At 50.1% G+C, this 1,153,433-nt stretch overlaps 2 protein-coding genes and 3 long non-coding RNA genes across 12 annotated transcripts in view; 3 read left to right on the forward strand and 2 right to left on the reverse strand.

The window, feature by feature from the left end:
• The first annotated feature begins 8,957 nt into the window (after positions 1-8,957).
• LOC142824444 (neurotrimin) lies at positions 8,958-518,636 on the forward strand. Of its 4 annotated transcripts, XM_075916416.1 has the most exons (11): positions 8,958-9,338; positions 214,544-214,628; positions 366,557-366,789; positions 418,653-418,778; positions 483,987-484,121; positions 486,531-486,651; positions 491,757-491,908; positions 497,690-497,725; positions 512,907-512,939; positions 516,917-517,072; positions 517,270-518,636. In XM_075916416.1, the coding sequence occupies exons 1-10, from the start codon at positions 9,290-9,292 to the stop codon at positions 517,015-517,017; spliced, it is 1,071 nt and encodes a 356-aa protein (XP_075772531.1). In that variant the 5' UTR covers positions 8,958-9,289; the 3' UTR covers positions 517,018-517,072; positions 517,270-518,636. The 4 variants fall into 4 exon arrangements, with proteins under 4 accessions (XP_075772531.1, XP_075772530.1, XP_075772532.1 ...); XM_075916415.1 differs by lacking the exon at positions 8,958-9,338 and having other exon boundaries at positions 213,814-214,628; XM_075916417.1 differs by lacking the exons at positions 8,958-9,338; positions 497,690-497,725 and having other exon boundaries at positions 213,815-214,628.
• LOC142824445 (uncharacterized) lies at positions 421,980-451,423 on the reverse strand. Its single transcript, XR_012899318.1, has 3 exons — positions 451,096-451,423; positions 428,513-428,901; positions 421,980-422,438 (listed from the first exon to the last, which is right to left on the reverse strand). It is a non-coding gene; the product is annotated as an uncharacterized LOC142824445 (long non-coding RNA).
• Positions 518,637-523,744: 5,108 nt separating the features above from the next.
• Positions 523,745-580,615, forward strand: LOC142824449 (uncharacterized). 4 transcript variants are annotated; one of them, XR_012899324.1, is made up of 7 exons: positions 523,745-523,871; positions 556,799-556,905; positions 561,053-561,191; positions 562,145-562,245; positions 579,623-579,666; positions 579,991-580,118; positions 580,194-580,615. It is a non-coding gene; the product is annotated as an uncharacterized LOC142824449 (long non-coding RNA). The 4 variants fall into 4 exon arrangements; XR_012899325.1 differs by having other exon boundaries at positions 580,217-580,615; XR_012899327.1 differs by lacking the exon at positions 561,053-561,191.
• Positions 561,185-1,153,433, reverse strand: part of LOC142824448 (opioid-binding protein/cell adhesion molecule homolog) — a 999,900-nt gene continuing 407,651 nt past the window's right edge. The window contains exons 4-10 of one of the 2 annotated variants that reach the window (XM_075916420.1): positions 975,190-975,274; positions 770,648-770,880; positions 676,534-676,659; positions 594,823-594,957; positions 591,608-591,728; positions 589,795-589,946; positions 561,185-564,658 (exon numbers count right to left, since the gene is read on the reverse strand). In XM_075916420.1, the coding sequence (XP_075772535.1) occupies positions 564,558-564,658; positions 589,795-589,946; positions 591,608-591,728; positions 594,823-594,957; positions 676,534-676,659; positions 770,648-770,880; positions 975,190-975,274 (953 nt within the window). In that variant the 3' untranslated portion in view covers positions 561,185-564,557. Of the gene's footprint in view, positions 564,659-589,794; positions 589,947-591,607; positions 591,729-594,822; positions 594,958-676,533; positions 676,660-770,647; positions 770,881-975,189; positions 976,135-1,153,433 lie in introns of those variants that run through there. The other variant, XM_075916419.1, reaches the window with a different exon arrangement.
• Positions 680,956-699,364, forward strand: LOC142824484 (uncharacterized). Its single transcript, XR_012899350.1, has 2 exons — positions 680,956-681,921; positions 698,965-699,364. It is a non-coding gene; the product is annotated as an uncharacterized LOC142824484 (long non-coding RNA).

The following is a 1,153,433-nucleotide window of genomic DNA, read 5'->3' on the forward strand; positions in this document are numbered from 1 at the left end:
ATGCTCTTTTCCCTGGCTCTGCCCTCGGAAGACTCCAGGGAGGGAGGACAATGCCATTATCCCCATTGCACAGATGGAGAACTGAGGCACGAGGGAGGCCAACTTTTTAAAGGGATTTAGGCACTTTACTCCCAAAAATGTCAAAGTATTTAGGTGCTTCACTCAAAATTCGGGGCTTGGAGGAGGACAGGACTTGCCTAGGTCCCTTGTGAAACACGTGTCAGAGAGAGGTACTGAACATTGGACCCCTCCCTCTGACACGTAACCACTCGACTGTCCCCCCACATTGAGCAGAGGAAGGTTTGGGAAGATGGCTGCAGGGTTCAGGTCTCCAGGGGCCGCTGGGAGTGTCCTGTGCTGCCCCTGCCTCTGTGAAAAGAAAAGCAGCCGACTCCAAGGGGTGAGGTGAGGCTGCAGGGCTGGTGACACAGCCCCCCACGGCGGGGGGTGTCCAGAGCAAGGCTGACCTTACCCCTGTGCAGAATACACAGGTGTGTAGGGCACCTGGAAATTTGGGCAGCAAATGTCCAGCCATCTGCCTCTTCCTGTCTCTGTTCCATGGCTGCGTTTCCTCCTGAGAGGATCTAGTTATCTTAAGAGTGAAAAGTCCTGCCAGGCCTATCAGCAGAACATCGAACCTGTGAAAGAGCCGTTCAAGTGGGAACAAAACCATTGAACAGGCATCAGCCAACCCCAGGTACAAAGGGTCCGTTTCGGATTTGCCTGTGGGAGTTGCCAGGACCGGAGTTTAAAATTTGCTTTAAAAATATTTCATGAGCGTGTTGCTCAAGGTGATGCAATCATATCTCGGAGGTATCCTCGTTCTTATCCTGCCCCTGCTGCCATCGGGCACAGGGCACCAGTTCAGAAGTATGGGGTAGGCCCCATGCATCTTCCGGATGTGTCTGGCCCAGGGCCCTGCATTGCCTGACTCCAACCTTGATCCCTTCCCTCTGTAATGTGCAGCACCACCTGATCTAGGACAGTGATGCACAACCTTTTTGCATCGCAACCCCCGGGAAAATGTTGGTTGAGAGAAAAATAAAAAGCGCGGCCCCTTTAAATGCCTCTCTGCTCGTCTGCCACTCCCCCCACCCCTGCCGCGTGTATGTCAGGTGCCCAAATCACAGCGCTGCAACCCTCCTGGAAGACAGCTGTGACCTCCAAGGGGGTCGCGACCCACATTGCGCACTGCTGCTCTAGGGATGGGAGGCTTGCCTTGACTTCCCTTCAGCCATGGAGCTTTAGCGTTCCGCCTGTCCTGAGTTAACAGGAGCCCAATATTGTTCAGTGGAATTCCCCTTGCAGGGCAGGAGTTCCTGGAAGTCTACAGAGGTGGCTGTTGTTTGGTGGGCTAACAAGTGTTTGTGCAATCCTGGCCGAGGACGTTACTTTTGTAGGGTCCCCCTGCGGAACGGCACAGATCTCTCCCTCCCTCCCACAAGCTTCCAGAGAGAGGCTAGTATTGAGGACTGATGTTCGGGGGCAGGAGTTGTATGTGCTATTTGGAGGCAGGAAAGAAAAGATGAGGAGCTGGGGTGGAGGGTTGAATCAGTGAGATTGCAGTAGCCCGCAGATGATACTCTGATCTCCAGATTGCATCTTTGCTTTGATCAGCCCTGCCATGGAATGACCCCATGTGTGACAGTAGCAGCAAGACTGCCTTCCTGAGAAAGCAATTCCTTTGTCTTCACCGTGAATGCACGGCCCTGTCTCAGGCATACACAGGTTCATCTGCCTGAGTCCTCTGGGGCTGTGTGCTCTCCCCCTTTAAGAAAAGTTTGGGGTGACACCCGTCAGAGGGGGGCCTGTCAGCTCCCAGAGCTACTGCAGTCTCTCTTCCATTAGTGATTCACTGTTGTGATTGTTCGCATGCTGTGAAGATGTATATGTATAGATATATAAAATATATGTATAGATTATATTAGCAGACCCTTAATCTTCCATTTATCCAGTAACATCCATTATAGCTGCAGAGTAATCTGCGGGAACAGTTAATTACTGGGTACTGTAATTGCCTTGTCATTTCAGAACAGAGTGGCAGTTCTTGTGTTCCCTGTAAGATCAAGTGATTCTCCCACATGTGCATGGTACCCGGCTGCAGTTCATGAACTGCAATCAAATCTATGCTATAACCTGGTCTACAGCTAAAACTGATGCTGACCTAGTCACAGTGCTCAGGGCTATGAAAAGTATTGCACCCTATCCCGTGTGGCTAGCTTCACCTTGCCATGACTGCAAACACAGATAAGTCACTGGAAGTATTTTTTTTTTTGGTGATGTTAGGTCCTTCAGAGAGGTGGGTGTGACAACGCGTCATGGGTCCCCCGATCATGCAGCCCCGTAGCAGCAAGAACAGTCTCCACCAGCCAGTAGAACAGAGGGGGTTATTGCTTCTCCTGGATATAGCGCAGCATAGACGTGATGCGGCTACAGGAGTCTGGGCCAGGATGCCTCAGACCCCTTGAGATGGGGTACCTGGGCCCCTAGACTCCCAGCCCCCCTCCTTAGTCTGTCTCCTTCATGGTTTCCAGCCAAAGACTTCCCCCTCCCCCAACACTCACTTCCTTTGTTCCGTCCCTTCCCTTAACCGGTAGGACCGGTTCGGTCACTGTCATGGGGGCCCTCAAGGTGCCCCCCGCTGGGCCGTGCATACAGACAGAGGCCAGTAGGGGTCATCCACAGCCCAAGCACACCAACCAGCAAGGTACTGACACCACATGACAGTGGGCTACTGACCTCAATTGAAACCCCCCCCCTTCTGTCGATGGAAGCAGTGCAGAGCCAGAGTAATGCAGTCGTGGCGGAGACGTATCTTCACACAGGCGCTTGCTATTGGGCTGGGGAGCCCTGCGGATGTATATAAGCTTCTCCTGTAGCGAATCTGGCTGCAGATGGTAGAAAATAGCTGGGGAGAGAGTGAACTTTAGATTCTTAATTGTGAGTATTACCAGTGGGAATCCTGATCTGGTTGGAGAACAAACGCGAGCGACGTGTCCAATCAGAACATCTGAGATTTTGAATGCCATCTCACCGCCGCAAGCTCCTTATGCACATGGTAAGATTTGTTTGCATCAACCATTTGGTGCCTCGTTTTGAATAACTGAAGAATGAAACAGCATGGTCCTGGTCTCTGATTTCCTCCTGTGGTTGGGCCTCTGCCCCATTGCACAATGGGAAGAGCAAGGTGGACCTTCCACTTGATTTTCTGCCTTTTTAATCCCCATCCTGTTGTGTGGAGGGCTGACAGGAACCTTGTGGCTCCTGGAAATGGAGATCCCCTCCGGAGTATCGTTTGTTTCTTTGCCCAGTGTGAAAATCAATAAATATTCTTGCTACAAAAAAAAAAAATAATAATAATACACAGGAAAACTCAGTGTGAAGCAATGCGGGCAAAAGTAAAAGCTTTTCTCAAAGGAATAATGGTTTGAAATGGAAGCCTTGAAAATAATAATAAAAAAGAAAGCAATTTCTGGTGGAAATAGAATAACGTTAGGCATCAAAATCATGGCCTTGACAGAGGATCAAATCGCTGGCCCATCAGGTCTGGTGTTGGCTTGGGAAATCAGCAATAGCATCATCTGAGGAGGGAAAAGGAATAAGTCCATTCTTAGTGGATTAAACTGGGGTGAGGGCATAGGAGGGCATCAGAAGGGGGTTGCATGAATGTGTCTCATGTTACATCAGATCCTTTTGCAGCCTGAGATTCTGACGTATTGGGGATTTCAGCCCAAAATTCAGCATCTGTTCTGTGTTCGCACAGCACGTGGCGCTGACAGTCCTGGGGCTTCAAGGACTGGAGTTTCAAGGCACCATATTAATATAAATAATAAAAAAGATCTCAAGGTAATAAGAACTGCCTTCCCAGATCAGACTGGTGTTTCATTTAGCCCAGCAGCCTGTCTGCCATTGGGGCTGTATCCCCTGGATCTCAGTACTGAGCTTCAACCATTAGGCAAAGCTGTCTGGCATGAAGGGAAATAAGAACAACCCAGGAAACTACAGACCAGTCAGTTTAACTTCTGTGCCAGGAAAGATAGTGGAGCAAGTAATTAAGAAATTCATCTGCAAACAACTGGAAGATAATAAGGTGATAGGTAACAGTCAGCATGGATTTGTAAAGAACAAATCATGTCAGACCAATCTGATAGGATAACAAGTCTTGTGGATAAGGGAGAAGTGGTGGACATGGTATACCTAGACTTTAGTAAGGCATTTGATATGGTCTTGTAATGATCTTCTTATCAATAAACTAGGGAAATACAACCTAGATGGGGCTACTATAAGGTGAGTGCATAACTGGTTGGATAATTATTCTCAGAGAGTAATTATTAATGGTTCACAATCATGCTGGAAGGGCATAACAAGTGGGGTTCCATAGGGGTGTGTTTTGGGACTGTTTCTGTTCCATATCTTCATCAACAATTTAGATGATGGCATAGAGACTACACTTATTAAATTTGCAGATGATATGAAGCTAGGAGGGGTTGCAAGTGCTTTGGAGGATACGGTCACAATTCAAAAAGATCTGGACAAACTGGAGAAATGGCCTGGGGGTAAATAAGATGAAGTTTAATAAGAACAAATGCAAAGTCTTCCACTTAGGCAGGGACAATCAGTTTCACGCATACAGAATGAGAAGCAGTGGTCTAGGAAGGAGTCCTGCAGAAAGGGATCTAGGGGTCATAGTGGACGACAAGTTAAACATGAGTCAATAGTGTGACACTGTTGCAAAAAAAAACAAACATGATTCTGGGATGCATTAACAGGAGTGCTGTGAGCAAGACACAAGAAATCATTCTTCTGCTCTTCTCTGCAGTGATTAGGATTCAGTTGGAGTATTGTGTCCAGTTCTGGGCACCACATTTCAAGAAAGATGTGGAGAAACTGGAGAAGGTCCAGAGAAGAGCAACCAAAATGATGAAAGGTCTAAAGAGCACGATTTATGAGGGAAGACTGAAAGAACTGGACTTTAGTTTAGAAAAGAGAAGACCGAGAGGGGACATGATCATGGTTTTCAAGTATCTAAAAGGGTGTTACAAGGAAGAGGGAGAAAAATTGTTTTCCTTAGTTTCTGAGGACAGGACAAAAAGCAATGGGCTTAAACTGCAGCAAGGGAGGTTTAGATTGGACATTAGGAAAAACTACCTAATTGTCAGGGTTTGTTAAACACTGGAATAAGTTGCCTAGGGAGGTTGTGGAATCTCCATCACTGGAGATATTTAAGAGCAGGTTCGATAGACATCTATCAGGGATCATCTAGATGGTGTTTGGTCCTCCTGTGAGGACAGGGAACTAAACTTGATCTCTCGAGGTCCCTTCCAGTTCTAGCATTCTATGATTCTGTGAAAGTATGTGTGACGTAGTGGGGGTACTTGCTGGGTTGTGGTGACCCCTGCTGTCTGGAGCAAGACCCAGCAGGGAAAACCTCGCTAGGCAGAGGTAATGCCAAACTTGTTGAACCAGTGGCCAGACACCCCCCATGGAGAGGAACAAAGGAAGGTGGAATGCTGCCCTGGCTGGGGGGCAGGGCTGGAAGTTAGTGAGTTGGTGGCTGGCTGTCGGAGAGCATGGAGGAGAGCCTAGGGGAAGGGGCTGGAGTTTAGGGGCCCAGTCTCCCCCATCTCAAGGGGGCCTGAGGCATCCTAGCCCAGTTCCTGTAACCAGATTACATCTGTGCTGTGCTGTATCCTGGAGAGGCAATAAACTTCCTCTATTCCACCGGCTGGTGCAGTCTGTTTGTGCCATTTCGGGGTGCAGGAGACGGGGGACCCCAACGCGCCATCACAGTATGTGGTGGAGTATTTGGCGTTTTCAGTTGTAAGCTGCTCAGTGTGACACCCCAGCCCCACGTGGAGTTGGCTGACCACACAGGGGTTGTTGAGCCTGCTACCCTTTTGGCTAATGGAGCATCAAGCCCTTTAGGTCAGGCAGAGGAGACTCATGCTTTAAGATCTGGTGATTCCAGGTCTGAATCTCAGCCTGCAAAGCTCCTAGGGCCACTGCATTATCTAGAGCCCTGCAAATCCTTGGATATCCCCTTTACATCTGCGGGTATCCTCATCCGCAGAGGTGGATGTGGCTATCCACAGCTCATTTTTGCAGATACGGATGTGGATACAAATTCTGCATCTAAAACACTGCAAATCTGCAGATCTCTGCTTTCTGTCGGTGGGTATCCACATCTGCTGTAGAGGTGGATATCTGCGGATCATTTTTGCAGCTGTAGCTATGGATTCAGACACCAATTTTGTATCCACGCAGGGCTCTAGCATTACTTGGAGATTAGCTCCAGCAGCGTTCTGTATGTGTGACTGGCTGCCCAATCTTAGGCCCTTGTGGTTTTAACCAGACTGTGATGGCAGACTGAGCCATGAATACATTTGAGAGGCTGTCTCCATGTGTGGTACCTGCTCCAGTGTTGGATTCGCATGCCTTCGTTTTATTGTTTTCCCCCGTGTTGCCTGCCTGGAAGAGAGATTGGGGTGAATGCAGCAGTGACAGTATGCGGGTGAGCCCTGGCGTGCAGCTCCAGCAAGAGCTGGCAGAGCTGCGGCACTCGCCAGCAGGGAGCTATTTAAAGAGCTGGCAGGAACCTGGGTTGTGATAGGACAGTACCTGTAAGAAATGTACATTACTGTTACACCTGGGTAAATGAGAGTCAATGCTACAGTGACTCCTCCAGACAGAGGTCAGAGCTTCCCCAAGGAAAGCACAGCGACCAAGTCCACTGGGTCAGCTGGTTTCTCTCCTCTCCCTAATCTCGCTGCTGCAGTGTGATGCTGCAGCAGGCAAAGAGTTAATTGTGCATTTGCTTCCCCTGTGCCGGGAGGGGGTGAGAATCTCTTGAGTTGAAGCTGATTAGGAGCAGTTTGGGCTGTCACCACTCTTGGTTTTATGATGGCCCTATAAAGATCAGCCGGTAATTCATTGAAACAGGCTGGGTTTGCAGGCTCTGCACTGGGGCTGCATATCAAACAGGCAACCTCTCGGCGAGACGCTCCACGGGATCCTTGTGAGGCACAAGGAAGGAGGGCGCCCTGCGTGCAAAGAACGTGTGCGGACGAGGGGCAGAGGAAGCGCGAATGGGCCTCCGGCTGCATCTTTGAGGCCGCTTGTGCAGGGGCTTGGGGTAAAGAAAGAAGATGGGTGAGGACACAGCTTATCCAAGGTGTCCCTATTTCCCTATGCTGAATGTGGGGCAGCTGGTATAATTCCTCGGATCCAAGTGAGATCCACTGCCGTCCATCAGAGCTCCATCATAGAAACATGCAGATTGACATCAGGCTGACAGAGCCTCTAGTAAAAAGAAATAGTGAACAGTTCGGTTCTTTTTATTGGCCTATTTATCTTTAGGCCTTGAGAGATACATCTCTCTGTGTGAACCTGGCACACACTCGTGCACACCTGTACACCTCTCTCACAGGTGACCAACCTCTCTCCCTCCGCCCAGTGATCTCCTCCATGCCGGGAACAGGTCCACCATTCCGGGAGCCGGGCATTTCATCTTCCCAAGGCGACATATGGGGAAGGGGCATCACAGGTCTTCCCCAGACTTCTGCCAGGGTTCACAGCAGAACATGGCCAGCAGCAGCCTTTTGGGATATCCTGGGTACCCGAGACCAAAGTGGGTTCTAGTCCCACCTGGTACCCTGTTGCCTCTAGAGAATCTCGAACAACAGCGGGGAATGCACCCTGCAACTTCAGCACCCAGAGCACATAGAGCAGATAGACCATTTCAGTCTCGGCCCAGGTACTAGCAGGAGACACACTCACGTGCCTATGAAGAGAGATTAAAGAGACTGGGACTGTTCATCTTAGAAAAGAGGAGACTAAGGGGGGATATGACAGAGGTCTAAAAAATCGTGAGTAGTGCGGAGAAAGTGAATCAGGAAAAGTTATTTACTTGGTCCCATAACATAAGAACTAGTGGCCATCAAATGAAATGAATGGGCAGCAGGTTTAAAACAAATAAAAGGAAGTTCTTCTTCACACAGCGTGTAGCCAACTTGTGGAACTCCTTGCCTGAGGAGGCTGTGAAGGTTAGGACTATAACAGGGTTTAAAAGAGAACTCGATAAATTCATGGAGATTAAGTCCATCAATGGCTATGAGCCAGGATGGGTAAGGAATGGTGTTCCTTGCCTCTGTTTGTCACAGGGTGGAGATGGATGGCAGGAGAGAGATTGCTTGATCAGTATCTGTTCTATTCCCTCCCTCTGGGGCACCTGGCATTGGCCACTGTGGGCAGACAGGACACCGGGCTGGGTGGAGCTTTGCTCTGACCCAGTCTGGCCGTTCTGATGCATTCAGCCCTGCACTTGCAGTCAGATGCGCTAGGGTGGCCCTTACAGAGCAGCCAAGGGAATGCCCTCACAAGTCCAAGTGCAGGCCTGGAGCAGTGTCCCATGACCCCCCCGCATTTGGACATACGGTGAGTGAGGAGCCTTCCCCGAGGAGGGAGGGACCCCAGGAACCATCTCCGACCGGCGAGGTCCATTCGCCCCTGGAATAGTGCCCTGAAAGACGTCGTGGAAGCCCTGTCCCCTGGAAAACAACCTGTAGCGGGACTCAGTCCTGTGGTAGCCACGCCAGGGAGAGCGGCTGAGTAGAAAGGAGAACTGGTTGTGATGTAAGAGCCCTGGCTGTGGCGCAGGCTCTCTGAGGGATCTTGGGCAAACGGCTTCCCCTGTCCTGTGCTTGAGTTTCCCATTAGCACAATGAGCATAATACGCCTCTCCCTGATCCAGATGTTATAAGCATAAAGCCTGTTACTGATGACGGGGGCGTTCGGGTCCTGCAATACAAACGGCCATACAAGTACTTAGCTTAGCACAATTACTCCCCACCTCCTAACTTCCACAGTTTTGCCACACCAAAGAGCCTGTTGCGTGCATTTATGTATTTTTATTTCAAGCCCCTGATGTTTTTCCTGCTCGCGGTCTCTGATGTGCTTTCCTCTGCCTCTCTCCCTTGACCTCTCCGGGGGCTGCAGAGGGGCACAATGTGAAACAAAAGAGTGATAATGAAGAGAGAGCTGGGCCCGGGGACTCGGGTTTTGAAGAGCAGCAAGTTTCATTAAAATATAGGAAGGGGGAGGAAAGGAGGCATTTTCAAAGCTTTAAGCTGACCTGATTTCAAAGCACTCGTGTGTAATGCTTTGCCTTTCTCCTCTCTCTCTCTCTCTTTTAGGTAAGTGACATTTTATTCTGCTCATCCCTAAGATCGAGGTTGGATTTTTTTTTTAAAGTGGGGTGAAAAAAGAGAGTTGCAGTGAAAGCGTAAAGCAAATGCAGAGGACACTGGAGAGAAAAGCTGGATCAGAAGACACCTGGTCAGGTAGGTGGCTACTAAACGGAGACTTCTTGATTGCCTCGGAAGCTGTGAAGAAAGCGGGGGTATGTGTGGAGCTCCCTGCTGCGGTGATTATTGCTGATGAATTGGGCGCGGTGTGCTCTCTCGAGGAAGAACACCCCTCGGAGCTTCGGCGGCCAGCTGGTGTGTCGGTTTAGTGGAGGAACTGGGAACAGCTGGGCAGGGTGCTCCTTGGAAAGTACGCTTCTGGGCTTGGAGGGTGCCTGGTGCCGGTGATAGGGTTGAGTGTCGGCCGTCGGTTTTTCAGTGTCTGCGTTGTATTCGGACTCAGAGCATTCAGGGTGACTGAGCTGAAGGGCAGGGGCATTTGTGCATTCATAAGGGCTGTGTGTGTTGGTGTGTGGGGCTTTCTCTTGTTTACATTTGTGTAGCTCTTTTTTATTGCTGGTTTCACCAAATTGTCAGCCATAAAAATGACATTTTTTCTAAGGCCAGGTCTATACTAGATCCAGAAGGTTGGATTTCGGTGCATAACTCCAGCTATGTACATAATGTTGCTAGAGTCAACATACCTTAAACTGAGGTTGGTGCCGTCTTGGCGACTGCGAGGAGTGAGGTGACAATCGGGGGGTGCCCTCTGCATTCGATTTAGCAGGTCTTTACTAGACCCACTAAATCAAATGTCAGAAGATGGATTTCCAGCATGGCAAGTGGAGACGTGGCCTAAAGATTAGGCAAGTTGACAAGTGCAATAGGGACTAGTAAACAGAGCTTTCTCTGGAGCTCTTTGTGTGTCACGTGGCACATGTCCTGGCTGGTGGTGCAGATACGAGAAAAGCAGATTGACATTTTACCCTCCACCACCCATCCACCCAAAAGAGCACCCTGGAGCAGAGACCAGGCCCTTGGAGTCATGGGTGCTGATCTGCAATAGATTAGTGTTAAGGGGTTTTCCTTCACCAGAAAAACAAACACCTGAACCTAAATGACGCCCACAAACTCAGTGTCATTCCCCATTCAGAAAATGATCCAGGGCAGCCAGGCACATTGCTCCGAATGGCTCCTCGGTTGTTTCCTTAGAGCCATGTCTGCTTGGCATGGTTAGCATGTGCTGACAAGGGGTGCAGCTTGTGAGGGCAAGTCGGGGTTCCCCTCGATCCTGCCCCCCGTAGCAGCAAGAACGGACTCCGCCCACCAGTAGAATAGGGAGGGTTTATTGCTTCTCCAGGATACAGCCCAGCACAGACGTGATGTGGTTACAGGAGTCAAGGCCAGGATGCCTCAGACCCTTGAGGTTAGGGGATCCATCACCCGCCCCCCAGACCCTGAGTTCTCAGCTTAGGTTGTTCCCTTCATGTTTCCCAGCCAGCCACTGACTCTTCCCCCGATACCTGGTGTTCGTCTCCGTCTCTCTCCCTTTGTCTATCCCCCTGGGAAGAGCCTTGTTCTCTGCCCAGGCTGGGCCTAGGTGTCTGGGCCAATCCACATGTGGGTGAGTCAGTGGGAATCCCAGAGCACAGCGCAGGGGGACACTGGACAGCCCCCCACTACGTCACACGGCTTAACAAGGCCGGCTTCTTGCAAACCCAGTGAGGGGGGCAGCATGGAGAACAGCTGCTGCTAAGGAAGGAAGACCCACCCCCAAGGAGTTAGTACAGACGGAAGAAAATGCTAGAGCTGGTGTGGTTCTTTTCCCCTCTCCCCCCCCTTCCACTCCTCATCAGCAAAAATTGCCAACTAAATTGTGATTCCCACCTGTGCTGGTGCTAATGTGGAAATGGAAAGAAGGCTGCAACTGAGTAATCCCGGAGCCCAGCTGAGCCACAGACCGGGCAGGAAATCCTTGGCTTGCCTAGAAAAGATAACCAGGGAAGGGGCCAGTCAAGGATACATATGGGCCGTCCAGATGTGGGGCTTATAGGGAGTCACATTGCTGGCTGTAAAAGCCACGTTAGCTCTGTAGGGCTGCAGCTGGGTTTTCAAGGGGGGTGCTTGCTCTGCAGGGAGGTGGCCTCTTCCCCATCCCCGGTGCTGGATGTGTGGCGTTTGCTCTGCCACCTGCCGGATTAGCGAGGTTTGCCCTGCCCACGCCCAGCGCCAGATGAGCCCCCTTTCTGACTTGGCCTGCTCCAGCTCAGGACTGTACTGTTAGCTCCTCTCGTTTCCAGGGCAGCCTCCTTGTGCCCCGGGTGCCTGAGTTCTCTCCGTTGAAAGCGTCTCCCTGCCCAGTGCTGCAGAACTGCCCCACGGAAAGGGCCGGTTCCTGTGGGCGTAAGTCCCTGCGTTTTTGGCAGCCACGTGTGAAATGCCGCATGCTGGTGCTAGGCATGGTGCCTCCTTAAGCAATTTGCGCTTGTCCTATGGGATTGAGGGGGGGGGGAAGCTAGGCCAGCTGCCCTCCAGGGCTGGCATGGAAAAGGGAATTAAAGGGCAGAGGTCGTCAGGCTGGTGCCATCCTGGGAACGTGACTCCCATCCCCTACTAATGCTCTTGTTAAAAGGGAGTGGTACTGAGAGCCTTAAGTATGGGCCTGGCGGCGACTCAGTAACTCAGGGGTTAACTCGGCTGCCCCTCTGAATCTTCAGAACGCATAAACCCATGAGCATGTTTAGCCTCTCTCCCACCCCCCAACCCTACGCCTACCCCCACCTCCTTTGCTGAAATCCTTCCAATTCTGGATAAGGGGATTCCTCCAGAACTCAACGGGGCAGCAGGAGATATGGGCTCAGTGCCTGCCCGTGTGACCCTGAGCAAGTCATTCCCTGGTTGTGCCTCAGTTTCCCCTGAGGACAATGGTTCTTTTCTGCCTTTCTGTTCATGAGCTCTTGAAGGCAGGGGCTGTCTCTCACTATGCCTATGTCTAGTGCAGTGGGGCCTCACTCAGGGAACAGGCTGCTCGGGCCTACCCATCGTGTAAATCGCATATGCGTTGCTGTAATGCATTTAATACTATGCTGTTGAAGGCCGTGATCCCCAAGGGTCTGAGTCTGATTGCACTGAAGTCAATGGGATCTCTGGAGCTGGTTTCAGTGTGTGCTTGATTGAGGCCTCCCTGTGTGGTTTAATGGAACCAGCTTTATGAAACAGCATGAAGAGGAAGGCTCAGTAACTAAATGCAGCGCCAGGGTCTTTTACTTGAACTTGGAGACCTGGGCCAGGTTTCACAAGGGCACTGTGAAAGCAGCACTACATAGATTTTTTTCATAATTTTCCTTCTGATCTTGTTTGTCCCTGTCTCTCCGCCATCCCCGCCCCCTCTTTGATCTGCAAAGTATGAACATTGCATTATTATCATAATTGCTCGAAGGAAATCAATAACGTTCTCTAATCAGCGCGGTGCGGAAAACCATTGGATCCTGCCAAATCCACACGTCAGACTCCCTGCACGAAGCTGATTTACCACAACCCCAACGTTGGCTTGAGGGATTTCCCCATTGGGGGTTATGATGTCACAGGCTTTGCCTGCGGTAGTTGGGGTGTCACAGGCCTGTGCAAAACAACTATATTTTTAAGGTGAGCTAAACATCCTAGCCAAGGCAAGGCAATTTGTAGCTTTCACATCCATGGCTTAGCCACAGGGGGGTGTGAGTGGGTTGTTGGCCCACCTACTTATGACCCAGGCCCCGCCACCCTGCCTCGGTTTTGCTCAGCTGGTCTGGCACTCTTGCTGGGGAGCGGGGTTGGAACACAGAGCTTGCTCCACGTTGCTCTTCCAGGACAGGAGCAACGCACCCGGCGTGCTTGCTAGAGAGTGTCATTGGTGCACGGGGTTTGTAAGACCCCGACAACGCTCCACTGCAGGAACACTGGGCAGGCAGATTGGCGCATGTCTCTGCTGACCAACCCCATGAGCAGCAGGGCAAGTGCCCTGCCCCACGTTCCCCAGTAGCAGCACTGGGCTGGCACGGTGGGGCAGGCTTCCAGACCCTGTTCAAGAGACTCAGCTTCCCAACAGGAGCACCTAGCAGAGCAGAATAAGCCTCATGTCCCGTCCTACTCTTCAGGTAGGACCCTCAGTGTCCCTTGACCAGCGTGTCCATCACATCCCACCCTCTCCCAGGCTGGTTGGTGAGAGGTGGCTCAATGTCTCCTGATCCTTTTCCCCATCCCCTATCATTGCCCACCCATCTGAAGTCAGGGACCACTTAACGTCCCCTTCTGGCTAAGCCACTGTCTCACATGGTTACCAGGGTCAGGATAACACAAACAAAAGAAGTATGTCTTCATGCAACAGATGGTCAACTTGTGGAACTCCTTGCCAGAGGATGTTGTGAAGACCAGGACTTGAATAGGGTTCAAAAAAGAGCTAGATAAAATCACAGAGGATGGGTCCATCAATGGCTATTAGCCAGGTTGGGCACGGATGGTGTCCCTAACCTCTGTTTGTTGGGGCTGGGAATGGGCCCCAGGGCACTTGATTATCTGCTCTGTTCATTCCCTTTGGGGCACCTGGTATTGACCGCTGTCAGAAGACAGGACACTGGGCTGGCTGGACCTTTGGCCTGTCCCAGTGTGGCCGTTCTTAGAGTAAGTGAATTCCTCTGTAGACGTTACCTTGACCTTGAACCCACGTGAAAACTGCAGGTTGCCTTGTCTTCACAGAGGTACTGCCTTGTCTTGGCTAACTCCAGTGAGGGATGGTTACCAGGGTCAGGGTAACACAAACAAAAGAAGTATTTCTTCATGCAACAGATGGTCAACTTGTGGAACTCCTTGCCAGAGGATGTTGTGAAGACCAGGACTTGAATAGGGTTCAAAGCTAAAATCACAGAGGATGGGTCCATCAATGGCTATTAACCAGGTTGGTCACGGATGGGGTCCCTAACCTCTATTTGTCACCTTTTTCCTAGTAAAGAGGTACCCTGAGTGTGTGTTGTGAAGTTAGTACTTAGGCCAGAGAAGTCAGGAAGCTTGCGGAACCCATTCTCAGGATGGAAGGGAGGCAGTGTCGTTGCCGTGTTTCTGTTAGTAAACAACAGACATCTGCTTTCCCCTCTCTGGAATCCTGCTTGGAGTATTTAACTTGCCTTCGCACTTCACCTTTAACTCGTTCCCCTTGTGGGAGCGCACTACTACAGGATGTGCCATTAGAGCATCACTGAGTAAATCCACATGCCATTCAGCACATAATACGGTATAATAAGACCCAGTGGAATAGATCTGCATATTTTTCTTCATTCCTCTCCTCTTTTGAGCCGGTGCACATAACTTATGGATGTATAAAATGCTCCTCTTTCTAAGACTGTGAATGCAAACGTGCCATTTAGCACTGCTGTTGAGTGGTGTGATTAGAGTCTAGACTTTGTAATGCACACACACTCCAGGGGCTGTTTTCAGGTTTTGATAGGAACATCATATGTGCATTTCCTATCTTTTGTGAACTTGAAATCTCAACCTTAACAGTGGATCTCTGTGTCTCTCTTTGTCTCTCTCACAGACACATTATATGTATGTGTGTGCGCTATACACTCTGTGTAATTTATAACTACATACCGGAACTGGTCAAACTTTGACTAAAGCATTTTCTATTGGAAAATTCAGTTTCCATCAAAATCTGTGAAATTGTGTTCAAATATTGTTTAGAAGAAAAACCTTGAAGTTCAGATAAATGTCACATTTTGACATTTTTTGATCTATAACATTGCATTTTTCCTTGTGAAATTCCTTTTCACTTTGGAAAAAAGTGTATCCTAATATACATAATATAATAAAGGACATATAGAATCCTAGAACACTAGAACTGGAAGGGACTTCAAGAGGTCATGGAGTCCAGTCCCCTGCCCTCATGGCAGGACCAAGCACCATCTAGACCAGGGCTACTCAACACGCAGCCCGTGGGCCCCATGAGACCCGTGGCCTGTTTGTTTGTGGCCCACCGTGTGGTTTGGGTTTACGCAGGGCTCCACATGTGGCCCACGGGTGGGAACCAAAGAAAAAAATAGTCAATAGAATGGTCTTCTGTTGATATGCATTTTAGTAGTTACATTCCTGGACTGTCATTGCTCATTAAAAGTGCTGTCATATGGGGGGAAATTGGGCAAGTATTGCCTTTTATTAATATCAGCAGAACTGACTTAAAGGGGCCTGTGTGTTGTGTAGTCTTGCCTTAATCTTTGTATTCATGCCCGTCAATGTGAAAGAAGCTATTTGCATATATGTAATCACACTTAAGTTGCAGCCCTCAGCATGTTCTGTGAGTATCATTGTGGCCCCCGGGGCTTCCAAAGTTGAGTAGCCCTGGTCTAGACCATCCCTGACAGGTGTTTGTCCAACCTGCTCTTAAATATCTCCAGTGATGGAGATTCCACAACCTCCCTGGGCAATTTATTCCAGTGTTTAACCACCCTGACAGGCAGGAAGCTTTTCCTAATGTCCAACCTAAACCTCCCTTGCTGCAGTTTAAGCCCATTGCTTCTTGTCCAATCCTCAAAGGCCAAAGAGAACAGTTTTTCCCCTCCTCCTTGTGACACCCTTTTAGATACTTGAAAACTATCATGTCCCCACTCAGTTTTCTCTTTTCCAAACTAAACAAGCCCAATTCTTTCAGTCTTCCCTCATAGCTCAAGAAAAGAGAGCTAAAATCCGAACAGAATGGTCGTGTTGATAAGTCATTAACTTAGGCATCAGAAGAGGTGTCTAATATGATCTCAGGAAAGTCAGCTGATTAGTTCGCCATCTGTACCATGGATTTAACCATGTGCCTCTATTTCACACTAAGGCTGTGAGGCTAAATCATTTAGCAATTGGGAGGTTCTCATTCATCAGGGAGCAACAGAAGTAGAGGGAAAGGCAGGCCCAGATGCCAACATTTGGATCTGGATGTTAGCCCCACAGGCTGATGTTTTCAAAGCTCTGTATAATCTTTGAAAAATCTTTGAAAAAGCATCTTTGAAAAATCCCGTCTCTTGTGTTTAATGGTGTTGAGGTCTAGGCTTTCGGTCTGACATGGATAGAAAGACGAATACCACGCAGGCTCAGGCTAGGGTGTGCCTCCTAGGCCCAGAGTTTGGGATTCTTTGGATGTAGCATTTGAGGCTTCACCCCAGGGCTAGCCCACAACATTTTGGCACCTGAGGCGGGGACCTCAAATGACGCCCCCATGCCCTCTCGCTTGGGCCAAAACTTTGAAAGGTCTCAATTCTGCCTTCCTGTTCTACTCCTCTCATGGGACTGCAGAGAGAATACATCTGCATCAGCAGCAGACACAATTTTCTACACTCTGGGTCCTTGTGGCACCCCCCTTCCCCCCCCAGTCGGGCACCTGAGGTGGCTGCCTCATTTCGCTTCACGGTAAGGCCAGCCTTGCTTGACCCAAGATTGAGACAAGAACCAACATGAAATCTGGTTTTGTCACTCCTGCTTCGCCTCCAAAGGTTCAGTGATAACTGCTTTGGGATGGATTTGTCTCTATTATGATTTTGTTTGCACTGCGGTAACACCTAAAAGCCCCAGGCACTAAGTACAACCTGGCTGCACTAGGCACTACATGACCAAAAAAGATATTTCACCATCTTGAAGAGCTCACGATATCTTTGAAAGGGGCCCTGGCCAGGCAATGAAGAGGAAATATATGGACTCCCCAGCCGGGATGTGTTTAATACCGGCCTTCAGGCCAGTTCTCAGTCCTGCTGAAGGCCGGCAGTTTTTTCTGTAGTTAATGGACACAGCTCCACCCATGATGGGTGCTCTGGGCCCTAGGTCTGGTTCACAGGCTACCTATTGATTCTCCCATCCCTTCAGGTCCCATCAACCCCAACTTACAATCGTTAATTATTTCTCATTTGGAATCAATTTCCCCCAGTGCCTTTTTTTCCTCTGCCACATTTAATCAATGTTTTTTCCTTTTGTACCCTTCCGCTCCGGCCCAGAGACCGATTGCTCTTTGTAGAAGAGGCACGTCAAACCCATTCCCTGTGTTTGCTCGTCAGGTTGTCTCTCTGCATGAAAGGTCTAGCTGGTTATTAAGGGAGAAACAGTAAGTGATGGAGAAAATATCGAAAGGGGCGGGGATGGAAATAAAACATCCCATCAGGGTGGACAATGGACAACTAGCAGCAGAAGAATAGATCAGTAGCCATAAAATACAGAGTTGTGATTCCATCGCAGTGCTCCTGCAAGGTGATAAATCCCAGGAAGGAAAAAGTCTGAGCCATATATTACAGGCATGTGTGAAATGGGACATTGTCATGGGGTGGATGCACAGATCATAACCCACCTGCCTCTTAGCTTGGGAAAGACCAGCTCTACCTCCTGGGTCCTAGCCAGATCTCCCCTTTCCACTGCAGGGATTCCATAGAGCCCCTGACCTGTTTGGCAAGCGACTTGTATTTTTTCCCGCCTGGGTGCACTTTCATATTAAGGCCTGATCTGAAATTCTGCCGCGGTCGATGGGAATCTTTCCACTTCAATGAGCTTTCGGATCAGGCCCTGAAATTGTGCCCAGCCATGCAAAAACGCAGACCATCTGCCAAGACAGCCCCGTATGCTTTCTGGAGCCTGGGTCTTGCTCCCCGCCTCCCCTGCTCCCGATGGACTGGAGGAAAGGATTGGCAAAGACTCGGTGTGCGTCAGGATGCGTTAGCTGTTTTGTGAGAATGGAACACACAGCCCCATTCATCAAAGCAGCAATAAGGAGGGGGCCAGTGAAGTCAGAGGGGGACTTCAAGGAGCTTTGGATCAGGCTTTTGGAGTGCAAGGGAGCAGCTAGCGGAAAAGCTAAGCTGCACACAGACACATTGACGCCTGCTAGGAGTGCAGTGACGGAGCATTAGAATCCTACCTCTCCTGCTGGGGGCGTGTCGCGTTGACAGGAAGCCAGCGTTACCTAGTGGCATTCAGCTTGCAGGGCAGAGAAAGCTTACAGCTCCAGCACTGTGTTGGCTCATTGTTAATCAGTAGTGTTACCTTTAGGGAACGTCAGTGGTGATTCATTTGCTGGTGGAGTAGTCGATGGAATTTCCTTTGACTCCTCGACTAGATGCTAAGCACTTCCGCCTCTGAAGTGGACACGAGCCCCAGCAGGGCCTCTTATGCATTTCGAAGTTGGAACGCCACGTGGGGCCTGGGGCCAGCGGGGGACTCAGAGACCCGGGTAGCCCCAGGGTCCATGCTGCACTTCCTCTTTGAAAGAGTCCTGCACATTTCAAAGCTGATGCGCGCGGGGAGCCTGGGGTCAGCCTCCAGCTGTTCCCGGGCTCCCCCCAGCATTTCACAGTGGCGGCGCTGTGTGGAACCTGGGGTCACACCAGCTGACCCTGGACTCCATGCTGCCCCTTTGAAATGCTGCGAGGAGCCTGACTCCGGGCTCCCTGTGGCATTCAGTGGCAGCACCGCACGGAGCAGCTGACCCCGGGCTCCGTGTGGCGCTGCCGCTTTTAAGTATCCCCCTCTTCTCCGCCCCCCTTGCTGCCGCTATCTGATGGGGGGGGAGCAGCGGGGAGGGGTGAGTGACTAGTCAACTATCCAATAAGCATTTGCTTATTGGCTAGTCAACTGGTCCTTTACATCCCTAGTGACCACAGCGTCTAGGAGCTCTGGATGTCATCCGCTGGGCTGGGAGCTGTGCAAACACAGCGCAAAAAGAGCAATCTCTGCCCCAAAGGGCTTACAGTCTATCTGTAGGACTCTAGCTGGATGCAGACAAATGGGGGAGGAGAAGGCAGCCAGGAGACTTCCTCACCAGCACGACAGGCTACTGTCTCTGCATGCTTGCAGCCCAGTCATTGTCATGGTCCTTGCAGGCATTGTGGCAAAGGAGAGTGTTACAAAAGCTTTTGAGGGAGGACAAAGGGTCACTTCTCCTGATGCGTGTGGGGTGCACCAGGCATAGGAGGCAGCAGGGGAGAAAGCACAAAGGCTCAGAGCCTAGGATGCAACACAATGGACTCAGAAACCCAGTAGGAGCAATGAAGGGCATCTAGCGAGGGTTTCCAATCCATATCTCCTTGTGTAGCTCCTCCTCCTCTGCCCAATATCAGCCTCTGAGAATCCCACCCGATGGGGTCATGTTCAGGAAGCCTTGCATGACCCCAGATCTTACACACACACTCTAGAACTGTCCTTTATTCCCAGCCATGCGGGCACGAGGTTGAAAGCACAGCGAGAAAGGAATTGATCATCGCAACAAGTCACGTTTCCCCCACCTCTTTCCAGTCCCTGGTTTCGGACAAACATGCACCCAGAAAGGAGAGAAGGGAATTAAATTAACGTACACAATTTCTCCCTGTCACTGAACTCTGACTAATGAGTCTATTTCTGGGTAATAAGAAGGAGCAGGAAGTGACAAGGCACCGTAATGAATTAGTGGCCCAGAACCTCGTTAGTCAGAATAATCTTTCCACAAAAGATAAATGATGCAAACATTAATTATGAAGCTGGTGTGGAAATGCATTTCGCTGTTTGGCATCCCGAGGAATCGCTCCATGTTATTACTGGAGTGAGGTGCTTCTTTTAAAAGAAAAAGGTGGTCATAAACAAAACTAATAATATCTGGGACTCTGGGTGTATTCACCTCGGCAAGGTGATACATAACCACAGGAGGAGGAGGAGGATTTTTGAGGTACCTCACATATCTGTGAAGGCATTCCTGGCTGTGTCTGATAGTGCTAAACCAACATTAGAGATAAACATTGTGCTAGGAGCTGTACAAACAGGAGGCTTCTGCCATGAAGAGCTTAACATTTAATCAACAGGACGGGCGGTGGAGGAGAGAGAAGAAGGTTTATTAACATATGTTGTTTAGCATTTATGACAATTTTTTTGGTTCTTTTACTGTTTTTTTATTTGTTATACACATTTACCTCTATTATGATGTTTTTGAGTAGACTCCATGCTGTGTCTTTCCTTATTTCACAGTTAAATTTTATTGTGTCAGGTTTCTTTAGTACTTTTCTGACGTCCGGATTTCTTTGGCACTTCCCCCGTATATAATGGTCAGTATTACCAAGCAGTTCAGTTATATTGATTTCTTGGACCAGATCCTCTGCTCTTTTTAGGATTAATCAATAATTGCCTTTCCCCTTGTGGGACCCTCAAGGAACTATACGAGGTTGGTGAGGCCTGGTTTTCTTTGACAAAAGCTGTGTTGATTCCTCCCCAATATATCATGTGTATCAATGTGTTTAATTGTTTTCTTCTTTACTATAGTTTCAAGCAATTTGCCTGACACTGAAGTTTGGTTTAGTGGCCTGTAATTGCCAGGCTTACTTCTGGAGGTTTCTTTTTTAACCAACTTTCCACTCACTACTGTACAGTGAGTAGAGTACAGAGGATGATTTAACTTCTACGTTCAAAGTTAGTAGCTTTGCAAGTAGAGTTCCCTCAGGACTCTTGGGTGAATACCACCTGGTTCTAGCGACGTATTACTGTTGTAAAAGCTATTTTATGTTTAGCTAGAAGCCATCTTGTATAACAGAAACCATTTCAGCTTTTTGTCTTTGCACGTAGGCCAAAGTAAACTTTCTATCACCCCATGCGCCAGGCCAAAACAAATGTGCTATTAAAATGTGTTAATTGGGCTGGTTCAAAAAGAAAAGGTACTCCCTCGTACCTGTCCGCCATCTTGTTAATAAGGCTTTGTTTTTCCTAGTTTAATTAATTATTTCTGTAATTGAATGCCCTAACGTCAAACTGTTTGGTTAAGGGTATAAAAATACTAGAATTAATTGTATTAGGCAGCCTTACTGGGCCTGGCTTTGCTAAAACGACATTTAGCTCACTTTGCTTTTATTGGCCAATAAAACTGTCTGTTTAGCCGCGTAAACTAAGTGAGGCGTTTGCTTCAACACTGTTCAAATGATCAGTTTGTTCCAAAACCAGTTCTGTTCATGCCTCAGTCTGGGCAGGTCTTTGGCACAAGGGGCGGAGCTTTGGGTGAACCTCCCCAGGACAGCCTTTCAATACTGCCAGGCCTGGGTCACCCAGGGTTCTGGTGGTGATTTAAAGGGCCCAGAACTCTTACCACTGCTGTGGTAGTGGCTGTGGTGATCAGCAGCCCTGGACCCGTTTAAATTGCCGGGCTGTGGGGCAACTGCCCCTTCCTCCCCATCACCCCGTTGGCAACCCGGAGTCTGGGACAATTCCTCAGATTTGTCAGCAGCAAAGAATAACTCCTGTGTAGGGATCTCTCTCCTCTTCTCTGCAGTGAAGACCAATTCATTTGCCACCTCTGTGGTGGCCTTGTCTTCCATGAATGCTCCTTTAGCACCTTGATCATCCAGTGGTAGGTACAGTGGACTGGTTGGCAGGCTATCAGCTTCTGACATACTGTTTTCCCTTTTGCTGTTAGTATTTGTGTCCTTAGCTGGTTGCTCTTCAAATTCTTTCTACGCCTCCATGATTACACTTTTATACTTGACTTGCCAGAGTTTATGCTCCTTTCTATTTCCCTCAGTAGGGTTTGACTTCCAATTTTTATGTCTTTTAGCCTCTAACTGCCTCCTTTATACTGTTGTTTAACAGTGATGACAATTTTTTTGGGTTCTTTTACTGTTTTTTTATTTGTTTACCTCTATTATGATGTTTTTGAGTAGTCTCCATGCTGTGTCTTTCCCTATTTCAAAGTTAAATTCTATTGTGTTGGGTTTCTTTAGTACTTTTCTCATGTCAGGATTTCTTTGGCACTTCTCCCATATATAATGGTCAGTATTACCAAGAAGTTCAGTTGTATTCATTTCTTGGACCAGATCCTCTCCTGTTTTTAGGATTAAATCAATAATTGCCTCACTCCCTGTGGTTTCTAGGACTAGCTGCTCCAAGAAGCAGTCGTTTATGGTGTCTAGAAATTTAATCTCTGTATCCGATCCTGAGGTGATATGTACGCAGTCAGTATGAGGGTACTCACCTGATGAAGTTGGTTTTACCCACAAAAGTGTGTGTGTATGTGTGTGTCTATACATACATACACTTTATTTTTTTATTTTATTTATATATATGTGTGTGTGTATATATATATATATATATATATATATATATATATATATATATATATATATATTTGCAGACACTAAAAGTCCCACCCCAAGTGGGTTGGGCAACGTCCTTTTCTTCTCAGGTTCTTAAGTCCGGCAAAGTAAACGTCCCCTTCACGTTCCCAGCCCTTCTTTGCACCCCTCTCATGGTTGCTGTCCCTGGGCTGGGCAGATGGAGCATTCGGGGTGCATTATAGAGTTCATCTCCTGTCCAGAGTAGAGGGAGGGAAAGAGGCAGCTTATTCACTCCACCGGTCACCTCCCCGTACGCCTGCTCTCTGGCGCTGCCCTGCTGGCTGTTTGTTGCGTCTCTCTGACGCATCTCCAACACAATCAGCATAATAAAAGAGGCACCTAATGATGCCAAGTGCCCAGAGTGGTTCAAGCAATTTTGTAATCTTTACTCGTGGGTTCAAACCATTTTTATTTAGCCCTAACTTGAATATAATCTGCCAAGGAGAAGGATCAGCAGCAGCTATCCAGACTGCCCCGGCACCATGCACCCTTTGTTTATTGGTGTTCTCTGATGGACAGTGGCATCCTATCTGCTCCAAACCCCAGTCTTGACAGATCAGAGCTTCCAGGACTCCAGCCTTCATGACAGTCCAGTTAGAAGGTGTGACGGCGCGTTGGGGGTCCCCCGTCTCCTGCACCCCGAAATGGCACAAACAGACTGCACCAGCCAGTGGAATAGAGGAAGTTTATTGCCTCTCCAGGATACAGCACAGCACAGATGTAATCTGGTCACAGAGCTGGGCTAGGATGCCTCAGGCCCCCTTGAGATGGGGGAAGACCGGGCCCCTAAACTCCAGCCCCTTTCCCTAGGCTGTCTCCTCCATGCTGTCTCCTTCCCTAGGCTGTCTCCTCCAGCCAGCAACTAACTAACACTCTTCCAGCCCTGCCCCCCAGCCAGGGCAGCATTCCACCTTCCTTTGTTCCTCTCCATGGGGGGTGTCTGGCCATACTGGTTTGCATAGTGACTCATCCTGTTTTGCTGGGTCGTGGTACCCACGGCAGCCAGTGGGGGTTACCCCAGAGCCAGCAGCATAGAAACCAGCCAGGTACCCCCACTACGTCACAGAAGGCACCTAGCAGGGAAGCACTTACACCAAAAATGCAAATTTATAGAGGCGAAGGCGAGGGCAAGGAAGTTTGCAGACACCAGGAGGTGGAGAAAATTATTCGATTCCCCTTCTCAGCTAGCAGTCGCTCCCACCTCTACCCTGCCCCCAGTCTTAAAGAGCTTCTCCCTGTTTTCTCCTTTGTCATTTTTGTTACTGCCATATTCAGTTGGCTTCTTGCACATTTCAAAGAGCCGCTGCCTGGCATTTGGTCACGGCTGCTTCTGTACCTTCCAGGTACAATTACTGTACACTACAACTTGATTGGACACAGTGTCTTTCATACCAACCTGCCTCTGAAAGCTCTTTGCAGGATCTAATGCCTTTCCAGAGCAAAATGACAAATAATAGGAGAGGAATTAAAAGTGGAATGAGACCAAGTGTGGTGGTCCCATCCTAAAAGGTTCTTCTGCTCATGCCATTGCAATCTCCCCTGCCACCAGAGACTGGACCAAGCCCAAGGTGTAGCCAGTACTGGCTGGGAAGAGGGCACAGGCAGGGCAGTTGGGGAATGAGTTGAATTGGTGCCGTCTCTACTAGCTCCACTCTAGGTATGGTGAGATAAAGCTGCTGGCCCTGTTTCCATGGAGGGAGAGGCTGTGGAAAGCCATCGAACTTACCCCATGGAAGCGTCTGGTCCCAGGTCACTAATGAGTCGTATCAGAGTCACTGCATCAGAAGCGGCAGCATCCAGCAGATGGCGCACTGGGGTGGGAGCCAAGAGACTTGGGTTCTAGTCCCAGTTCAGCCTGACCTTGAGCAAAGCACTTCCACTCTCACAGCCAGTTTCCCAGCCTGTAATTCTCTTGTCTAGCGGAGTTCTTCAGGACAGAGATTGTGTCTGCCAGGCCCACCAAGAGGGCATGGGGGAGGGGATGACTGGCTCTGGGCCCCTGCATCCATCAGAGCCCTGGGTGGTGCTGTGGTCTGGGGTGGGGTGTGGTGCAGTCCAAGTGGTGCTGAGGCTGGGGGGGAAAGAGGGGCACGGTGCAGTGTGGTGCAGTCCAAGTGCTGCTGAGGCTGGGGGCGGGGAGAGGGGCACAGCGCAGTGTGGTGCAGTCCAAGCAATGCTTAGGTTTGGGTGGGGGGGGGAGAGGCAGTGTGGTGTAATCCCAGGCATTGCTGAGGACTGACTGCTCCCAGCCTTGCCCCTTCTAAGAGTGCGAAACCAGACCCTCCCCCCATTGCCCAGGGGCCCAGAAGGTCTCTTGGCCCCCCAGTGTCTGTACAGGTCCTAGTACAGCTGGGATTTGAACTCAGTCCTTTAGATGCTACCGCAACCCAAATTAATAACAACAATAGTTGTGCTGCTTCTAATAACGACTTCTCTACACACACCTGTATCACTCTAGCTATATTGGTTTGACACTGTTATAGTACAGTGCAGTTAAAGCGGTCCCTAATGTAGACACAATTATGCTGGTATAAAAGTGCTTAGATGAGGAGAGCTTATTCCTATAAGGGCAGAAGGATACATTATATACTATTATAAAGCACTTTTATTCTGGCATAACTATGTTGACACTAGCAGTGGTTCTGGTTTTACTATTTAAGCTAAAAAGTCACACCCAGGGCCAAAATAGATACAAACAAAAGTCACACAGAAGAAGTAATGTTTTTAAAAGTTCTAATGTGACTTAATAGCCTAAGTCCAATTTTCAAATGAGACTCAATCTAGAGCAGTAGTTCTCAACCAGGGGTACATATACCCTTGGGGCGGACTGGCCCGGTGGGATACTGGGAATTTCCTGGTGGGCCATCGTATCCACCTGTGATGGGCTGTTGTATCCACCTGTGATGGGCCATCGTTGTCCCGCATGCCGAGTGGCTCTGCATCCGCGCTGTATGTGGCGCACAGAGTCTGACCCACCGCTTGTGCTGCATGCTGGACGTGACGCAGGGAAAGGGGGCGGCGCTCGAGGGGCACATAGGGGTGACATCATGGGGAGGGCCATTCCCAGGCCTATTTTGATAGCTGGTCCACTCCTATATACCCTGGGAGCACACCAAGGTCTTCCACAGTGTACATCAACTCCTCTAGATATTTGCCTCATTTTATAACAGGCGATGTAAGAAGCAGTCGTGATCAGTGCAGACTAGAATTCCATACAGACAGTGACTTGTTAATACTGTTCTGGAGACTATACACTGAAATGCAAGTACAATATGTATATTTCAATTGGTTAATTTTATAAGTAGAAGATTTGTCCGGCATTGCTTGGGTCCTTCAGGGCAGGAGGCTCTGGAGTCAGGGAAGAGGCTTGGGGATGTAGGGGGTTCAGGACAGGAGGCCAAGGACATGGAGGAGTCAGGACAGGGGGTGGAGGGGCTCAGGTCAGGGGTCTGTGGGTGTGGGGGCAGGGGAAGACTGTGATGGGGTGCAGGAGCTGATGGGGGCCACACTGCCCAGGTGACAGCTCTCCGGGGCTGGCTGTGGATCCCTAGTGCTGGCTGAAGTGGTGGGTCACTCTGGCTGTGTGGTAACTCCAAGGGGCTGACTGCAGCAGGGGCCACGCTGACCTGGGGCAGGTGGGCAGGAAGCTTTTCTCCACCCTTTCTCTCTGGTGCTCCAATGGGATTATAGACATCCTGGTCCCCACGTCTGGCCCCTTGCTGCCCCCTTGTGGTCATTACACAGTATAGCTGTTCCTGTTAGCATCCCTCCCTGTGAAAAACAGTCACATTCCAGGCACATTGCATTGTCCTGGCACACCCAAACCCTGACCTGGCTTTAACATACATTAAGAGGAAGCTACATACCAAATTTGGTGGTCCTAGCTCTTACCGCTTTGGAGGAGTTCTAAAACAGACAGATGGGCAGACAGATTCGCTTGCTCACAGACAAACGCATTCACTCAAATATATAGTAAATGATATAGCAAAAAGAGAAAGTTGGTAGCATTGTTGGTAACAGCGTGCTGTGCAATACTTATCTCATTTTGTAAACAAGTGGTTTTTAAATTAAGTGAAACTCGGGCTTTGCAAGACACATTGAGCTCCCGAAAGGGGTACAGGAGTTTGGAAAAGTCGAGAGATGCTGGACTGATGGACTAGGCACTGGACTAGTGCCTGACACACACTTAAAACTGAAATGGACTTAGTGGCCCAGGGCTGTTAAAAATTGTACCTCCTGTGCAGTGTAGTTAGGTCAACTGAGCCTCCACTGTAGCCTCAGAGAAGTGAACAGAAGGAATCCTCCGTCATCTTAGCTACGGCCTCTTGGAGAGATGAATTAATTACAGCAGTGAAAACAAATCCTGGGAGCACTGCAGGGAGAGCCTACACTACAGTTGCAGTGCATAGCTGTGCTGATTTAATGGAGGTGGGGTAGGCGTTCCTACGACTACACTTCAGGACTTATGCCAGCATAGTCTTTAGTGTAAACACAACCTACAACAGGAGGAGGAGTTTTTCCGCTGTTGTAGTAACGCTGCCTGCCTGAACAACGGCAGCTATGCTGTCAGAAGCGCTCTTCTCTCAACATAGCTGTGTCTATATGGGTTTGTGTTGTCAACTTAGCTGTGTTGCTAGGCATGTGGGGTTTTTTTCCCACACTCCCGGCCAGCGTAAGCTACAAGTGAACACCGGGCCGTAGGCACTTCGGAGGCTAAGCTCCATTTCCTCTCAATGAGAGTGCAGTGCGAGGCGTGACAGCATTATGGCTAGACACCCCCCAGCTAGCTAGCTGCAATTACAATAGAAGTGAAGCCTTCCCAGCACAGAGTCGCCGCTCGCATACATATCTACAGGTCCCACATGGGTTCGTACAGCCCTGTGGCTTCGCTGCTGGTTTTCAAATGCACGAGATGTAAGCGAGCTTGGATACACTGGCGCACGCAGCGGTCCCACCACTGGTTAGGGTTGTCAGTTATTCCTGTTTGCCACATCTGGCAGGGGTGGGAGGAAGCGCTTTCTTAAAGGCGCAGCGACTTTTTTTCTTCTTTTTGCTCAACAACTTTTGTCTTCTGGTTGTTGTTGTTGTTTTCTCAACCATATTCAGGACTTTGGGTGAAAGCATCAGGCAAGACTACCTCTGGTTGCCATGTAGACAGTTCCTTTGGCTCCTAAAGGCTCGGTCTCTTTTGAGACTGGACTTCGGTTTGGAGCAAGAGGCTTAATTTCCAGGTTGAGGCAACGGCCCTGCACTAGCTGTGAGCAAGACAGCTCCTTGCAGAGCAGAGCCATGGTGGAATGAGCCATGAGAAGGGCTGAGCATGTCAGGCAGGCTCATGGGGCGGTTAGCCCCTCCTGCCCTCTATATTTAGCATGCTCATTCAGAGCGAGCATAGGTATGGCCACTCCAGCTTGAGAGGTGCATCTCCAGCTTGGTGGATAGGTTCCTCCGGCACTTATGAAAAATATACCCTGCTCTGACAGGCTTTCTGCTGTGGGGGTGTGAGTAACCCAGATGAAAAGCCGTATGTGTCTGTGGCGGGGGAGTGGAACTGTCCTTTCCTGCTTTTCCACAAAAAGTCAACCCATTGCAGCTGTCTGCTTCCCAGCTCCCCTGAGTGGTGTGGGCTGAGGGAGGTGGGTGCGCAGCCATCAAACAACCGGTCGGTGCCGCCTGTCGCGTCCCACCTCTTCTCCACACTTAATACGCTGGTCTCAGCTGCTGCTTCCCCACTATCTGGCTAGTGATTCTGCGTAACACAAGGGAGGGAAGGAGGGATGCAAACCAGCCAAGGAGTGATTTCTAATTTTCCCCGACTCCCACTCAGCACGTTACTGTGCTGTTCAATTACGACGCACTCCCAAATCATCATCATCCAAGGGAAATGAGAGACAAGGAAAAAAGACATTTTCATATGTATATTATTATTGTTTTTATTATTGTCGCTCAGCTGTTTGCCAGTTCTGCTGTGCACTCGAATTAGAGACATTAGTGGGCTGGAGCATATGACCTATGAGGAGAGGCTGATAAATTTGAGCGAGGGGGGATTTGAGAGCAGCCTTCAACTCCCTGAAGGGAGGTTCCAAAGAGGATGGAGAGAGGCTGTTCTCAGTGGGGATAGATGGCAGGACAAGGAGCAATGGTCTCAAGTTACAGTGGGGAAGGTTCAGGTTGGATATTAGGAAAAGCTATTTCCCTAGGTGGGTGGAGAAGCACTGGGATGGGTTCCCTAGGGAGAGGGTGGAATTTCCATCCCTAGAGGTTTGTAAGTCCGGGCTTGACAAAGCCCTGGCTGGGATGATTGCGTTGGGGTTAATCCTGATTTGGGCAGGGACTGGACTCGATGACTCCTGAGGTCTATTCCAACCCTGTGATTCTATGAAAGAAGGTGGGCAATAAACCAGGCTTATGTAGGAAAAACACAGCGTTAAAACCTTCTGCTGTGGCTGGATCATTAAAAGCCACAGAACAAAGGCACACCTTATGCTTTGGTCCCCTTTGCACACAAAGGAACTAATCAGATGAGATCTTTTCTTGCCTGTTTCTTTGTGCACGTCCTAGCACATACCATGAGGCCTGAAGGGAAAGACTCCGGCTCACAGGACTCTCACCATCACACTGAGTATGGCCTACAAGATATTGCAGTTCAGGTCCAAACTCTCTTAAGTCTGTTGATCCTGGTTTGACTGCCATGGGCAGCAACTGCCTGTGTAGACATACCCTGCAAGGTTCTGCTCCAAAGGCCATTGAATCCAATGGAAATATGACTTCAGTGAGCTTTGAATCAGGCCTTATATATCCATATGCCACCAAAGGAAGCTGAGTGGAGGCTATAGTCGAAAAGGGAACAAGTTCTAGAATCATAGAACACTAGAACCGGGAGGGACCTCGAGAGGTCATCGAGTCTGGTCCCTTGCCCTCACAGCAGGACTAAGCACTAGATCCTGGTTCTAAAGCCAGGTCTCCCCCCCCCCCTTTTTTTAAGCTGCTGCTTTAATGGATAATGTGGTGGGATTTGAACTCAGAGCCTTAGTCTTGAAAAGAACAGTGAGATGGAAGAGTATTTTTTCCAGTATCAGGGGCATGTTGATAAAGTACTCTCCTATTCCAGCAGAGGTCAGTAGTAGACCACAGTGGGCAAACGTGCATCACATCTTGTTTTCCTATAGAAGCTGGCCTGCTAAAGGATAACAACCTACTACTTCTGCCAGTTAATAGCATGACTCCTCTAGCATACGCGAATAGACTTATGCCATGGTGCTGAAAATCTCCTTTGCAAACCACACAAACCATTTTCTTCTGAATCCTGTAGGAAGGCTGCCTGTTACCTGTGTAAAAACAATGAGGTATCCTGTGGCATCTTAGAAACTAACAGATTTATTTGGGCATCAGCTTTCGTGGGTAAAAAGAAAACCAACCAGCCTCTGTGATTTCCACTTCATGCATCTGACGAAATGGGGTTTACCCACAAAAGCTGATGCCCAGGACTCCTCGTTTTCACAGCTACAGACCAACATGACTCCCCTTCTGAGACTTGTTACCAGCGTGTATGTCTGAGTCCTGCAGACACAGCCTGGTCTGCAGAGGGCACTGGTAATGGGAAATTTTGCTGCTCACTTTGCATTGGAGGGGTGAGGCAAGTTCAACCCTCACAGCCATTAGTGGAAGATGAGATGGAGCATGAGCATCCATGGGCCTAAGCTAAACCCTGGGGATAAGGAGCTGAGGACTCCTGGTTTCTATTCCTGACTTTCATCTGCCTCAGTTTCCCCATCTGTAGAGTAAGTCCAGTAGCTCCCTTGTGACAGTCCTAGCTGTGTGCTGCCAACTTGGTGGTTATTTCACATGACAAAAATGGCTTCCTGTGTAGCAGTGTGCTCTCACCATTACTGTCCATCGCATCTGGGTCGAGGAGTATACATACAGGTAATAGCCCTTTGGCCGCTCCTCTTCCAGTCAGTGGCCTAGTGGTTAGAGCATTGGACTGGGAGACTTGGCCTCTATCCCAGGGTTTCTCACTGGCTGTTGGGACTGCTCTTTGCCTTGGTTTCTGCATCTGTAGAACGGGGATAACAACACTGACCTTCGTTTGTGAGTGTTGAGATCTAATCATGAAACGGGTGAGAGATTGTTATTGCCCTGGGATCTTCTGTGTCTTAGTTTCCTTCTCTTGGCCACAGTGGCTCCCTGTTGCTGAAAGGGGTGGTTGGACTTCTGGGGGGGGGGTTCTTTGGCTTTCCATACTCTCCCAGTGCTACCCTCGCAGACTCCACAGCCACAGTCCGCCCACCGCCTGCACCGGACTGCTCCGAGCGGGCTTAGATGACAGTAACGTTGCCTGAGCTCTTTCTCGTCAGCAGCTGCCATAGCTGCGTGTGGCCAGCTGTGTGGTTTGCTAGCATGGATGCAGCGTTGCTGCAGGACAGGGTGTGTGCATGCTGGGGAAGGCAGGCAGATGGGAGCATGGTCTATTCAGCACAGTCCTGGCCCTTATAAACCCATGCAGGGAAGAGACAGGCTACGTCTACACTGGCCCCAAATTCTGGAAAAGGCATGCAAAGCAGGTAAGTCAGAATAGGGAAATCCGTGGGGGATTTAAATAAACATGTCTGCCGCTTTTTTTCCGGCTTGGGGAAAAGCCTGAAAAAAGCGTCTAAACTGGCGCGATCCTCCAGAATAAAGCCCTTTTCCGGAGGATCTCTTATTCCTACTTTCAGGTAGGGCATGTGTCTTGTAACTCTCAGCAGCAGGGAGTGTGTGTACTTTCAGGTAGGAATAAGAGATCCTCCGGAAAAGGGCTTTATTCTGGAGGATCGCGCCAGTCTAGACGCTTTTTTCCGGCTTTTCCCCAAGCCGGGAAAAAAGCGGCGGACATGTTTATTTAAATCCCCCACGGATTTCCCTATTCTGACTTACCTGCTTTGCATGCCTTTTCCAGAATTTGGGGCCAGTGTAGACGTAGCCACCGTGTCTTGATGGGACGTTCCCCCTGCAGGACAGGTAGGGACGTGAGGCTCCAGGCCTCAGGTCAAGCACTTTCCTTAGAGAGGGGTAAAGACTCAGGAGCTTAGGGATCAGTTCCTGGCTCTGTCACAGCCTTCCTGTGGGATCTTGGGCAAGTCACTTAGTCTCTGTGCTTCCATGTGTGCAATGGGGGTAACACTACAGGGCATGTGTCTTGTAACTCTCAGCAGCAGGGAGTGTGTGTACAGTGGCTCTGCGGATCGAGGTGGAGGCCCCTACAGAAATGATGATGAATCTAGCCCTTTCTCTGCCCGCCAGGCCTGAGCAATGCAGTGCCTGCACCCACGCCCGGCTGCAGCAGTGACCAGACCTGGACTGGAGAAGGTCGAAGGCAGATGAGGAAATTGAGTGTAGTGGCTCCCATCCCCCTCTGCACCCATCCCCCAGCTCTGTGGGGAGTAAGTGGAGAATCAAACGTCTCTACATATGAGAAATGCCAGGTCTCAAGCGTCTATTTCGTTCAACCCCTTCTGCACCATTGAGATATCTCATCTGATTCATGGAGGTTTAATCGGCGTGAGATTCGGCCAACTCCCTATCTGAGCCAGGATGTTAATCCTTCCTTAATCTGAGCCTTCCAATCAATGTGGTATTTATGTATGTACCGTACAGTGCAAGCTGTCTCATTCAATCTAAATTACACACATATTTGGGAACCTTAATTCAAAGCTTTCCACCTTGAGTTCTCGGGCACAGAGCAGTGCATCGCGCCTGTCTTTATAAACAAGTCCAGCATGTATGTTTCCTACCTCACCATTCAGTTCCAGTCGGGCAGTTGGATTTGGATTTTCCACTCCTTCTGCTGTTGTAGGGACTGTATCGTTAATTGGGTAGGAAGAGTTTAACCCTGGAGCGAGGCTGATCAGATGGAGATGCAGATGTAACAGCCTTCTAGAGGGGGGCGCTGTTAACAGTTGTTTGCACTAGAAACATAATGGGCCTAATTCTCTCTGTATGCTAATTTTATACCAGAAAAACTCCACTGACTTGAGTGGCATTCTTTGATAGAGCTCCCCTGGGCTTGAATAAAGACATTAACTGATGATTGCACTAATATGTCTACTTCCCCTGCCTTTAATATCCGCATTTTCATGTCAAAAACTACTAGTGGGACACATCTGACCCACTTAATTGGCTTCATTAACACAAGTCCTACAATAGACAAGTGCTACTTTTGCTGTTCTGTATCTCTTGGATTTCGTTGTTTCTACTCCAGCTCATCTGATGAAACGGGTTTTACTCACGAAAGCTCATAATTCTATCTATTTTGGTTAGTTGCGATGGTACCACGGGACTGCTTGCTGGTTTTAGAATAAGGAATGGCCAATATGGATTTGTCAGGAACAGGTCCTGCCAAACCAGCGTAAGTTCCTTCTCTGACAGGGTTGCTGGCCTAGTGGCTGGGGGGAAGGCAGAGCAAGGTCTAATACCTTGATTTTAGTGAGGCTGCTAACATCATCCTACATGGGATTCTCGTACGGAGATGAGGGGGATGTGATCACATTCCCCCAATTCTGAGGGTGGGAGGAGCTGGCTGGCAGGGGGTGGGGGGAGAAGAGCACGAGTACCCCCCTCCTCCGCACTCCTCGCAGGATGTGTCCCGGTCTCTCGGCGAGCCGCTCCAGGGCAAAGGCCGGACCTCCCCACTGCTCACCGGCAGGAGGTGGAACGACTTGGCTGGGGGGGGGCAGAGCAGGCTAGGGCCATGTTGCTCCGCTTCCCCAGCCACTTCCGGTGAGTGCATGGGGGGTGCAGACCCCTGCTGCCAGCACCAACCTCCTGATCGCCTAGTCCCCTGGGCCACTCCGGTTGGGGAAGAGGTGAGGTTGGAGCAATGGCAGGGAGGGGGCAGAGCAGAGGCGGGGTCTGACATGGCTCCTTCCCCACTCTGGCATGATAAATGCAGAAGTGGGGGCCAGCAAGTGTACCCCAAAGCCTTATCTACCAGGCTTTGGTATAAAACTTCCCCCAAAATCTTAAAAACCTAGATATTGGGAATAAAACTTCTGCTGCCACCACCCAAATGTTGATAAAGAAATCAGGGGGAAGGTCATTTGGGAAATCTCACCCCTAAGATAAAAATCAGGGCACACAATTAACCACTGCCAGGTTAATAAAAAGAAAAGAAAGAACTTTTATTATTACAACAATATTCCTGTTGCAAACATAATGACTAGATAGGGAGGTAACAAAATATACTCCTGGAGAAACTCCATGGGCCTAGAACTTAGTTACAAAGAAAAGCCAAAACATCTTTTAAGCAGTGCCAGATCTCAGATCCCATACCCAACCCTTAAAACAATAAAACCTAACGAAACTGCCTAAACTTTACCCTACTTACAGAAAATGAAGAATGGTGTCTTGGAGAGAGAGAGACATGCTTGTCCCTCTCTGTAGCTGCAGAGGACTCACTCAGAGAGACAAAAGGGGAGAAAGGAAAAAACCCAAATTCCTTTGTCCCAGTTTGAAAGTCCCACCTACATTCCTATTGGTCACTCCACCTGGCGAGGCGTAGTTAACCCCTTAATCCCCAGGCTGCTGGCTAACCCTCATAATCATGACAGGGTCTGGGGTGGAGGGAGGTTGTTCCAGCATTTCTCCGGGTTGGGGGGCGGTTTGTGGACCTCTACCCCCTCCCTGCCAGCTCCTGCTGATTGTTCTCCATGTCCACTCACGTTAGGACCAGAGGCTTAATCTGCAGCGGGGGAGATTAAGGCTAGGTCTGAGGGAAGCTGTCTAACTGTGAGGGTGGCGGCCCAGCGGTGCAATATGCTTCCAAGGGAGGTTGTGAAAATCGCTTTTACTGCAGGTTTATAAAAATGGGCTGAGAAAAAACCCTTTCAGAGGGTCTCAACCAGGGGTGGGCAAATGCCGGGCTATGGGCTGGGTCCAGTTGGCCAGGGTCAGCCCCTGGCAGGCCTCACTTCTCTATTTACCTGCGCCTCAGCAGCTGACTGCAACTCCCGTTGGCTGCAGATCACCGCTCCGGCCCAGGGGGGCTATGGGAAGCAGGAATGGCGATCCGCGGCCAATGGGAGCTTCAATTGCGTGTCCCTGCGGAGGTGCAGGTAAATATAGTGGTGGCCCGCCAGGGGCTAAGCCTGTTTTCTTGTCCAGCCCTGGCTTAAATTACCTCAGTCCTGTTTCAGCGCGTTGGACTGGACTTGGTGAGTTCTCTTGCACACTTCCTTTCTGTGGTTTGGTGGCTCTGCGGCCTCCGTCTCTCCCCACGGGGGGTGCTGTCGGGGACGGCGAAGCAGCACTGGCTACCGCCGCATTTCCAGCGACTGTCCTCCCACCCTCTTTCCGCAGAGGGTGCTGTGTGGCAGCACTGGTGACGGGCAAGCTCCCCCCCGCCGCATTCCCAGCCGCTGTTTATCTGACGCTCCGGGCTGTTGTGTAGATAATTGCAGCACTCACGCGGCCGATTGTCTTTTTATACCGAGTGTCATTTCAGAGATTTGATGTCCCACATCAGGGAAATGTGTTTCCTCCCCCCCCCCCCCCCCCGCCTTTTCATTCCCCAGCCTTCTGGTGTCAGGCGGGTGATGTGCTGAAAGGCAGAGCTGAGGGGGGAGGGAGGGGAGAGCACAGCCTCTGGAAGATAATTGACTTTGGAAGCGCTTCGTATGAGATCTGGGAAGACAACGAGCGAAAATATGTTATTTTACAACCTTGATACCCCTGACCTCATTGGAAATAAATATACACATAACAGCACCGAGAAATCAGGGGCCGTGTTTAATGGAGAAGTGGGCACAGGCGCATGGGCCGACAGCAGCCCCTGGTGGCTGCACGTGGTACTCTGGGAGAGAAGGCTTAGAAAGGGGTGTCAGGCGGTTTGCAAGGCAGGGAGCTACCAAAGCGGGGAGAGAATCAACCCAGGTCTGCCTGGCTCCAGTGAGCCTCTCTCACTGGAGAGAGAGAGAGAGAGTCTGTGCTCACATTTGTGACATGGGCTTCCAATCTCCTGGCATACAAGGATCTCTGCCTCTCCCGGAGAATTCTGTGCCCCTGTCACAAGCGCTGGACTCTCCGGTGTGTTCATGAGCATCCGGCGTCCTGGGACGACGGGAGTCGCTCTGTTGTCTCTGCCGCTCTCCCTTGTGAACAACATTGCAAAGAGCAGCTGGGTGTAAAGGGAGGGAAGCCGGCTGCTGGCGCAAGGACGCCGCAGTCGGGAGGAAATCCGGGCCCCATTCCGTGCATCCTGGACAGTTATTCCTTGTGCCCTTTGTCTGCTGGACTGGAGATCTGCCGGCTGCCTGCACCCGGCTCCAGATCCAGCGCACGGCTTGTGTGCAATGCTTTGGGGCAGCCCCAGAGAATGAGCTTGTTGTGCCTACGGGCCGGGCAGGGCAAACCTAGTCTGGCCCAAGTCTGGCCCCAGGACCCTGAGGCTGACTGTGGGTCTGCGGGGAGTGAAACCGCCTGATCTCTGATTGGTGGCATCCAGTCCCATCCTTCATGCTGGGGCGGGGCGGGGGGCACCTGCATTCCCCCCTCTGTTTCAGGAGTGAGGGGGGTCACCTACCTCAACTGTAGCCTCTTCCTCTAGCAGGGACAGCTGCCATCTGAGCTGCATGCCGTGGACTAACGGGACCCTAGGGCGACCAGACACAAGCGTGAAGTATCAGGACAGAGAATGGGGAGCAGAGTCCCAGCTGGGCCTGTAGCAGACTCTTATTCCCTGTGGCTTGGGCACAGAGCGGCCCCATCATGCTCACTCACAGTGGGGAACAGCAGCATGCGGGGCCCAAGCATTGTGGCAGCTGGCTGCAGGCATAACCCAGACTCAGAAAGGGGAGGCTGGTTTTCCCCCTCTAGAGGCCGAGCCCCAGAACAGGTGTGTGACTGCCACGGGATGTGTGGTCCAGTGGCCCACCAGCCCCCTGCTTTCAGAGCAGACAGCTGATGGCTCAGACCATGCTGTTGGCTTGGTATCAAGGTACAGAGCCCGTTTCTCTAACCGGACGAGCAGCTCCCTCCCAGCAGTAGTGTGGAGACACACAGAGCATCCTGCCTCTCATCTCAGCCCTGTGCTTGAGCTAAGCTTACTTAGGAATTTCCAGTCACCACCTGTAGGGCTGACAGGTCCTTTGTCCCAGCTATGTAATTGTTCTGTGGTTGGGAACCCGGACGGGCACAGATGCAGCAGGCACCCTATCGGAGTTCATGTATATTTACAAATGTCGGTTGTTAATACGTTTAGCATAGTCACAAACACTCCAGTTTCATAAGATAGATAGGGAATGTACACCTGTGTTTCCTTGCCATATGCTCACCCCATGCCTTCTAGAAAAACCCGGGGTGTTAGCCATCATCTTCCTCATCATCAGCACCTTCCCCATCATCACCAGTGGCCATCAATCTGGTACTTCCCAAGGACAACAACTCCTCCCCATACCGTCCCTGGGATGCCACTTTGTTACACCGACCTTGTTGTGTGTGATGCACATTCGGTAGGGATGTTTCCTTTTCTCCTTATTCGTATTTCCTCCCCTTACTAGTGGTGAAGTGTCTTTTTCCTATAGGTCGGTATATCATTGATCTCAACTTCTGGCTATATATGACCATCTGTTACCATGGGCCTTTTGCGGTTGTCTATCACATTTGTTATTTCTGTCCTACCCGGTTATTCGGTCTGGTCTTAACCAATTGTTTTGGGTTTTTCTAAGTCATGATGGACCTGCTAAGGTTTGAGGGTATGGTTGGGCGCTCCTGTGCCATGGAAGGTTGCTTTATCTTGGTGAAAGGTCCCGAAAATGCGTGTGTTGGCTTTGCTGTGTGGATGAAAGGTCCCAGGCTTGTGCATGCAAGCTTTGCCTGAGCTCAGCTTACAGGATGCAGCCTGTAAGCCCCTTGCGACTCTAAACCCACTGAAACGTCTTATAATAAACATGGAACCACAAGGAAAGAATAAATGAGAATGTATCTCTAGGCAAGCAAGCAGGTGAGCCCTGTAGCCCACAGCACTGTTGATTTCTCTCTCTGCAGAGCCTGCTGGTGGGGAGCAGACAGGGGGCTCTGTCCTGTCCTCACTGGGCACATAGTGGGAAGCTCCCCATGCCCACACAGTGGCCCCGTGGCAGCGCCAGGACACGGAGCCCTTTAAACACCCACCTTTCTCTGAATGCTCAATGGTACAGAGGAGCTGTGTGATTATCTGCAGAGGGCAGGGCCATCGTGGGGGTCTCTGTGGGATGCAGCCCCCAGAGGAGAAAGGCACCTTGTCTGCGGCTGTCACTCCAGCCAGGGCCCCGAGTGCCATCTGCGCCAGGGCAGGGAAAGGCGTGACCACGAGCGTCTCGTGCCGCGCTGCTTAAAGGTAATGAAGTTTACTCGGCTGGGTAAATTACCAGCTCACTGGAAACGGCCCTTCTCCAATCATTGCTATGCAGATGTATGCTAATCGGCGGGTTTCCAAATGCAACTTGGTGACCTTCGAATTTTTATTTATTTATTTCCCCAACTGAAGCCTTTTCAGCAGGAAGCGTAATTGAATTAGTGTCTGTTTCGGAGGCTTTTTGGCCAGTCAGAGGAGGGAGGGTGGGGGGCCCCATGCGGAGACGGGGGCATGCGCCCAGGGCCATCTACTCCCAGAGGGAGCGAAGAGGAGAGACGTTACAGCGGTGGAGCATTGGGGGCTTAGCAGGGCCCTCCATCTCCTGAAGGGGGGCAGCCACTCCATGGGGCGCGGCTGGGCAGGCAGGAGCTGGGGCGGGGCTGGGTGGGTGAGCAGGCAGATTAGCACAGCCAGCTGGAGCTGCGGGCTGGCAGGTGGGGGGAAGATTGGGTCCGATGCAATTGGGGGCGGAGCAGGGCCTAGGGGGCGAGGGGATCTTTCGGGCTGGGAAACAGAGGAGAGGACGGGAAGCTGGGGGATTGGGCTCAGTGGGGCCGGGAGGCAGAGTAGGGGGGATATTGGGGCTGGGAGGTGGGTGCAGGAGCCGGGGGGATGGGTCTGATGCAGCTGAGAAGCAGAGCAAGGAGCCAGGAGATTGGGGCCGTGGCCCTAGGCATGCGCAGCCTCAAGTTTTCTGCGTATCCTCGGGCAGGCCTGGGGCTCCGTCCCTCTCCCTGGCCAGACCTGCGAAGGCGCATTCGGCTTGGGGCCCCGCTTGTCCAAACGACGGTACCAAATGGGGGGAAATTCACCAGAGCGCACTGGGAAGGATCGTGGGGCTGTGTGGATTGCGTAGTGGGTGGGGATGGGGAGACCACAGTGCACGGGGTGTTTCTGGCCCAGCCGAGAGGGGACGTATTGAGGGTTGCGTGGGGGCGCGGCACTAGGAGAAGTGAGGTGTGGAAGAAAAGGACATTTAGAACAAGAGCCTGGATGATCCATTCCTGGGAGCTTTAAGACTAGCCTGAGCAGAGCCCCGGGGACCGTACAACCTCCCTCACTTAGCCTAGCACAGCTGGTGGGGGTGTGAATGACTGACTGTTATGTATTTGTATTGATGTAATGCTTAGCAGCCATGTCCCCTCTACTTCTTTCCACCCATGTGCAGAATAAATGTTCTGTGCACCAAGGCATGTGCAGATGTGCACCACCAGTAGGAACACACACTGCCAGCTGCGGGCACTTGGCTAATCAGCTGGGCAGCATTTGAATCTCTGATGGATGGCCACCCGAGTGCTCAGCTTGTAGGCAACACAGCTTATGAGCTCCCCTCATGGACCAGAACCCCATTGCGCTAGGCACTGTACAATTACAGAAAAAAATCCCTCTCCCAAAGAGTTTACAATCTGAATCTCAGAGAAGAGGCAGCAAACCAGTGAATAGGGGAGCATAAGGAAAGAACCAGACTTGGAAGCTGGCACAACTGTGATGTAGCAACAGTCGGGGTCTCTCCAGGGTGCTATCCAAGGGGATCCAACCTTAAGACTAACAACCTGAGAGCTGGGTTGTACTGAGGCTAGACGCGCCCCTGTATTCACACCCTAGGCACCACTGTGTTCTGTATTCACACTCTAGACACGATTGTAATAACCACTGTACAAAATATGCCTGGTGAGGTGTCTTTTGAAAACAAATAACTAGCTGGTCAATAATATCACAGTAAAATGTAGGTAACAATATTACCCATAAAGTTATGAATTCCTTTGTGTGATGTTGTTAGCACACAATCAAAGCCAGACAGCCCTGCCTAGGCAAAAGTGGTCAAACAAGCCCCTGCTGAACAAAGGAATGTGTTTACCTAGATTTTCATAGCAGTAGCAAACGGGGTCCTGGAGCCGGAAGAAAGGGAGGAGACGGCAGGAAACAAAACAATCTGATTTTTAGCAAACAAAAGTGGAGGAAGACAGAGCGTGGCGGCTCCTTCACCACTAGCTATATCACCTTCCTAACAGTTGTGTGAGGGGTAACCTTCGGCTGTACCCCTTCCAGAGGGTAAAAGACAAAAATGCTTGAGTATCTGGTTAGAGATCCTAACCGGGGGAGAGTCCGTTTCCATCTTGTTGGAGAACTGTGGGTGAAAACAGGCCATCGTAGACAAAGCCCTGAACCAAAACTCACTAGATGAAGTTGTAGACTTAGCTGCTTGTTTGCACTGTGAGTTGCTGGTCACCCTTTCTAACTTCCTCTCCTGTACTTGAGTTCAACTTCAGATCTGATCTTCGCTTGTTAACAAACTTGTGTTCTTTTTAACGGAACCCGGACCTGTCCTGGGTTTAAGTGGAATGGCTTGGTCACTCCAGTTAAAGTGACCCACAGCTGAATGCTGGAACCGTTCAGGAGAGCACAGAACACGTGTTTCGGGGGAAATCCAGGCCTGGGCATGTTTTGTGGTCACGGCTAGCAGCAGCCAATGCTGGCAAGAGCCAGAGCGGGGCTGTAGGCAGACTGCTGTTGTCAGAGGTGCACCCCAAGCTGCCTAGTACCCAGGCACTCGGGGTGTGCCCTGCATGCTGGTAGGCCTCTTGGGAACAGTTCTGGTTGTGAGCAACATCAGCAAAGTGTTGAGGCCTGACTCCTCACTGGTCTGGACTGCAGCCCGAAACACAACCAGCCCCTCCCAGCAGGAGGCTCGAAAGCAGAGAACATCACTGAAGAGTCCAGCAGCCCCGCTGGAGACCCTTTCAAATTGCCTGCTGTACTGGAGTAAGCAGGGCTGTATGGACACATGGCAGCACCTGCAATGCAGCCACCCCTGGGGTGGAGAGTGGTAACCAAATGGACCTGGGATGTGTGTGCAGAGTAGGGGTTAAGGGCTCAGAGATGGCACGTTGCTAGAAGATCTGACAAACACCCTGCCAGAAAAGCACCTGTCACTTCTAGGAGATGCAAAGCCGCACACGCCCTCCCACGCAGCACTGCGACAGTCCAACTACAGCCCCACCTGCATCCCGGGGCCGAGCAGTGTGTGTCACCCTGACCGTGCAGCCTGCTTCACGTGCCAGCAGGAGGGGCCGGTGCCCGGGGCACCCAAGCTCGGCAGCTCCAGCTGCTCCTGTTTAGCCGTAAGTGTTTATATTTGCTTATGGCAAAGAGACCCTGGGGGTTTCCTGCCTCACCCGCAAATGGGGCCCTGAAAGACAGAGAGAAAACCTTTGGAAGACATTGACCATGCAACTGCCTCTGAAAACCCTCTGCTTCCCCTGCAGAGATGGGGATACACCTGCAGAACAGCTGGGAGGCCGGTGCTGAGTCCACTCCTCCGTGTATGTGTTGGGGTGGGCAGCCTGAGCTTCCATCTATGCCCGTGTGGCCACCCTGTTTGTTTTAGACCCCTAGTTCTTGTGGGGTTTTTTCTCCTTCTCATAACACAAGAATTAGGGGTCACCAGAAGAAACTGATAAGCAGCAGGTGTAAAGCAAACCCAGTATTTCCTCACACAGCATACAGCCTGTGGAACTCCTTGCCAGAGGAAGTTGTGAAGGCCAAGGCTATAATAGGGTTCAAAGAAGACCTGGATAAATTCATGGTGGATAGGTCCATCAATGATTATTAGTCAGCATGAGCAGAGACGGTGTCCCTAGCCTCAGTTTGCCAGAGCTGGGAATGGGCAACAGAGAATGGATCACTTTATGTTAGCTGTTCTGTCCATTTCCTCTGGGGTACTGAGCATTGCCCAAAGTCAGAAGAGAAGATACTGGGCTAGATGGGCCTTTGGCCTGGCCCACAGTGGGCGCACGCTCCCAGCTGCTGCGGAGACATACCCAGAAATGTGAAGAGTTGGAGTTGACTGTTAGCCCAGACGCTGCGTCGCTGGTGGTTGGGATGTAGGTGCCACTTGACCCGAGCGCCCTGCATTTGGGACAGAGGTTGGCAGTTTGGTGAGTCCTGCTTTTCGAAACTGCAAGCAGGCGCCACACATCTGAGATGGTTCAAAGCACAACTGCTTTCTCCCCGTCTCTTGGGCCCCCAGGCGAGTGAGGGGATGGATCAGTTTGAAATGAGAAACTTGCAAAACTTGTTCCCAGAGTCTGGCAATAGCAGACATATTTTCTGCGGAATTTCAGACTTTTCCATCAATTAGTTCCACCTTGTTAGCTGCTAATGTGAAGCCAGGGAAGGGCGTCCCACTCTGAGGGGCACGGATGGAAGAAACTAGCTCGCCACCCAGCCTTTCCCGCACTTCGAACATCCTGTACACGTCTAGCAATAAGCAGTGACCAAAATATCAGGAGTGACGCAGTGTGTTTGTGCCGGTAAGACACAGAACAAGATCCATAGCTGAGATCAAGCACTGTAGCCCTGCCAGTTTCAACGCACCTGTGCCAGCTTACTCCAGCAGAAAATCCAGACTGACAAATGGTTAGAGATGGCAGCTGGTTAGAAAAATGGCACCTACGTCTACACTGGTGGCTTCTTGCGCAAGAACAGCTGTTCTTGCACAAAAACTTGCCAGGAGTCAATACTGCACGCGCGTTCTTGCGCAAGTAAATTTACAGTCTAGTGTCGGAAAACAGGGCTTCTTCCAGAAGAGTTATTCCTCTCCCCACAAGGAATAAGCCCTCTTGCACAAGGGCACTTGCACAAGAGCTCTTGCGCAAGAGGGCAGTGTAGACAGGCAACATGAATTTTTTGTGCAAGAAAGCCCTATGGCTAAAATGGCCATCAGAGCTTTCTTGGGCAAGAGAGCATCCACACTGCCATAGATGCTCTTGCGCAAAGCACATCTCTTGCGCAAAAGCACATGCCAGTGTAGACATGCTCTTGTGGAAGACTTTTTGCACAAGAACTCTTCCGCAAAACAGTTCTTGCGCAAGAAGCTGCCAGTGTAGACGTAGCCAATAATCGAGTTTTCCATTAGTAAATGAGACTTCAATTAAACCTTTTTCCTCCCCTCCCCATCATTTTGATTTTTATAAACATTCATTTTGGAACCAAAAATGGAAAGCGACCATTTTGAAAAGATCTGCTTTGATTTTCTGCTATGAAACTTTTCATTTTGAATGTATTTTTTCCTCATTTAAAGAAACGGTAAAAGAATCCAAATGGAAACAAATCAGCTTGATTGAACTCAAACTAATTTTCAAGTATTTTCATCTATATATGAATTTCCTTTTCTTTGATTTTGAAAAAATGCAAAGTTTTGATTTTTTTTAATCGTGATTTGGGATTTTTTTTTATCTCAAAATTTGTCATGAGATGGACCCCCCCCCTCCCATTTTCTGGCCCATTGTTTTAGTGATGAAAAGACTTACACAACCACATGGATCTCCTCTGGGGACCATGGTTACACCTACAAAAAGTTCATCAGCATCTGATCCAGTGCAAGAGGCTTCCCCCATGTTCCATGCTCTCTGCCCTGTTGTTCTGGCACAAGGGAGCACTTGTACGTGGTAACAGCGGGTTGGTTATTAGTACAGGTCGTACCTCCCTTAGCAGAACTCTCTGGTCCGGCAACGTCCGTGGTCAGGCAGTGCATCAGGGAACTCTGTCCCCTGCAGCCAGACAATAACGGGGGCACGGCACCAGCAGCTGCGGAACGCTGGCCCTCCTCCGGGAGAGCTCCTATCCCTGACCACGGCCAGGCAGGGGCAGCAGGTCAGCATGGGCCATGTTGGGAGGGACCTGCCCTGGTCTGGCGAATCCCCTTGTTCGGGACTGGTCAGGTCCCGAGGGTGCCGGATGAGGGAGGTCCAACCTGTAGTGCCTGTTTCTTATAGGCCGCTTCTCACCAGTAGATCTCAAAGCGCTTCACACTTGTGAATATGTTTACCCTCACCACACCCTGGTGAGGCAGGGCAGTGCTGTTATCCCCATTGTACAGATTGGGAACTGAGGCACAGAGGCTAAGTGACTTGTCCAGGGTCATGGAGGAAGCAAGTGGCAAAGTAGGGAATTGGACCCAGATCTGAATGCTGGCTGTACCCTAACCACTAGACCGTCCTTCCTCCTTAATGTAGTGCTCATGACGCTGAGATCTGGTTCTGAATGACTCTTCAGACCATCTGGATCTGGGATCAGGTGATGAAAAGCACCTCAGACCCAGAATTAGGGTTCATTGATAGTTTATTTGATAAACTAGGCAAATATAACTTAGATAGGGCCATGATAAGGTGGGTGCATAATTGGCTGGATAACCATAGTCAGAGAGTTGTTGTTAACAGTTCTAAATCATGCTGGAAAGGGATAACAAGTGGAGTTCCGCAAGGGTCTGTTTTGGGACCCGTACTGTTCAATATCTTCATCAATGATGTAGATATTGGGATAGAGAGTACGCTTATTAAGTTTGCAGATGATACCAAACTGGGTGAGGTTGCAACTTCTTTGGAGGATAGGGACATAATTCAAAATGACCTTAGCAAGTTAGAGAAATGGTCAGAGGTAAACAGGATGAGGTTTAATAAAGAGAAATGCAAAGTGCTCCACTTAGGAAGGAACAATCAGTTCCATACATACAAGATGGGAAGCGACTGTCTAGGAAGGAGCATGGCGGAAAGGGATCTAGGGGTCATAGTGGACCACAAGTTGAATATGAGTCAACAGTGTGATGCTGTTGCAAAAAAAGCAAATATGATTCTAGGTTGTATCAACAGGTGTGTTGTAAGCAAAACTTGTGAAGTCATTCTGCCGCTCTAGTCTTCACTAGTTAGGCCTCAGCTGGAGTACTGTGTCCAGTTCCGGGCGCCACATTTCAAGAAAGATGTGGAGAAATTGGAAAGGGTACAGAGAAGAGCGACAAGAATGATTAAAGGTTTAGAGAACATGACCTATGAAGCCAGGCTTCGTGAACTGGGCTTGTTTAGTTTGGAAAAAAGAAGATTAAGGGGGGACATGATAGCGGTTTTCAAATATCTAAAAGGGTGTCACAAGGAGGAAGGAGAAAATTTGTTCCTCTTGGTTTCTGAGGACAGGACAAGGAGTAATGGGCTTAAAGTGCAGCAGGGGAGGTTTAGATTGGACATTAGGAAAAAATTCCTAACTGTCAGGGTGATCAAATATTGGAATAAATTGCCAAGGGAGGTGGTGGAATCTCCCTCTCTGGAGATATTTAAGAACAGGTTAGATAGACATCTGTCAGGGATGGTGTAGACGGAGCTTGGTCCTGCCTTGAGGGCAGGGGGCTGGACTCGATGACCTCTCGAGGTCCCTTCCAGTCCTATGATTCTATGATTGAGTCTAACCCTGGGCCTGATGGAGCCTGGATTTAAATGGGCATGTCCAAAGCTCTTGCAAAGCAGCAGGATCTCATTGGCCCCTCTCCTGGTGGGTTGGGCTATTTCTCTGACCCTTCCCTATTTTGCTGTTGCTCAGGAAATGCCAAAGGCCACCTGCTACCTGACTGCCAGGCAGTGGGATGCCCTGGTGCAAACGGGTCCTCTCCCACACCTCACGCGGCTGCTGGTACAGAGTCCAAGCCCTCAGGCTGCGTTTGCTCCCACCGCATGAGGCAGAGAGCGGGAGGCTGCCAGCGAAAAGGGAGTTCACACTTTTATTGGCAGATTCATGTCCTCTGATTGACTGATAAACTGGCTCCTCTTTATGTTTTTGTGTTTTACGCGTCTTTTTAATTAGCCTAAGGGCCTCATTAGCAGCAGCAGCAATGGCTGTGTGATGAGCCTTGCCTGGCACAGAACCCGCACCGCGGCGCACATCCTCCACGCCGCGCGGCGACCTGACAAAGGGACAGCAAGAGGCACGAATGGACTCCGATGGGCCTGGACATCCGGGAGGCCCCGGGGAGCCAGCGACTGCCTGAAGTGTTGGCGGGGGGGGGGGGGGGAAGGGATGGTAAACGGGCTCCTCAGAGGACTGTTTTCCTCATTAGGGGAGATTCATGTCGGCCGTACAAAGCCGCGGAGATGTCCACACAGAGACATCCCCCAGGAAGTGGGAGGGGGAGGTCGTGCCATGACATTTGAAAATAATATTGTTAACAGGCTTTCCTGGCCTGTGTGTGTCTCATTCATCATTTTAATAAGGATGCTTAACCTTTCCCGCTCGGCGGCTCGCCCCGTGCCCAGCTTGTTCTAGAGAGCGCTGAGCGGAATGCAGGCCTCAGACGCCTGGGTTCTCTTTTCTGCCCTGCGTTGTGCCTCGGTTTCCTCTGCCCGGAGGGGGTGCCGAGTCTCAATCTATTTAGGGCCTGGTTTTAGGGGTGCTGAGAGTTGGGCTGAGAACCAGGGTCCATTCTCTGGGCCAACACCTTTGCCAAAGGAAAGCATCCTCAGAAAGGTCTAGAAGACATGAACTATGGGGGAAGATTGGGCGGGGGGATGGTTTTATTTAGTTTGGAAAGGAGAAGCCCGAGAGGGGACACAACAGCTTTCCACTACCCAAAAGGGTGTTGCAAAGAGGAGGGAGAGAAATTGTTCTCCTGGACCTCTGGTGACAGGACAAGAAGCAATGGGCTTAAACTGCAGCAAGGTAGATTTAGGTTGGACATTAGGAAAAACTTCCTACCTGTCAGGGTGGTGAAACACTGGGATAAATTGCCTAGGGGGGTTATGGAATCTCCATTGCTGGAGATATTTAAGAGCCGGTTGGACAGATACCGGTCAGGAATGATCTAGGTGATGCTTGGTCCTGCCGTGCGAGCAGGGGACTGGATCTCCCGAGGTCCCTTCCGGTCCTACGATTCTATAGTTCTGTGATACATAGAAACCAGGTGACAAGTCTCACTGACAGGCAGCTGGTGGCCTCTTGTTCTATCCCATTAGCAGCCAATTAGCAAGAAATTAATATTGTGATGATCAAATATTATTTTTTTAATCTCTAGCTGTAATGGGTTTATTACTTGCTTGTAATCATTGATTGTGGCCACTAGATGCCGCTGTTTGTTCTTCAATCCCGCCAGCTGGCAGATGGATTGCTGAGCCGGCACAAGGGTTTGGGAGGCTCAATCACTCCACTTCACTTCCATCCACTCCTTCTCCCGTTTACATGGGGCTGGAGGTGCCCACAATTCCCTGCTCCTTGTGGTGCACAGTGCTGGTTCACAAGGCATCGATGGATTCAGACCTCGCCTGGAGACTTGTATTCTCGTTCTTCCCCGGCCTTTCTTGTGGTACGATTCCTCCCGCGCTTCCGTGGATAGTAGTTGTTCTCGCCGTACCATGTGTCCAGCCCTGCTCAAACCTGTGCCCTCCTGTTTATCTGTCCCCGAAGGTCCCCAATTCAATCCCTCCCTATTTTTTTCCACTAGCGCAATATATTTACAAATATGTGGGAGTAGAAGCCGGCACGTCCCATCCATGCACTGAGTTACTAGGCCCAGCTGTGGGATTTGGAGCTGCGGGGGAGGGTGTCTATCTTTTTATGAAGCAAAATGCAGGACAATGTAGCACTTTAAAGACTAACAAGATGGTTTATTAGATGATGAGCTTTCGTGGGCCAGACCCACTTCCTCAGATCAAATAGTGGAAGAAAATAGTCACAACCATATATACCAAAGGATACAATTAAAAAAAATGAACACATATGAAAAGGACAAATCAAATTTGTCCTTTTCATATGTGTTCATTTTTTTTAATTGTATCCTTTGGTATACAGGTAGTCCCCGGGTTACATGGATCCGACTTACATCGGATCCCGACTTACATCGGATCCCTACTTACAAACGGGGTGAGGCAACCCCGCACTAGCTGCTTCCCCCCCAGCAGACCAGGGAGATGCGAAGCTAGCGTCCCCCCCGCAGCAGACCAGGGAGACGTGGAGCGGCTTTTCTCAGCAGACACCTCAGCTTGAGAATAAAGGACTGAGGGAAGTGAGGTGTGGGAGAATAAAACTGAGCTCTGGAGAAATGTTTGGCTAGAGTTTCCCCTACAATATGTACCAGTTCCGACTTACATACAAATTCAACTTAAGAACAAACCTACAGTCCCTATCTTGTACGTAACCCGGGGACTGCCTGTATATGGTTGTGACTATTTTCTTCCACTATTTGATCTGAGGAAGTGGCCTCAGAAAGCTGGCCCACGAAAGCTCATCATCTAATAAACCATCTTGTTAGTCTTTAAAGTGCTACATTGTCCTGCATTTTGCTTCAGCTACCCCAGACTAACACGGCTACATTTCTATCACTATCTTTTTTATGGCTTTCTGGGGAGGTGTCAATGGGAGGAGGAGTAATGGATCAGCCATGAAACGCTCAGGAGGCTGCAAAAGCGGACGAGAGATTCGGCGAGTGCCTGGCTTGCCTAATAGACAGTGCTGCCTAGCACATAGAGTACTAGAGTGCCCCGGGGATACCTGGTTTCTAGTCCCAACCGTGCTACTGGCCTTTTCCCTGATCTCAGAGCAGCCCATCCTCTGGGCAAAGTCCATCCCTTCTTGTGTTCTTGGAGATCTCCTTTTCCTGCCTCTCCTCAGGTCTTCTCCTTTCTCAAGCTACTTCTGCATATCCAGGATTGCAGATCTCTGGCACAAAGATGCTCCAGTTTAACCACAAGTGGCCGGACTCTGCGTAGGAACCCGTCAGAGAGAGAGACTCTGGTTTGTGTTATGCAGAAGGCCTGTCTAAATGGCCCCTCCTGCTTTGGGATTTGTAACTCCGGGTTCCAGGCAGAGATTGGAGGCCCCAGGAGAAATGCTCTCCTTCTGGCTCGGTTAATGACCTCGTGGGCTGATCTGTGCCTGTATGGAAGGAGTAGAGATGCCAGCTCTATGGACACCACTCTTTCCCTGGAATGCGGTAGGATGGGAGGTTTGTCTACATGGGGAGTTTCTGCACAGCAGTCCCAGTGTGAAACCAGCCTGCTCTGCTGTTTGACATGGGAGAGCATCCGAACACGACGCAGAACGTTTAGAGCATCCGAACACGCCGCAGTGCTGAGGTCCACACAGCAAGTCAGGGAGCTGGAGAGTCGCATCCTGGCTTTCCCGGTGGTTACTCACAATGTAGACACCTGTTCGCCCTCTGGTCATTTGGGGGGCAGGGCTTCTGGGAGCAATCTCTGCGGTTAGCTCCAGTTCGGCAGACTGCCTAGCTGCCTTGCTCTGTGGCCTTAGGGCCCTGTCTGCTCTGAAATCCAGGCTTCCAAGTCATCTTCTCCTTAGGGGTCCTTATAGGAAACTCCGGCATGTTTGCCCCATGGGGACCCCAAAAACCCCAGCACGCACACACTTGGGCGACATCTACACTGCAGGCTTTTTGCACGAGAACAGCCGTTCTTGCACAGAAACTTGCGGCACGTCTACAGTGCACGCATGTTCTTGCACAAGTAAATTTACAATAAGACGTTGGAACAGAGGGATTCTTGCACAAGAGTTATTCCTCTCCCCACGGGGAACAAGCCCTCTTGTGCAACAGGCTAAAATGGCCATCAGAGCTTTCTCGCACAAGAGAGCATCCACACTGCCATGGACAATCTTGCGCAAAAGCACATGGCAGTGTGGACGCACTCTTGTGCAAGGCCTTTTGTGCAAGCATTCTTGTGCAAAACAGTTCTTGCACAAGAAGCCTGTGGTGTAGACGTAGCCTTGGAGTTCCACAGAGGAGATGCTCCATGTCGGAAAGCAGTGCCCCAGCAGGCCCCCAGCCCCAGCAGGACAGCGAGGTGGGCAGCCATGCAGTGCAGCACGTGGCCGCAAGGTGGCCCAGTTGACCACAGAGGAGGAGAAAACTGCTCCCTGTCAAGTAGCGATCCAGAGCATCGGGTGCACCTGTTCTCCAGTTTGGCTGGGCTGCGGCTTTGGGGACCCATCTGCAAAGCACATCAGTAACGGAGGGTCCCCTTCGCAGATGCAGCCAGAAAATCCACAGAGCCTCTTGTAAGTGCCGACTCCCTCAGCGGCAGTGTTCAGAGGGTCTGGCCTGCAGCCTGAGGACCCCTGCCAAGGAGCTGGGCATGCGAAGCTCCTTCAAGGGCACCAGAGAAGCAGCAGATCCTGCTTGGTGGCAGGAAAAAGACGGGTGCCCCGATGGGGATGTGTGCACTAAGGACGGGCGTTTACTGCCCTGCAGCCATGGAAATACCACAGTCAGTATCCACAGCAGAGCTAATTCACCTCTGCAGAGCAGGGTGGGTGACAGTAGCACCTCTGTCTGACCCGTGGGGAGCATGATGAGACGTCTCCCCATTTCCCATGGTGGGGGATCTTGCCAAGGGCCAAACCACCAGGGTGTGCTCTGATCTCATCCCATCTGGCAGCCAGTGTTCCCTGTCAGCTGTGCATTTGTGCAGCTGCTCAGGAGACATTCACATGATGCCCAGCTGATCAGCAGAGCACTCACAGCTAGGTGTTGTGTCTACTGATGGTGCCCACCCGCACATGCCTTGGTGCCCAGAAAATGCATTGCACGCATGGATTCAGAAATTAGAAGGAACGTTGCTGAGAAGCTAAGCATGCTCAGGCTGGGTTAGTGCCTGGCTGAGGAATGTCCAAGAGCCACAAAAGTGCTGTTGTGGCAAGGGTGAGTTAGTAGATGGCTCTGTTCCTTGTGTGTCCAGGACATACCAATGTCTGAGCAGGGTGCTAGAGGCCAGCTGCTCTTCAGGGTCCTGTCTTTCTGAGCTGTGCTGAATGTTTGCAGCCACATAAAGTGCCAAGGGGATCTTATGCTAGAACTAAGAGGCTTGGATCAGATTTTGACTCACGTCACTGCCTGGTGCCTCCCTACAGTCCTCCTGCGGTTCCAGTTGGATTTAGGGTTGTTCTTTAGTGATGTAGAGTGTTACTGTGAGCTGCCACTCCGTACCCTAGAAGCAGCTGCATTCTAGTGGTGGCTTAGTTGTCCATATGTTATATATCTGCGAAAATGCTTAGGAATTGGAGTTGTGAGCCATGAATATAGAGCTGTGTGTCTCGGGTAGACGTAAAAAAGTCAGAGAGAAGAAATCCAGCAGTCCCCCCAGGAAAACCTCTTGCTCTTGCTAATCTTTAGTACTTACCTGGCATTCCACATTTTAAAATATTTTTTCATTCATTCTCCATTTAAGTTTCCAGGGACCCCTGTGAAATCTGTAGCTAAAAATATTTTTACATCCTCAATACAAATTATTTCCCCATTTTACAGATTGGGAAACTGAGGCACGTCAAAGGGCTGTGACGTGTCTAGGGTCTCACAGTGAGTCTGTGGCAGAGCTGGGGATGGATCCCAGGAGTTCTGACTCTCAGGTTTGGGTATTAACACAAGAGCTTCCTTCCCATATTGTATAATGTGACGGAAATCGGTTCAGTTTTGGGAATACTCACTTCCATCCAACATAGGCGTGAAAAGGCTGAGTTAGACAAGGCGGGGGAGGTAATATCTTTTATTAGACCCCAATCGCCTTGTTTCTTTATTACCCTGGGACCAACGTTGCATAGTTAAAATATACCCGAATCCAAACCACAATGGAAAGCGCCCAACTTTGGAGGTTCCGATCAATAGGACCTGGTTCTGGACCCCGCCTGGGTTCGGACCTCATTGGTTCTAGCTCTGCAAGATATACTCCTCACCCCGGGGGTCTTAGGGATCTGAACTCACCAGCAAGTTTCTTCTCCTGGTTTCCATGGGGAAAATGCATCTTCCCTCCGCGGGCCCTGCCTGGGAGGGGTAACAACTGCGCTGTGAAGGGCCGGGCACTAGATGGCAAAAGAGAGCCACTGCAGAGCCACGAGCAGCTCCCCAGCCTGGCTCTCTCCCCGTCACTGGGCTCTGAAGAGGTAGAACAAAAGAGATAAGTCGCGGGAACACAATTTACACAAGCGCGGTTGCAGCGTGAAGCACTAACTCTTCCTCTAACCTTCGGTGTCCTCAATCCGGGAGACAGGGCACGCGCTGGCAGCAGAGCCGTGGGTTTGCCTTGGGCTTTTCTTTCCCTGTCCAAGTCCTGTTCCTCCCTCTGATGCTTCCCCACAGTTGCTCTGGAGAAGAGGCGGCATCGCAGCCGCCTCCGAGCCCCAACTCAGGCCTAAGGAGAGAGGGTGGCAGCTGGATTTTCCGGCCTGGTATTCAAAGCGGGCTGGGGAGAGCGTGGGGGCTGGGCATTGGGTGGGATTACTGGCCAGGCTGCCTTGGGCTGGCGCGACGGGTCCGGCGCCGGTCGGAAGGGAGCCGGACACCACAGGCCTGGTTCGAAGGCCCCTCTGGCCAGAGATTGGAAGTGCTCAGCAGGATGGAAGTGTCAGTGAGGGAGCTTGTTGGAAAAGGTTGAACTGAGCTTAGCCTACTCCTGTTAACACCTATGTACGTCACCCCTCTCGCACCAATACTATTATTCACGTCCAGATGCACATACCCAAATATTAACTCCCGTTCTCTAGCCCACACCCACAAGCTCTCGTGCAAGCCCATTTGCAACGGTGCACACAGAAATACACGCTTATCTGATAGCACTGGAATAAACATTAAACTCCACCCCTCCCTCACACACACCACAAACTAGAATGCGGTGCAGAGACCGTGATTATCGGTCACACACTTGCACAAAACTGCCCAGCGTTAGGATGCAACAAAAGAAAGCGGCTGGGAACGTGGTGCCAGCACATTATTTGGACCGAGTGGAGAACTGAACGTTCCAGGATGCTAAATGCCAGCTGTAAGCCAACCTTGTTTTTGCACGGTGGCATTGCACAAAAGCTCCTCTTCTGGGAGATTGCTGGAGCTCATGGTATGCAGCATTCGGTTAGAAAACACATCGAGTGAAAGAGAAAGGAAGTGAGCAGAGGGCACATGGTGTGTGGGAGCGGCCCCAGACTTGTGCACGGCAATCCAGGGCACAGCCGTTTGTCGGGAGAGGATACAGTGTGAGAACAATGAGCTGTGGGGAAAGTGCAGTTGTAAACAACAGGGCTTTGGTGTAAGGCTTGTCTGATGAGCAGACAGACAGCCTGCAGGCAGGGGCAGGAGCTTCCAGGACCACCAGTCGGCAACAGAGGGCAAAGTGCAGGGCTACACTTCTAGCTAGAGGTGCCGGGACTTAGAAATCTAACTCTTGGATGAACAAAGCCTGCCTGTTGTCTAGGAGCTTTAATCTTCTTACTGTACAGCTTAGAAGGGTGCATCTGTCTGTCTCTGGAGTCTGGGCAAGAAATCCTCCTAATCGGTAATAATTAGAACCACCGCATTTGGCATGCATCTTCCTCCGAGTCTAACGTAAAGCAAGGTTGGGGTTTGGTTGTGCCAGGGCAATGGGATGTGCCTGGAATTTGACTGTTACTCATCAAAGGGAAAGGAAGGGGCTTAGTAGGTGGGATGGTTGTACTATAGAATGACCACAGGGGGCAGCAATGGTCCAGAGATGGGGCACAGGACAGCTATAATCCCTTTGGGCCACCAGGGGGCAGGGGTGAAGAAAGGGAGAGCTAGCTACAATATTTCAGAGGGTTTGTCTGTTTCTGTGTCTGTCTGTCTTTCCCCCAGGCAGGTGACATACACCCTTTCCCTGGCTGTGCCTGTTGGAGCTGCAGCAGCCATGCAGAGCCACTTCTCACTTGGCCCCAAGCTGCTGAGGGTGGCTGGGGGTGTCCTCTCTCCCCAGAGCAGCCTGCACCCTGAGCCCCTCCTCCCCAGCCCCACCTAGAGCAACGATTTAAATGTATTTATTTTTATTTTATTTAAATATTTTTACCCTGCCTCTCTATTAAAATATTCGGGGCGGCTTACAAAAATGTTAAACACAATACAAATGTATATAAAATTTAAAATATGAGATCCCAACGGGACATAAAACCTACTAAAAACATGAAGAAATGGAGAAAAACAACACGTACTTGAGGGCAGGACCGAGCCACGCGGGGTGACGCGTCTAGGATTGTTTATTTTAGACTCGTGCCTAGCTGCTGCAGTACAGATCAGAGTCCCGCTGTGCAAGGTGCTGTACAAACACGTCGGAAGAGGCAGCAGAGGAGAAATCCATCAATGGCTGTTACCCAAAAGGGTCAGGGATGCAACCCCATGCTCCCAGTGTCCTGGCTTCTCTTTGTCGGGAGCAGGGAACGGGTGACGGGAGGGATCGCTCGACGATTCCCTGTTCTGTTCCCTCCCGCTGGGGCACCGGGCATTGGTCACTGTGGGCAGACAGGACACTAGGCTGGACGGACCTTCAGTCTGACCCAGTCTGTCCGATCTCAGTATGATCTAGTCAGGAAAGGGGGGTCTGTCTCTGTGGCTTGTTCAAACTAAGGAGCTGCAGCTAGCGAGGCCGAGAGCCTCGCAGGACCCCTGGGCGAGGCGGGAGGGCGCTGCTCTGTGCCCCAGAAGGGGCAGGGCCTCAGGCAGAAGGGGCGGGGCTGGAGCATGTTGCCCGGAGCATGCAGCAAGGTGCTCCGGCAGCGATTTAAAGGGCCCAGGGCTCCGGCCGACATCGCTGCTGCCATAGTGGCATCCTGGACCTCCGGGTTCTTTTGCATCGCTGGGCCCCAGGGCAGTTGCCCCCTTGTCCTCCCCACCCGTCAGTGGGCATGGCTGCAGCTGAAGCAGCCTGCCAGGGGACTGGCGCTTATGGCAATAACTTGTGATGTGAACAAAGCCCGTTGAGCTCCCCTGCCCTGTCCAGATCCGGAGCCCATCCGACACGCTCCGAAGTGAGCAGCCGTGAGCTCAGCCCGTGTGAGCACCGGTCTCACTCCTCAGCAGCCCCTGGCGCGCCCACGGTGCATTGAACTCGGCCTGTACTTGCAGCCGTGCCACCCTGGGATTTGAAATCCCAGAAGCGCCGCTTGATGGACAGCTAAACTCCCCCCATCGGTGACCACCCCGGACGTGCTTTTCCAGCCAACAAACATGTTTCTCATGACCTCTGAGCTGGCGGGGCGTCTTGCTGCCGCTTACCCTTCCCATGCCCAGGCCACAAGGAGCTTGCTACACGCCAACCCATGATGATCCAGCCAAGCTGAAATTCAGGGAGCACAGACCTGGGGAATTGGGCAGAAATGTGGGGCTGGTTTATCTGTCCCTTACGGTATCCATCATTCCCCCAGCCAGCTAGCCACTCACAAAGTACCCACTGTCCCAATGCACCCCAGGGATCCCTTCTCCACTAACTATTGGAGCAATTTACCAAAGGTTGCAATGGATTCTCCATCCCTGCCAACTTTTAAATCACGATGGCATGGCTCTCTAGAAGCTCTGCTCTAGGGATTATTTGGGGGGCAGTTCTCTGGTCATATGGGAGATCAAACTAGACGCTCACAGTGGTCCCTTCTGGGCCTGGAATTGGTGAATTTGTGAATCCACCCATCCAACAGTGTGCTGACATTTCCAGCTGTAACTAGAGCTGACCCATAGAGGTCAGGCGTGGAGCTATTGCGGCAGCGCGTACAGGATGAAACCTGCTCGAGTCTAGTAAAGGGTCTGGCTCTCTTTAGAAAATTATCATGAAAGGAAAGGCATGAAAAACGGCTGATTCACACGTAGCAAACTGAGGTGTAAATCCGGACACTGGGTGCAGTCAATTCGGGGGGGGGGGGGGGAGGACTATGCTATTCTGAGCAGCTTGGCCATTCTAGGAACAAGGAATAGAGAAAGAGATGGTGGGTGAATCATTCAACTTGCCTCTTTCCTTTATCCACCAAAAGAAAAATGCAGGTTACTGGACACTAGCAGGAGAAAGGTCTCTGAGGTACAGAGTTAAATCCAGAAACCTTGGCATCCAACTCAAATCTAGTACAACTGGGATTGCTGAATGGAAGCTGCAATTTACAGGGGAGCAAATGAGGGTAGCCCTGTAGCATTGTGTTCCCAATCCATCGACGGACGGGCCCAAGGTGGGGTGTGGAAGGCGCCAGGTCAGAGGGAAGGGGGTTGTGAGACTTGCACTGAAAAGAGACCGATTGCATTAACACCGTAGCTTCCAGCTCTGGTAAACTGCCTCTTACACTGCATCCATCAAGGGGGGTATTTTTGGCAGAGGGTTCTTGCTTTGTAAACCTTCAGCTTGTGGAGGCATGTGATTTTCTGAGGGTATGTCTACACTACAGCGCTAATTTGAACTAAGCTAATTCGAACTAACGGATCCAGACTAAAAAACTAGTTTGAATTAGTGTTTTGCTAATTCGAACTAGCATGTCCACACTGAGTGGACCCTGAACTGGGGTTAAGGATGGCTGGAAGCAGTGCCGGCAGGGCATCAGATGAGGACTTAGAGCGTGGAGATGCTGTCTCAGGCTAGCCGAGGGCTGTGCTTAAAGGGACCCGACCCCCACCCCGGACAGACAGTTCTCAGGGGTGCCCCGGTGTGACGGCGCGTTGGGGGTTCCCCGTCTCCTGCACCGCGAAATGGCACAAACAGACTGCACCAGCCAGTGGAATTGAGGGTGGTTTATTGCTCCTCCAGCACAGCGCAGCACAGATGTAGTCTGGTCACAGGAACTGGGCTAGGATGCCTCAGGCCCCCTTGAGATGGGGGAGACTGGGCCCCTAAACTACAGCCCCTTCTCCTAGGCTCTCCTCCATCCCCTCCGACAGCCAGCAACCAACTCCCTCACTTCCAGCCCTGCCCCCCAGCCAAGGCAGCATTCCACCTTCCTTTGTTCCTCTCCATGGGGGGTGTCTGGCCACTGGTTTGCATAGTGACTCATCCTGTTTTGCTGGGTCGTGGTACCCACGGCAGCCAGTGGGGGTTCCCCCAGAGCCAGCAGCATAGAAACCAGCCAGGTACCCCCACTACGTCACAGTTCTCCCCCCTCCGAGAGCGAACTGAGCAGGGTCACTCCGCTCGTGACCTAGGGAAGTTCGGGTCCTCTGCGTGGGAACCCGCCCTGGGGACATGGGTGCTCCCCTTGACTCGGGCCGGCCGTGGCGAGGCCCCACATGAATTGGCTTCCCTCTGTCCACTCGCCGCCCCGCTCCAGGGCGACTGGCGTAGGCCTGTCCTCGGGGGTCACACCCACCCTTCCGCTGGCCTTGATCTCTGGCCATGGTCTCTCGGGCCGGGGCCATGAGCCCAGTGAGCCTTCCCTGGACAACCAGGGCGGCTTCCACCCCCAATGCTCCATCCAGGGAGGTCTTCCCCTCCCATAACTCTCTCAGCAAGCCCAGAGGGTCTATCTGGGGTAGAGACCCCCAAGCCGCTTTCCTCCTGTCTTGGGCCTTCCCGCCCCTCTGGCAGGAGTCACAGGACCGGCAGTACCGCTGCACGGCTGTAAAGATTCCCGGCCAATAGAAGTGCTGGAGCAGCTTCAGCCGGGTGCTCCGGATCCCCCGGTGGCCCCCAACGGGGACATCGTGGGCCAAATACAGCAGCTTGAGGCGATACTTTCGGGGGACGACCAGCTGCCGCTGGACCCCCCATGCCCTCGCCTTCCTGGGGGGGAGCCACTCACGGAACAGGAGCCCACGCTCCCGCAGGAATCTCTCCTGGCCACCTCTCCCCCGGGGCTGAGCTGCATGGAGGCCAGCCTGGTCCCTCAGCCTCTGCAAGGAGGGGTCTGCCTGCACCTCAGCGTGGAATTCAGCTGCTGAGGCAGGGATCGGGACCTGTCCCCCACCTCTGCCTAGGTCCGGAGTCCCAGCCTGGCTGGACCCCGTGTCCACTGGGATGGGACCCTGAGGACGCTGCCAGGAGTCCTTCCCTGGACCCACGTTGTCAGCCCCCCGCTGGCTCTGGCTCCGGGTAGTGACTAGAGCCCGCTGGGATTCATGGGGCCACTCCTCTAGGTCATTCCCCATCAGCACCTCGGTGGGCAAGTGCGGGTGCACCCCCACTTCCTTGAGGCCTTCCTTTGCCCCCCATTTCAGATGCACCCTGGCTACAGGCACCTTAAACGGGGACCCGTCTATGCCCTTCAGGGTCAGCTGCGCGTGGGGCAGTATCCGCTCCGGGGCCACTATGTCGGATCGGGCCAGAGTCACCTCCGCCCCCGTGTCCCAGAAGCCCGTCCCCTTCCTACCATCCACCTCCAGGGGTATGAGGCACTCGCTCCGCAGGGGCCGTCCTGCCCCCACCCGGTACACGGAGAAATCCGCCTCCTGAGAATCAGACCTCCCAGGGGAGGTGCACTGAGCCTCCTTCCCCTCTCTCTGAGCTGAGGTTTGCCTGCCAGCCCCTGCCTCTGGGGCAGCCTGCCCTTCCTCCCGCCCCAGCCAGTTAACCCTGGAAAGTCCCCGGTCCTGGGACCTGGTGCACTGAGCCCTCTTGTGGCCTTTTTGCCCACAGCGATGGCAAGTTAGGCTTTGGGCTGTCTCTGTCCAGGCCCTGGCTGGTTCTCTGGGGCGCAGACGACCTGTTCCTTGGTCTCGCCCCGTAGTTGACTCCCTCCGTCGCTCAGCCGAGATCCGGTCTCTGCGCGGTTCCCTCTCTCTCCGGGACTCCCGTTCACACCCGGACCGGCTCTCCGTGAACTCATCCGCCAGTCTCCCGGCCTCCTGGGGGTTCTCTGGTCTCCGGTCCTTGAGCCACAGCCTCAGTTTGGGTGGGCACGCTTCATAGAACTGCTCCATCATAACCAGCTTGAGCAGCTCCTCTGCGGTCTGGGCTCCGGCTCCAGACACCCACTTGCGGCAGTATTGCGCCAGGCGGGAGGCCAGGTCCACATAGGTCTCCCGTGGCCCTTTCTGTACCCCCCGGAACTTCTTCCTGTACATCTCGGGGGTCAGCCCGAACTTGTGCAGCAGGGCCTCCTTGACTCGCTTGTAATCCCCTGGCTGTAGGTCCCCCAGCTGACTGAGCACTCCGGCCGCCTCCTGGTTCAGTGCGGGGATGAGCTCCTGCAGCCAGTCAGCCGGGGGAACCCGTTGCAGTCCACAGGCCCTCTCAAAGGCACTGAGGAACCCGTCTATGTCACCCATGTCCTTCAGTTGGGCCACCACGAGCCTCTCCAAGCGTCTGGCAGTCCTGGGACCCTGGGGCCCATCCGCACTTGGCGCAGCCGGTGCCCCGCCGGTTCTCCGCTCTGCCATGGCCAGCTCATGCTGTCGCTGCCTCTCTCGATCTTGGCGCTCCTTCTCTCGATCCTGGCGCTCCCTCTCTCGATCCTGGCGCTCCTTCTCTCGGTCCTCTACTTCCAATTCCTTCATCCGCAGCTGGATCTCCAGGCGCCGCAGCTCCGCTGGGCTGGCCCCTGCCCTAGATGGGCTACGGCTTGCAGGCCTCCCGGGAGACGCTGTCTCATCTCTCCGGTGGGTTCCAGCGCTCCTCCCCCTCTCTGAGCCTGACACACTCTCCGGGGGGGTCTGGCTGCTTCCCCTGGGGACAAGATCCTGGCCCTGTGGCTGGTCATTCTCTTCCAGCTGGGTAATCAGCTGGGCCTTGGTTGCTTTCTGCACAGGCAAGCCCCTCTCTCTGCACAGCCCCACCAGCTCTGCCTTCAAGAGTCGGGCGTAGGCCATCTGCCCGCTGGGCCCCTCGGTGCAGACTCACCAGGCTAGTGCTGCAGCGCCCCACGATTCCCAGGAACCGCTTCGCTCTGTCTCCAGCACGCCTGGCTCCAGGGCTCTTGCTTCTACTGCGCCTTGTCGCTTGCCGCTGGAAGCTCCATCCACGGGGCGCAGTGCATCCCACCCCTGACACCAGTGTGACGGCGCGTTGGGGGTTCCCCGTCTCCTGCACCGCGAAATGGCACAAACAGACTGCACCAGCCAGTGGAATTGAGGGTGGTTTATTGCTCCTCCAGCACAGCGCAGCACAGATGTAGTCTGGTCACAGGAACTGGGCTAGGATGCCTCAGGCCCCCTTGAGATGGGGGAGACTGGGCCCCTAAACTACAGCCCCTTCTCCTAGGCTCTCCTCCATCCCCTCCGACAGCCAGCAACCAACTCCCTCACTTCCAGCCCTGCCCCCCAGCCAAGGCAGCATTCCACCTTCCTTTGTTCCTCTCCATGGGGGGTGTCTGGCCACTGGTTTGCATAGTGACTCATCCTGTTTTGCTGGGTCGTGGTACCCACGGCAGCCAGTGGGGGTTCCCCCAGAGCCAGCAGCATAGAAACCAGCCAGGTACCCCCACTACGTCACACTAGCCGAGGGCTGTGCTTAAAGGGACCCGACCCCCACCCCGGACAGACAGTTCTCAGGGGTGCCCCGCTTGCAAAGCAGTCCTGGCTTGGAGTGCCCTGAGTGCCCGCACTCAGCACATCACAGCACTCGTCCATCAGCCCGGCTGCACTTGCCGCAGGCTGCCATCTGGGGAGAAGGGGCAATTGGGGGGCTGCAGGAGAGCTTCCACCCCCAGAAGCCCACAGAGCCAGCCCAGTCCTCCCCATCGGGGGCTCGTACCCCACTCCTCACTCACCTCCTTCCACTTACCCTTCCCTAGCCCCCCTTCCTGATGTACAAAATAAAGAAAACGTGTGGTCAAAAATAGAATCTCTCTTTATTGAACAAAACTCGGGGAGACTGGAAAAAGGAGGTGGGAGAGGGGAAGAGAGAGGGTGGGAGAGGGGAGGGCAACTAAAATGATCAGAGGTTTGGAAGAGGTCCCATATGAAAAGAGGCTAAAGAGACTGGGACTTTTCAGTTTAGAAAAGAGGAGACTGAGGGGGGATAGGATAGAGGTCTATAAAAGCATGAGTGGGGTGGGGAGGGTGCATCAAGAAAAGTTCTTCATTAGTTCCCATAATAGAAGGACTAGAGGACACCAAAGGAAAGAAATGGGTAGCAGGCTTCAAACTAGTAACATAAAGTTGTTTTTCACAAAGCAAAGAGTCAACCTGTGGAACTCCTTGCTGCAGGAGGCTGTAAAGGCTAGAACTAGAACAGAGTTTAAAGAGAAGTGAGATAAAGTGATGGAGGATGGGTCCATGGAGTGGTATTAGCCAGGGGGTAGGAGTGGTGTCCTGGCCCAAAGTTTGTGGAAGGCTGGAGAGGGTGGCACGAGACAAATGGCTTGGTCACTGTCTTTGGTCCATCCCCTCCAGGGTCCCTAGGGTTGGCCGCTGTCGGCAGACAGGCTACTGGGCTAGATGGACCTTTGGTCTGACCCAGTACGGACATTCTAAGCTCAGGGCTCAGGGTCGGGGGTCTCAGTGGACCACCTTGATTTTCATGCAAACCTGCTCCTGGGTGGCCAGGTTGGCAGCTCTCCTGCCCTAGACGGCCACTTTCCTGTGCCTAGTGCGGAGGTCATGGATGAGGTCCACGATGTCCGCACTAGCCCAGGCGGGTGCCCGCCTCTTGCGGTCCTGGGCAAGCTCCCGGGAGCCGCCAGCCTGGTCCCGGGAAGAGGGGGAGGGCTGGGGGGCATCGGGTGGCTGGCTCGAGCCGTGCCAGGTGCAGGGTCTGCTAGCTGGGTGCTGGCAGGCTTGCACCTGGCACGGGCATCGTAGTCAGCCCGTGCCCCTTTAAGAGGTCCAGGGCCAGGAGGGGGGCAATAGAGTTTCCCTGGTGTTGGCCAGAGTGGCCACCAGGGAAAGCTGGGGAGGGCTAGCCTCCCACGAGTTCGAATTAAGGGGCTACACAGCCCTTAATTCAAACTAGTAAGTTCGAACTAGGCGTTAGTCCTCGTAGAATGAGGTTTACCTAGTTCGAACTAAGCGCTCTGCTAGTTCGAATTAAGTTTGAACTAGCAGAGCGCTAGTGTAGCGCCTATCACAGTTAATTCGAACTAACATCTGTTAGTTCGAATTAACTTTGTAGTGTAGACATACCCTGAGAGAGTTTTTTCTGGTGTTTTGTTGTTGTTGTTTTGTTTTTTAAACCCATGTTTCTAACTCTCCCAGCTGCAGACAAAAGCTTGAAAATATGGACTTGAGTTCACCTCGAACCTAGAAAGCAAATCAAAAGAGCTCAGTGTGTAAATGCATGTGCACGTATAGACGTAAACATGATTCCAGCCTTCTGATTTGGGAGGGCCTGATTCATTTGAAATACTTGCAGTTGGGCAAAGACAAAGAAGGTGGGAACCGGCACATGATACAGCATGCGGGAGACGTCTGCTGTCTAAGCAGGGTGGGGGCCACGCCTCTGTAACCACTGGCAAAGAGGGGACTACGATGGGACCGCGTTGCGGGAACTGAGTGGCTCCGTGCCACAGAGCTCTCTGAGCGGCTGCCAGATGAGAAGAACAAGTGGGCAGGAACGGGAGGGAAGACACGGCAAAGCAGGGCACCCAAGCAATGCATGTGGATTTCTTTTCCCGATAGCCAGATGAGTTAATTTACGCGAGTGGCAGCTAAAGGCAGCAGTAAGAATGATCAGTGTCAATTGCCTGTAAATTAAGTCAGGCTGGCAATTAGGGAACATGAATGTTGTCTTGTGAAAATGGTGACTTGGCTCAACAGCGTCAGACATTTGCATGGTTTTGGGGTGGTTTTTTTTCTGCTCCTCTCTTTATACTCAAATCTGCAAGACTATGTGCTGGCAGGTAACAGGAAATCTTTGAATGGGTCTGATGGCTCCATCCCATCTCAAACCTTTGAGGGCTGCAGGAAAACTGATGTTTCAGTGGACTGATGGGCCATGTGAATAGCGTGTTGACCGTGCTGAGCATGGATGCAGCCCAGAGGCTAATGCAGGGTGACAGGCCATCTTGAGACATGCTAGGCGGTGCTAAGGGAGATCTCACATGCTATGCTCAGAGATGTAACGGAATGTGGAATGTGTGTTCAGCCCCGCAGGGGGAGAAGGAAGCCCAGAGGCTGGAGACGGGCAAAAGACCTTTCCAAATTTGGGTTGAAAGAGTTTTGCCAAAGTTGCATACCGACAAAAGTCCTCTCCAAATCTATGTCCCACCAGGTCATCCAGTCCAGTCCCCTGCCCTCACGGCAGCACCAAGCACCACCTAGATCATCCCTGATAGGTGCCTGTCTAACCTGCTCTTAAATAGCTCCAGTGATGGAGATTCCACAACCGCCGTAGGCCTCTCCATTGAAAGCAGAATGTCAGCCATGTGAGCTAAAGGAGTAACTTAAAATGTATAGAGCTGTAATAAACAAGCAAGATCCGATGACTGGGACATATGGATCCACTCACATAGCTAACACGTAGATGAATATTTTATTATTATAGATTGGTATCAACTAACTCTATTATATCAAGAAGAAGGATGTGCTTGAAGGTAAAACACTGGAGAGGGATTCATGCATCCAACTTCATTTCCTGCCTTTGCCATGATCATCTTGTATGACCGTGGGCCAGTCATTTAATCTCTCTGGGACACAGTTCCCCATCTGTAAAATGGGTATACTGATGATCCCTTTTGCCTCCTCTTAGTACTGTAAAATCCTTCAGTCAGGGACTGCCTCGAGAGTATGTACAGTGCCTAGCACAATCTTGCTTGGCTCTACAGTAATGCAGAGAGCTGGTAAATTCCGTGTGTCCATGCAGTGCCTAGCACAATGGGGCCTTTATATCAGGGGGCTGCTTGTTGCTACTGGAATAATAATAATAATAATAATAATAATCTTACACCGCTTTTCCATTCCCGTTTGAAATGTTAAGAAACTCAGGCCAAGCAGTCAGATGCTGCTCATGCTGCAGGGCTAGCCGAGACACAATCTGCTCTTGTCCCATGGGGCTGCTCACGAGATTTTTAATTGTCTGATCTTTTTGTTTTCTAAGTTGCTCAGGAAGGGGGGGGGGGTTGAAAAATGTCACCTTCATGCTGACACAGGCCTGGGCATTTCCGGAGCTGCCTGGCAGGGGGGCATGCTGGCAGATGGCGGCCTCAACTGGGACCTTGCAAGCTCGCAGCCCGAAGTCTTGCAAAAAGAAAAAAAAAAGTATTGTGCATCCACGTGGGGTTTCCTAAGCTGCCACGCACGGGAAGGGAGCTGTGGCTTGCGGGATCCAGGGCTCCTGCTGGGAGCGGCGGTGGGGGGATGAGGAGCGTCCCTTGCTTTACGAGAGATGATAGGAGCAAATCCTCCAGGTGCCAGCCAGCACCACCTGTTGGATGGGTCGGCTTATTTTCCCTCCCTTGATTCTGGTTTGTTTTTCCGCCAGCTGATCCAGGCAGCTGCCACAACCCCCCATGAGTACAGGCCATGGACACAACTCAGGGGCGTCTGAAAGAGCAGGCGCCGAGCTGCTTTTTGAATGGGTCCCTGGCGGGGCTTTTGCCAGCGGTTCCCGCTGTTGGCTTTGGAGTTGGTTAGGAGCAGTGAGCACCAAAGAGGAGCTGTGCCTGCTGCTTTGCCTCGCCCCTGGTGACAGCCTGAGAGCCAAGGGAGAGGACGATCGGGAGCTGCTAGTGCCTTTCCCATCACACCAACGGATGCTGCTCCCTTCAGCTCCCCAGCCTCTGCTTTGGGAGCTTTCAGTGACTGGGCTGGGGTCATGCACCCACAGGCTTGCACATTGCTGGCTGCACACTGAGCGACCCCAGACACGAGAGGTTCACTTGGGTTGTGTATGAAGATGACTGGGGCTAGGGCCTCAGCCTTACACTTGACATCTACTTCCCTTTTTGCTGGAGTGGGTCTTCACGGACTCGACGCATGGCTCTTTGACGCTACTACCGGCTCTTGACCGGAGTTACACAACTTCAGCCGCACGGATAACATAGCTGACTGTGGCAGCGCGTCGGGGTCCCTCGCCTCCTGCACCCCCGTAGTGACATGAACAGACTCCCCCAGCCAGTAGAACAGAGGGAGTTTATTGCTGCTCCAGGATACAGCACAGCACAGATGTAATCTGGTTCCAGGGCAGCCCTAGGATGCCTCAGCCCCCCTTGAGATGGGGGAGACTGGGCCCCTAGATCTCAGACCCTTTCCTAGGCTGCTTTCTCCATGATACCAGACAGAAACTAAAAAGTCCCTTCCAGCCCTGCCCCCCAGCCAGGAGCTGGCCTCCCCTCCTTCCTTTGTTTCTCTCCCTGGGAGGTAACCAGTCGACCAGTAGTTCTGAATGTCAGGGTCTCCTTTGTCCTCTGGAGCCTTCGAGATCCCTCCTGTGAGATTGGGCTGCCCATGTCATGCAACACCTTTTGGTTAGGTGGACCTTCATTCTTGGCGTTTTCCCCCACACTCAGCAAGGATGTGGGGTGCATTTTGACTGGAAGTAAATCTAACCCACCGCTCTGATCCCTTCCACAACCGACAATGGGCATGTGTCTGGAACTGGGAGAGCCAACCCCCAGTCCCAAAGGACCATCACAACTTTCTCACCTTCTGCTTCAAGTGGGAACTCCTTGCTCTTGTCTTCTGACATATCCACATAAAAGAGAACAAGCACATGCCAGGTGTCAGTCATATTGCACCATATGCTACCGGAAGGTGCTCGGAGGCTCCACTAGCCTCCTCGTTGAAAGGGGACAGTATTAAAAACTTACGCCGGACGAAAGGCCCTCTGCTTAAATCATGTGCTCCGACCACTGGAGCTAACTCTTGACCAGGCTACGCCATGAGCCACTAAATTACACTAAAAGCTGCCATCCTCCATCTACATCAGGCAAAAGGTGCAGCCGGGATGTGCTTAGCGAGCATATGTTAGTTGAGCGTGACCTAAACTCAACCACTTTTCCTAGCAGAGAAAAGGTCTTAAATTTGCCCCAGAGGCCTTTTTTCCCGCCCACGATTCCAGCAGTCATTTGTCTATTGAATGTGAAGGCATTTATCCGGGCCAAAGTGAAATGTACGAGGCTGATCGCCATGCTTTTATTAGCGCTAATGGGAGCCCAAGCAGATAAATCCTCGTGAGTCCTGCTGGAAACTTACCTTTAAATATCTCATGTTTAATGTGAAATATGATAATGTAGGGTCCTGAGGAAGGGTGAGGCAGACATACTGCTTGCTGCAAAGCTTGGCACTTAATTAGCTCCTGGAGGGTTTTCCGGAGAATGTGCTGGCAATACACAACTGCAGAGAAGACAGATGATCAGTGGGATCCAGGCTGTGGAGTGGGACTTGGGAAATGTGGGTGCAGATACAAAGCCTATGTTTGGAAGCCTGGCATACGAAGGACGCATGTCACCGAGGCCTTGCCTACACTGATAGCGTAGCTGAAATCGACATAGTCACCGTGGCACCGTGGTCGGTGGGAGCCGCTCTCCCATGGAAGTCTGCTACTCTTCTCGTCTTGGTGGAGTAGCGGCCGAGTGCTCAGAGATCGACACAATAAATCGACGGCTGGTGGATGGACTGGTGCAGCATCAATCCCCAGCATAGTATAGACAAGGCCTTGGAAAACAGATCTAGGATCTACGGAGAATGGAGTTACACAGACCCCTTCCCAGAATGGCTCCGGTTCTCTGTGGGCCTGTCATCGCTGCAGGGTTACTGTGAGTTATCTGTGCTCCTCTGGAGTCAACCTACGTGGAATGGGAGCAGCCTTGCAAATAACTCTCCAGCTGTTTTGACCACACGGGTGCTGCCTGCCCTTGTGCATGGTCCAGAGACTTCTGGGGGGCAGACTCCTGAACCCTTGCTGTTGAGCCACTCTGTGAATTATGGGAGAACTTCCCTGTCCTTTCTGGGCACACAGGGAATTGTGGGAAGGCAGTGGATTGGCGGCACTTGCCCAAAGCGGTCAGGTCTGTTTAATCTCCCCTCCGCTGTGCATTTGTGATGGCCAGGCATTGACGTTCCAGAAGGAAGAGATTCAAACACGTCCTTATTTATTGATTTTTAAGAACGATGGCAGACGAAAAGGCTCATGCAGGCCCAGCCTGGTACAAGTCAAGCCTCTGTCCTCCCAGCAAACTGAGCTGTCCGAAAGCTCTCCTGTCTCCAGCGAGGGGCTCACCAGGAAAGAAGCTGCTGGGAAGGTGCTCAGACAGATTCGGCATTGACATCGGCATCCACATCGCAGGGAGAGGAGACCGCTCCAGGGGCTTGGTGATAGGCCCTTCAGTGTCCATGTGACTGCTCTGGACACAGCTCGGGCTGATGGGACAGCTCTTTGGTGGCTGTTGAGCGAGTGAGGCCAATGGATAAGTATGTCCTGTCATTTTGCTGTCCATCCCGACAGGGCAGCCCAAGATAGGATGTAGATGGCTGTAAATCCACTCTCTGGACTGCAGGGGGCGCTCTCTCCATGGCAGTATCAAAGCACAGGGTGTGCACCATTGCACCAGCTGCCTTGCATTTGCTCCAAGGATAAAATGCAGATGACAGTTCGCAGGGCTCTCGCTTCAGCCCCTCTCGCCAGCATTACGTTCTCTTTGGGGAAAAGCTCCAAACCCCACCAGAAAAGCCCTGAAATCCCCAGTTAGTCAGGTAGCAAGTGATTAGCACGTGCCTACGACCACGGCTTAATACTATTATTGCAGGCCCGCGTGCTTTTTAATCACGAGTAGTTATTTATGAAACGCAGAAGTGCTGTTAAATTTAAATTAAAGGCCTCATGGGGAGATTGACGAGATTTGATTTTAAAGTATTAAAGAGTTCGCTCGCTAGCACAGCGCCTGCTGGGATCTTAACATGGCTTCTCCTGGCCCGCTGTCGGCCTCCGGGGACCTGCCTCTGGGGCTGCCTGCGTCGTCTCGGACCTGCTGAGCAAGGCCCATGAGCTAGGCGCTCCCGAGGACAGAAGAAGGCTTGGCGTTCCAGCAAAAGGGTCCTTGTAAATGATAAACCAGAACACGGTTGCTGGTGCATCAATGTCTGTGGCAGGGAGCAGGGGTGGGTGAACGAGCCAGTGTCCTGCCCGCCTTGGAGTGTGGCAGCGGTGACATTGGCTAGCAACCGGAGTACACATCTAGGCACTTGGCGAATGTATGCTCAGGTTGCTATTCTGCGCTGTCTCACAGTGAGTGGTGCTAGACGGATTAAAGCTACAGCTGGTCTGTCTACCCATGCTACAAATACATCTTCCCTTGCAGGGTAGGTGTATCTCTAGTGTATGTACAGCGCCTAGCACTGTGGGAGCCTGGTCTCAGTGTGAGCTATGAGGAGTTCCTGTAATACAGTTATAATCCTGAGGATAGAGATACAGCACTATCTGAAGGGGTATATTACATGTATCCACCAATGCTAATTCTCCAAAAGGCTGAACAAATTATATATACCAAGTGCTATCATAAAGTCAACATTTGCCAACAGATATGCATTTACTTCCTAAAGAGCAGGGACAACCCCTAGGCAGAGGTTGGCAAATGTTGACTTTTTAAAGGTGACCACAGTCCGCAGAGGAACAACTTTGCTCGTCACACAAATGCAGCTGCCTCCATAGAGTCATAGAATCATAGAGCTGGAAGAGCCCACAGGAGTCATCAAGTCCAGCCCCCTGCCCAAGGCAGGACCAACCCCAACTCAATCAACCCAGCCTGGGCTTTGTCAAGCCAGGACTTAAAAACCTCCAAGGATGGAGATTCCACCCCCTCCCTAGGGAACCCATCCCAAGGCTTCACCCCCCTCCTAGGGAAATAGTTTTTCCTAATATCCAACCTAGACCTCCCCCACTGCAACTTGAGCCCATTGCTCCTTGTTCTGCCATCCCTCACTATGAGGCTGGAAAGCAGCAGTCAAATGACAGTGGAAGGTGGAACCATGGTGGAAGGGAAGGTTTTCTTCAGGAATCCAGGGCAGGTTCTTTACCATCCCCGAAAGTGTCATTTCCAGTTAGGGGCTTCAGTCTGGCCTCTCTGTTTGCACCTGCAGTTTGGGTATGCACAATAACCCCACCCCCTCACACACACACACACACACACAGTTTTGCGCAGGAATGGTAGCTGCTTATGTGATGTGGACAGACACTGAGAACAGTGCTGTGTCAATGCCCTCAGCCCATGCACTCAACTTCTGTTTGGCTGCAGGCCCGGCCTTAGAGCAGGGCGGTTGCTTTGGACCCTGCCTCTTCAGGACCCTGCACTGCAATTGACCAAAAAATCAGGATACTAGCTGCCAATCAAATGTCTTGTGCTGCGCAGATCTCTAGTTGTGCTAACAGTTGGTTTAGCGTTGTTTAGCGATTACATCTCCAATGCATAAAAAAGGCTTGATGAGATGCTTTCTTATTGTTTCGCCCTTCACAAACTCTGTCATTGAGCCCAGATATGAAAACTTAATTATTTCAGTTATATATCAGAGGGGTAGCCGTGTTAGTCTGAATCTGCAAAAGCGGCATGGAGGGGCACCTGTGGCACCTTAGGGTACGTCTAAACTACATGGCTCCGTCGACGGAGCCATGTAGATTTGTTGTTTTGGCAAAGTCAAATGAAGCTGCGATTTAAATGATCGCGGCTTCATTTAAATTTACATGGCTGCCGCGCTGAGCCGACAAACAGCTGATCAGCCATTTGTCCGCTCAGCGCGCTTGTCTGGACGCTCCCCTACCGACATCAAAGCCCTTTGTCGGCAGCCCCGGTAAACCTCATCTCACGAGGAATAACGGGGCTACCGACAAAGGGCTTTGAAGTCGGCAGGGGAGCGTCCAGACTAGCGCGCTGAGCCAACAAACAGCTGATCAGCTGTTTGTCGGCTCAGCGCGGCAGCCATGTAAATTTAAATGAAGCCGCGATCATTTAAATCGCGACTTCATTTGACTTTGCCTATGTGTCTAATCTACATGCCTCTGTTGTCAGAGGCATGTAGTCTAGACATAGCCTTATAGACTAACTGAAGTGGTGGAGCATAAGCTTTCGTGGGCAAAGACCCACTTCGTCAGATGCATGTGGGTTAATTATTTCAGTTATGTGGATGTTTTATTTAGCCACACCCTAAATTTTATGTGCCATAAAATTTCCAAAAGAAGTTGAGTCTCAAATAAATGCCAGCTCTCTAATACAAGCCAGGGATCTCGGGCTGTTTGTACTGATAGACACCAGCTCCCTAATACAAGTTGGGTCTCTGTAGAGGCCAGTATGTCAGCAACACGTCATAACCCCAGGTTCCCTGAAACACGGACTTGATGCAAGTCATCTTCAGAATGGTCTCGCCTCACAGAAAATCGTACCATAACCTCCAAAACGAAAACGTTTACCTTCGGTATGAGTCTTTTACTCTGTTAGATGCTGGGGGTGCTGATCAGATGTTTTAATAGATGATGGGCCTGTTGAATAAACCCCGGGTCTCTAATACAAGCCTGGGGTTCTCGTCCGGTTTGCACTCACGGACACGGGGGGCTCCCATTGGACGATTTTCAGTAGTGTGTAATGATGTCATAGTGAACAGTAAAAGCATGGCAGGTGACACTGAAATAGATGCTGGCTGAAATCTAGAGGTGTTGTGGAATAAATCCAGCGAGTGGCTTGTTCTGCCCAGGCTGGACTCTGTAACCCCCTCAACTGGATTTGACTTAAACCAGAGCATCTTCCGGCTGGGTCCTGCTGTTAGGGTGCTGCCTTGGGCCCCGCAAACTCTTTGACTGGGCCTGTCTGGCTGCACAAACATAGACGGGTGAGGGGCTGGCGCTGTTCACTCGCATTAAAATGCTGCATGATAACAATGGCACTTCTAGACACACTTCATGAGGCTGCATCCAAAAGAGAGAAGCCCAGTGAAACTGTGAGGAGTGACGGTACAATACCCAGCGCAGTCAACTAAGTCCGTAGCCAGGCCTGATCTTCAAAGGAGGGAACAGGAGGTGCTCAGGGCTCTGATGAAGTTGTTGAGGTACCCAACCTGGGACCCTGTGCCTGAGCATAGACGCTGGAGCCGGCAGATTTGGGCATGTGACTCCCATCAGATTAGGGATTCTGCAAGCAAAAATGTAAACCGCTGAGCCATCCTCGCTGGCATAGGGGACTTAGTTCCATGGGCTTCAGTTCCTGCTGGCCCAAGTCCCCTGTCTGTTTGCCAGCAGTGTGACGGCGCGTTGGGGTTCCCCCGTCTCCTGCACCCCGAAATGGCACAAACAGACTGCACCAGCCGGTGGAATAGAGGAAGTTTATTGCCTCTCCAGGATACAGCACAGCACAGATGTAATCTGGTCACAGAGCTGGGCTAGGATGCCTCAGCCCCCCTTGAGATGGGGGGAGACTGGGCCCCTAAACTCCAGCCCCTTTCCCTAGGCTGTCTCCTTCATGCTGCCAGACAGCAACTAACACACACTCTTCCAGCCCTGCCCCCCAGCCAGGGCAGCATTCCACCTTCCTTTGTTCCTCTCCATGGGGGGTGTCTGGCCATACTGGTTTGCATAGTGACTCATCCTGTTTGGCTGGGTCGTGGTACCCACGGCAGCCAGTGGGGGTTACCCCAGAGCCAGCAGCATAGAAACCAGCCAGGTACCCCCACTACGTCACACCCAAGTCCCCTGGCTGTTTGCCAGCCCCTTGCCAGGAGCTATCAGAAGCTCTCTGTGTGTCGATAACGTGCTGAAATTGGCTCAGCATTCCTCTAGGGGAAAAAAGCACCTTAACTGCGACTGTTTATTCCTCTTATTTTCAGTTCATTTTATGCAGCTTCAAACACTGCCGACACTCACCCGGGTCCATTAATGGAAAATAAAGGTCACGGCTGGAGGCGCCAATCATTGCCTTTCCCCATTTTTGTGCGGCGCAAGGGTAGGGGTGTGCGTGTGTGCGCGCGCGGCAATCTTTTCAATTTCCTTTTTGATCGGATGGAAAGCAATCGGAGGAGAATTGGCCCTGAGCGCTGGGGGGGAGCGTTCTCTTGATGAAAATGCCCAACAGCAGGCCGGAGAAAGCAGCCACGGAGCTGTGCTGAGAACGAACGTTGCAAGGCAGAAAAGGAGGCAGAATCCTAGGAACGGGGACTGGAAAGGACCTGCAAAACATCGCGTCCAGCCTCCCGTACCAAGGCAGATGTTCAATGACAGGGCTGTTATCTGGGCTTGTTCTGGGGTGTGCATTGGAATGAGTGTGTGGCAATTTCAGTTGATTTCCCAGCTGGGTTACTGGGTGCTTCCCCCACCTCCTCTAAATAGGGCCAAAGTTGGATTTTCTAACAGTCTGCTTTTTCACCCATTTCTTCATTGTACAATTGGAATGAGCTGTGGTCTGCTCGGGTGAACTGTCGTTGTTGTTCTGTGTTGGTACAGCTCCTCGTGCCATCCTGGTCCTTGGGTGGGTGGCTAGGAGCTACCCCAGTGCAACTCATAAAATGCCTGGTTTTTCTTCACGCTGCACACAATCAATCTGTGGAACTCCTTGACAGAGGATGTTCCGAAGACTAGGACTTCAATAGGGTTCAAAAAAGAAGTTAGGTCCATCAATGGCTATTAGCCAGGATGGGTAGGAATGGTGTCCCTAGCCTCTGTTTGTCTGGCGATGGATGACAGGAGAGGGATCATGTGACAATTTCCTGTTGTGTTCACTCCCCCTGGGGCATCTGGCATTGACCACAGTTGGCAGACAGGACACTGGGCTAGATGGACCTTTGGTCTGACCCAGTTTGGCCGTTCTGATGCTCTTATGGCTTGGTTAAAGTTCATTGAGATCCTTAGAGGAGCCGAGGGGAATTAGACACCTAGCTCCCTTAGGAATAATCCCAGTTTTGGAGCCATTCCAGCAAGCGAGGATGTGCTGTCTCCTATTGCTGTAGGTGGGGTTAGGGGAGGGAACCAACCAAGGCATCTTTAGAAAACACCCTGGGGCTGTCTGATGCATGGCCCATGTATTTAACGGGACAGCGTGAAGCCGTTTGCCAGCCCTGCTGAGAGGGACCCGTACTGGGGAAGAGAGTGGCTGTGAGGACTCCGTCCTGGGCAGGAAAGATGGGGATGGTGTTCTGTGCATATCACCCATGCTGGGTGCTCCTGCGAAAGGGGTGAGCTTCCCATAATGCACCTCCCTCTGTCATCACATGGGGCTGTGGAGAATGCCTTTCCGACCCTGCATGGGGGCTGGGCTGCATGCTTTGGATTCGCTCTTCCCCTGCTGATCACTTGGGGATTTGAATTTGCTGCCCTGATTTCGCTTCCCAACCTGAGTTATTGCGTCTCTTTCCTCCCCACAAAATCTCAGTCATCCCTGCACCATCCCGTCTTTCCAGTTCTGAGCTGCCGGCCCCAGGCTGCCTGGCTGCCGGGGGGTGCTATTGAATAGCAGTGAGCTCCTGCAAGACTTGACGTGTGCAAGATTCTGTGTAATCGGCGGCATGTCGAATGCACCATGCCTGCTAGCACCCGGCATCGCGCTCCCTCGCAGGTGCACACATTTATTTCACTGGCTTTGACATATAGATCTGGCCAAAGAGCAAACCCAAAATAAAAAAGTCAATAGCACAATCTGACATGAATTGAAATGTGCCCGGCATGATAGCAGGCAGGATAAAGCATCAGCCAAGCAAACCTGGGCGCACACTGAGCCCGGATAGTGCAGGCGACTGCTCAGGGACCCTGGGAAGTTGCATGGACCTCCCTTGTGCCTCCCCACTTTGACAGCAGAGCCCAAGAGAGAAACCGCTTCACCATGGCAAGGCCGATACCGTGGGAAGGTCGCTCGCTGCACCATGCACCCCCCAGGGCAGCTTGTGGTCTCTAGGCTGATGGAGAAGCGAGTTAGGCCCTTCTCTGACTCCCTCACCACCTTGAGTTCAGAGTCATGCCGATGGCAGACCTGCCAGTCTCTGGCCTGGCTGGCATTCAGCACCCTCTAATGGGCTCTGCTGGACTCGTGCCTGCTGACAGTCGATCGTGGTCCCTCACCTCTGATGCTCATCCCTTCAGCAGCAGGCGGTCTTGGTTGCAGTAGACAAACTCGTGGGAGATGACTGTCCACCCTTCCTGAGCATGCTTCTCCCTTCTCCATCCCCTCAGCCCGTTCCTTGCATCTTACCTACCTGCCTTCGGTGGTGCCGCTAGCAGAAAGGGTGACTTTTGCCCCCTTTCATTCACTTGCAACTTCTTCACCAGACAGGCCCTTGTGCCTTGACTCCTTCCCTCCCTGCTCCGGGGGGAAAGACCCCCTTCCGTGGTGCCCGCCAACTCAGCCACTCGCAGCTCCATGATGCAACGAAGTTCTCACTGCGCCGCAGCTCCACCCCACGGTGCTGTGCTCGAAAGGCAGAGCAGGACGCGAGCGCGCTCTGCGTGTACCTGCTGTCCCCAGGGTCGAGCCGACGTTCCTTGGTGTCTTTGCCCTGGCGTCCCCCAGGTCTGGATCTAGCCTTCCAGGCTGCTGTTGGATCACTGCTGGAAGGTAACAACAGCCACAGCCAGCCGATACTCAAGGACTGAATCACCAAACCACTTCTGGTTTCCTTCGCCCCCGCTTCATTCCTGTCGCCCCTCTGCTGCGTTGGATCATGGAGCATGCATTGGCCATTGTAGCCCTGCGGGTGACGTAAATCCCATCCAAGGGACAAAAATGCTTGTATCCTCCAGGGGGCCAGCTATGGAGTAGGCTTGATGTCCTCCAATCTCCCAGTCCCTGTCTGGATGCCTTGATTCAGGGTTATCGCCTCTCTGCACAGCAGGGGAAAGGGGGCAGATCCTTAAGCATCTCACCCTGTCCAGCTTCAGGGCATCCTGAAAAATACAAGGGGGGGAGGGTGTTGAACCCAGAAGGCAGGGCTGTGTGAGACGCATCACATACCCAGCAGACCTGGTTGTTTGTATTCAAACCAGCGATGGCACGGTGCTGGGAAGTTTGCCAGTCTTGCTAGAGGCTAAGTTTTCTCTGGCTCAGCACACAAAGAAAGATCCCCCTCTCCCCCTTATTTCTGATACCTTTTTAACAGGATCAGCTACATAAGTAGATATAATGTACTCGTTCTCAAGCCTCCGGAGGTGCAAAACCGTAGTAGATTAAATTCTTTTTTGCGATCTGCAAAGTAACTGCCGTTTACATGCTGACCCTGTTTAGCTGATCCTATTAATGGAGATCACAAAAGAGACAGCCTCGTGGCTATATGTGTTTGCCTTTTCGCTGGAGCATTTTCCTTGGCCCTGTTTCGTTTTGGTGCCGGGAGAGGTGATTCCCGCAGAGGGCTGTGCGACCCATCTGCACTGCTCCTAGTTCTATCCGAGCTGGGGGAGCGAAGATGGAGTCTACGCAATGCCTGTGCCCAAGGCCGGGTTTCTGGTTTCAGATTCTTGCTTTCTGGGGAAAAAAAATGGTTTTGCTTTTTGTTTGAATTGATTGAATTTTAAGCGTTAGCGCTACATTTGGGGGACACTCACTCCCACGTAAGCCAGCACCAAAAGAAAAAAGTGCCAGGAATCGCACGTGAACCGGGACTAGGGTTTTCACGGGGATCAAAGGGATTCAGGTGTCCAAGTCCCATTGAACTGGTCACCTAACTCCCAGAGGCACATCATATATATAGTAGCCCAGTGTCTGAGAGTCTGTAACACTGAAATGCTGGCTGTTCTCTCTGGGCGGCGCTGTTGCCTGAAATGCTGGCTGTTCTCTCTGGGTGACGCTGTTGCCTGAAATGCTGGCTATTCCCTCTGGGCAGCACTGTTGCCTGAAATGCTGGATGTTCCCTCTGGGCAGCACTGTTGCCTGAAATGCTGGCTGTTCTCTCTGGGTGACGCTGTTGCCTGAAATGCTGGCTGTTCCCTCTGGGCAGCCCTGTTGCCTGAAATGCTGGCTGTTCTCTCTGGGCGGCCCGTGCTACATGGGGAGTGCGGGGCCCAAACAGCCGCTCGCTCCCCCGCGGCGGCCCGGCCGAGCGGTGCAGAAATCAGCCAAGTGCCACGGCAGGAGGGGAAGGAGGGGCGGGGTGGTGACGTGCAGTGTGACAGTGGCTCCAGGCCCCACGCCCTGGCTGTGAACATCACTGCCCCGCCGCCCTTCGCCTTCTGCCATGATGGTCTGTGTTGCTCAGCCAGGCCACTATGTGGGAGCAAGGGATGCAAGCAACCGTTTGGGCTCCACGGTCCCCCAAGTGAAAGGCAGGAGGGGGAGGAGAAAAGAAAGAGAGATGGAGAGAGAGGCAGGAGGCAGAGGAGAGCTGAGAGAGAGAGAGAGAGAGAGAGAGAGAGAGAGGGAGGCAGTAGGAGGAGAGAGAGAGAGAGACGGAGCGAGAGACCAGAGACTCAGGAGATAAGACCAACGTGGAGGAGAGACCTGAAAATCCCGTCTTAGGATGGGCTAATTGGCTAGTCATATATATAGTAGCCCAGTGTCTGAGAGTCTGTAACGCTGAAATGCTGGCTGTTCTCTCTGGGCGGCGCTGTTGCCTGAAATGCTGGCTGTTCCCTCTAGGCGGCGCTGTTGCCTGAAATGCTGGCTGTTCTCTCTGGGCGGCGCTGTTGCTGAAATGCTGGCTGTTCCCTCTAGGCGGCGCTGTTGCTGAAATGCTGGCTGTTCTCTCTGGGCGGCGCTGTTGCCTGAAATGCTGGCTGTTCCCTCTAGGCGGCGCTGTTGCCTGAAATGCTGGCTGTTCTCTCTGGGCGGCGCTGTTGCCTGAAATGCTGGCTGTTCCCTCTAGGTGGCGCTGTTGCTGAAATGCTGGCTGTTCTCTCTGGGCGGCGCTGTTGCCTGAAATGCTGGCTGTTCCCTCTAGGCGGCGCTGTTGCTGAAATGCTGGCTGTTCTCTCTGGGCGGCGCTGTTGCTGAAATGCTGGCTGTTCTCTCTGGGCGGCGCTGTTGCCTGAAATGCTGGCTGTTCTCTCTGGGCGGCGCTGTTGCCTGAAATGCTGGCTGTTCCCTCTGGGCGGCGCTGTTGCCTGAAATGCTGGCTGTTCCCTCTGGGCGGCGCTGTTGCCTGAAATGCTGGCTGTTCTCTCTGGGCGGCGCTGTTGCCTGAAATGCTGGCTGTTCCCTCTGAGCGGCGCTGTTGCCTGAAATGCTGGCTGTTCCCTCTGAGCGGCGCTGTTGCCTGAAATGCTGGCTGTTCTCTCTGGGCGGCGCTGTTGCCTGAAATGCTGGCTGTTCTCTCTGGGCGGCGCTGTTGCTGAAATGCTGGCTGTTCTCTCTGGGCGGCGCTGTTGCTGAAATGCTGGCTGTTCTCTCTGGGCGGCGCTGTTGCTGAAATGCTGGCTGTTCTCTCTGGGCGGCGCTGTTGCCTGAAATGCTGGCTGTTCTCTCTGGGCGGCGCTGTTGCTGAAATGCTGGCTGTTCTCTCTGGGCGGCGCTGTTGCTGAAATGCTGGCTGTTCTCTCTGGGCGGCGCTGTTGCTGAAATGCTGGCTGTTCTCTCTGGGCGGCGCTGTTGCTGAAATGCTGGCTGTTCCCTCTGGGCGGCGCTGTTGCTGAAATGCTGGCTGTTCTCTCTGGGCGGCGCTGTTGCTGAAATGCTGGCTGTTCTCTCTGGGCGGCCTGTGACGCATGGGGAGTGCAGGGCCCAAACGGCTGCTTGCGCCGCTTGCTCCCCCATGACGGCCCGGCTGAGCAGCGCAGAAGTCAGCTGAGCACCACGGCGGGAGGCAAAGGGGGGCAGGGCGGTGATGTGCGGTGTGACAGCAACTCCAGGCCCCGCCCCCTGGCCACGAACGTCACCACCCCGCCCCCCTTCACCTCCCGCCGTGGCGCTTGGCTGACTTCTGTGCTGCTCAGCCAGGCTGCCGTGTGGGAGCAAGTGGCGCAAGCGACCTTTTGGGCTCCGCGCTCCCCATGCAGCACGGGGAGTGCAGAGCCCAAACGGCTGTTTGGGCTCCGCGGTCCCCCAAGTGAGAGGCAGGAGGGGGAGGAGAGCTGAGAGAGAGTGAGGGGGAGGCAGTAGGAGGAGAGGAGAGAGAGAGAGAGAGAGAGAGACATGGAGCGAGAGACCAGAGGCTCAGGAGAGAAAACCGACGTGGAGGAGAAACCTGAAAATCCCGTCTTCTGATGGGCTAATTGGCTAGTTTAAAAATCATAGCCCAGTAGTGCTGTTTCCTCCTTTCTGTTCTCTGTGCGAAAGAGTGTGTGTGTGTAGTGAAAAGAGCTATACCTGTTGGGAAACCCTAACTCTTACTAGTGAGCAGTTACTCACTTGAGTAACCTTAGGGGCACTTTGGCCCAGTGCATAGTGCACTAGACTGGGACTCAGGATATTCGTGATTCTCACACTGATCTGCTGAGTAACCTTGGGTGAGACACATCTCTCTGTGACTCGGTTTCCCCTCCCCACCAGTGTGTCTCTTTCCAATTTCATGTATAAGCTTTTGTGGCAGGGGTTGTCTCTCATTGTGTGTACGTATGGCACCCAGCACAATATGGCTCCCAATTTGGCTGAGGCATCTAGCTGCTATTGTCATCAAAACTAATAACGGGGAGACCTTTCCTTCTGGCCTGAGCCTTTCTCATAGCAGCCGTGAAATGTGCCCTTACTGGAGGGCAGCGCTACTGTTTTAGCCTATGGAAGTTAGCCTTGTGAGTCCCAGCACAGATACTATCATGGTGGAACCCTGTTGTGCAAGGCGCTGTACAAACAGGGAACAGTGAGCTGGTTCCTCCCTCCCCCAGAGAACAGACAGTCTCAGTGTAAGAGCCAACAGCTGGGTAGAAACAGAAGAGGGAGTACAAAGGAACAGTCAGGCAATGCTGGTCAACTTGAAAGACTCTAGGAATTGGCCTCTGCATACCAACAGCTCGACCTTCAAGATAAACCAGCAGAAGCTATTTATCGTAACCCCGCACTGGCTTTTACAAAGCTTTTCAGCTGCTATTTATTAGAAACAGGCTTGAACCAAAATCTACATCCTCACACCCCTTCAAATGCCAAGGGGAGAGCTGAGTTTTCCAAGCTGAATCATTCCCAGGGGTGCAAGCCCCCCCATCCCTCCAACTCCGGTCTTTTCTCCAGCCCTGAGAAGGAGAGGGAGAGCTCCCTATGGGTGTCCCCACCTCTTCTGCATCTGATCTGGTCTCCCATGTACTGGGGCTGCCTCAGTTGCACTGTCAGCTATTCCGGGATGGGACCTTGTCGCTTTTCCATTTATGTTTGTAAAGCTCCATGTGCATTGACATTTCATGGACTGCATTGCTGGCTGATGAGGACTATAAATCCACGTGAGTGGTAACTGTGGGTTCTTCAGGAAGTTCAGTAAAGGATTATCATACAGCAACTGTGTTTTTTCCAGGGAGCCTAGGAGAGTTAATACAATGGGAATAGGCACTCATCGCCCATAGAGAGACCTCTGAAAACCCCATCCTCCTGAGACGGTGCATGGCTCCACACAGCACAGAGACAGATAGACCAAAGGGTTGATTCTGCCTCCCGTACGAGAGATAAGCAGGATCCGGGCAGGTAGCTGAATAGGGATGTTTGTGTGAGCACTTCTCCTTATGAGTAAGGACTGTGGAATTGAACACATGAATCATCTGCCCATTCCCTGGCCCATCTCAGCTGTGCCCCATGACCAGAGAGTGGGATATTCAGTGCCAAAAATTCTGTTGCTTGACCTAGCGAGAGAGCCCCATTTGCTGGTCGCATTAGTAGGCTCTTACCATCCGTGTGGACTCGCCGGTAGAGTGGGGGAAATTATACATGAGGGCAGGGGACTGGATTAGTGGATTTCTTGAGGTCCCTTGCAGTCCTTTGATTCTACGATAGGGTAAATTAAAAACAAAAATGTAATTATTTTGTCACCTAGAAGACAAATGTGTGCCTAGGGAATAATAAGTGTTGTTTTATTTAATCGCTGTAGATTTGCTGTTGTTTTTTTGTTTGCTATTTTACTATTATGGGAATTTATTTCTATGTTAAATATAGAAGAGGTTTCTCACTTAGAAACCTCCTTTGAGAAGTGGATTTTGGAAGGGAAGAACAAATCTGTAGAAAGCTGGGTATCTGGGTGCCAAAGAGCCTTCCTTGTATGATTGCTGTTGGGGAAACTGGAAAGCTCTGGATAATTGAAGAATGCGAATGTAGTTAATAGCTGTCCGGGGGTTAGTTACATTACTGTAGCATTAGAGGGTCCCTCTGAGATCGGGGGCCGAGGCGCTAGACACAGAATAGATGCATAGCTGAAGATAGTCCAACTCTGAAGAGTTCATGGTCTAAGGAAGTAAAACAGAATCAATAACCCCATATTATGGGTGGGGCAATGAGGCACAGAGAGATTAACTCCATGTGTACATGGCCCCGCAGCACAGACACCAGGGGTGCAAATTGAAGTGCACCCCAAGGTGTTGCTCTGTGAGCATGGGGATGCTGCTGTTGCGATCTAAAAGTACCGCGTTCGTACCTCATCCAACAGGACAGGGTAAATGCTCACTGGGTAGTGTCTAGTTTGAGTTGAGTGTCGCACCAGGCAACGCTTGAGTGTTTGCTGCAATTCACGCTACAGGTTGAACCTCTCTAGTCCGGCACTTTCTGGTCTGGCAACATCCATGGTCTGGCATGAATTCAGTGATCTGGATATCCACATAGCACAGGTGTGACTTCCTGCGGTCCCATTAGATTTGTTTACAGCCACCGGTCCTGGCTCTCGGTGTTCTGGACTGTTGTTTAGCTCGAATGTACCCCCTGGATGTCTTCTAAGAGCCCAGCGAGCCGAGGAAGTGTATTGACCTCCTGTGGTTGGGCAAATTCTCTGGTTCAGCACCGGTCGGGTCCTGAGGGTGCCAGACTAGAGAGATTCAACCTGTCCCTTAGTTCTGTCCCAGGGCAGCTGGTACAGACAAGAACTAAGTAACTTGCTGAATGTCACACAGGAGATATGTGACCGTGCTAGAATTTAACTCTGGATCTGAGCCACAAGACCTGAATAATCCTGTTTCAGTTAATAGCAAATTGAGGTTCTACCTAAAGCCCTAGTGAGTTACTGATGGGACAATCTGCTCGTCTCCATTACTTCTGCCCTCCAGGTGCTGAAATCTCCCCAAAGCCCCCGATCTCCTGTTGTTCCGTTCCAGGGCAGGAGGAAGGAGAGCAGCCATTCTAAACGCAAGTCTGCGTTAGCGTCTCTAGAGCTAGCGAGCTTAGCAGGAGCATCCGTCACTTCCAGAAGAGCGAGCGCTCCCTCGCCCCCGAAGTGGTGTCCGGCTCAGTGAGCCAGTGCGCACTGATAACGCGGCAGATGGGTACTTCCAGCATTTATCTGGCTGATGACAGCATCTGCTGAGCTCAAAGATGCCCCCAGGACACATTGTTCTCTGGGCAAAATGAGGAAAATGAAGACTAAGTTTCCTAGGTCAAAGAGAAGCTTGTTAAATTGGTTGGACCAACACTATAAATCACGACTTTCCATAAAGGCTAGTAGCTCTGAGGGAGCGTCTCTGGATTACGCTGCAGTAGCACCTCACCGCTCAACCCGGTCACGACTCCAGTGTGCTTGGTGCTGGACAGACAAGCAGAAACAGCCGGTGCCTGTGAGACTTTATCAAATAGAGACAGTGGGCAGGAAATGCACCGAGACTGGGCATGCTCACAGTCTTGCAGCAGAGTTAGTCTAGGTCATCTTGGTCTGAGCTCTGACCGCTAGGCAAACCTGCCTCTCTCTTTGCACAATGCTCTCCAAGGAGTCACGGACTCGCCTTCCCTGTGAGGTCAAACCAGCTTAGAAACAAGTCAGAAAGGCCTGCGATTGTTTTCTCCATGACAGAGAAAAGAGGAGAGGGGTAGAGACCGATGGTCACGTTTGCCTGAGCGAGGGAACAATGTTGCCGTCTCGTGACTGGTTCAGAAGAAGAAGAAGAGACTTACTAAAAGGGAAACTAAGAAGCCCTGCTTTCGTCTAAGTGGCAGCAGAGGCCTTTGCCCTTGAAGCTGAAAAATCAGGGATACCTCCTGGTGTATGGATGAAATGGTGGTTATAAGGGATTGTCTAAGGTTTTAGGGCAGAGGTGGGGAACCTAAGCCTGGGAGGTCAGATGCAGCCCCCAGCTTGCCTGGATCCAGCCCCCGAGGTACCGGGCAACATGTGCTGGTGCTCCAATCCCTCAGCCAATTGAGTGCAGGTGATGGGGGAGTGGTTAGAATTGGGGCAGGGGGCGAAGGGACTGGAAGTAGACACAGTTGAGTTGTAGTTGTGATCCTGCCACTTAGGCTACGTCTACACTGGCCCCTTTTCCGAAAGGGGTATGCTAATTTGACAGGTCGTAATAGGGAAATCCGCAGGGGATTTAAAGTAGGAATAAGAGATCCTCCGGAAAAGGGCTTTTTTCCAGAGGATCGGGGCCAGTGTAGACGCTCTTTTCCGGCTTTTCTAAAAGCCGGAAAAAAGCGGCGGACATTTTTATTTAAATGCCGCGGGGGATATTTAAATCCCCCGCAGATTTCCCTATTACGACCTGTCAAATTAGCATACCCCTTTCGGAAAAGGGGCCAGTGTAGACGTAGCCTTACTGTTTAACTTGTGAGATCACGTCACCATTCCGTGCCTCAGTTTATCCAGCTTTAAAACAGGGCTGCTAATATTTATCTCATAGGCTGTGTCTAGACTACATGCCTCTGCCAGCAGAGGCATGTAGATTAGACAGATCAACAAAGGCAAATGAAGCCGCGAATTAAATGATCGCGGCTTCATTTACATTTACATGGCTGCCACGCTGAGCCGACAAACAGCTGATCAGCTGTTTGTCAGCTCGCCACTAGTCTGGACGTTCCCCCTGTTGACATCAAAGCCCTTTGTCGGCAGCCCCGTTATTCCTCGTGGAATGAGGTTTACCGGGGCTGCTGACAAAGGGCTTTGTTGTCGACAGGGGGAACATCCAGACTAGCGGCGAGCGGACAAACAGCTGATCAGCTGTTTGTCGGCTCAGCGCGGCAGCCATGTAAATGTAAATGAAGCCGCGATCATTTAAATCGCGGCTTCATTTACCTTTGCTGAACAAACAAATCTACATGCCTCTGCCGACAGAGGCATGTAGTGTAGACGTACCCATATAGTGCAACGGGATGCACCATATGCAGCTTAATTAATGCTTGCAGAGCACTTGGAGATCCTTGCGTAAAAGATGCGATAGGAGAGCAAAGGAGGATTAATAATTACTCTGCAACTAAAGCAAGATTCTGCCTCGGCAGAATTCCCAGGAGCCAATCAGGCAGTGCAATAATTTAATATGAACTCTTTATCCTAGAAATGTCAGAGCTCAAATAGAAAAGAAGGCTCCACTGGAAGGCAGAGAGTGTGCTCTCTTCCCTCCCTCCCTCATAATGGGAAAAAAAACAACAACAAAAAACAAAAAAACCAACAGCCCTGCTATTTATTTTGCTGTATGTCTATTTTTATGTGCTATAAACTGTATTGGTTTTTCTGGCTGTTTTTCCCCCTTATTTGTTATTTGATTTGCCCTCCAGAGATGCTCAAAGAGCATCAAACATAATTTCTGCTCTCCCCTCTAGATCAAGGGAGAAGATTAATAGATTAGAACCTTTATTATGTGTGTGCGCGCATCTCACTCGCTTTAAACATTTTTCCATTTGGAATCAAAGTTGGGCTCCCTGCCCCAGAGTTGAACAGCAAGTTCCTTCTCTTTCCCTGTGAAAATCCATCACAAATATTAATCCTCTCCCTGGCAAGAGATGTCCCGAGGGCTGCAGGATTTTTCATCCTTTCCGCATCCTCCGCCAACCCCATTTATCTTCTGTCATTAACTGGTTTCCTTTTGATCTGAAAATTAATTTCTAGACAAAAACAGAAATATATACACACGTGCCTGCACGTGACGGGGCAGTGTGGTGTCCTCTCCAAGCAAAGCTGTAATTATACCATAGATCAGGCTGACTTCTTCATTTTGTCTGGTTTCAGCTGCCTCTCTCAAATCTCTCTGAAACACAACAGGCGCCAAAAGCAACAGACATTTGTTAGGATTTAACCGCTCGGGGGAAATGCAGATTTCCCGCAGTTTAGTGGGTTTCTCCTCCTTTTAGAACGATTCGGTGTTTTCCTTGGGAGCCCCACAAACCAACACCTCCAGCGCAAAGCGAATTGGGTGACAATAGTGCCCGGTTTCTCCTAAAGCACCAGCTCCTGGAGTCATGTTCTAACCTGACAAATCTCATCTTTTTGTGTTTTTCTTCAGAAGTAAGTTTCTAAGCTTGAAAATGCTCAAAGATGAGAAGATAAGTGCAAGTAGCCAAATGTACTATTCATAATAATAGTTTATTATTAAATGCCATTTCCAAGCCAATCCTGTGGTTTTTATGGGGTCCAGCTCATGGGTTTTGAACACTTGGCATTTGTGATACTGAAGATCTTCCACAATGAAAGGCTGTGAAGTTTGTGTGCAACACTCATAGGTGGCCTTAAAAATTGGCCTCTTTTAACCTTAGGCAGGAGTGACCCCTACGCAACAGAAGCTCAGTGTCTGCTGCAGTCACAGGTGTGCAAAGTGGGTGGCACATGCTAGCTCATCAAACCCAAATGCTCGCATTGGCATCTGCTTTGTGCTGACAGAAATAATTAGACAAGGCACAGGACAAGGACAAACCAGGACTCAAGAATCCTGAGTCATGTCTCTGAATTTCAGGAGGGTCTCGGACATCCCTTTTATCCAATTCCTTCATTTTCTGGTGCCTCGCTGGCATTGCAGCTTGGACTCTGAACCCACTGCCAGTCCCCTCGAAAGAGACATCGGTGCTTTAATGACACTGGTGGCTGGCAGGAGCCCCAAGAGCCTGCTTTGCCGGCTGATCGGTGTAAAAGAACTGAAGGGATTGAGCTAAAGTAGGGTTTGGACATTCAGGCGCCAATTCCCCCTTACTCCAATCCTCCTTGGGCAGTCATTTACCCCAGTGCCAAGTGCAGCGGGTGGGATCTAGTAGCATTTTGCCTCATGTTGCCTTGCAGTAAATAGCTGCTCTAGGGGTGGGAGGATTGGAGTCCAGGGAGACCTGCACAGTTTGGAACCATTAAGGCTGTAATCCATGCCTGGCGAGGACTGGTTGAACCCACTCCCCCTTGTGGCACCTTTTAAATGTCCATACAGCAGAAAGTGGAGCCTTTCCCCGGCTTGTCAACCCAGCCTATCTGCTTTGCAAGCATTGCCCCTCCTCCCTCCCGTACTCCTCCCTCGTCCCCGCATTCTCTATTTCCTCTGTCCTCCATGAAGTAGCACAGAGCTTCAGGCAGTCAATTTCAAGTCAGTGGGCTGTGAAAAGCTGTTAGAATAATAGTTTATTGACCCTGGATGTGGCAGCTGGAGCCGAGGGCAGGCGTGAGTCTTGGCAGAACTTAATCGCCGCCAAGGAGGCTTGATAATCTTTGATCATTCCTGTGACCTTTCAGGGATGGGACTTTTGGAACCCATCTCGAGGCAGGCTCCTGTCGGTTTCTGTGCTGAGGTGATGCTGCATCACTGTCCCCTGAAATCGCTTGGAGTGGATTCAGGACCTACTCTGAAGCCACAGAAGTGCTTTCCTAGGGTATGTCTAGACTGCAATTAGCCACTCGAGCTGGCTGACAGGTTCACCGGGCTTGGGCTAAGGGGGCTGTCAGGACCATTGTGGGGGCCTAGAACCTAGATGCCAACCCAAACCCCACTACTGCAGTTAAGTAGCCTCTTAGCCTGAGCCCTGCCCTCGTGAGCCTAAATCAGCAGGCATAACTGTCTCATGGAGATGGAAGGGACCTTGAAGGGTCAAGTCCAGTCCACTGCCCGCATAGCAGGACCAAGTACCATCCCTGGTGGAATTGCCCCTGATCCCTAAATGGCCCCCTCAAGGATTGAACTCACAACCTTGGGTTTAGCAGCTCAATGCTCAAACCACTGAGGTATCCCTCCCCGAAAGCCTATTAAAATTGAAGGGTATGCGTAGATTACAATTAAAATCTCGTAGTTGGCCTTTCAATCTAGGCAACCCTTCGATTTCACTAGGATTTGGGTCAGGCTTTAAATGATGAGCAGTTAGTCATCCACCTGTCATATTCATGCTGAGTTCCTTTGTCCCTCAGTTTATTCACTTCCCCCACCACCACAAATTTGCATAGCCCTAGACCTACCTAGAGGCACTCCTGGCCCATTGGAATTCACTACAGGGAGAATTCCATTGAAGAACATTGAGTTCCTGCCTTAACGAGGGAAACAAGGATGGAAAAGGTCCACAACTGTTCACTAACTACCCTCCAGCCTCTCCAATGGGAGCTCGCCTCTAACGGCGACATTTAAAACAATTAAATCATTGACGGAAGCTGCCTACAATCCCACATTCCTTTGCAGGCACTACAGATGCATTTTCAAAACAAAAGAGGGAGACATGAAGTCCTCCTTTATGTGTCTGCCAAGATCCAAGTTCAGAGTTCTGGACTGGTGACAGTACTGGCACCAGCATCTTGGAAGGAATGAGGCTCTTTCTATAGCTGTTGCTAATGATTTCATCCAGGCCTAAATTCAGGTCCTAAAAGGTGTTTAAAAAAATCCTTTCCCTTTTGCTTTAATGTGTATTTATTTGTAATTCTGTATGTTCTGGTAAAGATTTGAACTCTCTGAGGTTTTCAGACATTATATTACCTTGAAAAAAAGGAGGGAGAATGGCAGAGTCGGGGAGCACTTGGTTCACCTTAAGGATTTATTATGGTTTTTTTTTTCCATAGCAGGTATTTACTGGGGTATTTCTCTGTGGAAATGACTGCAGATTATGGAAAAAAATAAAGTAAAATAACCCTCTGAAAGCCAGTAACCTTGCGAGGTGATATATATTGTCATGCTGCGAGTGGCATTGTATAGCAATAGAAATACAGAGAGGAGAGATGTGGAGACAGCAGATATATTCTAGGGATGAATTATTAAGTAAAGTTAATAATTGAAATTATTAACAGCAGCAAGAGGTTTTTGTCTATTCTCTTCCTAATGGGATAGGAAGGTTTAGTACTGAACAGTACTAGTAACCACTGGTAATTTGATGTAAATTAATTCATTGGCTGGGTATTTATTTCATGTATGGGTGTTTTCTTTCTTTATACATATATTAATACCTTTAAGTAATTTCAGAAAGTAATTTCTAAAATAAATAAATAAGATCCTAGTAAACAGCAAGTAATTTATTTTTGATCAGTAATTAAAATGAAATTTTTCCCCCTTGTGTGTATATCAGAGATAGGAAGATAACCAAATTCCAGAGAGGTGTTAGTTCTTATTTTTCCATCCTCTGTTGCAAACTGATACTGCATATTGTTTGAGACATGGACTACTGCATACTTCTGTACAGCATGATCTGCCTCATACGTTTCACAATATTTGGTGGTGTGTGGATTTTTCCCTCCCCAAAGTCCCTGTTTCTGGAATCCCATGATTATTTGTGATGTTCGGCTTTCTTATTTTTTTAATGTACATTTTGAACCCTTGTGAGCACAGAGAACAGAATGAAAATGGAATGCAGCCCTCGAGGCTCAGATGGCAAATAAACATAATCACAAATGAATATTTTAAGTAGCTCTCTTGATCTAAGGGGACAGATTCATGTTTGTACAGCCCCTAGCACGATGGACCATGGGACTGGTTGAGGACTCTCAGCCTTGCCACCATTTACACGAGGTAAAGGCTAATTCAAATTCCAAAGCAGAAATTATAGTGCAGCAATAGGGGCATTCAAAAAAAAATGAGCTGAGACCACATTGTCTAAAACTCCCACGTACTCTAATGCAGCCAGAGCCCTTCCTTCAAGAGCTGGCAACTGGCTTCCCCAGGCGCTCAAAAATTGCTTCCATTCAGTTCCCATTCTCCCAGGTTGGGTCTGGATTCATGCCTCCCTGCAACCCATCTAATGGGGGTCATGGAATTTTTCATTAGGTTGGTTATAGACTCATAGACTTTAAGGTCAGAAGGGACCATTATGATCATCTAGTCTGACCCCCTGCACAGTGCAGGCCACAGAATCTCACCCACACACTCCTGTAATAATCCTCTCACCTATATCTCAGATATTGAAGTCCTCAAATGACCCTAAAGCTGCAAGGTGACAAAAATCCTCAGAAGTCAATGTCTTCATTTGAAGTGGATGGCACATCCCAGCCTTCCCTCACAAAGGGATAAGGCCAGACCCATACCAGAGCCCCTTGAAATCAGTGAGAATAACTGCTAAACTTTGGCGTGGTCCCTTTCTAAGAAGGTCATGCTGGAGTAGCTACACCTGCTTGAAGGTTCTTCCAGTATCCCAGATTCCTAGCAAGTTGACTTGACTCTTAAGAGGGGTGTTGTGAGCAAGACACGAGAAGTCATTCTTTTGTTCTACTCTGTGCTGATTAAGCCTCAGCTGGAGTTCTGTGTCCAAGTCTGGGCACCACGTTTCAGGATAGAGGTGAAGAAATTGGAGAAGGTCCAGAGAAGAGCAACAAATGATTAAAGGGCTAAAAAAAAAAAAGACCTCTAAGGGAAGACTGAAAGAACTGGGTTTGTTTAGTTTGGAAAAGAGAAGACATAGGGGGGATATGATAAAAAGTTTTCAGGTACATAAAAGATTTTTACAAGGAAGAGGGAGAAAACTTGTTCTCACAAACCTGTGAGCAGAGGGCAAGAAACTAGGGGCTTAAATTGCAGCAAGGGAGGTTTAGGTTAGACATTAGGAAAAACTTACTGTCAGGGTGGTTAAACACTGGAATGAATTGCATAGGGAGATTGTGGAATCTCCATCACTGGAGATATTTAAGAGCAGGTTAAACATACACCTGTCAGGGATGATCCAGATAGTGCTTGGTCCTGCCGTGAGGGCAGGGGACTACACTTGGGCTGTGTCTACACTGGCATGAATTTCCGGAAATGCTTAAAACGGAATACTATTCCGTTTTCATTTTTTCCGGAAAAGGAGCGTCTACATTGGCAGGCTGCTTTTCCGGAAAAGCCCTTTTTCTGGAAAAGCGTCTGTGGCCATTGTAGACGCGCTTTTCCGGAAAAGACTACTGGGCTGTCTACACTGGCCCTTTTCCAGAACAATGTTCCGGAATAAGGACTTATGCCCGAGCGGGAGCAGAATAGTTTTTCCGGAATAGTGGCTGATTTTGTACAGTAGAGCATCGTTGCTTTTCCGGAAATTCAAGGGCCAGTGTAGACAGCTCGCAGCTTATTCCGGAAAAGTGGCTGATTTTCCGGAATAAGTGGCCCAGTGTAGACACAGCCTCGATGTCTTCTCGAGGTCCCTTCCAGTTCTAGTGTTCCAGGAGTCTGATTTAGTCCTGGAGATGGTGCAGAGCCCCCATTAATGTTCTTGCTCAGTGATCACCTGGAGGTAAATGATGGTCATTATGTAAATGAGAACCCTTGGATACCATTGTCCGTTAGCTTCTGTTTACCGGCTTGCAGGGTCTTGCACTGATGGATGGAACTTTCCAAAGCTCAATTCCTTCCTCTCTTTGAGGTCTCAGAGGACTATTTTCCTTCTCAACATGCATGTGAGGTTTCTAGGGATGGGGTGATTTGGGGGGCTTCGTTTTGTGGCAGTCAGAGCTGTTTCCAGGTGGCGTCCTTTCCCTGTTTCCTTAGTGTCTGGATAAGACTGGGAGACAGAATGAGAGGGAATGATGCTGGCTGGCACGGATGGGTGATTAGAAGATTGAGCGAAGGTTATGAGTGTTCTCTCCCTGGCTAGCATGGTTCACACTCTTGGGGTAATTTTGGAAGCTGGCTGCTGCTGGATTCCCACTTCAGTATCATTTTGTTGTTCATCTGCTTCAGCTAGTCGGTAGCAGCCTTTTCTGAAAGAGGGAGACTCACTCCAGCCATGTTGTGGTCCTTGACAGACTAGTCTAACTGTGCTTTGTGGGGTGACTCGAGAAGGCCATTTGGATGCTTCTGCTGGGGCAGAAAGTTGGGGTGCAGCAGCTTAGTGAAGTCATGAGGAGCATGACAACCTTGCTGCATATGAGACCCACTTGCCGTCTCCTCCTAGCTCCTGGGTGTGGTTCCTGAAGGGAGGGAACGTACTTCTTTAGCTCAAACTTTAGCAGACCTCGCTTTTTCTCTGGGGGTCCCAGCGTCAGCCTTTGCTGGCGCCTGAGCCGACAGGCATTTCACGGGTGTCTCGTCCGCTTTAGGATGCGACTCAAGGCATTGGCTTTTGCTTTATAAAAAGCAGCGGAAGGCACTAAATAAATGTAAGGCCATTTGTGGTTAACATGAACGCCCCTGCCTCTGAGCGCTGCAGTGACAGAATGATGAGGTGAGTCTCCGCTAATGCCATTGACAGACGCAGCCGGGGCGCGGACGGCAGGCAGGCTGATAGATCGCTATGTAATATCAAATCAGGGTGGGGAGGGGAGAGGGACAAAGCTGCAGATAAATGGAGCGAGCCACATTGAAACCAGGCTAAATGCACATGCGAAGGGGAGGGAGCAGGGAACCAGAGCAGCTGTATGGGAAAAGACACATGCTCAGGCAAAGCAATGTGGTTAGGAAGTGCGAGGCCAAAGCCACAGGGCTGGCCTTAGGGAAAACAACACTCTGGGTGAACTTGTGTTTTGATGCCCCTGATTCCTGTGGGCATAGCACCACCCCATTTCCCCTGGCATCCATGGGCTCCTCAACCCCTGCCCCCTTTACACTTACCCTGCATTGTGCCCCCAACTTCTGCACAGTAACCCTTTCCTTCCACCTGTGGCCCCACCCCCAGCCCTGCGTTTCCAGCATGTCCTGCCACCCTCCCTCCCCCGCCCAGTACCCTTCACCCCCTTTGTCCAGCATCACCCATGTGCCCCTCACCATACAGTGCCCTGGGCATGGGCCAGGTTACCCTGAAAAGCCCGTCCCTGGAATAAGGGCCCTGCGAGGTGTAAGACTGGGCACTCACCATCACAGGCCAGTTTGGAAAAGTTGGGCCTCCATCTCTGGGCCCTGATGACTCCGCCTCTTCTTTCCCCTGCCTCCTGGTGCCATTGGACACTCGGGGTGGGGAGGGAGAAAAGTCCATTCTTGTCTCCCACCCTGGGGAGCGGCATATATGCCTAAGCTTGCTGGCTTCTGCTTTCACGTGACAAAACACGGCACGTTCGTTGCAGCTGGCCAAAAAGCTTTCCACGGAACGGTTTTCTGTCGGAAAATGCAGGTTTGCCGATTTTAGAAATATTTCTCAGGAAGGCAGCGATTTTTGACAACATTGTCAATATAAAAAAAATGCAACTACGCATTGGGCCTCTTCTTATTTCATTTTAATAAGGTTGAATTGTATTTTTATTTTATTTGTTTTGCTTTAGACAGACAAATTAATTATTCTATGATAATGTTTTGACATGCCGGGCAGGTTTTTTGCCATATGGAAATGAAACGTGGTAATACTGCCAAATAATACCGCGTGTGGAGAGAGATTTGCATGTGTGAACGCTACCAGAGGAGGGGCTGTAGACAAGGATGACAATGAACAGCCTGCCTCCTCTTTGCGTTCCTCCCCCCTCGAGTCCCAGTCTGGGAAGTTCTGAGAACTTCCCCCTCTGCCCCAGTGACCTCAAAGGGAGCTGTAGGAATCCAGCCCTTTTGATGCGGTGTCCAGCCGAGGACTTGTCTACATGGTGCAGACCCGTGCACCAGTGGGAGGTGACTTGCAGACCACACTTAAGTTGCTCCATGTAGATGCGGGTGATGCTGTCAGGGGTACCTGCTGCATATTATTGTTCCAAACAGGACTAAGTCGTCAAACACCAGTTTCCTGTTACAGGGCATCAGCGGGGCAGCTAGAACGCAATACTTCTATAGTGCTCTGCAGTTTGTGTCCCTCTCGTGTATGTGGGCATGGGACAAGTCTGAAAGGTACCAGCTGTGACACAGATGCTTAGCCTGAAAAAACAAGCTCCTTTCACATTTGCTCCCAGAGACTGTCTTCTGTGTGTGATGTTGAGCCAGTAACCTTGTGTGCTGTATATCCACACACACACATACACACATACACACACACATATACACACACACACACACACACACACACACACACACACACACACACACGTTCTTATGTCTGGCTTCTCTTGTTGGCTTCACAAAGACGTGAAAGGGGTAATAACTCTATAGGTACCATTGGGGTGGGGGGAACGACAAATCTACTATTATATTGTAGAGAGTTTGTCTGTCTGTCTTGTTTGAGAACTCTCCTAAACATTAAGAGCTAGGACCACCAAATTCATGGGTACAGCTTCCTCTTATCATCACTTAAGGCAAGGTCAGGGATTGGTTGTGCCAGGACCATGGGATGTGCTTGGAACGGGATTGCTCCTCAGAAAACCAAGCAGAAAAGAGACAGACTCACCCAATCGAGTACAGTGAACCCTCACCATGTGCAGTGGATGTGTTCCTGGCACCACAGTGAAAGGCAAAATCCACAAATACCAGGGGCGAGCTCCTGGTGGCTCCCAGTCCCCAGCATCAAGCTCCCCACGGCTCCAGAATGGACCGTGCCTGCTAGGAGCCACGGGGAGCTCACCACGGACACTGGGAGCCACAGGGAACTCAGTGTGGCTGCTGGGAACCATGGTGAGTTCCCCATGGCTCCCAACCCCCGTGGTAGCCTCCCTGTGGCTCCTACCTGCAACAGTAAATGCAGAGGGGAGGTAAAACCAGACCGCTGCTGCCATCTGGTAACAGGCCAGTGGATGGGGTGCAACAGGGAGGGAGGACGGGGGAGACCTACGAATATGCAAAATCACTAATATAGGTTCTGGGAATTGTGAGGGTCTCCTGTACAGTCCTCAACATTTTGACGCAACTGAGCAAACGTTGAAAAAGACTGATCCAGGGTGAGCCAGAAAAATAGAATGAACCTGGAATAGGATTGCTCCTCAGTAAACCTTACAGAAAAGAGAGAACACAGAGGAGTTTGGAGAAGGGTTAGGGTTAGGGTTAAGCAAAATGCAGGACAATGTAGCACTTTAAAGACTAACAATGCTTAAGGTTTGTAAATTCCTCCTAAAAGATAAGAGGTAGGACCACCACATTCGGTACACAGCTTCCTCTTGCCATCACTTAACGCGACAGAAGAGTTTGGGTGTGCCAGGAAAAGAGGATGCCCCTAGAATGGGATTGCTTCTCATAAAACCATACAGGAAAGAGACCGAATCATCCTTTTTTAAAGAAACAATGAGGAGTCCCGTGGCACCTTAAAGATTAGAAGATTTATTAGGATGTAAGCTTTCGTGGGGAAAACTTACTTCATCTGATGAAGTGGGTTTTACCAGCGAAAGCTGATGCCTTAATAAATCGGTGAGGGTGTAGTTTGTCGACAAAATTAAAACTATACAAAACTATGACAGAACTCAGCAGTTTTGTTGGTGGCTGTAAACCTCATTCTACAAGGAATAACGCCTTTTGTCGACAGAGTTCTGTTGACAGAAGGCGTTATTGCATCTACGCTGTCCTTTGCGTCTACACTGGTCATGTTGACAAAGCGGCTTGCTTTGTCGACAGAACTGGATGTAGTCTAGATGCTCTTTGTCGACAGAAGCTTTGTCGACAGTATCTGCCGACAAAAGCCTGTAATCTAGACGTTCCCTAAGGTGCCACAGGACTTCTTGTTGTTTTTGCAGGTACAGACTATCACGGTTACCACTGCGAGCCTTTCCTTAAGAAATCTGAAATAAAAATGAACCTCATCAAAATAACACTGTATTTTTAAGAAACACAATCATTTAAATAACGCATGTGCATTTTCCTTTTATTTAAAAAAATCCTTAATTGAGTTAAGAACCCGAGAAATGCTGGGTAAATCTCCTTGTACTGGATCTTCAGTCCATCAGAGAAAACTCTAACAACTTTTCTGAGAGCTGGCAGCTGATGCTTGACAAACTCAGACTGGAAATACAGTGTAGATTTTTAACTGCGAGAGTATTTAGCCAGTGGAACAAGTTACCCAACATTGTGGAGGATTCTCTGGCTCTCGTGACTTTTAAATTCACATGGGAAGTTTTTCTAAAAACCCTGCTCTAGGAATCGGTTTGGGGGCAGTCTCTGGAGGAGAAAGGGAAGCCAGCCTAGATGATCACAATGGTCTCCTGCAGTCTCCATCTATTTAAATTCTTACTGGTTCAGGGCAGGGGCTACTATGCATTTGTACACTATTTGCCCCTTGACAGATCATTAGGGACTGATTTCATAAATGTCATTAATAATCTCAATGCCATCACCTAGCCCCAGAGTCTTAATCTACAGAAGAGAAGAGTGAGGGGGGATTTGAGAGCAGCCTTCAACTTCCTGAAGGGAGGTTCCAAAGAGGATGGAGAGAGGCTGTTCTCAGTGGTGACAGATGACAGAACGAGGAGCTCAAGTTGCAGTGGGGGAGGTCTAGGTTGGAGATAAAGAAAAACTATTTTCCTAGGCGGGAGGGGAAGCACTGGGATGGGTTCCCTAGGGAGGGGGTGGAATCTCCATCCCTGGAGGTTTTTAAGTCTCATCTTGACCAAGCCCTGGCTGGGATGACTTAGTTGGGACTGGTCCTGCTTTTAGTTGGGGTTTGGACTCAATGAGATCTCTTTCAACCTGGTGAGTCTATGAATCTCTGCTGTCTGCCAGGGAGGGGACAATAGGGAATTGAGAGCTTTGTTGTGGAAGGAGAATGTTTGGGTCATGGCGGGGGCTCCAAAGCAGGACAGCTGAAGGGAACAACGCCTTCCAGCCAAACCCTCTTTTCTCGGCCATCAATGCGGCAGGGAGACCAAAATGCACCGGAGCAAGCAAAGCCCGGGAGGAGTAGGAACTGGTCCCGTACCACGTGGGAGTTCTGTAGCCGGCTGAGCCCTGTCTGGAGTGAGCAGCTCAGGCAATGAATCTAGGCTTGTTGTTTCCCCATCCCGCCTCTCCCCTCCGGCTCGTCCTGGCTTCTCATCGGAGGGCAGGGGAGCTGGTGTCAAAGTGTTAATGAAGAAACTAAATAACTCTGGAGATGTGAAGCCATCATCTGAAAATCAGAAGCTAATTTGGCCTGGTTAAGGAGCCCTATCGCTGCTCCCCACCAAGGGGCGACGGGCGGGGAGGGGAAATGGGTGTTTGGGAAGTCCAATTATTTCTGAAATGCAGACAGTCTTATTAACTTAGGCAGAAAATTAATTAGTCTAATTAGAAAATCTCATTGGAATTCAGAGAGGAGTTGTTGGGGAGTGACTGGTGGTGGGGGAAGAGGGGAGATGCCAATGGTAAAAGAGTGGATGGGGAGCCATCCGGGGCTAGGGACATGACTGGTAGAGTGGACTATATACATCTCTTTCCACTGGGTGAGAAATCCCTCGGGCAACAGGGAGAAACGGCAATGGGATTATTTTTTAAGGCTTTGGGAGTCCACGTTTTTGACTGAATGTTGCCTGCTGTGTGAGTGTCTCTAATAGCTAGATGCGTGTGTGTGTGAAATGCGAGAGAGATTTATTAGAAGGGTTTCACGGACTGTGGTACGGATTTCTTATACGCCTGCTCATCAGCATGGGGCATTGTTAGAAAGTGCTGAGTGGGCGGGCGGTCTTATCTTCATGGATTTATGAAGACCTTAAAATATCTGTTGTATCCTGATTCCGCAGCCCTTCAGCTGGAGAGAGAGAGACAGAGTCGGAGACGTTCCTTGGCGGAGCTGTCTGACTGCCACTGGTTGTTGACAGCCACAGTTTGCTGTGTGTTAATGTGGTGGGCCCCGGGGCAAGGAGTCAAGGGCTTGTCTTGGAGAGCCAAGGACAGGGACAGGGCATGCACGCCACTAACACAATAGACAGGAGGCTACATCTGCGCTGCACACTGCTGGCTGCAGCAGGTAGCTACTGTGGCAGACCACAGCCTGTGAACTGCAAATATCTTACAGAAGGAAGCTGTACTGGGAGGTGGGTTAATGCCGCCTTGTTTCCCGGTTAGACTCACCCGGACACAGCCCGGCAATCAGGGCAGACAATGGAGGCCTAATTAGGAGTCAGCCTGCAACAGGGGTTAATTAAGCTCCTGTTGCTAGTTAAGACCTCTGGGTCCCTATAAAAGGTTTTTTGAGAGGCGCAGAGCAGGGAAGTGCGGAACCCCAAGGTAAAAGGCGGAAGATAATAGAAGGACGCGGTGGGTGAAGTGGCCCGGGGGAGGTAGCAGTGTTAGGGTGGGGCAAGAAGCCCTGTTGGGCCCCTGGGCCAGAGTCCAGTGGAGTGGACAGGCCTGGACTGCCACCCCCCGTCTCTTGGAGGATTACCCCGCTGGGGAGACGGGAACAGACCAAATAAACCCTAACCCTAACCCTAACCCTAACCCTAACCCTAAGTTTGTCCTCCCCACACTCAGGACCTGCCTCTGATGAGACTGACTTGGTAAGCAGGGACCGTTGCCTCTAGGGAAGTCCCAAGGCAAAAAGGGGGTCACCATGAGTCTGAGGCACACAAGAAACCATCAAGAAGCGCAGAACCATGGGGAGCTAACAAGGGACTGTCACACTACGCACTGCAGAGTGTAATGGTGTGTTGCTGAAAGGCTCTGGGCGGAGGAGGCAGTGGGGAGCTGCCGGAGCCTTTCTCCACAGCTGGAGCCTTTCAGTGCATCGGGAAGGCTGGGCAGCAAGATGCTACACTGGTAAAAGGAGCAGTCTCCTTTGAGAGGGGGCAGGTGCTGTGTGGCTGAGGATGGTCCATGCCCCCAGGGTGCAGGCGTTCCCTGGCTCTGCTCACCTAAGCAGTGCCCGTTGGGGTTCTCCGAGGAGCCGAGGGGAGTTAGGTACTTGGGAAAGTTTACATGCAATTGGGCGCCTAACTCTCTTCAGCTCCTTTGAGAATTGCTCCCTGAAGCAGAGTGGATCCAACCCCTTTAGTTTCCGAGGAGGACTGGTTAACGGGGCTCTGGTGCTGACTAAGGATGGTAAGAAGCACGTCGTTCGTTAATCGTGGAGCCAACACCTTGCTTGTTGGCTACACGATTCACTGTGAAGGGTTAGTGCTGCAAGCACTCAGTCCTGGCTTGCCGGGTCCTGAGAGTATCCCACGTTGCAGCTCTGCAGGGGAAGTATCTCTGGAGCCGGCAAGCAGGCAGCCTGGCTCAGTCCTGGCTCATGCAGAGGCACAGCAGGGGTAGCTCCTGGGAACTGCTGTGACGTAATGTTGGTACCTTGCTGGTTACTATGCTGGGGCTGTGGGTGACCCCCACTGGCTGCTGGCTGTAGCACGGTCCAGCAAGACAGGGGATGAGTCACTAGGCAAGGGTCTCTCAAACTGTCTGACCAGCTACCCCCCAGGGAGAGAAACAAAGGAAAGTGGAGTGCCGCCCCTGGCTGGGGGGCAGGGATGGAAGAGAGTTTTAGTTTCTGTCTGGGAGCATGGAGGAGACAGCCTAGGGAAAGGGGCTGGGATTTAGGGGCCCAGTCTCCCCCATCTCACGGGGGGGCTGAGCCATCCTAGGCCTGCCCTGGAACCAGATTCCATCTGTGCTGTGCTGTATCCTGGAGAAGCAATAAACTCCCTCTGTTCTACTGGCCGGTGGAGTCTGTCCGTGCCATTACGGGGGTGCAGGAGAGGGGAAAACCCCAACCTGCCGTCACACCAGCGTGAGCTGAGACTGAGCCAGGCTGCCGGCCAGCCCACTAAAATATTTACTGGCAGAGCCGCAGGGGGAGGTAGCCAGTGGAATTAATTGAGGAGCATTCGCTTGACGGCTAATTGTTTAACCGGCTACACTCTTACAACCTGAAAGCTGACATAGGACCTTTCACACCTGCGGTGCATGTTTTCTCTGCACTGGAAGTCAGGATGCTTTGGAGGTGCCCTCATGTCAGGCAGCTGCCGACCGTGGAGGAAACCCTGTTGGTCCACGATGGAAGGCCATTGTCAGACCCTGCCAGCTTCAGGCAACATAAACACTCCAGCCCAGGCTGCCAGAAGGCCTTCTCTTTCCCAGTTCAGGCGAGCAATTTACACCCTCCCTTCTTACACTCGCATGTCCAGTCCTGCGTCTTCCGGACACGTTGCTGTACGCCAGCCAGCTGCCTCCAGAGCAGCAGCGTGTGCTGGTTTCTTGCCCTCCTCTCAGGCCAACACTTCCCTGAGCACAAGGCTTTTCACACTTGTGTACAGGGAAACCAAACGGAAGTTTATTAACAAAGCTTGAGTTCAAGTTTCAGACAAAAGCAAGTAAAAGGAAGCAGAAGGTTACGGATAAAAGCAAAAATGTAACATGCGAATGATAGTCGATAACTATTAACCAGGTGTGTGCCCATCCACCCAAAGGCATTTCTTGTGTGCTCGAGAGAACTGGATTCACTTGGTAAGAGACACTCGCTCTGGCAGAGTCTTGTCTCCACACAGGATAACAGTTGATGCCTTTCCCCGCACAGGCCCAGACTCAGGGCTTTCATTGCCTGCGCCTCCATCATGCTGCTCCTCTGTTCAGACTCGGTCCAGGCGGCTCTTTTTGCCTTGGTCTGCGTCTGCTCCAGACTGTAAAGAAAGGGCTGGGGGTGGATTTCAAGTGTCTGGCATGTTGACTGAGTTAACCCTGAGCCTCACCCAGCCTCAGGTGATGCGTTTCACCTCCAACCATTCGGGAACATCAGCCTGAAAACGTTTCCCGTTCAACCAATCCGTGAGAACGACAACAGCCAACGAGGGCCACATTCCATCAGAGCCACTACAAGACCCTCTCAAGTGAAATATGACAAGGGGGCGGGGGTCAGACACAGGCCTAACATACCTTGCTGGGCATGTCTGCGCCAGCAGTTATCAGTGGCGGGGTGTTTAGTGATTGGCCTGGGAAACCGGTTCTTCACAGAGAGTTCTCTATTTTGCAGTCACCCCTACCGCTGGCTCGGCCTACAAGGAGTCTCAACAAAGGGACTCTGGTTATCCCTGGATCATTGCTTCTCCAGCCGAGGTCAGAGTGGTGGGGGGGCGGGGAGGGGGGCTGTATTCTCCAAGAAGCCGAGAGAAAGCTTGCATGGGAAATGCCCATCTTCCGCTGGTGTGGTGGCTCCCTGAAGGATGTGGTCTCCAGCAACGTTTCAGGCTACCATGGGAGCCGTTTCAAAGGAAGCAGGGTGGTGGGGGAGGTGTGCAACTGTGCGGAGCAGGAAAAGCAGCCAGCGGCAGGGAGAGAAGGAGCAGGTATCCTGTGACCCCCACTGGTGGGCCTGGAAGGAAGCTGAGCAGAAGGCCCCGGGCTTCTCCGTCACTCTGAAAGCTGGGAGATTCTCGGTTCTCCCTCCCTTCCAGCCGCAGGGCCCAGGAGAAACAGCTCCCGTCCCTGGCTGTCAACATGCTCGGCTCACCTGCCATCTCCCGAGGAGGGCAGCTGGCCCCATTCTGACCTGCACGGGAGACTCACCAGCCAGATGCCACTGGCCAGCCAGGCAGACCTAGGGGGGTGTGGTCTTACCCTCCTAATGCTAGGCTAGAAGCTTTGCCCCTAGAGCTGGGCACAGACCTCAGTCTGGATTTGGCTGAATCAAATCTTCAGGCCTAGATGAAAGGAGCTCTCGGACCCAGCTCGGAGGGCAGAGGTGGGCGTCTGTCACCAGCTGCATCGGCCAGCGGGCGTCCTAGCGAGCTGCGGGAATTGGCTGTGTCGCCTCTGTCGCAAACCCGGGAGCAGCTGCTCTTAGCTGCCCTTGTGGGACTTCACATAGGCTGATGGGACTCTCAAACCTGGCGGGTGGCATGGCCCCTCCGTTTTCCCTAGTGCCTTTGTTCTGACGACTTTTCTCCCTGCCACCGAAATAGCCTGTCAAGCTAAAGCTTATAATAAGCCAGAAGTCCGAGTCTCTGGGTAAGGTGCCCTGGGTGTCAATCACACGTCTTAGGGGTGACCCAATTATGGTAATTGGCCACTTTTTGCTAGGGATGGGTTTTTTTAAAATTTCCAGACAGGGGAGGAATAAAGCAATGCCCTTAAAGCAGAGAACGGCCAAATATATTGTGCTTGAAGCTCTCCTTGGGGTCCGTCTGGTGCCTTCTGCTTCCACCTCTTCAGTGCTGAGCACATAGAGGTATAAACAGGCTCCTGGACAGTCCTGGTTCTGTTTGGTTTGAAGGAACAGAACCTGGACTCGGTAGGTGAGCAAGCAGGAGAGTTTTACACACACAGCGCTGGGTGGAGTGTCACTTGCTAAGCTCAGTGAACACTGCCGAACAATAGGTTACAACTAGTTATATAGGATACTCAATAGACAGATCAAAGTGATGGGGGGGAGATCCCGGACCCCCTGGATAGAGGCTAATAGTAAGGCAATATACGAGCAATAATATAAAGTTACATAGGCTACGTCTAGACTGGCATGACTTTCCGGAAATGCTTTTAACGGAAAAGGTTTCCGTTAAAAACATTTTCGGAAAAGAGCATCTAGATTGGCACGGATGCTTTTCCGCAAAAGCACTTTTTGTGGAAAAGCGTCCATGCCAATCTAAACGCGCTTTTCCACAAAAATGCCCCGATCACCATTTTTGCGATCGGGGCTTTTTTGCAGAAAACAAAGCTGAGCTGTCTACACTGGCCCTTTTGCGCAAAAGGACTTTTGCCTGAATGGGAGCAGCATAGTATTTCTGCAAAAACACTGACAATCTTGCATGAGATCGTCAGTGCTTTTGCGGAAATTCAAGTGGCCAGTGTAGATAGCTGGCAAGTTTTTCCAGAAACACTGGCCAGTCTAGACACAGCCATAGTGTTTCCAGTAAAACAAGTATTTAAACAAAGCAATAGAGATGTAGCCGTGTTAGTCTGGACATCAATTATCAGTGAAGTAGTGATATGTCTGTCAGCTTCAAGAATAGTGATAGAAATGTTTTTTGTTTTGGCTTCAAGAAGTTATCTCTGAAGGATGTGGTCCATCTGGGGATTAAAGCAGAGACATTAGCACCATTGAACGTGTCTTGTCTTGCATCCCACCCTGTGATGGCTTTTCGTTGATGGGCTAGACTGGTGGGGAAGGGGAATAATCATGTACTGTGTTTATGTGCCATTCCCAGAGTCTGAATTTAGATTGAGTTCTTAACAGAATATCATAGCCTGCCTCAGAAATTTTCATCCTACAGGTAAAAGGCAGAAGCTCGGATCTAGCAATCAGAACGCCTAGGTCCTGATACTCCTCCAGGAGTCTAATTAGAAATCCTCAGAGGACTTCAGAGAGGAGATACAGGGGACAGGTCACTTGAGGCTCAGCCGGGTTGGACTTGCCTGCCTGTAAAGCAGACGGCACACATGGGATATGGGGAGACGCAGTGCATATGAGTTTGGGAGGTCACTGGAAAAGAAAGTGGTACGGGAGGACTCGGCGCCTTGGATTGCACTGGAGATTTGTGACCAATCTGACCACTAGTGTAGCAGCAACCATGCAGTGGCTCGTGTCGATTTTCACTGGTGCTGTGGATTCATTTCAAGCAGAGTGTTTCTCTCCGGTGCCATGAGTGGTTTTGCCTGCCCGCCCGGCAGGCTTGCACTGAAGCAGCTGCTTTGTGGTTCAGATCAATGAAACTCCCCGGTCCCAAGTTGTGCCTGCATCTTTGCTGAGTGTTGTGAATTGTCGGAGTGAAACGGGGCTGCGTTCTGCACTGCTTGGTGGCAGCACTGGCAGTTTTTATGAGCTAGCACTGTGCTCCTGTGTTTCAGCAGATGGGGTGTGGCGGCGGGAGGTGGGGGCGCAGGGAGAACCCGACAGAACGACTGTTCCCTTTGGAACTTCAAGAATGTTGCATGGAAACATTCTTTGCAACCCCCATGTTTCCCTCACTCCACGTGGGGGTCCAACACCCGTCTGTGTCCTGTTAATAAAAGAGAGGACAGGTTTTTGTTTTCAGAAGAAGCCGTGGTCGTGTAGAATCATAGAATCACAGAACACTAGAATGGGAAGGGACCTCGAGAGGTCATCGAGTCCAGTCCCCTGCCCTCACGGCAGGACCCAACACCATCTATTCTAGAGCATCCTTGATGGATTCTATCCAGCCTGCTCTTAATATTTCCAGAGACGGGGATTCCACAACCTCCCTGGGCAATTAATTCCAGTGTTTGACCACCCTGACAGGCAGAAAGTTTTTCCTAATGTCCAACCTAAACCTCTCTTCCTGAAATTTAAGCCCATTGCAGCTTAATGGGCCTCTGGCACACACATGCACGGCAAAGATACGAATTCCCATCTGGGCAGAGACTGGTGAAGGAGGAAGGTTCCCTTCCTTAACGGCATGGATTGGATGCCAGCAGAGAAGGCCGAAGGGTAGGATTTCCCCTCTACAGTTACAGCTTCAAGGGGAAGCTCTTTACTCATGCTTCGAGCCAGAGTCATTCTCCTCTTTCGTGGGTTTCTTTGCTTCAAAGTCCTGAGTCCTGGCTGCGTGATGTTAGAGAAAATCTTCACCGCCAAAGAACTCGTTATGCTCATCATGTATTTATTTTGGCTTTTGATCGGCTTTTCCCTAAGGCCTCCTGGTCCCAGCTCCTCTTAAGCAGCAGGCACACAGGTTAACCCTGCCTCGCCCTAGCACTGGGATATCTGCTGTATTGCAATGTACCCAGGAGGTGGGATGGAGTCACCTTGTTAGTGCCCTGAGTTCTGACTGGCACTAGCGGCTCGGCTCGTCTGAGAAACTGTTCCTAGAGACCTGCTCTGCATATCACACCTGTGCTAGTATGGAGAGTCTCCCAATGGGGCCTGCCCCAGAGATGGGTTCAGCTAACAACCAGGAGCAAACAGAGGTGTGGGAAGCCGTCCCCAGGTACCACTGCTCCTCATCTCTCACCTACCAGACCTGAACAATGGGCATCCTCCTTTGTAAGTGATGCTTGAATGGGATAAGGAGCCTGTTTGGATCAGCTACCTCTGGTGCAAGCTGCAAGTATTGGCGTTTAAACTCCGGGGAAGAGAGTGGAGTGATGTGAGGAGGAACTAGAAAGCTTGGACCTTCCAGCAACAGAATTTGGTCCACTTAAAGATATTCCTTCCCCTGCCTTGTCTCTTCCATATCCTCAGACCAGCGGGGCCTCGGTAACACTGCCAACGATTGTTGCCTGGATGTAGAAATAATAAGGGAATGCACAGTTAGGACTGTTCTGACCTGCTGCTGACTTTGTAGCCGTTCTTGGGTTTCTTGAGGGAGGGATCACTCCTAGCTATTCTGTCACTCACCAAACACATTCTTAGCCATTTGTATGAAGTAAAAAGCCTCTTTGCATGATGCCAACTTAAAGTGGAGGCAAACTCTGAGAGGTTACTCTTTGATTCCTCTGTATTTGTATTGTTCTTAGTCTTTCTACCAGTTGATTTGATTTAATCTGATTCTCATTCTGGCAGAATCTGGAGGCCCAGCTGAGGTCGAGGGGGCACTGTACGACGTGTCACAAGTTTATAATTGAAACAGACAAAGGTTTTATTCTTAGCCTCACTTTGCATATGAGGAGCGGAGGTGCAGGGGGATAAATGACTAGCCCAAGTTCATCCAGAGAGTCCGTGGTGGAGACAGAAATGGAACAGATCCCACCTGTGGTCTAGTTTACTGTCTTTACTACAAGACCGTCTTTCCTCCTAACTTTGCTTTTGCTTTGGAAGAAGGAAACTGTTATTGCTTTCCATACAGGTTCTGTTTGAGTGTGAGTTGAACAGGAATGAAAAATTCATATGAAATCTAACCTGGTCCACAGCGCTTGTTGTCCCAGCACTTAAACAGGCTGTGTAACATTTCTGCCATGTTTTTGAAAATCTTGCGAGTGCAGCTGTAGTAGGCCTCCGGTTCCTCCAGAAAACATTCTCTTTGAGAGAAAGAGTCACGAGGGAAATCAAACAGACTGTCTGATAGAAGGAAGGCACTTGAATTTTCATGGGTTAGCCAGCCAGTTCCGCACCACGGACACAACCTCCAGAAAAGAGAGGGGAATTCTACATAATTGCATGTGAAATCTACCCCTGTAACAAGGGGTCAGCATCTCTTCCCATGGAGTGTTCAGAGATCATGGTTCTGTTTCAGCCCCTTAGCACAGTGGTGAATCCCCCACCCCACGTGTAACTGCCGGGAAAGACTAATGCAGTGCTATAAGAACCCTCAGCAGTGATTCTCCCAGGACCCTAGCAGTAGCACAGCAAAGATTAATACGTGCTAAGAGCATAAGAACGGCCATACTGGCTTGAACCAAAGGTCCATCCAGCCAGTGTCCTGTCTGCCCACAGGGCCAATGCCAGGTGCCCCTTAGGGAATGAACAGAACAGGGACTCATCAAGTGATCCCTCTCCTGTTGCCCCATCCCAGTTTCTGGCAAACAGAGGCCAGAGGCACCATCCAGTCGCTGCTCAGTTGCTATTATGAAAGAGGTTTGGAGGGGTAGGAAGCTCACTGCAGATCTCAGTAGCTGTGTCAGCGTCATTTACTCCGGTCGCGCGGGTAACACCCTCCTCGGCCAGGAGAGAGGCACGAAAGGGGATGGAGACGAATCTGTTCCGCCGCCCTTAGAAGTGACTCCGCGTGTGGCGGGAGTGAGGCAGTTGCAGAGTTGGGCAGCAATGCTGCTGACTTCCCATGCTGCTTGGGTCTCTAGGGATACCTGCTACCTTTGAGGAGCAAGAACTACCTGGTGCCCATGGTTCCCTTCAGCCTTGTGTGCTCCTTTACCCGCATGCACCGGCTGAGTCGGGCGATGCTTTGTGCTCACTTGGCACAAGTTGCTGGGGTGATGAAATGAACCAAAGTGAAATCCTAGACTTGTTCTGAGGTACAAGTCTCTGATCCTGGGGTCAGGAAAGGCAGTGGAAGATGGGTACTGATTTAATGGCTGTTCCCACCAGGGACACTGGAACAGAGCAGGCAGAGTGCAAACAGTTTTCCATTAGTTCTGATTTTTCCAAGGGCTCGCTTGGGCAATGGTGCTTCCCCCATGCTCAGTTGTGAGCAGAGGTCACCGGTGTCGTGCCCGGACAGGTAACTTGCTCCGTCCAATGACGACAACCATTCAGCTACATGCATGTGCTCGTCCGGTATGTTGTGCTCTGCACAGGTAGCCAGGACAGCAGACTTCAAGAGAGCCCCCGAAGACCTCACAATCAGATAAGGGACGAAGGCAACAGACCTGGTTTATTGTCAATGAAACTGGGTCCCAATATCCAGCAGACTCTATCAGGCCACTAACCCAGGTATGCCTGTTGCAATGCATCAGCTCAATCTACAGCCGGACTTTCAGGGCAGACAAGGAAAACCCCTGTAGGGCACATTTTTATACGTTAGGTACACACAAGTTACACATCACTCCTGGCATACCAGGTTGCCACCCTCCGATGTTACCTAGGTAGCACCTTGTACCTGCTGGTTTGATCAACACACAGCAATCCATCATGCTGTCATTTTAGACCCTAGGTCGGCATGTCTCTGTTATCTGTGGGGCGTGTGGTGGTACCGAGATGCCTGCTGATGAGGTGTTCTGTTACCACCCCTCTGGCCTAGGTCGGCATGTCTCTGTTATCTGTGGGGCATGTGGTGGTACCGAGATGCCTCCTAATGAGGTGTTCTGTTACCACCCCTCTGGGACGTGTTTACAGCCTGTGCCTCAAACCTCTTAGTGCTGAGTGTTTCTGCAATACCAGCCCTGCTCTTGCCAAGTGGTGTGAGCTTAACTTTGCTTCACATTAGCAAAGTCTTTGCCTGGGCCTCAGCCTCACACTAGGTCTGGGATACTAGGGGGTTTGTTTTAGGTGCTCCCCGCACTACATCAGCATCCTTGAGAAGCCATGACTCAGTCATGTGGATGTTGACGGAGAGTTTCTCTTACATCCGGCATAATGGAGCACTTTCAGGAAGGGCGTTTGACTGAGCAGCACAGCTTGAATGCCATGCCGGAGCATCATTTGAGAGAAGTTTTATTTGCTTAATTATGGAGAATGAAAATAGGGGAGGACCTGTCTGCAGATGATCTGAGACGCAGTGAACTGACTGAACTGTTGTTTTTTTTATTATTCACACATCCTTAAACTCGCGAAGAGTTATTCGCCTGGTTAACTTGACGCTCGCAAGAAGCCCAATGACATTGAGTTACACGGGCACGTAATTCTTTGCAGGATCAGGACTGTGATGAGCATGGAAAATGAGAGCGATGCAAAGCCCTTTCATCGGGTGCATTGCAGTCACATACTTCCAAGGGAAATTGCGGTGCCGTTGGCCGAAGGGTTCATGTGGTTGAGGTGGGAATCAGCTAATTAATTTCAGACTCGGTAACTTATTGCCCCAGGTGGTGAAATGGAGTCAAGAAGCCTGCTGTCACCATGACGAACTAGGTTAAGTATCCCCATCGCTCCTGGAGGGAGGGGCTTGTGGTGTGGGGAGCAGGCGTTGGGGCACATAAAGATGCACGAGTGTGAGTGACACATCCATTGGTGCGGCCTGGGAAGATAGAGACGCTCTTCCTTAGGGGCGCCATGATCCCAATTACAGGGTCAAGATGTGCTGAATTGAGAGAGATTTCCGAGGAGGAGTAAAATAGGCCCTGGGGAGGAACACGTGAGCAAAGAGCATTAAACAGAACAAAACGGATAATGAATGCCGCTGTTCGAGCACCTGTCAAAACTGCGCAGGAGTTTAACACGTCAGGTTGGGGAAAGAAGAAACCGCGTCCTTCTGTTTGAAGCTGGAACATGGCGGGTGGGACACTCTAGTGCTCCGATCCCAGATTTCAGGGTCAGCTATGCTGTTGGGGAACTGAGGCATAATGTCACGTGGGTAAGATATGTCTGCTGGCATCTGCACTGAGTCCTTTGCCCCGTCAAACAGTCATATGATGGACAAGTCACTTTGCTGCTCCGTGCCTCAGTGTCCCCATCTGTAAAATGGGGTAATGGGATCCTTTCTAAAGTTCTCTGACGCATTTGGATGGAAAAGCCGGGTGTTATTACACATCTTGTGGCACGTAAATGTGTGGTGGGGGTGTCCATCTCACTCAGGCCTGGAAGGGACTAAGGCACCCAGGCCTGTTAACTCCACAGACTGCACTGGGGGAAAGAGCCATGGAGCGGAGATAGCAAGCAGGCTCAGCGGTAGCAAAGGAAGGTGGCAACAGACAGGGGCTGCTGCTGGGAAAAGGGCAGCCCCTCCCTAAGAGGAAGGGCTGGAGCTGGCCTGCCCAGAGCAAGGCAGGGAACCAGGAGCGGCAGGAAGCCGTCCAGCGAAGGAGCCGTGACGGCTGGGAGAGGAAAGCCCAGAACTGCTGGGTTGAGGGTCCCTGGACTGGAACCCAGAGAGGACGGGCCCAGGTCCCCCTTCCAGCACCAGGCAATCAATGGGGTCACTGCCTGAGACCACCAGTGAAGAGGCCAGGGAGTCCTGTGGCACCTTAAAGAGGAACAGGGCAAAGGCAGGCAGTGGCATGCAGCGAGGGAAGAGCACGGAGTGCCCGGGCCGGAGGACTGAGCCATGTAGATCAGTGTTTCTTAAACTCTGTTCCGCAGAACACCGGTGTTCCGTGAACAGCTCGCAGGCCTGCCGCCGCCTCCTCTTGGGTTTTGTCTTTTTTTGTCTGACATTGAAGAAAATGTTCACGGGTGTTCTGCATACAAACATATGATTGTTTGGTGTTCCGTGGTCTCAAAAAGTTTAAGAAACACTGATGTAGAGGACCGTGCGGTTCCGGGGCGCGAGAGGGGCTGCAGACCCGAGAGTGACAGCCTGAAACCCTGGGAAGGAAATTGAGCCTGATGAGCTAATCCCCAGTGTGGCCAGGAGGAGGCGCCAGACTAGCAGTGAGTAGAGCCCCCCCCCCCCATCACAGAGTGGCACACAGAATTAGCCTTAGCTAGACACTGAGTTGAGTCTCTTCCACCCACCCACCCACACTTTAAAGCTTCCCTGTTTTGCTTGAGGTTGCTATCAAAGCTCCCTGCTTTTCTGAGATGGGCCGCTCCAAAGATGGAGACACCGCAATGATATTCAGTGGCCGAGGGAACTGGTGCATTTTAAATGACATCGTACAGCTCGAACCTCTCTAATCCAGAACTCTCTGGTCCAGAAACATCTGTGGTCTGGCGTGATTTTAGGGAGCCAGATTTCCACTTTTCCTGGGTGTGGCCAGGTTTCCTGCAGTCCCGGAAAGTTTGTTTACAGCCACCAGTCCTGGCTGGCTCTGTTCTGGGCTGTTATTTAGTTCCAATTTACCCTTCCATGTCCTCCAACAGCCCATACAAGAGATGAAATGCAAAGGCCTGTTTCTGTTCTGAAATGCACATGCTCAGCACCCTTTGAGAATTGGGCCGCTGCACTTTCGAGCACAGATCGTAGAACTTTGCATGGATCGTCACACAGAAGTGTCCACAGACATCCAAGTGGATGCTGCTAGCCAGGCCTTGTGGTGCACAAAGCTGCCATTCCTGGGTAGGACTAGCCCACCCTCAATAGCATGGCTGGCCCTTAATTCATGGTATTTCATCCAACGCCTTTCCATCCTGTTTTAATGTTTGTTCTGGGTGTTGTGGGAGCCCCAGTTCTGGATTCTATTGTGCATAGGGTGTCAGATATGTGGGACCTTACAGTATGCTTCCCAAACCCACCACTCATGGACATCACAGTGGGTGAATCCATGAGCTGGCAACAGTAGTAGGCTATTATCCTCTCAGTCAGTCGCTTGAGGGAACTGCAGGACACATTTTGCCAGCCTTGTTCTGCTCCTAAGGGAGAGGCCCCTTCTGGTCTCCTTACATGTCAGGAGTAGGAACTTAGAAGCAGCCTCAGAAATCTGTCTGTGTCTTGCTTCACATGGGCAAGATGGAGGAAGTCCTGGCAACTTGGCTGGAGCAGCGAGCTGGATTTTGTTATGCCCTGTTTAAATAACATTTTGTTTTCACGGCAGCTAATCTCTTCGGCCCTCTAGCGCAGCGCTGCCTGGCAGCATCCTCTGCGCGCCCATTTCCTTGAGCGTGACAACTTGATGACTGCGCTGGCTAGATGATAGTAATTGGCTGGGTGCTCCATCACATCCCCTGCCCCCACTCTGTCACAAGAGGATTTCAAGTGCAATTTTCCCTTGCACATCAAACAGCAATTTCCCCTTGCCGAAATCACAACCTGTGAAAACTCTGCCCTAATCAAATCTATCAAGCCCCATTTAGGAGCTGGCTCCTGTCTGTTTATCAGGGAAATGGACTTGAAATTGGCCCCTCTAATGGAATCCCGGCTCCCACATAAGTGTTCAGAATTAATAGCAGGGCTCGCCGTGCGCTCGGGAAGTCGGGCGCTTGATTCTGGTTACAGTAAATTGCCGCAATTTCTGCCCCGTGAGACTCTCAAGTGGCGTGCAGTATTTTTAGGAGGGGGAGATGGGATCGGACGTGTAAGCGATCCCCGCCTTGAGGAGGAAGGATGGGCCGGTTTTCATGGTGACTCGCGTTGGATCAAAGGTAGAGAAAGGGAAGGTGTTACAAACGCTTAGGCGCTGAGAGCGGAATTCGGAGCAAGTCACTAGGCTCATAGTTACTTGTTTATTGCCTGCAGCTGTGAGGCCTTGTGGGAGCAGGGACTCGGACCGGCAGCCAAGCAATGTGCTAGCTCAGCTCGCTGCTTGGAAGGGAGACTCTGGAGCGCTTGGGGACTGCGGAAGTAGCTCAGCAGGGAGCTGCTGCTCTGCAGGGCTGAGCCCCGTGGGGCGAACGGATGTCTGCCAGGGGAGAGAGAGAGAACCTAAGTCCCGGGACCTGTTTCGCCTCCCCCCAGCAGATCTCTCTAGAGCTGAGATGGGAACTTCGCTGCACCCTGGCGACCTGTAAGTGGAGCAGTCGCGGGGGCGGACGGTTGTGTTCAGCAAGGGGGCCTGAGCGGTTGCAGTACAGGACGTACCTCCCAAACCCGGGACTCTCCCGGATGCTGCTGGACCAAGGAGCCTGGGAGGCCAGGAATGGGAGCATGCTGGGATAGGGAGCCCTAGTTGGACCAGCAGCAGCAGGGCCAGGAGGTGGCTGCAGAGCACCTGCCAGGCTGGGGAATCCCCGGTGTCCACGGGGCTGGGGCGGGGATCCCCGCCATGGCTGGGATATCAGTGCGGCCAGGCGGCGAACGGGGAGCCCCACTCCAGCTAGAGAACCCCCGGTGTGAGCCAGGAGCTCTCGTACCAGCTGGGGATCCCCCCGATAGCAGCGGGGCCTGGTGGCGGCAGGCTGGGTCCAGTCCAAGGAACCCCGGCAGTGGGGCCAGGCAGCCAGGGAGCCCCGGGAATTCTCAGTAGCCGTGGGGCTGGAGTGGCCGGATGCCCCAGCCAGAGAACCACTGGCGGGAGCGGGGCCAGGCAGTGGCAGGGGAACCGTGGAGAATACCCAGCAGCCGTGGGGCTGGCAGCTGCAACCCCAGGGAATTCTGGTGGCAGCGAGTGGGCAGCAGGGTGGGAGTTCCAAGGAGAGGAGCCCAGGAGTGGGGCAGCCAGCAAGGGAGCATTGACCTCCCCTGGCCTGGCAAACTCCCTGGATCAGGACCCCTCCGCTCCTGGGCTGCCGGAGTAGGGAGGTCCCGCCTGTATTTTGCTATCCAGAGACTAAAAAACAGGTATTGTGCATCAGATCCCCTCCCCTTGTGTTTGGAGGCCTGTGCTTTTCACTCCCTGCAGTGTTGTGTTGCTGTGAGATGTTCCGCAGACACTCTGGACCTTATTATCTCAGTCTCAGTTTTCTGTCTGTAAAATGGGGATGATAAGAGCCCCACATGTCTGAGGGACGTAGTGAAGATAATTCACTACCTCTGAGAAGCAGACAGACACTGCAGGGATGTGCGGCATAGAAAAACCCAAGAGAAAATAAATAATTCTATCTTCATGCCAGGCTTTGAACAGTGTGTGATAAATGAGGCCTGAGGCTACACTGAACAATGAGGATACAACAAAATATGGAATAGCTGTTTGTTAAATGAGCACCATCCATCGTATGCACAGAATCAAGCAAGGGTCCTATGGGTCGGGGGGAACTATCATTAAAGAGAGAATCAAAATACAGCTGCATGAGGGGGCTGAATTAAGGTTACATGGGCATCCTTAATTCTTGCAGTTCCTAATTTTTGAGTGTTTGGCTTTGCGATATTAATGTTATTTTAATATCATTTTGTTTTATTTATGTATTAGAAGATTTAGCCACTGTTACCTGGGTCCTTGAATCAAGTAATTATTGTTTGTCTTCATTTAAATACTGTCTCTAGGTGGAGCTGGGGTGAGGGATTTGGTATGCAGGCTGCCATGAAACTGAGAAGATAAGGAGCAAGGCAGTGGGGAGTTGGCCTGAGTTACATAACTTAGGCCTGGTCTGTATCTGAACGTGATGCCCGTGTGACTGGCACAGTTAGGGTTCTGTGTTGGTTCAGGGCTAGATTTATTTACCAGTGTCACTATGCCTGTATGTTTCCCATGTAGCCACTAAAAATCGTAGTGGTTACCTGGGTACATGCCGCAGGCTCTGCAGTATAAAGCTTAAACAAGAGCCCTCAGTGAAGCCTCCACAGGAGTGGGACTGCCAGCCCCTGCCAACCCGGCTCCCGGGGAGGTGGCTTCCCTGCTGCAGACAAGCCAGCTCCCTGAGAGCCGAGCGGCCAGCCCCTGCCAACCCGGCTCCCGGGGAGGTGGCTTCCCTGCTGCGGACAAGCTAGCTCCCTGGGAGCCGAGCGGCCAGCCCCTGCTGGCTCCGCTCCCAAGGAGGTGGCTTCACTGCCGTTTCAAATCCTCTGCCGGGGGGCGGAGTGGGCAGCTGTTGCAGCCCCAGCTCCTGGGGAGGAGGCTTTGCTGCCGTACTGAGCCGGCCGTGTGTAACTGACACCATTAACCGATAAGCATCAGATTGTCTGATAAACGGTTAGTCAATTACACTTGAATTTCCCTAATTTATACCAGTGAAAAGGTGCCTTACACCGTGATAGCTTGTTCTTACAGCCAGAGCTATTCCTGGCATAGGCACTGTTGTACCGCCCTAGCGGTGTCCATGTTGGGAACTGTCCTGAGTTCATGCTACATTCCCACCTGTACGACTTTCCACTAGACAAGGCCTTTCCCAGGCTGAAATTCAGCCACCACACCCTCCTGAGAAAACCCCCTTGGGTCTGTAGTGAGCTCTGTGGGCAGGGCGGGGCGCTCACGCCTTCAGCAGCTCCATGCAAAGAGGCAGCCTGATTCACACAGAGCTTCTCGGGAAGAAGCATGCAGCTGCTCTGCCTTGCGGTGCTGATGGCAAACATCCTCCTGTAAGCTGTGCTGACCTTCTTAAAAGGGGTCAGCAGGAGATGAAGGCAGGCTTGGGCGGGTTTTAGGGGTTAAAAAGGAAGAGTGAAATTAACAACAGAGATTAATAGACGCATTCAATATTTATCTGACCTCCTTTCTCATGATCCTTTTATACGGTGACCCAAAAAGCTGTTCCCTCCATCTCTCCTCTTTGCCTTCTCACTGAAGCCCTTGGTTTTGATTAGGATGAAAGCGCTTTCCCGACGCCCCCGGGAGGAGGTGTTGGGCCAGCGTGGGTCAAGCGGGAGTCTTGTTAACTGATGAAAGGTGATGCCGCTAACGATGATCATTCTGACAGGGGAGCCGATGTGGTTTGTGGGGGGGAGGGATGCGTGGTGCGCAGGGGATAGGGAATAATGGATCAAATGGGTGGGAAAGGAGCAAACACAGGAGGCTCTGTAGCTCAGACTAGCCTTTGGGATTGGAAGGCCCCATTCGACCCCGGGGTACCCACTGCAGCCTTCTCCGCACAGGTGCCAAGAGGGGGAGGTGCAGAAAGATGGCAGGGACATGCACACAGTCCACTTGCCCACCCTAGTATACTCATGTCCTACCGGGGAGGGCCTCCCTGACCCCAGGTGTTGGGCCACAGCATGAGGGCTGATAGATGACGACGGCAAAGGCTTCGCTAGCGGAAGACGCCACAGTGACCGCGCCGGGGGCCGAAGCGCCCTCTCTCCATGGGACATCCCAGGCAGGGGCAGCACAAGCTGGTCTCCGTCCCCCGGAAGGTGCCTTCTGTAGGGATGCATGTGGAATTCTGCCTCCAGAGCCAAACGCCTGTTGCTACACAGCGCCCATTCGTGCCAACCAGCGGTTTTGCCTCCCAGCTACCTGATGGTTGCAACCTTCATTCCTGACTGACACAGGCTGGGTTTGAACTGGTAGTGTGGAGTGGCACAGCACCAGTCCCTTGTCCCATTTGTGCCCTTTTGCAGAGTCTCTTCTTTTACATATCCATACAGAAACTTGTTATTGATCCTTTTGTTCACTAATACCATGTGGCAGTGAGTTCCACATGATAACTCGCATTCAAAAACGCCAACTTCCTCTTAAAAGACCATCCTCTATAACTGCTGAGTTGCCTCTACTCTCCCAGCCACCAATCTCTAGTTACTGTCCAACTTCATTGCTTTGCCCTTTCTGCAATAGTTGACTTAACTATTCGAATATGACTGACAGTCTGGATGGAGCAGTTCTAGCCTCAAAGGTTCTAGGGCTTTTGAGCTAGTTACTGCTTAGGGATTGCTACCAGCCAATGAACTTTGAAACAAAGGCTCTGTGCTTGAGAGGGTAGGAAGAAGTAACAGATCAATGCGCTACAGGGAAATTCAAGTTGTTCATCTAAGGATTATGATCAGAAATTCTCAACCATTTTTCCTATCTGCCTAAAGGGATATTGTAATTGAATGCAAAATATGTAATAGCCTTTATGAGCTACACCATCTGAGATCAAAAGATGGGTAAGGCTTTTGGTTGTGCATATTGCTGATTAAAGGCAGGTCTAAACTACACGGACAAGTCAATCTAAGTTATGCAATTTGAGTTATGTTCGTATCATAACTCAAATTGGTGTTGCTTAAATCTAGTTATCAGAGGGTTCATGCTGTGGGGGGTCGACAGAAAAAACTCTCCTGTCAACTCTCTTGACTCATCTCATTCTGCTCGAGTACTGGAGTTGACAGGAGAGTGATTGGCAATTTAGTGGGTCTTTATTAGACACGCTAAATCTACCGCCGATGGATTGATTGCTGCAGCACATCCACCCGGTAGTGGGGACAGTCCTTACATTCTGACTTCCAAATGGGCTAAGATGGGAATGAAAGGGAAAACCGGCAACAGTGTATTGTGATGGAAATGGGGCAAGACTTTGAATGCCTTTGGATTAGACTTCATTGCATTGTTCTTTTAGCTGTTGAGTCTTCTTCTCCCACCAACCTTGATGTTTCAGAAACATTGCCTGACTTGGCATTCCAACTTTGCCGTGTTTCTTCCATCAAGCCCTTGCCTGTCCAGTCACTGTCTCTTACCAGGGGCTGAAAGCTCAATTGACATGTCCTATGTGTTTGCTCTGATAGGCGTGATTGTAGTCACCCTTTCCTTTCCAACCAAATTGCGTAGCTTATTTTGAGTTAGTTTTGAAATAGAACGCTGTTCTGAAACGTCCCTTACTCTTCCTGGAACAAGGTTTGCAGTGATGGTGGAATAGCGAGCTCATTATATTTTGAAATAATGGGCTTGCTCAAAAGACACAGAATAGCTATTTGGGGATCCCGGAAGTATCCCGAAATAGCTCAGCTGTGTAGACGTAGCCTTGTTGTTTTGCTCAGTGCAACAGTCTGAAGGTTCACGAGTGAAGAGGCCTTTGCCACAAAGGAGAAACCAGGGAACTTCATTTTTTTTCCCCTAAAAGTTCAAATTGAAATTAGCATTTCTCAGCCTACTTTCACAAATGATGCCATTTTCTAGCAAGGTGGCATAAATTGCTGTATAAATTGCAATTTTCATTGTTCTTTTAAAGAAGCAGGACACATTTTATTCCTTGGAGCAAGCGCTTCCTACCTTCATGGTCTCATTCCGAGTCCTTACAAGAGCAATTCCCAGATGTTTTTACTGTATTGCCTTAAGACGGAGAGGCCCAAACCAAGATGGTGACTTCAGCGCATAGTCAACCTGTGGAACTCCTTGCCAGAGGAGGCTGTGAAGGCTAGAACTATAACAGAGTTTAAAGAGAAGCTGGATAAATTCATGGAGGTTAGGTCCATAAAAGGCTATTAGCCAGGGGATAAAATGGTGTCCTTGGCCTCTGTTTGTCAGAGGCTGGAGAGGGATGGCAGGAGACAAATCGCTTGATCATTGTCTTCGGTCCACCCCTTCCGAGACACTTGGCGCTGGCCACTGTCGGCAGACAGGCTACTGGGCTAGACGGACCTTTGGTCTGACTCAGTACGGCCGTTCTTATGTTATCATGTTAGGTGCTGTGTGTACACCTAGGAAGAAGTGTACAAAACAAGGGGCATTTTTCTTTCAGATTTGTTGAAATTGCAGCAGTTCATGGAGACAGTCTGAGTGCAGCACCGTCCTGATGGAACCGGGGCAGGCTTCCGACGGAGCCAGGGTTCCAACTGTGCCTGGTTTCCTGCCTACCTCGCAGCAGCTCACCTGCCAGGTTACCTAGAAGTCAGGCCCTGAAGGATGTCTGAGGCCTTGGGCCTAGGGCTGTCATCCTGGCAGCCTGGCAGAATGCCAACATTTTCCATTTTCATTCCAAATTGGGTGAAACCACATTTCAAAAGACCAAATCCTCCATCAAACAGGATTATTTTCTCCTCCCAGCTGCTGCTCTTGTCCTTACTGAACACACTGGGAATGTCGGGGATTGCAGGCAAGGAAGTGGAACCGCCCAGGTAGGAGAGTGATCTGGGGGACAGGAACTAGGGCTAGTATTGAGCAGACACGTTGCATGTGTAGCACTTCCAGGGACTCACTATGAGACCCTGTGTTTCTTAAAGTACTTCTATGATCCACAGGTTTCCCATGTGTGCTTTTGAAGAGTGTCTTGCTTCAGTGGAATTTGCTGGCTGGGACCAGGTCTAAAAATAACATTAGAATGTCCAGACTGGGTCAGAACAAAGGTCCATCTAGCCCAGTGTCCTGTCTGCCGACAGTGGCCAGTGCCAGGTGCCCCAGAGGGAGGGAACAGAACAGAGAATCAAGTGATTCATTCCCTGTCACCCATTCCCAGTGTCTGACAAACAGAGGCAAGGGACACCATCCCTGCCCATGCTGCCTAACAGCTATTGATCGACCTAACCTCTAGCTCTTTTTTGACCCTGTTAAAGTCCTGGCCTTCATAACATCCTCTGGCAAGGAGTTCCACAGGTTGACTGTGAATCCTTACCTTTGTAAGACACTCTGGGATCTATGAATGTGAAGTTCTGAAGCCCTGAGATTCTTTTTGTAGCAAAGAAGCGTTTTGTCTTTTTCTGGAACACAATCTTCTTAAACAAAATCACTCCACAGAACAGGAGATCCTCTGCTGGCCCGAGAAGATATCACGGCAGCTGGTCAGAAAGTGCTTAGTGTTATCGTTGTGAAATGGCACGTGATCCTGGCTTCTGCCAATCCAAGTAAAGGGAAAACTAAAATAAACTGGATGGTGAAAAGTAAATTGGATTTTACAAGTGCTTTCCATAATCTGAGCTGACATTGGTAACACAGCTTGAGGAATTTTAAAAACATGCATGTCCCAATTTAAAAAAGAGAGACCGATTTCAAATCTATCAGGGGTGGGGGAGAACAACACGAGACACCTTAAAGGGGGCAGATTTGCAGTAAGTGTTGAGTCATTCTCTGAAAGTGACACCTCTTCAGAGTGACTCAAGGTGGGCACCCAGCAATGCTAGTCACTTTTGAGTATGGGCAGAAGGTTATGTATAAAACTATTTTACCCTTCATGGACTGGCAGCTGCTAACAATTAAACTAGCTGGTCAATATCCTGTAGTAATCAGATTATTACAGAACAGCTGTTGTCATCATTAAAGGATAACATATGGCTATTTCCGTCTTCTACACCCAAGTGCAGGTGAGGTGGGGTTGCATTTTGCCTGTTGTGCCTATATTTACAGGACGTTCCCAACTGCCGAAGGGGTGGTGTTCCCAAATGCTGTTTGTCAGTCGGTTGTTTGGAACTGAGAACATATTTTCCCATAGAAACCATGTTCTAAATAAGGATGTTAAATCTGGCTAATCGGGTACTTGATACAATTTGTATCGACTACACCGTTTGTCGATGAGGACCGCTCTGCAGAGCCGCAGCAGGGGTCGCTCCAGAGGCCGGCTCGAGCTGGGACTGAGCAGTTCCGGTTCATGCTGAATCCTGCAGTCCCTGTTTGTGGCAGCCAGCCCTATGCTCTGTGAACAGGGGCTGCTGCCGGAGCATTGTATGCCCATGATGAACCTTTGGCCCATCACAAGCAGAGGCTGCTTTGCAGCAGCCTCCCCTATCCCCCTCGCCCCCCACTACCTCTGATAGAGGTGGGGAGGGAGCAGGCAGCACCATAGAGATGGTGCTGAGGAAACTGGCTGTTAAGCACTAGCTCCTGTTCCCCCTCCTTGTTGCCTCCATGAGAGGCATGATTTAGTTCTCTAAATAGAAGAACTAGAGGACACCAAATGAAATTAATGGGGAGCAGGTTTAAAACTAATAAAAGAAAGTTCTTCTTCACACAGCGTGTAGTCAACCTGTGGAACTCCTTGCCAGAGGAGGCGGTGAAGGCTAGGACTATAACAGAGTTTAAAGAGAAGCTAGATAGTTTCGTGGAAGTTAGGTCCATAAAAGGCTATTAGCCAGGGGACAGAAATGGTGTCCTTGGCCTCTGTTTGTCAGAGGCTGGAGAGGGATGGCAGGAGACAAATCGCTTGATCATTGTCTTCGGTCCACCCTCTCTGGGGCACCTGGTGCTGGCCACTGTGGGCAGACAGGATTCTGGGCTAGATGGACCTTTGGTCTGACCCAGTACGGCCGTTCTTATGTGCTTCTGTTCTATGATCCCATCTGCATGTTTTGTTAGTCTATCAAGTGCTACCAGACCATTTGTTGTTTTTTAAGTTTATTAAATGGGAGTTAAGTTCCCAAAGTAGTCCACAAAAGCCTATTTCAGCTACCTTATGGGTAAAATGCTGTATATTTGCTATGAAAAATAGTAGAAATAGTTGCTCTGCTTGCCACCACCTGTGCCTCTTGCCTGCTGCCTGAGGCTGCCAGTGTCTGTCTGCTTTTGTCTGTTTGCGCAGGTGTTCGTAAGTTGGGTGTTTGTAACTCGGGGAGTGCCTGCATGCTATAATCCACAGAAGTTTTTGCAAAATCTCTGCCATTAAACCCACTGCCCAACAAGGCCTATGCTGAATTCCCTCTTCCCCCTTCGTAGCCTTGCTGCTGGCAAGACGCTTAGGTGAGCAGAGCTGTGGTGTGTTTCATGTTGTGATTATATGACAAGCTCTCCCGCTAAACTGCGAGGAATTTCCTTTACCTACTGGCAGGCTGGGCCTCGTCGGTGAGGAAGGATGGGATGGGGGTTGTATGCAAAGAGCAAGGCAGGTGGAGCTGTACGTTTTGGCCTTCAGAGAGTAGGTTGCTCACTTGCTCTCTCCTTCTGTCATTGGTGGTTGCGTGTTAGATGGCTGGATTTTAAGAAATAAAACCGTGTTCTGTTGTAACTTCGAGTCTCGATGCTTTTCAATCCCAACCCCTCTGCATGTCTTCTGTGAAAGTAGCAGGGAACCAGAATAATGTGAAGCGTAATGCCAATGAGCTATTGATGCAGACGGCTGATAGTCACTTAGCGCCTGATTTGCATGCACACACTTCCTAATTTGATGTTCCTGAGTAGTCCCTGAGATTTCCAAGTGAAGTGCATGTGAGGTTCAAGTCCTGGTTGGGCCACCCAGGAGAGTAAGACGTCCTCAGGCATCTGTCTCGCGCAATGATGAGCGTTCTGGGTGCAATTGAAATTCTGGCTTCTGAGCCACTCGCAGGGTTGCCTAGCGATGTGCGCAAGGAACTGAGAGTCAGCGTGTGTCTGTGTCCAGCTCTGTCAAAGACCCGGTTCCACCCTGAACACATCCCTGGGGCTCCAGTTTTCAAGAGTGACCTTTAATTTTGAGCATCTCGACTTCTGGTTGCCTGACCACTTCGGGCTTAACGGCAGTGCTGACTGCTCGCGGTTCCCATTGACTTCGGCTGCAGCGGGCGATGCTCAGCGGAGCTCGCTGGGCTGGGTCGCCTTCAATGACAATTATTTCTCTGGTTTTCCATCAGAAAACTTGCCTGACAAAACCGTCTCCCCTTTCAGAGAGGCTGAGCTTTGGCGCTGGAGCGGAAGTCGGGCCCTAGCTCTTTGTAACATGAACAGGTGGCTTTGGACCTGGGGCCACTGGACCTCAGTGCATGAGCCTCTACAGCAGGGGTGGAGAAATTAAAGCCCAGAAGCTGGATGCAGCCCCCCCCAGTGGCCTTGATCTAGCTCCTCAGCCCTGGGGACCCCTCCCCCCCCATGGGGCTGCAGCACACACAATCTATTAGACTGGTCCCTGCCCCAGGCTTCGGTGTGTGAGGGGAATGTGGGGAGTGTCTTTCTCCGTCTCAGTTGGGGGGCACATCTATGAGGGGTATATTTTTTTCTTCTCACTTGTGGGCTGATTTTTCTGTGGGTCAGTGGCCCTTGACCCCAAAAAGTTTTCCCATCTCTGCTCTACAGCTTGAGCTAAAACCCAGCTGGCTCTCAGGTAAGGCTGCAGAGCAAACTCAAGACGTGCAAGCAAACTCCTACCCATCCCTGTAAGTGTCTAAGTGCCACTGCACGGAACAGTGAACCGCCCCCAGAAGGGTCCTGTTTTCCTTTGGACACTCACTTCAGGCATCCAGGGTCAGACGCCATTTCTTAGAGCCGGCTTTTACCTTTCGGTGGCTTGCTTTCTCTCTATGTGAATTCTAAGCAGAGAGCTTCTCCATTTCACAAGTGTTGTGGGGAATGTTGGAAAGGCAGCACAAAACTTCCCAGCCCATTTATGCTCAGGGAAAAGCATTTCAAACTGAATTTTTCACTAAAAACGTTTGTTGGGCATTTTCAGAATTTTCAATATACCATTCCAGACAAGGAATGAGCATTTAAACACACATGAAATCTGAGGGAAAATTGAGTGGCTTTTCCACTCCTTTTTTTCCCAGTGGGAGAGGGGTAGCAGGAGAAGGAAACCAGAAATTTAAAAAAAAAAAAAGGGAATTCTGAAAAAAGTTCGAGAACAAAATTTTTTGCAGCTTTTGAAAAAAAAAATCCAGATTATTTTTCCCATTGTTTTTTGACAAGATGATTGAAAACAGCCATAAAAATTAGATTCAAATCTAAATGTACTGAAGCAACATTTTTGGGTTTCATCGGCCTTGGTTATTAAAATATTGTAAAATCCTCTAGGAGTTCCATTTAGAAAGGCCATAAGGGCCAGATTCAAACTTCAAAAAAGCCATGTTTGTTTATACCTCGTGGGAATTGGGCTCTGTGAACGAAGAGTCTAAATACCATGAGCATGGGAGCAATTCAGTCATTAACAGATGTATCGTTCTAACAGCCTCACTCTGGCCTAGCCTCTAGGGTAGCACTTTTATCCCCATTGCACACATGGAGAACTGAGGCACAGAGAGTCTAACTTACTTGCCCAAGACCATGGGCTGTTTGTCATAAACCCAGTGTTGGAGAGTCCAAAGCTGGTGTAACCCTGCCATCTGGATAACCCTTTTTCCTCAATAAGAATCTTTCTGTTGACTTCAGTGGGTTGGTGTCAGGCCTACAAACAGACTAACAAGGAGAAACTAAGGGCATGTCTATGCAGCAGGGCTAAAGCCGAAATAAGCTACACAATGTGAGCTACGTCAATTGTGTAGCAAGTCGAAATAGCTTGTTTCTGGTTTTGGCACAATCCACAACAGCAGGAAGGTCAAGAAAGAGCACTCTTCCTCTGACTTCCCTTACTCCTCGTAAAATGAGGGTCAGAGGAGTTGGCGTAAGAAGTCCTCCATCTCACCCTCATTTTGACATTATGTTGAAATAACTGCTTGCTGTGCAGATGCGGACTATATTATTTCGGAATAACAGCAGTTATTCCAAAATAACGCTGCTGTGTAGATGTAGCCTCAGCGAAAGTAGGATGTTGGAACGCAATTTCTTTTGAAGTTTTCCTTGGAGCGACAGGCTGTGCTTTGAATGGAGAGGGTTCACATTATCTCTGATATTTTACTCCTCTTGTCAATCCCTATCTTGCATTTGTTCCTGTGAAATCGCCTTGGTTTTTTGCTGTTTGCTAAGCATATTCTTACTGATTTTGATCAGCGTTCTGTCTCCTAGTAATAGCCACAGGTTTTTAATAACGGCCTAAAAACATATCCTGGTTTTTCCTACTTGTCCCCTGTTAAAGAAAGAGCATAGAGCAGCTGCTGTGACAGGAATCCTCCCTACCTTGATTCCAAAACCCAGTTTCAACTGCTGGGCCGTAAACACATTCACAAATGTACGTCAAAATGCCGTCGTTTGCACTGATCGAAGGTTAATGCGGATGTGAATACACAACTTTTTGATTTATTGTCTTTCTACATTCATCACTCTTTTCTTTAAATTAAAACTCCCTCCAGATGGGTCTATGACATAGATTTATAGATCTGCAATAAAACCTCACTCATAACCAGTACAGCTGCCCGTTCATCTTGCGCCGAAGGAGGGTTCATTACTTCATGCATGTCCCAAGGATGAAAGTGAGGCTCTAACTTTTTCCCCCTCTGCCTGTCTAGTTATTTCCAGGTCGTGTGACAATTTCCATACCTCCAGCAGCTCACAAATGAACCCAATGGTCCATCCCTTTTGTGGAGACGGTGGTAGTGATTGTGTGGTGGAACAGCCTGATCTGAAGGAGAAGCAATGACAGGAGCCCTTGGTATCCTGGACAGCTTATTTCTGTATCTGTGCTCTGCCTCGCATGGAAGAGATGTGCCCATGCTCAGAGTCATTCAGGGTCCAGTGAGTTTCCTGCGTTATGTTCTCACGGGCTCCAGATGGACAACTCAGCCAAAGAGCACCCACTGGGACTAGGCACGGGAAACATGTATCAAGAGCGGCGAGGAGTCCTGTGGCACCTTACAGACTAACTGAAGTGTTGGAGCACGAGCTTTCGTGGGCAAAGACCCACTTCGTCAGACATCTGACGAAGTAGGTCTTTGCCCACATTCTCCAACACTTCAGTTAGTCTATAAGGTGCTACAGGACTCCTCGTCGCTTTTGTAGATTCAGACGAACACAGCTACCCCTCTGATACATGTATCAAGAGGTGTATGGAGGTGGGGTAGGAGGGAATTGAAAGAAAACTTCTTTTGGGTGGGGGAAATCAAGTCACGCGGGGAATGTGGGCTTTCGCCAGTTTCTGAATGTTCGCAGGAAAAAAAAGTTTTGAAAATGAAAATTACTGGGGTCTGAACTGGCCTAAAACAGGACGGTTCCCCTCCCCCTTTTCCTGATCTTTTATGGTAGGAGACATCTCTTACCTAAATATCTAGGCCAAAATTTTGAAACCCAATTGTTACCCTCCCCCTAAAGTGTTTTATGTAAGGGCCCAGGTCCTCAGCAGCCCCTGCTCAGTGTGAAGTCAATGGGATTATCAGGTATTCAGTTTTGGAAATAAAGGCATTTTTATTTAGATGTTTAAGACCTTGATCCTGTATTCATGATGCACTATGAATAGCCATTTCAAAGTCAGTGGAACTGTTCACAGTGGATGAAAGGTGCTCACCTTTTTGAGTCCTTGCAGGATCAGTGGTATGGGCGTGGAAACATCTTCAAAAATAAATTAATTTTAGTTAACTGGCCCATATGGATGGATGGATGGATGGATGGGTAGGTGAAAAAACAGCTGATGGGTAAGACCAGCAAGTTTGACAGTAGAGGGCAGCCTGCAGATGTATAAATAGGGGAGGGGGAAGGTGGGCTGGGAAGGACTGGGAAAAGGTGGTTGAACAGTGAGTCAGAAGGCCTGCATAGTCATTCATCACTGCAATCAGGAAACGAGCTTGGGAAGGTTTTAATCACCATGTGCAGAGACGGAATGCAGAGCAAGTTTATGGTTTGCGGTGCGCAGACTGACACAGCTGATGGATGTCAAATCTGTCATGATGTATATTGTGGAGTCGGGAGATTGAATGGGGTAACTCCGCGGCAGGCTTGGAAGTGAGGTGCTGCGGAGTAGGGCGTGATGGATGGCCTCATTTACATGTAAAATTGCCAATGGCATTGAAAGGGCTGGTATGCAGCGGGAAGATAAGAGGGATACAGCAAGATTCTCTCTGACCCTGGGATTGGAACGTGAAAATACATCTGTGGGAGAGCATATGGGCTCTGCAAAGTGTCTCTGGGGTGGGAGAATGAGACTGTGTGTAGCTGTAAGGGGGGAGGGGCGTGCATGCGCATGCCTGCCTAGGTACGCTTGTGTACACGTCCATATACTGTCCACTGGCGTGTCGCAGATCCTCCCCCATGCTGCTTTGTAGAGACTGTTCGCTTTTACAGCCCCCAGCTACAGCGTCTAGTCTTAGGCTTTTAGATCCCTGGTTCAATTGCTGCATGGTCAGCCGAGGTGGTGACAGTCGCACAGGAACAAATCATGCTCCTATGCACCCAGCTGGGTCTGCTCCTTGCGGTCTCTGTCCTGTAAAGCGCCTGCTGCCACTCGGGGAAGAGAAGAGCTGCATTCAACTCTCTGCGGACACAGGAGCTGCTCAGCCCTTGCAAGAACAAGTTCTTAAGCCTGGGTAGCTTGTCTTCCACTGCCATGATCTTCTCCAAGCCCTGTCAGGATGGCCCTTTCCTGGCTTTGTTAGCGGAAGTACTATACAGTATCTTAGATGCCTATATACAAATGCGAGAAGTATGGGTAATAAGCAGGAAGAACTGGAATTGCTAACCAATAAATACAACTATGATATCATTGGTATTACAGAAACCTGGTGGGATGGGACGCATGATTGGAATATTGGTATGGAAGGGTACGGCTTGCTCAGGAAGGACAGACAGGGAAAAAAGGGAGGAGGGGTTGCCTTGTATATTAAAAATGTACACACTTGGACTGAAGTGGAGATGAACGTAGGAGATAGCTGTGTAGAGAGTCTCTGGGTTAAGCTAAAAGGGGTAAAAAACGAGGGTGATATCATGCTAGGAGTCTACTACAGGCCACCTAGCCAGGTGGAAGAGGTGGATGAGGCCTTTTTTAAACAATTAACAAAACTATCCAAAGCCCAAGATTTGGTGGTGATGGGGGACTTCAACTATCCAGACATATGTTGGGAAACTAACACAGCGAGGCACAGGCTATCCAATAAGTTTCTGGACTGCATTGGAGACAACTTTCTGTTTCAGAAGGTTGAAAAAGCTACCAGAGGAGAAGCTGTTCTGGATTTGGTTTTAACAAATAGGGAGGAACTAGTTGAGAACTTGAAAGTGGAAGACAGTATAGGGGACAGTGATCACGAAATAATAGAGTTCATGATCTTAAGGAAAGGCAGAAGGGAGACCAGCACAATTGAGGTTATGGATTTCAGGAAGGCAGATTTTGATAAGCTCAGAGAACTTGTAGGTAAGGTCCCATGGGAAGCAAGACTGAAGGGAAAAACAACTGAGGAGAGTTGGAAGTATTTCAAAGGGACGTTGTTAAGGGCCCAAAAGCAAACAATTCCGCTGTGTAGGAAAGATAGAAAATATGGCAAAAGACCAGCTTGGCTTAACAAGGAGATCTTGCATGATCTCAAAATAAAAAAGGAGTCATATAAAAAATGGAAACTAGGACAACTAACAAAGGATGAATATAGGCAAGCAACACGGGAATGCAGGGGCAAGATTAGAAAGGCAAAGGCACAAAATGAGATCAAACTAGCTACAAGCATAAAGGGAAACAAGAAGACCTTTTATAAATACATTAAAAGCAAGAGGAAGACCAAGGACAGGGTAGGCCCACTGCTTAGCGAGGAGGGAGAAGCAGTAACAGGGAACTTGGAAATGGCGGAGATGCTCAATGACTTCTTTGTTTCGGTCTTCACCGAGAAGTCTGGAGGTGTGCCTAACGTAGTGAATACAAGCAGAGAGAGAGTAAGTTTAGAAGATAGGATACACAAAGAACAAGTTAAAAATCACTTAGGAAAGTTAGATGTCAGCAAGTCACCAGGTCCTGATGAAATGCATCCCAGGATACTCAAGGAGCTGATAGAGGAGGTATCTGAGCCTTTAGCTATGATCTTTGAAAAATCATGGCAGACAGGGGAGATTCCAGAAGACTGGAAAAGGGCAAATATTGTGCCCATCTATAAAAAGGGGAATAAGAACAACCCAGGAAATTATAGACCGGTCAGTTTAACGTCTGTCCCAGGGAAGATAATGGAGCAGGTAATTAAGGAAATCGTATGCAAACACTTGGAAAGTAATAAAGTGATAGGGAATAGCCAGCATGGGTTTGTGAAGAACAAGTCATGCCAAACTAATCTGATAGCTTTCTTTGATAAGATAACGAGCCTTGTGGATAAGGGAGAAGCGGTGGATGTCATATACCTAGACTTTAGTAAGGCATTTGATACGGTCTCGCATGATATTCTTATTGATAAACTAGGCAAATATAACTTAGATAGGGCCACGATAAGGTGGGTGCATAATTGGCTGGATAACCGTAATCAGAGAGTTGTTGTTAACGGTGCTAAATCCTGCTGGAAAGGGATAACAAGTGGAGTTCCGCAAGGGTCTGTTTTGGGACCCGTACTGTTCAATATCTTCATCAATGATGTAGATATTGGGATAGAGAGTACGCTTATTAAGTTTGCAGATGATACCAAACTGGGTGGGGTTGCGACTTCTGTGGAGGATAGGCACATAATTCAAAATGACCTTAGCAAGTTAGAGAAATGGTCAGAGGTAAACAGGATGAAGTTTAATAAAGAGAAATGCAAAGTGCTCCACTTAGGAAGGAACAATCAGTTCCATACATACAAGATGGGAAGCGACTGTCTAGGAAGGAGCATGGCGGAAAGGGATCTAGGGGTCATAGTGGACCACAAGTTGAATATGAGTCAACAGTGTGATGCTGTTGCAAAAAAAGCAAATATGATTCCAGGTTTTATCAACAGGTGTGTTGTAAGCAAAACTCGTGAAGTCATTCTGCCGCTCTACTCTGCACTAGTTAGGCCTCAGCTGGAGTACTGTGTCCAGTTCTGGGCGCCACATTTCAAGAAAGATGTGGAGAAATTGGAAAGGGTACAGAGAAGAGTGACAAGAATGATTAAAGGTCTAGAGAACAAGACCTATGAAGCCAGGCTTCATGAACTGGGCTTGTTTAGTTTGGAAAAAAGAAGATTAAGGGGGGACATGACAGCGGTTTTCAAATATCTAAAAGGGTGTCACAAGGAGGAAGGAGAAAATTTGTTCCTCTTGGTTTCTGAGGACAGGACAAGGAGTAATGGGCTTAAAGTGCAGCAAGGGAGGTTTAGATTGGACATTAGGAAAAAATTCCTAACTGTCAGGGTGGTCAAATATTGGAATAAATTGCCAAGGGAGGTGGTGGAATCCCCATCTCTGGAGATAATAAGAACAGGTTAGATAGACATCTGTCAGGGATGGTGCAGACGGAGCTTGGTCCTGCCTTGAGGGCGGGGGGCTGGACTCGATGACCTCTTGAGGTCCCTTCCAGTCCTATTATTCTATGATTCTATCACATGAACCTGCTGTAGCTTCTATATGAGCTTCTCATTTAGCCCATGTGGAGTGACGTACGGAAGCTCTAAGGTCCTGATCTGTTGCCCACGGTAGTCAAGGGAAAAGCTCCAGGCCTGCTGACGGGGGAGAGCGGAATAAAGGGGGCAACTTCCCTGGGGTCTGGCGATACAAAAGGCTCTGCAGTTGCTGTGTCAGTGGCTGGAGACCCAAGCCCTTTCAATTGCTGCCGGAGCCCCGCACTGCACTGAGGGCTGCCTAGCTCCAGCCCTGCCCCTTATGCCTGAGGCCCCACCTCTTCTGGGGCACAGAGCAGGAACCTCGCGAGGCTCTTGGCCCCGTTCACCTGCTCCCAGTGAGACCTGATCAGACAGAACTTAGCCACATAAGCTCCTTCCTTTCCCTCACTCCTCCCTGCTAGTCCCAGAGCGGCAGGCCTGTGCATTGGCGGGCCTGTGAGCCCGCAGCTGATGAAGGCTGGGAACTACCCACAATGCTGCCTGCTCTCCTTGCGACTCGCATGGGGCTTCGTGGGGAGGAAGAGCCCGAAACAAATCAACAAAATTGAGGTCCAAAACGTGGACGTGGCAGCTGCCACTGTGCAAGTGAGCTGAACTGCAACCCCACCCTCTGTGTGTCTTGCACTAGTCCTGCCCGGCCTCCGCTCCAAATAAACTGGGATGAAGCCGACCGGATTCTATCCAGCTCACACTGGAGTGCTCCAGCCAGGTGGGAAGGACGGTGGTGCCACTTAGCCAGTGGCTGGTCCTTTGTCACCTGGTCCTGGCAATCTCTCTCCAGCAGAGGATCAGACTAAGCCGGTCTCTACCGATTTAGATGATGGCATAGAGGGTACCCTTATTAAGTTTGCAGATGATACCATGCTGGCAGGGGTTGCAAGTGCTGCACTGGTTAGGCCTCAATTGGAGTATTGTGTCCAGTTCTGGGCACCTCATTTCAAGAAAGATGTGGAGAAATTGGAGAGGGTCCAGAAAAGAGCAATGAGAATGATGAAAGGTCTAGAGAGCATGAATGATGAGGGAAGGCTAAAGGAATTGGGCTTGTTTAGTTTGGAAAGGAGAAGACTGAAAGAGGGCATAATACCAGTTTTCGGGTATTTAAAAGGGTGTTACAGGCAGGCAGGGGAAAAATTGTTCTCCTTGGCCTCTGAGGATAAGACAAGAAGCAATGGGCTTAAACAGCAAGGGAGGTTTAGGTTGGACATTAGGAAAAAGTTCCTACCTGTCAGGGTGAAGGCTAGGACTATAATAGAGTTTAAAGAGAAGCTGGATAAATTCATGGAGGTTAGGTCCATAAAAGGCTATTAGCCAGGGGATAAAATGGTGTCCTTGGCCTCTGTTTGTCAGAGGCCGGAGAGGGATGGCAGGAGACAAATCGCTTGATCATTGTCTTCGGTCCACCCTCTCTGGGGCACCTGGTGCTGGCCACTGTTGGCAGACAGGATACTGGGCTAGATGGACCTTTGGTCTGACCCAGTACAGCCGTTCTTATGTTCTTATGTTATGTTCTTATGTAGGGTGGTGAAACACTGGAATAAATTGCCTAGGGAGGTTGTGGAATCTCCATCACTGGAGTTACGTAAGAGCAGGTTAGACAGACATTTATCAGGGATGATCTAGATAGAGCTTGGTCCTAGAGCAAGGGATGGGACTTGATGATCTCTCGAGGTCCCTTCCAGTTCTAATATTCTATGATTTTACCGCATCATTCACCCAATCCCAGTTTTACTACATCATGCACCCAATCTCCTTTCTCCCTTTACAGCATGGGTTCCGAAACGGGAGGGTGTGAAGAAATTCCAGGGGGGGGGGGGCACGAGGCTACCCTGCCACACATACCCCCGTCAATAGCACCCCAAGTTGTGCTGCTATTTTTTTGGAGGGTGGGGGCATGAGGGTTTCTCAGAAATCAAAAAGGGAACGTGATGCCAAAAAGTTTGGGAACCACTGCTTTACAGAATGGGCAGGGAAAAGAGTCTGGTACCAGAGCCAGCTCTATTGGCTGGGGGGGGGGGGAAGCGTGTTCTTCACTGAGCCTTTCTGGCTGGTTTCAATCCAGATTTTGTCACTCAAGTGGGCTGCATCTAGACTGGCAAGTTTTTCCGCAAAAAAAATTTGCCAGCTGTCTACACTGGCCGCTTGAATTTCCGCAAGAACACTGATGATATCATGTAAGATTGTCAGTGTTCTTGCGGAAATGCTATGCTGTTCCCGTTCGGGCAAAAGCCCTCTTGCGCAAATGCTTTTGCACAAGGGGGCCAGTGTAGACAACGCGGTATTGTTTTGTGCAAAAAAGCCCCGATGGCGAAAATGGCAATCGGGGCTTTCTTGCGCAAAACCGCGTCTAGATTGGCACGGATGCTTTTCTGCAAAAAGTGCTTTTGTGGAGAAGCATCCGTGCCACTCTAGATGCTCTTTTCCGCAAATGCTTTTAATGGAAAACCTTTTCCGTTAAAAGCATTTGCGGAAAATCATGCCAGCCTGGTCATAGCCATGGTGTAAAGGGGACTTAATGGAGTGGAGAATGTGATCTAAAGAATTGGGGTGGTTGAACATTTCCTTCTCTTGCCCTCCAGTAGAATCCACATCTGGAAGATAATTCCCTATAGGGATCTCTAGCTTGCTTGAAAAGTAGAGAAGAATCCAAAGACTTCTTTAGAACTTCTGGATAAGGGGTTAACTTCTCCCTTCTCCCCAGCTAGCAGCCTACCGTAGCTTGCACCGACTACCTTGGATCTATTTTTCCCTAGTGTGAGGGCACTGACGCCAATGGACTGACTCCTGATTGCAATCTGACCGGTTCTCTTTCAGGGAAACCCTGTGAGAGCAGAGAAGTGAAGGCTCCAATCCTGCTGAGAGTGGGCTGCAAAAGAATTCTGGGAAGGGGCGGGGAGGAGGAAGAGGTTAAAAAGACGCTGCTGTCTAATGAGAGGGACTTACACTCCTCATGCTGTCTGCCCTGCTCTGCCATCCACTGTCTTTGATCCTGTTCCTCGTTGCAGCCGACTTGACAGTAAGCGCAAGGGTCTAAATTGGGATATTTCTCAGAGGCAGGTTGACTAAGCACTGAATGAGCTGGCCCTGATATAAATGCTTAAGAAGCTTTGGAGGGGATTAAGTGGCTGTATTTTAATCTTGCCGCCTTCATGGGGATGTGTGAAGGGTTCCAGCGTGCTGTCTCAGCTTGTGGGTTCATTCTTTCTCTCTCCCCATCTCCTGCTCTCGAATGCGCTCAGGACAGCTGGACGGCGTGGAAGAGAACTGTGCGTCCAGGGATTTCCTTAGACCTGTCTTTCCTAAACATTCGCGCTCTCCGGCTCAGACGGCAGTTGGATTCATGAGCCTCTCTCTGTTAGCTGGGGAAGATGTATAAATTATAGAGTAGTTGCATCTCCAAGTTGGAACCCATGACCAGGTGCCTGGGGTTAGATAGGCTAGTGATAAGGGGAAATCAAGGAAGATTTGGAACTTTTGTCAAGGTCAGATGCTCATTTTGCTTTCAATTCAAAATCCATTGAAATAACTGGGAGTCTTTTCCTGCTGTTTTCAATGGGGTTTGCATCAGGCTCTAAGAACACAGGAATAGTCTGGTATCCGACCTCCAAAGCAGCCAATATCAGCAGAAGGGCACCAGAAATCCATGTTGGATTTATTAGTCCTATTTAAAATTGGATTATGGTAGTAACCAGTTTTTCCAGTCAGGATTTCACAGGTCACATGAAAAGATACTGTCCCTGCCCTGCTGTGTTTGAAAGCTGAGAAAGGGAGATGTATCAATGCTGTTGTTTCTCTTACCAGAGCACATAAAATAGGAAACAGCATTCCACTGTGCCAGGTGCTGTACAAACACAGAACAAAAAGACAGGAAAGTTGCAATCATGGTCATGTCTAGATTACATCCCTCTTTGGTGAGAGGGATGGAAATTAGACAGATCAAAATTGCAAATGAAGCCGGGATTTGAATTTCCTGTGCTTCATTTGCATAATGGCAGCTGTGCATTCTTTCGAAAAAGGGATTTTCAAGAGTGAAACCGCCATCTAGATGCAGTTCTTTCAGGAAAAAAAACAAAACCCTTTTTCAAAAGAACTTGTAAACCTCATTTTTTCAGGCATCACGGTTCTTTCAAAAAAGGTTTTTTTTTTTTCGAAAGAACCGCGTCTGGATGGAAATTTCACTTTCGAAAAGCTCTTTTTCAAAAGAACGTGCGGTCTCCATTATGCAAATGAAGCACGGGAAATTCAAATCCTGGCTGCATTTGCAATTTCAATCTGTCTAATTTCCATCCCTCTTTTGGAAGAAGGATGTAATCTAGACATGCCCCGTGTGCAAGACAACAGAAGACAATTGGAGCCCACAAAGAAAGAATTAGACCTCCAGGTCCTCAACCAGGGCTCTAAGGCCACCAGAAGGGCCATGAGCAGGTTTTCGGGGCCAGCATTAGGCTCGCTAGGGCCCAGGGCAGAAAGCCAAAGCCCGACTGTACGGAGTGGAAGCCCAAGGCCCGTCTACCTGGAGCTGCCACCAAAGCCTGAGCAACTGAGCTTTGTGGGGCGCTTGTGGCAGGGAGCCCTGGGCAATTGCCCGGCCTTTTCTATGCAGACACACAGTTGCCGTGACCCAGACGGGCCAGGGAGGTTTTAGAGCATGTCGGGATGGGCCAGCTCAGAAAGGAGAAGTTGGAGACCCACCGGATTAAATGTTACCAGGCTGTACGACGGGCAGCTCAGCACTCTGGTAGTCTCATAAGTGTCAAGATGTCTGTGGGCACCTGGCTGAGGAGGGGGCTGGAGGGAGAAGTATCCATGCAGGGGGCAGCCTCCGAGAACACACTGAGGTGTTTCAAAATTGAACCGAGGGACGCCGGGGGCTGGCATCAGCTCCCCATCGGTGGCCTCAGGATGAAAGCGAGGCGATAGACATTGGGAGGCAGAGCCGTCCCGTCTAGAGGATGGCTCGGGATGGTTGCCCCTGGCCCCATGCTTGCCTCAACCATCCTATGGATGAGATCTGTGGGGCCCAGGCAGCCCAGTGGATTACCTGGGGGTCTGGTGCAGGCAGCAGGGCTCCCCCGTGTCTCCCACACACACCTCACAGCAATGGGAGCCGGAGTGACTGAGCAGCCTGCTCTGCTGCCCTCTATGTGCCACTGCCGTGATGAGTGGCAGGAGCTTGACCCCTGAGGCTGCCCCATGCCAGGCCCCCCAGTAATCCCCTGGCTCATGTTGCTCAGGGGAGGGGGCGTGAGGCCAGGGGAGCAGTGGGGAACAGGGGTGGAGCAGGTGTGGGTTTAGGAAAAGGGGTGGAGTGGAGATGGGGCAGAGGTGGGGCCGGGGCCTGTGCCGGGGGGTTGCCCCAGTCTCGTGCCCCCTAGAGTGGCCCTGTTGGGGGATAAGCTGTGAAGGGCGTTGGCAGCGAAGACAGTCAGTTTGCGTATGGCGTGACTGAGAAAGGGAAGCCTGCGGAGAGATTCAAAGAGCGGCATGATGTGACCGAACGAGGGGCTAGGGGAAGGACTCGTGCAGCAGCGTTCTGAATGGGATAGAGCAAGGAATGCCTGCATTTGTCAGGGCCAGCGAGAAGAATGTGCTAACCGTCATGGCGTGCCGTGACGAGAGGCCCAGCACTTAGCCTGGCCGGGCCTTGGTTTCCAGTGTGCGAAGGGTGGACGGGGCTTTGTCTGACCTCACGGCAGCACTGGCTCCTCTACGGGTCTGCAAACTCGAGCCCCAGCATGGGGCGAGAGCGTTGCTTCTCCAGCATTTCAGGAAGACATTTAAGGGAATTCAGTCCCTGCCTTGCTTAGCTCAGACTGAGAATGCCAGTACTGTACACGCTGTGAAACGGCAACAGGTCTCTGCAACTTCCCTCTGGGCATTCCTGACTTCCCACAGCTACGCTCCCGATAAACGGCCTCCTTTGCCACCCATGGGGGCTCCATTAGCTTCGAGTGCCTCCCGTTAATTGGGTCAAAGTACTTTTGGACTAATGACACCACAAGGGAATGTAGTTTGAAAACGAGAGGAATAGATATTGATGGTATAGCAACAGCAGCCCACCCAGGGTGGTGCACACAGAATTGTGCATCGGGGGCTACAGAGCTGTGTACCCTCATTTTCAAACCTGCCGGCCTGAGCACAGTCACTGAAACATTCCTTCAGGGGCCTACATATTGGGGTTGAGCAACTAAAGCTGCCATTGGCTTCAGCAACAATTGCAGGCTCTCGGCAACTCTGCACGTCAAGCCGCTAGTTTGGGCACTTTCGGTGTTGGAGGCTCTACGTCTTGATTTTGCGACATCTGTTTTACATCTTAGCAGAACCTCTTCTAACAGGGATTTATTCATCGATTTTTAAGGCCAAGTGGGATCATAGGGTTATCTTTTCTGACCTCCCTTGGCCAGCAAAACATATGCTGTAGAATTTCCTCTGGGTTCTCCTTTACTTATGTGGTTGACCAGATCGCGTCTTCCAGAAAAGCATCTCTTGTTTTGAAGGCCTCAGGAGGTAGAGAATCCATCACTTTTCTTGGTAGGTTGTTCCAGTGGTTCATTGAAAATATATGCCGCACTTCTAATTCAAATGTGGCTAGGTTTAACTTCCAACGGCTTGGATATTTAACTAATACCAGCTATAGCAGCATACACAGGACAATTCAGAGCAGATAGTTAAGGCATTATCAGGCTCTCAACCATTCATGGCAATGAAACATGCCCAGACTCTGCCCAGGGTCACACTACTGAGTTAACAACTCACCCGGCTGTATCCATTTAATGAATTTGTAAGAAGACATTTTCTGCTGGTATCAGTCAACGGAGCTGCACCAGTTTACACCGACAGACAACATGGCCCTTTGGTGCATATGAGGTGTGACTACATCTGCACAGATGCCAGCATCATTCCGGAAATCTTCCTCCTCCTGTTCTTAATGGGACAGAAGAAAACCTTCTCTAGAGGATGTAGACCATTTCCCTGCGGGTGTGCATTTTGCAATTATAGTACATTCGGTATTATAAACTGTCCACATGATTTTGGTCTTGAATGGCATATCTCCATCATCAGGGATTGCAGGATGCATAGAATGCATCCAGCAGTGTTGGGAACATGTGTTCATGATGAAAGCATCCTTCATCTTTGAGCTTTGTTTTCGACATGGCCCCTTTCGCTCTACTGTGCTACCCAAAATCATTTAGTCATGTCAGCTAGAGCTGGACCAGAAACATCTTTCTTATCCCAAGAAAATCTTCACAACTTGGACATTCTTGACCCGTCAATAATTAGGACACAAAGTCAACCTCAAAATATCTTCCACACCAAAAATCTGAAGAAGAAAAAAAACAGATTGGGTCTTTCTCTTTTTTGTATTTTGACACTTTGCAAAATCTTCTTTTCATCATACATTTAGATTTAAAAATGGAGTCACTTTTTAGCATTTTGTTTTGAAAATGTTGAAGTGGAATCTTTAAGGGTATGTGTACACTACAGCACTAATTCGAACTAACTTAATTCGAATTAGTTAATTCAAACTAAGCTAATTCGAACTAGTGCATCTAGACCTAAAAACTAGTTCAAATTAGCGTTTTGCTAATTTGAACTAGCATGTCCACATTGAGTGGACCCTGAACCGGGGTAAAGGATGGCCGGAAGCAGTGCTGGCAGGGCATCAGGTTAGGACTTAAAGCATGGAGCTGCTGTCTCAGGCTAGCCGAGGGCTGTGCTTAAAGGGACCCGACCCCATCCCAGACAGACATATCTCAGGGGTTCCCTGCTCGCTTGTCTAACTCGATGAGGGACAGCAAAGCAGTCCTGACTTGGAGTGCCCCGAGTGCTCACAGCAGGCTGCCATCCGGGGGGGGGTCAATCGGGGGGATGCAGGAGAGCTTCCACCCCGAGGAGGCCGCAGAGCCACCCCAGTCCTCCCCATCGGGGGCTCATACCCCATTCCTCCCTCACCTCCTTCCACTTACCCCTCCCTAGCCCCCCTTCCTGATGTACAAAATAAAGGACACCTGTGTTCAAAAATAGAAACTCTCTTTATTGAACAAAACTCGGGGAGACTGGGAAAAGGAGGTGGGAGAGGGGAAGAGAGAGGGTGGGAGAGGGGAGGGCAACTAAAATGATCGGGGGTTTGGAACAGGTCCCATATGAAGAGAGGCTAAAGAGACTGGGATTTCTCAGCTTAGAAAAGAGGAGGCTGAGGGGGGATATGATAGAGGTCTATAAAAGCATGAGTGGTGTGAAGAGGGTGCATAAAGAAAAGTTCTTCATTAGTTCCCATAATAGAAGGACTAGAGGACACCAAATGAAATGAATGGGTAGCAGGCTTCAAACTAATAACAGAAAGTTCTTCTTCACAAAGCAAATAGTCAACCTGTGGAACTCCTTGCTGCAGGAGGCTGTGAAGGCTAGAACTAGAACAGAGTTTAAAGAGAAGTGAGATAAAGTCATGGAGGTTGGGTCCATGGAGTGCTATTAGCCAGGGGGTAGAAATGGTGTCCCTGGCCTCTGTTTGTGTAAGGCTTGAGATGGATGGCACGAGACAAATGGCTTGGTCATTGTCTTCAGTCCATCCCCTCCAGGGTACCTAGTGTTGGCCGCTGTTGGCAGACAGGCTACTGGGCTAGATGGACCTTTGGTCTGACCCAGTACGGCCATTCTAAGCTCAGGGTCGGGGGTCTCACTGGACCACCTTGATTTTCATGCAAACCTGCTCCTGGGTGGCCAGGCTGGCAGCTCTCCTGCCCTAGACGGCCACTTTCCTGTGCCTGGTGCGGAGGTCGTGGATGAGGCTGGCGCCCGCCTCTTACAGCCCCGTGCAGGCTCCTGGGAGCCGCTAGCCTGGTCCCGGGAAGAGGCGGAGGGCTGGGTGGCAGCGGGTGGCTGGCTCGAGCCATGCCAGGTGCAGGGTCTGCTGGCTGGGTGCTGGCAGGCTTGCATCTGGCACGGGCACCGTAGCCAGACCGTGCCCCTTTAAGGGCTCTGGGGCCGGGAGGGGGGCAGAAGAGTTTCCCTGGTGGTGCCCAGAGTGGCCACCAGGGAAAGCTGGGAAGGGCTAGCCTCCCACTAGTTCGAATTAAGTGGCTACACAGCGTTAGTCCTCGTAGAATGAGGTTTACCTAGTTCGAATTAACTTCGAACTAGCGGTTTGCTAGTGTAGTGCCTATCAAAGTCAATTCAAACTAATGTCTGTTAGTTCGAATTAACTTTGTAGTGTAGACATACCCTAAGTGATTTCAAAAGGTTTTATTCCTGAAAATGGTTTTGAAACGGGAAATGAATCAAAACCGACACTTTCTCATGAATGGTTTTAACTTCAACAAATCAACACTTTTCTCCAATGGCGAAAATGTTTCCTTGAACATTTCTTAATCAGCTTTACGGGTAACCATACCTTGATACAGAGCTTGTCCCATGAACACATCCTCTCCCATTTTCAATACCACTGCATCCATTTTTTTCTTATGTAGCAAGTCCTTGACTCTGTGGTGAACTGAGCAACTGCTAAGTCGGACAAGTTTGTGTACTACTACTACTACTAAATCCTTGTACTCCTAGTGGAGCATAGGTCATCTACAAGTCTCTTCCACTTCACTCTGTTTCGAGACAAACTTCTAGCTGACTCCAAGAATACCCCAGTTATCGTCCTTCAGTCTCAGTAGATCTTCTCCATGTTTTCCAAGGTCTTCCTCTTTTGTGTTTGCCTTGCGAGTTCCATGTGAGACCTTGACGGACTATGCTGGAGGATGGTTTCCTGAGAATGTGGCCTAGCCATCCTCACTTTCTTCTCTTGATTTGAACGTCAAGTGGTTCTTGTCCGGCTCTGTTCCAGAGCTCCTCATTTGTGACAAAGTCTTGCTATTTGATGTGAAGAATGTACGTCAGGCATCTGCCTACGAATGTCTGTAGCTTGTGATTTGAAGACTTTTAGTACGCCAGGTCTCACATGCATACAAGAGTACACTCTTCACATTTGTGTTGAAGATCCGCAGTTTCGTCTTCGCAGATATTATTTGTGACCTCCATATGGGACGAAGAGTCTTGAATGCAGCTGTTGCTTTCCCTAGTGTAGCATTGATATCCTTGTCTGTTCCTCCGTCTCTGCCCATAATATTTCCCGAGTAGGTGAACTGCACAATTCAGAAATAAGAAGAGTCAGTCCTTGAAACCAGCCAGTTCTTTGCAGACCACCAGCGTTCATGGCACTCAAGTTGAGAGAGCCAGTTGCAGACCTTTCTGCTAGGAAATGCCTCCTGCTCTCAGTTTTCCTTTGCACAATCTCCCCCCACAGTTTGCCATGTCCCGGTGAAAGCCCAGCAGCCTGGCTGTCCCTCAGCCGTGAAGTCAAGCCTCGTTTTTTGTTTGTTTATTTTAATTATCATTTTCCTCCCTGGCTCGTTGCACCCACAAGGGAGATAGCGCCTGTGTTAATGGGATTACGCGTGCTGTTTGCTGATGCGTACGTGCGCGCCACTTTCTCTCCCTTTGAATTTCACCCAGATAATTGATTTCTGTCTCTTCCTTGGCACTTGCCTTTTGTGGCACGGGGTGTGATTAGGCCCTCTTTGTTCCAGTGCTGAGTGACAAAGCCTTTACAAGGCAATCAAGCAAAAGCAATTGTTGCATCTCTCACTTTCCCTATTAACTAACAGGGAATTGCAGGCAGCTTGAAGCCCTCGGAGAGAAATAATAAAATAAGCGGCTGCTCGGGCGCAAAGGGAGTCCTTTCAAGCACAACAGGCTGAATTAACAAATCTCTTCTCTTCCCCTATTCATTCCCTCCCCCACCACACACACACATCCGTCTGCTGCACCTGCATGTGTCTGATTCTTTGCCTTTTCAGTCTGTGGGGCTGAGATCGCGCATGTGCAATGATTGCCCCTCGAGGACAGAATAGAGAGGTAGACCCACTGCGCTAGGCGCTGTACAAATGCACAGCGAGACCAAAGAGTTGACCGTCGAACGAAGCAAGACGGATTGGGAGAAAGGAAGGTGCCGTGTCCCCGTTCTCTTACATGGGGAGTGAAAGCACAGCCAGGGCCAGGGGAGACGCTGTGGGCGGCTGTGCTCCCTTCTGGGCTAGGCAGATCTTTGGGTCTCATCGCATGTCCGGCAGGAAGAGTGGGCCGATTGTAAAGGGGCTTTTGGGGTTATGGACATCGTCATCCTGCTCCTGGGCAGGGACTGAGCATCCAGGACTCCCAACTATCTGCCAGTAGCTGCCTGGTCTCTGCGGCTCTTAGCGTAAGCGGGGCACTGCACAGTGCGACTGGTGGGGGGGAGGCAGGTTTTGAAGAACTCTGTACTAGGGCGGGTCAAATGTGTTTTGACACAAACCTTTTGGTTTAGCTGAAACAAAAAACAGGACTATGTAGCACTTTAAAGACTAACAAGATGGTTTATTAGATGATGAGCTTTCGTGGGCCAGACCCACTTCCTCAGATCAAATGGTGGAAGAAAATAATCACAACCATATATACCAAAGGATACAATTAAAAAAAATGAACACATATGAAAAGGACAAATCACATTGCAGAACAGAAGGGGGATGCGGGGGGAGGGGGGAGGAAGGTAAATGTCTGTGAGTTAATGATATTAGAGGTGATAATTGGGGAAGCTATCTTTGTAATGGGTAAGGTAGTTGGTGTCTTTGTTGAGCCCCCCCTTGAAGAGTGTCGAATTTTAGCATGAATGACAGTTCAGAGGATTCCCTTTCAAGTGCAGATTTGAAAGTCTTCTGAAGTAGGATGCATGTGATTAGGTCATTGAGACAGTGTCCTTTCTGGTTGAAATGGCAAGAAACTGTTTTTTCTTTGTGATCCTGTCTAATATCTGTTTTGTGGGCATTGATCCTTTGGCGAAGTGTCTGAGACGTTTGTCCAATGTACATAGCAGACGGACACTTTCGGCACATGATAGCATAGATTATATTTCTGGATGCGCAGGAATATGTGTTCTTAATCTTATAACTCACTTGGTTAGGCCCAATAATGGTGTCAGCAGAGTGAATATGTGGACAAAGCTGGCAACGAGGTTTGTTGCAAGGGAAAGTACCAGGGTTGGTATTAGTGTGGTATGTCCTGTGGTTGTTGGTAAGAATCATCTTGAGGTTAGGTGGTTGTCTATAGGAGACTATGGGTCTGTCTCCCAGAGCTTCTTGGAGTTTAGTATCCTGTTCCAGTATAGGCTGTAGTTTATTGATAATGTGTTGGACAGGTTTAAGTTGGGGGCTGTAGGTGATGACAAGTGGTGTTCTATTGTTGGTTTTCTTGGGTCTGTCTTGTAGTAGATGGTTTCTAGGTATTTGTTTGGCTCTTTCAATTTGCTTTTTTATTTCTCCGGGTGGGTAGTTGAGGTTTATAAATGCTTGGTAGAGATCCTGAAGTTTCTGGTCTCTGTCAGTGGGATTAGAGCAGATGCGGTTGTATCGAAGGGCTTGGCTATAGATGATGGATTGTATGGTGTGTGCTGGATGGGAGCTGGAAGCATGTAGGTACCTGTATGAGTCAGTGGGTTTTGGTTTAGAAAAGGCCAATTTCTCTACACCAAAGCTCTTTGTGGAAAAGGGCTGGTTCCAACACATTCCTTGATTCAAAAATATAATATACTGGAAGGCTTACCCCACATTGCCTAGGTCCAGGGCCGGCGGGGAAAGTGGGGGGTTTCTCACTGGGGTGGGGGGATTACAGGTTGGCCATGGCTTCTCCCTGGGACTAGTCCAGGGCAGGGGATGGGGGGGGGGGGGACGCGCCAGCTGCCCACCCGATTCTCTCAAGGGCTGGTTTGGGTTGGTGGGGACTGCACACGGCCCAGCCAGCTGCTGTGCCTCGGGAAAGGCTGAGGTGGTGGGAGTGCCATGCTGCCAGCCAGCAGTTGCTCCCTCGTGATGGGGCACTTACTGGCTGTGCCCCGGGGTCATTTGTGAGAGTAGCTCTCCCTGTTCTCTCACCCCTCCCTTTCTGTCTGATGAGAAACAGTCACATTCCAGGCACATCCCATTGTCCAGGCACAACCAATCCCTGAGCTTGCTTTAAGTTCTGATCAGAGGAAGCTGCCTAGCGAATTTGGTACCCCTAGCTCTTACCGTGTAGGAGGAGTCCTTCGCTAAATGGACTCGCAAAAAGGCAAATGCACAAACTCTCTAAAATCTAGAGTAGATTTGGAAAATTTTCAAAACGGTTGGAACATTTTGGTTCAGCGTTTTCTAAATGATAAAATCTGTCCAAAATGCCGGTTTATTTCCAACTTTGAGCTAAATATAGCAAATACATAAAACATCTGAAATGATCGAGGTGAATAGTTGATTTTTTCCGTTAGGTGACAATTCCAAGAAAGAGAGGCGGGGTCGGAGGGAATTGTCGGGTCTGGTCAAATCTAATCTTGAAATGTTTCGAAATGATTTGTGAATCATAAAAGTCAGTTGGGGGGTTATTGCAGAGCAGGGATTCAAATCTTGCAATCCTGTCCCAGTTCCCTGAGCACCGAGGTCAAGGTCACAAATTGTGTAGTTTATTTTGAGTTAATTTTGAAATAGCTTATTTTGACATTTGGTGCTGTCTACACAGCACTTATTTCAAACTCAATCGCTATTCCGAAATGTCCCTTACTCCCCGTGGAATGAGGTTTACAGAGACATCAGAACAGCAAGCTGGTTATAGTTTAAAATAACGGGCGTGCTCAAAAGACGTGGACTAGCTGTTTTGGTACACCTCCAGTATCCCAAAATAGTGCTGCTATGTAGATGTAGCCTAAGGGTGCATAGGGAACAGGAGCAGTGGCAGCAACATCTCTCTCCTCCTCCTCCAATTGTTTTATGAATGGCCAAAACAATTTCTGTCAAATTCCTAACTAGTTTCAGATTGATTAAAAAGGCACTTTTAGTCAGAAAAATGAGCCATCTGAATAGCTTTGCCTAGCTCTCCTGTAAGTAAAAAGACCTTTTGAAGAGTTCAGATGTATTATTATGAATTACATAGCACCTAAAATGTGCTAGGCAGTTTGCAGAACAAGTCTGATAACCCGCAATTGCAATCCGGTGAACTGACTGCTACGATAGTAGCACTTGTCACCGTGGGAATGTTTCAACTCCAGCTTTTCCTCCTGGTTTAACTGACCGCCAGTCACATCAACTTGACTCAGATTTTTGCACGTGCAAATCTAGACCCTCCACAAACGTGTTCCAGGACACACGTGCTTGCCACTGAATTTTGTGGAGGAGGAAAACCTGTACAGATCATCTCTCTGCCCCCAGTGACTTCCATGGGTTTCTAGCTTACATAGCACTGCATGGCAGTCTAGAATCTAGACTCTAGATCAGCAGCAGCCAACCTAGCCTAGCAAGAGGACCACATGAGTGGCTGTCCTTCATCTCGGTGGGCCATGAGATTGTCGTGACCAAGTCGGTCTCCCGGGATAGGGCAGTTTTGCTCCTGGTGCTTGCGTACCTAGAATTTGCAGGATGTGTCAATGGAACCGTAGCAACACTGTGATTGGCTGCAGAGGGAGCATGTGGTTCTCACAGCCAGTGACACCTGCCCTTGATTTATGTGCATGTCACTCTCATAATAGTGGTAGGGGGAAAAAAACTACATGGAAGGAAACCAACCGAATCCGGCAACCCTTCTCACGAGCATAAGTAAATAAAATGTCTCGGAGGCCGCGCACAGGACCCTGATTGGCCGCCACTGCTCTATATGTAGCTCTAAATAATGGTAGAATTTGTTGTGAGGGCAGGGGTCTGGACTCGGTGACCTCTCGAGGTCCCACCCAGTCCTAATGTTCTAGGATTCTGAATAACATGAATTGGATGATGCATCTAGTCCTGGACACTGGGACGAGAGAGAGGAGCGGATGGAAGCATAAGGAGGACCACTAAATCAAACAGCTGCATGCAGCTTTAAGGAGGCAGCAACGTTCAAGGGACAGAGTGGAATGAAGGGTGTGAAAAGGGAGTGATGGGGGTGGATTTGGAAGGGGGAAGCAGAAGAGGATGAGGGTCAGGAACCAGCACAACAGTAGAGGAAGCAGTGGAGGGTGAGGAGGTGGTAGAGTGAAGAGACAGGATGCAGATGCGCATCTGAGTTGTTCAGACAATCCGTGACTATATCAGAGGCTGGTAAGATCCAAGAACGCTGAGACTGGCAAAGTTTAGAATCTGGATTTGGACTTAGTAGGAGGGTTCATCTCCATTAATTAATACACATTTGTATACAGGCCCAGCCACGAAGGCCCTGTCTAATTACACCTTTGCATTTGCCCCTTGTTTGGAAAACTCTTCTCTGACCAGGATAAAACCACACAGCCACTACCTTCACCACAGAGCCACGTGTGAGTGCAGTGTGCATGAACCGCTCACCGCATGGACGGCCTAAATACATTTTTCTGGGCAATCCAGGAAGCTCTTCCATGGTGCCTCTGCTTGAAAAATATCATGTTCTAGCTGAGGCTGCTGACAAAGATGAAACATGGTGAGCAGGCCTAGCAAAGAATACTGTGTACAGATGTGGTCTCCTCACCTCAAAAGAGATATTTTGGCCTTGGAAAGGGTTCAGAAAAGGGCAACTAAAACGATTAGGGCTTTGGAACGGGTCCCATATGAAGAGAGGCTAAAGCAACTGGGACTTTTCAGTTTAGAAAAGAGGAGACTGAGGGGGGATATGATAGCGGACTATAAAATCATGAGTGGTGTGGAAAGGGTGAATAAAGAAAAGTTATTTATTAGTTCCCATAATAGAAGAACTAGAGGACACCAAATGAAATTAATGGGTAGCAGGTTTAAAACTAATAAAATAAAGTTCTTCTTCACACAGCACGAAGTCAACCTGTGGAACTCCTTGCCAGAGGAGGCTGTGAAGGCTAGGACTAGAACAGCGTTTAAAGAGAAGCTAGATAAATTCATGGAGGTTAGGCCCATAAAAGGCTATTAGCCAGGGGATAAAATGGTGTCCCTGGCCTCTGTTTGTCAGAGGCTGGAGAGGGATGGCACGAGACAAATCGCTTGATCATTGTCTTTGGTCCACCCCCTCTGGGGCACCTGGTGTTGGCCACTGTTGCCAGACAGGCTACTGGGCTAGATGGACCTTTGGTCTGACCCAGTACGGCCGTTCTTATGTTTCATTTCCCTTTCCCGCCATCCAAAACTGGTGGGCTTGATCAAACTGGTTTTTGTATCACTTTTATTTCTGTTGTGGGTAACATGGCCATCTCTCCACAATTCTGATCTTTCATGAGAAATCCAAACCCTGAAAAATAACATTTTTTCAGGTCAGAAACTGGTCTGCTATTGACGGCAACATTTTCATAGGTAGAAAATTGAAAATGTTGGGTGGGGGCAATTTAGCTTTTCAATGAAAATTTTCCATGGGGGCAGGAATGTTTCTACAGGTTGAACCTCTTTAGTCCAGCACCCTCAGGGCCTGACCGGTTCCGAACAAGAGAATTTTCTGGACTACGGGAGGTCAGTGTTGTCTAGCAGCATTGCCAGTTTTTCCACGGCTTACTGGGCTCTTAGAAGACATTTAGGGGTAAATTAGAGCTAAACAGCCCAGCAACCTGAGAGCCGGGACTGGTGGTTGTAAACAAACTTTATGGGACCACAGGGAACTAGGCCACACCCATGAAAAGTGGACACCTGGCTAACTAAAATCATTCCAGACGATTGATGTTTCTGGATGAGAGAGTTCTGGATTAGAGAGGTTCAGCCTGTAGTTTCCGGCAGCTGTCACCTATCTGCCTTAGCTACAGAGTATTAACTATGATGTGTGCACAGACACACTTCTGCTATGGCTGCCCATAGCATTATAAACTCAATTAAAAAGTTGCAGTCTCGTGAAGGTGGAAACAGAGATTCCCAGTCCCCTGGGATAAGCCCCTGTTAAGCCAACCCTTACAGAGTAGCAAATCAATTCCTGGACAGGATTTCTCTCTTTTTTTTTTTTTTTTCAATCCTCCTAGTTTTCATTCTCTTCCATCTCCCTTCTCCTGCAGAATAAGAGATCATTAATCCAGCCAAAGGCAATGAAACTTTCATTCACACCCAGGAGCACGTCTGAAGTCCACACAAAAAGTAACACATTACCTTGATATCCTGACACTGTGGAAAAAAATGATTCTGGGGAGAGCTGCTTGCTTTTCTTTCTTTATCGGTGATTCATTCAAGACACTGAAACCAGCTGTTACGAGTGGCTGGTGTTTGCTTTACAAAAGGAACAGAAAAAATAATAAAACGACGCTTTCTCTATACACACATTCCTATTCTTTCTGCAGATTCAAGCACTAATAGTATTTGACATGTCGGTAATTTGTTTCTTTTTTACCATAATTCATTTAGTGCAGCTCTGCTTTATTATTGTATATTTTACACATTGGTGCACAGAAATATTTCTGAAACAATTCTATTCCTTCTGGTAATCATTCATTCGTGAGCTCTAGCCTAGGGAGGCAGGAGAAGAGACAAGGAAGGACGGTAAGAGGAAAGGAACAGAAATTAAGCGGGGAGGAAGGAGAGAGTGGTGAGGGGATGGAAGAGGGGAAAGAAAGAGCAGGAAGGAAAAGCTGCAGAAAGAAAATAAATGGTGGTGAAGGAAGAAAAGCAACAAGGAAAAGGAACATATGACACTGAAAAAGAGAGGGGGGAGCAGAAAGACCATGTGACACAAGGGAGCAAAACCAGACAAAGAAGAAGTAGAGGGACAGGCACATGTAATTAGAGAAAGGTTGGCCTCTTGGGACTTGTCTACACTAACTCCCAAAGTCGATCTAATCAGCATGACTTCAGCTACACACATAACCATAGGTGACATTGACGGGGCATCTTCTGTGTGGTCAGGCCATCAGGGACTGCTCTCCTCTTGACTCCAGCTACTCTTCTCATCCCGATGGAGTCCTGGAGATGGGAGAATACTCAGCGATCGATTCATCATGTCTAAGCAGACATGATAAATTGACAGCTGGTGGATCGATAATTGCTGTGTCCATCTACCACTCAGTGGAGACAAACTCAGATGAGCTTTTTGATCTCCAGCTTCAGTTCCTGTGTGCGCCTTAGGCTCATAGTGTAGATTTTGCCGAGCTCCATCATCGTGATAAGGAAAAGACCAAACTCTTTAACGGGAATGGATGTGTTGTTTATTTCACTAAGTGAAGTATTTGTCTGCCTTTGGGGGTTAATTTGTTACTAGTTGCCTAAATTATTCTGAAGCAGTAGTAAAATATATATACGAGGCATTCCAGGAAATTCTTCATTTAAGTAAATAATTACCTAAAACCAAAAAATGTATTGAAGTAGGAAGTACTTTAGCAGACACACTAGTTAGCCATCACCTCATTTTTTTATATTACTGGATGCTAATGGCTCAATGAATTTAATAAAAGTGGGTTCCAGCTGTGAATTTTGGATCCATTGCCAAACTTCCCCAAAGCCTGAAAGAATTCAGAAGTAGGATTTTGGTTTGATTCATCACATAGACATGTCGCAGCCTCAACATTTGGATCTGGATGCAGATTTTGCTAAAATGTCGGCATGTTTGGTTCCAAATTTGGTTCAAGCCCACTCATACTTTTTGTGATGAATCGGCCATTCTGGAAGGATCTCTGCTCTTTTGGAGCTCTTCTGTGCTCTCCTTACTCACGCTGAGTTTGATTTGTGCTTAGGTAGCTTAACATCGGCTCGTTAACATGTGTCCATGTATGTACTTCCTGTCCAATGTAATGTCATTTTATCCAAGAGGGGTTTGAGGTCCTGTTTGGCATTTGGTCCAACACCTTCTCAACAATGGTAATTCAGACCCCGATTCAGCAGAACACTTGAGGACACGTTGAACTTGAACAAGCAAGCTGTGCCATCGACTGTCCAAGGCACTGGTCACTTGCTTGAAGTTAGGTATGACTTCAGGTGGTTCGCTGAAGCAGGAGCATCATGAAAAAAACTGACGCCCAATGGGAAGTGCTCTGAGAAGCCCAGGACAGACATCTTGCATCCGTCTGTCCATCTTGCAGCATAGCTCGTAGCTGGTAGCTCGTGCCTGTGATTCTCACTGGAGTGCCACACACTGTGTTGTAAGTTGTTGATTTGAAGAGTGATGTAGGTGAGGACCCACTTTGGGGTCGGCAATCCCAGGTTTCACCCTGAGCCCAGATGTCTACACTGCAATTTTATAGTCTTGAAGCCAGCTGGCCCATGCTGTGTTAACATACCCCAAGAGGCCACTGTTAGCAATAGGGGTGTTTAAAAAGTGGCTAATTGGGCAACCTTGTAACCATTAAGAATCTTTGCTGTTACACAATTACATGCTGTGGGCTCTGCAGTATAAAGCTTATACTGAAGAGCCTCCAGTGCAGCTGGCTCCTTGGGAGCAGGGCTGGCAGCCAGTGTGCGCTGGGAGCCAACTCCCAGCTGCCGGCTCCACTCCTGGGGAACCAGCTGCACTTCAGGCTGTCCAGTATAAGCTTTATACTGCAGAGCCCACAGCACGGGGCGGCAGCTGGTTCCCCAGGAGTGGAGCCAGCAGCTGGGAGTTGGCTCCCAGCGCACACTGGCTGCCAGCCCTGCTCCCGGGGAGCCGGCTGCACTGTATGGAAAAGGGACCCCGTTATCTAGGAGTCAGCAGTAAGGATTGGGCTGTGCTCCTTGCTGGCATGAGCCTGGAGGATGTACAATAATAGTCATAAAACTTAGAGGAGTTGGCCATCACATCTCAATGCCACCACATGGACTTGTTCCCTAGAAGGAGCCTATTGGCAACAGACAGAAGGCAGCTAGTCCTCTCTCTTGTGCTCTGCGAGATGCAGTCTCAGAGGCAAGAGCTGCTCTTACCCTTTCCGCTCAGGTCCATCTCATGCTCAGTGGGATGCAAGTCCCATGTGACGACACCTTCTCAGCAAGTCCTAGCTTCTTAACCCTGGCTATTACCTTGCACCATGATACGGCTGCATATAATGGGCCAATCTGGCATCCAACTCCTCGAATAGAGCTAGTGGAATCCGTGGGACTATCTATGCAGTATGTTACGGAGCCATAGAAGGAGGATGATCCAGGTATGAAACGAGATCATGTGAGATGAGACTTCAGTTCCCCGCGTGACCTTGCACAAGTTACCGTATATACTTGAACAAAAGCCCGTTCATTTATAAGCCAACCCTCCTCCTCTCCCCCGCAACATACAGGAAAAAAACGTTAAAAACTCAGTGACCCGTTTACAAGCCGACTCCATATCGGCGGTGTACTAACTTCTGCTCCAGCTCATCAGCCTCCACGTGGGCTGAGGGACATGCTGGCTGCAGGCACGGAGCCTCTCTATTCCCATTGGCTGCTGTTTGCTCTTCCCAGCCAATGGGAGAGGAGAGGCTCTATGTCTGCAGCCAGCAGGTCCCTTAGACTCTGCAAGCAAACCGATCTCACGGTGAGCCAGCGGTTTGTCCTGCTGGGCTGGGAATTGCAGTTTGCTGACCCCTCCCCACAGCCGACCAAAAAAAAAAAGTGTGAAGCACAATGACCCAATGGTAAGCCGACCCCCGCTCTTTACGGCGTGATTTTTCACCATGAAAAGTGCCTTATGATTGAGCAGATACGGTATTTAGTTTCTGTTCCCCTCAATTCCCCACCTTTCATAACAGCAGGTCTCAAACCCGTTGTGCAGGTAGAGATTGGGAGGTGCCGCCGTTGTACCATTTCTCAGCTAGACAAAGGGTAGCAGAGCGGCCCCTGCAGAATCAGCATTGTCAACCCGCCGAGAGAGACGACGGCTCGCCGGAGACAGGGGCTTGTGTCTCGCCGGAGCAGGCCGTCCTGACATTGAAACACATGTTCCAGCCGGGGACGGCTTGAACGGCGCGAGCTGGAGGAAGGCTATGCGTATAATATCAGGTCTTATATTAAACACAAATAAATTCCCTCTAATGCGAGTTTTCAGACAGGTTGTCCTAATATATTAACTTCTGTCTGTGTTTTGAATAGTCAATTTCACGGTGAAATGACTTCTTAATAATATATTTACCACCTGGGAGAAATCTCCCAGCCATCTGGAAAGGAGTGGGGATTTAGTGCCTCCAAATGGAGATTGGATTTGATTTATTTATTTATTATTTACATTTCCCTCGCCAAGCAGCGTGCTTTGGCTCGAGCTCCACCTTCACAGCAGGCCTGGGGGAGGGGCGTCCCGCAACTCTTGTGGGCATGTGGATGGTAGGAAGCACCCAGGACTTCCCCCAGTGACTTCCCGAGGCTGGCGATGGTGGTGATGGAATGTGGCTACTTGGCCGCTAAATGACTCAGCCTGGTCTTTGTTCTGTTCTGTGTATAGAGAGTGTACAGCTGTGAAAGGTGCATGGTGCTGGAAGTGTCAGGAAGCCCAGGTGTGTGCAGATGTCCATGCAGATGTTAGAACATAAGAACAGCCGTACTGGGTCAGACCAAAGGTCCATCTAGCCCAGTAGCCTGTCTGCTGACAGTGGCCAGTGCCTCGGAGGTGCCCCGGAGGGAGTGGACCAAAGACAATGATCAAGCGATTTGTCTCGTGCCATCCTTCTCCAGCCTCTGACAAACAGAGGCCAGGGACACCATTCCTACCCCCTGGCTAATAGCCTTTTATGGACCTAACCTCCATGAAATTATCTAGCTTCTCTTTAAACTCTGTTATAGTCCTAGCCTTCACAGCCTCCTCTGGCAAGGAGTTCCACAGGTTGACTACACGCTGTGTGAAGAAGAACTTTCATTTGTTAGTCTTAAACCTGGTACCCATTAATTTCATTTGGTATCCTCTAGTTCTTCCATTATGGGAACTAATGAATAACTTTTCTTTATTCATCCTCTCCACACCACGCATGATTTTATAGACCTCTATCATATCCCCCCTCAGTCTCCTCTTTTCCAAACTGAAAAGTCCCAGTCACTTTAACCTCTCCTCATATGGGACCCATTCCAAACCCCTGATCATTTTAGTTGCCCTTTTCTGAACCCTTTCCAAGGCCAAGATATCTTTTTTGAGGTGAGGAGACCACATCTGTACACAGTATTCAAGATGTGGGCGTACCATAGTTTTATACAGGGGCAGTAAGATATTCTGTGTCCTATTTTCTATCCCTTTCTTAATAATTCCTAACATTCTATTTGCCTTTTTGACCGCTGCAGCACACCGTGTGGACGTTTTCAGAGAACTATCCATGATAACTCCAAGATCTCTTTCCTGATTTGTTGTAGCCAAATTAGCCCCCATCATATTTATGTATAGCTGGGGTTATTTTTTCCAACATGCATTACTTTACACTTATCCACATTAAACTTCATTTGCCATTTTGTTGCTCAATCACTCAGTTTTGTGAGATCTTTTTGAAGTTCTTCAGAGTCTGCTTCTGTCTTGACTATCTTAAACAGTTTAGTATAATCCGCAAACTTTACTACCTCACTGCATTTCTTTCCCTATGCACAACACTCATGCCTGGGTCTTTGCCCCCGAATGCATGAGTGACTTTCCCTTCCTTTCTAATTAGAGGTGCCATGCCATTTGCATTAGGAGCTCTCCTTTAATGCATGCAATGAGGGAACTGGCATTTGGAGTCAAAAGCCCACCTTTCTAATCCTGTCTTCTCTCCGGGTGCCTGTGTGTTTGATGCAATTGGCCCCCTTTGTCCACAGACCCAATGTTCTTGAGCCATCTGAGGTTACATCCTTGGATGGAGATGGTAGTGGTACCGTTCCGATTCAGGCAGTTTTACTCCATGCCTTTCCCAAACTTGGGTGGCTCAGATATCCTAGAATCCAAAGCGTTCCAGGCTCTGACGATCAAGGGAGGTGGCAAACTCATCGTTCCTTGACATCGTGAAATCGAGATTGGATATTGGGCTCAAATGTATGCTCCAGTCTAATTCAGCCACAAGCTTTGATAGTGTTCACTTGCATAGAAAAAAAATTCCTTCCCCATGCAGGAATGACTGGGCAAAATTACGAAGGAGGTCGGGAGAAATGATAAAATCGGTGACTCTGTGAAAACCTAGTATCATCAGCCCATTCTGAATGTCAACATGTGGCACTCCCATCTTTTCAACTGGTGTGGTGCTGAAATCTTAAATTCTCGCGTTGTGCAGGATCTCAGTGTTATCTAGTGGGAATCACCTGCTGGAAGAGTAAAAACTCCAGGATTAGAAGGGCTAGGGGGAAAAAAAATTCTGATCTAGGAGTGAGCTTTGCATCTCTGGCCCATCTTCACAGAAAAGCATTAATGTTCTTTGCAAAAACTGCTTCATTAGCACTTCCCTATCTGCTGCTTGATATTCCATACAGGTCCCCAATGTCGCACTTGAGTGAATCTCTTTGGTACGTTTTGTTTTGCATACCCCATGTATGGTATTTAATAAATTCCTCCAGGCATGTTTGTACATGTCATTACGGTCTGAAGAGTTTACAGTCTTGCTGTCTGAATCATCTCTTTCTTGGAGGGCTATATAATCTTCATGGTTGCAACCTGGCATGAGTTAGAACACCCTGAACACTAGGGTTGAGCTTATCTCTGGCACATGTCCTCTGGTTTTAGGGGTGCCGTGGTCAGACGCTGTGGGAACTACGGCAGTTGGAAACCCGTGTTTAAAATGACAAGCTACCACTTTAATTTGTAAGGGGTTTTCTGGTCCTGCCTGCAAGCTCTGGGTGGGGAAGTGTGCTGAACCTGTCTGCCAAAATCCAGCCTAGTGTGAGATGGGCAGTGTTGAGCCTTTCTGCCCTAGAGAGACAACACAGGCTGCTCCCCGTTTATGGATTCCTCTGGGTGAGGATTCTGCATTCTAAGATATGCAGCCATGTTGCATTGCAGCCCCTTTCACAGCTCCCCGGCACATGAAAACAAAGTCCAGCTTTCACCACAGATCAGCGCACAGGGTTCGTCCATGGAAACGAAACCAGCCAATCTCTCTAGGCTGGAACAAAGTGCGGAGACATCACTTGAACCAGGCATGTAACTGATCCAGGGTACGGCCCGGGGTTTCCTAGACCCACACGGAGGAAAGCTTTAGTAGATGCAGGGTGCAAGAGAGGCGTGATCTGTCCAGAAACATCTGGTCAGGTGGTGGGGGGGGGGGGGGTATAGTTATTTCTGGTCCATCCTTAAAATCCCTTATTCCTGCCTTTGATTTTGATTTTTAACTTGCTGCTTCACTTTGGCTTGAACCATGTGAGAACCAAACACAGAGGAAGGAAGGCCGCTTTGGCTAAGGCCCTGGCCTAGCATTCGGCAGAGCTGAGTTCATTCCTAGCCCTTAGAAAAGACTCTGCTGTACCTTGGGCAGATCGGTCAACGCTGCTGTGCCTCCTTCGCTGTTCATCAATAAGACTTAAAAAACAAGGAATGGTCCTGCAGCACCCGAGAGACGAACCAAAAATGTAGATGGTGTCATGAGCTTTCGTGGGCACAATATTTCCTGTCTTATTAATTTAGATTGTTGGGTCTTTGGGGGTAGGAATGGTTACTTACGATGTATGTGTATCGCATTTACCATCACGGGGTCCTGAACTGCATGGAGCCATTGCCGGAATATACGCTCCAGTGTGATCCCATCTTTTCAATAGGCCATGCCAATTCCCTGGATACAAGCCCCTGGAACCTTGGGCTGTTAGCAATCCAGGCACAAAAACTTGCAGCCCCAGCTCCAGCATGATATTTCTGTGGTTGCTGCAAGGAAAAGCACTGAAGCTGGAATCCAAGGCTATGTACTATGCTTGGAGTTTCAGCTTTCAAATGTATAAAGCATCAATCTTTAGCTAGCAGCTCATGAGCTATCAGCTGCTACAATCAAGTGTAAAAGACTGTGGCAAAGGCGCTTAGTTGGTGGAACTGCACAAATGCTTTCTGGACCAGCAAACATTTCCAAGTATTGGTTCTGGACCAGTGATTAAATGTGATCCCTGATTAAATATGTCAGCTGGCTACCAATACTGAATAAGCCTAAAGATAAACAGGGAGATTAAGAGTGGTGTTATTTCACCCTAGTAGACTGCTTCAGAATAGGTTTGGGGAATTTCCTTCCTTTGTATTGTTATATCCACAACTGCAAATATTTTCTTTTAGTATAAAAATGCTGATCTTGAATATGTTGACAAGAGACAGGATAGCAACATAGTTCTGGTCCTAAAGATGCCACATCAAGGCTTGGTGCTATAGTTGGCCAGCAAAATTGCTTCCCTCATCCACAGTGTCCAGTTTGCTAGTGTGACTATGCAGCAGTTCTTGGTAAACTTCTCCAAAGAACTTAAGAGATTTAGGAACCTACGTCCCATTGAAAGTAGAACCAAGGTGACAAGTTTTATCTTCTGTCCCTAAGAATAATTCCATCAGAGAAAGAGAAATTCAGACAGAGACCCAGCTGCACTCGCAGAGGCCCAACTTTGGGAGCAATTTCCCCACCGTGGATAATAAGCATTCCTCTCTAGGACTTCGTTGCTACCCAATCAACGAGCAGTAATAGCGCCATCTAGTACCCCCCCCCCCAATAACACCATTTTATTTTTTTTAGGTATTTAGTTAATCACAATCTGAAATTAATAATGGATGGGATTGTTCAAAAGTACCTGAGTGAGTTAGGAGCCAAACTCCTGTCCCTTATATACTGTAAAAATCTGTGTTTTCATAAATTCCTGGCTACTTAGGATGTTACTCTTGTCAATGTGCTGAAAACCATAGCCCCCAGAGAAAAGAAGAGGTTGCAACTCACACCCAGTGCCTGTAAATCACAAACTGCTATTGGTGGAACACAGGGAGAATCTTTCCTCGTGACTCGTATTTCAAGTTTTCTGTAGGATTGGATTCAATCCAACTACATTACAAACCCACGCTGAAGGCCCTGGTTTCTGGGGTCAGGTAATGTGGGCAGAATCTCAAACCTCGTTTTTAAAGTGTCTTTAGCCCACAGGGTTGTGAGAAAAAGATTGAAAATGTGATCTGAGCCTAAGCAATGCCTGGGCCTGAGCCTAAGCAATGCCTGCCTGAGTCTGCAGACAGCCTGAAACCATTGTGCTGACAGGTGGGAACTATCGCATGCATCTCACGGGTGCTAATGCCAGTATCGACTGCCCTGGCATGCTCCACCAACCCCACCCCAGCAAGAGACTCTATATGGCAGGAGGAAAAGAATGAAGATAGTCAAATCCCCACCCTAAGTAAGTGGAGGCACCCTGGCTACTGGACTAAGCACTGATGGTCTCTCTAGGCTGTACCCAACTTTCCAGCAGAAGAGACACCCCAACCCTGCTGCCAGTCCTGAAGTCCACCCTCCCTTCTACTGAGAGGGTGGCCTCCGACACTCCCTGTCCGTGTGGGGGCGGGGCAGCAGAGCAGGTGAAGGGGTGGAGCCACAGCAGCTTTCCAGTTCTGATTCAGTCCAGCAGGGGGAGCGTGACATGCACACATACCGTGAGGTGCACCCGCTGGCCCGCTCCTTACACCGAGGGGACCAGGTGGCAGGGCTGTGCTGATGCATTCTCACGGCCCAGCCCAAAGTAGCACCCCAGCTGCCCACGTGTCCAAGGGTGGATTTCTGTGCCTGGCATCTTGCCGTAGGAACTCGCTTTATTTCGTTATTTGTAATCCTGCCGAAAGGCTCGGAACGGGCCCCCGTCGAAAGCGCCTCCCTTCACAGCCCATTTTCCATACGTCGTTCGGCTGCCGAGGAGCCGCCGTATCAATAATCATGGGGCTTCTCTCTGCCTGCTGCGGAAAGGAGTTTGAGAGTGCACATTATTACAGAGAGTAATGGATGGGCTGGGGGAGGGGCACGGGAATAATTGTGACGAGAAGGCTTGGAAACATCATCAAGGCAGGAGTGGGGTTTGGCTGCTCTCTCGTGTCACCAGCTCTCAGAGACTAAACTAATTGTCCATAAATCAATGGAACCCATTTAAGTTTATGGCTTTTCATTGTTTCTTTAAGAAACAACGGCATGGAGACGGGAGACAGATTGCGGCTTGCTCCCGGCCCCAGCGAGATCGTTACGGATTCTGAACCCCTTAGGATCTCCAGTCATGTTCCAGACTCCCATTGTGTGGGGAACCTAAGGCATGGGGCCTGGCGTGGCCCCTGGTTTGCCTGGCTCTGTTCCCTGAGGCTCCAGGCTTTCTCACCAGCATTGGGGAGCCGATGTTGGTGCTCCAGCCATGCGCCCCACCCAGACCCCCCACCTTCACCTTGCTCCTGTACCCTACCTCTCAGGCAGACCCCTAACCTCCAGTCCGCTCCTGCACCCACCTTCTCACCCACACCCTGCCCCTGTACTCTACTCCTGCATCCTCCCTCCCACCCTGCTTCCCGGCAGTCCCCTCCCGCACACTGAGCCCCTCATTTTTGGTCCTACCCAGAGCCTAGAGGGGCCCACAAAATCGACTCGCCCGGGCCCCTCAGGCACTGGTGTGTGAGCACAAAGTGGGGGGTGTCTTTCTGCTTCTCAGCTGGGAGCCACATCAGCGAGCTGTTGGGTTTTATTTTCTTTTTTCTTTTCACCTTTGTGTGGCTCCTCACTGATTTTTCTGTTGCTGCAGCAGCCCCGATCCAAAACCAGTTCCCCGACCATGGATACGTGCACAGCAAAAACAGCTTTCAATCTTGGTGCTGTTGGGTCCATTAAGAGTAACCATCAAACTAACCCTGGAGTTCAAGTCAATATCGGAAATGTGCCCAAAAATCTAGGTCGCTGGGAGCCCAGGTTTACTGTGACGTGAATGTGTTCAGCTGTTAGAAATAACTGAAGCCACTAACGTGGTTAATTTATGAGCATGGCCTGTTTGAAATGGGCTGTAAAATTGCCCGGATGTGCTCCGATCTCATGGTGACAGGGCATAAAAACCTAGACAGACACAGGGCTGCTGTCCCCAAGGAATGTCCAGGCCTGACTGGAATTGATCCATTTGTGAAGTCCACAGTGTTTGGACAGGTTTTTTTTTCTTTCCTGGTGTTTCTCAGACCCTTGTACGCCCATTCCCCTCTCACGCTCCCCACCCTGCAAAGACCCCAGCCAGCTCCTGCACCCTCCCTCCTGGCCAGCCCCCTCACCTCCAGCCCACCTCCGCACCCAGCAGAGCCACTAGGCCCCATGGGCCCACGGACAAGGTGGTAGGTGCCGGGGTGGCTCTCCATCCCCAGAAAAGAAGGGCTGGAGCTGGTGGTGGCTGACCAGCTGATCCCAGGGCAGGTGGCTTGCTGACACTGCCCTCGGCCCCACCTCTCCCGGGGTGTGAATCATAGACTCATAGAGCTGGAAGAGACCCCAGAAGGTCATCAAGTCCAGCCCCCTGCTCTAGGCAGGACCAATCCCAACTCAATCAACTCAGCCAGGGCTTTGTCAAGCCGAGACTTAAACACCTCTAGGGATGGAGACTCCACTGCTTCCCTAGGGAACCCATCCCAGTGCTTCACTAGCCGCCTGTAGAGTGTGACGCTGGTGGTCCCTTTCACTGGTTGAATATGGCATCGGTACGGAAGAGCACACGCTGCCCTAGGCTGCCTCTGACAGCTGGGTTGGAGTGCATGGCTCTTCCCTGTCTCTGTAGTGGCCCAGATCCGCGGGGAGTTTGCTCTGAACCCAGTGGCCCAGGCACAGCTGTTTAAAAGAACGTAGACCATTCTCCCGGGGGGGCTCCATCCGGGCTAAGCAGGACCAGCAGATCTTTCCCATGACGATATTTTGCCATTTGTCTCCGGGTAGCACTCGCATCCCTCGCAATTTGCTTTGCTGGTGACATTGTTTGCGCACCGAGCTCATTTCCTGTCGAAAACTCGAGAGAGCTGAACTATTTGAATGTCGGCCTTTTGGTTTCTAAAGCTATTTTGCTCCCAGCCAGCCTGGTTTCCATCCATATCTGCTTCCTTTTCCCTGGGGAGGGAACCTTCCCCACTTTTCTGCTGTGTATCCTATAGCGGGTGCTGCATCCCTGCACTCTCCTTACTTTGGGGAATCTGGCACTCCCTGAGCTCGGGGAGTTGTCGCTGATGAGTGTGGGGCGTTGGCCTCTCCAGGAAGGGAGGAGAGGGATAGCTTTTTACACCCTGAAAACAGACGTGCTATCTCTATTTTTTATCAAAGGGGGGGGGGGAGATTCTGTCTAATAGCCAGACTCAAATTTGATTCCTTGCTGCTCAGCCATCATCCTGTGTTGTCGCCTAACACCCTTGGGGGCAGGGAGAGGGCACGTTTTCCACATTTCTCAATGGGGAAGGTGCTTTTCCAGCATCTGCTTTGCAATCAGCCATATAAAACAGGGCTGTTTGCAGCCCTTTTCGGATCAAAAGCAACTCCCTTCTTCTGAGTATTTACTCTGAATCGAGAGAGACTGGCACCTCTAGGGAGCCGAGATCTGGAGAACTTGGAAGGGGCAGGCAGTTGTGGGAGCAAAGTGTTCTAGGGGGGTTAATGCATCGTCCGAGGAATACACGCACACAAGCGGCACGGCTTTTTCTGTATCCATATTGCTAAAACAGTACAACGCCGCTAGCACGGATCAATTATAGCTGAGTCAAGGCACATTGCGCTGGTATAACTACCCTCTTGTGGAAAGGGCAATACGCTCTCCTGGTGTAACTGTGTCCACGCAAGGAGGTGTGCACACATAAGTGTGCAATAGAAAATCCTATTTCTAACAGACATGCCTACCAGCACAATTGCTGAGGCTAGATCATGCATTAGAAAGAAAGAGCACCAAGTTCCTGTCTTGTATCCTGGGCCAAAAGCCAGTAAGTAGGACTGATTTTTATCCACCTTCAGAGCACCAAGGAAATCATAATTCTTACTATGTGGTATTATCATCATCCCGCTCCCCCACAATGTTACAGATCAATAAACTGACGCATGCTGGAGGATAAGTGATTTATATTAGGCAAAACTATTCCCCTAAGTAGGTGGTGAAGCACTGGGATGGGTTCTCTAGGGAGGGGGTGGAATCTCCAGAGGTTTTTAAGTCCTGGCTTGACACGTCCTGGCTGGGATGACTGCGTTGGGGTTGGTCCTGCTGTGGGCAGGGGGCTGGACTCAGTGACTTCTGAGGTCTCTGCCCACCCTAGGATCCTATGATTCTAACAGGGCAGATGTGTCTGACTGGGGAAGAAACAAAAACCCAACAGTGCATCTTGCTTCTCTCTGAATGCAACTGGAAGCAGTCAGCAGCCCCAAAAGGGGCAAGTTTGTTCTTCCAGGATGTAAATGGTAGCACCTAGGCTGGAAATGCAAATCTAAAAATGCATACAGTCCTGTTAGAGGTGCAACATCTGCATTTGCACATCTGCTTCTTTGCGTGTCTAGTGTGTGCACCTCAGTTTGCCTCTGCTCTTTGGGGTTTGGAAGGGAGATGGACGGGAACATAGTTTCCCATCCTGTCAGGGGTGGAAATAGAGAATTTGAAATGTTTTGTCCTGTCCTGAGTGGAGTTGGAAAGACAAAATCTCAGCCTTTCACAAACTGACAACCTCTGGGGGAGGAGGAATGGTTTGAATCAATCAAAACATTCAATTTCAATCTTTTTTAATGATGATATTATAATTAGCTTAAACTGCTAAACAAAGTCATTCAAACCAGAAAAAAACAGAATGAAATTGGACAGTCTGACAAATGTGAAAATATAACAGTGAGCCCTGTGGCACCTTAAAGGCTAAATGTGAATTCTGACAAATGCGAACGTCTTTCCCAAATCTTTTTTTCAAAAGAAGAAACTTGTCAAATCCGACGCTTTCCCGCTAACTGTTTCTCTTTTGACAAGTCAGCATTTTCCAACAGAAACCCATTTAGTTGTAAATTCCCAGCCAGCCCTGGTTTTGAGCTTGTATTTTTGTGAACTCAGCTTCAGAGCCAGCATCGGACAATCATGTCCTGGCACAACAGACGCTTTTAACGCTGGCTGAGACCTAACAAGGTTTTGCGACTGGCGTGGAGAGTTTTGGAGCTGTCCGTTATTTCTCCAGCCCAGAGGTGATGCAGCAGGGAAGACGTATCTCTTCGGCGCTCCTCTGTACCACTTGCTCGGGCACAGCTAACGAGAGAGGACGTGCTAGCAAACTCGTATAGAAGGGGGAAAGGTATCGGCGGTGAAGTAATAACCTGTGCATAAGGGGCTACCCTGGGCCTTGGGAATGCTTCATTCGAATCCTTTTTTCACCCCAGAGACCTTGTGAGAGACCAGCCTCTGTAGCCCAGTTCTCAGCTATCAAATGCCATACTGACCCGACCGGCCTACCTCTCAGCGGCGTCATGAGGATAGATGCGTGGACGAGGGCGAGCTGTACCAATGCGAGACGGATGGGGACTGTCGGGAGGTAGAGCGTAAGGGCAGGTTACTGTGGAGGGAGAACCCTGCCTGGCGGGAGCTTTGTGAATCATAAGACCTGCACGTGATTTGCAAGTCTTGTATTTATTTCACTTATATGCAGCTGTGCATGTGATTTGGCTAAGATTGGAGGGACTGATGCAGGTTTGCATTAGGAGGAGCATTGCCAGTAGATCTAGAGAAGTGATTATTCCCCTTTATTTGGCTCTGGTGAGGCCACATATGAAACATTGTGTCCAGTTCTGCCCCCCGCCCCCGCCAACTACAGAAAGGATTGGAGAGGGTCCAGCGGAGGGTAACCAAAATGATTCGGGGGCTGGAGCACATGACCTATGAGAAGAGGTTGGGGGATTTGGGTCTGTTTAGTCTGCAGAAGCGAAGAGCGAGGGGGGATTTGAGAGCAGCCTTCAACTTCCTGAAGGGAGGTTCCAGAGAGGCTGGAGAGAGGCTGTTCTCAGTGGGGGCAGATGGCAGAACAAGGAGCAATGGGCTCAAGTTGCGGTGGGAGAGGTCCAGGTTAGATATTAGGAAAAACTATTTCCCTAGGCGGGTGGGGAAGCGCTAGGATGGGTTCCCTAGGGAGGGGGTGGAATCTCCATCCCTGGAGGTGTCTAAGTCTCTGCTTGACCAAGCCTTGGTTGGGATCATTGAGTCAGGGTCGGTCCTGCTTTGGGCAGGGGGTTGGATTCGGTGTCTCCTGAGATCTCTGCCCGCCCTGGGGTTTCATGGTTCTATTTGTCTCAGGCTGGTGTGTGAGTTACTTATGGTTCTGGGGGGATTGGGGGGGGTAGATGCCTTATGTGGGGCTTGTCGTGTGTGCGAGGATCACATGTGATTTGTCTGCACTCACCTGTGCTTGGCATCTCTGCCTCCCCGGGCTTTGGCAGTGAGGAGCAGGGGTGCCGAATGCAGCAAGGCGAGACCTGCTCTAGATGTGTCAGTACGGGGGTCTCGCTGCTGCCGCGGGGACCTCTGAATCCAGCCTCGGTGAACAGACTGGCCCTCGCTCAGCTGCACCATCCGCGCCGCGCTGCAATCGCTTCTCCCACCGGCAATGGCGATGCCCCTGGGAGCCCCCGCTGCTTCCTCTGTGCACAGGAGACCGCTCCTCTCCCGCTCAGCCCTTCTCTTGAAAGGCTAATGCTTAGCTCCATCCCCCAGGGTGGCAGGGCGTGTGGTTAGCATAGCGCTCCACTGGGTCACCTCTCCATCGTATTCGGAGCAGGCCGAGCACCCAGCTGGGGCTATTGCTTGCCCAGCCTGGGGGCCCTGCCCTCAAGCCACCGACGTACCCCTCCTGCCTATCCCTGTGCTGTCTGAGCGCTCGTCAGAACGTGCTAGCAGGTCTCTCTGCAGGGTGCTGCTCCTGCAGCTTCCGGCAGTAGCAACGTCCCAGCCACGATGCTCTACTAGGCTGGCAAACTACCCACCGCCCCAACCCAGCGATCGACGCGGTGCGTCAAGAGGGCCAATGGCCGGGACTCCTGGGTTCTCTTCCCAGATCTGGACGGGAGTGTGGTGGTCTTGTGGGAGGGGGGAGGACAGATGGGCGTGGTGCTTTAGGCACCTCCCAGGGATTCAGGTGCTCCAGGCTCAATTCTGTTCCCTGTCCATAGAACTGGCATAAAACTGCCTTGACGCTCAGGGCTGGCACTGTGGGCTTCATTGCTCGCTCTCCCTCTGGACTGGCGCGAGTCTCTGGCAAGTCATTTCGCTTCCCTCTGCAATTGGGGACTGCTGCGCTTAGCTAGAGCTCCCAGCAGCGCTGTGACATTCCGCTCGGCACTGGTCGGGTGGCATCGCAGGGCTCTGGGGTAAGAGGTGCAGGGTGTTGGGGTTTATTACCCCCTTCTATCGGGCCCGTCCATTGCCAGTGGGGGCGAGACGCACGGCCTGCAGCTTCTGGGTCTCCTGGGATCTAGTCTTGGGGCAACACGGCTCCCTCACGTCCTCAGACAGCGCGGCTGCCATTCTTCCTCCTCGAGCAGCCGCTAAAATGATTTTGGTTTCCTAACACAGAACCATTTCAGCTCGGAAATACCCGCCCGCCTGCGAGATCCTGGGGCATCGTGTGAAGGCAGGTTGGCGGGGGAGGAGGAATCAGAATCAGAGGGGAATGAGGCATTTCAGAAATCCACCCCCATGGTTGTGGGGCCAATCTCCCCGGCTGGCGTTCAGTGCCTGCTAGACAAAGACCAGTATTGCGTTAGCAAGGGACACGGGGCTGCTGGCTGAGTCTCCTTCCCCGGCTCTAATTGCAGCCCATGGTGCTATGGGGCACTGGAGCAAGGGGGTTGGGAAGATGGAGCATCAGGGACGGGCTGCATGTCTCTAAGCAACCAGGCCTGCCAGGGAAGGGTGGAGCTGGGCATGTCTGGGAGCCAGCATGCGCTGTTCTTGGCCAGGAGTGTCTAGGAGTCAACCCAGGCTGTGCTTTCTCGGCAGTGGTCAGGCGGGACAGGCCGGGATCCAGTTCAGTGTAGTGTTGCGGGGTGTTTTCCAGGCTCAGCGGTGTCCTGAGCTGTAGGCATTGGAGTGCATGAATAGGGGGGAGGGGTCGACTTTTGGGTTGAGGCCTCGGGCCATGCAGCAGTGAGGATCCTGGTTCCACCTCAGCTCTCCTCTCCTGCTCGGGATGAGAACACTGTGCAGACGGACCTAACGCCACAGCAGAGGGGCTGAGGGGGGACTTTGGCAGTGTCTAGAGGCTGGGCACAGGGGTGAATTCCCTCCTCTTGGCTCTCACCGGAGATCCACCCGCCACCGCGCCTACGGGTCCAGGTGTTCTTCCCTGCAGCGTGACCCCCTTATGGCCCCAGACGATGTCTTTTAAACAGGCACGGTTAGCTGGCTCTGCGTCTTCCTGGCCAGGGAACCGAAAAAGCCAGACAGAGCTGAGCGCAACATCTGTCCTCGTTTCCAGGCCCATGTTTCCCTGCGAGAGGGCAGGAACTGTATGTGTCAGCCAGCCATGCGGAGCTGGGATGACTTCCATTGCATAAGGGCAGCGCGCTCAGTGTAAATCAGAGTAGCTCCATGCAAGCTGGTAGAGGTTACATCAGCTGAGCACCCATCCCTACATGTATGGCTTGCTCCCCCAGATGTGCCAGCTTAGATCTGTTCTCTCCCCCCCCCCATCCCCCCAATTACACTCTCTTTTGCTCATTCCTCCTTTTAAGTCTCTCCCCATCTGTCTGGCTGTCTCCCCTTCTGTTCAGCTCCCTGTGTCCTCTATCCATCTTTTTTTTTCTTGGCAAAAAATTAAGGAGAAAAAACAACTCAATAGACTTTTTTTCCCAATAACCTTCGTCAAAGTCTCACCAGGTTACATTATGCTTTAATAGCATTTAAGCCAATCTGCCTGATGCCACTGGAAAGGTCAATTAAATTCACCCTAAAATTTTTGCTCCTGGCTCATTATACATTTGGAAAATGAATTAGAAGCACAAGGTGCCCCGGAGGTTTCTGATATTTTGCTAATGAATATGTGTGAGATTGCGCACACACACACAAAATGCTTCTCTGGCCAGCCCAGGGTAGCTGGGTCAGAGAAATGGCCCCAGATTGTGTCCTGATGGGAGTGGAAGGAGGGGAGAGGTAAAAGAGTGGTGTGGTGTCTCACCCCGAGGAAACCGATGCTCTGGGTCGTGCAGTGAGGACTTGGGGAGGGGAGCGCAACAGAGAGGGCGTCAGAATGGACAGTGTCACGTGGTCCATGCAGCCAGATCCCTTCTCTGCACACAATTTGTGATCTGCCCATCGTTCAGTGGCACGGTCGCAAGGGACAGCAACATGTTCAGAGGTGGCCTGTCCCAGACGATTGGGAGTGCCGCTTGGGGTGCCCACCCCCATTCCTATTTTCTCTGGATCTTTAATGAGTTTGTCTTCACAATGTACCTGTGTGGTGGGGCACAGCTCTTATCCCCATTTCACAGCAGGAGGACTGAGGCCCAGAGAGTGTGATGTGGCCCACAGCACCCAAGAGGTGAGCAGGAATTGAGCCCGGCTCTCCCCAATTGGAGGCTACCATCCTAACTCCTGGGTCCTCTCCTCCCTCCCACGCCACATGCATTGTTGTGTACAGTTTGCTCAACAGTGCACTCCAAATGCCCCAGCTCTTTGGGGAGAGATTTAAAGCATCCACTTCCCCATGTCTTGGCCCCCTTTGCCATTGCAATGTCAACTTCTGCCAGTGAAAACGTTCACCAGGCTGCATGCCCCACGCCTGCAGCTGCTAAATGTTGAATCCACCCTTGTAAATGCACCCCCCAGAAGTGCTCATGCCTGTATCTGTTCGGCATCTGTGTTGCTCAGCCATCAGGTGTCTTCCCTGGCCCATCAGAGCTAAGATATGCAGCCCCGCCTTTAAATACTGGCGACCGGTCCATTCAGGAGAGACATCTGAATAGCAATGGCGCCATAGGGAACACCAGAAGCAGAAACTCATTAACCAAGCGAACGACCAATTGCAAATTGTGAGCGAGATATTCACGAGATGCTATTCATTGTGGGCACCTTGGTTTTAAGATGCTCAAAATGAGACCTCTGACGATGCATCTGACGAAGTGGGTCTTTGCCCACGAAAGCTCATGCGCCAACACTTCGGTTAGTCTATAAGGTGCCACAGGACTCCTCGCCAGAAGGAGACCTCTGATTTTCAGAAAACGCTGAGCACCCACCCTCTGAAATTCAAATCCCAAATCACTAGACGTTTTTTAAAAACGTTGGCCTCGCCCCTTGGGGTTTCCTCGTACAAGGTGCTGTGCAGCTCTGCTCAAAACCCAGAATTTCTGTCCCAGGGGAAATTCTGACCTCTCCACATTTGCTTTCATCTCAAATTGGAACAAAAACTTACAGGGAAAAAAATCCCCTCAAATAAAACGTTCAAAAAATTGCTATGAATTTATGGAAGCATTTGGTTTGATAAAATCCCGCTGTTTCATTCTGATGTCAGCGTTTTTATATTTTATGGTACCTCACAATTCGTAATGGCATATAAAATTAAGCACATATCAAAACCAGTTGCTTTGAGCCCTCTCCCCCCATCAAAACGTTTTGCTCTGATAATAAAGAAACAAGGTTTTGTCAGAATGGTCTGTTCCATTGGCGAGTGTCTGTCTGCTTTCACGAAATGGCCTTTTTGGATGCTCCGATATTTCCCCCTGGAATATTTTCCCATCTCTAGAGCTTCTTAAACGGTGGCTTCTTAAACATGTGCTTGTCTTTGGGCATGGGGCCAACTCTGTTGACTTGGAGCTACGGGCTCAGGTTTTGAAAGTAATCTAGGTGCTACGGTGCCCAGCGTTGTAAACCCTAATTGATTTAGGAGCCTAAATGTCAATTTCAGCAGGGATTTAGGCACTTACGAGCCAAAACGCCATCAACTGTCCATGGTATTTTGGCTTCTACATCCCTAAATAGCTCTTGAAAACAGGGCTGCCAGCAGCGGGTAGTAGCCCCAGGGCATGACAGTTTAAAAGGGCCCAGGGCTCCAGGCCACCAGTGTTACAACCGTGGCAGCAGTGGCTATTGCAATCCCAGGCCTTTTAAATCCCCTCCCGAGCCCCACGTGGTGCAGTCTTGGTGGTGCTAAAGACAGGCTGCCCGTAGCCCCGCCCCTTCCGTGAGTAGTCCCCACCCCTTCCAGGTCCCAGAGCGGACCCCCTGCATTGCCCAGGGCATAGCAATCTGTTGCCTGTTCTGGTTGAAAATGACATTGAGGCTCCTAATGTTAGGTATTGGCCTGGAGAACCCACCAGTGCCTAAATACCTTTAAAATCTGAGCCTCCATATGTTGCTGTCGCGAGGCTAGAGCACTCGGTATCTCACGGGAGTACGACCTTAGCCCCACTACCAGGTCATTGCCACCACTACGAACGCGCCTGGGGCATCAAGCCAGAAGAGTCTGCAACGCACCATGCCGGCCGGGGGCGTGGCAGTCCCGGATGGGGCGAAAGGTCCACGGGAACGATCTCGCTGTCAGTTTCTCGGCAAATCTCCCCACTAGACGTGAACCCTCGCTGCCCAGAACCCGAGCCATAACCTCTGCACGAGCAGCCAGCCGCGGCGCCACGTGACATGGGAATTAACCTCCCCGCCACCAGCTTTGTCTCCACGAGGTGCCTGGGAGGTCCCTTCTAGGCCCTTTTGCAAGCAAGGGACAGAGACTGAGATGCAAAATAACCAAAAGAAGGGGGAAAACACAGAAATGAAGAGGGGAAGGGAGGGGAGGCGAGGGGAGGGGGTGAACAGAGCATTGTGCTGCTCTGCAAAATGTGTGCTAAGAAGACATGTGGCTGCTGCTAGTATCCGTTTGGACTGAGTGAAGGATGGCTGCTTTGGAGCCCAGGTGGTAGGCTCAGAAGATTTTAAAGAGAGCAGGAAAGGGGAACGGTTGTTCTCTTCCCCCTCCCCAGGATATTAGGACTGCACCGGGGAGATTGGCATGGTTCTGCGATATCAATTAATTGTGCATTAGTCAATCAAATAGCTAATTAGCTATTAACATTTCCAACATGCGTCGCCTCTCAGACTCTAACCCCGCAGCCGCTTGTTTCGGCTCTAGCAGCGGGGTTGGGAAGACGGATCTGTGCTGGCGAAGGTTCGGGACCCCTGGGGAGATGCGCTAGGTGGTCGCGACCATGGGACTTGGAGTGAGGGAGGTGCTAGCCCGTAAGACACGGACTCCAAGTTTCATCATCGCTTAAAAGTGTGGTGGAAAAGAGGTGTGTGGGGGGGGGAGGTGGTACAGCGTGATCCCTTGCAGTGTGAGCCTCTGTGTGTCTGACACCGCGTGCAATCACCCCCTTCCGCATACGTGTGTATGAGGGTACAGGGTTCCCAGTGTGTGCCCTTCCGGGTTGTGGTGTGTGCATGTGTTGTCACGTTGCAGGTCCATCCGTTGTGCTTGGGACGGCTGGATTCCTTGTGGCTGTGAGTTTTTCTCAGTGAGTTCTGTTCTGCTGCCATGGTATAGAACAGTGATTCCCAGCCGGGAGTCCAGGGCCCCCATGATAGCCCTGAGCAGGATTCGGGGGTCTGCCAAGCAGGACCAGCATCAGCCTGGCTGGGAGCCAGGGCAGAAAACCAAAGCAGGACCACATGGCTGGAAGCCTGCGACCCCACACCCTGCCACCCATGGCTGAGGCCAAAGCCTGAACACCTTAGCTTCATATGGTCCCAAGTTGCCTGAGGCCCACGGCAATTGACCTGCTTGTTACCCCCTAGCACGGGCCCTTGCTTTTATATGGAGAAAACCACTTATTGTGGAAAGAGCAGACCCTGGCCAGAGAGAGAGGCCAAGAATCCCTGGTAGGGAAAATGACAGAGCTCAGTCTTGTTTGCTCTCATCATGAGAGCACTGCAGGGTTTTCTGGTGACACTGAAAAACAACCTGTGTAAAACTGGCAAAAGCAAATCCTACTTTGCCTATCACCATTAACCTCTGGAACTCACTGCCACAAGATACGGAGGTCAGGCACTCCCTAGGGGCTACTTTCCTTGGTTCCCTGATGAATGCTTTCCCCGTTGCCCAATATGCAATGCAAGGCTCTGGCTGAACGCGATGTGGTGTCTGGACATCTGTGTGGCATACGGAAAATCAGGTACAATGGAAGGTGACCCATGAGGAGGAAAGTGCTTTGGAGGTGCCTATGGACCTGCTATGGTCACGACACTCCCCTCTTAAATCCTGCGGTGGGCACGCCAGTTCAGAGAGGGAAGCCTGTCCTTCTGTCTGTCTTGTCCGTAGGGAGCTCCCAGGCCTGTCCTTTCAGAGCTAAACTCACAGCCAAATGGCCCCTAACATTGGGTGTTTCGATCTCAGGCTGATCCCTGGTGTGCTTTGCAGTCCTCTCCCTAAACCTGAGTCAGGGGCTGGTTTTGCAAGTTGGGCCCTGACCAAGCATCATCACCCAAATCCTTCTCCTCAAACGCCTCTCTGGGTGCTCTGTGCACAGAGTCTTGGGGTGAACCAGTGACACCCCCCCCCCCCCCCCGGTGAATGCCTCATCTAGATCCCCCATTTGAGCCTCATCTCCAGAGGAGACAGGTGTGTGATGGTCCGAGTGAGGGCTCTGTAGCCCAGGCTGGAACCGGTCATGCGTTCAGCACAGGAGGTCCCTGCAGCGTCAGCCAAGACTGGCTGCTGTTCTGCCCCGCGGCCGGGCAGCAGAAAGGCTTCTCTCCTGGAAGGAGCCATGAGTGCTCCACAGGCTGGACCTGCTTCTGATTGGGACCACAGGCTTCCCGGCATGTCTCTGGCCAGAGTCACTCTGACTGTGAGACTGGGACATTTCTCTCCGAGTAGGGCAGTTGAAGCTGGCTTCCCTGGGGGCTTGAACTTAGATCCTTCTCCCTTTCCTGCCGGGAGTGCGGCCTCTCTCCCCTCCCCCTGGCTAGCTGGGACCATGTGTGCCCAGTTCCAAACCCCAGGGCATGCTTTTAGCCCCTTGATCCCCAGAACAATAACCCCAGCCCTTCCCTGCTGGTGGTCTCCGACCCCTTTGCCTCTCTGCCCCATGTGAACCACACACAAGTGGTGTGAAGCACAAGAGGGATGGAGGCCGAGCAAACATTTCACAGGGAAAGGTTTACTAAAGGGGTGGAAGTTTGGTGCTGAGGCTTCCAGCTAGGTACCCTGGAGCAAGACACTAATTCTCCCGCAAGGAGACTGACCCTTTCCGGGGCCACAGGATCTTTCGGGCTGACTCTGGAAGAGCACAGAGCATCCGTACACGGCAGTCACACGGCTGGCTGCTGCTCTCTCTTCTCCTGCCTTAGCCGTTACGGCTACATTAGCCTGGCCCTTCTTTGCTTCCCGGGGACAGCACTCAACCTCCATGCCGGCAGTTAAACATTGCAAACTTCTGTGCATCCCATTGCACCGAGGACCTGCTGCCCGTCCCTCTCTTGGCTGCCCCTGCTGTACCCATACGCTATCCTGCTCTCCCCTCCCCATGTTTTCCAGAGGGCCGGTTGTCAAACTCATGGCAGCCTGGCTCCTGCCAGCTGCCTCGGCCTCTCCCCAAACCTAGCCCTGCTTCATTTCTGCTTTCATTCTGCTGCAGTTTAGCATCACCCACCGCTAGGTCAGAAGTTCCAGCGATGGATATCGACATCCTTAGCACAGCCCTGACCTCATCAATTTTGTCACATCCATCCTTCCTGCCACTTGTCCTAGCTCCTCAGCAGGGCCAGCCTTCCACCTATTGGCCTTTTTGAATGCACGGAGCTTGGCTCATCAGCTTTTCCTTTCCAGGCAGCTAAAAGAACTCCCCACAAAACCAGGTCTGGAAGAAAATGCTGGGGGTGGTGATTCTGAACATAAGTAATTGTGGTCCCACCCTGCCATGCTTGAGGGATATGAACTGATAACCAGGAATAGAACATGTCTAGGAAGGAGTACTGCAGGAAGGCATCTAGGGGTTATAGTGGACCATGCGCTAAATATGAGTCCACAATGTTGCAAAAAAACCCCAAACCACACATCAGTCTGGGCTGCATTAAGAGGCGTGTTGTGAGCAAGACCCGAGAAGTCATTCTACTGCTCTGCTCTGTGCTGATTAGGTCTTGACTAGAGTGTTGTGTCAATTCTGGGCGCCGTGTTTCAAGAAAGATGTGAAGAAACTGGAGAAGGTCCAGAGAAGAGCAACAGAAATGATGAAAGCTACGAGGGAAGGCTGAAAGAATTGGGCTTGTGTAGTTTAGAAAAGAGAAGACTGAGAGGGGACATGATAGCAACTTTCAAGTACCTAAAAGGGTGCTAGAAGGAGGAGGAAGAAAAATTATTCTCCTTGGCCTCTGATGAGCAATGGGCTTAAATTGCAGCAAGGGAGGTTTAGGTTGGACATTAGGAAAAACTTCCTACCTGTCAGGGTGGTGAAACATTGGAATAAATTGCCTAGGGAGGTTGTGGAATCTCCATCACTGGAGATATTTAAGAGCAGGCTGGACAGACACCTGCCAGGGATGGTCTAGATGGTGCTTGGACCTGCCGTGAGGGCAGGGGACTGGACTCAATGACCTCTCGAGGTCCCTTCCAGTTCTAGGTTCTATGATGCTTTGATTCCATGGTTCTTTGTTAGTTGCTGACTCAAATTTTCATCCAGCAGCTCTGATGATGTTACATTTCCCATCATTCCTGCCATGTATCTCATAACCCCGCCAATTACCCCCCCGCCCCGAATTTTAGCACCAGCTCCGACCACGCGGCCCCCTCAGTCCTCGCCTGCATCATCTTTTATTGCTTCAGTCCTGCCCCTGCTCCTCTGTCCTGATCCGCAGCAGCCCCCTCCCAGGTGTTGTATTGGAACAGGTGGCAATCGGTGCACAGGGATGCAGTGGAAACGAGATCCGTGTCCCAACGGGGATGAGTCCTGGTGGGAGCGCCCTGAGCTAGTGTCTCTCTTGCGACCTGAGCCACGTTTCACGTCTGGCGTTGTGGATCCTTTCGGCCAGAGCCCCTCCCTAGGACACATTACCCCCTGCAGACAGCCTGCCCCTCTCAGCCAGCTGCCAGTGCAAGCCGTGCTTCAAACCAAAGCCTGTTTCGCTCAGCAGCAGCTTTGCTTTGCCCGTGTGGAATGAGTTAAGGGGCGTTTCTGCCTAGTTCCTGGTCATGAAAAAGTCATTACAGTGGGTGCTAATCAGCTCCCTTCCTGGCAATATCAGCCCAGGTCCTCGAGAGAGAAGCCCCCCTGCCTTGCAAACAGGGGATTCCCTCCCAGGTAGAATCGGAAGCTCTTGGTGTGGTGAAAGGCGCGACGATGCTACAGTACAACCGATAACAATCTCTGTAATGCAGAGGAAGCTGTGGGATTCCATTTCCTGCTCTGTGGCTACACAGAGGAGGCCGGTTTCCAGGCTGCCCAGACTGGCATTAAATTCAATTGGAAGGAAACACGTTTTCATGGGTTATTGGGAAGCAGGGTGATGCTAATTTTAGGTGCAGCCTAGCTACCCATGGAGAGGCTTCTGAGGCTCAGTTGCTCGTCCCCTTGCATCCTGTTTGCAGCTTGCCTGACTCCCTTCTGTCTGCCCGGGTGCTCCCATCCTCTTGACGCTCCGATAAGCGGGCGGGACGTTTCCAGCTGCTTGGGCAGTAAAATGTGCGGCGCACGGACTTTTGTTTGTTTGTGTTTACTACTGAGTTCATAAAACTGGCTGGGAAACTGCTGAAGCAGGGAGCCTGTTGGTTTTAGAGGCAGCTGCAAGCGAGGCCCATTCTCTGGCATGGATCCAGGAGGCTTTTGCGTGCCCGGTGGCCTGCCTTTCCCCAGGCTGGCTGACGGATTTAACTGCGGGATAAAAGTGGATCAGTGACGGTGGATGTTGGCATTTGCACCTAAACTGGAAGGGACCTCACAAGGTCATCAAGTCCAGCCCTCTGCTCTACAGCAAGACCAAGCACTGTCTAGAGCAGTGTTTCTTAAACTTTTTAAGACCAAGAAACACCAAATAGGGTTTTTTTTATGAGGAACACCAAGGATTTTTGTTGAGCCCCCAAAAAAAGATTGGGGGGAAGTTATTGAGGGGGGAAAAAAAGTCTCCTGCTCATTTAAGGGCAGCCATTTTGAACTCTGTTGTTCTCCGCGGCACACCTCCGACTGCCTAGTGGTGCACTGGTGTGCCACGAAACACAGTTTAAGAAACACTGATCTAGATCATCCCTGACAGGTGTCTGTCTAACCTGCTCTTAAATATCCCCAGTGATGGAGATTCCACAACCTCCCTAGGCAACTTATTCCAGTGTTTAACCACCCTGACAGGCAGGAAGTTTTTCCTAATGTCCAACCTAAACCTCTTTTGCTGCAATTTAAGCCTATTTAGTTGCTAGCTTTGCCCATCTGACTCTCTCCCTGAAATTTGTCACCCACCTACCTCTGACCCCATGGGCTGTGGAGTAGGCATAGTCCTAGGCAACTGGCACCTGCCAGGAGGGGTGCAGGGAGGGACAGAGAGCACCCCGTTAGCAACTGAAATTGTGGTGGGGGCATAGGGAGGCGGTGCACCCCCAGAGCGCTACCACGAACCACCACTGGGCAAAGGGGTTCTCACCCTTCATTACAGCCCTCCCCCCTTCCGACAACAAAGTACTACAGGTCAGACAGGCAGAACCTCTCTAGTCCAGCACTCTCTGACCCGGCAACTTCCGTGGTCCGGCGTGATTTCAGGTAGCCGAATGTCCACTTAGCATGGGTGTGGCCAAGTATCCTGCAGACCCATACGTTTGTTTAAAGCCACCAGCCCTGGCTTTGTGTTCTGGGCTGTTCTTTAGCTCTAACTGAACTCTTAGGGTGCGTCTAGACTGGCAAGATTTTGCGCAAAAGCGGGGGCTTTTGCACAAAATCTTGCCGCCTGTCTACACTGGCTGCGAGAATTTGCGCAAGAACACTGACGTTCTAATGTTTGAAATCAGTGGTTCTTGCGCAAATTCTCTGATGCTCCTGCTCAGGGATAAGCCCTTTTGTACAAGTATTCTTGCGCAAGAGGCCAGTGTAGACAGGCAAGTTAATTTCTTGCACAAGAAAGCCTGATGGCTAAAATGGCCATCGGAGCGTTCTTGCGCAAGATTGCATCTAGACGGGCACGGGTGTTTTTGTGCAAAAGAAGTCTGCTGCGCAAAAGCATCCGTGCCAGCGTAGACGCTCTTTTGCGCAAATACTTTTAGCGGAAAAACTTTTCCGTTAAAAGTATTTGCGCAAAATCATGCCAGTCTAGATGCAGCCTTAACGTCTTCTAAGAGCCCAGTGAGCAGTGCAAATGTTGGCCATGCTGCTAGACAATATTGACCTCCTGTGGTCCGGCAAATTCTCTGGTTCGGCACTGGTCAGATCCCGAGGGTGCCGGATTAGAGAGGTTCAACCTGCGTGACCCCAGGGGAGGGGGGTAGAGAACAAGTCCCACTGCCCCCATGGAGAGTAAAGGAGGCTGCAACCCAAGCCCTGCTACCTAGGCTTCAACCTCTCCTCCGGGTCCCAGCATGTGTAATGCTGGCCTTGGCAACCAGTAAGGTGGGGTCCTGATGCACTTTGGGGCTTTGGGCCACAGTCTGCGGAGCCCCGGCTAGGAGCCATTGGGTGCTCGCAGCAGGGGCTTGGGACTGTCTGGCCCATGTGGACTGGATGTGAAGGCGGGGCAGGGAGGGAGAGCACAGGCGCCTGCTCCTCTCACGCGGTGGGTAAGCAGAGGGCTCCAGGGCTGCCCCTCCAGCACCGCCCCAGCACCCCGCAGTGGAGCACTCTTGAGAAGGTCAATACTTTGCTATTGGAACCCTTCACATCCAGCTCTGGCAGGTTTTACCCTGCAAGGGCGAGCAGTGGGGAAAGGCGGCCCTTCTTCATGCACTGCACCCCAACCCTGTGCAATATTCCCTCTCATTTTTCCCATCAGTGTGCGGAATAATGTTACATGCACCAAGGTCTGTGCACCACCGGCACACACACAAGCCCTATCTGTGGGCAGCCTTTGATTCTCCCCTGAGTGGATGCACAAGCACCCAGCTTACAGGGCACACTGATCCAGAGAGTGGGGCTGCCTGAGACTGCTGCATAGCCCCAGGAACGGGGAGGGGAGGCCTTCGGAGGGCTCCTCGCCGGCATGATGCATGTTTCTGGTTGCTGCAGCAGCTTGCAGGGGTGTGGCTGAGCACGAGTCCCCGAATCGCTCAGGGAACTTCCACTGGGCTTCCCCATCTCCGCTCCCCTCCCTCTGGCCTAGCACCCCCCCAAGGGAATGCAGCCCACAGTGTCACTCTGCGGGTCCAAGCCACTCCTCCCCCATCTCCTCACACCAGGAGTTGCTCTCTACCACGCCACCGGAGTTAGGAGAAGTCCCATGCTGCCCAGGTTGGCACCTTTCCCCCTCCACTGGCTGCTGCCGGGAAGAGCGGCTTTGTGGGCCCCCCAGTATGAACAAGACCTTAACACCAGCCGAGATGCAGCAGCCCAGGCTGACCTCCCCCAGCCTCCGGCTGCTCAGAGCCCAGTCAAGACATGAGCTGCCGGTGGCGGGAGGCGGCCATTTTGACTTGGAAGAGGATCCTGTTGGCTCTACGAGCCCCGGAGGTCTAACGACTGGGGATGTTGGAGTTTAACCGACTGACTTTCACCGCCAAGCCAACGCTCGTCAGTGAATGGAGCAGGTTACGCTCAGCCGGTTCTCTGGGAGGCGGCTGAATTTCACTGACTCCACTAAACACCAGCTTGTTGGTTAAATGGTTAGTCGGTTAAACTTTGACCTCCCGGGTCATTTTTAAGGGCCACGTGGTTACCGTACTAAATGCTTTTTAACATCCCTCGCCATGACCGTGGAGTCCCATTGGGCCGTGGTGGGTGTGGTAGAGGTGTGGTGGCAGCCCGTGTGAACGTACCCCAGCTAGCTCCGGTCGCGTTAGCTTGGACACAGGAGCGGTGACGCTGCTAGGGACCTAGGCAGGGTGAGTGCTGTTCATGGCCAGTGGCGCTCCCATCACGTAGATCAGGTGTGCATACGCATCCCCACTGCAGTGTAGACAGACCCTTAGACGGAGCTGGGTCTCTGAGCCTACTGCAAGCCCAGGGCTAGGGGTCAGGAGCGGGACAGCCCCTTGGTACAGCTCTTCCTCGCCCTCCTGGAGACGGGGTCCAAATCCAGCCTCCACGCAAGGAAGAACAATCCCCCTGACACCAAGGCGGAGTCTGACCTGGTTTTTTTTTTACATTCTGGCAAGGGGAAACCCTGCTGGAAAATGTGCCTTGCCCACACCTAATATACAGCCCTGCTGAGAACCCACTAAATTATTCTTTCTGGGCTCTAGCGCAGGCAGTTAATAACCTGCGCTTTGCTCACGTTGTCTCCGGGAGCATGGCAGATAGCTGTAAATAATGCACGTTGTATGGTGCGTTCCCCATGAAGGCTCCGCAAGCTGTTGACAAACCAGTGGCTATGCAGTCTTGGCCCAGCACTGCAATGCAGCCACTTCTGGGGTGGGAGGAGGCCGCTGGTGAAGAGCGCAGAGCAAAGCTGCACAGCAGATCCGGACAGGCCGCAAAGGAAGCCCATTCCAGGGATATTAGGTGGGAAGAATGTAACTACACCCATTAGACTTTGGGCATCAAATCTCCAACACTTTGAGTTCTGTGCCAAAGTCTGGTGCATTCAGTAGTGATCACAAGTTGTCGGGTACCTGGCAATCCCTGCTTAATGCAGCTGCTGCTAGCCATTGCGATGGGGAAGGCTGTGGGGAGATTTTTTTCCTGCTAGTAAATTTAAAAGTGCTGTTTATTCTGAATTTTCTCGTGGAGCTAAGAAATACAGCACAGTCCCTCCCTCCTCTGGCAGAGTCAGGGGAAGAGAAGGACCTGAGGGGAAAATAGCAGCTAATAGGCAGACTACAAGATAAGAGTTACCATCCTGCTGGGAGGTAGGGAGGGCTGGGAAGTGACACTTGACAATTTGTTTGAACTCTTGAGTTATTTCCAGGAAAGCAATTTCTTTGACATTTTCTCTTGGCATTTGAAGGGGAAGAAAAGTAGCTTCCCCCCCCCCCCATCATTTTCATTCCTCCCTTCCCTGAAGTGACTGAACTCCTTGTTCTGTAAAAGTCAGCCGCTGTTTGCAAGCAGTGAACAATACGTGCGAGTGTTGGTGTGCAAGAGAGCACATGCACGTGTGTCTGAAAGGGAGCGTGTATGGGTTTGATGGTGAACAGACGAGTGTGTGTGAATAGTAATGTCAGAGAGTACGGGGAGTATGCATTGAGTGTGAATAGATAAGTGGTGGGGGAGTGTGAGCGCACGAGGATGAACACAAAAGGAGACCATGTTTGAGAGTGAGCTCGTGGGCACATTGTGATGGCACGTTGGGGTTTTCCCATCTCCTGCACCCCGAAATGGCACGAACAGATTCCACCAGCCAGTAGAACAGAGGGAATTTATTGCTTCTCCAGGATACAGCACAGCACAGATGTAATCTGGTTCCAGGGCAGGCCTAGGATGCCTCAGCCCCCCCTTGAGATGGGGGAGACTGGGCCCCTAAATCCCAGCCCCTTTCCCTAGGCTGTCTCCTCCATGCTCCCAGACAGAAACTAACTCCCTCACTTCCAGCCCTGCCCCCAGCCCCTCCCTGGGAGGCTGAGCCTGGGTGTCTGGGTTAATCCACATTTGGGAGAGTCAGTGAGACTCTCCCATCCCAGCGCAGGGGCCCCGGGTCACAGAGCAGACAGGTTCAGAAGCCCCCTTTGCATAATGACTCATCCCCTGCCCTGCTGGGCCGTGCTGCAGCCAGCAGCCAGTGGAGGTCACTCCCAACCCACTGCCCAGCACAGCAACCAGCAAGGTACCCCCACTACGTCACACACACATAGGTGAGCAGTGAATGCCTATAATCAAGAGCCCATGGGGCTCTGAGTGTTGAAGTGAACAATTCTTAGAGCATGCGAGTGAGCGTGTGTGCTTGTGAACAGATGAGCATGCACCCGTGTGGTCACCAGCCATAGGAGCTTGCACGATGGCTTGCACATGTGCTGCATCTGTGTTTGCACTTGGACGCCTCCAATCCGTGTGGTCTCTGAGCTGTGCCCCTCTGGGGGCTCCCCTGGCCAGGACATTGGAGCGGCCGTTTCGCTCCCAGGACGTGACACCCACAAAGCAACAGTAAAATCTTTACTGGGCTTAAGACTTTACTGAGCCTCCATTTTTCTTCCTTTAAACACTTACAGAAATAAATGGAATTTATCATCCGCCACCGTAAAAGCTCTGATTTATAGCTCGCCTTGATGACAGTATTTAATAACTCGCATATATTTTATTGCATCTCTTTAATGCCCTGTTGTGGAGTTGTATGTAGCCTTTCACCCTCTGTATCACGCTGCCGCAGCACAGATGGGCTGGTTTTCAACTCTGGGCTGAGCACTGAGCCAGTCAGTACTTGGGAGCCGTTCCAGGTGAGCTACCTAACCCAGGCAGGGCTGCATTCTGCATCACTTCCAGGTAGAACTGGGAAGCCAGCCTGGACTGATGTAGTCTGAATCCAGCCCAAGAGCTGCACCCAAAATCCAGTCCAACTCCATCAAGCTGTGCAGCCAGTTTTTCCTGCAGGCGGGCCTAGCAATCAAATTGGGGTTTCTCTGTGCCGGGAGCCCTTCCCACATAGGAACCCAGGTCCCTTTTGGGTTCTTCCCCTGAATCCAAGGGCATGCCAGACCTTGGGGAGCATCCGTTCCCTGCCTATGCTGAGCGTGCCGCATTAACGAGTCCAGGCAAGCAAAGGCCCACTGCTTTATCGAGATACCGATGTCATTCTCTTCTGTTTCCCAGGGTGGTAAAGTTCTGGGAGCAGATTAGACAGGCTCCAGTATCAGAAATCTGTCTTCCCATCCAGCAGGTTTCTGTGTTACTACCACCATAACCTGCATCTGCAGGGGAGAGGAGAGGAGGGAGGGTGGGTGGCAGGGCCTGGCAGTGGAGCTGGAAGAGGAAGAGGGACTAAGAGGGCACAGAGGGTGGTGGGGGATGGACAGAGAGGCTTGTGTGCATCCCTGGTGTGAGCGTTTGTGGCTGCCCAAATGGATTTGGGGCCAAGATGAGCAGATGGCGATACGGGCAGCGCATGGGGTAGAAGTAGTGGAGGTGGCCTTAGCTTGCTCTGCCACGGGACTCAGGTACTGGAAGTGGGCGCCACACGCGTACAGAGGAAACGCAAGAGGGTGGGAGGGAGCTGGAAAATCCCCGCCCCAACAGAGCCGAGAGGTGTGTGGGCTTGTTTGCCTGAATCCCTGCCTGCTGCCGCCCTCTCTTCTGCAATCAGCCTCCTCTGGCATCAGAGTAAACGGTGCTGCCGTGGGTTGTTACCCCTGTTGTATAGCAGAGCAGGGTGGGGCCCGCAGCGTGCAAGTCCCATGCGTTTTGTGCCTGCATCCCACGGGGGTGAGTGCTTACAGGTCCCCTTCTGGGCCTGAGCTGCAGATGAGTCTGTTGTGGCACCAGCTAAAAAGCCCCTCCGCTCTTTCTCTCCAGCGCCAGTGGCTCATGCCTTGAGCTCAGGGAGTCCCCAGCCCAGCCCCTGGTGTGATGGCCAAGATGACAGCTGTCAAGCGCCCGCCGCGTGTGCCGGGTGCATGTTACACCCCATTAGCGCTTCCTCCTCCCTCCTGCTGCTGCTGAACATGACTCAGGCTGGATTTTTCTCTCCTTGAAACTAAACTGCTGGCAAAAGTCCCCTTGGCCCCGACACATGGCACATCCTGCCCTGAGTGTCTGAGTGCAGCACCGATGCCTGGTGACCTCCCCGAAGAGTGGTGCCACGCGCAGACCCGGCTGTTGCGCGTGGGTCCCCGGGCTGTGTCGGCCATCTGTGCCGTGCGGGAGCCTCGGGGGAGGCAGGGTCTGCCATCAGGGGGAAGCGCCTGAGCTAGGTGAGTGCTGGCGTGAGGAGGAGAGTGCGTTGGGTGGACGGGAGGGGACTGGGGAGAGCTGGCGGGCCACGTGCAGAGCTGGTGAGCAGCTCCAGGAGATTGTTCCAAGTGTCTGTGTGGCATTCGCTTTGTTGACAGGTGCAGCCCATCCATCCCCCCCCTTCCCTTCTCTGCACTTGGCAGGCACCAGGCGAGCGAAGCAGCCAGGTGGAGAGGAGTGAACAGGCCGGGAGCCCGCTGGCGCTCAGGTCAAGAAAAACGACCTGGCGGCTGAGCTCTGGGCAGGCCGGAGAAGCCCCTGGCTGCAAGGAGGAGTGATCTGCAGGAGGATGCTGGTCGTGGGTGCTTTGCCTGGCTGGGCTATCCTGGTGGGGGGGGGGGAGAGCCCGTAACTGGGGGTGGGTCTGAAATTCAACCGCACAGTGAGAGGCAAGAAGATTTCCTAGCACGTTGGGCCTGACTCAACACCAGGTCCCTCCTGCTTTCCACTGACACCCCCAGGCAGTGGAGTTTTACCCCGTAACTGCAGTGACGTGGCAGGGACTCATGCTCTGGATGCTGGGGCCGGCGGTAGCGAGCCAGGGCGATTCCTGCAGCGTTCCTCACCCGCTTGTAGAAGCCAGTGGCCAGGGGCGCTGCAGGAGCTTGCAGCAGGCCCCTGCGACAAAGCGTGGGCCTCTCGGTGCAAGCTCCGGCCGGCGGGCTGGTGAAGACGGCGGCTGTCGCGCCCCAAAGGGGAAGCCAGGTGGGGGTTTTGAGCAAACCCGGGCACGACTGTTGGCTTTCCATGGAGCCGATGGCTGGTGGACAGACCTGACTAGTGGCACCTTGCTCAGGTTTCGCACCACGGCTTTCTCTCCTGCCGTGTCCTCACGAGAAGCTCCCGAGTGCTGCTGCTGGCCCGGAGGGCGCCCTGGACGCGCTCGTCTCCGTTGGATACCGCAGCCCTCCCCAGGAGAGGTCCCTACTCTGCAAACAGGTGGCCATCGCTCGGGGAGACGCAGTGCACAGGCCCTTCTGCACCAATGACGTGGTGATGGTGTGCGCCAGGCCCGCTGTGAGTGGCTTGCGCCCCAGGGAGGTACCAGCAAAGAGCACAGGGCTGCTTTGGGTGCCTGGCCTTTGCACGGCGTGCCCCCCAGCAGCGAAGGCTTCTTGCTGCCTTTCCCGCTCTCTGACCCTGGTGCCACCTCTGCAGGGCCAGTTGCCGTTCGGCGGGGGGCATTTCTGGGGCCTTCATGGGATGCGCCAGGGGCCGTCGGGAAATGCCTGCGTAAAGCTGTGGGCAGGGAAGTTTTGTATAACTCATTCCATGGGCAAATCTCAAATCGTTCAGTTCAGAGGAGCATCCCCAGAGATCGAGGGCTTGGTTCTCAGCTGTGTAAATCGACGGGGTTCCCTGGACTTGCGTGGAGTTAGACTGATTTATAACAACTGAAAATCTGGCCCTGACGGGGCGTTATTTTCCAAATAGCAAAACTCTCCACACAGGTCCCTTGGGGAAAACTTGTTGGGCGTTCGGTGTATGGTTTTCCATGAAACTATTCATCTCTGTCAGGTCAGGTTGGTTTCACATCCCTTTGAACATAAGAACGGCCATTCTGGGTCAGACCAAAGGTCCATGTAGCCTAGGATCCTGTCTGCCCACAGTGGCCAATGCCAGGTACCACTGTAGGAATGAACAGGACAGAGAATCATCAAGTGATGCCTCCCCTGTCACCCAATTCCAGCCTCTGACAAACAGAGACTAGAGATACCATTCCTACCCATTCTGACTAACAGGCATTGATGGACCTAACCTTCATGAATTTATCTAGTTCTTTTCTGAGCCCTCTTAAAGTCTGGGTCTTCACAACATCCTCTGGCAAGGAGTTCCACAGGTTGACTATGCGCCGAGTGAAGAAAAACTTCCTTTTGTTTGTTTTCAACCTGCTGCCTATTAATTTAATTTGGTGACCCCTAGTTCTTATGTTATGGGAACAGGTAAATAACTTCCTTATTCCCTTTGTCCACATCAGCCATGATTTTATGGGCGTCTGCCATATTCCCCGTCGTGTCCTCTTTTCTAAGCTGAAAAGTCCCAGTCTTTTAAATCTCTCTTCATATGGGACACATGCCAAACCCCTCATCATTTTTGTTGTCCTTTTCTGAACTTTTTCCAATGCAGGCGATCACATCTTTACGCAGTAGCTAAGATGGGGGCGTACCGTGGTTTTATGCAGAGGCAATACGATGTTCTCTGTCTTATTCTCTATTCCTTTTTTAATGATTCCTAATATTGTTTGCTTTTTGACTGCCACTGCCCACTGAGCGGATAGTTCAGAGAACTATCTGCAGTGATTCCAGGATTTCTCCCTTGAGTGGAAATCCCTTGAGTTTCATCTTCAAAAGGCACAGGTCTATCTGAACTCCTTCCAGGAAGGGTTAAACGCCAAACTGACTTTTGTTAAGTTTCACAGACCCTTTCTGTGTTTGTGTGACCCCGGTGGTCCTGCCCTATTATCAGATGTCCCCTTCTCTTTCGAAACCTGTAGAAAACTCTCGCCTTATCAGAAATGTTTTGACAAATGTGCCTTAGGGCCCAGAATGTTTTGTGCAGAACTTCTCTGGTTTTCTTTAAATGTGTTTGGAAAATGGACCACATTTCACATGGACTCACATTCCCTTGGGAAAGATCTTTTGGGTCTGCTAATATGAGACAGGAAATCGCTTTCGCCTAGATAACCTAGCATTTCTGTTTCCAGCCCTAGCAGAGCTATTTCTTTTGACAAAAATAAAATTAACGTCAGTAGAAATGCCCCCCAATCCAACTGGACTTTTGAGCAAAGGATCCAGTTGATTCTTGTCCAGACAGGTTCCTCATTTCTAAATCAGAGCATGCCCTTTAGTAATGGCATAGCAGAGGTCCTGAATGTAAAATGTTTGCTGCAGTTTGTTTTCAGTCTGTAGCTGAACAAAATTTGCTCCCAGCTTTCCCTTGTGTGGGAGAGATGGATGTGAATGTCTTTAATCTCCCTTTGCCTTGGTGGGGATCTCAACTCCCTGGTTGCCTTTTGGGGGGTGAACGATTCTGAACAGAACACGTTGAAACAGACGTTGCCAGGTTGGACTAATTCCTGATAGCTCTGAAATCAGCTACTGTAGAATTCATGGGCATGTTCTTTGTGAGGCAGTACTGTCTGGGTCGAATGTTAAATTATAGTCTACAGTCTTCTGAGACTGGGCTGGGGGAAGAGGGGAGAATGATCACAGCCTAGAAATACCTCCAAGGCAACAGTATAAATGAAGGAAGGGAATTAGTCACGGTCTCAAAAGGTGGTAGGACAAGAAGCAAAGGCCTGGAGCGCAGAAGAGAAAAGTTTCTGGCCAACTGCTAGCAAAAAGTTCTCAGCGGTACAAGCAAGCAAGCAGCGGAATAGATTCCCGGAGCGGGATCAGCAGCAGAGATTCTGGAATGAGTGAGACGATAAATATGGGGAAAGATGATGGGAGAAATCTTTGCAAAATGCAAGAGGGCAGCCTGCTGGCCCAAAGCATCTCTTGTCTGGCCTCGTGGCCTGTCGATTCCACGTTAAACGCCACTGATGCTGTTTTACTACATGGTGCTCTAAGATCTGATTACACTGCATTGTCTGTGGGCCCATGCTTTTAGAGGTGTTTTCAAGCCCATGCTTGAATATTCCCATGGCATTTCAAGATGACAAGTGCTGGACTCTGGTCTCGCAGCCATGATAATGCATCCATACGGTAGGGCACAGCCTGAACTCCGGGCTGTGGTTTGAGCTGCATGCACACTGCAAAATAACAACAGAACTGGGCTGAGACATGGGTTCTACCCCCGGCCGGTTTTAGGCCTCAGGCCTGGAAGTTCTTCCTGACCTAAGTTAAAAAGATTTGTGTGTGGATCATAGGAGCAGTCAGGCTCAAACCCAAAGGTAGCGTATACCCCAAATGGGAAGGAAATCTCATTTTCGGCCACCCCGCCTCACCTACAGTACGGTCCTACCAGTGTCTCAGAGGCAGAGCTCCCTTTTCAGTATGCTTTCTGTCCACATTAGGACTCCTGGGTTCTTTTCTTACCTCTGCCACCGATTTGCTTTGTGGCCTTGGTCCGGTCATCGAGGCCCAGTTTTGCAAAAGCTGCAGTTTAATATTTGGTGCTTGGTTTTCAGGGTGCTCTACTTGAGGCACATTGGGGCGGATTTGCAGAGGCGCTGCGCACGCGTGCACACCGCCATTGTAGCTGCAATCAGTAGGAACTCGAGGTGCTGAACTCTTCTGAAAATCAGGCTCCTTCAGTGTCTCATGCTGGGCACCCGAAATTAGTGGCTGCTTTTGGCCTCCATTTCCTCCTCATGCACATAATGAGATTTACCTACCCAAGCAGAGCGTCTTCAGCCTTGAGTCATTACTGTCCTTGAGATCCCAGTGTTGCCCACGCCCATGATTTCATTGCGCACCTCCTAGTCTGTGTTGCTTGTCTTAAAGTCCCAGTTCCTAGAATCACGTGATTATGTGAGAATCTCAGCTTTCGGAAAAAAACCCACGAAATTCCTAGCCTTCATGATTAAAACTTTGCAAGCCCAATCCATGTGTGACCTGGAGGCAAATAAAGCAAAAGGAAGCTAAAAAGAACCTAAACTTTTTTTTTTATTTTCATGGTTGGGGGGGTTAGCTTAGATTTTTTTGAATGCTTGGTGTTGCAGAGGCTGCTGTTGCAATGGTGCAGAAGGCAGGCAGGCACTCAGTAGAATACAGACAGTCCCAGGGTTACGTACAAGATAGGGACTGTAGGTTTGTTCTTAAGTTGAATTTGTATGTAAGTCGGAACTGGTACATATTGTAGGGGAAACTCTAGCCAAACATTTCTCCTGAGCTCAGTTTTATTCTCCCACACCTCACTTCCCTCAGTCCTTTATTCTCAAGCTGAGGTGTCTGCTGAGAAAAGCCGCTCCGCGTCTCCCTGGTCTGCTGGGGGGAAGCAGCTAGTGCGGAGTTGCCTCACTCCATTTGTAAGTAGGGATCCGATGTAAGTCGGATCCATGTAACCCGGGGACTGCCTGTAAGAGCGTTCTGTCCCCGCGTGTGGGGGCAACAGATCTGCAAAAGGAGCTGCATCTGGGGGGGATGATCTCTGACTTTTTCCATCATGTATTCAGTGTGGCCATTGGGGAGAGAGCCACACTTTGAAGAAACGTGGGGTCTGGCCAACCTTTTAGCCACTGATCGTGGAGTGTCCTGTTCTGCCTCCAGCACTTTGGTTAGACACGCACCTCAGTTACTGTGAAGCCCGCCAAGGTCTGATATGACCCTAGGATGGACCAACTCTCTGGAGAAGAGTCTTGGGAACTCCTTCCTTCCTGACTGCAGGCTAGTGGAGGCTAAGCCCGCAGCATCGTCATTGCGGAGACAAGAGTGTGTGCGGCCTTCATTGCACATGGTGGGAGAGGAGGGGCCGTGAGGCCTGTTTGGTGCAGGCAGCACAGAAGATGTGCTTGGTGGGGTCTGCCTCCTAGAATCTCCAAAAGGCCCCTTGAGCGTGAGAACGAGCCTCCTCTTGAGTATTAACCCACACGTGACTCAGGCAGGGCCCAATAGTTCAGTTAAAAAAACCGGGGGAGGGGGACAGAAAAACATATTTGAAGATGCAGTTGTGTCCCACCTGGATTGAATATTAAATGGTGTATCCCTAGCATCTGCTGGTGATGGCAAATAGTGCCTCTGTCATTAACTGAGAGCAACACGGCGGAAGGCGTGTGTGTGGGGGGGGGGGACGAGTGCCCCCTTCCTGAGCAGCTGTTTCTGGTGACCCCTGAGTGAAACTTCCTCAAGAACATCCATATTCCGTTAGAGCGAGCAGTATATAAATGCCTAGGGACTCCGTGGCACTTTCCAGAGGCTGTTGCTGTAAAGTGCTAGCAGATAACCATGCAGCAATGGCTCTGTCTGGATAAGCCACCTTTGGATAATCTCATGTGACAGGTCCCCTTGTGAATGCATCTGGGGGAGCCTCTCTCGTCTCCTCAAAATGCAAAGTGCTCCATGAAAACTCCTCATTCTTTGCTTCAGAGGGGGAGCCGAGTTAGTCTGTAACAGGAAAAACTTCAACAACAACAAATAGTCTGGTAGCACCGTAAAGACGAACAAAACATGTAGATTGTGTCATGGGCTTTCATGGGCATAGCCCAGATGACTGGAGTGTTGGAAGTCCAGATCCAAGAATAAACAAGGGGGTGGTGAGGAAAAAGAGACAGTGAGTAGACAAGCTTCAGAGGGACAGCCCAATGAGTCTGTGTAACAGGAAAGACTTAAAAAACAACAAATAGTCTAGTAGCGTTGTGACGTAGTGGGGGTACCTGGCTGGTTTCTATGCTGCTGGCTCTGGGGTAACCCCCACTGGCTTCCGTGGGTACCACGACCCAGCAAAACAGGATGAGTCACTCACTATGCAAAGGGATCTCTCAACCCATATGGCCAGACACCCCCCATGGAGAGGAACAAAGGAAGGTGGAATGCTGCCTTGGCTGGGGGGGGCAGGGCTGGAAGAGTGTTGGTTAGTTGCTGGCTGGGAGCATGGAGGAGACAGCCTAGGGAAGGGGGCTGGAGTTTAGGGGCCCAGTCTCCCCCATCCCAAGGGGGCCTGAGGCATCCTAGCCCAGCTCTGTGACCAGATTACATCTGTGCTGTGCTGTATCCTGGAGAGGCAATAAACTTCCTCTATTCCACTGGCTGGTAGAGTCTGTTTGTGCCATTTCGGGGTGCAGGAGACGGGGGACCCCAACGCGCCGTCACAAGCGCCTTAAAGATTTAGTTACAAGGGGCTAATAAGAACCATTAGTTTGCACTTGGAAAGGAAGATGACCAATACCAGATTCTACACAGACACAATTAGCACCTTCATTGTTTGGTTGGTTGATAATGTGCCAGCCATCCGATATCACATTCATGCCATTTGCATGAGAATTAAACTTGTGAATGAAGTTAAAACAAAATGCAGGACTATGTAGCACTTTAAAGACTAACAAGATGGTTTATTAGGTGATGAGCTTTCGTGGGCCAGACCCACTTCCTCAGATCAAATAGTGGAAGAAAATAGTCACAGCCATATATACCAAAGGATACAATTAAAAAAAATGAACACACATGAAAAGGAATGAAGTTAAGTTCCAACCCTTCTCTGTGTATTTGGCTTGTGGAATTGGTCTGAAACAAAACAGGGACTTGGAGATCCATTAATGAGTGTCCAGGAAGATTAAAGATGAAGCATTTTCCCTTCGATTAATTTTCTTTTTTTTGCCAAATTGACATTTTCCACAGGAAAATTATGGCATTCCCAAACATTTTAACTTGGGGGAAAAATAAAAAAGATGGGCCCCAAGCGGGTGCTTGGATGGTGGTTGTCAATTTCACTTTGCCCTCGCAGGCAGAACAGGTTTCTGTGGGTTGCCTTTTCGGATATCTGATTTGTGTCCGTTAATTCTTTCCCATAGAGACTGTCCAGTTTGGCCAATATACATTGCAGTGGGGCATTGCTGGCATTGCTCAATGGTGGCATGCTAGAGAGAGCAGCCTGTGTGATCCTCCCCTCCTTCAGGGGGAACAGAGTGCCCTCTCCTTCCCACCCACCACTGTCCAGTGAATTCATTTCCTTCCCATGTGCTCACTGGAGTCAGGAGAAGGGCTTCTTAATGAGTCAGGGCTGCAGTATCCTGTCTTAGGAGTGTCAGAAGAGGCTCGGAAAGACAGAATCATAGCCCTGCAGGGAGAGATGGAGAAAGATGAAGCATTTTCCCTTGGATTAATTTTCTTTTTTTGCCAAATTGACATTTTCCACGGGAAAATTATGGCATCCCCAAACATTTTAACTTGGGGAAAAATAAAAAAGATGGGCCCCAAGCGGGCGGTTGGATGGTGGTTGTCAATTTCACTTTGCCCTTGCAGGCAGAAAAGGAAATTGACAGGAACCTTCCAGGCAGACCACCAGCTAAAAAATTCCATTTCAGTTCTCCCCAGTGGAATCTTTCAGCAGATACTTTCCCACAAAGAATAAATGAAAATAAAGAAAAAAAAGCCCAAACCCTTTAATTTTTCATCCTAATTCTGCATGGAAACACTTGGAAAAAAATGATTTTTCCCCCCACAGGAAGATATAGTGTTTTCCAGCCAGCTCTACCCATTAGGTTCCATCTAGGTCAGCCAGGGGCATAAGTGTTCACCCTTTGGTATTCTCCAGTATGCAGTCTAACTCTTTTGGCTGATGAAGCATCTGCCTAAAACCTTTGGGAATCTATTGCGCGGTCTCTGTTAGGAAGTGTTTTCTGAGAGTTGAGAGAGACTTTTTTTATTTGTTTAGAATGTTATCCAGTCACTCCTAATGAAGGGATATAAACTGTCATGCTTCAGGGCATAAACTAACCTCTAACCAATACAGGTCAGGAGGTAATTTTCCCTGGGAGTAAATTATCTCATAACTTCTACTGCAGGTTTTCTTGCAGCTTCCTTTGAAGTATCTGATACTGGACAGAGTTAGTGGTAGAATAGACTAGGCAGACCTCATGTTTGATCCATGCTGGTACTTCCTGTGTTGCTCATTATAGCCAGATTAGTCTAAACAGTTCCTCTCCGTTTGGGTATGTTTGCTTAAGCAGAGGTCCATGGGTAACAGAACTCCAGGTCCACACTGCTCACGGGTCAATCCCACTGTTTCCAAGGTCGTGCGGGGGGGGGGGGAGGAATTTGTTTGCAGAATTGGCAGCATGGATCTAGAGATGACCTGAAAGAGAAACGTGGGCAGTACAGCAGCAGACTGCGTGGCACATTCCCCTCTAGCAGCTGGCCCATGCAATGGAATAAGAATCTGTATCCCCAGAATTATTGCCTCAGCTTGGACCATGGGTTCCCAAAGTGGGGGGCATGCAGAAATTCCAGGGGGTGTGCGAGGCGACCCAGGGGACCCAAAACTCCCAAGTTTTGCTGCTATTTTTGTTTTTGTGGCCCGGGTCAGTTCCTTTTTTTTTTTTGCTCACCAAGTTTTGCTGCTGTTTGCAAGGGGGCGGGCGGGGGCTTCTTAACAATCAACAGTGATGCTGAAAAGTTTGGGAACCACTGGCTTAGACGGTAGCATAGCACAGTAGTCCATGCTATGAGAGGGCTGTTCCTGTGTTCAACACTCTCCTTCCCTCTGCCCCTTGTGCCCATGTTGGGGGAGAGGAGTCATTACACAGACACCCTCAAACTTGGGGAAAGTTTCCATGAGATTCCTGCTTGGAACGTCCCGGTTCAGGGACGTTTGTATGTGAGGCAAGAGGCTGGGGCAGGACGTGGCTGGTGTGACTGGCCATTTACATGAAGGCTGCTGTTGTATCTAGATTGAAAAAGCCTCCGATGGGGAGAAACAGGATGTATGTGGCTGCTGCTACAGCTGGCTGACTGGTGAAGGGGCAGCAAAGGGAGGCGAGACAAACCCCTTGGACTTAAGAAATCTCCTTCAGACACGGTGGTTAGAAAGCTAATGGGCCGCCAGGTGCCTAGAAGGGGGGGGCAGGGCTAGTGGTGGCCAGTATTTTTGTGAAGGTCAGTGTGGGGCTGCATAGGAGCACAGGCCGAGTAAGGCCACAGGGACAGAGCCATAGGTCTTACAATGATGTTTTTGTTTGGGTCAGACAAAGGGGATGAGGCTACGTCTACACTGCAGGCTTCTTGCACGAGAAACCCCTGTTGCCTGTCCATGCTGCCTTCTTGCGCAAGAGCTCTTGCACAAGAGGGCTTATTCCTCGTGGGGAGAGGAATAACTCTTGCACAAGAAGCCCTCTGCTCCGATGCCTCACTATAAATTTACTTGCACAAGAACGTGCGTGCAGTGTAGACACTCCGCAAGTTTTTGCGCAAGAATGGCTGTGTGAGTGTCCGCACTGCCATGGACACTGTTGCGCAAAAGCACGTGGCAGTGTGGACGGGCTCTTGTGCAAGACCTTTTGTTCTTGTGCAAGAAGCCTGCAGTGTAGACGTAGCCGTAGCGTAACTACGCTGTTCTGCAGGGTCAGGCCTGCCAACAGGAGGAGAGGGGGAAGGGAGCAAGTGCCCTGGGGCCCGGCAATTCAAAAGGTCCTCCTGGCCACTCCTACTGTGGCAGCAGCAGGCCACTTCGATTGGCTCCAGCGTGCCACATGTCAGGTGCACCGTGGTCTGGGTGGCACTGAGGGCTAGACGTTCCCCAGCCCCGCCCCTTCTGCCTGAGGCCCCGCCCCTTCTGGGAGCATGGAGCCAGCCTCTCCACCTTTCCCAGCAGCCCAGACCTTGGAGTCACTCTGCAGTTAGCTGGCCGGGAGGAGGCAGATCAGGACGGGCTGTAAATACCCTGCAAACACAGCCTCAGGGTGAGGCTTTTGAACAACTCAGCACCCCGTCACCACGTGTCTGGGTGTGGCTCTCTGTCACAGAACTAAGGTGACCCACAGGACGGCAATGCCCCTTTGCTCACCTCACGTCCGTGGGTGTTTTTAGAATTCAAGGGCATCACTGACATCGTCGTTAATCACGGAGGCAAGGATTTAAGGCCCAGAGGGACCACCGGATGGTCTAATCGACTATCGGTATCTCAACGCCACCGGCATACCCAGCACCTGAACACTAAACCCAGCCACCACCCTTGGGTAAAACCTCACAGCCTAGAGGAGACTAGACTGATTTGCCAAACGGGGAGGGGGACAGGCAGTTGCCCTGGGCCTCGCAATTCAAAGAGGCCCAGGACTCCTGGTCACTGCCGCTATTCAGTCCCACCGGAGTGCCTCTCCGCGTGGCTCTGAGGGCACGGAGCCGGGCCCAACCCACAACTTGCCTTGGGGTCCGTGGTGGCTGCCGGCCACAGGCAGAGGCTAGGCAGGGCCAAGGAGCGCCAGTGCCTGAAGGGAATCGATGAAACGAGCTGTATGCAGATAAGCCTGGCATGGGATTCCCAGTCCACCCTACCCTGCAGAGGCAAGTGAAAAACTCCAGTGAACTCTACCCATCGGGGGCGAGGGGGGCGAGTCTTTCCCTGGCCTTCTGTGAGAAGACGCTATAAAAACGGACACAAGGAAAAATGTGTCAGCTCCCAGTCAGTTTACCACAGAACCGGCTACCGGCACGGTCTTCGGCGTGAGAGCTGGGTGGCAAATCAACCTCCCTGAGGGGCTGGTCTCCTGGAACGGGGCATCGGGGGAATCTTGGGTGACTGTTGGTGGATGCGACCATCTCTCGCGTCGCCCATCGTGCGTGGGTGGCAAGACAGACGGGAGTCTGCGAGAGGACTGCAGCTCTGTTACGCGACTATTGTAGTGCTCTGGGGTTCACGCTGGCTACCGGGCTGGTGAAATCTACTTGCAGAAGATGCTGCCAGTTTGGGGTGTCTGCCCTGCTTTTACCAGCCTGCACTGAGGCAGGCCCCTATGGTCATGAGCCACTGCAGATAGCGAGACAGTCGGTTCCCTTAACATTCTTGCCTGGACATTATCTGGACCCCCTTGATTTGGCTCCATGAAGCTGTTTGAGTTTGGCATCAGCCTCTGGTGTGTGAGTTTCTCCAGCCATATCCTTGCTCCTGCTAGGCACCTGGCAACTGCCCCCAAGCCTCCTCCTTACCCGTATTAAAAACTGAACCCTCCTCGTTAACCATATTTGTGTGGGTGTTGGGCCACACTGAGATCATCTTTACTCTCTGCCCCTTCCTCAGTGCTTAGTGGTCCCCTATGTATCTTGTTTTCCTTTTCTTTATCTAGCTAATTAACCTTTTCCTATCGGTTTTAATTCCCTTTGCCTGCTCTCTGGCCGTGCTCCCTCTAGCTCTACAGTTTCTGACCTGCAGGAAGTAGCTTTCCTTGCTGATCCATCCGATTTTCCATTCCTTGGAGACTTCCTGCATTCCCCAGATAACCTGTTGGAGATGCTTGCTCATCCTGTTTGCTCTGCAGCCTCCCCTCTCCCCCTCCCCCATTTCCTTTGTTCTGAGAGCATCTGCAACTTGGACTTAAAACAATTCCAAGCCTCCTCCACGTTCAGATCCTTTATTCCTCCTGTCCAGGCCTCTTTCCTGACTAATTCCTTTAATTTGGGTTTTTAAGTTGGCCTTTCGAGGACTCTAACCTCAACCCTACTTTTGTTGCTCCTGCCATTTGGTTTAAACTGAATTAACTCATTACACCTTCACATTTCTGTCTGAATTCTGTCATTGTCTCCAGCTGCATTTCTAATCCTTGGATCGTTTCTGCCATGAGCTCTATCAGGCAATATTTCATGCATAAGTAGCTTCCATCAGATACTCACTCAAGGATGAAATATATCCCGCAGCTTCTCCTTACAACTATTTTCTTTGTCTGCTCTCCTCCTGGGGCTACATCTCATGTTGCCTCGGTACTCACTGCTGTTTTCTCTTCCTGGCCTCTACTCTTGGGCTGTGTCCAGACTCAGGGGTTTTTTTCGGGAAAAGTAGCCTTTTCCCGAAAAAACTTCCCCTGCATCCAGACTCAAGCCACGTTCTTTCGAAATAATTTCGAAAGAACGCGGCTTTTCTTTCGATGGCGGTAAACCTCGTTTCACGAGGAAGAACGCCTTCTTTCGAAAGTTCCTCTTTCGAAAGAAGGCGTTCTTCAATGTAAATAGGGCTTCCTCGAAAGAGAGCATCCAGACTCGCTGGGTGCTCTCTTTCGAAAAAGCGGATTGCTCTTTCGAAAGATCCACCTGCAGTCTAGACGCGATCTTTCGAAAGAGGCTCTTTCGAAAGATGCTTTCGAAAGAGGCTCTTTCGAAAGAAGCCTGCAGTCTAGACATAGCCTTGAAGAAAAAGAGGACATAAGTCCCCCTCATGTCTTACCTACAAACTCCCACTGAAATGCTCCCTGTTGGCTGTCCACTGCTCCAATGTTTGCTAATAACTTGCTTTTAAAACTGTCCAGCCTGGGCCAGGACCACCCCTTCGCCACAGGGATGGTGTTAACCTTCCAGGAATGTGAATGCCGTAGAAATGGCAGGTCTCACAATCACAACGGGCATGCAGTCACGCTGTAACTGCTGTGAACTGCAGTTGTTGTATTGTAACCTATATCCCAGTGAAGGCTGGCTGGCTGAAAACCTTGCTTGGAACAATGAGAAAAGATGGAGCCGGGGAACAGATCCTCCGGTATCATCAGGTCTCTTAAACTCCTTTAGCGCTTCATCTCTTTTTCTCTCAGCTGAGGTCTGGCCTGTGACTTGGTCAAGGCAGGAGCCTTTCCTCCATGCCCCTTTGTGGGCCTACTGCTGAACTTCGTCCCCCCTCCCCCCCAGGGGTTCTTTCAATCAATTCAATTAGCAGAATTAAATGGACCCACCCCATGCCATCTCCCCCTCCTTTTTGCAGGGTTTGGTTTAGTCCCTCATTTTGCAGAGATCCACTTGCTTGTTTAGTGGCTCATGTTCACCCCCACTCTGGGTGCGTGGAAGAGTCCCGGTCAGGTTTTTCCCCCGTTGCCCAGCCCTTCTCCGGGAGCTCGGATGCACTTTGGACAACTTTCCCTTGGCTGTCCTCCTGGGGATGGAGCCTTAGCCAATGGCAGAGCTGCAAAGAGCTTCTCCCCCCGACCTGTTCCACGCTCAGTCCGTCCACGCACCGGCTGGGAGGGGTGGGCGCCGGGCCTCTCCCGACTCGCTCAGGGCCCTGCAGGCGCCTTCTCCCTCCCCGCAGCATTGCAGACATCTGTCCCACTTTGAGAGGAAGCAGCATTTATGCTGGTCCTTTCCTCCTTGCTCGTCCCCAGTTGGTTGGGTGGGGAGACCCCACCCTGGCCCCACTTCTGCAAAACTCCTGACCCCGGGCTTTTCAAGATCCAGCGCTATGGCTTTCTCCCATGCCCCATTTGTTGCTGCGATCTCTTCCGCTCTCTCTGCCCCCCGCCCCGTGTTCCTTACAGAGGCCTAAAGGACTGTGGCAGGGCAAGCCGACCACTAGGCACTACTGCATGGAGTTATTGCAGCTGGGAACCTAGCCCCTTGATTTCAAGTGTCTTCACCCAGTTATGCCAGCTGAAGACCCGGCCTATTGAGTTCCATGGATCTAATGTGAAAGTACTTGGGAGCGGTGAATAGGGCCGCAGCCCAGGTCATGTTGCCGTGGAGATAGGAAAGGCAAGGTCCTTGAGTCCCTGAATAGGCAGGTGCGGCGGCAGCATCTGGCCTGGAACTTGGGCTTAGGCGATGGTGCCGAGGGAGGGGGCGTTACTATTTCACGTGCCAATGGAAGGAAGTTCCCCCCCGGGAGCTGGGAATGGAGAAGCCCGGAGAGGCCACCGAGGGCGGGATGACCCCATGGAATTGAGTCGGAGTGCATCCCGCTGTTGGGGAGTGTCCGTCACAGGTCTCCCCCGCTTGGCCCCAATCCACAGCCACCGCCGGGGAAGGTCGGCTCTTGAGCTCAAGCTGTAGCCACCCCTGCTTTCAGCCTGGGAGCTCCCCAGAGGGTCGCCCACGACACCAGATGCCACAGAAGCGGGGCAGCCAGCCAGGCTCCGAGTCACTGTGGGCTTCACACCCTTCCTCCATGTACAAGTGTAATTCTTATGCAAATGGCATGAACAGGGGACTCCACCGACTTGCACACGACCTTCCACATCCTAAGACTTAACCAACCAACCAGTGGAGGTGCAAATTGTTCTTATCAGCCTCTTGTAACCACATGAACCATCCGCTCGCTGTTTCTCTCTCTTCTCTTTCCCCCTCCTTTTTTCTCTCTTTTTCGTCCTCCTTCCTCCTCCCCCCTGCCCTTATTTATTCTTGGATCTGGACTTCTAACACTCCAGTCATCGGAGGAAGTGGGCTGTGCCCATGAAAGCTCATGGTCACATCTCCATGCTTTGTTAGTCTTTGCGTTGCTACTAGACTATTGGTTGTTTTTTAAGTTTTAGGTAGATAGATGGACCCGGACGGAGAGGGGCTCTCAAACATCGCAGGAAGTATGAAAATGGGAGCATGGATTCAGCGGAGAATGGTTCGTAAATGCCTGTCGCTGGGGGATCAAATCAAAGACAGATAGGTGGGACCGCACTGACTGGAATCTCCCCTTGCTTCTCCCCCACGCTCTCCAGAGACCCCGAGCCACCGTTTGACAAGGCTCACGGCAGCTCAGGCTGAGGCGGAAAGCAGAACCCTGGGGCTCTGTCTACACTGGCGGCTTCTTGTGCCAGAAATATGCAAATGAGGCTAAGCATAGAATATCGCTGAGCCTCGTTTGCATACCTAATGAGCCGCCATTTTTGCAAAAGAGGTTCTTGCACCAGTAGGAGCATCTACACGGCCCTTTCTTGCGCAAGAAAATCCCTCTTGCGCAATGCCGCTACGCTGATTATTTTCAGGAATAACGGCATTACGCAAGAGGGGTTTTCTTGCGCAAGAAGGGGCAGTGGAGATGCTCCTTCTGGCACAAGAACCTCTTCTGCAAAAATGGTGGCTCATTAGGTATGCAAATGAGGCCCAGCGATATTCTACGCTTAGCCTCATTTGCAAATTTCTGGCGCAAGAAGCCGCCCGTGTAGACATAGCCTGGGTGTGACTGAAACCACTGGGCATGCCAACCACTCTGGAGGGCGGACACCCAGACTGATGCTCAGTCTCTTTAGAAATCTGTCTTCCGACCTGCGTCGTTTCCTTGGGCTCCCCCTCTCTGTTTGTGTCAGGGTCTGCCCCCACCCCTTCTCTGACTTCCACTGGGGAAGGACCAGGAAACTCCAGCCTGGCTGGGGCAGAAAGGCCCCTCCCGGCTCCTTCCTCTGAGGCTGGCTTTCCTCTCCCTGTGTGAACAGACGCCCTCTTATAGCAAGGGCTGCCCTTCCTTGCCATCTGATTGGCTGACAGGGCTGTGGGCCAGGCCCTTGTGAGGGGCTGCTGGGAGTAGGTGGCGTTTGAAGTGCAAGAGCCAGGGAGCCCTGGCCACTAGGTGCTACCGTAATACAACTAATAAACAGCCCTGATAATGGTGACCACGGGGAGTCCACATCCTCTGTTTCCAGTCGCATCCCAAAGAATTGCCTGGAGGCAGCAGCTTCTGGAGGAGATAATCCTGTCGCCACATTGAAAGCGGAGTAAAAAATGTCTGTGCTGGCAGATCTGAGGCAGAATTTAACAGCCTCATTTTTCCCCCCGCTCCCTCTGAAGTGAGACACATCCGAGACGGCTGCCTTTGCTTTTATCCCTGAATCGCAGGCGTTTACGGCCCATTCTCCACTAAATCCTTGCTCCTGTTTTCATATTTCCTGGGGTGTTTGAAAACCCGTCTCACAATCGCTCCCTCGGAGGCATGTTTTATCTCTATATCTATATAATTAAGTTTCAATGCCACAAAGTTCAGTCTGCCCTCCCCCTTTCCTCAGTCTGCTGAGAAGGGGGCCACGTGAGGAATTAAAGCAGGAAGTGGCTGGTGCAGGTAAAGAGGAATGTGTCACCAGCTCAGAGGCATGGGGGTTTCAATCTCTTCTCTCCTCCTCCCCAGGCTCCAAAATGTCACCTCCCGGTCTCCTCCTCCGCAGACTCCAGAATGTCACCTCCCGGTCTCTCTCACCCAACATCGGGTTTCTTGCTGCAATAGGGACATTAAGCACAATCGGTTTTTCAAAGACCGCTGGCATGGGAACGGTCTACTACTCTGTACGGTGACCAGCACACCAACGGGCAACCTAGGCTAGTGAGTGGGCTGCATGAGTGGGCCTCCTTCCTCTCAGGGGGCCCCAAGATTGTCGGAACTAATCCCGGGTTAGGTTAGATTTGCTAGCAGCACATGCATCCCTAGAACTTGCAGGGTGTGCCGAATGACCCCTCTCCGTGCTTGGGAGTCTGCGGGAGTGGCCAGCTCTTCCCACCCATGTTGTGTGCAACCAGCATGCACCTCGCTCCGCGGGCCCTGGCTTTCTGTGCATGTCACTTTACTAACACGGGTAGGAAAAAACCTACCGCGATGGAAACCAGCGGAATCTGACATTGCCCGCCACTGGCCTAGCATAACAGGGCCCTGGTCCTGAGATTGGTCCCCTCTGTCACCCACATAAATGGGAATGTCGAAGAACCACACAGCCCCATCAAGACCAAGTTCATGCCCCATTTTGTGGGGTTACATTTCTTTGTGTGTGTGGGGGTGGGGGTGTGTTCTCACTCACACACAATGTACAGGTATACACACATTTGCCCACACTGTGTGCTCATCGACATGTGCTTATATATGCTCATTCTCTCTCTCCTGCACCTGTGCGGCATATATCTATGGAGAAAAAACAACATTTTCCAGACAGCATGCGTATGCACCTGTTACCAGCTGCACCGGTCTTACAGACACTAAAGGTGTGAAGCAAGTGTGCATGGCCCCTCTTCCAGAAGGCAGACAAATCCAGTAAAGGCTAAATCAGACTTCTCTGAGGTTTAGTGCGTTGCCAGGTTGAAAATGAGAATCCAGAATTTTGGTCCATTTCCTTTGACTCAACCTTTTCCGTTCTGTGGATCCCTGTGACAACAGAGGGGAGAAACAAAGCGTGGTCGCTTTCCACGGGTAATTTTCAAGTCCCCTGCTACTCTCTCCAGCCATCGTTAAAGGCACAGTGGCTCTGACCTCATAAAAACAAACAGCAATTAGGGCTGATCAGGACTTTTTTTGTTTGTTTCTTTAAAAAAAAAAAAAAAAAGTTGATGCAACCTCATTAACATTTTCTTCACACGTTGTTACCATTTCGTCAAAAACACCGAACCCCACAACAGTTTTTGACCCAAAATCCAATGGCGTTCTGAACTGCTATAGGTAGATAGTGGTACACACATGGGGAGAGAGGTTGGGGGTGGGCATTGGGAAAGAAGCCCTCTCTGTGAGCATCCACAGCAAAAGGTGACCCCAGGCAGTTCTCTGTTTACCTCTTCCCCCACCCTGGATACTCGCTACATCCGCTTGTCTCTGCATCTGCTGCCTCGTCCCTTGTTCCAAAATAGGCATTGTTCTCCAGGGGGTGATCCCATGCCTGTTTGCTTCAGGGTCAGGGCTCTCAAAATCTCTCATGAGGCTCTTGAAATGTCAGTAGAGCTCCTTGGATTTTTTCCTACAGTGCAGTTTCCCTTTGGAAAATGAACTTTCATTGTTATCTGAAGGGTGCAATGATACTTTCACTGCAAAAAAATGACAAAATACTTGATGCTTCCTTGGGGATTTTTTCTGTCTAAATATTTGGATACATTAAAAACATTTTGACTTTCCTGTTTTAATTCACTGCCTAGAGATTTTTCTATTGTACATTTAATACTATTGGGCTATGTCTAGACTGGCATGATTTTCAGCAAATGCTTTTAACGGAAAAGTTTTCCGTTAAAAGCATTTGCGGAAAAGAGCGTCTAGATTGGCACGAACGCTTTTCCACAAAAGCACTTTTTGCAGAAAAGCATCCGTGTCAATCTAGACGCGCTTTTGCACAAAAAAGCCCCGATCGCCATTTTCGCAATCGGGGCTTTTTTGCGCAAAACAAATCTGAGCTGTCTACACTGGCCCTTTTGTGCAAAAGCTTTTCGGAAAAAGACTTTTGCCCGAACGGGAGCAGCATAGTATTTCTGGAAAAGCACTGACAATCTTACATGAGATCGTCAGTGCATTTCTGGAAATTTAAGCAGCCAGTGTAGACAGCTAGCAAGTTTTTCCAGAAAAGCGGCTGATTTTCCGGAAAAACTTGCCAGTCCAGACACAGCCTAAGTGGGCCCCCCATGGAAATTATTGCCCACCCCTCTTCTAGACCAGTCCTTGTGAGTTTCATCTCATTCTGCATGGCTGTGACGCACCTGTGTGTGGTCCGTGAACGTACCCCACAGACGTGGCGGGGAGGCGCGGCTGGATGCATGTTTCCCCACCAAGCTGGACGTCCGAGTCCCAGCCTCCGAGTGACTTTCCCCCTCAGGCAGCTGTGATGAAACTCAGCCTCCTGAAATGTCACTCCTGACCCAGGAAACAGCTGGGCCTGACGCGCTGCCGACAGCTTACAAACAAGCGAATGCAGCGTGATCTAGGAGGACGGCTGAGCAGGAGGCACAGCATGCAAACTAAAAGGGAGGTAAAGCGAGGGAGGAGAAAGTTGTAGCATGTCTCTGAAGCCATTTGTGATTCTCTCTGCACTCGGTCTCACACACACCCCCTCTCCCAGCCTCGCATGCACATGCTTGGTCCCACACACCATCACTCGATCACACGTAGCCCTCCCTAGACCATGGTGGCGGGGATGCGCGAAATGGGGAGCAGCTCTGGCGTCCCCTACGCAGGCTGGCCAGCTGCATGGAGAAATGTAGCAGCAGGTGCACGGCCGCCCCTGCAATCACGGGTGCCCCCCCACTGGGAAATGGCAGCTCTGCTCTGTCCCTCGATGGCTCAACTGACTTTACTCCCTCCTGTGCAGCATGAGCCGATTGGCTGAGAGCCCTGGGTTTCCACAGTGGATGTGCTGTGTACGTTCCCATTGGGGCTGGGCTCTCATTCCCACCGGAAAGCAAATCAATCCGAGGCTAATCAAAGAGAATTGGCAATTGATCACATTTGCACGGCCTCTCCTTAAGAACATCAGAACGGCCACATGGGTCAGACCAGAGGTCCATCTAGCCCAGTGTCCTGTCTGCCCACAGTGGCCAATGCCAGGTGCCCCAGAGGAAGTGAACAGAACAGGGAACCATCAAGTGATCCCTCCCAGCGTCCCTTACCGGCTTCTAACAGACACCGGGGACACCATCCTGCCCATCCTATCTCATAGCCATTGATGGACCTAACCCCTATGAATCTATCTAGCTCTTTTTTGTTAAAAGTCCTAGTCTTCACAGCATCCTCCGGCAAGGAGTTCCACAGGTTGACTGTGCACTGAGTAAAGAAAAATTTCCTTTTATTTGTTTTAAACCTACTGCCTATTAATTTCATTTGGTAACCCCTAGTTCTTATATTGTGGAAATAAGTATATAACTTTCCGTATTCGCTTTTTCCACATCAGTCATGAATCTATAGACCTCTGTCCTATCCCCGTTATAGACCTCTGTCCTATCCCCCCTCTTCTTTTCTAAGCTGAAAAGTCTAAGTCTTTTTAATCTCTCTTCATATGGGACCCGTTCCAAACCCTAATAATTTTGTTGCCCTTTTCTGAACCTTTTAGGAAGCCCACTTCAGTACAGACTTTCTCGGGTCAGGGATTGCAAATACCTCTTAGTCCTCATGGGAGCTGCAAGCTCTAACCACCTTCCCTTGGCTTCAGCCTTATTGCTCACATGTGAGGGAGAGAACGGTGACTAAAATCTGCAAAAGCAGCGAGGAGTCCTGTGGCACCTTATAGACTAACTGAAGTGTAGGAGCATAAGCTTTCGTGGGCAAAGACCCACTTCGTCAGATGCATGTAGTGGAAATTTCCAGAGGCAGGTAGAAATATGCAGGCCAGGATCAGGCTGGAGATGAGGAGGTGGATCCAATCAGGGAGGATGAGGCCCACTTCTAGCAGCTGATCTGGAGGTGTGAATTCCAAGGGAACAGAAGCTGCTTTTGTAGTTAGCGAGCCATTCACAGTCTTTGTTTAATCCAGAGTTGATTGTGTCAAACTGGAAGATGAACTGTAGCTCAGCAGTTTCTCTTTGAAGTCTGGTCCTGAAGGTTTTTTGCTACCCCTCTGATACTTGACTAAAATCTAGATTCTCTTAGTTCTAGTCTAGCACTTGATCCACGAGAGCAGGGCTTTTCAAATAGTGATAGAAATGTAGCCGTGTTAGTCTGGGGTAGTTGAAGCAAAATGCAGGACAATGTAGCACTTTAAAGACTAACAAGATGGTTTATTAGATGATGAGCTTTCGTGGGCCGGACCCACTTCCTCAGATCGAGTGGTGGAGGAGAGTGGTCACAACCATGTGTGCCAGGGGATACAGTTGAAAGGGATGAACACATATGGAGAGGACAAATCACATTTCAGAACATCCCCCTCCTGTTCTGAAATGTGATTTGTCTTTTTCATATGTGTTCATTTTTTTAAATTGTATCCTTTGGTATATATGGTTGTGACTATTTTCTTCCACTATTTGATCTGAGGAAGTGGGTCTGGCCCACGAAAGCTCATCATCTAATAAACCATCTTGTTAGTCTTTAAAGGGCTTTTCAAATGAGTGTCTCGCCCCAGTGCTGGGTACTGGAATGTCGGGCGCTGGGTCTCGGTGCTGCAGGGGGGGTCAGGTGAGCAGTGGGGGGGCTAAGGCAGCTCCCTGCCTGTCCTGCTCCACAGACTGCGCTGGGCCCCAGAAGCAGCCGGGCCCCAGAAGCAGCCAGCAACAGGCCTGGCTCCTAGGTGTGTGTGGGGGGAAGAGCACACAGGCCCTCTGCCCCAAACACTCGCTCCACACTCCCACTGGCTGGGAACCTGCTGCTGGCTGCGTCTGGGGCGCAGCCCCGTCAGCAGTGCACCCCCGCTTCATTGCTGACTGGGAGCCGCTCAAGGTGAGCCCCTCCTGCCCCAGCGTGGACACCCCCAAAGCCGGAGCCCCAAAAAGCTCCCCTCTCAGCTCCAGCCCACGCTCTAATCAAATCATGTTGAGCCGCAGCATCAACAATGTTCTTCAACTGGGTCAAGAGAAAACAAGTTGGAAAAGCGCTCCTCTACCAACATACTGGGCGCCTTGCCAATCGTAGTGCCACGTCTCGACGCGCTTTCTTGAGGACTCCTTGGCTCCAAGAGAAGTTTTGCCTTAGTGTGGTTCTCAGGGTGTGCCTCGTAGAAATCAGAGGTGCCAAAGATCTATTGGATCGTTTAGTCTTTCCCTCCCTGCCACGGCAGGGCATCGTCTAGGGCTTTATCCAGTCTGGTTTCACCTTTTTGGAGCCATGGCACAGCTTTGGTTGTGCACACAAGGATGAAGTGTCTGACCGCCTGGAGCAAACAACTGACAAACGAAGACGTATCTCTGCAGGGCCGGTTGCTTTGTGCGAGTCCCATTTCTGCGGCAGTTTGTGTTTGCATGGCAGCCTGTCTTGCCCGGCGTCACACACCTCTGTCTCCTGCTTTGGCTGGGAAGTCCCGCTCCTGCCTCGCTGGCATTGTCCACCAGTTCAGTCACCTTGCTTGGCTTCTTTGCAAGACCCTTCAGGCCACCGGCAGTGGCCTCGCACGTAGCATTGCGTGTGTCCTGCCCTCTGGCAGCCGCCAGCGTGCGCAGACACGACTGCAGAAAGGAACGTTAATGGAGGGGAAAAGTTAACCACTTTTATTGAACTGCAAAAAGGTTGTTTTTATATTGCTTTATTGGAATATAAAGACAGCTTTTATAACCCTTTAAAGAGGCATAAAAGCAGCTTGGAGATTAGAACGCTCTCTCCATTTTAAGACCAAGGAAGAGAGCCAGCGTTTGCCGCGCACTGAGGTCAGAACTAACTAGGTTCCGTGCAGGGAAGTTCCTGGAAGAAGTTTCTCAGCGTTTGTACCAGCAATGGACCTGAGTCTAAAGCAACCACTAGGCTTATGGCCCAGGCAAATGCCCTTTCCTCTAAGCCCAGCGTTTCCATGGAACCCCGGGGTTCCGCAAAGTGAAACTAAGGGTCCCGTGAGAAAATTCCGTTACAATAACATTTTGTGATTTAAAAAATAATAATGATGAATATGGGGTGATTTTTGTTTTTAAATAGGTGCAATTAAACTAAATGTTGATCTCGGGACCTTGTTTAGCATTTGTTTATTATTATCCTTACTTATTTGTGGTCTACTTTTTCCACTCCATATATTAGACTGCTAGGAGGGGTTCCGTAAAATTATTTCAAGTGTAAAAGGGTTTTGTGGCCAAATAAAATTGGGAAACTTTGCTCTAAGCCGCTCCAGAACATGCCCCATCCCCGTACCTTCAGAGGCTGATGCCCTACCTGGAGATCTCACTTCAGTGGGTCCCTTATCCTGTGTTGGCTGTCTGGTCATTCCCGGGGGAGGGCAGGTAGGACTCAGACCCGCCACCCTGCGTTCCCCAGGCAGATGGTAGGTGTGGGGGATGAGTTGGATCTGTTTCTCGGTCGCAGAGGGGACCCTTCTTTAGGTGTCAATACGTTTCCTTTCTGATCAAGGAAGGAAACGTATCGACGTTTTGCTGATCAAGTTGCTGTGTCCGTGGCTGGTCAGGGTAAGCGTGGTGGGTAATGAGCTGACCTGTTGTCTTTCGTTCTCTCTCTTTGCCCTCGTTGACTAAATGCCCCTTTGGCATTGCCCCTGTGGGAGCAAGGGTCTGTGTGCCCGAGTGTGAGGAGTGTGATTCCCAGACCACTTAGCCCAGCGGTTCCCAACCTTTTCCAGATGGGGACTTGGTGACCCAGGGCAATTCAAAAAATGTGTGAATGGCTCCTTGGGAGACACCTGGTGACCCTTTTGAAATGTAAGGGTCCTGTAGGTTGGGAAACCCTGACCTAGGCATACGAGAGCACTAAACATAGCAGTGGAGCTGCAGCTGCAAATGGAGCCCAGACGAGCCACTTGATTACATACCCATGGAGCCCAGGCAGGTTTGTGATCGGAGCCTGGGTATGGCATGTCCAGCCCATGCCACTGCTCCCTTCTGCTCGCACTACCACGACCACAGTGCTATTTTTAGCAGGCTACGGCTGGGTGAGCGTGTCTGTGCTAGCTGGAGTCACACCTGTAGCTCCCAGTGTAGACGGAAGCGCAGTTTGAGTCAAGGGTGAAAGGCTGAGTTAATTCTTATCCAGCTTGAACTGTTCGTGCGCAGTGCAGTCACTCTCACAATGACACTAAGGCCAGGCCTACACTAAAGGGGAAGGTTAAATCAAGATACACAACTCCAGCTACTTTAATTACGTAGCTGGAGTCAACATGCCTTGATTCAAGTTTCCCCACCGCCCCCACAGTGGGAGGCTGATGGGAGCGAATGCACGCATCTGCTTTCCTTATGCCTCACGGGAGCAGGAGTACCAGCTGCCAGTGTGTGTGTGTGTGTGTGTGTGTGTGGAGGGGGTGCCCTCTGAGTTCAATTGAGCAGGTCTTCACTAGACCTGCTAAATTGATCTCCAAAAGATTGATCGTGGCAGTGTCGATCTTCCCTGGAGTGAAGATGTGGCTTACAGCCATCATGCATAGGTTAGGAGCATCATCTTTTGCTTCTGATCCCACACGTGCTTATTCTTCTCGCCATACTTGTATTTTGGTTGTACAGAGGCACTCGTGCTAGGCACTGTGTTTTACAAATGGTAAGTCACCACCCCTGTGCTGAAGAGTGAACAGGCTACAGTGGTTCTCAGATTTCATTGCACTATGACCCTCCTTCTGGCAACAAACATTACTACACGTCTCCAGGAGGAGGGGTTGAAGCCTGAGTCTGCTGCCTTGGGAAGGGGGCCAAAGTCCCAGTCCCACTGCTCTAGGTTTGGGGAGGAAAAAGACAAAGCTCAAAGGTTTCCACCATGGGGGTCCTCTAACCTTATCCCCATCACCCAGCACTGAAGCCTGAGTCTCATGATACAAGACTCTGGCCCTAGGCCATGGGGCCCTGGCTTTGGGCTTGGCCCAGGGAGATGTGACTCTTGGCTTCCACCCCAGGCCCCAGCAAGTCGAATGCCAGCCCTGGTGACCCTATTGAAATGGGTTGTGACCCCCTTTAGGGTCCCAATCCCCATACTGGAAACCGCTGGTCTCAGTGGACAAGACTGGTAAAGAACGGGAGAAAGGAAGTATTGCAAGTCCTAGAGGAAATGGAGGCACTGAGAGATGAAATGACTCTCCCAAGGTCACACGGGGAGCCTGTGGCAGAGCTAGGGATTGAATCCAGATCTTCTCGCTCTCAGTCCAGTGTCTCAATCACAAGACTGCTCTGCCTCATCCGGGGGCTAGCCCAGGAGTCAAGCAGAATGTGTGTGTAAGTGTCTGCCGGCTGGGGGTCATCTCTGCAACCATCTGAGCTGCTCAGCAAAATTCTCAGGACACACTTTTTTGGGGATGTGCCCAAATTTGAAAGGTTTTGTGGCGACGGTCAGAGCCAGTCTTAGGGGCGGGCGAGCTGGGTGGTCTCCTGGGGCTGCCATTCTCAAGGGGCCGCCAACAGAGCCGGTCTTAGGGGCGGGCGAGCCGGGCGGTCTCCCGGAGCTGCCATTCTCAAGGGGCTGCCGACAGAGCCGGTCTTAGGGGTGAGCCGCGACTGCCTTTCGGCCCGACCTCCTGAATCCTCCCCCCAGGTTTCCTTGGTTACTCCCCATCCCTTTTGTGTTTGTTTTTTGTTTTGCTTGACATGTCCGGTATTTTTTTAAACCATTTGGCAACCCTACGGGCAAGCTGGGCAGTCGCCCGGGGCAGCCCATTGGTTAGAACCGGCTCTGGCGATGGTTCAGTTACAGCAGCATCCTGAACAACTGGTTTCCTGCCCGTTTGCCTGCCCAGTTTCTCAGCAGGGCTCCTGCCTCAGAGTCGGGGTCCAGAGTGGAGAGCTCGGGGGTAGCCCCCCTGCAAGACTGTTTGGAATTGGGGCGTACTTGCTTTCCAAGGTCGGCCCCCTTCCCTTTCAAGGCAGACTGAAATCGGATTCCCAAATATCGAACTCCTCCAGGAAACGGAATTCCTTGTGCCCACCCTGTTCTCCTGTGGGCGCATTTACATTGTGATCACCGGGTCGGGGGGGGGGGGGTCGGGGGTGTTGGTGCTCCAGCAGACATGGCTGAGCTACCTTTGGTTTGGCTGGCTTGGGTGCTGGGCCAGTGAAACTGGAAGAGTGTCGTTAGACTGGGAGCCGTTAGCCGCCGTTCCAGGCAGGCCGGAACAGCCCACCCTGAACTGCGTGTGGCTGCGTCTTCGCGGCTCCAGGGCCCATGATGGCTCCTGAAGCTGCAGCCAGGCCCCAGGATGTCCTCCGTGGCATTTCCCTATTGCGCCCGGCTTACCCGTGCCCATTCTGACATGTGAGTCAGTCAGCGGCAAAGCTCAGGCAGATCATTTCGGTGGTGTTCTCAAAGTCAGCGAGAGCTGTTGCGTTCAGCAGCCAGCTGCAGCCAGTTCTCGCTTGGCAGGGCCTGTCTGGGCAATGAAATGCCAGTCAGAGCCCATGTTGCTGGAGCAAGGTGGAGCTGTGGTTTCTCCATGCCCGTCTGAATGGGGCTGTTGGTGGGTTTCCCATGGATCTGGGTGTATAAGGCAAGGGTGTCATTTAAAGAAGTGGAGTCACGCAAACCAACCCTCATAATGCTCCCCAAGGGGAGCAAGAACGGCGTCTTGCAACCTTTTGAGATTTAGCATGTGACTCCAGCAATGCTCCCCACTATCCCCCCATCTTCCTTGGATTCTGGCTAATGGCCCAACCTTGTATCGAGAGGGGTTGCGCTATTGCTGGAATCGGGGAAATCTGCATAAGTTCCTAGTGGAGGTGCATTTGGGAAAGTACCACAAAGTCTGGATATGTCTCTGCACTTGGGGGTCAAACGGGGCCTCTCTCTGTGTCCCCCATCTACACGCATGGAGCTGTGGCTGTATAACTGCTAAGAGAAATAAAGGAAGCTCGGGGTGTTTGAGCAGCGAGCTTGCTTCAACCTGGTGTAGAAACAGAACTAAGACATCAAGGCCCCCATCGTACAAGCTTCTGTACATGGGCATTGTCCTACTGAAACCATCCGGGTCTACATGTGGGCACAAGGATCTGCCCTCATCTGGCAGCCGGCACGCTCCAGGCTCTGAGCATGGCTCCCAATCTGCATGGCATGAATATTCAGACCTAGGCTCCTGCTGAGAGCCAGTCTCAAATCACAAAGTTTGTAGAGCTATTCTACACAGGGCTCCAGTTTCCATCACCCCTCAGCTTCCTTTTATTTGCTTTTCCCACTAAATATTCATCAGTAACATTTAAGACAAAGGAAAGAGATAATTACAAGGGGAGAGTTTTTTCGAGATATTAAAGGTTAACAGAATTCTTGGCATTTGTGCCTTGTCAATTTCCATGTAATTATGCTCAATTCCCAGAATTCAGAGGCGACTGGGCCTTTTAACTCAAAGATGGTACCCCGGGAATTTAATTTATGAGATCATTTCTCAAAAATTTCAGCTTCAAATCAAGCATCTTGCTTAATAGCATGGATATTATTAATATTATTCTTGGATGGGGAATGCTGTGAGGGTCAAGTAGGCTGGCAAGCAAAGTGAAATTGACTCTCTGCAACTGTGGTAAGCCTGGCTTTTGTTACTCAGAGTGAATGATTTGTCTGCCCTGGTGCCTTGTGGAATGAAGCACTGTTACTTTATGAGCAGCCAACCGTGAACCTCATAAAGAGCCACAGGTTTGGTATGGAGGGAGCCCCCAGGAGCAGAGCTGGCTGAATACTGGAGATTTTGGGTTGCTGGCAATTCCAAGGGGGAAAAAGCAACTTCTTTTCTCCAACATATTGGAGTGAATGAAAAAGTCAATACAATTTCAAGTCAGTACTGTGGTAAGACTGAAACACAATGTTGTGTCTGGACCATAAACAAATTCCTTTCCATTTCCAGGCCTTTTGACAAAATCAAAGACCCCAAACCACAGCTGCAGGAGGCGGTCTGGCCTACGTTGTGACCTTTAGCCCAACAGTTTGGGGACGCCCCTGGATTGGGCAGGGAGCGTGGTTTGATTCTCCCTTCTAGCTGCTGTGCAAGAAGGGATCGAACTTGGTTCCTCTCATTGTGCATGAGTGCGCCAAGCGCTGGGCGATGCTGCGGTGGAGTTCGCTCAGTCTCGCTTGTTAAAGCCCTTCTACAGATTGTAAATACTTAGTGCCATTGGGGGCCCTGAGTTTGCCATATCTCAGCTCTGCCCCCTACCTACCGAGCTGTAGCATCAGTCTGGCCCAGGGACGACAGTATTCCTTGTCATCATGAATGATAATGAAGTGCCTGTGCGTTTGGCCAGGGTGAGCTGGCGGGGCAAGGAGCACTAGTAGGAATAACTATATAACCTGGAGGGTAGGGCAGGGAGGGAGGCAGGGAGAGAAAGGAGTTTAGGTCCCCGTTTTAACCATGCTTTAGCGATTTATAGAAAGTGGGAACAGTTTCTATGGGAGAGGTTCCCACCCACTTACCCTCTAGCTTTCCAGATCACGCTCTCAGCTGCAGTGGGGGATGGCCAACGCCAATTTTTCTCCACTGCGGGCAAACAATGGAACTTGGGTCTCCCGTCTTTCAGGCGAGTGCCCCAGCCCCGCTCTGTATCTTCCAAGGGGCCAGCCTCTGCACCGTCTCCCCTGACCATTTCTTTTTAATCCAATCTTCTGCTTTTGTCAGAATGCCTGAAAGTCTAAACCAAGTTGGGGCTTATCTCAGTCTTTAAAGGAGTCCTGGGCGGAGCCTCTCCTTTGGCGAGTTGAAGCCTCAATCTAGATGTCACATGATTGCATCCCGTGACTAAGGATATCGGGGTACCATGATCGCAGGCAGGGGGAGGGATGTGAAAGGGCAGGAGGACTGGGTAAGTTGCATGGTATAGATTGACTTGTTTTCATTCCCAGGCGGTAGGCCTGAGAAACTGACCCTGCAGGAGCTGGCTAGAGATTTGTACTCTTCTGAAGTTTACATTAATAGCCCACATTCCATGAAGGGGGAGACTTAGTGATAAAACCTTCCCTGTGTAAAGTTTGATTTGCTGGAGAAGAACGTCAGCACCTGCAGCCAGATCTGGGAAGCCTCTGTTAGTGGGCTCCATTGTGCCAGGTTCTTCTTGCCTTTGTAATGACAAACACACTCGTTACTCATAATCTGTGATTCTACCGCCAGAGAATTTACAGGTTAAACAGGTAGCAAAAGAATAATAAAACCATCCAACTAGAAATGATTTGTTTGCGGGTTTTAACCCGACGACTCCAACGCTCATGAACGTCACAGGTGAAGATTTGGGCCTAGAATCATAAAAATTCAGCCTGGAGTGAATTGTAGAGCCCTGGGATAATTCAATATGCCTATAAGATACTGATGGCTTTCGTCGGACACCAATCGATGTCTCTGGCACTTGGTTTAGCCCTGCTCAGACGAAGGCGAGAAGCAATGTGTGACCATGCATAAGAATGTGAGAATGGCCATACTGGGTCAGACCAAAGGTCCATCCATCCCAGTATCCTGTCTGCCAACAGTGGCCAATGCCAGGTGTCCCAGAGAGAGTGAATCGAACAGATAATGATCAAGCGATCTGTCTCCTGCCATCCATCTCCACCCTCTGACAAACAGAGGCAAGGGACACCATTCCATACCCATCCTGGCTAATTGCCATTGATGGACTTAACCTCCATGAATTTATGTAGTTCTCTTTTAAATCCTGTTATAGTCCTAGCCTTCACAACCTCCTCAGGCAAGGAGTTCCACAGATTGACTATGCGCTGTGTGAAGAAGAACTTCCTTTTATTTGTTTTAAACCTGCTGCCCATTAGTTTCATTTGGTGGCCCCCAGTTCTTATATTATGGGAACAAGTAAATAACTTTTTCTTATTCACTTTCTCCACACCACTCATGATTTTATAGACCTCTGTCATATCCCCCCTTAGTCTTCTCTTTTCCAAGCTGAAAAGTCCCAGTCTCTTTAATCTCTCCTCATATGGGACCCGTTCCAAACCTCTAATCGTTTTAGTTGCCTTTCTCGGAACCTTTTCTAATGCCAGTATATCTTTTTTGAGATGAGGAGACCACATCTGTATGCAGTATTCAAGATGTGGGCATACCATGAATTTATATAAGGGCAATAAGATATTCTCCATCTTATTCTCGGTCCATTTTTAAATGATTCCTAACATCCTGTTTGCTTTTTTGACTGCCGCTGCACATTGCGTTGACATCTTCAGAGAACTATCCACGATGACTCCAAGATCTCTTTCCTGATTACTTGTAGCTAAATTAGCCCCTGTAATATTATATGTATAGTTGGGATTATTTTTCCCATTGTGCATTAATTTACATTTATCCACATTAAATTTCATTTGCTATTTTGTTGCCCAGTCACTTAGTTTGGTGAGATCATGCAATGACAACTTACATGTTACTGGAAGCAACTAAGTTCCCAACAATGCCATGAGACTCAGATTGATATGAAAACAACATTGATTTGTACCAAGGAGAGCGAAGATCAATCCCGTTTAATAACCTCCACTGTGCCAGTACTGCTCTGGATTTCCAGGATATTTTCTTTGGGCTCCGGAGATAAATCTGAAAGGGACACGTACAGCTGTGGCGCCACATAAATAAAATAATTAGTTTGTGTTTGCTGGGTAAACGCAGGCAAGTGGAGCAGCGAATTGGGCTCTGATTTTTCCGTGTGGCTGAGGAATGCATGGACTCACGCTCCAAGCAATGTGCAGAGAGCATCTTTAAGACAATAGGGCACCCCATCTCCCTCTGAGCCCATATGCTAGGGCCAGCCCATAATACATCAGAGCAGCCTAAAGGTTGCTCTAATTTGCCCAAGAGCACCATTTCGGGAGAGTGGGGGGCGGGGCTTCAGCCGAGAATAGCAGGAGGCAGCTTGCTTTTCTTCTGTTCCCCTGACTGCTAGGGAGCGAGGGGAAAGTGCTTTCGTTCTGTGAATTACTCCTCTGCTCCTTCATAAGCACATAAGAACGGCCATACTGGGTCAGACCAAAGGTCCATCTAGCCCAGTATCCTGTCTACCGACAGTGGCCAGCACCAGGTGCCCCAGAGAGGGTGGACCGAAGACAATGATCAAGCGATTTGTCTCCTGCCATCCCTCTCCAGCCTCTGACAAACAGAGGCCAAGGACACCATTTTATCCCCTGGCTAATAGCCTTTTATGGACCTAACCTCCATGAAATTATCTAGCTTCTCTTTAAACTCTGTTATAGTCCTAGCCTTCACAGCCTCCTCTGGCAAGGAGTTCCACAGGTTGACTACACGCTGTGTGAAGAAGAACTTTCTTTTATTAGTTTTAAACCTGCTACCCATTAACCTGCTACCTTCCTTTTACCAGCCAGGAGTGAGAGGCATGCGCAGAACTTGTGTACTTTCCCCTCGCTCCCTGACAGTCAGGGGGCCGGGAAGAAAATCAAGCCACGACCTGCTATGACTGGCTGCTTCCCCCTGCTTTTCCAAAATGGAGCCCGTGAATTTGCCCCAGCAAAATGGAGCCATTCTAGCATCCACTGGCCACCAGCCAACAGAAGCTTACTCCTAGCAACGGTACGGCCACGCTGGGGCTGAGGGAAGATAGTTGAGGATGACTTTCAACCGCCTGAGGATTCTCACAGGAAAGGGGAATCCTCCATTGGCCACCTAAGCCGGTTGGGCACTGCATGGTAGGACCTAACCATTGCAGCCAAACATGCAACTTTTAAGCATGTGGCTGTTCCCCACACACCCAAGCAGCCCCCGTGGCGCTCAAGTGAGCCGACAAAACGCTGCAAATTCCAGCTTGTTGCTCAGCCTCCAAAGTAGCTTGTCACGGGGCTGCAAAGAGTGAAGTTCCTTTTTAAAATGAGACCCAGGCAGCAGAGACGGGAGAGACTCACTCGCTTGTCAAAGAGCAAAGGAGATGTTCTCTTTGGGTGCTCCTCGTACAATGAGGGTTACAGGAGTCAGAGTAAGAAGTCCTCCAGCATGCCAGTGTTTGGACACGAGTTCGAAATAACTGCCTGCTGTGTAGACGGGAACTAAGTTATTTCAGAATAATGTTGCTGTGCAGACGTATCCTTTCTGCCAAGCACCTGGTGTAAAGTGCAGGGAGGAGGATTGGTGCGCTGGCATCCTAGCCAAGCTTCAGGGGAAGGCTCCCAAATGCACCGTTAATTTAAATTTAATAGGACAGTTACTGTAAGTTTAAATAAATGCCAGTTAAATATTAACGGCATCTTTATTGGGGGATTAACGGTGCCTCTTGTATTATGTTTTTTAAACTCAATAAATATGTTGCTAATAATCATCACTCCTCTTCAAATGTGACAGCAGCTGCTTCTGTTACTGCTGAGACTAAATCAAACAATTATTTGGGGCAGCTCCCGGAAAGCATTAGCCAGACCAGAACTGGAGCAGTATTGGGGTTTGGGGAGCCTGGGAATTGAGAGACATGAAGGGGGAGGAGCAAGCACAAGACGCATTATCCCATTCGCCTTCACGCTACCAGGCCGTGATAGGAAATTACTGGCAGGGGATTGAAAAAAAAGGGACGGGGAGAGGGCAAATGAGTCCCTTCTCAGATGGAGACAGAGGGTAGGGGAATTAACTGTTGTTTGGGAGCCTCTGAGATCTGATGCAGTGGATCATGTGTAAGCATCATCTCTGTTCCTGGGAGGAATTCTCTGGGGAGTTCTGAAAAGTCCCCATTCATATAACACATGCTGCCGCTGGTTCCTAATTAGGGCCACTATTAGCAGTGGAACATAATTAGTCACCATGTCCTGTGTCAGTGTGAAGGGGCGTGAATCCTTTGCATCTTCAATGACTCTTGATTTTTTTTTAAAGACTTTTAAAGAGCAGTGGACTTTAATGAGAGGGTCGCTTCTGTAGTGAGCGTGAGGTTTTGCAGAGCACATTTGGAACCGCAAGGTTGCTTAAGGATAGTGTTCAGCATGATAGCGTGAAAGAGGTTGATGTAATAATTGTGTGTCTACACTGAGGGTGTTTCGTGCACAGGTGTTACTGTGGCTATTAGTGATGAATTTTGTATCAATTAAGTTTCAGAGGAGATGTGGCAATTTCCAAATTGTCTCTGTCGATCCATCGTCAGGCTTTTTATGCTGTAGTGTCTGAATTCTTTCCACATGAGTCTGTAAACTAAAGCAAAATGTTCATCGTCTGGTTCTATAAATTGAATATACCAAGAATTTCTGCAGGTGAAATTTTATCTGAAATGAAATTCTTCCATGTTGGTAGCTATATATTTTCTGAGTAGTGTAATACTTTGATTATGTGTGTACCTATACATCAACTGCCTCCTACGCACACCCACATGTAGGCTCAACATGAAAACTGAGCCAGACGTTTGCAGCAAAACTGAACGTGAAATTGACCTGGCTTCAGTGAACACTCAACCTTTGACTATACATTGACAGAGAAACCTTGGCTGCAGATTTTTGCATCTTCAAGCCAATCCAAAATGCCTCCGATTTGGAGATGTTGCTCACACTTATTTCTAGTTTTACTAACCCCCCTGGAAAGTCAGCCTGTGTACTCTGGAAGGCTTCAAAACCCTCTCCAAAACCCAGGGGCCATTTCTTTGCATCAGAACCACGTGGGGAGGTTTGCATGAAAAAGCGTTTCCTCGAAGCTGAAGGTTATAGCTGAACAGTGAAGGGACCGTGAGGGTCAAGGATAGAAAGATGTTTACGTGGGTCCTTACGAATTGCTAAATTTTGCATTGTCTGCCTCTCCGATCTCACCTGCTCTCATTTTTGCACTCGCTGTCCAATTGCTCTCTAAAACAACGAGTAAACTTCAGCTCAGAATGTTGATAGAATCATAGAACTGGAAGAGACCTCAGAAGGTCATCAAGTCCAGCCCCCTGCTCTAGGCAGGACCAATCCCAACTAAATCAACCCGGCCAGGGCTTTGTCAAGCCGAGACTTAAACACCTCTAGGGATGGAGACTCCACTACTTTCCTAGGTAACCCATTCCAGGGCTTCACCACCCTCCTAGTGAAATAGTTTTTCCTAATATCCAACCTGGACCTCTCCCACCACAAATTGAGACTATTCCTCCTTGTTCTGCCATCTGTCACCACTGAGAACAGTCTCTCTCCATCCTCTTTGGAACCTCCCTTCAGGAAGTTGAAGGCTGCTCTCAAATCCCCCCTCGCTCTTCTCTTCTGCAGACTAAACAGACCCAACTCCCTTAGCCTCTCCTCATAAGTCATATGCTCCAGTCCCCTAATCATTTTGGTTACCTGGCAAGCATTACCCTTACCAGCATACTTACCCAGTAACCAGGCTGGGCCTCAGAAGCAGCAGGTCCGGCCAGAGCAGCCCCTTGCCTCCGGCGGCCCAGCTGGAGCAACCCTCCACCCGCGGTAGCCAGGCCTGGGCAGCCTTGAAGCCTGGTTTGAGCATCTCCCAGGCTGCTGAAGAGCAGCTCCCCTCCCGCCAGCAGTGGGCCGGCGTGGAACAGCCCCACCCATGGAGAGCCAGGCTGACAGAGCCCCCTGCCCACAGCGGGTTGACCGGCAGGATCCCGGCCATGGCAGCGGCTCTGCACCAGCCCTCCAATGGTTAACCAGTTAAACGATATCGTTTGTCACTTGACCGGCTAACTCGTTTAATGGGTATTTCCATCCCTAGCTCAAAAGCATTCTGCATCACTGACACAGCCAGGAGTTCACCCGGCTTCTCCGCGCCAGACCCATCACACTCCCAGCCACCGCGCCTAGGAGACTGCGAGATTCTAGGGCTCTTTGCTCTCGTTCAGGTGCCTTCTACCTCCTTCAGAAGGCCCCTGGAGATTTCTCTGTAGACTAGACCCATGGATTATTGCCCCTTTGCCTTTCCTAGCCTCATCAGGGGACACAGCCCCCTTCCCTCCACTTTTTGAGAACCCGGGGGAAATATTATCCCAGCTTAGGCCATCTTTAAACCCATCGAATTTCTTCCCTTTACCTCCCACTGTCCTCTTCGCCAGCCCTCTCCTTGCCAGATTGTGCCTTGCTTAGTAGGGCTTCCTGTGCCTTTGTTTATGGAGGGAGACATTTAGCCTTGTTAGAAAGAAGGAGCAGTTTGGGAATATTTTTCTTGCTGTGTTTGCTCTGGGCAGGCAACTGGCATAAGGAAAACTGGTCTTTGTAGGAGTGTGAAGAAAGATCAGAAAAGATGCCACGTTGCCTGTTGAGTTGTATGCCAGTCTGTAAGTGCCCCCCTTCTGCCCCCCCCCATGTGTGTCAGACCCCAGCCTTCTGTCTTGGTCCTAATCCAGCAATGGAAAATGATTGCCGGTGTCCCCAGAGGAAGCTACAAAGCTCTCTCTCTTCTGCTGCTGCACACTCGCAGCTGGACTCGGCGGCTGGCTCCCCGGCTCCTGGAGTCACACAATTATTCAAAGGAATGTGCCTGTCTTTATCTCTTCTCTGGTTGCGTGCATGTGTTTTCTGTCTCTGGATATTTTATAAATCTGAACCAATTACGGCGAATGGCGAAGGGATGAGCTGCGACAGGCGGATTTGTTTGTACATTGTGTATGTGCAAGAGGGGGAGCCAGGGAAATGAAGTGGGGAGTCGGTAGGACTTGGTATGTGCAGGCAGGGTTTGTGAGGGGACAGGACTGAAAATCATCAGAGCATTGACAAGTTCCTGCTGCTGCCACATCTCATTCTATTCTATTCTATTCTATTCTATTCTATTCTATTCTATTCTATTCAACTGCCCCCGTTGCCATACAGTCTAAGCCCTTCATAATTACTACATTTACCCTCACAGACCCCATCTGAGATAGAGCTGTGCTGTTATCCCCATTGTACAGAAGGGGAACTGAGGCACAGAGCGACTAAGTGACTTGCCCAAGGTCAAAAGGGGAGGTCAGTAGCAAAGTCAGAAATCTGTCCCACCTTGCATGCTGCTTCATGCTTCACTCAATCACAACATCATGGATCAGCCAATGAAATCATGCCCTGATGACCTAGTGCTTGTTTCTTTTATTTCATTGGTTGAAACATTTACCACTTGGTAGGTATCCTGCTTTGGGAGGAGAGCTCTGCATGGTCCAAATTAGTTTAGGGGATGCTTCAGCTCTCCTGATTGTGTAGCTGCTCAAATCTTTCTCATATCCCCCCATATCCAGATTCCTCAAGTACCTTCCACCCTCTGCACCCCAAACATTTCCATCCCCAGTGCCACTCTCTTGTATTAATCAGGGAGGGGAATGTATTCAGAGGCTGGAAGTCTAGACTGTGGAAAGTTCACCCCGGGGAGCACGGGGTGGTGTAGTCAGTTGATTCCATGAAAGGCCGCCTGGCTTTTGACAAGGGACAAACACACTCACTGTTTCCTATCCCTGCCCTTTTCATGCGAGAGTCCTTCTGTGCTGTGTCTAAATCCACTGGAAAAAGTGAGTGGAGGCCGCATAGGCATGAAGGGTGCGATGGCATTGCCGAGGGATTGTGCAGGGCCCATGGATGAAGGCTAGAGTCCCTCTGCGGACCATCCTTTAGATGAGGGAGGTGTGAGAGATGGGAGGAAGCGCTCCCCACCCGATGCCCCCCCAGGCTTTGAAAGGAACCAAAGAGGGTTCATCCGATGATTGACAGCCCAGCGCATGAGGTGGGAGGATCTGGAGTCTCAGTGAGTGTTGTCCAACTTTCCAGGGATCAAGCCATCTCATGGGTTTTATGTACAATGGAATAACACTGTCTGGATGGCAGGCGTCTGCCTGAATGCCCCCTCCACCGGACAAGCCTTGAGAGCCTTTGATTTAAGGAGTGCTCACCGAGTGGAGAGGAGGTTGGCCGAAGGGATATTAGAGTTCCCTTTATTAATGCAATTGTCTTTTGAGGACTGCTGAAGGAGAAGGGTCTCTTACCAACAGCCAGCTTGGAGAATTGGACAGAGCCCTGTGAAATAAGCCCAGTTCTCAGGTTCCTATGGAACAACTCTCCACACTGCTCCTAGGTATCTTCCCCTCTGGTTGGTAGGCTGGGGTGGAATAGGGTCCCGATCCTTTCTGGAGCTTTGAGGCATCACAGCAACAGAGGGAACAATACACTAAGCCAGTTTAACCCTTTGTCAGCTGCAGAGACTGAACAGCCTCTTCTCCTCATGCCAGAGCATATCGCACGATGGTGCTTTCAAACCATCAAGTTTTCACTTGAACTCTTAAAGGTTTTTTCCTGATCCTGCTTGCAGGCTGGAGGCCTCTGTAGGGAAGCGTGCGCCTGGAAGGCTCAACCATCAATCTGCAGGGAGATAGAAAAGTGGTGGTAGTTGGTGGTGTGGCTCTGGCTTGGGAAGCAGCCTGCTCTTTGTATGGGGGGCTAGGGATCTTGTGTGTGACAGTGCAGAACTCTAAAGCTGTGTCTAGACTGGCAAGTTTTTCCGCAAAAGCAGCTGCTTTTGAGGAAAAACTTGCCAGCTGTCTACACTGGCCGCTTGAATTTCCACAAGAACACTGACGATCTCATGTAAGATTGTCAGTGTTCTTGCGCAAATACTATGCTGCTCCTGTTCAGGCAAAAGTCCTTTTGCACAAAAGCTTTTGCGCAAAAGGGCCAGTGTAGACAGCTCAGATTTGTTTTGCGCAAAAAAGCCCCGATCACAAAAATGGCGATCGGGACTTTTTTGCACAAAGCACGTCTAGATTGGCACGGACGCTTTTCTGCAAAAAGTGCTTTTGTGGAAAAGCGTCCGTGCCAATCTAGACGCTCTTTTCCACACATGCTTTTAACGGAAAACTTTTCCGTTAAAAGCATTTGTGGAAAATTATGTCAGTCTAGATGAGGCTTGAGACAAACTAGTTTTCCATTCCACCTGGCCCCCTGAATATTGTGCTTTCAGCTAACTTTGCTGTGTTGTATGCCCTCAGCAAAACTTTAGGGATTGCCTGGGCCATGCCCGCCCCTTCCTTGCTGCCACTGGCAACCCTGTTTTGCTCCTTCTTAAATGTAGTTGGATTGATTGTCTCACTCCTTCTAGGAGGACGCTGATGATAAATATGACTTCTGCCTCCGGGGTTGTCAGTCCAGCACCTGCTACCAGTGCTGCATTCAAAGCAATCACTCTTTAAAAAAGAAATGGCACCGGAAGGTGCAAAGAGATCAAAACAGGAAAAATCCCCTTCTCATACACCACAATGCTTAATAATACTAACAAAGCTTGATTTGAGAGCGTCCTCGCTGCCTGACACATCTCATAATGTCTGAGAAATTAAATAGCACAGTTAGTGAATTAAATAGTAGTTTACAGGGGATTGGAAGACTCGGGGGATTAGTAGCAGGTTATGGATCTTTTCACATCTAGGTCACGGGTTTGAAACCGGCTCTGGGTGGCAGCAATCACATAAGCAGCCAGCGGTGCTGGGCCAGAGCTGGCGGGGGTCCTGGGCGAGTCTCCCTCGGTTCCCGGGTGGGTTTATCTTTCAAGCAAGAGGCGCTGCGCGGGGGGGCTGCAGCTCCCATATTTCACTAGGAATTCCGTGCCCTGGCAGGCAGACCCAGCGAGGCCCAAGGAGCCACTACAGGGCCTGGCCCCTGGTTTGACACTACGGGCTTGTGCCTCAGCTGTCTGCGTTGCCCCTGTCCCTCTAAGGACCGGCCTGAGTTTTTCCGGGCTGGCGGGTGTTTTTCCCGGTGGGAAATGGTCCCTAGAAACGGGAACACGTCGGGCAGCTGCGGAGGGAGGGGGCCAGGCGCTCCGAGGCGTAAGTAACGGCGCTGTTTCCGCGGGGTGATTGAAAAATAAAGAAATAAAAAAGCGTCTCGGGCCCCGGCGGGCTGCGGGTTAAAAGTTGTCCCCGCAGCCGCGGAGGAGCGAGGCTGGCCGGCGCGTTTCCTCCCCTGACGCGCGGGTGCCGCTCCGTGCCTCAGTTTCCCCAGCTGTAAAGCGGGCGCGTAACACGCCGGGGCCTGCGAGTCGGAGGGAGGGGCGGCTCGCTCGGCGAGGGAGGGAGTCCAACCGGCCCGGCGCGGGCAGGGTTAAGGCGGGCGCGCCCCGCAGCCGCTGGGGGCCGGTGCCGCGCCGCGCAGCGGGGCTGGGCCGGGCCCCGGCGCCGGGCAGGGATGCTGCAGCTGCCATGACAACCCCGGGCAGGGCGCGCTCCGAGGCGCTGCTCCCGGCCGGCCGGCAGAGCGCAGCCGGGCTGCGGAGAGTGGGGGCAGCCGCCGGCTCCTGCGCGCCTCCCCTGCGCGCCGCTCGCCTCGCCCCGGCCGCCGCCGCGTCCTGCCCGCGCTGAGCCGCGCCGCGCTGCTGCCCTGCGCCCGGCCGGGGCTCCTGCCGCCCGCCCGCTGCGCCCCGGCCCCAGCGCAGGAGCCCCGGTTTGCACCGGCTCCCTCCGCCGCCCCGAGATGGGAGCTTAGATCGCGCGGGGCTGCGCCTGGGCAAAGCGAGCGGAGGAGCCAGCGCGTCGCACCTTCCCTCCTCTCCCCCGCCTCGCCCCAGGACCAGCGGGGACTCCCTCCGGATGCTCCGCAGGAGGCTGGATTTCCAGGGGCGCTGCTGATCTCCGAGGAGCTCCGGGGCTGCCCTGCGCCCCCACCCTGCTTGTTCCCCACCCCCCGGCTCCCGGGGGCCTGGGCGGGTGTGGTTTTGGCCTGTTGGAAAGTCCCGGCTGCCCAGGATGGGGGTCGGTGGGTGCTTAGTCCTGCCCTGGAGATGCCTGGTCGTCCTGGGTCTCAGGCTGCTCTTCCTTGTGCCCGCAGGAGTGCCCGTGCGCAGCGGAGATGCCACCTTCCCCAAAGCCATGGACAACGTGACCGTCAGGCAAGGGGAGAGCGCCACCCTCAGGTAGGAGCAGATGTTTTTCTCTGGGTATCTGGTGGGGGGGGTGTTCTGTGGGCACTCCGGCCCCTGGGGCATGCCAGGGGGCAACCAGCCGGCTGCCCGGGGAGGCTGCTGCTTAACTAGACACTGACTGGGTTTGTCCTGAGCGGGGTGGGCTTAGACCCCTGAGCAGCAGAAGAAAGGGTCATGCTGAGTTCCTGCGTGCGGGGCCAGTGGACAAGGCGGGGGCAGAGGGGCTGCTGACTAGGGAACAGACTGTCCGCAGAGAGCACCCTGGTGTCTGCAGAGGAATGAAGAGGGCAAACTCTGTTACCCCCGTCACAGGAATGCAGGTGCCACACAGAGAAATATAGAGGCTAGACAGCAAAGCTGGCAGTGAGATCTGGATGCCAGGCAGGGAGTTACCATTCACTGACTCCCCAGGTCCCTCGCTTAAACAGAACTGAACAGGGGAAGGGGAGTGTGACTAGGTCTTTGCCTGTGATCTTGGTGTCAGCTCTGGCCTGGTCATTTTGGAGACGACATAGACGTGTATGTGGCTGGATGAGGGGATCACCAGAGTGCTGGTCCTCTGAGGCTGATGTTGCTGTTAAAGATGCCTCCATGCATGCCCAATACGCATGAGCTGGGATTGTGTGTTCACAAAGTAGACGTTGTCCCTGAAGTTTCTGAATCCTCTGGTTCATGGGCATCCGCAGGCATGTGGTGAGAGCCAGAAGCAGGCTCTCCGTGTTGAGCGGGGAGCAGTCAGTGATGGGAGAGGTGGCAGTTTGATGCCATGCAGACAGCAGTGTGCCTTGCCTGCAGACCTGCTCGTTAAAATCCCATTGCGTGTACGCTCCAGCCTGGGAGTCCCATGCCTCGCAGGGAGCGGTCAGAGATGCGCACAGTGCTGGTAGGGGCCTGGCCCTCCTCCTCTGCTAGCAACGCTGGGGGCTGTTCAAAGGGAAGAGATGAGTTGTATTCAAGGGATGCAGAAGCCGAGGATGCTGCCAAAAACATAATGTCTCTGATCACAGTCAGTGTGTTGTCTGGGATGACCTTTCCCCGGACCCCCATTCCTCCACTGGCATTTGGGTCATCTAATAGGTCTCTCCTCTCTCTGATGACATGGATCTTTCTTCTTTTTTTCTTTCAATGATTGGGTTTAATTACGGGTTTCACAACGAGCGATTGAAACTCTCTCGTGCTCAGGAGCGACTTTTCAGTGGCTGTATGTTGCAGTTGCTACATTGATGTCTGCGGGGTGTGTCGGGCAAAATCTAAGCTCTCTTGCTCTGCGTCAGTGAGGGGAACGGTGCTAAGGGTGGACGCAAGGTGGGGCCGGCTCCTGTGGGGAGACTAGGAGATGCTGGTTGAGTCTCTCTTTTGAAGTGGTGCAGGGAAAAATAATTAAATTCGGGCTTGGTTCTGCCCTTGGAAACATAAGCAATGATGCCTGTGTAGGGACTAGTGTTCCCTGTCAGCTGTGCACTTGGGCAGCCACTTAGGAGAGATTCAAATGCCACCCAGCTGCTTAGCCGAGTGCTCACAGCTAGGATTTTTGTTTCTATTGGTGGTGCACATTCACGTGTGCTTTGGTGCACATAACACATTTATTCCGCACTCAGAGGGAACATTGGACTACACCTCACTGGTCTCACTGCCTTGTCCCCTCCAGCTGTGATGTTGTCAATTTTCTCTTACCATGCCCTTGCTCGCTTACTGCAGAACTGCCAGGTTTCGGGGCTCCCGGGAGCAGAAGAGAAGGGCGGTTGTCTCTCAGCTGTGATCCTCATTAGCCCGGCGGTGTGTAAGGGTAATGGAAAGCCAGGAGGTGGCCTGGGCAGACAGCGCTTCTCACACCTGGGACTTATCCCCCATCGCTGTCCCGGGACTTATCCCCCATCGCTAGGAGCCCTGCGTCATGTTGAGAGGCCATTCCTTCATCCGTGACCAGAAGGCTTTCAGCAGGCGCTGGAGTGCGGTGCCCGCAGGCAGGCACCAGGCAGCAAAGGTGACAGTGGGGTACGGATGCAGGGAGCTGGCACTGCCTGCCCCCCAGTTCCATCCCACCCCCAAAGGGAAGGAGAGTGTGAATTGGTCTTTATGCCTCTGTGTCTGGTCCCACTAGAGTGGCAGCAGGGGGTGTAGCCGGGTCACGTGCCTCTCTGTGCACAGACATGGGCAGGTAGAGACGTACCCCACCGCGAGTGATCCTGTGGCGTCAGCCTAGAACAAAGGGATGGGGGGGGGGGGAGGGTTGATTCAGCAGCTGGGCCATTTTCCTTTTTATGAATGAGGCTGGTAGGAAAGAGTGAAAAGTCCTACACGTACAGGGGCTGCATCCCTAGCGGACGTGGGCTCAGCTCTGATTGAATGCATCCAGCTAGCGCTCCGGCGTGGCCATGTGCTTGGCTTGTTTGACACTTGGCCCGTCCACTACAGGAGTTTAACAAGAGACTTTGTTTGGCGATAGGTGTCCAGAGACACAAACACTTGTGCACCAATGTCTGTGAAGAGATGCACCTTTGCACCTTGCATGCTCTCCCAAGGACATGCAAACCATGGGGCATAATACACTTCTGGTAGCCATTGCCAATCAAAGATAACAACCTACTGTTGTATGCTCTCTTGGAGTCAGTCCTTCAGCTCAAGTGACAGAGAACTGTGTTTTGGCTGGAGTTCTAACCATGCTGATGATCCACCGTGAAAATAAATTGCTATTCAAACCTTCCTACTCCGGGTTGAATAGACCATGCGGATGCTGAGAGATGTCCATGCGCACACGTGTGCTTATAGACATGCATGAGTGTGTGTACCGTGCTCGCCTGTGCGTTCCCACGTGTGCTCGCTTGGACTCGTGGTTTTTGAGCTGTACGGTGGTTGCAGAGCGGTGGGAAAGAGTGTAGGTGGATGATGATTTCCAAGAAAGGAAAGCAAAGACGCACGGGTGTCTCCTGCAGTCTCTTCCCACCCTCTTTGTCCAATGCCCGATGACAGAGGCTGGCTCCGTGGCTCCAGGTTAACTCGTTCGGCATAGCAATGCTGCTCAGAGGAGCTTGTGCCGATCTGAGTGAGGCACCGTCTGCTGCAGATGGGTTTCTCCTCTGGCCCTGGAGGTGGGCAGCACCCCCTCAGTTCCTGGCAGCATGGGAGTGGCTCCGAGAAAAGGAAAGCTGCAGCAAAGGTGTCCAAAGGAAACGGGAGGCTCTGGAGTTTTGTTCTCGTCCTTTCACAGCCTGCAAAGGGAATGCAAGTTTAAGGACTTAGCAGCCAAAGAAGCAGATTCCTTGGAGCACTAGGAAAATCCTGGCTCCCCCCCTCCTCCCCCCAGGCTGGAAGCAGCCCCCAAAGGTTTTTTTGTCTCCGGTCCGGATAGCTGGCACGTTGCCAGGGTCCCAGAATTGCCTTCAGGCAGCAGCGCTGGGAGCTCCCGCTTCTGCTGCGTTGGCCAGAGAGGCTGTTTTAAACTCGGTGCACGTGGTCCCATGGGATGGACTGAATCCAGCACTTGCGAAAGGCGCCGGATTGACAGCCCTGGGCGGGGCAAAGGCCTCTCTTTAGCCACAGTGCTCTTACAGACAGGCCAGTGATCGGGAAGACGCCTCCCTCTGCCCTTTGCCCATGGGCCTCAGTTCCGGCACAGAACGATCTCTGGCACGGAGTTAAAGGGGGGTTGCTCCCCATGGCCCCGTCAGTCCTCGAGGTCTCTGCTCAGGCACCGAGCTCATATCCGGAACAGGGTGGTTTTAGGATGTGGACACCGGTCCAGAGGCCACCAGCCTGAATATCCCTCAAATCGTCATACCACTGGCAAAGATCCGGATCCTTGTTCATGGAGGTTGGGTCCATCTGTGGCCATTAGCCACGATGGGTAGACACGGTGTCCCTAGCCCCTGTCTCCCTGGAGGTGGGTGAAGGGAGGGATCACGTGTTGTGTCCCCCCCCTCTCGGGCACCTGGTACTGGCTCCAATGGGCAGACAGGACACCGGGCAGGATGTACCTTTGGTCTGACCCCGTGTGGCCATTCTGATGTTCTTGGCTTGGTTGTCATGACCCTAACCCGGGGGGGGGGGGGGGAACCTTTCTTGGGTCGGGGCCCGCTGATCCCCAGAAAAGTCAGGTGGGGGCGCACACAAATGTGAAGAAAAACCCTTCACTGATGTGGCCCCCAACCGAGGAGAAAGTCACTTCTTGCATTCCCCTCGCACACTAGAGCCTGGGGGTGGGGGGCCAGGCTAGTAGATTTGGTGTGCTCCAACCCCAGGGAGAAGGTGGTAGGGGGGCTACAGCACTGGCATGGGCCCCCCAATGCTGGGGGGAGTCCCAAGCTTCGGGGGCCAGATCCAGGCAAGGCAGGGGCTGCATCTGGCCCCCACACATTAGGTTCCCCACCCCTGAAAAATGGTCACAACCACCCTTCCTGTCCTTCCTGTAATGCTAAATAGGAAAGACTCTTAGCTAGACAGAAGGACCTGCCAGCATGGGGTCCCTGATGGAAGGGGCTGAAGACCACTGCATTCGCTGGTTCTCAATTATGAGCATTACCTCAAAGGGCCTAGAGATGAGCTGTACAATTGCCTGAGTCCCCAGTGCCACCCGGCCTCAGCACCAGTTATGGGGAGCAGAGACTGTGTCCATGCTATAAACCGATTCCCTGGTCCAGTTTCAGCCGAGCCTGGAATTATAATCTCCTGTGTGGTGCTCTTAACGACATGCAGTATTAATGACAGGCAAGGAGGTTCACCTCCCAGAAAAACTCACCTGAAACTTGAACCAAGCCCAGTCTTCTGGGGGAATTTTGATAAAAAGTTTGCCTAATGCCACGACAGCCACAAAAGCTTTGATCTAATCTCTCTTAGTAGCTTTGTTGGAGTCCAGGGAGCTCCCCAGCTATACAGCTCATCTGAGATTTGTTTAGATTTCCAAAAATAAAGAACTCCAGTCCAAGAGTGCTGACACGTTCTTAATACATGAGCATCCCCGCAGCATTAGAACACGCTTCCTTAAGAACTCAGTCAGGCAGCCACCTATGGACACACCTTGTCGCATTTTGTATTGTTACAGGAAGATTTAGGCCTGTCGACTTCCTTTCCGCTGTCCCCTAGCACTGAGGGCGAGTCACACTAGGAAATTACTTCGAAAGAAGCGATTTTGAAATAATAACTCCCGCAATAACGATTTCGAACTAGCGTGTCCACACTACTGGGAAGCCTTGGAATTAGTCCGAGGCCGGCTCTGTTATTGTGGACGCGCTACCTTGACTGAGAGCCCCAGGAAGCATGGGGGAGTATTTCCTTTGCATGACTCTGGGGAGTCGTTATTTCGAGAAAGCAGCACTGGCGCGCCCACCCGGCCGCTATTTTGAAATGGCTATTTCAGTAGAAGTGTTATTCCTCATGGAAGGCCAGCATACAGATTTCGCAATAACCAGCCCCTCATTTTGAAATGACGGGCTTGTCGTGTGGAGCGAAGCTTGTTATTTCGAAAGAAGTCCCTAGTGTAGATCGGGGCTGATAGACCAGGAATGACGCTGCTTTTACCGTGCTTCCAGCCGGACTGGAGTCCGGCAGTGTCAGATGCTGTGGTAGGGCACATCTGCTCTGCAGCCCGGAGAACGCCTGATCCCTCAGATACATTCTTGGCCAGTGAGCCCAAGCCACCATCTGTTCTAGCCTCAGCTATGCTGCTGTGTGAGTGTGCTCGCTCCAGTAGCGCTAAGGCATGTCTACCTGAGCTGGGCCGCATGCTCCCAGCTGCTGTGTAGACGTACCTGTGGAGTATTGATCCACTTCACTCCACGCTGTGATCCTGCAATTGCTTCAACCTGTGATGACATTTGCATCCATACAGAGTCCCACTGAAGTAAGTGGTGACCCAAGCAGACCATGAGCCCACGGGGGTCTGATTTCAAGGTTGGGGTATATTTTTTGCAGGAGCTTTGTACATTGTTTTGGCCTGATATGGAATTGTACCCTGTACATTTCTGCTTTTGAACTGAATAACCTCAGAGCTGGATTCAACTGATGGTTGTCTGGGTTTGGCTCATAGCAGAGGTAAAAGCCAGCAGGTACGCAGTGGTGTGCAGCTCCGGCAAGAGCTGGCCACGCTGCGGCAAACGCCAGCAGGGAGCTAGTTAAAGAGCTGGTAAGGGACTGGATTGCAACAGGACAGCACCTGTAAGAAAAAGTAAGTTGCTTTTACTGCTGGGTCATAGCCTGAGAGTCTCAGTTAAGGCTCGGCAAAACTGCAGCATGTTTGTCCATGGACCCTTTTGCAGCATTTTGCTGGGCTCTGTTTTGTACATTCATTTCACTCCATACTGGACGCATGGAGACTGTTCGGGAACTTGCTCCTAAGTGAAAAATGAACCTGGCTCAGAAATAGGCCCATGATCTCTGAAAATGGTCAGAGTTTAATATATTCCCCAAGCGGGGGCTGATTTCCGGTTCCCAACCAACTGGGGCAGTGCTCAGATTTTGAGTTTTCACCTAGATCTTAAAAGAGCCTGAAATTCCCTCAGGGCAACTGCTTGTCCTCTGCACCTGTTGCAAATCTTCTGCCTCAAGTGTCTGGATTTATTCCGAGCATTTCCTCTGGCCTACAGCTGCAAATGTAGCTTGTGGGATTTCCCCCCTGCTCCCACTGGTAGAAACACAAAGCAAAAATCAGCCCAAGCAGCATGCGCCTTTGGTTCACACTGGAGAAGTTTCATCCACTTACACTAGGGGCTCTGCTGGTCCACTGGTCCTTGTCTCTTTTGGCTGTTTGATCCCTTCACTGAATCCTGGAACCGGATCCTCTTCTGTGCCAAGCTCAGCCCCTGGTGCTGGCCCCGTCTCAGGCTGCCAGAGTTGAGTGACGGGAAACCTCTGCTGAGGTTTTTGGTCTGCTGCCAGGGATTAGTAATCGATCAGCTGAGAGAGTCTCTGTCAGGGTGCAGGGGATAGAAAATCTCCCCCACCCCCAGTGCTACTCTGAAGGAGCATGGGCAGGGAGCTCTTAGGACAGTGTGAGTGCTGGGCCTCGTGTCCAGTGTACCCTGCACGCTGGGCATTTGGGCAGCTGTTCGGGAGAGATTTGGGTGCTGCCCAGCTGAGTAGCAGAATGCCCACAACTGGTAGCCTGCGTTTCTGCTGGTGGTGCACATCTGCACATGCCTTGGTGCACAGAACAAAATGTATTCTGTGCATGGATGGAAAAAAGAGAGAGGGCACCTTGCTTATGTCCCCCAGCAGGCTGTCCACAGCTGGCAGGGGCAGTGCTCTTTTCAAAAGAAGATGGAGCACAGCTGAGGGCAGTGGCAGGTGGCAGTACCCGGCATGCTATCGATGGGGAGTGGAGCTTCAGGAGTGGAGTGGGGAGCAGGCAGGGCTAGGCTGCCGAAGGGGGAGAGGAGCAGCCCCCATCCCGGTGCAGGCGAAGGGCAGTGTGGGGCAGTTTGAAGCGGGGCCGCAAGGAGGAACGACACAGCAGCGGCCAGGCTGCACAGCGCTGCATATAACACTCAGGCTACGTCTACACTAGCATGATTTTCCGAAAATGCTTTTAACGGAAACGTTTTCCGTTAAAAGCATTTTTGGAAAAATCGCGTCTAGATTGGCAGGATGCTTTTCTGCAAAAGCACTTTTTGCGGAAAAGCATCCGTGGCCAATCTAGACGCGGTTTTCCGCAAAAAAGCCCCGATCGTCATTTTCGCGATCAGGGCTTTTTTGCGGAAAACAGTGCTATGCTGTCTACATTGGCCCTTTTGCGCAAAAGTCTTTCGGAAAAAGACTTTTGCCCAAATGGGAGCAGCATAGTATTTCCGGAAAAGCACTGATGATTTTACAGGAGATCGTCAGTGCTCTTCCGGAAATTCAAGCGGCCAGTGTAGACAGCCGGCAAGTTATTCTACAAAATCAGATGATTTTGCGGAAAAACTTGCCAGTCTAGACACAGCCTCAGTGTGGTCCTTGACCTGAGTCCCTCTTTGATCCAGTGCTGTGGCACCCACACGAACCAATACGGGGACCTTCCTGCATCCTTCACTGCAGCCAGAATCAGCCTGGGGCTCTCCCCATTCACCCCAGGCCTCCTTCCCAGCGTGCTTGGACAGCCACCAAAGTCCCTGCTCGTGGACCAGGGCTCATCTTCCTTTCCCAGGCTCAGGCCTACCCGTCCCATCGGGAGATCCCTCACGTTCACTCCCAGGGGCATTTTACTTTCTGCAGTTCGTTTCAGAGCTTCACCCAGTAAAGAACAAACCTCCCACCACGGTTCCCTCCCGGCTGGCCCAGGAATTAGTTCGGGGGGGGTGGCTCTGGGCTCTCTGCTGACCACACCCAAAGCAGAGGGACAGACATACTGCTTCAGCTCCTCCCTGAGCCGCGAGAGAGCCCACGGTGGCAGGGGCCGCCTGGATGGAGCGAAGCCACTGACTCGTTTGTCGCCATTGTGAGCCTCGTCTTCTGTCCCCGTCAGTGCTTCTCAGCTGGTCCAGAGACCCCAGTCTCTTGCCTTCCTCCCTAGCTTTGTGCCTCGATGCACACCACACATGGAACACCCTCCCCTTCTCTGTGTCTTCCCCTGCCAGTCAGTCTTCAGCTGTTCTTCCCTCTTCTCTCCCCTCCAACAAGCAGCAGCCATAGAGGAAAGGAGTTTATGTGTGCAAAGAGGCAGATGAGCAGATTTCAGGATCCAGGTGTCAAGTTAACTTTGCAGCTGATGGAAAAAAAATATTGGTGGTGTGATGGAGACAAGGTGCTGAAGAGTTGAGATGCACCTGAAAGTGGTGACTAGTGTGTGTGGGTAAAAAGAAAAGCCACAGATTGTCGAATTAGGGAGAAGGGAGTTCAGGTCTGCATAGCAAAGAGAACAGAGTAAATCAAGAATAAAACTACCTTCCAACACAAGCAGCTGGTGAAATATCACAGGTTTTTTTTCTCCCGGAGATGGGAGATTGTGACCGACTCTGAGCCTGTAACCATAAATGGCTCTGACACCTGCGTCTGCTTTATCAGACACACGCAGGGCCCCGGAGAGGATCCAAACATTCATTAGTTTGGGTTTTAGAGCCTGTGTTTTTGTGGTGGGTTCATTATTTCTCAGCTTCGCTCTTCCCATTCAGCAGCAGCAGCAGAGTTTTTCCGGTTTATGTTTTCTGGCCACCTCTAATGAGAAGCATAGCAGGGAGCAGGCAGGAAAGCCTAATTCTCAGAGGTGAGGGGGAAGATAGAAAATTGTATAAATAACAGATGCAGGGCAGAGACATAGAACTCAGATCCAGGTTTTCATTCACCCCCAAAAATCAAGGTTGTTTGGACCCACCATTGAGAGAGGGGCTTGTCATGAAATTTTTATGCAGATCTAGACTCTGATCCTGAGCCATTCACAATGTGGGGAATTGGATCTGGGGTTTGATTCAAGCCAATCTCTAAAAATTTGCATTTGTACAGTCCTTATGAAACCCCCATTGAGCTCAAAGGAAGAGCAGCCTGAGTAAAACAACAGCTGGGATTTTCAGATGAGCCTATGGGAGTTAGGCACTCTACTTGCAATCAAATGTAACGGGACTTATGCACCTGCTTCCCATAGGCACAAAATCACAGGGTTTGGCCGTTATTTGCCATATGGTATGTGCTATGCTCCCAAATTTGTAATTCCTTCTCTCTGAAGACTGAACTTGTTCTGAAAAATCAGCTGGTTTTTTCCCCCTAGAGCCCATTAATAAAAAATTATCAGAATTACAGCTGGTCTGAGAAATTCCAATGAAACATTTTTTTCATCAGAATTCGCTAATTTCTCAAAATGGAAATATTCCAAAGCGATGGCTTGAATTGGCCAAAGTTCCAATGTAACCTTAACTTCCAGCAGATTTGCACTGGAAACCTGTCTAGCTCCATGCCAGTCTGCAGCTTCCTCCGCAGCAAGGGGGGTGGGTTGATGGGGGCCGGAGACCTTAGACCCGTGAGCTCTAGCTTTTAGGTCATGTCTCCTCCACATCCTAGATTTCTGCGTCCTTGGCTCTATCCCTTTGTGTGGAGAGTTTTAAAGGGTTTACCTTCTGTCACCCACCTCTAGGGTGTTTGGCCATTCTCCAACAAGAAGCTAGGAAGCATTTTTGGAAACTGTGAAGAACAAAAGTCTTAGCACCAGGCCACACTGAGGAAAGGGAAAAGAAGAGATTGGATGCGTGAAAACATTCAGCGTTGGAACGGGTTGTAAATATTTATGTTTTCACTCCGAAAATACTGGTTTGTTGAGAAGGAAACATTAAGTGGTAGCAGGATGATTTTGACAAGTTCAATTAGGAAGAAAAATGGAGAAAATATTCTGATCTTTTCAGACTGGAATGTGTCTGTTTTTTTTCATCAGAAAATTGCTTTTGATTTCAATTTTTGAAAAAAGGGTATATTATATAAAAGAAGCTGAAATCCAAACAAATTGTTTTGACTTTATCAAAATGTTTTGACTCCAAACAATACTTTTTTCTGGAATGTCATTTTGCAGGCAATGTTGAAATGTTTTCTTTTCATTCTGTTTAAGAGCAAAAGGAATTTAGAAATCTTAGAATTCCCCATGAGACACAAATATCACTTCCCTCCCAGCTCTAGTGTGCAATACATCTGATATGGGAATTGTTTGGGGCAAGTTCTTTGATATGTGTTATGCAGGAAGGCAGGGGAATGGAATACGATGGTTCCTTCTGGTCCTGGAAACTCCTTTCATTCATAGGACAAATGTCTTTGCTTTGAACCGAGCAAAATTCATGCTAAATGTCAATTTCTGCAAATTCTAGGCTGGCTAGGACTCATTGCTTAAGCAAAGTGGCAGGGGGCAGAAATCAGTGTTCTGTTTAGGAAGGAACATACGGCGTGTGTGGGGTATATATGTGAGAGAGATGAGACCAGGTCTCTCAGGAGCAACATGCCAGCATCAAAGGGCATCATCTGCCTGTGACTCATTTATGCTTCTTATGAGGTCCGAGAGATCGAATCTCTCAGTTTCTGTCTCCAGATGCTCAGATTCCGTGACCCCAAGTGCAGAGTTTAACCCTGGATAGATGGCTCTTATTTGGGGTTCCCTATAGCTGTGCTGTATATTGAGAAGGGCCTGTCTTGCCCCAGTTCGGGAAGGACTGTTTCCCCTGAGACAGAGCTGTGGGAATCCTCTCTTCGTGTTCATTCAGTCCTGGGTTCCTGAAGGACTTTGGTCCAATTTTCTTGGACTCCGGGAGGTTTCCCACTTGCACATCTCGCTCCTGACTGCTGACGTTTTCTGCTTTTCTTTGCCTCGTTGAGAACGCACTTTCCTAAGGGGCTTAAGCTCTGAGTTTTACAACCTTACACACCTGCTTCCAGTCTGCCACTGGTAATGCGCCACTCTTCTGTGGCCTACTTGGTGACCTCACCCTGTTTTCCACACAAGTGGCACGGTCCCAGCCTGTGGACAAGGCCTGAATGGACCACCCAGAGGGGAAATATCCTATCACTCCTAAAAGTGTTCCTCCCAGTAAAGGGCTAAGGCATGACAGCCGGCTTTAGTGCAGGAGAATCTTACCCCATGTTACCCCTTCCCTTTGGATTCAGGCCTCCTGTTGCAAATGATGAGCCAAGTCCATCCCCCTGTCACCGACTTTCCGGAGCACTTGTGAAGTCCAAGTCGCTTGAGCAGCGCTGGCAGGTTTGGGTGGACAGAGAGAGGCACGATGCCGCGCTTGAGCAGCAGGCAGCTTGTCACGATCACGGCCGTTAATCCTAGCGTGCCCCCCCCCCCCCCCCCCCCGTGAAGGAGCAGCAGAGCTCGCTGCACGCAGGAGATGAAAGTTGGTGGAAAGAGGGAACGCGGCGGTCTGATCTTCGAAGAGGAGCTGGCGCTGCGGAGTTAGCAAGACGGGGAGATGTCAGCTCTTCTTCTCAGCTTTCCCTTTGCCGCGCCAACTGTCAGTAATTTAACTAACGTTTTGTAAATAAACATGGCATTCGGACAGCTGTCTCCGCGCCTGTTACCAACACTCCTTTTGTCACTAGGCGCTCCCCCTGCAAATGCAGCCAGCGCTGCCAGTTGGCTCTCCTGGATCCAGGACTGTCAAGGAAACACACGCAGCCCAGTGGCTGCGGGACCTGGATCTCACACGGGGAGCAGACTCATTTAAACACCAGCAGATCCGCTGGGGTGTGAATGTGGCACTGGCGACCAGAGCCCCACTGCCTGGACACCAGAGCCCCACTGCCTTCAGGGGAGGCAGGTTTTCTGCAGTCCCACCATGTCACTGAGCCCCGGCCCGGAGGAGGGAGGAGATGGAGACTTCCGTCAGCCATTGGCTTCTGCTGATCCTTGCAACAAAGGGGCCGTTAGGTTGACCTGTGCGGGAAGCTCATCCTCTGGCAACTGGACTCTCTTCTCTTTGTGTAGCCATCAAGTGGCACCATCGGTTGGGTTGTGATAGACCCAAGGGCTATTCTGACTGCTCCCGAAATTGCACCTCCCCTCTGTGAGCTTTGAGCTCAGCATGCTTCCCAGAGACAAATACATCCTCCTTCCTGCCATTGGCAGCTCGGTGCTGAGGAAGGCCTTGCCAAACGAGGCCAGCAGACAGGCCAAGAAACCCTTCAAAACACTGATAATCAAAGCTAAGCACTGTCATGCTCTTGCTCCCCTCCGGACGCTGCTCTGCTGCATTGTAGAAATAGCACGATCGTTATGGGCAAAGAGACGTTTTTATTCTCAGCCCGGGTTCCTGGAGGGGTTAGAACTAGCGTTGCAGATGGCTCGGCAGTTTTGGTTGGAGAGCAGGGTCAGGCCCAAGTCACAACCTGAATTCCCCCCATGCTGTGTGTGTGTGTGTGTGTGTGTGTATTTCATGTTGTACATCAGCTTATCCTTTAGTACAGGCCTGCACAACTCGGAAAGCGGCGAGGGCCATAGTACTCCAAAGAAAACAGCTGCGGGATGTTCAAGTAGGGATGCTCTCCCAAAGAATACCAATCACGCGAGCTAAAAATTTTTGTTGAGCAAAAAAACCCATGCATGTCTCCACTTGGTCTCCTGGCTCTTGTCTCTCCTGCACCTTGCCCCATGGTGCCTTCCCCTTTCTCCTGACCTGTCCCCCTCAGCACAAGCCCCTTCCCCTCCCCTACCTGGCTTCTGCCTTCCAGGTTGTCACGCCAGCGTCCTGGCGTCTGCCGGCATCCCGCCCTCTGGCTCGCAACCCGCCTCCTCGCGCCGGAGCTGCATGCAGGCAGCCCAGCAGTGAGAATCGCTGCACTTCCCCCTCCCCGGCGGTCCTCTGCTCCTCCGCCCGGCCGGTGGATCGGATGGGGCCGTATGTTCTGCCAACTCACCCAGGTCCACTCAGAAATTAACTCCGTCTCAACTATGCTCCTCAGTTTAAGATGGCGTGCTGTCAAGACTCTCAGCCTTTCACCAGATTTGGTGTTTTAGGCCCAGCTTTTGCATCTCTGGTGTGTCTCTAGTTAGCGGGACCATCAGAGAACATCTCAAGCTCACGCCGTGCTAGATTCACCTTCCTTTGCTCAGTCCGTAGATTTGTGCCCATTAGAAAACTTCTGCGTTAACTGGGTCAAGGGCTGGATCTACAGGACCCCACAAGTCAGACTACGGGGAGTGGGAACCGCAGCACATACTGTGCAGTAGCTAACCCGTGTGGCACCTTAGGCATGAACTAAAAGGTACTTAGTTTGTGTTAACTTAGTCCTGTTTGAAAGAAGGCTCCGCTAACCGGGTCTAGTTCACCCCAGCAGCGTTTGTATGGGGGAGTTATAGAACCGCACACCAATCTATCCCGCAGTTTAGAACCTGTCGTCTCTACTGCAGGTCTGGGTAGACCAGCCCATGTTAGCATGAGACGATATTTAAAATGTTTTTATGGTACAGGTTGAACCTCCCTGGTCCAGCACCTCAGGACCATGTAGCCCAAGGCTTCACTTTTCCCTGGTCTGCTGTGGGGCTCCCCCTTTCCCCCACTGCTCCATTGCCATCAGGGGCTCCACTTTTCCCCAGCCATCGGGATCTCTGCTTTCACCTGGCATCTAGGGGAACTGCTCCCTCCTAGCTCCCTTCTCCAGCCATGCCAGAGACTGTTGACAAAGCTTTTGTCAACAAAGAGCGTCTAGACTGCATCCAGTTCTGTCGACAAAGCAAGCCACTTTGTCGACATGAGAGTGTAGACGCAAAGGACAGTGTCGATGCAATAACGCCTTCTGGCGACAGAACTCTGTCGACAAAAGACGTTGTTCCTTGTAGAATGAGGTTTGCAGCCGTCGACAAAATTCCTGAGTTCTGTCGACGTTATGTCGACAGAACTCAGCGGCAGTGAGGACGCAGGTATAGTTTTGTGGACAAAAGCCTGTAGTCTAGACACACCCTAAGTGCCCCCACGGAGCCACTGATGATGCTGGACCCGGGGTGTTGTCCAGCGAAGGAAGTCCGGGTCTCGGAGGGTCAGCCTGTGTAGCTATACCAATAACATGCTCCTAGCACAGGCTGCATCTGATGACAGGGTATGAGTGATTTTGTCAGGATAGCTTGCCGCAATCTGGCAAATAAAATAAGCTATATTAACAAAAGCTCTCTTACGACAATATAACCGCACCTATACTAGGGCTTTTGTGAGCATAGCAGGGTTTCAAAACATCACTGCCCCCATAGGATGAAACCAGCAGAAGTTTTTAGTGGCCTAATCCAGACTAAGTTCTTGGGCTTTTGATCTTCCTGATGCCAGTTTGGCACACATCTAGTTTATTTCAGAGTGTGGCAGGTGCTGGAGAGACTGGCCCTGTTCATTCATTGTCCGTTCCAAGGTGACGCCATTTGATTCTGACCTTGCGCATTGAAATACGTTCACACTTCACCTGCTTTGTTTCATTTCTTCATCCCTCTCTCTCCCATCCTCTTGACCTCTCACGGCAGACGGCAGGTGCAGCTGCAGTTTGGTCCACGGGGACCCAAGAAAGGCCATTGTTAAAATGAGCAGGTTCAGGCTGGGGGGTTGTTCTTTGCAACCAGCTGCCTCTAAGTGCAGAATCCTGCTTGCATTCCATGCACGCCAAGAATCAGAGCACCCGGAGATTGACTGACTCTATCTACCTGGTGTCTGACTAATGAACTAGGCTAGAGAGAGCAGGGAGGGAGAGTAAGTTACGCAGACACCTGCCGCGATGCAGGGCTCCTAGATAAAGGCGGATGGAGATGGCAGATCGCGCAAACAGCCACAGAGAATGGAGAGTCGCATCCCTGGGGCGTGGGGAGGCGGATCCGTTTGCAAACGTTCGATTCCCTTCTCGGGGCGATGCTGACTGGGGTGTGCTCACGGCTGCCCTGACTCTGGGATGAACTCCAGACCACAGAGTAACCTCGAGAGCAATTAGGGGACTGCCGCCGGAGAAGGAGGCTTGTTTAGCTCATGTCATTTCGACAGGCTCAGGGGAGAAGGAATTAAAGAAAGAGGAGTCGCCAATGGGATCGTTGTTCTACTGCAGGCCAAAACTGACTGCCCCCTTCTTCTCCATAAATAATCCCTCTCATTTGGATGCTGCATTGCTTCCCAATCGGAGAATAGAGCCCATTATTTTTCACAGCAGATAAAGGGCTCCTTTACCCTCCTGCCCTTCTTGCTGGCAAATCTGCGAGGTGTTTAGTCCAAAAGCTCTGGAATCTAACAGCTGTGCCCTATGGAAATGCAGTTTCTGTTCTACTGGTTTCCCGGTGCCTCCGGGCTGGTGCATGGTGCTGCTGTGATTGCTGGTAATTCTTTCTGCTCACGAACAGCAGTAGCTCTCTCGCACACCATTCACACAACGGCACGTACACACTCTTCCATCTGGTGCTGGCACTTGGTGTCATTCTCCAAACTCCCTAGCAAAGAGGGCTCCCTTCGTGGCTTGCAGGTCAGGCTGATGCTGGGGGGTTTGGGTTCCTCTCAAATGCTGGCCCCAGCAGAAGTGCCGTCCTTCAGATGCGATGGGATCTTGATTGCTGTGTCTCTCGTAAGCCTGTTTCTTGTGGGTGCACCACAGACAAGTTTTGCCCCAGTGTTCTGCCCCACATTTCCCCCCACTAAAACCGGGTTCTCGTGGCCGGGACAGTCTGCATGAGCGAACTGTTTCTGGAGGCCGGGTGACACGTTGCTTGCGAAGTGCTTCCTGATGGCGGGAGTGCAAAAGGTGCTAGATTACATCTCGTGGGTAGGCCAGCCTAGCTTTGGACAACAAGAGATTTTTAGTGCCCACTGGAACCTCCTATTCCAATGGCCTCCATCAGATGTTGGATTCATCTCCCTGTGATCTCATTTCCCTGGAAGGCAGCCACAGCCCTTTCTGAGCAGAGAAGAGCCATAGAATCATAGGACTGGAAGGGACCTCGAGAGGTCATCGAGTCCAGCCCCCCGCCCTCAAGGCAGGACCAAGCTCCGTCTACACCATCCCTGACAGATGTCTATCTAACCTGTTCTTAAATATATCCAGAAAGGGAGATTCCACCACCTCCCTTGGCAATTTATTCCAATATTTGACCACCCTGACAGTTAGGAATTTTTTCCTAATGTCCAATCTAAACCTCCCTTGCTGCACTTTAAGCCCATTACTCCTTGTCCTGTCCTCAGAAACCAAGAGGAACAAATTTTCTCCTTCCTCCTTGTGACACCCTTTTAGATATTTGAAAACTGCTATCATGTCCCCCCTTAATCTTCTTTTTTCCAAACTAAACAAGCCCAGTTCATGAAGCCTGGCTTCATAGGTCATGTTCTCTAGACCTTTAATCATTCTTGTCGCTCTTCTCTGTACCCTTTCCAATTTCTTCACATCTTTCTTGAAATGTGGCGCCCAGAACTGGACACAGTACTCCAGCTGAGGCCTCACTAGTGCAGAGTAGAGCGGCAGACAGGCAAGTTGATGATGAGACAGGCAAGTTGGCTTTTAGCTCAAAGTCTCCTGTGTTAAGGTAGACATGCAGCAGCCAATCAGAGCCCTCTCCAGTCGTCTCTTTGCAGCTCCACTTGTCTTCCCCCTCGGCTCAGTCTCTTCGTTTTTCTCCCCTCGACTTCTCCCTTTGTAGTCTGGCTCTCCCTCTAGGATTGCCCCTATTCTCTCTGCTTCATTGGCTCCGATCCATGGGTCTCGCACAGACTGTACCTGGGGAGAGCAACAGAGGTTGCCACCGGCGATTCATCCCCTCGCGTCCACAGAGACGCCTTATCTCAGAAAGGTCCTAACCTTGAATGGGGCCGACATCAAGTGGGAGCCGGCGAGGCTGAGCACTTTCCAGGACTGGGCCCGTCGATGGCAACCGCTGACGTCTGTGGCACTGCTGAGGTAGCCTAGCTTGTCCTCCTAGTCTATGAAAAACTTGCTTTCCAGACGTTCTTACCAGTGGAGCAGGCGGAGCCGTGGCGCTGAAAAGAACTAAAAAGCCCGGGAGGGGGAGTGCAGAGCAGTTATGATGCTCTCAGACTAACAGCATGCTCCTCTCATATTATTTTTCCTCAGTCTTTGAAACAGAACAATGGCCCGCAGCCTTCACAGCAGATGGACAATGTGTGCGCCTTAACCACTTAACAGCCATTAGCCTAATTTCACGTACTGGAGCCAAATTAAATAATAAGTAAGAGGCTATGAAAGGCTGGTTTGGAGACTCTGTTACTGCCTCTCACTTGATAACCTTCTCGTAAACAGATGCTCCCTCTCTATCCTATTAACCTTGCCTAAGAGTGAGGAGACCCTTTTTCAGAGAAACAGGCAGTCCTGCCCTAGCTGTGGGAGGGAAGAGGGGGAACGCCACCCTGGCCAGGTGAGACAGGTTCTCAAGTCAGGAGGCATGGATGGTGGCTCTTCCCTGTGCCCCCCAAACCTAGAGAGGCAATCCAGTGCCAGAGCCCAATCGGCAGGCACATCCAGGTCTTTTTAATGTGCCAAATTACTCATGTTGGACTGCAAGGCCCATCTGCACCTGCTGGGAGCTGCTGAATCATTTCCAGATCTGGGGTGCATGCAGAGGAAGAGGGAGTAGCCACAACTGACATGAAGTAGCGCACAGTTCTTCCCAGATGCTGCGGCGCCGTTTGCCATGGGCAATATGCCAAGCTCCTCCCCCTGCTCGATCTAAGCCCCTCCCCCTTTCTAATTGGACCAAAGCAGGGTGTGGAAAAGGGCTAATAGGATGGCCAGGGGAAGGAAGGCCTGTTTTATGAGGCGAGACTGGCAGAGCTTGGTTTGTTTTGTCTAGCAGAAAGAACACCGAAAGGGGGATATGACCCTTCTTGACAAATATGTCGGGGGCTGAATACCAGGGATGGGGAGGAGCGTGTCTAAGATCAAGACAAGAAGAAATGGGTTTAAACTGCCCATGAACAAATTCAGGGTGGAAATCAGAAGAAAAATTTTAGCGTGGGGTCACATGACAGTATTATCGGTGTGTGTCTCTCTCGTTTTCCTGTCCATGGACGCTGGTACGCCTCAGCCCCTCCCAGCCTCTGCGGTGGCATGAGACAGGGTTGTCTCCTGCGGGCTGTTATGCTCCGACTATTGGGTTCAGTGCGCGGGTGCGGGGTGGTGTTGCAGGCCTGTGATACGAAGGAGGTTGGGCTGGGCAGTCTGGCGATCCACTCCAGCCTTAAACACGGAGTCAGGGCCTGTGTTAAGCCAGTGCCCCATTGGCCCCACTGTGTGGAGGGGGCACATCTCCCCCCAAAACCTGCTCAGAGGCCAGGTTGCTCCACACCAGCCACACTCGCCCGCCCCGTCGGCAGAGACTCGCGTAGGAACGGCCGCTTCTGGAATGAAATGCTCGAATGAAATTGGGATACATTTTTAAAGGGTTAAAAATCTTTAAAAACTAAAAATATGAACAGAACCTTTAATGTATTCTATTTACAGCATCCTTATTCACCCCCTGAATTGGACCTGACCCACATCCCTCCCTAGACCGGGGTGCTGGTGAATGGGGGAATGGTTAGGGGAACTGGGACTCCCCCAGAGATGCCGGGGTGGGGAACGGCACAGAGGCAACTGGGGCTGCCCCAGGGCTGCTGCTGGGGAGGGGGGGACAGGGAGAACTAGGTCTCCAGTTGCTCCATGGGGCCCAAGCTTAGGGGGCTCACGTGGAGTAGGGGGCACTCATGGGTCAGGGTCTGTCCTTCTGGCCAGCCTGGTCCAGGATCTCTTCCCCCCACCCTCCCTCCCATACTCCCTGGCTTCTGCAGTGGAACAGTGGTGGGGGCATGAGGCAGCACCCTCCCTCCTACAGTCTTTGGGGGACACGTGGCTCCTTGCCCCCCCCTTCCCCTACACGCACACATCGTCAGTGCAGGAGAAGAAATTTCTAACCCTGATCAGGCCATGACACATTGCAGGGACTTGTCTCAACCTTTTTCCTTCTGGAGCCTCCACCTCCCCCCCGACGTATTAACTCCGCAGCCCGGCTGTGCTGCAGCAATGGGTGTTCTGCGATCAAAGCCAGGTTTGGTGGCAAGGGGTGGTCACCAAGGCAACCGCCGTGGGCACTGCAAAGCTCCATTGCTCAGGCTTCGGCCATAGGGGAGGCTCAGGGCCCCGGGTTGCAGGTCTGCACCGCAGGGTTGTGACTTTCTGCCTTGGGCCTCAGTGAGCCTAGTGGTGGCCATGCTTGGCGGGCCCCGTGAAACCTGCGTGTGGCCTCCAGGGGGCTCCGGGCCTCTGGTTGAAACCCGCTGCCGGAGAGGACAGCCAATTACGGGAAGAGGGGATGGAACCTCATTAAGTACCAGAGGCAAATCGTGATCCTGTCGTGTTGAGGGCAGCTCCAGCAAGTGCTGCTGGATTTGGTAGCTGACAGAAGAACTAGGGAAAATGGCCGTGAGGCGCCCCGTGTGGCCCAGCTCTACAGCAGAACCTGCGTCAAACAGCCAGGCCTCGGAACTGAATCCGCCCTCCCAAGAGCGGGTGGGAAAACCAGACTCAGCTGTTTGTTCTGAAGCTCGGGCCTGGCTGGAAATGGAAGGAGTGGGGGAGCAGGGTTGCTTTGCCGCGTAAGGCCGAGAATGCCAAGGGGCAGAAGGGAAAGTCAGCATCTTGGGGATGTCTCCATACTCCGGCTGTCTGAGAGCCTCGCATTGATTTTCCTCCCGTTGGAAATGGCGCAGACATACATTAGCCAGCTTCATGGCCTCTCCTGAGCCATTAATGGAGGCAGCGAGGGCTTTGTTGCTCATTTGGCCTCATCTGCTTGTGCGTTTTTTCCCCTTGTTCCTCCCCGGCTTGGCCCTCTCGACAAGGATGCAATTTGCCGGGGTCGAATGAGACTGGGAGAGGGGAGAAGAAATATGAGGTGGGAGTCAAGTTTCTATAACCAGCCTGCATCGTCTCACTATATTTGAGATCTGGGTGGCTCCCTATTTATTTAAACTGCTTAGTAAGGGCACTTAGAGAAGATATTTGAAAGAGACAAAGCTTTCTCCGGCTGTCCCTGCCTGGGTAGGAGGCAATTCCACAGTGATGACAGAACATGCAGACTGCAACGAGGGGAGATGGGTTTATCCCCAAGATTTTTTTAGCACCAGGCTTCTCAACACCCATTTGTAGGTGGCTCCATTTGACCGCTCACGCCTGACCTCGCTCTCTCTCTAATATGGTGGTAGAATTAGGGCTACTCTGTAATGGTTCAGGACTGGGGCATGGGGACCTGGTTACTGGCATGTTTTCTGTATGGCTATGCTGGGCTGTTTGCAGTAAGACTGATTGTGCTGAACCCCCGGAGTTGTTGGGAAACAAGCAGAGAGGAGAAGCAATGACTGAGATGCGGCCCCTCAGCCAACACTGGATGTTGTTCTGGGGAAATAGCAGAGCCGTTGGGTCTAGGGAAGCTGGTTCAATGTGCTGCTAAGGCCAAAAATCTGGTGTTGGACTGAAAGCCTCGGGGAGTACAAAATCAAAGGAATTCTGACTGGATAAAACATGACTTGCTTGAGAGGGCCGGAGGCAGCGTCCACGGGATGGTGTGGGGGACCAGGCTAATATACTAACACCAGTGAGGGTGTCTGAAGTAGGTAGGTTTGCACGGATGAAGATGAAATAGCCCTGCCTGTCGATTGTTTGCGGCCATAAAATCCTTCTCTCTCTCTCGGGCCTGCCGTGAGGGCGGAGGACTGGACTTGATGGCCTCTCGAGGTCCCTTCCCGTTCTGGTGTTCTAGGATTCCATGAAAAGTGTTGTCCCTATTGTTAGGATAACTGGTTTGGGTGTCTATGCGGTGTCTGGGTGTTACGTTGTCTGGGAAGTATCCCATGGAAAATTTCATCCCACCGCACGGTTCCCGCCTTGCCTCTCGCTTTTGAGCACACCGCCTTTTCCAGCAGAAAACTCTTCTGTCAAAAGCGTTCTGCCCGGCTCTAATCCTGACCCACGTTACCATCCTTTCCTTGTCCAGGTCTGAGCCCTCATGCGGCTTTGTGACTGCTACTCAGGTTGTGGCTCTCTCTGACAGGCCAGATGCTCCTCAGATGCCTGTTAACAACCTGCAAAACTGCCCTCATTATCTGCTATATACTATGTAGGCCTCCAGCTTCCCCTAGCAGTAGCAGAACAGGAAATCTAGCAAAATCCCCTGGTTCTGGCTGGCAAGGCAGCCCTTGATCTGGGAGTCCATTAAAATGAGGGGGAATTTATCACCAACATGCTCCTCACCAGCTGGGAATGTCCTGATCTGGGATAGTTTTAGAAGCTGGAAATGGAAGCAAAGGGCGCTTGGGCTTCATGCTTCATGGCTTTCCTGATTGGTACTATAAAAAAATGCATTAGAGAGCGAATGTTTGATTTAAAGAGTGCCTGGATGTCGACACCATCTCTGTTTGTTTTCCTTCCTTTAGCAGAAACCTTGTAAAATTTTTATGAAGCATTAATGGATCGGAGATTTTTTTTTTCCTCCGGCAAATTTTATGAGGTGAGTGTAACCCCTCCACATCTGACCCAGTTTAGCACTCTAAAGAGGCTGAGGACATAAAAAGCGCTAAGAAGGCCTCTTGAATTATTCCCCACTGCAAGGACACGCCAAGTGGGGAGGGTGGAGAAGTTTGATTCCCATCCACGGTATCCGTCGGTAAATTAGACTAAACCCAGCTGGCGTGAGATGGGGAGGACCCGCTCCGGCAAGGAGACACAAGATTTAGGAGATGCCGTAGAAAGGGAGGCGAACAGGTGTGGACATTAAAACTGCATTTCATAAATTAGCCTTGACCCTGAGAACTCCCTCAGCTCTTCTCTGCTCCCGCTGAAAAACCAATCAGAGGGCAGCAAATGACAGAGAGGCTTAGCCCTGCACTCATGGCATTCCCCAGCAGTAAACGTGCCATATGCTCGTAAGCAGAAAATTAATCACTGCATTATGCCACGTCTGCTGCGCTTGTCCTAGGTGGGAGGTAGAATGGTGTGGTGGTTAAAGCTCTGGCTTGACATTTAATAGGTTCTGGGTTCTATTCCCATGTTGTTCGTTGGTTCCCTCTTTGACCTTGGGCAAGTTAACTTTGTCCATTTGGTGCTCCAGAAAGGTTAATTAGCTTGCATGCCTCGTAAGGGTGTGTTATGAGGCAAGGGTCAGTCTTAGAGAGAGAGGCAGGAGGGAAAAGCAACTGGGGGTGGTTAGCAGACAACAGCGGTGAAGACAAGCATGGCCACCGGAGTACAAGTGAAGGAGGAGAATCATAGAACACTAGAACTGGAAGGGATCCCAAGAGGTCATCGAGTCCAGTCCCCTACCCTCATGGCAGGACCAAGCACTGTCTAGATCATCCCTGACAGGTGTCTGTCCAACCTGCTCTTAAATATCTCCAGTGACAGAGATTCCACAACCTCCCTACGGTGACTCATTCTGGTGTTTAACCACCGTGATGTCCAACCTAAACCTCCCTTGCTGCAATTTAAGCCCACTGCTTTCTGTCCTATCCTCAGAGGCTAAGGAGAACAATTTTTCTCCCTCCTCCTTGTGACATCCTTTTAGATATTTGAAAACCGCTCTCATGTCCCCTCTTAGTCTTCTCCTTTCTAAACTAAACAAGCCCAATTCCTTCAGCCTTCCCTCATCGCTCATGTTCTCTAGACCTTTCATCATTTTGTTGCACCATGGATGGGTGAAGAAGGCTAGAAGGATCATGAGCGGGAGAAGAGAATTCTAGCGCTTTCCCTCAGGGTGGGATGTGTGAGAACAGAAGCGGTGCCCATGAAAGCGCACAGCTCTGAGGAGCAGGCAGGAGAAGGCTGCGGTTGGTGGGTAGCAGCAAGCTTACCCTTTGGTGTAGATACATACCACACCCCTTGTGCATCTAGGGGATGCAGCCAGCCATCACCGCGATCCCAAACAAATCAGGAATAGCATCAGGCTCCAGGGTGCTTAATGAGATGTGATTAGCCTGTATATTTCCCCTTTATTGCCGGGGCCCGGCTGCCAGGCAGCCTGACTGCTCTGAATAATTGATCGTCCTCCTGAGAGAAGCCGGGTTTAGGTTTTGTGACTCAGCAGGATCCTTTCCTCTCGCCGACCTTGCCCCTCCGAGGTGCGTGGGCATTGCAGCGAGATGGAGAACGGCTCCTGTGGTTAGCGTGTGAGGAGATGTGCCTGAGAGAGGGGCAAGGGAGGAAGAAAATGGAAAGCAAGGAAGGGAGGCGGGTGCAAAAGGCAGTGACCGGGGGGAAGACAAATGCCACCTATGGGTCTGTCTACTGCGTGAGGTGAGGGGGTCCAGCCACAAAGACCAATCCAGAGCCAAACTTCTCCAAAACTTAGGCACGTTCAGATCCCGCATTTTATTCTGGCCCCTTCTTTAGGCCCAACCTAGCATCTCTGTGGCATAAGCCGAAATGAAAGGACCCACTTTAATTTGTGCGTGTTTCTCGGACCCGGGCGCATGCAGTCTGTTTGGCATTAATTCCTGGAACTGGCAAAGGCTGGGTGGGTAGTATAACTACTCCTGAAATTATTTTAATAACAGTGACGAGGAGGGGGAGGGAATATCTTTTATTCTGTGTAGCTCCAAAGCTTGTCTCTTTCACAGTGGAAGGTAGTGCAATAAAATATATTACCTTTTCTCCCTCTAATATTCTGGGACCAACATAGTTACAACAACATTTAATAAGATTTTGCTACAGTAATATTGTTACCGTATTGGGATTATCTTGTTATTAATTAGAATGATGCTAGCAATCCCAACCCCAGCAGTGTTTTAGGCCTGGCTACAGAAGACTTGAGCTTGTTAAATTCTTATTAGTGTTTAAGATTTATTTTAGCATCCCGCGTATGCTTGTCACTTGCCGAAGGAGTACGAAATGCCACGTCTGCCTGAGAGCTACCCTGCAATCCGAGGTGTGATTGCAGGTTAGGTAGATGCACCCACGAGGGGGTTCGGACAGCGTAGGTTGTCCAAGCGTGCCCAGGTCTTTAGGGACGCATCTGCATTGCTAGCCTGTGCTGCCACCCGCTCCACCACGTCTGTGTTGCTTTTTATAGGACGTCACGCTCATGTGGGTTTGTGTAGTTGGGCTGTTGCACCATGCACAGGAGTGAGCACTACCTCCGTGGGGTGCTTGAGGGCTGGCGCGCCCAGAGACCCTGCCAATCAACTCCTCGCAGCACCTCCCACACCTGGGACCAGCTCTTCCGTGGCAAGCAGGAGGTGGAGTGGAGGAGGGAGGAGGCAGGGCCAAGTGGGGCCTTGGGGGGAGAGATAGAATGGGGGCAGGACTGGAGTGGAGCGGAGCTCGAGCAAGTGACAGAGTTGGCCCCTGTGCTTTCGGCTACGTCTTCCCTGCATTTTTACACTGAGGTTGCTAATGTGTTCATTATCTCCATGTAAAATCCTCAAGGAGACAACTTATGGGGAGTTTTGACATCAACTACCTAGGCCAGGTCTTTTTTTTTTTTTTTTGCAGTGAAAATGTAGCTGAGAGAGAGAAAAAAGGTCAGAATGAAAGGAAGGGTACAAGCTCCAGCAAGGAGACACGAGCCTCATCCTTGCTCAATTCATTAAACTTCCTGACCCATAAGAGCGGCCATTCTGAGTCAAGTCAAACGTTCTTCTAGCCCAGAATCCTGACTTTTGACAGTGGCCAATGCCAGGTGCTCCAGAGGGAATGACGGAACAGGTGACCCATTCCCTGTCGCACATTCCCAGCTTTTGACAGAGACTAGGGACACCATCCCGGCCCATCCTGGCTAATAGCCATTGGTGGACCTGTCCTCCAGGATCAAATCATGACTGGTGTGGAAAAAATGAACAAGGAAAAGTTATGTACTTGTTCCCACAATATAAGAACTAGGGGTCACCAAATGAGATTAATAGACAGCAGGTTTAAAACAAACAAAAGGAAGTTTTCCTTCATTCAGTACACAGTCAACCTGTGGAACTCCTTGCCAGAGGATGTGGTAAAGGCTAGGAATTTAACAGGGTTCAAAAAAGAGCTAGATAGATTCATGGAGGTAGGTCCATCAATGGCTATTAGCCAGGATGGGTAGGAATGGTGTCCCTGGCCTCTGTTTGTCTGGAAAAGGATGACAGGAAAGGGATCACATGAGGATTACCAGTTGTGTTCCCTCCCTCTGGGGCATCTGGTATTGGCCACTGTTGGCAGATGGGATACTGGGCTGGATGGACCTTTGGTCTGATCCTGGGTGGCTGTTCATCCGTTCTAATATTAACTTATGCAGTTCTTTTCGAACCCTGTTATAGTCTTGGCCTTCACAACATCCTTTGGGAAATGAAACCCACAGAACTCATTGCCCCGAGAGGCCACGGGTGTAGTGGGCTTAGAAGTTGATCTGGAGAACAAGAATTCTGCAACTGTAATCAGAAAAAAAATCTTAAGGGCTCCCTGCTTTAGCACACAAGCTAGTCACTAACTATATAGGGTTAGGACAAAAGTTTCTTGGGAGACAGATTGCCTGTAATTGTCTCTGATGAAGAGCTGGGCTAGAGAAGGTCTGATCGGATCCAGGTATTCCCATAGTCCTACATTTCTGGCTGTGTTTTAAGATCCAAAGCCCAGCTATCCCATCTGTCTGCAGCTCGGTCAGGCTCCTTCTGGAAGTTCAATGTTAACTCTTTCACTGGTGGTCGTCCTGTGCTGCTTCTGCATTCTACTGACATGCTCGTCTGGTGTATCTAGCCGCAAAGCAGAACAGGTGCACTCTTTCTCGAGCATACCAGAAATATGCAGCAGCAATCAAAGTAATTAACTATAATTGCAGAATAACTACCATCCAGTGGCAGGACACAGAAATAGGCAGGTAATTACAAAGGATTATAGATGTGTGGTTATTTCCGTCATGCAGGATACTCAGGGATTTATTATTTGGCAATGAGGACTAGTGGTTAAAGCATGAGATTAGGAGATGGGAACGGGGATTTTTAGTCTTGGTTCCACCTTGAGTTGAGGTGCATGTTTGGACAAATCCGGTTCACCTTCCTGTTGCTCAGCATCTGTCTGTCTGTCTGAGCAAACTTCATTGCACCGCGATCCCCCTCTGATAACAAAAGTTATTACATGGCCCCAGGAAGGGGGACTGAATCCTGAGCCCCTCTGCCACAGGGGGGCCATAGCCAAACCCCAAGGATTTTGGTCCTGGGGAGGGGGCATATAACCTGAGCCCTACTCCCCAAGACTGAAGCCAAAGACCGTGTCCCATGACTCCAGGCTGTGGGACTCGGGCATTAGCATTGGGCCCTGGTGGATGGGACGCTGGATTCGACCCTGGGCCATCCCTGGAGGTTTTTAAGTCTTGACTTGACAAAGCCCTGGCTGGGATGGTTTATTTGGGTTGGTCCTGCTTTGGGCAGGGGCTGGACTTGATGACTCCTGAGGTCTCCGCCAGCCCTAGTGGTCCCATTAACAGTCCACTTTGGGGTCCCGACCCACAGTTTGAGAACCGCTGGTTACTTGGTTGATTTACCTCCCTATCTCCCAGGAGTGTAGTGGAGCTTTGCAGGTTGTAAAGTGCTTCGAGATCTTCCAAGTGCGCCACCTGAGCTCAAGGTCTTAGTTAGCCACCCGAGCGCCTGAAGGAACATGCAGCTTTAGGGCTAAAACCCATAGCTGTGGTATGGCAGCTTCCTCCCCTTGCCAGAACGATGAGGAAAACTAACCAGTGAATTGAGTGGCTAATCAAAGTCTGCTGGGCCAACCAGAATTCCATAGGGCGATCCAAGATGCTGCCTCTCACCTGTCACACCTCCCCCCTGCTTTATGAGAACTGGCTTGCGAATATGAATATGAATATGCATAACTCCAAGATGCTTTAGACAAAATTCCTGATGTCACCTCATGTCATTTTAATATTACAGTCTGATGAACGTGTATCTCCTGTTTTAGTGCATCTCCTGTTTTAGCAAGAATACTTGCTCAAGAGGACCAGTGTAGACAGAGAAGAATTGTTCTGCGCAAAAACGCCCTCATGGCTAAAATGGCGATCGGGGCTTTCTTGCGCAAAATCGCGTCTAGACTGGCCACGGATGCTTTTGCGCAAAAGCATCCTTGCTAATCTAGACACTCTTTTTGTGGAAATACTTTTAACGGAAAAACTTTTCCGTTGAAAGTATTTCCGCAAAATCATTCCAGTCTAGACGCAGCCCTGTAGTGAGAGGCTGTAACAACTCATCTTCCTTGTGTATTGCTGCCTTAACACGCTCGCCATGCACACAAATCGGCTTAGTTAGGAATATGGCCACATGCCTATTGGTGTTCTGTGCTTTCCAAAGATCATTAATAAATGACCTTTGTTTATCCGTTATGGGGATAAACATTGGAAGGTAATTTGCAGAGTTGTTCTAAAAACATTGCTAGGAACAGGGGAGAAAGCCTTTCGGAAACAAACGCCAAACTTCCAGAGACAGGAGCCACGAAGAAGGGCAAGATTAAGAGGCGGTGATGAGGCTAGGCTCCATACTGGAGACAAGATATTATGGTGGCGGGACATGTTGTGAGTTATGTAGGTTTCCTGACCCTGCCCTTAACTCTCCAGAGAGGTTTAACAGCATTAATGCCCTCTTGTTTGGCAGTATTTGCCATCTACTTAGCAGCAAAGAGGTTTCAATTATTTAAAGATACAGAAGGACATCAAAGCCATTAGGAATGGATGTAATTCCCTCCCCCCCCCTCCACTTGAGCTATCTCGGTCTTCTGCATGGTGCCCCCTTCTTGTACTGCTGGTGACAAATGACCAAAATGAGGGACTATGCGCAGCATGAACTGGAAGGGGTAGAATTGCGTAAGCATGAAGTGGGAGCTGAATTTCATGTGGAGTAACTCTGTCAGGATCCACCAAGGGGAGGCGCTAGGAACCATCTCCAACTGCAAGGGGCAGGACTCTGGATCCGCAGAGGCTTGTGAAAGAAACAATGATCCCAGAACAGGAGAGCAAGGTCCCAGGAAATGGAGGAGGGGCGGAAGGAAAGGGAACCTTTGGAAGGCCCAGAGCTCGGGTTTGCAGCTGGTAAACATTCCAGATGATGCCTGAGCTGGAGAAACACGCTCGCCTGTAGGATCGCCTGCCCAGTCACGCTGGGAGTACGAGGAGATGAGACTTTCTCTTGAGGTCTTGGCTCTTCAGCTCCTGCTGTCTGGGGCAGCCTGATGTCCGGGAGACTGAAACGGCAGAGGAAACCCAAACCCATTTTCAAGCCTCTAGAAGTGCTTTGCACTGCATTGTGGGTGAAGGGTTGTGACGACGCATTGGGGTTCCCCCGCCTCCTGCACCCCCGGAATGGCACAAACAGACTCCACCAGCCAGTAGAATAGAGGTGGTTTATTGCTTCACCAGCATACAGCACAGCACAGATGTCATCAGGTTACAGGGCAGGCCTAGGATGCCTCAGCCCCCCTTGATATGGTTGGGGGGGGGGGTCTCGGCTTCTAAACCCCCCAGCCTGTTGCTTAGGCTGCTTCCTCCATCCTCCCAGACAGAAACTAAACTAACTCTCCTCCAGCCCTGCCCCCCAGCCAGGGCAGCATCCCACCTTCCTTTGTTCCTCTCCATGGGGGGTAGCTGGTCAGAAAGGTTGAGAGGGCCTCTTTGCATAATGACTCATCACCTGTCTTGCTCGGTGGTGCTACAGACAGTGGCCAGTGAGTTAGCAAGTTACCCCCCACTACGTCACAAGGGGCGAGTGATGGGAGCTGGCACAGCCCCTTTGTTACCTGCTCTTTTGGGGATATAAAGGACTTGAGTCCTCTGGGTTGTCAGGTCAGTGCCATTCGTGAGTCTCAGAGGAGTAGCTGTGTTAGTCTGTAACTTCAAAACAACGTGTAGTCCTGTGGCACCTATAGGCTCATGAACTTTTGTGGGTAAAACCCACTTGGTGTACTAGATATTTTGGGAAGTCTCTAAGGCTGTATCCAGACTCAGGGGTTTTTTCGGGAAAAGTAGCCTTTTTCCGAAAAAACTTCACCTGCGTCTAGACTGCAGCCGCGTTCTTTCGAAATTAAATCGAAAGAACGCGGCTTTTCTTTCGACGGCGGTAAACCTAATTCCACGAGGAAGAACGCCTTCTTTCGAAAGTGCTCTTTCGAAAGAAGGCGTTCTTGACAGCAAACAGGCTTTTTAGAAAGAGAGCATCCAGACTCACTGGGTACTTTCTTTCGAAAAAGCGGCTTGCTCTTTCGAAAGTTCCGCGTGCAGTCTAGAGGCTCTCTTTCGAAAGAGGCTCTTTCGAAAGTATCTTTCAAAAGAGCCTCTTTCGAAAGAGGCTTGCAGTCTAGTCATATCCTAAGGTACCACAGGACTATTTGTTGCTTTTATCATTTATGAGCACTAACTTGAAGAGTTGTTTTCAGCATAGCTTGGAAGGATAGCTGACCCTGCCTTATATAGGCATGGGCACCAGGAGGCAAGACTCCAACGTTCTTTCTTTTCAGCTGCAGATGCTACAAGGTGGGCGCATAGCTGGCTGGCTATCCATTCTCAGAGTGGTTATTAAGGGTTCACAATCCTGCTGGAAGGGCAGAACAAGTGGGGTTTCGCAGGGGTCTGTTTTGGGACCGGTTCTGTTCAATATCTTCATCAACGATTTAGACGATGGCATAGAAAGGACGCTAATTAAGTTTGCAGATGATACCAAGCTGGGAGGGGTTGCAAGTGCTTTGAAGGATAGGGTCATAATTCAAAATGATCTGGACAAACTGGAGAAATGCTCTGAGGTAATAGGATGAATTTTAAGGACAAATTGAAAGTTCTCCACTTAGGAAGGAACAATCAGTTTCCCACATACAGAATAGGAAGCGACTGTTTAGGAGGGAGTTCTGAAGAAAGGGATCTAGGGTTCATAGTGGACCACAAGCTAAACATGACTCAGTGTGACACTGTTGCAAAAAAAGCAAACATGATTCTGGGAGGCATTAACGGGAGTGTTGTGAGCAAGACACGAGAAGTCATTCTTCTGCTCTATTCTGCCCTGATTAGACCTCAGTTAGTGTATTGTGTCCAGTTCTGGGCACCGCATTTAAAGAAAGATGTGGAGAAATAGAAGAAGGTCCAGAGAAGAGCATAAAAAATGTTTAAAGGTCTAGAGAATCTGAGCTACGAGGGAAGACTGAAAGAACTGGGCTTGTTGAGTTTGGAAGAGAGAAGACTGAGAGTTTCAGTTTTCAGGTATCTAAAAGGGTGTCACAGAGAGGAGGAGGGAAAATGTTTCTCCTTGGCTTCTGAGGATAGGACAAGAAGCAATGGGCTTAAATTGCAGCAAGCGAAGGTTAGTCTGAACAGTAGGAAAAACTTCCTGATTGTCAGGGTGGATAAGCACTGGAATAAGTTGCCTAAGGAGGCTGTAGAATCTCCATCACTGGAGATATTTAAGAGCAGGTTAGACAGACACCTGTCAGGGATGATCTAGACAGTGCTTGGACCTGCCGTGAGGGCAGGGGACTGGACTCAAAGACCTCTCAAGGTCCCTTCCAGTTCTCGTGTTCTATGATCCTTGTTGTTTCATTGATTCCATCACCCTGGTGAGAGTTTGATTTTAGTGATGACTGTTCCTCTGCAAGGAAATCTCAAACTACTCTACGAGGCACGGCCGTGGATACTGGAAGTGCAAGGTCGGTGTCAACAAATCCTGCAGCCATGATGTGCTCTGTGACATTGAGCATGCAGCCTTGGAAGCGAGGAGGTACAAGTTGAATCTCTCTAGTCCGGCAACATCCGTGGTCTGGCATGATTTCAGTGAGCTGGATGTCCACTTACCATGGGTGTGGTCAAATTTCCCACAGTCCCATAAAGTTTGTTTATAGCCACCAGTCCTGGCTCTCAAGGTTCTGTGCTGTTATTTAGCTCTAACTAGCTGGATTTACCTGGCGTTGCCTGGGAAACTGGAGGAACAAAACTTAGAAAAACAGTAGCTGGTCCTGACAGCCTCCAGCCACACCACAGCTGCCAGGGCCTGACATCTGGCCATTATGGCAGACCCCCATGCTTTTCTACTGCTGCATAAAGCAAAATCTCTGACTCAGAAAAGAGGCATTGCAGTGTTGAGAATCAGAGCTATTTGACTTGGCAAACTTAGATACAAAAGTGACAATAGAAAGTATGTCTCTGTTTTCTTCCCATTGTCTGGGCCAGGGGTTGGCCACATGTGACATCATGCCATAAGTGGCATGCAAGGTGACGTTTTGTGGCACACGCAGCATGGTGTAGGGGCCAGGCAGCCCAGCGGGTGGAGTGGGTGGCATGAACCTGTGCTGGACTCCACCTGCCTGGGGTGTGCAGCTCCCAGGGGCTAAGGGGTTAACACCGGAAGAGGGCAGGACTGGGGCTGCCCCACAGATCGGGGTGGCGCGGCTGGTCACATGCTGCTGCCGCTTCTGTGGGGCGCCAGGGCCCAGGCTAAGCTGCAGCTGCTCCCCATGGGCAGGGTGACCGTTCTCCAGAGCCCCACTTCACCCAGCCAGGGACTAGGGGCAGCCCTGGGCTCTGCCTGTTCCAGCCCCGGAGCCGCAGCCTGCAGGTGAGGGGCGAGCCCCCGGGCAAAGGGCGGAGCCAGGCGGGGAAGTGACTATGCCCCCCTGACCCTTCCTCACCCCAGCGCTGCTCCCGGGGGGCTGAGAGTCCCAGCATTGCTGCCCTGCCGGTGTGTGTGCTGGGGTCCCAGGGATGTGGGGGCGGGGGCATGAAGGAGGATGCGGGGGCAGGATGGGAAGGGGCAGGGCTTGCACTGAGGGGGATGAGGAAAGTTCAATCTCGGCACGGCACTTCTGAAAGGTAGCCGAGCCCTGGTCTAGGCAGACCCTGTACTGGTTTCAGCTTCCGTCTGAATAGCCACAAGCGATGCTCAGAAAGGACGGTGGCTTTGTGTCTCACCTGAAGTACATCAGGCCTCTCCCCTCTCTTCCTGCACGGCGGCGTAGCCTTGGCCGTGAGCCCGCGTCCTAGGGCAGGACCACACTGAAATGGCTGCCTTGGCACAGCTGCAGAGCTTCAGGGAAGACGCTCTCCTAAGGGCATAGTTCACCCACCTCCCTGCGAGGCAGCAGCATTGTGGGAGGGAGATGCTCTGTCTACAGGTCTATGCGGGATTAGCTCCCACTTATTCTGCAGAAAGTGAGCCTGGTTCCCACCTTGCTTAACCTGGGAATAACTCCTCGTGCAGACAAGCCCTTAAAAAGGAGATCTCCTGTCCCTGAGTCTTGTCTGGAGCGGGATGTAAAGGTGTGATGTTGGCACTAGCATGTGCTGACTAGCATGCTTTGAAAGGCTACTGTAGTTTGCCTTTACTATGTGCAGAACTGGCCAAGCGAAAGCGAGTGGGGAGTCCGGGTTTTAACTCTGCCAGCGTAGCACAAACATGGCCTTGTGCTGGTTGGCCGTGTAAATCCAGTTACTAATGTAACCTTGGAACTGCTGAAAATCTTAATGGTTATGTACTGGGGGCTACCTGGAAGTGGGGCCAGGAGCAGGTGTACACTGGAAGCTGGTTTATGCCAGCCCCGCTCCCTGGGACCCGGCTGCTGCCCGTGCTGCGGACTATGATACAGAGCCGCCGCATGGGGCAGCAGCTGGTTCCCCCGGGAGCGGGGACAGTAGCTGGGAGCTGATGTGCATAAGCTGGCTCCCAGCGCACACCGGCTCCCAGCTGCCAGCCCCAGTCCCGTGGAGCTGGCTGCTGCCCTGCACTATGGGCTCCGATCCAGAGCCAGCAGTGTGGGCTGACAACCTCCTCCCCAGGAGCAGGCCCAGCGCCTGTGTGCACCAGGATCTGGCTTCCACACACCAGCTCCCAGCTGCTGGCCTTGATCCCGGGGAGCCGGCTGCTGCCCCGCAGCTTTGGCTCCAGTACAGAGCTAGCAGTGTGGGGCGGCAGCCACCTCCCCGGGAGCGGAGCCAAGAGCCGGCGTGTGACTGGGGTGGAAATGGATAAGCTCATGCTCGTCGGTTAACGATTTGAACGGCAACACTCTGACATCCCTAGTGCCGACTAGAATTTTGGAAAGTGTTCACTGGATCATCTAGCAAGGCACCTTTAAGCCCTAGTCTCCAGGTAGCCTGAGTTGGTGGCGGTCTAGTGCCCCCCAGTGGCTGTAGGGCGCACTGCGGCAGGAGGCACTGCCATTCACATGTGCTGCCGGCTTGTGTTCCTGTCCACTTGTGATAGTAAAGAGCAGAGACACTTCTCATAAACATGGAAATGTTAGCGCTGGTATCCTGGCCAGCCTCCAGCCTCCCGCTTTTCTAGCTTCCTCCTCCACTTTCTCCGTCCCCTCCCCCACCAGACAGGACACTGGGCTATATGGACCTTTGTTCCGGCTGCTCTTACATTCACCCCAGCTGCCGTATGACAACAAGCTGTTAAACTTGCTCCCCCAAGGTGGTTATGTAGCACTGTCTGATAAAATCATTCATTGTATATTAGTGTGCGGTGTGCCTTGGATCCGTTATGATGCAAGGTGATGTGTAAGTGGAAGATCATTTCAATGATCGGGAATGAAAACGTCCTTTGTCATAATAATGAACCGAAGGAAATATCCCTGCATTTCCCTGGGACAGAAGAAAGAAGTAAGGTGACCAAAAGGGTCTTTGCTATGGCTGTGATTCTACTCCCTGTTCTTTGGGTTACATGGGATTGCTTACAGCTGTGCCCAAAAGGAGTGTGAGAACTCTGGGCGGGTGAAAGCATGCATGGCGTGTGTATGGTACACAACTAATCTAGCCTGACGTTTGCCGTCCATCAAAGGAAGCAGGAAGATAATAAGCGGTGCCTTTTGTGCACTCCGGCCTTCTCTCTTCAGTCATGAAGATAAATGTCAGGCATCAGGTGTCATTTATGTACAGCCTTCCACTGGCAAAGGAAAGAACTACAGCCGAGCACCATGCTCAAAGGGACATTTGCCCATCTAATGTCCCCAAACCAATATGATTCTCCACCAAAAAGTGACTGCCCCAGATTCTCTCCTGCACTGAAGTCTGCTTGGTGGTGGGTGATGAAGGGCAATTCAAGGGGCTGGTTACAATTCCCTAATTCTCCACTTAGCTGAGTTCTTGCCCCTGCTATATGTTAGAGGAGCTCTGTGACTGATCTAGGTCCCAGCAGGTGACTGTGGTCTGCAAGGACCATGCAGTAGCTGTAGTGGTCTGGCATGGCGTCTCTGTTCTCCCTGTACCATTATAACAAAGGGCCGAATGGTGTGTGTGTGTGTGTGTGTGTGTGTGTGTGTGTGTGTGTGTGTGTGTTTCTCTCTGTAGAATGGACAGTATCACCCTCTGACATAAGTGTTTTGGGACTCTGTTTCCCAAGCATTCTCAGATCCGTAGCTGGAAGGATAAGTGACAGTTATTACTAATCGTATTTACTCATAAGCCGAATTTTGTGGTTTAAAAAATGCCGCAATAAAGAGCAGGGGTTGGCTTATGAATGGGTCATTGCATTTTACCAATTTTTTTTACCTTTGGGGGGGTCAGCAAACTTCAGTTCCCAGCCCAGCAGGGCAAACCACTGGTGTGTCCATAGGCACAGAGCCCCGTGGCTCCCAGTGGCTGCTGTTCGTTGCTCCGGGTCAATGGGAGTGATGGAAAGTGGCAGCCAGAACATCCCTTGGTCCACGCTGCTTCCTGCAGCTCCTATTGGCTGGAAACAGAAAACAACAGCCAATGGGAGCTGAGAGGCTCCGTGCCTGTAGACATTCCAGGTAAGCAAAAGGTGCCAATGTGCCAACAGCTTGCGCTGACGAACGGGACGGTAAGTTTGCAAACTGCCAATATAGAGTCGGCTTATGAACGGTCATTGCAATTTTTACATTTTTTTTTAACTTTGGGGAAGGTCAGTTTATGAATGAACAGGTTTATGATCGAGTATAATTTGGGTGCAGCTATACTCCCCGACACACCACAAAATACTTTTCGGAGGGACGGCAGATCTTAAGCACATGAAGGACAGGTGGGGACAAGGGGAGATTCAAACAGAGTGAGAAGTGAGAAGGAATTTTATTTGCCAATCAAGCATCCGCCCCACGTCCACTGCACCACGACAGGCAGTCTCCTTCCCTCGGCAGGATAAAGTCAGGCAGAACTTGGGTAAGAAAAGGACATTGGTGTGGTTTTGTCGTACAAAACTCTCTCAGGGAGGCAGACAGGGGGGTGGGCTTCCTGTCAGTGTAGGGAGTTCTGCCAATGAAGCTGTTAGCTGGCATGCCATCAGATAGCCATTGGATAGCGATAATTCTTTATCAGGTAATGGATGATTGTTTGAAGATGAGCAAGAGGGATTTCCCTTGAAATCAACTCTCAGCTCCCTAAGCCGTGACTGTCCTGTCAGCAATTTCATTTTAATACCCCAAGAAATGCCCACGCTGAAACGCTAAGCCCAGCGAAGTCAATGGAAAACTTCCAACAGGGCCCTGATTTCACCCAAGCCTACAAATATCTTTTGTGTCTTAATTATTCACATCAGGGCTAAGATTTTCACAGCTTCCTGGTGATGTTTGCTTGGATGCCTGATTCCCCCTAGTCAAGATTGAAAGGAAGTCATAGAATCATAGAACCACAGAGCTGGAAGAGACCTCAGGAGTCATCAAGTCCAGCCCCCTGCCCAAGGCAGGACCAATCCCAACTAAATCATCCCAGCCAGGGCTTTGTCAAGCTAGGACTTAAACACCTCTAGGGATGGAGATTCCACCCCCTCCTTAGGGAACCCATCCCAGTGCTTCACTACCCTCCTAGCGAAATATTTTTTCCCAATATCCAAGCTAGACCTCCCCCACTGCAACTTGAGACCATTGCTCTTAGTTCTGCCATCCATCACTACTGTGAACAGCCTCTCTCCATCCTCTTTGGAACCTCCCTTCAGGAAGTTGAAGGCTGCTCTCAAATCCCCCCTCACTCTTCGCTTCTGCAGACTAAATAAAACCAAATCCCTCAGCCTCTCCTCGTAGGTCATGCACTCCAGCCCCCTAATCATATTGGTCGCCCTCCACTGGACCCTCTCCAATGCGTCCACATCCTTTCTATAGTGGGGGGCCCAGAACAGGATGCAGATCTGGCCTCACCAGAGCCAAATAAAGGGGAATAATCACTTCTCTAGGTCAGACACAAATCTGGTCCAACTCCCTCAGTACCCTCAGCTGCATTAAATCAGGCTCCATAGATTTGTGTATGTTTAGCTTTTCTAAATAGTTCTAACTTGCTCTTTCCTGGGAAGGAGGTGGACACCCCTTAGATATGGGAAAGTCAGTGGATGTGATATACCTTGACTTTAGCAAGGCTTTTGATACGGTCTCCCACAATATTCTTACCAGCAAGTTAAGGGAGAATGGATTGGATAAATGGACTGTAAGATGGATAGAAAACTGGCTAGACCGTCGGGCCCGACGGGCAGCGATCAACGGTTTGATGTCAGGTTGGCTGTTGGTTTCTAGCAGAGTGCCCCAGGGATCAGTTCTTAGACCAGTTTTGTTCAACATCTTTATTAATGACCTGGATAAAGGGATGGATTGCACCCTCAGCAAGTTTGCAGATGACACTAAGCTAGGGGGAGAGGTAGATACACTGGAGGGCAGGGATAGGGTCCAGAGTGACCCAGACAAATTGGAGAATTGTACCAAAAGAAATCTGATGAGGTTCAACAAGAACAAGTGCAGAGTCCTTCACTTAGAAGAATCCCAAGCATTGTTACAGGCTGGGGACTGAATGGCTAAGTAGCAGTTCAGCAGAAAAGGACCTGGGGATTACAGTGGATGAGAAGCTGGATGTGAGTTACCAGTGCTCTCTTGTAGCCAAGAAGGCAAATGGCATATTAGGTGCATTAGGAGGAGCATTGCCAGCAGATCCAGAGAAGTGATTATTCCCCTTTATTTGGCCCTGGCGAGGCCAGATCTGGAGTATTGCATTCATTTCTGGGCCCCCCAATTATAGAAGGAATGTGGATGCATTGGAGAGGGTCCAGCGGAGGGCAACCAAAATCATTAGGGGGCTAGGGCACATGACCTACGAGGAGAGGCTGAGGGATTTGGGCTTATTTAGTCTGCAGAAGAGAATTTGAGAGCAGCCTTCAACTTCCTGAAGGGGGTTCCAAAGAGGAAAGAAGAGAGAGGCTGTTTTCAGTGGTGATGGATGGCAGAACAAGGAGCAATGGGCTCACGCTTGCATTGCAGGAGGTCTAGGTTGGAGATTAGCAAAAACTGTTTCCCTGGGATGATGGTGAAGCACTGGGATGGGTTCCCTGAGGAGGTGGGGGTATCTCTATCCCTAGACGTTTTTAAGTCCCAGCTTGACAAAGCCCTGGCTGGGTTGATCGAGTTGGGATCGGTTCTGCCTTGGGCAGGGGGCTTGGCTCAATGACTCCTGAGGTCTCTTCCAGCCTTAGGATTTCATGAAAGAGAATTATTACTCACTGTTTCTCAGTTGATTTGCTTTTGTTGTGTGGATGCTAAAACATGCCCCAAGGGAAAAGTCTTAAAATACTTTATCGAAAGGGTTTCATTCCCCTTCTCTGACTGGTGACACCTTCCACTTATTAAGACATAAGTGGTGAATCAGCCTTCAGCTGGCACCTTGCATGTAGTTAATGTTCACCCTACTGGCCGTACAGGGCTTTGACGACCTTTGAAGAAAGGTGCAGTGTCGGAAGTATTACTGTTATCCACGGCAATTCCAGGTTTTGTTCAGTTAGACGTGTCTGTGCATGAGCTGCAATCAGATTTCAGCTGCCTTCTTGGAACTTTGCAAACTGATGGTTTCACTCGTCAAGGAAGGGAAATAAATCTTTAGGTGCTATTCTTTCAGTGCCCACGTTGGGAACTTAAATGATACGTAGGCCTCATGATAGCCCCTCTGCGTGGGGGGGAATTTTACCCAATAGCTATATCACCAACTCAAATCATTCAAAAATCATAAGTCAAGGCCCCTAAAACCATGATTTTTTTAAATACACATTGGGTCCTTTTTATTTGCCTTCTGGTGTTTGAGCCTCTTGGGGATACATTTTCAAGTCTTTCTCTCCAGCAATGAGGACTTAGAATTATTTATTTTTCTTTAGAGGAAACGGACATTATTCTGTGATCACGTGACTCCAGATGCTGGGGCCTGGCGACAAACACGAAATATTGCAAGAGTTGGCAACATGGTGATAGTGAATTGGGCTTCCTGGAAAATCTGTGAACTGAAGAATTGATTCCTAATGCTGTTGTACACATGGCTAACAGGGAAAGGGCCCGATCCTGCAGTCCTTACTCACGGGTACTCACAAGAAGGCCAAAAGAAGTCGAGGGAGGGGATGGAAAGGAAGAAAGATGGAGTGAAGGTGTGAACAGCTGGAAAAAGGACAGAAAGAGAAAGCCGAGCCTTTGTGTTGGTTCACTGGCTGACTGGGAAGAGGCTTTGGGATTGATTTAGTGAGACTGGTTCCTGTACCTGCTATTCTACTGGGTCAGGGAAGAGGGAAGCCAGCCAGCTATGGCAGTAATATGGGTACAGCTGCCTCTTCAGATTGTGCCACTTTGGCTAAAGCAGCATTAAAGCAACATAAAATGAAAGCATGTGTGTGAGAGAGAAGTAAAATGACTTTAATTCGAAGATAGAGGACATAAAAAAAAGCACCGATTTGGGTTCTTTTATTCATTACTCACCATAAAAGGCCCAGACTGCGTTGCCAATGGCTTTAAAATCCAAGACCCTATTAAAGCCTTTTCTTGCTAGTAACTCAGCACTTGGAAACTCACTTAGCGCAAAAGAAGGGGGGTTAGGGAAAAAAAAGCCAATTTAATCAAGGGGAGACTTAGAGCAAAGAGCAGTGCTGATCTTGCCTTTCTGCAGGGAAAGCTTTTAGGATCAAACAGCTTAGACTGCCTCTTTGCCTAAAGAAACGCCTGCGGAATCGGCAGCGCCACACCGCCTCCTGCCAGGGAACTGCTCCGTTTCCAGCTCCTCCGGAAAGGGCACCGTCCCCCATTCCCAGGCATTAAACTAGGATTTATTCCTGCTGCTTGCAGAAGCCCGCGGCTTGGGACGGTGTCTTGAATGAAAGATGAGATCGGAGAGGGAGAGAGATGCCGATAAATGGAATGGATAAAGCCTGCAGAGAGAGAGAGAGAAAGGTGCTTAGGATAAGTCCCCTTATGATAAATAGCAGCCTTATTTCTTGCCATTTGGCTGTGATCAAGCCAGACTAGATCCGGCCCGGTTAGTGCATAGTCCGGACTCCAAGGGCAAACCCTGCAGGTGTCTGTAAGTCCAATAGGTGTCACTTTTTTCCTCTGAGTCCATCCTAATGGCTCATTCCCTAGGCCAGCCCGCTCTGTGTACTGCTGCAGATGTCTCCCGTTTCCAGCCCTGCAGGCACTGCCCACTGTCCGGCTCAGATGAGAGTTGTAATTAAAAGAGCTTTTCCCCGAGACCCGATGACTTATTGATTTGTGTGTGCGTGTGTCTGTTTCTCACTCCCCAGGGAAATAGAAGAAACCATTCATTTTAAACGTGAGACCTGGGCAAGAGGCAGCGACTTGCTCCCGGTTCCATCCCTCGCTCTCTTGTTCTCCCGTGGCAGGCTGTGCTCTGGGAGGAGCAAGGAGCTCACTGAGAAATCTTTGCCGTGACATCTTGGGGAATCTCATGCACCTGCACATTTGCCGCCTCCCCTCTTCCACTCGCCCTTCAACACACGGTTAACACGCGGCGGCCGGGATCTGTCTCACAACATTCTGAACGAGAGCGCGGGGGCAGCCATGTTTGGATGGCAGGATGAAAGTGTATTTTGGACATTGCCGAGGGAGAAAAACGTTTCCTGCCGGTGTGACTGGGCCCTTCCTTCTTGTCTAAGGGCATGTCCAGACTACATGCCTCTGCCGACAGAGGCATGTAAATTAGACATACCGACATAATCAATGAAGCAGGGATTTAAATATCCCCTGCTTCATTAAAATAAAAATGGCCGCCGCCTTGTGCTGGCTCAGCTGATTGTCGGCACTACGCAGCAGTCAAGGCACAGATTGGTCTACAGGGAAGGCCATTGTCAACCAATCCTGTAAACCTTGTTTCACGAGGCATAAGGGATTGGTCGATAACGGCTTTCCCTGTCAACCGATCTGCGTCTTCACTGCCAACAATCAGCTGAGTTGGCACAAGGCGGCGGCCATTTTAATTTTAATGACGCGGGGGATATTTAAATCCCCGCTTCATTGACTATGTCGGTATGTCTAATTTACGTGCCTCTGTCGGCAGAGGCATGTAGTCTAGACATACCCTAAATGTCCTTCTCAAAGTTGCTCCGTGGATGCCTTTGCTCAAGCTTACAAAGGTTGTGATCAGCTCATTTTTAAAGAGTCTAAGTAGGACTCAGGCCTTGTGTTAGAAAATAAAAACATAAGTAGGGCCATACTGGGTCAGACTAAAGGTCCATCTAACCCAGTATCCTGTCGACCAATGCCAGGAACCCCAGAGGGCATGAACAAAACAGGGAATTGTCAAGCGATCTATCTCCTGTCACCCATTCTCTGCTCTGACAAACATTCCTACCCATCCTAGCTAATAGCCATTGGCAGACCTATCCTCCAAAGAGTATCTAGCTCTTTTTGTGAAACCTGGTATAGTCCTGGCCTTCACAACATTCTCTGGCAAGGAGTTCCACAGGTTGACTGTGCGCTGTGTGAAGCAATACTTTCTTTTGTTTGTTTTAAATGTGCTCCCTGTTAATTTCATTTGGAGACCCCAAGTTCATTGAACTTCTGCATAATTGTGACCTTCTCCCTGCCCCAACTATTCCAGGAGCAAGAGAAATAGATAGATGCCAACAGGCCATGAATAAATTCAAGCTGGACATTAGAAGAAGGTTTCTAGCCATCAGAGAGTTGAGGTTCTGGGAAGGATTCCCCACAGGAGTTGTGAGGGTAAACTTAAAAGCATCACTGGGTTCAAAAAAGAATTCGATCAGTTTGTGGAGAACCCGAGGCTGGCTAGATGGGCCACTGATCTGAGCCAGGGTGGCCATTCTTAAGTTCTTCTTGTGAATTAGTTTCAAGAGACAGCTGAACAGTGTTATGAGGGAGGGGCTGGTTGTGATGGTCAGGGGCGGGACTCAACAGCCCCGTGGCTTCACGTTTACGTATATTCCTGACAGCACGTGCACTTCATGGTTACAGTTCGTCAATGGCGGGAGTTCGATGCTGGGAGGCGTTGGCTTGGTTTGGTTTTTTTAATCTTCTTCCTCTGCAGCATCAGGGATGGTGGCCACTGGAGAATAGGACATGGGTGGAGAGGGGCCCGTGCTCCTAAATAACACTGAGTGATATCTGGTACAGGGGCATGGTTAGCTGGTTCTGGCTAATCGACATACGAAGAGTTGGAAAGGAATTCCCCCCCCCCCCCCAGTCAGATTGTCAGTGTCAGGGGTTTTCTGCCTTCTTCTGCATCTTGTGGTGTGGGTCCCACACTGGGATTATCAGGGTAGAGCTCACTTAACCCTTTCCCTGCTGCAGGGCCTTGCCCACTGAGCACTTTGCTTTCCCTTGCTCTCCCTGTGGCATATAATCGTCCGGTCCCTTGTGGGCCTCATTCACTTGAGTCTAATTACAGTTGTTGGATTTAGTGTGAAGGTGCTGGCTGGCGTTGGTGCTCGGTGATATATAGGAGAGCGGATTAGATGATGTAGTGGTTCCTTCTGGCCTTATATTGTATGACTCTCTTGTCTAGCTGGAGGGGAGCTAGCTATTAGTAATCAATCTCATACCTCCCTGAGGCTGGCAGTCATGGGCAGATACAAGAATTCATTCCGGGCCAATATAGGAAGCAAAAAATTTCCTTTATGTTCTAAGATTCCTAAAGCAACAGAAGCTACTGCCCAAAACACAGGCCACCATATTCAAGGCTGGACAGACACTGAGCTATGTGGCCAGAGGGTTTTGCTGAGGGCTGACTGCAGGCACCGGGGACTGCATTTCTGGAAGCCAAAAAGGAAGGAAAGAGTCTGGAGAAAACTAGAGAGAATTTAGTAATAGGTACCTGAGAGAAAGCCGACAGAATTTTAGGAGCAGAGTGCTGGCTGGAAAGAGGCTTGGAATTGAAACTTTCCTCCTATTGTTTGATTCCCACTGTGTTCAGGGAATCAGAAATGTGTGTACGTTTTTTGTAGAGCAACGAGGATTGCTTCGAATATCTGACACTACCATCAACTTCTCTTCCTAATGGAAACAGCCTTTAAGGCCCTAAATATTGTTTAACGCGGTGAAATAACTGTCTGGGGTGTTTATGCCCTACTCATCACCATGGTATGTCTATAAGACAACAGACAGCTTCACAGTTCAATCCTAACATTAATAAAAGGAATGCCCACATCTTTGCCATTTTCCCAATAAACAGGAGGGTACAATGTTGACAATGGAGTTTTGGCAGCTTTGGCCATGGAGGGAGGAGTGATTCATGCTGTAAAATCAATAAAATCACAAAAGTTAAAAATAAATGTCTAAACTTTCCTGCTTGTAATAATATGGAAGGCAATGTCTAGACTGCAGGTTTCTTTTGGAAGAAGCTTTTCCGGAAGAGATCTTCCGAAAGAGAGCGTCTACACAGAAAAAGCGCATCGAAAAAGTGATGTGATGTATTCAAGCTGTGATTGCTATGAATGGAATGTGCTTTTTCCTCTTTCCTCTTCTTTAGAAAGAGCTCCCTCATGCCCGTCCACGCATGCCTTTTTCTGAAAGTGCTCTTTTGGAAAAAAGCTTCTTCCTTGTAGAAAGAGGATTACCGTGGTCAGAAAAACCCCTTTGTTCTTTTGTTTTTTTTTCAAAAGAACGTGATTGCAGTGTGGAAGTAAGTGAAGTTTTTTTGGAAAATTGGCTGTTTTTCCAAAAAAACTCTGCAGTGAAACTTTGCGGTTCTGCTGAACTCTGCAGTTCTGCTGAAAATTCAAAAGCTCCAAAAATGGTCCTCAGAATCTCAGTACTAAGATAAATATTCCCCAAGAAATACAAAGGAGGAGAAGGATAACTCTTAGCCTCTACTTGAGCGCTGGTTTTTTGTTGAGCAATCTAGAGAATCTGTTCTGTGATGGAGACGGCTCATAGAAAGGAAGTGTGGTGGCAGATGTCTTCGTGTGAAGCCTAACCGCCTTGTGGAAGATCTTGGACAAGTTATTTGGGGATTTACCCTGTTACAGTTGGGCAAACCATGAAATCCATATATTGTTGTACTTGGCTTAGGGTCCCATTATTTCCGCTTAACAACGCTTTGTCCTTAACTAAAGCCTGAACAAGCGTTCCTAAAGAATTAACTTTAACCGGCTGTATTTTGACAGTTCTTTCTTGAGCTCTCTGATGGTTTCTGCTGAGGGCTCTGCTTTGCTCCGAGATCTCTGCAGAGCACCCATTTCCCTAGAAAGACTTGCTTCCATGTTATGTAGCTCAGCAGTAAGGAAATCCCTGCTTTGGCAGACAGGACTCAGAAACTGCCCCTAATATCATCCCTAGATAAAAGTCTGCTGCTCAGCTTCCAGTTGACTCAAGCGATAGCTGGACGAGGGATTTCAGGTCATGCAGAACTCAGAAATGGGTCACTTCTGCTGAAGAAGGGGTGGTGGTAGAGGTTATAACAGCTAGTGAAACTGCTTCGCAAATTGGAGTGAAAACCAATTTTGAGAAGTCGGAACTCCCCACAGAGTAGCAATTCTGAATATCGATGGCACTCATTTTGAACTCTCTGCAGCAGAGACTTTTGTGTTTGCATAGTGCTTAGGAGAATGAGCCTCTAATCCCTGTTTGGGATGTTTTATGGCAGCTAAAATAAAATTGCTCATAAATAATAGTTATTAATAGCTTATGTTCTTTTGCTTTTTTGCATTTGACTCCATTTCAGCAATTAAAATAGACGCTAGTGAGATACAGAGGTACATTTGTCAGTTTCCCTTCTTGTTGCTGATCAATTTCTGGCTGCCTAGTACTAGCATTGTAGTGTCTTCTTTAATATCATCCACTACCACTACCAAAAAAGTTTGTTATGGGATTAACAAATCATAGAAAAATATATATTTCCAAACCTAAATTTTGCACTGAAGCCAACCTTATAATGGTCTTTTAATTGTCCCATTCTTGCTATCCTTTTATTTGATAACTGAAGAAAGAGGCACACCCTTTAGCACACATGTACCAGGACAAAGTGGGTGAAAATCATGCCTTCAAATCATACGCTCTGTGTTAAGCTCTTAAATCCTCCAAATTAGGTTTATAAAATCCCATTTAAAATGTTAACCTGTTAAACTGTTTTGATAGGATAACCGTCTTGTGAATAAGGAAGAAGTGGTAGACATGATATACCTAGACTTTAGTAAGGCATTTGATATGGTTTTGCATGATATTCTTATCAATAAAATAGGCAAATACAACTTAGAAGCGGCTACTATAAGGTGGGTGCATAACTGGCTGGATAACTGTTCTCAGAGAGCAGTTACAGTAAAACTCCAATAGTCCGGCATCCAATTGTCCGGCACTCCCAATAGTCCAGCATCAAAATGGCAAGTGCTCCTGACAGAACCGGGACAGAACCCCGAACCGCTCAGGTCAGCCTCTCTCACGTGGATTACAGCAGGGAGGGGAGGCTCTGGGAAAGGGGAGAGGGATTGGGTTACGCACAGCATCCCAGCCAGCTCATTGAAAAGCCGGCTGCTCAGCGCATGTGCCCCAGTGCCTGGAGGAAGATGCGCGTCTGTACCGGTGGCTCCGGGACCTGAGCATAAGGTTGGGGGGCGGGGGAGGGAGATTGGGTTGGGAGTATGCAGTACCTCCTGATACGCCGGTATATCCGATAAGCCGGCACCATATAGGTCCCAAAGGTGCCGGATTATTGGAATTCTACTATATTAACGGTTCACAATCCTGCTGGAAGGGCATAACAAAGGGGTTCCACAGGGGTCTGTTTTGGGACCGGTTCTGTTCAATATCTTCATCAATTATTTAGCTATTGGCATAGATTATATGAAGCTGGGAGGGGTTGCAAGTATTTTGGAGGACAGGGTCATAATTCAAACTGGTCTGGAGAAATGGACTGAGGTAAATAGGATGAAGTTTAATAAGGACAAATGCAAAGTGCTCCACTTAGGAAGGAACAATCCAACTCACACATACAGAATGGGAAGCGACTGTCTAGGAAGGAGTCCTGCAGAAAGGGATCTAGGGGTCAGAGTGGACCACAAGGTAAATATGAGTCAACAATGTGATGCTGTTGCAAAACAAGCAAACATGATTCTGGGTGGCATTAACAGGAGTACTGTGAGCAAGACACGAGAAGTCATTCTTCTGCTCTACTCTGCACTTATTAGGTCTCAATTGGAGTATTGTGTCCAGTTCTGGGCAGCGATTTTCAGGTATCTAAAAGGGTGTCACAAGGAGGATGGAGAAAATTGTTCTCTTTGGTCTCTGAGGACAGGACAAGAAGCAATGGGCTTAAACTGCAGCAAGGGAGGTTTAGGTTGGACATTAGGAAAAACTTCCTAACTGTCAGGATGGTGAATCACTGGAATAAGTTGCCTAGGAAGGTTGTGGAATCTCCATCACTGAAGTTATTTTGGAGCAGGTGAGATAGATGACTATGAGGGATGGTCTAGACGGTGCTTGGTCGCGCTGTGAGGGCAGGGGACTGGGCTCGATGGCCTCTCAAGGTCCCTTTCAGTTCTAGTGTGCTATGATTCTATGATCTGACTGGTTAATCAGCCTCCCGCAGCTTGATGCAGTGGGCCTGGCCAGGCTGGACCAGCCCCCTGCTTGCGATGTGGTTGTGACAGCGCGTCGGGGTTTTCCCGTCTCCTGCACCCCCATAATGGTACGGACAGACTCCCCCAGCCAGTAGAACAGAGGGAGTTTATTGCTTCTCCAGGATACAGCACAGCACAGATGGAATCTGGTTCCAGGATGCCTCAGCCCCCCTTGAGATGGGGGAGCCTGGGCCCCTAAATCCCAGCCTGTTGCCTAGGCTGCTTCCTCCATGATACCAGCCAGAAACTAACTAACTCACTTCCAGCCCTGCACCCAGCCACGGGCGGCATTCCACCTTCCTTTGTTTCTCTCCCTGGGGGGTAACTGGTCGGACAGGTTGGGAGACCCTTGCCTAGTGACTCATCCCCTGTCCTGCTGGGCCGTGCTACAGACAGCAGCCAGTGGGGGTCACCCACAGCCCCAGCATAGCAACCAGCAAGGTACCCCCACTACATCACAGTGGTGCAGCATGAGCTGGAGCTGTTCTGGCTGGGCCAGGCAGGGCCTATCAAATTGTGGTGTGGGTGGTGCTGGGGGACTGCTCCGGCTTGGCCAGGCACCCATTAACCCGTTACTGGTGAGTATCAGCCAGCAAGGATGATGCTTACCAGTTACTCGGTTACCCATTTACATTCCTACTCCAAATAGCTTTAAGTGGTACTTAAATCACACCCAAGTCTTGTTCTAGCCCCTATCCCCAGGGGTGTATTTGCCCAGTCAGGTCCGGCCAGCCCACTTCATCCTGCTGGTGCCTTGACAGACTTGACTTTCTTGCTCCAGTAAAACTGCTGAGCTCAGAACTGAGAATTGATTCCAAGTATGCATGCATGAAAAGCTGAAGGGAGAGAGAGAGAGAGAGTGTGTGTGTGTGTGAGTGTGTGTGTGGGTGTGTGTGTGTGTCTGTGTGTGGAGGATGACAAAAGCAGAGCAAAACAAAAGCCAAACACAAAACCCCTGCCCCTGTGTTATTAAGATTTTAGATATACAGTTTTGATAAAAGCTTGCAAGTGGTGAATTTGCTATCAAGCCTAATGCAGCATGGCAGATTTTGTCTGAGTTGCAAAGGATCACATTTTCAGCTCCTGTGAGGCGGGGAAGTGGACTCAATAAGCTATTTTCCACATCCATGATCTGTTCCCAAAAAAAGAAAAGGAAGAAAAAGACAACCTTTTTTTTCTTTCTTTTTTAAATCTCACTCTGATGTTGAATGCATCTGCTGTGAACTTTATTGCCTGATAAGTTGTGTGTTAAGCACAAGTGATACCATAGAATCTATTGGGGCTGGGTGCATGGAGATATAGTGTTGAAGACTTCTGATTTTTATATTAATGATCTATCAATATTTGTTGGTAGAATTAATATCACTGCTGGATTTTAGCACTGTGCTAAATCTGCAAGACTTTCCTGCTAAAATGAATGGTTGCCGAGGTAAGACATATGATATTTGTCTGAATTTGCAATGAACGTTTAATGTCTTTTTTCTGGTATCTTTGGAGTTCCCATTACTGATATTAAGCAAAAATTGATTTCTTCCTTCTCAGTTTCAAGATTTATTGATACAAAGGAAATTATTGACAGGGGTGAAGTTATGGTCAGCATAGGGTTGATTTTTTACAAATGCTGATTGAAACAAGTCAATACCTGTTTAATTAAAGCCCAGTAAAATGCATGTTATTTTACCAAATTTCACTTTCGTTACTGTCTGAGAGTTGACAATAAAGAGCTCGGAGTTTTCTCAAATGTATTCAATGTTTTAAATGATGTGACCAACCGTTTTAGTGAATAATGCTCATCCTTGAAAAATTCCTTGAATTTTTGAAACATGAGCAGTTTCCAGTGAATGGCTGAGTCCAATGGTGTGTTTTTCTTCCCTAACAGAATGAGCATACATAGGATCCTACCAAATTCACGGCAGTGAACAATGTGTCATGGACTGTGACATCAGGTCTTCCCCCATAAAACGTGGTTTGGTGTGCTTTTACCCAGTACTATACAATTTCAGGGGGGAGACCAGTGTTTTTCAACTTGGGGGTCTTGGCCCAATAGGGGGTTGTGGGGGAGGGGTTGTGAGGTCATTCTGAAAGTCTCAGAGTGGTAGATGCATCAGTCTGTAACTTTAAAAACACCTTAAAGACTAACACACAGACACAAATATATAGATGTATAGTATCATGAGCACTCCTGGACAAAACCTTCTTCCTCAGCTGAGCTTGAGTGGAGAAAAAAATGGGGACCTTCAGAGTATATAACAGAAAAAGAAGGGAGACTCGAAAGGAAAAAAAACCAAACCTGTCAATTGTCGTGCCAGTGCTAATGAGGCTAATTGAGTGCGCTGGAAATGTCCCATACTTAGCTTTTGATGCCAAAGGGGTGTTGAATGTAAGGAAAGCTGGTTTTATAATGGGCCATTCAGTTCAAGTCTTTGTAGGGGAACATTTTAGCCTGCCTAGGGAACATTGTAACCTGCCCGAGCACTTATTAATGGATTTAAAAGTAGCCCTTCTTCTACAAAGGAATTTTGCAAACTAACTACAGAGAGAGAGAGAGGGAGAGTACAGAATTGAGCTTCATATGCAAATTTGCTACCTTCTCCCTTGGTCTGAACTGGAGGGTATCTGAATCCTCTCCCTGACACCCCCACAATAAACTGGTGATCCCCCACACAACTCCTTGTTGGGTCAGGACCCCTACAGTCACAGCACTATGAAACTGCAGATTTAAATAGCTGAAATCATTAAATATGTTATTTTTAAAATCGTATGATCATGTGTGGGAGGCAGCTGTCTCAGCCAGGCAAGAGCAGGGCTAAGGGCAGCGTTGGAGAGGCTGCATAATGCTCTGGCCCATTAGGAAAGAGCTTCTTGAAAGCCAATCAAGAGAAGGCTTGCTGAAGCAAACCACACACAAAGGGCTGCTCAGCGGAGCAGTGAGTCTGTCTCTCTAAAGAGGACTGTCTGCCAAATTTAGAAAAGGAGACTGAGGGGGGATATGATAGAGGTCTATAAAATCATGAGTGGTGTGGAGAGGGCCGATAAAGAAAAGTTATTTATTAGTTCCCTAAATAGAAGAACTAGAGGACACCAAACGAAATTAATGGGGAGCAGGTTTAAAACTAATAAAAGAAAGTTCTTCTTCACACAGCGTGTAGTCAACCTGTGGAACTCCTTGCCAGAGGAGGCTGTGAAGGCTAGGACTATAATAGAGTTTAAAGAGAAGCTAGATAATTTCATGGAGGTTAGGTCTATAAAAGGCTATTAGCCAGGGGATAAAATGGTGTCCTTGGCCTCTGTTTGTCAGAGGCTGGAGAGGGATGGCAGGAGACAAATCGCTTGATCATTGTCTTCGGTCCACCCTCTCTGGGGCACCTGGTGCTGGCCACTGTGGGCAGACAGGATTCTGGGCTAGAAGGACCTTTGGTCTGACCCAGTATGGCCGTTCTTATGTTCAAATTGGATGCCACAGTCTAGAAGCAACAGGGCTCTGAATGGTGGAGGCACTGCTAGTAGAAGGCCCCCTGGCGGGACTGGAGAGCTAATTCCCAACAAGACCAGCAGGGGGCTCCAGGGTGATAGGTCGCGCCCCCCGTTATATCATGAAATTGACCAAAATGGACCATGAATTTGGTAGAGCCCTCGGTATAACCGTAGGTTGTGTTACCAAAGCAAACACTCACAAGACACGTACTCGAGTACATGTGCCCACCAGATGATAGTGCCTCGGGCCTATCTGTTACTTTGTCGCTTTCCGGCTGCTAGGACCCAGGATTTTTCTCATTCATGGAACCATTTGAATTTGGGCTACAGTGGACTCAGTATTCTCAACGAACCACTCACTGCTGATGTGGGTTCATGCTTCACCTTCTGTAATTCCAGCCCGAGAACTTGAGAGACTTGAACCCCGACGCGTCCACCTCCCTGTGCCACGCAAATGCTGCCAGGGCATCCCACGCCGGCTGTCCCCCATTAATCCCACCTCCAGCACCCTTGAGTGGCTCTCTCTCTGTTTCTCCTACAGCCTTGCTAGTGCATTCCCACCATTGCCGCTAGGGATGTGAATGGTTAACGGGTCAAGCTGACGGGTTAAGATGAACTGATGGGGGCTGGAGCAGCTCCCTGCCTGCCACGGTCCTGGGAGCCCTGCACGTAGGGGCTGCTCCCATGTCCCAGTCGGTGCAGCCTGTGTCCACGGCAGACCCAGGTGCGCCACTGGCAGGGTTTGTTCTATCCCAGCCAGTGCAGGGGAGGGGTGTGCCAGCAGGTGGGACCCCACCCTGCCTTTTAAGCAGTTAACCAATTAAACGGGAGTTTACATCCCTGTGGCCACCCCCCGTAGCTCTCCGGTGACTTCAGTGCTGCCCTGCGATTCCTCAGGCCTCATAGTGCCGGCCCAGCTGGAGGAGAGGCTAGTGACCATGCTGGAGAATGAAAGACGGATACCACCAAACTCTCTGCATTTGGGAATTGCACTAAGCGCCGAGGCCCTCTCAGTTCTCGGGTGCCCCTGTAGAACTAATACTCAGGATCCATCTTGTTTGGTGCCTTGTTCCTGCCCTAAGTGCCATTCCCCTGCACTGTGCTGCTCTCCGCGGCGTCTCAGCGTAGGGCAACCCTACTTTCCATTTGGGCCAAGACAAGCCCTGTCTTGGCTTTTTCGGCAGAAATGAGCAAGTGTCCCATTCGCTGTTCATGGCTCGCACCCAGGACAAATTGCCAGTTTTGTAACATGTGCCGGGGTGGGGTGGGGAGAGAGTGGATGAGCAACGATGCCAGTTTCCCCTGGCGGGAAAGGGGCAGGCAGGGCTCAGGAGAGCGGTGACCCCAGCCCGGCATGCAGGGGACAGGCCTGGGCCAGCCCTGCACATGTCCTGTTTTCCCTTTGGTGAATATGGTCACCCTATGTCTGTGCTGGAAAGTCCCATACATTTTCCTTTGCTGAGTTCTCTTTAATAGAGTGCTATGCTGCCACTGTGGGACTCTGGCCAAGGTGTGTCTGTGTTTAGAAACTATAAAGTTTATCCAGGTGGGACATTCCTAGCGGAATTTGACCCACTAACAGGACCTTTTAAGAGACGGGCACTTCTCTGCTTATTCCAGGCCAGTAAGACATTTTTTTCGTATTTTCTAGCTCCGTACGTTTGTCTCGTCCTCCCAGATGCAGAAGGCTCTTGCCAACTCTTATCTCACAAGGGCAAGGAGCTGTAAAGCATCCAGTCGGTGATCGCTTTGGTTTTATTTAGTATATTATAAAAGGATTTATGTCTAGCTATTTCCCTCCACTCTAAAGGGCACCTACCTGGCTTTAACTTTGCATTTTGGAACATTCCTGTGTCCCGGGCGCCGTTGCCCATAAATGTGGCCCTGACTGGGCTTGGAGAGTGAACCTCCCTGAATTTCCCCCCTCCCTTCCCAAACTAAGCGTGGCAGAGTCGGAGCACATAGCAGTCCCTCCGGGGTGCCCCGCATTGTTCCAACAGGCCTTGTAAATGTACAAGACCATTTAGGCTTTTAAGATGACTGAAGCCACTTTTCATTGCAGGCTAGGCTGCAGCACAGTTTTACAGGGTCATAAAAGCCCTGACAGGAGTCATAAAAGCCTCCAATTGCACTGCACAAACCCCGTGGAGTATATTTTAAGGGCCCCTGAGTTTTCATTTTGCTGCTTTTATGGGGACTCATAAAAGCCACGATGAGCGAAGCCCCTGATTGGCTGCTCAGCACGAAGGTAGTTAAAATTACGGCCATAGACAAATTGTTCCAGTCTGGATAAATCAGGGGTTTGCATGTGATGGGAAGGAGGAGCCAGGTTCATTCCTGCACCTAACATGGTCCAGCACATATGCACACACATACGCAGCTCTGTGCATCCCAACCCCCCCCCCCCCGGGAAATAACCCTGCTGTGTTCTCATGCCATGGGAAGGAGGAATTCTGCATCCTGTATGTATGCTCGCTGGCACTTTCTCTCTCTCTCTCTCTCTCATACATACACACACACACACATACACACACACCCCTTCTTTAGCTTTCCACTAGCCCTTGTCGGTGTGCTCCAATACACACACACAAACACACACACCCTCTGTACCTTTCCACCAGCTCTTGGTGGTATGCTCCAATACACACACAAACACACATACACACACACACACACACATCCTCTACCTTTCCACCTGCCCTCAGTGGTGTGCTCCAATACACGCGCGCGCGCACACACATACATATTTACACCCCTTCTCTCCCTTTCCACCAGCTCTTGGCGGGGTGCTCCAATACACACATAAGCTGACGGGAGTTCCATGCTATCAAGATGCTTGTTCCACACACTCTCCAAAAGGCCAGCATCCATTCCTGAAAAAGTGGGAGGTGCTTCCTACGTGAGACGCTAGCCAGGAGCGGGTTGGTGGGACCCAGCAAGTCTAGCAGGGATAGGAAATTGGTATTCCAGTGCAGAGTGTACGTGTGAGAAAAAAAAATGCTTCACGCATAGAATCTCTCCTTAATAATTCTAGGCTGAGATGGTCCATCAGAGCAAAGCAGGGGCAGGAGAGTGGTGGAGACATCTGGCTCTGATGTCCCGAGTCTCGGTAACAGCCGAGGCAATGAACTATGGGCTTGTTCAACCTTTGCACTGGTTCCCAAGCTTTGAAACAGCTTGTCATGACTCGGGAAAGAGAGAGAGAGAAAAGGAACGTGATCATAAAGGTTCTCTTTGCCGCGCAAAGATAAATGTATCTTATTTCTGTCTTGCTGTAGCTTTATATAGTAATTATATCAACCACAGCTGATCAAAGCATTTGTTAAAGAGAAAACTATCTCTCCTTTGCTTTTGTTACTGTTTGCAGCCAATTTGACAGGCTTTATATCTCTGACTACATTTTCTTTTATTTTCCACGCTTGATTTCTCTTTTTTCTTGCTTCTCGCTTGTTGGCACCTGGCACGTAGCAGCCTCTCTCCTTCCCCTTTCTCCATCTGGCTTAATAAAAATGTTTTTTAAGCCATTCAGGGGACTGCGAGCTGTGAGTTATCAATCCACCTGTGTCTCTTGCACTCTGTAGTCACAGCAGGTGGGAAGCTGGGTAGCTCTAACCAATGCACGGGGGTGTCTAGTGAAGTGGAAAAGTGAATAGAATAGTTCTTTGCAATGTTCCACATGGAAGCTTTTGACTCTGTCCCCCCCACACTTTTATTTTGTATTTTCCACTCTAGTTAGTTCCTTCAAATAATTATAACCTCTCCCTTCAGGCTCTTTTCCTGAGGCCTTGTCTACATGACCAGGGGCCCATCAAGCTAAGTTATGCAACTTCAGCTACACGAATAATGTAGCTGAAGTCAACATACTTAGGTCCGCTTACCGCAGTATCTTCATTGTGGTAAATCGACCGCTATGCTCTCCCATCGACTCTACTTACTCTTCTTGTTTTGGTGTAGTACTGGTGTCGATGATAAATCGACTGCTGAGCATTCGCCCATGTCTATCCTAGACATGATAAATTGATCCCTGCTGGATTGATCATTGCCCATGGATCCTGCCTGTAGTGAAGACATGCCCTGAGACAGTCACATATCTGCTCTCCTTATGTGTTTGAGTTTTATCTGTGGATCCTAATGAACATCCTTGCTTTATTTTCCAGGGTTCCCTTTCTACTGTTTTTGTATATCAGTACGATCTCATTTTAAAACCTCTCTTTACTCCTTTGCCTATGTATCTCTCTCTGTGTTTTCAGCTTCATGGCCAAAGGCTTTAATTTATTTACCGTACAATGTGCCCTTCACTACTGCTTTGGGGCTACAAATTGATTAGAAGATGCTACAATCACATAAATGCTTTACCCATCAGTTTGAGAGTACATAATATTCTTGTACAACAGTTTAGGATAGGCTGGAAAACAGGTTTCTCTGTCCATTTGAAACCACATGGGAGGATGTTAAAAGTTAGAACGTAATTTCCTGAACTGGAAGTTCACTAAGACCCAGTGATACCACTTGACTTTCACAAAATGTGTCATGCAATCTGTAGTGCCCATACATGGCACCTAAAAGAAATTAGGAGTTTTTGGACAAATCACCCTTTCTTGAAAAATGCTGATTCGTCTACCCTAAAACTATTTCTAGACTTGATAAATTGTTGAGAAAAATGTTTGCAAATTGGCAAAGCAAAACATTTCCACATTTTTGGAATGCAAAATTCTCTTTTTTTGTGGTTGCAAATGATTTTTTGTTTTGTAACTTAGGCTAATTAGACTGAAAAAAATGGAAAATAGGAAAAGTCTAAATCAACAACAATTCGGAATGATTGAAACAGATGTTTCAGTTGTCCTAAAATAGAGAGTGGGGTGGGAAGAAATGGCTTTTAGGTTCTCAGATATTTTTGAGAGTTAGACTTTACATCTTGATTGGAGACACAAAACATTTTGAACTCTCAAAAATAAACATGGGATAGGAAAATTGTTCCCTTCACCCCCAGCCCTAGTTAGCACTGTGGTTTTAAATCTCAGGCCGAGTCTACATTGGCACTTCATAGCGCTGTAGCTTTCTGCCTCATGAGTATGAAAAAATGCTCGCCCCTCCTGAGTACTGCATGTTACAGCACTATAAAGTGAATGAACCAGGCTATGCTGCTGGAAGCCGTGCTCTCAGCATTGTTAGCTTCTCCCGTCATAGAGATGGTTTACATAGGGTACGTCTAAACTACATGGCTCTGTTGATGGAGCCATGTAGATTAGTGTACTCGAAAAAGGGAAATGAAGCAGCGATTTAAATAATAATAATGCCGCTTCATTTGCATCAAAATGGCTGCTGCGCTGTTGACAAGGGAAGCTCTTGTTGACTGCTCCAGTAAACCTCATTCCACAAGGCATAATAGGGCAGTCGACAAGGGGTACGTCTAGACTACAGGCAGTCCCCGGGTTACGTACAAGATAGGGACTGTAGGTTTGTTCTTAAGTTGAATTTGTATGTAAGTCGGAACTGGTACATATTATAGGGGAAACTCTAGCCAAACATTTCTCCAGAGCTCAGTTTTATTCTCCCACACCTCACTTCCCTCAGTCCTTTATTCTCAAGCTGAGGTGTCTGCTGAGAAAAGCCGCTCCGTGTCTCCCTGGTCTGCTGGGGGGGCGTTAGCTTCGTGTCTCCCTGGTCTGCTGGGGGGGGGGGCGCTAGCTTCGCATCTCCCTGGTCTGCTGGGGGGAAGCAGCTAGTGCGGGGTTGCCTCACCCCGTTTGTAAGTAGGGATCCGATGTAAGTTGGATCCATGTAACCCGGGAACTGCCTGTATAGGCTTTTGTCGACAGAGGCTTTGTCGACAGATGCTGTCAACAAAGCTTCTGTCGGCAAAGAGCGTCTAGACTGCATCCAGTTCTGTCGACAAAGCAAGCCGCTTTGTCGACACGAGAGCGTAGACGCAAAGGACAGCGTAGATGCAATAACGCCTTCTGGCGACAGAACTCTGTCAACAAAAGGCGTTATTCCTCGTAGAATGAGGTTTACCACCATCGACAAAATTGCCAAGTCCTGTCGCTGTTATGTCGACAGAACTCGGCGGTAGTGTAGACACAGGTATAGTTTTGTCAACAAAAGTCCACATTTGTAGACAAACCCTGTAGTCTAGACACACCCCAATAGACAATAAGATACAATTGTGGCTGGCGTTTGGCATTTTTCCTAACTTGAAATGAAGCTACAATTATCAATGGGACACACGCTGTTGGGGGCGCAGGGCAGCTGTATCAACCTAATTCTTACCAATGCAATGCCACTAGAAACTGGCTATAGCAGGAAACAACAAACACATAAGCGAGCTCCCAATGAACCTGGTTACAGCAGAGAGCCACCGTGCACAGAGCAAGTGATAGAGGCTGTGAAGGTGGCTTTTTCAAATTCCTGGTCACATCTCTCCTCTGTAATGAACGCTGGTTTTATTTGTGGTCATGTTTTTCTTCTTTCCCCTCTCACTCATGGTTTCAGCTTTCCTTTCTCCCAGAGCATCAACCTCTTTGGATAATGGGCCCTGACAGCTCCTGTAACCAGAGCTTTCACTGTCAATGTGCAAGCTTGGGTGGAAGCAGATGAAAATCTAACATGCAATCCCTTTCACGGGCTGAAAGCCAAGCACACCGTGTAGGCAGGCCTAGCACCTGCATCGCTCAGTGCCCCCACCAGTGCAAAGCTTCACGAGGCAGAAAGCATCCACCGAAATTAATGTGAGATGGCTTGGCTGGCTCTTGAGCTTTGGAAAAAAGTCAGACGGGGGAGGCATGGGTAGGATAGTTTGCAGAGATGCATTTGGGCAACCTTGCAGGGCGATGGAGAGAATTAAGCATTACGTTAGCACCGTCTTTCTCCCATTTTTCCTCTTGTTATCCAAGGCAGCACAGACCTGGGTGGGTAAAGCAGTTGGGTTATTTTGCAACCACCGGCATTTATATCTGTGCACGTAAAAATCACAGGTAATCAGCTCTCATTCTTTGCTTTGGGGCATCAGCTGAGACAGCAGGTGGCAGGGAGGAATTTTTTCCCAGGATGTACTAATTTAGGGGCCAGGTGCAGGCTCCCTCTTTCTCTGTGTCTCTAGAAATTGGTTGCTGCTCGACTCCAGGATGGAGCGACCCGGTGTGGGCATGCATCTAAAATTTCCAGAGGAGGTTGTTCCAAGACAGATTTGATGTAAACCACGGGGTAGTTGGGCAGTTGCTCAAGCGCAAAAGGACAGGGATCAAAGAATACTTCCCGCTCAGGCTGAGCTACCTGTCTTCTCAGTCATGTAATTTGTATGATTCATCTGCAGCCTGGCTGGCTGCCCCTCTCCACATGCAGCCCAAGGCCACTGGCAAAACTCACTGCAACATCTCCAGGAGCAGAGTTTGGCCCTGAAAGCTGCATTCCTTCCCTGTGGGTACACAGAGCCTCCGGGGAAGGGGAGGGAAGGTTAGGGATGCACTGAAGGTGCACTGGCACTGGTTTTCTACTTTGCTGAATTCGCATCGTTTCTGGCCAGATTAAAGTTACATTTTAAATGTCCCTCTTGTTGTTGTTGCTTTTCTCTTCCCGCTGCCTCCCCACCTCCTCTTCATCTCCTGGTGCGGCAATCATGCCTGGCTTTTCATCAGCCTCTTTGCTCTCAGCACAGAGAGGCTTTCTTTGTGTTGTCAAAGCCCCTGGAGCTTCTTCCGATTTTAATTAAGAGTGAATGAAAGTAACAATGTGTTTTATAACGAGAGAGAATCCACCAGCAGGGTGCCAGGGCAGGACTACAGGAGCCTGACGGGAGCTTGCGTTGGCCCCAAATCACCCGTGTGGGGAAGATGTCCTGCAGCCCCTCTCTCCTGCTGTGTTACTGCCCATTCCCTTACCCCGCAGCCAGCCGGCAATTCAGAACGGCGCGGTTCCTGTTACATTCTCCCATTCTGCAAGGGATTTTGTCCTTGAGGGTGTGCGTTAGGTATGTGCATGGGCCAGCCTCGCTCCTGGGGGGTAGCAGAGCTTTGTAGAAATCTTGGGATGCCTCCTCGGAAGAACTTTTATCTGTGTCCCAGGTCTAAACCCCATCCTGGACTCTCGCACCCTATGGCACCAGCTGAAAACCCAGCCTGACCCCCTTCTATCACAGCACTGGTGCAACACTTCCAGCTGGGGCGTGGCACAAGTGGGTGCCCGGTGTTCATTAACTGGAGGGCTAGGGTCGATCCTGTGATGCATGGTTTCTTGGAGGTCTCAGCCTGTGCTGTACTCCTCTCTTTGTCAGACGTGTGTTCTTATCAGCAGGGACAAACACCCATTTTTCATTTCTTTGTATGCTTTATAATTTCATTTGGTGCTTTAGGAGACAGTAAGATGGTTTGTTGTTAATGCGTTAAACACACACGCGACCATCTGTAATGCACCGCGGTCCCTGACATCAATTGCATTGCACTGCGTATTAAAAACGCTCTTCATCATCCTGAACCGTTGTAGCATGTTTTTCCGCGGCGCTTCCCCCTGAACCTGCTGCGCTACTCCCGTTTATACCAAGGTCTGTAGGCCCGTGAGCCCTTTGGGACAGAAACTGTCTGTTTTGGTCGGTGCTGGTGCAGCGCCTAGCACAGCAGGGTCCTGGCTCATGACAGGGCAGGCACGACGGCAGTACAACTCATCAACAGTAACAATCAAAGAGCTGCTCAAGAGCAGCAGTAACACCTTGCTTTTCTGTGACACTGTTCACCAGTAGATCTCAAAGCACTTTGCAAAGCAGGGCCATGTCATTTCCCCCCGTTTTACGGATGTGGAAACTGAGGCACAAAGGCCACCGGCAGAGCCAGGAAAAGAACCCATTGCTGAGGAGCCTAGGATTGTATAAAGAGACAGCACTTCATTCCCATTGAAAAGCCTGGGAAGTCAGGCCAGGGGTGCCGGTCAGGCCCGTGTTGTGATTGGGGTGTTACTGGTGCGTGCATATTGTCTATCATAGAATCATAGAGCTAGAAGAGCCCTCGGGAGGTCATCAAGTCCAGCCCCCTGCCCAAGGCAGGACCAATCCCAACTAAATCAACCCAGCCAGGGCTTTGTCAAGCCAGGACTTAAACACCTCTAGGGATAGAGATTCCACCCCCTCCCTAGGGAACCCATTCCAGTGCTTCCCCACCCTCCTAGGGAAATAGTTTTTCCTAATATCCAACCTAGACCTCCCCCGCTGTAACTTGAGACCATTGCTCCTTGTTCTGCCACCTGTCACTACTGTGAACAGCCTCTCTCCATCCTCTTTGGAACCTCCCTTCAGGGAGTTGAAGGCTGCTCTCAAATCCCCCCTCACTCTTCTCTTCTGCAGACTAAACAAACCCAAATCCCTCAGTCACTCCTCATAGGCCATGTGCTCCAGCCCCCGAATCATTTTGGTCGCCCTCCGCTGGTCCCTCTCCAATGTGTCTACATCCTTTCTGGAGTGGGGGGCCCTGAACTGGACCAGTACTCCAGATGTGGCCTCACCAGAGCTGAATAAAGAGGAATAATCTCTTCTCTAGATCTGCTGGCAATGCTCCTCCTAAGCCATCTAATATGACATTAGCCTTCTTGGCTACAAGGGTGCCATGCTGAAATGCTTCAGAGGGTAGGAACCGGCAGTTTCCTAGGGGGCCGGAGGGTGCAAGAACTCAGCATGCATCCCCCCTCCATTATGTGTTTAACTCCATACATCTGGGTGGTCCTACTTGGGGCTATTTGTGCTGTGCTCTCTGTGGCCTGCCACGCTCAGCACCCCGCACGGCTGAGAGACCCGCACCAATGCCGCTGAAGCCAAGTGCATAGGAGCTGAATGTGGATGGCTAATTTCCTACCCTCCGTGCCTTACTCCAGGGGTCACGCTACCCTGCCTCTTGCCATGTGCACCAGTGCAAAATGGGTGCAACGTGCTTCCAGGCTGCTTGGGTAGCTCGTGATTGTCTTGACGATGGGGCAAGATTTTCAAAGGCACAAACAGCAGTGAGGTGCCTAACTCCCATTGGCTTTCAGCAGTGCCCAAGGGCTGTGTGTACCTGTGAAATTCTCTCCTACATGTTGTGCAAAGCAGTGCCCATATGACTCAGTTGCTGATCAGAGACGATACAGAGCAGTGTTTCTCAACCTTTTTTATAAAGTACCCCTTTAAAAAATATTAGAAGTACCCCAGGACCTACAGTTTTCAGATACGCCATTTTTTTTCTACCATTGCGACACATTTGTGTAAGACAACTTACCATCATTGTAGCCGGGCGGGTGATGAAATTTCTGGGTGTAAAAAGAAAAAATAATAAAACACTGTAAAACTTAAAACAAAATTTCCAAATTTCAGTCATGCTGATGTACCGCCCAGACTACTCTCGAGTACCCCAAAGGGGACTCGTACCACTGGTTGAGAAACACTGCTAAAGTATCAACGTCTTTTCAAATCGTGACTGTGGATTACTATTTCTATGGATTTGGGGTTTTTTTTGGATGGTGCTAAAATATCCTAAAACCACCAACCTATGATATGGCTGGATCTGCTCTATCATGCCTTTTATCTGGGCATCCAGAAGTGCTTTGAGTAAATGAGCTACTTAACCTCATCCACCACCGCTTTGCCCTCCTGAGAACAGGCATGATCCTGGGGAAACTGAGGCACGGAGCAATTAAGCAGCTTGCTAAGGCTACTCAGCACAACATTGCATCCCTGTCTCTCATCATTAGAACCACTCCCTGGACATGGAAAGCCTTCCATGCCTTTGTGGTCATCCCTTGTTTTCCTTCCTTTTCATCTCCCGGCTCACAGCCTCCTTGTCTTAGTCTCTTGCAGCAGCCTGTTATGCTCAGCTCCCTTCTGAGCAAAACACTTCACCTGCATTTCCCATCTGCCCATCCCCCTGCCCTCCGGGGCTCTGGCCTCCTTGCTCTAATGCCCCCCGCTCTGAGCTGGCCCCGAGACCACCCTGGCAGACGCTGTTGTGGCGTTTGCGGTCCACCTCTGAGTGCAAAGTTGCAGCACTGACAAGGGGGCGAAGACCCGTCCCGCACACACACGGAGACACACACACAGACACACACCCACATCCCGCCATAGGTGATACCGCAGGCTCCGGGCAAGTGGATCTTTTCCAGCTTACCGAAGCCGCTCTTCGAGGGCCGTTAAGAACTTGGGCCGGGGATAATTGGATTTGTAAGACAGAGCGACGTGTGATAAAGGGCTCCTGTTGGACGGGATCCCGGATTTCTTCTATCATTCCTATTAATGTGATAAATGTGGCTGTCGCCTCTGATAGGCCCATGTTGGGTAATGAGATTGGAATCAGCTTTGATTTCCACAGCTCTGTTCTATCTCACAGCCCAGCAGGGCCCTCTGGGCATCGTCCCGGGAAGGGTGGATGCTTGAGCGGGCGTGGGCTGTGCACCGCCACGAGACACCGCTTTGCCATCTTTCCCCGGTCATCAGTGCCCTCTACTGGCGCCCGGAGCCCTGCTGAGGACACTGGTGCCCAGAAGAAGGCGACAGAGGAGGGGCGGGCGCCCTGCCATTGCTGACTGCGGTGCTGGGTGGGAGGGGGATGCCAGCCGGTGAGAAAGTGGGAGCGGGGGCTTCGGCGTGGCTGATGATGAAGCCCCTCTTAATTCAAGCTGAGAGCAAACACATACCAGCGAGTCCAAGTGCAGCTGGCCAGCACAAGTCCAATTTGAAATTGAGGAGCTGTGAAATTGGGCCCGTCAAGCCACAGCTGGGGCTGGAGGAGGAGACCGGGGGGCTGGGTGGAAGGGAGCAGAGAAGACGCGTTGGTGGGGTGTTATTGATGGTTAGTATTAGGGTGGGGTGTGGGACCTGGCCCATCGACTAGGACCCCGTTTGGCAAGGTACTGTACAGACACAAAACAAAACGACGGCCCCAGGATGCGTCCGTCTCCCTCCCTCTCTGGTTCCGTTGCTCCTGGAATTTGCCGCTCATCCTCTCAGAGAGCACCATCTCTGGGCTTTCCTCTCACCACCCACCCCTTGGGCGATCCCTGGGTGCCACATCCAGAGAGCACGTGCAAGGACTCGCCCACTGCACGATGCCCTTGGGGTGTTGGCAACGGAGCCCCATGGGGTCCCTGACCTTTTGTTCGCTACATAAGCACCTCTGATTGGTGTTCACTGCGTCCCCCTGCCTGGCCCTCACTGTTGTGCTGGCTTCTAGGATGGGAGTGCAGCTGTTCATTGACGGAGAAGGACACAGCCCACGCCCCAGCCTAAAAACCACTCACCCCATGTCTGTCGAACAGCGCACAATGGGTCCCAGCTCTGTGCCCTGAAAATCCTGATCAGTCACACTGGATGGAAAGACAACGAGAGGCCACTTTCCAAACCCCTTATTTGCTCGAGGCTCCTGCCTTCGTCTGGGAAAGGCACAAAATCCTTCTCGTCTGGGAATAAGGTCCTTACCTTTTATTTTTTAAGGACTGTACTCAGTAGCCCCTAGGTCGCCGTCCGATCTGCATTCTGCTGCAGCACTATCTCGGGAGGAGAGCAACAGAGCCCAGTGCTACTGGCTCTCGCCGGTGATTGCACCCTCCTCTCTAAATTACTACAGAGCCAATCTGCCCTGTTCCTTTTTGGGTGGCCTCGCTGCTGGAGGGGCCGCTTTGGAGATCATTACAGATCCCAGGCGGTTCTCAGCAAGACTTGGGGTGTCCTGGTGTAATGCATTATTAGGAGGCTCTGTCCTGGTGAAACACAACTTAGGAGGCTCTGTCCTAGAGCTTTGTTATTCCCCTTACACTTGCACTGGCTTCATGCCCAGCCTTGGATGGACGTGATAGCCACTGGGGGGGGGGGGGGGGGTCAGATGTTGTCTGGTGTCACTGCGGAGTTGGCTGCTCCTTGGGGACTGCGGTGAATCACCCCTCTACCGCACAAGGAAGCTAGAAAGGTTTGTGAGCTGTGTGAATGAAAGGCACTGTATCCATGGGGGGAGCTTATTGCTATTATCATCAGCAGCATTAGCATCATTTGGCACCTTTCATTACCGTGCAGCGCTTGGCTTCACCGGAGGGCAGAGAATCGCACGCACTGCTCGGAAAGCCAGGCCCTGCGCCCCGTCCCGCTGAGTCCCAGGTTTGTAAACGTTATTTCTATTTTTCATTGACTTCCTGGTGTGTCCTTTCCAATAGCTCTGATTGCTTGCCTGTTTCCTTTTGGGAAGCGGGGCGTTTCGTGCTCTTCGCTGATTGCTGTGATGGACATTACAGAGGGGAACCCTGTGGACACCAACCCAGCATATTTAAAGAAAAAGACCCCACACTCGCTGTGCAGTCCTCAGCTTGAAAGTTGCAGGCTCACACGCTTTAACTGGTGATAAAGGAGTTATCAAGGAATGAGCCAGAGATCTCAGATTGCACTTGGATGTTTGCTCTTCTCTGACAGTCTCTGAGGGAGGGGTGGACCCAGGTGCCAAAGGAAGGCACCTTCCTTCTTGAACCTCCATCTGACTGTGCTCTAAAAAAAGGCCCAGCTCAGCTCCCAAAGGCCATAATGAAGATATATTAGTGAGAACTTGTCATCCACCAAAATTAATGGTGGTGGCAGCATTGCCAGCTCAGCAAATCCTCACATTGCACCGTAACACAACACTTGGAAGAGGGGCTTTGCTTCTTAGTGTTTGTCTAGACGGCGGCGCTATTTTGGAATACTTCCAGTATCCGGAAATAGTGTTTTCTCCCCTCTTGACAGCACTCCCGTTATTTTGAAATCACTTTCGAAATAACGGGCGTGCTCTTCGGATGTCCCTGCAAACCTCGTTCCACGCGGATTGAGGGCCATTTCGGAATAGTGCTTTATTTCAAAATTAACTCGAAATAAGCTCAAATTGCATAGCTTCTTCCGAGCTAAGGGTGCAGTGTGGACACACCCTTCTTGTCCCTGATTAGGTCTACGGAAGCAACCTCTGTCCCTCTCTGCCAATGCTCACACACCACCTTCAGTCTTCCAGGGATGGATGTTCTGTGCTAAGGAGACTCATTTAAGTTCAGAGCATCATTTTAGGGCCAAATTCTGCTCTAGCATCTCCTCTTTTGGACCCGGACCTAGACCCTTGTGAAGAGCTTTAAGCACGTGAGTGGTGCAATTGCTGTCAACTTCCAGCACTGGACTTCCAGTTCTGGAATTCTTGAACACCCTTGGATCACCATGCCAAGTGCTGGCAGGGGGTCCTGATATCTTCAGGTCTAGGTAGCCTGTGTATGATCTGGGCTCATTCCGCATGCCATCCCTTCAGATGCACATTGCAAGGACATGCAATTCCAGGGCAGAACCACTGGCCTAAAAGCTATCTCCTCGCCATGCCCCCTGGCTTCACAACCAATGAGTCTGTCCTCGCGGCCAGACGTTGCCATGGTTTGACACATGTCTAATGGAAAGAATTCTGCCGAGTCCAGTGTCAGACAAGCAGAGTTCTGCCACTCCACTTGCCCAGGCGATAACATCAACAGACAGTCGGACACTATCACAGGGTAATGATTTCTAGCTGCTCGATAAATGCCACGCAGAGACAAGACCTTTCTTTTCCAAGCAGGCAGCATTGATCCTGAGACAAGTTTCCTCAGACCCAACGACTTTGATTCTCTTCACACCTGGGACCAGCAGAGAGAGAATTGCTCCTTCCCCATTGGTGTCGAGTTGTGGCTTCCTGATTGGTGTAGAAAACGGCATCCTTCTGATCTTAGATGAATGAGGAGCCCCTTTTGTTGCCAGCAAGGAAGTTTTGTAGTTGAAGTTTAATGTTCATCACCAAACAAGTTTCTGAAATGGATCCTTCCCTCTGGAAATTCCCTGCAGTCTCGTTGGGAGATTTCTATTAAGTGTAAGTAGCATGGAAGTCCCTTTCCTAAGATGGATGTCATCTTGTGGGATTGGAGGTAACCTCTCTAGCAGGGAGACTTGGCCAGTGTAGAACCTGGGACGTGTTATAAAAGACTCTTTTAAGCAATTTGCCGGACAACAAGGAGCTCTGATTGTCTGCCTGTTCCCAGGGACCCAGGATCAAAGGCCCAAAGAGTATAAAAGAGTGATTTGTGGCTCCATGATTGCTCTTGTCCTAAGCAGAAAGTTTCTCTTCTCCCCCTCCCTTTGCTGCCTCTATCTGATAGAGGCAGCAAGGGGAGGGGATCGACTAGTCAATTGACTATCCAATAAACATTTGCTTCTTGGATAGTCGACTAGTCCTTACCATCCTTAGTACAAGTACGCTGTGGATAGCCTCTGAGAAGGAAGCAAGTCAGGTCTGCTTATGCAATATGATTCCCGGGGGGAGCTCACCATGTGAGGCAGCCTGGAAAACTCATGGTCAGGAGGAAGCAGGCCTGCCAGTGGAGGGGTGGGGGAAGAAGGTAGATATCTCGGAACCAAAACTACTGCAATAGCAGAGCCAGGACCCGAGGGCCCCTTTAAATCATTGCTGCAGAACTGTGCCGCATGCTCCCTACGTCACACTCTGTGCAATTCTGTGGGCTGGGGGGTGCAACACTCCGGGGGGCGTTGTGGCTGACATAGTGCTCTCTGGGTAATGCTAAGGGCTGGCTGCTCCTGGCCACGCCCCTTCCACATGAGGCCACGCCCCTTCCAGGAGCATGGAGCCAAGCCACCCCCACTCACCTTTCCCAGGAGCCTGCATCCTAGGAGGAAGAGAGACATGTCTCTGCCCAAAGGAGACCATGGCCGGGGTGCCTAAAGTGGGTGCTTTTGCTGGCTCGTGGAGGGGGAAAGATGCCTATAATTGCGCTGAATTGTGATGCTGATCACCAATGAGAGAGACCGACCAATACGTTACTCATCCATTGCCCCTCCCAACAAAAGACATTTGCCCAGCTCTGGAGCTGCACACCAGCCCTGGTCTGCCAAAGCCAGAGCTTGCTGATTTCAGGGCACATTGCAGAGCTTGGCTGATGGTTCCCAGGCATCAGTTCAGGGAGCGGACGGTGGTGATTTCATTGAAGGCTTGTGTCTGGTCTTGGAGTTGCGGAGGACACTAATGTGGCCATTGGGCCAGCTGGCTTTTTATTTTGAATGGCTTGTGCCCCCGAGGCACTCCGCTCCAGATTTCCCACCCTCAGCCTCAGGGGCGACCTGAACCATCCTCCTCTTTGGTAACACACCATTGTGTGTTGTGAGTTGTGGCAAGAAGGGCTGGGTCACCTTTCTCCCTGACACTCTGTCTGGCTGAGGAAGCCTGGTCCAGCAGTGACAGCACTTAGCCTAGGACTTGGGAGGCGTGGGTGTAAGTCCCTGTTTCCTCACAGACTTCATCTTATGACCTTGGTCCAATCACTTAGTTTTGGTGCCTCAGTTTCCCAACTGAGATAGTAGCACCGCCCTACCTCACAGGGGCACTGTGGGAGGAAATCCGTTAAAGATCTCGACAGGCAGATAAATACCTTGGCTGGAAAGACGTAAGTACGATTGACTAACAAGCAGACCGTAATTGCCGTGTAACTGCCATGTGAAGCAAGGCGACACTTAATATGGCAGTGAAACACAGCCACTAAGCATTTGTGCCCTGTGATGTTACGTGTTCCCAAGCAGTCTCCCGCTGGCAAATTTTCTAAATTAAATCTAGATGAAAACCATCAGGGTCGTGCTGAATGACCCTTAGGAGTTGGCAGATAATAACCCTATTATGCCGCACTTTCCTTTGCCAAGGCGAAGCTTCTGTTCCTCTAATAACCATCAAGAGCTTGGTGGTGGGGGGGGGGCCTCCCTTTGTCTCTGCTTTTTGCTTTTCCGGGAGCTGGGGTTCTTTAGTAAAATGCCCCTTTTTATCACCTAAGGGATAGTGCCGGATTGCGTCCTCTTTTCAGTGGTTGCACGCCTGGAGCCTTCGATCCCGACTTTTGTAGTGTCTGCGGCTGATTGCTGCAATTCACCTGTGTCCCAGCCCCACTGCTAAGACCCTCCATGGGTTGCAGAACATTCACAAGGCCTGCAGGCAGATTACTCACGCACACCGCCACTCTGGCACTTAAGTCATTACTTGCATTGGCTTCTTCTTGCCCGGCACATTGACTTGACCATTGTGCTTTACAAGGCTTTAAAGGCCTCGTTCCTGTTCATAATGCCTTGATCATTTGGAGCATGTGTGCCACCTTCTCCGTGGTGCATTCATGAAACACAAGCCCTTTGACTGTTCCATGGCTTGGGTCTTCTCTGGTTTAGTGCTATTTTAATTTTGCCCCCAGGCATAAGAGCAGCCCTGCAAATAGCTCTTTGCATTCCACACTGAAGTTTATTGTGATTATTAAATGCAGAATTTTCAATCTGCAGAGAAGGGATACTCAAGGTTCCCTGCAGCTGCTTAATCAGCCCCGCCCAGTCGGTCTCAGGGCGCAGTGCACTGAGCTCCCAGACTGGGTGGGGCTGATTAAGCAGCTGCGGGACTGTGCTGCCACGCTGCTTAGAGGAAACCTTGGTGACAGAGCGCTGATTAGGCATCAGTTGGAGTATTGTGTCCAGTTGTGGGCACCACATTTCAAGAAAGATGTGCAGAAATTGGAGAAGGTCCAAGGAAGAGCAACAAGAATGATTAAAGATCTAAAAAACATGAGCTGTGAGGGAAGGCTGAAAGAACTGGGCTTGTTTAATTTGAAGACTGAAAGGGGACATGAGAGCGGTTTTCAAGTATCTAAAGTGATGTTATAAGGAGAAGGGAAGAAAATTGTTCTCCTTGGCCTCTGAGGACAGGACAAGAAGCAATGGGCTTAAATTGCAGCAAGGAAGGTTGGACATTAGAAAAAACTTCCTAACTGTCATTAAGCACTGGAATAAATTGCCTAGGGCGGTTGTGGAATTGATGACCTTCTGAGAGCTCTTCCATCGCTATGATTCTGTGATCCTATGAATCTCCATCACTGGAGATATTTAAGAGCCTGTTAGATAGACATCTATCAGGGACTATGTAAACGATGCTTGGTCCTGCCATGAGGGCAGGGGACTGGACTCGATGACCTCTCAAGGTCCCTTCGAATTCTAGTGTTCTATGATTCTATGATTTACCCCTTCCCCAAGGCCTGGTAATTGACATTTCTGTAAAGCTTTTGGAAGTGTCTTGGGCATGAAGCGTATTATATAAATAAAGACGAGTCCTGTGGGGAGTAGAAAAGCTTCCTTCGGAATCTGTGAAGTTACTAGATCATTCAGAAGTCCCCTGACATAAGGAATATGGGCTGGGGTGTCTCAGTGGATTGGAAATGGGGACTAGTGCCCACCGCAGCTAGGTCACAGGTTCAAACCTACATGAGGGATTTTAAGACTTTTCAATGCGAAGGTGACTCATTCTTGCATTTGTGGTTGAAGCCCATTCCTAGAAGGCAAGAAAAGATGGCGCGCTCACCCAGGTCTTTGGCTGCCAAGGCTCACCTGGGCAGCTGAGGCTGCAGTACGCTCCAGGCAGTGCTGATAAGCCCTAGAGGCTGTCCAGGGCCCACAGGGAGAACTCCTCACAGAATCCACTGGCAGCTGCTGGAGGCCGTGGAAACTGGCCATGTCAGCTGGGTCCAGGGACCAAGTACTAAAGGTGAACCCCTCACTGGGGATCCTGACTCATCCCGTGGCCATAAGCTTCCCAACCTGGCCAACAAACTCTGGCTGGAGGGGCTGGTGCTCTAAAATAGCCGTGTAGCCAGCCCTTGGGAATTGCTGCTTGGGTGCTGGCCAAGCCGGACCTTCAAAGAGCTGTCCACACTGCTGTTTCTGAAGCCTGGGTCTGAGGCTTCCTGCTGCAAACCATGATGATGGACTCCGTGGAATTACAGGGTGTCAGGCTGCATACGCACTGCCTCGCCTCTTGCTTCTCAGAGCTCTTGGGACGTCTCCAGAGAAAGGGGAAGTGACAGGATGGGGGTTTTCAGAAGAAGACCATGTGGGGGGTCAAGCCAGCTGGTGGTGTAATGATATCCCTGGTTAAGTCACCTGTAGGCATTGAACCCTGGGAATTCTGCTTCTGCCTTTGAGCTAAAGGATTCCACCGCTGTTAGCTCATGTGGCTCTCTGAGAGCTTTCCGCTCTTCTCCACATCCAAACCACTGTTGGTAATTTAAAATGGGCATGAGCCAGGTCCTGCATCCACACACACAACCTTCGGGGAAGTCAGAATCCAGAACTAAACTCTAGGGGTAGGCCATGACTTTTTAATGGACTGAATCTAGCTGAACTCTGACACTTGCCCACATCTAAGTATGCAGTGATCCTTAGATTCCTAGACTGGAAGGAGCCACTGTGATCATCTGTTCTTCATGCAGACGGACGTCCATGAATGAATTCTCGTTTGAGCTGGAACAGGCCTCGTAGAAAAACCTCCAACCTTCAGCCTGTCGAATCACACAAAGGAAAATTCTACTTTGTGATCTGATGACTGGAAATCTTTGGGTGAAGAGATTTTTAAAAAAATCCAACAAGCAACATGTTTAAGACAACTTTTAGTATTAGGCCAAGACAGCCAGCAAACTTGGGGTACAGAGCTGGGTAAAATTTTGTATCTAAAAATTTGGGGGGCAAAAAAGTACAGATTTGGTGACAGTGTACCATGTTGCAAATTCACATTGGTTTCACTGAATTTTTTGATTTGTTTCTGAAATAAAACATTCTCAAATAATCAGAACTTTTGTTTTGACATTTCCAGAATGAGTTATGTTGATTTGTTGAGCTGAAACCAATTTTTTGATTTTTAATGTTTACAGATGGCTGAAACTGAAACAAAACATTTTGATTTTGTCAAAATGGAATCACAGGAAAAAAAAAAGCAAATCCAAAAAAGCCTATTGAAACAGTGCAAAATAATTTTGATTTGCTGAAATTTTCTAACATTTTCATTTTTGTTCTGACCAGAGACCATTTTTATTTTTTATTTCCCAGAACTGCAAATGAACTGAAAAAATCAAATCTTTGCCCAGTCTCTCTGAGAACTTATTTCTACATTCAGTGATTCTCCAGAAGCATACATCTGTTGGTTTGGGGAAATCTTCTTATGTATCATCTATCTATTGCCTATTTAAAACATCTTCATACCTTGCTGATCAATTAAAAGTTCTTTCTTTCTTTCTTTCTTTCTTTCTTTCTTTCTTTCTTTCTTTCTTTCTTTCTTTCTTTCTTTCTTTCTTTCTTTCTTTCTTTCTTTCTTTCTTTCGCTTTAATTATAATGTAGCTCTTATGTAACTAAAATGTGCAGGTAATATTGTAATTATAGTGAGAGAGCCATATGGCCCTGTGCCGTCACTTTCAATGCTGTTAAATCACCGAAGCGGATAAACTTCATGTCCGTGCACAAAGTAATTGCACAAAACTAATTTGTGTTTGCAAACAGAACTGAAATTAGGTATGTAAATAAGCAAAGCTGCAGACTAAATATTATAGTGGGGAAGAGAGGAGGGGGCACGGGACGTGGAAAGTGGAAACAACTTCATAACTGCAAAGTACAATCAGTGTACGAGAGAGAAATGGTAAGTGTTTATAATGTGCAGATCGCTAATGCTGTGAACAACTGTTAAAATGTTCTAGGCTATAAATCTTGTGTGTCTCTCTCTCCCCCACAATGGTTTGAGCTGGAACACCAGCTCTGGCATTCAAGACGTCTGTCTACTTCTAATGCCATATTTTTGAGGGGACAGAGACAGGGTTCGACCCTGTCATTATTTTTAAGACTCTGTTCCATTTAAAATAAAGAACACTGCAGAACATTTTGTAGCTTGATATGAACCGGTGTGAATAATTAATGCCGAAATATGCTTCTGAATAATGCAGGGGGAATAACTGACCGGTTGGTTGGACGATTTGAAAAACAATAAAAAAAAAATCCCAGTTCGGATCAATCCAAACTTGGGAGTTTGGGGTAACATTTTTAGTGAACTGAAAAGTTTTTTAAAGAGTTAATTTTTTTAACCAAAATGAGCCATTCCATTTCATTTGGGGGTTTTCATGTGTGTTTGTTTTTTTTAATGAAATTAAAGCCAATTCCAAACAAAAAGTCTTTTTCAATTGAAACATCAAACCCTCCCATTTTGGAAATGATGAAACAGAACATTTCAATTTTTTTCAGCCTTGTTTGTATTATGGGGGTAGAGGGTTTCGACCAAAACAATTTGCTGAAACTGACACAAATTCCCCAAAAATGTTGGTTGACTCTAATCTGCGTCTTTTGGTTTAAGAATGAAATCCGGGGAAAAAAACTTGCCTTGTGACACCCACCCGAGGTTTTGATTCATTGTTTTTTGACGGGGACAGCAGCTCGTTCTTCATGCCTGATACGGAGAGATTTTTTGAGGCACACTGTTATATCGCTGCACTGTTGCGCACACTGTGGCTAGCTATGCAGAGTGAGAGCACCATTCATGTGGGGAATGGGTGGAGCTGAGACTGTTCATGTGGGGAATGGGTGGAGCTGTTTGCACCACCCCATCATGCTGTCAGAGGTACCATGCATCTGTGATAGGACTGGTATGTTGTTGGCATTAATTATTGATATTGAAAAGCATCCCATTGTGCTAGGTGCTGTACAAACAAAATAAAAAGACAAAGCCTACTCTAAAGAGCTTACCAGAAGTGGAGAAGGAGACAGTCAAAGAGATGCCGAATCTCATGTGTTGTAGTTTGCTCCCTCTCTGCCTTTGGGGCAGTGTAACAGTGGGCTAACGGTAACCTTTATGCAAAGCTCTTGGCCAAGCCACGAGTGAGAGTATGGTTTGTTGGTCTTAGTGTCGCCATGCTAAGGACTGAGCTCAGCAATGCACTTAAGCTCGTGTGCAATTGAAATTGGTTTCAGGGGGCTTCTGGAGGCGTGAGAGTGGCATAGAACAACAGACAATGAGCTGTGTATGTAATCTCTGGGGTGGGAACAAAATCCAGAGGAGCTGATATTCCCAGTCGGCCTCTTAGGTCAGTTGACCTTGTCTCCCATCAAAATTGGGGTGTGGGCTCCCGCTTGTGGGATGTACAGTGAATACGTAACTGACAGGCTCTGGTAATTTTATTGCCAAATAAAGTGATAGGCCATTGTAACGAGGCTAGTGCATAATCAGTGAAGGGTGTCAGAATTATAGGAGACTAGGGCGGGCAGAGACCTGAGGAGTCATTGAGTCCAGCCCCCGCCCAAAACAGGACCAACCCCAACTCAATCAACTCAGCCAGGGCTTTAATAGGTCTGGAGATTCCACCACTTCCCTACAGAACCTATTCCAGCGCTTCCCCACCCTCCCAGGGAAATAGTTTTTTCTAATATCCAGTCTAGACCTCCCCCACTGCAATTTGAGCCCATTGCTCCTTGTTCTGCCATCCGTCACCACTGAGAACAGCTTCTCTCCATCCTCTTTGGAACCCTCCTTACCTGCACATTTTAGTTACAGGACAGCTACATTATAATTAGTTGAAGGCTGCTCTCAAATCCCCCCTCACTCTTCTCTTCTGCAGACTAAACAAGCCCAAATCCCTCAGCTTTTCCGTGTAGGTCATGTGATCCAGCCCCTTCATCATTTTCATTGCCCTCCGCTGGACTCTGTCCAATTTGTCCACATCCTTTCTTCCTTTCATTCACCTGGCACTGTGTACACTGGAGGTAAGGTTGGGTTAACTATATCACTCAGAGGGGTGTGGCTTTTTCACATCCCTCAACAATGTAGCTGGATCAGCCTAAATTTTTAGTATAGTCCAGACTTCACTTTGTTCTTCTCTGACCTTCTGTGTGGTTTGTTGTCTTGCACACCTCTGATCTGTCTTCATCCCCCCACCGCATGAGTTCACACCTCGGGGCAAGTTCACACCCTCCTTTTGTTTTAGGTTGGAGGTTAGTTAACAGTTGTGTTATTTGAAGGGCAAGTTTACACCTGCCGATCTCAATGGGATTTGAACTCAACCCCTCAGGAGGTTTCACCCTGCTCCTGAGATTATTTTACCCTCTGGGGAAGTTAAACACCAGTAGCCATGCTCGGAGCCGGGTGTGATGCAGGGGTCTGTCCCACAGAGATCCTCTTGCCACACTCAGGCAAAGCCCATGGAGACTGCTGCAGTGAGCAAAAAGGGGGCGTGTCCCTCAGCAACTAGCAGCAGGCGTGGGAGGAGCTCCAGTGGCCACGCCTAGCGCCCACAGTCCCACTCCAGAAAAGCTTTCTGCCTGCATCTCCTCTCTGCAGTGCTCAGGCAGAGCTGTCCCTACGGCTTCCACTGCTGCTGCACCTCCCCATTCCCAGCTGCGAGGAGTCCTAACGCGGCTACCCCCTGATTCCCAGCTGGAGGGGTTCAAGGCATAGGTCAGCTCTGGCCTCAGTTTCTCCATCTATAGATTGGGAGTATGCCTGCCAGAGGTGGGATCAAGATCCCAAAATTGATACATGTAGAGCACATTGGAGGACACGGCTTTTGATAGTAAAACACAAAGATGCAACTTCCATACAACCAAGGCTGACTTGTACTCCATCATAGAATCAAAGAGCTGGAAGAGACCTCAGAAGGTCATCAAGTCCAGCCCCCTGCTCAAGGCAGGACCAATCCCAACTAAATAGAATCATAAAATCATGCTGTGGCCCTTTTATTCTGTTGTTATCTAAATGTTTCAAAAACTGGGAAGGAAAAAATGGAAGAGGGGAAAATTAATGATAAACACAGACTGAAGCTCTGCTCCAGGCAGACTTGAGAATCTGAAATCACCTCAAATGCAGCCTGAAATTACCTTGAGTGTCTTTAGACAAACCTGCTCTTTGTCACACGGCACGGATGTACCGATGTGTGGGATTTTTCCGCACAAACGTTTCTGTCCCACGCTGGTAGGGAGGTATAATCAGCATCAGAGCCCCACGGAGTGTGAGCGGGGGCCGGGGGAGCAGTGAGCTCGAATGGTTAGAGCCTGGTTGAGTGTCAGGACCGCTGGGTCCTGTGTCTAGCACTGTGTGGCAGCGGGAACAGGGGACAGGAAGGCTACGTCTAGACTGGCATGATTTTCTGGAAATGCTTTTAACGGAAAAGTTTTCCATTAAAAGCATTTTCAGAAAAGAGCATCTAGATTGGCGCGGAGTTCGCGTTATAACGATGCGCTTTTGCGGAAAAGCTTCCGTGCCAATCTAGACGCGCTTTTCCACAAAAAAGCCCTGATCGCCATTTTCGCGATCAGGGCTTTTTTGTGGAAAACAAATCTCAGCTGTCTACACTGGCCCTTTTGCGCAAAAGTTTTGCGCAAAAGGGACTTTTGCCCAAACGGGAGCAGCATAGTTTTTCCGCAAGAAGCACTGATTTCTTACAGTAGGAAGTCAGTGCTTTTGCGGAAATTCAAGCGGCCAGTGTAGACAGCTGGCAAGTTTTTCCAGAAAAGTGACTGAATTTCCGGAAAAACTGGCCAGTCTAGGCACAGCCGAAGTGAAGACTCCCCCGTTCGCGGTGTCATGCTAGAGTACAGCCAACGTTTTAAGTCAAAGCGCAAGAGATTGAGTGTCGGGGTCCATTATGGGCACCTCTACTGTGACAAGGCTCGTGGCTGGCATGGGTCAGCTGGCTCTGGCTGTACAAGTTCGGTGTGCACATTCGGGCTTGGCTGGAGCTCAGGTTGGGAGACCTGTCGGGAGTAGATGGGCCCAGAAACCAAGGCTCAGCCCAAGGACTAGCAGCCAGGGTCCAACCCATGCCTGAATCTCCACATTGTACCTAAGCGCCCGAGTCAACTCCCCTGCACCAGCCACGGACATTTGATTGCAGGACAGATGGGTCATGCCGTGGGTGCAGGGCTCTTATTGCTGCAGGAGGTGAGCACAACCCCTTATTCTGTTTCTCCTCCTGCTTTTGCTGGGAGGCAGGGCAGTGCCGTCATCCCCAGGAGACAAAACTCTCGTGCCCGAGCAAGGCAGGGAGCAGCCTGCCAGAGTCCAGCGGGAGCATCGTGCACCAGTTTGCGTGTGACTTGCTGCCTCTGTGCCTAACTAAAATGTGACCTAATGATTAATGACTTGTGCAGAGAAATACTGCTGCTGTGGCTAAAACCTCGTGGTGGCAGACGGCCCTCCCCACGCTCCGGCAGAGCTGCGCTCTGCCTTGCCCCAGGGGGTGTCTGTCCTTGGAAGAGGATAAATGTGGAAGTGATCGGTCTCCCACGCCTTGCCCTCAAAGCGGAGGATGTAAAATGCCGTTTCAAAGGTTAACCGGTTAAAGGTTACGTATAACCAGTTAACCGGGATCCTGTGGGCAGGGGACCCACTGTGCCACAGGCTGCTCCGGCTCAGCCAGCATGCTGGGCCGGGGGTGGAAGGCTGCTCCAGCTGGGGCCACTGTGCAGCACCACGGGGGGGTCCGGCCAAGCTGATTCTGGAGCAGTCCCCCACCTGTGTCGGTCAGGGACTGCTCCAGCCCAGCTGGGCTGCCTGTTAACCACTTACCCAGTAAGCATCACTCAGTAAGGGCAATGCTCACTGGGTACCCAGTGTATTGGTTAACCCTTTACATCCTTATCAAAGGCCGGAAGACCAGCTTGCTTGTAGGGCAAGGTTTGTTCTGCAGAGGAAGGGTGAGATTAACCCCCAAGTTGCTCGTATTAGAGAGGCCCTTTTTATGTCCCCTTTGAGAGCCGGCTAGAGATGTTTCTCCACGCCGATCTGGAAGGAGCCGTCATGACTATTCGCGCACCTGCAGCACCCCACATCGAAGGATCCCAAAGTGCCTTACAAGCATTAATGAATGAAACCACGCAGTAGGGAAGCAATACCGTCTCCAGGAAACCAAGCCACAATCCCGCTGCTTCAGATCCACTTGGAAAAGGCCAAACTCAGGATGCAAAGATTCCTACAGACTGTGACGGGGCTGCATAGTCATGAGGAGAGGGAGGATGCGAAGCAGCTGCATTGGGGGAGCTCGTCTTCGTCTCCCTGTAGTGACTAGCTCATAGAAAGTGATTTTTCAGGGGGACAACAGCTTGTTTAGTCTTGTAGCTCAAGTGGCAAAGGCACCTGCTTTTGGTGCAGGAAGTTCTGCGTTCACGTCTCCTCGTTGGGCCCTGGCGGGCTGGCCATACAGCTGTTGAATGTAGCTGCACAGATGGGGACTTGAAAGTCAATTTTACCCACAGTGCACCAGGCAGGGATTCTGGAGCAGTCGCAGAGCCGTTCTGTGACTCCGATTGCACTCCGGCACCTCCGGTGACTAAAGGAATTCCGTCATGGGCCCGCAGCCTCACGGAGCTGTCAGAAGGGCCCTTGGCTCGCAGGTGGTTGAATGTTGACATGAGTATTGGGGCATCTTAGTCATAAGAACATAAGACCGAGCCAACGGAAGATCAGCTCAGCACAACCTCTTGCCCTTCTGCTTCCCTGGCTTGTGCCCCGAATGTATTGAGTCCTCATGCGCCCGTTTGGGAGAGGGACACTTTTCAGCTCTGAGCAACTAAATAACTATCTGCCCTCTCCCGTTTTTCTTCTTCATTTGTGGAGGGAAAAGGAGGAGGGCTGGAAAGTGGGAGACAGTTGGAGATTCTTCCCCCCCATTTAAACTTTTTGAAAATTAAAAAGAGAAAAAGTAATATTGGTACTTTGTCAAATCCAGACAAATATTAATTTATTTGAATATGTTCCCCCCCCAAAAAAACCCCATATTTTGGGGGATGAGGAGAAAGATTTCAACTTCCCACATTTCAACCAGCTTTGCTATTCAGCAAGCATTAGCTGCACCACAATCACTCGTTTGTGTCAGTCCACGGAGATTGTCACTCCCTGCGTTTGTACGCAACTTCGGCGTTCGAATGTACAAACCCTGCAGCCGAACTCAGCTGTAACCATCCGGCTTCCCCTGTTCTCCCCACGTCCCTGCGAATGGGATCATGTCCCTTGCTCTTTGAAAGGGACAGGACTCGGGCAGGAGACAGGGAAAATATCCATTCATGAGGCTGCAGGATAGGGGCAAGCCACACTCGTTAGCAGTCCATCCCTAGAGGTGTTTAAGTCTCGGCTTGACAAGGCCCTGGCCGGGTTGATTTAGTTGGGATTGGTCCTGCCTAGAGCAGGGGGCTGGACTTGATGACCTTCTGAGGTCTCTTCCAGCTCTGTGGTTCTATGATTCTATGATAGGGCAAGCTACAGTTTGGGCTGTATTGGGTTATCCCATGGGCTCAGCCTGACTCATGCCCTGGATGAGGCATTATGGAATGGGGCTGCTGGCTACGTTGTAAAGCTAGCTTCTGGTTGTGGGCGTGCTCAGCCAGCTGCCCCAGTGCTTGGACACAGGACACATTCCTGACCTCTTACGGTCTCTCGGGCGGCCCAGTGCCATCACCCCACTGCAAGGCTTACCACTGCTGCATGCCCTCTCTGCTCTGCCCATTGAGTGGCAAGGGCTGCATTGCAGAGCAGTGGGAAGGCCGGCTTGGCCGTGGCTGCCGGGGATGGTGTCTGGTTTGGCAGAGGGGACAGTGTCCCTGTACTTTTCCAGCACAGATGGGAAGGGCTTTATGTTTTGTCTCAGAGCTCGGGATCTGCTGGAGCCTGGCTCTTCATCCCCAGGGAGTCTGTTCCCATTCATAGAATCCTAGAATCCCAGAGACCTGAGTCCAGCCCCCTGCAAGCAGGACCAACCCAACTCAATCATCCCAGCCAGGGCTTGGTCAATCCAGGACTTCAAAACTTCTAGGGATGGAGATTCCACCCCCTCCCTAGGGAACCCATCCCAGGGCTTCCCCACCAGCCTAGGGAAATAGTTCTTCCTAGTATCCAGTCTCCCACTGCAATTTGAGACCATTGCTCCTCGTTCTGCCACCACTGTGACCAGCCTCTCTCCATCCTCTTTGGAACCCCCCTTCAGGTAGTTGAAGGCTGCTCTCAAATCCCCCCTCGCTCTTCTCTTCTGCAGACTGAACAAACCCAAATCCCTCAGCCTCTCCTTGTAGGTCATTGCTGCCTGGGGATGGGCACCAGGGTGGCACAGGGAAGAGACACGTAGGAGCATCGGGTGGCAGTGGCAGACAGCTCAGCGTGGATCAGGGGTGCTGAACCTCTGGTTTGGCAGCAGAACGAGGGCTGTAAAGCTTTCCCCCGTGAGAGCCCATCTCCCTGGGCTCTGTCTACACAACGAAACCTACTGTAGCCTGCTAGCAAGGGAACGTCCAAGCAGCCCGGGCCTCGGCGCGGTTACCACCAGCCTGGAGCAGACGCTGGGCACGTACTCAGCTCGCTCGCCCACTCCGACGCCTGCGTGGCAGTGTCCTCGCCACCGCCATTACCGGCAGTCGCCGAATTCAGGCTTGTCCCTGCCCCTGCTGTGCAGAGTCATCCTGAGCTAGGTTCTGCTCCTCCGCCACCTCTTCCCCCAGCTGGCAATCGGGGGGTTCACCAATGCCCCATAATCCCCTCTGATCACATGACCCACTCACGCTGACTGAGCCCAGTTAACCTTTCGCACTAACACTCAGTGCATGTCCCCAGTCCACCCCCTCAACTCCCCGCTTTCCCTGGGTACGCCTCCCCTGTGCCCAGCTCCCTCGTAGGCGCGTGGCACGGCCCAGGGTGGCTCGTTCGTTGGCCCGCACTTTGGTTTCTCAGCCGTCTCCCAGGCCTCTCCAGTTCTGACCCGGGTCCCACAGCCTCTTCCACTGGAGGATTGCGCAGCAGCCGGCAAGCGCCCCGGGTGGAAGTGGCAGCCCCCGCGGCTGCTGCCGAGTGGTGGATCAACTCAAAATAAAACCAGTTTGTGGCGTCGGCCACGCCCGGGCTCTCAGGGAGGCGTGTGCCCGTCGGCCGGTGACCTTGGCAGCGTCCACTTCAGAGCTTTGTTGCTCCCACCACGCGTTCCCGGGAGGATGTTTTGCTTCTGACGGTGGCCTGGCTCGTGGGGGGCACCGCGGCAGCGGGAGACGCTCCAAAGAGCAAGGCTGGCAGGTGAGGGCGGAAGGAGACGTGTCACGGCCCGTGTGTGACCTGACACATCAGAGGGCTGCTGGCTGTCTGCGCCATGGTCCCCCTCTGCGGGTCCCCCTCTGCCCTGCAGGCACCCCTGGCTGTGTGGGCGAGCACGTCCGGGGAGCAGAGGACACCAGGAAGGGAAACCAGCAGCAATTTATTTCTGTGCTGTACCCTGGCCTCCCCCCATTTCTCTCCCCTTGCCCATCATTCACCCTCCTCCACCCCAGCCGCATCCCAGCTGGACAGCACCCCAGTTAACTTTGCCCTGGGAGCCGGGAGCCCAGCAGAGTGGCAGCCAGCATGCCAATTGCTAGTAATTACCCGCTCTCGGTACCCAGCGGGAGCCCTCTGACAATGTCACAGCCTTCCCAGCAACAAAGACGGCGGATGCAGGCGCTCAGGCCAGCGCACGTCAGCCAGCAGCGGCCCGGCACTTCACAGCACACAAGGAGAGCTGTCACCGTCCATCATCTCAGCCGGCCACCCGGGAGAGGAAAAGAGCTCTCTCGGTAGCCTAGCACAGCGCGGCCCTGGGAAAGTGCAGGCCCAAAGCAAAGGCCTGCAGGGCCGTGCTGCAGGATGATCCTTGTGAGCCAGATGCCAGGGGGCCCTTGCTCAGTCATTACTCAGGCCAAATCCCAGTCAGGCCCAACTGGTCAGTGTGAAGTAGTGTCAGTACCTTGCTGGTTGCTGCGCTTGGGCTGTGGGTGACCCCTACTGGCCTTTGTCTGTAAGCACGGCCCAGCGGGGGCGTCTTGAGGGGCCCCATGACAGTGATCGAACCGGTTCTGCCGGTTACCGGTGAGTGTTGGGGGAAGGGTCAGTTTCTGGCTGGAATCATGAAGGAAAGAGACTCCAGAGGGGGGCTGGGAGTCTAAGGGCCGATGCACCCCATCTCAAGGGGTCTGAGGCATCCTGGCCCAGACTCCGGTAGCCATATCACGTCTAGGCTGCGCTGTATCCTGGAGAAGCAATCAACCCGCTCTGTTGTACTGGCTGGTGGAGTCTGTTCTTGCTGCTATGGGGCTGCATGATCGGGGGAACCCCCTGATTTGCCGGCACAGTTAGAACCATGTTGCTGGCATGAAATGGCAGGGAAATAGGCTGTCGTGTTGGCGGTGAAATGTTTCCCAGAGACGAGTCCTTCTTCGCTATGGAAAAGACATGAACACATTGGAGAGAGTCCAGCGGAGGGCAAAGAAAATGATTAGGGGGCTGGAACAAGTGATCTACAAGGAGAGGCTGGGGGATTTGGGTTTGTTTAGTCTGCAGAAGAGAAGAGAGAGGGGGGATTTGAGAACAGCCTTCAATTTCCTGAAGGGGGGCAGGGAGGGGTTCAAGGAGTACAGAGCGAGGCTGTTCTCAGTGGTGGCCAATGACAAAACAAGGAGCAATGGTCCCAAGTTGCACTGGGGAAGGTCTAGGTTGGAGATTAGGAAAAACAGTTTCGCTAGTGAAACACCAGAAAACAGTTTCACTAGTTAACCCACTGGAGTGGGTTGAGTGTGTGTGTATAATCTCCATCCCTAGAGGTTTTTAAGTATCGGCTTCACAAAGCCCTGGCTGGGATGATTGAGTTGGGGTTGGTCCTGCTTTGGGCAGGGGGTTGGACTCGTTGACCTCCTGAGGTCTCTTCCAACCTTAACGTTCTATAATTCTATGATTCATGAAGCTTTTGTGGAATGGGTTTTATGGTGGGGTGAAAGAGTGGGATAGAGCAATTTGATAACTTGCAGGTGAAGGCAACAGATTGGGATATTGGAAAGCCATGGTCACGCTTCTACTTTGCTTTACTTGGAGTGGTGTGTGACGCAAGAGTCTCCTTGGAACCAGGCAGAGCCGGGATTTGAACTCGGGTCTAGGCTGGGTGCACACTCACTTCCATGCTTGCAAGAACATTCAGGATTTTGGGGGGGGTTAAACGAAAACCAATGTCAAAACCTCAGAAGCAGCCATGAAATGGAACGCTCGCCCACCAGCCGGCTCTCCATTCAAGGCTTGCTCGACACAGAGCCAAGCAAAAGCTGAGGCCAGGTCTACACTAGACTCAGCATCTTGGCTTAATGTATGCAACTCCAGCTGTATATTACCTTAAGCCAAGCTTGCCAGCATCTCCACAGTGGGAGGCTGATGGGACGGGAGCAAGTGCTCCTTTTGTTTTACTTTACTCGTCTTAAGAGCAGGGTATCGGATGCCAGCAGAGTCACTCTCTGAGTTCGATTTAGCAAGTCTTAACTAGACTCGCTAAATCGAATCCAGAAGATTGATCAGCAGTGTTGATCTTCCATGGTGTGAAAACGTGGCCTAAGTGAAGACATCGAGATTTGGCCTGTTCAGCATAGAAAAGGCAACAGTTTTGTTGAACCCCCGAGCTGTGCTGTGTTGGTTGCATTTCCGAGTAAGGCTCTTTGATTGCATCTCCGGGAATGTGATGGTTCTCAGAGATGCCGAGTGCCCGCCACTTCCGTTTGATGCTACAGCGTATGGGCGCCTCCGATGGAAGGCTGTGCTCATCTCTCAAGCGCTGGAGAAGTTCCAAGCTAGAGGAAAAAGAAGCATTGCGGAGCAGCGTCTAGCATGGTATAATCTATTCATCTGTATTGCTAACGAGCCCCTCACCATGATATCAGGGCCAGATCCCAGTAATTGAAACTTGTTTGGTTTTTCCCTAGTGGATCTGCTCTTCGCCGTTAAGCACTTAGTTCACCCTTCCTGGGTTCGATCTCAGCTGGTGTCAGCCGGCTAAGCGGCACTGAAGTCATTAGGTCTGTGCTGAGATTGTGTCTCTATTCAGCTCTGTGGTGCAGGAAAGGACCCCCTTTTCTCTTGTAGGAACAAGATATTGGTTGTTCCCTCTTGAAGGTAACAGTCGGGCAGCAGTGCCAAGAACACAAAAGGGAAAGTTAAAAAAATCTAACTAACTCCTGGAGGATAACAGCCATCTGGCTGAATGAAAATTCCTTGAAAAATCTCTAAGACATCAGTCCAAGGGGGGGAGGGGAGCTATGCCAAATTCTCCTCTAATCCCCTCAACAACAGAAAAGTAGGCATGGTTGCCAGCTTCCCCAGAGCCCGTTTTGCTTCCCTCCGGAGATTTTGCAAACTCTGGCATGCCGGGAATTTTAATTGGGACCTGTGCTCTTGTTCCTGGGTTTGTTTTTATTTCTGATTGGAGGGGAAGGGCCACATTTTGCCCTTTCAGAACAGAAAGCTCCCGGTTCCCGTTCCCATGCCCATGCTGCTCTCTGTCACGTTGAGCGTGGCAGCTGCCTCGTGAAATGGCACTGCATTCACTGGAAGCGTGATTGCCATCGCCCAGGCCTGGGTCTGTCATGCTTATCAGCTGAGCGAGACAGGGAGATGTACCTGGTCCTGTTAGTGCCAGGAGACTGATAGACAATAACATTTCGTGGGGAGAAGAGGCAGACGAGCTGACGGACAGGAATTAAAGCACCGGGCGGAAGAGTCAATTGTTTATGCACTCTCAGTGTCACAGTCTAGAGCAGCGGTGTTTGGTTTTGAGTTAGTCTGTCTGTCTTCAGTTTCGTTTCTTTTCTGAGTCATCCCAGTAGAATTAATTTTCTTCATCTCTCAGACTCTCGATGGGTATCACTCCTCCTGGGTACTTGTAGTAAGTTCCTGTCCCTTTACATTCATAAGCGTGGCTTTTGAAAGCCTTCAGCAAAAGGGAGATCTCGGTAGTTCTGGTGCGGGGGGGTTGTCCAGTGTGATACACGGGGTGCTGTGTGACGGGCTTTGGCAATAGGAAACGTCCGTTTCCAGCGCCGTGTGGCATGGGTTTATGTAAGTACAGGCAGTCCCCGGGTTACATGGATCCGACTTACATCAGACCCCTACTTACAAACGGGGTGAGGCAACCCTGCACTAGCTGCTTCCCCCCAGCAGACCAGGGAGACGTGAAGCTAGGGCCTCCCCCCCCTCCAGCAGACCAGGGAGATGCGGAGCGGCTTTTCTCAGCAGACACCTCAGCTTGAGAATAAAGGACTGAGGGAAGTGAGGTGTGGGAGAATAAAACTGAGCTCTGGAGAAATGTTTGGCTAGAGTTTCCCCTACAATATGTACCAGTTCCGACTTACATACAAATTCAACTTAAGAACAAACCTACAGTCCCTATCTTGTACGTAACCCGGGGACTGCCTGTACTGCTTTTCGTCATCTCTTGCCTGGAGTGATCTCAAAGCACAGTGGAAACAAAAGTCTATTTTCTCCCCTTCCTGGGTTAAAATCTGAGGGGTGGAGAAGAGAGGTTTTCATTCAGAGGAGGCTAATTCCTGGGAAATTAACATTGTTCCTTTGGTGGATGGCTATGATCCCTTTGTTAGGGACGCTGATCTTTTATTAATTCTGTGACGCAGAACTAGCAGCCCCAAGCTAGGTGCCATACACAGACACGTCATGAAGATTAGGGCCCTGCCCCCAAACCACTTGCTACGGAAGAACATGCTGTGAGCTAAGAGGTGGCTGGATCAGACGGACACAAGGTCACAGCAAGACTGTTCTGATCGGCGTACCAAGCAGTGGTCAGCAGTTGCTTAGTTACTGTCAGGTGTTTTACAGGCATCCCAGCAAAGATGGGTTTCACCTTTGAGGTAGCAGCGGTGAAGATGTCTACAGGGATCTCTCCCATGCGTGAGGGAGGGCAGAAGGGACAGTGAGAAGGCGTTGGTGGGAAAGCTTGACTCTCAGGGCAGCAGAGGCTGGCATCACGAGAGCAGCACAAGCTGATGTGAAGACCATATTGGTCACTGTCGCGTGAGGAGTGTAACATGAATGCAGACAGAGGGACGCTGAACTAGCTGGGTAGGGACCAGCAGGAGAGTCATTCCTGGGGCGCTCTCAGGAGTCTTCTGGGAACTTTCCTGACCACAAGCAGCCTGGGCCCCAGAGGGACTCGGATCGGTGCTGTTTTCCATAGGGGATGATCTTGAAATCATCCTTTTCCCATGGGGTGGCTGTGGGCAGGAGGGTTCATAGAATCATAGAATCATAGGACTGGAAGGGACCTCAAGAGGTCATCGAGTCCAGCCCCCCACCCTCAAGGCGGGGCCAAGCTCCGTCTACACCATCCCTGACAGATGTCTATCTAACCTGTTCTTAAATATCTCCAGAGAAGGAGATTCCACCACCTCCCTTGGCAATTTATTCCAATATTTGACCACCCTGACAGTTAGGAATTTTTTCCTAATGTCCAATCTAAACCTCCCCTGCTGCAACATCCCGAGTTAGACTCCTTGCTTGCAGCCTCACTAAAAGCACATGGGCTGGGCTTTCACTTGCGAGCTGGACGGAGCTTCGTCGGGCGATGAATTAGGATGCACAATGGATCAGCTACAGGGGAACATCAAGCCAGTTGCCAAATAAAAACGAATACCGGGCAGTCTACAAATAGGCAGGCATTCTGGGATGTGCCACAAGAGACAGGAGGCAGGAGAGAAAGGACCAGCCAGCTCCTCACAATCCACCCCAAATCCTTACACCGCATGGGGTTTTTTGATGGTGAGGGAAGCCACCCGGCTCTCTCTTTCTGCATGGCTACGCAGCGACAGGAAGGGAGACGTGTCCTGGAATGCATCCTGCAGTGGATATCCATTGTCCCTGGGGAAGGAAAACCATCTGAGCAGTCCTGAGGCACGTGGGTGAATGGAGATAGAGAGTCCAGGGGAGTCTGTTCTCAGCCGCAGTGGGGCCAGCATTTCACCTCGCATGGATTTCAGTGGCCATTAGATCAGGCCCCCCTGGAGGCTAAGCCCATGGGTTTGTGCTCAGTGGGTCCGAGGGCGTGGGATTGCCAACAGAGAGGCAGTGTGGCGCCGAGGCTGGAGGTGACGGCAGGAAGACGAGCATTTGGGGGGTGTATCTTTATGGAATGTTTCAAACAAAACTTCCCGAGCAAAAGGTCGTTGTTCCTGGTCGTTCGTTTTCACGCTCCATCATAACCCAGTGATTGCATCTTTACTCCACAGATTTCTCAGCTTGGCTGTGGACCTTTGGTAAAGGGGGCTGGAGAAACTCAGCCAAAAATATTGCCCATCTCGACTGTCTCATCTCTTGAGAGCAGTGCCTAAGGAGGTCCTTCGCCTCCTACCAGGGGTCTATCTCCTGTTCCCATATGGCTGGGTTGATAGCCATGGCTCCTTGCTGTGTGATCTGACTGCAGCCAGTGCCGCTTCTCTGGGATTTACAGCTGAGGGACAGCTGGTGTAAACTGGCGTGGGCCCACGGAGTCCATGTTCGGATGCCAGTTGGCACCAGCTAAGCAGCTGGCGCAGAGATCCGCATCTGACCTCGAGTAGGAACGGTCTGCTTGAAGAACACAGCCTGCCCTTTGGTGCAGTGGATAATCCTTCCAGATGGGCTGGAGTGTGTGTGTGTGTGGGGGGGGGGGTTGTAAGTACTCAGCTTTACCTGAGCCTATGTGGGTGGGAGACAGAGCCCTTTCTCTCAGATGGAGATAAAGACAGAGTTCTCCCTGAGGATAAAACCATTCTCTCTAGCCCTAAGAGAACTTTCCCAGAATTCATCGGGGCCAGGATCTCATCCTTCACATCTGACCAGACATGAAAACACCCGCATGCTGCATACGGTTACTGCATCCTGGGCGGTCCCACAGCTGAGACCCGAAGTGGGATCCAACAACTGAGTCAAAACCAGAACTTCTCCCCTTTGCCTGCGGTGTCTGGTTTGCTCAGGGAGGTCGCTCTTCACTGGCCTGGCGGCTTTCCACCAGACAGCACCCCTGCGCTGAGCCGCGTTCTCCAAAGCAAGCGTGTGCATGGTGGGTTTCCAGGAGAAGAATTAATAGGGTTGTGCAGCTTTTATGGGCCAATCTAGTGCTTTCGAGGAGGGAGTGGAACGGGAATGCTGGCAATTGTAGAAATGAGTTGGAAGAGCTAATTCCCCCGCAAGCTGTGCAAACTCTCTCAGTTGATCAAATAAACAAGAGTGTGTGTGTGTTTTCCCTCTCTCTGCAATGAAGTCCCCTCATAGTACTAGTTGTCTTTTGTTTGTGCTCTGCAGGAGTCCTGGGAAATCACAGCTAGTAGTTTAATGGTGATCTTGTGTTTACACCCCCTAACTGTATTCACACCCCTTGTGGGTGGTGGATTTCCTCCCTATAGAAATCTCGTCTTTCCCAGCTATGTTGCAAAGCAAACGCGAAGGTAATGCCATTGACTTGCAGGCAGGCAATGGCAAAACTCCCCTGCACTTCATTCGGAAAGGCCACGATATCGTCCCTCGAGTCAGAACCGTGCTCCTGAGAGTCCTCATCTCCAAAGACGGGCGGCTCCTTGCCGTGTGGTCCCTTGTCTTTCCAGGCGTTTCGAAAAGTTCTGTGTCGACAGATACCACAGGGACAGGGCTTAGCCAGCACTAGCAGCACTCAGCCCACAAGATGCTGTCTCAGCAGAGGCCAAAGATTTCAATGAGCCCTGGAGCCTGAATTCCTCTACTTAGGGAAAATCCTCCTGCGAAGCGTCTTCCGTTAGATACCTGCCCCTCGGGGCAAATCCTGCTTTGCCCTGCCAGGCCCCTTTTCCTGCAGAAATGCGGTGGCATCCCTTTGTCTCCAGCGCGCTTGGTGTCATTTTATAACAGGAACCGGAGCTATTTCTAGGTGACGTGGCACATCTCCTGGGTTTGATGCATCATCTGAGGGGACAGCAAAAGGGGGAGCCCAGTAGGGAGAACACACAAATAGATTTTTCCCCTCTTTTTATTCAATTTTGAATGCAAATTAAAAACTAGTGAATCCCTCCTTTTTGGCACCTGCTCGCCCAATCTCAGCAGGGTGGCAGCTGTGTCAAGGAACGCCAGGCAAGGAGGGAGCAAAGGAGGGAAACTGAGAGGCGGTAAAAAACAAAGCCGTATTCAATGCACAGCAAAGGAGAGCTGGTGGAAGGAAAAACAAGGCAAGCAGAGAGTGGTCTGTGTCATTTCTAACAGTGATTTAGATTCAGGGTCCATCTTGCCTTGGGAATCCCGTAGCATCCTTTCATGGTGATAAACGTGCACCGGTAAATCTCCTGGTGGAGTCAGCAGTCAATGCCTTTCCTGAGTTCTGAGTGAACACTGAAGTTCTGATTCTTAGCTGGTATAAACTGGCCTAGCCGCGTTGATGTACAGCCATAGCGCTCATGGCTACAAGCCACCATCGGCTCATCTAGTCTGTCCGCCTGTATATCCCAGCCCACCAATACCCCCTCAGACAAACAACCAGAGGGAGACCCAAGTAGTACAGGCCTTGGGAGAGGCCATCGCAGCCCTCACATCATTGACTGGTGCTATTCCGTGAAGCGACACTGATTCATCATGGTCGTGCCCAGGACCACGGTATCTGAGTGGATTTACCTCAGACTTGACCACCAACGTGAATGGATTTTCCTCACAACGTGCCCCTGGGCTAGGCCAGGGCCTCCCCAATCCCTGTTTTACAGATGGGGGACCAAGGCATGGCCAGGCTTTAAAGGGATTTAGGCTGCTAAGGACGCAGATAAACACCGTGTGGGATCTTCAGAAACCCCATGTGCCTAACTTCCATGGATATCACAACTCAAACCCAAGCGTTAAATAGAAATCGGCAGGCCTGAGGCATGGAGGTGCTTTGCAAATCCCGCTGCATCTTAGGTGCCTAAATACCTTTACAAACCTGGCCTGCCTGAGGTCCATGTGGGACAGGAAACTGAGCCCAGGGGCCGTGAATCCCACACTAGTCTCTGCACGATGAAGCCGCCGTGCCTGTGCCCGCAGGTGTGCCCGAATGCCTCCAGTTCTGCTCTGCCCGCGGAACGCCAAGGACACGGTGAGTCTTGGGTGCTGCTTCGTGGCGTTACCCCCGGCGATAGACCGAGGCGGGATGGGACCCAGAGCCTGGCCTGGTGGCTCAGGGCGAGCGAGAGACACGCGGGCGTGCACGCATCTGCTTGCTTTGTCCGAGTGCACAGCGTTTAGCCTTGTCCCCCAGCAGCCAGCCAAGCATCCCCGTGCAGGCAGGAAGCCTCGTTATGGAGCACGGCGGCCTTGGCTCTCCTTTCATACGTGCCGCATATGGACGGGGCCCCGTGCTGCGTTCCCCCCGCCGGACAGCAAGCTGCCACGGGAAAGGGCAAGCGTCTGCCGCTAACGAGCTGCCCTGCCCCCGTCTTGGGAGCAGACAACAAGCTCTCGGAGCCAAATCCTTGCTGGTGCGGAGCACCAGGCCTCAAGGGGAGTGAGTGAGTCTGTCTGATGCAGGGTCTTCAACGCTCTCGGGGCTTGGCTCACTGACGCCCGCGGGAATTGCTGTGGCTCAGCTCCGCTCAGGATTTGCCCATCTGCTTTGCCGTTCTTGGAGGGCACAGCTGCCATCCCTGCTGTGCGGCAGACAGCATGGGGCCCCTTTGGCTAGGGCCGCCTGGAGCCGGCGAATTCAGCTGTCGAGAAGCAGGCAGGTCTGTGCTGCTGTGCCCGTGGCCCGTAGTACTAAACGGAGAGACGCGGGATACAGAACGGCATGCGGCCCTTTGCCCCCTCGCTTCCAGGGCGAGGATGCTCTTTGCCGGGCTGAGTAGCTGGCAGCAGCAGGGAGCTGTGTGCTGGCCCAGGGGCGGCCGCGCGCTCTGTTTAGCCCAGGAGAGCACAGGCAGAGAGGGCGGTGCAGGCCGAGGCTGTAGGGCTGGAGAGAGGTTAGGAACAAGGCTGGGGCTTTGTTGGCAAATTCCACGGAAGCAGAAGGGAACCAGAGAGAAATCCAATCCGGGTCTCTCTGCTTTTCAGTGCACCTCTGGGCAGTGACAGATTTCCATGCTCCTTGCCTAAGCAAGGTTCCCATCAGGAGCACCGATCAGTGTCCTTACCGAGCTGGGGAAGGCACTGGCGGCCGAGCAAGGGACGATGTTGGTAAGGGCCTGACCAAGAGTGGACTGTACAAGGGGACATCAGAGACCAACCAGTTCAGGAAAACATTCAAGCACATGCGTGTGCTCAAGCTCCAAAGGGACTTCCGCATGTGCCAAGTGCTTTCCTGAGCAGAGCTGCTGTTGGGCTCAGTGGCCGAGAGCAGGTTGCAGGCTCCCGGGTCATCTCCCAGGATGAGGGTGGAGCTCCTCTCTGCCGTGCTGCTCCCGCGATGCGACCCAGAACACTGAGCTAGACAGCAACGTGGCGCGAGAACAATCTCCCTTCGGGTTGTCTCCCGTAGAGCAGCTGCTCCCATTGTTGGGCAGTCACTTTGGGAGCGAGAATTCGGCTGCGTGTCAGAATGCTGTTAGTTTGGATGTAACAGGTTTTTTTCCAGCTTGATGTGCTGAAGGCTGTGCTGTTTCTATGGTGAGTCAAAACCTGTTTAGCCAAGATTTTCCAAAGAAGCTGGTCGTTTGGGGGGAGGCCCTGACTTTCAACATGTGTTGAGCACCGCTCTCTAAAAATCAGGCCCCTTTACAACGTTGACTCAACTTGGTCACTCCCAAGACCGCTGTGGGGATGAGAGTCCAGACAGTGTTTGTTTCCAGACACGTTGGTGCCAACTCGATTCCTTCTCTGGGGGGGCAGGGAATTACTAGAACCGGTGGGAAATGTTCCAAAAATTTGACATTTCAATTAAAAATTGGAGGAAGATGGAACCCGCCCAGAAAAAAGTTTTGCTTTCTCTCGCCAGCTTTCAAACGTACGCTGCAGTGTGTTTTAAAACAAGTGAATGCAAGCCAGAATGAAGACCGAGTGGGAATCTATAGTTTGTCCTCCAGCAAACACCACGACTGTGTCTACACTGCACCCCTTTTCCGGAAAAGGGATGCAGATGAGACAAGTCAAAATTGCAAATGCAGCGGGGATTTACATTTTCCCCGCTGCATTTGCATGAACATCGCTGCCGCTTTTTTCCAGCTCGGGGCTTTGCTGGAGAAAAGCGCCAGTCTAGACGGGATCTTTTGGAAAATAAAGCCTTTTCTGAAAGGTCCCGTATTCCTGATTTTAAGAGGAATAAGGGATCTTTCGGAAAAGGCTTTATTTTCTGAAAGATCCCGTCTAGACTGGCGCTTTTCTCCGGCAAAGCCCCGAGCCGGAAAAAAGCGGCAGCCATGTTTATACAAATGAAGCGGGGGATATTTAAATCCCCCGCTTCAATTGCAATTCTGACTTGTCTCATCTGCATCCCTTTTCCGGAAAAGGGGTGCAGTGTAGACACAGCCCACTGGTTTTTGCCTTGTGAGTGCCACAAAACTCAGTGGATGGCTGGAGCCACACACAATGCTGGCTTCCCCTGTATAGCTCTGTCAATGCGCCGCCATCGTGCTCTGCAGTTCTCTGTTGTTCCAGTCTGGGGGCTTCTCGCTGTCCGCTCAGTCTTTACTTGTAGGACCCCACTGATTTTCCATCCTGAGCCCATGTGGGTTCTGTCTTTGGCTCTCCATCTCCTCCCACGGCTCTCCGCGATCCTGCCACGCTGGGACAATGCACTTGAACTCGACGAGCGAATTTCAGCAGCCCGTGCTACTCCAAAACCTTTGGGCTCAGGGGCATCATTAGGATTTATGGGGCCCTATGCAGCACTATTAAATCGGTGCTCCTGTGCCCGAGGGCAGCCAGGGTGGAGGATGAGTTCTTCGAGATGTTGTTTTATATTCTTCGGCCACACTCTAGTGAAACCTTTTAAAGCAAATTTTGAACTAAGATCCTGTCAACTAGCCCTGTAAATCAGACACTGACAGTATGTTCCTGGAGTTGGCAAATGCCAGTTAATGGCTTCCTCCCCACTGGAATGGCTCGCTCACAGGTTCAGTGTCTGCGTATAGGCCTGGCCCGGTTCTTCACTTCTAAGTTACAGCCGGTCCCCGAGTTACGAATGGTCGATTTACGACCGTTTGCATTTATGACCAAACCTCCATTAAGCGACCATAAAGGCAGTTCCCGAGTTACGAACATGACCCGCACTACGAACAGTGCGGTCGCAATGTAATTCGATGGGGTCCGACTTACGAACATTTCGAGTTACGGCCAAGTGTTTGGTCCGTAACCTGTTTGTAACTTGGGGACCGGCTGTAACTAGATTCTCTCCAGAGGGAGCAGCGCCACAGAACGGGACTAGGACCAGGAGAGTAGGTGGGCATTAAGACTCAGCGGCGCTCCACATTTTTGGATGCCCTACACAGCTGTGTGTTCTTCATAGGCGGTCCTGCTCCCGACACATCTCTGCTCTGCTAATCCATGATCACAAGCATCTGCAAATGATAAAACTAGGACCAGCCTTTAGAGCCAGAACCTCCACTGAAATCTGGAGGATAAGCTCAGGATCTGATCACAGGTGCTGACTTTCATTGGTCCGCAGCAGTGCTCAACCACGGCTCTGCCCCATCCCCCAAAGCCCCGCCCTCTTGCCATCTCTTCCTGCCCCTCCCCTACGGTGCTCACCCTAGCCCCGCCTCTTTTTGCCTAAACTCCACCCCTTCCCCGAGACCCACTCTCATTCTGCCCCTCCCGCCCAGGACCCACAGACGTAGAGAAGTCTCGCAGACAGACGGCCACACACGCGCTCTCAGATATATAATAGATACAAAGAGATGGCTGAGGGGCCACCTAGACAGTATGTGAATATGAATAACCAGAATATAATAGATGTACCCACTTAATTCTTTAGAGGCTGCCGCCTGCTCTGTAGCTATCAGCCGTCCCTGGCTAACACACGCCCGTTCCAACAGACTCCAGAGGATCTCCAGTGTCGCCCAGCTGCTAGCGCAGTAAGATGGTTTATTTGACTAAAAAATGCCATTGATTTGTTTGGGCTGCATTCAGACTGTGTGGTCTTTGGAAGTCAATACAACCCAAGCCCTGTTCTGTATACACAATAATTACCTTGTAATGTATTATGGCTAGAAAATGTAATCGCTCGACGAGCGTGGGTGAGCAAGGGAGGAGGCCTGGATGGTGGAGGCGAGGCGCACGAGTGAGGCTTCAAATGAGGGCGGTGAAGGAGGAAGAGAGGAGTGGCCGTGTCCTTGCGTTCAGCAACACGGAGCACTTTTCATGGGGGAGGCGGTGGCATTATTTCCCTCTCTTTGAAGAGGGGCAAAGTTGATACCCAGACTTGCTCCGATCGTGACGCTAATTAGCAGAGGAGCCAAGGCAGATCCCGCATCCCGTGGCTTGCTCTAACCACTGGACACATGGTCCAGATCCTTAGCTGATGTCACAGTCACTCCACTGAAGTGTCCATCAACGGGAGATCTGCCCCCCCCCCCCCCCGAGCAATGAGAGGGGTGTGTGGTGGAGCAGTAAGAAGCTCACAATTCACATCAGGCCATTGATCGAGGCTACATGGTCCTGAGGGCAAGCACTTGGCTGGGATTCTGAACCACGCGAGTTCTGTCCTCAGCTTTGCCACTGATCTGCCATAGGACTTTGGGCAAGTCCTCTGCTTTCCTTTGACTGGGGCACCTTGGGACAAGGGCTGCAGCCACAGCCCTCTGGGGCCAGTGGGTTGCGGGGGGGAACTAGCATTCGTCCAGCACAGTCTCACAAATCTGTGGTGAATCAGGTCCCAAGCGTGAAGCACAAAGGTTCACCGGACGGTTGCTCTCCTGTCTGCACAGAGCCTCAATCCCTCTAAATTAGCCCTGTCTTAATTAGCTTTCTGGTGGATGTGGAAACACGTGTGTTGGTTGAGAAAGCAAACCCCGCAGCCCAGAGCATGCTGGGTAATGCTCGGCAAACCTGCTGGGGATCTGGGCTGAGCTAAAGCACACGGAGGGGAATCTTGAAGGCAATCAGGAGGACAGATTACAAGAACTACATAAGGGGAGCTGGCGTAAGCGGGACATGAGGAGTGTCCATAAGTGATATGTTGATTGTAAATTCCATGGGTGGGGGAGGGGGGCGTGGAAATGCCATCTTCTTGGTTCTGTGTTTACGAGCATCTAACATAATTGGGGTTTGGACCAGGACTGTGGTTCCTGGGTGCGGTACAGGTCCTAAATGCTCTTACAGCTGTAGATGGGACAAGAACAAACTTTGGGCTGGGTAGAGCAGGCTTAGCTGGTTGGGAAATAATTTGGGGAGGGGAATTTGCCAAAAACAAACACTTTGGGGCTTTCACTGAAAAGGTTCTGTGACAAGACTTGGAGTTTCAATCAGAGAACTGGCACCCAGGAGGCCATGGCTGCTTTGCAGCAGGGTCGCAGCGTGGGGCGATTTACGCTAGCTCAGGTGTGGCTCTTCAAGCTGCGGTCACATGCGGTGAAAGCTGCATGGATGTAGCCAATGGCTAAAGTCCATGGAACTTTGCTGATTTATGCCTTGCGAGGGGCTGACCTCTCAAGAAAAGTTTTAGCACCCGCTTCCTGTTTCCATCTGCCCCCAAACGGCACCCCTGTACTGCACAGAAGGGGGATGGAATCCCTCCCGCCTCCCCCGAAGGATAATCATCTTCCTTCCCACACAGTTGCTCAGTGTGTTTGTCAGGGTACTATGCAATGGAGTCCGGGTGCCGATGAAAATGCATTCATTCGGCCATACAAGAGGAGATGAAGAGGGCGTAGATTACAAAGGCTCTTGAAGGCTCTTTGCTTTCACCATATAGCATAGTATAATCAGTATGTAGTTGGAATAATGCCTCTCTGTTTTGCAGGAGGGCTGCGTTCAAGGCTACTGTTCCATGTTCCCATGTGTGTTTGTTTTCTCCTCCTCTGTACCTAGAGAGGCAGGTCATAGAGTGCTCTCTGCTGGATATGTTTGTACACCAGCAGATAATGGCTCCTAGCATATGCCTCCATTAGAGAAATGTCTGAGTCTCACCTTTCCCCAGGAACAGGCATGAGCTTGGCAAGAAAAGAGGGCAGGTGGTTTAGTTAACCCTCCAGATGTATTCCAGCTTCCATGACTAATGCAGCACCCACAGAGAGAGCCACAATGCGATGTTCTCCGATGGGCTGATATCCCACAAAGGAAGCCGCTTTAAAATAAACCAGGCATGCACGCTGATTGTTGAAATGCCATCGCTCATTAGGGGACCCTTCTATGTCATTTTCACACCCGGCATTTCTGAGGAATAGAAGTGAGAAAAAAGAAAAAGTGAATCAGCAACTCCCTGGGACCCAGGGGAAAGCAAAAGCAATCCTTCTGTCTCTCTGCTGGGATGCCATCAGCTGCCTGTCTGATTTGAATACCTCGGCAGCTCCTCTTCCATCTTGGCTAGTGCTGGAGTGCAAATAAAGTAGGTAACAAGACTCTTTCAGGTCCATTAGAAACACACAGGGAAGTAGTCAGTGTTAGCCAAAGAGAGGGGGAAAGATGAAATTGACAGGGATGAAGAAAGGCCATTCTGCGGCTGCTAAGAAGGTGCTAATTGAATAAAGTTTGGAAGATATACTGCTCATTCCTGCCCACATTTACAATCCCTACATGAGGGAAGGGAGTGGAATTTGCTGAGTAAATTATTTGCTACAATTATTCACCAGACTCGTATATATCTGCAACCGGCAAGCCTCTTTAGCGCCAGCTTTCCTTTGATGCTGTTATTGATTTCCATGGGATGCGCAGGACAGACACCTGTGGAAACATGTTGTGATTATTTTTAGCTTTATCGGAGCCAGGGGACTAGGCCAAATAACAGAATTCAGTCTGCATTAACCTCTCGTGCGCCACAGAAAAGGCTGCGTGGGCCTCTCTGCCTCCATTTCTCTCTCTCTGCTGCGTCTCCTCTTGCGGCAGGAGCCTGGCTGTTCGGAAGCCGCTGGAGGTTCTCAGAGCTAGTGACTCTGCAGTGAGTTTTCAATGATCTCTGCCTGCAGCCGGCTCCGCAGACTCGGGGAAGGCTGGCAGATGGAGCAGCGTTAGTTAAGAATCCCTCTAGCTCACGTCCATTCTGCTAAGCATGCAGCTGCGACCACAGAGGGTGCAGTGTAAATATTCCATCGATTCTGCCTTGTGTGCCTGCAGCTGCCCTCCCAGTGGGCACGTCCAAACAGCATTTTGCAGGAGCGGGTGGTTCCAAAGGTACAGGGACCAGGGTCCATGTAGGCAACATGTTCCATAGGGAGACAGAGCCAGTCGCCAATCAGAACAGTAGGAGCGTATGTCCAGACTACATGCCTCTACTGGCAGAGGTATGTACTTTAGACATACCGACATAGTCAGTGAAGTGGGGATTTAAATATCCCCCGCTTCATTAGAATAAAAATGGCTGCCACGTTGTGCTGGCTCAGCTGTTTGTCGGCACAGAGCGGCAGTCAAGATGGGGATCGGTCGGCAAGGAAAGCCTTTGCTTTCACGAGGCGTAAGGGATCGGTCGGCAGAGGCTTTCCTTGCTGACCAATCCCCATCTTGACTGCCGCTTTGTGCCGACAAACAGTTGAGCCAGCACAACGTGGCGGCCATTTTTATTCTAATGAAGCGGGGGATATTTAAATCCCCACTTCACTGACTATGTCGGTATGTCTAATGTACATGCCTCTGTCGGCAGAGGCATGTATTCTAGACATACCCAGAGTGTGGCTGGACCAGGGTCCATACTCTGGGAAGGAGAGAAGTTAAGGGACGGGACTGAGAGCCAGAAGATTTGGAAAGTCACTTAACATCCTTTTGATCAGGGGGCCTGTTTCTTCATTGCCCTGCAGCTGGAGTTAGCGCCTTAGGGCAGTTCAGAACAGCAGCCTGTTGCACTGGTGTAAATGGCTACACAGGGTGCAGGGCACGTTACTTCCCTATGCCTCAGTTTGTCCACTTCTCCATTGGAGAAGCTGGAGAGGGCGGGGGGAGGGAGAGGTGTGTCGTGCTCGGTGCTGTACAAACTCAAAAGCAAGAACAAGTCCTGTCTACTTCTGTCTCTCTCCCAGTGGAGAACAGGACACGTTTAGGCCCCTGGGAATGCTTGTGGATTCTGCTTTTTTTCAGTGTGTGTATAAAGTACCCGGTCCCCCCATCCCAAACTCCTCTCCCTGTCACCCTGTCAATGCCAGGGCAAAAGGTAATGAAATGCCTCAATATTCTGGGAGCTCCCCCCCCCAAAGCCAGTGGAGTGTGGGGGGCATTTGAAAGCAAAGGTGCCAACTGCTGCCCATTTACAGCAGATGGTGAAGATCCTAAGGCAGGGCTGGGCAAAATGTGGCCCGGGGGCGGGATCCGACCTGCCTAACACTTTGATCTGGCCCACAGGCTACATCTGGCACCTTTCTATTCAGATCCTGCTGGCTATGCCACTGAATTTCCAGATGGCGGCTCAGGCAGTGGGATCCTAGTTAAATGGCTCATGGTTCCCAGTTGCGGCGCTACCCCAGCAAGGGTTGGAGCCGCAAGCCCTTTGAATAGCTGCAGCAACCCCGGGCGGCTGCCAGCCAATCTGGTAACAGTAGGGCCAGGACCTGGGAGCCTTGTACTGTGTTTTTAATTCAAAGCCTCTGGCCCAGACAACTCTGGGGGGAGGCTAGTCCCTAGCCCCGCCCCTTCTGCCCAGGCCCCGCCCCTTCCGGGAATGGAGCCAGCCCATGACCATGTACTAAAATTCATTAAAAAATAATTTCCCATCCCTGTCCTAAGAGATCTGCTTCAAACTATGGCAGAGAATACTGCTTACCTTCAGCAAGCTCTGCACTGCTTTAAATCATTCCCGTGGCTCTCTGCTCCAAGCAAATTATGCTCCAAATCCAGATGAGGGTGATTCTGTGCCCCCCAGGCAGTGGTGAGCCGGCATTGCCAGCACGTAAGAGTCGCCGTGTCTACCCTAGACGTTACGATTCTGCAGTGATTTTTTTCCCTCTACCCTCTGGATGGATTTGACTTCTTCAAGAGTTGGCCTTTGCCATACAAGGAGTGCTGGGATATGCAATGCAGTGTAAAAGTGTGTGTCCTAATTGGCAGGGAATCCATCCTGAAATGTCACAGGAAGATTAATATCTCAGTGTGACCTCTCTCTCCAGGCACTAATTGAGCTCTAGGCCACTGGGTAACGGCTCATGGAGAAAATAATCCGTGATTCCCAGCGCCCCTTTTCTTTTTTATCCCATGTGTGCTTGGCAGATTACTGAGGCAAAAAAAAAAAAAAGCACAAGGAATAAGATCTAAATGATAGCAGCTTGCCACCAGACAGCATGATGGGGAAAACGTTGTCAATGGGACAGCCTGCTGAAAGTTCCCGTTGCTAGTCAGAGCATAGGACCCTCGGGGTGAAAACCCAGGCCATTAAGACATGCTGAGTGTAACAACATGAGTCACAGAGTGAGGTAGGTGGGACTACTCTTCTGCGAGTCTACAATTCTTTCTGGATGCTAGCTGAGCATGACTTGCCCCTCCACAGCCATGCCAGCCTCATCGTGGGATAGTCTTGGCTACTTGTAAAGAAGGAACTGCACATGTACTGCAATGAGATCTGGCCAAAACTCAGGGAAGCAGTTTGCAAGGAATTTAAGTCTTTTGAACTCGGCTTTCATTCTGGTTTGGAACAAGAGGGAGATTTTACTGAAATTTCCCGTGAACTGAAGATACCCCCAACATTTTACCTTGGAAACATGGTGTCTCAGAAAGAAAACTGACAACTCCGCCTCTCCGGTCAATTTCACAGCTGCTATTGGGTGAAGAGCTTTGGCGAACATGGGAAAAAAAGTGACTTTCACTCATCTTGCTGCCCGTGCTCTGGCTCCAACAGGGTTCTGGGGGTTGCTGCCTGAGAGCAGAGAATCTGGCAGCCCCCTAAGCCTTGGATTTTGCAAGGACTCTACAGGTTGGGGGCTCAGAGCTCCGTAGTGCAGAGCAGATTTCCAGTGGAAACCAGCCTGTGTTTGCCCACAAAAGTGGCATGGAATTTGTAATAGATTAGATGAAATAGATTGAATCCTGCATGCAGCGTGGGCACCGCATCTTGGTGTCTTGGAATTGGAAAGTTCGGAAAAGAACAAAAAAAAAATGGTTGGGGGTATGGAATGGCTACCATCTGAGGAGAGATTAATAAGACTGGGACTTTTCAGCTTGAAAAAAGAAGACTAAGTGGGGATTTGACAGAGATCTATAAGTCATGACTGGTGTGGAGAAATTGAATAAGGAACATTATTACTTTATTCTCATAACACAAGAACTAGGGGTCACCAAATGAAATTAATAGGTAGAAGGTTTCAAACAAACAAAAGGAAGTTTTTCTTCACTCAATACACAGTCAACTCGTGGAACTCCGTGCCAGAGGATGTTGTGAAGACCAAGACTTTAACAGGATTCAGAGAAGAGCTAGATAAATTCATGGAGATTAGGTCCATCGATGGCTGTTAGCCAGGATGGGCAGGAATGGTGTCCATAACCTGTTTGTCAGGAGCTGGGAATGGGAAACAGGGGTAGGATCACTTGATGATTCCCTGGCCTGCTCATTGCCTCTGGGGCATCTGGCATTGGCCACTGTCAACAGACTGGACACTGGACTAGATGGACCTTTGGCCTGACCCAATGTGGCCGTTCTTATGAAGCATTTTGCTTCAGCATGTCAATATTTTCTGGTGAGCATAAGTTTCATCCGAAAATTTCTGACCATCTTTAATCGCAATAGGTGTATCATTTGGTGGTGCTTGCACCCTTCGTGGTGACAGCAAGGATAGAAAAGCACAAGCTCGTCTTACTTTAACTAAAACAAAAGGTCCAGTAGCATTTTAGAGCAGCAGTGTGTTATCTGAAATCTACCGAATCCCGATAGTTCTGATGTAGCGAGATCTATCCTGGCAGCCCCAATGTAGGTAATCCCTGGGCTAGGTTGCCCTGATGGTGGTTGATGTGTGTAATCAATGATATGTTCTTTGTCAAACAAGAATTTTTTTCCCTCCCCAACTGAACCAACAATATTGATCTTCCTTGTGAGTTACATAAAGACCATCTGCATTAATCTGATTTAATGGGGATTTGGCTGGCACTGGAACAAACCTGTTGCTGTGCTAATCTTGTTTCAGCAGCACACAGCTGGTTTTTAAACACTACTTTGCAGCCTCCTCCCCTGGAACCCGTTTGGATCAGATGATTTTCCAGCTAGCTCTTTGCTTTGTCTCGCAGCTTTTCCACGTGTCTCTCATGCTGGTCTTGTCTCCTAGAGACCTTGCTGCTAGAACAGCCCCACATATGCATAGCCCCACGTGTCTGGTTTCAAGTCTCCACATCAAGTTGGGAAACTCACACTTTGCTCACTTATAAAATGCCCATCCATAACTGCAGGGGCATGGGTAAAAATAATAAGTGTGCCATCTCGTGTGTTGATACCTGGAGGAGTAGATTGCAAGAGGTAAACTGTCAGATCACGGCAGAATCTCAGTCCTGAGCAATCAGCCCTTTCTAGCAAAATCCCTACCTCCCCCGACATGCCCAGAAGGGCCGCAAAGTGCAGCTCTGCTGGGTTAGAGGGGACGAGTGTCCTCGCTCACCTTTGGGACGTTAGATGCTTATCTCCAGTGTCTTGTAGCACCTTTCCCATGTCCAGTTCCAGGCCATGTTCAGGAGCAGGTCTTATAGGCCTCACCCAGCACCTAAATCAGAGGCCGAGACCGGAATCTCAGCATTCATGAATGGAAATTGTGTGTGTAATGCCTGACATATGCAAAGGGGGAAATGTGGACCTCACGGTGAGCAGCATTCAATCTGAGCCTGCTGCAGTCTGCAGAAATCCCAAAAGAGCTACAAGCAGGGCCCCGCTCATCTTCTTTCTGCAACGTGAGGCTCTTCCAACAAGGGGTGGATACAGGGCGCAAGGCAGGAGCCATGGCGTCGGGGAGGGGCCACCAGGGACACTGCGTGCAGCGTGCCTAGGGCAGCGGCTTGTCTTCCTATGAACGATGGTCACACAAGGGTTAGAGATGGACAGACAGGCAGGGGCTCAGATTAATTGCAACGGATGCTGAGTCCATCACAGTGTTTGGTGCATGAGTCATTGTCAGAGCTGGTGTTCATTTCATGGACTGTGGCATGCTGTACACCAGGGATGAATTGGACTCATGCTGCAGCCTTTAGTCACCCAATCACATACCAGTTCCCCCACCTTGTGCTCCATCGCCCTCAGCATCACCCCTGGGTCAGTATGGAGAAGGTGGAGAAGCTGGAGATGAGTCAAGAGGGCGCCCTTCTAGCAAAGAAGGCTAATGACGTATTAGGTTGCATTAGGAGGAGCATTGCTAGCAGATCCAAAGAAGTGATTATTCCCCTTCATTCCACATCTGGAGTATTGTGTCCAGTTCTGGGTCCCCCACTACAGGAAGGATGTGGATTCATTGGAGAGTCCAGTGGAGGGCAACAACAATTCAGGGGCTGGAGCTCATGACCTATGAGGAGAGGCTGAGGGAGTTGAGCTTGTTTAGTCTGCAGCAGAGAAGAGCAAGGGGGGATTTGAGAGCAGCCTTCAACTTCCTGAAGGGGGGTTCCAAAGAGGCTGGAGAGAGGCTGTTCTCAGTAGTGATGGATGGCAGAACAAGGAGCAATGGTCTCAAGTTGCGGTAGGGGAGGTCTAAGTTGAATATTAGAAAAAAACTATTTCCATAGGCGGGTGGGGAAGCACTGGGATGGGTTCCCTAGGGAGGGGGTGGAATCTCCTTCCCTGGAGGTTTTAAAGTCCCGGCTGGACAAAGCCCTGGCTGGGATGATTGAGTTGGGATTGGTCCTGCTTTGGGCAGGGGGCTGGACTCGGTGACTCCTGAGGTCTCTGCCCGCCCTCAGATCCTCTGATCCTACAAAAGAGCAGAAGCCAGCATAGGACACAATTTTAAAAAAAAACAACGAATAGTCGTGCAGCACGTCAGCGACTAACAAAAAAGGAAAATGGCATCATCTCATGCCTGTGTTCGGTAAGGATCCCGGTCTGAATTTTGCAAGCAGTGGCCACCAAGTCAAAAACCAGAGCTGGCAGCGGGTGGGGATTCAAAATACTCAGTTTTGATGGGAAAAGAGGAACGTTTTCACCAGAACCGAACGTTAACAGGACTTGGGTCCCATTTCTTACCCAGCTCACAGGCAAACCTCCTGACAGGCGGGCTCACAGTCGCTTTCTGTGCGGCGTTGGCGGGAGCCGGAGGAGACATGTTTCAGGAGAAGGGCTGGTGATAGCCTTTTCAGACTGTTTTCCTCCGGCTGGTATCCAGAGCTGACCAGCTGCCATGGTGCTTTCTTTTATACTCCATGGCCTAGATAGCTGTCCCACCCCCCCTTGCCGGCGTATCTGAGCGCCTCACAGCATCTAGCCCTTCTGACAGATGGGCAAGTGATGCCCAAAGAAGCCAATCGGCTAGACCCATGTGCCAGGCTACCGAGCAAACCACTGGACCATTCTTTCTTTGTCCTCCCATTGCAGCATCGCAGATCAGCCAATAGCAGTGCGCCCTGATGATGTGACGGTTCGTTCTTTCATTTCATTGGTGGAAACATTTGTTAATGGATGTCTTGCCCTGAGAGGCACGGAGGGAGCTAAAGGGACTTTTTCTCCGAGGTCTGGGGCAGAGCTGAGACTTGAACCCCTGTCTCAGGCCACTGGGACCGCTCGCCGTCACTCGCAGCCGACTCACGTCCCTGGAGCTGGCCGGCCCCATCTGCGGGCCCCTCAGCTAGCAAGTGGGGGGGCCGTAGGGCCATGCACCAGCGTGGTGGCAAGAGACAGAAGGCTTCTTGGGGAGACAGAGGGCAGGGAGTGGTTCGGGTTTTTTTGGGGGGGGTCCTTTTGTTTGTGTTAAAGACCTTTATCTTGGTTGCCGTGGAAACAAGGCAAGGGCGAGGGAATAAAAATGCCAGGGAGGTTAGAGCAATGCCCACCCCCCCCGGTCAGACGCCAGTGATGACTGTTGCTGCTTGTTTCCCCTCATGCTCCATGCCGCTGGGGCTCAGGAAATTGGGAGGGTTATTTGCAGCATTTGTTACAGGTAGGTCCCGAGCAGGAGACACGTCGCAGCTCTGAGCAATTAGGATGGCTGTGCCATGACAGCTCCCGCAGATTCATCCAGGGGCGCGGGGGAGACGCAGGGAACCTGGCCCAGGCGAGCGACAGCAAAGGGGAACTCGCTGGGAAGTGACTCTCCCTCCTGGTTCTCAATAGGCCGCCGTTGAGCTGGAGAGCAGTGACGTGTGGTCAGAGCTGGCTGGCTCTTCGCTGCCCCCCGTCTTCTCCTTACCTTGCACGGGACACCAGGAGGTTTAGTTTGGGGCCAATGGGACGTGCCCAGAGGTGGGCTATGGATTTGATGAGCCAATGATCATCCTTAGATTCTCCTGGCTTTCTCCCTTCCCAGGAAGAGGGGAAGATCCACGAGGAGCTCTCTAGGGCCGTGTCTACACTTGGAGATTATTCTGAATTGACTAAGTTCAACTACTGGGCACCTGATTTAACACATTCGAACGTCTGTGTCCTCCCTGCGGGCAGGCCTGGAAATGAGTCCGAGGCAGGCTCCGTGCACGCGAAGTAACGCTGCTCCCGGAGGCTAATTAGTTGGAATTAGTGGCACTGAGGCATCCACACTGACGTTATTACAGGTTCGGGGATAGCGTTACTCCCCATGAAACGCAGGAGTACAGAGTTCGAATTCCATGGCCCCTTATTCAGATCAACGGGCTTGGCCGTGTGGACGCATCACTTACAAATTCAACCTGGGGGCAGGGGGTTATTTTGGACTAAGAATCTAGGCCTAGGTGAGAACTTGTCCCTACTCCACAGTCACTGTGGTTCTGGTGAGTGCTGTATTTGTCGCCCCAGTCCCCATTGTACCACCCTTGATCATGTCCCAGGCTATGTCTACATTAAAGGCCTTTAGCAGAGTGCAATTTGCGAACCTTTTCCCGATAGTTTTTTCAGAAGAGACTTTTCCAAAATTTGGCCCAGTGTAGATGGGCCAAATTTTGGAAAAAAAACCCCTTTTTCGGAAGAGCCCTTCTTCCTCATGGGAGGAGGAAGACAGAGCTTCCGAAATAGCATGTCTGCTCTTCAGTAAAAAAAAAAGCAGACGCGTTCTCTGAACGCACCAGAGTTTTTCCGGGATACCAGGAGTCATGTCTGAGAAGGACTCAACAGAGACCTTCTGCTTCTATCCGATTTTCACACTGGAATTGAAGAGCCCCGATCAAACTCCTACCTGAACTCTTAAAGCACGGTCACACCGCTGGATTGGGCTAGCCGGCTCTTTGTGTCAGCGCTCAGGAAACCTGAGATTAGTCTCCGGAGCTGTGATTTTGATGCTCCGGGACTGACATTGTGATGTGAATGTGAGGGACTAGATCAAAAGCTGAATGGCACCTGGGCATGGCAAGCGAATGCCAGGGCAGGCTGTTCGGGGTGCAGGCTCAGACATGCCGGCAAGAGTGCCATGTCACATATCTGTCCCCCCTGCCTCCCAAGAAAGCTCAGCTCACCCACAGCATCCACGCTCGGGCAGGGTGCCCCCTCCTTTAGCTAACCACTTGGCCAGGTGCGTGGATACAGGCACAAGGAGGTGAAAGGGATTTGACACAAAGTCATTCATTGAATCCTAGAATCCCAGGGCTGGCAGAGACCTCAGGAGTCTCCCAGTCCAGCCTCCTGCCCAAAGCAGGACCAATCCCAACTCAATCATCCCAGCCAGGCTGTGTCTAGCTGGGACTTAAACACCTCTAGGGATAGAGATTCCACCCCCTCCCTAGGGAACCCATCCCAGCGCTTCATCACCTGAGTCACACCCCAGGTTGGAGAATCCTAGCTCCCTAGCCCATTGTCCGCCCTCAACCCTGCTCTGAACATCTGTCCCCTTTCTCCTTCTCTCCTGCCACCTGGCTTTCCTCTGTCTTCCTCCCTTCCTCTCCCCCTCGGTCACTTTCTGCCCAGCACTCCCTCTTTGCCCAGTAACCCCAAGGCCATACCCACATCCCGGCTCGTCCCTCACCCAGCTAGTGTCAGCCACACCAGTCATCTGCAGCAGGGTGCAGCAAACGTCACTTGGAACCAGTAACGGTACCAGCCTGTGATGGTTTTTTTTTATACTTTGAATGGATTTTACTTGTTCTCTGTTTGGCCTTTTCAGTGGAGAGAACAGTTTGGATACACATTACCCGCATAGCAGAGTGTGCTCTAATTGGCTGAAAATTGGTCCTGAAATGTCAAGGAAAGATTTATTTCCCAATGCAGACTCTCCAGGTACTAATTCTTCTATGGGCTGCCGGATAATGGCTCCTCTGCACAATAGCCCAGAGACCCTAGTTGGAATACAGGGCAGTAATTGGGTTGAAAGGATTTAAAATCATTAAAACCACACTCAGAGAAGGGAATGGAAAATGGAGCTCTACCCCTCCCCCCACCCTGAGTGACTTGCTTAGTATTTAATAAGATGCTGCTGGCATATGACTTGTAATATTCTGGCAATTGAGCTAGGAGCAGTGCTCCCCAAGAGGGGGTTTTCTGAATCCATTACTCGGAAAGCCTCTCATCCCACCAATCTGATGGATTTCTAACCCACCACAAGGCCCTACATGGCCAAGGACACAGCGAACGTTTCTTCCGGTCACCTGTCGGTGGCATTTCTAAGGCCTGCGGCGCTGTAGTTAGTATCTGAGCCCCGCACAATCATTAACGTCTTTATTCTCACAACACCCCTGGGAGGTACAGCTGTACTGCGATGGGGAAACTGAGGTACAGAGATTCGCTAGATTCTTTTCAAAAGCACGGCCATGCTGAGTCAGACCAACGGTCCATCCAGGCCAGTGTCCTGTCTGCCAACAGTGGCCAATTCCAGCTTCCCCAGAGGGAGTGAACAGAACAGGGAACCATCCAGTGATCCCTCCTCTGTCACTCATTTCCAGCCTCTGACACACGCAGGCGAGGGACACCCTCCCTACCTGTCCTGGCTAACAGCCGTTGATGGACCTGTCGTCCGTGAATCTATCTAGCTCTTTTTGGAACCCTGTTTCAGCCCTGGCCCTCACCACATCCACCCGTCTCACTCCCCCTCTCCTTTCACAAGAATTCAGTCCAGGAGACGGGACACTTTCCCAGCACAGCTGGTGCCACCCGTCCTTCCAATGCCTGTGCTACATAGAGAGCACCCCCAGCAGTGCCAAGAGCTGCTGCAACCCCAAGCTGCTCTGGTCCAGATGGGGTTTTGCACTGTGCTCATCGCTGTCGTTTCGGAGCAACTTCCAGCAGTACCTCTCGCACCGGAATGACACCTCCGGTGCCTGGCATTTGTTCTTCCATCGTGGCCTCAGAGGAAGCATCATGTGCCAGGGCATCTCATGTAGTGATGTTTCTCCTTATTGGATGTGTACCTGATGACACATGTTTGTCAGAGATGGGCCAAGACATGCACCTTGCACTTCAATGGGAAAGTGGGGCGTGTGGTGCTAGCCCTGGTTCCTGGGGGCATTCACTCCGCCGTCTGGGACTCCCACCTACGCTCGCGCCGTCTCCATAACAAATGAGCTTGCCTCGCACTGTAGAGTGTCCCGTGGTCCGGAGAAGCAGAGTCATCAACCACTGATTTCGTCCCAGAGCTTTAGCTAAGCCTGTGGCCTCCCGGACCCAGGCCACGGAGTGCTTTGGAGATAAAACAGCCAGATGCACACGTGCAAAATGTGTAGTAGCAGCCTAGAAAGGAGGACAGGTTGAGTCTGTGGTCCAGGACTCTCTGATCTGCCAGACCGCGGCTGTTGCTGGACCAGAAACCCTCAGCCACAGAGGTTGCTAGTGGCTGGAAGCGTGGCCAGTCTGGAAGCAGCAAGCCTGAAGGAGCAGTGGCTTGGGGCAGGGAGACCACCAGCCAGCCAGCAGCAGGAACAGAGCCGGGCGGGGAGCCCTGGCAAATAGAGATATCTTATTGCCTCTCTGTAAAACCATGGGACACCCACATCTGGAATACTGCATACAGATGTGGCCATGTCATCTCAGAAAAGATATGCTGGCACTGGAAAACGTTCAGAAAAGGGCAACAAAAATGAGGAGGGCTTTGAAATGGGTCCCGTATAAAGAGAGATTAAAGAGACTGGGACTTTTCAGCTTAGAAAAGACTAAGGGGATCAGATAGAGGTCTATAAAATTATGACTGGTATGGAAAAAGTGAATAAGGAAAAGTTATTTGCTTATTCCCACAATATAAGAATGAGGGGTCACCAAATGAAATTAATAGGCAGCAGGTTTTAAAACAAACAAAAGGAAGGGTTTTTTTTTTCACTCAGCACACAGTCAACCTGTGGAACTCCTTGACAGAGGATGTGGTGAAGGCTAGGATTTTAACGGGGTTCAAAAAAGAGCTAGATAGATTCATGGAGGTTAGGTCCATCAATGGCTATTAGCCAGGATGGGTAGGAATGGTGCCCTTAGACTCTGGTTCTCTGGAGGTGGGTGATGAGGGAGGGATCACATGAGGATTCCCTGTTGTGTTCCCTCCCTCTGGGACATCTAGTATTGGCCACTGTTGGCAGACAGGATACTGGACGACATGGACCTTTGGTCTGACCCAATATGGCCACTCTTATGTTCAATGATGGCGGGGGACAGAGATGGTGCTTGGTCTTGCCGTAAGCTAGGAGCTGAATTTGATGACCTGTCAAGGTCCTTCCAGTTCTCTAAACTCTCCAATGTGATTCTGTTCTGTTCTGTGAGGCCCGAGATCTGAAACTTGGGTTCAAATTCTCTCGGAAGCCCATGTAGAAAGCAAAGGGCAAGTCTGATGTGTGCCACAGCCTTTCCATCTGGGGAGCTGTGCTACAGCAGGCGAAACGAGCTGGAGTTTTTTAACTGCTGAAGGCTTCATGCCCTGTTACACTGCATTGCCGTAGCCCGGCCGAGAGGTGACGAAGGTGTGAATAACCGGGGCCAGGTTTCTTCCACCATAAGGTGACAGAGTTTCATGGTCCAGCAGGGATGGTAGGAACGTTAGTCACGGAAGCTGCTATGTGAGAGCTTGAGGAATGCAAGAGAACCACTGGACCTTGGACTCAATTGACCAATTGTGAGTGTGTATCTTCACGCAGGGAGGCCTCACTGTAACTGCAACCTCTTCAAAATACTTTCCTCTGCCTGCTAGCCACTAACAGCAAACTGGGTAGAAATTCGAGCCAAACTTGAGTTGCACAGTTTGATTCCAGATCTGAACGTTTCCAAACTGGGGGAGGCCAACACTTTGATTCAGCCCATTAGGGACATAGGTCACACTTTATAATGAAACCATTGTCATTAGAACAAGAAGCAACGGGCTTTAATTGAAGCCTGCGAGGGTTAGATTGGACAATAGGAAAAACTTCCTAACTGTCAGGTGGTTAAGCGCTGGGCTAAGCTATGTAAGGAGGTTGTGGAATCTCCATCGCTGGAGGTACTGAAGAGCAGGTTAGACACACACCTGTCAAGGATGGTCTAGATGGTGCTTGGCCCTGCTGTGAGGGCAGGGGACTGGACTGGATGAGGGTCCTTCTAGTTCTTGTATTGTATGATTCTATGATTCAGTGTAGTTACGGCACATTTACACTTAGGTTGTGCTGGTTGGCACCAATTAAGAGAGAGAGAGAGAGACCTTCCTTTGCAAGTGCTTTGCAATGACAAAGAACACTAGATTAGACTGAGGTATCATTATTAGTTGCCTCTAATCCCGTGGTCACCAACCAGTAGATTGCGATCTACTGGTAGATCTCGGAGGCTCTAAGAGTAGCTCTTGAGCCCTCTCTGAACTGCACGCCTGTGCAGTACATTTACTTAGATTTCCTCATTTGAGGAGCAGCTACTCACCGAGCAACAGCACAGGTGAGTAGCTGCGAGAAATGGTGGGAATTTTTTTTTTAAAGTAGCAGTATAAGGATTGGGGATAGCAAGTGATGGAGAGGAGGAGAATAGAGAGGGCGGGGCTTCAAGGAAGGGGCGGGGCGGTCGATCTTGGCTTGGTCTGTCATTTAAAAAGTGATCTTGGGTGTAGAAAGGTTGGAGACCACTGCTCTAATCCATATCACCAGAAGTCTCCAAATACGAGTGAAAATGCTCTTATTATGTATTTGTATTGTGGTAGCTCCTCTAAGCCCCAGTCACATGGGTTCTGGAACTAGCATTGCGGCGCGTGGTGCAGATGGCCATTGGCAGAGAGTCATAAACTCAAAGACCGATAGGGACCTCAACGGGGTCACAGTCTGGTCCACATTGGTTTGGTTCTTAGCCTCCCCCCTCTCCTCCTCATTCTATAAAATTGTTCCAGCGCTCTTGCCCAGTCATGGAGCAAGATCACATGGTGCTGTAGCTGGTCCCTGCCCCAGAAAGTTGGCCGTTTAGATCTAGCACAAGAGATGATAGGTGGCACAGACAAGGAAGCAAAAGGAAGCAAGGAGCAATGCTGGTCTGCATGATGGGCCACGGGCCCGGCACACCAGCTACTTAATATCGGAGTTTTTTGTAGGCCTCGTGGCAAAGGAGAGTTACTATGTGGTAAAAAAATGACATCATTAGCACGCCTGGATTCTAATGGTATAAGTACTAAGGAGAATGCTCAGTGGTAATAAAAGGTATTGTTGGGCTAGTAAAAGATATTACCTCACCCACCTTGTCTCTTTGAAAGGGTAATAAGTTATTCAGTCATGTATTTAACTCCCTGGTTACGTGAACTAGTGGTAGTACACTGAAAACCCAAAGCATGGGGTTGTCAGGCAGTAGTTGACGTTTAACTACACTGGAATTGTGGTACATTTTAATAAATTGTAACCTGGGTACAAGCGAAAGCTGCAAAGTTTGCATCTGAATACAGATCCCACAGCTTTCAAAATGTGGAACTGTTTGAATCGAGACACTGAATGAAGGAAATGTACTGCCCATTCGAACCATGGGGCAGAGCTTAAGTGCTTAGGTCCACAGGAATGTTGCTGAATTTCCATTTGATTATTCCCAGCATTTGCATTTGACCTGCTATAGAAACAGGGCCCTGCTTCTCCACTGAAGTCAATAGCTAAATTCTCATCAACAGCAGTGGAGCAGGATCGGGTGGTGCTGTACGGCTGTTCAGAATGTTATCTTGTGACTCGCAGCTAAGAGGCCAGCACGGATGGTCTTTTGTCTTTCATGCTTGGTATCTGCAGCAATCATGAATTGACACTGTTATCTGGCTTGAGGTGCCAACATTCCAGGTATTAATTTCCCATAAGCTGCACAATTCACCCCAGACACCTTTGAAAGGATGGTGGAGAAAGTGACGTCAGGAAACTCACCGATCGTGGGGAAAATATTATGTCCAGGTTTAATTGGCAATGATTGTTTTGTCTCCTATACAAAAGCAGCAAATCCCCAGAAGCTGGTCAGGAGCACAGCTGTTTACGGCAAACAGAAGCTGTTGCTTATCTCCTTGTAGCAACCTGTCTCCAGGAGATCACGGCTTAATTAACTTGCGTGTTATCGAGAGTGAAATTGTACAGGCGTTGTAAGAAAATAAAATAAAAATAAAGAGAGATAAAGGGGAAAGGAATGAGGTGGCCTGGGAACAAAGCAGGGTGTACTCTACCGAGAGTCCAGGCATGTGGCCGGCTTTAGCAGCCGTAGATGGTGATGGAATTTGCATGGTGGGCAGATGGGGTGGGGTCACATCCCAAGAGTTTTGAGCAGCTTTAGCTCTGGCTGGCAGGGAGGGCTGGCTGGAGTTCTTCTGCGAGCACAGGTTGTGTGAAGAATACCGTCAGAATAACAGACCTGACCCAAGGATGCTGAAGTCAGTGGAAAGACTTCCATTGATTTCCATGGGCTTTGGATCAGATCCGAAGTGATTTATAAGGCCTGATAGTGCATGAACTACTAACACCAAGAAAAGCAGCCGTACAGCCTCAGAAAGTTCAGCTTGCTAGGAGATATCGCAACTTAACACGGTCCCTGGTCCTGTGGCGTAGGTAAAAAACCCAGGCTGTTTACCAAAGATGCCAGGTGCATTCCAGGGCCAGTCCACTCTTGCTTTTTTACTTCAATGGCTTTTGCCAATGATCAGCACCCGTTAGGGTTTGTCTCGTTAATAATAACTCAGCACTTTTCTCTAAAAATTCAGGCACATTCAGCAATGCCTTGAGCAACTGTTTAGGCCACATCTATACTTACATGCTGGAGACTGATCTTCTGGTGTTTGATTTAGTGGGTCTGATTAAGACCCACTACATTGAATGCAGAGGGTGCCCCTGGTCGGTGCTGGTACTCTTCACAGTCACGAGGAGTAAGGGAAACCAATGGGAGTGTTTGCTCCTATCAGCCTCCCATTGTGAAGACGGCGCCAAGCTTGGCTTAAGGTTAGCCCACTCCAGCTATGTATTTTATGTGGCTAGAATTGTGTATCTTAACCCAACCTTTCAGGTATCGTGTAGACCTGGCCTTAAAGTCAGTGGGAGCAGAGGGCACTCAGTACTTCCCAGAGCAGCTCAGCACTGAGCAAGAATGAGTGTGAAAGGATTGTTGAAGTGACTGCTTGTATCACGTGGGTTACTAATACCCAAACACAGCTCTTGTGATGGTGGCATGGGTTGGCTGCCTGGAAGAGGAGAACCAGCCCTTCCAGCATGAAGGGGTGAGGGCAGAGTCCTAGGACTCTCCATTATACCTTGACGAGAGGGGTTGCTGATGGAAATTGCCAAGTAGCTTTTCGGCAGAGGATGCAGAATTGCTCAGGGAAAGGGGAGTGAAATTTGACAACCCTTTCCCATTCATCTCGCAAGGTGCTTTGCAGATCAAAGCAGGTGACGCAGTGACAGGTTGAACTAAGAATGTTCATTTCTAGCCTGAACATTTTAATAAAATTTTTTTTAAAAAAGAAAGTCAGCGCCGACCTGTCATCTTAGGCCAGTTCCATTTACCATCCAGCCTGTTGACTGACAGATTTTTTTAGCAGCATAATTAGCATAGATAGTCTTAACAAGCTTTCATCAGTTTCTCAGATGTCCTCTGGATTATGGATTCTCACCTCTTCCCCTTAATATTAGTTACTTACTGATATTTACTTAGGGTACGTCTAGACTACCGGGTTTTGTCGACAGAAGTTTTGTCGACAGTATCTGTCGACAAAACTTCTGTCGACATAGAGCGTCTAGACACATCCAGTTCTGTCGACAAAGCAAGCTGCTTTGTCGACAAAACCCTGTAGTCTAGACGCAACCCTACAGGCAATAACACCTTCTGTCGACAGAACTCTGTCGACAGAAGGCGTTATGCCTCATAAAATGAGGTTTACCAGAATCGACAAAACTGCTGAGTTCTCTCGACGTTATGTCGACAGAACTCAGCGGTAGTGTAGACGCAGGTATAGTTTTGTCGACAAAAGTGGACTTTTGTCGACAAAACTCAGTAGTCTAGACACACCGTTACTGTGACCACTTGGCCAGGCTGAAAGAGAGGAAGGTAGAAGCAACTGCTAGGGTTGCCAGGTGTCTGGTATTGAACTGGACAGTTTGGTATTTTTGCCTCCTGTCCAGTAAAAAAATTCAGAAAATACTGGACACCTAAAATGTCGGGTATTTTCTGATTTTTTCCCAGCCAAGTGGTGAAAATCCCGGGTGCTTACCGGGTTCCGTAGCGGAGCTGTCTGGCCCAGCGCAGGGAGGCAAGATGGAGGGCGCCGCCAACAGCCCGTTAGGGCCAAAAAGCCTCAAAAGCGTTTCTTAAAGGGGCCACACTTTTTTTTTTTAAAGCTTAACTCTCGAGGTCCTTTTTTTCTTTTTCTTTTTTTTGGTTTGGTATTTTTTCAGAAACCATCTAGCAACTGCTCTTACTGCTGTAGCATGCCATGGTTTAGGGGGCCTCACCTCTTGCACCTCTGGTGGCTATTTCCACATTCCTAGGAGGGCCTGTTCCTGGGGAAATCTTCTGAGCCTTGGTCCTCCAGCCTCATCATTTAAGTTCTTCATCCCCTGCCATCGTGGCTAAGGTCAAGCTATATATTGAAATAAGTATCCAGACTTGCTCTGCTTGGGCTCCTCCGTAGCCACCTGCTTTTGCTCCTGCTCCTGGGCCCTGCAGAACTGCTCCTGTTCTGCTGCTTCTCAGCAAGTTACCTGCCCTGAGCCTGACATGCTCCCTGTAGGTCTTTTCCATCCTGACTTCCCTGGGCCATGCGCAGAGAGGGACCTCGCCGTGCTCCTTTTCCTGGGGTCTCACTCCAGACTCAGCTTACAGTTCGGTTTAAATAGTCTTCTCCTTCCGACCCCCCACAACTGTCCAGCCACAGGCAGAGCAGGGTCAGACGTGTCTTAAAGAGCCAGCCGGCTTGTGACTGCAGTTCAGTCTGGGATGTATCCTTCTAGGAGGCATGTTGGGTATCAAAATCAGCATTGCTAACCTCAGGCTTTCAAAAATAAGGAGTTAGGCCCCTGAAAATCGTGAGAGTGCATTAAACACCATGTCCGGTTCGAGGCTGGGGGTGTGTGTGAGAGAGAGAAAGTGTGATTGTCATGCAATCCCGTGACTCCAGGAGCTAGACCTTGATGAAAGAACATTAAATATTGTGAGATGCTCAATTAAAATCACAAGAGTTGGTCACAACAAGGAATGCTCCTCAGAACTGTTGCATGAAAGGCTGTGGACGAGGGCACTTTCTTCTGGGGGTGGAATTCACCTCTCTCTACAGGCCCAGTCCAACGTATATGATGTGCCATATCCCACATTAGCCCTCCTTTGAGGTCATATGTGTCATGTAAAATATCTACCCCTCATGCTTGCTATGTGCACAGAGGTGGAGTTCACTCTGTGAGCAGAAGCTCTTTGGGTGTATCTAGACTACAGAGTTTTGTAGACAAAAGTGGACTTTTGTCGACAAAACTATACCTGCGTCTACACTACCGCTGAGTTCTGTCGACATAACATCAACAGAACTCAGCAGTTTTGTCGACGCTAGTAAACTTCATTTTACGAGGCATAACGCCTTTTGTCGACAGAGTTATTGCATCTAGGGTTGTGTCTAGACTACAGGGTTTTGTCGACAAAGCAGCTTGCTTTGTCGACAGAACTGAACGTAGTCTAGACGCTCTTTGTCGACAGAAGCTTTGTTGACAGTATGGGTGTGTCTAGACTACATGCCTCCGTCGACGGAGGCATGTAGATTAGCCAGATGGGCAGAGGGAAATGAAGCCGTGATTAAAATAATCGCGGCTTCATTTAAATTTAAATGGCTGCCCCGCTCTGCCGATCAGCTGTTTGTCGGCAGATTGGGGCAGTCTGGACGCGCCGCGCCGACAAAGAAGCCTTTCTTGATCGGTACAGGTAAACCCGGTTTCACGAGGCATACCTGTGCCAATCAAAAAAGGCTTCTTTGTCGGCGCGGCGCGTCCAGACTGCCCCGATCTGCCGACAAACAGCTGATCGGCAGAGCGGGGCAGCCATTTAAATTTAAAAGAAGCCGCGATTATTTTAATCACGGCTTCATTTCCCTCTGCCCATCTGGCTAATCTACATGCCTCCGTCGACGGAGGCAGGTAGTTTAGACGTACCCTATCTGTCGACAAAACTTCTGTCGACAAAAGCCTGTAGTCTAGACATACCCTAAGTGTCCAGAAAAGCAGTTTCTCTGTATCTACGGCTGTTATTATGCAGCACCCTAGATATGCATGGCCCTTTACATACAAAGAAAGCCCAGCAGAACTGGTTCTGCTCTCTCAAATCATGAGTAACTTGGCATTAAAGTCCGTGGACTTCCCACCGTGAGATATGTTTTCACCATCATTTCCTTCCATGTCAGTAATTTCTGTGTCACTGGATACTTCCTCGGGCTTGTCCTGTGGGGTGAAATGGGGGCTTGGATTGGAAACCACCCCAGGCAGGAGAGTCTCAAAGGTTGGATTCCCACTGGAGCCTGAACATCTATATGGCTATATTTAGCTCTATACTGCAGACACAATTGAGTTGACCTGGGCTCTGAGATTTGCTGCCACATGGTTAGCTTTCGTGTTTGTTTGTTTTTTTCCTGTGTTAGGGAGGAGCCCAAGCTGAGCGCCCAGGCCTGAACGCCCCAGAGTTTAGAATTTGAGTTCAGAGCTGAATCAAAATTTTGCAGGGACTTCTTAGGTTTATAATGAGATGAACACATTGGAGAAGTCCGAAGGTGAGCAAAAAAATCAGAGCTGTGGGAAACATGACGGTTATGACTTATGTGGAAAGGTAGAAATAACTGGGCATGAATAGTCTAGAGGAGAGAAGGATGAAGGGGAACTTAAGTCTTCAGATAAGGTAAGGGCTCTTGTATAGAAGACAGGGATTGTTCTCCATGACCGATGAGAGTAGGACGAGAAGTCATCAGCTGAGTTTTCAGCAACATTTAGGAGAAAACTCCCCAACTCTAAGGTTAGTGAGACACTGGAACAGACCAGCTAGGGAGTTTGTAGAAGTCCCATTACAGAAGGGTTTTAAGAACAGGTTGGACAAAGGCCTGTCAGGGATCAACTGGGCTGCTTTGGTCTTCTCTCGGCAGCGAGGAATGGACTAAATGGCCTCTTGAGAGCCCTATCTTGATTCCAGTCTGATTGAAAACTCTAATCAGAACCCTCTTCTCTTCACCAGTGACCAGTCTCTGGTGGGTAACAATCTGACCAACGGGGTTTTTTTTGGTATGGGCCCATCTCTGTTCTAGAGTGAGTTTCTCTGGAAGTTAACCCTTTGCAAGGACTATGATGTTTTAAGAACACCCGGCTCTCTCCAGCAAACATGAATTAATGAACAAACCCCCACAACACCTCCTGAGGTAGGCAAGTATTCTCCTATCTGCTTTGCAAGTGGGGAAACTGAGGCAAGGAGGTGCAGGGCTTTGGTTTGCGGTCGTCACTTTTCCCAAATAACCTAAATCAGTGTTGTAGGGTAGAACACCCGCCATTTGATCCTGCAAAACTCATTCCTGTGAGTAATAAGACCAAGTGTCACAGACACGCTTGGCCTGTACAGCCCCTTCTTGGAGGTCCACTTCCTCTTGGGGGTTAATCCCCTCCACCTCCTGGACTTCACCTCTCTGAGTCTCTAGCACGTGTGTGTCTGCTGTGAGCCCCCTCAGGGAGTCCCCTCAGGGAGACCGCCGGGGTCTGCACTCCCAGAGGGACTAGAGCGACCGTGTTCTCTAGACCAGAGCAACCTTCTACCAGCATAAAACAGGAGGGTTTCTTGAGCATTGAGCGCTGCACAGGGACTCTCAGGGCCTGTGGGCCCAGCCTTCCTCAGCACAGCACCTCTGAGTCTCCCCTGCAACCAGGTGGGCTCTGCCTGATCCCTCTCCTGCCCTTTCCAGAGCCCCCTCCTTCCAGCCGAGCCTCCACTATCCCCCTCCAGCAGCTCCCCCCTTTCCGTTGTGTTCTGTCCAGGTAAACAGGGTCGCTCTCTTCTCCGCCCCCCCCCATCTGTCCTTCCCTCTCCTACCTCCTCCCCACCTGGAACCGGCTGGTCAGGTCACCGGGGTCCTCTCTCTGCAGCCCGGTGGCCTCCCACTGGCCAGAACCAGCTGTGCCCTCCGAACTGGATCTCGCAGTCACCGGGCCGCTGGCCATGGTCCCAAGTTCCGTGCTGGTCCCTGCAACAACAAACTCCCTCCCCGGTCAAGTCATTAAACTAGCAACGCCCAGAGAGACCAAGTGCCACCCCCTCTGCTGGCTGCCCCTTCAAACCCCCCACAAATTTGTCACATTTCGACCGGAGGCCTCAATGCATCTCATAAAGGAGTTGATCGGGTCATTCTCCCAGCAGTGCAAATAGCATAACATTTCTGACAGGCGCTGTCCCGTTGCAACTTGGGTCCCTGCCAGCTCTTTAAATAGCCGGGCCACCCCCGCTTCCTTCCACCTCTGCATTCTCCCCAGTGTAGAGATGGGCTTGACGAAGCACACAGAACTGAATTGATTTGCCCCAGGTCAGAATTAGTACCCCGTTCTCCAAAGTCTGTGTCTCGTGATCTACCCACTAGACAACACTGCCACAACTCTGAACAGTGACTTTCAGATGGGAAGCTCAGACCCTTTGCCCACGGTCCTAAGCGGAGTTCCCCTCCGTCAGCCTTGTCCATCCCTTCTCAGAGCCGTCATTCCACACGGAAGGGCAGAGGCTCTTTGTAAGGGAAGGAGAAACCTGCTCATATTCCTGGGTTCCATTCCAGGTAGCTGCTTGGCAAGAGATTCCTCTCTTACAGTTGCAGGCAGCCAGGCTCTGTAGTTACAGGTGCTTGGGCTTATTATGTGCCACATGTTGATGCATTATAGTAAAGCGCAGGCTTCTCGTTTCTTCTGTGCACAATGGAGCCAATTTGGACTGCAAAGGCCCTCTGTCCCTGTCAGCTCCAGGGAGCCCGTGGCATATACAATGCAAATTGGCTGCACAGAAGAATAGAGCAAAGCGCTGGTGTCAGCATTTGTTTCGTCTCATTATTCCTTTTTGTGGCACAGCAGCAGCAGCTGCTTTGCTAGGTGACACCCCCCAGACGCACACACGTGAAACCTGCACCTTCCACCACCCCGTGGCAGAGTTGGCTCCTGCAGCTGACAGCTTTGACAAGAGTGATGCATGTTGGCACCGTCCCGCTGCCAGCTTGAAGCTGGCCCTCTGCAAGTCCATGGGGCCCACAATGGCTTTGGAATAAGGTCTGGAGCCTGCGTGTGGATTGTGCTTGGCGCAGGCCAATGTCCCTTTGACGCTCTGGCGGTATTGCTTCGCTCCAGCTCATGGCTGGCTCACGGCTGTCGCCTGCTCCCTTTGAACCTGCTGTGGGTATTTGTCATGGAGGCACCAGCATTCGCTCCGCAACGCAGGTCTGTGCATAAAGCAGGAATGAAGCTCCCTCCCCCTTCACTCCAGATTAAACACCCCTGATTGTGGCAGAGAATCGAACCTTCCATGTCGTGTGGGTAAATTAGTCAAATATTTACATTAAAATATGACCTATGAGGCAGGAGTAAAAAAAATGGATTTCTTTAGTGTAGAGAAGACTGAAGGGGGGATATAACAGATTTCAAGTACCTAGAAGGGTGTTACAGGGAAGAAAGAGAACAAATATTTTCTTTTACCCCTGATGATAGGACAAGAAGCAATGGGCTTAAACTGCAGCAAGGGAGGTTTAGGTTGGACATTAGGAATAACTTCCTACCTGTCAGGGTGGTTAAACACTGGAATAAATTGCCTGGGGAGGTTGTGGAATCTCCAGCACCGGAGATATTTAAGAGACAGTAAGACAAATGCCTGTCAGGGTTGGTCTAGATGGTGCTTGGTTCTACCACGAGTGCAGGAGACTGGACTAGAAGACTTCTCGAGATTCCTTCCAGTCCTATGATTCTATGAAATACATGGTTGGCCAGAAAACATCTCCCCCGCCGCCCCCCAAAAAAAGAAGTTTTGACTTTTGCTTTCATTCTGCATCAGAACAAAAACTAGATCTTTCCAAAAACTAGATCTTTCAAAAAACTAGTGTGTCCTTCCCCAGAATAGCCACTACCCTAGTGACTAGAGCAATCACTGGAGATGGGAGAGACCCAACTGACCCACACTCCCTTAGCAGATGTGATTCATAAGCCTTATACTAGTCCCCAATCAGGTGGTAAACTTCACCCCAGCCTGATATGCCTTTCCAAAAAGGTAGCTATTCCTGCTTGATACTAAAGACTCACCCACCTGGTTTGGCTTTCAAGATGCAGGCACATTAATTTGAAGGTAAGTCTGCGGTGATGGGGTTGGCATGAGCTGGAGTGTCAGGGCTGAGGATATGGGTGTGTCTACACAGCAGGGCTTAACTCGAAATAAGCTGCACAAATTTTGCGACGTCAATTGCGTAGCTTATTTTGAAATAGGGAGCATCTACTCACCACTTACTTCGAAATAGAGCACTCTTCCTCCCACTTCCCTTATTCCTCATACAGTAAGGGTTACAGGAGTCGGAGTAAGAAGTCCTCCAGCTTGACAGTATTTTGACACTGTTTCGAAATAACTGCCTGCTGAGTAGACTCGGAAGAAGTTATTTCGGAATAGTGTTGCAGTGTAAACGTACCCTACGGGATTAGTGTCAGGGCTTGTCTGGCACACAAAGTTAAGAAAGCAGAGGCAGCCTCTGTTTATGATACTGTTTTGTTAAGGGATTCGGATGCTGTCATGCCTATAGAAGGATATACTTACGGATTAATGGCAGGAAGTCCAGCATTAGCGGTGGAGAAATGGGGGCTAGTGAGCTTAGAGGTTGGGGGGTTATTTTGATGTTCATGGCATGAGCTCCCTCAGGGGAGATGAGGCTCCCAGACGGGCATGGAGTCTGGTGTTTTGCAGGGAAAGCAAACCATCAGCAAGTCTACGTAGTGATTAGAACACATTGATAACGAGGCAGATTTTCAGCAGAGCTGCAGTGAAAGCAGCAAATTTACATTAAAATTTGGGCTACAGTAGCCAACCTATTTTTAGCCCCCTTTTCCACTTGCAGAATATTCACAAGCAAGGAGCTGTTTGCTCATCTTTGTTCACCCTGTGAAATTAGTCAACTTTTTTTTTCTCCGCAGCATGTTTGACTAAGCCCATGGTTTAATGCCAAATAGCTCACCGCATACAGGCAATATTTTCTATGCAAGCTGCTTCATTTCCTTGCGATTGGTTGGATAAATGTACCCAGTGCAGGCTCTGCTCCCTGGCTGGATGAGTGCCTGAGCATTTCTGGCTGTGGATAGTCTCTGGTGTACCCATTTACTTTCCAGTTCCCACAAATGTTGTCTCTGTCCATGAACGTTTGTGACAATGAGCTCCAGTCAATGGAAGCCACATCTCTTTAAAATGGAAGTGTGTTTTCGATGATCATTTTGACCATTAATCAGCTCTGATGGAGGAGAGACAGAGAGCGCTGGATTGCACCACCTGGATTACCCCTGTTTTGCAGGAAAAGTTTGTAACTTGTGGTCCAGGCTTCGGCCTCCCGGGGAGATGGTTTTCTAATGTCACTGTTCATGCCTGCAAGATATTCTTTGATACCGCTCTGTTTCTCTGGAAGTGGGAGTCAGGGAAGGGATCAAGTGAGGATTATGAGGACGCTATCCCCCTAGCATCCTTGTGCTGACACAAAAAGAGAACCCAGTTTTATAATTGCTATGACAAAGAAAAACCAAACTAATCCCATTACTGTATGGGGCATTGTCCAGCCCCTCTGTTCTTTTTGCAAATTCCCATTGCTCTTGACATCTAAAGGGGTTGGAACTCTCATCAGGAGATCACTCTGTCCTCGTTCCATATCATCGGGTGACAAGGAGAGAGGGTGGAGATGCAAAATCAGAGGACCAAGGATCCTGGAGGATTTGAGTTTGATTTCTTTCTGCCAAAGACTTCCTGGGAAACCCTTAACACGTCAGATCCCTTCACAATTTGTACAGGGTGGGATGCTAGAACTTCCCTATATCACGGAGAAGAGGTGATATCGGTAATGGTGATAGTGATTAAGTAGGGAGATGGTCGTCTAGAAATGAAAATGGCCCATTGAAGAAGTTTAGACATTGATGGAGACTCACACTGAACTCATTGGATCACCGGCCTGGACTGTTCTTCCGTTCCGACAAGTGACCTGATGTTAACGGTGCTGTCGGGGCAAAGTTCTCTGGTGGAAGACTGTAATCCAAGTGTGTGATGTGCGAATGGCTGCATTGTTTAACTAAGCCAGAGCAGTAGAGCGTTTCCATCACTTGTGCACTTCCCGAAGCTGAAACAATTGCTCTTATCCCCCATCACATCGCGTGACCTACATTTGGAGTTGAAAGCCTCCAGCTAATAATCAGTTTGAATTCCGATTTATAAATAAACACATTTGTATTCCAGTAAATCAAAAACCCAACTCACAATGGACAAAATGCCCTCCCCCCCGCTCTGGACCGGTACTTTCTTTTTCTTTGGTTGTTTGTCTTTAGGGGAGGCAGAGATTTTGCTGGCGGGGGTGGTGGCGGAGGAAGTTTCGGATGTAATGAGACCACCGGGCATTTTCCTGGAAATCTGCAGGAGCCTCAGTGCTTTTGAGATTTGTGCCATCTGGATAAAGAGGGTCAAACCACATGTTGGCAGCAATTAGACATTGCGGCATGGCAGGACAGCTTGGCTGCGCAGCCGGAGCTGCAGAGCGCAACAGATTAGTAAACAAAGGTACCTAGCAGAAGGGGCACAGGTTGGTCAGCTCTCAGGGCATTGTTGGCAGTGGCGATGCCTTTTATTTCTCTAGCTGTCCATCTGTCTGGCCATCCACCCTGGCACTAGAGATGGGGCAGCATTGGGAGGTCTGGAGCTTGGGTCTGGGTTGGGTAAAGCCCAACTGCTCCTGCAGAGTTTGCATAGACAAGATGATGATTTCACCATAAGAGATTTCAAGGGCATGAGTACCTCCTCCCAGGTTCACTTGTGCAGCAGTAAGGGGGTGTCCCCTTATCCAAAGGGTGTAAGTGGAAAGTCGGTAGGCAACACACAGCCATTGCTGCACTTACCCCTTGCATGCTGTGGCAGCAGAACTGAGAATGCCTGATGGGTAAGTGGGGTAGTGATTTACAGTGGAATGGACCAGGAATAAACTACTAGTTCCTTAGGAGCACCTGGGAAGTGAAAAGGGAATGAGGGTCTCCGAGGCCATGTGTTATACTTATAGCACCAGAGATCGATCTTCTGGCATTTGATTTATTTGGTCTAGTAAGGATCTTCTAAATCAAATGCTGAGGGTGCACCTGGTTGGCACTGGTACTCCTCGAGTAACAAGAAGTAAGGGAAGCCAATGGGAGCGTTTGCTCCCATCAACCTCTTGCTGTGGAGGCGGTGCCAAGCTCGACTTTAGGTATGCTGACTCTAGCTACAATATTTATGTAGCTGGAGTTGCATACCTTAACTGATCTTGTGGGCCTATTGTAGACCTGGCCACAGTGTTTTGCCTAGGATGCTGTTGTTATGGTGCTGGTGGGCTTTGTTCCATATCATGAGCTGTGTCCTTACCGCAAAACTGAGTCCTAAGCTGTTGTAAGATTGGTCTGTGGAACTGGGCTGGAAAACTCAGCTGTTGTAGTAATGGGAGCAGTGCAAGGCATGGACTAGAAGAGGTGTTTCCTGGAGGTTTGCAGTATTTTTGACTTGCATTTATGCTGGGAATGCCGTAAGATCTGCCTTTTGTGACTGATGGATTTCCAGATTTCTGCTGCCGTCTTTGCCAGGTAGGGAAAGTGTAAAGGCTGCCATGGCAATCGTTTCTGAGTCAAATACTGATGCCCGTATTGAGTCATTAGTCATTCAGACTGGCACTGATGCAGGTATGGCCTGAATATGAGATCTGGGAAAGGAGGTCTCTGTTTTACCCTTTCTACTCAGCGCTAGTATGTGTGCTGGACTGATGCACGTAGAAAATGAAAAAGAAAAAGGCTTGGTTCAACTCCAGAGATACATTTCCGGGTACAGTAGTTCTTATTTTAGCTGAATCATTTGGCCCATTCCAACCAGATACATGTCCATACCCACCGGCTGTGTCTACATTGGCACCCTTTTCCGGAAAAGGGTGCCAAAAAAGGGTGCCGGAAAAGGGTGTCAATGTAGACACAGCCAGTGTGTATGTACATTAATAGTTGAAAGCATTGGAGTATGCTACCTTCTGGATTATCGCAATAGAATACATGGTGGCTGTGTCTACATTGGCACCCTTTTCTGGATATTTAAATCCCCCGCGGCATTTGCAATTCCGACTGGTCTCATTAGCATCCCTTTTCCGGAAAAGGGTGCCAATGTAGACACAGCCACCATGTATTCTATTGCGATAATCCAGAAGGTAGCATACTGCAATGCTTTCAACCATTAATGGAAGTATATTTTTATAAGGATCATATATGGGCAACACAGAAGTTACTTCATCAGTGAAAATCAAGGATCTGTGAACCCTACTTTCCTGCCTCTAAGGGTACGTCTAGACAGTAGGGCTATTTCGAGATACCCCGTGTCTTTTAGACGCCCCTGTTATTTCGAAATATTTTTCAAAATAGCAGGCGTGCTATTTTGGCATCCCATAACCTGATGAGGGTTAAGGGGAATGTCTCACAGTAGCACGTTATTTCGAAATACATTTGAAATAAGCTAGGCAATTTGCGTAGTGCCAATTACTTACCTTATTCCGAGATAAGGGTGCTTCCTCGATGCACCCTAACAGTGGGCAATGTAGAAATCTTAAGAATGCATGAAGGATCCATAATGCACAGCGGTCATAGAAGTAATTGTTATTCCAGCCCAAGCTGGTGATCAGTGTATGCCTTGGAGCAAGACCATTGCTAGCCTTTTTAATTTCTCTTATGAAAAAATAAATCCAAGTCAAGTGGAATATGGACTAGACCAATAGGGTTCTGCAGAAATTCATCTAAAAACCTATAAAATGGAATGGAAATTGAGATTCCTGTTGTGGAATTCTATGGACGGGGTTTAAGCATTCTGTAGAAAGGTTGTTATTTGCTATTAAGGTATTAAGGTTTCTCACCAGGTGCTAACTTAGCTAGTTTAACTCCAGATGCTATTTTTATTGAGAGAAATGTCAAATCTTTTCTTGACACTTACTATACTAGTTGCCTCAGCAGTCCCCTGCAGTAATATGGTCTGTAAAATCAAAGCATCTCTTGTTTTCTTTCTTCCCGTTACACTTTTTTTGTCTTTTTAATGTAAAAATATAGTTTAAAAGAGACTCCAAACTTAAGTAGTTCAAATAGGGGATGGGGTGGATCATTGGTCTGGGGCAACATTTCTCATGAGACGCAGAGAAATATAGTTATAGGCAAAGAAACAGCCATGCAAATGGCATTGCCTTCTGCCGTGTTCATGGGTTTGGTCTGATGCCCATTAAAGTCAACAGGAACTCTTCCACCCAGTGATTGTTGGCTCAAGCCCTGCTTTCTCATCATGGCCCCCAGCTCACTCTTGCTCTGTTGACTCGCCAGACGCAGAACTGAGAACAAACCAGAATGTCCATGACACAGACGTTCCACCACCTCCACATTCGTTTTCATTCTAAATTGAAACAAAGCCAAAGAATTTTGAAATTTCGCACTGAATGATTTAAAATAATAAAGTCCGGTCTGTGGGTAGGCGTCTTTTTGCTTTTGAATTTTGTTGTATTTTCGTTTCCAATATAAAATAAAAAGATTAAATGAAAATTAATTTCAAAATGAAAAACTAAAGTTACCTTCCAATCCCGCTGAACTTTTCCACTTGGATTAAAAGAAAAATCATCAAAATCAGCACATGCTCCTGGAGAGTTTCAGTAAAGTGTCACTTGCTGATGGAAAAATGTTCCTTTGCTCAATTGTCAACCAGCTCTAGTCAAAAGGTCATTCACTGGTAGAATCACAGGGCTAGAAGGGACCACAAGGGTCGTCTAGTCTAATCCCCTGCTAAGATGCAGTATTTGTTGTGTCTAAAGCATCCAAGATGTTTGTCTTCTAGCTGCTTACATCACATACCCCATTTGAGGGGCAAATGCAAGGGACAAATTCTTTCTTTCTTTCTTTCTTTCTTTCTTTCTTTCTTTCTTTCTTTCTTTCTTTCTTTCTTTCTTTCTTTCTTTCTTTCTTTCTTTCTTTCTTTCTTTCTTTCTTGTTGTGAGAGGTGATTCATACGTGTTACGGATGGACTTATTGATGATCCACAAAGCAGAACTGAATGTAGTGCAGGCTCTCGTCCGTGTTGACTCTGCCAGGATGAAAAATAAACTATCTTTGCCAGTAACGTGAGCAGAGCTGACTGTATGCTGCACATGCTACAGCAGGACTGCTGTTCTCCTGATCAGAAAGGCACCTTACAAGCTGTGTTTAGACCTGTTGTGAGTGGATGCAACTCTGTTGATGTCAGTGTTCTTGAAATGGGAGAGGTTGCTTCACTTCCACTGGGGTTGAATTTGGCCCAATTTCTGGCCACCTTGTCTCTTTCCTTTCATTATGTGTAACGTTTGCTCTTCCTGTTTTATTTTATGTCCCTTTTCCATTGTGTGCAACTCACAGCTTTCGATGGTCTTTGGAGGCATTTCTCGTAGAGCAGGTTATGACGAGTTGGTAATAGGCACTTGAAGCGTATGCTAGATACATGTCCCCATGACACACTGAAAGCCTATGCTGGGTCCTAATTGGCCGCTGGCTTGGCAGCTTTAGCAGAGCAATGAAGGATTTACTGAGCAATAAAGGCTGGACTTTCCTTTCTCCCAGGGCAGTGCACCCTCCAGGATAGGGCTGTGATGGGTAAGATCACAAAAGTCCCTTGGGGTTGTCCCCTGGAGTACTAGTCATGCGACCGACACTCGCCTTCCTGCTCTCTGCACCTACTACTCTGTCCTGCTGGATCAGTCCCTCTGGTCTCTCCCTGCCATGGGGCCGAGTTGGGGTTTCCGCTCCTCTGCAGAGCAACACAGACACTGAACTAGATCCGGAGTCTGGGAGGACTCAGCGCCCCCAAAATGGGACCAAAACCCCAAATAAATCCGCCTCATCCCGTGTGAAAGTTTTACACGGAAAAAGCTCATAGGGTCCACCTACTTTATCAGAGAAAAAGAGCTATGCTCAGTGGTTGCTCTCCTCCCCCCGATTAACAATTATTTACACTGGGCTTGACAATAAACAAAAGTATTTTTATTAAGTAGGGTTTAAGTGGTCGCAAGTGAAAACTGTCAGATCAACATAAATCGCCAAATTAAAACAAACAAAAACACCAGCTAATAAATTTGTTATATGCAAATTCTTACCCTAAACAGCTGTATTTATCTCAGGGAAATAGCTTCAAGTCAGAGTTGATCTTTACTCTGGGACTGGATCTACAACTTTTCAGAGTTCTTTATTGCTAGGTTTCCTCTTAGGGTGGGCCAGACAGTTTCAAAGGCCCGCTGAAGACTGATGTAAGCGGGGTCAGGGTAAACTCTACCCTGACATCTGGTGGTGAACTGTGGCAAGTGGTGCAAAGAGACTTCAGGGGCTGATTCCAGTTTGCATAGACACACCCACCCTGTCTAGTATGTGCTCACAGCAGCCCAAATGGTCACTTTGGCCACTGTGGGATCCCCACTCTCTCTGGGTATGTCTACACTACCCCACTAGTTCAAACTAGCGGGGGTAATGTAGTCATCCGCAGTTGCAAATGAAGCCTGGGATTTGAATTTCCTGGGCTTCATTTGCATGAAGCCGGACGGCGCCATTTTTAAATGCCGGCTAGTTCAAACCCCGTGGAATGAGGAGTACAGCTAGTTCAGATTAGGAAGCCTAATCTGAACTAGCTACTCCATGCCGCGTGTAGCTGCGCGGCACGGGGTTCGAACTAGCCGGCATTTAAAAATGGCGCCGGCCGGCTTCATGCAAATGAAGCCCGGGAAATTCAAATCCCGGGCTTCATTTGCAACTGCGGATGACTACATTACCCCCGCTAGTTCGAACTAGCGGGGTAGTGTAGACATACTCTCTGTTATTGAGGCGGGGGGATAAAAGTGTTGTTACCCTGATTATGCGAATCAAGGACAATGGAATGGTGGAACTGTTTATGACAGAGGGATTTGCCATAAACTAAGTAGCACTCGCTAGACAAGGGGCATGGGTTCCAAACCCAGTCAAATTGAGAGAGGCTGGGGACAGGTCTTTGTACCTGGTGGTGGGGCCCTGTCTGAGGGCCTAAACAACACTGATTGCACCCTCTCCACTGTGGAATATCAGAATTAATTTGGATTCTATTTGGAGTCTAGTTGTGAGCTGTGGAGTTAACTTCTCTGTGGGCCAGTGGAGCACTAGTGCTGAGGCTCCTCTGTTCTGAGCTGAAATCACTGTGGGGAGCCTGGCGCTATACTGCGGACAGAGCTGAAATCACTGTTGCTGAGGGGAGCCTGGTGCTAGGCTGCTGGGCTACTAGCAGAGCAGCTTGCAAGGGACAGCCAGCAAACGCAGGCGGACAGCAGAGCAGTTTGCCGGGACGACCGGTGGGTGTAGGCGGACAGCAGAGCAGCTGGCGGGGACGACCTGTGGGTGCGGGCAGACAGCAGAGAGGCGGATAAGGACGACCTGCGGCTGGTAGGAGCGGCAGCAGACAGCCAGTGGAGCAGCAGCAGGAGCAACCAGCTGGCAGCCAGGGGCGTGGACCGAGACGGCTGGTAGAGTGACTCGTGTCAACGGCGGTGGCAGAACCCCACGGAGAGGCGGAGCCATCGGCGGGCCACGTAAGGTGTATCCGTCCCCGCCCCTCCAGTTTGGGATGGTGAAACTCTGCCGGGTGAACTTTTGAACCCTGGGGCGGCACTGACCTGGGGCAGAGACTTTTGGGGTGTTGGACCTTTGGGACTTTGGAGGATTTGTGGCTGAGAGGAGGGCCTTTGCTCATGTTTGGTCTGTAAATCCGAGTTGTGGTGTTTTCCCAATTTAATGCTGATGTCGTTTACCTCATGTTATAAAAGGTTTTGCTGCTATACTGAGGTTCTGTGCTTGCGAGAGGGGAAGAATTGCCTCTTTGAGGCACCCAGAGGTGTATGTAAGATTTCCCAGGTCACTGGGTGGAGGCTCGAGCCGGTATTGTATTACTTTGTTAGGAGGAGACCCCTAGATACTGAACCCAGCCCTTGCTGCTATTTACTCGGCCTGGCAGAAGGGTTACATTTTTGGGGGCTCGTCCGGGATCATCTGGGTCAGTACCCCTGCAAGCACATTGCGAGCAAGCCATTTAATTGGGAAAACACCACAACTCGTATTTACAGGCCAAACATGAGCAAAGGCCCTCCCCCCCGCTTACACTAAGATCAGATGACTGACTTCCCATTGCTTAAATAGACTTTCCCCTAAGGTGGGAACCATTTGTTCAGCATCCGCAAACCCCATAGAAAAATACCAGGTTCAAGATGGATTCCAGTACCAGGTGGCATGGTCACATGTCTTTCAAGGACCAACCACAGTTTGGAATTATAAAACAAATATGAACATTGACAGGTCGTTGGTATGAGTACTGAGGCGTTAAGTACCTGAAGTATCACTAATGGCTCTCGTTAGCAGATTTAGAACTATAAACAGATTCCCCCTTCATATTTCTAACTTCACATACAAGAATGATATATGCACCAAAATAGGATACACAGATTCAGCTGGTTATAACATTATAACTGATAGGTTACCTGAGGTATTTTGTCTAAAGCATCTTTGAGTTTTGCATATTCATATTCCCAGGCCAATGTTTGTAAAGCAGGGGAGGTGGTGACATGGGCTAAGGAAGGCAGGCAGGTCATCGAGAGACACTTGCTTTTCATTCAATCCCACCAGCGGAAAACTCCTATCATCGACCCTGGATCCATGAGGGAAGAGCCCAAGAGATCGGCGGTTCTCCAACCCCTTCAACTGGAATGGACCATGTAGGATGTTCTCTGAGGCCAGCTAGGCCTCACTGGGCAGCCTGCCGCAGGCGAATGTGCAGAAAGGGCAATGCTGGGCCCAATCCAAAGCGGAGTGCGTGCTGCCGGTGCAGCCGTTCCGCTAGAGAGGGAAGGCGGCGAGTAATCTCTCTCCAGTCACAAGACGATCCCGAGGGAGAAGACTTGGACATGTCTGCGCTCCCCTAATAAAACATTTACTGGGGTGGGAGACCTGTTCGTTCTGACACGGCGTATACATATTAAATGATCACAGTTCCCTGCCTGCGGACGAGCAGGCTGCTTCTCTCATGCAACCCTTGGGGTTTGCTCACCCCTGACTGCACGGCAGCACACAACGGCCCTGATTCCTGTTGCGAAGGTTCCAGAGGGAATCTGGCTGGATCAGAGAGTGGGGGACAACCGGATCCGCTCTCTTGCTCTTTCTCAGGCTGAGTCTGAGGAAAGAGCTGGGAGGCACAGGCAATATTTGGGCTTTGCCTGTCCAGCCCTACGTGGCTATGTGTATGCACACTCAGAGCCCCAATCCTTCTGCACCCCGGGACACGTGGGACAAGTGAGTTGAATAGAGACTCAGATGGGGAGCTGGGAGATCTGTGTTGTGTTCTTGACGCCTTTTACTCTCACTGAGTAGCACTTGACTCCTCCATTTCGCCCACTGAGTTCAAGGGAATTAGTCTCACCGCAGAACAATTCTCAGCAGATCAGACTTCACCCCATGAGACCTTAGCTAAGTCACACCCTGCTCTGTGCCTCAGTTTCCCCACTTGTAAAATGGAGACAATAATTTTGACTCACTTTTGTGGTGCACTTTGGGATCCTGAGATGAACAGTGCTATTTCAGCACTTACTATTATTTCCTTAAGTTAGTTTCTTCTCTTTTCTTTATTCTTGTCCAGACTACTATCGACCACTTGGACAAAGCAGGTGGGTGGTTTTTGTTTGTTTTGGCTGATATCTGTACTAAAGAGCCAAAAGGATAATAAGCCACCGTGGTGGAATATCTTTTCCATTTTCTCTAAACTGCACTTCTCCTTCCCCATGGGTGAGGGCCTACTCTGTACCAAAGAGGACCCAGCTTATCAGATCCTATCTTGAGTCTGGAAGTGGATTCTAAACTAAACAAAAGCCCTCACTGGATTTGTAATCTAAGCACATGGGAGCTGGAAATTGTGAAGGTGGACAAAAAACATACGAAGTCCTCACCTTCATTTCAAAGCAACACTGGGCTACAAGTGACTGTGCATACTTATTTTGAGTGCACACAGTTAAAACATGCAAGAACTCAGGAGACGGAAAAAAAGATTCAAGGTCTGATATTTCAGAGATATTTCGACTCCCACTCACCTCAGTCAGTGCTGTCCATTCTCGGAACTTCTGCAAATCAGGTCCCCATTACATCTGACTGCCTCCTTTTTACCGTAGTAAATACCATGGTGCATGATTCTCAGTTGTTCTGACAGTTTAGGTCCGATCAGTTTGGCTTTTCACTCTGTTATGGCATCTTATATGTTTCTCGGGCATGTTCTGCCTCTTTCATGTAATTCCTTAACCAGTTTCCTATCACTAGCAGGGGCTCTTCTTTTAATGTGTTTGAACGTATTTGATCATCAACAAATTTCTCTGTCTGTTCCTGTGATAAAAAATTAAATCCAGGCACCTTTGAAGGCTGTACTTTTTTTCTCCCATGTGCTACAGTGGAGTAACTGACACCCTTTACTTATTAAAAAGAGTTCTAAATGTGACATCTTTTGTTAAAAAGAAGAGGGAGAGAAAAAGTATACCACTGTATATTCTTACAGATGGGACATCAAAATGTGAACTATAAAGGATACGTTTTCAAAGCCGTATGCAGGGGCTGAGTTGATTAAATGGGAACCAGGCAGCCAAATCCGCTCATGTCCCTTTGAAAATGTACTGAGATGGGAAAACTCGGTCGTTTTAGGTTGAAATATGTGCGATTTCCCAGCCCTATGATCTACCCCCAGGGGGAGCTAGAGGACACAGTGTTCAGCAGTAGGGTATATTTGCTTACCGTAGATGATTACCCTGTCTGCCGTGGAGTGGCAAGACTGCACTCCCTTCTCCCTGCTCCGGGAGGAGAAGACAAAAGGCAAAGTTAATGCCCAAAAGCTTGCAAATGCAAAATGGAGAAAGGACTCAGCAACACGAAGACCCACTGCGCTTGGCCATTGCTATTTGAAGGCTGAATATGCAAGGCCCGTGTGGGAAAGGTCAGCTCATGCAAAGAAGTGGAGCTCTGTGCCGAACCACAACTGCCGCTACATCACAGAATGTCTTAAACCAACAAACGTGAGCAGCCGTGAGCCAGAATCATACTGGAAATCAGGAGAGTGGTCCCAAGCAAAATGGAATGATTGCAACAGGTCAGAGACAACGGGCATCCATTCCTCGGCCACTTGACAGCAGTCAATCACCTGACATGGCAAAAAAACTTCCTGGGAGATGTGGGACCACTTAAAAAAATCCCTGGCCAATACGCTAATGGAAAAGTGGTGCTCGCAGCTCAAAAACCTCACCAGGGCCATCCAAATGCACATCAGCAGCATGGACCACCTTCCTGGAGATGCAGAATGTGCTTGGTCGTCTGGGAGAAGTCACCTCCAAACAAGAGCTGGTGCTCAAAAGTCAATATGCAGAAGTGGAGCAATTCCAGCAACCCAGGCGCACGTGGCTGCGGTGAAACATAAACCGTGGCACAGCTGTTGGTCTGCCAGCTTCCAAAGGAACCACGGACCAGGGAAGATCTTGGCAGGGCTACCGATGGGGACATGTGTGTGCCCAGCTCTGGGGGGAAAAGCGATGATTTTGGTGGAAGGCTGTGAGAGAAAACATTAGGTAACTGCATGGTGCCCCTAAGCATTGTATCTGAGCACCTCGTGCTCTGAATGCCTCGTGCATCGTATCGGAAAGCCTCATGCGAGGGGAGGCAGGTCCATGCTGTTATCCCCATTGCACAGATGGGGAACTGAGGCATGGAGAGACTAAGTGACTTACTTAAGGTGTCCATTGTGGAGTGGGGAGTTGAATCTGGATCTCCCAAGTCCTAGGCTACATGCTAACCTTGCTGGAAGTTTGGTTTATGTCATTAATTAAGGAAAGGTAGCCAGGGAACAAGGTAAATTTGGTGTCCCTTCTAAGGATGTAACACTGGAATGACTGGCATTGTTACAGGCTGGGGACCAACCAGCTAAGCAGCAGTTCTGCAGAAAAGGACCCGGGGGTTACAGTGGATGAGAAGCTGGATATGAGTCAACAGAGCGCCTTTGTAGCCAAGAAGGCGAACGGAATATTAGGGTGCATTAAGAGGAGCATTGCCAGCAGATCTAAAGAAGTGATTATTCCCCTTTATTCGACTCTGGTGAGGCCACATCTGGAGTATTGTGTCCAGTTCTGGGCCCCCCCACTACAAAAAGGATGTGGATGCATTGGAGAGGGTCCAGCAGAGGGCAACCAAAATGATTAGGGGGCTGGAGCACATGACCTGTGAGGAGAGGCTGAGGGAGTTGGGTCTGTTTAGTCTGCAGAAGAGAAGAGTGAGGGGGGATTTGAGAGCAGCCTTCAACTTCCTGAAGGGAGGTTCCAAAGAGGCTGGAGAAAGGCTGTTCACAGTAGTGACGGATGGCAGAACAAGGAGCAATGGTCTCAAGTTGCGGTGGGAGAGGTCCAGGTTGGATATTAGGAAAAACTATTTCACTAGGAGAGTGGTGAAGCGCTGGAATGGGTTCCCTAGGGAAGTAGTGGAGTCTCCATCCCTAGAGGTGTTTAAATCCCGGCTTGACAAAGCCCTGGCCGGGTTGATTTAGTTGGGATAGAGCAGGGGGCTGGACTTGATGACCTTCTGAGGTCTCTTCCAGCTCTATTTTTCTATGATTCTATGACTTTAGATCACTCACCAGTGCTGAAATTGATTGATGGCTCTTTGGCAGCTAGTCTCTGCTCTCCTTTCTCCCCATACATCCTGGTTTCAGCTCAGTCATCTTTGGTGTCAGGGCCAAGCACCAGTTTGCATTAGCAAGTTGATGCAGTGTCTGTCTGGGAGCACTGAGGCTGCAGTGGTTTCTGGGTGAATTTGGGGCATGAAGGCATCTGTTGCCAGTGATGGACCAGCCATTTGGGGAGGAAGCAGGGATACAGATAGAAGACAAAGGCTGAAGGTGGGAAGGCAGCAAGAAAGGGAAAGGCATGGTGTATGGTACTGAAATGATCACAGAAGTGTGCTCCTGCCCGTGCGGAGAGAGCAGGAAATGCTGGTAGGCAGGTTCGGGGATGACAGCCAGGATGGGCCGACGCCTGAGTGCATTTTGCGTTCCTTCGAGAACCCCAAGGAATGCACTGGCTTCTAGTCACTCTGTGAATGCGTCTATCTCCTCCGAACCTCAGGAGCTAGCGTGGTCCTGTATGTCTCTTACCACCAGTGAACCAGGTGGGTTGCCCTTGGTCTGGGGTGGAGTCCAGAGACTGGCCTTGTCTGAAGAGGAAGATCTGAGTTCTGTTCCCCTGGCATCCTAGCATTCGCGGAGGCAGTGGGGTTGCAGCAGATCAATATGTGCAAGCCATAGGGGGCCACGGATTTGTGACCGGGCTCGGTTACCCAAGGAAGGGCTTCATTCCCTGAATCCTGGTTCCCGTCAGTACCCCGTGTGGCCAAGGACCCGTGTGTGTGTCTGTCCAGAGCCTCTCACGTGCTGGATCACCTTGCTGCTCACCGCTGCGGGACATCCTTGCAATAGTACATGCCCTCTGCTAGACGCCTTGACTCCATCAGAGGCGAGGCCAGGAGTGGGGGTGTGAACATGGGGGAGGCAGGCGGAGCTGCCTTGCCACTGGGCTATCAATGCAGTTGCCACAGGGCTCCCTGCAGCCGTGTGAAAGGAGCTGCACCCAGTAACTTGCTCATGGGCAGAGCCATCTCACCAGCACCCTGGGGCGTACTTACCCGACGCTGCTGAGTAGCCCGTGGCCAGTTGTATCAGGCTCTGTGGAGGGAGCCCATCTCCTCTATGTGACCGGTCAGGCTAATCACCTGACAGTCAGGGCTGCCCACGCATCTGTCCCCAGGTGTCACCTGGACTCCAGGGCAGCAAAGCGGATGGTGATTTGTTGGGTTGTTTCCGACTGAGTCTGACTTTCTCCCCGTGACTTCAGCAGGCCTCAGTCACCGGCATTGAGTGCGCTCTTCCTGCAGTATCCCTTGGTCCCAGGAACCCCTTCGCACACTCCACGTCCCGCTGCCCAGCTTCCTTCCAGTCATGACGGGGTCTCTCTGGTGAAGCCAGTCAGTGGATCTGTTCCCGTCCCTTCCCAGTGTGCTTCCAGGCGGTTGGTGTCTCTGGTACTGAGCCTGGGGAGTGGAACTGTGTTTGTTCTGCTGCTCTGCTGCCCTCTGCGGAAAATGCCTTTTGGTTCCCTGGAGCCAGTGGTCAGAACAGGCCAGTCGTGTCCTAGTCTCAGTGAGTTCCACGAAGCCGACGCTCCAGGGGGTAGGCCAGGCTTAGCCCAACACTGAGGACTTTCTAGGGGAGCACTGGAGCCTTCTGGGGGGTTTGGCTTTGGGGAATGACTCTGCTCTGACTTCCCCCTGTTGATTCGGTCTCTTCCCCTTGCTCCGTCTGACGCCACATCCCTCCTGCCGCACGCCAGTGCAACGCGACGCCGACATCCGTAGCGGCTGCACAAGAGTCGCAGGGCCCGTTGCAACTATAAACGTCTAATCAACACGCAGCCTCCAGCCTGAGTTCCTGCCGCTGCAACGTGTGTGCTCAGAGACGGGGGTTTCAGCTCGCCGCCAGGGCCTGAGTCCATTGTCTCCGAGGAGCACTAATTACCGAAAGCTACAGGCCCCAGATCCCAGGCTTGCCTCCAGGTCTGTCAGTCAGTCCATGGCTGCTCTGCAGAGCCTGCCTGTCGGCACCGTGCCCAGGGCTGACATTTGTGATGCAAGGTCGTGGGTCCCCTCGTCTCACGTGACATAAGCCACCCGAGAGCCATTGGCTAGGGCCAACCGCTGGCCCTGCTGATGACCTGGTGAAGAGTATCTCTAGGGAGGTTTTGAATCCCCCGTCATCCCGTTTCCCCTGCTCCACGCAGGTGAGCGATTAAACGCTGACATCGTTTTCTCGCCGGAACAGGTTCCCGTGATTTTTGTTGCTACGCCCCATGCAGAGTGCCATGAGCTAATGAATTTTCTAACAGGCCATTTTTCATTAGCACTTGCTTCATCCTCCAGAGACTCGCCCCCCCCCCCCCAACAAAGGTTGAAAGCCCAATTGTGCATGGTGCTGTGCACACAGTGACAGTTCCAGTCTAAAGAGCCAAGAGGGGAGTTAGGAAATAGAGGCACGAGGGTGTGAAGTGACTTGCTGGAGGTCACAGTGGCCAAACCGAGAATAGCACCACCTCTCCTGGCATTCAGTCTCATGCTCTACCCACTAGTCCATGCTGCCTGGCTCTGTGATGGGACCTCGGATGAGGCGCTGTGCATCTGGCGCAGGACTCTTTGCGAGGCAAGTGCGTCAGCATTTCTATCCGGAGTCTCGTGAACGGTGCCAGGTTCTGGGCACGCTGGTGGGTGGCAAATCTACAGTGGGGAAGGAACAAAAATAAGCAACAGGTGGAAAAAAGTAAAATGTGAAGTGGCCCTTTAAATCCAACCCTCTGGAGCCCAGAGCGCGTCTGGAGCTCCCTCAAGTATTCAAATGAGATTGCAGCATCAGATTGGTATGCATTAGGCTGGTCTCAATGAAAATTAACATGTAATTGCTTCAAATGAAGTAAGTGAGGAGGTAATCTGTTCTTAAATTGGATTCGCAGGATTTTGTGGTACCATAATGCAGCTGTGAAATGAAATATATTTTAAGGATGATGTCCTCAAGGGGAGAGGGGGAGAAACGGGATGTCACAGAGTGAAAGTCTCCCCCCCCCCCCCCACCATCTTGCTTTATCCTTTGTTAGCATCGCTCTCTCATTGGGAAGGGTCTGGCCACAGGGTCCACGAGCCCGCAGAATGCCCCCGGCTTTTCTGGCTTCCGGCCTCCTCTTCCTTCATGGCCCATTGTCCTTTCCCTTCTAGTCTGGAGTTCTGCTCTCTCTGCCTCGCTGCGCCGCTGCCCCTTCCTCCCTCCGAGACATCCAGGAGAGCTGGGTGTGGGACCCAGCCGCTCACGCACACACCAGGGAGTCTGGCTTCTCTTCTTCACACGGCCACTCTGGGGCTGTGAGATCCAGTGTGAGGTTTGCTTAGTCCTGCTTCAGCGCCGGGGGTGGGCGGAATGCCCCCTCGAGAGGCCATCCAACCCAATGTGAGACACGGTGGGTCCTTGCGGGACTCAGTATCCCCAGGCATAGGACAGGGTTCTAATCTCCTGAGAGCACAGATGAGAGGCACTTCGGTGGCCCCTGGACGGAAGGCACAAGCGAAGGGCAAGGTAGACTCATTAGAATTCTGCCAGTGGTCAGGGGAGGGGATTCAAGTACAGAACACAGAGGATCAGTATTCTCCACTGTCTTGGGAAAGACCTCCCTGGATATCACGGGGCTCGGGAGTTAACAGGATAGACCGAGGGGAAGCCAGATCCTTGGCATCCGGCCGTGCATTCGCTGAGCTCCTGGCTGTGTCGGAGCTGCCAGAGTCTCTCTGCTCTCCTGGAGGCTCCAGGCTGGCATTGCAAGAGCTCTGATGGTTCTTTTAATTCTTCCCTTCACACGCTCCGGCCGACGTTCTCCAGCGGCGCTTGCTGGCGGGTTCCAGCGGCTCGTGCGAGGAGGTCTTGGGTCTGTGTAGTTCCAGCGCAGAGCGTGTGTGGCTCCCGAGGGGCTCTGGAAAGCGCAGGGGGCGGGATATTTTTCCACCCCTCGGGAATCTCTCTGGTTCGGCTCCATGAGCAGGAGATTCTAAAGCAGAGTCTCTGTGTGTCAGTGGCGGGGGGAGGCGGCCGTGTCTAGTGGAGCTTGCTCTGTGGGTTTTACTCTTCTCTTACAGCCTGGGCTGGTCCCACTGGAGGCTGGAATGGACGGCTCAAGTTTGCAGCCAGGGATCCAGTCTCCTCCTGTCCAACCAATGTGGCTTTGGGGCTTGATTCCTGTGTTGTGCACGGCACAGGCTGCCTCTAACACAACCCCAGAGTGTGCTGGTTTGGGGGGCAAGTGCTCTCAGAGGTGGGGTGGTGCTGCCCTCTAGAATACACCCTCCACGTGGCCCTGCAGAATCCAGTCCATTCCCCAGGCTAGAACTAGTTGTGAAGGTGAAGGGGGCTCGGTGAGACCAAGTGTGGATTATGGAGATTGGCTTTTCCCTCTCAAAGTGAGCACGTGTCTGTCGAACTAACTAATTAACTAGATAATCATGCATTGCATCCCAAGCTGCTCCATAGAGGTCCAACAAAGCTGAGGCTGACAGCTTGCCTGCATGTCTGTACAGCACCGAGCGCAATGGGTCTGTAACTCAGTTCAGCTCCTGGCACCTGGCCATGCTGGGGAGCGGCAGGTGAGAACGTGAAGCGTAAGCTTCCCGCGCCTCTCTTGCCTCTCTCCGCAACTGCAGGGCTCCTGCTGGGAGCGGCGGGTATCATAGGCAAGGGGAGGCGTTGCCAGGCCCCACCCAGACTCCGCCCCCAGATTGTCCACTGTGGGCGGAGTGTTGTTGCCCCCAAGCGCCCGCTCTCCCCATGCTCCTGGGTGACTAGGGCCATGCACTGCCTGCCCTCCCCATGGTGCTGGTGGGGTGTCTGGCTCCTGTGAGGGGCAGGGCAGAAAGGCAGGGCTGGGGCTGAGGTTTGCCCCCTCATCCCTACCTTCACGCACTGCCATAGCACCTGCATAGCTCTGGTAGGGCCTCTGGACCCCACCTGGTAGTACCCCTGCTGACCCAGGGCTAGGATCCCCACCCGGTGCTTTCTGTGCCCCTGGGCCTGGCGGATGCGGCTGGTACATGCCAGCTTGGCGCATCCCTTGCTCTTTCAGCCCTGACTTCTGCTCACAGCTGTGCCCGTGCACCTCAGCCCCGACCCGCAGCGCCCCCGGCTAGTCCAGCCCTGCTCCACCCAACTCTGCCAGTGCCCCCTGCTTTGCCTCGCAGCCCCCTGTGCTGTTCCAGCCCGGCTCCACGCTGCTCCACTGATGTTCTGCAACTCTGCCCCACGGCACCCCTGCTACTCCTGTCCTACGGCTCCACTCCAAAGGAAACTCCAGTGGCGGCGATAATTTCCCATCTGTAATGACTTAAGTGCATCACTTCCCCCCAGTATGTTAGCTTTGCCATTCAATGCCGCACTCCCCAGCCCTGGTGCCTAGTTAAATGCGTCCCTTTCACATGTGTCGGGGCGATGGCTTTTCTTTATGCGCGGGCCATTAGTGTCAATTGCACAAAGCAGAACCAGAATTTATTCAGGGAGCACTGCTCATAACTGAGAGAGTTCACCCCTCAGTGCTGCGCCCGCGGCTGCCATCGCCCCAGCCGCCGCTCCCTGTGCAACTGAACGAGGGAAAGAAGGTGGCGAATTGCCCGCGTCTTGGCTGACCATGGGCTGGTCTCCTGGGGCTCATGTGCATGACTGCCAGCATCGCTCAGGGGATCACCCACTGGACTGGGAGGCAGGGAACCTCCGTTCTGTTCCTAGCTCTTCTGCATTGCTTGGGGCAAGCCACACCGCTGCTTGGTGCCTCGGTTTCCCCATGTGTTAATGTATTGTACTAGCTACTAGGAGCCCCAGTCCAAGTGATGTGGAGTTTTGTAGCAGCTTCTCCTTTTCTTTTCCCCGTCTGGTTTTGAAAAGGAGATGTCGCCAGGCATGGCGGAGGGGAGGGGGTATTGAAGGATGGGGGAATTTTCCTGCTCCCTCTTTCAGAGGGTTCCAGGGCGTCAAATGCCCTCAGGCTGCTAGAGAATGCCCCGGTGTGGTAGGAGATTTGCATGGACTCAGGCAGAGCAGCACTGAGTCGCTCTGTGCACTCAGCATTCTGCACAGCAGCAATGCCCATATCTAGCCAGGGAAGGCCGGTACTATCCAGGAGGAAAGGGGAGGGTACTTGATTGTTTCCATCCCCAGCACCTAGTTTAGAAAGCTCCCCAGCTTGGATTAGGCACATGGTTTAAAGAAAGGAGACCGGGAGCTTCTGTTGTCCCTGAATTGTAACACAGCTTCCCTGAAGCTGGAAGGTGGCAAATTCAGAACTGATGAGAGGAAACAGTTTTTCTCATGCCACATGTAATTAAACTACGGAACTCATTGCTGCTGGAAGTCACCAAGGCCAACAATTCAGCAAGGATCAAAGGGAGATGGGTTATTTATATATTTATTGGCTACCCTCAAAGCCCTGGTCTGCGCTAGGGAGTTATTTTGAAATAATAAGCGGAACGTCCACATTACAAGCCCGGTACTTCAAAGCAACGGGCTGGCTATTTTGAAATCTGTACCCATGCTTTCCTCGGGGAATAAGCTTATTCTGAAATAGTTATTTTGAGAGTTATTATCTTGGATGTAGTTGCTTGGAAATAGTGGACCACAAGTTGAATATGAGTCAACAGTGTGATGCTGTTGCAAAAAAAGCAAATATGATTCTAGGTTGTATCAACAGGTGTGTTGTAAGCAAAACTCGTGAAGTCATTCTGCCGCTCTACTCTGCACTAGTTAGGCCTCAGCTGGAGTACTGTGTCCAGTTCTGGGCGCCACATTTCAAGAAAGATGTGGAGAAATTGGCAAGGGTACAGAGAAGAGCGACAAGAATGATTAAAGGTCTAGAGAACATGACCTATGAAGCCAGGCTTCATGAACTGGGCTTGTTTAGTTTGGAAAAAAGAAGATTAAGGGGGGACATGATAGCGGTTTTCAAATATCTAAAAGGGTGTCACAAGGAGGAAGGAGAAAATTTGTTCCTCTTGGTTTCTGAGGACAGAACAAGGAGTAATGGGCTTAAAGTGCAGCAGGGGAGGTTTAGATTGGACATTAGGAAAAAATTCCTAACTGTCAGGGTGGTCAAATATTGGAATAAATTGCCAAGGGAGGTGGTGGAATCTCCCTCTCTGGAGATATTTAAGAACAGGTTAGATAGACATCTGTCAGGGATGGTGTAGACGGAGCTTGGTCCTGCCTTGAGGGCGGGGGGCTGGACTCGATGACCTCTCGAGGTCCCTTCCAGTCCTAGTATTCTATGATTCTATGAAATCATTTCCTAGTGCAGACGTGCCCAGAGAGAGGACACTGGAGTGGATGCACTTGTGATTGGACCCAGTCTGCTGTTGCTCTGTTCCTTTGTGGATATGATCTTTGTAGCTCCATAATAAAATTTTCTGGCCAGGAAGCATCTTTTATTCTGGGAGTGATCATCACCTAGCAATGATACCGACAAAATGGACACGGTCCCTTAATCCTTATACTTCATAACCCCCCTGCTAGCGGGTACTAGCAAGATTCGCCCCCCTCGTGCAGCATGTCAGTAACACAGTGGAGGTCGCAGTGCACAGCTGCCTACAGGCATTTTAATGGCGCCTTCACTTTTCCTTCAAACATTGACAACCAGCCAGTCTTGGAGGGTACCAACGGGATGGGCCAGTAGCTTGCCGTAGGGAGCAAATCCCAGTGACGCGATCGTTGGTTGGATTTCGAGACAGGGTCCGGGAATGGAAGGTCTGTGCTGGAGTAATTACTCCTACAGACACATCTTTATCTCCCAGAGCGACCAGGGGCTGAATTCCTTAGGGTTTTGAAAAGTGCGTTGAGATCCCCAGGCAGAAGGTGGGATAGGTGTCCAAAGTAGTCGAGGGATGAGACGTAGTGGGGGGGGGTGCTGTCTGCTCTATAACCCAGTGTGGTGTGGGGGTGTCTTGCTGGTTGCTGGGCTTGGGCAGTGGGTGACCCCCACTGGCGGCTGTTTGTAGCACGGCCCAACAGGACAGCGGATGAGTCACTAGGCAAGGGTCTCACAACCTGTCCGACAGGTCGCCTCCCAGGGAGAGGGACAAAGGGAGGAAGGCAGAGACCAAGCCCTGTCTGGGGGGCAGTGCTGGAAGAGAGGCAGTTATGTCTGGGAAGCAGGGGAGAAGGAGCTAGGGAGGGGGCTGGGATTGTAGGGCCCAGCCACCCCCCATCTCAAGGGGAGGGCCCTGAGGCCTCCTTCCCCCAATTCCTGTAACCAGATTCCATCTGTGCTGTATCCTGGAGAAGCAATAAACTCCCTCTATTCTACTCGAGACTTGTGGATAAGGGAGAAGCGGTGGATGTGGTATACCTAGACTTTAGTAAGGCGTTGGATACAGTCTCGCATGATATTCTTATCAATAAATACAACTTAGATGGGGCTACTATAAGGTGGGTGCATAACTGGCTGGATAACCGTACTCGGAGAGTAGTTATTAATGGTTCACAATCCTGCTGGAAAGGCATAACAAGTGGGGTTCTGCAGGGGTCTGTATTGGGACCGGCTCTGTTCAATATCTTCATCAACGATTTAGATATTGGTATAGAAAGTACGCTTATTAAGTTTGCAGATGATACCAAGCTGGGAGGGGTTGCGACTAATCTGGAGGATAGGGTCATAATTCAAAATGACCTGGACAAATTGGAGAAATGGTCTGAGATAAATAGGATGAAGTTTAATAAAGACAAATGCAAAGTGCTCCACTTAGGAAGGAACAATCAGTTTCATACATACAGAATGGGAAGCGACGGTCTGGGAAGGAGTACGGCAGAAAGGGATCTAGGGGTTATAGTGGACCACAAGTTAAATATGAGTCAGCAGTGTGATGCTGTTGCAAAGAAAGCAAACATGATTCTGGGATGTATTAATATCTGTGTTGTGAACAAGACACGAGAAGTCATTCTTCCACTCTACTCTGCGCTGGTTAGGCCTCAGTTGGAGTATTGTGTCCAGTTCTGGGCACCACATTTCAAGAAAGATGTGGAGAAATTGGAGAGGGTCCAGAGAAGAGCAACAAGAATGATTAAAGTTCTAGAGAATATGACCTATGAGGGAAGGCTGAAGGAATTGGGTTTGTTTAGTTTAGAAAAGAGAAGATTGAGGGGGGACATGGTAGCTGTTTTCAAGTATCTAAAAGGGTGGAGCACTTTGCTCCAATTTCTCCACATCTGATTGTCATAAGGAGGAGGGAGAAAACTTGTTCATCTTGGCCTCTGAGGATAGAACAAGAAGCAATGGGCTTAAACTGCAGCAAGGGAGGTTTAGGTTGGACATTAGGAAAAAGTTCTAACTGTCAGGGTGGTCAAACACTGGAATAAATTGCCCAGGGAGGTTGTGGAATCCCCATCTCTGGAGAGATTTACGAGCAGGTTAGATAAATGTCTATCAGGGATGGTCTAGACAGTATTTGGTCCTGCCGTGAGGGCAGGGGACTGGACTCGATGGCCTCTCGAGGTCCCTTCCAGTCCTAGTATTCTATGATTCTATGATTCTACTGGCTGGTGGAATCTGTTCATGCCACTACGGGGGTGCAGGAGATGGGGAAACCCCAACGCGCTGTCACAAGGGATTAAGGTGGGTTAATAGGAGAAGGATGAGCCTGGGGCAAGACTACAGGGCTACGTCTACACTTCAGGCTTCTTGCGCAAAAACTTGCCGAGCGTCTACACTGCATGCGCGTTCTTGCACAAGTAAATGTACAGTACAGCGTCAGGAAACAGGGCTTCTTCTGGAAGAGTTATTCTTCTCCCCACAAGGAATAAGCCCTCTTGCACAAGAGCTCTACTTCCACAAGAAGGCAGTGTAGACAAGCAACATGAATTTCTTGTGCAAGAAAGCCCTATGGCTAAAATAGCCATCAGAGCTTTCTTGTGCAAGAGAGCGTCCACAGTGCCATGGACATGAACTCTTGTGCAAGATGTTCTTGTGCAAGAAGCCGCCAATATAGACACAACCTTGTTGAGCCATGGGGGAGTGCTGCCTAGTGGTTAGAGCCCGTGCCTGGGTGTCAGGGAGACACGTGGGCTCCATTTTTGGCTCTACCTCTTTGCTGACCGTGGACGAGTCATTTAACCTGCCTGGGCCTAAGACTGCCCATCTGCCTGCACGACTGCATCTGAGGGCAAATCCTAATGCTTCCCTGGGATGTGTTGCCGTGGGGACTAAGGAGCTCGTCCCACTGACGTCAGGAGGCCTCTGACTGGTGGCCTGGGATTGCCTCATTCGTTCATGTGAGTGGAGCTCTTTGAGTTGCGTGGGGAGTCGGTCCTACGTAATCTGCCGTTGCTCTGTGCTTGGGAGGGGGCTCTCGGCATGGTGAGGACCGGAAGGGAACTTGCAAGTTCTTGCGTCGTTTTCTGCCTTCCTTTTATTCTTGCCGCGCCTTTGCCTCCCTTTCCTTGGCATCTCCCAATGAGCTCGTGCCCAGCTGTGTGTCCGGGCACGTGTGGGACGCCGTGTCTCAGGGCCTCGCCCCTGGCCAAGCCAGGCAGACCGTTTGTAGCTTGGATCCAAAGATTAATACAATCAGAGTGAGCCATTTGCATTTGTGAATGGGGAGCTGAGGCTCTCGGGTTCTTCCCAAACCCTCTCAGCTCCCTGAGGGAGGCCAGTGCTAAAATCTGTAATTTTACCAAAGGGGAGAGTGAGATGTGGGAGATGGAGCCATTTGTTTAAGCTCACTAAGTGAGTCAGTAATCCCTTCTGCTATAACCACTAGACCACACTCCACAAACAGAGTTGGGGACAGAAGCCAGAAATTTTGGCTTCCACTCTCCTGACCTCTACGTCACACTCCTCCCAAAGCTGGGAGCAAGACCCAGGAGCCCTGACCCCATTTCGCCCACCTGCTGTAACCATTAGACCTCACTCCCCTCACAGCCCTGGGAATCAAACCAAGGATCCAGATCCCGACCCCAGCCTCTTTCCTCTAGCAACCAAGGAAGTTCCCCCTCCGCGATACTGCATTTTCCCTCAGCTGGCGGGAAGGGCAAAGAGAACAGTTCGGTTTGCAGAGGAGGTAGAAGGCAGCCTGCTTGAGTGGCACGTGGTGCCCGCAACGGGCCTGTTTGAGTGAAGCTGATTAAATATGTTCAGATCTTCGTGGGCAGAAGCGGGGAGTCACCAAAAGGCTTTCATTTTCCATACCCAAGCTGCACTCTTGCCCGTGTCTGCATGACTGTGAACAGAAACCTGGATGCCAGCTGGTTCGAAGGCACCTCTTCATCTCCAGCCTGTGGAAATGCTCCCTCTGCTGAGAACGGGGGAATTGGAGGTAGATGCGGAAATCAGCAGGAGCCCTTCCTTATCTGTCTGATCTCCTGCTGCGGAGTTAATAGTTAATATCCAAAGAGAGATTTTCCCCTGCAGCAAAACTTCTTTTAACCCCTCGTTCCCTTTTATTCAGCTCTGGTGAGGCCACATCTGGAGTATTGTGTCCACTTCTGGGCCCCCCACTACAGAAGGGATGTGGATGCATTGGAGAGGGTCCAGCGGAGGGCAACCAAAATGATTTGGGGGCTGGAGCACATGACTTATGAGGAGAGGCTGAGGGAGTTGGGTCTGTTTAGTCTGCAGAAAAGAAGAGTGAGGGGGGATTTGATAGCAGCCTTCAACTACCTGGAGGGAGGTTCTAAAGAGACTGGAGAGAGGCTGTTCTCAGTAGTGATGGATGGCAGAACAAGGAGCAATGGGCTCAAGTTGTGGTGGGAGAGGTCCAGGTTGGATATTAGGACAAACTATTTCACTAGGAGGGTGGTGAAGCACTGGGAAGGGTTCCCTAGGGAAGTAGTGGAGTCTCCATCCCTAGAGGTGTTTAAGTCTTGACTTGACAAAGCCCTGGCTGGGTTGATTTAGTTGGGATTGGTCCTGCCTAGAGCAGGGGGCTGGACTTGACCTTCTGAGGTCTCTTCCAGCTCTATGGTTCTATGATTCTATGATTCCTGTGCGGCGATAATTCCTGTCTGTCTGTCTGTCTGCCTCCTTCCTTCCTTCCAATGGAGGCTGTGCGTGCTTTGGGGAGCTAGTGCCGTATATCACACCAGGATCAACTTGAGGGCCATGCGGACAAACGGAGCTGTCAGCAAACTTTACAGCTTCATATAAAACGTTGTGTCCAGGGCAAGGACAAGGTGGGGGGAGCGCCGAGCTGTGTGACAGTACGTGTGAGTGGAGACGGAGCGTGCCAGGTACCCCATGGGCTTTCTAGCAAGGGGACATGCGTGGGATGGCAGGTATGCACTGTGTGCACAGCCAGGATGCACTCTGGGTGTGTGCACGCAGCGGGAGTGCACTCTGCTGGTGAGCCCGCACAGTGGGTACGGATTCTGCGTGGCTGGGTGTGTACTCCGTGAGCCTGTAGGTTACGGAAAACAAGTGAAGCGCAGAGCCAGCAGGCTCTATAAATCCCAGGGGTAGGCAGGCCTGATTGATAGAGGCTGCCAGCGGGTGAGCTGTGGGAGCAGCAGCAGGTAGCTCTTGTTTGTGTCTGACCTAGCAGAGGTGAGCTGGTTTTGATGGCGAAGCAGGAAAATACAAGCGAGACCGAGCAGCGAGGACCTGGGCTTGTTATTTATTAGCGGGAGAAAGTTGCCCCCACCCCCACCTATTCCTTAGTACCTTGATCAATGTTCTGAGGGGTAGCCAGGTCCTGGCAGAGAGATAAGTGGAGACTGGAAATTACTACACTCAGCACTGCCGGCCAGCACCCTCCCCCCCGCCACCAGCCCGGCTTTCCAGCCTGGGACCGGGGAGTCAGGAGGGGGGGGAGGATGAAAGGAGGGGGAAGGGGGCAGTGGAGGATGGGGTTTGTGCAGAGGCTTGTGAGTGAAGAGGCAGCACCGTTCAGGTGAGGGCTCGGTGCGTTATAAATATCTCACTCTCCATCGTGCGGGTCTAATTCTGCGCCTTCCCCTCCCACGTTTGTCTGGGATCGCTCCATGGGGTCTTAGTCACTCTTGCAGTCTCACCAGAGTGGTAACAAAAGACCCCGGGGCATCTTCCTCTTGCCTCACAGAGGCCCTGCTGATGCAGCACTGCCCTGCCAGACGTCTGTTACTTCACACTGCCAAGAAATGAGGGTGAGCGAGCGAACCCTCTCCCCATCCATCCTGCCCACATCAGAACGGCCGACGTCAAATCCTGTTTAATTGGTTAACCGATGAAAAGGGAATGGGAGCAGGAACCCCCTGGGCCTCATGGTTGGAGCAGCTCCTGCCTGCAGCAGTAGGGGGTGGGACACCAGGTCCACCATAGACAGGAGCTGCTCCAGCCCAGCCCCTCCCTGAGCCAGGCCCCGCTGGTTAACCATTCACATCCCTAATACTGAGTCAGACCAAAGGTCCATCTAGCCAGTATCCTGTCATTGATGGACCTATCCTCCATTAACTTAGCTAGTTCTTTTTGGAACCCTGTTAATATCTTGGCCTTCAGCACATCCTGTGGCAGGGAGTTCCACAGGCTGACTCTGCCCCCCCCCCCCCCACACACACACACTTTTCCCACACATTCCCTAAGTATCGGAGAGGCTGATTCTAGCTCAGAGCTGTAGTATCTGTTCTTCAGACAGTCCGGGAGGATTTGAACGCTCAGATAGGACAGTGCTTCCCATGCAGGTTCGAAGCCCCTTCCCCTAGGAACATTTTCTGCCCCACATGTTACCTGGTTTCCAAGCTAGTTCGTCCAAGCTGATTTTCAGATGGATCCAAAGCATCAACCAGGATTTGGGTCACCCAGATCAAATTTAAGGTGCTAGTTTCAAAATCCACACTGGTTTGGGATAGGGATGTAAATTCCCAAGTAATTAGTTAACCAGTTAAACGTTATGTTTAATGGGTTAACCAATTAAACAGGGCAGGGGTGGGAGGAGGACAAGATGAGGGGTTGCTCCAGCAGGGAGTGAGTAGCTGCTCCAGCCCCGACACGTTAACCATAACCAGCAAGCATCTCCAAGTAAGGGTAAAGCTTATTGGTTAACCGGTTAACCATTTACATCCCTGTTTTGGAACTGGGGTCTGTTAAGAAAAAGGTCTTGGGCCATCTGGAACTGAGTCAATGCGATGGCTCCGACATGTCAGAAATCCAGTGCAGAGTTACTGGTTTAGAAACTGGTTAATATTGGGGAAAGGACATTTTCCCAGTCCAGATCTCGGCCCCTCCGAAGCTACACCGGCAGTCGGTTCTATCCTGCGGCGTGGCTGGGAGAAAACCCTTGGCCATGTTTCAGCATGTGCTTTAGAGGTCTCTCTCTCATTGCAGCCCACACCCCTGATCTGGCCTGATGGCCCTCCGAAGTTACGGGGGGTAGAACAGAATCCAGCTTCCCCCCATCAATTGCAATGAAAGCAGGAATCAGGCTGCCAAGTGGGGGTGGCTCCTTTGCTGTTCTAGTTCCTATTCTTCTTTTCTTTCCTTGCCCTGCTGGGTGGAAGCAAGCCGCATTCCCCAGCCCAGCCATCTCAATGGCCAGCCCTGGCCATAAGCTGACAAAGGTCTGTGCGGCAATTCCGGCATTTCCAGAATTAACAACCCTCCCCGAGTCAGTGAACGGGAGCCTATATTCTCTTTGCACTCTGAGATCTCATGATCTTCACAGGGAGATTTGGGGCCTGAGGAGGACTGACTTTGGAGGAAAGAGAACTGTTGTTAAAGCACAGCATGGCAAAAGGTGCTGGAGTGGAGCTGGTGTCCTTGTTAAGTTTCTGGCTCCTTTGCCATCCCTCCTTGGCATTCCCTGGGCCCCCTCTCATTGCTATTATCCCTATCTGTTTGCCCAAACCCTGTACCTGGGATCCAGCTCCGGGACTTCTGCTTTCCAGTTTTCATTCAGCATATTATAAAAGTGCCAACTATGGCTTCTTCACCACTCCCAGAAGTGGGGTTTGTAATTAAGCCACAAAGTCCTAGTCTTCACAACATCCTTTGGCAAGGAGTTCCACAGGTTGACTGCGCTGTGTGGAGAAAAACTTCCTTTTGTTTGTTTTAAACCTGCAACCTATTAATTTCATTTGGTGACCCCCTAGTTCTTATTTTATGGGAACAAGTAAATAACTTTTCCTTATTCATGTTCTCCACACCAGTCATGATTTTATAGACATCTATCATATCCCCCCTCAGTCTCCTCTTTTCTAAGATGAAAAGTCCAAGTCTTTTTCATCTCTCTTCATATGAGACCCGTTCCAAACCCCTAATCATTCTTGTTGCCCTTTTCTGAACCTTTTGCAATACCAATATATCTTTTTTTTTAGATGAGGTGACCACATCTGTATGCGGTATTCCAGATGTGGGCGTACTAAGGATTTATAGAAAGGCCATAAGATTTTCTCTGTCTTATTCTCTAGCCCTTTTTAAATGAGTCTCAGCATTCTGTTTGCCTTTTTGACAGCCACTGTGCGCTGAGTGGATGTTTTCAGAGAACTACCCACAATGACTCCAAGATCTCTCTCGAGTGGTTAGAGCTAAATTAATCCCCATCATATTGTTTGTACAGTTGGGATTATTTTTTCCAATGTGCATTACTTTGCATTTATCAACATTAACATTCATTTGCCATTTTGTTGCCCAATCAAATGTGCCATATTTCAAACTCTTCCCTGGGGAAACACACTGAGTAAAGGCTAGTTTATACATGGAGTTGTGTGGGAACAGCTGCTCTTCAGTAACTCCACCTCGGAACAAGCCCTAATACGGATAGTGTAGCCCAGGGGGAGTTGAGATGGGCAGGACAGGTCTGATCAGATATGCGAGAATGACAGCAATGAAGTTGTTTTGGCTCTCAGGGCAAGTGACCATCACACCATACAGGGATGGAACAGCTCGAAAGGAATCGAGTCTTGCCTGGCTACATAATAATAATTCGTGTTGGTTAGTGAACAGTGCAAAGTTATTCATTCCTCCCCCTTACTCGGCATCCTGTGCAGCTCTGACGTCTTCACTCTGTGCTTCAGGAACCCACCTATAAAAGGCTAATGATGTTTCCTTTCTCCCATCCTTTGTCTGTGCACATTGAGGCTTTGGGAATCATAGAATCGTAGAACACTAGAACTGGAAGGGACCTCAAGGTTCATTAGGGAGGGGTGGAATCTCCATCCCCAGAGGTTTTTAAGTCCCGGCTGGACAGAGCCCTGGCTGGGTTGATTGAGTTGTAAAATATGAGGAGTAACGTTAGTTCGAACCAAGGGGTTTGGTTCGAACAAACGCATCCCGGCGCGCACTTCCTGGTTCGAATCAGCTGTGAGTCGAATGAGCACGCCGGTGAGATCTTCCTAATTAAGCGTGGGATATTTAAATCCCCGCTTCATTAGCGATTTCGAATGCCTGCATTTGCACCCCTAGTCCGAACTAGTCCGACATACCCTATGTGTGAGATGGATTGTTTCTTCCTAAGTGGAGCACTTTGCATTTGTCCTTATTAAACTTCATCCTCTTGACCGCAGGCCATTTCTCCAGTTTGTCCAGATCATTTTGAATGATGAAACAAGGACTGCCTCTCACTTGGTGTATGCACCGCACCTAGCGCAATGGGGCATTGCTCCCATAAATGCATTGATGGTCCTGTTAGCAGAGTTCTGGGGGACAGCGTCCTGGGAGCTAATCTCAAAGGCAGAGCCGTTGCTCCTCCACAGAACAGCTTTGAGCCCCAGGTCTGGCAGGGGTGGGGAACATCTGGCCTGGGGGGCCGGATGTGGCCCTCTGCCTGCCTGGATCTGGCCCCCGAGACTCAGGACCCCCCCCAACATTAGGGTGCCTGCTTTGGTGCTCCAGTCCCCCCGCTGCCTCCCTGTGGGGCTGGAGCATACAAAATTGACGAGGCCCCCCTAGGATCGGGTGTGTGAGAGGAATATGGGGAGTACGTTTCTCCTTCTCATTCAGGGCCATGCTGAAGGGTTTTTTTCCTCTTCTGACTTGTGTGTGGGCCCTGACTGATTTTCCTGTGGGTCAGCGGCCCCCGGCTCGAAGAAGATTTCCCAGAGATTGGGGCGAACCCACCGCTGCTGCGTTCTGGCGGATATTAACAAGGCACCCCCTCCTGGCACAGGCATTAGGGCCTTCCTCAGACAACCCTGCTGCCACGCAGGATGCTGTGATAGCAGCGTGTTCACAGCCGCCCGTGCTGGCCAAAGGAAGCCGGGAGACATGGGTCTTATTCAGCTCTGGTGAGGCCACATCTGGAGTATTGTGTTCAGTTCTGGGGCCTCCACTATAGAAAGGATGTGGGCGCATTGGAGAGGGTCCAGCGGAGGGCGACCAAAATGATTCGGGGGCTGGAGCACATGACCTACGAGGAGAGGCTGAGGGATTTGGGTTTGTTTAGTCTGCAGAAGAGAAGAGTGAGGGGGGATTTGAGAGCAGCCTTCAACTTCCTGAAGGGAGGTTCCAAAGAGGATGGAGAGAGGCTGTTCTCAGTGGTGACAGATGGCAGGACGAGGAGCAATGGGCTCAAGTTACAGTGGGGGAGGTCTAGGTTGGATACTAGGAAAAACTATTTCCCTAGGAGGATGGGGAAGCCCTGGGATGGGTTCCCTAGGGAGGGGGTGGAATCTCCATCCCTAGAGGTGTTTAAGTTCTGGCTCGACAAAGCCCTGGTTGGGTTGATTGAGTTGGTCCTGCCTTGGGCAGGGGGCTGGACTCGATGACTCCTGAGGTCTCTTCCAGCGCTATGATCTATGACTCGGGATCTGATGGGGAAAGAGAGGCAGAGGGAAAAGCAGCTTGTGAGCCCAAGAAGACTGCTTCCCCTTGCTGGGGTACTCCGGGCTTCTCGTCTTCGTGGAGCATAAGGCCCGGCCTTGGAGCTGGAATGTAAAAGGACGAAGGATCTTGAGAGATGAAATCGCCTCCTCTGTGCTTCGTTATGTGTACATCTTTGCTGAGGCCAGGGCTGTTTCCTGGCACCCTGGGGACCGAGCCCCCCTCCCTCCCTCCCTCCCACATCACAGGGAGCGACCGGCTTCAAAGAGCGGCACACGTGAGCAAGGCTGGGAAAGCTGCGGGAAGGACGGGAGGCAGGGAATGTGTTCAGACGCTGCCCATGTACGGTGGGCCGCCTGCCCCAGCCACAGCCAAAAGGGTAGCAGGCTCTTTGGTTTGCTCCAATGCCTTAGGGTATGTCTACACTACCCCGCTAGTTCGAACTAGCGGGGTAATGTATGCATACCGAACGTGCAAATGAAGCCCGGGATTTGAATTTCCCGGGCTTTATTTGCATAAGCCGGCCGGCGCCATTTTTAAATGCCGGCTTGTTCGAACCCTGTGCCGCGCGGCTACACGCGGCACGGGCTAGATAGTTCGAACTAGCAAGCCATTCCGAACTATCTGTACACCTGCCTGGCCCACCCCTGTCTCAGGAGGGTCGGAGGAAAGGAGGAGAGCTCGTCCCTGCAGTCCTGGCCCAGCTGTCCACAGGGAGGGCTGGGGGCTCAGCAATATTGCTGCAGTGGCTGGGGTTGTAAAACCCCGTTTAATTCGTTAACTGATTCAGTGGGGTGGGGAGGCCGCTCCAGCCCTGTCCCACAGGCGGGAGGCTGCTCCGTCCGCGGCTGCCCGTGGCACATTGACGCCGGCCCGACGCAGACAGGGGCTGCTCCGCCCGCGTTGGAGCATCCCCACCCGTGGCAGGTCCCGTGGAGCTGGAGCATCGCTACTCCAGACCCTATTGGTTAACCATTCCCATCCCGAATCCGAGCGCGGAGTGCGTGTTCCCACGTCGCTGGTAGCGCCTCGGATTGTGTCGGTTTTTGGTTTCGTTTTAGGCGTAAGGAGGTGAATCCTAAATAGCATCAAAAAGCCCAACTCCTGCCCCTCCCGGGGACAAAGGAGCGAGTCTACGCGATGAGAAGAGATTGCGACCAGGCACTGTGAAGAGCGACCGCACTGATTCCACTGTGGCCTCGCGCACTGCCTGAGCCCCGGTGCTTTTCAAAAGCGCTTTCGGGCCCAGGGCGTGGAGGGAAGGCTTGGATTACACACTGTCTGCTTCCATTGTTGTCCCGAGATCTCCAGGCCCGTGTGCTTCACAAAGGTGGAAGGGAGCGGGGGGGGATTTTTGATTGAAACCGGCTCACTGGCCTATGGTGCAAACTTGTGTAGAAGGAGACAGGCAGTTAATCATCTGCATTCCCGTCACCTGCTTCGTCTCGGAAATGCCCCTCCAACTCCGTAGATCAGGAACCTCGGAATTTTATGGAAATGGGCCTCAGAGAATTGGCTGGAACCTTCCTTTCAGGGGTCAGGTCAGGGGCTGCACACGAGCGAAAAGCAAAAAAACTCTCTCGGTCATGGCCCCTACTAAGAGGGAGAAAGACACGTCCCACGTTCCCCTCGATGCTGGAGGGGAGTCTGGAGCCTCGGGGGCCGAATCCAGGCAAACCAGGGGCCACATCCGGTCCCCAGGCCTTAGGCTCCCCGCCCCTGTTTACAGGATGTGTAAATGTGCAGAGAGAGGTAGGCCCAGGCCGGAACCCGAATTCAAGCCTGCACTATGTTTGAGCTAAACTCTGTCACTCCAGCCCGGCTCTATAACAAACCGTTATTCATTAATAAGGAGAGGGACACAGTAAATGTGCCTATGGGTGAATCCAAAGGGCATTGCTCCGTCTGTACGCAGTCAGGACGCCCACTGAGTTCAATGAGAGTTTGATGAAGCAAAACCTGAATAAAGCCATCGGGGTTTGCCCAGAGCGAAGCCGGGGGGGAGAGTTAGAAATAATAAAAACGTGTGCATGACAAGGGCGTCATTCATCTGAAAGCCTCCAGAGCAGCAAGGAAGAATTACCTAGTGGTCAGAGCACAACTCTGGATTTGGGAGGCCAGGGTTCAAATCCCTGCTTTGCCACCAACTTCTGGCTGTCCCCCTTTGCTCCTCCATTCCCCATCCATGAGACAGTGGCAGTGGCCAGTCTCACAGGAGTGGGGGGAAGGTGTTGCTATGTGAAAGATTGCGAGGTCTTGGGTACCGGGCCCAGATCCAGGGCCTAACCTCGATGAAGCACGGTGAAAATTGTCTGCTGCACCTCTGTGGAGCTAAATGAATAGTCACAGGGAGGGAATTGTTGCATGGGCGGGAAGGGGACGTGATTTTTCCAAGGTTTGCTGGAACGGCAGTGCACACTCAGCAGTGATTTTGGATCCTTCGTTCTGCCCGCTCGCGATGGAGGCTCACGCTGTTCGAATTCCCGCCAACGTGGATTCCGTGCATAGGGACCGTGTGGTGCCTCTGCGTATGGGCCCAGGAGTCCCTCCTTAAAATGTGTCAATCACCCGTAACAGAGCTCGTTTGTCCCTCTGGCAGGGGGAAGCAGGCACTGTGCTAAGCCGAGATCAGAGTCATTGAGTTGGGCGCAAAGCGGGGGCAGAGAGTGGAGGGACACAAGACAGTGGCGGCAGAGAGAGTTGCATGAATTGAAAGCGTGACATTAGTTGTCTTCTGTGTTACTTGTATTATTTATTTCTTGGACTGTGATAGCACCTCCTATCCTAACGAGACCCCCGAGGATGTCTCAAAATTGCATTGACATGCCATACACTGGGCCCGCATTCGTCCTGGCTCCATTAACGACTTATGCTTCATTTGCTGAAGTTTCCCTGGGTCCCCTCTGTGGTACCTACTGCTCCCTTGCTTGGTGACTTGGAAGTTAATTTGCATCACCATTGCTGGAAAAAGTAACGAAGTTGCCTGGAGAGACTGTAAACATGGCATCTGAGGCTGGGAGAACAGGAGATATTTTCTCTTTCCTGCTGTCAGGATCAGTAAGCATCGAGCTTCCCTTGCTGTACCTCACCCTTAGTTCTCCTGCCCACCAGGAGATCTCTCAGGACAGTGAACAATAAGGTTATGGGGGCGGGGGGAGAACAGAGATTTGAAGTTTCCAAAAAAGTTTGAATTGGAATTTGGGCAAAAGTTGTAAGTTGTCACTCAGCTGTCTTGTACGCACTTGGAAAAGGCAGCATCGGAGAGGATGAAGGGGCCCAAAGTGCCACTTGGGAATGGAGCGAGAGGCGCCCGAGCTAGGGAACGCTAAAATCATTAAGGAGCCTTTTTGGACTCCCTCGTGAATTTGACACAGGTAGAATTCTAGCCGAGACACAGCCCCGAGCAGAGAGGCAAAGTGCTGACGTCCTCCTCCTGGGAGACCCGAGCTACTGGGTCTCTGAAACTGCTGCTCTCAGCAAAGCTAAAAACAGCAGAAGGCCAGAAGGAAAGGAGGCGCCGGGGGAGCAAGGCCGCGCGAGGCGACGTGCTAATGAATCATTTTCTCCTTCCCCTCAGGTGCTCCGTGGATAACAGAGTCACCCGCGTGGCCTGGCTGAACCGCAGCAGCATCCTCTACGCCGGCAATGACAAATGGTGCTTGGACCCCCGCGTGGTGCTCCTGTCCAACACCAAAACCCAGTACAGCATCCAGATCCAGGACGTGGATGTGTACGACGAGGGCCCCTACACCTGCTCCGTGCAGACAGACAACCACCCCAAGACCTCCCGGGTGCATCTCATCGTGCAAGGTAAGGCCCAGGGGAGGCAGCCCCTCAGCTCACTGCCTTGCTTCCTAGCCTTCCCTTTTCCCATCCCGCCTGCTTCCCTGGGGCTCCCCTCTCGTCTCCCTCTTCCCGAACTGCAGCCTCTCCATCCCCATTCCTCCAGCTGCCAGCCTTACCCCAGTTCTCCTGCTCAGCCTGCCTCTGGCCTGCGCCCTGTCCAGTGGGGCCAGGCCGTCCAAGCAGGAGTGAGCCAAGACCCGGCGTCTTGTTTTGTCTGAGAAAATGAGGCCGGGTTTGCCTGACTCCCTTTGAATCGTCATCAGGCCTCCGCTTCCGCCCTGAGACTCCATTCCAAGCATGATTTTCTCCTGCCGGCGGGAAACCGCCAACCCCATTGTGTGTGTGGAGGAGTGGGGCGTGGGAGCAAGGAACGGGCGTGGTGGGAGCGGATTGGTGCACTCTGTGCCAGGAGCAGGGAGCACGTTTGAATCGCAGAGCTGTGTTTTCTAAGCGTGTACTCACTAGTGTGTGCGTGCGCGCTGCTCGGGCGGCGTGTGCTCACCTGTGCGTCCATACATCCAACTCACAGTAGGCAACGGCTTCGCAATCTCAGCAGAACTAGGCAACGTAACAAAAAGGATAAACTTAAAAACCAGTAAATAGACTGGCAGCATTTTAAAGACTAACAAAACACGCAGAAAAGCTCCTGATACCATCTGCGTGTTCTGTTAGTCTTTAAAGTGCGACCGGACTGTTTGTTGGTTTTTAAGTTTATCTTGCACAGACTAACTCAGCTACCCCCCCTGAAGCTTTATAAGAAAAAGGATTCTTCTCTTTTATCCTCCCTCCAGGCCTGGCATTGGCTGCAGGTAAAACGGGGCTAGTTGGGAAAAAGGCCTTGTTTAGACCTTGCACCACCAGGCCCTCTTCTCGCTCCCTCACAGTGGGCTAGTGTGATTCATAGAATCATAGAGCTGGAAGAGACCTCAGGAGTCATTGAGTCCAGTCCCCTGCTCTAGGCAGGACCAACCCAACTCAATCAACACGGCCAGGGCTTTGTCAAGCCGAGAATTAAAAACCTCTAGGAATGGAGATTCCACCCCCTTCCTAGGTAACCCATCCCAGTGTTTCCCCACCCTCCTACGGAAATATCCAACCTAGACCTCTCCCACTGTAGCTTGAGCCCATTGTTCCTTGTTCTGCCATTCGTCACCACTGAGAACAGCCTCTCTCCATCCTCTTTGGAACCTCCCTTCAGGGAGTTGAAGGCTGCTCTCAAATCCCCCCTCGCTCTTCTCTTCCGCAGACTAAACAAACCCAAATCCCTCAGTCTCTCCTCGTAGGTCATGCACTCCAGCCCCCTAATCATTCTGGTCACCCTCCACTGGCTCCTCTCCAATGCATCCACGTCCTTTCTATAGTGGGGGCCCCAGAACTGGACACAACACTCCAGATGTGGCCTCACCAGAGTGAAATAAGGGGGATTCGATCCTATGTCAGCCTCCTGGAAGGACCAATTCCCCTTGTCACTGAAATGACACAAATCCCAGCCTGGCCAAGCCCGTCTCATTGACTGTTGGTGCTTGACCCGAGCATTCACTCCGATGGAGTCGTTCTAGTTGCGCGTAGCGAGTGGCAGTCCTCTGCTGTTCGTCATGGCATAGCCAGACTTCCCAACACAGCTGCCCCATTCCAAGTCACCCTTGGGACCTAAGCAAGCGTTCCAGGGACCCTAGAGCATGAACATGTCCCTGTGGGGGTGTTGCTAGCTCCTTCCAACTGTCACAGAGACACTTTCAAGCTCTTCCTCACCCAAGGAGGCCAGGAAACTGGGCAAGGAGGTGGGGCGGCTCCATGCCCCCAGAAGGGGCGGGGCCTCAGGTAGAAGGGGCGGGGCTGGGTCCTGCAGCCACCACTGCTTCTGCAATAGCAGCAGCAGTGGCCAGGCCCTGGGTCATCTACTCCCTTTGCCTCCCACTGTCCACAGGTCTGTCATCTTCCCAGTCGCACGTTGGGGTGTGGCTCTGGAAAACACTCACTTTCCAAGGTCACTTGTTGAGGGTCGTCCTTTTGCTGCTTCGTCCGTGCCCATTCCCCAGAACGGGTGTGCTGAACAGGCGCGGGACGGGTGCTCACATATGCGCCTGTGCAGAAGGAACCTGCGTGGGGGTGTGCACTGGGCAGGAAGGCGTGGGCCCGGTTTCGTGTGTGCAAAACGTCACCGCCTGGGTGGGGATGAATGGAAAACGTTGAATCCTTTGCTAGCCGGCTTTTCTCTGTGACTTGGAGGGGAGCCCTTTTAGCATGGCACACCAGCCTGAGTATTGGAATCTCATCTCGGGCTAATTTTCAAATGCTGATGGGTGTATTGATTTGGAAACAAGCTGGGTTAAAAAGGCATTGGTCCTGTACACAGAGTTGCGTTGTGCTAATCCGCTGTCAATATGCTGGGGCTGAGTGTTATTGACAGTCTAATGAATAGACCACCAAAAAGAGTCCAGGCTTTTTTTCCTCCCTGCTTCTCCTTCCTTTTAAAGCAATCGGGCACACCCAGACTTTCCCCAGCTGTCTTAACTGTGGGGTGCATTGTCACCCCAAATTCTGGCCCCTACCAGGCCTCAGCTCCTGCTCGCTTGCTCCCTGTAGGGAGCTATTTCAGACTTGTGAACACAACCCTTCCAGGGGCTGCCAGGGAGCCGGGAAAGCTCTGTTTCTTCGTAGCATGCGGCCTCCTCTGCCGTAAAAGGCCTTGTAAGACAGCATTTAAGAAAAGCGACTTTATCTCAGGGCTGGAGCTGGGCCGGGAGACAGAGACTCCCCCTCATCTGGGGTTGCATTTCCCTTAGCTTCCACATTTGCATGGTAGAAATCAGGGGAAGGTTAAAGGTGCAGACAAATCAACCTGGGTGATATTAGCGCTTCTCCATCTCTTCATCAGCGTCCATGGCCCTAGCCGAGTCGTCTTCTTGTCGCTAGAGCAACTAATCGCTCCCTCCCCCGTTGTTTGGTGGAAATGAGTTTCCCCACTCCTTCCTGGGTCCTGCTAATCTGCAAATCCTGCCATTGTTTGAGAGTTAATTACCTGCTTGCGGAGTCGCAGGCTGCGGAGCTCAGGTGGAAGGGGAAACGCTGGGATTTTGCCCAGCTGTGGAAAGCCAGCGGCATGGAGCCAGGGATGCGCTGGCGCGGGGCAGAGGCAGGCGGCCCCACGAGCCTCTCTTCAAGGTGTGCATGGTGTAGATAATGGGCCCATCGGGCCCCCGGCGCATTCCCGCCGCCTTTCCTCGCCTTAGTGCGTCGCTTTCGATTCAAACACGGAACTCTGCCCAGTTCATTTTCCTTTGGCGGCAGGGGCCCCTTTTCATCACAAGGGAATAAGAATCATTTCTAAGGTATCTTCTCCTCCCCTCCCCCCCCGGCTCTGGTGTAAATCAGGGCTAACCCGTTGCAGCCCGGGGTTGTGAAAACAGTGTACGTGGGGAAAGAGGCAGGCCCTCCCCATCTGGCCGCTCGGGCCCCAGACCTCTGGCTGGTCTAAGGGGGATTGTAAAAGAACCGAAGGCGTCATTTGTGCCTGGCGTGCTGCCTGAGCAGGAGTGGAACCTGGCGCCCTAGCACCTCGCTGGGGGCCACCACGTACAGCACTATCGACCGCCCCTTCCCCCTGGCTGGTACGGCAAGGTGCCCACTGCCCGGCTCTGGGCCCGGCCGAGGCAGAGGGGTGGAGAATTGCAGCGACGCAGGCCCTTAGGCGGGGCATGCCTCCCGCTCCAGATTGCAATGGGAGTGGTTCCTCAGGCCTGGCTCACCGGATTTCACGACAGGCGGCGTTAGCTGCTGAAAGACCTGTGGGACCAGAGGCAACCGGCAGGGATCTGGTAGCATGGCATGACCCCAGGGAAGACTGTGAAGCAATCACGCCAGGGCACCCACTCAACACCGAGACAGCTGCTGGTGGGGGGCCCTGCTCTGGACAGGGCCACTACAGAACCAGATGAGAATATCCAGGTACCGCCTCCCTCGCCCCCAGGAAAGTAATTCCACTTCCTTAGACAGTAACCAGCCAATTCCCATCCAACGTGGCAGTCTGGCCAGGCACTGGGATAGGGATGAAACAATCATGGAACTGGAAGGAGCCTTGAGAGGTCAACAAGTCCCAGCTTCCAGTGTCTCGCGCTCCCTGCACACCATCCACCCATCTAACCACCCAGCCATCCTTCCCTCCACCCGCCCATCTAACCATCCATCCACCCGCCCATCCACCCATCTAACCACCCATCCATCCTTCCCTCCATCCACCCATCTACCCATCCATCCTTCCTTCCACCCACCCACCCATCCACCCATCCATCCACCCATCTAACCACCCATCCATCCTTCCCTCCATCCGCCCATCTACCCATCCATCCTTCCCTCCATCCACCCATCTACCCATCCATCCTTCCTTCCACCCACCCATCCACCCATCCATCCACCCATCTAACCACCCATCCATCCTTCCCTCCATCCGCCCATCTACCCATCCATCCTTCCTTCCACCCGCCCATCCCTCCATCCGCCCATCCACCCATACATCCTTCCTTTCATCCGCCCATCCACCCTTCCTTCCATCCGCCCATCCATCCTTCCTTCCATCCACCCATCCACCCATCTAACCATCCACCCTTCCTTCCATCCACCCATCCATCCTTCCTTCCATCCGCCCATCCATCCACCCATCTAACCATCCTTCCTTCCATCCGCCCATCCACCCTTCCTTCCATCCATCCCGGGCTGGCTTTCCTTTTTCCTGGTGAGTGCTCTACCATGGCTGCTCTCCAAAGCCCCACCCATACCCTGCTTCTTCCCAGAGGTCCCATCCTCATTCCATCTCTTCCTCCCTCCTCCACCCTCTCACTTGAGGACTCACCGGCCTCTGGCTCCTTTCTGCCCTCCCCTGAGTGCCTGCCTCCACTCAACAAACACTTGATTGTCAGCCAGGCCAGGGGCCATGCCGAACAGTTGAGGCTGGTGGGTGCTGAGCATGCCCTAGTATTTGTCCTATGGTTACTTGAGCTCTGGAGCACCCACAGAGTAGGTGCCTTCCTTCCTTCCTCCCTACCTCCCTCCAAAGCTTGTTCCCATACAGGCATATATCTGGGTAAGTCTCTCTGTGGCTGCCTTTGTCTGCACAAGGTTACCATCCCGTGCCTCTCTTCTTAGCTCTGCCACTCCAAGCTTGCGTCCCTTGCAAAGTGCCAGCCGGGGCACCGTGGCGACCTGCACTCAGATAAACAAGCTTGTCTAATGCAAGCCCCCTCCCCTCCAACCCATCTAATAAGCAATTCCCGCCACTGTGCTGTTTAATATGCAACAAAACAAGGCCCCAGAGCCGTGCTCGGGATGCTTCGCGGAGGCCGAGTGCTTCCCCTGATGTAACGAAGCCTTTTCCTGGGGCTCGAGAGGAGGGACGTGAGCGTGGCCACGTCGTTTTTATTAATGTTGTGCCAGTTTACTTTGGACGTGGCTCCCGGGGGGACGAGCGGGAAAAGCCACCCGGTGCACTCGTTACTTTGGCATAATGGATTTATAATGCGTGTCAGAGCTGGGGCTACTCTTGGAAAGGGGAGGGGTTCAAACACAGGGCTTGCGACCTACCCAAGGGGTATGGATGGGGAGTGGGTCAAAATGGCTGTCTCTTCTGCACTGCTGTCGACATCTAATTAACCTCAGCTAATTCTCCCCAAGAGAAGGGCTGGTCGTTAGCAGCTCATTAGTGTGCATGACTTATTCAAATGCCTTTGCCACTCCTCTGCCCAGCCTGGAGTTCCTTCAGGCTCCTATTGACAGCAGAGCTGTTCGCTCCCAGTCAGCCTGGCTCAGACTCTGGAGTCCCTGTGTGTGTCATCTGCAGAGGGGCCGGAAGAGGGCGCCCCAGAGAGGCTCGGCAGGCCAGGACTTTTCGATGGTGAGCCCATCGTGTTCCGGAATCAAAATATGTGTGTATATCGTTTTAATTAAGTCTCTTTAGATCATGACGTTGTAAAGATAAACGTTGGGTGTTTTTCCACATGGTGGCTTCTACCTGAGTCTGCAAAGAGCCTGGGACAATAGCACTAGAGAGAGAACACCCACTGTGAACTTCCCCGTTTACCTCAATGACGTGTTATCTCTTAACCCTAATGATGGCAGCTGAAATGTTACAGATATTGGCAGTTCCATTGGGAAAATCACAAAGATGAAGAGCAGTGACCTTGTGATTGTCTCAATTACTCTGAGGGGCAGTTCATTCTAGCATTGCCGGTGTGGAGGGGAGCAGCCTGTTTTCTGAACCTTGGGGGAAGCAAGGGAAGCAATTTAAAGGGTTGTATAAGAATCTGCAAATAACCCTGGACTTCACCTTTCACTTTCTTCAGGGTGTCCCCTTGCCCTTGTCTACGTTAAAAATGGGGTGTATTTGGCAGACCCATTAGCTTCTCATGCTAATTACCACCTGGTTAAACACCACTCATCATTCAATGTAGACAAAGATGACGATGTTTAAAAGGGTATTCGCTGGACCTTGTCAACCTCATGGGAGGTCAGAGTTGGCTGCAGACAGCTAATCGGTAAAAGAGCATCAAGCTAACCTGCTATAAACACCTTTTGGTAACAGGGCAGCCCACCAATTTGCAGGACAATGGCCTATTCTACATGAAACATTTACATTGGCAGAGCTACTCCTCACCCCTGAGCATCATGGTCCATCACAGCTACCCGGACCTGGTGCACACACAGCATTATGGGCGCAACCTAACTACCAAAACGCAGGGAGATGGAATTCCCCTTTCCATCACGTTAGGCTGCGTTTCGACCTGATTGCCTTCTAGGATGAGGTAATTGACTCTGTGAACATGGGGAAGTTGGTGGATGTGACATACCTTGACTTTAGCAAAGTTTTTGATACGGTCTCCCGCAGTATTCTTGCCAGCAAGTTAAGGGAGTATGGATTGGATAAATGGACTGTACGGCAGACAGAAAGCTGGCTAGATTGTCGGGCCCAACAGATAGTGATCAACAGCTCGATGTCAGGTTGGTGGTTGGTTTCAAGTGGGGTGCCTCAAGGATTGGTTCCAGGCCTGGTTTTGTTCAACATCTTTATTAATGACCTGGATGAGGGGATGAATTGCACCCTCAGCAAATTTGCAGATGACACTAAGATATGAAGAGAGGTAGATATATTGGAGGGCAGGGATAGGATCCAGAGTGACCTAGACAAATTAGAGGATTGGGCCAAAAGAAATCTGATGAGGTTCAACAAGGATAAGTGCAGAGTCCTGCCCTTGGGATGGAAGAATCCCAAGCATTGTTACAGGCTGGGGACTGACTGGCTAAACAGCAGTATGGCAGAAAAGGACCTGGGGATTACAGTGGATGAGAAGCTGATTATGAGTCAGCAGGGCACCCTTGCAGCCAAGAAGGCTGATGGTATATTAGGTTGCATTAGGAGGAACATTGTCAGCACATCTAGAGAAGTGATTATTCCCCTGTATTGGGTGCTGGTGAGCTATATCTGGAGTACTGCATGCAATTCAGGACCTCGCACTACATAAAGGATGTGGACTCATTGGAGAGAGTCCAGCGGAGGGCAACCAAAAGGATTAGAGGGCTTGAGTGCATGGCCTATGAGGAGAGGCAGAGGGATTTGGGCTGGTTTAGTCTGCAGAAGAGAAGAGTCAGGGGGGATTTGAGAGCAGCCTTCAACTTCCTGAAGGGGATTCCGGAGAAGATGGAGAGAGGCTGTTCTCAGTGGGAACAGATGGCAGAACAAGGAGCAATGGTCTCAAGTTGCAGTGGGAGAGATCTAGGTTGGATATTAGGAAAAACTATTTCCCTAGGAGGTTGGTGAAGCACTGGGATGGGTTCCTTAGGGAGGGGGTGGAATCTCCATCCCTAGAGGTGAAGTCCCCTCTTGACAAAGCCCTGGCTGGGTGGATTGAGTTGGGGTTGGTCCTGCCTTAGGCAGGGGGCTGGACTCAATGACTCATGAGGTCTCTTCCAGCCCTAGGATTCTATGATTCTACGAGGAGCTTGCGGTAGCATAGCTACAGCTCTGTATCGATATCATTGTGGTGCCCATCTTGTAAACATGGCCTCACCTAGAATGTTAAGTTGCCAGCAGGTGCGAGCAAATATTTTCTAAAGATGTGTCTGCAGTAAAAAATGGTTTGTTCTTATCTTGGGTTAGTGAATCCCCTGTTCCCTGAATTGAGTTAAAATAGCAGGGAAGACACAACTCTGGTTTTTACTTGAGTTAGCAACTCAAGTTCAAGCTGATAGAGCAGCCGAATTTTGAACTCACGCTACTAACCCAAGTTAACAGCAGAGTCGCTGTGTGTTTGCCAGTGTTGTAAGCTAAGACAACTAATCCATGTTAAGCAAACGCTTTTTTTTCTGCAGTGTAGACATACCACAACACTCAAGGGCAGACAAGGCAGTGTACAGTATGTGATAAATACTGAAAAATAAAACTGAAAAGAAGGTCTTCATTTGTCACCTGGAGAGCCAAGCACCATCTAGATCATCCCTGACAGGTGTCTCTAACCTGCTCTTAATTTTATCTCCAGTGATGGAGATTCCACAAACTCCCTAGGCAATTTATTCCAGTGTTTAACCACCCTGACAGTGAGGAAGTTTCTCATAATGTCCAACTGTGATGGGGTGGACTAAGCCCCCAACGCCTCCTAAAAGAGATTGGAGGCCTTGCCACACACCACCCCAGCAAGAGGAGCAGAAGAGAGGTCCTCCAGGCAGGATAGAGTGGCTGCCTCCACAGTGTCCAATCAGGGCCCAGCAGACTCACTGGGGCTTGACCCAGACAAATCCATGTACTGACTGAGAGACCAGCAGCACTCTGGACAGCTCCGAGTGCAAGCTCAACGTCAGTCCTGGGTGAGGCCCAGGTCCAGTGGCTGAAGACCAGCCATAAGCTGCTTAGAAAAGTTGATAGCATCTTGGGGAAGTGGCCCCGGCAACAAGGAAGTGGCAGAGAACAGAGACTCATAGCAGGCACCTGCTACTTACAGGGTCCCTGGGCCAGGACCCAGAAGAGTGGGCAGGTCTGGGTCCCCCCCCAGCAGCCACAACAAGGGGGACAAGAAGAAGCCTAGTCCCAGGCCATGTACCAACATTTCCTCTGCCACAGACAGCCAGGCATGGAGCTTACCAGACACCCCTCGGCCACAGAGGGGAGCTCACAAGTGGGCAGACCCCCGTACACCAACGTGAACCTCCCTGGCTGCTGTTTAAGCCCGTTGCTTCTTGTTCTATCCTCAGAGGCCCAGAAGGACAATTTTTCTCCCTCCTCCTTGTAACACCCTTCTAGGTACTTGAAAGGTGCTACCACGTCCCCTCTCCATCTTCTCCTCTCCAAACTAAACAAGCCCAGTTCTTTCAGTCTTTGTGTTTGTAGTAGAGTAGTGCGTAGACACCCCAGTCATGGACCCGGGCTCACTTGTGCTAGACACTGTACAAAGAGAACAAAAGTTGGTTCCCAGCGCAAAAAGTTTGCACCCAAAATAGGAAGAATCGTAGCGACGTAGAATTGGAAGGGACCTCAAGAGGGCGTCAAGTCCAGCTTGAGGCAGGACCAAGTAAACCAGGTCTTAAGAGTTCCACTTACTCAGAGTCTAGCGGGGGGACCCTGGCCTGCCTACATCAGTATAGTTCCATCAGGGCACGCTGATGAAGAAAACACGTCTAAACGCCGTTATGTTCACCTGGGCTTCCTTGCACCCTCTTGCTGATGTGTAACTTACACATTGCTTCTGGCTCGGTCCCATAGGGTGAGATCTGCAACATCCCCGTTATTTCCATGGCAACAATATGTAACATCATTGGCTCGGGATTATGAATGTGCTGCATTTGAACTAGGCTGGGAGAGGAAGAAGTTTTTCCTTGAAAATGTAATTCTCTCCAATATTCACTCAAAGAGAATTTGGCTTGAGCACGGGACGGGCAGCTAGGCACCCTGGAGGACTGCTCCTGACTCTGACATTGTCTCCCTTTGTGGCCTTGGTCAAGTCACTTGACCTCTCTCCAAATCAATTTAGCATCCGTGCGATGGGGATAATACTCTTCACCTCCCTCAGAGGGGAATTACAAGGATTAATTAGTTGATGTCTGCAAAGTGCTTTGAAGATGGAATGTGCTATGCGAGCACTGGGTGGTGGTGTTAATTATATAGCCAGTGGGGCGGGTGGGGAATATAGAGCTTGTATGGAGTGTAACTCCTTAGCCCAAGTGTGAACAGACCCCCAGCACCACCAGATCTGAGCTGCTGTCTGCTGCATGTGCTCCTCTGTGTTGTTAGTTCTTTGCGTGCAGTAAGTGGAGCCGTTCTGTGATTCTTTCCCGGTGAATTGAGGGAGAACTTGTCTTTCCTCCTGGGCCCACGGTGTGGACGGGGAATTGTGGGAAGGAACTGGGGAACTGTCTGCACCCCGGGATTTAAATCTTACTCAAAAGACTCCAGAGAGTACACCGTGTGGGACGGAAGGCAGGAAGATGACCCTGGTGGCACGGGGGTTTGAACCTGTGACGTTAGGCATGGCCAGCCTGACCCGGGGGACTCAGATACGTCCCTTCCAGCCCACAGTCCATGTTCCTAGGCTGCATAGGCCTAAGTCGGCATCGCTGGTCACACTGCAGTGCCTCGCATTGATTGCAGTGGGCCCGCCCCCAGGGTAAAGTGAGACTCAGCGTGCACAAAGGGGGCGAGGCTAGTCCTGTGTCTCAGACGTGCATATCCCACCTCCCCTAGCGACCTTCGCCCTGCGCCGCCTTGCTTCATGCTCCGCCGCTCTGTATGCCCAGGCAGCCTCTTGTCCTTGATGGCCACACCCCCGGAGCACTTAAAATGCCTTCTCCTGGCAGCGGTTGAGGGGGCCTCGGACTGTCACTCACTTTTAAGCAAGGTCATTAGCATCGTCGCGCCTCATTGTCAGCTGCCTGGACCGGCGGGGCAGATTCTGCCTGAAGCGTAACAGCAGATGCTCCTGGCGCTCCTTGGAACGGTATTTGCCCCACCGGCCCTGTTGTAGGAGCAGCGGCTGGGCGGCCCAAGTGTCCGGCTCCTGGCAGAGGAGTCAAGAGCCGTGGCACTGTTAATCCATGCACCACCACACACGGCGAGCGCCTGTCAGCCTCCGAGCGCACTCCGCACCTCCCTGCCTTGCGGCTGCCACCTCCACCCACCTGCGAGCCGCACGCCAGGCAGCGGTTGACGTGGGGGGTAGTGATGCATGAAACATTCATCACCTCGCCAGTTAGAGGCATGTTTTGTTTCCCAGATGGAAATGGCTGCGTTTTATTAATCAGACAGATGAGGAGCAAGAGTGAGGGAGGGGGAAGGTGTGTGGAGGGGGATGAGAAGGAGCAGCAAAAGCCGCTGGCAGCTGCGGGACCATTCACAAGGCAGCGCATCTGCTGCCACTGGGAATTTCGAGCTCCTAGGATCAGGCGTATGGAGTGCAAACAGCTCTGGACCCTGAGTGGTGCGGAGAGATCTGTGAAAGTCCCGTCTCCAACAGTGATGCAGTTAGTCACAATCCTTCACTGCCCTGTCCTCATTCCCCGTGCTCCCCTGAACGTGACTGCCATCGGCTGATTTCACCACGATGACTCCACAAATGCCATTGACCCTTTTGATCTACAGACCCCAGTACGATCCCCCCAGCATTTGAAGTTAGATGGAGCCGGTTAATTTCCGCTAGGCGGGGAACACCGTAATGGATTCCCACGGTACAGATCTCACCGTGGCCTCACACACAGAGTGGGAGACGGTTCGGGGACCCTGATCTTTAAGGTCCCCAGGAGAGCTCCTCGCCGGTGTAATGCAGGTGTAATGCACTTCGCACATGGAAGCAGTTCAGGGAAGACCTGATACCTCCCCACACAGGATGGTTAGGAAGCCTGTTCTTAATCACATCAGCAGATGCCCAAGGCAGCTTGCCACAGCCTCCAGGGGACGGGTGTTGTTGCTAATCAGAGTTGCAGTGCCCTGGCTCGGTGAACTCCAGCCATCAGCCCTGCTGTGCCCTTTGTCCTATGGCTGCTACTGCCCGTCTCCTGGGGCACAGGGTGAGTAACCCTACCTCTTGGGAGGAGTCCCTGTTGCTGGAGTCTTAGGCGCTCTATGCACATGTACGTATTCGTTTCAGTGGAGCTGCCCTGATTTCCACCAGTGCTGTATCAGGTGTCAGTTCAAATCCTGGATGAGTTCCTCGCCTGCAGATGGATGCTTTGCAGAGCCACACTTAGCTCCGGGCCCTTCTCCCAAAGGTGTCTGAGTCACAGTTATACACCTCTTGTCTCTTCTTTTCCAGTGCAGATGACACTAAGCTGGGGGAGAGGTAGACACGCTGGAGGGAAGCGACAGGGTCCAGAGTGACCCAGACTAATTGGAGGGTTGGGCCAAAAGGAATCTGATGAGGTTCAACAAGGACAAAGGCAGAATCCTGCACTTGGGACGGAAGAATCTGAAGCAGGCTGGGGACCGGCTGGCTAAGCGGCAGTTCTGTAGGACTGGGGTTTATAATAGACAAGAAGTTGGCTAAGTCAACAGTGTGCGCTTGTAGCCAAGAAGGCTAATGGCGTATTGGGTTGCATTAGGGGGATCATTGCCAGCAGATCCAGGGAAGCGCCTTTATTCGGTGCTTGTGAGGCCACGTCTGGAGTATTACGTCCCGTTCTGGGGCTCCCATTATAGAAAGGACGTGGATGTGCTGGAGAAAGTCCACCTGAGGGCCACAAAAATGAGGAGGAGGCTGGAGCACAGGAGGAGAGGCTGAGGGCTTTGGGCTTATTTAGTCTGCAAAAGAGAAAAGCGAGGGGGGATTTGAGAGCAGCCTTCAACTCCCTGAAGGGGGGGTTCCAGAGAGGATGGAGAAAGGCTGTTCACAGTATTGACAGATAGCAAAACAAGGAGCAATGGGCTCAACTTACAGTGGGGGAGGTCCAGGAAGGTGATGAAGCACTGGGATGGGTTCCCTAGGGAGGGGTGGAATCTCCATCGCTAGAGGTTTTTAAGTCCCAGCTGGACAAAGCCCTGGCTGGGATGATGGAGTTGGGGTTGGTCCTGCCTTGGGCAGGGGCTGTTTGCTCTTCAAGCCCTAGGATTCTGTGATTCAAGCCAGTTCTCCTAACCTGGAACCTTCAGTGCACCTGCTAGTCCAGGTACTTCCAACCTCCTTCCAACTCTCCCCTGCCAGAGCATCTCTGTCCTAACCTTCACTGTCCATGGACTCTTCCATTCTTGGGCCTGTCTACCAGTGTCTCTTCATCCTGCCCTCCCTGCCAGTCCAATCCGGGGCACCTCTGGAGAGGCAGCAGCTGCTCCTCAGCCCTTATCTGTGAGCTCTGGACCGTGCTGTGTGGGTATTTAGACTCATGCCTTCACTGTCATTCTCTGTTTGTTCTTGAATAAATAAAGAACATTGAGCCCCGTAGAGCCCTGCGTTGGAGCCTGCTGTATGCCAGCTCCTCACGACAGGCTGGTATCAGACCCATCCTGCCAATACCGTCTCTTCAGGGAGTATCGTGTTTGAAAACAGCGCGTGAGCCTCATCTCCCATTCAGTGGTTTTCTCCATCATTTGCTTTATTAAATATTGATTTTCTGTTGCATTATTAAACCTTAAGTCCTGGGCATAAATTCTCAGCTGATACTTTAATCTGGCTCTCTCTTTGGTTCTTCTTTGGGGCTTTTAGAGCTGGTTTTCAGGCCAGATCTCCTGGGGAACCTTTAAGGCAAGTCCAGAGCCTGATACACAGGGAAGAGGAAAGAGCCGAGACCCCTGCTCAGAGGCGGTTTGTGGTGTTGTGGAGCAGGATGCGCCGCATCGTGGGTGGCACGTTAGCACTTGCAGTTGTGCTTCTCCGGGTGGTGCATCCTAGTTTGAATGGTTTGAGATTCGTAGGATGGTCACCCTGTGGTCCACAGGCCCTGGAGGGATTGCACAGCGAGATCCCATCTGGAGTTAGGGCATGAGCCTTTTGCACATGGAATTGAGCTTGTAACTTCTCGGGAAGTAGCAGTGAGAGATCCTGACGTGAACCGCAAGGGGATCCCCCGGCTTGGTTCCATTGGATAGACATGAGTTCCAGTGACGGAGAGGACTTGTCAGGCCAGTCCTGTAGGCCGCTGCTGCCTCTGACTTCACAGGATGGGTTCCTCTGCTCCCCTTTTCTCCCATTTGTTTAGCATTCACCTCTTCTCTCTCCTGCCACTGCTGCTGATGCAAGAGCCTTCTCCTTTGTCACTCCACCTTCCATCCGCTCCAGCTCTTTCCTATTCCCAATGGAGCAGGTTCACAGATAATCGCCAGCTCTTTCTGGGGATGCCGTGACTCCGTTTCAAGCTGCGTTTGCCATTGCATTGCTTTCCTGCCGCAGTGCCATGCAGCCAGCATCATACCAGAGACCCTGTCCTGTCCCGCGGATCCTGGCACTCCACACTGACCCAACGGTTGGACTACAGGATCAGGTCTGAGCGTTGTCGTGAAGCTGAGGAATGTCGGGACTATTTTGGTCTGGTGACGGCACATGCCTCCGTGGGCTTGCGTACTGGGGTGACTTGCCAGAGCGAGTTAAAGCCAAGGAAGTAAAAGAAACAATTGCCCAGAAATCAGTGGGAAATGCCCCCTGCCTGGCTCCAGGCACACTGAGAAAAGGCTAAGGCTTGGGAGCGCTTTACCTGCCCAGGAATAACGGTACGCTGTCCTGGCAAATCACTCCCAGGCTGTGTCTAGATTACGTGGCTCCGTCAATGGAGCCATGTAGATTAGGATTATAGGCAAAAGCAAATGAAGCCGCGATTTAAATGATCATTTAAATTTACATGGCTGCCGCGCTGAGCCGACAAACAGCTGATCAGCTGTTTGTCAGCTCAGCGCGCTAGTCTGGACGCTCCCCTGCCGACTTCAAAGCCCTTTGTCGGCAGCCCCGTTATCCCTCGTGGGATGAGGTTTACCGGGGCTGCTGACAACGGGCTTTGATGTCAGCAGGGGAGCGTCCAGACTAGCGCACTGAGCGGACAAACAGCTGATCAGCTGTTTGTCGGCTCAGCGCGGCAGCCATGTAAATGTAAATGAAACCGCGATCATTTAAATCGCGGCTTCATTTGCCTTTGCCAAAATTACAAATCTACATGGCTCCGTCGACGGAGCCATGTAGTTTAGACACACCCCCAGGGTGCACCCACTTATACAGGCAAAACTGTGCTTTGTACCAGTATAGTAAAACTACCCCCACCAGTTTAGAAACTCAGCTTTGCCCATACAGCTGCCCCTGCCCTTGGGTCTTCTGTGGGTCAGGAACCCTGCCCCACCATGCCACCCTCCTGGCCCGCTGCACCCTGCTTCTCCATGGCGGCAGGAAGCAGAGCCCCCTGGGGCCAGGACTCTGCTTGCCACCGCCACAGAGAAACCGCGCTCAGTCGGCTGGGGAGGGCGGCACAGCAGGGAGGAGCAGGCGGCCAGGCAGTGGCAGCGAATTGAGCCTGCTGCTGCTGCACCAACCCCCACATAATCCTCTGGGCTGCATGTGGTGGAGCCAGGGTGGGGCTTGGGAAAGGGAGCAGTTGGGGGGGGCCTGTCGCAGGCTGTTGCCTGGGGCACTGGGGTGGGTTGCTCCAGGCTCCTGCCCCCTCAGGACAGCCCTGCCAGGCTGAGTGTAAAGAGTTTGTTAGTTCTCTGTCCACATCCAGGTTGGACGCACATCTGCATCACGGACTCCCCCTCCGAAGCAGATCTGGGTGCGCAGCACCTCTGCCTCTGCACGCACATCTCTTCGCTGGTGGGATTTATCTTTGCAGCGTTTTCCTTCCCTTCCCGGGTTGTTGGGTGCTTTTGGGCCGCGTCTGTCTGAAATATGATTTTTTTGCTCCTCCGGCAGCAGGGCTGTATAATTGATGGCCTTGCCAAGCTCTCAGAGCTGAACATTAAACCTTCCCTCGCCTTGGCTCCCACACGGAGTTCATTACGCTTCGAAAAGCTCCATGCCTGTGTGCGTGCCGATTATGGTTGTTCTGGAAAGGGGGGGGGGGTGTCAGGCAGAGAAAGGAGAGTGGAGCCAAGCACAGCTAGCGCTCTGTTCTCCTCACAGTCGGCGCTCTGTCTTTTCAATACACGCCCCATGGCAACAGGGCCTGTCCCGTGGAACTGAGATACTCGCACTCGGCTGAGCCGGGGGAGCAACAGCCGGGGCTTACGAATAGCAGCCCAGCCCGGGAAGCCCATTTCAGGCTGGAACAGGATGAGAAACTCTTAAAATGAGGGATAAGGGATCTTTCGGAAAAGGCTTTATTTTCCGAAAGATCCGCGTCTAGACTGGTGCTTTTTTCCGGAAAAGCTCCGAGCCAGAAAAAAGCGGCAGCAATTTTTATGCTAATGAAGTGTGGGGGGGGATTTAAATCCCTGCTTCATTTGCAATTGCGATATGTCTAATTTGCATCCCTTTTACGGAAAAGGGATGCAGTCTAGACACAGCCCAGGAGACCATATCAAAAGCTTTACTAAAGTCAATGTATGTCACATCCCCGACTTCCCCATGTCCAAAGAGTCAGTTACCTCATCACAGAAGGCAATCAGATTGGTCAGGCATCACTTGGCCTTGGTGAAGCCATGTTGACTGTTCCCGATCACTTTCCTCTCTTCCAAGTGCTTCTTTTGACACTTTCCATTTTTTTTTTGGTTTTGGGAGGGGGTTTGGGGATGAAACTCCTAGCTGAATTAGATCTAAATTTGCAAATGGTTTTGGTACCCTGAAAAAAAATCACATTTTGGAGCAGATATCCTATTCACTGGGGCAAAAAAGTCCTCCAAGACTCTAGTCTTAGCTGCTCATGCACTTTGATCGTGACTGTAATGGGGCTAGGCCCTAAGGCCAAAAGGGTCATAGAGAAGTCCTCCTGGTGGCTAGAAGGGCTGTGGAGGAACCAGCCAATCAGGGGCCAGGAAGGCCTACAAAAGGAGCTGCAGGACTAGCTGCAGCTCCATTGCAGTCCAGCTCTAGAAGGGAGGTGATCAGGAGGGACTGGCTAGCACAATGGACAGCTCCCAGTGGAGAGCTGTTATGAGATTAGGGTGAATTGTGATAAAACTCTGAGCTGGAGCAAGAAGTCGTCTCCAGGAAGAGAGGTCCTGGAGGTACCACTCACTGGTGAGTGAGGAAATAAACTGAGAGACTACGGGGGGCACCTGGATGGGCCCGGATAACAGGCCCGGCCACAGAGTTTGCGGGTCCAAGGCAGCATGGTGTAGTTGGCTGCATGTGGCCGGGCGGCTCCCAGCCAGGGCAGTGAGCGAGCAGCCGGGCGGGCGGGGGCAGGCAGGCGCTGGGAAGTGCAGGGCCTGGAAGGCGCGGGGCCCAAGACAATGTCCTTTCCCTTAGGCTGGCCTGCCTGGTAAAACATACACCCTGGAAAGAGCTGTGATTTCACAGGGGTTGTGTGACTTGGGCGGAGGGCTGAGTAGCCAAAAAGGCTGCAGATTGAGTGCAGTGCCGGCATGCGTCGGCCAAACGGGCGTGCTCGTGGGAGGCAAGTGCCACCCTGTTACACTGACCTTCTGCCGGCTCCGGCCTGTGCGGTGCTCATGTGGCCATTTAGTGCCCTCTGCACACACAGACAGGAGCAGAGGCTGAAGTGAACAGATTCATTCTGCTTCTGGCATGTGCAGAACTTAAGCCCAGGTCTCCAGAAGGGAACGGCTAATTCACTAACCCGCTGTACCCCTTAATCTCCCCTTCCTACATTTATATTTTGAGCCTGGGCTACTTAAACCATCGGCTTATCTGCACTTGTGTACCTACCCCGATCTCATACAATTCAGCTGTGGTGGGCACACCCATACCAGTGCGACCGTACGCATCCTAGTGGGGCATGGGTGTAGCTTAGCTTGGCTAATGAGCATCTGAGTCTTAAAAGCACAGTGCGCCCCTAAATATTCATCCTGCTTTCATTCTGACCATAAAAGCAACATGAAAAAAGCTGGGAGGGGCTGGATTTGGTCAGTAAATGTCTGGGAATATCTTTGAACCCCGGGAATCATTTTATTTTAAGCATCGTTAGGCCCCGGCTGGAGAGCTGAAACGTTCCTTTGTTTCCCCCCCCACCCAGTTCCTCCTGACAGCTTCCTCTGCTGCTTCTGTGGCTTTTCCGCATTTAAAACACAGCGAGGCGGAGGTGATTACAAGGAATTGAGATGCTGTGACACTCTCCTGCCAAAAAGTAATTGATTTATTAAAGACATTACAATACATGCAGGGCGCAACAGAAGAGGTTCCTTTGAACTCGCTTGCCATAAAATCCTTATGGATTCCGTTTGCTTTTAGCAGGATGGATGGAACAAGTCTGTGCGCTCTCCGCCTCCCTCTCCCTGCACTTCCCATCCCAGTTCCCTGTGACTAGCACAAGTAAATATCACAGCTCGAGGACTCCAATCCAATGACCACAGTGTGAGCCAATTTAATAGCATTTAACAATTCAAAGTGATTGTTCGCCGAATGGAAATGTACGATTTCACACTCCGCCTGCCTGGAGGAGGAAGAGAGGAGTGAAGAGGGATAAGCCAGGATGAGGGGAACAGAGACAAAGGGACTAGATAAAAAATAATAGAATACAACTTAATTAAAGTGACCCGAGCCAAGTTAAAGATGATAATCACGTATAATCAGAAAAAGCAGGGGTTTAAAAGAAGAAGGGGAAAGGGAAGGAAGAATAAAGAAAACTCAGTGTAAACAGTCTTCACAGTGATTAAATGGGCCAACTGGGAGAAGTTAGGGAATAAGAAAGGGGCAGGAGCAAGGAATAACTCTTCTAAGATAAACACAAGCTACTGAAGGGGAGAGATTGCAGCCAATAAGGTAGGCATAGGAAAGGCAAGGACTATGTTAGGGGAAAAGAATTGCTAGATGTTTTTCAGGGGTTCTCCAAAGCAAGAGGCTAGCAAGAAGGTTTCAAATATGAGCAATGGAAAACTGAAGGTGCAGGCCTTATGGAACAGTCCTGAAAATAACACAGCAGATGTACGTTGGAGAGCAGGGATAGGGTCCAGAGTGACCTAGACAGATTAGAAGATTGGGCCAAAAGAAATCTGGTGCGGTTCAACAAGGATAAGTGCAGAGTCCTGCACTTAGGATGGTAGAATCCCAAGCATTGTTACAGGCTGGGAACCGAATGGCTAAGCAGCAGTTTGGCAGAAAACGAGCTGGGGATTCCAATGGATGAGAAGCTGGATAGGGATCAGGAGGGAGCCCTTGTAGCCAAGAAGGCTAATGGCATATTAGGTTGCATTAGGAGGAGCATTGCCAGCAGATCCAGAGATGTGTTTATTCCCCTTTATTCTGGTCTGGTGAGGCCACATCTGGAGTATTGTGTCCAATTCTGGGCTCCCCACTACAGAAAGGATGTGGATGCATTGGAGAGGGTCCAGCGGAGGGCGACCAAAATGATTAGGGGGCTGGAGCACATGACCTATGAGGAGAGGCTGAGGGATTTGGGTTTGTTTAGTCTGCAGAAGAGAAAAGTGAGGGGGGATTTAAGAGCAGCCTGCAACTACCTGAAGGGAGGTTCCAAAGGGGATGGAGAGAGGCTGCTCACAATAGTGACAGATGGCAGAACAGGGAGCAGTGGTTTCAAATGGGGGAGGTCTAGGCTGGATATTAAGAAAAACTATTTCCCTAGGCGGGTGGGGCAGCACTGGGCTGGGTTCCCTAGGGAGGGGGTGGAATCTCCATCCCTAGAGGTGTTTAAGTCTTGTCTTGACAAAGCCCTGGCCGGGTTGATTGAGTCGGGGTTGGTTCTGCTTTGGGCAGGGGGCTGGACTTGATGACTCCTGAGGTCTCTTCCAGCTTCTGTGATTCTATGTATGTATTTGAGAGAATTTGTCTGTCCGTCTGTCTGTCTGTTCCTAACCAGTAAGAACCAGGATGACCAAATTTGGTAGGCAGCTTCCTCTTATCATCACTTAAGACAAGGTCAGAGTTTGGTTGTGCCAGGCCAATGGGATTGCTTCTCAGAAAGCCACACAGAAAAGAGACAGAACTGGCAGGCAGGTAAAAGGCCTGGCTGGGGGTGCTCCTTCCCCCCCTCCCACCCCCACTCCTCCCCGGCTGTGCCCACTGGAGCTGCAGCAGCCATAGCGAGGTGTTTCTCACCTGTCCCCAAGCTGCTGCGGTGAGAAACAAAAACAAAACTTAATTGAGTTAAGGACTCGAGCAATACCAGGTAATGTTTGCAGTATACATGTATCATGGGTAGGGTGGCAGAGCCTTCTATTGTAAGATTGACTGAGCCTTCCCACCATAAACCCTGTTTGTAGGTGTTTATAGCTTTATTGTATTGTAACCATTTGGGGTGAACTTTTCCAGGCATCCTTACTTCTGCCTCTGTGGGCTTATGCTGCGTCATGCTGCAGGTTTTGTTTTAATTGCATGATCACAGATTGTTTTTTTTTTCCATGGAACCTCATTGAGAGCACAGGTTGGAAATGCTCAGGGTTGGGTAGCGATGGACGCGGGTAGCTGAAGGCCTCACACTTCCTCCGCTGATGCAGTTGGAAGGTATGTAGTGAATGCAGTTGGGGCCGGCAGGGAGAGAAAGGACCGTCTCATATCCCCACCCCGACAAACAGCTAGGTGATGTAAGGCAAGTCTCTTACTGTATGTCTACACTACCCCGCTAGTTCGAACTAGCGGGGTAATGTATGCATACCGCACTTGCTAATGAAGCCCGGGATTTGAATTTCCCGGGCTTCATTAGCATAAGCGGGGAGCCGCCATTTTTAAATCCCCGCTGCTTCGAACCCCGTGCAGCGCGGCTACACGGGGCTCGAACTAGGTAGTTCGGACTAGGTGCCTATTCCGAACTACCGTTACTCCTCGTGAAACGAGGTGTACCGGTAGTTCGGAATAGGCACCCTAGTCCGAACTACCTAGTTCAGCCCCGTGTAGCCGCACTGCACGGGGTTCGAAGCAGCGGGGATTTAAAAATGGCGGCTCCCCGCTTATGCTAATGAAGCCCGGGAAATTCAAATCCCGGGCTTCATTAGCAAGTGCGGTATGCATACATTACCCTCCTAGTTCGAACTAGGAGGGTAGTGTAGACATACCCTTAGGGTATGTCTACACTTGCACCCTCTTTCGAGAGGGGGATGCAAATGAAGACATTTGAAATTGCAAATGAAGCCGGGATTTAAATATCCCATGCTTCATTTGCATATTTGCTTTAGGGCGCTATTTCGAAATAACAGACGCGGTATAGAAGCAGTTATTTCAAGAGAACACCCTTCTTCCAAAATAACCCTTATTCCTCATAAAATGAGGTTTACCAGTTATTTCAAGAGAAGGGTTTTCTCTCGAAATAACCGCGTCTTAACAGCGTCTGTTATTTCGAAATAGCGCTATAAGGCGATTATGCAAATGAAGCACGGGATATGTAAATCCCAGCTTCATTTGCAATTTTGAATGTCTTCATTTGCATCCCTCTCTCAAAAGAGGGTGCAAGTGTAGACATACCCTTACACCAAATTTTTCAGAGGCCTTCACTAGCGGGGCTTATTTTCTGGGAGCCCGGTTTGAGACCTTGCTGTCTGATCTGAAGAAGTGCTGAACACCGATAACTGGAACAGAAATCAAGGAAGCTGTGCTTTGAATATATTAAGCGCTGTGTCATGTTATAGACTGTGAAAAATCACGTCCCAAGTCTCTCCAATTGAGCACCCGCGTGTACCTGTTACTTGGGACCTCTGGGATATAATCAGATATACAGTAGCCCAGTGTCTGTGAGTCTGTAATGCTGAAGTACATGGCCATACCCCCTGGCCATGAACGTCAGCTCCCCGCCCCCCTTCCCCTCCCGCCAGGGCCCAGCTGAGCGGCACTCGCGCTGCGCTGCTCAGTTGGGCCCCGGCAGGAGGAAAAAGGGGGCAGGGCACTGACGTACACGGCCAGGGGGCGTGGCTGTGTACATCACCGCCCCCCCTTCACCTCTGGCTGTGGCACTCAGCTGAGTGCTGCGCCCCTTAGCTGGACCGCCGGGAGAGCCAGCAGCACAAGGGGCCGTTTGGGCTCCCCCGCGGCGGGAGGGGAAGGGGAGGTGGGGCGGTGACATACACAGCCCCACCCCTGGCCATGTACATCACTGCCCTGCCCCCCTCCCTCCCAGCAGCCCAGCTGAGCAGGCAGCACGTGGCCGATCGCCATGGTGGGAGGGGAAGGGGAAGGGAGTTGGGGAGAGAGAGGCAGGAGGAGGAGGAGAAGAGGAAGGGAGAGTGAGAGGCAGAAGGGGGAGAAGAGAAAGAAAGAGACGAAGAGAGGCAGGAGGCGGAGGAGAGCTGAGGGGGGGGAGGCAGTAGGAGGAGAGAGAAAGAGAGAGAGAGAGAGAGACGGAGTGAGAGACCTCAGGAGAGAAGACTTGAAAATCCCATTTTATGACAGGCTAATTGGCTAGTTATGTATAAAATCCAAAAATGTTCCATTGAAAGAAAGTTGCAAAGTCAAGCAGTCAGAAGTTGAGAAATGCCAGGTTGCATCTTGCCCATGCAACCTTATTCCATCCGCTTATGCATATGCATGATGGTACCGTCTTTAATTTCATGAATACATAGTGCGTTTTTCTATAGGAGCCCTGCGTCATTCAGTGCGCAGGATCTCATGGAATGAGTCACGGGCAAATGCATCCTTTCCCCCTCACCTTGTTCTCAGAAAGAGTGGAGCTGCTTTTGCTGAAACGTTTGGAAAAACAGCAACCTGAGGCAGACATCAGCATGGGAAATTTCAGCCCAAATGGCTTAAGTCTGGTAAAATTATTAGCAACCGAGAAACAAATGCTTAAGATTGAGAATGTTAGGCAACCTTAACTAGAGGCACCTCTCCGGGCACTGCTTCGAACACACACCTCGCTGACCATTCGATAGGCCTTCTATAACTTATGCCGGGGTGCTCCAAGCCAGGGATGCCCAGAAGTCACGGCGTAAAGCTGCTTTTATCCCCAGACTTTCTCCGGTTTGTGTCTTCTGTTCCCCGTCTCTCAGGGGCCACAGGGCAGAAACTGGCCCCTACCAGTGCGTGTTTGTTTTATTTTCTCTTTGTTTCTCTCAGTAGTTGGTGTGATGCCCGGGGGGGCTGATATATCGCTCTTGGGCAGTTCGCATAATCGGTAGTTGGCTAGTGTTGGTTCACGATGGCTGGCAGGTAGTCCCCAAGGACACTTTGGGGATAACATGCTGGTACATCAGCTCTGTTTGAAAGATACCTCAGTGCCCCTGATTATGCTGGGGGAAATGGGCCTTCTTTGTACAGGACAAGGAGGAAGGAAACAGCAAAAACTCAGGAATCTGTAGCAGCTCTCAGCCCGTTGGGTCCAGAGGGATTAGGGGAGCTGTGTGTGCATTGGGCAGTTTCGGGATGAAGGAGGGCTAGTCTGAAAAAGCAGCAGGCATCAGAGAAGCCGTAACCTCAGTAGGAACAAGGAAGCATTGGAGTGGACTCTCAGAGAGCGAGGTGGGAGATATCTGGGGCAGGTGTTGGGGCGACATGGCCCAGTGTGAAAAGGAGCAGAATGGGAGCCTTTTAGAAGAGGCTGGCCACAGCAGGAGTGATGGAAAGATTGTTTGTCTGGTGTGAGAAGACCCGGGCCCAGGGGACAGCGCGTCAGACATAAACCTCATCAGCTGCAGCTCAGTTTGGACCACAGGATGCTCCCCCCTCTGCTGCATAAGCCGGCAGACAGCTGCTCTGGTCCCAACTGGCAGCACATGCGGCAACCTCCGAATCAAAGAGCATTAGGGAACGTGGCTTCTTGTCCGATCTGTTTTCTTTCCACCGAGGCGCAGGGAGATGGGGGAAGAGAGGAATCAAATTTGTAAGGCCCCACCTAGATTAGGAGACGAGGCGTCGAATCAGTAAAACTCAGGTTTCCGTGAGCCCCAAGGAGCCAGCCACGTGCTGGGAAGATACACAGAGCTCAGTGGCCAAGGCTGATCCACTGCTTCCTGCCGAAGGAATACGGGAAACTTTCCTGGCAGTGCAGCTGAGGGACGATCCTCTGGAAAAGCTGGGGGGCGGAGCGCAGGGCGTTGTCATGCAGTGTGCCAGTGCGCAGAGCCTGCCTTTCAATCCCTCTCATTCAGCCGAAAGGGATGACTCCATGTGGGATCTGCTCCCTGCGAGGTGTTCTGTACCAAGTCGCTTTACAAAAAGAAAACCCACATCCAACTGCAGACTTTTAAGGCTCTGTCCCCAACACGTGGCGATGCCGCGCTGGAGACAAACTCCCGTTTTTCCCGTGGCTCCTGGTGGACTCGTAGAAGGACACTTGAAGTCTCTGGGAATGTCCTGGATCCTCACTGTTGCTGGAGCGTTCCTAGTGAAAAGTGGAGCCATGCCACGGTTTTCAGGAAAGGTGGTAAGGACTCTGTGTTGATAACCTGCTTCTTCCACCCATTCGGTGTCAGCATAGTCTGCAGGGTGGTGCCCTCGGCTGAGATAATCATTCCCAGCTGTGCCATTGACCTGCTGGGTAACCTTAGGCAAGTCACAGCCCTGCTCTCTGCCTCAGTTTCCCCAATTTCCACCAGCTGTAGGGGAAATTGGTAGATACATTGGAGGGCAGGGATAGGGTCCAGAGCGACCTAGAAAAATGGGAGGATTGGGCCAAAACAAATCTGAAGAGGTTCAACAAGGACAAGTGCAGAGTCCTGCCCTTAGGAGGGAAGAATCCCAAGAATTGTTACAGGCTGGGGACCGACTGGCTAGGTAGCAGTTCGTCAGAAAAGGACCTGGGGGTTACAGTGGATGAGAAGCTGGATATGAGTCAACAGGGCGCCCTTGTAGCCAAGAAGGCTAATGGCATATTAGGTGCATTAGGAGGAGCATTGCCAGCAGATCTAGGGAAGTGATTATTCCCCTTTATTCAGCTCTGGTGATGCACATGATCTACAAGGAGAGGCTGAGGGATTTGGGTTTGTTTAGTTTGTAGAAGAGAAGAGTGAGGGGGGATTTGAGAGCAGCCTTCAACTTCCTGAAGGGAGGTTCCAAAGAGGATGGAGAGAGGCTGTTCTCAGTGGTGACGGATGCAGAACAAGGAGCAATGGGCTCAAGTGGCAGTGGAGGAGGTCTAGGTTGGATATTAGGAAAAACAATTTCCCTAGGAGGGTAGTGAAGCCCTGGGCTGGGTTCCCTAGGGAGAGGGTAGAATCTCCATCCCCAAAAGTTTTTAAGTCTTGGCTTGACCAAGCCCTGGCTGGGATGACTGAGTTGGGGTTGGTTCTGCTTTGGGCAGGGGGCTGGACTCAATGACTCCTGGGGTCTCTTCCAGCCCTAGTGTTCTATGATTTTATGAAATATTCCACCCCTTTAAAAAGTGTGCTGTGACCTATCTACAGATGAGGCTTCCCATGCAAGGCTCTGAATGTGGTAATGAATCCTAGTATCATAGAACACTAGAACTGGAAGGGACCTCGATAGATCTTTGAGTCCAGTCCCCTGCCCTTCTGGCAGGACCAAGCACAATCTAGACTATTCCTGATAGATGTCTGTCCAATCTGCTCTTAAATGTCTCCAGAGATGGAGATTCTACAACCTCCCTAGACAATTTATTCCAGTGTTTAACCACCCTGACAGAAAGTTTTTCCTAATGTCCAACCTAAACCTCCCTTGCTGCAGTTTAAGCCCATTGCTTCTTGTCCTATCATCAGAGGCCAAAGAGAACAATTTTTCTCCCTCCTCCCTGTTACACCCTTTTAGATACTTGAAAACCTTTATCATGTCCCCTCTGAGTCTTTCCAAATTAAAGAAGCCTAATTCTTTCAGTCTTCCTTCATAGGTCATGTTCTCTAGACCTTTAATCATTCTTGTTGCTCTTCTCGGGACCTTCTCCAATTTCTCCACATCTTTCTTGAAATGTGGTGCCCAGAACTGGACACAATCTCCAACTGATGCCTAATCAGCGCAGAGTAGAGCGGAAGAATGACGTCTCATGTCTTGCTCACAACACTCTTGCTAATGCATCCCAGAATCATGTTTGCTTTTTTTGCAGCAGCATCACACTGTTGACTCTCATTTAGCTTGTAATCCACTATAACACCTAGATCTCTTTCTGCAGGACTCCTTCCTAGATATTCGCTTCCCATTCTGTATGTGTGAAACGGATTGTTCCTTCCTAAGTGGAGCACTCTGCATTTGTCTTTATTAAACTTCATTCTATTGACCTCAGACCATTTCTCCAGTTTGTCCAGATCGTTTTGAATTATAACCCCATCCTCCAAATCCCTCCCAGCTTGGTAACATCTGCAGACTTAATAGGCGTACTCTCTATGCCACTGTTTCCCAATTTTGTTTTGCCACGGAAGCCTTTTAAACTCAAAAGAATTTTGCGGAACCCGTAATAATAGTCCTGTATATGGAACTGAAAAGTAGACCACAAATAAGTAAGGATAATAATAAACGAAAGCTAAAGAAGGTCATGAGACCAACACACATGAAAATTGTTTTCAGTAAAATTGATAAATGCTTAAATAGTTATTATTATTATTTATTATTATTTTAAAAATAATAAAATGTTATTGTAATGGAATTTTCTTGCAGAACCCTTATTTTCACTTCAAGGAACCCCAGGGTTCCACAGAATACTATTTGGGAAACACTGCTCTATGCCAATATCTAAATAGTTGATGAGGGTATTGAACAGAAATGGTCCCAAAACAGACCCCTGTGGAACCCCGCTTGCTATGCCCTTTCAGCGTGATTGTGAACCGTTAATAACTACTTTCTGAGAATGGTTATCCAGCCAGTTATGCACCCCCCTTATAGTAGCCCCATCTAGGTTGTATTACCCTAGTTTATTGATAAGAAGGTAATGCGAGACCATATCAAATGCCTTACTAAAGTTTAGGTCTACCACATCCACTGTTTCTCCCTTATCCACAAGACTCGTTATCCTATCAAAGAAAGTTATCAGATTGGTTTGACATGATTTGTTCTTTACAAATCCATGCTGGCTATTATCTATCACCTCATTTTCTTCCAGATATTTGCAGATGGATTCCTTAATTACTTGCTCCATTATCTTTCCTGGCACAGAAGTTAAACTGACTGGACTGTAATTCCTGAGTTGTTCTTATTTCCCTTTTTATAGATGGGCACTAGATTTGCCCTTTGCCAGTCCTCTGGAATCTCTCCTGTCTTCCATGATTTTTCAAAGATGCTAGCTAAAGGCTCAGATACCTCCTCTATCAGCTCCTTGAGCATTCTAGGATGCATTTCATTAGGCCCTGGTGACTTGCAGAATTCTAGCTTTGCTAAGCAATTTTTAACTTGTTCTTTTTTCATTTTATTCTCCAGACCTACCCCATCACCACTAGCATTCACTACGTTAGGCATTCGTTCATCATCAGACTTCTTGGAGAAGACTGAAACAAAGTCATTAAGCACCTCTGTCATTTCCAAGTTTCCTGTTGTTTCTCCCTCTTCACTGAGCAACCCTGTCCTTGGTCTTCCTCTTGCTCCCAATATATTTATAGAATGTCGTCTTGTTACCCTTTATCTCTAGCTAGATTTAGCTTGTTTTGTGCCTTTGCCCTTCTAATCTTGCCCCTGCATGCCTGTGTTGTTTGCTTATATTCGTCCTTTGTAATTTGTCCTAGTTTCCACTTTTTATATGACTCTTTGAATGAATAACACGTCAGGTCTTTCAGCAACCTGGGTGAATTAGTCAATGCAGTTATCTGCGTTTAGAAAATGGGGAAATTGAGACACAAGTGACTTGCCTACGGTCACACCATGAGACTATGGCAGAGCTGGGAATAAAACTTGGCTCTCTGGACTCTCAGGATCTTGGTTTATCCACTAGCTAACGCTCCTTCTCTGGTGCTCAATGGTTCTTTTCCTTTCTTCATGTAAAAATCCCCACCAAATGGCCCCAGATGGAGATATGGCTGGGGTGTCTGTCCCATGTGAGGCAACACTGCTACATATTTTAGGCATGCTGATAAAAACGGCTAATAGCCTCAGATTAAAGCCTTCGTTCCCAATCAATCCAGGGGCTCGTTACACTTCTCAGACTCCAGCTCGCCTCTGCTAAACCTGCCGGGGGTAATGAGCCATCCACTGCTGCTGTGCAGTGTGGTTGTCCCGAAGATGGGGGTGGGGAGAAATGCCACTGAGGCTGAGGAAAACACATATAAGGGGAGGAAGAGGGAAAGTTGTCCTTAAGGAGCACGGAGGGATGGGGCACCCAGCTCTGGCAGAGCAAAGGCAGGATTCCCCAGTGTTTTATTGGGGTGAGATGCCGACACGCAAAGGAGGGTCTGATATCAAGGGTTTGCAGGCCTCTCTTGCAGCACACACCGTGCCGGGGGAATCTAGGCATGCAACAGTCTCCAGCCAAGAGAGACGATGGTACCAAAGCCACTGGCTGTGCACAGAGTGATCCCTGTACTGCTCTGCTTGTCTGATGGACGCCTGAATGGCAGCCTCCCAAGGGGGCATTCCTGTGTGGAGGGCACCGTCTCCATCCTGCAATGAGGGATAAGCCAGGATCTCCGATCTCAACAGGGACGTTTGGTCCTTTGTTCTCAATTATAAGCTTCATAGGTTTATTTGACCGGTCCTGTAGGCGAGATGTAAACGGTGCATGGCAACGCCCAGCATAGCATTATCAGGTGCCAGGCAAGAGCCATGCCAATACCTCTGGCAATACGCCTGAATCCAGCACCCCTGCTCCTCTAGACCTCTGTCTCTCATCTTACCTGCTTAACCTCCACTCACTCAGGCTCTGCAGACACACCCTCAGCCAGGAAACCAATGTCAATGGGCAATTTTTAATTCGCGGTGGGGTTTCTGTGTCAGCGACAGCAATGAGCTACGTCAATTGCATAGCTTATTTTGAAATAGCTTAATTTGAAAGAGGGAGTATCACACAGCACCTATTTCGAAATAGCGCACTCTTCCTCCAACTTCCCTTGCTCCTCGTACAAGGGGGCTGTGTCTACACTGGGCCACTTATTCCGGAAAATCAGCCGCTTTTCCAGAATAAGCTGCGAGCTGTCTACACTGGCCCTTGAATTTCCAGAAAAGCAACGATGCTCTACTGTACAAAATCAGCCGCTATTCCGGAAAAACTATTCTGCTCCCGCTCGGGCATAAGTCCTTATTCCAGAACACTGTTCCGGAAAAGGGCCAGTGTAGACAGCCCAGTAGTCTTTTCCGGAAAAAAGCCCCGATCGCGAAAATGGCGATCCGGGCTCTTTTCCGGAAAAGCGCGTCTACATTGGCCACAGACACTTTTCCGGAAAAGGGGCTTTTCTGGAAAAGCAGCCTGCCAATGTAGACGCTCCTTTTCTGGAAAAACTGAAAACGGAATAGTATTCCATTTTAAGCAGTTCCGGAAATTCATGCCAGTGTAGACACAGCCTAAGGGTTCCAGGAGTCGGAGTAAGAAGGCCTCTGGCTTGACAGCAAGTCGACACTATTCCGAAAGAACTGCCTGCTGTGTAGAGGTAGGTGAAGTTATTTCAAAATAACGTTTGTTATTTTGAAATAATGTTGCTATGTAGACGCACCCCAAGTGGTTTTGCTTGCCAAAGTGGTGTAGCTACACTTACCAAAGCACTTTTTGGCAGGTAAAATTATAGTGATGTGGGCAAGCATTGCTATGTAGACGAGGCCTTTCTCCCTCCTGTACTCACCCCATCACATGCAGCCTGATAACATGGCATAGTCCTGACTGACAAGGCCTTGGCTCTTCCAAAGTTACCCCTCATCTCCCAGCCCTTCAGTTCAGTGGTCCTTAGCTGAAAGGGTCATGTTAGTCCAAATTCTGACAGCCCTCCCCACATCTCCATTATCATTCCTCAATCTGATGTCAGGCCATGGGCACGGCCTACAGACCCTGCTCTGGGTGACACACACACACACACACACACACACCACCTTAGAGAAGATTCCTTACACACACACATAGCCTTAGAGAAGATTACACACACACAGCATTAGAGAAGATTGCACACACACAGCATTAGAGAAGATTGCACACACACAGAGCATTAGAGATTAATTACACACACACAGAGCATTAGAGATTAGTTACACACACACACACAGCATTAGAGATTAGTTACACAGACACACCGCATTAGAGAAGATTACTTACACACACGCACACACAGACACACACACACACTGTGTGACAGGTATAAGAGCCCAGAGGGGAATGTGACCGTGTTGGTCACGCTCCCCAAGCATAACTTGGGTATGTATAAGGATCCTTACCTAGGGGCCTTGACACTACATCTCACTTCTGAATTGGATCAGGCCATATGGGCTAATTCTGAGCACCGGCCACAAATGCACTGAACTGGGTGGCTAGAGACCCACTAGCGACCAGCTGGAGATCAAACACATTTCACTTATCTCTATGCCCCAGTGTCAACATTAACATGAAACGTCTGGCCCCAGATGGAAACTCATGACCTCTTCTGCTACAGAGGCCACAGCATTCAAAAGATCTGCATGCTTCCAGATGAAAGCTGCTTGATGTCTTGGCCAGATTCTGATTTTTATAAACTGATGTAAATCAGAGTCACAGCACATGTGGGCTTGCCAGATGCTTTCACCAAAAATCCCAAACATAGGTGAGCATGGGGGGGGGGATACCAAACTTGTTGAGCAAAAAAAAACCCCAGAAAAAAAAAGGTAGCTGCACCTTTAAGAATCCCTGAACTCCTCACTTTCCCCCACCCCTGCCAGACAGGGCAAGGGAAGAATGTCCCCACTGGCCTTCCGTCCAAGAAAAACGTGTCCAGTATGTTCTAGATTTTTTTTACCGGACAGGGGCCAGAAATAACAGACTGTTCGGGTGAAAACTGCACACCTGGCAACCCTGAGCAAATGGTGTCACCAGATTTACACTGATATAATATAGAGCAAGATTTAGTCTGCTGTTGTTTGATCCGAGGATCAGATAGCTCCCCACACCTCTGCAATCTCTGTGCACAGTGATGCATTCTAAGCTCGAGGCTGATGACTGAGGTGAGGCAGACATGACTGTAAAATGGAAAAGGACGAGAGAAGAAACTCAGAGGAACAAGAAACCCTTTTGAAATTAGTGCAGATCATAAGGGGCAGCAAATTTCAGTGCTCAGGGGCTGGTGGGAACATCTGTGCATGTCTGCCTGCCTGAGTCCATACACTTGAGTTGGAACAGACCCCCGAACTTGAAACTTTATGGTGGATAATATGTCGGACTTTGGATTGGAAGAGTTCTGCTTTCTTTTTGGACAACCCTCTTTGTCATTCTTACCCCTTAGAAGTGCTCAGATACAGTAGTGATGGGCACCAATATAAGAACCTGGATGGATGAATAAATAGAAAGAGAGAGAGAGAGTAGGTAAGTAAACCTAAGAGACAGAGGTAGATAAATATGGTAGATAGATTAATAAAAATAGTTACTAGAGAGAAAAGTAAGTAGAGAGACTGAAAGATGTGCTTGGTTGGTAAGAAGGTATCTAGATACAGTACATCGGTAAATAGGGACAGGTTGAACTTCTCTAGTCCGGCATCTTTGGGACTTGACTGATGCCGAACCAGAGAATTTGCCAGACCACAGAGGGTCAATATTTTTTAGCAGCATTGCTAACACTTCCACTGCTTGCTGGGCTCTTAGATGACATTGAGGGGTCAATGAGAGGTAAACAACAGCACAGAACACAGAGCCTGGTGGCTGTAAACAAACTTTATGGGGCTGCGGGAAACTTAGCCACACCCACGATAAGTGGACATCCGGCTCACTGAAATCCTGCTGGACCACGGATGTTGCCGGACCAGAGAGTGCTGGATTAGAGAGGTTGTTCTATATGTTGAGAGGTAAGCATGAGAGGCAGATAGTTACGGTAGGTAAGTGAGCAGGTAAAGCAGGTGAGCAGGTGATGGGGAGGTAGGTGGATTCAAGAAATAATCAATATGCAGAGCTAGTGGGTAGAGAGAGAGTTATGTAGATATTGAAATTCAGTCAAAACTTTGGAGTTTCCTTTGGTTTCACATTAAAACCATGAATCTCACGGGCTTTTGACCATCAGTAGACCAGCACCTGTTCCCCTGACCCACATCACTCAGCAGTCCTCACACTTGCGTCTTTCCCTGGCACAGTGCACCCAGCTCTAGGTGTTAGCTAGTGTCAGCATGGAAAACCTCCCAATAAACGCTTACTCTCGGCGTGAGCCGAGGGAGAATGAGAGAGCCGATAAGAACCAACATGCCAGCACCGAGCGTGCGCTTAATGGAAAGGAGATTTATTTCTCTCGGGGTCTGTTCAAGCCTCTAGATAGATCATAGAAACCACAACCAGCTCCCAAAAAATAGCCAGCCTGTAATTTAGAGGGCGTCATTTTGACCGGTACTTCACATAAGACTCCTGCCCTATATTCACTGAAGTTGCTAGCGAGGTTACAGTTTCTGATTTATCCTTGCGAGGGATGTCTTAGTTCATTTGTTCACACAGGCTCTTTTTATGAATGATGCAGACAGAGTCAGCTCAGCTCTCTCTGTGTCCCTCTGGAGATGCCCAGTGGCTTCCTAGTTCCCCCGGGGACAAGGGTAACGGTCCATAGGCGAACGTAATGCTTGTTGGTCATGTCTTGCGAGCTACCCTCCAGGGGAGTGGTCGAGTGGTGGGGAGGGCAGGTGATTGGGAGTCAGGTCACCTACCAACAGCTTGCTGGGAAACTGGGGGCAAGTCACCCATAATTCCCTGTGGTAGTTAATGGGAGTGATGTATGAGCCCTGGTCAGGCCCTGCACTAAACACCAGCCTTACTTCAGCTACCTGCACAGTGGAGCTGCTGGTAAGAACGCCTACCTCATTGACTTCTGTGTGTGGTGCTTGTCGGGTTCCCAGTGCCCCAACATCTGAGCACCTCACAGACTTTAATGTCATATTCTCGCAACATGTCAGGAGGCAGGAGGCCCATTGCACAGTTGGGGAAATGAGGCACAGAAAAGCTAAGTGACTTGCCTAAGGTCACAGCAGGAAATCTGTGGCAGAGCAAGGATCTGCACCTACGCCTTCGGCTAATGGCCTAACCGTGGGGTCATCCGGTCCCTGCCACTGACCGGTGGGGTGAAATGATTGCGAAAGGGAATTGCAAATTATGATCCCCCATTCCCCACAGCTGCCTTCTGAAATAGACAACCATGCTTGGTGCCCACCTGGAGAAGGGAAGCCACAGGCTTCAGCAGCTGGTGTCAGACAATAACCAGGATCCCAGTGGGCTTGCTCCCAGCAGGAGCCAGACGCCGGGGAAAGGAGAATGGGGGACAGGGGAAAGGGAGAGAGCTATTGTCAAATCCCCAGCTTGCCCTTTCTGAGCTAAAGTTCATTTGTAATATTTTCCTTGACTCCAATTGCTAATGCGTTTTGTTCTCCTGAGTGTGCCGGGCCCGACTTCCTGCACAGCCTTTAATTAGTTTCTGGATGATGACATCTCCACTGAGAATCATCCAGTCGTGTCCCTCCGATCTCAGGGAGAGATAAAGGAATCTAATAAAGACATCCAGCATTTCTAGGTGATGCGTTTGACAAGCTTTGTATTAACAAGGAGTAGTGTTCAAACTTTCACTCTCCCTCTCTCTCAGGACTTCTCAGCTCACTCCTGCGCGGTGACATCTCACAAGGGGATTAACAGAGACACCCTCAGCTCCGAGGCCTTGTAGGATGAGACCGATACAGCTGGGAAGTACCACGGTCTTGTGATCGAGGAGGGCCGGGGAGACGGCGAGAGAGAGTCATTGTGTGTTCAGCTGATAGTGTGGTTACTTTGGAGGCAGCTTTGGAGAGCCCCCCTTGTTTGCTGTGGAGTTGTAGCTATACTGGTCCCAGGCTTTTAGAGAGACAAGATGGGAGAGGTGGTGTCTCTTACTGCACCAACGGCTGTTGGGGAGAGAGACAAGCTAATCATCTTACACAGAGCTCTTGTTCAGAGCTCCCGTCCGTCCTCTCTGGATGCATCTCAGAAACTGGATGGAGGACATAGGAGTCCTATTTCTACCTGTACTGCACAGGATTTCTTCCTTTTCCAGGGGAACTCCCTACCATAACATGGAGTAAAACAGACAGTGGGTTCCTGAAGTATAGACAGGAGTTTAAGATTTCAGAATAACAAATACATCAGTAGCTATTTTATTCTTCTACCCATCCATCCGTCCATCCATCCATCCCTTATCCATACCCATCTGTCTAATCTATCCTCCTTTCATCCCTGAACACATCCATCTATGGCTATGTCTACACTGCACAGTTATTTCAAAATAAGCTATAGTTATTCCGAAATAGCTTATTCCGAAATAGCACGTCTACACTGCAGGGAAGCCTCAAAATGAATCTGATGCCGGCTTCCCTAATGTAGACGTGCTATCTCGATTTAGAGCCCCAGGAGGAACTCAGAATGGCCCTGGTGAGGGGCTATTTCGAAACAGCAGCAGTGGAGTGTCTACACATGCCTTATTTCGAAACAGCTATTTCAGAACAGCCGTTATTCTGAGCAGAATGAGGGTTACAGAACTCAGAATAGGCCGTCCATTATTTCAAAATTATTTTGAAATAAAGGAATTGCTGTGTAGACGCTCGCATGGTTATTTTGGAATAACTTTGCGGTTTAGACACACCCTATCTAGTCTATCCTTCATTCAGACCCAGATGCGCCCCCTGCTCTCTGTCTGTCTCTCTCTTTCTCTTCCCTCTCAGCCATATACGCCTTCTGCTTCCCTTTCCCCTACCCCAGCTCCCCCATTACCCACTGGCTCCTGGAGAAGTGCGATTGTGGATTGAATTTCATCCAGCTCAACACTTTTATTTGCAAGGCTAGAACAGTGATTAATGAGTGTTGCAAAAGGTGACTCACCCCTGGATTTGACTGGAGAAGATCCTGCTCTGTGCTGTTCTATCCTGCTTCTTTGAGTGATGTTCCTCACTTGTTTCAGAGGGGGAGCCGTGTGAGTCTGTAACTGGAAAAATGTAAAAAAGCAACAAATAGTCTTTCAGCACCTTAAAGACAAACAAAATATGTAGATGGGATAGTGAGCTTTTGTGGGCACCGCCCACTGCAGAATTGGGTTTTGCCCACGAAAGCTCATGATCTCATCTACATGTTTTGTTAATCTCTAAGGCTGTGTCTAGACTGCAGAGTTTTTTTGAAAAAACTTCACCTGCGTCTAGACTACAGCCGCGTTCTTTCGAAATTAAATCGAAAGAACGCGGCTTTTCTTTCGACGGCGGTACTCCTCATTTCTCGAGGAAGAACGCCTTTTTTCAAAAGTGCTCTTTTGAAAAAAGGCGTTCTTGAATGCAAACAGGGCTTTTTCGAAAGAGCGCATCCCGACTGTCTGGGTGCTCTCTTTCGAAAAAGCGGCTTGCTTTTTCAAAAGTACTGCTTGCAGTCTAGACACTCTTTTTCAAAAGAGGCTTTTTTGAAAGTATCTTTCGAAAAAGCCACTTTCAAAAGAGGCTTGCAGTCTAGACATAGCCTAAGGTGCTGGAAGACTACTTGTTGGTTTTTAAGTTCCTCACTTGGTTATTTTAGCCTGTAGCTTGCGGTAGAGTTTGGATTTCTAGCCAGGACTGTTCCTATTTGGAGTTTGGGGGCCACTCCATTTTAGCAGTAAGGATTAGCTGCAAAGTCCAGATTTGGACTTGGATTTCCCCAAATTTGAGGCCACGGGTTCAGAAGGAGAATATCGGTTTGGGCCCAATCTCTGCTTTTGCCTGTCTTCATTTGCAACAGAGATGAACCCAACCCAGCATCATTACTCGAAACACGTCCTTTCCTTCTTTAGGGGGTTGGCTAAAATGGATCAAATAATAACTGAACCTTTTCTTCCTGTTAGAAAGATTTGGTGTCTAGTTTAATTTTGAGGGTGGGGAAGGGCAGCAGGTGAATCCATACAGAGCCCAGGGAATGAGGTGCAGCAGAACCAAAAACTAGAGAAGGACTGAAATAAATCCCCAGATCCAAACAACTCGCAAGTTTTGTGGATATTTGCAATGTGAACCGAGATCAAGATCCACAATGCTCAATATTTCCTAGTAAGACCTGGCTCTATAGATCGCTTTTCTTCCATTGATCTCAAGACCCTTTTCAAAGGTTTCCTGTATGGTTGTCATCATTTTACAGCTCAAGGAACTGAAACACGAGGAGGTGAAGTGGTACTCCTGAGGTCAATGACTAGCAATCATTTGGAAGCCCCGGGGCCACAATGATACTCCCAGCACATGCTGAGGGCCACAACTTAAGTGTGGTTGCATACATATGCAAATATATATGCAAATATTTGCAAATAGCTCCTTTCCTACAATACCTGGGTGCTCCCGGCACCTTCTCCCTGGGGGCTAGAAACGCCGACACCTTGTACCCGTCTGTTCCAGCCAACCCATCCACTTGCATCTTTCAATGCTCATCCTACCTGGGAGACGCCTCACCATTGTGGAGCATGTTCCCAGTGGAGGCCATGTTCAAAGGATCCCACCCGCAGACTGTGTGTTGAGCCCCATGGAAACCCAAACTGACCATGGGCCGTGAACAAACAGGCCGTGGGTTGCATGCATCCTGCGGGCCGTGTGCTGAGTAGCCCTGCTTTAGGCCATATTGCTTCCCCTCTTGGACACAAATCTCCCAACAGGCCTCCCTGAATTATCTGGAACGATCAAACTCTGAATCCAGTCTTGGTAAAGAAGGCCCAGCAGTCAGGAAGAAAACGACTGGGTACTTCGTTTCCCATTTTCCTCTGACAACACTGCTACTCTGATGGTTCCGCAGTGACTTTCGTGGAGCTAGACTCGGCGTGGGCTGGTGTAAATGAAATCGGGATCGTGCACTGTTTGGGCGCTCAGTCTCAGTGTGTGTCAACAGAATCCTGCTGCTTGCTCTGTGATTTACATCAGTGTCCGCAAATACTTTACTTATGCCTGATTGGAACCGCCTTTCCTCCCCCTCCCCCGCGATGAATTACGATAATGCCTTATCATATAACATGTGGCAGAGATATGTGTAAATAATTGTATGTCCTCCAGCTCAGAAGAGCCGTGCTACCCCAACGGGCTCTGTTATCGGCTTTGGAAATCATTTAGACACGTCTCTGCAGCATATGACACATCTCATTAGGCCTTATTTTAAAGAGAGCAATTGCTATTAGGTATTTATTAATTGCTTATTAAGGCTGTTATGTATGTCCCTTTTGTTCCTGGCTTCTCATTTCATTTCTTCAGCTGCATTCAGCTTTACATAGCTAGGCTCAGCACACCGGAGGTCGGGGTGGGAAAGGGAGTGTTATTCTTGCTCTCCCCTGATCTCCCACCACTTCTCACAATCGAAAGTTAGTTTGCGGGGGGGGGGGTGCTTCATAAATCAGAGCAGCTTTAGAACTGCTGTAATTATGACAGCGCGGACGTTGCTTATTAACCATCCTGCCAGCCCAGGTTCATGGGAGCACGCCTCATGGTTTGGCTCTGCCCCCAGCTATTGGGGCGGTGGAATCCTCTCTCCTGAGGGAATCCTCAGGTGCCTCAGAAGCCCAAGAGCCAAGGAGACTTAGTGGAGAGCCACAGAGACTTGTGAGGAGAGGGTAAAATGGACAGAAAGCTGGCTAGACTGTCGGGCCCACTGGGTAGTGATCAACGGCTCGATGTCAGGTTGCTGGTCGGTTTGTAGTGGAGTGCCCCAAAGATCGGTTCTTGGACCAGTTTTGTTCAACATCTTTATTAATGACCTGGAAGAGGGAATGGATTGAACCCTCAGCAAGTTTGCAGCTGACACTAAGTTAGGGGGAGAGGTAGATACGCGGGAGGGCAGGGATAGGGTCCAGATTGACCTGGACAGATTGGAGGATTGGGCCAAAAGAAATCTGATGAGGTTCAACAAGGACAAGTGTAGAGTCCTGCTCTTGGGACGGAAGAATCCCAAGTATTGTTACAGGCTGGGGACTGAATGGCTAAGTAGCAGTTCAGCAGAAAAGGACCTGGGAGTTACAGTGGATGAGAAGCTGGATATGAGTCAACAGTGTGCTCTTGTAGCCAAGAAGGCTAATGGCATATTAGGGGCATTAGGAGGAGCATTGCCAGCAGATCTAGAGAAGTGATTATTCCCCTTTATTTGGCTCTGGTGAGGCCACATCTGGAGTACTGTGTCCAGTTCTGGGGCCCCCATTATAGAAAGGATGTGGAGGCACTGGACAGAGTCCAGTAGGGGGCTGGAGCGCATGACCTATGAGGAGTGACTGAGGGATTTGGGTTTGTTTAGTCTGCAGAAGAGAAGGGCGAGGGGGGATTTGAGAGCAGCCTGCAACTTCCTGAAGGGAGGTTCCAAAGAGGATGGAGAGAGGCTGTTCTCAGTGGTGACGGATGCAGAACAAGGAGCAATGGGCTCAAGTTGCAGTGGGGGAGGTCTAAGTTGGAGATTAGGAAAAACTATTTCCCTAGGAGGGTGGTGAAGCACTGGGATGGATTCCCTAGGGAGGGGGTGGAATCTCCATCCCTAGAGGTGTTTACGTCTCGGCTTGACAAAGCCCAGGCTGGGTTGATTTAGTTGGGGTTGATCCTGCCTTGGGCAGGGGGCTGGACTTGATGACCTCTTGAGTTTCTTCCAGCTCTATGATTCCATGATTCTAGGGTGGTGTCACCTCCAGACCCAAGGGGGTGATGTCACCTCCTACTCTGCAACTTCGGCTGCTTCACAATGCGCTGCAGTTGTAGCTCCTTCCCTGTTCCCAGACAGAGCGCACGCAGGTCACACGCTGAGTGTCCGCGTACAGCTGTTGTCCTGTTCCAGCCACTCCATTCCCAGCAGCCTGTCAGCCCTACACCAGCCCCACTCTGGCTCTTGCAGGGAGATCCCAACTTGCTCGCAATCCTGAATTTCCCCCCAAATGTGTGTTCTGCCCCCCAGGGCAGCTCAGAGGTTTCCCTAAGAGGGATCAGTATATAGAAAATTTGCTCCTCTAACTGCAGTTAGGAAACAGTTCAGCTTCAACACTGTCCTGGACTAGGTTTGATTTAACATACAAGAAGTGTATTAAACGACCAGAATTGTAAGTGAGTACAAGCACAGATATTCAAGTCAGAAATAGGTATAAGAGACATAAAGATAAAATACTCTTTGGTAGCTAAAACTTGGTACAAGGTAAAATAAGGATTTGTTTTTATCGTTGCCTCCCTACACATTCCCAGGAACATTGCAAGCCAAACGTTCATGCCAGGCTCTCTTCCAAATGCTGAATGCTGTGGTTTGTCAGGTGAAAGAGAGAGCGAGAAGGACAGGAAGGTAGCTAGCCTGGTGTGGTCCCACCAATTTTTATTGTCCACTCCCCCGTGTTCCGGAGGGCTACCCCTGGATAAAGTCCCTTTTTGCTGTGAAGACAAAGACATGGGGTCTGGTTGTGAAAAGGGCCCAGGCTGTTGCTTGTTACGGTGTAGGTCGATCTGTCCCTGTCCCCCTGCATTGACAGCGGCTGGTTGCTGGGTAGGTGATGGCCTGACTCTGTGCTGGAGGGTCAGGGGTCTCAAACTTCCAGCCTATTGGAGCAGTTGCCCAATCTGGCCCAATAGTCCCAGTAGGTGGGGGGGTGCCTGTCCATTCCCATTTCCCAAAGCCCATCCCTTACTGCCATCCCTCCCCTCCTCCACAGCACCCTGCCCCAAAGGAGGAGGCTTCAGGGATTACCGGGGGGTCCTGGCGCAGCGTGGCAGGAGCCATGGGGAAGCAGAGCACAGTGGACCAATTGTACAGGGGTGCCCAGCTGCTGCCACCACACTGCACCAGACCTCCTGGTAATGTCCAAAGCCGTGTCCTGGGGGGAGGGGGTGCCATACAGGGAGTGGGTGGGGCAATGGCAGGAAGGGGCAGGGCTCGAGGGAGAGAAACAGAAATCCCTCCCCGCCCGGCCCACCGGGACTCCCCGGTCGGATTGTGCAACTGCTCTGGCCCGTGGCGGCACGTGGCCCAAATCTGAGACCCCTGCTTTAGCTAATCTTTGAGGAACCACTTTGCCCCTGTAGCTGTCCCAAGGACCTTGTTGACTAATTGAATGTAAACTGAGGTAAACACACATTTTATTGGTCAGGGCAGCCCCATTTAACCAATTCTGCCTGGTCAGGGCCATGGGGACTCCCATCTCAACAGTGGCCTCGCACGGCCTAGAAATAAATACTAACGAACGGCTCCCTTAAAGCCGATGGAGAAACGGAGGCAGAAAGCAATGAAAAATGTGGCCTTGGGACCTTGATTTTCCTCCCTTTTATTGGCATCACACCCTTGACTTCAGTCGAGTTACTTCTCATTTGCATGGGGGTGACAGAAGAATCAAGCCCTTTGCATTTTGCTGTTCAAATAACATGGAGTTAGAATGGCACACACTGATTGCTTGGCATTTGCAAGTCCTTCTTCACAACACAGATATTATGAAAGGAGCCTCTCTCCCAATTTTCTCCCTGTTCCCTCAGAGAAACAAGCAGGAGGGACAGCCCGATGGAAAGGTCTGAGGGCAGCTAATGAGGGATTTGTATATGCCAAAAACGTGTGTGTGAATGGAGATGTAGGGAATGGGGTTTGGATAGGACCAGGAAGCCCATCATGGCTCAGGGAGCCAGTAAAGGCAGGTAGGTAGGGCACTGCCAAATTCACAGTCCAGTTTGCTCAGTTTTACGGTCATAGGATTTTATAAATGGTCAGAGTTCATGATTACAGCTACTTAAAGCAGAAATGTCACAGCCTTGCTGTTGTAGGGGTCCTGACCCAAGAAGGAGCCGTGTGAGGGTTGCAAGGTTCATAGAATCATAGGATGCTCGTACTGGAAGGGACCTCGAGAGATCATCACGTCCAGTCCACTGCCCTCACATCAGGACCAGGCATGGTCTAAACTATCCCTGGTAGATGTCCATCTACCCTGCTCTTAAATATCCCCAGTGATGGAGATTCCACAACCTCCCTAGGCAATGTATTCCAGTGTTTATCCACCCTGACAGGAAGTTTTTCCTAATGTCCAACGTAAACCTCCCTTGCTGCAATTTAAGCCCATTGCTTCTTGTCCTGTCCTGAAAGTTATTGGAGGGGAGCTTAAGGCCCTGTGACCCTTTCCTCTGCTCTGTTGTTGGTGGCAGCGCTGCCTTCAGAGCTGGGCAGCTGGAGAGCGATGCCTGTTGGTTGGGAGCCCAGCTCTGAAGGCAGAGCTACCGCCAGCAGCCGCACAGATGTAAGGACGGCTGGTGTGGCATTGCCACCCTTACTTCTGTGTGCTGTCTGTGGAGCTGGGACCTTTGTCAGCAGCTGCTGCTCTCCGGGTGCCCAGCGCTGAAAGCAGCTGTGCAGGGGTAAGGGCGACATGGGTAGGATATTCACTACCCGTACTGCTGCTGGTGGGGCACTGTCTGCAGAGCGGGGCCCACAACCAACATTACAGCCACCGCTCTCCAGTGTCCCAGCTCTGCAGGCAGCACAGACGTGCGGGTGGCAATACTGTGACCCCCCCCTAAATAACCTTGTGATCCTCCAGCAACTCCCCTTTAGGTCAGGACCCCCAGTCTGAGCAACGCTGGTCTCCCCTGGGAAATGTGGACAGGATAGGATAGCTAGAAGCACACAAACGCCAGATTCCACGGGAGGAGTCCGAAATGCACAGCTCCTGGCACATTTTGCATGGCTTTGACCTTGGTGGGGCCCTAGCTGGAGGGCCTTTCGCTTCTAGGTCAGTGTGAGGAGAGCAGGTTGAGAACGGCCAATAGCTTTCTTATGTAGACTGCAGTTTGGGGTGCCGATGGGGAGAAACTGGCCATGAGGCTAAAAATTAGAAGGTTTCTAAGTGTCCAAGGAGCGAGGTTCTGGCACAACCTCCCAGTAGGTGTGGGGGGGGGGGGGGGCTTCCTGACTGGCTTCCGCTTCCTCGCGTCCATCGCCTAGAGGGGATGTCTTTTCAGGGGCAAGGAAGATCAGCTGCAGAAGCCAGCTGCTTTCTGGCTCGGGTGGAAGCGCTGGAATTTCCCCCGTCCCTGTGAAATATCTAGTCCAGCTGTACAGACCCAGGAAGTTTGGTTTATTCAGCTCTGGCTGAGGGAAGAGACTGAAATCTGGGGTGCTCTTGTCTGAGCTGAGCACCATGGACACTGCTAGAGCGGGTGGCATTAGGAACCGATGCTCCAGAGAGAACATAAGGGGCAAGGTGGGGAAGTGTGGCCGGGGAAATGAACGAGGACATAATGTCAGGGGAGAAGAGCGGTTCCGTTGGCACGTCCCTTGTGCTTGAGGACAGGGAAGATGGATGGGAAAATAATGATACTGGGGAGGTGGCATGGGCAGAGTGAGGAGGCAGAGCCGGAGATGTTTATGCAAATAAGGGAGGGCTATAAAACCAAGCTGGAACGGGGATCACAGAGGACATCAGTCACCCTGTCAGCGGCCGGGAGTGAGTGTCGCCTGGTAAAGGGCTCAGGAAGAACGTGCTTGTATGGGGGACAGACACGTCAGTGTGCAGGGGGGGGTGCAATCCTCCCAAAGCTACTGACATGTGTTGCTGTGTACATGCACCACGTGTGTCTGATGGGGGTCCAAGTTTGTATGCGGGCATATTCTGGGGGGGGGGGGAAGTACGTGGCATTTATGTGCATGGCCCAAATTGGTGTGCTTCTGTGTGAACATATATGCATATACTAGGGTTGCCAGATAGTTTCAAAAAAAATACAGAACATGGCAGGAAAAAAAATTGGTTGAGCAAAAAAAAAAAAAGGTCACTGCACCTTTAAATCTCCCTGCTCCCCCCGCCCCCTGCCGGTCGCGGAAGGGGAAGAATGTCCCATGTGGCCTTCCGTCCGAGAAAAACAGAAAATACTGGACATTTTACATGTCCGGTGTTTTCTGGGTTTTTTTACCAGCCAGAGGCCACAAATACTGGACTGTCCGGGCCAATACCGGACATCTGGCAACCCCAGCATATACACACCAGGGTACCGGCTAAGATTTTCCAACCATGAGCGGAGTGAGTTTCGACTTGTGCACCAATATTCATAGAATCATAGAATAGGACTGGAAGGGACCTCGAGAGGTCATTGAGTCCAGCCCCCCACCCTCAAGGCAGGACCAAGCTCCACCTACACCATCCCTGACAGATGTCTATCTAACCTGTTCTTAAATATCTCCAGAGAGGGAGATTCCACCACCTCCCTTGGCAATTTATTCCAATATTTGACCACCCTGACAGTTAGGAATTTTTTCCTAATGTCCAATCTAAACCTCCCCTGCTGCACTTTAAGCCCATTACTCCTTGTCCTGTCCTCAGAAACCAAGAGGAACAAATTTTCTCCTTCCTCCTTGTGACACCCTTTTAGATATTTGAAAACCGCTATCATGTCCCCCCTTAATCTTCTTTTTTCCAAACTAAACAAGCCCAGTTCATGAAGCCTGGCTTCATAGGTCATGTTCTCTAGACCTTTAATCATTCTTGTCGCTCTTCTCTGTACCCTTTCCAATTTCTCCACATCTTTCTTGAAATGTGGTGCCCAGAACTGGACACGGTACTCCAGCTAATATTGAGGTCTTGTGTGCTAGTTTGGATGTGTGCCACTGGGGCACCCAATTTATTAATGCACACACATACCCGGCACCTCCCACGGTGTGACATGTCCCGTTCCCTGCTGCCGGAGCAGACACACACATCCAGCCACGTGGCAAGTCCCATTCCTGGCCACCGGAGCACACACCCTCCTCATTCTGCCATGTGGAAGGACCCGTTCCTGGCCCCAGCTTCCAGAACAGGCCTCAGCCCCCCCCCCCCCCCCCCGGCCACCAGAGAAGGCCTCCCCCCGCCCCATCCCGCCCTGCTGGCAGCCTCACCACGCCGTCTCAGCCAGTCCCGCCTGCTGGAATAGTCACCAATTGTACGAGTGCTTCTGTACGGCTCTCCAGGGGAGGTGAGCGTGGGAAGAAATTTTAGTGTGCGGCTGCGCAGCTGCGCACCTTAACAGGAACTGTGATACACACCTCTCCTGTACATATACAACTCCTGTGTGCACCATTTCTTTTACTTAGATAGCTAAGTACTCTGTTTTACGGCATGTGTAGTGTGTGTGTGAGGGTGAAAACTGACCATGGGACAAAGCCGGGGTATGTTCTGGGGACCCCACAAAAGGGGCTGAGCCATCCATCTCACAACACAATCAGCCCCTTTCCCAGTGCCACGGCAAAGAAAACGAGATCAGCAAACGCACAGGCCCCGCTCTAGGGAGACCTGCATGCTGACACGGGAGCAGCCCAGCCTGGCGCTGCCAAGTTGAATCACTCCTGAGCAGGAGAGATGCTAGGGGCAAAAAGGCTGGTAGCAAGCAGAGAACTCCCACCCGGAAGCCTCTATTTCTTTATTTATTCATCTCTCATCTGGGTGCAGAACTGTCTGCATCTTCCATTCGGCTGGAGATTCCCCACGCCCGCCCCCTGACTGTAGAAACCCTGACCAAATAATAAAGCATTTTAATAGAGACATAATGGGACTACTATTGAATGTTAAATAATACCAGATTTATATTTACGATCACTTATTTATTAAGGCTTTTCTCCCTCGTGGAGCAAAATCTTACAGTCTATCTTTTCCCTCTCAAGAAAGGCATTTTAAATAATTTATTCAATTAATTATTCAAACATTTCATTTGCATACAATAACTGTCGTGCTAAATCTGAACATTGCATATTTAATTGAAAGGGTAACTAAAGGCTCCTCTACCCCTGTCACTCTCGTTTACGTCCTGGGTACTCCGGCGTCACCTCTGCCTCGCTGCAGCTGACGTGGATTGTGGCAAAGTTTTTCATTCCTTGGACACACAAAGGCTCCTCCCAGTCCCGTCCTGTGATGCGGGTGTGGGTATGGGTTCGTTGCCAGTTGGTGCATAAGTGGCTAATGATTACGGCTCACATAGCAAAGGGGATTTATGTAGAAAGGTCAGAAAGTGCTTAATCAACTGATTACATACTATTATACGCTCGGTGAAAACCGTCCGAGGCCTTCAAACAAATCTAACAGCTAGCGCCAGGGTAAGAGAGAGAATGCAAACGCTCCCGAGTGAGGAATGGCAGAATTCAAAGATTAACCTTAACTCTGCCTCCTCACACTGTGCTTTAAAACATGGCAACGCTTCACAGTGGTCAGTCGATGCCATGTAGGCGGGAGTGGCTAATGCTAATGTAGGCGCAATTACAGTAAACCACAGTGAGCGCCACAAAACAAGCCAGGCGTGATGACAATGAATTCAGTAGTTTTAAAATCGTGAAGGGTTCCCCTTGAACGGCCCAGAGCTGCATGAGAAAGGAAGGACGGTCTTAGGATAACGCACTGCACTAATATTTGGGCTCAGTTGCCTCCTCTTGTCCCCTGGTCTCTCTCTGCTTCAGGTCCCCATCTGTAAAATGGGGATAATACTTCCTTTGTCTGCCTTGTCTATTGAGACTGTAAGCCAGCATTTCCCAATTTTATGTGGCCATGGAACCCTTTTAAACTTGAAAGAATTTTACGGAACCTCTTATAAGTCTTATATATGGAACTGAAAAAGTAGACCACAGATAAGGATAATAATAAACAAATGCTAAACAAGGTCATGAGATCAACACAAATGAACATTGTTTTCAATAAAATTCATGAATGCTTAAATATTAATGATTATGTTGTAAGTCATAAAATGTTATTGTAATGGAATTTTCTTGCGGAACCCTTATTTTCACTTCGTGGAACTCCGGGGTTCTGCGGAGCACCATTTGGGAAACACTGCTGTAAGCTCATCAGGCAGCGACTGTCTCTTATTGTATTTACATACAGCTCCTAGCACAGTGTGGCTCTAGCCTTGGTTGAGGTGTTGTTATGGTACACCAGGCCACTGGATCTGGCTCGTGGATGCAACAGGGAGACTCAGGCAGGCTCCCTGGCTGTGCCCCCTACCCCCGCGCCATTCAGAAAAGCCACTCCAGGGCCCTGTTTGTCTTTGAATAGCTAGAAGCCTGGAGGAAGTGGGGGAGAGCTTTGTGCACTGCCCCCGCCCCCAGCACAATCCCATTGGCCAGTTTCCAGCCAATGGGAACTGCCTGTCTGAAGAACAGGCTGCTCATGAAGCACTCCTTTTCCCCTCCCCTCAGGCTCGCAGATATTCATAGACCCACATGGCCCCTGAAACTGGTACAGGGTCATGGCAGGCCAGGAGTCTGCCTGAAAAACCTGCTGGGCTGCTGGCTGGGAGACACCCAGGTAAGTGTCCCAGCCAGAGCCTGCCTCAGGCACCCGAGCCCTGCCCTCCCCCCAATCTGTTTCCCCCTCCTGCACCCGTACCCCCTACCTGACCCTGTATCTTGCACCCCAGTTCCTTGTCCCAGGACACAACTGCCTCCTTCACCCAAATTCCTTCCCAGACCCCACACTCCCTCCAGCACCCCAATCCCTTCACCACAAACTCCTTTCTACACCCAACCTCCCTCCCAGACCCCACACCTCCTCCATTAATATCACGGACGAGTGTGGCCCTCGAGCACTTTCCAGATTCTTGGAGTGACCTCCCCCATCAGAAATTATTGCCTGCCCTGGCCTGTGTCCCATGCCTTCCCCACGGAGAGCACTGTCTTCCTTCCTCTCGCTGGCTTATCAGAGCAGCCCCCCACACATGCACTTGTCTAGAGCCCAGATGGTCTCATGGCCAGTCGACTAATGGACCAGCACCGGGAACACCTGTATGTGGCTCCCAGGTGTGGCTTACAGAGTTGTCATGGGCCAGTTAGGTCTTGATTCTCCCTGAAGGGCCACGGGCCTAAGGGCCAGCCTGTCAGGGTAACTAAAACCATACCAGCATACGTCGATCTCTGAGCAGCACGGCGCGACTTAACCCCGTGCTGGGGCATTGGCCCAAATAGGAGCATAGAGCGTACATCTGCATGGGAGCCGGAGATGGAGTTTCCAGATCAGAGAGCCCTGTTCCTGCCCTGTATCTGATTGACTGGTTAGCCACGCAAGAACATGCCTGAGGTTGCAGATAGGGTCCTTCGCAGGACAGTCAATCCATCCTGGCATGGCTACACATCTGCCGTTAGTGCAATAACCCTGTCAGAGCTAGTCTGAGTACATCTAGCCACGCTGGAAATTACCCCACCTGCTCAAAGTGTAGACGTACCCACAGTCCGGATAGATGGTCTCTTATTAAAAGCTGCTTTGGATCACCTGAACCTTTCAACCTTTCATCCTGTATCTTCTCCGTGGCCCCCATGGAGTTCTCCATCCTGCTTGGATCTTGTCTGCTGTTGGCCTCCGGTGTATGATTAGCAGACCTGCTGTTGTGTCCAAAGGAGGGAAAATGAACTCCCAGCATTCCTTCAGAACACAGGGTAATTCATTACCCACCTTGATTTCCACTTAAAATGTGCTTTAACTGCACTTCCAACCGCAAACTCTAAATCACACTGGCGTTCACAAAAAAGCCCATCTTTTTTTTTTTTAATTTTATTTTATTGCCTGGTGCTAGCATGACATAATCCCTTCCAGACTGTCTTGGAGAGCTTTACGGATCAATGAATAACTTACCTGTGTGGCAGAGGCAAGGCGGTTGCTGTCACTTTGTGCAGCCGGTCCCCTGGAAAGGTCTGCATATGTACCCCCTATTTGTGTACATCTGGGAATCCAGAGCAATAAAGGGGGTGGATAGCCCAGGGGATGCTGTACCCCAGGGCTATCTTGTCAGGGTGAGTGTCAAGAATGGAAATAGTGAACAGGGGCAGCGAACAGGGAGTTTTGTGAGGGAGTTCTCCAGGTGAAGGAGGCGCAACTACTGGACTCATGACTGATGTGAAAAAAGTGAATAAGGAAAAGTTATTTACTTGTTCCCATAACATAAGAACTAGGGGTCACCAAATGAAATTAATATGTAGCACATTTAAAACAAGCAAAAGGAAGTTTTTCTTCATGCAGCACACAGTTAACCTGTGAAACTCCTTGCCAGAGGACATTGTGAAGATCAGGACTTTAACAGGGTTCAAAGAGGAGCTAGATCAGTGGTCCCCAACATTTTGGGGCTGCCGGGCACCTGGGGGCGGGGCTACTCGTGCTGCGCGTACAGGGGCGGGGCCGCTCACAGGCCACGTGACTGGGGGCGGGGCCAAGCATGCGCCGCACGCTCAAGGTCGGCACCGGCATGTGCTGCGATCCCGGGCAGAGGCTGCCCAGGTTCCGCATGACCGGGGTGGATTTTCACTGGCATCAGGGAACATAGCTCCACTGAAGTCAATACAGCTGCGCTGATCTACAACAGCTGAGAATCCGGCCCTACATTTCCTCTTATTGAAAAGTCCCGTAGAAAACGCAGTACAGGGTGAACCTCTCTAGCCCGGCACTCTCTGATCTGGCCACAGCCGTGGTCCGGCAGGATTTCAGTGAGCCGGATGTTCACTTACCATGGGTGTTGCCAAGTTTCCCACAATCCCATAAAGTTTGTTTACAGCCACCAGGCTTCTGGGCTGTTATTTAGATCTAATTTATCCCTAAATGTTGTTGGCGAGCCTAGTGAGCCGTGGAAGTGTTGGTGATGCTCAGGGCTCACCAAGCGGCGGTGAGCCTCGTTCGCCAGCCATGTGGTTCTGTGCTCTGCGTATGTGCGGATTGTTCTGCGCACGCACAGATTGCTCTGCGCCGGCTCTTCCAGGTTGTAATCTCCTCGCCACGGGCGAGTAGATTACATTATTTGTCGATGGTGATGCTGCTAGATAATACTGACCTACTGGGGTCCAGCAAATTCTCTGGTTCGACTCCGGTCAGGTCCCACGGGTGCCAGACTAGAGAGGTTCAACGGTGCTATGGACGTTCTTCACAACGCCTATGGAATTTAAAAGAGAATTGGATCATTTCGCTTGGTTATTTTTCAACTGTAAAAGTCCATAGCTGGGACAGCAAATAGTCCCGTGTCCCTTAGAAACTGACAAAAATATATAAATAGTATCATGAGCTTTCGCAGGCACAATCCACTTCTTCAGATGAGATGATCTGGAGTGGAGAAAAAAAAGGGGGACCCTCAGAATAAAAAGAGAGTGGGAGAAAAAAATGGCCTGTCTATTGTAGTGTGGGTGCTAATGAGGCTAATTGAGTGGGCTAGAAGTGTCCCATCCTTAGCTTTTGATGTCAATGGGGTGTTGAAGGTAAGGCAAGCGGATGTTATACGCCATCGCCCTTGGCCTGAACAAAGGCCTGAACTGGTTAACATATTATTACACCCACTTGCCTTACGTTCAACATCCTCTCCCACTGGAGACCACGCAGATCACAACCCCTGCTCACAACCCCTGCGACACTGAAGGTGGCTTTTGCCAGAGTTGTTGACTCGAGTCCCACGACTTGAACACGAGTCGGACTCAAATCGCCTAGGTGACTCGACTTGAGACTCGACTCGGGTTCATTGTTTGTGACGTGAGATTCGACTTGAGAACTGCTAATTTTGTTAAATCGACTTGGTGAAAAAATTGTCCGAAAATGCCGATATTGACGGCTTGTACAAAAGTGACTTGACTTTTTTAAATTAAGACTCGAGACTCGACTTGAGACTTGACTCGAAAGTGACTTTAGGGACTTGAGACTCGACTTGAGACTTGAACTGTAGCGACTTGAGACTCGACTTGGACTTGACAATGATGACTTGAAGACAACACTGGCTTTCGCCGTGCTCTATAGCTGACTTCAGTGCATGGAGCGTGGCGCCCCGTGGAACATGTCTGGCAGTGCTGTTTCCTTTCCCTCCTTGCTTCCTTTCTGTTCTGCTCCTTCTATGCTTCTCCTGCTGCTCAGGTGTCCGTGTAGTCAGGACCTGCTTTACCCCTGTACTGCAGCCCCCGATGGAGTCTGCTCTACTGGGCAGAACTGGCCACAGAAAGGCCCAGGCGGGATCACAGCAGGGAAACTCCCTTCCACTGTGGGGACACCTGTCCCAAATGCTGCAGTGTAAACACGCACAACGGGCATGGCAAAGGGACATGTTTATTTTCAGACCGGTGGCTAGAGACAAACAACAGGGCAAGTAGGTAGGGAGAGCAGTAAAACCGGGTAACACCCAACACAAGGCCTCACGGGTCCAGTGATGCCAAAGTACAAAGCAGGGGTGACCAGACTGTAACTCATAAGCCACATGTGGCTTTTACCATTAAAATGCGGCTCACAAGCCCTCTGTGTCCCCCCATTTCCCATCTACTGGGCTGGGTGGGGGCGCTCAGGACCACTGCCCTGCAGTGGGGTGGTGAGGTGCTGAGGTAGGGGCTTCTGTCCAATGGAGAGGGGAGTCTTGGGACTTCAGCCCCACGGCGTGCACCCGCCTAGCTGTGCCCCAGCTCTAACACTCCTAAAGATGCTGCGTGTGGCTTGGAGGACCAGTACGTTTGGCCACTCCTGGTATAAAATGACAGATGCCAAGAGCAAGGGGTCAAGACTCTGAAGTCAGCAATCCTTGGCCAGGCCACCAGTGGGGGGGGGGGCAAAGGGGACAGTTGCCCCTGGACTTAGTGATTTGAGAGGGTCCGGGCTCGCAGCTGCTGCTGCTGCTTCTGAGGCAGCAGCCAGAGCCTCGGGCCCTTTATATTGCTGGCCTCCCAGCCCCGCCCCTTCTGCCTGAAGCCCCTCCCTCTGTGGGGGCGTGGCACCTGGTATAAAATGACAGGGGCCCACTAGTTCTGCCAGCCCCCTGTCCTGGGCAGTAAGCCGTGGATGGAGAGCCAGAGCCAGGCACAGGCAGGTTAAATAATTTCCTGAGAAGATGGAGTGGGCTGCTATTCGCTTTTTATTGAAATATGCCTGTGTAGGGCCCCCTGTGGGTCAGCACCACCTCTGTGTCCTGGGCATTTTCACAATGAGCCAGCTTTAGGCCGGTTTCATCTTCTGCTGCTCCCCACAAATCCTCTCCACGTGACAGCCCCCCCCCCCACACTCTTCGCTAGCTCCCCCTCCTCCCACTCCTTCCTTATTCCCCAGGCCACGCCACAAGCCCCAGGACTCAGCCCCCCATACACGTCAGGTGGCTCCAGTTCATGCGTCTCAGGTGATTCCGTCCTGACAGGTCCCCCCTGGGCTCCCCTCTTGGGGGTTTCCCGGTGAGCCACTGTCCCTCCCAGGCTTCGAGCCGGTTCTCGCCTGCCCCCTAAGTGAAGGCCTGTTTGCCGTAGTTCCCTTGTCTGGAACAACAAACCCCCCGTCCCTGTCATGCTCCCTCTCTGATTTCCCTCCTCTGCCTCAGGACAGCCCGCCCTTCCTCTGCCTCAGGACGAGGTTTTAAAGGGGCTGAGCTGGGTAAACGCAGGGGGCTACCTACCCTGGACTTGCCCCTCCGTCTGGTTCTCTTCCCCCCTGCGCCCCTGAATGGCTGCCCCAGTCCCACTAGTGGATCTCATCCCAGGGTTGGTGTAGGTGCGTTCCCTCTCCCGCGGGTTGGCAGCTACTCTCCAGGATCCCCATGATGGGAACAAGGGGCGTTAATCAGCGCCATACGACGAGAGAGCTCTGGGCACCCCACCAGCAAGAGCTCCGAGGAGGGTGTATTTCCCCAGTTAGGACATGATTCCAGTGGGTGAGGAGTAAGTTACGGCGGGATTGGGGCATCTGGCATCTCTGGGAAGGAAATGGAGGAATCGCCAACTCCTTCGCCGCCATGTCTGAGGGGACCGATGGGCAGTTGCTTAGCTTGTAGCTAGTGCGATGGGGAGACTCCACCTACCGTCGCACCTGCTCATGCACATGTGTGCACACAAACGTCCCCGCTCCCGCCGGCCCCCACACACAGCCTGGAGAACGCGAGTGGGACAGTCACACGGGACCCGGCGGTGGCCTCACTTCTCCCTGTTTGTCATTCCAGTGTCTCCCAAAATTGTTGAGATCTCTTCCGACATCTCCATCAACGAAGGCGGCAACATCAGCCTCACCTGTATAGCCACGGGCAGGCCGGATCCCACCATCACCTGGCGGCACATCTCCCCCAAAGGTAAGATGTCCACATGTGGCCTAAGACGTTCCTCACGCTCTCCCTGCAGCGGGGGGGAGGGTCCCATTCACCAGGAAGGATGTGGTGCAGGCTGCAAGGAGGGGATTTGGGAATAATGGCCACAGAGCATCTGCCGTTCTGCCTGATGGCTGGAAAGGAGTCGCCATTCTCCCCTGCCCTGGGAATTGATCTCGGGAAAACTCTGTGCTGAAGAGAGGATTCAGGGCTAACGAGGCACAAATTCCCAGCTGTGTTTGTGTAGGACCTACACTAAGTGCAAGTTAGTTTGTTTTTTCTGTCATGTTCATGGGTTGAATGCTTTAATCAGACTCGTGTGGTAACTGGAGATGTTAGTGGGTGCAAATCTGAGCCAGGGCAACATTTGTTTTTCTTGTAGGACTTATGCAAAACACCACTTTCAAATGCAATATGAAAAGCCACCATTGGGATTTACTTATAAGTTCCAACGAGAGCTAGTGCAAAAAAGAAGGAAAGCCACTCAACAAGTTGTGCTAATTGCCATCTCTCGTTAATGAATATACAACAGTGGGCCGTAACAGAGTGGGTTTGATTGCTGGAGAGTTTATTCCTACAGGCCCAGGTTCAGCGACGTTTGAGCACGTTTCAAACTACTGTCCCACGTATTGCATTTAACTTGCTAGTGCGCTGTGCGATTCCTTAGTCTTTCCCAGAAGGGGTTAGACTAGGGTAGGGACGGGGAAGTCCCTGCTTGCAGTGCCCCCCAGCCAGCTGTCGGGCGGACCACGGCAGGGTCTGACTGTGATACCATGCAGCTCTCTGGCCACACCTGCCTGGAGTGGAAGAGCCTCAGAGCCGAATGGTTCCATTAGACAAACTTAACTCGTCCAGGAAACTCACCCATTTGCCCCTTGCTCCCCAGTGTAAGGCCACACACAGCCCCCGAAGGCTGCCTAGAGCTCCCCAAATCCTGCCCCTGCAGGCAGCCGGAAGAGCTACAGACCTTGTGGTGCAAGGTTCTGCTGCCCTGCCAGCCCTGCCACGCTAATCCCAGCATCGTCTGAAAGCCACCCCAGCCGACCCCACTGCTATGTAATGCTGCTGGGCTGGTTCATCAATCGCTATGGACCAAGAGGGGCGGAGCCCGACATCTCCCTCTGTTCCTTTTCGGTCAGGTACCATTGGGCACTTTTCAGATGGGTCTGTTAGAAAACCCAGCCTCTCCGCGGGAGAGGTCTGCACCCCACACGGGACAAGCTGCTGAGAGGTCCCTCCACGGGGGTAATTGAGAAAGTCCCTGCCACGGAGAGCTCCCTGCTGTAGCGGAGCATCTAATGGCACAGGATCAAGGTTACTACCAGTACATCTATCACTATCAGCCAGCGTTAATGGGAGGGGATCTCCGCTCTGGTCCATTTGCTCCTACTCCAGAGTCATTCATCTCTTTTCTTTCTTTCTTTCTTTCTTTCTTTCTTTCTTTCTTTCTTTCTTTCTTTCTTTCTTTCTTTCTTTCTTTCTTTCCCCAAGCCCTCCCCTCTCCCCATCTCTGAGGTTCTGCCACTACTCTCTTGCAGAGGGGCTGTTATCTCTGCTGGCTGCCATCCAGCGGGTTTCTTTCCCCAGGGAGCTTTACCTGTGCTTCCACCAGATGTTTCCGTTTTATTTAGGTCTTAGCTGCTATGGAAACTGAGCATGCACAGAGGGGAGAGGAGTGAGCTCATCAGAAATTACCTGTGGAGTTGGGTAATTTACAACAGTAGCTGTTACCAGATTTCTGGCCCAGATTAGAGATTCCTCATTTGAACCCCGTAGAAGTAATCACGGCACAAATTGCACGGAGCTCGGCTCTCGCTGACCAAGAGTGCCAAGCTCAGAGCTGGCACAGGGTACCTTCCATACCCACCTGCACCTTTACTGCCATGCATGCCATCCCTCTCTCTCACTAGCTAAGTAGCTATGGCTGTGCAGTGGGTCCTCGGTCTCTCAGGCTATGTTTCCACTGCAGTTTTTTTTGCAGGAGAGGATATGCAAATAGAGCGCTCATTTGCATATCCTCTTCCGATTCTTTTTGCGGAAGAGGTTTTGCCGCTAAAAAGCCCCGTGTAGACAGGTTTACAGGATCTTGCGAAAAAGGGGGTTTTCCTGACACATGGCCCCTTCGACACGGGGCTTTTTAGCAGCAAAACCTCTTCTGCCAAAAAGAATCGGAAGAAGATATGCAAATAAGCGTGCCATTTGCATATCCTCTTCCGCAAAAAACCAGCAGTGTAGACGTAGCGCCAGTGTCTCTACCAGTGTTCCCCGTAAGCTGCATGAGTGGGTGGCAGCCACCCAGGAAAGATGATGAGCATAGTGCTCAGAGCCGGCAGCATGTGTTTCTACTGCTGGTGCATATCCGCACATGTCTCAGCGCACATAACAAAATTTATTCTCCCCATGGATGGGAAATGTCCGAAGGAATATTGGCCTCCACCCACACTCATCACACCATCTCAGCACTTGACAGTCACTGGGGGACCTCCTACCCGTGATATATTTATTTAGCTGTTCTGCATCTAGGTTTGGGTATCCTGAGACCTCAGGGTGTGCTCAGAGCTGTGAAAACTCCCCAGCTTTGCTAAGCCCAAGCAAATGCATTTGGACATGACAGGGGAGTCTTCTAAGAAGCAGTGAAGTTCGGAAGAGCTGGGAGAGGACTATGAGCCTTGTATCTCCTGGCCTTGGAGCAATCGCTTCCTGACTCTGTGCCTCAGTTTCCCTCAGCTGGATTCTCTGCTCCACTTGGGGGCAGTGGGGAGAAGGGGGCCACAGGGAGTTGGTTATAGATCCTTGGTCTCCTGGCTTCCAGCTGCTGTCTACGCTAGTGGGCATTTGTAACCTGTGCCACTCGTGTGACGCCCTTCGGTGACCACCCCTTGTGCCAGGGCTGAGGGAGGGATAGCTGGTGTGGAAGTGGGATTCTTTTCCTTTCCCTGCGGGAGCTGCCCTATGCAGGGTGAATTTTCTGCTGCTTTTAAGTCCCCTTTGCCTGACTGGTCCAAGGTGGATTGATTTAGCAGAGCCAAGAATCCAGCTCTTTGTATGCAGAACAGAGACCATACTGGGATTCACACACTTTTGCATAGTGCTTTGAGATCCTTGGTGGCACTGAGTATTATTGTTATTAAAAGCATTTTTTCCTGGAACAATCTGCAAACCGAGTGACTCATCCCCCCCCCCCCCCGACTCCCAGTCTCAGCTCCTCCCCATACACCCCCCGGCTCCTGTGACAACAGAGAAGTCCTTGGTGCCTGATTTCTAGCAGCCTCTGGTGCTATACTCTAGAGTTATATATGTGCGGCAGCTTGCCCTCATAAACCTCTCTGAATACATGTTGCTCATCTCTCCACTCTTAACCATGTTATGGGAGCTGCACTCCTGCTATTTGGTTATGGGGGGGCTCTTGTGTGTGTGGTGGGGGGGGGACATCATTATTTCCACCATTTAAGTCTTCTGCTAAGAGCTGGAGCAGGTGGATTTCCCGCTGAGGCCTCTGTCCTCCAGGCGCGAGGCTGTGAGTGATCTCTTCTGTGTCTCTGGCTGAATGCTGGCGGCCCTTGGGGAGCTCGTCTGCAGGAGCGATCGGCCGTTCCTCTGCACATGTCTCCATTCACGGACAGCTCTCTCTGCACCGTCCTCTCGCTGGGAACGACAAAAATAGGATCGCTGCGGCAAACAGCTTTTGAAGAGAGCTGCACAGAGCCTATTCCAGGCTAGCCAAGGCCTCATTGTGCAACACACGCGCTGACTCTGTCTCCACCTCCTCCTCTGGCTTGCTGATGTACTTAAAACCTAGCCCTCCTGTTGCACCAGTCCTGCACCCCCCTCAGCTCTATTGAACTGCACCACTCCTTTTGCTGTTCCAGCCGAGGGACTCTGCCAATGCAGCTCACTTCTGCCATGTAGCCCCCTCTGTTGCCCTGGTACTGAATACACCCCCCCATGCATCTCTGCTGATGCACCTCCCTCTGCAGCAGCCCCCCTCATCTTTTCGTCCTGCATCATAGCATATTATTCCAGCCAGGTACAACACGTAAATTGCACATACAGGCCTCCGAGGCAGGAGCTTCAATCTTCTGGGGGGTTGCATCAGGTTCGAGTGGAGTGGGGCAGAGAGTCGCAGGGTTGTGACTCCACCCCCTCCACTGGGGTGTATCTCTCCATCCAGCCATCAGATGGGGCCTGGCCTCAGACCCCCTAGATCCTCTGCCTTCACAAATTAATTCAACCAAAAGGTACCAGGGATGGGGAGTCCTTCTCTGGCAGCTGGTAGGCTCCCCCCAGCACCCTGGCCCTTTGCATCTATGCCATCAGCTCCTCTGTCAGAGCCCTGTGAGCCTAGGGTGGCAGGCAGGAGAAGTTTCTTTCAGCTGGAGCGAGTGCGGGAAAGACACTGAAGGTCAAGAAATGACAGGTAGCGTGGGAGGCAGCAGCTTCCCTCCAGAGAAACCACCTTCGCTGCAAAAGAACCTTCTTATGTCACTTGTCCTGGAGACTTGCCCTGCGGGGCTGCAGAGAGGCTCTACGCTGGCTGATTGGGATGGCAGATCTTGCCCTCGGCTAATTACTAGAGATGTGTGAAGTTTGCATTTCGCAGCGCAGAATGCACCTGGCTTCTCCCTGAGCTGAAACCCCCGTTCTGAAGCGGTTCAACGCCAGTCACGCAGCTGGTCCCCTGCTTCCCAAAGGGGTGGTGTCCCAACGCTCAGAGAACAGGAGAACATTTTCCTGGGAGCCAGACTTTGGGGTGCCGGCCTATCATTGCTGCTCCATCTTACATAAGAAGGGCCACACCAGGTCAGACCAATGGTCCATCTACCCCAGTGTCCTGTCTCCAATAGCAACTAGGTATTTCAAAGAGAATGAACAGAACAGAGCAATTTCAAACGATCCTTCCCCTGCCATCCTGTCCCACTGACAGTCAGAGGCTTAGGGACACCCAGAGGATGGGGTTGTCTCCCTGACCATCTTGGCTAATAGCCGTTGATGGATCTATCCTGCATGAACTTATATCGTTCTTTCTAGACCTCAGTTATACTTTTGCTCTTCATAACATCCTCTGACACTGTGTGTGGCACGAAGATGCACGTTCTTTTTTTATTTTAAACCTGCTGCTGCCTGTGAATTTTCATCAGGGAACCCGTAACTATGTCCCAGAGGGGAAGCTATGTGAGTTAGGGTTATTTGCATAGGGAGGGGAGTGGGGAAAAACCTGTCAATTAAAGTGTCCTTGCTAAATGAGGCTAATAGAGCGTTCTGTAAGTGATGACTTAGCTTTTGACGTCGTTTGGGTGTTAACTATAATGGCCCATCCAAGCCCTTGTATGTTCAAGCCATGAGAGAGAATGTCAGATTTGCATATGAAGGCCAGTTCCACAGATTTGCTCTCTAGTTGATTCCTGAAATTGCTTTGTAAGAGAATAGTCACCTTGAAATCCATTAGTGGGTGCCCAGGCAAGACAAAATGTTCAACAACTGGTTTCTGTGTTTACAAATGGGCCTTAACAAAGATGTTAATTACCTTAACCATTACAAAGATAGCTTCCCCACTTATCACCCCTGATTAGCCATTCATTGACTCATAAATAGCTATTCCCTCTCACCCCACCTTCTGTACTAAATCCGATTTGTCAGTTTAATAATGTGTTCACTTTTTTCATTATATTCCTTTGGTATATATGGTCATGCCAATTCTCTTCCAGAATATGATCTGAGGAAGTGGGTCTGGCCCACGAAAGCTCATTAAACCATCTTGTTAGTTTTTAAAGTGCTACATAGTTTTTCCTTTTGTTTTAGCAAGATCAGACTAACACGGCTACCTCTCTATTACTAGGTTTCTGTGTTACCCTTTTGAATATCTGATTTGTGTCCGTTAATCTTTTGTCACAGAGACTGGCCAGTTTGGCCAATATCAATGGCCGAGGGGCATTGCTGGCATGGGATGGGGTAGATCACATTGGTGGACATGCAGTCGTAGGAGCCCCTGATGTGGTGTCGGATGTGGTTAGGTCTTGTGATGACGTTGCTTGTGTAGATTGATGACGTTGCTTGTGAGTGGACAGAGTTGGCACCAGAGATGATTGCAGGGCTGGGTTCCTGGGTGAGATGATGGAGGTGTGCTGCGTGGTTGCTGGGAAGAATTTGTTTCAGGTTAGGGGTGTCTGTAGCAGAGAATTGGCCTGTCTCCCAAGGCCTGCGAGAGGGAGGGATTGTGTTCCAGGATAGATTGTAGATTGTTAACGATGCACTGAAGGGGTTTAAGTTGGGGGCTGTAGGTCAGGGCTCTGCAAAATATGACCTGTGGTCTGGATCCGGCCCACCAAGTCACCAGATCCGGCCCACGAGAGCCTCAGCCGGCTCCCTGCCTTCCCTGCCCCTGCTTGGCACCCAGGCAAGCTGGCTGCTGCGGGGCCATGTGCTTCTGTGAATGCTGAGAGCCCAGGGGAGGGGGCAGAGGCTTCGCACACTGCTCCCACCCACAATGGCTCCCATTGGCCAGTTTCGACCAATAGCAGCTGCCTGTTTGTTGGACAGGCAGCATGTGCAGTGCGCCTCCCCTCCCTCATCCTCTGGGTCCACATGGCCCCTGTAGCTGCTGTGAGCAGTGCAGGGGCGTGGAAGGCAGGGACCTTGGTTAAGGACCCTGCTGGGCTGCTGGCTGGGAGCCACCTAGGTAAGGTCTCCAAGCCAAAGTCTGCCTCTGGCACCCCAGCCCCTCCCTCCCCCTACCCTCTGCCCCCCTCCTGCACCTTTGCTCTGTAACCCAAACCTTCTGCACCCTTGCTCCAGCCCCTAATACACCTTCCCAGACACTTCATCCCCTCCTCCGGTCACAACCCCCTCCCAGACCTTGCACCCACTCCTGCCCTCCTGCCTCGGGTTACAAATCCCTCCCAGACCCTGTACCCCAGAGGTGGGCAAGACAGTTTCCGTGGGCTGGATCTGGCCTGCCAAGCCCTTGGATCTGGCCCACGGCTGCTCTGCTGCTCCCCTGCCCGAAGGCCAATCCAGACCTGAGGACGGGGGAGCACATGAAGTCTTCTCCCCTTTCCCCATCATGGGTGCATGGCACCAGAGGGAACTGCCAACTGTTCAGAACAGCTGCTGGTTCTCTCTAGGCACTATATGCCCCGGCAGGGTGGGGGAGGAGACTTCACGTGCTCCCACACCTCCAGGCCAATCAGGGTCTGCGGGTGAGGGAGCATGCAAATTCTCCTGGCCCCGCCCCTTCTACCTGAGGCCCAACCCCTTCAAAAGTGCCCCCCCCTTCAAAATTTATTGCCCACCCCTGCTGTAGGTGATGACTAGTGGAGTTCTGTTCTTTTGTTTGCTGGACCAATCTTGAAGAAGCTGCTGCTTGGATACTCGTTTGGCTTTCTCAGTCTTATATTGAACACCCAAATGACACCAAAAGCTAAGTATCAGGCACTTACCTCCCAGCACTTTACACACTTTAATTGACAGGGTTTTTCCCTCCCCCTTCCCCTCTTTTTCTCCTTTTTATTTGAAGCTCTGTGCCTCTTGCTCCATATTTGCCTTCTGAAGAAGTGGGCTGTGCCCATGAAAGCTCAGGATACTGTCTCTCTCTATATATTTTTGGTTAATCTCTAAGGGTACGTCTATACTAGCCTCCTAGATCGATCTAGGGAGGCTAATGAGGGCGACCGAAATTGCAAATCAAGCCCGGGATTTAAATATCCCGCGCTCGATTTGCATGTTCCCAGCCGGTCGCCATTTAAAAATTGACACGCCCGAAGTATCTTCCTGCGTCTACACATGGCAGTGAAACGGGATTCCGATTTAAAGCCCCTAAATCGAATTCGCTGGTAAACCTCATTGCAGGAGGGATACCAGCTAATTTGACTTAGGGCTTTACATCGGAATTCCGTTTCACTGCCGCGTGTAGACACGGGCAGTTATTTCGGGCTTGTCAATTTCTAAAATAGCGACCAACTGGGAACATGCAAATCGAGCGCGGGATATTTAAATCCCGGGCTTGATTTGCAATTTCGGTCGCCCTCGTTAGCCTCCCTAGATCGATCTAGGGGGCTAGTGTAGACGTACCCTAAGGTGCCACAGGATCATTGTTTTCTAAGTGTTTTCCGTAGTTCTGTGGTATGTGAGAGGGTAAATGGGACCTTCCCATGTACTTTCTCCACATCATTCAAGAGTGTATTGCCTGTTAACATATCGCCCCCTCCCAGAGTCACCTCTTTTGTAAACTAGATGGTCCCGGGCTTTTTAATACCCCCTCGTATGGAAGTGATTCCATACCTCTCATCGTTTTTCTTGCCCTTCTCTCAACTTTTTTTCTGTTCTAATGTATCTTTTTTGCGACAGGGCAACCAGAGCTGCACACAGTATTCGAGGTGTGACTGCACCAGGGATTTAATAGTGTTGTTAGAATATTTTCTGCCTTATTATCTATCCCCTTCCTAATGATTCCGAACATTGTTAGCTTTTTCTGACAGCCGCTGCACAGGGAGTGGATGTTTTCAGAGAACCGTTCTCAATAACTCGAAGATCTCTCTTTTGAGTGGAAACAGCTGATTTAGACCCTGTCATTTTGGATGTGTAGCTAGGATTATGCTTTCCCATTTGTATTCCTTTGCATTTATCAATATTGAATATCAACTGCTGTCTTGTTGCGCAGTCATCCAAGTTTGTGAGATTCCTTTGTAACAATTTACTGTCAATTTTGGACTAAACACTCTTCAGTAATCTGCTATATAGTTGAGAGAGTTTGTCTGTTTGCTTGGCTGTGTGTTCAAGAACTCCTCCTAAATAGTAAGAACCATGAGCACCAAATTTGGGAGGCAGCTTCCTCTTCTCAGAACTTAAAGCAAGGTCGGGGATTGGTTGTGCCAGGACAATGGGATGTGCCTGGAATGGGATTGCTCCTCAGAAAACAATACAGAAGAGAGACAGAAGCACCACGTGGTTGAAAGAGGCTGGACGGGGCATGCCCACTGCCTGTTTGAGACTGCCCCAGACTTGAGCCTCCTACTCCCCAGGTGCACGTGTGCACGCACACAGTCCCCTGTCTAGAGACTCTCCTCTCCCCACAATCCTGACCCTGAACCCTCTCCATTCCAAGCCCCCTGCCCTGAGCGCCTCCCTAAGGACCTGAGCAACACTGGCAAATGTGCTAGTTTAGTACATGATTTGCAAACTTTGGGTATGTCTACACTACAGAGTTTTTTCCGAAAAAACTTCAATTGCATCCACACTGCAATCACGTTCTTTTGAAAGAAAATCAAAAGAACAGAGGGGTTTTCTGACATTGGTAAACCTCCTTCTGTGAGGAAGAAGCCTTTTTGCGAAAGCGCTCTTTCAGAAAAAAGGCATGTATGGACGGGAAAGAGAGTTCTTTTGCAAGAAGAAGGAAGGGGAAAAAGCACAGGTGGCCATTCCGCCCATAGTAATCACAGCACACATGAGAGAGCGTCCATTCAGTGTGGACGCGATCTGTCGAAAAAGCAGATCACTTTTTCAATGCACTTTTGCTGTGTGGACACTCTCTTTCGGAAGAAATTTTTCTGGAAGATCTCTTCCGAAAAAGCTTATTCCGAAAGAAGCCCGAAGTCTAGATGTAGCCTCTGTCATCACACAGTTTGCCTCCCACTTTTTCATTTATGAACACGTTGAACAGCATTGGTCCCAGACCAGATTTTTGGGGACCCTTCTATTTAATTCTTTCCATTGTGCAAACCAACCATTTATCCTTATGCTTTGTTTCCTGTCTTTCACTGATCCAGGACAGCATCTTCCCTCTTCTCCCGAAACTGGGACACAGTATCCTATCCCGTCAGGTTATGGTCACTCAGGTGTTTCCGTGGTTACTGGCTTGTTGTTGTAAGTCCAGTGTTGTCATGGTAACAGTAGTGCATCTCAGCAGGCCCATGCCAGCATGTCTTGGCTAATCAAGAGAACGATGGAAGCCAATGGAGCTGATTAACCAGATACCACAGAAATCAGACTCCTTTTTAAACAGGTGGCATTAGTGGGATGCCGTGGGGTGTAGTCAGGCTCTACGTGCACAGGGATCGGGGCTCCCAGGTCCTTTCCAGGTCCAGTGCTTGCAGTCAACGTGACTCCTGCAGACCTGGGGGAGAGACACGAAGCATGAGAAGGACTGTATAGCCTGTTGGTTAGTGCGCTCCCCTGAGAGGTGGCAGATGCTTCTTAGGCAAAGGGGGGACTAGAACAGAGGAGGGGAGTCTCCAACCTCCCAGCAGGTACCGGAGCCTCTGGGCTAAATGTTACAAGGGGGCTCCTCCCCCCGTGCCAGTTGCTGCGTGGCTCAGATCAGTCGTGTGTCACCCTGCTGTCATGTTACGATGTGTCGCACGAGGCGGCTGTGCAAATCAGAGCACCCTGCCGGGACCTGGCCACGCCCCCCGGCAGACTGATTATGGATCGACTCCAGTGCAAGGACTGGAACGGTGACTGGCAGGGTAACGAGGCATCCTGGCATGGGGCAGTGGTTATTCAGAACAAGCCAGCTCATGCTGGCTTTGCTCAGGGAAAATCCCAGGAACCTTGGGGTTTGCCTCGCTGGGAAGGAGCAGAGATGGTATTTGGGCACCAGGGCGATGCTGGGGCCGGACTTCACAAGCTGCTTGCCTAGGAGAGGAAGGTGGGTGATACGGGGGGCTGAGTAGCTGGACAGTAGGGCGATGTCACCCTAGCCCTGCCTTGCCTTGCGATGTTGGGGTGCAGTCAGGCCAGAACTCCCCCCGCCGAGCAGCTAGAGCAGAGCGAGGCACCGTGCAGAGCGCTGGACCACGGGAGGGCACATGGCGGGTGGCAACAGCTTAAAAAAGCAAAACAAAAAAGCCTTGCCTTGTGAAACCTGGACTCGACCCTCCCCTGCCCACGTGTGTACCTAGCGCCCTGTGCTGTATCTTAAAGGGGGGGGTGTTTGGTTAAGGTGCCAGGCGTCAGCAGATCAAAGTTCAAATCCCGGCTCTGGTGCTGAGTCTCGGTGACCCTGGGCAAGTCACTTAGGGTATGTCTACACTACCCCACTAGTTCGAACTAGCGGGTTAATGTAGGCATACCGCACTTGCAAATGAAGCCCGGGATTTGAATTTCCCGGGCTTCATTTGCATAAGCGGGGAGCCGCCATTTTTAAATCCCCGCTGGTTCGAACCCCATGCAGCGCGGCTACACGGGGCTCGAACTAGGTAGTTCGAACTAGGATTCCTATTCCGAACTACCGGTACACCTCGTGGAACTTCAAATCCCGGGCTTCATTTGCAAGTGCGGTATGCCTACATTCCTCTCCTAGTTCGAACTAGCGGGGTAGTGTAGACATACCCCTCGGCGCGAATGCACAGAGGTGTTTGGGGCGGTGGATGCTGAGTGGCACCACACCTAGAAAGTCCCTGCAAGTCACAAAGCCCCAGTGGTGCTGACGGCCACCATGGGCCCTGGGGCAAGGTGTGGGGGGGGGGGACACTCTGAGCCGCTGGAAGGGGTGGGATTGAGAGTGGTCAGGCCTTAGCACCACCCAGACCACGGTGCACCCCCTGCAGCCCTCAGGGCTGGGCAGAAAGATGCTCTGACGCTCCAGCGGCAATTCAGAGGAGCCCGGGGCTCATGCAGCCGCTGCTGCAATAACAGTGCTGGCAGCTGAGAGATCTGGGCCCCTTTGAATATCTGGGCCCTGGGGCAGTTGCCCCCCTTGTCTTCCCCCGTCGGCGGGTCTACAGAGCCTGAGCCAGATGCCTAGGCAGCTACACCGTGAATGAGGCAGACCAGTGCTCAACACAGACGGCCACAAGCCAGCTCTCTGGGTGGAGAGCCACCTGAGCTAGCCAGCCGGAGATGCCAGCAATAGGAGACAGGGATGCTTGGGATGCTCCGCTGCAACCCCTCCCGGGGGGCTAGGGACGTACGCTGATTTAGGAAGAAGCGGCGAGGTGACCCCACATCTTTAAATGTCTCTCCCTCTCCCCCTTAAAGTGTCCAGAGGGAGAGACTAGCAGCACGAGAAGGACTGTGTAGCCTAGTGGTTAGCGCCCTCCCTTGAGAGGTGGCAGATGCTTCCCAGGCAAAGGGGGGACTTGAAGGGGAGGTGCCCTGCATCCCAGCAGGTACCCCAGAACCCCCCTCCATACCAGCGGTTTTGGGTGACCTCACTGTGGGGCCCCGTCGGGTCGTGTGTCGCCCTACTGTCGTGTGATGTGTCACACGGGGCTGCTGTGCGGAGCACCCTGCCTGGATCTGGCTACGCCTCTTGGGCAGCTCAGGTGACAGGCCTGTGTCTTTTGAGCTAGAAATGCTGGCTGACTCTCTCTGCCCCGTTCCTGGATGCGAGGCAGTGGAGAGCACCTCCTCTCCCTGTGTTCCCCCGCCCCTTCCTGCCTGCTGTGACGGCCGTGGTGCTGGGTCGGGGCTTGGTTTGCTCTGTCGGACAAAATCAAGCGGGGGGAAGCCCCCTGCTCAAATACAACCGTCAGTCAAGGCCTTGAGTGGTCCCTCCCCAAGCGAGTGACTCCATAGGCTTCAATGGGGCTGTGGCTACAGCACGGGCTTTGTCAGAATAACTCTGATCCCTTTTAAGAACTATACGGTGCTCTGGCCACCAGCTGAGCATCGCTGATCCACGCTGCTGGGTGTCCTCCCCCCTTCACGGGATCTGTCCATCCTACCTTATCCGTCCGTGCATCTCGTCGATCGGCCTGGCACGCAGGGATAGCAGTTATCACGGTCGGACCCACCTCTTGTTGCGTGGGACCATTGCCGGGGAAAAAAACAGTGATCCATCTAGCCCTGCCCAATGTCCAAGCCATTTGCCAAGCAGAACCCATCGCTTTGTGGCGAATTTGCCAGGCCGTGCCAGGGGAGGTCTCCCACAAGAGCAGTTTTGCAGCCTCGGAGACATTCACAGCCAGGGCCACCCAGTAAGCCACGTTCATTCAGTGTCTCTAGGTCTCACGGCGCTTTGTGTGGAAAGGGGCGTGCTTCATGGAGACAGATGACTCGGGAGCCGAGACAATGGTTGATAGACGAATTGAGTTTCTGATGGTCAGGACTATACAGGGTGATGGTTTTGAAAGCCATAGCGAAAGAGGCTGATGAGGCGGGAAGTAGGAAATCCGATTGCGGTCTAACTCAGAAAGAGACTGTTTGGTCTGACTTGGTATTAAGCGTCTTCTTATAATGGGTTAATAAATGGCCAATGGCTGTTTTAAGAAATGATGCATCTGTTGTTTCAGGTTGTTACGGAGTCTGACAGGTCGATCGTTGTGTGTACCCGTGAGGTTTCAGCATTTGTAGCACCTTCTAACGATGTGTTTCTGAGCATTCCCAAATCCCGCCACATGTTTCCATAACATTCCCAGGCCAGTTTGCATCTAGTAACCCTTGATCGACTAGTGCCTGGTTTGTGTTGCTCTCCTCCTTTCATCCCGCGACCCTATGTCTCGTTGTGCTGCAGCATCTTTCTGGTCAAGTTCCTTTTGAGGATTGAATGGGCACCAAATGGCAGCCAGTTGGCTTGCTTTAATAGTCGACCAGAAATGATAGGCGCTAGATGGCCTAGTTTCCTCCTGGAAGCCTAGACGAGGCTTGTTGAGGAAAGCAGCACAAAAGAAGCCCCCGATAAAAGCAGCTCCACAGACTTTAGGGAGGGATTGAAATATTGGAAGCCTCAGGCCGCTTGACTTGAACCCAGCAGGGAGGGGCTAAATCTTGGAGCACTGCAGGCTGGGAAACTGGATTGGTGACTTTGCGGCTTGTTGTCCTAGTCTGCAGTGTGTGAGTGACGCCCTGTCCCGGCTCCAGGAGGTGAAATAAAACTTTTATTTCACCCTTGAGAGTGAGAAAGCACCAGTGACTTTTCTCTAAGAAAGCCAGCCCTGTGCTCAAGAACTCCCTAGCCGTTTGGCCTCGGCAGGAGGGCCGGGTTATACGTAACGGACATGTCAGCATCTTCTCCGCACGTACTCCTGACCATCCCTCAGCAGTGCCTCTCGTGTCTGTACCATGCTAATATCGTTTATTAGCCCGTTATTGACCATTTCGAAATGGAACCTTTGGCCTGTGCCCTTCCCAAGGCTGTGACGATTCCCCTTCTGCAGAGCAGCAGTCAAGGGGCTGGCTGGCTCCTGCTCTCAGACTATGCACAAGGAAGCTTTTCTCCCCCATGGATCCCAACGTCAACTGCAGCCCTCGTTGGTAGAGAACAAAAGCTGTGACCTTCTGACCAAAGTGTGTTGGTCCATGTGGAATAAGTTTGTGGTTATCAGCCCCTCCTTACCGGCCATGGGCCCATCAATGAAACAGGCCCGGCATGAACACTGTTTTGTCCAGCATAGCCGATGGGGGGCCAGGACTGGATTCTTGTCCCGCCTTTGCTGTTGATCTTGGGCAAGATACTTCATCTGAGTTGGGGGGGGGCTGTGAATACTGGCGTTGCTGGAGTGGACTGGTCTGTGTGGCTCGGCCAATGAATGTCCATAAGGCACTTTGGAATCTGCAGGTAGGAAGGAAGATAGGGGAATATTGTTTGTCGCCCTCGTGGGACAGCGAGGGGAAGGAATGGAGGGCCGCCTGCTAGTGGGGGCCGAGAAGCAAGTCCTGTGTTGCATACGCATGAGTATCCGCAGCAGACTTGAGTCTCTCAGGCTGCCAAGCTATCATCTTCCCCACCTTCTTGGCTTGGCAGGTGCTATCTGGGTTTCTCTGCTTGGTGTCCCTTGACGGGTCTATCCCTGCACCCTCTGTATTTTAATAGCCTTCTCCCTTCCTGGTTTTTTCCTCACTTTTATCCCTCATAATCAGAGGATTCCTGCAGTCTTGTGGCTCCTTCCTGTTTTGGGGGGCCGGGTTCCACTCTCCCAACCAGGCATCAGAGAGACTGGTAGCGGCCCTCCCTTCTTGGAGCATGGGCATCCTCCCTCAAGTGGCCCTCGCGTTTTGTGGTGGCTCCTCCCCTCTCCTAATGAGAAGGAGGCTGCTTCTGGGAGGCTCCGCCTCTCCCTTAGAAGGGCTCCCCCCACCAGCACCAATGTCTCCAGATGGGTGGGGGAGATCACAGCATGGATGGCGCCGGCGAGCCATGTGGCAGGTCAGAACGCCCTCTCCATCCTAAGCGCCAGTCCCAGGTCTGGGATCCAGCTAAATGAACGGAAGCATTTCAGCAGGTTCCAGTCCTGTCGGCAGCTCAACCACCCCCTTGTTTACTGTTGAAATAATTACTGCTTTGCCATAATATTAGCTCTGAACCGTGACTCCATACCATTGTCCCCGGAATATTACCCATTTATTATCTCCCAGCAACCCTGGACGATGAACACTAGACTTTGGAGACCAATTGTTTTACAGCAGGCAGGGTCTTGGTGTGCATTGTTTAATGAGGTAAACTACATTATAGCCAGCATTAATTTGGCTGCCGTGCACTCCACTAAATCACTGTTAACCTGTAAATCTGCCACTGTTTTTGACGAGCGCTTCATCACCCGGGGCTGGCGAAATCATTTGTGAAAAAGGTCACTTCCAAGATGGCTCCCTGCCCGTCACAGAGGCAGGGGTGTAAGGGCCTCGTGAAACTCTGGAGAGGAGGGGCATTCTACGCATGTGGCGCCCACGCCATGCTGACCCACAGAGCCCCTTATCAGATGCTCCCAGCTCACTGCTCGCCCTGCGCGGCACAAGGAGATGGGAGATGAAGTGAAAAGTAACGAGCGCGGACTGCGGCAGAAGAGACAGCAGCAAGAAGATAGCAATCTCCAACGCTGTCTCCTTTGCAGCAGGCAAGGGGGCTGGGCGGTATGGGCCAGCCGGGTCTGGATAATGCACCAGGCAAAACAGGCTGTGCAGCAGTTCCCTGAAAGAGTCAGGACATGGGGAGATGGGTCATTAGCTTAACCCTTTCACTCCTATTATGTGGCATGGTTTGCCTAGCTAGCTAGCTTTCATATGCCGGTCTGTCTACAGCGTTCTGTCTATCTGTAGCATGAATAGGGAGACAAGGGGGGGTGAGGTAATACCTTTTATTGGACTAAGTTGTGCTGGTGATAGAGACAAGCTAGCTCTTCTGGTCTGTCTGTAGCCTGCCTGTGAGTGGAAGAATCCGTATAAGAACAAGCACTGGTTCTGAGCCATTGTTCGCAGCATGCCTGGCACTAAGAAGCAACCCTCTGTGAGCCCTTCCTCCTGCACAGTCGTGTAGGTCCCTGAGGCCTAATGGATCTTGGGGTTGTGGGTTTACGTTCCCATGTGTGCCCCCCACTGAGAAACATTGAAAAAAAAAGTTGGGAAAAAGTCAACAACAGGTCAGGAAAAATGTCTTTGGGGTGGGTCTCAGTGGCATAATGGATAAGACACAGGATTCTGGGTTTGAGCCCTACCCATGCCCCCCTCCTGCCCCTGGAGCTGATGGGCAGCCACCACCAGCTTCTCCAGGGCTGAGCTAAGCCGATCGGTTTGCGCAGTGCGCTATCCACATTACAATATGCATCACAAATAGAGCCCCCTCCCCCAGCCACAAATGGGACAGTGTATTTCTCTGAAACCTCCCGTTTCCAGAAGGGATGCATATCGCCTATCCAGCCTTGTCACGCCCAGCTTTTCCTCCTCTCCACGGCGGCCTGATGGGCCCCTCCGAGCAGGCAAACTGTTCTGGATTCACCAACACCACGGGCTGATACTCCCCGCAGTGTCACTTTACATACACTCCAGCCTCTTTGAACAGCCCAGCCCCTTCTTTCCTGGACACCAACAACATTCGCGGATTTGCGGCTCCCAGAGAACCAGTGCGCCCCAATTTACCGACTTCCCCTCCAATCACAGCCCTTAGCTACGTGAAAAGAAGAGCAACACTATTTAACAAAGCATGGAGGTGCAAGACGTAGCAAGTAAAAGTTTTGGAAGCAAATGGTAACATGTCAAATCAAATCACAGCCTTCATTCTAGAGCCTAGACTTCGTTGGCAAGGAACTTTGCTGCCTAATGAAACTAAGTGCAACTAACGTCCTTGCAGCGTATTGCAGGCAGGGCTGAGACTCACCTTTGCTAAGCTAGAACTCACTGAGCATTCATCTCCTTGGGAGAGGATCCAGGCTGGACGTCAGCCTTCTAAGTACGCCCCCAAAAGATTCTTTGCTTATCAACAAAACACTCCCCTTGCTGGCGTTGGTTTATTGCTACAACTTTCCTCCCTTGTCCAATGTGCAATTTCCTGCCCCGGGACACAAACAGGCCTCTGTTGTGAAGCAGACAACATTCAGCAGACACGTGACATACCAGAGAGAGAGAAGCGTCTCTTCAGGTATGTCTACACTACCCCACTAGTTCGAACTAGCGGGGTAATGTAGGCATACCGACCGCACTTGCAAATGAAGCCCGGGATTTGAATTTCCCGGGCTTCATTTGCATAAACTGGGTGCCGCCATTTTTAAATCCCTGCTCGTTCGAACCCTGTGCCGCGCGGCTACACGCGGCACGAACTAGGTAGTTCAGACTAGGCTTCCTAGTCCGAACTACCGTTACTCCTCATTCCACTAGTTCGAACTAGCGGGGTAGTGTAGACATACCCTTCCTTCCTGCCTAAGAGGAGCATGCTTGTCCTTCTGGTGACCTGCCATCATTCATGACCTTTAAGAACTTAATTTTCACTGCAGTTACGTAATTCCTTAAACCTCACCCACCCAGACATTTCAGCTATCGGGTTTTGGTGGAGACCTCCCATGCTACCCTTTCATACTTTTAATATGCATACATCTGATCAGGGGGTCTCTGTAAGACTCTGTGTGCACCTTGTGTCTTTGCCAGTTGGCACCAAGATGTTCCTGGGTCAGCCGGTAAAGGGCAAGCTATTTAGGCTAGGTCTACACTGGGGGAGAAACTCAGTTTAAGATACTTAACTCCAGCTATGAAATTAGCATAGCTGGAGCCGATGTACCTGAAATTGAGTTTCTGCGGCAACCCTGCTGTGGGAGGTGGTGGGAGAAACTCTCCCGTTGACTTCCCTCACTCCAGTACTGTGACTTCGTGGAGTACTGGGGTCAAGGGGGAGCCATCAGCATTCCATTTTGTGGGTCCTTACTAGACCTGCTAAATTGAATCCCAAAAGATCATTCTCTAAAGCGTTGATCTCCAGGTGAGTATAGGCATAAGAACGGCCACACTGGGTCAGACCAATGATCCATCTAGCCCAGTGTCCTGTCTGCTGACAGTGGCCAATACCAGATGCCCCAGAGGGAGGGAACACAACAAGTAATCCTCATATCATCCCTCTCCTGTCATCCATTTCCAGGTTGGCCTTAGATTGCAAGCTCTTCAGGGCAGAGACTTTAGGTTTTCATTCTGCTGCCCATCACCATTGTATCTGGCCATCCTTCATGGGAAATGAGGAGCCACAGCCAAGTGTAAGGTTATGCATTTAGGGATTAATAACAAGAATTTTAGTTATAAACTGGGGACACATCAGTTGGAAGTAACGGAAGAGGAGAAGGACCTCGGAGTCCTGGTTGATCACAGGATGACTATGAGCCTCCAATGTGACATGGCTGTGAAAAAGGCTAATACGGTTTTGGGATGCATTAGGTGAGGTATTTCCAGTAGACATAAGGAGGTGTTAGTGCCGCTATACAAGGCATTGGTGAGACCTCATTTGGAATACCGTGTGCAGTTCTGGTCTCCCATGTTTAAGAAAGATGAATTCAAACTGGAACAGGTACAAAGAAAGGCCAGTAGGATGATCCGAGGAATGGAAAACCTGTCTTATGAAAGGAGACTCGAGGAGCTTGGCTTGTTTACCTTAACCAAAAGAAGGCTGAGGGGAGATATGATTGCTCTCTTTAAATATATTAGGGTATGTCTACACTAGCTCGTTAGTTTGAGCTAGGTAGGCAAATGAGGGCAACCGGAGTTGCAAATGAAGCCCAGGATTTAAATATCCCGGGCTTCATTTGCATGTTCCCGGGCGCCGCCATTTTTAAATCCCCCTTAGTCCTAACGAACTGCCCGCAGCTAGATGCGGCAGTTGAATGTTAATTCGAACTAATTCCTTAGTTTGAATTAACTGTTACTCCTCGTGGAATAAGCTGGCTAGTAGGAAGTTTAGACTCGAAATTAGGCAAAGGTTTCTAACCATCAGAGGAGTGAAGTTCTGGAACAGCCTTCCAAGGGAAGTAGTGGGGGCAAAAGACCTATCTGGCTTCAAGATTAAGCTAGATGGGTTTATGAAGGGGATGGTTTGATGAGGTAACATGATCTTGGCAATTAATTGACCTTTCACTATCAGTGGTAAATAGGCCAATGGTGGGAAGATAGGAGTTACTATAGAGAACTTTTTTCTGGGTGTCTGGCTGGTGAGTCTTGCCCGCATGCTCAGGATTCAGCTGATCGCCATATTTGGGGTAGGGAAGGAATTTTCCTCCAGGGTAGATTGGCAGAAGCCCTGGAGGTTTTTTGCCTTCCTCTGTAGCATGGGGCACGGGTCACTTGCGGGAGGATTCTCTGCATCTTGGGGTCTTTAAACCAGCGTTTGAGGACGTCAATATCTGAGATATACGTGAGAGGATTATTCTAGGAGGGGTGGGTGAGATTCTGTGGCCTGCACTGTGCAGGGGGTCAGACTAGATGATCATAATGGTCCCTTCTGACTTTAAAGTCTATGAGTCTACGAGTCCCAAGTGCTCTCAGTTACATGTTTCTGTGAGGTCCATCTTTGTGGTGCTGGAGTCAGCATAATATAAATGACAACAGTAACGACTGCAGATGTCTTGCTTCTGGGCTGGTCCATTTTCAGGCCAATCTTATATCAGGGCACAGTGGAGTGCGGTTGTGGGAGTGCCTCTGGCATGGGATGGGGGCGTGGATTCTACCTCTCCTGTCTCAGTGCCCTGCACAAAAACAACTTTGGATCAGTCTTTGCCGGGATTGCCACTTCCAACCCAGGGATTCTGCAGCCACCTTCTCCTTTATGATCACCCAACCTAAATGAAGCTTTGGATGCTCTGAAGGCTATTTCCCCCTCCCCCCCGCATTATAGGAAGAGAGGGAAAAAACGGAGTTTGAGCTTCCCCGATTTCCTTCCCCGCTCCTTAGCAATCAGCGCGGCTGAAAATGGCGACCGCGTTCCCCCTGTAAATGCGGTGCGTTGTATCCGCGGCTTGCTCAGGCTTGCGTGCCATTCTTCGGGCACTGGGAAGCAGAGGAAGAGCAAGGGATGGCAGTAGCTGAGATTCAAGAGATCTCCACACAAATTAAAACCTTTTATCAGCCTCTAATAGCTGTGCAAACTAATTATATTTTGGCCAAACTTTACCAGCGACTCCCTTGGGGTATTATTATAAAATGCTGCGCTGTGGAATCGTGGCCCCATTCTGTCAACACCAGGATGCCTCAGCTACAGCAAACTCAGCCCCGACTCATCGTCACTGCTGGGATGAGTGTTGCATACGCTGTGGCCGTAGCACTCAGGGCGGGCGGGAGCACAGCTGTATTGTGACATGTGGCCCAGGCTCGTTAAGCCACGTAGCTAAGGGCAGGGCTGGGAAGGAAGGAAAGCCAACGCCGAGTTTTCTTGTACAGCTCCCATTTGTCTGTCTCATTCTCGGCCTTCCCCCAGCCATTGGTTATCGGCTGTGTTCACTCTGTAGCACGGGGGTCGGTTTACAAGTGGTGGGGGAGAATGGTAGTGTTCCCCCAAATCCCAGCCACAAACTGAGCACCACTTATTTGTGACACCACAATGAGACTGTGCTCCAAGTAGGTAGTGCAGATCGTGGTGTGTTAGGTGCATTGGTGAAACAGCAGTGCCAATCTTCAATTGGCGTCATTAGGTTTCAAAGTGAACATATCACTTAGCTGAATAGGGACCATTCCACACCTCTCTGAGCTACAATTTCAGACAGACTGCAGCTCAAGACAGGCCTATATGAAAAAGTCAGGTCACCTCAGCTACACTGCTCAGTGGTGTGAAAAATCCACACCCCTGAGTGACATAGTTAAAGCACACTAATCTCCTACACTGACGGAAAAATTCTTGTGCTGCGCTGCTGTAGCTGTTGCCGTGCAGACGTGGCATGAGGCAGACAGCCCCATGTTGGCTAGCAGGTGTGCATTGAGTGGGTTTTGTTTGCAAACACGAAGTTTAGGACCTGATTTTTACTGGTGATTTGGCCTCCTTGCCCTGTTCAGGCTGTTAACACATCAGAGCTCGGGCTGCCGGGCACTAGGATCAGGGAGCCCTATTGACTCCAGCTGGGGCTCAGTGGAGAGTCTCTCCCGGCCTTTTTCTTTTTACAAGGAGAGCTGAGTTTCTGGCACCCAAGACGATGCCCCCGGCTTGCTCCCAGACCTCCCTTGAGGTCCTTGCTCGTCTCTTCCCTGTGGTTCCATGAACGTGGGCTTCAGGGTTGGGCCCAAGATGTGACAAGTCGAAGACTATGGTGTGATGGCACATCGGGTACCCCCCCAATCCTGCACCCCGTCTGCAGCAAGATGAGACTCCACCAACCAGTAGTATAGAAAGGGTTTATTGCTCCTCCAGGATACAGCACAGCAGAGATTTCAGGTGTCAGGGCCAGGATGCCTCAGACCCCTTGGGTTAGGGGGTCCATTGTCATCACTAGACCCTCAGCTAAGGCTGCTTCCTTCATGTTTTCCAGCCAGCAACTGCCCCTTCCCCGGAAACCTCACTTCCCTTGTTCCCTGCCTGCCCTCAACCGATCCAACAGGTTGGGTCTTTTTGCCTACCTGACTTAAGTCAGCCGTCCTGCTGGGCAGTGCTCCAGGTACCGGCCAGTAGGGGTCACCCCCAGCCCACACAGCCACCAGTGGATCCCCAGAGGATATGGCCTGTCCACTACATCACATATGGGCTATGTCTAGACTGGCAGGATTTTCCGCAAATGCTTTTAATGGGAAAGTTTTTCCGTTAAAAGTATTTCCGCAAAAAGAGTGTGTAGATTGGCACGGATGCTTTTGCGCAAAAGCATCCGTGGCCAGTCTAGATGCGATTTTGCACAAGAAAGCCCCGATCGCCATTTTCGCCATCAGGGCTTTTTTGCGCAAAACAGTTTTTAGCTGTCTACGCTGGCCCTGTTGCGCAAAAGCATTTGCGCAAGAGGGCTTTTTCCCGAGCGGGAGCAGCATAGTATTTGCGCAAGAACACTGCCAATCTTACATGAGATCATCAGTGTTCTTGCGCAAATTCAAGCGGCCAGTGTAGACAGCTGGCAAGTTTTTCCGCAAAAGCAGCTGCTTTTGCGGAAAAACTTACCAGTCTAGACGCAGCCATGGGGTTTGGGTTTGTGACCATGCTGGAGAGGGCTCATCGGGCTATCAGTCCTCCCGCCTCCCGGCAGACTGTTCCGAACGTCTCCACCACCTCACCCACAGTGCTGTCCGGCTGTGTGTCTGGCTTCCTCAATTCTGCAGTCCTTGCCCTTTGCAGGGCGATATCCTCACTCTCCAGGGAAGAGAGAGGAGAGGGGGGCCCGAGCCCGTCCTCACTCACGGGCCACAGCCCAGGGCCCTAAGGACTCGGACCTGCCAGGGTCCAGTCCGGCTGACGGGGCTTCCCGCCAAAACTCGCCAGCCCATGAACCTTGTCCGGGTTCTGCCCTGGGCTACTTCCTCTCACTCTCTCCCCGCTTCTACCCCAGTGGCCGCTCGCCCTAGGGGCCTACCCAGCCTCTGGTGGTTTGGTCGCCCAACCCCCGCGTGACCGGAGTTCGGGTGCCTGTTACCTCCCGGGGTGCCCTGTTCAGCCTGCCGCCTGGGCTTACCGTCCTTCCTGTTGCTCCACGGAGGAGGGAAGGACTGCATGAGGCCGCGTCTGCTTCCCTCCTCTCTCCCTGTGACCGGCGTGGCGTTTTAAATCCCCCGCCGCTGCCGGCGCCAGCCTGGATGACGTCCTGACGCCACGGGGGAAGCTCCGCCTACCCCGTGGCGGCCGAGTAGCGTCTCCACTGCTGCGCCTGGGGCTGCCAGATGCATTGCGGCCCTTGAGCAGCTGGGGCAAAGCTGGTGCCCCGTTCCACGCCCCCCGAACAGGGCCTGCACGGCAGGGGTCCCAGTGTGGGACAGCAGCGGCCCGTCACAGGGTTAAAGAACACGGCCCCGATTCTGCAGCCCCTTCTCATATCAACACTGGTCACTCATTCATTTGGCCCCATTAACTTAATTGGGGCTCTGCCCATCAGCGTAAGTGAAGATTGCAATGACCAGGGAATAGGAAGTGCTGATATTAGACCAGGGGTTTCCAGCCTGGGGTACGCGTACCCCCAGGGGGTACGAGACGCTTGTCAAGAGGGTATGGGGACTATTTGGTAAATAACTAGATTATCCTAATTGAAATATTCCAAAAGACGTGGTATTAGTGAAAAAGTTGTAGATTCTGGAGTTTAGAATTCATTTCCTTTCATGTTGAATAGGGGTACGGAAAGGGTTACTAAAAGCCACGGCGGTACGGGGACCGAAAACAGTTGGGAACCCCTGCATTAGACCCAAGGGCTGTCGCAGTGGCTCACAGCAAGCGTTTGGGCCATGAAGTTTCTCCCCCTCCCTTGCCGTCCGCCGCTTGCCACAGCTGTGAGTCCCCTGGATTCCTAGCCAGAGGCAGAGGGAACGGCCAGTCCCTCACCAAAGAGCTGTGAGTTGCATCGTCCTCCCTGCCATCTGCTGCCCGGGCTCATGGGCTCCCACGACTGGCTTGTCAGATTCTTGACTCCTTTCCGGTTGTCACTCGTTACGCCGCGGGCGGGGAAAACCCCTCAGGCCAGGGGCTCATTGGGCGAGCGAGAGATGGCCCTGCGGTGGGCCGGGAGATAGGCAGTCCCCGAAACACCTCCTCACTGCTTCCACCCGCCCGCTGGGCCCCTGCTGCCTGTGGGCCGGGGTGCACAGCCTGTCTCACTCGGGGGGCTGGGAATAGCTGTATGTGCTGACTCTAAGCCCTGCGTGCGTGTCCTGCGTTGGGGGCCAGGGGATGTGACCCTCTCTGTAGTGCCCGGCCAGCACAGCTGGTCACACTTAGGTATTAATATCAGAGGAAGATCCTGTACTGCCAGGCTGGGGGTTTGATGAGTGGGAATCCCCCTGCTTTGGGATCCCACTCCCCCTGGCATTAGTACACTAGGTCTGTTTTCTCTTGGCCAGCCCCTCGCTTTGCTTTCCCCACAGTCCCGCGCCCGAGAGCATCTAGCAAGCATGCTAATCCGTTGCAGCCCACCTTGGGCCTGTTTGCATCCCAGCACAAGGCCTGCCGCAGAGGCTAGCCCCGGGCAAACCATGGCCTGTCCCCACGACCTGCAGCGTTGGGCCCGGTGGGAGGGCCAGACTCCTGTCCCTGCCCCATCCTCGGCCTGCCTGAGGACTCTGAGCTTTTGCTCTGCACAGATTGCTGGCTAATGGGGTGGAGCTAGCTGGAGTGCTTTCTATTAATGGAGCAGAATATAAACAGAATAAAGTCTTCATTTCCCAGGCTGTGCCTTCATTATTAATATACTTTACAGTTCACAGGTTCTTCATTCGCTTCCATGTTTTCTCAGCTGGGGTAATCGGCACCTCGGCGTGAGAACAGTCATCACATTTCTGTTTCCAGTTGAGTGTGCGTCCAATTCGCCATGAAATGGTCTCTCCGCTGTGACTCTGAGGTGCACGGGGAGGGTGCTCAGTTCCTTTCGGGTGCGCGGAAGCAGGGAGGGCTTGCCTGGGGCATCGATGCGAATCCTGCTCCTCGCCCGAGTGGTGTGGAGAGACGGGGTGACGAAGAGAGGCAGGCCTGAGGTTCCTTGGTGACTGCTGGGGAGCCCACAGCGAAGGGTGGAAAGCGCTGAGGGGTGAGAAGAAAGGGACTGCGGCAGAGGCAGAAGCTGGATGGAGGGAGAAACAAAAGCGAGAAACAAGTGGGATGGGGAAACGAAAGAGAGAAAGGTGTGTGTGGATGAGAGTAGGAACGTGAGAGGGGGGCAGGGAAAAGACGGGAAAAAGAGAGTGGAGAGGGGGAAAAGGGGCCATTGCCATGGCTGGGATGAGAACCCAGGTCTCTTGAGTTTACCAGAGCCAGTGGAATACTTAAAAAAAATGGCCTGAAATGTTTGCATCAGTTCATAAACAATGAATTGAGCCATGCATGGGCCCCTTCCACCAGTGTTCACACCAGGCCGGACGGGAGCGATGAAAGTCCTTTCCTCGGGCCATGGCGATGGGCTCCTGTACTCATTCAGAGAGGAGACACCTCCACCTGCCCCTGAGCAGGCCCGGGGCAGGGCACCAATCACGCTCCAGAGGCAAAGGGTCTCCCGGATGTATTTGAGATCGGGTCCGTTTTGAGTGTGTGCACACGCTCAGGCTAGCACACGCAATGGCAGTGCATTCTGTGCATGGGTACACATGTGAAAAGTGGTGTGGATCTGGATTAAAATCAGGATCAGCTCCTGGATACATGATGGCTGAAAAGAGGCAAGGTTAGTATGTGGAATAAATTGCTCTGAATTAGTCCCAGTCCTCAGCTGTACAACCTGTATGGTGCGCAACAGATGGAGCCTCAAACCCAGAGGCTAAGGAGTATGACAGCTGAGTGTGAGAACAGTATTGTGTCTGTGCGTGTGTGTGCTGGCATGTGTTTGTGTGTGTTTGTGTACTCATGTGTATTTCTGTAATATTATGTATGAATGGACTCTGTGTGTGCGCGCGCAGGTGCACACATCTGTGAGAGCATGAACTTGTGTGCACATCTGTGCTCATGCACTTGTGGGCACTCCCGTGCACAGAGCTGTGACTGTGTGAGGAGTGGGTGTGTACTCACATAGGTGCAGAAAGTGCAAGTGCTTTGACACCTCCCATTCCAAGGAAGTGAGGGTAAAGCCACATCTTCACTCGCCAGACTGGAAATCGATCTTCTGGCATTTGATTTAGAGGGTCTAGTTAAGACCCACTAAATCAAATGCTGAGGGTGGCTCCAGTTAGTGCCTGTATTCCTCAGTCGCGAGGAGTAAGGGAAGGGAGCGTTTGATCCTGTTGGCCTCCCTCTGTGAAGATGGCACCAAGCCAAGTATTTTATGTAGCTGGAGTTGCCTTAGCCCAACCTGCCAGGTCTAGTGTGGACCTGGCCTGAGAGGCAGCGGGTGTGTTCAGAAGACAGGACAGGAAGTCGGGGAGTGGCCAAGCATATCATTGGGAGGCCATCACCCTGGAAATGGATGTTACTCACTGCTCGGGGGCACTTCTCTCTGGGACTCGTTTCCCATGAGTGGGGCCTTACGGCTTGTAAATTGCCCGCAGCCATGCTGCCCAAGGAGTTAGCACTTTGGGACTGCGGGCACCTCGAGAAAGCCAGCTGAGAGCGGTGGCTGGCCAGGGCTCCGCCCAAGGGCAGTGCCAGGCTGGGGTCCCCTCCCTCTTTTCCCCCTCGGGCTCTGACATGCTTCCTCTGCGTGTTTCATTTGGATCACGCCGGCCTACGTTGTGTCCTGCAATGTGCTTCTCCTCCCTGGGCTTGCTGCGGGAATAGGGTGTCCGCTGCGGATGACTGGGGAGGAGTCAGGCCCTGGTCTTTGAGCAGCGTGAGCCTGTCTGGGTTTGGAAGCTAAGCGGTGTTAGGCTTCATTCAGCACTTGGATGGGAGACCGCCCAGGAAAGCGCTCGGTGCTGCAGCAAGCAGGGCAGCTGTGTTGGCCTAGGGTCTGTTCCCTTGGAGGCAGCGCTTTGCGGTGGGGGAAGCGAGGAGACCCTGGTCCTTGGGGGGCACTCAGCCTCTTGTAGTAGTGGCTGAGTCGGTTCGGTTGTACGCGCTTGTCTTCCTTGGCCTCTGATGCTGCGCCGGGGGAGGAGGGGCTGCCCTGCGCGGAGTCTGCAAAGCACCTTGTGCTTCCTCCCGGATGAAAGGCGCTGCTGCAAGATCAGATGTTGGGAGGATGAAAGGAGGAAGCTGCCTTTCAGCGCTGGTGGGCCCAGGGCAGGAGGCTGGGAAGTGGCAGCAGGGTGTGGGGCAGAGGTCTCTGCAGCAAAGGCATTTCCAGAGCGGGAAGCTGCGAGAGCAGAACTGACAAGTGTGGCCAGGGAGAGGGGAAGCAGAGAATGGGAGGGAGGGCTGGATTCACACAACGCTGACGGGCCCTTGCTGGCATTGGAGTGGGGAAACTCTTGCAGCATCTGTGGGGCAGGCTGGCTGGGCTTCTGAGATGGAAGCAAGGAGGGGGACTGGCACCTGGGCGGCCTAGCACGGTAGAACCTGTTTGATCGCCTGCTGGTGGATGTCCAAGGACTGATGCTCGCGCTGCATCCACAACAAGGCAAGCCCTGGCCTGCAGCAGGCTCTCTAGGGATGAGAGGCGTAGCCAGCCTTCCTGGCCCAGCTGCTGCGGTTCTGCTGGGATTCCCAGGGATGGTGCCCGTTGCTGATGATTGTCTAAGGACCCGATCCTCAAAACGTTTTTCGGTTCCTCGTTTCCAGCGAGGTTAAGTACCTTTGTGGATCCAGGCCTCCGTGACTTTGGTACAGTGGAGCCTTGTCCACTGGGAACGAGTCTGAGAACCAGCCTGCACTTTCAATGCCGGTTTGAGATGGCGATGGCGAGACATTCCAGTTGCTACTCTTTTGAGGCCTGGATTTGACCGCGAGGGGCGGGGAGTGCACTGTGACTTACCCCGTACAACTGCCCCTGGTCATCCGGCAGTGTCAAAGCAACGCCCAGACTGTATAATTATAAGGAATAATTTTCCCTGCCACTGAAAGGCAGCCACCTCTGGGGTGGAAGAGGCAGCTGCAGTGCAGGGCGAGGGAGTGAAGAATTCTGTACTGAATTGGAACTGCCGGGAGAATTTGAGGAGGAAGATTGTGGCAAGGAGGGATCTAGACATCTGGGGACGAGGCAAGGCCTTTCAGTTGGCCCTCACATATAAGTCGGTGCATGCAGTCATCTCCCCTGCAAGAATGGTGATGGGAACTCGGTGTGCAAAGCGGGGAGGGAGGCCTTTTGAGGCTTGAAACCAGACTGCTTGGAAATGTGGCCGTTGGTTCTTCTCCATGCTTAGTATTGTCTCTCTCTTTTCATTCTCTCCAGCACAAGCTTGTCGTTCCCTTTCTTTCATCGCTTTCACATTCTCTCTTTCAGACTTGCACTTTCTTGTGGTCGCCTTGCCCGCGCTAGGGATGTAAGCGAGTAGTCGATTCGTTGGCTGCCTGATGAGCCTAGGCTTATCGATAGTCGAGTCGACTGTTCGCATTCCCCCTCTTGCTGCCTCTGTATCAGAAGCAGCTGGGGAGGAAGCAGGTGCCGGTGCTGGGGGGAGGAGCCGGCTTAAAAGCCTGTTCCCCCCAGCACCATCTCCGTGGTGCTGCCTGTCCCCCACATTGGGGGAACGAGGGAGGCTACATTGTGAGATTGGGGACCCCCTGCAGACAGAGGCTGCTGGACCCGACGCGAGCCAGGCTTGCACAGTCTCGGCTCACGCCGGGTCCAGAACCGCTGCGGCTCTGCAGTTTAAATGTAACAGGAGCTGGGCGGGCTGCCTGCCTTACCTCACACACTCATGCCCTCTCTCATGGGTTTTTCTTTTCCTGCCCCTGTCACATTCACGTGCTTCCTCTTTCTGATTCCCACCCCTCTTTCCTCCCGCTCTGGGTCGGCACGGGCTCCCACCCTGCCAGAGACTCTGGGACCACACTTTGACACTGCTCGGTCCCTGGCAAGGGGATGCCATAGCCCAGAAACGCCATGTGCTGTGGCTGGGACAGACTCAGGCATGTGCTTCCCCCTCTTGGTCCCTTTTCAAGCCCCCTCCTCCCCCCAAAATAGCCTCCAGGACATCGGCACAAAGGAAAGGAGAAAGGACAATCAAACGAACTTCTGAGCCCGTGCCCAGCTGTGGTGATAATTGCCCTGCGCGGGAGCTTTAACGTTCCCTTTTGCTTCCCATTCTTCGCTGAGACAGATTCCGCCGCAGTGTCCTGCACTTCAGGAGGGGAAGGAAGGAGAAAATTGTCCATTTTTCTCCCATCTTCTCTCTGTCGAGTTGAGATAATAATAGTCTTTTTCTGATCCCGTGAACTTTCCCATCTGCTTGGTAAAACAATGGCAATTCTTTTTCCTCACGGTCTCTCTCCCTTCTTGTCTTTTATTTTTATCCTCCTACGCTATAATTTAAAGCCACAGCAGTGCTGGAGCCTGTGAGAGGGTTGTTTCCCCCCTCGCTTTAATACACCGCTGTTATTTAAAATGGCCTTTCCTCTTGGAGTACCATGTTCCTCCCCCTCGCACACACCTCTGCCCACCTCGGGAGCAGTGGAGCTGGCGCCTGGCGCGACGCGGCTGCCATCAGGGGAAGGCGCGAGGCCCGGCGGGGTCTCCAGTCGGCCTGTTTTTCATTTCTTGAGAGTGTTTGCTTTGGAAGACCGGCGCGGCGACATGCCTGTCTCGCCGCTTCTCTGGGGTCTGAATGCGAGATCGAGACATGGATGGGGAAGGGGGGGAGTGGGAGAAGCGAAGGTCTGTGAACGTGGTGGGCTCTCAAAGGCCAGGCCCACAAAACGGGGAGGTGGCTATCTTCAGTAAAAGCCAGCCAGACCGGGCTCCCCGGCGTAGCTCTGCCAACGGCCCCCAGTTCCCCTGGCTAGCTCCTTCCCATCCCGGCATGCAGGTCCCCCAGTACAGCCGTGCGGGCAGCTGGTCTGGTGTTGCACTCTATCCGGACCTGCAGCCCTTACCCACCCTCTCATCACCATCCTCCAGGTCTGCTCCTCAGTGCTGGCAGCCAGCCCCAACCCTCGTCCCTTCCTTCCTCATCCCCAGGCTGCTGTCAGGGTCTGTCTACACAGCAAAGTTATTTCTAAATAACTTTCCTAGCATCTACACAAGCCAACTGCTATTTTGAAATTAATTCGAAATAGTGGAGAGTTTATTTCGAAATTGACAAACCTCATTCCATGAGGAATAGCGCCAATTTCGAAATTGCTATTTCGAAATAAGCGCTGCATAGATGCTTATTTCGAAATAGGGGGGTCCAGCCCTTTCCAGGGTGCCCTGCTGGTCGCCCTGGCCATAAGGTAACGTCTGACCTGATGCCCTGCCAGAACCAGTTCCATCTGGCCTTAAATGCGATTCAGCGTCCAATCAGTGTGGACGTGCTATTTCGAAAGAGCAAAAAGCTATTTCTAAATGCATTTTGTGTGTAGACGCGTTATTTCGAAGTGAGATATTTCAAACTAACGCTGTCGTGTAGACATACCCTCAGTGAGCAGCAATACGCCAAGCGAGCCTCCGGAAACGGAGACATCAGCAGCCATCCAGCACGTGGGGCAGGGCGAGGCCGCTGGGCTGGAAAATAGCGTGTCTGAACACATCGAGACGGGCTGAACGCGATGGAGCAGGGACGATGCTCAGCCCCTGTTTGAAGTCGGATCCTAGAATCCCAGGGCGGGCGGAGACCTCAGGAGGCATCAAGTTCGGCCCCTTGCCCAAAGCAGGACCAGCCCCGACTCCGTCGTCACTTGCTTGTCCCCACCGGAATGGAGATGAGTTCTCCACGGGGCAGAGAGAGGCGCCAGCAAGCAGCCCAGACCCCCAGAGGGCTCCGCCATGGGGCTTAGGCTGGTCGAATTCGGAGGGCAGAGAGTGATGCAGATTAGAGGGGAGGTTGCATCCCAGGAAGCTCAGAGTCGCATTAAGGTTGCCACCTTCTGCCCGTCAATTCCAGGCTGCCACATGGTACTTAAGTAGCCCCCCCTCCTCCTTTACTGCCCCCCCAGGAGTGGGCATGGAGAAGGGGGAGGCGGCATGGCGCACACATCGGTCCCCGCCGCCCCCCGAGGCACGGCGAGTCACCGCGTGGGCCCTTCATCAGGGCTTTGCCACCTCGCTTTATTTTAACACTTGTTCCCCGTCTTATGAAAAATTGGAAATTTATCTCTAATCAGCCCTTGCCTTGGCTCTCTATCAGCTCCCCCTGCTCCCTCACTTCTTCTCATTTATTTCTGACAGGCATCATGTAACAAATTCCTAATTTGACGAGCTGGATATATCCCGCAGGCGAAAGCGCAGAACCGAGATGTGCTGCTACCATTTAGTTACCGCTTCTGAATTCCCCAGCCCCTGGAGGGGGGAGTGGAATAAAAATATCCATCCCTCTGAGCAGCCTCCCCTCTGAGCAGCTGACAAAATCCTCACAGGCCTGGAAAGGGGGAAATGGCAACCCGGGCGCTGGGTGTGGAGTTCCACCCTGCGAGGAGCCTCGCGGCGCACTCAGGGCACTGCTGCAGGGAAGTTCGCAGCACGGAAGGGCTGGTTGGCACAGTCGTGCTCCCGGGAGAACGTCCCGCTGCCTCTCAAGCAAGGGGTGCTCAGTACCGTCAGCTTGCCCAGCTAAGCCAGGGTGGGCCTGGGCTAGTTTTGAGGTGCCGGGTGGGATAGCGGGGGTGACTCAGTAGGAGACGCACCAAGTCCTGAGGCAGGACCGAGTCCGTACCCCAGCATGGTCTTGCGCTACCGTGCCGAGGGGCATGATGCTTCTCACTGCAGGGTATGATGCAGGCAGGGCCGCAGAGAGGCCCCCGGGGGTTAAATGATGGAAGCGCAGAAGCGTCCTGGGCAGTACGGCTACTTCGGGGGTAGCAGTGACTGGGCGTAACACTGATTCTTCAAGCTCGTCATTGTCAGAGATGCAGGACTCCCTTAGCCGCCCTGGCCAGCCACAGGTGCTGCAGGAGCCCCAAAGTGCCTTCCAGCAGGCTCGCTGCTTGTGACCAGACTTTTCAAACAAGGCGTTGCTGGGCGCTGTTGGACAGCAGCAGCGTTCCGCCCCAGAGGGAGCTGCATTCTGCTGGGAGGAAGAGATCGCTGCCTATGGCTGGCAAGGAACTTTGTGGGCTCTCTAATGTTCAGTTGCTAGTCATGTGTGTGACTTATGTCTCCCCAGCCTCCCCTTTGCCCTTTGATTGGATTATTCATGTGCAGGGAGGCAAGGTACAGAAGCAGTGGGGGACCAGGAGTGACTCAGGCCTGCGTCTGAGGCTAGGTCCTATAGTCTCAGCCTCTGCTCTCAGGCTGGTTTCGATAACCGGGTTTGGTTCTTTAAAGGATTTGAAACCACAGACAGAGGAATGCTTCTTTTTAGGGTCAAACAAAGATTTTTTATTTTTTCTATTTACTTTATAATTAATTTTTCATTTAAATCAATTCACTATCTTTGATTCTTTTCAGACCGTGTAATATACAAATAAAAAGTAGAAAAACTGTACAGTTAAAAAAACAAGAAATAATAACTTCTTCTAAAGATATACCCTCCTGATTTACCTTTAAACAATTTATGGAGTTAACAAATATATAATACTCACGTTAAGAAAGACAGAAGCATTGCGTAGATTCAGGAGATATTCTTTTCTTTGTTTTTCCTTTTTTTTTTTTTTTTTTTTTTGGATTTTTCGTTGCAACTTACAACCGGTGTTGTTCCCCTTTCGGAGCTTATGTGCGGCAGCGAGATTTAGCTCCAGGGAGGGAGCTCTGGTTGATCAGACCTAGCTTTTTGGATTTGCAACCCATCCGCTCTTGGTTTGTTCCATCCAACCTTATATACCCTATTTCAGTATTTTGGTATCCTCCACTCGCCTGACAATTGCTGACATTCGATTTTTGTTGTCTCATTTTGCCCTTACAAAAACTTTCGTCGGCTCCATTTGGGGTAATCAGCACTTTGTTGCATACTGCTGTCTGAGTTACTTACTTCCCTAAAAGCGGGGTTATTGTTGGTTATCCAATCTTATTTTGCTTTTATTTTACATCTCCTGTATCTCACAATGCTGCCTTTCCTTTACACTTACAATTAAACTGGTGCTCATTTGACATATTCTGGGTAGGCCTCAATACCTTCCTCTCACAGCCGGGTCGCCTGCTCCTCCCTTTGCCGACTCACGGAGCCTGCTCACAAAGTGCATTGTGACTAAATAAAGCCGACAGCCCAGGACTCCTAGAGCTAAGCACTTTTGAAAGACACCATGTGCTGCTCCCTCGGCTTCCAGCCACGAACTGTCTTCCTCTCCCCCATCTTTCACCATCCCCCCTCTTTTCCTCTCTCTCTCCTCTTCTCCTTTAATTCATTCTCTTTTCCTTCCTCCTCCCCTCCCTGTCTGCCCTGTCTCCATCCCTCCCTTGCAGAGTCTCTTGCTCTCCCTCCCTAAGCCCCTGAAGAGATTTCCGTTGGCTGTAATTACCAGTCACTTAAAGGTTTAAGGAAGGTCTATTAAATATTCCACGTTGCCTGTGCACTATATTCTAGGCCTGTCCAGCATCCTTGGCCCTCTGCGCTGGTCTCCAGTCTGAAACCTGGAGTCTTGTTTGCAGACACAATATCCCACAGCTGAGAAAGGTTTCACACCCACCTGGCGCTGGGAATTTGAGCTTGTGTTTGGCGGCCGGAAGGACACTCACAAGGAGTTGGAAGTTTCTCACGTCCTTGTACGGCTGGATTCAGCCAAAGCTCGGTGCTTCAGGGGGAAGGGAGCTTTCTCCAGTGCCACTTGCTTCCATCCTGGGGATATTTTTTTTTTAATTCACCTAAAATGCAGGTTTGACGGAGCTTCGCAGGGCCCAGGCATGTGGCGAGTCAGAGGGAAAGCGCTTAGGGAAAAGCTCAGAGTTCAAACATCTCATGAGTCTAACCGACCCCCACCCCAAATTGTAGCTGTTCATAAAATCAGCCCCAAGCCCCTGGAATGTTTTCTGGTCTGTCTGGCTGAGGGGGGTTGGCTTGGAGATTGCAAATGGAAGAACCGTAGAATCCTCGGGTTGGAAGAGACCTCAGGAGTCATCGAATCCAGCCCCTGCCCAAGGCAGGACCAACCCAATTCAATCATCCCAGCAGGGCTACGCCCAGCTGGGACTTAAAAACCTCCAGAGATGGAGATTCCACCCCCTCCCTAGGGAACCCATCCCAGCGCTTCCCCACCCGCCTAGGGAAATAGTTTTGCCTAATCTCCAACCTAGACCTCCCCACTGCACCTTGAGCCCATTGCTCCTCGTTCCATCATCTGCCACCCGTCCATTTGCTGAGTTTTATTCCACACATGCGCGAGGCCGGTGCGCCTCAGCCCTTGACTGCCTGATAAGAGCCCCCGTCCCCGCTGGCCCAGGCTTCCCTCTCTCTGCAGCCGCCCCCTCCGCTGCTCTATTCCAGCCCTCTCACCTCAGCCAGTGCATGTCACCCCACCCAGGCGCCAGACGGGTCAGGGCACGGGGCGCGGAGGCTGGGATACGTTCTCCCTCCTGGGCAATTACGTAGCGCTCATTGCCACGCGCCGGGAATCTCCCGCCAAGGCTAGGCCCCACGCACCCAAGCTAGTTTGATTCCCCAAAGCCCCCTTGCGCCCCTGGCTGCAGGGGATCCCGGCGGCGTGGCGTGGCATGGCGTGGCGTGGCGTGGCGTGGCGTGGCGTGGCGTGGCGTGGCGTGGCAAGCGGCTGTTCCTAAGCCGACTGGCGCAAGGAGGGGAAGTTGAGGGTTTAGTCTAGTGCTGGAGATCTCCCCTCCCAGCCCAGGATGCGTGTGTTTGCCTGAGCACTTGGCAGCAGGCACAGTGGTCCCTCTCCAGCCACGTCCTAGCACTAAACATTTGCCACCGAACCCCATCTGCAGACGCCCCCCTCTGCCGGCACGGGCCCCCGCCTGCCTGGCTTGCCCGAGACGCTCACCGGCAAAGGCTGCGAGCCAGGCAACCGGACAAATTAAATCAAAAGGCGCAGCTTCGGCACCCAGGGGGGAAATGCACCTCGGCTTTGACTTATTGCACGGCACACGCTTACAAGAGAGAAGCAGCGGCTTTTGTCACTGCGAGGGGCCATGAAAAATGGATTAGGGCCGCTGCCGGGAGAGGGCATGTGGGCGAATCTTTCATTTCGGCGACGCTGTCCTCTCTCACCTTGCAGGCAGCCGAGAACAGAAAAAAGGGCAGTGATGCCGGGGGTGGGGAGGGGAGCAAGAAAGCAAAAAAAGCGAAGGAAAGAAAAACAAACAAGGAACCTTCTGCTGGCAGAAGTCTAGCCGCGGTCTGGCTTTCTCCCCTCGCGCCAGGAGAGAGAGAAGGGAGGGTTTGGAGTCGCCCAGCGAGGCACGGGAGCGAACATCACTACGGCGCCATGCTGCTTTTCATCAGCGGTGCCTCTTGAAGAGCATGCGGCAGGGTGGGGTCGGTCAGGTCGCAGCGCTCCGCAGGAATCCCGCTCTTGGTTGCCGCAGGCGAGTTCACGTTGCCAGTGAACCGGAGCGACTCAGTGGGAAAGTTCCTCCCGGATCACGGCCTTGGGCCTGGAGCTGTAGAAGACCCACCGTGCCCCGCACGCGCCAGCAGCGGGGACGTCAGCAGAATGACGGGATGCTGCTTGCAGGAGCCAGCACCCACCTTGGGCAGCTCCTCTGCTGTGGCTGTGCCGCCCTCAGCCCTGCCCGCTGGAGCAGGCACCAGGCTGCCCCTGGTCGTGCTGGTGAGAGCAAGCGGCTTGCACGCTCCTAGCCGGGCAACACACACCACGGCCTGCGAGGGAGGAGCAAACTGGGCGCTGGCATCTGCCCGGTATGCTGCTGCTTCCACCGCTTGGTAACTGCGGCGGGGGTATAAATTGTGCGCGCTGGGCTCTGCCGAGGAACCAGTACCCCTCTTGTGAGATCAGCCCTTTCTGCTTCGGGTGCACTCTGTGCCTTGATTTCCATTTGCTAGCCCGCTTTCTGAAGCCCACCAAAGTTGTATGGTTTGGTGGTATTCCCTCCATAACGTGGCTGAGGATAGCAATGAAACTTAACCAAACAAAACCACCTCAGCTCGTTTAGTGGGGAAGGATGCCACTTTTCACCGGAGTGCTGGCACCCACCCAGCAAAGTAAAATGATTGAAACTAAAGTCATTGTGCTGTGGGGGGGTGCAGGAGGGACCACTACTTTCACATCAGCACAGGGATAGTCACAGACGGTCGCTCAGATAATTTAACTTGATTCTCTGTTGCCGTGTTCTTTGTCGTATTATGAGGGGGTACTTGATATCATTTATAACACTCTGATACAGTCATCTGCAGGGCAGAGTCAACCTGTGGAACTCCTTGCCAGAGGATGTTCTGAAGGTCAAGTCTATAACAGGGTTCAAAAAAGAGCTAGATAAATTCATGCAGGATGGGCAGGGAGGGTGTCCCTACCCTCTGTTTGCCAGAAGCTGGTAATGAGTGACAGATGGATCACTTCATGAGTCCCTGTTCTGTTCGCTCCCTCTGGGGCCCCTGATATTGGCCACTGTCGGCAGACAGGACACTGGGCTGGACGGACCGATGGACTGACCCAGTGTGGCCGTTCGGATCTGTGAGTTCTCATGTGAGACCCTCGTGTTCCTCTGGTTCCTACATGAACCGTAACGTTGCGTGGATCAGCCAAAGTGCGGTCCAGGCAGAGGCTGCTGGGGCAGATGGCCTCGCTCTTCCTGTGATGTCTTAAGCACTAGGAAAAGATCCCATCTGCTGCTTGTGCAAAACGAAGAAGCTTTCACACCACCTCCCCTGTGCTGGGTATCAGCAGACCAGATCTCATGCTGGGCACAGATGAGGAGCAGGGCCGGTAGATCCTAGAACCCCAGGGCCGGCAGAGACCTCAGGGGTCACCGAGTCCAGCCCCCTGCCCAAAGCAGGACCAGCCCTAAATGCAGCAGGTCTGCAGGCTGATAAGGAAGCTGAGTGGCTCAGTGGATGCTGTTAAGAAAAGCAGCCCCTGACGTGGGTCTGCATGGGCCTGGGCCACACCATTCGGCTCCACCCTTTCCTGGAGGTCTTTACATTTGATTTTGAACAGGGGTTGCTTTGGCCCGGTGGGGAGTCAGGCTGCCGGGGTGAGCTGCACACGCCTCCACCAAGGTGTGGGGAGCTCGGAACAGCTGCCTCCTCGTCAGAATGCGGACGGGGGGTCCGGACTGTGAGGCCTCGCTGGGGTGGATGCTAAGTCGTGTTCACATGGCTCATTGCTGGTTCAGTCCCTCCTGTCTAGCTGGCTGCAACTGACTCCAAAACAGCTGGCAGTGCTCACAGTAACAACCCCCTGGCCTGCTGCCCCTCGTCTCTGTGCTGCTGGCGTGCTCCTGGCCTGCTCCCCCCTCCAAACAGCGCTTTCCCCACCACACGCTCGCTTCCTCTCGCTCCTGTCCGCATTTCGCTATGCTGGCTACCCTGCTGCATCGGGCGTGTGGCTGCCCCAGCTGTTCCCCCAGAGGCTCAGTCTCAGTCTCATATATTCTGGACGCCGGCCTTTTCGGAGGCTTTCCTGTCTCTTCCCTGTGCTCCGAGAATACTGTCTGGATTTGCCGCCTCCTCTGCTCCATCCACCCTGGCCATAAAAGGGATCATCCTTGAGGCAGTTACTTTGCTTGGGTGTTAAGGAGGCTCATTCAAAGATGGTCACTCCGCTGGGCTTTGAATATCTGTTTACGCCGTCTCTCCTGGGAGATTCAGACGGTTCAGTCGGTAGGGTTGCTTACCTGAGACGGGATGTTTTTTAGACTAAAAACCCTGCAGTAAAAACTGGTCTCCTTAAGCCGCAAGAGTGTTCTTGTGTGAATGTTAGTAAATTTATCAACTAAGTCGGGTGAGGTTGGCATTTAGGGGGCGACATGGCCTAGAGGAATGTACACTGGAATGGGCATTCAAAGCAATTGAGTTCTGATGCAGAGCTTACCACCAACTCACCCTGTGCCTCAGTTTCCCCAAATGTGAAATGGGGATTGCATTTCTCTACTTCACGGGGGTGTTCTGGGGATTAATTAGTTAACCTTTGTACAGCACTACACACATATTAAAGGTTTTTATTTCCATATATTAACATATGAACTCTGGTGAGCTTCACCGAGGTCTGAGTTTTCTTCCTGAGCATTTTACCTAACTCATCTATCACAGACCCCTGTTCTGCATGTTTGGTGCATTACCCCTAGTGACTGGTCCACAGAAGACATGAGTCTACTACAGCTACCAGCCAGAGGAGTTGCCCCTTGTGCTCACTTAGCAGAAGCTCATCTTTGTTAGCTGGTTTTTGTGAGGTTTGATCCTCAGGGGTATTTCCACTAACGTATGTCCACAGTAGCCATGGTAAGAGGAGGAAGAGAGATGAATGGGAACTGGTTTCTCCTCCCTCAAACAATTTTCCTGTTGTGCATTGGGATTAATCCGGGGCCTTTTGATGTGGTTTGTGAAAAATGACATTGAAAGAGAGACTCCGCCCCAGACTAGCCCGGCAAGGGGGGGTGTGCACTTGGAATACATCCGCTGTAGGTTCAGGTACCCAAATCTTTTCCTGCATCCCAAGTGACTTTCCCAACTGCCTGCTGATTGGCTGTTCCAGGCTGAGGCTCTCCTAGGGTACATCTACACTGCAACGTGTCTCCACAGCAAGCCCGTTATTTCGGGCTCGCTATTCCGACGTTCCTGTAAACCTCATTCCACAAGGAGTTAGGGACATTTCAAAATAGTGCTTTATTTCAAAATTTGGCACTGTGTGGACAGCACCAAATGATGAAATAAGCTCTTTCAAAATAGCATCGAAATAAGATACGCAGTTCACGTAGCTCGAGTTACAGTGTAGATACACCCCTCGTGTAGCAGCCTTCAACTTCCTGAAGGGAGGTTCCAAAGAGGATGGAGAGAGGCTGTTCTCAGTAGTGACAGATGGCAGAACAAGGAGCAATGGGCTCAAGTTGTGGTGGGAGAGGTCCAAGTTGGATATTAGGAAAAACTATTTCACTAGGAGGGTGGTGAAGCACTGGAATGGGTTCCCTAGGGAAGCAGTGGAGTCTCCATCCCTAGAGGTGTTTAAGTCTCGGCTTGACAAGGCCCTGGCCGGGTTGATTTAGTTGGGATTGGTCCTGCCTAGAGCAGGGGGCTGGACTTGACCTTCTGAGGTCTCTTCCATCTCTATGGTTCTATGATTCCATGATTCTAGTCCCTCGGAGTAGAGCTGCGCACTGTGTGGAAATACAGTGTCCCTGGAACGGGGGTTTGACCTTCTCTCTCCCACATTCTTAGGTGGGCGCCTTAGCTGCTAGCCTGCAGGCAGTTTTTTCGTGGAGATGACCGCGTGTCTGTCTGCGGCTCAGGAGCCAACATTGCCAACCACAAAAAGGTTTTGCCAAAAAAAATGGAACGCCCTTGGGAACAGTGCAGCTGGAGTGGCCATTGCTGTACGTGCAGGAAACGGATTCTCCATCTGTGCAAGTTCTGTGGCCGGGGGTCTCTCTGGTGGGTGTCATTCTAACTATACAAGGGGTGCTAATTAAGGACAGAGCTGAGTCCACCACCCAACGACAAAAAACTCCAAGCATTGATCCATGAATTGTGGGTATCTGTGGGGCTTCCAAAGCTAATGCTAACACAGCCTAGAGGAGGACTGGAAGCTGGTAGGCAGAGTGGGAAGAAGACTGTGGACCAGCAAAAATGAAAAGCATCCCCAACTAGCCCTCAGTCACTCTGGGATCCACAGCTTTTCGCTGCCTTTTAAGCGTGAAGGTTTGAGCCCAGAAGGCCGGGGAGACACACTAGCAAATGCGAGGCTTGTACCTCATTGTCTGGAGAAGAGATGGCTGCAGGCTTGCGGGGAATAGGAGCTGCCACTCAGCCAGGTTTAATAGAACAGATGGCAGATAGATTTCAATAAGAGAAAGGCGCATAAATATTGTTAGCGGAGAAGGGAGGAAAAGCAAAAAAGATCTTGTTTGAGTAGTGGCAGCAGGAATCTTTCAAGGGCTTTTTAAGTTAAAAACTCCTCACAATGGACTTATAATGGGTGTCTTCGCTTAGCTGCATTTCAGAGAGCTGGCGAGGACAATGAGCCAAGCTGACCCACTGGGGCAGCGTTCAAGTGGCTTTGGCACACAGTGGGTCTCACCCACACAGCAGGGGAGGGCCGGCCCTTGCAGCCCCAGGATGATAAAATAAATAGAAAAGAGTGACAGGAGGCGTCAGAGCATTCCTTGGTGTCTGTCTCATGCAGTCAGTGATTGCACTGTGAGACAGCGTGGCCTAGTGTATAGGGCCCTACAGTGTGACGTCAGCCAGTTGGATGCTAATTCTAGTTGTGCTTCGGTCTTCTGGGGTGAGTGTGCCCCTCCCCTGCCGGGCCTCAGTTTCCCCATCTGTGGAAGGAGAGCACCGTGAGCTCCATTTTAATGTGGCATATGTTAAGCACTACAAACTCCACCCTCCGTTGCCAGGATGCATCTCCCGTGGCAAGCAGCACAAATCAGACTCGTGTACTTGAGAGCAGAAGTGGGCCCCAGTCAAAGTAGCAGTAAGTATCAGAAGGCAGGTAACGGACGGTTGCAAAGGAAGAAGTCTAAGAGGATTGTCCCTGCGGCGAGAGGACTGAACTTCTGAACTCCTTCATGGAACAACGTGAGGTGTGGTGCATCGCCACAATGCACGCTGCGTGAAGAACAATGGAGTGGCCGTAACAGCCCGAGTGCCACACGAGAACCACGTGATGTGTCACGATACCTAAAATGCAACTCTGTGCAGAGGAGTTAGTGTTGTGCTAGGCGCTGTACAACCGGAGCACAAAGAGTCCCTGCCCCAAAGAACTTACATAATCTAGGGAGTCTAACAACATGGGGAGCTCCTCAGTGGCGGCTCTGAGATTAGCTAGCCAGCGCACGCAAAGCGATGTGCTTTGGTGATCAATCCTATGTTCTAGGAATGGCCACTCACAACTCGCAAAGTTCTGTCCCAACATGCTCTGGGCTCGTTATATAGCCCGGAAGGAAATCATTGCAGGCTTCTGCCGATCCACAGTCCAGCTCAGGACGCTGGATGGGGCTTCTCCAGCCGGTTTCAGAAGGAGCTCGGATGACCTCACAGTACTTTTCTTGCCAACTCTTCCAAAGAAAAGACAAAGACTCAAATGCCCCTGGAGTTGCACCTGGAGCTGGCACGGGAGAGAGAGGAGCAGTTAATCTGACCAAGGATAAAGAGAAACTACTGCTCTGAGATCCCCCAGTACCTTGCAACGAGACAGGCCTCCACGCCCCCGTTACATCTGCCTTTGGCTCTCATGGGCCACTTGCCATGCAGTAGCGTTCACTGACCACCCTCATCCTGTCCTGCCCAGCTGAGAGCAAGCAACACCCGCCAGGACCAGAAGCAAGATTGGTCCTGAAAGTTCTGCCGAATCCAATTTAATTAACTGTATGAGCGGCGGCGTGGTTGAGTGGGGGGGAGGGAGAGAAAAGCAGGGAAGCATCATTGTTTCCAGGCAGCCAAGCGAGGAGCCATGATTGGCAGAAACCGCACAAAAGCATTTGGGATAAGCAGTGAATATCAAATGCCTTGTGTTTCTGAAAATTAATCTTCAAATCCTTCCCCCTATCCCTACCCTGCTCCTTAAGTATCTCTCCAGAGGATGAGAATGAGAGGGGGAATTTGGAAATATTATGGTTAAGCTAGTCACTGGACTTAAGTTATAATACTGGCAACTTTAAATCCAGCCTGCTACCATGGAGACACATTGTATTTTCGTGAGTTACTGCCGGATGCGGTGTGATATCTGGTGATAACTGACTGAGTGCTAAATCTGTCAGGCTCTGGAGGAACTGCATGTGTGAAATGTTTCTCAGTTGATATTAGAAATGGGACAAAGGCAGGACCTCAGATCTAAAGATCCATGAAATTTGTAATTCTCGGAAAGACAAAAGGCTCGCTACATTCACTGAAACTGGGGTGGATTTCAGCAGGGCCTTCGCATTCTCGAAATGCCAAAACCTGGCTTATTGCTTCTGCTCCGCAGTAAAAGCTGAGCCTATCTCCCTGCTCGGATGATATTGTTCATGACAGAGGTATATTGTGACACAGTGAAGGATTTCAGACTTTCCTTATTGTTTGCTCTGAAAGATCAAGACGTGCAGCTGGAAATACGCACATAGCAGTGGGTCAGAGCATGATCAGTTGCAAAGTTCAGGTGTCTAATCAGACATTCAGATGTACCACAGTGATGAGAATTGTACTGAAACCTGCATATGCTGGCCATATAGACAGATAACGAGAACTCTATAGGCTTTCTAGTGAAATCATATTCATGAAGACATGTAAGAACATGTTACTTGACATGAAATCATAAAAATGACATGTTTGAAGAGTAAGCTGTCAAATTTTGGTTAAAACAGGTTTTTTCTTTGCTCTGTCTTATGAGATTAAAATATTTTAAAAACAAATTACTTTCTGTGTATTTTAAAAATGTTGATGACTCTAGTTATTGTTTTTTTAAATTATTTTCCTTCATTCTTTCTCCAGCAGTTTAATTCCTTTTTCATAGTTCTGCTTCAGATTTTGGAAGCTGAAATACAAAAATGCTGGGCTAATGCTGGAGAACCAAGAAGTGAAACTGATATTAAACATGATTGAAACTGACCAGTTTAGTTTCATTGTCTAAACTTAAGTGAAAAAAAAAGTAAATAGAAAAAAATAGTGAAAAATAACTGATTTTAAATGTCGAGTATCAGAGGGGTAGCCGTGTTAGTCTGAATCTGCAAAAGCGGCGAGGAGTCTGTGGCACCTTACAGACTAACCGAAGTGTTGTAGCATGAGCTTTCGTGGGCAAAGACCTACTTCGTCAGATGCATTCTCCAACACTTCAGTTAGTCTATTAGGGTGTGTCTAGACTACCGAGTTTTGTCGACAAGAGTGGAGTTTTGTCGACAAAACTATACCAGCGTCTACACTACTGCTGAGTTCTGTCGACATAACGTTGACAGAACTCAGCAGTTTTGTTGACGCTGGTATACCTCATTTTACGAGGCATAACACCTTCTGTTGACAGAGTTCTGTCGACAGAAGGTGTTATTGCCTGTAGGGTTGCGTCCAGACTACGGGGTTCTGTCGACAAAGCAGCTTGCTTTGTCGACAGAACTCAATGTGTCTGGACGCTCTTTGTCGACGGAAGTTTTGTCGACAGATACTGTCGACAAAACTTCCGTCGACAAATCCCGGTAGTCTAGACGTACCCTAAGGTGCCTCAGGACTCCTCGCCGATTTTAAATGGTTCTTTTTAACATTATTTAAAAGATGTTAATTGTATGACCGAATTCGTAAGGATTTTTTCAAGTTGTTCAGTGAAAACTATCAATGCATCAAAAACAAAAATGTTCACAAAGCAGGGCCAGATTCAACATTTTTCCAGCTTGAAAAAATGTCGAGAAAACATGTCTGGAAATTGTCAAAATGTTTCATTTTGGTATTTTGAAACAAAAAAATTCAGTTTTTCAGTTCAAAATGGGTTTTCATTTGGAAATTTAAGCTAGTTATTGTTTTGTTTTACTAAGGTTAATAGATAGAAACAGTTGTATTACAGTTAAATAGAAACAGTTCAAAGTGATCAAAATGAAATGTTTAGATTGACCCAAAGCCAATAAAAATGTTTTGTTTTTATTTATTTTTTTAGGTTCTAAATATATTTGAGATTTTGACTTTTTTGTCCAGATTTGAGATAGGAGAACAATTTTGAACTTTGTAAATATCTGTGAGATGGGAAAACTGGTTTTGGCTCACTGCTATTAGCACAAAGGTCTAAGTAGATCTTGCTTTGCCATTTCACTACACCCTCTCTACTCCTGCATTTCAATGCAGAAAGAGTTCAGCATGCTACTGAATCAGTAGATAATAATATCCGAGCACCAACAGAGCTACAACTCTGCTGCAAACTGAATGGGGATTGCATTTTGTACTGGTGTAAATGACCTCAGGGCTGAACAGGGGTGAATCGGGCCCTGTGTGTTTAAGATTAATTATTGATATCATTGTTTATTTTATTTACTATACACATTTATAATGGAGCCATCACAATAGCGTCTAAGTGCCATTTCAAATATATGACTCTTAGGTTTAGAGTGTCACCTTAAGCCACAAATTCCTGAAACGTTAATTTTTATTGCCAGAAGTAACCATAAATTGATAGTTCTGGAACACTGTAGGGATTGTAATTAACTAGTTACTATTTCACCTCCAAAAGAAGCAATGTTTCATGTGCCTCACTTTTACTTATCTAGAATCAGTTGCCGTCAACATCTGCTGAAGTCAGTATAAAGATTTATAGACCTTAGGGGTAAATATTGACCAATGGGTAGGCTGGCTTAATGTTCACCTTGAAGGACAATAAATTGTGCTATTGATTGAAGCTAGCTGTCAATATTTCTATTGTGGCAAACATTTTAATAAAATTATCCCCATAAAATATTCTCATTTTCAAGCAGATCCACAGCTTTTCTGATTTCTGAGCTAGATAAAATAACGGAATCGCTTGGCCGAGGCGTGGCGGCAATGAAGTTGTGGGGTCAGGGCTCCGCATGGTTCTATGCTCAACTCAACCGCTGATACCATCTGACAGGCATGTCAGTTCGATGCTCTGTGCCTCAGTTTCCCCTTTTATAAAACTGGAACAATGTGATTGACTTTCTGTGGGGCAGGGGTAAAATGGAAAGAATCCGTTAATTGAGGCTCGTAGAATGCTTGAGATCTTAAGCTAAAAGGGGCTGTGCTGTTATCTGATGATATTGCAGCGGGACTATGGGTCCCCAGCGTCCACCAGGGCCCTGTCATGTGAGTGCTAGCACACAGCAGGAGTCAATCCGAGTAGACAAGGTAGATCAAGGGCGGAAAGGGAAAGAGATGCTCAGAGGGATGAAATGACTTACCCAAGGTCACACATCTGGTTAGTGGGTTTTTCTTCTCTTTTGGAAAGAGACAAGGAATCTCCATCATGCTGACTCTTGTGTCCTACGTGTGTGTCTGTAATGTCATAGGCACACGCCGTGCACTGCGTGGGGGAGTACAGTCCCATGCTCCCCACACATTGAGCAGAGGAAGCACCAACGGGAGGAATGGGAATACCGAGCTAACACAGGAAGGGTAAAACCGGGAAGCACTTAGATGAGCTATTTATGTTCACGGGTTGTGCCATGTGCACGAGAAGTTGGACTGGTGATCAGGTGCCATGTTGCGGACTCTGGCATCTGCAGTGGGGTGAGAAATGACGGCTGCCCTTAAAAGGGCTCTGGGGGCCACGAGCATGAAAGGCACTGTAAAAGTGGCATGAATTCACAGCCAGGTTAGATTCTTACAAGGCCTCTAGATGGAAGAGAAGGATCTTTGTGTAATTTAAGTGCTGCATTCCAGGTCTTGGTGCAACTGACAATTCTTCCACAGTCTCCCTGCGTAACCTTGGTCAAGTCATTTAATCTCCCAGCTGCTCAGCTCCACAGAAATTTAAAAGGAAAGTTCCTTTCTCCCGCACTCTGTCTGTGTGGTCCGGTCCATTCAGAGTGTAAGCCATCTGGGGTAGGGAACGTCTTTTCTTCTGTAACTACAACACCTCCCATAATAGAAGACTCATCTGGACTGTGACCTTTAGGATCTAGAGTAAAGCACATCAATACAAATAGAAGCCCAGAATCCCTTAGCGGTACAGTGCTCTCTCTCAGTACCAGGAGATAGGGTGGAGGGAGCAGTATGATGTGGGAGAACGTTTTTCGTGGCCTCCTGAAGACACAGAAGCACAGGGCGACTTGCACTGGGACAGGCTTCTTTTCCATTCCTTAAGGGACACATGGCCATGTGCGGTCAAGGGAAGTTGGAAGGCAAATCCCAGGGACCTGAACGGGGCAGTGAGCCAAGTGAGGCTGACACGTCATTAGACGGGGGACACGATCTTGTCAGTTACTATCATGCTACAGCCCGAATGAAAACAGTAGATGGAGGGAGACAATGAGAAGGCGGCTGGAGGGGGGGGGGGGGATAAAAGTGCTTTCTCTGTATGGGTTTCACCTCCTCCTCGGCGGCCCCTGATCAAATGGAGGCCCCCTTCCTTCCTTGGATCTTTGCGCGTCCCCTTCGTCCTAGATCCCAGCTCCTTCCTTCCCCTTCTCGCTGCCAGGCTGCCGGCACATAAGTCGTCTCCTTCCCTCTGCCCCCACCCCAGGCTCTGACAGACGAGCCAGGGTCCTTGCAATGCGAGGCACCATCCGCCGGCTTGTAGATGGCAATCTCTCTAATGTACCCGCTGCGGCTTATCTCTGCCGCGCCACGGGAGAGACAGCGCGCTGTTATTTATACCTTTCTGTTCCGGGCTCATCTCTGGCGTCCTTCTCCTCTGTCTCCAGAGAGGACATGGGGACCAGCATGACACACCGAGGCTGTTCACAAGCGCGGCTGGGCTTCCGGAGCAGTGTTAATAGCACAGGCCTTGTGTGACTCAGGAGCTCTCTCCCATCCCTTTTCCAGACCCTAGGGTCTTCCCTTCCCCCGGCTCTTTGATTGTTTCCTGCCCCCATTTCCCTTCTGCGCCCCTGGTTTGGCTCCTGGCGCTCGTGTTTGATGGAGCGACTCAGGGCCAGATCTGGGGGAAGAGGAAATGGAGCTTGCAATGGCCCCATCCTCCATGTCGCTTCCAGGTTACTTTAACTTATCGCTATCAGCCAGGATGCTCCGGCCACGCCCACTTTTTCAGGGGGCGGAGCCAGGACTAGGGTGAGGACGTGGCTGCTTCTTTCCGGGCCGCTGCTGTGGTGTTGAGGGTGAGTCTTAGAGCGGATGTAAGGGCCGGACCAACCGTCCTGTCGTTTAACAGCCGCAGCACCGATGAATCTCAGTTTGGCCCCAGGGGGCTCTTGAGCTCCTGTGCTCGGCAAAGGACTTAGCCTCCCTGCCAGACCTGCCAGCAGAGAGGGCCAGCTGGTGCCGACCGCGGTGGAGATTTGGGAGGTGGGTTCATGCCCCATTGCAGGACAGGCTGAGACCTGCCCAGCTCATTTCAGCCACCCCCCAACCAGCTGATAAGTGGCAAGCACATATGGCCCCTATTGCCTGTTATCTGTCCTGTCCCTGCCTCTCCCCTTCATCCTCCACCCTTCTCCAGCACCCTTATGACCTCTCATTCCTGGCTGTCAGCGTCAGGCAGTCTGTGTGTGATGCTACCGACTACCTGCAGAGAACGCCGCCCCTCACCCCAAGCCCGGGGGGAGCAGCGAGGGGTGACGTCTCAGACACACCTCATTCCCCGTCCTTTGCAGATGCCCTTGGGTATGTCTACACTACCCTCCTAATTCGAAATAGGAGGGTAATGTAGTCATACCGCAATTGCAAATGAAGCCCGGGATTTGAATTTCCCGGGCTTCATTTGCATAAAGCCGGCCGGCGCCATTTTTAAATGCCGGCAGTTCGAACCCCGTGCCGCGCGGCTACACGCGGCACGGAGTAGCTAGTTCGGATTAGGCTTCCTAATCCGAACTAGCTGTACTCCTCATTCCGCGCTATATGTAGCTGCAGGTAGCACGGAGGCAGCCCTGTCCTCTCTGTGCATCTCTTCATAGAGCGGTGATTCCCAGTACAGGGTCGCAGCCGGAGCTCCCTGCGGGAAGTGGGGGAGCCCCCCGGCAGCTGTGTGGGGTGCTCCCCGGGGGGGGCAGGGACTCTGAAAAGATATAATTATTGGATTTCAGGTACAGATGACTTTTCCCCAACTGAGTCACAAGAAAAAAAGTTTGAAACTCCCTGTTACAGAGCATTCCCTGTGAACACAGGCCACCCCTCTCGGTAGGGTCGTCTGGGTACACTCCAGTCATCCCCAGCATGGTTCAGCCTTGCTGTATAGACAGAAGCAAGTTGTGCTTTCCCACGGTTCAGGATCCTGCTGCTGCCTTGCTCGGGGGACAGGTCCAGCGGTGGTTTGGTTCCTTCCACTCTATAAGGTGTGTTTGATTGAAGTTGTACCCCGCTTCCCCTGAAGGCTTGTTCCCCCAGCTCAGACAGGGCCCAGTCGAGTACAGGTAGGCAGTGTGGACATTCAGCTATGCCGGAGGAAAGGGTGGCATTTTGGTTAAGAAATAAGGCAAGGACACTGGAGCACTTGGGGCTGTGCCTGGCTCTGCCACTCACTTACTCTATCACCTTTGATGGATCACTTAATCTCCACCTCAGCCCCCCCCCCCCCATTTTTAAAATAGCGACACTACTTCTCTTCCTCGTAACTGGATAAATTCATTAGGCCTCAGACCCTAAGGCAATGAGCACCATAGAGAAGCAAAAATAACAACTGTGTGCTTGTGGGTGCACATACTTTGGATTTATCTGGGTGCTTTTCATCACTAGACCTCACAGCCTTTTACAAGGGCGGTCAGTGTCATTAGCCCTATTTTACAGATGGGGAAACTGAGGCACAACAGCAAAACTTTAGCCACATGGTGGCAGAGTCCGGAAGAAAGCTGAGTTCCATGCTGGCTTCTTTCATGCCCAATGCCCAGGACCACACTTTCCCTGGAGAGAAACGCGTCCGCAGAATGATGGGTGTTGTTGGGCACAGAAGTACCTCTCCGGACATGGACAGGAAGGCAGGCAGGACTGTATATTTCTGTGTGCACAGGGCTCTGAGGGCAGGAACAAGGTTTCTGCTGATTTACCTAGGTGCCTTGCTAATTGCTCCATTGCATCCACTTGTGTTCTGCTTGGCTTCTCTGCCTGACAGCCTAAGTTATCATCCGCTCTCTCAGCGGCAGCGCAGCTCTCGCCAGCTGCTGACTGTGCACCGGCAGCTCCCAAAACCCACCCTCCTTCCAGGATGCACTGGGATCAACGCCGCTACCTGTCGAGTCCCTGCGTGCAGGCCATTAGAGCTTGCACTGGAAGGACAGAACCATGGATATGCATGCTCAGGTGACTCAAACACGGGCCCCGGGCACTGTGCAGCTACATCACAGGCTGGCTGCGATAGCAGGTTATTGCTTCTGCTGGCCCTCTCCAGCCATGAAGTTCAGCTAAGTCCTCGTGTAACACCGATAGGCGGAACCGAGCCTGGGACCTCTAGGTACTTACTTAGTGCATGAACCTCTGCTGCATGACCTGCAAGCCAGCTGCCTCTCAGCTAAGGCTGTAGAGCACTCTCATGCTCTCTGTAAGTGGTCTTGGGGGGAGCGTGCCATACCCCAAAGGTGTGTGGGTCACACTTAGTCACTTGTGCAGTGGGTTTGGTGGAGTCTCGTGCTAGTGAATAATTGTGCACACCTCACGAGAAAACACCAGGAGCCTGGCAGCATTTCAGGAAAGCAGGAATAGCCAGTGTGGTGCTGCTAGGCAGAAGGAGCAAGACACGAGAAGTCATTCTTCCGCTCTACTCTGCGCTCATTAGCCTCAGTTGGAGTCTTGTGTCCAGTTCTGGGCACCGCATTTCAAGAAAGATGTGGAGAAATTGGAGAAGGTCCAGAGAAGAGCAACGAGAATGGTGAAAGGTCTAGAGAACATGAGCTATGAGGGAAGGCTGAAGGAATTGGGCTTGTTTAGTTTGGAAAGGAGAAGACTGAGAAGGGACATGAGAGCAGTTTTCAGGTATCTAAAAGGGTGTCACAAGGAGGAGGGAGACAAATTGTTCTTCCTGGCCTCAGAGGACAGGACAAGAAGCAATGGAGTTAAACTGCAGCAAGGGAGGTTTAGGTTGGACATTAGGAAAAAGTTCCTAACTGTCAGGGTGGTTAAACACTGGAATAAGTTGCCCAGGTAGGTTGTGGAATCCCCATCTCTGGAGATATTTAAGAGTAGGTTAGAGAAATGTCTATCAGGGATGGTCTAGACAGTACTGGGTCCTGCCATGAGGGCAGGGGACTGGACTCAATGACCTCCCGAGATCCCTTCCAGCCCTAGGTTTTTATGATGGGCAGAGTGGTAGGGAGGAGCCAGGAGTGCCCTTGCAGGTTCTAGTTGCATTGTTGGCAGCGTTGTTTGCAGTGTTGTGCCCATCAGGTCTGGGATGGAGCAGAGCAAGGAGGCGCCCGGTGCTGGTGTGGCAGGTCACTTTAGGATGCTCAGAAAAAGTTAAAACATAATCCCAACTCTACGTATAAAATGCTGGGGACTAAATTAGCTGTTGCCACTCCAGAGAGAGATCTCGGAGTCAGTGTGGATAGTTCTCTGTGTGCAGCGGCCGTCAAAAAAGCAAACCGCATGTTGGGAATCATTAAGAAGGGGCTAGAGAATAAGAGAGAGAACATCTTATTGCCTCTATATAAATCCATGGTACGCCCACAGCTTGAATACTGCCGGCAGATGTGGTCGCCTCATCTCCAAACAGATACTTTGGCACTGGAAAAAGTTCAGAAAAGCACAAGAAAATTGATGAGAGACATGAGAAGAGATTAATGGGATTGGAATTTTTCAGTTTGACTAAAGGAGCATATGACAGAGGTCTATAAAATCATCACTGGTGTGGAGAAAGTGAATAAAGAAGAGTAATTTACTCCTTCCCACAACCCCAGGACTAGGGGTCACCAAATGAAATTAATAAGTAGGCAGTTTAAAACAAACAGAAAGAAGTACTTCTGTACACAATGCACAGTCAACCTGTGGAACTCCTTGCCAGAGGATGTTGTGAAGGCCAAGACTATAATAGGGTTCAAAAAAGAACTAGATAAGTTCAGGGACAATAGATCTGCTCCCTTCCCCTTCCTGGTCTAAGAATGGTCAGTGACTGTACCCCAGTAACGACTGAAAGTTACTCAGACACTGTGGGGTGGGATGAGGGTTGGACATAGAGCTCCATGGCTGGGAGAAGACGGGGAGGGATGGACGGGTAGGCGGGTAGATAGGTAAGCAGATGGATAGCTATAAAGGCCGTCCTCGCTTTAAGTGCAAGATACGTTCCGAAAAACTTGGACTTTTAGCGAAACAGCTTAAAGCAGGGAATTATTTTCCTGCGGCTGACTTCCATTTGTGCAAATTGGGAGGGGGAGGTCTGCGATTTAAGAGCGGGGCATGGGAGGACTTGTAACACATCAGTTCCTAGAAGCATCGATGACTTTAGTGCGGGCGGGACAGTATAGTGTGGACACCCTGTATAGGTAGGCAGATAGATGGGCAGACAGACAGGGGAGCTGACAGCCATGCCAGGCCTCCGGAAAGGTAGGGGGGCTGGCTCCATGCTCCCAGAAGGGGCAGGACCTCAGGTGGAAGGGGCGGGGCCAGAGGCAGCCAGCTCTCAGGAGTGCACCGCGCTGTCCCCCCGCAGACCGGAGAGCCACCCGGAGCATGCGGCGTGGTGTTCCAGCAGTGATTTAAAGGGCGTGGGGCTCTGGGAACCTCTGCTGCTACAGTAGCCGAATCCCGGGGCAGTTGCCCCCCATCAGCGGGCCTGTGGCTAGGTAAATGGTGCTTCTGAAGAGACCTGTACTCAGCTAATGAAACGTCGGCCCCTGACGCTACTGCCCCGGTGCATGAGAAATAAGGGCAGGTATCTGGCCAGGCTGCCGGGCTTGCCTTGCGATGCTCTTGCTGCCCCAGGATGGAAAGGGGCAAAGTGGGGCTCGCTACCCTGGTTAAAGCAAGAGTCTCCTGTGCACTTACCTAATGGAGGGGGGCTATGTTTTCGATATAACTTAGCTCTTAATGGCTCCATTTTCTGGCCTGTGTAATATCTTTATCTTTATTATTATTATTATTATTAATAATAATAATTAATAATCAGTGCCAGCTGTTCCTGCTTTCTGGCTCCCAAGGAGACCAGGGAGCTTAATATTAATTCTTGTAATAGCTCAGCTCCTAACTGTGCTCAAGTGGAGGCATCCTTTAAAAGTTAACAAAGTGGATTCATCAAGGAAAAAGGGAAGCAGGCAGGTAATGAGGGGAGGGAACTCTCAACGCTTCTACCGGGAATTCGCCGTTCCACATTAACAGGCTGTTCGCTGCCTCTCCTTCCCTTCCCACCCCCTTCTGGGACGTTCGAGAGAGGGGAGCGCTGGATTTGGAAGCTGTCCGGCGGGTGTGCAGAGAACCTCTCTTGCACACACTGCCCTGCCGATCAGCCTCGCCTGTAGCTTGTGTAATGGTCGGTGGGCTCCGTGGGCCAGAAAAAGCACCTGTTGTGTTGTGGGGTTTGTACTGGAGCTGTGCCGGCCACAGTCAGTGGAGGGAAGGGGAATATTTGCACAGATCTGTCCCGTGAGCTACCCCGCAAGCCCCTGCTCTAGGGACATTCGCAGAGGGGGTCTTCTGTATCTAAACCCAAGCCCCCTGATTCGCCACTGCATTACTCCGGCTTCCCACCGCTGGAATGTTACTGCCTTCCGGGGCGTCGCGCTGGCGTGGCCGTGGAAAGATGCCGCAGGCCAAAGAGCGAGATTAGCCTCTCTGCAGTAGGGCCGACAGGAGACCTATGACTGAAGCATCACTCGAGCTCCCGAAACACGGCCTGAGTGGGCTGTCAACCGTGTCCACAGCTGTGCTCCATCTCTACGCAGGGGCGATCTTCACCCGAAGACGCACCTGTGCCACCTCTCATGCTGGCCTGCACCTCTCTCCGTGTAAATAACTCTGCTTTCTCTTTCTAATGGCCCTGTGAGACATTTGCAGCCGCAATTTACATGTGCCTGCTGGTGTTTCTTACCACAGCGTGATCTGGGCTTGCAGATTGTGTTTGCTTAACCCCAGCTCTGCTCCCCGGGTCCAGTCTATTTGTTTCTCCATTCCTGGCAGTCACTAATGAATGAGATTTGTCCAGATATCAACAAGACTTCCCATTATAAATAGGCAGAAATGCAGAGGCCACAGAGCAGAGTGCGTTAGCAATTATTCTCAATCTGTGCCTTTCTCGTTAGACGGATGCATTGGCTGCTGTGATCCAGCAGGGGATGCTCTAGCGAAGGAGCCGTGAAACCCCACTTTAATGGGGGTGTCTAGGGAGGGGAAGCAGGTAGATGAATTTTCAGCTCTTCGGAAGTAGAATGTTGACTGATTTTGTACCACGCTCATTCTGAATGGTCTCCGCGGCCGTGGGGCTGCACAGACTTTGTGGTTTATGACTTTGGGCTTGTCTACACTGGCAAGTGACTGCGCTGAACCTTTCTCCCTCGGGGGGGGGGTGAGAAATCACACCCTGAGCGCAGCACGTTTCAGCGCGGTAGCTGGCCAGTGGAAGGCTGGATCCCACACGCCTCGTGGAAGTGGCTTTCCTAATGCGCTGGGGGAGCAGGGAACCACACTGCCACGTGCAAGCTGTGACAGCGCCTCCAAGCTGCGAGTGTTGGCAAAGCCTTTACGTACGGCTCCTCTGGCCATCAAAACTGGGTCTCCTTTTAAAAACCCCAGACCCAGCGGCAACCTGCTCTTTGGAAAGGCTTCCTATGCACTTTTGCTTTACGGTGTTAAAAAGGGAAAGTGATGAAGTAGTATGGTTTAAGAGGTGACTGTACTTTTTCTCTCACACACACACACACACACACACACACACACACACACACACACTTTTTTTTAGTCTATTTACTGCCGCGTGGCAGTGCCAATAGATCATCCACGGCATTGTGTGGGAAGAGGAACTCAGTCAGAGCTTAAGATCTGTATACTTAAACAAAAATAAATAAAAAGCAGGCCGGGGGGGGGGGTAATGATGCAGCTCCCCCATGCTGTTGTGTACCTTGTGTTGTCCTTTACACGCAATGACTGGGTCATGCTGCCTGTTCAGAAAGGTGCAGTTTTGAACTCACTTGGCTGCTGGCTGATGGAGGGGCAGGATGGAGAAAGTGGGCTCCTCTGTGCACAGAAATGATCCCGGGATATTTTTCTCATTAATAAAAAAACCGTCGGGGCTGCAGATTGAATTGTTTCTCTGCTGTGTGGGGGACCCAAGCACCACAGCATGGTGCTAAGCCACAAGAAACTGCTCACGAACAGTAAGAGTAACTGACCTTCTAGGTTAATTGTTTTAAGCCAAATAAAAATCAAAGAGTCAACGAAAGAACAGAGATATTGGACAGCAAATTAGATTTCTCAAATGCCTCAATAATTCCCACTGTTGTTAATATTGTGGTAACTAATGATGGATGAGCAGCACTGTGGTGTAATGCAGTTGTTCCCAGCCTTTTTTCTACTGTGGACCGGCAGACTCGTTCAAAATCTTTTGGCGGACCGGCATGGAAACGTGACTATTCGTTATGAGAATTCATTAATTTGCATATTCAAGCCGCACCATCCCAGAGCCTGCGTGAAGCAGGACTACGCCGGCCCGGGAGCTAACCCAGCTGCGGCTCTCCATTTTAAATGTAATAGGTGCCCCTGCAGGCTCTTACAACAGGTTGGACCTCCCTGGGGACCTCCCTGGGGACCTGACCCATCCTGAATGAGGGAATCTGCCGGATAAGGTGAAGAAAGATGTGGAGAAATTGGAAAGGGTACAGAGAAGAGCGACAAGAATGATTAAAGGTCTAGAGAACATGACCTATGAAGCCAGGCTTCATGAACTGGGCTTGTTTAGTTTGGAAAAAAGAAGATTAAGGGGGGACATGAGAGCGGTTTTCAAATATCTAAAAGGGTGTCACAAGGAGGAAGGAGAAAATTTGTTCCTCTTGGTTTCTGAGGACAGGACAAGGAGTAATGGGCTTAAAGTGCAGCAGGGGAGGTTTAGATTGGACATTAGGAAAAAATTCCTAACTGTCAGGGTGGTCAAATATTGGAATAAATTGCCAAGGGAGGTGGTGGAATCTCCCTCTCTGGAGATATTTAAGAACAGGTTAGATAGACATCTGTCAGGGATGGTGTAGACGGAGCTTGGTCCTGCCTTGAGGGCGGGGGGCTGGACTCGATGACCTCTCGAGGTCCCTTCCAGTCCTATGATTCTAAGTCCCTGCCACTGGCCTCCCAGAATGCTCCCTTCCCTGCGGCCAGCTCCACTCTGGCCTCACCACCCCTAGTTCCAGCCTGCAGGACTTGCACTTGGGCTCCAGCCACTGGGGCTCCCCGGGGATGGAGCTCCCAGGCCGCTGTGGCTCCATTTCTCCCCTGCCCAGCTGGAAATCCCCAGGAACGGGCCTTGCTGGCTGCCCCACTTTTGCTGCGCTCCGCCGGCGATCCCTGGGAACGAGGCTTCCCGGCTGCCCCTCTTTTGCCACTGGCTGCCTTTCCCGTCCAGGGCCCCTTGGAGATGGGGCTCACCAGCCCCGCTGCTGCCGAGGGAGCTACCCCTGCTGCGGCATTCAGTTTGCGTCGGCTCTGCAGCGTGCTGCGACCTGTTAGCCAGCAGTTCCTGGCCCAGCACCGGTGGCTGGGAACCACTGGTCCAATGGAGACACTCAGGAAACTTGGGATCAGCTCTCACCGTTTGACCTCGTCGGGGCCTCCGCTCCCCCGCCTACACTTTCCTTCTCTTGTGGGGATGGGAAGCTTTTTGGGGCATGGACTTTTTCTCACGACGTATTAGAGATGTTAGAGTCTGACCGATGAATTGGTTAATGCTATTTAAGCTTTATACTGCAGTGTCCACCGCATGGGTAAGCGTGTACCCACTAAGATTTTTAATGACTTATTAAATGAGTTTTAACGTCCCTACCACGTGTGCATACAGCATCTGGCAGAGAGACACAGGAAGCCAGACTTGCAGGCTCTGAACGGGCAAAAGCAAGGGCCGGACTACAGCGCAAGAACTGTATGTCCGCACTTAGCTTTACCTCTGGCCCACCTCTGTTGGCTCGTGACACCTGGATTGTTTGGAGAAGGATCTGGTCTTGGATTCCCATGCCCTTTGGGGGTAACCCCTCTGTCGGTTTCTCATCCTGCACTTATCTCCAGCGTCCGCGCTCTCAGCGCACAGAACTTGGGAGCTTCTGTCTGGGGAAGGCTGAGCCCCACCATTAATGCAACAAAGTCTGTCGCGTGCTGAGGAACCAGAGAGGAGCGCGCTTATAACGAGCTCAAACCACACGCTAGCACTGTGGCTCCCTGCACTCCAATGGCTAATTCGTTTGGCAGGAGAGCCAATAAGGTACATGCTCACGAAGCGACTTCCCTGCACTCAGAGAAAGGTCTTTTGTTAATTAGGAAGTGGTTCATTATCTTTGCTTTGCAGGAACTGGAGGGAAATGTGCACCCGCAGTATCTGAAGGCCACCGGCTGTGTCCTTCCTTTATCAGCAGGCAACGCCGTGCTACTGAGAAGCCAATTCTAGGTCAGCCGTAAACGGGAGGGCCTTTTTGCAGCACACACTACGGCGCAACCCGTGGCATATAAACGTGTGATTTTTATGGCTCCGAGGCCTATTGATTTTGGGGTAAGCCTTCGTTGCTTGTCCTTCGGTTGTGCTAGCTACTGGCGGGCTCAGCAGTTTTAGCAGCACACTGGTCCGATGGGGATTCCAGCCTTGGACCTAAGACGAGTGCGGATGTTAGCAATTCATCATAGTGCCGAGGCGTCGGAGATGACGTCAGCGTGCAGCGGCTCGCCTCCGCTCTATGTTCTGGGATGGGCCCTGAGCAGCAGACCGTGCACTGCGGGGCAGGTTTGTGGCTGGCGTGTGCATGCTAGTTATAGTCATCTTGGGGGCAGGGCTGGGGGAAGGGAGCAGGGACAGGAGATGCGGGGGGAAACCGAAGGAGGGGCCATGCGTCCATTGCCCTGCATGCAAACCCACCTCACAGAAATGCAAATGAGCTTTTTAACGAATAACATACAGAGAGAGGCAGCTCAGAGGGGTGTGCCCTGTCGGTGTCTGCGTGTTCACTCCGTGTGTCTGCACACGTGTGTGCACAAAGGAGGCAAACCTGCCCCCTCCCACAAGGCAGGGGAAGAGGCTGAGGCATGGATTTGGTGTTTGTGTTGTACAAAGGGGGAAACCTATGATAGGGACAAGGTTCTTGTACGGGGCAGAGCTGGGGGGGGCTCGCTGAGGGGGGTCATCAGGTAGGGCGTGGGGCTGGAGGATGCACTGCTGATCCTATGGTCCCTCTCCCACAGAGGTTGAAGCAGTGTGGAGGATTCCCCTCCACGTAGACTCACAGTTCCCAGTCCCCAGGTGAGTTGCAGCGCCTGGGAAGATGGCCGGGGCGGGGGGCCCTTTCGCCACCCAGAGAGTGTTCCACACACTGCACACGCCCACCTGAAAACATGCCAGCACATCCGCCAGCCTGTGGGAATGCGGGTCTACTCCTGGGTACGTGGCCACGTTCTCCTCTGGGCCGGGAATGCCGGCCTGTCTTCCGAGCCCATGTGTGCATTCGTGTCTACGCCGGCGTGGGGGCGGAAGGGGGGGCCTTATACTCTAATGACTGAGACATGGGGGTGGGGCGGAGAAAGAGAGGGAGAGCCAACCTCGTGGGCAATGCTCTGCCAATGTCTCTGAGCAGATCACTGTTCCGAGGCTGCCGCGATGGATGCTCTGATGGTTGCTGCAAGAAATGGCGCGAGAAGGGGCGTGTGCGAGAGCAAGCGCCGGCAATGCGCCTATTTTCCACACTCACACACGTAACCACGCGTGAGATGTGACCAGCCACCCACCTCCACCCATAACTTACTTGGATGGCAATGCCGCCCCCAGACACACACAGCAGCAGCATCGTTAACGTGGGAAGGTGCTTCTCCGAGCCGCATCGCCCCAGGCGAGAGGAGACACAGGAAAGCCGCACGCCTCGGTGTCCTCTCCTCTCCCCAGGCCCAGCAGCCGAGTACACCATCTCCCTTGGGGGCCGGCGAGCCGTCCCCCTCACCGCTGGCGCTCAATCCCAGAAACAGCTGTCCAGAGCTAATTTATTTCCTAATGCTGCGGCAATGTTAATTTATAAATTACACTGGTAATTCGAGCTATTATTAATTTCAGATGGTGTAGGGCAAGCCTAATTAAAATATGACACCAATTGCCACACATATGTACCAAGGACTACCGTTTAAAATTAATAGGAATATTAAGTGTGACACTGGTCTCAGAGATGCTTTGCACAGTAATTATAGGAGCCCGGCTGCTGGAGATCTGATAACGCCGATAGAGAGATTTCAAAGAAATAAATACAAAAATCCCACTCGTTCTGTTCAGGGTCATTAAAAAAAGCTGCTGCTTTTTTTTTCTTCTTCTTCTTCCTTCAAGGTCAAACACTTTTTCTTGTGAACCAGGGCAGAGGCACGGCACTAAGGGAAGCGCCACAGGAATAGCCTGAATATTTCTTTTTAATACGAAGTACTTATAAACACAGGGTCAGGGCACAGCCAGTGCCAAGACACAGCAGGGCCACCTGGGCGGCAGTCCCGGCTTGCTGGCTAAGATGCTTTGGAGAGGTTTGGGACATCGAATCAGAGAATCGTAGGCTTGTAAGAGACCCCAGGAGTCATCAAGTCCAGCCCCCTGCCCAAAACAGGGCCAACCCCAACTCAGTCATCCCCGCCAGGGCTTGGTCAAGCTGGGACGTAAAAACCTCTAGGGATGGAGAGTCCACCCCCTCCCTAGGGACCCATCCCAGCGCTTCCCCACCCTCCTAGGGAAATAGTTTTTCCTAATATTCAACCTAGACCTCCCCCACTGCCACTTGAGCCCATTGCTCCTCGTTCTGCCATCTGCCCCCACTGAGAACAGCCTCTCTCCAGCCTCTTTGGAACCTCCCTTCAGGAAGTTGCAGGCTGCTCTCAAATCCCCCCTCGCTCTTCTCTTCTGCAGACTAAACAAGCCCAAATCCCTCAGTCAGCCTCTCCTCACAGGCCATGCGCTCCAGCCTCCGAATCATTTTGGTCGCCCTCCGCTGGACCCTCTCCAACGCATCCACATCCTTTCTATAGTGGGGAGCCCAGAACTGGACACAATACTCCAGAGGTGGCCTCACCAGAGCCGACATGTCTGGGAGACGACCTAGGAAGTGGGGTTTGTGTTTTGGCCTGAGTCAATACGCAAGCATGATGTTTGGGGTGCCTGGGTGGAAGGGGCTGTGGGTGCCACATGGCCCGTGTCATACTGTCCATCAGGGAACAGAGCTGAATGTTCACTCCTGGCCTGTGCACGTGCGTGAGACGCTGTCTGTGACGCTGTCATTGCCCAGGTAGGAGCGGGGTTTGTTTGCATGAACAACAGGTCTTTATGGTTCTGCTCCTCCCGACAATTTAGCTTTTGTCTTTTGGCTGCCCTGCCAGTTCCCTCTCCTGACTGCCAGTAGCCCGGTGTCCTTCTCCATAGCCTCTTCATTCCCATCTGTGTCCTTGCCGCAGCTGGGAGCTAGCGCAGCATGAGAATGGGGTGGGCGCCTGATCCCCTCCCCCCACTTGCCAAGGCTGGGGATGTGTGTGTGCCCTGCGCAGGCTGTGAGCCAACACTAGCAGTCGCCTTGGGCCAGCTCCGAACTCTGCCTTGCAGTGGGGCTGACAGCTTGGCCAGGCCCCTGGGCAAGGCGGGAAGGGCAGAGCTGGGGCTAGGCAGCCTTTACCTTAGTGCTGAACGGCACTCCAGCGGCAATTTAAAGGGCCAGGGCTCCCTTTATTCCCTCCCCCCAGCCTGCTACCTGGTAGTGCTGTAGGGCATCAACGCACACTGCAATCTCTTTGGAGCACGAGGAAGGAGCTTTGCCCTGATTGCCTGCAGGGGTTTCTGATTGTGCTCTTACTGGGTGGCCGGTGGAATCCCTCTGCCCCAAATACCTCTGCTAGGAGCTCTTTTTCTGTTTGGGCACGCTCCTCTTCAGCCTCTGGAATAAGAGACCAGCTGCCCCTGCCAAAGAGTCACCCCCGTGTTTTTTCTCCTCTGGATTGCCCTGCAATCTCAATTGCTCTTCCGGCTCGTAGTGCCTCAGGAGAGGGGCATGTGTCATCCTTTGTTTGGCAGTGTCCTAAGCTTGCTGTTGGGGACCTTCCCAGTCCTGCTCACCATCCAGCCTTGAGAGCTGACCCGTGGGTTTGGCTACTGCCGCCAGGGGGGGACAGAAATTGGTCAGCAAAATTATTCCTGTGACACGCTATGCCCTTTCCATAGCCCCTGGAGCTGGTACGTCTCTGACTGTCTTCTGCTTTCGGAGATGCGCCATCAGTCCCTCAGCTGGGATCAAACATCCCCTTGCTTCCCGGTTGAGGTTTTTTAACTTTTTTCCCTGCATCACTGGTGAAAAGCTTCTTGTTTTCTGCTACCATGTCATGTAGTGACTGTGTCACTGCTCCATTCCCCTCCTTCCAGCACTTGGGCAAGTTTTCTTTGGAACGGCTCTGGGGCTGGGTTTATGCCCCTCGGCGTGCACAGCCATCCGTGGCAACCAAATGGGGTTGCATACTGGACTCTTTATCTGGACTTAGGTGCCGAAACTCACCTCACAGACCAGAAGGAATCTGGCTTTGGGACATTCTGGGAGGGTGTTAGCAATCATGGGGCATCTTTTCAATACTCACTTGAAAGCTTTGGGTCGAAGCAGATGCATAATTTGCCTGATAACTTCTTTCCCACTGCCATGGGACTTACCCGCTCTGGACTGGCCTCTGTGCTCACTTCTGCTCCGAAGATGGTCAGGCACCCTGTGCACTGGAACACCTAGGGCCTCTGTGGCTTTGCTTCATGGGAAACACACAGATTCCACTGCCAGGTCTAGTTCTAGTTGCAGCTTTCTACCAAGGCGGCCATTGTCTTTGCAAACATTCCCATGTGCGTTTGAAACGGTCTCCGTTGTTCAGGGGACGCCCCGCGTGTGCACTGAACAACGGAGACCGTTTCAAACCTGATCAGATCCCTGGCTTGCATGGCCATACTTACCAAGAGGACGACGCAGGGCTTACCCTCTATCGCCGCAAATGTGAGCTCTTGTATTTTGGACTGAACGATTCACCCGACATTGCTGGGCTCTTCAACTCAACTCAGTTTTGTTTTTCTTTATCTAAGTCATTGCTCTGGGATGGGGATGGGGATGGGGATGGGGATGGGGATGGGGAGGAGGGATCAAGGTGCAGGCTGCCCCAGGGAGAAAGGACAACCCCAGGCCTCTCTCACTGCAGCAGCGTGGGGTCAGGTGAGAAGCACTTCTCTGTGGCCACTGCAGCTCCAGCAAGCACAGCGGGGGGAGAGGTGCTTGTCCTCCTACTGTGGGACAGGCACACAGACAAATTCTCTGAAAATATGTAGTAGATAGCTGTCACTTTCTCCACCCCTGCCCCTGGCTGGCCCAGTGGGGTTATAGCTGTGCCAGTCCCCATCTGTGGCCCCTTGCTGTTCCCCAGTGGTCGTTCTGCAGTATAACTCCCTCCTGCCTGACCCCTCCCTTTCCATTTTATGAGAAACAATCAAATTGCAGGCACATCCCATTGTCCTGGCACAACCAAACCCAGACCTTGTTTTAAGTTAGGATAAGAGGAATCTGTACATCGAATTTGGTGGTCCTAGTTCTTACCATTTGGGATTTCTTGAACAGACTCACAGATGGACAGGCAGACACACATTTCTAAAATATACGGTAAGGTTGGTTGTTATGAGCTTCCATTTTCCTATGGACTGCATTGTGCTCTCCTGGTAACATTATTTGCCTGCAATTGCTCTTTGTAATGCAAGTGTCTGAGTCCAATTCACCCTCAACAAATAGCAGAATGATAGACATGTAGGACAGGACGGCATTTCAATAGGTCATCGCACTCAGTCCTTTGCAGTGAGGCAGGAATAAATGTTATCTAGACCATCCCTGACAGGTGGTTGTCTAACCTGTTCTTAACACTTCCAATGACAGAGATTCCGTAATCACCGTAGGTAATTTGTTCCGGTGCTTAACGACCCTTACAGTTAGGAAGCTTTTCCTCATGTCTAAACAATCTCCCTCACTGCAATTTAAGCCCATTACTTTTTGTCCTTTCCTCAGTGGATAAGGAGACCAATTTATCACCCTCCTCTTTAGAGCAACTTCTACATTCCTGAAGACTGTTATCATGGCCTCCCTCAGTCTTCTCTTCTCCAGACTAAACAAAACCAGTTTTTTCAGTCTTTCCTAGGAGGTCATGTTTCTAAACCTTTCATCTTTTTTTTTGTGTCACTCTCCTCTGGACTACGTCCAATTTGTCCGCATTTTTCTCAAAGTGTGGGACGCAGAACTAGACGCCGTAGTCTGGTTGAGGGGAGCAGTGCTGAGGGAAATGGGGAAAAAAAACCTGTCGTGTCTCGCTTCCCAATGCTCATGCTAATATATCCCACAATGATGTTTGCTTCTTTTTTTGGCAACAGTGATACATGCCTGGTGTGTATTTAGTTTGTGGCCTACTGTAACCCACAGAGCCTTTTTTGCAGTATTCCTTCCTAGGCAATGGTTTCCCATTTCGCGTCCGTTCAGTCGAATGGAGTACTTTCCGTTTGTTCTGCTTCAACTCCATCCTATTTATTTCAAACCATTTCTCCAGTTTGTTGAGCTCAGACTGAATTTTAGGCCTCCAAAGTTCTTACAACCCCTCCCAGCTCAGTATCATCCACAGATTTCATAAGTGTTTTCTCTAGGCCCTTGCCCAAATCGGGTAGGAAGATATTGAATAGCACTGGCCCCAAGATAGCTCCCAGCAGGTTCCCCGTCGATATGCCCTTCCAGCTTGTCTGTGAACCATCGATAATTACTTTCTGAGTATGGCTTTCCAGACAGCTTTCCAATGATTTTCCAGTCATGTTGCAGGAGGCCCTGCTAGCCAAATGAAATGGAACAGGGTGTTTCCCTGTTAACATGGTTGCTTACATGGAAGTTGATATGGTCCCTTGTTGTCTTTCTGTCCCAGTAGCCTGAACCTCAGACAACAGGAGACAGACATGATGTCATTGCTATTGCCTGATGCGCCGTGCTCCTCTCTGACAAGTCTGAGCACATCTTTCGGAGCGCCGCTTCTGCTCTTGCACACGCTACAAGAATGGGCCAGCTTGCCCCCCTGCCTTGCAATGTTATCCTAGGGCAGGGCACGTCTCCGTTACCTGCTGCTGCTGTCTCCTTCAGTGAAGGCAGCTCAGCAACCTTAGATTGCTTTCTGGAGTAGCACTCGTGCAGAGGGTGGTCCCAAATGATCAGTGTTCCCGATAAACAGCACGCGAGGGCAGCCACCCCAGAGAGATTCAAATGCCGCCCTGTTGATTAGCAGAGCACCCACTGCTGGCAGCATGGGTTTCTTTTGGTGGTGCACATCTGTGCGTGCCTCTGTGCACATAACAAAATTTATTCTGCACCTGGATGGATAAAAGTTAGTGGTAACATTGAGGCAGACTATCCTGTTTCAAATTAGGGAGACTGTGAAGTCTGCAAGATTACATGTCACATCCAGTGTGTAAAAGGCAGTAATATCGGGGTCTACCCCTCCCCTATGACTTGGTCTGTAGTGAAAACGTGCATTGCTCCACAGTTTCCTTCTGCTTTGGGGAACAGTAGTTCTTCAGGGCACCGAGAAGTTCTGTGAGGTTTGGGGCAGTGGTGAGTGGTGGATGCTACAGGCCTGTCTGCTTTGTTCCTCAATGAGGTAACATGAGCAGGTTCCTTTCCCGCTGTCATTGCCCCCGCATGGCCAGGTCAGTGTACAATTGCAGTCCCTCCATGGGATCCATTGCAGGACCAGGTTCTTGTCTGCCAGGGTTTGGAGAAGGTGGGTACCTTCCTGGTCCAGGGTGGAGATTATGGACTTTATTCAGTGGGCAGACCAGGGAGACTGTTAGTGCTCGTCAGGGTGGAAGCTCTCCCGCAGGGCCTCCTGGATACTGACAGCCCCCCTGATGGACCTCCCGGATGGCAGCCTGCAGAAAGTGAAGCCAGGCTCACAGCAACGCATCCACAAGAAGCACCAGAGTGTCAAGGGGCAGCTCTGGCTCCATGTTGCAGAGTGCTGTGGTGTCCCGAGTGAGGGCAACCACAGCACGCAGAGACAAAATGCTTTGCTGTCCCTCAGCGAGGTAGGCAAGCAAGCAGGGAAACCTGAGAACCAGCTGTCCGGGGGGGGGGGGGGGGGAAGGTCTCTTTAAGCACAGGCCTCAGATAGCCTCAGGCAGCAGCCACACAAAGTAACTCCTGACCTGATGTCCTGCTGGACCTGGTTCTGGGTGGCCTTAAATGTGATTCAGCATCCTATCAGTGTGGATGCACTATTTCAAAAGAGCAACAAGCTATTTCAAAATGCATTTTATGTGTAGACGCACTATTTTGAAATGAGCTATAGTGTAGACATACCCTGGGGGTTACATCTCTAGTGTAGACATGCCCTGGGGGGGTTTCAGACCCAGCTCTGTGGCTCAGACACTGCAGGGAACTCCCAGCTCCGATGCTGCCACTGGGATTTGATAACCAGGAGGGAAGTGGACCACAGGTTAAGCTGAAGTGGAACTTATTACATTCTGGGTGCTGCTCTGCCCCTATGTTGCTGCCAGCCTGATCCCCCCCGTTCCTTGTTTTTCTGGAGCCCTGCAGGGAACATGGGCCTTCTGGCTTCAGTCCCACCGACCATGTTACCCAGCTGGGGAGCCCCTGGCACGCTGGTAGGGACTGTACCAAATCAAAGCCCTCCAGAGAGCACCGTGCCTACTCAGGCTAAATCTCCAGGCCATTTGGTACTGTCTGAGCTCGCTGGGAAATCTGATCTTGGTTGTCTAGAAGGATACAATAGCATTTTCCTTCTAATTAAGGTAAAGTCAGGGCTGGCATCTTGGGTGACTGCAGTTTTCCTGCCTTCACTCTCCTTCACTCCCCCCCCCCCCCCCCCGTCCATCACAGCTAATTGTTTATAGTGTCCTGCGCATCCTCTCCCAAAGCCAAGAGCTGACACAGCTGCTACGTTCCACACCAGGGGGTAGTATTTCGGTGCTGGGTGAACTGGTAACGGAATGCAGCCGGGGATGCTTCGGGAAAGGAAGGTGCTTTCCAGTCGTCAGATCGTATGGGTGCCCAGCTGATGGTAAAAGGTCCTGGACCAGGGGAATTGGTTGGCTTGGGGCCCTTCTGACCTGAGCGTTTAGTTACGGAGCTGCAAGCCTGGGGTTTAGACCACATTGGAATGAGCTTCATGCTTTGCTGAGGCAACTTGGGAGCTGAGCCAAAGAGACCCAGCTCCCCTTGTACAGATCCAACAGGAAGAATCTTGTGTGCAGTGGGCGCCCGAATCCTCTTGGCAGGTGAGCTCCTCGGGATTGCAGGCCAGGGACCTCGCTAGTGCGGGAGAGAATCAGCTATGTCCATCCCGGAAGGGAATGCGGGCATGCTGAGCGGGCGTCTTCTGCACATGGGTTGCCCTGGGACGCGGTTACACCTGGCTCTGCGATTCCTTCTCACACCGTGGCCGGTCTGCAGCGCTTGATTTTCTCTCTTGCATCAGACAAGAGAAAGGGGCAAAGAGGGGTCTGGGAGAAGGAGGTCACGTTAAGTGCTGTGTCAGGAAATCCTGCTGGCCTGTCGAGCAGCTGCAGGGCCAGCTGCCTTGCCACATGCCCAGCTGTTAACCCAGCTGTGGTGCTGCTCCCTAGCCTGTGTCTCCTTCTCCTTCTGGCCCCTGCAGCGGTGGGGTTCGTGAGCGAGGACGAGTACCTGGAGATCACCGGCATCACCAGGGAGCAGTCGGGCGAGTACGAGTGCAGCGCGTCCAATGATGTGGCAGCGCCCGTCGTCCAGAGAGTGAAAGTCACCGTCAACTGTGAGTACGCTCGGGTGCCCGCGCGGTTAACAGAGAGCGGGTGGCTGGCAAAGAAGGGGGGCCCCACGTGACGCCACGGGGAAGGGGAAGAACGTTGTCCCTTCACACTCGGCCTGCATCGCCGCTGCCCCAAGAGAAGGTGCATGGGCCGGGAAGGGTGTGGCTGGGCAGCCGACTTTGGGTGTCTGCAAGTGGTCAGGAAGGGCTGTGGGGGAGCTGGTGGTGTCTGTGGGGGAGAAAGGGAGAGGGGAGGGCTGGGTGTGTCCGTGCACGAGGGTGGGAGTGTTTGCACGGAGGCTGGGAGAAGGCAGGGCTGGGCTGGGGGCATCCCTGCTAGGGATGTAAGGGTGTGTCTACACTACCATCCTAGTTCGAACTAGGAGGGTAATGTAGGCAACCGGAGTTGCAAATGAAGCCCGGGATTTGAATTTCCCGGGCTTCATTTGCATATTGCCGGGCGCCGCCATTTTTAAATGTCTGCTAGTTCGGACTCCGTGCCCGCGGCTACACGCGGCACGAACTAGATAGTTCGGACTAGGCTTCCTATTCTGAATTACCAGTACATCTCGTTCCACGAGGAGTAACGTTAGTTCGGAATAGGAAGCCTAATCCGAACTACCTAGTTCATGCCGCATGTAGCTGCGGGCACAGAGTCCGAACTAGCGGACATTTAAAAATGGCGGCACCCGGCAATATGCAAATGAAGCCCGGGAAATTCAAATCCCGGGCTTCATTTGCAACTCCGGTTGCCTACATTAACCATCCTAGTTCGAACTAGGGTGGTAGTGTAGACATACCCTAATAGTGTAGTCAATTAACTGATAAGCAAACGCTTATCGTTGGCCAGGGGAGGGCAGTTGGCACAGGGACCTTCTGCCTGTAGTGGATGAATTTGGTGCAGACCATGAGGGAGGGAGGGAGGGAGGGATTGCTGAGGCCACGGGGGAAACCCTCACACACACCCTTGAAAGGACATTTTTTAGCAGGCTGGCCTGCCCCCGTTGCGGCTCTGCATTTGAAGTGTATTAGGAGCCAGGTGGGCAGGCAGCCCGGCTCAGTTCCAGTGCGTGCTGGTCCAGGAGCTCAGCTTCCGCCCCCACACAGGGGCTGCTGCCACCCGACGCTGCTGCCTCTGGATCTGAGGCAGCAGCACAGAGCAACAGGCAGCCGGTCCACAAGGGGAGCTGGTTTTTAAACTGGCTCCCCTTGCAGACCAACTTCTGCCTGCCACCCCACTCTACTGCCTCTGATAGAGAGGCAGCAGCACAGAGTGGCAGGGGGCTCCTCGGGAGTGGGGCCGGAGCGCACTGGCTGCCAGCCCTGCCCCCAGGGGCTACAGAATAGTCAAATAACTGATAAGAATTTGTGAGGTTAACCAACTATTCAAGTAACCGATATTTCACACCCCTTGTCCCTGCAGGGTCCTGAGGGTTTCTGTGCAGGAGGTTTCGGGGGGCGGGGGGAGGCTGGGATGTGTTTTGCAAGGAGCTGGAGGCAAGTGCAGAGTGGGCTGGGAAGGGGCACGTCTGTTTTCTTAGCACATATGGTTTTGCCCGGTAGTTTGGTGTTTAAATTCCTTCCCTCTCCTGTCTCCCCTGCCCCCGCTTCCCCCCGCCCTCTCTCTGGCGTGCACAGGGCTCTCACAGCCCACGGGGAGATGCCGTGCTGACAGCCCCTGGGGACATGGGAAGTGAGCAGCAAGTGGGAATTTAAAACCAAATAATGAGCAGAAATGCTGCTGCAAAAAGAGCGGGGGCAGGAAACTCAGCCATCCTGCATCCCGCTCTCCTGTGCACGCAGCATGTGCATTCAGACCCACACAGGCACAGCCGCACAACTGCCGTGCACGTCCACGTCCACCCGCTGTGGTGAGCACCTGTGCTCCAGAAGCGTTCGTGCATGTGCGTGTGCTCCCAGTCCGGCACGAGCAAACGTGTGCGTGCGCTCACCAGCACGGGCCCCTGCGCTCGCACGGAGACACAGGCTGGCTCACACAGGCGCACACGCAGTCCCGTGCCCAAAGGAACACCCCGGCGAGCAGTGGAGACGCCAGCAGCTCCGATAAGCACGTCTGTTGAACTGGGGCGAACAGACGGAAGGAGCCGTGCTGGCCAGAGACGCAGCATGGAGGTTGGGGGCACTCCCTTGCCATCTGCCCGAACACTGGGAGCGCAGCCCCTTGCGGGCCTGTAAACAGCCCTTGAGTGGCAGGAACTGGGCACTGGCTCGGGAAACTGGCCTCCTGTTGGCCCGGGGAGGGCAGCTGGCACAGGGACCTTCTTCCTCTAGCAGCTGAATTTGGCGCCGAGCACGAGGCGGGGAGGAAAGAAGGGCTTGCCGGACGGAGGCAGAGAGGGGGGGATTGCTGAGGCCACCAGGAGAAACCCTCACGCCCTGCTGTCCCTGCAGACCCGCCGTACATTTCGGACGCCAAGAGCACCGGGGTGCCCGTGGGGCAGAAGGGCATTCTTCAGTGCGAAGCCTCCGCCGTGCCCGCGGCAGAGTTCCAGTGGTTCAAAGACGACAAAAGGTAGGTGGAGCAGCGGGGGTTGGGGCAGAGGGGGACACCCCGCAATCCCTGAGATCAGCCGGAAGGGCCTCAAAGGTAGCATCCACCCCAGCAAGAAAACAATCTTCTGCTGTTCCCAGGGGATTTAGGTGCATTGTCTCCTGGGCTGTCTCTCCTTTGCATTCCACTCACCTTTCACAAAGCAGGGTGGTAGAGTCTGCACTTGGACTGTGGAGCCCGTTAGCCCTGGAGTCGGTGGGGGACAGGAACAGGCATCAGTGACCTCACTTCACCCGGCTTTTGGGACCAGCCCTGCAGGAGAAAAGTGGGGGATGGAGGTAGGGAACAGACGGCTTGGCTGTTGCGCGAGGGGCCAGGATATCCGTTGTGATTGGCTGAAGATCCCCCAATGGCAAAAAGAACCTTAAGAACACCATCAAGGAAGGAGCAGGGAACGTGGTCAGCCCCATTTCAGGCAGGGGAAACAATAATTAAATGCTGAGCATCCCTCTGCCCCAGATGTTTTCGTTCGTGACTAGGAGAAGAGAGAGGAAACCAGATGCTGAGCCATTTACTCTCCCCAAATGATGTTTATCTCTTTAAAAAGGAGGCTGCTGCAGAAATAGAGAGGCCAACACTCCTAGGAGCAGAGAGTAAAAGACCAACAGCTAATTAGAGACAGGCCCAAGGGGGCGTGTTTAGATCTGGATCCAAACTTGCCCATAGACTGGTAGCATTCAGATCCAGCGGATTCAGCTTATTCGAAATACAGCAGCCAGCAGCTCAATTCTAATCTGGATTCTGAGCCAGATTCCCCCTAGCTTTTTGACTCCGGCTTTTTGTATTGGGCCCAAATCTGCATGAATAATCTGATCTGTGCAGGTCCTGAGCACGTGCATCTCTCGTCCATTCCAACAGGACCTGCCGTCATTGGGCGCATATTAAAATCAGACCATGGATTTGTATTTAAGCCAACTCTGCCTCCACAATATAGAATATCTGACCTCTTAGGCCAGTTTTCCTGCCTGGCAATGGATCTTCTGATCATCATTTTCAATTGGACTCAGGTTGCACCCTGAATTCAGATGTGCATGCCCTATGCTGCGTGTGTAAATGGCATTTGTGGACCTAAAGTGATCCAGGTTACAGAAGTGATCTGAGAGTCAGTTAAACTAGCTTCAGTTCCTGACTGTAAGGCTTTGTCTATACTTACCCAAAGATCGATGCTCTGGAGATCCATCTTCCGGGGTTCAATTTAGCAGGTCTACGAAAGACCCACTAAATCAAACACTGATAGCACCCGCATTGACTCCAGTAATCCATGGGGTTATGAGGAGTTAGAGAAGTTGACAGGAGAATTTCTCCTATCAACTCCCTGCAATGGAGCCACCGCAGAAATTCGATTTAAGGTACGTCAAATCCAGCTACGCTATTCACGTCGCTGACGTTGCGTATCTTGAGTTAAATTTCTCCCTCAATATAGATCTGGCCCGTGTCCTGTTGGATGACCTTGGGGTGAGTCATGTCTCCTTTTCTCCAAAAAAGTGATTCCCCTCCTTGCTGAGGGTTGTGTGGTCCCTTGCCTGAAAGTGCTGAGAGTATAATTGAAAGCACAAATCCAGGCTTTGGGAGTATGTGAAAATGCAGAGCTTTCTTAAGACCAAAGATGCTCCCTCTCCAGCTTCGTTGAAATGGCAGAGTCCTGAGCACTTGGGAATCATGCTCAATAGGAAGTGAAGAAGGATGGTCTGACCTGGGATTTGTGAGACCCGAGTTCATTTCCCACCAATGCCAAGTTTCAGTGGGACCTTGGTCATGTCATTTAGCCTCTCTGTGCTTTACTTCCCCCTCTGCAAAATAGGCCTAACAAGTGCTGCGTGGGGGTGTAGAGGAGATAAATATATTAAAACAGCTGGTGTGATGCTCACATCCTAGGGTAATATATCAGCATAAGATTAGCGCTCTCTTTTTGCAGGGCCCGCACCTGTGGTGAGGTTCGTTTCATTTGTTTTGTGTGTTGAGCATCTCCCAGGACCGGAGAAATGGGTTTGAAATACTAATTGGGGGATATTTTCCCATCCGGCTCAGCATTTTTCAGAAGTCAGCCGTATTACGCCGGCCTTTAAGCCACAAAGATGAATAATATTCATATTCATACGGAAGCCCAACGCCATTGAGAGTTGTCAGTCAAGAGCCAGTCGAGCCGGGGTGGTGGTAGTAACGGGGAGCAGGCAGCCAGGGGGAGGAATTAGCTAGTGAAAAAGACCTGAGCATCTGAAGAAACAGAGATGCTGGGGGAGAGAGGGGGAGGGGTTACGAAGGGATGAAACCAAAAAATCAGGGACTGGCCGACTGACAATATTACACCACGCTGCACTGAGCCAGGGAGAGGGTGGGCCGATGCAGCCGCGACCCCTCTCCGCAGCTCGCCTGCTTGCTCCCTGCCCTACCCTACGGTACCTGTGGACAGGGCTCTTGTCCCTAGGGTTGGGTCCCCAGAGGTAGGTTCCCCAAACTAGGGTTGGGTTCTTATGGCCAAGGCTGCCCTAGAGTTGAGGCCACTATGGGCCTGGTACCCCACCTAGAATGGCAGGGCAGGCCTAATTTCAGCACTGCTTTGGCAGTCTGGGGGGAGGGGGAAACAAGTCGGGCTCAAATCGAGGCAAGGATTGAGTTTCAGTCCTTTTCCGGGGCCAGGCCTGAATTGGGCTGGTGTCCTGGGGGAGCTGGGGACAGGCTGAAAGACTCCTTCGCCGGATCGCTCTCTAATCCCCGTCTCCCAGGCAAGCCTCCTTCCTCTTCCGCGTCCCCCTGGTCTTCTCTTCCCTCCGCTGTACCTCAGAGAGTGATGCCAGCTGCTCCCATCTCTGAGAGTCTCATAGACTTTAAGGCCAGAAGGGACCATTATGATCATCTAGTCTGACCCCCTGCACAGTGCAGGCCACAGAATCTCGCCCACCCCCTTCTAGAATAATCCTCTCACCTATATCTCAGATATTGACGTCCTCAAACGCTGGTTTAAAGACCCCAAGATGCAGAGAATCCTCCTGCAAGTGACCTGTGCCCCATGCTACAGAGGAAGGCGAAAAACCTCCAGGGCCTCTGCCAATCTACCCTGGAGGAAAATTCCTTCCTGACCCCAAATATGGCGATCAGCTAAACCCTGAGCATGTGGGCAAGACTCACCAGCCAGACACCCAGAAAGTTCCCTGTAGCAACTCCTATCATCCCTCCATTGACCTATTTCCAACTGATAGTGAATTGTCAATTAGTTACCAAGATCATGTTATCTCATCCAACCATCCCCTTATCATAGAATCATAGAACTGGAAGAGACCTCAGAAGGTCAAGTCCAGCCCCCTGCTCTAGGCAGGACCAATCCCAACTAAATCAACCCGGCCAGGGCTTTGTCAAGCCGAGACTTAAACACCTCTAGGGATGGAGACTCCACTACTTCCCTAGGGAACCCATCCCAGTGCTTCACCACCCTCCTAGTGAAATAGTTTTTCCTAATATCCAACCTGGACCTCTCCCACCACAACTTGAGACCATTGCTCCTTGTTCTGCCATCTGTCACTACTGAGAACAGCCTCTCTCCATCCTCTTTGGAACCTCCCTTCAGGAAGTTGAAGGCTGCTATCAAGTCCCCCCTCACTCTTCGCTTCTGCAGACTAAACAGACCCAAGTCCCTCAGCCTCTCCTCGTAGGTCATATTCTCCAGCCCCCGAATCATTTTGGTCGTCCTCCGCTGGACCCTCTCCAATGCGTCCACATCCTTTTTGTAGTGGGGGGCCCAGAACTGGACACAATACTCCAGATGTGGCCTCACCAAAGCCGAATAAAGGGGAATAATGACATCTCTGGATCATCTCTGGAGTCCCCGCTAGGCTGTGTCAGCCATGCAGCATGACGGCCCGGACCACTTCCTCCCGCTGCAGTTTTCTGCAGCTCCATCCACCTCTCTCCAGGCTCTTCTCTGTGAAGGTCTTTGCAGGCACCGGGCAGCTGAGCGACGTGTCCACAGCTCCACTCGCACCAGACCCAGTCAGGGGTCTGGTCTCTGATGGGCCCCGGAAAGCGGGACTGGATTTCTCAGCCATGCGGGGCCCAGTGGACACTCTTCTAGGGGTTCCCCAAAGGCCTGGGGGAGAGATAGGTAGAAGGCAGTGTGGGAGAGCTTGTTGGGAGGGTGTGACGGCGCGTTGGGGGTCCCCCGTCTCCTGCACCCCGAAATGGCACAAACAGACTGCACCAGCCGGTGGAATAGAGGAAGTTTATTGCCTCTCCAGGATACAGCACAGCACAGATGGAATCTGGTCACAGAGCTGGGCTAGGATGCCTCAGGCCCCCTTGAGATGGGGGAGACTGGGCCCCTAAACTCCAGCCCCTTTCCCTAGGCTGTCTCCTCCATGCTCCCAGCCCGCAACTAACTCTCTTCCAGCCCTGCCCCCCAGCCAGGGCAGCATTCCACCTTCCTTTGTTCCTCTCCATGGGGGGTGTCTGGCCATACTGGTTTGCATAGTGACTCATCCTGTTTTGCTGGGTCGTGGTACCCACGGCAGCCAGTGGGGGTTACCCCAGAGCCAGCAGCATAGAAACCAGCCAGGTACCCCCACTACGTCACAGTGGGGTGGGAAGGAAACGGTCCCTGGAGTAGGGGGTGAGGACCCCCATTGGGATTACCAGGGCCTTGATTCTGTCATTCTGCGGGACCCATATGGTGATCCTCACCAACTGGGAGCTTTGCAAGCCTGAAGATTTTTCTGCCATTTTAGGTGCTTTGCTTCTCTGAAATGTGTCTTGTTCTAACTCAGCCCCGTGGCCATGTGCTCTCTGGTGGAGAAGGCGTCAGATGGGACTCGGGAGACCTGCTTCTAGTCTCAGCCCTGCTTTTGACCTAGGGCCGTTCATTTCACTCACCCTTTGTTTAGATGGAAGCTCGCTGGGCCAAGACGTGTCGCCTGCTAATTGTCCGGCATGGGGGAGCTCTGATCTCAGGTGGATCCACTAGGTTTTACTGCCGTAGGGCTCTGTGCCGGAGGGGTAGTTAGCAGCTCCTTGCTCTGAACATGTCTTTCCTCCCGAAGGCGTTACCATGTGCCTTTCCCCTTCTCCCCATGCCGCAGGCTGGTACAAGGACAGAGAGGAGTGAAAGTTGAGAGCAAAGCCTTCTTCTCCAGGCTCACCTTCTTCAACGTCTCCGAGCAGGATTATGGGAACTACACATGCGTGGCCTCCAACAAGCTAGGCAATACCAACGTCAGCATCATCCTGTACGGTGAGTGGGCCCACTGAGGCAGGATGGGGAGGGGGGAGCAGGGGACTAGAGGGGGCAGGAGGGAAGGAGGCAAGCCCCAGGGGGCTGTTTTTCCTGCCTGTTGCTGGCAGACAGGACCCCTTCAGGTGTGCAGCTGCCACCGGGCAGATATGAACCTGGGACCTCGGGAGCTGAGTATAGGAGCATCTACCCTCTGAGCTAAAAACCAGCTGGCTCCCAGCCCATGCTGCAGAGATCGCTTGATCTTAACTGTTGCTGTGGTCTAGGTACCACTTGCATTGCTCAGTAACCACACTAGGGCTGTGTCTACACGGGCATGATCGTGCACCAGAAGTGTGCAAATGAGGCTAAGCGTGGAATATCACCGAGCCTCATTTGCATATCTAATGAGCCGCCATTTTCGCGGAAGAGGCTCTTGCGCCAGAAGGAGCTGTCTACACTGCCCCTTCTTGCGCAAGAAAAACCCTCTTGCGCAATGCCGCTATTCCTGAAAATAATCGGCGTAACGGCATTGCGCAAGAGGGTTTTTCTTGCACAAGAAGGGGCAGTGGAGACAGCTCCTTCTGGTGCAAGAGCCTCTTCTGCAAAAATGGCGGCTCATAAGGTATGCAAACGAGGCTCGGCGATATTCCACGCTTAGCCTCATTTGCATATTTCTCGCGCAACAAGCCGCGAGTGTAGACATAGCCTAGGTGTGTGGGTTACACAGCCTCCATCTGTCGTGAAATGGGGACGTGTGTTTCCCATCTGGTGGGCCTCTGAAGCTGCAGGACGCGGATCACACGTGCTCAGCTGTGATTCCTGGAACAAATTCCTGGAGCGACCAGCCCAGCACCTTTGCAATCCTGAGTGTGTCCACACGTCTCCTTGAGATCCCCTCCTGGGTTTCCTCCTGTCCCTTGTCTCTTGCCTTCTTCGCTTCTCAGAACAGACTCGAGACCCCCTAAATCAGAGCAGCTGCCACTGCCCCCACGACCCCGGGGGGCAGTAAGAGCTGAAGGGCTTTGTGGCAGGGAGCAAGCCTTGTCTGTGCTGAAATAAACCCTCCCACCTCATCGCCCCACACTCCTACTGCACGTTTCATAAGAGCGGGTGTCATTTTGATAGCTTCCTCCACCCCCCGGCATTATATCCCCAAGTTCATGGTACTTCAGTGCTTCAGAACAGCACCAGACTCGGCACCACCAAAAGAAGGCAAAGCAGCCAGTTTGGTTTTGTGTTTTTAGCCTGATCTGAAGGAATCGGGAAGATTGCAAGGAAGTTTGTCCTCGTGAGACTCCCGGCTTCTCCCCTGCCAGTCGGAGCGTTGGGGTGGTTCTGTTAAGGCTGGGAGAAAGCATCCGGTTAGCTAGCTGCTTATTCAAACCACGCCCAGTAAGATCCTCCACCTGGCATGTCTGTCAGGCTTATCCCCTTGTGTCGGTGCTTCTTAGCTCCAGGGGATAAAATACGGCAGTGTTTTTCCTAGAAATAGGCCCAACCCACCGAATCCACTATCCTCATACTAGCCTTGACTATGGCAAGGCCCACAGGTATCCTCGGCCAAGCTTTGCTTCACGGCATGGCAGGATTAAGACACACTGAGGCCCTAAACATGTCGGCTGTGTCTAGACTGGCAAGTTTTTCCGCAAAATCATCTGCTTTTGTGGAAAAACTTGCCAGCTGTCTACACTGGCCGCTTGAATTTCCACAAGAGCACTGACTTCCTACTGTCTGAAATCAGTGCTTCTTGCACAAATACTATGCTGCTCCCGTTTGGGCAAAAGTCAAAAGGGCCAGTGTAGACAGCTCAGATTTGTTTTGCGCAAAAAAGCCCCGATCGCAAAAATGGCGATCGGGGCTTTTTTGCGGAAAAGCGTGTCTAGATTGGCACAGACACTTTTCTGCAAACAGTGCTTTTGCGGAAAAGTGTCTGTGCCAATCTAGATGCTCTTTTCCGCAAATGCTTTTAATGGAAAACTTTTCCGTTAAAAGCATTTGTGGAAAATCATGCCTGTCTAGCCGTAGCCATCGAGTTTAAGAAGCCAAAACAAATGTGCATTATTCTAACAGAAAGGACAATGAAAATAGAAATCATTAAGTTTTATATTTGCCTACATATCAATACAGAGGTGAGGACGCAACTAAAAACTAGTTTTTTGTTTTGTTTTTATTTAGAGGGCCCTCATAATCTGAGGCCTTAAACTGCAGTTTACTTAGCTTGTGCATAAATCCAGCACTGCTTCGAGACAGCAGGGCAAAATTTGGCTCCAGATTGGTCAGGGAGTCCTGTTTCTCTCCCCCCCCCCCCCTTCCCTGGAGTTTTGTATTTACTGTGTTGGGACTTGGAGCCAAGTGCTGATTTTCATGGTAATGAATGACGCTCAGGTGTGCCCTTCAGGTGTGCTGCCATCAGCCAGGTAGGCTCACGCCTCTGCAACGTCACACAGAGCCAGGGACATCTACAGGAACCAGCCCTGAATCCAGACGGAACGTCTTGTGTTGCAAACTTGAATATCAGGATTGTTTGCTTGAGACACGTGCCAGCCACAGCCACGGCCACAAACCAAACAGACGTGGGCTGACTCCTGGCTATAGCAGGAAGTTACCCCAGACGTTTTGGTTTCTCATGTTTTGGGCTTAACTCTTGGTCAGTTTGGCTGAGTTTCCATTTTGGGTGGGTCAAATCCCAGCTCAAGAGATCCACACCCAGACCGGATTCAGATTTGAATTTGCACAAGTCCCCAAGAGTAGGGATGGAACTTCTGATCCTTATGACAAAGACACGGCCCAGTGAGGGTCTGTCCTTCAGTGTCAGCTTCCAGGTCATATTTTCTGTTACCGCAGCATTAAAAAAAAAATCGAAAGAGAACTTTGCCAAGGGGAGGTGGGGGATGGGGAGTTCGCGCCCTTATCTGGGAGCTGTTTTCTCTACATGCCAGAGCTGTGATTAGAGTGATGCATCCATATGACACCGCTCACAGTCGGGGAGGACATAATTGCTGCACACATTTGTCACGCGCCTCCATGCTGTGGGAGCCTGTACCACTGATCAGCAACCGAGTGGGGAGCCAGGCCCTTACCGCCCCCTTTCTGGAGCCCCTCCCAACCAATTCCGTCCCCCCTCCATAGCCAGCTGTCATATGCCGCATCGGTGGCGATACCCAGCCTTTCGCAGGCTCCTGTGTCCTACATGCCACCAGCTGAACCGCATCTCATGATGCCAGCCGACCTAACGCTGCACCTGCGCAGCTCACGAAGCCCCGCCCCTGCTAATGATGTCATTGCTCCCTAGGAACTGGCGACAGGCAGGAGCAGAGGGAGAGTTAAGACCAAGTAAGGGACAGAAATCCAGATGGTGTCAGAGACAAAACACGGGATGGGTCAGAAGGTGATTGGGGGGTGGCTTCATTTCAGGACAGCTGATTTGTCAGAGGTGCTGAGCACAGGCAGCTCTCACGGGCTCCCCCTTTGAAAACTAGCAGTCTGAAGCTGCTAGAGAGGACCCCTGCCAGCATACACCCTGCCGCAGCTTTCTCCAGGCCGCCTTAACACCCATCTCTGGGGTCCCCCCAGCCTTTGGAGAACCCCTCCGCAGTTGTGTCGGGTTGCTGATGAGCTGGGCTGATGGGTTAACACTGCTGCAGTCCACTCTTATTGGTAGGGCTTTGCCAAATTCACGGCCCATTTTGGTCAGTTTCAAGTCATCAGCTGTTTTAAAAATTGTACATTTCATGAGTTCAGCTAGTTAAATCTGAAATGTCTCTGTGTTGTAATGGTCGGGATCCTGGCCCAGGAAAGGGGTCGAGGGGGCCGCATGGTTATGGTAGGAGGAGGTTTGCGGCCCTTCTCCCCGTACTTCTTTGCTGCTGGTGGCAGCTGGCTTCAGAGCTGAGCAGCTGGAGGGCGGTGGCTGCGGGCTGGGAGCCCAGCTCTGAAGGCAGAGTTGCTGCCAGCAGCAGCACAGACAGAAGCCGTCGCACTCCAGCTGCACAGCTCGGAAGGGATCAGCACAGAAGTAAGAGTGGCATGGTAAGGTATGACCATCCTTCTGAGCTGCCGCTAGTGGGGTGCGGCCTTCAGAGCTGGGTGGCCGACCAAGAGCTGCTGCCTTTTGGCCATCCAGCTCGGACGACAGTGCAGACAGGTGGCAATACGATGAGCCCCTAAAAGAACCTTTCCACCCCCTGTAACTCCCGTTTGTGTCCGGACCCAGTTTGAGAAATGTTGGTCTCCCCTGTGAAATCTGTATAATGTGGTGTAAACGCATGCAACAGCCCGGATTTCACAGAGGAGAGACTAGATTTCGCCGTTCAGGACATGTTTTTCGTGGCCCTCCCTAGTTATTAGCCCCCGAGGAGCAAAACAGTGGGAATGTGCTGAGGCAGCGCTCCCAGTCAGTCATGAGACGGAGTGTGCCGACATGAACAGCGGGGCGGCTGTGAGGTTGGATTTGCTGACGTTGGAGACCTTGAACCTTAAATCCCCTTCAAGCGTAGCGTCCTGCCCTACCGGGGGTGTTCCACTGAGTAACACTGAGTTCCTGTAAAAGTCACAGGTGGGATTGTAACATTCTAGGGCACCAGTCCAGCGGGGGGGAGGGGGGAGGGGGGGTTTGTGTCAATGCAGGGATTCACCTGCCTGCATCGGCGGGGCCCTAGTACAGTATATAACATCCCTGCAGCTATCAAATCTGTGTCATGCTTCAGCCCCCATCCACAATCCTTAGTGCCTGTTGTATAACACAGCCTTGCGAAACACTGGGGCTGTGTCTAGACTGGCAAGTTTTTCCGCATAAGTGGCTGCTTTTGCGGAAAAACTTGCCAGCTGTCTACACTGGCCGCTTGATTTTGCGCAAAAGCACTGACTTTCTACTGTCTGAAATCAGTGCTTCTTGTGCAAATACTATGCTGCTCCTGTTTGGGCAAAAGCCCTTTTCCAGAAATGCTTTTGCGCAAAAGGGCCAGTGTAGACAGCTGAAAACTGTTTTGCGCAAAAAAGCCCTGATGGTGAAAATGGCGATCGGGGCTTTCTTGCGCAAAACCGCGTCTAGATTGGCACAGATGCTTTTCCGCAAAAAGTGCTTTTGTGGAAAACCGTCCGTGCCAATCTAGACGCTCTTTTCCGCAAATGCTTTTAACGGAAAAACTTTTCCGTTAAAAGCATTTGTGGAAAATCATGCCAGTCTAGACGGAGCCTGGGTGTCTAGGGGTGTGGACTTCATTCTGATGAGCATAGTGTTAGTTTTTCATTTTCACCGTGGTGGAAAGGGCGAGCATGGAGATGCTGCAATTGGGTTGGTCCATTTCCAGAAAGGCAGTTTGGCCTAGTGGGCAGTGCACTGGGGTGTGAGTCAGGAGAGCTGGAGCTCTGCCACGGCCTTGATATGTGGATTTGGGCAAGTCTCTCCCCACTTCTAGCCCTCAATTCCCCCTTCCCTTTGTCTAGCCCAATGGTCAGCGCTTCAGGACAGGAATAGCTCTCACTGTGTTTGCCCAGCGCATGGTCGCGGCTGGGGCCTGCAGGCATTTCTATAACAACAGCCGCCCCTTTGCAAGGCTGCCAGGATGTTATTTATTATTTTGAACTCAAGGGACCATCATTCCTTCAATTACCCATGATTCATTTCACTCACTTCAAAAACGGCCTGCTGCTCCCTGGACCCACCCTTCCGCCTTTTCCATGGTACCTCCACATCTCCCATTGCCCCTCTTCTTCACATGTCACAGTGCTCGTGGCGGGGGATGTGAACTATAATTTTTTTGTCATTTTTCTCTTCCATCGTTTCCTCCCCCCGTTTAGAAATAAGTGAGCCCACAAGCTCAACCTTGTTCCAAGGTCAGTATTGGTCTTGCTGTCTGTCACATGCGCTGTCCCTCCCCTGCCTGTAACCTTTTCCTGCTCTTGCACTGCCTGTGTCCCTGTCTGACAACATGCATGGAGCACAGTCCTGCTTCCCAGACGGGCAGCCGGAGAGGATGCAGGTAGACCGGCTGTGACTGACCCCCTGGAATTTGTCTCCTCCATAAATAATGTGGCTTAAACTCCATCCACTCGTCCTGTCAACCCAGAATTCCTTTTGAGGAGGCGCAAAACAAAGTTCCGCGTCGTCTCTTGCTGGAGCTTGCACCCAGAGTCCTTGTCCAATAGGATATAAATCCAGTTTGCAATCTTCTGCTTCAGAGGGTTGCAGCTAGGGCCTTTCCATGCTGCGTGTCTCGCGGGGACCTGCCCAGATCTGCATTGGGGTTGTAGACCCATTTTTCATAGAGTGTGTCTACACAGCAAAGTTATTTCGGAATAACGGCCATTACTCCGAAATAACAATGTGAGTGTCTACTCAGCAACTCAAATAATTTCGAAATAACGGACGGCTTACTCCAACTTCTGTAAACCTCATTTTACGAAGAATAGTGCCTATTCCGAAATAGCTGTTTCGAAATAAGGCGTGTCTAGATGCTGCACTTCTGCTATTTCGAAATAGCCCCTCGCTAAGTTATTCCTCCTGGGGCTCTAAATCAAGATAGCACATCTACATTAGGGAAGCCGGCCTCGGATTCATTTTGAGGCTTCCCTGCAGGGTAGACGTGCTATTTCGAAATAAGCTATTTCAGACTAACTATTCCGGAGTAGCTTATTCCGAAAGAACTGCAGCGTTGACGTAGCCATACAGTCTTCCTTGTGGCTTCTCACCACACAGAAGGACGTTTACAACGGTGCGACATGTAGTCGTGGTGCTCACGTGAGGACGAAGGGGGATTGTGTGGTGAAGAGCCCATGCATGGCACTCATTTTGTTGCCGATCGGGCCAGTGAAGGCTCGGCTGAGAGATGTACAGCAATAAGTCAACCTGCAATTGCCGTAATCTCTGACTCAGGAGCATTCTTAGGCCAGGCTGGGAATCAGATGCAAATTGGGAGCAATGCACCCGATCTCTGGACAGGGAAGGGCTAGAGCAGAGCCGGCTTGAGGATTCGGGGAGCCTCTAATGAGGTTATTTTTGGAGGGTCCCCAACTTTTTAATCTCCCCTTTTCTCTTGCCATCTCCTCCACTCAGGGTGAAGCCAGGGTCTGGAAGATTTCCTCCCTGCTATAGGATTGGCCTCTGGTGTTTGACATGCTGGCTCTGGCTAAAACAATGCAGATCTAGCAGTGCACTGGTAGGCACATGCTGCAGTAACTTTGGGACTGACTGTTCTGTGAACAGAATCCCCCTTGGCTTTATCTTTGACCACTCCCCCATGGCAGCTGTGCCTATGGGCGGCTCACCATCCCCATCCTCAGCCCTCCGAGGCAGCTACCAGGGGAATCCCCAGGGGACACCGCATGGTTTGCTGTGAGGCTATATCGGAGTGTAGTGCAGCAGGGGATCTAGCATCAGGAGATGCTTGGTGAGGCCACACCTGGAGTATTGTGCCCAATTCCGGGCCCCCGACTACAGAAAGGACGTGGACGCATTGGAGAGGGTCCAGGAAAGGACGACTAAAATGCTGAGGGGGCTGGAGCACATGACCTACGATGGGAGGCTGAGAGATTTGGGCTTGTTTAGTCTGCGGAAGCGAAGAGTGAGGGGGGATTTGAGAGCAGCCTTCAACTTCCTGAAGGGAGGTTCCAAAGAGGGTGGGGAGAGGCTGTTCTCAGTAGTGATGGATGGCAAAACAAGGAGCAATAGTCTCAAGTTGCAGTGGGAGAGGTCTAGGTTGGATATTAGGAAAAACTATTTCCCTAAGAGGGCGGGGGAGCACTGGGATGGGTTCCCTAGGGAGGGGGTGCAATTTCCATCCCTAAAGATTTAAGTCTCAGCTTGACAGGGCCCTGGCTGGGTTGATTTAATTGGGATTGTCCTGCCTTGGGTAGGGGGCTGGACTCGATGACCTCCTGAGGGCTCTTCCAGCTCTATGATTCTGTGTGAAAGGAGAAGCAGCTGTAGGAGTGAGCATCCTCTGAGCAGGGCACTGGGCCAGCAGAAACGATCCCCGCAGGATTCCAGTGACATGGTCCAAATCACCAAGGGAAGGGATTGTGGAGCAAAATGTCACCCTTACTCCATGGATTTCTTAACAACAACAAAATACTCGGTACCAATACCAGGAAATGATTGTGGTGCCTTTATCTGCATCCCTCCTGCCCTCGCAGTGGCTACAGAGACACGGTCGCCTCATGCTCACACGTGGAGGCGTTTATTAACTCAGCCCTTCATCCCCTTTTGTTTTTTTCTGTTTGTCTCCTGCATGCCTGGCCAACGCCTCTCTCCACTTCATGCCTCCTTCCATTCTGCCATGTAAGTACCCGCCAGCCCTAACAACCCGCCTTCATTCTACTAAGCCCCTTCGTGTGCTTATTGGGGGAATCGGGAGGTGTCAGGGAGATGGAAACAATGCCTCATCGCAGAAGCCAGCCAGCTCTTGCCCAGAGACATGCTAGATGCATGGGCAGGCCTGGAGGTAGAATACATACACGCTGAGCCATGGTAGATGGAGACAGGTAAAGTATCGTGATGCTGTGGGTGAACACAATAGATATGGGAGTCTCAACCTGGGGTTGTGATTAGGTGTAGGTGGGTTGTGACTAGCCATATTGCTAAATGCAGACAGTCCTAGCTAGACCCTTGCCAGATGGGAGCAGAGTCCTAGAATGAGAAGTTTCCCAGTTTCCGGTAGGAGCAGGTTGAGAACTACTGGAATAGATGGATGAATGACACAGGCGTGGTGGCAGTGAATGGTTTGTACATGGATGCAGTGGATAGACACCTTGATGTATGTGACGTGTACATACCGATGCAGGGAAGGAGGCGTATGAGGGGCAGATGGATGCAATACACAGATGGAGACTGGATGTAGCTATTGATAAGCTGTTTGCAGATAACACAGCTCTGCGGAGAGTGCAGGGTTAACATCTTGCAGTCCTGGTCCCTGGGTCTAACCATTTGAGCTGAGCAGAAGGGGAGATCGGAGAGCAGTCCCGCTGTGGACGCTTGGGGATATATTTGCCAGCCATTTGTCCTCTGCAGCGATACCATGAGCTCGGTGCCACCGTGGCTGCAGAATCACAGGTGACGTGTACCCATGTGAGCCTTCCCTTTGACCGCAGTAGGATTCCTAGACACGCCCCAGGTTGTGCTGGACACCGGGGGCCGGATCTATTCCTGGATTAACTCCGCTGCCTGCTGGGGGAGCAAACGGGGCTGACGTTCACGCACAGACATAGAAATCCGCAGAGCTGAGCCGGCAGAAGACGGTAATCCCACCAGAGTTTGACGGCGGCATTTACCTAGACCCTTCCAGACCAGCTTGTTGAATTGCTCCGCATGCAGTCCAGTTTTGTGAACTCCTGGGCCTGATTCACTGCTCCCATACCCTAGACTGGCGTGGTGGTGTATCAGTTCTGGCGTGTTTGCCATGATCTTAAATGGGAGCCAGAGACCAGCAGTATCCATGGATGCCCTGGGTTTTCTTTAGCTCCTTTTATTCTCAGATGCAGATCACACCCATCATAGTCTCATAGCTCCCAGCACCACATTCAGCCTTCAAGGCTATGCCGCAGCTTCAGCTAGATGTGGCACAAGGCTGGCTAATGGGACCCAGCTGCTCCTGCACTCTGAATACCATGAGCAAACTCATTTGTGGGTGGAAATCAAGTGGCGGGTGTGGACCCGAGTTATCTCCGGGATCTCTTCTCCCCGTGTGCACCACGAGGACTGTGTTTGTCAGGAACGGCGGCAGTGGTGAAGCTCGGGGTGTCGAAGGCGGGATCGTCTCTGTAGCAGGTACTTGTCATGGAGTTGGTTTCCCCAGAAATACTTCTCAACCTGGGCCTGGCCACGCTTAGAACACGGGGCCAGATGCGCCTCTCTGCTCAGGCCTTCCTAGACGGGTGGGCCCTAGAATCTCAGCCTGCAGCTTAGGAGTCGTTGCCTTTCAGCTGATCTGTGTTCTGGTCACAGAGACTCCCGCTGGGAAAGAGGGTGAGCTAGGAATCCACCACTGCTGTCTTACAACACAGCCCGTGTGTGCGTCGAGAGTCCCTGGCCTCTGAGAGCCAGAGTACATGAGCGGATAATGGAGGGAGTGCCACTCCCAGGACAGAGCGGTGTGCCATTGAATCTTCTGTCCTTTCTCAGGACTGGTCTATGCTGGGAACTTGCATAGCTACGTCTCTCCAGCATGTGAAAGATCCATGCTCCGGTGTGTGGCCTGAAGCAGCAGATCTGACCTAGGCAATTCCTGATATATAGAATCCTAGGTCAGAAAGAGACCTCAGGAGTCATCGAGTCCAGCCCCCTGCCCACAGCAGGACCAACCCAACTCAATCAACCCAGCCAGAGTTTTCTCAAGCCAGAATTAAAAAACCTCTAAGGGTGGAGATTCCACCCCCTCCCTAGGGAACCCATCCCAGTGCTTCCCCACCCTCCTCGGGAAATAGTTTGCTATCTTCTTCAAGGTCCCAGAAGTTACTGTTCAAGTAAAGGTACTGAATAGGAGATTTTTGCTCTGCCACGCACCATTCCAGGCACACACCGACCATCGGCAGGGAGCTAAGGGGGAATGCACAATACTGTAGCATCTTGGGCCTGAGCCCGACTCGCTCTTGGAGTGTTCTCTGCAGGAACATTCGCAGCTCCCTGAGCCAGGCGGCCGCCAGCTCACTGCCTTGCTCATTCCCCACAGAGTCTTTTATCCCCCAGGCATTAAGCTGGCTTTTGATGGTATCAGCACTCGGTAAAAGTTCTGCTGATTAACTTCGGAAAGACTCACAGCGATCATCAAGCCAATTTATTAGTGAATATGGGACTGGAGTAAAACTCCTGACACCGCCTGGGAACAACTGCAAAAAGAAGTGGCTATCAAAGACAAGCTCAGCGTCCCCCAGGGATTATGGGGAGTCACTTAGCAGCTGGACTTCCAGTTTGTAGCACCCGTAGGCAGAGCACGTGCCAGGAAATGTGCTAGGCTTTCTGCTACAAAGCTGCATCTTTTGGGCTTTTGTGGGGGGTGGGGGGCATGGATACCCCAATAGTGAATCTTTCTACATGGAATCTGCAAGACTGGCAAAAAGATATTGGCTGCAGGAGCAGCAAGAGATTGTTTTTCCTGTCTTAACTCTGCTAGAGAAGCAAGAGCACGTGCAGGCCAGGAGCCTCGGTCCTGCCGCTGGACATGGTGAGATGCCTGAATGTCACGTCTGTGTGGCCTTCTTCCAGGTGGCAGGTTTAAAACAAACAGAAGGAAGTTTTTCTACACTCAGCACACAATCAACCCGTGGAACTCCTCGCCAGAGGATGTTGTGAAGACCAGGACCTTAACAAGGTTCAAAAAAGAGCTAGATAAATTCATGGAGGTTAGGTCTGTCAATGGCTATTAGCCAGGATGGGTAGGAATGGTGTCCCAAGCCTCTGTTTGTCCGGAAATGGGTGACAAGGGAGGGATCACGTGAGGATTACGTCCCTCTGGGACATCTGGCATTTGGCCACTGTCGGCAGACAGGACATAGGGCTAGATGGACCGTTGATCTGACCCAGTGTGGCCATTCGGATGTTCTTAAGGCTCTCGCACGCAGCGTGCGACGACCTGTGGCGGCACCGTGACACAAGCATGTTTCCTGTCTACAAAGGGGAAAAAAAACGGGATTTTTTGTAGACAGGAAATTCTTTGTAGACAGGAAATTTAATCGGGGATTCCAGATTAAATGAACACACTGGGGGGAGGGGCGGATTGTTCAGTAAAACCAAAAGCTCTGAGGTGATGGCGCAGCCTGGCAAAGCACACGGCCGAGTTCCCGTCTCCATCGGGGAGGGCCTGTGCCTCGGGGGTGATTTTCGAAACGTTTTACAGATGTGGAGAACAGGGCGGGCGCATCCGTCCCCCTAGTGGGCCTGTTCCATCTCTCCCACCCCAGTGAAAGGGGAACATTCCCTCGCAGAAGGCTCACTCTACGTTCTGCCCTCGGGGAGCAGGAAAACAGGCTCCCCACAGCCCCTCCACCGCCAGGGAAGCAACGTGGGCTTCTGGGGAAATGTGACACCTCTGTCATCCTGCAGTTTTCATGTGCCACTCAGCAGAGCTGCATGCGGTCCTGTCACCCCCTCCCCCGGCAGTCGGAGCCATCAGGACTTCAAAGGCATAGAAGCAAGTGGCATAATGAGAAGAAGGAATGGTGGTTGCTATAGCACCAGTCCCTCTCCCCCCACCGGACTGAGGTTATTCTGATGATCGCTGACAGGTGTTTTCCTCCCCTGTTCTTAAACATCTCCTAGGATGGAGATCCTACAGGCTCTTTATGTAATTTGTTCCAGGGCTCAACCACCCTGGCAGCTAGGAAGTTTTTAGTCATGTCTAACTCTCCCTCCCTGCGCTTTAAGTCCATTATTTCCTGTCCTCTCCGCAGTGGATCAGGAGTGCAGCTTATCACTTTCCTCTCTATTGCAACTTTTTGCATTCATGCACTAGTGGTTTTCAGCCACGAAAGCTGATACCCAAATAAATCTGTGAGTCTTTAAGATACCACGGGAATCCTTGTTATTTTTGCAGATACAAACTAACACGGCTACTCCCCTCCTTCCCCCCGCGAGACTTTACATTCACAAATACTGTTACCACTTCCCCTCTTAGTCTTCTCTTCTCCAGACTAAACAAACCCAATCCTGGGTCCCAGACCTTTAACAACTTTTGCTGCTCTGCTCTGAGCTTTCTCCACCGTGTCCATAACCACCTCAAACTTCGTCCCCAGAACTGGACACGGTCCAGTTGAGGCATTATCTGCAGAGTGGGAAAATGACTTGCTTGCAACACTCTTGCTAGTACATCCCAGCACGATGTTCGCTTTCCCCCCAACGCTGTTGGTTCCTATTTAATTTGTGATCTGTTCTCAAACTCTTTTCGGCAGTATTCCTGTCTAAGCAGTCATTTCCCACTGGGTAGTTTGGCAGGTGATTATTCTTTCCGATTTTGCATTTGTTCTTCTTGAATTCCATCCTGTTTATTCCAGACCATTCCTCCAGTTTGTCAAGATCATTCTGAATTCCATTTGTCTTCAAACCTCATTCCTTAATTCTCTGGCATTTGTGAATTTCACGCTGTAGAAGCCTTGATTTCTGTGGCCTTTACGTCAGACCCTAGAATCAGAGAATTCCCTTTGTCCGCTAAGATGTTGGCCTTCTGTCCACTTTGTTTGAGGGCCACAATTCCTTGCTTTAGCATCAGCCAAGCAAGATGGGACCCATATTTTTGTCTTTCCACTTGCCAGTGGGCATGGACTTTTTGAGTTGTCGTTTCAGGTTGGGTAACAAAAGACCTGCACAGACGTCTTCAGAGGGCCCATTGAAGAAAAAATTGCTCAGCCTAACAGAGTGTAAGTTCCATCACCAATTAGAAACTGGGAAATGTTCTTTGTTTCAAGTTTGTCAGTTACAGCACCCTTGGGGATTCCAAGGCTCTGGACGGAGATGGCTAGCTCACTGCAAAGAGATCTGATATTTGAGAAGAGGTATTAAATCCCTAAGAAGGAATTTGTCAGCCTAATTAGAGAGGGTAGTCAGCTGTTCTTTACAGGAGCGCATGGTCCATTCTGGAACATAGACCCTACACGGTGACCCTAAATACTGCAAAGTGGGTCGAGAGAACTAGAGGGACTTCTCCACATCCAGCAGCTTCATATTCTTCACCAACTAGTTTGTTCTTTCTCTAGCACAAGGGATACTACAGATCCAAAGCTCCAGACTCATGGAAGTTTGGATCCAAATCTGGTTTATGCATCCGTGCCTATCTCTAGCACTAATCATGGATGGTTTTTTTTAACCTGCATAAAATAGTTCTTGTATTGCTGAGTGTTTAAAAAAGTTTGCTGTTTCAGTTGTACACATTCAGAGTTTTTACCACGCTGTTAAACAGTCATTAGAGCTGCCTGAAAACGGTGTCTTTCAGCCTCTCACTTACCAGGTTTCCAGGTTAATCAGTGTCACAAGCGACACAGCTTTTCAGTCAGAGGTACACCTCCAGCACAATTAACTGTTTGTGTGCCCGGGCGGGGAAGGCCGTTAAATGTGTGTTTCCCAGAGTATTCATCATGAGACGTGCTCCTTCCTGGTGCACCCTGGGGATGAAACTTACTCAGGATTTACACAGAATTTCCTTTGGAATTTCCCCTGGCAGAGGGGTCACATAGCAGAAAATCCACTGGCTGGACAAGGTTGCCTTTGCAACGAAGTAGACAACTTCTCTTGCGCTTGGGATGGGGCAGGATTGTAAGGCCAGCTCAAACCAAGCACTAGTGATCCACATGGGAGCTGGAGTTTGGCTGATTCAACCCCTCCCTCATGAAACGCCCAGAGCGGGTGTCTGGTGAACTGAACGGTGTACTGGTGCATCCCCCTACAGCTATGCAGAGACGCTCCATTTGCATCTCTCTGTGTCTGGTTTCCCGGATCTGTCCTCGGGCAGTGGGGCTGAATGAAACAGGTGCTGGTAGGCTACACGCACCGCTTATGTAAAATCCCACAGTGACATCCACACAGGGATGAATTGCAGACACAGGGCTGAAAATGCATGGTGAAATGTCTTGATCGCCCATTTGATTAAAAACCACATGGGCCAATCATGAAGCCCTTAATTAGGTCAATCTCCTATTGAATGAGGGCAGATGGAAAGAGAGGATAATTTTGTGGTTAAGGCATTAAATTGGAATGGAAGAAACCCGAGTTGTCGTGCTAACTCTGCAGGGCTCACTGTGTGACTTTGATCTGGTCACTTAAGATGATTTGTTCAAAGCCGCTGAAGGGAATAAATTCACAATTCTGATGAATTTTAACTAATTAATTTTAAAGATTTGTATGCATCTAAATCCCCTAGCGAACTTTGAAAGTTTCAGACATAATGTGTGTGCCTCAGTTTCCCCACAAAGGTTGTGTCTGCACTTGCACTTAATGACAAAACTTTTATCATTCACGGGTGCATAACCCCTCCCCATGGGAATGACAAAGTGTTGCCAGGACAAGTGCAATTGTGAATGCTGCTTTCTCGGCAGGAGTGCACTCCTGCTAGCAAAGTGAAACACGCTGGTTGGGGATGGAAGTATTTTGTCAGAGAGCCGACAAAAATCATTCACATGCACCGACTTTTAGTGACAGGGCTGTGTCAACACAGCCTTGGTGATAAAAGCTGCAAAGGGTAGACATACCCTTAGAAACATCATCTTTCCCCTCCCTTGCCCTTTGTCTGTCTTGTCTATTTAGATTGTCAATCCCACCAGTGGGAATTCTCTCTTATAGACACGGTCAGACACAGATCTCAGTCAGGGGCTTCCAAATGATACTGTAACACAAATGCAAAATAACAGTAAGGATTGGAGGGCCCTCTTCTATTTGAATGGCTAAAAAAATAAGCTCTTTCAGGGATGGTCTCTATTGCAAAGTCAGGTTGACTTAACTACATCGCTCTGGGATGTGAAAAATCTCATGACATATGTGTGATGTAATGTAGATGAAATATACTCCAGTGTAGACACCGCATCAGCTTTTGTTATTTTGCTTAAGATTGATGACGGGATAACAGAGCTGTAGATGAGAATCATCCTGCTTTTCTTTACTGAATATTGGGATGTGCACTCATTCACTCTTCTTAAACTTCTCTAGTATGCCAGAATTTATTACAACTTAACATCAGTGGGCCAGACAACCCCTCAGCCAGCTCTTTTTAGACTCTTGAATGCAAGTTTTCTGGACCTACTGACTTTATAATATTATATTCCTAGTGATGATTGTTCAATAGCCTCATTAGTTGCCAATGATCTAGAAAGTACTTCATCGTCCACATGTGATACAGTACATCATCCTGCTTCTTTCCAAATTGAGAACACAAATACGTATTGAACACTTTCGCCTCACTGACAAATGTACAGTTTCTATCTAGTATTGGAACTGTGTCATTGGTAGGAGTTATTTTATTCTTTATATCCATTAAAAAATTCCTTATTGTCCTTAGCCATGCAACCCGTGGCATTTTATTGTCTTTAGCTTCCCCTATCAGTTTTCTGCACATCATAACTTCTAACTTATATTTCTTGCTGTATACTTTTCCTATATATATATATATATATATATATATATATATATATATATATATATATATATATATATAAATTTTAATTGCTGCCTTCACTTTGCCATTGAACAACGATGGGCTTTTAGACAAACTTGTCCTCTCTCTTGATGGCAGAACCATGACTTTTTGTCCCTCTAATAAAATCTTCATAAATAGCTCTCAATTTGTATTCACATTTTATTGTTTAATTTTTTTCTTCACAGTCAGTTTTGCTCATCATTTTCCTCAGCTTTGGAAAATTAGCCCTTTTGAAGCACCAAGTTTATATATATTACTGTTAGGGACTGTCTACTTTTGCCCATATTGAATGTATTCAGGTCTGATCACTGGTCCCTAGGCAACCACTAACTTCCAGTCCAGTGATTAATTCATCTTTATCTGTCATAATGAAGTCCAAAATAGACTTACCTTGTGTTGGGTGCACTACCTTTGTGTTAGAAAATTATTATCTAGAATTTTTAGAAGCTCTAATGATACTTTATTACTAGCTGCATGAAATCTGCAGCCTATGCCTCCTAAATTGACGTCTCCCAGGACGACACGATTTTTCTTTCCACTCTTTACAGACAGGTACTTAAGAAGTAGCTCACCAGGCACTATGGTTTAATTTGGAGGTTGATTACATACCACTATCCTGTCTGGTACCTAGCACATTGATCCAAAACCCTGCGGCTCTGTGTTATCGATACAGGTTGTACCTCTCTAGTCCGGCACCCTCAGGACCTGGCCAGTGCCAAATTAGAGAATTTGCTTAACCACAAGAGGACAATATTGTCTAGCAGTATTACAACACTTCCACGGCTCACTGGGCTCTTAGAAGACTTTCAGGGGTAAATTAGAGCTAAATGACGGCACAGAACACTAAGGCTGTATCTAGACTACATGCCTCTGTCGGCAGAGGCATGTAGATTAGACAGATCAGCAAAGGCAAATGAAGCCGCGATTTAAATGATCGCGGCTTCATTTACATTTACATGGCTGCCGCGCTGAGCCGACAAACAGCTAATCAGCTGTTTGTCGGCTCGCGCGCTAGTCTGGACGTTCCCCCTGTCGACATCAAAGCCCTTTGTGGGCAGCCCCGTTATTCCTCGTGGAATGAGGTTTACCGGGACTGCCGACAAAGGGCTTTGATGTCGACAGGGGGAACGTCCAGACTAGCGCGCGAGCCGACAAACAGCTGATCAGCTGTTTGTCGGCTCAGCGCGGCAGCCATGTAAATGTAAATGAAGCCACGATCATTTAAATCGCGGCTTCATTTGCCTTTGCTGAACAAACAAATCTACATGCCTCTGCCAACAGAGGCATGTAGTTTAGACGTACCCTAAGAGCCAGGATTAGCAGTTGTAAAGTATAAACAAAGATTATGGGATTGCGAGAAAGTTGGCTACACCCATGCTAAGTGGACATTCAGCTCATGAAAATCACGCCGGACCACACATATTGCCGGTCCAGAGAGTGCTGGACAAGAGAGGTTCCGCCTGTAAATCTAAAACAAGCAATGGTGTCTATAATGTAGAATATCATTTCCCACAGTCATCCACAGCTGCACAAAGGGTGGCTATGAACATGACTATTGCAGAACGGCACTGATTTAAAACCACGTTGCACAATTGGAAATGACTATACAAAGAGAAAGGCAATAGCGAACCAATTCACTCTTTGATCCTCATTTTGGCCCTACAGTCTATTTACTGAGTCCTACAAACAGGTTAGAGACCCTGACTTATTTTGTGCCTAATCTTGAATAAATACATTCTGCAAAAAACCACAGTTTATTTTTATTATTTAACATACTGTCCAGAGCATTCCACTTAATTCAATTGCTAATTTGATTCTCTCTTTAATTTATCAAGACCTCTGGAACCAAATCTTTTTTTTTTATTAAAAAAAATCTCCTAAAACCTCAATTTCCACCTTTTATTGTGATCAATGTTGATTGCTTTAGGCAGGTATTATTAGATAATTCTAGTTAGAAAGTTGCAATTAATAAGGCTGGGGCCAACATTCTGCATGGGAGAGAGAAAGAAAGAGCCCAAGGGAAATCCTGGGAATAATAATAAGAGACAAGTGCAAATCCGAGGCACATTATTCAGACACTCTGGGCCAAATTCAACCCTGATGGAACACCATTGCTACACCAACAATCCATGTGTCTTTCAAACAGATGGCCCTCTAAGTTTTATTACAGATCATGCTGCATGCTTTGCCAGCTATGATGACCAGGTCCATAATAAAATCAACCTCTTATTAAGGTTAGATTCTGCAATTGTGCATCACACTGCAGAGACCTGGCATGTGTCATCACATAGATGCCAATAGAGCAACCGTTAATTTAAAGGTTAGGAATGGACTCGATTGAAATCAGAGGCCGGAGCTAAGACTGGCAGTTTCCACTGCTTTCGGGGCATCTCTGATTTTGGGTGCCGTGTGTGTGATTTCCCAAATTGCTGAGCACCCCGGAGCTACAGAAGAAATCAATGGGATCCGCAGGTGCTCAGGATGGCTGAAAAATCAGGCCCCCAGTACATCAAAGGCACCTAGAAACAGTGACTGGTCTTGAAATCTTTGGAGTGAGTGTCTAATTTTAGGGCCAGGTCCAGCGTTATGCAGATGTGCACCAGCTGAGGGTCTGTCCCGAGTTGTCAATTTAAAAATAAATGATGATACTTTGCTTTTGCAAAATGCCTTACAACTATTAACTAAACGAATCCCACCCATGACAAGGGATTCACCAGTCCTAATCTATATTAGGGATGTGAATGACTAGTCGACACACTAGTCAACTAGTCGCTTGCCCCTCCCCCCGCCCCATTGCTTCCTCTATCAGAAAGAGAAAGCGGAGAAGAGAAGTGCACTTGCCCCATACTCTCTGCGGCACTTTTGCCTTTCAAGTGTAGCTACGGCCCTGGGGCTGTTGCTAATCTTCAAAGGCAGAGGCGCCCTTATCGACTAATTGAATAGTCCATGCAAATTGCATCGACTATTCGATTAGCCGATTAATCGAAATTTTACATCCCTAATCTATACCTGGGGAAACTGAGGCAGAGAGCTGCTGTGCCTTGCATAAGATCCGATTCTAAGTCAGAACTCAGAACCCCCCGACTTCCCAACCCTGGGTTCATTTCCCCCATCACACCTGCCTCCCAACAGTTGACTAGTAACCCCAAGTGCTGGTAACCCCTTCGGAGAAAGGGACAGTGCATGCAGAGGTGTGCCGTTCCCTGTGCTGCAGGTTGTCCTGTGCACTCTTCCTGTCCGCCTGTCTAATTCGGAGCCTCATCACCTTCCGTTGCACATGGGGAAGAGTCTGGCATCAAACCGTGGAGGATTCAGTACAACCCCAGCTCCGCCCACCTAGGCCTCGTTTTTGTCCCAGCCAAGATAAACTCTACGCCATCTTCTCTCCATCGTTCTTCAGTCCCGTAGATTCAGTGTGGGATCACGGCAGTGCCTTACTGTTGCTCGGCGGAGACTGTTATCCGCGTCGCTGCTCTTCTCTGCATTCTCAACAGGCACCTAACGCTGCAGTACAGCCCTTGCCACCATTAGCCTGCACTTCCCTCAACTGAAAATAGTACAGCCTAGCCCTGGTGAGGATAATGCTGTGTCCTGGGCCAGCAGATGCTTTCCATTAACACGTCGGGACTCATTGTGCTAGAGAACAGGCAGGGTTCTTGGATCCAATCAGCGTGGCTGGCCGTCTGTCTGAAATCCTCCCAACAGTCGTCCTCCAGCAAGCACTGATGGGTCTGTCTCCTTCCCAGGATTTTTGGGCACCACAGGGAAGGCAGGACTTTGGGGCTAGCAATGGGAGATGGGCTTCACCAAATCCCCTGAGCTTGAGGAAATGTCAGATCCTGAGCCAGGCTTTGCAAACGACCCCGCCTCTAATAGGACAACTATGCACCCCTCCTCTCCCCCCGAGCTTGGGGAATGTTGGGGTAACAATCCGGAATTCTGGGTCAGAGCTATAGGGCTGGTTCTCCCCTGCCTGGTAGCCATCAAACCACTTTGCTGGCAAGAACATCTGATGCTATCAGAGGTGCAGGGGTCGTGCTTTGCGTTGGCTTTGCACAGGGACTGATGACAGCACCAGGGCCAAGCCCGTGGGGAATCAAGCCCAGCAAGACTCAGGCCCGTCTTTAATAATACTCGGGACAGCCTCCCCGACAGTCGCATAGGAGTCAGAGCATGCTCAGTAGGGGTACGTCTACACAGCAGCGTCATTTCGGAATAACAAAACGTGCGTCTACGCAGCTAGCCGTTATGTCGAAATAATGTTGAGCAGGAGGACTTCCTACTCCCACTCCTGTAACCCTCATTCAAGGAGGAGGAAGGGAAGCCGAAGGCAGTGTGTCCTTCCTCCCATTTCCTGGGCTATGTCTAGACTGCAGGCTTCTTTCGAAAGAGGCTCTTTCGAAAGCATCTTTCGAAAGAGCCACTTTCGAAAGATCGCGTCTAGACTGCAGGCGGATCTTTCGATAGAGGAAATCCGCTTTTTCGAAAGAGAGCACCCAGCGAGTCTGGATGCTCTCTTTCGAAGACGGCCTCTTTACATTGTAGAACGCCTTCTTTCGAAAGAGGAACTTTCGAAAGAAGGCGTTCTTCCTCGTGAAATGAGGTTTACCGCCATCGAAAGAAAAGCCGCGTTCTTTCGAAATAATTTCGAAAGAACGCGGCTTGAGTCTGGACGCAGGGGAAGTTTTTTCGGGAAAAGGCTACTTTTCCCGAAAAAACCCCTGAGTCTGGACACGGCCCTGCTGTGGAGGCAGCACCTACAGCCGCAATTGACGTAGCTGAAGTTGCGTCGCTTCATTTGACTTTGCCCTGCAGTGTAGACGTGCCCTAGGGGGAAGAAGCAACTGAATTGCCTTTAAACAGAGTTTTCCATTCGCCTTAACCGTGACTTGTTCTTTAATTTTTAGAAGAGACAACTACAGTCCTGACGCCCTGGAAAGGTCAGTACATGTGTTCCCCACACGCTAGTTTCCCTGCTGTGGCCAGCCCCTCCACTTCTGCTTTCCCGTGTCTGAGCTAACGCCAAGGGATCAGCTGAGCAGAAGTAACCACCTCTTGTCCCGCAAACCACTGCAAGCTCCAATTCAACTAACTTCCTGGTGGCGCCCCTGCCTCCAACCCTTGTGCAGAGCCCTGGAGCCCACCCGTTAATGCTTGCAGGGTTCTAAGTCGGTAGAATGAAGAATTAGGAGCAAGAAATACACCTGTGATGAGGTGTAGCCAGCCGTGTGTCCAGAACCCTGCCGCCTGTCCCGTCTTGTACTCTGTGCTCTAGAGACCATCTTTACACAGCCTTTCCCTCTGGATGCTGCGTGGCTCCCTCCCTCGCTCCCTTTCTGTCCCCTTTTGCTGTCGCAAATATCAGGAGAATTTTCTGGTCTGATTCACTGACATTCAGAGAAAAATTGTCTCATTTGAGGGCCTTATTCCTCCCAGATGTTTGCAGCGGATAATTGATGCTTGTAACATTTCTCTAGGACACTACAGGGCTTGATAATTGGCCTCTTTGGACTGTCACATGTTTCCCTAATGAGCTGGAAGTAATGAATGCATGAAACCTGGAGAGCAGTCACAGCTTGGCCTCCTTATCAGCTGCAGTGCCACTGGCGTGCAGCAGTGCTAGCTCCTGCCAGCAAAGGTTCCATTACAATCCCCCTCCGCCCCCCGAGCCCTTGGCTCCCTCCAGAGCTTGCTCCGAAATTTCCGCAGGTTCAGAGGAGTTTTCGGGCCCCTGATGCTTTCAGCGCTCCAGGGTGCTGGATCCAACCTGGTTCTGGTAGCCCAGAGCTGGTGGCAAACATGATAGCTCTGCTCTCCCAGCTATTGTCAGTTGCTGCTATAGCCTCTTGGGCCCATAAGCAACTGGTGCCAGGGAAAGCAGTCCCCAAAACCAGGAGTGCACAGATGTGATTTAAAGCCCGTTTGGGGTTCCTCCGTCTCCAGCAGTTATTCCCACAACTAAAGATCTGCCCCATTAGTTTTCTCAGGGTCAGGAGGACTTCTTGCTGCTGCTAGTATCACCCTATCAGAAAATCTTCCCCATCAGCCCTCTCATGTAGAAAACATTTGCATCTTGATGTTGGGATCTTTTCAGCGTGTTTAGCTACTTTGTCATTTCTTTATTTTTAAAGGTATGTATTAATTATTAGTTATTATTATTATGTATTTATTTTATTATATTACTACAATAGACCCTAGGACTTCTGGAAAACTGGGGAGAAAATAGCATGGAACACATGAGTTATCCGGTCAAAATATGTCCTCATTTTCCTCCCTTCTAACATCTTGGAGCACTAAATTCCGCCCCTCACATAAGTTTTCAGCTTTTAATTTGTGTCTTTCTTTTCGTGATGGTTATTATTGTCTGGCTCACCAGAACTGCAGCCTTTCCAGACACGAACTAGCCGTCACAAGACTCTGTGTGATAGAGGAGTGTTGCTACCCCATGTATCTGGATGGGGAAAACTCAGGAAGGAACCATGGGCCATGTTTTCAGAAGGGGAACATTGATTTTGGGACTCAGTGGCCTCCTTTGAGCCTTTTGGCCTGTGTGATTGCATGAGGCCATGGAGGGGAAAGCCTCAGAGCTTGGGTTAGAACACAGGAATGTTTGGGGCCAACTCCTAGATCCAAACCACTAGGCCAGTCGCATCTGTAGGGGTGCAGCTACACAGCAGAGCTTAGCTCAAAATAAGCTACGCAAACTGAGCTACGTCAACTGCGTTGCTTATTTCGAAATTGGGAGCATCCACACAGCGCTTATTTCGAAATCAAGCACTCTTCCTCCGACTTCCCTTACTCCTCGTACCATGAGGGTTACAGAAGTCAGCGTAAGAAGTCCTCCAGCTTGAGAGTATTTCGAAATAAGGTTGTCGTGTAGACGTACCCTAAGGCTCCCATTGTGTGCATGTTGACGCGTTTGGTAGAGCTCAGCTGGAAGAATGCAACTCATGGGTTTACACTCTGGAAGAATTGCCTCTGAGACAGGAATAGAATATTTTATCTTTTGCCGTCATCTTCCTCATTCCTGTGTCCTCTCATTTGAGGCTGTCTGGTTCACTGGCAAAGGCAATAGGTGGAAAACTCGGAGAGCTTGTTAGTCCAAAAGATGGTCAAAAGTTGTTGGGTTTTTTGCAGAACTATCTAACAAGCCAGGTTTTATCTCCATGATTCCATGGGGATGTCAGACAAGTAGAACAGGAACTTATAGGAGAACAGAGCCTACTGCTAAAACAGGGACCTCTTTGGTGTGGCCTTTATATCTCCCCTGCACAATCATCATGTTCCTTTGCTTGCTTTAAAAATGACATTCCCGCCATTGACAATCTGGATACAGAATGATTGCTTCTGCATTCTTATTGCATTTCATATGCCCTTGCCTCCCTGCAGTGCTAGACATACCACAGAGGCACAAAGACACTAAATAAGTGCTCCTGCAATTAACTTTGCCAGCAAAGAGGAAAGGAGGTGGTAAGAAACAGCACCGCGTTAGCACAGCGAATGGCGAGTTTTCCTCTTTGGCCACCTTGTGTCCAACCTCTGCATGTTCAGTTCCATTCTCCACTCCATTCTCAGTAGGATGTCATTTCTCTCCAGCAAAATATATAGAAACATTAGCCTCAAAGATTGGTGGCTTGAATCAGAGTTCATTCTTGACATTTTCCCTGTAACCAAATCCATGTGAAGGGCACACCTGTAAGCATATTTTCCCAGCTGAAAATATGAAAGACATACCTGCCCACAGCTTCTTCTGCAGGTTTGCAGGACACATCTAGGAATACACTTGCCTCCCCACCTCCAAATCTGGCCTAGGACTCATAGAGCTTTGGGTATCAACATCTTCAGATACCATCCAGTTCCCTTCCATAAACCAACACACAAAGCTGGCTCCCGGAATTTTGTTGAAGTCAAACACCAGCCATGGTGCCCTAGAAGTGAGAAGTGAGCCCTTACTGGATTTGTGAAACACAGAAATGCACAGATCATCATGCTTAATGATGGTCAGTTATGTGCCAGAGATGATATTCCTGTACTAGAACTTGTGGTTAGAATGGGGTATCTCCCACAAGCCTTCCCTTTGTAGGAGTGAAATACATTTAAATAAATTATGTGGATTTCAGTGAGTACTAGAAACTCTTGTTAAGTGTGGTAGAAATGAGACCCACAGACCAAAGCTAAGAAAAAGGAACTTAAGACTGTACATCAGAAGTTTCCTACCAGTACAATATATTAGACAATGAATCATTTATTCAGGGGAACAGCTAGAAACACCGTGGTTTGAGACTTCCAGGACAAGAGTGGTGGAAAACCAGTGAAGAATGTGTTGTAGGTAGAAACCCGTGTTGGCCTTCAGGAGATGGAGCGGATGGTCCAGTAGGGGGTTTTTTCCCCCACCTCAGAGGTCTTGGGCAATGATTTTTCAAAAGCCACTAGAAATTTTTGGTGCTTAACTTGAAACACATGAACCGTCCCTGAAAGTGAGTACATGGCACTTTCTTTCTGACCTCTAGGGAAATGTTTACCCATCAGTTAGACACCTGTGGCTGGCCTGCACCAGTTAACTTGGGCTTAAGGGGATGTTTGATTAGAGCATAGGAACTTGGGCTCAGGTTGCAACCTAAACTTTGCAACTCTCCTACTTGTCAGGGTCCCAAACCCTCACCAACCCAACCCCGATTGTCTGCATCACAATTCAACAGCCCCACAAGCCCGAGTCAGCTGGCATGGGCCCGCCACGGGTTTTTCATTGCATTCTTTAAGTCATTTCAAGGTGGGCATCCAAAGATCGAGGTGCCGTGCATCACTTTTGCAGACCTTGCCTTGTGTGCGTATGAATTAACCACGGCTACTTTGTTTATTTCTTGACACCTTTGGCTAACACCGTCGGCTTTTCCCCTCTCCCCCTCCCTCTTTGCAGGTCCCGGCGCAGTGCATGATGGGAACAATGGCACATCAAGAAGAGCCGGCTGCATTTGGCTCCTGCCCCTCCTGCTGTTGCATCTGCTCCTTAAGTTTTGACCCAAGTGCTGATTCCGCGGAGTAGCGACAACAACAGCAACCACACGAAGAAAAAGTACAAAATTTAAACAAGAAAAATAATTGTTATAAGAAAGAAAATATTGCCAGGAAATCTGGGGGAGGGGGTGGAGGAGAGAGGGGGAAAACATTTTGTTTTTGTTTTTTGAAAAAAAAATCCAATTTTGTCTCAATGACATTTTGACACAGCTGAATCGTTTTCTTTTTCTTTTTCTTCTTTCTGCAACCGACAAGTGTGCAGGTACTAAGGACCAACCAGTACATTTGGCTGAATGGCTCCCCCCCACCCATGCCCCCATTCCGAGGCAGCTGGCTCGGTCATTTCTTTCCGCTCAACTCTCCCATATGGATGATTACGGAGTCGGCTGCTTCAGCACATGCATAGGCCGATGTGCAGCTTGTTTTGAGATTTTCCCCTCCTTTTCATGGACTGTGCCGCCATTTGTGTTAGTTTAAAAAACAAGCAAAAATGTATGACGACGATACGAATGAAAAGGAAGAAAGCAAACCAGTGGTTAAACATTTCTTCATTCTACGACGCACGGACATCACAGAGAATAAGGGATTCTGATTCATTATTAATTTTATTAACTATATTTTCTGATATGAGCTTAGAACTGTTAGTTCATAAAAAACAACAACAAAATGAAAAAAGCAAAAAAAAAGAGAAGTGTGTTTATTAAGCATTAAAAATGAAACACGCAAATAGTGTTCTTCTTAACTAGGTGTGCAAGAGGTTGCAATCTCAGCTTGTCTTTGGGTTTTTGCAAAATTGGTGTGAACAGTCAACGAGTCCTGGGGGAAAAAAATGGTTTGACAAACAATTCCTCCACCAGCGTTATTGAAACTTCATCCATTTCTCTGGTGTTCAACACGGAAGATACTCGGCTGTCTACATACTGTTTTGGAAACAGTGATACTCACTGTATGTTGAGTTGGATGGATATGCTTATTCTTTTTATGGGATATATATATATATACATACAGTATATATAAATATACATATATATATTATTTTTTGTTAGCGTTCTAGCCACATTATTTCTCAGCAAGGTCTTTCTTCTGCCATTACTGCATGCTGTATATGGACATAGCTGTGTATTGGTCTTCTAAGAGATGATAGAGTTTATTGATGATTGTGTAATCAATTCCTGCCTATTATTTTATCCGCTCCTTCCCTTGGGTTATTTACATGTTGGAGACACTTATTAAAAAAAAACCAACCAAACCAACCAACCAATCAAAGCAAGGAGAAATAACAGCTGCAGCGTCTCTTTCCAGGTTTGGATATTCCAAGGGGAAGCCATGTATAACAACAAGTATTCTCCATTACCCCCTTTTTACACAGCTTGGGACATTAACACAACGCCACCACAAATTAAAAAAAAAAAAAGTAAACCAGAAAAGAAACAAAACCCACCACCCACCTTTGATGCAGCTGGTTTCTAGGACACTTGTGTGGCTATGGGGAAAATTAACTTGCTTTATTTTATTATTTTGTTCCCTTCCTGGTGGATGAAACTGAAGACATGTGCTTCCCATCAAGGTTCGGAGATAGCCCCATAGCCAGAGGACCGCCGGTGTCCTTGACCTGTTGGGGGGGGGGGGGGGCCAAGCAGGGGAGGTTGTATCTGACGATACATTAAAGAGATGTTCCATGTTGCTGTATAGTCTGGTTGTAATACCTCATTGTAAAGCTTGGAGAGTTGGTCTTGGGGGAGGGGGAGAGGTGATGGATCTGTGTTTGGATAACGTTTTCTTGTTTCATTCTTCAGTACAATCCTGCCCTCTCCTGCAGCAGAGAGGGGGATTGAGAACAGCAGCTCAGGTCCTGACGGGTATTTGGGCTCCTAATTCTCAGTGGGTGTTAGGTGCCTAAAAACCTTGGTGGATCCGTGACAACTCGCTGCAGAGTTAGGCTGTGAGAAGAGGCAGTCTCTGCACAGGGGAGGGGGCAGGGAGAGGTCACTGGTCATCACCCCTGCCTCCTGGCTATTACCTGAATGTATGAATGCCTCACCACTAGGCAACGCTCCCTCTCATTCACAGACTCATAGAACAGTAGAATTGGAAGGGACCTCGACAGGGCATCAAGTCCAGTCCCCTGCCCTCACAGCAGGACCAAGCACTGTCTAGATCATCCCTGACAGGTGTCTGTCCAACCTGCTCTTAACTATCTCCAGAGATGGAGATTCCACAACCCCCCTAGGCAATTTATTCCAGTGTTTGACCACCCTTATTCCTAATGTCCAACCTAAACCTCCCTTGCTGCAGTTTAAGCCCACTGCTTCTTGTTCTATCCTCAGAGGCCAAGGAGAACAATTTTTCTCCCTCCACCTTGTAACACCATTTTAGATACTTGAAAACCGCTCTCATGTCCCCTCTCCATCTTCTCTTTTCTAAACAAGCCCAATTCCTTCAGCCTACCCTCACAGTTCATGTTTTCTAGCCCTTTCATCATTTGTGTTGCTCTTCTCTGGACCTTCTCCAGTTTCTTCACATCTTCCCTGAAATGTGGTGCCCTGAACTGGACATAGTACTCCAACGGAGGCCTAATCAGTGCAGAATACATTTTGTTGTGTGCACCAAGGCCTGTGCGGGTGTGCACCACCAGTAGAAACACATGCTGTGGATGCTCTGCTAATCAGCAGCATTTGAATCTCTCCTGGGAGGCCACCCAGCTCAGAAAGAACACTGCCGCTATGGATAATGCCCAAATCCAGCTAACATTTGGGGCAGGGCGCTAGCGGGGAGAGCGAGGTGTCGCTAACGCACTGCAGCATGGAATGAAGGAGGGAGAGCAGAAATCGCCCAGTTCCTCAGTCCATCATGGCAGGGTCTGAGTCTCAAAGCCGGCTGAGATCTGCTGAAAGATTCCCATCGATTTAACTGGCTTTGGATCAACGAGTCATTGAACCAGGGGTCTCTTGGAACAGACTGTAAGGGGGGGGGGCTGATGCTGAGACCTGTGATAGACACTCCCCCGTCCTATTCCCTCAGTGTCCTGCAGAATCAGGTCTTTTGTCGAATGGGGTAGGCTGCACATGTCAGCCTCAAAAAATGAGGAGTAACATTAGTTCGGACTAAGGGCTTTAGTCCGAACTAACGCGTCCCGGCGCACACTTCCTGGTTCGAATCAGCTGTGATTCGAACTAGCGCGCCGGCGAGATCATGTTAATGGAGCGCGGGATATTTAAATCCCCGCTTCATTAACTACTTCGGTTGTCTCCATTTGCATCCCTAGTTCGAACTAGGGATGCAGTGTAGACGTACCCTGAGTCCTTTGTATTTTATTTTCATAGAATCATAGAATACTAGGACTGGAAGGGACCTCGAGAGTCATCGAGTCCAGCCCCCCGCCTCCATGGCAGGACCAAATACTGTCTAGACCATCCCTGATAGACATTTATCTAACCTGCTCTTAAATATCTCCAGAGATGGGGATTCCACAACCTCCCTGGGCAATTTATTCCAGTGTTTAACCACCCTGACAGTTAGGAACTTTTTTCTAATGTCCAACCTAAACCTCCCTTGCTGCAGTTGAAGCCCATTGCTTCTTGTTCTATCCCCAGGGGCCAAGATGAACAAGTTTTCTCCCTCGTCCTCAGGACACCCTTTGAGATACCTGAAAATTTTATTTTATTTTATTTTCATGGGCTTCCTTGCTTTCTTTCTTCTTTAACTGCAGAACTGTGTTCCAACCTTAGGGCTGGACTCTGATCTGGTTTTCAGCAATACAAACCCCACGCAAGGCAGCGGAGTTGTGTCCCCATCTACCCCCAAAGAATTTGACAACGGAGATACTCCAAGTTTGCACCAGCAGAGCTGAGAACAGGATCCGACCCTCAGCAATTAAATGGCTGCTTTTTACGGCCAATGATCAAATTATCCTGTAATAGCTTCCTGGAGGGATCGGCATTGATCAAAAGAAAGGGGGAAAGCTGCCTTCCTGTTAGCACAAATGACTGTGCTCCTGAGCTGCTGATCGAATTAGACGAAGGATCAAATTAACCAGGAGTTGAAGTAAGTGAAAGCAGCAGTTGAATCTAGGGAATAAAATAGTGGACTGCACCATTCCAGTCCCTGAGGTGAGAGATAAATACATCAGCCTCTTCATTTGGGGAAAGGCGAGTGGTAATGCCTCCGTGCTGCACAAGGAGTAGTTAGCCAGAGGGTGCTAATCTCAGAGTGTTGAGATTCTTGCTGATACCTGGCCACATAAAAATAAAGCCATGTGGGCATGGAAAATACAGGAGCAGAGAAAGAGGCAGAAAATCAGAGGGGAAAAGTGTGGGTAGGGTTCATTTTCAATTGACGGGTAGGTGCCTAAGGCAAAGAGACTCCGGTATTGATGATGTGAGGCTTTTTAAAAATTGAAAAATAACAAAGCATTGGTTTCATCGGTTAGCTCTCTTCCTGCAGGGGCCTGGATTGGCGCCGTACCGGTCTGGGTCACGGGTTCAAACCCAGCAGGCAGCTCGTGGAGCATGAAAGTGCTTGGCCAGCAGGATGTGGTACAGTGAGTCGTGTGACATAGCTCAGGCGGGTTGCTGATAGACACCACGCTCTGTCCCAGACACCACTAGCACCATTGGTGGGTGTCACGTGGTACTCGTGGCAGCCAAGTCAGAGTCTCAATGGGTCGAGAACTCTCTACCTTCTCCCTAAAGGTGGCGTCTCACCCAGGCATGCCTGACACCCATCCACGGAGCCCTGGTGGGGAAGCCGGCGTCCCTGATTTGTGCATTCGTAAGGAAAAGCAAAGGACGTTAACAAAACAATCCAGCCGAGCGTCTCTTTCAATGGTGTTTCCAACCCTGTCTGTAGGCATTCTCCTTGCCATCTCTGGGTCTTGTCTCTCGTAACTGTCCCTGAGAGCATGCTGCCGCAGGGCTGCTCCCTGCAATAAATACACAGCTGCGGCACTCCGGGGAAAAGGGTTGGCGTGGGAAGGGCAGTTGGCGTCCAAGCAGGCAGCTGCTTTGCATGACATAAGCACACAGGCCTCCTTTGCAGACGTGCCAAGGGCCCGCCAATAATACGAACCCGGCATACCTTAGAAAGCAGGCTCATCTGGGCCTCAGAACGTCACTGGTCCCTCGGAACCATCCTCAAGGGTTTCTCGCGGAGTCCACAGTGATCAGTTCTTGGCCCACTGTTCTTAACACCTTCATCGATGACCTGGAGGAAGATACACCATCACCGAGCAGTGTCGCAGTTGACACACAAAATGGGGGAGTGGGAAATAACTGCAGAGCTGAGCGAAATGAATTGTTAGGTCTGCTCAGCACAAGTGAACAGTGTGTGTATTTTACTGTGGATAAATATCAGACTACACCCAGGGGCCAAGACCATGAGCTTGCTCACGGGATGGGGAGAGGGCTGTATCTTGGGGGGGCTGACTGGGGAAAAAAGTGTGGTTCATGATGGATAATCAGCAGAACACACGCTCTCCTTGTGAGAGTAGCCTAGGGACTAGTGCCTCCTGCAAGGCACATGCAGGGAATCTTGAGGAGGCGGAGAGATGCCATTCTACCTGTGTCCGGATGCGGCACCCACAGTGCCAGAAAGATGCCGATAAATTGAAGAGGGTTCCAAGAAAAGCCACGAGAATGACGGAAGGATCAGAAAACCTGCCGGATGCAAGGAGCTCAATCTATGTCCTTTGTCCGGGAGGAGGTAAGTGGGGGAAGGGGACATGGCTACAGTCTGTAAGTCCCTGCGTGGGGAACCCCTGCCAGATCCCGAGCTCTGCGATCCAGCCGGGAAAAGCTCAGCACGGCGCAATGGCTGGAAGTTGAAGCCAGGCAAAGTTAGACTGGAAATAAGGAGTGGCTTCTTGACAGGGCGGGTAATTAACCATTGGAAGGGCCCTCGGAGGTTTGTGTCGGATGCTCCATCACCGGCCACTTTGAAATGGAGCTTGGCTGTTCTTCCCAAGGCTCTGCGCTAGGAATATTTCCCAGGAAGCCTGTGCCAGGTGATTTCAATGGCCCCTGCTGACCGTGGTGTCTCTGCCACTGAACTGCAAGCAGTCAATGAGAGCGCTTCTGACAGCGACGATTCTCTCCGGGATACAGCCAAGGGAAGCATGGGATTGGAACAGCTCCCCACGCACCAGCTCTGGTCAGATCTACCCTAGAAAACAAACCCAGCCCCTGGCTGAGCTCTACCCTGCTGGTCCGCCTCGCTGCCTCTGCCTCTTTTCGCTGCACCGGATCTGCCTTTTCCACCGGTGCCCATCCGCCCCCGGCATGATGTTCTTCCAGACCACCCGTCGCAGGCCCCAGCCAGCGCCATCCACCCCTGGCGGCACGCAGGCCCGGCGAGAAACAGAACCTCGGCCCCAAAACAAAGAGAGCCCCAGAGGATCGTGCACGCTCCGTGTTTCACGGGGGAGAGGGGGCGTTAGTCTGGTGGCAGACGAATCCGTGTCTAGGCTTCGTGGGCTGGACGGCTTATGCCCAGGTAGATGGGAGTCGTCAAGAGGCCACAGCACTTCTTGTCACCCCAGGTGTGTGAGTGCAGGATGTCAGGCGGCTCCTCCTCCCGCTCTTGCAGGTGCTGCTGCTTAGGAAGAAGGCTCCCAGTTCGGGCCCTGCTGGGCCGGGCTACCCCACCCTTCAACGCCTGGGGGGAGGCGCAGGAGCCTACAGCTGCAGGCAGGCACGGGCCCGCTCTGCAGTGCGGCGCGTCGGCCAGCAGGTGGCGCTGTGCGAGGCTATAAATGAGCCGGGCTGCCCGCGGGCCGCATTCAGCCCCGGGAGGCCTCGAGGGCGGGGCTTCCTCTGCGCCCCAGCGGCTGCTCGCCTCCCCCAGGCCTGCACGTGGCCAAGGTAAGAGGGGGCCACTTTGCTGCTGCTGTAGTGGCCCGGGGGCCAGCTGCAGCCAATGCACCTTGCAACTGCCCCCCCCCCCCCCATTGCATTTGCCTCTTCCATGGCTGTTCCCCAGGCCCCTGTGCTTAGCGCGGTTCTGTGCCCCTCCCTTTTCCAAATACCCTGGGCTCACCCCCAGAGCAGCAGCGCGGCCAGCCCTAGGCCTGCTCCCTGCATTGCACTCCCTTGCTCCGTGCAGCCCTTGCCTGGCTTTGCAAGCCCCCCCTGGATGGGCAGGAGGGGGAACGGGGAGGCAACATTGTCCAGGATTGTGCTGAGCTGGCTCAGCCCAAACGGCAGGTTCCCCCCAATTCAGCAACGGTGCGGAGCCCAGAGCAACCGGTCTGCCCTTCCCGCAGAAGGGGGAGAAGGGGTGCAGTTCCGTGGGAGGGGGGAGTAGTTAACTGAGCATCGGGGTCTGAGGGGGGCCTTTTAGAGGAGTATGACACCAGTAAGCGCCAACCCCCGGCACTGGTTAAAGCTGCCCTAGGCTGTGTCTACACTGGCGCGATCTCGCGCAAAACCGGCCGTTCTTGCGCAAAAACTTGCTGCCTGTCTACACTGGCCGCGTGTTCTTGCTCAAGTAAACTGACGTTCTAGTGTATAAAATCAGGGCTTCTTGCGCGAGAACTCTCCCGCGCAGGAAGAAGCCTCTTGCGCAAGAGCTCTTCCACAAGAGGCCAGTGTAGACAGGCAACATGAATTTCTTGCGCAAGAAAGCCCTATGGTTAAAATGGCCATCGGAGCTTTCTTGCGCAAGAGAGCGTCTACACTGGCACCGATGCTCTTGCGCAAAAGCACATGCCCGTGCAGACGCTCTCTTCTGGCAGAGTTTTTGCAGAACTCTTCCGCGAAAGAGTTTTTGTGTGAGAATGCGCCAGTGTAGACGTAGCCCCAGTGTTTATCCTAGGGATTTTAGCATATAGACGTTGAAACGATTAACCCATAAGCCTGGGTTTGTCGGTTAATCCAAATGACTATGGCACTCTCCTTGCTGTCTCTGTGTCAGATGCTCTCTTGCAGGCGGCAGCCAGGCAGTTCATGCAGGGAACCAATTTTTAAACCAGTTTCCTTTGCCAACTGGCTCCTCCTACTACTTGTGCTGCTGCCTCTGATACAGAGGCAGCAGCACAGGGTGACGGGGGGAGGGGAGGGCTGGGAGTGCACTGGCTTCTGGCCCCACCCCCAGAGAGCATTTCGTAACCACATAACTGCTAAAAACGGATGCGGCTACACGGTTCCTCAAATAACCGATCTCTAACGTCCCTGCTGGGGTTGTAAAAGCGGAACCGTTGAAGATGAATCGATAAGCTTCTGGTAACTGGTTTCCGTTACACGCTGGCTCCCGGGGAGCCGGCGTCGCTGCAGGCTGTGCACTATAAAAGTTATGCTGTAGAGCCCAGAGTGCAGCTGGCTCCCCGGGAGAGGGACTGGCTACTCTGCAGGATAGAGCTGATACTTAAGTTTTACACTGCAAAGCCTTCAGGGCTTAAATGGTTTTTTTTTTTTTTTTTGCATCTCTATTTGATGCCTGGTTTTCCAGTGGCGGCAGGGGCAGATCAGAGCAGAGGGGGAGCGTGGCCCCACTGCACCCGTGGTTTTTACAAAGGTGGGCGGGGCTCAGAGCCTGTTCCCGAGGGCGTGGGGCTGTCTGTGTGTCTGCAGGCAGCTGTGCAAGATGCTCAAAGTGTGGGGGGAGGGGTGCTGTGTGAGCAAAGCAGGGGCAGGTGGCTCCAGCGACCGGTGGGGGACACCAGGCAGGGAGGGCTCTGAATTACTACAGACAATGCTTTCTCAGGATGGGCCCTTCTGGCCTTCAATTCTGCAAGTGGAGATGTGTGGCAGGCACCTCATTAGCTCCCTTCCGAGCGGAGGAAGCTCACATCCCATTCCTGCTCTGGGACTTCATTAAACTTCCCCTCTGGTTATGCTCCGGGCCTGGTGTCCCTGCCTCTGTCATCAAATATCTTCCTCCACTTCCTCCTCCTTGCACTGCTCTCCTGCAAAAACCCGCAAGCCTTGGCAGAGCAGGTCATGCCTCAGGATCTATTGCAACAATTCAGCACCTGCCAGTCTCATAGAAATGCCCAGCTAGAAAGGATCGTGAGCCGCCCTCTCCCTGTCCTTCCCCCGCCCTGATGTGGGACCAAAGAAACCCAAACCGTCCTCATAGAATCATAGAATACTAGGACTGGAAGGGACCTCGAGGGGTCATCGAGTCCAGTCCCCTGCCCTCATGGTAGGACCAAGCACCATCTAGACCATCCCTGATAGACATTTATCAGTTGAGAATTCCACTGCCTCCCTAGATAACCTGTTCCAATGCTGAACTCCCCTTCTTAGAGTGAGAGCTTTTCCTAAGATCTAACGTCCGTCTCCTAGCTGCAGCCCCTTGCTTCTGGTCTTACATGTGGTAGGCTGTATGGGCGTGATCCCCATTGTGTAGCTAGGGAAACTGAGGCACTGGGAACTGAGGGAGCTTACCCAGAGCAGAGCTGGAAAAGGTTACACGGTTAATGGGTTGCCCAGTAAGTATTAACGTTAACAGCATGCTTACCTGGTAACCGGTTAAGTGGAGGGCTGGGCCGCGCCAGGCTGGCGCAGGCTTCCCAGCCGCGGTAGGCATGCTGAAGCAGCCCTGCCCGTATAGGGCTCAGCTGGAGGGCCCCTCTCATCCATGGTGGGATAGATGGCAGGACTCCTGGCTTGGGGGCCCTTCTGTCCTCCATGGTTATCATGAGAGAGGTAGCTCAGTGGTGTGAGCATTGGCTTGCTAAACCCAGGGTTGTGAGTTCAATCCTTGAGGAGGCCATTTAAGGATTTGGGGCAAATCTGTCAGGGATGGTAATTGGTCCTGCTTGAGGGCAGAGGATGGGACTCAATGACCTCTCGAGGTCCCTTCCAGTGCTATGAGCTAGGTATATCTCCATATAGTAAGATAGGTTAAACAATTAACATTACAGCGTTTAAGCAGTCAGCTTGTAATGGGTAGTTCCATTCCTAACCCAGTGCGGGCTTTACACAGGGTGAGTAGCCCTGGTGAAGTCAGCAGCGCTGCTCCGGGCGCATGCAGATGAGTTTGTGTGCGATCCTTTGCAGGATCAGGGCCTTAGCTTGGTTGCATTCTGTGGATGGTTGGGTCCTTAGAGCAAGGGTAGAACCGGGTTATTTCTTTCTGACCAGCGTGTGCTACGTTAGAGGCCTTTTCCTCGGGCTGCGGTTTAACTTTTTGGCAGATTTGTTTTATCGCTGACAATGCGCCAGCTCAGTTTCTGAGGTGTTCAAACAGGCCCAGCTAAGAAAGAGCGCAGGAAAGGCCTTGGGATGGCTGGTGTCTGTATGCAGAAGTTGTGGGGAGAGAGACTCATTTGAAAAATGACCCCCCATCTACCAGCATTTAGGCAGGGGAAGAATTTTAGTTGTGTGAGAAGGTGTAATAGTTTCAGACACCTGGTGGCTGGAAGGGAGCCTCACCTGATATAAACTGTTGTCCTGTATATCTGGAGACTCGAATATTAAACCCCAAGACTAGTTAGACCCAAAGTGTTTCGATCCTCGGGAGACTCAACCGAAAATCCCAGAGCCGTGCCAAAAAGTAACTCTCATACCTAGCTCTTTGCAGGGTCAGGGCTTTAATTGTCATAAGGGGTAGAGAATTGTACTTTATAGCCCAAGTTATCAAGAACGCTGCACCGTCAGCTGGAGTCTGATGTTCACTTTCACGTAAAGATCTGGCTGCTGCTTTTAGTGCCTAAATAAGCACTAGACGTCTGTGGAAGTGCAGCCCTAGAGGAGTCTAAAAGCATCATTCCTGACTAGTGGCTTTTTAAAGCCTTTTACTTTGTGGCCGTTCAGTGGCTGGTTAATTTGTAGACAGAGAATCCCAGGGCTGGAAGAGACCTCAGGAGTCATCGAGTCCAGCCCCCTGCCCAAAGCAGGACCAACCCAACTCAATCATCCCAGCCAGGGCTTGGTCAAGCTGGGACTTAAACACCTCTAGGGATGGAGATTCCAGCCCCTCCCTGGGGAACCCATCCCAGTGCCCCCCCCCCCAGGGAAATAGCACAGAGGCAGCAGTGTGCGGGGGAGGGAGGTAGTTGGCTCGGAAGGAGCTGGACGTGCAGGGAGCTGGCTCCCCGCATATACCGGCTCCCGTCTGCCCGCTCCCATCTCTCACTGCTGTCTCTCTATCAGAGGCAGGGGGTGGAGAGGCAGCTCCGTGGGAGCCAACTTTTAAGCCAGCTCCCCACAAGCACCAATCATCCCCCCCCCCACTGTGCCTCTGTGGGAGGCAGCAGGGGGGCAGGCGGCTCCCCAAGAGCTGGCGCATGCAGGGAGCTGGTTTAACAGTTGGCTCCCCACATGTGCCAGCTCCTGCGTCAGGGTAGCGGTGGAGCAGAGCTGTGTGTAACCAGAGGGTTAACCAAAGAGCCCGGTGCATCAGTTAACTGTGTACTCAGCTACACGTTCACAGCTCTACTCTCGATCGGAGACAGCGGGGAGAGATTGGGGGGGGGCGAGGGGAGGCAGCGGTTCCAGTTCACCTGGGGCTTGTGGGGAGCTGGCTTGAGAAGGGACTTATGGTAGGTGAGGTGGGGGAGGAAGTTTGGGGGAAGAGGCTCTGTTATTTAATTAGTCCCCTTCGTTTTTCAGTCCTGCAACAGGGAGCCAGGAAATCTCTTGGCTTCTGGTCTGGAACGTTCAGTCGAAAAGCCCAGGGCGTGGCTAACTGGCATGCGCCAGCCTTGCCTTGCTGCAGGCCGGGTGCGGGCTGAGGAGCGTTGGTAGTACTGGGAGTTTGGAGGGTTAGTACTAGTCTGCTGGGTGAATGACAAGCTCATTAGCAGAGGAGTGGGGGCCCCTGCGCTAATGTGGGATTCACACCTGCAGGGCCATGCACTTCCGGCGTGACCATGGGCAGGCGACTTAGTGCCCACAATATTCCCACAATATTCCCACAATATTCTTGCCAGCAAGTTAAGGGATTGTGGATTGGATAAATGGACGGTAAGATGGATAGAAAGATGGCTAGAAGGCCGGGCCCAGCGGGTAGCGATCAATGGCTCGATGTCAGGATGGCGGTCGGTTTCTAGCGGAGTGCCCCAAGGTTCGGTTCTAGGACCGGTTTTGTTCAATATCTTTATTAATGATCTGGATGAGGGGATGGATTGCACCCTCAGCAAGTTTGCAGATGACACTAAGCTAGGGGGAGAGGTAGATACGCTTAAGGGCAGAGATAGGGTCCAGAGTGACTTAGACAAATTGGAGGATTGGGCCACTAGAAATCTCATGAGATTCAACAAAGACAAGTGTAGAGTCCTGCACTTGGGACGGAAGAATCCCAAGCACAGTTACAGGCTGGGGACCAACCAGTTAAGTAGTAATTCTGCAGAAAAGGACCTGGGGGTTACAGTGGATGAGAAGCTAGATATGAGTCAACAGTGTGCCCTTGTAGCCAAGAAGGCTAATGGCATATTAGGATGCATTAAGAGGAGCATTGCCAGCAGATCCAGAGAAGTGATTATTCCCCTTTATTCGGCTTTGGTGAGGCCACATCTGGAGTACTGTGTCCAGTTCTGGGCCCCCCACTACAAAAAGGATGTGGATGCATTGGAGAGGGTCCAGTGGAGGGCAACCAAAATGATTAGGGGTCTGGAGCATATGACCTACGAGGAGAGGCTGAGGGACTTGGGTCTGTTTAGTCTGCAGAAGTGAAGAGCGAGGGGGGACTTGATAGCAGCCTTCAACTTCCTGAAGGGAGGTTCCAAAGAGGATGGAGAGAGGCTGTTCTCAGTGGTGACGAATGGCAGAACAAGGAGCAATGGTCTCAAGTTGCGGTGGGAGAAGTCCAGGTTGGATATTAGGAAAAACTATTTTACTAGGAGGGTAGTGAAGCACTGGAATGGGTTCCCTAGGGAAGTAGTGGAGTCTCCATCCCTAGAGGTGTTTAAGTCTCAGCTTGACAAAGCCCTGGCCGGGTTGATTTAGTTGGGATTGGTCCTGCCTAGAGCGGAGGGCTGGACTTGACGACCTTCTGAGGTCTCTTCCAGTTCTATGATTCTATGATAAGGGGATGGTTGGATGAAATAACATGATCTTGGTAACTAATTGACCATTCATTATAGGGAACTTTCTGGGTGTCTGGCTGGTGAGTCTTGCCCACATGCTCAGGGTTTAGCTGATCGCCATATTTGGGGTCGGGAAGGAATTTTCCTCCAGGGTAGATTGGCAGAGGCCCTGGAGGTTTTTCGCCTTCCTCTGTAGCATTGGGCACAGATCACAGCTGAAGGACTCTCTGCATGTTGGGGCCTTCAAAGTATTTGAAGGCTTCAATATCTGAGACATAGGTGAGAGGATTATTCTAAGAGGGGTGGGCGAGATTCTGTGGCCTGCACTGTGCAGGGGGTCAGACTAGATGATCATAATGGTCCCTTCTGACCTTAAAGTCTATGAGTCTATGAGTGCCTCAGTTTCCCAGCTCACCCGTGGGGATGCTGGCGGTGCCTTGCCCCCCAAGGGCTTGTGAGGCTGCAAACATTGAGGAGTTGGGGCTGCCCGATGCCACAGGAGTGGGAGCCAGAGGAGGAGCGAGCTTTAAACTGGGCTTTTCCGTAAGGCATTAGGCCCCTACATTCCAGTGCAGTTCAAGAAGACTCTAACGCCTCTGGGCTCCTCTGGCAAAGCCCAGCCATAGCCAGAGCCAGGTCGGGGGAATTGAGGTCACCAGTGCCTGAGCTCGCTTTGGGAAGGGCCCGGAGAGGAAGTGGTTCCAGTCACTCGTGTGGCCGGGCGTGCAAACCCCTTTGAAGAGTCCTTCCAGCCCTGCCCCTCTGCGACCATACAGCCAGTCGCCGTGGGGACGTTAACTGTGCAGCAGGGAGTCAACTTGCCCCCTGGGGCCAGAACAGCCTGAGGCTGTTTGAGGGCCGAGGGTGGGTGCCAGCCAGCTTGGGAGCAACCCGTGTTTGCTGCCTTCCCATGGGCGTTCTGCCCACTGGCACGGTGACCGCCACCCGGGCGTTAGGCCTCGCTGCTGAAGCCAGAGCTTAGAACAGGCGGCTTTCTGCGGTCTGTAAAGCTGCAGGAGTTGAAGCCACCCGCTCTGGCGGCAGGATGAAAGTCCGACCCTGTCCGGCCCTGGAAAAGCCCTCTCCATCCTTCCCTTCCTCCCGCGCTCATTGCATCGGAGCTGCATAGATTACAAAGCCAGAAGAGGCCCACGCGATCATGTGTTCTGACGCCTTCTTGCCTGCCCAAGGCTATGGAGTCCCACCCCATGATCTCAGGGAGGCTGCCCCCGAGGCGCGTCCAAAGAGGCTGGGATTAGGAGGACTTGCCATGTGGTTTCTCCTTCCACCGCTCCATGCCCTACCTCTGGGATCTTGGCAGGGAGAAGCTCTCTGGGCAGCTGCCCATCAGCTAAGTGGAGCATTTTAGTCCCCAGAGCTATCGGTCCTCTGCTGCCAAACTAGCTTAATTAATTTTAATGAGTGTACACACACACACACACATTAGCATACCAAAAAGGGACTGGCAAGTCGAAGTAGGGAAGTGGGGTCGCTTCTGTGCCCTGCATTGGTAAGCTCTGGTGGCCACACATCCAGAGAGAGGGGGAAATCCTGGGGAGAGAGGAGGCACAGAAAGGGATCTAGCGACTGGAGAACAAGCCGCGTGGCAGAGCTCAACCCAGGCAGCTTGTGGAAGTGGAGGCAGAGAGGCGAGTTGATCGCTGCCTGGGTTGAGCGTTCCTCAACCAGTGGTACCAGTACCCTGTGGGGTACCCGAGAGAAGTCAACACAACTGAAATTAGGAGAAAACTGAATTTTTGGTTTTAAGTTTTACAGCGTTTTATTATTTTTGTACTTTTTACACCCAAAAATGTCATTGTCCGCCCGGCTACGATTAAGTTGTTGAAACAAATGTGTTGCAATGGTAGAAAAAATTGCGTGTGTCTGAAAGCTGTAGGTACTGGGGGGACTTTATAAAAAAAGGTTGAGAAACACTGGTGTAGACAGTTGCTTGTGCCATAAGGTCTGAGGCTGGGGACAGAGTCCGTCTTGCTGACAGCGGCACAAGAGCCAGCGCCTGGAAGTGGAGAAGTAAGAGGCAGTTTCTGAGCAGGGAGGGTAATTAAACATCGGAACAGCTTCCCAGGGGACTTGTGAGCTCGCCATCGCTTGGAGTTGACCATTAGATCTTATATTTTGTAGAAAGCTATCTGGCAGAAACTCTACGGCCTGGCTATGCTGGCAGTCTGGCTGGATGGGTATGGTGATTCCTTCTGGCCTTGGGGGTCTGTGAATCCTCCTGGTTATTCCCGCTCTTCACAAACTATGGAAAGAGCAAAACGCTCTGCATCGCTGTAGTGTGCTCATAACACTTGCCGCAGTGTATTAAATCAATGCCTACAGTGCACGCCCATGCTTCAGGGCTTCCGCTGGTCAGGAAGGAATCATTTTCTTCGATGCACGAGTGACCAGCTGTATTCTGGGTGGTGGTGGTTATCCTTGAAGCATCAGGATTTGGCCGCAGAGGGAGACGAGACAGCGTGCACTCTGAACGAATGTAGCAAACCCTCTATCTGATGTTTGATGAAGTGCTGTCTCTCTGTGTTGAACTGAAGGCCACATTTGGGGCGGGGAAGGACTTTTTCGGTATCCGATCAATGGGGATCTTTATCCGGTGGTTTGCCTCCTCCTGCACTGCGGGGCACCGATGGCTTGCGAGGATCATTTGGGCGCATCTTACCCCATCATTCCTCTCACCGCACCGATCACTGCAGGGACCTCAGGCCCAGGTGTGGCCTCGGTCTCCCCTTTTCTCACCCGGTGGCACAGGTTTAACCTCCGGGAGGCTGAAATGCTGTTGTGTCACCCAAGCTACTGGCTGACACTGAATGGTTTGTGTTGTACCAAAGGTCAGGCTATGAGCCAATGCTACTTCCTCGCCTTAACTCTATTTCTACTGGGACGCCATCTTCCTACGGCCCAGCTGCACCTTGCCCCCTTCTTTATTCTCTGAACTCTTCTCATTTTGTGCTAAGCGATTTGGCCCTGTTGTGCTGCTGCCCTGGGGGGCTGATTGCATCCATTAACCCCCCTCTCGATCAAGGAACATCCCCTTCGTGCCTGGCCCCTTTCTCAGCTCGAGTTCTTGCCTCCTTGCTTTTGACACACAACCAAATAGCCTCGTGTTATCTGTCGCCTCCTCCGTTCCCTTTGGATTCCTCCGTGGAGTCCTCCCTCTAACCTCCGCTTCGCCTCTGGTCGCACGCTGAGTTTCCTCGAGCTTGCCGAAGACCTGAGCACCCCAGGCCCCTGTGTCATCCTGCTGGGTGCCCTCTTCGCCATTTCTCCGGCTCCTTGAATAGCCCTGATCTAATACGGATGCAACCGTTGTCCTTAGCTGCGGATGACTGATTGGCGGCCAGCGTTCCCAGTAAGCCGGGAGCCGCTCGGGAGAGACTGCAATGCTGCTCACAGCTGGGTTTTGTGTTTCTATTGATGGTGCCCGACTGCACCTTCCTCGGTGCCTGTGGCAGAATTTATTCCGCACATGGATGGAAAAGATTAGAGGGAGCATTTTTTACAGCCATCACGTGTCTTGATTTTCTTGGCTAGAATGCGGTTAGGTCATTTCTGTTAGCAGAAGGCTTCCTGGTGTCCACACAGCCCCGTGGATCTATCCCAGAATATTTAGGAGTCGCACTGGATCCCTGGAATGATGTTGGTGTTAGAATACTGCCACTTGAGAACTGCTCTGGGGGGTCCCGTCCGAGGAACTCAAAGAGCGGTAAGGGCGTTAAGGAGTAGAGAGCCTCATCACGTGCCATTTGACAAGATGGGGAAACTGAGGCACGGAGCGGGAAAGGTGGTGTTAAAGCAGGAGGCAGAACCTGGGGCTGCTCACTTCCTGTCGTGCCCTCCGGTTGCAGGGCCAGCCTCGGGTCCTGCTGTCACATTTGGCCCCCGGGGAGCCTTGCTTGTGTTCCTGAATGTTAACGGGCCAAACTCAACCCCAGTGTAATTCGACTCGCGTCAGTGGAGATACACCCAGATAGAGAGCCAGACTGCTTACATGGCGGTGCTTTGATAGGGGGCCCGCCTGCCCATCTCACGCCCAGCTGGGGAGCGCTCAGCTGTCTGCTGAGGGAGAGGGATAGCTCAGTGGTTGGAGCATTGGCCTGCTAAACCCAGGGTTGTGAGTTCAATCCTTGAGGATGCGATTTGGGGCAAAAATTTGTCAGGGGTGGTACTTGGTCCTGCTGTGAAGGCAGGGGACTGGACTCGATGACCTTTCAAGGTCCCTTCCAGTTCTAGGAGATAGGCATCTTCATTAATTAATATGCAGTTAAACAGCTCACGGAGGTTCTGACGCGGGCAGGTTTTGGGCTGGCTCCGGGGACGTGCCGGGCAGGCTCGCCAAGAGGCGGCGCGAAAGGACAAGGCTGGACATGATGCATCTTCTAAGAGCCAGCGCGGCTGAGAGAGGTGCAGCCGGTTGTTTTGCAGGACAGTGGAGTCTGCTGCTGCCTTGGGGCCTGCACCCAGCCCTGCTGTCTCCGCCTAGTCCGAATACGTCCACGCTGTGCTCAGGCCCAGGGGCAGCGAGTGAACGGAGCGCTGAGGGAAGCAAGCCTCCAGCCTTGCCCCTGCCACCCAGGGCCCATGGGAGCCAAGGCCCCCCCCCCCCCGCCACGGAGGGGCAGGTCGTATCTCCCCCAGCAGGCGATGCGCGGCCCCAGCCTTCCCCCTTCCAGCCAGAGGCATGGGGGGGCGGGAACGGGTGGCACTAAGCCCCAGTCTGTGCATGGGCGGGGGCTGAGGCCGGGTGGTGAGGGCAGGAGACAAGGCCGGGTGTCGTGCAGCCCCAGTCTGTGCATGGGCAGGAGGCAAGGCCGGCGGGCGAGGGCGGGAGGCGAGGCCGGCGGGCGAGGGCGGGAGGCGAGGCCGGCGGGCGAGGGCGGGGGGCGAGGGCGGGAGGCGAGGCCGGCGGGCGAGGGCGGGAGGCGAGGCCGGCGGGCGAGGGCGGGAGGCGAGGGCGGGAGGCGAGGGCGGGAGGCGAGGCCGGCGGGCGAGGCCGGCGGGCGAGGGCGGGAGGCGAGGCCGGCGGGCGAGGGCGGGAGGCGAGGCCGGCGGGCGAGGGCGGGAGGCGAGGCCGGCGGGCGAGGGCGGGAGGCGAGACCGGCGGGCGAGGGCGGGAGGCGAGGGCGGGAGGCGAGGCCGGCGGGCGAGGGCGGGAGGCGAGGGCGGGAGGCGAGGCCGGCGGGCGAGGGCGGGAGGCGAGGCCGGCGGGTGAGGGCGGGAGGCGAGGCTGGCGGGCGAGGCCGGCGGGCGAGGGCGGGAGGCGAGGCCGGCGGGCGAGGGCGGGAGGCGAGGCCGGCGGGCGAGGGCGGGAGGCCAGGCGGGCGAGGGCGGGAGGCGAGGCCGGCGGGCGAGGGCGGGAGGCCAGGCCGGCGGCCGAGGGCGGGAGGCGAGGGCGGGAGGCGAGGCCGGCGGGCGAGGCCGGGAGGCGAGGGCGGGAGGCGAGGCCGGCGGGCGAGGGCGGGAGGCGAGGCCGGCGGGCGAGGGCGGGAGGCGAGGGCGGGAGGCGAGGCCGGCGGGCGAGGGCGGGAGGCGAGGCCGGCGGGCGAGGGCGGGAGGCGAGGGCGGGAGGCGAGGCCGGCGGGCGAGGGCGGGAGGCGAGGCCGGCGGGCGGGGGCGGGAGGCGAGGCCGGCGGGCGAGGGCGGGAGGCGAGGCCGGCGGGCGAGGGCGGGAGGCGAGGCCGGCGGGCGAGGGCGGGAGGCGAGGGCGGCGGGCGAGGGCGGGAGGCGAGGCCGGCGGGCGAGGGCGGGAGGGGAGGCCGGCGGGCGAGGGCGGGGGGCGAGGCCGGCGGGCGAGGGCGGGAGGCGAGGCCGGCGGGCGAGGGCGGGAGGGGAGGCCGGCGGGCGAGGGCGGGGGGCGAGGGCGGGAGGCGAGGCCGGCGGGCGAGGGCGGGAGGGGAGGCCGGCGGGCAAGGGCGGGAGGGGAGGCCGGCGGGCGAGGGCGGCGGGCGAGGGCGGGAGGCGAGGGCGGCGGGCGAGGGCGGGAGGGGAGGCCGGCGGGCGAGGGCGGGAGGGGAGGCCGGCGGGCGAGGGCGGGAGGCGAGGTCGGCGGGCGAGGGCGGGAGGCGAGGCCGGCGGGCGAGGGCGGGAGGGGAGGCCGGCGGGCGAGGGCGGGAGGCGAGGCCGGCGGGCGAGGGCGGGAGGCGAGGCCGGCGGGCGGGGGCGGGAGGCGAGGCCGGCGGGCGGGGGCGGGAGGGGAGGCCGGCGGGCGAGGGCGGGAGGGGAGGCGAGGCCGGCGGGCGAGGGCGGGAGGGGAGGCGAGGCCGGCGGGCGAGGGCGGGAGGCGAGGCCGGCGGGCGAGGGCGGGGGCAGGAGGCGAGGCCGGCGGGCGAGGGCGGGAGGCAGACCTGCCCTGCGCACGGCTGGGGAAGGGGTGTGAACGGGCGGCGCACGGCCCCAGCCGGACGCGAGGGTGGTGGGGAGAGCAGGCAGCCTGTGGCCCTGGCCTTCCCTAGCCCCATTTGCAGCACATGAGTGTGAGTGGGGAGCACGCAGCTTCAGCCGTCCCCAGCCCAGCTAGAGCATTGGGGGGCAGGGGTAGCAGGCAGCCCTAACTTTCCTTGGCCCTGTCTGGCCCAGGGGGGGAGGGGTGGACCCAGTCTTCCCCAGCCCTGGGGAGCAGCACCCAGCTCTACCTCCCTGTCCTGCGGGGAGGCACGGGGAAGGGGGGGGCGGGCAGCGCTGGCCGTTGGGGAGGGCACTGCCTCCCCCTGCTTCTTGTACCCACTGCCTCAGTGGGAGGCGGATGCCTCGCTGGGAGCCAGTCTTGTCAAGTGGACAACACACTGACCGAGGATGTAGGAGACCTGAGTCCTGTTCCCAGCTCTGCCACTGGTTTGCTCGGTGACCTCGGGCAAGTCTGTTCGCCGCCCTGTGCCTCAGTTTCCCCAGCTGTGAAATGGGGCTATTGCTACTGGCCCCCTTTGTAAAGTGCCCGACGAGCTACTGATGAAAAGTGCCACATAAAAGCTGGGTCGTCTTTTTAACTCCCTTGCGGATCGCAGCCGTGAGCCAGAGAGAGTGGGAGGTCATCCAGTTAGCAGATCCTGGGGGCGGCATCCTCCCAGCAGGCAGAAAGGTCAAGTAGCCAAGCTTTTACTGCTTGGAGCTCGTAGGAGCATCCTCCAAAGGCCACTGAGCTCATGGCAACGGCTCCCAAGGGACATAAGAGGCTTGGAGCAGGGTCTCACATTGATACTTAGCGGCATCACAAAACCAGGGAGCTGCTGTTGGTTGCTGGCAGTAAGTTGGGGATTTGGTTTTTTTTGTTTGTTTTTTTAATGAGCACAAATCTGATTGTGTTGGGGGAAGGGGAATTCTTTGGGAAACACAAAATCCCTGCAGGAATCCGGGCCTGTGAAAGCAGCGAGAGGCATTGCAGCCCCTTGGGCTGGCCTAGCAATTAACTGGGACTTATGGGGGCTGTGCCAGGCTCTGCCACTGATTCATCGTGACCATGGGACAGTCACTTCACCCCTCCGTGCCTCAGTTTCCCCAGCTGTGAAATGGGATGAGGAAGCACTTAGCAATCCTCTGACGATATGAAAGTGAAAGAAAAATATTATTTATTATTGCTGTCATCTGGATTTGTAAAAAAAAAAAAAAAAGTCTCCTGCTTCAGAACATAAGCCTGCCCTGTAACTTGTGGGGGCTAGGACGAGACTTTTTAGCGGCTCACATTTGCTTGTGCTGGAGCTAGCTGCTGCCAGTGTCAGGATGCCAAAATAGATGGACCCCAGGGCTGATCTGGAATGGAGATTGCTTTATGCATCACACGACTGCCACGAAAGACACGTTAATTACTTTGCAGACACCACACGCAGCTGAGCCGGTGAGGAGTCGTTAATCCGAGCGCATTCCTATCCTGCCACTGGGATGCTGATCCGCACCTTGTTCCGCGGATGGCCCTTGTGGGTGTCACGGGGCTGCCTGCGGCGGGAAGGGCTAACCAGGGTGAATGAAATTAGTGGGACCCGGCTTTTGGTGGCCTGTCACCCCATCAGGATGTTGGAGTTCTTCCGTGGCAAGGTGGCACCTGTTTCTTCATTGGTCGTCCGGGTCTTTGGGTTTCATCCTGTGGTTGGGTGAGGATCGACCTGCCCTTCCCAGATGGGTGAATGAGAAGCTGTTTCCAGTAGGGATGTACGTGGTTCACTGGTAAGCCTCACCGTTGCTGGATGAAACTTACCGGTTGTGGTTAACCCAAGAGTCCCGGAAGTGGCGGGGCCTCAAACGGAAGGGGCGGGGCCAGCATGCTCCGGAGCCCCTTTGCCCCCCTCCAGGTTCCCCCTAGGCGCCCATGCCCCTGGCGGTGGGTGGAGACTCCCCGTGCTCCCCCACCCCCAGACCAATCAGGGCTTGGGGGCGGGGGATCGCGTGAAGTCTCCTCCCGCCATGCCAGGAGCGCGTGGCGCTTCAAAGCCGTGTGCTCCTGACAGGGTGGGAGGAAACTTCGTGCACTTAATGGTGCCTAATTGGCCAGGGAGCAGGGAGTGGCATGGCCTCCGCGGGCCGGATGAAGCCTCTTGGCAGGCCAGATCTGGCCCGTAAGAGACCCTTTTGCCCACCCCTGGGATAACCGGTAGGGGCTGGAGAAGCTCCCCACCCGTCCCATGGAGCCCACTGCAGGCAGAGCAGCCCCTGTCCGTGGGTGGGCCCAGGCCGGGTGGCATGCTGTAGGCAAGGCTTGCTCTGGCCACCCCCTGTCCATGGTGGGCCTACCCGGCCCCTGCAGCTGCAGGTTATACACTGGCTCCTTGGCTACAGGCTGGCAGCCTCTGCCGGCCCAACTCCTGGGAGGGCTTTGCTGGGGGCTCTGCATTATAAAGCTAATTTAAGCTCTGTGCCGTGGAGCCTGCAGTGCGTATAACCGTCTACCCGCGAGGACTTTTAGCAGTTACATGGTTGCATTGTTAAATGCTGCCTTACATCCCTACTTTCCAGTGAGGTGTGGGGTTACCTACAAGTCATGATGGGGGGAATGCTGCAAACCACTGCGTTAGGGAGACGGTGTGTACCAATGGTTAGAGCACTTGACCAGCGCTCAAGAGATGTGGATTCTATTCCTGGTACTGGGTGACTGCAGCCAGGTCATTTCCCCTGCCTCAGTTTCCCCCTTTTAGATTGTAGACTTTTTAGAGAAAGGGACTGTCTGCTTGTACAGCACCTAACCCAATGAGGCCCTAATCTCAGAGGGGGCTACTGTAATACAAATAGATATTAGGACTCCTTGAGTATCTAAAGAGCGAGCTCTTAAAGGAATACTGTTCTGGTCAAAGTTGACAGCATCTTCCCCTCCCCCTGTACATTTAAGACCACCAGGAATGCACCGATGGGTTTATATCGGTAACAAATAAGCATCGCCCTGCATCCTGGCAGCACACACTTGGCAACATTGTGCTACAGCACGAACACCGGGAAGTGCAAACAGTCTAAACCAGGTTTCTTCACTGTCCTTTGTAAAAATGAAAGGTAGTGTGGACTAGTGGGTAGAGCACTGGACAAGTCCTCCCTGGGAGACCTGGGTTTACCACGTGGCCACTGTTGTATTAATTGAGATGGACTCTCTAGATCAAAGATGTTAACGTACCCACATCACTGTCCAACAGTAAACAGGGCTCTGTCCAGAGAGTACAGCCTGATGAATAGCCTGGCAAGTCCAGCTATTCATTCCAGGACTTTTAAGCCTTTACTAACGATGCAGAGAAGGGAAATCGGTTCAAGCCTTTGAAATGTGCTGTGTAGTGAAGTTCTGTTTTAACAGCCCTCCCAGTACCCTTGTGGTTAGCTGGCGAGAGTTCTTAGAAAGCAAATCCCTTGTCTGACCGTCTCCTACCTGGTATCAAGGTTGGTACTAACTGTCTTTTTTGGGGGGGGGAGAGGGGAGGAGTTAGTGGAGCTGGTGCTGCTGCTGTCAGTCAGCAATTGTGCTCCTGCTCTGCTGATTTTCTCCCGAGTCGTCTTTTAAGGTCCCCCCAGAGGTAATGAAGGTAGAACACGCCGTCCTGACTTTATTTTGTTACCAGTTCCGCCTAATTTTCAACACACCCATTTGGGTTCATTGAGCAAGTCTGGCTTTTCTCTCTGTAACGCGCCTTGAGGTGAATCTGGAGGCCTTTTTCCTTCTGACTTGCTCAGTCTCTTCCTCTCTTGCATCTTTTCCCGTTGACATTGATTCTTTTAGGTGGTTTGAATGTTCCCACTTCTGTAGCGGCTACAGTTGTTGCTTCTGGTTAAAATGCTGAGGGGAAGATATTATAATAGTGCATCCGCGGGGTGTTTCTGCACCTACAAGAAGCTTGAAGTTTTCGACCTCTCCCAAGAGAACGGGTTCTCATTCGGGATGTTAGTGTCTAGTCGTTGAAACAATTAACCAATAAGCCTGGGCCTCTTTATCAGAGGCAGCAGGAGGGGAAGCAGGTGGGAGTCAGTGCTTCTGGGGAGCTGGCTTAAAAGCTGGTTCCCCGCGAGCGCTGTCTCTCGCCTGCCTCTCCCCCGTAAACGTATAACTGCTAAAATGTTAAACTGTTACACATGTACATACAAACACGCTAGTTCTCATGCCAGTACCGCGCCAGATTTCAGACTCTGCAGAGTATGGTAAGCACGTGAATCAAGATTTCCAAAAATTGAGGTTGGAAACCAGTGTTCCCTCTGATCTTTTCTATCGACGTGTGGGTTTTTTCCATCCATGTGCAGAATAAATTTTGCTATGTGCACCAAGGCATGTGGAAATGTGCACCACCAGATAAACACAAACCCTAGCAGCAGTCACGCTGCTAATCCAGCTTGAAGCCAGCTGTCTTCAGCACTGAGCCCGGGATTGGGCTGCCAACCTGCCTCTGTGCCGGCGTCAGCGCTGGGCCACTGGCCTTTGGCTAGGGCTAAGCTCACACCAGCTTGGAGAAGAGGGCGGAGCATGGGAGAGGCCAAGGTTTGGCTCCAGAGAGGTTTAATCTGTTAGACCTGGCCGCTGCTCATGTTGGGTGCTAATGTTCAGAAGCTCCAAATCTTTCAGGACTCCACATCGCTAGCTGGGCGCTGATTGGTAAAGCAGAGATGCACTTTGTTAGGGGATGTACGTAAATGTGATTCACGTTTACACGCAGCTTGAAATGCTGTGGGCTTTCAAATCTGGCAGGAATCACACACCCGCAGGAGTGCACTCTTCAGGCTCCAAGCCACTTCCTCTGTGTTGGCAGCAACGGAGATTCTGCGGCGGTGGCCTGCACATGAGCTGTTTTCATGAGAGGGCCTGGTCCTCCGTCCCGTGCTGAGATCCTTCAGGGAGAGCTGGAAGAGGGGGGGAAAGGAACTCCCGATGAACCTGAAATTGACGTGAGAATTTCAGGTCTTTGGAGTCCTTTTCTGGAGCTGTAACTTCCTTAACCTAATCTAAAGCACCATCATACGGACAATAGGGGGCAAAATCCTCCAGTGGTGTCAATTGGCATAACCCCACTGACTTCTGCAGGGCAGTGCCCGTTGACACCAGTTGAAGATCAGGCTTGTAGTAGACCTTCCATCAGCGCGCTGTGTGTGAGTGTGTCAACGGGAACAATGCAGCTAAGGAGTTGTAATTTGCGCTGACCCTGTGAATGTAGGTGTATTCGCTTCGCCATGGAAGAATTCTCTTCATTCAAAGCTCTTTATACTCCCCTGAACCTGCTTTTGTGAGGGTCCCCGCCTCGAGGGCAGCTGCGGTCATTCTGTCTGGCTAAGCCGTGCAAGGTGTGGAATTTGCATGCCAGGAGGTGTAGTGTCAGGACTGAGCAAGCTTCCCCCAAAAGCTACAATCAGGTTTGACGTGTTCTTAGCTGTGATCAAGAAGATGTGGGACTTGTGATCCAGTAGTGGCTAGAGGCCCTAGTTGAAATTACAGGCCCCCTCCCTGTGCTCTCTGTACAGGCAAAAGGCAAGATTAGTGTGGCGCTTAGGAGCGTGTGCACCCAGCCCCATTGTGCTACGTTCTGTGCAAACTAGGGATATAAAATCCCATGTAACCCTTCCGCCGGGTAGGCCCGGCAGCAACCAGGGCCAGGTTCAATATCTAGGGCTCCATCTCTCTCAGAACCGGCTTGAGTCCCCACCCAGTAGCCTGGGAAATTCACACACCCCTGGGCGCCTCTGAGAGGCAATGCTTCCCCACAGAGTCTGAGTGTCGAAAAGAAACTTTTAATGAAAGAGAGAGAGAAGTCACATGGCATTATCTTGGGAAAATACCAAAACCAGACTTCGTAGCCCCCTTCCCCGCGAGTAACTGTCCCAGCTCAAAAGAATTGAGCAGTGTCTTTTGGCTCTCAGGCTCACCAGTCCAACAAGATAAGGGTTCTGTCCACTTATCCAAACGTTCTCCGTACCCCACGTCAAACGCCCCACTTACAGCTCTGTCCAGTCAGTGCAGACTCTGACACATCATCCTGATGACTCTACTCCTTGAGTCTGAGGCTATGCCACCTTTGTGCTGCTCCTACCGGCCGCCTGCTGGTCGTTCCCACCAGCCGCTCTGCTGGCCGCCTGCCGCCGCTCCTACCGGCCACCTGCTGGTTGTTCCCACCAGCCGCTCTGCTGGCCGCCTGCCGCCGCTCCTACCGGCTGCCCGCCGGTCGTTCCCGTTCCCACTGGTGTCATATTTTTCAGTTCCCACATTTAGGGGTAGCATGATTTGTGACTCCCCCAACAGCCCCAAATTAGTTACAATACACCACATTCCGTTCCAGCACTGATGCTCCATCAGCCCTCGCTGAATTGGATTTACATAGGCACACCTCGGATTCCTTCCCCCTCCTGGCATGAGCTGTATTTACATATCAACAGTTAACAGTTAATTATCTTGCAGAGCTAAACAATTGGAGTGAGCACACCCACCCCCTGGGCAGCTCTCTCCTTTTAGTTGGCTGATAGCAAGCCGTAATTCAGCCCCGGCTTACATCCGTGTAATGTGTTATCCAGTTAAACTATAGGTTTGACCGGTTAACCGCTCACTGTGCTGCAGTGGGTGGGCCCGACTGGACTGGAGCACTTCCTGCCTGCAGCGTGATGGGCCCAGCCAGGCATGGGCACCAATTAACTGGTTACCCCAGTAAGCATGGTAAGACTATGGGTCTTATCGGTCAACCCCTTACACCTCCAGTGCCAACACAGAACGGAAAGCCCCAAAGAGCTGACGGTCGGAAGATAAGGGACGGGCCGAGAGATGGGGACGGACCGATAGGGAAGCACCATGAGACAGAGGCACGACTGGTCAGCGTGAGCCGCTTGGTCTCTGCCCAGCAGCAGCCGAGCCGCTGTGAGCGGAGCAGCGCAGGACAAGATTGTGGCTGCGGACACGTGCGCTGCTGAGAGCTTGGACAGGAGGGTTAGAGGAAAGGTCATGCCTTCGCCATGCCATGCGAGTAGAATCTTGTTCATGGCTGAGCAGCTGGTCTGATGCAGAGAGGGATATAGATCCCAGGAGTAAAAATCTGGCCCTGTCGAAGGCAGGGACGAAATTCCCCTGGCTTTCAGTAGAGCTGTGACGGCCCCCAGCGTTTTGGGATGTCCTTTCCTGGCTCGGCAGCCCTTCTGTGGTGTGCGGCAAAGGCAGCGACTGCGAATGTGAGGTTGTGTTTGTCTCCCCACCCTCCCGCTATCTTGTCCGGCAAGACCATTTTGAACAGTTAACATGTGGCTATTACTAAGAGGACCTTCCCTAACCGCATAATCCAATACCGGACACCTTTTGTAGAGTGTCTTCCGTACAAACGGCATCCCAGAATGCATTGCAGGCGTACGGAGCACTGCAGTTGCACGGCAGCAGAATTAAAGCATTCAGTCAGCAGGGGAGGGGAGATGGTGGAGGGCAGGCAGGGGAGCAATGGGCTGCTTTAAGCTGTCCAGGAAATGCAACGGGGCAGCGATTGGAGGATGGTGCAGGCAGGGAGGGAGTAGTTCAGAGGAAGCTGCGAAGGAGAAGGCTCTTGAGATGCTGAGCGAGATGGAGACACAAGTAGATCCTTGGTGCGGGTGTGGGGGAAGGTGCCCGGTGTCTCTACACCAGGAAAATGGAACCATTTGCTATTGAACACGGACAGTTCAGAGTGTCCACATGAGCCCCGGTGAACTAGTTTAACCCCCCTTGCAGATACACCTGTGCTAGCGGTGCTCTAAGCCATTTCAGCTACAGAGTCCTCTGGCTGCTGCTCCTAACCCTCCCATCACTGCTCCCAGAAGTAGTGGATTCTGGGAAATTCCTCATGGGCCCCATGAAATACTAGAATATTAGGGATGGAAAACTGATGTTTTAGCAAGTCTGCACCCACAAAGTCGTGAAGCCAGTTAAGACTGAACTGGCTTCTAAAACAAGCCTCTTCTACACCGACCAGGGTTCAAAACACTTATAAAGCAGCTGTAGCATTTTTATATGTGGTTGTAACAGTTGTTGTTAGGAAATTAAACTGGTTCATAGACCAGTAGGTTTCTTCAATGCAGTGCAGGGTGATCGGGGTGGCTACGAGGGGTGTAAATGAGTAATTGACCATACGATTAACCGATAACCCTAGGCTTACTGGTTAATCCAGTTGACTGCTCTCCTTCCCCCCGCCCCCCTTGCTGCCTCTGATACAGAGGCAGCAAGGGGTGGGGGACAGCAGGAGCCGGTGCTGGGGAGAGCCGGCTTAAAAGCCGGTTCCCCCCAGTCCCGGCTCCGTGGTGCTTCCTGTCCCTCCCACCCCCACCGCTGCTGCCTCCATCAGAGGCAGCAGCAAGGGTGGGGTCAGGGGAGGATGCCGTGAAGCAGGTTTTGCTTGTTCCCTGTGAATAGAGGCTGGAGGAGCCTCTGCCCCACAGGGTGCTGGGACCCCCCACGGACAGGGGCTGCTGCCGGACCAGCCTCCATCCATGGCTCCCGTCGCAGATGGGCTCTAATAAAGAGGCAGCAGTGCGGGGTGGCTGGGGGCTCCCAGGGTGTGGGGCCAGAGAGCACTGACTGTCGGCCTCACCCCCAGGGACTATAGAATAATCCGAGTGATGGAGAAGAATTCGTGCAGTTACTCGACTAGTCTGTTCCCCGATAGCTAACGTCCCTTGTGGCTAACTGTCCCTTTAAGAGACTCTAACTTTGACAAATGCAAAGAAATCCATTAGGTGCTGCCTCATAATTTCTGATTTCAGTTTCTGGCCTTGTTCAGTCTTATTGCTCCTGATACAATAATCATTTTCTCCTCAGTCGCCACTGCTTTGGAGAGGCTGCGTGGTAATTTCATGCTTTTCTTTAAACAAAGTGGTCACCGATTAAGGAGGAGAAAAGAAAGATTTTTTTAGCCCTGCTATCTGCCGCTGACATTTTTCCGTCCCTTTGCAGAGATGCGGGGGAGAATTTTTTCCTCCTGCTGAATTCAGATTCTCTCCAGACATCTGTCCCTCTGTCCCTTGCCCTGGGCTGTGGGGGAGCTTGCAGATGAGATAGTAAAGTGGTTTGACTTGACTGCAGCCCACCTGAACAGCCGAGTAGATAAACAATGATGCCGAGTTCTCGCTGTGCTTTACAATGAATGATAAGTAGAATTATCCTCCGGGAGAAATGGAAGCGATTTGTCCAAAGCTAATGGGAACAGGACGGAGGCATCCTCTATCCAAATCCAAAGCGGTAGCTACTGGATCCCGGAGATTGTCTGCGCAGCGTATGCCTGCACCCTGGTTTAATGCTAGGAAGGTTGAAAGCAAGACCGAGTGTCCCTTGACTTTCTGCTCAGCGAGTCAGGCTATGTCTACGCTACAGAGTTTTTTCGGAAAAACTGCCATTTTTCCAAAAACACTTCACTTACATCCACACTGCAATCGCGTTCTTTCAAAAAAAATGAAAAGAACGGAGCGGTTTTTCCGACATTGGTAACCCTCTTTCTACGAGGAAGAAGCCTTTTTCCAAACGAGCTCTTTCGGGAAAAGGCGTGTGTGGACGGGGAAGAGGGAGTTCTTTCGAAAGACGAGGAAAGAGGAAAAAGCACAGGTGCCTTGGTGGCCACTCCATCTATAGTAATCACAGCTCACGTGTGAGATGGTGTCCATTCAGTGTGGCTGCTCTCTTTTGAAAAAGCAGATGGCGTTTTCGATGCGGTGTGGCAGTGTGGATGCTCTTTCGGAAGACGTTTTTTCAGAAGATCTCTTCCGGAAAAGCTTCTTCCAAAAGAAGCCTGCAGTCTGGACGTAGTCCTGTAATGATGCTGTCCAAGAAGGGGTGTACCAACATGGGGAAAGGAGACGGGCCTATTTGGGGCGTCCCAGAAGAAGGTGTGACAATAGGCTGCCTGAACAAGCAGTTCTTTGGCATTCCCGAAACAAGGGGGAGGCAGAGCTAGTGGCATGCTCTGGAGCACAAAAATGACTGCAGCAGCATTACTGGATCTGCATATAAAAGACCTGAAGGCATGAGCCTTATGTCCTTTGGCTCCTGCCTTCTGCATCCGTCGGTGCAATAGGGCGTGATACCCGGCCTCTCATTCAAACAGTTGCCGACAATCCCTCCTGCCCTGTGCCACCCTTGAAGGGAACCCAGTGGGATTCGGTGGACTTGGCTCTGGAGTCGAAAAAGCACAGGTGGTTTGCTTTCCGAATCCCAATGGGAGCACATGTCTATTTTATACATAAACAAATGAGCATTCCCCTACTGAATCATCAGCCACACTGAGCACCGGAATGTGATACTGACCTAACACTGTGGGCCAGTTAGGGACAGAGCCCGAAACGATAATTCACCAATCCAGCGCGAGGAGGGAACCTGTTTTGCCTTGTGCTGTTCAAGGCAGGGTGTCCCCTCTGGCTCTCCGCCTGTGCGGTGCAAGGGTGTCTCCCCCGGGGACGTGGAGATGGTCAAAGCCGACAGCGGAGAACCAAAACCCGGCTTCCTTCCAACTGCGCCACGCCCCGAGCAGGGCCGTTCTCCAACGATCCCAGACACCTCGGATCGGACCGGTAGAATCTTTTAGCAGCGCTTTAGACCCTAAGCCTGAGGGTATGCACAGTACAGCAGCTGTTCCCAGTCTCTGCCTCTGCTCCCCTCCCCTCCTGGCTCTTTGTCCCTATCTTTCCCTTCCGAGAGCTCGTTTGCTGTGGGAACGATCGGTACCCAGTGATCAGGGAACTGTTCATGGGAGGACGGGGCTCTTCGGGGTACAGTGGTGCTGGAGAGAGACCTTGCCTCGTTGCTTCCTGCTCTGAAGGTGGAGGAGGGGGACTCCCAGGCAGGAGGGTGTCTGTGTGTGTGTGATGTCACTTGTACGTCATGGGGCCGAAAGCCGGAATGGCGGGTCGGTACGTGGGCGTTGCTGTTAAAAGAGATCCGGTCCCTGTGGGAGCCTGGATGGGCCCAGGGTATTAGCCCTTCTGTGAAACAAGATCCAGAGAAGATAGAAAGCCCTGATTTGGGAATCACAAGGTCCCCCCCGCAGCATGGGCGGTTCGTGCTGGTGAATGGGAGGAGGGAATGTGCCTCCCAAATTTGGCAGCCTCCGGTGAACGCTCAGGGATAGGGACAAGCGCGTCGCTTCCCCCGTGCTCTTTGTTGGCCTTCTATATTCCAGGGCACGCGCCCCGGCTGCTGGGAAGGTGTCATCACTTGCTCTCTGATACACTAAGCGCCAGCTGCCACTCAAGTCAACATGAGTCTTTCCACTGATGTTAATGTGAGTTAGATCAGCCCCCCAGGGCAACTAGAGAGGCTGGTAGGTTTGGCCCCGCAGGCTCTCAACCCTTCCCCAATAGATGCATCTTAAAGAGACACTACGGGGTTAAACAACATACAGAGGGAAATCCCTTTGCATAGTAGAGATGCTACTGTAATGACAACAGTGCCTAGTTCTTATACAGTTTGCATTTGTAGATTGCAAAGCATTTCACAAAGGAGATGAGTAGCAGGATCCCCATGTCACAGGTGGAGAAACTGAGGCACTGGAAGGTGAAGGCACTGGTCTAAGGTTACCTGCCAGGTGCAGGTCTCCTGAGTCCCAGTCCAATGCTGTACTCACAGACCAATTCGATCAGTGGGTTTCATTTTCATATCTTGTGAGACGAGGGACACCAGACAGCCACCTCCCCCAAGAGTGCAGTTCGGACTCTGTCACTAACTGGCCAACAGTTTTAGGTCAGTGTCACATTCCGGTGCTCAGCGTGGCCGATGCTTTCAGTAGGGGAATGCTCATTTGTTTATGTATAAAATAGATATGTGCTCCCATTGGGATTCGGAAAGCAAACCAGAGACACATTACAATTGGTTTTAGGGTTTGTGAAAAAAAAGGATGGAGTCAAATTTGACCTGAACTGTGTCACTTTAAGAAAGAAATCTTCCTGTACAAAACTGTGGCTAGTGCGCGTACAGTCTTGTTATTTATTTGTATTATAGTAGCCCCCACTAAAATTGGGGCCCCATTGTGCTAGGTGCTGTGCAAATACATAGTGGGAGGTAGTCCCTTCCCCTAAAAAGATTGCAGTATAAACAAAGGACTGGGAAACTGAGGCACAGTGCGGTGATGTGGTTTGTCCACAGTCACAAAGCAGGCCAGTGGCAGAGCTGAGAATAAAACTGTGATCGCTTAGCTCCAAGTCTTGGGTTTCTCCTTCAGGATGACTTCCATTGAATGACATTAAGTTCCTGTGACAGTCACGTCTGCTTCCTGCAGATCAGGTGGAACGCCAAGGCTTCATGCTTGTACCAGGGCAAAAGGCCTGTAGTTCATCTCGGGTGCCTTACAAGTGCCGTGGTGTGATGGAGGAGGGAATCAGCTCCTAGGTAGGTAGGGAGGTTGGGAGGGTGGGGGTGTGTGTGTGTGTGTGTGTGTGTGTGTGTGTGTGTGTGTGTGTGTGTGTGTGTGTGTGTGTGTGTGTGTGTGTGTGTGTGTGTAACGCCCTGGTCCGTCCCTTCTTCTCTAGGCTTGTGAGAAGAAAACCAAGTGAAACTTATGATCAATTGGGTTCATGCTGAGGCTGGAGAGATAAGCCTGGATGGATGGTGCAGCTGTAGGCAACTCTGGATACTTCCAAGGTTACAGACTTCCTTAAAGAAGAAATGACGGGAGGTACTGTTGGTTTGGATGGATCACAAGAACCACTACTCGGACGATGTGCCGCGTTCTTTTCCTTTGTTCTGCCCGATGGAATAGCAGGTGAGGGGAGTCTAGAAAAACAGGCATCCCTCCGAAATGCTGAGCGGAGGTTAGCCGGCATTCTCGTTAAAGGCCTGGAGCTGACAGGAACTGCGGGGAGCTTTGAAAATCAAGCCCTGAACTATCAAAGACCAGATCCTCCAGTCCTGGGGCGAGGCAGCCTCTGCTGAAAGCAGTGGAAGCTTTGCTAGCGGAAGGGCTGCCAGGTTGGGTCTCAGCTGGCTGTTACAAAAGGAGAGCGAGCCGCTCCCCCTCCAAAAAAATTGGGACTGTGTAGAAATTAACATGCACAAGGAATTGGCAGGAGTTGGAGAGTTAGAAGGAGGAAGGGAGCAGGCAGAGGGTGAGGGAGGATCACAGCTGTAGAAACACTTCTGCTGCTCTGGAGCTGTAGAAGAAACAGCTTTTACAAAGCGTATGTGTCAAGGTCTAAACTGACAGAAGAAAAACAACCCTTTAATTCTATTAACAATCCGAGCCAGCCTTTCTGTAGCAACTCTAAACCCCACACCATTTGCAAGAGGGTTAGACACCTGATAGCTTCTCTCCCACTCTTATTTCTGCCTGGCTTTCTTTCCTTTCGCGGAGTCGTTCGCAGGGTCTCTCGTTTCTCAGGAGCAGGGCTGTCCTTAGGATTTATGGCACGCCGTGCTATTAAACGGCTGCCCGACAACTGCCCGACAGACGGACAGAATGAGGATTTTGTCGAGATGTGATTTTTATAAGCTTCACAAACACACCCGTGAAATATTTTTAGAACCGATTTGAAGCGAAGGTCCTGTCGACTCACACGGTAAATTCAGACACGGACAGTTTGTACTTGGGGTTGGCCAAGTGGTTCCTTCCCACCGGAATGGCTCGTTCACGGGTTGCATGTTCCGCTCGTAGATCCGTCTGGCGTTTTCACCGTGGCGTTCAATAGCTTCTCTTGGAGGAAGCAGAGTCACAGAACAGGGATAGGGACTAGTCGACGTATCGGGTGGTGGAGTAGTGATTCGATGAGTCGCCTCTCCGCCCTTGCTGCCTCTATCAGAGAGACGCGGCGGGGGGGAGGTGGGCAGGATTTGGTGCTGGGGGAAGCTGGCTTATAAGCCTCTTCCTCCCAGCACTGTCTCCATGGGGGGCAGGTGGCAGCAGGGAAATGGCTCGAGGAGGGATTGAAACGGTTCCGCTCGCGCTGGTCCCGACTGCTGCTCCTCCCCCTTTGAAATGTACCAGAGCTGCTCGTGGCTCCTGTACATTTCAAATGGAGAGGCCCAGCGGGTTCCCGCTTCCAGGCAGCATGATAGCGAGCGCCCCCCCTTTATCGACTAATCGATTAGCTGATTAATCGAAATTTAACATCCCTAGATGAGGCAGGTGGGTGGGCATTAGGACCCAATTTTTCAGGCGCCCTCTGCAGCTCTGTATTCTGCATGTGGGTAAGGATGGTTCTCCTTGGGAGGGTTTCGGCTCATTCCCAGCCACTGCTCGCTGTGTCTGGCAGTGGCCAGTGTCCGTTGCTTCACAAGAAGGCAAATCAGAGCCTGCCACGATGTGTTGTTTAACGCCATCCTGAGCCAAAGCTGCCCCCCAGCCCAGCTCCTCAGTCATGAGGGCTGATTGCCCTTATTGTCTTGTGTTAGTCACAAGGCAGCAGGTTTGCTCAAGGCTCAATTATCTGTTAAATAGGGAAAGAGCGATCAGGTAGAAACAGCCTTATGGGGGCCCCCTCCCGCCATCGGCCCCGACACCAACCTCCGGTCACTCAGCTTGCTCATAAGCAGGCAGGAATAAGAGTCTGATGAAACGGGCTTCAGCTTTGATGTTCATGACCGTACCACTTAGCGGTAGAGATTGAATGCAGAGTTAATTAGACAATGATTGCATGTTAATGAAATGGCCATTGATTGGTGAAGGAAGGCGGGGGAGGGGAAAACAAGCCCTTGACTGAAGTTCGGTAACGAGACGAGAGATTCACTTAGTTTTAAACCGAGCCAGCGACGGGCTTGGCGCAGCAACAAGGAGCTATGTCAAGTCAACAAAGGACGAGGGTGCTTTTCTAAGGAGCCCTGTTCACTATGCACTGGCTGCTTTGGTCCCCTAGATTCGCTTTGTGAAACTGTCATCACACGGCCTCAGATCAGGCCCCATCGCCATTCAGAGCACCTACGCAAACGCTCTTATGTCTGTTTTTGAAGGTCCCTTTGTCGCTGCGGAGTGAGACTCCGGGGGGACGGAGCGTGGCACAGCCCCTCCTCTGGGAAATTCAAAGCACATCCTGTAGGCATGAAATACATCGTGGATTGCTCTGCAGTGCCGGCTTAAAGGGTTTGCTAAAAGATGGCTTTAGCAAGGCGGGAGGAACTGGGGGTGGTGGATTGACAGCCCCAGAGGACTGGCGTCCAGGGTTTATCCAGCAAAAAGGTACACAGGGAGTTAGCATGAGGGCAAGCCTCTAACACCCCCGGGTGCCATGACTGGTCTGCATGACAGGAAAGAGAATTTGGTCTGTGTCAGCGCTCCCTGTAAGCTGAGCGGCTGCTCAGAGGAGTCGCCCAGCTGATTAGTAGACCGCCCACAGCTCGGTTCTTTGTTTCAACGGGTGGTGCACATTTGGACATGCCTCGTGCACATAACAAAATGCATTCTGCACAGGGGATGGAAGAAACTCGTGCATGAATGGGAAAGATTAGAGGGACCACTGCTCTCTGCATCTCTCTATTCTTGGCCTCTTTGTTGAGACCGCCAATAAGGGTGCCTGGATGTGAGACCAAAGGAACCGGAGGCCAGTTGGCAGAAGCACAGAGGTACATAAGGGACACAGACATCCCCTGGCCTGGCACCTTCATGCCAGCCCACCAGAGAACGTCATGGGAGGTCCCTAGTGAAAGTCACGCTAGTCATCATAATGACGGTGCAGCATATGCATGGCAGGCGCATGAAGAGCTACGTATATAGACGAACAATGGGGGGTTCTCTAGGACTCTGAGTTAAGACAAGTCAGCACAAGGTGCCCCGGCAGCTGTCGTGCAGCAAGCAAGAGGCTGGGCACACGTGGGTTGGGTATTGAACGGTTCCTAATGGACGCCCATGTACCGTCTGAACAAAATGTGAATGATTCAGTGGTGGAGCCCGGAGGGGACAACAGCAGCTCCTGAGCCTGAGAGAAGATCGACCTTCTGGAATTCTCGTGGGGCGGGGGGGGACTCACCAGTTACCCCTTCAGTGCGGGAGGACAAGCTGCCAACGGGTTGCCCTCCTGAGAAGGGATCTCCGTCCAACTGGTGGGAAATGCCACGGAAAGGACTTGGGGTTGGCTGCCCCGCAGGAGACAGGAGCCTGGCTCGTGATTCTCTCTAGAGAACACGGTATGGTTTTGTTTCAAGCGTAACCATTTGTTCCCAATATTCTCACCCCCTGCGGCTTGAATCCTTGTTCAGAGTCAATATCGTCTTGTTTTCTAGGGATGCGAATGGTTGTCTGGTTGCCCGGTAAGTGTCACCCTTACCAGGTAATACTTACGGGTTCTGGTTAACTGGTGGGAGCTGGAGGAGCCCCCCTTAACCAGTTAGACATTAGGGTTAGACTGCGGGCTGGTGTGTGCATATCGCTAGCCTGGGGAGAGAGCAAAGCCTGCGGAGTGCTTGGATTGCCGAGGGCTGGTGGTTTCAGGGAGCTGCTCCACACCCGGCACACATGAGACTTCCTCCCACTAAGGCCAGGTGGTGGCGAGGTTCCTCCCAACCCTGGGAGGTCACAGGGCTTAGCGAAAAGCAGCCGCTGCTGGGTGTTGGCCTGCGATGGGTTCTGTGCTGGGAAGTCATGGAGGGTTTTGTCCCTGTTGACGTGGTTGTTGCCTCGACGGTGGCCTGGGAAGGTGCCGTGTCCTGCTGCCACGGGCGTGTAGCAGTGGTGCCGCTACAGAGCAGTGCAGACCGTTGGGTGGGGTTCTGTGGGGACCAGGCCATCCCAGACAGGTGGGACATGGTCCAGCCTCTGGCTCTTCTGTGCCGCACCAGCTTCTGTCATGAGCATGGAAGGGCAGACTGGGCCGTGCCTCTCCGCCGAGTGACACGTGTATGTGGAAAAGGAGCTCCCGGCGGGTAAATACCCATCCCCGGGAGATTGGAAAACCCCAGCCTGGGAAGCTGAGGGGTAAAACTGACAGAGCGGGCAGGAGAGGGGAAACTGCCATGAGCAAATTTGCCTCGGAGTTTGGAGGAAGAGGAGAGGGAGGTAGATCTGGGAGGCCAGTGTTGCTGAGTGGGAGCTGGAGAGAAGGAGGTTTCTGCAGGCATGAGCGTGCTATGGGAGGGTAGGATGCTGCATCGGCCGCAGCTGATCCTCTGTGTATCCCAGACTTTGGTTTCCCAGGATCTGTGGCTGCCCTTTCAAGCGAACCTTGCCGTGAATTTCTGAGCCAGGGAGATGACCCCCCCCCCCCGCCCTTGTTCCAGACAGCAGGCGGAGGGGCCTTCCACGGAGCAGACAGCCCCGGTCACCAGACAGATATATTGACCTGTTAGTATTTAACGTGGTTTAACCAGGTAGAGATAAACGAAAGCTTTCAGGGGCTGAACTATCACACAGATCACAATTAAGGTGGCACATGTGTTCGCAGGACGTAAAATCAATAGGCCCAGACAGGAGGGTTTAGTCTCTATTTAAACTTGAGGCGAGAAGTCCATTTTCCCGCAGCCGCGGCTGGGCCTGCGCCATCCAGGAGGCTGTCTGTTCACTGTGGGCAAAGCCCTTTATTACCTCCCCGAATGATTTTTCTGCTAAGCTTTTGTCTTCATCATAACAGAAGGAGCCACGCTGGTTGCCACGGCGCTGGTTGCCGAGAGGCCGGCTGGAACGCCACGCTCGCTGGGTGCCCACCGGCCCTTTGTGGCTTTCCAGCTCCCAGCTCAGACTGGCTCCGGGCAGCACTTCCCTGTTGCCTTGTGTCTCTAGGGTGACACAGAGCCCAGGGGTGGACTGTCCGTGTCCAGCTGCTCAACAGAGCAGGTCTGGGTCCTTCAGGTCCCCCGGGACAGTGTGAGCATCTGTCCTGTGGGATTTTGGCCTGGCCCATGGGGAGAGACAGAGCATAGTGGCAAAATGACATAAGGGCACGAGGCGGGGATGGGGGGGATGCTGCATTCAGGGTGCTTGGGGCCCCTAGCAAAGGCTGTGAGTTCCCTCTCCCCAGGCTTAGACCTGTTACCAGAAAGAGTCACCAGTTGCCATGCCAAGACAGACCCAGAGCCTCTATATGTGACCCTACGTTCAGCTCTGTCTTGATGGAGAATCAGCTGCCTGCCCCGACCTCTCTCCGTGCCAGCAAAGCGAGTTCTGTAGGGAGCTTAGGACAGAGCCTGGCAGAGAGCAAGAGGTGTCCAGAAAGCAGGTGAGGGAGCCGATCATTCCCCGTCGTGAAGCAGGGTCTGTGCTAGAAGGTAAATTGTAATAAATTATGCTGTGTCCCTGGTTATTCCCATCTCGCCCTATGATTAATGGGTTGACCCTCCTATCAGGCGGTGGAAATGTCACAGCCCATCTGGTGGGCTGTCACAGCTGTGCCTTTCTCTCCTCCGGATCAGCTGCTGCTGCATGCCTGTCTATCGAGGGGAAGCAACCTGCAACCTCGTAGGATGCTAGGCTCTCCAGACCACCGCAGTGCTAGCTTGGATGGGGGGAGGAAGGCCTGGGGGGGTCTGAGTGGGCAGCGGTAGAAGCTGCGGGGAGAGCGCTGTGTGAGAGCCACCCGTTTACAGGACAGACGGACGCATGAGCAGGGCATTTGGAGCAAAGGAGATGCCAAGGCCCTAAACACAGGGCATGTGGGCTGTTTGGAAAGGGTTTTAGTGACGTGCTGGGAGCAAGGGGGCTGGGAGTCTGGAGATCACAGTTGTGGGCCAGAAGCCTCCGCTGATGGGCTGGGGTGAGCCCTCGAATCTGTGTTGGACCCAATGCAGCGAAGTACCTGCTGCTGAGCTCCCTGGGAATTGTGTTCATCTCAGCAGTGGGTGGGTCTTCTGGCCTGGATCTTCACAGGTATGTAAGCACCCAACGTCCATTGATTTCAGTTGGGGTTAGGTGGCAAAACACCTCGGCCTCTCTGCCTGTTAGATTCCTTTAGGGATGGCCACTTTTGACCGTCTCCCATGACTTTCAAGTGCAACAGCACTGGATTGGCTAATGAACGAGGGAAACTAGCTGGAAAGAGAAAGGGAAATCAACAGCAAATCGCAGGGGAATCTGGCCAGCTTCCCTGCCCAAGCTGGCCGAAACAAAAAGCAGCATTGAAATGCCATGGTCTCCCACCTCTCTTTGCTTTAACAAGCAGCACACACCGACCTTGCTTTGCAGTGGCCACCGTCCAAAAGCCTGCTAGGTACGTTCCCATGCAGTAATGTCTGAGGGGGAGCTGAACGTCTCTAAGCTTAGCCAAGGGAAATACCTGCCGGATTTGAGAGGCTGCAACACGAGAGCTGTTGTTGTAGGCGAAGCAGTTTTTTCTCTCATCACTTACATATCCGTGAAGCTGGTTTGAGGGTCATTCGTTTTCCATTTTTGGTTGGCTCAGTTTGTCTTTACCTCAGCCTGATGTAGGCTAGTGGGGCTCCTGGAAAAGGAATGTAACGCTCTTCGTTAATGTGAGCTTCCCTAGGGAGACCTGGCTTGTGTGCTGGGGTAATAAGTACTGAACAGTTCCCCTCTGAAGGGGCCTGTGTTCAAGAGACTGGGGTTTTGGGGGTCCCACTTGAGACACCTTGCCTGGGACCTGTTTGAACCTCCACCCCATGAAAATGAGGCGTCTTGCCAAGGGAATCCAATATCACTAGTTGCTGCTGGAAGTGTAGGCAGAAGCCTTCTGTTAATGGTCAGCTTTTGGCTTGAGATGCCACCACTCTTAACAGTGTCAGGTCAACTGGGTACCTTTGCCTCAGAAACGCTGGTAGGCGAGGGCCTGGCATACTGTACTCAGGGTTAGGTGACTCTTGCTGGTTAGAGGTGGGAGTGGGGGTTTCTGTGTCAGGACGCGTGTGGAGAAAGGGAACATTTTTCCCAAAGGGGATGTTGGGCGAATATATTCGCAGCACAGCTCCTGGCCAGACGGAGCACTCTGCAGGAGTTGGAACGCCAACGCTGGCTGTTACTGGGATGAAAGCCCTGTCACAAAATGGACTCCTGTTGCCTTTTTCAGGTCTCTAATTTTGGCAGCTCCTCCGGTTCTTGCTTCTGCAGAACTTGCTTTGCAAGGAAAAGGACTAGGAAACTGGGCCCTAAAATGGGAACACTCTGGGCTTAACTGTTCAGGCTTTCTTCTTAGCATCGTCCTCCATTGCAGCGGGAGGGGCGCTACTGGTGGAACAGCCGGGCTACGGTTGCACCGACATTTGAACCAGACTGTTGCCGAGGCACGTGCAGAGATCGACAAGAGAGGGGTGGAAGCGCTTCTGCCATGAGTGTCCAGGCAAAGCTAGCCCTGGCGGAGCTGTGCTGCCCAGACACACACGTGCACTTCTCGTTCCCTCATCAGAGGGGTTGCCTTTTATTTTCTGCCAATGGCTGCCATGGACACTAGGCCGAGGCAGGATCTGACGCATACTACTTCCGGGGGAATTCTGCACCACTGCGCGATGCAGAACGCCATACACATTCATGTGGGATGCGCAGAAATTCCTTTTTTCCCTGACAGGAAAGGGCTGCGGAGACACAGGCTACCGTTTGGGGCTGCTGGACCTGCCAGAACCTGGAGAATTCCCAGCAGCTGCAGTTCCCAGTACGCCCGGAAATGAGGCAGTGGTGAGCAGGAAGCGCCATGCAAGCCCGGGACCCGGCAAGAGGCTGTTTCTTCCTCTGGATCCCTGGGCTCTAGGAGGGAAGTGTTGGGAGTATCAGAGAATCACAGAACACTAGAACTGGAAGGAACCTCGAGAGGTCATCAGGAACAGTCCCCTGCCCTCACGGCAGGACCAAGAATAGGAACAGTGATTGTTTGGACTGGGGGAGAAGGGAGGGTTAAGAGACATGAGTGTCTGGACTGGGGGGATGTGGCTGGTCTCTCGGGGGAAGGGAAGAGATTCTGGCCCCCAGCTGGGATCTGTGGGAAGGGGGCAAAGCAGTAGGAACTGGGCTGTCACAGGGTTTTCTTTAACTTTCTACTCCTGGGGGGATTTTTGGGTGTGACGGGTGTTTGGAAATAAATTACCGATATGCTCACACGGTGTTATCTTGACAAATAACATTTGCAGAATTTTAAAGTATTGTTTTGGTGCAGAATTCCCCTTGGAGCAACATACTCCCGGGGGCTGTGCATGGCCTCGCCTGTGCGGATAGGATTGCAGAATCAGGAGCAAATGCTCCAAGAGATGGGTTGTCTAAGGCGCTCAGACCCAGCCGCCGCCCCGTTATCAAACTCTCCGAACTGCTGAGCTGAGACGGGGATGGTGAGGTAACCAATGCAGAGCTCAGCCGGGGCTTTCTCATTACACCTCCCATATGAGGAGGCCTGGTAAATATTACCCCTCTGTGTTCACTTGGCTCATGGAACGGTGCCTTGGCCCTTTAAGAAAATCTCTCTTGTGTGTGTCAAAGGAAGGGCCTTTTTTATAGGATCTTACTGTCATTCAGTGGAATTCGCTCTGCAGAATAGGAAACGATGCTTTGAAAAGGGACAGCATTGGGTACAGTATTACCAAGGGTTAACCATCTTGTTTCTGCTCTGCGTCTTTTCTCTCTGTTTATTTCCCCTCAGTCCCGTGTTGATATCTCTTGATAGAGACAGAAACATCTTTAATACTATTACCGCTCCAATGGCATTTCTATTGTTTTCTCCTGGGGTTTTTTTTAATAGGATGTATTTTTGGACAAGATAAAGAAAATGCATCGGATCGCTTAACTGCCATGCTTAAAGAACAACTGGATAAAGCTTGCCCAGTTGAACATTAGGGAGAGATAAGGGCAAAGATTTTCATTACATTGAAGTGGCTCTGAAAATAGGTGTGTGCCTGCCAGGGGCTAGTTTTGAGATGTTAGGTGGCTGGATTGATAGATGAAGGTTGGGGGCTGGCTGGTTAAATAAATGGATGGAGGGATACGTGTGTGTAGATGGTTACATTAGACAGGTAGATTGGATGAATAGATGTTCAGGGGTAAGATAAATGAGAATGGAGAATAATGGGTGTATTAGATGGCTGGTGAGTGGCTAGATGATGTAGAAATAAATAGTTACATGAATCATTGATGAGTAGGTAAGTGAATGGATGGAGTGTGGCAGGGATAAATGCAGGGGGCTTTCTAAGTGGGTACTGATAGATGGCTGGGTGGTTAACTTGTTGGCTAGGGAAGAGGGAAATCAGGGAGTGAGGGAAGAAATGAGGAATTGGAGAATTGATAGATATGGATGAGAGCATGATGGTTAGATAGTAAGATAATTATAGAGGGGCGCTGAGAGAAAGGGCTTTCAGGCAACTGGGATCTCGAAGGACAGTCATTGAACTTGTTCCTGTGGCTGGCAAAGAGCTGTCAAATTTGGTTCTGATGAGGTGTCTGTCTCGAAGAGGCGGGCTGCCCTTTGTAGCCCCGCCCCGCGTCAGTGTGTTCAGTGCCTCTCTGGCTGTGGGCCACTTTCTTTGGAGCCCAAACATACTAGTCTCATCTCCTCTGGATCCACAAGCGGTGGTCCCCAGTGGAACTCGTGGCTGCTCCAGTTTCCAGCCGTGGCAGGATGCAGGCAGGCTAGGGAATGGAAGAAGGAGCAGAGGGGATATCGGGCTGAAGGTGGAGGGGAGGGGGAAGCACAGGACATCAGTCACAACAGCCTGAGCTATTGATGCTGGGATGAATATCAGCTGGAATAGAGCCATGTGCAACAGGACCAATACGTCTAGATGTGGCTTTGAGTAGCCCTTGTGCTGGGCTCCCGTTAAGGAAAGTGCTTAGGCTTGTGCGTAGTTCCATCCCTATTCAGCAAAGCACTTAAAGCATATGCTGAAGTCCTCTTGACTTGAACCTAAGCACATGCTTAAGTATTTTGCCAAATAGGGACACTTTACCAAATTAAGTCCAAGTTCAGTTTCACCCTTGGCTGGAACCCCTCCATTACTAGAACACCATGTGGAATCCAATACAACAGCTCTGCATGAGTGGAGTCCCAAATAACCCCTCCCCCCCCAGTACAAATTTCTTCAAACTTTATTGATACACTGCACAATCACAACCATCTCTTATTCTTTCTGAATTAGAAAAGGTTACAACTACAATGTAACATGCACAAAATTCAGGTAGTATATTCACCCTTTTTAATACAATTATTGACGGAAAAATCAAGACTTGACTTCATTGCTTTAAGAAATAATAATCAAATTAAAGTAACCCTAGAAGGCTGTCGGAAAAAAAAGTTTGCTTTTTTGTAACAATGTGATTGTTTTTTTTCTTTAAAGCGTTTGAATACAGAAATTATTTATTTTTGTTGTTTTCGGGATAATTGTGAGTAAAATGTGCACAACCATAGCCTTTACACAGCTAATAGAACTGCGCCATTGATAAGTCATAGAATTTTTTAAACCTAGCAAAGAGAAAGGACTCTGAACTGGACAGGTAACGGTTTCATACACCCAACATGTTCCTCACAACTGCACTTTACGTGTCACAAGAAACTTGAATGCTTAAAAAAAAAGTGCTCCCTGTTAGCCATGATAAAGGGAGACCATTCTATTTAGTTTCCTCTGCCGAAATGAACCAACCACGTGGATCAGAGGGGATTAGGTGAGAGGATTTCCCGTTCGTGGTGCTCACCACCCATGGTTGCTGGAAGAATTCAGTCTGGAAGCCATGGGCTTTGGAGTGCTTAAAGGATCCCTTTAAAGTAACATGAAGATCTGGGCATGCAGTTGCCATCTTCCAAAAAGGTCTGATCAACTCCATTTCACTTAGCTTTGGAGCCAGCATGTTCAATATTTGAAGGACATGATTAAATTTGGCCTTAGTACCAAAGTATTGACTATCTGAAGGGCAATGTGCATTGATTGAATATCACTTGGCCTCTTCCAGAGCATTGACTATGGAAAGGACGGTATCTGTTGGTTGGCTATTTTCTGCAACAGCTTTTAACAGTCATATTTTGTTTTGTTTCTCTCTTGTAGGAAAAGAATAGACTCTTGTTTCCTTTTGAATAGGATTTTTTTTCCATCTTATCATTATTTGGAAATTATTTTCTCTAATCTACCACCAACCTCCGATAAAGGCGTCCTGTGGCTACTTAAACATTCCTCTCTTTGGGGGAGGAGGAAAATTGCACTTGAAGGTTTTTGAAATGAGGGCTGTGCAAAAACTACAGCCCTCTTGCTGTTGGTGGGGAATGAAGAGGGGAGGAAAATCACATTTTTTTGTGCCACCTGAAGGTATTTGTTCAATTTCACCTTGTGGCTGCTGTTTATTTTTTCCCCCAGTTTCCAGAGATAAGAAACCTGTAAATCACTGGTTTTTGTTGTTGTTGTTGCTTTTCCCTTTGATGGGCAAGTTGGCTGCCCAGATCGAGTGGGGGTGGGGAGGAATCTCACTCCTCATCAAGCGCCACTAGGTATTTTCATGCAGCTCCGCTTGGGACAATCCGGAGTGTAACATCTTAGACATTTTCCAGGTGAATCGTCTGCAGCAATTGTGTGTGTGTGTGTGTGTGTTTGTTTTAGTGCATGGTTTAATAGTTTTGTTTAAAGTCAGTGTAACACGTCCTGGACCTTTGTACGACTTCGTGTGCTCTGGCTTTCTACACGCCTAACCCATAACGTCTTCCTCACGTGAAACAAGACGGGGCGTCTGGAATACAGAGCTGAGAGCCTAACGCTCCTGCTACCCTGGGAAAATGGGATTTTTTTCCAAAGCATGGGTTCAATTCGCAGGGCACTTGAGATGCTGAAGTGAAAACGTTTTGTCTGCCCTTGCCCAACAGAGCATGGACTTCCGACTTACATTTGTGGCATTTCTCCTGAATACCATGAAAAAAATAGGCTTGCAAACAACCGTGTATCAGGCACTTAACATTTAACCACCAGCACTTCAACTTCACATGACCTTGGAAGTCACGAAAGGTATGGGTGCCCCAGTGGGCTTTGAAATGTTGTTTTCTTTAGGGTCTTTTATTCCAGGCACTAGATTCCACTTGTACCTCTCTCTTTGTAATGGTTGTGTACGTGTGTGTGACTTGTCAAGTTATTGTCTCTCTGCTGGAAAAGAAGAGCTGTCTCTGTAGGATTGGCAACACATGTTGACCCCTCTGAGAGACCATCTCTTCAGGTTTTCTGCGTCAGCTCTCCTCCTTTGGCCTTAACGGAGTTGTAGCATGATTAGCCACTTAAAACTTGCTGTTGGATGCCATACTTTGACACCTGCTGCAATTTTTTTGGTATTCATACACCTATTACATTTTTCAGTACCATTTTTCAGATTTGAAGGGACTGTAATTTGACACGGGCATTGGATTTCACCTAGTGATCACAGCCTGTAGCCCTACAACGTGTGGTTGAACTAGATCACGCAACTAAAAGATTAGCTATAAATGCGAAGATCCACTGTTTTCATTTTTTACCAACATTCCACCAGTGGAGCCAGAGGTTTAAAATAATAATAATAGTAATAATAATACAGTACCCCTTCGTATGTCTTCAGCAGTGAACAAGGTTCCATGTGAACATGTTGCAGGAGACTTACACAGTCAATGTGCAGCGGCTTCGTTCGGTTTTTCATCCAGATAAAAGAGCGGGAGGGGACCGTGAGATTTCTTGAGAGCAGTAAAACAGCGGTGGTGAAATCCAGACAAGTTGCTCCTTGTTCTCAAATCTTCCCTCTTGCTTGGAAGGAAAAATCAAGGGGAAGGCAAGCATATACATTCAAGACCTCGGTGGTACTGGATATTTTTTGATACGCATTAACTCAAAAGACTACCCCCCTCCATTTTGTGAATATACTGCCTAAATGTTTAAGCCTGTTTAAGTTTTTTTTCCAGACTTTGTTTTAATCGTTCATGTTTTACATTTATTGACAGATCTGAAGAGGCACATCCTTGATCTTCAGGCACATCCTTGATCTTCAGCACATCCTTGATCATCCATGTCCCCGGCACATGGCCGTCAGCAGCTCAGTATGGTAGGTCGTGTGTTTCCTTACTTCCTTACTGCTTTTTTTTTTTTTTTGCTTACTGCATTCAAACTACCGTGCCTGACACCAATAGTAGAACTCGCAGTCAGTCAGATGGTCCCAGTGGTTAAAAAAAGAAAAAACAAAAACAAAAATAAGCAAACCGATCAAGGTCTCCTTTCACTTGCTTCCTGGGTAACAGTGCCTGTGGGATCAGAAACAGCCAAGAGGTTTCTACTAAGAGCCACTTGATTCACTGTAGTGATCCATGTCTTGCTGCACAGCCCAATCAGGTCTGGGGTGTTGATTGAAATCATTCCCACGTAGGTCACCGTTTGGTCTGGGAATGCTGCAGCCTTCTAGCCCTGTCAGGCCTTCTTGGGAACGCACAGAGTTAGCAGTTTTTGTTTTTGTTTTTAATTAAAGAAATACATTCAAAGACATTGAAGCAATATAGATTCCTCCCTTACCGCCTTTAGGCTTCCGAGAAAGTGCTCATTCAAGTAAGGCCTAAACCTAACCAAGGAACATGGGGAAGCATCAATCAAAACTCAAAATAAACCTCCACAGTTTGAAAAATAAAAGCTCTGCTCCATTTTGGAAACAGCTGTCCCTCTGTAGAAGGCTTCTGCAAAGGCAGCTGAGAAACGGGAAACCATGCAAATGAAGGTTTGTGGGAGGATTTTTTCTCTTCCCTTCCTCTTTCCCATCTGTTTTCAGTGTTGAGTTAATCAAGTGCCTGGAAATTAAGTCAGTTATTCAAGTACCCTCTGCTCATAAGAGGTTCCCAAACAAATACAAGAGTGATGTCAACACACTAGCAAAATAATTGGCCTCCGCCGGCTTCTGACTAGATGGATTCCTAACGGATCAAATGAGAATCAGCGCTGGGAAAGGAAGTGAGCAGAGAAGCGTTGATCAAATAATCGCCACATAGAGTCTGGCTCTCCGGAGGTGGGGTGCTGACCTAGTTGGAATTGCCATCATTAATGGCGAATTAGAAAAACTGGATGCATCCCCATTGGAAACAGCAGTGCAAGCACCTGTTAGCAGATATAAAACATTGGTCCTTAAAGGCAAAAGATCATAACAGCACGGTTTGGGGTGGACAGAGCGGTGTTGCTTACTTTGTATTTTGGGGACATAGGAGAAAACAGATGTCGGACTATTTGGGCTGTGGGGGGAGAGGAGTTTAGCTATGTGAAGGGTGCTTTGAATTTGCCAGTGTCAGAGACATGCTCAAACAGCCAAATCCTGCTTAGCTTTAGAGCCAGTGGTTATGTTCTGCCACACACCTAAATGTAACACTGTGAAATTTCTCAATATCCGCCACCGTAACAGGTGGGTGAACAGACAAAACAGGAAGAAAACTAAACGGATGGAGGGAGCAGGATAGAAACTTGGCTAGATAAATAGGAGGCTCAATAGAGATGATTAGGCTGATGGATGGATGGAGAGCAGAAGAAGGAGAGATTTGGATAGAAGCACAGATAATTACATTGATAGATTGATAAATACAGTCAAGAGATGGTGAGAGGGAAAGCCAGATGGATAGCTAATTAGATGGATCGGTGAATAGGATAGATGGATGGATAGAATGGCTCTGTGATTACTTTGCTGGATGGGGAGATGGATGACTCATCATTTTGTCTATTTATTTGTTTGCGTTAGCCACTCAGCCATCCGTTTTAGCGCAAGGGGAGAACAGCGCCCCCTAGCTTTTCCCTTTCTCCACGCCAAGGGATCTTGAATCCTTTGTCTGTACCCAAATGCACTATGGCCAGAGGCCATTTGCCGCCGCCCCTTACGGCAGCTGCTGCCGAAGGCCCAGATGAGGTGGGAGGACGGCGTGGGATTTATTACTCCAGCCATCCAGAGGGACGCCAGGGGAAACCCAAGTGTGACAGGACACTGAGAAACATGAACAGGTATGTACAGTGCAACGAGGAGAAAGAACAATCCGTTTGCTTAAGCGACACCGAGATAATAGGACACTTGGACTCATTTTGACTTCCACTGTGTGTCGTCTCTCAAGCCAAGACCCGTCTCCTGGGGTAGGTGGAACAGGCGCGGCCGAGAAACGCGTAACGTTGGGACAGGGTTATAAATAGGGTTGAGGGCGGGGCCGGGGCAGAAGAAATTGATTAGCTTTGGGAAACGCCCGTGACTTATCCCCCTAACCGGCAGTCGGAACCCTTTGCCCCTCCCCCCCGGCAGTCCGTTCAAGCGGTAAAACTGTTTTTTGCCCCCGCAGTGTAGAGAGTAAAGTCTGTGGTGTGGGAGAAGCCAGGCGTCGCCTCCGAGGACCCTCTGCTTTCTTATCAAAACTTGATGAGGAGGTGAGCGAAGAGGGTGCCCGATAGCCAGAGGCAGGCCATTGCTCGGGACGCTGAGTTGCTGCCGTCGTGCACTGCTCCGGGGCCTGGATGGGTTAGAGAGAGAGAGAAAGGCTTGTTATTGCCGGGGGAGGGAGAAGAGAATCAGCCTGTCCGTTGACTTCTAGGAGAGATGGCTCCCAGAGCAAAGCCCCGGACTGTGGAGAAGTCTAGAGCTGAGCTTCATGCCTCAGTCGTACCACAGCTAATGGTCTTTCCTCCCGGCCTTTGTCCAAAGCTGAAGTTTCCTTCTCTCACTCATCGCGTGTAGCCCCATTCAGCCACGGATGAGGGGAGCCTCAAACATTCCCATCAGCCCATGAACCACTGCTGAGGGGAAAAGAGTCAGCCAGCCCCTCCATCCTCCACCTGCTCAGCTCCCCAAACACCACGCTGGGCCGCCCTTCAGGTCCATGTGGCACCATTTGAGAACCTGTTTGTACAGGTGGAACCTCCCTAGTCCGGCACCCTCAGGACCTTACTGGTGCCGAGCCAAAGAATTTTCTGGACCACAGGAGGTCAGTATTGTCTAGCAGCATCGCCAACACTTCCACTGCGTGCTGGGCTCTTAGAAGACATTAAGAGGTCAGTCAGAGCTGAAGAACAGCCCAGAACCCTGAGAGTCAGGACTGGTGGCAGTAAACTAACTTTATGGGACTGTGAGAAGCTTGTCCACGCCCATGGTAAGTGGACATCCTGCCACTAACGTCATGCCGGACCACAGATGCTGCCGGACCAGAGAGTGTTCAACCTGTAACTAGGCGGAATGAGCAATCTCCATCCTTGAGCTACCTCTGCCACTGGATCCTGTGCCTGCCTAGACAGATCCCTCATCCTCCATGTGACTCTTTTGTATTCCACCTTATTCTCCATAGGTTCTTACACTGAGCTTTTCAGGGACTCCAAAACTGTAGTGGCTCTGTCTTGATTAGGAAAAAATGTAAGGAAAAGTAAAACCAGCGAGTCCATTCCACCTCCCCATGTGCCATACAGCCCTTGCGTCCTAATTAGGGGCGCCCACATCCAATGCAAAGGTACCCAAGGGGAATGGGCACCCAAAGCCCAACGAAATGCTTTCCCTTTGGGCTACTTCTGGAAATCCCAGAGGGAACCTTTACTGGGGATGTAAGTGACTAATCGACTTATCGGATAGTCGACTAGTCCAGTGTTTCTCAACCAGTGGTATGAGTACTCTTAGGGGTGAGAAGTCGGGGGTACGTCAACACAACTGAAATTTTGAGAAAACTGAATTTTAGTTTTAAGTTTTACAGTTTTATTATTTTTGTACTTTTTACACCCAAAAATTTCATCACCCACCTGACTATGATTAAGTTGTTTAAATAAATGTGTTGCAATGGTAGAAAAAAATGTTGTGTGTCTGAAAACTGTTGGTACTGGGGGGTCTTACTAATTTTTTTGGAAAAGGGGGCACTTATATATATTTTGTAAAAGGGATCCTTTTAAAAAAAAAAAGGGTTGAGAAAGACTGGACTAGTCCCTAGATGACTCCCAGGCCAGGAGCTAATCCCCTGCTTATCGACTAGTCGATGGAAAATCTATTGACTAGCTGATTAGTTGATTACATTAAATTTAACATCCCTAATCTTTACTCAGGACTTAACTGGGCTAAGTTGTCAGGGAAGTTAAAATGGGACGGTCATTCATAATGCGATCAGAAAAACGCATTGCCATTGGAGACCCTGTCAACCACAAATCAAAATAGCCCCTTTGCTTTTGCATCAGACTTTTCCTCTTGAGGAAATGACCAACAGACGTCCTTTTCCTTTCAGGGAATTTGAGTTCTCAGGAAACAGGGCCTTCCTTAGGTTGCATGGGGCCTTACACAGTACTGATAAACTGGTGTCCCTATGCCCGATGGCAGCCGGGAGTTCGGGGAGAATGATGGGTTTTAGAGATGACATTTGAGAATCTTCAGCAACATGCTAGTGAAATATTGTAAAGCAAATGTTAAACGAAGGTCGACTCACACGGTAAATTCAGAAACTGACACTATGTACCTGCGGTTGGCACGTGCCTGTTAAACGGCTTCGTTATCACTTGAATGGCTCGTTCACAGAGTCCGTGTTTTGCTAATTGTAACAAACTGTTTTGCTGTTAAGATAACTAGATCCTCTCCGGAGAGAGCAGAGCCACGGAGCCGGCTAGGAAGAGGCGGGTGGGTGGACATTAAGACCCAGTGGTGCCCCAGATTTTCAGATGCCTTAGGCAACTGTGTATTCTGCGTGTGAGTTGGCACATCTCTGTCAGGAAAGGGTCTGGCCTATTTAAGTACTGGCTAGTGGGCCAGGAGAGGTGCAGGCCTGGTTGCGCAGGAGGCAGAAGTCTCCTGTTTGTCCCCAAAGAGCATGTGACTCAAGCTTCCCCCACGAGCTCCCTCGCACCTTCATCTTGAATCAGAATGGGCAGGAGCCAGTGGTCCAGTTCCACGCGTAGCTCCCTTGCTGTGCTCACAAGGGACAGGTGCTACAGCCGTGCACACATGAACTGTGACCTGTAGCTCATTTCATGTAGTCCTCCTAGTCGTTCCTAGGGTTGTCAGGTGTCCGGTATTCACCCGGTCAGTCCATTATTTTCAGCTCCTGTCCAGTAAAAAAATTCAGAGAATACCAGACACGTAAAATATCTGGTACTTTCTGATTTTTTCCCAGCCAGGAGGCGAAAATGCCGGGCACCTGGCAACCCTACAAACACTCATCGCCCGGCCTCCCCACCTTCCCCACAGCCCCCCGACCCCAGCCCCCCATGCTTACCTGATTCCCCAAGGCTGCCGGCAAAAAGACCTAAGGGAAGCAATGCTTTCCCCTGGGTCTTACTGCTCTACCGCTCCTATCCCTGCACTCGCTTTTAAAGGGGACATGCTGTTTTAATGCTGTTTTATTTTATTTTTATTTTTTTTGGTTTAATAAGTCCTTGGAGTCTTTGACGCAAAGGACAGTGTAGACGCAAGAACGCCTTCTATTGAGAGAACTCTGGCGACCAAAGGCGTTATTCCTCGTAGAATGAGGTTTGCCGCCGTCAACAACACTGCCGAGTTCTGTCGACGTTATGTCAACAGAACTCGGCGGGAGTGTAGATGCAAGTAGAGATTTGTCGACAAAACCCTGTAGTCTAGCCACACCCCCAGAGCTGTGGAAAGAGAGCTGGTGTAGAGACTGCAGCTGGAGGTGTTGCGGTCAGTCTGTGGGGTTGAGATAGGGATGCAAAATCCCCGTGAATCAGTTAAGTGGTTAACCCGGCTTCTGCTCCCAGCCCCCCCCCCCCCCCCCCCGTACTAGTTACTCATTCACATCCCTGGTGTGAGGCGCACCACCATGGATCTGCCTCCATTTTTCGGCATGTCTGAAAAAGCCAAACCCTGCAGCCTGTGGGGCTTTGCAAGCTAGCAGAAACCCTGCTGCATCCCTGTGGGTGCTTTCTCCAGAGCATTGTACCGTCTGGCCCCGCCCCACCCCAGCAAAACTCCGTAGACCGCTCGGCCCTACGAGCAGCATTTTACAGCATTTCTAAAGGCTGTGGCTTTAGGCTAGATCCTGAGCAGAAAGAAACTTTCTCCAAACAGGCCGTTCTCCCACTACACCCCCAGCGGAATTGCAAGCCACTAACGATGCCGGGAAAGCACCGTGCTGCTGGATTAATTAATCACATTTTTATAGGAACCCTGATTGACTGGAGCCCCAGAAAAGAAAGCAGCTGTGCTTAACTCCTCCCATCTGGAGCGCTTTGTGCTGTAAGTGCTCTTAAATGCTCTGCCCTCATGTAGCTCTGTTCTCTAGTGGGTTCTCATCTCCACCCTCCCCGCACGTGAAAAGCCAGTTCTCGGCTGTTATTTAACTAGCCTAATGGCACTCGCCTAATTAAAAATTGATATCTACCAAGGCACATGGGCAGACTGCAAACCGACAACTCCCACAAGCAGCCGCCGATCGTGTGAGTGTCCTTCCTCTTCATTCCGGGGATATTGTCGGTAACGATACATCGATTGTACTTTCTCCCTTTGTATTTCAGAGTTGGGCTGTTTACTTGAGAGGTCAAAGGTCAAATCCCCTTTCAGCCAGCAGATGGGATTCAAACCAGCAGTCCCATGGGATGTTCCCAAACAACCAGTCTGCAGGGGGCTCTTGCTTGTTTCTCCCTTTCGGGCTAACGAAGATGTAATGAAAGTGGAACAGCTTTAACAGGCAAGAGAGATGGACCCCCCCCCATCGTGGTGCCAAGGTTAGGTGTAAACCTGGGCTGCAGGATATGCCTGTTCAAACCTGTGTTTAGTGGGCTGAGAGGGAACTTGTAGCCACATCTCCGGCCACCCACGTGAGTATCCGAACCTTTGGAGTAGACAGGGAGTAGACAGGCCCTTCTGTAACGGCCTTTTCCCCCTAGACTGGGTGAAATTGAAACAGAATCTCTCACATCCCAGGTGAGGGTGTTAACCCCTGGGCTAAAGGTGACATAAGAGTCCTCTAACTCCTTCCCCTCTGCCCTCAGCCGTGGTGTGAGGTGTTAGGCAGTAGGGCGGTAAAATCCTGTTTAATCCGTTAACTAGTTATACGTTATGTTTAACTGGCTAACCCCTTAAAGAGGGGCTCTGTGGTGTGGCGGGCTGCTCTGGCCAGGCCAGGCCCACCTCAGGGAGGGGTTGCTCCAGCCAGGCCCCCCACACCGCGGGCAGGCAGGGAGCTGGTCTCGCCCAGCCGGGCTGCCCGTTAACTGTAACCAGTAAGAATCACCCAGTAAGGGCGATGCTTCCCCGTTAACCATTCACATGCCTATTAGGTAGCTGCCTCACAAGAAACCCAATTCACCTCATGCCAGGAGAGGGGATTCCTGGCAGTGGATCTCAGGCAAAGAGAGACGCAGAAGTCCCTGAAGATTGGGCGGTTCCCTGCCGGCCTGTATGGATCCCGTTCTTAGGCACCCGTCTCTCCCCATTCATTGACGAGGGAGCTGAAGGGTGCAGCTTAGGCTTTGGTATCTCCTTGTTCCAGTTATTTCCCTGCATCTAGAAGGTAGAGAAGGCCCTGCTGGTATTGCCACATCTCGTCCCTTCTGCGGTCCTGAGACGGAGAGGAGCTGAGCTGGGTTATACTAGGTCCATTTCCTAGGCAGCGAGAGCTGAGAACGGGGGTCTGACTGGCATGTTGCCCTGCTTGCAGAGTTGCTGAGGCTTTGCATGCTCTGCTCGTGCCGCATCCCTGAGCGGAGAATGGGCATGCCTCGGGAATGCCGCAAAGCACGGAGATCATGGCAGTGAATGCAGAATAGGCACCGCCAGGGCAGGCCCCAGCTTGGCACCCACAACCAAGGTGGGGACTTGAGAACAAGCAGACCTGGGGTGTCCAGATGGGCGAGTGAGACTTTCTGGAGCTCCTCTTCCACCACACTCCTGTTGCTTGGGCTAGGGAGCTGTAATTTCCTTCTCCATCCGCTCCTCTGGAGGTCAGCTGCTGTCTGCCGGCTTCTCTGTATCCCCTGCCACTGAAAGCTGAAGTAGCATCATATCCGTGAATGATTGGTAGCATAAGAGACATGTAGCTTCCCAGTGCCCCATGCTTGGGAGTGGATCTCTCCTGTTGGCCAGCACCCATTGGGAAATAGCTTTCGTCTGCCCCAAGAGTGGAGTAATAGCTTGGGCCCGTCGATGCGACATCTGATCCCCGACTCCACGCTGGCGCCCTGTTCATGCCGGGTGGGTGCTTTGCATCAGCAAATCTGCTTCCTTGTGAGCCACCTCAAGTTCTGACAGAGGGAGATTGGGACATGCTTCATCAAAGCAATATCTCTGGCCGGGGCAATAGCAGTCTGCCAATCGATCGTTATTGCTTGAGTTGTCTGCTTCTCGTGCTCGATTGCTTGGTTGAGATTGCCACCTGATTTGAGATGATGCCTTTTTATGGGATCAGAAACATCTCCCCCTTTGCAGCCTCCTGGGTACGCACTGAGTCATTTCTTGTGTGCCGTTCTCTCTGCCCGTGCACTTAACTTTCTGCAATTCCCATTAGGTTACGCTGTTCCCAAGGGGCTTGTTCCTGGCACTTGGTTTGCAACCACGGGCTTTGCGGTGGCTGCTTTGTGAGGAAGTGTTGCCGAAACCTGCTGCGTTCTACAGATCGGTTTTGTCACAGCAGTTACAGCGGCTTTAAAACGTGCAGCTGGTTAATCCTTGGGCTGCTTCTCACAGTTCTTGTTGTGTGATTGCTCGATGGACATGTCAGCAAGCCCTCAAGGGCCTGCCGGTCGGGTATGCTGCTCCCCCACAAGCAACTAGGACAGGGTATGTAGCTGGTTTCTCCTCCTCCTGCAGTCTGGTTTCTGGTACTTTCACACAGCTCCACCTAGCATCATTCCCATGACCACACAGGAAGTAAATGGAATCATCTCTGCAAATCATCTCTCAAGCTCTTGGCTGCTAAGTATCCATCACATCATTTTCCTAGCTTATGGACAGTTTTTCCCCCTGGGGGTACCCTCAGCATCCATGTCCTGGTGGAGAAACTGGGTGTTCTTCCTTGAATCTGTGCTTCCACTGTTTTCCCTCTGTGCCTTCTCCACATCTTCATCTGTGCAACTGAGTTTTCCCCACGGTTAATCTCTTCTCTTCTGGGAGAACGTCCTTGCTCATGGAACAGCCAACTTCCTTCATACGTCCGTGGGTTCTAACAGCGTGGTTACATCTAGATCATGGCCGATAACAGTAGCACCACGGATGTTGGCGTCCACAAGAATGTCACGAGGCCCCTTTCCTGCATCACTGCCTAGATGGCCTGTGAAATTCAATGCACAGTGCATGCCGTCCACCTCAAGGTGGCCCCTAGCGAAATTAGCTTTTGCTTTGCAACGGATTGCTTCTTCACAAATTACATATGCTCAGTCTTGGCCCTGAGAATGGACCCTGTCTTGAAAATATTTCCTCATTCTGTATGCTGTATTAATATCAATTGCTGGTGCAGGAACCGCTGCACATAAAATATTCATAAAATCTAACATAGCAGCCAGAGAAATGTTTCTCAGATCGGCCCATTCTACAAATAATGACCCATTTTGATGTATTACATGGTACTAACAAACTCGTGCTGTCATGGCACTCCAGACTTTTGCTTTAACAGAAGGCAAAAAGCACAGGAAAATGCAAACATCACCTGGGGTGAAATGTGTCCCAAACCTTACAAAACAGTACACTATTGAGTAAATAGTTGTGTTAATTATTGTACGTAGCTTTCTACCAATTTGGGTCAAAATTAGACAATGTTTCTTTGAGTTATATCCCTTTTTGTGATTTTATTATTTTTTGTTATGTGAACTTTTTTCTAGCTGATGGGTTACACTGACTCATTAATAAGTTTGCTTTTAGATTTGGCAGGTAGATGAAAAACTATCCCCATTTTGCCAGCTCAGGTATGAATCACTTAAAATCGAACCGCAGTGTTTCAGTGAGGGTTGAATGGAATGTTGTGTTCCCATCCCAAATCAATTTTTTCTGCTGATTTGCCTAAGCCCCCAAAATTTTGAAAATTGTTTATTTTTGGGCTACTCTAAAACAATCTTCCTACCTGCAGTTGCTAGTAAACCAAAATATCTATGATTTGCTCAACTCTACCCAAGAATTGTGATTCCTCCCTGCTGGTATTACTTAAACCATTCCGCAGCCAGCACCACACAGGAGACAGAATTCACCTTGATGTCTTTTCATTTTAGGCAGCTCCGTAATTGGAACTAATGTTGCCCTGCTTAACCGTGCTCTCCCATTATGTTTTCAAATCAAGATCTCCAGCTCTAATTGGAAGAGAAACCGAATGCCGCTACCCGTAGTATGTTCCATACACAGACACAGAGCTCTGTGTAGACTCCATCTGCTCCCACGCACTCTGTGCACAGGTGTGTTTAATCTCTAAGGGAAACACAAAGAGCCGCATCAAAATATTGTTAAATGTAATTATAACGGGAGCGATTGATCTTGAAGCATTGATCAAATCAAAGGCTGAATGACTTTCAGCATGCTTCCTATGCCTGAGGCAGGGGGGAGAGGGAGAAAGGGGCCTCATTAAACTGTGTGAAGCGAGTTGAGATTGTCTGACGGAAGGCACTGTAGGAGAGCTGCCCCTATGGTCATGGGCACTCCAGAAATGTCCAAATAGCCAGTCAGTCCTAAATGGCCTATTTACATGAATGTGGATTCATTTCTGGAGGTCCTAACAAAAACAGCCTTCAGCTGCGTGATTGGGCAACAAAACGGCAAATGAAATTTAATGCGGATAAGTGTAAAGTAATGCACGTTGGAAAAAAGTAACGCCAACTATACGTACAGTATGATGGGGGCTAATTTGGCTACGACAAATCAGGAAAGAGATCTTGGAGTTATCGTGGACAATTCTCTGAAAACGTCCACACAGTGTGCAGCGGCGGTCAAAAAGGCAAATAGGATGTTAGGAATTATTAAGAAAGGGATAGAAAATAAGACCCAGAATATCTTACTGCCCTGTATAAAACTATGGTACGCCCACATCTTGAATACTGTGTACAGATGTGGTCTCCTCAAAAAAGATATTTTGGCCTTGGAAAGGGTTCAGAAAAGGGCAACTAAAATGATTAGGGGTTTGGAAGGTGGTCCCATATGAAGAGAGGCTAAAGCGACTGGGATTTTTCAGTTTAGAAAAGAGGAGACTAAAGGGTGAAATTATAAAGGTCTATAAAATCATGAGTGGTGTGGAGAGGGTGAATAAAGAAAAGTTATTTATTAGTTCTCATAATAGAACAACTAGAGGACACCAAATGAAATTAATGGGTAACAGGTTTAAAACTAATAAGCAAAAGTTCTTCTTCACACAGCACGTAGTCAACCTGTGGAACTCCTTGCCAGAGGAGGCTGTGAAGGCTAGGACTATAAGGGTATGTCTACACTTCCACCCTAGTTCGAACTAAGGGGGCTAATGTAGTCATTCGAACTTGCAAATGAAGCCCGGGATTTAAATATCACGGGCTTCATTTGAATGTTCCCGGGCGCCGCCATTTTTAAATGCCCGGTAGTTCGAACTACCTGCCCGCGGCTACACGCGGCACGGGCTAGGTAGTTCAAATTAAAGCTCCCAATTCGAACTACCGTTACTCCTCCTGCAATGAGGAGGTGTGGCTAGTTCGAACTAGGGTGGCTAGTGTAGACATACCTTAACAGAGTTTAAGAGAAGCTAGATAATTTCATGGAGGTTAGGTCCATAAAAGGCTATTAGCCAGGGGATAGAAATGGTGTCCCTGGCCTGTTTGTCAGAGGCTGGAGAGGGATGGCAGGAGACAAATCACTTGATCATTGTCTTCGGTCCACCCTCTCTGGGGCACCCGGTGCTGGCCACTGTCGGCAGACAGGCTACTGGGCTAGATGGACCTTTGGTCTGACCCAGTACGGCCGTTCTTATGTTCTAAGTTTTGCCTTGAAGGATCTTACCTGTCTCAGTGGGCAAAATTGCCAGTGACTTTCGCTAAGCAGTATCAGACCCTAAACCAGGGGTGGGGAACCTTTTTTGTTCAGGGGCCGCTGACCTACAGAAAAGTCAGTCGGGGGCTGCACACAAGTGAGAAGCAAAGTGAGAAGCCCCCGACCGAGAGGAGAACGACCCTCTCCACATTCCCCTCGCACACCAGAGCCTGGGGGGGCCCAGGCTAATAGCTTTTGTGTGCTCCAGTCCTGTGGGTGGACGGCTGAGGGGCTGGAGCGCCAGCGCAGACTCCCCAATCCTGAGCCGCGGGGGCCATATCCAGGTAAGCGGGGGGGCCACATGTGCCCCCCCCCAGGCCTGAGGTCCCCTACCTCTGCCCTAAATCATCTACTCTGGGGAATTATATCGTGTAATAGAAAGACCGGTATGTAACATGATCTAGCGGATTGGACTCTGTAATAAGAGCCAGGTTCTATTCCTGGCTCTTGCCACTGACCTTGGGCAAACCACTGCCCTGTTCTTTGCCTCAGTTTCCCTACCTGCCCTTAGTCCCGATTGTCTATTCAAAATGTAAGCTCTTAGGGGCAGGGACTCTCTCTTATTGCATGTTTATACAGCATCTAGCACCACAGGGCCCTGATTTTATTAGCGTGGACTCCTGGGCACTGCTATAGCATGGACAGTAAAGACCACTAAACCAAAAGAGCCCTGCTCACAATGGATTGTCAGGAATAATCGGAACATGTGACCTGGCTTTCTGGTGCCTCTTGCCTGTGCTAGCACTGTAATGACTTGCTTGACGTGGGGCTAATATCAGCAATACCAAGCTACCTCACGAATGCGTGCGGTGACCCAGAATGCTAGAGTTGTCCAGTATCTAGAAAAGACCATACTGGGCAGAAGTAAAACGTAGCATTCCAGCACAGCACAGAGTAACATGGTCTGCCGCTGTGATCTTCCTGTACTTTATATTCTCTAGGGTCTCATGCTAAACCAGGAATGTGGGGTGTGAAGGACAAAAAAAAAAATCCACCCTGAAAAGGCAAAGGCACACTAAAGACTACGTGTACAGAGTAAAGAGAAAGCTGAGAAGGACATAAAGAAAAATAACTACAGAGGAAAAAAAGAAGGAGCCATGCGGGGAAAGGCCCATAAAGAAGACATAAAGCTGTTTGGGAATTTGTAAGGTCAATTTGTGTGTGTGCAGGGGGTGAGAAGAGGGATTAGTCAGCCAGACAGACAATTTTCAGTGGGAGATGAGTCTCTGAACAGGTTGACAAACGTGACTCTGCTCCACGCCGATTTCTGCTGGCAGCCATGCTGGAAGACAAACCTCCTAAGGGAGACCATTACTCTAGGAGAGCCTGAGTGGAACATGACTTTATGACTAGCGAAGGGCGAGTTTAATAACCAGCCGATGCTACAAGAGCGCTCCGCTCTCCGACAGCCACTTCACCTTGGATTTTTCTTGCATGCAGGGAAATCTAGGCAAGTCCGTTTTCCTTGAGTTATTGGGGGTAACTGCTCGCACCCCCATGGAGCGGTGACTGGGCTGGGGAGGGTGGGGCAGATAAGCTTCCAGTCTTATCCTTCCTCCCTCCCTCTCTAATTTGGTGTAATTGATTGAAGTGTAATTGCACTGGGATGGGTTCCCTAGGGAAGTAGTGGAGTCTTCATCCCTAGAGGTGTTTAAGTCCCGGCTTGACAAAGCCCTGGCCGGGTTGATTTAGTTGGGATTGGTCCTGCCTAGAGCAGGGGGCTGGACTTGATGATCTTCTGAGGTCTTTTCCAGCTCTGTGATTCTAAGTCCTAGGGCAGCAGCTTGTGTGTATTTTGGGGTGCTCCTCTCAATTTTGTGGCACCCAAGGCATCACTGGAGTTCCTACTTGGCAGGATTTTTTTGATCTTTGAGTAGTTCATTGGCACCCTAGCGACTAACCCCAAACGCTGATGATTCTTTGTATTTGGGTTAGTCTCAAGGGTGCCACCGGAATGCTGGTTGTTTTTAAAGTTGCAGACTAACACAGCTCCCCGGCTGAGATTCCTTGATCTTAAAGGCACCTAAAGGACAAATTTCTCTGTATTAATTGAGTTGAGCAGGGACTGTTTGCGGGTGTTCACCAGCTACTCAAACCATAGTGGGAGATCTTTAGCCTCCTGTTAGAGAGAAAGGGGCAGCCTCTTGCATGGAGCTTGGGTGGTTTATAACCTGGCTCATGGTGGAATGAAATTGACCCCTTTGCATGACCCCTATGCTTTAAAGTAGACCTCGTATGGACTCTTCTGCACAGGGCTTCTCTGGGGCTCCGGCCAGAAATAGTGCGCACCTGTGTCTCATAGCTGTGAGTGGGCAGGATATCCCAGAGCAAGGCTCCACCCTCTCAGATGAGCCCAAAATAAAGCATCTGGTTCAAACCCCTCTGAAGTCACCAGAGGTTCAGAATTGAATCCCCAAACTGAGTGCCATCTCTGTGGATCCACGGTCACATTTTCCAAATTTGTCCCTGGAGCTCAGCCTGAGTTCACAAGATTTTTCCCATGGGGGGACAAAAATCTTTTGAGATGTCCTAGAATCAGTTTAGACTCCCATTAGAGCAGCTTTTTTCAACGAGGTGCAGTGCAGTCAGAAATGACTGCAGCAAGAGAAAAGGGGACTTTTCACCTCCTTTAAAAAAAGAATTGTTAATGTCTAATTAAACACTTACTAGAATCTCAGAGGCTGTGATCTGAACTGAAAATAAACACACCGTGCACAGCCTAACCTCGTTAATTTTAAGACAAAGGAATAACAACCATTGGAATGGCAAAAAAATAAAAAGAACCAGCTAATTAGCTGGTGTCTCTCCGCTTGTTTCGGAACACAAACCTATTTTCTGCAGTGCAAAACCAGTCTAGCCAAATTGTTTCGTTTCCAACAGAACTTTTATTTTCCTTAATTTCAACAGAATGGATATTGTCTTTCCAGGCATCTACCAGACAATCTTTGTAGAGCAATTAAAATTATTTGGGAGGCAGGGGAGTGGAAAAGAACAATGGGTGCTTGTTTTTGATTTGTATTTTCAAATCACATGCAGTTGGTGCACGGTACAGTGAGAGCCTTGTAATGCTCTATCAGAAAAAGCTAATTCCAGTCGGATCATCACAATAAAGACAGAGACACTGCCAAGCTGCAAAACTCCAAGGCTCTGCTGACATTAGCAAACGTCGATTTGACGGCATCAGAACTCGGAACGCTAGGACTAATAACCAGATGGCAATGATTCGGGAAAGGAGGGGGGGGCCACTCATCAGAAATGAAATGTGAAATGTCTGCATATTTTTCTAATATGTTGACATTTTGCAGGTTTCGGAAAATGTAACTGATTGCGCTGCTGTCAGCCAGAAAAAGGAAGAGACTGATTCACTCCACTCCTCCGTAACTAAATCGGAGATGTGAAAATGTATTTGGGAAGGAAATGGAAAGCTCTCCAGAGTTCTTGCTGCAGAGGGGAAAAGAAATCCCCTGGCAATAATTTGCTTAACCATTTCTGATTGGAACTATCCCCCTCCCCTTCGTCTCAGTTTGAGTTCAAGGCACTTTCAATATGACTTGCCGATTTAGCAGCTGAAGCCAGTGCGCTGTTTGTGAGTGTGTGTTTAGAAAGGGGTTGTTTTGCCTCCGAGCCTTTAGAGTCGGGTCGGAATTCAGAGCACTCCCGAAATCCAGGGAGTGGCTGTGCTCACTGTAAAGGGGCACGTGTAACCTGCTGGGTGGGGTTCACTGTGCCTGGCAGTGGCACTTAGACCACGCATGCGTTTCCTCGAACAGCCCTAGCTGAGAGCCAGCTGGCTTGTAGCTCAAAGCTGTAGAGGCTCTGGCTCCAGAGGGTTTCGGTTCTGCCTGTCGGTGCTACACAGAGTTGGCTTCATATCCCTTGACCTCCATTTGATGTTAGTTTGGCTCATGATAGAGCCCCAAGTCCTGGCATTTGCCTGGGGACCCCTGATTTTCTGTCGTTCGGAAATCAGGTTAATGCTGCGATTCGCACCAATCTCTACTTAGCACCAGAAAGTTAGAGGCTTAAAGAGATGAAAGAAGATCTTATTGGATAGTCCTTCCCCACCCCACACACCTCGTCGTCCTCCCTGAAATCCAAAGTGAATTGTAAGGAAGTTACTTCCTTTTGGGCCAACTGATTTAATTCCAAAACTTGCACCTAGAATCTGCCGCGTTGCTTTCCTGCAAAAAGGTGATGACAGGAACGGTGCCAGAGCCTGATACACATGTGTCGTTCCTGCCACGTCTGGGGCACGGCTCACTAGCGTTGATTTTGGCTTTTAATTTGGAAAGAAAAGGAAGTCGGCCTGTGTTCTCCCCTGGGCTCTCCAGGTTCGGAACACCACTAGTGCTGTGCTGTGCCTTTGTGAACGGTACAAACACAGCCCAAGCCACAGCAGCCAAAGAACCCCATACTGTACACCCGCTAACGTTGCTGTGTGCCAGGAGCCAACGCGAGCTCTTGGGTTTTAGTCTAGTCTTTTTCTTTCCTTCCACAAAGAGCTGGAGTTGAGTGGAGACACAATATGAATGGGCTAGAATTGACATTTCAACCTGTTTTTTTCCCCCTATGCTGGATCTCATGGAATTTCTATTTTTCTCCTCTGCTCAAGAATACTTCAGTTGATGCAGTAAGATGGGGCAGATATTGATTTATTTTATTACTTTTTTGGAGGGGGTGATTCCTTTTGGGTCAAGAGCTGGGGGTTCTGCTTTGTTTTCTCTCCCGCTGTGGCTGCTAGCTGCACTTGCTGCTTTTCAGATTACAGAGTAATGCTGCTGCTTGTTCCACTTGATCTTACTCACAGTTTGGAGCCGTCTTCATTCTGCTGCATCTTGTTTATTTTTACCCAATCTCATGTTCTCCCCAGCTCCTTTATCTTGGCTTCTGAAATCTGATTAGCTGCGGCTCAGTAACCTTCGCTATTGTTCCTGTCTGTCTCGCTCCTTTGTTCACAACTTTCTAGAGTCTAAATGTTCTGAAAATGCTGAGGAGAAGGGATTTTTTCCCCCCGTTTAAAAAGTAGCTTTGTAGCGGCCTGGCTTTATACACAGGGCTCTCTTGATCATGTGGTGTTATTTTCACCTGTGCCACATGGGTGGACAGTGCTACCCAATAAGGGTGTGTCTAGACTACTGAGTTTTGTCGACAAAAGTGGACTTTTGTCGACAAAACTATACCTGCGTCTACACTACCGCTGAGTTCTAACGTCGACAGAACTTGGCAGTTTTGTCGACGCTGGTAAACTTCATTTTACGAGGCATAACACCTTCTGTCGACAGAGTTCTGTCGACAGAAGGTGTTATTGCCTGTAGGGTTGCGTCTAGACTACGGGGTTCTGTCGACAAAGCAGCTTGCTCTGTCGATAGAACTCAATGTGTCTGGACGCTCTTTGTCGACAGAAGTTTTGTCGACAGATACTGTCGACAAAACTTCTGTCGACAAAATCCGGTAGTCTAGACGTACCCTAAGAGCCTTTGCAGTCCCTCCGCCTGGTGTGAATGGTCCTCTGTCTGCATTTCCTTCCCAGGCTGTTGGGGAGCCAGCAGGGACTAGCAGCCAGGAACCAAGCAGGTAAGCCATTGGAAAACCAGGGGCCAGAACCTTGCAAGATCTCTCAGGTGGCCAGGGATGAGGGATGGGAAGAAGAATCCCTCCCAGCAGAGTCCTCCCTTGGGCCATTTCCTTCCCTTCTTCTATTTGGGGCATAGCCACAGTCTTCTGTGGACAGTTGCAGGAATTCAGAGCCTCAACCACCTTCCCAGCTAGTCAGGGAGAAAGGGAAGGGGAGGGGGCACAGGGTGAGGCTCCAAGCCCCACTGTTCCCCCCTGCAGATTGCTCTGCTTCAGCAGCCACTGTACGTCTGCCCTCCTGCAGCCACTCGTTCCTTCCCCCAGCCGCAGCTCCCTTTGCAGCAGATCCGGCAGAGGGACCATGCCCAGCGGCTGCTGATGGACGGGGCCAACCTGTCCGGGTGCTCGGGGTGGCAGGAGGGGCGGCTTCCCCCTTTAGGCTGCTCTGAGAGGTGAGTTCTGTCTCCCCTGCCCCCCCCCCCCCCCGTAAAAGGAAAATCAACCTAACAACTTGTTCCTTTGCAAAGCGGCCTCCTTTTCCACTCCCCAGAGCCAATGCCGGAGGCGGGCTGGTCCTGCTTTGCCCCTGCCTCTGGAGAAGAGGGCAAGGAAGGACTCCAGGTTCCTCGAGGGAAGAAAAGTGACAGTGCTTCATTTCGCCACAGCCCTGCCGGAGGGGACAGGCCGCCTGCACCTCTCTCTGACAAAAGTGGCTGATTCCTAATGTGCATTAAAAGTTATCCTGCTCCAAGTCAAGAACCCAGTGCTACTTCCATTGAGCGTGGCTGAAATACCTGCATTGTTGGGCCCAAGCACCCATCCTCCAGACAGCCTCACAAGACACCCCCACCCCAGGCGCTGACCCCATGGCTGTTGCAGGGTTGGAGGGGAGGGGCAAAAGAGGGGTGGGGGAAGAGAGGGAAAAAGGATGGGCTATGCTGGGAGAAGGAGGAGAAAAAAGGCTTAAGGAAAGGGGTAGGAATGGGGTTAGAATGAGAATACACATGGCAGGGCACAGAGTTTGGGGGTAGCAGGTACACGGGGGAGGGGGTTAAGAGCAGATGCCACACCAAAAGCCTTGAGAAACATGAAACATACCACTGCCACACTGGCATGGTTGGAGGAAACCTAGCACATTCTCCGTGACACATCCCATACTGTTCCTGCCACACCCTCACCATGGCCCCTGCCATGCCCCCCGTAGTCTTGAGGAAACCTGGACGACACCCCCCCATAGTCTTGAGGAAACCTGGAAGACACACCCCTGATACGCCCCCACCATGCCCCCCCATAGTCCTGAGGAAACCTGGAAGACACACCCCCCATAGTCTAGAGGAAACCTGGAAGACACACCCCTGACACACCCCCAGTAGTCTTGAGGAAACCTGGACGACACACCCCTGACACGCCCCCCGCCACGCCCCCCATAGTCTCGAGGAAACCTAGAAGGCACACCCCTCCGCCACGCCCCCAGTAGTCTTGAGGAAACCTGGAAGACACGCCCCCGCCACGCCCCCATAGTCTCGAGGAAACCTGGAAGACACACCCCTGACACGCCCCCGCCACGCCCCCAGTAGTCTTGAGGAAACCTGGAAGACACACCCCTGACACGCCCCCGCCACGCCCCCAGTAGTCTTGAGGAAACCTGGAAGACACACCCCTGACACACCCCCGCCACGCCCCCATAGTCTCGAGGAAACCTGGAAGGCACACCCCTGGCACACCCCCACCACGCCCCCAGTAGTCTTGAGGAAACCTGGAAGGCACACCCCTGACACGCCCCCAGCAGTCTTGAGGAAGCCTGGAAGACACACCCCTGACACGCCCCCGCCACGCCCCCGGTAGTCTTGAGGAAACCTGGAAGACACACCCCTGACATGCCCCCACCACGCCCCCACAGTCGCGAGGAAACCTGGAAGGCACACCCCTGACACGCCCCCGCCACGCCCCCATAGTCTCGAGGAAACCTGGAAGGCACACCCCTGACACGCCCCCGCCACGCCCCCAGTAGTCCTGAGGAAACCTGGAAGACACACCCCTGACACGCCCCCGGTAGTCTTGAGGAAACCTAGAAGACACACCCCTGACACGCCCCCGACACGCCCCCATAGTCGCGAGGAAACCTGGAAGGCACACCCCTGACACGCCCCCGACACGCCCCCAGTAGTCTTGAGGAAACCTGGAAGACACGCCCCTGGCAGTCTTGAGGAAACCTGGAAGACACACCCCCCACCACACCCCCCGTAGTCTTGAGGAAACCTGGAAGACACACCCCTGACACGCCCCCGCCACACCCCCCGTAGTTTTGAGGAAACCTGGAAGACACACCCCTGACACGACCCCGCCACGCCCCCAGCAGTCTTGAGGAAACCTGGAAGACACACCCCTGACACGCCCCCGCCACGCCCCCATGGTCTTGAGGAAACCTGGAAGACACACCCCTGACACGCCCCCGCCACACCCCCCATAGTCTTGAGGAAACCTGGAAGACACACCCCTGACACGCCCCCAGCAGTCTTGAGGAAACCTGGAAGACACACCCCTGACACACCCCCGCCACGCCCCCATAGTCTTGAGGAAACCTGGAAGACACTCCCCTGACACGCCCCCGCCACGCCCGCATGGTCTTGAGGAAACCTGGAAGACACAGCTCTGACACGCCCCCGACACGCCCCCAGTAGTCTTGAGGAAACCTGGAAGACACGCCCCCGCCACGCCCCTGGCAGTCTTGGGGAAACCTGGAAGACACACCCCCACCACACCCCCCGTAGTCTTGAGGAAACTTGGAAGACACACCCCTGACACGCCCCCGCCACACCCCCAGTAGTGTTGAGGAAACCTGGAAGACACACCCCTGACACGCCCCCGCCACACCCCCCATAGTCTTGAGGAAACCTGGAAGACACACCTCTGACACGCCCCTGCCACGCCCCCATGGTCTTGAGGAAACCTGGAAGACACACCTCTGACACGCCCCCGCCACGCCCCCATGGTCTTGAGGAAACCTGGAAGACACACCCCTGACGCGCCCCCGCCACGCCCCCAGTAGTCTTGAGGAAACCTGGAAGACACACCCCTGACACGCCCCCGCCACACCCCCAGTAGTCTTGAGGAAACCTGGAAGACACACCCCTGACACGCCCCCGCCACGCCCCCCATAGTCTTGAGGAAACCTGGAAGACACACCCCTGACACGCCCCCGCCACGCCCCCAGCAGTCTTGAGGAAACCTGGAAGACACACCCCTGACACGCCCCCGCCACACCCCCAGTAGTCTTGAGGAAACCTGGAAGACACACCCCTGACACGCCCCCGCCACGCCCCCAGCAGTCTTGAGGAAACCTGGAAGACACACCCCTGACACACCCCCGCCACGCCCCCATAGTCTTGAGGAAACCTGCAAGACACACCCCTGACACACCCCCGCCACGCCCCCATAGTCTTGAGGAAACCTGGAAGACACACACCTGACACGCCCCCCCGCCACGCCCCCATAGCCTTGAGGAAACCTGGAAGACACACCCCTGACACGCCCCCGGCACACCCCCATGGTCTTGAGGAAACCTGGACGATACACCTCTGACACGCCCCCGCCACGCCCCCATGGTCTTGAGGAAACCTGGAAGACACACCCCTGACACGCCCCCGCCACACCCTCCCGTAGTCTTGAGGAAACCTGGAAGACACACCCCTGACACGCCCCCGCCACGCCCCCAGCAGTCTTGAGGAAACCTGGAAGACACACCCCTGACACACCCCCGCCACGCCCCCATAGTCTTGAGGAAACCTGGAAGACACTCCCCTGACACGCCCCCGCCACGCCCGCATGGTCTTGAGGAAACCTGGAAGACACAGCTCTGACACGCCCCCGACACGCCCCCAGTAGTCTTGAGGAAACCTGGAAGACACACCCCTGACACGCCCCCGCCACACCCCCCATAGTCTTGAGCAAACCTGGAAGACACGCCCCCGCCACACCCCCCGTAGTCTTGAGGAAATCTGGAAGACACACCCCTGACACGCCCCCGCCACGCCCCCAGCAGTCTTGAGGAAACCTGGAAGACACGCCCCCGCCACGCCCCCATAGTCTTGAGGAAACCTGGAAGACACACCCCTGACACGCCCCCGCCACACACCCCCGTAGTCTTGAGGAAACCTGGAAGACACACCCCTGACACGCCCCCGCCACGCCCCCATGGTCTTGAGGAAACCTGGAAGACACACCCCTGACACGCCCCCGCCACACCCTCCCGTAGTCTTGAGGAAACCTGGAAGGCACACCCCTGACACGCCCCTGCCACACACCCAGTAGTCTTGAGGAAACCTGCAAGACACACCCCTGATACTCCCCTGCCATGCCCCCATAGTCCTCAGGAAACCTGGAAGACACACCCCTGACACGCCCCCGCCACGTCCTCATGGGCTTGAGAAAACCTGGAAGACACACCCCTGCCACGCCCCCATAGTCTTGAGGAAACCTGGAAGTCACGCCCGTGACACGCCCCCTCATAATCTTGGGGAAGCCTGGAAGACACACCCCTGACACGCCCCCCCCACGCCCACCCCATAATCTTGAGGAAACTTGGAAGACACACCCCTGACACGCCCCCGCCATGCCCCCATAGGCTTGAGGAAACCTGGAAGACACGCCTCTGCCACGCCCCTATAGGCTTGAGGAAATCTGGAAGATGCCCTCCCCCGCCCACCCCGGCCATGCCTCCCCTCCATAGTCTAGATAAAAGCTTAGATATGCCCCTGCTATACCCCCCCCCCCCACATACACACACGCTTGAGGAAACAGGCCGGCCACATCCTCACCCCCCAGCCTCCACATCTCTACCGCTCCCACCCCCCATCATCTTGAGGAAAGCTGACAGACATGCCCCACCACCCACCCCCCCTGCCATGCCCCTATATTCTTGGGGAAACCTGGAAGACACCCCCCGATACCCCCCACACACCATCCCCCCCTAGTATTGAGGAAACCTGAAAGACTCACCCCGACACACTCTTGCCATGACCCTATAGTCTTGAGGAAACCTGGCAGCCACACCTCGACACGTGCCGCCCCCCACCACACCCCCCCCATAGTCTTGAGGCAGTCGGGATATGCCCCCCCACCACCACCACCCCCCATAATTGGGATGAAAGCTGAGATACTCCACTGCCACATCCCCATAGACTTGAGGAAACCTGGACAACACACCAGTCACATGCCTCCCGTCCCCCCAGTCCCACCCCCACCCCCACACTACCACAGTATAGAGGAACGCTGAGACACGCCCCCTGCCCACACCCCTAGTCTTGCGGACACCTGAAAGATGCCCCTGCCACGGCCCCAAAGGCTCGAGGAGCCCTGAGAGAAAGCCCCTGCCACACCCCTCACTCATCCCCGGCTCACCTGCCTCGTCTTGCGGAGACCCCACTGGCCCCCTATCACGCCCCTCCATAGGTTTGTGGCGCCCTGAAACCGGTCCCCACTACGTCCCGTGACAGCTTTAAAAATGCCCGCCAAGCCCCCTCAGCCCGTCTACCCGCAGGCATGTTTCGGGCAGCGTTGAATGGGGCTGCAATGCGGTAATCCAGTAACCGGTCGCTTCGGCAAGCCAGCCCCACCGCTTCCCCCCACAGGAGGGGGTGTCTCCAGTCTGGCCGAGCCCTCGTGCGGGCACAGGCCACCCAACACCCCATCTCTCTCTGTAACCCGGGCCCAATCCTGTCAGCAGCGGTTAAACGGTGGGGTGGGGTTTGTGCTAACGAAACACATCCAAGGAGGAGGAAGCTGAGACTGGACGCATCCCCTGCCCGCTGAACATTCATCTTCTGTGGCTCCCTGTAGCCGCTGGCACCAACCGGACTGGACGAGCGGCTGCTGCAAAGCACTTTCATCCACGTCCCCTTCCAGACTGGGCTGTGCTCGCCCTGTAGCGCGTCGGCTACGTGTAGGGACCTCTTTGCTGAACGGCGGCACAAAGCCGGCCCCAGGCGGGCAAGGGAAGGGCACTGAGGTGGGAATTGGTTAAAAGTAGAGAGGTTAACACCTACAACTGGGGAGAACGCCCAGCCCCCAGCAACAATGAGGTAATTGGAAATAACAAAGGCACTGAAATTGGACACTGATTAGAGATCATATGTTTTAATAACAAAGGTCATTGTCTAGAATCACTCCCTTTGATTGCATAAAACAAAGACGTTTCTTTTCACGCTACCAGCTTTGTTTGAGAATGAAACAATGAAACCACTCTCTCTCATGCCTGGAAAGGCGGCTTTGCCTTTGCTTCACTTTCTTCTCCTCAGCCAGCGCTTTAGTGCACACGCCTTGCATGTTAGAGACAACCTTAACACACACCCTGGACCCCCCTCCACCACCACTTCTCTGATGGGCGGATAGGGCTAAATCCATAAAGCTGTTTGACTGGAATTGAAAAGATGCCATAACAGAAGGATTTCTATCAGAGGGGTAGCCGTGTTCGTCTGAATCTGCAGAAACAGCGAGAAGTCCTGTGGCACCGTATAGACTAACAGATTTATTGGAGCATAAGCTTTCGTGGACAAAGCCCCACTTCGTCAGATACACAAAGAGGGTCTTTGCCCACGAAAGCTTATGCTCCACTACATCTGTTAGTCTATAAGGTGCCACAGGACTTGTCGTTGTTTATGCAGAAGGATTTCTGTTGATCATAAACAATGTTCCCGCTAAATTTTTTATCCATATGCAGATTTTTTCCATCCATGTGCAGAATAATTTTTCTACGTGCACCAAGGAATGTGTACCACCACCAGAAACACAAACCTAGCTGTGGGCACTCTGCTAATCAGCTGGGAAGCATTTGAATCGCTCCTGAGGGGCCACCCAAGCATTCAGCTTACAGGGAACTCTGATCATAAATTTTGTAAAGATTGATTCCACCTCAAATGAGAAATCTGGGTTGCTGTCAAAATTATAAGTTTCCCTTTAAAGGTGTCCTGAAGAGGAAATTATACATATATATAATGGTGTTCCTTGTTATGTCTTTATGATGTACCACTGCAGCCTTATATATTTAATTTATTCTTCATCATACACCCCTTTGTTTGTTTTAAGTAATTAGAAGTAGCAGGAAAATCAAGTCTAGTCATCTCTGCTTTTGCTGAAGGCCTTGATGACGTCTCAGAGAAAAGTTTGCCAAGCTCTGTCAGCTGTTGGTGGAATAGTGAATAATTAGCAGAGCGAATATTTTGTCTGTTTGTGGGACATTTGCATTAACTAGATTTAATAATAAAAGCAAGAACAATAATCATCAATCAGATTTTAGTATTGGTGGTGTCAAAATCCTCCAAGTTCTCCAGGCTGTGTCTAGACTGGCAAGTTTTTCCACAAAAGCAGCTGCTTTTGCAGAAAAACTTGCCAGCTGTCTACACTGGCCGCTTGAATTTCCGCAAGAACACTGACGATCTCATGTAAGAAATCAGTGCTTCTTGCGGAAATACTATGCTGCTCCCGTTCGGGCAAAAGTCCTTTTGCGCAAAAGCTTTTGCACAAAAGGGCCAGTGTAGACAGCTCAGATTTGTTTTGTGCAAAAAAGTCCCGATCGCGAAAATAGCAATCGGGGCTTTTTTGCAGAAAAGCACGTCTAGATTGGCCACGGACGCTTTTCTTGAAAAAGTGCTTTTGTGTAAAAGCATCCGTGCCAATCTAGATGCTCCTTTCCGCAAATGCTTTTAACGGAAAAGTTTTCCGTTAAAAGCATTTGCGGAAAATCGTGCCAGTCTAGACGTAGCCCCAGTGTCCAGAGAATTTTCCGAGGGTAAACGTGACCTCAGTTTCTACTGGTGAAATGAAGCAAGTGTCTACTTCTTACCTTGTCCCCATAATCCAGCTGTCTTTTAAATAGATCATAAAGAAATCAAAATTCAATCTTGGTTTTCCTTCGAAGGTCACCTTTAAGGCCTAATCTGCAGCCCTCTTGCAGCAGATAGGCCTTCAGATTGGTTCTGCTGTGTGTGTGCCCTGAGCATTTTTAGTTATTTAAATGTGGAACGCAAATAAGCATCAGACCTGAGATAAACAGTGCAACCCTACTGAGACCAGTGGATTTGCACCCTCCTAGATCTGAAATTGACTCTGCGCGGTCAAGTCCTCGAAGCATAAGCCCATCAAATAAACTCAACAGTGTTTCCCTGCTGGAGCATATGAACTCTGCAGACCGCTGGGGTCTTATTGAGAGTAATTTGTCCAAACCCCTTGATTATGCGAATGAATGTCAGGTCCCCTGTTACATTTGTATAACCGCATTTGCCCTGCTTTATACAAAACAACTAGAGGCTCGTTCTACCACAGCCAACAAATTCTCCCAACTAACAGCACTGCAAAGCAGCGCGTGCATCCGTGAAACTGGAATATGCTTTGCCAGATGGACTCCTGCAAAGACGAAAACAAAGCGGCTGTGACCACTGTGTATTTATACAAACCAGCTCCTTTCTGCATAGAAGAAAAATCTGCGCCCAGTGAGGGCTTTCCTTCCTTAGGACAGATCACTGGCCTTAAATCTATGCCCCTTTGGGCACATCTAGCATCCACTCCTGTTTTGAAGCAAGCCTACGAGGCAAAAGGTGTCTGGGTGTTGCAAGCAAACGTAGGAAGGAACAAGCTGTACCAACCTGCCAGTGCTGTGAGGTCACTTATTTCTAAAACAGAGGACAATGGAGACAGACAGAAAGAGAACAGAAATATACAGTTCATATTTTCAGACAGCTGATGAAGGGACGGTCATTAGAAAGGTGAGCACATAGTGATGACGACATGCAGGATGCTGATACGGTTACACAGAACAGGAAGTGCGGTTACTATTGGGGGTGGGGAAAGCCCGATAGTCTCTCCCTACATCCCGACTCACGTCTGCAATTCAGGTTCAGGGGGGCGGTCAATTTCTGAGTAACCCCATGTGTGGATACTAACTTCAGAATTAAGCAAGCCTTGTTCTGGTTTAGCTTAATCCAATTTGAAAATGGATTAAGTTACACAGGAACAAGGCAATCTTATTTCAGAGCAAGCACGTCCACACATGGAATTAATTGCGAATCGTTATTCTGGGAGAACTTCACGTGGACAGAAGCCCGCGGTGATGAGAGTCTACAGCGGAGCAAGCAATAGCTTATTCTGCCTGGGGTGTCTGCATGGATCTCAGCTGTGTACGTGGGATTATGAGCGGACTGAGGTTTGGGCAGAGAACATTGCTATATTTTCAGAAGCCAGACGAGACTGGCAGGGACGAGGAGATGATAAACATGGTCCTCTCTGGTCTGTGGGAAATGGTTTTTGGATAATGTGACCCGTTTCACAGGGAGGTCCCAGCAGAGCTGTGTCGCTTCGCCTTGAGAAAACGCTGAGCAGGACTACGATGGTGAAGGGGGGATTTTTATAGGCATAGGCATGAAGATGGAAGTGGGTTAATCAGGTGAGGAATGGAGAGTGATTATCACAAAGTTACAGATGCATCTGCTCCCCTTTGCAGGCTAGGAAAAAGGATTCCTTTCCTTTAGTGGAAGAAGAGAGGCACTGAGAGCCAGGCTTACCTAACCCCAGCTCAGCCCCAGACTCCAACCAGACTCACGCCGTGCCTAAGTTTACCTAGCTGTAAAATGCAGAGGATAGTGCCTGCCTGGGTGGATGCCCTCATGCGTGTACAGCGCTTTGGAGATGCAAGGTGTTAGATTTAATGCCCTTGTTGAGGGCATAACTGACGCATCCTCGCTAGTGGGGTGACCTCTAGCTCACAGAAAGAGAAAATATCCAGCGGTCTACGTCTGTGCGCGTCAGTGAATAAGCAGGGTCCAGCTGGAAGGGCCTAATGTATTGGCAGCTTGGGCATGAGGAGGGGGCATTGAATTAAACGGACAGGCTCCACTTCCCAGTCTCCCAGTCCGAGAGGGGTACGCTGCTGTAGTATCATCATCTCCCTTGTTTTGCCATACGCCGCTTTACAGGCAAGAGCCAGGTTCGCGGCCTCCACCAGGCTGACGGCCCGTATGCCCAGGAAGCAGGACAGCCCCTGCCCCCCAACTTGGCAGGGGGTCGGAGTCCACCCTTTGCAAGGCTCAGTGGGGATCCAGCTCCCGCGGCCAGTGGGGCTCCGCCCCTCACACTTACCGTACAGGATGATACTGGCGTTGGTGTTCCCCAGCTTGTTGGTGGCCACGCAGGTGTAATTGCCGTAATCCTTCTCTGAGACGTTGAAGAAGGTCAGTGTGGACATGCGGCCCTTGTTCTCGATTCTCACGCCATCCAGCCCGTTGGCTAATCTGCGGGGCGAGAGGGATTGATCAAGGCCCATCCCACGCAGCCCCCCTCGAGAGTGAGTGGGAAAAGCCCCGGGAGTCCTTGGATCAAGAGGAGCTATCACCAGATCCTCCTCCTTTTAGCAGGCCTACAGGCACTGCCCCAAAGCCTCACTCCTCCCAGAGGTTCCCTGGTCCAGGACCGTTTCTTCCAGGTCACTGAGAAGTTGCCTCCCGCTAAAGGGACTCTCAGACCAGCCTGTCACTGAAGGTTCATCTCCACAGGGGTGGGAGGGTTAATGTTCAGCCCAGGCAGACATACCCATGCTAGCTCTCTGCTCAAGCCCTAGCGAAACACAGCAGCGTCACCAGGACAACACAGATGCTGGGATGGGCTAGGGTCCCGATAGTCAGCCTGGATTTCAGAGGGGTCTGTATTTGGGGGCAGCTTGACCTAGGGATGTAAGCGACTAATCGACTAGTCAGCTAGCCGATAAGCAAACGCGTATCGCATACTCAACGCACTAGTTGACTAATCCCTTCCCCACCTCTTGCTGCCTCTATCAGAAAGCAGCAGCAAGCGGGAGGGGGGGGGGAGAGGAAGTGGTGTTGGGGGGAGTCGGCTTAACAGCCGGTTCCCCCCCAGCTCCAGCTTCATGGGAGGGGGCAAGGGCGCAGCGGCAGCGTTCTCTCTCTGAAATGTACAAGAGTCCCTGTTGGGGCTCTTGTACATTTCCAAGTGGAAGCACCTGCCTGGAGCCCAGGGCCAGCGGGGGACTCCGAGCGTCTTCTGCTGGCCCCGGCTCCACGTGGCGTTTCAAGTGTTTCAAGCCCCTGCTGGGGTTCTCGTACATTTCCAAGGTGGACCGCAGCAGGGCTCTTCCGCCTTTGACATGGAGCAACATAAGGGCAGCTCTTGCTACATTTCAAAGCGGAAGCGCCCTTCTCGACTAATCAAATAGTCCAAGGAAATCCCATCGACTAGTCGATTATTGATTAATCTAATTTTAACATCCCTCGCTTGACCATCCCATCACCCACCCAGATGCAGCAACATGGCTAATTTTCGCCTACTGGCTTCATCAGAGCTGGCAGGAGTATGTCCCCCTGAGCTTCAAATCCTACATCCTGAGCCAGAGGAGATGGACTCTGAGTCTCTATCTCTTAACCGCATGGAGCCATTCGGATCCCAGCAGAGCACTCCAGGTTAGCAAGAGCACCTTCCCCACCCTTCTGAAACAGCCGCAAGGCAGAAGTTCCTCCTGTTAAAATCCTAGAACTGGAAGGAACCTGGAGAGGTCAAGTCCAGTCCCCTGTGCTCACGGCAGGGCCAAGCACCGTCTAGACCATCCCTGACCAGTCTGTCTAACCTGCTCTTAAATATCCCCAGAGATGGAGATTCCACAACATCCCTAGGCAATTTATTCCAGTGTGTAACCACCCTGACAGGTAGGAAGTTTTTCCTAATGTCCAACCTGAACCTTCCTCGCCTCTTGCAGGATCCTTTCCTCACAGGGACGTCTGCAGCAAGATTGCCTCCCCCACAGAAATATATTGCAACGAAGTGTAATTATCTCTCCTGGCCATGCTGACAGATGGCCACCCTGACCCAAGAGCGTCAGCACTCCCCTCCTGCCAAGAACACAGCCTGGGATCTGCCAGGCCCTGGCCGCCTGTTTAGTTACCTCGTTTCTTCCTTAAACCACTGAAATTCTGCGACAGGAACGGCCGAGGCCTCGCAGCGCAGGATCCCCTTCTGGCCCACCGAGGCGCCGATGTTCTTGGTGTTGGAGATGTACGGGGGGTCTGCGGAGCAAAGCAGCGTTATCCCCGAGGGAGGGATGGAGCAGCGGGAGCCTGGGATACGCCGCTGCAATTGGGAGGGACCAAGCCAGACGTGGGGAGAACCACGGCATTACAGGGCTGCTTGGAACCCCGTTCTGGGACTGCAGGGCAGGACACGGATCCACCTCCGAAAGAGGAAGAGTTACGCACGGACCCTTCCTGAAAAGGACACCCCATTGTATGGTTCCGTATTTTCCCCCTTCCTTTCTCAATCCGCCCGAGCCATCTCCTGCCCCTCCTCATCTGCCCCTTTCGGCCTCTTTTCTCTGGGGCTGTCTCCTTTCCCGGCGGGGTGGGGACCCACTGGGGAGGAGCTGGAAACAGGGCCAGTAGCAAGAGGAGGAAAAGCAGGTGTGAGCAGGGAGCCATCCGTGAGCCCAGCTGGTGGTGGGGGAGGTGGGCCAAGAGCTGGTTAAGCCAGACAGCGTAGGTGGTGGGGCTGGCAGCAATTGGGGATGGAGACAAAGAGGAGCCTGAGCCAATCCCAATACAAGGTGATCTCCCCGCTGCAAATATAGCCAGTGTCTAGCCAACATGGGACAGCCAAGAGGGTTGATTGGCCAGCATGAAAAGAGACGTCCTGACAGGACAGAGGACCACACGGGACACCATAACCGTGGCCAACACTCATTGGGCCCCGGGTGAGCAGCCTCAGGAAAGAAACCAAAGGCAAAACCAGCCAGGGAGAGCAAAGTCTCTGCTCCCCCCCCGCCAGCTCAGTGATGGGCCACAGCATGGATGATGCTTGGAGCTGCCCGGGCCCCATCTCCTGCTAGAGAAAAGGGTTCAGGCCCAGGGCAGCCACGTCAGCACTAACTCATTTCGAAAGCCCGTTGTCAATTCGATTTCACGCCGAATCTTTGGGATTCTCATTTAGAATCCTAGAGCTGGAAGAGGCCTCAGGAGTCATCAAGTCCAGCCCCCTGCCCAAGGCAGGACCAACCCCAATGAGATCAACCCAGCCAGGGCTTTGTTAAGCCAGGACTTAAAAACCTCTAGGGATGGCGATTCTACCACCTCCCTAGGGATCCCAGCCCAGTGCTTCCCACCCACCTAGGGAAATCGTTTTTCCTAATCTCCAATCTAGCCCTCCCGTCTGGTCGCTGGACTGTGCGGGACACACATTTCACACGGGAGATGCCACAGGCACAGACAGAACTTCAGAGCTTGCAGAATGGGAAGGGAAGTTGCATTGCAGGGTGCTACCTCTGAACGCCATAATCCCACCTAATAGGACGGGTGCCCTAATATGGGCAATTGGAATGCACCAGGCTCTATCCTCCCTTCAAGGCCCCTCGGCTTCATTGCCATGTAATTCAGATCCCACACGGGGCTAACCTTCAGGCTCTAATCTGACCGGGAAAGTTCCCTGGTTTCTCCGTACCTGGGCAGCTTTTAAACCCTTCTGTTGTGCCAAGAAACAGGCCAAAAATCCGGTTGGACCTAGACAAAAAGACTAGCTTGAAGAGGTGAGCCTAAGCCGAACAATGTATGCCAAGGCGTCCACCTCCCGGTACGCAGAAGGGTCACTGTCAAGCGTAGCCCTGAGCCATTCCAATCCCAGTTTTGCACGTGCAGAGAACAGCTCGACTGTGCCCGTTTCACCCACCTCTGCTAAACCCACTTCTCCCTGTGTCAGGAGGAAAGAGGATTACAACAGCAGAATCCTGATTGAAAAGAAAAGACCAGCAGGTAGCAGAGGAGCCCTTCATTTCGAAGACACTCAGGGGTTTTAAGCTTCTCGGAGGTGCAAAAGAATTCAAGTCACCCCTGAAATGCCAACGAGCGTAGCCACTCCTCCGCTGTTCTGCCTTGGCACGTCATCTGAAGTCTTTAAATTCTCGGGGCTCTAAATTCCTAACCATGCTTCTAAAGAACAAATTGTCCTACAATGTGAATGCTTTAAGCTTAATGAAATGTATATATGTGATTTTCTTACAGCAATTTAGTGGATATAAAAACTCTACAAGCTCCCGCCTAAAAGGAAGGATATTTAATGTGCTCTGTGTGTGGTGAGCCACTAGAGATTTTTTCCCCCTGAATTGCTCCTCGGGAAAAAGGTATTACCATTTATGTCCCCGCTATAAATAGTCTGTAAGGGATGCTGACGTAGATGTTATCTGCTTTAGTTTTTTTTCAGGAGTTTATGGCTGTAGTTCAGCTGTTCTGACACACGCATGCCCCAGCCGGCACTGGTACACTACGATCTCAGCCATGCATCCCCCTTGCCTGGGGCTGTTCATGATCTTCTACACCCCTGCAAAGCAGTGAAATCCAGGCGCTCGAATCCCCATGCCAGCGGGTCGGGAAAGGAAAGCTATGGGTCCTTAGGACTGCCCATCATCCCCTCGGGTGCGGCAGCACCGGAGCCGAGGGGACAATTCCCAGTGCAAGGAGACACAACGGCAGTAGCTCTGAGCCACTGAGTGTGCAAACAACTAGCCACCCTTAGTACATGCCTAGAGTCTTGGATGCTCAGAACACTGGCCCTTTAAATCACCACCACAGCACTGCGCGGTGTGCTCCAGGCAGCTCTAAGGGTGGGGAGAGGGGGAGGCATGACATAGTGCGCTCTGGGCATGCTGTTGAGAGCTGGCTGCCCCAGCCTGGCCCCTTCTGCCTGAGACTCCGCCCCTTCCACCCGAGACTCCGCCCCTTCCACCCGAGACTCCGCCCCTTCTGGGAGCATGAAGTTAGTTCTCCCACCGCCTTATCCAGAGGCCCCTTGCGGCTATTGGCTCCCCGATGGGCTGACACTCCATCAGCTGTCCCCCCCGCCACTCGCCCAGCGTGACTATATTTTATTGCTAGCTGGGTTGGCGCTGGTATAGGTACCTCCCCCTGAGCGGGGAATGACACCTTCCGCCTGCAGTGTATACAGCCCCCCAACAGCACGGTCTACAGAGCAGAAGAGGCAGTTGGGTGAACAGACAGCATCACGCCCATCAGGGTTCAGGGAGGGCAAAAGCCAGAATGATCCCTTTGATAAGGCCCCACCACTAGAGCGAGCAAGGGGGTGAGCAAGGAGACGGGATCAGGCCTGCGCCCTGCTTACAGTTTACGGTGACTTTCACTCTCCGGATGTCTGGGGCAGCGACGTCATTGACAGCGCTGCATTCGTACTCCCCGGACTGATCCCTGGTGATCCCCGAGATCTCCAAGTACTCGTCTTCGCTCACAAAGCCCCGGCCTGCAGGAGAGAAGGCACAAAGAGATCAGCCCCCAAACCCGCTGCCTCCTTTCCCATTGGTCAGCGGCAATAAAATCAGCTGGGGATTCCGGTGGACTTGCGCCGGTTTCCCTGGGATCAGAATCAGGCTCTCTGTCACACGCACAGATCCCAGGTGCCACATCTCCCTGCAGCTGTAAGAGAAGTGAATTCCTGGCGGTCCCTCATTTTAAAACATGATTGCCTATAGCAGACCCTGGAACCGATTCTCCCCTCGCTCTGGCTCCAGCTGTAGACAGAGGTGCCAAACGAGCTGCAGAGGGCTGGAGAATAGCCTCTCCACGGTGCAGGGGCCAATGTCAGTGTGTCCGAGGCAAGGCTGGGTTGCATACGGTCAGGCGGGGGAGCAGCCACGGTGCTTTAGGCTCCAGCTATTCTGGGCCGGTGCATGGACCTGGGAAGGCTGCACCCCACAGCAGCTGCTCCCGTTTATCCTTGGGGCTGTTCTGTTCCCAAAGCAGCGCCAAGGCAAAGCCCTGGAGCTGCGCTTTTCATGGTGCCTTGGCCAGGAGCCACAGCACAGAATCTAGCCAGCAATGTTAAGTAACCTTAATCCATTGTAGGGACAAATTGTTACACCTGAAAAGCACGCGAGGCGCTCTTACTCCTGTGGCCACTTCTGCGGCCTGCTCACTGCTCTGCATTTCACTCTGCTAGGGCGCTCACATTAGACAGGCCAGCATCATTTCCCATGGTCATTCATTAGCACCTCGCTGCTGTGTTTGGGTTCTCGATGCTGAGAGGGGCGGGTGTATGTTTTGAAGCCGGGGGGCTAAAATATTATTAATAATTGATCCCGGGGCAAAGAAATGGGACAGGGAGTCAAGTCCCCTGGTTCTATGCCCAGCTGTGCCATTTATAGGCTGTAATCATTGGCTAGTCGCGCTCTGTGCCTCAGTTTCCCTGTCTGTGAAATGGGGGTAATGATCGTTCCCGGCCTCCCAGGGATGTTCAGAGGTTTAATTCAGGACATCTATAAAGTATGGTAAAGACAAGACTTTATTCTCAGCTGGCAGTGTGGGGATGTATACCGGCCACTCTCCACTCAAGGGGAGGAGGATGTATTTAATTTCAGTGGCGACGTGAGTTAGCTGCAGCATTCGTATCATGAGCCCAGGGGCATTAGCACAAAGTGCCACTGAACAGCAAAGGCCAGTCGCTGGGTGGTAATGTTCCCTCTTGCACACCAGCCCTCTCTGGAAGCTAACGGTTGCTGCTCTATCAGTGCGGTTATTCTTGTTACGCGGGCTCCGCTGTGCAAGGCGCTGTACAAACACACAGAAGCAGACTGGCCCTGCCCAGTGCAAATATATTTGAAGTTATAAGGGCTGCAGTATTGCTCCAAAGAGGGGATTCTAACCGGCGGGTCTCAGCACTGCAGAGAATCTTTGCCAGGGAACTGAGAATCGGACTGTGATGTCCTGACTGTGTAGTTCAGGGCAGTGTGTGACCGTGACCAAATGGCACCCCCTACTGGTACAGAATTAGTTTTGGGCTCTCTGCTCCCTCTCTCCTTCCCGCACACTCTGTCTACAGAGGAGGAATGCAACGGCTGCGTCTTCCTTCTCCTCCAACGTCCTTCTCCAGCTGCTCTAGAAGCAATAGCAATTCTTTGTCTATTTGCTCATTGAGGTCTAGGATACTTTGTATCATAGAATGACAGAACCCTAGGGCTGGAAGAGACCTCAGGAAGTCATCAAGTCCAGCCCCCTGCCCAAAGCAGGACCAATCCCAACTCAATCATCCCAGCCAGGGCTTTGTCAAGCCAAGACTTAAAAACAGGCACCAGTGTTCTCATTCTGCCTAGGCCGGACAGAAGAAACTCTTCTCAACTCTTCTCAACTGGAGCTAAGGAGAGCCATACATGTACTGATCTAAGAGGCATTGCTCAGACATTGGAGATATTCAAAAGCAGGTTGTATAGGGATGGTCTAGATGGTGCTTGGTCCTGCCATGAGGGCAGGGGGCTGGACTTGATGCTCTCTTGCGGTCCCTTCCAGTTCTAGTGTTCTATGATTCTATGCTTCTAGCTGTGCAAAGCTGTCTGCTGGAGATTGGGGAAAGAGTCTATTGATCTAACACTCCACCCAAATAGTGATCAAGCAAGGGTGCCATTTATGGAGGGATGGGGGGCAGGAGTGAATTTGAACCCTAGATTTCATAACTGAAGTCTGCTGCAAGCCTATGCCCTGACTCTTGAGGCAGTTCTTTGTCTCAGTAGAATCATAGGGCTGTAGGAGACCATAAGGAGGTCATCAAGTTCAATCCCCAGCAATCTCGCCACATAAGGAATTGAACCTGGGTGGCAAGAATGGGAACCTTGCATGATACCAGCAGTGTGGCATGCAACAGAGTTCGAGCTTCTCGCAGCTTTGCCTTTGGGGCAGGGAATGTGTTATAAAAAGAGGGAAGCAGGGTGATGAAGCATAACAAAAGGCTGGGCTCTCAAGTCATTGAAGGATTGTTCGATCATTATGGAAACATTGCCTGGTACTCATTTAAAAGATAGGAGAAAATAATAGGAATGAGTGTTGTGCTGCTGGGATTCGCATATGGACCACGGCTGTTAAACTTTTAGATGTTCTTGAAAAAGAGGCAAACAATGACTAATCCAAAGCTGACTGCAAAGAGTCACAGAGAGATCTCACAAAACCAGGTGACTGGGCAACATAAGGGCAGATGGAATTGAGTGTTGATAAGTGCAAAGCACAGGCGGCCCCCAACTTGCGACGCTTCCCCCGAAACCGATCGCATCACAAGTTGGGGGCATCATAACTCAAACCCGCAATGTACGATAGGCTCTGTGTGGGCTGAGGATGTAAGTCAGGCGTTTGTGGCCCCTTCTGCCCTTACAAAAATAAGTCGTAAGTGCAAGGGATCACAACTCGGACCGTCGTAATGCAGGGGTTTCCTGTAATGCACATGGAAAATACATCCCAATGATAGATTTTAAAAAAATGATGGGGTCTAAAATAGGTCTAAAAAGAGATCTTGGAATCACTGTGGATAGTTCCCTGAAAACATCTGTCCAATATGCAGTGGCAGGCTAAAAACTAACAAGCTAGCAAAATACTGGAAATCATTAGGAAAGGAATAGATAAGACGACAAAATACCACATTGCCTCTACATAACGTCATTGTATGTCCACAACTTGAATACTGCATGTAGATCTGGTCACCCCATTTGAAAAAAAGATGTATTGAATTTGGAAAAGGTACAGAAAGGACACCAGAAATGATTAAGGCTAAGGAACTGCTTCCATATGAGGAGAGATTAACAAGACTGGGACTTTTCAGATTGGAAATAACTAAAGGGTGGGGGGATACATTAGGGCTGTGTCTAGACTGGCCAGTTTTTCCAGAAAATCAGCCGCTTTTCTGGAAAAACTTGCCAGCTGTCTACACTGGCCACTTGAATTTCCACAAAAGCACTGACTTCCTACTGTAAGAAATCAGTGCTTCTTGCGGAAATACTATGCTGCTCCCGTTCGGGCAAAAGTCTTTTTACGCAAAACTTTTGCACAAAAGGGCCAGTGTAGACAGCTCAGCTTTGTTTTCTGCAAAAAAGCCCCGATCGCAAAAATGGCCATCGGGGCTTTTTTGCGGAAAAGCGCGTCTAGATTGGCACAGACGCTTTTCCACAGAAAGTACTTTTGCAGAAAGCGTCCATGCCAATCTAGACGCTCTGTTCCGAAAATGCTTTTAACGTAAAACTTTTCCATTAAAAGCATTTCTGGAAAATCATGCCAGCCTAGAAGTCTAGAAAATCATGAATGGCATGGAAAAATGAGTGTGGTTATTCTTGTGGAAAAATAGAATAGGAAATGTTATTTATTCCCTCACTAACGTAACACAAGAAGCTGACCCAATTAAATTTATAGGCAGCAGATTTAAAAGAAACAAAATAAGTGACAGGATGGATCATGATGATTGCCTCCTCTGTGTATTCCTTCTGAAGCACCTGGCATTGGCCACTATTGGAAGACAGGATACAGGGCTAGAACGACCTTTGGTCCGACCCTGTATGGCCATCCTGATGCTTGTATATAGATCTAAAATATATCTGCCCCCTTGTTGTAACCCACTAGACCCCACTCCCCTTCCAGAGCTGAGAAAGTCCAGCAGTCCTGACAGGATCTGTCTCTCTAAACAGAGTTACTAACCAAGTAAGAACATACTTTACAATGTTAAGGCTAACCAGTGTCCTTTAAGTAACTTGCCACAAGATGTCAGAATATAATATTTATTAAATTTTCTTTCTTTGATATAGGAATTGAATGCAGTGCTCCTGTCAGCTAACTGCTAAGCTGTCTGCCAAAAAAAAGTAGAGTTTTCCAGTTCCTTAGTAGCCCCTGGATAGAGGTGATGTCTGTGTGTGGGGGGACGGGGGAGCCGTGGATGGGGTTGGTCCCCCCCTGCATTTGGTGGGATTAGCCTCCGCCCCAAAAGCCTGCCCTAGTTTAACCTATAAGGATCAAACCATGAGCAAGTGCTGCACAGTCATTTTCATATGCTGGAACCAAAAAAGAAGAAGAAAAACCACAACACTGCGCACAGGAATCACTGCCGAACAACACTTCCAGCACATCTTGCTGATATTATCCAGGAATTGCAAGTGTTTCAAGCCAGGAAATAACAACGTTGACTGCAAAAGCCTCCTTGCTTGGCAGACAAAACTGTCCCTTGCGAGGGAAATTCATAGAGAGCGTGGGGTGGAGACGACAGAGTGGGACGACGAACAAGTAATGACCGGGTAGCGGGAGGGGGGGGGGGGGAAATGAAGCGGATAAGTGACGACGACACTTTGTTAGTGAGTCTTTTCTGTAATGATCCCATAATCCTGGGGTCTTTATGGACCCGGCCTATCCGCCCGGCGATCTCTATAAAAGATGATTGGGAGTAAAAGAAAATAGATTCGACGAGCCGGCGACAGACAAACATAAATAACCCAGGTGATTTCTTTCGGTGGAGAAGGGGCCTTGGGAAGAGATAAGCCCAGCTCGCTACATTAGAGAGATAAGGATCTACACGGATACAAATGGGTGCTCTCAGACGAGCCTGCGTGACAGACATGGAGCCATCAATCATGGGGGGGCGTGCTGGAGAGGGGATCTGCGGCAGCCGAGCGGCCGGCATGCACCAGGTCACTTGCCAGACCCTGCGTCCGGCGGCAGAACAGGCACGTGGGGTCTCTAAGGCAGCGATTCCCGACTTTTTTGATGCCAGGGACCGGCAAACCCATTCACAAACTTTTGGCAGACCGGCAACTTTTTATATGCATATTTGTATATTAATTATGCAAATAATTAATATGCAAATATGGCAATAGTTTTACCAGCCAGCCAAAAGCTCTGGCTTTCAGAGCTCTTCACCCCTCCACTACCCCCCCCCGTGCCAGCCACTGACTCCAGAGTTCCCTGCACCCAACCCCCCCCATGCCAGTCTCCCCTTACAGCCCTCCCACCAGATCCCCCAGTGCCAGCCCTAACCCCTAGAGCCCCCCACCCCTCCACTACCGCCCGTGCCAGCCACTGACTCCAGAGTTCCCTGCACCCAACCCCCCCCATGCCAGTCTCCCCTTACAGCCCTCCCACCAGATCCCCCAGTGCCAGCCCTAACCCCTAGAGCCCCCCACCCCTCCACTACCGCCCGTGCCAGCCACTGACTCCAGAGTTCCCTGCACCCAACCCCCCCCCGTGCCAGTGTCCTGTGCCAGCCTCCTGTTTCCAGAGCTCCGTTGCACCCAAGCCCCCCAGAGTCTCACTCCAGTCCCAGCCCCCAATATTAGCCCTGTCTCCAGAGCCCCACAGTGCCAGCTCCCCACCCTGGATGTCCCAGTGCCCCCCAGGCTCGGCAGTGTCTGCGGCAGGGACGGGAGCACATTTCTGGTGGCTCGAGAGTTCCTCCCCAGGCTGTTAACAGTCGGGGCCTAGAGGCGCAGGGTCACTCAGCCTGTGCATGTCTCGGGCTCGTAGCACCTACCCAATAGCCGGGTGCTACTAGCCCCCCGACACCTGCTGGTTTGAGTCATGGAGCCCGGCTCTCCCACTCAACTCCGACCAGTGCGGCTGGGAAAGGGCCAGACACGTGGTACAGTCCAGAGCTGGCAGGAGAGAGCCCGTGGAAATTGTGGACACCCAGCGTGGCTCCCCAGCGCCTCTAACCTGATCCTCCTCCTTGGTATCGATAAAGGCCGGGACGCTCACGGCTGTGAAGGCTCCGCCCCTCGGTCCCGAATACGCTGCCCACGATGGAAAGGATACGGGGCAGCCGCCCGCCACGCAGCCCTGCCGGGTGGCTGCCACCAGAGCTGGAACTAGGGCTGTGGTGAGGCTGCCCCAGTAGCACAGCCTCATGGCGGGCCGGCGCCAGCCTAGCACACAGAGCAGCCCGCAGCGCCGCTCACCATGGGAGGAGAATGTGTAGTGCACGCGCAGGCGCGCACCTCATGGGCAACAGCGCTCCTCAGTGGACAGGGCTCATTAGCAGCTGGGGGCATGGCCTGGCAGAGTGCCGCAGCCCGGCAGGCAGAGGTCCACGGACCGGTGGGTGGGAAGTGCTGCTCTATGGGAGACATGCTGCTTGGCTCTTCCCAGCCTCCCTGAGAATAAACAGGCCGCTCCCCGATGCCCTTCGGCAAGAGGGTCTCCAGGATGAAGCAAGCCCCTGTAGTATGATGGGAAGAGGGAAGCACAGAGCCAACGGGCTGCAGCACTTCCTTAGAGCAGGGCTTTTCATGGCGCCCCACCACTGGGGGCTGGAATGTCGGGCACTGAGTCTTGGTGCTGCAGGGGGGTCAGGTGAGCAGTGGGGGGGCTAAGGCAGCTCCCCATCTCTCCTGGCACCACAGACTGTGCTGCATCCCAGAAGCGGCCGGCAGCAGGCCCAGCACCTCATAGACTTTAAGGTCAGAAGGGACCATTATGATCATCTAGTCTGACCCCCCTGCACAGTGCAGGCCACAGAATCTCACCCACCCCCTTCTAGAATAATCCTCTCACCTAGATCTCAGATATTGACGTCCTCAAACGCTGGTTTAAAGACCCCAAGATGCAGAGAATCCTCCTGCAAGTGACCCGTGCCCCATGCTACAGAGGAAGGCGAAAAACCTCCAGGGCCTCTGCCAATCTACCCTGGAGGAAAATTCCTTCCTGACCCCAAATATGGCGATCAGCTAAACCCTGAGCATGTGGGCAAGACTCACCAGCCAGACACCCAGAAAGTTCTCTATAGCAACTCCTATCATCCCTCCATTGACCTATTTCCCATTGATAATGAATGGTCAATTAGTTACCAAGATGATGTTATCTCATCAAACCATCCCCTTCATAAACCCATCGACTGTGTCTACACTGGGCCACTTATTCTGGAAAATCAGCCGCTTTTCCGGAATAAGCTGCGAGCTGTCTATACTGGCCCTTGAATTTCCGGAAAAGCAACGACACTCTACTGTACAAAATCAGCCGCTATTCCGGAAAAACTATTCTGCTCCCACTCGGGCATAAGTCCTTATTCCAGAACACTGTTCCGAAAAAGGGCCAGTGTAGACAGCCCAGTAGTCTTTTCCGGAAAAGCGCGTCTACATTGGCCACAGATGTTTTTCCAGAAAAGGGCTTTTCTGGAAAAGCAGCCTGCCAATGTAGACGATCCTTTTCCGGAAAAGCTGAAAACGGAATAGTATTCCGTTTTAAGCAGTTCCGGAAATTCATGCCAGTGTAGACACAGCCATCTAGTTTAATCCTAGGTGGGGGGGGGGGGGGGGGAGGAGCGCACAGGGCTCCATGCGCTGCCCCTGCCCCAAGCACTAGCTCTGTACTCCCAGTGGCTGCTCCTGGGAGCAGGAGAGGCAGGAAGCTGCCTTAGCCTACCCACTGCACCATGACTGGGAGCCCCTCATGGTAAGCCCCTCCTGCCCAAGCCCTGCCACCCCAAGCTGGAGCTCCCTCCTACACCCCGAAGCTCCCCTCCCCAGCCCCATCCTAGAACCCCCCCCCCTCTAGTCAGAACACGTTGGGTCGCAGTATCAATTTTCTTCAACTGGGTCATGAGAACATACGCTGGAGAACCACTGGCTGAGACCATGTGCACGGACGGCCATGCTGGGTCGGACCAAAGGCCCGCAGTGCTCGGTACCGTGTCTCCCATCAGTGGGCGCTGCCAGGAGATCCTGGGCCAACGAGCAGAACGGGGCAATCATGAAGCCCCCCCCGACGGGGAGGCCCAGCCTCGGGCACTCCCCATCACTCAGCACTTGCTGGAGCCAAATGGGGCTTTCACGCCCCGCTCTGGAGAGCCCAGGTTGTTGTCGCCCGGAGCTCCGGCTGCTAGGATACCTGAGGTGAAGTGACATGACAAGGGAGATGCCTTGGAAGGGAGGGACACAGAGCCCTAAAAGGGACCAGGAGGTGAAGAAGGAGGCTGAGGTGAGTAGGAAAGGCAGAGGCTGTGGGGGAAGAGGGAGCTGAAAAAAGGCCGGGGGGGGGGCCCTCCAAGCTACCAGCCATCTTCCCCCAGCATCCCCCCCCCCCCCGAGAATTTAATTGCTGAGATGGAGGAGCGGATTCCTCCCACTCGTTAAGTGCGGGGACGGGCAGCGCAGTGCATTTCATCCTTGGAGCCGCCGCCACGCCGGAGTTAATGAAAAGTGTGATAAACCCCCAGTTTCATTCTGCCTTAATTAGTCCCCATGATTGGATTGTGCTGACGTCGGCCTGGTTTGGAGAAAGCGCCCCGGGGTCAGCATCTAGCTGGCTGGCGGAGCGGGAGGAGGCCGTTTGTCCAGGGTTGGGAGGGACTCTGACTGCAGCGGCTGTGACAGGGCTTTGCAGGATCGCTCTTCCCCCCCCCCCTCCCGGCTCCTGCTCACTAACTCCCCCCACAGCCTCCTGCTGCCGCGCAGGTGCTGGGCTCGGTGTCTTTCCCCAGAGCTGCAGGGCAACCCTAAGGCAACGTGCGAATGTGCCAGGAGTTCTTCCTGCGCAGACGAGGAGAGATGCGGGCACAGGACACACAAGACTCTGCTCCCCCCATTCCTTTGTCTCACCCAGCCCTCCATTCCAGACACACAGGGGCACACGTGGCCACAGCTGGTCACCCATCCCCTGGGCCATGCAAGCATCCCTGGAAGGTCAACACAGCCGAGACCTGGAGGGGACAGGGCCTTTCATTCTCATGGAGAACCCAGTGCCGGGGATCCAGGAGCTCTACCAAGGCGGGATGGAGGGAGGCCATTGCCCCAGCTGTGTGGGGCTGGGTGGGGAGCAGGCAGGTCCTGGTCAAGCGGGCAGGTACCAGTAACTTGTTTAGATTGCAGCTCTTTGAGCCAGGACCCATCTTTCTGTGCTGTTTGTACAGCGCCTAGCACAACGGGACCAATACAAACAGGAAGCGCGATTAATAAAATGCCCTGCAGGTTGAAAGCAACGTCTTCAACTCCGCCTGGTGGCACCCACCAGGCAGATCCAGTAGGTGCTTTAAACACGGGCATGCCTGGAGGAGGGGGAAGGTTTGTTTTCCATTAACCGAAGGGTGACCCTAGTTCTTTCCAGTGAGTAGAGCAGACGACTATGAACAAAGGTTCCTGCGTTCTAGCTCCAGCCCTCGGCCGCTGTGGGCTGAGGTCAGTGGCGTAACCTCTCTGGAGACAGTTCCTTCCTCGGGCGCGCTCCGAGCTCTCACTCACCCGTGTGTTGTAGCAATTCAATGAGGCCCTTTGAGACGCTCGAAGGCAACGGGCAACATAACTGCAAAGTCCTCTTGGCAAAGCAGCCCGATTAATGACATCAGCCTGACCTTTCCCGCCAGCCACATGGACACCGGCGACAGCTCCAGACATTCGAGCCCGGATGCCGCACAGCGCGAGGAAAGGCAGCTGGGGGGAGACGAACATCCTGACTGACAGGCCGAGATGGCAGCAGGGCCTTGCAAACCCAAGAGGTCTGCTGGCACGGTCTGGCTGCTAGGGTTGCTGAAAGCCTGGGGTTATTACCATAGGAGGCAGGATTGAAAGTGGCAGCTCTACTGCCTGCAACCCCATCCCCCCGTCCTTCTAACACTAACCAAAACTGATGGGGCTAAGTTGCCCTCCGTTAGACCAGGACAACGCCACTGAAGCAACCTCAGCACAAGCGAAGGGGGAGTTTGCCCACCAAAACTCAGCCAGCCTTCCCTGCGATTCAAGCAAAACCTCCAATGAGTTTTCAGGGGCCAATTCCGGTTAGTTGGTCCAAAGTCTGCACCCCGTAGATGGAAATAATCGCACCAAGCAGGTTTGGAACAGGAGGCACCTGCTCTCATCAGCGGCTACGTCTAGACTGCAGGCTTCTTTCGGAAGAAGCTTTTCCGGACGAGATCTTCCGGAAAAGCTTATTTCGAAAGAGACGTCCACACAGCAAAAGTGCAAAGAAAAAGCGATGTGCTTTTTTGAAAAATAGCGTCCACATTGATTGGATGCTATCTCGCATTTCAGCTGTGATTAGTCTGGACGGAATGGCCACCCGGGCACCTGTGTTATATCCCGGAGGCCTCTTCTGTCAAAAGAACCCCCTCTTCTGTGTCCACACGCGCCTTTTTCCGAAAAAGCTTTGACTTTCTGTCAAAGAACTCAATGGCAGTGTGGACACAAGTATTGTTTTTCTGGAAAAACGCTGCAGTGTAGATGCACCCAGCATGAGAGAGGTGGACAAGGAGAACAAAAGGCAGGGTATGTTTCTGCCTTTGCAGGAATGGAAATGGGATTTGTCATAATTAGAGAGGGCACTGGACTCCGATTCCTTATCGGAGCAAGCCAAACCTTCAGGGCACTCTGGATCTGCACCAGATTCCAACCGGCACTGCCGGCTGGCTCTCCATGGTGGAGCAACCCTGAATCCTGTTTCCGAAGAGCCCTGGAGCTTAAGGGGCCATTTGGATCCTGATCTTGAGTCGGCAGCTTGTGACCCTTCTTGGCTCAAAAGTTTTGGAAGATGCAGAACTTTGTGGGAAAGCTTGGTGGGGTCACAACTAATGGGCAGACGTTACCCCCGGCGATGCACCAGTGGGTTAGAGCCCATCTCCTTCACCTCTAGAAATACAGGCCTGTACCACTGGAGCTAAGAGAGTTCCCTTAGCACCTGTGGTCCCTCCTCTCTGTGGGGCAGCCACGAAAAAGGCAGTATCATAAACACACGCAAAGCCACGATGACAGGTAACACGGCTCATTCCAGGAGATAGCAAGGTGTGCTGCTCAGCTCAGAACATACCCTTTGCATGAGTCTGTAAGAGGGAGGCACTCGCCTCCCACAAACACACCTCCCACCTCTGGCCAAGTGTGCGCACCTGGACTCTCCTGTTCAAAGGCTTCTTCAGCAACACCGGCCGAGTCGCAGCCCTCTGTGTGCAAATCAAACAAACCCCTTCCAGGGTACACGTCTACCAAGAGCTCATCTCGGTGCCCTCGGGAATGTCCCTCTGAATCTGATCCCTCTCTAAAGAGAGCGGCGCTCCTATGGCTTCCTCTCCTGGAGGCAGCATTCTCACCCTTACCTCAGAGTGCCAACACAGTCCATCGGTCTCCCATAAGCTCTCCACACAGAGCTGGCCACGGTTCGGCTACTCTCTCAGCCAGCCAGTCACCCGGGCTGCACAGCTTGAGGTCTGCAGAGGAAGGGACTGCTGTGCTCTGTCTGAGCTCCTTTTATAGGCCCTTCCTGCGCCCTGATTGGCCGCTTCTCCTGCAACCACTCTAGCCTGCTTGGAGGACTTCTCTTTAGTCTCTCTGGGGCAGGATGTGGCAGGACCATAAGGCCTCCAGGAGGAGCCCTCAAGGTCTGCTCCACCCATTACAGAGTCCCTACGTGTATACCCTACCCAACTGTACGAGTTCCCTTTTAGAATAATTAATAGCGGCTTTATCCATCACATCTGGCTAATAGCAGGTTCTCTGCCTCCAAACCCATATGGCAAAAAGGATTTTCTTCAGGAGAGTTCCAAGCAGTGCTGAGCACATCCATCTCCTCCCAATCTCACGGATTTTTTTTTTATTGGAGACACTTTGACAGGGCAGGATTATCTGTCTGCACGTAGCCCTGGCGGTATGATGATAATGATGCTAATTAAACACATTCATTAATATCTTTAAATTACCTGTATTAGCTTCCAGGCAAAACACCCACTAACAGTGGCAGCAGCATTGGCACATTCGCATCAGCTAGTGACATTATGTTCATTAGAACACCCCAGAGTGATTGTGTCCCCAAACGAGAGCACAATCTGCAGGAGACTGGCCTTGTGGCAGAACCTGGGGTTGCTGTGCTCACAGGATGATGTTATACAAGCTTCCAAGACCCAATCTCTTCTTTTTAATAAGCTATACCTATCTCATAGGGCCAGAAGGGACCTTGAGAGGTCATCGAGTCCAGTCCCCTGCCCTCAGAGCAGGACCATGTACCACCCCTGACAGATTTGCCTCAGATCCCTAAATGACCCCCTCAAGAATTGAACTCACAACCCTGGGTTTAGCAGGCCAATGCTCAAGCCACTGAGCTATCCCTCCTGCCTCTTACTAACATCACTCCCCGCTCATTCCTGAACCAACACTGCCTCTTACCTGAGTGTGTAAGTCAGGAACTCCCACCCCTCCTAGCACATGGGGAGATTGCTCTTTCCTATTCCTTCCGGCTCATCTCACTCCTAACGCTCCAAATCTCTGGTCCTCACGCCACTCTGCTTATTGCTGCCAGTCCCCACCCTTCGCCATTCCAGCTCTCTACCTCACACAGGCTACGTCTACACTGCACGCTTAAGTTATTCCAAAATAGTTATTCCGAAATAGCATGTCTACACTGCAGGGAAGCCTCAAAATGAGTCCGAGGCAGCTTCACTAATGTAGACGTGCTATCTCGATTTAGAGCCCCAGGAGGCACAGGGGAAGAATAACTTAGAATGGCCCCGCAGAGGGGCTATTTCGAAATAGCAGCAGTGGAGTGTCTACACACGCCTCATTTCGAAATAGCTATTTCGGAATAGACATTATGCCTCATAGAATGAGGTTTACAAATTTCAGAATAAGCCACCTGTTATTTTGAAATTATTTCGAAATAACGGAATGGCTGTGTAGCTGCTCGCATTGTTATTTCGAAATAATGCTAAGTATCTCGAAATAATGGTGCAGTGTAGATTCACCCACAGTGTTATGGATGCTGTTCAACCCTGAACCCCAATTCTCCACCCATTTCGAGTCCAAGGAGTCCAAAAAGTAGCAGAGGAGACAGACGGGAGAAAGAGTCAAGGGGTGAGGAGTGGCCAGGAGGAAAAGGCTGAGCAGACTTCTGATTTTTCTGCATCTGCTTCCATTTGGGGAGTTCCCCCTGGCAGCAGGCACTCATACTTACAGCAGGGCCAGGGCTTCTGGCGGGGCATAGCCTACTCATGGTCATCCATCAGGTGCATGGAAGATTGAGCTCTGTAGCTCCCAGCACCTGCTACACTGCCTGTCTGCCTCTACAGGTGTTCTGTGGCTTTGCTCACTGTCCAGTCCCACCATGCAAACCCTTCAAGGGGGCCCCCTGTGCCTTCCCTGTCTGGGCTAAACTCCCTCTCTGGAATTGAATCAGCTGGGATTCTTCGGAACTCCTACCACTAACTACAGCCAGCAACCAGCCTTGGCCCAGCCTGGTTCCTTTGGCTGCAGCCCAGGTCACACCCCCAACACCTCCGGCTCCAGACAGGAGCTGTTTTCGCCAGCACCAGGCAGTTCCTTTTATTTTGGCCTTCTGGGCCTTGATTGGCTGTTGCTGGATCTCTGCCCTTCTAGCGGCTGGAGGACCAGATCTCAATGGTTCCCACTCCAGATGGCTGCAGCCAGGGTAGCTTTCCAAGCAAGCCTTCCGCTCTAAGATGTGATGCTCTTTTCCTGTCAGGGTAATGCTTTTTGGGGCAGCAGGGCCTTCAAGGCAACCTGGCACATTCCATCATAAGGAATCTTCCTGTAATGGTACCCAGGTTGCCTATATAGGAGAGGACCCTTGATATGAGACTGGCACAGGGATGCTACTTAGCCCCACACGCAGACTCTCCACCCCTTACTACCCCAGCAGGGCCCAATCTGGTACCTGCAAAGTATGCAGCGGCACCACTGTGGAGGCAGTTTGGACTCAGGTGACATGGCCTGGGACTCATGGCTTTATCACAGGCCTGTTCCTTGACCGTGGTCACATAATGTCGCTGTTCCGTGCCTCAGTTTCCCCATCTGTAATTTGTGGCACTGAAACATTTTAATAGTGGGGGGGGGGTCTGAAAGCCAGTCCCCTTACTCCTGACCCCCGCCCCCTCCCCAGAGCTGGGGCTGGGAGCAGAGATTTATCTCCAGGCTGGGGAAGGAAGGCTGGACAGGGGTGAAGGGACTGAGGATGGGGCCACAGCTGGGGGCAGATACAGGGCCAGGAGCAGAGCCAGCACCCCGGGCATGGAGCTGGTAGCTAGGACCTGGGGGCAGTATCACCAAGGATAACTCTCCTTGGGAAAGTGCTTGAAGAAGCCCCAAGTGTCACTATTATTGGACTCCAGGAAGACTTGCAATTTCCTACAGAGCCCATGTTTCAGCTGCACCCAGCCTACCCTAGGCCCTCCAGCCCACATCCAATTAATTACCCCGGAGTCAGCTAACGATTCTCGTCTTCCCAAATCCTTTGCAAACAAGCCTCTTGCTCTCCAGTTAGGAGGAAGACAGGCAGGCGCAGAGCAGCACGCTTTAACAAATCAGAAGGCAATTCATTTTCAGAAGAAAACAAGTGATATTTACATTATTAAATCACAATTACAAAGCAAATCAGCTGCAGAAAAAGGGAGCCCATTTTCATCAATTATTACTGAACTGAACGTAATTTTTCAATCAGAGGCGGATTGTAAATGGAGGCCTCAATGCAGCCAGAACTCTTTTATCATCATATTTACTAATCAGGTATTAACTTCTCGGAATTACCAATGACATTGTGAGAAAGGAAGCAAGGGAGGGATGGGGGGAAGGGAGGGAGGGAGGGAGGGGAAGAAAGATGCACTTGTGCTAATTACAGAAAGTGAAATTAGGCGTTGTGAGCAATTCATTGCCAGGACACTGAAACACCGTTTCATAGATTGGAATTAAATGGGCTTTGACTTCCCTCCAGCAGTTTTTCCCTTCTCGAAAATCAATTGTTTCTAGTTTGTTCACAAGTAGTGTGGTGGCGGGGAGGTGAAGACATCCTTTCCTGCTAAATACAACAGTGATGGGCCCGCGACGGAGACAGGAGAGACCAGGTGAGCGCCAGAAGACAGACCGGATCGGGAGACCGACAAGACAGACAATAATCATGCCGGAATCACATCCCTGCAGGGATAGTGGGAAGAAGGATAGTGCCGTGGGCTAAGACTTAGGAGAGGACGGTTCAATTCCCAGCTATGCCACACGCTGCGTAATTTTCGGCAAGTCACTTAATCTATGTCTGAACTTCCCAGCTGCCAGACAGGGCTATTAATACACCCTTGCTCCCACCTTCTGTCTTGTCTATTCTGATTATGAGCTCTTGGGGGCAGGGGAGTCTGGTCTTAGCAACGGCCCCGGGGCACGGATATAATCTATAATAAGATGCTGCGATAGTCACTCAGAAGCCCAGGATGTCTGATGGCTCAGTGTGAAGCGAAGGAAGCAGCCACAAGCAGGGCGGAGAGCTCTTTGTTCAGAATATCCTCAGGTTCAATCCTCACTGGGCCTTGCAGTCTGTTTCCAGCCTATTTTTAACTTCTCTGCCATTCTGTGAATGATGCCCATGCATGATACGATTACAGTCAGGCATACATCGATACCACGCCAAGAATCCTAGCCCATTGTGAGATCGGCGGTCCCTCAGCCAATCACGACCCTTAACCTACAGCTAATTTGCATGCTACAACGCCATTGGCTGTAGGAGTGAAACTGCACAGAGAGGGGATTCTTTGGGGGTATGAGATGGGGATATGAGAATGGCACAGGGATGCTACTTAGCCCCACACGCAGATGCACAAGGAGACTGCACTCCTTACGACCCAGGCCCAATCTGGTACCTGCAAAGTATGCAGCGGCACCACTGTGGAGGTAGTTTGGACTCAGGTGACATGGCCTGGGACTCATGGCTTTATCACAGGCCTGTTCCAAGGAAATATCGTTTCCAGCTTCTAGCACAGAGGACCTGGGATATTTTCGGGCAGGTCCCCAGCTGCTGCTCAGGAGCCCAAAGCAGATGGAAAGGGGTGAAGCCGAAGCAGATGGAAAGTTTTGCTTTGTGCTTCCCCACTCCTAAGGCCATTGTGTATGGAACCAGTTCCCTCCAAACTGAAGCCAAAGAGCTGCTCTTCCTTACAGAGGCAGCAAGGAATTTATGCCAGAGCCAGTCTCGACAGAGCAGTGGGGCGCGCCGTCCATTCCCTGTCCATGCTAGTAGCAGGGAGTCTCTAACTCAGCTCAGCTGGAAGATCTACCTCTCAGGTCAAATTCTGCCAGTGGCGCAACACCCACCTTACTGTACAGCCTGTTCCATTGAAACGGGTCAACCCAGCTCGGCGCTGACAGACTCTGCCCAATGCAGCTGTGGGCCTGGTCTGTGGCACAGGCTGGCATGAAGTAGGGCAGTGGAGAGGGTTGCACCATACTCCCATCTGACACTGCTCATTGCTGAAATGTTTAGACCGAGAAATAAATGGGGATACTTTGACAAGAGGGGCTGTTGGCCTGGCTGTCTGGCTTCACCAACACGGGCACTACGGTTGTCAGCCTCGTGCACTAATGTGCAATGCACGGACTGTCAGGACAACGGATCCTCCGTCCTCTGAGTTAAAGGAGCAATCTCTCACATTCAGCACCTGGGAGTGGACATATTCCATCCAGCAGGGGGCAGCAGCAGGTTGCACCGTTTTAAGCGCTGCATCTGTTTTCAGAGCAGAGATTTGATTATTATGATCCATTATTTGGGGCCAGGCACTCAGCTGCAGCTCTGCCAGTCCTTTCCGCAGATCCCGGCTGCCCCAGGCACCAGTGGGCACAGCACTTCTGCAGTTTGGAAGCTGAAGCTCCAGCATGCCACAGCAAAGCTCCCAGATTTTCCAAAAGCCCCTCCCTGCTGGATACTCTAAAATGTGGTGGATGGGGGCTGGGATGACAGGACAGCAATAAAGGGGAAGGGGAGATGGGTGCACAGAAGATTTAAGGGCTGCGTGAAAGGAGGAGGGTGTCCGAGAGAATGGAGGAAGCGGAGAGAGCAGGTTCATACCCAAAGTCCAAGGCAGTCCGGGTCCACCCACAGCTCTATCCATCCAGTCCAGAGGAAGCAACATACACTGGCACTACATAGGAGTGGTAAAGAGCTGCACTCACACCAGTGTAACTGTCCCGTTTCTAGCACTCAGCATGATCTCTTCCCTGCAAACTGATCAAAACTAGACCCCAACTCCTCCGTATCCTTCCTCACGCTGCCAGAGCCCCCGCATGATGGGCACCTGGCTGGCCTTTCTAGAGGGATGCGCATGAGGCATCTGGACGCAGGAAAGGACCCTCGCCCCTGCACAATCCAGGTGTGAAGTGGCTGGGGTTGCTCCGTCTCCAGGGCACAGGGAACATGACGTGGTCTCATCCGAGTCCAGATCGCTTCCATTTCTACGCTTCGCTTTTCACAGGACGTTAACCCCTGCCCATCAGAGCTCCGCGACTACGCTAATGATTACCTGCCCTGATGAGATGGGGATTTCAAAGCACAGAGGAAGGCACCAGCTACAAAGGAATACACTGAGCCCTGCTCTTATGGCCACCTGTAATGTCTGAAGTCAATTGACTGCAAGGGCAAGATGCTAACTGGGTAGAATTTGAGACGGATGCTCTTTGCGTGGCCACAGAGGATGAAATTCACCCCGGCGTAGATGGTCAGAATTAGTCAAGCACCCAGCGTGCATAGGATTTGTGCTGGATCTCTGTGTAGAGATGAATTTAACCCAGCATAGATGAAGCCCAGTCCTGCAGCCCTTAAAAACACCCCCAACCATCCCCAAGTCAATTTCCTCCCGGAGGAGAGGAAGAACATTGGGGGGGGGGCATATATGACAGATAAGACAGGTGCCAATCACCCTGCTTAATGCACTGTGGGAAGGTGCTCGTGTACTTGGTGACGGATGCAGAGTTTGACTAGAATGAGTTGGGCAAAGCTCCTTTGGAAGCCTGAGGCAGAACGGCAAGACTGGAATCCAGCTCGTGGGGAAACCATGAAGAGGATGCACTAGTGGCTTCCAGGTCGACATGATTCCATTTCCCCTCCCATCCATTTCAGAGGGTTTGCACCAAGAGACTGTCCACGCTAAAGGCACATCCAAATATCCCACAGTGATGCAAGCCCTAGTGTAGACAGGCCTCCGCCTTTACGCCTTGTGTTATCTGATCCTGCTCGGATAACTGATGTAGTGCTGAAAATGCTGAGGGATCACAGGGTGCGTCCACACTGCACCATAACGCAAAGTAAGATACACAATGTGAGCTGTGCAAATTGCGAGTCTTATTTCAATGCTATTCCGAAACGACCCTTACTCCTTGTGGAATGAGGTTAACAGGGGTGTCAGAATAGCGAGCCTGAAATAATGGGCTTGCTGTGAAGACACAGGACAGCTATATTTGGATACTCCGCTATCCTGAAATAGCATTGCAGTGTAGATGCACCCTCACTGTTTTAGGAACGTCCAGTGGTGGTAACACAAGTGGGGCTGAAATTGAAACATTTCACTAGTTCAGATGTAGAACTCTCTTCCTTAAGGTCCTATAACTCATATTGTCCTCGGTCTCTGAGCTATGGACTGGCCTATAATAAATAAGTTACTGAATTAATGTAAACCAAGGTAAGACTCACCTTAGGCAGGTGAGGTCTCTGCAGTTGGAGTCTGCGCTGGTGTAATTTAGAGTGGGGCAAAATAAATTGCTTCCCACTTAGTGTCAATTATGGTTTAGTGATACAGTGCACGGAGATCTGTATTGAGATGCACCAAGTTATTTAACAGAGAGGCTGTGTCTAGATTGGCCACTTTTTCCGGAAAAGCAATCGCTTTTCCGGAAAAACTTGCCAGCTGTCTACACTGGCAGCTTGAATTTCTGGAAAAGCACTGACGATCTCGTGTAAGATCGTCAGTGATTTTCCGGAAATACTATGCTGCTCCCATTCAGGCAAAAGTCTTTTTCCGAAAGACTTTTGCACAAAAGGGCCAGTGTAGACAGCACAGTACTGTTTTCCACAAAAAAGCCCCGATCGCGAAAATGGCGAACGGGGCTTTTTTGCGGAAAAGCGCATCTAGATTGGCCACGGACGCTTTTCCGGAAAAAGTGCTTTTCCGGAAAAGCGTCCTGCCAATCTAGACGCGCTTTTCCAAAAATGCTTTTAATGGAAAACTTTTCTGTTAAAAGCATTTCCGGAAAATCATGCCAGTGTAGACGTAGCCAGAGGGTCACCAGAGACACTACTGAATTTGCCTGGTGGATGAATTTGGAACAATGAGGGAGAAATTTGAAAAGCTCTGTACTCCAGTCTCCAAAGCTGTCTGTCACCTGGGGACGAAACTCTGGGGAGCCAACGCCAACCAACCTTGCTCACTCAAGGACACACAGAAAAATACACAGGTCTTTTGCAGCAGTGGTGGAAATAAAAGCGAGATCAAGCACCAAAACCTTGGGAATATTAAAGCTCTAAGGAGGGAGTGTAGACTCTCAGGGCTGGAATGGAGTCCGTGGGAGGCCAGCTTGGGAAGGAGCATCTTTTCTATGGGGAAGTAAAGCCAATGGCTGTGTCTAGACTGTCAAATTTTTCCGCAAAAAACTTGCCAGCTGTCTACACTGGCCGCTTGAATTTCCGCAAGAACACTGACGATCTCATGTAAGAAATCAGTGCTTCTTGCGGAAATACTACGCTGCTCCCATTCGGGCAAAAGTCCTTTTGTGCAAAGCTTTTGCGCAAAAGGGCCAGTGTAGACAGCTCAGATTTGTTTTGCACAAAAAAGCTCCGATCGCAAAAATGGCGATCGGGGCTTTTTTACGGAAAAGCGCATCTAGATTGGCACGGACGCTTTTCCGCAAAAAGTGCTTTTGTGGAAAAGCGTCCGTGCCAATCTAGACGCTCTTTTCCGCAAATGCTTTTAACGGAAAACTTTTCCGTTAAAAGCATTTGTGGAAAATCATGCCAGTCTAGACATAGCCAATGAGTTTAGCCTCTGGAAGTTGTATCCAGTTCTGATCACTTGGCCACAAATTCTCAGCCGCCAGAGGGTCTAACCACGCAGCCGACAGAGCTGGAAGGTGTGCCTGTGCAAGGAAAATGCTCAGTGAAAATGCATGGTAACGGGACAACCCTGATGGAAGAGAAGTGACGGCTCCGAGGACTTTGTCAATTACGAACTGAGAGGGTTTCATTACAAAGAAATCATTCCAATATAGACAAGAGAGGCATCTGGACACCCACCAACTAGTCATCAAGCCAAAATCTGCTTGGGTCCCCCAGGCACCCAAGTACAACAGAGCAGTGCAAAAACTCTTAACTCTTAGTCCGGAACCTCACAGGCAGCAGATCTCAGAAGTGGAGGGAGGCAGGGACTTAGCAGACTGGGGCCTGGTGGAAGGTGCGGAGGACTCTTGGGCTATGTCTAGACTGCAGGCTTCTTTCGAAAGAGGCTCTTTTGAAAGCATCTTTCGAAAGAGCCTCTTTCAAAAGATTGCGTCTAGACTGCAGGCGGATCTTTCAAAAGAGAAATCCGCTTTTTCGAAAGAGAGCACCCAGCGAGTCTGGATGCTCTCTTTCGAAGACGGCCTCTTTACATTGAAGAACGCCTTCTTTCAAAAGAGGAACTTTCGAAAGAAGGCGTTCTTCCTCGTGAAACGAGGTTTACCGCCATCGAAAGAAAAGCCGCGTTCTTTCGAAATAATTTCGAAAGAACGCGGCTTGAGTCTGGACGCAGGGGAAGTTTTTTCGGGAAAAGGCTACTTTTCCCGAAAAAACCCCTGAGTCTGGACACGGCCTTGGGGAGGCATTCTGTACAGCCCCGCGCCCTGTGTAGTTATTTACACCTGCGGGGAGTGAGGGACAGGGGTGTGTAAAGGCGTCATCGGAAGTGAGAGGGACAGAAGGCTTCTGATTTGGTGGCATTTGACACCTGTCTTGTAAGCGTTTCAATGATGCCGTGATGTGAAAGGCAGTGTGGAGTCAGACCCTCCGTCGAAGGCGGCGTGCGCACTGCAGACAGAGGTGCATTTCTCCCTGCAACAGTGAACATGAGACATCTTGATTTAAAATCCTAGGGGAGACAAGGCACAGCTGTTTTATTTTTCCCTTGATGTAGCTAGCTGAGGTGAAATCCCTTATGCCTTGTCTCCACAAGGATCATGCCATGAGACTGCTCTTTCCAGGCTGCTGTCGCAATGTAAGAACCCTCACGCCTCTTCCTGGAGCCAAGATGAAGCACAAGCTGCGCTGGGTTTAACCAAAGGTGTGTTTTTAAGCAGATTTTGTTAAACCGGCGAAAAGTCCTATATGGACATTCTTGATTCAATTTAAACCCAACTTCTATCAGTTCGACTTGGGTTGGTAAATTTCAGCTTTTCCCCCAGTTTAAGCCACTGCAACTTCTCTGGCCAGGCAAGGCCTCTTCGGGATGGGAGACTGACGTGCACTAGCAGTTTGCGAGAATGTGCCATGCTTCATGTCAGCCCCGCCCCTTCCGCCTGAGGCCCCGCCCCTTCTGCCTGAGGCCCCGCCCCTTCTGAGAGCATGAGCTGGTGCTCTCCCCACACACTTTGCCCAGCCGTCTGTGTAGACGCCCCAATTGTATCTACCCCATGTGGAAGGATGGAGCACAAGGAGTCAGATAGTTCAGGGAAAGAGACGAGGTTCTTCGACCAGGTTTGTCTGTCTGCTAATATCTCAGCCCTGGTCTACACTAGGACTTTATTTCAAAACAACCCCCTTGGTCGACTTTATAAGCGGAGCGTCCACACTACCAAGACGGTTATTTCAAAATGATGGGTCACGGAATTTGAAATCTCTGCTCCTGCTTTTCATCAGGAGAAACGCTAATTCCAAAATCATTATTTCAAAATAGCGTTGGTGTAGACGCGCTGGTGCTGCTATTTCGAAATAACGACTCTCCAGAGTAATTTGAACTAATTACTCCCCAGTGTTTCCCGGGGCTCTAAGTCGAGGTAGTGTGTCCACATTAACAGAGGCTTCCCTGCAGCGTGGACATGCTAGCTCGATTTTGTTACAGCGGGCATTATTAAGTCGAATTTACTCATTTCAAAATAGTTTCCTAGTGTCGACCAGGGCCGGATTAAGACATGGGCTAGCCAGGCAGCTGCCGGGGCGCCAACCTATGGGGGGCGCCTGATGGCAACTGTAAGGGGTGTGCAGCGCCCCTTATAGCTGCCATCAGGCGCCACGTGCCCGGCTCCCGGACTGCAGCAGCTCCCAGTGGCCACCCTGCAGCGGCCGTCCGGGGCGGGGGCCGCATTAACCCCTGCAGCGCTGGCCAGCAGTGCTCTTCCCCCCGCGGCCACGGGGACCTGCACAGCCAGGTTCGGCCCGCCCCAGGCTGCATGCCAACGGCAGTAGCCGGGCTGGGGTGGGTCGGGCACGTGTGTCCTGCCGCCGCCAGCTCCGCGTGCCCTCCCCCATGTGCCGGTGCAGGGGTGGGGCCATGCATGCACCCTCCTGCAACCTGGGGCGCAATTAAACTGTCTGCCCGGGGCGTCGTAATGGCTCGATCCGGCCCTGCTGTTGACGTGGCAGCAGCGAGTGGGCAAGTCCTCGGGAAAGATCTTCCCTGCCCACTGAAAGGGAAACCGAATACCCCCAACCGGCTAATCTCACCCCAGAATGCACCAAGCAAATTGGTGCTAGCAGCCAAGGGCTGGCTCTCAAGGCCAGTGACTCCTTGCTGAAACACTGCGATTGATACTCCCGCCAGAAATACCTACAGTGACTCCTTATAAAGCAGATTATTAATCAGCAAGCTGAGCACTCTCCCATGGCAGCAAATATGCAGATGAGGGGAAACAGGTTTAGACCATAGTGATATAGATGAGCGGGAGTCCTCTGTGAGGAAGACAAATTGGGATAGTTTCAAGCAAGTAAGGCACAAAACAAGAGTGAAACATTCAGCCTCTATATAAACCTCCCCTGAGAAATCACTTCTCCCTTGCTGTAACCGATTCTTTTCCTTTCTCTCTCCCGCTCCTATTATTTTTCTCTCATTTAATTTTGTGAGTAGGTTGTTTAGCCCTGGAAAAAAGCTCTCTCTTTTTTTTTTTAAGGTTGCTGAGCCCAATTCCACCAATCTATCCTGGATACATATTGGGCCCCGTCACTGCAATATCTGCCCACCTGACAAGCTTTTAGCAGCCTTATCCTCACCACACGGCTGTGAGGTAGGGGAGAGAGAGTGGTTCCATTTCAACCGAGGTGCGGAGAGACTAAGTGACGTCACCAAGTTCACATGGGCAGTCTGTGGCAGAGCATGGAACAACCCAAAAGTTGTCGGTTAGTGCCCTATTCACCGGAGCCTCCATTTTGTACTCCCCCTTCTAATCTCACTCACTCCAGCGTCGTTCCACTGAACTTGAACCCCCATCGCTTTGCGCGTGGGTGTCGCATTGCAAAGAGGCTGCGAAGGCACCCTGCATGCCGGCAGCTCTGTTTGACGCGCCCTTTGAATGGAGGCAAGCGGCTACCGAAAAGGTGCAAGCAAGGGGAGACTCCGGCACCTTAATGCTAAGGGAGCAGCTCAGCTCAGGTCCGTCCAGAATTCACACGAGTGAAGCCACATCGGTTCAACCAGGTCAGCGCCTCCGTGTCACAAGGCAATGGGCATTCTCGCCGACCGTGGCAGCCAACGCATGCGGCTCCAGGCACTTCTCCGGGGGTAACCGCCAGCGGCCTGGCTGGGTCAGAGCAGAGCAGAGCTGAGTGGCAGCCGTGCCCGTCACACTGACGCATAGACACGTGTAGCGCCGGCGGTACAATATCTTCGCTGTGGATGCCGTCAGTCACGTCTGCCATTCGGGGAGGGCGGAGGCGGGGACGATATAACTTCCACACACCAGGAACCCTCCCCCTGGAAGAAAGCTCCTGACCTTCCCACTGACAGCCTCCAGGAAGATCCCGAGCCGTCCGGAGGAGAGCTCAACAAAAGAGCAGGACTCAGCCGAGAGCTTCAGAAAATGAGGGCCCGGATTCTGCCAGGGGCTGGGCACAGAGCAGCAGTACCTGGCCAAACTGGACCCCTTCATACGCCCCATAGAATTATAGAACCATAGAGCTGGAAGAGACCTCAGAAGGTCAAGTCCAGCCCCCTGCTCTAGGCAGGACCAATCCCAACTAAATCAACCCGGCCTGGGCTTTGTCAAGCCGAGACTTAAACACCTCTAGGGATGGAGACTCCACTACTTCCCTAGGGAACCCATTCCAGTGCTTCACCACCCTTCATGCCCCAGAACAGCAGCAGGCAGCCCCGTGGGACCGTCACCCCCAAACGCAAACCGGCCTGAAGCAAACCCTATCGGTTTTCTTTTTTGGCTCTTTTCCGCCTTGGCATGGGCTTGCCTTTCCACAGAGTACTGTTACCAAGGTGGCTTGTCCCTCCAAGTCTGTGTCTAGACTGGCCAGTTTTTCTGGAAAATCAGTCGCTTTTCCGGAAAAACTTGCCAGCTGTCTACACTGGCCACTTGAATTTCCGCAAAAGCACTGACTTCCTACTGTCTGAAATCAGTGCTTCTTGCGGAAATACTATGCTGCTCCCGTTCGGGCAAAAGGCCCTTTTGCGCAAAAGCTTTTGCACAAAAGGGCCAGTGTAGACAGCTGAGATTTGTTTTCCGCAAAAAGCCCCGATCGCGAAAATGGCGATCGGGGCTTTTTTGCACAAAAGCACGTCTAGATTGGCACGGACGCTTTTCTGCTAAAAGTGCTTTTGTGGAAAAACATCCGTGCCAATCTAGACGCTCTGTTCCGAAAATGCTTTTAACGGAAAACTTTTCCGTTAAAAGCATTTCCGGAAAATCATGCCAGTCTAGCCGCAGCCCCAGGGAACTAACACCACCAACCCCGCTTTGAGGGAAGGCTCCGTTGAGAACAGCCTCCTAGTTTGCAAGGGGTCAGGACACGACCCAGTGAGCACCCAAGTTCTACCGAGGCTGAAAGCAGATCAGCTGGGGTGGAGACATGCCTGGAGGAAGGGATCCCTGGATGAAGAAGGGCAGAGCGTGTGGCAGAGCCCACTCTGGATAAGGAGCAGGAAGTACTGGAAACCAGACATGTCTGGCTCTCAAGGGATTTACCAACCCCAGATGCTTGGAGAAGCCGCAAAAATTCGAGGAACCGTTTGGGGTTTTCCCGTCCCTCACTGAACATCAGCAGGCTGGTGGAGAGAGACCAATTCAGAATGTCTCCATCGTGCATCCAGGAAGCTCTTCCCTGAGGCGTGGAAGCAGATTCTGATCTCCTTTCCAGCGGCCTGACTTGGGATTGGCATCGGCCTCGCGGAGCCCAAACGCTGTCTTACTGACAGCCAGTCTTCCTGCCGCATGGCACACGAGGACACAGCTTCAATTGCCATGCCTCATAACCTCTTGGGCAACCTTCCCTCCCTGCTGACCAACTCCGAACAATCCATCTTCATTAAGAGACCCAGCCTCACCGTCCAGAATGCAGCTAGTGACTGTGAAACAGCTACAAAAGGGATGGATGGCTCAGTCGCGTCTGGTTAACGAGGTGTTTACTGGAAGTCAAGCCACGAGCTCACGGCATCCGTTTGTCTGTGAGGTTCACGGGCCAGAGAGAACCAGGAATGCCGTACTAGAGCCAGGTGAAGGACCAGAAACCACGGCTGGGCCAACTCGAGTACAAACGACCAGATAAAGTAGGTGGCAGCAAAGAATAACCCACTGGTATGGGAATAAGTGGTCGTGATACAAAAGTCCTAGGGTATGGAAGACAGTTTCAGGGCTGATTGAATAGGCTCTTTGGGTCAGGCAAAGAGTCTTCTACCTGTCTGGGTAGGAGCCTGGCTGGCCTCAGTAAGCAGAGTGACTGAGCACCACAAACATTCACCTTACAAAAGCCTTTTGACCATAGAGAAGTGCCATTATGCCCATTTTACTGACAGGAACACTAAGGCACAGGGAGAGCTCTGGTTGCATAGGGAATCTATTGCAGAGCTGAGTCCTGAAGGAAGATCTTCGCAGCAGCAAACCACTGCCATAAACAAATCCCAATAATAGATACTAGGGGTCTTTTGTGTGCTTGTTAAGGGCCTCGCAAATACTAACTAATATAGTTCATAGCAGTAGGTCAGAGGATGTGCCAGGATTACCTCTGGTATTAAGCAAAAGGACAAGCAGCTTTATGGGATTCGTACAACATGGCTGGAGATTCTGGCTCCTGTATGAAACCCTCCCTCCCTGCCCCACAAATCCCTGCAGAGCAAGGCAGGCAGCAGCTCCGAACGAGTCCCTTTCACCGCAGCTTCCCATTGTTCAGCCTGGTGAAGCCGCTTTTGTCTTGCCCTCCTCAGATCTCTTGGCTCGCCTTTCGTTCTGGGGCCTGTGTCTGAGGGAAGCCTAGCTGGGAGCCACAAAGCACTGGCTGGTATCTTGAAATGAGCTTTTCACCCCGCACTGTGGCTTGCCCATGCAGCCTTCCTCCCACCGGAGAGCTGGCTTCTTTGTGCAGGCAGGTGGATGTTTATCTTGGTGGTTTTGCTTGAGGGGTGCTTCAGTCTTTTTTTCACCACACAGCCCCGAGGAGGGAGAAAGGAGCAGGTACAGGCCCTGAAAGGAAATCCAGACAGCTCTGGCTGCAAGAATAGAACTTTATCAAGCGTGGCCAATCCCCCGTGGAATAAGAAACATCTTTTAAAGGGGATAAATTGAAAGCGCCTTCTTAAATGCCTCTCACTGAATGAGCATGCGGAAGGGCTGAGCAATTTTTATTTCACTTTGTTAAAAAAAACAAAAAAACAAGTTCTTATGACAAAAGTTTCCAGAAGGTGAAGTCTGGGGAGATAAGGTGCAGACACACACACACACAATCCATTTCTACATACCTGTAGACATACACACATCTAGAATTTTTGTGGACACATATCTACGGACACACTAATGCCTGTTTACTCACACCTCTCCATACACACATCTCTGTATCTATCGAACTACACGTCCATAGATGTCTCTCTCTCTCTTTCCCTCAGACATAGACACATCGGCACAGTCTACAGAGAAGCCTGTGTGTGAGGAGATGGAAGCTAGATGCAGAAAATCAAGGCTGTGTATTTAGAGAGTTACAAAAGCATCTAACATACACACACATATGTATCTCTCATCTATTTATATATGGATACTTGTCTACCTCTATGCATATGTCCCCCCGTAAACACACATACACAAAGCCCTTCTTATATATACCTGATCTAAATATTGTAAAATAAGGCAGAGGAGGTTCAGTTCTGCATGGACGTATATATATATTCATATGCAGCCTAATGGACATATGTAGGTATGTGTTTATAGAGATATGTGTGTGTGTTTATAGATACACATGCAAACTTATTTCCATAAAATGGCTTTTGATTAATAAAAAAGCAAAGGAGAAGGCCACCTAATATCTTTCCTTTGTGAAAAGAACAGGAGAACAAAAGAGAAAGTTGTCAAAGGGGAAAAAAAAGCAAATGAAGAAAGAAAAGGAAAAAGAAAAGAATAGAACAGATAAGAATATTCCTAGCTGGAAAGGGTAAAACTAAAGGATAATAAAATTGAGCTGATGCTGTTTAAAGACTCCTCATTACCTGGCCTGAGATACAGCACCTATTGTTGCTACCAGCTGGAGATTATTTCTCAACCTGCCACAAGCTGATAACAGATTCATCCACCGGTCTGAAGGCTCATTGTTAGGGAGGCAGAAATTGCGCTCGGGAAGCGGGGATGCAAAGTTGGCTACTGCCGAAGCCTCTTTTATTCTTTGCCTTCGGGAGAGCGGTGGGAAAGCGTTCAGGCCACTCAAGATGGAGACTGCGCTCTCCCCGTCTTCTGCCTGAGGGGCACGGTCTAAACGATTTCCATGTACTTCATCGGGCATCGATTCAGGCCCCAGAGCCATGCTCACTGGAGAGCAATGGGTTTGGGATGGCTGGCATCTGTCCCAAGGGCAAGCCCTCTGACCACTGCCCGGCTGCCAAGAATCCAGACTATCTGATGTGGGAAGCCCAGGAGTAAGGCGGACCATGCACACGGCATTCTACGACAGCGAACGCCAAACTTTTTTTCCCATGACCCAGCTGAAGAAAATTGTTTTCGCCTGCGACCCAACATAATGGGACTGGAGTGCAGGCTCTGAGGCGGGGCTGAGGCTGGGCTTTGGAGGGCAGAAGGAGGCTTCGGCTTTGGGGGATGTCAGGGCTGGGGCAAGGGGCTTACCTTGAGTGGCTCCCAGTCAGCCGTGCAGCGGCGGGAGAGGCAGGGGGAGGCTAAAGCAGCTCTTGCCTGGCCTGGCACCACAGACCGTGCTGCGCCCCATAAGCAACCAGCAGCTGGTTCCCAACCAATGGGAGCACGGAACTAGTGCTTGGGGCAGGAGCAGTACACAGAGCCCTGGGCGCTCTCCTGCACCCCCCCCATACACCTCCTCCACCTAGGAGCCGGGCCTCCTGCCAGCTGCTTCTGGGGTGCAGCACAGTCTGCGGTGCCAGGACTGACGGGAAGCTGCCTTAGTCTCCCCATGAATCCCCCTGCAGCAAGGAGATCCCCAGCTTGACATTCCACGGCCCAGTCCTGGGGCACGACCTGCAGTTTGAAAACCAAGGGCCTAGGACACGGAGCCCCCTCCAAGCCAGGCAAGGGCAGCGAGGAACGAGACTCATTTCAACTTAATTCCCATCTCGCGCACAAGAGGAACATGCAGCTTAGGGGCTGACAGTGAATCGACAAGGAACCTGTGGAACGTTCAAGCCTGAGCACAGCATGGAGACAGAGTTCCTGTCAGACCCCGGAAAATAGCCACCTCTCCTGGTCAAAATTGGGACCCTTGCAAGCAGCATGAGGGCATGCCCATGACTCCCTTCCAGCGCCGTTCCTCCCGTCGCATGCTGAGTTACTTCAGAAGGGCAAAAGATGAGCCAGTAGAACAGACTGTCTGGAGTTGGTCCAATTAAAGGAATTACCTCACCCACGGTGTCTCTCCGATTCACCATCGTTATTTTCTAATTCCTTAGGTAAGTGGTGAGCCCTCAGACACCCAAGCGTTAAAACTAATCACGTCTCAGAAAGTTTATTCATGGTGTGTTCTATAAAAGACTTCCAAGGGCTCGTTAAGAGGGACAATGTTCTGTAATGAAGTCCTCTTGCATATCTCTGGTAATAATCATCACACGCCGAGAAAATGAGCATCTCTCAGTAATATTTATACTTCCCAGCAGTAAAGACGTCCTGTTCTGTGACTCTGCAGATCATGTGGGAAAGGGAAAAAAAGGAAGCCAAGAATACACAAGTTTTCCATGGTAACTAGGTCACAGCAATTCAGGGACTCAGCCGCTGCCTTCACGTGTTGTAACTCGATGCAGACAACAAAGCAGGACATGATGTTCCAGGGACAAAGCGTTGCTTCAGTAACCTCTTCCTCTGATTTCATACCGAGACCTGGGGAACCTTATCTAGGAGCAACAAGCTCTTCTGCACCCACTTCATTGATGTTGTGTTTGTTCTCAGAACCTGGGGGCAAGGGCTGTAGCACCCATTCCATTTCAATGCACCTTTATCCCACATAGGACGGACACTTTCCCCCTGCAGATTTATAATATCTTCACGCAGCTGTGTTCGGCAACGATAGCAAATGATCAGCTTGACCGAGGCTTTCAGACTTCCTAAGTCATTATGTCATGCCTTCCCCCACTATCCCTGCAGCATGGCTCCCATTTTCTAACTGACGTGATGAAAATTAGCTGCCTCCTTCCACAACTGGCTGCCTCCATGGCACGTCTTGAGGAACGTAGGTGCCCATGTAGGCAGTGGTATGGTAGAAACCAGGTCTCTGGTCTCTAACCACAAGTACCCAAGTTGGAATACCGGGTACCCAGGGTACGTCTAAACTACATGGCTCCATCAACGGAGCCATGTAGATTTGTTTGTTTGGCAAAGGGAAATGAAGCTGCGATTTAAATAATCGCGGCTTCATTTAAATTTACATGGCTGCCGCGCTGAGTCGACAAACAGCTGATCAGCCGTTTATCGGCTCAGCGCGCTAGTCCGGACGCTCCCCTGTCGACATGAAAGCCTTTTATTGACCTCCCCGGTAAACCTCATCCTACGAGGCATAACGGGGAGGTCGATAAAGGGCTTTCAGGTCGGCACGGGAGCGTCTGGACTAGTGCGCTGAGCTGACAAACAGCTGATCAGCTGTTTGTTGGTTCAGCACGGCAGCCATGTACATTTAAATGAAGCCACGATTATTTAAATTGCGGCTTCATTTCCCTTTGCCGATCAGCCTAATCTACATGGCTCCATCAATGGAGCCATGTAGTTTAGACACAGCCCCAGTGTCCAACCTGGAGAACGGCCCCCATGGATTCCAACATGGTGGTGCGGTGACTGAAGGACACAGATCTGTAAGGATTGGCACCACAGTGAGAACCAAGGGTAGGCAAGACCGAGAGAACTTTGGCAGGAGAACTTTTTACCCCTCTGCCACGGTTCAAATCCAGCTTTGGCTGGTAGTTATCTTTGTTTGGCTGTTTGGTAGCCTTCATGAAGTGAGGAGGGGCGTGAATGGTTAACCAGTAAGCCTTATCCTTAACTGTAACAATATGGTTTGTCTGTAGCCATAGTGGAAGGCCTAAACTAAAGCGTTCCTCTGCAGCCAGACTGAAGAGCAGCCGCCACTAGCTGGAAAGCCTGGAGTCACACCCTCACACACCATCTCAATAGCATTAAAATAGTGTCACACGAGGCTGTGAGAAGGGGAGCCTGTGCTAATGGCCCCCACTGTCACCAGATAAAGAAACAGATCTCAAGATGGGTAGAGAAAGCTTAGTTATGTTTGGCAAGAAACTGTTTACCCATAGTTGAGATTGTGGAATCCTCATTCTATGATTAATGTCCTCACTTTCCTATTGTGATCTCTGTCTGGTTTGTAACTGTTTCTGTCTTCTGTATAATTAATTTTGCTAGGTGTAAATCCACTAAGGTGGTGGGGTATGACTGGTTAGGCAATTCTGTTACAGTATGTTATGATTGGTTAGTAAAATTATACTAAAAAATTGGTTAAAGTATAGCTAAGCAGGATTCAAGTTTCACTATATAAACTAGGGTCCAAGAAGGAGACAAGGCAGCAAAAAGCAAGAAGAAGGAAAAGGGGAAAAGCAGGAAGAAAGAAAGAAAGAAAGAAAGAAAGAAAGAAAGAAAGAAAGAAAGAAAGAAAGAAAAAAAGAAAGAAAGAAAGAAAGAAAGAAAGAAAGAAAGAAAGAAAGAAACATCAAGGCTACGTCTACACTGGCAGCTTCTTGCGCAAGAACTCTTTTGCGGAAGAGTTATTGTGCAAAAACTCTTCCAGAAGAGAGCGTCTACACTGGCATGTGCGTTTGCACAAGAGATGTGCTTTTGCGCAAGAGCATCCGTGCCAGTGTAGACGCTCTCTTGCGCAAGAAAGCTCCGATGGCCATTTTAACCATAGGGCTTTCTTGAGCAAGAAATTCATGTTGCCTGTCTACACTGGCCTCTTGTGCAAGAGCAGGTGCGCAAAAGGGCTTATTCCTGAGCGGGAGCATCAGAGATCTGGCGCAAGAAGCCCTGATTTCATACATTAGAATGTCAGTTTACTTGCGCAAGAACACACGGCCAGTGTAGACAGGCAGCAAGTTTTTGCACAAGAGCGGCCGCTTTTGCGCAAGATCGCGCCAGTGTAGACACAGCCCAAGAAGAAGGAGGGAAGACCTGAAAGAACTCACTGCCAAGACATGGCCTCCTCTGCATGACCGTGACGTGCAGCAGCCAAGATCCAGAGAGAATGACCTTGCCTGGCCAACAGGGGAGGTCTGCCTGCCTGTATCAGGCTTGCTTGGGAATTGTCAATAAATAGAGAATAAGAATATTACTGTGTGAGGCTCTTTCTGTGGCAAAAGATCCTGCAAACCTGCAGGAAGTTACGCCCTGAGCCCTAGGAATTGGGTGAGGGTGGGTGTGTAAATTCACAGGGCTGCACCTTGAGCCCTAGGAGCTGGGTAAAGGTGTGTGTCCCTGAAGTGTAGAAGGGATAGAGAAATGTGTGCGAGTGACTTAACAGCTGAGGCTTATTGGTCCTGGTTAACCAGTGGAGGCTGGAGCCGCCCCCCACCCGCTGTGGACAGGAGACTGTGTCACCCCCGTGGGGTCCATTGGAGGCAGGGGCACTCAGCTAGCCAGAGCAGCCCCTGTCTGCAAGGGGTGGGGCGCCAGCCCTGCCAAACGAGTGGTCCCCCGGCCCACCTCCCCTTTACTCGGTTAACCAGTTGAACAACTGAGTGGGATTTTACAGCCCTTGAAGTGAGTTCTGTGGGCCTCAATCCATCTCCCAAAGGACCAGTTTGTCTGATTCAGGAAGCCTTGTGCTGCACCTCCCCTAAAGACTCAAACCTCATGGGCTAGCGGATCCACTCTCAAACCACACACTGTACCAAGGAGAGAAATAACCCGTATGCTGCAGACTGAAGGGAGATTCCCTGTGGCAGTCAACTAGCAATGGATAGGACTGAGTCCCTGCTGAAGTAGAGCAGGTGCTGAAATGAAGAGCATCTTCTGGAGAGACGTCCTGGGGAAGTCACAATAAAGACTAGCCAGACATCTTCACATCAACCATCAGAGAGTCCACTCACCCACAATCTCTTATCCTGTAGGACAGAGAGCTGGATAAGCTGGTGGCAACCTGCTAACAAGGCCACGAGACGTGTGACAAGAAAGAAGGCCCCAGGCTTGGAACGTACACAGTCGTTGCCACATTGCAAGCAGCTCGTAACTAGGCTCGTGAGCAGGCAGCATCAGAATCAGACACTGCAGATCCCAGAACCAGAAATGCAATTCCAAAAGAGATGGACCCCCCTCCCCCCAGGAAGAGACGGAACAGATGGGGCTAGAAATGGATGTAGTTCTCCCCTGCCACCCCCACCTTGCCTTCTCACTGCCAGAATCACGTCTGGCAGCTCTGTCCCAGTCGCACTGTTTTAAGAGACCATATATCAGACCTCAGTTGGAGTATTTTGTCCAGTTTTGGGCACCGCATTTCAGGAAAGATATGGAGAAATTGGAGAGGGACCAGAGAAGGGCAACAGAAATGATGAAAGGTCTAGAGAACATGAGCTATGAGGGAAGACTGAAATAATTGGGTTTGGTTAGTCTGGAAAAGAGAAAACTGAGAGGGGACATTATAGCAGTTTTCAAGTACCTACAAAGGTGTTACAAGGAGGAGGGAGAAAAATTGTTCTCCTTGGGTGCGTCGACACAGCACCCTTACCTCAAAATAAGCTAGCTTATTTCAAAGTTACTTCGCAAGAGCTTATTTTGAAATTTGGTGCTGTCTACACAGCACCAAATTTCAAAATAAAACACTATTCCAACAAGTCCCTTAATCCTTGTGGAACGAGGGTGACAGAGATGCCACAATAGCACACCCATTATTTTGAAATAACAGGCATGTTTAAAGACGCAGAATTGCTATTTTGGGTTACTTCCGGTATCTTGAAATAGCCCTGCTGTCTAGATGTAGCCCTTTTGATCTCTGAGCATAGAGAAAGAAGCAATGGGCTTAAATTATTGCAAGGGAGATTTAGGTTGGACATCAGGAAAAACTTCCTATCTGTTAAGGTGATTAAACACTGGAATAAATTGCCTAGGAAGGTTGTGGAATCACCGTCACTGGAGATATTTAAGAGAAAGTTAGATAGACATCTCTCAGGGATGGCCTAGACCGGTGTTTCTCAACCAGTGGTACAAGTACCCTTGGAGGCAGGGCTGACTTATCCAGTAGGCACAGTAGTCACAGTGCCTGGGGCCCACGATACTTTTAGGGGCCCATGAAAATGTTTTAATTTTTTTCTCACATCAGAAAAAAATGAAACTTTTAGGGCCCATGAAAATCTATTACATTTTGCCTAAAACAGAAAAAAAATGAAATGCTGAAGTATTTAAAGTTATATCAAAAATAATTTTTAATATTTTTTTAATGGAGGAAGGGGCCCACGAAGGCAAAAGTCCCCACAAAAGTCATAATGTGGCCCTGCTTGGGGGTACTCGAGAGAAGTGTGGGAGTTACATCAACACAACTGAAATTTGGAAAAAAACTGAATTCTTGTTTTACGTTTTACAGCGCTTTATAATTTTTGCACTTTTTACACCCAAAAATTTCATTGCCCGCCCAGCTACGATTAAGTTATTTAAACAAATGTGTTGCAATGGTAGAAAAAAAATGGTGTGTCTGGAAACTGTAGGTACCGGGGGTACTTATAATTTTTTGTAAAGGGGTACTTTATAAGAAAGGTTGAGAAACACTGGTCTAAATGGTGCTTGGTCCTGCCGTGAGGGCGGGGGGCTGGACTCGATGACCTCTCGAGGTCCCTTCCAGTCCCAGTGTTCTATGAGTCTATGATATTTCTACAATATCTCCCACCCGGTTCCCAAAGTGCTACGCAGCCAGCGCAGAAAGGCAGATGTCTCAGCACCTCTGCAGGGAGCTGGTTAGTGCAACAGTTTGAGACAGGAAGTACCACTAGGCCGGAGGGCTTCATCCAAGACAAGACACTGCCAGCAGCACAGATCCCCTTAGCACCATGCTGGGGCGCTAACTCAGAGGCAAGAAAGGCAGCAACCAAGCAGCTCACACCACCTGGGTTCCCAGTAGTCAGGGCCAACCCAATTTCGCTGACAAGATCTCAGCTCCAGGTAACACGGCTGCTGGCATAAGCTGAGCAGAGGCTCTTTCGTCTTGTGAACAGCTGCCTTCCCGAACTCGCTCACCAGGATTCACAATCACAGTGTACAGCCCACGCCTAAGTGTGCCATATGGTGCAACTCACATTGTGGGAATTGACACAGAGGACTTGGATGGATTTGCAATGGCTGGGATGAAACTCTCCAGTCAAAAACCATCTCTCCCCCTCCCCTGGTATTTGTTGCTCTGCTGCTGTTGTTTTTGTGGTTCCTTTGGCAGCCTGCCACCAATGGTCCCTCTAGTCTTTTCCATCCATGTGCAGAATAATGTTCTGTGCGCCGATACATGCGCAGATGTGCATCACCGGTAAAAACAAAACTTAGCTGTGGGTGCTCTGCTAATCATCTGGGTAGCATTTGAATCTCTCCTGAGTGGCCGCCCAATAACACAGCTTATAGGGAGTGCTACCTACCACATCACACAGCTTCTAAGAATCAAATTAGAAATAGAAACTCCTCTGGGAGAGGCACGGGTTGGATGGAGCCGGTGTGGCGTGGTGAGCTGGGACAGCATTTGTTCCGTAATTCGCAACGTTTTGCAAGGTTTACACTTTCACTTAAAAATAAAAGTTGCACGGTTGTCTAGTTTAGTCTTCAGAATGTGACTCAAAGGCAGGGACATCAGATCGAGTCTCGGGAGAGACAGAAACAGGTCTAAGATACACATGAACTCTTCTTCTCAAATGTGCATCGACCCTAAAGACTAATGACATTTATTTAAACGCCAGCATTATGAATTCCATTCACTCAGGGTTTGCTACCTGTCCACTTCTGGTCCACACAAGAGGATAAAAACCTACTATTGCTAGCAGCTTGTATAAGTCCCAGCCTCCAACCTATCATGGGATTGTTCTGAGATAAGTGGGTTACAAAGGTTCCTCGGCTGATTATTGGAGCAGATGCACCCAGTTGCTCTGGGGTTGTGAGTGGAACAGCAGAGCAAGGGCAAAGCTTTTCCTCCACTCTGCCCTGCCTCGCCCCCCAGCAGGGAGGTATGAGACACATGAAATGGAAGAATGACAGCCCTGGCCAAGCAAAGCCCTGGGAAAGAAGCAGAAGAAACGGGAGGCGACTCCACTCTTCAGAGGGAACGTCTTCTGGGTACGCAGCCTGAGACACTGGCAACGGACCAAGCACAGCTGTCATTGAAGAGAGAAACATATCCCCTAACTAGGTTAGGGAGCAGTGCCGTGAGGTGTCTGTTGCAAGTGAAATATCACACACGCAATCCAGTTTCCCTGCTTTCAGGAGATGCCACGAGTGCTGTCTGGCATCCAGCAGCCAATTAATTAGCCAGGCTCCGTTGCCGCATACGTAATGGGGCGCTGGGAAGGGCTGGGGAATCATACCTGGGGAGGGGACTGGAGATAGAGAGATCTCTGGGGTCGTGGAGAGGAGCTCGGGGGAGGATCCTGCTGGCTTCAATCCATGCGAGGGCTGACGCCGTGCCAGCCAGCAATCACACACACAGAATTGTAATCATACACAAGAGAGAGGGAAATGACCTTCCAGGTCGCATTAGCCACTCCTGGCTGACGCTGCATTGTTCCCCACAGCGCGTCCCGGCCTCCTGTGCAGTCCAGCTTTAAAACGGTTGATCATGTAAAACGAGTGTCATTAAAGTCAATTGTTTCAGAGACAAGGAACAGACTTGCCCAAGTGACCCGGGCTGGGACCTCGCCCAGCACAAGGCAGCAGGGAGGGCTAGAGAAGAGGCAAAGGACGGAGATCGGATTTCATTTCTTCTTCTTTCTCTCTGTGCTCTACACAAAGGCCCTGCCTGCGAGGTGCAGGCCCCGTGGCCTCTCTCCAGATTGCAGGTGGCCACACTGTCACAGACATCATGGCAGCTTTGTCCCTGGAGCCCAGGTGGGATCTGTACCTGGAAGGTGTCTCCAGCAGGCCCCGCACTTGTCCCTGTGCGGAGGGTATTAGAGGCAGGGGAAGGCATTGCCTTCCAAGACTGGCAAGTGTGGCCCCGTCCACACTCCACCCCCTGCTTCAGCATGGCTCCTGCCCTGCCCCTGGGCTTCAGGAAGGCTGGGAACACCCTTCCCGGGCTCCAGGGCTGAGGAGGCTCACCTGGGAGGCTGGAGACCCGCCTCTGTGGTGGGAGGTGGCTTGAAGGGAAGGGGAGGAGCTGGAGACCTCTCCCTGTGGTGGGGGACTTGGCTCCTACAGGTAAAAGAGACAGGGCTGGGGGGCTGCCTCCCCCAGCCCCAGGTTCACCCACCGCCCATGCACTTATCCCTAGAGGCACATTCACTGGTGAGACTTAGGCCCTGGAGATACACATATGTCCATATGCACACGCACACACTCACTACACAACCTGCTACGGCTGCAAAGGCAAACACTCAAACCGTAGGGGGGGACAGAATTCATGAAGCCCAGGAAACCGACATGATCACATCTTACTTTTCCCCCAGGGCCCCTGCTTCATTCAGCTGACAAAGGGTTTCTATTCTCATGGGAGTTTTGGGGTGTTTGTGGGACAGTTGCCATGAATTGGCCGTGGTTACAAACACTACCCACAGCGCCTTACAGTAACTGAAACTGACTGTCTAAAAATGTCACTGTGAGGCTGGCCAAAATGGTCAAAAGCGATGACTGATGTAGGGTGTTGCAGTTTTGAAGGGTGAAGGGGGGGTTGTCCAATCAGAGCTACCTGGAAGGGGGCTGATTTTTAAGGAATGTTGCATCCCCCCATCCTCTGAAAATCAGAACTCTTTAATGTCCCACAACTTGGGCACCCCCAAATCACTAGCTGCTGCTGAATATCTCAGTCCTTCTGGCTCACTGGTTTCCCTGTCAGACGCACTCAGTTTACAAGACTAAAGATTTGTTTTCCAAACTGCCAGCCAAGCGAACTCACCCTGGGCTTTGACAGTCTTTCCATCTTGTGCATGACCACCATGAATACGAGAGCAGCAGAACAAATTATACCCTCAGATACACCTGAGCAAAACTCACTGCCATCCCATTACAATGCTGGGCAGGTCAAAAAGTGATGTGGTGCTTAAGCATGAATGTTTTAAGTATCCCTCCCCTAACAGCATTATCCTAAATCTCTGATTGGGGGTTCACAGCATGACAATTCTTTCACTGATAAACTTTCCTATTTGTTCTTAAAGATAATCTTAATTCATACGACCCTTTATTGATTTAGGACAGTTCCTTCCCACCTTCTCGTATTGCTGATCTCTGATTTGCATTTAACTGGGCTACACTTGGAATACTGTGATTTGGAAGTTCAGAAATTGAGAGATTCAGGCACAGTCATGATCTAGTTGGCTCTGTCTAGCTAGTCACTGAATTTTTTCTGTCCCTACTGAATCGATCCCAGTGTGCTGTTATACCACTTGAATGCTCAAAAGTGAAGCCTTGTGTTCACCTACCGGAAGACTGACGCTGTGATCGATCTCCCAGGGGTCGATTTAGCACAGGGGTGGGCAATAAAATGGCAGTGGGTCACCAGGGTTAGCTGTGGTGGGCTGCCGCTGCTATACTGACCTGCACAGCCACAGGTACCGGCAATTGCAGCGGCCGTTGGCCAAAGATCACTGCTCTTGGATGTTACGTTGTGGGGAGTTTCACAGGATAGGAAGGAATCAGTGTAAATGCAGAGAGCTGGAGTAGCTGCAAGTGTCCATTTTATTGCACAGCACAGAACTAACCAGAACAAGCCCAAACTAGCTGGGCTGACCCCAGTGACCTACTCAGTTACTATAATAACAAGATCTATATCTACAACCCAATATAGAACATATTCCTCCCCCCTTAATAAAAATGTCCCTTTAAGAAAACAAAAACTAACTATGAAATGAGAGTAGACCTCTTCAAGTTCCCAGCTAATCCTGGGGATTATTTTGCCCCATCTGAGAGTTAATCTCAACTAAAGGCCCAGCCGTTGAGGAGGCCTCCTTTCTCTAGGTGGATTACGGAAGACATCTGGCGTTCTCGCGCCCGAAGATATTATGGGTGCAGGCCTGACACTGGGCTGGGAACTTGAAGTGTGAACAGGTGAGGCTGTTGGATCAGCCTGCTCAGGGAGGGGGTTATTGTTTGCCGCTGGTGGTGATGGAGGAGGAGAGTCAGGAGCAGGTGATTCTTGACACGGTAGCTCACCAGCAGAGGGAAGGACGGGCAACTCAACTGGAGATGGCCTTGGGGGCAGGAATAACCTGTCAATAACTGATCTACATGCCACCGCCAGATGAGATCCTTCGCAGTATAGGAAACAGGTCCTGTTTGAGCAATAATAGTGGCAGGGACCCATTTAGCTCCAGGAGCATAGTTCCGAGCCAAAACTGGCTGTCCAGGACTAAAGGTTTGATCTTTTGCTCTGGGTGCGCCTCATGACTTGACCTTGCTGCTGATGTTGCACAATTTGTCGCGGTTCTGAAGGTTTCAGCAAATCAAAGCACGTGAGCAGCTGACATCCCATCATTAGAAAAGCCGGGGACACTTTGGTTGTAGCATGAGGAGTGTTTCTGTAGGATCGTAAGAAGATGTCCAGACTCTTCAGCATGAGTGAATGTCCTCTAACCGATTTCAAAGCTTGTTTCATTGTCTGGACAAACCTTTCAGCAAATCCATTTGTGGCCGGGTGATACGGTGCTGAAGTGATGTGATGGATCCCGTTTGCTTGCATAAAATTTCCAAACTCCCGAAAGACAAACTGTGGACCGTTGTCACTCACAAGTTGCTCAGGAATACCCAAATGACAGAAGATTCCCCGTAATTTTTGGATAGTACTCTCAGCAGTAGTGGAAGGCATTAGACAGACTTCTGGCCATTTGGAATGAGCATCTACCACCACCAATAACATGCTACCTTCAAATGGGCCAGCAAAATTAACATGAATACGTTGCCATGGTTTTTCAGGGCAGTCCCATGGGTGTAGAGGTGCCAATTGAGGTGCATTCCTCACACCTTGGCAAGAAATACAAGCTCTTGCCTTCTCTCCAATGTCACTGTCCAAGCCAGGCCACCAAAAATAGCTTTGTGCAATTTCTTTCATGCGCACCATTCCACAGTGACCTGAATGCAGCTGCTCTAACATCTGTTGTCTCAGTATTTTTGGAATAATGACACGCATTCCCCACAACAAGCACCCTGAATGGTTTGATAACTCCGTTCTCCTGGACATGTAGGGGACACGGTCAGGTGAGATGTTCCACGCATCACTAGATCCATAACTTGGGACAGTACTGGGTCAACACGAGTTGCTCTCTTAACTTGTGCAGCAGTGATGGGCATGTTCTCTACCTGCTCAAAGTAAAAGATTTCCTTCTGGTCACTATTTTGATGTTTGACTGGCAGAGGCAGCCTAGAGAGACCATCTGCATTGCCATGCAGAGTGGCTTTCCGATATCTGAGCTCATATGTGTGTCCTGAGAGCCACAATGCCCATCGTTGCATACGACTAGCAGTCATTGATGGAATACCTGTGAGTGGACCAAAAATTGCCATCAGATGTTGATGGTCAGTGAGAAGTGTAAACTTCCGTCCAAACAGGTATTGGTGAAATTTCCGAATCCCGAAAACGATTCCCAATGCTTCACTCAATTTGTGCATAGTTAGTTTCAGCCTTGCTTAAGGTGCACAAAGCAAAAGCAATTGATTTCTCCTCTCCTGAAGGCATAACATGTGACAAGATCGCTCCCACTCCATATCGGGAGGCATCACAAGCCAACTGTAAAGGTAAGGATGGATCAAAATGTGTCCGGACCTCTGCATTTAGCAATGCACATTTAGCCGTGTTACTTGTTATGTTGTGGGGAGTTTCACAGTATAGGAAGAAATCAATGGAAATGCAGAGAGCTGGAGTAGTTGCAAGTGTCCATTTTATTGCACAGCACAGAACTAACTGGAATAAGCCCAGACTAGCTGGTCTGACCCCAGTGACCTACTCAGTTACTATAACAAAAAGATCTATATCTACAACCCAATATACAACACTGGCCAATGGGAGTGGTAGGAAGCAATGCGGACTGCGGGAACCGGTATCCCAGTCTGCATTGCTTCCCGCAGCTCCCATTGGCCAGGGATCACCGTTCCTGGCCAATGGGAGTGGTGGGAAGCAATTCGGACTGGGACACCGGTTCCTGCAGCTCCCATTGGCCAGAGATCACTGTTCCCGGCCAATGGGAGTGGTAAGAAGCAATTCGGACTGGGACACCGGTTCCCGCAGCTCCCATTGGCCAGAGATCACTGTTCCCGGCCAATGGGAGTGGTGGGAAGCAATACGGACTGGGATACCGGTTCCCGCAGCTCCCATTGGCTGGGAACAATGCCTGCAGCCAAAGGGAGCTGAGATCACCCGTAGCTGTGGAGGTGCAAGTAAATACAGTGGTGGAGGCCTGCCAGGGGCTAATCTTGGCAGACCCGATCCGCCCGCGGGTATTTGCCCACTCCTGGGTCTTGTAAGGATGCACAAAATCGACCACTGATTGTGCTCCCATCCACTGGGGCATGAGGAGTAAGGGAAGTTGGCGGGAGAGTATTTCATGACTGGCTCTTCAGTCCGGCCCACAAAGATACACCAGGACCCAATGGCCGGAAGCTACAGCTGAATAAACTCAGACTAGAAATGAGGGACACGTGTTTAACAGGGGGTATGTCTACACTACCCCGCTAGTTCGAACTAGGAGGGTAATGTAGGCATACCGCACTTGCTAATGAAGCCCGGGATTTGAATTTCCCAGGCTTCATTAGCATAAGCGGGGAGCCGCCATTTTTAAATCCCCGCTGCTTCGAACCCCATGCAGCGCGGCTACACGGGGCTCGAACTAGGTAGTTCGGACTAGGTTCCTACTCCGAACTACCGTTACTCCTCGTGAAACGAGGTGTACCGGTAGTTTGGAATAGGAACCTAGTCTGAACTACCTAGTTCGAGCCCCGTGTAGCCGCGCTGCACGGGGTTCGAAGCAGCGGGGATTTAAAAATGGCGGCTCCCCGCTTATGCTAATGAAGCCCGGGAAATTCAAATCCCAGGCTTCATTAGCAAGTGCGGTATGCATACATTACCCCGCTAGTTCGAACTAGCGGGGTAGTGTAGACATACCCAGGGAGAGTAATAACCTCCTGGAACAACTTACCAAGGGCTGGGGAGTATTCACCCTGACTGGCAATTTTTAAATCAAAATTGGATGTTTTTCTAAAAGATCTGTTCAACCCGGGATTATTTTCTGGCAGTTCTCCTGCCTGTGATCTAGAGCAGAACCAACCACATGATTCCAGAGGTCCCTTCTGTCCTGGGAATCTATGACAGAGTTTGATTTCATCGCCACTTACTATGAGCTGAGGATAACAGTTCTAAAATGATCAATAAGCAAGTGAAAAGACACAATGAGAGAAAACATCATGTATGACATAAGCTGAATCATAGAATACTGGGACTGGAAGGGACCTCGAGAGGTCATTGAGTCCAGTCCCGTGCCCTCATGGCAGGACCAAATACTGTCTAGACCAGTGGTCCCCAACCTTTTGAGGTTGTCAGGCGCCAGGGGGCGTGGCCGTTCGCTCGCCGGGCGCCAGGGGGTGGGGACACTTGCGCGCCCGGGGGGCAGCCTCCCCCCATAGCCGCTTGCCCGGGGGGGCGGGGCCCCCCCATAGCCATGCGCCTGGGGCCGGGGCTTCCCCCTCCCCCCCTGCAAGCACCGCACGCCCGGGGCCGGCGCTTCCCCCTCCCCCCCACAAGCGCCGCGCGCCCGGGGCTGGCGCTCCCCGCAAGCACCGCGCCATGTGCCCGGGGCCAAGCCAGCCCCGAGCACCTGGCGGGTGCATGCAAGTGCCCCCGCGGGCGCCATGGCGCCCGCGGGCACCGTGTTGGGGACCACGGGTCTAGACCATCCCTGATAGACATTTATCTAACCTACTCTTAAATATCTCCAGAGATGGGGATTCCACAACCTCCCTAGGCAATTTATTCCAGTGTTTGACCACCCTGACAGTTAGGAACTTTTTCCTAATGTCCAACCTAAACCTCCCTTGCTGCAGTTTAAGCCCATTGCTTCTTGTTCTATCCTCAGAGACCAAGATGAACAAGTTTTCTCCCTCCTCCTTATGACACCCTTTTAGATACCTAAAAATGTCTATCATGTCCCCCCTCAGTCTTCTCTTTCATAAACTAATCAAACACAATTCTTCCAGCCTTCCCTCATAGGTCATGTTCTCTAGACCTTTAATCATTCTTGTTGCTCTTCTCTGGACCCTCTCCAATTTCTCCACATCTTTCTTGAAATGCGGTGCCCAGAACTGGACACAATACTCCAACTGAGGCCTAACCAGCGCAGAGTAGAGCGGAAGAAGGACTTCTCGTGTCTTGTTCACAACACACCTGTTAATACATCCCAGAATCATGTTTGCTTTCTTTGCAACAGCATCACACTGCTGACTCATATTCAACTTGTGGTCCACTATAACCCCTAGATACCTTTCTGCCGTACTCCTTCCTAGACAGTCGCTTCCCATTCTGTATGTGTGAAACTGATTGTTCCTTCCTAAGTGGAGCACTTTGCATTTGTCTTTATTAATCTTCATCCTATTTACCTCAGACCATTTCTCCAATTTGTCCAGGTCATTTTGAATTATGTCCCTATCCTCCAGAGCAGTCGCAACCCCTCCCAGCTTGGTATCGTCTGCAAACTTAATAAGCGTACTTTCTATACCAATATCTAAATTGTTGATGAAGATATTGAACAGAACCGGTCCCAAAACAGACCCCTGCGGAACTCCACTTGTTATGCCTTTCCAGCAGGATTGTGAACCATTAATAACTACTCTCTGCGAATTTGAAGTAATTGAAGAACAGCTACAATTCACAGATTATACGCCATCATATGGAGGGATCTCTGCTAACATAATGTCAACGTGTCTAACAATACCTGTGTATATGTGTCCTGAGAAAGCATCAGATGTTTGCATGTTTTTGAGCTTTGATGTGCAGTGTATTTTTGTTCTGCAAATTTTCTCCCAATGACTCCCATATCTAACCCCATCACTTGAGGTTGAACTAAAGACGATTAGTAAGCCCTGACTTCAAAACTTTGTTTACTGGTAAAAATGGGCAAACGTTTTGATCTAGGATATAGCATATGATGACATCATATATATAGTAGCCCAATGTCTGTGACTCTAACGCTGAAACGCTGGCTGTTCCCTCTGGGAGGCGTTGTTGCCTCCCGCTGTGGCCCTCGGATGACTTCTGCGCCGCTCAGCCGGGCCGCCGTGCGGGAGCAAGCAGTGCAAGTGGCTGTTTGGGGTCCGCACTCCCCATGCAGCACGGGAGTGCTACATGGGGAGCATGTGGCCCAAACAGCCGCTTGTGCCGCTTGCTCCTGCGCAGCGGCCCGGCTGAGCGGCGCAGAAGTCAGCCAAGTGCCACAGTGGGAGGCAACAGCGCCGCCCAGAGGGAACAGCAGGAGGAGAGGCCTGGACGAGTGTGCGTTTCTAACGTCAGGAAAGGGTGCCGGATTCAAAAGGAGGAATGCGGAGCAGACACAGAGGAGAACGGAGGAGAACAGATGACAGCGAGAGAGAGAGTGAGAGAGATGCAGCAGCAGGAAGAGAAGAGAAACAGAGAGTGAGAGGTGGGACGGGGAGAAGAGAAAGAGAGAGAGAGGCAGGAGGCGGAGGAGAGCTGAGAGAGAGAGAGGGCGAGGCAGTAGGAGGAGAAAAGAGAGAGGGAGGCCATTTGCGCTGCTTGTTCCCATGCGGCAGCCCGGCTGAGCGGCACAGAAGTCAGCCGAGTGCCACGGCAGGAGGCGAAGGGGGGCGGGGAGGTGAAGTACACGCTCAGGGGGCAGAGCCTGGATGAGCGTGCATCCCCGAGCGGAGAGAGAGTGAGAGGCAGGAGGGGGAGAAGAGAAGCGAGAGACGGAGGGAGAGGCAGGAGGCGGAGGAGAGCTGAGGGGGGGGGGGAGAGAGAGTGAGAGACACAGAGATAGAGACCGGAGACTCAGAAGAGAAGACCGACATGGTGGAGAGACCTAAAACTCCCATCTTATGACGGGCTAATTGGTTAGTTATTTAAATAAATAGCCAACTGACTACAGGTTGGGCCTTCCTGGTCTTGGGATGTTAAATTGTGGTTGATCAGCTAATCGAGCAGTCAATGGAATTTCCATCAACTACCTGATTAGTTGACGAGGGGGGGCACTCGCTACCCTTGGTGCGGCTCTGCAATTTGAATGTAGTAGGAACCGGGCATGCAGCAGCCTAGCCCCTACTACATTTAAACTGCAGAGCTGCAGCGGGGTTAGCTCCCGGGGCCGGCATGAGCTGGGACTAAGCAGTCCCAGTTCGCATCAGCTCAGGACACTGCGGCTCTGCTCCCCTCCCCACCGAGGAGATGATGCTGGGGGGAACTGGCTTGTAAGCCTGCTCCTCCACCTTGCTGCCTCTGATACAGAGGCAGCAAGGGGGTAGGGGAGTGAGCAGTCGACTCGGCTATCTGATAAGTACATGCTTATCGGGTAGTCGACTAGTCAGCTGTTCCCTTACATCCCTATCCTGGTCTGGCATCCTCAGGACCTGAGCGGTCCCAAACAAGGGAGCTTGCTGGACCAGGGGAGGTGAAATCCAGCCCCTCTGCTGGCAGACTCTGGGCTATCCTGGGGTCTGTCAGCAGACCCGACCAGGCTCCCCTCCTGGCTGCCGGCCCTAGCTGCTGGCCACAGCTGCCAGGCCAGGCTCTGCATCCCCAGCCACCAGGCTCCCAGCTGCTCGGCTACCTGCCCGTTGCCAGGCTCTGTGCATCCAGCCACTGGGCTCCCAGCTCCTGGACTCTGCAGCCACCCCATCTGCTGCCAGGCTCCCTGCCCCTGGCCCTCAGGACTCAAGCCACTGGGTTCTCTGGTCCAGCAACACCCATCGTCCTGCCAGACCACGGATGTTGCCAGACCAGAGAGTCCCAAACCAGAGAGGTTCAACCAGTACTTCAGTGGTCCCCAACCTTTTGGGGCTGCTTACGTGCTGTGCGTCTGGGGGCGGGGCCGCACATGTGCCATGCGCAGGGCCAGATGTAGGGGGGGCTAGCCAGGCAGCTGCCCGGGGCACCAACCTATGGGGGGGTGCAGGATCGGAGCTGTAAGGGGCGCAGTGTGCCGTGGGCGGAGCCGTGCATGCGCTGTGTGTCATGGGGTGGGAATGGCTCGAGCCGGCTCTACCACGCCCAGGGCTCAGGGTGCAAGAATGGCGACATGGTGCCCGTGGACACCGCGTTGGGGACCACTGAGTTAGTCAATGGCTTGAATGAGCCCCAAGCCAGCCGACTTTAGACTTCTTTGCAAAGCTCCCCTTTCCACACCAATCTTCTGGTGCTAACAGGAGCAAAACCACCTTGGCATGGAGAAGGATTTTTTAAATTAATTTTCAGTATTAAGTATAAGCAGCTAAACCTAGGCAAATTAATAGATGAAGAAATACCCCTCATAGGACTGGAAGGGACCTTGAAATGCCATTGAGTCCAGTCCACTGCCCTCATGACAGGACCAAGAACCATCCTTGACAAATTTGCCCCAAATGTGTAAATGGCCCTCTTAAGGATTGAACTGACAACCCTGGACTTAGCAGGCCAATGCTCAAACCACTGAGCTATCCCTCCCCCCACAGGAAAGCAAATTCCAATAGACATCCATAGTATAGCTGTCTACTTTGGCTCCTCAATTCCATGCTAATTTACTCCCCATATAACCCATTTAGCACATGCAGAAGGTTACACGTAAGTTAAATGGGTTAAGTGGAGAGTAATTGATATTAGATGGACAGACAGGCGACAGACCTCCATTTTTAGGCACATTATCCTGGGACACACCCTTTTGGAGGCTGCAGAGAGAGACAGCGCACAAGTTTTGTCAGCATGAATTGGGCGTAGTGACCAGTGCAAAACAGCACCTGGGCACTGGTCAAATGTTTATTCACCACCACCATGGACTCTGTTTATGCCACAGATGTTTCAGACGGCATGTGTATGTAATGCATCGTTTGTGTGTATGCGCACGCAGACATATATAATGCATCATGCAAAATGCATGCATGCCTGTGTGTGTGTCACCATTTGCCTGACAGTCTGGAATAAGCCAGCAATTTGCGGCCTCCACCATTTAACCACATCATGATGACCTCAAACCAAGATTAGTAATCCAGTGCAGAGCACAACTGTGGGGAGGGGGGACCTAGTCCCAGTTGCCTTTCACAGTGATTAGCCGGTGTGCTGGGGAGTGTGAGATATCCTTGCGCAGCTCGCCTCATTCTAAAAGGCCGGGTTTAACACAATAAACCTGTCGAGAAGAAAAGGGCCAAGGGTCAACAGCCGTTTTCATGGCTGGAGAAGCAGAAGAGAGGGCGGATTTAGCGAGAGATGAATCCATTTGCTGCATAGGCATGCGGCGTATGCTACCCTGTCACACACACAGCTGTGGCGACGGAATTGACAGACCACGCACAACAGCGGTCACAAGGCGGGTCATTCCCCAACGAGGACTAAGGGAGCTGGAAGGGGTCATTTCCAGCTCCCGGAAACCGACCCGCACTGGCTTGATCAGAGAGAGAAATGGCAAAGCAGCCATAGCAGAGGGGTTAGCTGCCCCAAACACAAGGCCAGGCTCTGGGACGGGCGGGGGCACAGGGCACTGGGTCAGCATGCGCGTGGGCCTCGAGCCGGGAACGACCTTAGTCAACATTCAGTCTAGGAGAGGCAGCAGGACAGCAAGGAGCCACCCCCAGGAACCCCCAGAGCCCTGCCCAGGGGATCGAAACTGCAGGGAAGGAGCATCCTTCCCTCCTACCTCTACCGGAATCTGGAGGCCTCCGTGTGGCCAGGCCGGTGAGACATTACCAGGCCCTTCCTCGGTACGCACCATGGCGGGAGAGCACGCAATCGACTCTCTGGGCGCAAGCCTGTTCCCACGTTGGCTGGGTCCTGCCTCAGTTGTCAGGTTCCCTCCCGTGCGCCAGAGGTGGGCGGCACAGCATGTCCTCCGACAGTTTCCGCCTGCTGCTAATTACTGCACAGCGGCGGCCCGGCACGCCGACAGACCCCGCTACCAGCACCAGTCCCTCCACATGCCGGCCACACGTGCCACAGGCCCAGGACACGGAACTGAACTGGGGCCAGCTCCCTTGACCAAGATCCCGGTGGGTTCCCAGGCAATGTTTTCCTCAAGCAGCGTAGGTCCTGGCAAGGCTGGGCACTGCGGAGGAAGCAGATCTCTGGCTCAGAGATGCCAAGGGGATATTGCCCTTCTGCCGCAAGAAAGGCTGGGCTTGGAAGGGCTCAGATCTAAGTCTGCAGGCTGAAGTGGCAGGAGGCAGGTCAGCGAAAGGGGGCTCAAAGCCCCAGTGACAGCTCCCCACCCTCCCCCTCCTGTCTCTTTCTTCCTGCGATTCATCACTTCCTTTTTGCACTTCTCTCTCGCGTTTCCCTCTGGCTCCAGCCATTCCATCACACAGAGAGCAGGCGCAAGACAACGACTCGCCTGTTTCAAAGGGTTTCCTCCTCCCCTCCTGGTCTCCCTGTCTGTTGACGTGGTTTGCGTCTGTCCTTTACGACTCTCAGTGAAGAAAACCCCAGGAGAGTATTAATAGCCAGGGTCCGGTCTCTTTGCTCGCCTTTTCTCCATGACCCAAAAGGCTCAGGACTCAACCCCATGGAACTTGTTTATTCCCTGCCCCACATGTAACCTCCTCGCTCCTCCTCACAGCTCTCTGATTTGTGTGCTCTACAGCAGGGGGCCAAACCTTGGGGGAGGCAGGGCAGATGAGCCGGGTGAGACAGAAAAGGGGGGAGCCCCCAAACTTCTATTCCATGGCACTGCACTGCCGTGGGTTGGCTCAAATTTGAGACCCGCTACTATGGAACAATCTCCATTGGAACAAAAGCCCGAGTCCCTCCCGCCCCCCTGCGATACCTGCCCTCTGGCTGCTCCGCGGGAGAGGTCTCCCTGCAGCGCCCTGTCACTGTCAGCTAGGTCTGCGGGCGGGAGAGCCTCTCTAGCGCTGCAGCATCTCGCCACTGCCAATTAGGGCCCGCAGCCCTTCCACCGCTCCCTGGTTCTATCCCTAATCACTCAGCTGCCCTTATCAATAATTAGCCAGCGGCAAGGGAAGAAAAATGCCGCGTTACAAGCTGCTATTTTCCACACACTGTACGGTCATGAATCATGCAGCTTCCACATATGCCACCGCTTATAATAAATCTAGATGGAACAATTACCTTTTTTAAAAATAGCTGGTTTTCCCCCATGTACGGACAGGAGGGAGGCTGCTGGATATTCCCCCCCTCCTCACCCTTCAAATCCTTTTCAGGCAACTGTGTGTGGGGGAGGGGGGATCAGTCTGTGTCTGTCTCAGTCTCTCTCAACCACATGCACACATTGTCCATTCCATTTCCCGTCCTTTGACCCTTTTATTTGTAGCACAACACAACTGGAGGCCATTCAGTCAAGACCAGGTCCCCAAGAGGCGGCGCAAACACACAGGAAGAGACTGCCCCTGCCTCAGAGAGATTCCACCACCAACACAGACAAAGCAGGGGAGAAAGGTAGAGCTGCTATCCCCATTTTACAGGTGGCAAACTGAGGTGCAGAGAAAGGCCATATCCCGCATACTGAACATCGTGCCAGTTGGGAGGGGGCACACTACGTAAATCACAGGAGAATTAGCTTTGCCAGGCCTCTCTGTCTAGGCCAGAGGTTTTCAAACGACGGGTCGCGCCCCAGTGCTGGGACGTCAAGCCCTAGGGCTCATTGCTGCAGGGGGGTCAGTGGGGCAGCTAAGGCAGCAACCTGCCTGTCCTGCACCACAGACTGTGCTGCGCCCCAGAAGCGGCCGGCAGCAGGCCCGGCTCTTAGGTGATGGCAGGGGGCAGAACAGCACACAGGGCTCCATCCACTGCTCCCACCCTGAACACTAGCTCTGCACCCTCACTGACTTGGGAACCTGCCCGGTGGCTTCTGTGGTGCCAGAAAGGGCAGGAAGCTGCCTGAGCCCCCATTGCACCGAGGACCGCTCGAGGCGAGCCCCTCTTGCCCCAGCCCTGACCCGCCCCCCCAAAGCAGAAGCTCTCCTCCTCAGCCCCACTCTAGCCAAAGGGTGTCGGTCGTGGGTATCAGCAATTTTCTTCAGCTGGGTCCGGAGGAAAAAAGTTTGCCACCTCCTGAGGAATAGCGAGGGCTCATCCCGGTTTCAGGACAGCCCTGCATGTTTCAGGCATGTTTGCTGCCAAACTGTAGCCAGCATGGGCAGAATCCCCCCTAAATCTCCACCTAAAGGGGTACCTGATTGGCTCTAGTGTTTCCAGTCAGTGGAGAAACAGAATGTCTCCTGGCAGAAGATTTTAACTCTCCTTCAGGACAGGCAGAACAGCCACATGGCAAGTGATTTCATTGCACAACTGGGGATGCTGCCCAGGATCGAAGTCTTATCTGTGGATGCCAACCACTGTTGTTTCTGCAGATGCTCTTGCGTTGGCAGGGGTGTGCCACCCTGCTAGGGCTGCAATATGTGATGCCCAGGAAGAGCAGAGAGGGGCTACTCAGCAACGAGAATGAGGCTAAGTTGTTCCAAAAAGTTCTTGGTGTGGAGTCAAGTCACAGCTGTTAATTGGTGTGAGAGGAACCAAAGGCAGCCTGTGGCTTGCAGATTAAATAGCTGCTGAGTCTGTAGCAAGCTAATTCGCGCTTCGCAGAAAAAAGCTCATTGGTTTTATTTCATTGTTAACAAAATTCGCTGTAGGAACCGCCGGGCAGAACTGACAGGCACCTGTGGGCGGATCTTGCGGTTTTATTGGGAGACTCGTTTTCTTTAACCCCAGCTCCTAGAGTCATGTGATTCTGAAAAGAATCTCTGCTTTCATTTAAAAAAAAAAAAAGGAAGGTCCACTCCTAGCTCTCACCACTGCAGAGAAAGGGAAAAAATATGAACCCTGAAGCCCTTAAGGCCAGGAGTAAAAGGAAAGAGGAGTAGCAGATTTATTGTTTTTTCAAATCGCATGTTTTTTTTGGGAGGCGGGGGGGGGGGGGGGCTATGATTTTTGAATACTTGAGTTGCTGATGCTAAACTCTCCCCAGTGCTGCTAAAATTCACAACCATGCAGGGAGCCAACTCCTAATCCCATCACATTTATTTGGGGACCTGATACTGCGGAGTTCCCCACCCCACGGAGCTTACAAATAGCCAGGCCTGCTGACGGGTGTGTGTGTGGGGGGGAGGGTGGGGGGACAATTGCCTCAGGGCCCAACATCTGAAAGGGACTAGGGATCTGGCTCTTGACACTGCTACTGCAACAACTGCGGTGGCCAGACCCCAGGGCCCTTTAAATTGGCGCTGGAGCACTGTGCAGCATGCTCCAGGGGGCACTGAGGACTGACTGCCCCCAGCCTTGCCTTCTCCCCCAAAGCCCCAACACCACCCCACACACCTTACTCACAGGACGGATGAGTGTACTGGTCCTCCTGCAAAAAGCCATGAGCAGATAGGACGCTGGGCTAGATGGACCATTGGTCTGACCCAGTCTGGCCGTTCTAAAGAACTCAGCACAGCACAGAGCTTTACTGCCTCCACAGAGAATTAGGCTGCAGGCCGCAGTGCAACGTGGGTAGGAAAAGCCATCTCAGCTCTGATGGAACGAACATGCAACCACTAGGGCTATGTCTACACTCGTGGCTTCTTGCGCAAAAATCCGCAGAGCGTCCACATGGCCTGCCCGCTCTTGCGCAAGGCAATTTACAGTCCGGCGTGGTAAGAGAGGGCTTCTTGCGCAAGAGCTACGCTCTTTTTGAACAGGTGTAAGCCCTCTTGGCAGGAGCTCTTGCGCAAGAGGGCAGTGTGGACGCTGGCCGGAGTTTCTTGCGCAAGAAAGCCCTATGGCTAAAATGGCCATCAGAGCTTTCTTGCGCAAGAGAGCGTCACACTGCCATGGATGCTCTTGCGCAAAAGCACAGCTGGCACATGGCAGCGTGATGTTCTTGCTCAAGAAGCCGCTAGCGTAGACATAACCTGGGGTTTGTCTAGACTGCATCCCTCTGTCGGCAGAGGGATGCAGATTAGGCAGGTCGACATTGCAAATGAGGGAGGGATTTAAATATCCTGTGCCTAATTTGCATAAAAATGGCCGCCACGTTTTGCTGACTCAGCACTTTGTCGGCAAACAGCAGCAGTCTAGAGGGGGATCTGTTGAGAAATCCCCGTTGAGGAAGAAAGCTTTTTTCAACAGGTTTACAAGATCTGCCGAAAAAGACTTTCTTTTTTGACAGATCCCCCTCTAGACTGCTGCTTTTTGCCGACAAAGTGCGGAGTCGGCAAAACGCGGGGGCCATTTTTATGCAAATTAGGCACGGGATATTTAAATCCCTGCCTCATTTGCAATGTCGACCTGCCTAATCTGCATCCCTCTGCCGACAGAGGGATGCAGTCTAGACATACCCTAGCAGCGTAATATAGCAGCGTGCAAGTGTCAGGATGGGCTAGCTGCCTGAGCACGGGTTTTAGATGGGATTGTATTTGGGGGGTGACTACTACTCATGTTGCTATGGGTATGCTCTTTGTAGCATGCTAACACAATCAACAGTAGCATAGGTAAGTCTACTGGAGCTGGAAATTCCAGTGCCAGTGAAGACATCCCCTATGTTGTGCTAGGTTTGCTGAAAAGAGACCAGTTCTGTTCAATATCTTCATCAACGATTTAGATATTGGCAAAGAGAGTACGATTATTAAGTATGCAGATGATACCAAGCTGGGAGGGGTTGCAAGTGCTTTGGAGGATAGGGTCATCATTCAAAATGATCTGGACAAACAGGAGAAATGGTTCGGGGGTAAATACGATGAAGTTTAATAAGGACAAATGCAAAGTACTCTGCTTAGGAAGGAACAATCTGTTTCTCACATACAGAATGGGAAGCGACTGTCTAGGAAGGAGTCCGGCAGAAAGGGATCTAGGGTTCATAGTGGACCACAAGCTGAATATGAGTCGTCAGTCTGAAACTGTTACAAAAAAAGCAAACGTGATTCTGGGATGCATTAACAGGTGTGTTGTGAGAAAGACACGAGAAGTCATTCTTCCGCTCTACTCTGCACTGATTAGGCCTCAATTGGAGTATTGTGTCCAGTTCTGGGCACCGCATTTCAAGAAAGATGTGCAGAAATTGGAGAAGGTCCAGAGAAGAGCAACAAGAATGAGAAAAGGTCTAGAAAACATGAGCTATGAGGGAAGATTGGAAGAATTGGACTTGTTTAGTTTGGAAACAAGAAGACTAAGGGTATGTCTACACTACAACGTTAATTCAAACTAACTTAGTTCGAATTAGTTAATTTGAACTAAGCTAATTCGAACTAATGGATCCAGACTAAAAAACTAGTTCAAATAAGCGTTTTGCTAATTCGAACTAGCATGTCCACATTAAGTGGACCCTGAACCAGGATTAAGGATGGCTGGAAGCAGTGCCGGCAGGGCATCAGAGGAGGACTTAGAGCGTGGAGATGGTGTCTCAGGCTAGCCGAGGGCTGTGCTTAAAGGGTCCCGACCCCCACCCCGGACAGACAGTTCTCAGGGGTGCCCCGCTTGCAAAGCAGTCCTGGCTTGGAGTGCCCGGACTACCCACACTGGACACATCACAGCACTCGGCCATCAGCCCGGCTGCACTTGCCGCAGGCTGCCATCTGGGGAGAGGGGGCAATTGGGGGGCTGCAGGAGAGCTTCCACCCCTAGAAGCCCGCAGAGCCAGCCCAGTCCTCCCCATCGGGGGCTCGTGCCCCATTCCTCCCTCACCTCCTTCCACTTACCCTTCCCTAGCCCCTCTTCTTGATGTACAAAATAAAGATAATGTGTCTTCCAAAGTGGAATCTGTCTTTATTGAACAAAACTGGGGGAGACTGGGAAAAGGAGGTGGGAGAGGGGAAGAGAGAGGCTGGGAGAGGGGAGGGCAACTAAAATGATCAGGGGTTGGAAACAGGTCCCATATGAAAAGAGGCTAAAGAGACTGGGACTTTTCAGCTTAGAAAAGAGGAGACGGAGGGGGGACAGGATAGAGGTCTCTAAAAGCAGGAGTGGGGTGGAGAGGGTGCATACAGAAAAGTTCTTCATTAGTTCCCATAAAGAAGGACTAGAGGACACCAAAGGAAAGGAATGGGTAGCAGGCTTCAAAGTAGTAACAGAAAGTTCTTCTTCACAAAGCAAAGAGTCAACTTGTGGAACTCCTTGCTGCAGGAGGCTGTGAAGGCTAGAACTAGAACAGAGTTTAAAGGGAAGTGAGATCAAGTCATGGAGGTTGGGTCCATGGAGTGGTATTAGCCAGGGGGTAGGAGTGGTGTCCCTGCCAAAGGTTTGTGGAAGGCTGGAGAGGGATGGCACGAGACAAATGGCTTGGTCACTGACTTTGATCCATCCCCTCCAGGGTCCCTAGGGTTGGCCACTGTCGGCAGACAGGCTACTGGGCTAGATGGACCTTTGGTCTGACCCAGGACGCCCATTGTAAGCTCAGGGCTCAGGGTTGGGGGTCTCAGTGGACCCCCTTGATTCTCTTGCACACCTGCTCCTGGGTGGCCAGGCTGGCAGCTCTCCTGCCCTAGCCGGCCACTTTCCTGTGCCTAGTGCGGAGATCGTGGACGAGGTCCACGATGTCTGCACTAGCCCAGGCGGGTGCCCGCCTCTTGCGGTCCCGGGCAAGCTCTCGGGAGCCGCCAGCCTGGTCCCGGGAAGAGGGGGAGGGCTAGGGGGCATCGGGTGGGTGGCTCGTGCCATGCCAGGTGCAGGGTCTGCTGGCTGGGTGCTGGCAGGCTTGCACCTGGCACGGGCACCGTAGCCAGCCCGTGCCCCTTTAAGGGGTCCAGGACCGGGAGGGGGGCAGACATGTTTCCCTGGTGTTGGCCAGAGTGGCCACCAGGGAAACCTGGGGAGGGCTAGCCTCCCACTAGTTCGAATTAAGGGGCTACACACCCCTTAATTCGAACTAGCTAGTTCGAACTAGGCTTAATCCTCGTGGAATGAGGTTTTCCTTGTTCGAACTAAGCGTTCCGTTAGTTCGAATTAAATTCAAAGTAACGGAGCGCTAGTGTAGCGCCTATGAAAGTTAGTTCGAACTAACGGCTGTTAGTTCGAACTAACTTTGTAGTGTAGACATACCCTAACGGGACAGGAGATCAGTGTTCAAGTCTCTGAAAGGGTGTCACAAGGAGGAGGGAGAAAAATTGTTCACATTGGCCTTTGATGATAGGACAAGAAGCAGGAAGGGAGGTTTAGGCTGGACATTAGGAAAAACTTCTTAACTGTCAGGGTGGTTAAGCACTGGAATAAGTTGCCTAGGGAGGCTGTGGAATCTCCATCGCTGGAGATATTTAGGAACAGGTTAGACAGACACTTGTCAGGGATGATTTCGACAGTGCTTGGTCCTGCTGTGAAGGCAGGGGACTGGACTTGATGATATCTTGAGGTCCCTTCCAGTTTCTACTTCTATGATTCTATGGTTGCAAACCACCCTCCTGTCATTGGCTGCTCTGAGAGATTTGGATGTGTCAGGAGTGCCAGTCTGAATCAAACTCCTTCCATTATTAAAGCAGAATGAGTGTTTCAAAAAGCATTTCTCTCTCTGCTCCACCCTCAATTAACACAGTCTAATTTTTGCATTTCCCTCCTGATGGAAAAAGAGGAAATCATCGAGTTTTACTTTGGCTATGTCTATACTACATTCCTTTTCCAAAAGAGGAATGTAAATGAGCCCGACGGAAAATGCAAATGAAGTGCAGATTTACAAATCACGCGCTTCATTTGCATAATCGCGTGAGAGCGCTTTTTCGAAAAAGAAACCAGTCTAGATGGGGTTCTTTTGGGGGAAAAAAAACCCTTTAGAAAGAACCCGTACTCCTCATTTTTTCAGGAAGAGGAATGTAGTTTAGACGTGCCTTTTGAGCCAATTTCACTCCCTGGCACTTACTGCAAATGGATGAAATTCACCTTTATTCAGAAGGGTGCACAAGTTGAGGATACCTCGCAGGAGGGCTAACAGCGGGAATGATTTCAGAAGGGTGGCCGAGTTAGCCTGTAACAGGAAAAACCTAAACAGCAAATGATCTGGTAGCACTTTAAAGACCAACAAAACATGCAGATGGCTGTGCCCATGAAAGCTTCATGGTACCATCTACATGTTTTAGCGGGAATGATGTAATACACGAGACTTCTGGGAGCATTTCACCACGTGGAAACACACCTGTTGCAGGACATGGGGAACATAAACCTGGATAATAGTCCATTTTCACTGAACTTAACAATACAACCAAAACACACACCCTCAACACAAAAGCAAGGGAGATTTTCTTAGGTATTTCATTTCACTCTTTCAACAACACCTATCTCCTATGGTTTGACCCGATGAATGACTTCAGATGACTCATATCACCTCCCCCAGAACTTGTTTTTCTTGCCTATTTAGATTATAAACTCTTTTGGGCACTGCCTGTTAGGTCAATGTTTAGCATCTACCACAACGCAGCTCTGGTCTTAACTGAAACTTCCACTTTCTACTGCTCTAAAAATTAACAACAGTAACAAAGTAGTTAATAAAAATGTTGGAGGAGAGAGGGAGACTACAGTAGCTGCTACACTAATCACATCCTTGCTTTTTAAAAATACTCCTCATCACCTCCCCCCCACCCCAACCATGCCTTTCCGAAAACAACTTTCATTCCTGTCCAACTTAGTTTGGTTCCAAACACATTACTGTGCCCCCTTCATGCTGTGTATTATTTTCACCACTAGCAGACTCTCTTCATAAATACAGTTTTTGATATGTGGGTTTCTGTTGGTGATGGAAATAAAACGCTAGGTGGAAGGTTTTAATTAATTTCACATTCATTGTACCAGAAAAACTCTAATGAGGTGAAAAAAAAATCTTGCTATTGGCAGGATCCTGAAGTTAACAAAACCATTAAAGAAAAATCCCTTTGAAGTCAATTTCTGTGCACGCTGCAGGGCACACCTAGGTATAAATAAACTTAAGAAGATAGGGGAGTTGGGATGTCCCTGTTAAACACAGACACTTTACAGGAGCCTGGTTGACAAAAGAAGCTCGAGGTGGAGGGAGGGAAGGCAAGAAACACAACTTGGACAAAGGGGACATTTTTCCTGCGGTTCAATTTTGCATTGGGGGAATCAAAGAGAGGAACCTTCTCTTCAGTGCATTTCTAGGGCACAGATTTCTTCTCCCTCCACACAATAGGCATGTACGTGTAAAACCTCCATGTGCAGCTATCACAAGAGTGCAAATCGGTGAGCGGCGCACAAAGAAGCGGTGATCGCACCCACGTGGAAGGTGAGGGATCTGGCGATGGATACCTTCCCCCTCCTTTTGCTGCTGCATCTCTCTCGGCCGTCTCTGAAACCTCAGGCCAAACTCCATCAGCAAAATGCCCATTGACTGTAACTGAGTCCAATGTCAGGGCTGCCGAAGTGAGGACTCCAACGTTGGGTCCTGGCTCTTGTTCTCTCCTGACCCATTGGCACAACGTATCCAGGGTAGTGGCAGATTCTCCATCAATGACAATTTTTTAGGTTGTTGGGGTTTCTTTTCCTGAACCATCTGTGTTAACCGTGAGGAGGAGGAAGTTTTGTGGAGGAGGGTCCCTTCTGGCTTTGGTATCTATGAAAACCTTCTCTTCTCTGCTCTCTCTAGGCACGTTCCAAAGCCTCTGGAAGCCACTTTCATCACTCCCAATACACTTTGGATCCAGACCTTTCCTGTTACTCTTCCATCCTCACCTTTGTCTTTCCCTTCTCTCTCGTTTCTCGCTAACTCCTACCCCCAGGAGTTGTTGGCACACTCAGGACTGTGAGTCACCTTGTTACACTCCATCTCCTATGAGAGGGAATCTTTCTTGTGGGATCTAGGTGTCATTCCTGCTTTTCTCCCTCCAGTTCCCTTCCCGTTTCCCACTCTCCCGGCTCCTGTGCGCCCTCTCGCCCTCTCCGCCTTTCTCACCACACAGCTGACAGAATGGGGACACTGAATACAGTTACAATAATGTCAGCTGCTCAGGGGAGAAGAAGGGGAAAAATGAAAAGGGGGGGATTTAGAGGCTTTTAATTAGATCTCGGAGCTGAGTGACTTGCACTTAATATGCAAATTTCTTAAGTCCTTCCATTGTTAAGTGAAATGAGAGTTTTATTTAAATGTGAGGGTGGTTGGGAGATGGTGAAGGGTAATTGCAGCAGTGAAATGCAAACCGCCTTGTTTCAGGCAGCAAATACCATCTCGGCAATATAGGGGAATGTAGGCTAATGTGCGAGCCCTTCTCCTCGCTGGGAGGGAAGCTGCCGGCAGAAAGCACAGGCTGTCGCAGAGCTGTGAGGCACGTCTGTGCAGCCATGGCTTTCAGTGCTTGCCTTGTGACTACGCTTGGGAAGATCCCGATGTAGAGATGGTGGCCCAGGTGGAGGTCTGTTTCTCTCTCCATCTCCCAACCTGCCCCCCAAATAATTTACCACTCTCAAGTTTCAATAATCAAAACACGCAGGGAGGAAAAGTGACAAATTTCCCACAAGATCTCTTGTAAGGAACCGGTACCCTCTGCTGTTGTTAGCCCGATCGGGCACACAATGAGTTAGGAAGTAAGGAACAGACCCTACCTTCCACTTTGGCCTCTGGCCTCCATGAGGGCAGGTTCGCATGCAACTCTGCTTTCGTGGGCAAAACCCACTTCCTCAGATGGGCTGGGTGGAGAGAAAAGCGGGGACCCTCACAATTTAGAACAAAGGCTACATCTGTACTGCACTCTCTGGCTCAAGAAAATATGCAAATGAGATGAAGCAGTGACTATTGCTGAACCTTGTTTGCATACTTAATGAGCCACAATTTTTGCACAAGGGGCTTTTGCGCCAAAAGGAGCCGTCTACACTTTTCTTCAGGCAGAACAGCTCTTGCACAAGAGGGGGGTTTTGCACAAAAAGGAGCTGTGTAGACATATTTTCTTCAGCAAGAGAGCACAGTATAGACATAGCCAAAAAGAAGGGAGAAGGGGAGAGAAAAAGTATCTGCCAATTGTAGTGTGGGTGCTAACGAGGCTATTTGTGTGGGCTGGAAGTGCGCCATACTAAGCTTTTGATGTCAAGTGGGTGTTGACTACAAGGACAGTAGGTTTTAGAATGGGCCATCCAGTTGGAAGTCTTTGTTCAAGCCATGAGAGAGAGTGTCGAGTTTGCATATGAAGGCCAGTTCCACACTCTCCCTCTCTATACAGGTTGAACCTCTCTCATCTGGCACCGTTGGGACCAGGCCGGCTCTGAACAAGAGAGTGTTCCGGCTCATGAGAGGTCAGGTTTTTTTGCAGCATTACCTACACTTTCACTGCTTACTGTGCTATTAGAGGTCGTTTAGGGGCAAATTAGAGCTAAAGAACAGCACAGAACACTGAGAGCTAGGATTAGTGGCTGCAAACAAACTTTATGAGAAGTGGACATCCAGCTAAGTAAAATTATTCCGGACAACGGGTGTTTCTGGAGAAGAGAGTTCTGGACGAGAGAGGTTCAATCTGTAGTTAGTTTGCAAAATTCCTTTGTAGAAGAAGAGTGGCTTTTAAATCCATTGATGAGTGCGCAGACAGGTTCAAAGGGTTCCCTACCGGCTTCTGTGTATTACCGTATTACCATTGGGGTTCATTCTGGATTGGATGCTGAACAGAGAAAGGGCCTATTTTGAAGGTCTGGCTCCAATATGGAGAGTTTTGGACTGGTGACGGCAACAAAGAGTGCACAAGAATCACTGAGTCAGCAACATTCTGCAGCAGTAGAACCTGTACATGCGATTTCAATCCCCGCATCCCCCCGAGGTAGCCTCCTACGTAACGTAATCCACGTTTCCCATGTTAACCAACAATGGAGGTTGCAACACATCCAAAGACTCTGCCTCGGTGCTTTTCTAATGAGGCTCATAAGAACACATTCCAGTTTTATATCTAAATGGCAGGACTCCTCACTCCAACTGGCCTGCAATGGGGACACCGGTTCTTCCTCAGTGTTCAAGTTCCCGACTCTGTTTATATGACAACAGGTGAAAGTGAACCTGGCACCTTGACGCTTAGCATATGAGCTTCTACCGCATGAGCTAAAAGCCAGCTGGCTGGTTGCTAAGGCTGTGGAGCAGACTCATTAGTCTCTCTGTAAGTGGTGTCAGGGCTCCGCACTCAGAAAGTGTCCAACCACAACAGCATTCTTATTTCTGGCTTACAACTGTGAAGACATCCTAGAATCCTTTGTTCTCGCTATACCTACTCTGCAGTTCTTGCGAGGGATTCTGGAGCACGTAGGAATTACAGAGGTTCACTGCAGAAGATTGCCCAGGATCTAGCAAAGCATTCTGGAGGAATAAATGGCCCAGACAGGGATCAGGTAGGCATGAGGTAGCCATCAGTCCCTTGTGTAGCCTAGGCCAGAATATAGCGAATTTTGGAGCAGTGACAATAGGTAGCCCAAAACCCAAAGAGGACCACAAGGTCTCTCTCATTCCAGACACCCCAGGAAAACACCTTTTCTATTAAGGACTCCATAAGCAGAAGTATGAAAGGAAACAAAATAATGAAATGTGTATCTAGAAATGTAGTTTCAACTAATTAGAAAGTACAGACTCAAAAAGGCCTTATGGAAATTCATAGCTTCATCTCTGGAGATATTTAAGAGCTGATTAGATAGACATCTATCAGGGATGAGCTGGACAATGCTTGGTCTTTCTGTGACGGCAAAGGACTGGACTCGATGACCTCTCAAGGTCCCTTCCAGTTCTAATGTTCTATGATTACTGCAGGACATCAGTATAGGGCAGAGTTAAGGTTGTTTGGGTGCCTCTGATGTCGAGCTCTTACCTTAACAAGCTTCAATTAATTTTAAGTGTAACTTTAATTCTGAATTTCCTGGATTTATGCTATGACATAAATTATTACATCTCTTTAATGTTTTATGCCCTTAAATTACTGATGTTTGCTTTCAATTCTAACTCCATCTGAATAACCTTTTATCATCTGTGAACAGTTTTTACATCCGAGTCTGGTCTCTTCTGGACTCTAAGGAATGTTGCAGAGAGCTATTGAGCTAAGCTGGAAGGTTTTGGTGGGGATGAAGGGAACAGCGTATAACCAGACTGTGATGAGGGGTCTCCCCCCTTGAGCAATATTGCCCTCTGACCAGTCCATCCTGTCACCTACACTGGCCCTTTAAGAGTTTGGGGTGGTCTGTGTTTAAGGGCTTGGAGTCTTGCAGAGAGGGTGGAGGCAGGGTTCCCTTTCACCCAATCACAAGGAATCAGCTGGGAGAAAGAGCCAGCATAAATGCTGGTTGCTTCCTACCCAGATGGGCAGGTGCCTGCAGACACTGAAAAGAGTAAGAAGGCAGGACGCTGAGTTAGCCGGGGACAGACCCCAGCCTTTAGGCAGAAGAAGTGCCGCTCGGCTCCAGGAGGAGAGTGGGGAACAAGGGATAGTCACGATTTGAATGAGCGAGCTCCAGGAAGTGCGGTGGCAGAAGGGGGAGAATTAGGGCTCCTGCCAGGAGGCAAGACACAGAGAGACCATCCTGAGGGGATTGAGAGCCGAGCTTAAAGGGCCAAGAGGCAGGGGACTCCTAAAAGCCAGAAGCGCCGTTTGGCTATCTGAAACTTTTTGTTAAGGCCCTTTCTGTAAGAGGTTTGTTATAAAGAAGCCCTAGGAAGAGTGCCTGAAATGCAATTATTGGCTTCCTGAGAAGGGAAACTGAGGCCAGGAGTGCTTGCAGCTCCATGCACAGAGTACACTTGCCCTATGGCACAGACTACAACCAAATCTCCTTTCACTCGGGAAACCAACACCCTTGTGAACATCTGTGCTAATGCAGCATTGACAGAGGTGTCGTGAGGATGCCTATGAAGATGGCATGAGAATTTTACACCTCAAGGGAAGAAAACATTCCAAGGTAAATATATATATTTCAAAAAAGCCATTAACCTGCATCTCTGCAGGGTTTGGTCACTTCTAAATGCTGCCAGCCAGCAGTGTTGTGTCTGACTCAAACTGTTCAGGGATAAAGACACGCATTCTTTGATAGGACAACAAGTCTTGTGGATAAGGGGGAAGTGGTAGATGTAATATACCTAGACTTTAGTAAAGCATTTCATACAGAATTGGGTTTTCTTCTCATGAATAAACTAGGGAAATACAACCTTGATGGGACTACTATAAGGTGGGAGCATAATTGATTGGATAACTGTTCCTCAACATTGCACAATTATGCTGGAAAAGCGTAACAAGTGAGGTTCCACAGGGATCAGTTTTGGGACCGGTTCTGTTCAATATCTTCATCAACTATTTACATAATGGCATAGAAAGTACAAAGTTTGCAAATGATACCAAGCTGGGAGGGGTTACAAGTACTTTGGAGGATAGGGTCATCATTCAAAATGATCTGGACAAACTGGAGAAATGGGCTGAGGTAAACAGGATGAACTTGAATAAGGACAAATGCAAAGTGCTCCACTTAGGAGGGAACAATCCGTTTTACACATACAGAATGGGAAGCAACTGTCTAGGAAGGAGTCCTGCAGAAAGGGATCTAGGGTTAAAAGCTAAATCTGAATCAACAGTGTGACAAAAAAAAAAAGATTCTGAAGCATATTAACAAGCGTGTTGTGAGCAAGACATCAGCAGTAATTCTTCTACCCCATTCTGCACTGATTAGGCTTCAATTGAAGTATTGTGTCCAGTTCTGGGCACCACATTTCAGAAAAGATGTGGACAAATTGGAGAAGGTCCAGAGAAGGCCAACAAAATATTAAAGGTCTAGAAAACATGAATTATGAGGGAACACTGAAAGAACTGGGTTTGTTTAGCCTAGAAAAGAGAAGACTGAGAGGGGACATGTTAAAATCTTTCACATACATCAAGGCTGTTACAAGGAGGGAGAAAAATTATTCTCCTTAACCTCTGAGGATAGGACAAGAAGCAATGGGCTTAAATTGCAGCAAGGGAGGTTTAGGTTGGACATTAGGAAAATCTTCCTGTCAGGGTGGTTAAACACTGGAATAAATTGCCCAGGGAGGTTGTGGAATCCCCATCTCTGGAGATTTTAAAGAGGAGGTTAGACAAACACCTGTCCAGGATGGTCTAGATTGTATTTAGTCCTGCCATGAGGGCAGGGGACTGGACTGGACGCAATGACCTCTCCAGGTCCTTTCTAGTTCTATGAGTCTATGATTCTATGCAAAAACAGTGCAGGCAAAGGAGATGGTGAAGAAATATTAGCTTCATAGAGCAGGGCAATAAAAACGTAGGCAAGCTAAGAAGGGAGGGGAAGGGAAGGAGAGGTAGGAGGAGAGGTTTGGGAATTGAGAGAGAGATTAAGGAGACATGGGCTATTTCATAATCCAAATGCTTCGCTTAAGAAGCAAAATAACCCAGAGATTCATTAAAAAACCACAACCCACCACATGCAGGCCCTGCAGGAGGTCTGGAACTCACTAATAAGTCATCCTTGAGCTGGGCATGCCAGCAAAGAGCACGAGAGCCTTTAACGATCACCCTTCATTTGACTAATGACAGTCCCTTGGCTAAAGGGGAGCAGAGTGGAGAGAGGACGACCCTGGGGCTCTCAGCATTAGATACAGCAGGATAAAACACATCCACCTCATCCCCCCCCTCCCCGCTGGATGCTGCTAGCTGTGCGGCCCAGACGCAAAGCAACAAGGATCTTCTGCTTAATGAGACTGATTCCTTCCCCCCAGCCCAGCAGCCAGGAACTCAGATTGGAGAAGAGCCCCCTCCTTGGAGTCAGCGGGGTCCGACTAGCCAGGCAGAGTTTCCCACTCCAATTAAAATCCTCTCTGCTAATGGCTGTTTGCCTTGTGGGTTTTTTTTTCTTTTTCACTTCCCATCCGTTTCCCCCTCCTCTAAGCTCAGCTCAGCACAGCATGGCGAGAAGCGACCAATTGGCTTGGCGACTGCATCGTTGCCAGTGGCTGAGGGAATATTTAAGGCCACAAGATGCTCCGTGAGGGTGACCTTTCCTGGTGCAGATGTGCTGACTCATTCCCTGCCTGGTGCACAATACTTGCTCCTCCCCCCCCCCCCCCCCCGCCCAACAGTTATTTACACGAGGCTGGATAAGAAACAGAAGTGTTTTTACAAAGTATAAAAAACAGGATTTAAGTGATTGTCAGGGAAAACAGACAGATCAGGGTAAGTTACTAACCCAAAATAAACAAAATGCACCAGCTAAGCTTAATACACTACGACTACATCCACACCGCAGAGCTGTTTGGGGATACCGGAAGTAACCTGAAATAGCTATTCTGCGTCTTTTGAGTGCACCCGTTATTTCGAAATATAACAGGCTTGCTATTCCAACATCTCTGTAAACCTTGTTCCACAAGGGTTAAGGGATGTTTCGGATTAGCGCTTAGTTTAAAATAAGCTATTTCATAATTACCTCGAAATAAGTTACGCAGTTTGCGTTGCACGAATGGAATAGCACATTTCAAGGTAAGGGTGTAGTGTGGACGCACCCTAAGTAACTTGCTACATGCAAAGCATATTTCTTGCTCCTTGTCCCTGTTTCAGGTAAAATGCTTCAAAGCAGAGTTGATTTTTTTTCTTAGCCTGGGTCTACAGCTCTGTGTGTCTTTAGAGTCCTTTGTTTTCAGGTTTCTTCATGTGTATCCTCTTAAAGGAGGGAGGCAATTTCAAAACTCTGATTGCTTTCTATTCCTTAAATAGAATTTCCCCCAGGGTGGGAACCCTTTGTTTGGTCTACCTATCCACATGGAAAAATACCAGATTCAAGATGGCTTCCAATACCAGGTGGCATGGTCACTTGTCTTGGGATGAACAATCACAGTCTGGCTTTACAGAAAAAACAAAACCATTCCCAGGTATTGACTTGATCACCGAGCCATTACATTCCTAAAGGGTTACTAAATGGCATTTACTAGAATACCTGGACTAATAAAACAGGTTCCCACTTAATATTTCTAACTTCACACACAAGAAAGATACCTGGACACAAAAAGAACAGACACATTCAGCAGATTACAACTTTTAAAATGACATGTCATGCGATACATTTTGCATAAAGCATCCTTGAGTTATGCATATTCATAGTCATAAGCCAATTTTCGTAAAGCATGGGGCACAGCAAACAGATCCTAAGTTTCTTTTGGTCATGAACATTTACCAGGTACCTCCCTTCTACTGAGTATCTGTGGTTTGGTTTCTTTCCCCCCTAGTTCTTGCAGTCACTTGGTATTTTTTCCACCGACTCACAGTTTGGCCACTCGGTAAGGCCCAGATCCTGCTGTGATCTCTTCCTGGACGCCAAATGTCTGACCATGCAGAGCTCACTGCAGCATGAACGTTTGAGATTCTTTTGTTTTCTCACCCCTTTGCCAAGTAGTAGCAGAAGTCCGGGTCCTTGCAGGCAGACTTTTTAGGGGGAGAAGAAATCAGTGAAGTGGAGTGTGGGTATACAACGAGTGCGACTCGAGTTACACCAGTCCTGAACTAAAATGCCAAAGATCATGCAGGGCAAGCTCTTCCTTCAGGAATCACAGCTCACCACCAATGCCCAGTTCCCAGGGAACAACTCAGCCTCCAGAACAGACTCCTGTCAGAGACGAAGGCACAGAGCAAACTACTCTTGCCTTAATCTGCCCTGAAGACATACGCTTGCTTCATTCAAAAATAGCCTATCTCCCGAAGTGTCAAAACTTGCTTGCACCCAAAGAAAAATAACTTTGAAGACCACACAACAGCGCCACCTGCTGATACCTTCTGTGACAAACTTATATCTGTGTCCTTGGCATTCACAACTACTCTTGCTGAATGGCCAAGTTGCATTTACAAGAACAGTCCACAAGACAGGGTTGTGGACATGGAGCACATTTCTCCCCGGTGATCAGTCATAATTCCAGTAAAGTAAAGGCTGTTCCCTGCAGCATTTCCTTCCAAGACTGTGTAAATGCACTCAGTCTAGCTCCTAAACTGTGAGCAGCCTGCTCAAACCTTTGTTGGCTTCGGGGAGGGGAATAAAAAGAGCCTCCCAAGGAAGATATTCCAAAGAATTTACGACTCAATCAACCTACCCAAAAGGAGCATAAATGGAATTAGTTTTAATATTGTTAAGTTGCAAAAATACAGGCATATGTGCATGCCAAAGCTAAAACGGATGCATGCAGAGAGGGGAAACATATGGATGCCCATCTGGTAAAAAGCGCATTGCTAGACCTTCCTACACTTCTCATTTACAACAAGAAGCAAAGTTAGCGAACATAAATTTGCTTTGCAAAAAATGCGCAAGGAACAGCTTGCTTGCCCATAACTGTTTTACTGAGCACGAGATGAATAACCTTGATTTCTCATCCCAGCCACCTCATGCACGTTCTCGGGGGATTAATTAGCCTCTAAACAGGTCTTCAGATGAGGAAACAGAGAGCCTGGAAGCCCGGGAGGGAGGAAGAAAAAAGAAACAGAGGAGGCGACAAGACTAGATGACACAGCAGGTCAATACATTAGATGTCTCTCGTTAGTCATTTGTATTTGTACCTGGTTCAGGTCACAAATGAAATTACTTTGGTGGGACTCCACTTTATTTATTGCTGGCTGATTGGGTATGAAAACAGCAAGCAGGCAGCCACTGCTGCGGCACAAGATTGGATCAAGAGAATCCAACAGCAGAAGGAAGCAGGGTGGGTGTTGTAGGTACAGGCGATCACCTGAACAGAGCAGTGGGGATGGGGAGGCAGTATTATCCTGGATTGATACCACAGAGGTGTATAGGGCGCAGGTACTGACTGAGCCGAAGCACTTGTGTCCAGGATCAGCAAAGCTGGAGTCGGGTGCGCCAATAGAAAAGAGGAGGGACAAGGGCTGGCCTGGCCGAGGGGCTGTAGCTCAGCTAGGATTATTACCGCAAGGGACGCTTTCGGTCAGGACTAAAGTGCAACTGACACATGCAGGATCGCTGGCCCCGCCCAGGACCGACCTCACATTTCGTTAGTGCAATCGGCCTGTCACGTCAATGAGAACTGAAGGCTCAACCATCTGTCATTGCAGAGCGAGGGGTCAGCAGCTGTCTCCTCAAGAGCAGGCCCTTCCAGGGCGAAAGGCACTGTGCCGTGCAAAGGTCTGCTCGCTGTCGCATGGCCTGGCTCCTTTGGAAGCTCTGGCTCCCCCCGGCGCGTGCTAATTGTTCTTTTCCCCACCCTTTCGGAAGGCAACAAAAAGAAAACGGCGGCCTTTTCCCCACGAGTGATGCTGTGATACAAATAGGAGCAGGCCTGGTCCCCGACTGCAGAGAGGCAAAAGGGCCCAAGACCAGCGCTCTCTCAGCACAGCAGTGCGAGTCAGGGATCCCGGGTTCTCCGCCAGTGGCCTCCTGTGTGGCTTGGGGCGAGCCGCTCTCCATAAGCCTTGTTCCCCCTTCTATATTTCCCTCCCTCCTCTGCAGTGGTAGGAAGCCTGAGCATCTCTCTTCTTGGGGTATTAATTACCTGTCCGAGACCCGGGATTCACTAGCATCTCCAGTGAGCCTTGGATCAAAGAGAATTCAGAAAGAACAGATCAGTTCTTGCAAGCGATGGAGAGCTCACGATTCCCAGCCGAGCGGAGGGAAGTTAAGGATGCTCACTCTGTAGTGGGATTAGCTCCACATGTGCTCCACCAAATACCTATCTCCAGCCATCAGGCTAAGAGACATGCTGTGTTCCCCCTTGATGAGCAGTATGAATAATAATTAAGGTGTCTTCAAAGGAGCCTCCAGCCTAGATAACCTCTCCAGCAAAGTAACAACCCTGGTTCTGAGTCTTGATACCTCTGATCAATCTTCCCTCTATTTTTCTCCCATCCACATGTGGAATAAGTTTTGTCATGTGCACCGAGGCATCTGCGAATGTGCACCAGCCGTCTGGGTGCAAATCAGCTAATCAGCTGGGCGCCATTTGAATCTCTCCCGAGTGGCCAACCAGAGCATTTTCATCCCCAAAGTTTTTTTCTAAGGTTCTTTTATAGTACAATTGCCATCTGAACACCTCACAATCTTTAATGTAGCTCTGGAAGGTAGCACAGTGCTACTATTCCCTTTGTACAAATGGGAAACTGAGGCACAATGTGGCTAAGTGACTTGCCTAAGGTCATAGAATCGCAGAAGGGGAGGGTTTAGGAAGTCATCAAAGCCAGCCCCCTCCCAGAGGCAGTTCCAAGTAAACCCAGACCACCCTGTTAGGTGTTTAACCAACCTGTTCTCAACAACCTCCAATTGAGAGTCAGAAAGTGTCTCCAAATAGCTAAACCCCCTCAAACTTGCTGCTCTATGCCTCTTGTCCTACCCCCACGCTCTAAGGGCACACCAGAAATCTGCAGCAGACTATGCAACTGAACGCTTTTCGCTCATGTCCCAGAAGAAGACTCTAAGCATTTGACCATCCTTCCATTCTATGGCCCCAATTCAGGAAACCCTCGCTAGCAATGTTCCCTCCCAGTTTTTTCATGAATGTGTAGAACAAATTTGGTTTTGCGCACCAAAGAATATGCAGATGTGCACCACCAATAGAAACACATGCTGCTGACTGCGGTCAGGGCAGCACCTGAATCTTTCCTGGGCAGCCGCCCAAGCGCTCGGCTTACAGGGAACACTGCTCGCTAGCCAAGAAATCACTTAAGCGCATGCTTTACTTTGTGCATGGGCTCCTTTTGCATTCAAAGAGACTTGAGTGTGAGCTTAAAATTCTCCTTGTGCTGAAATGCTCTCCTGACCTGGTGCCTAGGGACGGACATTCCGTAGGTGGAAGAGGCGAAGGGGAAGGGAGACAGGGAGACACAGATACTCTGGAAGAAATATTTGCATGCAGCTAGATTTTCCTTTGTCTCAAATACGTCACGTAAAAAGAACCGAAAATCCACCTGTCACGGAGTGTGAGGGGCCACAGGGCCCTGCACCCCCTTCTGCAGGCAGAACAGGAGGTTTATTGATTCACAGGGATACAGCATAGAACAGACTTGTTAGCACAGACATCAGGAGCAGTCAGTACAACCCATCTTGAGGGTTGGGGGGCCTTGGGCCCCCTTCCGGCCCTCCCCCCCCCCCCAAGCCAGCTAGACTCCCTGCATCCTAACCCAGTGGAGACTAACTCACATTCCCAGCAACTGGCCCCAGTCCAGCAGGCAGCCCACCTCCTCCTTTGTCTATCTTGGGGGGGGGGGGGGAGGAGAAGAGAGAGGGAGGTATCACCTGATTGAATCTCCTACTTAAGCTTAGGGTATAAGACAGCCTGATCCATTGAGTATGTGCTGGGCTGAGCGGCCTCCCTCCATGAGAGTCTGACCCAAAACTGCCATCGCCAGCTGGGCACCAGTGCAGTGCCCAGGGAAACTGAGGAAATACGTATGTATGCACACATACACTCACACACACAAAGTTACAACAGAACAGCACAGGACAGCGGGAATCACATACAACATAACAAAGTGAACAGAGCGAATACAATCACACCACCTTGGCCTACATTTTCAAAAGTACCTAGTGATTTCCGATGCTTTAATTGTAAGCTTCCCAATTTAAGAGATTTTAAAAGGGCCAGGTGATCAGCCAGGGGACACTCAAAAATCAGACACATGCAAGATCACTAGACCCTTCAGAAAATGAAAGTGCTTGTGTTTCAAGGCTGGGACAGACACTGACCTTAAGTTAAAAAAACCAAATCCATAAAAACAAAAGAGAAACAATAAAGACATCAGCTGATTAAGCATAGAGGAACAGCCTGACCCTGGACTAGCTCCAGCATTTTTTTCTTTGTGCCATGACTTCAATGTTAACAACTTGTTGTATTTAAGTCTCTTGGGTTTTTAGTTTTATTTTGCTTTCGTTTTTTTAATCTTTCCATGTACTGTCTATGAAAAGTGAGTGAAAGCATTTACCACAAGCCACAATGCCTTCCAAAAGATCTTCCGGCTTATATAAATATGTATTTAGGATCAACTAAATACATACTGGGGATTTCAAGCATTTCTAAAGATGTCTTTCTTCACTGGTTGCAGAGAGAAAGTGATTTGTGTGCAATACGTACTTCCGCACTTGTTATGTGCATTATGTTTGCATTGATTATGTTTTAGTGCAGACAGTTCTGCTCATAGATAATACACAGAATCATAGAATCCTAGAGCTGGAAGAGTCCTCCAGAGGTCATCAAATCCAGCCCCTGCCCAAGGCAGGACCAATCCCAACTAAATAATCCCAGCCAGGGCTTTGTCAAGCCGGGACTTAAAAACCTCCAGGGATGGAGAGTCCATCACCTCTCTAGGGAACCATCCCAGTACTTCACCCCTCCTAGTGAAATAGTTTTTCCTAATATCCAACCTAGACCTCCCCCACTGAAACTTGAGACCATTCTGTTCCTTTTCTGCCATCTGTCACCACTGAGAACAGCCTCTCCATCCTCTCTGGAACCCTCTTCAGGAAGCTGAAGGCTGCTACCAAATCCTAGACATAGCCTTAGTGTCATCCACACATGTGCTGAAGGTACAATCCATCCTTTCATCCAGGTCATTAATAAAGATGTTGAACAAAATTGTTCCTAGAACCGATCCTTGGGCACTCCGCTAGAAACCAACCACCAACCTGACATCGAGCCGTTGAACACTACCCATTTAGCCAGACAATCTACTGAGCTTTCTATCCACCTTACAGTCCATTTATCCAATCCATATTTCCTTTATTTGCTGGCAAGAATATTGTGGGAGACCGTATCAAAAGCTTTGCTAAAGTCAAGGTATATCACATCCACTGACTTGCTGATGTCAACAGAGCCAGTTACCTCATCATAGAAGCTAATCAGATTGGTCAGGCACGACTTGCCTTGGTGAATCCATGTTGACTATTCCTGATCACTTTCCCCTCATCCAAGTGCCTCAAAATGGAATCCTTGAGGATCTCCTCCATGATTTTTCCGGGGTCTGAGGTAAGGCTGACGCCTGTAGTTCCCTGGATTGTCCTTCTTCCCCTTTTAAAGATGAGCACTACATTTGCCTTTTTCCAATTATCCGGGATCTCTTCTGATCTCCATGAGTTTTCAAAGATAATGGCCAAAGGCTCTGCAATGACATCTTCCAACTCTCTCGGATGAATTAAATCCAGACCCATGGATTTGTGTATGTCTAGCTTTTCTAAATAGTTCTTAACCTGTTCTCTCTCCACCAAGGACTGACCACCTCCTCCCCATACTGCGTTGCCTAGTGCATTTGTCTGGCAGCTGACCTTGTCCGTGAAGACAGAGGCAAAGAAAGCATTGAGTACTTCAGCTTTTCCCACATCATCTGTCACTAGGTTACCCCCCTCATCCAGTAAGGGCCCCACACCCTCTCTGATCACCCTCTCATTGCTAACATGCCTGTAGAAACTTTCTTGTTACCCTTCACACCCCTTGCCAGATGCAATTCCAATTGCGCTTTCACATTCCTGATAACTCCCCGGCATTCTTGAGCAATATATTTATACTCCGCCCTAGTCATCTGTCCAAGTTTCCACTTCTTATAAGCTTCCTTTTTGTGTTTAAACTCATCAAGGATGTTCTCGGTAAGCCAATCTGGTCGCCTAGCATATCTTCTTTTCTTACTTCGTATTGGGATGGTTTCTTCCTCTGCCTTTAATAAGACTTTTTTAAAATACTGCCAGCTCTCCAGGACTCCTTTCCCCTTCATGTAAGCATCCCAGGGAATCCTGCCCATCAGTTCTCTGAGGGAGTCAAGTCTGCTCTTCTGAAGTCCAGGGTGTGTATTTTGCTTCTCTCCTGTCTTCCTTTGGTCGGGATCCTGAAATCTACCATCTCATGATCCCTGCTTCCCAGGTTGACACCCACCTCTACTTCCCCTACTAGTTCCTCCCTGTTTGTGGGCAGCAGGTCAAGCTGCGCACGGCCCCATGTCAGTTCCTTCAGCACTTGTATAGGGAGTTATCCCCAACGTTCTCCAAAAACTCTCTGGATTGTCCGTACTGCTGTATTGGTCTCCCAACAGATGTCAGGGTGATTAAAGTCCCCCATGAGAACCAGGGCCTGTTGCCTGGAAGCTTCTCTCAATTGTCTTAAGGAAGCCTTGTCTATTTCATCCACCTGATCCGGCGGTCTATAGCAGACACCAACCACAACATCACCCCTGTTGCTTCCACCTTTAACCCACAGACTCTCAACCGGCTTTTCTCCCTCTATATACTGGAGCTCTGAGCAATCCTACTGCTCTCTTACATACACTGCAACTCCTCCTAATTTTCTCCCCCGCCTGTTCTTCCTGAACAATTTATACCCTTCCAGTCATGTCAGGAGCAGCCTGAGGCCAGCTGCGGCAGCTGGTGCCCTAGGCAGAAGGCGCCATCGGCACCCCCACTATCAATGGCCGTGATGTCATCATTGGGCGCCCGGCACCCCGTGACATCATCATCGGGCACCTGGGACCGCGGTACCCTAGGCAACTGCCTAGTTTGCCTAGGTCCATGGGCCACCCTGAGTCATGAGAGTCATCCCACCAAGTCTCCGTTATTCCAATCAAATCATAGTTCTTTGACTGGGCCAGGGCTTCTAATTTTTCCTGTTTGTTTCCCAGGCTTCTCGCATTTGTGTGCAAACACCTTAGATAACCAACTGATGGCCCTACTTTCTCCATTCTAACCCGGGGTCCTCCTTTGTTGCTTCTTCTTCCTTGTGTTTCCCAGTTCCCCACTTACCTCAGGGCTTAGGTCACCGTCCACCAACTAACCTAGTTTAAAGCCCTCCTCACTGGGTTTGCAAGCCTGCCTGCGAAGATGCTCTTTTCTTTCTTGGTTAGGTGGGTCCCATCTCTTCCTAGCAATCCTTGTGCCCAGAACAGAGTCCCATGGTTGAAGAAACCAAAGCCCTCTCTCCGATACCACCTGCACAACCACGCATTTACTTCCATAATTAGACAATCTCTACCTGGAACCTTTCCTTCAACAGGGAGGATGGACGAGAACACCACGTGTGCTTCAAATGTCTTGATCCTTCTTCCTAATGCTACATAATCTGCTGTGACTTGCTCAAGGTCATTCTTGGCCATATCGTTAGTTCCTACATGGAGAAGCAGGAAGGGGTAGCGATCCGAAGGCTTGATCAGTTTTTGAAGACTCTTGGTCACATCCTGAATTCTAGTTCCTGGTAAGCAGCACACTTCTCGAGATATTTAGGTACACATTACCAATGTTTTGTTATGTGTTTATGCTGTACATATACCAATAGATGTGTTACATGTGTGCCTTTGGCATGAATCGGTTGCCTTGTGTAATATGGAACATGCTATACACATACTTTGTATGTGTGTTCTGGGCACATTGGTATGTGTGTCATACATTTAATTCTTCTCTCAAGTTACACCAGTTTTCCTCTAGTATGTATCAGGTAATAATACTTAAGTTACTTTCCTAGAATCACAGAATACTAGAAGTGGAAGGGACCTCGAGAGGTCATCAAGTCTAGACCCCTGCCCTTATGGCAGGACCAAGCACTGTCTAGAACTCTAGATCACCCCTGATAGGCGATGAATCACGTAGGCAGGTATCAATGTCAAATCCATCCCTGCCATCAACCTGCTCTTAAAATCTCCAGAGTTGGAGATTCCACAACCTTCCCAGGCAATTTATTGCAGTGTTTAACCACCCTGACAGTTAGGAAGATTTTCCTAATGTCCAACCTAAATCTCCCTGCTGAAATTTAAGCCCACTGCTTCTTGTCCTATCCTCAGAGGCCAAGGAGAACAATTTTTCTCCCTCCTCCTTGTGACACCCTTTTAGATACTTGAAAACTGCTGTCAGGTCCCCTCTCGGTCTTCTCTTTTCCAAACTAAACAAGCCCAGTTCCTTCAGTCTTCCCTCATGGGCCATGTTTTCTACGCAGGAGCCGTGAATACCAGAATAGCACAGAAGCAAGAGAAAAGGAGGATCCTGCCCGTGCTTGGAGTAGACGTTGCACGGCCACAGGCTCAAGGCACACGTCGGTGAGATCTGGCGTGACATTTTAGAAGGGAAGAGCTAAAGGGAGGTTGTTCTTGATGCAAAGCAAGCTGGGGAGGAGGTGCACGAGGCACCACAGAGATGACTGAATTGAGCGGAAAGGTTTAATGCAGCGTTGCACGAGAGCCAGGAGTGAGCAAAAGCCAATGTTACCGCCAGCACAAATGGACGGGCCATACGGCTTTGGCAGGTCTCACCAGCGGCACAGAGGCCTTTGTCTGCACAGTAAATCAATTCCCTTAGCTGTCTGTATTTTCACCTGCTCCGCTGTGAGCGAGGCCAGCAGGGGACTATGCCAATGCCATAGCTCTGTAACAGGAGAGAGAGGCTTTCAGCTCTCGGAGACTGACACGCTCCCTGACTGCCACCAGATAAACATTTGGTGGGCTGCACGAATCCGGCCAGTTCTTGGTTCAGACCTGAGAAATCACTGGTGTTTACCAGCCCCCTTGTCGACAGTCAGAGCAGTGCAACCAGACTCTGAATGGGACACAGAGGCTGAATTCCTCTCTCACCAATAGACGTAAATCGGCCAGGGAAGGAGGAGGTCATGGGCAACGCCATCCTACATCGCTGATGCTCATTGATAAACAGGAGCCTTTTGTCTCCAGGGCCATCATTTTAGTGCCTTTTATAATAACTAAATCTACCTTAAACAGTTAGACATTGTGTCAAATTCTGCTCCACTATATCCCTAAGGAAGTCATTGGGGTTTATAACTAAGGCCAGAATTTGGCCTTTGAGACATAGCCTATTAGGCCAGGTCTAAACTAAAAAGGGAAGGTCGAATCAAGATACACCACTCCAGATATGTTCATTACCTAGCCGGGGTCAATGCACTTTGTTTCGAGTTTCCCCAATGTTCCCATTGGTGTCCCTTACTCTTCGCAGAAGCAGGAGTACTGGCCGCCAACAGGGACGCCCTATGAGTTTGATTTAGCGAGTCTAAACTAGACTCGCTAAATCAAACGCTGGACGATCGATTGTGGCAGCATCCATCTTCTGTTTAGTGAAGATGTGGCCTAAGAACTGCATCAGCTGTATTGCTACTGCTGAGTTTTCAGAGCACTGGAATGCAACGGAGGTAGCCATGTAGAAATGCCTGCACACGGCTGAGTTTCCCCAGAGTTTGTGAATGCTGATCTCCCTCCTTCACATGTAGCTATATGGAAATCACTTGGTTACATTCATGAGTAAAAATAAAGTGGATAATAGAAGCTGAAGAGTCAATGAATCAGGGCACCACTGATCCATCTAGTTCCATACCAAGTCTCCAGCAGTGGTCAGGACTCAGGGTTTTAAAACAAGGCTGCCACCCCACCCCACACTAGGGACACCTGGCCAATTACCCAGCGCTGGGGGGTAAAGAAGAGGAAATCTTTTCCTTACTGCCGTGGTCACCTTAATCCAGAGGTATGAGCTCTGAGCAGCTGATGGAACTGACTAGCTCGTGAAAGCACAATATGAAATCTGGCTCCGTTCTTTTTCAAATGCACCCACACTGCCCCAACGAGGCTGATGGGGCGACGTATCTGGGCATCTCTGGCCCATGTCGCCCAGGCCATGTGAAGTAAGAACTGCTGGAGAGACAATCAGACTTGAGTCTACTCTTGCATCAGTGTCACCCTGGCATTGTTCCACTGCAGTCAATGGAGTGACTCCAGATTTACACCAGCGTGCGTGGGATCACAATCAGGTCCTCTGGGCTTCCCCACCGAGGGCCCTGGCCTTTGTTTGAAAGTGGGACAATGTTTCCATGAGCAGAAGTCCCTTGGGAAGAAGGCATTGATGTGTGCCTGCCTGCCCCTTAATGCCTATGGGATACACCAAGCCAGGTGTCAATATCAAACCCATCTCTGCCTGCAAAAGCTTCAGAGGCTCCTGCCTGCATTCTGGCCTGAAGGAGAAAGAGCAGGAGAGTGCAATTAACCCATGAACTAATTCCCTTCTCCCACTGGAGATGGGGACTGACAAGCAGGAGTCCTATTCTGCTGCTTCAGGATCCGAACAAATACCACCAACCGCAGTTATAGAATCATAGAATCATAGAATCATAGGACTGGAAGGGACCTCAAGAGGTCATCGAGTCCAGTCCCCTGCCCTCAAGGCAGGACCAAGCTCCATCTACACCATCCCTGACAGATGTCTATCTAACCTGTTCTTAAATATCTCCAGAGAGGGAGATTCCACCACCTCCCTTGGCAATTTGTTCCAATATTTGACCACCCTGACAGTTAGGAATTTTTTCCTAATGTCCAATCTAAACCTCCCCTGCTGCACTTTAAGCCCATTACTCCTTGTCCTGTCCTCAGAAACCAAGAGGAACAAATTTTCTCCTTCCTCCTTGTGACACCCTTTTAGATATTTGAAAACCACTATCATGTCCCCCCTTAATCTTCTTTTTTCCAAACTAAACAAGCCCAGTTCATGAAGCCTGGCTTCATAGGTCATGTTCTCTAGACCTTTAATCATTCTTGTCGCTCTTCTCTGTACCCTTTCCAATTTCTCCACATCTTTCTTGAAATGTGGCGCCCAGAACTGGACACAGTACTCCAGCTGAGGCCTAACTAGTGCAGAGTAGAGCGGCAGAATGACTTCACGAGTTTTGCTTACAACACACCTGTTGATACAACCTAGAATCATATTTGCTTTTTTTGCAACAGCATCACACTGTTGACTCATATTCAACTTGTGGTCCACTATGACCCCTAGATCCCTTTCTGCCATGCTCCTTCCTAGACAGTCGCTTCCCATCTTGTATGTATGGAACTGCTGAGGATTATGTGTATTACAAGAGCATCTAGAGCTTCCAGTAGAAATCAGGATTTCGTTGTGCTAGATGCTGTACAGACACACTGTAAAAAACAGTCCTGGCACTATCTAAGTAGAGGAGGCACAGACAGGCTAGCAGGGAAATATGAGAGTTCCTATTTTACAGCTGGAGAAACCGAGGCCGAGAGTAGAGCAGTGAATTACCTAAATCACCCAGAGGGTCTGAAGAAGAGGCAGGACTTGAACCCAGATCTCCTGAGTCCCACACAAGAGTCATTTGTATCCCATCAGAGGAGATCTGGGATGCACACTTAGGCTTTGCCTACACGTCTAAAATTAAAGCGCCAGAGTGTGGGAATAGCACAAACTCTTCCGACGCCCTTTATAAACCACCCCCACAAAAGGCGGAGCTAACAGCGCTGGGAGCGCGGCCACTTGCTGCGCGGGGGTGAGCCGGAAAGCTGCAGCGCCCTCCAGTGGCAATATAGACTTTGCTTTACTTAGGAGTGACCCTTCATGTGCTGGGCACATGGCAGAAAGTCATCACATCAGTCACTGCCTGACAGCTGCCATTTCAGGCCTCTGCTGACAAATTGGAACTGGACTCCGGGTTCAGAACTGAGATGCAGTCCCAGGAGCGTACGGCGCACAGGGCCGGAGTGGCAGGCTTTGGGTGGCAGGTCAGGACTAGTTCAGAGACTTCAACAGAGCTGAGTGGATGCCGGTTGTACAGCTCCTATGCACCGTATCCCTCACCCCAGTCGGTGCTATTAGGCCTTCACTTACAAGAACTCTAAAGTGGCAATGTCCTTTTACTTTGGTTTCCTGCTGTGCTAAGACACGGTGGGTCTAGCGGTGTGTAGTGTAGTTAAAAAATTATGCTTCAAGATTCATAGTAAAGTGGATGCAGCTGCCAGGCCACGTCAAAGGTAGAAAAGCAACATGATGGGTTGATTGCCTGTGATTGCTTGTATTTTTAACTCCTCGGCTCGTGAAAAGGAGGAGGTGAAGAACATGTATGTGTGTGCATGTGTGCAAACTTACACATGGGCATGCACGCTCACCACCGCGGTGGAGCATTCTCAATATTCACACTGGTGGTTGTGACCCAAGGGCTCCTTGGGGCCAGCTGGCAGAGGGTGCATAGAGTTCTACGCTGATCCCTGGGTGAGATGTTGGCATGTGAGCTCTCTGCAGAAGGTGTGTTTCCAGTTCGTTGTCGTAATCGTGTGAAAAGATGCAGACAGATAAGGTTGAAGGAGTGATGCACCTAAACAGAAACTGATGCCTTGGGTTTATGGGAGATGCTCCTTTTGAGCAGGAAGTACCTGACACCGATCCCATGTCTGGACGCTTGTACCTTATACACCTCTTGGCACACTGAGCCAGGTGAGAATGGAGAGACTGTAAAAATCGACAAGAAAGGAATTCCACTGGAAGAAACAAACACTGCGGGGAGGGGTTACCTGTTTACAAAAAAGACAAAGAATCGGTTGGTAAATCTTGGACTAAATCTACTGGGGCACTTTACCGCGCTGTAACTGTCTGGCTCAAGGGTGTGAAAAAACACCCGTAGCTCCCCTCATGGAGGTGGTTAACATGGAGTAACCACATGTTCAGTTTCAGGCTCTGCTATGGCCGTGCTCTGAACTTTTAAGTGTTAGACAAAGCCTGGGAATACAAAGCAACACATGCCTAAGAGGCAAACTGCCCGTGTGCCTGCCTCATGGAAGAAGAGGCTGTCTGTAAAGCACTCAAGGGACGTTGGGTGAGCCATTCTCCACTACACGAGAGCATCTGGTTCATTTAGTCCAGGCTGTAAAAGGCGCGTTACAGTTGATTTTTTAATGTAACTGTTTGTTTCCAACACTTGCTGCAACTTGAATCTCGGTGCTTTGTTAGATCATTTTATCCTCGATGTCACTATAAACTAATGTAAGCGCCGCGAGTGAAGTGGAGCAGTGATCTAGCGTGGAACTGGTAAGCTTGGCTGGCCGCTTTCTTTGAAAGCAATGGATCAATGAATACTGCCAGGAGACCAGGGGCCGGATGTTCCAGAGAGATGCTCAGAGAGCTCCGGGGGGGACTGTACCTATTGCAACCCCTCAAGTGACGGCGTGAGCAGCAAGGCCAGGAGGGAAGGGCTTGTGTCTGCCGTGGCCAGTGCTGTAGGGGACAAGACCCATGAAGACACAGACACCAAAAGAGCAGGTGGTAGCAAGATGCTGCCCAGCCTTGGGTACCCGTAGCAAGACTCAGAGATGCAGCGTTTGGTAGGTATATGAACACACAGAGAATAGCCTATGAAACAACCCAACAGCCAGCGTCCTACGAAGAAAGTGAGATTTAGTAGTTAAAGGAGAAAACTGGGAATCGGGATTCTAGAGTTTCATCCCCCATTGTGTCAAGTATCAGAGGGGTAGCCGTGTTAGTCTGAATCTGCAAAAGCGGTGAGGAGTCCTGTGGCACCTTATAGACTAACTGAAGTGTAGGAGCATAAGCTTTCGTGGGCAAAGACCCACTTCGTCAGATGCATGTAGTGGAAATTTCCAGAGGCAGGTACAAATATGCAGGCCAGAATCAGGCTGGAGATGACGAGGTGGATCCAATCAAGGAGGATGAGGCCCACTTCTAGCAGCTGATCTGGAGGTGTGAATTCCAAGAGAGCAGAAGCTGCTTTTGTAGTTAGCGAGCCATTCACAGTCTTTGTTTAATCCAGAGTTGATTGTGTCAAACTTGAAGATGAACTGTAGCTCAGCAGTTTCTCTTTGAAGTCTGGTCCTGAAGTTTTTTTGCTGCAGGATGGCTACTTTTAGATCTGCAATTGTGTGTCCAGGGAGATTGAAGTGTTCCCCTACAGGTTTTTGTATGTTGCCATTCCTAATATCAGATTTGTGTCCATTGATTCTTTTACGTAGGGACTGTCCAGTTTGGCCGATGTATATAGCAGTGGGGCATTGTTGGCACATGATGGCATATATTACGTTGGTAGATGTGCAGGAGAACCTACCAGTGACAGTATGGCTGATCTGGTTAGGTCCTGTGATGGTGTTGGTGGTGTAGATATGTGGGCAGAGTTGGCACCGAGGTTTGTTGCAAGGATTGGTTCCTGAGTTCGAGTTGTTATGGTGCGGTGTGTAGTTGCTGGTGAGAATATGCTTCAGGTTGGCGGGTTGTCTGTGGGCAAGGACCGGCCTACCTCCCAAGGCCTGTGAAAGTGAGGGATCATTGTCCAGGATGGGTTGTAGATCACTAATGATGCGTTGGAGACGTTTTAGCTGGGGACTGTAGGTGATGGCCAGTGGTGTTCTGTTGGTTTCTTTCTTGGGCTTGCCCCGTAGCAGGAGGCTTCTGGGTACACGTCTGGCTCTGTCAATCTGTCTCCTCACTTCCTCATGTGGGTATCGCAGTTTACAGAATGCTTGTTGAAGATCTTGTAGGTGTAGGTCTCTGTCTGAGGGGTTGGAGCATATGCGGTTGTACCTCAGTGCTTGGCTGTAAACAATGGATCGCGTGGTGTGTCCAGGATGGAAGCTGGAGGCATGCAGGTAAGTGTAGCGGTCGGTAGGTTTTCGGTATAGGGTGGTATTGATGTGACCGTCACTTATTTGTACCGTGGTGTCCAGGAAATGGACCTCCCGTGTAGATTGATCCATGCTGAGGTTGATGGTGGGGTGGAAGCTGTTGAAATCATGGTGAAATTCTTCCAGAGTCTCCTTCCCATGGGTCCAGTTGATGAAGATGTCATCGATGTAGCGTAGGTAGAGAAGGGGTATAAGTGGACGGGAGCTGAGGAAGCGTTGTTCCAGGTCAGCCATAAAAATGTTGGCGTATTGTGGGGCCATGCGGGGGCCCATAGCAGTGCCACTGGTCTGAAGGTATATGTTGTCACCAAATCTGAAATAGTTGTGTGTGAGGATAAATTCACAGAGTTCAGCCACCAGTTGTGCTGTGGCATCATCAGGGATACTGTTCCTGACAGCTTGTACTCCATCTGCATGTGGGATGTTTGTGTAGAGAACCTCTACATCCATGGTGGCTAGGATGGTGTTTTCTGGAATATCCCCCATTGTGTGTATCTTTGGGCAAGTCATGTCACAGCTCCGCACCTCCATTTCCCTATTTGTGCAGCAGCGCCCCCATGTCACGGGGCTAACCCCTCGCTGCCCCTGTTAAGCAGGAACTTAGAAGCTTCACCCAGGAAACAAACATCTAAATGCACACGACTTTGTGTTCATTCAGCCACAGACTTCAAAGATTTTTACAAACACTCTGTTATGCCTTACTATGTCCCTCGACAGTGCCACAATCTCCATTGTACAGGTGGGGAAACTGAGGCAGAGTGAGGAAAAGTAATTAGTCCCATACACGTTCCACGGTGGCCATTTTACCCATAGGGAAACTGAGGCACAACAGGGTTAAGTAACTGGCCCCTACAAGTTCCATGCTGGCCATTTTATACATGGGGAAACTGAGGCACAGTGGGGGTTAAATAACTGGCTCAAGGCCACACAGCAAATCAGGCAGAGCTCCCGCCCCCTATCAACCCCCCTACACAGCCTAAAAGTCCTGCTGAATTAGGTGCCATGCTATCACTGCCCTTCAAGGCACTCTATCAAAAACTTAGGGCTAAGGGCACTGGCATATACAGAGACACACATAGGAAGAAAAACTGATCAATCCCCCTGTACCTAGTCCCTCCAGAGCCATCTCAGATGCCTGAAATCCCAGGGTCTGTCTCAAGGTGGCCTCTTACCTTTTCCAGACAGGTGCCTCCATGTCACGGTAGGCTCTGGTCTCCCAAAGGCCAGGCACATGAGAGTTACGCTGCTGCCTTCGTTCACGGTGATGTCTGAGGAGATGTTGATAATCTGGGGAGGAACTAGAAGAAAAGAGAGAGAGAGAATGAGGAGAAATTCACGAGAACGGAGTCTGATCCAAGCCTCTGTCATGCACACACACACACAGCCGCATCCTTAACTATGGCGACCAGACTCCCTTCCCTCTGTCTGACGTGGCTCAGGGCTGAATTATGGAGGTACAGAGAGTTTGGAGCCAGCCGCGTTCTGAGTGCTTCCCCTAGGATGTATCCCACCGTCCCAGAAGGGAACCCATCGACTCTACAAGAGCCCCTTGTTTCTAAAAGCGCTGTGCCCGAGAACTCAGGGTGTGTCTAAACTACATGGCTCCATCGATGGAGCCATGTAGATAAGGCTGATCGGCAACGGGAAATGAAGCCATGATTTAAATAATTGCGGCTTCATTGAAATTTAAATGGCTGCCGCGCTGAGCCGACAAACACCTGATCAGCTGTTTGTCGGCTCAGCGTGCTAGTCTGGACGCTCCCACGCCGACCTGAAAGCCCTTTATCGACCTCCCCGTTATGCCTCGTAGGATGAGGTTTACCAGGGAGGTCGATAAAAGGCTTTCATGTCAACAGGGGAACGTCCAGACTAGCACGCTGAGCCGACAAACAGCTGATCAGGTGTTTGTCAGCTCAGCGCGGCAGCCATGTAAATTTAAATGAAGCCGCAATTATTTAAATCGCAGCTTCACTTCCCTTTGCCAAACAAACAAATCTACATGGCTCCGTCGACGGAGCCATGTAGTTTAGACGTACCCTGACAGCCAGAGCTTGCTTATTCCATCCAGTGGGTTATACAGCCCGCCCTTCAAAACGCCCTCCTTCGTGTAAAGTCTTATCAGCCGGGCAACCCCAGAGTTGACAGCTTGCTACAACCAAACCCTCAGCTACCGAGCATTCCTCAGTACAGGAAGTTCCCAACTGATGGGTGGGCAGTGTCCACAAATTCAATTGTCAGTCGGTTGTTTGGCACCCAGAACGCATGTTCCCCTACAAACCATGTTAGAAATGCTGGTGAGATTCCCAGGCTAGCTCACAAAGGTCTTACTGAACCCACAATGTAGCTGAAATCCTGAATATTTGCAATGAAAAAGAGTGGAAATAGAGGGGTTTAAACGGTGAGTGCTGGTGCTTGGGGAAAGGCGGGTTTAATTGGGAGGACACGGAGGTAGGCGGAGATTCTGAAAAGGACTTTGGGGCATCCCCTAGCTCCTCCCCTCCCCTCTGGCCACCCCCTCTGCCTCTGGCCTGCTCCCGAGGCTGCAGGGGAGCTTGTGTTTGTAAGTAAGACGTGTGTAACTCGGGGAGGGCCTGGACAGTGCTGAGCGTTTGCACACAGCCGGGGAGACAGGCGTGTGCCCAGCACGATTTCCAGTCGTACACAGTTTTCAGCAGGGGGGTAGAGATCATAGAATCATAGAATCATAGAATAATAGGACTGGAAGGGACCTCGAGAGGTCATCGAGTCCAGCCCCCCGCCCTCAAGGCAGGACCAAGCTCCGTCTACACCATCCCTGACAGATGTCTATCTAACCTGTTTTTAAATATCTCCAGAGAGGGAGATTCCACCACCTCCCTTGGCAATTTATTCCGATATTTGACCACCCTGACAGTTAGGAATTTTTTCCTAATGTCCAATCTAAACCTCCCCTGCTGCACTTTAAGCCCATTACTCCTTGTCCTGTCCTCAGAAACCAAGAGGAACAAATTTTCTCCTTCCTCCTTGTGACACCCTTTTAGATATTTGAAAACCGCTATCATGTCCCCCCTTAATCTTCTTTTTTCCAAACTAAACAAGCCCAGTTCATGAAGCCTGGCTTCATAGGTCATGTTCTCTAGACCTTTAATCATTCTTGTCGCTCTTCTCTGGACCCTTTCCAATTTCTCCACATCTTTCTTGAAATGTGGCGCCCAGAACTGGACACAGTACTCCAGCTGAGGCCTAACTAGTGCAGAGTAGAGCGGCAGAATGACTTCACGAGTTTTGCTTACAACACACCTGTTGATACCTTTTTTGCTTACAACACACCTGAGATGGAACGTTAGGCAAGATTTCTCCTGCTCCTCCCACCTTTTTCCACAGTATGATTTGGGGGGGTGTTGTCTGTTTGAATGCTCAATCCATTTGCTCTAGCACGGGGGGGTTTTAACCACCTCCCCCCTCCGGAGACCCCTCCGTCACGCTACACAAACACCAACCCACCTGTGCCATAACAACTGGGTGTCTGCACATAAAAGCCAGGGCCGGCATGTGAGGGTAAGAAGCAGGGCAATTGCCCACTACCCCATGCGCCTCCACAAAGCCACGGTTCTCAGCTTTCAGCTCCATGTGGTGGAGCTTCAACTTTCTGCCTGGGGCCCCACCGTGTCAAACACTGGCCCTGCCTGGTGGGCCCCCAGAATCCCGCCACTGCTCTAAGGTGCACTGGTTCTGACCAATGGTCCCTCTCGTTTTCCCATCCAAGTGCAGAATGCATTTTGTTATGTGCACCAAGGCGTGTGTGGATGTGCACCACCAGAAGACACACGTGCTGGCGACTGCGGGCGCTCTGCTCACCAGCCGGGTGGCATCTGAATCTCCCCTGGGCGACCGCTCAAGCGCTCAGCTTACAGGGAACGCTGGTTACAACTCGTGTCGGTTTGTTTCCCTGGTCTGTTGGCTTTTTAAATTTGCCCAGGTGCTTTTGAAACCCTTGGCCATGCACAGAAGGGGCGGGGTGTTTTCAAACCACACCCAACTGACTGGAATAGGGAGGCAGTCCAGGACCGCAGCCACCTGGTACCTCCCTGACCCACACTGACTGCTGGGAGTAGCACAATCCCCCACGCCACCTGACAACAGAAAGCCTGAGAAGTTCTTTTCAGATGTCCCTCTTCCCTCCCATGGCTCCTTCCCCCCCACCTCCCTCAGCTACTCAGCACGGGAGCTCAAATCCCTTTCGGTGTTACTGCTGAGGCCCTGTCTGCTTTGCAGCCGGCCTGCTCCTGCATTCGGTGCCACGCCCCAGGCTGAGCCCATCCCCGGAGATCTTTCCTCCTCCCTTCGTGATCGGAGCCCAGCCACGCCGTTCCGTTAGTCGGTGCGGCCTGGCGCTCTGCAACAACGCCAGACACCGAATGGCAAACTCACCTGTCGCCCTGCAGCCAGGCACCCACCCGCAGACACCCTTCTTCCCCCCGGCCCTCTTCTCTCGCCAGCATCCCTGCTTTTGCTTGCCTGGGCCTCTTAAAGGCTGTGTCTAGACTACATGCCTCTGTCGGCAGAGGCATGTAGATTAGACAGATCAGCAAAGGCAAATGAAGCCGCGATTTAAATGATCGCGGCTTCATTTACATTTGCATGGCTGCCGCGCTGAGCCAACAAACAGCTGATCAACTGTTTGTCTGCTCAGCGCGCTAGTCTGGACGTTCCCCCTGTCGACATCAAAGCCCTTTGTCAGCAGCCCCGTTATTCCTCGTGGAATGAGGTTTACCGGGGCTGCTGACAAAGGGCTTTGATGTCGACAGGGGGAACGTCCAGACTAGCGCGCGAGCCGACAAACAGCTGATCAGCTGTTTGCCGGCTCAGCGCGGCAGCCATGCAAATGTAAATGAAGCCGCGATCATTTAAATCGCGGCTTCATTTCCCTTTTCCAAAACAACAACTCTACATGGCTCCATCGACAGAGCCATGTAGTCTAGACATACCCAAAGAAACAGCGGCCGAAGCATCACCAGGCTAAGCCCTCTTGAGCGAAGGGAGCGCTCGCATTGCTATCTCTGCAGCACAAGTGGTAGGGATGAGCCCTATAAGCTCACACGCCCCTCAGTTCAATCACTGCCATGACCTGCGTTCCTGCAAAGACTGGGGTGCAGGCTGGGGGTGGGTTTTCAATGTGGGGCGGGGTGCAGCTTCCGAGAGAAGTGTGAGCACCCTACTCCTTCCAGGTGGCTAGGGAGGGGGTGGTACCAGCTAGGCCCTGGATAAAGGGGAGAGAGCTCCTGAAGTAGACAATGCTACTGCAGGCTCTACTTCTTGGAGATAAGCTGCTGTCTGTGGGCACCAGCTGCAGCTTCCAGCTCAGCCACCCCCTGGGTGACCCAAACTCTTCAGCAGAAGCCCCTGATTTTTGAGGCTCAAATCTGAAGCCCACAAAGGGGGCTAAGAACCCAGGGTTCCCAGGACCAGCCTGGGTGAGCTGGCAGGTTTCTGTGTCTTCCCGCCGGGGGGCACACGTAACCCTGCTTGAGGTTCTTTTAAAAAGCGAGACTACCCAGCTCCTACGGCCGCTTTTCCTGAGCTTTGCTGACGAGGAAGCGGAACCCTAGATATTTTGGGGGTGGGGACGGGGATGCCCACATTGCATGTTTTTATCACACCCAGAAGGACGAGGTTTTCAGTTTGAAATTCCCCATCATACTCCACCGGCTCCCGAAGCCAGGGCTGCGTAAAGCTACGTCTTGAGATTCCTGGTAACGTTTCAAGGGCTGGCGGCCTTCTCTCTGGCCCTCGGTCTGCTCCTAGGGCCCGGCGTGCTGGGAATTGGTGGGGGTTTGAGTCCCTCAGGCACTACTGCAATGAAAGCAGGCGCCTAGCTAAACGGGAAGGCAGGTTACTCAAAAAATGTCCTTTTGGGAAAGTTTCATTCCTTGAGACTGCCCAGCTGTGGGCGGCTGGAGGGAAGCTCTCCCGCCATGCCGAGGTTCAGGTCTGATTTTCCCCTCTCCGCTGCTGGGAGCAGGAAGAATGAAGCCCCGTTAGCAGTGCCTTGAAATTGCTCGGGAAAAGATCTTCCGTTTTCAATCCCCACTCCGCTGCGGGCGATATAAAGCATGGCAGATTTAAAGGACGGCTGACATCTCATGGAAAGCTGAAAAACATCCGACGAGGAAATTATTCAGCCCCCCCCTCCATCCTAAATTTTCTGTCTTTCTCCTCGCCGGCTCTTTATTACAAAGGACGCTGGCGTGCAAATGCGTTCTTCAAGGATTCATCTGCGTCTCTGCTGTTTATTCCCCACCTGAAGCCATCAGCCCCCGTTTGCGCCTTCACAGTTGGTTGCTATGGAAGTGATTATGTCCTTTCTCGCCACCATAAAGCAGGGGAGGAAGATTCTAGTTCAAGGCGAGGAGGGCAGGACGGAAGCCCGTGAGAGGAAGTGCCGAAGGAGCTCGGCGTGACTGAACCGTTTGTGGCTTGTGTTTAAATGAAGATTATCCGGGATTACACGGGCGTCCATAGAAGTTCAACTTCCATGTAACCTGAGGCAACTGAGGCATCCTGCATGGCGGAGGTCATATGTAAGCCCCACAATCTAGCCCCACAATCATAGCCCTCTTTGGGGCTGGGGCTGCCTCTTGAGTACATGCTGTGGCTGTGTCATGCCCACAGGCAGAGCCAGACCCAGGGCAACTGGAGTGTAGAGCCTCGGTCTGTCCCACGGGAGCCAGAAGCCGGCTGGCCCCCAGCTAAGGCTGTCCAGTGGTCTCATTCTTCTCCCTGTCAGCAGGCTCAGTGCCGTTAGATGGGACAGTGTGCGGTAGTGGGACAGCGTGCGGGTTCCTGGAGCACAATGAGTCCCTGGGCTTGGTTACGCCTCTCTCCTCGGAAAGCAAGGCTGCTGGGAGAGGGCGAGTTGGCAGAGATGTTTGCTTCATGCGGCGCCTAATGTCCCCCTTGCCGTTGAAGGGCAGCCCCCCGAGCCCTGCGGCTTTATACCACGTCCTGTCAGACGGGAGCCCATTGTCGTTATATCTGCCGCTCGCCCTGCGCCGTATTTTGTGGCGAGGCCGTTCTGAATTACAGGGATATAAACACATGCCACGCTAGCGATGACATCACAAACGACTCGTGCCTCGCTCTGCTGGTTTATAATGATTGTTGCCAGAGCATCTCCGGGCCTGCTTATTTATAGCCTCATCCCTAGTCCGTGCGCACAAGGCCCAGGGTCTCCTCCGCACTGAAGAAGAGACTTCTTGCCCAGCCTTCCCTAGCATCGTCCCCTTCCCAGCTTTGGCCCCTCACCCTAGGCCGACTCTCTCTGGTCTGATCCCCCCTTCGCTTCGGCTGAGCTTGCTGGCCCGGCCCTGTCGCCAAGGTGCTTGTGGGACACGCACACTCAGAACTGGGCTGAGGCTGCCCCATTCGTGTCATGGACGGCAGGCGCTTTGGGGCACGAACTGGGGCTGGATGTGAACCGCTGCCCTAGAGCTGAAAGCACCTGTTACTCCTATTAGCACCTGCTTGTTTTGCTGTCTCACTACCGCCCCTTTGCGTTTGCACCAGCCCCTCCTTCGCTTTCTTCAGCCTTGACCTGCTCTTTCCTGCTGCTACTTCTTTCTCTCTCCTTCCCTTCCCCTATTATCTCTCTACAAGTCCTTTCAGCTCCGAGGCCCTGCTCCCTCCTGACTCCCCTGCCTTCCCTTCGCCACATCACCGTCCACGTCCCCGTGCGCGGAATGAGTTTTGTGATGTGCACCAACGTGCAGGTGAGGTGCGACGCGGCAGTGACGTGCGACACGTCACCCTGATAGTGGTGCACTTAACAGAATTCATGTGGCCAGGGTGGGGCTGGGTTGCGGGGTGCAGGGGTAAAGGAAGGTATTCTGGGGCTATTGTGAGAAGAGAAGACTCTCCCCCCCCAACTCTCTCTCCTCACAAGAGACCTCTCCCCGTCATGGCAGCTCTGGGGTTGGGATGGCCCCTCCCCTGCCCTGGCAGGTTCAAGTCTGGAATGGCGGTGTCTTGGGTTGAGCTGGGTGAGGGCCCCCGCAGCCACGGCTGGCTTCTGGCTGGTGCTATCTCCAGACCGCCCACCTCCCCAGGGCGCAGCAGGTCGGAGGCCGGGTGAGGTGGGGCTGGGGACGGAGCAGCCCTCCCCTGGCTGTGGCACGTCCCTTGAGCACCAGGGCGGTGCTAAATAGGTATCCGCATGGCCACACAGCTTGCAAGGAGCTTAGATCCCCCACGCCACCTCACGCCGCCCCATAACCCCCATTCTGCAGGCTGGAATGGCGATGTCTTGCCGCCAGCAGACAAGTGTGAAGAGATCTGAGGTGGCAGGGATGTGAGGAACCCATGCAGCCTGCAGGAGGCCAGCAGCGTTAGTCAGTCACCCGACCAGTGAGGAAAAATCGAAGGGGGAAGGAGAAGGGGAAGGAGAGAAATATTTTTTCTTTGCATTTATAGGAGAAAGGCTCCCAAATGTCAGTGTGTGGGGTTGAAATCAGAACAGAAGGAACACGTGCTGGTTCTAGGAGTCACTGGGGTAGCCCAGTCACACAGAGAAACGCCAATGGGTGTGGGGCGAAAGACAGCTTGTTAAAAGGGCAATATCTGCCCTGGAATGGATAGTTTGGGTCTCTCATAACAGGGAGACCTCTGAGGTACAAAATAAAAAGCCTGAGACGATAGAAGATCTGTCATGCCAGCCTGAGGACTGCCCGGCTGCATGGGCATGTGGGGAAACTTCCTTCCAGCTTAAAATACGCAGCAAGAAGGCCTTTCGGATGCGGAGGGTGGCGATCTAGACTAGAGACCCTCCCTCCAGAGTTAGATCCCCTAGACTGGCCCTGGAGGCTAGATGACCCGACCTATGGGAGTGTGACTTTCAGGAGCAGCTTACATACGTCAAGGTGTCTAAGTGCGACCATTTATGCAAGATCGGGGAGGTGGCCAGATGCTGAGAAATACCAAATACCGGGAGGGGTCAAGTCTACATTTTCCAGCTCCATGAAAAAAAAAGGGGGGGGTGTGAAAATCGCTGATAAAAACATGATAACTGAGTCTCATTACAGCTAACGACAAGTCTCATATTTTAGCATTTTTATTAAAGCTTTTTAAATTACTGAGTGTCTGGTATATTCAATACCAGCCTAAGTGATTTATATTAGTCTATCCCCAGATACTCCATCTAATAAATAACTTGGCAATCTCCGAACCCATAAATATCTCTGGCCCCGGCAAAAAGCAATTAAAGCATGTTAAAAATGCTGCTTCCCAGCACTCCCCACTGCAGTGTCATTGGATGCTTCGCCTGGAATGTTTCACACCACTAACTCTGGCAAAAAAAGGGGGGGGGAGACCCCACACAACTGCACAAAACCCCACTCTCCCCCCAGCCAATGCTTGTGCTCCAATTTAAAACCAAGCTATGCACAAAACATTTTTTAAATATTTAAACATGTCACAACGATGCAGAGATGTTACTGTGGAGAACGTTATTTCCCGCAACAAGTGTTTCTGAGCCGCCTGAGACAGCTTAGGCTGCTAAAATATTGTTTAAAACCACTTCAGGAAGCAGTTGAGCCAAACCCATGTTTAAAATGCGATGGCATTAAGCACCAAGACAGCAGACTAAAATGTTATTAAAGGCTCCTGCCTCACCAGCCCAGAATATATTTCAGGTTATTAAAGCTCAGACGTGTGCCAGTTAAAAGTCACCCTTATTTATGAGGGGAACTCGGAGTTCAGTGTAATATGCTTCGGTGGCACTACCTCTAGGAAAGTCCCTCATTCTGCTTTCGCCGGGACAATGAATGGCACCGTCAATGTACTCCGGGCGTCATGGTTTGCTTTTATGGATCAACAGGTCACAGAGGTTTTTAAGCTGTGCACTTGTGCAACCATTCAGGAGAGATTCGCATACCACCCAGCTGATTAGCAGAGATCCCACAGCTAGTTTTTTTTCTACTGGTGGTGCACATTTGTGCATGCCTCGGTGCACATAAAAATGTATTCTGCACATGGCTAGAAAAAAATCCACCCGCAGATGGGAAAGATTAGAGGGAACATGAGGACGTTCCAGAGCAAAATGTATTCAATTCCAAGAATCTGTCTACCCCAGGAGCCCACTATGGGACTTACGTGCATTAAGTGCAAAGTTTTAGATATGTGTCATAAGATCATGGTAAACATTCCTAGAAATAGTCCTCTAATACCGATTGAGGAACTTGATTAGAGACACAGGGTTCATCTACAGAGCAACGAAAGCCACACAGCACTGCGCTGAAGTCTGTGTCAGCTGACCTGGGCCAGCTGGGCTACAGAAGGTAGTGTAGATGATCAGATTTGACTCTGACACCCAGCCCAAGCCTGCATGACTACACTGCTAGTTTTAGTCCCTCATCCTGAAACCAGCTGACGCGGGGTGGGAGTTTCATGGCCACAGTCTTCATTGACATGTCGATGTACCGTGAGGTCGTATCCAACAGACCCAAGGCCAGGGCAAGTGCGTTGAAGGTGCTGTGCAGGTCTGAAGCCTAGAAAAGAGGGTAAGCTTGGCAGAACCTAAGGGAAACATCTTTAGCTCAGATTTGCAAAGGTATTTAGGCACCTGGCTCCCCTTTATTGCGAGGGTGGGCTGCTGACCCACTTTCCTTAAAACTAAATTAACTTCCTGGTTTTCCAGAAGAGCTTTGGTCTGCGAGTGGGGGACTTAGAGGAAGTAGGGTCTAATCCCTACTCTGCCACTGACCTACTGGCATCCTGGCCCATGTCACTTCATCTCTTGGTGCCTCAATTTCCCCTTCTCTAAAACAGGGATAAGTCCCCTTATTGTCCTTTAAGATCTAGGAATGGGAAGCCTGATCTGAGACCCTGAATCTAACACTTTCCTGGAGTAAAGGGAATCTTTGCCAATGTCAGAGAACGGAGGTCTCTTTCAGCCTGGGATTTGCCTCTGGCTGTCCTGATTGAATGACCCTAATTAACTGTCAGACAGGCTAATTCCTGTCACGCCCACACACTCCGTATTTATGTTGGAGAAGGCAAGGTTAAAAAAAGTGGTTTGTGATGGGCACGCACACACGCAATCTGTATTTATGTTGGAGAAGGTGCACCTGTAACCACCACCAAGGTGGATTTGAACCTAGGAACGGACTATAGGCACCTCTACCCTCTGAGCTAAAAGCCAGCTACCGTCTAACCCCTGCTGTAGAGGTCTCTTGATCTTAACTGTTGCAGTGGTCTAGGTGCCACCTGCATTACTCAGTAATCACGCTAGGTGTGTGGGTTGCACACGTACACACACACAATCACACACGCTCCGTATTTCTTTTGGAGAAGGCAAGGTAAAAAAAAAGTGGTTTGTGATGGGCGCACACACACACACACACACACACACACACACACACACACGTTTGTGATGGGCCTCGGAGCTCGGGCAGATGATATCATATCCCAGGCTTGGGCTGGCCCCCGAAAAAGCTCTCTCCTTTACAGACAAGCTTTGCCCTTGCTGCCACCAGCTCCTTTGGGCCAGAGGAGCAAAGCCGCCACCTGCAATTGTCCCTGGAGCGCTAGTGGATCTCTTAGACAACCCGAGCGCAGGCCACGGAGCCCACGCGCAGAAGAAGGCGACTCACTATTCTGCGGGGCGCCAGTGCAAGGAGAGGCGGGCGGGTCTGCAGTGCGGGTGGGAGTCTGCTGTGTTGCTGAGGTGAGGTGCTGCAGCATCCTGTATCCGTGGCTCTTCCCCAGTCCTGAAGACGTGACAGCCAAGGAGAGCGCCTTGCCGCAGTGCCCGCGGGAAGTGAGGAGAGCGTGAATAACTGAGGCCGGGTCGTCAGCCGGCGGGATGGGTTGACATCTCCTAGCCAACCGAATGGTAGTCAGCTTCACTCCCGGTTGCTGCAAGAAGAGAGCTCAGCATCAGCACGAATCCAGGGGTGTTCCTCAGATGCACACGGAATTGACCGACGGAGGCTGGGTACCTTCAGCCAAAGGAGGCTGCACAGCAGCTGCCAGCTGTAGACAGTGCTTCTCCCTGCCCACGGAGCCTCGCTCAGGTGCAGCCAGCTGCTTTTCATCCATGAGCTGATCTCGTCCAAGCCCTGGGCTGCCTTGGCAGTAGCAGAACGGTCATACGTGGTGAAGGGTTGGCAGAGCCGCTCTCTGCATATTGCTGGCGCTGGCATCCATGTCGGCCGGCCAGTTCACCCAGTGGCTGCAGAATAGAACTGGCCAGTCGTTCACTGCTGTGACATGGAGGAGGATTATATCTCCTGCTCCTTGAAGATTTCGCCCGTGTGCAAGCCCAGCTGCTCAGGCTGTGAGCTAGGGAGAAAACAGACTCGTCTTTGCATCTCTCTCGGCCTTGCTCCAGCCTGGGGAGATTGTGGAATCTCCATCACTGGCGCTATTTAAGAGTAGGTTAGACAGACACCTGTCAGGGATGATATAGACCATGCTGGGTCCTGCCATGAGGGCAGGGGACTGGACTTGAGGATCTCTAGAGATCCCTTCCAGTTCTAGTGTTCTATGATTCAGCCTGGAAGCACAGATTGGTTCCATTTTCGCTTGGACGGCTAGCAAGGCCTCGGATGACTCTATAATGTGCTTGCCTATAAGAAGAACCCTCCTCCCACCCAGCCTGTTTGTTTTTTCCCCACTTGGCTTCTGATTAAACTTTTGACGCTGCTGCCAGTTCCTTAAGAACAAACTGCTCTGGAAGGACCCCAAAAGAAAAGCAATCTAACAGCTTTTGCTCTGCAGGGATTTGCCAGTGTTCTCCCTGCTGCAGATGTTTGAGCAAACAGGACTTTGCCCAGGCAAGTGATTTATGATTTAAAATCCAAGGGGGAGAAAAAGAGCCAAGTGCCAAATGCTAACCAAAATTCCATCCCCGGCGTTCCAAGTCAAACAGCTGCTTCATGCTCATCCAGCTATTTTTATAGAGTTTATTCTTTTCTAATTATTGTGATAGTCCCTCTTGCTGCAAATCTCCTCTGAACAATCTACCAATCCATAATTTCTCTTGCTCTCTCTCTCTCTTTTTTAAATTTGCTGTGAAATTAATTGGTAGCAGCCCGATCCCAGACAGCAGGTGAGAAGTTGTCTGTTAAACGGAGACTTGTCAATGCGATCTCATAGGGAGCCAGGAACGTATCAGGATGCACCAGTAATTCTAGGCTCTCCTGGTCACCAGCTGACCAGCAGTTCATTTCGGCAGTCACCAGTGAAGACAGAAGGATTGTTCACACCTATTCAATTGCCCCCGCAATGGAATGAATCAAAAATGATGTAACTCTCACAGACAGACATCTGCCTTTTGTGCAAACCAAGACAGCTTACATCGACGAGTGCCCGGAGCATCATCAGTGGAAGAAATGTGCATATAAACACAAGGCAGTTCCCACTGACACTGGCGAAAGACAGGGCTTGAGAGGTTGTCTAGAGTGAAGGATTTTCTAACAGACTTTTGATAGGTTGCCTGCGCCAGTCACAGAAGAGGTAGATAAGTCACAAAGAAATAAGCCAGCAGTTTCTTCAGGGTGGCTCATTCAGTAACATGCTTACCCATGGTCTGTAAGTCTGCAGGGTCTTGTCTCCTAGGCTACGTCCAGACTGCAAGCCTCTTTTGAAAGAGGCTTTTTTGAAAGATACTTTCAAAAAAGCCTCTTTTGAAAAAGAGCATCTTGACTGCAAGCAGTACTTTCGAAAAAGCAAGCCGCTTTTTCGAAAGAGAGCACCCAGGCAGTCTGGATGCTCTCTTTCGAAAAAGCCCTGTTTGCATTCAAGAACGCCTTTTTTCGAAAGAGCACTTTTGAAAAAAGGCGTTCTTCCTCGTGAAATGAGGAGTGCCGCTGTCGAAAGAAAAGCCATGTTCTTTCGATTTAATTTTGAAAGAACGCGGCTGTAGTTTAGACGCAATCTAGACACAGCCCTACAGGCATGTGGTCGTATACACCACAGGGGTAGGAGGGTGCTGGACATGTAAAAGAATCATCTGTTGAGATGTTACATTCATAGCCTCTACGGTGAGAAGGGGCCACTGAGATGACTTAATCGGACTCCTCCTATGCCAGAGAACTTCCACAAAATAATTCCCAGAGAATTTCTAATAGATCTGCTCTAGGAATTAGTTTGGGAAGTTCTATGCCCTGGGCTCTATAGTGCTATGCACTTTCTACCACCCTGTTGGCAAGGCGATGCCCTCAAAGACACAGTACATTGAGGTCCCTCCTGCCCAGGAAAATGCTGAAGATCCCCTGGCACATTTTAGAAGAGTAAAGGGCATAATGAAAATGAAAACGATTAAAGGTCTAGAAAGCATGAGCTCGGAGGGAAGATGGAAAGAATTGGGCTTGTTTAGTTTGGAAAAGAGCAGACTCAGAGGGGATATGATAGCAGCTTTCAAGTATATAAAAGGGTGTCACAAGCAGGAGGGAGAAAAATTGCATTAATAGGAGTGTTGTGAGCAAAATACGAGAAGTCATTCTTCCACTCTTCTCTGCGCTGATTAGGCCTCAGTTGGAGTCTTGTGTCCAGTTCTGGGCATCACATTTTAAGAAAGCTGTGAAGAAATTGGAGAAGGTCCAGAAAAGAGCAACAAGAAGGATTAAATGTCTAGAGAACATGAGCTATGAAGAAGACTGAAAGAATTGGGCTTGTTTAGTTTGGAAAGGAGAATACTGAGAGGGAACAAGATAGTGGTTTTCAAGTACCAAAAAGAGTGTCACAAGAAGGAGGGGGGAAAATTGTTCTCCTTGGCCTCTGAGGACAGGACAAGAAGCAATGGGCTTAAACTGCAGCAAGGGAGGTTTAGGCTGGACATTAGAAAAAACGTCTTACCTGTCAGGGTAGTTAAACACTGGAATAAATTGCCTAGGGAGGTTGTGAAGTCTCCATCACTGGAGATATTTAAGAGCAGGTTAGATAATCTACCAGGGATGGTTTAGATCGTGCTTGGTCCTGCCGCGAGGGCAGGGGACTGGACTCAATGACCTATCGAGGTCCCTTCCAGTTCTTGTGTTCTATAAAACCCCAGCAATTGTTCCCCCGCCCCACCATTGTGTCTGTTTTCAGTTTCACTTGCGTTGTTATAGTAAAGCATTTAGCAATTTCTTGATTAAGAGACGAGCCGTGTAAACTCACATCATTTCTCTTCTAATCTGCTGTGGTTCCTGTCGGGGAAAAGATATCAGCATGATGCAGGCGCCCGCTGAGCAGCAGAGCTCGCTGGGCATTTTGGAACGATGCTGAGGCAAGGGAAAGGCACCAGGCTGATGTCTCTGGAGAACAACGTTCTTCCTTCTTCATTCATAGCACAGGCAGCGAGGAAACAAAACAACCAACAACTTGTGCCTTAGCCTTGACTCAGAGGGTAGCTCAGCTTCCCTGACCAGTAAATATGGTCTCTTGACACAGACAGCAAAAGTCCCATGACTATTCAACATACTTCTTGGAATGCATATGGCATTTTCCCTCCGTGGATCTCAAAGCACCAGGCAGAGATGGGGAAGTTGACACCGTCTCCCCCAGTGTAGAGATGTGGGAAGTAAGGGACAGAGAAGTGAAGCAAACTGGGCTGTTAGCCAGGCTGGGTAGGAATGGCGTCCCTTGCCTCTGTTTGTCGGAAGCAGGGAAGGGGCAACAGGAGAGGGATCACTTGGTGATTCCCTGTTCTCTTCCCTCCCTCTAGGGCACCTGGTATTGGCTGCTGTCGGCAGACAGGACACTGGGCTAGATGGACCTTTGGTCTGACCCAGTCACGGCCGTTCTTATGGCTAAAGTCACATTTACAGAGCCAGCGACAAAACTGGATCATGAGCCAGATGTCTGGATCTCAGCCAGTGTTTTGTGTATGTAGATAGGGTCTTATGCAGCCACTTCACTGGCATTCATGCTCACAGTACCGCTGGGCGCAAGGCCAAGTGCTGGGGTCCCCGCTTGACATGTGAAGAGCTGAGGCGCAGTGACTTGCCAAAGGCCACCCTGGAAGGCTGTGACAGAGCTGGGAACTGAACACAAACCTCAGCAGCCTCATTTGAGTGTCTTAACCACGACCCCGTCCCATTTCTCCTATCTGCCGGGCCTCCCTATTCCTCCACAATTAGTGCTGGCTGCCACAACAGCCGTCAAGTGCTCAGTGCTTATCCACTCGGCTCCAGAATGACACCCACCAAGTCATGGCCCACTTGATAATAAGGAGCTGTCCAGCATCACCAATTTTCAGTCGCTATCGCTCCGCTCCAGCTTTGAAAGAGGAACCCAGAGGCGAAAGCCTTCAAAAGAGTATCGCCAATTCCCTCCCTGCTCCGAGCCAGCCCATTCCCTGGGAGTTCATCTCTTCACTCGCTTGTCAGCGCCGAACTACAAGGTTGTGGCAAATAACTGATGTTTGAAAAAACAAAATGAAAGAAGTCAGGAGGGAGATGGAAAAGTTTTCAGGGTCACGAGACGCATTTGTGGGAAGCTTTTAAAGTAGAATTTAAGAGCAACTGAGCGGTTGCCATGGAAATAGGTAAAAGCTAATCCATTATTTGTAACCTTTTGAATCCAACTGCACCCAGCTGGGGGCAGTTTGTGTGTTTTCACCCTCTCCCCCAAAGCTCATCGTATTATTTTAAAAACACAAATTACTAAACGAAAAGGGAAAACAGGACCTAACTTCTTAACATCTTCATGGAGAGTCTTTCGAGGGCAGGAAGGAGCAATTCTTTAAAATAATAAAAACACAGAGACTCGGAACGCTCCACGAGATGGAGAGGAAAACACCCCTGTGTTAGCTAATTCTGCTCCTAGATGCACATCTCTATGACTGCAGCTGGTTGATACCAATCCTATTCTACCCCCACCACTCACCAGCAATGAAAAGCACCTTGCATATCGCTTGCAACACATGTTAATTCCTTAGGCGTTACAATCTAGCCCTTGTATTTAGCTGAGAAACCCTGCGATCTGAAGAAGAGCCCTGGGCAAGCTCAAAAATAGGGGTGTGAATGGGTAACTGGTTAACTGGTTAGTAAGCATCACCCTTAATAGGTGATGCTTACCGGGAAATGATTAACTAGTACCCGGGAGCACTAATGAAATAGGATTACACATCTCACTCACACTCAGAAGCTTGTCTCTCTCACCCACCGAAGCTGATCCAATGACGGATATTACCTCCCCCATCTCGCCTCGCTGATATCCTGGGACCAACACGGCTACAACCCAGCAGAGGAACAGCAATCATAGGTACCAGGCAGGTGGTGGATCCACCTCTGAGACTGACTGCCACACTGCCAGAGGAGCTGTTGTTAAATGACTGCTAAGCTCCCATAGGCTTCCCTCCAATCTCTACTTTCATCCCCAATGGATGGAGCGAGGACCATGTACGACGATCACACCGCCATACCGCCAGTGCTAAGAGCATGGGCTTCTACCACTTGGTGGAACTCCACTGCTTCATAACAGTAGTAGACCCTCATCTTATGTGGAGTGGCCATTAGAGAGGGACAAGGAACCCTATGCGAGTCACTCCTGCAGCACATAGCTAAAGACTTCCCTATGCTCCTAAGCTCCCTTCAGCAAGCCCAGTTATTGTGGCTGTTACAAACACAATCGCGTTCGCTGTTGACTTTAGAGCCTCCGGGTGTCTCTTGTGGTACAGGAGCTCAGGAGCGGTGGCATAGGCCCTCTCCCCTTTTGCTTGCCTGCAAACCATTCCTTAGCCATCTGAAACTGGCGGAGGCTTCCTCTGCACCACCAAGTTGCGTCAATTGAGTGCTTTGGAAGTGCATGTCAGTTCTTGGCCCCCTGCCACAGGGTAGTTCTAATGTGTCTGACAGGCTTTTACACGGCAGATTTCCCTAAGTGGAGGAATTAATTTGCTCTCCTTCTTTTCAGGGTTGGTTTTTTTTTTACCTCAGCACACTGGCACGTGACGGTTGCCCGGCAGTGAAATGTGCATCCGCGTGCTCTGGTGGAACCTGCTTTGTCCCTGCGTGGTGCTGTCAACGTGGCGGATGTGCGCGCAGAGCCTTGTGGCTCGATCCTGCGTGGGCACGCCGTCTGCGCGCATGGGCCCATGTCCCTGGGTCTCATGCTCACGGAGTGCTGCGGCTCACAGACAGGCAGTTCTGTGCGGACAGACTTGGCACGGGGAGGAACGGCCGGTGGGGCAGCCAATGCATAAAGAGCAGAGTGTGTCGGAAAAGCTGCTGTTGCTCCCTATGATGTTTGGCAGAGACAGTTTGCTGACTGCAGCTCGTTCTTCCCACTCTGCTTACGTGCTTCCTTCCCTCACTCATATCCTGCTGTCTGAGGAGGCCTGAATGGAGGGAGGGATGGCTAAGTACTTCTCTCTCTTCTCTAAGCAGAGGCTGCACTAAATGTTTGCACAACAGTCCCAAACACAAGGCAACAACTGCCACTGACCACACAAATAGGGTTGCCACGTGTCTGGTATTTGCAGCCCCTGTCCGGTAAAAAAAAAAACCCAGAAAATACCGGACATATAAAATGTCTGGTATTTTCAGTTTTTCTCAGATGGAAGGCAGCTTGGGACATTCCTCCCCGCCGCGTCTAGCGGGGGCGAGCGGTGAGCGTGGAGATTTCAAGGCACAGTGCCTTTTTTTTTTCCTTAACCAATTTTTTTTCCTGCCGTGGTCGGTATTTTTTGTGAAAGTATCTGGCAACCCTACACCCAAAGCTCCACCTGGAAGTTGTGGTTAAAGCCCCAGTGCCCAGGCACAATGGATTTTCTCTCATAAACTCACCTGTGTAGGAGACAAGATTTCCTGCAGCCAGCCTCAGACTATGGAATGAGCTCCCCCACTTTCTACTTCCCCACCTTCTACTCCTAGGCTGTGTCCAGACTCAGGGGTTTTTTCGAAAAAAGTAGCCTTTTTTCGAAAAAACCTCACCTGCGTCCAGACTCAAGCCGCGTTCTTTCGAAATTAAATCGAAAGAACGCGGCTTTTCTTTCGATGGCGGTAAACCTCATTTCACGAGGAAGAACGCCTTCTTTCGAAAGTTCCTCTTTCGAAAGAAGGCGTTCTTCAATGTAAATAGGGCTTCTTCGAAAGAGAGCATCCAGACTCACTGGATGCTTTCTTTCGAAAGAGCAAGCCGCTTTTTCGAAAGTTCAACGTGCAGTCTAGACGCTCTCTTTCGAAAGAGGCTCTTTCGAAAGTATCTTTCGAAAGAGCCTCTTTCGAAAGAGGCTTGCAGTCTAGACATAGCCCTAGTGCGTGTCTCTGATCTACCTTCTTTAAATGCAAACAAAGAAATAAAACCCAAATCCCCACTAAAATAAAACATCCAAGAGCGCAACTCTCCAGGGAGGGGATGAGAGAACGAACCACATCTGAGAGATGTTAGTCATGTCACAACTCACAACTTGATACTACCGTAGTGAGCGTGGCATAAGAACCTACATACAATAGAATCAAATGCTCCAGGCAGAAGGGTTATTCTAGCTCCATCTTAAAGCCAACCCGCACAACAATCTTCCACGGTTGTTCTTAAGTCTTAATGGTAACTGATTCCACATTTGCAGAACCTCCCCACAAAGAGCTATTGTCCATAACTTGTATTCATTTGAAAGTATGACAGTTTCAAAGCCTCTGCAGTGTATAAGCTGGGCTCGTTGAATGTAGCGTATTAAACAGTTCACTAGGCTTACAACAGTTCAGAATGTTAAAAATAAAATTGTACCAGCAGTCCTGTCGGCTCGGCGCTGGAGCAAAGCAGGCAATTTTTGAATAAAGAAAACAGCAGCATTTGTTGGAGCTAACGAACAATGGCAAATGACACATCCTGTGCATAGTGTACAAACTGCATCAGGAGAGCTCATTAGAGTGCATTATTATCATATGCAGTATTACCATAGGCAAGAGCGGGTTTCCCCAGCGATGCGTGCTTATTCTCAGCCAAGAGTGCTAAGTCAAATGGCTACTTAATCTATAAAGGAACTGCAGTTTCACATAGTCACACATATAACCTGCTATAAAGATGGCATCAGATCAGAATGATCGCAGGGCCCATCACTTCAGGACAAAATGCAATATTCATCTGTGAAGCATAGCGGTTACTTACTTTTACACTTCCACACACACACATCACACACACGCTCCTGCTCCCAGTCTCAAGGAAGAGGAAAGAATTTCAAGACAATCTCATGTGTCCCTGCGGTGATCAGATACTATGGCGCTAGGTGCATTATAGACATCCCGAGAACTCAGACAAAGATGACAGCACGACAGACCAAAACCTTTAAATCAGTCACTCTCTTCGGCAAATGAGTGCGGTAAAACTGTCCACAAGAGCCTCGTTCAATCGCAGCCTCGTTCAGCCTGAATTCAGAATGGGCTCTTGGCAAGTTGGGGCAAATTCTCCTTTTGCTTCCATTCAAATGGGTTGGTTAAAGATCTTCAGGGCTGGATGGATTAGGTGGCTAATAAAGAGATACAGTTTTTCAAGGCCAAGTCATATTGCCAGGCTAGAGCAGGCAGAGTAGGCGGTAAAACGTGTGACTAAAATTTGCTCCCGTCTGCTGGTTGTGCAGTGACCAATGTTCCCTCTAACTGTTTACACCTATGTGTGGAATGAATTTTGTTATATGCACCAAGGCCTGTGCAGATGTGCACCACCAAGAGAAACAGATACTGCTGGCTGTGGGCAGCTGTGGGCACGCTGCTCATCAGCGGGGTGGCATCTGAATCTTTCATGGGTGGCTGCCCAAGTGTACAGCTTACAGGGAACACTGGCAGTGACCCACCAATCTGTGTCATAAACTGGATGGTCTCGCTCCTGCTCCCAGCAGAGAGGTGACTACAGCAATTACTCATTTAACACGTGCCTGCTTAACACGTTTTAGAAATAGCATGATTTTTTTTAGGGAATGTTTTCGAATAACACGACTGTCTCCGAAATAACACGAAAATAATCAAGTGATGGACAACTTCGCGTGGCGGCATAAGCTGGTGAAACAGTGGTAATACACATGAGCGGATGAATACACGTGGGCACAGAGTTCCTCCGCCCAACCCACATGTTTATCTTTGCGTTTTAAGAAACCACGGCGACTTGTGTTGCTAGAGATCTAATGTTGATGTTGGCGACCCAGCACCAACAAAAAACTGACTTTGCCACCACCACCTGAAACACAACCCCCGCCTTTTCCATTATTTTTAATGGGAAAATTGACCCCACATAGCACGTTTTCGCTTAGCACGAACATTTTCAGAACGCATCTATCGTGTTTCCGGTAAATGAGGAATTACTGTATTCCTCCCCCACCCCATTCCCAGATACCTTCCTGATTTCCGGTGACAACAGAGACCCCACGGAGCAAAACCGAATCCCCCCCTTGTCAGCTAGACATGGTCTGTTTGGGTCAGGCGCAAGGCACATCAGTAGGGAACTGTGTGGTGCAGCTTGACATGACATTGCTCAGATCTGTGGTTACACAAGAAGCTTTGGCCTCCGGGGCTGTGTTACCAGCCTTAAATTCATTGCAGAAGACGGTGGGGGGAAGAGGGGAGTCAGGGTAAAATTAGGTTAAACTCTTATTGTGGAGATTGGAACGACACTGAATACAACTCTCTTTGTAGCAGTCTGTTGGGTAAAAATTGTGATAAACAGTCTCTGAGTCAGTGTTGCTAAACCATCTCTTTACAAAAAGAAGGTGGTACCGTTCTGGCCCGTATGCAGGAATTTCTGTGTGTACTGGGGGGGGGGGGTAGTGCAAGCTGTGGGAGGGGCTAGTGGCTGCCCTGCCCCCCATGGCCCGGCCCAGCCCCGCCCCCGCTCCTAGGTGAGGAAAGGGAATCACGCCAGCCTTCCCTAGGACTGGGGCAGAAGCCACCCTGCTTTCCCCTGACTGGCTGCAGTATGGGGGAGAGAGGCTGGGGCAACGCACTGCCCCTGCCTTCTCTAGGTTGGCTGGAATTGGCCCTATGGCAGACCATGAAGGACCATGGGGGTGGGTGTTCAAACTCCCCTGTCCCCCCCAGCACGTAGAGGCCTGCTTTTAAACCCCTGCTGCTTCCAGCAGACACCTGTAGTTCGCTGCTTGGCCTCCAGCGAAAGGGCATCTTCTAGTCATGGAGATTTTCAGGGCCTAAAGAATTCATCTGCGCTCATTCCATGAAGGGTACAGCAGCACCCGGGCACAGGCTGTTCCGAGCGAGACGATAGAGTTCTGATAGACTGAGGCGTGCTGAAGATGAAGCCGAATCTCTGCAGTCTAATGGGCCCAGCGAGGCAGTAAATTTCACAGCAACTTGACACATTAATATAGAAGTACAGTCTGTTATATCAAAGGGAGATGGTCTTAGTCCTTAAGGGGGAACCAGCAATCCAAAAATGAAGTGTGTGCTGGCAACGGGTGAAAAATGTAGTTAACTCTGAGTATTGAACAGAGCAAGTTCTGCCAGCTTCTCTCTGACAAACTCCGTTCCAGGAAGCCTTTCCTGCTGCTCAGTGCCTGCATTTCCTGGGCTTGGCTTCCAAGGGCAAGATCCTTTCTTGGAAATAGGATCGAAAACAAATTGACAACGAAGGGTTTGATTTTGGGGGGAGTCTGAAATATAAAACTTCTGGCCAAGATTTTCAAATGTGGCCCGTAGTCTTGAATACTTCAGTTACTGGGTGTCCAATCTGAGATTGCTTAAAAGGGACTGCCTGCCAGACAATGCACAGCACCTAAAATTGTTGGTCACACCTGAAAACATTTGCCACTAACTTTTCCTTTGATGGTCTCTGCAAATTTGTCTCTCCCCACAATACAAAGAGTATAGGTCCTGCAGGCATGATGCCAACAAAAGCAAATGAGACTATTTCATCTGTACTGGAAGATGCATGCTCCGAGGATTGTGTCTTTCCCTCAGCATCTTCCTGAAGACTACTAAACGTGGCTCTACTGGAGCTTTGTATAGCAGCCTCTGCCCTCTGAGCTAAAAGCCAGCTGGCTCTCAGCCCATGCTGTAGAGGTCTCTTCTTCTTAGCTGTTGCTGTGATCTAGATGCCACTGCATAGGACAGCAAACCATATTCGGTGTGTGGGTTACACAAACCCACTTAGGCACTAACAGCTCTTCAAAAAAACCTTTTCACCCTCTCCCGTCCCGGAAAATATTGTAAGTGCTGGAAACGGAATGGACTCAAACTGCAATTTCCATACCACGCTCTCTGGAGCACACTTAAAAGAGGGATTAACCCCAATCAGAACATTGCATTCGAGTCCTTGTACAACACTGTGTGGCTCGATATGCATGGACATTGAGGTCACAAGTGGTCAAACAGAACGGTTACTTACCTCGTAACTGTTGCTCTTTGAGATGTGTTGCTCATGTCCATTCCAATTAGGTGTGCATGCGCCGTCGGACGTTTTTCCCTCGGCAGTACCCTTAGGGCCAGCAGGGGAGCCCCCTGGAGTGGCACCGGTATATTGGCCCATATATACCCCTGCTGACCCCCTCACTCAGTTCCTTCTTTCCGGAACACTCCGGCGAGAGGTCGGCGGGTGGGGATTTGGAATGGACATGAGCAGCACATCTCGAAGAACAACAGCTACGAGGTAAGTAACCGTTCTTTCTTCTTCGAGTGATTGCTCATGTGCATTCCAATTAGGTGACTCCAAAGCAGAACCTATGGAGGACGGCCGGGTGCTGAAGCTAACGAGAAGTGGAGAACCACCCTACCCAGGGTGGCGTCCTTTCTGGCTTGATGCGTTAGCGCATACTGACTGGCAAAGGAGGACCACGTGGCGGCTCTGCAGATGTCCAGGATGGGAACCTGCACCACGAAAGCGGTGGAGGCGGCCACAGCCCTCGTGCAGTGTGCTCTAAGGGGAGGGGCCAGCACCCCTGCCAGGGCGTAGCACTCCTTGACACATGCGGTAATCCAAGAGCAGATCTGCTGAGAGGACACGGGCTGACCCCTCACCCATTCCGCAATGGCCACAAAAAGTTGTGGCGATTTTCGGAATGGTTTTGTCCTGTCTAAATAAAAGGCTAATGCCCTACACGCATCTAAAGTGTGTAAAGCCCGTTCTTTCCCAGACGCATGCGGCTGAGGGTAAAACACTGGCAAGAAGATATCTTGGGAGGTGTGGAAGGCAGACACCACCTTGGGCAAAAAAACCGGATGAGGGCGGAGCCTGACCTTATCTTTGAAAAACACCATGTAGAGGGGAGCCGAGGTGAGCGCCCTGAATTCGGATACCCACCTGGCAGACGTAAGCGCTACCAAGAGGGACACCTTGTATGACAGGTACAGGAGGGAACATGTTGTTAACGGCTCAAACGGGGGCCCCATGAGCTTAGAAAGGACCAGGTTTAGGTCCCACTGGGGAATGGGTTGGTGGACATGTGGATAGAGCCTGGCCATGCCTTTCAAAAACCTGTTGACTATAGGGTTGGCCTTTCAAAAACCTGTTGACTATAGGGTTGGTGAACTAGGTTTTCCCCCTTCCCCGGGGTGGAAGGCCAAGATGGCCGCCAAATGAACCTTAATGGAGGAGGAAGAGAGGTCCTGGAGCCTGAGGTCCATCAGGTAATCGAGGATCGGGAGGCCCTTGCCTGCCTTGGGTGCACCCCCTTCTGGAAAGCCCAAATGTAGAACCGCTTCCATTTGGTGAGATATGTGGCCCTGGTGGAGGGTTTCCTGCTACCCAGCAGGACTTCCTGAACCCGCTCTGAGCACTAAGCTCAGCACAGTGATTGCAGATCTGGGTGGCGGAGCCTGCCCGAGTCCTGAGATATCAGGTCCGGGACCAGCAGGAGGGCCATGGGTCTCTCACAAAACAGGCTGAGGAGGGTGGAGAATCAGTGCTGTCTGGGCCATGCAGGGGCGATTAGTATCAGGAACGCCCCTCACGCTCAGGAGGACCCTGTGAATGAGTGGGAATGGCGTGAAGGCAAACAGTAGGCCCTCTGGCCATGGGAAAAGGACAGCGTCTCCTAGGGAACCCCTCCTCTGTCCCATGAGGGAGCAGTGCCTTGGGTACTTCTCGTGCTCTGTGGCGAATAGGGCTAGATGGGGAAACCCCCATGCACAGAAAATAGAGTGGGCCACATCCCACCTTAGGGACCATTCATGACCCGCAAAAGACCTGCTCAGCCTGTCCGCAAGGATATTTTGGGAGCCCGGGAGGTACGAGGCCATCGGGTGGATTTCTGCCCCGATGCAGAGGTCCCAAAGGTGGATCGCCTCCGAGCACAGGTGAGAGGAACATGCCCTGCCCTGCTTATTTATATACGCCACCGCTGTCGTGTTGTCTGACAGTATAAGGACAGACTTGCCCTTGAGATGGGGAAGGAAAACTGCACAGGCTAGGCAGACTGCTCGGAGCTCCCTGATGTTGATATGCAGGGAGATCTCGCCCGCAGACCACATACCTTGTGTGCGCAGGTCCCCCAGGTGGGCTCCCAGCGGGTGTCCAACGCGTCTGTGACAAGGCGGATGGAAAGCACTGGTCTGGAGAACAGAATCCCCGCGCAGACCAATGCCTGGTGAGTCCAACGCAAGGAGGACGGGGGCGGGAATTGTCACCACCCTGTCCCATGAGTGGGCGACCGGGTTGTGAACTCGTGAAAGCCACATCTGTAATGGGCACAGACGCAGTCTGGCGTGCTGCACTACAGAAGTGCAGGCGGCCATGAGGCCCAGGAGATGCATGCAGGTCCAGGCGGTAGTCACTGGAAAGTTCTGGAGCACCCTGACCACCATCTCTATTGTGAGGAACCTGGAGTTGGGTAGAGAGGCTCTCGCCGATGAAGAATCCAGAGTGGCACCCACAACTCTATTACCGGGGTGGGAGTTAGGGTTGATTTGTCCAGGTTTAGAAGAAGACCTAAGTCTTTGAAGAGCCCTGCAGCCTATGGTGACGTGGGCTCTCAGGAGCCAGTCATCGAGATCGGGAAACATCTGAACGCCCCTTCTCCTGAGGGCGGCGGCCACCACCACCATGCATTTGGTGAAGGCTCGAGGGGCCGTTGAGGGGCCAAAGGAGAGGGCCGTGAATTGGTAGTGGTCCAGGCCCACAGTAAAACGAAGGAACTGCCGGTGGTGGGAGGCAATTGAGATGTGAAAATAAGCATCTTTTAAGTCGAGGGCAGCATACCAGTCTCCGGGGGGCTACGGAGGGAATGATGGACGCCAGCATCATCATTTTGAATTTTGCTTTGGCAATGAAGGAACTGAGGGTTCTGAGGTCTAGGATGGGACGGAAGTCCCCTTTGGCCTTTGGGACCAGAAAGTAGTAGGAATAGAACCCCCTGTCCCGAAACTCGGGGGGAGCGCGCTCTACTGCCCCTAAAGTAAGGAGATGTTGGACCTCCTCTTGAAGCAGAGGCTCATGAGAGGGGTCCCTGAAAAGGCACGGGGTAGGGTGTTGGGGAGGAGGGGGCGAGTGGAAAGGGATTACGTAACCCCTTTCTACTATCTCCAGCACCCATCAGTCCGACGTAACAGACCGCCAGGCTTGGAGGAAGTGGGATAAATGGTCCCGGAAACTTAGTGTGGAGACTGGTAAAATGCCCTCAGGGGTTCCATCAAAACCCCTGATGGGGGCTTGAGGGTTTTTTGGGGGGGCCCTGGTTGTTGCGTGGAGCCGAGCAGTTGGCACCTGTTGTTCCTGCCATTATCACTCCTGCTCCTACAAAGGGAGAAGTCAGGACGTGGGGCCTGAGGGGCGCTCTAGAAACATTCCTATTTGCAAAAGTGTGCCTCTGGGTAGCAGGAGTGTGCAAGCCCAAGGATTTTAGGGTATCCTTGAGGCTATGGAGCCTCTGATCGGTCTGCTCAGTGAAGATTGCAGGGCCATCAAACGAGAGGTCTTGGAGGGTGTTTTGGAGCTCTGAGGGAACCCAAGAACCCTGGAGCCAGGAACTACGGTGTAGGACCACACCTGTGGCCATCACCCAGACAGCGGCATCCGCCACGTTGAGAGCCGCCTGGAGTGCTGCTCTGGAGCTCTCTCTCCCCTCCTCGTGGAGAGCCTTAAACTCGTAGCGGGAGTCCCTGGGGAGCAGGTCCGTGAACTTGTCCATGGACGCCCAGGTATTATAGGCATAGCGTGACAAGAGGACATGCTGATTGGCAATGCGGTACTGGATACCCCCAGATGCGTAGACTTTCCTGCCTAGCAGGTCAGTCTTTTTTGGCCTCTCTGTTCTTAGGGGTGGCAGCGGGCTGGCCTTGTCTTTCCCTGCGGTTGACGGTTTGTACCACCAGGGAGCCCGGGGGAGGGTGAGAAAACATGTACTCATTGCCACTTGGGGAACAAAGTACCTCCTTTCGGCTCACTTATCAGTCGGGGAGATAGATGCAGGGGTTTGCCACAAGGCCTTAGAAATGTTGGCTACAGTTTTATTAACCAGAAGAGCCACTCTGGAGGGGGGCATTGGAGTGTAGGACGTCTACCGTAGGGTCCAAGTCTTCACACACCTTCTCCGCCTGGACCCCCAGACTTTGGGCCAGGCTGTGGAGAAGGTCCTAGTGGGCCCTAGCGTCCTTGGAGGGCATGGGTGGTGCAGAATCGCCTAAAGGCCTCGTCCGGAGAAAAGGAAGATGATCCCTTCTGGACCACTCCTACAGGGGCGTCCATGTGCGGTGGATCGTGGGCCTGAGGAGACGGAACCTGGCCTGGATGTAACTACGTCCTGGCTTTGGTGGTACACCTAGAGTGTCCAGAACGGCCACTGGCCCGGAGGTTGTGGGGGCCACGTTTGCTGCAACATCAGCACCGGAACTGGCTGTACCCACTGTTGTTGGCATAGGTGAGGAGGGCTGCGGTGCCGGGAACGGTGATGGGAGTGGTGCCACGAATGGGACCAGGAACCCCTTGAGGACCAGGTGGACTCCACCTCGGAGGCAGATGAATACTCAGAGGCGGACCAAAGTAGAACTGACGCGGGTGCCAATGAAGCTATTGCATGTCTAGCCGTGGATTCCAGCTTGCCGTGGTGCCGAGGCGGAGGCGGTGGCATGGCGGTGTGGGCATCCTGTGCAGAGGTAGGTGCTGGGCCCCCCTGGACCGATAGCAGTGCCGAATGGTGGTGCCGCGCCAAGTCCGGTGCCATGTCCTGGGGTGGCAGCGAGAGTAAGGGCATCTCGGTGGCAGGTGCCACGTGCGGTGCTGCCGGGGTTGGTAGGGGTGGGCGGTGGCCTCCAGCCTCCTGCACTGGACCTTCAGATGCCCTGGAAGCGGGCTGGTGCCAATTTTCCCCATGCCGCCTGGAGTGTGTCAGGGTGGGAGGAGGAGAGAGAGAGGAGTCAATGAGGACCCTCGCTGCCTCAAAGGCCTCCAGCGTGGAGGGCTCAGGGAAGTCCTCCATGGGACTGATCTCCCTGCGCTGGGAGGAAGGTCGGCCGATCTGGAAGGCCCGGGCTCCGGACTCGTTGGCGCCACATGTCCCACTGGAGGGCGCATGTCTGGACGGGGACCAGCCCGTTAGGTCTCCTCTTTTTCTGAGGTGCTGGAGACTGGGACTGATGCAGGGGCCTCTGCGGTGCTGGAGAGGCGCGGTGTGCAGAACTGTCCCGCACCGACGCCGGCGCGCTTTGAGGCCAGTGCTGAGTCCAACACTGGTGCCGGCCTGACAGCTGCCTCCACTAGCTGGATTTTGAGGCGCGATTCCCTCTCAAGCTCAGTAGAGAGTTTGAAGGCCTTACAAAGACTCTTTCGACACGACGAATAGGGATTGCCACAGGGCGTAGGCCTGTGACACTTTTTGCAGGGCGTAAAGCCTTGCGGACCGGGCGTGCATGGCACGCTGTGGCAGGGAGTAACGAAAGAGAAAATAATAAAAAAGTCTTTACCGTAATTTGTAGCTACTTAGCTGGAGACTAATTGAAAGAATGAGAAGAACAATGCAGAAGACAACGATCGCTGTAAAGAGCTGAGGGTTGTTCCGACGACTCGCGGCGGTAAGAAGGGACTGAGTGGGTGAGGGGGCCAGCAGGGGTATATATGGACCGGTATACCAGCGCCACTCCAGGGGGCTCCCCTGCTGGCCCTAAGGGTACTGCTGAGGGAAAAACTTCCAAAGGCTGCGCGTACACACCTAATTGGAATGCACATGAGCAATCACTCGAAGAAGAACCAGGACTTTCCTGCCCTAAAAGACAGCCTTCCCACAGTGTGACAAAAAAAACCTGATTAGGAATATGGAGCAACTTCCATATGGGTATGTCTACACTACAAAGTTAATTCGAACTAACGGACGTTAGTTCGAATTAACTTTGATAGGCGCTACACTAGCGCTCCGCTAGTTCGAACTTAATTCCAACTAGCAGAGCGCTTAGTTTGAACTAGGTAAACCTCATTGTACAAGGCCTAGGCCTAGTTCGAACTTACTAGTTCGAATTAAGGGCTGTGTAGCCCCTTAATTCGAACTAGTGGGAGGCTAGCCCTCCCCAGCTTTCCCTGGTGGCCACTCCGGCCAACACCAGGGAAGCTCGTCTGCCCTCCTCCCAGCCCTGGATCTCTTAAAGGGGCACGGGCTGGCTACGGTGCCCGTGCCAGGTGCAAGCCTGCCAGCACCCAGCCAGCAGACCCTGCACCTGGCACGGCTCGAGCCACCCACCCGATGCCCCCCAGCCCTCCCCCTCTTCCCGGGACCAGGCTGGCGGCTCCCGAGAGCTTGCCCGGGACCGCAAGAGGCGGGCACCCGCCTGTTCCAGTGCAGACATCGTGGACCTTGTCCACGACCTCCGCACTAGGCACAGGAAAGCGGCCGTCTAGGGCAGGAGAGCTGCCAGCCTGGCCACCCAGGAGCAGGTGTGCATGAAAATCAAGGTGGTCCACTGAGACCCCCGACCCTGAGCCCTGAGCTTAGAATGGCCGTACTGGGTCAGACCAAAGGTCCATCTAGCCCAGTAGCCTGTCTGCTGACAGCGGCCAACCCTAGGGACCCTGGAGGGGATGGACCGAAGACAGTGACCAAGCCATTTGTCTCGTGCCATCCCTCTCCAGCCTTCCACAAACTTCGGGCAGGGACACCACTCCTACCCCCTGGCTAATACCACTCCATGGACCCAACCTCCATGAATTGATCTCACTTCTCTTTAAACTCTGTTCTAGTTCTAGCCTTCACAGCCTCCTGCAGCAAGGAGTTCCACAGGTTGACTATTTGCTTTGTGAAGAAGAACTTTCTGTTATTAGTTTGAAGCCTGCTACCCATTCCTTTCCTTTGGTGTCCTCTAGTCCTTCTATTATGGGAACTAATGAAGAACTTTTCTGTATGCACCCTCTCCACCCCACTCGTGCTTTTATAGACCTCTATCCTGTCCCCCCTCCGTCTCCTCTTTTCTAAGCTGAAAAGTCCCAGTCTCTTTAGCCTCTCTTCATATGGGACCTGTTCCAAACCCCTCATCATTGTAGTTGCCATCCCCTCTCCCACCCTCTCTCTTCCCCTCTCCCACCTTCTTTTCCCAGTCTCCTCCAGTTTTGTTCAATAAAGAGAGATTCTATTTTTGAACACAATTGTACTTTATTTTGTACATCAGGAAGGGGGGCTAGGGAGGGGTAAGTGGAAGGAGGTGAGGGAGTAATGGGGTACGAGCCCCCGATGGGGAGGACTGGGCTGGCTCTGTGGGCTTCTGGGGGTGGAACCTCTCCTGCAGCCCCCCAATTGCCCCCTCTCCCCAGATGGCAGCCTGCGGCAAGTGCAGCCGGGCTGATGGCCGAGTGCTGTGATGTGCCCAGTATGGGTACTCCGGGCACTCCAAGCCAGGACTGCTTTGCAAGCGGGCACTCCTGAGAACTGTCTGTCCGGGGTGGGAGTCGGATCCCTTTAAGCACAGCCCTCGGCTAGCCTGAGACAGCAGCTCCACGCTCTAAGTCCTCATCTGATGCCCTGCCGGCACTGCTTCCGGCCATCCTTAACCCTGGTTCAGGGTCCACTCTGTGTGGACATGCTAGTTCGAATTAGCAAAACGCTAATTCGAACTAGTTTTTTAGTCTGGATGCGTTAGTTCGAATTAGCTTAGTTCGAATTAACTAATTTGAACTAAGTTAGTTCGAATTAGCGCTGTAGTGTAGACATACCCTATGAGAATAACAACACTGGGACTTTTCAGCTTGGAAAAGAGATGACTCAGGGGGCTAAAATATTGGTCTATAAAATTATGACTGGTGTAGAGAAAGCAAATAAGAAAGTGTTACTTACTCCTTCCCATAACACAAGAACTAGGGGTCACCAAATGAAATTAATCAGCAGCAGGTTTAAAACAAACAAAAGGAAGTACCTCTTCACACAACAAAAAGTCAACCTGTGGAACTCCTTGCCAGAGGATGTTGGGAAGGCCAATTATAACAGGATTTCAAAAAAGCTAGAGAAATTAATGGAAAAATTAATGGACAGTTATTAGCCAGGATGGGCAGGGGTGGTGTCCCTTGCTTTTGTTTCCTAGAAGCCAGGAATGGGCAATAGGGGAGGGATCACTGGATAGTTACCTGCTCTGTCCATTCTCTCTGAAGCTCCTGGCATTGGCCACTGTCAGAAAACAGGATCCTGGGATAGAAGGCCTTTTGGTCTGACCCAGAAAGGTTGTTCTTTTGAATGAAAAAGGTGACTCTGTTAACTGGGATGAGAGTCAGTGTACCTCTTCTACCTGCACTAAAGACAGAAAAACAATCTCAGGAAAGCATGCATCTAAGTAGGTGTTTTGCATAACCTTTTCTTGTAAGGGCCTGTGATGATTTCCTCCATAGCCTGGAAAACAATACTCTCCAGAAGCAATTTTGCTTTTTGGTCACAGATTTTGCTGTAATTCCCTTCTCCTTCATCCTTTCTCTGTGTCGGTAATTGCACAAGCACAAAAACGGATGTTTCTTAAGAAAACAACCCCTCCCACTTGTTGTTCCCCAACTGGGAATTATATAATCTTTTTTTTTTGTGATACCATCATCATTTCCACAGCAGCCAATTGTGATGCATTAAGGTGGCCAACAAGGCAGCAGGGGAAAAAAGGCTCGGAGAGCAGCAGAGATCCTGTTTCTAAGGTGAGTGTCCTTAATAATGTAACGGAGAGAGCAAAAGTAGAGAAAATGTATTTTATAGAGACAGAGAGGTTTGGAAACAGAATCAGTCACATTATTCATGAAGCAAGAGAGAAGCTGCATTCTAGCTTCCTTTCCTTGCTCTTCCTATCAGTTTTCTATCAGTTCGTAGCCAATGTTCCTTGTAAGCTGTGTGCTTGTGCCACCAACTCAAGAGAGATTCTAATGCTGCCTAGATGATTAGCAACGTGCTCACAGCTAGGTCTGTGTTTCTCCTGGTGGTGCACATTCACAAATGCCTCGGTGCACATCACAACATTTATTCCACATGTGGATAGAAAAGATGAGAGGGAATGTTGTTTGTAACGCTGTGCTCTATACTTCAGGCCAACTATATTCCCCTGAGATACAGAAAAATGCAACAGAATACTGTTCAGACATCGACAGATACACGTGTTCCCTGTGCAGATTAATGTAATCACAGGAGTTCAGGAAAACAGAGAGCTGGACAAATGGACATGAAGGGTTCCTTCCAGGCTTTTGGCAATAGCCTGGGGCAGGGGTAGCATCCCAACCCACTCCAGAGGGAATTCTGGGAGTCCTTGAGTCTAAGTGAGGTGCAAGGGTCCAAAATTTTAGCTGGTGGAAATGAACACAGCTCCACTCAAGGCAATGGATTTGCATCAACTGACATCATCAGATGTTTTGGTGGAAAACTGTGGGTGGTGGTCAGTGTTCCCTCTACTCTTTTCCATCCACGTGCAGATTTTTCCATGCATAGGTGGAATAATTTGTATGTGTACCAAGTCATGTGCCAATGTGCACCACGAGGAGAAACACAAACCTAAGTATAGGCACTACGATAATTAGCTGGGCAGCACTGGAATTTCTCCTAAGCAGCCGCATACGTATGTGCCCAGCTTACAGCGGACACTTGTGGTGGTATATTGGCTACTTCAGGGAGTGCCACTATAAGATCTTCTCCATAGCTAGCCAGCTCTTCTGCTAGAGACTGGGGATATGGCCCTGCTTTCTGTCATAAGAACATAAGAACGGCCGTACTGGGTCAGACCAAAGGTCCACCTAGCGCGGTAGCCTATCTGCTGACAGTGGCCAGCACCAGGTGCCCCAGAGAGGGTGGACTGAAGACAATGATCAAACGATTTGTCTCCTGCCATCCCTCTCCAGCCTCTGACAAACAGAGGCCAAGGACACCTGTCTGCCAACACGTGTAGGGCTGCGACAGTGTAGGACTGTAACAGTGGCAAAAACAGGAGGTGGAGCACCTTTGCAGGGATCAGATGCAATACGGTCTTTGCTAATGAGGGCTAAATGCAGGCACTGTCTAAATAGCTTTAGAAAGAAAGAAAGAAAGAAAGAAAGAAAGAAAGAAAGAAAGAAAGAAAGAAAGAAAGAAAGAAAGAAAGAAAGAAAGAAAGAAAGAAAGAAAGAAAGAAAGAAAGAAAGAAAGAAAGAAAGAAAGAAAGAAAGAAAGAAAGAAAGAAAAACAGACCGTGTTTCATTTCTTTTTTAGCTCTATTTCAATGGCATAGTGTGGCATAGTGCCAACTTGTGGACACCACATGCATCTAACAGGAAGTGCAGAGGCAAGTAGAAATGGGCTAGAGAGAGACAGGGAGACAGAGAGTGAGCAGCTAAATCTAGTTTCATCCGTTATATTCTTGATGTATTAGTTTAATAAAAGTCATTCACTCAAAGCTGAGGCTCCTGGCTTCCTCACCAGGGAATGAATATGGCCCAATATATTCATATAGAATTGAACAAATACTGCTAAACATGTCCTGCTCCTGCAAACACCCACATCAATTGTTGATGACTCTTCTTGTGAGCTTTTTGTGACCCCTTTATGGCCGGATCCAAAGCTTAAAAAGGAATCAATGGAAAACTCCCACAGGGAGGGCTTAACTCAAAATAAGCTATGCAAATTGAGAACGTCAATTGCATCGCTTATTTCAAAACTGGGAGCATCTACACAGCACTTAGTCTGAAATAGCGCACTCATCCTCCGACTTCCCTTACTCCTCGTACAATCAGGGTTCCAGGATTGGAGTGAGAAGTCCTTCAGCTTGACAGTATTTCGACATTATTTCAAAATAACTGCCTGTTGTGTAGACATGGACTAAATTATGTCAAAATAACACTAGTTATTTTGAAATTATGCTGCTGTGTAGACAAACCCATAGACAGATGCCTATAGCACCATGTGAAGACATAGGGTCAGTGTTGACACAGCCAGGAAAGGGACAGCTTATGTAAGTCAGTTCTGGGCCCCCAATTACAGGAAGGATGTGGATGCACTGGAGGGGGTCCAGTGGAGGACAACCAAAATGATTAGGGGGCTGGAGCATATGACCTACGAGGAGAGGCTGAGGGACTTGGGTCTGTTTAGTCTGCAGAAGCGAAGAGTGAGGGGGGACTTGATAGCAGCCTTCAACTTCCTGAAGGGAGGTTCCAAAGAGGCTGGAGAGAGGCTGTTCTCAGTGGTGACGAATGGCAGAACAAGGAGCAATGGTCTCAAGTTGTGGTGGGAGAGGTCCAGGTTGGATATTAGAAAAAACTATTTCACTAGGAGGGTGGTGAAGCACTGGAATGGGTTCCTTAGGGAAGTAGTGGAGTCTCCATCCCTAGAGGTTTTTAAGTCTCTGCTTGACAAAGCCCTGGCTGGGTTAATTTAATTGGAATTCGGCCTGCGTTGGACAGGGAGCTGGACTTGATGGCCTTCGAAGGTCTCTTCCAGCTCTTTGATTCTATAAGTCACCCACATGTCCCGCAAATAATATAGGGTATGTCTACACTACCCTCCTAATTCGAACTAGGAGGGTAATGTAGGCATACCACACTTGCAAATGAAGCCCGGGATTTGAATTTCCCGAGCTTCATTTGCATAAGCCGGGCGCCGCCATTTTTAAATCCCGGCTCGTTCGAACCCCGTGCCGCGTGTAGCCACGCGGCACTGACTAGGTAGTTCGGACTAGGCTTCCTAGTCCGAACTACCGTTACTCCTCATGGAATGATTACAGCTGGTTACTACAGTTTGTATTGCGTGAGAACATCTAAAAGCACCAAAGGAGAGCTAGGCCCTTTTGTGCTAGGTGCTGTACATGTGCGTTGTCAGACAGTCCCTGCCCCAAAGAGTCTGCAGCCTAACTAGACAAGCCAAAGAGCGGAAGGGCAAACAGAGAGGTGCGGTGACTCACTAAAAGTCATGTAGCTGTGAGACCTAGACTGTGTCGCTTCTCCTCAATGTTCAGTGCTGTCTATCAAATACTCACACATTCTTCTGCTCACCACCCACCCACGCTCTGGAAAACTGACACTAAACAGAAGTGTGAAACAAATCCTTCCATTACAGCCCAGGAAATTGAAATCTCCTGGCAGATATTCCACCAGCAGAAAAGAAAAGCTAAATTAGTCTAGTAAATTATTCATAGTGAATTATTCGCTGAGCTCTAATATTTATATATCACCTTTCATCTCAAGGCATTCTACTTACTGATATTCTACACAGATTATCTGCAGGCTATGCTTTGGGATTCGTACTGACCACGGATGGGCAGAACCACGTTCTTATATCTCAACTGAAATAAAGCACTTTCAGCGACGCAGATGCCTGTAACACTGTATGAAGGCATAGGCTTAGTGTCAACCCACCCAGTAAAGGCACAGCCTATGTAAGTCACCCACAACACCTCCAGCTGATCATACATAGGGTCTTCAGGGTGTCATGTGGAGCCCTGAACAAAACATGGAAGAAGAAGGGGTCAGAGCCAGGCCACAATGAAGTTCCCGAGAGGAATATTCACGCTAGGACTTCCCTACCTAGGAATGTGCTTTGGAACCCATCCAGGTACTTACAAAGTCCCCTAACACTACAGCATCCAAGCCCTTCGCAATCACCCCCAGATCTTACCGTGGTGCCATCCTGCCAGATAAGGAACTAAAACTCCAATGTAATAGATGGGGAACAGAGATACCGAGTGACTTCCTCCGTGTTGCACAAACAGCTGAGCCAGGAGGTGACCCAGGTCAATAAAAAGGAAATGGTCTTTTGTGACATTTAGAGTGGTTGAGAAAAACTAGATGATTATCCTTTTTCTAGCCTTGAGCTAAAGCTGGTTTTCCTACCAGTGGAGTCCAGCGCCATAAATTCACATGGAGAGCTTTAGAAAATGCCCTCTGAGGCTGAGACACACAGCTGCCTCCTCCCTCCAGGAAAATACTGCTTGGCTGCTGAAGATTTAACAAGGGAAGGAGTAACAGAAACTGCTGCTTGTTTATGAATGGTAACAAATAGCACCTCTCCCCCTCCCCCCCGTCTGAGGATCTCTAAGCATTCATTGATGAAGCATCCCAACCCAAGTCAAACATGCATCGATAGTCGATGTGAGAAAAAGGGCAGAGAGAGGAGAACTGAGGTGCTATGACAGGGCAGCTGCTCCACACTGGAATCAAAAGGATTTAAAGCAGCCCTGGCAGAGGGCAGTGCCAGGAGCCAATCAGAGGGAGGTTGAAGGCAGCCAATCAGGGACTGGTTAGGCCCTATAAGCGGGGCTGCTGGGTAGAGGGAGCTTAGTCTCTCTCCAGCTCTAGAGAGAGATGGCCTAAGTTGGCTAACAGAGACTGGTACCACAGAAAAAGCAGTGCCTGGAGAGGCCAGGGAGGCAGTGGGGCTCCGGCCTGGCTAGTTCTTGTGCTCAAGCCTCATAAAGGATTCAAAGAGGGTACTAGGGCTGCCTAGGGGCAACCCAGAGAAAAATTGGTAGCCGGTCCACCCCCTTGGACGGCAGTTTGCCCTGTGGGAAGGGGCTAGACTAAGAACTCTAGTGGGTCACTGAGGCGAGTGGTGGAGTTAGGTGTAACCGGTTCCCTAAGGCGGGAACCCAGCACCAGGCACTGCCAGAGACCAATACGCAAGGGCACCACTTTCTGGGAGGGACGTGTTTCCTTAGGGTAGGTAACAGCAGGTGACACACCACCAGTAGAGGACTCTCTACACCACCAGCACTCCCAGCTATCTCTGAGACACCACTGATTTCCTGAAAAAACTACAATGCATTGATGATCTTCCAGAAAACACCATCCTAGCCACCATGGATGTAGAGGTTCTCTACACCAACATCCCACACGTAGAGGGAATACAAGCTGTCAGGAACAGTATCCCTGATGATGCCACAGCACAACTGGTGGCTGAGCTCTGGGACTTTATCCTCACACACAACTATTTCAGATTTGGTGACGATATATACCTCCAGACCAGTGGCACCACTATGGGCACCCGTATGGCCCCACAATACGCCAACATTTTTAAGGCTGACCTGGAACAACGCTTCCTCAGCTCCCGTCCATTAACACCCCTTCTCTACCTACGCTACATTGATGACATCTTCATCATCTGGACCCATGGGAAGGAGACTCTGGAAGAATTTCACCATGATTTCAACAGCTTCCACCCCACCATCAACCTCAGCATGGATCAATCTACACGGGAGGTCCATTTCCTGGACACCACGGTACAAATAAGTGACGGTCACATCAATACCACCCTATACCGAAAACCTACCGACCGCTACACTTACCTGCATGCCTCCAGCTTCCATCCCGGACACATCACACGATCCATTGTCTACAGCCAAGCACTGAGGTACAACCGCATTTGCTCCAACCCCTCAGACAGAGACAAACACCTACAAGATCTTCACCAAGCATTCTTGAAACTATGATACCCACACGAGGAAGTGAGGAAACAGATTAACAGAGCCAGACATGTACCCAGAAGCCGTCTACTACAAGACAAGCCCAATAAACAAACCAAAAGAACACCACTGGCCATCACCTACAGTCCTTAGCTAAAACCTCTCCAATTCATCATCCGTGATCTACAACCCATCTTGGACAATGATCCCTCGCTTTCACAGGCCTTGGGAGGCAGGCCAGTCCTCGCCCACAGACAACCCACCAATCTGAAGCAAATTCTCACCAGCAACTATACACCGCATCACAGTAACTGTAACTCAGGAACCAATCCCTGCAACAAACCTCGGTGCCAGCTCCGCCCACATATCTACACCAGCAACACCATCACAGGACCTAACCAGATCAGCCACACCATCACGGGTTCATTCACCTGCACATCTACCAATGTAATATACACCATCATGTGCCAGCAATGCACCTCTATTATATACATTGGCCAAACTGGACAGTTCCTACGTAAAAGAATAAACGGACACAAATCAGATATCAGGAATGGTAACATACAAAAACCTGTAGGAGAACACTTCAGTCTCCCTGGACACACAGTAGCAGATTTAAAGTTACCCATCCTGCAACAAAAAAAAGTCAAGAACAGACTTCAAAGAGAAACTGCTGAGCTACAGTTCATCTGCAAATTTGGTACCATTTTAAGATTAAACAAAGACTGTGAATGGCTAGCCAACTACAAAAGCAGTTTCTCCTCTCTTGGTGTTCACAGGTCCACATCAGCTGCTAGAAGTGGGCCTCATCCTCTCTGACTGAATTGACCTCGTTATCTCTAGCCTTGCTCTTGATTGGCTCTTTTCTTATGCCTGTATATTTATACCTGCCTCTGGAATTTCCACGACATGCAACTGATGAAGTGGGTCTTTGCCCATCAAAGCTTATGCACCATTAAATCTGTTAGTCCAGTGGTTCCCACACTTTTCGGCATCACGCCTCACCCACCCATAGCAGCAAAACTTGTTCAGTTAAAACAAAACAAAACAACAAAAAGGAACTGACCAGGGCCGAAAAACAAAAATAGTAGCAAAACTTGGGGGGAGACTGATGGGAGGGAAGGGCTGGGTCGCCTCGCGCTCCCCCTCCCCTCCAGAATTTCTTCACACCCTCCAGTTTGGGAACCCATGGCCTATAAGGTGCCACAGAAATCCGCATCGCTTTCACCAGTAGAGGGCACATCTGGGTGCCAGGGCTAATTCCTAAGACGGCCAGCAGGTGGCGCAGTGTCAGTGAGTGCCAAACTATGTTTCATACGCCCAATAGCACACAGCCAGTCAATGGAAGAGCCACCTTGGCCCTCTTTGCTACACCAAACGAATGGGAAGTCCCCAGTGAATTTAATAGAAACGGTGGCTGTGAGCTTTTGGAGCCATCCTGTAGCATTCAGCGGTGACAACGCTCCCTGCTCTAGAATTCCCCACTACCGGAGGGTTCAAAAACCCGACAGAAATGAGAGCATTCTCCACAGAAGCTTACAGGTGTTCAGAATCATTTCTAAAGGACTTGATTGCATTTCTATGGTACCCACTTAATTATTCCAGGGGACTTTTGCCTAACAGCACATTCTGCTTACCATTCACAAAACTCAGCCCAACACCTGGCGGGGAGGGAACCGGGAGTGGTTGGCAAGGTTAAGTGATGAAGCGCACTGAAGAGGAGAAAAAAGAGGCCCATTTAAGAGGTAAAAAATAGACTTTGATTGCACTGGTAAAACTACTCTTGAATTCGTGTTTGCTGGATGCAGTGAAATAGGTGCTGCCACGTCACATTTGGAATAGGACCTTGTCCTGCCACGGAGAAATCTGAGCAAGTTATCAGGAAGCAGGTGGTCTTGGCACCATGGCGGTGCTGTTCCTCCTCTCTGCTGAATCGTGGGTTTTCATTAATGAAAACATTCCACTGCTCCCAAAGGCCAATTAACCCTTCGAGCGGCCTGCCGAGCCGCAGCTACTGGCTTTTCTTTGGCAAGGAGGGAGGGGAGCTTAATACAGCAGCTGCGCCTCCTGGGCCACGCTGATTCTGGCTGGGTTGGGTTTTTTCCCTTGGAGACTGGAGATGGGAGCATTGTCAATACCATGGAAATGGTCTTTGGTGACATTTAGAGCGGTGGAGAAAAACAACGTATGTAGCAATCTGAAAGGAGAACTTGCCAGGCCGGAATAGAGGAATGGTCCATCTGGCCGGGTTTATGTTCACTGATAGGCCAGCGCCAGATTTTTCAACAGATGATTCAGAACCTCCGAAAAAGGAAATTTCCCCTCAAATCTCAAAGCATGGGGAGTCGGTTCAGTGAATTGAGGAGTCCTTGAACGCTCCAGCAAGAAGAATTCCATTTACCTAGGGAGATCAGTGTAACCCTGGAGCAAAAGGCCCCAGTAGCACTCAAGTCCTACTCAGAGGGCTTACGAGGGGCTCACCTGATGCACAGATCTTGCGTTGGGTTTCTGCATGAGTCTGAATTTCAGCCACCATGAACCTGTCCAGAAAAAGCACTTGCAATGCAATCTCTCCTTGCCTCCATCCCCTCTGCTCTCTCAGTACACCTCCGCTATGAAGAGTGAGAAGTCTCCATGGCTCAATCAGCCTTTTGATCATTCTACTGCCAACCAGGGAACGATAGCCGTATGGGAAGGGGAATTGTTTTATGTGGACAGCTCTGCACAAGCAGCTGGATTCCCACTACCGGCTTCTTTCACAATAGGCCACTGAACATCTGTCAGGTGGTAACTGCTTTCAATCCCTCCCACCAAGAGCTACAGACAAGAAGGTGAAAAGCTCTTGTATCCCATTACCAAGCCCGTAAACCATCCGAGTCCCCCGATGCATGAGGATTGATAGGACTCGTAATATCTTGTATGCCGGCAAATGCAACTGCAGATGCTATTCTTATTCATATAAATGTCTACAGTAATCTTTTTCTGGATTATCTTTGATATTCTACCGTTAAAGAAGGGAAGAGAGGGAGGAAACACACCACACACATCCAGTATGCAGATAGCATTCAATATTTATGACACACCATCTATACTGCTAAATATAGAACAGAAGAAATGATCACTAGACAAATTTGTTAACATTCAAAAGCCTGGGGAATTCTGAGAATAGGAATGTCACTTAGGCAGGAAAATATAGTACTATTACTTGTTATCCCTTTCATTGTGTTAACATCGTCCCTGAGACATCATCTGTTTTACAACAGCGTGCCACCGCCTCATCAGTTCCGGGGCTGTTCGTACCAGTGCACTTCAAATCCGTGGCTAATAAAATATGTAAGAAAAAAAAGCGACATGCCCCTCCATTGTTTCACGGGAACACGGCTATTTGCAAAGGACACCTTGAAAGGGCAGGATCCTTCTAATCAGGTAGGGACTCTTCTCAACAAAGATTTGGACAACCGAACGCAAGATGGAGAGCGGTGTGGAAAACCACTGCCCAGTTAAGAAGAGCACCATGGGACAATTCTTGGAGGGCACGGCTTCCCTTCCGTCAGTCTGCATTGTGTTGTGACACTGACACGCCTTCTCAACCGCACCAGTGTTCATCCAATCCAGGATCTGGATGGTAGAATCAATAGCCAGCACAGACGTCGGGTGGTTCAGCGGGCGATTCTGCTTCTACTGGGTTAACAACAAGGAAGCGCTGGCCTGGGGATATGCCATCCACCAGACATGAGATAAAACTGCAGTGCTGGCCTTTTGTGGTTAGTAAATGTCATGTCCCTCCTCTCCCTGCCAAAGACTACGGGTATTAACTGAGGGGGCCTGGCCAAATTCTGCCTGGGGTAATTATATTCCACCGGCTCATTCCACCTCCAGAAGTGATTTTCCCCTGGATTCCCAGTGACATATGAAAAAGCTGCATGATTTCACCCAGAGTGTTTGCACAGAGGGAGAGTTGGGTCTTTCCTTCTTTAGTGGAACAAGAGGAACTGCCAGGGGGCAGGAGCACTGTCATTCCCAAAAGGGGACTGTCATGTAGCCATTGATCCTTCCAGAACTAAGGATTACTCTGTATGGGTACGTCTAGACTACCGCGTTTTGTCGACGGAAGTTTTGTCGACAGATACTGTCGACAAAACTTCCGTCGACAAAGAGCATCCAGACACATTGAGTTCTGTTGACAAAGCAAGCTGCTTTGTCGACAGAACCCCGTAGTCTGGACGCAACCCTACAGGCAATAACACCTTCTGTCGACAGAACTCTGTCGACAGAAGGCGTTATGCCTCGTAAAATGAGGTTTACCAGCATCGACAAAACTGCTGAGTTCTGTCGATGTTATGTCGACAGAACTCAGCGGTAGTGTAGACGCTGGTATAGTTTTGTCGACAAAACTCCACTCTTGTCGACAAAACTCGGTAGTCTAGACACACCCTATGTGAGCAGAAGCGACGAGGAGTCCTGTGGCACCTTATAGACTAACTGAAGTGTAGGAGCATAAGCTTTCGTGGGCAAAGACCCACTTCGTCAGATGCATGTAGTGGAAATTTCCAGAGGCAGGTACAAATATGCAGGCCAGGATCAGGCTGGAGATGACGAGGTGGATCCAATCAAGGAGGATGAGGCCCACTTCTAGCAGCTGATCTGGAGGTGTGAATTCCAAGAGAACAGAAGCTGCTTTTGTAGTTAGCAAGCCATTCACAGTCTTTGTTTAATCCAGAGTTGATTGTGTCAAACTTAAAGATGAACTGTAGCTCAGAAGTTTCTCTTTGAAGTCTGGTCCCTATGTGAGCACAGTCTGTGGTAGCTAGGGAGCCAGGGAAAACATCCTGGGATGCCTGTACCCAACAGCCTTAGTGAAGAAGCTTCTTTCCATTCATTATAACCGAGGCCCTGCACACAACGGAGAGGTGGCGACTTCGTGAGTTTCGTTTTAGTGGGCCAGCCCCTTGATTTCAACGGGAGCAGCTGTGGCCCCGTAAAACTCAGGGATGATTATTCTCCCGCGCTCTGCTACAGGAACACAAAAGTTTTCTCTCAATTATCTTTGTGCATGTTGGTGCTTGGTGTGACACTGTGGCCCCTGATCTAGACATTAGCGAGGATCTGACTCATCCCGGGAAAGCAAAACAGCTCAGCTGCTCGTTAGTTGTGTTCAAAATAGGTATGAGTCGTAGAAGAATGTGTTCAGGGTTTAGATTGTATGAAATGCTGCTAAGTTGCTACATGCGTTAATTACGCTTGTAACGTCTGCATTTCGTGCGATAAGGCAATAGGTACACTTTGCTTTATGACTTGGAAAATGTTTGCTCTGAACTTGTGATTCCAGGCATTGGAATCCTCTCTTTCTCCCCTCCCTCTATTCAGAAAGCCCATCAAGAGAAAGGTGCCATTAACATCCCCATCACAGCTTGGAAATGCTACCTCGGAGGTAGCTCTGCTCACGGACTGGAAAGCCAAATGTCAGAGGCAGAACATGGTCACAAGAAAATTTTTTTTATGTCTTTGCTGTTTGAAATCTCCCAGGGCCCAGGCCACTAAAATGAAACAGAGATCACAACGTCAGCCTAAGTCTGCCATGAAAAACATTTTGAACGGACCTGTTTAGGACCAATAGATGGTAACTCATTTGTGGGTGTATGTTTGCCTGCTTTAACCCGCAAATAACTATTTCTTAGTCCTAGTTAATAAACAGTCTATGACAGAATTGGCTAGAGGCATTGTCTGTGGGGTGAGGAGCAAAGTGATCTGGGCGAATCTCTGGTTTCTTGCGATGGAGAGCAAACTGAATATTTCGTGGTTTTTTTTGGTGTACGTGACCATTTATCACAAAGTCCAGCTTCAAGTTTGTTACTCAATTAGTGAAATCTAGTTACAGGATGTACCGCAGTTTGGCCGGGCTGACCGGTTTTGGATGACCTGACCTTAGACAGGCACTCGGGGTCCTGAGCCACTCCAGACAGGGTGACATTTGTTTTGTTCAGGGCTCTGCAGAGGGCAAAGTAGGGTTCAGAATGCCAGCATACTTGCATTTAAGAGACAGTTTTACCTAATGGATAGATCAACAGACTACAGTCAGGAGACCTGGGTGTTATTCCTGCTTCTGACTTGATCAGGGTCACCGCTCTGTGCCTCAGTTTCCCCATAAATAAAACGTGAGCAACAACACTGTCTCTGCAAAGTGCTTTGAGATCTACGGGTGAAAAACAACAGAGAAGCTCTGCATTCTGTCTAGTTTATTAATAGGCTTGTTTTCCATTTACAGTATTTCCCTTTAAACAAAACGGAATATGAAACAACATCTCAAAAAGCAAGGAGCATCACATTGTTTAACAATCTTATTTGAGCGCCAAGCAGCCCTTAGAGGATTTCACGAGCACAGTGCAATATTAATCAAGGATAAGTTAATACATAATGTTTGGTGGGCCAAAACATGCATTTAAACTGTAATTTCTTGTTTGTTCAAAAAGCCAGAGAGAGAGATTGAATGTGTAAGCGATGCCACTAAATTCAATAGCAATAAGCCCTTGATTTATCTCCTTCCTTTACACTTTTAGACCCAAATCACCTGATGTTCTGATTAATGTTTTATATTAGATCTTGGTGAACGCTGCACAACAGCTTCCCTGAATACTTATTGGAATTTTAAAACAAATTTGCTTCAGTTGTCAGTGCCTCTACCGCTGTGAATTGAGAACACGTTCCCCAGCACCATGGATCCCATAGAAGAGGGATTTTAAGAAAAGCCTGCACAACACAGGTGTGGCTTTCAAATCTGGAACAGCAAATGTTTACACCAGAAACTTGATTATAAGAGTGACATTTATCCAGTGGGGGAACTGAGCTTTACTGTGTGATTTATGCAGATGATACGAAGGTGGGAGGAGTTGCAAGTGCTCTGGAGGATGGGTCAGAATTCAAAATAATCTGGACAAACTAGAGAAATGGTCTGAGGTAAACAGGATGAAGTTTAATAAGGACAAATTCAAAGTACTACACTTAGGAAGGAACAATCAGTCTCACACATACAGAATGGGAAGCGACTGTCTAGGAAGGAGTACTGCAGAAAGGGATCTAGGGGTCATAGTGGACCACAGGCTAAATACGAGGCAACAGTGTGACACTTGCAAAAAAAGGCAAATGATTCTGGGAGGCATTAACAGGAATGTTGTGAGCAAGACACGAGAAGTCATTCTTCCGCTCTACTCTGCACTGATTAGGCCTCAATTGGAGTATTGTGTCCAGTTCTGGGCACCACATTTCAAGAAAGCTGTGGCGAAATTGAAGACGGTCCAGAGAAGAGCAACACAAATGATGAAAGGTCTAGAAAACATGACCTACGAGGGAAGGCTGAAAGAATTGGGCTTATTTAATTTTGAAAAAAGAAGACTGAGGGGGAACATTATAGAGGTTTGCAAGTATCTCAATGGGTGTCTGTCACTGAGGGGGGGGGGGGAGTCAGAGGGAGGGGAATGTTCTCCTTGGTCTCTGAGGATAGGACAAGAAGCAATGGGCTTAAACTGCAGCAAGGGAGGTTTAGGCTGGACATTAGGAAAAACTTCCTGTCAGGGTGGTTACACGCTGGAATAAATTGCCTAGGGAGGCTGTGGAATCTCCATCACTAGAGATATTTAAGAGCAGGTTAGACAGACACCTGTCAGGGATGATTTAGATGATGCTTGGTCCTGCCGTGAGGACAGGGGACTGGACTTGTTCTAGGATTCTATCATCTATATGCCCAGTCAAACCAGTTTGACCAGGGAAAAACTCATAACAAGCTGATCATGATCTACAGACTAATTAGTCACAGAAATTAGTTAATTACAGTCGAATAAGAGACACTCTGGAAAATTGTGACCTGAAATAATTGGCTTGTTCAACTCTGCGATGCCATCAGACTGCTCAGACATAAAACTTGAACCCTGACCTCTCATGATCAAACAGGGACAATTCCCCGGCAGCCAGTGGAAATACTTACATGGCCTGCATAGGAGTCCAGGAAAGAGCCTATGGTGCTTTGGGAGGTCCTGATGCAGAAGACCACAAAGCACACGCTCCTCAAGTCAGCACGTACACATGCCCTTCGCTTTGAATTTCTCCTTAAGTGCCTTTGTCCTGACTCTTGAGAATGTCGTAGACAGGAAGGCAGTGCTGACCTGGAGCCTGAAAGGGCAGCGGTGTTTGCGTATTACCCCTTGTATTACGGGGGGGGGGGCTTATGCTGAGTTATGTCTACACTGCACCCTAAGATTGGGTCTGTGGGACTGTGGACTCTCAGTTTCCATGCTCGTGCTTCAGCGTCCACGCTACAATCAAGGGCACCATTTCTGGGGGGAAGGGCTGAAGCCCCTGGTACCGGGACGCTGCTTGCTCCTCCTCCCCTGCCCCTCCCACTTTGCGTGCGCTCCTCCCTCTCCCAGCTGATGAGGGGAAGAGGCAGAGGAAGGAGTGATGCCAGATATGCACTTACCTCTCTGTCCCTGATAGTGAGAGGCAGGGGAGGAAGAGCAAGCGACATCCCGGTATGAGACGCTTCAGCCCCCCTGAAATGGCGTCCTTGGCTGCGTTGTAAGCCTGGGCTTACAATTGTTGGACCCTGTCTCAGAACCATGCTCATGTTTCCACCACTGCACCACACAGCCCTTCTGCTCGGCCCTTGCCAGAGGATGCAGCGAAGGCTAGAACTTTAACAGGGTTCAAAAAAGAGCTAGATAGATTCATGGAGGTTAGGTCCATCAATGGCTATTAGCCAGGATGGGTAGGAATGGTGTCCCTTGCCTCTGTTTGTCTGGAGGTGGGAGACAGGCGAGGGATCACATGAGGATTACCTGTTGTGATCCCTCCCTCTGGGGCATCCGGCATTGGCCACTGTCGGCAGACAGGACACTGGGCTAGATGGACCTTTGGTCTGAGCCAGTGTGGCCGTTCTTATGTTCTATGATCTCATGACCTGCATCTGTACTATAAAATGACAGGGCTTGGACTTGAGTTACAGCAGGATTCAGTCTGTGACCTAAACAATGTTCCCTCCTCCATCCAATCTTTTCCATCCATATGCAGATTTTTCCATCTGTATGTGGAATAAATTTTGGTATGTGCACTGAGACATGTGTGAATGTGCACCACCAGTAGAAATGAAACCTAGCTGCGTGCACTCTGCTAATCAGCGGGGCAACATTGGAATCTCCCTGAGCAGCTGTACAAGTGCACAGCTTGCAGGGAACACCTGGGTCCTGAGTATGTGGTGAGCCGGGTCAGACTGATTTCTCTGTGGACAGAAGCAAGGATTGGAGTCAAACCTGGTTCAGGGCCTGTGCAGTGTAGACAGGACCCTATATTGCTAGATGCTGTACAAACACACAACAAAAACTGTGCTCTTCTCCGATACACTATGGGGGCATTCATATTACAATCTCATACATCACCCCTCTAGTTGCAAGTGCTCATGGGATTTTTGTCCTAAAATACATCTGGCATTGTGATGTTTAAAGTTTAATAAAGACAAATGTAAAGTGCTCCACTTAGGAAGGAACAATCAGTTTCACACATACAGAATGGGAAGCGACTGTCTAGGAAGAAGTACGGCAGAAAGGGATCTAGGGGTTATAGTGGACCACAAGTTGAATATGAGTCAGCAGTGTGATGCTGTGGCAAAAAAAGCAAACATGATTCTGGGAGGCATTAACAAGTGTGTTGTGAGCAAGACACAAGAAGTCATTCTTCTGCTCTACTCTGTGCTGATTAGGCCTCAGTTGGAGTATTGTGTCCAGTTCTGGGCACCGCATTTCAAGAAAGACGTTGAGAAACTGGAGAGGGTCCAGAGAAGAGCAACAAGAATGATTAAAGGTCTAGAGAACATGACCTATGAAGGAAGGCTGAAAGAATTGGGTTTGTTTAGTTTAGAAAAGAGAAGATTGAGGGGGGACATGGTAGCCGTTTTCAGGTATCTCAAAGGGTGTCATAAGTGGGAGGGAGAAAACTTGTTCATCTTGGCCTCTGAGGATGGAACAAGAAGCAATGGGCTTAAACTGCAGCAAGGGAGGTTTAGGTTGGACATTAGGAAAAAGTTCCTAACTGTCAGGGTGGTCAAACACTGGAATAAATTGCCCGGGGAGGTTGTGGAATCCCCATCTCTGGAGATATTTAAGAGTCGGTTAGATAAATGTCTATCAGGGTTGGTCTAGACAGTTCTTGGTCCTGCCATGGGGGCAGGGGACTGGACTCGACGACCTCTCGAGGTCCCTTACCGTCCTAGTATTGTATGATTCTGTGATTCTATGACATGCCTATTAAACAGTTTCTGCTTTTCACTCCAAGGAGGCTGCTTCTCGACGGTGAGGTGTGTGAAACACACCCCGTTTGCCAAGCAGCTGGAGAGCCTGTCATTTGTGAGTTGTTAGCTGAAACCTAAATATTATCACCGATGACTATTCCCCTGGAGGCACGTGCTCCTGTTCCAGGGAGGCTGAGTCATGCCCGCCTCCAACAGACACCGCTCTCCCCGTTGCTAAAGCCTTTTGGGAGAGACAGCACTTTCGTAATTACTGCGCGACTATTTTCTGAATGCAAAGCTGAAACACATGAAAACACAAAGGCTGACTCATCTCACAATCACACTCTGGCACGGATATGTTCCGAAGATGCAACCCACAGAGAGTCCACAGTGCTATTTTTAGCCCAGATCATTAATGCGGAATAGCAAGCAGTTAAAAGGCTAAGTAAGCTCACAGAACTGACACCCACCACCTGTACACTTCCTCTTTATCAGTACTTTTTAATCCATTCAAATATGCTTACTTTTAAATCTTTGATGAAGAAAGATGACAGACCAATAGAGAGGTGTGTATGGTGAACAATGGTAGACAAACAGACACCTTGGAATTTGTTAGAGAGGGACGTGGGTGGTCTATTTTATATCCAGTTTACCACCATATTACACCCTAATAAAACCATGCGTGTATCATTCCTTGTAATTACAGTGGCATGGCCAAATTCCAGATGGACCAGAACTGCCCAGTGATCTGACCTCACTCAAAGCCAAAATGAGTTCAGATACAGAGTTTCGTTTCTAGCCCCACTTTGAAACATTCTGATCAAATTTCAGTGTTGCTGCCGGTAAACATAACGAGCAAGAAGTGTCCTACCACCCACAGTGCTGCTTCTTGTTGGGGCCCGGTCAAGATGCCCAAATACCTAATGCACAGGGCACCACAAACTAAGGATGTAAAGGACTAGTCAACTATCGGATAAGCAAATCCTTATCAGATAGTTGACAGGATAGTCGACTAGTCGCGCCCCCCCCCCGCTCCGTCTATCAGATCTGAAGTGGGTCCGACCCATGAAAGTTCATCACCTAATGAACCATCTTGTTAGTCCTCAAAAGTGCTATGTGACTGCTTTTTCTGTTTTACCACGATCAGACTAACACGGCTCCCTCTCTGTTACTTTCTATCAGATAGAGGCAGCAAGGGGAGGGGTAAGGGGGGGTTCCTAAAAGCAGCAGCGTTGCACAGAGCCCAGGGTCGGACCATTGCTCTGTGTGGCGCTGCCGCTTTGAATGGCGTGGGGAACCTGGTGTCAGGCTCCCTGCAGCATTTCAAAGCGGCAGTGCCACATGGAGCCCAGGATCAGCTGGGAACTGACCCCTGGCTCCGTGTGGCATTTCAAAGCGGCAGCGCCACTTGGAGACTGGGATCAGCTGGGGACTCCCAGGCTCCCTGCAGCATGCCAGCTTTGAAATCTACAAGAGTCCCCAGTGGGGGTTCTTGTACGATTCAAAGGCGGAATGCGGAAGTGCTTATCGACTAGTCGAGTGGTCAATGGAAATTCCATCGACTACTCAACTAGCAAATGAATCGCTACTTAACATCCCTACCGCAAACCCGAGTGTCTCTATCATCCAGGGGGTGGGTTCATCTTCTTCCTACTCTTCATCTCATCCTGAGTTTTCTACAGCCCATGGAAACACGGGGCTCTTCCCATTCTGCTCCACCCACCCTGCTCATGCCTCTCTCCAGGCCAGCTGCCGGCCCCCAGGAGTCCTGGACGTGGCAGGAGAAGCAATCACTGCTTGGCTTTGCTCAATCCGCAGGTAAGATTGCTAACCCGGCCCGGTTCGACAGCTTTGCCGAGTCTCTGCATGGAGTAAGCATGTTCAAGATTAGTCGACTAGTCCAGTGTTTCTCAACCTTTTTTTAATAAAGTACCTGTAAGGAGTCAACCTCTCTGCTATCGTTTCTCGATATACGCTTTGACTGTGCACCCACACCCCACCCAGATCCCGAGTAGTCTCTATGGGGAGCCTTGTCCCAAAATCCGTTCTGATCCCTTTCGCCTCGGCGGATCATGCCTGGAGGGCTGGGCAGGGGGTAGAGGGACTCGGGCCCACCCACTCTCCCGAGTCCCGACCCAGGGCCCTAAGGCAGGGAGCTCGCTCCCTGCTCAGCGGGTGGGGTAGTAACCCCTAAACTCACCCACTGTCAGGTTTTGTGGCCCCGCCCTGGGCCACTTCCTATCCCGCAACCTTCTTTCCCCTCCCCGACAGCGTCGGGGCTGGGTTACCTCACTCTGCGCAGTCCCTCTCCTCCGACCGACCTCCGTCCTTTTTTTTTGTCTCAGGGCTACCTCCATTTTTAAAGTCCCCGCTGTCTCGGTGGGTGACGTCATCACCTGGCGCTGTCGGGCTTCCGCGTTCAGCCCAGACATCTTCAGCCAGCACCTCAGGCTCAGGCTGTCCGGCTGTGACATCCTCCCTCTGCGCTGACCGGTTCTCCCAGCTGGTGTTCTCAGTGTCGGAGGCTGGCCAGGCTAGGTCTTTGACCGCCCGCGGTTCCCGCACGGCGGTCCCAGCCGTTTCCCCGCTGGTCTCCTTGCCCCCCCTTTCCACCTTCCGAGGCCCCCTTAGACTTCCCTGAGTGCGGGGTTGTGGCACCCCGTCACAGTACCCCTTTAAAAAAAATAAAATAAAAATAAGTCCCCCCAGTACCTACAGTGTTCAGACACACCATTTTTTTCCTACCATTGCAACACATTTGTTTAAACAACTTAATGGTAGCCAGGTGGACGATGACATTTTTGGGTGTAAAAAGGACAAAAATAATAAAGCGCTGTAAAACTTAAAACAAAAATTCAGTTTTCTCCAAATTTCAATTGTGCTGATATATCCCCCCGACTTCTCTCGAGTTCCCCTAAGGGTACTTGTCCCACTGGTTGAGAAACACTGGGCTAGTCGACTATCCGATAAGCATTCGCTTATCAGATATTAATGTCAACTAATTGACTAGTCAATCCCCCCCTTGCTGCCTTTGTGAAATAGAGGCAGCAAAGGTGGGATGGGCACTTCAAAGTGGCAGCACTTTGAAACCCTACGGCGGCAGCTGCCCCTTTAGAACATCGCCTCTGTGGATATTCAAAGGGGCAGCTCTGTAGCCCGGCTCAGCTGGGGATTCCTAGCTGATCCTGGGCTCCCCGTTGCATTTCCCCGGTACCCGGGGTCAGCTGAAGCCGGGTTCCCCTCCATCCCCTCTGAATCGCGCAGAGGCGGCAGTTTCAAAGGGCAGCTGCCACGCAGCTGATTAGCTGTGCAGCCGCTGCTCCTTCGAAACTGCCACCTCTGCGCGATTCACAGGGGCAGGGGAGCCTATAGCATGGAGCCTGGGGTCAGCGGGGAACTGTGAGTCCCCTGCTGACCCTGTCCTCCATGGCTTTGAAATACACAAGAGCCCCTACTGGGGACTCTTGTGCATTTCGAAGCAGGCACCCATGTGTAGCCCGCTGTAGGCAGTGTTCCGCATTCCTCCTTTGAAATGTACACGAGCCACGGCAGGGGCTCGTGTACATTTCAAAGGAAGAATGCGGAAGTGCCTATTTCAAAGGAGGAATATGGAAGTGCCTATTAAATAGTCGACTAGTCAATTAACCACATTTTAACATCCTTAGCGTGGAAGGCGTCTCTTTGTCTGCAGTGTCACTAGGAATCTGTTCATTTATGCACTGGAAGGACTATAGGAGGCAGGGCCAGTGAATGAATGGCTTCAGCTGCAGTAGGAACTGGCCCAAGTTCCAGATTAAACTTAAATTGCTTGTCAGGAAAAGTTTGGTCCAACTTTCACACATACCCATCATGCTTTTTTTTCCATTTAGAATCCACCCCCTTGTGAAAATTCCCATTGATTTTTTCCCCATTGCATTCTACTGGTCCAAGTGGTTCAAAATAACACCCACATAACCCCAGCTAGTATGGTGAATAGCAGTTCTCACTTTTTCAGGTATTTATCATCCCACACTCCTATGAGGTAGGGAAGCAGTGGTTTTCCCCCAAGGAAATGGAAGCACAGGGTGTGGAATTCAGTGCTTCTCAACAACCAGTTCCTGGACCAGTGCTGGTCCCTGAGAGCTCCCTGACACAGAACAGGATAAAAAAGGTCGAGGAACACTGGTCACATTGACTTGCCCAAAAACACAGACATAGATTATGGCAGAGCGAGGAATTTCACTCTGGTCTCCATTAGCCAAAACCAGTATCCTAACCATTGGACAACTCAGCCCTCTAGGATCTCATGGCAATATGTCTTTCAATGAAAACCACACCGATATGAAGAGGGGTCTTAGGGAATAACTCTCCCAGCCGGTTAATTTCTCACGAGACACTTTTCAGCTCTGGGATACCAGACAGACTCCACTCCCGATCTGCGGTGACCAGAATCTTGGCCTCTCCAGTTGCTATTTGTCGGCTTACGCTTTCCATGCAGTTCCCAGTGGGTCTGTGTTCTCATCACAAAAGCTGCCCTCAGAACTACACCAGAGCTGGAGGACAGAGGCCATGGCAAGCACATGGCCCTTCTACCCCTAGGGGTGGTGACTCTAGGCCAGAGCTGAGGCTGGAGCAGTGTGGCTGACCCCATGCCGCGGGGATTCGCATTGGCAGGGAGCTCCCATTGCAGCTGGCGCTGCCTGCCAGCGCTTCGATCCAACTCTCCGAGAAAACGCAGTAAAAGCGGCCCCGCATCGTGTTCCTTCCAGTGTTGTGTGTTGTCACAGGTAGCACAAACCTCTCTCTCTGCCTACTCCAGAGGCACTTTTCTAGCTCAGAGTCCTCTCTCAGCTCCTTCTGTGCTCTGAGGGTGTGGTCCTTCTCTCTCCATCGCTCTGGGATGCAGCGGGGGGGCAGCACACACTTCCTGAGTCCTGGCTCTTCCGTGCTGAGCGAGTGCTCGTGAGAGCTCTCTGGCTGCGCCCCCGGAGCTAGGCACTTGATTCTCCCCTAGTGTGGGAGCACGTTCCTTCTGCGAGTGCAGCTGCCATGGCTCTCTTCAGGTTCATCGTTAGTTCCTTTCTTGCCTGCTGGACCTATCGCCTCCTCCTAGAGCTCTCCACGCGTCTCCGCTTGGTTCAAGCCAGACGGGACGGAGGCTGGACCGTCCATCTGGCTCTGCCATACATCTGCAGCGGCGCAGCCTAGAGGCTCTGTGGCCGCATTGTGGGAGTATTCTCTAGGTATTCTACCTTAGCACAGGTAAAGGTCCATTGCTGATATACGAGCCCGCAGCCTGAGCCTCTTAAGTGTTGCCCCAACCATCTCAGTCTTTCTCTCTGGTCCTTCCAGCTCCCTTCCCAGCTCTCTGATTCTTCCCAGGTATTTCAGGCTCCCTTCAGTTCTCTGGGGAGCTCTCCTGACCCTTACAACACTCTCAGACTCTCAAGTGTCTCTGGCTCTCTCAGAGAGCCTGAAGCCCATGCAGCCCCCTCAAGCTGTCGAGGATGCAGCACCTGGAAAAGCAGTGCGGCCGTGCCGTCCACCAGCCATGCCAGGAAGCATGGCCGTCACCCCAGCAAAGGTCGGACGCAAACCGCATCTAACAGCCGCCCTCTTTCCCCTCCTTCCGTTGCTATATAAAGCACTTTCCATTTATACCTCTGTCAGCCTCTCCAAGCCCAGCTCGGCTCCTGCACCGGCAGGACGGAGCTGTTGGAGATGTCACCATCCAGGAGCTAATTAGATGGCATGTGAGAAGCCAGCAAAGGAAGGCGAAATATATTAACGACTCCAGTTAAGCTCAGCGAGGGAAGTAAAAGTTTCTATAAAAAGCGCTGGCTGGGTCAGAGCTCTGACGAGGGACTCATCAGCTCTAATGCGTTTGTTTCCTTTACAGAGGAGGAGAAGCAGCAGTAGAAATGAGCAGACACAAATCTGCCACTTGATGCCTCGTTTCCCTTGTGTCTTTTACCCTTTCCCTTTATTATTGCTCGTGTGACCGTAGCGCCTGGAGAGCTCAGCCGAGATCAAGGCCCCATTACGCCAGGTGCTGTACATACCCAGAGTAAGGCTTTGTCTTCACCATCGGTTTTTGTGACAGAAAATATGCTGAAGAACTCATTAGCATAAGTCGCAACATCATTAGCATATTTTCTGCTGATTCTTTTTGCGCAAGGGGTTTTTTGCGCACAAAGAAGCAATGTAGCCGCTTCCGTTTTGCGCAAAAAAAACCTTTTGCGCAAGATCCTTATGTCTCTGGCAGTGTAGACAAAGCCTAAGTGACCACCTCCCCACCCCATAGACAAGACAGTACAAGGAAGTGTCAGTATCCCCATTTTTATAGACTTAGATGGGGAGATCAAGTGACAAGCCAAAGGGCACATTGGAAATCGGTGGCACAATTGGGAAGCAAGTCCAGCAACTGCGAGATCCAGGCCCAGGTTTTAGTCACAAGACTGTATTTCCTCCTTGACCAGCCAGAGCAGCTGTCTGTGTGGGGCTGCGCTCGCCCCAGAACCAGACGAGGGCTGTGAATGGTTAACCAGTTCACCCGTCAGCTTTACGGTTAACTGGTGGGGGTTGGAGCAGTCACCCACTCGCAGTGTACAGGGGGCTGGTCAAGCCAGACAGGGCTCCCCTTGACTGAGAGGCGATCCAGCACTACTCATGACATCCCCCTCTGTGGGGGGCCCGGTCTGGCCGAGGCAGCGTGTCGCAGGGGGGAGCGTGCCAGCCGGGCCAGAGCGCCCCCACTCGCTCTCATTTAAGCAGATAACCGATTTACCTGATTTTGTGTCACAAAATCGACACGCTTCATAGACACATGCCAGCTTGGGTGTGACCACACAGGCAGCAATCACACCTCCATCTGCAGGGTCGACACACCCTCGCAGACAGCAGTGACTAGCCGCGGCTGGGAATCCTGAGGAACCATGGTTCCGTTCACAACAATACAGCCAGAAGAAGAGCCAAGCAGGGACTACTCACGGGTGCTTTTCTAGGCTCTGCCACCGATTCACTGGATGTCCTTGGGCAAGACTTTCAGCTTTCTAATGTTAGGCACCTAAATCCATAATTAGGCACCTATCTCAAGTGCGGTCAACCTCTGAGAATCAGATGCATGTCCCTTGAACAGCAAAGAGTTAAACTTTTAGCCTTAATCTCTTCTGTATCTTTAGAGTCCACGGTCACACAAGACCTTGCAGTTGTCTCTCAGCCACAGGTCTATAAGAGCTTAGATTCTCCAAGCAATAGCATAAGGACAGAAGAATGGCCAGACTGGGTCAGACCAAAGGCCCATCTAGGCCAGTATCCTGTTTCATGACAGTGTCCAATGCCAGATTCTCCCCAGAAGGAACGAACAAAACAGGGAATCATCAAACCTGTCGCCCATTCCCAGATTCTGACACACAGAGGCTTGGGACACCATTCCTACCCAATCTGGCTATTAGCTATTGATGGACCTATCCTCCATGAATTATCTAGCTCTTTTTTGCACCGTGTTGAAGTCCTGGCCTTCACAGCATCCTCTGGCAAGGAGTTCCACAGGTTGACTATGCGTTGAGTGAAGAAAAACTTCCTTTTGTTTGTTTTAAACCTGCTACCTATGCAGAAACAGAATGCAGGCCCTCCTGCTCCAAAAGCTCTGGACATACAAAGCAGAATCTCTGTGAGCAAAACAGAGTCTATGACACACAATGGAGCAATTCTGAGCTCATTCAACATGGATCAAGAACATGAATACAGATTAGTGAGATCACAGAAATATTTAAAAGGACACGATCAATTGAAATCTGGCCCATCATTTGTATTCCACAAAAACAAAAACAAAAGAAATGTTTCCTTAAAAAAAATCAGTTCATAAACCCATAGACATTTCCTCTTTGGTGCTTGATACCCAAATATTTCAGCAACCGGAAAGTGAAACTGACTCCACTGAGTTGCGTTGTCTGAGCCAAGAAAAATAGACAGTGACCCTGCAAGCAACATATAAATTTCAGAGGGGTAACCATGTTAGTCTGTTTTAGCAAAAGCAATGAGGAGTCCTGTCGTACCCCCCAAAACTAACAGATTTATTTGGGTATAAGCTTTCGTGGGCTGGAACTTGGTTCATCAACTTCACGTCAACTGGCTTCCTAAACTGCTACATTGTCCTGCATTTTGCTTCAACTACCCCAGACTAACACGGCTACATTTCTATCACTGCTTCCTTATGAAACAATCCAGGATGACAGTGAGGGTACATCTAGACTACAGGCTTTTGTCGACAGAGGGTTTGTCAACAGATACTGTCGACAAAGCTTCTGTCGACAAAGAGCATCTAGACGACATCCAGTTCTGTCAACAAAGCAAGCCGCTTTGTCGACATGAGAGTGTAGACGCAAAGGACAGTGGAGATGCAATAATGCCTTCTGTCGACAGAACTCTGTTGACAAAAGGTGTTATTCCTCGTAGAATGAGGTTTACCGCCGTCAACAAAACTGCCGAGTTCTGTAGATGTAGGCGGAGTTCTTTAGATGTGGACTTTTGTCGACAAAACCCTGTAGTCTAGACACACCCTGGAGTAGGGAAAGATATGTCCTCCTTTGCAGTGTCCCTTTTACTACCTCATCCGTTGCTACTGGCTAGACAAAGGGAATAACCACAGCGAGGCTGCATGAAAATGTGCTGTTGCTGCTACCTCGCTCTCTTCTTTCAGCCACTTGTCTATTTCACCCACCTGCAGCATCGTGCGGCTAGTCTCGGAAGCAGAGGCTTAGCAAAAGGGTGCCCGGGCCCCTGATTAAGATCTGTAAGCACTAGGTTCTAATGTAAGAATACAAACAACTGAGATAATTATTAATTAATTAAGGATGATGGCAATGACATCGCGAGGCTTAATTTATTAACATCTGCGATTATAAAGAGCTGTGCAACTTTCAGCTGCCAGGTAACGTGTAATGGTAAGTACTGCGCGGGCTCCTTTGGACAGAGCACCACACAAGCCTGGATCAGGCATGGTGCTGAGCATCAGGGCCTGATCCAGCCAAGAGCTGAGGCACGTGTGTCATTTAACGCAGGTGAGCAGGGAGGCAATCAAGGAAGGGAAAGTCCATTTACATGATTAATGTGAAGGCCTTTGTGGCGTTCGGACAAGCATGTTCAGCAACTTGTACATCCAGCCCCAACTGCACCACATGGAAGGGACCTTCTGTCCTAAAAAAACCCCCCAAATCTAAAGTTACCCAAAGCAGAAAGAAACTACAGATTGGACCTCCCTGGTCCGGAGGGTATTTGCCGGATTGGAGAGGTCCCCTGCCATGGCCCCCAGGATACCGCCCCTCCCTCTGGCTGGTTTCGCTCCAACCCCACTTCCACTGGGCTCCAGCCCTGTTGCTATAGGGCTTGGATACACTGCTGGCAGCTGGCTGGGGCTTCCCGGACGCACCGGCTGTAGGCAGCCCCACTGCTGCCACGCTCCTCGGCTGCCCCGCTACTGCCCTGCCTGACCAGGTCTCCCCAGGGACGGGACTCCTCGGCTGCCCCGCTACTGCCCTGCCTGACCAGGTCTCCCCAGGGACGGGACTCCTCGGCTGCCCCGCTACTGCCCTGCCTGACCAGGTCTCCCCAGGGACAGGACTCCTCGGCTGCCCCGTTACTGCCCTGCCTGACCAGGTCACCCCAGGGATGGGACTCCTCAGCTGCCCCGTTACTGCCCTGCCTGACCACAGATGTTGCTGGCCCAGAGAGCTCCGGATTTAAGAGGTTCAACCTGCACAGAGTAAAGGCCACGTTGTTATTTAACTCCCGTGAGCTAGGCGGGAGTGATGTTTTCCTCTATTTACAATATATATGAATACGTTATCTCTTTTAAATGAAGGTATCTAAGATCGTACTTGTAAAACAGTGCATCACTGCCATGTCAGGAGCGGAGTTAGATTATTTACTAGAAGTTGCTCGGGTCCTCAACTCAATTTTTTTTTTTTTTTTTTTGGAAAATAAAATGAAAATGTCCATGCTTGATTTGAATCATTGCTCTGGGGCGGGGCTAGGGAGGAGGGGTTCAGGGTGCAGGCTGCCCTGTGGAGAGAGGACGACTCCAGCGCTCTCTCACAGCAGCGGCTTGGAGCCATGTGAGAAACGTCTCTCCACGGCTGCTGCAGCTCCAGCGGGCACTGCCAGGGGAGGGGCGCATGTCCTCTGAGTGGGGCAGGTCCGGCTCATCTGCCCTCTGTGTCCCCCAGCCAGAGTGAGGGATGCAGCAGACTGGGCACTTTCCCCTCACTCCCTGATGAAGGGGAACAGCCAGCAATGTTGCATTATGAATCAGGCATCTGAGGGGCAGGAGCTTGGGGCTGGGACTGTCCTATGTGGAGGGACATGGCCCCTGCCATCCCCTTTCACTTTGGTCATCTGAAGTGGGCTGTGTCCACGAAAGCTCATGATCCCATCTACATGTTTTGTTAGTCTATACAGTGCTACCAATCCACTGGTTGTTTTTTCAGTTTATTCTGTACAGACTAACTCAGCTACCCCCTAAAGCTTTTGAAAAATTTGGTAAGAGATTGTAAAAGGGGAATCTCAAGTCCCTGTCAGATTAAGATTGTGTATTTACTGGAGATTACTAGCCAATTAGCCCATCATAAAACAGGATTTTCAGGTCTCTCCTCCACGTCGGTCTTCTCTCCTGAGCCTCCAGTCTCTCACTCCGTCTCTCTCTCTCTCTCTCTCCTCCTCCTACTGCCTCCCCCTCTCTCTGTCAGCTCTCCTCTGCCTTCTGCCTCTCTCTCCATCTCTCTCTTTCTCTTCTCCCCCTCCTGCCTCTCACTCTTTCTCTGCTCTCCTCTGTCTCCGTCGGGGATGCACGCTCGTCCAGGCCCCGCCCCCTGGCCATGTAAGTCATTGCCCCACCCCCTTCCCCTCCTGCCGTGGTGCTCAGCTGACTTCTGCGCCACTCAGCCGGGCCGCCGCAGGGGAGAAAGCAGTGCAAGAGGCCTTTTGGGCCCCGCGCTCCCCATGCAGCACAGGAGGACCGCGGCCCCCAAACGGCTGCTTGCCGTTTTTTCAAATTTTTCAACAGCGCGGCCCAGACGGAACAGCCAGCATTTCAGCGTTACAGAGTCACAGACATTGGGCTACTATATATATGATTACTGTTAAAGTAACAGTAAAGCCCTGATTTTTAACATCTGACTGCTAATGCTAACAAATACCACTTAACCTACACATTCCTTTGAGTTCTAATTGCAGAAGCCCTGGCCTTCTGTTTAATTTTTAAAATAGATTTATGGGAACGTTGAAATGCTAAAACACATTAGCACCGACCAGATGTACGTTACTACGATGTCATCGCATGCGCTATTAATGGGCAGGAGGTGCTCAAGTCATAGTTTGCCTAGGGCACCAAAAACCCTTGAGTCAGCCCTGTTGAGGCATTAGCAGTCTTAGCCGCACACTATAGCTCTACCCAAGCCCCCGCCAATATTGCAGCTTACTAAAAATACACAGGCTTGATAGCAGCAGTGACTGCTCGTAGGACTTTCATGGCCAGTAATCCTCTAGGACTTGCTCTTTCTCTCTGTGTCTCTCATACACACACACGCTAGCCGCAGAGGAAATTAATTGTCACAGCTACCAAATTGGACTGAAGCACAAACGGGAGAGGTGGTTGCAAAACACAGCAAAGAGCTTTTGTCTTTCGCTGCTGCGACACCCGCCGCATCATTATTTCTGGAGGAGGCTCCAGTCAGACTTTCCATTTGAAAACTGTCATTTCGCAAGTGGTTAATTACTTCTCAGCTACAAAGGATGGCCATGAATGGGCAATCTGTCTTGTTAGGGACAATCAAACTCAACCCCGTTGCATCACCGCAAAACAGAGAAGGGGTTAGAATGGTTTTATCATTCACTCAGTGGTTTTTTAATGATTTTGCACCCTTCCTTTGAGCTCAGTTCATTAGCTGGTGGTCCCCAAGGTGGAAAACTTCCTCTCTGAGCCCTTAGGGGGAGCAGTTTGCTTCCAATGCTGCAGACTTATTCTCAGTCTGCAGATTCCCTGCTATCCGAACGTGATGCTCTGACTTTGCTGTTCTATTAAAGGAGGATGACCTTTCACAATATTTTATTTTATTTTATTGGAGCAAGAGTTCTGCCTTCCACCGAGGGAGCGCCAGGGTTTCTTAGCTCCTTGCAGATATCACCCACTCCTTTCATGCTAGGAGTCATGTTGTCAAAGCTGTCTGTGTGGCTTCTAAGCTTCCTGTTGATCTAATTTGTGCTGAACATTTCTCCCCCAACCATCACACAATGTAAGCTTCTGAACAGTTCTGTAGGCTGCTCTGCTGAGGTCAGATCCTCTTTGCTGTCAAGGAAACAAGTGGTTCGTTTCTACCGAAAGAGCTCAAATACAATAAGTAAAATGCATCAGGATGGGAGATGTAAACAAATTGCCGGTGACACAATTTCGAATGAGGAGGGGTTTTTTCATCAGAAAAATTGATTGTGACCATGTTGCCTGAAATTGCATCTGTGCTGTATGGACATATTCCAAAAAAGCAAGACCCGCGTTAATGTCACTGCTGATAGGTAAAAATACAGAGCCATTACCATGTCCTGTTTTATCCTATGTCTGTGGCCCTGTTTGCATCCGTTAGGGGCTCATAGCCTAAGGAGAATAACAGTGCCACTGTTGCTGAAGCTAGAAACCGCTTCCCCTCTAGGTCATAAGGCAGGCTTATCATTAAAGCACCCAGGTGCTGTCAGAGACCAGATCCCTCTGCTAATGCAGTGGCAGTCAAAACAGGCCAGTGGTTTTCAATCTTTTTTTCATTGGTGAGCCCTTAAAATGTTCCAAATGGAAGTGTAGACTAGGGATGTAAAATCCTGTTTCACTGGTTAACCAGTTAAACTTAATGTTTAAGCAATTAACTGATTAAAGGGGAGACAGGCACGGGGCAGGGGGTACTCCAGCCCAGCTGATCTGGAACAGTCCCCTCGCCCAACGTGAACAGGAGTTGCTCCAGCTGGACTGGAGCACATCTGTCTGCGGCACGCCCGTAGGGTTGCCAGATACTTTTACAAAAAATATCAAACATGGCGGGAAAAAAATTGGTTGAGAAAAAAAAAAGGCACCGCGCCTTTAAATTCCCATGCTCACTGCTCACCGCTTTCCCCGCCCCCGCCAGACGCAGCAGGGGAGGAATGTCCCAAGCAGCCTTCCGTCCCAGACAAACTGAAAACACCGAACATTTTACGTGTCCAGTATTTTCTGGTTTTTTTACCGGACAAAAGCCTCAAAAAACCGGACTGTCCGGGCCAATACCGGACACCTGGCAACCCTACACACCCGGGCCAGGCTCATTGCCGACAAGTGCTGCTCCGGTCAGGTTGGAGCGCCCCCTACCTGTGGGGGGCCCTGTGGGATTGGAGCAACCCCCGCCCCACAGCAAGCAGGGAGCGTCTTCAGCCCCTACCGGTTAACTGCAATCGGTAAGCGCGTGAGGCTTACCCATTTTATTTATTTATTTAAATATTTTTACCCTGCCACTCTATTAAAAATATTCGAGGCGGCTTACAAAAATTTTAAACACAATACACATATATATATATACACATTTAAAATACGAGACCCCAGAGGGACATAAAACCTGCTAAAAACATATAAAGAAGAGGAACATACACATAACCATTCACATCTCTTGAAAAGCATAGCCACAGTCATCCGACCCTTATGGGGTCGCAGATTGTAAACAACTGTTCTATGACGACAACCTCCTCTTGCAGACCCTTCAACATAGTTCTGTGGGTGCCCAGAGGTGCGTGGACGAAAGGCTGAAAACCATTGAAATAAGCAGCAAAATGCAGAGCAAGGCTGGGGAAAAAGGCAATACCAAAAAAACAAAAATCAAAGAGACGAAGGAAGTGTTTGCGGCACAGAGAGTTGAATGAGAGAATGCACAGAGGTGATGGTAAGCAACAGGCAGGCACAGCTGGAAACACTGATGAAGTAGTCAGTGGAACAAAGGAGTCAAACATTGTCCAAGCAGGTTGGCAACTCAGAGGGAAATCTCCTGGGGAATTTGATTTAACACAGATAAACACGCAAGGCTTTCACATTGTGCACGATTTCTGAAGTTTGTGTTTGGGAGAGGGAGGTTTGGACTGAATTTATCTAGGATTAACTTTTGAAACAACAAGGGTTGCAAGATGGTTTCAACAAAAATACCGGACACACTTGACATTACATCACAATCTACATTACATTGTATTTAGAAAATACCGGACATTTTTATCTACATGTTTTGTTAATCTATAAAGTGCTACCAGACTATTTGTTGTTTTTTTCTGTAAGGGTATGTCTGTCTATACTAGCCCCCTAGATCGAACTAGGGAGGTTAATGTAGGCATTCAAAGTTTCAAATGAAGCCCGGGATTTAAATATCCCGGGCTTTATTTGCATGTTCCCGTCCGGTCGCCATTTTTAAATTCCACTAGTCCGAAGTAACTGCCCGCGGCTACACACGGCAGTGAAACGGTAATTCGAACTAAGTCCATTCCATGAGGATTAACAGTTATTTCGAACTAAGGATTTAGTTCGAATTACCGTTTCACTGCCGTGTGTTGCCGCGGGCAGTTACTTTGGACTAGTGGAATTTAAAAGTGGCGACCGGATGGGAACATGCAAATAAAGCCCGGGATATTTAAATCCCGGGCTTCATTTGCAACTTCGAATGCCTACATTAGCCTCCCTAGTTAGAACTAGGGGGCTAGTGTAGACATACCCAAAGGGTATGTCTAGACTACATGGCTCTGTCGCCAGAGCCATGTTGATTAGTTTACTAGACATACCCAAATGAAGCGGCGATTTAAATAATCGCCACTTCATTTAAATTAAAATGGCTGCCGCACTGAGCTGATCAGCTGTTTGTCAGCTCAGCGCGCTAATCAGGACGCTCTGCGGTTGACATCAAAGGCATTTGTCAGCCGCCCTGTTATGCCTCGTGGGATGAAGTTTACCAGGGCGGTCGACAAATGCCTTTGATGTCGACCACGGAGCGTCCAGACTAGCGGGCTGAGTCGACAAACAGCTGATCAGCTCGGCGTGGCAGCCATTTTAATTTAAATGAAGCGGCGATTATTTAAATAGTTTTTTCATTTGGGTATGTCTAGTTTAGACATACCCTAACAGACTAACTTGGCTACCCCCTGAAGCTTACATCATCAAAACAGGGTCGATGTGGGATTCCAGTGGCCCATAAACCTTGGGCTGGCTTTCTGCACAGGCCTGATCTTCAGAAAGCCTTCTATTTATGGTAAGCAAATTACCCAAGCTATTCACAGACACTATCTTCTGATCCAAGATTTTCAGTGGGGCCTAAACAATTTACACCCCAGCTCCTTCTTATAGACATTCAATGAGAGCTCCGTGCCTAACTCCACAGATTCTTTTGAAAATCCCAATAGGCAGGCTGGCACGCGCAATCAAGCACACACCAATGTGTCAAATACAAAGGGATGCGCTTGTGCACACCATTTTCATGCACCGATCAGCCAGGGTGCTGAATAACCAGGCCATCTAAGCGTAGTTGCTCTTTGCAGGGATGAAGGCATTTGCAGGCTTCAAAGATGCTCACCCCAGTTTAACCTCTTGCAATTTGTTTCTGGTTTGGGGGACCTTAGCAGTGAGGTGGAGTGGGGGAAGTGACAATGTATAATTGTGTCTCAGGATCCCATTTAGCCTGCAGGGAGGGGGGCGGATTAGAGTTTTAACAAAGTGTCACTTGTTGACATCAAAGATTATCTTGTTTGATAAAATCAATTTTGATGACAGCACAATCTGAGAGCATCGTCAGAGTTGATTTTATCAAGATAATAGATTAAATGCATCTGACAGCCAGAGTTTGGTCAACAAAATGATTTTTGTCAAATTTCTCAGGCAGGCAAGTTATGCAGCCATCGCTCACGCGCTAAAGGCATTTTAGTTTGGTTTCAATTTTGTTGTTAAATACTCACCTTCCCTGCCATCCTCTCCTGTGTCCTCTGGTAAAAATATATTTCATGGGGAAGATACGTTCAAACAATTCATACCGGCAGCTTCGGAAGAGAGTTTTCTACCCACTAGCTATTCTCCAGTTATGATACTGTCTTGCTTATCCTCCACTGTCTCTAAACCAGTGCTTGAAAACAGGTCTGGGGAAACGTTAAGAGACCCATTTCACAACTCTGCAACCCTGGTCATTTCACCAACTAAGCAACCAGTGAATGAACCAACCAAAATCCTTTCTCTAGCTAGATTTCCATGAAACCTAAAATCCAGTGACACTATTTTCAAACCTGGATGTTTAAAGTAAGACCCCGTGGGCCCTGCTTCAGCAAAGCACTCTGGCAGATCCTTAAGTCTGGCTGACATGAATGGGACTTTAGCATTGGCTTACGTGCTTTGATGCAGTGCGGTCTTACGGCCGAATGTACAGCCTGATTCTGCAGTGCACTTAAGCATATGCCTAGCTTTAAACACCTGCATAGTCCAGCTCCACGCAACTCAGACCTGAGGCTCAGGACCTTACTTGCAGCTTAGAGGGTCAGGGCAGATGTGAGAAGATGAAACTGGGAAACACGCACTAGAATGGGAGCATTAGGCAGTGCTTCAGTACCTTGTTGAATCAGGGCTAACGGCCCAGCAGGTGAGATCCCGTCCACACTCCAATTAATGGCTATTTTCCCATTAACTTTCAAGGGGCCAGGATTTTACCCCAAAGCAGTGCAACACGTACTTTGGTTTCAAGCAGGTCAGTAGCATCAAGGTTTCTCATTCACCTGAAAATCTATTGCTACAATGATCTGAAGTCCAGAATAGCGATGTTACATTTTGTTTAATCAACTAGTCAATGGAACCACATCAGGGCTGGCAGCTAACTCCGCTGCGGCTCTGCCTTTTCAATGTGTTAAGAGCCTCCCAATTCTTAATACATTTAAAACGATGAAGCACAGCGGGGGGGCGGGGAGGGGGGACGGACCCTGAGCAAGCTGGGACAGCTGATTCCCGGCTCGTGCCAGGTCCCCCACACTGCGCACCAGCCTTTTAAATGTCAGTAATGTAGCTGAAGTCAAAACAGCTTATTTCAGCTTTTGGCGCTGTTTACACAGCAGGAAGTCAAAGGAAGAACACTCATTAAATGAAGGTTACAGAAGTCGTAAGAAGTCCTCCAGCTCGACATTATTTTGAAATAATGACTTGCTGTGTATTCGCGCACTGTGTTATTGCGAAATAACGTCAGTTATTCTGAAATAATGCTGCTGTTTAGACATATCCTAAGAGATCATCCCACTAAAACTCTGGCCAGTTTTATTAGGTGTCTAAATATAATGGTAGGTGCTAAACTTTACGTGCCCAGCTTTGGAAAACTGGCTCTGGGCAAGGGTGGACTGGGATGTTGTCAGGCCATGAGAGTTTTTGAGGATGGGCATAGGCGTTCAAATAAAATAAAATAAAATAAAATAAAATAAAATAAAATAAAATAAAATAAAATAAAAAACTTCCCAAAAAATCTGAAAACTCTTGAAATTGGGATCTTCTCATTCTACTCTGAATTTTCAAAACTGGCACCAGATTTTAAACTCAGGAAGTTTCCAATATGGCCTTTACTCATGGAGCTTAGACAGTGGAAGTCATGAAGACTCCATCCACCACCCCTTCCAGGCCAATGACTGTTGCATAGTTTCAGAGGCTTCACGCCCAAGTTTGCCGAACTTTAGGTCAATTGGCCTCAATTCAGTAAACCACATAAGCAGATGCCTCCGTCCAATTAAAGCAAGTGAGACTTCAGAACACACGTTCGAACTTTGCAGAAGAGAGTGGCCTGCTAAAGCAGGAAGTAACCAGCCTACGATCCCACAGAAATGCCCTTTTTGCCCGGGACCTCACACTGATATTGCATGCACCCTTTTGCTCCAGATCTGCTCGTTAAGATGCTGTATGCAATAAAAATGAAAATAACGATGTTTCACCTACTGTGTAACCACCTGTCAGGAAATTTATGAACAATTAGGAAGCGAAAGTGCTTTCCAGGGAACCATTTGCGCGAGCTATAAAATGCTCATTTTGTTTGGAAATATAATGGGGAAACAACTTTTCTAATTTTTCCTCTCTTTTTTAATTTAGCTTGTGCAGTAATTAATCAGCTTTTGTTGTTCTTTTATTCTCGAAACTTACGGTCCCCTCCGTATGCAAATACCCCAAGTCGCACGAAGCCGAAACGGTCGTTTATAACATCCAGTGAGCCTGAGATTCCCGGCATGGGATGTTACACATGTTAAATGGATACCGCGCAATGGCCAAATGTGCTTCATGGTTGTAGCGGGGAAATTTCTGATGCACAACTATTAAATACGGGTCCCTCTCATTGGCGCAGAAGGATGATCTCCATTTGGCGACACTAGTGTGAAGGGCTAGGAATGTCCTTTATAGGCTGCAACCAGTAGACTCGGCATCAAAACTAAGGTTCACACCAGTAATGGGCAGTGGTGACGCACATGTATATTAGCCTTTTTGCTGCACCCTCCTTTACACAAGCCAGGGCCACTGACGGGGATGGGAGGGGTAAATGGGGCAGCAGTGGCAGCCAGAGCCCTGGCCCTTTAAATCACTCCCAGAGCCCCATGCAGCACAGTCCAGGTACCGTTTTCAAAAACGATGGAGCCCCACCCCTTGCTCCAAGGCTCCACCTCTTTGAAGAAGAGCTAAGGCCCACTCACCCCCCCCCCATTGCCAAGGACCAGGCGAAGTCTGTCACCAGCCTGACTCTAGATGATGATACAACTTAATGTATCTAACAAATATGCACAGCCTGCCTCGATTTCCTTTCTCCTTTCACATTACGGGTGTGTTCTGGAGCTCATGCTCATGTTGTACTGGTGGCAGCCCTGACTCCAAGCAGAAAAATTCAGCTCCAGAATTTTGTGGCCTCACCCTTTTCACCCCCACCAAATTCAGGGCATTTGGATCAAGGCTTTGGTTAACGACTGTGTGTTTAGTTGCAAAAATCCCAGTGTTGCCAACTCATGCAATTTTATCATTGGTCTCTCAATATTTGATGTTTTATCTTAAAGTCCCAGCTCCTGGAGTAATTTGATTTTGTAAGCACCTCATCTGACATTCAAAAAATAAAGTACATGTTGAGAGCTCACCACTGTAGAGAAAGGTGCGAAAATGCGAACTGTCAAGGCTGCAAACACCCCACACGTATTTATTCATTTGAAGTCACACAATTTCCAAGCCAATCTCATTATTCTGGGGACCTGACTCATCGGTTTTGAACGCTTGGGGCTGGCAGTTCTAAAACACAGATCTGCCTCTGAATTCTCCTTTTTCACCTAGCTCCGAGGGGACTCCTTATAGGACAACACCGGCTTCCCCCATTGAGAGAAAATGCAAAACAAGACAATCTTGCTGCCTCCACTGAATCGCTCTGGGGGAAAAGCAATAACACATAATGGGCCTATTTTGCCACTGAATTGCTCCAGTTTCACACAGGGGTAACTCCGCTGAAATCAACAAGGTTACACTAGCATTAAGCCAGAGTAATGTAGGGGTGACTCAGGGTGGCAGAAATGACCCTCATGCTCAAACCTGCTTTTGCAGACTCCACACCGCTATGTTGCCCTTTTCTCTGACTCTCCGATTCCCCATGGTTTGCTCATCGCTAACACCAACACAACTAACATTTTCCAAAGCCATTTTTTATTTAGATTTAAAACATTAAAAGACGCTTATCCAAGACTCTAAGGCTATGTCTAGACTGCAAGCCTTTTTCAACAGAGGCTTTGTCGACAGATACTGTCGACAAAGCCTCTGTCGAAAAAGAGTGTCTAGACTACAACCAGTTCTGTTTAAAAATGCACAGAGTACTTTCGAAAAAAGGTGTTATTCCTCGTAAAACGAGGTTTACAGCTGTTGACAAAACTGCCGCATTCTGTCGACTTACTGTCATCAGAACGCGGAGATAGTGTAGACGCAGGTATAGTTTTGTCGACAAAACCCTGTAGTCTAGACACAGCCCTAAGTGCCCCAATACTGTTACTGATACAATATACACAGTTAAATTAAACCTCAGCTGTATCCGACTCTGCCAGCCAGCTATTCCTTTCATTAGGTAGGAAGGGCACCCATGGTCCTCTCCAAATCCCCTACCACACAGATGTCTTGGGCAAGGGACTCAAAGCATCTCACATTGGAGCGATCTGGGACCAGAGGGTGAAGTTCCAGAGTCCCGAGCCCTCAGAGGGGATGTAACTGCTGCAAAGAACAAACTCTGGCACCAAATCTCAAAATCCCTGTCATGGGGTCCCACAACCGGATCCGACGACCGAGAGGGGTTGCGACTGCTCTGGAGGACAGGGTCATAATTCAAAATGATCTGGACAAATCGGAGAAATGATCTGAGGTAAACAGGATGAAGTTTAATAAAGACGAATGCAAAGTGCTCCACTTAGGAAGGAACAATATACATATTTCACACATACAGAATGGGAAGCGACTGTCTAGGAAGGAGTACGGCAGAAAGGGATCTAGGGGTTATAGTGGACCACGAGCTGAATATGAGTCAGCAGTGTGATGCTGTGGCAAAAAAAGCAAACGTGATTCTGGGGTGTATTAACAGGTGTGTGTGAGCAAGACACGAGAAGTCATTCTTCCGCTCTACTCTGCGCTAGTTAGGCCTCAGTTGGAGTATTGTGTCCAGTTCTGGGCACCGCATTTCAAGAAAGATGTGGAGAAATTGGAGAGGGTCCAGAGAAGAGCAACAGGAATGATAAAAGTTCTAGAGAACATGAACTGTGAAGGAAGGCTGAAGGAACTGGGTTTGTTTAGTTAAGAAATGAGAAGACAGAGGGTATGTCTACACTGCCACCCTAATTCGAACTAGGGTGGTTAATGTAGGCAATCGAAGTTGCATATGAGGCCCGGGATTTAAATATCCTGGGCTTCATTTGCATCTTGCTGAGTGCCGCCATTTTTAAATCCCCGCTAGTGCGGACTCCGTGCCTGCGGCTACACGCGGCACGGAGTAGGTAGTTCGAATTAGGCTAATTCAAACCGCCGTTACTCCTCGTGGAACGAGGTGGGCTCCTGAGTGTGGCTGGGGAAGTGGAATGGATGCAGCTCGGGGAGAGCGCAGTGCCCCGGGGAGTGACCGCAGCCCTGACAGTGCAGCAGCAGCGGCGGGGTGGATCTGTGACTGGCAGTTTCCAAGGAGCTTTCCTTGCCTTCCTGCTCCTGCCCCGCAACCTGGAGCCGCACGGGGCCCGATAACGAAAGGGAGTTCCGGGGTTCAATCACTCCAGCCCCTGCGTGCTTGGTGCAGGGGATGGGGAGAGCAGTGCTCAGGGTGTGCACGCACCTTCCCCCTCTCTTGGAGCCGTGTGTGTGGCCTCTAGATGCGGGCTCAGTTCCCAGGGGCTGGGAATCATGGCTAATGGAGACGGTGGGGACAGGGTAGCGCCTGCAAGCACAGGACTGCACAGAGCCACCAGTTCCTTCTGGGAGCTGCACCAGGCCAGTGCCCTAATCCCCAGCCCGCTCCTGCACCCACCTCCCACTCACACCTGGGGCAGGGCAGCAGTGGGACCTCCATGGGCCAGATCAACTCACTTGGTGGGCCCGATCCGGCCCCCAAAGGCCCTTTTGCCCACCCCTGCTCTACGGTAATAGCATCTAATGACTTATTCCGCATTGTACTTGTACCCTGGGGCTACGTCTAGACTGGCATGATTTTCCGGAAATGCTTTTAACGGAAAAGTTTTCCGTTAAAAGCATTTTCAGAAAAAAGCATCTAGATTGGCACGGACGCTTTTCCGCAAAAAAGCCCCGATCGCCATTTTCTTGATCGGGGCTTTTTTGCGCAAAACAAATCTGAGCTCTCTACACTGGCCCTTTTGCACAAAAGTTTTGTGCAAAAGGGACTTTTGCCCGAACGGGAGCAGCATAATATTTCTGCAAAAAGCACTGATTTCTTACAGTAGGAAGTCAGTGCTTTTGCGGAAATTCAAGCGGCCAGTGTAGACAGCTGGCAAGTTTTTCCAGAAAAGCGGCTGATTTTCCGGAAAAACTGGCAAGTCTAGACACAGCCATTGGCTGTGTATTTTTTCCCTAAGTACAGTAGTTTCCTCTTGTCTTTATTAAATTTTCTCCAGTTGATTTCAGACCACTTCTCCAGTGTATTAAATTCCTTTTGAATTCTATTCCTATCCTCCAAAGTGCTTGAAACCCCTCCTGGTTTGGTATCTTCCACACATTTTATAAGCATACTCCCCCATTCCATTATCCAAGTAATTGACTATAGAGAACAGCAGCAGACCTAGGACAGACTCCCTTTGGGACCCCACTGAATATGCCCGCCAAGTTTGACAATGAATCATCAATAACTACTCTTTGAGTACCTTTCAGTAAGTTATGCATCCACCTTGTAATAATTTAATCTAGACCACATATCCCTACTCGGTTTTTGAGCACGTCATGTGGGAATATATCAAAAACCTTGCTAAAAATAAAGATATATTTGATACACAAGCGCCTGCTCACATCCACTAGGCCAGTTAACCAGTAACAAAATTAGGGGTATGGAATGGCTGCCACATGAGGATATAAGTCTGGGACTTTTCAGCTTGGAAAAAAGACAACTAAGGGGGGATATGACAGGTCTATAAAATAATATCTGGTGTGGAATAAGCGAATAAAGAAGAGTTATTTACTCCTTCCCACCACACAAAAACTAAGGATCACCAACTTAAATTAAAGGTTACAGGTTTAAACCAAACAAAAGGAAGTATTTCTTCATATAACACACAGTCAACCTGTGGAACTCCTTGCCAGAGGATGCTGTGAAGACCAGGACTTCAACACGGTTCAAAAAAGAGCTAGATAAATTCATGAAGGATAGGTCCATCAATGGCTATTAGCCAGATTGGGTAGGAATGGTGTCCCAAACCTCTGTGTGTCAGAATCTGGGAATGGGCGACAGGTTTGATGATTCCCTGTTTTGTTCGTTCCTTCTGGGGAGAATCTGGAATTGGACACTGTCATGAAACAGAATACTGAGCTAGATGGGCCTTTGGTTTGACCATTCTAATGTACTTATATTCTTGTGTAAAGAAGGAAATCAGATTGGTTTGGTATGATTTGTTCTTCACCAAACCAAGTTCTCTATTACTTATAACCTTATTATCTTCTAAGTGCTTACAAACTAATTATTTAATAATTTGTTCCATTTTTCCCAGTATTGAAGTTAGGCTGACTGGTGTAAAATTCCTTGGGCCCTTTATGTTGCCCCTTTTAATAAGAGGCGTTAGGTTTGTCTAGCCCACTGGGACCTCATCTGACCTCCAGGAGCTCCCAAAGAAAATTGCCATCGGTTTTGCGACTGCTTGAGTTAGTTCCTTATGTGCCATAGGATGAATTTTGCCAGGCCTTGCCAGTTAAGTACATCAATTTATCTAAATATTCTTTAAGATGGTATTTTCCTATTTTGGCTTTTGTTCCTTCTTCTTTGTTCTTTATACTAAGGGTATATCTACACTACAGAGTTTTGTCGGAAAACAGTCATTTGCTTACATGCGAGATAGCATCCATTCAATCTGGACGCACTCTTTCGAAAAAGCAAATCGCTTTTTCGATGCACTTTTGCAGTGTGGATTCTCCCTTTCGGAAGAAGGTTCTTCGGAAGATCTCTTTTGAAAAAAACTTCTTCCAAAAGAAGCCTGCAGTCTAGATGTAGCCTAATTGTCTAAAGTATCAGGTCCCAGTTTATCTTTGTTAGTGGAGACAGAAGCCAAAATAAGCATTAAACACCTCAGCCTTATTGATGTCATCTGTTAACTCTCCTTACCAGCAAAGTAGAGGACCTATGCTTTCCTTCATGTTTTTTATTGCTCCTACTGTATTTATATAACTTATTCTTATTGTATTTTATGTCCCTTGCTAAAATTTGCGCCTTGTGCTCTCTGATTCTGTCCCTGCATACTTGTGTGATTCCTTTCTGCTCATCCTTAGCAATTGGTCCATGTTTCTACTTTCTTACAGGATTCCTTTTTGATTTTCAAGTCACTGAAGGGCTCCGAATGGAGCTCTATTGGCCTCTTACAATAAATGAGATCGTTTATATCTATACTACCAGGTTATTTTGAAATAATTAATAACTCCCAAAATAACTATTTTGAAATAAGCTTATTCCGCTTCACAAGTAGGAGTTGTTATTTCGAAATCACAGGCTTGGTAGTGTGGACACTCACCTTGATGTTTTAAAATAAGCAGAGTTATTTCTAAATCACTCCGCAGTGTAGACATGCCCTCACTCTTGCACCTTTGACTTCAATAGGGAGAGGATTTACCCCTTGTGCCTCAACTCTAACTGCTGCCGGGGGGAACAGTGGATATGCCATTACCTCTGAAAAATAAAGGCACTGGTATACTTAACAGATCTTCCCTTTCGCAGGCTGGTTCCAAAAGATCTAAGCAGCCCTACCGTGTAGAGAACAGTGCGCAACACTCCCTTGCAGCTCCAAAGGCTTGCTGACAGACATCCAATCTACACACGCTTTCTCTTGGAAGCAACAGCTCTTTGGCAATTGTGCTATCATTCACAAACCAGAACATCATTCCTTGTCTGGGTACGTGCTATTTTCTGTCTCCAAGCCAAGCTTTTCCCCTTTGAAGTTGCTCCCCTCTTTGCGCTCTCACTCCTTCGTTGTTCTTTTATTTTTTTGTTTTGCTTCTCCCGCTCCTCCTTTGATGACTGCTTCTTTTTGTGCATTTCAGGCTTTCTTCTGTGCTCTTTGTTGTACAAGTCGCTGGGCTTTTCTCCTCTTTCTTTTTTTAATGTTACTTTATTCTTCAGTCATTGTTATTCTCTCCTGGATTTTCTCTGGTCTCTCCCTGGCTCTGAATTTTGTTCTTTTTTGTGTGTTTTGTGCTTTGTCATCAGCTTTGTGTTTCCCCTTCTCTGCATCTTGTTCTTGTAGGGTTCAGACTTTATTATTTTTTGTTGTTTTATTATTAGTTTCTTGCATGCTTTCCTTTCATCCATGGAAAATAACTTTCTACTCATGATGATGTTCTTTGCTATCTCTGTTTGATGAGTCAGGGCACATATTGCAGCATTAAGCTGTCGACTTTGGCTCTGCTGGCATCTGCTCACTAAAAAGTGTATGTTCAAGGTGAACTGAAAACTCCATCCAAGCCAAAATCTCACCCTTTCCACTGGGCAATGTACCAAAATTCCCCCCTGCTCTTTGTGAAAATCTGCAAATTGCAGTGGGCTTGCAGCCATTTCTAATGAGCTGTTTATGTCAAAATGTCTGTGTTCTCAGTCTAGGTATCGTACACTTTGCAGTCTCGCGGGATGTGAGATGGCTCAGGGGATTGGGCTAAAGCTGGTGGATTGTGAAGACTTTTCCAGTCAATTGTGATCTCCCAGTCGATTGTGATCTGCTACTAAAGCAGACTCCCTGTCAGCATGGCCCTGCACCACTCTCGGAAGGAGCCTCCATGTCGGTTGCTCCTGCCTGTAAACACGGCTCCTGCAGCTCCTATTGGCTGGGAATGGAGAAGAGTGGCCAATGGGAGCTGAGTGGGCAGTGCCTGCAGAGAGGGGCAGTAGGCGGAGTCTAATATGACCCCTTCTGGGATCAGTGCAGAGCCAGGATGGGCAGCCCCGCCCACTGGAAGCCACCCAAGGTACGTCCTGCCCATCAGAGGGCTGCACCCCAACCTTGCTTCTGGAGCCCAGACTCTAAGGCTGCCCTGTACTCTGAAGGCCAACCCCCCACCCCAGCCCTGAGCCCCTACCAAGAGGCAGCACCCCAACACTCCACCCCAACCCAGAGCCCCCTGCTGCACCCAGCTCCTTGCCCTAGGCCAGAGCCCCCACTTGCACCCCAACTCCCTCCCAGAACCCTCACCCTTCACCCCCACCCAAACCCCAACCCCTGCCCCAGCCTGGTGAAACTGAGTGAGGGTAGAGGAGAGTGAGTGACAGAAAGAGGGGGGATGGAGTGAGTGGGGAAGGGGCGGGGCCTCAGGAAAAGGCAGGGCAGATCCTGGGTGATCCTTAAATTCAAAAAGTGACCTTGGGCATAAAAAGGTTGGAGACCCCTGGGCTGAAGAGCGTGAACCCAGCATGGAAACCGAGGGCAATACTTGCACCGTCTTCCATGGGACCGAACTGGGACCCAGGTCACTAGTGACTAACAGTCACTATTCCCCCTGTCCCGAGGCTTCTTGGATGGCTCTTGTGCGAGGAGCCAGTGGTCTCAGCCCATCTGCTGGTGGACAAAAGAATGGACATTGGTAGCCCTTCCCTTCCAGGACAGAGTGGGGGAAGCCTGCCCTCGCACCTCTACAGACACAGGGATGGCGTCACTCTCCCGACTGTCAATCTGCCTCTTTTCCAGACTCTTGTCAGTTCTAAGTTCCCATGCACCATTACCTTGTACCGGATCAGCCAAAACCTGCTGTTCCCAATGTCACATTTTAACAGCAAGGGAGTGTTGCCTAATCACTTTGTAGGCTAAACTATGCAAATATATGTAAATATTCATGCAAATTAGGTACCGCCCTTGGGTAAGCCTTCAGTGCAGTCCTTGACGACATAAAATTTCAGCAAACTTGACAGATGACACCTTCACAATCCTTACAGATGATGGCAGCACAAGGGTGGAGGTTAGCCAGTCCCTGGTAATGTGCCCCAGGGGAGGAATTAATTTCTATCTCCAAAAGTGGCAATCAGTTTCACCTTGGTGCCGGCGAGCACATACCCTCCTGGACAAGTATCCGCTCTCGGCTCTGCCGCTGGTAACCAGGCCAGCCCAGGGAGCTGGATTATGCAAACCCCCTTCCTAGGAGCTTTAGCACCTAGAACTATTTATCCAAAGCCCTGCATCTGGAAAAAATCACCACCAGACCCAGCTGCCACCACTTTGGTTTTGCAAAATCAAAACAAGACCAGCAAGTCCTTGCAAATCAAACCGTTTGCCCAGCTCCTGGTCAAAATCCGAACCAGAGGCCGGAGCCAATGTCCCACCAATTTAGTGGCAGGACTTTCAATGAATTCAGTGGGTTCTTGATCAAGTCCAATCTGGCGGGGAAGAAAAAAATAAACAGCCCCTGTCACCTGAGTCTCAACTTTCCTTCCCACGTCCCTCTTGCGGGGAGACGATAGCTTTCTCAACTCTCCGTCCCTCTTGCGGGGAGAGGATAGCTTTCTCCACTTTCCTTCTCTCTCGGGGGGAGGGATAGCTTGGTGTTTTAGCATTGGCCTGCTAAACCCAGGGTTGTGAGCTCAATACTGGAAGAGGCCCTTTAGGGATCTGGGGCAAAAATCTGTCAGGGATGGTATTTGGTCCTGCTGTGAAGGTGGGGGACTGGCCTCAATGACCTTTCAAGGTCCCTTCCAGCTCTAGGACATAGGCATCTTCATTCATTTGTCTCCCAAGGAAACCTTGGTTGTCATTAAACACTGAAGACCAGGAAAGCCCCATTGATATGCAGAGTCAGAAGTACCTGGTGCATTATGGGGTTATTATCTTGTCTCCGTGGAAGGACCCCTGTCATGGAGCTGCTGAGACCGTTCCAGCATGAAGCTGGGAGTTAGAATCCCCACAGGCACTAACAGGTTTCAGAAGCTTTCAACCAGCAGAAGAATCAGTCTTGAGATGTGCCTTTGAAAGGTCTCCCAGGCCTCTCCCTAGGATCCTTTGTTCGAGTGCCAGCTCAAATCGATTTCTCCTGTTTGTTTATTTGTCACTGTCCTGTGTCAGCAGGTGGAGAACTAAATAAAGCAAACTGAAGCTAGCTGGACCCACTCCAGTCCACCTCTCCCACCTGCTGCCCCACTTGCACAGATGTGTACAGAGAAGGAGATTTTAAAACACTCTTTTGAGGGCCACCGGTGTGTTTTCCACTTTATTTCCTGCTGGGGAGACATTTCCCAGCATAAGTGGTTCCCTCCCCCCCTTTCCTTTTAAAAGCCCTTTGATCTTTATTTTACTTTCCTGCTCTCCTTCTACACTGTCACAAAGCCTAAAAGCTGGACGTAACCACTTTGCTTTTCTCCGCCGGTGTGATTTAATTTCTTGAAACACGGATCAGCCAAAGCCCATGTTCTGAACCAGGATGTTGGCAAAACAACTCAGGATATTCAGAGGGGTGGTGGAGGTAACAAAATGCACAGATATGGAGTATGCTCAGCATACCAGGGTTTTCAATACTCAAACAGAGGAGCAGCCAGGCCAGCCGGAGGTGGGGGATATCAGTTAAACAGCCTCCTTGACCTGCAGCCAAGCTATCTTGGGCTTGTTGGGTCAGTATTTGTCTTTATTATAAGCGTGCCATGAGGTGCCTAGTACTTTGGATATATCAGGAAGTTGCTACATTTAACATTCAGGGGTGTCGCTGTGTAGCCTACCGGGCGAGCCTGCTTGCTTGCCAATAAATCTTTCCTTGTGGATTTCTTATTAATGGGTTTGATTATCTGCACCTCCCACTCGAGACTTGAGGAACCCGGACCTGAACTCTCTTGGCATGCCAGAGGCGAGCCTGGGTTTTTTTGTCTCTTACTACCAAGGAAGGTTCTGAGTCTATTAATCAAGAGCTTTATAGTAGATAATCTCACAGGTCTCTCTAGAACCATCTGATTGCCTTTGTCACTCTGATTATTGTACCATCCGATTGCTATTTCATTACTAGTCCGTTTATCTCAACAGACGTTTTAAGGCTACTATGGTGTCAGTATGAGCACCCTTGTCAGACCTTCCGAGGGTCCTTGCAAACTCTGTGTAGTCTGATTCTGGAGCAAGAACCTTATTAGCATTGGATCGGACCTGCTGGTGCGTCTATAACCCTTACTATCTAGACTAATAATATAAACCTACTACAATCAGGTAGGGTTGCCAGATGGTTTAACCAAAAATACCCCCCCCCCCCTCAAAAAAAACACCAGGGAAAAAATTCTGTTGAGGGAAAAAAAGGGGGAGACCAAAGTTGTTGAGGAAAAACCCCCAGAATGGCCCCTTTAAGAAATGCTTTTGAGCCTTTCTGGCCCTAACAGGCTGCCGACAGCTGCCTGCTATCTTGCCTCCCTGCGCTGGGCCAGACAGCTCCCCTGCGGAACCCTGTAAGCACCCGGGATTTTCGCCTCCTGGCCAGGAAAAAAATCAGAAAATACTGGATAGTTTAAGTGTCTTGTATTTTCTGAATTTTTTTACCGGACAGGAGGCGAAAATACCGAACCGTCTGGTTCAATACCGGACACCTGGCAACCCTACAATCAGGCAACACCTGTGAAGCACTGAGCACTGTCCGGCCCGGTTCATTTCAGACCAGTCCCTCTAGATCTCCCCCATGTGCTAGGAGAATAAAGAATGACATGGGGACAGGGAGATACTGCTGTGGAGCGGAGTAAAAGGAATAGAGCTGATTGGCCAGCTAGGATGTCAATCACTCAGAAAGTCGGGGAGGGGATTTCCTTCTCCACAAAGGGTTCTGGGAAGGAAAGCCCTCTATAAAACTCTCTAGCTTGCAGAAGGAAGGGTCACTTGGAGGAGCCTGACCTACTGGCATATACCATGGAAGGAAGCTTTGTTTTTTTACAATAAAACTTTTTAAAAAAACCTCTTAACTAGGTGTTGTAGCTTTATTGGACAACTTTGCTGCTAAAGTCTGCCAGGCAGCCCTGTGCCCCTTGTTCAGATGCGCTATAAAGCAAGGCGCAGCCCATTTATGATAATGAAGAAAGGGTCTTTGCAAGGGAAGAGGCTGGGAGCACTGTGTTTGGGTAATTCCCAAAATAGATCGTTACATTTTGACTAGTGAAAACTCCACCCAGAGCCTCACAGGATACGCCTTGGACAGGACTCTTGTGTAGTGCTGCTTAAAAAAAGGGGGAACCACGGCATCCCCAGTGGTGAGTGAAGCCCCAGTTCCCAGCGTCATGTGATCACATAAGAATCTCAGCTTCCATTAAAAAAAACGTTTCTAACTCTCACTGCTGTGGACCAACACGTGCATGTGCAACTCAAGTTCACCCTAAAGCTTCAAAAACTTGAAGGTAAATTAAAAACAAACAAACTCCATTTGTATATTATTACGTAGTATTAATTAACAGCTATTCATTACGCGTTCCCAATTATTTACTCCACGATTTCTAAGCCAGTAGCAGCATTTTGGGGGAACTGAGTCATGATCTTTGAATGCCGGGGGTTAGCAATGCGGGGAGCCGTTGGAAATCCCTGTTAAGGAGTGTGACAGGGTGGCTGCACTGCTCTGGCCTAACAGGGGTTAAACCCAGCTCAGGGAGAGGGCTGAGAGGGGGAGCACACAGCTGTGGCAGGTGGCAGCCAATGAGGGCCCAGCAGGGGCTGTATAAATAGAGGCTCCTGGAGAGGAGGAGCACACTCTCGCTCCCGCGGTGGAGCAGGAGGGACCGGGTTCCCAGGGAAGCTACAGAGGCTTCCTGAGTCAGAGCCATACTGGGGAAGGGCAGGTAGAGCTGGGGAGCTCTGGCCAGGCAAAGTCCCAGGCTGAGGCCTTGCTCTCCAGGCCTGAGGGTACTAGGGCTACAGGGAGGCAGCAGGTCCACCCCCTTGCCAATGCTGAGTGGCCATTTCAGGATGCAGTTTGCCCTGAGGCAGGGGCTAGATAGCTGGCAGTAGGTCACTGAGGCAAGGTGGGTACAGGGGGATGGGTTCCCTGGGAGGGGAGGCCCCCCGCGTGTAGGGGCACTGCTGAAGGGCAGTACTGGGAGGAAAGAGAACCATGGGCTGGAAGGGACACGGGGCCTGAACCTGTATAGGAGACAGGTAACGGAGGGTGAGAAACCAGCCAGCAGAGGGCGCTCTGGGGCTGAAGAGCTGCTTCCCTGAGTAACCAGCAGGCGGCGCCACGCCCACGAATCTCGACTCTGTTACAAGGAATTTTGAGTGACTCACCGGCGGGGTTGTAGCTCTCCTCAAGGCTCCCCTGTACCACTAAGTGTCCCCTAAATGACCATCCCCTGAAGGCTGGTAAGAGCTTGCACCTGAATTGGGTTTAGTTCCCATCAGCTCTCATCCTCATTACAACCGTTTTCATGACACTGACATTAAGATGTGAAACCACACGCCCGCTCCTGTTTGATACGGATCTCAGATGCAAATAAAACCGCCAGGCCCAGGGCAGCGTCTGATCTTAGATACTTGAGTCTTTATCACTGCAGGTCACATGTTATCCGCTCTTGATCTTCCCTTCCTCAGGTCTGAGCAGTCGCTGTCTTTGCAGACTGCAAAGCAAAACCGACCTCTGAAATTCTCCAGCCTTGCGTTAGCAAACACCGAGACTGAGCACTTACATCGCCGCTGATACATTAACATTATTCTGAGTCTTAGCTAATCCTCACCGCCTGACAAAGCAATAGCTCCATTTTGATGAGTAATCAAGCACCGGCAGCACCAGTGGGCTGGCATAGGAGAGATCTATACACCGAGGAATAACTATGATTTCCGTGGACAAATTCTCTGCTAGTGTAAATGAGCATGACTCCATTGAAACTAACAGAGCTGCCCCATTCACACCAGCAGACACGTGGGCCCCCAACGGGCAGATGTCTCTCTTTCAAGGTACTGACATCGTGGGAGCAAATTCTGCTCCTATTATAAAAACCAACCAAACTTTTGCCATGTTTCAGTGGGAACAAGACTGGTCCCTGTACCATTACTGGGACTGACCGTTCTGGTCTTTTATCTGATGTTGGCGTATCCTACAAAGTACACAATGAAACCTGAACTGCTACCTAGAGAGAGAGAGAGAGAGAGAGAGAAAGACACACACACACACACACACACGGAGCCCCCCCCCCACACACACACACGGAGCCCTGGACCCTTTAAATTGCTTCCGGAGCACCAGGCAGCACACTCCAGACTGTACTGAAAGGCTAGTGGAGTGAGGCTAGCCTCAAGCCCCGCCCCTTCCAACCGAGGCCCCACCCCTTCTGGGAGTCTGGAGCCAACCTCCTCCCCTTTACCTCCTCCTTGCCCAAAGGCCTGGCAATTCTGCTGGCTGCCTCACTTCCATGTCCTGAAAGGGAAGAAGACATGGGCAACAAAGGGAAGTGGAAAGTCAGTGGCACCCAGCTATTGCAACTGGAAGCACATTTCTGAAGCCACACGACAGCTGAGTTCAGCCTCCTCTTTTCTGCATGATGTAGTTCATCCTCCTGGTGACATTTTAATAGGTCTCCCTGCTTCATCTTCTGACCACGCATCAAAGCCAGCATTATAAACGAAAGTTTAAAAGCCGAAGTTGTGAGATTTCATGTCTCGGGGCTCTTGGGCACATTGTGTTGTCGTTGAAGAGACTTTTTTTCCCTCTGAGTTAAGGAGCAAGTTGTTATTGGGAAGAAGAAAAAAACAACCTGCTTCGAGATGAGTCTTCCTGATGCATCCATCGGCATGGCATCCTCTCACAACAGCCCACTTGGATCAATACTGCCGAGTCTGACAGGCAGCAGCTTGCTTTGTGCTGCAGCGCTGGAGAATGACAGGTTGTGAACTCACCAAATAACCCCTGTGAGGTGTACGCCAGCGTATATCTGCTGCCAGGTGAACCCCTGCCCTCAATCTGTGAGGTGCTGAGAGTCCTGGCTCCACAGCAACAGTGTACACAGGCCCTTATTCAGCAAGGTATCGAGGCAGTTGCTGGTTTCACCGGATGCCCCGAATACCCATAGTTCTGCAATCCCAAGAAAAGGCTTCTTTTGGCGTTAAAAATGGAGCTGAAAGTAGCAGTGTCTCTAGCAAAAAGGGGAAGGTGTCAGCTCTGACTATAGAGAGGCCAAGTGGGTGACGAGATATCTTTTAGCGGATCAACTTAGTTGGCGCAAGAGACAAAATGGCAAGCTACACATAGTTTGAATCATAAATCAGATGGTCTGATAAAAGGTATTACCTCACCCACCTTGTCTCTCTAACATTCTGGGGCCAATATGGCCACAACAATGCTGTAAACTGACTATAAATTAACAGCTGTGAAATGCAGACAATTGATAAGGGAAGTTAAAGGTATTAATAAAAAACCTATGGCCCATAGTATTAAGGACAGGAAGGAGGAGAGTTCTTTATATACATGGCTGATTGGTGAAGGGTAACGGGGGGACACCAGCCACCAACCTGAGGGCGGACTGGCACAACTCCCTGCTGTCCCAGGCCCAACCTCTTCCTGCCCCTGCTTCAGAGGCATCTTGCCCATGCTCTGTCCTTCCCCACCCTTGCTTCACCCCCATCCTGCCTCTTCCCCCTTCCACCCAGTGATGTGGCCTCCAGTCACGTCGCTCCACTTCCCGTTCGTAAATCTAGAACCGCCCTACGCTTACCGTAACCCCGAGTGTGACACAACCAGAGGAGAGCGGCAGGTTGAGGCAATTGGTGACTGGAGGTGGGGGGAGGAGTCCCTCCACCTGCGGCTGGTCAGCCCCTTGTCCTTCTTGTCCCCAATGCTTGCTGCACATGCCCCCGCAGGCTCCCCAGGAGGTGTGTATGTGTACGTATATCAGGAGAAAAAAAAATCCTAGCAAAGGCACAGATCTGTCACTAGCTAGAGAAGGGATAACGTAGACCTAGGGGCTACGTCTACACTGGCCCCAAATTCCGGAAAAGGGATGCAAAGCAGGTAAGTCAGCATAGGGAAATCCGCGGGGGGATTCCTGAAGGTAGGAATAAGAGAACCTCTGGAAAAGGGCTTTATTCCGGAGGATCACGCCAGTCTAGACGCTTTTTTCCGGCTTTTCCCCAAGCCAGAAAAAAAGCGGCGGCCATGTTTATTTAAATCCGCAGGGGATATTTAAATCCCCCGCGGATTTCCCTATGCTGACTTACCTACTTTGCATCCCTTTTCCGGAATTTGGGGCCAGTGTAGACGTAGCCAGGATGTTTCAGCTTTGGAAAGATGACGTACTGCACAACATTCAGATTAAAACAGTAGCACGGCACAAAATGAATTCGGCACATGTTAAAAACTGACTATCCGACGGATCTCCAAATATCCTTGGGAATGGGGAATTACTCTCCCCTGGGGCTGCTTCTGGGGCGGTCCCACAGAGATCTGTCATGACTGTGTGCTTTTCAACATCTGGATCAGCAGGCTAGAACAAAATACACATTTCATCCCTGGTCAAGTTTGCAGAGGACACGTTTCGCTCTTGGAGGAGCGGTCAGTCAAGAGGTAGCTCCACAGAGCGAATGGGGTCACTCGTCTAGCTCATGTGAACAACACGTATTTTCATACAGGTTGTACCCCCCTGGTCCAGCCCCCGTGGGACCTGACTGGTCTCAAAGGAGGGAGTTTGCCAGCTCAGGGGAGGTCGAACCCTTTGCTGACAGACTCCAGGCTCCCTTACCCTAGGCCACCAGGTTCCTGGCTCCACAGCCAGCCCTTCGGTCACCTGGGCTCAGCTGCTCTAGGGCTCCCAGGACTCCTCTGTCCCAAGCCAGGGCTCTCTGGTCCAGGGCCTCTGTGATCCAGCAACATCCGTGGTCCTGCCAGACCATGGATTTTGCCAGATCAGAGTCCCAGACCAGAGAGGTTCAACCTGTAGTGCCAAAGACAAGGTCTAGGATTGAAAACAGACGTTGAAAATGTACAGGGTTGGGACCATACCCTAGGAAGCCCTGACTCTGAAAAGAATACAGGGGTCACAGGAGGTAACTAGATGAACATGAGCTCCCAGTGGCTAAGATGGCTAGCAGGATCCTGGGATGTAACAGCAGAGGAACTGAGTTCACAGGCAGGGTATGATATTATCACTGTGTATACAGCACTGGTGAAACCATTACTGGATACGGTATCCTGTTCTGGGGCCCCCACCTCGAAAAGGCTGTTGAAAATCTGCAGAGGGCTCAGAAAAGAGCAACCAGAATGATTTGAGTTCTTGAAAACCTGCCTGACATTGAAAGTCCAGGAAAAGGTTAAGAGGTGACTTGAACATGGCCTATAAGTACGTCCCTGGGGAGAGGTTTCCTGCCAGAGGGCTCTTTAATCTAGCAGACAAAGGCATAACGAGATCCAGCGGCTAGAAGATGAACCCAGCCAAGTTCACACTGCAAAGAAGTTATAACTTTGTAACCAGGAGGTACGTGATCCTTGGAACTATCTAACCAGGCATGTGGTGGGTTCCCTCTCACTTGGAGCCTTTACATCAAGACGGACATCTGTCTAAAAGATACACGCCAACTCAACCAGAAGCTGTGGGCTCGCTGCAGAAGGAATCGCTCCATAAAATGGTCTGAACTGCATTATTCAGGTCAGCCGAGGTGTCTCTACTAACTAGGGGTGTGAAATATCGGTTAATTGAATAGTTGGTTAACCTCATGAATTCTTATTGGTTACTCGACTATTCTGTAGTCCCCAGGGGCAGGGCTGGCAGCCAGTGCACTCCGGCCCCACTCCCGAGGAGCCCCCTGCCACTCTGTGCTGCTGCCTCTGATACAGAGGCAGCAGCGTGCGTTGCCAGGAGGAGCTGGTCTGTGTGGGGAACCAGTTTAAAACCCAGCTCCCCTCATGGACCAGCTGCTTGCCACCCTATGCTGCTGCCTCCAATACAGAGGCAGCAGTGCAGGGTGGCAGCAGCCCCTGTCTAGGGTGGGGGTCTGAGCTCCCAGACCCAGTGTGAGCCAGAACAGAGCTGGGCTGCCTGCCCACCTGGCTCCTAATATGCTTTAAATGCAGAGCCGCAGCGGGGGTAGGACCCAGATCTGATGCAAGCTGGGACTGAGCTGGGCTGCTGGCCAGCCTGCTAAAAAATGTACTGGCAGCAGGGGGGTGAGGGGAAATGCATGTAGCCTATAGCATTAACCGATAAGCTTTTGCTTATCGGTTAATTGACTACACTATTGCATCCCTACTGCTAACCTTAACATTGGTGACTCCCATGAGTCTATGACTTTTCAGCATGTAAGCGCTCCCACGGACCTCAATGAGACTGCCACGGCTTACATTTCAGGCAGGCCTTAGCACTTTTCTGCAACCGAGCCACAGTGCTTAGCGCCTTGCAGGATTGAGGCCTTATAACTCTTATACACACTCCTTATACCTCTTATATGCATCTCTTCTTTCTCACTTCCTGCTATTTTCCCCTCTCGCCACACATTTTCCTTCAACGTCTCCATTTCTCCTTTCACGTCCCTTTTTCTGTCATCCTGTCTCCATTTTTCCTCCAGGCCTTTCTAATACTCTTCCCCAATGTTCTCTCCTTTTTTCATCCCTTCATCAACCTCCTCTAATTTCCTCTATTTTTCTATTAGCCTCTCCAAACAGCCAGCCTGTCTCGGACTATACTTCCTTAATTCAATCAATTCATTGATGTTTGCCAAGAGCCCTAGAGATGGTAAGTATTATTCCGTACAGGCCATTTCCCGCTACCTCCCATCTTTCTCACTCACCCTAGATCTCCTTCCCCCACTGCTGCGGTTCCTTCCATGAGACCCCGGTGGTCACTGCTGCATGATTGTTATGTCTTTCATTTCCCTTCCTTAGGAGTCTGTGCTACCAAGAGAAAGGAGTGATTTTTTTCAAGCAGCGTATTAAGTGTACAGTGCACCGCACCAACCAAAAGGTTGACGAAGAGCTCTGTATTCAAGAGAGAAATACACTCCCGACCCTGAAACAGCCCATGCATGAGAGGCTGTAGGAGAACTGTGCTCTCACTGGATTGCAGAGTGCACTGGTAGATACCACTGCTGCTGCCAATACGAGGTCTCAGCACACATTTCTATGGCCCACGGGAAACGGATGCTCCTCACTTCATCTGGACTGCAAATCACTCACACGCAAAAACATCAGATGAAATGAAGTGGCCTTGTTGGCTGGCATGTTGTGATGATTTTTTGGGCCTCCATCTAGCCAGAATCTCCCTTCTCTTCCGAGAGCGGAGTTCCTCTCTTTATTCATTCACACCCCTTCCGACTCATGGGTCCAATAGTGAAATTCCCTGGTGTCACTAGTGCCAATGACGTCCCTCTGAGAATTATTTTCCCCTTTTCCCCTCTTTCACCTTTACTTAGTTTGCCAAAACTGTTCCAGTTTCATTTATAGTGATGGCAAGAATGGAGGGGGATAGACAGAGAGAAGTCCTAAGCCCAGCAGCTGTTTATGATAAAAAGAGGATTAGATGTCTCATATCTTAGTTATATTAAATTAAATCCCAGGTATCTTTCTGTTTATAACTCTCTCTGTCTCTCAAAAACACACATGCACTTGTATGGGCCTAAACCATCCATCTTATCATGACAAGATAGCCTCTGAAAAAGAGAAAAGAAAAAAAAGCCAGCCCTCTGGCCCTGTGCCATTCCTGCTCTTATAAACCCTTGTTAACTGCTGTAATGAACCAGTCCAGGAGACATATTAATAATGACATGAAGAGACACATTTATTGTTGATTGTTGAGTCACTGGGAGATTTACCGCAGGGTTGCCAGAAGGGAAGGTCTGGCCCTGCAGTAGTGCAATTAAAAACAAATTGAATACAGGGACAAAGAATCAATAATCTAACCGGGCAACTTTTAGTTTTGCAAAATACACATATAAATTAATTGACCTGAACACAGTTGCTAACTGGTCATTAAGGCCTGTTTGCTAGCCAAGCTGAGCATGCCCTAGAGCTCATTAAGTCGCGGCGCAGGTACGTCCTGCTTGTGTTGCCCCCGACATTGTCTGGCTGCCGTTCCATGGGGACTGAGCCGCCACAAATGCCAGCAGGGAGGGGACCCACTGCTCTAATGACAATGCCTCGAGGCGCTCGTTAGGATCCGCAGGAGTAAGTCTTGTCCCAACACGTGGTAAGAAGCAAACCCAGTCCACAGAATTTGCTGTCTGAACAGACCAAACAGACAAAGGGTGGAGGGGAAAAGCGAACCCAATGTTACAGGGTTGGGTTTGAGGCCGAGACACAGTAAGGCAGCGGGGTTCAATCTTCTTTTCTCAGGACCCAGTTGAAGAAGTTCATTGATGCCCACAACCTGACATAACCTGACGGGAGGGTGGGCTCCGAGGTGAGGCTGACGGGGAGCTTTGGGGGATAGGAGGGAACTCTGGTTTTGGCAGGGGCAGGAGGGGCTTACCTCGAGCAGCTCCCGCTCAGTGGTGCAGTGGGGGAGACCTAAGGCAGCTTCCTGCCTCTCCTACCACCGCAGATGGTGCTGTCCCCAGGACTGGCCAGCAGCAGGTTCTCAGACAGCGGGAGTGCGGAGCTAATGCTCAGGGCGGGGGCAGTGCGTGGAGTCCTGTGTGCTCCCCCCCCCCCCCACACACACACAAACCTCCTCCACTTAGGAGCCGGGCCTGCTGCCAGCCACTTCTGGGGCGCAGCACAGTCTGCGGTGCCAGGAGAGGGGGGTAGCTGCATCAGCCCCTCCCCCCCGGCTCACCTGATTCCCCTGCAGCAACGCAGACCCACGGGTTGCAGTCCGTGGTTTGAAAACCTCTGGATTAAGGGGCCATCTACACTTAAGTGTGCCAGCCCTGCCGGGGAGAAACAGCAGCATAGGCGGTAAGGTAGGGATTCGGAGGGGGAGAGTCGAGGAGCGTGCCCATGCTTTGCAGGGCTCTCCGCACGCCTAAGCAGTACCCCCCATACAGAGTTGTTGACTCGAGTCCCACGACATGAACTCGAGTCCGACTCGACTAGGTGACTCGACTTGAGACTCGACTCGGGTTCATTGTTTGCGACTTGAGACTCGACTTGAGACTTGCTAATTGTGTTAAATCGACTTGGTGAAACAATTGTCCGAAAACGCCGATATTGACGGCTTGTACAAAAGTGACTTGACATTTTTTAAATTAAGACTCGAGACTCAACTTGGGACTTGACTCGAAAGCGACTTTAGTGACTCGACTTGAGACTTGAACTGTAGCGACTTGAGACTTGACTTGGACTTGACAATGACGACTTGAAGACAACACTGCCCCCGTAGCTACATGGCTGCGTGTAGCCCCGTCGTACCCCCTGCTCCTTCTCCACCAGAGCCTTTCCTTGCCACAAGGACAGGCCGTGAGAGGTGCGGATGCAGCCCGCCTTTCCCAGCGATGCATGCTACACATCTCAGGGGTACCTGTCCTCTACCCACTGCCAGCAGGGTGGACCCAGCATAAGGCCTAGCACTGGAACAGCACCTGAAATGACTTGGGTGCCTAAGACCCACTTTCAACAGGGACTCGGGCATTTAGCCTGAGACTCACTGAGAATTGATGGGCCGCGGGCTCCCAAGTCCTTCCAACGCTTTTGCAAATGAGCTGGGTCTCTCCTGAGCCCGCCAGGCTTTGCAAGGATGAGCAGCGCAACAGCCAAGTCTCATTGCCAAGCTGGCGGGAGGCTCCTAAGTCACTTAGCTGCTCTAGAAAACTGCTCCCCGGGCACGTCAATGCTACGCGGAAGATTGACGCTGCCGGGGTCCATCTTCGGGGGTTCGATTTAGTGGGTCTAGTACGGACCTGATGGATTGAACTCAAAGGGCGGCCCCGTCGGCACCGGGAGTCCTGCTCCTACTGAGGAGTCAGGGAAGCGTTGACTCCCATTTGCTCCGGGCAGCAGGGAAACGCGATGGAAGATACCATGCCTCCAGCTACGTCATTGACGAGATTTCCTACTGTCCAGTCCCACACGACAACGGTATCCTCGTTATCCAGGGGAGAAGGGGCAATCGCAAAGCTCAGATCGCAATGCAGTTGTGTCCAGGGGCTGGGTCTCCTTGCAGTCAGCACTTGGGGTCAGGCCTTTCGTCAGGTTTCAGGAGCTTCCTGCTTCACCTGCAGATGTTTGCTCTGTCCCGAGACGGCCCTCAAGGGTTCCTTCATTTTATTGCTGCTCCCTGAGGCAGCAGAACGAGGGGGAGGGTCTTGGAAGTGCCAACTTTCTCACAGGGCTCTGGTACTTCCACTGGGCGTAACTCGGTAAAAAATAATGATCCTTTGCCCTCCTGCGGCAGCTTCTCTGTGGGACTCTGAGCAGCCCGTGAGCATGAACGAGAGCGAATTAAGGATTGTTATCCCCTTTTAAAAGATGGGGAAACACAAGGCAACAAGCAAACGTCACCCTGTGTGACACTGCAAGCCAAGTGGCAAGACCTGGCAATAGAATTCAGGAATATTGATGCCCCTCCTTTGCTCTGACCACTAGACAACATTCCCTCTCCTCAGGCACTGCATGAAAAATGAGGTTGACATCATGTATACACTGCAATTACTGGTCCAAAATGTCACCGCTTACACTAGAGATAGTTCAGTGTTTGGGCTTTTCATTTAAAATGTACATGAATTTCATGCTGACTGACAGCCCCAGAAACTGGGATCTGTACCTAGCCACTGAACAGGGACAACACGCAATGTGACTGTGCAAATCCATACGCCTCTTTCCCTGCAAGCCTCAACCTTAACCAGGAAGAACCAACCACAGAGTTAAAGATGCGCAGTCAGTCTCCATGGCCCATTTAGTCCATGGCCCCTCTGCCGAGATGGGCAATTACCGTCGACACTGGGGGGTTTGCTCTGCGATATTGCCTGCTCTGGACGAGACTCGGGCCATCAAAGAGCTGTCGGAGCAAAACAGTTCTCACTCGTTATCCGCTAGGGCAGGGGAAAGAAGCCATACACATTTCGGTCTCTCCTATTACCAGTCCTTGATGGCTCCATCGAAATGACAATTGGGCGGCACCCACTCATGGATTTCTTGGAGGGGCAAAAGGAAACAAATGAATTTGCTTTGAAAAAGGCATGAGGGGAGGGGTATCCCCTCCCAGAGGGCCAGTCCTAGTGGAATACCACCAGATCTAGGTGGTTGGTGGGCGAGCTCGAACCTGGTACCTCTGAAGCTTGGTGTGCAAGACTCTACTGCAAGGCGGGCAACCGGTGGGCCATCGAAGTCCCATGTGTTGCCTGTTGCCGTGCACAGGGCTGCCAGATTCCTTCACTTTTTCCTCCCACGATTGCTACCGTGCCAGGGCACGTGAAGGGCAGTGGGTGCTGACTCATTGGCAGTGAGAGCCATGTGCTCCCTCTGCAGCCAATCACAGCGCAGCTAGCGTTCCATCGGCGCCCCCTGCAAATTCTAGGTGCGCACGCGCAGTGACACCGTCTTGATTACAACAATCTTGGGGCCCATTGAGATGGAGGAGGGCCACTCACGCAGCCCACTCACTAGCCTCACTTGCCCATCACTGCATGAGCTGAAAAATACACAGCTCCTACCTGAGGCTGTTGCGGACTCATCAGTCTGTGGTTGGTCTAGGTGCCACGAGAGGGGAGCAGTAGCACAACGAGCAGGCATGGTTACACTAGCAGTGGTAATCACAGAGAAGGAAATAATGAATGCATTTCCCCTGAATGGAAAGCAGTGAAGTGAAAGTCTCTTTACATGATCAAATTATCCTGGATCTAGGTTAACCGGCTTCCACTGCAGTGTAGTCATTTGTACTTACATTTTCCATCTGGAACTTTTTAAAGTGAAAAATGCAGATTCTGCAACTCTGGACTGTTTCACAAAGTTGTGTTGGTTTTGACAGACAGTGAATGTTGAAACAAAAAGATGCAAAAAACCAGGTTTTGATTTTTGGATTAAAAAATCACTTTTGGTTTAGAAAGATCTTTCAATTAAAAAAGAAGATTTAAAAAAAAAAAAGCTCAAAATCTCAATTAAAATTTTCACTGAAGACTAGACAAATTGTTTTCTTCAGCCTGAAACGGTGAGTATTTTGGATTAGCTGAAAATTTCAACAGGCCTTTGTCAGGGGCGGCCCGAGGCGGGCTGCCGGCAGCTGGCGCCCCAGGCGGAATGCACGATCGGCACCCCCATCTCCACGGCCCTCAATGGCGTGATGTCATCATCGGGCACCCCGTTTAACGCAGTGCCCTAGGCGACGGCCGAGTCAGTCTATACGCACGGGCCGCCCCTGGCCTCTGTTTTTATGTCAAACTGAAACAATTCCCACCCTGCCCCCAGGTTGCCAATGGTCAGCCAACCACAAAAATCAGTCGTCCGCACAGTCACTTGTGGCCTCCCCCACCATTCTGACTGCATTTAGAAGGAATGGCTAAACTAGGACATTGACCCACTGCCAAGACCTTTGCCTTCAACTCTCTGAGCATGTCCTCAAAATGGTTTAACTTATAGTAACTGATTGGACAAAACCAGTTTCCAAGCTCTTTCTGATTTTGCCTTGTCCACACCAGTACTAAGACCACAGGCGCTGACTCAGCGGGTGCTCTGGTACTGGAGCACTCATAGGGAAAAATTGAAAGGTGCTGAGTGCCCACCGGCAGCATAGCTCCCTCCTATCTTTCCCCTTCCCCCCCCACCCTGCTCCTTGACTCTCACCTCCTTGCAGTCCCACTGATCAATTCCTCTCCCACCCTGCCAGCACTTCTGGAATGCCACAAACAGCTGATTCACAGCATTCCGGATGCTCCAGGAGGGTGGAAGAGGAGTGGAGGACAGTGGGGAAGAGGCAGGGGCTGGGGAAAGGGGTGGAATGGGGAGAGTGCTGGGGCGAAGCTTGGAGGAAGAGGTGGAATGAGGCAGAGTGGGGGTAGAGTAGGGAAGGGGCTTGAGGAAAGGGACGGGGCCTGCTGCGGAGGGGGCAAGTCGAGCACCCCCTGGCTAGAGGGGAAAGGGTGCCTCTGAGTTGAATTGCTTCAAATAACACCTGGCAACAAGCTTCCTTAGCACTGGCTCTCATGATCACTACTCCAGAAAGGCCTGGAGCATGGGACAGATTCAGTCGTCTGGATAGCTAAGAACTACGGACCAAATTCACAGCTGGCACAAGCGGGGAGACTGCCACTAAAGTCAACTGAACAATGCCCGGTTACTCCCGAGGCAAAGTTGGCCCTGGGAGCGGAAACAAAACATTTCCAGAGCAAGCTCAGCCAGGGACGTCACAATCCCCAACCTTCTGGATTCCTGAGCCCGTAAGGGAAAAGGTCTACATTGCAGATTGCACAGCTGCGAAAGCCACGGCAGCAGGTCCCTTGGATCACTACCTCCCTGAGCCCTTCTCGGCTGCACGCAGCGCTTGGCACAAGTGTCTCGGTGAAGTAAGAGGCTTTTTCGTCTTGTTTTAAGGAGATAAGATAATCACACCAGGATTTTAGGAGGCAAGATATTGGTTGTTATGTGCAGAAGATTTATTAAGAGTTGGAGAGTGCGGAGGGAGAAAATAAGAGGCAAAGCTATAATCTCTCTCCCTGTCTCACGCACACGCTCATTTCAGACATCACCCTGGCAGCAAAAAAGAGAGCCTCTTGCTTTCCATCTGTTTCCTGCCCTCTGACTACATTACGTCCAGTCTCCTCTCCTAAGACTGGTCCCCAGCGAGTCTTTTCCAGTTTTCACTATTAACCCCATGGAGGCAGAATGGGGGGGCTATCGCTAAACATAACCTTGCCCCCTTGTAAATTCCATTTCAGATCAACCATTTACTATCCCAGGGCCAAATGCATCCCTATGACCACTCCAGGGACAATGCCTGTTGTACATGAATGGGACCGATGGGAATTTTAACCGCAAAGTGAAACTTAACATTTTAACTGGTTCCAATTTGAAATTAGACATATCACCATCCAGCTACATCCCATAAGCCCCGATTCAGCAAGGTACTTAAAGCATATGCCTAGCTTTAACCACCCAGGTAGTTACATAAATGCCCCAGTTCAGAAATAAGGCAATCACTCTGGGATTTTTATAATTAATTAACTTTCAATACAGTCAAAATGTCATGGCAATGGCTGTTTGCCTGAGACTTCAGGGCAAGATGGACAAAATCTGAAAATCGTGCATCTGGGGATAAATTACTGTAAGATTAGCACAAAGAATTTCAGCACAATCAAACCTAATGCCTTGGTGTCAAACCTGCTTCTTGAACCCTATCCTAAATGCAGTCCATATCCAGTTCTGAAACTTGCCTTCTCAACCCGTCTCTAGTTACAGTAAAATACAGATGACCCTCAAGACAGTCCGGGGAACTACAAGCCAGTCAGCCTCACCTCAGTCCCTGGAGAAACCATGGAGGGGATCCTCGAGGAATCCATTTGGAAGTGCTTGGAAGAGAGGAAAGAGATCAGGAATGGTCAGCATGGGTTCACCAAGGCAAGGCATGCCTGACCAATCTGATTCGCTTCTATGACCAGGTAACTCAAGTGGGTTTGCATATTATGGTGTAAAATGCCCCCATATATCAGGGATGGGCGGGGGGCTGACAGAACTTCCAGGCCTCTGGGCAAGGTGTGGGGGGGAGGGGCTCTCTGCTCCTGGAAAGGGCAGGACTTGGAGCAGAAGTGGCGGGGGTAGGAGCTAGCCTCCCCTGCCAGCCCTTCACCACCACCGGGCACTCGAGTGGTGATTTAAAGGGCCCAAGGCTCCAGCTGCCGATTTTGCAACTTTTGAATTGCCAGGATCCAGGGCAATTGCACCTTTGTCCCATTGGCAGGCCTGGGGACCGGGAATGTATGAATGAGATAAAGACAGGACAGAGTAGATAGATGGATTAGGGTTACAGAGAGAGACTTCTTAGAATCCGTTGACTCTGCAAATTGAGTGGCATATCTCGCAAGATCAGGCTTTTTTATGGGGGGAGGGCATATTTGCTTTTCAGGCCCAGTTAAATGTCAGATGTGTGGATGGATATAGACGGGGAATCTGCAGCCAGGCAAACACTCCAGCAGCTGCTTTGTCTGAGTTCGGGTCTAGAAATGGAGGGGTGACCCCCCCCCCCCACAAGGAGGGAAAGGTCCAGGAAGTTATTTTGTGCATCCCAAATCAGTGTTGCTGTTCCCTGGGGACAACACTTGGATTATTTCAGAATGCTGGAGACAGCATGCAGGGCATCCCAAAGGGACTATGCCAGGAAATTCCATCAGAGGCTTGGCGAGAACAGCAGACAATGATCTGAGCAAGCGGTGAGCTAACGGACGCCTAGATCTATACATAATTAACTGGGTAGGTGACAAATTTGGGTAGGTTTTTCCCTTCCTTAATGACAGCTGATTGGTGGCAGTCATCAGACCTTAGCATTTCTAAATGGGGAGATGATAAATAATAGTAGGAGGGTTTTTTTAAGAGGCAGGTTGGGGCCCAGAAATTTTTCAGATTTGCTCATTGCAAAATCAATACCCATCAGCTGTTTGAAATTAAAGGAAAGATTAGGTCCGGGTTTTATACATGCCTTATTGTATTCTGAGAGCTTTCTACTCAGGCAGATAAATCTTCTTTAAGAGGATTAGGAAACTTTCATTATCTTTATCTAACCTGAACTAACACTAACTCTGAAAAATTAATCTATAGACTGGACAAAACCCGATAGCTGTGGCAAAGAAGCAGGGATCTGGAGCTACTTTCTAATTGAAGTGGGCGGGCGGGTGGGTGGTGAAGGGAGGAAATCAGGTTAGTGCCGAGAAAAACAAGAGCCCCTCATGGGTGCAGAGCTGGTCACATTATTCTTTGAAGATAAATGACCTCGTGGATTTCAGCATCTATTTCTATGATTCAGTTGGCTGTGTAAACCACCCGACACCCGGCATCTTTGACATCTCTTTCCACGACTGTCCAAAGCACACTAACCACCAGGCTGTCAGTGTCACCCCCTCCTCTTAATGCGCAGGGCTATTTTCCTGACCTCTTCCTGCCAGGAGGATGCAGGCACCTTCCTGGGATGCAGGGCACACACCTGATGAGTTTATAACTCACGTTATCCAGGATAGTGGTAGAAATGTAGCCGTGTTAGTCTGGTGTAGCTGAAACAAAAAACAGGACAATGTAGCACTTTAAAGACTAACAAGATGGTTTATTAGATGATGAGCTTTCGTGGGCCAGACCCACTTCCTCAGATCAAATAGTGGAAGAAAATTGTCACAACCATATATACCAAAGGGTACAATTAAAAAAATGAACACATATGAAAAGGACAAATCAAATTTCAGAACAGAAGGGGGATGGAGGAGTGGAAGAAAATTGCCACAACCATATATACCAAAGGATACAAATAAACGTATCCTTTGGTATACATGGTTGTGACAATTTTCTTCCACTATTTGATCTGAGGAAGTGGGTCTGGCCCACGAAAGCTCATCACCTAATAAACCATCTTGTTAGTCTTTACAGTGCTACACAGTCCTGTTTTTTGTTATCCAGCAGATGCTGGAAGCTTTCAGGCTCTTCTGATTGGGATCAAACATTCCAACCCAAGGGGACTTCTTCAAAAAGAGAGACACGCCGCAGCCCGCCTCCTCCTCCTCCCTAGCCTGTCTCAGATCTGGAAGCTCTGAGAGCCTTCTGTCGGAAGAGACACTTCGACTCCTCTTTTTCAACCCAACAGCTTGTGTGGTGCCCATGCTTTGCTCTAATAGCATTCTCCATTGAAGCTGTGCGCCAAAAGCCCTTCCTGGCCTGGATTGACTTTGACGTACTTACACAATCTGTCTCCTTTCCTGAGAAGCGATCGCCTTGTTCTCTTTGAATCTGTTCCTCAGCCGTACCTGACAGTTCTTTTATTTCAGCACTGCATTTCCCAAAGAGGAAGATAACTCAGCTGTCAAGGCCAGTGAGGTGCCATGCAGACATCACTTCTGAGGCTAAGAATCCCTTATTCCTCTGGAACTGAGCTCCACTAAGCAGACAGGAATGCAAGAACTGACAGTGCTTGGCCCGCGTTTCCAACACCCAGGATGCTATCAAAACAAAATCCAGTTTGCCATTCTTGTCTTTAGGGAGTTCTCCAAGAGCTGAGCTCATTAACCACACAATGGCCTGCCTCCATCAATTAGCAGAGGGATTAATGGTTCTATAGTTAGGGCCCTACCAAATTCATAGCCATGAAAAATAGGTCAGGGACTGTAAAATCTGACCCTTTGGGTGCTTTCGCCCTGTATCATGCAGATTTCACAGGGGAGAGCAAAGTTTCACTGTCGAGAAAGAAAGCCTTTTTTGATAGCTCCCTTACGCCTCCTGCAAGGAGATTTACAGGATCCGTCGAAAAAGGCTTTCTTTCTCAACAGATCCCCTCTAGACTGTCGCTTTTTGCCGACAAAGTGCTGAGTTGGCAAAACGTGGCGGCCATTTTTATGCAAATTAGGCACGGGATATTTAAATCCCTGCCTCATTTGCAACGTCGACCTGCCTAATCTGCATCAGAGGGATACAGTCTAGACATACCCTGTCTTGGCCTTCAGCACATTCCTCTGACAGCAAGCAAGAACCATCGGCCTCACTGTAACCGGCACGTCATCAGCACCTAATAGAAACCCTGGGTCCCATCAGCTGAACGTGTTTCTTTCTCAGTGGGAGACACTGAGTCTTACCTTGCACGATCAGATGCACCCGGGAGGTCTTCGGGTGATTGTCTGTCTGTACGGAGCAGGTGTAGGGACCCTCGTCGTACACATCCACGTTATGGATCTTGATGCTGTACTGGGTGTTGGTGTTCGATAGGATGACCACACGGCTGTCTATCGACCATTTGTCATTCCCAGCATACAGGATGCTGCTGCGGTTCAGCCACGCTACCCGCGTGACCCTCTCGTCCACAGTACACCTACAAACGGGAGGTGAGAGAGTCAGAAAACAGCTGGGGACGTGCCCAGTAGCGACGCTGACAAGACTGGTTTGGGCAACATGGTATGAACAACTCAGTATAAAAGAGATGCAAACACTAAGGCAGCAAAACAGTGCAACAGTCTAATAGAAACCGCTCTAATGCATCACTCTTGTCCCATAGCCCGCACAGGTACAGTAGGGAATTGACAGAAAAAGCATGTTCTGAGAGGTTACAGCCCACATCAATTGGGCCAAAACCAGTAGAACCCACGCCATGGGACCATGCTAGAGACATTCATTCCAAACTCCGGGGCAGGAATTGAGAGAGATGCGCCCCAGGGCATTTGACACGTCCCACCTGCAGCTCTGTGTGGTAGCAATCCTCGCAGAGCAGTGGATGCCTGTGGGGGGAGGGCCACGCAGAGGGGCAGGGGGCTTCTGGAGGCACCCCATTTAGCAATTAAAATTCTGGCAGAGGCAGAGGTGCACCCCCCAGGTGCTACCACGAGTCACCTGTGGGTCCGTGTCGCTTGTCACTGCAGCACTGCACAGTGTTCTGAAGTGCTGGAGAAACGGCATCCCCTGGAAAGAAACCATGAATGGCCAGAGTCTCTCCATATGCCCCCCTGCACAACCATCACAGCCCCCAACCCTCCTCTTTCCCCTGGCCGGACATACAGAATGGTAGAGGAAGCTGTGAAATTTGCTGACAGCTTGGCTTGTCTGTCAGGCCTCCCCGGTCAGCCCCTGCGTGATATACAGTGCTGGTCAGAGGGTTGGAACAGCCTTAGCACAAAGGCAGGAAATGGGTAGAGAGAGAGGAAGAAGAGAAGAGGGAGGGAGATGAAGAAGAGGAAGGGCATTTGGATGGGCGGCTGTAAATCACACACCCCTCTCACACAGCCATTTCAGTTATTTATTGGCTGCCTAGCTTCAGCCTCCCCTCTCCTGCCACTCAATGTTGGAAAGTTTTAGAGCCAGGTCCCTGTGTGGTTAGTGACAGTCGGGGAGAAATGGAGCAAGGGAGAAAGTAAAATGGAGCACATGCTTTTTGACTGATGACCTGGCTGTATTTACTCTGGGGTCTGACTGGCTCAGGAGCCCCCACGGAAAAAGCCTCACAGGTTTGGCTAGTGTAAGAGCTGAGCATTTCTTCAGAGTACTCCCTCGCTTCCCAAAGCTTCAGCAAGCAAAGATAAAAGGGATCTACCATTTGTGAAAGGTGGGTTGTATCAGCAATACTCCGTCCTCCTGCAGCCCTGGCCCTTCAGAGGTCTCCAAGGGCTTTTCATACATGAACGAGTTTATCCTTGGAATTCCCCTACCAAGCAGGCCAGTGATATTCCCATTTTACAGATAGGGAAACCGAGGCACGAAGTGATGTGCTTTATTATTATATGCATTGTGGCAGTGCCTATAGGACCCAGCTGAGATCAGAGCCTTATCATGCTAGGTGTTGTGTAGACACAATGGCTACGTCTAGACTGGCATGATTTTCTGGAAATGCTTTTCCGTTAAAAGCATTTTCGGAACAGAGCATCTAGATTGGCACGGACGCTTTTCCGCAAAACCACTTTTTGCGGAAAAGTGTCCCTGGCCAATCTAGACGCGCTTTTGCGCAAAAATGCCCTGATCGCCATTTTCGCGATCGGGGCTTTTTTGTGGAAAACAAATCTGAGCTGTCTACACTGGCCCTTTTAGCGCAAAAGTTTTGCACAAAAGGGACTTTTGCCTAAACGGGAGCAGCATAGTATTTCCGCAAAAAGCACTGATTTCTTACAGTAGGAAGTCAGTGCTTTTGAGGAAATTCAAGCGGCCAGTGTAGACAGCTGGCAAGTTTTTCCGGAAAAGCGGCTGATTTTCTGGAAAAACTGGCCAGTCTAGACACAGCCAGTATGAAATAGCCCCTGCTCTAAACCACATGGACTTTTGAGGGGTTTAGGCATTGCTCTGCTCAGCCTTGCAAGTTTTAAGCGACTTCGCTTAAAAAATGATTTAGACCCAGTTTCTCAAATCCCTGGAGTCAACGGGAGTTAGGCACCTAAATCCCTTTATGGATCTGCACTTGAAGGCACCTGGGTCTCTTGACTTTCAGCTGATCGAGGCCCCTATGCCCCTTTTGAAAATGGAGTTTAGCCATCTCAGTCACACCTCGACGTCTTCAGAAGGCTGGGCCTTCCGTTCAAAACCGAATGAAAAGAAAGGCTGGGAAATGGGAGCATTCCACAGCAAGGGAAGGGAATTGCTCACGTCCACATGGGAAGTTTGCGGCAGCGGTGGGGATCAAAGCCAGATCTCCTGATTCCCAGCCCGGTGCCTTGTCCATACCCTTACAGGTATATACCCAGCTAGGCTTACCGAGCCCAGCCCGCTGCAAATGGGACAAGTTCCCCGATGAGAGACGGTCTCAGATGTTAAACTGGTCCTGCAACATGAGCCTGTGCTGATCCTTGCCCAACAGCGGTGTCTCTAGCTCCCAAACTGTCCCGAGCAGCTCATCGATGAACCGGCCAGAGGCTTCTGCTGTTTTCATTTGCTGAAAATCAATCGGGAGGGGTGGGAGGAGGGGTGGGCGCCATGTATCTCTGTTTGTGTTCGGATTTGATAGTGGCATGCCGGGGGAATTCTCGGAGTATTGACACCATCGACATCACCGCCATGGGGCGGAAGGACCCCCAAGAGGTTATCCGGTCCTTCCCCTTGCAGTGAGGCAGGCTCATCAGGCCATGCTGGTTTGCAGCTGCTGCTCAGCTCCCTCCGCCAGCTTATACGTGGGCAGGAGGCCTCCGTCTCACTCACCTCTGCCGCCAGCTGGGGCAGGAGGGGAGTGTGGGGCCTCTCGCACTGACGCTGCACAAATGGGAGATGCCTCCCACGTCACGTGCACAGTCGGCTCTCTCAAGGTTATGATTTGGGGGGTGTAGGTGGGATTCTATTAAGCAAATTCCAGTGCCCCCCGGGCCCTTGCAGCAGAGGACTTAGAGATATGTTCCCCCTTAAACAAATAATTCTCCTCTCCCAGCGGCTGGATGCTCCCACTCGCATGGACTTCTAGGAAGACAGATAGTCTGCTGAGCTTGGCATGTTATTACCTTTGCCCCAGGAGGCTGCCATGCATTACACAAATGCCGGTTCTGCTGCTGCACACAGGCTTTGCCTCTCCAGAGCCGGAGGAGCAGCAAAGTCCCATCACTCCAGGAGACGCCGTATCACTTAATGGAAGTCCGAGGACATGGCGGCCCCACGGCCCATGGGGAGGAGGAGCCATTCACCCTGCTTTCCTCCTACACAGCTCAGAGCCAGGGCAATTGCAGGGTGTTTAGCAACAGACCGATTGAGCCACTGGAATCATGTTTTATGTTCCCTTTATATCACTCTGGCCGGGCACCTTAATCTAGACAGCAACACCCGTCTTGCTTCTCCATAAACTCTGCCCAGACACCTTAATCCAGATGGCAACACCCATCTTGCTTCTCCATAAACTCTGCCCAGGCACCTTAATCCAGACGGCAACACCCGTCTTGCTTCTCCATAAACTCTGCCCGGGCACCTTAATCCAGATGGCAACACCCGTCTTGCTTCTCCATAAACTCTGCCCAGACACCTTAATCCAGACGGCAACACCCATCTTGCTTCTCCATAAACTCTGCCCAGGCACCTTAATCCAGACGGCAACACCCGTCTTGCTTCTCCATAAACTCTGCCCAGACACCTTAATCCAGACGGCAACACCCGTCTTGCTTCTCCATAAACTCTGCCCGGGCACCTTAATCCAGACGGCAACACCCGTCTTGCTTCTCCATAAACTCTGCCCGGGCACCTTAATCCAGATGGCAACACCCATCTTGCTTCTCCATAAACTCTGCCCAGGCACCTTAATCCAGACGGCAACACCCATCTTGCTTCTCCATAAACTCTGCCCGGGCACCTTAATCCAGATGGCAACACCCGTCTTGCTTCTCCATAAACTCTGCCCGGGCACCTTAATCCAGACGGCAACACCCATCTTGCTTCTCCATAAACTCTCCAAAGCTAATATTCAGTGCCTGCAGAACACAGCCCATGGATCTCCATCCTCACCCGCCATCCCCATGCTGTGCTAGTCAGGCCCCTAGCATTGCAAGGGAGGCTCTGCAAGGTGCTGCACTGATGCCCTTCTCCTGGAAGTCGGCAGCAGAGGAGCGTGCTCAGTGCTTCCCAGGAGATGCCCTGCAACTAGCAGCACCGGCCCACAAAGTGCCAGCCCAAAACACTCCTCACAGCAAGACATGAAGAACTGCAGATTCCCAGGAAAGCCATCCATAAAATGAAAAGGTGGGCTTGGATCCTTCTTCACACAGTGCGTAGTCAACCTGTGGAACTCCTTGCCAGAGGAGGCTGTGAAGCCTAGGACTATAACAGAGTTTAAAGAGAAGCTAGATAATTTCATGGAGGTTAGGTCCATAAAAGGCTATTAGCCAGGGGACAGAAATGGTGTCCCTGGCCTCTGTTTGTCAGAGGCTGGAGAGGGATGGCAGGAGACAAATCGCTTGATCATTGTCTTCGGTCCACCCTCTCTGGGGCACCTGGTGCTGGCCACTGTCGGCAGACAGGATACTGGGCTAGATGGACCTTTGGTCTGACCCAGTACGGCCATTCTAATGTTCAAAGCAACCCCTCTTCTCCTACTGGGCAGCACCTCTCCCATTGTTACCCATTCTCCCACGCCCCTGAGTTCTGCCAGCCTCCCCCAGTCCTGACCGGAACACACCCTGCTACTCTAACGTCAGGATTCAGAGCCCTCTCTATTCAAATGAACTGTGGGAGAGCAAGCGCAGCCTCGCTGAGTTGAGCCCTGGGGAATTCCAGTCTAGTGGACTATTACTCCTGTCTCAGTTCATTATAATGAATAATAAAGAGATACTTACACACGTTTTCTGTAAATTATTCATTGCGTGAACTGAAAAATCAGGGCAGTAATATGTAAAACGGCAACTCGCATGTCTGGACTCACATAAATATCTCGTATAAAGCCCCACAAGGTACTAGCTCGTCTCCTCATTAGGGGTGGAATCGAGGGTCTGAAGCGACAGGGAAAGATTGCTTGCTCTGGTTTTTCGCAAGATAAAACGTTGTGGCTCCCACGCTGCTCTCGTTTGTATGGGTGCAACTGCTGAGCCTGTGTAGCATGGAGCACAATATGGCCCAGGATAACTGCATCTGCTGGTCTGGTATTTGTGAGCACGATCACATTTGCACCGGTGGAAGGCAGGACTGATAGCAGAGGAGTGAGTCCATTAGAGGGCAAAGTAAACAAGATCAGAATCAGGCTTTGGGTGTGTCTAACTAGGGCTGTCTGAATCTCAGCCCGCCCTCCCTTAACCGCCTGCTGAGTTTGGCGCGCACAGGTCTCAACGCACAAAGCGGGTGAAATTGCTGCACCGAACCGTCCACCGGCCAGTGATTAGGACTCACTGACCTGAGTTGGGATTTGAGTTTGCAATGAAAGCAGGAGAACGCAATGGGTCCGGGCGTGTTGGGTACACGCTGCACACGTTTGCTCTCTGAAGGGCCTTCTCCGGCAGACATGACGTTACACAGAAATGCCCCTCAAACCATCCCCAAACCTAGGCTCAAGCAGGTGTCTGGTGGGAGAAAGCACCACACCTACTGACGCCGGTTACTGTGAACCAGGACTTACCCGGCAATAACAAACCCCACTTGGTGCATAGGCCCTGGAGATCTTCCAGCGTTACCAAGACCAAGGAACCAAGGAACTCTGTCACTTTGCACATGGGCTGAGCATGCTGAGTTTTATATTTTCAAAGCGGCTGTTTATACATTTACCACCATCTGACACTGGAAATCGCAGTCTAATGGCAAATGCCCACAGGCACCAAAACTGCAATAGCGCCCTGAATAATTCTTCAACATGCTCCAAGACCACTATCCATTAGCGCTTAAGCCTCAGGCTTTCCCTCGTCTGTGGAATGCCCCTTTTTACCTATTTCCAATTGACCGGGATTAGGATAATATCTCCCGCAAAGCAAACAGGTAAAGAGACTTCTTCAAAGTGTTTAGATAAAGCAGACAAGCTCTGACAAAGCTGGATAATAAACCAGGCCAGGAGGTTTTCCCTTAAAGGGATCTAATTAAGAACAAAGACAAACCTGCATTAACATTCTCCTAAAGGCTCTGTATCCATCTCCCAAGGAATCACTCTGCAGCAAATCCAGAAGGAGATGTCGGAGGTGGTGGGGGGTAGGGGGAAGGTATGCAAAGAGCATTTGATGAGATGGGAAATAAACTGTTTACAGATTTTGCATTTTGTTCGTCAGCGCTAAAGGCAGAGGGAAAATAACCTCTCCTCTTGCTTGGGATTCCCCTGCTTCCCAGGACCTCGTTAGCCATTTGGTCACAGCCTCAGCTCACGTCCCCCTTATTAATCCTCCCCCCCCCCCAAATCTTCTTCCCAGGAGAGAGTCCCCTATCCTGTAGACATGACCAACTTTACCACCAACATCAGCAAGAGGGGCGGGCATAGCTCCCATTAAGGTGTGTACAAAGATTTTCCCTCCACCCACCCACCTCCTTTGGAGAGCCACACAGCAGCACCTGCATGGCAGGTGGCTGCTCTGGTGGGAAGGGCTGGCTGGGATGGCATGGTGGGGGAGCCACTGGGGCTGGGGGGCCAGGACCTGCCACAGCTGTGTGGCTAGGGGGCAGGACTGCTCCAGTGGCAGGGGGCTAGGGCCTGTTCTGGCGATGGGGGTGGTGGGGGGTGTGCACGTCTGCTCCAGTGGCTGGGAATGGGACATGCTGCATGGCCGGGGGGTTGGCAGGGTCTGCTCTGGCAGCTGGGAACAGGACATGCTTTGGCAGCCTGTGTTGGTTGTTTGGCTGCTCCCAGGGTGGGGGTGGTTGGGATTTGAACCCACCCCTGTGGTGTGCACCTTAGCCCCTAGGCCACTCTGGAAGCCACCCCCTCCCTTTTGGTCATGGTCGGCTCCGACAGCTGGGACCAGGGCATGATGCATGGCCGGGGGCGGGGGGAAGCCGGGTTCTGCTCCAGCGGTCGGGAACGCATGTGTGTTAGCAAACTGGGCTCCATGGGGCACACATCCAAACCAGCGCACAGGACCTCAGTACTGGTGCACAGGCCAAAACTCACTCCACTCATGGTTGGAAAATCTTAGCGGAAACCCTGGTGGAGAGTCCCCAGATCTGCTCAGTAGTCACCCAGGGCCCTGCTGGATCAACCTCCGTGTACCAACGACACACACCTCATTTTGCAGCAGCACCCTTGAAGACCTGCAAGTCCTGGGGAAAGCCTTCCTTGAATCTGACCAGGCGCATGAATCAGAACCTCAGCTAAACAGTCACACCCTCTGAGAGTCAGGCTATAGAGTTGTACCATTTACCAGGCTCTCCTGTCACTAATTCTGCAGTTGGGGTTAGGAGGGGTAGAGTTGTATCAACTTGCCAACACCTATTTCTGCTGGGCAAGCCAACTGTGCAACTTTTGCCCATAACAAAGAGCCTGCAGTTCTTCCAACAAACTTGCACAAAACTCCACTCGGACCCCCCCAAACCAGCCTTCCTTGCCTGGTGCATTCTTTGTTTTGATGACGCTTTACTGCCCGCTACAAAGATCCTGTGTGAACCACAGGCATCCCACTTCTTCTGAGTCTGTTTTCTTTAGACTCTGCTCTTTGGGGGAGAGATTTTTGTCTCTCGGGGCAGCAAACAAGCTGTTGATGCTGAAAAAGGAAGTCACCAGCAGCACAACCGGTTCCCCTCCAGATCTTACCACCGTAGGTGGCCATTAGAGATAGTTCCTCCTTCCTTCCCCAAGACTGGGAGCTGCAGAAACAAACCAGGCTCTGACCTTGTCTGTGTTGATCTGGACAAATCCCTGCTCTCTAAGCACAGGCCTTTGGAGACACAGGCGCTGCCTTACAGGTCACGGGGCTTTGCGAGAGACCAGGGCGGTGAACTGCAATGCCGTGGCACGAGAAGATGCATGCAGGAAGGACTCAGGGGCACCAGGACTGTGCTGGTTCCCCTCTAATTGTAGCCATTCTTCCTTCTTCCACGCTAGTGTTGAAGCTTTCCCAGAGAATTGTTATACGAGTGTCAGCAATACAGATAGCGCCACTACGTCCTTTGCCTCCTGCTAGAGAGGGAGCTTGGCCCCTGCCTCTAGAGGCCTATTAACAGAGGCCCCTGCGTGGATCACGCCAGCAGGCCTAACCTGGCCTCATTAATGATATTGACATGCTGTTGCCATGTAGGGAAGACTGAATAACAGAAGCCACCTTCATCTCCTGCGGTTGGTATCCCCCCCTCGGCTCCTGTCTATGTCACGTTAAGGGGGGAGCGCGGGCAGGCCTGCTGCAGACACCAGCTCCTGTTTCATCTTTACAATGCTTTCCGGGGGCTAAGGTTTCTTTTGCCCCGGTGCTGGCTGAGCTGCTAGAGGAATACGAGGTTTTGCTGCTCTCCAATCAAAGCGCCACTGTCGCTCTGAGGCTGAGGTTTAGGGGGATCGGTGACAGATGATTGGGGGGAGGGGGAGATGTTAAACACCTGTATTCCTGGGAGGAACAAACGTCTCAAGGATGGGAAGTTTAAGACCCCCAGACAATTTGATCAAGCCACCTGAAAAGTCCGGGTGCTTAGTTCAAAGCCATGGGAGCATCTCAGGATGTGACGTTAGACAAGTCGCTCCATCCAGCTGCACCTCACGTTCTCATCTGGACTTTGGGAAGAACAGTGCGTCTTGTTAGCCTGCCCGCTGTTTGGGACTGGGGTTGTCTCTCCCAGGGGTACAATGGACCTTCAATCTCATTTGGGTCGCTACCCGCTGCTATCATACCAATAATGTATACGAATAAGTAATGTAAGCTCAAAGATTTTCTAGCTTCCCAATTGACTGTTCTAGCAACTTGATTCAACATTTCTACTGTGAAAATGTCCAGGTGTGACTACCTGTAAAAGGAGGCAGAACCGTGATCACTGAGAAGGGAACGTTAATTACATTTTCAGGGGCCTCATAATTGATTATTTTCTCTTCTTCTGGTAGTCTCTCCAGCTACAGAGTTAAGAGGCTCTGAATGTCTTTTATTCCAGGCAGCTGGCGAAAAGGCAGAAGAGATTTATTTGTAATCATTGGAAAGAAACACAGTTCCTCAGAAGTAAACACAAAGGAACAAAAACCTGGCTGGGGTCCCACCTCGTTAAAGATGCAAATTAGAAACAGGCCATCAAAACGGGAGGTTCCACTAATCCCCTCTCAGCAATGCAAATCATCAAATTAGCCTGCGGTACAATGGCATCTGCAGCATGTAACGTTGGGCTGAATACAATCGATCCCGAAGGGCAGGGCAGTGTCTGTCGAGTTTCCATCATAGTCACTGGTGATATTTATTCTTGGTGTTGAGGGCAGAAGGCGCTTTGTGTTAATTCCCAATCACTGCTGTTGGCGCCATCTCTTCTCTCTGAGCCACGAGTCGATCTGTCCTCTCCATGGCCTATGCACCCATGGTTTTCTTTCTCCAACTCCTTGCTGTTTGGCAATCTGAAGCGTGTTCTACAGATGCATGTGGTCCCTGCATGGACAGGTGACCGTGCGCCCTCCCCGAGGAGAAGTGAAGCATCTCAAACCTCCCTTTTGAACTCACTAACAGGCCAGGACTGACCTTGGTGCTAAAGGCATCATAGAAATTAGAGATGGAAAACACTAGTTATGAACCGAGTATTCTCTGATTGTCCAGGCAGGTCAGCTTAAGGTAGGCCAGTGTTTCTTAAACTGTGTTCCGCGGAACACCGGTGCGCCGTGAGGCAGTCGGAGTGTGCGGCAGAAAACAACAGAATTCAAAATGGCCTCCCTTAAAGGGGCAGGTGACTTTTTTTTTTGCTCAATTTTCCCCCAACCCTTTTTTTCCTCAATAACTTTCCCCCCCCCCCAAACCCCTTTTTTCCCTGACCATTTCTTTTAAAATCCTTAGTGTTCCTCATAAAAAAAATGCTGTTTGGTGTTCCTCGGTCTTAAAAAATTTAAGAAACACTGAGATAGGCTATCAAGCCATGCAAAATGCATAGCTGGATTTGGCTTACCTTAAACCGAGCCACCTGCACTGCAGCAGGCTGACGGGAGAACACACTCCCTCCAGCTTCCCTTACTCCTCACAGAATGAGGAGTACAGGATGTTGGCAGGAGCTGCCCTTAGAGTCTGTTTTCGGTCTGTTAAATCGAACACTAGACGATCAACGACCAGAGGGTCAATCTTCTCTGTAGCGTAGACAAGCCTCAAGAGAGACGAAATGCAGTTCTGGTGCTGTTTCTGCCACCGACTTCCTCTGAAAACTTGGAAGTAAATTCACTGCACTGTGCCTCAGTTTCCCATATGTAAAATAGGAATAGCAATACCGTGGCCAGCTAAGCATAGGGAGTGTTTGTGCATGAGCATATGGAAAGCAACCCAGAATGCTCAAATGGAAAGAACCAGACACATGCAGGTCACCAGAAAACTTTCCCCAGGGCCAAGCATTTTCAGAGCAGCTTATTATAGCTGCCGTGACAGGATGCTGGACAAGATGGACTACAGGTCAATCTAGAGGGTCCCAATCTTTGGGTCATTAATTATTGTCATTACAATAGTCCTGATTGTAATAAACCTCTCGGTTAACGCCACAGAAGTTTTGCCTCTCAAAGGAATCTTCAGGATCCCTTCTATTAAAAATAAAATAAAAATAACACCCCTCTGTTAGGATTCCCCTTCCCATCCTGATGTTGAACCTCAATTTTCCTCTGTTCTGTTCATTCCAGTGTCCCTCGTTCTACCTTCTTTGTACCAGACACGACTGAGCTGAATGACTCACTCTAGACATGAGCCACTAGTTCTCATTTTGCGTAGCTGAAATGAATTTCTTAGCTCGCGACTAGTCTCCCAGTTGGCTGTCGGGAAGTGCATCTTATATTCTTCAGGATGCCTCATTGGCAGCTTCAACGGATACACTGAAATGTACAAGATCATTCTTTCCAATCTCCTGTGATTTGTCAGGCCTGATCACACGGTGGTAACACACTGACCTCTGCTCCACCAGGATCTCCTGCTGTAATGTTCTCCAACACCAACGCAGTGCTTGTTACCAGTGAAAACCAAAGCCCAACCTGCTAAGTTTAGGGGTTTCTGTATACAAGGTGCCCGCTTTGCCCAGCATAAATATAGAAGCTACTTAGACTGTAATGTTCCAACTCTTTTGTTTGTCTTTCCACAGAGCCTAGGACCGAGGGGTCTTGACCCACGGTGCTGCCTGTATAAAATTAGGTAGTCATGTATGCGGAGCAGCAGAACTCAAGACTTATCTCCCCTTTATTCGACTCTGGTGAGGCCACACCTGGGCTATGTCTATGCTGGAATGATTTTCCGCAAATGCTTTTAATGGAAAAGTTTTCAGAAAAGAGCATCTAGATTGGCACGGACGCTTTTCCGCAAAAGCACTTTTTGTGGAAAAGCGTCCGTGCCAATCTACACGTGCTTTTGCGCAAAAAAGCCCCGATCATTTTAGCCATCGGGGCTTTTTTGCGCAAAACAGTACTGTGCTGTCTACACTGGCCCTCTTGCGCAAATGATTTGTGCAAGAGGGCTTTTGCCCGAATGGGAGCAGCACAGTATTTCTGCAAGAACACTGACAATCTTACATGAGATCGTCAGTGTTCTTGCGGAAATTCAAGCGGACAGTGTAGACAGCTGGCAAGTTTTTCCGCAAAAGCAGATGATTTTGTGGAAAAACTTGCCAGTCTAGACACAGCTCTGGAGTATTGTGTCCAGTTCTGGGGCCCCCACTACAAAACGGACTTGGACACATTAGAAAGGGTCCAGCGGAGGGCGACCAAAATGATTAGGAGGCTGGAGCGCACGACCTACAAGGAGAGGTTGAGGGATTTGGGTTTGTTTAGTCTGAAGAAGAGAAGAATGAGGGGGGATTTGATAGCAGCCTTCAACTTCCTGAAGGGAGGTTCCAAAGAGGATGGAGAAAGGCTGTTCACAGTAGTGACGGACGGCAAAACAAGGAGCAATGGTCTCAAGCTACAGTGCGAGAGATCTAGGTTAGATATTAGGAAAAACTATTTCACTAGGAGGGTGGGGAAGCACTGGGATGGGTTACCCAGGGAGGTGGTGGAATCTCCATCCCTAGAGGAGTTTAAGTCTCGGCTTGACAAAGCCCTGACCAGGTTGATTGAGTTGGGATTGGTTCTGCCTTGGGTAGGGGGCTGGACGTGATGGCCTTCTGAGGTTTCTTCCAGCTCTATGATTCTATGAGCTCAGACCAGGCAAACCCATGCAAATGGGAACCGCACAAAACAATAAAAGCAGAGCTGGGTCTGAGCCATGTTTGGCTAATGATCCAATGCCCTCAAAATCTGGGGGGTGCTGGGTCCTGCTGTGAGGGCAGGGGACTGGACTTGAAGAACCTCTCGAGGTCCCTTCCAGTTCCAGTGTGCTATGAGTCTATGACAGCGGGTGGGGGTGGTCTTGGTTCTGCTCATTTCAGAGGCAAGAGTTCCATCAAGGCTTGGCTCCAACTCCAGCTTTCCACAAAGCTCAGTCCAGGGGCTGGCTTCAGGCCCTTCTTTCCGTTAAAAGCTTCGCACCACACGATGTTCACTAAAGCCGCTAATTGTGTGCACAGGTCTGGTCCAGGTCACATTTCAACTCCCCTGTCTGAGCCCTTTGTCAGGAGGACATTCTAAACCGGTTGACTTAAATAGGTAAGTAGGGTCACACACAGCCAGTGACTGGCGCACAAATCTCACCATCTTGCGTTACACAGAAGAGTCCTTTATGTCATTTAGATACAATCTCTCTTTCTACCCTTTGACCTTCCTTTCTACACCCCAGCTTGAACAGCTGTTGACAAGCGACGGTTTAACGGGACTACGTACTGACTATGGGCAGCTCACAGCAGGCTGTGAGATGCTAATGTTCACGAGGACAGAGCTGTGTTGCGGTCAGTGTACACTGACCCGGTTTGAACCAGGAGGACATAAGGGGAGAGAAAATCAAGTTTATGCTGGCTTCACAGCCACTAAATAACTGTATCTTCCCTAGAGCTATGCAGTGGATTTTCTGAATTAATGCTCCAAATCTAGTAAACCTCAGTCTGATCCTTTAAACCAAGTTACTTTATTATATTTTCCAAAAGCTTTTTATTTTAAGCTTGGATTCAGATTACAGGGGGAAACCAGCAATAACGTCCTTGATCAAGTTATTTCATTTGGGAAGGGGAATTTGACGGGCTGAGTATTCGTGCCTGAAATAAGCTTCCTCCTGGTTCGGTGCCTGAGCCCCTGGTTTAGAGAGACAAACATCTGTATTTTGGTGACTAAGGGTCTGATGCGAAGACCATTAGAGTCTTAGGAAAAATTCCCACTAACTACAATGGGCTTCGAATCAGAGCCTAATAGATTCATTTGTTTGCAATTGCAATTTCACTGCCTTGCCTCTAAAGAGACTCCGGCAGCACACTGGGATGGGCTTGTTACCCAAAGCTCAGAACCATTAGCTGCTCGACTGGAGTGTTTGGTAAGTCCCAGGCTTATCACCAGTTGTACAGACATCCCGCCCCTACATGGTAGCATGCACCTAGGTTTACAAGGCACTGAGAGTGTATTTCCAGTAAAAAGAGAAACCTGTTTGCCTACATATACCTGTTATCTCACTATATCTATCTAGCTACAATACATTTACCTATTTATACCTATGGCATTGATAAAAAAACAGCGATCGCCACAGAAATAGGCCACCTGCTGCAAGGGGACGATAAAGTGTCATGAACTAGTGAACGTGACCACGTGACAGATCTTTGGTGCTGTATAGAAAGCAAAGGGCTGTGTAATCCACGATCCCTTTCTAATATTACCACCCAAACCTAAGCCTCCTCTACACGCTGAGCCGTCAGTCAGCGGAACTGCAGGAGCGCTGCTGGGTTTTCCTTTGAACGGACAAGTCTGATGTTCTACAGGACACGTCGGCCATTTGGGGGGATGCAGTTGGGAGCAGCGTGAAAAGGGCTGTTGAGTTCCTGACACAGAAAGCTTGAAAACATGTCCTGCCGGCAAGCTGAGATATGACTGCCGCTCAGGTATACCTGCCCTTGCTAGCTTTACCTACGCGAGCGTGTCTAAAACTGACAGACTCCAGCACAGGGTAATCATGCAGACACGTACCCAGGGTCCCTGACATGCTTGTACATCCCACGCTGAAACCAGCACCACCATGTCTACACTGTTTGGTTATTTTAGTTGTGCTATTGTAGATAAAGCTTCTCAAGCTGCAGTCATACTGTAGTTTACAGTGCAGCTGTAACTGAACCTGGGACCTCCAGAGCTTAATGCATGAGCCTCTACAGCTTGAGCTAAAAGCCAGCTGACTCCCTGCTAAGGCTATAGAGGAAACTTGCTCAATAAGGATAGTTGGGCATGCAACTCTGACAGTCTATCAATGGGGGGGTCTTCTTCAACACTTTGCCAAACAGTCGGCTGTAGCAATCTCTTGCCATTTGCACTGTCCCTGTGCAAATGTGATGGCTGAAAGTCTGAGAGTCCAACATCAGAGCAGACTTGCCAGACCCATGTAATAGGTCGGGTGTCTCTGGGCCACCCCTATCTCTCAGTAGGCGGAATTGTTACCAGCCACCTGGAGAACGGTGTTTGCTGGCATGCCTTGTGGCATCCTTGTGACACATCCAAAAAACATAAGGTGCCACCTGCAGACACTGGCCTCAGCAGCAAACGACTATAAACATGTGCACGACCGATGAAGTGATTCAACTGTATGCCCAATATGTAACATTGACATTTTGAATCATAGAATCATAGAATACTAGGACTGGAAGGGACCTCGAGAGGTTGTCCAGTCCAGTCCCCTGCCCCCATGGCAGGACCAAATACTGTCTAGACAATCCCTGATAGACATTTATCTAACCTGCTCTTAAATATCTCCAGAGATGGAGATTCCACAACCTCCCTAGGCAATTTATTCCAGTGTTTGACTACCTGACAGTTAGGAACTTTTTCCTAATGTCCAACCTAAACCTCCTTTGCTGCAGTTTAAGCCCATTGCTTCTTGTTCTATCCCCAGAGGCCAAGATAAACAAGTTTTCTCCCTCCTCCTTATGACACCCTTTGAGATATCTGAAAACTGCTCTCATGTCCCCCCTCAATCTTCTCTTTTCTAAACTAAACAAACCCAATTCCTTCAGCCTTCCCTCATAGGTCATGTTCTCTAGACCTTTAATCATTCTTGTTGCTCTTCTCTGGACCCTCTCCAATTTCTCCACATCTTTCTTGAAATGTGGTGCCCAGAACTGAACACAATACTCCAACTGAGGCCTAACCAGCGCAGAGTAGAGTGGAATAATGACTTCTCATGTCTTGCTCACAACATACCTGTTAATGCATCCCAGATTCATGTTTGCTTTCTTTGCAACAGCATCACACTGCTGACTCATATTCAACTTGTGGTCCACTATAACCCCTAGATCCCTTTCTGCCGTACTCCTTCCCAGACCATCGCTTCCCATTCTGTATGTGTGAAACTGATTGTTCCTTCCTAAGTGGAGCACTTTGCATTTGTCTTTATTAAATTTCATCCTATTTACGTCAGACCGTTTCTCCAATTTGTCCAGGTAATTTTGAATTATGACCCTATCCTCCTCCAGATTAGTCACAACCCCTCCCAGCTTGGTATCATCTACAAACTTAACAAGCATACTTTCTATACCAATATCTAAATCGTTGATGAAGATATTGAACAGAGCCAGTCCCAAAACAGACCCTTGTGGAACCCCACTTGTTATGCCTTTCCAGCAGGATTGTGAACCATTAATAACTACTCTCTGAGTACGGTTATCCAGCCAGTTATGCACCCACCTTATAGTAGCCCCATCTAAGTTGTATTTACCTAGTTTATTGATAAGAATATCATGCGAGACCGTATCAAACGCCTTACTAAAGTCTAGGTATACCACATCCACCGCTTCTCCCTTATCCACAAGACTCGTTATCCTATCAAAGAAAGCTATCAGATTGGTTTGACATGATTTATTCTTTACAAATCCATGCTGGCTGTTCCCTATCATCCTGCAACTTTCCAAGGCTACGTCTAGACTGGCATGATTTTCCGGAAATGCTTTTAACGGAAAAGTTTTTCGTTAAAAGCATTTTCGGAAAGGCACGTCTAGATTGGCCACGGACACATTTCCCGCAAAAAAGCCCCGATCGCCATTTTCGCGATCGGGGCTTTTTTGCGGAAAACAAATCTCTGCTGTCTACACTGGCACTTTTGCGCAAAAGTTTTTCAGAAAAAGACTTCTGCCCAAATGGGAGCAGCATAGTATTTCTGCAAAAGCACTGACACTCTTACATGAGATCGTCAGTGCCTTTTCGGAAATTAAAGCAGCCAGTGTAGACAGCTGGCCAGTTTTTCCAGAAAAAGTGGCCAGTCTAGACACAGCCCAAGTGTTTACAGACAATTTCTTTAATTACTTGCTCCATTATCTTCCCTGGCACAGAAGTTAAACTAACTGGTCTGTAGTTTCCTGGTTTGTTCTTGTTTCCCTTTTTATAGATGGGAACTATATTTGCCCTTTTCCAATCCTCTGGAATCTCTCCTGTCTCCCATGATTTTCCAAAGATGATAGCTAGAGGCTCAGATACCTCCTCTATCAGCTCCTTGAGTATTCTAGGGTGCATTTCATCAGGCCCTAGTGACTTGCAGGCATCTAACTTTTCTAGGTGATTTTTGACTTGTTCTTTTTTTATTTTACCTTCTAAAAAGTAGATTGAGTAGAAAGCCTCCAGCTTTGTCCACTCTGCATGGCGTGGTGTCCATGTTTCACAGCCAAAGAACAATATGAGTAGGACACAGCGCGAATAAATCCAGAATTTAGTTGTCATACTACAATGCTGTGCTTGGTTCCATATTCGTTGTAAACAGTCTATGGCTGATGCTGGGATGCCAATCCAATGGCGAATCTCTGGGTGAGGATTGGAGGAGCTGGTACATAAAGAACCCAGATCGCAAAAGCTGGAAATTGATTCAGTGGTTTTGTTGTTCGAAAAGAGATCCGAGTCAGAGGTGTACCTGGACCTAAAATTCACGGATTGTCTTTGACCATGAAACACGGAGACCAATCTAATCTGACTCCTCCTCCATATGCCGGAGTACTTCATGAAACCTGCCAAGGCTCTGTACAAAAAGAACAGTGTCATTAGTGTGATCTGTGAGTGAGAGATCACTAATCTCTATGCCCATGGACCTGACGGAAGGCTGCTTTTGCAACCCTGCCTAACTCCAGAGACTGATTTAACAGGCACTGAAATCTGGCTCCCCAAACAAAGACAGGCACCGGTTCCATTCTGCATCTCTCGAATCAAGTCCAGCAGAGTGGTAGAGAGTGAAGCATCCCTAATTCCAACAGGGCCTTTGAGAATCTCAAGAATTTCTGTCTGGTTGGGATCTGGTGCCCCTCTGACACATGAACCTAATGCCTGTTTCAAGAAACCAAGTGCTCTACAGTTTGAATACGTCTCTCCAGCTTGATCTTGCTCCCCCCTTCCCCCCAACTCATTTTGGCTCCCATCCTACCAGCCTGGTCCATTCTAAAGCATGATGCTGATAAAAAAAATAGTGATGAGGGTGCTTTGCCCATTTACAGCTCCTTCACTTGAAGATCTCATAGTGCTTCACAAATGTGCATTAACTGTGTCTGGCAGCACAAGTGGTCCTCTCTCCCTGGAAGAGAAACTCTCTGCAGCTAAATTACTTTCTTCTGTCTAAGGATCACTTAACCCTACTGATAGAATGGAATCCGAAAGCTCTTCAGAGAGTATGGAATGGAATCACTTGGCCCACAAGTCCTGAACTCGTGGTCTGTTCTGTGGCTCCTTCTTCAAATAAGATCTCAGGCAGAGTAGATTTTGTTTACGGTAAAACTCATATTTTGAGCCATGCTCATGTCCTCTCCTGGGTCACTTGACCGAAAGCAAGAGACTCTCTAAGAGATAGCTGAGGCTAGCCAGCTGGGACCTTAGCAAACAGGCAAAGAATGGTATCTTTCTTTTCCATCTTGAATGCACGCTGCGCTTACACATCAGGGACACAATGTGGTTGGACAGACAGCTTTGCAGGTTCACTCCAATCAGATGAGAAAGGAGATGAAGCAACTGAACAGAGCTGTGTCTGTTGGAGCTATCTGAAGTCTGCCCAGTGTTCCAGAAATCCAAACAGGTGTAAGGTACCCCAAATGTGTGTCTTCCCATGGGATAGAGCCTCCAAAGGAGAAGACTTTCCACCCACCAGAGTCAAAGACCGGGGAGGAACATGGAGACAGGAGCCCTGTGCGGTACATTGGCATCTCCTGCACCTCCATCTGTTTTCTAGTACTGACTTTCGGTGACATGCGAATGCCCCACCAAATCTAGCCCCCTCCCTCCCAGGCACCCCATTACAGCCCGAACTCAACTCTGAAGGTTAGCACATTTTTACAGTAGCAGCACTGGCCCAGTGGAGAAGAAAAACTGGCATCCTCAGCCTAGGTCTTATGTAAGTGAGGCAGACAGAGAGCTATTGTAGATTTAATGGAAACTGTCATCAGGAATTATGAGACAGCTGCAGAAGAAATAGGGTAGGAGGTCTTAGATAGAGCAAATCAATGGGAATGTTTATAGCACAGACGGCACTTGGATGCTAACATCAGAGAAAGCTGAAGTTTGCATCCATACCTGATCTTCTGCATGATAATGAAAACTAGTATGCAAAATGTATCCAATGTGGGTAAATTCAGAACTAGCCCTTGGATTCGCTCCTAAAACTAGACCCAACCTTTTTATCCATCCTGGAGGATGACTGAAATGCCAAAAGAAAGTTTACTCTTGCACTACCTAGGACCCGACTAGTACCAGTTAATACGGCCACCACTTTTGCAGGCTCCCTGGCTATGTATGTGAGTCGTATCACCGTAATATCCCACAGACCCTTGATCTCACACCGCCACTCTGCAGGGAGGAAGAATTCCTAGCCCCGTTTCACAGGTGGAACCCTGAGGCGTTGAGAGAGACCGATGCACTGAGTATTCAAAGCTCACAGATCCCCCGGAGGCACCTAAACGGAGTGCTACCATTTCTAAGCGTCCAGCAACCAGGAGCTCCCAATATTGAGCTGCGATACTGGGCACATTTGGAAATTGGGCCACTCTATTTAGGGTGCGTCTCCTCTGCAATATAAGACCGTGCGTGATGCCGGGCTCAAGCCAAATCTACATTGCAATTGGACTAACCCAGATCTCACTCCTAGGAACCTCCAAGACTGGAAGGTCTGAGCTGGGGTCAAGCTGTGGCCCAGGGTCCAAGCTCTGTTGCTCAGTTGTTTAGCCACAGCCCTGCTCGACTCAGGTCCTGAGAGACATCGGAAGCGTCCCTCTATTCCAGATGTCCATTTCCTTAATGCTCGGTACACCAACAATCTACAGTCCACTCTGCTCAAAACGGAAGTCTCCCATCATGTCACTTCCAGCCAACAGAAACGCTTCTGATTCCCAGTCTGCAAGCAGAGCATCCGAGAGCCTCCTGGCTTTGCAATGCAGAACCAACTCATGAAGCCCGTTGCAAATCAAGCTGCTTCCTCGTAACATGCAGGGTGGGCAGTGTTCCCAGAGTGCACCATGCCCACAGGGCTGCAGCAGCCATATTTTGGAGATGGGGGTGCCAGGGACTCTGGGACATGGTTACTTTGACTCAGGGCTGTGCCCTGCAGTGCTGATCAAGAGGTTTAGATTCAAGTAAGGGTCTCAGAATTCTTAATTGGTTCAGGGTTCCCTGCCATGGCCAGCTAGGTCATGTCCCATGAACCCTAGGCTTCACACTGCAGTGTAGACATACCTTGTGATGCCTCAAGGGAAGCTAAGGCCCAGACTTGTAAAGATATTTAGGAGATGCTCAGCTTAAGCATCGGAGGGCCTTAATAATTTAGAACTCCGCCTCATTTCCTAAAGTGAATTAGACATTAGGCATCTTAGATTTGCTAGTGCCTAAGTCACTTTTTGAAAACAAGCCAGGCTCCTAAATTGCTTGGGTCTTGCAACATGGAGTAGACATCACCAAATTCCTTTGCAAATCTGGACTGAAGATTTATGGAAAAAGTGGCTAACAGTCAGATTCTGAGGTGCTAACATGCAGATATCATAGAATCGTAGAATCATAGACTACTAGGACTGGAAGGGACCTTGAGAGGTCATCAAGTCCAGTCCCCTGCCCTCATGGCAGGACCAAATACTATCTAGACCATCCCTGATAGACATTTATCTAACCTACTCTTAAATACGTGCTCAGTTGCATCTACCTTCCCTCTAATTAGATTCCTAGAATTGAGAATTGCACTGGGAACCCATCTGCATCTTTTGGTGCCTTGATGCCTTTAAAAATCTGGCTCTAAGTGACACACCCAAGATCACTAAGGAAACCTATGGGCTAGGATTGAGCCCAGTTTTCATGAATCTCCACGTACTGCTCTAACCATCAGACTATCCTTCATCTCTCGCAAGCATTGTGTAATTTGAGTCCTTATCACACCAACACTGGGACTTTTCTCCAAGCCAGCAAATCTTCTGGCGTCTACCTCTCATTAGCAAAAAAGCACCATGCAGCTTCATGGGAAACATCTGCCGGATTGTCCTGTCCCTAGCAGCTCCCAAATCAGCTGCTCTGGTTTATTCTATAGCATAACAGCCCACACTGCATTTTTGTCTCGTAGCCTCACAACTTTTATTTGATAAGTGTGACAGACCCATGCTAGCTGGCTGCCGCACACTGGTGGAGGGAAGATATGCTGGGGCTTGGGTGAACAGCTTTCTCTTCTCCGAGTAAATGAAAGCCCAGAATCTAAATGGTCAGGCATGGCGAGGGGCGGGGGGTTAATTAGAGTTTGCTAGAAGCTACAGGCTGATTAGACACCTGCAGCCAATTAAGGGCTGGTGCCACTTTAAAAGGGCTCCCCCACAGGCAAGGAAAGAGGAAGGAATAGAGCGAAGGACAGGAAGGAGTAGTCACGGTGTGGGTGTGGGCTGCCAGACTGCAAGTGACAGGGTCCCTGGGCCGAAAATCAGAGTAGTGGGTGGGCCCTGGTTTCCCCCAACTTTCCCCCGACACCCCAACCTCTGCCCTGAGAAAGGAAATCAGGACTGCCCAGGGGATTTTATCCAAACTTATGAACTAGCCGGTGGTGAGCATGGCTCTGTAGGTTGTGGCTCCTGCCTCTCGTCAGGAGAAAGAGGCTGTGTGGAGGGCCACAGGGAGCCTCTGAGGCTAACACTTTCCCCCTGTGGCGCGAGACCCATGGGGAATAGCTGGAGCTTTGCCACATAAGGAACTGGTGATTCAGAGCATGAAGTCAAACAGGCATCTTCTGGTCAAGGAAGCTGATTTCTCCTTTCAACCACCAGAGATGACTGGCAAATCCAGAGTGGCGTTCTGCTCCATCGCACACACCCAGGTGAGAGAGAGCGAGAGACCTGCTGGCAATATTGACATTCAAGGGTGCTGATTACGGGACATGATCCAGCAAAATACCCTCCTCATTGCAACCCAGCGTTTTCAGAATCATGTGCTTGCAGAACACGCACGTCAATCAGCTGGCTGTGTAAGAATTCAATCAGTGCTAATCTAACACAATACAGCACCTGCTCCCCGGCTGATTTCTAGTGTTCTTCAATCAAACGAAAGAGAAGAAAAGCAGAGTTTATTGCTAGCAGCGTTAGCAGACCTGAAAATGTAAAAACCTGGAGCTCTCTAGATTTTTTTTTCTTCCACCTTTGGGGGCAGAGAGAAAAAGAAAGAGAGACTTTCACTGCTATTTCAGTGAGCTCTGTAATTATGGAACAGTAATTAACATGTTTTAATACCCAGCTCTGACTACTATGATTCAATCTTCCTGGCAGATTGGTCACAATCTCCATCTAAAACTAAAAAATGGGGCCAAATTCACGCAGCGATAAAGCAGGCTCAGATTCACTGACTTTAGCACAGCGACCCCAGTGTGCAGCAGTGGCAAATGAGGAAACTTGGTAAACTTGTTAGAGCATGAGCCAGAAGACTCTGAGTATAGGTATGAGATAAAGGGACACCTGGCTATTTAAGCTGAGGGATCTTACATCTGCCATGGATGCGTTAAGAATGGAGGAAGAATTGGACCAGTTAGATCATGAGTATCATCTACAACCTGATGAATCAATCAGGCAGTGGAATTGCTGGAGGAATTCTGGCTAGCTAGCATCAGTGCACAGAGAGAAAATACTTCCAAAGTTCATCGCAACCTCGCAACCTCAGATACTGGACTGGATATCAATTGGGACAGCACCACTGGAGTGTTACATAATGGCTCAGTCAAGGATCACTTGTCAATCGAACAGCGTCAAAGTCTGTATCGGGTGCTGACCTGCCAGCTGTATGAAGTTTCATGATGACAAAAGAGGAAGAACAGCCTAATTGTTTGGAAAAGGCATAAACACAAAGGGGGAGGAAGAAACACTTAGTCTGGTACAAAGTGGACACGAGAAGGAGTCAAGTGGACGAAGTTAGGCAAAGGAAGACTTAGGTGGAGTATTGGATAAGATCTAAGGCACAACTTCTCCAGGGAAGCAACGGGATGTTCGAGTCATTTAAAACTAGACTGGTCCAAGCTCTGGAGAATGTGTCATTCACATCAAATGATCTTATAAACCTTCTCCTGAGGTTATTTCTATGGATAAGCCAAGGAGGTGGTGTTAAATTCTGGACTGTACAGCTGCTCAGGTTCAGGGCTTGCACTGGAGACACTCAACATTAGGTTTGCTTTCAGCATCACCATGATCTCATCTGCTATTCTTGTGTGATTTGGATGGAAATGTGGAAGTTGTATCCCGCTCAGTATATCTGATGGTCATCCTGGACCAAAATGTTGCAGCAATGTCTGTGCTTGTGATATTTTTGGAGAACTGTCAAATATACTCCTCTGGATTCAGCCCATAACTAAAACGGTAGGAGCTGGTTCAGAATTCACTTCTCCTGCTGAATTTACAGTTTGCTGAACACCTGGGCACCTTCATCATGATATCTGGGATCCAAGGAGTCAAATCCTCAGCTTCTGAGCCTGAAGACTGATGAGGTTTTCATTTGAGGTTCCACTTGTGACTCACCCGTAATTATTCCCAAAATATATTTGTCATGAGACACCGACTCCTATCTCTGTGACTCTTAAGGGTAATGGAGAAGTTTCAGTCTTTGGAGGATAAGTCTCAGGTTCTTGGCTGCCTGCCCAGAAGGATTATTTTACATCAGGTTGAGTTCTGTAGTAATTATCTTCAAAACAGCTGGACTGGTGGATAAACTCTCTATATCTTAATACACAACACTAGAGCAAATATGAGAATTAATCTGCAATTGCAGGCTGGCCAACCAGATGGGCAGAAAAGCATCTTGCCCAACACATAGCGAGCTGAAGTCCAAGACACCCCTAATGTTAGATTTGGGGGAGAGATTTTTCATTTCAAGACAGTTCAAAGCTTCCCACGGGAAAACCAAAGTTGTTCGACTACGAAAGAAATCGAATCAAGTGGTTTCATTTTAAATTTCTCCCAGTCGGACATTTTTCTTTGCTAGCCACCTACAAAACTGCTATGAGGCAAGGGCTGTTCACTAGTTTGTTCTGGCAGGTTTTGCCAGTTTGGGCATAGCCTGGAGGTTTGGATAAGAATCCTGCCTTTTCAGGTGCCTCACCTCCAGCTAGTCAGATAGACTGGAGGGAGGAAAGGACAGCACAACAGAATGGGCTAGATGAAAAACTCAACTGCCACTCAAACCATTTGATACTGCAGCACAAATGGGCCATACAGAGGGTGTAAATATCGTTTACACCCTGCCAGAGAGGTGTAAAGTGCTCCCAGTATAGAGAAGCATCAGGCCCATCCTCTTCAAGCCCTTTCTCTTGCTTCTCCATTATCTACTGCAGTGGTTCCCAAACTTTTCGGCATCACGCCCCCTTTTTGATTTTTGAAAACACCTCATCCCCCCCCCCAGCAAAACTTGTTGAGCAAAAAAAGGAACTGACTGAGGCAGCAAAACTTGATGTGGGGGGCTGGGTTGCCACAGACCCCCAGTTTGGGAACCCATGATCTAGTGCTTCCTTCTCGTCCTTTCCATTTGTTGCGATGTGGGCACACGCCTGGACTGCCCCCTTATTCATGGCACTGGTAGCATTTCCCTTCCCCTAGCCGGTGGTGGAACTGACAACACAGGGAGCAAGCCAGTGGAGAATCACGCTGCTTGTGTTTGGGAAAAGCAAGTGAAACTTCAACACTCAGCTCCCTGGAGGGCGAGGGGAGAAAAAACAGCAAACATGCTGTGATAATTAGAGGAGTCTGTCTGTGCAATCTGTGAGTTCTCGGTGAGATTATGCACTCTCGGTATGTATTTTTACTGAGCTGCAAATTCCATTTTGAATGCCCAGACCTCTGCCTTCTTTATTATCTGTTTGGCTCCACGGCGGACACGAGTTCTAAGGGACAGTAATACAATCCTTAACTTGCTACGCTCCTCTAGTCAAATTAGGGATGTTAAATATTGGGTCATTTAATAGTGAAGTAACCTCATCAATTCTTATTGGTTACTGGACTATTTTATAGTGCACGGGCACAGCAGCCAGTGAGCTCTGGCCTCGCTCCTGAGGAGCTCCCTGCCACTCGGCGCTGCTGCCTCTGTATCAGAGGTAGCAGCGTGGGGTGCCAGGTGGGAGCTGGTCCAGGAGGGAGCCAGTTTAAAAACCAGCTCCCCTTGTGGACCAGCTGCCAGTCGCCCCACACTGCTGACTCTGATACAGAGGTAGCAGCGCAGGGTGGCAGCAGCTGCTCTCTGGGTGGAGCTCTGAGCTCCCGGACTCGGTACGAGTTGGAACTGAGCCTGGCTGTTAATACACTTTACATGTAGAGTCGCAGCAGTGGGAGGTCCCGGACCCATTGCAAGCTGGGGTGCTGGCCAGCCAAAACATTTACTGGCAGAGGGGAATGGGGAGAATGCATGTAGACTATAGCATTAACTGAGAAGCTGTTGCTTATCGGTTAATCGGCTACACTATTGCATCCCTAATTCAACTGTAACCATCTTCCCTAGAAGAACTGGTTAATCAGAGGAGAGGTCACTGATGATAAATTCACAGGGGAGATGTCTCTAGCGATGAGAGGAAGATAATCAAGAGGCCACCTGATCAATGAGGACTGTGAGGTTAAAAAAGACAAAAGCTGTTCCAGTTAGTCTCTTTGGCTATTTCCTCCCCAGTGGAAGGGAAGGGAAGCTGCTGCAGGTGTGAGCTAAGGCAGTGGGAGGAAGGAAGGATGATACCAAACTGGGTGGGGTTGCGACTTCTTTGGAGGATTGAGACATAATTCAAAATGACCTTAGCGAGTTAGAGAACTGGTCAGAGGTATACAGGATGAGGTTTAATAAAGAGAAATGAAAAGTGCTCCACTTAGGAAGGAACAATCAGTTCCATACATACAAGATGGGAAGCGACTGTCTAGGAAGGACCATGGCGAAAAGAGATCTAGGGGTCATAGTGGACCACAAGTTGAATATGAGTCAACAGTGTGATGATGTTGCAAAAAAAGCAAATATGATTCTAGGTTGTATCAACAGGTGTGTTGTAAGCAAAACTCGTGAAGTCGTTCTGCCGCTCTACTCTGCACTAGTTAGGCCTCAGCTGGAGTACTGTGTCCAGTTCTGGGCACCACATTTCAAGAAAGATGCGGAGAAATTGGAAAGGGTACAGAGAAGAGCGACAAGAACGATTAAAGGTTTAGAGAACATGACCTATGAAGCCAGGCTTCATGAACTGGGCTTGTTTAGTTTGGAAAAAAGAAGATTAAGGGGGGACATGATAGCGGTTTTCAAATATCTAAAAGGGTGTCACAAGGAGGAAGGAGAAAATTTGTTCCTCTTGGTTTCTGAGGACAGGACAAGGAGTAATGGGCTTAAAGTGCAGCAGGGGAGGTTTAGATTGGACATTAGGAAAAAATTCCTAACTGTCAGGGTGGTCAAATATTGGAATAAATTGCCAAGGGAGGTGGTGGAATCTCCCTCTCTGGAGATATTTAAGAACAGGTTGGATAGACAGCTGTCAGGGATGGTGTAGACGGAGCTTGGTCCTGCCTTGAGGGCGGGGGGGCTGGACTCGATGACCTCTTGAGGTCCCTTCCAGTCCTATTATTCTATGATTCTATGACCTACCTACCTATCTAAACATAGAAGCTTTCCCACAACTCCCAAGGGCAGGGTAAGCTAGACAGGGAGATGTGGGCAGGGTGGCACAGAAAAGGGTATTTCTCCAGGGATGAAATGGAGCAATAATGTGGTAGAGATCCATGTGATATGCTACCCCCATCACGTGCTCTCTGAGAGCTCGTCTACACTACAGAGAAAATCGACCCTCTTTGTCAACATTGGGGGCCTACACTAGTGTCTGCTCCCGTCAGCCTCCCGCAGTGTAGACACTGTGGTGGCTTGGCGTAAGGTACTTTACGCGGACCTGCCTGGTCTAGTGCACACCAAGCCCGAGAGCAGTGGTCCTGCTAAGCTGCACAGCCTCGCAGGCGATTAATCAGCCCTTCCCAGGCAGAGGTTCAGGGCTCCATGCAAGAGCGGACTGTCTGGGCGGGGCTGATTCATCACCCGTGAAGAGGTGCAGCCAGGAGAACACTGCCTGAGAGTGACCCCGCGCTCAGACCTCGGGAGGGATTTTGGACGAGGATGGTGAGATGGGGAACAGGGGCTGAGCTCTGCTCTACTGGGTGAAAAAGCCTCTCCCCCACTATCCCGCCGGGCCTGCTCCCAGGGGAACCCGGCTATAAAAAGCCACAGGGCAGCCCAGTCGGGGCTGACAGCTGACAGGGAAGGAGCCTCTAAGGCACCTCCTGAGAGAAGGAGCGACCAGCGCTTCCGGCAACAGTTCAGCCAGGAGCTACCACTTGCAAGGCCAGCGGGGAGGCGATGGGAGAAGCAGCCAGCGGCCGCTGGTAGGAAGAAACCCAGGGTGGGGAGTAACCCCAGAGCGCTCAGTGTGCTGCGGATGGATTCCCCGCTGAGCGTGGCAGTAGCCCCAGCACTCCCCACCCCGGTTGCTGACTTGAGAGGCCTGCACCCCAAGCCTCAAGGCTGTATTAACCGTGGTACAAGGGACTAGGGAACAAACTTTGGCCAGTGGTCTGTATTGACCCTAGTATGAGGGACTGGGGAACAGACTTTAGCCAGTGGGCCGTATTAACCCTAGTATAAGTGACTGAGGAACTGACTTTGGCCAGCAGACCATATTAGCAGTAGTATAAGAGATTGGGACAACTGACTTTGGCCAATGGGCCATACTGCCTTCAGCGAGATGACTAAGCTTGAGGGGCTTCCCAAGGGAAGGTCGCCCTCGACAGATGGATTTAAGATGCAAGGGAGACTGAGCAGCCACTGTGACACCAGCAGATTGTGACTGTGGGTGGAATTGAACCTGGGACCTCTACAGCTTAGTGCATAAGCCTCTACTACATGAGGTAAAAGCTAGCTAGCTGGTCCCTAAGGCTGCAGAGCAAACTCACTATTCTCTCTGTAAGTGATCTCAGTGCCACTAGATGGGACAGCGCACCACACACAGATTGTGTGAGGGTTACACCCTCACTAATTCCAGGCACTAGGAAATGCAGGGCCTCTCTCCAGATTCAGTATGCTTACACCATCCAGGGACCCAGAGTGCGGATTTCCTTCACAGCAGTCTGTTTGGCCTTCAGCAGGGGAGGCTATCCAGCGCTGTGCAGAAATGCAAAGAAAAACCGATGAACAAAACGGAGACTTAACTTCCTCTAGCAAGGCACAGCAAGCAGAATTAGCATGCGAACGTCCTGTGGGCAGGAGTAATAACACAGAGAAAGAGGGAAAACTCTCAAAGGATGATGAAGCCATATTTCATGGGAGGTGTTATGAACCGTTCCTGCCAAATGAGAAATCTGTAAATTACCTGGGTAAGCAATCAGCGCGCGATTATAATTGCCAATTTGCAAAAAATTCACCAACAATTAAGCAGAATAAAATAACCCACCTGAGGAAATGTAATGCCTGACATTCCAGCACCTCTTTAAACGTGTCTTGATTCAACCCCATATTTTATTTCTCGTTCTGAAATTAAAGTGGGATTTTTCATTCAGCAGACAGGAAGGAAGTGGCCATCTCAGCAGAATTGTAAAACGACTTTGCTAACGTCTAATTTACCCGGAATTCTCTAGGAAATAAAATTTCTTTCCTGCCTAACTCTTCCATAGGTTAGAATAGAGAGGGAAATAACGGAGGGATTCTAAACATGTCTAATGAATATGATGCTAATATGGGCACAGGATTAATGCAAATGAAAATGCCACCTTGGAGAAATGGGCTTCTGGAAAGGATCCAATATTTTCATTTGCACTGGAGGAGCAGGGTGCAGACTAGATCTGGCTACCATGGCCTGCAGCTGAGGGGCATGTTTCCTGGACAGACTTTATACCTCTATTTACAACGGATGTGTAGAACTGGTCTCTCACTGTCTGTGTGCAGGATGAACACGATGTCACAGAACGTGTTCCTGTGGCTGTCTCGAAAGAGAACGTTTCCTGGACGGCCACCCTGGAGACAGGCATTTCCTGAGTGAATTCGCATCTCCAGCCATACTGGAGGACGGTGTTCTTTGGAGGTCTGTGCTTCAGAAGCCATGTTCCTGCCTGGACTTGTCCTCTCCAGTTGCTATAGAGGGACTGTGCGCGTTGGGTGTATGCAATGGGTAAGGATGTTTCCTGGCTACAGCCAGGACTTCCAGTTGCCCTGCAGTAATGCACTGACTAGATATACCTTTTGCAATTGCATCAGCTGTTCTACACAAACACATTCATTAGTAATTCCAGCTGCTGGCTTTTTGTTAAGCAGTGTGCAGGGTGATTACAAAGAAAGGTACAGGTTGAATCTCTCTAGTTCGGCACCCTCAGGACCCAACTGGTGCCGAAGTAGAGATTTTGCCAAACCACGAGAAGTCAAAATTGTCTAGCAACAATACCAACACTGCCACTATTCACTGGGCTATTAGAAGACACTTGGGGTCAATTAGAGCTAAATAACATCACAGGACACGGAGAGCCACAAACTTTATGGGACTGTGGGAAACTTGGCCATACCCATGATAAGTGGACATCCATCTAACTGAAATCATGTTGGACCAAGGATGCTGCCAGACCAGAGATGCTGGCCTAGAGAGGTTCAACTTATATGTATTAACCAGCAGCATCCTCATGACAGTTCCTTCTCCCATCTCTTTTCAAGCAACTTATTGCTCCTGCAAACCGTTCCTCAATTTTTTCCCAGAACCCGCAGTCTCTCTCATGGGAAACATCAGGTGCAATAAAAAACAAAAACAACCCCCCACCAAAGCCTTATGAAGAAAAACATCTTCATCTGCTAGGAGAGAATGTGAAATATTGATCAATTTCCCATCCCTTCCTTCCTAACTCCATTACTAGGAAATTGCTGAAGTTTCTCTCATGTTAAACAGGCAACCTAACCTGTCTCTGAGCTTTCCCTGAGGAGCGATTCATTTGGCTCCTGAATGAAACGTGTGAATTCTGAGATCTCGACACAGGCAAACTGGCAGTGTGTCCATGCAACCGAATGAGTTCATCTAATTAGGAAGTTTATTTGTTTGAGTTGTACACGAATATACCAAATTACATTATCAGATCATAGTCCTGCATCTGATTTATTCCTTCTTTGTTCTTCAAGTCTTCGTACATCTAAGCAATTAACCTCTCAAAGAACTGGAGAACACATAATTATCCTCATTTGTCTAAACGTCACCAAGATGGCTGCCTTTCAATTAACCTTCTGGAAATAGTGGAAAGTTGGAGTGATATAGTGATAATTTTGAACCTTGCTGTATGGTTTAAAAAAATGTAATTGAATTGAAATATTCAGATGGTAAAACACAGTCAGATAACTGTTAGCACAGGTAAAAGGATCAAGAGAGGGTTTGAGGTAGAAAGGGAAGTTAACTGAGCTACGGTAATATTCTAATAATCCCTTGTACTTCTGTCTCAGGATGTCAAAGGGCTATACGCATATTAATGAACTGCGCTTTTCAAGGTCCCCACTACGAGATACTTTCATAGTACAGTAGTTCTCTCCTTTTTAAAGAGGGTCAAACAAAGGCAGAGAGATTCAAGTGTAGCTCTTTCCTGAAAAGTGACTGGAAAAAAGCAGCGCTGTTGCATTCCATGTTTATCGAGTCTCCATCCTTGTCAAGTCCACTTTGCATACTCCACGAGAAAACAGAAGGGATTCAGAGGCTAGGGATAAAAACGAAGAGCAGGCCAGAAAGACTTGGAAGATAAGGAGATATTGAAGAGACTGGGGCTGTCAAGTGTAAGGAGTTGAATACTCAGGGACATGCGAAAGCTAAGCAAATGAAAACATGTTACAAGGGACGCACAGAAACCAGTTTTGGCCAGAGAGCAGCCTTCGAAAACTTCACTCTGAAGGATGAAAACATTGCTAAGTTCTAAGTCTCGGCTCTTCAAAGGTGTTATGACACCCAACTCCCCTCGACTGTAATGGGAATCAGCTTCCTTCCCCCATCCCACCAAAAATCTCTCTGATGATCTGGGTTTAACTGACTGAAAACTGGGGGCTAGAACACGCAACCATTGTCAGAGCAATCTGTTGCCTCTCCTGCTATAACACAGAGCTTACATTAACAGAGTGTGGCTCAGCCAGGAAGAGTCCAATTCATTACAGTGGGTACAAGCAACATTTCACCCTCCACTGAAATGCAACCACATCTGATGTGGAATCCGGCAGCTGTTTAGCAGGGTACCACAAAGATGCTGTGCACTACCATAGTGACGAGTGTACTATACGTGTACAGGATTCCCCCTCCCACTATGGCCTATATACAGAGTCAGAAAGGGGGAAGTGTCCAGCGGTGTACAAGACAACAGCAAGCTGCTGTAACCGATCCCTTCACAAGCCATAGAACGTGTGTCAAGCACATGAAGAGGATCCCAGCTGGGTTGGCAAGGCAATCCCAATCGGTGCTGGCACCCTATGCATCCCAGCATCAGTACGGGGTGCTGGAGCTATGGGAGAAAGAGGCTGCCAACTCTCCCAGACTGGACAGACCAGACTCTGTTTGCCGCAGTGATGTCTGGTCTGTCCAGTCCAGGAGAGCTGACAACCTGGAGCAGGACTGGGAGGGAGGCATGGTCCGGAGGACTCTAGAGTAGCAGCAAACTGCCGCGTTGAAAGCACCGCTTCTCTCCAGCCCCCTGCTCGGAAGAGTCCGGCCTCTTGCTGCTGCCTGGTGAGCGGGGCTGGGCACTGAGCCCGGGGGGGCAGCTGGAGCATGGGGTGGAGGGATGCCAGACGAGCACTGAGCTGGGCGGGGGCAGCCAGGGGATGGGGCGGGGTGGCCAGAGCCCATACATAGCACACGTCTGACATTTGGGGCAATTTGCCGTCCCACATTTCATGATGCTCTGTGGCTGCAGTTTTTGCGTTGGCCAGGGACGGCCCCACGGACAGGGCGAATACCAGGAGGGACAATCCTTATGGCGCATCCTGTCTGCTCCACTTTCTGTGGGAGACTCACACTGGTTCCTGGACTATACCTGCCGCAGACTGGTGCAAAAGTTCCTCTCTGGGCTGCAGTGTGTTCAGGAAGAGCCACGCAGAATCTCAGCCACAGAGATGGCCGGCTGGCCAATTTGAATGCAGGCTTAACAGCCAAATTCTGAAATCCTTGTTCAGGCAAAGTTCAACCCTCAAGAGGCCTGGGTTCAACTCCAGGCTCTGTCACAGATTTTTCCGTGTGACCCCAGGCAAGCCAGTCTCTCTGCACCTGGTCTACTCGAGACTAAAAGGGGAAGAATCTCACTTTCATGTTCCCCGCCTTTCTCTTGGTATTTAGGATGTGAGCTCTTCGGAGCAGGGGCTGTCTCTTACCATATGCACCTTCCATGGTGGAGCCCCAGTGTCAGTCCCAAGCCCTATGTGCCTGTAATGCAATTAATCCTCATTATTGCAAAACACTCTTTGATATTAATGGGCATTTTCCTTAGGTAAGGACCCAATAACAAGGACTTCCATGTTTGGTCCAGTGCAAATCCTCAGAGTTAGAATTCAACCCAGACGGCGCACCTTTTCTCTCGCAAGAAACGCCAGGGGATTTTTAATGACCACTCGGGGTCAGGACCCGAATCTCATGCAAAGGAAGAAGGTCACGCTGTAATAAAGTTAGCATTAGAGAAGCTGTCACGGTGAGACTGTCTTTGTCTTTGTTTATTTTTAATAACAGAAATGTTTTGCTGATATAGCGTCTGACTCACGGAGCGGGTTATAATTTCGCACTCCCCTTTTCTAATAAATATGTATCATTTCCACCCGAACGTGCCAGGTCAAGTGCCGTCCCCAGAACACGGTATATTAAAAAGATGCCAACGCTGGCTGTTGCATGTCAATAAAAAAAAATAACCAAACGCGCCCTCTGAAGTTCATCACATTTCATTCCTGACAAGCGTGGCTTTCCAATTCGTCTACGAGCCGCCGCTTCCCTCTCAGCGTGAAATCCAGCCCGCCAAAAAGCAATTTCAGCTCGGGCACCTCGGTGTTCTTTCCAGTATTCATGCAAAGCAAGGGGAGAAATAAATCGGACAGCCAGACGGCCGGGAGACTCAGTGGGGATAGAGCGCTCGTTCCCGCAAACCTACTTGGCCAAATCAGCTCTAAAACACATCTGTTTTTTATTGTTCAATGAGATACACATCTGCCCCTGACAGCGCGGAACATTTAACCAAAGTTCAGCTCTGCTTTACACTGTCACTTCCTGCGAGGTTGGTTTGTTTTCCTCCCGAGCAGCTTCTCATGAAAAATGGGCTTTCTTGCTCTCCTTAGCTCATCCGTCTCGCCTTCCCATCCCCTTTTCCCCGCTCACAGCTTCAGCCAGCACCCTGGCAGTCAACAGAAAGACTCACATTGACCAGCGAGTGCTGATTTTGGATTCGTGGGCCAAAGGAAGACAACTCATGGAGCATGGCACTGCTCACTGCTAAAGTTTCACAGTTTGGCCCACTGCACTGAAGGGGTCTTTTCACAGACTGCAGTGAATTTAGGATCATTCCCCACTCCATTTCCTTCTTCTCCTTTCCCCACCTCCCCAATCCCTTATTTCAAACCAGAGAGACCAAACCCTCTTTCTGAGCTATTTGATCATGTCTGCTAGCCATGCTTGACAAGGTAATGAATAAACTTTGTAAGCTTTTTGTGCCCAGAGGCACCTTTTTGTTCTTTACTGCACCTGGCCCAATGGGTTTCTGATCCATGAGTTGGCCCCTTAGATCCCACAATAATACAAAGAGTAGGTAGACAGATATAGACAGACAGATCCTTTATACTACAGTGATGGGCACCACAGCTACAGAGTCCTGCATTCTGCCCCAGTAAGCTGTTGTTTGTATTTTTTGTCGGTTGTGTTGCACTGTTATAACGCATTTGAGACCTTCTGGAGAAGGCTGCATTTTAGCGCCAGGCAAGGTGATTCATCATCATACACACACAGCTCTATAAAGCGCTCTCAGATCATTCAGGATGAAACCAGCTACACACAAAGATGAGTAATTGTCATTAATACAAAACAGGGGCTGCTATTACCATTGTCGGCACACGCTGAATCTGGGAGGTGCAGGTTGTATCGGCGAATGGCAACGCTCTAGCCCCACTGCTGCAGAAAACAGTGTGCAGGCTCTCTACTTCTGCAGCTGTGTGATGGCATAGTGTGTGCATGACAGTCCCTCACTCCTAGCAGGGACTCTGGGCAGTGGGAAATATGCCCTGCAGTGCTGCAACATTCCTGAGAGACACCCCAACATGGCAGTGTTACCCACCGTCCGGAGGAGAGACAGGCAGAGAAAGGACTGCCCCTACACATGCTGTTCCACATCCGGAATGACTCTGGGGCCAGGGGTTAAAACTAACTGCTGCGACAGCTGGTAACGACTCAGCGCTGCCTCCCCTTGGCTTTGTCACTTGCCGTGAGAGTCCTACACGATCCCCTCGGAGCCTCCCTGGAAGCATAGGAACAATGCTGCCAAGTTACTACATTTCCTGGCTAGAAATATTTCCGGGAGGCTATTAATGACCCAACCACTGATGCAATAAATAAATATCAATAATAACTTTAAGGGGTTGGTTTCCTGGAGGCAATACCCCAAATACTTTTCAGCACACTTAGGAAATGGTTTCTGGAGTTGTTATAGGAGACGGTTGCATTGTTTATTTATAGGGGCTCCTTTCTTGAGACATCCCCACTCAATGCAACACAGGATGTCGCAACCCTCCAAGATCCCTGACAGAATAGGCTTGAAGGGGAATTCATTGCCAATGCCAAATGTTATGTTCCAATTTGGATCCTGTAGCATTAGGGATCATAGACCATGTTGCCGTGTGGACTACAATGATTCCTATATCAATAATACCAGCAAACACGTTTAGGGTCTGCCATGTTCACTGCAGCCAAGAAGGCGAATGGAGTATTAGGGTGCATTAGGAGGAGCATTGCCAGCAGATCTAGAGAAGTGATTATTCCCCGTTATTTGGCACTGGGGAGGCCGCATCTGGAATATTGCGTCCAGTTCTGGGCCCCCCACAACAGAAATGAGGGGGATGTATTGGAGAGGGTCCAGCGGAGGGCAACCAAAATGATGAGGGAACTGAAGCACATGACCTACGAGGAGAGGCTGAGGGCTTATTTAGTCTGCAGAAGAGAAGAGTGAGGGGGGATTTGAGAGCAGCCTTCAACTTCCTGAAGGGAGGTTCCCAAGAGGATGGAGAGAGGCTGTTCTCAGTAGTGACAGATGGCAGAACAAGGAGCAATGGGCTCAAGCTACAGTGGGAGACGTCCAGGTTGGATATTAGGAAAAATTATTTGACTAGGAGGTTGCTGAAGCACTGCGATGGGTTCCCTAGGGAGGGGGTAGAATCTCCATCCTTAGAGGTTTTTGTGTCTCAGCTTGACAAAGCCCTGGCTGGGATGATGGAGTTGGGGTTGGTCCTGCTTTGGGCAGGGGGTTGGACTCAATGACTCCTGAGGTCTCTTCCAGCCCTAGGTCACTAAAATTCAGGAAGTATTAATTCTATTTGTCGGCACTTTTGCTGACAAAAACCACCGCCCCCTTGAGCAGCATTCCATGATTCTATGACTAATAAGATGCCCATTAACTTAAATGAGCATGGCTTCTTCTTTCAGCTGTAGATCTCAAAGCACTTTACAGAAAGGTTACCTCTATTTTATAGACGGGCAAACTGAGGCAAAAAGAGATAAGTTGCCCCGGGTCAACCGCAGAGATGGGAACAGAACTTTACTACGACTTTGTCTACACTGGCAACTGAGGGACAAAGCTTTTGGTTTTTTTCTCCACTCTGCTCATCTGAGGAAGTGGGTTTTGCCTCACGATACTATATAAATATTTTTGTTTGTCTCTAAATGCTACTCATTGTTTTAAAGCTTTTGTTCTCCACAGGAGCTTAACATCCCCCTCACCCGCCTGTGAACGACAAAGCTTTGCCGTGGCAAGTACTAGTGTAAACAGTGCTGACAAAGCAAATGCCGCTCCTAAGGGGCGGGCGTTTTTTGTCAGCAAAAGTGCCAACAAATAGAGCTAATATTGCCTGAGTTTCAGTGACCTGGTTGTGTCAATGGAGCCATGTTACTTAAAGCTGTGCAGTGCGGATAAAGTCTTACGGTGTGCTCACACTGTCAAGAGTCACTAACCCAACAGGCCTGGCCTTAGGGCAAAGCGAGCAAGGCGGTTGCCTTGGACCTTGCGCCTTCAGGGCCCCGCACTGCCCGGCGCCCGCCCGCCCACCTGCTCACTCGCTTCCCTGGTTGGGAGCTGCCTGGCCACATGGTGCAGCCAGCCACAGCACGCCCCTTGGGCCCCGCAAACTCTTTGGCCGGGCCTGTAACCTGAGGTAAAATAGCAGGGGAGAGACCGCAGCTTAGCTTTTAGCTCAGGCAGGCAGCCTTTGTTCAATCTCACGCTGCCCTCTAGGCTCGAAAGGGAGCTGCTCACTCAAATGAAAGCCAGGTGGCGGAGCCTTTGTGGCTCTTTTCACCCGAACACACCTCTTTCTGCGGCGCAGACATACCTTCAATGCTTGGAAGCATGTCACCCTTGATGCTGTGTGCAGAGGAGTAGGGTGGGAACTGCGAGAGGACCCATGCAAGGGACTTCATAAAACCATGCCTCTCTCTGCATTATTCGGAGAGAGACAGAGTGAGGATGATACAATAGCCAGGGAGTTTATTCTCAGCAAAGTCCGATGGCAACATAATTAAAATGCAAGCTGGAGTCAAGGTACCTATCGATAAATCTTTGCTTCTGCCTCCCGGCTTGACAGGAAGCCTATACCTGGTGAGGGGAGTTCAGACAGAGAGAGGCGCAGGAATAAAGGGTCTGGTTTATGGACGGCTATTTTAATGTTTCATTTGAGTAATGGGCCTTGCAAATTAGCACCCGGTGGCCTGAAATACATATTTTTCCAAGGACACACAAGCTTTCAACCTGACAGGTGATGTGGGCAAACAGTCCCCGAGGGCAGCTTTGATTCCTGCACTTCTCGGTTGCAGTCATATTTTATTCTAGCCAGGATGACGGTAAAGATAGCAGATCGCTCTGGGGTGATCGAAGGGCTCAGAGAGGAAATGGAGCAGAAAATGACCAGGCCTGAGACCAGGGAGATGCTGATGAACAAAGTGGTAGGGAAAGGGAAGCAGCTAGCCAGTCTCCACGGGGAGAGACGGTAGCAAGGGGGCCCTGAAGCACCAGATTTGGATCCTCGTTTTCAATTGGAACGCGTCCGCTGGCTGATCTGGATTGGGTTGCTTGGACTGAGGCACCTCCGCTACAGGGACAGAGCTAACCAGGCCAATCCCTTTGCAAACAAACAGTCTCCAACTTTCTGTTCACCATCACTTTGACTCTCAAGCTGCTGGGGCACCATTCATCTGAGCCTTTTAGCTGGTAAGGATACCGCGCTTTCAGCTCCCACATGGCCCCACATAGGTCAATGCCAGTGAAGCTACCTACAGGCTTGCAGTGCAAAAACGAGAGCAACTATTCACTGGTGTAATCATGGACTGTTTTTCTGTCCCCCGCCCCCAGTTAATTGCCTCACTTCTTGACACTCCGATGCCTATTCCCTCTGGAGGGAGATCAGTGATGGCTGGCAGGATCGGGGCGGAGCACAAGGACAGGGCATGGCATGGAAAGGAGGAGGAACCTCAAGGCCACGCCCATTTTCCTGGCCCCGCCCCTTTTGCCCACAGGGCACTCTCAGGTAGGGCCCTTAGCCTTGAGACAGCTAATGGCAGTGTTCTGCTAGGGGGTGTCAGCGCTGCTAGGAGACAGGGCTAGGGCTGTCCCACGGGGCTTCCCTGACACCAACCAGGGTGCTGCTGAATTTCAGTGTTAAAATGACAGCGCCGCGCTGGTTATTAGCAACGTCTGCCCCAGAGCTGCCTTGTGGCTCTGGTACGACTCCCCCATGCTGTGGTCCTGTCCCGTCGGAGTTTGGTGGGAAGCCGATTTTCCGGACTGAACATGGGAAAGTCTGGCTTTGCCTCTGTGCCAACGGAAGAGTACAGGAGGGAGTTGGTGCCGTATACTCTTCAGAAAACTAGGTGGAGACCAGGCAATGGACTGGGGGGGAGCGGACAGCAAAAGGTCGAGCTTTTCCTCTCACTCTGACCCATCATCAATGTTCCCTAGAAGCTGAGTCCGTGGGCAGCCACCCAGGAGAGAGTCAGGTGCCACCCAGCTGAACAGCAGAGTGCCCACAGCCAGCAGCATGTGTGTCTACTGGTGGTGCACATCTGCACATGCCTCAGCGCACAAAACAAAATGCATTCCACACAGGGATTGGAGAAAAAGAGAGGACACATTGGTCATCGTCCTTTTCATTCCTCCTTTCAGCTGTCTCTCACTCCTCCTCTCCTTTCCTCTCTCCCCTGGGCCTTTCGCCACGTTCTCCTTCCTCGGTACCTATCGCACCCTCTCCCTCCCTGTGTTCCCCTCCCACTCTTTTCCTCGCAGTGCAGATTTCACTCTGCCCCATGACTGTCACGCACAGATACAGCAGCACAGGCTGGGGATGGAAGGGAAAAAAGCGTCTGAGTGACAGGACATGCTCCTGCTGCCCGCAGAGGCACATAACTACCGACACGGGTCCACTGCCAGCATGCGAGGTAGCATCAGGCCTGGCCACCCTCCTGATGGCTCACCCATGGCTCTGCACAACACTGGGATGGATGTGAGGCTGTATTTATCCCAGCACGGAGCTTGCCCCTGCCAATTGCTTTGAACCTCAGTTATACACAAGACCCTGAACGTTCTTCTCCTCAGCATGCCTCTGGCATCCTGCGGAGCCACGATTCCAGGTTCAGAGATTGCGAATCGCCTTGCCCCACCCCTCCTCACTCAGAAAGTAATTAAAACTGGGAAGAAAACACAGATCTCCTTGCAGGCCTGAGTGTGGCAGCTTCTGAATATGACAAGCTGCAGAGCCCACAGAAACTCGTTGCACCTCCCGCCTCTGCTCCAGACATATACCATACTTAAAGACTGTGTCTAGATTGGTAAGTTTTTCTGCAAAACCATCTGCTTTTGCAGAAAAACTTGCCAGCTGTCTACACTGGCCCCTTGAATTTCCGCAAAAACACTGACGATCTCATGTAAGATTGTCAGTGCTTTTGCGGAAATACTATGCTGCTCCCGTTCGGGCAAAAGTCTTTTTCCGAAAAGCTTTTGCGCAAAAGGGCCAGTGCAGACAGCAGAGATTTGTTTTCCGCAAAAGAGCCCCAATTGCGAAAATGGCGAACGGGGCTTTTTTGCGGAAAAGCGCATCTAGATTGGCCACGGACGCTTTTCCGCAAAAAGTGCTTTTGAAGAAAAGCGTCCTGCCAATCTAGACGCGCTTTTCCGAAAACGCTTTTAACGGAAAAATTTTCCATTAAAAGCATTTCCGGAAAATCATGCCAGTGTAGACGTAGCCAAATAGTTTGGTGAGCTCCCGTCTTTTGATCGACAGGAGCGATGCCTTCCCTACCTGAAATCCTTTCTTCCTAATATTTCATGGGTATCTGGTGGTGTGCAAAGGTGTCAGCTCAGCAGTCCTGGAAAAAGAAGCCCTATTATCCTCCATGCTGGTATGGCACCCCTGGGCACATGCTGTCCCCGCGTGGCTCAGCACTGCTCTGGGCAGGCATCTCCAGTCATAGGAGAGGAGCTCAGTTTTCAAAATCCAGCCTGCCTGTGTCCCCCTTACTAAGACTGTGCTCCAAACAAGAGGGGGACACTGGGGACAGCGCCGAGACTCATTTTACTCAAGTTACTAAGCAACCCTCTAACGCAGGGCTACTCAACACACGGCCCGTGGCCTGTTTGTTTGTGGCCCATGGCACCATTCGGGTTTCTGTGGGGCTCAGCATGTGGCCCATGGGTGGGATCCTCTGAACGTGGCCTCCACGGGGAACACGCTCCACAACGGTGAGGCGTCTCCCAGGCGGGGTGAGCACTGAAAGATGCAAGCGGATGGGCTGGCTGGAACAGACAGGCATAGGGTGCTGGTGTTTCTAGCCCCCAAGGAGGAGGTGCCGGGAGTGCTGAGCATTATGGGAAAGAAGCTATTTGCATGTATATGCAACCACGCTTAAATTGCGGCCCTGGGCACGTGCTGTGAGTACCATTGTGGCTTTCAAAGTTGAGTGACCCTGCTCTAAAGGCAACAAATGATGGTCACTACTGACCTGGACTGGACTTGACCCCGCTGCCAGGCTGTCTCCCATGAGCCATCCAGGTTCACCCGCATTGTTCTTACCACATATATCAATGAACTGCACCACTTCGCACCTGGCTGGCTCGTGGGCACCACTACCATGTGTGAATGGAATCACACAACACAACCCGGCATCACGGGCTGTCCTCTGCCAACGCCTAGGGACTGCACAAGCTGGGAGGCGCTGTGCTCTGGGGGCAGGAAGCGCTGAGATTTCCAGGTGGCCGGGAAACACAGAAGAGGTACAACTGTGAACTCACGGTGAAAGTACCAGCGAGGGTGCAGTGTCTGACTGACGCTACTGCCCACTCAACAACCCTCAGAAGTGTTAGTGGTGCACTCAGATTTCCTTTGGGATGTGCCATGGTGATGAAGAACACCCATCCGCGCAGGACAGAAAGATGAACGTATGTCCCGCATCATCCCCTTTCCAATCCGTAGAGCAGCGGGATGCAGAGAAGGAAAACTATGCTGCTGGAATCAATGAATGTGCCTCTCTATGCCCCCATGGCAGCTTTTCCAATTGGTCTCCCATGGGCATTTTCCTCAGCTCACATAAGACTTAATCCAAAGCACACAGAAGTCAACAGAAAAGCCCCTCGTCATTTCAACAGACTGTGGATCAAGCTCCTAACAATCTCAGCTCTTTAAAGCTTTAACACTCTTCAACCAAAAAGCTAAATACGGGGAACAAAACCACTCAGGCCAGTTAATTTGCGGTCTTGTCTTTAAGTACCTCTGCAGGGAAAGTTGCAAGAGGTTCCAGGAAATGCCGGTGGCCTCTTCTACCTATAACGCTGTGAAACTGCTTTTACCATCTCTCTCTCTGCGCACGCACACACAATCCTTAGAAAAAGAGAGAATGGGCAAAAGAAAGCAGAAGTCATTTTCTCTTGGCAAAGCTGCAGACTCAAGGAGAAACATAAAATCCCAGATGAAGGGCTTGTCTAGTTTATTATAACATCAGCTTTAATTTATGCCCCTGCCTTTTATGATTGTTCTCTATCACTGTTCCTGGGGTTTATTTATAGAGGGCCATTAGCACAGGGAGTGAGTGCTGATGAGTGAGCATTTGGAGCGTCTGCCAGGGGACTAGGGATATAAACCGAGATGAGGAGGCGGCGAGCTCTTGCAGAAGGCTTTACCGCGTCCTCGCTCTGGGAGCCGAGAAGGATAATTTGATCTCAGAAGGCGATACAACTTTATTTCAGATGGCGTCTTTCAGGCAAACTCTACCCTTCTCTTGACATACTTTAATAAACTTCATCGCACCATCACTGAACTGAAGGGTAGAACGCCCGCCGCGGGGGATGGGGAATGAGTGGTAACGCGAAGGAGAGGTCACCCGCTGAGCGCTGACAGGAAGCTGGGGATGCAAAAGAGAAGGCCCTTGTGCCCTGAGCAGGAAGGCAGCATGAGCAGCGACAGAAGGCTGTAGCCAGATTAGGGCCTAACAGATAAACCCAACGTATCGCAGGCCTGGTCTGAGGCTTAGGCCACAATGGCCAAGACTTTGCTAATATAAAGCAAAGTGAAGCTGTGAGCAAGAGGCAGGCCCTGCTCACAGAAGTTGGCACCAATAAGGCTGATATTGCAGAAAGACTCATAACTAAGAGGTACTAGGAAGTGGTCGTAAACCCGTCCCAGAGGGACGGTAACAGAACACCTCACTAGGAGGCGTTTTGGTACCAATACATCCCCACAGGTAACAGGGATATAAACACCCAGGTTTAGGACGGGGTCTGATAAAGGGGTGGGCAAGGGAGTTGATCCAGCCCACGGAGGCCCTGCCGCTTCCCTGCCCCCAGGCCAATTAGCTCTGATTGGCCTGAGGGTGGAGGAGCGTGCAAAGCCTCCCCCCATCCTGTGAGGAGAGCGTGGCACTTTGAGGTGCCGGGCGCTCCACACAGGGCAGGGGCAGGGCGGAGGAAACTTTGCACGCTTCTCCTGCCCCCAGGCCAATCAGGGCTTGGGGGTGGGGGAGCACGTGAAGTCTCCTCCTGCCCTGCCAGGAGCACGCGGTGCTTCAAAGTGCCACATACTCCTGGCAGGGTGGAGGAAACTTTGTGCGCTTCCCCCACCCCCAGACCCTAACTGGCCTGAGGGTGGGAGGGCGTGTGAAGCCTCTTCCCGCCCTGCCAGAGGCATGGGTGCTTAGCGGAAAGGGGGGGGGGAGAGGGTCCCCCACGCCCAGACCAATCATCGACTGTGGGTGGGGAAGCCTGGAAGCATCCTAGCCTCGCTCATTCTGGGGCAGCCAGGGGCCACTTCAAAAAATTTTTGAAGTGGCCCCCAGCCAAAAATTATTGCCCACCACTGATCTAATACAACAGCCTGATGGGGTGTGATGTTTTGATTGAACCACCATATCTGAGGTAACAGGTGGTATCTAGGTAACATCAGAGGGTGACAACCAGATACCTCAGCAGTGAGGTGTAACGTGTCCTTGTCCAACCTACGGGGCACCGACTGAGCTGAGTCCATTGACACGGGCACACACTCTTAGTATCCTTGCAGAGTCTGCCAAGTGCAATCGCTGTGTTCCGTTTACGATAATCCAGGCACCTCCACACCTGATCTGATTGTGAAGTCTTTGGGGGCTCCCCCTCAGTCTGCTGTGTCAGCTACTTGTGCAGAGCCAGTGCAACACACAGGGGAATACAACACATGCAACCGAAGGGTTATCATCACTGAATGGAGTAGAACTTCTGTCAGGACACCCCACTGGTGACTTTTAACCCACAAAGGTTCTATGGAGATGGTTCCAGCGGTGACATAGGGATGTTGAGGCCAGAATATATACAATGACCTTCTTCTTGGCATGAGCTCCAGAGGAGAAGGCTCCTGGGCCTGTGTGGTCAAGACTGCAAACAGGGACACAACAAAGGAAGGAACTAAATGAGAGGAGAGGAATGGAAGGAAACAAGGCCTGTGAGGTTGGCTGGAGCAAGTCCATGGAAAGTTCCTCCCCAACAAAGACACATCAGGATCTCACTTCTGCTTAGAGCAGGGTGATTGCATAGGGTCCGAGAGAGTCTGCGTAATTCACGCTGACGTGCAGTGGCAGGGAGATCTGGCCCATGAGAGGCAATGCAGCACAAGATCCCACGGGGAAGGCAAAGACATTATTTGAGGTTGCGTGTGTTGTGGTTGCTTCATCTCCAAAAAGATTTATTGGCATCGGAAAAGGTTCAGAAAAGGGCAACAAAAATGATGAGGGGTTTGAAACGGGTCCCCTATGAAGAGAGATTAAAAAGACTGGGACTTTTCATCTTAGAAAAGAGGAGACTAAGGGGGAATATATGACAGACGTCTATAAAATGATGACTGGTATGGAAAAAGTGAATAAGGAAAAGCTATATACTTATCCTCACATTATAAGAACTAGGGGTCACCAAATGAAATTAATCGACAGCATGTTTAAAACAAACAAAAGGAAGTTTTTCTTCATTCCGCGCACAGTCAACCTGTGGAACTCCTTGCCACAGGATATGGTGAAGACTAGGACTTTAACAGGGTTCAAAAAAGAACTAGATTCATTCATGGAGGTTAGATCCATCAATGGCTATTATCCAGGAAGGGTGGAAATGGTGTCCCTACCCTCTGTTGGTCTGGAGATGGGTGACAGGAGAGGGATCAGGTGAGAATTATCTGTTGTGTTCACTCCCTCTGGGGCATCTGGCATTTTCTGTATGATTTAGTTTTAGCAGAAATGTGGTAGTTTGATGATAAGTTAAGATTTATTTTTTGTTATTTTCCAAGATAGATACTGTGTAAGTAAGGGCTTTGCAGTTGGCTTGACAGGATTTGGAAGACCATTACTCAATTTGGAGCGGAACAAGTAAGCAAAATCTGCCAACTCCCACCAAATGACTTTTAGACTTCCACAAAACTAAGGTGCCAGATTTCCTACACCTAACCGCAATGTTCCCGCTTCTTTTTCTTTGTTCCGGGAATTGGTCCAAGAAGACGTCACTCTTTTCAGTGCATATTCATGGTCCCCCCCATATTTCTTCCAATCACTTATAGGCACTCACAGAAATGTTAGGGTACCAGGCCCAACTTTGAGTAAGGGGTTGGACAGCCGGGATATTTTGGCGCCAAAAGAGAAATATAGGCCCAGGAATTAGGGAAGTCGAGGCTGCAGCAACCGTCGCTGAGAGAGCCCGCTCTGGAGTGTAACTTGTTCTCTCTCAAGGTCAGAAACCAAATACTGATCTCTAGTCTATCTTTATATTTCTAAGGACAGAACTTAGAATCTCTGGTCAGATTGGTGAGCCTTACCTACCTAAACTCCACTATAGCCCCTTCCCAGGCTACAACCTGCCTAGCTAAGATTTTGATACTGATGCCCATCACCATAGACTCTGAACATCCTCAGTTCCCCTTTCTTAGTGTCATTCTATTGTTCTTTGCGAGGATCTTTCCAGATCACCCTTATTATCCTCCTGCGTGCCTGCCAGAGATGGGAGGACCGCTCACAACGGTATTGCCAGACATTTGCTTGGAGAAAAACACCACAATCGGAATTCTCTGTTACATTAAAGCCACTTTACACAGCCAGAACGGTGTAAAGGGACATTCATGTTAGAGAATTCAGACTATGGGATTCCGTGGCATTCCCCGCTCTTCCTGTTCACTTTCCATAACTGTTTGCACAAGCAACACTTTTGTTTTGTTTCTCTTCCTCATGGAAAAAGCAAAAGTCGTACGAATCCTTGTGCAAAAGCACATGTGCATGTGTGAGGATTCATGCCAGGAATGTCCCTTTCCTCCTGCACCCTAAACGTCTCAGTTAACCACGCAAGACGTCTTCTGATATCATGTGACTCAAGTGGCCCCAGGCGCCATGACTAAGGAATAGTGACTAGCCAGAGACGAGCGTTTGTGAAGAGCGGATGGATACAGGTACGTTTATGGCAGCATGTGGATGTAGATTATGCACGCAGAGAAACAAAGAGCTACTGCTCTGTGAGAAGCTAACCTATATTAGACAGATAGCTCGGCAGACAGACATACAACAATGCCGTCAAATGAGCGTTCCAAGATCAAAGCCTGCTCACAGAACATGTGTGATGAGAACAAAAGGGTTTAAATTTGTCCACGCAATTATTTCCTGCAAATCGTCCTTTGTGCTGACTCTTGCATTTGGAGGTTGTTGCTGCATCTCCCCCCAACCTGACTCCCCCACACAGAGAGGAGTTAGGAGAGCTGGCGGAGAAGCTGCCTTCTTCTTGAAGAAATATGGAGCCACTAATCCAGCACCAGCGATGACAGTCTGAATGACAGACAGGGCCAGGGAGAAGAGAGTCGCCCTTAGGAAAAGCTGAACTTGGTGCTCCAACCATCCCAATCCCGCAGCTCTCTGATTCCCGCAGCCTCCCCCCCAACAGACTTTTGCTGCAGGCGGAATAGATGATGTTAAATTATTTTGGAATATGCGGAGAATATTCTGCTTGGGTAAGTGAAGCCTCATAAATCATTCTTCTTTCCTACGCTTGATCTCTCCTTCAGCAGGTAAATGTCAGTTCGCCGGGGAGTTTAGTGCCTCGGTGCTCGCAGGAACACGCTTAGGGTGCGTGGAGTGGAAAGGAGAGAAGAGAAGAGAGAGATGTGACAGAAGGCGGCTGAGTGACTGCAGAGCAAGCGGGGGAAGAACAGAGGGACGGGGTTTGGAAGAAGGGACTAGAGCAGTTAAGGAAAAGACAGGCGCAATTTGTAAGGGTATTTGAGAGAGGTTGGGGAGGGTCGGTGGCAGAAAGTCAGAGCTCCTGGGTTCTACACCTAGATCTGGGGGAGTGGGGAGTGAATTTAGTCATTAGAGGAGGGGTCTAGGAGCCATCTTCCCGAGTGGTGAAGGAGTGCAGGTTTGGTGAGTACAGAAGGGACTAAGAGTTGGAGCTCTTGGGTTGAATTCATGGCTTGGTGTAGCCAGACACAAACCCCATCTTGTTTTTCCACGAACCCCATCTTGTTTCCTCTCCCCCCACCCCCAGAGAGCAAGAGAAAGGCAGTCAGCCTTTGATGCCCTGGGAACGCAGGTGTGGTGCCTGTCCCTGACTCTACCATAAACAGAAACCAGACAGTAAATGGGCTAGCTGACGACCCGGGGCCTCCCGTCGCCGTGATGGCTAGTATCAGTAATTGACACGCCTGCACTGTCTCAGGAGAGGAATCTTCGCCCATCACATACCAGAGGTGCCCATTGTCTGCATCTTCCCAGGTGTGAATTATGCTTTGCACCCTTCGTGGGAAACTTGGCATTCAAAGCCATTTTTCCTAATTGGCCACTTGAGACCAGGAAGAAGCCCATGTGACCCAAGGGGTATAAAGAGGGTTGAGTTGCCCACCCCATTTGAGCTCCAATCACCTACACCTGCTGGCAGGTATTGATTGTCTCCCGAGGTCCGTGGGACGCCCAACCTCGCCCTACTTCTTCCCGAGGGATTGAGAGAAAGACGCTGGCCACGCCAAGTCTGGAACGCAGGGGTGAGAATTGTACCTGCAATGTGTTTTCTTTATATGTACACTCTAATTGTCTCTCTGTTATAAGTTTAGTTACTGTATTATAGTTTCTTAAGGCAAACTGCTTCATTTCTATTGTAAACTGCCTTTGGTAAGGTGATTTAGCTATAAACTTTGGGAATAAGTGGGGTGCCCTCATTCACTTATAAAATATCTATATACACTGAACCAAGTTTATTTATTTCTTTTCTCTTTCTTTCTCCTATAAATAAGCCAGTGCGTGTCAAGCTTCTGACTTGAACCTGTGCTGCTGTACCCGAACCGAACACAAACAAAAGAACTTCAGCCGGTCAAAGGGACAGGTATAGGAAGAGCTTGGGCTTTTTGGATCGTGTCGCTTCCAGGGAACAGATCCATTGGGGCACCTCTCAGCCTCCCCAGGCTGCCTGCTGCGAAGGGATTTCTGTATGGGTATGTCTACACTACCCCGCTAGTTCGAACTAGCGGGGTAATGTAGGCATACCGCAATTGCAAACGAAGCCCGGGATTTGAATTTCCCGGGCTTCATTTGCATAAGCCGGCCGGCGCCATTTTTAAATGCCGGCTTGTTCGAACCCCGTGCCGTGCGGCTACACGCGGCACGGGCTAGATAGTTCAAACTAGCAAGCCATTCCGAACTATCTGTACGCCTCGTGGAACGAAGGTGGAACGAGGCGTACAGATAGTTCGGAATGGCTTGCTAGTTTGAACTATCTAGCCCGTGCCGCGTGTAGCCGCGCGGCACGGGGTTCGAACAAGCCGGCATTTAAAAATGGCGCCGGCCGGCTTATGCAAATGAAGCCCGGAAAATTCAAATCCCGGGCTTCATTTGCAAGTGCGGTATGCCTACATTACCACCCTAGTTTGAACTAGGGTGGTAGTGTAGACATACCCTATCCTAGCAGCTAAAATCTGAGGTGTTATAAGCTCTCCCTATAAACTCATTGGGGCGCCCGTCAACCTCCTACAGGTTGCCCGCTGCAAGGGACCCCGGTCTCAGCAGTTGAAGTCTCGGGTGTATAGCACACACACACACCAGGGCGTCTGAGAGCCTGTTGGCTGCCCTCTGCGACAGGACCCCGGTCCTAGCAGTAAAGTCACAGACGTTAAACTATTTTTCGGGGCGCCCTCCAGCCTTCTAGGCTGCCCACTGCAACGAGACTTTGTGTCTCAGCAGTTGAAGACTTGGGTGTAACACACACGCACACACTGCCCTGACCATTTCGGCTGACACTTGGCTACCCCGCACACTGTGAGAGTCTGAGCCATCATTTCACCTCCTCAGCCTTCGGCCAGGCAGTATTCTTGTCCCTTGTCTCACGAAAGCACTGCCCGTCTTGGTTCACTAATGGTTGGGCGGCCCTTGGGGCCTGTGCCAGGGGGCGGTCACAGAAGACCCCTCGGGGGGGCCTCCCAGGGTTCTGACACGGCCACTGCCGCTCACCTTCCCGCTCTCTGGGACTTCTCACCGCCCAGTCCTGCTGGGCCAGCTCCCTGGTCTCCCCCAGCCAAGGCCCCGAGCGGAGATCTCTCCTGCCCCCGAGAAGCAGTGCAGACACTGAACCTCTTCAGGCCCAAGGAGAGTGCAGTTTTGGACCCAGCTTCCTGAGAGCCCACTCCCCAAATGGGATCAAACCCAAGAGAATTAGGTAGGCCAGCTCCCTTTAGCAGTGAAAGGGGGTTGTGCACACTGGTCGTCCCTCCAGGTAACAATTATTTACACTGGGTTTGATAGAAAATAAAAATGATTCTATTGAGTACCAGCAGTAGGGTTTCAGTGGTAATCAATGAGAACAGACGGAGCAAAGCAGGTTACAAATCAACAGAAACAAACCGCTTGGCTAATTCCACACTGAGACCTCAGCACAAACGTTTCAAACTCACCCTCAAACCTCTTCTCCCGCTGCCCCTCCAAACCAGGGCTGTGCCCCAGCCCTCGGCTCTTCGGCTCCTTCCTTTAGGGGCAGCCCAGCCAAAAGACCCAGACCCCTGCTTCCCTATTCTTTTTGTTAAAGAATTGAGACCACTCCCCACCCACCACTGCTCAGACTTAAGGACAAAAGAGATTGTTTAACAGTTGCTCATCATGACATTGAGAGTAACACCCTGGATGTCCCTCATTCATACATTAAAATCCACCAAGTATTCCCCACTCCCCATGTCTAATTTTACACACAAAAATGATACATACATCAAAGTTAGATAAACAGAACTAGCGGATCATGACATGAAGATTGATGGGTTACATGAAATGATTTGCTCAAAGCACCTTTGAGTGACGTCTACTCATGTCCATAAGTCCATTTCATAAAGCATGTGTGTGTGGGGGGGGGGGGGGAGGGGGTGTCACAGGGCCCTCTGAGAGGAAAAGCTGTAGAAATTCAAAGTATTTCAAAATGTCCAGTTACTGTATGGTATCCATCTCTTATGACCAGCCAGGGGCTCCAGTAAAATTAAAGCAACGCCGCCTCCACTACTTGAATGAAGAGCGACAGCTGTAAGAAGGAGCCAAGCCAGCAGAACGGCAAAAGCAAGGAGGAGATGAGTAGTTACACTTGAAGCCAGCAGCTGGGTGCTCAGACAGGAGAGGAGGGCCTGCTCACCCCGTCCTAGTTCAGCATTACAGAGCAGAGCCTGGAGATGAAAATCCCCTGATATTGCTCTAAGGCCGTGGTCACCAACCAGTAGATCGCGATCTACCGGTAGATCTCAGGGGCTCCAAGAGTAGCTCTTGAACCCTCTCTGAACTGCGTGCCTGCGCAGTACATTTACATTAGATTTCCTCATTTGAGGGCTTCAAGGAAGGGGCGGGGCGGTAGATCTTCGCCTGTTCTGAGACTTAAAAAGTGATCTTGGGTGTAAAAAGGTTGGAGATCACTGCTCTAAGGGGTCCCTTCCGACCAGCGCTGAAAGGCTCAGATCCAATGGCTGAGGGAGACATATCAATACATCGAGAGCTGAACTGCTGTATTGTGTGGGATGATACCTGTGAGAAGCTTGCTCATGCTGCATCTGCACTGTAGGTTACCAGGACTCCATTCGATAAGGCCACATTTCCACTTGCCTTGCCAAAGATTGATCTTCTGGCATTTGATTTAGTAGGTCTAGGAAAGACCCACTAAATCAAATGCTGAGGGGACCCCCGGCCAATGCTGGTACTCCTCAATTCATGAGGAGTAAGGGAAGCCTTATACCCCTCTCCCCACAGTGGAGCTTGGCTTAAGGTACGTCAACTCCAGCTATGTTATTTGCCTACAGTTGATAATCCAGATCCTTTTACCAGCACAAAAAAATCACTTCTCCACTGAAATAAAAGGAAAACACAGATTGAGAAGAAAGAATTTGCTGCCCAAGACTGCCTGGAAGACAGCCGTGCTCCAGTTCAGTAGCAGAGCAGTCACCATGTCAGACTTTTTATAACATTTCCTTCGCCACTCACCCCACCTACACACTCAGCCTGCTCGCCAAAGATGTCATCCCAGTGGATGCTCTTAGTGCTGACGCAGCACCTGTCACACACAGGTGAGGGAGAGGTGGCAGACTTGGTGACGAGGTGGCTCAGGAAGGAGTTTCATTTGAGGCTGTGAGCACAGAGTTACACAGACCTTCTCCTCTTTGTGGCAGGATCGTGACTACAGAAGCTAACGGGAGCAGCAGAAAGTCACGATAGCCCTGATGAAAGGCCACCCTATGAACGCTATTGAAGCGCAATGACGTTGAATCACACTACTGGAGCAGAAGCCACTAGCTGACCCCACGTGGCAACCACATGTCCCTGAGCTCAGCGAACATCCCCGCTCTTGGAATCTGTCCTGCAGACCTTGACTGTTCAATGTCTAACCTTTTTCATTCAAGTGAGGAATAATTTTTGTATGTGCACCACCAATAGAAACAGCTGCTGCCAGCTGTGAGCAGTCTGCCAACCAGCTGGGTGGCACTTGAATCTCTGCTGAGTGGCTGCACAAACACAACTCTCTTTCTTCCCTTCATCACGTTTTGCCCGGTGAACAGCCCCGAAGCAGCAGCCCACCAACTGAGCAGGTGAAACTGACAACAGGCTGGACAAAAACGTGCTCCCCCCATTCCAAATATCACTTGAGATGCTCTGCTGCCATGGTGATGGTCATGGGACGGACATACAGACAAACACACCAGGCATGCCACATGCTCACCCATTGTCTTTTCCCGCATATACCACAAGATGTGAACAACCTTCTCCCTTCCGCACTAGCTCTCAAGCCAGCTTTGTCTGACCCTGTAGATGGACAGGGTTAGGGACTGCTCGGTGGAGGTGGTAGGAAGATACTGGCACAATTTTCTCTCTTGATGACCAAAGCACCAAAGCCTTTTGTGACCCCGTTCACTGGAAAACGTGTCATGGGATGACCCCTGCTCTCCTGCAAAAGGCATTTCACTCTGTCACTTTGCAAACGGGTCTCCCTTTGACTGAACATCGCTGCTCTACAGACAGTCCTCCCGTTGCTGCACACCCCAGCGCACAGCTACTTGGGCCAGGGTCCAGTGGCGATGTCAAAGCACCGAGAGATGCACAAAGCCATCCCGTCGGGCTCCTTCGGCTGAATGGCAGATCCCAACGTGCAAGGCAGGGAGGAGGAAGGAGAGATCCGCTCGCTGCTGTCCCTTGACTCCATGGGTCATGTCGTTATTAGTTCTTACCTTCAGGTGAAACCCCCGTTTAATAAATAAATAAATGAGTGACTAACAACCTGACCCACCTCCGCTCCCTCCAGAGCCCGCGCCTCAGGTTTATGACACAGTGGGTATTTATTGCTCTCTGTGTTTTGCAAACACCAGATGCGACATGCATAGGGAACAGCCTCGTTTACGGCCCCTTGGTTCCTCTGCAGATGGATCAGCTCTTTTGGAAGAAAAACACACACCACGCAAAGCAAAAAAAAAAAAAACCAAAAAGCCGACCACAGCAGCTCCGACAACAAAAGCCACAGTGATGCAGTCAACCTAGTTTTTTAAACTCGGCGGAAAGGGAAAATGCCGAGAAGCCTTATTAGCACCACTGGGACCAACTCCCCCAAACAGCTGCATCGGGCTGGAGTCGAGCTGTCGGCAGGCACCAGAAGCTGTAAGCCGAATGACGTGCCACTAGAAATGCCTTCGGCAGGCACCAAGCTCATATCCGGTGATTATCTGTGGGACAGCCCCACTGGGCCACAACAGGCCACAATACTGCCCATTCCCTCTGGGCCATTTTTGTTGTTTCAGAAGCTGCCACATGCCCAGGGCAGCTCCTGGTGCCGCTGGATGTCACGGATCAGAGGCCTCCTCGGTGTAAGCCCTTGGAGTTACACCAGGGGTTCTAAGGCTTCGCTGGGATTTTCAGAGCAGCTTTAGGATGTTACGTCTCTGAGGGGGAGCTGTGTTGGTCTGTATCTGCAATAACAAGGAGTCCTGGGGCACCTTAGGGACTAACAGATTTATTAGGGTCTACACTTTTGTGGGTAAAACCCACTTCATCAAATTGGGTTTTACCCATAAAAGCTGATGCCCCAATAAATCTCCAGATCAGCTACTAGAAGTGGGCCTCATCCTCCCTGATTGGATCCTTGTCATCTCCAGCCTGATCCTGGCCTGCATCTTTATACCTGCCTCTGGAAATTTCCACTACATGCATCTGACGAAGTGGGTCTTTGCCCACGAAAGCTTATGCTCCAACACTTCAGTTAGTCTATAAGGCGCCACAGGACTCCTCGCCGCTTTTCCAATAAATCTGTTAGTATCTAAGGGTATGTTTACACAGCAAAGTTATTTCGAAATAACAGCCCTTATTTCAAAATAACTTTCCTAGCGTCTACACAGCCAAAGTGCTACTTCGCAGTTAATTCGACATAGCGGAGCGCTTATTTCGAATGTGGTAAACCTCATTCCACAAGGAATAACGCCAAATTCGAAATAGCTATTTTGAAATAAGTGCTGTGTAGACACTTATATCGAAATAGGGGACCTCCAGCCTTCCCAGGGTGCCCTGGTGGCCACTCCAGCCTCAACCAAGAACATTCCTCTCCCTCCCCGCTTCCCCGGAGCCCTTAAAGGGGTTGACTCTGGCCACAGTGCCTGTGCCAGCTCCAAGCCTGCCAGCCCAGAGCCAGCAGTCACTATCCCTGAACCAGTGGCCCCAAAACATGAGCCAGCAAGCCACTGGCAGCCAGCCCTCCACTGCTCCCCAGGAGCAGTCTGCCAGCTCCCAGGAGCCTGCCAGGGCCCGGAGAAGGCAGTCGCCTTCCTGGTCCAGGGTGGAGATCATGGACTTTATTCAGGTTTGGGGGGGATGCCCCCAACGTCCACGATCTCTGCACTAGACGGAGGAACGTGGCCATCTATGGCAGCCTGGCCACCAAAGGCCACATATGAACCCAGGAGCAGGTTTGCACAACAATCAAGCTGGTTCAGCGAAACCCCCAACCCCGAGCCCTGAGCTTCCCCTCCCACTTCTGACTCTTGCTTCCCCTTCCAGCTCTCTCCTCCCAGGTTTCCCCCTCCCCTCTTCCACCCTCTCTTCTCCCCTTTCCCGTCTACTTTCCCCAGTCTCACCAGAGTTTCATTCCCTCCCCCCAAGTTTTGTTAAATAAAGAGAGTTTGTGTTCATGAAAATATGTGTATTTTATTTGACATCAGGAAGGAGGGTTAGGGAGGGGTAAGTGGAAGGACGTGAGGGAGGAATGAGGCACAAGCCCCCAGTGGGGCAGACCAGGGAGGCTCTTAGTGCTCCTCAGGGTAGAAGCTCTGCCGTAGGGCCTCCTGGATACTGACAGCCCCCGTTGGACCTCTTGGATGGCAGACTGCAGAAAGTGCAGCCAGGCTCGCAGCAATGTGTCCAAGAAAAGCACCAGAGTGGCCGGGGCAGCTCTGGCTGCATGTTGCACAGTTCTGTGGTGTCCCGAGTGAGGGCAACCAGAGCACGCAGAGACAAAATGCTCTGCTGTCCCTCACCGAGGTAGACAAGCAAGCAGGGAAACCTGAGAACTGGCTGTCCGGGGGGTCCCTTTAAGCATAGACCTCAGATAGCCTCAAGCAGCTGTCCCACACAGTAAGTCCTGACCTGGTGCCCTGCCAGAACTGCCAGCCTTAAATGCGATTCAGGGTCCACTCAGTGTGGATGCAGTATTTCGAAATAGCAAAATGCTTTATCATGAAATAGTAATAGAGATGTAGCTGTGTTAGTCTGGTCTAGCTGAAACAAAAAAACAGGACTATGTAGCACTTTAAAGACTAACAAGATGGTTTATTAGGTGATGAGCTTTTTCTTCCACAATTTGATCTGAGGAAGTGGGTCTGGCCCACGAAAGCTCATCACCTACTAAACCATCTTGTTAGTCTTTAAAGTGCTACATAGTCCTGTTTTTTTTATTTTGAAATAAACTATTTCGAAATAAGCTATTTCGAAATAACGCTGGAGTGTAGACATACCCTAAGATGCCATAAGACTCCTCGGCTTTTTAGTCGCTCGACTCCTGGGGTATTTCAGCGGCAGTCGGACAGCACCTCCCTCTGAAAATCTCAGCCTCATTTCTCTCTGCGTGGGAGATGTGTGTGTGTCCAGGGGGAAGTGAACAGAAGAAGCCCCCACCAGACTCGATCGAGCACACGGCACTGTGACTCAGCCAGTGCAGGAGGACGTATGATCTGAGGTGCACCTGACAGGTGGTGCAGCGAAGGAACCTGCCTGCGCTTCACACTCAGGAGGCTGGTCTAGGATTTATTTGCCGCTGCTCCTCCAAACACCAGCTGCCCTGCAATCACACAAGCAGAGGGCTCCTGGGATTTTGCACAAACCCAGTCACTCATCTGCTGAAATAAACCTGCATCCCGGTGGCAAACATCCCTGTGAGCTGGGATTTCTCTAGGATCTTTGTGGGTCAGAGAAGGTTTGGACCAACCATCAGACCAAAGCTCTGATACAACAGCGTCCGTAAAGGCTGGGGATGAAATCCTGACTCCATGAAGTCAGTGGCAAAACTCCCATGGATTTCAGCGATGCCAGTCAGAATTCAGGACTTTGGTGTGGCCCATTATAGATACAGGGGCCACTGATGGGAGGAACGGAGGGCACCCAGCAACTTTCAGATGATTGGCAACTTGCACCCAGGCACACCTGGATACGGTCAGAAGACATTCAGGACACTGGACTGTGTACGCCACAATGCTCCCAGGGACTCCCTTTGAAGCCAAACTTCTTTAAAGTCAGAACTTCATCCCGGAAAGGCTGAAAATACGGCAATGTGCTTCATAATGCCACCCCTCCAGTCTCGCCGATGGAGAGGGATTATAATTTACAAATGATTAAAACCCAATTAACAATGCTAGACAGGTACGTGAGGCCCCGGGAAAGCAGCCGTGCAAATGAGGAGTGATCAGACCCTTTGGTGTCCTGAGCACCTGTCAATTCTCATTTGAAACAAGTGCATTAGCCTCCTCCAATCTCCATCTAACCTTTCCACTCTCCCTTGCTCTGTTTCCGTGGCAACCATTTAAAAGTGTGGGGAAAAGGCACCACTGCCTTCAAAGGAAAAGAAAAGCAATGTATGTTCTTTTAAGGAGTTTGCTCTCTTTCTCCAGGTGCCTCTTTCCCTCCTCTCCAGCTCCGTTCGGTGAAGGACAGCTTCCTAGCCTCTAAAATTTCACCTTCAGTGCACTGCTAAACAGTCAGGCTAATTAGATGGGTGTTAACTGGCCTCATGGAGCAGCTGCTTCTGCTGCATATGGGGAACATCATGGAGCAGAACAGAGCAGCTCGCAGCTCAGCAGAGAGGAGCAGAAATACCATGAGGGGGGAGAACAGAGGGGCAATTATTATTGGGGATGTTACTGGAGTTCAGAACGTCTCGTTTCAAGGGGACATGGACAGCCTACTTAACAGGTATCGTACTGCTGCTCCTTGGGAGTTCCCCCGGAAAGGTGAAGGTTGTTGTCACCCTCAGCTTCCCTGCCCCCATGTAGTGGGCACGTCGTGGGAAGGGCAGGGGATGCCCCATTCATACTGTGCCATGGTCCCACATGGTATGGTGCTATGAAGGATGGAGAGAGAGGATGGGCCTGTGGTTAGCACGCCAGCACATCCCAGCTCTGTCACAGGCTCCTTGCGCACGTCACTGCATGTCTGTGTGGGGAAAACAGGACATTTCTGCCAGCTGCAATCACTCCTAAGAGTTAGCCGGGAAGCTCTTCTCTTACCGTGCAACTGGGCCCTATCTCCATGGGCCTGCAAGCGCCGCCCTTATATCGGTAACAGTGGCTAACTGGGGCGTTGGCCCCTTAGATGCTACCTGACTGTAGAGCAGGCATGTCCAAAGTCCAGCCCACGGGCCAATTGCAGCCCGTGTTCTGGTTTAATACGGCCCCACAGGTAATTTGGCAATATCTATCTTTTATGGCCCCCAACGAATCCAAATGTATTGAGATGAATACATTGTAAAATCTCAGTTAATGTCAGTTGGTCTAAATCGGTTATAAATATAGTTGGACACAACATGTATACTTGGTGTTATGTTCCTGTTCATATTTTTTGAACTTAAAAGTTGACAGACAACCTTTATTACCAATAATATGTAATGTACTTTACAATGTTCCTGACATATATTTCAGCTTCCTGGATTTTTTTTTTTCATCTGGCCTTCAGATATGAAAGGCAGAGTGATTTAACACCTGTTTAGATTTGTCATCCATGTGACGAAATGAAAAGTATGCCGTTTGCAATAAACTTTGCATAAAATAGTTAATTTGCATTTAATTTTAATGGTTCAAAGAATGTCAGGCAAAATGGCCGGCCCTCACGCATGTTCACTTCATCAAATCTGGCCCTCTTTGAAAAAAGTTTGGACACCCCTGCTGTAGAGCATGGGGCTCTCTGGTGCAAACAGACTAGGGGTGCAGGGCAGCAGGGAGCTGTTCCTCCATCCCTCAGTCCCGTCGGCCTCTGTTCTCCTGCTGCTGCTAACAGTTTAGCACATTACCAGCAGACACCCGTGTACAACTTGCTCCGAGCCATGCAGCTCTCTGAAACGGTACAAGCAAAGAACTCAGTATTTCACTGAACTCCCTGTCACTCTCAGAACAAAACAGCAGTTAACAAAGGTCAGAACTTGAGGCTGTCATTAAACACTACTCAGCAGCCTGTGAAGGAGGGATTTCCTTCCCCCCAGGGTCCTTGGCAGCTGGCTGACCGAGCCTTATCCACACAAGGAAGGTGGCATTTGGCCTGCAACCTTTGGAAGACTCGCTGCAAAGGGCAGAAGGAAAGAGCAACGTGGAGCCATCACAAAACCAATATCCGGGATTATGGCCCCTTGAAGACTGTCTCCTCTGTGCCATTTGCTCAGCTGGCTGTGTGAATGACAATGTTTGACTGGCCCTGCAAAAACATCCATGCGTCACCTCCCCACCCCTCCTGCTGCACCCTGAGCTGAGGACAGGGCAACCTCAGAGAGGGGGACTCTGACCAGCTGGAGGAAGGAAAGTTTAAGCCACTGCCAGATCTGGAGCCACCTACTAGCTTCAGACATGCCTTGCAAGACCAGAGAGGGTCCCTGGATGTGTTGGAGAGAAACAGCCGCTGATATTAATAAAGGGGTTAGGACATAGCGGGAGAAATAATGCGTTCCACCCAGATCCAGCCAGACTCCCCCTTGATATCCCCTGTGGGTAGGGTAAAGAAGCATAAAGACCGGCAGGACCGGAACCCTGGGCAGCAGCTACCAACCAACTGACAGCCCTAGAGTGCCACTCAGCGGGAACCGGTCCCTGTAACCCACCGAAGAAGTTCTGCCATGAGAGTTCGGACAGTGGCTCTAGCAGTCCCCGACTGTCTCCTTGTGTGTGTGTACAGTCGCCCCGGGGGTGTATCCGGATGTGTCCAGGCAACAGCGTGGGCCCCCTACCTAGCTGCCATGACCACCTCACTGCTCTGAGCTCTCACTCGGATTCTGGTTCGAGGTACTCCCCGGGACTCACCCTCACATGACTGGGGTCTATTGGCATGAGAGCTGCTCCCCATGGCCCTGGGATTTCTTCAGACTCTGGCTTTGGGGCCCAAACCTTTCTCCCAGTCAAGGGTGTTGCTAATTCCTGCCCACAGCTTAGCCTCTTCCCCAGATGTCTCCCTCAGGGTCCTCCCAGCCTTTCCTCCTCCCTCTCCAGCTACGTGAGAGGTCCCCAGGTAACCGTCTGCTGCAAGAGCCCTTGCTCAGGATCTGCTGCCCTCTTCCTCATTCCCTTCTTCATACAGCTGGGCAGAAGGTAGTCAGCCCGGAGGCAGCCACTAAAAAGGGCCAGTCACACTGGCCGTGTCCAGACTCAGGGGTTTTTTCGGGAAAAGTAGCCTTTTCCCGAAAAAACTTCCCCTGCGTCCAGACTCAAGCCGCGTTCTTTCGAAATTATTTCGAAAGAACGCGGCTTTTCTTCCGATGGCGGTAAACCTCAATTTACGAGGAAGAACGCCTTCTTTCGAAAGTTCCTCTTTCGAAAGAAGGCGTTCTTCAATGTAAAGAGGCCGTCTTCGAAAGAGAGCATCCAGACTCGCTGGGTGCTCTCTTTCGAAAAAGCGGATTTCTCTTTCGAAAGATCCGCCTGCAGTCTAGACGCGATCTTTCGAAAGAGGCTCTTTCGAAAGATGCTTTCGAAAGAGCCTCTTTCGAAAGAAGCCTGCAGTCTAGACATAGCCACTGTGACAGCAACCTATTCCTGTACTTCACTATCCCGATGGGTAAACAGTTTCCCCGAACACACAACCTAAATCCCGCTTGCTGCAGATGAAGGCCATTCCTTCTTGTTCTCCCATGAGTGACATGGAGAACAGTTGGTCACTCTCCTCTTTGTAACAGCCCTGAACATGTCTGAAAACTTCTGCCCCCATCTCCTTTTCTCAAGCCCAAACATGGCCAATTCTTTTTCACCCTTCCTCAGGCAACAAGTTTCCTAAACCTTTTCATTGTTTTTTGTGGCTCTCCCCCAGACTCTCTCTAATTCATCTGCGTCTTTCCTAAAGTGTGGTGCCCGAAAATGGGCACGGTTCTTCAGCAGAGGCCTCACCAGCACCAAATAGATTAGAACAATTATCTCCTGTGTCTTACATATGCTACTCCTGTTACGGCACCCTCGAATGATATTAGCTTTTTATGAGGCTGCCTCACACCGTTGGCTCCTGTTCAACTTGAGATCCTCTCTCACGCCAGTTCCATGCCTGCAGCGCTGCCACCGAGCCTGGTCTTCCCCATTTTGTGTGTGTGCATTTGATTTGTCTTTCTCTAGTAGAAAGCACTGGCCATTATTGAATTCCATCTTGTTGCTGTTATACCAGTTCTGCTATTTATCAAAGTCTTTTTGCATTCAAATCCTGCCTCCCAAGTGGTTCCAACCTCTCTTAGCTTGGAGTCATCTGCTAATTTTATAAAGATCCTATATCTAATGATTCAAATCATTCATGAAAATACTGAATAGCACCCAATCCAGAGCATACCCCTGCCAGGCCCCATTAGATAGATCTTCTCAGTTGGAAAGTGAACCACTGATAGCTACTCTTTGAGACAGGGTTTTCAACCAGCGCCACATTCCTTTATACATTCCCACATATATACACCAGCAACACCATCACAGGACCTAACCAGATCAGCCATACTGTCACTGGTACATTCTCCTGCACATCCACCAACGTAATATATGCCATCATGTGCCAACAATGCCCCACTGCTATATACATCGGCCAAACAGGACAGTCCCTACGTAAAAGAATCAATGGACACAAATCTGATATTAGGAATGGCAACATACAAAAACCTGTAGGGGAACACTTCAATCTTCCTGGACACACAATTGCAGATCTAAAAGTAGCCATCCTGCAGCAAAAAAACTTCAGGACCAGACTTCAAAGAGAAACTGCTGAGCTACAGTTCATCTTCAAGTTTGACACAATCAACTCTGGATTAAACAAAGACTGTGAATGGCTCGCTAACTACAAAAGCAGCTTCTGCTCTCTTGGAATTCACACCTCCAGATCAGCTGCTAGAAGTGGGCCTCATCCTCCTTGATTGGATCCACCTGGTCATCCCCAGCCTGATCCTGGCCTGCATATTTATTCCTGCCTCTGGAAATTTCCACTACATGCATCTGACGAAGTGGGTCTTTGCCCACGAAAGCTTATGCTCCTACACTTCAGTTAGTCTATAAGGTGCCACAGGACTCCTCGCTGCTTTTGCAGATTCAGACTAACACGGCTACCCCTCTGATACATTCCCTTAGTTTCTTATGACAACGCCTGTCTTACACAGGCACTCCCCGAGTTCCAAGCGGCCGACTTACCAACAAAAGCTCACCGGCAGCCGCAGGGGAGCAGGCAAGAGGCAAAGGTGGCGGTGAGCAGCGCCAGTGTTGGTCGGAACAGAGTCGCACAGCCAGCGGCTGAAGAGAAGCAGTGCTTCTCTCACGGCCGCCCTCTGCTCCTCTGGAGTCCTCCAGCCCATACCGTCTCCTGGTGAATGGGGGCTGGGTGCACCCCACTGGATGGCTGGGGGATGGGGCTGGCTGCTGGAACTGGCACAGAGCCAGCGGGCCAAAGGGGTGCTGGCCAGGAGATGCCCAGAAGTCCTCTTCAGAATCTCCAACTACATTTGTATCTCCCTTTACCGCGACTCCCTGCTCCGGTCGGACCATGGACGTACCTGGACCACAGAGCCCAGGAAGAGGGAGGTCTGGCACAGGAGTGCCGTAGGGGGCACTGGCAACTCAGCCGGGAGCCCAGTGCCAGCGCGGAGGGGGAACAGGCAGCACCGTGGAGAGTTCTAGCCCCAGTGAAGCTCCAGGTCCAGCGGTGTCCAGGGAGCTCTGACCCCTGCCTTGGCTGCGCAGCTCCGGCCCCAGCAGCGGGGCAGCAGCGTGGGCAGGCTGGAACCCTAATGCGGTGGCAGCATGGGCTGGGGGAGGGACCTTCCCTGGTCCAGCAAATCTCTTGTTCAGGACCAGTCAGTCCCCGAGGGCATGGGACCGGTGAGGTCCAACCTGTACCTCCTTCCATTAAACCTGCCTTTCCTCAGGCACCAGCATTCCAAGTTGAATAAAAAAACAACAACGGTATCGACTCTTTTCCATTGCAAATATACAGTATTTCAGCAACATTGTGGGCTAGATTGGGAACCCAAGTACCATTTATAACATGGCTTCTATGGGAAAATGCGTTCCAAGTGCCAAATAAGCCACTGCTAGGGTTGCCAGGTGCCTGGTATTGAACCGGACAATTCGGTATTTTCACCTCTTGTCCGGTAAAAAAAAATACCAGACTCCTAAAATGCTTACCGGGTTCCGCAGGGGAGCTGTCTGGCCCAGCGCAGGGAGACAGAACCCTGGGCAGCCACCAGCAGCCTGTTAGGGACAAAAAGCCTCAAAAGTATTTCTTAAAGGGGCCATTCTGGGGTTTTTTGGTTGATTGGTTGGTTGGTTGGTTAGGGGTTTTTTGCTTAAAAACTCTCGGGGTCCCTTTTTCCCTTTTTTGCTCAACAACTTTGGTCTCCTTTTCTTCCCCTCAACAGAATTTTTTCCCAGTGTTTTTTTGGGGGGTGGGGTGGGGTGGGGGGAGAGATGTTTGGTATTTTTTGTTAAACCATCTGGCAACCCTAGCCACTGACAAATGAACTTTTGGAACAACACCCGTTCCTAAGTTGCAGTCTTCCTGTACATACACACACACTACACACACAAAAATGTGTGCACTGAACTCACACAATAGTCCTAACTTCATCTCCTAAACACAATTAACCTCCTAAATCTTCTATGAGCAGTAACTAATCAACCATCAGGAATTCCTTGTTAGTTAGCTACATAAGACATAAAACCACTGTGCTTTAAAATCCTATAAAGAGATAAGCAATTGCAGCTGAGTTACCATAGAGCCAAGCAAGTACTTAAAAGAGTAGCAAGACCAAAGGGGATGTAACAGACAAGGTAATCTTGCATGTGTTCCGTTATAATGCACGCAGTGGGAATGGGAGGGAGGAGGAGTGATTTGGCAACAATCTGGGGGAGAGATTGCTTGTGTTAATTAATTGTGTGGCACTTCACACACAAAAAGAGAGAGAGAGAGAGAAAAGGATGGCGTGGGGAGGAACAGCCACAAAACAAAACCAAAAAGTGCTAATTTCATATTCAACAAACACTCAGCACCAAAACAGCCTATCTTTTTCAGGAACCTTAATTCCAAGAACCACTTACAGGCTTTCTTCAACACATTATACTATTAATCAAGGCTCATAATGCGGAGTGATTTGCATGCCAACAATATATTTACACTGTAAATTGTTTGTTGAGAAGCCTCAGAGAAATATGCAATTCACTGCTATTGAACGTGGGTAGCAGAAAAAAATAAAATATAAATTCCCTTCTGGATTTAGCCAAAAAAAAAAAATCATTAGCATTCATTTTGATTTTCCACGCAGGCTTCAGTGCTGAACCATTCCAATGGATTAGAGCAGTAGAATTAGAAAGGGGCTATTAGTACTTCATATCGAGTGCAGAGGACAGTGGGACATTTGATAGGGGCTGTAGCTGATGTAGATGCTACACAGACACTTAGCCCCAGACCCAAGGCAAAGCAAAGTTCTCCAAGTGCTGCCTCTGATATGATCTCCGGAGCAGGCCTGGGCTCCAAACATGGGAGAGACAGTGCATTTCCCTTCCCTTCAACAGCAACAAAAACTAAACCAAAATGAGCCACTGTTAAGTTGCAATAAGAGAGTCTACACGGGCATTATACCACTATAACTGGATAGGCTGAAATCCATTCCCCATGTAGACAAGGATGTAGAGGCAGTCCTTGTTCAGCACCATTTACAGTCTGCATGGAACGAGGATAGGGGGTGGACCAGGGGCACAGGGAGGTGCAAAGTGATTTGGCTTAAGATTAAAGAGCAAGTCAACAAAGAACCAAGACCAGAACCAAGGTCTCTTAGGGTACGTCTAGACTACAGGCTTTTGTTGACAGAGGCTTTGTCGACAGATATTGTCGACAAAGCTTCTGTCGACAAAGAGTGTCTAGACGACATCCAGTTCTTTTGACAAAGCAAGCCGCTTTGTCGACATGAGAGTGTAGACGCAAAGGACAGTGCAGATGCAATAACGCCTTCTGTCGACAGAACTGTCAACAAAAGGCGTTATTCCTCGAAGAATGAGGTTTACCGCCGGCGACAAAACTGCCAAGTTCTGTCGATGTTATGTATACAGAACTTGGCGGCAGTGTAGACACAGGTATAGTTTTGTCAACAAACGTCCACAAAACCCTGTAGTCTAGACACACCCTTAAACTGCACCGGGAGCTCAAAATAGGATATGCAATTTGAGCTACACCAATTGTGTAGCTTATTTTGAGTTAATTTCAAAATAGCTTATTTCATAATTTGGTGCTGTCTACACAGCACCACATTTTGAAATAGAGCGCTATTCTGAAACGTACGTCCCTTACTCCTCGTGGAACGAGGTTTACAGGGACATCAGAATAGCGAGCCCGTTATATTTCAGAATAATGGGTTTGCTCAAAAGACACAAAATAGCTATTTTGGAATACTTTCAGTATCCCGAAATAGCTCTGCAGTGTAGACATAGCTCTAATGAATGCCCAGTCGAGTGCACTATCCACTAGACAACACTGTCTCACAACAGAGCTTTCAGTAATACCCTAGAAGGTGACTGATTTTGTTAAATATGCAGAGGTAGATCCTCAGCTGGTGTTAATCAGCAGAGCTACATTGGAGTTAATGACTAAATCCGTAGAAATAGGCTGATTTACCCCAGCTTTGCAACTGGCCAAAAATGCTGTCTAAGACCTTGTGGCAATCAATCTGTTCCGTTTCCTTGATGCACCACCAAAGAACTGGTCCTTCCGGAGAGAATGACGGGGCTGTAGCAGACTAGACATTCCATGCACGGTGCACAGTGTGGAATACAACACAGGGATGGTTGTGGAATGCCTGCGAAGGAGAGGATGGAGGGGACGGTGTGATCACAGCCCTGGGAGCATGGGTGGAGCTATGCAAGATCTGGAAGGGGAACACCAGGCGCTGCTGGTGGGCGGGGAGGGCAAAAGGGAACAGTTTCCCTGCAGCTTGGTAATTCCAAAGGGCACGGGGCTCCCAGCTGTCGCAGTAGTGGTGTCTGGAGCCCTTTACCTCGTCGCTGGAGCCCTAGACAAATTGCTCTGGGTGGCGCTGAAGGGCTGGCAGAGGGAAGCTAGCCTTCAGCCCCCGGCTTTCCAACCCAAGACCCCGCCTCTTCTGGGGGCATGGAACCAGCCATCCCTCCACCTAGCTCAGGAGCCTGGTAATTCTGTCAGCCTCCCTGGGGAGCAGAAGAAGTTTGAACTCCATGCTCTGGAGGAAGAGAAGCAAACAGGTGGATCCAAAGAGAGGGCTGCCATGAAACAAAGAGATTTGTCCTGCAGCTCGGGAATACTGGGGTGTCCCTGACTTCTCTAGCTCTAGTGCTGCTTGGTTCCTTTCCTAGCTCTCTTGTCCAGTTCAGAGACCCTGCAAGCCGGGACTTAAAAACCTGTAGGGATGGAGACTCCACTACTTCCCTAGGGAACCCAGCCCAGCGCTTCCCCACTCTCCGAGGGAAATAGTTTTTCCTCATATCCAACCTGGACCTCCCCCACTGTAGCTTGAGCCCATTGCTCCTCGTTCTGCCATCTGCCCCCACTGAGAACAGCCTCTCTCCATCCTCTTTGGAACCTCCCCTCAGGAAGTTGCAGGCTGCTCTCAAATCCCCCCTCACTCTTCTTTTCTGCAGACTAAACAGACCCAAATCCCTCAGCCTCTCCTCGTAATACTCCAGATGTGGCCTCACCAGAGCTGAATAAAGGGAAACAATCATTTCCCTAGATCTTGTGGCAATGTTCCTCCTAATGCACCTAATATGCCATTAGTCGTCTTGGCTACAAGAACACCCTGTTGGCTCATATCCAGCTTCTCATCCATTGTAATTCCCAGGTTCTTTTCTGCCAAACTGCTGCTTAGCCAGTCGCTCCCCAGCCTGTAGCAGTGTTTGGGATTCTTGCACCCAAGTGGCCGGCTGCAGGCTCTGGGCTTGAAAGGATGAATCGGAAAGGTGGTACAAGGGAATTAAATGGAGTATTTTGTGGTGCTGCCGAAGAGCTGATTAGCAGGTGGCACGGATCTCTTGGTTCAGAGATCTTCTAAAGAGGAGGGAGAGAAATAACAAAGAGGAAGGAAAACTACAAGAGCCCCCCAGAATTAATCAGCACTTCCAGGGTAGCAAGCTCTGCATATGGAAGCCAACAGCCTGAGGGAACGGTGCCCTGGTGAGCAGAGGAAGTGATGGTTGTTCACCCAGGGGGCCTCTTGATGTCCCGAAAGGCAGTCAGACCTCAGGGCTTGCCGATGAGCACAGCTGAGGGTGTGAAGCAGTGGGAGGGGGAGAGAGGACTAAGGCTGTGTCCACACTGGCAACTGAGTGACAAAACTTGCATTGTTCAGAGCGGTGAGCCCCTCCCCTCTGCAAGACCAACGTTGTGCTGCAGCGTTCGTGTGAACAGCGCGTTGTCGGCAGGAGCGCTCTCCTCCGGACAGCGTGAATGCTGCTCATCGGGACAGGGGGGCGTGTATTTTGCAGGGAAAAGGGCTGACGGACAGCGGCTCCACTGCAACACAGGCATGTCGACACGGACGTGGCACTACAAAGCCGTGCAGTGGAGACAAAGCCTAAGAGAAGAGGAGGGAGAAGCATGAGGGAGGACAGGGAGCTAAAGGATTGGGTGGATTATGAGAAAAGGGGGGAAACTGAGCACCAGAGGGCAAGGAGGAACCAAGACACGGTGAAGAGATTGATTTACAGAGATTCCCTCCATACAGTACCTGTCTCCACCCTGCCTAGCCTCTCCGCCCCCCATGCCAGTCCTCAGCCACTCCTCTCCCCTTTAGAGAGCACAGCTGCACTACACAGACATTGGATTAAAACTTTAAAAGGCCATCAGCCCTTTTAGCCTCTTTATGTTTTATCCTACTTTTCTCTGCAACAAGAAAGCACAATCCAAGCCCCTAATCCCTGCTCCAGCATGACCAGCATCAGACTTAGAGACTCATCATTGGTTACGCGTGGATGACAGCCTTGTTCTCCCCCTCCGTGCTGCAACCTGAGGGGCAGATAAAAGCCCTGGAGCCTTACCGCTGTCCGCCTGGAGGAGAGGAAAGGGCACAAGGGAAGGAGGCAGCAGCGGGCCGTGGGCGAAGGGGATGCAAACTCCGAAGAGCAGGGCTGTCTACAGAGGAAGAATCCACAGGACATAAATGTAAAGTTTGTGGACAAGTGAGCTGAGTCCTGCTACAACTGCTCCGTAAGGTCAGTGCTGTGACTGTTCACTTGGGCAGCTGGGCCGTTTGACAAGCGCAGCACCGAGGACGTGGCTTCTCTGGAATGGAGCATCCGTGGCAAGGGGGAGGATCTATCTCCCCGAGAGGTGGCCTCCAAAGGGACATCTGTGGCAGCTGATGCACCTCTCATTGATACCAGCTTCATGCCAAGGTAACTAGCTTGATGTCAGAGCGTTGCCTCCCACTGTACACTAGAGGATCACGCATTTTGGTGCCCCTGTAGGTGAGAGTACTGCACACACTGGGGGAGGGTGGCTCCTTGCATCCTTCATTCCACCCTCGCACACTCCCCATGAAGAAGGATCTGGATATATAGAAGCACCACAAGAGAGCTCACACTGCAGTGCAACTGGGCTCACATCAACCAGGGCCGGCCAGCAGCAAGTACGACCAATTACATTGAAAATATAGGAAAAGGAGTCAGACAGGTCTTATTAATGATCAGCAGCCATGGCCCTTAATAGAGGGATCAGATATCGCACCCATCACTTCCTCGAATTGGTTCACCCGACTCTTTCTGCACCCGCCCCGGATTCATTTCAGCCAACTTGCCCAGAGCTAAGCGTGGCAGGGAAGTGATCACTCTGCTCAAGCAATTACTGTTCTTATGTATTTGCATGTCAGTAGTGTCCCACGGCCAGGCATTGTATAAACACAGGCAGAAATATGGTCCCTGAACATTAGAACAACCAGACTGAGTCAGACCAAAGGTCCATCAAGCCCAGTCTCCCGTCTGCCCACAGTGGCCAATGCCAGGTGCCACAGAGGGAGTGAACAGAACAGAGGATCATCAAGAGATCCATTCCCTGTCCAGTGTTGCCTCTAATTTTTCCATCCATGTGTGGAATAAATGTTGTTGCATGCATCAATGCATGTGTGAATGTGCACCACCAATAGAAACACAGCTGCCAGCGATGAGCACTCTGTTAATCAGCTGGGTGGCATCCCAGTCTTTCCTGGGAAGCTGCCCAAGTGCTCAGCTCAGGGAATGCTGCCCTTGTTGCCCATTCCCAGTCCTTGAATTGGAACAGGAGGCCCACAACTGAATATCCCCCTCTCTGAACTATGGATCCGGGCCCTGGTTGATATAATGGACTTGGAGCAAAGCGGGAAAAGACTGACTCTGAACTCTGCATGTCAGGCTCACCGCTACCTTCAATATCCAAACACAAAAGTTGGTAAAAGTTGGCGAGTAAGCCAGGAGGAACAGGGGCCTACCAAAACAAGACCAGTAGCAGAGCTTAAAGGTTGGTATTTTTTCAGACCCAGATGCACCAGCCCTAACCCATCTGAGGAAATCAAAAAAGCTACGTCTAGATGCACATCAGTCCTGCAGAAAGATGGGACAGCTGTGACTGCTGCGTCTTTGGGAAATAGGCCGGCTGCAGGCAGAGCGGGCACACCCTACTGAAAGGCAAGCCAGCAATAATGCTAACCGGTTGTTTGACACTGATTTACAAAGGCATCATGGAGCCAATTGTAAACTCCTCTTCTCCCGCCCCAACCTATGTGCAGTATCAGATTCCGACAGGTTTCCAGCTTTACACCCAGTTTTGCAGTGAGGAATAAGGTCAAATGAGTTGTCCTAAGAACGTATGCAGTGAAATGATGACTGGCCCCCAGGCTAGAGAACCCAGCATCTCCCTCCTTCCAATACTTCCACTCTATCCAGCAAAATACGTGTTCTCTTTGGAGAGGACAACTGAGGAGGAGACTAGCTTATAAGCAATTTCTGTATCTGAAATACAGATTCCACTGTAATAAGACACCCATAGCACAAATCAATCCAAGACGGAGATGAAAATGAAGCTTCAGAGGTTATAGCATCAGACTCGACAGGAGGCTGGAAAGATGATCGCTGCTGCAGGTTGATTTGTATTCCTCGGGGCTGTTACGACAGGGCCTTGATGGGCCATATGGTCGCGTCTTGACCCCTAACTCTTCTTATGCCCTCAGCACAGTAGGGCTCACTGCTGCTGGCTTCCATTCCTTGTTATTCTTGGCAGTGGGTGGCTTGGATTCTAGGGCAGTTCAACCTCATAATGAAGAGCATCAGATGGAGACCATCTGGAAGGAGCATCCAACTTTAACCTTGAGGGCTGCTTTAAAAAGGACCTTGAGCCTCAAATGCTGCCTTCCCACAGAGAAATGGGCTTTGTAGAATGCTCTTCTGAACACACTTGGGTCTTGGGAGCTATCAACCTCTGAACAAAACAGCATTTAGCCATTGAGGCTTGATGTTTACAGGAGCTCCATCTGCTTTGTGCCACATTACCAGATCAGTTGGGTGACAGCAAAACGGGGCTAGGAAAGAGACAATTCATCCTGGGGAGCTGGGAAATAGATGGCCAAGTGTGTTGCAATAGTAATAAATCATTTAGCAAGCCACATTAGCGCTGAAAAGTGGGATAGAAAATCGCAGTAACGCTTAACTTGGACCAGGGAACAGTGGAGAATGGAGCAGTTCTGAGTTAACTCAATGGCATCTCTTCCCTTCATTTCCTTCTCATTCACACTCCCTTCCCCTAAAATCACCTCTGTGATTTCTTCATAGTACTACTTTGCACCTCCATCAGATCTTTTCATTTCAAGCTTTAGTTGGGATTGGTCCTGCTTTGGGAAGGAGGTTGGACTTGATGACTCCTGAGATCTCTTCCAACCCTGTGATTCTATTATTCTAAGGTTCTCCGTGAGCCTGATGTCAGTGAAACGTCTCTCCAGGTCTCAACAAAGGCGGTAAATAGAACTGTGCAGAGAAAAGAAATTCCATGGCATAAAGACTTTGATGTTTCAAATAGTCTTCATGCCCATTAGGAACAATATCCATTAAAAACTGAAATTCTTCATGAAAGAAAATTTAGAACAACACATGGAGATTGATCAAAACATTTTCTTTTAATTTTGTCTTGTATTACATTACAAGCTCAGCCAAAATCAGAACAAAAAAAGTAATTTCAAAAGGGAAAAGCAAACGCTTTCACTGTGCAAAATGCCAAAATGGGACACTTCAACATTGCTGTGGCTCTTTTTTCCCTCATTTCCTCCTAAATGATGTTTTGGAAAAACGAACATGATTTTGGAACACATTTTAATTTTACAGCACTGCATTCCCTGATGTAAAATGGCGTGGCTACAGCTTTTCCAATCAGCTCTGTTACTCATCTCACCCTAAACAACACAAGGGGTACATCTTCACTGCACGTTTATTTCGAAATAAGCTATTCCAATTAGCCTCAAAATGAGTCTGAGGCCGGCTTCCCTAACGTAGATGTGCTAACTCGATTTAGAGCCCCAGGAGGCACTAGGGAGGAATAACTTAAAATGGCCCCGGTGAGGGGCTATTTCTAAATAGCAGCAGTGGAGCATCTAGACATGCCTTATTTCAAAATAGCTATTTCAGAATAGGCGATATTCCTCATAGGTTTACAGATTTCGGAACAAGCCGCCTGTTATTATTTTGAAAGAATGGAATGGCTGTGTAGACGCTCACACTGTTATTTCGAAATAACCGTGCATTGTGGACACGCCCTAGGGGACTATGCAGATAACAGAACAATTTCCTCACCTTTTTCCTGAATAAATGCCCCTACCCACAGGACTAAACTCAAATGCAGGCAGTATAACAAATCTATTATCCACCGACCATGGAGATAGCTAAGGGTATGTCTACACTACCCTGCTAGTTCGAACTAGCGGGGTAATGTAGGCATACCGCACTTGCAAATGAAGCCCGGGATTTGAATTTCCCGGGCTTCATTTGCATAAACTGGGCGCCGCCATTTTTAAATCCCTGCTCGTTCGAACCCCGACGCGGCACGGACTAGGTAGTTCGGACTAGGCTTCCTAGTCCGAACTACCGTTACTCCTCATGGAATGAGGAAGCCTAGTTCGAACTACCTAGTTCGTGCCCCGTGTAGCCGCGCTGCATGGGGTTCGAACGAGCGGGGTTTTAAAAATGGCGGCGCCCCACTTATGCAAATGAAGCCCGGGAAATTCAAATCCCGGGCTTCATTTGCAAGTGCGTTATGCCTACATTACCCTCCTAGTTCGAACTAGCGGGGTAGTGTAGACATACCCTCACAGACTGAGGTGGATTCTGATGTAACGGAGAAACCGGGTGAAGACACCCTGAGCCCTTTCCAGTCCCGGATGGCCTATGTGGTGTTGCTCCCCCATGTGAGCAGGTGGGAGCAAAGGGAGACTTCCCCCCTTTGGTGCTGAGCTGTGTCAACCCATGGCAGTGAGCGTGTACAGTGTAAGAGACATGCTGTGGGAGCCATTGTCACAGCATCACTGGAAGGTGTGGAATTTCCCGGCTCTCCCGAATCCTGCTGTGTGCTACAGTTTAGTCATTTGATCCCCGTTGACAAAGGTCAATGCCTCTGGGAAAAACAGAGAAGCTGACAGAAACAGGGTGTTCTTAGTCTCAAAAGGAGACCGGCGGCCACAGAGCAAAGGAGAGAGAAAGACAGAGGAAGCCATTTGGATCTCTGTGACAAGAGCGTCCACTGGAAGCAACACAGATATCGATGGAGTTACCTGGATTAACACCTGTACAACCAACAGCAGCACCTGCCCCAGAGATAACTAGGAAAACACGCTGCTCACAACAAGACCATTCCCTCAACACAGATAAAATGCTCCCGCCCGACAACATCTACACAGAAAAGAAAAACATGACATCTAAAAAGAAAGCCTGAAATGGGGATTAGTCTATTCATCAGAGCAGTCCCTCTGCTATTCTTCTGCTATGAGCTTTCCTCCTTCATTTGATTTGAGGAGAGGGTTTGGCTCTCACTGGAACAGCAGGGCTGGAATTGAGCTTTCTCCTCCCCACCACCCATTTGATTTCTCTCAAGCTGAAATCCTGATTGCCTCAGTCTACGGAGCTGGCAACAACACATTAACCTGTCTGAGAACAGCCAGGGCCAAGGGCGGCCAGTTGGGGATATCAAAGGGTCGATTCAGTATTCCCGAGCTCCTGGAGGCCCAGACAAAGGAGCAGCAGCGGCCAAAGGAGTCAGCACCATGGTGGCATTTTCATGCCTCACAATTAACCTTCACCTTGGTAAACAAGCGGTGAGCCCTGCGTGGCAAATTACACACCTCACTGTTAATGAGGTTTTCTTTTCTGAGGAGAATGAATTATTAGATGAATTTGCCTGCCTCTCATTTGTGTGCTCTCTCTCTCTCTCTCTCTCTCTCTCACACACACACACACACACACACACACACACACACACACACACACAGCCTTTGTTATAAATGCACAGCCACAGGTGTGCACAGCAAGCAAAACGAAAGAGACAGACTTGAGTGAATTACACTTTACCTCGAGCATTATGCGGCAAAGACTAGTGGCTAGTACGGACACTGGTGGATGGAGGATTAGGTGTGGGAGGGCGGGGGCGTTTACTGGAAAAACAATGCTTACCAACGCAAACGATCGTATGTCTGGGAGACACACGCGAGAGCCCTGATTTCACAAACCATCTCTGCTCAGGAAATGAAACACCCCTGAAATTCAAGTGAAGTCACTGAATTCTGATAGATTTAAGCATTTGCTTATGTGTTCTGCTGAATTAGGGACTCGTTCCTTCCCCTTTGTTAGTACAAGTCAAAGCTCCCTTGTCCTGCACCCCTGGGACCTGAGTGGTCGCAAACAATGAAGTTTGCCGGACAAGGAGGGTGTAAGGCTCGCTACCGCCTGCTACTGCCTCCAGCCTCCCGCCGTGCCAGCCCCGACCATGGTGCCGATCTGGGCTGTGCGCCCAGCTGCCGACCCTGCTGACTCCTGCCCTGGCCGAGACCATGTTCCCCATCACGCCAGCCCCGTTGGGGATGTGCTCCCCACCACCAGCCCAAACCGGGCTGCGCTGCTGAACCTGGCTAGCCGAGGTTCTCTGGTCCAGCGATATTGCTGGACCAGAGGGTCCTGGATTTTAGAGGTGCGACCTGTACAAGAAGGCTGAAATTGTCAAAGCCACTCAGGGACTTGGATTTTCATTCCCCATTCCGATTCATGGGGACTAGAAAAATGAATTGGAATGGAAACTGGGACTCCAACGCCCACTTCAGAGGTGATATTTCTTTAAATGTTCAGTGGTATCCTGGGAGTCAGTCAACTGATTAAAGCTATGACACTCTTCTCACATCCTCTCTGCCACGTTACCAAGGCTGTTCCCAATAGGAGAGCTGCACATGTGCAGTTTAGTTAACAGTTTGTTCTAGGAGAGGGCACAAAAGAAAAAAAACGCCCTGTACTTACTGCCTCCACATCTCCAACAAACTTCCTCTTACGGTTCAGACTTGAGGGCTTCACTCCCCAAGAATCCTATTCTAGACCGAGGGACATTCCTCCATCACGAGCCGACATGGCATCTGAAATTATTATTCCACCTGGACTATCCCAATTGTTAAAGGTAACACATCCACTTGAGACAAGGAAAGCAAGAGAAATCATCGTTCCAAAATAGAGCCGCAGACGGGAGAAAAGAGGCTGCTGTCAGGACTACAGAGGGGGGCACTTTCCTCATGCTGAGCACGACAGGAGAGCATGGTTGTAAATGTGCTAGTGCAGGAGACAGTCTTTCTGCTGAAAAATGCTGCCCTCTCCCACGAAGACCTTTGCTACCTGGCTAGAGCAGCTAACATTCATCACCTCTGCACCAGATCTTCATGTAATTTCTTGCTGTCCATATGTCCAAACAGGCCTCCACTGAAGCTTAGGAACAGAGACAGAGTCAGTCTGTCTGACTGCCCAGCCATGCTATTTCCAGAACATGCATCACTGCAGGATCTCAGCATAGACACAGCATCTAAGAATCAAAGACAACATCAACCAGGAAGGCTAAGAGTAAAAACCAGAACAAAAGGTTCCACTGTCTTGGTGGGCCACATAATACACAGCACACGCTCAACCCTGAAGGATTGCCAAGACTTGGACACGGAGAGGAAAAACACTTACAAACAAACAGGAAAGCACCAGCATTTACTCATCTGATCTGAACACCACCTCCTGAGAAGGACGACTAACACAACAGACTTATAAGCAATACCTAAGAGGATAAGTGTAATTGGCTTGGAATGGGATGCCTATAATCACAACTCCATGGAGAGGTTAACTGGCTAATTTAACTAGGTGGCAGGCTAAGTGTTAACCCTTCTAATTATAACCTGCTAGAACATGGTCCGTCCACATCCTGACAACCGCTGGCCCCCACTGGAAGCTGAAGAGTTAAAGCGTTGATTTGAGGGGATCGGAGATGCTGTGGCTTGAACACCGCCTAAAGACACTCCACTCCCGCACGCTTATTGAGTTTGATTATTTGCATTGTGTGATTATAAGGTATAGCACTGCCGGAATGGATTAGCTGTGCCGCTGTTATAACAAGGTTTTGTTATACGGTCTGATAACTGATTGGTTCTTGTGAGCAATCACAACAAACCACATGCCATCAATGCTGCCGTGAGTGAAATATGTATCCTCACGTTCTCTGCCCAGTAAGCGCTGAGCCAGTGTGTGTTTGCACCTGGCGCTGCACTCAGAAATCAATGGATGTGATTCATCCTATTCACCCTGTCTTAGAAACTCGGGCAGAGGGCTTCACTCCCATGTTCAGGGTGTAACTGATCAGCAGCTTGGGGGTAAATGAGAAATGCACCCCAGGTCAGAATGACCAGAATTAGGTGTGCTTCTGTGTGTGTGTGTGTGTTACCCTCTTTCTGTGAAGCACGGGGTATGACTTTACTACTGGGATCTAGGTATATCGCACTTTATCGATTCCTTGCCATGGCAGGGGCCTCAGGCATTGATGGCACCTGCAGTTCTCCTGGTCTCTGTCGGAGTGTCTACACAACAACTAGACACACATGTCTGGCCCAGGTCAGCCAACTCAGGCTCACAGGGCTCATGCTGCAAAGCTGTTTCACTATGTAGATCATCGAATCATAGAAAACTAGAACTGGAAGGGACCTCGAGAAGTCATCAAGTTCAGTCCCCTGCCATCACGGCAGGAACAAGCACCATCTAGATCATCCCTGACAGACGTCTGTCTAACCTGCTCTTAAATATCTCCAGTGATGGAGATTCCACAGTCTCCCCACACAATTTATTCTGGTGCTTAACCACCCTGACAGGACATTTTTTCTAATGTCCAACCTAAACCTCCCTTGCTATATTTTAAGCTGCAAGTCCTATCATCAGAGGTTAAGAAGAATAATTTTTCTCCTTCCTTGTAACAGTATTTTATATACTTGAAAGCAGTTTCCATGTCCCCTCTCAAGTCTTCTCCTTTCCAGACTAAACAAATCCAATTCATTCAGTCTGCCATTCTTCCCTCATAGATCCCGTTTTCTAAAACTTTAATCATTTTTGTTGGTCTTCTCTGAACCGTCTCCAATTTCTCCACATCCTTCTTGAAATGCGGTGCCCTGAATTGGACACAATACTCCAACTGAGGCCTAATCAGCACAGAGTAGAGTAGAAGAATGACTTCTTGTGTCTTGCTCACAACACTCCTGTTCATGCATCCCAGAATCAGGTTTGCTTTTTTTGCAACAGCATCACACTGTTGACTCATTTTTAGCTCATGCTCCACTATGACCCCTAGATCCCTTTCTGCAGGACTCCTTCCTAGACAGTCGCTTCCCATTCTGTACGTGTGAAACTGATCGTGTCTTCCTAAGTGAAATACTTTGTACTTGTCCTTGTTGAATTTCATCCTATTTACCTCAGACCATTTCTCTGGTTTGTCCAGATCATTCAGAATTGTAATCAAGTCTTCCAAAGCGCTTGCAACCAGCTGTCTGGGGCTCAGCTTCTAGGGCCCTGTGAGAGCAGAACCCGGCCTCGATGCCTTCATTACTTGCTAATTTGCAATGGCTTAGCTTAGAATCATAGAATCATAGAACTGGAAGAGACCTCAGAAGGTCATCAAGTCCAGCCCCCTGCTCTAGGCAGGACCAGTTCCATCTAAATCAACCCGGCCAGGGCTTTGTCAAGCCGAGACTTAAACACCTCTAGGGATGGAGACTCCACTACTTCCCTAGGTAACCCATCCCAGTGCTTCACCACCCTCCTAGTGAAATAGTTTTCCCTAATATCCAACCTGGACCTCTCCCACCACAACTTGAGACCATTGCTCCTTGTTCTGCCATCTGTCACTACTGAGAACAGTCTCTCTCCATCCTCTTTGGAACCTCCCTTCAGGAAGTTGAAGGCTGCTATCAAATCCCCCCTCACTCTTTACTTCTGCAGACTAAACAGACCTAAGTCCCTCAGCCTCTCCTCATAAGTCATATGCTCCAGCCCCCTAATCATTTTGGTTGCCCTCCGCTGGACCCTCTCCAATTCGTCCACATCCTTTTTGTAGTGGGGGGCCCAGAACTGGACACAATACTCCAGATGCGGCCTCACCAAAGCCGAATAAAGGGGAATGATGACATCTCTGGATCTGCTGGCAATGCTCCTCTTAATGCAACCTAATATGCCATTAGCCTTCTTGGCTACAAGGGCACACTGTTGACTCATATCCAGCTTCTCATCCACTGTAACCCCCAGGTCCTTTTCTGCAGAACTACTACTTAACCGGTTGGTCCCCAGCTTGTAACTATGCTTGGGATTCTTCCGTCCCAAGTGCAGGACTCTACACTTGTCCTTGTTGAACCTCATCAGATTTCTTGTGGCCCAATCCTCCAATTTGTCTAAGTCATTCTGTACCCTATCTCTGCCCTTAAGCGTATCTACCTCTCCCCCCAGCTTAGTGTCATCCGCAAACTTGCTGAGGGTGCAATCCATCCCCTCATCCAGATCATTAATAAAGATATTGAACAAAACCGGTCCTAGAACCGAACCTTGGGGCACTCTGCTAGAAACCGACCGCCATCCTGACATCGAGCCATTGATCACTACCCGCTGGGCCCGGCCTTCTAGCCATCTTTCTATCCATCTTACCGTCCATTTATCCAATCCACAATCCCTTAACTTGCTGGCAAGAATATTGTGGGAGACCGTATCAAAAGCCTTGCTAAAGTCAAGGTATATCACATCCACTGACTTCCCCATGTCCACTGAGCCAGTTACCTCATCATAGAAGCTAATCAGATTGGTCAGGCACGACTTGCCCTTTGTGAATCCATGCTGACTATTCCTGATCACTTTCCTCTCATCCAAGTGCCTCAATATGGATTCCTTAAGGATCCCTTCCATGATTTTTCCAGGAACCGAGGTAAGACTGACCAGCCTATAGTTCCCTGGATCATCCTTCTTCCCTTTTTTGAAGATGGGCACTACATTTGCCTTTTTCCAGTCATCCGGGATTTCTCCCGATCTCCACGACTTTTCAAAGATAATAGCCAAAGGCTCCTCAAGGACATTTGCCAACTCCCTCAGTACCCTTGGATGCACTAAGTCCGGACCCATGGATTTGTGTACGTTTAGCTTTTCTAAATAGTTCCTAACCTGTTCTTTACCCACCACAGGCTGTCCATCTTCATCCCATCTTGCGTCACTTGGCGCAGAAGTCCAGGAGCCGACCTTGTCCGTGAATACAGAGGCAAAGAAAGCATTGAGTACTTCAGCGCCCCCCACATCATCTGTCACTAGGTTACCTCCTTCATCCATTAGGGGCCGCACACCCTCTCTGATCACCTTCTTCTTGTTAACATGCCTGTAGAAACCTTTCTTGTTATCTTTCACATCCTTAGCCAGTCGCAATTCCATTTGCGCTTTTGCCTTCCTGATAACCCCCCGGCATTCTCGAGCTATACCTTTAAACTCCTCCCTGGTCATTTGTCCAAGTTTCCACTCTTTGTAAGCTTCCTTTTTGTGCTTAAGTTCACCAAGCATTTCCCCTGTAAGCCAGTCCGGTCTCCTACCATGTTTGCCTCTCTTGCTACGCGTCGGGATGGTTTCTTTCTGTGCTTTCAATAAGGCTTCTTTAAAATACTGCCAGCTGTCCTGGACTCCTTTCCCCTTCATGTTAACATCCCAGGGGATTCTGCCATCAGATCTCGGAGGGAGTCAAAATCTGCTTTTTTGAAGTTCAAGGTGTGTATTTTACTACTCTCTTTTCTTCCTTTGGTCAGGATCCTGAAATCTACCATCTCATGATCACTGCTTCCCAGGTTGTCACCCACCTCCACTTCCCCTATTAGTTCCTCCCTGATTGTGAGCAGAAGGTCAAGCTGTGCACGGCCCCTGGTCGGATCCTTCAGCACCTGTGTCAAGAAGTTATCCCCAACACTTTCCAAAAGAATGTTCTGCAAAGCAAGCTCTGCCCACATACCGTATATTCCGGCGTACAAGACGACTTTTGATGTTAAAAAACATCCCCCAAAAATCGGGGGTCGTCTTGTACGCACCTGGGCCTGGGCTGCCCCCCCGCCGGCTTCCCCCGAGGCTTTGCAAAGCTGCTGCGGCTTTGCTCCCAGTGTCTCTGGTCTGCTGGGGACCGTCTCCAGCAGACCAGGGACACCGGGAGCAAAGGAGGCGGAGGGGCGCTGGGGTATAAGATGAAACCCTATCTTTTAATTAAAAAATTAGGGGGTCGTCTTATACGCTCAGTTGCCCTATACGCCGGAAAATACGGTACATAATAAAAGCCCAGAGTAGCGTTCACTTCAAGGGACCCATTTCCACATTGCACCTGCAAATCCTTCTAGGACAAACTGCCATTCAACTGAGAACTACAGATCCACAACAGCAAAGCATTGATGGGAGGGATTCAGTACGTTTGGAGCTAGGACTATGGTTTTAAAAAGCAGGGGATGGTTTGTATGCTTCCACAAGCATGTGAACGACCCCTGAACGTTCCAAAATGTGTTGACATGACACAAGAACAGATTCCTGGGGGCCCCTGATTGCTTCTTATGATGTGCAGAACAAAGCAATCGGATTAGCAATAATGATTTGCCCAAGGTGCATTGTTTATACAGTTATCAAACCTCATGCTTAAGAAAAGAAGCTGATTGGCTAGGGACTCACCCTCTACAGACAGATTACTGTGTTGTGGAAGATGGATGGCTTTCTCTGACACATCTGGGACTGACTAGGGATGTAAGCAACTAATCGACTCGTCGACTCTCTGATAAGCAAAAGCTTACTGGATACTCAACACACTTCCCCTCCTTGCTGCCTCTATCAGAAAAAGGCAGCAAGGGGGTTAGAAGAGGAGGAGGGGCTAGGGGGAGCCAGCTAAAAGCCAGTTTACCCCCAGCTTCAGCTCTGTGGGAGGGGGCAGGGGTGCAGCAGTGGCGTTCCGCCTTTGAAATGTACAAGGCTACAGCTACACTGCCGGTTTTTTGTGGAAGAGGATATGCACATGGCACGCTCGTTTGCATATCGTCTTCCGATTCTTTTTGCAGAAGAGGTTTTTGTGATAAAAAGGCCCGTGTAGACAGGACCATTTGTCAGAAAAAAACCCTTTTGTGCAAGATCCCGTAAGCCTCCTTTTTGAGGAATAAGGGATCTTGCACTAAAGGGGTTTTTTTCCCCGACAAACGGCCCCGTCTACACAGGGCTTTTTATCACAAAAACCTCTTCTGCAAAAAGAATCAGAAGAAGATATGCAAATGAGCATTCAATTTGCATATCCTTTTCCACAAAAAACAGCCGTGTAGCCGTAGCCCAAGAGTTCCAGCTGGAGTTCTCCGGGTGGAACCTGGAGCCAGCGGGAGTCCCCTGGGCTCCATGCGACTATTCAATTCATTTATTAATCTAATTTTTAACATCCCTAGCACTGACCAGTGTCAGAGATGGGACACCCGACCAGATGGACCCTCAGTCTAATGCAACATGGAAATTGCCCTCTTGCTAGACTTATCCTCTGTCGACTCTTTGCAAAGGTTGAGACGTGTCAAAATCTTACAGGATTTCAGCACTGCAGAGGGGGCTAAGAGAAGAAAAAATCAGGGGGAATAAATCCTAACTTAACCTTTCAGAACCTGAATATGTTTTTTTATCTCAGCGTGTAAAAGGGGCCTCCGGAGGGACATAAATGCTCAACTGAAGGCCCCTTCACGCTCTCAGGGAGGTGGAAAGGGGCTTCACTGTATATAAGAATCAGTTCTCTTTTCTATTTACTTCCTGAACCAAATCACCCATCATTATAACAATCCCTGATGCTGAGTCAAGCTAGGAGGAAGGTACCCTGGATAAATCAGCAATGCAGTGTCTGGTAACACAAAGCCACACAGGGAGCGCGCGAGCCACCCTGCTGAGTTCTTAATCCGTGAACTTTGCCACCACCCTCCCAAGCTGCCTGCTGATTTTTATACCATGTTGCATAATTAATCCATCAACATTCTGTGACGAGGTATAAATATTAATAATACGATCACACAGTTGGCTGTTCCTTTTAAAATTCAAAGTCTGCAAAGATAAATCGCGCACTTAATCTTCGCCGGCTTTGAAGAGGGTGTCTCAAAAAATAAAATAAATAAAGACATAACGAGGATAGGTTTGACTTTGAAAAAGGATTGCCTGCTTTTACCTGGCTTTGTCCTCCCTTTATCTCTGTGTCTGTCTGCTCCCTCTGCCGCCAAACACAGATCGGAGTCGGAGATAGCATCATTTCCTCCAATGGCTTACTGCCAGGAGGCTGTACCTCTGTCATCCGAGTGGCACAAAAGACAGGCTGTAGGCGGCACTGTACAATGGGCAGAATTGAGCTGAATACCCAAGGCTGCCATTGCCCCTGGAAGCATAGGGAAAAGCTTTACATAGAAGTGGCTGAAGTAAAAAACCTAGAGCGTGACTCCGGCGCCTCTGGGGAATGCAGTAGAGAGGCATTCCGCAGTCCCTGTGCTGAGAGAACTCTCCCCACGCAACGGGGTCCCTTTGTCCCGCCCTGGCCCGTTTACCCAGTGTTAAAGGGAAGTGGGGTGTGGGAAGATGTCATCCCCAGGGAGCTTTGAAATGGACTTTAGCAAGGGCGGGAAATCAGCCAGCATCCACATTCAGAAAATGAGGCGGGGCTTCTCAAAGCAAGAGCATTACGTCAGGAACCCCGGCGCCACTGAAATCAGTGGAAGCTGGGCAGCTAACTTCCTGAGGCCCTTCAAAAAGTCCACCCTCTAGGTCCTGATTCATGGAGGCACTTCCGGGCATGCTCACCTAGCAGCGCAAGCAATCCAATGGAAGTCAATGGGACTGGTCACACACGTGAAGTTACACGTGGTTGAGCAGCCTCAAGAATCGGAAGCCAAAATAAAATCTCAAGTTAGACACCGGAGGCAGCCTGGCTTGATTGTATCACTCTTAACTGTTTGCCAGCAGATCTAGGGACATGATTATTCCCCTTTATTCAGCACGGGTGAGGCCTCTTCTGGAGTACAGGCAGTCCCCGGGTTACATGGATCCGACTTACATCGGATCCCTACTTACAAACGGGGTGAGGCAACCCCGCACTAGCTGCTTCCCCCCAGCAGACCAGGAAGATGCGAAGCTAGCGCCCCCCTCCCCCAGCAGACCAGGGAGACGCGGAACGGCTTTTCTCAGCAGACACCTCAGCTTGAGAATAAAGGACTGAGAGAAGTGAGGTGTGGGAGAATAAAACTGAGCTCTGGAGAAATGTTTGGCTAGAGTTTCCCCTACAATATGTACCAGTTCCGACTTACATACAAATTCAACTTAAGAACAAACCTACAGTCCCTATCTTGTACGTAACCCGGGGACTGCCTGTACTGCGTCCAGTTCTGCCCCCCGTCACAGAAAGGATGCGGATGCATTGGACAAAGTCCGGCAGAGGGCAAAACAAAATTATCGAGGGCTGGGGCACATGATCTACGAGGAGGGGCTAAGGGATTTGGGCTTGTTTAGAAGAGCGAGGGGGGATTTGAGATCAGACTTCAACTTCCTGAAGGGAGGTTCCAAAGAGGCTGGAGAGAGGCTGTTCTCAGTGGGAGCAGATGGCAGAACAAGGAGCAATGGTCTCAAGTTGCAGTGGGGGAAGTCTAGGTTGGATATTAGGAAAAACTATTTCCCTAGGAGGGTAGTGAAGCACTGGAATGGGTTCCCTAGGGAGGGGGTGGAATCTCCATCCCTAGAGGTGTTTAAGTCCCAGCTTGACAAAGCCCTGGCTGGGATGATGGAGTTGGGGTTGGTCCTGCTTTGGAGTAGGGGGCTGGACTCGATGACTCCTGAGGTCTCTTCCAGCCCTGGGATTCTATGATTCATGGTCTCACCTTCCTAGTATCTGAGCACCTCACCCTCTGAAATGTATTTCCCCCGGGGATGGGAAAGTGATATCCTCTCTGGACAGAGGCATTCAGGGACTCGCTTGTCATGCCAGCTGCCGTGGCAGAAGGGATAACTGAACACTGGTCCCCCACAGCCCCGATGAGTGAGACCAGTCCAGAGTTCCCTGTGAGTTGTGTGCTGAAGCAGCTACTCAGGAGAGATTCAAATGCAGCTCAGCGAATTAGCTAAGGGCCCACAGCTACGTTGGGTTTTTTGGTTTTGCTTTGTTTTGGTGGGTGGTGCACATTCACACATGCCTCGGTGCACATACAAATATTCAGCACATGGATGGAAAAGATGAGGGGGAACACTGGCCCAATCCAGCCCCAGCACTGACCTGACTCCACCAGATACGTGTCTTCAAGAAGAGGACAAGGAGGGTGCTGCCAAGACTTTGTTTCCTATTCCTGTCTCGCCACGATAAAGCCCTTGAGAAAACCCTCTGCCCCCAGACAGACGTTTCCTCTCAGCAGTCTCCCCTTCCACCCTCCCCACCAACTCTGCGCCCTTGATCTGCATCTCAGGTGAGGCAGCTCATCGACCCCACAGGGAGCTCTATCTCAGTTATATCTCAGGTTGACATGTGTCATCCTGTGTCCTCAGAAGGAAACTCTACCAGCTCACTGAGATTCAAGAGCAAAGGCCCCATTTCAGCACAGCACAGCTGTGTCTACATTGGCACCCCTTCCCGGAAAAGGGATGCTAATGAGACCAGTCGGAATTGAAAATTCCACGGGAGATTTAAATATCTCCCGTGGCATTTGCATGAACATGGCTGCCGCTTTTTTCCAGCTCGGGGTTTTGCTGGAGAAAAGCGCCAGTCTAGATGGGATCTTTCGGAAAATAAACCCTTTTCCAGAAGATCCCTTATTCCTACTTTCAAGGAAAGGAATAAGGGATCTTCCGGAAAAGGGCTTATTTTCCGCAAGACCCATCTAGACTGGCGCTTTTCTCCAGCAAAACCCCGAGCCGGAAAAAAGCGGCAGCCATGTTCATGCAAATACCGCGGGAGATATTTAAATCCCCCGCGGAATTTGCAATTCCGACTGGTCTCATTAGCATCCCTTTTCCGGAAAGGGATGCCAATGTAGACACAGCCCACATGTACAACTTCATGTGCAGGAGGAATCCCGTCCGTATTCAGCAAAGCACTTTGTGTGCTCAAGTCCCACGTCCACAGCTTAACATTAAGCACGCGTTTTAGTGCATTGGTAATGGGCAACTTCCTAGACTGCCAACAGCATCCCAGGATACAGATGGAAGCAAGTGTTACTGCCCCAGGTTAAACCTGTTTCCAGTTTTAAATAAGTCAAATGCATGGGGGTAAAGTGGTTTCCAATGTGGAATTCAGGAAGGTGTTTCTGCTCCACCAACCCAAGTCCTGCACTCAGCCAGGTCTACAGTACCAGAGAAAGTTGACCTAAGAAATGTAGCTCCAGCTATGAGAGTAGCATAGCCAGAGCTGACAAACCTTAGGCAGAATTTCTCCAGTGTCCACACTGTGGGAGATCGATGGGAGAAACTTTCCCATCCACTTCTCTTACTCCTTGCAACCCAGTGGAATACCAGGGTCAATGGGGATGCCATCAGCAGTCGATTTATCTGGTCCTTCCTAGACCTGCTAAATCAAATCCTGAGAGAGTGATCTCTGCAGTGCTGATCTCCTGGTAAGCGAAGACAAGACTTTAGTTATTTTTGCTTCCCTCTGGAATATCAAGCAGGGAACATCAGACAGGCCCTTTCCATACAACCAATTTGTCATCACCACCAGGGGAACAAGCTAGGTGACGCTGGTTAGCGCGGAGGATTGAGAGTTGCTCTGCAAGGCAGTTGCCTACTGTTTCCAAGCACATCTTCATAAAGAGAAGGAGGGCGGGAAAGCGCAGCACCCTCCCCACTCTCTGTAATACAAATAAGGCAAAGCGACGGCAAACGCTTTCATCAACACTCCAGTCACTTTGTTTTACAGAGTACTGAAATGAAAGGGATACTTTAGATTAAAAGATTTGTTTAATGGTCTGATTAATTCATTCCAAACACAGGCTGTTCCAAGGATCTCTGTTAGCTCTTAACCTTTCCAGCGTGGTTTTGTGTGTGCGAGCGTGTTGATGTGTTTTAATTAAACATTCAGCGCTTGCTGCTTCTATCTGGGTTGGAGCACATGGTTTTTGTTCTTTACATGGAATTGGGAAGGGGGGGGGGGTCAAATGCTTCTTAAAATAAACACAAAGGCGCTTGTAAATAAGGAGGGGGAGCGAGGAAGCACACACCTGCATGGCTGCACACGCCATGGACAATTACCCCATTCACCCCGGTTCAGTTCACAAAATTAATTAGCATCCGGCGTGGCTGGTCCATATTAGTTATGAGCTAATGAGCAGGAGACGCTGCAGTTTCGGAGGCAAGCTGGGTGCAGTGTATGTATTCAACAGCACTCACCAGAAGGCCCCATGCAGCTCCAGGTGCTGCTGCTTGGTCGTCAGGGCAGGATGTGCACTGCATGCTTTGAAGCTGACTGAGTACCAGCGTTGTCCCCCCCAGCCCTCCGAGTTGCCTGGGGTGCGCTGCACAGCTCTGGCATCGATTTAAAGTGCCCTGTGCTCCAGCTGCCACTGCTCCTGTGGTAGCCGTGGCAGTAGCCAGGAGATCTGAGCCTTTTTGAATCACTGGGCCCCGAGCACCTAGCTATTGGTAGGCCTGCCTGTGGCCAGTTGTGGAGCACTAAGTGCAGTCCTGCTAGCCTTCCTGCTGGTGGCAGCAACACCCACTCATGAGGGGTAGTGTGTAAACTAAAATGAAAGCAGCATCTTAGGACTCCGTCTGGGAAAAGGAGGAGCTGTTGTAAGGTGCTGACTGTGCACAAGTAACAAGAGATCTGGCATGGTCTGGGGGCCCGTGTGGCACACCCTACAAACGGCCGGCTGCCAAGAGCAGCTGAGAGCAGTGTCGCTCAGCTCCCATAGCCTATGTTACTGGCACCAAAGGACCAGGGTGTGACGTTACCGGGGTTTTGCTGTGAACATGCAGAATATTGTTGCACCCACTGTTGTATGTTTGCCTGTGGACCACGGAGTTTTATAATGTTTTATGTAATTTGCTTAATGGGTAGTGCAAGAATAAATGGTAAACAACTAGAACTGTACCGGCCGCCCTTCTCTGGTTAACAGGGCAGAACAGTTTTCCAGGCCCTTAATAAAAATCCATCAGGCAAACTGCTTGTGTCTGTATCCGATGTCAAGACAGAAAGAGATCAGAAGGAGCCTTGTGATTCAGCACAATCACACGGTTGTGTTCTAAAGAAAATAATTCATAATGAACGAATGAAAAGTTCGTAGTAATAGAAGCTTTGTATTAGGAATTAGACTGATACCTTTTATATGAACAGTTGTATCCCTTTTCCCATGTGTGAAATGGTTGTGTAGTTTCTGGGGAGGGGGCGTGAGAGAGTTTGGAATGTGAGGGTTTGGAGAGATAACAACGTGTAGGCCCAACAGTTTCAGAGTCCAGACAGTGGAAGAGGGGAGGGGTCTGGAAGACTCAGAGGCGTGAAGGTACCATAAATTGGGCCCAATACAAAGTAGACCGATGGAAGACATATGGGCAGCCTTGGAGTGTTAAGAAGCAACAAGACAGCCTTGGAATAACACTGGGAAGGAGACTCCAAGGGTATGTCTACACTAGCCCCCTAGTTCGAACTATGGTGGCTAACGTAGGCATTCGAACTTGCAAAGGAAGCCGAGATTTAAATATCCCGGGCTTCATTTGCATGTTCCTGGGCGGGCGCCATTTTTAAATCCCCTCAGTTCGAACTGACTGCCCGCGGCTATACACGGCAGTCAGAAGTTAATCCAAACTGAGTCCTTAGTTTGGATTAACTGTTACACCCATTGCAGGAGGAGTAACAGTTAATTCGAACTAAGGACTTAGTTCATATTAAATTCTGACTGCCGCGTGTAGCCGCATGTAGCCGCGGGCAGTCAGTTCGAACTGAGGGGATTTAAAAATGGCGCCCGCCCAGGAACATGCAAATGAAGCCTGGGATATTTAAATCCCGGGCTTCATTTGCAAGTTCGAATGCCTACATTAGCCAGCCTAGTTCGAACTAGGGGGCTAGTGTAGACATACCACCACTTACTGATGTCAGATGGCAAAGAAGAATGCCTCCCAGATAAACAGATATTATGCAGAATGGATGGAGACTGATTAAGAGCTGATGATGCAAAATGAATAGTCCTGGATGGGAGAAACGTCCTATAAAAGATGGGGTGTCTTGCATGAATCTCAAGGTCTTGTCTTGTCAACATCGGAGTGTCAGTCCGGACCTAGAGAAGCCCCCGCTCCTCCCCCTCCCATTTAACTTGCCTGCCCAGTAAGTTAATGTGAGCAACTGACTGGTTGTGGTTGAGGGGGAGGGGAAGGGGGAGGGGGAGAGGCTTGTCTTTATTAAGCATGTGCTAATTGTTTTTCTACTGCATTCTCAATAAATGCGGCGTATTGCCTTTTCCCCTGAACAAGATCCCATGTGATTCTTATAAGCATAACACGCTCCCAAATTTTGTACAAGGTGGGCCAGGTGAGGTGTCTGTTGAAAGCTCCTGCTTTGTGGATTCTGTTGACACTATTCGTGCGCATGGCTCATTGCTGTATTGGAAGTTAAAAGTACTGGCTGTGCACTGATATTCCAAACATTTGCTTCTGGGCGATAGCAACAGGCTTCACCCATCTCCACAGGAGTGCAAGTGTAGGGAATGCAAAGGAAGGCTTCTCAGCTATCTGTTGACAAACGCCATCTGCGGAATGGGGATCTCTGTAAGTCGTGTTTAAACTCGGGGAGGCCTCGCGCATCATTATCATCTCCTTAGCGCTTGAGCTGTGCTCTCCCTCCGCAGAGCTGGGAAGACAGAACTTCATTTATCCTCAGACAGCCAAACAAGGACATGCTGTCGGAGGGAGAGGGGGAAGGTGATAAACGGGCACATTAATAAAACAGGTGAGCAATGCAGCGTGGATTAAGTGTTCTTTCCAAGTCCTAAAACTGGCAGGTGCCTGGGATTCAAGAACCAGGTCTCATTCTCATCAAATGGGATCTCCATGGAGACAGCTCTTTGGGTACCACTGGTATCACTGGCATATTGACCAGTGGAAATCCATTATGATAATGAGTTCAAATAGTCAATGGCTCTTCCAAATGTATTCTCACATCTTTCCAGGCTTCATGGTAAATCCTGTGCTAGCAAAATGCAGGCTCAGCAGAACGTACGGTCAGCAGCAGCAATATGAAGATCCATCGTCATGAGTCAAGCAGCAGGCAGATAAAGCCTAAGAGGCATTTAATTTTCACACAAGGTGATATCACTTACAGGAGATCATGGCTCGAGCTTTTAGTTTCACTCTCTCCTCTCTGCTCCTGCCTGTAGGATTGGTGTTATATATTGACGTTAAGCTCAAATGACTCAAGAAGTTCAGTCCTGGCATCTTCTAAGAGTAATCATCTTCCAAAACTAATCTCTTATACTCCCTTTCAAACCAAAGGTTCCTCGGCACTTTGCAATCTCCATATTAAAAGGCAATTTAATAGTCTGTGACTTTAGCAGGATGGTAGGTTTACTGATGGGTGATGGGGGTTGCCTGGTTATGAGAGGTGGACTTACGTAATTAAAGACTGTATTATAACATACACCCACAAGGGGCCCAATTTAAGGCTGCCAGGCCATCTTAACACTGACATTTTAGGTTTATGCATTACTGTTTATATGGGGTCAATTTTATTGATATTGATATGTCCAGTCTATTTGCTGTGCTGCAGGTTTTTTAAAATATGTGCATAGCCTATTGCCTATTTTAATTAGTGCAAATCCTAAATAAATAAATATACTATTTTGCCTGCATGGAAGTGCAGCAGCCGCCTCTGGGGTGGAAGGCGGTAGCTTCACAATATTACAGAACAGTTTAGAACAAGGGGTTCTACAGATTCCAGAAGGGAGTGGATACTTCTATGGATAACTATATTATCCATACCTACAGCAAGGATTTTAAAAAAGCCAAATAAATATGCATTCTGGAAAGGATACAGACCCTACTATATCAGAGAATAAGCCAACCTCTGACTGTTGGGAGTTAGAACAATGCCCTCTCCCTTGGGCAGGTTACTGTATAAATGCCTACCACACACAAAGGGTATGTCTACACTACCGAGAAGATTGAAGCTGCAGCTGCCGATCTTCCAGGGTTTGAATTAGCAGGTCTAGTTAGGATAGCTAATTTGCACTGAGAGGGATGCTTTGGTTGATGCCGGTAGTCCAGCTTTCACAAGAAGTAAAAGAAGTCAAAGGAAGAGTGTTCTCCCTTCGATTTCCTGCACCGTGGACAGTGTCAAAGGCCAAGTTAAGGTACACGGACTTCAGCTACACAATTAACATAGCTGAAGTTGTGTATCTTAATTCAACCTTATCCCATAGTGTAGATGTAACCAGAGCAACTTGCACTTTCCTTTGTTGCACCTGATTTTGACCACTGCGGGAGACGAGAACACAGAACCAGTTTCTATGTTCCCAATTCCATATCAGATGCGGAGGGAATTTTATAGATGATAGGAAGAAACAATTACCCATATAGGTGAAGGATCTTAAGCTAAATGAGCTGTCATGGGATAAGAAGGAAGTTCTTTCAATGGATTGATAACTGGTTAGAAGATAGGGGAAAATGGTAAGTTTTCAGAATGGAGAGAGGAAACTAGTGGAGTCCACCAGAGTCCATACTGGAACCAACCCTATTGAATACATTCATAAATGATCTGCAGAAAGTGGTAAATAGTGAGGTGACAATTTGCTGTTGATACTAAACTGCTTCAGATAGTTAAGTCTGTGCAGACTGTGAACAGCTTCAAAAGAATCTCACAAAATAAATGCAAAGTAATGCACATTGGAAAACATAATCCCAACTATACATATAACATGATGGGGACTAAATTAGCTGTTAGCACTCAAGAGAGAGATCTTGGAGTCACTGTGGGTAATTCTCTGAAAACATCCACTCAATGTGCAGTGGCAGTCAAAAAAGCAAACAGAATGCTGGGAATCATTAAAAAAGGAATAGCAAGTAAGACAGAGAATATTTTATTGCCTCTATATAAATCCATGGAACACCCACATCTTGAATACTGCCTACAGATGTGATCACATCATCTCAAAAAAAGATATCTTGGCACTGCAAATGTTTAGAAAAGTGCAACAAAAATTATTAGGGGTATGTAATAGCCGCCATATGAGCAGAGAATAATAAGATCTGAACTTTTAAGTTTGAAAAAGAAACAACTAAGGGGGGAGCGGGAGGTTATGATAGAGATCTATAAAATCATGACTGGTATGGAGAAAGTGAATAAAGAAGAGTAATCTACTCCTTCCCCTACCACAAAAAGTAGGGGGTCACCAAATGAAATTAATAGGTAGCAGGTTTAAAACACACAAAAGGAAGTTTTTCTTCACAACGCACAGTCAACCTGTGGAACTCCTTGCCAGAGGATGTTGTGAAGGCCAGGAATGTAACAGGGTTCAAAACAGAACTAGATAAATTCATGGAGGATAGGTCCACCAATGGCTATTGGGCAGGAAGGGTAGGAATGGTCCTGTAGCCTCTGTTTATAAAGTTTGGGAATGGGCACCAGGTGATGGATTGTAAGACAGGATGGCCTGACCCAGTGTAGCCATTCTTATGTTATGGCCATGCCAATGCCAGGTGCCCCAGAAGGAATGATCAGAAGAGCTAATCAGGTGATCCATCCCCCATTGTACTTTCCCAGCTTTTGCTAAATGGAGTCTGGGGATACCATCTGTGCTCACAGAACCCCTCCTCCCCCCAAAAGATAAATTTTTGTTTGAAAAAAAGACATTTTTGTTGAAAAAAAATATTTCTGGTGTAGAATTTTGACATGTTCTGCTCCCAAATTCTTGGAATTCATGTGACTTACTCAGACAAAGGATCTGGTCTACAGTGCTTCCACAAGTCAACCTCCCAGACCAGGCTGACACACTTGTAGTAGTGGGGATTGCCGTGGTACACAAAAAAAGCAGTGTAGACATTATGACTTGGGCTCTCAGACCCCCTCCCCCTGCCCCGAGTCAGGTTTAACAGGCCTAGCTGCGATGTCCACATGTCTAGTTTTAGTGTGCTGGAGTCCCCACTGCCACAAATGTGTCAACAGAGGCTGGGAGGCTTGTTCCCAGATGCAGTGTAGACACACCCCAAGAGGCATCTTTTGTCCCTCTGCCTAGAGCGCATGATAGATTTGCTCCTTCACACCAGCACTAGGTAATTACTCTTCCTTGGACTGGCAGCCTGCCTCAGACAGCGTGGTTTCTGCAGAACAGAACTATAACCAAAACTGACATTAATGAAAGTAAATAACTTTTTCTGTACTTCAACCGTAACTGTACTAAACGGGTTCCATAATTGAAGTGATAAGGGAAAGTCAGATGTAAAAACAAATATAATTAAATTAAAGCGCCCAGACAAACCACATTTACTGTAAACTAAAGTCATCATCTTCCAAGTGAAAAGTATTTTTGGTGACATTAACTACCCTGTGCTTATCAAACCAATGAACTGGAAGGGGAACAATAATGAATCCAGATGCCTTTCCCAAGAGGATGCGCCATACAGGGAGTGAGGCATTGGAACTCCTGGATTCTTGACCAAAGCTGTGCCCATCAACTGGGGTTTTTTTGTGCCTCGGTTTAGCCTTGTGTACCGTGGGGATAACAATAGCCCCCTCACAGTTGTGTTATTTATTGCAGTAATTAATTATTTCAGTGCACCCCGGTGCCCTCCAATGAAATTTGCTACCTTAAAAGGTGTTATCAGAGAGAGGGATTATCAGAAGTAATCAGCATTGGCCAAATTCTGCTCTCACTGAACTCAATGGGATAGGAGTTAGGCCAATCATATGAGCTTTTGAAATCCAACCCACAGTAGTTCAATTCTAATAATTAATTCAATACCCTAAAGCACGCTGGAGCCTGTAGCTAAAATTCTAATGACCTCAATGGAGCAGGTTCTCAAACCCCATCATTAAACGTCATTGCCTTCTGTGGATTTGTTCCAGTTGCACGTAAGTATCAGAGCAGGACTTAGGCCTTGCACCTGTTCACTTTCCCAAGCTCACTGCACGTTGCAACCTGGTTTTCTGCCTGAAATATTAAAGCTCTTGGGCTACCCCTCCAGAGGAGAAGTAAGGACCAGTGCTGGCACCAGTCTCTTCTGCAGGACAAGATAATGTGTATGATTTGCTAAAGTAAGTTTGACATTAATTAGCAAGAATCTCACTGGCAAAGACTCACACTGAGAGCAGATGTGTCACAGACAGACTCTCATCTCCTTCTCCCCTGCTAGGTGGATGGGGGGGGGGGAGCGGGATATTCAGAGAGGCCGTGTTGAGATTGACTGTCAAGACTGGAGAAAACTTGAGGCATCCTCTCAGTAACCGGTGTGGGGACTCGAGTGGCAGACAAGGCAAGACCGGAGGGCATTTGAGCTCCAGCGAAGTCTTTCTTTGGAGAATGCTGGGAATAGGTTGATTATTCAAAATGTGCACACATGGTGATCTAAGCGTGAATTTGGAAATACATAATCTCTCTGAAGCAAAATGCAGGACAATGTAGCACTTTAAAGACTAACAAGAAGGTTTATTAGATGATGAGCTTTCGTGGGCCAGACCCACTTCCTCAGATCATAATCTCTCTGGACCCCTGCATCCTAATTCAAGCAGTCACTTCAGTCCTTCATCCACAGGGCTCTCTGAAGTCAGGCCCATGGAGATGACTGGGTACATGCCCTGTCCAGGAGCATACTGGCAATCAAAATAGGGCTGGGAAATGGGTTGAGAATGGCCCTCCCCATGACGTCACCCCTGCGTGCCCCTCAAGCCCCGCCCTGTGTCATGTCCGGCATGCGGCACAGGCGGCGGGTTGGGCTCTGTGTGCCACATACAGCCGCTCAGAGTGAGGGGCAACGGCGTGTGGACACGACGGCCCACCAGGAAATTCCCAGTATCCCACCAGGCCAGTCCACCCCTGGCCCTGTCTCCTCAATCTGGACTTTAAGCTTGGGTTTTTCAAAAGTAACGAGTGTTTTACAGTTGGCTTTAATGGCTGCAGATGTAGGCCAACATTGAGCTTTTTTTTCCTTTTTAATCTCATGCCTGGCCTTGACAATACCATAGCCCCAAACTCCACTCTTTTCTGTACGATGATTATTTACTCAGCAAATTCCCTAACTCAAGAGGCAGCTGCATTTCTGAAGCGATTCCTATATAGTGCCTAATTCTGATCTAACGTACTTGGGAGTAAATGAGGAGTGATCCCACCAAATTACAGCAATGCCCCTTTGCTATGTATATTGCCCAAATCAGTCTCTGTGCCAAAGGATAAAAGGACACAAATCAGACATCGGGAATGATAACACACATTAACCTGCAGGGAAACATTTTAACCTCCATGGACACTCAGTAATGAATTTGAAAGCAGTCATTCTTCTACAAAAAGAATTTAAAAAAACAGTTACAAAGGGAGACAGCTGAACTGGAGTTCATTTACAAATTCAACACACTCAACCTAGGATTGAATAAGGATCTCAACTGGTTAACACATTACAAAGGCAATTTCCCCCTCTCTGGCTATTCACATCTCCAGACCAAATGCTATGTATGACCACTTCCACCCTGGCTTGATTAGCTTCATTAACACAAGCAACTTCTCCCTTAGCGATACACCTGTAACTTCCACTCCAATTCTGGAAGTTACAGTAACCAAGTTCTGAAACTTCCACTCCAATTCTTCTGATGAAGTGCATTTTACCCAAGAAAGCTGATGCCCTAATAAATCTGTTAGTCTCTAAGATGCCATAAGACTCCTCGCTGTTTCTCTTGAGTTAGTCGTACCAATGTAAAGCTGGTGTGAGAGATGAATCAGGCTCATAGTTGCTTTCTGACATTTTAGAGGAAGATATGTGGTTAAATTCCCTGCACTACATTGCACTGTAGTTCGACATAAGATACACAATTAGAGATACACAAACCGCGTATCTTATTTCGACCTTGTTTCGAATGAGCTTATTTCGTAATTTGGTGCTATTTACTCAGCACCAAATTTCAAAATAACCCACTATTCCAAAATGTCCCTTACTCCTCGTGGCATGAGGTTTACAGAGACGTTGGAATAGCGAACCTAAAATAACGGGCTTGCTGTTAAGACACGGGTTAGCTGTTTCAGGATACTCCAGTGTCCCGAAATGTAGCATACGAGTCCAGGACTTGGACTGTGTTCATCCCCCAAATAAAGCAACAAACAATGCTCTGGATGATAGTAAATGGCGTGAGAGTTTAACTTGGCAATGCCCATTCTTAATTTATTCTCCCTCCATCTGTGTTTTATGTGCATCAAGTGTTACTCCAAAGCCTTCTGCACGGTTATGAAAGGGGGAAATATAATTCTGGGGCCATTACACTAATGTCATACCATTCTAGGTTGCTCTATTTTCTTTCATTTCCTGAGGTCTAAATTGAAATCCTGCTCAGAGAAGACAGTGGAGTTTGATCTAAACTTACAGTTTAAACAAGAAAGAAACTGAAATTCAGCACCATGGAGAGCACCTGTTTCTAGCACTCCAGAAAGTCTCCTAAATGATAAACTTAAAAAACAACAAATAGTCTGGTAGCACTTTAAAGACTAACAAAACATGCAGATAGTATCATGAGCTTTGTTAGTCTTTAAAGTGCTACCATATTATATGTTGTTTTTTAAGTTTATCCTGTACAGACTAACTTGGCTACCCCCTGACGCTCCTAAATGATGAAGATTAGAATTGAGGTCAGTTGCCCCGAACTGGACAAAGAGATGAACATCAACAGAACCGCACAAGAGCCTAGGATGAGCAACGCAGGGTGGAGCTGCAAGGCACAGCTGAAGAGAATAGGCAGAGATGTTTGTGCCCCCCACGTGGAAGAGCCGGGATGCAGGTCAGCCATTGGATACTCCCGGAGTTGTGGATCAGAATGGATGTGCCATAGTAACAACTCCAGCAATGTCCTGGGCCTCAAAGCATGGGAGATCTGACTGGTCAGGACTGGGCATTTGTGAAACCCTGTATTTCTGCGTGGAGGACCAGAACAGCATGCATTTTTGTAGCATCGGGGCTACAGAACTATAAAGTGGGATTTTCAATATCCCCGGACTGCACTATATCAGCCGCTAGCTGTAGTACCAGCCCTTCCACTTACAGAAGTGCCAGCTTCCCCACAACTACCAGCAAAAAAGAGTGAAACCCACATGAATGGAGCTCCATATCTACCTTGTCTCATTCTACTGCGAGGTCTGTGCCCTCTGACCTCAAACTTATTAACAACCAAAAGCAGAGAAACTCAGCGACATTCAAGTTCACGGCAGTTAAGGACCCAAATGATGCAGCGTCGGCACTTCGAGTGAGCTGACTGCAAAACAGCCTCCTGTCGCGCCGGGTCAGGGCTGAGGTGTGCCAGTTGCCCCACGATCCAATAACCGATTTTGTTTCTTTCATGGGCTGCTTGAAAATGACGTGGCTCAGGGGCTGGGGGAGAGAGGGCAAGCGGGAGGCGGAGGAAAGAAAAAAATCTAAATCCAAGCTGCCACAGTGAATGGAGTGGAAAGCTCTCTAAAGGAGCCATGTTTGTCACATTAAAGTGAGAGAAAGGCAGGCACAGGCGCTTCCCTGCCTGTCAATTGCGTTTGTCTCCGGTCCCTGGAATTTTCATTATTCATTATTCGCCTGGTGAGGACAGCAGCACTCGCGCCAGACTCTGTCTAATCCCCACCTGATAATGTATTTCTGATAAGCATGACGGAGCCAGCGCCGATTACAGCATTCACATTTCCAAAGGATAAAGTGCCATTTACATGAGGCAGGCGCTGTGAATTTAGATTGCCAAGATAGGGGAGGTTTGTGCCGATTTATCCCAAAGCCGCCTTGGAGAGTATCGATCCGGCTTTGAGAACACAGAAGACTTCAAAGCTCCCGCCCACACAACTGGCACCAGGTAGGTGGCAAGCCTCCGTATCCCCAAAAGGCACGCAAGAGAAAACCCTGCCAAAAGTAATGGCATTTTGCCCTTACAAAGCCTTTGGCTTGACGATCTCCAAGTACTTTGCAAATATTAATTACAAAAATGAAGCCTAATTAATTATTGCAATTAAGATGCAATGTGCTGTAAGCAGGCAAGTTGTATACGGGTTTCACTGATGGGCTAACTGAGGAAGAGAGATGGTCCCAGACATGACTTGCTTGAGGTCAAATGGAAAATTTGGCAACAGAACCTAGGAGTCCTCAATCCTGGCTCTAACCATTAGGCTACACTCTCTCCTAGAGATGGGTATGGAATCTAGGAGAACCAATGCAATAACAGCATAACTCTCTGCTGGCACCTCAAAACGCAAACATCAAAAGCCGAATTGGCCAAATTTTTTGAACCAAAATCAGAAAACAGGTTAATGGGTTTGGGTCTGGCAGATGATGTAGCAAAGGTCTCATTTTATCTGAACTGGGTCTCTGGTCATGGCCGAAAGTTCAAAGCAGCAGAGTGGAAAACATCTGTGAGGCAAATGACAGTTCCACATCTGGGGAGAGAGCAATGCGATGACTGGTTGGTGTCCATGTGCACTAGCAATTACCACATGTCAGATCAACCTCATTGACTCCAGTACTTCCCCAGTCTGAAGCTACAGCAAAGGGCCATTAATATTTATTCAGGATTCATATGGGGGGAAAATTGCTTGTATGATATGTTGTGTGTAATTTATGTTATGTATTTTAACAGTGGGTCACGGCAGAAGCCATGTAGCAGTAATCTTGTCAACTAGCAAGACGTATAGCTTGGGTAAGAGATGTGGAAAGAAGGGGCATTTTAACAATCAACAAGTATTTAAAGAGTGTAAATGCTAAAAGAAAAAAGGAGAAATTAGCATGATACAAACTAGGGGTGTTAGCTCCCAGAGGAGTAACAGGATGACGCTGAGAGAGAGAAAACTTAGGCTGAATATAGATTTTTTTAAAAAGCGTTCTGACTTTGAGATCTACAAATCAGTGGTACAGATTCCCAAGGAAAGTGGATGGAAGCCCCAAGTCTTACACATTTAAATCAAATGTGGACAAAGCACTAAACATACAGGGAGGAGTAATGCATGTACCAGTGGAGTGAACAAAACAGAATGTCACCCTACTATTAAATATGGCTGTGTAAAAATGACATCTTACTGCCTTACTCAATTTTTTTCTCTGTATACATTCAGGGACAGATCAACTGATTTTTAGTGACAAGACCACGTTTTTAAGGCTTTTTTCTTCTGTTTGTGCTCCAGAGCTACTGAAACTAAGGAGGAGGAAGTGGACACCTATTTCAGCCAGTGCAACATCAACATTGCTGCATTGCACTTGCAGGACTCGATTCTGCCATGAGTAACTTCACGGTAATCCAATGTGAGATAAGGAAGTTGCAGAGGTATTAATGAGGACAGCATTTGGTGTGGGGGAATCTTCATTAATGGTGTTGTGCCTCGCTTGACTTTCAGATCCTAATAGTCTAGCGGGGCTTTCAGAAAAGTTAATGGTAAGAGGCATTTTATGTTAAAAGTTGGTAACTGATCTTTTTCAGATACTTATGGTGTGCTGAATTCAAATAGAGTTTTTACAAAGCTGTATGTTGTCTATAAAAGCCTCTACAAAGAGGGCAAAGTAAAAGAGAAATCACTGAGGTGTAAACCTTTATTTTCTTTTTGTTTTGGAAAACATACTTCCGCTGGATCTTAACGAGCTGCAGGATGCAATAAAAGTAATCAAATAATATGCCCGACCTCTTTACAAAGCTATTGAATTTCAGTTTCTTATCTGCAAAAAGCCCTAGAAATATTGTAATGCCTTATATAACAATGAATGATATGGCTCTTAAAATGTGAGCATTAGCATCGTGAAACAATAGTACACAGGTTGATATAAGACAATACATAATCTGAAAACACCTGTTTTAAAAACACACAAGTGTTTTCTTGACAAAACATTAAGTAAATATTTTAATGCACAGAAGTTAAACACACATGTTAATGTTGTATTATTTCAGGAAAGCTTGGTATATACTGTAATGGCAAATTGCATCAACATCTTAGTAGGTCGCATATTATGAATCCTCCACTTATTGGCTAATGCTTCCTGTTAGCACTTGGGGTCAGGTACGTCAACACAAACTTGTGCTAGTAACTCTGCATGTTGCAGTCTTGTATACAAACACGTTGTGCGGTCCTGCTCTTCGATCGCTGAATTCTTGGCCCTCCTGTGCCACCACCCAAGAGTTCCTCCATGCAGTTTGTGGAGATGGGTGGTTATGAGCTGTGACCCCAAACTATCTTCTTTTTTCCAACCCATTGTATATGGAGGGGCAAGAACTAATTTAGGCAGGAGGCCTGTCTCCAGACTATGAACTCTCAGTATGTGGAAGAAAAATGTCACTTGTTGGGAAGAGAACGCCTGACTACTGCAAGTGTGTGAACAAAATGGCACATAGTTTGTCAATGCTGTCAGATACTGGAAGAGATATATGTCGGCCTTCCGCCTCTCTTGAGATGGGCCTTGCACCTCTTGGGTGGCTCGCCTCATGCCAGCCTTCAAAAATTCCTTTTAGCACAAACAGCATCAACTCCGGAAGTCTGCTCCCCCCTACCCACCGTTTTACAAATGCATCTGCAAGGTCTCCAAGGGTATGTCTACACTAGCCCCCTAGTTCAAACTAGGGTGGCTAATGTAGTCATTCGAACTTGCAAATAAAGCCCGGGATTAAAATATCCTGGGCTTTATTTGCATGTTCCCGGGCGCCGCCATTTTTAAATGCCCGGTGGTTCGGACTCTCTGCCCGTGGCTACACGTGGCACGGGCTAGGTAGTTCAAACTAAAGCCCCTAATTCGGACTACCGATACTCCTCATTGCAGGCTAGTGTAGACATACCCTAAAGTGTTTTGGCTCCAGGGTGCTTTCCTGTGGCTCGTACCAAAACTTGTATATCTGTCGCAAGACAGTCTCTCCCAACAGAAGTAACTGTGGTTAAGCAGGGGATATCAACGGTCAGCACATCACTCAGTATTGCTTTGAGGCCTATTTGCAAACTGCCACCTACCCAAGCTAATGCCCAAAACGAAAGGCATGAGCTCAGGTTTCAGAATCCGTTGCAAATGCACAATCCGGACAGTAAAGTAATTGTGGTCAGTAACTGAAGATTTTTTCTGTCTCCATTCCCATTTGGGACTTTTCCTTGGGTTCCTTTCCCTTGTATAGCATAGAAAAAGCTGAAACTTTATGGGCATGGATCATGACTGTGTGCATGTCTAGGCTCTCCCTCGTTAATTATAAGGCATAAAGTCTCTACAAAGCTTCCCAGGTGCACTTCTCCTATGATCTTTGCATTCGGCCTTGTATTTCAGGTAACATCATGAGCTAGGTTTTCTGCTGGGATGTTTTGCAATGATGTGGGTGGTTCCTCCACAGGGAAACTCTTAAATCATTGATGGGTTCGTAGAAGTGCATCCTCATTTTCATGGTCATATTCTCCCTTCCTCTCTTGACACATCGCGAATAAGATGGTCACCCAGGCCAATGTGGAACATAGCTCCGATGAGGGCTGAGTGAGTCATAGTGATCACTACAGTCCCACTTCCTTTCTTTTCCATACGTTCAGGCCATACTTTGTTGAACTTCCAAGAGGATCTCTCGACAACAAAGCTCCCCGGCTGGACTTCCCTGTGCACTTCAACTGGTAGTTGATGCATTTCTGCAATGAAGATGACGCCCCAGTTGGCATAATTTGTGTGATCACAGCTCCTGAACAAATGCAGCATGCATCGAAGACAAAGAGAAGCAGAACATCTGGGTTGTGGGAGGAGAAAGGGGAGGAGCTGTTCAACAATCACTGGATGCTGATGGATGCAAATGACTCAAAGACTGTAGGAAACTGGCATGGCTCTCTTAAGCCTTGTTACTGATTTCATGACTTAATCCAGGCCCGGCCAAAGAGTTTGCAAGGCCCAGGGCAGCGTGGCTGAGCTACACGGCCGAGCGGCTCCTAGTCAGGGCAGCGAGTGAGTGGCCAGGTGGGTGGGGCCAGGAGCTGGACAACCCGGGGCCCTGAATGAGCAGGCCACAAGAACATAAGAACATAAGAACGGCCATACTGGGTCAGACCAAAGGTCCATCCAACCCAGTATCCTGTCTGCCAACAGTGGCCAATGCCAGGTGTCCCAGAGGGAGTGATGAGCAGATAATGATCAAGCGATCTCTCTCCTGCCATCCATCTCCACCCTCTGACAAAGAGGCTAGGGACACCATTCCTTGCCCATCCTGGCTAATTGCCATTGATGGACTTAACCTCCATGAATGTATCTAGTTCTCTTTTAAACCCTGTTATAGTCCTAGCCTTCACAACCTCCTCAGGCAAGGAGTTCCACAGATTGACTATGCACTGTGTGAATAAGAACTTCCTTTTATTTGTTTTAAACCTGCTGCCCATTAGTTTCATTTGGTGGCCCCTAGTTCTTATATTATGGGAACAAATAAATAACTTCTCCTTATTCACTTTCTCCACACCACTCATGATTTTATAGACCTCTATCATATCCCCCCTCAGTCTTCTCTTTTCCAAGCTGAAAATTCCCAGTCTCTTTAATCTCTCCTTATATGGAACCCGTTCCAAAACCCTAATCATTTTAGTTGCCTTTCTCTGAACCTTTTCTAATGCCAGTATATCTTTTTTGAGATGAAACAAAAAACAGGACTATGTATCACTTTAAAGACTAACAAGATGGTTTATAAACCATCTTGTTAGTCTTTAAAGTGATACATAGTCCTGTTTTTTGTTTCAGCTACACCAGACTAACACGGCTACATTTCTATCACTTTTTTGAGAGGAGGAGACCACATCCATATGCAGTATTCCAGATGTGGGCATACCATGGATTTATATAAGGGCAATAAAATATTCTCCGTGTTATTCTCTACCCCTTTTTTAATGATTCCTACCTGTTTGCTTTTTTGACTGCTGCTGCACACTGCATGAACGTCTTCAGAGAACTATCCACGATGTCTCCAAGATCTCTTTCCTAATTAGCTGTAGCTAAATTAGCCCCCATCATATTATATGTATAGTTGGGGTTATTTTTCCCAATGTGCATTACTTTACACTTATCCATCTTAAATTTCATTTGCCATTTTGTTGCCCAGTCACTTAATTTTGTGAGATCTTTTTGAAGTTTTTCAGTCTGCTTTGGTCTTAACTACCTTGAGCAGTTTAGTATCATCTGCAAACTTTGCCACCTCACTGTTTACCCCTTTCTCCAGATCATTTATGAACATGTTGAATAGGATTGGTCCTGGGACTGACCTTTGGGGAACACCACTAGTTATCTTGCTCCATTCTGAAAATTTACCATTTATTCCTACCTTTTGTTTCCTGCCTTTTAACCAGTTCTCAGTCCATGAAAGTATCTTCCTTCTTATCCCATGACAACTTAATTTACATAAGAGCTTTTGGTGAGGGACCTTGTCAAAGGCTTTCTGGAAATCTAAGTTTACTGTATCTACTGGATCCCCCTTGTCCACATGTTTGTTGACCCCTTCAAAGAACTCTAATAGATTAGTAAGACATGATTTCCCTTTACAGAAATCACGTTGACTTTTGCCCAACAAATTATGCTCTTCTATGTGTCTGACAACTGTATTATTTACTATTGTTTCAACTAATTTGCCTGGTACTGACATTAGACTTACCGGTCTGTAATTGCCAGGATCGCCTCTAGAGCCCTTTTTAAATATCGGCGTTACATTAGCTATCTTCCAGTCGTTGGGTACAGAAGCTGATTTAAAGGATGGGTTACAAACCATAGTTAATACTTCTGCAATTTCACATCTGAGTTCTTTCAGAACTCTTGGGTGAATGCCATCCAGTCCCGGTGACTTGTTACTCTTAAGTTTATCAATTAATTCCAAAACCTCCTCTAACAACACTTCAATCTGTGACAAGTCCTCAGATTTGTCACCTACAAAGGACGGGTCAGGTTTGAGAATCTCCCTAACATCCTCAGCAGTGAAGACTGAATCAAAGAATTAATTTAGTTTCTCCACAATGACTTTATCATCTTTAAGTTCTCCTTTTGTATCTCGATCCTCCAGGGACCCCACTGGTTGTTTAGAAGACTTCCTTCTTCTGATGTACTTAAAAAACATTTTGTTATTACCTTTTGAGTTTTTGGCTAGCTGTTCTTCAAACTACTTTTTGGCTTTTCTTATTACATTTTTACACTTCATTTGGCAGTGTTTATGCTCCTTTCTATTTACTTCACTAGGATTTGACTTCCACTTTTTAAAAGATGTCTTTTTATCGCTCACTGATTCTTTTACATGGTCGTTAAGCCACGGTGGCTCTTTTTTAGTTCTTCTACTGTGTTTTTTTATTTGGGGTATACATTTAAGTTGGGTGGGTTCTCCTTGTGGGTTCCTGTACCAGCTGCTCCAAGAAGCAGTCATTTAAGGTATCAAGAAATTTCGTCTCTGCCTCTCGTCCTGAGGTGACATGTACCCAGTCAATATGGGGATAGTTGAAATGCCCCACTATTACTGAGTTCTTTATTTTGATAACCTCTCTAATCTCCCTTAGCATTTCATAGTCACTAGCACTGTTCTTGTCAGGTGGTCGATAATAGATCCCTACTGTTATATTCTTATTAGAGCAGGGAATTACTATCCATAGCAATTCTATGGAACATGTTGATTCATTTAAGATCTTTACTTCATTTGATTTTAAATGTTCTTTCACATATAGTGCCACTCCCCCACCTGCACGACCTGTTCTGTCTTTCCGATATATTTTGTACCCCGGAATGATTGTGTCCCATTGATTGTCCTTACTCCACCAGGTTTCTATGATGCCTATGGTATCAGTATCCTCCTTTAACACGAGGCACTCTAGTTCACCCAAAGGCCAGGCCTGACAATCTTATAGGCTGACTGGCCCTTGGAGGCAGATTGAGCTCAGCCTCATCCGTGATTTAGCAACTATCCCTCAGCCTCACTGATGATCTAGCAACAGAGGGGCTAATTAGTGACCCCAATGGGGTGTAATTAAGCTTAATTAGAAAGATGGACCCCAACCACGGTGGTGAAGCAGGGTGAGCTTAAATAGAGAGAGATCAGGAAAGAGGAAGTAGGGAGAGTTTTGTATCCCTGAGAAGGATCTGGAGTAAGGCTCAGTAGTTTGGGAGTAGCTGGTTAGCTCCTGTGGTAGGGCCCTAGAGTGGAGAGGACTATAAGGATAAGAGACCTTTTCCTGTACCCATATTGTGAGGCCTGTAGTAATATTGTAAGGCCGAAAGCATCTGCAGCTAGATTAAAAGAGCAGCAGCTATTAGCTGAAAAGCAGGCAGTCAAACATTCTAGTTCCATCAAAATTGCATTTAAATGGTGTAATACCAGGCTGTTAAGAAGAAGACCCTGTCCTAATGACACCCACTATCACCAGAGAAAGAAACAGATCTCAAGATAGTTACAAAAAAACTTAGTTTGACAGCATTTTGTATGTCAAGAAACTACTTAACAACAAGTGAGATTGTGAAATCCTCATTTTATTATTATAGGCCTCACCTTCCTATTGTTTGTCTGTATGGCCTCTGTCTGGTTTTGAATTGTTTCTGACTGCTGTATAATTAATTTTGCTAGATGTAAATCAACTAAGGTGGTGGGATGCAATTGGTTAGGGAATTATGTTACAATGTTAGGAAAATGTTAATAAGATAACTGGTTACGGTCTAGCTAAGCAGAACTCAATTTTCATTATCTAAAGCTGGTCCAAGAAGGAGACGAGGAAGAAGGAAAAGAAGGAACAGAAGGAACAGCAAGAAGGAAAGACCTGAAGAAGAACTTCTCCTCCAAGACCCTAGCTAATATCAAAGCTGCCAAGGATCCTCTGCAGGACTGTGACATTTAACCACCAGAATCCAGACAAGACTGATCTTGCCTGGCCTGCCTCGATCAGGCTTGGTAAGTATGTTACTGTGTGCTTAGCACGTGTATTCTGCCTGCTTGGTAATTGTTAGAGAGTAAGGCGCCTGTGTAAGGTGCTTGTGTAAAAGGTCCTGCAGGCCTGGAGGAACTGAAGCCCTAGGAACGGGGTAAAGGTGTGCACCCCGAGAGTGTGAGAGGACAGAGAATTTTGCGTGCATAACAGAACCTCCATAGGATCTCTGACCACCAGCAAATGAGGTAGAATCTCAGCACTGAAAACCCTCGGGGCTCAGCACCCTGACAAGGGGGATAAATTGAAATGGAGCCAGAAGGGGCAAAGAACTTATTTAGACTCAAACCCAGAAAGGGTGAAGGACCATTTGCATGGAGCTTGATGGAGTTATCTTCCATTAAGTTACCTAGTTCAAAAAAGAGCTATCTAAATTCACAGAGGTTATGTCTATCAATGGCTATTAGCCAGGATGGGTAGGACTGGTGTCCCTAGCTTCTGTGTGTCAAAAGCGGGGAATGGGTGACAGGGGAGGAATCACTTTGGGGCACCTGGCATTGTCCACTGTCAAAGGACAGAGCACGAGGCTAGATGGATGTTTTATCTGACCCCATCTGGCCATTCTTATGAGACTGAATTGTTATGGGACTTGGCCAATGGCTGAATAACAGAAGGCTTGGAGTGGTCGCCGTGGCTGGCTTGGAGTGATCATCGTGGCTAAGGAAGTAGCCACTAAAGGGAGCATGGAAAGGAAAGTTTTCTGCAGCACTGTGTCCAGGAACAAGATGGGACCCTAGAGATGAGGATGCGCCTTGACATTTACCTTTGACTGTAACTAATATGAGTATCATGAATCACCAACTCACCTAACAGCTGTTGCTCTCTCTCTCGGTAAAAAATAGCATCACTACCACTAACATGTTAATTCTACCCTAACTTCAAAGCATTCTTGTCATACCAAATACATACTAAACATGCAAAAAATGATTTCACAATTACATGAAGAATAACTTGCATTATAATTTAATTGATTTCTAGTATTATGGATACATACAGGTCCACATGCATTATAATGTAGAATGTTAGGTTGAAATAAGTGTTCAAACCATGATGTGCCTTCTTATTTCTGTTCTTAATAGACTGAAAAGGATTTATGCCAAACAACTGGGCTGTGTCTACATTGGCATCCCTTTCCAGAAAAGGGATGCTAATGAGACACATCGCAATTGCAAATCCGTGGGGGATTTAAATATCCCCTGCGGCATTTGCATTTACATGGCTGCCGCTTTTTTCCGGCTTGGAGATAAGCCGGAGAAAAGCGCCAGTCTAGACGTGATTCTCCGGAAAATAAGCCCTTTTCCGGAGGATTTCTTATTCCTACTTGAAACAAGCGACAGCCATGTAAATGCAAATGCCGCGGGGGATAATTAAATCCCCTGCGGATTTGCAATTGCGATGGTTCTCATTAGCATCCCTTTTCCGGAAAGGGATGCCAATGTAGACACAGCCCTGGATTTTGCAGACAGGCTACGTATATTTGCAAGTTTGAGGGCCAAAAGTCAGAATTCAGCATGGTATCAATCCTTTTCAAAAACAGCCGGCTCGAGTTTTGTTAATAAAAGCAGCAAAGAAAGTCTTTTAATATAAAAATGTCTCTCTACCTCGCACAGAGGGATGATTCTGAGATTTCCGTCCCGTCTACAAGTTGAGTTAGCAGAAGATCCTTTCACTGATAAATACATCTGATACAGAATCACTGAGGCACAAGACAGATGGTGCAGGAATGGCTGAGTCATTATTCCAAACACAGACACATTTGCTGGGCAAAATCCTCGGCTGGTGTAACTCACTGTAGCTCCACTGAAGTCAAATCAGCCATTTCCACTAGGCCTCCGGCTGGTGTAAAGGGGCTCCCAAAAGAGCTACACTGATTTATCTCAAGTCAAGGATCTGGCTCTCAAATTTCTGTAATTAATAAACCTGTCTTGGCCTGGCCATCTCACAAGGAATCTCATGCAGAGGAGAAATAAAACAGGGTTGACTGAACCCAAAGTAACCCCAAGAGAACTGAAAATTGTTTCCATCCATTCCGTACTTATGCCAGCCGGAGGGTAAGAGGAGACGTCGACAACTATAACTTGCTTCTTAAAATGATCATAACTATGCAAGAGAAGCTCTTTAACAGGCTCACTCACTAACAAGCTGCTCTTGTTTTCATGTTTTGGAATGGCTTAATCCAGTCTATGATAACATCCCCGACAACCGAGTGCATTAAACTGTGACAGCTTTTCACTGACCTAAGCAATTGCATTACAAAAAACACCATTAGCGGCTCTCTCCTCTTCATCTAATCCCTGCACCCCCCCTTCCTCCTCCTCCGCCTCTTTCTCCGGGGCCAGTAAAAGCTATGCTCAATACTACTATTAAATTACCCTTAGAAATACGCTCCTAAAAATAAAAAATCAATGCACATGTGTTTGAACACTTGTCACAGACAGATCAACGGGGCAATCTGACATATATTATTCCCCCCAGAGATTTAAGTAAATAAAAGACCCACTTGTTGATGAGGGGCACGTGGAGTGAGTGCCCCATGCTCCCACATGGGCTGCGTCTAGGAGGAGGGAGATAAGGGACACTGCGTGAGCTGCTTGGTCATATGGCCCCTGGATGCTTTCTGTTCAGAGGCCCAGCCAGATTCTGATTTCAACCACTGGCTGTGGGTAGAATTTCCCGAATGTAACACTGGCATGAGAAGAAGTTCAGCCCCCGGTGGGCCAATGCCTGGTTTCAGTGTTGCTTGTGTAAACCCTTCTCAAGGCCGTGGGGGGACTCTTGCATTTACACCTGTGGAACTGAAAATAGAGTGCAGCCGGCTGTGTCGGGAGTAGGCGGTGCAGCTGCAAAGGGGCACTGGGCCATACACAAACGTGGCACACGGGCCACAGGGCCATTCCTGCATGCTTCCCCGTGGCCCCGTTGGGCAGAAAGGAATCTTCTACTTTGCTACACTCCCTCTGCCAGCTTGCCACCATCTCCACCCTTCCCGGCAACAGGGGTCCCTAGCGGCTGAGGAGAAGGGGCAAGACGCAGGCTGGAGGAAGCGAAGGACGGGTGGGGAGGGAGCTAGAGGGGACATTCGCGCCTGGCCCAGCCGCGAAGGGAAGTCACATTAATAGCAGCCAGAGTGGAGTGTTCAGGATAGGAGAGCCTCTCTCATCGGCCCCGATTAACCCTTTGCTTCCTGAAGGCAAGAGCCAGTATCTTTTCCTTTGCTACTTTTTTAACCCCTTTTTTGCTTTCTGTTTGATTCACTGAGATGGCCTGTCCTTGGTGCAGATGGGATAGCTATGGGAGGATGGGGAACAGGAGAGAACAGTGGCATGTCTCCCCCTCCATTTAAAGGGCCAGTACCACTAATTGAGATGGAACACATGGCCAGGATTCGCTTTAAAATACTGAGTGAATAAACAGTGAGCCCTTACATCTTTTCCTTAAATCTATTCCTCTTCTGCACTCATTTACTGCCACGACTTCCTATTTCATCATCACTTCCTTCTTTTCTCTTTTTTTTACTTGGTTGAATCAGGACAGAGACAGATTTCTTGCTGACTAATTCAAGCCCCGCATGTTAATGAACTCCCCACACGTTACTGCTTCAGAGTGCCTGCAGCCCCCCCAGGAACTTTGCAAGAGATTTACACGTGGAGAGACTGGAAAGGTCAGTGCCTGCTATGGATTTCCAAACACAGGAGGCAACAGAATCATGTCCTATTTTAAAATCATTATAATCAGAAGCCACAGGGTTGAGGATAGATGCATAATAGACGGGAAGCAAATTAGAGGCCCAGCTGCAGTCACAGGGCTGGGAGAAAAAGGAAAGGGTTGTAATTAAATGTTGTGGCTGTGGGTTTGACTTAATCCCTTGTACTTTTGTTATCCCATCTCCCTCATGCTGGGCCTGGCTGCACATGGCAGTTCTACCTGCTAATGACCTCCAGCCCTGCATACCAACCTGCCAACCCATCCAGTGACCTCCAGCCCAACCTACTAAGCTACCGAACTACCTAATTACCTCCTGCCCTATCTGCCAACCTACTTACATCCTGCCATACCTAGCTACCTACAACCCTATCTACCAACCTACCTGCCATACCTACCTAGTTATCTCCTTTTCTACCTACCTATCTGGTTACCTCCTTTTCTACCCACCTAGTTATCTCCTTTTCTACCTACCTACCTGGTTACCTCCTTTTCTACCCACCTAGTTATCTCCTCTTCTACCTGCCTAGGTACCTCTTTTTCTACCTACCTGCTTATGTACCTCCTGACCCATCTAGTGACTTCCTGTCCCACCTTCCTACTCATACGTATTTATCTACAGTACTTAAAGATACCCACAGGCAGTGCACATATGATTGTGTAATGTATCTGTCTACAGTACCATTCACGTGCCTTTATTACCGAGTTAGGCTACAGTATCTGCCATGTGACTTGTTCCTTTATAAGCCACTCCTCCTGGAGGCCTCTGAGTTGCAGACTTGGGCAGAAACATCCCATGAAACCTGAGCTGAATGAACCTCAAAAGGTTCTGGGGCTCCAATCCAAGAAGGCTGATGCTATTTTTAGTCTTAAAGTGAAGACTCAAAATTAGGATCTCAAAATCAGGCCGGACATGCCACGAGAGTAGAAACTCTGGAGACATTTAGAATTTCTCTTCTGGGCCCGGGCAGGAATCGGGAAGCAAGGATTCATCACGTTTTCCTCCCATCCAAAAGATTTTGAGGGGGCAGGCCCCTTAGAGGGTTGATGGTGAGATTTCCAAATGGGCTCCATGTTGGACTATCCAGGCAGCTCCTCAAGCCATGGGGACTTCAAGGCAGCTCGGAGCAGTTTTCCTGCTCCGAGCCAGTCGACAGCTCCCCTGCGGAACCAGGTAAGCGTGGGGGGGCGGTGCGGAGCGGGGACTGATTGCTAAGTGTGTGTAGGGTGCTGGGTATCTGGTATTTTCACCTCCCGGCAGGGGGAAAAAATCAGAAAATACCAGACACTTTAGGTGCCCAGTATTTTCTGAATTTTTTTACTGGACAGGAGGCAAAAATACCGGACTGTCCGGGTCAATACCAGGCACCTGGCAACCCTAGTAGTGAATGGAAAGCAGCATGTTCTAATCTTTAAAGCACAGGAATGGAGCAGCCTGGCCAACTCCTCCTGGCTGCCACTGTCCCACTGTGCCTTTGAGCCAAACCAAGCTACTTCTGCTTAGCCACTGTGGCGAGCTGCTTGGCGATCCTCAGCAGAAGAGAGCTGCGAGCAAAACGTGAGGGGAGCACAGGGCCTGTGCGAGGCGACTTTGGAGGGTCCTAGTGGGGGAGGGGGCGTTTACAGCACACACCCACCACGTCCCACTCAGGGCTCGCTGCCCCGCTTGCCCCCGGCAGGCAGTCTCAGCGGAGAGGCCCTGGACTGAATGAGCCCACACAGGCCAAACTCTCCTTTTCCCCTAGAGGACGCCCCTCGAGGTGAGAGCTGAGTTGAGCCTGCCCAAGGAGCTGCTAAACCAGTGGTGTTTGCCAGGGGCTCTCAAGCTCCAGGGGGTATAAATCCAGACAAATTCCTGGCTGAGGCTTGCTGATGAATTGGCCCGTCTCTCTTTGTATGTGGCTCAGGGCCCACCTCTCCCACCACCTCTCCTTCTACCCGCCTCTTCCACAGACTGTGCCCTACGTGCCTCTGCTCCCAAAGCCACCCTGCCGGGCACTGCTTCCCTCCCCCGTCCCCTCCCCTAGACCTGTGCGCCTCTACCACGCTGTTTCCTACAGGACACTGGGAAAGCTTTAGCCAGTCTAATCACCAAGCAGTGGACAGAAATTCACCCTCCCTGCAGACTCCTGCCCCTTTAGCTCCTTGCTGGCCACGCTCCTGGGAGCCGTCTCCTGGGTGGGGTTTGAAGCAAAGCCGAGAATGGCAGGAAATAATCAGTGAGTGTGCAATCGGTAGCTTGGTTGGCCCCGACCACAGGCCTTCCTCACTCACAGCCAAGGGCCCACACCCACCCGGCTTCTTGCTTTAAACAAGAGCCTGCCTTGCTCCACTTTGTTCCTCTCCAAGGATACGTCTAGACTCCATTTTTTCTTTCGAAAGAAGATATGCAAATGTGGCAGTAATTTGCCTATATTCTTCTGACTGCTTTTTCAAAAGAGTTTTTTTAAAAAAAAAAACAAGCAGTTTAGATGCGGTTCTTTCAAAACACAACAACCCTTTTTTCAAAAGAACCTTCTTCCTTAAAAATTGAGGTTTACAGGTTCTTTAAAAAAAGGGGGGGAGGGGGAGGATTTTCGAAAGAACCAAGTCTAAACTGCGTGCTTTAAAAAAAAAAAAAAACTCTTTTGAAAAAGCGAAAGGAAGAAGATATGCCAATTACTGCCAAATTTGCATATCTTCTTTCGAAAGAAAAACATAGTTAGACATACCCCAAGTGACCAAACACCGCCGCCGGAAGGGGCCACACCCCAAGAAGGGAGCAGACTAGAAAGAGGCCCAAATCAACACTCTATGCTTCTGGGCTTTGGAATCTGGATCTAAAGGTCACTGCTGGCCCTGTGTCAGCACTGGGATAAATCAAAACTCAGATCAGAACCGCTCCTCCCCCCCCCCCCCCCCCCCAATGCTGGCGTGATTGTCCTGCTTGCGGCCTTTTGGGGCCACCTCGAGAGTCTTTAAAGAGGTCAACACACTACGAACCAAGGCCTGAGCTCCTTACGACTGACATTCCAGCAAGCCATTGGCTTCATGTAGCCACTGAGAAGATCCACAGCCACATTGCCTGGGATACGACGGTACACGGCTTTCTGCTTCAAGGCATAAAGCAACCACTAATTGCCTGGAGTGAACACTGTGCCAGTCCTCACGCTTTCCCCTGCAGCAGCCGCCTCTTTCAGGGACCAGACGCTGGACTAGCAGGCTCTATGGCAATTCCTGGGTTTCATTTCGGATTGCGGCTGCCTCCTCGCCCCTGGGGATTTGGCCTAATCTACGGAGATAATTGGAAACGCACCCTCTGCCACCTCCTCCTGTCAGGAGCCAGCTGCCTGCTGCTCTGAAAACAATCTCATTGTTTTCACCCCGGGCTCCCCGCTAAAGCCTCATCTAAGAGCCTGGTGAGATGAGCACCAGGGCAGCCAAAGGATATTGGTGTGTGTGGCAGGGTGCTTCTTCTTTCCTGGGCTCCAGACCACTCCAGACCTGCCCACACTCCCCCTTTCATACTCAGAGTCAGACTCCCCGAGAGCTCTTTGGGGGATATTAGAAGAAACCGCAGTAATTATACAATTACTGTCTCCCAACGGCCGTAAAAGAAGACCAATGGACCGGCTGACAGTAACTTCTGTACAAGGAGGGGAGCTCGCCCTCTGTTCACCACACTTCACCTGAGGGCACCAAGCAAGTCAGGAGGGGCCAGAACAATTGTAGACGTGTGAGGCCTCCCAGGAGGGCCGGGCTGCTTCTGACCCACCATCATGAGAGGCCTGGCTGAGGTGAGGGCGCCCCAGCTCTGCTGGAATCTGGCTCATGTTCAGGGTGTAGTCGGAGCTGCGAAAGATGACAGGAGACAGAGCCACGGGGACCGGACGTATCATCAGCCCAGGAATGCCGGATGCCTTAGGGACTGGTAAATGCAGACGATATCACCACCTCTTGTGCAATTCACGCTTAATCTTCAGCTACCCCGCAGTCTCTGCCTTGCCTTTGTCAGAAGGGATTTCTGCTTGTACATGTGCACATGCTGTTAGCAGCACTGGGACCCGTTTTTAAGACCCCTTCCCTTTCTTCTGGATTTATTCCTATCCTGGCTGCCCTGACCTGGGAATCTACGTCTACTGGGGACTCTAGTAGGGCTGATCCCCCTCTCTGGCCAGGAAGGGGGTAAAGCAGGCTGGAGGGAGCCCACGCAGAAGACAGCCAATCAGGAAAAGGTTTATAGGGAGCCAGTCAGAAGACAGCTTCCTGGGGCAGCCCTGATATAAAAGGCAGTGCAGTAGCGCAAAGAGGAGTCTCTCCCTGATCAGCAGAGGAGTAGAACTGGCTGCCGAGGGAAGCACCCTGAACAGAGCACTGCTGGGCAGGGTGGCGGGAGCTGTGACTGACCACTGCTCGAGTGTGGGCCATGACAGAAGGCCGAGTGGGCGCAAGAGCAGCCGTGGCACAGGGAAGGCAGGGAATAAAGGGGACTGGAGAAGGGCAGTAAGAAGTTGGTGCTGGAGGGTCCCTGCGTCAGGGTCCACGATATGGGACGGGACTGCCCCTCCCCCACATCTTCACCACTTGCCACTGGACAGACTGGCCAAGCAAAGGGCTGGACTTGGGACTGCAGTTCACCACCACAGCAAGGGCCAGGCTGGGAACTGCCGGTTCCCCCAGAAGCGGGGGAGAACGGGGTGGGGGGCACGGCCAGAGGGCTGTGCCTGAAGAGGATGCCGCAGTCCAGGGAGTAAGACGGGTCCGGAGACAACGTGGTGGAGACGGCTGAGCCGACACAGCCAGAAGAGGGCGCCTTGCTGACAAACTGAGCTAGTTCCCAGACTGACCAGCAGGAGTCGCCCCAGAGGCGCGTCCATCCCCTGCCAGGACACGAAACCAAAGACGCTCGCAGGTCTCTGTGACACAGCTCCCCTCTCTCCTACTATCCAGCTGTGGGGTCTCACTTTTGGGGGTCACCTGTCCATTACCTCTCAGCCTGGGGTATGAGAGTCCTTGGACAGCCCCTTCTCAAACGGCTCTTGGATGTGTGTGTGGAGGGCTGCAAACCTGCGCTTCTGAGCCTTGGGAAACATGGGGTCCCCGAGACAGCCTTCAGCCCAGGGTGTCATGGACTCAGTTTCCCCATAGAGCCTGGGAGGCAAAGATATAGGGCAGAGCAGAAGGGAGGCCCGGGGAGCTCCATGCTCCCAGCAGCAGCGCGAGAGGCAAGCAGTCCCGGCGGGCACAGCACTGTGGTGCATCAGGTGGCGAGATCTTTGGCTTGCTAAGGATATGGGAAATAGACAGATATATGTATAAAGAAGAATGACCCATTTAATGATCTCTGATACCCTCCCTGTAAAGAGTGGGAAATTATCTGCGAGTCTAGGAATATCTTCATTAAAAATGCATTTAGCTGTGGAGCTCTATGAAAGAGAGACCTGTAATACATGAAAGATTAGCTCCAGATTGCTGATTGGACTATTTCACATCATTATGGTAATTAGGCTCGCAAGGCAGTAGTGCTGACTCCAACACTTTGTTGCACTTGCCTTTGTCTCATGTTTAAAGTCGGGTTTCCCCCCCCCCCCCTTCCCTTCCCCACCCTCAAACTCTCAGTTTAAGGCCTATCTCTCCACCCTCATTCCCTCCATCAGAGGAGTCTTGAGCTAGCTGCGCTTCATGAATATGCATTCAACGCCGCTCCCCGGCTGCCTCCGCCAGCCTCAGCCTGACTTGCATGGGAAGAAATTAACGGTAATTACAAGGTGCGAGGGGATATTACAGCTCTCAATCTGATTGCCGCTGAAACCAAATAAAAATGGAACGTAATCAGCCAATTATTAAAACAGGGAATAAAAAATCCGAAATGCCTGCTTTCCCTTCCTGCCGCGGCACGGCCCATGTACTCGTGCCTGGTCCTGGGTTCCTGGACTCATCACCAAATGGAAATCCTATCAGGTTCTGCCTGGATGGGCTAATTCGAGCCTCCCAGTCCTTAAGAGGGGCAAGGGTCTTCAGTGGAATGACTCCTGATTTTCACCCGTGAAAGTCAGTGATGTATCGGGACCCCTGGGCTAAATCTTCCTTTGAGTAAAACTCCAGTAAGGTTACTTGGCATTTTGCCTGAACAGAGATGAAATTAAAACCTAAAGGGAAACTTTGTGATCTGGCCTGTGTGTATTCCACAATCATTCACTCCACCCCCAGGAAAATGCAGCTGCCTCTGGGGTGGAATATAATGGCTAAATAATAACGCATGGGAACTAGGGATGTAAATGGGTAACCGGTTAAACAGCCTCCAGGTGAAGGGCTGCTCCAGCCCCACGTGTCTGGGGCCAGGAGCCAGACTTGGCTGCCAGTCCCAATGCCAGTGTGGGAGCTGGCAGCCAGCCCCAACCCCAGTGCGTTGGCTGGGAGTGGGAGCCCCTGAGATTCTCGCTAGTTGATTAACTGGTTAAATGTTTGGTTAATGTATTGTTTAACCGATGATCAACCAGAATTTTACATCCCTAATGGGAACACCAAAGACAAATTTGGGCCAGAAAGTAAAAGAGGATCCCATATCTATTTACAGTCATAAGGGACCTGAGCTATACAGAACAGCATCATTAGTATCCTACTGGGGAGGCAGGAATTCAAATTTCAATCCTCTCTAATGTGTTCCATCCATGTGTGGAATACATTTTGTTATATGCACTGTGACATATGAGGATGTGCACCACCAGTAAAACACATGCTGTCAGCTGCGGGCACTCTGCTAATCAGCCTGGTGGCATGTGAATCTCTCTGGGGCATCTGCCCCAGAACTCAGCTTACAGGGAGCACTGAAATTCCTCTCGCCCAATTTTTTTTCAGTTAAATTTCAGAATATTGTGACTGAGCAGAGCATAAGATTTATATTACACACACTAAAGGGAGTTTGGACGGGTTTATCAAAAGCACTCAGCACTGGCTTAGATGCTCCTTCTAAAGTCACCGGTAAAACTCTCACAGACTTCAACAGAAGCCAAGTTAAGTGAATATTGAGCACTGCTGCAAATTCCAACCTTTCCATTTTGCAATTCATTTTAAAAATGTGCTGACCAGCCCTGGCAATTACCCAAAATCATTTCCAACAGGACACCAGGGTTCAAAGCCTTTCACTTAATGGCCACAAGTGATAAGGGCCTTAGCTTTAACCCTCATCCAAAAGAATAACCGCTTAGGTGTACCCCTCTATGTTACCCTTTTGAAAATTTGTCACCGTGCCTTTTAGCACAAAGACACGCAATTCCTACCTGCCAAGCAACTCAATCTGACCCCAAAGCAAGAAGCATCAGTCTGAAACAGGCCTGTCTGGATCCGGTTTCTTGTCAGCTGTTCATGCCACTCCCATTGCTGGAATAAAGTAGCAACCTGGAGCCCTCTCAGATATAGCATATATAAGGAGCAATCTGGTGGCGTAGAATCATAGAACACTAGGACTGGAAGGGACCTCGAGAGTCATCGAGTCCAGTCCCCTGCCCTCATGGCAGGACCAAATACTGTCAAGACCATCCCTGATAGACATTTATCTAACCTGCTCTTAAATATCTCCAGAGATGGGGATTCCACAACCTCCCTGGGCAATTTATTCCAGTGTTTGACCACCCTGACAGTTATGAACTTTTTCGTAATGTCCAACCTAAACCTCCCTTGCTGCAGTTTAAGCCCATTGCTTCTTGTTCTATCCTCAGGGGCCAAGATGAACACGTTTTCTCCCTCCTCCTTAAGACACCCTTTGAGATACCTGAAAACTGCTATCATGTCTCCCCTCAATTTTCTCTTTTCTAAACTAAACAAACCCACTCTTTTCAGCCTTCCTTCATAGGTCATGTTCTCTAGACTTTTAATTATTCTTGTTGTTTTTCTCTGGACCCTCTCCAATTCCTCCACATCTTTCTTGAAACGAGGTGCCCAGAACTGGACACAATTCTCCAACTGAGGCCTAATCAGCGCAGAGTAGAGCAGAAGAATGACTTCTCGTGTCTTGCTCACAACATACCTGTTAATGCATCCCAGAATCATGTTTACTTTTTTTGCCACAGCATCACGCTGATAATGTACAGGTGAGTTGTATACAGTTAATTTGGAGCCCCACACCTGGGGGACAGCATGTGGGTTTGTGAGATGCTGGAGGGTATTTGAGCAGGAGGGGGTGCCTGTCGCACCCCATGCACCGAAGAACACATCCGCCGAGGAATAAAGACAGCAGTTTGGAAGACTCCTGCTCCAATCCCTCTTTTTGCCTCACCGTGTTACTCTGAAAGGAAAGGGGGGCAGGCTTTGCTCCGCCCGGAAAGCCTGGCAGATCAAGGTGAGCGTCTCACTAGGAACAATCAGGAGGAAAAGCATTTTGGGAAGAGCGAGTTTTGGATGACAGTGATCAGTGATTATCAACTGGACTTTCAAATATGTTTCCTGGCTTATCCCTAACTGCGAAGAGCCACTTTAGAGCCTCCCCTCTCCCCCCCCCCCCCCAATGACTGAAGCTGCTAGGGTGAGCAAAATGGCCCCACATCTCCTTTAAACTGCATTAGGCCCAAAGCTAGCAGCCCAGCAATGTATCCAGGCAGCCTTCCGGGGTACATGGTTATGTACTGGCTCCACATCCAGGATGGACTCGCTTCGTGTATCCCAGCAGCGTCTGAATTCTGTGAGGGCACTTTTGTTCACAGCACCTAGATTTTAATATGGGGGAGACGGGGTCAGGAAAGTGTTTTCAGCCAGGGATCCCCAGCTGTAGAGAGGAAGTCCCTAGCTGGTCCAGCAGATCCAGAGGCTGTTGACCTTCCAGGGAGGGTGTAGAGTTCAGATGGCATAAGGGGTGACTGGCGCTAGGTGTGTTGTGCGCTAAAGGTCTTTAAAACGGAGATTGGCTAACGATGAATCGATCAGCAACGCTGCTGTAAATGCTCCTCTTTATATGCTTCCAGGGAGCGGAGGAGTCCTAGCTCCAGTGTTCAGGTCACGGAGCTTGATAACAGGGCTGGGAGCCCACCTGGACTGGGTCTCATTAACCGTGCACTTCTCTGGGCGACCAAGAGAATGGGTATGTCTAGGCTGCACCAGAAGAACTCCGGGCAGCTGCCTGACTCATAGGGCTCAGGTTGCAATGGTATAGCCTTGGGCTGAAATCTGACCTCGGAAACCCCAGGAGAGGGGTGGGTTTCAGAGTCTGAGCTCCAGCCCAAGCGGGATCGCCTGCATTGCTATCCTTAGCCCCACGGCAGCCGACCCTGGCTCAGAGACTGGGGTTTTGATTAGCCCTTCTCCCACTGAAAACACGTGCACTCCTCAGCTGCCTCCAGAGCACACAAGCAGGTACCAACCAGGATCATTCACTTGCCACACCCAGCCAGGCACTCCTCCTCATTCCACTCCTCAACCTTTTACCGCTGAGCCCCGCATCTTCCTTTCTGAACCTGGGACTTTAACAGGGGTCAGAAAAGAACTGGAGACATTCACGGAGGACAGGTCCATCTACGGCTGTTAGCCAGGATGGGTAGGGAGGGTGTCCCTCGCCTGTGTGTCAGAGGCTGGGAATGGGCGACAGGAGAGGGATCACTCGATGATTCCCTGTTCTCTTCATTGCCTCCGGGGGATCTGACATTGGCCACTGTCGGCAGACAGGACACTAGATTAGATGGACCTTTGGCCTGACCCAGTGTGGCCATTCTTATGTTCTCCACCTTGAATTTCACCTAACATGAATCATGGCCTGGAGGATCTCAGAAGAGTGAGTGCTCCTCCATTAACCTTATGCACCAGTGCAATTTTGGAGACTTGCCTGATGTGCTCAGAATCTCTGATTTGGAACAACAGAGAGGAACGCTCGTAAATTCATCTTCTCTCCCATTGAGCTCCTCCTTGCATGTGTCCTGGTGTGTTTCTGGAGCTCTTCTGCAGCCTACCTCCTCTCTGTTCATGCCTCTATCCTGTGGCATGTTCTTTAACTGCCTGCCTGTTAGGTTTTCTCTTTGCTGGTTGGCGCCTTGTATCCCTTTTCTGATTACTGTGGGGAATAAGCTTTAGCATTGCACTAGACCAAAGGAGAAGTCGTCATGTAGTTAACCAAGAAAGGAGGAAAGGCTGTGCCCCCAAATCCTAAAGGAAGCTACTGCAAATTTCCTCCTGTGGACAAGAAGGGATTTTATTAACTAGAGCATTTGCGCCTAGGGATTAAATCAGGCCACCTACCTGCAGGGATACCACCGTGATAAGACAGAGTGTTCGGCTTCAGGGATGCTGTTATGATAAAGTGGTGTATCTACAATAAGGCATGTGCCTAACCTAACCCACCGTGGCCAGACATAGGATTACAACCATACAAACTCAGCCTGCTTACGGTTTCTTCTGGACACACTGGCTACTTGGAGCCCCTGCTTGTGAACACCACATGTGGTTTATATAGTGTGGTTCCCAGCCCCCTTCGCAGCATTGTTCAGCACCTTGTCCACAATAGCGCCAAATGCTCAGCCCTATAGACCATGGATGGGAGTGGGAGGAGAAATCTTTTGTGACTCCAGTTCTTTTGCCCTTTCCCCCTCAGCATTTCCTTCCTGTGCCTTTTCCACTGGCTGGGATCCTGGGTTAATGAGCCTTGGAGCTCTCTCCTGCCCATCCCCAGTCTATCAATTAGGCATCTAGAATGTCAGGACTACTCCCAAGCAGTTAACAGGTGGGGCCGCTGCTGTTGCCTAGAGCTGTCACTCCCCGTTCCTCTTTCACAGAGATCTTCCCGGACACTTCCAAATCCTTCCTCTCATGAGGCTTTTCAACAATACCCCTGAGGACAGTCACAGTAGAAAACACTGAACTGTGCTGCTCTATTGTGTGTCATGGGTCCCGTACTGCTACCGACAATGAAGACTCTCTACTATCTTGGGTGGTAGACACTTCTGCTAATGGAGATAGAGCACTGGAGTTCTAGCCCTATGGTTGTATTGTGTGCAGCAAGTTGCCCCAGATTTGTAATTAAGAAAGCTATATAAAGAGGAAAGACTCCTGGGTCAGAAACAATAAAGCTTCCTGCCTGGCCTACAGTCACCTGTCTTCTGCGCAGCTGCCTTTTTCTCTTTGAATAGCCCACGGCCTCCTTGATTAAACTTAATGCTCTTCTGATCTTAAGCTCCAGCCTGTCCCTTTAAGAAGATAAGACCATAAGAACGACCGTACTGGGTCAGACCAAGGGTCCATCTAGCCCAGTGTCCTGTCTGCCGACAGTGGCCAGTGACAGGTGCACCAGAGGGAATGAAGAGAACAGTGAATCCTCACGTGATCCCTCCCCTGTCTCCTATTTCCAGCATCTGACAAACAGAGGCTAGGGACACCATTCCTACTCATCCTGGCAAATAGCCATTGATGGACCTAACCTCCATGAATTTATCTAGCTCTTTTTTGAACCCTGTTAAAGTCCTGGTCTTCACAACATCCTCTGGCAAGGAGTTCCACAAGTTAACTGCGAGCTGTGTGAAGAAATACTCCCTTTTGTTTGTTTTAAACCAGCTGCCTATTAATTTAAGGAGTAGCACAGTGATGTATGCGACCGCGGTCTGCTGCAGCTGAATTTGTGACAAAATGTGGGAACCACATCCCCAGTTACATTGAGATCTTCTGCTTCTCAAGGGTGCCAGGTGCCCACGGTCAATAGGACTCTCAACCGGGCTGCAAACTGCCGATTCCCTGGATGATCTCTGCCCAAGCAGAGACTGATCATTCGGCCGTGTCCCAGGCCAGCATCTATGTCATCACAAAAGCGCCGAGGAGTCCTGTGGCACTTTACAGACTAACTGAAGCGTAGGAGCATAAGCTTTCGTGGGCAAAGACCCACTTCGTCAGAACCCCTCTGATACTATGTCATCACAGTTCAGTACCCTGGAGGCAATTGGCATGTCAAAACAAGAGGGAGCAGTTCTGCTGGGTGCAAGCTGAGAACGGCTATTTATACCCCAATGTACTGATGAGCACCACAGAAGGAGGAAGCGTTACTGCAGCGTAATGGGAGTTTGTCTGGACAGGGGTATATTTTAGATGGGGGCGCATGAATTCACATCACCCGACGGGGGCACATGAATTCACATCACCCACCTGTAGCATTCTTGCCCCTCTTCCATAACTAAAGCTGCACCCAGCGTGCCAGATAATGAAACCGTAATTCTGTTCAGTGACTTGTGTGCCAATCCGGTACCATAAAACTTTCTGCTAACATGGACTCAAAAGCAATTGAGCAAATCACTACAATTATACTTGGTGGAGGTTTGCTTTTTTTTATATTCCCTATCCCCCCTGAAAAACAAAAATGCAAGCAGAATTTTTTTCAAAAGCCTGGGGTTAATGTACCTCACTGCTGACTGACTCACCAGGGAGCCTGCGACAAGACAACAAATTGGAACTTAATGCTCATTTAGCCAACAGTGGGAGGCAGAGGTTCAGTGTGCATGGGAACCCAGGGAGAAATGATCTCCAGTCCAAGGGGAATCATCTGCATTTGTAACCCCACAGGTGACGGGCCGGCCTTCCGTCGCAGCTTAATCACAGGCAGACAGAAGCTGCTATTTTCAGCCACATTAACACAGCTGTATCAATTTTCCAGGTGAATCAGCTTTGCTTCATCAGACTCAACACTGCCATCGCTCCTGCTTATACTTATTTTAAGTGCGAGCTTTAAATATCATCTTCTCTCATTTCCCAAACCGCATCCAGCTGTGAACACCTCTTAGATCTTCCTGGCAGGTCTTCCCCACCCTTTGCATGACTCTTCTCTCCATCCCTTCTTCAGCTCATGTTGTTCCAGGAGAACTTACTTCTCCTACAGAAGTTACTGTTTTCGGATGCTGGACTACAATTTTCTGACAGGACCCCGAATTTTGCGTTCTCACCTTAAGACTTTTTAAATGGGCCCCCCTTTCAGACGGCGGGTGCTCAACATTCTCTCAGTAACAAGGCCCTTTTTAAGGCATCTCCAGGTGAGGTACCCAAAATCATTAGATGAAAACCCCGGCCTTGATGTTGAAATGCTAGTCTCATCTCCCAACGTTGTCATTTCCCAAGGGACTTAGGCACCCAACTCACATCACATTCCAATGGACATGTGAGTGCCTAACTCCAATATGCCATGCAAACATTTCAGTTTGGCACCTAAATCAGTGGTCTGATCTTTAGCAGTTCTGAGCTCCCGCTAGCTAGGAACTGTGATTGTCTAGCATCGCTGAAAAACAGGCCACTTACATAGGTGCCTAAGTGTTGGTTGAGACACTAATTTAAGCACACAAAGTTGAGAAAAGGACACCTGGCATCTAAGCCAATCGACACAGCCGTCTCATTCTGGGAGCTCCGTTCTCTGTCCTGGTACAATCAGCATTGTTAAATTTTTCTGACAGGGCTGTCATGGTACAGACATATCAGCAAGGGAGTCTGCTCCCACTAAGCCTGCCCACACAGCTATTCCTTAATTCCCTTTGAGGCTCAGTAACTGTTTCCCTCGTCAGATATTTAAGACAAGTAATCAGCCATTAATGTGAGCATTCATCCAACTAATTGGCAATTGAAGTACTCCAGGTTCTGCTCCCATTTACATGGGATGAATGTGAGTCAGTGGAGTGAATCCAGTTTTACCCTGTCAGAACTGACAGCTGAGAAGGGCTCAGTGCTCATCCAAAGGTGGAAAAGAAGCCAGGCACAGCTGTGAACAGTACAGGTGCCGCGAGTGTATTTGAATGTTGAATGGCCACTGCAGAATCTTAGTAGCAAAAAAAAAAAAAACCAATGGTGAGTCACTCTGAGCCTCACAAAAATGAATGCAATTGGTAGATAGAGCTTTTCCCATTATATTTTGTTAATAACTTGCCATTATCATCATATTGCCTTACGACAGAAACATGGTGGGCAAAATATCTATGGCTGATGAAAGAGGTGTCCTGGAACCTCCATACCGAAATCCTAATCAGTTATTCCCATTTCCCAGAAAGGCAGCTCAGTAATTAACTCCAATCTGCAAAGAATTACTTCTTTCTTTTATAAAATGGTTTTAAAAATATGAAATGGTTTCCCCTCACTCCAGGAAGGCTTGGAACCTCCCTGTGGTTTTTTGGTTCTGAGCTCTGACCTTGCAGGGAACACACTCAATTTTCATGTGTGATCTGCCCGCTTGCAAAGCAATGGAGCTGAATTCTAGCCTTAGGTAGCCAGATGAGAGTTTCCCTCATCCAGGCAAGGAAAAGCTCAGCTGGTATAAAGATGATGGAGCCACCTCCCAGCCCTGCATATGGGGCATGTGGTTGGAGGGAGGTAGCGTGTTGGGTCACAGAGAGAAGGGGATGAGTTAGGGGGAAACTTCGCTCTGTTAAGTCTCCATGTGATACATGCTCCTTTCGATTGCCCTAACGTACAGCTGAGGAAGGGGTGAGTCCCACAAACCCGGTAACCCAAGTCCAGGTTCTCTTGATGCAACCTTAAAATCATGAATGCACCAAAGAATCTAGCCAGAAATCAATTCAAGGCCCAGTCCTATCACCTTTACTCACTTTGAAGAGTACCATACCCCACCCAAGCAGTTTCACTGAAGAAAATGGGAATACTTATGGAATAAGGCCATTATGATAATCATCAATGATTTAGATAATGGCATAGAGAGGACTCTTATTAAGTTTGCAGATGATACGAAGCTGGGAGGGGTTGCAAGTGCTTTGGAGGATGGGTCATAATTCAAAATGATCTGGACAAACTGGAGAAATGCTCTGAGGTAAATAGGATGACGTTCAATAAGGACAAATGCAAAGTACTCCGCTTAGGAAAGAACAATTAGTTTCACGCATTCAGAATGGGAAGTGATTGTCTAGGAAGGAGCTCTGCAGAAACGGATCTGGGGGTCATAGTGAACCACAAGCTAAATATGAGTCAACAGTGTGACACTGCTGCAAAAACAGCAAACATGATTCTGGGATGTATTAGCAGGAGTGTTGTGAGCAAGACACAAGAAGTCATTCTTCCTCGCTACTCTGCACTGATTAGGCCTCAACTGGAGTATCGTATACAGTTCTGGGCACTGCATTTCAAGAACGATGTGGAGAAACTGGAGAAGGTTCAGAGAAGAGCAACAAAAATTATTAAAGGTCTAGAAAACATGAGCTATAGAATCATAGTCCACTAGAAATGGAAGGAACCTCGAGAGGTCATTGAGTCCAGTCTCCTGCCCTCGTGGCAGGACCAAGCACCATCTATTCTAGACCATCCATCTATAGACATCTGTCTAACCTGCTCTTAAATATCTTCAGAGATGGAGATTCCATAACCCCCCTAGGCAATTTATTCCAGTGTTTGACCACCCTGACAGTTAGGAAGATGATCTCCAACCTAATGTCCAACCTAAACCTCCCTTGCTGGAGTTTAAGCCCATTGCTTCTTGTCCTATCCTCAGAGGTTAAGGAGAATAATTTTCCCCCTCCTACTTCTAATACTCTTTTAGTTACTTGAAAACCACTATCATGTCTCCTCTCAGTCTTCTCTTTTCTAAACTAAAAAAGTCTTCTTCCATAGCTCACGTTCGCTAGACCTTTAATGAGGGAAAACTGAAAGAACTGTGCTTGTTTAGTTTAGAAAAGAGAAGACAGAGGGGACATGATAGCTGCTTTCAAATATTTAAAAGGGTGTTACAAGGTAGAGGGAGGAAAATTGTTCTTCTTGGCCTCTGAGGATAGGACAAGAAGCAATGGGCTTAAATTGCAGCAAGGGAGCTTTAGGTTGGACATTAGGAAAATTTTCCTAACTGTCAGAGTGGTTAAACATTGGAATAAATTGCTTAGGGAGACTGTGGAATCTCCATCTCTGGAGATATTTAAGAGCAGGTTAGACACACATCTGTCAGGGATAATATAGACCGTGCTTGGTCCTGCCGTGAGGGCGGGGACTGGACTCGATGATCTTTCACGGTGCTTTCCAATTCTAGTGTTCCATGATTCTGTGACTCTATACAGGGGTCTCAGAGTTGGGCCCAGGGTCCATCAAGATCAGATTTCTGCATTGTGCTGCTGAGCTGGGATCCAGGACAGTTGAGTGCGGTCAGCACTCGGCAGGACCAGCCCCTGACTCTGTACATGGTAATATTTGTATCTTTCAAGCCGTGTTTCTGACAAGTAGAAATGAGAGCTGGAAAATGCAGGTGGTAAGAGCGAGGCATGAAGCTCGGTGTAAATCAGCCCCGTGCCAAGACTCCTGATTTAATTCCCATGTGGGAGGAGGGTCTGATTCCAGGGAAGAGGGTGGGAAGGAAGTGACAGGAAGACAGAACGGGACATACGCTATACATTGGGGTGGAACTGGCCGGCGGAAGGCCTCACACAAATTGGCCGGAAGGAGAGGAGAAGGGACCAATTCTATGGGGAGGGATCAGAAAAGATCAGAGACCCTCCTCATAACTGTCCTACCATCAGGAATGGCCATTAGGGACTGTGGAACTATTTGTAGCTATCTGAAAAATCCTTCGGCTCACGTGAAATACCCACACTGTGGCTGCAGCTTGTGGAATACCTATCTCATTTCAGGTCAGACCTAGGTTCCCCCACGCATACCTGCCCATCCAGAAAAAAGGAGACCAACCACGGAACACAGGGCAATGAATGTGGTGGCAGAAATGCCACTCTGTGAGATACAGGCCTGCAGCGAAGGACCTATTGAGAGTACTAAGTCCACCCCCTACAAATACAGGATGGAGACATTTAACTGCCCCTAGTTCTGTTTGTAGCTAAACACGTGACGTTAGCAGCACAAAGGTTTTTTAGGGAGCCAAATTCCTACCCAGTCTAAGATCGCGCCGCTGCATCGAAATCAAGGGAGGTTCACCAGTTTTGAATCTCGCCATGTGCGGCACCTTTCTTAGCAAAAGCACATTGCCTGCTCCCTGCAGACTAATGGAACCAGCCTGCCATGGCTGCCTTTAATAACTTTGCAATCAAGTTTAAATTGCCATTGCAAAAGGTTTATAAAAGTTTGTGTTGCCTGCTAATTAAATCCATCTGAACGCTGGCTTGGCATTAATTTACTGTAAAATTAGTGCAAGGCTGCAGTGGGGGTATTTGCAAGTAACGTGCCCACGATGAACTACAGTGAGGAACCGCTGGCCTCAGAAATTATCTCCCCAAACCCTCCGCGCTCCAGATCGGATGCATCAATTCTTGGGAATGCCACATTGCAAATATTGTTGCTTTTCAATTAGTCGGCAACTGATCTGATGGCTTGAATACAGGAGCTAATTAAAATCTAATTGAAATGAAATCATTTCCAGTTCTGTCTCCTTTCACCGCCTCCCAGAGCAAAAGGTTCCTCGCGTTGCAGGCTGGCTTTCTTCAGCCCCATTTATTCCTTCGGTTTGCAAACAGCCACATGTCACTGTAATCGGGTCTGAGTCAGCTTCATGGCTTTTTAAAGAGGGGTTTAGCTGTACTGCGGGCAAGGAGAGTTTCTGGGAGGGTGCTGAGAAGAAGCAATGGGGAAAGGCCGGGGGGGGGGGAGGGAAACAGCATGGAGCATGTCCAGGAACAGGCAAGGAAAAGGAGGGAGGTGAGGGGGCGAAGGAAGGAAATCGGGAAAGGTCAGGGCTCAGAGCGGGAAGTGCCGGAGGGAGGCCAAGAGGAGGAGGAGAAAGGCAGGGATGCCAAATGGGTAGAATTAATTCTATGCTCACCAGCTCGCTGATGAAATAAATAACATGCAAACAGATGCCTTCAGGCAAGACAGAGGAGTGAGACAGGACTGCAGTCTCAGCCCTGCCCTTCTCAACACAGACATCAATACGCTTCCTACTCTGCTGGAGCAGCCCCCAAGCCTCCCAGGGAAGGGTGCCAAGACAGAGAGCCTACTCAATGCAGATGACTCAGCTGTGCTCACAATCCCGCCCCTCCACTACATCTCCCCCCCCCTCGCCCCCAGAGTGTTGGCACACTATGCATGGGAGAGCCCCGGAGTCCACTGCCTGTTACTGAGGAACCTGCCGGCTCTCACCCTACAGGCACCTCAGCACAGGGAATTTCAGACACAGGACAAGAGAGATCCGTGGGCCGTGCACGCTATCCAAAAACTAGGCCCTCTACCCTGGGCTGTACAGAGGAAGTCACCTGGAGCTGGAACTGGGTGCAACTGACCGGGAGCGGAGAATGGCTGATCAGCAGGGATAGCGAATGCTTTGCCCCACGGCTGACCCTTGCCAAAGCATTTCCAGCTCTGCTTCAGCCTCCATTGTCAGCAGTGGGTGAATTCCACAGGGGAGAAGTTACTTAGACACCTTAGGCTGGGCACCTGCCAAAATTAGCCACCCTACGATGCCCTCCTCCTCCCCCCCAAATGTACAGGGAGGTTGAAGAACTGGACCGGAGCACCTTGCCCACGGTCACAGGCTGTGTTCCACAGAGCGCTTGGAACAGGACCCAGGAGTCCTGCTTCCCTGCGTATGGCAGCACAGATTAGGGCTTAACGGCATTAGAACCTTATCAGTCTACAGAGAAAGGGATCAAGCACAATGAGAAAGCCTGCAGCGGTGCTTCTGCACAGATGGAGAATTTCTCCCCCTTCCCCCCCGCAGGGCAGAACGAAGACAATTCCCACAGCTCATCATCACACACAACCGCGCACCCGGCTTCTGGTGCTGTCTGGGTAAAAGCTCCCGCAGCCCAAGGGGCCTGATCCAACTGCCGCTGCCGTCCCTGCCCTATTGACTCCTATTGACTTCAAGAGCCTGATCGACGCCCCGCCCGCCCTCAGAGCTGGAGCTGTGTCCAGTGCACATCGCCGTGACACGGTGCAGCCCGCGGGGCTCAACATCGGAATCATCTTCTCCAGACCGCCGCGCCGACCGCGCTAATGCTCCATGACAGACAAGGCTCGGCAGTGACAGGAGAGTGTCAAATGCAGAGGGCAGATCCAACATCACACCCTCTCGCAGCAGTGAGCCTGCATGGAATCTCCCGGGGGCAACACGCAGGCAAATTCTTCCCCAGGGTCAGAACAGACGGCTTTAGGAAAGTAGTGGGGGAAAAGAGCTAAGCCTCAGACGGAGGAGATCCCTGCTCCTAGAGTAACAGGAAGGGGCTGGTTTAGAACCGGCAGAAGCAATCAGGGACAGTGGAACACCTGGGGCTAATTGGCCAGGCCTGCAGAGTCAGGCTAGCCTAAGCCAATTAGGACACCTGGGGGTAATTAAGAAACCAGTTCTGACTGGCTGTAAAAGAAGCTGCCTGCAATTGTAAGGGTCCATGCAGCTGCGAGGAAGGAGAAGAGCGCTGCTGGGAGGATGAACCGGAGAGAAAGAAAACGCTGGGGATGTAGCCCAGAGGTCTTGGAGCGGCATTATCACGGCTACTATCCCAGCGGGTGCGCTGGAACCCGGAGTAGAGGGTTGCCCTGGGTGGTCTCATCTCCCCTCCCATCCTCAACACCCACCTCCCCATTTCCGCATGGGGAAAAGGACCGTGGAGTTTATTCTCCGTTTTACCATACACTAGCCAATGATAAAAAGTACTCAACAAACGGCAAATTAAAGCCCCGAGCATGGTGCCTATAACTGTGGGCTGCCGTGAGCCTCTGAGGCAAGCAAATCCGCCAGGAAGCAGCAGACCCACCGAGTTTTCGCAGGAGCTTTGTCCCAAGAGTTACAGACCCAAGGGGAAAAGGAAGTGGGGGAGAGAATGCCAAATGGAAATCCACTCCACAGAGGAACAGTTCTGTAATCAACATGCCAGGGGAGAGAGTGAAACCCGAGACATGTTCTGTCCTTAGAGATATGGAGAGGTTTTTCCTCAGGCGCTAAGAAATAGTTGGGAGGGGCCGATCCGTTTCTCATTCTACAGCGAGGATGAAAAGCTGTGCATACCTTGAGCAGTGATGGCCAAAGTGCCTTCCCAGTGCACACGAACCAGAGCCATCAAATCAAGAAGTGGATACACTATATAAACCCCAATTACTGCTCTCCGAGACATGCACACTTGAGACAGTATTAACTCCAGCAAGACTCGTACGTCTTGTCGTGCCCATAAAGTTCTTGACATTGAAACTGAGAGCGAGTGTGTGCACTCCGGGAGGAAGGGGCGAAGAAAGAGAGAGGGAAGAAGGCTGAAGATCCCAATGAGGTTCAATTTACCCGAAACATTTGCTCTGGTGTATTTTTTCTCAATGACTTGACAGCTCAGCCGGACTATAAAAGACCACAAAAGGTGAGGGGGAGGGGGAAAAAAAGGAAAGAAACAGTCCCCGTGTCTGCAGGCAGCTAAGCTTCCACACCAAGGTCTTTGGAGATAAGTCCCTCCATTCTCCCTCTTGGCAAATGTTTTCCTGCATGTATCCATTTGTAGCCGACTTGCCTTTTAAAGTGTGTCAGACGAATGTGGCCCTGCTGTGTTTGGGGCCAGACAGTCTATCTTGAATCAGGCAGGTGACTGCGTGGGATGCATGCAGCCAGGAGAAAGTAAAAGCCAACTCAGAAAGCCCTGCTGGGAAGTCTGAAAGCAACGGAGGGTGGCTAAGAGCGGGGAGTACAGCTCCTTGCCCACTCCAACTCCTCCCCAGTTGAGGATAGCAGGGAAGAGATATGGAGGCAAGCTGTGGACTGGAGAGGTGTGAGGACAGTGGGAGGGAGATGGGATGGGGCAGAGGGCTCTGGGGGGATACAGGCACAGAGATAACAGCTTTCCGGAGTGGGACAGAGGGGCTCCGGGCACAACACTGTGGAAAAAGGCCTCTTGAGAAATAACGAGCCAAAGTCCTATGGGGATAGAGCCCCACTCCTGATGGAGCAGAGGGGGTGGGGCGTTACTGGCATGGACACACCCTTCTGATGGAGTGGCAGGCAGGGGGCTCTGACAGTGGGGGACAGTGGTAGAGGGACAACAGCATCAGAACACTTCTCTCTTCCCGCCTCCCAGCTCAAGGCTTTGCTTTCTCCCCCACCCTTGTGAGATGCCCCCTGGATATAGGCCTCCCCGGACAGCTCCCTGATGCTGTTTCCCTTCTCTAGTGGTGCTCCCCCATGACCAGCCCGAGATCCCCTCTGGAGCACAGGGCACGGGGAACTGCTCCTTTTCATTCTATCTGGGGTCTCATTTGAGCAAACGACTCGCCATTACTGAGCTGTGCAAGAATTTGCAGAGGATCCTATTGATCAAATGATAGCGGCATTAGCCAGAGAGAGGAGGCATGGGCCCTGCATAACCCAGCGCCTTCTCCCTCTCAGGAGTCACAGTCGCTGAAGGGCTAAACAAACTTGGTTTGAGGATGAACGGATGGAAGACTTTTTTGCCTCTGTAATAGTAACAACAACAGGGTTTGGGAAGCAGCAGCAACATCGGAGGCAGAGGACACAGTGCGGAGCCTAGAAGTTAAGAGGAAACCTTTTAAAGGTGGCTAATGGGATCTGGAGCTGTCTCTAGGGGTATGTCTACACTACCCTCCTAGTTCGAACTAGCGGGGTAATGTAGGCATACCGCACTTGCAAATGAAGCCCGGGATTTGAATTTCCCGGGCTTCATTTGCATAAGCGGGGAGTCGCCATTTTTAAAACCCCGCTGGTTCGAACCCCGTGCAGCGCGGCTACACGGGGCTCGAACTAGGTAGTTCGAACTAGGTAGCTCGAACTAGGATTCCTATTCCGAACTACTGGTACACCTTGTGGACCGAGGTGTACCGGTAGTTCGGAATAGGAATCCTAGTTCGAACTACCTAGTTCGAGCCCCGTGTAGCCGCGCTGCACGGGGTTCGAACCAGAGGGGTTTTAAAAATGGCGGCTCCCCACTTATGCAAATGAAGCCCGGGAAATTCAAATCCCGGGCTTCATTTGCAAGTGCGGTATGCCTACATTACCCCGCTAGTTCGAACTAGGAGGGTAGTGTAGACATACCCTAGCACTGGGCCAGGAACATGCTCTCTCTAGCTGCTGCTTTGTGCCCTCTGCGAATCGGGCCCGGCAGGCCTCAGGCCAGCTCCTAGCTCCCTACAACAGCGCCCCACCCTCACAATTCACCCTCTGTTTGGATCATCTCCCCAGGAGGCTGCAGAGGACCCGTTCATGGAGACTGGACTCCTCTCTCATCCCCAAGGGCAGGTCGGGTTGAGAAGACACTGACCCTAGTGGGGGAAGCCGGCCCTTGTCCTGCCTCTGCTGAACCACTCCTAGAGATCCAGAGCCTCAGGCTGTGTTTTCCGAAGCTGACCAAGGGATTTGGAAGCAATTCCATTGATGTTAATGAGAACTGGGGCACCAAACACCTTAGGCAGCTTTCAGAGTGCTCAGCTTCAGACTCTAGTGCTTTCAGTCTACTAGAATCAAGCCCCCATCTCTCCCTTAGCTCCTCACACACGGGAGCAGCAAGAATAAATAGCAGGGAGGACACCTCCTTGCACTGACGAGGGCGCCCCATGGTGCGGAAGAAGGTCTAGATGCCTCCAGCAGCTGCACATACTCTGCCTCTATCAATATGGGACTACACAGAGAGCGATGGCTCAAAAGACACACACATTAAATAGAAAGCATGAGGGAAAGCAAAACAGGAGGTTTATTATCCGGCAACATTCCTTATACAACACAACAATTCCAGAATGTTCATTAGGAAAAATAACGTCGTAACAATTTGTGTTACTCCCGCTCCCCCCTGCCTCAGATTTGGTCCAAGAAGAGAAGGGATGGGAAAAGCCAATTCAGCCTCTGGATTGTTGGAAAAAAATTGACCCTTCAGTAACGATGCCGCTATCTCTTTGCATTAATGATGAGTCTCAGTGTATCAATTCCATGCTCCCAGAGCGCTGAGACAAACCACGTGCCAAGGTCAGTGCTACATGGCTTAAATGTATCTATTGTCACCCACATAATGTACTCTCATCCTCATAATAGCAAATGAGATCCTTTCTCTCCTCCCTTTTTGTGTAATAATCTTATACAAGGGATATAATTCTTTATTATTATATTAGCTAGAATGAGTCAATAAAAATAGATGTGAGCCTTTTCCTAATTAATTTCAATGTGCAAAGAGAATCTGACAGGTAGGACTCAGGGTCTTCATTGTTCATTTTTGACCAAAAAGTATTTTGTTTGTTTCTTTTTCTCTGTCCCTCTCTTTATAAATTACCTTACAGATACCAGAAATATCAAGTTGTGACTGTCTGAAGAAGTCATAGAGGCCCCAGAAATGCAGATTTGAACCTTTCCAAATGCTCATTTGCAGTGTAAGGGATCTCATCCCTTTAACAAAGATATCTTTGTTCTCTTGTGTTTCCCCCAAGCACCAGATAGTGATAAGAAAACCAAACCCTGCCTCCAGCAAATGGGTTTGGATCAATTTGAAACATTTTTTCCCTTTCAACAAATGGAGTTCTCTGATAGCAATATTCCTACTAAGTTCTCCAGTTGTCCTCAGAGTCTTCTAGGAAACAGAATATAGAGAAACCTGGACGTCTAATGTATACAACAACCAGAAACAGCAAACAACAGAAACTACTATGAAACAAAAGAATGAAGCGTTTTATTCCTTTCCCCCATGTAAACCATTGTGGTAAACCATTTCCTCTGGAATCAAAAACCAACTCCCATTTTACTTCTCAGCAACTTTTATAAGAAAAACGATTGCAAAAAACCGTGCAGTTGTCAGGTCTAGGTGCTGAGGGCATCGGACCGCTCATTGCAACCCAAGTTACACAGACTCACAAGCACATATGCGCATACGTGCATGGAAAGACTAACTCACGGATTGACCTCAGGGCTTGGCCGCTCCATGGGAGATGGGCGTGGGCTGATATTTGGACAAGAGGGTTGACCCTTTCCACAAAATACAGAACCCCCACGAGCTTTACCGATGCTGGGGTCTGGCTGCCAGAGTTGATGTTTGTTCAAGAGGGCTCCCGGTGCACAGGATAGTTCCCCATTTTCTTCCGCTGTCTGGTAGGAAATGAGCTGGAGACTCTCGGTTTAGTTTGCCGTGTCCACAACACGCAATGATTGTCAAGATCAGCCTCCGGGTTGGCAGTTTCAGCAGAGAGGCCAAAAAGCGAATGGGCCAATGGAAGCCGCTCTATCCTCTTGCCCCTGTTGTAGGCGTAATCCTTCCAGGTCAGACGTGAGGCACATTAATGGGGCAGCCTGGGGGGAGCTGGCACAGTCGCTGGTGCTGTTCCATGAATGAACAGAAGGATTCTGTCTCTCTGATAGAACACCCAGACTGTCGGCTGCTTGTGGTAGAACACAGGGCTGCTCCTTCCTCTTGTTTTGCTCTGAGCGCCGTGACCTCGCCGGTAGGTGGCATTCCCTCTAGTTCTACTCAGGAGAAGCCAGACCACGCTGCGTGTGGTGCTGGCCTTCATCTTTCCTGGCTCTTCCTGTCATCTTTTATTAAGAGCTTGGCTTCCTGCCGGTCATTGGCAACAAGCAGCCTTTCACCTGCCAGTTACATTAGACTGCAGTGGAGAAAGGCAGCCCTAGAATTTATTCTTGTCTTCAGCCAGGCACTGGCAGCTAACAATGCCTCCCGCTGGCTGGAGGGCAGGAGATTACAGCTGGGAGAAGGGGTAATGAGAGACTAAGGCTTCTCCCGTGCAGGGATTTCAGCTGCCGTGACAGCATGCACCACTGTGCATGCACCATTATTTCCACTGACACAAGTGGTTTGTGCTAGTGAGTTGACCTGTGAAACATTAGTGTAAAGTGCATCCACACGAGGCATTTTCACTGAAATCCCAGCGTATGCAAGGCCGACATTATGAGGAGAAGGGCGGTGCCATCAGAGAAGGGCTGGCTAAGGGAGAAGGATGGCCAATGTCATTCTAGCTCCAAAGGCCTCATTGCACATATTTCTGTGGGTCCTATGCTATTTCCACCAGACTGGAGCATTTGGATGAGTGACGGCAGTTGGGCAGAAAAGGATCCGGGAATTCCAGTGGACGAGAAGCGGGATATGAGTCAACAGAGCGCCCTTGTAGCCAAGAAGGCTACTGGCATATTGGGGTGCATTAGGAAGAGCATTGCCAGTAGATCTAGGGAAGTGACTATTCCTCTTTATTCGGCACTAGTGAGACCACACCTGGAGTGTTGTGTATAGTTCTGAGCCCCCCATTACAGAGAGGATTAAGATACATTGGAGAAAGTCCAGCAGACGGCAACCAAAATGATGAGGGGGCTGAAGCACTTGACCAATGAGGAGAAGCTGAGGGACTCGGGCTGATTTAGTCTACTGAAGAGAAGAGGGAGGGGGGATTTGAAAACAGCCTTGAACTTCCTGAAGGGGGGTTCCAAAGAGGATGGAGAGAGGCTGTTCTCAGTGAGGCAGGTGGCAGAACAAGGAGCAATGGTCTCAAGGTGCAGTGGGGGAGGTCTAGATTGGAGATTAGGAAAAACTATTTCCCTAGGCGGATGGGGAAGCACTGGGCTGGGTTCCCTAGGGAGGGGGGTAGAATCTCCATCCCTAGAGGTTTTTAAGTCATGGCTTGGCAAAGCCCTGGCTGGGATGACTGTGTTGGGGGTCGGTCCTGCTTTAGGCAGGGGGTTGGACTCAGTGACCTCCTGAGGTCTCTTCCAACCACATGATTCTATGACGGGCCCTCACTCACGCCCCTGGTACCAATGGGCTAAAAGTATCCAGAGACTTGCAGTGCTAAATTACTGGGAGAACACAAGAGATCCTCCTGCCCATGGAGCAGCTTTGAAAGACCAACTGTCATCCTGACTCAACACACCCTCAGGTACACACTCCTCAAAGCCCTTCCGTGCTCAGCAGGGGCTAGAGCGGCGGAACCTACGCACAAAAATCAGACTCAGCACCGACCTCTACCGAAACCGAACAGGGAACTCAAGAGCCAGCTGGTGAGCAGGCCCCCAAACAAGCACCACTGCTGAAGTCCATGGGGCCAGTAACTGCTCCAATCCACGTGAGTAAGGACCACATAATCTCCTCCTAAATGCGTCAAATCCTTATTCCAAATTCTGGCTTGTGGGACTCTCCGTACGAAGTAGAACCAGATGGCACAGCTGTGGGAGGAAAAGGAAGAAGCTCCCCTCCCCACACACGTTTTCAAACCTCAAACAATTTTAACCCAGTTCCTTTTATTTCTGCATATGCTGGCCCCATCCCTCGCATTCAATCAACATCCTCCAGGCAGTGTTATACTGAGCCCAAGCTAGGGAAATGGATCTCATTTTCACATGAAATGCTATATCAGTGCTCACCATGTAGAATTAGTGCTGGTAGATTTCTCTGACTAGAACATGTTAGAAATCGCAGATGGGTTACAAGTATCGTTTGGGGCCAGATGGCGGGGGTGTGGAACTTAAACAATGTGCTTTACTGTAGGACATCGCATGCTGGCGAAAGGTTCTTTCCATTTTCATTTAGATTTAAAATCACTCAAGTGTGCACTCTGTGTAATTCATTCCAGGAATGGAGAGGAAACTACCTCAGGAAGGTGTGAAATGTATTGTTCTTCTCTGGAAGATAAAAGTAGGGGGGGAAAGGACCAGAGAGGGATGTAAATCTGCATGGCTCCATAGAAGTCAATGATTTACAAGATAGCTACTCCATTTCATGCCAGGTGGGGATCTGGCTCAGATTTTGAGCCTAATTCTGCACGGAGTTCTTTCTGAGTTTGAGGGGCCTCGCTCCCTTGCAGGAGCACATAAACTGTATCTTAAGTTAAGATTCATTTCACACCCTCGCCTGACAGAACAGGAAGCTGGTCGCCTTCATAATCAGCACAACTAAACCCCAAACAATGATTCTTAAGAGAGCTGGAGACTGGTAACGGGACCCAGCCAAGGTTAGTCAGGGAAAAATAAAACCCAAAACGCGCATGCTCGCTAATATGCAGCACACCTCCACGGCTGCAATAAAGGCAAGATTGAATTGCAGAAAGTGGCTGCAGGTCTTGTTTCTATACGTTTCAATGTTGTGCTCCAACAGGTCGGAATATTGTTAGCAATTCCATCGGCAGAGGAGACATTGCTGAGCTGGGTAAAACATGTGGTAAATTTCCTTCTGCACTCATCTTAGATCAGGTGAAGGCATTTGATTACATAGTCTTGGGGCTTATTTGCATTATGGGATTCCCGATACTCTTCCTGAAATGGTTAGGAGCATTATGCAAATTAGCGAGAGGGGAAGCAGCTATAAAAGTCTCAGTTGACCGAACAACTTTAATCTCAAAACTGGCTACTTTTCCAATTACCTTGTATGTCTTTTGTCACTGACTGCTTCATAAGGCAAGCCCAGCCTAGCCTAGCTCAGCTCTTACAGGGGATCCCTGAACTGTCACATTAGAAATAAGCAACACCTATTCCATTTTCCACTTCTGTGCATGGGCTAATATAGCACTTTCTTGCGACAAGAGGAAAAGTTCAATAGACCACCCTTTATCCTCTGGGAAGTTCCAAGACAGTGTCTGATGAGGCCAGGAAGTTTGCAGCTGGGATTATCAACACGGGGTAAGAGAATTAGCCTCCAAATCCAATTGAAATGCAGGCCCCCTAAATCTCTTGGGGTCTTGAAAATTGTAGCCTAAAGGATCACTGGACTAAAAAAGAAAGGGAGCTTTGGGGCGTGGGGGTGCTGAATTGACAAACACACATCAACACAAAAGGGGAACATGACAGGACTGGAGGGAATGGGACTGCATGAAGTAAAGAACCATTCATAGCCGTTTCAAAGGTCCAACTCCAGAGCAAGAACGAGATAAGATGCTTAGCAAAGAATATAAATTCTCCCCTCAGATTTTTCCATGCATGTGTGGAATACATTTTTATGTGCACGGTGGCTTGTGCAAATGTGCACCATCAGTAGAAACAAAAAACCTAGCTGTGGGCTCTCTGCTAACCAGCTGGACAACGTGAATCTCTCCTGAGAAGCCACACAAGCACCCAGCTTATAGGGAATATCGCTGCCCTTTCCTAGACCTTTGCTCCCATCCAGAACCAAGCTTGAAGCTACACCAAACCTTCCTTAAGGTACCCTATCACTGAGCCGTCCTACATCTTTCTCTCCACCCTTCGCTTGCCAGGGCTGAGATATCACCAGTGAATGTCTGTTCCGTGATGTCTTCAACCTAGCAAGAAAAATTCTCTTCTTGCAAATCTCCCACTCGGCACTGCAGGATGGAGGGACACCCCACAGCTGGGTCTGAAGACTATGGCTCAGGCTCACTACTCTAGAAAGCAGACAAGACTCATGGAATATTTCAGTTTTCTATTTCAGGATGGGCCACGTGAAGGAAAAAAAAAAGTCCGACTCTCCTGTGGCACTTTGGATTTAGAGCTGAAGCCAGAAAATGCAGGGAAACAAAAAATCTTTGGGATCAGTTTCTATCTTGGTATATATACCTCTTTCCTCCCCGAGGCATCTGAGCACCTGCGTTGGAGCTGTGAGAGAGGACATCATGTTTCTCGGATTTTTTTCCCCCCTTCTGAAACAGTTTCTCCATTCCTTATCAGAACTGCAAGTTCCTCAGATTTATGCCCAAGTGGGGTCTCTGAAGTTTTCACCCTCCTGGCTAAAGGTCCTAACTCTGCTTTTGTCAGGACTGTGACTAAGTTTCACACTGGAAAAGCGAGAAAGCATTTGACACTCTCTAAGGGAGAGAGTTCTAAATATGAAACGGCTGCTCATTTAACAGAAACTCTCTAAACAAATGACTCTCGTTAAGGAATAAGGAACAATATCCAGAGAACCTCTCAATTTGGTTATCGGAAATTGCTTCATTTTTGTTGCATGTTGACAGTTGCTGAGTTGCTTTGGAGCTTACTAGATTAGAATGTCCATATCTCCCTTCAGAGACACCTTGATTTATTTTACTTCATTCATTATTTAAACTGGATACTTTGGTGTAATATTGAAGACTGACTCATTCTTTATTATAAATTGCCACCATATATCCTAAGAGGCTCTGAGATCTAACTAGCCTTCGATCCAGTGGGAAGAGAAGAAACCCATCTTGAACCCTTTGTAAGTATGAGGAATTGCTGAATGCCTTTTTATACTGTCTGTCTTACTGAAAATGCCTTACAACAGAAAGAATTCTTAAAACCTAATTTACTTTTTCATCATCTGTGCTATTTCTACTGCTACTTTTGTGTGTGTGTGTGTGTGTGTGTGCGCATGTCACTGTAGTTGGCCAGCGGGACTTAAACTTGTCAGTTTCATTTTTGTTTCCAAGAATTCTATTGATTGTTCTAAGGCATAGAAAGAATGATCCAGCAGCCTCAGCTATAGCAATTCGGCCAGGCAGCTAAGGATCTGCCCCTCGCTGTTGTGATCTGAATTTCTGGCATGTAGGGGGCTATTTAAATTCTTGGTATCTGAAATTTGTAAAAAGGAGAGCAAAAAAATCATCAAAATATTCGTATTTATGTTTGCTTTTTTGACTGCCGCTGCACAATCTATCCGAATGTTAGGAATCATTTAAAAAGAGAAAGAGAATAGTTGGGGGTTTAGAATGGGTGCTATATGAAGAGAGATAAAAAATACTGGAACTTTTCAGCTTAGAAAGGAGAAGACTAAGGGGGGGATATGATAGAGGTCTATAAAATCATGACTGGATAGAGGTCTATAAAATCATGACTGGTGTGGAGAAAGTGAATAAGGAAAAGTTATTTACTTGTTCCGATAACATAAGAACAAGGGGACACCAAATGAAATTAATAGGTAGCAGGTTTAAAACCAAGAAAAAGAAGTTTTCTTCATACAGTGCACAGTCAACCTGTGGAACTCCTTGTCAGAGGTTGTTGTGAAGAGCAAGACTATATCAGGATTCAAAAAGAGCTAGATAAATGTATGGAGGTTAGGTCCATCAATGGCTATTATTAGCCAGGATGGATAGGAACAGTGTCCCCAGCCTCTGTTTGTCAGAGGCTAGAAATGGATGACAGGAGAGGGATCACGTGATGATTCCCTGTACTGTTCCCTCCCTCCGGGGCATCTGGCATTGGCCACTGTTGGAAGACAGGACACTGGGCTGAATGGACCTTTATGGCCATTCTTATGTTCTTATTAGATTATGTTGTTCCTGGCTTTTAAAATCCCCCTTATCCCCTTTTAACACCTGATATTGCATGTCACCAGCTCTGATCATCGTGGGGAGTTGAAGGGGCCCACGAGCAGTTTCATCCCCGCCTCTTTCAGAGGTACATGAGTGTCATATTGGCGGGTTATTCCTATGTCCACTGAGGATTTCCAAGGCTTTGACAGAGTGGACCTACCCCTGCACGCATGTTTTCCAGCTCCCATTAAAATAGATGGACCCAGCCCAGGATACCCCCCAAACTTTGGGGAAAACTGCAGTCTGGATCTAGATCTAGACATGAAATCCATAGCTTGGGTCTATCTCTACAATGGGAAGAGCAGAAACACTGACTATTAGAACAGCTCCCTACCCTACATATGGATCTGCAGCCAGATAAGAACCTTACAGCTCAGACCCATGTCTACTTTCAAGTAAAACATGGAAGCAGGAGGGGAAGCACTGTACAGTGCGCATTTCATTCCAATGGGTCCCTCTTTGCAGCCTTACTAAGTTGCTGTAAGTTGCTCTAGGTAAGGAGTACTTCAAACACCACTGAAGTGCATCTAGAGGGAAATGGGGCAGCCGTGGAGCAGGGAACTACAGCACATGGCAGCTTAGGAAAGGAAGGAAAGCTAACATGGTGTATCCAATGAAACCCAAGTAGGGGGAATTTTAGATAATTAAAACAGCTGCAATTCAGCCCCGAAACCAAGGTTAACACCCCCTCACCCTTGACAAAAGCGGGATTTTTTTTTAACAACTAGAAGCAATGAGGATCTCTGGCTACATCTCATTTGAGGCAGACTGTATCTTTGAGCACAGCACTTCCCAACTATACCTCACAAACTTTTAGTGCAATGACTTCACCTTGAGTGTGTGTGTGTGGGGGGGAGGGGCAAACAGTTTAAGAATTCCTTCGGTTGTAAGGGATTTTCAGATAGTCCTTGTATGCTGTACGGCGGAAATGACACTGAGATACACTAGAAGTGGAGAAGGGGGTCTGTAAGGCTGGAGAGAACAGATAGTCGCCAAATGGTTAGTAATTATTAAGTCTTCTTGGTGCGCAAAAAACGAGAAAAGCAACCCGCCCGTTTCTCCCAGCTAGGAAGTAAATAGAGTTGCCAGATGGTTGAACCCAAAATACCGAACATGCCCTCCCTCCCCCCCCCAAAAAAAAACACTGGGGAAAAATTCTGTTGAGGAAAAAACAAGGAGGGGGGGGGAAGAGACCAAAGTTGTTGAGAGAAAAAAAAAAGGACTCTGAGACTTATTAAACAGAACAAAAAACATTAAATAATAAAACAGCATTAAAACAGCATGGCCCCTTTCAGAGTGAGTGCAGAGTTAGCACAGGGATAGGAACAGGGGAGAGGTTGAGCACTAAGACCCAGGAAAGGAATTGCTTCCACTTGGTCTTTAGGCTTTTTGCCGGCAGTCATTTTGTGTTCTTGTTCAAGTCAGAACTTAGCTTCCCTGCGGAACCAGATAAGCATGAGGTCTGGGGGCGGGGAGCTGGGGGTGTTGGGCTCTGGGGGAGGGCAGGAGGCCAGGTGCATGGCCCAGGCCCAGGCGCTAGGGTTGCCAGGTGTCCGGTATTTTCACCTCCTGGCTGGGAAAAAAACCCCAGAAAATACCGGAAATTTTGGGTGTCCGGTATTTTCTGAATTTTGTTTTTTACCAGACAGGAGGCGAAAATACCGGACTGTCCGGGTCAATACCAGACACTTGGCAACCCTAGAAGTAAAAACAGTAAGCCGACGTCTACATTGCGCTTTCTTGCTCAAGAACATATCCAAATGAGGCACGGTAATAAATATCACCGCACCTTATTTGCATACTTAATGAGCTGCCATTTTTACGCAAGGGGCTCTTGCGCAAGAAGACGCAGTCTACACTGTTCCTTCTTGCGCAAGAGCCATTCTGCCTGAAAATAAGCGTCAGAACAGCTTTCGCACAAGAGGGGGGTTCATGCAAGAAGGAGCAGTGTAGACTTTCTGCATTTAGCTAAAAAGAACTCCAGAAAGTTACCAAATGCAAAGCGGCCCATTGAGCGCTATGGGTGGATCAAGAGACAGATGGGGAAGCTGCGTGTTAAACTAGAGATGACTTGCTGAGAGAGAGACTGAAGGTAATGTGGAACAAAATGCATGCTACCCCCAAGAAACCCAAATCATGTTTTCACTCCCAACTAGAAGCTGCTCACTTATTTGCCTTTGAGTCAGAAGGACATCTCTCCCTACGTTCACAGCATGTCAGCCCCACACTGGCACAACAGGGGTTAACCATTCTCTTTTAGCTGAAGAGGCCCCACCCTCACCTCTAGTGGGCATGCTCCAATTGGAGCCGGGGTATAAAAGGCCGCGAAGTAGGTCAGTCAGCGTCGACTGCAGGAAGGAAAGGAGGTGTCTCGCTAGGCTCCTGGGAGAGGACTGCCTGCACTCCAAGGCATGGGCGGCAGACAGACAGATCAGGGGGCATCTCGGAGAGTGAAGACCAGAGAGTTCCAGAGTCAGAAGACTTTAGAGACTTGGTTAGGAAGCGACCTAGGGGAACGTTTCAGAGAAATGGCTCAGCATGCTTTGGTAGGACTGCTGCCCAAAGTGGCCGACGGTGCTGGGCAAGGGGGGAGGCCAGCCCCAGACCTCTGGAAGGGGTATGTCTTTGGGCAGAAGGAGCGGGGCTGAGGGACTGGCCACTCCCACCCAGCTCTTCAGCACCGCCCAGGTTTCTAAAAACGATTTAAAGGTCCTAAGGGATTGGCTTCTGCTGTTGTTGTAGCAGCAGTAGCTGTGAGCCCCGGGCCTTTTTAAATCACTGGCCCCCAAGACAGGCCTATTGACAGGCCTGCCCCCACTAAGCGGGCGGCAGGTTTACACCAAGAGGGCCCTGGGTTGGGACCCCGTGATAGAGAGGGCCAAGGTCCTTCTACTCGGGGCACGGCTTAACCCTTCAATTGTATTACCTCTGGCCACTGGGCTGCTTTGCCCCAACCACAGGTGCTACTGCAGTCCCCCTGGCCCAGGGGTTACTCTGCCGCGAGCGGAGGGGATACTGCATTGACTCTGTAGTGATTCTGGCCATTGGGCCATGCTGCCCTGACAGCAGGGCCTACAGTATTGATTCTGGCTATTAGGCCACACTACCCTGACAGCAAAGGCTACTGTATTGACTTTGGCCAAGTAGCCCCTAGCATCTGCTATCAAGGGCAGTATTAAAGGTTGTGGCCCCTGAGCTGCACAGCCTGGAGACGGGGGGCACCCCATTACTTGGGTGCAGGGTCGGGACATGCCTCTTCCCCACCCCAAAAGATGATGGACGGTGTCAACCCCGTGACGTGTTCTCTTGGAAGCCCTAAAGAACATGAAATGAATATGTACAGTGATGGGATGTAGGACCTGCACTTTGAGTCGATAAGGGATTTTGCTGGTTTTTACTGCAAATAATTGTGGCGCTCTATAAGTAACTGTATTGCATGGCCCAAGGAAAGAGGAGTGTTGAAGGGTACAAGTCAGCTTGTAACTTTGAATTGCTAAAAGAAATTGCTCAAAGAGGGGAAAATCCCAATTAGTAACATGGGCTAATGCCGAAATACAGCCCTTAAAACAGGGGTGGGAAACCTCAGGTTTGGGATCTGGATCCGGCCCCTGAGGCTCAGGGTCCCCCCTCCCCAGCATTGGGGAGCCCACACTGGTGCTCCAGCCCCACTGCTGCCCCCTCCTCCTCTCCGGGGCTGGAGCACACAAAATCTACTAGGCTGGCTCACCTAGGCTCTGATGTGCAAAGGGAATGCAGAGAGTGTCTTTCTCCTTCTCGGTCCCCCAGGGCCACAGTGAAGGGTTTTTCCCCCTTCTCACTTGTGTGCGACCCCCGACTGATTTTTCTGTGGGTCAGTGGCCCCCGACCCAGGAAAGGTTCCCCACCCCGCCTTAAAACGAGTCAAACATAAAAAGCCTCCAATAAGAAAAGGACGGAAGATTTTTGCTATAGGCCATCGCCATCTACTGGATGCCAATGGAAGTGCAGAGAAACCAAGAGCAGAAACTTGAACAGTCAGCTGGCAAATGACCACTAGAAATCCGAGGGTGAACCTTGTCAACAAGCCCTGGAGTCAAGTGATTACAATGGAGGTCAACATGCAAGACTCGAGAACCAGCTGAAACACCAGCCTCTCCACTCATCCAGACACAGAACTGACTGAGCCCAGAAAGAAGCTGCAGAAGCTCCAGAGTGTCCATCATCCAGACCAGCCCCGTAGAAAGGAAACATGCTTCCATCAAATTGGCTTGTGTCTACGGTGGACTCAGGCCAACCTAACTATCACACAAGGGGTTAAATTTTTCACAGCCCTGAGCAGTGCAGCTTGGCCAATCTAGTTTTTACGTGTAAGACCAGGCCTGAATGTTATCTGAGTTAACTCTCCATAGTGAGATCTCAGATAAGCATAGATCAGATTTAATGAATGCTATCTGTAGGCCCTCCTTTGGAAGTGCAAGAAAGTGACCCGAGAGAGAGCCGACCCATAGCTTTAAGCAATTGCTTTAGATATTCTGAACTTGTCGCTTCCCCATCAAACCATTCAACAGCAGTGAACACACTCTTGAAAGTGCTTTAAAGACAAGAGCATTCTTACCTCTTTGAGGAATACTAGAAGTGTTATAGATGTGTTAGGTGCTAAAGAACTGATGACTAATGTCACAAGTATATGTAATAAAAGAAACGTGGCCATCTTCATTGTTCCTTTATGCTGCTTCTGAGCCTGCCCGTAGCACATGACATGCTTGAAGGACTGTATTGATGCATTCAGTACAAGCCTAGCACATTGGTTGTATCGACCCTTGATTAATGAATTGTTGATTCTATATGAGTGCGGGGCAGCCTGTGGCCCTTGGGCTGCATGCGGCCCACTGGGGTTCCACCTGTGCCCTGTGCACATCCTGTCTGCTCCTCTCCCCCACACACCTCTCATGCTTCCTACTTCTCCCCTGCCCTCCTGCCTCTTTCGCAGGGCTGTGACTCAGCAGTTTGCTGCTGTTCTTGCTCTGGGAGGAAGGAGGAGGAGCGGGGATGGAGCATGAATCAGCAGATTGATGGTGCTCCAAAAATGCTGGGAGGGAGGGGGAGGAGTAGGAAGTGCAGGGCTCCAGTGCCATGGGGGCAGGGTATAGATAGGGGTGGGGGAGCCGCAGGTTGCCTGCCACTTGCCATGCAGCTCACTGAGACGAAGGAGGGCCATGCAGGAGGCTCACTCACTAGTCTTGGTTGCCTATCACTGTTCCATGCTGATGTGACTCTCAGTTAATTCATAAATTGGCCTTTGGTTACGAATAATCAACTGTCCTGATTTGAGAAATACTGTTCGCGTTAAAAGTTTACCTGAACAGAGCCTAGCATTAAATGACTAAGGTTAGCACTTCTTCGACTCAATACAAAGGGATTATCCTATGCAATTCCATTCTAATGTTGGCTATGAGATTATCCCCTTAGCAGTTTGTTAGAGTTCAGCTTGAAAATTTAACTGGCACTTTGACATAATATTCCTAAAATAAATAGGCCGCCCTTCATTCCTTCAACCCTGCCCAGAAGCAGACAACACAAATGCTGGTTTGAGGTTACTGAAAGCAGCAGCGTCTATTGAAATGGCCACCCCAGTCTGTTAAACTCATCGTTCTTTATTGTTTAATACATGCATTTGATGTATCATGTCCGTTTGTAAACACTGCACAGAAACCCAGGTGATGGAAAATCTCAGACTTTTCAACTCCGCATAGGAGGCATCTTAAGTGAGTTAAACCAGAACCAAAGTGAAGAACCAGTTCAAACTTAGAATTTTTTTTTGAATTTATCTGAAACTGAAGCTGGACTGCAAGTCTGTCCTGTCTACCAATCCCTGAAGCGGAACTCAACTGGGAGTAGAGGGAGAATGGGGTACTGGTTAAAATAAATGTTCAACATTTTTAAGCTCGCTATTTTTTAAAAATGAGTGATCTTATTTTCATTAAACATAACAAATAGGTCTGTAGCTGCTACCAAAAAGGCCTTGCCCAATAAAGAGAAGAGACTGAGATGAGAATGGAAGGAGGCTAGCTCAAACTGCAGAAGAAAGCAAGTGGACTGCATATCATATGAGGCAGCAGGAGACCTGGAGAATCTCCCAGGTTCAATCCTTGATCCCAGGAGTAAACAATAACTCTTTAAAGAAAAAGGGAATGGCTCCTCTACCTTCTCAGTAGACAGGTCTCCTCTCACCCATCGCCAACTCCTCGGGCAGCTCCTCCCTCCAACTGCACCACTTCAGCCAATGCCCATGCCCCAAAACACTTGTCCAAATGAAGCGAATCTCCCCCAAACCCCATCCTCTTCCCTCTACATGTCTCATGACATCTCCAAAAAGGACCTATCTGGACAAAAGGAAGTCCCTAAAAGGATTGGGCCAATGTTTGATTCATTTGCAGATGAGCCATGTCTGAAGAAGAAAGAAAACCTGGGAGCATCATAAAACATGTCATTTCCAAGCTGTATCAACTGGCAAAAAATTCTACCCACAGTTCCAGTAACAATTATGAGTGCTGAAACCTTACATTTATCTTGTGACCACAGAGATCCAACATGGTAGAAGAAATATTAGAAGATGTTATTTTAGTTCCCTCACACAAGCTGTTCATTAAAAAAGAAATCCTGTTAATTTGATGACACACGGACACTAGAAAAAGTTAAAATTAAAAAAAAAAATCAAGGGCCCAAAATCAAAATTGTTTCAATTTTAAGTTTTAATTCTTTTTTGAATTTACACTCCCTAAGACTGAAACTTGACCAAACCATGTGTTCTTTTGTTTGTTGGGGGCTTACACCAGAACTGAATCAAACCACTGAATGCAATAGCACCCAAACCTGATTTATACTCAATAAATACAGTTTTGATTCCATGTCCACTCCTTTACACCATGAGGGGGCAATGATACTTCACTAGCTCAGAATGCCAACTACTGCCTCATCAGCACCAATGTATAAGCATTTGGAGAGGTGCACTTAATCTCACTGACTCACTTCCACATTTGGATTCAGCCGGCACAGATCTATCCAGCTAGGAGAATTTAGTATTGACTATTCAGTACTATCTTAACCAACAAATACATGCTCATACACACGTCTCTTATTTTATTTTATTTTCCCCATAACCTACCATTTTCCCTAGGCTTTAGCGAACATCCCCCTGGGAGACAAGTCTCACAGTTTGAGTCCAGCCGCATTAAATATGACTTCATACAAAATCCGATGAAGAGTAAATTACCCATTTGTAAATATCAAACGCGGGTTGTTTTGTGAAAAGTTCAGCATCTTGGATGGGACTTTTTCATTATTATTTTCATTTTAAGCTTTGTCAATACTGAATGTGCTTTTCTTCCTGGAAACTGTATAGTAATGAGAGAAACTGTTTATTTTTCTCCTTAAAGGGATGAAGTATTTTTTGCCGATATTTTGCATGTCCATAAAAAACGATTTACAGGATTGAGTGGATGCCGACGCCGAATCTCTTTGGCGGCTCAGGAAGGGAGAGGGTTGCTTCGGGGCAAGATTTCAAGACATTTGTCTTTAGCAATGAGGACAACATGAAGCAGCATGGAGGCATCGAAGCTCAGGATTGAATGGACAGTGAAAATAATTCCCTTCCTAAAAGAACAGCCTTTGAATGTCTTGACTGTTTAGCTTGTAAGCTCTTCAAGATAAGGATTTGCATTCACTGTGTGCTTGTACAGCGCCTGGTGCAGGCGCCTTGTGCTTAGCTGGGGTTTCTCGGTGCTACCGTAAAACAAATAATTAAGAACAGCAGCCGGCCTATTAATGGTGTAGACTATACACGGAAACACGCCCACGGATGGAATTTTCCCTCTCCCACATTGTTTAACTAGGTTTTATTTGTTAGGAAGAAGCCTCCACCTGACTCAGAGCTGGGGATGAAACATCAGACCCAAGTGTTTTTCAGGCTCATTCACAGATGTTGGCGGATGGGATTTGCCTCTTAATGATTAAAATCTAATTAAATATTTAATGACCTGACGTCAACATTCAATCCATAGCAGAGTTTCTATTTAAGGGAGGCTGTAAGGCTGGATGGACAGACAGACTGCACCATAGCTTTTCCCTCCGGAGATCACTATTTGCAGCACCTTAAATAGCCAGTAAGTCTTTTTTACCCAGTTGGTAAATTTGAGCCAGATAAAATCCAAGAACGCGTTTCCTGTAAGTGGAAAAACCCTTGATTAGAAAGAAACAGAGCAAAGATGCAGGCAAAGAGACTCATGCCTTCAATAACAGCAGCTGCGATAGTTTTGAACAATGAGGGCTTCAAATAGAAATGAGAGATGAGAAAAAAATCCTGTCATATTTCATCTCCTACACCTCACTCCAAAAGTACAGGAATGCTCCCAACACCAATTTTGTTAAAAACACTACACACAAGCAACAGAGCTTTGGCCAGTTTCTACCCAGCAGGAGAAAGGGTGATAAGAGGAGAACTAAACATTTTTCTCTTCAAAACAAAAGAAATGTTTTCCCTGTCCAAGTTTCCTTGTGGAATAAAGTGGGAAAAAAAGATTACTGAGAAATACCTTATAAGGCCCACTGCAAAAGAAGATGGATGTTTTCCCTCAGGGTAACTAACACACACTCTATCCTGAGGTAAAAACATAGTGAAGTCCAGGCATTTTAGTTTTACAGCAAGATAACTCACCAAGATCAATCCCTGGAGTGAGCGTAGGACCTGTTTACCTCACAGGAAAACTAATAGACTTGGTCTTCACTATGTTTTTACCTCAGCAGAGCTTGTGTGTTATCACCCTGAGGTGAAACAGGCCCCTTTCAAAGCAATGAACACAGGATATAAGTGTATTTACAGTGGACGGAAAGGGTTAGCACAGAACAGGCTGAAGGAGACAGGACATATGCAGCAGGATTTGAGTAGCAAGACAAATTCAGAGCCACCATGTGAGAGTGTGTGTGCGCAGCATGGCAAATTCAGAATAATTGTACGTGGGTGGCGGGTTGGAGTGTAGAGTGACAAATGAAGAATCACCGTGGGTGAAGGTGTGGGTGTGGGTGTGTAGCATGCGACATTCAGAATCACTATGTGTGTGACATGGCAAATTCAGAATCACGGTTGTGTGGCTGTGTGAGGGCAAATGCAGAATTGCTGGATCTGTGTGTGTGGCAGGGCACATTCAGAATCAGGAGGGGAGTAGGGGATATGGAAAATTCAGAATCAGTGTGTGGGGGGGAGGAAGGTAGACAGTGCTTTATAAAGCACATGGGTATTCTCCTTAGCACAGTCAGATGGAGGCATTCTCAGTGTTACGTTCTAAGACCTCTCCAGTCAGTAGAGATGAAGGCCATGTCTACACTAGGAGATAAGGTTGAATTTATGAAGGTCGACTTTTTGCCACCTCATTTTGTAAAGTCGAAAGCCCATTTCCCCACTGTGCACAAGAATTCAACGCATGCACCTCTCTAGTAGGCTGGTTACCACTGCCTTTGAGAGTGATGCACAGTGGGTAGCTATCCCACAGGCCCTGTGCCACTTTGCATTCTGGGTTATGTTCTCAGTACACACTGTGACCAAAACTGCAGCGGGGCATTCTGGGTACACGCCATCCGCGTCCCATAATGCACTTGTCTCCTCCCTCCAGTGGCAAACAATCTTTTTGTGCCCCCTTTTCCCCAATTAGGCACACAGAGGCCATAGCAGCGTGAGCATGGAACTCATGGGGGATCCTGTTGAGCATCAGGGCATTATGGCAGTGATATTAACCATGGTGTGCCTTATGCAGGAGCATATTCAGTGTATCCAGGGTCCGCCGGAATGAGGAAGCATTTTGGGAGGCTATGAACACACTCTCTTTGGCAAAACACTTGAGGTGAGCAGATGGCAAATGCTGCCGGCATTTGATCCTCTGGACACAGTGGAACGATGGTTCTGGTACCATCAGACAAGCACAGACTGGTGAAACCACATAGTTATGCAGGTATGGGACGATCAGCAGTGGCGGCAAAATTTTCGCACGTGTAAGGCCACTTTCATGGCAGTTTGCGAATTGCCTTCCCCTGCCCTGAAGTGCAAAAATACCAGAAGGAGCCCCACGCTGACAGTGGAGAAGTGAGTAGCGATTGCCCCGTGGAAGTGTGCAATAACAGACAGCTACCAGTTAGCTGGGAATCGATTTGGAGTAGGGAAACCTATTGTAGAGACTCTTGAGAAGGGGGAATGACAGCTCAGTGGTTTGAGCATTGGCCTGCTAAACCCAAGGTCGTGAGTTAATCCTTGAGGGGCCCATTTAGGGATCTAGGGCACTTGGTGAGGGATGGTACTTGGCCCTGCCATGACGGCAGAGGATGGGACTTGATGACCTCTCAAGGTCCCTTCCAACTCTATGAGATAAGTATTTATTATTATTCTATTAAGTAGCCAAGGCACTCAATGCTCTTTGGAGGGTAGAGACTCTGGAGGGTAGAGACACCATAACTCAAGCAGGGGAAGATATTAGCTAATGATTCCGCAGTAAACCTCTGTTTGCTCATCGCCAAGGATGCATGGCTTGAGCCCCTGCCCTGCTGCCATGCCCAGATCCTCTCGCTATGCAGCACAGTGACTGCCACAGATCAAACCTGATTGCCTTAACCCACTTGTAGTATGATGAAAAATGTGAACTCTCCAGCAGTGCCCTTCCCAGAATCAGTGCTTGGGTGAGAGACATCCTGGGAGGAGGGGATTGTCTCCAAACTTATGAAAAGGCTGTCAGTGACGTTGGTTACCCCACTCACCTGCTGAACACGCCCCTCCTCCACCTCCTCTTACGTTGCTATGCTGTCCTCCATGCTTTTGCTGGTCAGTCGTTCTGCAAGAACCGATTCCTTTCCCCACACAACCATGAAGTCCAGGATCTCCTACATGCTCTGTGCTGGTGCTTGTCTGCGACCCTGGGAAACCATGGCCACAGGTGCTGCTGAGATAGGCCGCCTGCTCTGAGGTGTGTTCACCACACTGCTGGCCACACAGGAAATGAAATTCAAATTTTCCCTGGGCTTTTCCTGTTCACCTGGAGAGCAGTAGAGTTGAAAGTCCTAGCCAGAGCAGTTACCATGGGGCCCTGTGGGACACCTCCCAGAGGCATTTGCACTACCATAAAGTCAACCATGCAAGGCCAAATTTAGTGTTCATCCTCATGAAAACCAGGAGTCCGGAAATTGACTTTCAAAGCACTTACAACCGACTGGATGGACTAGGTGGTGTAGACCCATTGTTTAGAAATTTGAACTAATGTGGCAAAATTCGACCTAAACTCCTGGCATAAAACAGGCCTTAAATAGCTTTTTGTGAACACAGGCACTAAGCAAGTGATTTGCTGCCTCTCAGCTGTAGGACCCAGCTGGTTCTGTTCTTTTCCAAGAGCAGAGCATGTCACAGGACGTTTACGGAACACAGTGTACCTTCTAGTCTGTTCGATACCGTTTTAGAATGCCCTCATGACCAAACATTTTGACAAAAGAGGCAATTTTTCATCCAGACCAACTGAAAAATGCAAATTGCTTCACAGCTTTTGAGGCAAAATAATTTTAGCTTACAAACAGGACTATTTCTGCTTTGGTCGGGTTTTGCTGGGGAAAAAAAACACTTTTTGGGGGTTCGCATTTGTACTGCTAATGAAATAACACAAGCAAACAAACCCACCCTGTAACCTTTTGAACATATTTAGGTTTTAAACAACATTGCATTTTCCACTAAGGATTGTTCAGACACCTCTGAAGCCAATATTTAGAAAAAAGCAAAAGAAGAAAACTAGGATGAATTGAGGCAATCAGAGTCCAGCTAGCATTATATCCCTGCCAAGAAAAACGGCTAGAAACATAACGATGCTAAGGACAGGCATTAGAGATGAAATGGGTACTGGCGGAACTCTTATGTATTTCTCTGTTTGTTTTGTTGATGTTGCTGGTTTTTGGCAAGGGGGAAGAGAATGAGAATCTAAGCACTTGTCAGCATGGGTTCATCACATAAGGAGAAAAAAGATGGCGTGAAGACAAATATAATTGATTTTATTAAGGGAATGACTAAGAATACCAGACAGAAAGCAAGTGGCGGATGCAGTTTACTCAGATGTCAGCCAGTCCTTTCATATGCACCACCCAGAGGGAGAATGCTTAGCCAAAACAGCAGCAGCAAAGAGAGTCAATAGGGCGCTGGGGTGCAGTAACAAATATACTAATGATGCCACTGGTGAATCATCACAATTAAAAATCATGGGTGGTAGCAGGCTCCCTAAATAAGCTGCTTCAGAAAGAGTGTCACATACAATATTGTTCACCCCATTCAGGCAAGGCCAGGAAGGGAAGAATTGGTTCAGGAGGAGAGGCTCTTTAGCAAGTCAAAGCGAGAATTAAAGGTACAGTCTCAGTTCCACAAAGCCTTTAACCACGTGTTTAAGTCCCACGGCCAGATGCTGCCATCCTGGCTCATGCTGAGCAGTGCAGATGGCCAGGAGCAGCCCTGTTGGCTATTACCTGGGTCGGCTGGCACAGTCAGGTAGCTCTCAGCACAAACACAGGTGGCAGAGACTGCTCGTAAGACAGAACCCATTCACACTACAGGCAAAGGGCACAATGTGCATCATGGAGACAGCTAAGTTAGTAAATGCAATCAGGAGAGGGCCCCTGTTCCAGAAGGCCACCAGCCTAAGGAACCGTGTGGGCAGCACACACATAAGACAAAGGGAGAAGGATAAAAAGACAGTTGATGCCAATGTTACAGGCTGGGGACCGAATGGCTAAGTAGCAGTTCTGTAGAAAAGGACCTGGGGATTCCAGTGGATGAGAAGCTAGATAGGAGTCAACAGGGCGCCCTTGTAGCCAAGAGGGCTAATGGCATATTGGGGTGCCTTAGGAGGAGCATTGCCAGTAGATCCAGAGAAGTGATTATTCCCCTTTATTCAGCTCTGGTGAGGCCGCATCTGGAGTATTGTGTCCAGTTCAGGGCCCCCCACTATAGAAAGGAGGTGGATGCATTGGAAAAAGTCCAGCAGAGGGCAACCAAAATGATTAGGGGGCTGGAGCGTATGACCTACGAGGAGAGACTGAGGGATTTGGGTTTGTTTAGTCTGCAGAAGAGAAGAGTGAGGGGGGATTTGAGAGCAGCCTTCAACTTCCTGAAGGGAGGCTCCAAAGAGGATGGAAAGAGGCTGTTCTCAGGGTGGTAGATGGCAGAACAAGGAGCAATGGTCTCAAGTTGCAGTGGGGGAGGTCTAGGTTGGATATTAGGAAAAACTATTTCCCTGGTGAAGCACTGGGATGGGTTCCCTAGGGAGGTGGTGGAATCTCCATCCCTAGAGGTTTTTAAGTCTCAGCTTGACCAAGCTCTGGCTGGGTTTATTGAGTTGAGGTTGGTCCTGCTTTGGGCAGGGGGCCGGACTCGATGACCTTCGGAGGTCTCTTCCAGCCGTAGGATTCTAGAATTCTGTGATACCACTTCCAGGCATCACTGATGAGTGGCTGTATCTCTTCCCCCATCTGTTAACTGTTTTACACTCTGTCCGTCTAAAAGAAGCCACCGGCTCTCTAACCCGCAATGAGCTGGGAGGGGGCCGGAGGCTCTGCAGAAGCTGGAAGGAATGGGTTCGATTTTCCCCTCGCCATTCTTTTCTCCTTGTTGGATTTATGACAGAGAGTTGAAAACCCAGAGCTTCTGTTCCTGGAAGAGCAGCCTTGGCAGCGAAGCCCTGGGGCTGGCAGATGCACTCGGCAATTAACCCTGTGCATGCAGAAGGGAAAGGAAAAAGGACGGTCTGCAAAACACACAGGCAAGGGAAGGGGAGTGGAGTGGAGCTCTCCCTGCTGGAGCATCGCCTCACTGCCATGTGGCACAGCTGGGAAGTGAGCTGTGCCACCAGCCAGAGAACATATTCTGCAGCCCATTGTGGGTGAGAGCATTCACCGTGGGCTCCAGTCCAGCTCCTCCATTGAAATCAGCGAGCATGGCAGCAGCTGACGGGGAAGACACTCAATGCCTTATAGGATCTGGCCCGAATTAAATCATTCCCTCGGCAATTAATTATGGATCACCAGCCCCATTTAACTGGTGGGGGAAACGGAAGCTCAGGGAGACCGAAGGATTTGCCCAAAGATCCTACCTAGAAGGAATCCATGGCATAGACACGGTTAGCGCTCACCGATTCCTACCACAGCTCCGAAGTCCAACGTGTGGAGCTGCGAATGGCTACCCCTCGCTCTCCCATTGGCTACCCCTCGCTCTCCCATTGGCCGTATTTATTAAGTGCTGACCAAGTGCTAAGTGAAGGGGATGGAGCATCCTGGGGAGCCCAGGGGAGAAATAACGTCATGGCTGGCTCTCTAATTGCACTGCCTGCCAGGACGGTGGCAGGCCCATGCAGCAGCACTTGACCAGGTTGTTTCAGATAAAGCTGGCGAGTTTGTTCTTTTCCAACCTGAGCCGTGTCTTGTTTTAATTTCCTGAGGTTGTTCTCTCTCCTGCCCTTCCTCCCTGCAGCCAGGCTGTACATCTGCAGAGTCTATCTACACCTCAGGGCCCCTGAGACAACGTTCCCCCCTCTCCAACTGCCAGCAGCATCTTGGAGAAGCCAAACACATCAACGATTTTCTTCAACTGAGCCGGAAAGAGCAATACATCAGCCCCAGCCGTGGCAAATGAAACCGATTGCTCCATTGCAATTAATGCATTTTCCTGCACTGCGCCCACCAGCAGGGGGATCTGCTCATTAGAATTCTGGCTGGAGAGGTGAGTGACAAGAAATGGGGGGGGCGAGGAGGAGGCAGAGGTGGGAAGCAGGAGAGGATCAGAATGAGAAAAAGAGAGGAAGCTGCAGAAAGAAGAGACACAGTGGAAAAAAAAGATTAAACATCAACGAGGGAAGCTGAAGGAGGAATCAGAAAAGAGGAAGAAGAACAGATGAGAAAGAAAGAATGAAAGAAAACAAAAGAACAAAAGAACGAACGAACGAAAGAACGAGCTAAGGAGGAGGAGAGCAGCAAAGAGATAAAATAGCGACAAAGGAATTGAGCAGCAGAGTTTTATCTTTCAGCTAAGAATAAAATAACCCTGCTTAACTAAGGTGAATTTATCTCTCCCATTGTCCCAGTGGCATTTGCAGCCAGCAGCTGAAGGAGTAAATAATTACCCTGTCAGGCTACACCAGGCCCCTGCTTTCACACCCACAGTGGTTGAAGTTTCTTGTTACTCTCCATTAAAGACCGGATATTGCTTCCTCCACTAAGCACCCCCCTGTAATGGCCGCAATGGATTAGAGCCTCATCTCCCCCCTCACCAGTGGTTTGCCAATCATCATTTGGTTATTATTATTCTGGATGACAATCAATTGCAGCTAAAGCTCCCTTGACAGGAATCCTGGCCTTGTCACAGCCAGATTTTTCTGAATGCTGCAGCATGACTAGGGGAGAGGGATGGGAGGAAATGAAAGCAAATAACAGGGCCAACCACTCAAGAACTCAACTGGCTTCCCGCCCCTCGGTGGCAGAAGGCAGCCTCGTTCGGAAGGATGTTGTAAGTGTTTTAGCAAACTGAGCTGGGAAGCACCATGATGCTGGTTTGTAAGGCTGCCTCTGCAACAGCTTTTTGCTATATATCGCTTCCTTGCCCTCTGGGACAGCGCCCTTCTCACCAGTGATCAGAACTGACGGGTGCAACCACCAATAAGAGATCTCCAGTCAGGCGTTAAGCAAGCAGCAGGGGGATGGAGGGGGGTGGGAAGGGGCACGTGGAGAAAGTTTCTGAATACGCTGTCCTAAATTGATGTATGATAGGGATGGGCTTTACATCAACAGTAACATCACAGAGGAGGCTGTGAAGGCTAGGACTATAATAGAGTTTAAAGAGAAGCTAGATAATTTCCTGGAGGTTAAGGTCCATAAAAGGCTATTAGCCAGGAGACAGAAATGGTGTCCCTGGCCTCTGTTTGTCAGAGGCTGGAGAGGGATGGCAGGAGACAAATCGCTTGATCATTGTCTTCGGTCCACCCTCTCTGGGGCACCTGGTGCGGGCCACTGTTGGCAGAGAGGATACTGGGCTAGATGGACCTTTGGGCTGATCCAGTATGGCCGTTCTTATGTTCTTATGACGTCAATGGAGCAGGGAGAGTGCAAAAATATTTCAACCTAGGTGAGGGGTTTGCTTTTTCTGTAGTTGGTTCTGGCAAGAATTTGAAGCCAAAAAGGGGTTTCCAGTGATGACTGCAGTGCTCAACTCATGGAGAAAGAGAAGGCACCTGGGACACAGGATTCCTGGCTCTGACGTGCATCTCCCACGATTCGCCACGTAACCTCAGGCAAGTCGCTTAACTTCCAGTTTTCCAAAAGCAAGTGCTGAGTCACGTGGCCAACTAGACCCATCTTGGAGGTGATTTTTAGAAGTGCCAAGCTCAAGTCACTGTGAGCACTCCACACCTCGGAAAATCAGGCCTGCCGTGTCTCAAGTTGGGCACCCAATAAAAACAAAACATTGAGAATCATTAAGGCCAGATCCTCTCTGGGTCTTCAATAGCCTCACTAGTGAACGAGGACAATGGGACTGCACCTACCCTTACTCAGCCCATGGGTACCTCAGTGTAATCCCTCTGATTTCAGTGTCTCCTGGTTTACCTTTGAGTAAGGCCAGGTCTAAACTTACTCTGAGGTTGATGCTCTGGGGATTGATATTCTGGGCTCGATTTAGCAGGTCTAATAAAGACCCGCTAAATCAACCACTGATGGCACTCTCATCGATCCCTTACATTTCCAGCTGCCCTGAAGGGTGACTTCCACTGAAAAACAGTGAGTTCCTGTGAAATCTGACTTTCCTTTCTACGAGAAAAGGTGGATCTGTAATGCTCCAGGACAGTACCTCTCAGAAGAGCTATGGAACTTACTGTGTTACATTTTCAGTGTAAAGCACATTGAGATACTCAGTAAAAGATGCTACTGAAAGGCAAGGCATTTATTTATGCTCTGAGCTTGGCTAGATTCACTGGTCATGCGTCTGGAGCTGCAGCAAGACACTGATGACAAGAAGATTACAATACTTGGCAATGCAGCTGCCAGGGAGAAAAGCTTTCAAGCCAACAATGTGCGTTGGAGCACACTGTGAATGTCCAGAGTGCTTAAGAGACCCTGCTTGCTTTGGGCGGATGCTGACAGGGATAGGTTCTGAGCTGAGACTGACAGGGTACTGCTGAGAGGGAGCTCACACAAATGCTGACAAGCTGCTGTGATATCACAAAGGAGCAGACGCTGTCAGAAGCCAGGATGGTGCTGCCGGTAGGGGGCTCGCCTGGCCGGAGCAGAGTGTGTCGCTGCTATAGAGCTAGGGGGAAACATGCATTAGTTCCAAAAGAAAATCTCCCGACGAGGGCTTCCTTCCTACAAACCGGAAACACGGCAGGGGAGTGTCTCGCCGCACAGGCCGGGAGACGCATGCCGCGGGCAGCCGTATTGTCTTTCAAGACTTGACCTCACAAGTATCCTGGAGCAAAAAAATACCTCTTCAGAGATCCAAGTTCAGGGGCATCCAGTTCATCTCTTTAACAGTGTCAGGCAGGGCTTGCGCGAGGAGCATTGTTACTCAGCGCTTCACCTTGCAAATAAATAGCTCTGAACTGAAGCCAGAAGTACTGGGATCCTTCAAAGACATTATCTGGAAACACTCAGTAGAAGGCACCTAAAGTCCCATTAATCATCCCACCGCTTACAGTACTTCTTAATGGCTTTTATGGCTTATCCTTTGAATGCCAACAAAGAGTGTGATTTCTCCTGGCTTATTCTATTAAACAGAAATCAATATCTAATACAAACGTGCCAATGGTGGCATATTTGGAAAGGCCAAGGGGATGCGGGTGCCTTTTCTTCTCTCCTCTCCAGTATGATTTGAGCAGCCAGCCGTGAAGCCAGGATTTGCTGACCCCAACAATGACACCGGAGATAGACCCTGCTCGGAAAGGAGGCTGTGGCTCTCAACTCTCCCTGTACCATGGCTGCTGGGGTTTCGAGACAGGGGAAAGTCTCTGAGGCCAGTACAGCCGGCAGCTGATGTATGGTGTCCTTGTTCCAGAGCTCAGAAAAGGAGCAGATGGAGAAACAGAAACCTCTCTATGGAAGAGAAAAGTAAGATGGAAATGCAACCTGGCACTGGCCAAAATTCCTCATGACTCTAGACTAGATTCCCTTCCAGGTCACACCACTGTCCACTGGACTCTCGACCAATGCTGATTTATGCTACAGGTTGAACCTCTCTGGTCCAGCACTCTCTGGTCCGGCACCATCTGTGGTCTGGCATGATGTTAGTAAACCAGGTGTCCACTTAGCATGGGTGAGGCCAGGAGCGGCCCGAGGCCGGCTGCAGCAGCTGGCGCCATAGGCGGGGCGGCACAATCGCCGTCCATGCCTGCACAACCGTCAATGGCCATGATGTCATCATCGGGCGCCCGGGGCAGCGGCGCCCTAGCCAACTGCCTAGCTCGCCTAGGCTCACGGGCTGCCCCTGGGTGGGGCCAAGTTTCCTGCGGTCCCATAAACTTTGTTTACAGCCTGGCTCTGTCGACATGAGAGTGTAGACACAAAGGACAGTGTCGATGCAATAACACCTTCTGTCAACAGAGTTCTGTCGACAAAAGGCGTTATTCCTCGTAGAATGAGGTTTATCGCTGTCGACGTTATGTCGACTGAACTCAGTGACAGTGTAGATGCAGGAATAGTTTTGTTGACAAAAGTCCACTTTTGTCGACAAAACCCTGTAGTCTAGACACACCCTAAGTTACACCCCAAAATGTCTTCTAAGAGCCCGGTGAGCAGTGGCAGTGTTGAGGGTGCTGCTAGATAATATTGACCGTCCTGCAAATGCTCAGCATCGGTCAGATCACATGGGTGCCCGACTAGAGAGCTTCACCCTGTACCTGCTTAGCCCCTAAGGACGTGTTTAACTCTAGGACGGCTATACAGTCCCATTGTCAACAATGTAAATACTTGTCTGCTTAAAGTTAAGCACGGGCTTTTGTGCTTTGAGAGATTCAGGCCTTAGTCCCATCAGCCCATAGCTACTTGCTATCTAGAGGTAAAGCCAGGGTTTGGAGGGTATTTTAAAGCCGATTTAGAAATAGGATTTCAGCCCCCATTTCACAGTGCTGGTTCCTATGGTAGCAGGAATAAAACCAAAATACCTACAAGGACTGCATTAACCACTAACTAACTAACAATGACTAAGTGATCTTGAATTACTGATATAAATTGGAATCTGCGTTGCTAAGAGCTACTTACACAGCATACACATTTGGGGCTTGCTTTCTGCACATTACTTATAACTGTTTGTTGCTGTTGTTCAGTAATTTGCTATTTATCATGTACAAAGACTTTGCACAAATGCCCAAAAGGAAACACATCCCTCAGAAAATGAACTCATTGGCCTAGATTTTCCTCCCCCTCCGCTGCTCCCAAAAGCAGGCAGAGATCTCCCCAGCCCACAGGCAATAGGACTTAGCAACCTCTGGGGGCACTGGATTTGTCCTCTATTTTCTGTATGCCCTGGGACCTCTGGCAGAGCAGACAGGAGACTGAGTGAGATAACTGGTGCTTATGGGAGAAACTCTCTCGCCAACTCCCCTACTCCTCACAACCCAGTGGAGGACCGGAGCCAACAGCAGCATGACCAACGACCTATTCAGCGCATCCTTTAGACCCACTAAATTGATCCCCGGGAGACAGATCTCTGTAGCATCAATCTCCCAGTAAAGCAAGCTACTAGGCCTAAGAACTACTGCCTGGAGAACGGCTCTTCTGGGAATGACACCCCATTCCACCAGTACCGGGGATCCATCCGGTAGTCTGGTAATCTAGTTCAGATGGATACAAAGAGCGATTCGTCATGGCCCAGAGCCAGAGTGGAAGCAGAGGCTCTACTTTCGGATGCCACTGACGTGTCAGGAACCCTCTGCAACACAAGGCATCCCTGCAGCGTTGGTGATCTGCCAGCCCCCTTCAGCACGCAAGGGGTTACCGACATCTCATTCTGTTTCCACTGAGCGCTCTGGCTATCACAGCACACAAGGGCGCGCTACGCCAGAGGTCTGGGCTGAGGACACGTACAGCTACCAATTGCATGGCGAGTGCTAGGAGGATGCATTCGAAATGGGAGATGATTGGAAGGACAGATAGACAGATGAGGCCGCTGTCTTGTGAATACCCCAGAGGGCACTAGCTGAACTGGAGAATTAATGCCCAAAGATAGCCCAGGGAAGACAGTGGATGAGAAATTAGATATGAGATGGCAAGGCTGAAAAAAAAAAAGTAGATTTTTAGCTGCATACGGAGAGGCGCTGCAGAAAAGAGGGGGGAATCTCTCTACCTATCCAGCTGGGTTCCTCTGTGTGCCTCCCACATCGGCGGGTGTCTCTACTGACTGAATCGGGCCAGGTGCTGGGTAGTCTGGCCCTTGAAGCAGGGAAGCCGGTGCTGAAGCTAGTGCTCTCAGCAGCTTACAGCCCCCGTGCGGAGTACCCCGAGCTCCAGACACCCGAAAGACCTCAACCAATAGAAGGAAATGCAGACAGGCTCAGCTATGGGGCGGGCAGGACTGACCTCTGGAGGCAGGCCCACAGGACAGAATAGGTCGAGATTAGCCAACCCATAACCAGGCAAAGAGGGGTATGAACAACATATAGATTCCCTAGGGGTGGTGGGGGGGCCAATCAGCACATGGCACCAGCAGCCCCGCCTGTTGGTGTATGCATACACCCCTAAACATCACGCCGGGATACTATTGAACATGGTTGGTTGTGCTCGCTTCCTTACTCCCCTTATGAAAATTCCTCTGTGGGCAGAGTGCAAGGAGTAGAATAGTTACAGATGCTCCAGGCGCTTAGCTACACTTAGCAACCTGAAGCCTGCCAGAAACATCGGCGCACAAGTGATGCTTCCAGAATTAACTTCCCTCCCGGATCTCACTGCAGGAGGATGCAGGCTGCTGCTCCAGGCCTGGTTAAGCATCGGCTGTTAAAGCAGCCGCTCTCCTTTTGGGGAGCACCACCGAACCCCGAATACAAATCGGCTGCGTACTCAGTTCGTTCTGTTCCCTTACACAATGCCCGTCACCTCTCATCAATGTCTGAGACAGGCAGCCTGGGAGGGTTGGGCACAGGGTGAGTGTCTGTGTGTGTGTCTTTGTGCCCTGCGCTGGGGCTGTGATCTAGGAGGCCCTGTAGTCACAATCTACTCTGCACTGCTGCGGTATGATCTGCACTCATTCTGGCTTGTGAGATACGCGAGCTCTAATGCCCTGCTGGGTAGGAATGGGACTGTGAAGTGCGCGCTAGCCTCGCCCGTGAAGGGAAGCGTTACTCGATTTCAGACCAGACAGCCTCCCGGAGGTGCAGGAGATAGGGAATGCGGGTTGGCCTCAATTTACATATTAGCAGTAAACAGAGTCATGAAACTAAACCAGCAGGAGTTATCCTGCTCCTAAACTCAACTGCAGAGACAGGGAATTAACATGGAGCAGACTGAATCCCAGGGGACTTTCCTACCTTGTAAGACAAAGATACCCAGGGGAGCCCCTTGGTGGGCAGGGAGGGGGGGTTGCTCCCAGAAGGGGTATGGCCTCGGGTGGAAGGGACGGGGCAGTCAGCACTGCCTGGACTGCACCCCTCCCCCCCGGCCATCCGGAGCACGCTGCCCGGGCTCTGCAGCACCTCGCAGGGCTCCAGTGGTGATTTGAAGGACCTGGGGCTCTAGCGAGTGCCTCTGCCCCAGTCGTGGCAGGAGCTGGGAACCCTTGGCAGCAGCCCCTTTGCCCCTCCTCCTCTCTGCCTGCAGGCCGGAGGTATCCCTTTGGGAAGGGGGACCGACAGGCTTGCTGGGCCCCTTGGCAAGGAGGCAGGGTCCTGACTCCCTGGAGGAGCAGGGCCATGGGTGGATGCAGTGGGGTTGAGAACAGCCAGCCCTCAGCCCTGCCCAGAGCGCACCGTCCTGCGTTCCTATGGCAATTCAAAGGGCCCAGGGCTACAGCCGCATCGTGGTAGCAGCTACTGGAGCTCTGGGCCCTTGAAATTGCCATTGAAGCTCCACACTATGTGCTCCGGGCGGTGCTGAGGGGTGACTGGGAGCCCAGGGCCCTTATGAATGGCTGGGATCAGGGGTGACTGCCCATTTCGCTCCCCCATCTGTGGGCCTGCCTTTGGGGATATAAGGAACAGAGAGAGAGAGACTCCAGCCTTTCCCTTCAGCTTAGAAGACAAAGGAACCAGGCAATTGAATCTGGGAGACAGGTCCTGGCCAGGCCAGCTAGTAAAGGCTGAGAAGGAGACCGGGGCGAGAGGAAACCCGCTTGCACCAAGACTGCATGTTGCTAGATTTAAGTTGCAGACTTCCAGGTGCATTTTCACTTCCATTGGCTTGTAACCGTCTCCATCTTTATCTCTGACTTAGTATCACTTAATTCTTGCTCTTTTGTTAATCAGCATGTTTTGCTTTCATTATACACCCTCAGTGCCGTGTCAGTTCAGCAGACTGGGGGCGTCTAACAAGCTGACAGGCTGGAGTGTTTGACTGTCTCCGCGAAGGCAGCACATCTAACACATTCTCAGGGGTGGTTCTGGTCTCTAGCTGGAAGATTCGGGGGCAAATTCAGGGCTGGGAGGCTCCTCAGGTGAGCCTGTTAGGAGTAACCAGGCCGGGCAAAGCCATGGAAAGACTTATGGGATGCTGGCAGGGTGCTGGGCAGAGTTCCGGGTCAAAGCCAAGTGCGCAGCCACAAGACACCCTGGGTTACCAGGCGGAATCTTTACTGGCTGAGAGAACCCCCAAAACATCACAGCTACAAGCACGGGGTGGTGTGCATTGTCAGGCATGTGCAAAGCCTGTGATGGTTACCCAGGTGTGAGTGGGCACCAACGGGGAGGCAGGTCTGCAGATGGCAATAGAGCAGGGGAGGGGAGGGGCATCCTGGGTCGGGAGAAGTTACCTGACTGCTCCAGCTGCCCTCCGACCTTTCTGCCCTCTCCAGATGCTGCCGCTCGCTCGCCTGGCTGGCTCTCGGCAGGTCACGTGGGAGATATTGTGCAGTGCTCACAGCTGTGCGGCCACGGCATCCCTCCCCTCAACACAGTGCCCTGGGCATTGGCCCCTCTCGCCCGTGCCGAAGGCCAGCCCTGCTGGACACAGGCATCGGACACAGGTCGTGTGGGGCTCACAGGGATGCAGGGCCCAAGCATAGCATAGGAGGGAGGGAGTGGAGCGAAGAGATGAGGGCATAGGCATCTTTGTGTGCAAGAGTATTTATGGCCTGGATGGGAATGTCCATGGGCACCCTTGTATGTCTGCACTCAAGTGTGCACCGCACTATGGGCATGCACCCTTTGTACTTGTGCACGTTGCTGGGCAGGCCCACTTCACTGGCTGAGCAGTGTGCTGGTGCACACTATAAGTGTGAAGGGACATGTGTGGGCCCCTACATGCGCCTGAGTGTGAAAGCGTGTGCGCAGGTGCAGTGGGTACAGCAACCCGGCGGTCGTGAGGAAAGGAAGTCACAGGCAAGAAGAAACGTTTGGCTGCTCATCTGCCTCCCATTGAACAGGAGGGTTTTTTCTTAATGAGATAGAAAACGCCAATTCTCTAGAGATGCAACAAAAGGTCCCTTTTCCCCCCCCCTGGGGAACAGCATCTCCAGTTTAAATACTGAACCCTGTCTGTACTGCTCCTGCACCTATCTGGATTTATTTATTTATTTGACTCGATCCCCACCGGCCCCTAAATCACAGGCAGTTTTGCAGAGTATTCAGAGACACTCATTTCCCTCCGCTCCTGCCCCCGCCCCATAGCAAGGCAGCAGAACAAGCCAAAGCAAACATCTCTAATGTCTCCTTTCAGGATCAAAATGTATTTTAATAATTTAAAGCTGTGCATGCCTTTCAGCTGCTTGATAAATTATTTACACATTTTACAACAACACACACACACGTGCACTCACACACAAAACGAGCGGCCCTCTGCAATTTCTGGGGTGTTAAATCATGTCCGAGCCGACAAGCAAATGAAGCGGGGGGCGGAGTCAGCCCTTACAGTCGGTACAGATCGCTGCCTTCTTTATTGCTCTGGATGAATGTTCTGCAAGAATTTCGTGGGACGTGTGGTGGCAGGAGACAGCTCTGTCCTGCCCCCAAGCGTGAAAGGGGGAGAAGACGGCTGTGTCTGTGCTAGAAAGATTCACTGACAAAAGTACTGTCAACACTCATAAGTCGCCAAAACGAAAGTCGACAAATCATGTTGACACTGCCACCCCCTTTTGACACACCATGGCCACGTGGCTAGCTCCCCTGTCCACAGAAAGAGCAAAACAGTGTGGGTAAGTATCCCGCAGTGTGTGGCGTCACCTTCAGCCACTAAGCACCATGGGAATGTGTAACATACTGCAAGGCATTCTGGGAAAATGAAAAACATCCCGCCCGCCACCTCTTTGCTTCCCAGCCCTTCTGCGGCTTCCGGCTTAAGTGACAGTCCTTGTTTTGCTCTCCAGCATCTGCTGTGAGAAATCAGGGATCCCAGCCTTCTCCCCCACGTTGGGGTCAATGCATGTGGGACGTCATGCATTGCAGGCTGGACCACCACTTCCTGCAGCTCCCATTGGCCAGGGATGGCGATGCACAGCCACTGGGAGCTACCAGTGGCCTTACCTAGGAATGCTCAGGTAAACAAAGCATCTCGCGGCCAGCTAGCAGCTTACACTTACAAGCTGTGACCCAAAGCTTGAAAACCCCTGGTCTAAGCGGAGGATAACAGAACTACACTGATTCACACCAGCTGAAGATCTAGTCCCTGTATATTTTAGATGCAACCCATAGACTCTGGAGAAGTTGGCAGTGAAGCTCTGAGCGTTGTAATTCCAAGGGAAATCTTTTTCTGATGGAGCAGGGGGTTATGCTGCATAACTAAGAGACGTTCAGTGGAGCCAAGAGACAAGTTGGTTGGCATTTGTAACATGGAGAAAGGAAGCATTCCATTATGGAAGGGTTGTGTCGGAACAAACACCTGGATCCACAAATTGCCTTACCTAAGTCTGAGAAAAACCCGATAAGTCCCGTAGAAAGGAGATGCTTTGGATAGAGTCTAGTGGCTAAAGCTAGAGATGGACCCCAGTTGCAAAATCTGGATCCAACTCCAAACTTTTCCAAACTTCCTGAGTGTCCAGCTGCAAGGCTTAGGTTTGACCTAGTACTAATTACAACATTTGGATTAATTGCCAAACTTTTCTAAATGTTGCAGTTGTTTGGCTCTACTTCATGTCTCTCTTTGATCCCTGCTTAACTCACAATGAGAAAGCTCCAGTGTGTAGCACGATGGATGTAAAATCAGGTGAGACACGACTATTGTATTATGGTATTATTTTGAGTTCAGGGACCAACGTCTCCCACTACGGGATACCAGCAACACCCACTGAGGTTAACGGCATGCTCTAAATTGACAATAGTATAGAACATGGGCCATTCATTTCAACAGGAGTTACTTGGTTTGTACATGCAGCTACCTGCTGGCATATAGATTCTGAGAGGATCAATTTGGATTCTGTGTATTTTTATGCTGTCCATAGACCCAGATTTCCAAGTTCTCCACACGATCTAGGACCAGAATTTCAAAAGAGCTCAAAACCAATCGACCCCCACCATGGCCCGTCTGGCCAGGACCTCACTAGCGAATATTCAAATGCCCAACACTAATGCGTATTAAAAAATCTATTTAATTTTTTTTTCAGCAAAAATCCCTTACAAATGCAGGGTTGTTTTCCTTGTTGGCTGCCACTGAACACAGAATAACCCCTGGCCAAAGCAGCTCTAATCCTCATTTGCTAGGCACTTTATCCAAGCTGATGTAGTTGCTTTTGGAACTAATATATTTCTAAGGCACTTATTATCTTTGTATGGAAACCACAGGTCTGGTTCGAGGAGGCGTTCTCTGGGGACAACGTTAAGTCAGTGCTGAGAGCCCACTGGGGACGTTTAGCTGTACTCCATGGACCAATCTTCTCCTCTTCCCCAGGTCATGCACAGGGCAATCAATGGGAGCTACTCAGCAAGAGCAAGAAAGGAGATGAAACCTGCCTACAAAGTGACAGCTTGTCGTCTCCGACCTTGGGAGACAAAGCCAGGCCAAATGCAGCCGAGCAGAGAGGTTTTGCTGCTGCCCGGGCATGCGAGGGACGTGACCTTTCTGAAAAGTCTGGTTATTTATTTTTATAATCCTTCTGTTAGAATAAACGCTTTGCTCTCCCAAGCACCGGGAGGTCACCAGAGTTAACGAGTGGAGGAGAAAGGCCAAGTGCACTGGATTTGTCCCCTGTGACAATGTGCTAGAGGAGGAAATAAGAAAAGGAGGGGCTTTGTTTCTTGTTTTCTGCTCTCTACGACTCTGATGCCGTGTCGTTCTTCCTCTCCGCATCTTTTCACACTTCCACTTCCCTGCTTTTCCCTTCTCTCTTCCCCACCACTCTCTCTCCTTCTCTCTACCCTCTGTTCGCCCAGCCACCTCGATATCTTCCTCCCCCCCCATTCACTCCAGCTCAGTGCTCCCCAGCCAAAGTTAAGAGTCATAGACCACAGGTACAGACAATCACCCAGAACATGCTTTGGGATGGGAAAGGAGAATTCTGCCCAATTCGGTTGGAGTGCCTCCTGCTGCACATACATAAGAAGGTAAGAAGCGCTAGTCGGTTTCATCTGAGAATCGCAGAGTACTTTACAGACATTGATTAACTGTTAACCCTCACTACAGCCCACTGGGTTGGGTTAATGGATGGCAAGGAATCAATCCATCCACCCCTGCAATGCAGCCACCTCTGGGGCAACTGGTTAACTGCCACTTACACAGCCGGTTAAAAAAATGCAATATCCTACTGAAATCAGAACAGCAATTAGGGAGGCAGGATGCCCATGCTGGAACTGAGCTAGGACAATGTTGTGAAGACCAGGACTTTAACAAGGATAAAACAAAGAGCTAGATAAATTCATGGAGGTTAGGTCCATCAATGCCTGTGAGCCAGGATGGGTAGGAATGGTGTCCCTCACCTCTGTTTGTCAGAGGCTGGAAATGGATAACAGAAGAGGGATCACATGATGATTCCCTGTTCTGTTCATTCCCTCCAGGGCATCTGGCATTGGCCACTGTCAGAAGACAGTACACTGGGCTAGATGGACCTTTGGTCTGACCCAGTATGACCGTTCTTATGTCAACTAGGTGGTAAGTGTCCTGTGATCTTTCATAGACGCTGCTCAAGCCTAAAGCCATGCAAATAACATTTTTTCAATTCATTGACAATCCCCAAAAAATCTGAAAAAAAAAATCATTTGGGGCCAATCTAAACATATTTTTTTTAATTATCAGTGAATTAAAAAGGAAAAAAAGTTTGCTATGTGTCCAATAAGCATCGTGTCTATCCTGGCAAGAGATTTCATTTTGGTTTTGAGCCTTTTTACAATTGTTTAAATAAAAGACAAATAAAGGAAATTGCAAAGTGAAAATCTGTTTCGATGTAAAAGAAAAATTAGTTTTGAAAATACCAAACCAAAATGTTTTATTTTTTTTTTCTGATTTTGGAGGGGCGATCAAAATAATTAGAGGGACGTTAGAGGAATTTGAAAAACGTTTTAGTGTCACCAAATCTGGATTTTTCATATCAAAAATGTGTAGCTGAAAATTTTTGTCTTGCTGCACTGGGGACTTAAAGACGGAATCTTCAGCAGCATGAGACCCCCCTCTCATGCCCATGGGCAAAATGGCTCAGTCCTTTGTCAGAAGGAAACACTCTGAGACTCTTCCCCCTCACAGGGTCCGAGAGCCCGAGCCTGAATGTCTTTTGCTTATAGTCCCACAGTCTGAGCCTGTGAGCCTGCAACATCGGATACAAGTCCTTAGCTACGTCTAGACTGGCATGATTTTCCACAAATGCTTTTAAGGGAAAAGTTTTCTGTTAAAAGCATTTGCAGAAAAGAGCATCTAGATTGGCATGGATGCATTTCCGCAAAAGCACTTTTTGCGGAAAAGCGTCCGTGCCAATCTAGACGCGCTTTTGTGCAAAAAAGCCCCGATCACCATTTTCGCGATCAGGGCTTTTTTGCGCAAAACGAATCTGAGCTGTCTACACTGGCCCTTTTGCGCAAAAGGACTTTTGCCCGAACAGGAGCAGCGTAGTATTTCTGCACTGATTTCTTACATGAGATCGTCAGTGTTCTTGCGGAAATTCAAGCGGTCAGTGTAGACAGCTGGCAAGTTTTTCTGCAAAAGCAGCTGCTTTTGCGGAAAAACTTGCCAGTCTAGACACAGCCCTTTAGTGCAAGCTAGCCCTGCCCTAACCATCTCCCTCCCTCACACCTCCGAGTCCTGCTCAGGGCTGCGCTGCTCAGTCCGGGAGGTATGAATGACTGACACGGCAAAATGACCTGGGTGCAGGGAGGAAAAAGGAACAGAGCAAGAGAACTATGGCAAAGAATGAATCTGCTCCAGTGGCCCCAGGGAGTAAATCAGTGAAGTGCGCCACGTAGGAGACAGGCCAGTCAGTACCATGCGGCGGTAAGTCCTTTTAAAGGGGCTGCTAAAACAGGCTGCTGGACACAAAGAACACAGCCCAGCTGGTAGGGAAAGATCAATGCGATGTCTCAAGTTGCCTCTTAAGGCACAGCCATCCCTGATGTCTGCAGCAACTTCCAGTCCCCCAGCCCTGGGAAAACTTGAATGTTTGATTTCCCTGCACTCTATTTTCCAAGAGGTGGCAAAGGTGGGGAAGCAGAGGCGGGGGACAGTTCTGGTTCAACAGGTCTGGTTTGATGGCAGAAGAGAGAGATGTTCCAAAGCAGGGAAGGCTCTCAGGTGATTCAGACTATGGCAGGAATGTGTCTTCACTGTTTTTGTTAGCGTTGTATCATGTCAAATTTCCAATGGCTGAAATGATGGAGCTTACGGTGTGTCTTCTGGAGAGATCATAACGCTGTGTAAGGCCTCACTGGTAGGAATTCTTTTATGCCCTGAATATTCACTATCAACATTCCAATGCTCAATTTCATTTCATTCTGTCTCTCTCTAAATAGCTCCTCCCTGTTCCTGGTTTGTAGTTCTCCCAAGTACCAGGAAATGCGCCCTCTTAATTATTATTTGTACTACGGTAGCACCTAGATGCAGCAATTAATAGTGCAGGGCACTGTACATACAGGAATTGATGGGAGGCAGCCTCATCATCTCCACTGGACAGATGGGAAACTGAGTCACAGAGAAACGGGGGCACTTGTGCTAGTTGCATGGTGAATTGGCGATATAACTGGTATTCAAAACCATCTCCCCCAAGTCCCCATTCACTGCCTTCCCATAAGGACACCCTGCCTGCCTCTACACAACTGGTTTAATCCCTCACTGCCTCCAATTAAGTTGCTCCTGCTATTCTCTTTCGGCCCTTGAATGCGTGGGCTGCACCAGTTTGGGGAGCATCTCCACTAGATTCAGAGATGGTATCCCAGCTAGCTTGGCCCAAGCAAGGTCCAGTAACCAGTGGAGCTGCATAGGCACCCTGGGTATGTACTCGAGTGGCTAGCCCATGCTGTCACAGGGTCTCTGCTATTGTTAATAGAGCTTGCTAGATACAAGTATATTTATACATGCTGCAGTCACCCCTCAGCCTCAAAGAGCCAATGGGATGTGTGCGTGGGGAGGATTAAACACTCATTAGAGAAAGGATGTATTCACCTAATTGCTCTCTACGCTTCCTGTGTGTGTATTTATACCAGACTCAGCACGGAGAGCCTGATTCAGCCAGAACTTAAGCCTGTGCTTGCTGTTATGCACATACTTAAATACAACGGGTGCTAATGGGCTTGAAGCATGTGTTTAAATGTATTGATGAATCAGAACCCTAGAGGACTGAAACATCTTGCTTGGTGTAAGCCCCAGGCAGAGGAGACCAAAACCAGGCGTTCATTAGACCGGCTTTGCTCCGTCTCTCAATTCGGCCCATTGATAGCTACCTGCCCAAGCTGATCTGCTTGTCTTTTACCTTCAGACTAAAAATAGTGTCTCAAGCTCTTTTCCGCGCTGGCCACTTGTTTCTACCACGCAGGAAATGCTCGGAGTCCACTTGACTATTAAAGAGGCACTAAATGCAACAGGAGGAGGATGCATTAATATCTAATAGGAGTGATGGAAAGCACGAACAGCCAGGCACTCTCGCTCCAACCTGCGGCTCAGACATGAGAACTGATTTACAATCGGAATACAAAAGACACACACAAAAGCGACATTCATTTTCCACACCAATTGATTCCTCAGCAGGAATCCTTGACAGATCTATTTTGATCCAATTGTCTAATCGCTTCCCGTTCTCGCTTCTCTTCCATTCACAACCTTCCACGCCCACACCAGGAATGCAGTTTGGAGAACTCCTCGGACGCAAACTGCCGCCCCCTTGGGGACAGAGTGCAGTTTTGCCCATTTCAAACTGTAAGCGAGATGCCCATCACCCAAGCCTGGCAGAGTCAGGGGTCCAGGTCTGAGGTCCCAGGCTCCTATTTCTCTCCCTCTCAATTTCAAAGTGAAGCAGAGTTAGGTGAAGAAGAAGAAATCTGTGCGGTTTGCAAGAAGCCAGAGCGAGCTTTGTGAGCTACTAACCTCAGCTGGGAGAGTCCTTCCACCCAATCCTTGGAGACAGACATGGCTTAATTCTGCTTCTATTTCCCCCAGGGCCTCTTTTCACCCCTGACTCATCTTCCTTACACCCTCCTCACTTCTCTGCCCCCTTCTCCGTGCTCTTCAGATAGCAGCAGAAGGCTACACGTCCTTTCCCCAACTTAGCCCTGGGCTAGCAGCTCTTCTACCATTGTTTCCTCCCCGGTGGCTTGTCCCCCACTCTCTGGCAGTGAGCCGGCACCCCACTGGACAGGCAGCACTTTCCACAAGAGCCAGCTTCCAGGATGAAAGACAACAAAGCCACGTCCCTGGCAGACGACACACCGTCTGTGCACCGGGAGGGTGCCGAGGAGCTGAGCCGCAGCTGAATCTTTTATAATAATATCAATCAATATTAAAAATGTATGGAATCTGCTCAATTTTTAAAGCATCTTAAATTAATCTTTAAATATAACTATTTTGCTTCAGCTAAAGGCTTTCTGGTAGCCTGACAAGGGTGTTGCCTTTTCTCTTCACCCCACCCCCAAACATCCCACAAGCTCAGACCAGCCAGAATTCCCCAGAACCTAGAACAAGGGTGCAAAATGGAATCCCTCCCAGTGCCTAACGCCCACCACAATCAACTGTGTTGTGGTGTGCAGAGGCTGTGCAAGGGAGGGGAAGGAATGAGGAGGGGGCTGGAAGAGGCAGGGTGGGGGCTGGGGCAGAACAGGAGGTTAAGACCCCAATCTCCCGTCTCTGGCCCATAGGAAGCCAGCACCTATGTGAAACAAAATGCAGGACAATGTAGCATTTTGCCTCAGCTACCCCAGACTAACATGGCTTCATTTCTATCACAGCACCTATGTGGTGAGTTATTACTGTTTATTCACCAATCTATTTCGAAACCTCCTAGATTGATTCCTCCAGGTGGGACTGAGCAGCTCAGATCTATTCACCGCTTGCATCCTGCGCACCACTTCGGACTAAATCAAAAATAGCCTGTCCCCTTGAAGGCTTCAAGAAATGTTATCCCTGCACCCGGGCCTGAGGGGACATGTACCCCGTTAACCCATTGCCACTGGGCTTTCTGGCTTAGTCGCCTCCCTCATCCCCAGGAATGTCACAAGCACCGTCCCCGTCCTCAGCAGGTGGCCAGTAGCATATTCCAATTGCTACACTCTTATTATCAAAGCACCGAATTTCTATCCAGAGAGAGTCTATGCTATAGCTTGACTCTATGCTTTTTTTCCCACATTCTGTACCAACCTCTGCCCAACACACACACACACACACACACACACCCCACCCCAGTGCAACCGCCTCTGTCACTCCTATACATTTTGTACCCTGGCACGACTGTGTCCCATTGAGTAGTTTCATTCCATCAGGTTTCTTTGATGCCTATTGTATCAATATCCTCATTTAATACCAAGCACTCCCGCTCACCCTCCTACACGTACACGTCTTGCATTTGTCAACAAGCACTTACAACATGTTTGAACTATTTTGCTGACTGCCTTCCTGGGATGGAATTGCATGGGACTCCTCTTCACGTGACTGGCTCCCTTCAACTCCCACCTGTACTTTACCAACGTCTACCCTCTCCTCTACTGGGACAGAGTCTCCACTAACATCTCCTGCCCTAAGAGATGCAGTTGTCTGAACCACGTGCTCCTCCACACCTGCTGGTCCCCCCACCCTTAGTCTAATTACAGGTGTGTGCTCACTAGTCTGTGTGCTGAATGGGTAAGCCCATGACTTACCAGTCTTGCAGATACAGCTTCTAATTTGCTGAGGCTCACGCCATATCAACTGTGGACGCTACAAGTGCACAGGGACAGCGCTAGGGTAGCATACATGCTTCCTACAGTGGCACAAGGGTTTCTGGTCCGGCAGTGTAAACAGTCCAGCTTTCCTAGCAGCGGTAGCTGGGTCAACAGAATAATTCTCCTATCAGCCTAGCTGTTCCTACCCCCGGTGTTATGTTGGCTTAATTATGGCACTCAGGGTGTGGAAGTTTTACACCCCTGAGCACCATAACTAGGCTGAGCTAACATCTGAGCCTTGGGCATAGTACTAGGAGAGTAGGTGGCCTGATGGCTCTCTGAAGCTTCCAGCCTTCCATGGGAGCAGGGTTCTGTTTAGCCCAGGAGTCATCCACAAACCACAATCGCATAGCACCTCTCACTTCGGAGCTACTGTAAACAACAGAGGTTTATAATATCTTATGTAATGTGCTTAATGGATAGTGTGAGAATAAATGTTAAACAATTATAACTCTGCCGTCCGCCCTTCGCTGGTTAGCAGGGCAGAACAGTCTTCTAGGCCCTTAATAAAGATTCATCAGGCAAATTGCTTGTATCAGTATCTGATGTCAAGACAGAAAGAGATCAGAAAGAGCCTTGTGATTCAGCATGCTCTCGCTGTTGCTCTTAGAAGTAACTATAATACAGGTTGTGTTCTGAAGAAATGATCATGAATGATTAAAAGTTTGTGCTAACAGAAGTTTTGTATTGGGAACAGATTGATACCTTTGGTAGTGACAATTGTACCCTTTTCCTATGTGTGAATAAACAATTGTGTAGTTTTCGGTGAGTGAATGAGTTTGGAATGTGAGTGTCTGGAGAAAGATAACTTGTAGGCTCAGCAGTATGGGAATTCAGATGGTCAAAGAAGGAGGAGAAGATGCAGGAAAACACAGGGGTGCCAAGATGCCATCAATTGGGCCCAATATAAGACCGGTGCAGGACATTATAGTCGGCCTTGGACTGTCAAAAGCAATCATCCTTTTGCAAACAAGATAGCCTTGAAATAACACTGGGAAGGGAGCACTAACATACTGATGTCAGATGACAAAGAAAATGGATTTCCAGATCAACAGATGTTAAAATGGTGACTGATTAAGAACTGATGCAGAAAAACGTATGGACCTGAATGGGAGAAAAGTCCTATACAAGATGGGGCATCTTATATGAATCTCCGGGTCTCATCTTGTCAAGATCGGAGCGTCAGTCCGGACCGAGAGAAGCCCCCGCTCCTCCCCCTCGCATTTAACTTGCCTGGCCAGTGAGTTAATATGAGCAACAGACCGGTAACTTTAAGTAACAACAAGATTTTGTTAGTGTGTGTGTGTGTTGGGGTCGGGGGGGGTGAACATGCATTTAACAGAATATTACATTGTCAATAAATGTGGCGTTTTGCCTTATCCCCCTAAAAAGAATCTGTGAAATTCTTTCAAGTATAACACCACGCAGGTCCCCCTGCTCCCTGATAATGACAACAGGATGGGGGGACGTACAGGTGTGTGGGAATTCTAACCCCACAGGGGGCTGGCTCAAGACTCCAGGACAGGGACATAGCACATCCTTAGGAGGTTCATCCTAAGGGTAGAAGAAACTAACCACCTACAACTGCAGGAGGGGCAGAGAGAGTGGTGATGAAATTACCCGCATTGGGATATAGCCAAGGCGCCGAGCCCTGGGTTTTAGCACAGTGTGCTAAGGGTTCTTCTGTCACCATAAGTGACACAGGCCTGAGATTTAAGTTTCTTTCCAAAGTACCTTTAAGTTTCTTTCCATGCTGAGCCCTAACCCCACATCAGGACGCCACCTGCTGCCTCAGTGACCCCTTCCTGGGCTTCCAATAGCTGCACCCAGAAATCTCCTGTGGCAGACATTACGGCTGTTCTTGGGATCTGGTTTCTTAAATCAAAACACGTCGTCTTCCATCTCTGCACGTTCTTCATTCCCTGCATGGGCTCAACAATTCTTTCCCACAGCCTAGGGCTTGCCGCTACCTAGCATTTCCTCAAGCCTCTATCTCGTAAGACTTTTGCTTTCACCTTCATAGCAGGTGGTTCCAGACAGGCATTTCCATCCAAGTGCCTGCCCAAATTCTCTCTGACCCTGGGTCCCCTGTCAGAACCTCCCTGAGGTCTTGCTCTGTCTGTTCACAGTTGCACACGGCTGCTTCCTACACAAAATCCTACCCTGTGATGGATAGGAGGAGCGCTGGCCTGCACCTGGCAACTAAGGGGTTAAACTCGGGACGTTGGCAAGGAGCCAGAAGAACCAATAGGAATAAAGTGCTGAAATCTGAACTGTATAAGGTACCTTGCCTGCTTTCTTTGTGTGGGAGAGTTAAACCTGGAGTTGAGAGAGACGGAATGATTTAAACCCAGACAGGACTACCATTCTTCCAAGGAATTTGGGGCATGGAAGTCGACTGAACCAAGAAGGGATCATGAGTAAATAAAGGGGAAAAATTGAATCTAGTCACAATCAGAGTAGTTTTCTTTAGTTTGTGGTTTGGTTTGAACTGCTCTGTGTGAATCTATGTTTTCCCTCCCCCATTCACCATCTAAGAATTGTTCCCAGAGATTTTTTTCTGTTATAATTTGTTTTCCATAGGTGCTCTGTAACACCTAGCAATCAAGTATGCTTTATCAAGTAGATCTTTTGTTTTGTAATAAAAATCACTTTTTTTGAGGTGATGATTTGATTCTTGTGTCCTGGAAGATAACAGCAGGTCTGTCTGTGTCTATCTGCATGCCTCAGACTAGAGCTCAGCTACCAGAGACTGCAGTTTGTTTTTCTCTTCTCTTGTTTTTCAAGTTCTCTTGTGGAAAAAGAGCTTAGGGTACCAGGGGGAGAATACAGGTGTCCCGTCCCCCCCATTTTTAGGGATAAATCACTTGATGGTGGCAGCTGCCACCCAAAAGTCAGTACATTTGTGATTCGGGGGTGTTTGTTTGTAAGCAGAACCTGTAGAAGCAAGGTGGATTTTTAAGGTTTCTTGCAGGCCCCCACCTTCTGCACTTGGAGTGCACACCCCTCAGCTCCTATCCTGGTCATCTGACCCTACGGACAACCCATCTATCCAACAGATCCATCACCTGAGGTTGGCGTCAAGATACAAATGGGACAGAGCTCCTCAAAAGGATCCCCTTTCGTCCTGTGAGAGGTTGCCTGATCAACACCGGCAAAGAGAAAAGAGCGCCCCCTACTGAATGACTAGTCCCCACTTCCCAATGGGTGCGCACACAACTGCTCCCTGGAAGCCAGCCAGTCCGGTGCAGCCCTGGCATCTTCGCTCACTTTGCAACAGGATCACAGAAAAGGCGGAGCTGCAGGCGTCTTCTCATTTGCTGCCTCCCTTTATGCTCTGCAGCTCCCTGCTCAGATGCGAGCAGAGTCCAGAGCTTTTCCAGTGGTCGTGGAATCCCTGTCAATGCTGACAGTGGCTCCTGAGCGCGAGAGCTTCCTGCGTGCGGGAAATGCCAGAGAAATGGCATACAGCAGGGCAGGGCACTTGCCGGCACCTCTCATAACGTATTCAAGGGCTGTGGCATTTCTGACTGCCTCGCTTCTGCCTCGCTTGCCATTTCATGTGAAGAGGGTTGTATTGTCAGCAGCATTTAAAGTGTAATGACTGTTTTCATGCTAAATGCTCTTTTAAATAACCCTGAATTATTGTGTTGGGTTACTGCATTTATAAAATGGCATTTCAAAAAATAATAATTGTTTTAGAGCTAATTGACATTTTTAATGGGCCTGGTGCATGAGAGCTGCAGTCAGCAGAGGGATGGGCTTCTGTCCGGGAGGTGGCAAAAAAGGCAGAGAGGTTTCAACCTGGGCAGCAGGATTGTGGGATCTTCCTTCTCCTCATTCAGTTCGGGTGTTGCTTTTCTATGAGCCCATTTTTTTTACAGTCATTGAAGTTGACACCAGCGAAAAAAAAATCATTTGTTTTAAAGAGCTGTGGCCAGGTTAAATATCACATTGTAGCAAGTCTGCAGGCACATCCAACTTTACAGCTGTCAATCTCCTGTGCATCATGGGCAAGAAAAACTTCACTGAGACCCCACTGCTCCAAAAGCAGACATCCACGCCAATTGCAGAAAGGGGGAGTCTCACTTAGAACTATGGAGCCTATGACACACAATACAGCAGTTCTGATTGCATCCACTAGAGGGCAGTACATATGCTTGTACACTATGCTCTCTCGTACTCAATGCAGCATCTGGGGTAGAGTTCACACATATTCCTAACACAATGTAACTATAATTTGTAGCCACATAGGACTTGACAAATGGTCCCAATGCTGCACTTTGTGTAGCACTCAAAATTTCATAAAGAGTGCAAAGATAGAACACAGATGCGACTGCTTCAAAAGCCCAGGCCTCTACCACTTTCAGTAAGGGAGAATCACCACTAGCTGTTACCAGTATAGGGTTTATGACACACTGGTGAGCAATGTTAATTTCCAGCAGGAGAAAGGAGTGCACATATTAGTACTTTATTAACAATGAAAGGATTTTAAAATGCTAAGTTACTTCTAATCATTCACACTGTTTGCTGAGTGAAATGCAGAAAACAGACAAAATGCTAACCATTTCTGCTTGCATAGAGTGAAATCCCAAAGGGAACATTATGATCTTCTAGTCTGACCACCTGCATAACTCAGACCAAAGAATTTCTTCCAATAATTTCTCCATATACCAGGACACTGCCACACTGCTCAGGTTGCATACACTGCAGGGACTGTGTACATTCAAACAATAATTCCACAAAAAAATTTGTGCTAAAGCAAAGTTTGGGTTTTACCTACTATGTATTTGAGAGAGTTTGTCAGTCTGTTTGTTCAAGAACTCCTCCTAACTGGTAAGAGCTAGGAGCACCAAATTCGGTAGGTAGCTTCCTCTTATCACAATTTAAAGTAACATAATGCTTTGGTTGTTCCAGGAAAATGGGATGTGCCTGGAATTGGACTGCTTCTCAGAAAACCATACTGAAAAGAGACGGAATCACCAGGCAGTTGACAGGAGCTGGATGGGGGTACCTACCCCCTTCCCCTTGTCTGGGAATGCCCCAACCCCGAGCATCACACACACACACCAGTAGCCTTCCGGGAGGGAAGGGGGGCTGAAGCTCATGCCCCCCTCCTCCAATTCATACAGAGATGCAGAAAAGAGACAGAGCAAACATCAGGCAGAGCAATGATTTAAATGAAGAAAATAAAAAATAAATGGAGTTAAGGACCTGAGCAATGTCAGGTAAATCTTCTAGTATATTATATATATAAATATAAAATCCAAACCTATACACTGACCCTAAACTACTGACAAAATACCTTTTAACCCTGCAGATATTTGAACCTCTAATTAAGGCAGGGAGAAAGTACTTATTGCTATTAAAAGAGGACTCTTCAAGCTAAAGCCTGAAAATGAAACAAGTTCAAACTGACAGATTCAGCAACTAGAAAGCAAATAAGCTGAATCTCCAAAAATCCACACTGGTGATTTTTAAGCCAATTGCATGGATGTTTGGGGCTGGCCTGACACTTGGATTTTTGAATATCTAGCATTAGCAGTGCAGAATTCACCATTACCCTATGCGGGATAAAGTCATTTACACAAGTCAAAGAGAATGTGAAATGTGGATTCTGGTGGCGGAGTGTTGCACACTCACATTGCGCTGGTGCAAATGACTGCACTATGGGCACTGAGACCTGGGGCCGATAGTCATTGGTAAATATTCTTGCCAGCAAGTTAGGGGAGTAGGGATTGGATAAATGGGCTGTAAGGTGGATAGAAAGCGGGCTAGAATGTAGGGCCCAAAAGGTTTTGATCAATGGCTCGATGTCAGGTTGACAGTTGGTTTCTAGCGGAGTGCCCCAAAGATCGGTTCTTGGACCAGTTTTGTTCAACAGCTTTATTAATGACCTGGATGAGGGGACGGACTGAACCCTCAGCAAGTTTGCAGCTGACACTAAGCTAGGGGGAGAGATAGATACGCTGGAGGATAGGGATAGGGTCCAAAGTGACTTAGACAGATTAGAGGATTGGGCCAAAAGAAAATCTGATGAGGTTCAACAAGGATAAGTGTAGAGTCCTGCTCTTGGGACGGAAGAATCCCAAGCATTGTTACAAGCTGGGGACTAACTGGCTAAGTAGCAGTTCTGCAGAAAAGGACCTGGGGATTACAGTGGATGAGAAGCTGGATATGAGTCAACAGTGCCCTTGTAGCCAAGAAGGCTAATGGCATATTAGGGGCATTAGGAGGAGCATTGCCAGCAGACCTAGAGAAGTGATTATTCCCCTTTATTTGCCTCTGATGAGGCCACATCTGGAGTAGTGTGTCCAGTTCTGGGTCCCCCACTATAGAAAGGAGGTGGATGCATTGGAGAGGGTCCAGCAGAAGGCAACCAAAATGATTAAGCACATGACCTATGAGGAGAAACTGAGGGATTTGGGTTTGTTTAATCTGCAGAAGAGAAGAGTGAGGGGGGATTTGATAGAAGACTCCAACTTCCTGAAGGGAGGTTCCAGAAAGGATGGAGAAAGACTGTTCACGGTAGTGACGGATGGCAGAACAAGGAGCAATGGTCTCAAGTTACAGTGGGAGAGGTCTAGGTTGGAGATTAGGAAAAACTATTTCACTAAGTGGCCGGTGAGGCACTGCAATGGGTTCCCTAGGGAGGTGGTGCAATCTCCATCCCTTGAGGTTTCGGCTTGACGAAGCCGTGGCCCGGTTGATTTAGTTGGGGATTGGTCCTGCCTGGGCAGGGGGCTGGACTTGATGACCTCGTGAGGTCTCTTCCAGGTCTATGACTCTATGATTCTATGAAAGCACTTTAGAGAGCACAACACTGTAACATCAGTCACAGTAAGCACTTCTGGCGAGAGGCCATCACGTTGACATCCACTGTGTCTGTCCTGGCCTCTAGGAAGTAGGAGAAGGCCTGAAAAAAGAGTTCCTGACTGCCACACCTACACTGGAAAATTATTTAGCAAACTTTAATTACTTGACAAAGCCAGCAATGATATTTCTAAATGGAGAGCGCACGCATAAGCATGAGGCCACAAATAAACTGCTCCTCGGTAACATGAATTAATTTGTATTTAATTACGAGAATTTGCCATCAATTACTAAACACTCTTTGCAGAATAAGCAAATTCTTCTAAGAACAATGTAATTTCCCCTCTCTCCAGGCCTGGATCATGTGGGGGTACTGAGCTGTAATGGATGTCTAGAGAGAGATGGGGCTCAGGATCTTACAGCATGAAACCTTGCGAGAAATGTATGCACAAAGTCACTTCCACGTAGTTGTTTAGGGACGGATGCCTTGAGTCATTTTCAGTAGTGCCTTGAAGTCAAGGGGGACTACTTATGCTCTTAACGCATGCAAGGATCATGAGAACCCGGCCCTAGAATTCACATGCAATAACTCCAGGGATTCTGATGAAAACCCAAGGCATGATTTTAAAAGGAGTTGAGAATCCACAGCCCTCACTGACATGCATGGCAATAGATCAACCAAAAGCCCTTTAGTCCAGCTGTACTCAGAACAATGCCTGAACAATGAATATATCTTTAAATGTGCATAAAACTCATTGGTATCAATTGGACCTAGGCATGTGATCAACACAGGTCCTCAGTAGGGGCTGTCTAGTTCATGGGCTTTTATCTTCTGTGGATTTTTTGTTTAACAGCAGGTCCAAGATGGTCTTGATATATTTCATAGAACCATAGAGCTGGAAGAGACCTTAAGAGGCCATCAAGTCCAGCCCCCTGTCCAAGGCAGGACCAATTCCAATTAAATCAACCCAGCCAGGGCTTTGTCAAGCTGGGGCATAAATACCTGTAGGGATGGAGAGTCCACTACTTCCCTAGGGAACCCATCCCAGTGCTTCACCACCCTCCTAGTGAAATAGTTTTTCCTAATATCCAGCCTGGACCTCTCCCACCACAACTTGAGCCCATTGCTCCTTGTTCTGCCATCTGTCACCACTGAGAACAGCCTCTCTCCATCCTCTTTGAAACCTCCCTTCAGGAAGTTGAAGGCTGCTCTCAAATCCCCCCTCACGTTTCACTTCTGCAGACTAAACAAATCCAAATCCCTCAGCCTCTCCTAGTAGGTCATGTGCTCCAGCCCCCTAATCACTTTGGTCGCCCTCCGCTGGACCCTCTCCAATGCGTCCACATCCTTTCTGTAATTGGGGGCCCAGAATCGGACACATTGGTCCTGCCTCGGCGCAATGGCTCCTTGAAGTCCCTCTTAGCCCTGCCTTTCCATGATCTTAGGACTCTCTGTTGCTTATCCGTGCAGCATCTAACAAAATGGGGCCCTGATCCTGGAGTGGAGCTCAGCGTTCCCTCTATTTCGGAATGCCCATGTGCAGACTTGGATTTCGTTGTGTGACGCATCCCCTCCATATTGGTTCACATAAAAAAAATTATTCTGCATGTGGGCGGGGACAGACAGACAAACTCCCTCAAATATATAGCAGATGGTAGCACCTACAGGCCTAGCCAAGACCATGTCCCCTTTGCACCAGGATCTGTGTGTGAAAACACACAGCAAGTCCCAGTCCCTGTCCTGAACAGCTTCCAGCCTAAACAAACAAGCCAGGGAAGAGTGAGAGAAGGAAAGGGTTAATATCCTCATTTCAAAGATGGGGAGCCAAGGCATCATGGGAATTGGTGGCACAGCCAGGAATCAAACCAAGCTCTCCTCAGGCCCTGTCCCGTCAGGGCCTTTGACTGTCCCCATCATCAGCACCCTCCCAATTAGTATCTCCTGTTTCTTTTCTAATAGAACGGCAGGATTACTAGGGTGGAAGCCAACCCAATAGTGCACGTTGCTATGGCAACCCTCTGAAAGGATCCTGGGTTCTCTCTCAGACTATAGGCCCAGCCTTTAATAGACTTAGATCATCACAGCTCTATGGGCTTCAACGGACCTACTCTGATCTGTGGATCTGGAGACCGCCCATGTGGCTATGCCACCGAAATGCGGCCACCTCTGGGGTGGCAACTAGCACACCACAGGGAAACTTTAACCAATGACTGCTGAGCAAACCTTGGCTTTACACAAACCACCAGGGGATCTCAACAGACCTAGGGCTGGTTTTGTTTCACCTGAAAGGCCAGACACTCTGAAATTGCGTAATTCACGTGCATAGGGCCGAGTTAGCCTATGCAGGATTGTGAACCTGTGAGTCCAGGGAGGCAGCTCTGTTTGGTTGCTTAGTCACAGAGCCATCCCTACACCATTTTAGGGGTATGTCTAGACTACATGGCTCCGTCGACAGAGCCATGTAGATGAGTTTACTAGACATAGGAAAATGAAGTGGTGATTTAAATAATCACCGCTTCATTTACATCAAAATGGCTGCCGCGCTGTGCCAATCAGCTGTTTGGCGGCACCGTGGGGCAGTCTGGACGTGCCACGGTCGACAAGGGAAGCCTTTGTCAGCCGCTCCGGTATGCCTCATGAAGTGAAGTTTACCAAAGCGGTCGACAAAGGCTTCCCAGACTTCCCTGAAGTGCCGCCAAAAAGCTGATCGGCACCATGGGGCAGTCTGGACGCGCCATGGTCGACAAGGAAAGCCTTTGTCAGCCGCTCCGGTATGCCTCGTGAAGTGAAGTTTACCAAAGCGGTCGACAAAAGCTTCCCAGACTTCCCCGCAGTGCTGCCAAACAGCTCATCGGCACAGCGTGGCGGCCATTTTGATGTAAATGAAGTGGTGATTATTTAAATCACCGCTTTATTTTCCTATGTCTAATAAACTCATCTACATGGCTCCGTGACATTGTTAAACTGACCTAAATTCCTGTGTTCTCCTGTCACTTTGCTATCAGTTCAACCCCTTCCATAAACATAGGTAGTGTCTGCACTGAAGCGCTGCTCACAGGGTTGTCTACACGTGCAATGCTCTGCCACTTCAGTATAGACACTCATGGGGGAGCATGTAAGGAGAACAGAGGGGAGTTGCCCATGCTACAGGTCAGCTTAACTTCTGTGCCAGGAAAGATAATGGAGCAGATAATAAAGGAATATTTAAGGAATCCATCTTCAAACATCTGGACGGTGATAAGTAACAATCAGCATGGATTTTTCCAGAACAAATCATGTCAAACCAACCTCATAACTTTCTGTGAGAGGGTAACAAGCCTTGTTGATAAGGGGGAAGGAGCAGACATGGTATATTCTGTACCTAGACTGTAATAAAGTATTTGATACAATCTCGCATGATCTTTTTATCAATAAACTAAGGAAATACAGCATAGATGGGGCGACTACAAGGTGGGTGCATAACTGCTTGGATAATCTTTCTCAAAGAGCAGTTATCAGTGGTTCACAGTGATGCTGGAAGGGCATAACAAGCAAGGCTCCACAGGGATCAGTTTGGAGACCAGTTCTGTTCAATATCTTCATCAATGATTTAGAGATAATGGCGTAGAGATCACGCTGATAAAGTCTGCAGATGATACCAAGCTGGAGAGGGGGGTGGCGGGGAGAGCTTGCAAGTGCTCTGGAGGATAGGGTCAAAATTCAAAATGATCTGGACAATCGTTTGAAGTAAGTAGGATGAAGTTCAACAAGGATGAATGCAATGTGCTCTACTAAGAAGGAGAAATCACATTCACACATACAGACTGGGAAGTAACTGTCTAGGAAGGAGTCCTGCAGAAAGGAATCGAGGGGTCATAGTGGACCACAAGCTAAATATGAGTCAACAGTGTGACACTGCTGCAAAAAAAGCAAACATCCTTCTGGGAAGCATTAACAGGAGTGTTGTTAGCAAGACACGAGAAGTCATTCTTCCGCTCTATTCTGTGCTGATTATGGCTCAGCTGGCATATTGTGTCTGGTGCTGGGCACCACATTTCAGGAAAGGTGTGGAGAAATTGGAAAAGATCCAGAGAAGAGCAACAAAAATGATTAAAGGTCTAAAAACCATGACCAATGAGGGAAGACTGAAAGAACTGGGCTTGTTTAGTTTAGAAAAGAGAAGACTGAGAGGGGACATGATTGCGGTTTTTAAGTATCTAAAAGGGTGTTACAAGGAGGAGGGAGAAAAATTTTTCTCATTAACCTCTGAGGATACGACAAAAAGCAATGGGCTTAAATTGCAGCAAGGGAGGACATTAGAACATTGGACATTAGAAAAAACTTCCTGCCTGTCAGGTTGGTTAAACACTGGAATAAATTGCGTAGGGAGGTTGTGGAATCTCCATCACTGGAGATATTTAAGAGCAGATTAAACAGTCAACTGTCAGGGACGATCTAGACCAGGGGTAGGCAATAATTTATGGTGGGAGGCCACTCCAAGATTTTGGTAAGTGGTCAAGGGCTGCACTTTTCTGTGGAGGGAGTGCAGGGTTTAGGGTGCAGGTTGGGTGCAGAAGGGCACACTGGGGTGCAGGAGATGGTGTGGGGTCTGAGTGGGTGTTTGGGTGGAAGAGGGGGTGGTGACCTGGGTCAGGGGATTGGGGTGTAAGGTCAGGGAGGGAGTGTGTGTGCAGGAGAGGATTCTGACCTGGGGAGGGGTGTTGGAGGAGGTACAGCGTCTGGGAGGGAGCTGTATTTTGCATCATCTCCAGCAAGCACAAAACATGACATGCACATCTCCAGCAAACAGTAACGGACCTTCTGTGTCTAATCCGTCATACTTGATGCCAATCTCTTACCCCACAGTGTTGTCAATGAGGTTTTAATTTACAGCTAATTAGACAAATATTGCATGTTAAACACCCATTGATTATTAAGACACAGTAAACGCCTCTGCAGTGTGTAATGGACGTGCTGTATTATAACTAGGACAAGACGGGCAAACATCTATAGCTTTTCTAATCATCAGCTGGTAATTAACATCCAATAACGTGCAACGTGGTTTAACATTATAGATTCAGAAAGGCAGCAATTGAACTGTATGCTAATAAAATAAAAATGGATTATTTAAGACATAAAGCTTTAACAACTATCTACTTAGTTAGGGAACTTTAATAACTTCCTTTTTATTATTTAGGAAAACTGTTCTTCTCTCCACTGTAAAGTGTGGGTTTCAAAAGTGCACAGAACTGAGCGAAAGGTCAGCGAGGTGCCTAAATCCCTTAAAAACCTGGCTCTAATTGCACTCCCTTTGAAGTCAATGGCATAGCTTCTAATTAATTCTGTGAGATGAGAATGGAGTCAGGCCAACTTTGAAAGCTGCATCTGAGAAGCATAGGACAAATTTTGCAAAAGGAGGGCCTGAAGCAAGGCACCTACAATGGAAATGTAACTACCTAGGTACACATGGCTTGATATTAAGAGCAGCTGTCAACAGGAGCCATTTGGAGCACGGCACCTTTAAAAATATCTGGCCACTTTGATTGGGGGCTCACCTATGGATTTTGACCAGTGTTTATCTGGGGGCCAGCGTGAGATGAATCTAGAGGAAATCGGCCCCTCCCTAGTAGCCAGGTGTCAGCACCAGAAAGGCACAGGCACAAAGGGCAGAGGGCAAAGATTTGCGGGCACTTGGAAAGTGAGCTCCCTTCTTCTGAAAGTTGTTCTTACAGAAGAGGTCAGGTGGGAGGGGGGGGGGGGGGGCAGGGGGCAGCTGACTGACCCGGAGACTCCTCTATTTAGTGCCAGATTTTAGGATTCTCTCTTGATCGCAGACCCACCAACACAACAAGCTGTACTAAAGAGGGCTGCCGGGTCATTACACTAATAGCATCACCTATTGCAGTATCCCCAGGCTGCCTGTGAGCTGAGGCACTGCAGCTGCTATGGGTTTAAAGGACAGCTGTGTACAACGAAACCCAGGATCATGGGGAAATGTGTCTAATTTCAGGCTGGATTATGAATCTCAGATTCAAACCATGTTCCTCAAAGACTTGCTAACATTTGCAGACCTCCAGAGTAGATCTGGTCTGATGTATGCTTTCACAGAAATCATTGCTAGTCCACAGGTGTGTTGCCATTCAATGCACGTGCAAATATTGATGGAGACTTGGGGTTCATCTGAAAATCACAGGAGGGCAACTGAAACTAGACCTAATGGTTCTGGCATGCACTCGAGATAGGCCTGAGGGCAAAGGGCAAAGAGCTGAGAGGATCCTAAATCTCAAGGGACTCTAGATCCTGCATTCTGATTTAGAACAAGTGCCGCCCAGTGATGGTCCAAGGCACGAAACTCCCGTCCAGATCAGAACTTCTCTAAACCGGATCTACGTTCACGTTCCATGCTCGATGCCACTAATCCTCTCGAATGAAACGGCTTGATTTTCCCTGCAGCTCCTGTGCGCCACAACACACGGGAGGCATGTCTCAAACCACAGAAATGGGCTCGTTGGCCTCCCGACATCCAAAACGTCACCACCGCACCACATCTCCTGCCACGAGTTTCAGCCTCAAAGGGGCTCCTCTGATAGCCCAGCAGGGCCTCTTCCCTGTAACAAACCGGCTGCTCAGGAAAGACAGGTGCACACATCAGTCGGAAGTGATGTACCTCTAACCAATCAACAAAGGAATCAGTGAGCGTCACACGAGGATACAGAATCAAACTCGGTCCTGCCAGCCCTCCCCTGAAGATGCAGCAAGCCAGATGTGTGCTCACCGCTTAGGTCTGCTGCTGCCTTTCCTTCTCCTCTTCAACACCACCCCAGACCGCAGACAGGGCCTGACTCAGTGAGGCCAAAGGGATGGGCACCCAACTCCAGTCAGCGGGAGCTGAGAGCGCTCTGTGCCTCACACCACCAGGCCTCACTGTCTGCAAGAAGGCAGCAGCGGTGGGAGTCTGAAGGTGAAGGGGGGCTGACAGAATTGTCGGGCCCCTGGATAAGGTGGGGGACCTGGGTCCATGCTCTAGAAAGGGTGGGTCCTTGCCCCTCCCTAGCCCTTCAGCGCCACCTGGACCATGCTGCACAGGGCTCTGGTGGCGATTTAAAGGGCCCGGAGCGCCGGATGTCATAGGAATGGCAGCGACCAGAATCTCCGGGCCCTGGCGCACTTGCCCCCCGGTGGTGTGTGCGCCCCTGCGAAATGCCAAAGAGCCACTTCAGGACTGAGACAGCAAGGAAGTCGGCACAGGGCAAGATCTGACGCAGGGCACTGGCAGCAGTGTGCTGGGGGAACACAGAACAGCGGGAGGTGCTGCCCTTGAGATGGGTGCACTGGCAGCCCGGGGGGACAAAGAGGGCAGGGGGTGAAAAAACGGTGGGCAGGGCGCAAATGACAATTAAGAATCATGACAGCTCGAAGACTGATCCAGCCACAGGAGGACCCTGGTCAGCATGCCAGGAGTCGAGCAGAAAGTGGCTGAGAGCGGAGGAAGGAGACAGAATGTCGTTCCCAAGACATCAGTCACCTCTCAGCCGGGGAAGTAGATGTACCACGTAGAAGGCAGAACAACTTCTAAGGGAGGGGATTTTTGTAGACAGGCTTCATTTACCAAGGCAATAAGAGGGAAAAAGAATCACGGAAAATGCTTGGACTACATCTCTGAGCATCTGCACTTGATGTTTGCAGCGTCTGGGCAGCCGCTCGCTCTCTTTTAAAATCTGTTGTGGGGCTAATTGGTCTGTGTGACAGTTTGGAGGAGGTGGTAGCAGCGCTCTCCAGGATGCTGGCTGGCTCTATGATAGGTGCCAGATTTCTCCCACGGCAACAAAATGGAATATAATGGTTGCCCTTTCCGGCCACAAACCTGTTCCCAGAAACCTGTAACTCACCGGCCCCTTGTGAGAATCTCTTACAGAACGCAAGGAGGTGAAGCGACTAAACAGGCTTTGATAGAAAATAGTTTAGACATTAATAGAGAATGAGATCTTCTCTCGCGGTCAAGACCATTCTGTAGAATTTTCCTGTCGCTATGAAATTCTTTAGGGTGATTCAAAAACCCACCCTATTAAATTCTCCAGAACTATCGGGATCAGACCTTTGCCACCATAGCAATCTGACAGACCTTGAGGCCATTGCAAAGCATGGACTTAGCAGATGTTTGAGCAAGAAGGACAGCTGTGACAACGCTACGCAGGGGCACACATGTAACCACATCAAAACCCCACACAGGGACAGATATGTTCCATTCAGCTCACATGTGCATGTCCTTGGAATTTGGTCGTATCTCCTCAGGATTTGCCTTGGAATCCCACAATCCCTGGATTCACAGTCAAGCAAGAGAGACGGGGACACTAGAAATACAGGATGCATGAAGCCTGGCAAGCAAGGGCCCTTAAATGCGTGAAGTCCCAGGAATACAGAGTTACCACAGGGCTTATGTGGGGCCTGCCTATAGCACTAATCCACAAAGAGAATTTACACGGGGAGCTAAGGCGGATCACTAAGAATGGCTTACAGCAGGGGAACTTCTGTAGGTAACAGAGCCAGAAAAGCACAGAGAAATCTGAGTTAACTGAATTGCACCTGCATTACAAATGAGATCAGGAGGCTACACTGAGGTTCAAGGCAATATGGTAGGATGATCTGATTTGGGGGATGAGGGGGGAGCTGGGCTCATTTGCAGAATCCAAAAATCAAGATCCACCAGGAACGTGGGGTCAGCTCCAGCATTCCCTGTAAACCGTGCGCTTGTGCGGCCGCTCAGGAGAGATTTAGATGACGCCCAGCTGATTCACAGAGAGCCCACAGCTAGGTTTTGTGTTTCTATTGGTGGTGCACATTCACATATGCCTTGGTGCACATAAGAATGATTCTGCACATGGAAGGAAAACATCGATGAGGTCTATCTTGATGTCCAACTCTCGGGACTGGGATGTCCGACCAGGAATCTCCTTCAGTCACTAAGCAGTTTATGTACACACGGGAGATGCTCAGCTCTTACACTGAATAAACACCAAGTGGGGGTGAGACTGGCTGGGAAGTGAAGAGAGGAAGCAGATAAGTCGGCCTTCCCAAAAGGCTTCCAGGAGCGAGAGGCGTCTGCGTTTGCCTGCATGCTGCAGCAGGCAGCAGAGAAGCCTAGGGAGGTGTCACAACAGATAAAAGATTCTCCAGGTACAAGACAAAACCAGCGCTAGAAACCTAGCAGAAGTGCGTTTAAAGCCTCCAGAGGATATCAATTGAGAGCCTGTCACTCGGTGTCAGGATAACTTTCCGGGCAGTTCTCGGGGCTTGTTAAGCCTCTCTTGCTTGGGCTACATGGCAGCGCCAGTGGCAGGGCTGCCTGAAAGCAAAAGCACTGAAATTGGAGATGAAAAAGACGGATGACTCCTCAGTGCCTTGTCCGCTCCCCTCCCCCCTTCCCAGCCATTCCTCTACCCACGTATTCCCAGCTCGCCTGCTCCACTCAGTATGGCTCTCATTGTGCTTTGAGCCGCCCAGCCATTGTCTGCTCCTGTGCCGCTTGGGAACAGGCACTGGTGTGATTTCACTGCACCCATTCCTTCACCACCTCCCATGGGGCAGAGCAGTCTGGTTTGGAAATGTGACCGGCCCTGTTTCCAGCTGGTAAATCAGGCATCATTTCGGAGGTGGGGGAAGGTGCATCTATTAGTCCCGCCGCCCGCGGCCAGCCACTGGCACAGGAGCCCCAGGGCACACCCATAATGAAAGTTGTCATTGACAATAGTCAGACTTGCTTGAAACTTAGCTCAGTGTGGACAAATCACTCTTGTCTCCACGGGGGGTCAGCACTACAGCTGGAGTCATGGCTACTCCTCACCGGAAATGAGCCCTAGGACTCTGCACCAAAACAAGCCCCCTTTTAAGATTGCAGGCCCCGTTTCCACACCGGACACGCTCCTACACGCTCGAGTTTACCGCTCTGGGGACACTTTTACTGCAATGCCACGGCCAGGACTGGGGGCGGCGCTTTGAAACGCATGCTGAAAGGTTAGAGAGGCTGCTAGAGAGGAACCACAAGAATGATTCAGTGCCAGGGGGAGACTTCAGGAGAGCTATCGATTTAATTTAAAGATTAAGATGTGGTTTAATCCCTGTCGATAAGTACTTACATGGGGAGAGGATTTCTGATGGTAGAAACTGAAACTGGACAAATTCAAACTAGAAACAAAATGTTTAACACTGAGGATAATTCATCATTGGAACAACTTATCCAGCAATGTGGTAGCTTCTCCATCACCAGGGATCTTTGACCGGAGATAGAATCTACTGCAAGGAGAAGCGAAGGGTTTGATGCCGGAGTTACCCAGTGACATTGCATGGCCTCTGTTATGCAGGAGATCTGAGAGGAGGCTCATAATGATCCCGCTGGCCTTCAAATCTAGGAATCTGTAACTCAACAGCTGCATCCCCCAGAGCAACAACCATTCCAGTTACCTTACCCGGCCGCACGAGACCTTCTGCTCCCTAATGGGAATGAAGTCCGAACGTTCCTCCCGCAGCTGGGAGGGAAGCAAGGCTCTTTCCATCAGCGCAAGGACCAGCCAGTGTAATAATTACACAGTTAAACATAGTAATTAAAACAAAGGGAAAAAAACTAATCAATTTCACTTAATGGAATATATGTGAAGAAGGAGCAAGGCGGGGGAGGGCAGAGTGAGGGGAGGAGAGCTCTTATGTGACCTGCATACTAACGGCTTCCAAACGAAGCCACCATTGCAATGAGCCACAAGCCTGGCCACTTCACACAGTCATTTCAAGTCTGCTTGGAAACGGGCTCAGAGTCTGTCTGCACTGCAAACAACAACAACAAAGACCAGCGGCAGGAAGTCCCAAAGCAGCCTAGGTCGACTAATTAGGGCTCATGCTGCAGGGATAAAAATAGCAGTGTAGACATTCAGACTCAGGCCGGAGCTGGAGCTCAGAACCTCCCTCCCCCCCGCCTAGTCCTAGAGACAAGTTGTGCCCAGCCTAGATGTCTACACTGCTATTTCTAGCCTAGTGGCATGAGCCCTGGGAGCGTGAGTCTCCGAGCCCTTGACTACAGAGTCACTGCAGCGTGGACGGTCCCTCGGTCTGTTTCCCTCTACCTGAGATTTCATTGGGGCAACTCCTGTGATAGCACAAAAGACTTTAAATCTGGGCTTCAACAGCCCCCGCTTTAATTAAATGCCTCGTAAAGCAGCCTCTCCGTTTAAGGGGCAGGTCTGGGCGCTTGCTTGCTTCTCACTGCAAAAGGCTCTCTCCCTATTTATGGAATGATGGGATGATTGGGGGCTATATTTTTTTGTAGTGTCATCTGATCAAGAGGGTTATAAAATGTGCTGCGGCAATAAATGCGGAGTGAGGAGCCCGCAGCAAAGCATGGCCAAAACCGCAGGCGCTGTTGGATGGATGCATTTTAGAACCATAGACTACTCGGACTGCGAGGGACCTCGAGACACCATCAAGTCTAGTCTCCTGCCCTCACAGCAGGACCGAGCACCACCTAGATGTCTAGCAAACCTGCTCTTCAATATCTCCAGTGATAGAGAATCCACAACCTCCCTAGGCAATTTATTCCAGGGTTTCACCACCCTGACAGATAGAAAAGTTTTTCCTAATGTCCAACCTAAACCTCCCTTGCTGCAATTTAAGCCCCTTGCTTCTTGTCCTGTCCTCAGAGGTTAAGGAGAATAATTTTTCACCTTCCTCCTTGTAACACCCTTTCAGGTACTTGAAAGCAGGGATGTTAAAATGTGGAGGGGGGGGGGATGTGTAACAGCTGAGATTTTCAGCTTACACTTGTACATGTGGGAGGCGGGGGCGTCAGAGTCAGGGAAAGGCCTTGCCCTTCCAAACCGCCAGCCTGGCCCCGCCCACACTCAGCCCCTAGAACGCCTACTGTAGGCATACAGGGGGCAGAGTGTTACTGCCCCCAGCGCCTGCCCTCCCCCTCCTGGGGGGAGGGGGTGGCAGGGTGCAAGGAGACAGCTTAGCTCACATGGTGGGTGAGGCCTTTGTAGAAGGGGCAGGGCCGGGGGTGGGGCCAGGTGCTTGCCTCCCCCAGCCCTACCATCACCAATCAAACATGGCTGGGGGAGGAGGAGGGAGTCAATGATTGTGGGGAGCCGACTTATAAGCCAGCTCTCTGGAACACCAGCTCCCACAGAGTCACCTCCCCCCCCCCCACCCCACTGCTGCTAGAGGCTTTTAAGCCAACTCCCTGTGAGCATCAGCTCCTGCCTGCCGCCCTCCCCCAGGCTGCTGCCTCTGATACAGAAGCAGCAGCATGCAGGGGGGCTCACATGTAACAATGGTTAACTGATGATCCCAGGGTCCCCGATTAACCATTTAAACATGTTCACCGTCACGTCCCTGCTTCAAAGTTGGTTAACCATTTAAACGTGTACCCTGTCATGTCCCTGCTTGAAAGACCTCTCAGTTTTCTCTTTTCTAAACGAAGCAAACCCGGTTCTTTCAGTCTTCCCTCGTCGCTCCTGTTTTCCAGACCTTTCATCATTTTTGTTGCTCTTCTCTGGACCCTCTCCAATTTCTCCACATCTTTCCTGAGATGTGGTGCCCAGAACTAGATACGATACTCCAGCTGAGGCCAAATCAGCGGAGAGTGGGGCAGAAGAATCACTGCTCGTGTCTCAGTTACACATAGAGTATTAATTAACGAAGTGGATGGATTGTGGGCAAGCAATTCCACAAACAGGAGTAAACAGTGACTTAGGAGGGGCGAAGGATAGACACACACTTATGATCCCAAACCGGGGCTTTAGTTACCCTGAGGAGAGGGAGATTGATGGGGGTCCCTGAAAGAGCAAAGCCAAGGTTTTGACAGTGACCTTACCTCAAATGCCTGGAGAGTGAGGGTTTGTCTTTGCTGCAGAGTTAACCTGGAGTCTTGCTAGGGTGTTGCCCCAAATTCCCCTCCCCACCCCAAAAAAAACCTCACACACATTTGATGATCCTTTTAACCTGAGCTAGCTAGACCATTTGGAGCTAACGGCTAAAGCCGGAGTGAGGCTCTCTCTCGGACTGGGAAGCCATCCGCTTGGCAGTGAAGCTGAAGGCTAAACCTCTCAAACGCTGAGGCTATGACTACACTACGAGTTTTCTCGGCAAAAAATATGCTAATGAGGGACTCATTTGCATGAATCCCTATCTCATTTGCATATTTCCTGTTGATCTGTTTTTGTGCTGGGATTTTTGCGCAAAAACAAGCAGTGAGGACGTTTTCTTTTTGCACAAAAAAAAAAAAACTTTTCCCGCAAGATCCTTATGCCCCAAAAAATGAGGTTTACCGATCTTGTGGAAAAAGGGGGTTTTGCACAAAAGAAAATGTCCACGCTGCTTGTTTTTGTGCAAAAACCCCAGTCAAAAACGGATCGGCAGAAAATATGCAAATGAGATAGTGACTCATGCAAATGAGTCCCTCGTTAGCATATTTTTTGCCGAGAAAACTCGTAGTGTAGCTGTAGCCTGATAGTCTCCGAAGCCTTCCAACTATTCCCTCCCAGAAGGGCAGACAAGTTCTCCCACAATTCATGGCAATTCAGCTAATGGAGGTACAAAAAGCCACGAGGCCCTAGCAACTCACACGGGCGAGCACAGAATCTATGAGGACACAAGCCCTGAGGGAGGGCGTTGCCAGATGGTGGTGAGTTAATTCTGCAGGGAAGACATTCCTCACGTGCCCAGGTCCCCACTGGGGTGGGGAGGGCAAGGAACCTGGGAAGGGACAGGAGAACGTGGCATGGAGGAAAGGCACAGACTTGGGGCTGAGTTGGAGAGGACATGCATAATTAGGCCAATGCCACAGACAGAGGCCAGTAGGTAATTAGCACAGCAAAATGGCATTCAGAACGGATGGGTTATGGCTGCTTTGGCCATAAACTTCTTAAATGACCTAGAGCCAAGTCAAACCAAGCCTGTTTTGCCAGCATGTGCAGCTCCCGTTGACTTCAGTGGGCACAGAGAACCGTGTACACGTCTTCAGGACTCTGTTTTCCCCTCTGGAAAACCGGGACAACAGTACCAGACACACAGAGTTGTCATGGGGCGTCCTACCTTAACAACCGCAGAGCACTTCAAGATCCCTGAAGGTGAGATGCTGGAGGAGCGCTACACATGGACTAACCAGCTCTTCTCCTATTCCCTCAACGAAGCCCTCCCATCCGGGATAACTGGTCAGGGGTCCGGAAAGTGCCTGGCTCTTCCCTGCCCCCCAGGGGGTAGAGCAGGATCCTGGCAAAGGCCCATGAGAATTATGGCCGAGTTCCCGGGCATGGGCTAGGCTGTCGGCTGCTTTTTACGAGCTTTCATGGTTATTACCACCTATTTCTTTTTACATTCCTGCCAAAATACCAACATTAATCTCCCTTGCTCCCGCAAGGCAAAACATGGGTAATTGGATTTATATGGCTTAGAAATTTCTTAGGTTTTTTTCTAAATGTATATACACACTAAATATACAAACAAATAAATAAATAATGACGGGAGGGAAGACACTGCCCCGCTGTGACGTATCCTGGGGGATGGGTAACAGCAGATTGGCTTAAACAGAAACCCCATTAATCTTAGTTATCTCCAGCCACCACCTTTCTCTCCTGTCCTCAGGCTAGTTGTGTTGATTACAGGGGTCTGATTTAAGAACTCCTGCCTTCTCGGAGCACTGAACTTTACAAGCTTTCTGTTGTGCAGGTTCCGTGTCCTCCTGCTTTCTACTCTGTCCTTCCCTCCTTTTCCATGCTTCCTTCGACTTTCAGGTTGCTCTCTCCTTCCACTGCATCCTGACTATCATCCTCGCCTCTTTCTAGCTTGGTCCGTTACTCCCTAGTTACATCCATTTCCTACAAAGGAAGCCCTTCCACCCTGCATATTCCCATTACAGATCCTTCTTGCATAGACAGCCAGAAGAGAGAACCCTGGAACGTCCAAGAGGAGGGAGAAGCCATGAAGGAATCTCAGTCCTTCATGGGACAATTCAAAGGGTCGCAGGGCTTTGTCTGGGTGGTGAAATTGACCGCACTGGGGCATGAGGATGGTTGCAGAATAAATAATAAGAGTGGAGGAAGTATTGCAGAGCCTGCCATGCCAGAGTAAAAGAAATATTATTCCAGAATAAATGATTTGGCTTTGGAAGGGCACTGATGGCTCTGAAATAAAAGCACCTGTTCTATCAAATAGAGTGTCAACCCCATGAGCTATTGCAGAACATTTTTATTCAGCAATAGCTATGCTAGTCAATTTCTCCATGTAAACAAGCCCCTACCCAAGGCTCCTTGCAGCACAAAGTGGAAGCAATCGAGGCAGGTCATCTGCAACGTGCCTGGATGATGGTTTGCACGCTGCACATTGCTAATCCAACCCCGGGCTTCAATGGACGAGCTGCATTCTGCAAGGGGCAGAAGGAAAACCCCTTCATTTCCATAGACGCACTGCCCAGATGAGGAGAGAACATTTCATCAGCCAGGCCAGACTCTCAGCTGTCCTCCACTCCAGCAGGCACAACAAATATTTCCACCGCCCTTTGTCCAGATACGTAAACTAATCTCTTCAATGGGACTCAAGGCCCTTGTGTGTTTGCTTTCCTCGTGCACTCTAATGAACTAGTTGGCGAGGGGGGTAATGTTCCTGGAAGCATCCCATTTTAAGCAAATACTAGCATTCACCGGGCACCGGAGCCTTGATGCTAGGTCAGGGGCCTGTGACGTAGTGGGGGTACCTGGCTGGTTTCTATGCTGCTGGCTCTGGGGTAACCCCCACTGGCTGCCGTGGGTACCACGACCCAGCAAAACAGGATGAGTCACTATGCAAACCAGTAGGGCCAGACCCCCCCCCCATGGAGAGGAACAAAGGAAGGTGGAGGCTGCCCTGGCTGGGGGGCAGGGCTGGAAGAGTGTTAGTTAGTTGGTGTCTGGGAGCATGGAGGAGACAGCCTAGGGAAAGGGGCTGGAGTTTAGGGGCCCAGTCTCCCCCATCTCAAGGGGGCCTGAGGCATCCTAGCCCAGCTCTGTGACCAGATTACATCTGTGCTGTGCTGTATCTTGGAGAGGCAATAAACTTCCTCTATTCCACCAGCTGGTGCAGTCTGTTTGTGCCATTTCGGGGTGCAGGAGACGGGGGACCCCCAACGCGCCGTCACAGGGCCACACTCTTCCGTGGTGTTAATGAAGGCAATGTGGGGTCTGGGATGGAGGCTGGGTGCAGAGTGGAGCTTGGGGTAAAGATTGGGGTGCAGGAGGGAGAATGGGGTCTGGGAGGAAGTTTGGGTGAAGAAGGCGGTTGTGACCTAGGGAAGGGAACTGGGGTGCAGAGTTTTGGGATATGAGCTAGGCTAGGAGGGGACTATGATCTAGGGCAGGAGATTGGGATGACAGATCTGGGAGGGGTATGGGTGCATGTGGAGTAGCAGGGCAGCAGTGTGGGGTAGAGGATTGGAAAAGGGAGGGACCGAGATGCCAGAAGCAGGGTCTCACCAAGAGACTTACCAGCCTGCCTGATTGCAGAGCTTAAAATGCTTCGGCCATGTCCTTGAGTGAGTGAGCAGGAGGGTTGTGCTTTGTGGCTGCCTGTTATTCAAACAGGCAGCTCCCACTGGCCAGTATCTGTCCAGAAACTGGCCAATGGGATTGTGCTGCGGGCAGGAGCAGCCTCTGAATTGTTCCCTCTCCCCTTTGGACTCAAAAAGAAAGCGCCCCGCAGCCGCGTTTCAGAGTGGCATGCAAGGCAAGCAGGAGAGCCTGCCTGGGGCTCCCCACTGCCTCCATGGGCCGGAGCACATGGCTTGGCAGACCAGATGCAGCCCATGGGCCGTATTTTGCCCAGGCTGTATGAACGCAGAACCCAGTGGGGTCCGTGCCCTAAGGAGCTTACAGTCTACTGGAGAATATGACTAAAAAACAAAGATACAATAAGTAATTGTGAGTATTTGCATTGGAGATCTAACCACAGAGAGTGATGGCTTATCCAACCAGGAAACAGAACGCACGAGCTTTTCATGTCCTATCAAATCAGCGTGAATGTCAAATAGCCCACCACAAAGTGCTCCCAATAGACAGAAAAGTATCTGCAGGAATTCTTCCGTGAAGTGCTTGGAACGAATAACGTTATACAAAATGGCACGGCACCCACAGACAGACGGCAATGGAGGGAGAGGTTAAATTCACTGAATAGCCACAACTGACCTATGTGAATGAAAAATCTTTGCTAGAATGAAGAATTTACACTGCTGCAATGTCACTGCCATTACGTCCTTGCTGAGAAGTGGAGAGAGACGGCTACTTTTTGTGTGCCAATGCTAAAAGCTTGGGGATTCGTGAGGGCAGAACCTTCTGAATTGTCTGCTGGCCTATTGTGTCCAGACTGCCATTTAAAATAATGCATATGGTTGTTGTACGAGGAATCTCTTTTTAGGGTTGAGAAAAATATCAGATACATTCTGGAAATGAAAAAACTCTTCCCCCAGTCTTCGGAGTCCCCCCCCCCCCCCGGTTGGCTCAACTTTGCCCCCGCTCTTCACGCTGTCTCCACAGCTATTGCGTCTCACAAAAAAAGCACTGAGAGGGAATTTGGGTGCAGGAGGAGGTAGAGAAGAGGATGCTGACTCAGGGAGAGGGCTCCAGGCTGGAGAGTGTTGGGGTCAGGTGGAGGGTCGGGGTGCTGAGCAAGCCGCAGGCTGTGGCTGTGAGGGTGCAGGAGTTTGGGCTGCGGTGTGTGAGGGGCTCAGGGCTGGGAGTATGATGGGCTCAGGACACATTTGCAGTGTGTGGATGGTGCAGGAATGCTGTGGCAGAAGACTGGGGATGTGGGGGTGCAGGCGTTTGGGGATGTGAGTGGCTCAGGACAGGGGGTTCCAGTGAATGACAGGCTCAGGTTTGGGGGTGCAGGAGTGTTCTGATGCTGCAGCCAGATGGGGGCTTGGCCCCAACTGGGGGCTTGTTGGCCAGGCTTCATTTTAAAATAAATAGTATACCAAACACAAAATGTTCCAGTGTTGTCTTTATTTATGAGAGGGGCAGGGAACCTGTTTTAAGTCAGGGGTCACTGACCCACAGAAAAGTCAGTCGGGGCCACACAAGTAAGATGCAAAAAAATAACCCCTTCAAAAAGGGCCCTTCCCAAGCCTCCCTAATGTGGCCCCAACTATGCTGGTGGGGGCAGTGGACAGAGTACTGCGGGGGGGGGAGGGAGGGGCGGTCTGGCCAGAGGGAGGGACAGAGACAGCTGGGGCTAGTACCTGGAGATCCCAGGTCTCAGGAAGCACGCAGCAGCTCTTCCCTTCCCCTAAACAGCTGGTGCGCTTCCTGAAATGCCCGGTCTGTCGCTCCGCCAAGGACTTCCTTCCCCCCGCTGCCTGCCTGCACAGGGAGTGCGCGTAGGAGTCCCAGGATTGCATGCCAGCTCCAACTTCTCAGGAAGCGCGCGCTCTCCCTCTGCTCCCCACGACAACCACGTGCTTCCTGAGAAATTGGAACTGGCATGCAGTCCCAGGATTCCTACTCCCTCTCCCCACCCACCGCGCAGGCAGCAGGGGGAAAAGTCCCCAGTGGTACGACAGACCCAGCATTTCAGGAAGCGTGCCAGCTGTTTAGGGGAGGGAAAGAGCAGCCCGCTCTAACCCAGTCCTCCTCCCCTTCCCCAGAGCCAGGCACCCCCCCCCCCAACCAATTCCCCTCTCCTCTCCTTCCCCAAAGCCAGGCACCCCTCCCTCCCCAACCCAATTCCCCTCTCCTCCCCTTCCCCAAAGCCAGGCACCCCTCCCTCCCCAACCCAATTCCCCTCTCCTCCCCTTCCCCAAAGCTAGGCACCCCTCCCTCTCCAAACCAATTCCCCTCTCCTCCCCTTCCCCAAAGCCAGGCACACCCTCCCCCGCAACCCAATTCTCCTCCCCCAGCTCTAACCTAATTCTCAGGTCCTGGAGCCATTGCCTCTACAGCCGCGCGTCTCCCTCCAGGCGCTGGGGCATGTGCGCTGAATGGCCGGCTTTGAGCATGAGCTGGCCAGGACGTCGTGCGCAACCCAATCCCCCTTCCCTTTCCTTCCCCAAAGCCAGACACCTCCCCTCCCTGCTGTAACCCAATCCGCCTCCTCCCCAACCTTACGCTCGGCTGCGCCGCATCTGGGATGCCACGCGCACCCCCCACCCACCCGATCCCTCCCCTTCTCCAGAGCCAGGCATCTCCCTCCATAAACTTATGCCTGGGTCCTGGAGCCACTACCGAAGCCGCTTCCTGTGCTCAGCGGCTAGCTGCTAGCACGTGCAGGCTGGGACGCTGTGTGTGACCCCGTCTGCACATGCAGGATATGACACTCGGGGTCGTGAGCAGAACGGCACAGACCGTGCGAGCGGCTGACCTGACCGGTTCCGGGTTCCATCCCGGTTCCGTCAGGAGCCGCAATTTTTTTTCTTATGAGCCTCAGGTTGGCCACCCCTGCATTAGCTCCGAATCCCTCTTCAGAAACAGATGAGAGCTCTAGGATCCATGCATACATCCAGGGGAGCGGCCGCTACTACCATCGTCAATCCAGGAGAGTGGATTCTGTTTGCAGAAGGTGTTGTGTATTCCAGAGCAAAGGGATTACAACAAAAGTTAATCTGAACCTCTGCAGCAGAACATTACTGCGTCCAACTACATCCAACGAACAAAGCTCAAATGCCAACTGTTTGGAACTGTGGGTGGATGCTGGTTTTTCACTAGGAAGAAATATAGGAACCTGGCTACAACTTAAATTGTATATTCCTCATAGTGCAGCGTGCAACACTCACGCGCTTTCTTTTCGGCAGAGCCAGAAGAGACCTACTGCATTATGCAAAGCAGATTTTAAAGCAGGGCTACTCAACATGTGGCCCGCGGTGCAGTTTGGGTTTACACAGGGCCTTTGAACCTGGCCTCCACTGGGAACACGCTCCACAACGGCGAGGCGTCTTCCAGGTGGGGTGAACACCGAAAGACACAAGTGGACAGGCTGGCTGGCACGGACGGGTGCAGAGTGTCGGCATTTCTAGCCCCCAGAGAGGAGGAGCAAGGACTGCCGGAGCATTGTGGAAAATGCTTTGTATTCATGCCCGTCAGTGTGAAATAAGCTATTTGCGTATATCTACATGTATATGCAACCACACTTAAGTTACAAGGAATCTTGTGGCACCTTATAGACTAACAGATGTATTCGAGCATAAGCTTTTGTGGGCAAAGACCCACTTCGTCAAATGCACGAAGTGGGTCTTTGCCCACGAAAGCTCATGCTCCAATACATCTGTTACTCTATAAGGTGCCACAGGACTCCTCGCCGCTTTTGCAGATCCAGACTAACACGGCTACCTCTCTGATACTTCACACTTAAGTTGTGGCCCTCGGCATGTGCTGTGAGTATCACTGCCGCCCCTGGGGTTTCCAAAGTTAAGTAGCCCAGTTTTAAACCAAAGACTCTTGTTCCAGTTTCCTGGTTGCCACCGCACGGTTTCCATGCCCCCACTTCCGCCTCCTGTCAGTCGTGTTCTACCCAGTCCTCCGGTCAAAGAGGCTGGGTCTGATCTGGCACCCAGGCCAGCCGGGGGAAAGCACCCCTAATCTTCGTGGGGCAGCATCAGGCCCAGAGAGAGGTTGGCAGAATCAGAGGCTCAGCTTTGTTGAGGAACACGTCCCGCTCTAAAGTCAATATTGAATTCACTGGAGCCCAGATCCTCAAAGGTACTTAGGCACCTAAATCTGGACCTGAGAGACTGCTATAGGTGATGGGTCTGATCCCTAGAGAATTAGAACCACTGACTTGAATGGGAAGTTTGCCCAGCAAGTGTAAAACTGGAGCCAGAGTCTGGATTAAGATGCAAATGAGGGTGCAGTGAAGTCTTAGTGATTTTACCCACCGCGTGTCAACCTCTTGGGGAGCAACAGAAACATAAGGCATCGCTATCACTGCTGCCTCTCGCCGAACACTCGTCCTACCACTAAGGATGCAACCTAGCTGCAAAGCGTGGAGGAGAATCTCAAACACGCCACAGCATATGAATCCCAGGAGGGGGCAGGGAGGGTAGGTACGGGCTATTATCATGGTAGCACCATAGCAGCTGCCTAGTCATATCATGTGCCCTTTAGTAACAGCATTTGCTTGGATGTAAGAGGCTGGCACAGAGGGGAACTCTCCTTCAACCCCATGCCCTTTCTCCCACACCCAGACAATGGCTCTGATATTACAGTATTAGTGGGCACTGTAATTACACCTATCAGAAACAGATAAGACAAGTTAAATACCAGCTACCTAGGGGGGAATTATTATGCCAATGAGGAGGATCCAAATGCCAGAACCCATGGCTATAATTTCACTGACTCGCCAATTACAGCTCCTACATGCAGGGAGCTCTACCTTGGAAATGGCAGGTATATATTTAGCTGCTTTGGGAAACTTTGGAGGGGAGGAAAGGGGGCAGTGACAGAGTAGGGCCTCATTAATCTGCCCTTCACAAATCCCCAGGCTTTTCGCATTGGCACACAAAAAGTAGCCGTTTCGTCCCACTTCTCAGCAAGAATTTAATAGCAGTGACGTTGCCGCGGTGTAAACTCTTCACTCTAGCAAAGACTTTTCATCCATATAGGTCAGTTGTGGCTATTTTACAGCCAGGGAAACTGAGGCACAGAAGAGGGCTGTGACTTGCCCAAGACCAATGGCAGAACCAGAAATAAATCCCACATCATCTGCTTCCCAGACCAGTGCCCAAATCCATTGGTCCATCTTGACTGTTTGGAGTAATCCGAAATTACCAACTCTCATCGTGTGCTAGGAAATAGACTATCCGTATTTTATTGTAAAAAAATAACAACTAAACAATGAAGCACTGTCAGAAATAATGGAAATTATAAGAGCAAAAAGGAAATGAAGGAACAGCATATCATGGTGTTTTATCCTGGTTTCTGCTTTCTAATTCGGTTCCTACAGACACTCACTAATTTGTGAAATTCAGTGGGAAAGATGCTTGGCGCGGTTGTGCCTTTTCAAACAATGACCACAGAGCACTTTGTAACAATTAAGAAATAATAGCGATGGCCTTGCATAACCTCCTCTCTGAAGCAGTCACTGTGATCCTCAATTTATAGATAGGGAAACTGAGGCACAGAGCGGTAATGGGACCTTCCCAAGGTCACACAGCAAATTAGTGGCAGAGACGCGAACAGAGCAATGTACTTACTAGAGCAATGTTTCTCGACCAGTGGTACGAGTACCCTCAGGAGTACTCGAGAGAAGTCTGGGGGGTCCATTAACACAACTAAAATGTGGAGAAAACTGAATTTTTGTTTTAAGTTTTACAGCACTTTATTATTTTTGTACTTTTTATACCCAAAAATTTCATCCCCCGCCCGGCTACAATTAAGTTGTATGAACAAGTGTGTTGCAATGGTAGAAAAAAAATTGTGTGTCTGAAAACTGTAGGTACTGTCGGTACTTATTTTTGTTAAAAATGGGGTACTTTATTTTAAAAAAAAAAGGTTGAGAAACTCTGTACTAGAACATACTTTCCTTACCTTTATAAATGGGCTCTTATTTCTTACCTTAAGATCAGCCTATAAAGACTTGAAAAAAATCTGCTCTTATTTTATGTTCTATGTGACAAGATTGGATTCCGCTCCGTTAGATGGAACTTTTGAGGTCAGTTAAGTCCCACACAGTCTGCAAAGAGCTTCAGAATGATCTCAGAAAACTGGGTGACTAGGCAACAATATGGCAGGTGAAATTCAGTGTTGACAAATTCAAAGCAATGCATATTAGAAAACACAACGCCAACTAAACACGAAAATGATGGGGGTGTGAATTAGCTGTTACCACTCAAAAAAGAGACCTTGACGTTATTGTGGATGTTTCTCTGAATACATCCATTCAATGTACAGCAGCAATCAAAAAAGCAAACAATGTTGAGGATCATTAGGAAAGGCATAGAGAATAAGAGAGACAATAATATATAGCTGCTATATAAACCCCTTTTATGCCCACATGTTGAATTCTGCAGATAGATGTTGTCCCCCTACCCATCTAAAAAAACCGCCCAAATATTGGAATTGGAAAAGGTTCAGAAAAAGGAAACAAAAATTATTCAGGGCATGAAGCAGCTTCCACGTGACGAGAAATTAATAACACTGGGGCTTTTCAGCTTGGAAGAAAGATGACTCAGAGGAGAGATGTCTATATGGAGAAAGTAAATAAGGAAATGTTATTTACTTCTTCGCATAACACACGTTCTTGAGGTCACCAAATGAAATTAATAGGCAGCAGGTTTTAACAAACAAAAGGAAGAATTTTTTTCTTACAAAAAAACCTATACAACTTGTGGAACTCCTTGTCACAGGATGTTTTGAAGACCAAGACTATAACTGGGTTCAAAAAAGAGTTAGATACATTCATGGAGAAAGGTCCATCGATGACTGATAGGTTAGGGTTAGGCTACCCAAATAGTGCACGCAGCCTATATTTGCCAAGTGCAGGGAATGGGTGACGGGATGGATCACTTGATGGTTCCCTGTTCTGTGTATTCCCTCTGGGGCACCTGGCAATGGCCACTGCCGGCAGACAGGACACTGGGAAGGACCATTGGTCGGGCTCAGTATGCCAGTTCTTAGGAGGTAGCAGCACTGTGGGATCTCCGTCTCCGTGTGTCTGTGCATGGTCAGAGTGTATGTTGCTGTATCTGAGAGAACTCCTTTGTCACTGCCAAAACCAGAGCAGTGCGGTGACAGCCTACTGCAGTGACTAAGCTGGATAAAGTGCCATTATTGTGGTAAATATTAAAGTAAAATAATAATGGAAATCTACCCTAACCCACACTGAATTGCTTCTGTTGCCAGCAAACCAACCTGTTAGGCCAGACACCGGTACAGTTTGATCTGTATTTCGATAGGACATCTCTAGGGAGAACCCGGGAACCACAACTAGAGATGTTGGTAATTCAGTAGGTGGTACCCTTCCTTCTGAGTCCGTACTGAACCAGTGCACCAACAGAATACAACGTGTGACCGGAAAGGGGGTTTCCAATGAGATGTACAGCTGCAGCCCTGAGCACACAGTTTTTCAACATTCCTCAGCTTTTTTCACAAGAACAAGCACATCACCCCTTACGCCCTGACCACATTCCGGCTGGAGAATGAAAGTCCAACTTTTCATTTCAAGCAGAAGTTGGTGTTTTCCTTTCCTGTGGCAACTTCTATGCAGCGATCGTGCCTGAGGGCTGCTAAACAGCTCCTGTGCTTCACACCAGAAGTGGCTGCACTGAAGCCACTGGAAACAGGATGGCTGTTTATGTGACTTCCACAGACCAACTGCCAGACACGCTGAGATTCTTTGTGATGCAAAGTGTGTAAACGTACTACAGGAATTGTTTAGTCTTAAAACAGAAAACACGGGAATGATTAAAATATGGGTACATGTACACTGTGGGAGTTTTCCCATATCCCAGAAAAACTCTGCCACGTTCAAGGAATGCGTTTGCTCTTTCACTTTTGTGTGGAAGAGCAAACTCGCTCTTTCAGGGAGCTCTGTATGCCTCGTTCTACAAGGGATAAGGGCTCTGCCATAAGAGGAGGCTTTTCTGCCATTTGGCCCTGTCTAGACTGGGCCAAATGGCAGAAAAGCATCTTCTGGAAAAGCGATCGAAAAAAGCTGCCCACATCGTGGAGCGCAATTTGCGTAGCTTTTTCCGATAAAAGAGTGGAATCTAGACCAGTGTTTCTCAACCAGTGGGACGAGTACCCTTGGGGTACTCGAGAGAAGTCGGGGGGGAGGTATGTCAACACAACTGATATTTGGAGAAAACTGAATTTTTGTTTTAAGTTTTACAGCGCTTTATTATTTTTGTACTTTTTACACCAAACAATCTCATTGCCTACCCGGCTACGCTTAAGTTGTTTGAACAAATGTGTTGCAATGGTAGAAAAAAATCTTGCGTCTCTGAAAGTAGGTACTGGGGGTACTTATAATTTATTTATTTTATTTTTTTAAAGGGTTACTTAATTTAAAAAGGTTGAGAAACACTGGTCTAGACCTACCCTATGAGCACAGGTTTACAACAATGATCTGAAGTGATACTGGAAGCTGACAGTAAGGGAGCTATACATGATGCACAGAATTTTTAGGAAGAAAAAGAAGAGAGAGATTCAGGAGCAGCTAAGACCAATGGGAGAAGGAAGCTATTGCTTGTCTGCATGGAACCTTAATTTGCCTCTGTGAAAAGCTGAAAGTCCAGCTCTCCACTGTAGAACTCATTTCTTTTATTAACTTGGTGCTTTTGTTCAGCTCTGTATGCATGTAAAGGACAGGTCCGGAGAGGCTGCGAGCTTCCATCCAGCCATGGAAGCCAACGGGGAGGGCAGCAGTGGTTCTGCACCTCTCAGGAGCAGCCTCTCCTGCGCTGCCATTGCGACCTTCTGGGTAAACACTAAAAAAAGTGCATTTGCATGGCTTACAGAATACACAAGCTGGCCTCTCTCGACCCTGGTTTGCGACACGGCTGGAAGGCCCCACATGTCTTGTGTGATTCCTCGTCACTTGAAAAAGAAACCTCTAATTTCTCTTTCAAAGTGACAGTCTCCTAATCGGACAGCTGTCAATACCAGCCCCCTCTGCAATCTGAGCGTGGGCTCTACATCCCGGGCCAAGATCATGTCAGAGTCCTCACACTGGAGGCCTAATGCAAGCTGTCCTCAATGCATAATGCAGGGAGTCACTGAAGTCTGTGTTACGGGCGTCCCTGCTTTCCTGGCTTTGTTAGTCTTTAAGGTGCTATTAGACTATTGGTTGTTTTTAAAGTTTTTCCTTGGGGGAAGGACATTCTAAAATCTGTATTGCATGCACCTCGCTTCCCTACTGCAGCTTGCTGCAGGGTGGATCCACAAATCACTGTCAACTGCATCCTAATGCACCCTCTCTCTGAAAGATCCTGCAAATCAGGATCACATGCATCCCAGTACACTGTCTCCTGCAAGATACTATGGTCTGCTGCACAGGGCTGTTGCGAATCAGCTGCCTCCTTGGTCTCCCGTAGGCTACTGCAGCCTGCTGCAAATCGTTTCCCGCTCCATCCCTGACACACCACATCCATGCAAAACGCCGCTGCTCTCTGAGAGGCCGGCCGGGTTAGGTTGATGAATAAAGAAGGTGGGGGCATGATGGCCATTGCAAGCGCTCCACAGTAAGAGTCCCTGAATCCGCATTAGCTCACTGAGCAGCTAATTGTCTTCCAGGGGCTGGTGCCCAGGGGACAAGGCAAAAATTCAAAAGGAAGCCTGGCAAAGCCATCTGGAAGTGGGCCTGGCAAGAGATACCAGCCAAACCTGGCAAGCAGTTATCATGGAGAGGCACAAGGAGAGCCGAACACAAATCCGATGGCTGAGTGCCCAGAGAGACCACCACCAGCAGAAGTGCAAGGGGCCGATGGGGCAGTGGCTCATTGCCCGGAAGGGGGGCTGGGGATGGAAAGAGCCGAGTGAGGACAGGGGAACAGAGGCATATAATGACTGAAGGACATGAAAACAGAGGAGGGAGAGGGAGGTTGAAGAGACGGAGAGGCACAAGGCAACGGAAAGCTGCAAGGAGAGAGGGAGCCGGATAAGGGAATGCATGCAGTAGGGAAACAACAGACGAAGATAAAATGGAAGGGGAAAGGGAAGAGATGAGAAAGCATGAGAGAGCGTGGATGAGACACAGAGCAAGCAGAAGGGATACCATGAAGAGACAGAAGAATAAAGAGCACAACCGGGCTCTCCTAACAGGATCGGATGGCTAACCAGAGGCAGTTAACATTCCTTACAGGAAGGCTGAAAAGCCCAACAACTACGGAGCTGGATTCTTCCCAATCGTTCCCATTTCTCCAGCCAGCTGCCGCAAGCTCCAGCCAAATAGCGGGCCACCAGGCCAGAACTCAGAAAAGTAGATCAAAGTTGGCCCTCTGCTGGTGGAAATCAGAGCGCGCATCAGAAACAACATCCCCAAATGTATCCCTAAAATGTGAGCTATTAGCCCACGAGGCACGTTGCTAAAGGCTTAGAAACACCAGCTCTGAAAGCAAATGGGTTTATACATCAAACACATGTTCCTCTCCCTGCTAGATTTGCAGCCACAGCATTTTGCTAGGGCATGAGAACCCGAGAGTCGACTCTCTAACCTGCCTCCATTTTCCAGGCAGGAAGAAATTCAGAAAACCACCAAGTAGCATCCAGGGGGAAAGGGTAATGAGATTATTAACCAGCTTAGGTTCATTTTCTCAGAGGCTACATTATTGGGAGCCAAACGGAAACTGTTCCTCTTGCTTGATAACTGACGTCTCTTCAACAAGGTGTAAACCATCCTGGGTTGGGCTGGCCAGACCTCAGGGAGAAACTGGCCCTGAAGTGGATGGAGCCAAAAGGGGAGCAGCGAGCTGGGGGGGAGGGGACTGACTAGTGGAGAGAAGGGGCTGTGGGAAGTATGTTTATTTTGGAGCCAGAGGGTTGAGAACAGGACTGGGAACATTGGAGTCCTGAGTTCTTACCCCAGTTCCGCTCTGTGCTTGGGATTTCTGATGTGTTGTGTTCACTCTTTCCGCAGAGGAAGGACTGGCCCATCTCCCTTTGTGAACCCCTCTGCCCTCCAAGCAGGGAGATGAACGACCAAGAGGCGGGGAGGTAAAAGGAGCAAAACAGGGCCAGGTTTCTCACCAGCTCAGCCCCGCTGGCTCATTACACTCTCGACAGTAACCCCCAACCAAGAACAGAACCCTGAAGCTCCAGCACCTCTTAACTTACAGGCAGCAAGGCCAGCTAGTAACCAGCCAGCCTTCTAATCCCCTATGTGGGTCAGCTGCTAGTGGAGGCCATGATGACACACTTAGCCTGAGTGCTGCACACTGCTGTGCTAGTTTGGGAGGAACAGCTGCCTACTGCAGCGCTGCTGTTCTGGGTGTACGGCCGGAAAAAGGCAGCCTGGCACGGTGGACGGCTATCACAGACTGTTCAGCATTCGAGACAGGGCAGCAGATACAAAGTTCGGAAGCGCTGTTTGTTTGAAATCCCATAGGCAAAATCTGCACCCCCCGCACTTTCTTTTGCCTTCCTTTCCCACAGATGGCGGGGGGCTCGTTGCCATGGCCATCGCCATGGTGCCAGGACTTAACACGGACCCGTCACGCCACACAGATCACCAGAAAGCCCCACGATCTGTCGGTCTGATCTCAGCCGGCAGTGTCTCTGCTGTGCCAACACCACAGCCTCAGAGCAAACCGAGCCCACCTGTAACTCACTAAGCAAAGGGAAAGGGAGGCTCTGCTGGACGGCCGCGTGGCGAGGCGGCCCATCTGCATATCAGCTGCCCGCATTTCTCGTGCAGCCAGCAGCATCAGGTAAAACAGCCATCAGAATTCACAAGATGCACCCCGGGAGTAAAAGATTGATTTGATATTAACAGATCCGTGCAGAGACTACCAAGCCGTCACGGCAAAACAGTGACACCTCCGAGGCACCGCAGCTCTGAAGCCGGTTAGAAATGCAGGCTGGCACAGAGGCCAGGCAATACGGAGCCCCGACAAGCACCCCACCTCTCCTCCCACACACAACTTTAGGAAGAGAACGGGAGCATCAGCCAGCCCCAAGTCGCTGTCTGCCACCTAAAGCCAATTGCCAGCTCGCTGTCTGGCACCAGCGTCCTCCTGCAAGCTCCAGCCTGACACCGACACGCCACCCAGCCCCCACGCGTCGCTGCAACCCCCAGTCTGGCACCCACGACCCAGTGCCGAAAAAGTAACTGAACATCCCCTCTTCTCTCCTCTAGACAGCCTGCCTCTCTCGGCCCCAGACCCCCAGCCCAGTCGGCCCCAGACACCACATCACACTTTCTTCCCTGACTCAGGGGTCTCACCCCACCCTATTAACCACAAACCTTCTCTCTCTACCAGAAACCGGCCGATGGGCAGTGCCCAGTTAAGCAGCAGCCTCCCCGGGCAGCCGGCTGGTTGCCCCCTGGCATGCCCCAGGGGCCGGAGTGCCCACAGAACACCCCCCCCCCCAGATACCCAGAGAAAAACATCTGCTCCTACCTGAGGGTGGCGCTCTCCCCTTGCCTGACGGTCACGTTGTCCATGGCTTTGGGGAAGGTGGCATCTCCGCTGCGCACGGGCACTCCTGCGGGCACAAGGAAGAGCAGCCTGAGACCCAGGACGACCAGGCATCTCCAGGGCAGGACTAAGCACCCACCGACCCCCATCCTGGGCAGCCGGGACTTTCCAACAGGCCAAAACCACACCCGCCCAGGCCCCCGGGAGCCGGGGGGTGGGGAGCAAGCAGGGTGGGGGCGCAGGGCAGCCCCGGAGCTCCTCGGAGATCAGCAGCGCCCCTGGAAATCCAGCCTCCTGCGGAGCATCCGGAGGGAGTCCCCGCTGGTCCTGGGGCGAGGGAGGAGGAAGGAGAAGCGGGGGGAGGGGGACGGAGGAAGAGGAGGGGGGCAGGTGCAGAGCGAGATGAAGGTCACAGATCTCTGGCTGCTCCAGACGCTACTTTCCGATGCAGGCGGGCGGGCGCGGCAGCAAAAGTTTCTCGCCCCAGGAGGACGCGTGAGTAGCTGTGGCGAGGCGCAGGCTGCCGGCGCCGGGGCAGGAGCGGTCCGGGGGTGGAGAAAGGAAAAGGGAGGCGGCGGCGGGGGGGCGGGTGGTTAGAGAGAAGCCACCCAAACAAATCGCTTCTGGCGCAGGAGCCCCGGCCGGGCGCAGGGCAGCAGCGCGGCGCGGCTCAGCGCGGGCAGGACGCGGCGGCGGCCGGGGCGAGGCGAGCGGCGCGCAGGGGAGGCGCGCAGGAGCCGGCGGCTGCCCCCACTCTCCGCAGCCCGGCTGCGCTCTGCCGGCCGGCCGGGAGCAGCGCCTCGGAGCGCGCCCTGCCCGGGGTTGTCATGGCAGCTGCAGCATCCCTGCCCGGCGCCGGGGCCCGGCCCAGCCCCGCTGCGCGGCGCGGCACCGGCCCCCAGCGGCTGCGGGGCGCGCCCGCCTTAACCCTGCCCGCGCCGGGCTCCAGCCGAGGCGGCAGCGCCGGGGCCACCGGCTCCCCGCCGCACACTCCGCCCTGCAGTTACGCGGCGCCGGGCGGGGCGCAGGGGGGCACCTGAGCCCTGCGCCGGAGCGTGAATTTCCCACGCGGCGCCGGCTCCGGGGGGGGTGCGCTGATTGGCAAGGAAGCGGCTGGGGGCCCTTTGTACAGCGCCGCGCACGCGGGGGGCCCTGGGCTGTGGAAGATGCTTCCACCAAACAGATCAACAACAGCCAGTCACCCCAGGGACCCCCTGCTTGCTGCCTTCCTCTCCGTGCGGGGGGGGGGGTCGCAGCTTGCTCACCAGCACCCCCTACCTGCCCACCCTGTGCCCCACGCACCCCACTTCCTCTGCTCCTGGGCATACAGCCCTCCCCCTTGTCTCACCTACCCACAGTCTCAAACGGCACAGCCCCTCGCCCTCCCATGCCCTGCCCCACCTGTCACCCAAGTGCAAGTCCTGCCCTTGGTGCTGCCAGGAGCTGACCCAAAGGCCGTTGCACACGGAGAGGCTCTGGGCTTTTCGCCCCATCGCAGCCCAGGACACAGTGCCCTCAACCATTACCATCCCCACTTCCCAGGATCAGAGCCCCCCGCACTCCACATTGCCTGCGCCAAGCTGGGCATTTCCTGGCAGCTCAGGAAGCAGTCCAGAGCCCCTGCCACCAGGCTGCTGCCCTGCTGAGGTTTTAATTGCCTGCCTGCAAGATTAACCCCTTCCCACCCCTGCTAGGCAGGCTCACCAATGGCCAGCTCTCTGTTAACATCTGTTCCATTTCTCCCTCCCAGGGAACCCACCATGTCAGTGACCAGACAGAGCAGCTGAGGATCCTGCCTGCCCTGGGAGATGTGGACATACTGTGGGTGGGGAGGTATGGCCAGCGAAGGGAGCCCTAGCTGCTCTGCTAAACCAGAGGCCAAGCATGAGGCTAGTTCTAAACGCAGTTGTTACAGTTTTCTGACTGAGACAGAGACTTGGGCGGTTTGAGAGTCCTTGAAAGGTCCCTACACTCTGAGGGGACAGAGAGGAGCACTAAGATTTGAGCTTTGAACTGGAACAGACCCTTGTACATGTACATGAGAGTGAGAGAGAGGGAGGATCCCCGGCCTCTCTCAGGCTAATCTGCCCAGACAGATCAATTTCCACCTTGCAGTAAAATGTCACCACCCGAAAGACACAGCACTAGTCGAGGGCTTAGTGCTGCAGGGACTCACACTGGATACACAGGACAATCGGGCCTGGTGAAATTGAGCAGGTGGCTGTGGGAGCCGTGAAAGGGTGGTGCTGAGAAAGCAGAGTCTGAGCAAGAAGGTAGGGCTGAAAAAGCAGAAGCTGGGCTTTCCAGCCAAAGATGCCGTGTCCCTTTAAAAGAAAAAAGTTTGCTTCACCTGGAACATTCAAGCTGAAGATTATTGAGAGGCTGGTCTGCGGCCCCTCTCAGAGCACCCCATGCATCAATGCAGAGGAAATGCATATGGAGCTGCTGCGAGGAAGGATACAGCATACAGTTACATGAACCAGCACAAGGCATAGGTTGACCAGTCTAGCCGCTGCTGCAGGGGCTTTCCAGTCTGTTGGGTCAATTAGTGTTTACCCCTTGGGATAAGAAGCAGTTGACACATTGTGCATGTTTCTAAAATAATGCTGCAAAGGGTGTAATGCATACAGGAGGAAGACTGAACTGAGACCCTGCCTTGGTGCAGATTTACCTTTGAAAGGGCTGAGCCAGTCTCCAGAGATACAAATGCACAGGACCAGATGGATAGCCACAAATGGGGGAGGGGAGATGGATAGCCAGACATAGATAACTCCCTGCTCCACAGCTGGGCATGTGTGTGAGGGACGGGGGAGGAGAGAGAGGAAATGTTATACATATGAGCTACGTCTACACTGGCCCCTTTTCCTGAAGGGGCATGTAAATTTTACCTATCGTAGTAGGGAAATCCGCGGGGGATTTAAATATCCCCCGCGGCATTTAAATAAAAATGTCCGCCGCTTTTTTCCGGCTTTTAAAAAAGCCGGAAAAGAGCGTCTACACTGGCCCCGATCCTCCGGAAAAAGCACCCTTTTCCGGAGGCTCTTATTCCTACTTCAAAGTAGGGTGGGGGAATAAGTAGGAATAAGAGCCTCCGGAAAAGGGCGCTTTTTCCGGAGGATCGGGGCCAGTGTAGACGCTCTTTTCCGGCTTTTTTAAAAGCCGGAAAAAAGCGGCGGACATTTTTATTTAAATGCCGCGGGGGATATTTAAATCCCCCGCGGATTTCCCTACTACGATAGGTGAAATTTACATGCCCCTTCCGGAAAAGGGGCCAGTGTAGACGAGCCCATGGAGTGGAACAACTGTGAAGGAGACTCCTGCAGCTTCCTCGCCTAAACCAGACTTTCTCCAGGGGGGTGTTTGGGGCTCCAAAGAGCAGGAAGCACAAGCGGATTAAATGCAGAATAGTGGATCCATGTGATATTAGGGGTGGGGGGTAAGCCAGTGATTGAAGGGAGATAAAAAGCCTCCAAACCGCTATTTTCTAAATTTGCACAGTTCAGACAAGAAGATAAACTTCTCCACTCTGGCTAACCAATCTTCAGTGCCCTCCTGCTCCACTTACCTCCTCACATGCCTCCTACCACCCTTCGTACTTCCAGCTGCCATGTTATTCACCAGAGGTGGCAACATTTGGATGGGACAGTCACTGTCATTTTTCTGGCACACATTTGAACCACTTTTCTAATGCCTTTAGTGTGCTTGATACCATTAATAATTATTGAACACACTGGTCTTAATCATTGTTACCTCTAGTTTCTATCCATGTTCAGAATAAATTTTGTTCTGTGCACCAAGGCACGTAGATGTGCACCACCAGTAGAAACACCACTGGGGCCACCATTATTAAGGGAAAGCAAGAGAAAAGGAGGCCTTGTTATGAAGACACCGGCTTGGGTTTCAGGAAACCGAAGTTCAATTCCCAGCTCTGCCATAGCATTCCTGGATGACCTGGGGCCAGATTTTGAAAGGCATCTAGGCACCTAGTTCACACAGAAATGAATAGGGGAGTTAGGCATCTAAATAGCCTATAAAATCAGGCCATTCATCTCTGTGGGCCTCAGTTTCCTGTCTGACAAATGGGAATAATACTGCTCTTTGTCTATCTCGTCTAGGTAGGCTGTAAGTTCTTCGCTGCAGCGACTGCCTCTTACTATGTGCACATGCAGTGCCTAGCGCCACTGGGCTGTGAGTTTAGGTGGGCCCTCTAAGACTAGTAACTATTGCTACGGGGATGGGGCCATCTGCAAACTCCATACCTGGATTTCAAACACCCCCAGCCTTTTGGGTGCCCAGTTCCGTGGGCCTGCCTCAGACCCCTCTCTGAGAAAATCACAGAACGGGGAAGTACGTGATCTCCTTAGCGCACCAGCTGCTCGCGGTTGCCGCTCGTGATGGTGATAAGCTCTGATCTGCTCTCGGCATCCCACAGGCTCAGAAAGAAACTGGCCCTGTGAGGATGCGTCCTCCCCCTTCCTTCCTTTTGATTGTCAATCTCAGGCTGTATATTAGTGGCAGAGGTTGGTCACAATCTCCCTTGGAGATTTCTCCCTCCTTGCTCTAATCAGCCGCTTGCAAAGGTCAGGAGTACAGGCCTGGAAGTAATTAGTGAGGGATGGGAAGACTGGAGGCTGGGCAGTGAGTCAGGCAAAGGGGCCAGAAACTCATGGTGAGCAGCCAGCAGGACCCCTGGGAACGAAGGACTGAGGTGTTGGATCCGCTTGCTGCTGCTACTGGATTTTCCCTCCACCTTCCCAGTGCAGAGCGCCAGCCCCTCTTCCAGCTCCAAGCCACACTCTTCCTTCCTCCCTCGCAGCCTGGGGAGAATTTAAGAAAACACTGGCGGAGTCTATTAATATGGATCCCTACAATCCTAGTGAAAGGCACTTGCCAACTCGGCCTTGTCTGTTACTCAGCATGCTAGTGCTCCAGATTCCAACAAGCCTTGGCTCTAAGGCCCTGCCCGCAGCACACTGAGACTAAGCTAACAAGCAGCATGTCTAACCACCCGGCTGGCTAACAGCTTCCCAGGACGCTGCCTCTGTTCTGCACGCACAGGGATGGGCTTCTGCGAAGCCACATTGCAGCGCTAGGAAACCGGTGGCAGTGGAAGGTCCCATATGAACCATCCATCCTACACGTTGCTGTTCTTTGTGTTCCAGTAGCACAGAAAGCTTGGCCTACATAGATGTCACACATGCACATACTATGTACCTGGCACATGTCTAGGCCTATCTGTATTGGGCTCTTGGTATATGCAGATGATGTCTGTATAAATGAAATCTTTAAACTAGTTTCTGCACCATTCTCTCTTCTCCCCTTCCTCCTCCTCTCCATCTGTCCCTTGTCCCTTTCTTCTCTCTACCTTCTCTTTTCTCGCACATTTTCAGCCACTATTTTTTGCCCAACACATTTGTGAATTAATTCCAGCCCTTTCCCTCCCTCATCCCTATTTGCCTAACTATTCCCTTTTACTGTCAACTATTCTGATTTAGTTCAGACGCTGCAGTGCATTCAGCTCTTGACCTCTCTGGTAGGACTACCAACAAGATGTTGTGTTGTGGACATCTGAGTCTTGGGAACTGAACAGACCCCCATGTTTGTGTCCCATCCATCACCGGATAGATACCAACAAGTTTGTCATCACCAAAACGGGCTGGATTTGAACTAGTGGTCTAGAGTGGAAAGTCTCTCTTTCCTCTATCTTCAAATTATGGAATGAGCCATGGTGAGCACGGCAGAATTGTTTGCCTTTCTAACCACCAGGTACTGGTCAGTGTCAAACACCAGTGTACTTGGACCATGTCGCCACTGTCTCCAAGCGTGACCTTGGGTAAGTCACTTAACCTTTCTCTGCCTCAGTTGTCCCCATATTCAAAATAGAATTTATAATGCTGTAATCAACTGGCTAAGGTGTGTTTGCAGCTTGGCTTTTGCTGGATAAAACCAGCTCAGACATGTGTGAGGCTCTGTACTGTTGCCAACTAACAGATGCATTTTTAGCCAAGCCCTAGAAATTGTGTCTTTAGAAATGTGAGGAGGGGTGTATCGAAGTTCTAGTTCTGCTGTTGCCATGGTGACCATTAAGTACCGGATGTTGTAATAGTTGCTGGTCTCTGAGAGCTTTGAGATCTCTAGATGAAGGGTGCAATAACATAACTGCAGAATATTATTGTGTTGCCAGTGTGGGCTTGGAGGAAGACATCCCTGCAAGACAAATCTAAGACAGAAGCTGAGTGGGAGGAGGAAAAAGCCTTGAGTTGAACAAAAAGAAAAAAAAAGCCTTTAAGAACCACAAAGGGAACAGCAAAAATACCAGCCAAGTACATTGCTCCCCCTGTGTGAAAGTTCTTCCCAGAGTGAAAGTCTCTCCAAAGCTGTTCCCACTTGGCTGGATTTATTGCTGCCCGGTATATTCCACTTTAACAGCTCCACCTCAGTAACAAATGTTCCCCTCCGTTCTTTTCTTGGCTGACCCTTCTGAAAATTAAGACCGTCAAACTCACCGTCTTGCAGATCTATGGAGCAGAATTTACGTACTCTAGCTAATTTCTTAGTTGTTTTATCTTTTTATATTTGCACTAAATCAGGATCTCTCTGCAACCTCAGCTTTTACTTTCTGTACGTCTGTATTTAATGTATTTTACTGTCCAAATCTGAGTAAAAACGACCGTGGTTATTGTCAGAAAATGTAATCTACTCCTCAAATGGGGAACATGCCTTCGATTAGCCCTGCAGACATAGCCTTGGTGGAAGGAAATGAGAGGAAGCATCTTGCATTGTTCTAAAGCGGTCCCTACTGGCCAACATTAGCATTACATTAAAAGTTGCGTTCACACCAGATGTGGAATGTAGGTTTGGGTTTTTTTTTCTGAGATTGGGCTGCAGTGTGGCAGGGAAGTCCCCAAAGTGAGGCCAGAAGGAATCAGCTGAGCACCCAATCTGATCACAGACCAACATCACCCTCGCCCCAAACCTGACAACCAAAATTAGAGCTAACATGGCAGTCGGCAGGAGACTCGATTATTCCGGGCCATGGGAGAGAACAAGAGGAACCAAAGTGCATCAAATTCCAAGGCCCCTGCAATGGCAGGGAACTGAGAAAGTGACCCCCACAGGCCTGGTGAGAGACATCTGGGACCCCAGTTCATCATGTTCACCTTGCCCCGCTTCACTTTGTTTACACAGACTCGCTCACATTTTGGGGGCCCCAGTACAATTGTGCCCTCTTTGACATGCGTAGACTTTCACTTCATGCTGCAGAGGCAGGCCAGAGTAAAAACAACCCCCCAGAGTCACTGCTAATCTAACCTGGGGGACACATACACCTCGCAAGACAGAGTCCCTGCCCCCCAGCGCTGACCATCTAAGTAGACATGACAGAGGAAGGGTGGAGACAGGAAAGATTATTCTCTCCATTTTAGAAATGGGAAACTGAGGCACAGAGCAACCAGGTGATTCAACTGAAGACATGGAGGGAGTCTATGACTGATTCAAGAACTAAATACAGGCACCCTAAATACTCATCCAGTGCCCAGACCACCAAACTGCTCTTTTCTTTTTTTCCCCAGGTGGTCCATAAACCATCTAAGCCCTACCTTTGATAACAGTGGCACTAAAGAACCTATGAGCCACAATTCAGCAAAATCCTTATGCTTACACCTAAGTTTGGATTCGCTGGGTTCTCTCCCCAGCCACTGTTCTTTACACGACTCTGTTCAGAAGACTGTTTTCTCATTACATTGCTGCTCACTGTTACACGGCCCCCTTCGTGCCCAGGAGCAGAAGCAAAATGCCATCAGAAAGGCGATTTGAAATCGTTTCTAAAGCCCATCCGCATCTCTGGTATGGTCATGGCCTTGGGAGATTCAGAGAGTTCAGAGAAGCAGCCCGTTTGGGGTGATGCTCCCCCAAACCTTTCTGCTAGGAAAGTAAGGATGTGTCGTGACATTCTCCCCTACCCCGTCTCCTCACCAACTCCATTCCCGGCTGGAGCTGGTTAACAATTACAGCGGTGAGCTAATTAAAAATAATAAGCGAAGGGGAGAAGAAAAAAAAAGAGCGGGCTCCAAGGAACGGCACTTGCAGTTGTTTGTTTTGGTCAGATAATATTTACTGCAAAGTGGAATCCAGCTTGCGCAGGGGGAGAGAAATATGCTGGGGGAGCCAAGCAAGGTTGGTGGCAGAGACGGCGTAAATCTTACAGAGCCAAGGAAGTGGGGCTGAGGGAGGAAACGCAAACGCAGCCAACCACAGTCCGTGGGGGGTGATGGAGAAAAGCCGAGGGACACAGCAGGGGGAGGGAGGCAGTAAAGCAAGAGCATTCAGAAGCACGGAGGGGACATGGCTACATGCTTTGTGGGCAGGGTGAGGATCATGTCTATGCCAGTATCTCCTCAGACCCTGTTCTCCACCTGCGCCCCAGCCCTTTTACCCGGCCTATGCCCACAGAGGACGCGGGGGTCATGGCTGCTCAGAGGGTGGTGAACCTGGCGTGGGCGCATGCTGGCTCCAGCCCCATGCACCAGCTGGTGTTGGTGTGTGGAAAGGGAGAGGCTGGGAATTGCCCCACGCTCTCTGCCTGGGTGCTATGCCTGCAGGCCATGCTAGAACACCCTTGGAAAGAGAACACAGATGGCCCATTAAAAGCCTGAGTCAATAGCGCCCCAAAGAACCTTTCTTCCCATGTAGGAACCGCTCAGTGGAAACATGTTGTCTTTTCACTTCCCAGCCAGATGCTGAGCAGAGGGGGCAGGACTTGAACCCACCACCTGTGCTCTCCAGGTAAATGACCTACCCCACCTCCCTCTTTCTGGCAGGTCCCTTATGCCACCTGCCTCTGGCCACTTCACAAGGGAGCAGGACTCCAACGCACAACCGTGTGCTTCACAGGCAAATACTCTAGCCCCTAAGCCATACTGGGACCCAACTCACCTCCTCTCCGGCGGGTCCCATCTACTGCCTTCCTCCGGCCTCTTGGGCTGCTGGCGAGAGGCCTTCGGAGGGGTCTGCCATGCTGCTGCTGCGATGGGCTCTGCTTGTGTGTGTGAATCCCCCGGGGTACGGCAGGCTGGACCAGGGTGGCCCTGAATTCACATTAGGCCCCTTCTCCTTGCTCCTTTCCTGCTCTGGCCTCTGAGGCTGCCCAGGGGCCTGCTTGATCCCTATACGGCCCGGTCTCTGATTTAGAGGGAGCGCATAGTACGATCACTGCCCCGCCGGCCAACGCGCGTTCGTAGGCAGCACGACGGCGTTCAGAACTCCCGCGGGTTCCTGGCTCCACAGGCGAGTGGCTAAAACTCTGCTGCATTCCCAGTGCCCGCAAGACGTTCCCACAGTAGGGGAAGAAGTGGCATGGCAGGAGAGGGGGGTTCACTGGAAACATGGGGCGTGGTGCAAGGCTGACTAACCCCCACAGTTCTGCTGCTTTCCAAGCGTCTGGGGTCTGGTTTTTACAGGCCGCAGTCTCAGCCCGCCACCGCACGGAGAAGAAGGGATCATTCTCTGCCGGGCTGTGTTCACGGGCCGCGGAGCAATGGGGAAACAGGTCCTGTGAGGGTTCAGCGAGCCCCTCCACACAGGCCCCTAAGGAACCTTCATTCTGAACACTTCTCATTTCACTAGGGTTACCAAATGGGTTTCAAAAAAAATACTGGACACACGTGATTTCAGAGCGGGATGGGGGGGGGGCTGAGAGGGGAGCGGGGCTGGCCAGGGGGAGTGGGACTGGCTGGGAGATATTGGGGGGGAACTAGCTGGCAAGGGAGAGATGGGTGGGGGGACCATCCAGCAGGACTGGCCAGGAGAGGGTCGAGGGGCGTGGGGCTGGCCAGGGGGCGAACCGGCTGGCAGGAAGCGGGGCTGCCCCGGATGCACACAGATCCCAGGGTGCTGCCCATTCCACGCATGGTCCCAGTGGAGCGCACGGGCGAGTCCGGCCCGGGGATTTCATCCCAGCCCCGCCCACCCTCCTCTGTACGGCGTAACTGCCTGGCTAGTCGACACGCTCACTCAGTGTGAGGGTGTGTACTAGCCAGGCAGTACGCAACTACGTATTTGATACTCATGATGATAATAAAACTTAATTAGAAAATACCGGACATTTCTATGTCCGATATTTTCTCAATTTGTTTCCCGGACAGAAAGCTAAAATACCGGACCGTCCAGTTCAAAACTGGACACCTGGCAACCCTAGCTCTCACTTCCCTACGTTTCATCCCGTCTCAGTGTTGCCAGTTCTGGTTTCATTGTGATCTCTGTATGCTGCTTAAAAGCCCCAGTTCCCAGAATCTCAGCTTTCATTTCTTCTCAATGTTCTGGCCTCTCTTTTTCCTGCACCTCCTCCTTCATGCACACCCCACCTGTGGCCCCACAAAGTCGTACGGTCTCCTCATCAGCCTTCTCCTGACACTCGCCAAGACGGCCGGCCGGCACACCAGGATGAGGAACTGGACAGGGGTCGCTCTGAGTCCCAGCCCAGAACTCTACGGTGCAACGAACCAGCCCCTTTACCCAACCTCCGCGAGCCAGTCAACTAGCCAGTCACAGACGTCTCCAGTTGGAGGGACAGCTCCAGTGGCTGCGTGCTGGGGAGGGGACACAAATTTGGTGCCTGCCCACAGGGATGCCATTTCAGGCTGGAGGCGGGCGTGCAACTCACTGAGTCTACGGACTGCCTAGGCAACCGAAAACTCTAGTTTTATGTATTTGTTTCACAGGTAACGTGGAAATATTCTACTGGAGCACTGTGTTAATTAAATATTAGACCCACACAGCTTTAATACGAAAGCATATTTGTGGGAAATCACGTATGGGACACAGGCTAGGTTTCAAATTGTAATGTGTAATCGTGCTCAGATCCTCTCAATAAGTCAGAAGAGAACTCTGTGATCATGTGGTCTGACCTCTTACTTCAGTTCCCCGTGTTTCATGCCAATGTGGGTCACACGGCGGGCTGCAGAACCTCACCTGTTCACACTGGTAACAGGCCCCTCGCCTCCCAACACTGTCATCTGCAAATTATTGCGAGCGCATACACACTTTTTGCGCTAAGGTCAATAATCAAGTTGTTAAATGAGGTTGGCCCCATGACTGAGCCCTGCAGAACTTCACTAATAATCTCCCTCTAGCCTAACAGGTCACCTTTCAGTATGATTTTCTGGAGTCTCCCCTTGAACCAGTCCCTTATTCACCTTTCAGTTCTCATATTAATCCTCATCCTCTCCAATTTAACTAAGAATTTCTTATGTCAAACTGTATCAAACGCCTTCCTGCCACCCAGGAAGATTATATCTACTGCATTTCTTTTGTCTAAAAAATTCACTTATCTTCTAAAAAAAAAGATAATTGTAACTTGGTTAACATCTCTTAAATGCAACTGAAACAAATGTCGAAAAATGTAGAGTTGCTTTCTGTCAGAGGTCTATTTACTTTTTGCAGTTCACCAAGCTTGGAACCAGGCTGTCCTTGGGCAGACACGGTACATACAGCTGTGTAGGGCACCACTACATTTGGGGCACCAAAAATTTAGTGCTGCCCTATGCTGCATATGCCTACGGATGCCCTTTCCACTCCCTACCCCAACTGGTTCAGCTCCAGAGATCTGGCAAAGCTCAGCCTCCTCATAGAATCCTAGGGTGGGCAGAGACCTCAGGAGTCATCAAGTCCAGCCCTCTGCCCAAAGCAGGACCAATCCCAACTCAATCATCCCAACCAGGGCTTTGTCAAGCCGAAACCTCTAGGGATGGAGATTCCACCACCTCCCTAGGAACCCATCCCAGTGCTTCACCATCCTCCTAAGGAAATAGTTTCCCTAATATCCAGCCAAGACCTCCCCCACTGCAACTTGAGACCATTGCTCCTTGTTCTGACATCTACCACCCTGAGAACAGCCTCTCTCCATCCTCTTTGGAACCTCCCTTCAGGAAGTTGAAGGCTGCTCTCAAATCCCCCCTCACTCTTCTCTTCTGCAGACTAAATAAGCCCAAATTCCCCCAGCCTCTGCTCATAAATCATGCGCTCCAGCCCCCTAATCATTTTGGTTGCCCTCTAATGGACCTTCTCCAATGTGTCCACATCCTTTCTGTAATGGAGGGCCCAGAACTGGACACAATACTCCAGATGTGGCCTCACTAGTGCTGAATAAAAGGGAATAATCACTTCTCTAGATCTGCTGGCAATGCTCCTCCTAATGCACCCTACTATGCCATTAGCCTTCTTGGCTACAAGGGCGCCCTGTTGTCTCATATCCAGCTTCTCATCCACTGGAATCCCCAGGTCCTTTTCTGCAGAACTGCTGCTTAAGCAGTTGGTCCCCAGCCTGTAACAATGCTTGGGATTCTTCCATCCAAGTGCAAGACTCTGCACTTGTGCTTGCTGAACCTCATCAGATTTCTTTTGGCCCAATCCTCCAATTTGTTTAAGTCACACTGGGCCCTATCCCAACCCTGTAACGTATCTACCTCTCCCCCTAGCTTAGTGTCATCCGCATATTTGCTGAGGGTGCAATCCATCCCCTCAGCCAGGTCATTAATAAAGATGTTGAACAAAACCAACCCTAGAACCGATTCTTGGGGCACTCGGCTAGAAACCGACCGCCAACCTGACATGGAGCCGTTGATCACTACCCGCTGGGCCTGGCAATCTAGCCAGCGTTACAGTCCGTTTCCCCAATCCATACTCCCTTAACTTGCTGGCAAGAATACTGTGGGGGACGGAATCAAAAGCTTTGCTAAAGTCAAGGGATGTCACGTCCACCGACCACCCCATGTCCACAGAGCCAGTTATCTCACCATGATTTTCATTCCGTGGCTGCTTCCCCCACATGCTCTGTGCCAGCTCCAGCGGCCTTCCCACCCAGCCTCCCCCCTCCCACTCACCAGGCAGTGGAAAGCAGCAAGGGAGTGGGCCAGAGGACAGCGAAGAAGTAGAGGGCGGCTGGAGAGAAGTGGTGGTTTCACCTTCAAAGCAGCCTTCTGCTCTTCTGGCCCATTCTTGCAGGACCTGCCCTCCCTGCGGCATGGCCCCTCCCCCCACGCCGGGGGTGGGGTGTAAGGCACCAGGGCTGGTAGGGACGGCTTTGCTTGGAACAGATCAATGAACTTTAGGAAACATCCTAACAACCCTTTTATATCAATCATCTGATAATGACTCTATTAATAAGCAGAACTGGGACTCCCTGCCTCAGGGCACAGGTTGGAAGCAATACATCTCCTGTCTCTTCTGCAGTCTTCATTCCATAGCACACCCAAGGTACGTCTACACTGCCCAGCTTTCAGTGCCAAGGCTGCATGTGGACATTGCCTCGTTGAAAAAAGCCAGCTTGTGTGAACGCTGCCTGTTGGCACTTGTGCCAACAAAATACCCAGTGTCACTTTGTTAGCAGGAGCATGGTCTGGCTGACAGAGCGGTGCTCACATCTTCACTGGCTGCTGCCAAACTTTGTCATTCAGGGGTGGTTGGTTTTTAAGCCCCCGTGAACAACAAAAGTTTTGTCGATCAAGTGCAAGCGTGAACCTATCCTGCCTGCCTCAGGCAACACCTTCCCAGCCCCTCTCCAAATTCTGTCTATGGACACAGGCCAGGATTTCAACAGCAGTATAGGCTTATTGGGAGAGTCATCTACCAGGTGGGTGATGTACAGATACATAGCAAATGATGGGCTCTTTGAGGCAGGGAGTTCAGGATAGCCGTGCCTCAGTTTCCCCTATAAACCAAGATTGGAATGGGGGGGGGGGGGGAGGTTGACCAGTTGATGGACTTGTGAGTCTCAAACTTTTTATGATTGTAAAGTGATGTGAGCCTCATGGAGGCAAAGCGCCATGTTTGGGCATGATATTATTTATTGTCCTTCTAGACATGCACCCATTTGTGTTCTTTGCCACAGGCTGACTCAGCAGCCAATGCTAGATGCTCACATAGGAATATACTCTGCTGCTGGCAGCGCTGGGCCTCATACAAACAGCCCTTGTCCAAAATGCAGAAGGGTTAAAGAAAGATAAATCCATCCACTCGCCTGCTTCACACAGTCATTATTTCTCAGCTGTCCTATATGCCAGTGGTTTACACTCCCGGGGTCAGAAAACTAGGACCTTGGTGGACAAAAGGGAATGGAGGGAGAGGAGGGGATGAGTTCCAGAATCAACGTCCCTTCTTAAGGGGACCCTAAACAAGAAACCTACAAGTTCAAATCTGGATCTTAAACGCACCTCAGCTCCCAGAACAGTGCTGGGGTGAGAGGAGAAAAGGTCCCTCTTATATGAGAATGGCCAGACTGGGTCAGAGCAAAGGTCCATGTAGCCCAGTAGCTTGTCTTCTGCCAGTGGCCAATGCCAGGTGCCCCAGAGCATGTGAACAAAACAGGGAATCATCAAGCAAGCTCTCTCCTGTCATCCATTTCCAGCTTCTACAGAGGCTAGGGACACCATTCCTACCCATCCTAATAGTCATCGATAGACCTAACCTTCATGGATTTATCTAGTTCTTTCTTGAACCCTGTTCAAGTCCTGGTCTTCAGAACTTCCTCTAGCAAGGAGTTCCACAGGCTGACTATGCGCTGTGTGAAGAAAAACTTCTTTTTGTGTTTTTTTTTAAACCTGCTACCTATCCATTTCATTTGATGACCCCTCGTTCTTATGTTATGGGAACAAGTAAATAACTTTTCCTTATTCACTTTTTCCACACCAGTCATGATTATATAGACCTCTGTCATATCCCCCCTCCTAAGTCTCCTCTTTTTTAAATGAAAAATCCCCATCTTTTTATTTCCTATTCATATGGGACCTGTTCCAAAGCCTTAATCACTTTTGTTGCCCTTTTCTGAACCTTTTCCAATGCCAATATTTTTTTTTTGAGATGAGGTGACCACATCTGTACATGATATTCAAAATGTGGGTGTATCATGGTTTTATATAGATGCAATAAAATAATCTTTGTCTTATTTTCCATCCTCTTTTTAATGGTTCCTAACATTCGGTTTGCTTTTCTGACTGCCGCTGCACACTGAGTGGATGTTTTCAGAGAACTATCCACAATGACCCCAAGATTTTCCTCTTGAGTAGTTGTAGCCAAATTAGTCCCCATCATATTGTATGATACATACAATACTGGGATTATTTTTTCCAATGTGCATTACTTTACATTTATCAACATCAAATTTCATTTGCCATTTTGTTGCCCAATCACTGAGTTTGGTGCGATCTTTTTGAAGCTCCTCACAGTCTGCTTTGGTGTTAACTACCTTGAGCAGTTAGCATGGACACTCTAATCGACAACATTTTTTCTCCATTTTCCCCCTTCTATTTCCCTCCCCATCCTCTCTCCTTCTCTGCTATTTATTTGCAACCTGAACCCCTTTAGTCCATGCATCTGAAGAAGTCGGTTGTGCCCACGAAAACTCATGATACCATCTACATGTTTTGTTCGTCTCTAAGATGCTGTTTTTTAAGTTTTTTCAGTAACAGGCTAACACAGCTGCCCCTCTGAAACTTGTGAGCAGTTAAGTATCAGCTGCAAATTTTGCCACTTCACTGTTTACCCCCCTTTCTCCAGATCATTTTCAAATAGGTTGAATAGGATTGGTTCCAGTATGGACCCTTGGGGGACACCACTAGTTACCTCTCTCCATTCTGAAAACTGACCATTTATTCCTACCCTTTGTTTCCTGTCTTTTAACCAGTTCTCAATCCATGAGAGGACCTTCCCTCTTGTCCCATGACAATTTACTTTACTTAAGAGACTTTGGTTAGGGATCTTGTCAAAGGCTTTCTGGAAATCTAAGTACACTATATCTACTGGATCCCCCTTGTCCACATGCTCGTTGACCCCCTCAAAGAGCTCTAGTAGATTAGTAAGGCATGATTTCCCTTTACAGAAACCATGTTGACATTTCCCTCAACAATTTTGTTCATCCATGCGTCTGACAATTTTATTCTTTACTATAGTTTCAACTAATTTGCCCTGTACTGATGTTAGACTTACCCGTCTGTAATTGCCAGGATCAGCTCTAGAGCCCTTTTAAAATATTGGCATCACATTAGCTATCTTCCAGTCATTAGATACAGAGGTTGATTTAAAGGATGGGTTACAAACCACAGTTAACAGTTCCGCAATTTCACATTTGAGTTCCTTCAGAACTCTTGGGTGAATGCCATCTGGTCCTGGTGACTTGTTACTGTTTAGTTTATCAATTTGTTCCAAAACCTCCTCTAATGACACCTCACTCTGGGACAATTCCTCAGATTTGTCCCTTCAATTGCCAACAAAAGGTCACTGACTCCCCTATGATTGCTACCTTCCCCAACTCAGCACATTAACCCACGTGTGAGAGCACAAACCACACCAAGGCTGTAAACAACAGGGTCTCCCCTTCCTGCTGGGACTCCAGGCTCCTTAAGTCTGCCACAGAGCCAGAGGGGGATTTTGGCCCATGCCGTGGGAGCAGGGGAGGGGAAGAGAGAGGTAAGGACAGGGAACAAAGAGCTGTCTGGATAGCTCTTTCCACCCCTGCATTGGACAGCTGGGCTTTAGATATATTCACTGAGCAACACAACAGAAGTTGGATGAGGGAGAGAAGAAACCTAGTTCAAACCATCCGAAAGGTCCAGTTTCATTTGTACTTTGGGCAAATTGTCAGTACAGGACTTATCTTGTCCAAACTACTTTCTCTCTCCCCTCTTTATGTGGTTGTGTAACCCGCACACTAGGGCTATGTCTACACTCGTGGCTTCTTGCGCAAGTATGGCCATTCTTGCGCAAGAATCCACAGAGCGTCCACACTGCCCACCCGCTCTTGCGCAAGGAAATTTACAGTACAGCGTGGTAAGAGAGGGCTCCTTGCGCAAGAGCTACTCTCTTTTTTAACAGGTGTAAGCCCTCTTGCACAGGAGCTCTTGCGCAAGAGGGCAGTGCGGACGCTCAGCAGGGATTTCTTGTGCAAGAAAGCCCTATGGCTAAAATGGCTGTCGGAGCTTTCTTGCACAAGAGAACATCCACACTGCCATGGGAGTCTTGCGCAAAAGCACAGTGTGCACATGGCAGTGTGGACTTTTTCTCGCGCAAGACTTCTTGCACAAGAACCCTTGCGCAAGATGTTCTTGTGCAAGAAGCCGCGAGTGTAGACCTAACCCTAGTGTGGTTACTGAGCAATGCAAGCGGTACCTAGACTACCGCAACAGCTAAGATTAAGAGACCTCTACAGCAGGGCCTGAGAGGCAGCTGACTTAGCTCAGAGGGTAGAGGCTCCTATACTCCACAAGTATTCTTGTGCAAGAGGGCTTTTTCACAAGCAGGAGCGTGAAAGTATTTGCGCAAGCAGCACTGATTTTGTACATTACAAAGTCAGTGCTCTTGGGCAAATTCAAGCGGCCAGTGTAGACAGCTGACAAGTTTTTGCACAAAAGCAGCCACTGTTGTACAAAATCTTGCCAGTCTAGATGCACCCTGTATGTTCAATGTACCATATGCTAATGACAGAACTTCTACCATAAAGACATCTGCCAATGTAACAGCTTTGGGAAGTCAAGCCAAAATGTAGCTCCCAAATCTGGTAGGCCTGATGGACGGAGTCATTTTAATGATCTCCCCAGAGCCTGGCCAGGTTCCAGTGGGAAGCATATGTAGATACGGTCACAGGGGTTGGGGCTGTGCCATGCTGGGTCAACATGCCACTCAACACGTTTGTCACGATCAGAAGGAGTGCTGACCAGCACCCGGTGACTAAGGGGTTAACTCAGGTACCTAGCAAAGATGTCGGCTAGGAGGGGTTTGGGCAATCAGCCAATAACAATATAGGTAGGAATTTCAAACTGGAAAAGAGGGGGTTTTCTCTCTGTTGTTTGAAATCAGAGCAATTTCTCCCAGGTGTTGAGGGAGATGGAAGACATTTCTCTCTCAAACTTCTTAAACTGTGTAAGTAGGGAAAAGTTTTATAGTTCATCAGGGTTTATTGTTTTCCTTGTTTGGGGGTTTGGAAATCTTGTCTGAGCTGGCTAATTATTTTCTCTTTTATAACTAAGGATTAAAGCCCAGGGACTTCCCGAGTATGTATCAAATTGTGGCTATTTACCATCTAGCCAATTTACTATGTTTCCAACAGTAGTTTTGTTTTGATGATAAAAGATTTTTCTTTTTATTATTCCAATTAACCGATGTTGGTTGATTATTGTGTCCTTAGGACTAAGTTCCTAATTACAAGGGCAGAGTCCATTGTTGTTTGTGGATTCCTTCTGTTTTTCCCAACTCCAAGCAAAACGGAGATTGGGACAGGAGAAAGAGCTTTACCTTAGGGAAGTGATTTCTTCCCAGATTTTCTTGGAATCACTTGGGTGGTGGCAGTGAAGAACACATCTTGGTTTTTTGTTTTTTGTTTTTGTTGAACATCAGAGGGACTGATATTGTCTCTGGAATCAGAGACAGGTTTTTGCAATGGCTATTCTACTAGCCGGCCCCCCAGCTCTGCACGCATAGTGTCAGGTTGGGGGATTGATCCCTGACAATGTCAGATTAGAGAGCTCCATTATTCACGTCCCAGTCCTGCGTCCCCTTGTGCACCTTTTTCATTCAAGCCAGCATTTGTCATATTATTGCAACATAGAGCAGCATTGTCAAAAAATACGAGCATTCCAAACATGTGACATTTGCCATTTCATATGTTTGATTGTTTCCCTCCCCTTCCCTTACAAACTATTTTTCTTGCTGGACGGGGTGTACAGAGCTGCTTGTCCAACACTGGGCAGAAAATTTGCTGCTTTAATAATTGAACATGAATACGGAATATTCTTTTCTGTCTCTCTTCATTGCTGATGCTTGACATTTCCAGAGTGACTTTCAGCAGAGGGAGTCACAGCACAAATACTGGTCCTAACCCAGAGAACTATTATCTCTATCCCTCCTTCTCAGAGGGACAAACAGGCTTGGAATTGACTCGGCCAAAATTGTACAACGAAGTCAACACGGCGAGGTAAGGACGAGAACGCAGGACTCCCGAAGGATATTTCCTTGCTGAGGTTCTCTCCTCACTCTCATACTGAATCTAAAGCCCAGGGAATTCTGACTCCATTACTCTAATCAGTAAATTTACACCCCGCTCAAGAAGAAGCACTCCAACCCAGGCGATCTAACACCCCCCAACGCTGCAGCTAGAAGCCAGGAGTTCTAACCAGGAGACAACACTTGCATCAGCTGGGAATGCCACCTCCAATCCCCTTGAGGAAATACGTAGCCATTTCCCTCCCCTCATCAGCAACAGGCTGATAGAAATCAACTGACCTACAAGCCCTATTTATTCCCTCGTAATAGGAACCCCCAGGGCTGAGATGTGAAACAAAACAACCCAGGGCTCCCCTACTGACCCCAGGCTCCATCTGGCTTGCAGAATGCAAGGTGATTATTCTAGAATAGCTGATAGCATCTGTGATTTAATGCAGCTGCTCGAAATTAGCAAGGACTTCATCGAAAGCATCCCGAACACTCACAATAACAGGCTAATAAATCAGCCCATCACATTTATGATTCTATTTTAGAGATGCAAGACACAGATTTGGCTGCTCTTCTGGATTTATTTTTATTTGTAGTTTTTAATAATGCAAATAAATAAATACATTTAGAATGCAGTGACTTTGTTGCCAAAAACAGCACGGATGGAAGCTTCCCCCGTGTGAAAGTCTTTATCTCCCCTTCTTCCCCCCCGCCATCAGCCAATTAAACAGGAAACAAACAGCTCTAAGATGCCACACAGAAATTCTCCTGAACGCATGGGGTGAAATCCTGACTTCAGTGGGAGTTACGCCGCATGGCGCTTGGAGTTCACCCAGACCCAGGGAATTTAGTTAGGGGACGTGGGTGGTTTTCTCCCCTATTTGATCAACTAAAAGATCTCCTTTCTCTTGGCAGCCAGGCATAGCTAGCTGCTTCTTCATGCACACTGTCATCTGCCACACAATCTACTATAGAGTTGAGAGAGTTTGCCTGGGTGCGAGCAAGTCTGTAGGTCTGTTTGTTCAAGAACTCCTCCTAATGGTAAGAGCTAGGACCGTGCCAAATTTGGTAGGCAGCTTCCTGCGATCATAACTTAAAGCTAAGCAAGGGGCTGGTTGTGGCAGGACAATGGGATGGGCCTGGAATGTGATTGTTTTCCATACCACAGAAAGGGAGGGGGCTGCTAGCAGGGTGTTATATGTGTAATGACCACAGGGGGCAGCAAAGGGCCAGAGATGGGAACTGGGACAGCTATAACCCCCTTAGGGCAGCAGGGGCATAGGTGGAGGTAATCTTTCCACCCACCTCTTGGCCAGCGAGGCCCCTACCACTGCCAGCCATGGGGATCCACTGCCCCACCGGTACAGCCCCAGCCGTGGCCTGTCCCAGGAAGCTGCCACCGGAGAAGTGCGGCCCTTACCAGATCCAGCACCCGCCCCCCACTCCAAACCCCCTGCCCTGAACTCCTCACCCCCAAACTCTGACTCCAGCACTCCACACACAAACCCTTGCCCTGATCCCCCCACACCTCAAACTCTCACTCCTGCACCCCCCCCACACCTCCAGCCCCCTGTCCTGAGTCCTCCACATTTCCAAGCCCCTTTCCTGACTCCTGTACCCCCCACTCTCTCCGCCCCCTGCCCTGACCCCCTCCCCCACACACACCTCCAAGCCCCTGTCCTGGCTATTGCCACACACACACACACACACACACACACACACACACACACACACACACCTGTCCTGACTCCTGCACCCCACAAACCCCCAGGTCCCTGTGCTGAAGGACCTGAGCAATGTCTGGTAAATCTTCTAGTATGGCTATGAACCCAGTGTTGTTAATAGCCACATATCACTCACACTCTTCAAAGCATGAAAAGGAGAAACTTCTTCCCTCTAGATTGAATCACTTTGTTTAGCAAACTGGGCCACTTTAATGGAGCTGAGTAAATAACTGACTTTTTGGTTTAAAAAATATCTCGAGAGTTGACTCAAATGGACTTTTTAGTTGTTTTTTTTCCCCCCTCAACAAAACAAAAACCTGAAAAAAAAATCATTTTTGGCCAAATACACTTTTTTCCCCAACCCAAAACAAATTGGCTGGTGTTTCTTACCCTTTTGTTATTAGCTGGTGGTGGTAATTTAGCCAAGCTTCAACTAAAAAAATGGTTTAGAAGCAAGGTCAAAAAGATTCCTTTTAATAAACTCAGAATGAAACATTTCAACATTTTTGAAAAACTTTTTGGAGCCGAAACGATTTACGGAATTTGACTTGAATTCCCAAATCATTGTGGTTGATCTGAAACTTCATTTCCTTTGGTGAATAAATTATTTGCCTCCCCCCCCCTCCCCCAAATTTCCCCGCTCTTCTCTTAACTCTTCCTCTGAACACAGAGGCAGCCTGGGCTGCTCAGGAAAAGCCTGAATATCTTTCATCTCCGTGTCTTCCCAACCAGGCCAACCAATGCACATTTGAATCCTCTGCACGTTCTCTCGGTTCCACTAGGCTGGTTTGTCAGGCCAATCCCACTCTTTACGGGTGCCTTTTCAGTCAGGAGGGTACATAGAGATCTTCCAGGGGGTACATCAACTCATCCAGATATTTGCCTACTTTTACAACAGGCTCCATAAAAAGCACTCGAGAAGCGAGTAAAAACTCGTTTCATACAGACAACAGCTTGTTTCTATTGCTCTATTTACTCTATCCTTTAATGCAAGTACAATATTGGTATTCCAGGGGATTTATTTTATAATAATATGGCAAACAGGAGAAAGTAAGTGATTTTTAAATGTTACTGCCAGGACAACTTTGTATTTTTACATTTGATTTTGTAAGCAAGTAGTTTTTAAGAGAGGTGTAACTGGGGGTACGGAAGAGAAATCAGACTCCTGAAAGGAGTACAGTAGCCTGGGAAGGTTGAGGGACACTGTTTTATGTAACCTAACTAGAAGGTTTGCCCAGCATTGATTGGGTACTTAACTAGAGTTGCCAGATGGTTTAACCAAAACTACAAAACATCCCCCCCCAAAAAAACACTGGGGAAAAAAATTCTGTTGAGGAAAAAAAAAGGGGGAGACCAAAGTTATTGAGCCAAAAAAAAGAGGACCCTGACAGCAGTTAAGCACAAAGAAAAAAAAAGCATGGCCCCTTTAAGAAGAGGCTTTTTGTCGGCAGCCATCTTGTTTTTCTGCGCCAGCCACAAGACAGCTCCCCTGCGGAACCAGGTAAGCAGGAGTGGGGAGGAGGTGGGGGGAAGGTGGGGCCCGGCGGGAGGTCTGGGTGTGTGTGCTGGGCCTGGTTACTGAATGCGTTCAGGGTTGCCAGGTGTCCAGTATTTTTGCCTCCTGGCAGGGAAAATAAAATCAGAAAATACCAGACATTTTAGGTGTCTGGTATTTTCTGAATTTACTGTACAGGAAGCAAAAATACGGGGCTGTCTGGGTCAATTGTGGACACCTAGCAACCCTATTCTTAACTCAATTGTTTGGGGGGTTTTGGAAAATAAAATGAAAATGTCCATGCTGTATTGGAAGCATTGCTCTGGGGTGGCGCTAGGGAGGAGGGGTTCAGGGTGCAGGCTGCCCCAGGGACAGAGGACAACACCAGCCCTCTCTCACTGCAGAGTCTTGGGACCGGGTGAGACGCGTCTGTCCGTGGCTGCTGCAGCTGGCACAGCCAGGGAAGGATGCATGACAGACACACAGACAAACTTTCTGAAATATATAGTGGATGGCTGTCCCTTTCTCCACCCCTGTCCTGGTTCCCATCTCTGCCCCCTTGCTGCCCCCTATCGTCATTCTGCAGTATAACTGTCCCTCCTACCAGATCCCTCCCTTTCCATTGTATGAGAAACAATCAAAATCTAGGCACATCCCATTGTCCTGGCACAATCAAACCCTTATCTTGCTTTCAAGTAATGATCAGAGGAAGCTGCATCCCAAACCTGGTGATCCTAGCTCTTAACATTTAGGAGGAGTTCTTGAACAAATTCAGACGGACAGATTCTCTCAAATATATGGTAGATCACAATGGATCCTTGCTTCTTCCATTTTTAGGTCCCCGTTACAAGGACAGAAAATGGGTAGCTTTGCAGGGGAAGGAGGGAATATCCCACACAATATACTCATTTAATGGAGCAGTGAAGAATGTGAACAAAAACCAAAACCAAAACACTTCCTCAGCCCCACAACACCTTCTATTTGTGCCCTAAAACATGAGAGGGGAAGCAAGTTATTTTGTACTCCACTCTGCTATCCTGCAAAAAACATTCTCTTTTAAAATCGTCCATTGTTCTTAGACACAAAGCCCCAGTGAAGCAGGGTGCAACCCTTTAATGGAGTTATATCAAGGAGGAATGTGACTCCAGAGAAGGCTTAGACCCCCTAAGAAGATGTTTGGATTCCTACTTCTGACTTGGTATGGGCTGATTTTCTCTGCTACGCACATACACACGGCGTCTCTAGAGAGAAGCAAGGAAACCAGCTAACAAACACAAACCTTTCAAACATCACACTGACTCCAGGGCAGTTGAAATTCCAGGAGTGCTTGGGCCAAGTGTAAGTTTGCTGTTTGAACAGCTCGAGCGCAGGAAGGCCTGGGAACTGAGGGAAGTTGACAGCCTTGATTTTGGGTCTCTAGAGGATGGAAAGAGAAAATCCATACATTCGCCTTCCTCACTGTCTGCGTTGAGTGGTCTGCATTCAAACTGTGATGGGTGAAGCACATAGAAAGTTTAGTGGTTGTGTTGACATAAGTTGCCACTCATCCTAACCTTCTCTTAACCAAACAAGCCCACGTGATAGAAATAAAACAAGCAGCAAATACACAATGGCTACGGCTACACTGGCCCCTAATTCCAGAAAAGTCATGCAAAGCAGGTAAATCAGAATAGGGAAATCCGCGGGGGATTTAAATATCCCCCGCGGATTTAAATAAACATGGCCGCCGCTTTTTTTCTGAAGGTAGGAATAAGAGATCCTCCGGAAAAGGGCTTTATTCCGGAGGATCGCGCCAGTCTAGACGCTTTTTTCCGGCTTTTCCCCATGTTTATTTAAATCCGCGGGGGATATTTAAATCCCCCGCGGATTTCCCTATTCTGACTTACCTGCTTTGCATGACTTTTCCGGAATTAGGGGCCAGTGTAGACGTAGCCAACTTGTGGTTTATGGTGAAGCTAGAAGAGTCTTTCTTGCAAGATTTAAGTCCTTGTGGCTTCAAAATTCCTCCAAGTTCATGGATCCTCCAAGTTTTTGGAATCAGTCTCTTTTATATTACTGGATTAATCTCTTATGCCTTGTTCACTACTGTTGATCCTCCAAAACAAAGACGCAAAGAGAGAGAAGTGCTCTTCCTTGTTAGTAATAAAAGAAATCTGGAACAATGGATGTATTCCTGACTGGTATTTTATACTCAGTACCTCCCATCCAGTCCAACCAGCAGATACTTCAGTACAAAATGGATCATGTCCTCAGTGCTGTGTCCACATAAAATGCTTTAAATATTGTCAACCTGTTATAGCTTTGGAGTGGAGTTAGTCTGAAAAGTTATTCTGCACAGAAATGCCTATAGTGAGTGATTCTATCCTTGCCTATCCTTGGTCTCCTGGCTCATGAAACCACATACGAGCCACCTCGACGGCAGGTGCAGCATGACAGCTGAATGTGCTTTCAATAGATTGCAGGGGTGTTGGCGGTGCTTGCTGACTAGACTGGATGTCAGTAGAAAAAGACTATTTCAATGGTTACCGCTGCCTGTATAATACCTGTGAGGCACAGGGGGAAAAGTGGTCACGAGGGTTAGGGTGGAAGTGGAACGCCTGTCCACTGCTTCTGAGACATGAGGGCCATTATAAGATTTTAACAAAGCTCTGCAGTTACGTCAACCTAACTTGGTAACGCAGACGGGCCAAAGACTCCCAAGGAGTAGGGACACTGAGAGATGAAGGGTTATTTTTAAATAGCCACTTTGCAGATCACAAGCTACAATTTAGAAGCAAACCACTATGTCTAACCATATTATTACATTGTTTAGAAGCCATTTCTTTTAGGAACCAAGGAGAGTTTCTGCTCACTGCACTACATAATGAAGCCTACCACCAGAAGCATGGATTCAACTACTCTGGAAGTTTTAGTTTTAAATGAAGAGGTTTTTAAGTCTCGGCTTGACAAAGCCCAGGCTGGGTTGATTGAGTTGGGATTGGTCCTGCCTTGGGCAGGGAGCTGGATTTGATGACTTCTGAGGTCTCTTCTAGCTCTATGATTCTATAAATCAATCAATCAATCAATCAATCAATAGGGGATTAGATGTCTCAAGGAATTGGTCCCATGACACAAAGCCATACATCTCTAGCTCACCAGTCTGAACACACTTAAGTCGGTGCTGAGTGAGAGCGGTTAAGAAGCTTGTTCTTGGTTCGGTGACCTATGAATAAGTCATCTTAGTTTAGTTCCAAGCATCCTCATGACTAAAAGACAGCATAGTCTAGGGAACAGGGAACGAGAGAATCAACCAGAAAACCTAGGTTTTAATCCTGGCTCTGCCGCTGAACTGCCATGACTAGTCACTTTCCCTCATTGTGCATTTCTTTCCCTTCCCACCCTCCATTTATACAGTAAGCTCTTCATGGCAGGGACTACATTCTACTTTGAGTATGTGTAGTGTCTCCCACAAAAGAGGCCATGTATTGGCTGAGGTCTATCGGTGCTCCGAGAATCCAAAAACATTCACAGCAAAGTTCATCAGGTGTAGGTTGGCACACTTACAGCCCATTGTTAGTCAAGTACCGCTATTCACTTGACTAGCAACCCTTTCACAATAGGTCGGTTAAGCCTGTTAATGTTTCACAGGAGCAAACCTTTTTAATACAAGTAGCAAGTCAATTCTTCTAACCTGACATACACAAACCATGCGTGCCTCTGAGCAGTATAAACAGAATCAGCAAATCATTAGCTTTTCACAGACACCTTACTTTTCCTACTTTGGACAAGATTTGGTGCGAACATATAACAGTGCTTGCAACAGTGATTTGTATGTTATCTTACAATCCAATAACATGACACCCATACTGCAGGTAGTGTGGGAACAAGATGAAATTCGAGTCTTCAGCAAGCCGCTAAGGCTGCAATGCAATCAGCAGCATGGCACGCATCCTTGGTGTCAACCAAGGCTCTGGAATGATCCCTGAACCAACACACAAACCTAGCTCCTGGGAGGCTCCTCCACTAATTGCCATGGGCAGGAAGCATCAGGAGCAAAGTCCTCATCCTGTTCCAGCAAATGTACGGCCTGGGGCTTGTTGCGTGACACGGACGGGCTTTAGGAAGTCTACAAATGGGGATGGCTTTCGAAGGAAGCTATCTTCACTGTCTTGCAGCAGCATGTGGCAGGCCATGGCCATCCACACACCACTCAGCGGCTATGTCTACACTCGTGGCTGCTTGTGCGAGTAATATGCAAATGAGGCTAAGCGTGGAATATTGCTAAGACTCATTTGCATACCTAATGAGCCACTATTTTTTTCAGAAGAGGCTCTTGCGCAAGAAGGAGCATCTACACTGCCCCTTCTTTTGCAAGAAAAACCCTCTTGCGCAATGCCGTTCTTCCTCTCAAGTAATAGGTGTAACGGCATTGCGCAAGAGGGTTTTTCTTGCGAAAGAAGGGGCAGTGTAGACGCTCCTTCTGGCGCAAGAGCCTCTTCTGAAAAAAATGGTGGCTCTTTAGGTATGCAAATGAGGCTCAGTGATATTCCACGCTTAGTCTCATTTGCATATTACTTGCGCAAGAAGCCGCGAGTGTAGACATAGCCAGTGTCAGGGTAGGCGGCCACCGGGACCTATTCCTCAGCTGGATGCAGAGAATTCCCCTCCATTACTCCAACGTGGCCGGCTTTGTTGTCCAGTCACCAGTGGAGCCATGTTAGCACCTCCCTACACCACCATCTTCCCAGGACTAACGTGAGGCCTGATGCTGGACTTCTCACAGTCAATGGTAACATTCTCATCTCTTTGAAATGGAAGCAGGATTGGGACCTCTATTTCCCCAGCCTGTGTGGATACAAGGCCAGGTTCAGAGTTCAGCTGCACATGCGTTATTCCAGCCAGGCTCAATTTGCGGACTGTTGTGGGCAAGACACGAGAAGTCATTCTTCTGCTCTGCTCTGCGCTGATTAGACCTCAACTGGAGGACTGTGTCCAGTTCTGGGCACCGCATTTCAAGAAAGAGGTGGAGAAACTGGAGAAGGTCCAGAAAAGAGCAACAAAAATGATTAAAGGTCTGGAAAACACGAGCTATGAGGCAAGTCTGAAGGAAGTGGGCTTGTTTAGTTTGGAAAAGAGAAGAGTGAGAGGGGACATGATAGCAGTTTTCAGGTATCTATAAGTGTGTCACGAGGAGGAGGGGGGGAAATTGTTCTCCATCTCTGAGGATAGGACAAGAAGCAATGGGCTTAAACTGCAGCAAGGGAGGTTGAGGTTGGACATTAGGAAAAACTTCCTAACTGTCAGGGTGATTAAACACTGGAATAAATTGCCTGGGGGGTTGTGGAATCTCCATCACTGGAGATATTTAAGAGCAGGTTGGACAGACATCTATCAGAGATGATCTAGACAGTGTTTGGTCCTGCTGCGAGGGCAGGAGATTGGACTCGATGACCTCTCGAGGTCCCTTCCAGTTCTATGACTCTATGACTGTAAGTTACACCAAGTTAACCGATCAAAATCTGACTCTGGGCCTAGTTCGTAGCCTTCCAGCCAATCACCTAATTCAGCTGTTGATGTACATAGTACATTACGTTGTAATATGCTGTAGGCTAGTGAGTGGGCCTCCTTCATTTTCGTGGACTGACATATTGCCGTAACCAAGATGATCTCTCGGGATAGGGTAGTTTTGCTATCTGCTCTTGCATACCTACAACGTGCAGTGTGTACCGAATTACCCATAGCAGCATTTTGATTGGCTGCAGAGGGAGCACACAGTTCTCACAGCCAATGTTGCGTGCAATCGGCACGCACCTCACTTCACGTGCCCTTGCTTTTGTAACACCAGTCGGGGGAAAAACCCTATGTGGACAGAAACGAGAGGACTCTGGCAACCCAGCCTGTGACCACAGTAAGAAAATGTCTTGCAGGCTGCCCATAGAACCCTGATAGGCCACGTGTGGCCCACAGATTGCATACCACTGCTGTAGGCCACTGAGGCCTAGTCTGACTGCTGTGCTTGACATAAGTACGTGGGGTTAAGTAATGCTTCCTAGCCAAAGAATCCTGTGGACAGCCAATAACCATACAGGGAGGAATTTCAAACTGGAAAAGAGGGGTTTTCTCTCTTGTCTTTGTTGAGATTCAGCGCAGTTTCTCCCAGCTATTGAGGGAGATGGGAGATGCTTCTCTCTCCGAGAACAGATTTCTGAAAATGTTTAGATAGTCCATCAGGGTTTATTGTTTTCCTGGTTTGGGGATTTGGAAATAATATCTGAGCTTGCTAAGTGGTTTTTTTTTCTTTTGTAACAGTCTTACAACCCAGGGGTGGGAGGTGGGTTTCCCTGAGTATCTCTATCAAGTGGCTCTTTCCATTTAGCCAATTTACTATGCTTGCAACTGTAGTTTTGTTTTGATAATAAGTGTTGTTGTTTTTTTAAATAACTGGTATTGGTTGATGTGTGTGTCCTAGAGGATCTGTCTGTGTGTATCTGCAGGCCTCTGACTGAGGGGTCAGCTACCACATACTGCAGCTTGTTTTTCTCTTTTCTTTTTCAAGCTCTTTTGGGGAAACCCTGGGGTTGGTTTCAAGTATCCATCCCTGTGTGTGGGTTCAAAAGCACTTGGCGGTGGGGGTGGATTCCCCAAAATCTGGATCTTAGGATTTTGGAAGAAAGTTTTTGTACCAGAGCCTGTAGAGGCAAGGTTTCGGAGTACTCTTACAGACCCCCAACTTCTGCATTCGTCATGCCAGAGTGGGGAACAGCCTTGACAGACTGTGGGAAATGACTTTGTTTCGTCCATGGGGAATATGACAAATTATCAGAGAAGGGATTAACACCAGCTGTGCTGTTATGCAAGAATGGGGGGAAATGGAACATCTCGGATTAGGACGGCCTCCCCGGAACGGTTTTCCTGGAACGAGTGGTGAAAGGCTTAGTGGACAGAGACAGAGAGCTGAGGCCGTGTTGGACTGGTCTATAAATAGTTGCCTGACCTATCTGAAATTTGGAGTCAGACATTAATCCAGAATACAGACTTTGAAAAGGAATGCTGTGCCGGTGCCCAATGATTTATGATTGGAGCAGACCTCGACTGGCTATCAGGACGTGGCTCTAATCTTCGGACTCTGCTGCAGTCTGGTTGGGGTGTAAACGTCGAGTGAGTGGGGTTGATATTGCAATCAATAAAAGTATTTGGAGTATTACATGCCAACACGGCTGTGACGGGTTGGATCACAGAGATCCCTTTGAGACTGTTACCCATGTGCTGATCAGACCACTGACCCCGCCTGCCAGTCCTCTGGGGCTCCCCACCAACCTGCTGGTCTCTCCCAGCAAAGGCACAGAGTTAGGATAACAGCCCTCCCCCTAGCAGAGTAACACAGACACAGCGTAACACAACTCAGTTACAGGCACTTGTCAGCACCCAGGAGCACAGCCCCTAAAAGGACCAAAACCTCTAATAAATTCATCTTACTCTGTATAAAAGTTTTATGCAGAGAAATCTCATAAGGCCTGTTTTCAACGAAAGAGAGACATGCACATCCCCCTCCCCTCGGGAACAATTATATGCACAGGGTTAAATAATCAAAAGTGATTTTATTAAGTATAAAAAGCAGCATGTATGTGATTGCAAGTGAAAACAGGCAGATCAAAGTAAGTTAGTAAGCAAATAAAAAACAAAGTATGCCCGCTATGGCTCATATACTAAGAGAAACTGTTATAAATCCTATTTCTCACCCTAGTTCTTATTTCAGTTCCTTACAAGCCAAAGCTGATCTTTTTCTTGGACCTGAGCCCAGCAATGCTCCTCCACTTCTCTCCTTATAGTTCTTTTCTTTTCCAGGTGCTCTTGTATATTCTCTAAGGGTGGGGAGGCAGTTTCAAAAGCCAGCAGAAGTTAGTCATTGTTTGCCCCTGCCTTAAATAGATGTTCCCCAGGGCAGGAATACTTTGTTCCAGCCTCTCCACCCCAAAGGAAAAATACAAAATTCAATATGGATTCCAGCACCATGTGGCATGGTCACCTGTCTTTGTAGGACCAAGCAGAGTTTGGACTTATGGGGAAAACAAAACTATTTACAGCTTATTGTCTTGAGCCCTGGGCCATTAAGTTCCCTAACTACCGCTAATAGCTTTTAAAACACCTAGATTAATAAGCAGGTTTACACTCATATTTCTATCTTTACATACAAGAATGAACACAGAATGTGCACATTCAGCGGACTACAAGAGGTCACATGCTGCATGTTACAGAAAGCATATTCAAGTTATGTATATTCGTATTCAAAAATATATTTCCATAAAAATATGGGGGCACAACCATGTCCTGCTCCCCCAATCCTACAGGGAGGTTTCTGCTGTGGATCTAACAAGCAATCATTGGTTCCCCACAGCCCAGCAAATCAATTTCTGTGCTGCCCTGGGCAATACGCACTGCCAACTGGGTACAAAGAACTAGGGAACCACAGCCAAAAATCCCTGAACTGGGAGCTAGGAAAAGTCAACACCTCAGAATTGGGAACCAGAGATTCTCAAACAGGGTATGAAGAAACAACTTCAACACAAAAAACGATTTGGGGTTCATTGTCTTTTTGCCTTTTGTTTTTTTATTGAGAAGCCCCAAGGGCCAACATTACAAATTGTTTTTAACAAATTCTGTCAGTGAGCCCGAGTCAATTGAGGCAGAGAGTGAAGTGACATGGAAGAAACCTGGAGAGAACCCGTAAATCCTGATGCTCAGTCCTGCCCTTTAAGCAGCAAAGTAAGAAATGAGAGCAGTAAACGAGACGAGAAACCTGAGGTCAGGTCTGTTGTTGGCACCAGGAACAACTGAGCCCTGAACGGGGAATGAGGAATTATTATCATTACGCACACAGTGAATCAGAAGCAAGGAGAAATCACGTTTTGGAGCCAGGACTTACAAGATGTTCATGTACATTTACCATACCCCAGAGGTTCAGCACAGATCAGAAAAGCATCCTATCTTTTGTGTGCCTGACCAAGCCGTGGAGCTGAAACCATTGAGGTTCACCCAACAGTAGGTTGGATGAGATATGAATTGGAAACAAAAAACTTTCCGTGCTCTACACACAGTAGTCATTTCCTCAAGATGCCTTAGGAGAAAGAGAGAATTCTCAAGGGAAGCACATGCCATTCATTGATCAGTAGCTGGGCTGTGCTGATATTTACTTGCAGGGCAGGGCATTTGTGTTTCTGTTTTTACTTTATTATGCTTTTTAACTGTGGAGTGATTTTATTAATATTAATAAACCTGCAGATAGTAAAATGATGGAGGAAATTAGCACTAATTAGCTCGATTGAATTGTAAGGCTCATCTGCATGAGTAATGACTCCCTGTGCATGCCGTTCGCCGTTCTGCTTCTGCTCAGAGAAAAGGATGCTGAGTGCATTGAGTCTTGCATGGCCGCCTAGTCATCAAAGGCAGAAGGAAGTTCCCCAACCGCTGGATTCCTTCACTTCAGTCAGGGGAGCTAGAAGATTCTGTCCTAGGCTCAGAAACCCATCTGACTCAATGGGCACGGAGAAAGACTAAGCAGGATGCAGATTTTGCAAGATCATATCAGATGCAGGATGCCCAGTGCTCAATTGGGACATGAGTTACAGATAAAGATTCCTTGTGCCTCTGATCACTGGGAATCACAGAATCGTAGACTATTGGAACTGGAAGGGACCTCGAGAGGTCATCGAGTCCAGCTCCCTGCCCTCATGGCAGGATCCAGCACCGTCTAGACCATCCCTGACAGGTGTCTATATAACCTGCTCTTCAGTATCTCCAGCGATGGAGATTCCACAACCTCCCTCAGCAATTTATTCCAGTGTGTAACCACCCCGACAGGAAGGAATTTTTCCCTGATGTCCAACCTACACCTCCCATTGCTGCGTGTCCCCTGGAATGTGGAATTCAGACACAGAGGGCAAAATCTTGGCCATGCTCACAGCTTTGCCATCGGCTTCAACCGAGCTGAAACGTCTCCCTGCTCCTCAGAGACAACAGCACCACCTCTATGATACACAGCAGTGAGTGAACGCTCTGGCAGGCCCTGCCCCCCTCTACTGGGTCTGGTGTAAAAGCTTGCTCGGGGGGGGGAGGGGGGGGCTGCTAGTTGCACAGCCCAGGCCAGGGAGGTGGAAGAGAAAGGCTCAGCTATCTGCAGTGCTAGGAGTCTCTCTTCCACACCTCTCTTCCGCAGGGTAAGCCCCTAAAAGGAACAAAGGCTGGGACAGGCTGGTCTCTCGGTTGGCCCTGGTTAGAGATGCTGCACACGCTACTGCCTGGTGGAAACTCATAATCCTTTTAAAGATTTATGATATCCTTGGAGCCGATCCATTCCCCTGCAGCTGCAGTGCACTGTCGGACGCGCACGGATGAAGCTTTCTGCCATCTAACGACACGTTGCGCATGAGTCTCTCAGAGAGGATTTTATCTTCCCCTTCTCGCCGGAGCACCTCCTCCCCATTCCTCTCCTTCTGGGAGATGCTCTCACACATCCAGGGCCCTTTTCCCCTCCGCGGAGTCTGAGCCACTCCCACTGCTCCCATGTACCTGAGCACCAGCTGCCTTGGGCAGAAAACCAGGAAAAGGAGGTACCATGATCTCCATTGATAGCAGCCACTCAGCCAACTGCCTTTTCTGAGCTACCTCCCTCTGTTTTACACGCATCTCTGCTAACCCTAGAAAGTCCCTATCTGGCAGTGGAGTAGGACATCGGTTATTTTTCTTCTTCAGATGTAAAACGGAGGAGAGAGGGGATAGGTTATCAGAGGCTCTTATTCACTGAAGAGATTGGATCATATTTGTATTCATTTTCATGAACTCAGTGTACAAGTCACTAATAGAACACAATCTGCTAATTAAATTTCACTCAATACGGCAATTTTCACCTTAGATTAGCTGTGTCCTTGCACATTTTTGCCACTAAGGTTCTAATAACGTCTTATTTACCTTTTAATGAATTCTGCTCGGCTTATCATTCAATTCAAGATAATAACGAGCATAAACCAGACCAACGTGAGTGGAGAGGGGATAATTCCAAAGGAATGGAAACCACAGTTCCATTTTCTTCCCTTTATAGTGTTTGGAAAAGGCAGCTCTAGGGAACGGATTCCTTGATATAACCACAGGAAAGTCACATACCCCTAACTTGGAAGGAACCACATAGAGGCCAGATTTGCAAGGCCAAGAAAGCCATGTTTGCCAGGGAGTAGCATTGCCTCTAATGGATAGCATCAAGATTGCTTAACGGTGTATGCCAAGACCTCTATGCTGCTAACAGTTCAGGTAGCAGAGGCCTGAGCTTTTGAAGCAGGAAGTGTTGAGTTTTATCCCAGTATCATCAGGAAACCACCCAATATAGGGTTTCTTTTTTAAAAAATTAAGAAATATGTTCACATTGAAGTTCAAGGTCTCAGGTTTCAAATGTGCTCGCACTTGACATGCATTTGGGCTGGTGCAGTTTTCCAGGAAAATGGAGATCATATTTTGCCTGTTTTTTCAAAGGAAGGAGAGAGGTGGGCGAGTCGGCCATCTTTATCATGGATCTAGGCAGGACGTAGCTGGTGAATGCTTCTAGGGATGGGTCCGAGCGGCAAATTTGAAATTTGGATCTCACTGGTGTGCCCCGGTCTCTCTCTTTTCAGTCAGTACTTTGTGGACTCCTTCCATTGTTCTTCAGTCTAAGGGTTTCTGCTCCGACCATCTTCTCTCAGGCGACAGAGCCTCGGATTTGCTCTTAGTGGCGTGGTCTTACATCGCTTCAGCCAAGGGTAGGTTAGTAAAGAGCAACTCATGGTGTTCCTCACAGAAGAGGCTGGGCATATTCTCTCAGCACAGATGTGTCCCGCTTTTCCTTAAACTGAAGCACATCCTTTCTTTGTCCCAAACGTAGAGCTAGTCCAGTAAACATATGGGATCAAATCTAGTCCTGGCTGACCTCAATGGAAGTTCCTTCTATTTCCAGCCAAAGTTTCACCCAGTCCATGGTATCCACTCAGCCATGGTCTACACTAGGACTTTATTTTGAAATAACCCTCTTAGAATTACTAAGTCGAATTTAACAAAATTGAACTAGCGTGTCCACGCTATGGGGAAGCCTCAACATTAGTCCGAGGCAGGCTCTGTTACGGTGGATCCACTGAGATCCACGGGGCGTAATTAGTTCAAATTACTCCGGGGAGCAGTTATTTCGAAATAGTGGCACCGGCATGTCCACACGACCATTATTTTGTAATAACTATTTTGGAATTAGCGTTACTCGTGAAGAAAAGCAGGGGTACAGATTTTGAATTCCACAGCCCATTATTTCAAAATAACGAGTTTGGTAGTGTGGAAGCTCTGATTATAAATTCAAACTTGGAGTGGGGGGTTATTTTGGAATAAAGTCCTAGGCTGCGTCTAGACTGGCATGATTTTGCGGAAATACTTTTAACGGAAACGTTTTCCCGTTAAAAGTATTTCCGCAAAAGCGCATCTAGATTTTGTGCAAAAGCATCCCTGGCCAGTCTAGATGCGATTTTGCGCAAGAAAGCCCCGATCGCCATTTTCGCCATCGGGGCTTTTTTGCACAAAACAGTTCTTCCCTGTCTACACTGGCCCTCTTGCGCAAGTATTCTTGTGCAAGAGGGCTTTTTCCCGAGCGGGTGCATGAAAGTATTTGCGCTAGAAGCACTGATTTTGTACATTACAAAGTCAGTGCTCTTGCGCAAATTCAAGCGGCCAGTGTAGACAGCTGGCAAGTTTTTGCGCAAAAGCAGCTGCTTTTGTGCAAAACCTTGACAGTCTAGACGCACCCCTAGTGTAGTCCAGGGCCAACCTTGGATTGGCTGCAACCCTGGCTGGAAGTAGGGGGAACTTTCCTTGATGTCAGCCAGGTCTCGATTTTATCCCATGGTGTCTATGACTAGACACTAGATCTAGGACTAGATCTAAATTTTAGAGGGGAAAAAACCCAGTCAGCCAACCAACTTTGCCATTCTGTAAAGTGGCTTTCCCCCCTTTTCTTTGCAAGTTGCATATATTTTCACAACCATAATTGGCTGAAGCAACATTGACATCCAGTGGCCGATTAGATTAATCGCAGAGTATTTACGCAGTATTTTCTCGGGGGTGGGAAAATGGGGTTAGCTCTTTGACAAGGATGGAAGTCTGATTTGGAACAGCCCAAGGGTGCTGCTAGCGTTCCAGTCACCTCCCTCCAGCACTACCCGCTAAGCCGGGTCCAGTTCATTGGCTAGAAGAGGAGCACATGTGTGTCACTGCTGTGTATTGTGCGCCAGGCCTCGACGCCTAGGACTAGTCTGTGTGTTTCATGTGGGGTCATTTACAAAACCCTCTTAGAAACTGGAAACAATTGGGAACAGGACGCTCAGATGGAGGGAAGCCACATGGCTCCACGGGGCATCCCACAACCAAGGATCTTACCCTGTGGCTTTGCTTCCCAGTTTCCCCTTTTCTGTTGGGTTGACAGCTGGTGTGACCTGGCATAGTGCTGCTGACACCTATGGAGCTACATGGCTGTACACCGGCTGACGGTCTGAACCAGTGTCTCCCCCCTCCCCGAGTTTCTAAACATGTCAGAAACCAGCACAGCTCCCTTTCAACCAGCTCCTTATCTACATCAACTGCCCTGGAAGCTCTGCTAGTCTGTACACAGTGGATACAGCCTGCAAGAAGCAGCAGCCACATACTGGATTTTACATGGGGCACTGAAAAGCACAGATGCTACAGGTCTAATAGCAAATGCCATTGGGCTCACGCCCTCTGCTTTATCCCCACAAAAACGTTTCAATGCTCAGTCACACTGGACCAACTCATTGTTACTTTGGGCCACTCCGTGTGGTTGTTGTGTCCCCTTGTTGCCAATAGTCTTATCCTAGACCAGAGGTTCCCAACCTGGGGTATGCATACCCCCAAGGGGGTACGAGAAACTTCTTAAGGGGTTACGGGGAATATTTGGTAAATAACTAGATTATCCTAATTGAAATATTTCAAAAGTAGTAGAGTTAGTGAAAAGAGTTGTGGATTCTAGAGTCTAGTATTTATTTCCTTTCATATTGAATAGGGGGTACGGGAAGGTTTACTAAAAGCCAAGGAGGCACGGGGTCCGAAAAAGGTTCGGAACCTCTGTCTTAGACTGTAAGCTAGTGGGGCAGGGGCCCCTTCCAGATCCACGTGAACATCATCTCCCAAAGGCAGCCCTGAGGTGCTACCTCAAAACAAACCACCCAAATCCCCATGATGCCAGGAAGTTCTGAGTGGAGAATCACTGAGAGGCATCGGGACATCTCGCTGGCCACAGACACCTTCACGGTACTCAGCCCTTATGTGCCGCTTTCCATCTTCCAAGCACTCTACGGTCATTGATTACAACCGGACAACTCTCCTTTGGGGGGCATTATTATCCCCATTTTACAGATGGAGGAATGGAGGCAGAGGGAAGCAACGTGAAGGAGTCAGCGGGAGGAGTGGAGACCGGCCTTGAAGGGGTTCTTCTGGTGAAGATCATGCTGTATTACGAGTTGTCATTTCTATATTTAAATGGGGCATTAAGAATCCAGATACCGCCTCCTCTCCTGTGAGTTATATCCAGCACTCAGGCTCCTCGTTACATCCCTTTTTAATGCTCTCCCGCCCCCCCTCCTTTGAAAGCATGCTAAGGAGTTTACTGCAGTGCACAATTAAATATTGATTGGAAAGTCTCTCCAAGAATATTTCCCCTCCATGGGGACAGTGTCAAGTTCTGTTTCCTAAGCTGTCCCCATCCAGTTTTCATTTTCATTAGGACACCAGCCTCGTGGTTCAAGTATTTTCCTTGCTTCTGGATGTTCAATTAGATAATTCTCCCCTAGAAATTATATATAGCCGAACTCGGGAGCTATTGTTAGTCCGAATGTAAATAAGACTCAAAGAGGAATTCCCAGAGTACCCCTGTGAGTGGTGAGCCGCTCACTTCATTCCATTAGCGCCAGTCCCCGCTCTCTTGCTTAACACAGGCTTCCAGGGGTTTTATGACTGGAGCGCCTGCTATTACAAATAAAAAAAATCCAGGCATGAGGGCCTAATTAAACTTTTGATACACAAAGGACGAGTTCCACAAAGTCAGAGCAGGGGATCCATTGGTGTGAGGCAGGAAATTTCTGTGTCTAGGGTGGGAATTAAAGCAGAGGGCATGAAGCATTCCCTCTCATTTTTTCCATCCATGAGCGGATTAAATTTTGTTATGTGCACCAAGGCATGTGCGGGTGTGCACCACCACTAGAAATACTTGCTGCTGACTGTGGGCATTCTGCTAATCAGCTGGGCAGCACCCGACTCTTTCCTGGGTGATCATCCAAGCGCTCAACTTACAGGGATCACTGGATGGGATTGATGAATGAAAAAAAATCCTCCCAAAGCATAGGATAGGTGTGTCAAATTGATCCAGTGAAAGTTTCTTTATCTCACTTTTGGCTGAGCAGGTTAGGAAAAAAACAATTTGATGGCTGAATCATGGGGCAATTCCATATTCCTGAGTTTTCTGATGGCCGCCTGGAATTTGTGAAAACATGCTCACATATTTACACTGATGTTTATTCGGTGGAATGCCTGAATTCCCTCTTCATTACTCCCTTGTTCCTTAAGGTCCTTTCACCCCATCGGGGAACAGGGCCAATGGCACATACCTGCAGCAGCCAGTCACTTAACGCAAACGATAAATAGCAAGTCTTTCAAGTTAATGGCTGACCAGGGCAGCCTTTCAGTACAGACAACAGACAAATGCACAATAACCGGAACTGGTTTTCAAATGAGTCTGCTGCCAAAAACACAGTGGCATTAACAAAAACTCCTGATTTGATTCACCTCCCACATCTATTTTACACCCTCGACCTCCCTGGATTTATAGCCGATTTACGTCAGTGGCAGCATAAGACAAATGGCGACTAGTTGTTGCAAAGAGCTGTGCTAACACTGTCCATCTAGAGATCGATTTAGTTTCCATTACCATGGGCTCAAAGGATGTGTCTACACTGCAATTTAGAGCATATGGGAGCGTACTACCCCATCCAGGTCAACAGGCTTGGGCTAGTGGGGCTTGGGTGAGCGTCCTAAAAAGAGCCGTGCAGGCCCTATGTTGCAGCTACGGCTTGGACTGGTGCCCAGGCCAGCTCTACACTAGGGGACAAAGTCGAACTAAGGTTCGCAATCCCAGCTTTGTGACTAGCATTTCTGGAGTTGATGTAACTTAGTATGAATTCCTGCAGCATCCCGACTGTGGGGGGTTGATGGGAGAAACTCTCCTTACTCTTAACCCAGGGGAGTACTGGAGTGGATGGAGATGCGATCAGTGCTTGATTTGACAGGTCTTTACTAGACCTGCTAAATTGACCCCTGGGAGATGGATCTCCACAGCGTTGATCTCCCGGTGAGTGGAGACAGGACCTCAGGCTCTGAAGCGGAAGAAGGGGGAGTGCGCATCAGAGAGCCATCTCTGTCAACGAGGCTGGGAAGTGCTAACAGCCCAGATGTACTCTAAGTGCTTCTCCAGTGTTTACAGCCGGCTCCTCACCAGACGCCCGGGGAGGGAGGGAAGTGTTACTATCTGCCTCGCAGAGAGAGGAACTAAGACACGGAGATTAAGTGACTTGCCCATGGTCACACGGGGCGTCTGGAACTGAACCCAGCTCTTTCCAGCCCCAGACCAAAGCCTTCACCAAATGACTACCCATCCCCTGCCTAGGAGCTCAACCCTCCCTCCAACTCCCCATGGGCACTGTACGTCTTTACCCAGCTGCACCACAGGGCTCCCAGGGGCCAGGCACGCTCTATGCACACGTGTTAGCGGCCCGCACGCCGCGTGTGTCTGGCGGGAAGACATGCCAGCTGCTGCCAGCTCTGATTTCGGTTGCCTCCCTGCAACACGAGGATGAACTCCCTGCTCTGCAGCCCTGCCTGCATGCGGCTTCCTGCGGCAAAGGTGCCAGCCAGCCCCTGCTCCACGCTGCAGAGCCTCGTCAGGAACCAGCACGCGTCTGCAAGGGGCACGCCCTGGGGACGTCTATTATTTTAAACATATAATTGATTCTAATTCATCACTTATCACCCGGTGACAGGTTTTTACAGAGTTTATTATCACAGTCCCAGCATAGGGGGCCGCAGCGGCCGGCTCCCACGATTCTGCATTCCCCACGACTGCCTCCAGCTATCTGTCTGATGAAGTTAGGGATTCTGTGTCTCAGGTCCCCAGGTAACCGTCAGCGCTCGTCTCCTCCCTCCGCGGTCTGTCACACTCGGCCTCCTTGTTAGCCGATTAACTGGGGGCTTCGGATCCCTGTGACCTGCAGAGGTAGCTCTTGCTCCCTGCTGTCCCCACCCCAAAACACCCCAACATGCAAGGGCCCCAGCCCCCAGCATACTCCTGCTTTGGTCACTTGGGGGCAGATGGGCTAATGGGGCAGAGTGATCCTAGACCCCTTTTCCAACAGGAGGGGAGTATCCCTTTCCCCCTCTCACCCTCCAGTGCTGCTGCTCCCGCTGGAGAGCCTCGGCCAGCAAGTGGCCACCCTGTTCGCAAAGGCGGCCTCTGATTATGTGCCCAATGAGACTGGGCAGGATGGCCCAGGTGGGCCCATGCCCCGCAACCACCCAGGCTGGGCACGCTACCCTCGCGGCCCACGCCCCACAACGGTCCAGGCTCCACACGCTACCCTCACGGCCCACGCCCCATAACGGTCCAGGCTCCACACGCTACCCTCACGGCCCACGCCCCATAACGGTCCAGGCTCCACACGCTACCCTCACGGCCCACGCCCCGCACCGGTCCAGGCTCCACACGCTACCCTCGCGGCCCACGCTCCGCAACGGTCCAGGCTGGGCACGCTACCCTCATGGCCCACGCCCCGCAACGGTCCAGGCTCCACACGCTACCCTCACGGCCCACGCCCCGCACCGGTCCAGGCTCCACACGCTACCCTCGCGGCCCACGCTCCGCAACGGTCCAGGCTGGGCACGCTACCCTCATGGCCCACGCCCCGCAACGGTCCAGGCTGCACACGCTACCCTCACAGCCCACGCCCCGCAATGGTCCAGGCTCCACACGCTACCCTCACAGCCCACGCCCCGCAACGGTCCAGGCTCCACACGCTACCCTCACAGCCCACGCCCCGCAACGGTCCAGGCTACACACACTACCCTCGCGGCCCACGCCCCGCAACGGTCCAGGCTGCGCACGCTACCCTCACAGCCCACGCCCCGCAACGGTCCAGGCTACACACACTACCCTCGCGGCCCACGCCCCGCAACGGTCCAGGCTCCACACCCCACCCTCACGGCCCACGCCCCGCAACGGTCCAGGCTGCGCACGCTACCCTCATGGCCCACGCCCCGCAACGGTCCAGGCTCCACACCCCACCCTCACGGCCCACGCCCTGCAACCACCCAGGCTGGGCACGCTACCCTCACGGCCCACGCCCTGCAACCACCCAGGCTGGGCACGTTACCCTCGCGGCCTACGCCCCGCAACCACCCAGGCTGGGCACGTTACCCTCACGGCCCACGCCCTGCAACCACCCAGGCTGGGCACGTTACCCTCACGGCCCACGCCCCGCAACAGTCCAGGCTGCCCACGCCCCGCAACAGTCCAGGCTCCACACACTAACCTCGTGGCCCACGCCCCGCAACTGCTCAGGCCCACCCCCAAGCCCTCACACTGCCCCACCCCATCCCTACTCCACTCCCTCCCCCAAACCCACCCCATCTCTTCACTGTCATACTCGGTTCCTCCCCTTCTCCCAAGCGTCCACCCTCCTCTTCCCACCCTGTTCCACTCCCCCTTGGCTCCTGTGCATTGATGAACATCTGATCACAATGGCAGGAGATACTGGGGGGTGGGGGAGGTGCTGACCCACAGGACTTCTGGTGAGGACTGAGCACCCTCTATGTTTTCCATGGGTGCTCCAGTACCGGCGCACCCATGGAGTCAGCGCCAATGGCAGGGGGAGCAAGGCAAGACGCATCCCCTGTGTGGCTGAGTAAAAGCTAGGACAGTCTAGACCCCTCCCTCTCCCTCCATCCCCTCAGTGCCGTTTGCACATGATAGCAATTGTCAGGGTCATGGAGTTTACGTCGGGAAGAGATCCCCAGATCATGCAGCCTGACCTGCTGTAATCATAAGCCTGCCTACAAACTCCTCTCCTCCCCCCGCCCAGTGACTCCTTGCGGTAGCCCGCCCCAGCAGGGAGAGAGTTATGAGCAAGTCAGAGGCGGCGAGGGCCAAGCTGGGCCCTATACAAAGCTACAAGGGCTGAGAGGAGCTGGCTCTTGCTCCAGCCGGACCTGGCTGCCTGGGCAGCTATAGAGGGTACCTGAGACCGAGCAGGGCTGGGGAGAGGCAGGCAGAGCTGGGGAGCCTGGCCTGACTTCACTCCCAGGCTGCAGGCCTGATCCAGGGGCCTAAGGGGTACTAGGGCTGCAGGGAGGCTGCCAGGGCAGCAGAAGGGCCACCCCCTTGCCAATGCTGAGTGGCCATTTCAGGCTGCAGTGTGCCCTTGAGGCACTGGCCATGGGTGATGGAGGCAAGGTGGGCGGTGGGGGCTGGGGGTCCCGGGGAGAGGAAGACCCGAGTATGGGGGCAGTACTGAGAGGAGAGGGCACTGTGGGCTGGAAGGGATGCGGGGCCTGAAGTAGCACAGAAGACAAGTAACCGAGGACCAGACACCACTCAAAGGGCTGGAAAAGCTACCTCCTGGAGTGACCAGCAGGAGGCACCACAGCGGCGAGTCTCAAACCCATTACACTCCCGTATTGAGCCCAATACTTGGATGAGCCTAAGCTGTTGCAGCCCTTCAGAGCGCAAACTGTTGCATGCCACCGGCAGGGAGCAGCAAGCACCAAGGAGTCCAAGGCCTTCAGCCCCTGCGCTGGAATGGAATGGAGTTGGTGAGACAGACCCACAGGATCCTAGCAAGACGCCCCTGTCCCAAACTGCAGAGGAAGAAAACAAAAACCAAACAATCCCCTGCTCCCGTACAGTCACCACCACCCCGCCAGGTCCCTGTCTGCCTGTTTCCTCTGCCGGCCTTTTGCCAAACTGTCCTACAAACGAAACAGCTGCATTTACTTGCTTGTTTTGGCAAAAGAGGCCTCTGGCAGGAATGTTCCTGGGCATGGTGAAATTTTTAATCAGTCCCCTCAAAATCCACACGCTCAACCGTTTGCTGACAGAGCTAGATGGGACGGACCAATACCATGGGAACGAGGCCCTGGGGGACAACTATCCAGACCAGCTAGAATACTGACGTACCAAAGATGTGCAGTAAACTGCTCGCCAGTGCTCCAGAGGCCAGGAATCATTCACAGACGGAGCTGGTGAAGCAATTCCGAAGAGCAGATGCAACTGAATAAAAACGCTAGTGGACAATTAGCCAAACGGAAGGAAGTGACTAAATTACTGTCTCACCTTTGATTTGGCCTCACCCTGGAGTCAGCGTCTCAGGCAATGAGGAGGTCTTGATGTTTACTCAAAATTTAGATATTGCAGTGACTGGTGTTCGATAAATGTCATGAATAAATGGAGTAGATTTCGCTTCGATTAGATCAAACAGAATGTAAAAGGTAGTGTCAAAGAAATGTCAGGCTAGAAGGGACCTTAAGGAGCCGTCTAATCCAGCCCGGTTGGATCCCTCCTGGCAGGTCTTTCTCCAACAGGTTCCTTTCAACAGGTACCACGCTCCTGCTGATACGCAGCAGAGGGATATTTGAACTGCTTTGCTTTGTGGACTCAGACTATTTCTGATCCACTGTAATGCCCAGATATGTCTTTGCAGTACAGGTTGGAACTCCTTAGTCCAGCACGGTCAGAACTTGCTAGACCAGGGGAGGTGTCCCCTGCCGTGGGCCCCAAACCAGCTGGCTCCCTGCCTCTTGACCCACTACCTTCTCCCCTCCTCTGCTGCCACTAGCCCCAGCCCCAGGCTCCTGTGGTCCTCTGGCCCACGCTGCTGCGGGCAGCCAGATTTCCCAGCCCTGCACTGCCACAGGTGGCTGGGTTTCTCCAGCCCCCAACCCTGCACTGCTGCTGGCCGTTGGGTTTCTCCAGCTCTGTGCTGCCACAGGCAACCAACTGGGCTTCTCCGATCCACAACCCTGTGTTGCTGCGGGCACCCAGGCTCCTTCAGCTGCTGGTCCCGTGCTGCTGCGGGTGCCTGGGGTTCCCCAGCCCCTGGCTATGTGCTGCCATGGGCTGCTGGAGTTCTCCAGTCCCTCGCTCCAGCACTGCTGTGTGGTTCCTCCAGCCCTGTTGTCCCCAGACAGGCTGCTGGCCCTCCTGCCATGAGGTTCCGGTGCTCTCTGGTCCCAGAGCATCCGTGGTCCTGGTTTTCAGAGATGCAACCTGTACTATTTCCCAGCCAGTTATCCCCCTTTTTGTAGTTGTGTGTGGTTGTTTGTTTTCCTTCCTAAGTTTAGCACTTTGTACTTGTCTTTATTGAGTTTCATCTTGTTGATTCCAGACCAGTTCTTCAATAGAGCAAGGTTGCTCTGTAGTAAAGGACAGAACTGTCAGACGCACATGTGAACATAATTTGTTGGGAAAAAGTCAACATGATTTCTGTAAAGGGAAATCAAGCCTCAACAATCTGCTAGAATTGTTTGAAAGGGTCAACAAGCATGCGGACAAGGGGATACAGTAGATATAGTGTACTTAGATTTCCAGAAAGCCTTTGACAAGGTCCTTCACCAAAGGCTCTTAAGCAAATTAAGCTGTCACATGATAAGCGGGAAGGTCGTCTCATGGATGGATAGCTATTTAAAAGACAGGAAACAAAGGGTAGGAATAAATGGTCAGTTTTCAGAATGGATACAGGTAACCAGTGGGGTCCCCCAGGGATCTGTACCATGACCAATCCTGCAATTGATGATCTGGAGAAAGGGGTAAACAGAGACATGGCAAAATTTGCAGATGATACTAAGCTGCTCAAAATAGTTAAGTTCAAAGGAGACTGTGAAGAGCTTCAAAAGGATCCCACCAAATTAGATGACTGGACAACAAGAAGGGAGATGAATTTTAGTGTTGATAAATGCAAAGTAATGCACATTGGAAACCACCATCCCAACTATATGTATAATGATGGGGACTAAATTAGCTGTTACCACTCAAGAGAGAGATCTTGGAGTCATTGTGGATAGTTTTCTGAAAACATCAACTCAATGTGCAGCGGCAGTCACAAAAGCAAACAGCATATTGTGAATCATTAAGAAAGGGATAGAGAATAAGTCAGAGATTAACTTAATGCCTCTATCTAAATGCATGGTACACCCACATCTTGAATACTGTGTACAGATGTGGTCGCCTCATCTCCAGAAAGATATGTTGGTATTAAAAGAAAGTTAAAAAAAAGGCAACAAAAATTATTAGGAGTATGGAACGGCTTCCATGCAAGGAGAGATTAATACGACTAGGACTTTTCAGCTTTGAAAAGGGACTACTAAAGGCAGATATGATAGAAGTCTATAAAATCAGGCCTAGCGTGGAAAAATGAATACTGAAGAGTTATTTACTCCCTCCCATGGCACAAGAACTAGGGGTCACCAAATGAAATTAATAGATGGGGGGCAGGATAGCTCAGTGGTTTGTGCATTGGTCTGCTAAACCCAGGATTGTGAATTCAATCCTTGAAGGGGCCATTTAGGGATCTAGGTCAAATCTGTCAGGGATGGTCCTTGGTCCCCCTGTGAGGGCAGGGGACTGGACTTGATGACCTCTCACGGTCCCTTCCAGCTCTATGAGATGGTTTAGATGGCATCAACCTGTGGAACTCCTTGCCAGAGGATGTTGAGAAGTCCAAGACCTATCCTTCTCATGGAGGCTAGGTCCATCAATGGCTCTCTGGCAGGGATGGTGTTCCTGGCCTCTGTTCACTGGGAATGGGCAAGAGGGGAGGGATGATTTGATGATTCCCTCTTCCATTTATTCCCTTGGGGGCATCTAGCATTAGTCACTGTTGGCAGACAGGACACTGGGCTAGATGGACATTTGATCTGACCCAGTGCGGCCATTCTTATTCTTAGGTTCTGAATGCTAATCCTGTCCACCAAAGTGCCTGCAACTCCTTCCAGCTCAGTGTCATCTACAAATGTTATAAGCACAGTATCCAAGTAATTAATGAGAACATTGAACAGTGCCAGACCCAGGATTAATGCCTGTGTGTTTGCCCCTCTGACCATGAAACATTGGCAACTGCTCTTTGAGCACAGTATTTCAACCAGTTTTGGCCCCGCTTTAGAGTCACTAAATCCAGACCACATTTCCCTAGGTTGCTTGTGAAAATGTCATGCTGGGCCGTGGCAAAAGCCTTACTGAAATCAAGATCTATCGTGTCCACCGTTTCCTCACTCTCCACTGGGCCAGTAACCCTGTCAAAGAAAGAAATGGGGCTGGTTTGGCAGGATTTGTTCTTGACAATTCCAGGTTGACTATTACTTACAACCCGATTGTGCTCCAGCTGCTGACAAACTGGTTGCTCAATAATCCGCCCCAATATTGTCCGGGTACCAAAGTCACGCTGACGAGTCTATAATTTACAAGCCTCTTGTTCTCCCCTTTACAGACAGAGGCTACGATTTCCCTTCTCCGGTCTCCTGGGAGCTCACCTGTCCTCCAGGAGTTCTCTAAGATAATTGCCATCAGTTCCGAGACTGCTCCAGCTAGGTCCTTAAATATGCTAGGAGGCATTTCATCAGGCCCTGCTCACTTCCATACATCTAAATAGTCTTTAACCTGTTCTTTCCCTATTTTGGCTGGTGTTGTCAGAGAAAAGAAACTGCCCCCCCCCAGTAAAAAAGTTTGGCCAGGCCGCTCTTGTTCTGCAGTACTCCTTGAGAGAAACCGGCCGCACCCTTCCTGCATACCATTGCCTTTAGAAAAAGGAAAGGCGTGAAAAGGGGAAAATAGCCTCAGACTTTCCCACCCGTCACCTTGGCGTGAGAATTGCGGGGCTTACCTGGTCGCATGAAACCTGCACAGTTTCGGCCCAACCCCTGGGACACAGACCCCCCACTTGGTGACCATTGGGCCATATATGGTAATATGCAAGCACGGGAAAGCGATGAGCAGATTTGGGGATAAATACCCATGGCACAGTTTGCTCTAGGAGGTCTTCGCAACACACGTACCACCGTGCGTGTGCCTTCTCGTATACTTCAAAGCGCTGCCAGCATGATCAACTGACTAGCCACCTCCCCCGACTCTTGGGCGTAACCAAGGCCTTCGCAACTGAACCGATATCTGTGAAATGTTCCGTGCTGTGTAAGTTGGTATGTAGGATTTGATTTTTCCTGTTGTTTAAGCTTAGTGTTGTAGTTGTTTTTGGGTAGTACATAAGAGTTTGTAGTTATCACTGTTATTTAATTATTGTAGCTGGATATTTTAAGATTAGAGACTATTCCCCTTGCCATTCCCATCCCTATATCTCTGACACGTTTTACTAGAAGCCATAGAATAAATATAATAAATACTGTAAATTCATTATTAACACGGTCGATTAAAAATCTTAGAATAAATACTATAAATTCACCTCGGTCATAAATAAATATTTTTTATTTGATAAAACTGTCCACCTGGCTCTGTCCTTCCCCCCTTGGGTATTCATTATCGGACCTGTGATTCTCGCGACAGTGTTCCTTTTCCTTTGTTATGAATATTAATTGTGGTAAGTATCTGGCCACAATTGATCTTTTCAGTGAAGGCTGAAGCAAAAGAGACATTTAACACCTCACATCTTCCTGATGTCGCCCATTATTGGCTCTCTTTCCTCAGCTTCAACTACCATCGTCTCCTGGAGTATTTCTACAGGGCTGTGTCCAGACTGGCCAGTTTTTCCGGAAAATCAGCCGCTTTTCCGGAAAAACTTGCCAGCTGTCTACACTGGCCACTTGAATTTCCACAAGAGCACTGACTTCCTACTGTAAGAAATCAGTGCTTTTTGTGGAAATACAATGCTGCTCCCGTTCGGGCAAAAGTCCCTTTTGCGGAAAACTTTGTGCAAAAGGGCCAGTGTAGACAGCTGAGATTTGTTTTGCACAAAAAGGCCCCGATCACGAAAATGGCGATCGGGGCTTTTTTGAGCAAAAGCGCGTCTAGATTGGCCAGGGACGCTTTTCCACAAAAAGTGCTTTTGCGGAAAAGCATCTGTGCCAATCTAGATGCGCTTTTCCAAAAATGCTTTTAACGGAAAACTTTTCCGTTAAAAGCATTTCCGGAAAATCATGCCAGTCTAGACGTAGCCCAGCTGTCGTATCCATCCAGTAGATCAGATCTTGGAGCCTGTGACAAGGGACCCTGACTGGTTTGGCCCAGGGGCTATCAAACGCTGGCACTTCAGCTGCCCATCCCCCCACTGCTGTGCCTCTCCTGCCCTTTGCCTTGGACCCCCCCCCCCCCCCCCCGCCGCCTTCTTGCCGTGCAGAGCAGGGAAGGGAGAGGAGGGGGCGCTGATGGCAGGGTGCCCCCACCCTGTATTCTGTCTCCACAGAATGGAGGGGGGCACAACAGGGGTTGGGATGGAGGGTTTGCTGGCTGCTTTCAGGAGTGGTGCAGGGCCAAGGAGGGGGGAGCCTGTCTTAGCCCCACTGCTCCACCACCCAGGAGCCACCTGAGGTAAACTATGTCCAGCTGGAGCCAGCTCCGAACCCCTGCCCAAGTCATGACCCCCCTCGTGCACCAAGCCCCTGCCCTAGCCCTGAGCCCCCTGGACCCAAACTCCTCCCCACAGCCTGCACCCTGAACCCCCTCCTGCACCCCAACTCTCTACCCCAGGCTCAGCTCAGAGCCCCTCTCACACTCCAAACCCCTTAGTGCCTGCACCCCAACCCTCTGCCCCTGCCTGGGGAAAGGGAGGGAGGATGAGGAAGGGACAGAGGAGCGAGCATCGGCGGGGCCTTGCAGAAAGGGCACAGAGGAGGCGGGGCAGGGTATTTGGGCTTGAGGTAGATCGTGGATTGCACTGAAATTCAAACAGTGATCTTGTGCTTCGAAAGGTTGGACACCCCAGTCTAGACTCTCCTAGGCTATGTCTAGACTGCAAGCCTCTTTCGAAAGAGGCTTTTTCGAAAGATACTTTTGAAAAAGCCTCTTTCGAAAAAGAGCATCTAGACAGCAAGCGGAACTTTCGAAAAAGCAAGCCGCTTTTTCGAAAGGCAGTCTGGATGCTCTCTTTTGAAAAACCCCTGTTTGCTTTCAAGAACGCCTTTTTTCGAAAGCACTTTAGAAAAAAGGCGTTCTTCCTCGTAAAATGAGGTTTACCGCCGTCGAAAGAAAAGCCGCGTTCTTTCGATTTAATTTCGAAAGAACGCGGCTGCAGTCTAGACACAGGTGAAGTTTTTTCGGAAAAAGGCTACTTTTTCGGAAAAAAACCCTGAGTCTGGACACAGCCCTATTGTCCTTTATGCCCCTTTCCCAGAGTAACTCATTTTGTTCTTTAGCTCCCTACACGCTTGTGCCCCTTTTCTCCCCTTCCTCCTCAGCAATTTGCCCATCGTTCCACTTTTTGCAGGCTTCCCTTTTGATCTTTCAGGTAACAAAAAAGCTCCTCCATATTGGCCTTTTAGTATTCCTATTTGTCCTTTGCACGGGGACAGTTTGCACCTTGAATAGCGCCTCTTTGAGAAGCTCCCAGCTCTCGTGGACTCTATTTTCACTTTGATGTTGTCGGGGCTGTTCCCTGCTCTGGCACTCCAAGGGCAGATGGTGGGGGCCCACAAGAGATCTTAAATACCTTGCCTCTCTAGGCTCTGCTCACAAAACACTCCCCAGAGTCACAGATGCCACCATCAAGTGATTTTTAAAGAACCCTGAAAAACCCTAGGCAAGAACACTTGAATTCCTTCCCGGGGTACCCTGAACTCTTTTGCCACAAGAGATCTTGAAAAAGGAAACCGAAGAAAACACAGAAAACAAACGGCATCTCTGATAGCTGACCTCTCAGGCTAGGCACACAGACCTCCTATTACCTGCCAAGGCACAAGAATCAGATCACAGACTTAAAAAAGAGGATTTTATTAACACAACAAGGCACATGGAATTCACACAGAAAAATTTAACCAAACAACCAAACCAAAGAAAAATAGCCTGATCGTGACTAAACAGACATTTCTCTCTCTAGTCACGATCCGTACCAATCCGTATTTCAAGGCCCAGTTCATTCCCATGCCCAATATTCCTTGAAGGCCTGATAATTCTGTCTGATTACTTCATATTGCTTCCTCCAGCTCTCAACTTAGAACTCACACAAAGAGAAAGGAGAGCAGGATTTAAATTTCAGCACTCTCTCTCCTTGGCTCTTCTGGCCTCCTTCCAACACCCGTAGCTACCTGAGTTTAACCCTTTAGTCACCAAGTGCTGGCCAACACTCCTCCTATCCATCACAGTTGCGTATAGCGACAGATAGATGAGCCCAGCAGCAGGCAACCCCTGGCCAATCAGGATTTTGTGTGTGGCTTGTGAAACATTTTGTTTACGGTTGCCAGATTCTACCGGTTTCTGTCTGTGTAGGATTTTTTTCCCCTCTGACTGCTATTACTAAAATGATGCACACATAAAGCCAGAGTACGTGATGTAAGGTATATGTTGGTTGCACATAACGTTGACTGTGAGTCACATGCTCCCTCTGCATCCAATCAAAATGCTGTTATGGTTCTATCAGCACACCCCACAAGTACGCAAGTGCTCTTAGCAAAACTACCTTGTCTGAGGAGACTGTCTTGCTTACAACAGTCTTGCGGCCCACTAAGAATCATAGAACCATAGAACAGTTGAACTGGAAGGGAACTCAAGAGGTCATCAAGTCTAGTCCCCTGCCCTCACGGCAGGACCAAGCACCATCTAGACCATCCCTGACAGATGTCTGTCTAACCTACCCTTAAATAGCTCCAGTGATGGAGATTCCATAACCTCCCTAGGCAATTTATTCCCGTGTTTAACCACCCTGACCATTAGGAAGTGTTTCCTAATGTCCAACCCAAACCTCCCTTGCTGCAATAATTCATCGCAGTATTCATTCAGGTATCAAAGTTACGCTGACGAGCCTATAATTGCCAAGGTCCTTGTTCTCCCCCTTGAAAGAGAGAAGCTATGTAAGAGGAAGGAGGGTCACTCATGAGGCCCACTGATTAGCTTAGGTTGCCCGTCACTGGTTTAGACAGGTTAGGTACATTGACACATTACATTAGATTGCAAACTCTTCATTTAGGGTGTGTCTAGACTACATGCCTCTGTCGTCAGAGGCATGTAGATTAGACACATAGGCAAAGGCAAATGAAGCCGCGATTTAAATGATCGCGGCTTCATTTAAATTTACATGGCTGCCGCAGTGAGCCGACAAACAGCTGATCAGCTGTTTGTCAGCTCAGCGCGCTAGTCTGGACGCTCCCCTGCCGACATCAAAGCTCTTTGTCGGCAGCCCCGGTAAGCCTCATCCCACGAGGAATAACGGGGCTGCTGACAAAGGGCTTTGATGTCGGCAGGGGAGCGTCCAGACTAGCGCGCTGAGCGGACAAACAGCTGATCAGCTGTTTGTCGGCTCAGCGCGGCAGCCATGTAAATTTAAATGAAGCCGTGATCATTTAAATCGTGGCTTCATTTGCCTTTGCCTGTGTGTCTAATCTACATGCCTCTGACGACAGAGGCATGTAGTCTAGACACACCCTTACTGTGTGTTTCTACAGCACTGAGCACAATGGAACTGCGGAGCTATTGGCCTCTTGGCACTACCACATAATAGTAAATAAATATCAAGGGAAAATGGATCAGATAGGTTTAGATTAAATATATTGAGAGTGCATAATTATAGACGAGAAAATGGGGGCTAGATTGCACTGGATTAGCAGAGACTGATTTAGGGTGTGTCTACACTGCACTGATATTTTGCAATAACTAGTGCTATTTCAAAATAATGCGAGCATCTACACAGTCATTCCATTATTTTGAATGAATTGTGAATTATCGGACAGCTTATTCTGAAATCTGTAAACCTCATTCTATGAGGAATAATGTCTATTCCGAAATAGCTATTTTGAAATAAGGCGTGTGTAGATGCTCCACTGCTGCTATTTCGAAATTACCCCTCACTGGGGCTGTTTTAAGTTATTCCTCCGCAGTGCCTCCTGGGGCTCTAAATCAGGATAGCACGCCTACATTAGGGGAGACTACCTCGGACTCATTTTGAGGCTTCCCTGCAGCGTAGACATGCTGTTTCAAAATAAGCTATTTCGGAATAACTATTCCGGAATAGAAACAAAATACAGGACTGTTTCAGCTACACCAGACTAACACGGCTACATTTCTATCGCTATTCCGGAATAGCTTATTTCGAAATAAGCGTGCAGTGTAGATGTACCCTTAGATTAGACAGAGGATTAGACTAGATTAGATGTGAAGTGTGGTCAAATATATTTAAATTAGATAGGATAGAAGGGACTAAAGGAAAATAATTGTCTGTGTTTTAGGGCTTTTCCTTGTTATCTAAATGCTTTTCAAATGCAGGTACATACCATCCCAATGTTACAGATGTAGAAACTGAGGCAGAGAGAGAAACAGGAAGCGACTTGTCTGGAGTCACACAATGAGTTAATGACTGTATGTGAAATAGCACTCAGATTGCTTGAGTCCTGGCTTCATGCTCAATCCTTAGCCATGCAAACCCTCGGCGCTTGAAAGAACTATCCTTCGACTATGCCGTTGGTTGCAGAACACAGCTGACGTAGGCTGGGGTGGGCTTTGAATTGCTAAAAGAAGAACGACTCCTTTACCCACCAACTTCTGCCTTTGCTGGTGACATTTCGCTCACTGCATTACGAGCTTCCTCCCCCACTTCCCCTAGGAATGACACTGCTGTTATCTCCCCTGCATCTAAAGCACACACAGACTCGGTTTAGGGACAGTTAATTTCCAATTCTTTCCAGATGGGTTGGAATAATATCCCCAGGTGGTAAATACATTATTAAGAAGGCAGTTTGGTGTGAAATTGGCTATTAAAATATAGATAAAGTTTAATATATTGAGCTCCTTGTCAGAAAAATCACTTTAGCGGGAGCTTATTATTTGTTTGATATTAAAAGAGTCACAGCTCCGCTCCAACTGACAAATGGGGGGGAAAAATGCCACTGGTAATGAATAAAAGCTTTTTAACATTTAAATTTAGGTTTCTGTGCAACGCCCCACGTTGCTCTGAGCATGCCCACGCGGCAGATCCATCCAGGGCCACTAAAGCGTCAGTAGCTCGAGGTGTCGGGTAAGATTTCGGCCTACACCAGCTGCTCGAGAAGCGGCTTCCCTGAAATCGCAGTGTCTGCAATGAGATGAGTTTGCAGTGCTCAGCTCTCCAGCTCAGAACTCTCATCATGTCAGGGTTGGGCTCTCTCTCCAGCCCGAAGATCTATCAGGGCCTTGCCTCCTGGTGAACAAACCTGCAAAGTTAGAGGAGGATGGAGCAGCGTATGAGGGAAGCTTAAGCATCACATGCCATGGGAATCCCAAGAGAAGGTATGCACTTGGTGGGCACAAGGAGTCATTTGCAGGGACTTATGGGTATCGATTCAATTGTGCCTACCTTGGAACCAGTTTTGATCATCTCTCACCCGGCTCTACATGATTAGTCAATTACCTGCCTCTTAACATCCTTAGTTCCCTGTAAGCTGGGCGCTTGGGCAGCCACTCAGGAAAGATTCAGATGCCGCCCAGCTGAGTAGCAGAGCACCCACAGCTGGCAGCACGTTTCTACTGGTTGTGCACATCTTCACAAGTCTTGGTGCACATAAAATTTATTCCACGCATGTATGGAAAAAAATTAGAGGGAGAGTTGGTCTAGACCCAAATTCTCTGTCTCTTAAGTTCTTTCCCCTCACTAGGTTCAAAGGATGAGCTGTTTTTCCTAACTAACAGATAGCAGTTTCAAATGGACTAATGTTCTGGGTTCAAATTCCTACTGGTGACATGAAAAAGGCACCATTCCAACCTGGATCCAATCATGAATAGTTCAACAGAACTTCACAAAATTCATAGACATCTCTCCTCCCTGCTCAGCTGAGGGCTTGAGTTAGGTCTCATATCACTAAGACTTCATTAGCTTTACAAAATATACTACAGCACATTTACTAGCAGGCTATGAAGTATCATAAATAATTAAAACTAAATTACACTTGTCGAGGATACGAACAAAGTGCATTTCTCAACGCATTAGCCTTGTTTTTTTAAATTGTTTGCCTGCTTACAAATTCACAAGGGTTTTATGGGGCGGACTAGAACTAGGAGATCTTTGGGCCAAAGATCCCATGAGCCCGACTCTTGGCTCGCTCATCATGGATGCAAATCAGGAATACGTTCTTTTTAACTCAACAGGGCAATATCCCTACGCAACTAGGCTGAGAGCTGCATCTGAAGCGAGAAGCAATATTAATCAGCATTATTACCTGGCAGTTTGCAAAGCTCAGTAATTGGCACTTATTAGATCTTTTACCTGATGAGAATCTACAGTCATAATCCTTTGAGGGAAGGCATGAAAACAGTGCAAAGGGCTTTACAAACATTAATTAATTAATCAATCTCAGGATCTTTTAGAAAACTACTACTGTATTAGATTCATACATTAAAACAATGCATCATGTCCAAGCACCAGGACAGCACTTTGGGCTGTTACCTTAATAAATCTGTAGGAGTTTTATATAGCAAGAGTTGGTAGGTTAGCTTCATTATCCCCATTCTATAAAGCAGTAAACTAAGGCACAGAATCCTAGAACTGGAAGGGACCTCGAGAGGTCATGAAGTCCAGTCCCCTGCCCTCATGGCAGGACCAAGCACCGTCTAGACCATCCCTGGCAGGTATCTGCCTAACCTACTCTTAAATATTTCCAGAGATGGAGATTCCACAACCTCCCTGGGCAATTTATTCCATTGTTCAACCACCCTGACAGGTAGGAAGTTTTCCCTAATGTCCAACCTAAACTTTCCTGCTGCAATTTAAGCCCATTGCTTCTTGTCCTATCCTCAGAGGCCAAGGAGAACAATTTTTCTCCCTCCTCCTTATAACACCCTTTTAGATACTTGAAAACTGCTATCATATCCCCTCTCTCTGTCTTCTCTAAACTAAACAAGCCCAGTTCTTTCAGTCTTCCCTCATGACTTCTTTTTTCTAGACCTTTAATTATTTTGTTGATCTTCTCTAGACCTTCTCCAATTTCTCCACATCTTTCTTGAAATGTGGTGTCCTGAACTGAACGCAATACTCCAACTGAGGCCTAATTAGCACAGAGTAGAGCAGAAGAATGACTTCTCGTGTTTTGCTCACAACATTCCTGTTCATGCAAGAATCAGGTTTGCTTTTTTTGCAACAGCATCACACTGTTCACTCATATTTAGCTTGTGGTCCACTATGGCCCCTAGATCCCTTTCGGGAGTACTCCTTCCTAGACAATTGCTTCCCGTTCTGTAGGTGTGACTGATTTTTCCTTCCTAAGTGGAGTACTTTGCATTTGTCCTTATTAAACTTCATCCTGTTTATTTCAGACTGTTTGTCCAATTTGGCCAGATCATAGTGAATTATGACCCTATCCTCCAAAGCACTTGCAACCCCTCCCGGCATGGTACCATCTGCAAACTTAGTAAGCATATTCTCTATGCCATCATCTAAATTGCTGATGAAGATATTGAACAGATCCGGTCCCAAAACAGACCCCTGAGGAACCCCAGAGAAGTGAGACAGTATCAGAATGCACATGTGTATAGGCAGGTTGGTTGACTCCCAACCCTGCCTGTTCTCATTCCCCTGTATGCAAAGTGCATGTGAAATGCCACCTTCCATCCTCTGTCACTATTACCAGTTTCTGACAGAGGCTAGGGACACCATTCCTACTTATCCTGGCTTATAGCCATTGATGGACCTACTCTCGATTAATTTATCTAGCTCTTTTTTTAACCATTTAAAGTCTTCACAACATCCTCTGGCAAGGAGTTCCCCAAGTTGACGATGCATTGCATGAAAAAAATACTAACTTTTCTTAGTTTTAAAGCTGCTCCTTATTAATTTTATTTGGTGACCCCTAGTTCTTGTGTTGTGGGAAGGAGTAAATAACTTTTCTTTATTCATGTTTTCCACCCCAGTCATGAGTTTATAGATCTCTGTCATCTCTTTTCCAACCTGAAAATTTCCATGCCTATCTGACAGAGGCTCACATTTGCTTTCCACTGGTTCAAGTGATGGCAGAAGATGCGGGGTGGTGAAAAATTGTGCTACTGAAGTAACAGTCGGCATTGCCCCAGTAACTCCCCAGCATTGCCCCAGATCTCCTGGCCACAGAGACTTGACTGATTCTAACACATAGTGGGGTATGTGCGTGTGGCAGGAGAGTTCATTGGCAAATGAAGGTTGTGAAGAGATTTGGGCATCTTCCACCACAGGAGAGCAGAAGCACATACTGCCTGTCTGTGTGTAATGTGACTGCTTCACGTTACCTCGCCCTTGTAAAAATCCAGATGCTACTTCTATATCTCTGGGCCTTTTCTCTCTCTTTTTTTTTTCCACGAGTGCCTCAGAAAGTCACTTCCATAAGTTAATACACCTCCAGGGCACAAACGTCTCTTTGGGGGACTCGAGGGAACCTGAGCATATGATCTCCTTTATCTCCTATTTCTGTTTGGTTCTTTAGATTCTAATGGTTTTGATGTTTTATTAATGGTCTTGTTCTCTTCCAGGCGGCTGGAGTCCTGCCTGTCATTGGGGATTGACAGCTAAACACCAGGAAAGAAGAGGGGGAGCAGCCGTTAGCAGTTGAAGCAAGATAGCAGAACTCTGGGGTTCCATTCCCAGCTCTGCCGGGTGCTGACCTTGGGCAAAGCCCTCCGTGCCTCAGTTTACCTATTTTGCAACATGAATAATAATCCCTCTCTCATCCCCGCAAGGGGTTTTTCCCGTTTTCATTTATATTTGTAAAGCACTTTGAGATTCTTGGATGAAAGGCGTGATAGAAGTGCAAAATATTATTTTATTAAGAATTAATTAATTCCTCCAACAACGGCAACAAGGAAAAAAAAATTCATGAGTGGCTCAGAGGGTGGCATACGTCCCGTTTTGCTCTTGCTGTTGGACTTCACTGGAAGCCTTACTATGAGCAGGCTTGGTTTTGGTTTATTGCTCTTTCCCTTAAGACTAAGGATATGGATCTCTGCATAAACAAAACCACCGTGTTTCTCTCTCGACTTAAAACAGCAGCAAAGACAGAGGAAAGTTGCCTTTTTAGTTTGGTTTGCTACTGCAGTTGAACCTAGGATGACCAGATAGTAAGTATGAAAAATTGGGACAGAGGCAGGAGGTAACAGACCACTATATAAGGCAACACCCTGAATATTGAGGTGTGATTCCCACTGACTCACCCAAACGCGTATTAACCCAGACCTAGGCTCAGCCTGAGGAGATAACAGGGGATTCCCAGTGGGAGAGACTAAGGGGGAGAGAGACAGAGACCAACACCAGGTTTCGGGGGAAAGGGCAGTTGCTGCCTGGGAAAGAAGAAGGGAACAGGCTAAGCTGAGGGGTAGGGGTGATGGACCCCTAACCCAAGGGGTCTGAGGCATCCTGGCCCTGACTCCAGTAGCCACATCATGTCTGTGCTGTGCTGCATCCTAAAGAAGCAATACACCCTCCATTCTACTGGCTGGTGGAGTCTGGTCTTGCTGCAGATGGGATGCAGGATTGGGGGGTATCCGACGTGCCGCCACAAAACTACACTACATATTTCTCCAACAATGCCCCCTCCGGCAACAGTCAGAGCAGGAGTTTTACACACAGTGGGTCCCAGCTCTGCTGTGATGTCTGATGAGGTTCAACAAGGATAAATGCAGAGTCCTCCACTTGGGACGGAAGAATCCCAAGTATTGTTACAAGCTGGGGACCAACCAGTTAAGTAGTAGTTCTGCAGAAAAGGACCTGGAGGTTACAGTGGATGAGAAGCTGGATATGAGTCAACAGTGTGCCCTTGTAGCCAAAAGGGCTAATGGCATATTAGTTGCATTAAGAAGAGCATTGCCAGCAGATCCAGAGAAGTGATTATTCCCCTTTATCCGGCTTTGGTGAGGCCACATCTGGAGTATTGTGTCCAGTTCTGGGCCCCCCACTACAAAAAGGATGTGGACGCATTGGAGAGGGTCCAGCGGAGGGCAACCAAAATGATTAGGGGGCTGGAGCATATGACTTATTAGGAGAGACTGAGGGACTTGGGTCTGTTTAGTCTGCAGAAGTGAAGAGTGAGGGGGGATTTGATAGCAGCCTTCAACTTCCTGAAGGGAGGTTCCAAAGAGGATGGAGAGAGGCTGTTCTCAGTAGTGACAGATGGCAGAACAAAGAGCAATGGTCTCAAGTTGTGGTGGGAGACGTCCAGGTTGGATATTAGGAAAAACTATTTCACTAGGAGGGTGGTGAAGCACTGGGATGGGTTCCCTAGGGAGTCTCCATCCCTAGACGTGTTTAAGTCTCGGCTTGACAAAGCCCTGGCCGGGTTGATTTAGTTGGGATTGGTCCTGCCTAGAGCAACGGGCTGGACTTGACGACCTTCTGAGGTCTCTTCCAGCTCTACGGTTCTATGACTCTATGTCGCCCTCCCATCACTGGGCAAAACGAGAGGACGCAACTATTTACGTTCTGTGCCTATGACTATTGCCCCAGTGCTCCTGCATCCTGCGAGATGAGATTTCAATATTCAGGTTTTTCCAGTGCCACTGTTATTACTTCTCTTCCTGTAGTGCTGAGAGGTCCTAACGGAGACCAGAACCCGGCTGTGCCAGGTGCTGTGCACACACAATGTGTACAGCACTCACAGTTAGGTCTTTGCTGTCATCAAATCCTAGAATCCCAAGGCTGGAAGAGACCTCAGGAGTCATCGAGTCCAGCCCCCCTGCCCAAAGGGGGCATAAAAGATGGCTTGATGCCATTTTTCACTGTAAGAGAGCGAAGTCATGTCCACAATCGTGTTGTGAAGACACACCATAGGCGATCTGTGGCAGCGCTCATGAGATTCGCCACCCCCTGGTGCCTGGTTAAAATCTTAATTGCTAAATGGGGTGCCCCCTTATGCTCCCTCCTGTTCCTCTAGTTGGCCCCCCTTGCACCTCAGCAGGCACTGGCTACCTACGAACACACCTTTTTGGGCAGGGAAGACAGAGCCTGTCAGGCAGATTAAAAGACTTTAATTCACGAGGGAACTGTCAAGACCCTTTGCCTTGAAAGAGCCTGCAATCTAAAGGCCAGATTTGGATAAATACTTGGCTTGTAGGCATTTTAAGCATAAGGCTGCGTCTAGACAGCAAGGGTAAGTTGGAAAAAGAAACAATTTACAGAACGCAAACTGCGCATCTTTTTCCACTTTACTGTCCAAAGAGGCTTTTCTGAAATTCGGCGCATCTACATGGTGCCAAATTTTAGGAAAAAGTCCTCTTTTGACACATCCCTTCTTCCTTGGAAAACGAGGTTTACAGGGATGGCGAAAGAAGGCTTCCGCTTTTTCGAAAATTTCTCCAAAAAAGCGGACACATTCTTTGGATGTGGCCTTGATTTTCCCAGAAGAGTGCTGGAGTCTAGATGTAGCCTTACTAGGCAAGCAGTCTCGTTGAAACAAACGGGACTCCTAGCCAGTGTTCGCTAGGACCCCGCCCCAAAAACGTTTAGCTCCATCCACTCACGTGTGTGAAAACGGCCAACTGTCTGATCCGCGAGGGTTTTACCTCATGTTCGTTCACACCTGGTAAGTAAGAACACACCACTGAGGACAAGACCCATGTGAAGAAGGCTAAAAAGGTAAGTATTAGCCCCATCTCTGAGAACCAGATGGGAAACTGAGGCACACTCGTACACGGACACCCTTCCCCCCACCCCCCCACAAGATCTCATGTCCCAAGTCAGTATTTTTTCCACCAGACCATCCTTCTTTTCACAAGTCTCATCTGGAGTCTCCACAGAGCCTGCCCCAGTCCTGAGTTACAGCGGAGAAAACTCCCACTGCCTGCACCATTTCCTCCTCGCTTGTCTTCCCCGTAGTCAGACACAGGTAATTATCGGCCAAACCCGGTTTCCTCGGCACTCCCACTCTGCTTGCTGCCTCCTCGCTCTTGCAGGGAGCGGCGGGAGTGCGCTGGCTGGCGGAGAAGGGGGAGGATCCAGTTTTCGGAGGCTCCTTTCAAAGAGGAGCTGAAGAGGCTTGGAGAGGCGGGCCTGACTGAACGTCTTAATAGAGTCACTTTCACACACCACTTGAAAGCCGCCTGGCAACGTTCGCTCTTTAGCAAGGAAAATATTGTACAAGCGAATCGCCCTGCGGGGACAGACACCGGCCGGCCCTTTGCACTCCAGCTTTGGGTCTCGGTGGCTTTTCAAAGCATCGTGGGAGGGGCAGGCGCTGTGGTCCTGGGGAATGCGCCTTTGAGGGCTGGTCTTCCCAGACCGTCTAGGTGAGGGGCTGTGGAGTCAGCAACTCAACCCAGATCACTGCGTTGTGCTGAGTTCCCAACCGGCGGTGCCTCCTGCCAGTCTCACACACACAGCTCTTCCATTGCAGCCAAGTCCCGGCTCTTTGGAGCGATGCGACACCCCCAGTGAAAACAGACAATGCTTCAAAAGGGACCTGGGTGCCTAACGCCCCTTGGAGTTAGGGACCTCTATCAGTGGGGCTTAAGTGCCTAAATCCCTTTGAGGATCTGGCTGGAGCTGTCACTGAACCCACAGGAACCGGCAAGGCAGAGAGCCGGGAGGCTGAGCAAAGTGCAGGAGAGCAAATGTTTTAGGGAGAGGCTCATGCCCAGCTCTGTGTGCTTTGCTGGAGACAGATCTCAGCTGTGCCTTTCCCCCCGGATGGCAGCAGGCAGGGGCAATGCACCATTTTGTTGGCATGCATTTGCCGTGAGACGCAGGCACTGCCAGGGTTATAGCCAAGCTACGGGAATACGGTGCATGCTTTTAACAGAAATGTGCCAGCTTCTTTTGGTGTTGCTTATCTTGCTCAATGAACCAGAACACACCATGCTGGCAAAAGAAAAAGTTATTTTGCTGCTGTAGCTGCGTTTACAGAAGGAATGTTCTGCAGAATGGCTAGGCTGGCATGGCTTTTAGACGTAGACAAGGCTTAAGGCACTGGGCAGGGTCTCTGGAGAGCAGCTCTGGCTCTGCCACAGTCTTGCTGTGTGGCCTCGGGCAAGTCCTTTAAACCCCAGTTCCCCACCAGTGTACAAGCACTGAGTGATTTTGCAAGGAGTGCTGCAGGTCAGGACAGAGGTGCAAAGGAAGAGAGAAGCAGGAAGCACTTGCCGGCTGGGTATCCAGATGGATGTTGGGAGTAGAGGACAAGATGAGCAAGAAGGTGCTGCAGCTCTGGGTTGAAGTTCAGTGGCAGAAAGGAGTATAGGCAGGTCAGGGCTGAGAGCAGGAATGGAAGGAAGTCACAACTGGGAGCTTAGAATCATAGAACGCTAGAACTGGAAGGGACCTCGAGAGGGCATCAAGTCCAGTCCCCTGCCCTCATGGCAGGACCCAGCATGGTCTATATCATCCCTGACAGGTATCTGCTCCTAAATATCTCCAGTGATGGAGATTCCACAACCTCCCTAGGCAATGTATTCCAGTGTTTAACTGCCCTGATAGTGAGGAAGTTTTTCCTAAACCTCCAACCTAAACCTCCCTTGCTGCAGTATAAGCCCATTGCTTCGTCTCCTATCCTCAGAGGCCGAGGAGAACTATTTCTCTCCCTCCTCCGTGTAACACCCTTTTAGATACTACTCTTTGCCTTGCCTGCATTTCTCTCCTTGCACCATGAGGGGGACCCCTGACTGTCAGTTCATTGATAAGGTGTGGAGTGGGAAAAGTCTCCTTCCCCGTTCTAACAGATTGGGTGAACACTCTCCAGGCTGTGGCAAACAAGCATCTCAGGCCCACGCCAGTCATTTTGCAACGGCATAAAACCTCTCCCAGGCGCAGGCCCCGGATACAGCCTTGCCGGACCTTGCAAGGCGCAGCTCTGAGAATCTACAAAGCTGGGTTGCGTTTGCTTCCTTTCCTTTTATCATATCCAGAACCACCGTGCTCTGGCCTCCACCTCCCCAGAAAGCACTCCCTCTGCAAATGCCCTCACCAGAGCCCAGCAATTGATTTAACCTCGGTTATCTCTCCGATTAGCCCAACCACAATACAGATAGCTGGCTCTTATCAGCCCATTAAGGAGTCAAAGAATGCTGTTACCAATTTTTTATCTCCAAAATGCACACAAAGCCCCGCTGATTATTCTATTAATTTGTTAATGAACCTGTCTTGCCAGACAGATTCGCTGCTCCCTTGCAAGGCAGGGATAGGGAATTCAATCTTTCTAGGGGCCCAGGCCCGTGGCTCAGAAAGCTTTTAGCTTGCAACTTCTATCGGATCGGTAGCAAAACTTCTCCCGCCGCGTCTGCCAAAGGGATGTGTGTCGGGAGCCACGTCCGTGCTAAGAGATGGAAAGGCTGGCTGAAGACCTCATAAGTTTATGAGAGGACAGGTTGAGCAGACACGGTTTGTTCTGCAACCCTGTGTTTTGCAGGACTCTAGCATAAGCTCTGTTGATCCCAACACAGGCAGTGAGGCCAGGTCTATACTACACCCAGAAGGCCGACTTAAGGCACTTAACTCCAGCTACGTTTTTGACACAGCTGGAGTTGTCTTGCTGTAAGCCGAGCTTGGCGCCGTCTCCACAGTGGGAGGTTGATGGAAGAAATGCTCCTGTTGATTTCCCTTCCCCCTTGCAACAGCGAAGCGCTCTGGTACTGATGGGGAGACAACCTCAACATTCGATTTAGAGGGTCTTCGCTACATTCACTGAATGGAAAACCAGATTGACCGACGCCGCTTTGATCTTCCCACGAGGGGAGACATGGCCTGATTTTCTCATCCATGAATTTGGAGCCCTCGAATTTTGAGGGCCTAACTAGAGACGCCGAAGGGGTGATTTTGAGTGGACCTGAGCCTCTGAAAGCCTATGGGATCAGATAGGGCTCGTTGCCTCTGAAAATCAGGCTCAGTGGGCACCTGAAAACACATATCAGAGGCTGTAGGTCCTCCATGATATTCTGAACCGTTTGGCACGCAAAGGGAGAACTGAGTGCCAGGCAGAGAGACTTTCCCAAGGTCAACTAGAAAGTTGGTGGTGGAGCAAGGAAGTGAACCTGCCTCTACACACTTAGGGCAGCATATTCCCACCACCGGCCTGTCTCTCCACTGCCACGAAGGCGAGACTGTTCAAAAAATAATCCAAGCTGAGAGTCTCACGAAGCCACAGGACTTTGGGTTCCTGTTTATGGGGGGCTCTAATGCTGGCCTCCCCACAACACAGTCATCTGCCTCAATTCTCTTCTACTGGGGGTCAGGCTTTAGGGTTCTTTTCCCAGCTCTGTGGTCCTGGGCACCGCCTCACACCCTCCTGTCCTGAGTTCACCCGCCTGTAAAACCCCTATAGCACTTTTTGGGGGCATCAGACTATATGGTAAACATTCTGATGTCACCAACGGGCGGCTGGTGCAGAGAACGAGGGCAGTCTTGTCTCCAGTTCTGGGCACCGCATTTCAAGAAAGATGTGGAGAAATTGGAGAGGGTCCAGAGAAGAGCAACAAGAATGATGAAAGGTCTAGAGAACAGGAGCTATGAAGGAAGGCTGAAAGAATTGCGTTTGTTTAGTTTAAGAAAGAGAAGATTGAGGGGGGACATAACGGTTTTCAGGTATCTAAAAGGGTGTCACAAAGAGGAGGGAGAAAAATTGTTCTTCCTGGCCTCTGAGGATAGGATAAGAAGCAATGGGCTTAAACTGCAGCAAGGGAGGTTTAGGTTGGACATTAGGAAAAAGTTCCCACCTGTTAGGGTGGTTAAACACTGGAATAAATTACCTGGGGAGGTTGTGGAATCCCCATCACTGGAGATATTTAAGAGCAGGTTAGATAAATGTCTATCAGGGATGGTCTTGACAGTGCTGAGTCCTGCCATGGCTATGTCTAGACTGCAAGTCTCTTTCAAAAGAGGCTTTTTTGAAAGATACTTTCAAAAAAACCTCTTTTGAAGAAAAGCGTCTCGACTACAATCAGTACTTTCGGAAAAGCAAGCCGCTTTTTCGAAAGAGAGCAACCTGGCAGCCTGGATGCTCTCTTTCGAAAAAGCACAGTTTGCATTCCATAGCGCCTTTTTTCGAAAGAGCACTTTCGCAAAAAGGTGTTATTCCTCGTAAAACGAGGTTTTCCGCAGTCGAAAAAACTGCTGCGTTCTTTCGATTTACTTTTGAAAGAACGCGGCAGCAGTCTAGACGCAGGGGAAGTTTTTTAGAAAAAACCCTGTCACGTAGACACACCCCAGGAGGGCAGGGGACTGGACTCGACCTCTCAACGTCCCTTCTGGTCCTTATATTGTATGAGTCTATGATTCTGAATGGGTGAGGCTTATCGTGGTGGTAATGGTGGTTAACTGTTACTCGGGGGCAGCCCATGGGGCTGCCAACTCCCAGCCCGTGCAGACTGGGTGTTGGCAGCCTTGCTCAGGGATGGAAGTAGCAGCCTTGGGTCTGGGGAAGGGACTTCCAGCCCCCCATGGAGCTGCCGACTCCTAGCCTGGGCGGGCTGGGTGCCAGCAGCCCAGTGCGGGGCCAGAAGCAGTGAAACTGGAGCAGGCCATTCCAGCCAGTCATGGTGGGCAGAGGGGCCGCTCCAGCTCAGTGGTCTCAAGTGCCCCCCCCCATTTAATCAGTTAACCGGTTCAACGTAACCATTGACCACTTAGGTCATTAAACGGAATTTTCCATCTCTAATTAATACAAGCAGAAAATACCACAGGAGTGGCCATTGTGGTGGTAGTTTTGTTCCTCATGCAAGGGAGAAGTGAAAAATCCTGTTTTAGCAGAAAAGAAAAACAGCGTGACAGAGATTCAGTTCAGGACGCTGCGGAAGAGTGGGAGGAGAGAGAAACAAAAATAATCTAGCACCACATTAGGAAAGGTCTGTCTATCACAAAGGCTCTATGCTTTCACTCATGGTGAGGACAATTAATTGCCTCCCTGCCAGCTAGCCCTCCCCCCCCTCCAGCTCCCCCCAACCCCACTCCTTCCTGAAAACTGTTTCCTTTTCAATTTATTTTTAGGCAAAGATAGCTAGATGTTTAAGTATTTCGAAAGCTGCCAATTGCACAACAAATTAAATGCATAACCCCAGTGCACTCTGGGGAGGAATACATTATGGACAAAAGAAACCTGTCATCACACCCACACACAACATTGTTTACTTTGCACTCATACACGACTCTGCTGTCACCGTGATCCGTGATTCCCAAGGGCGAAAGACAAAAAGCAGAGAAACTTACCAGCAGCTCAAAAAAGTCCCCATCTGATGGCCCCAAGTGTCATCTGTCCCTAAGTTTCACGAGAGCCATGAAAGCCAGGGGATTGGATCAAGGAAGTGGACACGTTCCAAAACACAATGTCAAAACACCTCAGGCATCAGGGGGATTTCTGAAGCCACTTCTGGACCGTATGTTGTAAACAGGCCATCTATCTTATTTATTAGCTGAACTGAAACACTGGCTCTGAAACCTTTAATTTTTAGGGGGCTAATTTGGACCCAAGCATTGTGGCACTGAACCAGAGTCTACTAGAAATCGAAGGTTTTCAAAAGTCAAAATCCCGCAGCTGGGGGTTCTTCAGAAAGCCTCTGTGCCATTCTACATCGCTCCCGTGAGTGCTATTCCCACTTAACCATCTCAGGCTGTGGCCCCCAAACGATTCATCCTGTTTTCACATGGCAAGTTCAGAGGACTGGCTCTCCAGACTGGAGCTGATCTTGCAAAGTAGCATTGTCAGGACTTAAACCTGCAAAACTCATGTTAGAAAAATGCCAAAGTCTCCCCATCAAATGTTGACCATCGCTTGGATTCCTGCTCTGGATATCCGCATTTTCTTGTTACTTTGTGACTCTCTATCCCAAGTCTTCAGCAGCACTTTCCTTGACTCCTCAGTGGGCTTACACAAGGAGGAGCCTCTAAACATTGAATTAAAAACAAAGCGCTGGAGGAGAACCAAGCTGGATTAGCCGAAGATGGGCTGGCTGGCCTCCTGGGTTGAGATCATTTATAATTGGCCAAGCCCTAGTCTGTTCCATTGCAATATGCGTATTGTATGTTCTCAGCCATCAAGATGATAGGATAAGAGCTGTGAGGAGTCTGCAAGAAGTAAAAAATGGGATTCTAAAACTGAAAAAAGGGAGAAGGTATTTGAGAGACAAGGAGCACTACAGTAAACAAAGGGTTAACTTGAGCTCAGCTCCCACCCTCTTTCTCTTGCAGAGATGTGGAGGGGCAAGGCTGTAAGTGTGTCTGTTGAGGAGACAATGTTTTGGGGAACACCCTCAGTGCCGGAGATGTAGGACCCGGAGCGGGGATGTTTTCTCTTTAGTCTCTTTTATTCCTGAGTTAATGAGGGATTTTGATCTCTGCTTAGCTGCGCTGGTCCCCGAGGGAAAATCTTGCCGATCCCTGTTTGAATGTTCTTGGTTTCAGCTGAGTGGCTCCGCCCGCTGGTTTATCATATGCTTATGACCTTTCCTGGCCCAGCTCTGGAATGTGAACGGTTAGGGCGATGCTCTGGGATGCTACAGGTCCAGGGTCAGGTTTGCAAAGGAAGCACCCTCCAACCATTCAACAGCGTGAGGACTGGACTCAGCTTTACCCTCTCTGCTTCTGATGGCCCCACCGCTCGATGAGCTCTTCGCCGCTGCCAGTCTGTCCCATGTGCCGTCGTGCTTGGCTGTACCACCTGGCAATGTGCATGCCACAAAAGCAAACAAGTCCATAGGTAGCTTGCAAGCTGCTGGGGGAAGGGACTGTCTCTCTGTTCTGGATCTGTCCAGCGCCTGGCACAGCGGGACTCAGGTTCTCCTAGGTGCTGCCCTAGGAGAAGTGCTTTTAATATTCAGGGGCCCCACGCCGCATTCATTGACACAGTGGGAAATCAGGAAGGGGAGGTGTCCCAGATCGGGGCTCACAGAGGTGGTTGTCTTTATGAGAGGTCTCATCATCGTCCAAGGGCATTCGTCCTGCAGGACTGAGGCACGATGAATCTCTGGGGCTCCACGTTCTCCTCCCAACAGCGACCATCTCCCCTGGCCCTACCTGCACCTTTCTATCCAGCCAGGGCTTGGTATTTGGCTCAGAAGGTTAGTTACTTGTGGCCACAATCCATCACCCTGTCTGCTTGTGCATTGGAATCCATTTTTAATGAGGTATTTTGGAAGGGGTGGAGGCATCAGAAGGGAGAATGTGTGGGTGAGTATAGAGGGGGTTACATCGGGGGGGGTTATTTGCTGCAGACATTGCTGCCACTGCATGGCAGACGATGCATCCTCTTTCCCGTTCCCCTTTTGCTCGCTTTCCCTTCGCTGCCACGCGAGGATGCAGCAGAGATGGGGACTGTAAAGACAAAGCCAAAAGCTGCCGGCCAGAATGAGTCCCAGCGGCAGCACCACCTAAGCGGAGCCCATTCCTGCAGCAGTTTTCAGGAGCAGCCAGCTGGCAAAAAAATGCCCCCTCCTCATGCCCAGTCCCCTTCGCACGCTTGCTTATATCCCCCCTAAAGGGGTCAGACTGGTTGCCCGACAGCATGTTTCCCAAATTGTGCTGGGGTTCTGCGAAGTGAAAGTAAAGTTTCCGCGAGAATACGTCCCCCCTTAAAGAGACAGAGAGGGGCTGGCGCGGGGCTGGGTTGTTTTTTTTTTTTTGCTTGACAAATTTCCCTCCCGACTGTAGAGGTTCCTTGAAATTCTTCCAAGTTTAAAAGGGTTCCGTGGCCAAATAAATTGGGAAACACTGACCTACAGTGCACTTCCAGCTCCTTGCTACTGGCCTCAGTCGGACCCGGCACCTCCAGGAGAAAGGGCCCTTCTTGGCGCTCTGAATCAGTATCCCCTTTGCTAAACCTGCCAGGATGGGGGCCCATTAGTGTCATTCAGACAGGGCGTGCTGCAGGATGCGCTTCCCAATGCCACTTGTAAACAGCGTGGGGATATTTTATTTCCCCCAGCCTCACCCAGGCAGACACTCACTCAGATGAATGTGGCTTGGTACCTGGAGCTCATGTTCAGCTCACGGCGACTCCCAAATCTTTTTCGGAGTCACTGCTTCCCCGGAGAGAGTCCTCCGCCCTAGAAGCATGCCCGACTATCTTACATTTAGCTGTATCAAAGCACACAGTCTGCTTGGGTTCATTTACCAGACTGCTTAGTCTCAATGACCTGCCCGCTTTGATATCTACCATCCCCCCCACCGCCATCACTGCTCCAAGACACACCCCAACTCTCAGCGGCAAGCATACATGTTCCCCATCCTACACACACAGAGCAGCACCCTTGAAACAGCATTGTGTGTCAGCACCCCCCACCCCAAATAGCTCAGACTCTCACCCACATGCCTCTCTGCCTTTTGTAATAATTAACTATTTAAAATTCTACGAGTGCTAATCGCAGCCGCACGGGCCGGGTTCTCATTAGCCAGGATCAATTCCTGTTGACTATTCGCCTCCAGGGGCGGATGTGGACAGAATGAGCCGATGATTTCTCTCTTGCTACGGCAAAGCTAATGAGTGGCTGCCGCTACGGTAGTGCAGTCAGTCTCCTGTAATCAGTCAAAATAACAAGCAACAGCACCTTCTAGGGACGCAGGGTATTCTACATAAATATACATAGCCCGGCAGCCGTGCCGATGGACTCCCATCTCAATGAGGGATAGCCATGGCTCAGGCGATGTGGGCGGATGGAAAAACCCACAGCCCTGGAATTAGTTTCGAGGCTTTAAGGCACATCGCTCCTGCTCTGGAGACTCCATTTGAGATCTACCCACACAGTCCCAGCGCCAGGAGAGTCCATCTTCCCTAAAGAGGCATTTCCACTCAACTACACCAATCACCTCTAAAAACCAATAATTAATTGCTTCCTTCGGGGAGCCGAGCTTTGGAGGCCTGTGCAAATGCAGCCGGTGGGGGAATGTGTTTATTTCTCCTTGGCATTTTTCTCACGCGTTTTTGTTGCCATTGTGACGTAGTGTGGGTACCTTGCTGGTTGCTAGGCTTGGGCTGTGGGTGACCCCCACTGGCTGCTGTCTGTACCACGGCCCAGCCGAGTAGCTGATGGGACAGGGAGGTACCTGTTCGACCGGTTACCTCCCAGGGAGAGGAACAAAGGAAGGTGGAATGCTGCCCCTGGCTGGGGGCAGGGCTGGAAGAGATGGGTCTTTAGTTTCGGTCTGGAAAGCAGGGGAGAAGGAGCTAGGGAGGGGGGCTAGGACTGTAGGGCCCAGCCACCCCCCATCTCAAGGGGGGGGGGCACTGAGGCCTCCTAGCCCCAGTTCCTGTAACCAGATTATATCTTGCTCGGGAACTCAAGGTATTGGAGATCCCCGTGCCTGGAGCCATAAACAGAGAGGGCCGTGACTAGTCTACCTCATTGGGAAATGTAGCTCAATTAGCATGCAAAATAGAGGTCCTCTGCAGGCAGACCCTAATTAAAGAGCTCACTCTGGGAGACAGAGGACAGCAGGGATGGGAAAAGAGGAGTTTTGTGCAATGGGGGGGGGCAGTGTTCCCCCCAGGAGCGATGGGCAGGTACCCATGTAAACGTGTTGCCCTGGTGATGCCGGAGGATGCCTCGCCCACGTGAAGATGAAAGCAGCATGCCATCTGGGGACAGAGGAGGATAAGTGAGTGTCACTTCCAATCAGACCTCACACCGCAGGTCGCAGGAAAATGAGAATTGGCAGGTATCTTCGCCCAATGACCAAGCAACCCTATTTCTGCACCTTCTCAGCAATTAGGTGAAGAAATTAAATTGGCACCTTCTTAACAGCCTGCCGGTCACCCAGGCGGATGAAAGAATCCGCCTTCCTGAGCCGGGAGACAACAGCAGGACCACAGTCGGTAACAATCAGGATCTCAAAGCACTTCACTGATATCAACGTAGTCCCAACACTACTGCAAGGTGGGAAAGATCATTCCAGTTACACAGGGAAACTGAGGCCCAGAGCGAGGTGGCTTTCCCAAGATCAGACAATACATTTGGGCAGAGCCAGGAATGGAGCATAAAGTCTCATGCTGTTTGCCATGGAATACGAATAATGCCCAGCTTTTTTAGCTGGGTCTATTGCTGCTGGTGGATTTTTTAAAAAAAAATACTAGTTATTGATTTCAACCAAGTGCTGTTCTGAGGATATGTTTTCTCTCCTGCCTGGGAAGTGGCCCAAGCAGAGAGATCAAAGGCTGCTCTACTTTCTCAGGGTTCCTCAATCTTCTTCTTCACCATGTATTTTAGAGAAGTGTTCCGGCTGTCTGTGTGCTGTGCTGCTGTGGAGCTCTACTTTACCCCTAAATCTCTTCCAAGAGCCCAGTCAGCAGTGGTAGTGTTGGCAACACTGCCAGACAATATTGACCTCCCTTGGTTCAAGTTCTCGGTTTTGGCACCAGTCAGATCCCGAGGGTGCCAGACTAGAGAGGTTCAACCTGTCGTAATCAAAATCCAAGAGGATTCAGTTCAGTTGACCTAATTTTAAATTCACTCCTCACACCGTATCATTGCATGTTCAATTTCAAGAGGAGTTTCACATGCCAATCAAGAGACCCCGAAAAGTACAGCAAGGTGAGAAGGAAGAATCCTAAAAATATCCACACACAAGCAGGGATTGATGCAGTACCGATAGGAGGAAAATTAACAGCCTGAAAGCTGCATCTTTGCTGCTTCTTGCATCCCCACCTGCAAAGGCTTGTTAGCAGGAACGAAGCATAGCTAGACACACATGGAAAATTATACACCTTCTTGTTTTCCATGATTAGGGCTAACAATAGGCATCAGGCTCAGATACTGCATGAAGAGAATCCATCTCCAGCATTCCCTCATGTCGTGTTACTTTTACAGCCGAACTGCCAAAAGTGCTGGGAAGCTTTAGAGACAGGCTGAGAAAAACAAAGCTTGAGTCTCAAGACAAACATCTAACCCTAGGCAGGTCTAAAGGCAACTTGGCCTGTGTAGATGGTGTCCCGGTTACACCGTGCAGGCTTCCTCAGAGAGGAAAATGTTTTTTCCCCCATACACATAGTGGATCTTAGCTAGTATATAACAAGCACTTCAGTCAGACCTTGAAGTGCTTTACATACAATGACTAGTAGCATCTCTGGGTTACAGATGGGCTGCGTCTAGACTGGCAAGTTTTTCCACAAAAGCAACCGCTTTTGCGCAAAAACTTGCCAGCTGTCTACACTGGCCCATTGATTTTGCGTAAAAGCACTGACGTTCTACTGTCCGAAATCAGTGCTTCTTGCGCAAATGCTTTGACATTCCCGTTCAGGCAAAAGCCCTTTTCCAGAAAAGTTTTTGCACAAGAGGGCCAGTGTAGACAGCTAAAAACTGCTTTGCGCAAAAAAGCCCCGATGGCGAAAATGGCAATCGGGGCTTTCTTGCGCAAAACCGCGTCTAGATTGGCACGGACGCTTTTCCGCAAAAAGTGCTTTTGCGGAAAAGCGTCCGTGCCAATCTAGACGCTCTTTTCTGCAAATGCTTTTAACGGAAAAACTTTTCCGTTAAAAGCATTTGCGGAAAATCACGCTAGTCTAGATGTAGCCAATGGAGAAACTGAGGCATGGAAGCCTAGTTTTGAGTGAGAGTGAGAGTGAGAGGGAAATGTGTTTTTAACTAGAGAAAAAATCCTACCAGAGACAAGGCACTATGTAGTTAGCAAGGTGAATCCTGGGCTCCTTCACATTTAACCTGACTAATCAACTTGTGTGAAAACTACAAGCTACCTTACTTTCTCTAGTCAATAACATATTTCTTTTCCCCCTCTAGAGAAGACCCAGAGAGAAGTGACTTACACATTATACCCGTGACAGCTATGGGAATGGAACCCCAGATAGACAGCCCTGTGCAAGGTTCCCTCTAATCTTTTCCAGCCATGTGTGGAATAATTTTATGCACACCAAGGCATGTGTAATGTGCACAACCTGTAGAAACAAAAAAAAAAACCCTCCTTTTGGGTACTCTGCTAATCAGCTGGATCGTATTTCAATCTTTCCTGAGTGGCTGCCTGAGCAGCCACCTTACAGGGAACACTGGCCCAGTGCTGTACCCATTAGACAAGACAGCCTCCCCAGTGATTTTTGGAAGCACTGCTTATTAAAGAGAGGAGGGAAGCAAAAGATTTGTGAATTGGAATTTATTCTGGAAACTCTTCAAAGTAATTTGAGATTTGCAAAACTCCACTAGTTTGTCCATTTTTAAACAGCACTAATGACAAAGGGAAATCTAGAATCACCTCCCCAGAGGAGGGGAAAAAACCCCAAAACAGAGGCCTTCAAGGCAGCCTGCTTGCTGAAAATCGATAACTAGTATTAAAAAATGGATCCATTTCCCACTGGAACACACAGCTCAGGGCTTTGCCATAAGTCTGAGGAACAGTCAATATTTACTGTGAGTGTCTCACGTAAAGATTGAACTTCGATTTACTGAGCCCATTACTGTGCGTTAATAATATGCCAATTGATTATTAAACCCTATTTACAGAGGTGATGAAAAATGGGCTGGAAAGAGCCAGGCGATCTGATGCAAGGTTATGATAACTAGGGAATGTAATTGCACAAGTCTGCGTTAGCCAAACAATCTTCATGTTGTTAAAACACATTGTATGAAGGCACTAAAATGATTCAGAGGGGGAGACTACTTGAGATGAGTCACAGCCCATGTTGCAGCCCAGTGCCCCACAATATGCAACGGGTTATTAATTTGTATGATGGCTGTACCTCAAGGCTCCAACTTGGATCACAGCCCTGTTGTGTTAGGTGGTGTCCATACATAGCACCTGACCTGGCCCTGCTCTAATGAGCAGCAATCTAAATGCACAACACAGAAGTAGTATGGGAAGGGAAACTGAGGCACATGCCCAGGGTCACACAGTGAGTCTGGCGGCTGGGCCAGGAATTAAACCCAGATTTCCAAAATCCAAGTCCAGTCTTAATTAGCATTCTTTGGACACACCTGTTAATACATAGCCAGCGATGAGCTGTCCCTGAAATGTGTGCTTTTTCTCTAGCTACTCTAAACCTCCCGAGTACCTCTGAAATAGATTTAAAATTCAATTTGCAAACTGTTGTTGTTAGTTTGACACCAATAATTGTCCCGACAAAGTGTAAATTCACTGAGCACAGCAGCTTAAGCACATTTACCGCCAGGTCTGTGCGAAATCGACACCCTTTGTTCTGTGAATTTTCACTTGCAAGCTGCAAAACATGTCAGACTTGAGTGCCGCATCCTTCTGCAACAAAGCTAAAATAACCACGAGGACGTCTCTCCTGTGCTGAAATAACTCAGACCCTGCTCCATCCCGATGACGCAGTCTGCACCTGACTGTACGTTTTGGAGCAGGGCGACTTTATAGGAGCGGCACAGCATTCATAAATAGCATGCCGCTGAAATTTTGTCATTTGAGGATTTTTCACTGCGGGCCCATAAATGACATTTCTTGCAGCACGTTCAGCATACTACCGATTTTCTTACTGAAAAATACAGGGAACCGTCAATGTTGGCGTGCTTGGTCTACGTTAAGTCATGCTTGTTTTACTGAAAAAACAATAGCGAAGGGAATTGTTTTGTCCAACAGATTTTTTTTCCCCTTCTTTTTTCCCCAGACACATGCTCTTGAATTTGGAGCTTCACATACATTGTTAATTTTGCACATATCCCTCCAACAACTCGGCCCAAGTCTCCTTTTGCAATGATGTTCTCTATTGCACTGTAGGATACCAATTACTGTACAGTTCAATGCCATAGTTCCTAACAGGTGCCTGTTTCACAGTGATGGAAATAGCTTCAATTCAGCATAATACACCTTACCACTGGTCTTCAGTGGATTGCCGCTCTCCAGGCATTTAAATTTTGCTCGGCGTGGGACACAGGCTGCGGAGAGATTTTGAACCCTCCGAAGACTGAGCTATTTAAAATAGGAGGTTGGCCAGGCCTATGATGAAGACAGGACCGCTCGCAAAATCCAGACCTGGGCATGGAATTGGAATGTTCTCAAAGTCCAGCTTCATTTGGATCCAGGGATTTGGTTCAGGCCTACATCCTAAAATACAAGCTAGAGCGATTGGGCAGCTGGAGAATTTGCTTTTGTACTCTCTGCACATACATTCGTTTGGCCACACACTAACTAAGTAAACTTATTATGCCTGGGCTATTAGGTTCATTTGAAATACAGATGATGAAAAAAAAATAGGGAGATCTAACACAGAGCGTTAAAAAAAAAGAGGCAATTAAAATTAAATTCAGACCCAGCTGGCATTATCACTTCCGAGGGGGAGTATCTGCAGGCAGAGTGGTTTTCTTGAATTATTTGAAGGTTGGTTTTAATTTTTCCTCTGCCTCTATGCCCCATGCTATGTGTGCTCGTATCTGATCCTGCATGCCCCCAGACACAGTAGCAGAGCCATAGTGCTTTACTTATGAGTTTGATCCCACCCCCCCAAGGAAGGAAAAGGAGTCCGACTTCATGCTCTCCAAGGCTGCCGTGTTTAGCAGACAGCCCATGCCAAAGGGAGAGAGGTGGCTTTCTTCAAAACAGCATTTCGAACAAGAACAACAATCCCCCAGTTCTCAACTCCAACTACAGTTGCATTCCCACTCGATCGTGACATTCGAGACTTTGCGCTGCACCACGGAAATCAATGGGAGTTTTCCACCTGGCTCCAGCCCGACCAGAATTGGGCCCCTTGATGCTCCAAAGAGGCAGAATCCTCCAAAGGTTCTCTCATCACTCCCTGAACAAAAAACTCCTCTGGAGTCCAAACTTAACAGTCAGTTGAAGAGTAGCACATGAGCAAGAACGGAAGAACGGCTGCAGTGACAGCGAGTCCCAGTGAGACTGAAAATCTTGTAGGATTCTAACTCATTGGCTCTGTTTCTTGAATACATCGCTCTTCTAATAAGCATTTTCCATCAGAAGATTTCTGAGCATTTCACAAGCAGATTAAGGCTCGCAATTTCCCAGTTCAGTCAGGAAACTGAGGCTTGGAAAAGCTGAAGAGAGAGCAAATGGGAGAAACTAACATTGCTCCCAGGGGATCTAGATCCCATGCCTGTGCTCTCACTGGTATATCACATTTCCTTCCCAGAGCTGGGAATAGAACCCAGGAGCAGCAGGCCCGCTAATTGTATCCATCCATGTGCAGAATAAATTTTGTTAAGTGCACCAAGCCATGCTCAGCCGTGCACCACCAGTAGAAACACATGATGCTGGCTACAGGTGCTCTGCTAATTCGCTGGGTGGCATTTGACTCTATCTTGGGTGACTGCCCAAGCCCTCAGCTTAGAGGAAACACTGCCTAGGAATCCTGGTGCTCAGTCCCCAGCTGTAATCAGAACCTCTCATCCCATGCCTAATTATTTCCTCGTCTCCCTCTGCCTCCTGTCCCTATTACCCTGGCTCTGTGCAAGAAGGACAAACAGGTCCAGTCCTCCACCTCCCACCACTACACAGAAGCTGGAAGAGGGAACGAGCCACAACGGGCATTCGCGAGATACATGAACTTGTTTTCAGAATATGACTTTTTTTGCAGTGCTTGATGGAGTGGCAAAGTTTCCCTTGGAATTGGCTGCTCTGCTCTAGCAGCAGCTGGAGGGAAGGTGACAGATAGGGTCTGGGATAGCTTCCGTTTACCTCTCCTGTCTGGCTGACGGCAGCCGGAGTGAAGATAATCTATGAGCAGTAATGTGCATCAGCATTGCTTTCTCCTCTGTATAAATCAGGAGGGCGAAGGCTTATTGAAAACAGTTCTTCTGGTGCTTGCCTCCTTCACGCCCATAGCATTATCCATCTGGCGCTGAAGGTCACAGCAGCCTTCTTGGAGGGGTTGTTCACCAGGCGGAGCGGGCGGAGGGTGTGTGTGTGTGTGGGGGGGTGTTTCACTTCGTCATTTTCAGAGTGGAGGGAAGGCTTTTGCAGAATCACATCAAGAGATCTTGCGCCCAACTTTCTGCACAGCCTTGCACAACGGACGGAGCTCTGTGCTGGGTCCTACAAGAACTGGGTTCTGTTCCCAGTTCTGCCACTGCCATACTACATGACCTCGGTCAAGTCATTTCACCTCTCTACACAGCAGCTTCTCTTCCCACGCTGTCTGTTCAAGGAAGCCCTTTAGAGCAGGGCTGACTCATAACTGTGTGCAGCACCTTGCACTGTAGGGCTCCTAGAGAATCAGATCCAACGTAAACTCGGGTTCATAACAATATCCGTGTCTCAAGTTTCCCCATCTGCATAATGACATTGCTGAGCTATCTGCCATGCAGAGGACAACTCAATAAGACTTCATCAGTGTTCACATAGCTTTCAGAGGCCTTCAGAGAGAAGGGACTTGGGAAGAAGCACAAACTGTTGTTATTAATGATCTCTCTGGTGCATTTGCAGTCCCAGAGCAGCAGGCGCTGGGCACGTGTCTCTCTGGTTCGGTGCCTAAACCCAGAGTGAAAGGGGACCTGATTTTTCAAAGCTGCCGAGTTCGGGATGAAGCTGAGTCCCCCTGGAAACCGAGTGTATTATTCAGGTGTCTCACTGGAATGAGCAGCCTGAGTCACCCATGTCTGTGCCTCCTCGGAGGCCACGTTCTGCCTTTGATCTCTGCGTAACCCCACATCCTCCCAACGGGAGGGAGATCTCTATGCAAACCGCCGAGAGCACAGACCCCAGCCCACCGACCGCCAGGCCTGTGGCGGTGGATCCTCCTGCTCCACAGAAACAGTCTTGCCCAGCTTAGGCATTGCAGCACGGCGGATTAGGTCAAGTGGGTCAGCCAGACGGAGGCCGAGGAACGGACAGAGGGCAGGCAGAGAGGCCGCGGGACGGCCCTGGAGGGGAGACGAGGTGGCCGTGGCCTGCCCTCTATGCGGAGCTGCGATCACACGTCCCCCAGGCAGCCCGCCGAGGAGCTGCATTTCAGAGGCTGCCATTTATCAGCCCCGGCGACAGCCAATAATCTCATCCCTCTTCCCGACACCGCGCTGGCTCGCCCGTGATGGAGCACCCAATCCGGCGGCATTTAACAGGCCTGTGACATGTGACAGACGGGAGGGGGGGCCTCCCCACGCCACAGCCGGGCGGCCCATCAAACAACCTCGCTTTGCGGGGGCCTCAAGATCACCCGCTACCTCCTCAGCCAGACGGGGCACTGCAGGTCCAGCCCTCGCCCTCCTCTCTTGGGCCCCTGCTGCTCTTCTCCCCCCCTTGGTGCCCACCGCTGGCTCCCTCCTGGCCAGATAAGCTTTGGAATGGCTCTAATTTATCTGCCGCACGACTTAATTAAAGTCAGTGCCAAGGAAGAGACGATCAAGTTATTGACCCAGCTCTGGCTCCTTCTCCCCCCCTCCCCCCCAGCAGAGGAACACCACAAAGCACCAAGCCTCTCCCCCCGCAATGCATGCTGGGTTGGATTTGGGGAGGATGCCGAATCCCATAGCAGCTCTCGTGGGGATACTCTTGGGCCTCCAACTACTTCCCACGGCGGAGGCCCACCCAAGCAGACCCCTTCACTCCATTCCTTCTGCCTCCCTGCTCACCTCCGTCTCTCCTACACACAGAGACGGGGTAGGGGACAGGTTGGGATCAAGCCCACAGGCTCAAATGTAGCCCACCAGTTTGGGCCAAACCCAGGGCCAGCTTTAGGCCGATTCACCCGATTCCCCCGAATCAGGCCCTGTGCCTAAAAGGGCCCCGCGCCCTAAAGCCAGAAGTGTGTCGGGCACAATGCGGGAGGGAGCGTCGGCCCTGGAGGAGGAGGACGGCGGCTCTTGTGCGCAGCGGGAAGGCGGGACTCTGGGGATTGTTTCTTCGTGTGCTTTTTTTTTTTTTTTTAAGGTCAACAAAAATATCCTGGCTGCCGGGGCCCCGTCGAATTGGGTTCAAATTGGGCACCGCACTTCCTAAAGCTGGCCCTGGCCAAACCTTCACTGCGGAGAGGTGGGCAGTGGAAAACAAAGACTGACACACTTTCACCCATCCTGTTCTCTCCTCTCTGAATCAAAAGATCCTTCCAGAATAGCCCTTCGGTGTGCTCATCCCCTCCCCCAAACCTCAAGGAGTGAAAGAAAAGGAAGGAAGGAAAGGGCCGTGTAGCGACTACAAAAGAGATGGCTGCACCCTGTCTACACTACAGAGCTAGGTTGGTGTGAGACAGCTTGAGTCAACCTGACGCCCTAAGTGCATACAGCAAAATGTCGCTCTGCCAATGCCCCCAACTTGCCACATTGACGTGAGTGGAAATGGAGTCATGTCGATGCAGTGTCAGCATAGCTTGCCAGTGACTGGCGCTGCCTTTCCGAAATGGCCCCCCTCCAGCAGTGACGTGCCCAGACACAAGGTGCCTAGTGTGCACCAGGGATGCCAAAGTGCGCTTAATCAGCTCATCAAGTAGCCGATGGAATTTCCACCGACTACTCGATCAGTTAGCGGGGCGGGGGACTACAGAGCCCCAGCGGGGTTAGCTCCTGGCTCCAGGCCCTAGTGCCGCTGCGGTTCTGCCTTTTAAATGGACTAAGAGCCCTTATTTCATTTAAAAGACAGAGGTGCAGCGAGGGCCCTGACTGCTCTTACTCCATTTAAAAAACAGGCGTGGCACCTAGGACCGGGTGTGAGCCGGGAATCAGCTGATTTCCAGCACGTGCCTGGTCCTACACTGCGCCTCCGCCTCCCCTGCCCCCCTGTGGAGATGGTACTGGCAGGAACTCGATTTTAAGATGGCTCCCCCTAGGCAGCAAGCGGCAGAGCGGAGGGGGGGGAGCAAGTAGTGACTCGACTGCCCGATAGGCACGTGCTTATCAAGTAGCCGACGATGCGACTAGTCGCTCGCCTCCTTAGTGTGGACGTGTCCAACTGATTCAGTTACCCCTGACGTAACCAAGGTCACGTGTAGATCTGCCGCATGCCGAGGGTGATACATGCCCCCCATCCCCCCGCCCTCAGGGGATGTTAGCCGTGCTGTCGATGAGGCAGAGGAAGGTCCTGCCAGGCTTCGAAGGCCTGCAAGGAGGCAGTGGGCAGCAAAGGCGGGAACAGAGCCGAGGCGCAATTGTGGCTTCCGGCGTGAAAAGGGATCAGCCGCTCACCTAGGGCCAGGCAGCACCGGACCCTCCCAGTCATTCTTCCTTTATCCATCGCTAGCGCATTTACCCACCGTTGCTCGGTCGGACTCCGGTTTTTTGTTTTTTGTTTTTTAAATAAAAGGAAAATGCGTCCCAGTCAGGCAGTGAGAGCAAAGTGCCCATGGGCCGCCTGTGGCCCCAGCTGGAGCGAGGGATGCAGCAAACCAGGCACTTTCCCCTCACTCCCTGATGAAGGGGGGCAGCCGGCAAAGTGGGGGGTGGGAGAGTCATTCACTCATGCTCCCTAAAGGGCACCTGGGAGGGGGAAGCGTGGAGCTGGGGGAGTCCCCGGTGGGGAGGGTTGCGCCCTCAGCCAGCCCCTTTCACTTGACTGGTGCTTGTGCTTCTTTTCTGTATGGTTCTAGGAGAAGCAGTCCCATTCCAGGCACATCCCTTTGGCCTGGCACAACCACCCCCTTAGGCGGCGTTGTCTTATGAGGAAGCAGTCTGCCGAATGGTGCTCCTAGCTCTGGCCATTTAGGAAGAGCTCTTGAACAGACAGACAGACAAACTCTCTCAAATATATACTAGATTATTTGTGTTGCAGTAGCACCCACTCACCCCAGCTGAGGTCAAATCTGCACTTTTTTCATTATCCATATGTACAGCACTTGACAAAGTCCTTGCCCTGAAGAACTTGCAGCCTAATTAGATGAGAGAGAAATGGCAGGTACGAAAGAGAGAGATGAAGTGACTTGCCAAAGGTCAGACACCAAATCAGTGGCAGAACTGGGAACAGAATCCAGCTTTCCACAGTCCAGCTAATCTATTAGACAACCTTGCCTCTCTTTAGCAGTCCCACTCTCCATAGATTTCCCCTGGGGCATCAAGCGCCCACATAAGCAGTCTGGACATTAGCTCTCATCTGTGTGTACTCTGTAAACAAACCCTTTCACTTGTTGGTTCCCTGACGGCCCACGTGTGCCCTAGGGACTGGGTGAGTTTGGAGCGGCACCTTTATTAGGAACCCCCAGGGGCTGAAGAACCCATGCCTTGGTATTTCTGGCATTTTGTCGCTGCCACTCAAAGCTGTAATTGGTACCTGCTTCAGGAAAAACTCATGAATCAATAAGCATTTGTCCTTGGTATCCATGGCACGTTGGTGCCTCTGGATTCTCCGAGCCACTTGCAAACCTATTTTTCTCCTTTCTCCGACATCATCACTTAGGTTAGGTGCTGAGATAAACCTCTGTACCCCCTTTTCTCAGCTCTCCCGATCGATAGCTAGCCCTCTGCTAATGACCTTTCCATCCCCCTGGTGGAGTGGCTCAGTCAGAGAGCAGGTCTGAGGCAGGTGCCTACTCATCTCTTCTTGGACACTGACTAATCACTGCCATTAGACACAGAATTACAGACAAAGGAAGAAGGCCGAGAAAGGACTGACCCCTGTGTTTAATGCCACTGATGACCAAGTGCCCATCCCAGCTGCTATGCTGGAGGAATTCTAATGTCCCTCAGGGCATGGTATTTTGAAGCCGTTCCCAGCCCCAGATAGAAACCGGCTTGCAGCCTCTTCCTTGGGTGGAGCAAGCTGGGAAGGAGGCGTTGCAACGGGCTGACAAAGTTGTCATTCCATGGATGGTGGCCTACCTAATTTCTGAGACTGGCTTTTAAATGCTCATGCAGCACCACTTCCCCCAGATTCATTTCCAGCACCATTCCAGGCATGGCCACTTGTTTCGTTTTTCTTTTTTCATGGCTCACCTGTTTGTTAGTTACCTGGGGATTCGTTTAGGAGAATGAGGCAAAAAAGCATGAAATTGCCATTATGGGTTAGAAAAGCCACTGCCTAAGAATGGGCCTTTTTTTGCTCAACACATCAGAGACCCGCATATCTGAGCCCAAGAGCTAATGACTAAGCAAGTGTAGGGGCCGGTGAGCTGCAGAACGAATACATGAGGCAGTGAACTGAATTCTGATACGGCTCATGCATCATCAACTCAGATGTCCTGCCTATGGAGTCTTTAGCACGGGTCAGAGGTTGCAGAGATCTCGCCGGGTTCCCAGAGCCCAGACACAATCCTGACAGGCAGAGAGATTGGTTTTGAGCAGTAAATGGAGCAGAGCGGCTGTGAAAGTCACTGGGAGGGAACAAACACAGCTCCCCACCAGGTGTTTTTTACAGCCGGGTTTCTGGTTACAGCCACACTGTGGCTTTCTTCTTGTGCTGGCTGCTGTCTTCCTCCCCCATCAAACTTCAGGCCAGAGTCTTCCCTTCTATGCAAAGGAACCTGGTCAGAAAACATCAGCAGATCCCAGGCCTGGCCAAGGCAGCTGGTTTCCCTCTTTCCTGTCTTTCTCCGGGGATACTGCTGACTTTGCAGATCTGGACTCCTGCCAGCCTCAAACTCAGGTTGCTATTGGCCAGGGAGCTTTGTGCCTCATTGCCGGGTTTCAGCCAGAAAAACTGTCTGACAGCATGACACAGTCGTTGCAATTAGCATCACGAGCCCATCAAATGCACTGAGCTTGGGCCCTCAATGAGGAATTAGTGCTTACTATGTGCTGCTATTCAGCTCTACAAAACAGCTTACTCTAAAAAACTATGGCAAAGGAAAGCAATGGCACATGATAACGCTGCACATCGGCAGCTCCCCAGCACTTTGGAGGCATCCAAGGAAAACTTATTTACTTGATCCCATAATATAAGAACCAGGGGTCCCCAAATGAAATGAATAGGTAGCAGGTTTAAAACAAACAAAAGGAAGTTTTTCTTCACACAGCGCACAGTCGACCTGTGGAACTCCTTGCCAGAGGATGTTGTGAAGACCAGGACTTTAACAAGGTTCAAGAAGGAGCTAGATAGGTCCATCAATGGCCATGAGCCAGGATGGGTAGGAATGGTCTCCTCAACCTCTGTCAGACACTGGAAACGGGCAACAAGGGAGGGATCTGTTCCCTACCTCTGGGGCATCTGGCATTGGCTGCTGTTGGCAGACAGGACACTGGGCTAGATGGACCTTTGGTCTGACCCAGCATGGCTGTTCTTATCTTTGGCTACTCTTACAGGGACTCACTTCCCACACAGTCCTGCTGACTTCAACGGGCTTGCCTGTGGGGTGAGGTGCAACCTATCAGGAGCAAGGGTGTCAGAACATTGCCTTAAAAATTCAGCCTCAGAATCCTCCAGAGAAATAATCCATTGGCACGAGGATTCATGCAACTGGCTCCGTCCCCTTCTGATATGGCCACCCAGAGTGTCAAAAGGGCAGTGTTAAAACCAAGGATGGGTACCAGCCAGGCAACGGTCTCTGATCTTACAGCATCTGCAAGCGCATGGAGGCTTTGGGTCCAAGAGCCTGGTTTTGCACTCATTGCCAGTGATCCAGATGACCAGGTCTTCTCCCTGCTCACCCGAAGGCAGGCCTAGCCCCGTCAGATCAAATAAGGATTGATCCAGACATTTGTTCCAGTCTTGAAACATTTTCCCCCAAGTCTGAAGAAGTTTGAATAACAATTTCCCTTCTCTCCCTCCCTCCCCATGCCCCATTCTGTTCATAATGCTGCCTGCGCTTCTTGTCTCCAAGGGGCTAAAATAGCACTGGGAAAGACAGGCTGCCAGGATCTATCAATTCATGGGGAGCAGGCAGTATCTGGCATCCAGAAATAACGGTCCTATAGGCCGTCCAGGCCAATGTTGCAGATCCACAGGGTACAGTGCCCCAAGCTCCCCCTTGTCCATCCTTTTTTCCAGGTGCCAGCTCTGTCCATCATGCTTGTTTTGGGTGACCCCATGTTCAGTGGTGAGGCTTGAACCATCCACCTCTGGCTCTTGAGGTGGGTGCTTTATCCTCCTTCCCTGTCTTATAATATCACTGCCTGCTCTTTCCCTATCCACCCTCCAGGCCTTCCTCCCGGAAGTGACTAATGGGCTTCCCAAATTTATTCTTTAATCCCACACAATTGTTTCCGTCATGGGAGGGACCCACACTTCTGACTTCATCCTGCGTTTCTGCTTTTCCATGCCACGACAGGAGATTTACAGAATTAAAAATAATCCTTAAAAAAAAAAAAACCTACACGGCACTCAATCCTCTCTTTCGCCAGGATAAATATTCATCAGCACAGCTACTCTTCCGTACCCAGCCCCCGCCACAAAGAAACACGGCCAGCGCTGTCACTCCTGCCTCAGGCGGCGTACTAGTACGTTGGGAGCGGGGGAGTGAAGGGCGGTATTTTGTGGGAAAGGAACGCAGGAGATATTTTCTAGAGTAAAATAGATATTTCAGGAGCAATGTCACAGGAGCTCAGATAGTGAAGGGATGAATGAGACTGAACTGCCTAGAGAGAGAAAGATTGAACAGCCAGCCTGTGTGAGGAAGGGACACACAGATGTAAAGGCTCTTTCATCCAGGAACATCCTAAAATGCTTTACAAACTATACCATAGACAGGGATCATGCTAAAAAATTCAGCCACCTCTGGGGTGACACATGCAGCTCTTTAGCAGAGAGTGGGGCAGCTGGAAGAATACAGTATCCGACAACAGCTACAGTGGAATTCAGGGAGGTAGAATTACCCTATATAGAAATAGCCAGGACATAACGGCTGCCACAAACCTACCATGGCAACTGCACAGCCAGGACCTTTGTCCTAGGCCTCACCTGTGTGCAGACTGGTCACCTCCAGCTGCAGTGTTCCCTCTAATCTTTTCCATCCGTGTGTGGATTTTTCCATATTGGAATAATTTGTATGTGCACCAAAACGTGGGAATGTGCACCACCAGAAAAAACACAGTCTAGTGGTGGGCGCTCTGCTAATCAGCTGGGCAGCATTTGAATTTCTCCTGCGTGGCCGCACAAGCGCACGGCTTACAGGGAACTCCGCCTAGCAGCCCAACCCACTTATTCCTCTCTCTCCCAAATCTGTGTGAGGCCATCGGTCCAGCACTGACTCAGAAGGACGGAGTATAACCCACCGCGCTACCCGTATCCACAGCACCCTGGGATTTCTTCACCACTCCCCCCTCCGAGTCTCTACCAGCTCCGAGGGGATACAGCCGCAAGCCTCCTTTGGAGAGCTCTGAACAGCCCAAGCTCCAAGAGGTTCAGGGGTTTTAAAATTTTGTTTTAAGTCCTAATGGCTCAGATGCTATAGGGAGATCCGCAGGCTAGTGACACGTTCTGCTCCATCATCTCATGTGTCTGACTTCCAAGGGCTTAGAACAGCCATTAACCACGGAGGCTGGAGACTTAATACCTTTGGGTGCTGAATCAAAACTTGTAAAATTACTGGACAAGCTTGGCAAGTGAGGTTTTCTACACACAGCCCAGTGGCAGGGAAAACGCCCCTTCACCTGGAGCTCGAGGGAGCCCTTTTGAGGTATGAAACAGGAGCTTCACCTCCTTGTGACAAAGGGAGAACTCTGGGGGGGCGTGTTGAAGGGTTTGCCTGCGAGGTGGGGCACTCAGTGTTCCTGGATTAACAGGTGAGAGGGGAGGGAGTTTGTTGTTACAGGGAGCCACACAGAACTGGAGAGCCCAGCGACTGGTGACTGGGAGACCGAGCTCGGAGGGCACAGCCGGTTCTGGCCAGTGGGAGGCCACCGGGCTGTGGAGAGAGGACTAGGGTTACCGGATAGATTTCAAAAAAATACAGGACACACATGATCTTAGAATGGGATGGGGAAACCAGCCAGGAGGAGAGCGGGGCTGGCCGGGAATAGGTCAGGGGGAGTGGGGCTGGCTGGGGGAGACCGGGGGGAGGTGGAGGGGAAGCGGCCGGCAGGGAGCAGGGCTGGCTGGGAGGGGACCGGGGGGAGTGGGGCTGGCTGGGGGAGACCAGGGGAAGGTGGAGGTGAAGCGGCCGGCAGGGAGCAGGGCTGGCTGGGAGGAGTGGGGCTGGCTGGGGGAGACCGGGGGAAGGTAGAGGGGAACTGGCCGGCAGGGAGCAAGGCTGGCTGGGAGGGGGCCGGAGGGAGTGGGGCTGGCTGGGGGGGGGGGCCGGAGGGAGTGGGGCTGGCTGGGGAAGACTGGGGGGGGCTGGCCGGCAGGGAGCAGGGCTGGCCCGGGCAGATGCAGATCCCGAGGTGCTGCCTGTCCCGCGCACAGTCCTAGTGGGGTGCACAGGCGAGTCCGGCCCCAGGGATTCCCCCTCCTCTCTACTGCGTAGCTGCATACTGCCTGGCAGGTAAACATGCTCACGCAGTGCGCACTACGTACTGATACTCAGGATAATAATAAAACTTCATTAGAAAATGCTGGACATTTCTATGTCCGGTATTTTCTCAATTTGTTTCCCAGACAGAAAGCTCAAATACCGGACTGTTTGGTTCAGAAGCGGACACCTGGCAACCCCAGAGAAGATCCTGATGACCTGCCCAGCTGGTTCCAGCAAGGGAGGGGCTGACACACACAAAGGACAATGAGAGGCGAGGCGGAGAAGAGAGGGTCCAGGCGACCCTGTTTACCTGGACAGAAGACAATGGATGGGGGGGAGCTGCTGGAGGGGGGTAGTGGAGGCTCGGCTGGAAGGAGGGGGCTCTGGAAAGGGCAGGAGAGGGATCAGGCTACAGGGGAGACTCAGAGGTGCTGTGCTAAGGGAGTCCCTGTGCAGTGCTCAATGCTCAAGAAACCTCCTGTTTTATGCTGGCAGAGAATTGCTCCAGTTTAGAGAACACAGTCGCTCTATTCCCTCTGGGAGTGCAGGGCCTGGCGGTCCAGAGCGAGTGGTCCTGTGGATGCTCACAACAGAGACTGGCATGCTGGAGGCTCAGAGAGGTGCGGTCCTAGGAGGCAGAGGGGTTAACCCCTGAGAGAGCGGTCCCCCGAGAAGGGGCTGTCACGCTGCAGTGGATCCCCAAGAAGGGACTGTGAAGGCCGAGCGTGGGCAGGACCTGCCAGTCCGTGACAGTCCTCAACCTTCGGTCTGTTTGCAAAGAATGGGGGTGGCAATTAATGGCAATAGCCTTGACGATTACTGGGACATGGACACCGTCTGCTAGCAACTGGACCGAGAGCCGCCCATGCTGTTCATAGATCCCCGAGACTGCCATGCCTCTCCGGTACTTGTGACCCAGGAGATTTAACACAGTAGGATACGACCTGTCCGTATCCGTGCCCAGAACTCTCGGCCTCTTCTTTCCTAATAACCAATTGATAGTTGTTGACATAAAATACAGGAGTGAGTTTATTCTCTGCTTGATTGGTATGCGGTTAATTAACATTAATGGGGTGCACGCATAGGGATTGAGACGCGAACACAAACTCCAAAGTATATTAAATCTAAAGAATTACGGCAGACTTCCTGGTCTAATTACAGTGCTTTGTTGAAATACCACTTAAACACAGTGATTATTAAAAGCATATTATTGATTGAAGTTTAACAGCTATGCAAATAAATCTAATAGAAGCAAACGGAGCTACTAATTCATTACCTAGCTGTAAATCCTCAATAAATGTGTTTTCATGAATCAGTTGTTGTTTATTATACAATAAAAGTTTATTAAGTCACAATTAATTGCATATTTGGGGAAACTTCGCTGGAAGCTCCCTCCGTTGGCTGCCAAAGATATAGGAACTCTGCCAGGCATCTTTGATAGCCACTTTGCAGGCTCCTTTCCTCCCTCGTGAGTGGCTGAGAGCAGGTGCTTCTCACCACTTGTCCTAAAACAAACTCCACTCACTAGTCAGAGTCAATAAGCCAGCCCAGGCTGGAGAAATTAACAATGAACAAAGTTCTTCTCATAGACTTTAAGGTCAGAAGGGACCATTATGATCATCTAGTCTGACCCCCTGCACAGTGCAGGCCACAGAATCTCACCCACCCCCTCCTAGAATAATCCTCTCACCTATGTCTCAGATATTGAAGTCCTTGAAACGATGGTTCAAAGACCCCAAGATGCAGAGAATCCTCCCTCAAGTGATCTGAGCCCCATGCTACAGAGGAAGGCGAAAAACCTCCAGGGCCTCTGCCAATCTACCCTGGAGGAAAATTCCTTCCTGACCCCAAATATGGCGATAAGCTAAACCTCAAGCAATGCAAAGGTATTCAAGGCAAAAACACAGATACAAACTATAAAGTCACATGTGCACAGGGATCTCAGTTGGGAGACATGCATTCATGCCAATCTTTTGTAGATTGAGGAAATTCAAGTCCAGTTAAAATATTTTTTGCTGGGAAAAACATTACATTTTTATGAACTTTCAATTGATTCAAACACTTCAATCAAATCAAGAATTCATCTCCATAATCGGTGACCATTTCCTAAACCAGAGAGTCTGAGTTCCCCTAGGAAATGTATTATATTGATGGTTAATAAATAAAGCATTGGCATCATTTTGCATTTACCCAGAACTTCAGCTCCATAGATCTCAAAGCACTTTACAACTGAAGATCAGCCACAGAGCTCTTTGGAAAGTGGAATTTCCGTCCTGATGGAAAGTACAATATTGAACATTCCTTTCATCCAGTTTCAGGATGAAAAATGGAAACACAGAACATTTCGGTGTGGAACAAAAAGTTCCTCGGAAGTTCCGAAACACTGACATGTCAAATCAAACCACTTTGATTCTTGATATCAACATTTCCAATATTTCAAAGTATCAAGTTACAAAACATTCTGGTTTGAATTTTCCTGGAAATAAATGCCAATGAAATGGGTCTTTTCTCCCATGAGAAATTTACATTTCAATGAAACTTCATCTTTCCCTGGGAATATTTTGGGGTTGTTAAAGCTAATCAACACTAGTAAATATTATTTAGAGTGTCTCTATTTTACAGGTGGGGAAACTGAGGCACAGAAAAGGACACAGCTTACCCAAGCTTATACAAGTCACCCCAAATAATATGCATTTCCTCTACCAATGGGGAGAAAACCATAGAAAGGTTTTCTATAGTGCACTTGTTCTGAATGACCAAGACAGATGACAAGTTTAGTTTGGTTTGTGCAACAATATTAGGAAAGGAAACACCGCATCAATCTATCAGAGAAAAATTAATGCTCTCATTAGAAAGCTTAATTATTAACATCAGCCTCTGGTTATTTCCCTCAACATTAATTTCATTTCTGACTTCAGAGCAATTGCTCTTCTCAAACCTGCACGGCTCACAACAGGTGTTGGCTGTCTCTGGAATGTTTACAGCTTTACATGCAGCTAGTGCTCATCAAACAGCCTCCTTGAGAAGCCCTTCTCCTCCTCCCCCTACACAAGACACTGTCAGTTCATTCATGCAGAAGTACAGACCCTACCTCAAACGCACAAATCTTGCGTCACAGCCCGATGGGCCTTTTCGCCCCCTCCCCAGCAAACACAACTGCTCACTTACACACGCAGGACTGCAGATCCTGCCCTCTGTGTCTCACACACTAAGTCTAATATGCCCAGGGCCTCTTCTCCCCCTCAGCACTTGCATTTACATCCACCCCACGGTACTACAGCCTCTCTCTCCATCTTGCGTAGGCTGCTTCGGGCATTCGCACAACAAGCAGACAGCGCTATAGTCCGCCTCCTCTCGCGCACACATCTCCTCCCCTTGTATACACACACACACACGCACGGTGCCAAATTCAGCTCTCTCCAAGTCTGGCTTCTTCTTACAAGCCTGAGGGCTTCCACCAGAACACGGGAGCAAAATTCGGCCTGTGTCAAGAGCTGCCCAAAGGGAGCCATTTGGAAAGGCACAAGAATAGGTTTTATTGGGCCTGTCAAACCCAGCGGCTATGCTGCATGTTCCTGAGAGCCACCTACTGCCACATTTTCTATTCATTATGTGCATGCGTACGGACTCAGAGTGCTCTCCTAACAGCCTCACATGCACTATTTACTACAGGTGTCATCTCCGGTATTCCTGCTAGCCTCACCTCCTTCCATACGCCCCAGCCAGCACACACGGGCAAGACATGCTACAGGCCCACCTATTCCATGGGGCACACTCACAAAGTTCCCAGCCTCTAGGACTCCCCATTAAATTCTGTTTTCAGGCACTACTAGGCCTCTATGTACTGGTGCAGCCCCTCCATCAGCATCAGCGTTGCAGGGCCTCTACTATTTCAGGAAAGAGAAGGAGAAATTGGAGAGGGTCAAGAGAAGACAAACAAAATGATCAAGGGTCTAGAGAACATGAGCAATGAGGGAAGGCTGGAAGAACTGAGCTTGTTGAGTTTGGAAAAGAGAAGACCGAGAGGGGATATGTTAATAGCATTTAAGTTCCTATAAGGTTGTTACAAGGAGGAGGGAGAAAAATTGTTCTCCTTGGCCTCTGAGGATAGAACAAGAAGCAATGGGCTTAAACTGCAGCACGGGAGATTTAAGTTGGATATTAGGAAAAATGTGAAACACTGGTGAAACACTGGAATAAATTGCCTAGGGAGGTTGTAGAACCTCCATCACTGGAGATAGTTAAGAGCAGGTTAGATAGACACGTATCAGGGATAGTCTACATGGTGCCTCGCGCTGCCGTGAGGGCAGGGGACTAGACTTGACCCCTCGAAGTTGCTTCCAGTTCTAATGACCTGTGATTCTATACCCGATCTACAAAGGGTATGTGGTTATTGCAGCCTTAGCTCAAGCTGGAATAGCTCAGGCTTGGAACTCTAGAAGCCCCCAGCGTGTTGGCCAAATTGGGCGCTGCCCGACCATCACCATCAGAGTGTCAAGGAAGTGAAACGGAAACCGTCAGAACTGAATGAGGGCCAGTCTCTATTAGTTTCTCCCTGACGTGGCTCAATCCCATAGTTGTCACTGGCATCTTCCATCAAATCAACAGCCAAAGCAGTACGGTGATGGCCCATCAGCTCTGTGCAAAGAACTCGGAGGAGAACTTACTGACCTAAGTATAAGTATCTCTGGGCTCCATTGTGAAGTGAACAGTTTATAGATTACTCTGGACTGGGATTGTATGGAACCTCTCGAGGGGTTTTAAAGGTCTGTGCCGAACAACGTGCCAGACAAAAATGAACCATTTCTAGGTCTAGGGGGAGGTGATGCAAAATCCCCACCTCCAGTTATGCCAACCCCACGCTTGGGAAGGTAGGTTCGCGGATGGGCTGCTGTCTGCTGATCAAAGGCAATGGGTGAGAGGAGACGGGGGGGGGGTGCTATCGGCCACCTGACTCCCCCTAGCCCGAGGGAGAGCTGGAGCAACCCCTCCCCCCCCCGAACTGGGCTCTGCCTCTCCCTTCTCTTGCTCCATCCCTACCCCACCTCTTCCCCTACTGAGGCAGCTGGGGGTGGGGGGGGGGGGGAGAGACTAGCAGGACTAGGGGGCCTGAACCAGCAACATAGGTCCAGCCCCCCGTCCCATAGCAGCAGGGGCAGCGGTGCAACGTAGCTCCAGCTCACTTTGCTCCGTGCCAGGGAGAGTGGGGGAGGTCCTGCCCCTCCCCTGAGCCAAAGCAGCCTGTGCAGTAGCATGCACTTCCCTCACTGCTGCCATTGAGTGGGGGAGGAGGAAGAGTGGACCCTTGCTGCGGGCGCCAGCCCCCCACGCCAGTCCCCCACCACCCGCTGGGCGACCCCTTCCGCCCACAGCGCTTAGGGGCACGCGACCTCTTGTGCCCCCCTTGTATCCCCCACGCTGCGGATCCCCATTACATGGACCAAGATCAGAGGCCCAGGCTGTAGAAAGGAACATCTGGCCTAGTCAGGGGGTTCTGGGCCTCAGCACGAACCCCTTTAAACTGGGAACCGGGGGGAAACCTGGGTATGGAGCCCAGCTCCTACCAGAGCCCACAGCTGAAGCTTTCCTGAGCCATATTTTCTGGATGTATCATTTATTGGAAACACATCAGAGGCCATTCAAGAACGCCTGATCGTTTTAGGACCTAGCGCTGGGTTCCCTCACTGGTGGCACTAATAAGAAAAGCAAACAAGGGCGCCGGGGAAGGAAGCGGGACACACACTGTGGGTGATTAACAGTCTTACCAACTAATACCTGTTTAGAGGGGCTTCCGGGACACAGAATCAATGAGATGAACCAGATCATTGCTAAGCCTCCCATGGGATCCAGTCAATCCCTGAACACCGCCAGCAGCCCTCTAGACACCATTAGGAGGGAAATGGGCCGGAAACGTTTACAGAACAAGATCTACAGTCACCAGGGTTTGCTCTTCACTTGAAACTCACAACGGCAGCATTATGTTAGGGCCACAGCCAGCAACAGAGCTCTGCCGGCAGCCGTTTAGACACAGCTACATGACACTGCTTGGCAAGGGGCTGTTCTTATACCCGCAGAAAGACTCCTTCTGTCATTGGCTGCTATGTCTATACCAGGGGAGTGCAGGCTCTCCAGTGCTGGCATAGTCTAAATCAGAGTAGCATGTTTTAAATTGGATTAGCTAGCTAGATCTTCAGCGAGGAGAGAGAAAAACGTTTTCTGGGGGCCCACGACCATTTTAAGCAACAGTTTCACTTCACCCGATGAAAGCCCCAGCCGCGTCTCCCCCTCATTCTGGATTTTCATTCTCCCCCACACAATTGTAACCTACAATGGGTCAAAATGTGTCTGCTGGTGGTACACATCCGCACATGCCTCAGTGCACATAAAATTTATTCTGCACACATATGGGGAAAAAAAAGAGAGGGAACACTGTTAAGGAGCCTGTATTGCTTCCAGTGAAGCCAATGAAAATGTTGCCATTGACTTTGAAGCCATCCGTGCTGATGAGGGGGTGGGAGGTCTAGAATAGGGAAGAGTTAAGTGGTGTGTCAAATCCTGAAACACCAGTACAGACAGACTGCTCAGTAGTTGTGGCCTGTAGCCTAGAGTGAATTGCTACCGGCAAACTTCCCGCACTGTGCTCAGATACTAGTGTGACAGGCAAAAGGGGCTATATCTTAGGCTGTGTCTACTCTGAAGATCTGGCCAGCACAAGTTACACCAGCGCAGGGCTATTGTTCTTAGGATGCAGATAGTGCATATGTTGTTGATTGCGTCTGTGCTTTGTGCACTCACCGGGCACGCTTGTGTCAGTGCAAGTGTGCTGCACAATAGGTAGGTATCCTGTTTTAGCGCATATAACCCGCAGGTTATACAAAGTTTTACAAACCCCACAACCTCCCTGCGGGGTATACAAGTTTATTTTTACTTGCCTGGGCGCGAGTGTGGCTCTCCTCCCGCAGGCTGGCCAGCAATTATCAGGTACCTTAAAATAGCATATATAACCTGCGGGCTATACACATGCACGGGTTATCTTAGACTTTTTTTTTTAAAACCACATTTAGGAAAAACCGCGGGTTATACATGGGTGCGGGTTATACACGCTAATTTATGGTATCTCGGTGTGCCAGGCACCGCTGTACTCCTGGGAAGTTTTCACGTGTTGGGGGTTAGAAACGGGTCATGCAGGGAGCTCGGGGAGGTACAGAGCGAGATCACCTCAGCCATCTTTCTCTGTTCCATAAGGCCATCCCTAGCCACCCTTTTCACATCTTTTTTTTCCAAAGGTCCCACAAATCCATGCAGAGCTGTTTGGTGTCTGCCATCTCGGACAGAAGGATGGGGCCACCGAGGTCTGCGTCCTCCTCCCATGGACATTGCAAATACAGCACCAGAGTCATAGGGTTGTTCAGGGCAGCTCCATGCTCTGCGTTTTGGGGGGCCCCGTAGAGGCCACCTCACCCACCCTATGGAGGAGACCCAGGGGATTACTTGGCAGCCTGGTGCAGGGCGGCAGCAGGGGACAGTGCTGCTCCCATCCTGACCTCACCATGGTGACGGGAGCTGGATTGGTCCAGCAGCTGGTTCCATTCCGCCCCTTCCTGTCGCCAGACCACTCTGGCTCCTGTGGCCATGGTAGGTGAGGGAGGGGGCAGACCCTGCTGCATGGCAGGGCCCCAGTAATACCCTGGCTTGAAGCATTGTACAGGGAGGGGTGTAGGAGGTGGAGTAGGGGCAGGGCCTGTGGGTGGGGGAATTGCCCTAGGCCCCGCATCCCCCTAAGGACAGCCCTCTACGACATGCACTGCTCTCCTATGTTACCTAAAGTGGAAAACAATGGAAGGCTGTTGATGGTGCTCATGGAGCAGCTCCAGTAGGTGCACCATTACTTCTGGGCCTGAGAAACAAGAGCTGACTAGCTCCTGGCTTTCACAGAGCACGTTAGCAGCCAGCCCCGTTCGTGCGCTGTGCTTGACGGCACCCTGGCTCTGACAGCTGGGGCGCTGTGGTGAACTGCGCGGTGTACACACAACGCTGTCATGGAATGAACCTGTGCACGACTGTCTTGCTGAACACTGGGAACCACAACACGGACTCTGAAATGCTGAATTGCACGGTGCTTGCCCCACATTTCCACGTGGCGGGAGAGTAATGATTTTGTGCTGAGTGCTTACCAGCGCGGGACGCTTTAGGTGCTGCTGTACGTGTGCTGAGCTAATATAGATCAATTAATTTTTTTTAAATGAATTTTACCGACAGACAGAAGCAGGAAAGATGCAAAGAACAAAATACAAACGTCAAACATACAATCAACCAACCAACCAGTTGGTTTGCTGCTCAGTGCAGAAAGCTGGCAAACAATTCAGTCCATTTCCAGTTCATTGTAGCTACACTACCCGGGCTGGGCCTCTCCCGGACCAGCAACACTCACTGTGGGGTGGCGTAGGAAAGCGTCCTGCCACAGAGGAGGAAATGAAGGCGACAGTCCTAGAACCCCCTGAAAGGGGATTGCAGAGAGTTGCTGTGAGAGTTTCATTGAGATCCCTCAGAAGGACACAAGGGGAATCCCTCTACAAACCATGTGCCCCAGCTCCCAATTCTGAAGGGCAGTGAAAAGCAGAGAACTCAGCCTCCACCGGCTGTATCTAAACCTTCTCTCAGAGCAAAAAGCCAATGTGTCTCTCTTGGTAGCTTTAAACATTGTACAGGGCAAGGCCTGCTCACCTTTATCTTTGCGCCTTCCCTTGGTGTGGGCAGGTCTGTGCTTGAACCGCTAGCTTGCAGGAGAGTCTCTAACACAGGGGCGGGCCAATTTTTGGCCCGAGGGACACATCTCAGAGTGGAAATTGCATGGTGGGCAATGAATGCTCAGGAATGTGGGGCTGGAGTTGTGGGAGGGTCAGGGCTCTGGCTGCGGGTGCAAGCTCTAGGGTGGGGCCATGGCTGAAGGGTTTGGAGGGCAGGGGGTGGATCAGGGCTGGGGTAGGGGCACAGGAGGAGGTCAGGAGCACAGGCTCTGGATGGCCACGTGAGGAACAAATTTTATGTGCACCAAGGCATGTGTGAATGTGCACCAGCAGTACAAACCAAAACCCTAGTTATGAGCGCTCTGCTAATCAGCTGTCCCGCCCCTTGCTGTGGGAGATATTTGCTGCTAGCCGTCACCGATTGCCTACAACGCCAACGTAGGCAATCAAGTATAAGGCAATAGATAAAGTCCCTTTCCTAATAAGCATGGTCTAACATGAAAGCAGAAAGCCCGCGGTTGCATCTTTATTTCTGGGCAACATGCCTGTGTTTGTGTCCCTTTACCGTTCCATCTTGGAACTGGCATTTTTATTTTCATGCCAAGCCAGTCTCTGGCATGCCAGCAGCATGCAATGCAGTGTGCCAATGTGGGCTGATAATTGGGTGGCTGGGTTCACGCTGGGGTGCATGTGACAAACACAAGGGGAACAGTGCTGGGATCTGGTAGCTCAGAACTCAGCCAGGACATATTAGTGGAAATCCGGGACTGGACAGGTGGTTGATCAGCACCCCACAGAGTAAATAGGCTGGTAAGACCTTGTGCTGGTGGACAGCTACTAGTATCAGGAAACTAAACCATAATGCCACAGCACAAAGGAGCAATTGTGACAACCAGGCACAGAACCTTACCAGTCTGGCTGGACCCGAAACCATCACAGAAATGCAGACTGAAATTTTGGCAGGCAAAAGCTGTCCTTCACTAGGGGGGGGATATGATAGAGATCTATAAAAGCATGAGTGGTATGGAGAAAGTGAATAAGGAAACATTATTTACTTGTTCCCATAATATAAGAACTAGGAGCCACCAAATGAAACTAATGGGAAACAGGTTTAAAACAAATAAAAGGAAGTTTTTCTTCACATAGCGCATAGTCAACCTGTGGAACTCCTTGCCTGAGGAGGTCGTGAAGGCTAGGACTATAACAGGGTTTAAAAGAGAACCAGATAAATTCATGGAGGTTAAGTCCATCAATGGCTATTGGCCAGGATGGGTATGGAATGGTGTCCCCAGCCTCTGTTTGTCAGAGGGTGGAGATGGATGGCAGGAGAGAGATCTCTTGATCGTTACCTGTTCGATTCACTCCTTCTGGGACACCTGGCATTGGCCACTGTCGGCAGACTGGACACTGGGCTGGGTGGACCTTTGGTCTGACCCAGTATGGTCATTCTTATGTTCACTGGGCTTTGCATAGAGCCCAGCCCAATGGCCATATCACTAGCAACAAAGGAGCAAAACTGGCTGCTGTTTCTCTGCTTTGCACTAGGGATGTGTTTCGGAGCATCCTGTGGGCGAGAGGGAATCCCCAGCAACAGGGAGACTGGTATCACATCAGTGCTCCGATCCCCACCGTGCTTGGCGCTGCTCAAAGAATTTAGAATCGAACTCAGAATCCTGACCCGTGGCACTGGGCTGTGTCAGCTGGGGGCCTAACCATATGGCTTTGCCCCAGGGATCTGCTGATGTGCCCCAATCCTAACCCACAACTTCTAAAGTTATCCCACTCCAGGGCTCCCCTGCAGCTCTATCAATAGACCTTCTGCTGGGTCAGTACCAAGTACCCCCCAGTGCTGCCCAGGCATGTGTGTTCCCGACAGCCCTGCACCAAATCAGAGCTGCTGATTTATAAACGGGAGAACCAGTGACTCCTCCACAGCCCCCTCCTCCCCCCGATTTACAGGCAAGGCAGCAAAGCTTCCACAGTGTGGATACAGGGGTACTGGGTCTTTCCTCCTCTCTATCAGGGGCCTTGTTTCTGACAGATTTTCAAGGCTGAGCCTCAGATTTTAATTAGATTGACCATTTTCCTGCCCGGCTCTTATCTGTGAGCCAGGGGAAATGCTTTATTTAGAGCTCTGGCTGGAGCCACCCCTCACCCACGGCACAGTGTCAGCGGCTGTGCAAGGGGAAGACTCAGAATTATGTCCATGTGAGACTGTCACTGGCTGTTTCATTTACAACGCACTGGCCACCGGCTCTGTATCAGCCATGGACAAGACACCAGCCATGGGTGAGGCCATGGACCACTCCCCTGCAGATGTGCTGCCTTGCTAGAACATCTGTGAACAGGAGAGTTTTCCAGTTCTGGCCATCTCAGGGCAGTTCTGCCACTCCATAGGCGGGACTGTGCGTGAAGACAGCAGGGAACGACAAGACTGAGACTCCTGGGTTCTAGTCCCACGTCGACTTGCTGCGTGACCTGAGCCATGATTTTAAGTCACCCCTTGCCTCAGTTGCCCATGCTGCTGAAACACATTTTTTCTTCTCTCCAGGAGCCATTGTGAAGTTCGTAAGACGCTCTGGCTGCCATGCACTGGAGAGTAACATTGGGAATTTTAATACCCTTAAACAACAGCTACTGGTTTTGTGCAATCTACGAAAATAGCCGGAGGCTCTCCCCCCCCACGGCTCGGCAACCAAACTAACAGAGCAGCACGGAGCTCGCTGAACAGCTGCGTGTTGACCAGGGCAAGGCGCAGAGACGCGCTGCACCCCAGCCAGTCGGAAAACATCCTTCTGCTCAAAAGGGTGCGTTAATTTTTAAGCATTGCTGTCAGATCGTTACAAGCTAGCAACAGGTGGAACGCAAAGTAAAGGTTAGACAAAAACTTGGGCTGAGGTTTGCAGTTGCCTGAGAGACGGATGCCCCGTTTCTATTAAAATTAATGGGAATTGAGGAGCTCATTCTCCTGGGTGACTTTGAAAAGATCCTTGTTTTTGTGTTTTCTGCCCAATGCCCCCAATGACACTCCCTCCCACATCCACCCCAAGTGCTGGCAGAAGAATCCAGTATGCGCAAAAACAACTTTTTTTTTTTTGCAGTGAAATAAATGATTCTTTTTTAATATCAAACTCATCTCCCCATCTCCCATTTGCCCTGTAATTTACATACATATAAATAATTACACACCAGGCAACAAAAGGAGGAAGGTTTCGAGCTGAAATCTTGCACTGGGCAAAATCAGAAGAGCTCCAGTGTCGGACCAGCCAAAGACACAGTCTGTGTCCTACAGGCGAACCACCTCCCGCCCTGCCCTCTCTTGACAGGCTGTCCCCGCAGCCTGCTCAAGCGCAGCAGGTGTGCGCTGCTGCTCTGCAAAGCCTAATAACTCTGCAAAGGGCGTTCGTTCTCTGCCTGCAAAGCAAATCACGCTTACTGGCAGTGACAGCCTGAGCCCCGGGGAATCGCCTCATGTGCAAATCTGGGAACCGCACGCAGATTACAGCCAGCATTATTCAAGGGTGGGCAGGGCACACCGGAACAGGCGAACATACTGGAAAGGCATCAGGCTAAGGGGTGGTTTCCTAGGCAAACCCCTCTCCTGGGAGAGAGCAGAGAAACAGCCAGCCAAAGGGATTGTGCGCCAACGCCACGCCATCGGTCTACTCTGCAACGGACACCGAGAGCACGTAACACATCCGAGATGCTCAGCTCACCTGGGATGCAGCGCCTGTCTTCCTCGCCTCAGACATCAATGGCATGCCACACAGCTGGGAGGCAACGCCCACCCAGGAGGCACTGAGCATCTGGGGAGTAGCAGCCCAGTGTGGCTGGAACAGCTGGGTGCACCGCATCTCCACCAACGCGCTCACACCTGGGAATGCGCCAGGCCTGTAAATTCTACTGTGCCCGGGAACATACAGCCAAGTAACTGGGATGCCCAGTACACCTAGGGAAGGCCCACATCTGCAAGAGCCCTGCATCTGGGTGCATGCGGCTCACTGGACCAGCCAGGGGAGGAAGCCGTGACACGTGAAAAATATCGGTTCCACTGGGAGGTTTGGCGGGAATCTTGGATCTATGTGATGGTTATTCTGAAATTCCTGCTCAGGGCAGCAGGGGCTGGCACTGTGTTGGGGGGGGCTGCATCCTGCAATCGTATGGGGAAGGGCTTAGTGACCTGCTGCTGGGGGCTTGCCCAACGCCGATGCCTCGCTGCCGCGTGGTAGAACATCACCTAGCGAGGGGCAGAGCTGAGCCTGGCATTTCTGCATCATTCTGCCCCTTTATGGGTCCCCGCTTCCCAGGCTGATACCCAGCATCACCCCCACCCCCAGGTGTGCAAAAATGTCTGAAGCTCACAACAGAGATGTGGGCAGGAGTTCATCCGGCCCTCCCCCCTTTGCCTGCAGTTTTACTGCACGGGGGGGCTGTGTGCGCTAATTCTTTAGGGGGGAGGAACCCAAAGGTCATAAACTAACTCGTCATGCCACCATCGGGATTTCCTCGTGCTGTGATTCTACTCCCACCTCTACCACAGGACCAGATCCCCCGGGTGCAAGCCAGCACCATTCTGCTAAAATCACCAGCTGGCCCGTGATCTCAAAGAAACAGTGAACTTCTCCGAACTGGGTTATTACCTATCTCTTCCCTTCCCAACCTTCAGTGCAAGGGAATGAATTATACACGGGGGATGTCAGCTGAGCTCCCAGATACCGTGATGTGGAAGAGGGGGGGAGGAGGTGGCGTTGAGAGAGAGTGTCACAGACAGAGGAAACATCCTTGTGGGACTAAATTGCATTCAACATAATAAACTATCATCTTGAAACGAGTGCTCCAATTGAGTTTTGATGTAAACACTAATATTTCCTCCACTCTGCTATTCTCTTCTGGGGAGATCTCATGTATATTTCACTATGTGTCCTACCTACTATTGCACTCATACATCAAAGGGTTCGAGGACAAGGAGCCTGATTTTGAAAACATTATTCTTTTAAAGATTTATTCTCTCGTCTTGACCACCTCCTCTGCTGAAAGAGAACAGCTCTCCATAAATTATTTTAATGGCCTATGTAAAGCACAGCCACACAAGGCTTGTGCTGCCGCTGAGCAAACTTTGGACTACATTTAAAAACCTCACCTCTCCATCCTTCTTGGTCTATACTATCTTAGATATTTACATGCCTGTTGTATAGTATTAACGCCCCCACGCTGCCGCCAAGTAATGCAGTGGCTATCGATATCCCCATTTTACAGATGGGAAACTGAGGCACCAAGGGGCTGCCCATGCTACAGCTTGGAGGTGTGACCACAGCAGGTGAAGACTGACACACCTGACCTAGATCAAAGCTGGCTTGAGTAACCACAGCAGAAATCCATCACAGCATGGGGTAGCCCTACAGGGGCAGGGCCCTGAATACATCCTCAAGTCACTGCTCTGCCATTGGTACTCTGGTGTGTCCGCACATGCTGCAATCACACAGGTCAGCTGCAGCACTGAAACACCTCCAAAGGATTAAGTGACAAGCTCAAGGACACAGAGCATATATGTGGCAGAGCAGGGAATCAAACCTGGCTGTCTCAAATCACCAGCTAGTAGCTTAAATCAAAGCCATCCACTTTTGCCTCCAGCTTCCAACACTGGTTTTCCTACACTCTTCCATGGCTGCACTATGATTGGGATGACCAGTTATGGAAGCACTAATCAAGACAGGGCTCCAGTACCATCAAATCTTGCTCAGAACTATTTACTGATCCCACAGTACTATCTAGCATCCCTAACCAAGATCAGGGCCCCATTGTGCTAAGCACTGGACAGACAGACAGACGTGTTCCTGCCATGAATGGCTAATGATCTACGAGACAGACACACGTTGGGAAATGATACGTTTTATCCCCCTACACATGGGGGACTGAGACACAAAGTGGCCGGTGTGCCAAGTGTCACACAGGGAGTCTATGGCAGATATTAAAACCAGCAGAGGTTTAACAAACCATTCATCTGGAAGGAATACTCAAAGTAAAACTATCCAGGTGTTAATACTGGTCTTTTTCCATAACAGAAGTAGGGAGCTGGAGTACTCAAGGAAGTCAACTTATTTAAAGATTAAAAAGGGAAACAATTACAAGGGTTAATTTACCTGTGGGACTCACTGCTGCAGGATATCGCTGAAGCAAAGGGCTTTATGAACATTTCAGAAGTAATTCAGAATCCTATCTTGACACTTGGAGGAAAAGGAAGACTCTGATTTTGGCACTGCCCTGGCACTCAGGAGATTCGGTTTGATTCCTGACCCTCGCAGTCATATTGTGTGTCCTTGCTGAGGGTATGACTCCACTAAGTGACAGGGTAGTTATAGCACAGGGAGGCCTACTCACATTAGCTTTATTCTAGCTAGCACAGGTAACGAAAGGTGTCACAAAGGGCAGCACAAAGCATCAGAAATCCCAGGAATATATTGGAGCAGTGAGCTGACACGGATGGGACAAAACCCTTTCTTAACCAGCACAGATCTGCCTGACTGGGTTGTATGCTTTCATTTGCAGTCTAGACACACCCTGAAGTCTCCCTGGGCCAGATTGTTGCAGACTCTCAGATGGCAGCCATTTCAAAGTGCAGGCCTTTCCTGCCTGCGCATCTCTAGGTCATCACTGGGCACCCACATTCCTTTAAAATCATCTGGCCCTCTGTGCCTCAGTTTCCTCTTTGTCAAACAACAGTCCCTTTGCCTCGTCTAGTGTGCTCATTAGCTCTTCAGGGCAGGGGCTGTCTCTTGCTATGGCTATGTACAGCAGATGGCACAATGGGGCCCGGTCATGGTTGGGGTCTCTGTGCACTACTACGCCATAGTCGGTAAATAAATAATAAGGGTCAGAACAGAATTTGCACTGGTGCAAGAACATCAAGGGTACGTCTAGACTGCACTCGCAAATCAAAATAAGATACGCAATTTGCACTGCACAAAACACGTATCTTATTTCAATTTTATTTTGAAATCGGCTCTTTCGAAATTTGGCACATCTATATGGTGCCAAATTTCGAAATAAAGCACTATTTCGAGACATCCCTTATTCCTCGTGGAACGAGGTTTACAGGGATGCCGAAATAGTGCCTCCGTTATTTCGAAAATTATTTCGAAATAGCGGACACGTTCCTTGGACGTGGGGTAGCTATTTTGGGATCCCAAACAAAAAGGGATTATCTAGCTAGCCTCGTGCCTCTGGGAATGAGATAGTGACCCACTGGGGTCCGGAAGGAGTCTCTTCTTGATGTAGCAGTGCACAGGGAGGCACTGCAGCAGGCTTTGTGCGCCAGGATCTCAGACTTTCAACCTGAGGCCTCCTCCCTGTGCAGCTAATGGGATCGCTCCAAGCTACCGAGTCCCTCCCTGCGCGGCACCCGACAAGCACATTCCGCCAGGTGTTTTGAAGTGGTTGGCCCCTGGCTGCCGCTGGCACTTCTTTGGCCAGAGCGCCCAGAAACAGGATGCGTGGCTGCTATTTTGCGCCCCGTATGCTCCACTGAGCCATCCCAAACATCACTCAGCTGCCGGAGCCTTGGCCATCCCCACCACACAGCTCGACACAGCCACGCCAGGGCCACAGCACGGCCTGGGCTCCGGGCGGGTAACACAGCAAGCGGGCCACAGAGCCAAGGGAGCAGGGGAGACCAAATAAGACACAATGTTCTGGGCCGCTCCAACCCTTTCACCAGGCTTCATACTGGCCCACGGCCGTTTCGGAGTCTCTCCTCAGCTGAAGGAAAGGATGTGAACGGAGACGTCTGGGGGATAGGGCCCATGCACCGGGCCTACTGGCCTGCACATAAAGGGTGGGGAGAAATGAGACAGCGGCGGGAGGAGCTGAAAGGAGAATGGGGACAGGTTTTGGGGGCTGGCTGAGCCGTGGAGTTCTGTCAGCACCGTGTGGACGAGTGACTGCACTGCACACTGTCCTTTCCCCTTCCCGGCTTGAAGAGGAAGCAGCATTCAGACGAGTGCTGGTGGAGAAGCACATTTCTTGCCTCACCGACACGGTCCAGAGAGCCAGTCTCCCTGCCCCGAATTGGGGCAAAAAAAATCAACGCCTCAGAAACGTTTGTGAGGCAAACATCAAGGAGGGAACCCGTCCGGGTCCCTCAAAACCTCTCATTTCCATCCTTTGGAAACGCTTCGCGGCAATTTCAATGTTTTGACTATAAATAGCTTCAATTGGCAAACACGCACCTTGCAAATGGGAAATCCAGCATTTTTCCATTTCGAAAATGCTGAAAGGACACATTTTTAACAACGCTGAAATATTTGCTTTCGATGTATCCACTCCCAGCCCCCACTCCCAGGAGAAACCTTGGTGAGAACTGACCCTTCCCCCCTGTAGCGTTTTGATTTCAACTAACTGGCATTTTCTGGAGGGGGCAAAACCCCATTTGTTGGACATGGCTGTAATGCAGAAAGAGCCAAGCTACAGCCCCTGCTGATCTCCCCGGACACACACACGTAATGGGATCAACTCACCGCAGACAGCATCTCCTTGTGGCTGTTCCGAGGTTCAGCTCTGGCACCCTCTTGTCCTTACGCAAGCCCCCTTTCTCTTCACGACTTGGGGTGCTCCCTCTTTGTGGGTAGGGCCTCCTCTCAAATCTCCATACAGTCCTCTCCTCCCAGTCTCTTCTCACCAACACCCCGATGGCTGGTAGGGGGACCCAGGGCTGCCCTCTGCACTGGGTTCAAGGCCACTGGCCCTACAGAAAGCAGCAAGGTCTGCACAGCCTGACCCCTTGCTGCTGTTTCTTCCTATGTAATCCTCTCAGGCTTTCCTTTCCCACCAACTGCTGTGGGGCTGAGCCTTCCTCCAGGCCAAGAACTGTAGGGCTTATCCTCCCTCCTGAGTGCGCTCCTCTGTTCCCAGGGAGTGACTAGGCTTCAATCCCTTGCAGCAAACTTCCTGGCTAGTGCTGCCCAGCTGGGCTTCTGTGCAGATCAGTCTGGCTCCCTCACCAGGTGTATCCAAGTACTCTAATTCACCCCTCAGGCTTATATTAACCCTTCAGGGCCTGTGTCAGGCTGGCCAGGTACTTGGTTTTTGACTGAACACCCTGTTGACAAGGGATCTTGGCAGCTCCAGCCAGTACTGTTGACGCTGCTGTGCAGGGGAGCAGGCAGGCTCCCTGCTAGTCTCCATGCCACATGGCTTGCAGGTGGTAGGTCCCCCTCTGGCTCCTACAAGGACAGATGGCCAAGGGGCTCCACACGCTGCCCCTGCTCTTAGCGCCATTCGCAGGGAACCATGGCCAGCGGGAGCTGAGGGGGCAGTGCCTGTAAATGGGGCTATGGGCAGAGCTGCTTAGTCAGGCCTCCACATAAGAGCTGGAGGGGGACATGTTGCTGCTTCCAGGAGCTGCCTGAGATAGGCCCCATCCAGAACCTGCATCCTGGAGCTCCCCCTGCATGCCCAGCCCCAGGCCTGATCCCTCCCCCACACTTCCCAGCCCCACCCCAGAACATCTTCCTGCACTCCAAACTGCTCATCCCCAGCCCCACACCCCCAGCTGGAGCGCTCACCCCTCTGCCCCAGCCCGGTGAAAATGGGTGAGCGAAGGAGGGTGGGTAGAGCAAGCAATGTGTGGGGGGGCGAGAGGAGCAAAGGGGGTGGGGCATTGGGAGGGAGGAGTGGGGCACGGATATCTGGTGTTGTGTGAGTAGAAAGTGGGGAGCCCTAGCTTGTGGGGGGTTGACCCCCCAACACACCCTTTCAAGGAACTCGAAGGCTGAGTGGTTGAGGGTGAACCCCCAGGCCTGCCGGCCGCATGGGGCAGGGCACTGTTCTGAACTGGGTGCCCAGGATGAGACTTTGCGTTTGCTGTCGCGCGTCTCATCCAAGGGTCTCAAGCCCCAGATGGACAGGAAACAGGTGGCATAACTTCCCCCGAGCCATCTTCTTTCCCTTGTTACTGGTGGAGAAACTGAGTCACCCAGAGGTGGAGTGATAGCTGCTCAGGCCCAGCTGGTGGGGCTGGGACTCGAACCTCTTGACTCCGCAGCCTGCACCTAAACTAAATGATCATCACTCACTGTACCTGGGCAGCGCACACGCAGGAGACTGGCTCCGCATCGCTCTCTTACCAGTGCTCCATAGGCTTCTTCAGGGCCAGAAGGGAGAATTGTGATAGTACAACCTGACCTCAGAAAGTTCAGTTTTGGTTCAGAATAAGCAGCCACCCACTCCCTCCAAGTCAGGTCCTACTGGAGAAGCAAAATTAAGTTGAAGGACAGACTCACCGGAGAGCTTTTTGGTATTGACTGTTCCTAGTCAGGCCAGAAATATCAGAGGAAAAGTCTCTCTCTTGAGGCTGGATTCTGACGGAGCAGAGATGAGAATGAAAATGGAACCAAGGTTAAACCAATGTTCCAGAGCCTTTCAATCTCTCTCAGTTTTGTTCTAGAAATGCCCAAGCACCAGGAGATGTCTGAGGCCAAACTGGCATTAATTCTCCCCCTTCCGGTCCTGTTACTTGCATTCTTTCGTCCGTGTTACCTTGATGAATCACTTGTACATTGGCGGATATCATTCAAACAGAGACCGTGGTGTTGAGACCTTGTCTGTTGGATTTGGAGCGGTGGAGAAAGGCTGCTGTGCCCTAGGGTCCTTACCACTTCGGAACATAAGAACACAAAAGAACAGCCAGACTCTTTCACTTTATAGGGGTCAACCAACACCAGGCATGAGGCCCAGAAGGACAGGGAAGTTGCACCAACTGGGTCACAGGCCAGGATGCAACGCTCTAATCACAGGTCACAATGGACATGAATCCAGCAGACTCATTTCCAGGGGAGACGTCCTGAAAGTCTCCCTGGTTCCATTGGCCAGGCAGAAACACACATGCCATTTAGTGGCCACATCAGGAAGCTACCAGCATCTCAGGCATCCTGAGCCAGCCACCACATCTGTTAACATCGTTTATTATTTGCAGCCTTTGTCTCAGCCTGGCTGGAGAAGATGGAAGGGGTAGAAGTGGGCGCAGCCAGACCTCAGTGCTACCTGGACCACAGCACGTCCCTTCCCCAGCCTTCAGTGCTGCCTGTAGAACAGGGGCCCCACCTCCTCAGGCAGCCTGAAGAGTCCCTTTTGAATTGTTGGGTCCTGAACCAGCTGCCTCCTTTGATCCCTCTGTCAGCAGGCCTGGTAGTACTGTCGCATCTCTGTCAATGGTCTTACATTGCAGCAAGGGAGGTTTAGGTTGGACATTAGGAAAAACTTCCTAACTGTCAGGGTGGTGAAACATTGGAATAAATTGCCTGGTGAGGTTGTGGAATCTCCATCTCTGGAGATATTTAAGAGCAGGTCAGGCAGACACCTGTCAGGGATGGTCTAGACAGTGCTTGGACCTGCTGTGAGGGCAGGGGACTGGACTTGATGACCTCTCGAGGTCCCTTCCAGTTTTAGTGTTCTATGATTCTACGTACCAGGGCCATAGGTGTTGTGTAAACGCAGAACTACCAAAGCAAATAGGCCATGCCCCTCAGAGCTCGGGCAAGACTCCTGTGTAGAGAAGCACCTGAGTTGTCAAGATGTTTCTCTGAACCACTTTCAAACCCTTTTAGAAGTTCAACCACCTCCCTGGAAGGGGCCGTACCCCAAATCTACAACATACACCTCTCCTAGCCCATCTGGACCTCACACCCACCCGCATCCACTGCCCACGCCAAACACATCTGTGGGGGGGGGCGTGAGGCACTCCCCCCACATTGCTTTGGAGCCTCGAAGGCTGAGGGGGAGCACGGGGGAAGAAAGCTACCCTGCCAGGCCTAACGCGGCAGGGTGAGATTTGGAAGCTGGCTGGCTGCATTGCTCTGCCAGGGTCTGGTCCAATTTGTAAATTATTCCCCTCTCTCTCAAAAACGCAGAATCATTTAGGGCTCAGTGTGGAGGCTCAAGAACAAAATCAAGAGCCTGCAGTTATGGAGGAGACAGGTTGGTTGCCTTTGATAGAGATTGCTAACTACATCAGTCGTAGTGGGCGAGCAGTCGACAGGCAGGACACGTGGGCAACCTCAAAACACCCCCACCACTTGCGGGAGAATTTTCAATTTATGAAAATCTGTGCACTGTTATTTAAGGTGGAATGAGAAATGACATTTGGCAGAGGACAGGTAATGCCAGGATGATTAGAACCGGGCAATGTATACAAATACCCCCTCGCCGCTAACATTTGACGAGACATGTCAGAAACCCAGCTGAAATTTCCCAGAGAAAGGTCTCGTTTCAGCGTTCGGCCCCCTGGCACTTTGAACCTCTCCAAGGATGGGCCGCTCAGAATCACACATTTTCCTGAAAGACCAGAAGCCTTATTTGCATTAAGGGCTCACTGCAATATCCTGGCAAGGAAAAGGGGCCTTAAAGGGCACGTGATATAACATATGCCCTCAAAAAGTCCCTTCACGCTGCCAAAGTGGTGCACTTAGGTACCGGTATAAAGAAGATCTTGGTGCCATTACAGCATCTTGAATGGTGAAAACCCACCTTTTTTTCGAAACAGAAAACGTATTTTCCCATGTTTTACATTTGAAAAAAAATTAAACCTCAAAACCCCAGAAATAAGGGGACCCAGTTCAATATTTGTGGTTATTTTTATTATTTTATTTTTTATGTTATTACTGATATTTTATTAATTGTTTTATTGCATTTCTATTTTACTGTATTATTTGTGTATCTTTTTTCACCATCTTTCCCCTTTACCCGATCATTTTGTTAGAGAGAAGGAAAAACTTTTTAATTTTCGGGGAAGTTCAAATCTGTTTCCAAAGGAATTGTTAGTGCCCACTCAGGTCCCCATTTGCGGACTGTTCAGGGAGCGATATGCCATCAAGGAGTGAGGCTCCTTTTAGCTCCCAGACGAGGTCGGGCCCAAACCACAACGGTGCGAGTTCAGTTTCAAATCTCGGCAAAGAAAAAGAAATCGATTCTCGCCAGGTCTGGTGACTGTTGGGGGAGGGGAGCGCAAAGTGGGTAATTGCCCTGAGGCCTGATGATTCAAAGGGGCCCAGGGCTCCGGCCATCACCACTGCCGAAGTAGCAGCAGCCGTGGCTTGGCTCCTGAGCGCTTTATAACGCTGCGGGAAAACGGCCTTTGCCCCGCCCCTTTCACCCTTGGCCCCGCCTCTTTGGGGAGCACTGAGCCAGCCCCTCCCACCTTGCCTAGCCACAGTTGCACATGGGACAGGCAGCGGTGCGGGTGATCATTCCCCCTTGCTTGGGAGCCGGCCTTGCAAATACAGAGGTGACAGGGCCCATGAGCTCTTAGAAGCGCCAGGCAATAATTACCAAAGCTAATTTCACAGCTGGCTCAGAGGAAGGGGGCGTGTGGCGGGAAGTGTCTCAAATAACCCAGGCACAGTCAGAGATGCAGCAGTGATTAGGGATGCGAATGGTTAACCAGTTAACCAGGGTAGTAGTCACCCTTGTGGTGTCCTGACAGGTCTCCTGTTCCTTCAGTGATGACAACCGCCCGGCTGGGTGCGTGTGCTCCTCTGTGTGTTGTGTTGATTTGCACAAATAGCCAACACAGCAGACTGCAAGAGAGCCCCCAAAGACCACAAAATCAGATCGAAGGCACCAGGCCAGATTCATTGTCACACAAAGTACAATGATAGCTGTCAGTAGACACTACTGAACCACCATGCATATGTCCCCCCTGACAACGGGCCAACTCAGTCACGGCCAGGAATGAGATGCTGCCTCCTCGGTGGACCAAAGACAACTGTTTGGGGTGCACTTTTAGACACAGGTACACACAAGTGACACATCCCTCCTGACAGATCAGGTGGCCACACTCGGATGTTACTTAGCTCCACCCATTACCTTATACATGGCAGTTTGATCACTACCTATCATGCTGTCAGTGTGGACCCTGTCCTGAACCCGAGATGTTATGCTCCTGTTATTTGTGTGTGTTGGTACCAAAATGTTTCTTCATGAGGTGTCGGTTACCACCCTTGGAATGTTCTTCCGGCCTGTGCTTAGTTCTGTGCAGGTGTGAGTGTTTCTGTAGCTTACTGGTGCCACAGCTTCACTCTGCTTTATATTAGCAAAGTATTGTCCATTGTTCCTTCGCCTCACACCAGGCCTGTGATACCCGGGCTTATGTTTCAGGCCCAGTTAACCATAACATTTAACTGATTAACTGACTAAACGGGATTTTACATTCCTAGTAGTAATAGGTCCTTGCCAGCAAAAAACTTACCGTCACCTGCTCAGCTATCACCAGGCCCCAACATAGCAAGTGCCACTGACCCTGAGAGGTAGGCAAAGGGGAGCTGTGTGGCTAGTGTCTTTCCTCTGTATCTGCAACAAACACATCAGCAAGAAGTACACAGCGCTGCACCTGATTTGCATTGACTTTGGTTGGGGGGGTGGTAGAGCCGAAGAGAAATATACTCTGTTATAGCGCAGAGTAATTTAGGATATTACCGCCGGCATCTGAATTACAAATCTACCTCTCATTACTGGTGTGTTAACGGGGAAAGGCAGCTTCTCAACAACATGCAAGGCAGAGTTTATTAGCATGAATTTGCATAATAATTAGCTCTGCAGCAAGCAAAGGCTGTTGTGCCTTTCAAAAAGCCAACTTTCAATGTCAATTTCTAGTGCTTCTCTGGCTCCCATTCCCAGGCCTCCAGGCATCCATTCACCACTGGTGTTTCACCGGCCGCGGTTCACGTCCTGCTCGCTCCTCTGGCTGTGATGTGCAGAGGGAGGCTGTCGAAGAGGCTGGCACAGAAAGACGCTGGCTGTTCACAGGTGTATTTCTACCCAGCTGGGAGCCAGCCGTCAGGAGAGAATGCCTAGGCAACTAGGCACAGGCCTCCTTGAGCCATCTGCCAGCTCTGTCTCAGGTACTGCCTGGTCACCATGGTGTCTGAGTGCCTCACAGTCTTCCACACAGTTCTCCTCACAAGCGCTCGGTGAGGCAGGGCAGGGCTACGGCCCTCGTTGTACAGATGGGGACGTCAGGCACCGAGAGACTAAGTGACTTGCATAAGGTCACACAGAGAGCTTGTGGAGGAGGGACCTGAAGCTTTCCCTCCGGAGGGCCAGGCAAGTAACCCAACTGTTCAGTCCTCCTTCTGCCTCAGCCTGGGGAGCTCCATTTGACTGCGCCTTGCCACTGTGGGCACTACAAGCAGCACGTCTCTCTCCCCCCGCGCCCCCGGAGGTAGGGCAATGGTATGCCCTTTGTAGCTGCTCCTCACTTTGGGGGCCCCAATGTCCTTCCACAGCCCCACCGATTCCCCTCCCATCAGCACTGTCAAGGGCAATCGGCTTCATTTCCATCCGCAGTGCTCAGTTCCCCCCATGGCCTTTGCTGTGACAGGCTCCGAGTCTGGAACGAGTCCTTTCCCACGGGGCTAAGGCACCTTCATGGGCACACGGGTGCTGGCACTTAGGGGTCCCAAACAGAGCTGAAAACGTACACTCGAGGCAACACTACTGAAGTCTGTTCCAGACACTTCCTTCCCCGACTTCTTTCCTTGCAGCTCATAAGCACGTAAGAGCGGCCAGACCCATCTAGCCCAGTGTCCTGTCTGCTGATGGAGGCTAATGTCAGATGCCCCAGAGGGAATGAACAGAAACAGGGAATCATGTCGTCCATTCCCAGCCTCTGACAAACAGAGGCTGGGGACACCATCCCTGCCCATCCTGGCTAATAGCCATGGACAGACCTAACCTCCATGAATTTATCTAGCTCTTTTTTGAACCCTGTTGAAGTCCTGGTTTTCACAACATCCTCTGGCGAGGAGTTCCACAGGCTGGCTTCTAACCATAATCCCCTGTTCCTCCATCAATCTTATCAAACCTTCAGCGAATATGACACACGAGAGATGCACTGTGAGATACTCCACATCCACTGTGCAGATCAAATGCATGACGGGGTGGAGGGTATATTTCCTAAGTATCCAACACTGGCCACCACCCCCAATACACCCCTCTGGCATTTCCCATGACAGTCATCCTGCCTTCTCTGACGGATGCACTGTCACTCCAAAATGCATGCAGGCATGGGACTGCAGTCCTCTGAGCTACTCTCAAGCCCAGATCCCCTTCCCCACATTGCCCCCGGCCAGGCCAGCCATAAATCTCTACAGAGAGGCAGCAGGCATCACTAATGGTGCGTACGGTGCCAGCGCGGTTCGGAGACTACCCGTGAAATAAGCGCCGGAGTGTGTTTTCATGTCACCCTGAGAGTCGTTAGCAATGAACTTGGGCCCGTTAGTGTGAAGTGTTAATTGGTACATGTGTAAGTGCCCTGGCTCCCTGGTCGCTTGCCGGGCTCACACGCCGTGCACATTACCCAGCGAGGAAGCCGTGAAACAGGTTGGCCTGAAGCAAAACGCCCTGCTCAGCTGCACACAATCCAATCTCAGTGCCCTGTTCCCAGCTGCTCAGCGGGATGCAGCTGCAGATTTCACGCACAGCATCACGGGCTCTGGGAGCGATGCCGTGCCAGTCAAAGCAATGCTCAGAAATGCCTGGCCCACCCAGTTGTCTTCCTGTGCAATGGTGATCCTCTCATCAATAAACTAAGCACAGGGCCTCTTCATAATGTTCCTTGGCTCCTAGAATCTATAGACTGTAAAGCACTGTACAATGGAGAGAAGTATCATTATCTCAATTTTCTGGAAGGGGAAACTGAGGCAATATCATCATCTCAATTTTCTGGATGGGGAAACTGAGGCAGTATCATCATCTCAATTTTATGGATGGGGAAACTGAGGCAGAAAGTGAGGCAATGACTTTTCTAAGGTCACCCAGCAGGCCAACATCAGAGGTGAGAGAGATCCAGTGCTCTCCAGGGGCATACTCTCTACCTCACCCATTTTATCACTCTGTGGACACGCTGCCTGATCACCCTTCTCAGGAGGGTGCAAGGGAATACAGCCCTGATCCTGCCAGGTGCTGAGTTCAGTGCGAATGGAGGGCATTAGGCCCTGAGGTGGCGGGCAGCGCGCCGTTCTGCACAAGGAAAAGGTGGACCTGTCCCACTGGAACAGAGTGCATCAAAACTTCGCCCCAAACTCCAAGCACACGAGCACCGAGAATTTCTCACAGTTCATTCCTGTTCCCAGTGTCATCTTGGGCTCTGCTGGCTCTATCACAGGCACAAGCCTCAGCCACGATGGGTGGGGTTTTCAGCTTACACTGAGATAGCTCACACCAGATCCCATGACCTCACCCCATCACCTGGCCTGAACAGAAGCCCGATGTCGGTAGCCACCCCCTCATGGCGGAGAAGAGATATGGTTTGGCCTTCATGTTTGGAGCTTCGTGCCCCCCCTCTATGCTTTATGAAAATATGCGTATGAATATGCATAACTGGAAAATGCTTCATGCGGAATCATTCTTGTAAGGTATGATTGAAAGATTTGCAAACCTACCACACGTGTATATTCTATATGTATGGGTGCACCATTTCTGAATCCAAAATTAGGAATATTGGCTGTAGATTATTATCAATGTGTTCATGTTGGGAAAAGCCTGTTTCCCAGCCCATCAGGATCGGCAATGAAGAAGCCAGACACAGCGTTAATAGTACTTTAGCAAGACACAGCTGGATGGAGGGAGAATTGTCTTCCTACAGGTGTGCAACACTGCTACTGACTCCTGCACCTTGGGGTGCTACAAAGAGATGCGTTTATGTCATCTGATCCTGGGCTCCATCTTGGTCCTTGCACGTTTCCACTGACAGGGTATGTCTAGACTACATGGCTCCGTCGACGGAGCCATGTAGATGAGTTTACTAGACATAGGAAAATGAAGCGGCAATTTAAATAATTGCCACTTCATTTACATCAAAATGGCCACCGCGCTGTGCCAATCAGCTGTTTGGTGGCATAGAGGGGCAGTCTGGACGTTCCGTGGTCGACAAGGGAAGCCTTTGTTGACCGCTCTGGTAAACCTAATTTCATGAGGCTTCCCTTGTTGACCGCGGCACGTCCATACTGTCCCTCTGTGCCACCAAACAGCTGATCGGCACAGCATGGGGCCATTTTGATGTAAATGAAGTAGCGATTATTTAAATCGCCGCTTCATTTTCCTATGTCTAGTAAACTCATCTACATGGCCCTGTTGACGGAGCCATGTAGTCTAGACATAGCCACAGTGAGAAAAAGTTTAAACTGAAGACAAAAGATTCCTGCTTTGGGCAAAAGCCATATAAAGGTGGGAAACCAAACAATAGGGGCTGCTGCCAGACATCAGGACACCCGAGAAGACTGCTGGAAATGTCTTAAGACTGAACAGAGGCAGAGTGAAGCCCAGGCTGGAAGGCTTTCCAGCATCTGAAAAAGAATTATTAGAACAACTGTCAGGCTAAGGTATTACATGTAACGAGTTTCTTGGTGTATTGGGCTTAGCTGGTGTGTTTGGTTTTATTTTGTTTAGTAACCTACATGGTTCTGTCTGCTATCTCTTATGACCACTTAAATCCTACTTTTATACTTAATACCATCCCTTTTGTTTATTATTTACACTGGATTTATTGGTACCTGGGGAGAGCAAACAGCTGTGCATCTCTCTCTTGTATTGATAAAGAGGGTGGCCATTTTACGAGCTTGCTCTGTATTAAGCTTCATGCATAGAGAGACAAATATATCAGGGGTTCTGGTCCCATTGGGGCTGCGTACCTGGGTGCCGTGGAAAGCCACTTTGATGGTGCCTTTGCAGAGCTGAGCTAATCTCAGTGCCTGTCTTACTCCTCTGGGGGCTGTGACCCTATCTCTGTGCCAACCTGGGAGGGGGCCAAATGGTCTGGCTTAGCAGGACAGAGTGGTAGGGCACCCCAAAGGGCAGTGATATTTAAGCAGATCAAGTGACAGTCTCAAGGGGATCTCTGTGACTGAACCAGTCACACTTAGTATCACCACTTTTCTGGCAGAGGAGGGCCTGACACTATTTCTTCGGAAGCTATTCTGATCACTAGTCATAAATTTTGCTTGTGTCCTGGTGAAACGCTGACTAAATGTTACAGCCCCCCCTCTGGTAGCTAGTTCCCAGCTTATGTAATCACCCTTCTAGCTCATGAAATAAAAACCTGCTTCTGGGACCTTCTCTCCCTGATGAACGTCCATCTTGAGGGTTAATCTACCACTGGAGCATGCTAGATGGGCCTTTCTATTGTGCAAGTGTTAGTTATCAGTTCAGTGCTACCTAAAAAAACGCTGATGTGAGAAAGCCCAGGGGAACAAAGCAAGTTCGGTGCTCCTATAGATGCTGAACCCCATCTCTCCTCAAATGAGTCTCTTTGGGTGGCTGGGTCTCACAGCAGATGCTACTGAAAAGGCCATTAACACCCAAATCTGAGATAAAGGAGGAACCTGTGAACACCGGGAAACAGGAGAAGGAAGCAGAGTGGGTCTTCAAAGACGAACTCTTGATATGTAACCTGATAAAGGGCTAGGATTCCGGAGTTAGCGCTTCCCTTAAACAAGATTCTCAGGGTTGACCTCTCTATATGCATAAAGGAACTAACTTTCTCAGCCACAGACAAACACAAGAGGGTGCTGTATGCCCAGCAATTTATACATGTCTAACAGCACTGGCCCCCGTTCCAAATGCACAGCTAGCCATCAAATACCGATACTCTGGGCTAGGCTGAGTTTAGCTTTATTGATGGCAATGTTCACTGATGCTTTACAAAACTCACAAAGTATGGGACGGGTGTAGAAAATGCAGGTGATGTACATAGCTCTGTAAAATCACTGCACAAGTTATCAACATATTTCAAATGCACATGAATGCAAAGTAGCGAGGAGTATTAATCGATTCTTTTCATCTGAACCTTTTTTTTCAACAGAAAAACCTTTTTAATCAAAATGGCCATTTCCCATGGGAAACGTCAATTTCTGACCAAACTTTCCATGTTTTCATGAAAAAAAATTGCAAACCGAAAATGTTGTGTTTTGGCTACTGAAATTAACCCCCCCCCAACATTTTAGTCAAAAATAGTTTTGTTTGCTGAAAACCAATCTTTTTCCCTGAAAACTTTGGAGAATGTTTAATCAAGTTAGTTCGTTTGTGTCAAAATCACTTGTTGTTGTTGTTGTGGGAACGAAAAACATTTCCTGATCATCTGTGGAAATGAGATCAACTCAAAACTCTGGATCCAAATGCCCTAAGCTTTGGGGAATTTCAGATCAGTACACATGTAGTACTACTGGCCATTTAGGCAATACATCTCAGATAGTGAGTTAGTCATGTATGATTTTGACCAGTAGATTATCAAGATTGTCAGTGACTCAGCATGTGGTCCTACAATGACAAATGTGTGTGGGAACAGGGCTGGGGAAAAACAAACATTTGGAAGGAAATGCTTCTGCTTAGGGTTTTAAAGGAGTTACCAGAGTTAGGTGAATCGATTTGCATAAGACAAACATGGGAACAGCGGTTTGCTCCAAACTTGCACTGACCTAAAGCAGAGCGTGTGAGGGGTGAGCAATCCAGAGAAGGGTATGTTTTTGTAAAATAATTTCCTGGCCTTCTTGCATGGGTTGAAACAGGCTTATCTAGGAAGCATAAATATGGGAAGTTCATATACTGTGGTGATGAATGTGGAGTAGATAGATAGCTACAGAGATACACGGCAATATCCTTGTGAGGTTTCATGCTGAGATATTTCATGAGGGCAGTACAGAGCCCATGATTTTCAAAAGTAATTTGGAGGGGCTTCAGTTGGGAGGGGCTCAAATGGAGGGTGTCTTAAAAGGCCTGATTTTCAAAAAGCACTGAGCACCCGGTGTCTTGGAAAATCAGGCCCCTCTGAAATGTCACACGGCGGGCCCCCAGTTCTTCAGCACCCTGGAGGTCAGACAATCTGGATGAGCTGTATACAGAGGCACACTCATTTGAACAGACTTATCTGAACCCAACAGCTAGTCCCGGACCTTACAGCATTCTTCTGTCCCCGCAAGACGTAGAACCAAATCAGAACCTCGACTCCACTGAACTCCCAGATAATCTGTATTTAGATCTGAACTTTGAGTCTCAGCTTCCATATTTAGTTCCTATTTATAACCATGATTTTGGCCTTTAGCTACAAGCCTAATCAAGGTAGAAAGCTACAGCGGAAGGAGAACACATTTCCCCCAGTCATTGCACCAATTATCACATCCTCAGCCAGGCATGTCAGCACAAGCAAGTGCTCTCTTACACCTGCAAGATTTCTGCCGGTAACACATTCCCCCCACAAACCAGTTACGTAAGCACTAAACACGATTTACAAGCTGCATCTGGAGCAAGCTGCCGAGATACCAACTTTCAGGCATCCTCAGGTCTCTTTCCTTTTCACAATCCAGACTCAAAACCCCTTTCTCAGGGCAGCTCAATTATCTCCCCTTTTAAATGGAGTTTTTAAATGGAGTTTTTAAATGGAATAACACCACAAAAAGCAGCAGCAACACCGACAACATCAAAGAAGAGAATTCCTAGGTGATTCCTGCCTCCCAGCTGATAGGGAACCTATTAAATAAATTGATATTGATCCAATTTTCAGTGAACCCAACTCCACATTAATGTCCTCCTAAGTCACTTGGGCTCTTTGGAAAATTCCAAATGACACTAAAGGGTGGGGATTTTGCAAAGAACCCAAGTGATTTAGGAGAACACTATCCCATTGAGAATCACTGGAAGGGTTGATGCCTGACAGCCAGTGGCATTTGTGTCCCTCAGTCATTCATATGCCTTGGAAAACCCCATCCTAATGAATAAAAGCGTTATAATGGTCCAGATGCCTATTGAACTCATCTTCCATTGACACTATTTGCAGGTTTGCAGGGGCAAGAACTAAGAAAACCCAAGGTTTTGGCATTAACAGACAGCACTTATTTCCCAAGCTCTTTATAAACATTAATCCTCACAGCATGGTAAGAATTATTCCCATTTTACAGATCAGAACAACTGAGGCACAAAATGTTAAGTGATTTCCCCAAAGCCACAGATGGAGTAAGTGTGAGAACTGGGATAAGGACTAACAAATACCTGAAGGATAATCCTGTGCTCAGACCCTAAACCACAAAGTGAGGAAAAAACTTTGTTGGCCTCAATGAATCCTTCCGGGTTTGGGTTGAGGCACATTTGTAGGTCCGTGAAGGAGGGAAGTTCACATCAGTGCTACCCGTACTCTACCTGTTCCATGGAATATATTCCTTGTCTTTATTACGCATGCTGCTGTAGCAGCTACGGGCTCCAGTCACAGACCCGGGCTCCACGGTGCAAGGGGCTGTAAAAAAAAAAGCCTTTCCGTTTCAATGACTGAAGACAATGCAGTGACACTCCCTCAGTGACACTTGAGTACTTCTACCTACTTCAGACACCCCATACGGCATCCCGTTTGGTAACTGGGGCACATATTCACAATTAGGAGTAGGCGAAACAATTCTGTCAAAGTAGTTTTTATGCTCGGATTTGGGGAAGCGGGGCTTTTTGACAAAATGAACATTTCACAGGCAGTGTCCAATTTCCTCCGCTGTTCTGATTTTCCACTGGAAAACCAAAAGCCACATAAGGCAATTTTTCAGCTGAACACAAATTTTTAACCGAAAAAAAAAATCATTTTTTTCTGTAGAACACACCTTCCCCCATTTTCCAACCTGCTCTATTCATCATGTAAGCAATAACAGTTAGCACTTATACACAGTCAAGCATGAAACGATATGAGAGTCAAGCAATCATTATTATGCAGGGCATTAAAGGAGCATCTAGATTCTAAATGCTAAGGCTGACGTCAGGGGCCCGTGGTGCTATGTTATGTAAAAACACACGGAGAAACCACCTTTTCTCCAAAGAGTTGAGGCTTAAGAGTTTAAGTAGACCAAACAGAGAAAAGGTGGGCGGGGGAACCAAAGTTCAGAAGGACTCGCTGAAGGGCCAAGCTGGGAAGAGACCCTTCCCCCACTCGGTTCCCTATCTCCTGGGTCCTATTTTACCGTCGGCACGCGAAGAAACCAGATTCCAACTACCCTGAATGGATCTGGCCAGCAAGTTAAGGGATTGTGGATTGGATAAATGGACGGTAAGATGGATAGAAAGATGGCTAGAAGGCCGGGCCCAGCGGGTAGTGATCAATGGCTCGATGTCAGGATGGCGGTCGGTTTCTAGCGGAGTGCCCCAAGGTTCGGTTCTAGGACCGGTTTTGTTCAATATCTTTATTAATGACCTGGATGAGGGGATGGATTGCACCCTCAGCAAGTTTGCGGATGACACTAAGCTGGGGGGAGAGGTAGATACGCTTAAGGGCAGAGATAGGGTCCAGAATGACTTAGACAAATTGGAGGATTGGGCCACAAGAAATCTGATGAGGTTCAACAAGGACAAGTGTAGAGTCCTGCACTTGGGACGGAAGAATCCCAAGCATAGTTACAAGCTGGGGACCGACCGGTTAAGTAGTAGTTCTGCAGAAAAGGACCTGGGGGTTACAGTGGATGAGAAGCTGGATATGAGTCAACAGTGTGCCCTTGTAGCCAAGAAGGCTAATGGTATATTAGGTTGCATTAAGAGGAGCATTGCCAGCAGATCCAGAGATGTCATCATTCCCCTTTATTTGGCTTTGGTGAGGCCGCGTCCGGAGTATTGTGTCCAGTTCTGGGCCCCCCACTACAAAAAGGATGTGGATGCATTGGAGAGGGTCCAGCGGAGGGCAACCAAAATGATTAGGGGGCTGGAGCATATGACCTATGAGGAGAGGCTGAGGGACTTGGGTCTGTTTAGTCTGCAGAAGCGAAGAGTGAAGGGGGATTTGATAGCAGCCTTCAACTTCCTGAAGGGTGGTTCCAAAGAGGATGAAGAGAGGCTGTTCTCAGTAGTGACAGATGGCAGAACAAGGAGCAATGGGCTCAAGTTGTGGTGGGAGAGGTCCAGGTTGGATATGAGGAAAAACTATTTCACTAGGAGGGTGGTGAAGCAGTGGAATGGGTTACCTAGGGAAGTAGTGGAGTCTCCATCCCTAGAGGTGTTTAAGTCTCGGCTTGACAAAGCCCTGGCCGGGTTGATTTAGTTGGAATTGGTCCTGCCTAGAGCAGGGGGCTGGACTTGATGACCTTCTGAGGTCTCTTCCAGTTCTATGATTCTATCTGAGCTTTGGAGCCGTAGCCATCTCTCCATGGCCTTGCAAGTAGTTAGAAATGAGGTACCCATATACAAGTGTGACAGGGCCATGCAGCTAGGTAGGCAGAGAGATACAGAACCAGCAGTCCGTCACTGCCCTCTCATTCGCTTCTCACCCCACAAGTCCCAGATAAATGCACAAACACTGATCTCACCTTTCCCCTCCACACTAACCACTCACTCTGCCTGTCATCGCCTAACAGAAGACATGGCAGAAATACTCCTAACTGAGACTGAAGAGGGTAGATTCCAGGACTCCTTGCACATGTAACTTTGAAATTATCTTTACACAAGCATCCGTGCCCTAAACGGCTTAGGACCTACCCACCTTAGAAATTGCTTCCCTCCCCCACGCCATTCTACTAGACCTGACCTCGGGAGCACCTTTCCAGTCAAAAAGATTCCTTACCATTTGCAGGGCATTTTCCAAGGGCTCCTCGACTATGGAATCTAGTCTCCGCTTGGGGCTGAAATAGCCAACCTCTTTTGATCATACTCTATCCGTTTGAGCTTTGGAGAAGGGGTGAGGTATATTGTGTTACTGGTTAAACATATTGGCTACGTCTACACTGGCCCCTTTTCCGGAAGGGGCATGTAAATTTCACCAGTCGTCGTAGGGAAATCCGCGGGGGATTTAAATATCCCCCGCGGCATTTAAATAAAAATGTCCGCCGCTTTTTTCCGGCTTTTTAAAAGAGCGTCAAAGTAGGAATAAGAGCCTCCGGAAAAGGGCGCTTTTTCCGGAGGATCGGGGCCAGTGTAGACGCTCTTTTCCGGCTTTTTTAAAAGCCGGAAAAAAGCGGCGGACATTTTTATTTAAATGCCGCGGGGGATATTTAAATCCCCCGCGGATTTCCCTACGACGACTGGTGAAATTTACATGCCCCTTCCGGAAAAGGGGCCAGTGTAGACGAGCCCATTGTGCCTGAGTAGTTATATACTGCACTGCCGCTACACAGAGCTGACTGCAACATTTCTGAGATACCTTTTGCGGTTGAATTGGCAAAAATAGGAAAGCAGTAAGAACACGGGGGAAAGTGAAGGAAAAGCTGCTTTCCCGCATGTTTATACCTTTTCAGACTCTCCCCCCTCAGTTTTTTCCTTCCACTGCCCCACTAGTCAAGGCTAAAAGAAGGGGAGGACCCTTCACATTTTAAATGTATTTTGTATTAGAAAACTGAATTGAAACATTTGAGGTCAAAATGAAAAAAAACCCAAAAAACCACGTTGCATTGTTACTAAATGCTGACAAAAAAAAAATCTTTTTTATCGAAAAATGCTTTAAAAAAAGTATTTTCCCCTAGTGGAAATATCTGGGAGGCAGGGGCTGTCCTGTTTTCATCCCATCCCACTTTCTCATTACAAGGGCACAATGCAAATGCACACTCAAAAGGGTAAGAGCATGACCAAAGCTCACTGAGCGCACTGGGTTCGGTTCCTAGCACAGCGACCGATTCTCTGCGACTTGGTGCAAGTCAGTTCACCTGGCTGTGCCTCAGTTCCCCTCCATGAAAGGGGATGTGAAGGGGAAATCACCTTCAGTGTCACCTAGTGGTCAGGTAGGAGTGTGGCACGTCAACGTCTAGGCATTGGCCTTCTTCCTGCCATGCTACCCTCAGGGGTCAGTTCTTAGAGCACTCAGCCCTCCTTCCAGGGTCATGTCTTCAAGCTCACTACTTTGGGGGAGTATGTAAAGAGTCCAATGACAGGGACAACAAAATGAAGCCAGGGATTCAGGGCTTCCTTTGGGTTGGGGTCTCATGGGCCAGACCCTTGTATCCTCAAGGTCCTCCCCAGCTAGGTTCCCTACCAAGGAACAGACCCCTCTTTAGAGGCTGCCAGGAGAGTGCAGGCCCATCCTCTCCAGGTTTCGATCCAGAGCCCAACAGTGGGCAGCCGGGTCCTGCACCCTGGGGTGTTAAGCAGCTGCTTGCCAGCACCACTTCCAAACCATCCCCTCTCTGCCTCAGGGGGAAGTGAAGGATAACATCTCTCCTCTCCAGGGTGTCACCGATCACTTCTTGGTAGGCTTGGTCAGCACAGAGGTCGGCTTTCCTTCACTGCCTGCCGGCCGCAGACTCCTTTGCTCCCCTTTTAGAGCTCAACCTCCAAATGAGGTAGGCAGGGAGACCTTGTCCTAGAGCAGCTCCTTAACCCCTTCCTCTCCAGTGTGGCATTTGTACACCTCACCACATGGGGACAATGCACCCTGGTCTCTTCAGCTCACAAGGGCAATCTCTGAGGGTATGCACTGTCCTCAGTTGTGAGCTACTGCAATATTTACTGACAAGTAACCCAAGTCACAGCTCTCGAGGTGGAGAATGTACCTCTAAGACCAAAGAACTTTATGAAGGGAAACAGCTGAAAAGCAAGAGATGTGTTACAAATTGACTTCCCAAACTGACCTGGCCGACACTCACAGGCTCCGTATGTGCGTGTGTGTGGAATACACAAAATTGGGGAAAGATAAAAATCTAATTAAAAAATTACATGGGGGGAGAGGGAGGACGACAACCTTTTTATTCAAAGACAGTCTTTTTGCAGCTGGCAATTCTTTTTTCTTGCTCTCTCTCTCTCTCTCTCTCTCTCTCTCTCTATTTGAAGCTGGCATTGTGTGGCGCCGTGTTTCCTTTTCAAGATTTCAGATGTTGTTGTGTGAAAATGAATCCTATTTTGTCACAATCAATGACTCTCCCTGCTCTTTATTAGCTATGGCCCTTCCTAGCACTCAGAGCGCTTGGCTCCCCTCCAAACCCCAACCTGGCACCAAGGCAAGGCATAGCGGCTTATGCTTCTCCAGCTGTGCAGTGGAGGTAAGATGGAGAATGTCACCTACAGCTGGGTAATTTTTAATTTTCTTCCTCCCTCCACCCACTGTTAAATTACCACTAGCCTATTTGTCTGGCTAGAGGTTAATGAAACACTAATGATGTTAATGAGCCTTTCACTCTTCAAGTTTTTTCAAGAAAGAGATAGAATAGCTGTTTTCCTTCCCTTTTCATCTCTCATCTTTCGGGAGCTGCAGGGCCGAAGCAATTAACGGCTCGTGTGGATCTGCCTTCCCTCTCCGGCACAGTGCAGTGGGGCAAAGAGAAGACGGCTCTTAAACCTGCTTCCCAGGTCCGCAGGTGAGGCGCTCACGGGCCTGGCCAGAAGGCAGGATGCTATTCAGGGGGAAAAGCAGGGAAATGAACAATCTGTCGATGAAGCTTTCTCTGCGGCAGCAGGACAGTGAGATCTGTCCAGCGAGTCACCAGCGGCGCTGCTCTGGCCGTGAGTGCAGACCACGAGATGCAGGGCAGACTAGGGATGTTACATTTTGATTAATCGGCTGATTAATCGATTAAGAGCCCTAGGGCTGTTGCTACACTTCCAATGTGAAAGCGCTGCAGGGAGCATGGGGCCAGCAGGGCACTCAAGCAGTCCTCTTCTGGCCCTTTGCTCCCCGGGGCATTTCAAAGCGGCAGCGCCGCATGGAGCCCGGGGTCAGCGTGGGAGTCCCCAGCTGACTCCAGTCTCCACGTGGTGCTGTTGCTTTGAAGCATCCCCCCCACCAATTTTTCCCCCCTTTGCTGCCTCTTTCTGATAGAGGCAGCAAGTGGGGGGAGCGACTAGTCGAGTAGTGTGTTTGCTTACGAGATAGTCTACTAGTCGCTCACATCCCCAGTGCACACAGTGGGGGGGGTGAATCCCCAAAAGGAGATTGAGGTAGGGGTGACAGCCTTTGGTTGGAAGGTTCCTCTGAACTAGAACTGTGCCAAGCCCTGGAGCAAGGCAAACCCGGCGTGTTTCAGGTTTCGTTTCTGATCTTATTCTGGGCATCAAGCCTTGGTTTCAGGTGTAAATCCAGCAATTTGGCCTCAGTTTTGATCCCAAGGCAGGCAAAACTTGGCTGTTTCTGCTCAGTTTAGCTTTGAGCTTTCGTTCAAATCCAAAACTCAAAGAGGAACTCAGGGAGGACAAACTCCTGCGGAGAAGCAAAGGTCCAAGCAAACGCTGCCAGAAACGGACTCCCTGAGGAGCAGAAGTGGAATCCTGGATGCAAACACTGTGAATTGAGTGTGCACAAAGCCCCAGGAACAGGAAGCTGGTGTCGTGGTATTTCAATGGCCCACAAGCAGGGTTGAATCAACTCCCTCCCCTGCCCCAATCCACATTTTGGGCTGATCTAGGCCTGACTTTGCATCACGGGCCCAGAGGTGGGGGGGGGGGGGAGGAGAGAGGGGACTTGAAGGCACACACATGCACACAGAGGCTTAAGAAAGACGGATGGATTTTCTGTCTGGCATGGGAGAGGCAAAGTTGGGACAGCGGAGAGTGTAGGAGAAAGAAAGAGAAAGAAAGAGTCTGAAACATGGGCCTGGTGTAAGGCCTGAGGCCTGAACCAAAGTAAGCAGGAGTTATACAATAACTAGAGTTATATACAAGTGCAGAAGAAGCACCGGGACTCCGAATATTTGAATCTGTCAGAGGGACAGATGGAAGCTGCAAAAATGGCTCTTGAGGACATGAAATGGAGGGTGGGATTTTCAAAATACCTAGGGGTATGTCTACACTACCACCCTAGTTCGAACTAGGGTGGTTAATGTAGTCAATCGAAATTGCAAATGAAGCCTGGGATTTAAATATCCCGGGCTTCATTTGCATCTTGCCGGGCGCCGCCATTTTTAAATCCCCGGTAGTTCGGACTCCGTGCCCGCGGCTACACGCGGCACGGAGTAGGTAGTTCGAATTAGGATTTCTACCTAATTACTACCTCGAGGTGTAACGGTAGTTCGAATTAGAAAGCCTAATTCGAACTACCTACTCCGTGCCACGTGTAGCCGCGGGCACGGAGTCCGAACTACCGGGGATTTAAAAATGGCGGCGCCCGGCAAGATGCAAATGAAGCCCAGGATATTTAAATCCCGGGCTTCATTTGCAACTTCGATTGACTACATTAACCACCCTAGTTCGAACTAGGGTGGTAGTGTAGACATACCCAAAGGGAGTTAGATGCCCGAGACCAATTAGGGTTGCCAGGTGTTCGGTTTTTGCCTAGACTGTCTGTTATTCAAGTCCCCCGTCCGGTAAAAACACCCAGAAAATACCGGACCTGTGAAATGTCTGGCATTTGCTGTTTTCCTCGGACGGAAGGGCAATTTTCCCCTGCTGTGTCTGGCGGGGGGGAAGGAGGCTGAGGAGCGCAGGGCCACTTAAAGGCATAGCGCCCCCCCCCTTTTTTTTTTGCTGAACAACTTTGGTCTCCCCCCTTTTTTTTCTCAACAGAATTTTTTCCAGGTCTTTTTTTGGGGAGGAGGGGGTTGGTATTTTTTGTTAAACCATCTGGCAACTCTAAGTCCCATTGAAAGTCCCTGAGACTTAGGGACCAAATTTTTATGTGAAGAGCCTAAGCCCCAGGGAAATTAATTGGACTTGCACACCTAACCGGCTTGGGCACTTTTGGAAACCCCACCAGGCATCTTTAGGCACCAAAACACCCTTGAAAACCGGGTGCTTGGTTCCTAACTCACTGAGGATGAAAACCACATCCCGAGCATCGAGGGAAAGAGAGCTGTTTACAGACCTGCTCTCCCCACAGTCAGAACAATGCTGCCATAACCCCTGCCATTCAAGGGTCTGTCTGTTCTTCCATTAATCCTCCCGGCAAACAAGGCAAATGTTCCTCCAGCCCTCTCCCAGATGGGCCGGGGGAGGTTAAAAGCAATGCGCCCAACATCGCTCAAGTGAGTGGCAGAGGCAAGACTGTAACCTAGCAGTCCTGATCCCTCCTCCCCATCCCTTCATTCTCTCCCTGCTGAGGGAAATGAGGATGCAGGCAAGACCTCCGTCAGGCCGATCCGACAGCGCCCTCGGAATGTGACAAAGGGGACACTGCAGCTGCTTTTATTGATGGATGCGTCCGTGCCAAAGGGCGCAAAACTAAATTATGAGCTGGCACTTACAAAGAGAGAGGGCTCCTGCCTGTGCTTCCATTAGAGGGTATCTATCTGCATTTAAAGCTGCGGCGCTGTGATAAGGGGGAGGCAGTGCTCTAGAGAGACCTCAAAAAATTGCCTGGACGAACTCCGAGATAAGACTTTTCAAGCGGACAAAAAAGCCTGTCCTGATTTATAGAGCTTCGTCCGTCCTTGACAGTACCTCTAGACCTCCCGATCGGGGCTGTAAGAGGAAAGTTCTCATCACAAATGTATGTTCTGCCCCCTAACCTATTTATCCAGACAACCTGTCAGCCTACCACAGCCAGATCTTCTGCTGACACGGACAAGACAGCAATACAATAGCCCGGCTTTTGTGTTCCGTTCCCTCCGCCCCTCCTTAATAGTCGCGGCTGCTTTGTCTGAACAATAATAAAGATCTGGAGTGCCTCAGTTTCCATTTGTTTATCGGCTCTTTCAGCTGGCGTGGTTGTTTCCAGCGACCCCAAAACGCTTTCATGAAAAGATGCCATTGTAGCGGAATGATGCTCTCTTGACATCTGCATAGACAACTCATTTTTATGTTTGCCTACTTGTCTTAATTCTCTTTTTATTATGATGATTATTGCCATGGCAAAGAGGGCCAGCGAGAGACAGAGGACTACTTACAGCTCAAAGACATGAAGCGGCTCCGGCTTAGGCCACAGATGGTGTGGGCTGGCTTGGCTAAGTCTGCCTCCATTTTGGGCAGCCATCGGTGTGCATGCTCTCATCAGGTCTGCTAAAAGAATAAGGACTCAGTGGACGCACTCTTGCTTGGGGTGAGGAAATATTCTCTCTCACGCAGAACACAAGCAGCAGAGAGGGCTGGCCAGCTGGCCGGAGGGGGAATTCTTTCTAGCAACGCTAACACATGCCCACAGATCATTTGCCAAGTGTGTGTGGATGGATCGGGTGGGGGATTCCCTGGAGTGAGTCAACAGACGAGCTCTGTCCGTTCTAGACCTGGGGTCCCTGCCAAACCTTAATTTTAATTCTCCCGTGTCTGAGTCTGGGCCTGGAACTCTGCTGCCCTTCTCCCCAGCTTTTTAAACTAATATTAGTTGGCATCCAAAACAATTAACCACAAATGAATCAAAACAAGTGGCAATCCTGATGGGACCCAGAGTCACGCACAGCAGAGACTCCCAGGTGTTGACCTAACCTGAGGATGACAAAGGAGCTGACTTCACGGACTTATTTTAGCTGCCAAGAGGCCGCATTAGTTCTGACTCATCAGCCACCTTAACCTAGTCCCCTCAGCATCTCTGGACTGTGACCCTAAGCCAGGCCTTGTGGAGAGACCATGCCAGCTTGCTCCGAGCTGCCACAGCACCCAGTGGGTCCCGGCAGGGAAAACACCGCTAGGTCTGACTGAAGTACGCTAGCCATCGGGGGAAGTGGCGGAAGTGAACTTCCTGGAGGAAGAGCTTTCGGCTCAGAGCTCGCTGGGATTAAAACCTCGGCACCAGCTGAGCACTCACTTAGATCTAAACGTGCTCAAGTGCTGAGTCTGGCACGGAATGCACTGACGGGACCGCGCACGCTTGGTGAGAGAATTCAGGTCCTTCTGCTTCAAAATTACGGCCCCATTGGTGCCTTTGAGCTCAAGGAGAGATGCTGTAGATCAGTGGCTCCCAAACTTTTCGGCATCGCGCCCCTCATCTCCTCCCCCCCGAAAATAGCAGCACTTGTTGAGCAGGGAAAAAAAAGGACTCACCGGGGCTGAAAAACAAAAATAGCAGAGCAGGCATTGCCCTTGCCCTTGTAAGGTAGACGCTTTGAAGTCTGCCCCAGCCAGCCAGAGTGGATGGACAGACCAGGCTCTTTCTTTGGGAAGGGGGGAAATAACGGGGGGGGGGGCTGGGTCATCTCGCGCCCCCTCTGGAATTTCTTCATGCCACGCCCCCCCAGTTTGGGAACCCATGGTGTAGACAGTAATACCATGCGAGCTTGGGCTTGCAGACAGAAGAGGGCAACACATATTTGTACCCTTGCACGAGATCAACATCCATCCCCTAAAGATCACACGCGCAGACCCTGAAGTCCTGTGTTCCTGCTCTCAGGTTCTCATTCACACCCATCCTCGTCAACTCCTTGAGGAGGAACAGGAGGACAATCTGGTTCAGCAGAGACTCTCCGTTTCACACTTTTCCAGGCTTCTCCCTCCCCCAAAACCCCTTTGTTTTAATCTTTCTTCAGCTGGTTCGTGCAATCAGGTGGATGAGGTCGGGGGCCTGGAAGACTTACTGCTGAAAGATACTGGGTCTGGCCAACCCTACCACAGGGGACAGGGAGCTGGTCTGCTTCGTGCTGTGCAGATGCACTGTGCCGTGGAAGCAGGCCGGGCTAGCGCACAGTTCTGGGTTAGAGCAGGGACCATCCTTTTGTTCAGGGGTTGATAGCTGCAAATCCCTGGATGTCTGCAGCTCATTTCTGTGGCTAGGCCGAAGATACAAACTTTATCTCTAAAGCCCTGCAATTGTGCAGATACCTGCTCTCTATCCACATCCCTGGAGTAGATGCAGCTATTCAGGGCTCAGTTTTGTGTAGTGTTACCAGGTGTCCATTTTCTGCCCGGACTGTCCGGTAATTGCATCTTCTGTCCAGTAAAAAAAACCCAGAAAATATGGGATATTCAAAATGTCCAGTATTTTCTGTTTTCCTCGGATGGAAGGCTTGTGGGGACATTTTTCCCGTGCTGCATCTGGCCGGAAGGCAGGGGTGTCCCTGGGCCACTTCAAAAACTTCCCTCACCTTCCCCTGCCACACGGCCAGATACTTCTGGTTCCTTTCCTGCTCGTGGGAGAGGCGAGCACAGGAGATCTGGCGGGAGGGAGAAGCTGCAGGTGCTGGAGCCCCATGTCAGCGAGGCGACAGGGAAAAAGAGGCTGCCGCTCCTGCAGAGACTGCCAGCAAAACTCCTTTTGCCATGAGCAAGTGTGTGGGAGGAGAGGAGAGGGAGGAGACCCATTCCCAGAGTGGGAGGGAAGGGAAGTCCCTGAGCCCCTTCCCTGCATGGAACACCTTTTGGAAAGAAGGGGAAGCCACAGTAGGGCCAGCATCTCCCCTTCCCCCCTCCCTCCACCTTCCCTGAATAGGCTGGCTAGCCTCTGGCAGTCTGGAGCCTTACCAGTTAAGGGGGCATGCAGGACTAGAGGGAAGGTGGCGGGGGAAGGGGGAAAATACCTTGCAAGAGGGGGAAGAAAGGGAAACCCCCCCATTCCTTCCCTGCATGGGGTTCGGGTTGCCAGGTGTGCGCTTCTTACCTGGACAGTCCAGCAATTGTGTCTTCTATCCGGTAAAATACAAAAACAAAAAACAAAACAGAAAATACTGTTTGTTCTTGGCCGGAAAGCTGGCTATGTCTGTCGGGTCCTTTTTTTTTTTTTTGCTCAATCAATTTTTTACCCGCTCTGTTCGGTATTTTTTGTGAAACTTATCTGGCAACCCTGTTTGTGGGTACATATGCAAGTCTGGCATCCTCGCAGAGCTCTACTGCTAGCCTGTAACACGAGGTGCTGGGCTAAGCATCCCAGGTGCTACCACCAAACCAATAGTGCGGGATAAAGAGGACTGATGGATGGGAAAACAGGCAGGGCCCTCCCCTGGCACTAACGGTGCTTGGCTACAAAACAGTTAAAAACCCACATTCGCCCTCGGAAACATTCCAGCAGCTGAGCGGATGAGAGTGGGCACCAGCCACATGCCGCAGATAAACAGGCCAATCTGGCACCCCTTCCCTGTGGCTAGGATGGTGTGTGAGGGTGAGCCCTCCTCCCAAGCTTGCAAGCCACATGCCGTGGGTCATTCCCTCCTCCAGTCAAAGAGGGAAAAGAAAACGGTGCTCTGGCATCGCTTTAGTTAAGGCACGTCCTTCCCCTGACATCAGCTCTCTAATTAGTTCTATTGGTTTCAACAGTTCTGCCGACTCGGTAAATGTAATATTTAACACCCTGGAGGGAAGTCTTTCACGCTGACGCCTCTTTCATCATCTCTGCCCATCTGGTGCTCACTTGAAGCGCACAGAGCACCACCTGCCTTGGAAAACAATAAACCTGTGTGACTTTTCCATTTCTAGGAAGCAACTGGTCCCCAGCAAAAACACTAGAAGGCTGACGCATGTTTGCTCAATGGCTATTTCAGTCCGTGACCCTGGGTTAGCATTAAAAGGCCCGAGCATGGGAGTCAAGTCCATGTATTAATTAGGACAACTTATCAGTGGAATTGCAGTAGTGCTTACAAAGCCCTCTCATTGAGCAGCACTCCATCATGCTAGGGGCTCTATATTTACATATGCACATCGTTACAGTTAGCATGGTCTGAGCATGATTGAGAACCAGGCCTAAAGAAGCTGTTTGCTTTCCAAAGCTGGAACTTTAGGGATTAGTTTAGCAGTGGTATTTGCCTCTGGACTTGATTCGATTCCCTCCAGGGACTGATACCTGCTAATAACCTGGCACATGGTCAAAGGCCATTCAGGTTACATCTAGACTACAGGCTTTTTGCGCAAGAAGCTTTGTTGGAAGAGATCTTCTGCAAAAACTTCTTGCACAAGAGAACGTTGACACTGCATGGACTCTCTCTCGAAAGGAAACTCTGATAGCTATTTACAGAATGGCCACCAGGGCACCTGTGCTTTTTTCAATTGCCTCTTTTTGCACAAAAAAACCCGTTCCCTGTCCACACACACCTTTTTGCACAAGAACTCTTGTGCAAAAAAGGAGTTATTCCTCATAGAAAGAAGAATAACTATTGTGCAACCCCCCCGGGTGCGTCTAGACTGACAAGATTTTGCGCAAAAGCAAGTGCTTTTGCGCAAAAACTTGCCAGCTGTCTACACTGGCCGTTTGAATTTGTGCAAGAGCACTGACTGTGTAATGCACAAAATCAGTGCTTCTTGCGCAAATACTTTCACGCTCCCACTCAGGAAAAAGCCCTCTTGTGCAAGACTACTTGCACAAGACGGCCAGTGTAGACAGGGAAGAACTGTTTTGCACAAAAAAGCCCTGATGGCTAAAATGGCGAACGGGGCTTTCTTGCTCAAAATTGCGTCTAGACTGGCCACGGATGCTTTTGCGCAAAAACACTTTTTGCGCAAAAACATCCATGCCAATCTAGATGCACTTTTGTGGAAATACTTTTAACGGAAAAACTTTTCCGTTAAAAGTATTTCCGCAAAATCATGGCAGTCTAGATGCAGCTCCTCTGTTCTTTTGATTTTTTTTGTGCAAAAACGTGCTTGAAGTATGGACACTCCAGGAGTTTTTGTGCAAAAACTCTGTAGTGTAGACAGCCTCATACTGTCATCTGGAGTTATCTATAACTTTATTTTCTAGCAGCTTTGTCAATCAAGGACAGCAGCAGAGGATCTGATTAGTCTGAGTTATGTTAAAGTTGCTCTGGTTTGGATCTGTAGGCATCTGGGCAGAAGGAAGAGGGGAGAGCTACTTAGCAAGATTCACCTTCCCGTTGGAGGAAATCTATTGCAAAGATTATGCATAATGTATATTGCTATTACATTAAACCAAGAAACCTTTTCCAAAGTTCAGTTGTTAACAGGCAGCTGGAAAGATGGTGGTTTTAACCTCATGCTTAGCTGCAGATCCATCCACACAGGGAAGATGGATGGACCCTCCTGCCCAGGGAAATAGAATAATCTCCATTTGTGAAGCCGAACTGTGTTTCTAGGCCTCCTGCCTCTTTGAATAAAGCACATTATCCACTCACTGGGGCTAAATAAATAAATAAATAAAGTGAAAATCCCAGTGTGCAAGAGTGCCAAGGGCAGGCAAGTTAAGGGACATTATATTCTTTAATTACATCGGCCTTGGAAAGAAAAGAACTGTCATTTCCCCCTCACCCGCCCCAGGGAACACCTCGTATCTGTCTTGGCCAGGATCCCCTTAGGAAAGTTGCTGCAACATATGTCTTCCGTGTGCTTCATGCCAGGCCTGGGTTTAGTCCTGTATTAATAATCCCCACCCACTATTTAGTGAAGTCGCACATGTTCAAAAATATGTCTTTCATCTCCTGGCTTGATGGAGAGGAAAAAAGCAGCTTAGAAGTTACAACTAGAGCCATGTGGAGGATGCTGAGTTTAGTTTCTAGAGAGGATTTTTTCTGGTGCTAGCTGATGCAGGTTTGCAATACACAATTGCAAAGGTGGTACTTAAATGCCCTAGAGGATTCCTCCTGGTCTTTAGGGGGGCTAGAGGGTCAAGTGGTAAGGACACGGGAAGAAAAAACTGACCTGCATTCTGTTCCCTCTTCTGCCAAAAACCTGCTGTGTCACCTCAAGCAAACCACCATGCCTCAGTTTCCCCAAAATAAGATTTGGGCATGACATTGACAAGCCTGCAGATGCACAGATTTAAAAAGCGCTGTCAGTGAGCTAAGGGTTTTTCCTAAAGCTGGTTGAAATTCTGGCAAACAAAAAGCTTTATGCTTCTGTCGAAAAATAGACTTTAAAAAAAAAAAAAAATGAAAGCAGCAATGAAAAACTGTCAATTTCCTTTCAAAATTTTCATTACCTGTGACGTTTATTGAAGTTTTCATGCAGACTGTCATAGAAATGGTTATAGAAATAGCCGATAATGTTTCCAATTATCATTTTGATGTAAAAAATGATTATTTTTGAAAAAAATTCCCATATGCTTGTTTATGAGCCTTGAGGGATAGAAACAACATTTCACTTTGGATTTTTGCGGGGAGGCGTGATTTGGAATGTTTTGTTTTAAAATGTTTTAACCAGTTCTAATTATTACTAATCAAAACTGGGCTGCAAGATTCTGAGGATTTGGAACACGGGCAAATCTTTCCGAAACGGAGCAGGAGTTCCAAACCTGTGCTAACTGCCCTCTCCCGACAAGATCCCTCGGGCCAACAGCAGGTTGTTGAACGGTGAACATGTTGCACAGCTGTAGGCACGACAGCATTCAAAACAAAACACCCTCTGGCCTGATTCACATTTGCACCAGTGTGAATCAAGAGCTGCTCCCTTTACATCAGAGCAGTTACACATTCGCAAGACCGGTATCAGAGTTAAACCACGACCCCGTGGTGCCCTGAAAGATCTCTTTAACTAGGGGTAAGGAACCTTTTTTTGGACCAGGGGCTGCTGACCCTCTGAAAAATGAGTCACACAAATGAGAGGCAAAAACAGAAACAAAACAGAAAACCAAACCCTCATCGACATGGCCCCTGACTGAGAAGGGGAAAGACTCTCCTCACATTCCCCTCACGCACCAGAGCCAAATGGGGCGCAGGCTTTTGTGTGCTCTAGTCCCTCAGTAGGCACGGGTTCCCCAATGCTAGTAAAGGTATGTCTACACTGCATTCCTCTTTCGAGACAGCAATGCAAATGCAGACAAACGAAATAGCAAATGAGTTTCCCGTGCTTCATTTGCATAATTGTGGCTGGCCGCTTTTTCGAAATACCCTATTTCGAGATAAAAAATGCGGTTTAAGGTTTACCTGAGATTTAACGGTTATTTCGAAAGAAGGGTTTTTTCTCATAATAACCGCATCTAAACAGCGTTTTTTATCTCGAAATAGGGTATTTCGAAAAAGCGGTCGGCCACAATTATGCAAATGAAGCACGGGAAATTCAAATCTGTGCTTCATTTGCTATTTCATTTGCCTGCATTTGCATTCCTCTCTCGAAAGAGGAATGCAGAGTAGACATACTTTAAGAGAGCCCTGAGCCTCAGGGGCAAGCTGAGGGCTGTATCTGGTCCCCGGGCCTGAGATTCCCAACCCCTGTCTTAAACCTGTGTGGCCACTGAAATTTCTCTCAAAGACACTGAAGAGTAAACAAAGCATCATCAAAGCACCTTGATATACAACAACCCACAGTCTTATTGGGTAAGCGTCACTCGTTGAAATGAACATGCGGACGCCATGCTGAGACACTTTGCACAGTTGTTTTACGCTTCCTATGCAGTGGATCCAATTTTTCAAACATGCTTCGCCGAGTTAGGTATCCTTGTCTACATCCACACTCGCTACTCACCAGGAAGAAGCCCAGCTAGCCCTGCAGCTCTAAAATGCTCTTACACGCTACAGACAAAGCAGGGAGTACAGGTTGAACCTCTCTGATTCAGGGCTCTCTGGTCCGGCAGTGTGAGTCCCATGGCAGGAGGGGCCAGCAGCCCAGGGGCAGGGAGCCTAGTGGTAGCCAGGGCCACGAGCGGAACCCAACAGGATCTGTTCACAGACCTGGGAATGCCTGGGGTCCGTCAGCAGAGTGGCTGGAATTGAACCCCTCTGGCCTGGCAAACTCCCTCGTTCGGGACAGCTCAGGTCCCGAGCGTGTCGGACCAGGGAGATCCAACCTGTATTATATCCACAGGAACTCAGTGTAATTCAACAGGCTCTACCTTGCACAAATGTTAGAATGTTAAGACATCCGATCAGTGTAGCATTGTATCTTACAGATTGTGAACCTAGACAGCAGATCATGCACTGAGGTTTCAAGGAGGTCTAATTTGAGGGTAGGCTATTTTGGTGAGGCAGAGGTGATGGATTAGTGGCATGACTTAGGCCTGGCGTTAGGACTGTGATGAATTCCTTCACCTCTTGGTCATACAGGGTACGTCTACACAGCAGTATTATTTTGGAATAATGTCCGTTACTCTGAAATAACCATGTGAGTGTCTACACAGCTAGCTCATTATCGCAAAATAGCTTTGAAATAATGGGTGGCTTATTTCAGCATTTGTCAGCCTCATTCCACGAGGAATAATGCCTCTTCTGATACAGTGATTTCAAAGCAGCAGTAGCGTGGACATTCCACTGCTGCTATTTCGAAATACTTCCTCCCCCCGGCCATTCAAAATAATTACTCCCTGGGGCTTCAAATCAAGGCAGTGTGTCCACATTAGGGGAGCCTACCTCAGACTAATTTCCAGGCTTCCCTGTAGTGTACATGCGCTATTTCGAAATAAGCTCATTTGGAGTATTTCTTCTGGAGTAGCTTATGCCGTGCAGAGGTAGCCACGTTGGCCTCCAAGCATCACTCAGCAGAGCCTGGCATGATGCTATCTGTTGATGGTTCCTGGTTGCCTAGAAGAACTGAGTTGATGGTTTCAGTCCAATATTTAGTGAACACGAATCCACATCACTAACTCCCTTTCCCCCATAAAAATACTCACAATCTTCTTGGCAGTTGCAGCAACTCAGGGGCGAGGTACAATAGCTATGGACTAAACTCCCCCACCGCAGCCTCTACAAACAGCCCCTGGCAAGCAAAAGAAACCAAGGCAACTTGCAAGGAGAATCAGGAGTCTGAACTGTCGCAGCTCGTGCCTGGCCTCGCCTGCAGCTACTCCCAGCTCTGTGTTCCCCCAGGCTGCCAATCCAGAACCTCTGACAAGCTCTTGCATGGGCTCAAAAACCAACACGCAAGCTGAGGCGGATGAATAAGGAGGGGGGGCAGGGTCGGAGGCCGTGGCTCAAAGGCGCTATTATTAACCAGGTTCTTCCCCCACTCCCCACATACCAGCGAAAAAACCTGCCCTCTCTCCCATCTGGATTCTCACTCCTGAACTTTCCATTCACCGGCCGTAGACTGCACTTGTCTCTCATCAGCATAAAAGCCGGAAAATTGTCCACGGCTGAGACACCCTTGATAAGACCATTTCCCTGATGCAAGGAGGCCCGCTCCATAAACCGGACATGGCTTTCCGCGAAAGCTCGGCCCCTTTCTTGTCTAGGGAGCATTTGTCACATGCACGGAAGCCCAGCACTGCCGGGACTCTCTGCAGCTGGGGATGGCATCTTGCTTTCATTTTTCTTTACGTAGAAAGAATGGGGAGGTAGGGGGGAAGGAGAGCCAAGGAGTCACTAGCACCACCTCACTTCTGATCCAGGACTCCAGGACAAAAGCTACCATTTGCTGCTGCATCTCACAGGATTACTGCATAGCAGATGTTTATTCCCACCCACCCCCATGTTTATGAGCCTCTCCAAGCCTCCGGAGCACCTAGAAATCAATCCCTCATACTTGGTGCACATGGTGCTCACCAAAGGGAAACCACCTTCCCATAGACTCATCATCACTGGGACTATTTGCTGGGGGGCTTTTGCTGGGGAATCTAGTACCCCAAAGCCCCATAAGCTTGTGTGAGGTCCTATAGGAACCATCTGTAAGATCTTCCCTCTTTTAGCTTTGAGGCCAGATCTCCGGCAGACGTAAATAGCCATCCTCTGATTTACGCCAGCTGTGCATCATCTGACACCCTCCAGCTACCCTGAGATTCTTTTCCCATGCTTCCCCAGCCAGCTGGAGTCAGCCACGATTGCGCAAGGCTGAGAGAAACCCCCACACCAGAGGCACTGTGGGGCGTTAATACCCGGCTGGCTAAGCAGCAGATTGACAGAATAGGACCTAGGGATTCCAGTGGATGAGAAGTGTGCAGTGGGCTCTTGTAGCCAAGAAGGCTAATGGCATATTAGGGTGCATAAGGAGAAGTGTTGCCAGCAGATTTAGAGAAGTGATTATTCTCTTTTATTTGGCACTGGTGAGGCCACATTTGGAGTATTGTGTCCAGTTCTGGGACCCCCTACTACAGAAGGGATGTGGATGCATTAGAGAGGGTTCAGCAGAGGGCAACCAAAATGATTCGGGGGCTGGGGCACATGACTTACGAGAAGAGGCTGAGGGGTTTGTGCTTATTTAGTCTACAGAGAAGAGGGAGGGGGGATTTGAGAGTAGCTTTCAACTTCCAAAGAGGATGGAGGGAGGCTGTTCTCAGTAGTGACAGATGGCAGAACAAGGAGCAATGGGCTCAAGTTACAGTGGGGGAGGTCGAGGTTGGATATTAAGACAAACTATTTCCTTAGGAGAGGGTGAGGCACTGGGATGGGTTTCCTAAGGCGGGCTTGGAATCTCCATCCCTGGAGGTTTTTAAGTCCTGGCTGGAGAAAGCCTTGGCTGGGTTGATTGAGTTGGGGTTGGTCCTGCTTTGGGCAGGGGGCTGGACTTGATGACTCCTGAGGTCTCTGCCTGCTCTAGGGTTCTATGATTAACATTGGGCCCCGAGAACTTTCCCCTCGAGGTCATTGGCTCCCAGGCAGCCGAGGAGGGCAGTGAGCAAAAGCTGCTTCCTGCTGACGTCTGTTCAGTTGTCTGGATGGAAGGAGTTTGGAGGAGCTCAACCATGAGTCCACATTTCAGAGCCATCCTCTCACAGAGGCTGCCAAGCTAAACTTGGCCTCCTCCTCCTCCTCTCTGTCTAATGGGCTGAGCCAGAAGACCGAACTCAGACCCCTCAGAGACGCTCCCAGCGAATATGGAAATGTTTCAAACAATGACCTCAGAACAAGACAAGTTGTGTCCCCCCCCCCCCCCAGCTGGACAGTGGTTGGTGCCAACCCATTTGGGCCCGACGGCAGCTGACCCCGGCTGCAGCAGCCCTGTCTGGGAGCTCCCCTCATCCTGGCCTCCCCTGTGGAGAGCCTGACAGACCTGTAAATGCCCCCTGCACGCCCATCTGCATGTGGCCTGCTTCGTGCTAGCAACCCACCTCATGCTCCTCCTCCTCTGGCCAGTTCCAAAGAGGATGGAGAGAGGCTGTTCTCAGTGGTGGCAGATGGCAGAACAAGGAGCAATGGGCTCAAGTTATGGTGGGAGAGGTCCAGGTTGGACATTAGGAAAAACTATTTCACTAGGAGGGCGGGGAAGCACTGGGCTGGGATCCCTAGGGAGGGGGTGGAATCTCCATCCCTAGAGGTGTTTAAGTCCTGGCTTGACAAGGCCCTGGCTGTGTTGATTGAGTCGGGGTTGGTCCTGCCTAGAGCAGGGGGCTGGACTCGATGACTCCTGAGATCTCTTCCAGCCCTGGGATTCTACGGTTCTATGAGGAGCAGCACACACTGTGCCCTCCTGAGGGCTGGCACCGTGGGGGGTATTTCCTCCGTCCCCCAACAAGCCCCAAGAACTATTTTGCTTCCCAGATGCACAGGTGCCCTCCTTGTGTCCCTTCTGGGGCTGTGCCCGTCCCTGCTTCCCCGATGTGACTTAGGAGCATGCACCTCTCCCTTTGCTCTCAACTTTCCCAAGTTGGCAGCCAGACGCATTGGGAGAAGGGGGCAAATAACGAGCAACGCCACCGAAAGCCACAGCGGAGAGGACAAAGAAGAAAAAGGCATCTCAGCTGCCCGTCTGTCAGGAGGCAGCACAGCTCCGCAGTGGATGCCGCCAGCCAGGCACACACACCTGTCACAAAGATGGGTCGGGGCCACGAACGGCAGGGGACACTTGAGCTGAGAGGCCGTATCCCGCAGAGAACATGCCTGCGTTCTTCTGTCGGAAGGGCACTTCCTCAGCATGTCCTAGAATGGCTCTTTTCCAGATCAGAGAGGAGCACCTCATGCCGGCCTTCTTCAGGGCTCAGCTGGCAACATCTAGAGATCAGGTAGTGACACCCCGACAATGGGACCCCCACTCACCTTTCCTCCCTCCCCAAAAGGGCCCTCCAGCAATGACGGAAACAGTCTGATTCTCTCTCAAGCCCTCGGTTCTGCACAATGCTTTGTGCACGGCATGGAGATGCTTTCAGGAGCCCCACTGAGCTAATGGCTGGTCTGGTTTTTAGTGCAAACATTTAAAAAGCAGTGTGCTTAGTACTGATTAGCAGTGTTGGTCTCCAGGGCTAACGCAAGAAGGGGGATTTCAACACAAGACTACAAACAACTACTCCCCTTCGATAATCACTGCTTTGCAGACCAGCCACACGCATGAATATTGGATAATGCCTGCCCTTGGTGTGCAATCATCAGAATAAATTCAGACCAAGTCGCTACTTTGCAGGCGATGGCTGTGAGTGAGCCTGACAGATCTCACGAGCTCAGACCAGAGACCTTCATCGCAAACTCAGATGTGGCAGGAAATGGGATTGGCCAGTTGGAAGGACAGTCTTTACCAACCTTTGCAAAACAAAACGCCGCCTTCAGGAAAATGAAAGCACCAGCCATGTGTTGCTAAAGGCCTATCCATCATGACTCACACCCGTTTTCTGCCTGACGCCTCTCCCCCCATTAATACAACAGTTAAACTTGTTACCACTTCAAGTCACATCTTCAGCATCCATTGAACTAATGCCATGGGGCAGTTCACACCCCAGAGCTAATCTTTCAGGCTCTCTGCAAACTCAGGTATCTGTGACATTTACTTAACATTTTGAAGGGTTTCTCCCCAAACGAACAGCGAGAGACTTGCTTAAAAAAAAGAACAACAGGCCTGTTTGAAGAACAACTGAAAAGTCCATCCACACTGTCACCCTTCCCTCCCTCTGGCTAATTGTGTGAGCGTCCGAAAGCCCAACACTTTGGGAAACACTGCAATAGATGATGCACTTATTCCTAAGCCCGTAAAAACCCAATGCCCACAACACAGCATTAGTGAAGACATAAAGGATTCTGGAAGTAGCGGTACTGAGGGTTACAACAGCACCCCCTAGCTTGAAATAGTTTCCATTATATATGGGGCTTAGAGCTTGGTACTATGGTTTTCAGCCACATCACTATACCAATTGTTCCAGTGCCTAGCACGGTGGCCCTGAAGGTGTTCCTCCCCGTAGCTTTAGTTTTGCGAGACCAATGATCTCGACAGCCTGGCGGATCATGCAAACCTCTTACCAAGAGGTAGCTCCTGGGCTAGACACAACTTGTCGGTGCATCAGTTTTCTTAGCAAAGACAAGCACGGTGGATAATGGGTTTCAGCAAGTTGGTTCCCTTTCTCTGTTCCTTTCTGTTGCTGCAGAAATAGGATGGAAAGTGATTTTTTTCAAAATGTACTAAGGGCTATGGATTTTAACAAACAAACCAACCCCTAATGATGACATTGATGCTGAAGAAGTGGAGAAACGCAATACGTGAAAAGCCTGGGCAGTGAAACATAGGGAGAAAACATGACTCCAAGCATGGCACTGGTTGATGACATCTGATCATATGTTAATGTGCCAAGACACGGTTTAAAAACCTCAAGGTTCACACCTACATCGCACTTTTGTGGGCTGGGTTTACAGAAACCATCTGGTTGGCATCCTGCAGCAAGTGCCACCTCTGAGTCTGGGATTCAGAGATGCCAGCAGAGAGAGATGCTTTTAGGTTCTTGGAGTGGTATCTTTCATTTAACATAACTGATTTATAAAATAATGACTCATGTGGGGAAAGTAAATGAGGAAAAGTTATTTATTTGTTCCCATAACACAAATGAGGGGTCACCTGATGAAATTAATAGGTAGCAGGTTGAAAATAAACAAAAGGAAGTTCTACTTCATGCAATACAGTCAACCTGTGGAACTCTTTGCCAGAGGATGTTGTGAAGACCAGGACAGCAAGGCAGCAAGAGGGGGAGCAGGAGTCGTCTTAAAAGCCAATTCCCCCCAGCACTGTCTCCGTGGGGGGCAAGGGAGGCAGGGGGGACAGGGCACCGCACCTCTGCTTTTTAAATGTATTAAGAGCCTACTGGCTCTTAATACATTTAAAAGGCAGAGCCACAGCGGGGTTAGCTCCCAGGACCAGGAGCTAACTCTATTGCGGCTCCCCTGCTTATCGGCTAGTCGACTAAACGAAATTTAACATCCGTAGCTCAGAAGTAAGGCTTCTTTGGCAATTCGTTATGACAAGGCGTTACCCATTATTCGTTACGATAATGGGTTTCATACATACATACAAGGTAGCAGTTCCATACATACAAGATGGGAAGCGACTGTCTAGGAAGGAGCATGGTGGAAAGGGATCTAGGGGTCATAGTGGACCACAAGTTGAATATGAGTCAACAGTGTGATGCTGTTGCAAAAAAAGCAAATATGATTCTAGGTTGTATCAACAGGTGTGTTGTAAGCAAAACTCGTGAAATCATTCTGCCGCTCTACTCTGCACTAGTTAGGCCTCAGCTGGAGTACTGTGTCCAGTTCTGGGCGCCACATTTCAAGAAAGATGTGGAGAAATCGGAAAGGGTCCAGAGAAGAGCGACAAGAATGACTAAAGGTTTAGAGAACATGACCTATGAAGCCAGGCTTCATGAACTGGGCTTGTTTAGTTTGGAAAAAAGAAGATTAAGGGGGGACATGATAGCGGTTTTCAAATATCTAAAAGGGTGTCTCAAGGAGGAAGGAGAAAATTTGTTCCTCTTGGTTTCTGAGGACAGGACAAGGAGTAATGGGCTTAAAGTGCAGCAGGGGAGGTTTAGATTGGACATTAGGAAAAAATTCCTAACTGTCAGGGTGGTCAAATATTGGAATAAATTGCCAAGGGAGGTGGTGGAATCTCCCTCTCTGGAGATATTTAAGAACAGGTTAGATAGACATCTGTCAGGGATGGTGTAGACGGAGCTTGGTCCTGCCTTGAGGGCGGGGGGCTGGACTCGATGACCTCTCGAGGTCCCTTCCAGTCCTATTATTCTATGATTCTGTGATTCTAAGGCACTGAAGCAGAGCTCTGCCCTACGCTAAAGGCCAACCAGCTTTGGGAGTCATCACAGCTGATCCTTCCTCTCCGGCTTCCGAACCCAGGCGGCGTCCCACGTGCAGGGCAGCAGTTTACAAAGCACATGCTCTTCTGAGTGCTTCCTTGTCTCTTTATGCTGATCACAAAAGGAACAGGAAGCAATTCAGATGCCCAGAGCCTCTCCAAACCCACACGCCTGCTGCATCGGGCTGTGTAGGCAGCTGCCAGGTGGAGGCAGGCATCTCAAGACGAAAGAGAAACCATGGGCTAGAGGTTACAGCGTCGCATTGGGAGGCCTGGGTTCTGGGCTCAGCCGGAGGAGTCTAGGAACCAAGCTTAGGAGTGGGAAAGACCCAGCTCCCAGGGACAATAAACCCAACTCACCTAGTCTAGCTGGAGATGTGGACTCCTCCCATCCGGCAAGGTCAGTGCCACCTTCCCCGACTGCAAAACTGTCCTCAACACCCTGACTGCTCCAGCCACTCCCACATTTCCCTTTGGCTGCCTGACCCTGAAACAGTCCACAGCGATCTACCGCACCGCTTCACCCACGTCTTCATCAACTCATTCTCAGATGGGGAAACTGAGCCACAAAGGAGCTAAGAGCTGGATTTTCCAAGACATTCAGGCACCTACAGACCATTGCCATCTGACCCTAAATGACGTGCCCAAAGTCACAGGGCAGGGCAGTGTCAGAGAGCCCAGGAGTCCTGGCCTTTAGCAGGCAGGTGATGACCGTTAGACCACACTGCCTCACTGCACCACTTCCCCTCTCTGGACAGGGACGATTCACAAGTGCACGTACTCCTGGCTTTGAATGAAGGCGGTTTGCTGGGGTGGCGCAGCGCGGGGCACATGCATCACGACAGAAAAGGAAACCTCCCTGGAGCCAGATACTTGCAGAGTTCCCTGAAGGTCAGCAGAACACCCCTTCCTATTGGCTATTCCAGGAACAGACCACCATAGTCAGGAGCCTCTGCCAGGGGGTGAGCCGTCAACAGTGTCTTCGCTCAAGCACTGGTCAGGCCCCTCTCCTAGAATGGACCATTTACTCACCTGTCTGGGAGCATTCGGCAAAGCCCACGTCCCCAGGGTCTCTCAGCTTTTCCCTCCCCTCCCCATCACATGCACAGACCCTGCTGTCCCCTCACCTCTGGGTGCCCTCAGGGACTGGCACACTGACTGGCTGTGCTGAAAAAGGAACAGTCTGGCTCCGCTGGGTGTTGCTGTCACCCAGCACCACGGGAGGCAGAATGGAGTGGAATGGCTCTAAGGCAGCATTGCCTAGTGTCCATAGCTCTAAAGAGACTCAGGAGACAGGGATTCTATTCCCAGAGTGGCCACTGACCTGCTGAGTGACCACGGTCAAGTTTCTTTGTCTGCCTGTGCCTCAGTTTCCCCACCTGTCGAACGGTACAGCGCACCTGTGTAAAAATGCTCAGACCTATGGATGAAAAGCACTAAATAGGAGCTTGTTATTCCTTTATTATTGACTTCAGGCCAAAACATCAAACAAGAGAGGTGTTTTCTTGCTGATACCACACGGGCAGCATCGAGCTTTCAGAAACCACCGATCAGATTGTAGCCATCACGAGATGGGCTTAGCAAACACGAGCTCTAAAATAAATAATAATTAATAACAACTACGGTACAGCCCGTGTTCTTTTTATTTTCTTTCTGGGTTTTGAGTCTTTAGGTTACACTCAGGTCTCATTTTCAAGCTTCACCTCTGCAACCATGAGGGCCAGAAATGTTTTTTTTTCTCCCCACGTTCATTGAGATTCTCCTGTAATTCTGGGTCTCCAGAAAGGGGAGCTTTACGGAAAACACCCAAAGCCTTGAATCATGAGAGATGGCCTCGCTGTGGATGCAAGCCACTTTGGAGAAAGGAGAGAAAGCGACAATTGTTTGACAAAGCCGCACAAAGACGGTTGTTACCCTGTTGGAACAACTCAAAGCCATTGTTCAATGGCGCATGGCTAGAACCAGGCCTTCCCACTAGCATCACTGCGGAAGGGAGGGACAGCTTCTCACTCCAGATCTGTAACCAGTGGTGGCACGGCAAGGGGGAAGAGATTGCGCCTGCCAGGAGAGAGAACTGAAGAGGAACAGTTTTAACATCCACTCACCGCTCCTGGCTCGCTGTGCTCAGTTTCTCTGTGGTGGCAGGAAGCAGAGAGCCAAGCCCCCCCTAATTGCTGCATTGCTTGGGGGAGGAGGCAAGGGAATGGAGTGGGGGCAGAACAGGAGCAGGGCTTAGGGAAGGAGTGGAGCAGGGTTGGACACAGGGCCTGTGGCGATGGGGGTTGTCCTGGGCCTCCTTGGGTGAGGCCAAGGCGTGTGTGCCTCGGGGAGGCTCACGTCATCACCTCTAGCACACGGCTTCCCCCAAAGCAGCACTGGGATTTTGGGAACCGAGCGTATCCGAAGAGGATGTGCAGCTAGACAAGGCTGGATGGGACTATCCATGTAGGGCAGGGGCAGGCAAAGGGTAGAGACCCAAATTGTCTGTCACATAGAAACAGGGAAGGGACATGGGTGCATCCCGGCTGTATCAAGACACAAGAGACTGCTGGAGTGTCTTTGTCCTCCTGAATTTAGCACCAGCGAGAGGTGGAGAGTCTCTGCAACTCTAGTCTCCCCTCTACGGCCTGGTGAGTAGCAGTGCAGCCTTACCCACAGGGGCCCACCACTGGGACTCAGCCCTGGTCTGGCAGCACCTCCGCCAGGGGATCCCAGCAAGGGATAATTACCACCGCTTGCCTCGGTGCTTGGAACATCTTCATCTTGTAGTGGCTAAAGCAGTTCTAGACTGAGACCAGAAGCTCCTAGCCTCCTGGGGAGTCATCAGGGGATGCAGATTTCCAGCCCTCTCTGTCCTTTCCTAGCTGGGTCTTAGCAGTCTCCTAAACCACCTCATCCTGTAAGAGGTTCCTGATCTATTATAGGCGAATGGTAATATCCCCAACCAAGTTAATTTCTGCCCCCTGCACAAGAGTACCATACGAACCAAGCCCTGGGCTGCTCAGAGAGTCATGCAGGTCACTGGTTACCTCTCAATTGCGGGTCCTGTTAGCTAGAAAGAAGAGCAGATCAGGAATTTTCCACCTCAATGATTTTTAGATGGAAAAATGAAATTTCTACAAAATCCAATTTTTCCATGGGAAAAACTTCAATTTTCCCAAAGCTTTTCTTAACATTTATTTTCCATTTGGGAAAATGGGAAGAAGATATTTATTTGGGGGTGAGTTGGACCCAAGTTTAAATAGTCTGTCAAATGGACTCCAGATGTTTCATTTGGAGAGAGCTCAGCAAATTTCATCTGCCTACTGTGCTGCACTGCCTCATAGAATCATAGAATACTAGGACGGGAAGGAACCTCGAGAGGGTGCTGTAGTTTTGAGTCCCATGCTCCCCTGTGAAGAGGGCTCCCGGAGGACTACATCTCCCATGATACAATGGAGTTGCCTCTCCCAGTGAAGCTGCAGGGTGCATCATGGGAGTCGTATGAGTTCAGATGCCTGGCCCTTACTGAGTGGGGATGTCATGTTCATGATACAACTCCCATGAAGCAATGTCACACCCCACTGAGTGTTGACTCGAGCCATTTAGACTTGTGAATGTTGAAATGTTTGGGGAGGAGTTGAACCCAGCCATTTCCAAATCCACGTTTTTCAGCATTTTCATTTGGGAAAAATGTCAACGGTTCAACTTTTTGGCCTGGCTTAGGATGAAAACAATTGCTGAAATACTGGAATTTCCCCTGGGATGGCAAATCCAATTTTTGCTTAGCTCTACTCAAGTCAGTAAGCCAAATTGCTCCTGTCCTGCATTACTCCACTGCCCAGGAAGCAGGAGGAGGAAGAGTTGAAGGGATCAGCCCCACGGCCCACATTCCCAGTATAGTCAGAGGATCCTGTTAGCACTACAGTACGCACTGGGAGCTTGGGTCCCATTTCCAGTCCCCTGATCGCCTACAGCTTTGGGGGCTTGTGTGCCGCAGTCACTCACGCCCACTATGCTAACTCCTGCAGGTCATTGGGAGATAGCCGCCTTGCAGGGGTGGGAGAAATCCCTGAGACCCAGCATGGCTAACTTGGTAAGAATCAAGAGCATCGCCTTTCTTGAAGCTTTAATGGGAAGGAGCTCAGACCTGGAGCCCCTCAAACAAACTCACTGGAGATGGTTTACAACATTCTCTGCGGTTGAGGCCCCTATGAAGTTACTCCGCTTGCTAATGAATCACTGGCAAGCCTCTGGAGATGATGCAGGACAAAAGGCCTGTCTAACTGGCAAAGGAGGACAATGAATAGCGTGCAAGATTGGCCCTGAACTCCTTTTAGCAGCCTTTGATGAGGCAGCATCCTCCAGTATAATGAAAATCTCCTTCTATTGTATCCATGCAAATCACAGGTGCAGCTTGAAAGCTTGCACGTTAATAACTTATCTGTTGGTCCAATAAAAAAGGTATCGCATTATCTTGGCCACTTAACCATTGGAGAAACGCTGACGTCCCTTCAATCACATCCTGCAATGCTCACAGCTCTCGGCTGCCAATCAAGGGGAGCGTATCTGTCAAGATTCCTCCTCTCAGAGAAGCTCAAAGGCCAATTCAAAGTCTCCCATTCATGTGAATGGGTCTCAGCTCAGATCTGTAAATCGTTATGGGTACTCAAGCCAGTGACTGTCTTTCTCTCTTAATGGAGCTACCTGCACATCGGCCTTTATATTTACGGAGGGTCTTTTATTCCAAAGGATCTCAAAGCACAGAAGAGCCTGTAGCCAGATCACTTGAGGCCAGGATCCCGTTTGCTTTCCTATGCTCAGCCAGGCTGGGTTTGGTAACTGAGCAGATGAGGACTCATCAGCAGATGCCAGGCAGTGGTTTGGGTGAAACAGTTGTCACTTTTATGCACTGCCATTTTTCTGGTGAGGTCACGACTGCTGATTGTTTATGCAGGCTCTGTGACCTCTTCCGTGATGGGGATAGGGTAGATTTGCCTTGGTGGGGTGCCCAAACTCCAACCCATGGGATTACTTTCATCCTCTTACATTTGAATCTGTAGCTGATTCCTCCGGCGCTGGTGCCGCTCTCCTGGACCCCAGAGTTGGCTGCTCTTCCACCCAGGGCATGGTGATTTAGATGGATGGACTTGCAAGCTTTCATGATGAGTGGCTCCATGCAAATTTTCTTCCTGCCCCAAAGATGGCTGAGCAGATCAAGCACGGCGGAATTTCTACGGCGTGCAACAATGTCTGTGATTCTAGTTAATTCTGGTGCCTCAGGTTTACTGTCTGTTATTTTAAATGATTAAAATAAAGAGGGTGTATATTGAATCCAGGGACTTTGGGGATGGGATGGAGCAGCTAGGCTATGCCAGTAACACTCTGTGCACAATGAAATTTTGTGGATTTTTTTTTAAAGCACAACCATAAAGAATAACTTTATCCAGTTGGAAGTGCAGGGGGAATTCAGGTAAGCAGAATGTAATTAACCACGCTGGAAGTTTGCCATGTACAACAGATGTAGAAGTGCACCTTGGGAAAACACACAAACAAAAGCAATGGATACTTAGAACTCTCATCATCCTCTTCACAGTCCCATTCCGGTGCCCGCCCATCGACGAGCTAAGGGGCCGTGGAGCTGGTTAGCGGGGGCTGCAGATGGTGGGTGGAAATAGGGGTTTATGGCCAGATGAATTAAGGCTGCAGGTGAAGTGGAAAGAGAGGAACATGCTGGATTAAAAGACTGGTTCTGTCCGAGGGACAGAGAAGGATTTGGGCTTTGCAGTCAGCAGATCAGCCCATCAGCCTGGATGTCCAAAGAGACAAAGGGACTTAGGCACTGGATTTGAGTGTCTAACTCCCTTGGGGTCCTTTGGAAGATCCCAGCCTACGTTGGTGCATACAGCAAGACTCCTTGATAGTGCTACGGCTCTCAGTCCTGGGTGAGGCTGCATGTTCCCCAACATCCTTGAGCCCAAAGTGAGGTGCTGGTGATGCTTGAAACGGCACCACAGGGCGGTGATGGGCCAGGTTCTCCCATTGATGTAGGTAATTCATCTCCCTAAGAATTCTTCCTCTGACTACACTGGGGGCCGAGGGGGCTCACCGACAGCTCTCAGCGCTGCGGGTGTTTGCAGGCCAATAAAACGTCTCAGGTAAGGACTTTTCTAACCCTGAGTCAGGGGAGATTTATGAGCAGCAAACCGCAAAAGGTCTGGAGCAGAGCTGCTTCACAGCTTGACCATTGGGACACTCACCACCTTGCTTCACAGTCGGGGGGCTCCCGATCCCAGATTTGGCTTTGTGGCCTCTTCTGTCTGGCGTCAGTTCAACACCAGTGAGTAGGCTTTACTGAAATAAGCGCTGAGGGGTCGTTGTCTTATGTGCTCACAATGCAACCCCCGGGGAGCCCGCTTATTAAAAACAATCTCCTGCATTGGCCCGTACCATTTTTCCCAATAGCCCCGATGCCATCCGTGTATGCCACACCCATCTGCCCTGCCAGAGCCCGCTTTGATGCCCTCTTTCCCATTCCACGGGATGCCACTGTTACTTTGAGGTGGGGTAGAGAGAAATCTGAGCCAGCCCCCACTTTCTGGCCACTCTCAAACACTACGGAATTTCAGATCTGGATCTAAAGACCATCTCTAGAGAGCGGTACATAGTGTAAAATAAAATTTGCCTCATATTCGCCTCCCTGGCTTCAAACCTGGCTGGAGTGTGAAACTTAAAATGATTCTCCAATTAGACCTTCACCGGAAGGCATGGGGGGTGAAGAACTATTCTCTCTCCTTTAATAATCTGACTTTCCCCACTCTGCCTCGCATAACTCCATCAGCGACACATTATAGAACGGGAGGCTTCACTCGTTCCACAAGTCAGAGCTCACAGTAATTGCAGCACCTACTTAAATTAGTGTCGGAAACTTTCAGAAGGAGGAGCGCTTCCCGCACAGGCAGCTTTGTCTGGGAGATGGCTCGTCGCTGATTATTGAGGGCTTGCTAACGAAGACAAGCTGGCTTTGGCGTCTGATCCCAGTCTTACCTACGGGCCATGCAGCTAGCCTGCTGAAATGGGCATTGTGCACGCGCACCTCTCTCTCTCGTTCCTTGCCCCGGAAGCGTGTGCTGCTGCGCCGAGGCCTCGTTTCAACTTTAATCACATTCCCCGCTCCGTGCTGCCTCTGCAGCTTCAAGAGTCCATTTGAAAGGCAGTTTCCCACTCCAGGGGCAAATTGCTCTCGCATCAGGGCCCTCTGCTTACCAGGGAGCAGGTGGGGGGCTAACCACAAGCCTAAAATACGACTTTCAGGTGGTCCTCTCCACGGCTTTTTCAGCAGACATCCTCACCCCTGAGGATCAGAGAGCCACACTGCCCGGTAAGAGTGCGAGTCTCGTGTTCACACACACATCTGCATGAGCACTCACCGAGACATCACAAGTACAACCAGCTATGTAGCCAGGGTAGCACTCGGAGCGGCAGTGCAGGCCTGAAACCGACGGGTTGTAGGCAGCATGGCTGAGCTATGTTTCCCAGCCTGCTGCCAGTGCTGCCGTGGCAACACTGCCATGTCTTCTCCTCCTAGCTGGAGGAGTTTGTGCACCGGAGCAGAAGAAATCCACCCCTTGCTCATAGGCTATGTCTACACTGGTAGCTTCTTGTGCAAGAACAACTGTTCTTGCGCAAAAACTTGCCAGGTGTCTACATTGCACGCACGTTCTTGAGCACGTAAATTCACAGTCTAGAGTTGTAAAACAGGGCTTCTTCTGGGAGAGTTCTTCCTCTCCCCACGAGGAATAAGCCCTCTTGCACAAGAGGCCAGTGTAGACAGGCAACATGAATTTCTTGCGCAAGAAGCCCCCTATGGCTAAAATGGCCATCAGAGCTTTCTTGCGCAAGAGAGCGTCCACACTGCCATGGATGCTCTTGCACAAAAGCACATGGCAGTGTGGATGTGCTCTTGTGGAAGACTTTTTGCACAAGAACTCTTCTGCAAAACAGTTCTTGCGCAAGAAGCTGCCAGTGTCGACGTAGCCATAGTGTAGACACAGCCTCAGCCCAAACCTGCCTTTCCCGCAGAACCAGCTTCAAACCAAACCTTGCGCCAGGTTCTAAAATCAGGGATTAAAGTAAGAAGGGAGATTGGAGGTGCGGGAAGACAGCTCACCCTCCACGGGCCTAGGCATGGTTTGCTCTCCAATGGCATGTCCTTCTCCAAGAGGCTATTTTGCCCTCACTTCCCCTGGAGTGATCCCATCTTCTGTGTCCTGACTCTCAGCTGCCGGGAAAAGGAATCATGATAAACTTGGTGATTTGATACCACTACCCTGGGCTAGAACAAAGACAATTACTAGTTGGCACATTACAATGGGACATATCCAGCCCACTTAATTAGCCTCATTAACATGGGTGCCACAATTGACAAGCGCTTCTTCTGCTAGTCTATATATCTCTTGGTTTCTGTTATTTCCACTCCAGTTCATCTGATGAAGTGGGTTTTACCTACGAAAGCTCATATCTTTGGGTTAGTCTCTAAGCCCTGGTCTATACTAGGGAGTTATTCTGAAATAACGCCCCCTCTCCCCCTTTATTTAGAAATAACACGCAGCACATCTAGACTACCAAACCCGTTATTTCGAAGTAACAGGCTGGTTATTTTGAAATCCAAACTCCTGCTTTCCTTGGGGAATAACACTTATTTTAAAATAGTGATTTCGGAATAGTGGCCATGTGGACACTCCGCTGCTGCTATTTCAAAATAACGACTCCCCAGAGTAATTAGTTTGAATTACTGCCCAGTGCTTCCTGGGGCTCTAAGCCGAGGTAGCACATCCACAATAATGGAGCCGGCCTCGGACTAATTTCAAGACACCCCTGTAGTGGGGACTCGCTAGTTCGACGTTGTTATTTCGGGAGTTATTCTTTTGAAATAATTCCCTGGTGTAGACATGCCCTAAGGTGCCACAGGGCTATTTGTTGTGTTTTAAGTTACAGATGATCATGGCTCCCCCTTTAAGGCTTTTTTCCCTCTTACTGTGTCTGGACGTGGAAAACCCCAGAACACTGACATGAGGCAGAGGCCGACTTTTTGTTCTGTGTTCTTGCAGCAGCTAGCGCAGTGGGGGGCCCGCTCTCCGAGGTGCGACCATAACACAAATCTTTGTATCACAAGCTCCTGGGAAGCTGCTCTCGGACATGCTGTGGCCCAGTTTTGCCAATCCGAGGGTTGCCTGTAAGGTCCAGTGAGCACCCACGCATCTGGCTGCTGCTCCGAACCCAATCCAAACAGTCTGCCCATCCCCGCAGCAGTGCGAATGGGAAGCTAGCCACGTCCCAGCAGGGGTGCTAATGAGGGCCCCTGGCACAGAGGAGAAGACTGGAGGGAGTCTTGGACGTGAGTTCCACTTGCTTTGCTTTCCCCATCTCCACCTTGCATTTCTGAAGCTGCCCCATTCCCTAAGTTCACCTCCTGTGGGGGTGGAAGCCCCTCCCCCCGATCCTGTCCCACTCTTAGCAAAAAACCCAACAATCCCTGCTCTGCCTGACACACGTGGTCACAGCCAGGAGCCGAGTTGTGATCTGGAGGCTTCCAATGTTAGACAGGGCAAGGAACAGTCCCCTTGAAGGAGGAGGGATGGAGCAGCTGTTAGGACATTGTTCTGGGATCAGGAAACCCAGGTTAAATTCCCTGCTCTACCATAGAACCTCACCCAGCCACTTTGGGTATGTCCACACCGCAATCAGACTGCAGCACATATACGGGTTCCCAAACTGGCTTTTCCCTGGCAGCACCATCTAGCTGCTCCACTACCTATCCAGTGTCCCTGTTGGGCTTGTACGACCCATGCACAGCAATGTCACTGCTCCTTACTGGAGCTAGCTAGGTGAAAGCTGGCTCAGGTATGTCTCTGGATGCTGCAGTCACACCTCGGAACTCCATGCAGGCAGATCTTTAGGCTATGTCTAGACTGCAGGCTTCTTTCGAAAGAGGCTCTTTCAAAAGCATCTTTCGAAAGAGCCTCTTTCGAAAGATCGTGTCTAGACTGCAGGCGGATCTTTCGAAAGAGCAATCCGCTTTTTCGAAAGAGAGCACCCAGCGAGTCTGGATGCTCTCTTTTGAAGAAGCCCTATTTACATTGAAGAACGCCTTCTTTCGAAAGAGGAACTTTCGAAAGAAGGCGTTCTTCCTCGTGAAACGAGGTTTACCGCCATCGAAAGAAAAGCCGCATTTTTTCGAAATAATTTCGAAAGAACGTGGCTTGAGTCTGGATGCAGGGGAAGTTTTTCCCGAAAAAGGCTACTTTTCCCGAAAAAAACCCTGAGTCTGGACACGGCCTTAGTTTCCCTGTGCCTCAGTTCCCCATCTGTAGAATGGGAGCAGCGGCACTTCCTCCGCTCACAGGCATGCCGGGAGGACACACAGTACAGGCTGTAAGGTGCCCAGAGATTGTTGAGCTGAGTCCTCAGGGAATGAGGGAGCCTTCTCTGGATCTGCCGCTCTGGCTGGGGGCTTCTGAAAGGGCTGGAGGAGATTCCTGAGCAGCCGGGGGCAGAGCGGATTCAAGGAAGCCGGTGTTAGAGCAGATCTCTCTTCCGATGGGACTCTTGCCCCCAGCACGCTGCAGTGATGTGCCTACGGTTAGTTGCGTCTGCCCAACCGGGAATTGGAATCCTGCGACACAAGCAGAATGATCCCAGGAGACGCTGCTCCCCTTTGACCAGGCCCCACAAACAGGTTGGGGAGGAATCACGGGACTGGTTACCCTCCCGGCCACATGGGGGATTTTAGTGCTGCCTTTGAAGAAGGACGTCTGCGATAGCAGCTCGCTCGGAGAGCCTGCGCGGGTTGCACCAGTCATATCGTGTTCCGTCACCTTCCCGCAGAAGGGGAAATTGGTGTGAAAGGCTGCTGGCTCCATAGCAAGACACCTCCTTCCTTTCCTTCGAAGGCCAGGACTTATGAAGGCCTCTGGGTGTGTGACCCTATGGAGTACAGGCTGATAGGCACCATGGCAGCCAGAGAGAGCTCCCCGCACCCCAGTTTGTGTCCAGTAGCCTCAGCAATACCTCCCCTGCATATTCATTACAGTCACATCCTGTCTGTCAGGTCTCTCGGCCGAACACTTGAAATGCATTTCCACAAGCCATCCGCGCCTGGCTGACTGTAATTAAAGCCCGTGGTTGGGTACTGACAGGCCCCACTGGGGCTGGCACACAGCAGCTGGGAGCAAGCGGATGGACTCATGCTCGCAGCACTTGCACCAGCGTGCTGACAAACATCTGTGTGGATGTCACAGCACCGGCAGAGGCTTGGGCTAGCTGCCTGGGCTCAGACCCCACGGAAGCGGGGCTGGACCTCATGTGGCCAGCCCAAGGCTCAGCCATAAGTTCCATGTCCACACTGCCATGTTAAGTGTGCTGGGCCGAGCCCCGGGCTGAGGGGCACAGGGCAGACGTACCCAGTGAATCCCAGAGATACGGCCCAGCCTGCCATGCCCAGCTCCTGGCAGAAATTGCCTCATCAGACCTCCTTCCGTGCAACCTGAAACTCTCACCAAACCCTTGGCTTCCTGAGAGTTAATGAGGCTCAGAATGGGGAGCGGCTGAAGTTGCCCATTAGAGGTAACTGCCCAAGAGAAAGACTCTGAGAGATGAGCCACCTGTCAGCATGGGATTTGCATGCTTCATAGTGATGGATAGATCGATAGTTTTGTACAGACAGACAGAGAGAGGGACAGGGAGACAGACAGATGGGATAATGCGTCGGGATACAGGAAGACAGATGGACAGGGATATGCACAAGCAGACAGATAGATGGACAGGAACATGCATGAGCAGACAGGTAGATAGACAGGGGGTACGTGTGTAAGCCAATAGATAGATGAATGGAGGTATATATAAGCAGACAAACAGATGGATGAAGTACGATGAGCAGAGACAGATGGACAGGGGGCATGTATGAGGAGACAGACAGACAGGGAATATGTATGAGCAGACAGACAGAGGGATGGTGGGTATGTCTGAGCAGACAGACCGACAGACAGACAGGGATATGTATGAGCAGACAGACAGATGGATGGGGATATGTAGGAGAAGACGGATGGGGTATGTATGAGCAGACAGACAGACGGCTGGATGGGGGTACGTATGAGACAGACGGAGGGATGGATGGGGGTATGTATGAGGTAGACAGATGGATGGGGGTATGTATGAGCAGACCAACAGACAGACAGGGATATGTATGAGCAGACAGACGGATGGGAATATGTAGGAGTAGATGGTTGGGGTATGTATGAGCAGAAAGACAGACGGCTGGATGGGGGTACGTATGAGACAGACAGACGGATGGATGGATTGATGGGGGTATGTATGAGCAGACAGATAGATGATGGGGATATGTAGGAGTAGACGGATGGGGTACGTATGAGCAGACAGACGGCTGGATGGGGGTACGTATGAGACAGATGGATGGATGGATGGATGGATGGATGGATGGGGGTATGTATGAGCAGACAGACAGATGATGGGGATATGTAGGAGTAGACGGATGGGGTACGTATGAGCAGACAGACGGCTGGATGGGGGTACCTATGAGACAGACAGACGGCTGGATGGGGGTACGTATGAGACAGACAGACGGCTGGATGGATGGATGGATGGATGGATGGATGGGGGTATGTATGAGCAGACAGACAGATGATGGGGATATGTAGGAGTAGACGGATGGGGTACGTATGAGCAGACAGAAGGCTGGATGGGGGTACGTATGAGACAGACAGACGGCTGGATGGGGGTACGTATGAGACAGACAGACGGCTGGATGGATGGATGGATGGATGGATGGATGGGGGTATGTATGAGCAGACAGACAGATGATGGGGATATGTAGGAGTAGACGGATGGGGTACGTATGAGCAGACAGATGGCTGGATGGGGGTACGTATGAGACAGACAGACAGACGGATGGATGGATGGATGGATGGATGGATGGGGGTATGTATGAGCAGACAGACAGATGATGGGGATATGTAGGAGTAGACGGATGGGGTACATATGAGCAGACAGAAGGCTGGATGGGGGTACGTATGAGACAGACAGACAGATGGAGGACGCGGGTACCTATGATGGGGTGTGTATGAAGAGACACAGATTCCAAGCTCCTTGCCTCTCTCCTTTGAAGGGAAGGCCTTTGGTGCCTAACTCCAATGGGGTGGCAGGAGGTGAAACACTGCAAATCAAGATCAAATGTCTACCAAGCATTTGCAAGCTGCTCCCCTCCCCAGAGGGCGGCCAGGTCAGGCTGGTCCCTCGTGGGCCTATTTCCGATGGGCAGGAATTGCTGGCGAGCAGAACAGGCTTTAGAAACAAACAAGCATTGCAAAGGCAGAGCCCATCAAATATTAAAGAACTCAAATGCCTCCTGTCAACGAGGAGGGCATGAAAACTGCTCCCAGAAGCGGCGGGGCCGTCAACGTCTCTGATCAGCTCAGCTTCAAACAGCATGTCAGCTGGATGTTCATGCTTCCTAGGTTCCTGACCCCTGCGCATTCCCCACCCCCCATCCGCAGCTCTTGTCTTGGGCCAGATGCTCGGCTGGAGTAAAGGAGCCTCGCTCTATTGCAATCAACCTACATAAGCTGTGGAGTCAGGCTCCTCACTGTACAGGCAGGCTCCATGTAAGGGAAAAAAGGGCTGTCAGAGGCGGAAAGAACCCAGCTCATCTGGGGCCGGGGGAGAGGGGGTGACTTCAGAACCGGCAGTGGGGGTGGGAAGATGACAGCTTCTGGCCTGGCCACAATTCATGCTACTGCCAAAGACAATGCAGGGCAGCCCTGGCCCAGAGGTAAGCTACAAATGGACCTAAGTGAGGGGCAGGCTGTGGGGGCAGCAAACTAGGTTAATCAGGGCTGTCGAAAGCAGCACCAGCGAGACAGCTGACTCAGTTTCCCTTCTGACTTTCCTTCCTTCCCTCCTTCTGAGTCAGTTTTAAACCAGCAGCCCTTGCTCCTAGAAGGGGAACTGTGCTACTGCAGGTGGCTGTGCATGTATTGGGGCAGGACATTCAAACGCAAGAGACGGAAAGCCAGGGATCCTAACTTTTCTCCCCAGGGGTACCATCATCTTCTCTTGTGACGCTGGGTAAGCCACGTAACCCCTCTCGGTGCCCGAGCTGTCTCATCATTATATGATATTAATGCTTCCCTAGTCCCATAGGGGGCTAGGAGGCTGTGATACTGAATGCAAAGTGGTTGGGGATCTTTGGATGGAGCGATGGAAAGGCAACACCATTTTAAAATGCGGCCTCTTGCTTCTTACGTTAAGTGTCCCATGGTGCTTTTTATAAGGATCTAGGCATTAGGGGCTTAATTCCAATTTTGGCTCATTATATGCTGCCTTTCTTAAACCACCCTTGCAGTTTCCACTGGACGTGGGATTCTTTTTTACTTCCTGTCCTGCATGGGTGGTGTAGTATTGCTATGCGCTGTCAAACAGCTGCTGTGTTCCACCCCAGAGCTGGCTGCACCTCAGTAGAGGGCAGAGAGATTCTGTCCTTATTCTGTGCTTGGCAATTAAAATGAATCACTAGGCAATGACAGATGCCCCAGCCTGTCTTATCCCGCTTTCCCCAGAAATCCTTCCCGCTCCCCATATCAGAGCTCCTTCCCTGAACTACATTTTCAAAGGATTCTGGGTGCTTCTTGGATAAAAGCTCCTCCCTTGATTGGTGCAATGGAAGCTTGGAAAAGAGACACCAGGAGCTAGGCGGAGTAACTGCCTTTTCTCATATTCAAGTCAGGGACATGGGGTCACACCACTCCCAGCACAGCGCGAGGTCACAACATGCTTTATATAGTGATACAGATGGTGCATGAAGAGACATCCCATCACTGTGTAAACACAGCAAACCAGGCATGCGTGTGACCACGGGTCAGCCCGGGCTAACCTCGTACCCCCAGCCAACCTGAACAGAAAGGCAAGCAGAGCCCGGTGAAATTGAGAGACACTTCCGTTAGCCTGGAAGGGTAACGTACCAGCCTGTCTCCTCCAGAGACCCATCTGCGTCACTGCTCTGATGCCACGGCAGCCTGTCCATGGTGGAAGTTTGCCAGAGTCACTCCACTGCTTTTTCTGCTCAGACACGCCCCTGGACTGGAAGAGCTGGGTTTCTGCTGGCCAGGACTAGGGTGCCATGGGCCCCACTCTGTGGAGGAAGCATGGGGGGGTCTCGGGCGGGGAAGTGCAGAGTCAGGACCGAGATGGCTTAGCAGAGCTCCGGTGGGACCACAGAGGCTCAGGACTGAAGCACATTCACAGAACAGCAGGGAATGCCAGGACTGTAACCCCCACAGATGTGCCAGTCCAGTCCATGGGACATTGGGCACAGAGGAGGCTGCACAAACTGGGAGTGCCGGTAGGGGGAAATGTGCATCAATCGGCACAGCGCACCCACTCCTTTACCTGAGAGAAGCACGGATGCGAATGCAGCCGGCTGTTCTGCTCTCTGCCTCCCTATTTCATATCCAGCTGCCACCCTCTCCCCTCGGTGCTTCTCTTGGCTCAGCCTCTGCACAACACCAGCAAAGCACCACCGCCAGTTGAGCACTCATTTGCTGGGTGGTCCACAGGCACAGCCAGACTGCTGGTGCATGGAGACCCCTGGCTAACATTCTGTCCAATGTTTGTCTCATGGTTTCCGCATGCTCCGCCTGTTTGTATCCACCTGTCTTAGAGACTGTAACACTTTTGGGGTGTCTTTTTGTTCTGTGTTTGTACAGCGCCTAGCACAGCGAAGTCCTGGTCCCCGGCTGGGGTGCCAAGGTGCTACAACACGCAGATCACGCTAAATGCTGTCATGTCGGGTAACAGAGATTTCTGCACAGTAACCACAGCACTGTCATTGGAGTGACTGGATCAGCCAACTAGGAAAGGAAAATACAATCCCTATTTAAGAGTGCACCATGCAACTTGCTTACAAGCACAAATTCCCACAGCTCGGCACAATGGAGTTGAACTCCAGGACCCTGGACAGCTCTGCTCCTTGCCTGCCTAATATTAATACCAAAGTTATTGATTCTGCATGCGTGGCAAGGGGCAGAGAGATGTCCCAGCCTTCTGCCATGTCTCTGACCGGCTAACCCTTCCTCACACTGGGGGAACGTAAGCCAGACATATTTATCAGCCTTCGATGTACTAATCAGCCCCAGCCACCTCTCGAAATACCACCCAGCTCTTAGAGCAATTGCCTTGCTCCCAGGAAAGCACAGCTCCCTGGCTGTTTCCTTCCAGTAAGTCCCTCCCTTCTCCTCTCCTGAGAATTGGTGCACACTCTAAGCAGCTCAGCCTTAGGGGGAGGGGGTGACCTTTGTGACCATGTGCAGTGCATCTCATCAGCACACCAGTCCGCAGGTCTGAAGAGCAGACATTCAATTTGGAATTGTGGCCAAGAGATCCAAGCAGGATCAACCCGGGAGCACAAACCACAGCTATTTTGTACCAGGGGTGGGGGAAGAGAGAAGCATGTGGAGGGAGGTTTGCAGAAGGCTGGTGCAGTGGCTTTGGAGAGGCCTACACTTCTCCATGGGTTAAATGGCCCACACCCAAGGGTGGGGTGAAAGCTTCAGCAGTATATTGGGGGCTGTCCTTAGCCATCTGTAATCAGGGCTCATATTTCTCTGCTAGGGTCAGAATGCCCCCAGCTGGACTCAGATCTGTGAGCTCCTCCCCACCTCCATCTGAATGCAACTCAGAAATCCCCCTGCCTCAGCAGGGTTTGGACTGACCCAGCTGCATCCAGAGCAGACACTGAAGACGTTTAATTGCTCTGACCCACCGGGCCAGGCCGTGATGTCTCTGCTTTGCAGGTGCAACTCTGTTAGAATTTACTCTGGATTTATACCCCACGTGGGCCAAGGCTGCCCCTCCCCCAAGGGCTGGAGCATCACAGCAACATCCAGGATAAGACAGGGTGCCCCCTGCATAAACAGCAACATCACGCAGGAAGGAAAGGATGAGTCAGTTTAGTCTGGGCTGAACACCTGCATGAGCGCTGCCAACCTCGACCACTTCCCAGCTGAGCAAGTGCATTATAGGGGTTCATTCTCTCCTAGAGCAATGCTCGTGGCTGAGGACAACAGCTGGAGAGACTTGATATCTGACATAGCGAAAGGCTCATAAGGGCTAACAAAGGTAGCCGTATTAGTCGGTTTCAGCAAAGACAAGGAGTCTAGGGCACCTTAGAGACAAACAATCCTACTGCAGCATACGCTTTCGTGAGCCGCAACTCACTTCATCAGATGCAGGAAGGGAAATAGAAAAAGAACCAGCTCACAGGGATACAGAGATGGGTGTGTCATCTGAGAGCTAATGCAATCAGGGTGGATATGGCTACGGTGGTGAGAACGTCCGGTAACTTCTTGCAACCCAGCCCATTCCAGCAGACACCCTGGCATCTCCCGAAGCAGTGACACATGCAGTGTTTGATTCCTCTCTCATGAATACCCAAACTTAGAGGGGAACCTAAGCCTGAAGACTCAGATCTGCACCTCAACTTGCCCCTCAGCTTGGGCGCTTGGCTTGATCTTGCTCCCTAGCAGTAATAAGATTCTGATATACGTAAGTCCAGCATAACCCTTCATCTGCCTCATCTCATCCACCCATTCAGGTCCTTGCTATACATGTGCTAGCCCTGCTTCAACCTGGCTTGTGAGGCAAGCGTCCAGCTGCTCTCTCTCCCCTCCCACAAATCAGCTCACTCACAGGAAACTTCAATAGCGGCTAACTACCTCCTCACCTCCTCTTTGAGCCTGAGAGGTTTCCACTTCAGCTCCAACTTGCATGATAAAGTGGAATTGGATTGAACCATTCGTCCCCAGCTCACCCTTGGCCTCTGCCCACGCGGCAGCTTCGGAGTAGCGCAGCAAATTGCTAATGGAAAAGTGGTTAGTCACAAAGATGATATTGCCTTTCCCATCAAAAACAACTTTGCAGTAGTTCAGCCGAGCCCGGGTCAAGAGGCCACAGGTTTCATTCAGCAGCCACTGGAGTGGCAACCCTGGAGACTGCTCCTTAGAGAGTTCACTCCAGAGCTATTGAAGTGCATTAAACATTCATCCGCCCCACGAACAAACACCCGAGCTGTCCCGGCCCCTGGAGACTCCTGGGGAATGTGCTGTTTCATGTTTTGTTTCTGGCTGATGGAAAGTTGGCAAGAACAAGGTACAGGATGAGGACACAGAGCCAGGACTTAGGGCAGTGGTGGGTGACCTGTGGCCCGTGGGCCGAATGCAGCCCATCGGGGTTCTATGCGTGGCCTGTGAGACATTTACCGTTGCCCATGTGCAGATTCTGCTGGTTTCTCTCCACGTATTTTTTTTCTACCAATATTACGAGTGCGAAAGCCTGGGCACGTGAAGTGAGGGGCGTGCTGACTGCACACAACGTTCGCTGTGAAAGCCGTGAACTCCCTCAGCATCCAAGCATAGCGCTGCTACGGTTCATTCGGCTCCCCCTGCAAATTCTAGGTCCACAAGGTCAGTGAGCAAAACCGCCCTAGCCCAGGAGACCGTCTTGGTTACAAACATCTTGGGGCTCACTGAGATGAAGGAGGCCACTCACCAGCCTCGGCTGCCATCTCTGCCTTAGGGCATGGGTATGTGGCGGGGAGAGGGGCAGGGTGACGGCACATTAAACTCCATGATTGTTCACTCACGTCCTACCCTCCTGTCAGATCAGCAACTTCGCAAGGGTTAGCACTTCAGAGAGCTTGTTGCATCACTGCCTTGCTCTCTATCTTCACGAACAGAGGAGTGCCATACTGGGTCAGACCAGTGGCTCTTATCCAGGCTACACATACTTCCTGGGGTAGGCAAAGTTCTTCCAAAGGTTACATCAGCTCATCTGGACATTTCCATAGTTGTCCCACAATGTACATAAACAGCATTAATAAAGTCTGTACAAACCAAAATTTCATACAACGACTTGTTTATGCTGCTCTCTATAAGTGATACACTGAAATGTGAGCACAATATTTATATTGCAATTGATTTGTTTTAGAAGCATGTGGTTAAAATGAGAATATAAGTAATTTTTCTCTCTCGGTGTGCTGTGACACTTGGATTTTTATGTCTGATTTCATAAGAAAGTAGTTTTTAAGTGAACTGAAAATTAGGGGTATGCAAGACAAATCAATCTCCTGATTTGAGTAGCGTGTGTGTGTGCATCGCTGCTCTAGTCCAATATCTTGTCTTCGGATATCAATCAATGCCAGATGCTTCACAGGGAAGGAAAAGAACAGCCATTATCTATTAAGTAGTTCTCCCAAAGACTTACCTCTTGCTTTAATCCAACTCTGAACTCTAACCCAGTAAAGTGCCTCATCCACCCCTATATTGCGTCAGAGGGGAAGACCAAGGAAGAGCATGAGACAAATAGATATTGGCCCCTCCTCTTGTGTTGTAGATGTCAATCTAGGACTGTAAGCCCTGGTTGACATTAGGGCTTTATTTTGAAATAACCCCCCTTAGGTCAAATTAATAAACAGAATGTTCCCCCTACCATGCCTATTATTTCAAAATAATAGGCCGCTTATTTCAAAATCTGTACTCCTGCTTTCCTCAGGGAATAACGCTATTTCAAAATAACGGTAGTGTGGACACTCCAGTGCCACTATTTTTAAATAACGACTCCCCAGAGTAACTGGAACTTATTACTCCCCAGTGTTTCCCAGCACTCGAAGTTGGGATAGCTCACCCATAGTAACAGAGCCTGCCCTGGACTAATTTTGAGGCTTCCTCATAGTGTGGGCACGCTATTTCAATTTTGTTATTTCAGGACTTATGAAATCAATTTGTTATTTCGAAATAGTTTCCTAGAGTGGACGTGCTCTTAAGAGACTTGGGCCTGAGGGTCTTCTCATTTGTGTTGAGTAACTCCATAATGTTTCATCTCCCCATTTTTAAACAAAAATTCAAAATGTTGTCAAAGCCACATAAATCAGAAAATTCCAACCAGCTCTAGTCATGAGGAAGTTGGCACTACACCAAACACCGGCACATTAATCATGCTGGGGAGAAGACAAGAGGGGTAATTCACAAGGCAGCAAGATCCAATAGATGGACACTGGGGAAAAAGTCAGGAACAGCTGAGTCTTCGCTTCACCTCTGCCAATAACATGCTGCAAGACCCTGGGCAAGAGACATCACTTACTCTCTTTCCCTCTGTCTATCTGCAATGGGGCAGACCAGGCCCTGCAGCTAGAAAGGGCTATAGAGAAGTCCTCCAGGCTGGCTAGAGGGGCTGGCTAGAGGGGCTGGAAAGAAACCAGCCAATCAGGGCCAGGAAGGACTACATAAGAAGCTGCAGCACCAGAGTCAGTGCAGTTGCAGCCCAGACCTGAGGGAGAGAGGACCAGGGGTATCACTCCATGGGAAATGCTGCTTAGAGACTATGAACTGGAAGATAAAGCCCTGAATGAAGGGCAAGTGGAGATGTCTCCAGGAGGAGCCCTGGAGGCACCACTCTGGATTAGAGTGGGGCAACTGACTGAGAGAACAGACTGGACTCAGAGACACTCTGCAGAGGGCACCGGGATGGGTCCCGGTTAGGTGTACTCTGCAAGGGGTTGTGATTTCCCACAGAGGTGTGGCTCAGCTGGAGGGCTGAGTACCCCCAAAGGCTGAAGAGTGATGGTAACGGGGTCGACTCACCAGCATGACGCCTTCCGCTAGTTGCCTTGGGGAATAATCTCGGTGTTTCGTTGGGCACCTTCCTCCAGCTGGTATCTCCCCAGGGTGTTCTTAACCACACTGCCTTTTTCAGGACACTGCCCTCCGGCAGTGCCCACTCTGGTCTCTCTCTGCACCCCCTTCCGGAGACGGGGGGTGTTGTTTATCCTGCTGCACACTCCAGGGTCCTCCCTACTCCCCAGGACCCCAAGTTCTTTCTCCCTGGGAACACCCATTTCCCCGACTCCCCCCTTGCTTCAGTGAGCCACTGCCAGTCTTCCTCTTCCCCTGCCTCCAGGGAAGACTGCAGTCCGTACCGGCCACTCATTGCAGGCAAAGAGTGTGGACATGGTGCCTCTGCCTACTAGGCTGCCTCTCGCAGCCCCTAGTAGCTTCTGGCCTTGCAGCCTGGGGCGTACTTGGCCAAAGCCTCTCGCTTCCCTGGCCGTCAGGTCCCTACTGCTCTTCAGGTCTCTCTCCTCCTGCCAAGAGTCCCTCTTTATATAGCTCCCAGCTGGGCCCTCATTAGCCAAGCTGCCTCACTCAGGGCTGGGCTTTTTCCCTTAAAGGGCCAGTGCAGGGCAAACGCCCTGTCCCAAAGGACCAGAGTGCAGGAAAAGGCACTCGACCAGAGGCGCTCGTGGCAGGTGGGTGCCATCCGGTTACACTCGCTCACCAATTCGCACGGCAAGGGGGCAGATCTGGACACACGTGAACGACGTCTTACCTTGTGAAACACCTTGCGAAACAGGGCCCTGGCGCTGTTGTTACACGCAAACCATTCCGTACATGAGAGGAAGGTCTGCTGTATCCCGGGGTGCCAGCAGGCTCCGTGGGCCCCTGGGCAAAGCGGAAGGGTGGGGTTGGGGGAAGCCATCCGTCAGTGTCACCCAGGGCGAGCGGTGCGGGGCCTCCGCTCCCTAGGCGGGCCTAAGAGCTGCCCAGAGCACACGGGGCCCTGGCAGCGATTTAAAGGGCTCATGCTTCTGCCACTGTAGCAGCAGCGGTGGATGGGAACCCCAGGCCACTCTGAATGGCTAGGCCTGGGGGAAACTGCCCCCTTGCTCCCTCTATCAGCAGGCCTGGCTATATCTGCCATTCCCAAGCAACACCCAGCCCTAAAGACGCAGGAGGAAGGGGGGTTGAGTTATTGAGGAAACCCCATCTGGCTTTTCTATGCCACGCAGCCAAGATTTGGATGCAGGTCTCCGTGGAACCTCAAGTATCAATTCACTGAGGGTGGCATCTACCCTCGGACAGAGCGTGAGCAGGAGGGCAGAGGGGCTGTGTCTAGACTACATGGCTCCATCAATGGAGCCATGAAGATTAGGGTTGTAGGCAAAGGGATATGAAGAGACGATTTAAACAATCGCTGCTTGATTTAAATTTAAATGGCTGCCGTGCTGAGCCAACAAACAGCTGATCAGCTGTTTGTCGGCTCAGCACACTAGTCTGGATGCTCCGCTATTGACATCAAAGCCTTTTGTCGACCACCCCGTTATGCCTCATGGGATGAGGTTTACCAGGGAGGTCGACAAAGGGCTTTGATGTCAACCGCGGAGCGTCCAGACTAGCACGCTGAGCCAACACACAGCTGATCAGTTGTTTGTCGGCTCAGCGCAGCAACCATTTAAATTTAAATCAAGCAGCGATTGTTTAAATCGCCTCTTCATATCCCTTTGCCCAATAAACAAATCTACATGGCTCCATCAATGGAGCCATGAAGTGTAGACTTTCCCAGAGAGTCCCTAGGCCTTACGAGATGCACTCGCCTTGTGCTGGGCAGCTCTCACTTCCTTAGCTTCTATGTAACGTCCAGTTCCAGACAAACAAGCCCTGGATTCCCGGGGCCCCCTGGAAATCAAGTCCAGGCCCCTCTTGCTGTGTACAGTCTATTTTGACTGGCTCCTCGGTGCACAGCTTTGTAATCGAGGGAGTGTTAATGCGCTAATGTAGGTAAATTGTAATTAATTTCCCTCTAATTGATGCGTGGGAATATCCAGGACCCTCATTCTCCTGCCTTCAATTCCTTTATAAATATCTGATTTGACAGGTTAATTTGAAAGTAAAAGTGAGGTTCTTACAGCAATTCAAGCAGAAGCCCCGGATCACAGCCTGCTGCCTACTTATGTGAAGCATAATAAAAGAGGTTGAAGTTAGGTTCAAGTCTTTTTTTTTTAATTAATTAATTCATTTATTTTCCTACTAATTTAATTTTTTCTCTCCCCTCCCCCCCCCCAACCTCCCCGGTTTGGAAGATGATAAAAGCTTCATTTCACAGTCCAGGGAATTTGGCAACAAAAGGTGAGGGAACGCCAAAGAAGACTGATGGGGTGGGGGCTGTCAGTGGGTAGCGGGCTTCCCTCTGGCTAGTACGGCTTGCATGTTACCTGGAGGGCTGCAGGAAATGACGGGCCAGAAGAGGGCACTCTGAGATTGAACAGCATTTCTTTCAAGGGAGCTGTGTCCTTCAAAGGTCCTGTCATCAGAAACCAACAAACACGAACCCAGGTCATCATCCCCCTCTGCCCCCACCCACCGCGACACAAGAACGGCCACACTGGGACAGACCGAAGGTCCGTCTAGGCAAGGATCCTGTCTTCTGACAGCGGCCAGCAGCAGGCACTTCCGAGGGAACGAACCAAACGGAGGAGCTATCGAGTGATCCGTCCCCTGGCATCCTGTCCCAGAGGCTTAGGGACACCAAGGCTGGGTCTACACTGCAACATTTATCAGAAAAAGACACGCAAATCGTGAACCGCAATTTGCATATCTTTTCCCGCTTTTCTTCCAAAAGAGGCTTTTCCAACAATTGGCTCATCTACACTGGGCCAAATGTCGGCAAAAAAAGCCTCTTTTGGAACATCCCTTCTTCCTCGTAGAACAAGGTTTACAGGGATGCCGAAAAAACGTGTCTGCTTTTCCATAATTTTCCCCGGGAAAAACTCTGCAGTCTAGATGTACCCCAAGAGTTCACAGTTGCATCCCAGAGCATATGGGCTAATAAGCACCAATGGAGCTTATTATCTAATTCCTTTCTGAACCCAGTTGTACTTTTGACCTTTGCAGCATTACACAGGGGAAAGCAAGTCACATGTGTGGCTTGGACAGACCTCGTTTTGCCATGAGCGTCACTGGAAGTGGTGGGTGCTCTGTAAGGGTGACAATCAGATTTACAGACTAGATAGGATCTAGTTTGCTCTTTGGATAGGGCACTGCACTGTACATTGGAGGAGGAGGAGGAAGGAAAGTATACAGCATCCCCACCAGTAATGGTATTCTTTCCAAGCAACCACATCACATAGGTGGAAAACCCTGTTCTAGCACAAATTGGACTCATCAATGACTTTTCCCCAGCACACACCATTCTCGTATCAAAGGATACTCGCTGCTGCTGCTGAGTAATTTGCTCAGTAAATAGGGTACTGCACTGGAGATGAGGAGCATTGGGATCTTTCTTCAACTTGCCAAGGGCTGTTGGGATATTTTGAACCAGTCACATCATCTCCCTTTTCCTCAGTTTCCCAAATACAAAATGATCTGATACCAATGTTCCATTGTAAAGTACTGAAAAGTCTTACGTAAGAATCAGAGAGTCACAGAATCATGTGACTGGACGGGACCTCAAGAGGTCATCTAGTTCAGTCTCCTACACTCATGACAGGACGACATAGCTGCTAGACCATCCCTGATAGAGTTTTGTTTAACCTGTTCCTAACAATCTCCAGTGATGGAGACGTAGGTGTCATTAGATAGGGAAAGATAGAAAGTCATTGATTGTCATTGAGTCTGAAAGCTCACTAATCAGGAACTATATTTATTTGCATCTCTCTTACAGCATCAAACCTGTGCGCATGGCAACTCGTAACCATTGCTGTTCCTTACAGAGCTCCATGAAACGTCACGCAAAATTTAACTATTTTAATGGGCTAATTCCTATATGGATACATTTCATTCTCCTTCCCTAAATGGCCTCTAATGTTTCAGTCAGACTCTGGAATATTTGCTAGAGCTTGACAGGAAAAGAGCTTTGTTGTTGCATGAAAATGTTCCAGTTATCAAACTTTGCCATCCCAAATTGAGAAGGAAAAAAAAAATCTCAAAAAGGTTCGCAAATCAAAAATATGGAAAAAAGTCTGTTTGAGTCAATCAAAATATTTCATTTTCATTTCAAGCCTTTTTAAGTTACATGTTTTAACCGTTGCTTACATTTTGAGCCAGAATATACAAACATTTCATTGTAAAAATATTGAAACAAAAGGTTTAGTTTTGAAGAATCAGGATACTGGGCCAGGCCAATAGGCCATCCAGCCCAGAATCCTGTCTTCTGACATTGGCTAATGTCAGTTGCTCCAGAGGGAATGACCAAAACAGGGATGCATCGTGTGATCCCTCCCCTATCACCTTTTCCCAGCTGCTAATAGTTATCAATGGACCTATCCTCCAGAAATGTATCTGGTTCTTTGAGCCCTGGTCTAGCTCTGACCTTCACAACGTCCTCTGGCCCATTGATGGACGGTGCGGTGTGAGAAGAAATGCTTCCTCTTGTTTGTTTTAAACCTGCTGCCTATTTAATTTCATTTGGCAACCCCTAGTTCTTCTGTTCTGAGAAGTAGTAAATAACTCTCATTCATTTTCTCCACACCAGTCACTATTATATAGGTCTCGATCAGATCCCTCCTTTGCCTCTTTGCAAAGCTGAAAAGTCCCGGTCTTATTTATGTCTCCTCATATGGAAGCCATTTCATGCCCCTCATCATTTTTATCACTCTTTTCTGAGCCTTTTCCAGTTCCATATATTTCTTGAGATGGGGTAACCACATCTGCAATGCAGTCTTCAAAATGTGGACATACCGGTATCTTGGATTTATACAGAGGCACTAAGGTATGTCCAGTCTGATTCTCCACCCCTTTCTTAATGATTCTAGGCCTGGCCTTTGCACAGGGCGAGCGAGTCAGTTGCCTTGGGCCCCGCCCATTCAGGGCCCCATGCTGCCCCGCTCTTGGCCCCGCCCACCCGGCTGCTCACTCGTTGCCCTGATTGGGAGCCATGCAACCGTGCGGATCAGCCAAACTCAGCGTGCTGCCTTGGGCCCCCACGAACTCTCTGGCCGGGACTGAATGATTCCCAACATTCAGTTGGCTTTTTGGCACAGCGAGTAGATGTTTTCAGAGAACTATCCACAAGGACTCCAGAATCTCTCGAGCAAATTTAGATCCCATCATTCAATATGTTGGGCTGGGATTATGGCTTCCAATGTGCATTACTTTGCATTTATCGGCACTGTATTTCACCAGCCATTTTGTTGCCCAATCATCCAGGTTTGTGAGGTCCCTTTGTAACACCTTGCAGTCAGCTGTGGACTTAAATACCTTGAGTAGTTTTGTATCACCGCCAAATGTGGCCACCTCACTGTCTACCCCTTTCCTCAGAACATTTAGAAATAGGTTGAGTGGGACTGGGAGATAATTAGGATGTTCCCAAGATGAGAAGACCTGGCTGAGGAAGACATCCTATCTAGGAGCCTGTTGCTAATCTCATTGAAAGATTCCCACTGACCTCATTGGGCTTTGGATCTGATTTTAGCTGCACCCAATTTTCTTTTACTCTAGTGGTTGCTCATGTTCTTCTAGAAACCAAAACCCATCCCCAAACTGAGTGGTCCAATTTACGAGCCAAGCTGTGCACAGCCCTAGCTGACCGTCAGCAGCTGAGGAAGGTCTGTGACACCCCTGCACGCCGCTTCTGCACTGACACCAGCGGACAAATTAGCTAGGACCGAAGGACATGCGTTAGAAATTAGAAAAAAATCATGAAGGTAAATGACTTTCCAAAGGCTCTTCACAAAGCAGGACCAACCTGGGCTTTATCATTCCAGGACTGGGGAAAACAGATTCTTTCTCCCCTCTAAGGGTGTGTCTAAACTACATGCCTCTGTCGGCGGAGGCATGTAGATTAGCCAGATCGGCAGAGGGAAATGAAGCTGCGATTAAAATAATCGCGGCTTCATTTAAATTTAAATGGCTGCCCCGCTCTGCCGATCAGCTGTTTGTCGGCAGATCGGGGCAGTCTGGACGCGACGCGCCGACAAAGAAGCCTTTCTTGATCGGCACAGGTATGCCTCGTGAAACCAGGTTTACCTGTGCCGATCAAGAAAGGCTTCTTTGTCGGCGCGTCGCATCCAGACTGCCCCGATCTGCCGACAAACAGCTGATCGGCAGAGCGGGGCAGCCATTTAAATTTAAATGAAGCCGCGATTATTTTAATCGCGGCTTCATTTCCCTCTGCCGATCTGGCTAATCTACATGCCTCCGTCGACGGAGGCATGTAGTTTAGACGTACCCTCAATGAAAAGGTGAGAAAGAACTCTGCCCTCTCGCATGGGGGAAAGAAAGAAACCCCCCTAGGCTTTCCTGAGAGTGCCCTGGGAGGTACTTTGCTATTGCATGAGGCTCTCGCTCTTCCTGTTGCTGCTCATAAAGGGAAGACTAATAGGAGAAAAAAGGGTTTTCTATCCACTTTAGGAGGGTTTTTTATTGCTGGCCATTACTGTAATATTTGCTTTGATTACCAGATTAATCACCAGATTGCAGAGCCCCGTTGATGTAATCGAACCCGACAGTTTCAGGTGTTCCTTTCAGGAGCTCCCCTCTCCCTCTCCCGCCTTCCTTCCTCGCCTGCCTTCTCTCAACTGATGGGAGAACCAAGCCAGCCCCCTCCCAGGGAAGAAGGGGGAGGGAGTGTTCAGCCTCTCTCTCAGGCCTGACCTGGGATTAGACTGGATGTCAGGCACTGGTGAGATGTCAGAAGGGGTGTGGATGGACGGGAGCCACCACTTCCTCTGGGGAGCTCCCCCAGATCTCCTACCCCAGCACCTGTTGTAGCACCTTGAAAAGGCTGCAAAGCAAGAGGGGGAGTCACTGCTTCACCCCAATGCTGCCCCGCCCCCGCTTCCTCGGGCATTAGGATGGAGCTAGGTCCACTGTCCCCAGGGATAGGCAGGCTCTGTGTGAAGGAGGATGGGAGAATGACTTTGCATTTGGCCACACTGGGTCAGACCAAAGGTCCTTCCAGCCCAGTGTCCTGTCTGCCCACAGTGGCCACTGCCAGGTGCCCCAGAGGGAGTGAACAGAACAGGGAGTCATCCAGTGATCCTTCCCCTGTCGTCCCTTCCCAGCTTCTCACCAACAGAGGCTACAGGCACCAACCTCCATGTGGATCTTTTCTCCCCTCCCACCACCCATTATGGAACCCGTGCAAGGCTGGTCAGATCGCCCATCATTTTAATTCACTGAAATATCCGGGCCAATGTTGGGTACTCGTGTGGATCTGGGACATGGAGTGGCAAGGTGAGAGTCAGAGATGGAGAAGAGAAACGGGTTGGGGGAAGAGCACCTTCTACCAGCAGGGCGGCGTGGAGCCTGGGGGTGGGGAATTGCCCCTGGTGAAACTCAGTGGGTTAGACGGAGGTTCCTTAGCTCAGTGTGTGGGCCTACACATCAGGCCTGCACCACTCAGAAAGCGGCGAGGGCCATATTACTCCAAAGAGAACAGCTGCGGGCCGCAAGTAGGGAAGCTCTTCCCAAAAATACCAAACACATGGCTAAAAAACCGCGTCTCCCCTTGGCCCCCTGGCATTTGTCTCTCCTTCACCCTGCCCTCTTGGTGTCTTCCCTTTTCTCCTCACCTTCCCCGCTCCCCTCAGCACAAGACCCTTCCCCTCCCCTACCTGGCTTCTGCCTTTTGGAATCCGGAGGTCGCTGGCCACAACGTCACGACATCACATCCTGCCCTCTGGCTTGCGCCCCGCCTCCTAGTGCAGGAGCTGCATGCAGGCAGCCCAGCGGCGAGAATCGCTGCACTTCCCCCTCCCCGGCGGTGCTCCGCTCCTACGCCCGGCTGGCAGATCGGATGGGGCTGCGCCACACATAGTTGTCATGGGCTGCACAGTGAGCCCCTGCGGGTCACATGCAGCCCTCGGGCCGTATGTTGTGCAGGCCTGGTCTACATGAAGTGCACGGGGTGGTGTAGCCCAATGGGGCTCTAGGAGGGGCTCCACCCCCCTGGGTCAGTGGACAGCCACTCCGCCCCACTACACCCCGCTCAGTTTCTTCTGGGGAATCAGCTGGAACTTTCGGCCCTAGGATAGTCCATGGGCTTAAATAGCAGAGTGTAGCAAACAGAGCCAAGTCCTGGCCCTAGTTCGGGGCGGGGCAGAGGCAAACAGTTCTAAGGCTCAGCCCTGGTTAAGGGTGGGGCGGCAGGCAATTAACCAACCAGTTCAAGGCCCAGGCCCTAATTTACTCTCCAAAATCTTGGAGTGGCTCCCCCACCAAAAATTATTGCCTACCCTGCTCTAGACGGTGCTTGGTCCTGCTGTGAGGGCAGGGGATAGGACCTGATGACCTCACAAGGCCCCTTCCAGTTCTAGTGTTCTGTGAAAGCCCGGTCAACACATCTCACTTCAGACAGGCAGCCCTCTTCCCTCACAATTCCAGTCCACAGCCCTCACGCTGCCTCCATCCTACCTAGGCACCTGGCAGAGGAAGGCAGGGATTGTGCTGCTAGACTGTGGCTGACAGAGCTCCTTGTGTTAGCAATAGGGTTGCCAACTTTCGAACGGCACAAACCTCAATGCCCTTGCACCTCCCCGTGCCCTACCTCTTCCGAGAACATACCCCGCACTACTCCTTCTCAGCAGACCCTCCCCTCTCACTCCCCTCACTTACTTTCATTGGGCTGGGACAGGTGTGGGGCAGGAGTGCAGGAAGAGGTTTGGGGTGTGGGCTTCAGGTGGCGCTTACCTCAAGCGGCTCCTGGAAGTGACCGACACATCCAGCTCCTAGGCAGAGGGGCGGCCGGGCATCTCTGAACACTGCCTCTCGCCGCAAGTGCCGCCCCTGCAGCTCCCATTGGCTGTGATTCCTGACCAATTGAAGCTGCAGTGTTGGTGCTTGGGGTGGGACCAGTGCACAGAGACAGTCCCCTTCTGCCACTCCTGTATCTGGGTACCAGAGGGACATGCCAGTCTCTTTCAAGAGCTGTGCAGCAGGGCGAGGCAGGGTAGGCATAGCCGTGCTCTTCCACCAACTAGACTTTAGCAACCTATTAAAATTCCCAGTTTGCTTTCAGTAACTACTTAGAGATCAGTGCTGATTCCAATAGACTCCCAGTCAATCCAGGAGGGTTGGCGACTGTAGTTAGCAACAAGGATCTATATTTCGTTCCCTCCAGTAACAACAGGCATCACTGCAGAGGCTTTCAGCTGTAGAGTCGAATTTCTTCTCTAGGAACAAGGCAGGCAAAAGGCTTCGGAAACTCTCTATGCCTCAAAGAATGGAACTACAGCTGGGCCCAAATGCCCTTGCAAAATCCCTAGTCAGAGCTAGGATAGGGCCACGACGTGACATGAGAAAAGGCTTCATGCACATAGATGGCATGTCCTATGCTTTCTAGATATTTTGTGTGTTTGTAGGCATTAGCCTATTCAAAGGGCACTGCTGCTGAATTAATTCACATGCAAATCAATAGTTGATCTCATCTGAGGTACATCTATAAAAGTACACAGTACTTATTTAGCATTTACATGTAAGTTATATGGGTCAGATCATTAATCAGAGGCAGTGTGGTGCAGTGGGTAGGGTACTGATTAGGAGTCAGGAAATGGTAAGTCTGTCCTGGGATCTTTCCTGTATAGCTGCTGTGCCGCCTTGGGATGATCACTCCACCTTCCTACCCTTCTTCTGTCTTGTTCACTTAGGCGGTAAGCTCTCCAGAGCAGGAACTCGCACTGTGTTTGTACAGCACCGGATTTCACACAATCAGGGTGTTCCAGGAACCGGTGGCTTTGAAGGAAAAAAGAGTAACTGACACACCCCAAATATAGAATGACGAAGAAATCACAAGAGCTGGCAGCACCCGGCGTGCAACCAAAAATGGGGCATATATGTTTCTTCCGCATGTGGAAAACAAACAGTTATTTTCATGAACACTTATCCAGTTAGAAAAACAAGGCCTGAACTTTGTATATCTTACATTAACACAATGGTTGTGGGTTTTATCCCCTTGTTGTGCTCTCTCTCTTCCTGGAATACACCAGTTTGACAGTGCAGACAGCTCCCTGCTGCTGGCTCAGCTTAAAATCCCACAGCTTGATTTATTTACTGATTTTTTAATTTTATTTATGCCTAGATTCGGCATGGCCTGGTGGACCACAGGGACGTGACTCTTACAGCACGCTGTTGCTCGTTGGCTAACGGGGCTGGTGGGGGAGCTCCCTTTCATGCCCCTCAAGAGTTCAAATTCTGTCCTGAGCCAAGCTCTCCCTCCATGATTTAAAACCAAACGCTTTACAAATGCTGCGGCCCCCGTCAATCATCTATGCTCAGACACACCCCAGAACAGCCTGTGGAAGTGGAGAGCAAGTGCATGTCTCGCCCATGCTATTCAAGACAGTGGCATCATCAAACTGGACTTCCTGTTTTCCACGCTCACCGGCAGACACACACCAGTCGCCCCCGGTCGTTGGTTTCTTGCCATCAGCAATTCACCTACCCCATTGATAGCTCCCACCTCTGCTAGAAACACAGAGAGGCAGGAGGGGCGGCGAATGAGGGAACAATCTCTCACCCCACCTGCAAATTCTGGGTTTGATCCTGAATTAGCCGGATCCAAGTTGTTTCTTGCGCTGTGTTTTCTGTCTCTCGAGGGACGCAGAGGAATTCATTCTCATTGCTTTAGTTCTGCCCCTTCTGCCAGTTCTTTCCCAAAAAGGAAACAAATCAAAACCCCGTAAGTGGCTCACCCCAGTGGTTATGATACCAATTAGGAAGAGTTAGCCATTCAAATGGCCAAGCAAAATGGAGCAATGAGAAGTAATTTAAACCCCGCTGTGGTCTTTCCTTCCAAACACAGATTGCTACAAAACTCAGTACTATCTAATTAATTTTCACTGGAGAATGCTGGAGAAAGACTGATTATTGTGTTTCAGACAAAGGTGTGTACAGTTTAATAGCAACACTTTGTACTTATTCTAGCTCCTGTCATATGAGGAGCTAAAAAAAAATCCCCAGTTTTCACTTCAGACCAGGGAAACAAAGTAGCTTTGCCTAAAGACACATAGCAAATCGATGACCGAATCAAGAAGGGAGCTTTGATCCCCTGGCCCTCAATCCCACGCCTTAATGCCTGAATCCTGTGGTCTCCCCAAAGCTAGAGAAAGGTTTGCTGAGCTCAAGATTGGGGGTTGTGGGCTAGTTTGAAGCCATAAAGGTACGTTAGCATTTGCTTAGAAGCTCTACGAATCTGATGATTTCTCATGAAAGCAGGTAAAATCTAAGGCTCAACGCAGCTTTCGCAGTGCAATGCAGGGGTTGCAAACCTCTTGCAAAACAGAAACTAAACAAACCCGCCAACAAACCGCAACTGCATGTGGTGAACTCTGGCCGTCAACAGCTTCCTGCTTCTGTCTGGGTCTGTCTACACTTGCACCCTAGTTCAAACTAGGGATGCAAATGCAGGCATTCGAAATAGACAATGAAACGGGGATTTAAATATCCCGTGCTCCATTAGCATGATCTCGCCGGCGTGCTAGTTCAAATCACAGCTCCTCGAAAAATGAGGCGTAACGTTAGTTCGAACCAAGGGGTTTGGTTCGAACTAACGCGTCCCGACTCGCACTTCCTGGTTCGAATCAGCTGTGATTTGAACTAGCGCGCCGGTGAGATCATGCTAATGGAGCGCGGGATATTTAAATCCCCACTTCATTGTCTATTTCGAATGCCTGCATTTGCATCCCTAGTTCGAACTAGAGTGCAAGTGTAGACGTACCCTCTGATCGGTGTAAGCAGGGCTCTGTCCTTCTCCACAGAACCTGAAACTAGTTATCCAAGCTGATCTCAATCCCTCTCCCATCTGAGTTGCTCTCCATCAGACGGGCAAGCACACAATATTCTTCTCTCCCAGGAAGTCCTGCAAGAGCCCCAACCACCTTCACCCGTAAAAGCTCCAACCATGGCAAATGATCGAGTTTCTTCTCAACCCCTTTGGTCAGAGAATGATCTTCAACCCCTTTGTGATCCTTCCACACCTGGGTTGACACCCTGGCCCGCTGCCGTTCCATTTCCCCTCTCTCCATTTGTATTGAAGCCCCAGAAGGCAAGAACACGATTGATCCCATCTTTGCAAGTTGCGCTTCCCCCGAAAGACCAGCACGGGGAGGAATGAAGCTGTCACTTTTTGTATTTTCAGTTTTTCAAACCTTATATTTCATTCCACTGCCGGCAGATGAAAAGGCCGGAGCAGGGAGCACAAAATCAATACTCTGCAGGAAGACAGAAGATCTGCTTCTATTCTTCTCCTCTGACATCAAGTGCCCAGGGAACCTCGCTGCAAACAGGCTTTTGGGCGACTGCTTTCCTGCTCATGTCAAATCGTCTCTGTACCTCTACACCAGAGCTAGCTAGAGGGATGCCTGCCCTAGAGGAGTGGGAAGTGGCTGGCTTCTCGGACATGTTCTTTGGCACTGACTTTCCTGTCGGTTGTTAAAAAAAAAAAAATCAAACCTGGTTGGCTGAGCTGCATGTAGCCTTATAGCAAGATCACTGTGGAACCTGCTGGCTTTGTGTGTGCACACGACGCTGCTCTCTACTGGCTGCCCCAGAGAAAGAAGAAAGGACCTTCCACTGCTGGCAGTTAAGGGAGTCTCCTTTAGCTCGAGGGAGAGAGACTTTGACGTGGAATGCCAGAGTTCTAACCCATTGTGGGATCTGGAAGCCATGCAGTAGCCATGGAAGATTTGGCTGGCTGCTGGGGCTGTGGCCAAATTTGCCCTCTTCATGGACAAATCTTAGCAAACAACAGCTTGAGGATACCCCTTGGGAGAAACCTTTCCTCAGAAGCTTTGGGAAATCCAAGCAATGGAAGATACTTTCCAGGGGAGCAGAGAGCAAAACCAGATAGCGAGCCCTTTGCTTTTCCAGCTTGCCTGTCATCATGACCCGTGCAAAGGCTGAACGTATGAGACAAAGTTGACAAAGTTGACTAAGTCCTGAGAAGCGGGTTGGGGAGATGATTGGTGTTAGCCAAGTCCACACCACCACACTGTGACATCCCCATAAATCAGGGGGGGAAGGAAGGAGCACGGAGCAGCCGTGTTGCAGTCTCAGTGCTACAGTCATAAATCAGGACCTATTTCAATCTCGCAAGATGCCCCGTTTGATTCATTTGTGTCAGCTTTCTCTGCTCCATCCATGGCTGCTACCCTTCCCCGTCTCGCCTCTCCTTCCTGTTCTCAATGCACCGATCTCATGCACTCTTGACAGTGCAGTGCCCTTCGGCTGGGAGAATAACACACTCCCACCAGACCTGACACAGGAAGATTGGCAGTTGTGACCAAGAGCCCAGGTCTTACGCACGTAGGGTAGAATTGGTGTGGAGAGAAAATCCAACCACTGCGTTATAATCAGCCATGCAGACACCAAGAGTTTTGGCTGAGCTTGGCTACCTGTCCTCTGGTTCAAGAGTCCAGACCTGTGAGCCAAACAAGGCAGTGGATTCTCCCACAATACCGCTTCCCAGAGAACCCGGCACATCATCCCCTTTAAGACCAGGGAAGTTTGTTAGATTCTTCAGTTACCACCAGAGAGCCCTGGTTGGTGGGGGCTTGGACAATGACTCCTTGGGAGAAATCTGTTGGATAGAGGAGTTTTCCTTGCTCTTGCCACCTTATAACAGTGCATCATTTCTTCACTTGCAAGGTCCTGCCCAGTCTATCTCCTGCCTCCCTACTCTTGCCAAATGACTAACGTCGCCTTTTGGATCTTCCTCCCCTCTTGCCATTGGGCCTTTTTCCAGCCAGCCCTACACCTGAAACCTGTCCCCAGTTCTCAATTATGTTACTTGTAAAATGTTCATGTCTCACGAAGAACCCTTGTGCCCCCCTCAGAGAGCTGCCAACCCAGACAACATGGAATCTTTGCCAAGTTCCAAGTCACACAAAATCAAGGAATTAACCAGACACACACAAGCTAAGTTGATGCTGATCAGCCACAGCTGTATTTCCACACTGCCTACCACATTAGCTCTTCAAAGCAGGGCCTCTCACCTCTGTGTACAGTGCTTAGCTGACACCACGCAATTAACAACAACGTCTACAAATATGCCAAGATATAATCAAGAGATTATAGGCAGGTTCCTCAACGCACAGTAGAAGCGGGCCTGTCTGGATTTCATGGCTCATCTCTCTCTGAGCAACAGAGAGGGAGATCAACAAGGGGAAATGAGAAGGAGAAAAGCAAGGTATGCAGGAGGGGCAGACAGCTTTGCTTAACTCTCCCCTCTTGCATGGGATCTCAGGGAGACAACTTCGAGGTCTAGCCTTCTGAAATCAGAATGGTCTCCATCTTCTCCAAACCTTCTCCAAGGATGTGGGACACAGAGCTGGAGTCACGGCTCTGTGGGCTGAAAGCAAGCATCTGGCAACCTTCAAGGCATGCTCTAATCTTTGAAAGACCCACCTGCTTGTGACCTTGAGCAAATCACTTTGCTCACACTCTTTTATGGCTCAGTCAACCCAGCTGGAAAATTGAGTGACTATTAAAATAAAAATTAAGAACGGACCTCACTGAAAAACCAGATGCTGCATCTGAGCCTAGATTTCCTGGGGAAAGAAATTATCAAACTAAATGAACATAGAAAAAAAACCCATAAAACTCCCATGCTAGGCTTCCCTGCTGAATTTCCCAATAACGAGATTCTAATCAAGAAAGCGAGTCGTCAGACGCATTAAATGGAGGCTCAATGATGAGGGGGTGCTGAATGCAATGGCCAGAGTCAACTCCAGCAGCCCTACACTGAACCACTCTAATCACACACACGTCACTGGGCAGAATTAAAGATTCAGATCACTTGCTGCACCGCTTATTTATTTAGTAAAGAAGCAGGAGAGACAGAGTGAGTGGCGTACGGACCATCTGGCCTTTGCCGAGATGCCTCTCTGCTTGCGCTCTGCCTTCTCCTGCATTAAATTAGCAAGGCCTGCAGGAAACGGCAACATGATTAATTCAGTGCTGTAGATTTCAGGAACCCTGTTTTGAGCTTAGTTTTGCAGTAGGACATTCCAAAACACGCTTCCGCCAGATCAAAAAGTTCAGCTATTAGAGGCTCTGATCCATGGGCCCCGCCTGCTACCTGAAAGCTAAACCATGGACTGGACACACTCTCCTTAAGTTCACAGACCTCCTGCACCTCAGGACAAACCTGGATTTTTATTTCAGATGAGCATTAAATGCCATTCCAACGGTTCACCCTTCATAGACACCAAAATCAAGTTCATTTCCTGTTCTGCCAGGAGCTGCATCCTGAGTAATTCTAGGCGCTCAGATCAGATTTGGCCAGTCGCTAGATGACTTAATGAGGTTAGATTCGGATAGGATTATGTAGTGGTACAATAAACTTGCCAGTGAAATATATCTCCGTTTCTTTCCCTCCAGGATGCTGTGCTCAGAATCTAATGCAGGTAGACACTGAACTGCAATTTAGATTATTGTCCCAGGAGCTGTCAAAGACAGCAGGTGCAATTTCTCCTTCTCCTTATTCTCTGGATTTAACAGACCAAGCAATACTTTGTCTCTCTCTGACACAGATGGAGCTTCTTAGCGTGAGTTCTTCCAAATCACAGAATCAAAAGGACAGGAAGGGACCTCAAGAGCTGAGCTAGTCCATGCACTCATGGCAGGACCAAGCACCATGATCATCCCTCCTAAATGTTTATTTACGCTGCTCTCAAATATCTGCAGTCATGGAAATTCCACAACCAATTCCAATTTATTCCACTGCTTCACCAACCTGACAGAAAGGTTTTTTTAATGTCCAACCTAAACCTCCCTTGCTGCAATTTAAGCCCATTGCTTCTTGTCCTGTCATCAGAGGTTAAGGAGAATAATTTTTCTCCCTCCTGCTTGTGACACCCTTTTAGGTACTTGAAAACCGCTATCATGTCCCCTCTCAGTCTTCTCATTTCCAGACTAAACAAACCCAATTCTATCAGTCTTCCCTCATAGTGCATGTTTTCTAGACCTTTTTATCTTTTTTGTTGCTCTTGTCCAGATCTTCTTCAATTTGTCCACATCCTTCCTAAAATGTGATGTGCAGAATGTGACACAATAGTGCAGCCTAAACAACAGAATAGAACAACAGAATGACTTCTTGTGTCTTCCTTCAAACACTCCCGCTTATACATCCCCGAATGACGTTTACTTTTTTGCAGCAGTGTCACACTTTAACTCATACTTAGCTCATGGTCCACTAGGTCCCTTTCTGCAGTACTGCTTCCTAGGTTGTAATTTCCCATTTTGCATGTAGAAACTGATTGTTCCTTCCAAAGGAGAACTTTGCATTTGACTTTGACTTTTCATCCTATTTACCTCAGACCATTTCTCCAGTTTGTCAGATCATTTGGAATTATATTCCTACCTACAAAACACCTGCCAGCCAGCATGGTACCATCCACAAACATTAAGGCTACGTCTACACTGGCATGATTTTCCGGAAATGCTTTTAACAGAAAAGTTTTCCGTTAAAAGTATTTTCGGAAAAGCGTGTCTAGATTGGCAGGACGCTTTTCTGCAAAAGCACTTTTTGAGGAAAAGTGTCTGTGGCCAATCTAGACGTGCTTTTCCGCAAAAAAAACCCTGATTGCCATTTTCGCGATCGGGGCTTCTTTGCGGAAAACAAATCTCTGCTGTCTACACTGGCCCTTTTGGGCAAAAGTTTTTCGGAAAAAGACTTTTGCCCAAATGGGAGCCGCATAGTATTTCCGCAAAAGCACTGACAATCTTACATGAGATCATCAGTGCTTTTGCGGAAATTCAAGCAGCCAGTGTAGACAGCTGGCAAGTTTTTCCGCAAAAGCAGATGATTTTGCGGAAAAACTTCCCAGTCTAGACACAGCCTAAGTATACTCTCTCCACCACTGATGAAGATATTGATCAGAACCGAACCCAGAAGTGATCCCTGCAGAATCACACTCATTATGCCCTTCCAGCATGATGGTGAACCATTGATAACTACTCTCCGGGAGTGGTTATCCGGCCAGTTATGCACCCACCTTATAGCAGCTTCATCTAGGCCAGTAATCTCCATCCAATTTTACATCCAAGAACACTTTCTGAATTTGAGTGAAACCTGGGACCCACCGACACCTCCCGTGAGGTCCTACCCCATCCCGAGGCCCTGGCCTACTCACTCCATCCCACTCTGCTCCCCTCCACACACACATTCACTCACTCTCACTGGACTAGGGCAGCATGTTGTGGTGTAGATGGGGATGTCGGTTCAGAATGTGGGAGAAGCTCCAGGCTCAGCCGGGAGAATAGGGTTAGGGTGCATGAGGGGGTCCTCTGGAAGCGAGTTTGGGTTCAGGGGGGGGCTCTGGGCTGTGGGTTGGGGTGCAGGAGGGTGTGCAGGCTCTGTGAGGGATCTCAGGGCTGGGGGAGGGGGTAGGGAACAGAGTGCTGACTTTGCCCAGATAGTGCTTATCTCAGGCAGCTCCTAGTCAGTGATGCAGCAGGGCGAAGGCAGGTTCCCTGCCCACCCTTGGCCCACGCCACTCCTGAAAGTGGCCAACACATCCCTGTGGCCCCTGGGATGGCATGTGGCTCCATGCACTTCCCCACTCTGCAGTTCCCCATTTCTAGCCCAGGGGAGCTGCAGAGGCGGTGCCTGCAGGCAGGAGCAGAGCATGCGGAGACTTCCTGCCAAGGGCTGCATGAACACGCTGGAGCTTTTGGGAGTGGCATAGGGCCAGGCTTAGCCACACTGCACCCTCGGACATTTAGTGGCCACAGAGCACAATCAACTGTCTGAGGACCCAGGATTGACCAGCTGATTGTGATCTACCATTTGGTGAGCACTGATCTAGATTGAATATTCCTCGATTGTTTATGGGAAGGTCATGCAAGCCTGTAAAAAAAGCCTTATTGAAGACAAGATGTACTACATCTACCGCTTCCGCCATTAACAATGTTTGTTACCCTGTCAAAGAAACTAGCAGTTTGGTTTGACATGAATTATTCTTGACAAATCTATGCCTACTGTCACTTATCACTTTATTATCTTCTAGATGCTTGCAAATTGATTGCTTAATTATATGCTCCATTATCTTTCTGGGTATAGAAGATAAGCTGACTTGTCTGTAATTCCCTGGGTTATACTTACATCCCTTTTTGTAGATTAGCACCATATTTGTCCTTTTCCAGTCTTATGGAATCTCTTCCATCCTCCATGACTTTTAAAAGATTAATGTGAATAGCTCAGTTATCGCCTCAGTCAGCTCCTTGAGTATTCTAGGATGCATTTAATCAGGCCCTGTTGACTTGAAGACATCTAAGATGTTGCAGTCATTTTTAACTTGTTCTTTCCCCATTTTAGCCTCTGATCCTACCTCATTTCCACTGGCATTCACAATGTTAGAAGTCTAATTGCCACCAACCTTTTTGATGAAAACTGAAACAAAGAGTCATTAAGCACCTCTTCCATTTCCACATTTTCTGTGATTGTTTTCCCCTCTCACCGAATAACGGATGTACCCTGTCCTTGGTCTTCCTCTTGCTTCTAATGTTTTTTGGAATGTTTTCTTGATACCCTTTATGTTTCTAGAGAGTTTGATCTCATTGTATA

The sequence above is a fragment of the Pelodiscus sinensis genome, unplaced genomic scaffold (genome assembly GCF_049634645.1).
Source record: "Pelodiscus sinensis isolate JC-2024 unplaced genomic scaffold, ASM4963464v1 ctg35, whole genome shotgun sequence".
Classification (NCBI taxonomy): Eukaryota; Metazoa; Chordata; order Testudines; family Trionychidae; genus Pelodiscus; species Pelodiscus sinensis.

What these genes read in the sequence shown, in the direction of transcription:
- LOC142824444 (XM_075916415.1), top strand. Translation starts at nt 214,462, where the DNA reads ATGGGGGTCGGTGGGTGCTTAGTCCTGCCCTGGAGATGCCTGGTCGTC. An exon ending in GGGGAGAGCGCCACCCTCAG is followed by an intron (nt 214,629 to 366,556) that starts GTAGGAGCAGAT and finishes CCTTCCCCTCAG; the next exon opens with GTGCTCCGTGGATAACAGAG. An exon ending in AGTGAAAGTCACCGTCAACT is followed by an intron (nt 484,122 to 486,530) that starts GTGAGTACGCTC and finishes CTGTCCCTGCAG; the next exon opens with ACCCGCCGTACATTTCGGAC.